Source organism: Plectropomus leopardus, chromosome 4, assembly GCF_026936395.1.
Source record: "Plectropomus leopardus strain MGB_pleo_1.0 chromosome 4, ASM2693639v1, whole genome shotgun sequence".
Classification (NCBI taxonomy): Eukaryota; Metazoa; Chordata; class Actinopteri; order Perciformes; family Serranidae; genus Plectropomus; species Plectropomus leopardus.
Genome location: NC_142179.1, coordinates 19,731,759 through 20,594,410, shown reverse-complemented (window position 1 = coordinate 20,594,410; position 862,652 = coordinate 19,731,759). Strand labels below are relative to the sequence as shown.

The 862,652-nt window shown below is 39.7% G+C and overlaps 30 protein-coding genes across 81 annotated transcripts; 17 read left to right on the top strand and 13 right to left on the bottom strand.

Moving 5' to 3' along the window:
* Window positions 1–17,798: 17,798 nt before the first annotated feature.
* On the top strand, window positions 17,799–20,535 carry LOC121944949 (chemerin-like receptor 1). Its single transcript, XM_042488918.2, has 2 exons — window positions 17,799–17,958; window positions 18,071–20,535. The coding sequence occupies exon 2, from the start codon at window positions 18,090–18,092 to the stop codon at window positions 19,143–19,145; it is 1,056 nt and encodes a 351-aa protein (XP_042344852.2). The 5' UTR covers window positions 17,799–17,958; window positions 18,071–18,089; the 3' UTR covers window positions 19,146–20,535.
* A 1,518-nt stretch (window positions 20,536–22,053) lies between these two features.
* Window positions 22,054–65,431, bottom strand: wscd2 (WSC domain sialate O sulfotransferase 2). 2 transcript variants are annotated; one of them, XM_042488227.2, is made up of 10 exons: window positions 64,907–65,431; window positions 42,843–42,983; window positions 38,947–39,866; window positions 34,229–34,343; window positions 32,168–32,352; window positions 30,072–30,193; window positions 29,812–29,986; window positions 28,506–28,670; window positions 28,222–28,422; window positions 22,054–23,894 (listed from the first exon to the last, which is right to left on the bottom strand). In XM_042488227.2, the coding sequence occupies exons 3-10, from the start codon at window positions 39,335–39,337 to the stop codon at window positions 23,542–23,544; spliced, it is 1,707 nt and encodes a 568-aa protein (XP_042344161.1). In that variant the 5' UTR covers window positions 39,338–39,866; window positions 42,843–42,983; window positions 64,907–65,431; the 3' UTR covers window positions 22,054–23,541. The 2 variants fall into 2 exon arrangements, with proteins under 2 accessions (XP_042344161.1, XP_042344160.1); XM_042488226.2 differs by lacking the exon at window positions 42,843–42,983.
* A 19,580-nt stretch (window positions 65,432–85,011) lies between these two features.
* On the bottom strand, window positions 85,012–109,035 carry LOC121944287 (sodium- and chloride-dependent GABA transporter ine). Of its 2 annotated transcripts, none has more exons than XM_042488024.2 (13): window positions 108,492–109,035; window positions 106,265–106,399; window positions 100,770–100,980; window positions 99,070–99,202; window positions 98,511–98,645; window positions 97,308–97,411; window positions 96,183–96,307; window positions 94,309–94,421; window positions 92,775–92,915; window positions 92,539–92,638; window positions 91,404–91,504; window positions 91,149–91,316; window positions 85,012–89,677 (listed from the first exon to the last, which is right to left on the bottom strand). In XM_042488024.2, the coding sequence occupies exons 1-13, from the start codon at window positions 108,709–108,711 to the stop codon at window positions 89,564–89,566; spliced, it is 1,800 nt and encodes a 599-aa protein (XP_042343958.2). In that variant the 5' UTR covers window positions 108,712–109,035; the 3' UTR covers window positions 85,012–89,563. The 2 variants fall into 2 exon arrangements, with proteins under 2 accessions (XP_042343958.2, XP_042343961.2); XM_042488027.2 differs by lacking the exon at window positions 108,492–109,035 and adding an exon at window positions 103,832–103,951 and having other exon boundaries at window positions 106,265–106,401.
* A 5,468-nt stretch (window positions 109,036–114,503) lies between these two features.
* Window positions 114,504–137,877, top strand: limk2 (LIM domain kinase 2). The gene is made up of 16 exons (XM_042488579.2): window positions 114,504–114,819; window positions 115,078–115,174; window positions 123,443–123,578; window positions 129,136–129,245; window positions 129,637–129,822; window positions 130,089–130,194; window positions 132,160–132,374; window positions 132,487–132,673; window positions 132,784–132,870; window positions 133,167–133,298; window positions 133,836–133,892; window positions 134,096–134,161; window positions 134,637–134,811; window positions 134,917–134,972; window positions 135,959–136,116; window positions 136,544–137,877. The coding sequence occupies exons 1-16, from the start codon at window positions 114,804–114,806 to the stop codon at window positions 136,755–136,757; spliced, it is 1,998 nt and encodes a 665-aa protein (XP_042344513.1). The 5' UTR covers window positions 114,504–114,803; the 3' UTR covers window positions 136,758–137,877.
* A 48,891-nt stretch (window positions 137,878–186,768) lies between these two features.
* On the bottom strand, window positions 186,769–195,781 carry pik3ip1 (phosphoinositide-3-kinase interacting protein 1). Its single transcript, XM_042488887.2, has 6 exons — window positions 195,478–195,781; window positions 195,182–195,310; window positions 194,573–194,689; window positions 192,404–192,592; window positions 192,197–192,275; window positions 186,769–188,463 (listed from the first exon to the last, which is right to left on the bottom strand). Exons 1-6 carry the CDS (start codon window positions 195,587–195,589, stop codon window positions 188,247–188,249), a joined length of 843 nt encoding a protein of 280 aa, XP_042344821.2. The 5' UTR covers window positions 195,590–195,781; the 3' UTR covers window positions 186,769–188,246.
* A 1,303-nt stretch (window positions 195,782–197,084) lies between these two features.
* On the bottom strand, window positions 197,085–215,750 carry LOC121945070 (tRNA (32-2'-O)-methyltransferase regulator THADA). The gene is made up of 31 exons (XM_042489077.2): window positions 215,527–215,750; window positions 215,250–215,430; window positions 215,081–215,167; window positions 214,969–214,996; window positions 214,732–214,880; window positions 214,046–214,168; window positions 213,820–213,940; window positions 212,300–212,445; window positions 211,822–211,906; window positions 211,609–211,745; window positions 211,164–211,361; window positions 210,317–211,046; window positions 209,843–209,995; window positions 209,562–209,671; window positions 209,295–209,455; window positions 209,054–209,211; window positions 208,794–208,958; window positions 208,540–208,688; window positions 208,264–208,401; window positions 207,231–207,335; window positions 206,949–207,149; window positions 206,709–206,859; window positions 205,782–206,034; window positions 205,048–205,284; window positions 204,727–204,931; window positions 204,028–204,216; window positions 202,182–202,441; window positions 201,925–202,080; window positions 200,338–200,598; window positions 200,045–200,247; window positions 197,085–199,925 (listed from the first exon to the last, which is right to left on the bottom strand). The coding sequence occupies exons 1-31, from the start codon at window positions 215,646–215,648 to the stop codon at window positions 199,678–199,680; spliced, it is 5,610 nt and encodes a 1,869-aa protein (XP_042345011.2). The 5' UTR covers window positions 215,649–215,750; the 3' UTR covers window positions 197,085–199,677.
* Window positions 215,751–217,046: 1,296 nt separating this feature from the next.
* On the top strand, window positions 217,047–222,262 carry tctn2 (tectonic family member 2). Its single transcript, XM_042488782.2, has 18 exons — window positions 217,047–217,198; window positions 217,435–217,548; window positions 217,859–217,929; window positions 218,125–218,326; window positions 218,416–218,516; window positions 218,680–218,879; window positions 218,976–219,096; window positions 219,189–219,342; window positions 219,436–219,513; window positions 219,600–219,722; window positions 219,829–219,903; window positions 220,002–220,100; window positions 220,225–220,342; window positions 220,422–220,525; window positions 221,137–221,284; window positions 221,443–221,586; window positions 221,683–221,771; window positions 221,948–222,262. Exons 1-18 carry the CDS (start codon window positions 217,117–217,119, stop codon window positions 222,055–222,057), a joined length of 2,133 nt encoding a protein of 710 aa, XP_042344716.2. The 5' UTR covers window positions 217,047–217,116; the 3' UTR covers window positions 222,058–222,262.
* Window positions 222,263–223,191: 929 nt separating this feature from the next.
* atp6v0a2b (ATPase H+ transporting V0 subunit a2b) lies at window positions 223,192–238,263 on the top strand. The gene is made up of 20 exons (XM_042488006.2): window positions 223,192–223,762; window positions 224,965–225,043; window positions 225,413–225,510; window positions 225,844–225,981; window positions 226,149–226,246; window positions 227,230–227,356; window positions 228,593–228,675; window positions 228,771–228,864; window positions 230,226–230,438; window positions 230,895–231,045; window positions 231,492–231,631; window positions 231,720–231,877; window positions 232,063–232,153; window positions 232,948–233,066; window positions 233,705–233,915; window positions 234,054–234,173; window positions 234,291–234,410; window positions 234,530–234,647; window positions 236,210–236,381; window positions 236,474–238,263. Exons 1-20 carry the CDS (start codon window positions 223,649–223,651, stop codon window positions 236,574–236,576), a joined length of 2,547 nt encoding a protein of 848 aa, XP_042343940.2. The 5' UTR covers window positions 223,192–223,648; the 3' UTR covers window positions 236,577–238,263.
* Window positions 238,264–238,415: 152 nt separating this feature from the next.
* Window positions 238,416–267,729, top strand: dnah10 (dynein axonemal heavy chain 10). Its single transcript, XM_042487993.2, has 78 exons — window positions 238,416–239,574; window positions 240,398–240,507; window positions 240,613–240,721; window positions 240,825–240,940; window positions 241,075–241,291; window positions 241,677–241,834; window positions 242,058–242,288; window positions 242,493–242,683; window positions 242,840–243,038; window positions 243,134–243,328; window positions 243,515–243,685; window positions 244,089–244,265; window positions 244,892–245,050; window positions 245,160–245,326; window positions 245,415–245,566; window positions 245,683–245,847; window positions 245,933–246,140; window positions 246,270–246,426; window positions 246,526–247,005; window positions 247,115–247,273; window positions 247,364–247,480; window positions 247,595–247,697; window positions 247,813–247,991; window positions 248,085–248,296; window positions 248,449–248,605; window positions 248,733–248,966; window positions 249,046–249,168; window positions 249,255–249,488; window positions 249,607–249,830; window positions 250,380–250,649; window positions 250,756–250,939; window positions 251,068–251,202; window positions 251,454–251,606; window positions 251,807–251,995; window positions 252,266–252,412; window positions 252,905–253,096; window positions 253,242–253,360; window positions 253,444–253,602; window positions 253,707–253,842; window positions 253,943–254,065; window positions 254,151–254,282; window positions 254,409–254,625; window positions 255,368–255,487; window positions 255,599–255,744; window positions 255,831–255,983; window positions 256,078–256,338; window positions 256,419–256,591; window positions 256,698–256,791; window positions 257,039–257,206; window positions 257,343–257,531; window positions 257,956–258,127; window positions 258,221–258,424; window positions 258,507–258,587; window positions 258,763–258,960; window positions 259,085–259,246; window positions 259,357–259,531; window positions 260,403–260,584; window positions 260,678–260,814; window positions 260,898–261,115; window positions 261,259–261,480; window positions 261,668–261,815; window positions 261,977–262,256; window positions 262,349–262,578; window positions 262,678–262,951; window positions 263,066–263,170; window positions 263,283–263,437; window positions 263,520–263,674; window positions 264,142–264,325; window positions 264,435–264,635; window positions 264,960–265,169; window positions 265,290–265,385; window positions 265,468–265,639; window positions 265,735–265,866; window positions 266,113–266,324; window positions 266,438–266,605; window positions 266,731–266,911; window positions 266,986–267,131; window positions 267,235–267,729. Exons 1-78 carry the CDS (start codon window positions 239,346–239,348, stop codon window positions 267,379–267,381), a joined length of 13,740 nt encoding a protein of 4,579 aa, XP_042343927.2. The 5' UTR covers window positions 238,416–239,345; the 3' UTR covers window positions 267,382–267,729.
* A 1,881-nt stretch (window positions 267,730–269,610) lies between these two features.
* On the top strand, window positions 269,611–338,444 carry emid1 (EMI domain containing 1). 3 transcript variants are annotated; one of them, XM_088076792.1, is made up of 17 exons: window positions 269,613–270,300; window positions 279,002–279,115; window positions 280,893–280,996; window positions 321,546–321,635; window positions 321,747–321,808; window positions 321,895–322,027; window positions 323,741–323,785; window positions 323,890–323,997; window positions 326,203–326,310; window positions 330,887–330,976; window positions 331,789–331,841; window positions 331,924–331,986; window positions 332,063–332,107; window positions 332,338–332,382; window positions 332,565–332,576; window positions 334,958–335,042; window positions 337,118–338,444. In XM_088076792.1, the coding sequence occupies exons 1-17, from the start codon at window positions 270,125–270,127 to the stop codon at window positions 337,249–337,251; spliced, it is 1,467 nt and encodes a 488-aa protein (XP_087932918.1). In that variant the 5' UTR covers window positions 269,613–270,124; the 3' UTR covers window positions 337,252–338,444. The 3 variants fall into 3 exon arrangements, with proteins under 3 accessions (XP_042344288.1, XP_087932918.1, XP_042344289.1); XM_042488354.2 differs by lacking the exons at window positions 332,565–332,576; window positions 334,958–335,042 and adding an exon at window positions 335,230–335,320 and having other exon boundaries at window positions 269,611–270,300; XM_042488355.2 differs by lacking the exon at window positions 332,565–332,576 and having other exon boundaries at window positions 269,614–270,300; window positions 337,118–338,388.
* On the bottom strand, window positions 337,959–342,544 carry rhbdd3 (rhomboid domain containing 3). Of its 4 annotated transcripts, none has more exons than XR_006105912.2 (6): window positions 342,382–342,544; window positions 341,381–341,764; window positions 340,171–340,297; window positions 339,823–340,077; window positions 339,519–339,647; window positions 338,717–338,856 (listed from the first exon to the last, which is right to left on the bottom strand). XR_006105912.2 is itself a non-coding variant. In XM_042488356.2 (5 exons), exons 1-5 carry the CDS (start codon window positions 342,542–342,544, stop codon window positions 338,688–338,690), a joined length of 1,098 nt encoding a protein of 365 aa, XP_042344290.2. In that variant the 3' UTR covers window positions 337,959–338,687. The 4 variants fall into 4 exon arrangements, 2 of the variants coding, with proteins under 2 accessions (XP_042344290.2, XP_042344291.2); XR_015776451.1 differs by having other exon boundaries at window positions 338,718–338,856; window positions 339,508–339,647; XM_042488356.2 differs by lacking the exon at window positions 339,519–339,647 and having other exon boundaries at window positions 337,959–338,856.
* A 1,172-nt stretch (window positions 342,545–343,716) lies between these two features.
* ewsr1b (EWS RNA-binding protein 1b) lies at window positions 343,717–352,822 on the top strand. 7 transcript variants are annotated; one of them, XM_088076791.1, is made up of 15 exons: window positions 343,717–343,792; window positions 344,284–344,320; window positions 344,692–344,746; window positions 345,252–345,390; window positions 345,909–346,104; window positions 346,199–346,458; window positions 346,569–346,725; window positions 350,117–350,154; window positions 350,716–350,745; window positions 350,872–350,987; window positions 351,068–351,197; window positions 351,301–351,411; window positions 351,681–351,807; window positions 351,906–352,262; window positions 352,437–352,822. In XM_088076791.1, exons 1-15 carry the CDS (start codon window positions 343,777–343,779, stop codon window positions 352,471–352,473), a joined length of 1,806 nt encoding a protein of 601 aa, XP_087932917.1. In that variant the 5' UTR covers window positions 343,717–343,776; the 3' UTR covers window positions 352,474–352,822. The 7 variants fall into 7 exon arrangements, with proteins under 7 accessions (XP_087932917.1, XP_042344284.1, XP_042344283.1 ...); XM_042488350.2 differs by having other exon boundaries at window positions 343,718–343,792; window positions 345,249–345,390; XM_042488349.2 differs by having other exon boundaries at window positions 343,739–343,792; window positions 344,281–344,320; window positions 345,249–345,390.
* Window positions 352,823–357,106: 4,284 nt separating this feature from the next.
* Window positions 357,107–388,508, top strand: gas2l1 (growth arrest-specific 2 like 1). Its single transcript, XM_042488056.2, has 5 exons — window positions 357,107–358,307; window positions 371,155–371,262; window positions 377,773–377,869; window positions 380,141–380,450; window positions 383,166–388,508. Exons 1-5 carry the CDS (start codon window positions 357,606–357,608, stop codon window positions 385,240–385,242), a joined length of 3,294 nt encoding a protein of 1,097 aa, XP_042343990.2. The 5' UTR covers window positions 357,107–357,605; the 3' UTR covers window positions 385,243–388,508.
* A 2,069-nt stretch (window positions 388,509–390,577) lies between these two features.
* On the top strand, window positions 390,578–426,237 carry ap1b1 (adaptor related protein complex 1 subunit beta 1). Of its 6 annotated transcripts, none has more exons than XM_088076784.1 (24): window positions 390,578–390,672; window positions 392,526–392,586; window positions 395,005–395,110; window positions 395,207–395,342; window positions 395,995–396,240; window positions 396,499–396,689; window positions 396,794–397,015; window positions 397,208–397,328; window positions 398,243–398,338; window positions 399,108–399,223; window positions 400,215–400,380; window positions 402,309–402,407; window positions 404,012–404,271; window positions 405,455–405,659; window positions 405,867–405,887; window positions 406,114–406,218; window positions 406,826–406,855; window positions 406,944–407,081; window positions 407,177–407,322; window positions 407,411–407,540; window positions 411,307–411,391; window positions 412,833–412,919; window positions 413,516–413,670; window positions 424,739–426,237. In XM_088076784.1, the coding sequence occupies exons 2-24, from the start codon at window positions 392,550–392,552 to the stop codon at window positions 424,811–424,813; spliced, it is 2,973 nt and encodes a 990-aa protein (XP_087932910.1). In that variant the 5' UTR covers window positions 390,578–390,672; window positions 392,526–392,549; the 3' UTR covers window positions 424,814–426,237. The 6 variants fall into 6 exon arrangements, with proteins under 6 accessions (XP_087932910.1, XP_087932911.1, XP_087932913.1 ...); XM_088076785.1 differs by lacking the exon at window positions 390,578–390,672 and adding an exon at window positions 390,697–390,756; XM_088076787.1 differs by lacking the exon at window positions 390,578–390,672 and adding an exon at window positions 390,821–390,962 and having other exon boundaries at window positions 406,048–406,218.
* Window positions 426,238–429,261: 3,024 nt separating this feature from the next.
* Window positions 429,262–451,015, top strand: rasl10a (RAS-like, family 10, member A). The gene is made up of 4 exons (XM_088076782.1): window positions 429,262–429,520; window positions 430,612–431,943; window positions 445,492–445,616; window positions 449,018–451,015. The coding sequence occupies exons 2-4, from the start codon at window positions 431,728–431,730 to the stop codon at window positions 449,286–449,288; spliced, it is 612 nt and encodes a 203-aa protein (XP_087932908.1). The 5' UTR covers window positions 429,262–429,520; window positions 430,612–431,727; the 3' UTR covers window positions 449,289–451,015.
* Window positions 451,016–452,398: 1,383 nt separating this feature from the next.
* Window positions 452,399–519,293, top strand: osbp2b (oxysterol binding protein 2b). 4 transcript variants are annotated; one of them, XM_088076779.1, is made up of 15 exons: window positions 452,399–452,828; window positions 462,837–463,045; window positions 493,345–493,595; window positions 499,511–499,709; window positions 501,420–501,543; window positions 502,223–502,289; window positions 504,044–504,196; window positions 504,285–504,530; window positions 505,001–505,121; window positions 506,768–506,871; window positions 508,451–508,546; window positions 508,933–509,117; window positions 509,244–509,464; window positions 510,641–510,658; window positions 512,132–519,293. In XM_088076779.1, exons 1-15 carry the CDS (start codon window positions 452,671–452,673, stop codon window positions 512,272–512,274), a joined length of 2,295 nt encoding a protein of 764 aa, XP_087932905.1. In that variant the 5' UTR covers window positions 452,399–452,670; the 3' UTR covers window positions 512,275–519,293. The 4 variants fall into 4 exon arrangements, with proteins under 4 accessions (XP_087932905.1, XP_042343980.2, XP_087932906.1 ...); XM_088076780.1 differs by lacking the exon at window positions 452,399–452,828 and adding an exon at window positions 459,321–459,358; XM_042488046.2 differs by lacking the exon at window positions 510,641–510,658 and having other exon boundaries at window positions 452,401–452,828.
* Window positions 519,294–523,437: 4,144 nt separating this feature from the next.
* Window positions 523,438–587,146, top strand: LOC148189767 (uncharacterized). 6 transcript variants are annotated; one of them, XM_088076772.1, is made up of 29 exons: window positions 523,438–523,510; window positions 524,839–524,914; window positions 525,003–525,109; window positions 525,686–525,740; window positions 525,821–525,943; window positions 528,635–529,171; window positions 529,595–529,678; window positions 529,776–529,871; window positions 579,402–579,509; window positions 579,614–579,695; window positions 579,828–579,972; window positions 580,077–580,169; window positions 580,260–580,372; window positions 580,492–580,540; window positions 580,722–580,841; window positions 583,063–583,176; window positions 583,318–583,536; window positions 583,640–583,702; window positions 583,808–583,903; window positions 584,147–584,248; window positions 584,329–584,511; window positions 584,612–584,743; window positions 584,834–585,066; window positions 585,161–585,287; window positions 585,355–585,438; window positions 585,518–585,726; window positions 585,924–585,950; window positions 586,122–586,179; window positions 586,302–587,146. In XM_088076772.1, exons 2-29 carry the CDS (start codon window positions 524,848–524,850, stop codon window positions 586,524–586,526), a joined length of 3,651 nt encoding a protein of 1,216 aa, XP_087932898.1. In that variant the 5' UTR covers window positions 523,438–523,510; window positions 524,839–524,847; the 3' UTR covers window positions 586,527–587,146. The 6 variants fall into 6 exon arrangements, with proteins under 6 accessions (XP_087932898.1, XP_087932897.1, XP_087932896.1 ...); XM_088076771.1 differs by having other exon boundaries at window positions 580,272–580,372; window positions 586,122–586,197; window positions 586,302–587,145; XM_088076770.1 differs by having other exon boundaries at window positions 586,122–586,197; window positions 586,302–587,145.
* A 1,163-nt stretch (window positions 587,147–588,309) lies between these two features.
* ccdc117 (coiled-coil domain containing 117) lies at window positions 588,310–599,125 on the bottom strand. 5 transcript variants are annotated; one of them, XM_088076777.1, is made up of 7 exons: window positions 598,992–599,125; window positions 598,666–598,717; window positions 592,963–593,162; window positions 592,805–592,855; window positions 591,544–591,816; window positions 589,413–589,574; window positions 588,310–589,304 (listed from the first exon to the last, which is right to left on the bottom strand). In XM_088076777.1, the coding sequence occupies exons 3-7, from the start codon at window positions 593,055–593,057 to the stop codon at window positions 589,070–589,072; spliced, it is 816 nt and encodes a 271-aa protein (XP_087932903.1). In that variant the 5' UTR covers window positions 593,058–593,162; window positions 598,666–598,717; window positions 598,992–599,125; the 3' UTR covers window positions 588,310–589,069. The 5 variants fall into 5 exon arrangements, with proteins under 5 accessions (XP_087932903.1, XP_042343900.1, XP_042343899.1 ...); XM_042487966.2 differs by lacking the exons at window positions 598,666–598,717; window positions 598,992–599,125 and adding an exon at window positions 593,433–594,018 and having other exon boundaries at window positions 592,805–592,852; XM_042487965.2 differs by lacking the exons at window positions 598,666–598,717; window positions 598,992–599,125 and adding an exon at window positions 593,433–594,013.
* tcn2 (transcobalamin II) lies at window positions 594,124–599,957 on the top strand. Its single transcript, XM_042487964.2, has 10 exons — window positions 594,124–594,159; window positions 594,477–594,544; window positions 595,259–595,448; window positions 595,541–595,710; window positions 596,200–596,352; window positions 597,230–597,399; window positions 597,491–597,665; window positions 597,756–597,936; window positions 599,021–599,139; window positions 599,255–599,957. The coding sequence occupies exons 2-10, from the start codon at window positions 594,487–594,489 to the stop codon at window positions 599,314–599,316; spliced, it is 1,278 nt and encodes a 425-aa protein (XP_042343898.2). The 5' UTR covers window positions 594,124–594,159; window positions 594,477–594,486; the 3' UTR covers window positions 599,317–599,957.
* An 841-nt stretch (window positions 599,958–600,798) lies between these two features.
* Window positions 600,799–605,556, top strand: dguok (deoxyguanosine kinase). Of its 2 annotated transcripts, XM_042488324.2 has the most exons (8): window positions 600,800–601,062; window positions 601,269–601,446; window positions 602,485–602,594; window positions 602,684–602,883; window positions 603,194–603,341; window positions 603,550–603,665; window positions 604,138–604,237; window positions 605,052–605,556. In XM_042488324.2, exons 2-8 carry the CDS (start codon window positions 601,338–601,340, stop codon window positions 605,076–605,078), a joined length of 810 nt encoding a protein of 269 aa, XP_042344258.1. In that variant the 5' UTR covers window positions 600,800–601,062; window positions 601,269–601,337; the 3' UTR covers window positions 605,079–605,556. The 2 variants fall into 2 exon arrangements, with proteins under 2 accessions (XP_042344257.1, XP_042344258.1); XM_042488323.2 differs by having other exon boundaries at window positions 600,799–601,446.
* Window positions 605,557–605,660: 104 nt separating this feature from the next.
* spaw (southpaw) lies at window positions 605,661–608,015 on the top strand. Its single transcript, XM_088076776.1, has 3 exons — window positions 605,661–606,286; window positions 606,661–607,469; window positions 607,585–608,015. Exons 1-3 carry the CDS (start codon window positions 606,019–606,021, stop codon window positions 607,735–607,737), a joined length of 1,230 nt encoding a protein of 409 aa, XP_087932902.1. The 5' UTR covers window positions 605,661–606,018; the 3' UTR covers window positions 607,738–608,015.
* Window positions 608,016–611,604: 3,589 nt separating this feature from the next.
* Window positions 611,605–616,759, bottom strand: LOC121944297 (eukaryotic translation initiation factor 4E-binding protein 1). The gene is made up of 4 exons (XM_042488038.2): window positions 616,579–616,759; window positions 616,301–616,446; window positions 614,088–614,276; window positions 611,605–612,272 (listed from the first exon to the last, which is right to left on the bottom strand). The coding sequence occupies exons 2-4, from the start codon at window positions 616,434–616,436 to the stop codon at window positions 612,241–612,243; spliced, it is 357 nt and encodes a 118-aa protein (XP_042343972.1). The 5' UTR covers window positions 616,437–616,446; window positions 616,579–616,759; the 3' UTR covers window positions 611,605–612,240.
* A 1,048-nt stretch (window positions 616,760–617,807) lies between these two features.
* ank1a (ankyrin 1, erythrocytic a) lies at window positions 617,808–734,028 on the bottom strand. Of its 15 annotated transcripts, none has more exons than XM_042487598.2 (45): window positions 733,606–734,028; window positions 689,002–689,094; window positions 664,848–664,949; window positions 661,923–662,021; window positions 661,102–661,200; window positions 660,733–660,831; window positions 660,350–660,535; window positions 660,124–660,222; window positions 659,922–660,020; window positions 659,718–659,816; window positions 659,271–659,468; window positions 658,296–658,394; window positions 658,090–658,188; window positions 657,817–657,915; window positions 657,344–657,541; window positions 657,140–657,238; window positions 656,952–657,050; window positions 656,290–656,487; window positions 656,065–656,163; window positions 654,423–654,521; window positions 652,905–653,003; window positions 652,723–652,815; window positions 652,524–652,596; window positions 652,332–652,352; window positions 649,432–649,552; window positions 649,170–649,248; window positions 647,362–647,477; window positions 647,038–647,262; window positions 645,376–645,530; window positions 645,070–645,281; window positions 642,606–642,810; window positions 642,337–642,433; window positions 641,980–642,208; window positions 641,767–641,895; window positions 641,508–641,627; window positions 640,758–640,842; window positions 640,464–640,538; window positions 640,018–640,149; window positions 638,981–639,133; window positions 631,332–631,977; window positions 630,807–631,155; window positions 625,816–625,899; window positions 625,331–625,483; window positions 623,309–623,407; window positions 617,808–621,469 (listed from the first exon to the last, which is right to left on the bottom strand). In XM_042487598.2, exons 1-44 carry the CDS (start codon window positions 733,729–733,731, stop codon window positions 623,336–623,338), a joined length of 6,111 nt encoding a protein of 2,036 aa, XP_042343532.1. In that variant the 5' UTR covers window positions 733,732–734,028; the 3' UTR covers window positions 617,808–621,469; window positions 623,309–623,335. The 15 variants fall into 15 exon arrangements, with proteins under 15 accessions (XP_042343532.1, XP_087932891.1, XP_087932889.1 ...); XM_088076765.1 differs by having other exon boundaries at window positions 631,332–631,404; window positions 640,758–640,845; window positions 649,522–649,552; window positions 733,606–734,023; XM_088076763.1 differs by having other exon boundaries at window positions 631,332–631,404; window positions 640,758–640,845; window positions 649,456–649,552; window positions 733,606–734,022.
* A 20,394-nt stretch (window positions 734,029–754,422) lies between these two features.
* ebf2 (EBF transcription factor 2) lies at window positions 754,423–792,723 on the bottom strand. Of its 4 annotated transcripts, none has more exons than XM_088076755.1 (16): window positions 792,126–792,723; window positions 790,042–790,198; window positions 788,298–788,361; window positions 786,039–786,094; window positions 784,556–784,629; window positions 783,127–783,195; window positions 763,669–763,750; window positions 761,560–761,701; window positions 759,776–759,906; window positions 759,438–759,564; window positions 759,197–759,285; window positions 759,021–759,086; window positions 757,520–757,694; window positions 757,248–757,430; window positions 756,103–756,273; window positions 754,423–755,922 (listed from the first exon to the last, which is right to left on the bottom strand). In XM_088076755.1, the coding sequence occupies exons 1-16, from the start codon at window positions 792,257–792,259 to the stop codon at window positions 755,891–755,893; spliced, it is 1,752 nt and encodes a 583-aa protein (XP_087932881.1). In that variant the 5' UTR covers window positions 792,260–792,723; the 3' UTR covers window positions 754,423–755,890. The 4 variants fall into 4 exon arrangements, with proteins under 4 accessions (XP_087932881.1, XP_087932883.1, XP_087932879.1 ...); XM_088076757.1 differs by having other exon boundaries at window positions 788,298–788,355; XM_088076753.1 differs by having other exon boundaries at window positions 754,423–756,273.
* A 5,829-nt stretch (window positions 792,724–798,552) lies between these two features.
* On the bottom strand, window positions 798,553–806,682 carry LOC148189766 (eosinophil peroxidase-like). Of its 2 annotated transcripts, none has more exons than XM_088076751.1 (15): window positions 806,591–806,682; window positions 806,253–806,319; window positions 805,198–805,285; window positions 804,901–805,076; window positions 804,688–804,820; window positions 803,477–803,606; window positions 803,155–803,361; window positions 802,698–803,058; window positions 802,415–802,575; window positions 802,067–802,325; window positions 801,298–801,468; window positions 800,937–801,174; window positions 800,635–800,834; window positions 800,468–800,527; window positions 798,553–800,356 (listed from the first exon to the last, which is right to left on the bottom strand). In XM_088076751.1, exons 1-15 carry the CDS (start codon window positions 806,618–806,620, stop codon window positions 799,926–799,928), a joined length of 2,712 nt encoding a protein of 903 aa, XP_087932877.1. In that variant the 5' UTR covers window positions 806,621–806,682; the 3' UTR covers window positions 798,553–799,925. The 2 variants fall into 2 exon arrangements, with proteins under 2 accessions (XP_087932877.1, XP_087932878.1); XM_088076752.1 differs by having other exon boundaries at window positions 800,468–800,524.
* Window positions 806,683–810,039: 3,357 nt separating this feature from the next.
* On the bottom strand, window positions 810,040–830,774 carry LOC121944790 (eosinophil peroxidase-like). The gene is made up of 13 exons (XM_088076747.1): window positions 815,815–830,774; window positions 815,583–815,651; window positions 814,960–815,047; window positions 814,633–814,808; window positions 814,407–814,539; window positions 814,075–814,204; window positions 813,689–813,895; window positions 813,229–813,589; window positions 812,946–813,106; window positions 812,598–812,856; window positions 811,616–811,786; window positions 811,240–811,477; window positions 810,040–810,680 (listed from the first exon to the last, which is right to left on the bottom strand). Exons 2-13 carry the CDS (start codon window positions 815,647–815,649, stop codon window positions 810,473–810,475), a joined length of 2,199 nt encoding a protein of 732 aa, XP_087932873.1. The 5' UTR covers window positions 815,650–815,651; window positions 815,815–830,774; the 3' UTR covers window positions 810,040–810,472.
* A 155-nt stretch (window positions 830,775–830,929) lies between these two features.
* sftpbb (surfactant protein Bb) lies at window positions 830,930–835,175 on the top strand. Its single transcript, XM_042488154.2, has 11 exons — window positions 830,930–831,087; window positions 831,329–831,381; window positions 831,690–831,764; window positions 832,461–832,583; window positions 832,687–832,815; window positions 832,926–833,006; window positions 833,097–833,280; window positions 833,383–833,525; window positions 833,724–833,804; window positions 834,231–834,341; window positions 834,721–835,175. The coding sequence occupies exons 1-11, from the start codon at window positions 831,036–831,038 to the stop codon at window positions 834,757–834,759; spliced, it is 1,071 nt and encodes a 356-aa protein (XP_042344088.1). The 5' UTR covers window positions 830,930–831,035; the 3' UTR covers window positions 834,760–835,175.
* Window positions 835,176–835,228: 53 nt separating this feature from the next.
* Window positions 835,229–841,363, bottom strand: usp39 (ubiquitin specific peptidase 39). 3 transcript variants are annotated; one of them, XM_088076750.1, is made up of 14 exons: window positions 841,346–841,363; window positions 840,760–840,840; window positions 840,357–840,435; window positions 840,149–840,243; window positions 839,929–840,065; window positions 838,996–839,148; window positions 838,664–838,889; window positions 838,458–838,532; window positions 838,110–838,177; window positions 837,771–837,959; window positions 836,700–836,842; window positions 836,377–836,512; window positions 836,152–836,238; window positions 835,229–835,512 (listed from the first exon to the last, which is right to left on the bottom strand). In XM_088076750.1, exons 2-14 carry the CDS (start codon window positions 840,821–840,823, stop codon window positions 835,459–835,461), a joined length of 1,506 nt encoding a protein of 501 aa, XP_087932876.1. In that variant the 5' UTR covers window positions 840,824–840,840; window positions 841,346–841,363; the 3' UTR covers window positions 835,229–835,458. The 3 variants fall into 3 exon arrangements, with proteins under 3 accessions (XP_087932876.1, XP_087932874.1, XP_042344087.1); XM_088076748.1 differs by lacking the exon at window positions 841,346–841,363 and adding an exon at window positions 841,186–841,300; XM_042488153.2 differs by lacking the exon at window positions 841,346–841,363 and adding an exon at window positions 841,186–841,203 and having other exon boundaries at window positions 840,760–840,944.
* Window positions 841,257–843,799, top strand: c4h2orf68 (chromosome 4 C2orf68 homolog). Its single transcript, XM_042488156.2, has 4 exons — window positions 841,257–841,409; window positions 842,500–842,615; window positions 842,709–842,854; window positions 842,946–843,799. Exons 1-4 carry the CDS (start codon window positions 841,300–841,302, stop codon window positions 843,066–843,068), a joined length of 495 nt encoding a protein of 164 aa, XP_042344090.1. The 5' UTR covers window positions 841,257–841,299; the 3' UTR covers window positions 843,069–843,799.
* Window positions 843,800–855,392: 11,593 nt separating this feature from the next.
* mat2ab (methionine adenosyltransferase 2Ab) lies at window positions 855,393–860,389 on the bottom strand. Its single transcript, XM_042488434.2, has 9 exons — window positions 860,149–860,389; window positions 859,340–859,417; window positions 859,120–859,242; window positions 858,897–859,009; window positions 858,648–858,791; window positions 858,338–858,556; window positions 858,071–858,253; window positions 857,822–857,955; window positions 855,393–857,205 (listed from the first exon to the last, which is right to left on the bottom strand). Exons 1-9 carry the CDS (start codon window positions 860,237–860,239, stop codon window positions 857,103–857,105), a joined length of 1,188 nt encoding a protein of 395 aa, XP_042344368.1. The 5' UTR covers window positions 860,240–860,389; the 3' UTR covers window positions 855,393–857,102.
* Between the last annotated feature and the right edge of the window lie 2,263 nt (window positions 860,390–862,652).

The window sequence follows — 862,652 nt, the reverse complement described above, 5'->3', positions numbered from 1 at the left end:
AGAAAATAACACCATGTCATGGTGATGTCATCAGGGCTATCTCGTCTTGGTTTGCAAATTCGTAACAGAAAACCTGAGTTAGGAACCTGCAGCGTAAAGCAGGACATGGGTGTTTTACCAGGCAGGAAAGGTCTAATGTGAAGGTGCCGTAGGTGATGCATTATGGGAAATGCAGGATCCAGTGTTGTTGGAGTTTAGCCCATATGAAATACTACATACTACTTCTGGATATCTCTGCATTTTCTGGTTTGATTTTGACAATTTAGTTTTAATCTAGCTCAAAAAGAAAATAAATATTTATATATATGTTTATTTTCTCATAATAACGTTTGTGATTGATTTCCCTACAGATCAGGCTATGACTTTTAGATCACTATTATTTGCCTTATGTTGTTTGGAAAAAGTTCATTGGCATTTAGCTCAACAAGGTTTCCTATGAAGCTGACTTTGTGGTTGTGATCTAGTTTCTTCAAAGTGAAACCTCCTCTTTTTCTGGTGTGGTGTTCCCAAAACAGAAGTGAGGAGGAAATTAATTCAGATCTTTTGTCTTTAAATTGAGGGTTAACAGAGTAAATGGATGCTAAACTGAGACATCAGTTCTGTTATCTGGCTGCAGCCCAGTTGCTTATTCAACAGACGGGAATTAAAGCAGTGATATGTTTGCCACTTCTCAATATGAGGTTACACAACAACTGAATTTAGACCCGGCTTTAGTTGAAAAGCAAGGACAAATATGGCAGAATGGGCAACTAATGGAAGAGAAATGATGGCATGAAATGAGCGGCCCTCGGGTCATTTTGTGGACTAATTCTATGCCCATCTGGCATATGCTCATTTGAGCTAAAACCCCCTCAGCTGTGGAAACAGATAAAACTGAGTCTGCAGTGAAAATCATTGATGAGTGCTAATTCTGTTTTTGCTGTGTTTATGCAATTAAACGCCTCATGTCACTTTGGGATTATTATCAGAACAGCATAGTCGCATGAAAAGTTAGGCGTCAGTTATCTGTAATGCATTCATGCAGTTTGCTTTTATCTCCTGTATCAGTGTTGTTAAATGACTGTGATGCATGAGACATGACTTACAGGCTTTTTCATTAAACTGTGTGGATTAAAGTGAATATTTTGCAGTAGAGGAAAAGGTTGCTACAGATATCAGCATTGTCCTCACACCAGCTGACACGTTAACTTGAAGCACACTCCATAGATGACCTGTCACAGACTATTAAAATAACACCCTGTCTTTTCACTACTTGCTGGGACTGTGCTTCAAGAGGTAGAAAATCCATCTGCCCACCTGGAAAAAAAAGCAACCTGTCAGGCCAGGAAATAAATCCCTCTGGCACAGGCTCCTCGCCTCCTCCCCTCCCGACTCGTGCTCTCTCCCCAGCCTCTGTGGAGCCGTCAGCCTGCTTGCCTTTCTGTCTGAGAAGAGGCTTTGTTCTGGGTGACAGAGCTGGGTGTCAGAGATAGAGGATCTCGTTAGACAGTCAGAGGGAGAGGGATGGTGGCTCTCTTTCCACTCTCCGAGTATGGATGGCTCAGGGAGCAGGGATGAGGGGGCTGTAAAATGGATGACAGAGTGAAGGAGAGCTGCACTGGGAGCAACAACTGTCCTCGACTGTCAGCATACAAAATACCTCTAAAAGGAGGGTTTGCTCTATAATGCGAGATCCACACACGCATTGGCAGAATGACAAGTGCTGTTACAAGACGATTTGGGAGGTCAGGATGTCTCTGCTACAAGAGCAGAGGACAACCTGTCCCGGGGCTCCTCTAGGGACATTCAAACACCCGCAACTAAATAACCAGTGTACTTCACTGTTTCACAACAACAGTCATCTGATGTTTCCTCCATCTCCATCTCTCCTCCTGTGCATGCTGAGACTCCCCTCTGCTGTCCTCAGAGTAGGTCAGAGAAGAGAGACGGTGCTGCCTCCCCAGGTGTCAAACAGGTAATTACTGGAACTCTGTCCTCACAGTTTCTCTGCACTGTGAGACGGGCCACTGTCCTGGACACTGTCACAGTGAGATGATAAACTTTCCTCTGTTGGCTATCCCAAAGGGCATGAAATAAATTATTGTGCTTTTAAAAACCCTAGCAGTTAACTTGTTTCTTTACTCATGTTATTGTGGATCCCTATTTGTTGTTAATATTACCACACCTGTTACTCTGGGGGTCAATATTTAAATATTGAATAATCTGCATTTGCTTAGGCTCCACATTGTAAATGAAAGTGTTACTGTGTTACATTGCCTCTACACCCCACCTATTAAAATACCTCAAAACCAAACATATGACATACAAACAATTAATAGTAAAAGCATTGTTGTTTTAGTATTACCATGTTTATATATTTGTATGGACTCTGTGTTTTCTGCAATTTTATTGGTTGTTTTTTTTATTAAAAGCCTATCTGTAACATGAGGCCATCTTTTATATCTATATCTTATCTGTCTATATATGTTTATTTATAAGAAAACCGTTTTTGTATACATAACATACTATACTATGATAGATTGCCTTGTAGTGATCTACAGTTTCTCCCTTATATTAAAGATAGACCTCATACTGTGTTCACTTCACTTTGCAAGCTGAATCACTGAAATGCAAACTTCTTAAGAAAAAAAGTTTTGTTAAGGCAAAATTTTACACGACGAGACAATTACTGCACCACTGAGTTTTCTGAGTCGCTCACGTGTCCCTGACCTTTAGCTTATAATACATCATTGTCTGCCAGGTAGTAGAGGCAGAGAACTCAAGTGGGGCTTGAGAGTACTCTACTGGCTACAGCATACAGTACATCCAACACAGCATTGACAATAAGGTTTTTTATTTAAGCTGTTCGCTCACCGCCCCCACTCCTCTGCTCAGCTCCTTTGTGAGCTCTGCAGCAAAGCACTGCAAATACTTGCTGCTACCACTCGTGAGTCTCATCTGGGATTTCCTAAAGAAGCTGTCCGGCAGTCTGTCATGTCCACGAGCTTGACGAAAACTTCATGGAGGAATATGCCTGACTGAGGTTACATCTTACAGACAGTCCATAAAATGCAGGCATATATAAACCAGGGGGATCATAGATAATTAATTTTACTGAAGGTAGAGTGGATGCATTTTACTCATGACACCTTGCCTTAAGCCTAGAGAGACTGGACATGATTTATTCAACCCATGCTCCAAGCTGTCTTTCCTCTTTTTCATTGTCACAAGGGCCTAAAGGGAGCCATTTCACAGAGAAACACCTTTTATGAATGACTGAACAAACATAATAATTTGTGTTTGTTTTCGGGGCACTAGGAGAGATGGGCATCTTTTTGTATCAGATCTTATTCTTAGTGATAGGCATGATGTGTTCACCCTTGTCTTATTTGCTTGTTTGTCAGTTGCCTCTCTCCCTCAGGCCTGGTTTCACACATACCCGATCAGGTCCCGCAGGCCGGTCACCTGATCGAGGGCCACAGTCGGGCCAACAGATGAGTAGATGATCTGTCGGAAAGACAGGAGACAGAAATAATTAGGTCTCTGTTGAGAGGCACCCATTACCGAGGACCTCCCTCAGGTGCTACTTGCTGTTTCACTTATTATTTCACTTCCACACTGGCCTGTGTCGTTCAGAGAAGGGGATGTGCAAGGAGCCAGCTCTGTCAAATCTACCAATTCCTGCACTAACAGGCATATTTTACAGCACACAGCGATGAGTCAGCGTCTGTGGGCGGCTCATTATTTTCTTCACCCACCACGGGATGACAGGCTGGTGACTTTGTTTGGTTTCTTTGGTAATGTACAGGGGGAGTACAAAATAAAATTATAGCTCCTTATAACACGATTAAATACAACACAATACTAGCAGATGACAGTGTTTGCTTATGTGTGCTCCCCTGAAAGTGCTCGCCTTCAGCGGTTTTGTAACTTGTTTATGAGACTTTGCAAATGCAGGCTGATGATTTTGTGGCAGGGAAAACTAATCACACTGTCTGAGTGGAAGGGCTCTCACAGCCCCAGTTTGGATTGCTTTTTTAATGTGCCTTTCTGCAGCCAATTGCCACACACACACACACACACACACACACACACACACACACACACACAAACAAAAATACAAAATTACAGTGGCTTGTCATAATGTCTGCGTCAAATACCTGCTGTCTTAAAAGTCACAAATCAATCATCTATTTTATCATTATGCTTTATGGAGTTTGTTGTTCCTCTTAGAGTATATTGCCAATCAACTGGTCAGTGACACCTTAAAGCTACAGTTGGTACTATTATGAAAAATAACTTTTTCATGTCTGCTTAAACTGTCACTGTATTCACACAGCACTAAGTGAGACCAATAATTTGTGGGAAAAAAACTCCCCTGCCCACTCTATTGCCATGATGCACTTCTACTGGATGTGAACAAAAACAACCAAATAGAGCCAAGGAGTCTTGAATGCAGCTGTCAATCATGTCAATCACTGCACATAAAATGCAGCCAAACTGTCAAACTAGACAGCGCTGATCAAATATGTATCAAGATTCTGTTACTGTATTTCCTATTTCTCGCCTCAGATGGTGTCAGAAACATATTTTAGTGTACTGTATAGCTGTAAAATGAGAAAGTTGGCCTGGCTGGTGGGTGATGCTTGGCACTTTGGTCAACTGTTTCAAAGATGGCGGGGTCACAAACTTTCTCACTTCACAGTAAAACAGTACACTACAATAATGTTCCTAAAAAAACATTTTAGGTGAAAAAAAGGCAATGCAGTAACAGAATCGTGATTCATATTTGATCAGCACTTTCTCATTTGACAGTTTGAACACAGTTCACTCACCGTAATTGACATGATAACTGCTTCAGAGACTCCCTGGCTCTGATTGGTTGTTGGTGCAGGGGACATGTCCCTCTCTATATTTAGAACATGTGTATTTCTACTGCCCTGTAAAAGCATGAAATAATAAGGACTTTTATTTTGGAAAAATTAAAGAAATTGACATCAGAAATTGATGCAAAAAAATCGAATTTCACCAGAATGTAAGAAAGTCGAGAATTTTCTGTTGGTGGACCCAAAACCCCTCGTTTCATATGTGTCCCCTCCAATGTTAAAAAACAAGCCTATGCACTCGCTTGTGCCGCCAGAAGCAGTTGGAAACGGAGGAGGGACATGTTTGTTTTTTTTTTACATTTGTCTCATGTGCTTCTTTCACAATGTAGTGAGAGTTTCAGCAAAATTTGTCAAGGCCCTTGGTTTATGACAAAATGACGAACTGACTAATTTTTGGAGGCACAATTGAGGCACAATTCAGTTGTGACGCTGTGATTACACGCAGAAATCCCGTGATCATGAGCCTGGGTCACTTGGAGGATTAGAGTTATTAATTGACTTTTTCAGTGTCATAGGATCTGTTCTGATCACTCTAACAGGATTTAGATGGTTAAAAGCAGTGCAGATGATCTCATAAGACCACAGATCCAGAGCCATATTGGATTATCATAGCTGCATTACAATTTATGACATTTCTGCTTTATACCCTATTAGTTCAATTTCCCTCATGTTAAAGCTAGTTTTATAACAAATGCTTTGATGCACAATATGTCTGCTCAGTAAAATCCAATATACTGGTATTTTGGTACAAACACATTTCTGGGCAGATTTTCCAAACAGATTGCAGGACGTCTCTGCTTTTGTTTGATGCCTGCTTTCAATTTATTCATACAGCGATGAGACAAAATACTTAACATACAGTGCTTGTTAAAGAAATGGGAGGGAAGATGTAAGGCTTCTGTTATATTTTCCACAGAGCAAAGGTGGAGTTAAAAGAATACTTCATCCACAACATGACGGCTTGTTTATTAATTAGTCATGCCATGAAGTATTCCTGTAATAAATTAACAACTTATTACTTATTATCAACTCTCACATTTTTAGTCAAAAAAGAAGAGTTGGGCAGTAATGCCATTCAGTCGCTGTTTGACAAGTGAAAAGAGTGATGAGAGAAAGGAAAATAGAAAGGGAGAACAAACATTTGCATTTTAAGAGACTGGCTTCATAAACAGATGCAAAACATTTGCAAAAAAAAAAAACAAACAGTTTTACAATCTTATTTTTTTTTATTATTATAACACTATTTTCCATATTTGTTGTAGCTGTGGGCTCAACCTTTATTATTTTCCCTCAAGCTTTTTTTAAGGTCCATCAGTGTTCACTAATACAGACTGACCTGTCAGTTGTCAGTTGGCATCAGTTCTGCTTCAAAGTTGTATCCTCCTTTGAAAGCCAAGAGGTCAAAGGTCAGTGAGGTAAAGCAGCTATTTTCTAACTTCAAGCTCATAAGTTCTCCCCAAAGTGTTTTCTCCTCAGCTACTCCTGTGTCACATGACCTCTGCTCCTGATGGTTCACAGGCAGTTGATCTCTGTCAGCTTCTTGTAGCTCAGAAATTTCTAGTTTGTCACATTGATATTAACGGCAAGACACGAAATGTGGAAACCTGTTAGTTTCATATTGCAGGCAGCGATATGCATGTGGAGTTCTGTTTATTAATAGAAGTGAAGTTGAAGATTTGTGCTGCCTGCAGGGACTTTTTTTATTTTTATGTGGGATGTAAATCTTATTTTTGTTATATTGTGGGAAAATAACATCAGGGATGATGATGTAGTCCGGCTGTCTCAAATATAAATGAGAGGCAGATGTATCTCTGGATGAACTCTTCTCCTCCCACTGTGGTCTGTATGGATATCTGTCTGTTAATGTAAAGATTTAACATGGAGCCGTGTTGGCCCATCTGTGCAAACAGCTATCTCTAATCCTCCAGAGTGTGTATGTGTGCATATGTGTGTGCAAGCACACATATGTCAGTGTATTCGTGTGTCCTCTTCTGTCTCTCTCTTTTGCCCCATCCTCCCTATGTATACAAAATCACATAGAAAAGACAAATAAACTTTCATGACTGGTGCCTCTCTTGATCTCAGCTTAGTTTTCTTAAAGTATTTAGTTTCCTCCTTCCTGATTTGTGTAGAAGTATAGGACAGAAAGGATCATAGGATTTCTCGCATCTAAAATAATAATTTAAAGAAAAACAATCTACTGCACAGCTTCGACTGGGTGCGGGAGGTCACGTATTGCTAAATGTATGACAAAGGCAAAAAAAAAGGAGATAAATTTGCTGGTGTGTCTGTGGCTGCAGGAGGACAGAGCTCCACAAGGTGACTCCCTGCACACAGCTGAAACTATACACGTTTTGGTGCACTGGCCAAGTGTCAGGGGGTATGGCCAAAACTCGGCCAGGTTTGGCACTTATTGTATATATAAAGCAATGTAAAATGATTAATAATTAGGTCATTATGGGTTAAGGTCAGCATTATTGCACCTCACCACAAGACTCGTAATTTTTGATTTTTAATTTGGAGCAGACCTCAAATTTTACATGAACTTCAGCAAACCTATTGAGGACTTAAAAATAAATCAAAAATAAAAATAAAATATAATAAACAAACAAATAAATAAATAACAGTTCAAATGGAGGAAATCTTAAATGTTTTAAGCCTATGTAATATGAGACAAGCATCCCATTTAATTGTCCTAAAATTTCTACTAAAATGCCAACATTTTACATGGTATCCTAATATCAGGGACACCCTGAACAAGATTAAACTAAAATGCCACTAAACTGTTGGAGGAAAAACTTCATATAAAATCACATTATTATCAATTATAGGCTACTATTTGAGCTCGGTCAACCTTTCCCAGTACAGTGCGATATAATTTAGAGTGTAGAGTGAAACTCCATGGTCATTAACATTTTAGCTGAATTTCATTGTGCTCCTCAGCAAACAGTTTACTAGTTACCTTAAGCCCTACTTGACATTTTGGCATTAACATTTCACTCAAAGAACCTGCTTTGTTAATGATACTCAAAAATCCAAATTACTCCAAGAAGGAGCAGTATATAATGAATTTGATCATAATTCTAGCTAAATGTTACATTCATAAAATCTTTTTAAAGAAATTTCCCTCATATACCACTTTCAAAATAGCAGATCTAGAAACATCTCTTAAAACAATATCAAACTTAAAAATAGATCAGAAAAAAAACTAACCACAAATATTAATTTATGTAAATCTTACAACTTTCTTATACAACTAATTAGGTAAACTCGTGTGTGTTCATACTTGTTGGGTTTTATTTTATTCTTTCCTGTCTGATTTGTACTTGTCTCATTTTTGTATTGAGCACTGAATGTGCTGTCGTCAAAACTATAAGTAAAACAGTTTTTTTTTTAGAAAAAAAATGTACCTGTGTGGTACCGTAATAGCAAAAATAGACACGCATTGAAATTCAAGCTTTTTGTTTAAAGCGTCGGCGCGCTCCACCGCGCGACCATGTTTTTCCTTGCATGAGAAAATGGCGTGAGAGCATGTCAGCACATGAGAGTTGGCAGCCGTGCCTGGCATGGGTTAAAAAATACCTAAATGAATTACTGATTTAATGCTTGCGCCTGGTGAGCACGCTAAGTTACCCAAATCCAACCTAAGATGTTTGGTCACTAACAGGTGCGCGCTGTGTCTGGCTAACATGCTAAAATGTTACGTGAGCAGCGTTTACCTGCAGTCAGGTGTGTGCAGGTGTGTGAGGCCTTTGTGCTGAGATGTCTGAGACTGTTGACTTCTGATGTGACTGCAGAGCCTCATTCAGATGAAAATGTTTGGACACTTTGAGGAGCGCAGTGGGACAGAGTGGACTTTTTTCTAAATGGACAAAAACAAACATGTTGAAGGTGGAGCAGCAGGCTGTGGAGGACTTCACCTGGTGAGCTGTTCAGACAGGTAAGTGCAACAAACTCTCTGATGGTTGTTTGTTATAACTTATCTCCGGCAACAGCCAGCATTAGTTGCTGACTGTGTATGTGTTTGTGTGTAGGTTATTTTCAATATGTGGGCTTGTTGCTTCAGCCTCTGTGGAGTTCATATTGCTGCTACACCTCTGAGTTGTCTGCTGCTTTGCTGATGTTTTATTCTAATGCTGATATAAGAAGTGTGTTTGCCTGATATTGCTTGTTGCACCCGCCGTGGTGTCATATTTGTTGAGAAAATGTCTGAGTTTTTTTTAACTGGTTGTATAGTTAATAATTGGTTGTGTGCACAGACTGCGATTGGCCTTTTATAGAAATGTTTTGTTGGCTGATTGTTGGTTTTGACACAACAGCTCTGTGGAGAGATGTGAATGCATGACGTGTTAATGCACCTTGTGTTTCTAACTTTAACAGGCCTATGATATAACATCATTTTCACAAACTTTAGTTTATTTACCCTCCCTCCACCCTCTTATACCTTTAAGAATGTAAAGCAGCAGTTTACGCAGTCCGTTTTAAATGACCTACTTTTAACCTTTAACTGAGTACAATTTTAAACAAGTGATTTTACTTTTGTTTGAGTATTTATTTATTTTTTATAACTGGACTTGTACTTGAGTGAAATATTTTAGTAGCTGACTCTTCCAATCCCTGATAACAAACCAAATCTGCCCCTCCTCATTTTTAGGATTTAAGGACAATTCTAGAATTTTAGGACATCTTTAGGACTCAAGGACATACGTAGGATTTGAGGATATTTCTCTGATTTTAGGATTTCAGGACACTGGGGGCTTAGCTGGATCCTCCACTGGCACTTTTTTGATAACTAAGCTCTATATTTTGATGCTATTTTATGCACTCTTGCACCTTATGCATACTATCAGTATGAAAACAATTTCCAGTTTGAATGATTTTTATTTTCACTGTGAATTAGAAAATAATTTTAAGGCCACTCGTCACCCTTTTGGGGACCAGATTTGGCCTGCGGGACATATGTTGAGTATCGCTGATCTAATGGCTTTAATAGGCAGTAGGGCCTGTATTTATCACAGCTTCTGTAACATACTAGAAATATGTTATTAGGTCGAAATGGCAGAGTCATATGACTGAAGACAGAGACAGCACTGCTGTTGAGCAGTCGGAGGTTTTAACTGTATTTATCTTTAAAAAAAAAACTGTATCACAAAACATAAAATCGTGATACTCAAGTGTATGGATATTTTCTTACACCCCTACTTTGTTGGGGCCATGTCTGCTACCTAGCAGGAAATGTTTGCTGTTAGGTCACTATTTGTTTGCTTGTTTGTTGTCTGTTCATGAAAATGCGTTTGTTTTGTTTTTGTAGTTCCTATTTGGTACAAGTCTACAAACTATGTAGTAGTCCTGCAATCTTGAGGTGAGCAAAAACATAATGTGTTGGGCCACAAAGTATATGTTTAACAACAAGCGGAGGGCCGTTTTAAATCGTTCTGAGGGCCACGACTGGTCCCAGGGCCAGACTTTGGACATCCCTGTCATACAGTCTATGGTTTTAGCACGTTAACATTTGCTATTTAGAAATAGTCTGATTGCCAGTGGCTTTCTGAGTCACCAAAGCTTTAGAGCAAAAGCTGTAAAGGTTGACTTTTTCCCACACAATATCAAACTGCCAGCCCGTTTCAAAGGCGCTCTTGTCACATTCAGAGGAAATCAATAATTCTGTGGTCAGTAGTTAAAACTGGCATCCGGTGATTGACTGGCCTATTGAACGTGTAGCTGTGTTGGTGACAGGCTCTAATTAGCCACAGAGGTAGTCAGTCCAACGTGAGTGCAATAACACATATTCAAATTAATCCTGACATTTGTTTATGCTTGATAGGTGTAACAGAAAGGTGGTGAAGGGTTCAGCGCATCAGGGAATTCAAATATTGTCAATCACACACACACACACACACGCGCACACGCACAAAAAGACTTGTGTGTGACTCAGAAACTTTCCTGCGAGCCTGTTAATGCTCTGTCAAATTCTCTGCATAAAGAGCCAAAATGTCTGCTGTGAAAAAGGTCTGTCATCCAGACTGCTTCACACATTCATACGTGCACGTTAGAGCTTTGCCCCGCACAGAAATATTGCAAAATCATTACAGCTCTAATACTAACTGGCGTATGAAGTTACATCACTTCCTGAGGGTTAATATCACCTCTTTGTTCCACAGATCATTTCCACACGATTGCTATCTATTTCTGATATTGTAACTCAAAAACTCAGACCACTTTAATCTGCATTGTGGAGGTGGATTTGGGGTAAGCAGATTTATGCTGTTGACTGGTGCATCTCTGCTACACTTTAATCTATATAATGGGTTTCAAGAAAAGACATTAATGTAGCGATAATGCTCAAATTACTTGGAAAATACAATTCAAAGTCGCACTGGCTGGCAGGAGTGGAAGCTGATACTGTAGCCTCCGTCATCTGCAGGAGAGGGCGGGGAGACCGGTCCTGATTGCAAGAATAAACAGAAGTGTTTACTGGCTTGTTGAAGGGTTTTTTAGGCTTGAAAAACACAGTGGCTGATTGGCATCCAGAGGTATGTCACACCGAAAAGTTTCATAATTCGGGATACCGCTGTGCTCTTATTCTTGTATATGGTGTGGCTGTCATGGCTGAGCTTGTGGATGAATGATTTGAAGGATGAAATCAGCCTATAGATGAGTAATGCAGTCTGTGAAGTGTAAATCCATCGGTGGCACTGACTAATGGATTAGTACTGGTATTATTGTGACCAAAGGGGAGTCATGGAAACAGTGGATTTCAAGGCATGATGTCAGAGGTTATAGAAAAAGGAATAGTCACTTTCATTTCCTGAAAATGTTTGAAGCAAGGATTCATCATTTGACCCTTAAAATCAGGAAAAACTGAACTCATATTTGGAACAAAAACAGATCACGCACCAGCAGCTATAATCACCATCTGATAGATTGATAAGACTATTGACTTGTTACAGTCACAATTAAAAGAAGAAATTTCCAGTTGTGGCTTGCTGATGAGTATAAACAACCTCCAGTTTATTCCCACACGAGCCACATGTACGTACATCCTGCCAAAATGTCAGTGAGTAAGACAGTGATTGCTCAATGAAAGCGTCCTCAGCTGGAGGCTTGGAAACATGCACTCAAAGATGCTTTTTCAGTGCATTTATTTCACAAAGCATGAGTGGCATTAGTTACAGTGACTTATAGATCAAATTCTAATTGCATTTGAATGAGGGTATATTTATAAACTTTTGTTATATACATGTAACATATTTAATTCCTTAAAAAGACCAAATCAGATCAATCAAAAGACTTGTACACAGCACATCCTTAGTACCATTAGTATCTTCAGAGGCATGTAGGAATATCTTAACCCCTGTGTTGTCCTTAGGGTCATTCTGACCCCAAATGAAATCTTTTTCCATCAAAATATCTTTTTTATACTTATGTAAACCAGGTCTATTGGCCCTAAATTCCAAAACGAAGGGAATAATGTGTGGTAAAAGGTTGGACTGAAGTAAGACTAAAGGTGTAACACAGAGTTGATTAACTATTTATACAATGTGCTTTAAATAACAGTCAAAACAGGGCGGGCTCAGGAGGACAAAAGGTGTATGGCAATCGTGAGGACATTACGAGAGTGGTTTGGAAAGGAAAGAAATTTGAGGATTTTTTTAAAATCTTGCCCGCTTGTTGTTTATTTTGTATAGTACTTGACTTGTTCAAGTGTGAGAAAAAAATATACAGTCAGTGTAGGCTACAGTGCTGTTAAATACTTGATAAAAACCCTCAAACATTTGCTGTTAACAAATAATACAAAATTCTGTAGGTGACCCAAGTGAGGATGGCAGTTTTGGTTAATTTTGCTTTCGATAGCCCAACACCCATAAACCAGTAACTACTTGTTTAATTTCCTTTTAGTGTGGCGTGCCATTGACTCAGTGTGAGCTTTAGCACTCAATTTCAAAGTGCTATCCATTTAGAGGCGGCAACGCTGCTGATTTGGAGATTACTGCTGGTAACGCCTTGTGACGTTTCGTTGTAGAAACTTGGTGTCCATGGTGGATTCACTCAAGATAAACATTCAGCACACTTGACAAGACTCCCCTGTAGGAATACTGAAAATAATCAAATAAGAGATAATTTTATTTATCCTCGTAGGGGAGTTTTCTTTTCTGCTTCCCCTCTCAAAGTCCGAGTGCTGCACAGCTTGAGTTTCGGGAGAGTCCGGGATGCACGGAGTGCTTGCACCGATGTTATCTATTGAAGGATGGCCTCCTTATTTTGCTGAACTTTGGGTGTGACTGTCATGAATTCAGCTTTGATAAACTGGACAGAAAGCTTTATATATAATGCAGAATAGACCAAGAATACATTTAATGCCTTCAAGAATAATGACTTCAAGAAGAATATTTTTAAACCAACAACACGCGCAGTGCTGTAAATTCTCCTTAAAGCAGAGGAAGTTGAGTAGAAGTAGGAAGTAAAATTCCCCGTATACCTTTATCAAAGTGTAAAGTTTCTTGTGAAATATGAAACCCAAATCTACATTTCTTCACTGAGACTTGCAGAGCATTCCCCAGAGAAAGACTGCATCTGGTTATTGTGCGTTTGATTATTTATAACCTCAGCGTTCATCAGGAAATCGAATCTGCAGGGCACCAGCAGGTCTGTGCGTCCTCCGCAGTGAAAGTGATTTTGCTGAAATGCATCTAAATAGGTCAGGTGGGCATGCTGTACGCAATTAAATATTAAATAATTTACCTGCATGTGGCTCAGGATTTACACTCATAAGCTTGTTTCCAGAACATGTGAAATTTACTTGTTCATTTAAAAAAAAAACCATGAAGACACTCGAGGAAACAAAAAAGAATCATTTTAGTTTTTATCCATCAAACTGAGTTGCAATGAGGTGCTTCCTTGGTTTCACAAAGAATTATTTTCTCCGTAACATGTTTTTTTATGTTTAGAAAATCAATTCCTTTATGATTTATTTTATTATTAGGTCATACAGTTTATAGAGGAGTAGAAATTTAAATGTCCTGTTAATTTCAACAAACTGCAGTACAACTCTTGTTTGTGTAAAAAAAAAATGTTGGCACTTTATGCTTGTTAAGCAGGTGAAAACTTTATATTTAGTTTCAAGCACATGTCAGACTGCTGCTTTAAATATTTGGCACTCTCGCATCCATATTATGTGTTTATGGACAAGAGGAACATTTTTCATAGTTCTGAGAACCCCATTATTTTGTTGTATCCACACTGCAAGGTCTAGGGACAATAGTAGTTCTCAGGGCACCGCTTCAAGAGACTTTTTTAGTTCCACTTTCAGAGCAGGTACTCTCCTAGAACAAGGGGAACCGTAAGTGATGCAAGTGTAGGTTGACTGCTTGAGGCAGCCAATGCAGCCTCCATCAAAATCCTGTTAGCTGTGTAAACAACAGACAACACAAATAACAAACAACAGCTCCTCACGGAAAGAAATGGAAGAAACCAATCGACCAATGAACCAATGAATTTTAAATTGTCAAAATGAAAGCGATGTTGCTATACCAGCTACAGGCTTTTTTACCGTACGTCATGTCAGCATTCATATTGGCAGTAAAGAAAAAGTATGTATGCTACCCAGTAGGCACTTCCTCTTGGGAGTCCCCAGGACTGTTAAGTAATAAAACGCCTCTATAAGGTGGTGGATGTTGGGACATCAAATTGTTAAATTGTTAAAAAAATGTTGAGAGAACCTCAGTTTATATACTCTAAATAATCCTCACATTAATTCTTGTTTTCTTTGACAAAAAAATCTCTGTCTTTTTCAGTATCTGAGTTTTTATTCATGTCAATGTCATTTAGAATCACATTTTTAAAAAAAAAAAAAAGTAAAATCTACACAGACTATTAAGTATTAGTGAACGACAAAAACATGAAATTCAGCTTTCTTCAGTTTCAATATAAGGGTTCAAACTACTACTCCATTTTTGGTTATTTCTGTGTTTAGTGGGACTCTTCGTCCCGCTAAAAATCAGTTTATTATCTCCAGAGATGTGGGAATGTCGGATGAATTCGGTCAGTGTTGTGTTTGCGAGTGTTGCCGTCCTCCCCTCTCATTACAACATCTTTCTAATGTCTAACTTTGCCATCTGCGGTTCTTGTTCTTGCTCCATGCATCTGCCTCGATGATCACGACTCCGTGAAGCGGGTCGACCACAGAGAGCCGAGTTAGTCAGTCGCTAACGATGTTCTGTGGCCTGTATTTGCAACAGCTGTTGCTTTTTGTGTTGTGTTATTAGCAACATCTGTATCAAAAGATGGGGCTGAAATATCAAATCAAAATCAGTATGTTTGTTGCCTGAGAATGCTTAATGGTTTAATGAGTACTGTGGCCTGACATGCCCCCCTCTGAACAGTTACAGCTGGCCAATAACACGCATCTGGCGGAGAAAAGGGGAACATCAGAGCCATATCACAAAACTCTGACAGAGGGGAGTTTATCTATGTGTGTCCAGATACTTCTCTTTTTTTGTATAGAGGAAGAACATAAAGGTTCAGTACTCAGTATTTAGATGCATCTTATTTGTTACCAACTACAGGATGGGAAATGACTGAAACGTTTTTTTTTTTAAATTTTTTTACTTCTTTTTATTTCCTTTTATCATGTGTAATTATTCAGTACATTCGTGTTCAGAGACACAACACATGCATAAATATATCCATGGGTTTTGGCATCTTCTTAGTGTCCATACACAGTATAGTTTACCTTCTCAAAGAAAAAAAAAAATATATATAATAAGGGATGAAGGGTGACATTTATCCATAAGCACAGATAAAACATTTTTTTAAGTGCTGTATGTGGAAACTACCTGAAAACTTAAATAAGTGTCAAAACAGTGTACAATTCTCAAGTTAACTGTTATCGTACTAGACTAACAAAAAACCTTTGATTACCAATGTATTGTAAATCTAGAGGACAGAACTCTTAAAAATACAGTGGAGCCAAATTATGCAACATGAACTTAAACTTTTTAACAGATTTCATGCCTAAAGATTTGGTAGCGTATAGAGCTGTGTTGTGTGGCTGCTGTGTCTCTGCATAGTACTGATTTAATTGATGTTATGCTTATTTCTTTTCAGAAGTAATTATTGGGTGGAAGATATGTATTTAGATATATATTGATTTTACTTTGCATCATGTTGTATTTTAAAATGTTTGTGTATTTTATTCTTTAGGTCCTTTAGAAAAGCCAGTAGTGGGTTACTACCTCACCTGCGGACATTAACTGTTTTATATCCTCTTTCTGTTTTTTTCTTTGTATCTAAATGTGCAAATGACTAAACTTAACTAAGTAATTATAAGAGAAAAAAAATGAATTATTGAAGTTCCAGTGTTTAGGATTTTGTACAAATTAGTTTAATATTCATAACTATGTTTTAATTTGTTCATTATTATCTTAAACCAATAATCATTGTGTTTTTGGTACCCTAGAATAAACCATTCAAATATGAAGTGGGTCCTCTTGCATTGAGTGCACCATGTTGTTTCTACAGTAGCCCAGAACAGACAAATCAAAAACTGGCTTTAGACAGGATCCTCTGGCAGTTTGCGTTTTTGCATCGGCCACCTTAGTTCATCTGCACGCGGGACGTTGACACACGAGAAAAGTTTCAGTTGGTTGCAATCTGCAACTTCACTGCTTGATGCCACACAGTAGACCTTTGAAAGAGGACAACAGAGGTCCACTCTCTTCTCTTTAAGATCACATCAGTTGAAAAAGTGTGAAACAATTGTGGACCATTTAGTCAGGAAAACATCTGTTTTTAAATGTAATTTTACATTTATGTTATCGATTTCTCGATACATATCGATTCAAAATATATGAAACAGTGTCATACTCACTTTTATGCTGATACTACTGGCTGCTCTTCATTGCTCTCTCTTATTGTAAATGGTTTTTACAATTACTTTGCTGTTCGCTGCTACTAACCAAGAGAAGAAAAGCTGTTTTTCTCACACTACAGCCTCATCAACTTTGTCTGTCAATACAAATCTTAATATTTGATGCCCTTAAGGTCAATTTTCCCCATGGTATGGACAATGGTATCAAATTTAGATATTTTTCTTAGTAATGTATCAGAGTGTGAAATTCCAGTCTCAACACTAATATGTAGTAAATCCTCCATAGTGTTACTGTGGGGGTCTGCAGCCTCAGTCAGGAGACTGTGATCATCTTCTCAGGAAAGTAGTTATGTCTGACATCTTTTATGTCTTCTGACTGAATACTTTTAATAAGATAATTATTTGTTTGCCAGGATTATGATTAAACAGAGAGGTTTAATATCATTTATTTAATAAGAAGAGCTTGAGTTTGGTTTTTAAAGGGTGTTCTCAGTTTTAATATAATATAATAAAATAAGTAAATAATATAATTTAATATAATAAAATAAGGGCTTTACTGCATACGACACTCCTGTCTCCCTCACAGCAACTACGGAAAAACTCCCCCAAAAAACCCTTTAACAGGGTCGAAAAAACAAACAAACAAATAAACAAACAAAAAAGTGGTAGAAACCTTAGAAAGAGTGGCTGAGGAGGGATCACTCCTCCAGGACAGACAGACAGTTCAATAGTTGTTGTAAAGAACAATAAAATCACAGATGACAAAATGATGCGTAAGGAAGAGAAAAAGAGGGAGGGAAAGAGAGGGGCAGAGATGCAAAGCAACAATAATAGTAACATAACATATAACAATAGTAATAGACATAAAAAAGTGCAGTTTAAAATATGACGTGCAAATATAGAATTTTATGTAATTGTCAGTAACAATCGTGTGTGTGTGTGTGTGTGTGTGTGTGTGTAATAATATTGGAGGTATGACTAATAATAATGGCAGAAGTAGTTGGCGTCAGCCATCAAACAAATTGCAAGAGTCCTTTAAGACATCAAAATGCAGTACTGAAAGTATTCGGGGGATGGAAGTGTTGAGAAACACCAGTCAGCTGATTGCTAAGCAGCTGGTTTGTGCGGTGGGTTTCTAACAAGACTAAAGGAAACAGCTCAGTGCTGCTGACACTAAGCTGTGGACTCCGTCAAGGCAACAGCAGAGGGAGATCTGGGCAGCAGGTACGGCATTTTTAATTTAAATTCCACAACATTTTTATTTAGTTAGCTTTGTTATAAAATTCTTTGTGATAAAATGTTGGTTGGTTTAAAATATTTTCTTTTTTCCCTGTAGAAATCTCTAAGACGGCAAAATGGATTTTTCAGATGATTATGAATATCCTGTAGACTATAACTACACTGAAAGCGATTACAATGACAGCAGTTACATCCCATGTGAGGCGCCAGTTTTTCATCACAAATCATCGTGCTTAAAGGAAGTCTTGTGTGTGTCTTTGCTCGTGGTCACTGTGGTGATTTGTGTGCTGGGCTTCTGCGGAAACGCTTTGGTCATTTGGATTTCTGGCTTCAAGATGAAGAAGTCGGTTAACACCACCTGGTACCTGAGCCTCGCCATCTCTGACTTCGTCTTCTGCGCCTTTCTCCCGTTCAGCATCACCAACATGGTGATGGAGGAGTGGATCTTTGGACGTTTCATGTGCAAATTTGCCTCCTCTGTCATGTTCCTCAACATGTTCAGCAGCATCTTCCTCCTTGTTGTCATCAGCATCGACCGCTGCGTGTCAGTCATGTTTCCAGTTTGGGCCCAGAACCATCGCACTGTTAAGAAAGCGTCCGTAGTTGTAGTCATATCCTGGCTTCTCGCCATCGGACTGAGCGTTCCCTCTGTCATCTTCCGGGAGGTTGGCAGTCACCTTGGTAGGACCATTTGCTACAACAATTACACAATAAGTCAACACAGTCACAAGATTATTGCAGTGAGCCGCTTCCTTGCAGGGTTTACTGCCCCTTTCATCATCATCATCATCTGCTACTCCATCATCGTCCTCAAACTTCGAACCAGCAGGATGACCAAAAACTCCAAACCCTTCAAAATCATGTCTGCGCTCGTCGCTGCTTTCTTCATCTGCTGGCTGCCCTACCACGTGTTTGTTCTTCTCGAGCTCCACCACCAAAACTACGACCACAGCATTTTAATGGCGGGACTCAAAGTGGGCACCTCTATGGCAGCGGCGAACAGCTTCCTCAACCCGGTGCTGTATGTGTTCATGGGCAATGACTTCAAGCAGAAATTCAAGAGCTCGGTGCTCTCAAAGATGGAGAACGCGATGGCAGAGGAAGGCCGCACCACCAGCCGATACCTCTCCAGGTCCAGCTCCATGGACGGCAGAGCTTCTACACACATCTAGAGACAATAATCCAAAACTGTTTCACTCAGGACACTCGTGACAACAAAAATTTTTTTTCATATATGCAATTAACCCTTTAAAACACAGTAGCACATTAGCTTGATTTATTCAAAAATATGGGAGGTAGGAGATGAGCAACCTAACAAGAAATTATAATTATAACTTCCTGGATATTTTTCCTGATTCTATTGTTTTTTTTATCTATCTACTATCTACATTTTTTTTGCAATTTGCAGGGCATTTCTTGCAAACGTGCTCATTGCCTTTTATTCCATGTTTTCAAAAGAAATCAAAAACTTTGCTCAGGTATCAGAGGTTTAATGAAAGGTGTTGAATGCAGCACAAAAAAGTGATGTCAATCCAGGTTTCAAAGGGTTAATCAACACAAGATATGAAATAAATTACAGTGCTAATGAACATTGCTGTTGCACTTTTCTATTGTTGGCAATATAGAGAAAGCTGTTTTAGTCTCCCAAACACATCATATAGTTGAGGAATCTGGGAGCTTGAGCAGATATCCTATCATGCACTTTGGACATTGTGCATTGCAGGGCGGGTGGTGTCAGTCTCAACCAGCAGAAGGAATGTTTTCAGAGCGGTATCTGGGGAAAGTTTTGCTGGCAGTTTTACCTGCTGCACACAGAGGGATAATAATTGTAAAATACGAAGACTGTGAAATATTAGGTATATTTTCTAATGATAAACTCGTAAAAATGAACTATCATTATGTGAAGCATTGTATGAAATTTTATCACGCAAAAGGAACGCTTGAGGGCTCCTTTCACTCAAGCAATTTGTGTGTATTTGGGATCACAAATGGCAGCAGTAAGATTGCAAAGTGCAGATTAATTTGCGAGTCTTGCACGGCTCTTGCATGCATTGATTGCAAGCAAACCATTTGTTTTGATTAGTGAGACGTGTCAGAATGAAAAGGAGAGGAAGTAATCTTTTGCTGCAAATGTGGCAAAAGGGGCTCCAGGCTTTTTTGCAGGATTTAAGTATTTACTTATCAGTTTGTAGATTGATTGTTGATGAGGTTTTTTATTGATTGCTGTGAAGTTTCCTTTTGCTTCCTTGGCCTTCAAACTAAAAAACAGTACCATGCAATTGGAAACGAACAGAAGGTAATGAAACCTCAAATGTCCCTTGACTGAAAAAAGGATGTTCTGGGGTTTCATTTACTGACACCACAGTGCACAACTATTTTTGTGTATGTTGTATCAGACTGACCCAAATACAGTGTGCAAACGGGTGGAGGACTTCTGCTGTTATTGCCAGTTGATGAAACATGTTTGTTGAATGAATTTGTATTTTTGTTGTTGTACAGTGAATATGATTTGTGCAGTAAATATTTCTGTTTTTTGAAATAAAGCTGTAACTATCAAAATCAGCTCTTTGATGTGCTAATCTGTCACTATTGAGGCAAAATGTATTCATTAATAATTAGTATGATCATGTTTAGATTATTTTTGGAAAATTGGCATGGAGAGCGGTTAAATCAATAAAAAGATGTAAGTTAGACTGGAATTAGATATTAGAACGACTTGTTTGTCATAAAGTGCCAACAGGCATCAGCATTTCATGGATAGCATAATTTATTTCATTAATGCCTCACTTGCAGTAATAAATGAAATCAGCGCTGCTCATCTGCAGTCAGAGTAGTGTGACCTCTTTTCATTTTTGCCAACACTTCTGAAACAATAAGGAGTGAAGGAGAAATATGAGCTCATGTTGGGCTTGACAAAAAAGTAAGTAGGTGCATTTCCAGGGTCAAAATGATTCCTCCCCTGTATTTTTGAAATACACTAAAGGACAGGATGTATGTGCTTTGAACAGAAAATCTTTGAATAGATGTAATCTCACTTCCTGCTCAGTAACAATATAAAATTAATAAGAACAAGAGTGCGATTTAAAAAAAATTTTTTAAATTTTTTTCATGTTGTAACTGTGGAAGGCAGGGGGAAGACCCAGAGGTTACATGAAACACTGGAAACGCTTCATTAAAGGAAGGCCTCACCAACAAAATGACCATTGGTTTATTAATTACTTACCCCATTTTATGCTGAATTTATGAAGAAATATATTTCTTTCTTTCTATAATATTCTACATTATTTACAAACTCTCACACAACTCATGCAGTTTAATCCAGGTCTCATTTATCCAGTCATATGGTCAGTACTTGTATTTGCATTAAACCTTACTATTTAAAACAACTTGGATCATTTAGTGGCTGAAGAGCAAGATATCCCCCTCAGAGGTTGGTGGAGACCAAAATGAAACAAAATTTGAGGGAATCTTGGACTTGCATTTGTGAGGTTGTAAGAAACACAATTCCAAATAATAAATGATAATGCAACTTTATATATGATGGATGTGTAAATAGGCAACTGCATGCTGACATATTAGTCAAAGACGTATTAGCACCTTGTTTTGCTGCTCTCTTTATTAATTAAAACTAATCTAACTATCATAGGCCTATAAACCATTGTATGAGGATATGCTGATCATGTATTTGGGTTTACACTCAAATGCATGCAAAGCAAATTACATTCCCATGAGTCCTAGCTGCACTTTGTTTTTGGTGTAAATTGGTGGTAAAGATACATAATTTATTTAATTTGGCTTTCAAAGCTTGTCTTTGTGATACAGGATATTCTGGTCTTGCACACCAGACCATAAAACCACTGCTCGTGGTACTAAATTACTTTTACCTATGCATATATCTACATATGTTTGTACACTTATATACACAAAGTACTGCTGTAGCCTGCTTTTATTCATTGTCTCGTAGTAATGGAGAAGCCTGGAGGGACTGTAGTGAGATTTTAATTTTCTTTGATCTTCAGATATACATGATCACCTTTTAAATCCAACGTTTCTTCAGAGATGACAGTCGACCACAGCGCATCATGTTATGCACTCATTTATTGGGCCTTATCACATTACATTCATTCCATAGAAAATACATTCAAATGTGACACCTATGTTCAGAAAGTGCCGGCTTGTCAATGAAAGCGAGAGCCAATAAAGTTTAAAGCATGTGTTAAAAATAGAAACAACTTCTCCCGTTTTGCTTGTTGCAATACAAATATTGTCGATGTGTCAGCGCACATTATAAAAATATATTCATATCACTCTGAAAATGGAAGTCAGTTCATGTTTTCTGGCTTTCAGTCGCCAGTGTTTATTTATTCATATATTCATGTATCTATTTATTTATACACTTGTTTATTTTTAAGCATATGGCATAGCACAGAGTACCATTAGAAGAGGTGCTGCTTATAAAATCTGAGCAGAATTTTTCACACATTTGTGGATTTTTCTTTTGTATTATGAAGAGTAAAATTATGATCAGCTTTAACTGTTTCATAGCTCCTCTTACAGCAAAGCAATAAAACAAAAAAACATTTTTCACATTCGGAATGATTAACTGTCATAAAATAAATCTCTAACGATCACTACTGCTAAATGTAACCTCCGATCTATAATACGAGTGTAACGCCTAATTCCTCAGTGATCTTTGGGTGTTGCACAGCGATGTGCTTTTTGGATTTCTGCATCAAGTCCAGTGTTAAGAAAACATATTCACAACCAAATTAGTCAACATGTGCACTGCACACCAGAGATAAATAAATGCTGTCAAGATAAATTCTCTTCTCTCCTTGAGTCAGTGCCTTCAAGAGGGATTATTCATCATCTTGAATACAAGAAGCTGAATTTTTTTAACCTCTTCATCATCGAAAACACGATTCCTCTAACATGCAGTAAGTTGAATAACTTACAAAAACGTGGAAACACACAATATCATCATCAGGTAGTTATAGCCTGCATATTACATTTTCACCTCTGACAAAGGGCAAAATGTTTTAAAGTTTTCACGTATAAAATAGTATTTTTCTGTAACTGTAATAGCAGCAGAATAACTTTAATGTTTTGATTTCTTATATTTGTCTTTTGCACAAAATAAGCTCATACAACAAACTTTGCAGTGTTGTATAATATCTTTTGGGTCACATGTTTTTCACTGGCAACAAATCACCAAGGGAGCCTCTCTGTAGTCACAGCTATTGTACCTTCCTCATGTTAAGGCATGTGCACATGCCCACACAGCACATGTGCATAGAGCAGAATAAGAAGTGCTTTTTAGTCAGAGATAAACAAACCGCCTCTTCTATGGATGCATGAAGCTGCTGAGGCTCAACAGAAAATGAAAGAATATGGATATAAAATTAAAATAGTAAAGACACTGATTTCGTCTAACTACAGCTGTAACCTATGATCACAGAAAAAAAGTTCTATTTAAGTCACGTTTTCCTACAAAATATGGTGCAGAGTCTGTTGACAGAACAGTCCAAGTAAAGGAGGAACAAACGGAAAACGAAGGGATCACATGTATCATCTTGGCATGTAGTCCTCTGGAACTCCGGACATGTTCCTTTTCCTCAAGGCAGCGTCTACTGTTCTGATCAGTTCGTTGATGTTTGCTCGCATTTCAGGAGTATACGGGTCATACTCAAGCTTTCGTAGCCCTGATCTCTTGAAGTTTCCATCCTTCTGGCTCTCGACGCAGAGAAGGCGGTCCTCAGAAACCTTCAGACCCAGAAACTCAACCATCCCCTTCAGCTGGGAGAACAGGTCCTTCTTCACATTCTCAAAATGGACCACGTGGACGGTCTTTCCATAATTAAGCCAGTCCAGTGTGTGGGATGCCCACCAAGGGGCGTAGTTCTTGACAAACTCAGGCCACTCTGCAGGACAAACAGGAGAGTTCAGAAAATAAATCAGCAAAGAATTTGTGCAAAAACATTGTTTTCCATGGTGAACCGGGAGTCCAAAAGTATAGAAAATTATTGATGAATTGAAGTAAAAGCAGGCAAAGCTACATCAGTACATACTAAATAAACTAAATGATAAACAGTGCAGGCGTGCTGTTTATGCAGAATTATTTTAAATAGTAACAATTTAGCAGGATGCATGTGTTTTCGAAGTATTGAGCACAAGACTGGATAAATGAAAGTTGGATTAAACTGCACTGAGTTGTGAGTTTGTAATGGATGTTTTTATGTGGTTTTGCTGTTGTTAAACATGGACCTCAAATTCAACTCTAAATTGCCATTTGGGGGGTGGAGTATTCCTTTAAATAGGAGTAAAAGTGATAGCTTTACTTTTAGCTTTTACTGAAATCTAAAGTATTATTCATAGGAATTTTATAAATATAGACCCTGATCTCCAAACAAAGCATCAACAAAATGCGAAAAATGATAAAGTTAAATAAGTTAAAAAGTAAAATAAGGGAGTGAATGAAGGGAAAGTGAGAGTCACGGCAGCCAAACACTGATTTCATTTAGCTTGATAGGTCTGGCACAATTCTGGGCAGGGTACAATAAGACATTTCTGAAATGTTTGGACAGTAAAATCAACATTTAGTTGTCAGTCAAACCGCGGAGGTACTGTAGGAAAATCCTTTGCTTGCAACTTTAATACTCATTGATAATCTACTGGCCCATAAAAGCGACCGCTGGCAGGAGCTGTGCTACTTTAGCACGCATCTTTACTGTTAAGAGAGGTTGTCGTTAAAGTTTAAAGCCTGCCGAGTTTGCAGTGCTGTCTCTGAGACCAATGAAACACGCACAGTCTACAGAATATTAGATGCCGCATCTAAAAACGCAACTAGCTGTATAGAAACACTGAGGAACCGTGTCTTTGACCACATCACATCTGTTCTCACTATCACGCTTTCAAAAGCAGCCAGAGCTGAGAATAAAAAAAGGAACCAAAATTATTGAGCTCTCCATGTGAATATTCTGTTCTGCCAATGTTTGAATATCAGATTTAGTTAAGATGTTCTTTTTGGCAGGGTTTTGACTTTAAAAAATCCAAATAAAGGGGTTTATGTAACAGCCACCAGATAATACTGAAAAACAACAAGACTGTACTTTGTAAAACGACATGTCCTCCAAAATAAGTTGCACTTGCTCCTGAGTTGACTTTATGGGGCCACACTGGAAGGCATCAGTGTCAGTAACATCATCTGAGCCCCGCAGCCTCCCCCCACAGCGGTGAGTGCATCAAATCGTACATGTGGCGTCTCGAACACAATGTCACGCTGACTCTCAAACTGTATCCTCTCCTTGTATTCGAAGTGGCAGCTGTCAAAAAGCCTTTCTCTTTACTGATGTCACTGCATCATTTCCCCACCAACAGAAGGAATAAACACTCATTGGAAATGGCAGGCCAAATGTGCTGATGTTTCCACAAAGAGAGACAACTGCTGGGTCGGCAACTCTCTCCAGCCTCTGGAAAATCGATTTAAACCTCACAGAAAGTCAGAGAGACAGCACTCGGACCAGACAAAACCAGTTGCCATGGTTACCAAGACACACTTAGGAGAGTGAATGAGCTGAGAAGAGCAGAATCTGCATGAAATATAAATATATCTTCTCAACAAAGGGCATGCAGTATTACAAAGCGTAACTGAACCCCAAGGTTTCATTTCCGTAGTGATGCTATGAACAATGACCTTCTTAATAAACTCTCTTAATCATCAAGCGACCGAACTGTGCTGAAACATTATGAAGTGGTTGCACAATTCATGGTGACGCACTGGACTTAAGACAAAATGGGCAAATGGTCACAAAGGAACAAATTAATAGTGCACTCTCTTAATGTAATATATTTATGGGTAACGGCATAAATCAAGCAGCTACTTATAACAGAAATCATTTTAATTCCTTTGTATTTCTTGAGTATAATCTTAGAGGAAGTCACTTAGATACACGTATACGCTGTAACATAAAGGATCTCTGCACAAAAGAAGTCGCCAGAAACAAAAAAGTTGCAATTGTGCATTCTTAGCCAAAACATGTTTTTTCTAACCTCTTACCAAGTTGTATATCTGCCCCCCCAACCCCCCGTACTGTTGCAACATAAAATCAAAAATTGAAATTTCAGCATAACCTCTACATATGAGATGTCAAAAGTAACATATCTGTGGTTTGCAGAAACGTACAATGCCAACATTTATTTTGGCGACCGGGTTGCTTAAAAACATTTTGTTCGCACACGCCAAAAGCTTTCTTAAAGGTGCAGTGTGATGAATTTATTTGTATGTTGCAGTGAGGATTGCAGATTGCAATCAACTGAAACTTCTCCCATGTGACAAGTGTAAAGTTTCTTCAGTTTTCATCAGGTTTTTACTAGGAGCCAAATTATCCACAGAGGTCTTTTCCTTCCAAAAAAAACAGACCAGTTGATGAAAACCCCCAAAATCAGACATAAAAGCCATTTCACATTACAAATCAGTGTTTTTCTGATGCTTTTCAGCTTGCACAGACGGGCTACATGAATACTGCATGAAGTAGTTTCACATTAAAAATCAGTGCTTTTCCAATAGTGTTCAGCCTGTTGCAGAGGGGCTGCTAACTAAGGTGGCTGATGCAAAAACGTGAATGGTCCTTTCTAAAGCCAGTGTTTGGTTTGTTTGTTTTGGGCTACTGTAGAAACGTGGTGGTGCAACATGGCAGACTCCATGAACAAGATACCTGCTCCTTATGTAGACATAAACTGCTCACTCTAAGGTAACAAAAGACAGCAATTCTTATTTTCAGTTGTTTTATACACTAAAGAAAACATACTTATTTTATTATATTAAAATGTGTACCAATATATCCCCCTAAATCCGAAACACAAGAGACCTCTAAAGAAATATTTCTTTTTTCATTTTGGGAAATCACCTTATTTTATGTCTGGCAAAAAACACAAGAAGTCTGATACTGCTCTCATGTCTGTATTTCATATTTTAACAAGGCTAAAACCAGCTGCCCATTAGCTCACTTAGCTCAAGGACTGTAAACAAAGGGAAAAAGTTAGCATAGTCTGCCTACCAGTACCTCTTAAGCTTACCATTTAAAACATTATATCTTTGCATTTAAGCCGTACAGAAACTGATGAATAAACATAGCAATTATTCATTGTATTAGGGGTTATGTGCTGAGCTATTTCTTGCAAGAATGTAAAACATTGCTATACACAGTCTCATCACATTTCTAAATTAAATGTAGCACGAGAGTCTGAGGAAGAAGCTGCTTTTACCTGGTGACACAACTCATGATCTGACTAAGAGCTTGTGGTCTGGTGGCTAATTCTTTCATTTCTCATTTTTAAAGATGGACAGACCGAGCTTGATACCATGGTGGAAATGGTTTTGGAAAGTTTTCAAAGCTTTATGCACAGCCACAGTGGTTTATGAGGTCAAAACCAGCTCAAGGTTTAATGCTCATTTCCTCGCCATTCTAGATCATCATCGACCATCTCCCACTTCTTTGAATCATTACCACATAATCCAAGTGAAGACATTGGTGGCAGATTTATTTTTCAATTTCATTTTATTCAGTAGGGTTGAAGGGGGTGTTTTTTCTTTTTTGAATCACTGAGATTAAGGGCCCTTAAACACCAAACCGATGGCCGTTGGTCAATGTCGGGCCCTTGGTGAGTGACTGTGGAATTTTTGGTGTGTCCTGCACAGTTGGGCCCTGTCTAGCTTTGTCGGCCCCTGACGGCCCTTGTCGGCCCTTGTCGACCTTTGTCAGCCCTTGTCTGCTAATTAAGTGTGTTAAATGAGTTATTTCCTCTCACATAGGTGAAAAAACTGCTTGTTGGCCATTGGCTGTCATCTTTTTGGTGTGCTTGGTGATATGGCGTGAGGTGAGGTAACAGTCGGCATTTGTCGCCACTAATTCTTTGTTGTCTTTTTTGTGTGTCTAGGCCTTGAAACTGCTTATAAACAACAGCGTAAGGACTGACACTACCATTTATCCATTAGCTGGATATATTTTGGCCAGAAGCTCACAGATTCTTACATTTTTCATTATAAAATGGAATAAAAAAATGTATTCAATCTCTTAACTAGCTTTCTCTGTTACCAAAAACAAATGTTTCCACTAGTTTGAAAGATTTACTCAGAGTCGGCCAGGGCATTGCGATCTTGTAATCAGTTTGAAAATGAAACATGGCTTTGGTTGTTAAGCTCTTCATTTTTAGTAAATACTGTACAATATAGTGACTACAGCAGCTCACCTTTCCCTCTCCAGTGGGCCTGGGAGGCAAATCCAATGTGGCCGCCATATTTTCTGTTAAATTCTGCCATGAGGGCTTTGTAGGGGTTTCGGATCATGAGGATGCTGGAGTCAAAGGATTCAATCTCCTTCCTGCCGCTCTCATGTGTCTTAATGCAGATTGTCCTCCCACTCCGCCAGTGGTCCCGCTCCCCTTTAAATCCTGTGAAACATTTACAATGCTGCAGTGAACAGATTTAATCCACAGAGGTTTCTGAGTTATATCAGATACAAGTCGAAGCTTACCTTTATTGTACAGGGAGCCATCAAAGTAATAGCTGCCGGTGTAGAAGCCCGTGGCGAGCTCTATGAGGTGGCGAGCCCAGGTGTTGCCGGCTCCGGGGAAACTGGCGAGGGCCACCAGCTGCTTGGCACGAGTGGGGAGGAAATGGCGGTCCATGCAGCGGTTATCTAACAAAACACAAACAGCAAAGGGATATATTAATGATTTGTTCTGTGAATTGATTTACTGAATAATACTACAGTGGTAAACATGAGCATGAACTGTGACTGCAAAATATTTGACAGGTTTCTCAACACAATTGCGCTTCAAATAGATACTGAAAGTTAGTCACTTCCTGCCTATTGGCTTAGTTCTGTAATAATGGGGGCTACAGACAAAGAAGTTATGTTGAAACATTGGAAGTCTGTGGCAAAGACATTTAACATCAGTGGATAAAAAAGGTCAACAAAGGTCTAAATACAGGACTAAGGACATTCCTGTCATGTTTTGTTGTGCGTGGGTTAGCTTTTTCCTCATTACAAACTGCCTAACAATGACAATGCCCACTTCCTGACATTAATGTGTGACGTTAATACTCCAAAAATATACTGTTAAAAATACTGGAGAAAATAGACAATAGATGCAGATTACTGAGTACAACTTGTTCAGAATATTTACATGACTTTCACTTCCCGCTGCGGCTTGTTCTTGTTTTTTTTTTTTTTTTGCTTCGCAGCAGTAAACATCCTTTTTTGTTTACTGGATTCTGTGTTTCTGCTGATCCAAGCTACAGCTGCGTGAGACACACTAATGCTAGACTTTTGGGGCTGATAACAATATTTTATGATAGGATGTTGTCTCCCTGGTTCCCTCGTCAGAAAGCCTTTGGGATTTTACCATTGGATTTTGGATTATGACAGAAAGTAGGCTCTGTGGCAAACAAAAGTTTATGATACTTACATGTTTTGTTCAGCAAGACAATCTTCACAAATGATCACCACTTTTATGATTTCTGAAGCCTAAGTGCAATCGCCAGAAGTAAAAAGCTAATGTTAGACTATAAATGAACTACACCACGGTTGCATTATTTAACGTTGCCACCACACAGAGTTATAAAGCCGTGTTAGCAACCATCTCTTTTACGACGAAAAATATATTTAACTAAATTAAGAAAAAATCTATATAAAACGTGCCCCCTCAAAAACACACGTGCTGTAAATGTGCACGTGTGTTTTACTGCATGCGGATTGTGGCTGACACTTGAGCTTCCTGACATGCATGTCATAACAACGTGCTCTTCATATACTGCTGTGAGCCACCGAATGTTACCTTGAACCTGCGTCTGGTACACCACAAAGTACTCGTCGTTCCCACAGCTCTCAAACTCTTCCCCATAACAGCGGTGGAGACACATGCCCTCGTCTTCCAGCTCATGAAGGGAGAAGAGAGGGGTTGGGAAGCCACAGTAACATCGATCTCCAGCCAGGACGGCCAGCGTTTTCTCCTGAAATACAGCTGCCATTAAACACTGAAGACACGTGCACAAATGTAATATGCAAAAAACACACATCCAAAGATAAAAACCTCACCCTCTCAGTGCACATGTCCACACATTTGTCCACAGACATGTTTTGGATGACGGCGCTGAAGGGAAGTGCCAGCGTGACATTGTCTGGCCTGTGGAAACACCCTTTAAAGATGGCGCTGCCGTCTGAAACAGACACAACAAAACCAAAATGTTATTCTCCACGAGGAAGTAAAAAAAAAAGGACTGCAGTTTTATGGTTGCTGAGCACAGCTTCCATCAGCTTGGCCTCTATTCACTGACCCCTGATGAAGAGATCCCACTGGGACTCTCCTCCAGTCTACTGAGGCCCTGACCTGCCAGCAGAATCGACCAATGGCAGCACTCACATCCCTGCAGTGTGATGATGACCTTTAATCTCAGGTCCGCACTCTGGTCTGATGGATATACCATAAATCACAGCGGCAGAGGAGAAGTGCTTCTTTCTTTCACAGAAAGTCGTTTCATACACTGATTTTGTATATTTTTGATTGCTTCTTCTGCTCATACATCTTATCTTAATTACAAAATGATTGGATGATTTCTTTTAGAATAATAAAAAGAGAGAGCAGTTTTAAATCAGGATTGAACTGTTCATCATATCGTGGGCATCGCTCGGGTAAAGGATGAAAACCGCCGACTGTGGAAGAAAACCGAACTTTCATTTCACATTTGTTTCAGGCTGTCAACACATGCCGTGCTGATGTACATATGAAACTCTCTCTGCTGTCAACAGACGGTTAAGCTTTTATAGCAAAGGAAGAAAACCACACACTAAAAGCTTTTCACTGTGACATACCATGATGGAGACAACGTCGCTGAAAAAAATATGCACATGAAGCTGCGCATCTGCGGCATTTATTTATGCTACAAAAACCTGCACCTCCACAAGACTGCTGAGCTGGGCTTAACTATCAGCGCAGTGAGGCTTTAAAACAAGATAACAGCGCTTGCAAATTAGCTCCAGCCATGTGAGGGTATCTAATGTTTTATTTATTTTTGACCTTTTTCCCTGACTAAAAGCTGCATTTTTAATGTCATGTCCTTGTTCTCTTTATTCCCCTGCAGTATATCTCCACTGCTCCCTCGTTCTGCTACCCTTCTTTGCCCTTGCATTTGGCACAACATTTTAAATCAACTTAAGATGCTTTTTTTGGGCTCCGCTGACTACCATCACACACTGCAGCATCCAAACATATATCTCAAACAAGGTCTTAAGCAAACAAATGCAGATATCTTTGCAGTTCAACCATTGGACCGTAATGGTTGTGAAAACCACGAAACAGCCACCTCGACACATTTCCTGCATTTCCTCTTTGATGTTCACATGACATGAGATCAGGGTCAGAGGTGAAAACACAAACATGAAGAGCTTATTCAGCAGTTGGCAAACACAGAAAAAAAGCAGAAATGAAAATAATAATAAACAAGCAGCAGTGAACTGGATGAGGAAAGCAAGATCACTTAGAGGAGAGTTGAGGTGTGTTGGCTCAATCTTTCTTTCACATTAGCAGATTATTTCTCAGAATCGGTGGGCAGGTGAAAAAAGGGAAGAGTAAAGAGAATAAGCAGAAAAAAAGGGTGTGAAAAGTAACTTCACTTTGTGGTCAGGACTTTTTCAATAATTTCAACAATTTATTTCAACACACAGATCTTTTTCCCCTCTGCTAATCAGCCCTTCCTTCACTTCACTTCAGTTTTCCAGCAGCAGACAGCAGCGAGTGTTTAGGATGCAGACCACGGCTGGCTGGGCTACGTAGGTAGCACAGCTCTCCGGGGAGAGAGGTAAACACAACAGAGCAGCCTGCTCCCAACTGTGGCATTAACCCAAAATAAAACAAATATTTTCCCTCAAAACAGCAGGGTTGTTACATTTCTAGACAGAAAATAGCATCTTTGTGACTTAGTGGAAACTGCTACTATATTCTGGTCTGCTTGTGTCTTTCTCAGCACATGGACACCACATTCCTATATCAAATTCAATTTTTCAAAAGTAAAATTCTCTTATTTCAAACATGACGGTGTGGTTTTGTGTGTACTTGACAGCTCTGTGTGGAACAGTACGTTCTTTCCATGCAACCTGGTGGAGTTTTTGTTTTTGTTGCAGAGTGTCAGACTCACAGCGGCGTGCTGACTCCTGGCTCAGCTCCAACCTATAGATGGACAGTCTGTTGGCTCCTCCGCACAGGTTGATCTTTTCTCCTTTGCACTCCATATTGCATTCGCTATCTGAAGCGTTGGGTGCCTGGATCTTGTGGCCGCAGTAGCACTCTGCTCCAAACTCCAGACCTGCGTACATGTATCCTCTGGGGGGAAGAGAAAGGAAAAAGCATTAGCATCGTTAGTGAAGGAAAGAAGGAGAGAGAGAGAAATTGCTCTGAGCCTTTGTGGCGTTTCTTAATCCTTCACAGGCCAATACAGATGATGTTTCAGAGCAACTGGAAAAGCAGTGATCAATAAAACCAAACAAATGATGCACAGAGGGTGTTGAAGTAAAAATGAGAACACATCCAAACATCTCTCACTGTAGTGAAGATACTGCGAGGCTCAAAAAGCAATTATTCATATACTTAAAAACTGGATTCATCACACAAGCTTTCTCCCATCTTTTGCTGCATGGAGGATTTGACTCCCAAGGCGCGTTTCAGGTGCAATTAGACGTCTAACACACCCCTCTCACAGGACAAATCCCCCGGGCTGTCAATCAAACCCGATCCTCTGCGTGCTGCTATGTGCTGTTGCCCCTCATTTGTTTGTCTGTTTATATTAACCCGCTGCTCCGTGAGAGGAGGCAAGCAGGCTGCAAGAAGCGAGAAGCAAGAGGAGGAAGAGGCTGAAAAACAAGCGTCTCTCACTGTTCCTGTTCCCCGCTCTGTGAATCAGTGATGGGTGTAATTCAATGCATTTGATAAAGACGTCCCTGGTATTCCACAGGGAGAGAGAAGAGGTGAAAGAAAGAAAGATGGGTCAGGTAGCAGAGAGAGGGAGACAGGATATGAGGAAATGGGAGACAATAGAGGAGAGGAGCAGGGAGATAAATGCTTTAAAAGCTGGAGAATATATAACAGTTTTTCATGTTTACAAAAATTGTATTAAGGCATTCTTCATGGCCAAATGTATGTGAACATCTTCACATTACACTCATATGTGACTGTTAAACGTGTCACTTCAAATCCTTTGTTAAAAATGTGCTGATATAAGAGCCTAACCTCTTCTGTGAAGTCCTTTATACTTAGCATGTATTATTCAGTCGGTTTGCCTAATTTTTCAAGCTTTTGCCCATACTTTGCCACCTAGTCCAACTTGTCATTTCCATTAAACCAAAATGTTTCAGAATTTTTGGGGGCTTTCCTTGCTTTTATTTAACAGGACAGCTTTAAGAGTGAAAGGGGGAGAGAGGGGGGATGACATGCAGCGAATCAAACCCGCTGCGGCAAGGACACAGCCTCTGTCCATGGGGTGCCCACTCCACCAGGCAAGCCACTGCAGGCGCCCTGATTCACGATTTTTTGTTCTGCATTATCATATAAAGCCTTTGTCTTAAACTGGGGGTCTGGTCTGGGACCCCTAGGGGGTCCTCAGAGTTACTGCAGGGCACTGCCAAATAATTGTTTGAAGTTTTGATCTTTGTGAAAGTGAAGTTTCCTCTTGCAACTACCTGAAAAGTAAATACAGATCAAGGCTGCAGCCTGAGACTTATATGGCCTTCTGCCTGACAACGTCCATCAGCTCCGTTTAATATAGGATGCAGCTTTATACTATATGTGTAGGAGGAGGTCCCTGCTCAGTTACTCTTTCAGCTAAGGGGTCCTTGACCTAAACATGTTGAAGACACCTGATATAATGCATAAATGTGCACTTAGACCACAGGCTGACAAGTCACAGAGCTCGCCGAAGCGTGCACTGCTATGTCCTGAGAAATTACACCCATTCAGGTGAAACTGTATTTTTAGGGAGTCGTTATTGGTCATTTACTGGCATTGGTTTTATGACTCTGGCTCCATAAAACATCACAGATGAGGAAGTTCCTTTTAATCACTTTCAGAAGTTTTTAATTTCCTTCTCAGCTCTTCTGCTCTTCCAGCTCGGTTTTATTTATCAGCCTGACAGCAGGAAAAAAAAGAGTGGAAAGAGAGTGGATATGTAATTGATGAGTGTTTTTGTTGTTTGCTGCTGTCGTACCTTTCTGCACAGTTGTCCTGGCAACGGAATACAGTCATTTTTTTGTAGTCGAAAAAGGAAACTCCTCTCAGTGCTCTTTTCTGTGTGTCATCAATGTAGCAGCCGATATACTTTGCTGAAAAACAGGGGAAAAAAGTTACTTATGAATAAAGAAACACAAACACATTTTCAAAAATAAAATAGCTATATACAGTATATGATAATTACTTCAGCTATTGTACTACACAGTCAAAATAAGAGTTAAAGGTGAACACTGTTCGTAGCAGTATTGTCTTCTCATGCCGACACAGTCTAGTAAGAGAGGACATGAGGAGTCAAAACTGGGGCAGAATCTTTATTTATTTATAAAGACACACATCCCCTTCTAGTGGCCTGTAACTGTAACTGTCATGTCTCTGCATTTCTTCACGAGTGTGTGGGGGTTGGGCTTCAGTAAACCTCTGCAGAGTGATCGAGCAGCCCTTCAACAGCTTCTTCCCTCTCATTAAAATGCTGTTTCTCTATTTAACTGAGCTGCAAAGGCTCCACTATACCTTTAACAAACAAGCCTCTCGCCATCTGTGTTGTGCCATTACCCCTCTGAGCCTCTGATCTGAGCTAAATGAGTCCTAGTCCCCCTGCATTACTTTAATTGTTATGGACTAAAGACCTGCGTTTGTGCAGCATGTGGTGTCCTGCAGGACTCAGCTGTAATCTCCCTCCTAACTATTGTTGAGCTGGAAAATAATCTGCTTTATGATGAAGGGAAATGCTGATTTAAATGAAGCTGGAAGCTTGTTTTGATATATTTCTTCTTTATAAGTGCACATGATGAAAGATCAGATGCAACTGATATCATTATCTGTACTTTCAATATGCAAACGAACCACAGTACCCTCTATGCATCTGGTGGATCATCAACTAATGTCAACATCTTTAGTCCGCTCCAGTTTTCTCATCAGTACAGTATGCTTCTGTGCCACTGCCCCACACAGTGCAAATGTGTTTATGTGCTGTGGTGCATTTTATGCTGCAATATTCCCTCTATATTAAATTCAGGGCCAGTGGGAATGGGTGCATTTGCAGTGAGCGAAGAGAAAAGGCTGAAGATGGTTCAGACTGCAGAGTGATGAGTGGTGCATGAGAGCAAACGAATGCTTTGAAGCTGCTAATTACTCCATCATCACTTTCAGCCGCAGTTCTGTGAGGTTGGTGTTTCAGGGTGGGAGGGGAGGAGGACGGAGCCAGACTGAGAGACCTTCATTTGATCAGACAACCCAAAGCTTGAATGTACTGTACACTACAAACATGTTTGTTTTCTTGACCTTGAATTGGAAAAAATAGCTCAGCACTGCACTAAAAATACATCATTTTTTAATACTGTAATGTGCAGCGGGGTACTGTACTGTGACTCATAGTTTTTGTAATAGAATCACTTATTTGTTTTCTCCTCTGGCTCGATTCTCTTCAGGCTCAGAGAGTCCCTGAGTGGAGTGAGATAAAAATCAGGAGAGCTGCCTCGACGCTAACACACACAAAGCAGCAGTCACTCACACTCATGTTTGATATTTATGGGCAGTTTAGATTCTACACCTGCCCGTACTGCACTCTGGAGGGAAAACAGAAACCCAGGTAACCACAATAGAGTGATAGTAAAATGAATGGGTCCTCAGTGTCTATTTTAAGACATCGGGGTTATGAATAAATAGAAACACCTAAATAGCATGTGTGTAGTCGAGTAGTATCTGGACTGCCTTTTACAACTGCAGAACTGAATGTTTTTTTCTTGTGGAGTAATAACTAAGTACATTCACTCAAACACTGTACTTACTGTAACTACAATTTTGAGTGACTTGACCTTTAATTGAGTATTTCCATATTATGCTACTTTATATTTCTACCTAACTATATTTCAGTGGTAAATATAGTATTAATTCACTACATGACAGCAACAGTTACTTGTTATTTCACAGATTAAGATTTTACATACAAAATATGTCCAGTTTTTAAAATAGTAAGCATTCTTGTAGATCAAACTGTGCAGCAGTAACATGGCTTAAATGGTAATATGTCTTTATTTTAGGTAAAATCATAAATGCCAGACTTTGATTTGGCTTCTCAAGGTATTATGGTACACCAGGTTATTTAGAAATACCAAACGTACGTCAAACGTCAAAAATACAGATGCTCCTCTTTTCATTAAATTGATGTGGAGATGCTGTATTGGGGCGATGTAGTGCACAGCATCTGCCACCAGATGCCAGTCTCCTGTCATGGAACAGGCAGCTGAGCTGAGACTGCAAGTGGTGGGGGTAATGTTACAGGACTAGAAAAAGCTGGCCAGCAATGGCCCAGAGAGACAGCAGGAAAACCGCTCAGCTTTGATTTTTTTTTTCTTCGCAAATACAATCACATATTGTATACTGTGTTAAAATGTCGGGAAGGTATGCAGGTATCAAAATAAATAAATATAATGCCCAAGCCTATTTTTTTTAATTGTAATAGAATAGCCATGGTCATTGCTACTTTTACTCAAGCAAAGTATCTGAAAGGTTTAATGCCCTTGGAAATTTGCTCTAACTGAAGAAACATGTCAAGCTTTATTTATTTCTGTTGGCGGGCTGAACATTATAACTAGGATATCTTTGGATTCCTATGATGGGTGGAGTGTTTACAGTACTGGAGACCAAGTGTCTACAATGGCTAAAACATCTACAGTGCAAAGTATAAATAAGTCACACTTACACAAATATTGTACTTGTGCTGGACTTCAATTATAATGGTGAACTTTGAGTATTTCCATTTCATGATACATTATACTTCTATTTCACTACATTTCAGAGTGAATATTGTGTGTTTTACTCTATGGCCTTCATCTGACAGCTATGAGTTACTTTGACAATTTAGATTTTACAGATAAAACCATAAACTTTGTAAATAATGGACGTTGCTACCATTATGTCACCCAGAAGAGTGAGGGGTGGATCTGACTCATAGACTGCAGCAACATCTTGCAGACAGCCTGTAGTCAAGTGGCCTGATTTTAAATATGCGTAACTTTAGGCCTTCATAACACTGGTTATAAATAACTCATTAATTATATAAACATTCCTCCCTGTACAACTGTTGTGATTTTTTAAATTGGCTATAGAAACCTAAACCATTTCAGAGACTTTGTTTTGGAGCCAGCCTCAAGTGGCCACTCAAAGAACTGCAGTTTTTGGCACTTAATGCTGCTCAACCTTTCAGCCTTGGACGTTGCCGCTTGAACAAAACACATTATGAGATTATGAGACTGCCCTATAGTAGGCTGTATAAAGAGTTAAAATCACTACAATGATAACACGGTGCTTACGTGTTAGTGGATCGGTAAAAATAATCAACAATCAACAAAGATATGAGACATATAGTATTCTGTGTAAGTGATTCTGAGTAGGATACTTTTGAATAAAGGTGCCTTCATGTAACAGAGTATTTACACATTTCAGTATTGTAACTTTTAATAAATCAAACGATCAGAGTACTTCTTTCACCCCTGCTGAGGACTATTTTCTATTGTGTTTTGTTATGAAAAGCAGACATTGGTCTGGCACTAGTATTATAGGAGTTTTTTTTTTTTTTGAATGTGTGTTGGAGAAATCCACCGTTTTTAATAATTTATACCTTATCCAGCAGTGCAAAGAGTGTTTGACAGGGTAAGAAAAGCTGAGAGCGGGAAGAGAGATGTGAGTCAGGAGTAAATGATCTCCTGTAATCAGCTCATTTGATCATGTTTCATTCGGAAAGGAATAAGTAATCAGGATAGTCGTGCCATCCAAGGTCAGAGTCGTCGTCTATGCACAGACACTTCCTGTCCTAATGCTGGTGTTTTCAAAACATTTTGTGATTCGATAGGATCTCACATGCCAGTAAGGAGTTTATATGTAAACCTTTTCTGACAGGACTGTGTAGTTGCACAGTTATAGAAAGAGAGATAAAACTTTAAATCTTGCCATTGTGAAGGCATGTAGATGTTGTGATTGTGTAGCTGTCGAACACGTGCTGAGCGGCACAAAGCAAAGCTGCAGCTGAAGCCCTGTGGGTGAGACCCTTGAAGGAATCACTTCGAGACAAGACGGAGGACTTAATCATATTCATCATCTCACTCCACTCTCAAGAGATTTCCTACATGACCAATTACAACTGGAAATTCTCTGTCATTAAGATGGTGCGGTTTATAATTAGAGATTTCTTTGGATCAATTTCATATTAACATGAAGTGTTGGAGGAACGAGTGCTGCCTTTGAATGTGCATTATAAACCAGCAAGTCATAAAATGTTTCAAGTTTGTTAACTATTCTCATTAGCAACTATGACAAAAACAATGATTTATTACAACTAAATGTTCTGATAATATTTACAAAAGAATCAAGTAGTAAACACGAAGTGTTCATTAATGTTGCAGCACTGCAATTATCTTTGCGATTGCCGGCACACATTGTGATTATTCGCTCATTTAAAATTCATTTACTGTTAAATTCTATTTATGCTTTGCTGATCTGCTTAAGCGAGCGCTGCATTGAATTATTGTATTATTTTTTATATGTGGGAGAAGCCAAGGGCAAATTTCAACCATCTTTAATAATTTATCACCTCATTTTGAATTTTGAGATGTGGGAGAAGATCTGTTGTTGAATTTGGAAAACTGCCAAGCTGAAAACAACACCACTGCGACAACATAGTGAAGTGATATAACCCACCTCTTCCATCATCCACTTCTTTGGCACTGCGTCCTTTAAGTGCACGGTTCCAGTTGTTGGTATAGTCCCCCCCCCTGTGCACTGAGTCCTGGCCTGCTTGTCTGTCCTTCTTCATCCAAGGGGGGCCGTACCTCCGTCCAGACCTGCGGGTCTCCTTAAACACCCTGCTCATTATGCCGAGCCCCCGAGCGTCTGACATTGAAGTCCGGCTCCCCATCTCTGAAGCTACCACGGAGTCCCGGCCCCCTCTGCCTCCGGGGCCGCTGTCCCCAACGAAGCCAGAGTGCAGGAAGACGAGGCTCCCGGCGGTCAGGTAGAGGAGGATGAGGGAAAAGAAGCGGACAGGTTTCCTGCGGAAATAGCGCTGTATCTTCAGCAGAGGCTTGGCCATGCTGGCTCCCCGTGCCACTCAGACACGCTCTCCCAGTGATGAAAACTCATAAAGCATAAGCATCAACACGAGCTGTCCCTGTCCTCACCACTCAGCCCCACTGGGCCCCAACAGAAATGAAGAAAAAGTCAGTCAAAGTGTCTTAATCCTGGTTGAAGGTCATCCAAACAAAAGCATGACTTTCCTCTCATGTACACCTCTTCAGTCTCATGAGGAAGATGCTTTACACCTGTGCAGCTCTGCTGATCAAGTCCACACGAGAGTCTTTCTGCGTTCCCGCTGACAGTCCAGCCCTGAGAGCCGGCTCCGGGGCCCCGGCATGAAAGGTGAGTGGCTCAGAGTGAAAGATGAACCCTCAACACCGCTTTCACTCCAGTTATCAACCTACGAGGATGCCACACCAGCACCGCAGGGGCACTTTCTCCCACGCTGCGCAGGAGGAAGAGGGGTTTTATTTACTGGCTGAGCTGAGATCCTTTCGCCTTTGTGAGGCCATCTATTCAGCGAGAGAGAGGGCGTGACTCACCATCTGCAGCAAAGATACACACACACACACACACACACACACACACACAAAAAGAAGAATAAGTACAGACCTGAGTATGCTTTATTGCACATGAAAAAGAAAAGAAGAAATAACATGAGCGTGTTACAAAAGGATGAAATCAGTGCATCACCTGCTGGGAAAAACATCATGACGCTGTTGTTAGAGAGAAGTTAAACTGTCCTCATTCTTTCATATTCTGTTAAACTCATATTAACAGGAATACAAATTGGAACAGAGATAAGCAAAGATTAAAAGCAATCAAGTATCTGGAAAACTTATCTGTCATGTTAGTTTGCGCACAAAACCATCTGTAAAGCTTCACAGCAGCAAGCTCCGACTTCCATATTATCTTTAATAAATTGGGTTAAGCCGAGAGGGGAATAAACAGAAACAAAGCTCTACCCTGCGGCATTTTCACTGATGTCTTTAGGAGCTAAAGTGTGCGGGAATTGAAGTGAATTAAAAAAACATTATTCAAGATGATCTGAGGTGAGGATAATTTGTGTGAATGTGTGACATTAAAGAGCAAACAGGCTCAGTTGATTTTCAAAGAATGCAGAGGTTAACAGGTCTACTCATCCATTAAATCTGGAGCACACACAGTAATGGATTCGCTTTGTCTTATCATAATTATGTTTAAGATGTTACACTGAGAATTTTTCTAAAACTGCCAATCCCGACTTCCCAAATTCTCGGCAGCCTCTCTCAAAGGAAGCTCTGTTCTGGGACGAGCCCCGGAGGCTACAATTGGGAGGTGTAATGCAACACTCCTCAGGGTCAGGGAATTTTCCAGAACATTCAAGGGGACACTCGCCCTTGTGGCTCTCTGTCTAGCCCGGGACAAATCCGCAGAATACATGCCACCTGAAACCTCAGCGACACAGCAGACCCCCCTGGCTTTGTGCCTCCTCGATTTTCCCTCCGGTAGTCTGGGAAGAGTCTGGGACCCTCAAGGAGAAATGGATCACATTCTGCTCATGTACTTGAACCCTCAGCATCCGGGCACAAAGACAATCTACATCCTGTTTGACTTCTCCAAACTTTGCCTCTGTATCCTGCTCAGTATCTTTAAATACCTCCAAGGACGGTTTTCATTACTGACGTACTTTGTCTGCGTTTTAATGATTCAGTATTTTGTTAGTTTTAAGGTCATCCTGGGGTCACATTAAGTTTCAAAAAGGCAAACACTAAATATTCTGAGGTATAATGAAGGGTGCTGCAGCTGATAAGTCAAAGTTAATAAAAACAAAATAAATCATAGTGGGGTTCACACTTAGGACATAAAAGACATAAAAGAGTCACATGTTCATAAATAAACCTGTTATTGTGTGTAATTGATGGCGTAGTCTATAGTTGAAGCATATTTTCTTAGAACATGCACAATTAAACCTACAATACCCTATTTTTTAAGAAGTTGGTTGACATGTCAAAAATGTGTTTATTCCTGTTCATACAGAGAGTTAGATTAGAAGATGAATGGCAGTCTTATGTCTTTGCCCTAAAGAAAAAGCTAAAGCCAGCATCTGGCAAGCTATTTTAGGCTAAACAGGGACTGTAAAGATACATTCATACATACAATACATTAATTACTGTAACACGTCATATCTCATTTGTTTAATCTGTACACAAACAGAAATGTGTGAATGTTTGCTTGTGGTTTGTTATAACCAAAATCAGCATGATGTCACAAGATTGCTGCCATCTTTAGTAGAAAGAGGTGTATTTTGTGGTCTGTGCACTGCAAAATCTTGAGTGAATTTTGTTTTTTCATCCTTTCTGTTGAATTTAACAGCCTTGAGTTACATTCTGATAAAAGAATATTGAGGAAAACATGGCGTTTGATTATTTAGAGACCTGTTTTGGTGATCTAAGGCACAATACGGATGAAAACTCATCCTTATCAGCCTTAAATCGTGCCTTAGGTTGTTTTACATGATAGTGCTACTTTTGCACTGGCTCAAAAAATGAGTATGAGTAATGTATCAGTAATGTACTTTATACAGGCGGAGGCTGGGCTAATGACAAGGGCTTAGAGTGTCACTATTATATAATTATTATATGACTTATTAGTATAAGATAAGTTTGTTATTCTCAGCTGTTAACTGCGTTGAGAACATGAGTGTGATTTGAATTGTCTGTCTGTCTGTTTTGGTTGACACTCCTATGGGTGTTAACATGAACCCTCTAGTTGGCAGGCAGACACTTTTTCCTTTGCGATTCCTCAGCTGATATGATATAATATTGGAGACTTGGATGGTCTAGTCTTGTAAGTTGTACAGACAGTGACCTGGCAGTTCTTTGGTATGTTGATGTCACAATGAAAGAATTGTGGCAAGAAAATTATCTTAATTTGCTGCTTTTCAGAGCCACTATCTACACTGCTACAGATGGCAGTGGAAGTGATCTTTTCACCACACCATAGTGGCAACAACAGACCAGAAGTTAACTTTGAGAATATTCATGAATATTCCTTTTTCTAAGCTAAGCTAATCAGCCGCTGGTTCAAGCTTTCAGAAAGAAAGTAAATCCCCAGCTATTTCTTTTCGTTTTCAGACATTTGTGTCTGAAACATCAATGAATGTCACTGATCTTCTCATTCCCATGAGCAGCCTTTCTTTCACAGGGCTTCACATGAATGTAGTTTAACAGTATAATAATTCCTTACATTCACTTCTACAGCTGTATAAACATCATTGAAAAGTGACTCCTACACTCTCTCTGTAACCATGACGATTTTTCAGTCCTGTCTCAGTATTTTGCTCCTTGTCAGTGGAGAAATGATTCATATTTCAGGAAGAGTGAGACGCCATCAAACAAGCTAGTCTTTGTTTCAAACTGAATAATATGTTTACCTTGGAGAAATGTAATCATATCTAGGTCAGGTTCCCTGCACGGTTACAAGGTCTAAATAGAAAAGTAAAACTGCATACTTCAACATGCCTGTTACTCCTGACTCACTGTGAAGGGAAACAATATCCTGAAAATGTGTAGTGGCCTCTTGGTGGGAGTGAAGTCCACAGGAGAGCATTGTTTTAGGGCTTTGTGTGCACAGGTCACGTTATGGTGGTTTTGGCTAAAAGGTAGCCAGGCACTTCTGTTCTGAAAACACAGTAAAAAAAAGGGTGGTTCACAAGGGTGACCAGATGGAAAAAATGGCATAAAGATGCGTGTGGTACCGCTCTACATCTCACAAATGCAACAGGGCCACACACAGGTTAATTACTGATGTTAATAATTCATTCCCCTCGTTACCAAAATGAAATTGAACTCGTGGCTAATTTGCAGGTTCAAATGACAGTAACAAGAGCGTGGATGGAGTCCTGCTGCAATTGTATTGAACCTTTATATTGTATGAGGTATAAAGAAACAAGTCAAAGAGTCACACTGTCACGCAATCAGCTCTTTAACACTGTAGGCAGGGCGCTGTTTTGTAGGCCTGTCACGATATTGACGTTAATGACTTATTGAGGTCAGCAATATGACCAAAGTCATGTCCTTGTATGCCGCACATTGCTGCTGTTTAAGTAAAAACATAATCTAAATTTTAGCCAATATGATGCCAGAATAAACAGCAGGGTTTTCCCAGCAATTATAAAACACATGAAGTGTTTTTCACAGCGCCTACACCAGAGAAAGACTATGCTGAGACATGTTTTGTTGTCATTTCAGGTTGAATGAAAAGTTCCTTAATTTTTGAAAGGGTGTACGTGCATTATTATGCTATTATATCATTACTGTATCAGTGACATAAAATTATTTCTGAGTGACATTATTGCAGTTATTTTGGGGCAATATATTATTATGGGACAGTCCTTGTTATTTGAGCTACAGTAAATGCTAACATCAGCGTGCTTACACGCTCAGACTGATAATGCTAATATGCTGATATTTAGTAAAATGATTAATCAGGTGAGTTTAGTGGAAAAGCTATGGATGTATAAAGAGAACTGGATACAGCATCCGAGGCGGGCCCAACATTTGTTCTGATGAATGTTGCCCAGTGGCTCATGACGCTGGCATCATCAAGCACAGTAGAGACTTAAAGCAGCTGAGGCGTTAACTTCAGCTGGTCAAGCAGCTGACTTAATGGGGTTAAAATAATTCAATCAAGCAGTTCTTCTAGACTTTTGAAATGTTATTGGACCAAATGGATCAAATTGCAATGCTGAAACGAGTAATTTCACTTGGGTTGTGATACTCAAAGAAATGTAAATGCTGATTTACAGACGTCTCTTTCCCAATGTAAGTCTACAGGAAAAGGTTTTTGCGGGCCCCACGGCATCATGTGATGGACACGGGCTATGTAAAATTTGCTTCAAAGCGTGGCACTGTTCCTGGAGGAATTTATTTAATAATTAGCAATGCACTATGTCTTTATTTGGTCATAAACCACAGTATTGGATAAATTAAAATTTTCACAATGATAACGCCAAATAAGAATGCTAATAGAGTACAAAAGTTATTAATTTGTCCTGAGCAACACATGAATGTCTGTAAAGAGTTTCAAGGCAGTCCATCCAGCAATGACATTTCACTTAAAACCATAAATGTACAAGGGGTTTAGTCAGGGGGTTATCAAAGTCATTTGGATTCACTGTCTGGGGCCCATGAATGTATATGGTTTCAGTCTGAAAGTGTTGGACAGAGCGACTGACAGACAAACGTTACCATTTCTAAAGTCACGCCACTAACGCGGCTAAATTTCAGTGACAGTGAGTCAGGCCCTCACATTACAGCTTCACATACTGCAAGTTTGTGCCACAACTTCAGGTTAATTTTATTCTCATTTATAGCTAAAATCACGCGGATAAAAATCACGCATGTAAACAGACAGATGGACAAAGAGGAAATGCAGCAGACAAGAGACAGGAGGTGCTGCAGAGGTCTTTCTGCCAAATCATGGCAATTACTCAAGTGGAGCAGACATGAACTCACTGACTGACCATTAATTCACATTCATATTAAATGAGCCAGCAAATATTTAATCAGAGCAGATTTAGGGGACGAAACGTCAAAGTTAATCTTTGGCGAGCGGGCCAACAGCCAGCTCGGCTTGTGCTGCAGGCAAACGGCTCCACGAGTCCGTCCATAAATATTCTTCATATCTGTCCTGGGACTCGTTGACCAGGGGGCAGGACTGAGCAAGACAGAGCTGTGGTAAACTGTGTGAGACCTCTCGAGTTCAGAGACAACACTTAACTGTCAGCCAGCACGGACGACTGGTAGGATTAACAGATGAGGAGTCACCTCGCTGTGAGAAAAACCTTGAGCCAGTACGACAGACAGTAAAAACGGTGTGATTATGAAAAACTGTTTTGGAGTTTGCTTGAAAGAAACTGACAAGAAAAGATGTAAAAAAAAAACCAAAAAAAAAAACAAACCCAAAAAACAGCAGATTCATGTTTTTTTCCCCCTCAAAAAGAGTCGACAAGATTTGAACTCTGAGGATGCTGAATATTTACGAGTTGGATGTTTTGTCATGATAGAAGCAGATAAAATATTCAGTTTTGTTACTTGGCTTTGCAGATGTAATCAATTTCCAATTTCCATTCCCTCTGTTTCTTGATTGCCAAAAAACATTCTTTTAACTCGAGCGTGGGTGAGGTTTTTTTTTTTAAACTGTTAGACCTTAAAATCCCCATTGCAAATCACACCAGCTGAGTTAAATTAGCGGCGATATTCTCATAGTTTATTTAAAATGGGTTTTGCTCGCTGTGTTTTCACAGTTAGAAAAATACAGGGAACTGAGGTTATGTTTGGCCACAGTAAAACCAGCACTGATAGTCATTAACAGTCAGCTTCTGGTGGGAAGAAACACGTTATTGTAATGTTGTCAGTGTTAACAGAAGCAGGAAGAAAGGGCATCAGGTGCACCGGCATTACTGGGAAAGGAAACCATCAGTCTCCTCTCATTGTCCTGTTTGTATTATGTGCACACGCACTCAACTTTAAGTCCCATCCTGTAAAAGTACTGTACTATAAAACGTTGGATGTCTTTGTTTCTTCAGCAGAAGAAGGGTTAACAGTGTTGGCTGCAGCAGCACTGACCCTCCCCTCACCCTGGGGCCTGTCTTTCCGCTCTCCTGGTGTGTTTGGCCTGCCAGTGCGCATTAGCTGTGTTTGTCAAATCAAATCAAACTAAAGATCACATTCCTCCCGCGGTGATAACACTGGCCATGCTTGCGTTCAAGTTTACACAAATTGTTCCATCCTACTTGCAAAGTTGTCTGGTGCCTCATTACACTTCCAGGAGAGAAGTCAAGCCCAACATAAAGTGTCTTTATAAAGTGTCTTTATTTATACAAAAGGATTTTGGAAGTATTATTGTTAATAGTGGTGCAGGTAAGACGGAAGACTAAAGTTCACATGTAAAACTAAGAAGGCTCAAGTAAACTCATTAGATGCCAAACTTTTGCTGCACTGCAGAACACATTCAAGCGGCTCGCTCAGCACAGATGGCAACTCTGAGGAGTGCATGACCTCTCAAAACTGGAGTGTGAACATGACTGCTTCCAATAACAACAGGATCGCTCTGCCAAAGCAGTTTTTTTGGCTCAATGTTTGGCAAAAGTTACCACGGTATGCGCCACAGTTTTGGCTTCCCATTTTCATGTCAGCCATTTTAATTAAACCTGTGCTTGATCTCAGTGTGTGTCCGCATTAGTGATTGGCCTAAAGCCCAATACTCGTAATTGCTGGTGGCCACTCGAAGAGAAGCTCATCAGAAAAGATGTTTGCATACTCTCTGTACAGTGCCGGATTATACGAAGCTCTGAGAGTGGTTTTTAAAACTCCCGACAAGCCCTTTGCTGAAAATTGGTTCTTATTTTACTTTGTCTGAAACCAAAATGGCGAATATGAATCATTTGACAACATCCACCTCTACTTCAGTGTTGACCCTTATAAGTGCCACTTCACATACCCTGTGATAAAGTTTCTTAAAATAGCTTTTCACTATGGGTATTATCATATATCAGCAGGTTATCTGTTACGGAAACCGCTGTCTGTAATCTGTCGGAAAGTGTTGAAAAAGTGGCACAAACATGGGATAACAGTAAATAAATCTGTGCTGTAATGAGTGTAGACAAGCTGCAGATTGGTGGTCAGACATTTAGTGCCCCTGCTCTCTTTTCATTACCCTCTCATTATTGGCCTGCTGAGAGGTTAATGATAAATGTTTTACTTTTCATTTTAGATTTATTACCTGTGTGGTTTCATTTTATGGGATCCCTGAAGCTCAGCAATTAAGCTGTTGACAGAAGCTTTGTTTAATATAAATGTACATAATAACACTTAAAGGAATACTTCACCCATTTGACGATTTGTATATCTGTTACTCAGCACACGTTACCTTGAATTCATGACAACTTTTGTTCTCGCATGCCTTCATGTTGAACAAAGAACCCAAAAACGGCAACACATTCTTGAAATAACGGGTACGCATTTAACAACAGGAAACTATGTCAAAATATCAGTTTAGAAACTTTTACACAATCCAAGTCTCGTTTATCCAGTCGTGTGTTGAATATTTAAAAAAACACATTGCCTTGCTCCTTCTGAACAGGATTGAAATGGAAAGAATTGATAAATTTTATTTTTAGTCACCGCTGACAGCAAAGTAATGCAGTATCATTGGGGAAAAACTGGGTATACAACTGGATAAATGATATTTGGATTATACTGCAAGAGTTGTGTGAGAGTTTGTAAATAGATGTTTTAATATAGTTTTGCTGTTGTTAAAGGTAGGCGATCCCAATGACTTCACTTCATCAACAATGTTTGCCATTTTTGGATTTTTGGAGGCATGCAAAAAAGAGTAATTGATATAAAATCAGTCATTTTGTGGGTGAAGTACTCCTTTAACAGTAGTTTGTATGCTCTATCATACCTGCCTAAGTATAAAACCTGCTAGTTCTGGTCTGGACAGAAAATAGCTGACTGTGAAAACAAAGCACACAGACATATTTCTCAACAGTCTGAGAGCAGGAGTTAATGCAAAAATTGAAAAATATGGGGTTTTAGAGTCCAAAACTATCAAAGGTATTCAGCAACTTTCCCACTACAGGGCCAAAGAATTTGGTTGGTCTGTTATTTTTACATATTTAGATATTTTTGAGCAGCTGAGGAGCCAATCATCGAGAATGAGATGGGAATGTTCTATGTCAGCCGGGTCGCCTGAAGAAAATGTTGGCTTTGTACATTTCTGCAAATCTCATTACGTTTTCCCGTTTCATATGTATCATATCAACGTTTCTAAAAGTGATGTGGTGTGTGAGCTGACTCTGGGAGGTGGAAGGGATGGTGGATTGCATGTCACTAACAAACAACAAAACCGTTTGTGTTTTAGCAAGTCATTACTGTGTTTCCATCTGCTTTGTAGGCACCAAACATGAATGGTTAGCGACCCGTCACTGTTTATCAACGGGGACAGTGTCACGAAAAGCAGTTATGTTTTACAGAGACAGTACTGCGTTTCAAGTGGTGAATGTGCCTACAACACTGCATGTTGTAAGCACTGCAAGTCATAATCAAGTGGTTTTGTGTCATAAGCTACACACACCACGGCATTGGTGATATCTAAAATTTCAATATATCCACATAGCTACATAATAAACTACAAATGCACTGCAGGAATTGAACGATGCCATGAGCAACCTTACCTTACCTTATCTACCTTACCTTACCTTACCTTACCTTATCTACCTTACCTAACCTTACCTAAAGTATCCGTGGTTTGCAGAAACGTACAATGCCAACATGTTATTCAGTGATTGGGTGCAGATGTAGTAAGGGAATACCCAGATGGTCTTTCAGAGTCATTCTTTTAATGCATCAATTTCAGAAATGGTAAGCACACACCGGCAGATCCTCTCTGATAAATCATGAGATTGAACCTTGTGTTGCGTGATGACAGAGTGTGCATTTCTTCTTTGCTTTGTTTTTTGCTAAATTTGAGACGGGCACTTTCTGAAGAGATCCGTTACTGTCACGAAATGATTGCTGTGTTTAGCCCTGTTGGTTACACCCTCCCAAAGCCCGGAGGTAATTAGAAATATGAGTACATTTGGCATCGGAAATGTTGAACAGACCAATCACAGTTGGGGTTTTTAAGTACACCCTATGAAGCTTAAAAATTAAGCCCAGGATGGCAGGGAAAAAGCTCATTGTAATCCTGATAATACTCAATGGTCCATTAAGCTCAGTGGTGACCTTTTTACTGTGAAAGAGAAGAGGTAAATTAAAGGGTCTAAAAATAATGTAATCCTCTTCTTTGACTGGTGCACAGTAGCGTTAAGCTGCCGCATTGTAATCGAGTGACTGATGATCATCACTTCCACCAGTACATGGTGATAAGCAACTGACACAGTCAAAAAGAAAACGAGGCTGAGGGAATAATGGCTTAATTGTAATTGTGGACACAAAGCAGCAGAGTTCAATTAGGCGCGAGCAGAAAGACAAAAACTGAACAAGTCATTTGCACAAAATGTGGATTAGTGCTAATTCTTCTACTTGTAGTCTTGTTTGTTCATGCAGAGTCTGTTTGTAAATCTGAGGGAAAGAAAGAAATGAAAGAGGAGAGAACTTCTACTATTCTGGGGAGAGAAGTGCTAAAAAAAAAATCTTTGATCGAAACAGGAAAGACAGCCCTGGCACTAATGATGTGTCACAAAGCTCCAGAGAGAGAGAAATATCCCAGATTCCTGTTGTGTGAGTTTCAGAGCCACCCCCAGTAGCTGCCACTCCCAGATCCCGGTTGGGCACATGGATGGACATTTGAGAAACAATCACTTGAATCGGTCCTCTCTAATGGCTTCATAAAAGAAGTAATTATTCTGCAGCAGGGAGGCGCTGTCAATGGGAGATCAAATGATGTCTTCCACTATCCAACCTCAACAAAGCTCTTCATTCAGGGCCTTACACAAAATCTGCAGTTCAGTTTTTTCAAAGAGGAAAAGAGCTTTTTCCCCCTTTTCTTCTCCCACCTTCGCTAAGCACAGAGGATCTCTCTGCTTTAATTAAAAGTGAATTCTCCTGGCTCAGTTCTGCTGCGTATCTCACTCCTCTCTGCTTGAATAGACTTAGGAGGGGATTGCAGTGGGTTTCAGCAAATGTTTAGTTGGTGAGGAGGAGGAGCGATGGGGAAAAGGATATTCCTCTGAATTGAATTTAAGGCCATTTTTAACAGCACATCGTTAAGCTTAAGTGTGAAAGCGCAACACAAACCAACACATCTTGACTACATGCAGCTTAGAAATACAGTTATTCATTAACTGAGAACATGCTCTTTCTTTTTCCATGTTGAAAAGTGAAAAAAACCCTATATTTAACCACGGAGAAGTGTCCTCAGCGGCACCAAAGAGTGGGTGTTTGGCTCAGTTATATTTGGAACCTCTTTCTATTGAAGATATTTAATATTAATGTGACTCAGTATTTACTATTTCTGAGCTTGTTCTGTTAAACAGGAGGCCAGAAACACATGACTTCAATCTGTCATGTCAATGTCAAGTAAATGTTTGAGGTTTTGTAGGTGTAAGTCTGAGGGAGCCAAACTGACTGTTTCCTTATGCTAAGCTAAGCTAACCATATATGCACTGTATACTCAGTGTACAGGCAAGTTATTTATGCTGATCTTCTCATCTTGCTTGATGAAAGAAAATGAACATGTTTTCAAAATGTTGAATTATTCCTTTAAATTGCATTTACTGGTTTGAAGTCAGTGGAAACAGTTATCTTTTAAGAAGATATGGCGAACGTGTTACTGACGCTTATTTACACATCCAGCAGTTACAGAGCAACATTAGCATATTTGGAATCGCGTTTCTGGTCATCTGGTGTATTGCTTTTTTTTTTTTTTAGCTTTTTTGTGGTCACCACCAACTTCTGACGCAAATAGAGTGCCACAGAACGACATTATTCTGTAGACTAATGCAGAAGTTAGCATCGCCCTGGTTCCCTCGACAAAAAGCTAAAGGGATTTTTCATTGCATTTTGGATTATTTCAGAAAATACATTCACAGTAAATGTTCATGATAGTTAAACGTTTTGCTCAGCAAGACAATCTTCATAAATGAATACCACTTTTAGGACTTTTGAATCCTTTTTGAAATCCCCAGAAGTAAAAGGCTAATGTTAGGCTATGGATGAACTGCACCATGGTTGCATGATTTGAAGCTGCCAACGGCTTCACAATGAGGCTGTGAAGCCGTGTTCGGCGTGGCTCAGCGCGATGACGTTCTGTAGTTTCATTTAGCCACTTGTTAGCAAGCTCCTTTTTTAAGACACAAAGAAACAAAAAAGTTTGCAAGCAGGGTATTAACTGATGTATTTTATGTTGTAGGAGAAAACGTTACAGTCTCTCCAGCATGTGTTAACCACAGGCCTTATTTTAGGCTTCCAACGAAAAAACCCATTCAAAACACCCACTGACTTTGAAATGAGGGAACTGGGAGTGCTGAAATGCTAAATGATTTCCGGGATTTAGGACTGATTACTGGGGCACTCTATATCTGTCTTTTAAGCAGCTAAATGCTCGACAAAGTTCACCAGTTAATTCATCAATTATTACTACTAGCAACCCCTTTGACATTACAAGTAGCTAATAGATCCATTGGTGATACTAAATATTTATTTGAGCAGCTATAAATCCACAAAAGGCCACAAAAAGATTACTTTAGTTTTTCATTTAACATTAAAATGAATACTGCTGTATCCTACAGAGGTATAATAATCGTGCTGTTGGAGGAACTTATTCACAGAGGAAGATGTTGACACAACTGTCCTCCTGTATAACGCAGCTTCTTCTGCTCTGTTGGCCAGAGTAAGAACAGAAAAACAGCCCGAGTGCTCGGGCATGCAGTGAGAGGAGAGACAGACCCTCTACACATTCAAGCTCCAGTGTCAACGAGCAGAGCAGCCACTCTGCTGAAGTGTCCTTAAGCAAGGGGCTGAATCGTCCAGCACCATTGTTCTGCAGCTTACCCGTCACTTACAGTGAGATATGAAAAGAACATTTTGAATGTATCTTTAAAGAAATACATTATATGATCTGAAATTACCTTGCCAAAGGCATTAGCTCTTACAGTAAATGTGCCGGGATGAAATAAGATGGAGCTAGGGTGAGGCTGGTTGTGTTTGAAGTCATCAGTACTGACAAAATCTCACTTCTGCTTTGTTACAGTCCTCTCCTTCCCTTTTGAAACCCACAATGTGGTCTCATGCACTAATCCTTCAAAGTTGAATATATTTTCAACCAGAAAAATCATTGCACTTGCCTTTTTGATCCATTGCATTTTTCAGCCCACTCACAAATTTAACACGGAAGATTTTGACCAACATATATCCTTGAGAGCCTGATAAGTCTGCAGAGAGGATTAGAGAGGCTACTAAAGATGTTGTCTGGAATAAAGGGGTGATCCAGCCCAGAGCACCACATGCTGGGATCACGTCAGACAATATAAGATCCTGACACTGCAGGTTTTTGTCTCAGCATGAAGCACAGCTAATAGAAGTTAACCAGCAAAACAGTCAGGTGTTTTGTATTTTGTGGAATCATTTGTATTCCCTTAATACTGTCACTGAATGTGACTTTTGTGTGGAAAAAATCTATTTTGCTTGATCTCCGAAGTGAGTAAAAAGTGCAGACTCATCCTTGTGGCTCTGTGGTTTAAGATGTCGATATAACTAAAACATCCTTCATTCCATTAGCCAAGGTAGTTAAAATACAGAATAACTGACAGGAAAATGCATTTAAAGGGACACTTTGCCGATTTCCAACTGGCTTTGTATCATAACAGTGTGGGTATTATCTGTAAATTAATCGTAATAAACTTCCCTCCATCTTCAGCCTTTTTATATGCTGACCACCACGGGTACAAAGAGTGTAGAAAAATGGAAAAAGCTGGCGCTGCTCAAATACAAACCAAGTTGTTTAAAGAAACATATTTTAGCTCACTGTTAAACTGTAATTCAAGATCATTTGTTACTAGCTGGCCACCATATCGTTTCTTGTGCCAAACACACAAGCTCACATTATGTGACCCACCAGCAGGAGCGTTTATTGGTCTCGTGTGGCGCAGTGCATTCTGGTAGTTGTAAGTTGTTTTTTTTTTTCATCTCTTAAGCAAATTCAAATGCCACAGCCTGTTTTTTTAAGTATTTTCATCTTTCTACAGCATAGACAGCCCAGTAATATGAAAACACCAACTTTCTGGCAATAAACGTACATGTTTTGTGTGTAATATGTAAGCTCATGTAAATATAGTACAATGAAAAAGACAATACTTTCCTCTATAATGTAGTGGAGTAGAGTTGTTGTACTTGAGTTATTGTAGTTCAAACTGAACCAAACAGGAATCCATGTGACAAAGGGATAAAATGTGCAATTGTGAAGTGCATCTGCTTCCTTTTTGGTTCAGTGATGTTTGGAAATAAATGTTAAACCCACAGTGTTAAATAACGAACATTTGGAGCATGTTTCCTCACCAGATTGTAATAATAGGTGACAATTATATGAGGAGAAATAGACCACAAAAAGAGCATGAGGGCTTAATTTCTGTCTACAGACTGTAGCCTCAACAGAACAGTATAATGCAGCTGAAACAGGTTTTAAATCATGACAGGAGACATCTTATTTTTCCATTTTTTGGCATTAGTATGCAGTCTATAATGCTTTCACCACCTACACATGCAACCCACAGCAGAATCTGAGTTGTTCAAAGTCTGTCTTGGAAATTAACACTAAGTGAAGTGAAGATGAGATGATGAAGGGAAGCAGGTACAACAGAGAGAACTTCATCACAAAAGAGCCTCTGAATTGCATTTAACATTATCACAGAGTGATACTTTATTTTCCTTTAACAGGAGGAGAATGAAGGATAGCATGAGAGCAGTCGGGTCCACTGCCACTCTGATTGTTGTTGTAGACAAGCTATTTAGCTGTTTTTGATGAGGTCTTCAATGTGCACAGTCACGCAGGGGAGCAAGCTGGGTGCAGTGGTCTGGATGCATTCACTTGAGGGACATGAAGTGTGTATGTAGAGGGGTGCTCTGTAAGCATCTGCAATCTGTGTACTGAACCATGGGCCTCATCAGCATCACGCAAATCAGCATGTAAAGGTCGAGCAGCACCAGAGGCCTGCTGTCAACATATCCTCTCCAATTAAATATGAACATCATTAGAGGCCTTGTTGCTCATACGTCCTATTTTTAGTCAACTGTTTTTGTTGTTGTTGTTTTAGTGGACAAGTCATTATGTCCCCATTGTTGGTCCCATCAGCGCTACATGAAATGACAATCCATGGCTGGGTAAATCAACATGTTGAAGGAACATTACACTATATGTGGCATAATTTCATTTTTTTGTGTAGTACAGGTGCTGAAATGATATTTTTAAATCGGTACCGGTGTCGAAATGGTGCTTGAACCAATACTTTTTAAAATTAAAATTAAGCTCTAAACGATGGTCAGTTACATTAAAAAACAGCTTTTTATTGTAAACGCTTCACGTTGTTATTGTATGTTTCAACTCATACTCTCCTCGTCCATCGCTGCAGTCACAGCTGCACACATGCTCACTCGTACTCTCTCTTGCTCTCTCTCTATTTCTTGCTAATCGAACTATATGGCGGTTCTGATTCGATCCAGTTGCTACCACTTGTTAGGGGGGGAAATGATAATTTGAATATCAGTCACTTACCCTGCGTTATGTTGAATTTGAGAAGAAAACTTTGTTTTTCTCGTATGCCTCCACAGTGAACAAAGAATCCAAGAACAAAGAAAATTCTTAAACTGTGTTTAACAACAGCAAAACTATATCAACACATATATAATTCAGACTTGGATTATACTGCCCAAATTGTTTATGAGCTTGTGAACAGATGTTTTGATATAGTCTTAGTGTTGTTAAACATGGATGCCTTTGCTTAAGTTCAACGAGAATTTGCTGCTTTTTTAAAATTTTTTATTTTTTTATTGTTCGTTCATCGTGGAGGTTTATGAGAAAAACTGTTTTCTTCATGAATTAAATGTAACACGTGGTGAATAACTGATAAAACTAATCATCATTTTTTGGGTGAGGAATTCCTTTAAATTCACATGTATTTTAACTCTGGACTAAAACTAGTAAAGTTTAATTGATGTTCACACAAAATCTTATAGTAATAAAAGTAACTTTTGCCTGGGTTCAGCTTGATTCTCCTGCAGGAATTACAATATACTGTATACAGTACATAATAACAGTGAAACAATATTTCAAACCTAAGGACCTAAGGACAAAATCTAATATCAGTAGACATTGTGAATGCTTTTGTTGATAATGAGCTCACTGCAGGGTTCCAGAGAAATCCATAGTTACATAGTTACTTTCTCGTGTAACAGTGTTGTTTTCCAGACTGAATTTGTCAGTTACCACATGGTGCAAAAATCTGAAGGAAATTGAGAAAGGGTCACTTCTGCAATGGTGGAAAGGTTACATGTACTGTGTGTGTGCACTCAGGGGAGCACAGAGGTATGCCTTTACATTAAATGTGCCTGTGTGTGTGTGTGTGTGTGTGTGTGTGTGTGTGTAGAAGTAGAAATGGGCAAAGTGTCTGGGGTTTCAGGCTTTCTGGCAGCTCCCTGCTTTGGCTCTGATGAAGGAGTTAGCCTCAGTGCAGCAGCCTCTCCTAAGATGAATAAAATATGAAGAGGACGCAGCAGTGTTTCACTGTTGCTCTGATGCAACATAGACAACATCTCTAAAGCAAAGGAAGAAAGATAGTGTGTTTACGACTTTGTGTGAGTGAAAAAGAAACAAGTCCCTGAAATAACTGAGCGAGATGACAGCGAGGTGCTCCATTATTTTCGGAAAAGAAAACCTGTACTTCAGTCAAATCTGTATGCAATCTCATTTACATAAAGGGTCAGGTCACTTTTCTCACTTCCCTGTAGTGGCATCTTGCCATACACAGATTTTTGGTTTTATGTGCCCATGTTTAGCCTGCCTCTGAAACTTTAAGGGAGTCTTTCTTCAGTAGAAAGTAGTTCCAATGAAAACGTTTCTCAGCGAGGTTTGTGGACTTTCCTAAGTAACTGAGACATTTATGGAAAGAACATTTTTCAATGCTTTGAGCACTACAAACAAAATTCCTTACATCTCAATTAAATTGGAGTGGAGGCAGAAGTCTCAGAGGCGTATAACTCAGAACTTCAGCAGATAAAACTGAAACTATCTGCATCGATCGATCACAGTCAAGTGGGTGGACTGACCATTAAGGCTTTAGTTGGAACAAAATTCACAAAACTCAAAAATACAAGGAGTAGAACTGTGTATTAGCAAGAATCTGGCGATATGATGATGTATCATCATCATCGTGGTTTGTTTCAAAATATCATGATACTGTAAGCAGGATGAGATGCTTTGCGATTTTTTTAAAATCTAATTTTAGGAAAACTGTCAATGCCACTGTTGCGTCCTTTCTGACTGTGCCTGTTTCATAAGCCTATGATCCTTTTGTTTGTCTAGCAATGTTATGGAGTAGGGCTGTGCGATATAACGAAAAACATCTATCCTTTTACATTATGCAATATCGTTTATTTAGTTTATGAGAGAGAGCTTAATCATCAACAGCTCTAGGACAACTTCTCTTTTACAGATACACAGAAGGCCTCTCTGTGTTTTCTTTGTGGTGAATTATTATTGAACAATCCCCTCTGTTGCAGAGGTTATGATACGGTGCTTTAGCCCAGCTGATAATGCTGCAGTGGTGCTTCAGACGAAAAAAGTTGGGAACCACTAAGTTTGAGGGTCTAACACAGCAAATAATACAGCCCGTGTTTTGGCCTCGGCCTAACGGCTCAGCCAGACCGTATTTAAGTTGCCGCGCTTGACTGAGGAGAGGGCCGAACCGGGAGTCAGTGAGGCGCTGAGTGGGAGCTTGAGCTGAGTCATCCCACCCTCGAGCAACCTGGGAAAGACATCTGCACAGTCACAGAGAAAGCGGAGGTGATGAGGGTTGACAAGGCGTGCCAACGTGCTCGTGGCTGACCAGGCGTGCTTCATTTACTGCATGTGATAGTTCCTAACATCACGGCCAACCTGGGCAGCTCCGCTGACAGATGGAGAACATTAGCGCTGCTGCAGAGGAGCTTGTGTGTGTGTGTGTGTGTGTGTGTGTGTGCGTGCGTGCGTGCGTGCGTGCGTGCGTGCGTGCGTGCGCTCTGCTTTCTGCCAGATTCAGAAAAGTAGCTGATAAGGGGATAGACTTAGGCGCTCATCCCGCTTGCTGCTGGAAATTAATGGAACAACATGTAAGGCTGAGTATAAGAATAATAAGCCCTCGCTTAAAGTGTGTATAAATAGGTACGGCTTGGTTACTGTTGCACATCTTGCAGGTGAAATCCCACTAGATGCAATTACTGAGCACAAAACTATCAAGAGAAGGTGCTACTGTTTACCCTTTAAATCCCAACAGGAAATAAGCAAAAGAAATGTATGCATTTTAAAGCCTGAGTATGCTGTTATTCTGTGATAATCACAGGGGTGTAACTGAGGGATGCACATCTTGATTTAGCCAAGTAGTTCATTTCACAGCAACCTGACAAATTTCTCTGGCAAGTGTGAGAGCCCAATTAAGGCCCGGCACGTTGAAAGGAGATCTGAAGCTGCTGCTGACACTGACTACACAGGCTGACGGACCCAGAGGGGTCTCAACCCCTTCTGATTCTTTATCTCATCGGGGCTCTCGCTGCTGTATTGTTAGGAAAGGGCTTATCAAAATCTCCTGACATCTTCTTTTAAGCAAGAAGCCCGTCTAATTCCTCACAGTGAAATCTGGATGTGTTTACAGAGATTGATTAACGCTGCCTGAAGTGATGTTTGCAAAGCTGAGAGAACTCCACAGAGCTGCTCGCTGTAAATATTATCTACTTAATCAACCCAGTAAAGCAAAAAAAAAGAAAAAAAAGAAAGAAAAAGACCTCTTAATACAATATCTGACCTCGATATAGTACCTTGAAAAATATCAACATTAAATGCCATTTTCAATACTAAGCTGAAATTTGACAATGGAAGCATTCAAAATTTAAATTTTTTATTAAAAGATAAATGTAACGGTGACTTTTCTCAGCTAGTAGCAGAGAACAGCAGAATGACTGTAGTGAACATTGACAATAAGAGAGTGAAAAAGAAAGCGTAGCTGGTAACAATGTATCGATATGATGAAAAATGAGTGTTGAAACCAGGGCAGTCATGATAACCACAATAATGCCATACTATGCTATTGACAAGCCGACTGCAGGGGATGGCAGGCAACCACCACTGCCACGATATACTGTGTTTCTTTTTTTTTTCATAGGAGCAATGCTCATTTACACTATGCTATGAATGCCAGCAGTGTGGCGAGGTGCTGAGCGCTGCACCTTGTGTTCTGTTTTTTTTCTGGTCCCCATTAAACTTTGGGTAAAACACTGTAGCCAATCATTATCATTTTTTACCCAGCCATACAATCACAATAGAAGAGGGGCGGGACAAATAACACGAAGACCAGCCGATATATCGCTGAACAACAACAATAGAGGAGAACACACAGACCGGCGGGTCTGTCCTCTCTTTGTACGTGCTTCAGCCCTCCCTTTATCCAGAGCCTTGTGCCGACATTTTTACTTCTGCGAATATTTTCTATCAAAGCAAACAGACACAACCAGAAGTCTCAGCTGAAAATACCACTGCACCAGTTATTACACCTCATTGTCCCTCTTTGTTCTGCATTTAACAGCATAGAAGCATTTCATTTGTTTTAAAACTGTGCCATCTTTGTCATTCAGAAAGCAAAAATATACCTAATAATAGTTTAACAATGAAGCTCATTTTACAAAGCACTAATATCAGGATAAATGCAGTAATTTGAAAAAACAACAAAAAATGGTAGCAATACTGCACATCACGCTGTTGAACCACTCTTAATCACCGCAGGAGAAATTGCTGGACAGCCCTAATTAAAACCACTTCAAATATTCAGAATCAATATGTATCGATAAATCAGCATTTTTGACGACACTATTCCTAGCCAACATCCTTAAAATTACAACTTTTTTATTGCTACATTATTCAGTTGTCATTGACCTATTAGGAAATAATACCTTTAATGTGGGAATTCATTTAGGATAAATGGTGCTTTAGTTTGAGGTCCAGCAGTACCCAAAGACAAAAGCCTCTCAGTGAAGCACACAGGCAGCACTCTGACCATTCTGTCCTCCAGTTTCCTAAAAGTGGAGTTGGTAAACTAAATTTCTCTTTTTAAAGGCCCGCCCGTTGCCAGGTTGGAGCTCTGTTGGTGCAGCAGGTACAAAAAACGGAGCACAGCACTTGAGTACTAACAAAAGCCTTTTTGTGAGGTAGGGATCAAGTTGAAGAAAGGACAAGGGGGTCTGCTACTCGAGGTGAGCAATTACAGTGGTGATGTGCTAATCTCAGCCACTGGCACCATCTCAAGGTCGGCTGCGGACTGCAGAGAATGTGACTTTTATATTCACAATTTTATCTTCCGCTCCCCATATTTTTTCATTTTCTCCATTGCTTTAACACTGTCTCTTCACTCTTCAAGCCTCCTGCCTCCCAGGAGCGGTTAGGGTCGGGCGTTTACACAGTTGTGAGTCAGTCTTGACGGTGCTGAGGGCAAATACAGAGTTTGGGTCAGACTGAGAGGAGCCAGAGTTGATGCTGCATCTGAGCCTCCAAGTGACCTTCTGATGAACGGCAGATAATCCACATTTGGAGGAAAAACTGTGGGCGAACACCATAGAAATGGAATGACAGTAGAACAGACATTGAACAGTTTGCCGTGCTCATTTGACAAAAGAAAATGGTGATTGTTGTGTTTTGGGCTGTAAAGTGTGCCACATTCACCAGTTTGAGAACTGTGTTTTGTCCTGTTCTTACTCCCATTTTCCTTTTTAAACTGAAAAATACAATTGTACACCAATCCAAGTTTCTCTGTCACAGAACTACGACTAATGGTAGTTTAACAGTCTTTATTAATTCATCTTCAAACCTTCATTTAAACTTGATAGAAACAAATAAAACTCATCAAAGGCAGAGAATGTAGGAATATTATTTCGTTATTCAGTGCAGAGCGTACTGTGGGCACAGAACGCCAGGCACAGTGAAAATGAAATTTAGCCACTAATTGAGCTGAGTCTAAAAGTTTGTGTTCTGACTTCTCACTTCCATAAACCTGATCAACTCTGTCCAGACAGACAGATCAACAATCCAACCTGCAACTCAAATACCACAAACTGCTGCTGAGAGCTGAAGGAACTCATGGGCAGTTCTTTTTGCTAAGTTAGATGTAACAATATGTTGATCTGCACACTGTTTATCCCCGATGTCTCTGCCTCTGAGGCAGCTACAGTTTCTGTTAATGTGTTTCAACAAACATGCAATTGATGGCAAATGAAAAAATAAAACTAGGAATGGTGAAGTAATATGGTAATATTTAAAAGTAACAAACTGCTGCACTGCTCATTTGGTCAGAACTGCAAAACCTCACCTCAGTGAGTCTGCAACTTGCCGCAAGTCATTTTGTTTATACTTAAGTTTATAAAAATGTTAGCCCGCTACAGGAGTTGCAGTGGCAACGGTACACATGAAGATGGGTGCCGCTCTGACTACCCTGCTACACTGATTTGAAGGGGGATGGCTGTGCTACTCTCATTTTCTCTCAGATGAATCAGGGAACAGAAAGTTGTAGGCAAGAAAAGTGGTCAAGATTCATGCAAGATTCATGCTACATTCACTCACCCCATATCAAAATGTGAAATGATCCAATAACAATCTTATTTATTGACTCTTGCAATAGTTTTAGCCTCCATGTCTCCAAGGACAACACATTCACGATGGCCTTGCATTTGTATCTCGGCATGTTCAGAGATGGACAGAAGCATACAACCTTACATCGTGACTCTGACACACACACACACACACACACACACACACACACACACACACACACACACACACACACACCATTTCATGCCTCATATCAGCCTTGGTTGGATTAAACAACAGTCATGTCCTCAGCAGGGCGCCTGTCTCTGTCTGAGAGAAAAGCCTTAACAGCAGGTCAAAAAGATAATTGGCTATTTAGCTTTTCCTCAGCCGTGGCTGTATCTGAGCAGTTAGGATGAAAAAAAGCGTGGGAGGACTTTCATTAAATATATTTTGTTGGCTGTGTTGTCTAAATGCTAGGTTTGAGTCTGAGTTTAAGACATCTAACAAACCTGAAATAAATGCTTATATACAGTTGATATATATCATTAACACCCACAGACTTCAGTTAGTGTTGTTTTGGTTCTGCTGTCTGCCTCTCTGTACTTCCTTACCACCTGAGCAGACGGTGATTATCTGGATCCGTCTTCCGGAAGAGGTCCGGTGTTGTGAATAATCCTCCAATAAGCTGAAAATCTGGCTGAGATGCGAAAGCAGCACGGCTGACCCACTCCTCGGGTCTGTGTAACCGTAACACAGTTTTAAAGATTATCCTCTTTCAAAGATGATCTTTTCTTTCGAGGAAGAGCAAAATAAGCTTTTCCAAACTTTAATAAAATTTGCCCCCCCCTTTTGCATCTCAAATTCACACCAATAAAAATAGAATTTGGAGCTACTGAGTGTAAAACTACTATCCTGCTTTTGTACGTCAGACTCTATAAACAGTCTAAAACTTTCAGCATGTCTTTGGCGAAGACAGCAGACTGTTTAACGCCAAGCTATTTTTGTAGGCGCCCTAATGGGGATCTTGACATCCTTTCTTGATGGTGATATATCAGGAGTGAGTACACCACCCAGCCTGCACACATAGCTCGCAGTGCACTGCTGTTATTTCACTGTAATGGCTAGCACAAGCATGCAAACTGTATTCCTGTCAGTTCCTCTGGCGATCTTCAAAGCCTGCAGGCCATTGGATATGATCCATGGCATGTCCCCGAGAGGTCGCCAAGAGGATGAAGAGATAAGCTCTGGAGGAATTCAAAGCCTTCTCACTCTGCTGCCGGCCACCACGTTGCTACACAAAGGACTTCATATCTGAGCCACTTTCAAGTTCTCCTCTGCAGACATAGATAAGCGTATGTATAAAAAAAACTTCAACACCAAATTAACAAAAACATTTTTTTTTCATGAGCCAATCTTTTCAGTGCCATCGGTAAGGTTGATGCTCTACAGGCTCCTGGTGATGCAAAATACTGCGACTTTGACCCTGACTATTCACTAAAGCAATAGCACCCTCTCATTCTCCAGTGTGCAAATTTGTTTTTCCAGTTGTTGGCATATTTCTCTGACGTCTGTCCCCCTCTGCCTCAGGGAGGACTGAGCTCACAGGACAGCACAGCCGCTGTTAGGAAGAATAAAATCTGTGTGATTTTATTTTTTAAATGAACATCCACAGATTTCTGTCCTGCGCTGCAAGAATCACTTAACTATATAATAATGTCATAGAAACTCCCATTACCAGAGGGTTTTATTGGAATCAGGAGGACGGGGGAGCTTTGATTTTTATTTCACAGTCATGACGTTCATGATATCGATCAGTTCTGCTCGGTCTAGATTCAGGAGCTATGAACTGAGTGCCATAACAAGAGGTCTGTCGTGCTCTATGCTTTTTATTTACCATCATGCCAAGTGCTGAAATGGCAGCAGCATGAGGAATTAGTGCCGTTCATTGATTGATTTTAACAGCATCGGGATCAATCTTAACAACCATTATATTCTTCTTCTTCTGCTTGGACTCTTCACGGAGGTCATCAGAAACAATGAGGGGGAGAAGAGGCTGCTGTATTTGCATAATTTGCTTAAATCATTAGGTGTTAAGTATTTTGCTTACACAGCTGAAGATCAGCAGTGGTTACTTTCAATATGGATTTGCATGTTATGATGTGATTTTTTTTTCTATATAGAAAATAGTGAAACATGTCCTTTATAATTTCTCATACACAATGTTGACATATTCAAATATGTCCCTTTGTCACAAAAATAAAATAAAAATAAAAAAAATTGAGAAAACCCAAAGATTTTCAGCTTACTGTGATACAAAACTGAGAAAGGCAGCAAATCCTTTTATGAAAAGCTGAAATCAGAGACTATTCCCCAAAAACAAAAGACTAACACTATCACACATAATAGCCAAACCCTTATTCTAAAACACTGATAGATAAATGGGTTAAGAGAAGTAAAAAGTGAGCTTCTGTTCATACTGATGACACCAAAATCCAGACAAATGTGCGAATTTGTTTCTACAGAAACAAATGAGGGGTGGAAATGCAGGTTGTGCTCTGTCTGTTTCTGATTCGCAGGTCTGGTTAAAAATTAGCAGGAGAGCTCTAATGAAAGCCCAGCGACTTCACACTTGAGGGGAAATGATGAGGGCGTTCAGCCTGTGGCACCTGGTTAGAGATGAATGCATTTTTACTGCCCACTGAACGTGATAATGTGCTGGGTAGAAGGCAGGGACACCTTCACATCTGTCACACAGCAGCAAACCCTAAAAAATGAGCTACAACTCAATTTTATTTTCACTCAGTTAATTTCTCAATTATTTTCTCGATTCATGGTTTAGTGGTTTGGTCTATAAAATGTCATAAAATGGTGAAAAACGTTGATTATTGTTTGCCAAAGCCCAAGGTAATGTCATGAAATGTCTTGTTTTGTCCACAATCTCAAGTAATTCTGTCACAAAAGGAGTAAAGAAACCAGAAAATATCACATTTAAGAAGCTGGATTCAGATTTTGACTTTTTTTTCTTAATTCAAAGCACTTGATCCATCATCAAATTAGTTGATGATTAATCTAATAGTTGACAGTTAATCAATCAATTGTTGCAGCACTACACTAAAGGTGCAAATATAACAGAAAAACAATTAAGATGAAAATCACAATTGGATTAGCCAACTGAGTCCAATTAATTGTTCCCAACCTTTTTCCTTAAGGGACCCCTTTTCTGATGGATATTTCATATTTTATTCAATGCATAACAATAACAGTGCAGAGAAACTGATCAATTCTATAATCAACCCAAAAGGATAAAGCAATAACTGCAGTGTAAAACGAGTGATTTGGATGAATTTTGAGCAGATTTTTTCCTGTCATCAGAGATAAGTTTTCTGATGTTTTTAGGAAATTGTTGTACGATTCCTGTCTGTATAATTTTTTAATCAATTATACATACTTAATAGGCTCCTTTATAAAATAAATTCAGTGTTTTATTCTTCCTTACACTTGGCTATTAGCTCCATGATTTTTTTACTGAGCATTTCTCCAATGCAGGAGGCTGCGAAGCTGTTTAGCACAGGGGGAAGGTTCTGTAAATTCGGATCTAGCCTGCGTTCAAGTCTTTGACGTATAGTGTGAGTTTCTTTTTTAAGTTTATAACTTGAATAATACTTAATTTTTTTAAAATAACAAATTCACTTAGTTTTCTTCACACAAATTAATGAAATGCTGAGCTATAGACCTAATGTATATATTTTTAAAAAAAGTCATCTTACACCCCTTAAATCAAGAAGACTTTGTGACCCCCGGTGAAGCTTTGGTGACCCCTTATTAGGGTCAAGACCCCCAGGTTCGGAACCAGTGCCATAAACAGACATTTGGATTTTACTGTGTGATGAATTGAAACAAACATGACAGATTAGGCCAGTACCTCTACTTCCTTCAGGTATTTTTATCACCTGAGGCTCAGTCTAATCAAAGCACACGGCCTTCAAATACACTTACTGTTCAGGGATTTACTTTAACAAGTGGCTGCTTCCTAATTCATTCAGCACTGTAAAAATACCAAAACAAATTATGGAAAACTGATTTCTTGCTTCGTGTTTTATGGTCTACCTCAAGGAAGCAGCAGTGTTCACAGCAGCTTCACTGTGAGCCCACACAGACTTCTGTTAAACCAACCTATGCGCACATTTTACAGGAGTGAGTCTGACCTGCTGCGTTAAAGCTTTTCTTCTATGTCTGTATCAAATAAAAGTCATTATGTGTAGCGGCTTCCCCTTACCTTAAACACGAGTCAAGAGGAGGCTTCAGCGGATGGTTTGATGCAGTTCACCGGACGCAACTGAGCCGAAGATCTCTCCGGCTCTGACATGATGTTTCATCTCCACGATCATTCAGCTATATGTGCTCTCTGATGCGCTGTTTTTGTTGCGCTCTCGTCCGCAGATGACCAACGCTAGTTTTTCAATCTCATTAGCTCGTTCACTCACTCAGTGCTGTTCAATAATCTACCGTGCAGCCCCGCAGATAAACCGCTTCACGCTTCTAGCTTCCAGTCGGAGAAGGAGGGAGTAATGTTAATGGCCCTGTAGGCGCACCAGTTCACATCATCATCTTCAGCCCCGCAGAGACGGTCCACTCTTTGTTTCGCTCGCTTCACTCAGCTGTGGACGCGATGCAGGCGGTGGGTCGACCTGTCTTTTCTGTCGCCTGTCCGGTATGAAGGCTGTTTGACGCTGCGGAGAGGCAGCGCCGCACTGTGCGCCCTGCGCCGCTGCTGCTGCTGCTGCTGCCGCCACACGGACCAACAGCACTGCCTGCTGTACTTAAAGAGACACAGCAGAGAGTCCGCCGCTCTGCTGCCCGAGCCACACAGGAGACCCTCTCCCTGCTGATAAGGCGATTTGAGTTTGATGTGGTATGAGGGCTTCAGTCAGAATCCATAAAGCAGCCGCGTTAGTTTTGTGCAATGAAGTTGGCTGAGTTGATGCCACCGCCAGCTTCCGGAGATCTCTTTAAACTACAAACCAGCACAATATGTTTATAAAGTACTCAAATACTGTTGATATGAAAAGGAAACTTGAACCAATATGAAGTCTTATCACTGCAAAGTATATATAACTTTATCTTGGTTGCAGTGACAACAGTGAAAGGAGGTAATAAAATTATGTTTATTGTAGCAAAAAAATGATATCAATAGTTATAGCAGTAGGCTCAGTCAGGCTCATATCTATGTGGAAAAAGGCATGCTGTTGGCATACCAGCAGTGGTCTTGCACAAACCATGTACAGACTATTAGTATGGCCCCCACTTTTAGTTTTAGTTCAATTTCTTATATTTTATGCATGAATTTAAAGTTTCATATACCTCTTCTTAGGGTCTTGCATAGTAAAAATAATTTGTAGCCTGATATTTCTTCACAACACTGTGTTAGCACAAGAGAAAAGTCTGGAAGCAGACATTAACATTCTTCTATGAGTAAAAAATGCACTGGCTTGTTTTTATTTCTTCAAACCAATTACAGTCATCTTGGGCTTAGCTAAGCCCAGGATACAGCGATGGTGCCCTTGCAAAATAGTGTCTAAATAACTTGTTTTGGTGAAACATTTGCCTTTGGGGTGAGGAGCACTGTCTTTAAAATGATTCAACTTTTACTGTTGAAAAAGCATACTTTGAAAATCAGTGCCCCAAAGATGAAGCATGACTTTTGCTCTGGAGGAGCTCCCTGGACCCATTAAAACCCCAGACAGTTTGCCAGCTGAATGGCGTTCTTGCAGAATATCATTACAATGATATCACAGAGGCTTGTGAAGTGGAACAGAATGGTACCTTAGTGTCGATGTCACATGCTGCTGCCGGGGTTAAATGATGTGGCAAATCAACTCTGACTGGCTGTCTAAGAAAATTTTTCCAAGGTGTGTTCACATGATGTTGTTTTGGTTGTTGATCTTCACAACAATTCACAGACACAACATATCAGGCATGCCTTATTGCACAGTCCAAATCTCATCAAAACTTGGCATTTTCATGTTGCTGTTTCCCAGAGAGAAGGGGATTTGGAAACGGGACAGGCAGATAGTGGAGGGGAGGAAGAATGATGGCCTGAGTCGGCCGGCCAGTGGCTGCTTTATAGCTACAGTCTACATCCAGTGAGTCAGAATACTGGTGACAAACATGCTGACCTCATGCTGGAAAAAAAGTGAAAATATGATGCAGTGCCATAAGGCTGCCCTACATGCCAGTAGACTTTCTGTATGTTGGTGCCTCACCATGCTGCTGGTGCCCTTTTTTTATTTTTTCCTCCCCTGTTCCTCAGACAACCTGTGTCTGCCACTGCTAAAATAATAATGTTGATGATACAAGACCAAGTTAGATTTACCCAGCAAATAACAAACATTCAAAACAATGGCTTGTTTTGAGCCCAATCAGGCACATTTTTGACAGTGAATCCATCTATGTAATGTGTGTGAGATAAAGTGGGATTATGTTTATGTGTTAATATACAAAGCTTTCTATTACTATTACAATCTCAGAGCTGTGCAGAATTGCACTGAAGTAAATACAATAACAACAACTCCCCATTTTCTGCCTCTTTGTGACAACACTGTTACATTTTGATGAACAACTGAGATTTTTTTTTTTTTTGCATGCTCTGCATTCTGATTTTAATCCTGATTCTGCTTCACCCTGCACCTCCAGATGTTCAGCTGCTGTGTGTCTCCCTGCTGCACGCAGGATTTCCAGCGTCACATCGGGGTGATCATCCATTCTGTTTAACTGCAAATCTCCTTGTGAGTAAACTGTGCGCTTCAATCAGTTTTATCGTTCTGTCCCTGACAGTCACGGCTGTTAAATCAATGGCTTAGAGCAACTGCATTACGCAGATCTTTAAAGGGCATGTACACAAATAGACACTCACATGCAAGCAGGATGCACATAAGAATGCACATAAGATAGTGTGCACAGAGTTTATAGACCCCAGTGCACCTGGCTGGGTCTAACATAAATATTGAGTTTAATGAAAGAGTATTGAGAGTTTGTCTCACCTGTGAGTTAAATCAAAGCCTACTTTGTCCCTTCTGGCTCCAACACCTGCAGTCTGAATAAGCCACTCAGTTATTACAGGCTTAATGCTGGTCTGTCCTTAAGGGATAGAGTGCTGACACAACAGAGGATGACTCTGCATATTTCAGCAGCATCAATTCATGACTTGGTTGCTGTCTGTGCTGTCTGTCCACCGTAGTGCTGCCACCTACAATTACTTTCCTCCAAATGGTGACTCAGCGATGGACTCCAACTTAGAGGGACACTCTTAAAATCACCAGTGTGCAGCGGTGATATTACTCATGCTGAATCAGGCAGACAGAACGGGACAGCGGCCAAACAACAGAATCCCCAAACTCTCAGGCTGATGTTTGAGGGAGTTACACTGCAGCGCTGCGGATGGATGCAAAACATCTCCCCTATTTTTATGTCTTTTTCAAGGATATACACACATACATGCATTGTTAGAGGTCAGAAGCGAGGGAGGGTAAATCATGTGCTGCAAGTGATAAAACTCCAGGCCAGCCAACGCAGCGTCAAACCCTCACACATCTGTATCACAAGCCAGCATTTCCTCCATTGTGTGTATTATGCGTTGACCTGTGTGTGACACCAGTGGTTTATCTGCCCATCAGATGCAGAAGACAGAAGTAAATAGATGATAATGGGCTCATTGTGTGAAATCTCCGCTCTCACATGGGGACATGTAGGCAGCGGTATGAAAGGGGGACAAAACGTTCTTTCATTTTTAGATTGTGACCCGTTAAATGGGTCTTCTGCTGGTCCTGTTTCATGTCAACATCTGACAAAAAGCTGTTGTGAGCACAGATAGCACACAGTCCAACAAAGAATCATGTTGTTGGATTTTGTTCTCATTCAGATTGCTCTCATAAAGTGCAGCAACACATATCTCAAGCACAAAGCATGAGAACACTAGATTTAGTTTTATGTTTAATACATCACATCGTGTGTTTATACTCAAAGGGAGGTTTCACCCAAGAGACCAATCTAGCGTCTGTTCTGTAAACAGAACCTCATGAGAAATCTCCCGGTGCTACCGTTTGGAAATATCATTGTTGTGAGCTGTAAATGAGAGATAGGGTCGCTACTTGTTTGTCACGTGTCCTTGCCATGTGACGGCGTAAAAGTCATTTAACCTCTTATGTGCTGTTAAAAGAATGAGAGCTATTCCCTTTAGGTTAGCTGTCACATGCAAAGACCTCATACTGATGTCAGAAGCCAACATGTGCCTGATTATTATTCAGTTTCAGGTTTCGTAATGGAAACACTCACACAACAAAGATCAAAACACTATTATCAGAGCTCCACTGCGCCCGTTATGAGGTGCTGTTATTTGTCAGATGAGACCTGGACCACGTAAAGGGCACTTGGGAAGTGTCAGTGTCACCTCCAGCACATTGAGAACAATAAAACATCGGCTCTGTTACTCTTGCTGACATCAGTTCTGGGTGTGAAGGTGTTTAAGTTTCACATGCATGTTATAGAAGAGCAGAGCCATGACGTAGTGAGGAAGAGCTGGTTCCCACATCTCAACTATGTTCTCTGATCACAACTACACGTGCGATGGACATCATCTTTTCCCGGTTATTTTCTACTTTTCTTAAGTTTTTAATTCCAAAACCAAAAGTTTAAAACCTACATATTTACAATGATGAGGGCTAACACAGAGAAAAGCAGCTAACATTTTTGGAAAGCCTGAACCAGCAATTGTTTGAAGTTCTTTTACTTGAACAAGACTCGATTGTATGGCCATGTTAGCAGCTCTGCAACACTGTACTTATAAAATAAGTTAAGTCAAGCTAAATGATAACATTAGCATGCTAAAGTGCTCACTTTGGCAATGCTAGAATGCTGATTTTGATATTTTAGTTTGATAGTATATCTTTGTTTTTTAGTATGCAGACATTTGCTAATTAAATGTGATGTACAGCTGAGGCTGACGGAAATGTTATTTTTAAAGATATTTAGTCATAAAGCAAACTATTTGAAACATTTAATGCTATAGCTATGCAAGGACTGTTGCATGTTGTTTGTAAATACTGTCACTAGTAAAAGTCAAACCCCACTCTTGTTTTGAAACAGGCTTTTTCTGCTTGGCGTTTTGCCTTGCTATATTTGCATTTTTTGGCACTTTTGGGTCTGCGATTTTTGTTGTTTTCTCTTGAATGTTTTTCGCTTATGGTCTGGTTTCTGACTGATTTTCAGTCATGTTATTGTTATTGCTTAATTAACTAATTGTTTAGTTTCACACCACATTTATACTTCTTTATTTTGGGGTATATCTCATTTTCTTGAATAAGTATAGTATATCCCTGCGTGCAAAATCGTATACTATGCTCTACGGTGAATGTGTGTACTATCATAATTCAGCATACTTTTGTATACATGAACAGTATTATGCAACTTTTTTGACGCACTGAACTTTTAGTCATCATATTGCATCCTGAGAGCTTCCTTGTCAGTTGGAGAAGAGTAACCATGGTAACCCATGCCAACTTAGGGTCCACTGCTAATTAAAAATGTATTTTAAAACTATGTTGACTGAAATATAACACTTCTTACATACTTACACATAGAGTAAATTGAAGCGTTATTGATGTTACAAAGCTGTCTTGGTCACTTTCTATTATGAACGTTGTCCCCTACTGCACTGCATTGTGGGATAATTATACAGATGTAGTGTCTGATGTTAGCATACTGTAATATTTCACCAGAAATAGTGTGCAGTTCACATAATGCTAATTTCATATTAAGATTTTGGACATAATAAAAATCTCACGTACTGTTTTAGCATACAAAATAGTTAGCATGGAATTTTGGACACAGCCCATGTTCAGAATAGTTAGAGAAATTCTACTGTAGGAATTTGTGCACTCAAATATTCTCATGATTTAAAGAAGGACTATTTCCTGATCATTATACATACTCCAATATGAGTTATGTTGCTGGATGAATGGTTTTAATATTTGAGCTGTGCACAATAATAATTCAAAAATCCTCTTTAAATCATAAGACTATTTGATTACGACATCTATTGCACGTCTGTCCGGCCTGGAAGAGGGATTCCTCATCATCCTCTGCTGCTCTTCCTGAGGTTTCTTCCTCTTTTTTTCCCCCGTTACAGGGGATCTTTTTTAGGAGTTTTTCCTCAGGTGATGTGAAGGTCTAAGGGCAGAGGGATGTCGTACACTGTAAAACCCTCTGAGGCAAATCATGTTTTGTGATAATGGGCTCTATAAATAAAATTGACCTAAATTGACCTAAATTAACTTGCATTGCAGTGTAGCAGTCTACAATAACCATTCAGCTAACACACTGTAGGCCTATGCATTACAAACAACAAACATAACAGATACAGTTTTACTCTTCTCATTTTTTTCTGGGACTTTACTCTGTCAGTCAGCTGATAATCACGTGTCATGTTTATTGACCGTTGCAGTGATTTATTATCTGCCTGGAAGCTCTACACCCATGGGACTGATCAGTGAATTTCGATGGGATCAACAGTGAAACATCCAATTCTGACACGTAAAAAAAAAAAAGACAGGACTTCTCTGTGTGTGCAGGTTTTTTTCTGCCCTGTGGTAATCATGAGAAACCTTACAGTTCCTTCCTGGAATAGTTTCCATTGATTTGACACAGGAATAACACGATCGATAAGTGTAGTTGCTGCACTCTGTTTGACCTTTAAACCAATAAACAGTTACTTCCCACTCCGCAGGCAGCTTTTTGGCAACAGATGCAATTACATAAGTGAGTTTTTACAGCTTTGTTTTATGAGTAATTCTTTTGTTTGAGACATTTCAACATGTTGCATACATTTCAGTTTACTTTGCTGGGATTTAAAGACATTCATAAACATTTGTCTTGCATAGAACAGCAAGGAATTTAAGCTCTTATTGCTCAGAGGACACGCAAGCACGCACACAGGCACACACACACACACACACGCACAGCTCACTAACATCACCCAAGCAACTTGAAATCCTACATTGTAAAACAAGCAAAACCTAAATCTTCCCTCTGACAACAGGAAGATTCATAACTGCAGCTCTTTATTGTTCTTACTTTGGTGTTGCCCCCTCGAGGATTAAGACACAGAGCACAGAGCCATAAAATGCAGCTCCAGCTCCTAGATTTTTTTTCTTGACGCAACATTATTGTTATACATTATCATTGCAAAGCAATTCCTCTCGTCAGCCACACGATGAGTGATTAAAGAGCGGCATTGCTGTGGCTGCTTTATGTCAGTTCTCTTGTGAATGTTGCCCGCTAATAGTGACAGACAGTTTCATTATCATCTGCGGTTTGAGCCACTTATCTGAGGAGATGGTTTTCACACACATCCTCTGCCTTCCTGTCTGTCAGATAGTCTAGCGTTATGGTTGGCCTGCACACACAGAATCACAGATACAGGTTATGTCAGTAAATGTTTGTCACATAGCAAAGTGAGAACCTGTTTGTGTTACTGCTACATTACTATCATTCTATATTCTGTGTGTGCACAGTGACAGTGTGGATAAACTGTAACAATGTGACTGACTTGAAGTAGTACGTCAAGTATTGGTGACAGGCAGCGATGCTGACTTATTTCCTGTCAAACTGTGGCCTTCAGAGATGCTGTGTGGGCAACAACTTGACTAATAAGTTTCACATGGCTCCATCAACACAAACACAAGCTTGTATTTGTTGCTTAAAGATTTGATATTAATCATGACTCTCTGGTTGTGAATATATTATGGTAAGAGGGATGTGAATTGTACTTTCTGTGACAGATGTTTGTTTTCAATGCTAGCCTTTGTATAACATACGTGGTGCTAAGAACCTGATTAGAGCAGCAGCAGCATGATATATCCATAGATGGATTACTGAATGGACCTGCTGGGTGCAGGACACAGAAATTACTCCAAAAAGACACAAAACAAACATTGATTGATACAAATTAACTACAGAATAATCACAAAGGGACAGAAAGTGACTACAGAATAACACAAAGCGACCAAAAAGTCACAAAATTTTCTCTAACAGACCCGAAAGAGACACAAAAAGACCTCAAATTTTGTGTTGGTTTTTTGCCCCTATGTAGGAGAGGTGGTGGGGCCCTTTGCATATCTGGGCCCAGGGGGCATTATTTTATATACTGCCCATGAATATACTGGGTTGTAATATAACAAATGGTGATGAAGTGCCCTCAGATGCAGATAACGTAGGAGACAAGGGTGATAAAGAAAGCAGGTTCTAACTGGTCTGCTTGTCATAAAGGCCGAGGGGAAGGAGCAGGTGCAGCAGAATTTACTGAGGAAGCAGTCTGCTATTAAACCTGGTGATGGCTGCTGGCATTAATAATTCAGCAGTCTGTCTGAAAACTACCAAAAACTAGATCCTGCATTATTTAAAGGGCATGCTGAATTAATTAGCAATATGAATTAATGATGAGATTATCATAAGCATTCAACTTAAATCCCTGGCAGTGGCACTCCAGCAATCAAGAATGAATCAGTTTTAGATTTTAAACCACCCCCCAAAAAATGATCTGCTGGGAAGACCGAGACTGTGAAATCAGCCACATGCTGTAATTGCTATTCAGGCAGCGTCTCAATGTCGTTGCTGCAGAATGGGGTAGTATTACCGGAGACCTACATCTTTCAGTCACCATAAAAAAATAATGATTCTTTTGCTGAGTTTCATTTGATCCTTTTGACTCTGCTGCCTGTTCTATCTCATTAGACACATCTGACACAGTGTGGGGTGTTTTGGTCAGTAGTATCACTTCCTGTGCTCTCAGTGTCACACACACACACACACACACACACACACAGACACACAGTGCACTCCTTTAATTACAGATTTTTAGGTGGTACTGATGTGATTGTTTTATCAAAGGCTCTAATTCAAAGTAGGGTATGCAGACGCTAATATCATCTAAGTGACTTTCACCAGTCAGTATAATGAGATACTTCCTTCTGTTCAAAGACCAAAAGCACACAGAATTGGAGAAGAACTGCAGACATTGATAAATTACTCAGATCTGGCACATGCTTTCATGTGGCTTTGTTGCAGTCTCTCATATCTGCCAAACTGTGTGAAAGCTCCACCTCTTGTCTTTTGTCTGCACTGACTCTTGCCTTGTATTATTAATGACTGCAGTCTGCACGATGAGTGACAATGCAGACAAAGAAGAGCTGTAGACAACAGTTGTGTGTGTGTGTGTGTGTGTGTGTGTGTGTGTGTGTGTGTGTGTGTGTGTGTTGTTTCTGGCTGAAAGAGAGAAAGCAGAGGGCAGTTTATCAATTTTTGTCTTTTAGAAATTCTACAGATGGAAAATTGAGAATTACTGAAAGTTTTAATGACTGTGGAAAATATCACTACAACTTTTCAGTAAATGAGCTAAATATTTTCAAAATCTCCTGCTTTTTTCATCTGAGACAGTTTGATGTCTGCAGATAAAATCCAGTGTTAAACTATTTTTCTAATTGCCTCTGGGGATAGCAGCCAAAAATAAAGTGCCTCAAATACAAGGTAGTAACTTTGGAGGAGCCCCACACCTTTTAAAATATTGCTATTCTACGACAGGCAACCACATACTGCCATCCGAAATAATCATTAGCAAATGAAATTAAACCACAAATACCAAATTAAACCACAAATACTGCAGTAAAAGTAGAACTTTTACTGCAGTACTCTGCAGTAAAAGTCGTGAACTCTGCATGTGGTTTGTCCAATCAGCGCTGTTGTTGTTAGTAGTATTTTTATTATGTTACAATTGTTGGATTGCCCACATGAGGTCCAAATTATGTACACAGTGTACACAGTGGCCTATTTTATTACCTGTTCAAGGTGGGTATATTGTGCTGTTATATAGCTATATAAAAAGCGTGATTGCAGAATTGGGGTGGCAGATTTGTCTTGCCTTTAACCCAGCAGCTGAGGTAGTAACAACACCAAATCGACATCTTTGTAAAAGGTGCAGCTGGCAGGAAAGGATCATGGACAGGACAGGTACAATGTTTTTACTACATGTTAAGAAAAATTTAAAAAGCAGCAAAGTGGAAGTAGAAGAGCACCTGAAAACATCCACAAATTGGGAAAACAGTGAGATTCGGAGCAGCTTACCCTGCGAGCCGAGGATGAGATCAGCCAGTAACAGGGATGATAAATGGTTGTTGTTGCAAGTTATTGTTTATAAAGGGCTGTTTTATGACATACTCAAGGTCAACACTGTTGTGTTAAACATTACGATCACTACACATCTTTTGCTTCTGATGCTGGCATGCTTTCTTAAATCACACACAGTTGTTTGATTGTGTGTATAATGCAAAGGTGGCGTAAAGATGAGACGTTTTGGCTGTATAGTGTGATCTCTGTGAAAGAGGGGCTATTGGTAGCTTTAATTTATTTCATTTTTGAAATGTATACTGTAGAGTTGTCCTTGCTGATGTTAAATGATATGATGTTGTCAGAAAAAGTATTTTTAAATTTTGAATTTTGTTCGCGGTAGTGGCGGAGGGGCAGATTTGGTCTCCCCACTGTTAACTCCATGGCTACAACCTTGCTCAAATACCAATTCAAACACTGCGCTCTCTGACTTTTTGTGCAGATCCAAGACGACCTAAGATCGGTTACTTTGTAACTTCCTGACATACTGCTGCAACATTATCCCCGTCTCACAAAAAAGGGGGTTAAAAAATCCTAATGGCTTCATGTGTTGTGAAAACTAATTGTGACATTGCTTCCCGATCCAAAACCAATTTATTGACTTTAACACATTTTCCAGTCCCTGGCCTACGGTGCATTAACCTACTTTATGGAGAAGGATTTTCTTTCTGTGCTCATTGAATCGTTTGTTTGTTTGTTTGTTTATGAATGCGGTCTAACGCAAACTCATTCTGGTAATTGGGGTTTGTGTATCTTTAGGAAATTGCAGGGTGTCAAATTGTTTAGTCAGGCCCAGAACAGCAGCCTTTTACTGATAATTATACATCACTAAAAGTAATTCACACACCCGCAAACAGACATGCTCAAACAAGGGCAACACATACACACACAGAGACATACAATAGTCTTGGGTGTCTAATTACCAACATTCAATGTGTCGCTTTTTTTTTTAAAAATTACTGACTGTTAAAGGTCAGTGTTTTGGTTCTGTGCACTCACATCCTGTTTCTGGTGGCGTCTGTTGTTTAGTAAGACTGAGTGAAAACAAATATAGATTTCATAGCAGCTGTCAAATGGCAGCTCAGTCGTGTCACTATCATCCATTCTGAGCGTGCCCACGAGAGTTGACCCACTTCATAGTGCGATTCATCTCAGTGACATCCTCCTTCACATCTTCACGTCTCTTCCTGACACTGTCACCATAAATAAGTTCAGATGATCTCAAAAGGAAAGGGAAGTTAGACTACCTCCTGTTTTTTTTCTTTCCGTGTTCACACTGTAACACTGCAGTCAATCAATACAGATAGACAAGATTGGACACTGCTGTTTGTTTGACACGGTTCATGAGCAGCACGTCTCTGGCTGGTGGTCTATTTTAAAGCACAACTGAAATTAAATTACCTTTCAATCTGAAATATAGGGCTCGGATATTTTTTTGCCAACTGTGCAAAGTTATTGCAGGGTTGACTATTGGTGCTTTTATAGAATATTTACACAATTATATTTTAAAAAGAAATAATCATCAGTAATGTGGACATAATGACTAAATGGGTAAAGGTACATAATAGAACAGACCAACCTGGTAAGTTAAGAAAATGACATCACTTTTCTGTAATATAGTATTAAATGTATGAAAAAAAATACTTACGATATTATGATATATAGCCTGGCCCTATTGCAACAGCATTCATATCTGGTCTCTAAATCACAAAATGTTTTTGTCATTTTTATATTTCTAGGTTTCATTATGCAATAAATCTAACTTAAAAACATGACCACACCTTAGCATGTTGAATAAGAGACCAAACAAAAATATAACTGCAGAAACTGCACTTATAACATCAGGTTGCAGGTTAGACAGCATATTAGCTGCCCAGTTGCAGAAATTTAAACAGTATGTAAATGCTCCTGCAGGTCACATTGTTTACACATGTTTAAAAAACAACCATTACAACGTGCTTCACATGCAAGGACGCATAAAAGAAAGCAGGAAACGATCAAATGAAACTCACAGTCAGTACATACAAGAACATATGACAGAGACAACAGATAAAAAAAAATAATTAAGAGAAGTTAAGAGAAAGCCAGACGGTAGAAGTGAGTCTTGAGAGATGATTTAAAAGCAGGCAGTGAATTCTATGTTCTAAGTTCGTCAGGTGGGCTATTCCAAAGGGTTGGAGCCCTGACCGCAAACGTACCTTTAGTCTTCAGCATTGAGCTGAGAATAGCAAACAGGATCTTGTCAGAGGACCTCAGGTTACAGGATGGTGAGTAATGACTTAGAAGCTCGATGCCATGCCATGCATGCATGCTTTAAAAGTTAAAATTAAAATTTTATAATCAATTCTAAATACCACTGTCAGCCCATCACATGTAGGCTACATGTTTGTGCAATGAATAATACAAACACACTTTTAATACACACTTTTAGATAGTCTTTTGTTACTGGTATTGGTCTTGGTTGTGCACACAAGAATGATCATATAATGTCATGTTAAAAAAAGAGCTTGAAAAAGAAGTTCATATCCTTCTTACTTTCTCTCTCCGCACAGCTGGTCAGTCGCTGTGTGAAGAGTGTGTGCATGCCGCATTGTCAGTTTCGAAATGTTACACAATGTTCCGAATCCTGTCTTACATTCAGGCAACAAAAACCCTTTGGTTCAGGTTAGGGAACTGTCGTATTTAAGGTTATATGTTAATTAAGCCATTCAGATTTTCTAGGATTTCTATATCTATGATAACTGTCAATCAACTCCACCCAAGAAGAAGTGTAAGGCATGTTTCAGTCTATTATTCATATAGTTAAAATACATAGTTAGTGTAGACACAGCTTTTAAAGTAAACATAATCATTACTTATATATGTCAAATATAAAATATAAAGGATTTGCAGCTTTTACACAGGAATAATGAAGTAATCAACAACTACTGAAGTACATTGTCAGTGAACATTTTGCTGATACTTTGAAGTATCAACATTTTTGAGACTTGCTAGGTACGTCAACTAGCAGCATTTCCTAATTATGTTAATAGAAAACAAAATTTGCTCAGCATTACATTTGCTTAGCATTATCTGCTGTTTAAAATAAGCTTCAATATATATATATATATATATATATCTTTTCTTACAGTGTCCTTCGGGATCAATTCTTGGACCCTTACTGCTTCCACTTTTTATGCTACCCTTTAGAGTTATGTGAGATGCTGCAACAATATAAAGCAGGCTTAATTTATAAAGGCCCATTCAGAGCAGCCATCTGCATGGGGTCTTAAGAAGCCCTGTGGTGTGTGAGGATAAGCGATCGATTCCAAAAGTGGAGATTACCAGTAGCAGATGACCATCATGAGTGTGGGTATTTGTGTGAGATTAGATGTCCTTGCACATCACAAGTTAGGAAGATAATCTTTACTGAATGAAATAAAAGATAACCTCTGTCACGAGTATAATGTTGAGATCCACTAATAGTAATCTTAGTCATATAAGCTGTAGCTGAAGTGTAATGTTGTTATGTGAGTGAGGTAAGCATTTGTAAGTGTAGTACAATCCATATGAGGAAAAACAAATGACGAAAAGAGATAAATAATATTGTGAAAATGTGTGTGTGTGTGTGTGTAATATTGGGAAAATGTAGGGGAAAAGGAATAAGTTGGATTAAAGGATGGTGTTTTACAAAAACCCATTTAAATCAAATAAACACACACACAACACCATCCTTAAGTCAAAATGGGTGCAGATGTGAAAAGGCATTCAGGGGCTTCATCAACCCCAAGGGCCAAATTCAGTCCCCTGCCGGCTTTGTGAAAGCAGACCAGACTTAAATTTCTGTACAATCTCATTAAGTTAGCGTAGTACAAGTATATTCCTGCATCCACAGAGACAAAGAAAAAATGACTTTATTATGGTCATACACAGAAAACATATCAGAATTTTTTTTTAAATTTATTTTTTCAAAACCTGAGCAAATTGGCTTGATTCCTGTCAAAAACGTGGGAAGACGGCAATGAGCAACAAAAGAAAAATGACAAAAAAATGAGCAAGACATTAGAAAAAAGTACAAGAAAATTACCTGAAAATAATTTTGAAACCAAAACAAACAAACAAACAAACAAAACAAAAAACGAAGTCAAGGTCTAAGTCTAAGTGCTTAAAAATTATAATAATTCTGTAATATAATTATAAGTATATAATTATGATAAATAAAAATATTTTTTTCCCTAACTTGTTTCTTTTCCCCTAGATATTTTTCCTTTGCTTTTTAAACATAATTTTCCAAATTCGTTAATTTCTTGCAGTTTTTGGAACATTTAATACCAAGTTGCTGAATGCCTTTTCCCCCATGTTTTCGAAAGAAATCACACCAATTTACTCAGAGTTCAAAGATTTGAATACTTGTTAAAGGCATCTAAAAACAGCACGAGAAAAGTGATGTCACTCCATGTTTCAAAGGCTTAAAGACAGACTTTCCTTATATACACAGACACATCTAAAACATCTATTCGAGCCCCATCCAAAATCCAATGAAAACCTTAACAGGATGTTACTTTGAATGAGCTTCAGCACTACTGCTGCTTCTTTATGCCATCCTGCAGGATGCTCAAAGACTCCCTTATTGTACAAAGGTCATTATATCAGTTATATCAGAAAGCTATCAGTTCTGGGCTGTGGAGTCCAGACATTTTCAGTCGGTCACATTCAGCCTCAAGCTCAGTCATGGGACTTTTTGAGAACATACTCGATCTGTTATGTCAGATGAATATGAATAAGACACTAAACCCAAAGGGATCACCAATGGAAGCACTCGGTTCAAAATATTCCAGTCAAATATTTTGTGTATATAACCTGATCTACCAGTTTGTGAGCTGACTGTGGAGCCTCAGTGGAAACCATTGGATAGTGACAATAAAATTGCCAGAAATGATATGAACACTGTTTAAAAAGAAAACTGAATCTCCATAAGCCTCTAACAGCAGTTCATTTTTGGGAGAAAGGCCAACTAATGCCGTGAGCTGTGGCCTCATTACCAGCAGGAGGTGAGCTCTATTTAGGGACAGACTTGTTATGTATGCACATCCCTAACAGACTGAAAGAAAGCTACCAAAAAAATCCTCATTAAACAAAGGCAACTATGGGGCACACTGTAGCATCCAAGCCTCAAAAGCTCTTATCTGCATATGAATAGTAGGCAAGAGGCTGGCAAGATATACTCATTAGCATTTTAATGGGTTGAAATGGAAAACATAAATAAACAAATATGCTTATTCAGACACACTGGACAAATCCTGCATGTATTAAATGTACACACTGCCATGTTAAACCTCAAGCTGAGGCTGAGCATATGATGGGGACTGAATTAATTCAAAAGCAGTGGGATTCAAGCCACCAGCAGTTTACGTTCTCGTCCTACGCAATGTAAATACAAACCTTTTGAACCTTTGTTTTGCACGTATTCCTATGCTGACTGCACCGCCTCGCTATAGGTAACTGCCACCACGCACTGCCCAGATGTGTCGCCTCTGCCTGGAGCCTGTGCAGCTAAATGCAAATCAACTAAACCACAAAAAGAGCAAATCTGAGCATTGCAGGTGCAGTGACACAGAGATTTGTTTCTAAAATGAAAAAATGTGGTTCATGCAAGTCAGAAACCACAAAGAAACTAGATAGGAGTGTGTGTGCATGCATCAAAGAACTGAAATCCTACAATACTGCACAAAAACACGTAGTGAACCCAGGAACAGACCTGACTGTGTTTCATGTTTCACTTTTGATGTTTTTTAATGGAGAGAAAATATAGATGATGCTCAACTTGCTCATGTCAACAGACTCCAAGTTCCCCGATTGTAGATATCTGATCTGTTACATGCTGATCCCACCGGCTGAAAAAATGTCAAACTACAGAGACTACAAAAAGATTCTCTTTTCTGTGCAGTGGTGTACATATGATAGAAAAAAGAAAAATACTGATGTGCTCTAAATACAGTGAAGCCCTTTATTCATTTACATTAGAGGGTAACTGCTAAGTTTTCAACCTGGACAATATATTCCAATGTTGTTTTTTAAGTGACTAAAGGAGACAACAATTTTTTGAAATTGGTCCAGTATTGAGGGAGAGCGCTGCAACTGGCAGCAATGAGGCTGTATTGTAACCACCATTGATTTACATCCACTAAAAGTGCTTGTTTTTGCTACTGATATGTTCAGACTATTATTCTAAGTGTCTGACAACATTATCTACAGAGATAGACGAGAGTAAGATCCTTTTTGTTTAACCAAAAACAGCCCCAAAGTCGCTATTGTCGCACCCACCAGACTCTAAATAGATATGAAACTTAAGTGTGTATAGAGCCGGCATATTTTCACATCTAACTGGGTAAGTGAATGTACATTGACAGCGCATGATTGCCCCAAGTGGTTACATTGCATCTTGTTTTGCCATTGCCAGCTGCAGTGCTGTCGCTCAATACTTGAGCAGTTTCAAAAACTGTTGTCTCTATTTGTCACTTAGACACAAATACATGAGAAAATATAGTCTATGTTGAAAAATACCAGAATTACCCTTTAATGCATCAAGAACAGCAAGAGAAGTACGTGTACCTATACATACATGCATACATACATATGCACATATGCATGTACGTATATATGTATATTGTATACACAAACATATTTGTGTGAGCATTCATGTTTTAACATAATACATATCCTCTGAATTACATGTACCTATATATGTTCATTTCTCTTGTAGACTCAGATTTCTGTAAACTGATACCAAATTCTAACCTTTGTTCCAAAGCTTTATTGCATTCTTGGCTACCAGGCATAAAGCATTTCCTAAAGTTGTTATTTTCTTAATAATGTGACCTCTGTGAGGTTCTTTGAGACTTTTAAATAGAATTAATTCAAGTTCACTTCAAAGTTTAATACATACACACCCACTCTCTCCCTCTCGCTCCCTCTCTCTCTCTTACACACACACACACACACACACACACACAAAGAGAGCCACTGAAATACTGAAATAGTGAAAAGTTTTTTACATTAATGCAACCTTTGTTGCATGTTTCAGTATTGGCAAATATTTATGTGTGCTGTGCTGTCTTCACTGCCTCTGTCTATTATTTAATCTCTGTTTTTTAGTGCTTTTTTCAGCACACTTGTTCAATACAACTATGAAGTGTAATTATATTCAAGCTGGATTCAATACATTGCAGTCTAGCACACTGTTATTAATGTCATTGTGGCTTTTTTTTAGTTAAGAGTCAAAAATATTGTGCAAACATTCAGGACTGCAGTTCTAGATATTTACCCTCATAACTGAACTTAATTCATCTTCATCCATGACCTTTAGAGGCTGGTGAATCTCATCAGCTATTATATTCAGAAGAGGCACAAGTGTTCTCATTCTGTCTTCATTCTTCTCCTTACCCTCCTTACAAGCATATTTATGGCCTCAAAGAGCTTGAAGAAACTATGAAGCAGCTGCTGTGGATAACTCAGATTGAAATGATGCAAAGATCATGTATTTGAGAGGACTGGTTAATGATGAGGGAAATCCGCCTCACTGGATGCAATATGTGACCAGTAGCACTATGTAATCAGCCTTGATGTCTGTTCCTTTAATTTGTCATCTTCACACACACACATGCACGCTCTCTTAAATTAAAACAGATGGGATCCTCCTCCCTTCCCACAGTACACTGCAAAGAACACAGAAAAAACAAGCATGTGGAGCAACAGAGGAACAGCAGGGGAGTTAGAGAAACCTTAAGTTATCACAAGGGAGTGGAATTTTTGCCTTTTCAAGTTTCTTCACCGGCAGTGTGCTAGTTTTTCCTTGCTTAATTGTTATCCACACTCATGTTGCTGTATGTGGAGCACTGATGATGATCAGTGAATTTCTTGGACCAATGCACAATTCACCTCTACTCAAGACAAGATCTGATATAGCTCCAACAATAGTTGCAGCTGCTGTTTTAACTCTTTCCCTGGCACAGATAGACGTCTTCACACCCCACAACATGAGTCAGACAGTGACCCATCTCCCCCTTCATCGCCCATTCAGGCTCACGAACACTTCCCCTCTGCCATGTGTAACCATTAATTTACTGCCCCTTGAGCGGCCCTGTCTATGGCTATTGATCAACCAGCGCTCCCAGCACTAATTTAGTGCCCATGATCCATTCTGTCATGAGGGAGGCGGGGAAAAGGTTATTGATTAACGTACAGTTCTGCTAAGGGCGCTGCTGCAGCACCGCTCTATGACAAGGGGTCTAATTAACTTCCGAAGCTCTTCGAACACTGCATTCAGATTTGTCCTGGCTCTGCTCTCTTTAGCACCAACAGTGTCTCTGCAGCTCAGTGTGTTGAGGTGGGAGATGTTGTTCCCAAGGCGGTCGTCCATTCTAAAAATATATGTACAGATGATAGCGGTGAGCAGTTTAACACGTCAATTTAAGTCCGTATAGACCCCTTAGTGCATGAAAGTGTCTGACTGTTCAACTGCCAATAGCATTTATTGACATAATATGTTATTTAAAAAAAAAGACAGAAATAAATTGTGCTGTAGTAATTTTTGTTCTTGCTATAATGTGTATGGAAGCACCAATATGCTTGTCAATAATGTAAAAATATAGGGAATTTTGTTGAAATTGCAATACAATTTTGATGTTTTTAGTTTTGAATCATGGTTAAAAGAGTAAACATCATTAATCTCAGTCTATGCCACAGTAGACCCATCTGTATTTTTTTTATTTATTTATTTATTTATTTTACTGTATTTTGTGTGTGTAGTTTTTGATGCATTTTCTCATCTTTAAAAAAGCTGCCTGTGGACAGCAGTTGCAAAACGGCATTTTGCTTTAAACACTTAAGGCAAGGCAAGTTTATTGATATATGTAGCACCCTTCAGATACAAGGCCATTCAAAGTGCTTTACAGGGGAACAGAAAATCATGAAATACAATTATAAGAATAAGACAACATTAAATTTACATTTAAACACTTATAGAGAATCAAAGAGCAAGAGAGAGAGAGGGGAAAGAAAAAAAGTCATTGGAAAGCAACAGTGAACAATAATGTTTTAGTTAACATCAACATTTTCAGCAGACCTCAGGTATTCAGGGAGTTTGTTCCACAGATGAGGAGCATAGAAACTAAAAGCTGCTTCACTGTGCTTGGTTTCGATCCTGGGAACACAGAGCAAACCTGTCCCAGATGACCTGAGGGGTCAAGATGCATCATATCGTACAAGTAAATCTGAAATGTATTTAGGCCCGACACCATATAGCGCTTTATATACGAGTAACAGTATTTTAAAATCTATCCTTTGACATATAGGAAGCCATTGCAGTGACTGAGGGACCGGTGTAATGTGCTTCACTTTCTTGGTGTTAGTAAGGACTCTTAGAGCAGCATTTTGGACGAGCTGCAGCTGTCTGATTGTTTTTTTGCTGAGACCTGGAAAGACATCATTACAATAGTCCAGCCTGCTGAAAATAAATGCATGAACAAGTTTTTCTGCATCTTGTTTAGATAGAAATTCTTTAATCTTTGCTATGTTTTTCAGGTGGTAATAGGCCGATTTTATGACTGTTTTTATGTGGCTGTTGAAATTTAGGTCCATAAGATTTCTGGCTTGATATGTAGGTTTTAAGTTCATGGATTCAAGGTGAGCAGTGACTTTTTAATCTTCTGTGTTAAGCTGCAGAAAATGGCACATCCATGCATTGATATGTTCAATGCACTTATTCAGTAAATGTAATGGAGTCTTGTGTTGACACTGTTATGTAGAGCTGTGTGTTGTCAGCATAGGTATGATGAGAGATGTTGTAACATCCCATTACCTGAGTAAGAGGGAGCATGTAAATATTGGAAACAGTGTATCTGTTCTGCATAAATGTACAATACGAAGGCTAACGTGTAGTCCACATTAAATAATATAAACTGAAAACTAGCACTAAAACCATTTCCTGCATGCTGAAATATTTTGTAACCAAACCACTGAAAGCTCTGCAACAAAATCATTAACTTCAAATTTACAGATTATGATACAAGAGTACCACACAGAAAGCAGTATTAGCTTTATGTGCATGTCCTGCTGCTATGCTGCCACCCAGTGACTAGGTAGGGATCCAGATGCTGCTGATATTTGCTTAATTTACTGACACAAGAGTTTAAATTGAAGGCAGTTTATTCAATAAAATGTTAATACACCACAAATCAACACAGCAACACAGTAGAAATGTGAAAAAAACAGTAAGAAAATTTAAACATGAAAAATCAACACTGAATTTGTTAGAGATTTGTAGGATTTTGTTTAACAAACATAGAATGTAAAAACAAATTTGAGTCTAGCATAAAAAAAATCTTGCTTTGCAAATACACATCTGTTCTGCAAAGTTTAATCAACTTCACTGTGTGAAATGTGTGAATGTGAAAACACTTTCACTATAGTCACTGAGAGCGACAGCCTGAAACTTCAAACAACACAACAGCAATGAGCCACAAATTTTAAATGTTGTTGTATATTATGACAAGATATTTTAAGGGGTGAGCAGTCTTGTTTCATGGAGCAAAAAGACTCTAGAAGTTATTATTTAGCCACAAACTGCAGCAGCTGACTTCACTGACTACGTTTACATGCGCAAAATATTCGTTTTTTCCCCCTTATCCCATAAAAGACAATATTCCTACTAAGCTGTTTACAAGGCTAATTAAAATTAACATTGCACTCCTGTTACGTACAGCCGTGCATACCCTGATTAATGTGCAATGACATGTACTTTATCATGTCAAAGTACAGAAAAATGGAACGGCTGTTTTTCCACCAGTTGTAAAAAGGTTGGTGTTGTGATGTTTGCCCATATTCAAAAACCTGTTAATATCCAAGTCTTTCAGAATGTGTAAAGTGGGTGTGTTTTCTCCTTCCAACCAGAAATGTGGGCATTGCATTTGGGCATGTATCGCTACAACACAGCCTTGCAAACTGTTACTGAGTTGCACAATGTATCCATGATATGCAGAGCTGACCATCATTGGGCAAACTCTGTGTGTCACAAACTGTCAGTTGAGATGCATATTCTGAATGTGCTGTATACATGCCCAAAGAATGCTCCCAAAACCTGAATGATAGAAAGATATCCTGCATGTCTTAATTGCAAAATGCTTCATTTGGAAAAGGACCTAATTCAGAATGTCCAAATTGAATATGTTGTGTACATTGACCCATATCAAACTCAGAATACTGTCATATTCGGAAAAATAAAAGAATATAAGTGCGCATGCAAACGCACCCATTGACTGAGATGATCATCTGAAACTAATCAGTGAAATATGCAGGTGTGATGTTTAGCTGAAAACTGACTGTCAGCACATCATGGCACATGGCTGCTCAACACCTTTTGTTGAAACAATCCAGACATATTACACTTAAAAACAAGATGATTTTAAAAATGCAATTCTTTAAACAGCCCATAACAATCTGTAATTAGTTCATATTAAAAGTCAGTTTACTAAAATGTGTAAACAGTGTGTGAAGGTGGTTCTAAATCATTTTTGCACATTTAAACAGCTGACATAATTCATGACATAAAGTAAGATAAGGCATCTTATAACAACAACATATATGCGACTACCCAAATACCAGTTTTGATTGACTAATTCAGTGGTTCTCAACCAGGGGTCCGGAGAGCCCCTGGGGCCTTTGGGGAGTTCTAGGGGACGGGGCATTTCTAAATTTTGAGGACATTGTGGGCTTAGACTGGATCTGTGTTGGGGGTACATGGGGAAATTTATTGGAAAATTAAGCTTTGCTTTTATGCTTTTTAATTAACTCTGGCATCCTATTTACCCTTAAAAACTTTTTTTTTTTTTTTTTTTTAACTTTTGAGATAAATTATGACACTAAAAATATTAATGGTTTTAAGTAATTAGTATTACTAATAGAAATAGACTACGTACTACAGAAACTGTTATCTTTTAAAAATGTATTGACTAGAGTTGCAATAATAATTAAAATTGTGATTTTGATTGACAAAATATTATTTTTGAGTGCTTTAACCAAAACAGAATGACAGATCATTAGATCTGACACTTTTCTTTGTTATTTCAATTATTTTATTTTTAAATATATATATTTAGCCTATATGTATTTAGATCAGGGGCAATGCATACAATTTTCAGGGCTGAAGAAGGCAAGGCTTAACAATGCCACTGTTCAGTGGGTCCCCCAAAAATTGGAGAATAGTTTATTTTTTACAATTTAGTTCACTGTAGGTGTGTCCAGTATGAGTGAAAGTACTATTCTGACTGCAGGTTTCACCTGCACAACAGTTGAATAGAATTCTGGTAGAATTCTGGTCAAACAAAAATCTTTTCAGATGGCGCAAAAAAGGATGAGAACCACTGGTCTAATTCACTGTAGATCATCAAACATTAAAAGGCACATTAGGCTTGTAACATTAAGTTACATGTTTTTCTTGTGAAATTTTCAAAAACTGCCCTTTTAAAGCCTCAGATTCTTTTTCAACCTACAGGTTAATGTTTTTGCACAAATTTAAAAACAAATACAAAACTGGAGTGACAGCATTTTCACATTTAAATTGTGATCCAAGCATCATTGTTGAGAAACATGACATTGATTTTTTAACCATTTTAAAAATGATGTTCAGGTGTCTTGAGCATTTATCATCAGAGTTTTGAGTACATTCAGTTAAAGGCACTCCAAAATGAGGGCTTGGTTAATAGGCTACAAAGACAGAAGGAGACAGAAAGGGCAAAGAACCCAGTCTAGGGCACAGCATTTAAAAAGTTTCTCATCAAAGTGACTTTTTCCATTTACACATATCTCCCCTGCTCATTTCCAGTTAAGGTTGTTCATCCATATAATATATTAACCCAAAGCTTACAGTTTCAACACTGAACTGACTGAGCCGTTTTCTCCCAGTGTCAGACAGAATTTGGATCAGTATAATCTCACTATAAACCTGTCCTTGACATCAAGACATCAATTATTAAAAAAACACCCCATACACATTACTTAAAACTAGTGAAACTAGAGTCAGTCCGTGATTAACTGCAGGTTTTGAGTCAATACAATATGGAGCACTGAAAAGGGAGTGAACAGATTAACAGATAAGTGTTGCTCTCCTCGAGATTATCTACCCTCATTAGCCCGATACAACTTTATGGAGGCAGATCAAAGGCACCACTTATAATCTCTAAACGTCTTGTGAGTTGCCTGCTCCAAGATAGTTAGAAATAATGTCAGATGCACTGTTGAAAAAAAACCTTATTCCTTAACCTGTAGAGATCAGACAAAACAAAATCCCAGCACTGATTCACCCCCTATTTGAGCTCAGTACACATCTGTATAACATTAACCTGCTGCCTGGATCACACACTCACTAACTGACTGACAGTCGCAAGTGAATCTCTCTGAAGCTTTGCATTGAAGAAACAAAAACAAAAAAAACTTCATGGGGCATTTTAAAATCTGCAATTAAATTGCACAAAGAACAATTATATCTGCCATTTGAACAAAAATGATATTCATGTGTTTGTTTGTTCAAGGTTTTTAACTTAATGAAAAGGATGTTAAGACATTGGAAAATTAAAATATATTCAAACTCCAAATGCATCTCCCTTCTATTCAGGCTATGTCCCAGTTCAGGGGCTGGATACTCTGAAAGCCCAAACTTACAGCCCATCTCATCTTGCTCTCCTACCACACTGTGACCATTCAGCCACTCAGACATCAAAATTAATGTTGCATTAAAACAGTTCAGTCGTAAAGTCAAACATTTTTAAGTTGGTACCTTGAATGGCATATTAGATTAAAATACAGAAACAAATCCAGGACAAGTTTTGAACCATTTGAGTTGAGATAGCTCTGTTTCACAAGACTAGCATACAGTGCTAAAGGGTAACTTCAGATATATCCCTTTAACATTTAATGTTATTTTGCACTGTTTTTTAATAGGCTATTGCAAGTTATGTACAAAGTTCCTCAACTTTACAAGTAGATGAGGATCGCTTGAACATTGCATTAAACAAAAGAACAGCCCAAGGTTTTATGGGTTTAAAGGCCACAAAGATAATCTGGTTTTGGTCACAAACATTTAGGCCAAATATGGCTGCAATTCCCTACTGCAAGCTGAAGGGACTTTCAAATGAGACAGGCCTTTGTAGTCTCTTTATGATGTGCTTCATAAAGGAAACAGACCTCCTAAGGACTGAGTCTACTTGTTGTAAGCTAAATAGTTAATTAACTTCTCAAAGCCTATAACATAGATGCATGATACACACGTATATACACATTACAAAAGAGAAGAGAGAAAATATCACTGCATACACCAGCCATTTTCACTGAATAATCAAACAAAGGGGAAGAAATAAATAAATTATTGAGCTTTGGTTGGAATGAACATGTGCATAGTCAGGGCAGGTCGCACACTCACTCATACCTAAGTTTTGTGTGATTAAGTTGAATTAAATAGACCTTTAGTTGGTTTAGTTAGCAGGTGCAAAGGATGTTTTGAAGTATTAAAAATGTACAGTGTGCTTAAGATACAGTAAAGAATCTGTCCTAGTAGAACAAATAAAATAAAATTACCATTTTACAATAGAATAATTGTGTGTCTCAGTGTGAATAAAGTTGACTCCATCACTTAACAGTACCCTTAATTAGCAGAGACGCACAGACATGGCTTTGGTTGTATTCCTGGTTATGCCACTGAAGTAAACAGGGCTTCAGATGCCGAGTTGTCTAGGTTTTGTTTTTCCGGCAGGGGATCCTCAGCATCCATATCTATTGTGGAAATCATGGCTGTTTTAAGTCTCTGGGGGTTAGAACAGACAAAGTTTTAGAAACAAACATAATTTTGGAAAAAATTGGTTTAGCATGTCTGGTCAGATCAGGCACAAAGAGAAAAAAGGACAGACCAGTTAACCTATTTCTCATCTGCACATATCAGCCACAGCCCCAGCTCTGCACATACTACACAACACTAAAATATCTCCTGTTAGAAAAGTAGTTGTTGTGACTTTAAAAAAAATGAAACTGATGTTTATTGTATAATGGTTGTTAATCTGTTTATTATCCAGGTAAAACAGTTAGTGTGAGAAATATTGAGAAAATAAGACTTTACATTTCTTTTCACCATTTGATATGTGAAATAATAAGTACAGAAGATATTTTAGAGGCCAAATGGCTTACATCGTGTTTCAAGGGGTGTAGAGAGGGAAGCCTGTCCTGAAACCCTGATGTGCCACATTGTTTTGTAAAACCTCATCTGTGTCATGTTTTTAGCCTTGTTGTAGCCTGTAGCTCCTGGTGTGGGAGCTGCGTTCATGTATGTGCACTCGCTCAAGACCAACAAGAGCTTGTGGTATCTGCGTGTCAGTGTTTACATGCTACCCAGAAGCCTGCCCCACACACAGTGGTTTTAAATCTGACAAAGGGACTTGTTGCTCCTTGTTAACCCCAGAAGTCTCTCTCTCTGTGTTGGGGAGGTTTTCAGGTAGCAGTAGCTCTCGCTGTTCTTGAACGAGCATGCATAAATAAATGTGGCTCCCACACTAGCAGCTACAGGCTACAACAAGGCTGGAAACTTGACACCAGTGATGTTTTTCAAATCAACTTGGCACGTTGGGGCTTCAGGACACTTGGATTACTTTGGATGAGCATGAGAGAGACATTTTGTGGTTTTATTTTGTTTCATTTTTAATGTTTGAACCCTGGTCCCTATTCGCCTCAACTGTTTTTAGGAGATGAGTGCCTGAGCTTCACCATAAAACTAGATTTGTTTCTCCATCGACATGAGGGTAAATAGATAATGACTGAATTTTAATTTTTGGGTAAACTATCCCTTTAACATTAGGTGATGTGGCTGATGGTGAAGAGAGACATGTTGTAACTGTATGGATGGCAGTGTTGGTCTGTTGGCCTACCATAATTGTTCCAGCCTAAAATATATCATTGACTAGTGGATGGATTGCCATATGATTCATGATCATCTGAGGATGAAGCACCTGAGTGATAACCTGACTTTTCACTTGCCAGGTCAACATTTATTGATGGATTACTGTTACATTTGGTACAGATATCCAAAGTACCTAAAAGAGGAACGTTTATTTGGGGCTTCCACTGCCTATTTTACATTGTGCTACCAGCAGGTCAAAGTTTTAACTTATCAGAGTTCATTAGCTTAATAATTAGATTAGATTATATGAGTGAATCAGCAGATCAAAACCCCTACTCTCTCAGCAATTTCCACAGTAATTTCTCTGAATGCTGAGTCTTGTACTCACCTGAAGAAGTGAACCTTTTTTGCCATAGATCTCTTGAATGGCTCCAATTGGGATCCACACAATGGAGACCAGTGAGACACACCAGCCCACCATTTCAGCCCACACTGGGTATGTGTAGTTCCCATAGCGAGCAGGAGTGTACTGGACAATGCTGGAGATCAGTATACACTATGTAGAGTAAAATATATTATATTAACTATATTAAATAGCCACCACTATTAATATTACCATCAAATAATCCTGTTTAAAACTCACCAGCACCAACAGAGGACAGAGTAGCAACCAACAGACACGGAAGTAGATGTTTGGAACTTTCCCTTGCATCCTCTTGACCATTAAGCAGATACGTGGGACACCTGATGGAAAAAGACAAGAGCTGATTCAACAGTTGAGATAATTAATAAAGGGTTTCTTTTCTGATGTGGATAGGGATGCGTATCACTTGCTATTTTCCAAACCCAAATGATACCCAAAGCGCTACTTTTAAAACAGCATCGGTGCCTTAACGGCCTGAACCGGTGCCTTTTTTTTTCTTAAAATAAATCACAAAACAACAGTTTATAATGTGAAAGAATGGCTTTTCATTGCAAAGGCAAATTTAAACTTGAAATGTAATATATCACCTCCTACCAGTACACCTAGATATATAAATATGAATTAATACAAAACACCAAAAAAAAAAAAGTTACAGTACTAATAACAGTAAAATACATTGTGAGATAGGATCAATTATTGTCTCCCTGTATAGTATATATATGTATAATATCTGATAATCCACCTTAACAGTCCACCTTAAAGGAGCCTGATCGGTTTTAAGTGTGAGATAACCTTGGCTTGCTAACTTCAAGGCTAACCTGCCTGCTTCACTTTATTCTGCAGAAGGCCAGTAAAACACAGGAGCTTGGCTTTAATCGTAGCATTTATTTACTGACAAATAGCCTCAACTGTACACACTTTGCGCTGCTATCTTTCACATCATACTTTGTACTCTGGTTGCTGCAGCCTCACTGTCTCCATTACTGGGCGGGTTTCCATTAACCCTAAAATTGAAATCTCTCACAGGTGGCCGCTCCAACCCATAAGGGGCTTGCCTTTCCATTATCACTTGCATAACACGCCTACGTTGCCTTTGGTTGTCTCTTTTCTTTTGGCGGCACACTTGCTAAGCACACAATCTGGCCCGTAATGAGGCAGCGAAATCTGTGTCATGGTAATTCTGTCTGGTAGGTAACTGTCACTCAGGAACATAGTGGCAGAGTGGCACCAGATATCAGTACCCAACCTTATTTGTGGATATGAAAGATGTTTCTGTTTAATAATTAGCCAACCAAAGCATTCAGCATAAACAGGACCTCCAGGTTTGAACTCATGAACATTATGAGGATCTTACCAAAAATCCAGCAGACAGCGACAATTTCAAAAAAAGCCAGGAATATGAGGGAGACCACAGCGGTGTAGTGGTCCATCAGCTGAAACACATAGATACCTCCCTGTGCAAAAAGGAGAAAAGAAAGAGAAAAACGATACTGAAAAATGAACGAAAATGATATACCAATTCCCATATGTAGGCTACGAAACATGCTCAGATATGTTTCTCTGAGAGGTAAGAGTTGGCTGTTACTGTACCTTGGTGACATGAGGAATCCCCAGGATGAAGCCAACGAGGCACATAGCCAGGGCCAGCAGCTCTTCTCTCTTTAGGAATTGCAGAACTTGGCGGCCAAACTCATCTTTTATGAACGTTATAGCCACCTCAACTGTGGCAAACTGTGGAGCACGGAAAACACGTACAGGAATTTACCAAAGTAAACGCATTTATTGTGTAAAAAGTGTCTCCCTGTCAGTGTTGTGACATTCTTGCATCTTTGTTTGGGTTGCAAGTATGAGAATATGCAAAGAACTGACTGACCGTGCCTGCTGAGGAGATATGCGTGCTGAGTGTGGGCAGTGCCTAACATGACCAAGCGATAACCTCCGAGCCCCAAAAATAAACGCAATGTGGCTTTGCCATAAAAATGCAGTTCCTTAAATGGCCACTTGAGGCTGGCTTCAAAACAGAATCAATACCCACAGACCCCTGACTCACTGCTAGCCCGGCAGCATCTCTTATGTGGGGCAGTTTTTTTTTTTGCTAATATCAAATCAAATCAGCTGGTTAAACACTGCAACAATGAATGTCTCCTCCACACAGGCTTCTTTGCTGCTGGTTGAGGCTACTTTGCCAGTCAAAGTCCACCAAAGTTGAGCTCCACATGATGTAATAATGCACATTTGTTTTGTCACCATAAGCAAATGTTTTACTCGCTCTCCTGCTCTCACTGAATTGAAGTGAACAGGAGGCGAATACCCGCTTGTGTTAATCTCATTAATTTGTGACTTTACCCTTGAAGCACATGTTGGTTGTTCACAACAAATGTAAGCAGCCAACAGCATCAGCTGGAAATTGAAACAGTGTATTTAGCCATATTCTGATATGAGTGGTTTTAAAGTATAGGCTAAAGATGTATAACAGATTTTGACCATCATAAGGTCAAACTTTGTATGTATTTGTGTATGACCAAATACGTGCAATCCTGATATTTTTGTTTATTTCTGTTTAACAAATGTTAGGATGCTAACACGCTTATCTGAGTGAACATATACCTGCTAAACATCAGCTCTTAAGCATCGTAATTGGGTTAATGTTAGTATTTAGCTCAAAGCACGGCTGTGCATTGAGCTTTTTGGAAAGAGAACGCACCAATTTGCTCAGGATTTAAAGGTTAAATATTTGTGAAAGGTGTCTGAAAGCAGCACAAGAAAGGTGATGCCAAGTTTTAAAGGGATAATACAGGCCTACCAGTTGTACATTTATCCTGGTTAGAGTCTGACAATCAGTTAGCAGTGGCGCCACTTTATTTATTTTGACCACACAAACCTCCTTAAATGTAAATCGTAATTATTTCCATGTCCACAGCAAAAAGGGGAACACAATAAGGTAAACAGTTACAGAGAAATGGTCTGCCTGAATGTGCACAGCTGTGGAAAGCAGAAAGAATTTCTGTAATTGTTTTGACAACATTAGTTGAGTGATATTGGCCCTATTTCCCCATAGGAAAGCCTTCCTTCTGACAAACTGAAGTCCTGTCACAGCATTTATATGAGTGTTAGAAATGTTTACCTGGCTGTCAAGGCCCAGACACAGCAGCATAAAGAAGAACAGAGGAGCCCACAGCTGAAAGACAGGCATGGTGGAGAGGACTTCAGGGTACACAACAAACACCAGACCAGGACCTGAAACATGACACAGTAATAGTATTCTTAGCCACACTAACTCAGTGAGTTAGCTGTTTAGAAAAGGTTGAGCCCAACTGGTAGACGTTTGGTTTGAGGCTTTAGTTTTCTTATTTCCCTCAGGAAAGGTTTCTGATTATCACTGGGCAACACACATTATTTTTACAATCTTAAACTAAATTCAACATATTGTGACCTAAAGTGGCAATTTGTTTAGCTTATTTCTATAAAATAATGCCTGGATCTAACGTAATAAGCCTACAGTCCGATTTTATTTATCTTAACAACCACTTGTTTTTTTAATTACTGGTAGAACAGGCTACTGGGATGTTGTAATGACCAGTTCATTTGTGCTTGGCGCCAGACATGACGCTGTTTAAGAGCACCATGCATGGAAGGACGAGACCAAACAATAGCCTACTTTGTTAAGCTTTATGGTTGATAAAGAATGAATGATGCCATGAGTTATGGCTTCAGGAGGAAGATTACAGGTTCATTTTACATTGGAAATAATCAGTCCAGAGAATTTTATCTGAACAGTCTTTGCAGCACAGTTTTAAACTGTCTTGTAATGAAATCACTCCAGTTGCAATACAGGGATCTGCAACATAAATCAAACATGGGCCAGGGGCGTAAAGTGGGAGGGCCAATGGTCACATCACTACTTCCTACCCCCCCTTGTTCTGGAGCCTTTGCTTGGACCACACCCATCTTTGATCTCTGTCTTTATTGTAATCTCAGCTACACTCTCTAAACTCACTCTGTAAAGTTTTGTGACTCTATCTTGCACGGTTGTGATGCTATCATGATTAAATCTGTCCACAGACAGACAGACGGACAGATATATAAACACCTGGCATAGTAGTCAAAAGCGCCTCAGTGGTAGTTTCCACTACAATAGATCTCAATAGAACCATAATTTGCCATGATTAAACACACAAAAACTAACAATGTGAAAACAATCCTAGCACAGCTGTTGCGGCTGTCAAATATTGATTACAGAACGCCCATAAACCTTATTGACTAGTTTAAAGCCAGTTTGACATTAAAACATAGTGCTGTTGAAGGTGAATTGCATGTTGCATCCCACCAACTCTGCACCTGCAGTGTACAAGTTATTGCCCTTAATGTCAAACACTGAAATAATTTTGAGAAATTGCTGAAAAAATGCAGGAGGCACACAGAAAAAAACAATTATAGGCTTTTTTCATGGAAGACATTTGGAGATATCATTAGAGTTAGCAGTTACACTTGTGCTTTTCTTCTATGACAAGCTAAAAAGGTTTGCTGTGAAAAACACAAGTCTCAAACACAAGTCTTAAAGAAAAAGCAACCAATGATCAGCAAGACATGTTTTCAAGAAGGTGAGAACAGCAATTAGAGCTTAGAGATACAGTGTTTTGATCACCTCACAAGATCCTTATCTGAGCCAGGAGCAGAACACAAGTTGTCTCTGTTTTTAATTCTGTAGTACTTGAGCTTTCAGTTGTGATAACCAAAACTTCCTCTTTTATGCAGTTAAAAAAAGGGCTTCATGTGTAAACTCAAGTTAAAAAACTGTGGACTTCCATTATATATCTTCAAAGCCGACATGTTTTTCCACTGAAAGAAGAAAAAATGCTCCCAGGAGGACGAAAGAAAAACAGAGTTTGGGTGTATTTATACCTCTATCTCTATTTCTGTCTCACTCATCCATCACATTAAGGCCAAAATAAAAGAAAGCTTTGAGACTGTGGTGCTCTGCCCAGGCTTAGTGCTTACCATCTGTAGCTATGTTGTCCACTGGGAGGTTATGTATGTGAGCCATGTAGCCAATGGCCGAGAAGATCACAAAGCCAGCCAGAATACTGGTGAACGAGTTGGTAATTGATACAATTAAAGCATCCCTGAGACATAAAGAGGACAAACAAAACAATGTTAGTGCAGTTAGAGCATCCAAGAAACTCGGGATAACAAAGATACTTGATCATGAAGCAGCAATTTGATTATCAAGACAGCTGTTTTAAGTTTTTCCACTAAATCAACCAATCTTCAGTTTGTCAGAAACTGTAAAAATTGAAAATTGGAAATAGGAAAAATTGGAAAGTATCCCTGGCAGATAAATAATGGAGCGCAGGGTGATCTGTTTCTTGCATCCCACAAGGAATATTCATGGCCTTCAAATACTGTATTAAAAGACCCTCTTTGTTCAAATGAAAATAGTAATTATATATTCCCTGTCAAACTATCTCCATTTCTCCTTGGTCAGCTATTTGGATAGTTTTGAGTCTAGCAGACAGGGTTCATTTCAGTTCACTGCAGGATGGGCGTGACCTTTCTAGAGAGCAGCTGAGGCTGATAGCCACAGAATAATCAAAGCAAAGGATAAAGAGAGGACCAAACATGGAGCTTGGTCTTAAGGATAAATATTTATTGCATTGTTAGTCCAAGCAATCAGTTGTATTTTTGGAAATCTGTGATGGTACCCTATTATGTACAGTAACGTTACAGCAGTATACCAGTGTTTATGGTTTTCATGGGATGAAAATGAAAAGTTATCAAATCATGTACATTTGCTTGTTTATAGTACTGAAAAAAAATGCCACCAGGTGGAGAATCTCATTTTTATTTATTTATTTGTTTGTTTTACAAAAAAAAAAACCCTTCTGTTTTCATTCCTTTGAGGGTCTTTGTAATGGATATTAGTAGTAGTAATAATAATAATAATAATAATAATAATGGTGTCATGCAGCATGCTGTGATATTTTCTGAGATGGTTAAAAAGTCATACCAATGCAAACCTAATGTACACTTAAGGAACCAAGAAACCAGCACAGTTGATAAATCACAGTTATTAAATCAAACACACAATACAGCTTTTCCACACTGATAGTAATAAATTTTTACCTGAGAATGTTGTTGTTGAACTTGTTGTAACTAGCCATTGAAATCATGGAGCCAAATGCTATTCCAATGGAGTTAAAAACCTGGGCAGCCGCATTAACCCAAACCTATGGTGGAGATTAGGAAGGACATGCAGAATAATTTCAGTGAAGTTTATTTTAATTTAATTAATTAACAGCTCTGGAAAGCAATTTTCTATATCAGCGTTTTACTTTGAATGATGGGCTGTGTCGGAGCAGTATTTTTTTCTGACCCTAAATTTTTTTAAATGTGTTCGATTTTAAATTTAGTAATTAATATTGTTACATATGTTAACATATGTAAATATATGTAATATATGTGTGTTATTTTTCAATGTGTGGGATCGTTGATTGCAATACTAAACAGAAGGACCTTGATACATCAAGCTGATGATTGGCAGATGGTTGATGTCGAGCCGTCTATAAGCATCTGTCGCCCTAGTTATCACACCGTTGGCACTAGCTGGCCCTTGTCAGCTTCAGCCAGTTTAAAATGTTGAATTAGCATTGGAAACCGCAGAGCCAGTCGGTGAGTGAAAGCTCTCTGATTGGCAGTTCAGCTCAACGCACGATAAGAGAAATGGAAGTTAGGACAGCAAACAAAAAAGCCACTTGAGTGAAAAGGGTGTGTGATCAAGACAAACTTGTGATGTGAGAGATTATTTTTTTAGCATTTGAGCTCTTTAACAGAAAAAGTTTGTTATCAAGAAAGACCAAGCTGTCGTGGGAAAAGACTATTAAGAGTTTTAGGCTCTTGCTTTCTGTCCTGAAATTCTATCCTTGCAGCTGTCCCTAAGTCTTCAAAGCAAAATTCTCCCACCGCCCTACGATGTCCTGAGCACGACCTTAGCTCTTCACTGAGGTCATTGGTGCAGTGATCTTTTCCTCTCCCCCTTTTTTTCCCTTTGTGCTCTGGCATTTGCTGAGTTTGAAGCTTAAGCAAACACAAGATAAAAGCCTACTGTCTCAAAAAAGGGGCGTTCATCTCAGAAAATGAATGTTAGCATTAACTTTTGTCATTCTCTGACAAGTTGAGGACAAGACAAGTTAAATATACATTTGATACCATGCAAGATAATAATTAATTTGATCTAAACAACATGGTTTAGACTATCTGATGCCCATGTGTAACCAAAGTCTTACGGGTTAGCCTGCTTTTTTTACTCATTCATCAACAGAGTCTCACCTTAACTTCAAACAGTTTGCTCCAGACAGGTGTCACAAAGTAGTAGATACCGTCCTTGGCTCCGGGAAGCTGCACATTATTAATGAGCAGGGCAAACAGAATGAAGTATGGAAATACGGCGGTGAAATACACAACCTGTGTGACACAAACAGGAAGCAGAAATGGATCAGTGTTTGGGTTTATTGTGTAGTTTAGGTTGCAACAGTTGAGCTAATGTGACCTGTTTTCAGGAACACCTGTGAGAATGATTTGTGTTTCACTCAAGGTTATTTTCTCAAGTCAGACAAAATATACAACATCACATAAAACTGTATAAAGAAAGACCCTTGTTGGTAGGATGCCTTCTCTGTTTAATTTATCATGTCCAGTCTCTGACTTTACTGGGCAAACTAGTTTGTTTTGACTACTGTAATCAGCAAAAACTGAACTCTGTCCTGTAAACTGAAATGTCACAGGATAAAAGGTTTTCAAACAATTAAAGATTGTGGACGGCACAACACTAAGCATAATAACCACTTTGCATGAACATATTTTGCAAAAAAGCAGCCATCATTCTGACCTTGCCAGTGGATTTGACTCCTTTAAATATGCATAAATACACGATGACCCAGGAAATAATGAGATAGCCAAAGAGTTCCCAGTGAAGGCCACCAACGTCTTCAATGCCATTGGTTTTCTGCAGAAGTTTCTGACTGGATAAATAGAAAAAGAAGCGTGAAAATACAAAGAGTGATTCCTATTTATATATTTAACATCCCTGGCCTAAACTCTTAAAATGTAAGTTTAAGGGAATATTTTACACAAAAAGTATAATTTATATATTGTAAAGACATAATTGTCCTTTACCTTGTATATTCACCTTAATTCCCTTTTATTGACTTTTGATTTGACCTGGAGTGAACTCATGTAACCATGTGAAAGAATCATCGTACTAACTGTCCTTGGAGGTTTCATCTGTCTGTGAGAAAACTTGCTGGGAAGAGGAGACAAATACTCTCTGTTCCAGTAAACTTTATCTCAGCGGAGGTAACCTCCCTTATTTTCCTAACACTGTGTTTGCAATTACAAATATGTGATCTGTCCCTTCAGCTGAAGTAGACTGACTCTGGTAAAACCTTTTTTTCAAATTCTCTTTTATCACTTCATCAATATATACAAGATAGCTGCTTTTGCATCATTTATTTGTTCACTTTTCTGAATGGAAATACAATAACTTCCACCACATATATTAATAAGCTACTCATTCCATGTTACAATAAATTTGCGATGAAAACTTTTTGTTTTTATCACATGCCTCCAAGGTGAACAAACAATACATAACTGAGAAAAAAATATGATGGATTTAAGTCATAGGGGTCCAAGTTTAACAAAAGCAAAACTAGATTAAAATATCTGTTTACAAACTCTCACATAACTCATGCAGTATTATCCAAGTCTCATTAATCCACTATGTAAATCACATAAAACACATATATAAACCACATGAACAATCTCATGCACAACTAGCACACCTTGTCAGGCATGTGAGTTTGAACTCAGCTCAAGAAAATGAGCAAACCCATGTGCTTAACCACAGGCTGCTCTTATGCAAATGTGTTTTAAATAGTAAGGTTTAATCAAAAATGAGTGTGTTTTTGACTATTCAGCTGGACTGGATTAAACTAGAGAAGTTGTGTGACAGTTTATAAACGTGTTTTAATATAGTTTTGCTGTTGTTAAACAGACCCCCATGACTTTAATGCATTAAAAACTGTCCTTTTTTATTCACTGTGGAGACATGCAAGTTTTTTTTCACAAATTCAGCAGAACATGGGTTAAGAATTTGATATACATATGATCATTCTGTGGGTCAATTATTCCTCTAAGTTTGGAAAAATACAATAAATTTAAAGCTCTGACCTTCTTCATCAGGATTGTGTGGGTGAGATTTGGTCAGATTTAATTAAAAGACAGCCCTACAGGTGTCAACTAATTTTGCAAGTATTTGACGTCACATTTTTCCAGAAGAAAAAAACAAAACAGAAATCTCTTATATGAAATAACCAAAACTTTGGCTGAAAGGTTTGTGTTCATGTGAGGCCCACATGCTAGTGAGAAGATGATTCTGAGAAAAAAAAGCTTTTCAGGGCCTTTAACAAAAACATCACATGATTTTTCCTTCAGTATCTGCAAAGAGAATAAACACCCACAGTAGTGCTGTTAATAGAGTAAATGGATAAATAGAGCATCTGCAGTTGAAATGCAGTAAACTTTTCTCACTCAAAGAACTGCTGGCTGGCAGACTGCAGGTGGGTGGCGTTGCCCGGGAAACCACTGGAACAGTTTTCGACAAGATTCCAGGTGTTGTTGCAGGACATCCAGGGCAGAGTCTTTCCAAATGAGCTGAAGAAATAGTAAAGTGCCCAGCTCATGATCACATTGTAGTAGGTGGAGAACACGAAGGAGATAACAACTGTGGCCAGACCAACACCTGCAGAGTCACATGTAAGGAGCAAGGACACAAAGTGAGCGATGACTTAACAAAAATGATGCCATCTGTGGGGGAAAAGCTGCAAACTTTACTTCTTAAAACTGGCAACTCATAAGCCATATTCTGCTTTGAAGTGTCAATTATTTGAGCCCAGGATTATGGCTTTAGTCTACATCTCACACTAAGATGGACAGCATAAAAAAGTATCGTGGGTTAATGTGTGGTCAGTGGTGGCTGAGATGAAGTCAAGCAAACTGGGCTGCAGATAAAAGGCATTCCTGAAACTGTGGATTAGAAATTCCACTGTGTCATTTTGGCCTGTGAATATAACAGGCTCTTGACCAAATGGATAAAGGTGAGATCAAAGTCCTCCAGCAGATATAAATTATTCAGTCTGTCAACACCTCTGTTTCTTCGCTGTGTATCAGATATCAGTTTGTACCACAGGTGTGGTTCTGTTTTTTTTTTCACCTGTCTACTCCTTTGGGGATTCAGAGGAATGACTAAGCTAAAGAGCCTGGCCTCTAGAGCAGGTAAAAGCTCATTACTTTTTCACCAGTAGGGTGCAGACAGAGGGACTAAACCGAAACCATTTCAAACACAGGAAAGCCACCTGTGAAGTCATTTCTGATTTAAAATTTTAAAAAAAAAAACAACAAACTCTACCTTTTGAGCTATCAGATCAGATGAGATACAATCAAAAGTTTTACTTTCTGATATCAATTTTTAAAGTCATTGTTTAACATTCTGGTAAATATGCTCATTCGCTGAGATTCAGATGAGAAGCTCAAAACCTCTCTCTGGTGTTTGGTAAAAATGTTGCTGGAGCCAGCAGCAGGTTAGCTTAGCTTAGATGGAAACAGGGAGAAACAGCTAGCCTGACTGTCCAAAGATAGCAAAATCTGCTTACGAGCACCTTGAAGCTTGGAAAGACATCAGTTTTCTTGTGCTGCATTCAGATGCTGTTCACATGCATTTTAACCTTTGAAACCTGAGCAAATTGGTTTGATTTATTTAAAAATGGCGCTAAAAAGGCAATGAACAACTTGGCAAAAGACGTCCCACAAATTGCAAGAAGAAGGAAAAGACAAGAAAATGAAAAGAGACGGATCGAGAGATAAAATATTTTAAGCGCATAATTTATTTATTTTTTCAAAATTAAGGTAATTTTTTTTGTAACTTTTTGACTGAAATCAAGTCAAGTTGCTCAGCTTTCAAAGTGTTAAAGCTCACTATAATCAACATGTTATATCTTGTATGTTTAATCTCTGCACAGAGAGAAATGTTTTACACATCTGCAAAACAGTCAAGTGGACGCTTCAGTTATATCCATGTCTGTCCAGACTCTTATATAGCTATGATAGTTGACAATACCTCCGATATGGATATTGCTGCAAATAAGCTACATATTCACAAGAATTGGCAGCAGAAACCTGGCAACACAGAAAGATCTTTACCGGTTGCACAGTTTCAAGATTAGTGTCACCAATTCAGCATCTGACCAAATGTCTCCAATTCTGTACCTGAGTTATGACATTAAATAACAACCAGAAAAGTGTTTTTGCAGAACATTATGTCACAGTGAAGTACCAAAAATGTCACCAAAATCTTATAAGTTCATTGTTTAGTAGAGTTGGATCTTTGTGACAAATTTCAAGAATTTACATCAAGGCCTTTTTGAGATATTATGTTTACGAGAATGGGACAGACACGTGGATGGACAACTCAAAACATAATGCCTTAGGTCACAGCTGTCGCCGCCACAAAGCCATAAAAAGACAATTTGTTGTTTAAGATGGTTATTTGTCAAGCTAGTTTTACTCTATGTCTGAACTTAATTTCCTGGAGTGTCAGCTGATTTCCCGGCGAATCCCCTGCACTGGCAGATGGTTGTTTTTACACTTCATGTATTGTGCCACGCTAGCAGTTTCGCCTGTTTCGTCTATTTCCAATTTTTGTGCTAAGCTAAGCTAACTGGCAGCTGGCCCCATCTAAATATTTACCACGCTAAGGTAGAGTGGCTTCGTTTCTCATATCTTACTCTCAGCAAGAAAGCGCAAAAATGAAAAACGTATCTTTTTTTGGATTTCATTCCAATTCTTGATCTTTTTCTTCATGCTATTATTGCCATCTTTGTTATTTGAGAACGTTAGAGACGTAGTTTCCCACTAATGAATGAAGTGCCCCTCTGTTTTTCAGTTCTAAAAACTTTGCCTCCTGAAAATATTTTGCTACTCATAGACTGGAATGCCATGCCCCACTGGATCTAGTCTCACTATCTGGTAAAATGGAAGGAGAGGCAGCTGAAAAACAACTCTGTGTCATCATAATGTCAGAACCAAAGGAAGCCCCCTCTGAGCTCCAGGATCAGCTAGAACCACTTTGTATGGTCCATGTTAAGCGCTCCTTCCTTTGTTATGGCCTGTTTGCCTCACTCACTCTACACATGGTTGACTGCTCCACTGGTACACCAGACACACTCCAAGTGGGGGAAGTCATTTCAAACTGTCAAAACATATCAGTGTGCTGGACTCAAAAACAAGGCTGAGCTGATAATGATGGAGGACATCAATTCGAGCTGTCTTCCCTTCTGTCTCTTTATTAGTTTATTACCTTGTCATGCCTCACCTTTCCACTAGATGCCCTCATTGAGACAAATGAGAAAATCACAACGGAGCGGCAGGCTATATGTATATGCTGTGATTAATTAAGCATACTGCAGTAAATTAGACACAAGCATATTTTTTTGATTTTTGATTGAATTTGTGGGCATCTAAATCAGGTACATTACAGCAAACTGCACTGAGTTGCACAGGGAAATCATTCAAAAGAACATACAGAGAAAAACTACCTGCTTTTGGCCCTTGTTTAGCACAGAGCATTAACCAGGAAGAAATGAGCGATAAATCAAGTGAAGGACCCATACGTTTTGACCGGGTAGATAATCTCTGTCTTTAAAGAGATAAGAAAACTATGGAGAAAAATTTAGAGTTAGAACAAGACAGACAGCATTTTCAATTCACACCCAAAAGTAATGATTGTTGATGGCTGGGCTCTTGCTTGATCTGCCAGGTGATCACCAGTGCTCTCAGGGTCAAAACATCTCACATCATTCATATGTTTGATTTATATAATTTTGCAAATATGTCCTGGCAGACATGATCTTTCATGAGCACTGAAAGCTTTCAAGACAAAAAGAAAAGAACAATTACGCTGATCCACATGATTTGCCTAATGTTTCCAATCTCTTCAAAGAACTGATGCAGACTTCAGTCACCTTTATTTATTGATTTGATGATTTTTTTTTCATGTACAAATTGTAATGTTTGTTAATTTCCAATGGATGTATGATTAAAATTTTCTAATAAATAGGAGAAATATAACATTGATTAGAGCAGTGATTGAAATGTTTGCTTTACAAGTTCCCATCCATCAACATGTGAAAACAATCCATTTTGTCAGACAGAAAAGGGCAGATTTCATTTTTTTTAAGGAAATAGAAAGCACTTCAATAATGCAGTATAGAAAATGTTAAAATGGCTAGTTTGGATTTGGATCCAGATCTGCATTGAATATACAGACATAGAAAGGCATGGGGTACATGAGCCAGATATTTTAATTTAACTGTGCAGTAGGTCATTGACAAAAAATCTGAAAAAGTTAAAGAATTCTCCATCTTGCAGTAATGAGAAATTAAGAAATCATTAAAAAAAGACATTGCTGGTTCTGCAGTAAAAAAAAAAAAAAAAAGAGTTGTGTCATCAGTAGAAACGCAGAGTCGTAGGCTAGACAATTGCATACATGCTACAATGACTTGTACCATCAGTAGTTCAGCTTTTACTTTGTTCTTCTCTTTTTTTAAAACTTTTTTACACAAATACCATCAAATATCATATGCTCCAGTAAAATGTCAGAAAGGTATGAAAAGCCAGATACTGTACAAGCCTACTGCACACAAATGATCATTTAAGTATGCTCACTGGTTGGTCAATATAAAACCATGGACTCATCCAAGTCTGAAATGGGTGTGTTGTTGTAATGGTTATAGTGCAGGTTTGTTCAAAACAATGTGTATGCGATAACAGAACAGATCAGAATTACTACTTCACTTTAAAAATGGGCATATTATGTATACAGTAAATTGAAAGTATACTATAATTTGCTGTCATTTATGCTGTGCAGAACACAATAACTTGAAAGACCTTTCAGCTGAGAGGATGGCTTTTGGCAGGAAGACAATGAGAATTGGAGGACTGTCACAACATGAGTTTTAACCTATTTGTCAGTTTTTCTGTCAATTCAATCAAGCAACTTTACTCCAGAAGGGACAAACAGATGTCTGAACTTGCTTTACAAACAAGACTGGGCAGTCTGTACTTTGAGACAATGTACTTAAGCTATTGCTGTTTGTTTGATTTTTTTCTTTATGTACCTGTGATGGTGCCGTTAAGAGCAACAAATGCATATTGGTTTTAGTACAGCTAGGGTAACAAGTGCTTACTACATCATGTGTATTGCTGTGAATTTACTATATTTATTCAGGCAATCATGACTGCAAGTGACATTTAGGTACACCACTACAGTCTGCTACTTCTTTTCTTATCACTTGTTTCCCAATTTATTTGGGAACATATGTATTACTGACTCACACCCCAACAAACATGTATGTTGTTCACAGCTACAGCAAAAATGTGATGCCTTGTCCTCTCATGGAGTAATGTAGCTCAAAAATGTGAAGCTCTCTGTTTACATACTGTATTGATCAACTGGGATTCCTGGGAGTGATGGTTAATAATTTATTTTTTGGGATGCAATTTGATCCACAATGGATTGTTGTAACATTTTATGGTGACAACTTCACAAAGAAATTGCTATTCATTTTTCAAAAATTGCAGTTACTGCCATACCACATTTTTTTCAAAGTCTGTTTTCTTTTGTAGAAGTATACCCACTTCTGTGATCTTAACATCCCTGTGCTTGATAAAATCAGAGTTTCAGGAGCAATATGAGAGGTTTTCTAAATGTAAGACAAAACGATTTAAATTTAAAGGTATAACACTGAGTGAAAATAAAAAGGTTAATCTTTTGTTTCTTTTTAATGAGGTAAACAATAATCTGCCTGATGCATGTATACAGACAGCTGCTGAGCATGTGCCAGACTTTCTATACACACTTCAATAGCCAAGACAAATATTTAAACAAAAAGACGTGAAAATGCAGGAAAATTCACAAGATTTTCATCCCTGTCACATGAGAGTAGCCTTTGGCCTGGAGAGTGACTCACCTTTTAACAAGGGACAGATTTTGGCGAAAGCATGTACTGGCCCTACACGAGTGTACTGCCCGACAGAAAACTCCATGAAGAGCAGAGGAATGCCACACAGGAGCACCATGATGAAATAAGGGACCATAAAAGCACCTGAATCAGAAGATCAGAAAAGAACAATGGGTGGATAATACTATTGGTACATCCTGGTTATTATTATTTCATATTAGAGCTGCCAGTCCTCCTCTATAATCTTATTTGAATTTCATTCCCTATTATTTGTAATATTCAAATTATTATTATGGTTAAATGTTCTGTCCACTCGAGGGTATTCCAACATTACTAATAAACATTTGGAATAACTAACAAGTGATAGCTTTCTGTCTAATTAATAACTGATCTTAGGCACAAAATGAATAACGTTGACTTGTCAACTTTAATGACAATTTTAAATCTATAATCACTCCTGTAATGGTCAGGAGTGTGGATCTCTGTGGGTGTGTCCCTTTCTGACATTTCTCATATTTTTTCATTAGAGATTAACGTTAACACATTGAATGTGAGATTGTGATTCAGAAAACGCTATTGTTCCTCAGATGTCACAAAAACATTTGTTTTTTTTTACATGTGGGTAGCACAAAGGTACAAATAGTTCCTCCAAATGCCAGAACACATGCTGGCACGAACCTGACAAGATGGGGCAGCAAGGTGATAAGATTCTGGGACATTAGTCAAGACACTGACAAAACATTAATCTTTTTAGCATGGGATAAGTACTGTTTTTACTAGCTGATTAAAATTCTCCTGAAATTTGTTCCAACAGTCCTGTGGTTTCTGCTGTGTCACTGTATATTGGGTTTCTAATGGCTTTATTGCTGGTTAAATAATTAATAACACTTAACAATCTCTCTCTGCTTACCACATTTTTTTAAAAGTTTGATGTATTTAATCATGAAACACATTATTACTGTCTGTTAATTATTCCTGGGAAGACGATTCCCTTTCGTAGCTGAACAACTGTCAATAATGAATGACTTGTTATTTACAACTGCAGGCTGATATGGCTACATCTGACCACACCTTAAAATAAGCCACATAGCTTATGTTAATTCATTGAAAATGAAGGCTTTCAGATGTTGAAGCTCTTGTTTAATAACAACTACATAGATGCTGTGCTGAATTGTGCTGAGTCATTCTTGATTACAAATCCAATGCTGTTGTTAATGGCTAAGAGACAAGATTAAAAATCTGTCTGTAGATTGATTGGGTTTTTTTTTCAGAACACAGTTTACTTCCATGTGAAGTATGATTATATCAGTTTCAAGGTATGAATGTCTCTGTCCTCATGTATGAGCTCTGGGAGAGACGTGAGTTGCCTTGCCTCAGTATGTGCTGGGATAGACTCCAGCCCCCTTAAGACCTGAACAAAGTAAGATATTTTACAGAATGGATGGATGGTTGGATGAGGGATATTAATTTCATTAATGATGTGGACAGATACTGAGTTAGACATGTGTTTCAATTTAAATTTCAAAATAAAATTGTATTGAAGACCCACCACCACTAGCTATGATTTTTCCCCTCACAATCTATACTATGTATGTTATGACCCAGCTTAGACTGAGACTCCTGTTCTTTAAAAAGGCATTAATGTCAGCCAAGTCATCCTGTATGTGACTGCTCTCTGTGCTACAAACTTGTGTGAGGAACTTACTCATCCAAAAAAGCTAAAACATTTTGAAACAGGACAGTCAGAATAGTAGTAACTTGGCATGTTATGATCATGATTCATGAATTATTGCATTTAATACACACACGATGGCCTCTCTATTCAGTACAACGTGTATTGCAATTCAAGACAAACAGCATTGCAATAAATTCTACCTCTATGAAGTCTGTAATGTTTAGTTTTTGGTAACACTGTCATAAATGTGTACATGCAACTATATGTTTATAACCGCGTTCATAGTAAAAGTAATGAGAATGCATTATAGTAGAATGCATTATATTAAGAGGGTTTTTTGCCACCCTTATTAACATGCACGAGTGGGGCAGAATATTTTAAACATCTGTGGAATATAAGTGACTATGAAAAAGCGACACTCTCAAGTAGCCCATGCAAAACAGAAGGCTATTTCATTGCAGATACATCTGCTTATCATTTGTATCACGAGCGAAGCATCTCCCCCTGATCCACCCATGCTGACGACTGTTTAGATCGGGGTTAATACCAACACAATCATACCTCCACCGCTTCTGTAGCACAGGTAGGGAAATCTCCAGATATTGCCCAGTCCCACCGCGTAGCCCACCGATGCCAGGATGAACTCCAGCCGCCCACTCCATGTGGGTCTCTGCGCCTCTGCGTCCACGCTCTTGTCGGCGACCACCTTGACATTTAAGGGTCTCAGAGCACAATCTCTTTCGTCAGAGGGTGTCTTCAAATTTTCAGCACTGACCTCCATCGCGGCTTAGCTATGGGTAACAAAAACGTTTTTTTGTTTTTTTTGTTTTTTGTTTTGGTTATCACAATCAACGGTCCTCAGTCCTGCAGAGTAAAATATTCCCAGGTTAAAAAAAAGTCTATGGGTCCACCCAGACTGACAATAAACTCCCTGGACGTCTGGTTGCTTAATGATGACTCAAGATTTTTCAGTATATGCCAATAAATGCATCATTAAGACAACAAGCCTACAATACAATGATCGGTAGCCTGCACGTGCCCTCCGCGGCGTTTGTCCTCAATTCTGCCAACTCTTGCTTGTGTAATGACACAGGAGTAAATGTCCTTTTTCATCCTTGCTGCTCCGACCACTGTGAAGGTAGCGAGTTTAAGGAACGCCTCTTTTCAAAATAAAAGCCTCGGTGCTTAAAGCATGGTTATTCAGTATGTGAACAGATGCACCATGAGGATGAACTTCCAAAATGTCCTGTATTTGCGTTGGAGATAACTAATATATAAATTCTGGTCATGGTACTGCATTTGTTGCAGTGGTGAGATTATGCTTTTTTGCATAGGCTGTAGATGTCAGAGGGGACTTCGGGGACACCTGCCCTTCATTATTTAGGACATGCATTTGCCCTTCCCACAGACTGCATAAAATAATGTCTGTTGCTATGAAAATGTCACTCAGTGGTTTGTGGACTGCAGGCCCCAAGGAAGTGCAACAGGTTTTGAAACCAATTTTCGTGCCATCCAAACAGTGGGATTACAACTCCCACATTTGTCATGTGATATCATTGGGCCTCAAAAGACTTTCTTTGTCTGTAAATAAAGTGGATACATTTTTGGAGAATCACAACCTCTGCAAAAAGACTAGTTTCATAATAAGGATTTAATTCAGTGTGATTACATTTGGAAAAACTAGAAGAGCTGCAATATTAAAACTTTTTTTATCCCCAACAGGTGGCTAAACCTGACTTGCGGCTTGGCCAGTGGCAGTCTCCAGTGTGCTTGCTCTATGGGCTCAATGATGTGCTAGCAGTGCCAATTATCCAGGTAACTGCACCGTAAAAGAGTTTTTTTTTTTGGTGTCATGAAGGCTATAACTAAGCAACTTTAATAGGAATGAATGGGGCCCTGTCATGAATGCTGTATTCAGGTCTCTTATTACATCCATAGTGGACTACAGTTTCAAAGTCTGAAGTTTGGCATTTTGGCCACAGTTGTACCGGAGCTTCTGTGAAGTTTCAGAAGTGTCCTGCCAGCTGATACTGTAGACTTAAGACTTGGCTGAGATTGTGCTTATTTAGTCATTTTCCCTTGATTTTGTTGTCATTTTCCCCTGATTTTAGTGATTCTACCATGGGCTAATTTAATTATAAACAAAATAGATATGTAGAAGTTTTCACCGCGTTTATTGCTCTAAATACAGTGCTGTTGTTAACTATTATATACTTTCTGTCTATTTCACGCACAGTGGCTGTTAGCTGGGGCATTAATTCTCTTCCGGGACAGAATACAGAGGATTGCTGGAAGGAGAAGGATCAAATGCGGTTGATGTAACGTTTCAGTCAAGTTAAACATGATCCCGAGACAAGTCGTTTTATTTTGAAAATTAACCGGATGCAATGCTGCATCCAGCCTGGTACTTCATGCCTGGTACGATCTGCTCTGTGCGGCTTGACACAGTTGCTTTCAAAAAAAAAAAAGAGCAGAGCGAGGAGCCGCTGCTGAGACGCTGCGCTATCCTATCCTTTTTTGCTGCTGAAAAGAGTGCACATTGTTTTTCGAACTGCATTTAATTTTTCGTAACTTGAGCATCCTTGGTTCTGTGATCCAGGTGTATTAAAAGTGTACTGTACTGTAAACTTAAAACAGACAGATAAGACCCAGAACCTGTGAAAAGAGGCCTTAATTTTATTTGGTTAATAAGTAATAAAGCTCATTTAATTGCATAGCACCATTCCTTTAAATCATCAAATCACATTGTATGGCATCAAATCGCACTGTGTTGAATCAGATCATCTTGAATCGCGCTGCATCGTGATTGGGGTGTGAATCTTCGTATCCCATCTGTAGAAGCTGCATATGTATTTTTAATGTATCGGATTGGTGATAATGTGTTGAGATGGGTATCATGGCCTCACATCAAAGATGCCCAACCCTAGTTTGTAAGCATGCTGCTTAACAGGATGACACTCACCAACATCAATGTCATACTGCAAGGCTGTGGTTGTAGTAGGACTGAGAAAAGTGCATGATGATTTTCAATCAACCCCACATCACTTTTATGGAACTGGAGCATCTTGCATTACCAAGTCACTCTCCTGAGGAGAATGAGGAGGCAACACTGGGCCCGGTGCAACAGACAACACGTCAGAAGTATATATGTTTGTGTGTGTGTGTGTGTGTGTGTGTGTGTGTAAAACAAAGCCCAGCATAGTCTCCTAGGTCTCCCACAAATTACATGAATTCTTGAGTAGAAATATTTTATAAAGTTAAAGGTCTGCTTCTTTCACCACTCAGTAGTGAATCCTGTATTTAGGAATTTTTTGAGACGCAGAGTTTGAGACGTATATGACCGATTACAACCCTTCCTCCTCGTCAAGTGCTGATGCATCCCCAGCATGTGGCATGTGATCATCACAATTTCTATGCTTGCTGGTGGGTGGTCAACAAGCAAAAACAGCTGATGCAAAGGTAATGGATGGATGGGTGAACCTCTGACACCTGTCCCCCTTTCTTAGCATGATGTTAGAAGAGCTTTCAAGACTGTGAACTCCAAGAGGGCAGCAGGACCAGACCAGACAGATGTAAGTGGACAGGTCCTCAAACTATGCACTGACCAGCTAGCACCAGTCTTCACAACAATATTCAACTTGTCACTGGCTCAGTCCCAGGCTGGGATTAAACACCTCACTGTGTGTGTGGATCGTTGACTTTCTGACTGGCAGACCCCAATTGCTGAGAGTGTGCGGACCCATCTCTTATCCCCCTATCCTGAACAGTGGAGTACACCAGGCCGGCATTCTGTTGTACCCCCTGTACACACATAAATCTGTGGCTACTTCAGAGGACTGCGTAACCACTTTGACTGGTCCGCCTGGGCCCAATTAAGATGACAATGAAAAGGCCTACCTAAAATAAGCAGAGGACCTGGCCTGCTGGTGTCCAGACAATAACTTACTCCTGAACGTCAGCAACACTACAGAGATGATAGTGAACTTTGGGAGGAAGCAGCCAAGGCATTATACACCCCTTAATATCAACAGGTCCTCGATACTAATACCTTATTGATTTATTGGTTTACCTTGTGTTGTGGCCTCAGCCACCTATGTGTGTTTGAATTGATAAATGCGATAAGTAGGGTAAAAGCAGTTGAAGTAGTCAGACAATTTGAAAGTCCATAGGTACAATAAGTGGAAATTCTAAAAGAGGATATTCTGCAAAATGAGTACTTTTATTTTTGATACTTCTAAACTTGATGCTCATACTTTTCTACTTTTATTTGAGTAAAATTTTGAATTTTAAATGCACAACGTTTCAAATAGTCACATTGTCATCTTATCATCAAATGCTATGACACAGAGTACTTGTTTTTCTTATGCAAGCAAAGGGATGTTTGCATCACCTACTGCCTACAGGCACTATGGAGATGACCCAAGGGAAAGATTCTTCCCAGTCTGTGATATTTCACAGAAACTTGGAGTCACACAGCTATACTGCGATGATGGAACATGAGGCAACTGCCACAAATGCTAGTGCCTTTCTGTGAGATTGACCCTCACTGAGATTTGCTTTTACCTCTTTCCTTAGTATTCAAAAACAATATATATTGTGACCAAGGATGATATGGAGGAATAACATGCTGCATACAAAAGATGAAAAAAGCAAAGAAGAAGAAGTCAACCGGAAACATTTTGTGTATGCATTTTATAGTGCAGGCATACTTTGAGTTTATTTTGCTGGTGCAAATGATAATATTTGCACTCATAGCCTTGTAGGTCTACTTATGTGTTTGTAGTACTACATTTCCTCAATTCATCAAGATATTCACATTTTAGTTTTATCCCACATGTAGAAGAACCCCATGCCCAATGTCACACAAAATTCGGCTTCATTTTGTACTTTTTTGAGTACTTTTTATTTATAGGTGAGCAGTGATGGACTTAGCACATTTAGTACTATTATTATTATTATTATTATTATTATTATTATTATTACTGACCATTATTTGTCAGTTTGGAGGTCTTCTTTTTAGCCTATAATAGTATCATAATACATAGCAGTATCACGCATTATTTTTTCGACACCTTAATAAGAGCATTAAGAAAATGGGAAAATTATAGCAAAAAAATAGTATAATAATAAGTCAATAATATTGTGGAAAAATGATCTGAATTTAATGAAATAATGATACAGCATTCAGCAGCCTTCACAGTTAGATTTTATTTTTGTTTGTTCATTTGTTTGTTTGTTTCAGCAGAATATGATAATGCTTGATGAGCACATGGTGCAGAACTGAGAAGAAAGACTGGAGACTGGGGAAGAAAATAAAGCAAAACTGGAAACCATGACTGTGGATGTGATAATAAGGCTGCCATTTACCTATTAGTTAAAAAATTTGATTGGTGAACAGGTGAAACAGCCATACATTAATATGTTGACAGATTCTGTGGCTGTAACACTGGCATTGAGACAAAGTGGATTAATGTTACAGCTTACAGAGCTCTCAGAAGAGGAAGTTGCATGTAACTGAAAAGAGGGGGTCAACACTGGTATTATGTAATGTTGTGTTTAGGTAGGAGTCATATAAACAGCCATTATGGCAATGTATCTGCATTTTCAGTAGGTACAATGTACCAATAAGTCCCTCTCAATATTAGATATATTGTTCTTTGTCAAAAGAGGAGATCATCTGTGCCTTACGAGAATGCTTTCTCACGCTCTCTTTCTCTCACTTTTCAGAAACATGCTCCTGATACAGGTTAACCATGACCTTATCTTTATTATTAGGCTTTAAAAATGAAGTTTAGACTTTATGTTAAAAAAAAATTAAATATAATGGAACAACATTTTGTTATTAATTATTGAAAACATTGTTAGACTTTTTGATGTGTGGACAAAATTTTCTGTGTAGAGTAGCAATTTTAATCACAACCTTGGTATTTCTTTCTTTGTCACTTTTTTTTCTTGAATTCAGACTATGGTTCTGCTTAATGTGCCGCACTGCTCCTGGGGAAAGTCTCAGATACACAGTGGTTTGAGTTGTTTTTCGTGTGTTTGTTTTTCTTTGTAGTTGCACATGTAAAAAAATGACATAAAGATAACAATGGCCATTTTATTTATTTATTCATTCACTGATTTATTCATTCATTTAATTTGTGTTTCATGTTTTCTTATTGATTGTTTTTGCATGTCTTGTTCATGCTCAGCATCACTGAAAATAAAACTCCCACTTAATTGATTCCCAGAGTATTAAATAAAGGTTTGACAATAAATGTGCAGAGGAAGGGAAAAATATATATTGATTGCCTCTACCTACATAATAATATTTTTACAGTTAAAACATGTAATACATGACAATTACAAAATTGTTTGAGCGAAAATGTTTAAATATTATCTAAATATGACTCTAAGAAGCATAATTTCACCCATATGAGAGATCAATGTGAGTTCCCCAGTGTGTTAAAATGAATGTAAAAATGAGTATAACCTGGTAATGACCGTGTGCACAGCAGTAGATGGCGCCACTGTTGTTCTCTCCCAGTTTGGATCCAGACCTCAGTTTCCTCCTGCTTCCAGGTGCTGCAGTTGAGCCCTTCCGCTCTCCGTACAGGAATTTGAAGACTGCATTACGTCAGTTATCCTGCCAGCGGCAAGAAAGCAGCACCCTCGTCCAACAGGAGTGTGTATTTTTGTTTTTCTAACTTTTTTGTCCCGTGGAGAATTAAAGTGATATTCGTGCTTTTTTTCCCCCGAGTTATTCTGAGTTGGGAATCCTAGTTAATCGACGGGGAGGAACGAAAGTTTGAAGCGGCGCATCACAGCTCTGCTGCTTCACTATGAAAAGTTTGTGAGGATTTCAGTATCTACGACACTCTCGGAGAGTAGATGGAGGAACCAGAAGGTGAGGGATATCTCAGCTTGTAACTTTATACCGAGAAAAGGTTACATTGTTTGCGTTTAGCCAAAAATGCTGTAGTCTTGTCGTTTTCCACGGTGTTACAAGCTTTGAGGCTCATTTCTGTGCAGTTTCAGTGTTACGTCGAGCATACCTGTTGTTTACTCACTTTCCCCAGAGACTCAGTTTCACCTCCTTTACCCAGACTTTAAAGCAAACAATGCTTCCCCAGTTTTAAGCGCGTTACTGTGTCATTTCTTACAGGTACAAACATCTGTTACTGTGCGGGATGTGGAGGAGAAATTCAAGACTCGTTTCACATGAAAGTCCTGCAGGACACCTGGCACAACGCCTGCTTTCAGTAAGTATTTCAGTTTGTACTGTAATGAGTTCAGTTTTGTCACCAAAGATTGATAAGTGGATGCTTTGTTTTCATAGAAAGAAGAGGGGGAACAGTTTGCACCGATATGGGCACAATAGTTTTCTGTTGGTCAACATTCTGGCTCCTTTCTCTGTTTGGGTGTACTTTACAAATGACCTTGTGGATAATCCCAGAAGCTTCTGTCTTGTAGCCTCAACATGGGCCTCCTAGATCTGTTTTTTTTAACAATTCGTCATTGTTTTGTGCCGCTCTGCACAAAATGCACCATGTAGGATGTTCATTTCTGCTCTGTCGCAGCTCACTAACCCCTCATTGGGGATGCTGCAGGCTCTTAAATAGAGATTGGTCAGTGAAATGGTCCCACTATGACTACAGGACTTTGCCCTGACGTCTGCCTCTGATCTGAGGTTTAATGATTGCCGTACTGGAGCTGATGTGAGCTCTCTGGTTTTCACAGGTCACTGCCCCACAGTGAAATATTTCTGTGAGGTGCAGTGAACCTGTGACTGGATGCTGACAAACTGTACATGCCATGATATCTATCAGTCAGTGGGGGTTTCCCTTTGGTTAACAGTAACATTCATTTGTTCTCATGTGAGACAGGAAGATTTTTGAAAAATGATGACAGTTTTGGGTCAGACTGTTGCCGGCTAAAACTGTCATGTGAGGTTTGAAGTGACCGCAGGATCACAGCTGCATTTTGATGAAAAAAGTTAAGTAATCCCCTTGCCTAATTCGACACCAACCTTTCTCAGTGGCTTTGGTACATGTCTTGAATTATCCTTAAAGGGACAGTTCAGAGTCAGACAGAGAGTTGGAGATATCGGTTGTAGAGATGTTCGCTTTTTCTCCAATATAATGGAACTAGATGGCACTTGGCTAGTGGAGCTCAAAACACCAAAAACAAATAAATTTGAGAAACTCAACATCGATATCTGTTTCCAGAAATCATGACCTGGTGATACCCAAGATAATCCACAGAACTCGTTGTGAGCAGTTTTATGTAGGAACTATTTTCTTTCTGACGAACTACACCCATCAACCATTATCACTGCACAGAGAGATGAGCTAGTTGATGTTACAGCTCAGTTGAGGAGGAAGTCAATAATGTTTACATCTCATGCTGTCAACCGCACAAGGCTCTCATCCATGATCAGATGGATGCTTCCTTCTGTGCAGTGATGCAGTTGGCTGGTGTAATTCAGTAAAAAAGAAAATAGTTCTTACATGAAACTGCTCACGGCAAGGTCTGTGGATTACTAGGTTATGATTTCCAGCAAGAGACATTGCTGTAGAGTTTTTCAAATGTATTTTTAGCACCACAAGCTGAGGGCCATTTAGTACGATTACATGTAAGAGAGGTCAGACATCTCCACAGCTGATATGTCCAACACTCGGCAACTCACATCAAAACAATCTAGATTGATAACTAGCTCTACAGGTAATATTAAAAATATGTATTTTTGATTTGGGGGTGAACTGATTCTTTAACATTTGCAAATCAATGTTTTGCAATCTCAAAACAACTACAAACAGCACCAAACAATGGATTACCTGCAAAGCCTGTAACTCGCTCAAAATCCTTAGTGCATCTTCATAAAGTAAATATTTATGTCAGTGAACATGTTGGTACCATCAGAATGACAAGAACTTTTTACAAAACAAGACAGTCAAAATGCTGAGTCATGCTGTCAATATAACCGTGCACTCTGGCTGACGTTTGATGACTGACTGAAAGTGCAAAAGGTTGCAGTTTTTCTGTAAAGCATATATCAACTTCAATATTACAAAGTTACACAACATGACTAGGATGACTGAGGACTGATCGCAAGATATTGGACAGGATTCACATTTACGCTTTTGTAGTGAAATTTGTTTACAGACTATGTCATTGCAGTACAGAGAAGAAAAAGACAAATTTGTTACACAGCACGGCATAGCACAAAGTAAAACTATGTACAACTGGAAATGTACATTTGGGAAACACCCCTTCAGCAGAACTGCACATGAAGCCCTGAACCTGTTGGCTATTTTAGAGAACTGGACCATCTAACACTGGGCACATTCCCCTTCATTAGGGAAAGTCAAGACTCACACTGAGAGCAAGTCATCAAGTAAGGACACACTTAAAAAAAGGCTAAAAGAAATGTTTAAAAAATATACATGACAGATTATGACAAGCTTTTTTTAATTTGTTTAAAAAAAAAGAAATAAATTGTTTTAATGATGTGCACAAGTGATTAGATGATCTGAAGGCTGACTAAGTCCTAATTTCAGATCTGACGTGAGAACAGCAGCAAAGTGACTGAGAATAAGTGTCAGCACTGTGTCTGTGAATGCAGCTGATCAGAGCACCAGCCAGATACTGTGCAGAGTTTATCTAAAAGTCCTTTGGTTTTAATGACTGGAGTCTGGCTCTAGAGGACTGGCAAGTCCAAAAAGCCTTGAGAATAGAATAAATTTAATGCTGCTGACTGTGTTGTCTGCTTCTGACAACTGGAATAGCTCTTTTGAAGATTTGAGCCAGTATCCAGCAGCACATTGTCCTTACATAACCTGGGATTTCACTTTTTCCAAACACTGACTCTTCAATAACACATGCAGTTCCTTGTGTCTTAGCACATTTCCTGAGACAGCATTACTGAGCATTGATCCTCTCCCTGCTTTTGTGATTTTTTTACTCCCTCACATTTTTGGCATCCTCTTTATCGCTGCATCTTTGTCTGAAATGTCTTCAGTTACACGTTATAACTTGCAGATATTACATTTTGTTGCATGTGCGGGAAGCCAGGCTGCAGTTGGACAGTCACCTAAATGTGCAGCAGTTTGCGCCTCTGAGCTTTGTGTTATTTATTACAAGGATTAAGATATCTCCACGCTGCAGTTTTTAAACACTCTAATCCCTGCTCACAATTATGCTTAATGACCATAATCTCTAAATGTAAGAAAATTGTACAGCAAAATAAAATAAAATGACCTTGTTAGTGTATTACCCCCACCCCTTGTGCTCCTATTGTCAACTGTCCACATGCTGCCACTCTCCCCGACATGTACCTCCACCTTGTGTAACATTCTTACAAGCTGACGTCATTCTTGTTCCAGTAAACCTGGCCGTGTTATTGAGGCCTATAGGTAACAGCACGTTCCTCTCTGCGTCTGTGTTCTGCATTCCTAGACAGCGATTCAGAGATGCGTCCGCTGTCTCAGACACTGACTGCAGAATCCTTTGTTTTTTTTCCCCAAAGAGAACTAGATATTTCCAAACTTATACTTCACTGAAGGTTTGCAGAGCTGCAGATATTATCACCATACTCTGCCACAAATAGAGCGTTGTATATCTTTCTTTTGTTTTCTTTAGAAAACAGGATAGGGTGATATTTAGTCTTCTTCTCATTTCTTTTTTTTTTTTTGCAGTGAAATATGGAAGTGCCAGTGCACACCATATTTGAGTGAACATTCATAATAACAGAATCTACATAACATTTGGAGAAACCTGATATTCTTCTATTTCATGCTTTATGTTTTGGTGCCTCATCTAGTGTGGACAAGTTGATTAATTGATAATTGATAGTCAGTGGATTGTTAAAATAAGCACTTTCGCTGTACTGAATTGTACTTGGGCTCTGGAAAATTATGGGAGGTATTACAAATCCTTTATGATATTCTGTAAATAATCTGCAGATTAATGGGTCATGAAAATCATTGCCATATTTCTCTTCCTGGACAAAAATCAGCGGGTCCTTGCTGACTAAAATCAAAGGTCTGCACTCCTTGGAAAGAGGCTGTTTGGAGCACAACAGTCACATACTCAAAGATAAGGTCTCATTATAAGAGAAACACTCCCTCGTCAGGTCTTCAAGGTCACAATTTAAATGCTAACTCAGGTTTGTTTTTTTTTCTTCAACCTAGATCAATTTTTTCATATTTTTCTGTGTAAATGACTAATGGCACTAATGACTAATTAAACAATGTAAATAAACAGCATTCTTAGCAGGTATAGAGCCAGCATATTTTCACACATACTGGATGAATTAAAGGTTCAGTTTCAACCTAGCCAATGTTGTTTATTGTCTTAATAGATGAACCAAGAGTATTTTCTAAATTTTATTTTTGTTTTTGTTGACTTGAATGAAGTGTGTTTTATGAGAATAAAATTATTGTTTTTGTAAATGTAGCCTGGTGGATTTGGCAGTGGCAATTTCAGGGCTGGTTAGGGTTAAACCAAAATGATCTTACTCTTTAACAAAAAGGTCTCTGTCTGTAGGGACTCTTTCCGTAACATTGCCAGTCACTTTAAATAATAATCTGAGCCTGTCAGTGGCAAAAACACGCACTTTCGATTGACATATTCTGAAGTTGTTACATAGCAGCCTGCCACTCTCAATACTGGACCAGTTTCAAAAATTATTGTTCCCATCAGTGACTTGGGTTGAAAATGACTAAAGTTACCCTTTACGATCTCTCCTCTTCATACTCCTTCAAAAGAATACACTCCAGCAGGAATGTGGATTTAAGGAAATGAGTAATGTTTACTTTGTAGTGTTTGTGCAGGCAGGGCCATTGCATTGTTCGCTGAAGAACCACCTGAGCATTCCCGCCCCCCATTCACCACCAGTCCGTCAAGAAGGAAGTCAGGTGTTTTTATAATCTCCCTCACATCACTTCATCTTGATATATTATAGGGACATAATGGGCAATAATTACAGTTTATCAGCTCGTTTTGTCGAGGAATGCTTTTTGTTCAGAGAGAGGCGGACATGGTGGAAGTTATTGTTTTCTTTCTGCCACACCTGAACAGATACTGAACGTCATACCAGGTTAAATACTGCACTTTTCACAAGTCTCTCTCTTCTTTGTGCGCATGCATCTCTTATCTGATTGAACCGCGGGGGTGCATTGGTATCACCAGGCAACACTGATACTGATCCAGTCACAGTCAGTTCTCTTGTGTATGCTGTAGCTTAACTAATACTTGTATCCAGTACTGGATTTTTGAGGCAGATGCCTTTGGCAATATTTGATTTAGAAAATAGAATAACAATATATTGGCCAGTAATGCGTTTTTTAACATAAGTCAACATTTATTTTATCTTGATCCCTTAGTTTTTCATATGAAGTGTGACCGGTGTCATCACTGTATACACTTGCCAGTGCTGTCAGGTGGATGAAATATGTAATAGCTGCACTTGTCAACTCATAAACGTATATACCACATCACATATCCGCTTACCTGCTGTCTGCTCTGTTTGCTGTGTACATAAGAATACAATATCAACATGACTGCTGCTTTTGAATCTACTACAAATAAGTAATACTTTTGTATACACTCATCACTCACACTCAGATTCTCTTTTTTCATATAGTGCTCATATGCCATATCTCACTCCTTTTTCTCTTTACACTTGTGCAGTGCTATTGTGACTATATAGTATATATAAATACCGGTGTCTTTTGTCCTATAGTTATATAATATTTATGTCATTAAATCTTATCTCACATTTTATTGTCACTTTTATTGCTGAGCTGACACATTCTCTCATCCAAGCCTACATTTCATTGCACCACTGACCCCGTGTGAACCTAATTTTGAATTTCCCAAAGCTTTATAAATGTTTTGAATGACTAGGGTTCTATGGAAAACTGCTATATGTATCTCTGGAGAAAGATAGTTGATTTCTGAGTCTCTGGACTTTGGGTTGGTGGTTCAGTTTAACTACCAGTCAACATTCAGCTGTCTTTCTCACATAATGAACCTTAAATAGTTTGATAAACAGAAACTAGAATCTGTGTAAGTCTGCATCCAGACTCACAAACACAACAGACAGTCACACACAGATCAGATGAGTGGCCTTTACAGCAGCTGTGGCCACAGAAGCAATGCTACCATTACTCATACAGTCTTTACCTCAGCAGACTTTCAGCTCTGCTTCCCCTTATCATGTCAGAGTGTGATGAATCAGGCAGGAGGCATTGCAACAGTGACTTTGTGTTCATTCTTTATATTTGTTGCTTTCATCTGAGAGCAATAGACTATTTGTTTCCACACATGGCTTGTTAAAGGGGCATAATATGGATGTTACTTGATAAAAAAGACAACTTGTGCTCCCCACCTCCTTCCACAATCGGCACAGACATATGTTCTTCCCCCTTTATTCAGCTCCTTCTTAACTAATGCCAGATAACTTGGAAATATCTCGAGTCTTTGCCAAAGTCAATAAGCCTGGATCAACTATACCTGCAGTGCAGAGAGCAACGTGATACACGATGCTCAGCTGAGAGCTGCTGCCAGCACTGCACCAACAGATTAAAAAACACATTCCCACTCAAAGTAATAGTCTGACTTGTTCATTTTACACACTTGAAATGGTTACATAAAACCTCAACAGCCCTGAATTAGAAAAAGTTGTTAATCAGGAAGTCAGTAGTGTCAGTTGGAAGTTTATTATTGTAGTCAATCCTGAATGCAGTCTGTGCATGGCCTCATACATGCTATGTTACTGTTGATTTTAATCTAGTTCAGGAGAAAATCATTGTGTGAACAGTTTTGCATTCCCACTCAACTGCATAACAGTATCAGGGGAAAAACAGTGACACGTCATTTATTGTGATTCATTTGTTGGGACTTCACCACCTAAAGTCTCTTTAAGTATCCTCGCTCAAATTACGCAGTATTTCAGTGACCTAACCTTTTTCAGAGCAGATCGTCCTTCATCCTATTGTGGCAGTCAAACCTGCTGCCATCATTCTGCAAAACCAGTGCAGCTTGTTCAAGCAACGCTCAAAGCTTTCAGGTGCTATTCAGTCTGTGGGCAACTTCAGCTTCCTCCCTCTGAACACTTTGTCCCAATGTCGCAGCCAAATATTTCCCCTTAATTCGCCAAGTATCTTCTTGAGTAACAGCTTGGATCGATCAGTGTTATTATGCAATGAAAAAGAATTAAGTATGTTCTTACTATTTACCTTATTTAAACCTTTGTTTTGTAGTATTTCACCTTAATTAGACAGTACATAGTGACTAAATATTAGCAAAGAAAGATTTATATTTATCATGTGATCAGTGTCACTGACTGAACTGAAGGTGTTTGTTATAAAGTTTGCACCTTTGACCGCAAGGCAGACAGGATGCTTTATTATTTACACTAACTATGATAAGAAAATGTGCAGATATTTGTTGAGTAACTGCAAGCAGAAACTGCACAATAAGCAACCAGATGATCAGAAGACTTTGCCCCATAGAGAGTTTTTAAAGAGCTATATGTTGTTGTCAAAGTGCAGTTTTCCCTCAAACAACTGGATCCTATTACGGTGCTGGAAAGTGTTTGGCGGCATTATTGGTATTGTGCACAGGCGACTAACCAAACATTTCAGTTGCATATGCCATCTCCAAAGGCTTGTAGGTTTCTCTTTTCTGTGGAACAATTCTTTGTCCTGTCTTTTACGCCGTCAAACTGCTCCAATAACGGCACACATGCAAGACCCAGCACATCTCTGGAACGAGGTATTTATGTACCCTTTACCTTGTTAAACTCAAAGGAAAGTACATGTTGTCATCGTCGGGAACATGCCCCCAGCTAATGTTCCTGTCCTGTCCGACCTCAGTTAAAAGTGTTGTTTTCAGCTGTGTGATTTATGGTTTCTACATGAGCTCTCTTTTACTATTTAACACCATTCACTGGTATGTTATGTATGTAATATGAGGAATGGGTGTTGAAAAAGTGTACAGATTGGAAACCTAATTGGGTGATGGTTCAAATCTTAAACTCTTAACAAACTGCAGATTTCCTTTTTTCTGTCTTATGCTGCTCGAAATGGTTATCGAAATCAAGTAACACACTAAATATTTCTTGGTTGCAACTCTTAAGATACGATTATTTGCTGATTTTGTGCTGCTTTTGTGCAATTTGTTTCATTGTAGACACAATAAACCATAGATTAAGTGATTGTGAAAATGATTTTGTTGCAGCACAACTTTTTTGTTTTGACACGCAAACCTGCACGGGACAGAGTTGAGACAGAGCACTTGTTGGTGCTTCATGAGGATCTTTTCAGACATCAACCGCATACCTTAAATTATCAACAGGTCTTTGAAATAATACGCCTGGCTTTTGAGTCTCTGCAGTCTCCCTTTGGAGGTGATTGCTCTACAGTTAAAATAAGCCCCAGCTTGAAGCCCTCATCTCTTTGTTCTTCTCTGTTCATCTTCTTTGTTCTGCGTAAACCTGACTGAGACTGGTTTTGTCCTCTCAGGTGTTCTGTGTGCTGCGACCACCTGACTAACTGGTACTATGAAAAGGAAGGCAAGCTGTACTGTCGCAAACACTACTGGGAGAAGTTTGGAGAGCTCTGCCATGGCTGCTCTCTGCTCATGACTGGACCTGCTATGGTAAGTCTGCTGCAGTTTGTTGGCCATTTTCTGTCTTTCAAAATAAAATTTAATTACAACTAATTTTTTCTTAACCAAAACCTAATCAACTTTAACTGAGATTAAAAGGGATCTTTATTGATATTACATGTCAGCTTGTGAAATAAGCTGTATAATAACTCAGGACTTTTTTGGCTCCATCCATCCATCGTTGTCCATTTACCCGGGCTGCATCTTTATAACAGATAACCAAAGATACATGTTGAGAGTGTGTCATATGAAAGATGTGGGCATTTACCAGGCAGTGAGGATGCAACAAAAAGGCTCTTATATCTTTGACGACCTTCGATATCTTCAGTTATGACCATTTGTCTCTCTTGTCGCCCAACTTTAGAAAAGTGCCATACTAAAATGCCTCCAATAAACGAAGAATCCAAAAGCAGGATGATGTATTAAAGTCAAAGTGCTCCGCATTTACATGCTCAGTATATCCCAAACACACGCTAAAACCTAATATTTAAAGTGAAATGAAGGAAAAACTTATCTGTGCTCTTCTTAGAGCCACACTTGATGCTGCTGGTTGTGCTTCAATTAGTTTGATTGTGTTATTGTGTGACGGTGGTGTTTTAAAGGTTTCATCAGTTCAGATTCACCACAGTCACACAATAACACAAACAAACTACAGATCAAGGCAGTTGTAGATCAGCAGCTCCATTTTTTGTGAGGTAAAATTACAGTTTTTGTCAATGGAGTTTGACTTTGAAGACAGCATAAGCAAGTTTCCCTTTTAGTTAAGTTTGCCGCTGTAAGGGACTGACTTCTTGGGAAGTACCGAGCATACGACTGGATAAATGAGACCTGGATTATACTGCATGAGTGGTTTGAGAGTTTTTTAAAATGGTGTTTTGATATAGTTTTGCTGTTGTTAAATGTGGGCCCCTATGGCTGCAATTCATCAAGGATTTTATCCATTTCTGAATCTTTGTTCACTATGGAGGCATGTGAGGAAAACAGTTTTCTTCACAAATACAATGTAACACTGGGTGAGTAATTAATATACAAATGGTCGTTTGAGGGTATTAGTATTACTTTAAGTTGTTTTATTTTTGCTCCACTAGTGTTTAAGATCTAAAAATAGAGTTGCAATTTCCATCTGTTTAAGATTTCCTCTCTGGTGTATAATGAGCATTACAACCCTCCAGGCTGTTAGAGTTTGCTGGCTTGTGATTACATGAGGCTTCAGTAATAAAGCCCAACACTGGGTCAAGACTATAAGACTGTTAGTCTGTTTCTACATGTGATTGCCAGGCTTTCAAAGTCTACTGTGCTATGATCGTATAACGAGAATTGCCAACAATTTCCTCCTCTACTCAAATAATACCAGAAAGCCCACAGAGCGCGTCAGTGCTCTCTGTGTTCTAGCGTCTCCCCACTGCTTCAGATTATTACGAACATGCATTAAAAGGCAGGGGGTTGTTTTTTTGGCCATTATTACATTTACAGATGAGTGAGACTTTGCACTGGCGGTCGCTGCTGAACACAGCAGATTGGGCTCTAGACCACACTTGTTCCCTCTCTGTACAGAAGTTCTCCACGGTTCACTTCTCCAAGTACACAGAGGATCTCGTGGGAAGAAGCTAGAACATGAGGTGGTTTTGGAGCCCATCATGGTCAGTCCTCTGTGGTGGCGTGGCTCTGTAGATATATTACCCACACAGTGTACCACTCATATCATTATCTGTACTGATGGTTTTCATAGAGCAAGCATCTGTTGTGAAAGCAACTGAAGACTGCGTTCAGACTGCAGGCAAACCGCATTTGTTTCTAACATCAGATCTTTAAGACAGACAGTCAACATTGTTATTTTCAAGTGATCAAATCAGATTTGTGTATCCAGATTTCATCAGCCTATCTGCAGGGGTTGCTGTGGTAAAAACATAGGCGTCAGTAATAATGGAGCTACGCTGGTGACGCAGCTTTATAAAGTGTAAGCCCTCTGAACATTTACACAGTCAAGGCACAGTAATTTATTTCAGTTTATTTAGGCATCAGACAACTGACTTATCCGTAGCGCTCTGCGTGTAGAGGCATGAATTCTGCCGAGCACTTCTGTTACTCTAGATGTGATGTCATCATTGTGTGTCATGTGGAAAGATACTTTGAAAGCTGATTTGAGCAGCCAGAGCACGCAAACAGGGACACATCTGTAGAAATGTGATCGGGATTGTATGTCAGATCAGGGTGTAGTTTTGCATTTCATGTGGGTGTTTTTTAGGGGCGGGAATTACCAGAGGCCCTGCAACACAGAATAATCACAATACATGAGTCATGATACAGTATCATGCAACTTGTAGAAATTTTGCGATATACTGAATATTGTGGTAGCATTATCTTTTTCAACTGCAAATGATGTCCCTTAAAGAAAACTTTGTCAAAGTTTATTTTATCCAATAGGTTGAAGTTTTCAGTCTGTTCATCTTACTTCAGCCACTTTTATACTTAAAAAACACTCTTCATTTTATTTTCTTATTAGGCTACTAAAAGTTATGCTTCTATTTGCATTGTTAATAATTAACATAATAAAAAAATGATAAAATTGATAAAAAAAAAATATCACAATACTGTGCTGTATTAAATCATTACCTCCCACTCCTAGTTTTTTTTGCTGTCCAGACTTTCCAAAATCAATCTGGGTCCAATCTGGATGCACCCAAAATGGATTTGGGCCGGCAGTCTGTTCAAGGCCTGTGCAACTTTAAAAAACTGAAGCAACACATTCTCTCCTCTACAAATTAATTATTACTATTATCTTATTAATAGGCAATAGATTCTAAAGAAGCTGGAAATAGGAAAAAAGGACTCAGTCAGATGTAGAGCCCAATGCATCTTGGAACAATATTTTATACTGTAACAAATAGGCACCAAGTCGAGATAAATTTAAAGTCACAAAGACATTACAGTAAAAGTCAAATCTGGCATCGGAGGAAGTGGCGTATGTCGAATTTAATCCAAATTTCCGTCAGCTCTGATTTAGTATCTACAAGTCGAAACATGAAATTCAGGTGGCGGCAGCTCTTGCTGGTCACAACCGGGGTCACTTGTCTAACATGGAGCCAGACTGAAGTTTTTCTTTTTGCCACCAAGCAACACACACAATGGACTCTTCTATTTAGTATTGGCATCCTGCTTCATCAGCCAGTGAAGCCAAGTGTTTTTGGCAGAGCTGATTTGGCACTGCAGCCTCACGGCCAGAAAGGGAGTCATTGTGGGCCATCAGCAGAGGAGGGTCATGCAGAGCTGCTGCTGCTCGTTAGGCATTCAAGTCCCGAACACTGTTGTTTTTGTGCTGGTTTTGATTATTTGTTAGTTTATTGACTGACTGCAGATGGTTGTTGTATTTTTAGGCACAGTTTTTGACGAGCATTTCATGTCATTCATCTGCTTTTGCTATCTAGTCTGAAAGTTTCTACCTCTTTAAATGCGTCCTACCTAATTGTGCTCCACTTTGATCTTTGAGTTTGCATGGCTGTGTTGCTGTTGAAGCCCGAGGCAGGTTGTGACTGCGGTCGGTGGCGGCGGTTCTGCCCTTGGCTTGAAGGCAGGGAGTTGCAGGCTCCTGAGATGTCACAATCATTTGGCTGACATCACTCTAATCTGTCTGTAGCAACAGGGACTCCTTTCCCAGCACTGACTCAGAGCTGTGGCTAATGTGGGAAAAAATGGTGCTTTCAGCATGTTTAGATTGCAGTCAACTAAATCGATTCTATGGCTGTGCCCCAAATCTATACCACATACTAATCCTACAAAAAGACAAAAAAAAAAAAACCCTATATACTTAAAACAGTCAATATGACATGTAAAAAAACCTTTTATGTGTTCTATTGATGGACATTATATAAGGAGATGGAGGAACTGCTAATAACTGGAAAAAGAGAACAAATTAGGAATGGTTTTGGAACACCCTAAGGAAAATATCAGAAAACAAAAATAACTCACATTTTATATATTTATTTATTTAGTTAATTGGCAGTGAAAAAATTAAGTTTCAGTTTTGACTAACATCCAGTGCTGCATGTATGATCATTGTTTGTCAGTAAGAAGTGGTTAAGTATGTTAAAGCTGTAGTTGGTAACTTGCCTACTTGACAGTAATTAATAAGACAGATTATCAGTTAAAAAGAATCATGTTCCTCCTCCTCGTAGGACACCTAACAGCATTTTCTAGAATCCACCACGTATAAACAAGAACAAACAATCAGTGCTGAGGAGTCTCCAACACAACTGTCAGTCACGTCAATCTCTGCTCGTGAACTGCAGCGTTGATCAAATGTGTATCAAAATTCTGTTACTGCGTCGCCGGTTTCTCACCACAAATGTTTTCAGAAACAGTTTAGTATCGTATTTTGCTTTAAAATTAGAAAGTTTGTGACTCAGGCATCATGTTGATAACAGTCAAGTAAGGCACTGCGCTGCCCACCGGCCTGAGCAAATTCTTATTTTACAGTTAAACAGTACACTGGAATGCTGAAAACATTTGAGGTGAGAAATAGTACACAATGCAGTGACAGAATCCTAATTTCAGATTTGATCAGCACTGCTTAGTTTGACAGTTTGACAGTTTGACCACTGTTCACAAGCACTGATAGCAAATGCAATTAAAAGCACTACAAAGAGGAGAGAGATACAAAAAAAATCAGATTTTGTGTCAATACATGCGCCAAAAAGTTATTTTCATGAAAATTAACAACTGCAGCTTTTAATGTCTTGTCTACTAACTGTAAATACTGCATCATAAAAGTTACGCAAACACACTGAAGCACTTTTTGCACTTACTAAGGGTTTTTTCCTTAAGTCTAAATTCTTGCTTGTGTTGTACGTCGCTTTGGATAAAAGCGTCTGCTAAATGAAATTGTAGATTGTAGACTTATGATGGGAGGCGTCCTGTGTTTTAAGATAATTCCTAACTTAATACAAACTCGATTAAAGAAAGCCTTCCTGTAATTATGCATTTTTACCAGATCTGTTTTTCCTGTCTCACTTTCACTCTGCATCATTCACGTGTAGACGTTCCACTGAGCCACATTAAAAATCTAGGCCTAACATTTAGATCTCATGTTTGAACCTGAAATCAACATTTTATGTGCTGAGGGATGTGCATGAGAAGAGTACCTGGTTGCATAGGGGCGGACACATTATGTCATCTTGCGTGATAGTGAGAGAGAAGTTAAAAGCCAGATGAAATGGGAAAGTAACATGCATCTCAGAAAGGGAAATCAGGCGGTGTTAATGAGAGAGAAAGCACGTGAATGTGAGCTGGATTCAGGGAGTTGAAAGCGTCAGAGGCGAGTGGCTCAGACCTGTAGGGGGAGGTGACATCATAGCGGATTCCAGACAGCGTGAGAGTAAAGCAGGTGTTACGGCCGTGTCTGCGCTCACACTGGGAGGAGGGCAGAAAGCAACACGCAACACGACACACTCATCTCTGACGAGCACAGCCAAGCATCAGCCCTCCAGTCAACATATCTGCTTCGAGTTGTGTGGACGTTTTGAAGATCAGCCCTTTTTGTTTGTGGTTCCAGGTGGCCGGAGAACACAAGTATCACCCAGAGTGCTTTGTATGTCTGAGCTGCAAGGTGGTGATTGAGGACAGGGATACCTACGCCTTAGTGGAGCGATCCAAACTCTACTGGTAAGACTTCTGCACAGTCCTTATTTAGAGCTTTTTGCAGTATGGTCTCAGCTTTGGAAGGAGCTTGTAACACATTTTTGCTGCAGCTTAACATCCTTTAAACCACAACCTTAAGCAGTAGTGTTACTCAATGTGAACATCCCTTTATTAGAGCGCTTTTTAGTGCTTGTTACAGGAACCATAGTGTTATATGGAGGGCTGAATGACATTTTCTTGTAATGCATAGTGACATCCTTCCTGTTCCTATATGAAATGTGCATTTATTTTAGTTATTGTGAGTTTTGTAAGAATAACAGTTTCCTTCAAGTTTATGTTCAATTATTAGTTAGCCATTTTTCAACACGCATATGTCCACACATGTAGTGATTCACTCCTTTCCTCTTGTGTGTAGTGGGAAGTGCTACAAGCAGGTGGTTCTTACACCAATGTTGGAAAAGCGCTCACACGACTCAGTCCTCGACTCCCCGCCCCACACAGTGACCCTCATCTCAATGCCCTCTGCAGCCAATGGCAAGAGGGGCTTCTCCGTCACAGTGTTGAGGGATGTCAACGGCTCAGCATCTGTTCAAGTCAAAGAGTAAGTGGGACCCGATGGAGGCTGGTCTCTGTACCTGTCGTGCTGTTTTGCGTGAGCAGCATGAGTCATGTAAAACTGATTATAGGTCTGCTAAACAGCAGGGCACTGGTCTGTGTGAAGGTGTGTCAGCGCCCGAAAAGGTAGTACTTGATAGTTTAATATGATGTAAGAGTGCGACCCAGTTGTTAACCTTCTGTCTTTACATCTATACATTTTCTCTATAATGCTAATACTCACATATAGGTGTTGGTACTGTGTTGTTCCAGAGTCAGAGGGATGCTTATTAGTCCCGAGGTGCGAAATGCCATCCATGTTGGAGACAGGATCCTGGAGATTAATGGCCTTCCTGTTGGGACCTTGATGCAGGAGGAGGTAGGTTTACACTTCACGTACACATTTCTGAAGGCTTTATCCCACTGGAAATAAAAACAAACAAACACCACTAACATCTTACTTCTGTATTCAATGGGATAGGTTACAAACTGCATTTATTCCCGGGACAAATGGCTCTGCAGTTGTCACGGATATTTATTGGTTCCACTTCTAATCAGTCATGTTGAAAAAATAACAGCCGACTGGACACACTCATTTTCGCCCCTTTTCCGTCCGCAAAAGATGTTGTTACTTTTTGTCATCTCAGGCTTAAATATTGTCTGTCTTTGAGTGGCTGCTCTCAAACATCATTTTAAAGCACAGAGTTTGAGAGTGGGAGACTGAATCATTAATAGACATAAAACAGACACGACCATCGTAATATTTTCACCGGCCTCCATCCTGCTCTCAGTTGTTTACTAACATGTTTTCTGGCATGCTCCTGAAGTCTAATGTGTCACATTAGAAAAAAACCCAAAAGGCATTCTTGTCTACAATGGGAAAGTAGTTTTCAACGTTAAAAAAAACTCTGCATATGCGTTCTAGTTAAGATGCTCACAGAGGTATACGTGATCTGACATTCTTCAAATGAAGCTAATTACGGGCAAGTCCATTCCATGAGTGCAATTTGCAAAGCTATGCTCCTGTCATACAACACATGCAAGTGTAATTTTTGGCATTCTTCACATTCCCCCATCATTTATACATTCTTCGGCTGGGAGAGGACGACATGTGGAATGACTGCACTTACAGGAGTATATCTCATCTCACAGGTTGCATTACTGCCACGATCAAGTCATATGTTTTTTATTTCATTTTGACTCATAATCTCATGAAATTCAAGTCCTGGGAGTAAATCTATCTCTTCTGCTCTCTGCCTTTTGTACTAGGGGTATAATCAGTTTCCAGTTTATTAGGTGCACCTAACTAAAACTAATGCAGTAAAATACAACAGTCATGACATAAATCCCTTTTTAGGAGTGAAATAATTGTAAGTTTTGTTGAAATTGTTTTTGAGGGGTGTTAATTCAAGCATATAATCATTTTGGAGGCTGCGGTGTGTGGTGTTGTTGAATTATGTCACCTTATACCTTATTTCTAATATGTTATCAACCCCATTTATACCAGTGAGAGTAGGCTAAATCACAACAGAAACACCTCTGTATTAGACAGCGTAAGTTTTAACTAGGTGAGTGCATTATGTAATACTTCCATCACACTCCTTGGACTTTTAAAGAGGTGCTTCACTGTCATTAAAGTTTTCTTTTTCCCTCCACATCAAAAATGGCATTCTTATAAAAGAAATTGTTATTCTACTACCCCAAAGACTAAAAAATATAAAATATAAACCTAAGAAAATCAGAATAAAAATCATTTTTCTAGTTAATTATCCAAAGTAAGGCCTTTTAAGATTACTACTTTTGGTTCCAGAAAAATAAGGGATAAACAGTATTATTTTAGTTTAAAATAATTTTATGCCACTGATACAATAATAATATGATAGCATAATAATGCAAATATAGTCTTTCAAAGATCAATGAACTTTTAATTCTTAAGAATATTAAGACATTGGAATGTGAATTTATTTTAAACATCTTTATTTTATTTTATTTTTTTAAAAAACAGTATAAAATAAAGCAAACAAACAAAACAACTAAAATGGATCTTTAGTATATGTTAACAAATGCTCTTAAATTAATATTAAACATTTGGCAAAGACATGTCAAGAGCAATTCTTTTACAGGTAATATACTGCAAAAAATTGCACCATACATGACCTTTATGTTTTTTTCTCTCCGTGATAAGTCATAATGCAATTATCGAGACAGGCCTATCCACAGATAACTTAAAACCAAATTTCAGTGATGATGAGAAATTAGGGGAATCTCAGAGAAAAATATATTCCTCAGAACTAATAATTTTTCATCTCTTACAACTCAAACTTTCGTTTGTTTCGTTGCGTAGGTGGATGATCTTATTCACTGCACCAGTCACACGCTGCAGCTGCTTATAGAGTATGACCCAGTCAGGCAGCGTTTAGATCGGCTCAGGCTGGGATCACCAAGAACCAGTCTGGGAGTCCCGGCCACCTCCCGCATGCGTCTGTCGTCACCTTCTGATGCAGTCCTGGAAAGGACCGATGTGGTTGATGACGGCACGCTGAAAAGGAGGTCTTTGAGGTATGTCGGAGCAGCCACAAACCACACAGCTTATGTAACGTTCTGTAATGTGCAAGAAATGAGTGTGCATTTTTGTTGCAATTTTTAACCAATCGTATTCCCTCTATTCCAGGCGCAGTAACAGCATATGTAAGTCACCGGGGCCAAATTCTCCTAAAGAGACACTTTTTATTACACGAGACATCGGGCGCTCTGAATCCTTGAGATCCTCCAGTAGCTGCTCTCATCGCATCTTCCGGCCATGTGACCTCATCCACGGAGAGATCTTAGGAAAAGGCTTCTTCGGACAAGCTATCAAGGTCAATGTCCTACTTCAGTTAGTTCTCCACTATCTGTGGTTAAGGACTTTTTTGGATCCTCACGCAAAGGACTCTGAGCAATGCAAATGTTGCTTTTGTCATCCTAACAGGTGACTCATAAAGCCACAGGGGAGGTGATGGTGATGAAGGAGCTGATCCGCTGTGATGAGGAGACCCAGAAGACTTTCCTAAAGGAGGTTGGTAATCTACAGCAGGAGGCCTGCACTTCCTCACAGACAGACAAAAGAGTCCTCTGGCTCTGCGCGGAGCTGCGATTTATTATACTCACAACTGAAAGCATGCCACGTTTCCACTTTTTCTTCTTTGCACCTTGTTGTTTAGAGGGTTTTGCCTCTGGCTTTCAAGAAAATCTGTCTAATTTTTCTTGTATTTTTAATGTTTTTGTCATGGAATGAATTTGTAGCATGACTTTCATCTTGCAATCGTGATGAAAGACTTCTTTTTAACTTCTCTGTTTCTATTTAATCTTCAGGTCAAAGTGATGCGATGCCTCGAGCATCCTCACGTTTTAAAGTTCATTGGTGTGCTATACAAGGACAAGAGGCTCAATCTGATAACAGAATATATCGAGGGAGGCACGCTGAAGGATTTCATCAGAGACACGGTGAGTTCAACTAGTTGATTCACTTAACCCTGTTTCTCTCCTCCACAGAGAAGCACAAAACACCCTACAGAAAGATCTGTGTGCAGATCAGAGTCATGTGGGAGGGGGCTGACCTGATGTAAACTCTGCACTCGTAGGGGGCCCTCGGCTTTTTAGTGGGCTGTTGGCATGTCGACTTGCCAAGACGTGAAATGAGAAAAGTTATAGAAAGTGTTTCCAGGTGACACTTTAAGAGCTGTGATCCCCTCCTCCCACAGCTGACTGCTGTAGAGAAGCAGTGCAGTTCAGCACGCGGCCCAGTGAGGAGAGGAAGTGATGGGTTTTTTTGGTCCATAATTATATTTAAAGTTTGCAAGGGAGGGCCAGTTTTGAGGTTTAATTGTGTTACTGTGTTACTGTTCCTGTTGAGTATTGTTTTCCTGTCTCTACCTTGGCGCAAAAACTATTTTGTATTGATCCCTGTTATTCATTATGGCCTCTGAGGAAGCTTCTAGTCATTTCTCTCTTGTTTTTTTTGTCTTTACTCCGGACTAACAGGATCCGTTTCCATGGGAGCAAAGGGTGAGCTTTGCAAAGAGCATCGCTTCTGGCATGGTGAGTTGGCCTCTTGCAAAGACATTAGTATTACTGAAATCTGTGGATGCTATTTTCAGCTGACCAAATGTGTGTAAATGAGCTTTGTGGCAAAGGGCAAAGATTAAAGTTGGCGTCAGTCACGGAACATGTGTGAATAGTGTTTAAAAGTTTTACTATATAAAGGTGATTTTTACCCTTGTTGACTTTTCTCTTTGTTTCAGGCTTACCTTCACTCCATGAGCATCATACACAGAGACCTCAATTCTCACAACTGCCTGGTTAAACTGGTAAGTGACATGGCATCATACCAGCCATTACACATCATAAAACCTGAACAATAGGAATAAAGGGTGGGAACCAGTTTTACGGTTCATGAACTGACTAAAAGTTGGCGTGCATTCAGCTGTGAGTAAATGTAGTTCCCAGCCCTGTGATTTGCTGGGACAGTGTGCCTATATGGACAAAAGTATGTGTAAAACTTTTTTTTTTTTTTTTTAATTAATGTGAACTCAAGACAATATTGCAGTATTTTAGCAGAATCCATCAGAGCTTCAGGAGTACTGGTACTGCACAGCATTTATTCTTCCTCAGTGGATAACTAAAAATCCTGTTTCTTTTTAACCTGGTATTTTGTCGCTTTGTCTACAGTTGGTTGTCAGATCAGCTTTTACTTAGTTATTTGAAATGTATCAAATTTAAAGTGTTGTCTCCCCACTGTGTACCAAGTTCAACATGAAAGATTAAGTGTTTTTTTTTCAACAGGACAACACTGTGGTCGTTGCTGACTTTGGACTGTCCCGACTCATAGTCGAGGACAAAGTTAAGCCTCCACCTGAAAAACCAACAAATAAGAAGAGGGTGTTCAGACGCATTGACAGAAAGAAGCGATACACTGTTGTGGGAAACCCTTACTGGATGGCTCCAGAGATGCTAAATGGTGAGCAGCTGACAAAACGAAAATTAACACCTTGATTTAGAGGAGATTCAATCTATGGGGCCATGAGTGAATTTACTTTATCCTTTTTACTTGATCTTATTTCAGGTAAACGCTATGACGAGAAGGTGGACATTTTCTCCTTTGGAATTGTACTCTGTGAGGTAAGAGCATGCTGACTTCATGCACATTATCTGCTTTGACTTCCTTTTTTTTGGCAGGCAATGCGAAAATCCTGGATCTGAACGCTTCATGGAAAACACCATTAATAGTTGTCACAGCGTAGAGCTGGGCGATATGGGGAAAATCAAGTATCACAATATTTTTAGCAAATACCTCAATGTTGTTATTGTGACGGTACTGCAGGGTTGACTGCGCTTACACAGAATATTTACACAATTAGATTTTTGATGAATAATCATCAGTAATGTGGATATAGTTAATAACTAAGTAGTTAAAGGAAAATAACAGAACAGCAAGAACAGTCTGATAAGTTTAGAAAATTACATCATTTCACTGTAATGCAGCCTTTAAAACCAGGAATAGACTAATTTAACTACGATATTACAGCATCCAAAATCTAAGATGACATCTAGTCTCATCTCACGATACCGATATCGTATCAATATATTGCCCAGCCGTATGAAAACATCTCCTCACACAATTTCAGAAGCACCTTTCAGGTACAAAATGCAGCACAGAGTGCTTTACAATTCAGCAGCAAAAAATAAAAATAAAAAAAATAACACCAAAAACACATCAAATATAACCATAAAGAAAGCCATTAAATACAAATGAGAGAATCATAAAACATTAAAAGAGACAGTTGGTACTTGCAGGCTTTATAAAAATAGATCGCTTTGAGTTGTCCTCAAAAACTGTCCACTGAGTTGGTATTAAAGGCAGTGTTCTTTATTTTTGGGGCATTGTGGCTGTCAGATCATGGTAACAGTGTCAAAACATTGGATTGCCAAGCAACGTTCAAGCCTGAACAGATCTAAAATACAATATCAGTCTTTAGAAATTCCAGGGCATTGTGCGTTATCCTGAAACATGTAATGGCATGTGCTTAATTTATTCACTGTGATATCTTCTTAAATGTGTCTCTACTTATAAATATATTGACACTAACTTCTGTGTTTTGATCCAGATCATTGGAAAAGTCTATGCAGACCCTGAGTGCCTCCCTAGGACTCTGGATTTTGGCCTGAATGTTGGCAAGTTTGTGGAGAAATTCCTCCCTGAAGACTGTCCGCCAGCTTTCTTTCCGCTGACAGTGGCCTGCTGTGACCTCACACCAGACAACCGGTGAGCACCTGCTGGTATTTTAATGGCCAATATCTGTGTTTATTGTGAAAAACAGTGGTAGAGCACTGCTACTTCATAAACTATGAAAGGACAAAATCAAGAGTTATTCAATAGCTGTGCAGCAAATTGGTTTATGGAAAAAGGAATATCAATATTGATCATTCACTTAAGTTGCACATGAGAAATGTGTCTGCCTTCACCTGGAGAGATATTATCAAGCCAGTTATTTGATCTCAAGAGTCTGCAGTAGCAATGAGGGAGAAAAACAACTGCCAAAAAAACAGATGCCATCTCGACCTGCCTCTACAAGGGCACGCCTCTGCTGCCAGATGGCTTCCTCATGTTTTCTCTCAACCTTGTCAGTCTGGTTTTAACCTCAAACCCCTTTGTGTGCCCTCACTGTTTTTTTCCCCGCCTTCTCTCTCAGTCCACCTTTCCAGAAGCTGGAGGACTGGTTTGAAGCTCTGTCCCTCAACCAGGAGCTGGGGATCCCCCTGCCAGCCGAAATGGATGAACTGCACCAAAGTGTGAGTCAACTCCACTGGCCTAAAGACGGCTCCTCATCCCAGAGCACAGATCAGCCATCAACGCCAGCGGCGGCGTCTCCAGACTGTTCCAGCATGACAGACAGTTGCACCTAGGACTGTGCTTCTCTTATATGACCCCAGTGAACTGCTGCACTAGTAGCATGGATGAGATAAAAGGGTAGGGAAATTGCATTGAGCCCGAGCCATATTAGAACTGGATAACCTGAGGAAGCTGGATCAACCTCCCTGTGGGGGACCCTAAATCTGAGAATGTCTGCGAACTGCAATGTGAGTGGAAAGACACATTTCAGAAAGACAAAATGTTAGTTATTATTTTTTTTCCTCTAATAAGCCCCACTCAACACATGCAGGTTTGTACTAATGCTTACTGTGTATTAAGACAAGCACGCAACTTTTTTTGGTCCCCTCTCTGACAAAAGACGAACATTTTCAAAGGTGGGAGTTCTCAATGAGTCTGATGTGTCAGCGGTTTTGTTTTTCAGGCTCTGAAGTTGTTGTTTGTTATGTGTGGAATGCACAGATCAGTCTTCGTCCACCAGAGGACTCACTTCACTGCAGCAGCAAAGAAAACAAAGCTGCTCCCTAGTCTAGCTGATTGACAGGTCAAAAGAGGGCAGTGCTTCAAGAAAACTGGTGTGACTTAAAGCAGCAGTGGAAGCAAAACACATTGACCTCAAATGGTTTCATCACTCTGAGATTTGGCACAACATGGCAGACGATGTTTTGATTTTTTTTTACGTCTAAGAATTACCGATCTAGTTTTTGACGAGATGGTTACAAGTATGGTTCTGTACTTTGTAGTCTAACGATTTTGATTCATTTCTTAGAAAGATGAATGGACACTGATTAGATTTTTGTTTCCATCAAACACCTTATGGCCGTTTCTAAAAACAGGGAAGAAACTCTTTTGGAAAGTAGCGCTGCTATTAATAATTTTCACACACAGTCATGCAACAGTTGACCATAGAAAGTCATTTTGTACAGAGAAACTGGATTTTTTTTCTTAAGAAATGTATATAAATATGTATATATTATGCCTCTAATTTGATATTGTTTTCTAACGGGAACTCTAGATTTGTAGATTTTTAGACATTTCGTCAACAATGGACGTTTTTGCCGTTTTTGCTGTCATCATGCAAGGTACCGACGACCAGTTGTAACCACTATTGTTTATATTAGTAGTGTTAATGAATAAAACTTCTTCCTTCCTAAAGTTAGCTCAATATTATCATTTGTCAAAAGTGGACGACAGTAAAAGTGTTGCTGAGAATGTGAGTTAAAAATTTAATTTGTGGATCTGTCTTTGCCTTAAAGGTCCGTTGTGTGGGCATCTGTTGTCAGAAATGGTATGTATTATTCATAACTATGTTTTCTTTAGTGTAAAATCACCTGAAGAAGTCATCCAAAGGCATAGTATGAGATGTGGAAAAAAATAAGCATTAAAAGGTCGTTATACTTTGTTGACCAAAATATCATTAAAAGTCATAGTGTAGTATGTATTCCGAAATATCTAAAAAATCATGCAAAAGTATGATGCCCATTCTACAATCCATCTTCTGATGCACACACTTGGACACATCATCAGTGTTGTATCCTGGAGTCATTGGGTGTTTCAGGTGTTACAACAGACATCCTCTTCCAGGCGACCAGACCGAGGCTGATCAGACCTCAGCCTGTGTCCAAGTGGCATTCTGCTGCCCCCCCTGCTCCCCCCCTTTTGAGCCATCTGGTAACTTTTTCTGCTGCCTCCACATTTTTCCTGATGGCTCTTTTCCTACTTAGACCATTTATGCCCAGGGAGTGACTGGCAAATCTCTGAATGCCTATCTCCACTGGCATGCACCTGGTCCTCCATCCTTTCCTTCGGCAATCCTCCACCAGGTCTTAGTATTTGGCCTTCTTCCTCTCATGGACCTCCTCCAGCCTGTCCTCCCAGGTTACTGTGAGCTCCAGCAGAATCAGTTACCTTGTGGCCTCAAAGACCAAGAGATTTCAGGTCTCAGTGTTGACTCGGTGATGCGTGGTGGAATTGTCAGTCGCTTCTCTAGGACAACCATCATCACCCAGTTTCGGGCTGTTGAGAGCAGACCGACTTAGCCGTTCTTCGATCTTTCGTTTGGCACTGTTCCTCCCTCACAAAGTAGATGGCCTTGGCTGTAGCGGGGGTATACCTGCTGTCTTTTATCCGTTTGCTGATTGCATCAACAATGGACTTGAGGACCTGGTCATGTCTCCAGCGATACTGCCCCGCACCCAGCGCCTTAGGGCAGCTGCTCAAGATGTGTTTCAGGGTCCCTGTTTTGGAACACAGGGCGCATGCAGGTGGGGGTTCTACTTCCACAAGTCCTTCCAGGTGTCTCTCCGCTCCATTGCCTTTTCTGGCTTCACCCAGGCACCGTGTTGCTGCATGGCCACTGCTCTGCTGGTTTGCTCTCCCGCCACTGAAGGTCACATCTCCTCCGGCACCAGTTTCTACCGCAATGTTGTTAGGCTCCCAAGTCCAGCTCTGCCTTGTGTCACACTTTCAAGGATGACTTTGTGCTTCAGTCAAGACTGCCTGCTGGACTGCCTCAAATGCCCTCCACTTTCTCTCTGTCCTCAAAACAATCCCTGCACCAGATGCTGTCAGATCTTTCGATCCAGTGTACTGCAGGTGTTCCCATGCCCATGCCACAATGAACTCCTCCCTGACTGAGCTGAAAGGATAGCATGAAAATGTCATAGCTCAGTATGGCGTTCAAAATAAGATAAAATGGTCAATCTACAGTATGTTGTCCAAAATAGAAAATAGCATAAAATAGTCGTACTTTAAAGTATGATGTCAAAGCAGTATAAATACTATACATAAAGTAATACTATAGCATATTGTCCAGAATTGCATTAAAAGTCATACTATAGTATCCATCCATCCCTCCATTGTGGTCTGCTTATTGTTGGCCGGGTTGTGGGGGCAACAGGTGGAACAGAGCATTCCAGAAGTCGCTCTCCCCAACAGCGCTTTCCAGCTCCTCCTGGTGGACCCCAAGGCATTCCCAGACCACACAAAATATGTAATCCCTACAGTGCATTCTGGGTCTGCCACAGGGCCTCCCACCAGTTTGGAACACCTCCAGATGGAGGCGCCAATAAGTCAAAGTCAAATTTTGACATGTTCAAAAAATGGCTGAAACAAAGTATAGCTCATAGAGACATGTCATAACACACAATGTCGAACAAAAACAGCCAAAAATGTCATAACATAGCATGTCCAAAATATCACCAAAAACACCAAAAGTAAAGTATGTCTAAAAATTTCAAATTTTCATGTCCAAAAAATTCCTGAAAGTGACACATTGTATACTATGACATGTCTCCACAACTTCCAAAGTGCGAAAAAAAGGCCAGAAACATCATAATTTAGCATGTCCAAAAAATCGCCAAAAACACCAATAGTATATGTTGAAAAATTTCAAATTTTGACATGTCCAAAAAGTGCCTGAAAACAACATATTATAACTTGTAGACAAGCGTCATAGTATACAAAGTCGAAAAAAAGGCCAAAAACATCCTAATTTAGCATGTTCAAACATAAATGCAAAAAACACCAATAGTATAGTATGTCCACAAATTTTAAATTTTACATGTCCAAAGAAATGTTTGAAAACAACATACTTTAACTTGTTGAGACGCGTCATAGTATTCAAAGTGGTAAAAAAAGGCCAAAAACTAGTTAGCATGTCAAAATAATATGCATTATTGTATAAAAAGTGGAATGTTGTTGAAAAAATTAAAATATCCAAAAATCTGCTAAAAACACAGCTAAAAACGCTAAACAGCTTAAAATTGCGTGCCGAAACACGCTAGAGCATTGAATTTTGCAATGATGGCCAAAAACACAAAAAAATGGCATGTTGAAAAAATGAACGAAAAGGCAAGGCTATAGTATGGCAAAAATGTCAAAATATGACATGTCCCAAAAACAACTAAAAACAACTCAAATCAGTACAAAATAGCATGCTGAGACACGCCAGTGCATAAAATTTTGCAAGAACCGCCAAAAACACACAAAAAATAGCATGTTGAAAAAATGACCGAAAAGGCAAGGCTATAGTATGGAAAAAATGTCAAAATATCACATGTCCCAAAAACAACTAAAAACAACTCAAATCAGTACAAAATAGCATACTGAGACACGCCAGTGCATAGAATTTTGCAAAAACGTCCAAAAACACCGAAAAATAGCATGTTGGAAAAATGACCGAAAAGGCAAGGCTATAGTATGGCAAAAATGTCAAAATATGACATGTCCCAAAAACAACTAAAAACAACTCAAATCAGTGGAAAATAGCATACTGAGATATGTTAGTGCATAGAATTTTGCAAAAACGTCCAAAAACAACGAAAAATAGCATGTTGGAAAAATGACCGAAAAGGCAAGGCTATAGTATGGCAAAAATGTCACAATATGACATGTCCCAAAAACAGGTAAAAACAACTCAAATCAGTAGAAAATAGCATGCTGAGACACGCCAGTGCATAGAATTTTGCAAGAACCGCCAAAAACACCAAAAAATAGCATGTTGAAAAAATGACCGAAAAGGCAAGGCTATAGTATGGCAAAAATGTCAAAATATCACATGTCCCAAAAACAACTAAAAACAACTCAAATCAGTAGAAAATAGCATGCTGAGACACGCCAGTGCATAGAATTTTGCTAAAAAGGCCAAAAACACACAAAAAACTGCATGTTGACAAAATGTCCGAAAAGGCAAGGCTATAGTATGGCAAAAATGTCAAAATATCACATGTCCCAAAAACAGGTAAAAACAACTCAAATCAGTAGAAAATAGCACGCCAAGACACGCCAGAGCATAGAATTTTGCAAAAACTGCCAAAAACACACAAAAAACTGCATGTTGAAAAAAATGACCAAAAAGGCAAGGCTATAGTATGGCAAAAATGTCAAAATATGGCATGTCCCAAAAAAAACTAAAAACAACTCAAATCAGTAGAAAATAGCACACCGAGACACGCCAGAGCATAGCATTTTGCAAAAACTGACAAAAACACCACAAAACTGCATGTTGAAAAAATGACCAAAAAGGCAAGGCTATAGTATGGCAAAAATGTCAAAATATCACATGTCCCAAAAACAACTAAAAACAACTCAAATCAGTAGAAAATAGCATGCTGAGACACGCCAGTGCATAGAATTTTGCTAAAAAGGCCAAAAACACACAAAAAATGGCATGTCGAAAAAATGACCGAAAAGGCAAGGCTATAGTATGGCAAAAATGTCAAAATATCACATGTCCCAAAAACAACTAAAAACAACTCAAATCAGTAGAAAATAGCATGCTGAGACACGCCAGTGCATAGAATTTTGCTAAAAAGGCCAAAAACACACAAAAAACTGCATGTTGACAAAATGTCCGAAAAGGCAAGGCTATAGTATGGCAAAAATGTCAAAATATCACATGTCCCAAAAACAACAAAAAACTACTCAAATCAGTAGAAAATAGCATGCTGATACACACCAGTGCATAGAATTTTGCAAAAACTGCCAAGAACACACAAAAAATGGTATGTTGAAAAAATGACCGAAAAGGCAAGGCTATAGTATGGCAAAAATGTCAAAATATGACATGTCCCAAAAACAACTAAAAATAAGACAAATCAGTAGAAAATAACATGCTGAGACACGCCAGAGCATTGAATTTTGCAAGAACCGCCAAAAACACCAAAAAACTGCATGTTGAAAAAATGACCGAAAAGACAAGGCTATAGTATAGCAAAAATGTCAAAATATGACTTGTCCCAAAAACAACTAAAAATAACTCAAATCAGTAGAAAATAACATGCTGAGACACGCCAGAGCATAGAATTTTGCTAAAAAGGCCAAAAACACACAAAAAATAGCATGTTGAAAAAATGACCAAAAAGGCAAGGCTATAGTATGGCAAAAATGTCAAAATATGACATGTCCCAAAAACAACTAAAAACAACTCAAATCAGTAGAAAATAGCATGCTGAGACACGCCAGTGCATAGAATTTTGCTAAAAAGGCCAAAAACACACAAAAAACTGCATGTTGACAAAATGTCCGAAAAGGCAAGGCTATAGTATGGCAAAAATGTCAAAATATGACATGTCCCAAAAACAGGTAAAAACAACTCAAATCAGTAGAAAATAGCACGCCAAGACACGCCAGTGCATAGAATTTTGCAAAAACTGCCAAAAACACACAAAAAACTGCATGTTGAAAAAAATGACCAAAAAGGCAAGGCTATAGTATGGCAAAAATGTCAAAATATGGCATGTCCCAAAAACAACTAAAAACAACTCAAATCAGTAGAAAATAGCACACCGAGACACGCCAGAGCATAGAATTTTGCAAAAACTGACAAAAACACCACAAAACTGCTTGTTGAAAAAATGACCAAAAAGGCAGGGCTATAGTATGGCAAAAATGTCAAAATATCACATGTCCCAAAAACAACTAAAAATAACTCAAATCAGTAGAAAGTAACATGCTGAGACACGCCAGTGCATAGAATTTTGCTAAAAAGGCCAAAAACACACAAAAAATGGCATGTCGAAAAAATGACCGAAAAGGCAAGGCTATAGTATGGCAAAAATGTCAAAATATGGCATGTCCCAAAAAAAACTAAAAACAACTCAAATCAGTAGAAAATAGCACACCGAGACACGCCAGAGCATAGCATTTTGCAAAAACTGACAAAAACACCACAAAACTGCATGTTGAAAAAATGACCAAAAAGGCAAGGCTATAGTATGGCAAAAATGTCAAAATATCACATGTCCCAAAAACAACTAAAAACAACTCAAATCAGTAGAAAATAGCATGCTGAGACACGCCAGTGCATAGAATTTTGCTAAAAAAGCCAAAAACACACAAAAAATGGCATGTCGAAAAAATGACCGAAAAGGCAAGGCTATAGTATGGCAAAAATGTCAAAATATCACATGTCCCAAAAACAACAAAAAACTACTCAAATCAGTAGAAAATAGCATGCTGATACACACCAGTGCATAGAATTTTGCAAAAACTGCCAAGAACACACAAAAAATGGTATGTTGAAAAAATGACCGAAAAGGCAAGGCTATAGTATGGCAAAAATGTCAAAATATGACATGTCCCAAAAACAACTAAAAATAAGACAAATCAGTAGAAAATAACATGCTGAGACACGCCAGAGCATTGAATTTTGCAAGAACCGCCAAAAACACCAAAAAACTGCATGTTGAAAAAATGACCGAAAAGACAAGGCTATAGTATAGCAAAAATGTCAAAATATGACTTGTCCCAAAAACAACTAAAAATAACTCAAATCAGTAGAAAATAACATGCTGAGACACGCCAGAGCATAGAATTTTGCTAAAAAGGCCAAAAACACACAAAAAATAGCATGTTGAAAAAATGACCAAAAAGGCAAGGCTATAGTATGGCAAAAATGTCAAAATATGACATGTCCCAAAAACAACTAAAAACAACTCAAATCAGTAGAAAATAGCATGCTGAGACACGCCAGTGCATAGAATTTTGCTAAAAAGGCCAAAAACACACAAAAAACTGCATGTTGACAAAATGTCCGAAAAGGCAAGGCTATAGTATGGCAAAAATGTCAAAATATGACATGTCCCAAAAACAGGTAAAAACAACTCAAATCAGTAGAAAATAGCACGCCAAGACACGCCAGTGCATAGAATTTTGCAAAAACTGCCAAAAACACACAAAAAACTGCATGTTGAAAAAAATGACCAAAAAGGCAAGGCTATAGTATGGCAAAAATGTCAAAATATGGCATGTCCCAAAAACAACTAAAAACAACTCAAATCAGTAGAAAATAGCACACCGAGACACGCCAGAGCATAGAATTTTGCAAAAACTGACAAAAACACCACAAAACTGCTTGTTGAAAAAATGACCAAAAAGGCAGGGCTATAGTATGGCAAAAATGTCAAAATATCACATGTCCCAAAAACAACTAAAAATAACTCAAATCAGTAGAAAGTAACATGCTGAGACACGCCAGTGCATAGAATTTTGCTAAAAAGGCCAAAAACACACAAAAAATGGCATGTCGAAAAAATGACCGAAAAGGCAAGGCTAAAGTATGGCAAAATGTCAAAATATGACATGTCCCAAAAACAACTAAAAACAACTCAAATCAGTAGAAAATAGCATGCTGAGACACGCCAGTGCATAGAATTTTGCTAAAAGGCCAAAAACACAAAAAACTGCATGTTGACAAAATGTCCGAAAAGGCAAGGCTATAGTATGGCAAAAATGTCAAAATATGACATGTCCCAAAAACAGGTAAAAACAACTCAAATCAGTAGAAAATAGCACGCCAAGACACGCCAGTGCATAGAATTTTGCAAAAACTGCCAAAAACACACAAAAAACTGCATGTTGAAAAAAATGACCAAAAAGGCAAGGCTATAGTATGGCAAAAATGTCAAAATATGGCATGTCCCAAAAACAACTAAAAACAACTCAAATCAGTAGAAAATAGCACACCGAGACACGCCAGAGCATAGAATTTTGCAAAAACTGACAAAAACACCACAAAACTGCTTGTTGAAAAAATGACCAAAAAGGCAGGGCTATAGTATGGCAAAAATGTCAAAATATCACATGTCCCAAAAACAACTAAAAATAACTCAAATCAGTAGAAAGTAACATGCTGAGACACGCCAGTGCATAGAATTTTGCTAAAAAGGCCAAAAACACACAAAAAATGGCATGTCGAAAAAATGACCGAAAAGGCAAGGCTATAGTATGGCAAAAATGTCAAAATATGACATGTCCCAAAAACAACTAAAAACAACTCAAATCAGTAGAAAATAGCATGCTGAGACACGCCAGTGCATAGAATTTTGCTAAAAAGGCCAAAAACACACAAAAAACTGCATGTTGACAAAATGTCCGAAAAGGCAAGGCTATAGTATGGCAAAAATGTCAAAATATCACATGTCCCAAAAACAGGTAAAAACAACTCAAATCAGTAGAAAATAGCACGCCAAGACACGCCAGTGCATAGAATTTTGCAAAAACTGCCAAAAACACACAAAAAACTGCATGTTGAAAAAAATGACCAAAAAGGCAAGGCTATAGTATGGCAAAAATGTCAAAATATGGCATGTCCCAAAACAACTAAAACAACTCAAATCAGTAGAAAATAGCACACCGAGACACGCCAGTGCATAGAATTTTGCAAAACTGACAAAACACCACAAAACTGCTTGTTGAAAAAATGACCAAAAAGGCAGGGCTATAGTATGGCAAAATGTCAAAATATCACATGTCCCAAAAACAACTAAAAATAACTCAAATCAGTAGAAAGTAACATGCTGAGACACGCCAGTGCATAGAATTTTGCTAAAAAGGCCAAAAACACACAAAAAATGGCATGTCGAAAAAATGACCGAAAAGGCAAGGCTATAGTATGGCAAAAATGTCAAAATATGACATGTCCCAAAAACAACTAAAAACAACTCAAATCAGTAGAAAATAACATGCTGAGACACGCCAGTGCATAGAATTTTGCTAAAAAGGCCAAAAACAAACAAAACATGGCATGTCGAAAAAATGACCAAAAAGGCAAGGCTATAGTATGGCAAAAATGTCAAAATATCACATGTCCCAAAAACAACTAAAAACAACTTAAATCAGTTGAAAATAGCATGCTGAGACACGCCAGTGCATAGAATCTTGCTAAAACGGCCCAAAATACCAAAAAACTGCATGTTGAAAAAATGACCGAAAAGGCAAGGCTATAGTATGGCAAAAATGTCAAAATATGACTATTCCCAAAAACAACTAAAAACAACTCAAATCAGTAGAAAATAACATGCTGAGACACGCCAGAGCATAGAATTTTGCAAGAACCGCCAAAAACACCAAAAAATAGCATGTTGAAAAAATGACCAAAAAGGCAAGGCTATAGTATGGCAAAAATGTCAAAATATCACATGTCCCAAAAACAGGTAAAAACAACTTAAATCAGTAGAAAATAGCATGCTGAGACACACCAGTGCATAGAATTTTGCTAAAACGGCCCAAAACACCAAAAAACTGCATGTTGAAAAAATGACCGAAAAGGCAAGGCTATAGTATGGCAAAAATGTCAAAATATGACTATTCCCAAAAACAACTAAAAACAACTCAAATCAGTAGAAAATAGCAGGCCGAGACACGCCAGTGCATAGAATTTTGCTAAAAAGGCCAAAAACACACAAAAAATAGGCTGTTGAAAAAATGACCGAAAAGGCAAGGCTATAGTATGGCAAAAATGTCAAAATATGACATGTCCCAAAAACAGGTAAAAACAACTCAAATCAGTAGAAAATAGCACGCCAAGACACGCCAGTGCATAGAATTTTGCAAAAACTGACAAAAACACCACAAAACTGCATGTTGAAAAAATGACCAAAAAGGCAAGGCTATAGTATGGCAAAAATGTCAAAATATCACATGTCCCAAAAACAGGTAAAAACAACTCAAATCAGTAGAAAATAGCATGCTGAGACACGCCAGTGCATAGAATTTTGCTAAAAAGGCCAAAAACAAACAAAACATGGCATGTCGAAAAAATGACCGAAAAGGCAAGGCTATAGTATGGCAAAAATGTCAAAATATGGCATGTCCCAAAAACAACTAAAAACAACTCAAATCAGTAGAAAATAGCAGGCCGAGACACGCCAGTGCATAGAATTTTGCAAAAACTGACAAAAACACCACAAAACTGCATGTTGAAAAAATGACCAAAAAGGCAAGGCTATAGTATGGCAAAAATGTCAAAATATGACATGTCCCAAAAACAACTAAAAACAACTCAAATCAGTAGAAAATAGCATGCTGAGACACGCCAGTGCATAGAATTTTGCTAAAAAGGCCAAAAACACACAAAAAACTGCATGTTGACAAAATGTCCGAAAAGGCAAGGCTATAGTATGGCAAAAATGTCAAAATATGACATGTCCCAAAAACAGGTAAAAACAACTCAAATCAGTAGAAAATAGCACGCCAAGACACGCCAGTGCATAGAATTTTGCAAAAACTGCCAAAAACACACAAAAAACTGCATGTTGAAAAAAATGACCAAAAAGGCAAGGCTATAGTATGGCAAAAATGTCAAAATATGACATGTCCCAAAAACAACTAAAAACAACTCAAATCAGTAGAAAATAGCACGCCAAGACACGCCAGTGCATAGAATTTTGCAAAAACTGACAAAAACACCACAAAACTGCATGTTGAAAAAATGACCAAAAAGGCAGGGCTATAGTATGGCAAAAATGTCAAAATATCACATGTCCCAAAAACAACTAAAAATAACTCAAAACAGTAGAAAAAAACAAGCCGAGACACCCCAGTGCATAGAAATTTTCAAAAAGGCCAAAAACACACAAAAAATGGCATGTCGAAAAAATGACCGAAAAGGCAAGGCTATAGTATGGCAAAAATGTCAAAATATGACATGTCCCAAAAACAACTAAAAACAACTCAAATCAGTAGAAAATAGCATGCTGAGACACGCCAGTGCATAGAATTTTGCTAAAAAGGCCAAAAACACACAAAAAACTGCATGTTGACAAAATGTCCGAAAAGGCAAGGCTATAGTATGGCAAAAATGTCAAAATATCACATGTCCCAAAACAGGTAAAAACAACTCAAATCAGTAGAAAATAGCATGCTGAGACACGCCAGTGCATAGAATTTTGCAAAAAGGCCAAAAACACACAAAAAACTGCATGTTGAAAAAAATGACCAAAAAGGCAAGGCTATAGTATGGCAAAAATGTCAAAATATGGCATGTCCCAAAAACAACTAAAAACAACTCAAATCAGTAGAAAATAGCACACCGAGACACGCCAGTGCATAGAATTTTGCAAAAACTGACAAAAACACCACAAAACTGCTTGTTGAAAAAATGACCAAAAAGGCAGGGCTATAGTATGGCAAAAATGTCAAAATATCACATGTCCCAAAAACAACTAAAAATAACTCAAATCAGTAGAAAGTAACATGCTGAGACACGCCAGTGCATAGAATTTTGCTAAAAAGGCCAAAAACACACAAAAAATGGCATGTCGAAAAAATGACCGAAAAAGGCAAGGCTATAGTATGGCAAAAATGTCAAAATATGACATGTCCCAAAAACAACTAAAAACAACTCAAATCAGTAGAAAATAACATGCTGAGACACGCCAGTGCATAAAATTTTGCTAAAAAGGCCAAAAACAAACAAAACATGGCATGTCGAAAAAATGACCAAAAAGGCAAGGCTATAGTATGGCAAAAATGTCAAAATATCACATGTCCCAAAAACAACTAAAAACAACTCAAATCAGTAGAAAATAACATGCTGAGACACGCCAGTGCATAGAATCTTGCTAAAACGGCCCAAAATACCAAAAAACTGCATGTTGAAAAAATGACCGAAAAGGCAAGGCTATAGTATGGCAAAAATGTCAAAATATGACTATTCCCAAAAACAACTAAAAACAACTCAAATCAGTAGAAAATAACATGCTGAGACACGCCAGAGCATAGAATTTTGCAAGAACCGCCAAAAACACCAAAAAATAGCATGTTGAAAAAATGACCAAAAAGGCAAGGCTATAGTATGGCAAAAATGTCAAAATATCACATGTCCCAAAAACAGGTAAAAACAACTTAAATCAGTAGAAAATAGCATGCTGAGACACACCAGTGCATAGAATTTTGCTAAAACGGCCCAAAACACCAAAAAACTGCATGTTGAAAAATGACCGAAAAGGCAAGGCTATAGTATGGCAAAAATGTCAAAATATGACTATTCCCAAAAACAACTAAAAACAACTCAAATCAGTAGAAAATAGCAGGCCGAGACACGCCAGTGCATAGAATTTTGCTAAAAAGGCCAAAAACACAAAAAATAGGCTGTTGAAAAAATGACCGAAAAGGCAAGGCTATAGTATGGCAAAAATGTAAAAATATGACATGTCCCAAAAACAGGTAAAAACAACTCAAATCAGTAGAAAATAGCACGCCAAGACACGCCAGTGCATAGAATTTTGCAAAAACTGACAAAAACACCAAAAAACTGCATGTTGAAAAAATGACCAAAAAGGCAAGGCTATAGTATGGCAAAATGTCAAAATATCACATGTCCCAAAAACAGGTAAAAACAACTCAAATCAGTAGAAAATAGCATGCTGAGACACGCCAGTGCATAGAATTTTGCTAAAAAGGCCAAAAACAAACAAAACATGGCATGTCGAAAAAATGACCGAAAAGGCAAGGCTATAGTATGGCAAAAATGTCAAAATATGGCATGTCCCAAAAACAACTAAAAACAACTCAAATCAGTAGAAAATAGCAGGCCGAGACACGCCAGTGCATAGAATTTTGCAAAAACTGACAAAAACACCACAAAACTGCATGTTGAAAAAATGACCAAAAAGGCAAGGCTATAGTATGGCAAAAATGTCAAAATATGACATGTCCCAAAAACAACTAAAAACAACTCAAATCAGTAGAAAATAGCATGCTGAGACACGCCAGAGCATAGAATTTTGCTAAAAAGGCCAAAAACACACAAAAAACTGCATGTTGACAAAATGTCCGAAAAGGCAAGGCTATAGTATGGCAAAAATGTCAAAATATGACATGTCCCAAAAACAGGTAAAAACAACTCAAATCAGTAGAAAATAGCACGCCAAGACACGCCAGTGCATAGAATTTTGCAAAAGCTGCCAAAAACACACAAAAAACTGCATGTTGAAAAAAATGACCAAAAAGGCAAGGCTATAGTATGGTAAAAATGTCAAAATATGACATGTCCCAAAAACAACTAAAAACAACTCAAATCAGTAGAAAATAGCACACCGAGACACGCCAGAGCATAGAATTTTGCAAAAACTGACAAAAACACCACAAAACTGCATGTTGAAAAAATGACCAAAAAGGCAAGGCTATAGTATGGCAAAAATGTCAAAAAATCACATGTCCCAAAAACAACTAAAAATAACTCAAATCAGTAGAAAGTAACATGCTGAGACACGCCAGTGCATAGAATTTTGCTAAAAAGGCCAAAAACACACAAAAAATGGCATGTCGAAAAAATGACCGAAAAGGCAAGGCTATAGTATGGCAAAAATGTCAAAATATGACATGTCCCAAAAACAACTAAAAACAACTCAAATCAGTAGAAAATAACATGCTGAGACACGCCAGAGCATAGAATTTTGCAAGAACCGCCAAAAACACCAAAAAATAGCATGTTGAAAAAATGACCGAAAAGGCAAGGCTATAGTATGGCAAAAATGTCAAAATATCACATGTCCCAAAAACAGGTAAAAACAACTCAAATCAGTAGAAAATAGCATGCTGAGACACACCAGTGCATAGAATTTTGCTAAAACGGCCCAAAACACCAAAAAACTGCATGTTGAAAAAATGACCGAAAAGGCAAGGCTATAGTATGGCAAAAATGTCAAAATATGACTATTCCCAAAAACAACTAAAAACAACTCAAATCAGTAGAAAATAGCAGGCCGAGACACGCCAGTGCATAGAATTTTGCTAAAAAGGCCAAAAACACACAAAAAATAGGCTGTTGAAAAAATGACCGAAAAGGCAAGGCTATAGTATGGCAAAAATGTAAAAATATCACATGTCCCAAAAACAGGTAAAAACAACTCAAATCAGTAGAAAATAGCAGGCCGAGACACGCCAGTGCATAGAATTTTGCAAAAACTGCCAAAAACAGCACAAAACTGCATGTTGAAAAAATGACCAAAAAGGCAAGGCTATAGTATGGCAAAAATGTCAAAATATGACATGTCCCAAAAACAACTAAAAATAACTCAAATCAGTAGAAAGTAACATGCTGAGACACGCCAGTGCATAGAATTTTGCTAAAAAGGCCAAAAACACACAAAAAATGGCATGTCGAAAAAATGACCGAAAAGGCAAGGCTATAGTATGGCAAAAATGTCAAAATATGACATGTCCCAAAAACAACTAAAAACAACTCAAATCAGTAGAAAATAACATGCTGAGACACGCCAGTGCATAGAATTTTGCTAAAAAGGCCAAAAACAAACAAAACATGGCATGTCGAAAAAATGACCAAAAAGGCAAGGCTATAGTATGGCAAAAATGTCAAAATATCACATGTCCCAAAAACAACTAAAAACAACTTAAATCAGTTGAAAATAGCATGCTGAGACACGCCAGTGCATAGAATCTTGCTAAAACGGCCCAAAATACCAAAAAACTGCATGTTGAAAAAATGACCGAAAAGGCAAGGCTATAGTATGGCAAAAATGTCAAAATATGACTATTCCCAAAAACAACTAAAAACAACTCAAATCAGTAGAAAATAGCAGGCCGAGACACGCCAGTGCATAGAATTTTGCAAAAACTGCCAAAAACACCACAAAACTGCATGTTGAAAAAATGACCAAAAAGGCAAGGCTATAGTATGGCAAAAATGTCAAAATATGACATGTCCCAAAAACAGGTAAAAACAACTCAAATCAGTAGAAAATAGCACACTGAGACACGCCAGTGCATAGAATTTTGCTAAAACGGCCCAAAACACCAAAAAACTGCATGTTGAAAAAATGACCAAAAAGGCAAGGCTATAGTATGGCAAAAATGTCAAAATATGACATGTCCCAAAAACAGGTAAAAACAACTCAAATCAGTAGAAAATAGCACGCCAAGACACGCCAGTGCATAGAATTTTGCAAAAACTGACAAAAACACCAAAAAACTGCATGTTGAAAAAATGACCAAAAAGGCAAGGCTATAGTATGGCAAAAATGTCAAAATATCACATGTCCCAAAAACAGGTAAAAACAACTCAAATCAGTAGAAAATAGCATGCTGAGACACGCCAGTGCATAGAATTTTGCTAAAAAGGCCAAAAACAAACAAAACATGGCATGTCGAAAAAATGACCGAAAAGGCAAGGCTATAGTATGGCAAAAATGTCAAAATATGACTATTCCCAAAAACAACTAAAAACAACTCAAATCAGTAGAAAATAGCAGGCCGAGACACGCCAGTGCATAGAATTTTGCAAAAACTGACAAAAACACCACAAAACTGCATGTTGAAAAAATGACCAAAAAGGCAAGGCTATAGTATGGCAAAAATGTCAAAATATGACATGTCCCAAAAACAACTAAAAACAACTCAAATCAGTAGAAAGTAACATGCTGAGACACGCCAGTGCATAGAATTTTGCTAAAAGGCCAAAAACACACAAAAAATAGCATGTTGAAAAATGACCAAAAAGGCAAGGCTATAGTATGGCAAAATGTCAAAATATGACATGTCCCAAAAAACAGGTAAAAACAACTCAAATCAGTAGAAAATAGCACGCCAAGACACGCCAGTGCATAGAATTTTGCAAAACTGCCAAAACACACAAAAAACTGCATGTTGAAAAAAATGACCAAAAAGGCAAGGCTATAGTATGGCAAAAATGTCAAAATATGGCATGTCCCAAAAACAACTAAAAACAACTCAAATCAGTAGAAAATAGCACACCGAGACACGCCAGAGCATAGAATTTTGCAAAACTGACAAAACACCACAAAACTGCATGTTGAAAAATGACCAAAAAGGCAGGGCTATAGTATGGCAAAAATGTCAAAATATCACATGTCCCAAAAACAACTAAAAATAACTCAAATCAGTAGAAAGTAACATGCTGAGACACGCCAGTGCATAGAATTTTGCTAAAACGGCCAAAAACACACAAAAAATGGCATGTCGAAAAAATGACCGAAAAGGCAAGGCTATAGTATGGCAAAAATGTCAAAATATCACATGTCCCAAAAACAACTAAAAACAACTCAAATCAGTAGAAAATAACATGCTGAGACACGCCAGAGCATAGAATTTTGCTAAAAAGGCCAAAACACACAAAAAATAGCATGTTGAAAAATGACCAAAAAGGCAAGGCTATAGTATGGCAAAATGTCAAAACATGACATGTCCCAAAAACAACTAAAAACAACTCAAATCAGTAGAAAATAGCACACCGAGACACGCCAGAGCATAGAATTTTGCAAAACTGACAAAACACCACAAAACTGCATGTTGAAAAATGACCAAAAGGCAAGGCTATAGTATGGCAAAAATGTCAAAATATCACATGTCCCAAAAACAACTAAAAACAACTCAAATCAGTAGAAAATAGCAGGCCGAGACACGCCAGAGCATAGAATTTTGCAAAAACTGCCAAAAACACACAAACTGCATGTTGAAAAATGACCAAAAAGGCAAGGCTATAGTATGGCAAAAATGTCAAAATATGACATGTCCCAAAAACAACTAAAAATAACTCAAATCAGTAGAAAGTAACATGCTGAGACACGCCAGTGCATAGAATTTTGCTAAAGGCCAAAACACACAAAAAATGGCATGTTGAAAAATGACCAAAAAGGCAAGGCTATAGTATGGCAAAATGTCAAAATATGACATGTCCCAAAAACAACTAAAAACAACTCAAATCAGTAGAAAATAACATGCTGAGACACGCCAGTGCATAGAATTTTGCTAAAAGGCCAAAAACAAACAAAACATGGCATGTTGAAAAAATGACCAAAAGGCAAGGCTATAGTATGGCAAAATGTCAAAATATCACATGTACCAAAACAACTAAAAACAACTCAAATCAGTTGAAAATAGCATGCTGAGACACGCCAGTGCATAGAATTTTGCTAAAAAGGCCAAAACACACAAAAAACTGCATGTTGAAAAAATGACCAAAAGGCAAGGCTATAGTATGGCAAAAATGTCAAAATATGACTATGTCCCAAAAACAACTAAAACAACTCAAATCAGTAGAAAATAGCAGGCTGAGACACGCCAGTGCATAGAATTTTGCAAAACTGCCAAAAACACCACAAAACTGCATGTTGAAAAAATGACCAAAAAGGCAAGGCTATAGTATGGCAAAAATGTCAAAATATGACATGTCCCAAAAACAGGTAAAAACAACTCAAATCAGTAGAAAATAGCACGCTGAGACACGCCAGTGCATAGAATTTTGCTAAAACGGCCCAAAACACACAAAAACTGCATGTTGAAAAATGACCAAAAAGGCAAGGCTATAGTATGGCAAAAATGTCAAAATATGACATGTCCCAAAAACAACTAAAACAACTCAAATCAGTAGAAAATAGCACGCCAAGACACGCCAGTGCATAGAATTTTGCAAAAACTGCCAAAAACACCACAAAAATGCAAGTTGAAAAAAAGACCAAAAAGGCAAGGCTATAGTATGGCAAAAATGTCAAAATATCACATGTCCCAAAAAACAACTAAAACAACTCAAATCAGTAGAAAGTAACATGCTGAGACACGCCAGTGCATAGAATTTTGCTAAAAAGGCCAAAAACACACAAAAAATGGCATGTCGAAAAAATGACCGAAAAGGCAAGGCTATAGTATGGCAAAAATGTCAAAACATGACATGTCCCAAAAACAACTAAAAACAACTCAAATCAGTAGAAAATAGCATGCTGAGACACGCCAGTGCATAGAATTTTGCTAAAAAGGCCAAAAACACACAAAAAACTGCATGTTGACAAAATGTCCGAAAAGGCAAGGCTATAGTATGGCAAAAATGTCAAAATATGACATGTCCCAAAAACAGGTAAAAACAACTCAAATCAGTAGAAAATAGCACGCCAAGACACGCCAGTGCATAGAATTTTGCAAAAACTGCCAAAAACACACAAAACTGCATGTTGAAAAAATGACCAAAAGGCAAGGCTATAGTATGGCAAAAATGTCAAAATATGGCATGTCCCAAAAACAACTAAAAACAACTCAAATCAGTAGAAAATAGCATGCTGAGACACGCCAGTGCATAGAATTTTGCTAAAAAGGCCAAAAACACACAAAAAACTGCATGGTGAAAAAATGACCGAAAAGGCAAGGCTATAGTATGGCAAAAATGTCAAAATATGACATGTCCCAAAAACAGGTAAAAACAACTCAAATCAGTAGAAAATAGCACGCCGAGACACGCCAGAGCATAGAATTTTGCAAAAACTGACAAAAACACCACAAAACTGCATGTTGAAAAAATGACCAAAAAGGCAAGGCTATAGTATGGCAAAAATGTCAAAATATCACATGTCCCAAAAACAACTAAAAACAACTCAAATCAGTAGAAAGTAACATGCTGAGACACGCCAGTGCATAGAATTTTGCTAAAACGGCCAAAAACACACAAAAAATGGCATGTCGAAAAAATGACCGAAAAGGCAAGGCTATAGTATGGCAAAAATGTCAAAATATCACATGTCCCAAAAACAACTAAAAACAACTCAAATCAGTAGAAAATAACATGCTGAGACACGCCAGAGCATAGAATTTTGCTAAAAAGGCCAAAAACACACAAAAAATAGCATGTTGAAAAATGACCAAAAGGCAAGGCTATAGTATGGCAAAAATGTCAAAATATCACATGTCCCAAAAACAACTAAAAATAACTCAAATCAGTAGAAAATAACATGCTGAGACACGCCAGTGCATAGAATTTTGCTAAAACGGCCAAAAACACACAAAAAATGGCATGTCGAAAAAATGACCGAAAAGGCAAGGCTATAGTATGGCAAAAATGTCAAAATATCACATGTCCCAAAAACAACTAAAAACAACTCAAATCAGTAGAAAATAGCATGCTGAGGCACGCCAGTGCATAGAATTTTGCTAAAAAGGCCAAAAACACACAAAAAACTGCATGTTGAAAAAAATGACAGAAAAGGCAAGGCTATAGTATGGCAAAAATGTCAAAATATGACATGTCCCAAAAACAACTAAAACCAACTTAAATCAGTAGAAAATAACATGGTGAGACACGCCAGTGCATAGAATTTTGCTAAAAGGCCAAAACACACAAAAATAGCATGTTGAAAAATGACCGAAAAGGCAAGGCTATAGTATGGCAAAAATGTCAAAATATCACATGTCCCAAAAACAACTAAAAACAACTCAAATCAGTAGAAAATAGCATGCTGAGACACGCCAGTGCATAGAATTTTGCTAAAAAGGCCAAAAACACACAAAAAACTGCATGTTGACAAAATGTCCGAAAAGGCAAGGCTATAGTATGGCAAAAATGTCAAAATATGACATGTCCCAAAAACAGGTAAAAACAACTCAAATCAGTAGAAAATAGCACGCCAAGACACGCCAGTGCATAGAATTTTGCAAAAACTGCCAAAAACACACAAAAAACTGCATGTTGAAAAAATGACCGAAAAGGCAAGGCTATAGTATGGCAAAAATGTCAAAATATGACATGTCCCAAAAAACAACTAAAACAACTCAAATCAGTAGAAAATAGCATGCTGAGACACGCCAGTGCATAGAATTTTACAAAAAGGCCAAAAACACACAAAAAACTGCATGGTGAAAAATGACAGAAAAGGCAAGGCTATAGTATGGCAAAATGTCAAAATATGACATGTCCCAAAAACAGGTAAAAACAACTCAAATCAGTAGAAAATAGCACGCCAAGACACGCCAGTGCATAGAATTTTGCAAAAACTGCCAAAAACACACAAAAAACTGCATGTTGAAAAAAATGACCAAAAAGGCAAGGCTATAGTATGGCAAAAATGTCAAAATATGGCATGTCCCAAAAACAACTAAAAACAACTCAAATCAGTAGAAAATAGCACACCGAGACACGCCAGAGCATAGAATTTTGCAAAAACTGACAAAAACACCACAAAACTGCATGTTGAAAAAATGACCAAAAAGGCAAGGCTATAGTATGGCAAAAATGTCAAAATATCACATGTCCCAAAACAACAACTAAAACAACTCAAATCAGTAGAAAGTAACATGCTGAGACACGCCAGTGCATAGAATTTTGCTAAAAGGCCAAAAACACACAAAAAACTGCATGTTGAAAAAATGACCGAAAAGGCAAGGCTATAGTATGGCAAAATGTCAAAATATGACATGTCCCAAAAACAACTAAAACAACTCAAATCAGTAGAAAATAACATGCTGAGACACGCCAGTGCATAGAATTTTGCAAAACTGCCAAAAACACACAAAACTGCATGTTGAAAAAATGACCAAAAAGGCAAGGCTATAGTATGGCAAAAATGTCAAAATATCACATGTCCCAAAAACAACTAAAAACAACTCAAATCAGTAGAAAGTAACATGCTGAGACACGCCAGTGCATAGAATTTTGCAAAAGGCAAAAAACACCCAAAAAACTGCATGTTGAAAAAATGACCAAAAAGGCAAGGCTATAGTATGGCAAAAATGTCAAAATATGACATGTCCCAAAAACAACTAAAACAACTCAAATCAGTAGAAAATAACATGCTGAGACACGCCAGTGCATAGAATTTTGCTAAAAAGGCCAAAAACACACAAAAATGGCATGTTGAAAAATGACCGAAAAGGCAAGGCTATAGTATGGCAAAAATGTCAAAATATCACATGTCCCAAAAACAACTAAAAACAACTCAAATCAGTAGAAAATAACATGCTGAGACACGCCAGTGCATAGAATTTTGCAAAAAGGCCAAAAACACACAAAACTGCATGTTGAAAAATGACCAAAAGGCAAGGCTATAGTATGGCAAAAATGTCAAAATATCACATGTCCCAAAACAACTAAAAACAACTCAAATCAGTAGAAAATAACATGCTGAGACACGCCAGTGCATAGAATTTGCAAAAAGGCCAAAAACACACAAAAATGGCATGTTGAAAAAATGACCAAAAAGGCAAGGCTATAGTATGGCAAAATGTCAAAATATCACATGTCCCAAAAACAACTAAAAACAACTCAAATCAGTAGAAAATAGCATGCTGAGACACGCCAGTGCATAGAATTTTGCAAAAAGGCCAAAACACACAAAACTGCATGTTGAAAAATGACCGAAAAGGCAAGGCTATAGTATGGCAAAATGTCAAAATATGACATGTCCCAAAAACAACTAAAACAACTCAAATCAGTAGAAAATAGCATGCTGAGACACGCCAGTGCATAGAATTTTGCAAAAAGCCAAAAACACACAAAAACTGCATGTTGAAAAAATGACCAAAAAGGCAAGGCTATAGTATGGCAAAATGTCAAAATATGACATGTCCCAAAAACAACTAAAAACAACTCAAATCAGTAGAAAATAGCATGCTGAGACACGCCAGTGCATAGAATTTTGCTAAAAAGGCCAAAAACACACAAAAACTGCATGTTGAAAAAATGACCGAAAAGGCAAGGCTATAGTATGGCAAAAATGTCAAAATATGACATGTCCCAAAAACAACTAAAAACAACTCAAATCAGTACAAAATAGCATGCTGAGACACGCCAGTGCATAGAATTTTGCAAAAACTGGCCAAAAACACACAAAAACTGCATGTTGAAAAAAATGACCAAAAAGGCAAGGCTATAGTATGGCAAAATGTCAAAATATCACATGTCCCAAAAACAACTAAAACAACTCAAATCAGTGAAAATAACATGCTGAGACACGCCAGTGCATAGAATTTGCTAAAAGGCCAAAAACACACAAAAAATGCATGTTGAAAAAATGACCAAAAGGCAAGGCTATAGTATGGCAAAAATGTCAAAATATGACATGTCCCAAAAACAACTAAAACAACTCAAATCAGTAGAAAATAACATGCTGAGACACGCCAGTGCATAGAATTTTGCTAAAAGGCCAAAAACACACAAAAACTGGCATGTTGAAAAATGACCAAAAGGCAAGGCTATAGTATGGCAAAATGTCAAAATATCACATGTCCCAAAAACAACTAAAACAACTCAAATCAGTAGAAAATAGCATGCTGAGACACGCCAGTGCATAGAATTTTGCTAAAAAGGCCAAAAACACACAAAAATGGCATGTTGAAAAAATGACCAAAAGGCAAGGCTATAGTATGGCAAAATGTCAAAATATCACATGTCCCAAAAACAACTAAAAACAACTCAAATCAGTAGAAAATAGCATGCTGAGACACGCCAGTGCATAGAATTTTGCAAAACTGCCAAAACACCACAAAACTGCATGTTGAAAAAATGACCAAAAAGGCAAGGCTATAGTATGGCAAAATGTCAAAATATCACATGTCCCAAAACAACTAAAACAACTCAAATCAGTAGAAAATAACATGCTGAGACACGCCAGTGCATAGAATTTTGCTAAAAGGCCAAAAACACACAAAAATGGCATGTTGAAAAAATGACCGAAAAAGGCAAGGCTATAGTATGGCAAAAATGTCAAAATATGACATGTCCCAAAAACAACTAAAAACAACTCAAATCAGTAGAAAATAACATGCTGAGACACGCCAGTGCATAGAATTTGCTAAAAAGGCCAAAAACACACAAAACTGCATGTTGAAAAAATGACCAAAAAGGCAAGGCTATAGTATGGCAAAAATGTCAAAATATCACATGTCCCAAAAACAACTAAAAACAACTCAAATCAGTAGAAAATAGCATGCTGAGACACGCCAGTGCATAGAATTTTGCTAAAAAGGCCAAAAACACACAAAAAATGCATGTTGAAAAAATGACCAAAAAGGCAAGGCTATAGTATGGCAAAAATGTCAAAATATGACATGTCCCAAAAACAACTAAAACAACTCAAATCAGTAGAAAATAGCATGCTGAGACACGCCAGTGCATAGAATTTTGCTAAAAAGGCCAAAAACACACAAAAAACTGCATGTTGAAAAAATGTCCAAAAAGGCAAGGCTATAGTATGGCAAAAATGTCAAAATATGACATGTCCCAAAAACAACTAAAAACAACTCAAATCAGTAGAAAATAAAAAGCTGAGACACGCCAGTGCATAGAATTTTGCAAAAAGGCCAAAAACACACAAAACTGCATGTTGAAAAATGACCAAAAAGGCAAGGCTATAGTATGGCAAAATGTCAAAATATCACATGTCCCAAAAACAACTAAAACAACTCAAATCAGTAGAAAATAGCATGCTGAGACACGCCAGTGCATAGAATTTTGCTAAAAGGCCAAAAACACACAAAACTGCATGTTGAAAAAATGACCAAAAAGGCAAGGCTATAGTATGGCAAAAATGTCAAAATATGACATGTCCCAAAAACAGGTAAAAACAACTCAAATCAGTAGAAAATAGCACGCCAAGACACGCCAGTGCATAGAATTTTGCAAAAACAGCCAAAAACACACAAAAACTGCATGTTGAAAAAATGACCAAAAGGCAAGGCTATAGTATGGCAAAAATGTCAAAATATCACATGTCCCAAAAACAACAAAAAACAACTCAAATCAGTAGAAAATAGCATGCTGAGACACGCCAGTGCATAGAATTTTGCTAAAAAGGCCAAAAACACACAAAAACTGCATGTTGAAAAAATGACCAAAAAGGCAAGGCTATAGTATGGCAAAAATGTCAAAATATGACATGTCCCAAAAACAACTAAAAACAACTCAAATCAGTAGAAAATAGCATGCTGAGACACGCCAGTGCATAGAATTTTGCAAAGGCCAAAAAACACCACAAAACTGCATGTTGAAAAATGACCAAAAAGGCAAGGCTATAGTATGGCAAAAATGTCAAAATATCACATGTCCCAAAAACAACTAAAACCAACTTAAATCAGTAGAAAATAACATGGTGAGACACGCCAGTGCATAGAATTTTGCTAAAAAGGCCAAAAACACACAAAAAATAGCATGTTGAAAAAATGACCAAAAAGGCAAGGCTATAGTATGGCAAAAATGTCAAAATATGACATGTCCCAAAAACAACTAAAAACAACTCAAATCAGTAGAAAATAGCATGCTGAGACACGCCAGTGCATAGAATTTAGCAAAAAAGGACAAAAACACACAAAAAGCTGCATGGTGAAAAAATGACCGAAAAGGCAAGGCTATAGTATGGCAAAAATGTCAAAATATCACATGTCCCAAAAACAGGTAAAAACAACTCAAATCAGTAGAAAATAGCACGGCAAGACACGCCAGTGCATAGAATTTTGCAAAAACTGACAAAAACACCACAAAAAATGGCTTGTCGAAAAAATGACCGAAAAGGCAAGGCTATAGTATGGCAAAAATGTCAAAATATGACATGTCCCAAAAACAACTAAAAACAACTCAAATCAGTAGAAAATAACATGCTGAGACACGCCAGTGCATAGAATTTTGCTAAAAGGCCAAAAACACACAAAAAATAGCATGTTGAAAAAATGACCGAAAAGGCAAGGCTATAGTATGGCAAAAATGTCAAAATATCACATGTCCCAAAAACAACTAAAAACAACTCAAATCAGTAGAAAATAGCATGCTGAGACACGCCAGTGCATAGAATTTTAAAAACCAAAAAACACACAAAACTGCATGTTGAAAAAATGACCAAAAGGCAAGGCTATAGTATGGCAAAAATGTCAAAATATGACATGTCCCAAAAACAACTAAAAACAACTCAACTCAGTAGAAAATAGCATGCTGAGACACGCCAGTGCATAGAATTTTGCTAAAAGGGCCAAAAACACACAAAAAATAGCATGTTGAAAAAATGACCGAAAAGGCAAGGCTATAGTATGGCAAAAATGTCAAAATATCACATGTCCCAAAAACAGGTAAAAACAACTCAAATCAGTAGAAAATAGCATGCTGAGACACGCCAGTGCATAGAATTTTGCAAAAACTGACAAAAACACCACAAAACTGCATGTTGAAAAAATGACCAAAAAGGCAAGGCTATAGTATGGCAAAAATGTCAAAATATCACATGTCCCAAAAACAACTAAAAACAACTCAAATCAGTAGAAAATAACATGCTGAGACACGCCAGAGCATAGAATTTTGCTAAAAGGCCAAAAAACACACAAAACTGGCATGTTGAAAAAATGACCAAAAGGCAAGGCTATAGTATGGCAAAAATGTCAAAATATGACATGTCCCAAAAACAACTAAAAACAACTCAAATCAGTAGAAAATAGCATGCTGAGACACGCCAGTGCATAGAATTTTGCAAAACTGACAAAAACACCACAAAACTGCATGTTGAAAAAATGACCAAAAAGGCAAGGCTATAGTATGGCAAAAATGTCAAAATATGACATGTCCCAAAAACAACTAAAAACAACTCAAATCAGTAGAAAATAGCATGCTGAGACACGCCAGTGCATAGAATTTTGCTAAAAGGCCAAAAACACACAAAAACTGCATGTTGAAAAATGACCAAAAGGCAAGGCTATAGTATGGCAAAAATGTCAAAATATGACATGTCCCAAAACAACTAAAAACAACTCAAATCAGTAGAAAATAGCATGCCAAGACACGCCAGTGCATAGAATTTGCAAAAACTGCCAAAAACACACAAAAAACTGCATGTTGAAAAAAATGACCAAAAAGGCAAGGCTATAGTATGGCAAAAATGTCAAAATATGGAATGTCCAAAAAACAACTAAAACAACTCAAATCAGTAGAAAATAACATGCTGAGACACGCCAGTGCATAGAATTTTGCAAAAGGCCAAAAACACACAAAACTGCATGTTGAAAAAAATGACCAAAAGGCAAGGCTATAGTATGGCAAAATGTCAAAATATGACATGTCCCAAAAACAACTAAAACAACTCAAATCAGTAGAAAATAACATGCTGAGACACGCCAGTGCATAGAATTTTGCAAAAGGCCAAAAACACACAAAAATAGCATGTTGAAAAAATGACCGAAAAGGCAAGGCTATAGTATGGCAAAATGTCAAAATATCACATGTCCCAAAAACAGGTAAAAACAACTCAAATCAGTAGAAAATAGCATGCTGAGACACACCAGTGCATAGAATTTTGCAAAAGCCAAAAACACACAAAACTGCATGTTGAAAAATGACCAAAAAGGCAAGGCTATAGTATGGCAAAAATGTCAAAATATGACTATGTCCCAAAAACAACTAAAAACAACTCAAATCAGTAGAAAATAGCATGCTGAGACACGCCAGTGCATAGAATTTTGCAAAAAGGCCAAAAACACACAAAAACTGCATGTTGAAAAATGACCAAAAAGGCAAGGCTATAGTATGGCAAAAATGTCAAAATATCACATGTCCCAAAAACAGGTAAAAACAACTCAAATCAGTTGAAAATAGCAGGCCGAGACACGCCAGTGCATAGAATCTTGCAAAAACTGCCAAAAACAGCACAAAACTGCATGTTGAAAAAATGACCAAAAAGGCAAGGCTATAGTATGGCAAAAATGTCAAAATATGACATGTCCCAAAAACAACTAAAACCAACTTAAATCAGTAGAAAATAACATGGTGAGACACGCCAGTGCATAGAATTTTGCTAAAAAGGCCAAAAACACACAAAAAATGGCATGTTGAAAAATGACCGAAAAGGCAAGGCTATAGTATGGCAAAAATGTCAAAATATGACATGTCCCAAAAACAACTAAAAACAACTCAAATCAGTAGAAAATAACATGCTGAGACACGCCAGTGCATAGAATTTTGCTAAAAAGGCCAAAAACAAACAAAACATGGCATGTCGAAAAAATGACCAAAAAGGCAAGGCTATAGTATGGCAAAATGTCAAAATATCACATGTCCCAAAAAACAACTAAAAACAACTCAAATCAGTAGAAAATAGCATGCTGAGACACGCCAGTGCATAGAATTTTGCTAAAAAGGCCAAAAACACACAAAAAACTGCATGTTGAAAAAATAACCAAAAAGGCAAGGCTATAGTATGGCAAAAATGTCAAAATATGACATGTCCCAAAAACAACTAAAAACAACTCAAATCAGTAGAAAATAGCATGCTGAGACACGCCAGTGCATAGAATTTTGCAAAAACTGACAAAAACACCACAAAACTGCATGTTGAAAAAATGACCAAAAAGGCAAGGCTATAGTATGGCAAAAATGTCAAAATATGACATGTCCCAAAAACAGGTAAAAACAACTCAAATCAGTAGAAAATAGCACACTGAGACACGCCAGTGCATAGAATTTTGCTAAAACGGCCCAAAACACCAAAAAACTGCATGTTGAAAAAATGACCAAAAAGGCAAGGCTATAGTATGGCAAAAATGTCAAAATATGACATGTCCCAAAAACAGGTAAAAACAACTCAAATCAGTAGAAAATAGCACGCCAAGACACGCCAGTGCATAGAATTTTGCAAAAACTGACAAAAACACAAAAACTGCATGTTGAAAAATGACCAAAAGGCAAGGCTATAGTATGGCAAAAATGTCAAAATATCACATGTCCCAAAAACAGGTAAAACAACTCAAATCAGTAGAAAATAGCATGCTGAGACACGCCAGTGCATAGAATTTTGCTAAAAAGGCCAAAACACACAAAAACATGGCATGTTGAAAAAATGACCGAAAAAGGCAAGGCTATAGTATGGCAAAAATGTCAAAATATGACATGTCCCAAAAACAACTAAAAACAACTCAAATCAGTAGAAAATAGCAGGCCGAGACACGCCAGTGCATAGAATTTTGCAAAAACTGACAAAAACACCACAAAACTGCATGTTGAAAAATGACCAAAAGGCAAGGCTATAGTATGGCAAAAATGTCAAAATATGACATGTCCCAAAAACAACTAAAAACAACTCAAATCAGTAGAAAATAGCATGCTGAGACACGCCAGTGCATAGAATTTTGCTAAAAAGGCCAAAAACACACAAAAAACTGCATGTTGACAAAATGACCGAAAAGGCAAGGCTATAGTATGGCAAAAATGTCAAAATATGACATGTCCCAAAAACAGGTAAAAACAACTCAAATCAGAAGAAAATAGCAAGCCAAGACACGCCAGTGCATAGAATTTTGCAAAAACTGCCAAAAACACACAAAACTGCATGTTGAAAAAAATGACCAAAAGGCAAGGCTATAGTATGGCAAAAATGTCAAAATATCACATGTCCCAAAAACAACTAAAAACAACTCAAATCAGTAGAAAATAGCACACGAGACACGCCAGAGCATAGAATTTTGCAAAACTGACAAAAACACCACAAAACTGCATGTTGAAAAATGACCAAAAAGGCAAGGCTATAGTATGGCAAAAATGTCAAAATATCACATGTCCCAAAAACAACTAAAAACAACTCAAATCAGTAGAAAATAGCATGCTGAGACACGCCAGTGCATAGAATTTTGCTAAAAAGCCCAAAAACACACAACAAATGGCATGTCGAAAAAATGACCGAAAAGGCAAGGCTATAGTATGGCAAAAATGTCAAAATATGACATGTCCCAAAAACAACTAAAAACAACTCAAATCAGTAGAAAATAACATGCTGAGACACGCCAGTGCATAGAATTTTGCTAAAAAGGCCAAAAACACACACAAAATCGCATGTTGACAAAATGACCGAAAAGGCAAGGCTATAGTATGGCAAAAATGTAAAAATATCACATGTCCCAAAAACAACTAAAAACAACTCAAATCAGTAGAAAATAGCATGCTGAGACACGCCAGTGCATAGAATTTTGCAAAAAGGCCAAAACACACAAAAAATGGCATGTTGAAAAAATGACCAAAAGGCAGGGCTATAGTATGGCAAAAATGTAAAAATATCACATGTCCCAAAAACAACTAAAAACAACTCAAATCAGTAGAAAATAACATGCTGAGACACGCCAGTGCATAGAATTTTGCTAAAAAGACCAAAAACACACAAAAAATGGCATGTCGAAAAAATGACCGAAAAGGCAAGGCTATAGTATGGCAAAAATGTCAAAATATCACATGTCCCAAAAACAGGTAAAAACAACTCAAATCAGTAGAAAATAGCAGGCCGAGACACGCCAGTGCATAGAATTTTGCTAAAAAGGCCAAAAACACACAAAAACTGCATGTCGAATAAATGACCAAAAAGGCAAGGCTATAGTATGGCAAAAATGTCAAAATATGACATGTCCCAAAAACAACTAAAAACAACTCAAATCAGTAGAAAATAGCATGCTGAGACACGCCAGTGCATAGAATTTTGCTAAAAAGGCCAAAAACACACAAAAACTGCATGTTGAAAAAATGACCAAAAAGGCAAGGCTATAGTATGGCAAAATGTCAAAATATCACATGTCCCAAAAACAGGTAAAAACAACTCAAATCAGTAGAAAATAGCATGCCAAGACACGCCAGTGCATAGAATTTTGCAAAACCGCCAAAAACACCAAAAAACTGCATGTTGAAAAAATGACCGAAAAGGCAAGGCTATAGTATGGCAAAAATGTCAAAATATCACATGTCCCAAAAACAACTAAAAACAACTCAAATCAGTAGAAAATAGCATGCTGAGACACGCCAGTGCATAGAATTTTGCTAAAAGGCCAAAACACACAAAAAATGGCAGGTTGAAAAAATGACCGAAAAGGCAAGGCTATAGTATGGCAAAAATGTCAAAATATGACTTGTCCCAAAAACAACTAAAAACAACTCAAATCAGAAGAAAATAACATGCTGAGACACGACAGGACATAGAATTTTGCAAAAAGGCCAAAAACACCAAAAAACTGCATGTTGAAAAAATGACCAAAAAGGCAAGGCTATAGTATGGCAAAAATGTCAAAATATCACATGTCCCAAAAACAACTAAAAACAACTCAAATCAGTAGAAAATAGCATGCTGAGACACGCCAGTGCATAGAATTTTGCTAAAAAGGCCAAAAACACACAAAAACTGGCATGTTGAAAAATGACCAAAAGGCAAGGCTATAGTATGGCAAAAATGTCAAAATATGACATGTCCCAAAAACAACTAAAACAACTCAAATCAGTAGAAAATAACATGCTGAGACACGCCAGTGCATAGAATTTTGCAAAAGCTGCCAAAAACACACAAAAAACTGCATGTTGAAAAATGACCAAAAGGCAAGGCTATAGTATGGCAAAATGTCAAAATATGACATGTCCCAAAAACAACTAAAAACAACTCAAATCAGTAGAAAATAACATGCTGAGACACGCCAGAGCATAGAATTTTGCTAAAAGGCCAAAAAACACACAAAAATAGCATGTTGAAAAAATGACCAAAAGGCAAGGCTATAGTATGGCAAAAATGTCAAAATATCACATGTCCCAAAAACAACTAAAAATAACTCAAATCAGTAGAAAATAACATGCTGAGACACGCCAGTGCATAGAATTTTGCTAAAAAGGCCAAAAACACAAAAAATGGCATGTTGAAAAATGACCGAAAAGGCAAGGCTATAGTATGGCAAAAATGTCAAAATATGACATGTCCCAAAAACAACTAAAACAACTCAAATCAGTAGAAAATAACATGCTGAGACACGCCAGTGCATAGAATTTTGCAAAAGCCAAAACACACAAAAATAGCATGTTGAAAAATGACCAAAAGGCAAGGCTATAGTATGGCAAAAATGTCAAAATATCACATGTCCCAAAAACAACTAAAAACAACTCAAATCAGTAGAAAATAGCATGCTGAGACACGCCAGTGCATAGAATTTTGCTAAAAAGGCCAAAACACACAAAAAACTGCATGTTGAAAAAATGACCGAAAAGGCAAGGCTATAGTATGGCAAAAATGTCAAAATATGACATGTCCCAAAAACAACTAAAAACAACTCAAATCAGTAGAAAATAGCATGCTGAGACACGCCAGTGCATAGAATTTTGCTAAAAGGCCAAAAAACACACAAAAACTGCATGTTGAAAAAATGACCGAAAAGGCAAGGCTATAGTATGGCAAAAATGTCAAAATATCACATGTCCCAAAAACAGGTAAAACAACTCAAATCAGTAGAAAATAGCATGCTGAGACACGCCAGTGCATAGAATTTTGCAAAAACTGCCAAAAACACACAAAACTGCATGTTGAAAAAATGACCAAAAAGGCAAGGCTATAGTATGGCAAAATGTCAAAATATGACATGTCCCAAAAACAACTAAAACAACTCAAATCAGTAGAAAATAGCATGCTGAGACACGCCAGTGCATAGAATTTTGCTAAAAGGCCAAAAACACACAAAAAACTGCATGTTGAAAAAAATGACCAAAAAGGCAAGGCTATAGTATGGCAAAAATGTCAAAATATGACATGTCCCAAAAACAACTAAAACAACTCAAATCAGTAGAAAATAGCATGCTGAGACACGCCAGTGCATAGAATTTTGCTAAAACTGCCAAAACACACAAAAAACTGCATGTTGAAAAAATGACCGAAAAGGCAAGGCTATAGTATGGCAAAAATGTCAAAATATGACATGTCCCAAAAACAACTAAAAACAACTCAAATCAGTACAAAATAGCATGCTGAGACACGCCAGTGCATAAAATTTTGCAAGAACCGCCAAAAACACACAAAAACTGCATGTTGAAAAATGACCAAAAGGCAAGGCTATAGTATGGCAAAAATGTCAAAATATCACATGTCCCAAAAACAACTAAAACAACTCAAATCAGTAGAAAATAGCATGCTGAGACACGCCAGTGCATAGAATTTTGCAAAAACTGACAAAAACACCACAAAACTGCATGTTGAAAAATGACCAAAAAGGCAAGGCTATAGTATGGCAAAATGTCAAAATATCACATGTCCCAAAAACAACTAAAAACAACTCAAATCAGTAGAAAGTAACATGCTGAGACACGCCAGTGCATAGAATTTTGCTAAAACGGCCAAAACACACAAAAAATGGCATGTTGAAAAAATGACCAAAAAGGCAAGGCTATAGTATGGCAAAAATGTCAAAATATCACATGTCCCAAAAACAACTAAAACAACTCAAATCAGTAGAAAATAACATGCTGAGACACGCCAGTGCATAGAATTTTGCTAAACCGCCAAAAACACCAAAAAATAGCATGTTGAAAAAATGACCGAAAAGGCAAGGCTATAGTATGGCAAAAATGTCAAAATATCACATGTCCCAAAAACAACTAAAAACAACTCAAATCAGTAGAAAATAGCATGCTGAGACACGCCAGTGCATAGAATTTTGCTAAAAGGCCAAAACACACAAAAACTGCATGTTGAAAAAATGTCCAAAAGGCAAGGCTATAGTATGGCAAAATGTCAAAATATGACATGTCCCAAAAACAACTAAAACAACTCAAATCAGTAGAAAATAGCATGCTGAGACACGCCAGTGCATAGAATTTTGCTAAAAGGCCAAAACACACAAAAAATAGCATGTTGAAAAATGACCAAAAAGGCAAGGCTATAGTATGGCAAAATGTCAAAATATGACATGTCCCAAAACAACTAAAACAACTCAAATCAGTAGAAAATAGCATGCTGAGACACGCCAGTGCATAGAATTTTGCTAAAAAGGCCAAAAACACACAAAAACTGCATGTTGACAAAATGTCCGAAAAGGCAAGGCTATAGTATGGCAAAAATGTCAAAATATGACATGTCCCAAAAACAGGTAAAAACAACTCAAATCAGTAGAAAATAGCACGCCAAGACACGCCAGTGCATAGAATTTTGCAAAAACTGCCAAAAACACACAAAAAACTGCATGTTGAAAAAATGACCAAAAAGGCAAGGCTATAGTATGGCAAAATGTCAAAATATGGCATGTCCCAAAAACAACTAAAAACAACTCAAATCAGTAGAAAATAGCATGCTGAGACACGCCAGTGCATAGAATTTTGCTAAAAGGCCAAAACACACAAAAACTGCATGTTGAAAAATGACCAAAAGGCAAGGCTATAGTATGGCAAAATGTCAAAATATGACATGTCCCAAAAACAACTAAAAACAACTCAAATCAGTAGAAAATAGCACACCGAGACACGCCAGTGCATAGAATTTTGCAAAACTGACAAAAACACCACAAAACTGCATGTTGAAAAATGACCAAAAAGGCAAGGCTATAGTATGGCAAAATGTCAAAATATGACATGTCCCAAAAACAACTAAAAACAACTCAAATCAGTAGAAAGTAACATGCTGAGACACGCCAGTGCATAGAATTTTGCTAAAACGGCCAAAAACACACAAAAAATGGCATGTCGAAAAAATGACCAAAAAGGCAAGGCTATAGTATGGCAAAAATGTCAAAATATCACATGTCCCAAAAACAACTAAAAACAACTCAAATCAGTAGAAAATAACATGCTGAGACACGCCAGTGCATAGAATTTTGCTAAAACGGCCAAAAACACACAAAAATGGCATGTTGAAAAAATGACCAAAAGGCAAGGCTATAGTATGGCAAAAATGTCAAAATATCACATGTCCCAAAAACAACTAAAAACAACTCAAATCAGTAGAAAATAACATGCTGAGACACGCCAGAGCATAGAATTTTGCTAAAAAGGCCAAAAACACACAAAAAATAGCATGTTGAAAAAATGACCAAAAAGGCAAGGCTATAGTATGGCAAAAATGTCAAAATATCACATGTCCCAAAAACAACTAAAAATAACTCAAATCAGTAGAAAGTAACATGCTGAGACACGCCAGTGCATAGAATTTTGCTAAACGGCCAAAAACACACAAAAATGGCATGTTGAAAAATGACCGAAAAGGCAAGGCTATAGTATGGCAAAAATGTCAAAATATCACATGTCCCAAAAACAACTAAAAACAACTCAAATCAGTAGAAAATAGCATGCTGAGACACGCCAGTGCATAGAATTTTGCTAAAAAGGCCAAAAACACACAAAAAACTGCATGTTGACAAAATGTCCGAAAAGGCAAGGCTATAGTATGGCAAAAATGTCAAAATATGACATGTCCCAAAAACAACTAAAAACAACTCAAATCAGTAGAAAATAACATGCTGAGACACGCCAGAGCATAGAATTTTGCTAAAAAGGCCAAAAACACACAAAAAATAGCATGTTGAAAAAATGACCAAAAAGGCAAGGCTATAGTATGGCAAAAATGTCAAAATATGACATGTCCCAAAAACAACTAAAAACAACTCAAATCAGTAGAAAATAGCATGCTGAGACACGCCAGTGCATAGAATTTTGCTAAAAAGGCCAAAAACACACAAAAAACTGCATGTTGAAAAAATGACCGAAAAGGCAAGGCTATAGTATGGCAAAAATGTCAAAATATGACATGTCCCAAAAACAACTAAAACAACTCAAATCAGTAGAAAATAGCATGCTGAGACACGCCAGTGCATAGAATTTTGCTAAAAGGCCAAAACACACAAAAAACTGCATGTTGAAAAATGACCAAAAGGCAAGGCTATAGTATGGCAAAAATGTCAAAATATGACATGTCCCAAAAACAGGTAAAAACAACTCAAATCAGTAGAAAATAGCACGCTGAGACACGCCAGTGCATAGAATTTTGCAAAACTGCCAAAAACACACAAAACTGCATGTTGAAAAATGACCAAAAAGGCAAGGCTATAGTATGGCAAAAATGTCAAAATATGGCATGTCCCAAAAACAACTAAAAACAACTCAAATCAGTAGAAAATAGCACACCGAGACACGCCAGAGCATAGAATTTTGCAAAAACTGACAAAAACACCACAAAACTGCATGTTGAAAAAATGACCAAAAAGGCAAGGCTATAGTATGGCAAAAATGTCAAAATATCACATGTCCCAAAAACAACTAAAAACAACTCAAATCAGTAGAAAGTAACATGCTGAGACACGCCAGTGCATAGAATTTTGCTAAAACGGCCAAAAACACACAAAAAATGGCATGTCGAAAAAATGACCAAAAGGCAAGGCTATAGTATGGCAAAAATGTCAAAATATCACATGTCCCAAAAACAACTAAAAACAACTCAAATCAGTAGAAAGTAACATGCTGAGACACGCCAGTGCATAGAATTTTGCTAAAACGGCCAAAACACAAAAAATGGCATGTTGAAAAAATGACCGAAAAGGCAAGGCTATAGTATGGCAAAAATGTCAAAATATCACATGTCCCAAAAACAACTAAAAACAACTCAAATCAGTAGAAAATAACATGCTGAGACACGCCAGAGCATAGAATTTTGCTAAAAAGGCCAAAAACACACAAAAAATAGCATGTTGAAAAAATGACCAAAAAGGCAAGGCTATAGTATGGCAAAAATGTCAAAATATCACATGTCCCAAAAACAACTAAAAATAACTCAAATCAGTAGAAAGTAACATGCTGAGACACGCCAGTGCATAGAATTTTGCTAAAACGGCCAAAAACACACAAAAAATGGCATGTCGAAAAAATGACCGAAAAGGCAAGGCTATAGTATGGCAAAAATGTCAAAATATCACATGTCCCAAAACAACTAAAACAACTCAAATCAGTAGAAAATAGCATGCTGAGACACGCCAGTGCATAGAATTTTGCTAAAAAGGCCAAAAACACACAAAAACTGCATGTTGAAAAAATGTCCAAAAAGGCAAGGCTATAGTATGGCAAAATGTCAAAATATGACATGTCCCAAAAACAACTAAAACAACTCAAATCAGTAGAAAATAACATGCTGAGACACGCCAGTGCATAGAATTTTGCTAAAAGGCCAAAAACACACAAAAACTAGCATGTTGAAAAATGACCGAAAAGGCAAGGCTATAGTATGGCAAAATGTCAAAATATGACATGTCCCAAAAACAACTAAAAACAACTCAAATCAGTAGAAAATAACATGCTGAGACACGCCAGAGCATAGAATTTTGCTAAAAAGGCCAAAAACACACAAAAATAGCATGTTGAAAAAATGTCCGAAAAGGCAAGGCTATAGTATGGCAAAAATGTCAAAATATCACATGTCCCAAAAACAACTAAAAACAACTCAAATCAGTAGAAAATAACATGCTGAGACACGCCAGTGCATAGAATTTTGCTAAAAGGCCAAAAACACACAAAAACTGCATGTTGAAAAATGACCGAAAAGGCAAGGCTATAGTATGGCAAAAATGTCAAAATATGACATGTCCCAAAAACAGGTAAAACAACTCAAATCAGTAGAAAATAGCACGCCAAGACACGCCAGTGCATAGAATTTTGCAAAACTGCCAAAAACACACAAAAACTGCATGTTGAAAAAATGACCAAAAGGCAAGGCTATAGTATGGCAAAATGTCAAAATATGGCATGTCCCAAAAACAACTAAAAACAACTCAAATCAGTAGAAAATAGCATGCTGAGACACGCCAGTGCATAGAATTTTGCTAAAAAGGCCAAAAACACACAAAACTGCATGTTGAAAAAATGACCAAAAAGGCAAGGCTATAGTATGGCAAAATGTCAAAATATCACATGTCCCAAAAACAACTAAAACAACTCAAATCAGTAGAAAATAGCATGCTGAGACACGCCAGTGCATAGAATTTTGCTAAAACTGCCAAAAACACACAAAAATGGCATGTTGAAAAAATGACCAAAAGGCAAGGCTATAGTATGGCAAAATGTCAAAATATCACATGTCCCAAAAACAACTAAAAACAACTCAAATCAGTAGAAAGTAACATGCTGAGACACGCCAGTGCATAGAATTTTGCAAAACGGCCAAAACACACAAAAAACTGCATGTTGAAAAAATGACCAAAAGGCAAGGCTATAGTATGGCAAAAATGTCAAAATATCACATGTCCCAAAAAACAACTAAAACAACTCAAATCAGTAGAAAATAACATGCTGAGACACGCCAGAGCATAGAATTTTGCAAAAAGGCCAAAAACACACAAAAATAGCATGTTGAAAAATGACCACAAGGGCAAGGCTATAGTATGGCAAAAATGTCAAAATATCACATGTCCCAAAAACAACTAAAAACAACTCAAATCAGTAGAAAGTAACATGCTGAGACACGCCAGTGCATAGAATTTTGCTAAAACGGCCAAAAACACACAAAAAATGGCATGTCGAAAAAATGACCGAAAAGGCAAGGCTATAGTATGGCAAAAATGTCAAAATATCACATGTCCCAAAAACAACTAAAAACAAAATGTCCGAAAAGGCAAGGCTATAGTATGGCAAAATGTCAAAATATCACATGTCCCAAAAACAACTAAAAACAACTCAAATCAGTAGAAAATAACATGCTGAGACACGCCAGAGCATAGAATTTTGCTAAAAGGCCAAAAACACACAAAAAATAGCATGTTGAAAAATGACCAAAAAGGCAAGGCTATAGTATGGCAAAAATGTCAAAATATCACATGTCCCAAAACAACTAAAACAACTCAAATCAGTAGAAAATAACATGCTGAGACACGCCAGAGCATAGAATTTTGCTAAAAAGGCCAAAAACACACAAAAAACTGCATGTTGACAAAATGTCCGAAAAGGCAAGGCTATAGTATGGCAAAAATGTCAAAATATGACATGTCCCAAAAACAACTAAAAACAACTCAAATCAGTAGAAAATAACATGCTGAGACACGCCAGAGCATAGAATTTTGCTAAAAAGGCCAAAAACACACAAAAAATAGCATGTTGAAAAAATGACCAAAAAGGCAAGGCTATAGTATGGCAAAAATGTCAAAATATCACATGTCCCAAAAACAACTAAAAACAACTCAAATCAGTAGAAAATAGCATGCTGAGACACGCCAGGGCATGGAATTTTGCTAAAAAGGCCAAAAATACACAAAAACTGCATGTTGACAAAATGTCCGAAAAGGCAAGGCTATAGTATGGCAAAATGTCAAAATATGACATGTCCCAAAAACAACTAAAAACAACTCAAATCAGTAGAAAATAGCATGCTGAGACACGCCAGTGCATAGAATTTTGCAAAACTGCCAAAAACACACAAAAACTGCATGTTGAAAAAATGACCAAAAAGGCAAGGCTATAGTATGGCAAAAATGTCAAAATATGGCATGTCCCAAAAACAACTAAAAACAACTCAAATCAGTAGAAAATAGCATGCTGAGACACGCCAGTGCATAGAATTTTGCTAAAAAGGCCAAAAACACACAAAAAACTGCATGGTGAAAAAATGACCGAAAAGGCAAGGCTATAGTATGGCAAAAATGTCAAAATATGACATGTCCCAAAAACAGGTAAAAACAACTCAAATCAGTAGAAAATAGCACGCCAAGACACGCCAGTGCATAGAATTTTGCAAAAGCTGCCAAAACACACAAAAACTGCATGTTGAAAAAATGACCAAAAGGCAAGGCTATAGTATGGCAAAATGTCAAAATATGGCATGTCCCAAAAACAACTAAAAACAACTCAAATCAGTAGAAAATAGCACACCGAGACACGCCAGAGCATAGAATTTTGCAAAACTGCCAAAAACACCACAAAACTGCATGTTGAAAAATGACCAAAAGGCAAGGCTATAGTATGGCAAAAATGTCAAAATATCACATGTCCCAAAAACAACTAAAACAACTCAAATCAGTAGAAAATAACATGCTGAGACACGCCAGTGCATAGAATTTTGCAAAACGGCCAAAAACACACAAAAAATGGCATGTCGAAAAAATGACCAAAAAGGCAAGGCTATAGTATGGCAAAAATGTCAAAATATCACATGTCCCAAAAACAACTAAAAACAACTCAAATCAGTAGAAAGTAACATGCTGAGACACGCCAGTGCATAGAATTTTGCAAAAAGGCCAAAAACACCACAAAAATAGCATGTTGAAAAAATGACCAAAAAGGCAAGGCTATAGTATGGCAAAAATGTCAAAATATGACATGTCCCAAAAACAACTAAAAACAACTCAAATCAGTAGAAAATAGCATGCTGAGACACGCCAGAGCATAGAATTTTGCTAAAAAGGCCAAAAACACACAAAAAATGGCATGTTGAAAAAATGACCGAAAAGGCAAGGCTATAGTATGGCAAAAATGTCAAAATATCACATGTCCCAAAAACAACTAAAACCAACTTAAATCAGTAGAAAATAACATGGTGAGACACGCCAGTGCATAGAATTTTGCTAAAAAGGCCAAAAACACACAAAAAATGGCATGTTGAAAAAATGACCGAAAAGGCAAGGCTATAGTATGGCAAAAATGTCACAATATGACATGTCCCAAAAACAACTAAAAACAACTCAAATCAGTAGAAAATAGCATGCTGAGACACGCCAGTGCATAGAATTTTGCTAAAAAGGCCAAAAACACACAAAAACTGCATGTTGACAAAATGTCCGAAAAGGCAAGGCTATAGTATGGCAAAAATGGCAAAATATGGCATGTCCCCAAAACAACTAAAAACAACTCAAAACAGTAGAAAATAGCATGCTGAGACACGCCAGTGCATAGAATTTTGCAAAAAGGCCAAAACACACAAAAACTGCATGTTGAAAAAAATGACCAAAAAGGCAAGGCTATAGTATGGCAAAAATGTCAAAATATGGCATGTCCCAAAAACAACTAAAAACAACTCAAATCAGTAGAAAATAGCATGCTGAGACACGCCAGTGCATAGAATTTTGCTAAAAAGGCCAAAAACACACAAAAAACTGCATGGTGAAAAAATGACCGAAAAGGCAAGGCTATAGTATGGCAAAAATGTCAAAATATGACATGTCCCAAAAACAGGTAAAAACAACTCAAATCAGTAGAAAATAGCACGCCAAGACACGCCAGTGCATAGAATTTTGCAAAAACTGCCAAAAACACACAAAAAACTGCATGTTGAAAAAAATGACCAAAAAGGCAAGGCTATAGTATGGCAAAATGTCAAAATATGGCATGTCCCAAAAACAACTAAAACAACTCAAATCAGTAGAAAATAGCACACCGAGACACGCCAGAGCATAGAATTTTGCAAAACTGACAAAAACACCACAAAACTGCATGTTGAAAAATGACCAAAAGGCAAGGCTATAGTATGGCAAAAATGTCAAAATATCACATGTCCCAAAAACAACTAAAACAACTCAAATCAGTAGAAAGTAACATGCTGAGACACGCCAGTGCATAGAATTTTGCTAAAACGGCCAAAAACACACAAAAAATGGCATGTCGAAAAAATGACCAAAAAGGCAAGGCTATAGTATGGCAAAAATGTCAAAATATCACATGTCCCAAAAACAACTAAAAACAACTCAAATCAGTAGAAAATAACATGCTGAGACACGCCAGAGCATAGAATTTTGCTAAAAAGGCCAAAAACACACAAAAAATAGCATGTTGAAAAAATGACCAAAAAGGCAAGGCTATAGTATGGCAAAAATGTCAAAATATGACATGTCCCAAAAACAGGTAAAAACAACTCAAATCAGTAGAAAATAGCATGCTGAGACACGCCAGTGCATAGAATTTTGCAAAACTGCCAAAAACACACAAAAACTGCATGTTGAAAAAATGACCAAAAGGCAAGGCTATAGTATGGCAAAAATGTCAAAATATGGCATGTCCCAAAAACAACTAAAACAACTCAAATCAGTAGAAAATAGCACACGAGACACGCCAGAGCATAGAATTTTGCAAAACTGACAAAAACACCACAAAACTGCATGTTGAAAAATGACCAAAAGGCAAGGCTATAGTATGGCAAAAATGTCAAAATATCACATGTCCCAAAAACAACTAAAAATAACTCAAATCAGTAGAAAGTAACATGCTGAGACACGCCAGTGCATAGAATTTTGCTAAAAAGGCCAAAAACACACAAAAAATGGCATGTCGAAAAAATGACCGAAAAGGCAAGGCTATAGTATGGCAAAAATGTCAAAATATGACATGTCCCAAAAACAACTAAAAACAACTCAAATCAGTAGAAAATAACATGCTGAGACACGCCAGAGCATAGAATTTTGCTAAAAAGGCCAAAAACACACAAAAAATAGCATGTTGAAAAAATGACCAAAAGGCAAGGCTATAGTATGGCAAAAATGTCAAAATATCACATGTCCCAAAAACAACTAAAAACAACTCAAATCAGTAGAAAATAGCATGCTGAGACACGCCAGTGCATAGAATTTTGCTAAAAAGGCCAAAAACACACAAAAAACTGCATGTTGACAAAATGTCCAAAAAGGCAAGGCTATAGTATGGCAAAAATGTCAAAATATGACATGTCCCAAAAACAACTAAAAACAACTCAAATCAGTAGAAAATAGCACACCGAGACACGCCAGAGCATAGAATTTTGCAAAACTGACAAAACACCACAAAACTGCATGTTGAAAAAATGACCAAAAAGGCAAGGCTATAGTATGGCAAAAATGTCAAAATATGACATGTCCCAAAAACAACTAAAAACAACTCAAATCAGTAGAAAATAACATGCTGAGACACGCCAGAGCATAGAATTTTGCTAAAAAGGCCAAAAACACACAAAAAATAGCATGTTGAAAAATGACCAAAAGGCAAGGCTATAGTATGGCAAAAATGTCAAAATATCACATGTCCCAAAAACAGGTAAAAACAACTCAAATCAGTAGAAAATAGCATGCTGAGACACACCAGTGCATAGAATTTTGCTAAAACGGCCCAAAACACCAAAAAACTGCATGTTGAAAAAATGACAGAAAAGGCAAGGCTATAGTATGGCAAAAATGTCAAAATATCACATGTCCCAAAAACAACTAAAAACAACTCAAATCAGTAGAAAATAGCAGGCCGAGACACGCCAGTGCATAGAATTTTGCTAAAAAGGCCAAAAACACACAAAAAATAGGCTGTTGAAAAAATGACCGAAAAGGCAAGGCTATAGTATGGCAAAAATGTCAAAATATCATATGTCCCAAAAACAGGTAAAAACAACTCAAATCAGTTGAAAATAGCAGGCCGAGACACGCCAGTGCATAGAATCTTGCAAAAACTGCCAAAAACAGCACAAAACTGCATGTTGAAAAAATGACCAAAAAGGCAAGGCTATAGTATGGCAAAAATGTCAAAATATGACTATTCCCAAAAACAACTAAAAACAACTCAAATCAGTAGAAAATAGCAGGCCGAGACACGCCAGTGCATAGAATTTTGCAAAAACTGCCAAAAACACCACAAAACTGCATGTTGAAAAAATGACCAAAAAGGCAAGGCTATAGTATGGAAAAAATGTCAAAATATCACATGTCCCAAAAACAACTAAAGACAACTTAAATCAGTTGAAAATAGCATGCTGAGACACGCCAGAGCATAGAATTTTGCAAAAACTGACAAAAACACCACAAAACTGCATGTTGAAAAAATGACCAAAAAGGCAAGACTATAGTATGGCAAAAATGTCAAAATATCACATGTCCCAAAAACAACTAAAAACAACTCAAATCAGTAGAAAATAGCATGCTGAGACATGCCAGTGCATAGAATTTTGCTAAAAAGGCCAAAAACACACAAAACATGGCATGTCGAAAAAATGACCAAAAAGGCAAGGCTATAGTATGGAAAAAATGTCAAAATATCACATGTCCCAAAAACAACTAAAGACAACTTAAATCAGTTGAAAATAGCATGCTGAGACACGCCAGAGCATAGAATTTTGCAAAAACTGACAAAAACACCACAAAACTGCATGTTGAAAAAATGACCAAAAAGGCAAGGCTATAGTATGGCAAAAATGTCAAAATATCACATGTCCCAAAAACAACTAAAAACAACTCAAATCAGTAGAAAATAGCATGCTGAGACATGCCAGTGCATAGAATTTTGCTAAAAAGGCCAAAAACACACAAAAAATGGCATGTCGAAAAAATGACAGAAAAGGCAAGGCTATAGTATGGCAAAAATGTCAAAATATCACATGTCCCAAAAACAACTAAAAACAACTTAAATCAGTTGAAAATAGCATGCTGAGACACGCCAGTGCATACAATTTTGCAAAAACTGCCAAAAACACAAAAAAACTGCATGTTGAAAAAATGACCGAAAAGGCAAGGCTATAGTATGGCAAAAATGTCAAAATATGACATGTCCCAAAAACAACTAAAAACAACTCAAATCAGTAGAAAATAGCATGCTGAGACACGCCAGTGCATAGAATTTTGCAAAAACTGACAAAAACACCACAAAACTGCATGTTGAAAAAAATGACCAAAAAGGCAAGGCTATAGTATGGTAAAAATGTCAAAGACATGTCCCAAAAACAACTAAAAACAACTCAAATCAGTAGAAAATAGCATGCTGAGACACGCCAGAGCATAGAATTTTGCTAAAAAGGCCAAAAACACACAAAAAATGGCATGTTGAAAAAATGACCGAAAAGGCAAGGCTATAGTATGGCAAAAATGTAAAAATATCACATGTCCCAAAAACAACTAAAAACAACTCAAATCAGTAGAAAATAGCATGCTGAGACACGCCAGTGCATAGAATTTTGCTAAAAAGGCCAAAAACACACAAAACATGGCATGTCGAAAAAATGACCGAGAAGGCAAGGCTATAGTATGGCAAAAATGTAAAAATATCACATGTCCCAAAAACAACTAAAAACAACTTAAATCAGTTGAAAATAGCATGCTGAGACACGCCAGTGCATAGAATTTTGCAAAAACTGCCAAAAACACACAAAAAACTGCATGTTGAAAAAAATGACCAAAAAGGCAAGGCTATAGTATGGCAAAAATGTCAAAATATGGCATGTCCCAAAAACAACTAAAAACAACTCAAATCAGTAGAAAATAGCACACCGAGACACGCCAGTGCATAGAATTTTGCAAAAACTGACAAAAACACCACAAAACTGCATGTTGAAAAAATGACCAAAAAGGCAGGGCTATAGTATGGCAAAAATGTAAAAATATCACATGTCCCAAAAACAACTAAAAACAACTCAAATCAGTAGAAAATAGCATGCTGAGACACGCCAGTGCATAGAATTTTGCTAAAAAGGCCAAAAACACACAAAAAATGGCATGTCGAAAAAATGACCGAAAAGGCAAGGCTATAGTATGGCAAAAATGTCAAAATATCACATGTCCCAAAAACAACTAAAAACAACTCAAATCAGTAGAAAATAACATGCTGAGACACGCCAGAGCATAGAATTTTGCAAGAACCGCCAAAAACACCAAAAAATAGCATGTTGAAAAAATGACCAAAAAGGCAAGGCTATAGTATGGCAAAAATGTCAAAATATCACATGTCCCAAAAACAACTAAAAACAACTCAAATCAGTAGAAAATAACATGCTGAGACACGCCAGTGCATAGAATTTTGCTAAAAAGGCCAAAAACACACAAAAAATAGCATGTTGAAAAAATGACCGAAAAGGCAAGGCTATAGTATGGCAAAAATGTCAAAATATCACATGTCCCAAAAACAGGTAAAAACAACTCAAATCAGTAGAAAATAGCACGCCAAGACACGCCAGTGCATAGAATTTTGCAAAAACTGCCCAAAACACCAAAAAACTGCATGTTGAAAAAATGACCGAAAAGGCAAGGCTATAGTATGGCAAAAATGTCAAAATATGACATGTCCCAAAAACAACTAAAAACAACTCAAATCAGTAGAAAATAACATGCTGAGACACGCCAGTGCATAGAATTTTGCAAAAACTGCCAAAAACACCACAAAACTACATGTTGAAAAAAATGACCAAAAAGGCAAGGCTATAGTATGGCAAAAATGTCAAAGACATGTCCCAAAAACAACTAAAAACAACTCAAATCAGTAGAAAATAGCATGCTGAGACACGCCAGAGCATAGAATTTTGCTAAAAAGGCCAAAAACACACAAAAAATGGCATGTTGAAAAAATGACCGAAAAGGCAAGGCTATAGTATGGCAAAAATGTCAAAATATCACATGTCCCAAAAACAACTAAAAACAACTTAAATCAGTTGAAAATAGCATGCTGAGACACGCCAGTGCATAGAATTTTGCTAAAAAGGCCAAAAACACACAAAAAATGGCATGTCGAAAAAATGACCGAAAAGGCAAGGCTATAGTATGGCAAAAATGTCAAAATATGACTATTCCCAAAAACAACTAAAAACAACTTAAATCAGTTGAAAATAGCATGCTGAGACACGCCAGTGCATAGAATTTTGCAAGAACCGCCAAAAACACCAAAAAATAGCATGTTGAAAAAATGACCGAAAAGGCAAGGCTATAGTATGGCAAAAATGTCAAAATATCACATGTTCCAAAAACAGGTAAAAACAACTCAAATCAGTAGAAAATAGCACGTCAAGACACGCTAGTGCATAGAATTTTGCAAAAACTGACAAAAACACCAAAAAATAGCATGTTGAAAAAATGACCGAAAAGGCATGGCAAAAATGTCAAAATATGACTATTCCCAAAAACAACTAAAAACAACTTAAATCAGTTGAAAATAGCATGCTGAGACACGCCAGTGCATAGAATTTTGCAAGAACCGCCAAAAACACCAAAAAATAGCATGTTGAAAAAATGACCAAAAAGGCAAGGCTATAGTATGGCAAAAATGTCAAAATATCACATGTCCCAAAAACAACTAAAAACAACTCAAATCAGTAGAAAATAGCATGCTGAGACACACCAGTGCATAGAATTTTGCTAAAAAGACCAAAAACACACAAAAAATGGCATGTCGAAAAAATGACCGAAAAGGCAAGGCTATAGTATGGCAAAAATGTCAAAATATCACATGTCCCAAAAACAACTAAAAACAACTTAAATCAGTTGAAAATAGCATGCTGAGACACGCCAGTGCATAGAATTTTGCAAAAACTGCCAAAAACACACAAAAAACTGCATGTTGAAAAAAATGACCAAAAAGGCAAGGCTATAGTATGGCAAAAATGGCAAAATATGGCATGTCCCAAAAACAACTAAAAACAACTCAAATCAGTAGAAAATAGCACACCGAGACACGCCAGTGCATAGAATTTTGCAAAAACTGACAAAAACACCACAAAACTGCATGTTGAAAAAATGACCAAAAAGGCAAGGCTATAGTATGGCAAAAATGTCAAAATATCACATGTCCCAAAAACAACTAAAAACAACTCAAATCAGTAGAAAATAGCATGCTGAGACACGCCAGTGCATAGAATTTTGCTAAAAAGGCCAAAAACACACAAAAAATGGCATGTCGAAAAAATGACCGAAAAGGCAAGGCTATAGTATGGCAAAAATGTCAAAATATCACATGTCCCAAAAACAACTAAAAACAACTCAAATCAGTAGAAAATAACATGCTGAGACACGCCAGAGCATAGAACTTTGCAAGAACCGCCAAAAACACCAAAAAATAGCATGTTGAAAAAATGACCGAAAAGGCAAGGCTATAGTATGGCAAAAATGTAAAAATATCACATGTCCCAAAAACAACTAAAAACAACTTAAATCAGTTGAAAATAGCATGCTGAGACACGCCAGTGCATAGAATTTTGCAAGAACGGCCAAAAAACACCAAAAACATGGCATGTTGAAAAAATGACCGAAAAGGCAAGGCTATAGTATGGCAAAAATGTAAAAATATCACATGTCCCAAAAACAACTAAAAACAACTCAAATCAGTAGAAAATAGCATGCTGAGACACACCAGTGCATAGAATTTTGCTAAAAGACCAAAAACACAAAAAAATAGCATGTTGAAAAAATGACCGAAAAAGGCAAGGCTATAGTATGGCAAAATGTAAAAATATCACATGTCCCAAAAACAGGTAAAAACAACTCAAATCAGTAGAAAATAGCATGCTGAGACACACCAGTGCATAGAATTTTGCAAAAAACTGACCAAAAACACACAAAAAACTGGCATGTTGAAAAAATGACCAAAAAGGCAAGGCTATAGTATGGCAAAAATGTCAAAATATCACATGTCCCAAAAACAACTAAAAACAACTCAAATCAGTAGAAAATGGCTCGCCGAGACACGCCAGAGCATAGAATTTTGCAAAAACTGACAAAAACACCACAAAACTGCATGTTGAAAAAATGACCAAAAAGGCAAGGCTATAGTATGGCAAAAATGTCAAAATATCACATGTCCCAAAAACAACTAAAAACAACTCAAATCAAGAGAAAATAGCATGCTGAGACACGCCAGTGCATAGAATTTTGCTAAAAAGGCCAAAAACACACAAAAAAATGGCATGTCGAAAAAATGACCGAAAAGGCAAGGCTATAGTATGGCAAAAATGTCAAAATATGACTATTCCCAAAAACAACTAAAAACAACTTAAATCAGTGGAAAATAGCATGCTGAGACACGCCAGTGCATAGAATTTTGCAAAAACTGACAAAAACACCAAAAAACTACATGTTGAAAAAATGAACAAAAAGGCAAGGCTACAGTATGGCAAAAATGTCAAAATATCACATGTCCCAAAAACAACTAAAAACAACTCAAATCAGTAGAAAATGGCTCGCCGAGACACGCCAGAGCATAGAATTTTGCAAAAACTGACAAAAACACCAAAAAACTGCATGTTGAAAAAATGACCAAAAAGGCAAGGCTATAGTATGGCAAAAATGTCAAAATATGACATGTCCCAAAAACAACTAAAAACAACTCAAATCAAGAGAAAATAGCATGCTGAGACACGCCAGTGCATAGAATTTTGCTAAAAAGTCCAAAAACACACAAAAAAATGGCATGTCGAAAAAATGACCGAAAAGGCAAGGCTATAGTATGGCAAAAATGTCAAAATATCACATGTTCCAAAAACAGGTAAAAACAACTTAAATCAGTAGAAAATAGCACGTCAAGACACGCTAGTGCATAGAATTTTGCAAAAACTGACAAAAACACCAAAAAATAGCATGTTGAAAAAATGACCGAAAAGGCAAGGCTATAGTATGGCAAAAATGTAAAAATATCACATGTCCCAAAAAAAACTGAAAACAACTCAAATCAGGATAAAATAACATGCTGAGACAGATATGTTCATACAATGATCGAAAAGTCAAGGCTATAGCATGGCAAAAATGTCAAAATATGACATGTCCCAGAAATTACTGAAAATAACATATTAGCTTATGGAGACGCATCATAGCATACAAAGTGGAAACAAAGGCCAAAAAAGACCAGATGTTGAAGATATGGTCCAAAATCGCATATGATAGTATTGCAAAAATATCGAATTTTGACATGTCCCAAACATGGCTGAAAATGACATATGATACGTCATATCAATAAAATGGAAACACCGTCCAAAAAAGTCCAAAACTTCACAATTTAGCATGTTAAAAAAATGTCCAAAAAATTGCATGCTGGCAAAAATGTCAAATGACACCTCCCAAAAATGGCTGAAAATGATATATAATAGCTTGCAAAGATGTGTCATAGCATGTAAAGTGGAAACAATGGCCAAAGAAGACCAAAAACATCACAATTTAGCATGTTGAAAACATGGCCACAAATCACACACTATAGTATGGAAAAATGTCAAATTTTGACATATCCAAAAAATGTCTGAAAATGACATATTATAGCTTGTAGAGACGCGTCATAGTGTACAAACTCCGCATGCTGCGCTGCATTCATGGACCCGCAAAGACAATAGCGATATTGACACCACAAACCACCTATAGTCGTCTACCACCGCCACAGAATACTTAGCGTAAGTATTTCTATATGGTATTAATCACTGCAGATCAAAATCGGTGCCCTGGGATGCCAATCCTTTAATTTTCATTACAAAAAATAACAATTTAACTGAATACTGTTAAGGCAGAAATGACTAGGACTGTTTTTTACCGAAGAAAGGCACACAGAATGTAATGGATGAATAGCAAAAGATTAAAATACTAAAAGTAATACTGTTAATATTACTGTTGAATATTGTTAAGACCGAAATGACAGAATGGTTATTACAGAGGACACTGAAAGTAATGAATGAAAAGGCCGAACAAAAGAGAAAAAATCTAAAGAAAATATGTTGACTGTTAATACTACCGCTGAAAATGACAAGAAATGTTTATGAGGAAAGACTGGTTATTATTAATAAAATAAGGAAAACGTATTAAAAAGTTGTATGTTTCAGTTTTGATAGTTGCCATTCTAATGTACATGTAATTAAAAAAAAAAGCAGGAGGGGGTCCATGACAGTGGCTAATGCAATTTGGGAGTACTTGGCAAGGCAAAGGCAAAGTTTGGGAACCCCTGTTTTAACCTACTTTTTCAGGTGAGTGATGATTCAAGAACAATATTTCAGAACTGCCAACAGAGGGAGCTGGTGCAATAAGCTCCTACTAAAACCAAACCTTGAATAACAAGACAATTATTTTAACATTTAACTGTGTGTTTTGTTGTTTTGCCTCTAACATTTACAGATTACATCACATCATAGTGTCTTGGGTCTGATGTTTTATTTCAGTCACAGCAGTGAAAATCTGCATCCATACAAATACAAGTACTAAATCTGAATGCTGAACAGTATTTTGAACATGTTGCTTATATGAAGAAAGTAATAGTTACAACCAGCACACACAAAATGGCGCAGCAGTAGTAACCAAAGATTACCAGTGATATGAACCCAGCAATAATCACAAAACAAGATCGTATGGAGCGATGGAGTGCTAACAAACTGGTAACAGAAGTGCTTGTGTAACAAACTAAAAATGTTTTGCGTATCATGGTTTCTATATCCAGGCAGGTATTTTCTAAAATGTCTTCAATCAGTAGTTCTACTTAATATATGCAAAAAATGGCCCCTGAATACAAACATACAGCAGGTAACCATGTGCATGCACTCCTGTTTTTTTTTTTCTTTTCTTATGAATGAACAACACCGAAATTTGGACTGTTTCTAGTCTACACCGTACCTGTCTCTACCCTGAAGCATCAAGTGCATAACTCAGATGTCTGAATCTAATCACCACGCTTCTTCAGCTCAACACACGCTGCCCTGCTCTGCAAAGACAGGCTTTCTTTTTCTGATTTCTGCTTTGTGTCGTGGCAGTGCTGTTTTGTCCTGAGAGGACTATCTACTGTCTCTCATGCTTCCTGAGAGCACTCAGTATATTTCCTGTCACTCCTTAACCTGTGGAAGAAAAAGGCAAGTCCTCTTTCATGTCTGCCTGTGACCGCCCGTCAGTCGAGTACAAAGAGACAAAAAATAATCCGGGTTAGAGATAAACAAATACATTCAGGAGTTTCATGCTAAGGCAGAGTTGGAGGACTTCCCTTGTCTTTAGTGGGCTTGTTTTACCTCATGTTCCCTCATCCTGTCTCAGAGGAGGATATTTTTGGACACATCTGTGTCACCAGACTAAGACAAAGCAGTCTTTATACATACACTTTTCTCATCTGCGTCACCCTCGGCACAGCCAAAAAGTCAATACAAAAGAAACGTCCTGTAGAGAGCACCTTCTCCAATTGGAAACATACTCAAAACAAAAGGTAAAGAGCCCCCATTCCAAAAACCATCTCTTTATAAAGAACTGGTTTCATAGCACACCATTATAAACACCTACTAGTCCATTTGACTCGATACTGTTATTTAAGGTGGCAGCCCATTACCTTATTTTCTTGGCTATCAGATGTATCAAAAGTTAATATTTCACACCTCATGACATATTTTCGTTAACAACAGATTTACCTGTTGTTAAGACTGTCCACAGCTTATCTTGTTTGTGCCTCGGATGTGTAAAAACTACAGGAAAGGGGACACAAAGGACACAGCATTCAGTTCAAGTCTTTGGAGTGCACACTGCTCCCCTCCTCCTTTTAAAACAGAGGTCACTCGGGGAGGCAGAAAGGAGAAATGAAGATGTGAAGAAGTGTTTTGGTCCACAAAATACCATATCACAGTCCCACATTTCAGGATCACTCATGCTCCGGGGGTTCCGGCTTGCTGGCCCATTAGAGGGTCCCCGCCCTCCATACCCTCCTGGACGGGGATGGTCTCGTGCTCTGCTGTGATCACGATAGTGTTCTCATCCACCAGCTCGCAGGTGGGGTTGGAGAAAGCCGACAGGGGCAGAGTAATCCTCTGCATCTCGCGCTCATACACTCGTTGCTCGTGCTGCTTCTTTAAGTCCCGACCCCTAAACACAAACAACAGTTTCATAAATATGAGCGACTCCTCACACACAAATAGTCAAGTGATTTAATGTTCATAAAATGTTGACTGTAGTCGCTTAATTATTCCTAAAAATCAAAGCTAACATGCAAATTAAGACTCAGTCTTATTAAGCCATGTCAGTCATAGTATAGTATGTCATCCAAAATAGCATACAAAGTCATAGTACAGTTTGTTGTTCAAAATTGCATAAAAAAATTTCATAGAAGGACCGCATGTTAAAATTAATTCTTATTTAAATATGGGTTTGAAGCTTTCACAATAATGCAAGGGCTGTTTCTGGTTAAACTACAAAGATCTTAATCTTAAATAAAAAGGTCTATCAATGTAGGGGTCTTCCAATAATGTTTTCAAGCACTTAAAATAAAAATCTGAGCCTGTCACTGGCAAAAACAAGCACTTTCAGTGGATGTAACACATTGATTGTGTGCAATTACACATTAGCGTTACATTGCAGCCCATTTTGCTGCTTCTGGCTGCAGCCCTCTCGCTCAATATTGGACCTGTTTCAAAAGTTGTTCCCATTAGTCACTTAGACACGAAAAACACGGAACAATGTGGACCAGGTTTAAAAATATCTTAGTTGTCCTTTAAGTACGCTTGTGGCTGATGCTATGTACAAGTACCAGTTCAGTAGCAAAGGCGAGGGACAGATGGTGAAAGGGAACACAGAGCTGACAAACTGGCGAGGAGTTTATCTCCTCCAAGGCAACAGTGTGATGGGGAGCAGCATGAGGCTGCTTTCTGTTAATCTGGAGCCAAAACACTGCAAGACACTTTGATTCAAAACACCTCCTACTTGCATGCTTTAGTGCAGCTTATTATGAAACTCTGTATATCACCACTGATTCTTTACACTGGGGTGTGGTTCAATTTAGCTACAAGCATATCTCACTCCCCAAAAATCTTTTTTTGCTTTCTTGCCCAGAATTAACTGAGATTAGTATGACCTTCATGTCTGCACAGTATGTAGAAAAAGCCAGCAGCCAGTTGGTTTAACTTAGCACAAAGACTGGAAACAGTGGGAAACAGCTAGCCTGACTTTGTCCAAAGCAGCGCTGGTGTAACAGCCCAAAATATAACCCCTGGACAAACTGTACCCCAGAGTTTAAGTGGGCTAGTCTGTTTTATACCCCGGGTATATTCTGGGCTAGTCAAGTTTATACCCTAAGGTATTATTTAGGCAAGGCTATATTGTAACCACTTAGCCAGATTAAACCCCCCCACATTCAGATACACAAAATAATCAAGGATAGAGTATTTAATTTTGATTTGATTTTATGTAACATTATAACTTGTAAATTTGAAACTATAAACTGTAATAAAATTGTTATAAAATTGTCTGAGACCAAAACCATCTTCTGAGCATAAAGATCTTTGAACTCAAATAAATACAAGCTCTCTGAGATCTCTGAAGATCTCTGAAGTCTACCAAACGCTAACAAGTGTGGGACAAAATAAATTCTATACAAATGTTTAAATAAATCACTTCATTTTGCTTACAGTTTTCATTTCGGGGCTTTTAATACATTTACTGGAGTTACTGGGGCAACATGCCACACTGCCATTTCGATCTATATTGAAAAATACCAAGTTAAAATATTCACAGTAGCAACACCTAGTGGTGCAGTTCTGTGAGTACTGACATGCATGATCAAGAAGAGGTGCACTACATAACCCACAGGTCCTGCATAAATTTAACTGAATGTAGAGTAGGTCACTCTGTCAGGAACAAATATCTAGACCACAAACTGTATAGATGTAGTTAAATGGGGAGTAGGTCATTCTGTAAGGTACAAATATCTAAAAGAATAGACCACAATCTGTATAAATGTAGTTAAAGGGGGGGTAGGTCATTCTGATAGGTGGAGTAGGTCTTTCTGTCAAGCATAAATATCTATTAAAATAGACCACAACCTCTATCAATGTCGTTAAATGAGGAGTTGGTCATTCTGATGAGGGGTGGGGGGGTGGGGGTAGGTAATTAGGTAAACTATATGCTATATTTATTTGTTTAATCTGTACAAAAAAAAAAACAAAGCGTGAAATCAACAATTTGCTGTTTTACTAAGTGTCATGAGCAGGGAGCAGGGCACAGCTAGCCCCGGGCTATCCTTTTGCTAAGCTAAGCTAACTGCCTGCTGACTTCAGCTTCATATTTAACTTATAACAAAAGTTATATCAATCTTATAATTTAATTCTCAGCAAGAAAGACAACAGGTAGATTTCCCAAAATTTTAAATTAAGGGACCTCTTGAGACAAGCTTTAAATGTTGTTTACCATGGTTTCCCCACATAATATTTACGAGAAAGGAGTAAGAACTAAATCTACTCTTTCTCCCTCATTTGCAAATTTTTTTTGTGTTTTGCTCTCTGCGAAAGTTTGCTCTGCGCTGAAGGTTTTAGGTTTCTTTGCCGTGTAACATGTAAGTCTGCTGCCCCCTAAATGTGTTTTGCATATTAGACAGCGATTAGCTTTCATAATAGTGACAGAACTAATCTAGCTTGCCCAGGGTACATTTAACTCTCAGACTTAAGGGAAAGGCACACAAATCTCTCCTTTATGTAGAGGTATGTGAAAACACCTATCTGGTGACACATTTTGCACACATATAGACACTTTAGGGGACAAAAACAGAAGAAAACCACATTTTCGAGTGGAGGCGGGCTTCAAATAACAATTACAGTTTGTTCACAAAGACTATTTACTGCACAACAATCTGAAATTATTTATTTCTAACACTGGGGGCATTTAAATGGCATAGATTCAAAGCCTCAGGCTTTAAATGATGAGACTTGCAAAGCTCCTGTTTGGGAGCCTTGCAGTGGATCTGTTACGGTCTACTCCTACTGATTGGTCAAGAGCCTGTTCCCAACATTTGCAGGGGGCAGTTGAATTGGGCATGCTTGCCACAAATAAATCACATTACTGAAGGTGATGTTACTGTACGCTGAGGGCATTTATAAACCCTATGACATAATATGCTGCTCCTCCTTATTATTAATCACCTCCTAAATATAGACAATAAAGACCGAGGCATTGCTAATCAGATTTGACAGCCAAACACAGATCTGTATGGGCATTTTATGCTGTGCCAAAGGGAAACACAACATTGGGGTCATCATTTTGCACATTACATAACCGCAGCGAATGTGCAGGACTCCCCATCCAATCCATCCCTCTCTTTTCTTTCAAGAACATAAAATAAAAATGCTTAAAATAGACTGCAGGCTTTTCATATTCTGCCATGTTCCTCCCAGTGTTCATTTGCAGTTGTTGTGGGATAAAGGCATTTAAATCACTGCATTGCATCAAAGCAGAACAACAGAGAGCACCGTTGGGGAATGTAAACAACAGCTGACACCCCAAACTCAGGAGACCATTAAATGTGCATGCAATCACATGTTACCTAACCATACTGGCATTTTCTCCTGCACGTCATAAAGCTGTGAACAGCACTACATGTGCAAATGGAAACAGGAAACCACAAGAAGGCCTTGAAGCATCACATTGTGTCACAGTTAGAGCAGATGTACACAGTGTAATAATGACATCCTGGGAACAGATTAAATGTCTCTTCAAAGTAAATTTTTTTTTAAAAAAACGAGATTGCTTTACATGGGCTCCTCTTTTACAAAATACCTCTAAGACTAAACCAAATGTTTGATACTGATCTTGATGTGATTCAGATACTGACCTCTTATAGAAGTAGCCAAATGTGATGCCTACTCCGAGGACGATTATAATCGCCATCATAAGGATGCCAATGACGTAGCCTGAAGAACAAAAGAAGATTGTTAAAAACTGAACGTACAAACTGAAAAAATTTAGTTCATGTAGCTATACAAAACTAGGAATTAATTCAAACTGAAAATACAATGTACCACCAACAATAACAACATACCTAGAGTGCCAAGGTCCTTTTTCTTTTTGGGTGCTGTGCGCACTCGCTGGCTGATTCCCATCACTGGCTGCATTGCAGCAACTTCTCCCTGAGAAGCTCTTGACTTGGCTGGCTGAAAGCTTTCTGTGGAGGGAATGTTTCGTGTTGGTTTAGGGGATCCGGCCTCTGCTGGTACAGTAGGAGCTTGTTCTAAAGACACAAATAAACAATACCAGTGTTAAACAACAGTTAAAACAGCTATAATTGTGTTTGCTCTGATTTGTCTTATCAACTAGTTGCTGTGATTTTAAACTGTAAGAGCCCTGACACACCAAACCCTGTCAGACTGGTGAGTATGTTGCCCTAATTTTTGTGTTAAGCCTTGTCGGTTTTGTTTCTGACCTGTTATATTGGTAAAGATTTTCTTTTTAGAGCTCTTCAGCAGAAATAGTTTGTAATTTTGTGTGTTATTGTTTGGTAGCGCACTGTAAATATCCTTTGCTCTTTATACATCCGGTGGTATTGTTAATGTGCTAACTGGCTAACTATAAAGTCGGTCTTCCGCTTTCCCTTTTTTAATACTGAATACAGATTACAAATCACCTCAGAGATTTATGTCAATTTACAAAGGTGCACAATGTAAAGGCAAGTTGGCTGAGACACCGTTTCATCATCCACCATTTCTGCCACTGAGAATAGTAACTGCAAAGAACTTACACTGAAACTCTTTAATAAAAGGGGATAGCTATTGATAGCTACTGGGGAAAATGAAAGCACTATCCTTTTCCTGTTTTGGTTGCACAATTGTAAAAGCACTTCCTTTGTGCCATAAATCCAGCCTTCATTACGATAATTAAAGCTAAAAATGTGACTATTTTCACTTAAATATCTTAGTGTGTATTGGACCATTGTGGGTTATCAAAAAATCAATAGGCAGCACTACTTTATTTGGGGAAAGTTTTGCATCAGTGTGATGAAGCACCTTCATTTGTCATTGACTGAATTTGCTTAATTAAGAGGAATAGTTGTGTATGCAAGTTTAATGCTTCCATAAAAAGTTTATAAGCTGATTTAAAAAAAAAAAAAAAAGTTTAAGAATATCAGTTGGATAGAGAGTGGAGACACAGCATTGCTGCAATATTGCACTAGGTGTGATTTCAAGTTATTGCTGGTCCAACAACACCACCACTGATGCAAAAACCTCTTTACCAGCAGGAAGAAAGTCCTGACACTGCTCTCGTGAAGTTGGAACATAAATCAATTTGAGTGCTGGTTAGGGCATGCTTTTTACGTATGTGATACCAGACATAAACAGGCTCAGCATGCCTGTCTCTATCTCAAGAGAGACAGTAAGGTTCAGCTAGTTCATGTCAACATCTGCTCTTTAACTCATTTTCCATTTCCTCCACACAACTTGTTGTTTATGAACTCTGAGTTAAAAGGCATGAAGTCATAAATTTAAGCAGCCAATCAGCTGCAGTCTCCAAGCAAAGTCTGTTCCTCTCCGCCAGTGAGCCGAGTCTTGGGGTGTGGTCAACAGCTTTCTTTAAACCTAACTTTCTGACATGTGACCGCAGGGCTTTGTTATTGTGTGACTTGGTTTGGCTTCCAGACAATAAGGAGACAAAGGGCAAAGTAGACAAGACTTCTCACACAGGCTTAACCCTGAACAACTGACCCACTGCAGACTAAGACTCTTAAAAGGGAAAACACATTTACCTGCTTTATTTGTGATAAAAGTAAACCACGTGGAATCTTTCAACAAACTTTTTGGCTGACCCATATAAGTTTATACTTTGACTGCATCCTCTCTCATCAAACAGTCTCTTCAACACACACACACTAAGTGTGTGTTGACTAATTAGAATATTTGCATAACTACAAAAAATTCACCTCATTATTTCTCCCTGGCATAGCCCACTTTTTAAAATAATGACTGCTTTACAGGGAAGAGAAAGTAATTGCCGGCAGCATCAAGAGAACTGAAAAATCTAACGGAGTATTCTGAAAGAAAATCTGTCATTTTAGTGTTGTTTTGTCATTAATTTGGAATATGCATATTTATTTTTGCTAAGTCGAACTTCTGCAGAAGGGGTTCTGTCTATTTTTCTATAAATGTTTAATTTATTTGTGCAAATGCCAACTACACTGTCCAAATGTTAATAATGATTGTGTGCAGTGTTTGCCTACCTTTGCATGTGTCAACTGCACATGACTGTCTCTGGACTGTCCCATCTGGGCCAGCAATGTAGCACCAAGGCCTCTCAGAGGAGTCTGGGTTTCGGCAGTAATTGTGATCTCCCACACCTACAGGAGGAACGATAAAAACAGCACACGCCTGTTACTAATGTCTCCTGGAAATATAGGCTGTCTCCGTCTGTCTGCTCATCCTGAGTGGGTAAACCACTGGATTCATTAATCATTAACACAACTTCATCACACTACAATGAACAGGCTGCCATGAGCACAAAGAGGGGGGGACATCAGCTGCTGTATAAAAGAAGACATTCATGACTGTAAACAGATAAATCAGTGGCTGCAAATATAAATCCTGTGTGTTTACTCCTCTGCATGTTTGTAAGACTTGAAATGCTGTGTTATTACACTGTATCAAAAATCTCAACACAGATATAAGAGCTGTTTGTTATCCTGTAAGGGAATTGTTGAACCTATAAACATCAGTGACATTTTAAATACCCTGTACCATGACTCCGACAACAGAAAACTGCAGAGCAATCACCTAATTTAATGGGACATTCATATAAAAAAACAAAACAAAACACATGTATTGGTGTTTACCTGTCTCTGAATCAGGATGGAGTGTAACATCATAGTCTCTAGTGGTGTTGGTCCAGTTCAAACAGGTTAAACCTGAGGAGGAGCTCTGTTGTTCCCCTCTGTACTCCACACCATTGGATCTAATGCAGTCTGAAAATAAAAATAGCATGTGAGCGCAAACAAGTAATTGTGCAATCAAACAAAAGATAGCAAAATTATAAATTGTTATGATGCACGTAATTTAAAGTAACTAAATATCAGACAATTCAGTTTTCAGTTTTTACAATAAATGACTTAATAATAACAATAATAATTACCTTTTTCATTGCCATTTGATGCACTGCTCTTCACCATGGCCACGCTCAGAAAAACGACGTGCAAGGAGAAGAACATCTTGCAGAGCTGGCGGCCTGAATTAACCGACAACATGGTACGCGACTTTTTTTTCCCTTTCGAAATGTAAACTAAAAATCATACACAAAATGTTTTTAAATGGACGAAGAGCCTGTGCTAGATGTGCATCAGGCACACTGCCCCTCTTGCTGGAGTCCCAGCCCTTGTTTTTGTCAGAGAAGCTCAGCTTTCTTCGTAAACAGCACTCAGGGGGAGGTGGAGGAGGAGCTGCCCTTTGCAGCACAAACCTCAAGGTCCTAAAGCCTCACCAGGTTAATAACACACACACATGCACACACACACACGCAGAAAAGTGCATCGACTGCAAAACAGTCTGGCAAATTATCATGGCATGCAGCCTCGTGAGAATAAACACGTCGTCATAACAGTCAGCAGTGAAAGTCAACTAAGTTCATTCACATTTTTGTTCCAGCTGCAGAAAAAGAGAGATTTCTTATGGTCACTTATAACCAAATCATCAAACTGTTTCCTTTTCCCTATCCAGCAATATTTCTGAGCTTATTACATTTTCTGTGCTTGTCTATAAATAGCTGCCCTGCTTTCCATTTTCATTTGAAAACACACTGAGCCATTAGGCTACATTAAACTGCAGGGTCTTATCTGGCTCTTAGTGCTTGGTGCATCTGTCCAAACCCAATCTTCCTGTTTCCCAGACTTCCTTTTCACCACACGAGGCCTGTTTTTCCACTGGCCTTGGTCAGAAGAAGAAGTCTCAACAGCTGCCAGCAGTGTTTGTGTGTATCTGCCTGTGCACAGGGAGCTGTGTACTCACAGCAGCAGAGAGGCCCTGTGTCATTGTTGGCTGGCTGGTAAAGAGGGCAGCCAACGCCTGAGTCAGTCAATGTTCACTAAGCCACTTTTCAAATAGATGCTTGCCCGGTTTTCGAGCAATTACTAGAGCAAACACACAGCATCTGTCTGGCACTCTCCATCACACTCCACTCATTCAGGGTTACAGGGGGCAGGAGCCCATCCCAGCACACACTGGATAAAACCACAAGTTACTACACAAGGGTCAACACATTTGGGACTGAACCAACTAATTCCCATGAATGCCCATTTCTACCATTAAAGGAAAAATAGTGGTTGATTGATGGTAAAAATAAAAATGCTCACGGAAGGTCAAAATTATGAACTAAAAAGTAAAAAAATACCTTAAAAAGTTTTTGTTGAAGATATACTATTGAGTGTCTCAAATTGTGATAACAATAGAGTCCCCTTTTGTTGTAAAATAATCTATGAACTTTTATTTTATCCATGTTTTTCTTTTTTGGATGTTTTGGATGTAACTATTGTTAGAGTAATTATTTTTTGTATTATTACTATTTTTATTTACTCATTTTATTTTTCTAATTTATTTACTTCTGGGGTGTCCGGGGAGTGTGGAGTTTGTTTATATAAATAAGATTTAAAAGAAAAAATGAAATTGTTTTTTTCTTTTTCCAGCAGAGATAGGACTTCTATAACTACATTAATTGGGCTAATGTCTAGTGAATCAGTGATAACTCAAGATTTTGTCTTTTTGTCTCATCATTTTGACTCAGTACATTGTAGTCTTGGATAACCATGTGTGTTTCTGTTTTATTGTGACTAACAGAAGAAATTGACTTCCATATCAGTAGAGTTGGGCAATATTTCAACAATTTGAATTGAGAATTTTTATCAGGAGTGAAGAAACTGAAACTGCTTAAATCTGTCCCATCACCAAGGACATTTTTTATGTTTGAAATACTGAAATTCTTTTTATCACAAAATTATACCATTATAGACTAAAGGAATTATAGGTAGTGTCCACTACTTCAGGTAAGCAATGCTCATAGGGAATACGGTGACCATTGTCTACAGTACATTTTACTGTTCTGGGGATTTTTCAAGCTTTAGAAAAAGAAACTAAGTAAAGTGAAAGATGAACATTTTTAATACATTACAACCTCGACAGTTTAATTTATTATATTCAGTATAAACAGGCTTTTAAAAATGCAGTTCAACATTTAAGTGCTTGATTCATTAAGATTTGTTACAGCAATTCTATTTATAGGATAAAAAACATTTGACTTGCATGCGAGGATCCACTGGCTACTTGTGACGAAACAGTGGAAAAACACTCCTCTATGCTCCAAATGGTGTCTGTGTGCAGTCTGTATGCATGTACACACAGCCAGTAAAAGTGGTTGTTCTTACTTGGCCTTAGTCCCTGTTGCCACAGTTAGTTAATCATTTAATTAGCAGAATGCAGGCTTACTGAGAGCCCAGAGACTCTCAGTAACAAAAGCAAAGACTTTCATTAAACCATTTTCCAGTTTTATGCACACTTTGCCTTCAGTAAATGTCCAACCTTGCTTTCAAACTCACTCCTCAAGCTTTGTTTTCCAGGTTATGGCAGAAGACACAATATTGCACATGTTGTTCAAGCAGATATGATTCTATCTCTTTTGATTAAAATTATGCCTTTTTTTTAAAGCATATTGACAAGCTGCCAAGAGGTCAAGCAACACATTTTTCTAGCCTTTGTTTGAAGTAGAGCAAAGTTCAAGCCCCTAGCCCCAAGTGACTGTGCTTTGAAGCTTTGTCGTAAATGACTCACAAATCTATAAAACTCAAATATATGCATTTGTTTTTGTCCCGTAAACGTCGTACAGTCAGCAGCAGACATCTTCTATCAATAAGTCCATACTGTAGGTTCCATGAAGAGTAGCATTGTTCAAATTCTGGTGAATTCCCCATAAGATGACTCAAGATTTGTCCAAAACTGTTTCATCAACAACTTTCATTACATAGCATCACCTTAATATGTCACATCAACATGATGCAGAATGTGTTAAGAACATGGCAAGAAACACCTGTAGCTTCCTCAGAGGGTCATTTTCACCTCAGAGCTCGACACAACAGGTGTTCATTTTGGTGATGGGGTGTGGAGAAATAGATTGCATAAGCTTTTGTATGAATCATTCATATAAGCTTGAGGTCATAGTTGTTGCATAATCTAAATGCTCATAAGCATGCAATCCTGCCTTCACTGATAATAGTGGTACCTAATGTACGGGCAAAGATATGTGAAACAGGAAAAAAGGTTAAAAAAAAACCCAAACTGACTGTTTTACAGTCAGATGTTGATAAATCTGTTTTTAGATATCACTTTGAGAATTAAATCATCTCTGATGTTACCATACTCCAATGGATTTGTATTGTGAAAAATATTTATTTATTGCTAAATATCATTAAATCTCTTTGAGGTCTTTATACTAAATAAATACTATCATTTTTTTCCAATAGATGCCCCACACACTGGACCTTTAATAAGAAGCCTAACATGGCTAACCATAGCATGTCCAATATTTTACATGTCAGTGTTTTTGTATGTTGCTGAAAGCCACCCGTCTCAAACAAAAGTAACGGGATATCTGATGATGTAAGACTGCTCTAGTGTGTGGTCCGCCACGAAGCAACCAACAGCTTTCTATCAGATCCAGTCAATCATCTTCAGCACTCAAGTGGTTGACAAAATTGACACTTATCCAGGCAGAAGGTCTCTAATGGAGCATCAAAACACACACTGTATTCCCCTGCTGGGCACCAAACAGCCAGTTTCTGCAGATGCTATTGCATTACGTCATTGCATCAGCCTGAGCGCTGCCACTGTCTCTGCTGAGACATAACAACTTGAGGACAGGAGCACTGTTGTGGGAATACCAGTTATTGCTTTGAGGTGATTGTGATCATACAAACAAAATCTAATCTGGTGGCTGTACATCTGCATAAAAAAGCTTTGTGATAAAAATGTGAATAAAGCTACAGAAAATATATCATCATAAACTCTCATTTAAAAGCACTGTAGCAAAAACAGGCCTCCAGACCCTCTGAGGATGATGGCACCTAATGCCCCTTGGGTCTCTTCTCTGTAGGTAATATGGTGTTGGATAAGAGACTGCAGCCACTGAGCTCTTACATAACTCCATCAGCCTGCCAAGTACTAGTGTACTGCAGCATCAGCAGTACTCATTCAAGACTAACGCTGCATATGCAGATGTCATGGCCACTCTTGAAATATCCACAGGTAATTTTATCCAAAAGGAATTTGCTCACTGAATGAGCCCCTAGTTGCATCACAGCGGCAGCTCTCCAGCCACAGCAGCTGTTACAGCCGATGGAAAGTAGACACCATTCTGACTGAGCAGACTACAAACTTCCTGTAAACTCATTTGCAGTGCTGCAAGATCACAAAGGTGTCGCAAATCATCAGATGTTATCAACAGATGGAGGAGAAAGGCAGCCCTGGTGAACAGGCCACACAGGGTGCTGTGGAAACGGGGGTCCATGAGGAAAACCAGCCAGTCTGGGGTCAAATTATCAGCTAGAGAGAGAATAAATAACAGCATTGTAATACAGTAAAATATAGAATATATACCATAACCGTTTTCACATCATTATCAAACGCATTTCTATATTCAGAGTGCTAATGTGACTGAATACCTGGCTGAATCTCTTTGCAGACCGCAAGGCCGTCGAGCACCTGTGCAGTGCTTTCCTCTGCCCACGCACACAGGCTCTGAGCCACGGCAGCGGATTCAGAGTATTTCTCAGCCATCTGCAGCAGGTATGGCAGCATGTGTGCACACATCACAGAGGGCTCTGCAAACACATTGGCCTCATCCTGCTCATACAGGCTGGAACATCTGAATGAGAGAGCGGTAATAGCAGCTAAGCAACATTCAATCAAGACTGCTCTGTTTGTTAAAGTGTATTGATTCAGTGAGGTAATATACCCTGTCTCCGAGGCGAGCACAGATCTGATGTCCAGCTGAGGCAGGTGACACAGCAGCACCTCTAGTGTACCAGGAGTGTCCCAGCATTCCTCCAGCAGCAGGTCCAGTATGAGGGGCAGCGCCTGGTTAACCTGCATCAGGTAGACGCTCCTCTTCTTTTCTCTTTTTCTTGCGTGATGGAGCATGGATGCGAAACTGGCCGCTCTAAATCTAACCTGCTGGTTTTGGTCCTGCAGCAAGTAAAGACCCGTGTTGATCAACCTAAACCAGAGAGATTCAGCAGTTTTATTCATTTCTGTTCATCCAAGCGAATCATTTGACTGAAATTACTATTTAACTTACTGCACACTTTCGGGCCACCTAATGTAAAAATTCATTTGGAATTTTCTAGCTGATATGTTCTGAATATTTATATATACTTTCCTCACATTTGAGACAGAAATTCATGTTAAATAATGTTGCATGTAATTATTAACAATACTTTTCTATGTAAAAAATTATAAATACTAAAGGTTCAGAGTGTAGGATTTAGGGACATATATTGGCAGAAATAGAATATAATATAGGTATGTTTGCTTTTATGTATAATCATCTGAAAATAAAAATCATTGTGTTTTTGTTGCCTTAAAATAAGCCGTTTATATCTACATAGGGAAATGGGTGCATGTCCACAGGAATAACCATGTTGTGAAGCCATGTGTCTACAGTAGCCCATAGCTGACAAATCAAATACTGGCTCTAGAGAGGGCCATCTGCTTTTTGTGTCAGCCACTGTATTTGGCAGCCCCTCCATGGTGACAGCACTGGAAAAACAGTGATTTTAAATGTGTTACTGCTTTACACGGTTTCTTTTTTTTTTTTTTTTTAACAAATCTAAACCACTGGTTCTGTTTGTTTTGGAGAGGAAGAGACCTCTGCAGATATTTGGGCTCCCGGTAAAAACCTCCTGAACATTTCGAACTGAACATATCAGAGAAAAAAGGTGAGCACAAATCAGCAGATGCTGGGCTAACAGTCCATTTGCAATAAACTAACAGCTTTAGAGAAACTGCTGTATTGTGTTTTTTTTTTTTTTTTTTTACCAGTTTAAATTACCTCGTTCTCTTGTTTTGAATACCTCTGCAGATATTGCAGCTCCCAGTAAAAACCTTGTGAACAATGAACACTGAAAGAATTCTAACTGGGAGAAGTTTCCGCAGGTTGTAATCTGCAATCCTCGCTGCTGGATGCCACCAAATCCTCCACACTGCTCCTTTAAATCTAAAATTTAAACCTAAACCTAATGTTCAGTCTAAATATCAAATCAAAATCTAAATCTTGCATCTAAATCTTGAATGTAAATGTCTAGAAAATGTGCAAATAGTTCACACTAAGTCTATTGTTTTTCCAACCTACTTGAGGTGAAACCACGCCTAATTCTGTATGACAAAATTAAACCTGAACTGGCTAGCACGCCTTACAGTCCCTCCGCCTCACTCCCCGCGGCTAGGAGACTACGTCACCAGCAGGGAAGCAGGTGGCAGCTCTGTAGGCGGACCTTCAGTTAGCAGCTGTAGCAAATTTTTGCATTTGGTGCCCCACACACACCTGATCATGAGGGCAGGCAGAGTGCTGTGGCTCATCAGAGGAACTCCAGCCACACACAGAGCTTCAGCACAGGCCATCCTGAGCACTTCAGGGGCGTCTGGAGATCGGTGGCATTCCAAGACGCTACACCAGCGCTCAAACACAGATGTCTTTACACTGATTTACACAAATAGAAGAGTCAGAGCTGCAGGTAGAGGTGTTCCAGTAAAATATGTGACTCTATACTGAGATAAAAAGACAATAAAAGTTGTACAAACCTGGAGTCTGAGCTGTGGGAAAGCAGCAGACTGGCAGCATACAGAGCCTGGGACAGAAACTCTGGCCCCCCTCGCTGGTCCTCCAGGTCCCTAAGCAACAAATCCAGACACACAGGCAGAACTGGCTCCTCCAGTGGGGCCCACTGAGGAGGATGTTGGGGTAAAGAAGTATCACCTCCGGCCATCACTGCTACCAGGGCTGAGAGGTAGGTTCTGCGGTACTCCACACTGTGGCTCAACAATGCCTCCCTCAGGTTTGACTGGAGATAGAGAGCATTAATATAGTCCTTTAACTGACCTGTCCAGTTATTAATGTGCTTTCAAATGGACTCATACAACAGATGAGAACTTAAAAACAACATCCCTAAACAACAACAAAAGTACAAAAACCCTGACTAATTCCTAAACAAAATACAACAACCTTACATTCACTTTTATTAAAATAAATCTAAAATCAGTTAGATGAAAACAGGGTCCTCTAGTCCAGAGGTTCCCAACTGGTAAGTCGTGGTCCACAAGTGAGTCGTGGGTCTATTCTGAATGAGCTGCAAGTGACTTTTAAATGTGTCAAGCTTATAGAAAACACACTTTATTTTGCAGTACAGTGAATTTCCAGCAGTGAGCTTTTATTTTGAAGTGCTGTTTCTGTTTATTTTTGCAAGGTTTTTTTTCTTTGTGCTCTAAGCCCACATGTTGTTTACATTTGGTGAAATGAAATTCAATATGTGATCATTTATAATGTGTGGACCTTGAACTAACGGCACAGGAGAAATGTGGCCCCTGTGACTAGACCAGTTTGGAACCACTGCTCTAATTATATATTTTGCAAATTTGCAAATTTCTTTGCAATTATCATCATGAGCAAACGATATAAGTGAAAGGTGTCTATATAGGGTTCCTAGACATTTTCATGGATACAGTTTTAAAACTTTTCCATTACTTTTCATAATTCTTTTTTTTTCTTGCCCCACTTGGCCAGCATTTTGCAAACATATCAGATTCAAACATGATTTCAGCCAGCGGGCATATATGAAGAAAGAGACGGAATGTAGGGAAAAATAAAGAAGCGTATGTGAACAAAACCTTGTCAAACACACACACCAAGGTTACATCCACCGCTACAGAGAAAATTGCCTTTATGTTAGATTACATGGACATTATCTACAGAAAATTACAGTACACACAATAAAATGCCATGACTTTTCCATAACTTTCAATGGTCTTTGCTAATTCCATGACTTTTCCAAGTTTTTCATGACCTTGCGAATGCTGTATAAGTGTATTGTCTTTTATATGTTTTTGTTTTAATTTTATCTAATTTGCAACTTCGTAATATTTTATCCTATTTATCATCCCATCACTTTTACTTTTTCCTCTTTCATCTGAGTCTTAAGCGGCTGTAACGTGTACATTTTCCCAGTATGGGATTAAGAAATTCTCGTAAAAATGTACACAAGGGTTATAAAATGACCAGACCATATGAGCAATAGTCCCCCTCTGTACCCACTCTCTGTACATATGCAGTATCACATCTTAAAAAGCTTATCTTAAAGAGAGTCACTGAAACACTAGACAGGATGTACATGGGAAGGGTAGTCTAGTTAATGCAGTGCACCACAGAGTTTATCTAAATGACCTACATGAACAGCAAGTAATAAAAGCTTACAGACACACCCTTTCTTATGTCAGAGGAAATAAAATCTCTAGCCAGATTTCATTGTATTTAAGCTTTCCCAATTTCCTCACATTGTGCTGTAGGAGGGTAGTTACACTAAAAGCTGTTAGACAGGTTTTTGAAGCAGTTGTTTTTTTCATGCTTAAGTGTTCAGAGCAGATCACGTCTCACCTGCAACACCCTCAGGATCATCTCTTTCAAGCCGGTCTGCTGCGAACCCTGCCAATCCACCACCCACGTAACCAATGACAGCCTCAGATCCGGGCTCACCGCAGAAAAGTTGTCCCAGATTTGACGTGCCCACTTAAGTTCAGCACACAGGAAGTGGATGGCTAGTTGATGAAAGGATGACAATCCCACCTGCAGTGGTTACATGATAACGTATTAGAAAAAGTGTTAAAGCCCCTGATAATATATTTTCTCAATCAGCTTCTTACTCTGAGTCATGGGGTCCTACATGAATAAACAATTTTCTGCCAAAATGACACACTTTTTTCAGAGCCTTGAATGGTCATAGAAAGGGTTTTTTTCTACTTTTGCATGATTTTGATGCTACTTTTTTAGTCATGAATATTAGACATTACAGAGAAATACTTTTAAGGCAAGTGTTGAAGAGCTTTAAGATATAACATATTTCTGCAAAACATTTTGTAATACTTTATATGATTTAATTTTCTCTTACTGTATTAATACAAATACACCAAAGAAATTGTCTTGGATGTGAAAACCCCCTTGGCAACTTTTTCTGATTCTGATGTTTTCCATCTATGCATATTTCTAAATCAAAGGGTACAATGAAAAAAAATAAAATGTCTATTTCTGGATTTACTTCCTCTCATTATGGGGTGTGTGAGCATGTGTGTCACACACCTGAAGCTCCTGTTGAGGTGTCTGGAGGTCATGCACGAGCGTGTCGCTGAGCTTCGACAGGTAGTCCTCACTGCAGAATCTTCTTAGTGAGTCTGCCACTCCGAGGTACGCCGCTCTCACTGGGGGACAGCGCTGAGCTTCAGTCACCAGCCACAGCGAGGCCTCCACCCTGCGCAGCGCCTCACACAGGTCGGCTGAAGGGCCACTGGGAATAGAAACGCAGCAGGGTATCAAAAACAGTGTCTGATGAATAAAAACAGCAGGCATTTTAAAAGCCCCAGAGTGTGTGATGAATGAATAAGCAGCTCTTTTTGGTCTCACCTGACTGTGCAGAGCGCTCTCTCTACAACAGCTTTGATCTGCAGCAGCTGTCCGTGGAGCCGGTTGTGACAGCAGCGCTCCTGCGGACCGGGCAGTTGAGCTGTCAGTTTGATGAGGATGTTCATGTACTCTGAGGGGGGAGTCATGGCAACCAAAGCCTTCGAGGCCATCACTCTCACACTGTTAATAGGACTGGCAGACAGCTGGAGCAGAGGAGGCAGGAAGTCTGACAAAGTTCTGGCAGAGGAAAATCAGAGAAGACATTCACTTGAATAAATGATGTTCAGAATGGAGATTCTTAAATGCATTAAACTTGAATAAAGTATAAAATGCTAAATTGTTAAAGGAATAGTTCAACATTTTGGAAAATACACTGGTCTGCATTCTTGCTGAAAGTTAAATCCTCTCAAAAATTATCACATTATATTTTGTTGGATTAACCCTTTGAAATCTGGAGTGACATAATTGTACTGCAGATGCCTTTCACAAGTATTTAACTGTCAAACCTTGAGGAAATTGCTTTGATTTCTTCCAAAAACATGGGAAAAAAAGACAACGAACAACTTGGTAAGATCTCCGTGAAGTTCTTTCTTCTTTAGCAAAGGTGAGCAACAAATTAAATGCACTGACCTAACATTTGGCTGGAATAAAAACCTACATCCTTTAGGCCTGGATGAAAACCACTGCTGTTAAGAATTATAACAATTTTCTAGTAATAAGTAAACAATAATCACTGTGCTGAGTCTTGGACACCAGGCTGGAGCTGGGCCAACAGGGTGAGAACAGGGAAGAGCGAGGGCTGGAGGTGTAGTTTGGCCTCATTGGGTGGACCCTGGAGGTCTTGTGCTGCTCCTCTCAGCTCAGTCAGGAGGAAGGGCAGGAGCGCAGGGTAGTGGACAAAGAAGGCAAGGGGGGACATGCCATGCTGCGTGGGTCCACCCTCTTCACTGCTGGGCCGCTGGCCAAGCATCCTTGAGCACAGAGAACCTGGAAACAGATTTTAAGAAAATCTGTCACTTATATTGTATGTTCATGATGACAAATCAGCAGTGGTGAAATGAAACTAAGTACATTTACTTAAGTACTCTACTTAAGTACAATTTTTTGCTTAATTGAGTATCATAAATCTAACAAAATTTAACTTTTAATTCATAAAATAATTTTACTGACTGTACTTAGATATTCTACTTAAGTAACACTTTCAATGCTTTGGACTTTTACCAGTAAGTATTTTAAACACTGTGCTATTAGTACTTTTATATACATATACATAAAGGCTCTGAATACTTCCCCACCACTGAATATCAGGGGTGTTAATTTGAGCTGTACGAAAGAGTAGAATATATTACTGTTCTGATAATTATTTCATTATAGATTACTTTGTGTTCTATGATGGTAAATTGATAGTAAATTGAATATCTGAATGATTAAAAAATGAATATTTAGGCTTTGGACTGTTGCTCAGACAAAACACACGTTTGAATAAATGATCATTTTTTTTCTTTGGGAAATTGCAATGTGTAATTTGTTTTTTTTCTGCCAATTTATAAAATAGCAATTAACCAATTATTTGAGAAAACCATGGACAGATTATTCCGTTATGCAGTCCCTCATACCGGTATCATAAATACAGACTAAAAGTAAATATGCACATGTCTTACTGTAAAGTTGCAGGGCAGCATTCCTCATGGCCCAGCAGGGAGAACTCAGCAGAGTGAGTGACAAGATGGCAACAGCAGGTGCAAACTGAAGGACCGCTGCTCCCAGACCAGAACCACGCACCAAGGCCTGCAGAGTGTGAACCGCACACACCTGTAAAGGAAAGGACACTCCTGTGACAACATCTGCATTTGTGGGTTTAAAGACCAAATATTCTCATTCTTGTTGCTGTGTTTACAAACCTGTGGCAGGTCCAGTGTTTGGTCCCAGTTCTCAGGTAGAGGGGTTTTGGCTGTCTCCAGTAAGGTTTGTATACTGTAGGCTAACAGTGGTCTGGTTTTACTGGCCTCCTCCGCTGACAAAACGCACAGGATGAGCATAGGCAACCCTGCAGCCCGCCGGGTCACAGAGGTAGAACGAGGGGACCGCACAACCTGCAAACCCTGTAATAAGACAGGAGAGGAAGTAAAGCTATAAAGCAATATTCACTTTATTAATGCAAAATACCTGCAATCATCACTCACTTGTTTCAGCATGTGGGCTGGGATATCCCTAAGCTCTGGATCACTGCTGCTCAACAGAGAGGCACAGAACTTGGTGAACCCTGCACAGCATCCCTCTACTGCCCCCTGGTGAAGAGAAATATATTATTGAGTATTTATTTAACCCTTTGAACCCTGAATCAACATCAGTTTTCTTCTGCTGCATTCAGATGGCTTTCACAAGCTATTTAACCCCTTTGAAACATGAGCAGATTTGATTCCTTTCAAAAACACAGGGCAAAGGTCAATAAACAACTTGCCAAGAAGTGTCCCAAAAATGGCAAGAAATTAATAAAAGGTGACAAGAAAATGACCTGAAAATAAAAAGGGGAGGGACTAACAGAAAATTATCAGAGAAACCGGGGGGGAAATGTCCAGAAAACTATGTTTATAATTATCATTTTAAAATATTTTACATTATGTTATAGGAAAGAAAAAAGTATATATATATTTCAATTTTCAGCACTTTTTGGGGTCATTTTCTCAGTTGTTTTTGTTTTTCACTTTTCACTTTGTGTCCTTATTTTCAGGTATTTTTTGGTGACTTTACACTAATTTCTTGCAAATTTTGGGCAATGCCTCGTTAAGTTGCGTATCGCCCTCTCCTAATATTTTTTAAAGAAATCACCAATTTGCTTAGGTTTTGATGGGTTAATCAGGCAATCCCATTGATTCTAAGGTCGCTATTTCAAGAGAGACCCACAAACAATGAACATAACAAGAAGACAATCAGTAAAAGCAAAACAACAGCAACAACAACATTACACAATAAGCAAGAAATTACAAGAGGAAGTTACAAGAATCATCAAAAAACAGCTAATACAGCTTTAAAATTTGCTAGTTGGGGCAGTTTGCAGTTCATCTCTTTTAGAAGGAGCATGGCACCTGAAACCAGTTCTACCAACACTAGTGCATACATGAGGGGATATCTAAGAAAAATGTGTTTTCCAGTAAGGAACATGGTAGTTGAGGTGATTCAAAGTTTTTTGTTTCTAAATGGATTTATGAAACTTACCCAGTGGCGACATTTGAGAAGAATACTATTGAAAACTTTTGATGCTCTCGTTAGATCTTCTTTTGTCAGGAGGCACTTGCTGGGTTTGGATTCAGTGAGAATTTTCTCCACCAGAGAACCTAAAAAGATTCCTATTTCCTGATAAGAAAACATGAAGATGAGAAGAAATACCAAGGCAGCCAGTGTGCTCAGCTAAAATGTCAGGTTTTTGCTAGCTAGATAAATGTTGAGGTATGTAATTGTGCATTTTAAATGGTGCATCTGGTTCTGTATTACCTTGAGGGATACCCAGCAGCAGGTGAGAACGAGGCTGTGCTCCTCAGATAGCAGGACACACTCCTCTCCCTCCTCTTGGCATCCTCCGGACTCCTGGGCTATGAGAGAGCTGATGGCATTTCCCATATCACAAAAAGAAGGGGGTGCATCTAAGACAGATGAGAATGATTTAATATGTGGTGTGGGAAAATAAACCTGAAATGTGGTGTACTTCATCCACAACTCAGTAATAAAACTGCAGATTGCTTCATTACCCTTTTCAGTGGCACAAGTATCCCGGTCTCCATACAGAACACCCAGCAGCAGCAGAGAGATTTTCTCCAGCAGGACCAGCACCTCAACGGTCAAACTGTGGTCAAGTGTGTCACAGACACTGCTGGGGGCCTGAAGCAAACACCTCTGCAGGGCACTTAGAACACCTGCAACATAATTCATAACAGGATTCAAATAACTGAATGTTTTTGAGGGCTGAATCTCATTTATGGTAGTTGTCAGTGTAGATCTTAAGACTCACCATGTATCGGCTTGGTTCTAGCAGCAAGCATCATGTCAGCCTTGGCTGTCAGATAATGCTCCTCCAGCTCCTTCACCAGGAATCTGACCATGCAGGAGGCGCTGGGGTTACTTCCACTGTTACTATTCAGCCTGCAGTCCTCAGGCTGGCCTTGTGATCTACAGAAAGAACAACTGATGATTACATTTCACATCTAAAGAGGCATAATTCAGAATGAGGGCATGTAGGAGGCAAAGCTTACTTCTGGAGGAGGACCTTAATCATCAGTGCTCCCATCTGAGCCTCCTGCACCCGAGGACTGCACAGAAGCTGTTTGCTTCGCATGAGCAGCACTGCAGCAATGTCACCTGGAAAACTGTGTGGGAAAAACCTCAACAATAACCCAGCTGAGAGCTCCCGAATCTGTAAAAGAAAAAAAGAAAAATCTACACTCCAGAAATATTCTTAAACCTCAATCCTGGATTTTAACAATATAAAAGAAGCATGAGGTGAGATAAGGCAGCTCTACTTCATTCGTAGAATCCTCTAAACAGCTGATGAGGACCAGCTGTTTTGTTCTGCAGAAGAAGTCCCACTGTCCTCTTTGTCTGGCACAGTTAATGAGAGATCCAACATTCGCTGCAAAAATGATTACACAAAGTTCATTTAAATTCCGAGCCAAAACAATATAAAAAAATATAGCATTTGGCAGAAATCATGCATAGAACCAACCAAATACTGGCACAATAAAGTGGTATAAAGAACAGATATTTTGTTTTTTTTTTTAAATTACTGGTTTTCCAAACTGACCTGGAGGTTGTCCCTTCTTTTTGTCTGTGCTCCAGGTGTCGGTGCAGGTCTCCAGCACTGCAGACAGCAACAGCAAAGCGGTCTTCTTCCTCTGATAACTGTGCCCTGGTGCCAGGTAGCTGTACGGAAGTTGACCCAACCATTCCACAAACCCTATGTAACATATGAAAACGTTTCGATGAACAGAAAACCGACAAAAGGACAGAGATTTACTGAGGAAAGACATTTAAACCATAAACAATTCAATAAAGGCAGATAATATTAAACTGGATACCAAGTGGCTTTTTCCATTCCCTAATATGACTTGAAATTTAGTGAGCACAGAATCAAGACATATGTACATTGATTTAAAAGTCAGAAAAGTATAGACATATAAGATTCAAAAGAAACAACAAAATACAGTATGGTTAATGTATATCAGTGTGTATAGTACAAAAGTGTCTTAAACAGAACAGCAGCTGTCAGTTATCTCACCTATTCCCTGCTCCAGTATATCCTGTGCCTTCTCAGAGTCAGTGGTGTCTCCTTTCTTTTTGCCCTTCTGTCCTCTGACAAGTGCCAAGCAGCCGTCTCTGATACGAACCAAAAACTTCTTCACTCCAGCCTGAAAATGCTGTCGAAAAGGCGAAGACTCACAGTTCAGGTTCTGAGGAATAAACACCCTCATTATTGACATCTCCTCTGTGGTCGGAGTGTCTTTGGTCTTTGGGCTGCAGCAGAGGAGGTTGAGAGCAGCTAGACGGACTTTGTCATCTGCAGATCCCAGAGCCAGCTGGAGGGTTTCAAGGGTTGAGGTCCCACGCAGAGCCCAAGGAGAGCCTCCAGTCGTGGCACGATAAGAGCTCACAATGCAGGCCCAGGCGTGGAGGTGTCCAGGGGCGAATGGGTCGAGAGAGGCCATCAGAGGGTCCACAGCAGAGGGGAAGACTTGAAAGGTGCAGGGTAATAAGTGTGTAAAGCTGTTGTTCTGTAGAAGACTCACATCAGACGTCAGCGCCACATGAAGGACAGGCCGCCAACGCCTCGCCCACTGGTTGGCCAGATCCAGCTCAGAGTATGAAGTAGACTTTTGTGAGCCATCATACAGCTCTCGCCTCTGCTGCTGGATCAGACATTTGTACAGCTCTGAGCCACATGGTGAAAGGTGGTTGGTCGACAAGCACTTCAGGAGATGATTGGTTATTTCAGCATACTGATCCAGCACCTGAATGATTGAAAATGTTAAGTCATTATGACCATAACTGACAACATTATTTACACTATAATAACCCTTAGAGGAATACTTCACCCCCCCCCCTATTAATATTCCTTTAATCCTTACCATGTCAGTACCCAGATATGGCAGCAAGGCACACAGGCGATGATATTTGGCTTTGGCTTCCCAAGGTAGTTTGATTATTCGGTGAAGTAGAGTAACATATAGAGTCTTCTTTGTGTCATGAAACTGCTCACAGTCCATCTCATACAGGTCAAGCAGGAGACAAAAGGCACTGCGCACAAACTCTGACACACCTTCCACCTGCCAACGAACAGTAAGACACACATCACTGAACAATCCTGGCAGTAATGTGTCTTTAATTTATTTGAGAAGCTAACATGAAGTCCACTGTGTGACATGGCTCAGATTACTGCTGTTACTGTAGGTGATACTGAATATATTTCCTTGCATTATTTGGCTGGCGGTCTATTGAGTTTACAAAGGCAAAAAAAATAATCTTTTACTGAATTTGGAACTGCAAAAACAGAGTGATGTTACTTTGACTCACTGGGCTTTCTGCATTGGTCCAGATAATGTGGATGAGCTCTTGCAGCAGACTGCTGTCATCAGGCAGAAGGCGATCGACAGTCATCTTCCAAATATCGGCCAGACATTCTTTAACTTTCTTCAGCCACAGTGTTAACGCTGCAACAACATGTCATATTTGACCAGGTGATTCTTCCGTTTCAGCACATGAATGTACCACCTGGACGTTACTCACCTTCAAAAGCAAAGTAGTGACTATCCATCTTCTTCTCACACAGGGAATAGACCAGAGGAAACAAACCCTTCAGCAGTAAACACATCTACAAAGGGGGAAAATATGGATTTGGTGATAAAAAACCAGCAAAACAAAAGTGAAAAATGTTTTTCACCTGAGCTTAGAGTGGTACAATTAATCAAAATATTATCAAAACTGCAATATGGCCAAGTGCAATATCTAAATCACAGGAGCTGCAGGTTTTGATGCGGGTAAACTGTATCACAACATAACAATATAAATAAAGCAATGTGGTGCTATAAAGATGCCCCAGCCTAACAAAGTGAAACCTATGACAGACCCCAGCAAACATCACGTAATAGTTTTTTTCAGTGAAAATTAAATGCAAAAATTGCCATTCTCACTTGTCTGTCAAATTAATCACAATATGATTGTTTTGCAATGTACGCTGCCCTACATGAGCTTTTACTAAATTCACCTTTGTCGCATCCGCATGTGAACCGAGCAAGATGAGAGGTCGACAGCAGGTCAGGAGGCCTCGGCTCACTGCCAGCATGTCTACTCCGTCCCTCCCTGTGGGGCAGCACTGTACCTGGAGAGCACCAACAGAAAGCAGCCACGGCTCTGAAAAATAACAGGTATAAAAAGTATTCTGTAAGGACTCTTCAGGCATTCATACTCAGTTTTAGAACTCCTAATGTATACGGGGTTCCCAAACATCTTCACTGACAATATTTCAAAACCTTTTCATGACTTTTCAAGGACCCGGATAAAATTTTAATTACTATTCACAACATAGAACACAAACAGAACTGTATTATTGTTTTCTCTGGTCATGTAGTACCAATTTCAAAAGCATTTACATCTTTCTGCTGCATAGACATCCTACGTTTATGAACAGACCATCTCACAGCAGTAAAATACTCCAAAGTAATACCAAAGTGTGCACTGGTGCTCTGAATGAAAGTTAAATGCTAAATTGTTCCCTTTAAAAAATGCACTACAATTTTAAAGTAGTTGTGGAGCACAGGTATACAAGCATATTAAATCACATTGTCACAATATTATTTTCTTGCCCCACTTTCTCTGCATTATTCTAACAGGTCAGAGTCAAACTCTATTCAAACATAATTTCAGCAAGCTGGCATACATGGAGGGAGAGACATAACAAAGGGAGGAAATAAACAACAACACGTCACACATGGACTTAGTAGCGCTATGTCATGTCAACAGCTTCAGAAAATGTATTCACTGCGATATGTTATGTGGAAGATTACCCACGAAAGATTACTGTAACAATTTCATACAAACGACAAAATTCTATGACTTTTCCAAAACATTTAAGGAATTTACTAGGGGTGCACAAAAATATTGGCACATTATCGGTATTGGCAGGTATTGCCGTTAAAGTATCAGAATCTGCCAAAATGATGATTTATGCTGATATCAGAAACCAATATTTTTTATTGATAAAGTGAACATATGTAAAATATCAGCCCTAAGTTGAAGTATTTTTCTTATTTTGCACAATGAATGAATATTGAATACTGTATTTCATGTCTCCATTGGTGGGCCATCACAGTAAGAAAATGCTTTATATGATGTTAATTCCACTACAGAAGAGATTTGATGATCACAAAAATTAGGTGGGTAAAAATATGGATATATCAGTATCAGTTATCATCCAAATAAGTTGTTATACTGGCATATCAGCAAAAATCAATATTGTGCATTCCTAAAATTTGAAAACTAATTCCATGTCTTTCCCAGGCCTAGAAAATATGCTTGTGGAATGTCATGACTTTTCCAAGTTTTCCATGACCATGGGAACCCTATATTTAACTTTTATGCTTATTTGAATATAGTTCAACGAAGAAAGAAATAGGATACAGAAACTAAAATCTATTTATATTTTACCCACATAGGCACATACCTAGGTCCAATTCCAAAACGTGCTTCGCTTGTGCCATTTGTCCAGCAGTGTTGGTGATTACCTACCTGAGTGAGAGACCTGTAGCAGACTCCAGGCAGCAGCGTCTCCAGCTCTGCTCTCTGACGCTGTGTTGATCAGCATGGCCACGGCGGTGCCTGCCAAGAAACGAGTATCCCTGTTGCAGCTCTGCAAGACAAGAAACACTGACTGAAAAGACAGAACTAAGGTAACTACTGAACAGGTGTACATTTTTTTAATAAGTGACTCTGAACTGATGAACTAATAGGAAACCTGTCCAAGTATTATGTCCATGAGAGCCTGCAGGATCTTCTGCACTGTTGGGCTCCTGTGCTCCTTGTCCCACACTAGAGGAGCCACTTCACTGGACAGCAGCTGGAATATTTGCAAACACACCTGCAGAGATCGTAGTTCTCAGGTCAGTCACAAATATCACAGAGTAAAAAGGTAGGATTCATTCTTGCAAATTTATTAGAAATGAATGAAAAGATTCAATTCACACCAGAAAACTAAAACACCAATAAAAGCATTGATGACTGATACTAACACATGTCAGCACTAAACTCTGTTTTGATGCTGTAATTTATATCTACTGCTTGTTTTGCAGTGCCATTCTATACATATATATGTCAGTACCACTTCCAGTGCTTTTAAAAATTGTATATTCTTTCAAAGTCTTTAAATTGCATGTCTAGTCTTTTTTTGCTTTGTTTGTTTTCTCTTTTTTTCTTTTGCTGATGTATTCAAAGAAATCTTTGCCCTATTTCTCTGTTCTTCTGCTTTGTTGTTTTTTTAGCCTGAAGCTTTGTGTGACACTTAGGCCAAGTGACAACAGATGAAAACAGCCTCCTGGCTAATTCTGGCATTTTTATACCTTGTGTGTTTATTCATTTGCACTGCCCTTAACCTTGATCACACAACAAGTCTGTGATTGATGAAGCACACTGCTCTTCATGTACCTTGACACTGATGTAACACAGTGGTCCATCTCTCAGGGATTCTTGTTGCAAAACAACCGGGAATAACTCGGACACTTTATCCAACAAAGATGAGAATGACTCTCGCCACACCTCACGACCTACAGTGCTGTCTTCCAGGAACATACCAGCTGAAAAAGGTTAACAAAAAGGAAAGAAAACTATAAGTTCAGAAAAACTTACATATTAAATTGATGATAATAACATCACACCACTGACCTCTCTGCAGATCATCATAGGACAACACCTGAAAAAGAAGATGAGGCAAAAGTTATCTGCAATGCTTTTATGTAAACATATGATAAACACAAGTGAAGTGAGAGCTGTGTACCTGCTCAGTGTGGACGATGGAGTGCAAACAGTGTTGGGTTTCCCTGAAAACCAACTGGTGGTCCACTTTTGCCAAATGTTGCAACATCTGTTAAGAAAATATGAAGTTTAAATTAGACTACATTTTATTGAAAGCACTGTACATTGAAGAGGCATACTGGAGGGCTGACCTGGTCCACTTTGCGACAGGCTGTGGAGATGCTGACCATCTGCAGCTGCGTGGAGAGAAGGAGTCTGACAAGAAGCAGAAGGTGGCTCTCCTCTACAACATTAAGCTGCGCCTCTGATATCTGTCTCAGCAGCTGGACAGCCTCCTCTAAACAACGCTCTTTGCATCTTTTCACATTACTCCTGTTAATGCAAGCATCGTCGTGCAATCATTATCACACCATATTCATAAATGAGACAACTATTAAGCTTTAAGACGCGCTGGTGGAGGGTACCGACCTGGAGGACTCGGACAGTTTATCGATAAAGAGTCTGAGAGTTTGGTTGACATTTTCAGCTGCTTGGTCCTCGGTGATCACACAGTCCTGCAGGCTTGTTATCAGGTCTTCAAACGACAACATTGTTTTATTAACTCCACTGAACAGACTTCAGATGCTGTCACACACATTAGCAGCACGCTGGCAAACTGGTCACGTGATACAACTCTTATTCTACTGTTTGTAGACCAGTGGCCATCCCAGAAACACAGCAACATCCTGCCATCTGGAGGCTGGTTAAGAGGCTTTTTGTCAAATTAGAGTTCAAAATGTGTTTGATTTGAAGTATCAAAGATAAATAAATAGGGAAAAAAGAAAGAAAGAAAAGAATGAATTAATTAAAATACTCAAAGGGACAAGTTCAAGAAGCAAATAGCAGTGAATAAAAGGATATTAAAATGAATTCATATCTCAGGTACTGATCTGACTATAAAAGCATATTAAGCACTGCACATTTGGTCGGCAAACACTAGTCAGTAGTCATTTGTTTACCCTATTTTTAAAAAAATAATTTTAGAAGTAGATAGAAGCAAAATTTTTAAAACTGAGTTAAAGATGACAGCTTGAACTGAAATTTGCCAACATGACTCTAACATGAAGTGAGTGTCAGCGGTGACATATAACTCAGGACACTGAGCTTCTGTTTCACTTATTCTCAGATAACAGATGGTCTACGAGAGAATCATTGAACTCACAGTTCTGAGGAAAACTCTGGATCAAAACCTGAGAGATTTTTTTAGAGACTGATAAGATCAGAATAATCAAGATAAAGCAATGCAGAGAGTGAACCCAGTCCTTCAGCTGGAAAGCAGCAGTGTTAACCACTGGAAGAAGGACATCTGCGGGAAACTTTATAATAATACATTTTATTTATAGGCGCCTTTCTCAACACTCAAAAACACTTTACAAAGATAAAACAAATACATTAAAACAACAGATAAAAGCTACACATAGTATAAAATTGAACAATACAATTACAGAGAGTACAGAGTTTTCTTTGTCTTCACACAAACAGGAAGTCCATCTGGACTGATTCACTTCAGTGACTTTAACAAACACGAAGAATCTCAAAAAGTGAAAAACCGAGGTGAACAACAAATACTTTGAGGACATTTTTTGCTGGAGTTTGATTTTTTTTTTTAATTCCCAAAGCTAGGAGTGAACACAGGTGTACACTAGGAGTCCTGACCACCAGACCACGTGGGACAACAGGTTACTGGGACCTGGTTTCACTTATACATGACAACTTTTTTTTAGCTCTCTCCAGTAGCACCCACAATTTTCACTTTTCTTACACACCTTATCGTATTTAACGCTTCATGTTACACTTTTGTTCGAAAACTGCTACTCAAATGAAGTCTGAGAAGGATGGGATTTAGTGACTGTAGTTACATGAATCTACCACTATCCGCCACATGAGGTCAAGTAAATTTTTTGTTTCTCTTGTTTCGCCAGAAGAAGAACTTTTCTGGGCTGTGATTGGTCAACATCTGCGTTGCCAGGAAACAAACAGTTTACAAATATGTCGACTTTATAATCCTAACTGAACCAAATGGCTAACGTGGTTGATATATTATTTTCCCGTTTGTCCATTTTACTGTTCATCTCCTTGGCTCACACTCAAAACAATATCGGTAAGACCTTACACGTATACGTAGAACTCATTTAGTTTTACATCAAAATAGCTAAAGTTACGCTAGCAAACGTAGCTAAGGCTAAAGCACTACAGCAACGAAGAGCTAGCTAGAAGACAACTCGATAACGTTAAAAAATTACGTTTGTTGAAATACGAATTGAATCATTGTGATGGAGCTAACGTGAAGCTAACATGTGAAGCAGTAAGCATAGATATCTGCGTTGTGTTCAACAGTTTTCCAGCCGTCATTTCTCACTGCAACCGGGCCAACGGTCACTGCGCTTTTGCTCGGAAACACGTCGGAAATCTCTCTGAAACTGAGGACTGTATCTCCATCAAATACCACAGGTAAACGATCCAAAGATTTCCTGATGCTCTGTCTATAAAAGCGGCCCTTTTGTTGTATGAGACTGGCCTGTTTGGTGATTGCAATGATTTTTTCCCCCGTCAATTTGTGTTTCTTGCTCTAATAAGTACCTGAACATGAGCTATTTGTTTTTTGGAAGGGTTTTTATTGAAATTAGTGGTATTTGGAAATATATAGTTGCTAGAATATGCCACTCTTCAGTTTAGTGGCTCATAAAAAGAAATATGAAAGGTAACCAGGTAGCTATGTAGTGATTTAGTTGTCAAGTTGTTTATTTGTTTGTTTTTACAGGAAGCATTGGTTCTCCACCGTGTGTAGCTGAGGTAACACAGTGGGTGCTCACAAAGGAGCAGGTTGGAAAGGTAAGAAAACAATCTCACAGTGAACATTTCTATCATAAATACAGACAATGGTGAAATAGAAATGTATCAGTGAGAGGCAGTCAGGGAGGGTTTAATCTATTAAAAACCTTCTAAGGTTAATTTAACAGAGCTGATATTATAGTGTGAACATCCGAGTTTCTTTATGCCTCATATTTGTTTCATTTGGTGCCATAGACTGCAGTTCGGGTTCAGCTGAGACTGGACAGAAGTCTGCGTTTGTGTGGTGAGAATGAGACGGACACAGACTGCTGTCCACAACCACTGTGTGTCCTGGAGACCCTTCAGGTGTCGGCCTGTGTAGGTGAAACACCTCAGGCATCACTGCTAATCCAGGCCAAGATATACGCCCTGTTGGTTTCTGCTAATGCTGGATTTGGTAATTCACATTAAAATGTATCTAATTGATATCTACCTTCATGTTAAGGATATACATTTTTATGAATATGAGTCTCCTATCTATTTCAGATAATAAAACAGTCATTCCAAACCAAGTGTACCAACCACTGGGCTCTTGTCCCTGTGACCTCACATTCAGAGCATGTGATGTACGCTGCTGCTGTGACAAGGTATTTACATATCGCTCTCTCTCTCTCTCTCTGTATGTATATATATATATATATGTGTGTGTGTGTGTGTGTGTGTGTGTGTGTATGTATGTATGTATGTATATATGTATGTATTTCCTTTTGTATTAATCCACAGTGACATATGTGTCTTCTACTCTAACAGGACTGCTCTATTGAAGATTTGCAGCTGTTTACATCCCACTGTCTCCCAGGGCCCTTTGGTGGACAGGTTGCTCCTGCTCCAGATTATCAGTGCTCTGTGCAGTCCTCTGAAAACTCCCCAGATTGGTTTCCGTTTTTATGTGTCAATTCTCCACCTGAAAACAACCCTTACCTTGGACTCTTTTACCAGGGAGACACCATGTAAGAAATGATTGAATGTATGTTTTGTTTTTTGATTGTGTCATTCAATTACACATTTTTGTGTCAAGTTTCCATCTTTAATCTTTTGTCATTTAGCACATCTCAACCTGGCCCATCCTTCCAAGGGCCTCACCTGTCAGCTCCGGTGCCAGCTAATGTTTATATTCAAGGGAGTCCTATTTTCACAATAAATGATCAGTACTTCACCATTCCTCAGGTTAGTTGTGTGTATGTTGTTAAATTCATATTTTGAATTTTATGTGTTGCCAAAGCTGTAGCAACTAATGCCTTGTATATTCTGTTCCACAGAAGGTGCTCGGGCAGTGTGTAAACAGGGCTCCTGTAGCATTTTTGAAAAATTTCAAAGTCAAGTGTGTAACTCTGCTACGCTCCTGTCTAGCTGGACCTCCCTTACAGACACCACTAGCAAATTTGAGGATTAAAGTAAAGAATGGGCAAGGGGGTATGTTTTGTCTGCTAAAACAACACTTTGACACATTCTAAAGCTCTCTGAATCCACGTGCCATTCATTTATTTTTCTTTTAATGTATTCCAGGTGATGTTATTGTGGATGTTACGGATAAAGTGGCCATTGACTTAAGTCAGTTTATTTCAAGCACAGATGCTTCTTCAGGTACAGAGATTGCAACATATCATTACTAAAACAACATAACCTGACAGTTAACCTTAGCGTTGAAACTTGTTCATATTTCTTTGAAGATGAGGGGCTTGTATGTGAGAACGTGACCTTAGCGCTGGATTACAAAGTGTACTGGAAAGGAAATGGCATCACAAGTATCACACTGTCTCGCACTGTTGGGAACATCACTTTAAATGGTCGTAGTAAGTGCCCTTAATGCTTGTCCATGATTTCTGAACACCAGTCATAGTTGATAGATATGTTTCATGTAGTTTGGGGCTCATTTCTGCTCTTCTGTCTCCTGAACAGTGGCGTTAACTACTAGATATTCTGCTGTGTTTATAAATGGAGAAGGTGCCGGTGAGCCTAACTCAGGGAACCCAGGTGAGAGTAAGATAAAAAATACTTTGTTCTACTGTTTTTTGTAAAATAGTTGATAGTACCTGTTACAATGGGTAAAACAAGAACTCTTTTCGGGGCAGGTTATCAGGTGGGAAGGCCTGTTATTGCTGGAATTGTGGACACTTTCGACAATGATACAGGCTCAGTGCAGAGGACGTCAGTCAATCTTTGGAAACCAGGTAAACCTATTAAGTCATGTTGTAAAATACTAGCTCACTGCATGTAGCATAATAATAAATGATGTGTATTTCAGTCAAAATAAGTTGACTTAATGAAGACACCATTTTCTGATCTGGCTAACAGTGAATGATGGACTCTGCTCCACTGCTGAGATGAAATCAGTTCTATTTGGGCAAAATTCGACATCAGGATGTCTGCTGCCCGTCAGCCGACAGAATCTGACTCACTGTGATCTCCTGAGGTCAGTAGCTCAGCATGAGTTATGTGTGATCTGTATCTATATGTGTTTGTGCTGAAGTAAAATGTTTTTTCTCCTTTAGGGAGACTGTTGCTTCTCTCCAGGCTGCATTGATTACAGCTACATATGTGGCTAAGAGTGGAAACCCAGATCCTCTCACTATGACAGACTGGGTGAACATAAGCTGTAAGTACTGTAGATGGTCCAAAGAAAAGGTTCTGTGTTTTTTTGTACAGTTTGTGTATGTTGGTGTAATGATATCACACCTTTCTTGAAGATGTACTATGCAGGATTTTCCTAAAAATAAAAAAACATTAACAAACAAACAGAAAAAACTTCTATACTTACTTATATACTACAAAATTAATTCCTGTCAATCATTACTTATGACCCACTGAAAGTGTGTGGAGGTATTTATTGTATTTACTTTTATTATTATTGTATTTACTTTTTTCTTATTATTTCCTGTGCTCAGGACACGTAAGGGCGTGTCCCCTCAAAGTGCTTAAGTGAGGTTGGACTTTATAAAAAGACAGCAACCAGGTGCCTGACTGTAAGCCGCAGACATCCAGGAGACAGTGCCAAAAAATATAGTGAGACAAAATGTCAAACAAGAGTGAATCTGGAGTTAAGTTTTGTTGGCGAGTGTGTTTACAGACAATAACCAACAATTTTGTATAGTATATAATTGTATATTGTTATGCTTTTATTTTAACTTGTAAAGCAACATTTACATTCTGCCAAACTGGTTTAGTTGTCATTTTAACTAAATGTGACACACAACACATAATTTCCAGTTGTGACACAGAACTCAAGCTCAGCTATGGAAGACTCTGAAAGTTCATGCCATGGAGTCCCGTCCCACCTACAGATCCATGTCTGGAGTCTCGTCACTGGCGTGGTAGATGGCTTATCTCAAAGGGATATCCAGGCTTTGCAAGTCAGGTGTGTATCACGTGTACACTTATTGAAATGCACAGTAAAAATGTCATTATCAATTCAGGAGGAGTGGTTAATCATTATAAGCCAACATACAGTATGTCCTAATACAGATTAGCATTACAAGTCATAAAAATCAAGAATCTCGTTTTGTTTATTTTTAGCTATAGCCTTTCTTCCTGGGCACTGGATTGTGGAGGAGGTGATGTCGCTCCATGTGTGGATCCAGTGGAGACTCAGTTGTTCCCCATCACCTCCTCAGTCACCTTTATTGATATTCCCATCAACACAGGACCACCAAAAACCAGGCAAGACTGACAGATAAAGACAAATAAATTGCTTTTTGTTTGAGCTGCCTGACTGATTATAACTTAGACTATAATGTTGTTTTTTTTTTACCCCAGGTTTCAGATCAACTTTACAGAGTATGACTGTGATAGGAATGATGTGTGTTGGCCTGAGCTTGCCTTCCCTATCACCAGGTATTACACAGGTGAGAGTTTATCTAGTCAAAGAAGGATCTGTCCAGTGTTTTATTGTATCTTGTGGGTGATCATTCAGTAAACTGAAACTCCATCTGTGAAACATTTCTGTGAGAAATACTGTTTAAGCACAACAGTGGATCCTGACAGTGCCATTACTGACTTATTTTACCTTTATTCTCCCCAGGTGAGCCATATTCTCAGTCACTGGCTAAGGGTCTTATCTTAGTTTTCTTCTTTATCGCTGCCTCGATTCTTGGGACTCCATGGAGACAAATCCGACAGGCTTGGAACTAGTGCTGCTCTCAAACTGTAGAGAAAGACACACAGATGGAGGGATAATGGGACATTGAGAGGTTAAAAAAAGATTATGTATTTAAATGTCACTGAAATGAAATTACACCTTTTTCAATTCTAGTTTTTTACATGTATGTAATATGTTTGGGAATGTAAATATTTGTATTGGTGCACCATTTTGTAATAAACCTATTTTTTTCTATGACCTTTTTCAGTCTCAATCTCTCAACATAATTTTGATCACAACATTCTTATAAAAGGCTTGAAAAGTCTGCAAACCTCACATGCAGTCATCGAATCTGATTTTAGTTTCACCTGTATTTGTTTCTTATCCAGTGCCACAGTGCCGAATTCTGAGTCACTGTTAAGTCAGGTTTTAGATGTTATCACAATGAGTCATCATCCATAGCACAGTACTGCTTCGATGCCAACTTTTCTGGGCGCTTTTACTGCCTCTGACCTCACTGTATTGGTTACCTAATATTGCATCCAGTTGAAACCTCCTATTAGATCTAGGCAGTGTTATGAGATTTATGTAATTAAATATAAAATAAATGTAATTATAATACGTTAGTTACTGAGAAAAAAAATGTAATTAAATTACAGCTACTAAACAATATTAATATTATTGATATAATAGAATATAATTGTACATCTAAATATGTATTACTATTTTCAATAAAAGCCTAATATGTAGAATATAGCTTCTTTTTTTTTTTTTTTTTACCATTTATTATTATGTGTGATGACTAAAAAAAACACACTTAAACTGAATTAGTGACAGCACAAATTCACAGAAATCAAGACTGTTTAAAGATGCAGCCGATTTATTTTTACGCTCACAATATCAATATAGCCCCTGTACCTACTTTATATTTCAAAAGAAGTGGGAATCTTACTTCTTACAATATAGGACCTGTTTAGGTAGGGGAAAACTACCTCTTTGCCATGGAGTGTCTTTTGCAACACAACCTGTACGGAATATTAAACTCTGATTGGTAGTCATATTAAGAAAATCAGGTGTTTAAATTTGCCTTCAGACAGTGCCGAGGGCATAAAGGCGCTATATAGTTGAGGTGTAGTGCGCAGACTCCGGGGGGCGGTGGTCATTGGTCAAAAGTACACTCGCTGCTGCTGTTGGAGGTTTATCGTATTCAACAGTGTGAAGTGAAGTGACGTGGAGTACTGTGGACATGGCAAGCGGACGTCTGCTAAAAACTTCCTAAATCACGAGAACATTTGTGACTACATCTTTGGATATGTTACGGTAGCGCTCGTTATACCGGTTGCCTCACAATTTCAGATTCAGCTTTGACGGAACAAATTTTTCATCCAAGAATCAACGGCAGCGATTGCCGGCTAGCCCATTAGCTAACAGGAACAGCCACTGCTGAAGCGATAGCTGTGTAACGTCAGCGTCATGCAAATCAAATAATGTGTTTTCACTGGAGCCGAAACATGAAAAGCACGAAGAAGGACTCAATTAACCGGCGTTGACGTGCTACAATTAACAAAAACCGCAGTAGTTAGCCGGCTAATTTTAGCCCGTCGGCTTAACGTTAGCAGGTAAATATCCGAGCGAACTGTCAAAATGTCTCTGTTCAGAGGTGAAGAGATGTGTTTGGCCCAACTCTTTCTTCAGTCGGGGTCTGCATACGACTGCATCAGTGAACTTGGAGAACTGGGACTTGTGGAGTTCAGAGACGTAAGTCCCGAGAAATACAGATTTTAATATCCTGAAGTAAAGTAGTGTCTGATTGTAAAAGTTCGTGCTGAGTCTGCAAACATCGAAACTACTGAACAAAGTGCAAATAACTAACTTTACCTGACTGTTTGTCATTCTCAAGCATTTGTCCCTGAATTATACTTTATGTGAAAGCAAACGTCTCATTTTCTTCTGGTAATTTAAGTAAGGGAGTCATAGAAAAGTACTGCAGTAAAAGGCAGTGGCGTGCCCAAACCTTTTTGACTGGGGTGGCCCGAGTGGGGCACTGACTCGTTCAGGGGTGTTCTGTAGTAGGAGCGCTGCTGTGGGCGCACACGTTGCGGGGGATTGTGGATGGATACAAGCGGGACACGAATCGAGGCCAATTGGTTGCATATAGTTGGCATGCATTGCAAGGGTTGCTTATGCCACCCCAGACCACTCCATAGACACATCCCTGGTAATAATAATAATAATAATAATAATAATAAATATTATTTGTATAGCCCCTTTCATACAAGAACTGCAACCCAGCGTGTTTTACAAGAGAGAAATTATACATGCACGAAGTCCTTCACATCAAAAGACATGGAAGACAAAGACATAATAAAACCTGCATGAAAAAATAGAATAAGATCAGAACAGAATACTCAGAATGCATCTTCACATGGATCAAACCCACTTGACAAAACTAGTAAAAGTAAGATAAAATAAGGATAAAAATTGAATGCACATAATACATAACATAAGATTGAAGATAAAATAACACCCACTGACATTATTAATAAAAATAAGGGTAAAAACAGAGTGTATAAAATGCATGGAATGAAGGAAAATACAACATCTGAAAGCTGTGCAGCAGTATGCAAGTGTGAAGCAGAATTCGAAGCAGCTAAGTTAAAGGCTAAGGTGAAGAGATACCTTTTTAGTTTTCTTTTAAAAATATTTAGCGAGCTGGCTTGTCTGACATCTACAGGCAGTGTGTTCCAGAGCTTTGAGATGTAACTGACAAATGCTGTATCTGCAATTTTTCTTTTGGCTGTTTTTTGTAAAATCCCTAAGAGGTACTTACTGTATGATTTATGAATGCTTGTCCCGCAGATGTTTGTATGTTTCGCAGTCACACTGCCTAAATGATGAGTGTTAATGAGTTTTTCAATTGTTCAAATCTTGACTGAATTTGTCTCTTGCACCTGTTTCAGCTCAATCCCAGTGTTAACGTATTCCAGCGGAAACACGTCAATGAGATCAAAAAATGTGAAGAGATGGAGAGGATCCTTGGTAAGGATACAGTTATTTTTAATATACACTATTCTAATAACTCTATCTGTCTATTCATTGACTGCAAACTGAAGTCAAGCTTTGTGCAGGATATCAAATTATTTTGCCACTGACAGGATTAAGACAAAGGTCTGATATGACTGTAGAAGCAGGACTACATGACGTCACAGAAGACCTTAACACTGAATTGAATTGAGAGCCAGTAAACCTACAGTCATGAGAAATGTCAGCTGGTTGTAGCTTTAGTCAAATGAAATGCCATCCTTAACTAATTAAACCCTTTATCAGATTAAGGGAGGAGGGCAACACACTGTCAGACTTTGATTCAAATGCAGTTTTTCTTTAAAGCTTGCTGTTTATTTTTCACAGGATACCTTCTGAGGGAAGTAAAGAAAGCAGACATTTCACTGCCAGAGAGAGACGTGAACCCAGTGGCTCCTTTGCCCAAGCATGTCATGGCTATAATGGTTAGTTATATTCTTATATGTATCATCGTTTATATTTTTTAAAATTTAATATGATGATGGTATTATTTCTGGAGAGCTATTAAATTGGTGTTGAGTTCAAAGTTGCAATGAAATGAATGTAGTGGATTTTATCTGTGTAGAACACTGAATTCTACTTTGTTCTCCTGTAGTCTTTGTAAAACAGATGTTCAAAATGTTTTTTAAAACATTATTATTATTATTATTATTATCATTATTATTATTATTATTATTATTATTATTATTATTATTATTATTATTATTATTATTATGTATGCGCATTTTCACTGGGTATTTCCTTGTGTGTATTCACAGGAGCAGCTGCAGAGGCTAGAAGTGGAGTTAGGTGAAGTCACCAGGAATAAAGAGAAGCTGCAGAGGAATCTGCTGGAGCTGACAGAGTACACACACATGCTGCGCATCACCCGCAGTTTTGTACAAAGAACAGCAGAGGTTAGTGTGTCATCCTGTTGTAATGTTGTAATATAGCTCATTCTTTACTCATGCATTTTCATCTTGATCATGTAGGAGTGTTTTTGTATTATGGTAATTGTAATCTGCTCTTTGGTTTGATTTTGATTTTTGTCTTTACCCAACTTGCATTTCATTTTTACTTTTAGCGAGAGCCACTACAAGTCCAGTATGAGGAGTTTCCCTTCTTAGAAAAAGACACAATGATGGACTACAGCAGCATGCAGAGGCTAGGAGCCAAACTGGGGTGAGGGATAAAATTATGCCAGCCATATCAGCATTATGTCCATGTTTGTGTTTAGACTTATAATTTGATTTATTAATGTAATTTATTTATAATGAATTTAATTTATTTTAGCCACTCAGTCTGTCATGGTTAATGAGTTTTCATGTCTGTCATGGCATTGAAAAACTGAAATTGTAATATTGTGTGATTTTCAAGTCACATTAATGTATTGAAGAATAGTTAAACGGGTTTCACAGCTTCTGCAACACACAAGTTTAAAATGAAGGAAGTTGCACTTTTATTTTCCTCCATAAATAGTTTTCTGTGTGTACTTCTACCATCAGTTTTTTCATGTACAGATGCACTTTGTACACAGCACACACAAACAGGAAGGAAGTTTACATGTTGCAATGAAATTCAGCTCTGGCTCTTACACATACTGTATATATATTACTCAAGAAAACCATATTCTTGGATTCAAAACTCCAAAAAAAAGGCTAAAGCTGTGATGCATCTCTGCAGTCACTATGCAACATAAAAAGTCTCACAGCTGCTGCAGGCAGATTGTATTATGTTCAGTTGAGCACAATGTGACATCAATAATGTAAGATTGTTTAGGTAACAGCAAAGCTGCGGTCACAGTGACCTTAACCAGATTGCACACATGCACGTGTCAGTGAAGATGTTCACACAATGTTTCCCTCATCCCTACGAAGCTACATGCTTTAAAGTTAAAATATCGATGGGAGGATTTTAGTGCTAACAAGAGTTCATAATTAAACAGAGAAAAAGAAAACAATGATTTTCTCACATATGTTTTTTTTTTCTTTTAGTTTGTGACACAAAAATAATATCTTTATGAATTCTCTATGGTTTTATTAAAGGTTATTGTTCTTTTGACATGATATCATTATTGTGATATTTTTTAAATTCCAAGTTTGTGTGCTCTAGTGAGAGCACACAATGTGAGACTGCTTGTGAATTTTGTCCTCATTTTCTTGCAGTTTTGTTTCTGGGCTTATTAAGAGGACGAAGATCGAAGCCTTTGAGCGGATGCTTTGGAGAGTGTGTAAAGGCTACACCATCCTCAGCTACGCTGAGATTGAGGAGTATTTGGAAGATCCTGACACGGTAGGTTTTTCAAGTTAATTTTGTCCATGATTCGTGCTTAACTTGAATTACTTTTGTTGTATCTTTTTTGCATTACAGTGTGAGATTGAATTATCAACAGAAAACGCAGAAGAAACATTTGCGTGAAGTACCTGTTATGGATCTTACTTCTTAAGTTGTATTTAAGGTATCTAGATTCAAGGTACTAAATGTGGTACATGACTGAATAAACATGATTAATTAACAAAATGTGGGCCTTGTCTAAAAGTCAAATAAAAATTAAATAAATAATATTAAGTACTAGTGAGGACAGATTGAATCCTAACTTCTGTGTCTACACATGATAAGGACTTGTGCGGGACTTCTGTTCTCAATTTCCATAATTTTTGTAGGTAAGGTTGAAATTGATGTGCAGTGGAAACTATTTATAAGCAGATGCATATACATTCTTAGCATGTTTTGTGCCATGACTACTACTGGACTTCTGGAGCAAAACGTGAAATATCCCAACACAGTTTGGATTTTCAACAATTAGATTGTTTTGCAAAAAATGCAGTCTAGTGTGATTGGATTGGATTGCTTGATATTACAAAGTGCATGGTGTTAAATATTACTAAAATGATCAATGTGTCTTCCTTGTTTGTGTAGTGGAGTTAGTAAAAGAAAGAAGTATTGTAGAGATGTGCAAATGACAAAAAGTTGGAATTTTTTTTAAACTACATTTGTTAATAATGGGACACATTTGACGACAAGACACTGGTGAGGCTGTTGTGAAGTCTGTTTTAGTCCGTATTGCAGTTCTCTTAAACAATGAGTGCTGTCATCTTGTCTGACATAGAGGGACAGCACTAATCCACTTACACGTTTCCTCTGCTTGACCAGAAGGCAGACATGCAGGGCTGCGACCAATCACTTGCTGAAATGTCAGGACAGGCTTTCACTGGTGGAAAATCAGAGAAATTTACAAGCAATGTTAACATGTGCTTCTGAATGGTGAGAAAAGAGAAGGCTTGACATTAAAGGAAAAAGTCAGTCGCGCTTTTTCAAAAGGCGGGTCGAAAAAAGAATAAACTTTCAGTCTCAAGTACTTTTCAGTTTTGTTTGGTAACCAACAAACAAATGCACATTTTCAGTTCATTTTATGAAATAAACTGTTTTTAAACATGTAGTGTAACCAGATTTACACTTCCATTTTCATTACCAATGAAGCATGTGGGTCTTATCATTGACACTCTTCCTCTTATTCTCTGTCTGCAGGGTGAGCCGACCAAAAGTGTGGTGTTCCTGATCTCTTACTGGGGAGACCAAATAGGTCAGAAAGTGAAGAAGATCTGTGACTGGTAATTATTTCACAATACTTTATCCAAGGTTGCTCTTTTAAAAAAGTTGTTTTAACATTCGTGATGAGCTGTAAATAACTTTTGTCCCTCCACAGCTACCACTGTCACTTGTACCCCTATCCCAGTAGCAATGAGGAGAGGAATGATGTGGTGGAAGGACTAAGAACTCGCATTCAAGACCTGCACACAGTATGTCTGCTGTCCGTTATCTAATTATGCAGATGTTTAATTAGTAACAGAGAGAGTAGTTCTTCTGTTTGTCATTCACTAAAGGTTTACTTGTGAATGTGTTTGTCATCTCTGTTGAAATATAAATTAGGTTATTTTGTATTGGAGCTGTCCAGCTGAGTTTGTTTTATCCTGGTGGTGGGTTTTAGGATAGAGGAATACAAAATTTAATATTTACATCAGTGTTTTCAGTGAAGTAAAACAGCACATATAGTAAGGATTTCTCTTTTGAGACAGTCTTTTATGGTCAAAGAACTAAAGAAGAAATTTTAATGGCTGATTTATTTTCTAAAAGATTAACCCAATCTTCACTTCTTGCGAGGCATCCATAGGGTCAGTTGAGTGAATCATTTGGTAGCTTGAGCCAACTGTGACTAAAAAAATAGAATTGCTCTCACCCCGTGTAGCACATGATCAACATGGGACCTCAACTGAGAGTTGAACTGTTTTTTTTTTCTCTCTCTCTCTCTCTCTCTCTCTCTCTCTCTCTCTCTCTCTCTCTCTCTCTCTCTCTCTCTCTTTCATCACCAGTTTTTCACCCCCTTTCATTTCGTAGCTTTATTCCTTGGCTGCTCTTTGTCTCTCTTATTCACACACAGAAACACTCACAAGCTCTTCTTGTTTAAATTGTAGGCTAAATCCTAATTTCTCTTTGTTAATTTTCCATAAAAATTCATAGACATTAAAAAAATGTTAAGGTTTACACACTTTTATTTAAAGTCTTTGTTATCTTTTAAAGGTCCAGTGTGTAAGATTTAGGGGATATATCGGCATAAATGGAATGTAACATAATAAGTATTCTGTTTTCTTAAGTGCATAATTACCAGAAAACAAGAATTGTGTTGTCGTTCCCTTTCAAGAGCCGTTTATATCTACAGAGGGAGCGGGTTCTCATCCACGGAGTCAGGCTTGTTGCTCCACCATGTTTCTATAGTTAACCCAAAATGAACAAACATTGGCTCTAGATAGGGTCTTTCACGTTTTTTCATGGTGGCTGCTGTATTTAGAAGCCCCGCCACGATGAGCTGAACAGCTTTGGAAAAACACTGAAACACGAAACTCCGATATTCATTGTTTTTATCAGTTTTAATCACCAGCTGTGTTTGTTTTTGATAATTAAAAACCTCTGCAGATAATTTGGTTCACGGTACAAACCTCCTAAACAAAGATCACTGAAGGAATTCTGACTGGGAGAAGTTTCAGTGGGTTGCAATCTGCAATCTTCACTGCTAGGTGCCACTAAAACCCTCAAAATGTTACACACTGCCTCTGTAGCACGATCTACCTCAATAACAGTCCTGTTAATCTCTTTCTGTGTACAGGTACTTCATAGAACAGAGGACTACCTGAAACAGGTCTTGATTAAGGCCTCAGAATCCGTCTACACCTGGGTCATCCAGGTCAAAAAGATGAAGGCCATCTATTATATTCTGAACCTGTGTAGTTTTGATGTCACCAACAAGTGTTTGATCGCTGAGGTGTGGTGTCCTGTCAATGACATCCCCATGCTGCGGAGGGCCCTAGAGGAAGGATCGGTGAGGAAACTCTAACAGAGCTGCTCTGGTTTTGACTGGTTTTGCTGCAGGCTTTCGTTTTCTGTTTATTTAACTGGGGCAGTTGCTTCATGAATTTGAGTATTCTTGTCAGAAAAGCAAGTTCTGAATGAGGCATTGCTATTTTTTTTCCTCCTTTAGTTTAAGATAGAGGCATTTTATATGGCTTGGTAGGGGTACTGAAAGGACACTGTTCTTTCAGCTTGCAGAGGACAGAGTGTGTATTTGGGATAAAGTCAAACAAAGACGCACAAATGGGAATTCCTACAAAGGCTTATTTATCGTTGCCACAACTGACTAATTATGACATTATAACAAAACTCTTGAACCACGAAGGGACATTATATCTTTTTTCTTCTTTTTTTTTGTTTGGGATTTGCATCTGCTGCCTTGTTTATAGCAACATTCTGACGTTTTAATTTACTGTTGGTATTTCAGAGAAAAAGCGGAGCGACAGTCCCCTCCTTTGTTAACCGTATTCCCACCAACGACACTCCCCCCACCCTGATAAGGACCAACAAATTTACCTCTGGTTTCCAAAACATTGTAGATGCCTATGGAGTGGGCAGTTACAGAGAGGTTAATCCTGGTGAGTGGGATCCTTTGTCTTTTTTTTTATTGTTTTTTGTTTTTTTCCATGGACACAGTTAAAAAACTAGGCTGCACTGATGCAGTGAAAATCAAATTAAAATATTTCTGTGTCACTTTTGGTTCTTATTTAGAAAAAAACCTTTAAAATATGGGATTAACAATAATATCATAATCAGAATGTAACATGCATGTTAACGGATCAATTTTAAAACCATTTATTCACATAATAAACATCCAGCTGTTTGTACTCAGATGTCAAATATAGTGCGAAAAATATACAAAGACTTCAGGAAATTCGAGTCTGGAAAAGTATATAATATATATAAGTATATAATTTTGTAAATGGACGATGTGTAGGAATGCCAAACTTGTCAGTTAATGTATTATTTATATATATACATTTGACATGAGCTCATCCTTTTTTTTTCTCCTTTACATTTTTAGCTCCTTTCACAATCATCACTTTCCCATTTCTGTTTGCTGTAATGTTTGGGGACCTGGGTCATGGAGCTATCATGGCTCTGTTTGCTCTCTGGATGGTGTTGTACGAGAACAACCGCAAACTTAAAAACACCAGGAATGAGGTGAGTGTGTACTGCAAAGCATTTTCTTTACCTTATACTCATACAGCGTGTCTGAAGTATGACTGAGTGATTTGATTTGTGCGTGCAGATCTGGAACACATTCTTTGAGGGGCGTTATATCATCCTGATGATGGGCCTGTTCTCCATCTATACTGGCCTGATATACAATGACTGTTTCTCAAAGTCCCTTAACATCTTTGGTTCTGGCTGGAATGTGAAGGCCATGTTCACGGAGAAGCAGTGGCAGTGAGTATTTCATGAGAAGCGGGACTTTGTAGTAACATTAAAAACAGCTAAGCAGGCCCAGAAGTGCCTAAGTATCTTTTTTTTTTTACTCTACTTTTTTTTTTTAAGATAAGATGATGTTTGTGGATTTGTTTCATAACAAACTACATTTAACACACATGGATGGTTTCATTTGTGCCTAACAGGGAAAATGATTTGCATGGGACTGGTTTTCTCACTCTGGATCCAAATGTCACGGGAGTTTTCAACGGACCGTACCCTCTGGGAATTGACCCGGTGAGTAGAGACTGTTTAGAGACAAGCTGTCGTGAATTCATAGCTATTATTGATTCTCATCATGGTGGTTGTTTAAAAATTCAAGATGTTTATTATTATTCCAGTCAGTACAATCTTGTGAAATATTTTTGCTGAACTTAGTTTCTTTAATTTATTAAAGAAATGGCGTAGAAATCCTATAACAGAGCAAAGTATTTCCAATTTAGCAAGTATGCAAGAGCATTTTATGTACTACTAGGACTGAAAGTTAAGGGATATAAATTCACCAGTCACAGCATTTCTCTGGAACTGATGAGGATCAATTTCTATGTGCAAGGCAACCAGGGTGGAGGCAAACATGTTTGACTTCAGTGTTGAGGCATTAATACTATAAAGTTATTTATAGGCTCTCAACATTTTAATCTTATTGTTTTAGAACGTATATAATATAAGGTATAAAATTCTACCGGTGTAATATTATTAGTATTGGAACAACAAGGACTATAAAACCACTATTCATGTGGAGCAATCATATCTGTAGCTGCTGTAATAAATGATAATGATAAATGACTCAGGCAGAGATGTTCACTGTGTGTTTAAAACTGAAGGTTGAATTCCAGGAAATCAAGGTATTGGCTCACTTGTGTTGAATAATATTATTAAATCCAATCATGTCATCCTTACATAGCCGAAACAGTGAACAAAACACAGCAAGCTTTTATTCATGAGATTTATGTAGTGTTGCTGGATTTAATGTTTACAAATAAAAACCACCCATTGTGTATCAAATTGTATGTCAACTTTTCTTTGCACAGATTTGGAACTTAGCAACCAACCGCCTTACATTTCTGAACTCCTATAAGATGAAGATGTCGGTGATATTGGGCATCATACACATGAGCTTTGGGGTCATCCTTAGCACTTATAATCATTTGTAAGTATTAGTTTGGTAGTTTTGTTTTTTTTTTTTTTCACTTTGTAAAGCAAACGTCTAGTGTGTATGATTTAGTGGCACCAGCCGTGCGTTAGCGGAACTGAAACTAGGAGAACTACAACTGCCGATGTGAGAAACTAATATAAACATTTTCATGAATATTATCCACCGTTAGTGCGAGTAGACGCCCCTGAATCCTACACACTGGACCATTAAGGGTTTACTATGCTGAGATTGTAAAACTGAGTACAGCATCACCAGTGAAAGTGAGAGCTAACCCCAGCTTTGTCCGCTTGTTGTTTTGCCTTGCTATATATGCATTTTTGTAAAGTCGTATCCATGATTTTCATGGCTCGCTCTTGGATGCGTCGCTTATTGTCTTGCATCTGATCGCTACCATTTTTTTTACATCCCAACCTCACCTGCGGGCTGTGCCTGATCACATACTAAACCTGGCAAAATTACAAGAAAATAAAGGTCTATGCAGATCAATACACCACCACAGACTTCTAATGGGTTGTAAATGATGATTTGTAAGGGTCATTACATTGTTTTTTAGAAAGATCCTGCATGGTAAACCTTTAATGTTAGATGTTAGAGTTTTTAATAACCTGCCTTATTTTTGTCTACCACAACAGGCACTTTAGAAAGAAGTACAACCTGTACTTGGTTTTCCTCCCTGAGCTCCTGTTCCTGCTGTGTCTCTTTGGCTACCTGGTGTTCATGATATTCTACAAGTGGCTGGCCTTCAGTGCGAAGGACTCGAGACACGCTCCGAGCATCCTTATCCACTTCATAAACATGTTCCTTATACAGGGCGACCCAGTGGAGCCCCTTTTCTCAGGACAGGTGAGAAGCTAATGTAAAGCTCCATTTCTGCCACAGTGCTATAGTCCCTGTTGTTGCTGAGCAGATTCAATCAATGTTTCAAACACACTTCAGATGTCTCTGGGACACATCATAACAATGCTGTTTTGTGTCTTCCAGAATGGCCTGCAGGTGTTTCTGGTGGTCATTGCTGTTCTCTCAGTGCCTGTCTTACTCCTGGGGAAACCTCTCTACCTTTATTGGCTTCACAATGGAAGCCACCGCCTAGGAATGTACAGGGTGAGGGCTGAACATGTGTGTCTGTCTGTGAATGTTTGCTTACTGTGTTAAAAACATTTCCAAATATTTGCTCTTTGAATGTATGCTCATCTGGGGAGTTTTTCTGTCTGCTGTCAGGGATACGAGCGTGTGCGGCGCAACAGTGAAGAGGAGCTCTACCTGATGAGGGCTCATGACATGGAGGAGGGCAGCAGTCACAGTGATCTCTCTAGTAGTGGAGAGCACCAGACAGAGGAGGTCAGCACAGTAAAACAACCAAAACTAACCTATGAATCTTAAACTTCCTTATAAGCAACTATTGTCATTGTTTACTGGTTTCCAACAGTGATTCTGAGTTTTGTTTTTTGTTGTGATAGTTTGACTTTGCAGATGAATTATTGCATCAGGCCATCCACACTATAGAGTATTGCCTGGGTTGCATCTCCAACACAGCCTCCTACCTAAGGCTCTGGGCTCTGAGCTTGGCACATGCCCGTGAGTATGATGGTTTGCAGTATAACATACAGGTATAGGGCTTCTCCATTGGTACTGTTGGCAACGCCTAGTCGAACCATGCACAGGTGCACACACCAAGTTGTGTTTTCGCTGTCAGTTTTGACATGCTGCGCCACTCTTGAGATGGACTACCTCCAGAATTGGGCCAAAAGCGTGCCCGACCACCTCCAAGCGGGTTCACAATAAAAGCTTTTATTGTGGAGAATTTATAAGAAATGTGTCAATCATTGAATTAGCAGAACGTTGTTAGTGGTTCTTACACTTTAGCCATAGATCAGCACCAGCGACTCAGACAAGCGTGTTATCAGTTGGTACGCCCTCAAGCAGGTAGCCGTGTTCTTAGAGAGACACAAATTCCTGCAATGCTGTGCCGACCTGCTGAGTCAAACCAAGTCACCTCGTGTGTACGAAAAAAGGGTTGTAGTTTGTCCCTTCTTCAAACCTGTATAAGCACACAGTGAATGCAAAGTGACTGTACAAAATTATAAACTCAGAGTAGATTAGTAGGACAGACATATTGTTCAAATCAAAGGCCACTTCACATTTTATAACATTACATTTTTACATAAGAAATGGCAGCTGCTGTGTGTTTGTTATTTTGTTCACTTGTAAATACACAATATATAACATTTTCTGTAATACACAGTTGCAGGGGGGAATTACAGCATGCACACTTTTGGCGCCCAGCTGTGTGGGAGACACTGTGTGAACATATATCCAGTTCACACTGCAGCTCATGTTTCATTTGTCTATGATAATCTGTTACTTTATTTTATAAACTCCAGCAACATTCAGGCATAAACAAAAAATATTGTTAGCCTGCGCCCACACTTTACTAAATTCCCATTTGCTCACATGTTTTGAGTATAAAGGAGCAGCTCCTTAAATTTTCCACCTGCTAGACTTGATAATTTAGTTGATGATAAACAACTTCCTTTTTCTTTCTTTCTGTATTTTTATTTATTTTTTCTCATTTTAACTCAGAGTGAGAACATTGTAAAATGCGCGTATACAAAGTATTTTATGGTTTATTAAACTGATAATTAAATGGAAAATTGATTACAGGGAAGCCTTAAGAAGGCAGAACCGTTTAATATCACAAATATATGGTATGTAGTCGACTTAGTGTGTGTGCTGTAGCTACTCTGTCAATATGACTTTGAATTGAATTTGAATTTTAGAATTGAGCAGTGGTGGAAATGTCGCAGAAATCCTAATAGGTCGTATTTATTCAGATAAACAGTACGACTTGAACATGAAAAAACTACTTTCAAACTGACTCCAACATGTAAAATTGTAGTGCAGCCCTGAACTTGATCCCCTCAAGCAAATTTAACCCAAGTCACATAATAATGATACCAGACCTTTTGTAACTTTGGTTAATGACATCATAGAAATAAATAGGAGTCTAGACAACAAATGTAGCTAGACGACAGGCCTGAGATCAGCCTGAATATCAATAACTTTTATGTACGCTTTATCTATGTTTGTTGTAATTCCCTAAGTGGACAGTGCACATGCTCTTTTCTCGGCTTTCACAGAGCTGTCAGAGGTGCTGTGGACTATGGTGATGCGAGTAGGACTACGCATGGACACCACTCTCGGGGTTTTATTCCTGGTGCCTGTGTTTGGCCTGTTTGCTGTTCTCACTGTGTCCATCCTTCTGATAATGGAGGGTCTGTCTGCATTCCTTCATGCCCTCCGGCTGCACTGGTAAGATGACAGAAACTGCAAAAGTACTGGGGCCAAAGTGTTTTGAATTATTGGTGTTTTATATTCATAGCAGCTGTTTGTTTTTTCCTCAGGGTGGAGTTTCAGAATAAATTCTACAGTGGGAGTGGAGTCAAGTTTTGCCCTTTTTCCTTCTCTCTCCTGCCCTCCAGTTTTGAGCATGATGGCTTACTGTGAAGGGATGAGCTGGTAACACTGAGGTGGTAAGCAGAGCCAAAAGAAGCCAGCAGGGTCTGTACTCCAGAGAAAACATGAGGGGATTTAGATTTATTTAGTCATCTTTTTAAAAAATTATGTTAAGAAATTCTTTGTTCAGCATCACAAACTTTAAACTGAAACACACTGCAGAACACGTTTGTTAGGTTGAAGTGTGAGGCTCAAATATAAAATGTTACTCATATATTTAAACCTTTTATTTACTACTGTGGCATTATTGTTGTTGATGTCACATGTATGGAAAACCAAATCCACCAAACTTAAATTAAATAAGTAAAACAATAGTATTATAAGAATAGTATGAGATAACAGTAAAAAAACAAATGAATGGCTCATTGAATAGATTAAAGATAAAAAAATAATAATAATAAAATAACATCCAACTTTTCTTGTAATATCTTCTATTTCCCTCCACTTCTTTTCTTTCTCTTTTAACTTTTGTCATTCTTTTTGGCAAATGTTTGCATACTGATGTTTTTTGAATTACGTTTTCAGGTTTTTTTGTTTGTTTTGCTTTGTTTTCTTTTCTTTCTTTTTGGCAGATCTGGTTTCCATACACTGGGTAGTGAGCCACCTCTCAGTTCGTGCGGCTCTTTTTGTTGCACTGACTTGCCTTACGAAAGTACAACCAAATGACAATATACTGTATCATTCTTCCCCTTGTGTGCTTACTTTGTGGTACCAAAAACTGCAAAGGATCTTTGACGTGTCAGTATTGAAAAGTGCTTGGGCAGGTGTGTGATAAGATGTACATACTTTTACAGAATTATTTTTTAATTTATTATATTTTAAAATGTATCAGAATTAAAGATGAATGTTAATGGGATATGATTTTTACTTTAATGCATTCACAGTGTTGCCTATGCATCTGCCCCTTACTGTACAATTTTACATTCCACGCATTTTTTGACTTAGCACATGCTCTTACTTTGAAAGAATCAAGATACATCACAGTGGCTGGGCTGCATTAAATCTTAATGGGGGAACATTGAATTATGTAGTAACATCAGGAATTAATATTATTTGCTATCTGTATTAAATTTTAAGTATTGTATGAAATTGATTTTGGAATTTGAAAGGGAATGAGACTTTATTGTAGTCATTTTTGCAATATTGAGATTGAGAGTTTTCACTGGCAACAACATTTTCTACTGTAAGATACTGCCACACATGTCGAGAGTCATGACCTTATGTGTGAAGTTTTAACAGTGGAACAATGTGGTGTCAAATCTTGACACAGGTGGTAGTCACTGTTTTATTGGGACAAGTGATGTTTGATAAACAATTATTTGCCCAAACTTCACATTAAATTGTAATATGACTGAATAGGTATTGTAATTTCTTCTAATGCAGCCCCAAGCTTGCCTTTAATTTTAATATTTTATTGACAAGCACTCCCTGTTCTTTTAAGAAAATCATCCTTATGTCAAAAATAAATTGTATTTAAGTTTGGGGTTTTTTCACTCAAAGCCCATAACTTCAGTCTTCATTGTGTTTGGGTTTAAGAAAGTTTAATGTAACAACATCAAGATGTCTGTCTCTCTTCAGCTTGCAGATTTTTGCATTTCATATAAATGTTTTAGGGCTCTCAGCCGAGAATGTGAAGTAACACTTATTTTTAAAGTACAATCTGGATTTTTGGCAAGTTGACCTTTGTGCTTCTTTTTAAACATTAATTTATTTTGATGTGATTTGTATTGAATGCACACATAAACGCACACTCCATATGAATGCCTTGGTGCCATATACTGGAGAGCAGTTGCTAGAAAAGATACATTTTGTACAAATTTTATCAAATCATTTGTCTGAAACAATAACTCATTTATTTGTACATTTCTGATTCATTGATGTCAGTTAAACCAGCTGATCAAGTGATTTGTAGTTTTTAATTAGCTACTGAAATAGCAACTGATTGAAAAAAGAAATGTATTGATCTAACATAATATAAAGCAATTAAAAGAAATACAATACAAAACAAAAAACTGCATAAGCCAAGCTGTTATTATCCCTCTGCGTTGGCGATAGCCATGGCCGGAGGCATGTTTTCGGGTTGTCTGTCTGTCCATCCCATTCTCTTGAAAAATGACATCTCAAAATTGCCTTGAGGGATTTGTTTTTTTCAATGTATGACTTTGTCGCATTTTCGAGAACGCAACATCTCAAGAGCAGTTGAAGGGAATTTCTTTAAATTTGAATTTCTTTAAATTTTTAAATCTTCTTGGACTTAACTAATTATAGTTTTGTTTTAGAAGGGTTTGGTGTGAAGATGGCAAAATGTTAGAAAAAAAGTAATAAATAATACTTGATGGAGCAATTAAATCAAAATTATAATTGTCTATAACAAATCAAATAGATGATATTAGAATTATTTAATCATTTTTATGATATTTTTCTGACTGGATGACAATGAAAAACTTGAGTTATGCTTCAGGAATGTATGTAAAGTAGAAAGTCACTGTCAAATGACTTTTGGCTATAGTGTGCCTGAGCACGATAGCGCCTTTCAGTCAGCACTGTGGGAACAAATTTCCACCATAGTTGTCTCCCAACAATAGGAGGCGCGAGACGTTTAGTGGTTGCCACGGCAACGTCAAACAGCTAATCTACAGCATAGTATGTTAGTTGTTAATGCTTTGGACAGCTGCAATATTATTGGGAAAAAAACACATAACCAGAAACTAGCTACATTTTTTTAGTTCTTAGAATGTAAACTAACGTTATTGTGAAAACATGGTCCACGACGATTTGCGAGTGGAGTGGATCCGACAGTGCGTATCTGCCGATTTCAATTTATCAGACCCTCCAAACTGTTTCGACGAACTGCTCAGTCAGGGAGATGGAGAAATAGAGGACAAAATTATCCGTTATTTGAACGTTGTCTCTGACGAAGACTCACCGTCATGTCTTCTGTTTTTCAAAACTGTCAGAGAAGAAGAAATTGAAATTGAAATTCCAGTCGGTAAGTTAGCAAAGTTGCTATTAGCCCCATTATGTGCCTCTCATGTAACCTTAGATATGAATATACATTTGGGTCACAGGAGGACAGGTTGTAGGCCTAGTACTGCATTTTTGATGAGGTGAAGTCAGGTAATTTTGGACACTTTTTTTCTGCTTTTGTAATTTGTTATGGTTCTCTGATATTCTCTAGTTTTATGTAGAAAATATGTTAAACCCATCCATCACTTAATTCATTCATTACATCATGAATGCAATCTATTGCTATTAAAATGATGATCCAGCTTTTCTGCTATGCTTACCCCATTCTTCTGTTGCATATTTTTTTTAATCAACACAAAATGCTGGTTTTACTTCAGAGAAATGTCCCATTTTAGCTTAATTTTGTCTCCCTCTGATTAACTGCATGTATTAGTACTCAAACAGATCCCTTCCCCATAAGAAGTAAAGTGCACTCTGAAAATATTTTAATTATAAGTCAAATATAAGTCACCCTGTATTCTTTTTTTTGTTTTACCCATATAATTTTAGCTATTATTGAAATAAGGAAATCAACCTGTCGTAAGGCTTTTTTATGCTCTGCGACCAGTGGATTTTTTACTCTTTGCTCTACCCGTAATAGTTATCTGAGGCCAATAAGAAGTATCGTTTCATGTGAAGCACATTTGTAGCAACAATTAAAAAACATTTTAGTGAGCAGCTGCTAATATTCATAGAGCCCAAGATGTAAAGCTTGTTTGTCCCATTTTATCTGATGTCTAAAAATACCTGACTTCACGCTAGCATGCTGACAATAAGACTGCATCTAACTACTTTTATAACCACAGAAAGGAGGAAAGATAGAGACTCTTCAGATCCTGACAAGAAACCTCGGACTCAAAATGGAGTGGAGATAACCTCAGACTCAGAGGAGACATATGAACAAAGTCCCAGACATGTGAGTTCAACCTTTATTTCCAACCCGCCTGTGTTAATTGTTTTTTAAATTGTGCTGATGAGGAGGAAAATAAATGTTTAACTAATTTCTGATTTTGTGTTTTAGATCATTGAGCTCCAAGTGGTCTACCACATTGAGCTTCATGTGGCAGTTAACGAATACCCAGAGAGATTTTTGAAATCTCCTGTCTATTACTTTATCAGGAACACAAAGGGTGAGGTGACAAATCAGGGTTTTTTTTTTAAACAACACATGTTCAAGCTTCTTTTGCACATAAAAAGGATTACTCAAGATATTGCTATTTGTCTTTGCAATAGACACCATTGGTGAGCCGCATGACATGAAGGAGGCCAGTATGCTGATGCCCAGGCTATTTGACATTGGCATGCATAGTGGAGAGCCCCTTTGCGTGTTGCAGAACAAACTCGCTAATGTAAGTATAAAATTAAAAGCAAAAAAACCAACAGCAACCACAAACAGACAGAAAACTGTCAACATCAACCATCTCAAAAACTTCTTTCTGCAGAAAATAATAAAGGATGCTATTTTCACTTTGTCTCTTGTCAGGTGTATATACCCTTGATTACAGCCCACCAGATGAGGATATCTGGTGTAGGTTATGAAAGCAGGGCAGCGTCTCCTCAGGAGGAGACCAGTGGAGAGGGTAAAATGGAGAGTCCAGTGAAGTCAAGTGGGCAATTCACGATTCGTGATGAATTTCTCCACAGGACATACAAGTTTTTGGGAATGGTCAACACAGCTCTCCAACACCTTCAGATTCAAGGTTTGTTTTATTAGATATACTAAAGGCTTATATTTTTATTTCAGGATTGATCAATATTTGACTATTAAAAAACAAGTACATTTTTTATTGTACTTTGTGGAATAATCAACAATCCCTTGGAATTCCCTATTTCTCCCCTCACTTTTTAAGCATATTTTGAGATGCCATGAAATGACTTTGTTGAAAAAGTCAATAATGTTGTTTTTTTTTGCAGTTGTAAATAGCACTGCTATTTATGTAAGAGGAAAAAATATATATACATGAACATACTTTGAGGGTTTCTTTTGGGGTTGGTAAATAAAAAAAAAGCCTTGAATTTGCTGTTCATGCTTGTTTTTATTTCATAAAAACCAATACACTCTAAAGATCAGTCTCTTTGTGGCAGATGAGATTACCCTTCACATCCCTGAGCTAGACCTGGAGCCGGAGGTGGATGTACTGCTGTCTAATCCCGAGATGGTAGAGAAGTTGGAGCAGTGTGTGATGAACTGGCAGACTCAGATTACCATTGTTATTGAGGAGCAGCAAAACAAAAAGCACCAGGTTTGTGAATCTGCCTGTAGTCAGAGTTTCAACCCAGGCAGCCTTGGTGGTTCAATTGAAGGATTTGGGGTTAATCCATGCCATCACATATATAGTTCTAATATTACCAAAAAACAAAATCCCTGTCATCTTAAACTCAAATTATTTGGTAGAAGAAAACATAAAACACACACAGAGATGTCCATAGACCAATGTAAAACATTAACTTTTCATTGTCCCCCAGGCACCTGGCCCTTTGGCAGAGTTAGCTTTTTGGCAGGAGCGTGCATCTGTTCTGAGTGCTCTGAGTGAGCAACTCAAACAGCCTGTAGTAAAGAAGATCTTGGAGGTGATGACCAAAGCAGATGCAGGCATTGTTCAGACTATGGAAGGAACGGTTGCTGAACTTAATAAATACCGCGTGGAGGCAGACGATAATCTACGCTTCCTCAGCACAATGGAAAGACACTTCATGGTGAGTTACACCTTTTGTAAAGGCAGTGCTGCTGGATATTGTTACTTTGATTTACACTTTTCTCTGTTAATAATGAACAGTGTAACTGTCAAGAGCTGATGGCTACAAACACACACCTGCCACAAATACTTTCTAATCAGAAAATGTGACTACAAAATCATTTCTCACCTTCAATTCTTTCAAAGTTACTGTTATCTGTTGTAGAATCTGGCTACTGGAGCAAATTTTGGTGTGATCCTGGAGACCATCCCCCCTCTGATGGACAGCCTGCAAATTGTGTGGATGATCTCTTGCCACTATAACACAAATGAGCGTATGGTCCCTCTAATGGAGCGTATTGCCTGGCAGCTGTGTGAACGTGTAATTCAAGTAATTGACGTCAACACGCTATTCAAGTATGTGTGGATACAATTTAAATTTTGTATATTGGATGTTAAGATCTTAGATAGAGTTTACATTTGTAAGTAGTAGTAGTAGTAGTCTTTTTTTTTTTCAAAATAGGTTGTTTTTTGCTTTCAGTATAACTTAACAATATGCTGTGCCTTGAACAGAGATAAGAGGGAAGTGGCCAAATCCAAAGTGCATGATGCTAAGCAGGTCCTGGACCTGTGGAAGTCATCCTATTTTGAAGTGCGTGCTGAAATTGAAGAATCAGGCAGGGATGCACGCTGGGAATTTGACCGTAAGAGACTGTTTGAGAGGACTGATTACATGGCTTCTGTCTGCCAGGACCTGTATAATGTTTTGCAGGTCTGTGTACACGCACTTTATAAATACGGACCTCTCACTCAATAACTGAACATGAGAATGTATAAAAAGAGTTCTTCCTGATTTGTGTTGTGCAGATTTTGGACGAATTCTATAACATCTTTGGTCCAGAGTTAAAGGGTGTGACCGGTGACCCAAAACACATTGACAAAGTGCTGTGCAGAGTGGATAGTCTGGTTTTGCCTTTTGAAGACATCAGCTTTGATCTTTTCAGCATCTGTAAAATAAGCAGCTGGAAAATGATCATGCAGGACTTCAACACTACAGTTCAGGTGCGTTTGGGACATTTGGAAAGCAGAAGTTTTGATGCTTGACATGAGATCTGGACCAACATAACAATTAAATTATGCAAAAGTGTATCAATGATCCTGTCAATTTGCACCTATACAACTGCCTAATTTTCTATGTGCTGTACTTCAGTTATCAAGCTGATTGAGTTCTCATATGTGTCTGCTCAGGCTATCGAGGGAGAGGCAATCAACTTCATTGATCAGTCTTTTAAGACACTTCGCTCGTCAGCTGCTGCCTTTGCCATGCTCCTGAAATTCAAACACATTCGCTCCAGAGAGGCCATCAACAACCATTTGATGAGAAAGTTTAATGACACCTTGGCTCAGTATTGCAAAGAGGTGCTGTACTGTGAAATCAGGAAAACGTCCTGGTTGATATTTGACACTGCAGTTAAATTGAAATTACTATCAAATTATGTGATAAGATCAGAACAATGCAAAGCCTCAGTTGAGGAACAGTGAGTTCATGCTCATGTTTAAGTACAATTATTATTACTTACAGTCAAATGACTTGCATTGTTACACTGATTTCATCATCATCAAGGTTCATCTTTATCATCCAGGTAAATCTGGAAGTTACGCTGCATGCAGCCTAATCATTCAACGCCACTTTAAGAATATATACAGCTAAACAACGTTTCATGTTGTGCTGCTGTACCAGTTTAATAATTAGGATTTTAATCGAATGAGCATGATCTTCTAAATGCAGTTTTTAGTAGAAGTATTTTTGTTTTGTTTCTAGGTGGACAGCATAAATAACATCTTTGAAGCCAATAAGAACAAACCACCGCTGAACAGGAATGAGCCTCCAGTGGCTGGAGCGATCGGATGGGTCAGATCTCTTCTCCACCGCATCAAATGCACTATCCTGTCCTTCCTGGAAATACCGGAGATGCTTGAGAGTGAACAGAGCACTGCGGTGAGTGTCTTTACTGTTGCACAGCTGTATATATATCAGTGTAAATACTAAGCTGTTAAGACCTATATCTGATCTTATCTCTGCTGTAATGCCTGTCTGCCTTTGGGCATTTATCCTTGGACTCCTTCCACATGAATCTGAAATTCAGGTACAAATAAAAAGATAATCACTTTATGCTCGCTTCAGGCTAAATACTGTGTTGCAAGTTTATGGAGAAGCACTGAGGTACCAACAGTTGGAAATTGGTTTTAAAGTCTTTCCGACTGTTTTGCCATGGAAAAACTGATTTATGCCACCAGGGGGGAAGATACAGAGAATATTTAAGATTTGGAGACTGTTTATAAATTGTCTTGGAATTGGATTACCAAGATGTCTGCTGAGTGTTGCTGAGAATGTTGCAATGCATAAAAAAATGTATTATTCAGTATTAAAGGTACATAAAAATTTCAGGTGTTTTTGTTTTGTCTGTTTTTATGTGTGTAGAATTTTATATGTTAATTTGTTTTGTTATTTCTGACAAAACCCAATAAATATCATTTTTATTTAAAAAAAAAAAAACAAACAACTATTAGGATGGTCAGATATTGTTGAAAACCTTTGGGTGACTTTTACTGAATGTTGCTCAGGCCAAGGACAAGTACAAAGAAACTGCAGTGAAGATCCGGGACTATGAAGTGAAGAAATATGAGCACTGGCTGGCTGAGACAGAACGCAACTTGCCTTTGCTACTGAAAAAAAAACTGTTGATCATGATTGCAAGTGAAAACCAGATTCAGGCTGAACCGGTATGTATCTCTTGCTATTAACTTGCTTTTAACTGTTGCTCAATATTGTGAAAAATACAGATACATTAACTATCTCTCATTTTCCTGCTTTAATTTTTCTCATTTTAAGGATGTCCCAACAACTGATAGCAGCCAGTACAGGAGTGTGCGATACATTGTGGACTTTGATCCAAAAATCAGGGAAATTATTTCTGAGACAGAAAGCCTTGTGTCACTGGGCTACTCTGTGCCTTATCTACCTCAAACTGTTGCTCTACAGAAGAACAAAATGATCAGGTAATGATAAAGTAACCAAATACCTAAACACACAAAACCACGAATTAATGATAATCTCTGACCTGATCTGTTTCAAACTTGGTTGTAGGCATGTAAATGATCTGAACAACATTGTCAACCGCTTCCACTCTGTAATGGACAGCCTGAGTGAAGAAAAGGTCATTATGCTGGCTCAACAGATCAAAGCTGTCAAAAAAGAGATGCAATTTGGATGTCAAAGACTCAACTGGAATTCTCTGGGTACAGTACATACAGAGGCTGAAATGTCTGTTTCATCTGATTTACTCACACTCGTGCTCTGATGCCATTAGTATTCTCTTTAAAATTGAAATCAGATAATATGGGTTTGGTTTTAGGAATTGCTGACTTCATCAACCGAGGCCTTCAGGCTGTCTCTAAGTTTGAGTTAGTTGTCAGTCAAATTCAGAAGAATGAGAAGGACATTGAGTCCAAGTTGCAATCCATGGTGATGGCCAACTTATTGAAATTTCCAGTCCCAGATAAATCAAATGACCTACCAGGTAGGATATTGGATTATTGGATATAATCATTATGTTATAAGAATTCAAACTTATTTTTATTGACTTAATTGCATGTTTTTTCAAGGTGTCAAGGAGTTCTGTGAACGTATTGAGCGAGAGCGGGCCAAGACTGTAAATCTGCTGAGTAGGAAGTATGCAGACATTGGACCCCTCATTATAAAGACAGAACACTTGATCATGGAAACCAGCAGTGGCAAAGCAAAGTGTATGGCAGATTATTATAAGCACTGGGAACACAAGGTGCTAGACTCCCTCATAAAGATGGTACTGAGGTAATAACACAATCTCAACGTTTTTAAGTTATCTACTTTGTGAGCAGTAATAATCACTTCTCATTTGAAATACAGTAGAATATTTGTCTCAGCCGCTGTACCATCCCTTTTGTTGTTTTTTACATTTAGGAACATCCAGGCCTTCAACGTAGCGCTGAGAGGAAGTACTGCTCTTTTCCAAATTGATGCCATCCTGTCTGCCCCAAAGATTGTGTTGCAGCCCCAAAGCAATGAGATCTACTGGCTGATCATGCAGTGTATCAAAGACTGTGTAGAAAGTTCCAAGGTAGGATCATCATCATTGCTGCATTTAAAAAAACCCAAAACTGTTTGTAATCTAGCACTGACAATGTGACATGGTTCTGCCCATATTGTTGTGTTTCAGCAATTTGTGCGCTGGATGCATGGGACCTGCATTGAATGCCCTCCACAACATGTGGGTAGTGAAGATGAGGTGGTGACATTTAGCTTCTACAGTGATGTGAGGCAGCATCCTCAGATCAATGAGAGTGCCATGACAGTGTCCCAGAACATCCAGCGGCTGCTTCTTTCTGTGGATCAGTACCTTGTTCACTGGAAACGCTATCGGCCCCTTTGGGAGAAAAACAAAACCATCAACAATGAAAAGTTTGCTGCAAGAAAGCCATCCTGTGTCATGTATGATGATAAGCTGCAGTTCCTTTCTGGTATTAATCAGGAGGTGATGCTGGAGCCTCTTTTTAAGAATGAGCACATCATCCATCTAAACCTGGAGCCTCTGGCTCACACAGTGCGGGAGACTGCCGAGTCCTGGATCAGTTCACTAGGTAGCCTGCTAAACAAGCCTGCCAAAGAGGATCTCTTCAACTTGAGAGATGAACTGATGGTATTGAATCATGCTACACTGTTTGTGCTGCATGTTTTTATAATAAATATTCTTTGATTTTTTAAGAAAAAAATATGTGATTTATTATTATGGTTATTTTGTACAACAGCGGCTCTCTGAGAAGCTGAAACAGAACCCTGATACATTTGAAGACCTGACCTCTGTCCTTGGCACCATCTCAGACATCAGGGACATGTCTCTAGATGTGGAGATGAGATTTGCTGATATTCAGGAAAGATACAGAACACTGGCCATGTACAAAGTGGAGGTAAAGTGTGTTAAATATTAAACTATTTTCTGTTTAAAGTTTATATTGTTTGCCTTGTTGAACTCCTTGCATTCTATTTTGTATTTGTAGGTCGGAGAGGATGAACTGGAGCTGGTGGCTAAAATTGCCCAGATGTGGAGTGACCTGTTTACAGAATCCAGACAAGTGGATCGAAGTTTGACTGATGTTAAGAAATCCTTCACTGAGGTAAGACATCATACACTCACAATCTGTTTAAATGCAAAATGTAGAATGCACTTTTTTGTGTTTAAATTTTACACTTACAGTCCTCTTCCTATTCTCCTTCCATTACATTTAAAGATCACAAAGGACAAGATTGAGGAGTATAAGCAAGAGTTGTGTATCTTTGCTGAAAGCTTCAACATGCATGGTCCTGGAGCTGTGGGAGATGATTTGGAGAAAGGTACTTGTGCACTTGAACCCTGGCTTCAGTTGTTTTATCCAGAGCAATAGTATAGTAAACTAGTAAACTTCAAAATGTATTGGTGGGACCAGTCTCTCTCTTTTATCATTTGCAGGACTGACCATTATGGCAAAATATGAGGCAGAACTTGCCAAAATAGTGGCAGGACGGCAGGAGCTAGCTAATGCTGAGAAACTTTTGGACCTACCGGTCACCATGTATCCAGAGGTTATCAGCATGCAGAAGGAAATGAATGGCTTGAGACAGATATATGGTGTCTATAAAGCTCAGAAGGTCAGATGTAGTTGCATGTTTGGAGATATTACACACAATTTTGGTCAATGTGGTTCATTAAGTATTTTGTGTGTTTGCCCTTACATCTTTCAGGATGCAAAGACGGAGTGGTCTGAGACATTGTGGGTGGATTTAAACATCCAGCTGCTACAAGAGGGTGTTGAGGGTTTCATCAAAAGTTTGAGGCAGCTGCCTAAAGATGTGCGGGCGTTACCTGTGGCCTTTTTCCTAGAAGGACGTATGAAGGAATTCAGAGAGTCTCTGCCTCTTCTGCTGGACCTAAAGAATGAGGCCCTCAGAGACAGGTCAGTCTGCAGAACCTAACTGGAATAAATCTGACACTTAAATCAAAATGAGTGTAGAGTATGAAATATTCAAGATGAATGTTGACCATGATACAAATATGATCAGTATGAAAACATCAAATGAATAAGTGCTTTTATACTTGGGCCCACAGACACTGGAAGGAACTGATGGAGAGGACCGGCACTAAATTTGAGATGAACACTGACAGCTTCACTCTGGAGAACATGTTTGCTATGGAGTTGCACAAACATGCAGATGTCATAGGTGACATTGTCACCTCTGCGGTAAAAGAGCTCAGTATTGAGAAGGCAAGCTCCCGTCTTTGTGAATTATCTCAACCTGAGTTAGAAATCAGTTGTAGCAGTTTACCAGTGAAATCACAAATAGTTATAAAACACATTATTCATGTGTTTGTTTTTGTGTGTGCACTTCCAGGGAGTGAAGGAGGTAGTCGAGACCTGGGAAAACATGAAATTCAGTGTACTGCCCTACTTTAAAGGCACCCAGGAACGTGGGTCTATTCTTGGTGCAGTGGACGAGATCCTGCTGAATGTGGACAACGATGCCATGAACTTACAGAGCATGGCGGGCAGCCGTTTTGTTGGACCTTTCCTTGGCACCATACAGCAATGGGAAAAAGACCTGTCTCTCATTAGTGAGACCATAGAGGTCAGTGAGAGTGGCCTAATCTCCCATCACACTTTGTCCAGTCCATAAAATCCACACTGAATAAATGTTTCTTGCACAGGTATGGTTGCTGGTACAACGAAAATGGATGTACTTGGAGAGCATATTCATTGGTGGAGACATTCGCTCGCAGTTACCAGAGGAAGCAAAGAAATTTGATAACATTGACAAAAAGTTTAAAGAAGTGAGTGTTGCCATAATATTAGCCCGATGAAATAATCTGTTACTGGACATCTCTAAGCAATATCGTCCTCTTCTTTTTTTCTGTAGATAATGAGTGACACAGTGAAAAGTCCAAACATTAAGCGGTGCTGTCTGATTCCCAACCGGCTAACAGACCTGGAAGGCCTGAGTGATGGTCTAGAGAGGTGTCAGAAGAGTCTTAATGATTACCTTGACTCCAAGCGGAATGCATTTCCTCGCTTCTTCTTCATCTCTGATGATGAACTGCTCAGCATTCTGGGAAGTAGTGACCCTGCCTGTGTCCAGGAGCACATGATCAAGGTATCATGCCACTACAAACAGACATTTAGTTTTATTCTTCAAAGCTAGGTGAGGAGGATTGATGTTTGACATGTGTGTGAAACATTTCCTAGATATTTTTTCTTCTTTGTTCCATAAGATGTATGATAACATAGCATCTCTGAGGTTTGATGTGGAAAGCAATGGGGAGACTGTAGCTGGAGCCATGGTGTCTGCTGAGGGTGAGGTGATGGAGCTGAAGAAGCCCATCCCAGTGGAGGGCAGAGTGGAGGAGTGGATGACGGGAATACTACTGGAGATGAGGAGGACTAATAGACTCATCACCAAGGAAGCAATCTTCCGCTATTGTGAAGACAGAAGCAGGTGCGTATAGATGCTAAGGTTGTCCGAAGAATTGGTACTTAAATAATTTATTGACACCTCATATTTAAAACATAAAATCTCTGGTGATTATACAGTGGATAGTATCAAAAGTACCAAAGCTATTCTAAAGTTAGATTTTCAACCCAAGACTGCACAGATGAAAAAGCAAGGAAGAAAATCAACTGGTCTTCAACTAGTGGCTGTTATGGCTTTCTTTTCAGCAACAAACACATCACATGACTGGAGGCATGTGTTCAGTGACTTTTCCTACCTATGTGCATGCTGTTAATTTAAAAAAAAGAAAAAAATCATCCTGTTTTTGGTGTCTAGGGTTTTTCTTTTCTTTTTGTTTTGTTTTGTTTTGGTTTTGCCATGGTATTGAAATAGGTATTTAGTATTGTGTTTTTATACTAGAACTGGTATACTATGATGTGTACTAGTATCACATCATAGTTTAAAATGCTGATATTGTGACCACATTGGAAGATACTATATATATGTATGTGAGCAATTTTGCCAAAGTAAATGTGTCATTCCCATGTCTCTCAGGGTGGATTGGATGTTGCTTTACCAGGGCATGGTCGTTCTGGCTGCTAATCAAGTGTGGTGGACCTGGGAAGTGGAGGATGTCTTTAAAAATGTGAAAAAAGGAGAGAAGCACGCACTGAAGAATTACGCTAAGAAAATGCACCAGCAGATCGACGAGTTGGTAACACGCATTACACAGCCTATGAAGAAAAATGACAGACGAAAGATAAACACAGTGCTTATCATCGATGTCCATGCAAGAGACATTGTAGACAACTTTGTACTAAACAGGTAACCTTAAGAATCACCAGTTTTCACTTTTTTATTGCACATGAAAGTGAAAGTCATGGGTTTGAAGGTGAGCTTAATCAAGATGAATTTTGAATTCTCTTTCCAGCGTAATGGACGCACGAGAGTTTGAGTGGGAGAGCCAACTCAGATTCTACTGGATGCGGGAACCTGACAACCTATTTGTGCGTCAGTGCAGTGCTTCGTTCTCTTACGGCTACGAATACATGGGATTAAACGGTCGATTGGTTATAACTCCTCTCACAGACCGTATCTACCTCACCCTCACACAGGTCTGAGAAGCTCTGATAATTTGTATCAACCAAGCAAATTAATAAAATACCCAAGCAGACATATGTAAATTATCCTGTCAGTTTGTTTTGAAAACATGTCTGGATGTGGGTGTGTATTTGTGATTCAGGCCCTCTCCATGTACCTGGGTGGAGCTCCTGCTGGACCAGCTGGTACAGGAAAGACGGAGTCCACCAAAGATCTGGCCAAGGCATTAGGCCTGCTCTGTGTGGTTACAAACTGTGGTGAGGGCATGGACTACATGGTAAGAGGTCTTCATTTGAAGAGCCAGCTGCTACTGAAAGATATATCTCAGTGAATTGCTCCGTGGGGTTTTCCTGAGAATTATCAGTTTCTCTACATTATAATTCACTTCTAAGACATTACTGTGTGTTATTTCTGCCCAAATGATAACCATTTTAATTTATATTTTTAAAAAAACAAAGTAGCCATTCTCTGTTTTTCATTTGTCACTAGAAGACCTTTTCCTTGAACACCTGTCCTCTTTGTGTGTAGGCTGTGGGAAAGATCTTCTCTGGCCTTGCCCAGTGTGGAGCGTGGGGCTGCTTTGATGAATTCAATCGCATCGATGCCTCAGTGTTGTCAGTCATCTCCTCCCAAATCCAGACTATCCGCAAGGCTCTGATTCTTCACCTTGAAAGGTTCCATGTAAGTCTGTTATAGGTATGCAGAACTATGAATGAATACATAAAAAATAATCCCAATTGTAATTTCCATTCAAGGATATTTCAATGAGGGTTATTTCACTTGTGATAATTTAAATTGATAGCATGCTTTTTTTAGCCTATAAGCAGAAGTTTTTGACCATTATTCCGCTTAAACCACCTCCTCCTCGCCGTGCACATCAGTTTGAAGGGCAGGAGATCAGCCTGGATGACCGCATGGGGATTTTCATTACCATGAACCCAGGTTATGCAGGACGCACAGAGCTGCCAGAATCAGTCAAAGCCCTCTTCAGGCCTGTGGTGGTCATTGTGCCTGACCTGCAGCAGATTTGTGAGATCATGCTCTTCTCTGAGGGCTTCCTAATGGCCAAGGTGAGACACACACACAAAAAAACGAAAATTGAATTGTTGCTGTTTATTGCTCTCATCTAGAGTACAGTATCAACACATATTTATTCTGGAATGTAAGGATAGTTTGTGTTCATTTATGTTGAGTAATTTATGACATTTTTAATTAGTTTTTAGTTTTTTTTATATAAACATGTAAAAATCTGCAACTGTACCCTCCAAACTGCTCACCGCTTACCTACGCATGTCAATTTCTTATTGAGGATTTTATCTCTTCACTTTTCTTCAATTCAGATGTTGGCAAAGAAGATGACAGTACTGTATAAACTGGCTCGTGAGCAGCTGTCCAAGCAGTCTCATTATGACTTTGGCCTGCGAGCTCTGAAGTCTGTACTAGTGATGGCAGGAGAGCTGAAGAGAGGCTCACCAGACCTCAATGAGGTAGAGGCCAAATATTTTTCATGTTTCACTTTCTGAGGTCTTAAGACAAAGATTCAGTCTGTGTCTACCTAGTATTTTGCAACAAGAAATAGTGCTGATGCCACAGAGAATACGTGAAAGAAAATCTGTTTTTCTAGTGCTTTGAAACAGGTTTGACTGCTCCTTGTCAGTATGGTAGATGTAGGGACTGCAGTCTGACTTAAAAACTGTGTGTCAAAACACAAAATTAACCTGAAAAACATTTTCCCCTAAAGAACTGTAGGTTTAAGAATAATTAAAAAGAGAAAAAATAGTACGAGGTCACACAGATCTAAATTCGTGATAGGTTGGGTGATTTTTATCGGTAACAAATATAAGTTAATTTTATATGACCGAAAACATCGTCCACTTTAATTCTTGTGATCATATTAATTTTGTTTTGTTACAAGATTTTGTAATGGCTTGTGGTCTTTGTCACCCGTTTGTTGTTATCTCTGTCTTTCCTCTCCACAGGATGTGGTGCTGATGCGTGCTCTCAGGGACATGAACCTGCCAAAGTTTGTGTTTGAGGACGTGCCACTGTTCCTCGGGCTGATAACAGATCTGTTCCCTGGTTTGGACTGCCCTCGTGTTCGCTATCCCAACTTTAATGATGCTGTGGAAGAGATCCTGCAAGACAACAAATATGTCATGCTGCCCAACCAGGTGTTTCATCTGGGTCTTAGATCTGATTCTTTCAGATTCAAACTTTCCTACACAACCTACAAATTGATGAGTTACAGTGGAAAAAATTTAGTCACAGTCTTTACATGTTGATATAGTCTATTCTTTATGCTGTCTGTGGTTTCAGGTAGATAAGGTGGTTCAAATGTACGAAACGATGATGACCAGACATACTACGATGGTCGTGGGCCCAACAGGCGGAGGGAAATCGGTCGTAATCAGCACATTATGCCAAGCTCAGACAAAGTCAGTTTACATCACCTAGGTTTACACCACCTTCCGGATCTTTTATGTGGACAATAGTAACCTTTATTTCATCTCATCACCAGATTGGGATTGCATACCAAGATGTATCCTCTGAACCCTAAAGCCATGAGTGTCATAGAACTTTATGGTATTCTGGACCCTGACACTCGAGACTGGACCGATGGGATCTTATCCAACATCTTCCGTGACATCAATAAGCCTTCTGACAAAAAAGAACGGAGGTAAAAAAGAATTAAAGGAGATATTCAATCAATCATGATGCGGAATATGCCAGTGATGCCATTCATCCATTCATACTACATAAAGACATGAATTTGTATCACAGGTACATCCTGTTCGATGGGGATGTGGATGCTCTGTGGGTCGAGAATATGAACTCAGTAATGGATGACAACAAGCTCCTCACTCTTGCCAATGGAGAACGGATCCGTTTACAGAGTCACTGTGCCCTGCTGTTTGAGGTTTGTCTGGATTTTTAAGATGACTGTCAGTAGAATAACTTTCCTTACACTTTTCTGCAAAGTTTTAGAGCAATAATGTAAGAAAACATCTCCATCATAGGTTGGAGATCTGCAGTATGCTTCCCCTGCTACTGTTTCCCGCTGTGGGATGGTTTTTGTTGACCCCAAAAACCTGAGATATACACCGTACTGGCAGAGATGGGTGAATAACAGACCTGATGGGGTATGAGAAAAAAACATATACATTATGTAATACTTGCACTTGCTTATAAATTGATGATATGATCTCAACACTGTTTCTTTTCTAGGAACAAAAAGTGCTCAACAAACTGTTTGAGAAATATGTGCACAGCTCTATTGACATGATCGTAGATGGTGTTATTGATGGCAAACAGGGCCAGAAACTGAAGACTGTTGTCCCTCAGACAGATCTGAACATGGTGGGTTAATCTCATCATCTCAAATGTGCTCCAATACAAGTATTGTTGTTATTATGCGTGAAGATAAGTATCGTGCCATATTCGGACTTCTTGGATGAATTGTGCATATGTTGACGGCTTGTTCAGGTGACTCAGCTCTGCTTGACACTGGATGCGCTGCTTGAGAGTGAGAGCAACACTGCTGAAGTGCTGGAGTGTTACTTCCTGGAAGCTCTGTACTGCTCACTGGGGGCCACACTGCTGGAGAGCGGCAGGATCAAGTTTGATGAGTTCATCAAAAAGCTTTCCTGCTTAACCACGGTGCATGATGAGAAAACCCTGGCCGGGCCTGGTGAGATCCCAGGTAAAAAGCAAGATCTTAGATGTTCATGAAACTAAAATACTAGCATAATAGCCAGCCCGTTCTCACTCCGAATTCCTTAAATAGCTCCGTCCTGTCTGTGCTTTTGGCGTGTGCGTGTGACGTCAAAAGGCACCGTATGTGTCCAACTGGAAAGCTGCTGGACGGTGTCAGATGACAACACAGTCAGACCTAATCAGTGTATGGCATTTGTGGCTGCTTTGGCTTGCCATACTGGTGGCGTTGTAATTATATGCTGACAGGTATTCAGCATCCAAACCAGGGACATCCAGTAATAACCCTGCCAGTAACCATGTACTATAAGGAGCACGAGTACGCTTATAGGGCAGGTGGGTGAGGAGGTGTATGGGTCCCGCAAATAGAATAAATGTGCATAGAGAGAGCAAACTGACCAATCAGAGCAGACTGAGCTTCTCCGGAGGCGGGGCATAAGCTTAGACAGACTGTTTCATACAGAAGTGCTGCAGCAGAGTATGTGACACATCAAGAAACACTGTACCCGAGAACCCCGTTGGTAGATGACTATATATAATATGAGATTGCCTATTATTGCAGACACTTTTGAAAATTAGTAGGACTGTTTTATAGTTTTAGGCTGAATTAAAAAAAAATCATGATGAAAACAAACCCTGTTGTACTTTTCAGCAGTTTTTTTCTCCACATGAAAATGTGCAAGTGCCTTTATTATTGTATTATTGATAACAAAATGTCTGCATCTATACAGGATACCTCCCAACTCTGTATGATTTCCACTTTGATGGGGCACAGGAGAAGTGGGTTCCCTGGAGTTCCCTAGTCACCAAATACATCCACAACCCCGAGATGAAATTTGCTGATATTCTAGGTAAAGCAGAAAAATCAAGTATCCTGCATTCATACATTTAGATTTAGACTTTTTGACCCTCCTGGGCTCCTTCTGCCACTTTGATTCCTCAATCCTCCATTTTTGCTATAGTACCAACTGTCGACACTACAAGAGCCAGCTGGATCCTGGAGCAGATGGTGAAGATAAAGAGGCCAGTGCTTCTGGTTGGAGAGTCTGGCACTTCCAAGACTGCCACCATTCTTAACTTCCTGAAGAACCTTAATGCAGATACAAGAGTGAGACTACCATTAAACCATACATGTGCATACTTGTTATGTCACTTTGGTTTGAATTCTTTACATTTCCTCCCTTCTGTTTCTAGATCACTCTGATCATCAACTTCTCATCCAGAACAACTTCAATGGACCTGCAAAGGAATTTGGAGGCCAATGTGGAGAAAAGGACCAAAGAGACCTACGGGCCTCCAATGGGAAAGAGACTACTGGTCTTTATGGATGACATGAATATGCCGAAGGTACCTGCATGCTCTTAGCCAAGTCTCTCATCCCCTTCACCTTGACAGCGCCTGTATGATTGACATTATTGTAATATACTGTATGCTTATCCAGGTGGATAGTTATGGCACACAGCAGCCCATCGCACTTCTGAAGCTGTTATTGGACAGAGGAGGCATATATGACCGAGGAAAGGATCTGAACTACAAAATCCTCAAGGACCTTGGTTTTATTGCTGCCATGGGGAAGGCAGGAGGTGGGAGGAATGAGGTGGATACCCGCTTCATCTCACTCTTCAGTGTCTTCAGCATCCCCTTCCCTGCAGTAGACTCCCTCCACCTTATCTATGCTTCTATTATCAAAGGCCACACCAGAGTGAGTCTCTCTTTCCCACATATATCAGAATCTCACTCATCCATGTCACTCCAATTTAATAAACTTGGTCAATATTTTAGGCATTTGAGGGTGCCATACAAAATGTTTGTGATAAAGTCACCTTCTGCACACTGGAGCTTTACAACAACATCATCAAAGATCTGCCACCCACTCCCTCCAAGTTCCACTACATCTTCAACCTGAGGGACCTGTCTAGAGTCTACAATGGACTGACCCTCACCAAACCCGACAGGTCTGATCTCGCACATTTACTCTATTAACAAACTAATAGAAACTTTACAGGTAGAAGTCTGCTTTCTTTAAAAAATGTATTTGCTTGCCTAATTTCTCTCTAACAGGATTTTGACTGTCACCCAATTTGTGCGCGTCTGGAGAAATGAGTGCCTGAGAATCTTTCATGACAGACTCATTGATGAAACTGACAAAGCCTTGGTAATAATTATTAATAATATTAGGAGATGTTTACTAGAGCTGCACAAAATATATATATATATTTTAAATGTGTCATCATTACATCATCTTGTGCAATAAACACATTGAAAAGATTGTGATATAGCTCAAAGAGATTTTTTTGACTGCTATTAAAAATGTAGGCTCAAAATCTACTGTAAACCTAATAGTTCTGTTGTGTTATATTTCAGCTTTCAAATCTACTTGATGTGGGGTTTTTTTCCACCAGGTCCAAGGCCACATAAAGAATCTTATCGAGGAGCATTTCAAGGCAGACACTGAAGCAGTCATGAGGGACCCAATTCTTTTTGGAGACTACAGAACAGCCCTCAGTGAGACTGAACCGAGGGTCTATGAAGACATACAAGACTACGACGCGTCAAAAGCCCTGTTTCAGGTATTGTTAAATTATTACCTGCTTTATTATTCACAATGTGTGGTCTCAGACTAATATACTTTTTGGAATGTAATAGTATAATGATATGACATTCTTAGAATATACTCAAAGACCACTGTGTTTTTTCATTCTACAGGAAATTCTAGAGGAATACAATGAGAACAAGTCACAGATGAACCTGGTACTGTTTGACGATGCTCTGGAACATCTGACCCGCGTGCACCGCATCATTCGCATTGATCGAGGCCATGCACTGCTTGTTGGTGTGGGGGGCTCTGGCAAGCAGTCCCTGACCAAGCTTGCTGCATTCACTGCAGGCTGTGAGGTAGTAAAACACACTAAAAGCAGAGCAAATGAACTTTTTATCAACATGTTCACTACTAGACACCACATGTGTCAAGCCAAGCAGTGGAGCACAAAGTACACAAAATACAAGACATCTAGAATATTTCCATTTACTGTTATAAGAATGTTGCATCTCAGTTATGAATACTTGACTCAAAAGTTCAGTGAAGCATTGGAAAAAGAATATTTGGAATATAGTTATAGGTGACACTGTCTTTCAGTGTGGAAACAGGGGTCTTTTAACTTTAAACCTGCTCAAGGAGATATTGAAAGAGAAAATTAGGCCTTTAGGGGTTAAGCAGCATTAAACTATTCCTTCTTATCTTTTTAAAGTGGCTTTTAACCCTGATTTTTATGTTGTAAGACATTGTATAAAGAGAAATATTGTAATTTGCATTTCCTAGGTGTTTGAGATAACACTAAGCAGAGGATACAGTGAGTCAAACTTCCGTGATGACCTGAAAACATTGTACTTGAAGCTTGGTATTGAAAATAAGAAGACAGTGTTCCTCTTTACTGATGCCCATGTTGCTGAGGAGGGCTTCTTGGAACTCATTAACAACATGCTCACCTCAGGTTAGGTGTCGGTCTAACTTCCTGGCTCACATTTTATTCCATTTTTCTTAAAGGCTACAGCTGTAGTTTTCTGATCATGGTCTCCCTTTATAGGCATTGTTCCTGCATTGTTCCCTGATGACGAGAAGGAGTCCATTCTCAACCAGCTTCGTGATGAGGCTCTTACGATGGGAGCAGGTCCTTCTAAAGAGAGTGTGTGGCGATACTTTGTCAGCAAGAGTGCCAACAACCTACACATTGTTTTAGGCATGTCTCCAGTGGGAGACACCCTGAGGACACGCTGCAGGAACTTCCCAGGTGAAAAGCAGTGTGAGGCTTCACTGGATTTCATTATAATGTCTGAGTTTATTTCACTAACTGTATGTGCCTTTTTCCACAGGACTGATGAACAACACTGTAATAGACTGGTTTCTGCCGTGGCCTCCACAGGCGTTACTTGCAGTAGCGCAGTCTTTCCTCGGTGTGTAATTACACATATTTCTATCTTTTTTTACATGCGTTTGTTATGGAAAAGTTCATTGTGACACAGCCATTGAAGGGCTTTCTTTACTCTCATCAACTGTAGTGAGATGTACAGCTGGAATATTATCCCTACATTTTGAGAGTTTAATCCACAAAGTTGTTTTTTTCTACAGGTGAAAGTCCAATGATTCCCGAGGCACACTCTGCAGCAGTGATAGAGCATGTATGCATGGTCCATACCTCTGTGGGTGACTACAGCAAGCTATACCAGCAGAAACTCAGACGTTGTAACTACGTTACTCCAAAGAATTACTTGGACTTCATTAGCACCTATTCTAACCTATTGGAAGAAAAGGACCAATTTATTCTGGGTGAAAAGATGACATATTTTTAAATTCTATGTCTGTGTGAACGGTTAGACTGGTGACACAGCTACCGTGCATTAGTATGTTTATTGGAGAAACTTTTTTGTTAAGTTGTTCTCTCGCGTTCCAGCTCAGTGCAAGCGTCTAGAGGGAGGTTTGGATAAACTGAAGGAGGCCAGTGAGCAGCTGGCTGAGCTAAATGTCAAGCTAGCAGAGCAGAAGGTTGTCCTTGCTGAGAAGTCCACAGCTTGTGAGGCCCTGCTGAATGAGATTGCCACAAACACGACTGTAGGTCAGTGAATACCTGCATCTCAAGGTTATGATAAACACAGTGTCCTGCAGGCTTTCGAAACCAAACACAGGTGTTACAAACCACTTAATCTATAATGTTTCCTTTCCTAGCTGAGGAGAAAAAGACTCTGGCTGAAGACAAAGCCAAAGAAATTGAAGAGCAGAACAAAGTGATAGCTGTTGAGAAGAAAGAAGCTGAGAGTTCCCTGGCTGAGGCTTTGCCTGCATTAGAGGCTGCTCGCAACGCCCTGCAAGACCTGGAAAAATCTGATGTCACAGAGATCCGGTAAGTTCTCCTCCACACTCAGAGCCAGTGTTGCCAACTCTTCTCTAATGAAATAGCCAGCATTAGCTCCAAAAGTCACTAAAAGTTGCCTGATGACATCATACATTAATTTGCAAGTTGATGGCATCATCACACATCAATAGGAGTATTAAAAGATCAATTAATTAGGTTCAATGTAAAATCCTTCATGAAACATTTCAATGACATGAGAGCTATGGTATTTCTACCATAGTGCACCACTTACTCCCATTTTCAATCCAGAGAGTGATAGCGTCACTGTAACCACAGAAACTCAGTACAGCTGAGCTCCACGGTGAGCTGGTTCTCCTCTCCTCCTGCCCTGCCTTTCCAACATCTACTGCACGCTGCAATTGAAGAGAGGAGGAATGACCCATCGCCGATGGCAGAAGAGTCATGCAGCATGCATTGGAATTACTTCAACCATTCAATAAATTTCTCTTTGTCTCTCGTGGACTGAATAAGTCACAAAATTTGCCACCAGTGTTTTTTTAGAAGTAAAGTCGATAAGAGGATTTGAAAAGTCACTAAATCTAGTGAGAAAGTCACCAAGATGGCAACGCTGCTCAAAGCATTGTTTTCATTCTGTTGTTTAAAAAGTTTGCGATGATGGCGAAATTAATCAGGATGAATGAATGAATAATTATGTCTGCAATGCAGAAACCCATACTAAATCTCTGTAAAGAAAACAAATGGTAACCCCAAACATGCTGTATATGGACTCTAGAATGTTTAATCGAACTTTGATCAATCATACAAGACCAGGACCTAACATACCTGACCAAAAAAAACAAATTTACACTATCTTTTAATCCAACCTCTATCTGGCTTTTTCCTCTGGTCCATTGTGCAGATCCTTTGCCAAGCCACCCAAACAGGTGCAGGTGGTTTGTGAGTGCATTCTGGTGCTGCGTGGGTACAAGGAGATCAGTTGGCAGTCAGCTAAGGGGATGATGTCAGAGGCCAACTTCCTGCGCTCCCTGATGGAGATGGACTGTGATTCTATAAATAACAACCAGGTCAGGACTGTCAAAGGTAAGTCAGCTTCATTATCTATGATATAATACAAATAATTATTATAGTGACAAGTATTCAACAGTTGTTGTCTTTGCAATTTCCTCTGGCTAGGCTTCCTAAAGAACCTCCAGACGAGCTTTGAGGAGATGCAGGCCATCAGTAAGGCCGGCTCAGGAATGCTCAAGTTTGTTGAGGCTATCATGGGTTACTGTGAAGTTGCAAGGGAGATAAAACCTAAGAGAGAGAAGGTAATGCAAGTTTCGTGCATGCTATTACATCATGCTTTCTAAGAAGGAACACAAATTCAAGTTATATTTCCTGAATTTTGTAGGTGGCACGCCTAGAGAAAAACTTCTTTCAGAGTAAGCGGGAGCTGGAAGGCATTCAAAGTGAGCTGAACGGTATCCAGAAAGAGTTGCATGCTCTTGGAGAGAAATACCAAGCTGCTATCTGTGAGAAACAGCTGCTGCAAGAGGAGGCTGAGCTGATGGAGAAAAGGCTAATAGCTGCTGACAAACTCATCTCTGGGCTGAGCTCTGAGAATGAACGGTGAGGCTGTAAATGATGCAGCACATGGTGTCACAACACTAACCAACCATGCTAAGAGTTGCTTATTTGTTTCTTTTTTATCTCCTTTTTTCACCCCTCTGTCCCCACCTATCTCTGTTTACTTTTCAACTATACCCACTCAGGTGGACACAAGAATTGGAGGAGTTAAAGCAGCGGCGCGTGCGTCTACTTGGTGACTGTCTGATCTCTGCTGCTTTCCTCAGCTATGTAGGGGCCTTCAGCTGGGACTTCAGGGATGAAATGGCATACCAATTATGGGTCAAGGATGTGCAGGATAAAGGCATCCCCTTAAGCCAACCTTTCAAAGTGGAAAGCCTTTTAACTGATGAGGTGGAAATCAGCAGGTGAGACAGAGTGTGTTCTCATGACAGATTTTGAAACATGAGAAGACAATATAGAGAATGAGTTTCTCAATTCAAATGATGGGAATCAGGTGTTGGCAGGATAGGTGCTTGTTGTACAATGTGTTGGTTGGCCTTTTTTTTGGCTGTACACTGACTATGTTGCTGCTGAATAAATCCTGTGTGACAGATGGGGCTCTGAGGGCTTGCCTCCAGATGAGCTGTCAGTGCAGAATGGAATCCTAACAACCAGAGGGAGCCGTTTCGCCATGTGTATTGACCCACAACAGCAAGCCTTCAATTGGATTAAGAAAAAGGAAGAAAACAATGACCTCAAGGTTCAAAGAGTTTAATTTTTGTACAAATTATGTGTCATTACTGCTCACAGATCCCAGAGTGACTGCTTTAGTTTGCTTTCCACTGCTGACATCTCTAGAATCAGCACAAGAGAAAGAGTCACTATGCACAGACCTGACAGTGTCATCATCGTTTTCCCCAGATCTCATCTTTTAATGATCCAGACTTCCTGAAGCAGCTAGAAATGGCCATCAAATATGGCTACCCATTTCTCTTCCAAGATGTGGATGAATACATTGACCCTGTCATTGACAATGTCCTGGAGAAGAATGTAAAAGGAGCAGAGGGCAGACAGGTCATCATGCTAGGTGACAAAGAGGTGGACTATGATCCTAACTTCAAACTGTACCTCAACACCAAACTGGCTAACCCCAAATACTCTCCATCAGTGTTTGGAAAAGCCATGGTCATTAACTATACTGGTAAGACTCTGTGGCATGGCAGCCAAAGTTTTTGCCTGTAATTTTTGAACAGCATGCACTAAATGCTTTGTCTGTTCCTTTGTTACCTGTAGTGACGCTTAAGGGCTTGGAGGACCAGCTGCTGAGTGTTATCATGGGCTTTGAGAAGAAGGAGCTGGAGGAACAGCGTGAGCATTTGATCCAGGAGACAAGCAACAACAAGAAGTTGCTAAAGAACCTCGGGGACTCCCTGCTCAGAGAGCTGGCCACATCCTCAGGCAACATGTTGGACAACACAGAGCTGGTTAAAACACTGGAGGAAACAAAGTCAAAAGCCAGTGAGGTGAGTTTGGCTCCAGCAAGCATCAGTGAATGGAAGAAAAGCATTTTCACTGAAGTCACTAATCCTAGTTTTTTCCTTGTTTGATGTTATGATCATCAGGTGTTTGAGAAACTTAAGTTAGCTGAGAAGACATCTGAAGACATTGATAAACTCAGAGATGGCTACCGACCTGCTGCCAAGCGTGGTGCTATCTTGTTCTTTGTACTGACAGAAATGGCTCTGGTGAACAGCATGTACCAGTACTCTCTCGCCTCCTATTTGGAGGTGTTTGACTATTCACTGCGCAAATCCCTGCCTGATGCCATTCTGCCCCAAAGACTGAATAACATCATGAACACTCTGACATACAGTGTTTATAACTATGGCTGCACAGGTAAAATGATGAAGAGTGAATAATGGAGTGGATGGGATCACTTTAATAAGTTATAGCCCAATATTTGTGATTACTTTGTGGATATTTAAAGCTGATCTGACTGTATATCCTTAGGTCTGTTTGAGAGACACAAGCTACTCTTCTCCTTTAACATGACCATCAAGATTGAGCAGGCAGAAGGAAGGTCACCTCAGGACGAGTTGGAGTTCTTCATCAAGGGTGAGTTATACACAGAAGCTGAACTTCACTAAAATGTTTACGCAGTTTGCAGTGATCACAAAGTCAGACCTATTATAAGAAAATGTTCTTGTTTATCCACCTGTGTTTAAAGGTAATCTTTCCCTGGAAAAGAGCACGCGCACAAAGCCTTGTGACTGGCTTGGAGACCAGGGCTGGGAGGACATCATCAAACTAGCTGAGCTCTTTCCTGAGCAGTTTGGCTCTCTGCCTGATGATGTGGAGAAAAACTCCACTGACTGGAAGTCTGTAAGTGACTGCAGTGACAGGAATCACTGTGGGCATTTCATTGTATAAGTGGAGAGTTTAACCATCATTCTTTTTTCCTCAGTGGTACGACTTAGATGGACCTGAACAGGCTCCATTGCCCATGAAATATGAGGAGAACCTGTCAGCCTTTCAAAAGCTGCTGCTGCTGCGCTGCTTCCGTGTCGATAGAGTCTACAGAGCTGTGACAGACTACGTCACTGTCACCATGGGCGAGAGGTGAGACTATATGTCACTTTCACTATATATACAGTTTATACAGTGCATGTAATGTAATGAAGTAATAATACTTTGTTATAGTACTGAAGTGTTTTTTGGGAGTGTCTGTACTTTACTTACTATATGGAAGGAAGTGAGGAAGGAAGGGACAGACAAAACTAATGAGGAAAGGATGAACTGGATTTTGTTCTTTAAATCCTCTAAGTTCCTTGACCTTGTCTTTCTTCAACTGTAATGTACGCTAAGGTGGTGTTTGTTTTGAAGAAATACACTATCTGTACTTTTACTTAAGTGTGGCTTTCAGATACTTGATCCACCATTGTGTATAATATACAATATACACCACTGTAGTGAAGATTAAGTTGACTATACGCAATTATGTGACACTGTTTACAGAAGATATAATTATTTACACAGAGAGAAATCAAACCCTTAGTTTCTGCGTGTGTTCTTTTGTTTCCGCTCAGATATGTGCAACCCCCTGTGATCAGCTTTGATGCGATTTATGAACAGAGTACACCTTTCTCTCCCATTGTCTTCATCCTGAGCCCTGGCTCTGACCCAGCCACTGACCTCATGAAACTAGCAGAGAGGTCAGGCTTTGGAGGCAACAAGTTCAAGTTCCTTGCTATGGGCCAAGGCCAAGAGAAGGTACTGACGCTTTTTCGTGTGGTCATGTAGGGACCAGGAAGTAGTCACACTATACAACAAAATGAAATAAAGATATGGAAGGTAATTGTCTTCTGTACCTGCGATAAAGGTGGCACTGCAGTTGCTGGAGAGAGCGGTGTCCCGTGGTCAGTGGTTGATGTTACAGAACTGTCACCTGCTGGTAAAGTGGCTGAAGGACCTGGAGAAGTCCTTAGAGAGGATCACCAAGCCAAACCCCAACTTCCGCTTGTGGGTCACCACCAACCCAATCAAGGATTTCCCCATTGGCATACTGCAAAAGTCTCTAAAGGTGAAAGGATTTCCTGAATTAGTAGTTGTTTTTGAATCCATGTTTAATCTACATGTTGGGAATATGACAATGTTGTAAGGAGATACTTCTTTTTTGTTGCACACACCGGTGGGACATAGCCACATTCAGTGAGCATGATCGAAACAGTCACAACAGCTAATCTATTGTTAAAAGAAACAAGTCCTGTGAGCGTGAATTGAGACCAAATGGCTTGTTGAGACTGATGTTTTGATGGTAAATATTTTGCAAAGAAACAATAATAATAAAATAGACAGAATTTCAAGAATGTCAATGTGCTTACATGTACCTCAATATTGTGTGCAGGTAGTGACGGAGCCTCCGAATGGTCTTAAGCTGAACATGAGAGCCACATACTCTAAAATCTCCCATGAGACCTTGACTACATGCCCCCACCCTGCCTTCCGCAGCCTGGTGTATGTGCTAGCCTTCTTCCATGCTGTGGTGCAAGAGAGACGCAAGTATGGCAAGATTGGCTGGAACGTCCCCTACGATTTCAACGAGTCTGACTTCTTCGTAAGTGGCATGGGAGTCATTCGGATGTTGAAATAAGTGCTTTTATTCTATTTTTATTTAAAGTCTTATCAGTACTGTTTCATTTGTCAGTGGTTAAAAAAATGTAACCGTGTTCAACAGGTGTGTATGGAGATCCTGAACACCTACCTGACCAAAGCTCACAACCAAGGAGACAGCAGTATTCCCTGGGGAAGTCTTAAATATCTTATTGGGGAGGTCAGGCTAAACTCATTGACTGTATTTTTATTATTATGCTGTTAGCTGATGCTGTGTGTTAAGCATGTGTAATGTTCTAAAGGTGATGTATGGTGGGCGAGCTATAGATAGCTTTGACCGCAGGATCCTTACTGTCTACATGGATGAGTACCTCGGAGACTTCCTCTTCTCCACTTTTCGGCCCTTCCACTTCTTCAACAACAAGGCCGTCGATTACAAGATCCCTCCAAATGGGCCAAAGAAAGTTTATGTTGGTCAGTTGTTGTTTTCTTTACTTCACAATCACTTAAAACGTTTCTGTACATTTCTGTCATCACTCACAGCTTTTCCCTGCATTCATCTGTTACAGATGAGATTGAGACCCTGCCACTGGCAAACACAGCAGAGGTGATGGGTCTTCATTCCAATGCAGAGATAGGGTACTACACTCAAGCAGCTAAAGACATGTGGACTCACCTAATAGACCTGCAGCCTCAGACAGGTACAATTTGGCATATCTAATATCTTCTGCCTCTTAAGTTTTTTTTTAGGAAGAAATTGTAACATTGCTTGTCCACCACAACAATGAGTTTTAAGTGCTAAAGAGCATCCCAGGAAGAAATATTTACTATTTTTCAGAAGGAGAAGCTGTTCCATAACGTTAAAGGGTGTTTGCTTAACTCTCTTTGCAACTGTGCTATCAACTGCTTCCTCTCTTAACGCCTTTAACCACTCTCGCATGCCTCAGGTGAATCCGGTGGAAGCATCAGTAGGGATGAGTATATCAGCCAAGTGGCCCAGGACATTCAGAACAAACTGCCCAAGTTATTTGACATGGATGTGATCCGCAAAAAGTTCGGCACAGACATTTCCCCGACTTCAGTGGTGCTGCTTCAAGAACTGGAACGCTTCAACAAACTAGTGGTCCGCATGCAGCGCTCTCTGGCTGAGCTGCAGAGGGTGAGAAGGAGGGGCAGATGATAACAGGATATTGGGGGAAACAAACAGATAGGTGATGGGTCTTTGTGCTTCACACAGGTTTAGATTTGTTCTGATTCCCTTGTGTCCCTTAGGCCTTGGCTGGTGAGGTGGGTATGAGCAGTGAGTTGGATGAGGTCGCTCGGGCCCTTTTTAATGGTCACATCCCCGCAATTTGGAAGAAATTGGCACCTGACACTCTTAAGTCCCTCGGCAACTGGATGAGCCATTTCAAGAGGCGTTATGAACAGTACAGCTGCTGGGTGAGGACAGACTCACAATATTACAGATAATCTCTTATGTGGCCTTTTGTAATCTGTAAAAAGTAAAAAAAAAAAAAAAAAAGTGAGAAGTTATTGTTTTGTCTTATGTCTCTTGTGTCCAACAGGTGGAAGAGGGAGAGCCAAAAGTTATGTGGCTATCAGGACTCCATATTCCAGAGTCCTACCTGACTGCCCTGGTCCAAGCCGCATGCAGGAAAAATGGTTGGCCTCTGGATCTTTCCACTCTGTACTCACAGGTGACACAGTACCGCAGTGAGGATGAAGTCAGTGACAGACATGGACAGGGTAAGAAAATAACAATCACCATTTGCAGCATGATGAGTGAAGAGGTATAAAGACTGATAGTGTTTCCCCTACAGGCTGCTTTGTGTCTGGCCTGTATCTGGAGGGAGCAGACTGGGATATGGAGAAGGGCTGCTTAGTGAAGAGTAAACCAAAAGCTCTGGTTGTTGAACTGCCCATTCTCAAAGTCATCCCCATAGAGGCCTGCCGCCTTAGACTACAGGTGTGGCCCACAGACACTACAGCCCTCTGTAGACTATTTAACATCACTATTTTTATGTTTTTTCCTAACAGTTTTGTGTATCTTTATGTGTTTTTTATGGCAGAATACACTACGGACACCAGTGTACACCACATCCTTGCGGAGGAATGCGATGGGTGTGGGGTTGGTGTTTGAGGCAGACCTGTTCACCACCATGCACATCTCCCACTGGGTGCTACAGGGAGTCTGTTTATGCCTGAACGCTGACTGAAGAGAGCCATCAGCTGAGCTGGTCAGCTTTCCCACAGTCTGTTCCAACGCGTTAATTAATGACAACAATGCCTGACATCTGATTTTTTTTTTCAGGAAAACAAATGAGTTATAATGAAAGATTGTACATATTTTTTGAAAGAAGAATTGATACAGACACATGAGAAAACTAGATAGACATAACTTTCATTAATTTCTCACTAGATGGCAGCACACATCAGCACTGAGCTCTTCACTCTGGGCAGTAGCTCCAGGGAGTTCTCTTTAGCGGGCTTTAAGTGCCAACAGGCTACAGTGGGTCATGATCTTTCAAGCCTATTTATGAATAAATGTTTGCAGTTCACTTCCATTATGTTTAATTTTTCCCTTTTCTTTAACAACATTTTTGTTTGTCTGTCCATTCCCGAAAAGGACAGTAGAAGCAGAATATTTCTGCTGAGGTTGTAAGGGGAACACAATCTGCTGCACACAGTGGAAAATGTACCACTGACCAAAGGCTGCTGAAGTTTTCCACTTTATCCAAGTAGCTTTTCAGCTGTTCTCTGCAGTATAGGTAGCAGCGTATGCTTTATTGTAGCATTTAACAAACAGATCTAGTGCAGCACTGAGTAATCGAGGCTGCTGAGGTAAGCATGCCAAAGCAGGTGAAGTTTACTCTGAAACTCAGACAGCCCCAGTGGATCTGGCAGCTGGCGTGGCAGTGAGATTACAGAAACACAGAAATAAAAACTGTTTTGCACCATACAGCGTACAACATACATCATTCAGCTGGAGTTGTGCATGTGCAGCTGTGATCAGGGATGTGCTGGTTAGGATAGACTGTGAAATATAGACTGAAATCAGGCAAACAACCCAATAAAATGAAAATATGTCACATTTACATTTAATTGTATTTTCTTAATAGATCACTGTCAGTCTATTGTGTCACCATTGAGCCTCCCTCTGAATGGCAGAGGGTAAAGGTTAGACAGCCCTTTCTCATCTTTAACTAGTAGGACTATCATAAAGAGGGAAATCAGGACATGTTTATGACCAAACACAGGAGGGGAGGAACTGAGTTTCCCTATTGAATAAGGGAAAGAATGGTGTGCTGTTTAATGTACCTCAACCTCATATACATGCACACCTACACAGACAATAGTTAATATAGCTCCTTCTGTTTGCATAGTAAAGGGGAAGGAAATGCTGGAAGCAGGAGAGTTACTACTACTAAAAAAAAATCCTCTCAATGGAACCAACCCTCGTCTCCCTCCTCGGAGGTCAAAATTAATTTCAGCTGCTCGTGACTGGAGGGATTTACATTAACCCTAAGCTGCTTCAGTTCCTGTTGGTACTATTGCCTGCTCCAAGTGGCCTCCTAAAATGCCATGGGTGCCCTGAAACAAAAAACTCTGACACATCATTTTCCAACCCTCCCCCAACCTCACAATCCCAAACAGTTTCCGTTTGCAGTGATTGAGAGCAGGTGGGCTCACTCAGTTTCATTCTAGTGCTTGCACTGCTAGCCTCTATCTCCATGTTGTATAGGGGGTGATTAGAGCCAGTCTGAATGCCTGTCTCTGAGTGTCAAAGTGTTAACACAGTCTTTGGTTAGCGGAGAACTTCACCAAAATTACAAAACACTGTACTATCCAGTTGCATAAGTGCTCTTTTTTTGCAGCATCCTCTGCAGCTGGCGGTACTTGCAGCTCAACCCATGGGGCCTGAGAGGTGCAGTCACCCCCCAACCGCAGATATACATCTTGGGCCCCAGTTTTTGGTTGCAGTGCCAGGTGTTTAGTTTGGACTAGGACCGCAGCCCTGTGGTTACTGGCTGCTTACACTGTAAACCTACATGTCCCACATGTATGGACTGAGGGAGGTTACAGTAACCTCAACTATTCTCTTGCCACTGTCTGTCTGGGCACTGATGGCTTTGACAGAGAGGCTGCAGACCACAGCTGCAAAAGGCAACCATAGGACAAAACCATAGATAGATAGATAGATAGATAGATAGATAGATAGATAGATAGGCCTATGATGAACCTAAAACTTTATGGGCTTTTTAAATATAACTTTTTTTTTAATCTAAGTGGGACAGAACTTAGTCATATATTGTTTATATTCTGTTGTGTTCACCGAAAAACAATTACTCATCACCGGCACAGCTCCAGTGATTTCATATGAGTCTGGAGAAGAAGCAGCCCATAATTCACTTAGAGAGGGAGAAAAAAAAAAACAATGCGTAATGTGCCGTCGCCTTGAGCGTGCATTGTCCTCTGTGAGAGGTTGAAACGGGGCAGGGTAAAAACGACCCAGCAGGCTGTGCCTTTTAAAAGACCCGAGGAGACTATAAAAGTGGTTTCATGCCCGCTGCAATGAAGACTCAGCTCGATGTGCGCACAGACAGACGGAGGTAGTCAGAGCAGAGAGAGAAAGCAGGACAACACACACTTAACAACACCCACACACGCCGCAATCGAGGTTTATTTCTCAAATGTCCGCTCTCTGTCAGAGGTAGTGCGGGAGTTTATGGGGCGGCAGTTTTCTTTAGTTCACTTAGGACTTTAGGAGCAGGCTATTTTACGCATAAACGCGTGTTAGACATCGTTTTCCACAGAAGTGCATGTTTGCTACTTTTAGGATGCGCGTCTTCTTCAGCGCCGTTTGACACAATTTCCCCACCGAGCTGGATTCACCAACCGGTCTGCTTTCTCAGCGGGGGAAGTTTAAACTTTTCTGGCCGTACTTTTGATGCCACGGAAATGGGACCGCGCCAACCGGAGAGCGTGTCCGCGCTTTGTAGAAAAAGTTTACTGTGGATTGTGCTGATACTCTGGCTGACCACGTTTGTTGACGGGACCTGGAAGACGGGACTTTACAAAACCTATTCAGTCGGGACGCAGACAGCAGCCTCTCACACCTCAGTCTATCAGAAAAGGTAAGGGAGCCATCCACTTTATTGTCACTTTACAATACATAGACACACTGCTGCATGTTAATCTTCAATTATGTCTTCATGCTATAACCCTTTTGCCCATACAGTCTATTTTTAAACCTCACAGGCTCACTTTTTCTATGACTCTGCAGAGCTAGCCTACTCCCATCTCCATCCATCCACCAGGTCCTATTGTCTTCCTGACAGTTGGTTTCCTTTTTCCTGTGCTGGCAGCACACTTTGCTCTGCTGACTCCCCGTCCTCATTGTTGTCCCCTTTCACCCACCCTGTCTCTGTGGGACTCGTGAGAGCACCTCCACTGTCTTTGAGGTGTGTTCTCCTCATCCCCTGCAGCAGGAGACGCAGCAGCAACGACTCCATCATCTGCTCCCTCTCAGCTGTCAGGTTGCTCTTCAAAGCAGCACCTTTAGTCCTCACATCTGTCCGTTTAAAGCCTCCTCCTACAGTATTTGTATCCCAGCGGTGAAGACAGGATGCATCTTGAATAAGAGTTATAGACTTCGAATGAGGGAGTGATGATTTTTATGTCTGTGATAAAGTGCACAAGATTGATATCTGAAGAAAAGGTGGAGGAAAAGGGAGATCTCACGGAATGATTGATCCTCTGTGTGTGAGCTGCTGATGACGCAGAGCTACCAGACTAAACACACAGGCACTAACCAGCTCTGCTTCCATCCTGGACGGAGCTAAAGTTTAGCTCGGAGACTAGCCAGTGCTCAATGATGAGAGGACGTTTCCCATCTTCCAAATATTTACGCTGTCAGGTTGAAAGCGTGTGTGGGCCGAAAGTGGCCGCAGGCTGACACCTCTTCTCTCCGATGAGGCCTCTTCTTCTGGGTGTGTCCAGGTGGCTTTCAGCGCTCCCAGCCTCGCTCCACTGGCTCACCTCTTTGCTCTGCTCCCCTGTCACTCATGGCCAGAGGTTTGTGGACATGTTTACTAAACACAAGCAGCTGGGAGTCCACCTCATCTGGGCCTGTTCTGGGAAGGGGAGATGAGTTTACAGTGGGTTTGCTGCTGTTTGTGAGTGGCCAGGAATGTAAGGATAGACAGAGAGGAAGCGGTTGTTGGTGTGAGTCAGGAATCATTTTCCGAGGTCAGTGGGTTTGAGGTGACATGAGAGGAGCTCAGTCCACCTGCTGTCTGATCTGCAAAAGCAGCAGTTTATGGTGTGTCAACAAAGCCAAACAGTGGCAGAGGGATTTCAGAGATCAGGAGGCTCTCTCATGGGCATTATTAACTTGACACTGAATGACAGATTGAGGTTCAAGTACTTCAAAGGAAATGCATATAAATTTTAGCAGATTGAGTTTCTTTGACAGGAAAACCTTCTCTAAGAATGTCTCCCCATACCAGCCCTGTCTTCACACAGTGATTACCCAAATCAAAGGGGATTAACGATTCCTGAGTAATTTCTTGACTGGTGCAGTCGCTCTGTGGAGGAGCTGATAAAGTGTTCGTTCACCCTTGTCGTTCCTAACGACTATATGAGCTCAGTACATTGTGGGGTTACAGAGGTAGCTGCTTCTTTATTTCTTGTCTGGCCGACTTCTTTATCCTCCCTTGCAGGACTTGTCATAGTCTGACAGGCAGTCTGAACCCCGTGGCCGCCCTCATTCCTCACCCATCTTAACCATATCCACCTTTTCTTTAAGCATGGGAATGAAGATGAGAGAGATTACAGCAGGCTGAGCCTTGGGTGGCTTAAAGCAGAATGGCTTTAGATTTCAAATAATGTATGTGCTCAAGGAAAGAAGTATTAGGGGGCAGTCATTAATTGCGCATTAAATCACTGGTGGCTGATACATTAATCAGGATGATTCCCAGGGAGTGTGACTGTATACCAATGTAGAGCTGCAGCAATTAATCAGTCAAATGTGACGTTTTGAGTAAAAAATACTAAAATTTGATGTTTCACTCCTCTTCAGCATGAGTATTTGCTGTTTTTTTTCCAGTTTTATATGATTGTAAATTAAATATCTTTGTTTTTTGGACTAGTGGCTGGACAGAACTCTTTTTCCCAAGAGTCCAAGGTCTTGAGAGAATGAGAGAGAATGTTGTCTAACTTGTGTTATGGCAGCAACAGAAAGTTTTCTGATCTGAGTCGGAGCTGTCCTGTTCCCTGGAGCTGGGGTTTGCACTGGCTTGATTTAGGTTGCTGCTGCCGCTGACTGAGGGTCGGGGAATGGGTGGTGAGGCAGTTGGACTGTATAAATATATCTCCTGATGGATGTTGTTTGGTGTCACAAATTCCTTCATGACTAATTGAGAAAACCCGGTGGCCTGTACACATTTTCACCCAAGCATCCCAGCCATTTTCACATTACCTCCTGTATTTCTCTTCCCTTTTTTTTGCTGGTGGACTGCGCTAGTAGGTTGACATTTTTTAAATGTCATGCACCTGTCATGCATATCGTAGCAACACTGTTACTCATATTTGCTTTTTTCCCTAGTATTCAGCAGTGGTAAACTGAATCATTAGGGGTTTTGGAGTGTTGGTTGGACAAATCAAAATATTGGAAGACATCACCATAGGCTTTAGGAAACTGTAATGACCATTTTCCACCAATTTATAAATTATTAATCAAGAAACTAATGGACTTATTAATCAGTTATGAAATTAACCCTATATTAGTGTCCCAGTTACGTACTGTACACTGCAGGTGACCAGTCCACAAAAGCTCAGCTCTCAGTGATGGCAAATATCCAGACTTATAATTAAGCGGTATGGAGCGATGGCTGTCTTATGAGTGAATTCTTCAGTTGAACGGGATTCCCTTTGTACTTTCAGCCTGAAACACTTAAAGATGCCTGCACCCGTTACACACAGAGACACACTTGAGGCACACAGGTGTCCAGGCCTGAAAGCTGAAAACAGACAAAGACAAATGAGAGTTTTTCTTGTTCCTGCGAGGCTGCTATGAGGAGTCACTTAGCCCTGACCGTCACGGCCTCACTGAGGTGCTTTGATGATCTTCACTGTCCGTCTGCACATGGAAAACACACAGCAGCTTTGAACCTGCAATATGACACCCCACCAGCCCCAATATTCCTTATAATTATTAAATGTATTCAAACAGCATTTGTTTTTCGCTATTCTCTTTTGAGCTACTCAGGGTCTTTCTGTTGTTACTAGAAGCTGCAGATTATGACCCCAGGAACCTCCCTCTCTCTTCATTAATTTCACTGTGACTGTGCTTTCTATTTCTCTCTTTGTCAAATTGTTTTTGCACCACATTTATCTTATGCCTCCTCTTTATCCCATGGGACCAACAGTGCTTCATAATTGTCTTTCCTTCCATTTCCCTGCTCCCATCGGAAGCACCCTTGAGTGACCTTATGATAAAATAACCCTTGTCTCCTCTTCTCTTCTCTGTCTGGCCATATGCCACATCTGTCTTTTGTCCCTTGTTCTGCTCGAGTATTTTTCCCACAGACAGAAATCTAGAGAAATTCCTTCAGATTTCTATTCATGCTGCATTTTCAACATATCTTTGAGTGTTCGGCCCTCCTCCTCCCACAGAATGTGAATGGATGCAGAGGGAGTTACTGGGACATTTTTCACAGAGTTTCACCACTGTTTTTGCCCTCATAAGCTATCTTGACAGTTTACACAGCTCAGCTCCCAGCCTCTTCCTCCCCACACTGTCTGCTGCAGAAAGTGCTCTAACTCAGAAGCGTAATCATGAAAGATGCACACTACATCGCGTTCAAGTCCAAATGAGGGCAACTAGAATACAGCTTCAGCTCTCTGTCAGCGATTGCATTCATGTAGGCCTCAGCACGTTTGTGTTTCCCTCCAATGTTTTACTGTCTTGGCGTCTGCAGTGTTAAGTAACAGATGGGCCAAAGCTGTGATTTTTCCGTCCCTTAAAGATGGTGGATTTCTTTCATAAGCGTTGGCCGTGACTGTATGTGTGACTGTGAGAGATGGTTGATGATTTATTTAGCTTGGGCCCGGCGTTCAGAGTGTGCCATGTGTGCTTAGAGACCTGATACTCACAGAGGGCCCGCTCGGTGCTTTTGCCAGTGAAACAGCATGGTGCTGGTGGGTTTCACACTTCATAACACAAGGACACCTCCAGTAAGAGGAAGGTGTTGACTATGAAACATTTTAGAGAGACACCATGCACCTGTGTCCCTTTACTGTATGAATAAAGCCAGACAAAATTCAATAGACCATTGTGTAGCAGTTCTCTGCGACAAAAAGAGGAAAATTATTTGCTGCAGGGCTTGTAAGTAAGATAGATTTTTTAATCTTTTATTTTCCAAAGGACATAATCATACCTGCACCTAGGTCTGAAAGATATGGTGAAAATCAAATAGCACATTATTTTGCCCTATACCTTGATATTGATACTATAGCATCAGTAATGTGGATATTAGGGCTGGACGATATATTTATTATATTAATATTGGGTTATAAGACAAGGAGACTTTAAAGGCTTCATTATTGTATTGAAATCTAATTTATTTAATTTACCAGATTGTTCCAGCTGATCTATTATTTTCATTTACCCACTTAGTCATTATATCCACATTGCCAATGGTTATTTTGCAAAAATCTAATTGTAGAAGTATTTTATGAGCAACAATAGTCAACGCTACAATATTGTTGCTATACTGATAACGAGGTATTTGCTCAGAAATATCGTGATATTTAATATTTTCCATATCACCCAGCCCTACTGGATATAACTAAGTGTAAAAAGGCAAATAAAATAACAGTCTTTCATGATTTTACCATGTACACAATCTAAAACAATAGGCTTTGTAGTCTCATACCACAATATTGTTGGGCTGGATCGTCTTTAGCTGTTCAATATGAATATTCAACCATTTTTTCCATATAGGTTTTAGGAGTTTGATGGGGTTTGACAGTGACATGCACATTATGTAGTAAAAAAGCCAAATTAGCCCTCTGAGCTAATGTGTGCTCAGTATGCTATCAATGGATCAGAACTATGCAACAACATTTTTGCCGTCACTAGATATCAAACAAAAGCCCGACTGCATCCTTTTAAGTTGCTCTGAGCTGTAAATATACCTCCTCCAAGAAGAAGGCAGAGGATAATGTTATCTCAGAGCCTGACGGGGTAAAGCCTCTCTTCCTGTGAGCAGCTGCCTCTGTCTCACTCACACTCACTTTGGGTTTGGGTCCTCCTGTCCCAGAGAGCAGTGCGAAAACGAGGAGCGTTCACTCTGCAGCTTCATCTGAGGACTGAAATGTCCCCAGAAGTACACTGACTGACAAAACAAAAAACAAAACAAAGCGACTGCTCGACTTGGAAGAATTTCAGTTGACTGAGGGGTCTCCCTGTGATTATATTGCCCCCCTTATGTGCACCCACCAACTTACATTCTCCTTTTGGTTTTCATCCCCTCTGCAGTGAGCAAACTACTGTTCTTTCTGCTTTTTTCTTTTATGTTTTGTCTAAATCAGTCATGTACGCAATGCAGGTATGGGTTGTTAAGACATTTGGGAAATTGTAAACTTCTCCTGTTATTTCATTCACTAAAGCAGCAGCGGTTGGCATTTCCTCTTTGGTAATCGTATGAGTGCTATGCAAAGAGAAACAGGGAGATCATAAAACCCACCCCCACTTCCCTTCTCCTACCCCCTGGTGACAATCTTAGCTGTTCCCAGGTGAAGCCTCCTCTCGGCCTGGGAAACTCTGATGTTTATCTGTTGGGTCTGGAGGATAAGTGGTGGGGAGGAGTCGGGGTTAGTACCCCCTTCTGTTACTCCCAGCTCTACCTGACCACAGCTCCTTCGTTGTCTTACATTTTCCACCAATGATTAGAGCAATTTTTTCTGGACAAGGGAAAGCAATCATGGGGTAATCATATAGATCCGTGTTCATTATTGTAGCCTGAAGGCTGATGGATATACTGAGATACATGAAGGGTGGGCTTGTATTTAAATAACATGTGTGGCAGATGAACTCCCTCCTCACTGAACTGCTTGAAAAGTTTAGGATTGATTCAAATTTTGTCTTATTTTTACACCCCTTTTACTTTTAATAGTATTTGGAATATTCAGACTCAGTTTGTAACTTAATGGCAAACATGATCAAAATGGCATTATTTTGTAGGCTAAATGATCATTACATGAATGAAAAAAGTCAAGATCAGTCAATAATCCAGACATAGTCATATCAAAAAGAAATACCTGCAGTAGTGCACAGGCATTAGTGGCTGGCTCAGGTCTGTGTGTGCGGCCACCACAACATGTGGGGATTGTTAATGGGAGCTGGTTCAGGGCTGCTTCGCATCCTCCGCCCTCGGCAGTTTCCTTTAGTGTAAACCGTCTCTCACACACACAAACATATGGTCTCACATATTGACAAACAGACTTTGGTGGGAACACCCTCCCACTCCTGCAAACACATTGGCAGCAGAACACACAAAGTGCAGCTCTGTGCTACAAGCCACACAGTCTCCTTTGTGGTTTCTGCATGGAGCCCCCTCTCTATGCATCTATTGATTGTGTAAACACAGGCTATAGTAATTGTTGTCCTTGTTTCTCCTCCAGCTGTAGCCATGTGAAGGTAATCTGAGTGTTTGTACACTTCATTGTTGATAAAGTAATAGGAACATATGGCAGATCAAACAGCTTCAGTGTGTTTTCCATACATTAAAGTGGAAATAGACGCGCTTCTGCTTTAACACATCATTATAAAATAAATGTTGATTGCACAGTGTAATGGCTATAGAATAACGACACCATCAGCATATAGATTGGTTCCCTATAAGCCTCACTTCCACTATGTAACTGTCTCCCAGGAGAATGAGGGCTTGGTTTATGGCATAAAGGAAGTGCATCAACCATTAGTGGATAGTGCTTCTGTTTTCCCAGGTAGCTATCAGTAACCATCCCAAGTTACCAAAGAATTTCAAGTGGCAATCTCAATAATTTAAGTCCTGGCTGAATTGGCGACATTTGTAGTTATTGGTGGTAGCAGCAAATGCTGCTTAACTCTGCAGAGTTCTGGGATGGCAAAATAAACTACTGTTGTTTTATATTAAAATCAGGCAATAATGAGGATTTTTAATCATTCTGTGAGAAACTGTGATCTGATTTTATACTGCATGAGGCACAGTAAAAGGAGTTTGTTTCCTCAATAAGTTGGAGGTGTGTGGCCTGTCACCCTCAGCTCTTCATCAAACAGCTCACTGTGGCTGCTCCCTCTTCTTCCATCACTCCCTGCATTATTTAAAACTGATCTGCTTTTTAAAAAATGCTGAAAATAACCGCAGTAGTAGAGTTACTGCTAATCTGACACACATTGCATTTCCTGTGAGTACTTCATAATAAAAGTTAGCTCATAATTTAGCAGTTAAATTTTAAGTGCAGAGTATCAGCATGTGAAGCTGCAGCAGTAGGAAATGTTTGGTTTGCATGAGCAGCAACATAATACAGCATTTTTTTCCGCAAACGTTGTTGCTGATACCCAGTTTATAAAACTGCAAATATATACATAATGCAATACTTTCAGCAGTGAGCCATAGACTCAATCAACTTTGTGTAATGTTATGGACAGTGACTTAACAGACATCCATTTAAATGAAAATGTTTGAGATTATTCTTTAATTTGTCACAGCTTTTTTTGTGGAAACTGTGGAAACTGTGGTAGGCTCTGAGGAAGACAGAGTTGTCTTTGTGACAGAAGCGCCAACAATAGTACCACTCCGAAACACTAGGAGGGCAAAAGTTAAGAAAGTTGTCTGTTTCCACTTAGAAGCTGAGTAATCACTCCTGTGTTTTGTTGATAAGTGAGGGAAGGAGATGAAACTGGCCTCTGCAGCAAAACTTTTCTCATAAACATTTCCAATGGCCCACAGTGCTATCAGGAACAGACCCTGTTAGAAGGGTAATTGAGCTCTCAGTGAGGATTAAACAAAGCTGATAAGCTCTCAAATGAATCACTGTTAATTATGGTAACGTAATTTGGTGCTTTTTGCCTAATGGTGGCATCAAGTGCTATAACAGGACCCTTTTATTGTGTGGAAATATAAAATTTTGCTCCTGGAAGCCTGAGAAATAACCGAAATGTACGTGAGAGCACTTGACTCAGCCGGCTCTAAGTCATCGTATCCTCACTATCACATCTTAACCTCTGACTTAAACATGAGCTTTTTTTTTCCCTAACAGGTAAGTTTCTTATCAGCCTCAGTGAGTCCTGATATAACGTCCTCCAAAGACTCTTTGGAAAGGGACTGAATTCATGACCCAGAATTAACCCGTGCTGAGAACTCTAATCTCAGTATGGGACCACGTCCTCCTCTTTATTCCCCCCTGAGGGACTTTACCTCCTCTGAGAGCCGAATGCAAACGGATGTGTATTGATAGAAGAGAGGCCACAGTGTAAATAGGGCCCACAATGCACTCCTGCAAATCTCGTGGCTGATTAAAACCGTGTAAACACCATAAAGAAGTTTCAAAACAAAAGGGTGGGGGAGGGGAGGGAAGAATCTAAACCCGCGGGAAGACAAGAGCGTATTGAATGTGACTGCATGGCAAATTTCCTTTTGTGAGCATGCTTTAGTTTGAGTGCGCTTGTTTCGACACTATACACTGTTCTACCTTATTAACTGTCTTTTTCTTCTGGGTCTAACAATAACATCTGTTTTATAGCGTTCTCTGTATTTCTAACTTCACTCACTGTGTTTCTCCCTTCAGGAACTGGTGTCCTCATACGATCACTAAGACAGTGACTTGCCAGGTGCAGAATGGGACAGTGCTGCAGCGAGTTTATCAGTCGTGCCGCTGGCCGCAGGGATGTACAGGAGGCAGGTGAGAAGGCAACCTTTCCACCACTGTTACTGCTCTGTGGCTCTCAGGATGTAGACTGTGGGTATAAGCGTGTCATTTAACTGTTTACAGAATTGCTATTGCTTTATGAAACTAGTCTTGGATAGCCAGACCTGTGTCTTCACGCTTAATTTTAGCACTGTGCGTAAAAACAACAACTACCTTGGAGTTTTATATGCTGCTTTTGTTTGCAGGGATTTAGCCATTTTAATGCCATGACTAGCCTCCTCAAACTCAAGCAAAATCCCTCTGGACACAATTTTGCAAGAGTACTGTTGCGCCATCCTGCGCTTAGAGGGGCCCAAAACAATTGTGATTGGTTTAAAGAAATCTAAACAACAGATAGCATATTTTTCATTTAGTGTTGAATTCTGCTTTTTCCAGCATGAGATACAGTCAGTCTGGCTGTGCAGGACTACTGTGGTACCACTGAGATGTGAGCCCTTTAAAGTGGAGAACCCACTTTTAACTTCTCATAACAGCGACTGTGTTAGAGAAGCAAGTTAGTTGAGAGAGAGGTGTTATTTGGTACTTTGTTTCTTTTGTAGACTGTAATTATAGTGGAGCTCAATAGCAGAAAAATGCTTTCCCTTTTCAAAATCAATGTCTCTCTGTCAATATCCTTCTTTTGTGTGACTCAAAGAGAGTTAATTTTAGCTTCATCGTTTGTCATGTCATATTCGATTCATATTCTTTACTCAGGAAAGCAAGTTGGAAAACCATTCCTGTTGATTTGTAATCTTGAGTCCGAGATATTGTGAGTTTCTGACCACTACAGTATCTCCCACCTAGCAGGGAAAATGAAACAAAACTATAGATCTGTCAACAAAAAACTGGACTGAAATAAATCAATAAAAAATAAAATACATTTTTAAAAAAAATAAGACCAATAAAATACAATTTAATCAGGCAGGTATAAAAAAGGGCGGTTGTGGGTCATGAGGTCGAGCAGTTGTCCACTAATCAGTAGGTTGGTGTTTCAGTCTCTGCCCCCTGTAGTCTACATGAGTGTTTTTGGTCAAGAAACTGAGACTTACTGTGAGTGTGTATAGTTCAATGTTGTAAATTGTTATCACTCATTATGAACACGTGGCGCCTTGCATGATAGCGTGTGAATGCTTGCTTGTGTTGTAATGTGCTTTGAGTGCTCTTTGAGACTAGAGAAGTGCTGCATAAATTCAGTCCATTTGTTAATATCTGCTTCTCTTGTTAATGAACTGCTCAAAATATGTACCACAACAAACGTAGCAATTTTAATGATGTGATAGGGCTGACCATGCTTGAGCACCACAGTGTTAGAGTAACAGCAGGTTTTCTTGTTCTTCTCATTCTGCCAACAGTGAGTGAATTATCTGTCATTCAGGAGGAAATCTACTGTAAAATATAGCAATTTCTCAACAACAGATCAAATGCAACACAGCTGCTCCACATGTTATGGTCTGAGTACAGAACACCTGGAAAAATTCTTACAACAAGCTCACACCTGTTCCTGGGATGTAGACAAAAGGCATGCCGGTAAATAAGTGAAATACAAAGACGTTAATGAGGAGGGTTCAGCAGATAAACCAAGAAATCAAATAGCACCAGTTATAACTTGATTAACTCACTGAGTGACACACAGCAACATATGAACTTTGCTCCATAAATCTCCCCACATTGCCAAAAAGAAAAGTGGTTTATTAAAGTCACAATGCACACAAAGACAGCTATCATTACCAGTGTTTGTATAATGACTTTAGATTTTATGTGTGTTTTCCAGCTACAAAACTGTTGTGAGACCTTCCTATAAAGTGGTGTATCGCACTGTGACCTCTCTGGAGTGGAAGTGCTGTCCAGGATTCAGCGGCGCTGCCTGCGAAGAAGGTAAGTCAAGACAGACGGACTCACAGACACACATTAGTTACACAGCAGCTGATAGAAATGAACAACAGTTGGGCTGGTTCTCGAAGGAGGCCATTATCACAATCCAGGAAAATGGTTCTCTGTTGTTTCCTCTTTTTGACACTTTATCACCATCTGCATCCCCCGTTTTGCCTTGCTGTGTTCTAACCTGCATATGTGCCTTCAAATACACATGTGCGAGTAATACTTGCACAGGAGTGATTTCCATTAAGCTTACATAAGCCACCTTCTGTCGTCTAAATGAAGTTCAGAAATAAGACCCTGAGTCTGTCCGGGGTGAGTCAGATACTTCATTAATCAGTTTTAATGTGTTCATTCTCAGAGTCATTGTGCTACGTAACGGTTCTTTTGTGTGGTTTGGAGTTTTATGGTCCAGCTGGAACCAAGTCTTCATCCTCTTAAAGTGCCATGCTAGCACTGCTGTTTTCGTTTTTCGCCTACAGTAGCTGCCCATCACACGCACACACACACATACACACACACGCACACGCAGTGTGTAATGACTTCCCCTGGCACTGGCCCCCGTGTCTGCAGACTGGGGAGAAGGGTGGAGCGTCTGTTTATGCCGGGACTTGACTGGGTGTAACATAAATCATCAGGCTTTGCGACACAAAGGACAATAAATGTTTGCAGTGGTTAAAGTGGTCACTTTTTGTGGCGCTTGAAAGCAGAGGCTGTTTTTCTCTTTTACGCTACCACTCCCAGGTGAACTAAGAGCAGCTCTCGGCCCTTACAGCGGCCTGCAGGCTGCTGCAGCGGGGCTGCAACCGGAGAAATGTCTCTACTTCAAAACCGCCTGAATGTCATGCTTGTTTTAGACCTTCCCCGCTCTCAAAGTCAAAGAACACATTGACAGTCAGACAACCCAGACTTTACTTAACAAAAGCAGAGGAACACACAGTCAAACAGGGAGGAAATTATCCAATTAAGTTGTTGCTGGAGGAGATTCCCCTCCGGTTGTCATGGCAGTAGGGGGCTGTCGAGCCAGCAGGGATGCTGGGATTAGCCACTTATCTGAGCGTCGTTCCGGGTGGCTCAGATCACAGGCGGCACTGAGTGGAAGTGACAGGTCCCATTCACAGGGCCTTTACTCTCCGGCACCATGGATGCTATCCAGGGCCACCGGCGCTTTGTTCTCCTCCTGCCGCGTGAGCAGAACCTCTTGCCAGCACAGAACCTGATACCCCGCTGCTGTCTGCCTCATTCGCCGCTTTAAGGAGAAATAAAAGCTCGCCGCACGGGCAAAGCTGGAGGCCGGATTGTGCTTAAATCTGTTGCCATAGTGTTGCCAAGTGAAGTTAAAGCTGCACTCTTAGTTCAGTGGGTGCAAGTTTCAAATCCAGGCTCTTAATTCCTGTTTGTGGCTCCATTCGCAAATCTCTATACATTTCTTTGTGGATTTCCAGACGCCTTTGAGCACTTGTTTGACCTTCAGCTGAATTAAAAAGGCTCAGCACAAAAAGCACCTGTTTCACATAAAAGAACAAACAACTATCATCCTTTTTAAACTCAGGTGTCTAGGTCAGACATTAAAACCATACTGCTTTTGATCCCATAAATCTCATAAATAACTAACAGCGGATACATATATCTTTCCTCTTTCTGGGTTCCGGTGTTGGTTAAATACCATTTCTCCCATCGTCCCTTTTCCTGAGTTTGTCTGCTTTTCACAGACTGTGGAAAATGTGTATGATCTGCTCATTTACTCGGGTTGCCCTGCTTTTACCTCCACCCGTCTCTCACCAGGCCACCCCAAAAGCCCCTGGCCACGTCTGACTCTCAAGGCCGGTCTGCATTACTGCAGATCTCAACAATGTCAGCAGGATTCTGGGGCTGCTTCAAGGTGCAAGAGCGGAAAAGAAACTGCCTTATAAGCTGAGAACACCGTCATTCATATGGCTGTATTTTAAATGGAGATGAGAGAGTTGTTTTCTCTAGTGTCCCTCCGTTCTCACCCCTCCGCCTGCCAGCCAATTGGACAACATACGTAAATCAACGGGTCCGGTCTGAAGTAAAGATAACGTGTCTCTGTTTAAGTTTTGGATTATGCGTTTCCAAAGCAGCAGAGATAAATGAGAGAACATTAAGGGAAGAGTTTACGCCATGCTGTCATGCGGTCATACACAGGCTCGTGAGGCTTTTTTGGCCTATTCCGCTCGAACTCCACAAGCAAAACATTACATCACACCCCGGCTGATAAACAAACTCACTCCATCAGAGTCCAAGTGGAGTAAGATAACACTGCATCAGACAGGCACCTTTCACATTCAATCTCTTTTTCTTATTTCCTCACCCCAACCTCAGGACTTGGCTGGAATTCCAGGCAAGTGGTGTAATTACTGGGTCCTAATTGTTTTCTATGAGGTTTGGGAGATATTGTCTTACTTGTGGACCTTGAACACAATGGTCTTTATCTCTGATTGAGCCTGCGAAAAAAAGGCTAAGTATTTGCAGATGGAGGCGCTTTCATAGCCTGCCAGAAACAGGGATTTAATGTATGCCTGGTTGGCTTTGGCATTCCAAGTAAGTAAATGCTTGTTTTCAGACGGGATATTCCGACTTGTGCTACATCAAACACAAATATCATAATTATATCTCATTTAGAAACAATTTTGTGATACGAGAATATCAAATGTAGCCCATAAAAGCAACATTATTACATTAGAGCTAGCTCTCAAACACTCCTTTACAGGTTGCATCAGCGTCAACATACAGAATAGCAATGAAGGATGAATGCCCGCTCAGCACTAGTGGTTAAATTCAGAGGTATTTTGGACCCCGTATGCTATTTTTGATGGAGTCTTGAAAGTGTGAAGATGACACTAAGAGACAGCAGTAGATATCTACGCCTTGATTTGATTTATGAAAGGACAGCACTTAAAAGAAATGTGGCTGCAGCTTATCACAGGAGGGGGCTGGCATGCAGTAAAACATATGGGGGAACGTAGACTTGAATTAGCACGGCTGTCAAAGCTCTGCCGCGGGGGTCCCCATCAAGTCGTATCTCGCAGCCAAACGGAGGCTGCGGTTTTTGGGTCGCAATTACGGTATGGCTGGGAGGCAGAGGCGCACTGTCTGTAATAAGCCGCAGAAATGTAATCTGTGTTTTCACAGCTCAGCATGGCTTATCACAGGCCTGCACGCTAAACCCCGCGCTTTAAACATCAGTCGGCCGCAGCTTGCCATTAGCAAAGGAAGAGTGGGAGTGCGTGGATGCTGGTATATGTGTCTGTCTGACTGCCAGAGTGAATGTGTGGGTGGGAGAGCGAGGTGTTGAGGATTTGTACAGTGAGGGATGCAGCTGTTCAGTGTGATTAGCTGCTTTAATGGAAGCAGGCTTTGGTAGCTGTGAGTGGAGCGACCCCAGCCTGAGGTCAGAGGGGAGGGAGCTGAACAAGCACAGGTGACCTGCACTCCTCTTAGACCACACAGAGCTGCACTATTAAAGTCACAGACCAAACATGAAGTCACCTTTTCATTCAACCCTTTTTCTTTCCGTCACATTCCTGCATTTCCCCCTGTGTTAGCAGGTGTTAAATATCGTATACTCTCCTGCTCCAATTCATTCACAAAAAAAACCAAACATATTTGATGTCTGATTTAGCCACATCCAGAGCCCGAGGGAGATAGAATAGAATAGAATAGAATAGAATAGAATAGAATAGGGGTCGACCAATGCTGGTTTTTCAGGGCTGATACAGATACCGATTATTAGAAGTTAATGGGATTGAGAACTATTTGGAACTGATATGCATTTACAATAAAAAATTAAAATCTGTCATTATTTTGAATTTAGAATAAAACAAACTCCAACACAAAGTTTTGTTAAATGCCTGTGGCAAATGTATTATCAAAACTGAGCCTTTCAACATCACATACAGCAAGTTCCAAGCAACTGTTTTTATAAAGTTAAGTGAAATTTTTGATTAAAAAATGAATAAATAAAAATAGCTCCTTGAGGTTTTACAAAGTAAAAGTTCCTTTTGTACTTTTTAATTAATTAATTTGATGAGCAATCATTAAAATAAAACACAGATGCAGATAATCGGCAAAATACCAAATATTGGCCCCAATAATCAGACAGGCCAATAATCTGTCGACCCATAGAATAGAATAGAGCCGAATTATTAGAATATTTATTGTCTGTCAGGTTGAAAATTTGTCTTCAGGCCACCAGACACAGAAAGACAACATAGCAAAAAGCAGACAAGCAGTTAGTTAAACAAACATATAGAGAAGGCCATTAGAAACACTTAACACATGAATCAGTTTATATCACTGTCTGTCTGGAGTTTGAAATTCATCAGTCACTTTGTCGAGTTGAGAATATTGATGGCACTTTTAACAATTTTAGTTGCCAGAGGGACTCCATAGCACCTCCCAGAGCTCAGGAGCTCAAACTGGCTGAAGAGAGGATAAGAGCTAGCTGCCAAGATACTCCTCGCTTTTTTCCTTGTCCTCTCTGTAAAAAGTTGGCTCAAGGGCTTTTGTGGCTTGCCAGCTATTTTATTTGCCATTGACACAACCCGAGAAAGTTTACTCTTACATGTGCAGTTTAGGTGACCGTACCAGGCAGGAAGGTAAAAAGTTAAAACACTCTCAACCATAGTTTTATGCGCTGATTCTAATATTTGCTGACTATCCTCAAAGACACATAAATCGTATACAAACAGGGAGGCAGGCTGTGTGCAGAAAAGGCCACAGCAGCTGATATTCATGGTTATGTAAATGGCCAGCGCAGCACAAGTGCTGAGCCCAAATTGGAAGCAGCTGAAGTTAAGGCAAACTGGGCTGAGGGCCCCAGATGAGATTAGACATGGGAGCATCCAACCCTTTCAGCCCGCGCTGCTCCACTCTGGGGAATTGTCATTATAGTCATTAATTAACAAACAACACCGCTAAAGATACCGACCCGCCAACCTAAAATTAACTAAACCAAACAGCAGAGGGAAGTTTTCCCTGCTCTCCTGCCTGCCGTTCTTTTCTTCGCTCTCTTCTTACGTAAGTGTGTGCTGGAATGTGCATCAGGTTTAAGAAAAATCCCCAAATTATACTTCATAGAAGGGTTCAGGTATTTAAATTGGAATATATACTAATAATTATGATAATGTTATTATTTTTGAAATGTTCCATGTAAACCACATGCAGAGCAATCTGTGGAATAATAATGATAGAGTCATAAGATTTATAATATATCTTTATGGTTTATGTTTTACAGTGATACTGTTAGACTAAAGGCAGGAGACAGTAATGGGAGAATGTCATTCATTTGATTTATCATATCAGTGTTATTTTTTTGATATCTTTTCTAAACGTGAAGAATAGGTCAATGCATTTACCTGCAGCTACTGGCTTTTAAGGAGCAGTGTGTTGGATTTGTGTGCTCACCTTTTTTCTTTGTGCTCACATTTTTCCATAGGCTGTATATAAAGATGGACAATATGACAGTTCCCCCAAAGTTGAGGTATTTCAATCCCGTCCTCCCCTGGTGTCTGCCTGCAGTACAGGTCTTAAGGCCCGCCCCTCCATGCTAATGAATGGGACATAGGCCAAACTAAAAATTCAAAGTGCACGCCAAATAACTTTTTCCCAGAGATGTTTTCTGGCTCTTAAGGTAGTTCTCACCACCCTGATGTTCACGTGTTTATTTTTTTATGATAAGTTCCGTTTTAATGAGTTATTAAATTATACAAAAGGGGTCTTTTCCGCCATGATTGACAGCCGTGACAGTCAATCCGTGGGCTCGCATTCAATAGAGCTGCTCACTATTGGTCGGACGGATGTTTTGGCGGGGACTCCCCCACTGCAGGTATCGCTACTACGCAGATGCAGGGCTCTCAATGACATCACCCTCACAAGGTGGCAATGTTGATTATGCACTAATAAAGACATACTTATTATATTATATTACATTTCTCAGGCTCCCAGGAAGTGCTCTTTTCTTTGAAGTCAATTTTCACAGTGGCCAAACAGTGTAATTACGCCGTCATGTGATGCCACGCACCCCAAAAAGACTCTTCCCCATAGACTTACATGGAGAAAGAGATGTCTGAAAATCATTGGATAAATGTTTCTGAGCATGACAGCCCTACAAATTGATTTGCTTAACCATCAGGATTTGATCCATTTCATCTGATAACATTTGGAAAGTCTAGAAGAGTCGCACAATGAAGTAATTTTATCCCCATGCAACAGTATGAGATTTTCATGGTACAATAAAGATCTAAGAAAATATTGGGGTTTCGCAGTATCACAGCATTACAGAAATATTATTATTATCAGTCAGAATGACCCTTAAAGGAATGAAAACAGACAGGTTGGTTTTGGTTAAACGAACGTTTTATTTCTATAATTAAAAACTGAAACCTTTTTTTTTTGATGGAAGCATGTGTAAAAGTCTACCTTTTGAAAATAACAACATGAATATAATAATAATATAAAGTTGACGCTCTCTGTCCAGTTGCATTTTTCTTTCTAAAGTCAAAAGTTACAAGTGTGTGTGCTCTATGGGCTGCACAGTGTGGAAGTAGTGCCTATGATCCCCAGATCATCCAGGTAATGTTATTCATGGCAGCTGAACCCTTTTGACTTAGTGTGTTGCTGCAACTCTCATAGGAATGAATGGGGTACTGAATTCAGTGCTGTATCTGGTTCTTTTAATACATCCATGCCATTTCTGCCATTATATCCCCCTAAATCACACACACTGAACCTTTAAATCTAACGTAAATGGCAGTGGATCTCAAGATATGCAGTGCACAGTCCTTTGGCTGAAACTCTTTTTAAAGTTTCATACATACTTAGCCTTGATTCTGAGTTAAGTTTTACGTGTCTGGCTCCTGGACTGGAAATGCCTCTTCTGCTTACTGATTTATTTATTATTTCCCAAGACTTCCCCCGGGAGTGCATTGAAATCTGTTTTTCCTGCTTTCAGAGAGGCATAAAGTGGGCCGAGTCAGCAGCGCAAAAAAACTTTTAGGGGTGAAAATAGACACACACACACACAAACACACACGCCATGGCAGCTGGAGTATTCTTCTGTCCCCAATAAAGCAGAGGCATTTCCCTTCACCCAGTAGTTTAAGTGGACTGGTGTGCTGACAGAGTGACCCACAAACAGACAGGCTCTTTACGGCCGGACAGATCACGCAATCAGCAGAAAGAAGACACATGCTCTCTTCCTGGCCAAGATAAGGCCAACTGAACTTGTAACAAAGTTTTTATCACGTGGAAAGATAAAGTAAAAGCTTTAAGACCCTTCCTTTTCCTAAAGCCTCCTTATTACTGGAGCTGTAGGCTCAACATCCCTTCTCTTATCTCTGATCCACTCAGCCACTGATACCATTAAAGCTGCATTAACCCCGTCTGCTCCCTGCCTTTCAACATATCACCATCCCTCATCTTGCATGTATAGAGTAGCATGATGTAGGTACTGTGTAACACAGCGCTTCTGTCTTAAGGTAGGCTCTGAGAAGGTAATGAAGCATATTTGACGTCAGTGCTGAGACAATGGCAGCATTGAGGGAGTGTGTATGCTTGGGGTCCCGTTGGTTCCATACAGCTGTGATGAGTTCAGCCGACCCAGTTGCTGCCTGCAGCCCACTGGGAAGACTGGTATTGTCTTTCACAACCATGGACTTATTGCAGATCACCATCTCTCCACTAATTTGTCAAAATTATCCACTTTAATTTTACTTTTTCTGTCTCAATTTTCCTTCTTCCTCATGATTTAGCCTCATAAAGCTCCACATTGCATTTTTCATTACCATCTTTCATTACCTCTTTTACACATTTTACATTTCTACACATTATTCTTATTATTCTCAAGCTGATTAATAATTTTCTTGGTTAACTGATTGAATGATGAAATTGATTGATAATTAAAGGGGAAGAACAACTCTGAATCCAGACTTACCCTATAAAGCAGAGGTTCTCAGACCTTTTTTTTTTTTTAACAGACAAAAGCCCCTTACAAGACAATATACCAGCCCCCCCACCCCACCCCTCCCCGTAATACACTGACTATTGATAAGTACCTCGTACATCTCCACTTTAAAAACAATCAAACTATCCCTTAAAGGTGATTCAAATGGCTTGTTTTATCTGACAAAATATCCAAAACCAAACAATATTTAATTTAGTTTCATGTAAAAAAGGTAACAGCAAATCTTTTGATTGGAGCAGACAAACATAAATAATTAATCAGTAATTCATTCTTGCTGATTGATTTTTTTTCCCAACTGACCAAACTTTTGAACTCTGCCTCTGCACAAATTCACTCTTCTGTTCTCTTGGACGTGTGAACTCTTCATAAATCCAGTTATGTCTCCTTCTGAGCACACATGCCCACCCCAGGATATACCCACATTCTGGACCGCAAAAATATAAAAATACAATAAAAACAGTTGCTTTAATATTAAATATTATTCCCTGGCATTGTATCAGTCTGCAGGGTTTTGTAGCCTCCCAGTAGTCCTGATGATCTAGCTGCTCATTTGTCACTGTTATGAGTTAATAAACATATACAACACCACATGAGAGAGGCTCGAGTGTTGTGGCTCAGTGGGTGGGGATTTTATGAAGCCGACCTTCAAACCTCCTCCTCTTCCATGTATACTAAACCACAAACAGACCACCACATCACAGAGATGTTGCCGTAGTGTGTCGTGGTGACATCATTTATGGCCTCTCGTATCACAGACCTCCCAAACACCCCCTCCGGTTCGGTCTCAGTTTCCCAGGCACTAAAACGCTGCACTCTTGGATAACGTGTAGAATTTGAAAGTCGTTGCCCCCGTCTGACTCTTGAGCTCTATTTTGAGCTGGTCTTTGCATATATTTCCATTCGCTCATGTAGTTGATACGGTGCTCAGTGGGGATGAGGGGAGTGGTGCTGATGGTTGTGATTAGTTCTGGACGGAAGACGAGATCGGAGAGGAGGTCTGGATGAACTGCACCAGCAGTCGGCCTAATTAGAGACATTCCTGGTTGGCTTTCAGAGCTCAAACCTGACAGAGGAGCAGGCATTCCCCTCGAGGAGCCAGTTGTCTTGACCAAAGAGGAATGACCTCACTGGATTGGCTAGAAGCGGAAAGAGTACGGGATGATAGAACTTGCCTCTAGAGATCAAATGTCTGATATAAAGCTGAAGCTGTACACCACTGGCAAAGTGGGACTGTGTTAGTTTTACAATCACAGACAAGGAAACTTTGAGAAATCTACCACTGCTGAAGTGTGTTTGTATGTTGTCACAATAGTATCAGGCAGGATAGTGTTACCAGGTGCCAAAAACCCAAAAATCACACAAAACATCCAGATCTAGAGCAATACGAAGCTGTGGAATACGAATTCAGCGGGATGTTCAGTGTTACAGCAGCATTCATTTTATATAGTAAACAAGCAATGGCGGTAAACGGACTGGCAAAGTTCAACTTTTCTTTGATGACACTAGATATTAAACAAAAGCCAGAGACTGTGTTGTAAGTTGCAGTGAGCTGTAAATTCACCACTTCTAAGCAGAAGAAAAAAGATAGTTATTTCTGAGCCTTACAGTGCAGAGTGCCTCTTCTTCTGTGCAGCTTCTACCAAAGAGTCTTGTTTGCTGATGTAACAATAAACATTTGAGCACAATTGTCCTTAACCTTGAGTAAAAACTATTGGTTCATGTTTTTATTCTTCAACTTTTGTTATTGTAAAATTGGTCTTAAATTTCATCCGGAGCAGCATTAAAAGTCTTAAAAAGTATTAAATCTAACTTGCCTGAAGCTGTAGGAACCCCGGTGTAAATGTTATTTTATCCTGGTTTAAAACTCTCAGCTGAACCCTTGAGCATTTATATTTATCCACCTTGCACTTACATCCTAAGCTCCCTCCTATGAATCTGATCCTTGGTTAATGTGGTTTAATGTCTCAAAAGTATTATGTAATGTTTTATGCATTTTGTAAAGCATGTTGAATTGCCTTTAAGTGCAAAAATGTGCTTTTTATGATAAACTTGCCTTGCTGCATATGTTACACTTTGCCGTCTTCAGCGCCGCCGCGCTTCACACAAAGTGTTATTTACCCTGCACTAATAGAGCATGTAGGACATGCATCATTTAGGAAAGTGCTTGTATCTCCTTCGCTGTATCGTCTGAGGTCGGGTCTCAGGGGCTTCTCTTAATATCCACACACACATTCAGGCATGTTGACTCTACAGCGCTGCACAGACGGCACTTCCTTTTACCGTCTTCTCCTTCACTCTGAGACACACATCTTGTTGAGATCACCCCAGGGCCACAGAGCGATGTTCACATCGTTCAGGAAGTGTGGCATGCTTCAGCGGTCCAGGACCAGTCCAGGAGGAGGTTGTGGCAGTGCGCTGGTGTGGCTGGTGAGGCAGTGTCAGGGGCTCAGAGCCAGAGAGGCCCAGCGGGGTGAGCTCATTAACAACAGGACGTACCCCTGAACCTCTAAACCCAGGCCTGCATTCCGTCCGCTCCACTGCCCCCTGGGACTCATCCAGGGGGGGCTTTAACAGCCCCGGTGTTTTGGTTGGACCCCCGCCACAGACAGAGCCGAGCTGTGCATGATGACTCCCCCCCTCCCCCGCCTCAATCAGGACCGTAAATACAGTCCAGAGAGGGTGTCTGTGTGTTCCTGCTTCCTCAGGTGTTTATGGCTCTCTCACTCATTCATGCTGTGCACGCAGCCAGAGCCCGGCAGCAAACAAATACTCACACACACGCAGACATGTTCGCAAACACCTGCTGCCACGAACACAGACACATATATCAAGTTTGTGTGCACAAACAGACACTTGACTCAGACTAGATTTAACATAAATTATTACACTGCAGATAACTCGGGTCACACAAACGTGAAAAAAAGAATGCAGCGAGCTGAACTTGCTGACTCTCTGTAATCAATAGGCTTGATACAGGACACACACGCACTCACTGTCTCTTTCTGTTCCTGCACGCATACACTATGAATATCGGTTGCATGTGTGCCTTTTGACAGGCTGACAGGGCAGTAAATCACTGCTACTGCGCCAGATTTAGAGCTCTATCTGCTCTGTCTGCTGCTATCACTAACTGTAGGTTTTGGGGAAAGGGGATGATGTCATGGTGCTTTTTGTCTATTGATTGCCCCTCATGTTCTCCACCTAAAGGGCTCCACCTCGCCTGACAGGGGCCACATGTGGCCCCACGACACCATGTCTGGTCTTTTTTAGTTAGTAAGTTAGTTATTTTTTGTCAAAATGTACCTCAACAATGTTTGTAGATTTTTGTGTATTTGTACAGCAGTGGTGCTGAATGTTCCTCTGGCAAAGGAATTTATTTCTGATTTGACTCGAAGGATCATATATTATCAGTTTATATTATGCTATAAGGATATACTATCAAAGCAAACAAGACCACCAAAGGCACCAAAGTTTTCAGTACTTGTTGGGCGTCTGAAAGCAGCACAAGAAAAGTGATGTTGCTCCAAGTTTCAAAGATTTAAACAATTAATTAATTAATTTAAAAAAAAAAAAAAAATCAGAGGAAAGGACTGTTAGTTAGAGCGCTCAAGGGAGAAATCTTTAGCGTGGCTACATGGGTTCTGCTGCTGCTCTGCCAGCGAACAATGAATCGGCTTTAGAGGTTTAAGTCTCATTGGGGCTGATACGTGAAGGAAAAGTATAGGTTTAGTTTCACTGTGAACATTCTTTGAATTCTCACAGCGGTTACATATTTGTAGTTGTTCTCTTTTGTGTATATTGCCTGAATTCTTGACTCAGTATCCGAAATGAGGTAAATGTTGATACCGATATGTCAGAAACCACAGTTGTACAGCTCAGAGGATCTGGTACTGAACCACTGCCTGCACACAAATTGGCCTCTCTGAGCCTTTTCAAAGTGGTTACCCTCTTTGGACATCCCCCATCATTACATCCTATTTACAAAAGACCAAAGGGATTACTCTCAGTTAATGCGTTTTATATGAACCCTTCACTTTGCCTGTGTAAACCAAGCTACTCGGGTAAACAGAGCCCTATTGAGGCAGAGTTACTAAATCTGCAGCCAGATGGGTCCTCGAACCCTGAGACAAAGTGGAGAATTACAGTTTGTCCTGAGAGTCCGAGCTCAGCTCTCTGTCCCCTCCGGCCTCGCTCAGAGGGGGGGATAATCTATTCACTCTGTCCTTAGATGCAGAAAGAGATGAGTGTGTAAAACAAGAATGGCCGCACTAGTGAAAGGGTGGCACGGCTTCAGAGGAACACGTTTCTCAGAGCGCTGCCAGGTAGAAAGGGCAAAGAGGGCGAGAGCAGAAAAGAGGACGGCACTGATGTGTAAGGCCAGACGAAGGAAAAATATTATACGGGACATGGGGCCTCATGCGAGAAACGATATTTTTGTACTATCCACGATTTTTTTTTTTTTGTTTTTTTTAGTATCCGTTGATTTCTGGGATTCACCAATGTTTTCTTATTTTTCTTTTTCTCTTAGGTAAGAGAAAATTTTTAAAAAGTGTTAAATTTCAGGGTTTAAGAAATCCTACTATACTTGATGCATTGATCACAATTACTATATATTCAGTGCGTCACTCTGTTGACCAGTGCTGGAATGTAACTAAGTACATTTACTCTTAAAGTACATTTACTTAAATACTGTACTTAAGTACAAATCTGAGGAACTCTGACATAACCTGAGTAATTTAATCTCATGCCATTTTCTACTTTTACACTACTACTTCTACACTTACACTCCACGATTATTATTATGTAACTACTTTACATATTAAGACTTTTGCGGAACCATATAACAATGTACAAGTGCAGCTGAAACAATTACTTGATTAATTAGAAAATTAATAGGCAGCTATTTTTATACTCGTGTAAGTCACTTTTCATGCAAACTTTCGTGATTCCAGCTTCTCATATATGTGAGGACTTGCTGCTTTTCCTTTTAATTATTTCAATTATTTTGATTTCTTAAATGTATATAATTTTTTTTGCAAGCATACTTTTTAAACTTCACTTAAGTCACATTTACTTTAAGTTTTTTTTTTAACAGTATCATTTTCACTGCTGTAAAAGTTCTTACAACCTTTTTTGGTGTCATGTCTGCAGTCTTTGCATACGGCACAAAACCTGCCCTTACATAGTGTTTAGGGGACGTTACCTATGCTAATAGGTGACTTATGATCAAGTGGGATTCATCATCAAGCACACGTGTGAGAGCAAATTTGAAAGGTTAAGTACATTTGGTGCATCTGGAGTTGACTTCTCTTAAATTGTCTCTTACCAGAAAATTAAGAGAAATATAAAAGAAACTTAAGACAATGTTGCTTTATGAGGCCCATTGACAGAACGGGAAATGGAGGAGTTTTCTTTAGTGGAAAGGCCTGTTCATGTTACTATTAAAAGGACAAAGAACAGGCTGAAGCAATAATGAGCATCAATCGTACTTTCTCTACGAGCCATAACCACAATGTTCCTTGGAGATAATTTATCTTTTCATAATGTAAGTGAACTTTAGAGTAAAATTAGATTTGAGGCTCTCTTGCCTTTGTGTACTCTGTCTCACAGTCCATGCACCACTACCCCCTGGGTGTGGGTGGGTAGCCATAGGGACGCCGAAGGGGTGAAAGGGCAGAGAATTGAGGGGTGCAGGGGTTTGAGCTTTCTGGCAGAATAATAGCAAGTATTGTTCCTTAAGTGGTAGCACTGTATCGATACTATCATGGGCAATTTCTCGACATACTCATTCGGTGTCAGTTTTAAATTTCTGAGACACTTCAGAGCTGTTGTGAGCCAGTCATGCTAAGGGAGTACAATGTGTCCCTTTTAGCGCCTGAATATCAGTGAATAAAAAGGATGATTAAAGCCGAAGCAAGCACCGTACAAGTGTCTAGGAAGATGATTGATAGTCGGGGAGACTGGAATGGACTTTTTATGACGTTGTTGTGGTCTAACTCTCCTTCGTTCCCCAGTTTTCTTCTAATCTTTACTGTTAGACTGAAAACTGTAGCCTGCATGAATACCTGCCAGAAACAGAGACTCCAGAGCTCATTAAGAGTGACAGTTAAGTCTCAGCGGTGAAGTAATACTTTCTCTGTGGATGTCTAATCGCAATGGAGGCCTCGCACACTCCATGATCTTCACAGGGACAGGAGAGGGCACGCTGGGAGATGAATTACAAACACTGCTCAGGTTCATTCATCCATCAGAGCAGCTCTTTTCCGCCAAGCTGGAATTCCTTTCCTTTAGCTGCACCTGACATTGCAGAAACCTTAGCCCAAGCTACCGCCAGTTCACTCTTTGTTCCAAAAGTGCAGCTGAGTTTTTTCAGGAGGTTTTCAGTCACGACCAAGGCAGCCTCTGTCAGCAGCAAGCGGCCGCCCTACTCTTTGGAGGTGCCCAAAGGATCGATCAGAGAGGCTGTGCGGCAGACAGCATGTGGAGTGTGGGTGGTGATCATCAGCAGTTTGACTCTGATGTTCATGTTTGGATGAAAGTTGGGGTAGAGTTGTTGATGAAAAGAGTAAATGTTGAAAGAGAATGTACAATATGGCCCAGCTGACTGTGCAGAGGGAAAAGGGACACGCTATCACAAGGATAGTGTGGCCAGGTGCAGGCATAAATACTTTTTCTTCCAAAATGAAAAAGTCCCCTGAGTCGTTGCTGAACCAGATCTTTTGATCAACACCAGGAAGTCATCTTTGACACACACTGACACAAAATCTAAACATTGCTGAACGTGTGTGGGAAGCTGTGGAGCAGAAAGTTTATATTTGTCTGCGTCATCTCTTTTGCAGAATGCCTCAGTATCTTACATACAAGTGTAGGACTTGTATAAGAGGAAGGGAAATGCCTGCCATAATGTAGCTGTTTGATACTCATTTTTCTGCAGGTACGATTCACACAGTGGAGATTTTGAACTGTGAAGTTCGAAAACTACCTCGACCAAGAATAGCTACTGTTTTTGCAGAGTGCCATGTCACTGAAAAACTTAAGTATGTGGTTGATTGGATCTGACAGATCAAGAGGACATAGATTTAGATCTTCATACATCTGTTTAACTGTACTCTGCTTACCTAAATACAGAATATTTTGACATCATTTCTACCAGTTCTGCAAGTGGTGTCACAATACTCAATACTGAAACAAATGTACTAAAATCCAAAAATGTATTGGGATGCTGCAACTGTCCCCTGTTCTCCTGTAATTTTGTAAAAATGCCCCTAAGTATCCCTGGTGTGGTCTTTCTGCCTAAAGTTATCTGTCATGTGAACCATTTATATAGCTGCCATTTGTAACGGTTTTTGAGGCACAAAGAAACAGCGAGCTCCTGTCATCTGTGCAGCAACAGATCGGAGAATGCTCCAATCAGTTTTGTCAAAATGGGATGACAAGCAACTATTTTGGTTGTTTAGTTTGGAAAACTTGTTGGACACTTTAAAACCCGGGGCACCTGGTGGCTCAGTGGATATAGCGGGCGCCCCATGTATAGAAGCTTTGTCCTCGCCGCAGCGGCCGTGGGTTCAATTCTGACCTCTGCCCTTTGCTGCATGTCAGCCCCGCCGCTCTCCCCCTTTCACACTTGTGCTGTCCTATCGAATAAAGGCAAAAAACACCCCAAAAAATCTTTAAAAAAATAAAATATGTTAACCTATTTCTCCAAAGCTCCAAATTTAACCTTGACTGTGCAAAGTTGCCACCAAGTAAAAAAGGTCAGTGGGTGCACAAAGCTCTTGAAAATGCAGAAGTTCAGTCTGCGTGACTCAACAAGTGCACAGATACAAGGATTGTCACTGAACTTTGCCACTGTAAAATCAGCCCTGAAGCTCGACCGCTGTATCTCATGACCTCATTTATGATTTATAAAAACTCTTTGCAATCTTTGAGTTTTTACCCTCATACCCTCACAGAAATAGGGAGGAGGACTTAAGTGCTAAAACAGCATAAAGCTACTTTAAATTTCCGTCTGATCATGTCATCACGGAGTGACATCATGTATAATTTTGAAACTTTAAATGAAGTACTTTTTATATATGGTCTGGTGTATAGTTTTATGTAGATGGTTGTATAATGAGTTTTAAAGGTTGGTTTGCCCTTAATTGTGGCCTGTGATTTTAACAGCTTTCATAAGTATTTTAGCACTCAACAGATAAAACAGAAACAGCCGCCAAGTCAGCAGTTGGCTTTCATGTTTGGTGTGTGGATGTTGAAACTTAATCTCTCAATAGTGACTTTTATGAATCAATTAAAACACGATAAATGGCAGAGGATGGAGGGTGAGTAAGAGGATTAAGAGCTCAAGAGAGGTGCCGGTGATGGTTTTTGGCTGACCGCTGCATCTTGAAATTCTTAATAAGCAGCCAGTCTGTACTTTAACCTGTCTGTGTTCTACTACTGTGAGAGGAGGAGATGAAGGAGGAGCACACACACTCCCTCCATATCTTCAGGTGCCATAGCTTGATATACTAAAGACATTTTTGGGCTCGGAGTCAGACAGTGGGACACATTCATCCATTTTCACTGCAGCAGCAAATGCCTGGAGACATCAGGTCATCGTCAGCCAAGACCTCCACGTCTGCTCCAGAGCCCAGCTCACACCGGCAGATATCAGCGATGAAGAGGGGAGGACAGAGAGGATACACACATCATGTTCAGACTACGTACACACACATACATGCTCGACAGACACTGCAAACATACACACACACGCATTAGATGTATTTAGTCAAACGTGCCAGATGTTTTATCTCAATGTGTATGTGTCAGAGTGCTTTGCTCCCTCTGACGGAGGAGTGTTCATCTCTGGAGCTCGGCACGTCAACACACTGACATTGGGGGGGGGGGGTCCTGCCTGTATGTGATTTAGACTTGAGAAGTCACAAAACGACCTTCAGAGTACATCATAATTCTCTGACAGATGTGGTGTGACCTCTCCCATCTCTGAAACTCAATAGTTGAAATTTCTTGTCACCTCATTGACAGTGTAAATATGACCACTCATTTCTAGATTACTTTTTATCGAGAGGCAAAGTCCATCTTTGCTTCCGATGTCCGCCATGGGACCTTATTTTGGAAAAAAATATGTACAATAGTCAATGGTAAGATCATTTTTATATCTCATGTATTGAATTGTGAAATGAGTGATACATATGATTATACATATTGATGTATGATTTATAGGCAGGTATGATTTACAGGCATTGTAGCTTCAGCAAGAGAGAAAGCTATGATGTCACCTATGCAACTTTGTAATTCAGTATTTTCACGGTCTTACACTTCAACAGTTTTACGACAAACTACAACTTTCTTGACTTGCAAAATTATCTTTTGGACTGACAAACATCATATTGATAACTCATGGCATTATTCAAAAGGGGCCAAAAAATCTTTTTGTCTCTTCCTGTTGACAACCATACTTCCAAAATAAGGTCTCATGATTTTATTTAGTCTAATTTAACTGTTCTGTCATCACCTTAACATACTTTAAGTCTTACTCAAGACTTTTTTAATGTGTTGCAACATTTGAGCTGGAATGATGCTAAAATTTTAGATTTGTGATCTGCCCATCCTCCCCCAAATTCAAAAACTGCCATGAGCCACAACTCATATCTAAAACTAACATTTTTTTAATTTAAGACCTCTGAAAAGCAGTATCTGCCATTTTGTGCCCATGCATTTTTCTTATAATGCTGACACAGTCAAAAGTCTATTTATTGATTGACCAGAATGAATAACTCATGAAATAAGTGCATGGTTAACTAATAATTATCATACAAATATCGAAACAGTCTCTAGTTACAGCTTCTTCAATGTGAAGATTTGCAGCTTTTCTTTTTTTTAAGCATCTTTGAGTTTTCAACATAAGATTGGTTCTATAACCAAGAAGTCTGGTTCTTAGTTGTTATTTCTAACTGGTTGGTTTAATAAAGAGCTGAAACTTTGAGTTGATTAGCTGAGCAATGAAAATAAACAATTGACAATATAGATTAATCACAATTTGTAAATACTTGTGTTTTTTTTTCAGATAACAGTAAAGTGGAAAATGTTTGAGTTTTGGATGTTGAGCAGATAAAGCAAGCAGTCTGAAAACATCATCTCATGCTCCGGAAAATTCTGATGGATATTTTTTTACTATTTTCATTTCATAGACCGAACAACTAAAGTGATTAATCAATCATGAAAAAGAATATTTTGCATCCCTATTACAGTACAGATTGATGTTACTGAAGTGAGTTTGTCTTGAAGTTTTCCTCCTCCTCGATCAGCAGTTTCTCACAGTGTGGGTGCGAGGGAGTAAAGGGAAAGCTGTTGTTGGAAAACGTTGTGAATGCCAGCAGGGAGGAGTTTAAAGGGGAGCTTGTGTTCCTTTGTAATGCACTGCTGAGATAAGGGCAGCATCCACCATGTCAGCCCCTGCTGGAGCCCCGAGGGGTCGGCTGACCCTTGTTGACCTGAAACTGTGATCACACAGTCTGTTTTATTAGCTGACAGGAGCGACATGATGGATGGCTCACATTGTTCGCTTCTCTCGTTTGGCCTGTTGTTTCTCTCTACTGTAAAGGCAGCAATGATTCTGCTGCGTTTTGATCCGTGTTTCCTCTGATCCTGTAATGTGCTCCCACTCCCCTGCATGGGAGCCTCTCCTCTGAATGTGTGTGCTTTCATCCTCGTGTGCAAGTCTTCACACAGTCTGCTCTGTCCGTGGGCATGTTGTGTTTAAGCGCTGTTCAGAGATAAGACCCTCATTCTCGTGTGTGAAAACACTGTGAATAAAAGCAACCCATCTTCCTCCCTCTTTCTTCCCCTCTTTTATCTTCATTCCTTTTTCATTTTTCCCCAGCAGTTTTCTCATTTCTCTCTCTGAGCGATCAGTAGCAGCAGCAGTAAATCGCAGTGCACTTGTGAACTGTGGGACACCAGAGTCTTTAGCCTGAGAGCGACGGAGAATGGATGTCAGATTAACACCGGAGCACTCCATCACCTAGCAGCATCTCTGCACTTGGCAAATCGAGATGAGAGAAAGAGAGTTGGACATAAAATAACATTGAAGGAGGAAGAGTGCATCACTGAGAGCTTAGACTGAATCATTCTGAGGCCCTCGCTGGTATGTGTGAGCCAAAAAATAGAAAACCAAAATCCCTACATCTGCTCGACAACTCCTACAGTTACAGTTAATAAATCTGTCTTTGAAGCATAAAATACCCACAAGTAAAACACTGTTGATTTAATTTTTTTGCTCATTTTTTCCCTTAAACTAATTCTTACATTATCCTTTGTTGCTGTACATATTTCACATTGGAATTTGCAGCAGAATCTCTTTAATTATGGCCATAATGAACGCTTATTGACAGTGATTTTTTTTAAACCCAGACTGTATATATTTTTTATTGTCACACAGTGAGATGACAAATTATTTTATTCATACTGAACTTTTAAAACAACAAAGTAGCAGCAGTGCTTGTATTGAAAAATGGTTGTGATTGTCATTTTTATTTTTCATGTTGTAGATTTTTATATGAAAACATAATTCATACTCACCAAGCTCCAGCAACATCTGAAGTATATAAACTTTAAGCTTTAAATCAGTGTAGACTACATGTAAAAGTTTGTATAGTGTTTTCATATACAGGAGAAAAATACCTCCTCTATATCAGCTTCACGTTTATGGGCCAAAGATAAATTTTTTTATTGCTTCATCGTATTTAAAATTTAAATTTCAACCAGCTTTGTATCTTAATAATGTGGGTAATACATGTAACTTATCTCAATCTGGTGAGCGCTCACATCTCTCTACTTATCTCTCACCTCATATCTGCGTCATCAGTTAGACTTTTGCGGGCTCTTGGGCTGTTGCTATAACAACTAATTGTTCCTCCTCATTTTTGACTGCCCGCCACCACGGACATGTAGAGCATAGAGGCAGATGGAGAGAAAGATCTTCCCCTCTCTCTCTCTCAAATTCAAACTCAGACCAAACTCCGATCAAATGGTACGACTAGGAAGTGCTGATCAAGTATAACATAATGCACTGTTTGGCTGCAATACAAGAAGAAGTTGGCGCCATTCTGCTTCCTGTAATGTGAAAAATGGAGGAGGAAAAAAGGAAATCAAAGGGTTAAACTAGGCAGTGTGTGAATCTGGATTCTGTTATCGTGTTGCCCATTTCTAACTAAAATGTTTTCAGAATCATATTTTAGCTTACAATTGACTGTAAAACGAGAGTGATTGTTGTCGTTTTCGGACGAACAACTCACATTACGACACCCACCAGCTGGAGTGTTTATTGGTCTGCTGTGACGCGGTGCTTTCTGTTAGCTTAGCCTTTTTTTGAGCCCTCAACAACGACTGCCTTGAAGTCGTCGTTGAGGGCTCGAAACACCATTTTTTCTCTGGTGTTATAGCACCAAGTTCAAAACTATTAACACCTTTCTACTGCAAAGACAGCCCAGTTTTGTGGAAAAAACATCTTTTCACCAGTGAAACAGTTTTTTAAATGTTTTTTGCAATGTGTTGTATGATGACCCCAATGAAGGAAACTGGCGGTCAACCTCTTCAGGCTGTTTTGCTTCTGCATGCACCCTGGAAGTAGGTAAAGCTGTGCCAGAAATTCCTTCTCAACAAAATTCGCACATACAGGTGTGACATCAAATGCCCCCTCCTTTTCTTTTCTTTTCTTTTCTTTTCTTTTCTTTTCTTTTCTTTTCTTTTCTTTTCTTTTCTTTTCTTTTCTTTTCTTTTCTTTTCTTTTCTTTTCTTTTCTTTTCTTTTCTTTTCTTTTCTTTTCTTTTCTTTTCTTTTCTTTTCTTTTCTTTTCTTTTCTTTTCTTTTCTTTTCTTTATTTTATTTTGCTCCCATGCCCAAACACTCCAGGACTCTGATCTGTAGTCTGTGTTGTACAAAAACACCCGCTGTCCCCTGTGTCTGTATTTTTGTCCTCTGCACTTCTCGACTCTGCGCTGCCCCTCTTAAGCTTATCATCTCTTTGTAGAGCATGCATACTTATCTCCAATGGTGCAAAACACAAACAAACCCCTGCATGCTTGAGGGTTTCCATCTGTCAAAGGAAGCAGACATGAGACAGAACCACATGCTGGAGTAACGCTGCGCAGACCTGAGGTGTCGTCGCTGGGTGTGTGGGGTTTTTGGTGACACACCAGACAGTGTAGATAGAACATATAGATGCAAAAAGACCCCTATGTAGAGGGAACATGAGATGCACGAAAAAAAAAAACTCCCATCTTTGCTGATAAATGAAGAGCAGAGAAATCTCAATGCAGTTTAAGTTGTGTGCAAACACAATCAACTTTGTTTTCTGTTCGCCAAACTATGCCTGTCGTGATTATGCTTATCTGCAGGGTGCTGAAATCCTCTGAAGGTCATTTTGTTTATTTCCAAGGGAGTTTCCAAAACATGCTTTACGTAAGTGTTTGTCATCAGGATTGAGATGCTACAGATAGCTCTGACCCTACATGGATTACCCTTTGAAATTCCTGCAACCAGTAATTAGTGTCATCCAATGCACGCACTGTCTGCTCTTTGGATTTTCACCCTGAATATTGCACAGACACTAACTTTCCGTTATTATCTGAGTATGTTTGAGGTTATGCTCCATTTATTTTCAGTGGGCGCAGATGGTCTCGTCATGTTAGCCTTGCTAATCCTGATGTTGTATCTCTGACAGAGGACCAGATCTCTTTGCCTTCTCTGTGTATTTGTCTTGCTGTGGGCTGTTTTGGTAATTGAAATGCTTTACACATCATAGTGTCATGATAAAGACTTCCTTCACTTCCTCTGTGTTGTCTTTAATGTACTGAAGAAATCCTGTTGTTTTTTTGAGCTGGGGTAAAGGTCAGACGCTGTATGGATCCGTCTTCTCAGGTCACTACATATCAGTCATCGTGTTTGTTTTGTCTGTCATCTGTTTGACAGGATGTAAGTTTAGCCGGTGTTAAGCCTGCGGTGCAGTGTGAGTGATCAGGAGAATGAGGTCCAGATTGTTGCATAGTCTCTCATACATGTTGTCTTCATCGTGAAAGGCTCCTTATACTGTGTAAACTCTACACATGACAGAGGAGAACCATGATTAAAATCTCCCTCGTTTGTGATTTGTGTTTGTGTAACCTCAGCAAGCCGCAGTGCAGCATAGCTGGATTATTACTGGAGTTAAAGCATTACCTCCTGCAGGCCCGCCATCAATCAGCACAGTACCGGTTAGCTCAGTGCAGGATTAACGCAGGTTTGACCCCCACCAGGTGTGTGCGACCTGTGTCGCCGTCTCACGTCTCGGCCGCGGTGTCGTGTTCTCTGGTGCCTCCCCTGCGAGTCTACCTGAGCAGAGGCTCACTGTTCCACACACGCTATCACCCTGAACCCAAAAAGCCCAATCAGCTTTGATCCCACCCTGCGGCCCCTGGAAGTAAGTGGGGTCTAATCCCCAAAAAGCCTTAGAAAGACACAGAGGAATGCCTGGCACACAGCACACCATTCACCCAGGGATTAGACTGAGAGGAGCTCAGCTTCACACAGTCATTTACTCCACTCACTGTGTGTCAGTATATACGTGTGGCTTTGTGGTGTGTGTGTGTGTATGTGTGTGTGTGAGTGAGTTCATATGTTCATGTATGCAAATTCTGTACGCCTGCATGCATACAGGGGTTAGACAAAATAATCTAAAACCACAAGAAGACTTCGCTGATGCTGCCAGAAAGCCAGGTCATATTAGGTTGAATGCTAATTAGCTGCATAATAAAAAAAGAGGTTTGGCAATCAGCTCTATGATACTTTAGGCTTACGTGAGTTTTCAAAGCAGTGGGAGTTTCAAAGAGGCCAGAATATCTGTGCCAAGGCTTAGGGTGCAGTGGTCCAAAAAAATTGTTTCAAGTGAAGGTGGCTTCCATTTTGGTGCTTGGCAATACAAAAAAGTAAATGTATATGATGTTAAAGGAATACTTCACCCCTAAAAGATTATTTGCATATCAGTTACCTCTCCTTTTTCGTTGAATTTGTACATAAAACGTTGTTTTTCTTGAATGCCTCTATGATAAATGAAAAATCCCAACAGCAAACTGTATAAAAATATAATTTTTTCGCACAACTTGTGCACTGTTGTCAAAGTCTCATTTATCCATTTATATTCTCAGTACTTCCGAAACACATGAACTTTTTGCTAAAACGGTAATGTTAAAAAAAACATCCACATAAACAGTTTGATGCATGGATTCGCAAGCCCACGTTGTTAATGTGTGTTTTAAATAGTAAATGCACTAGTGCTGAGCATACGACTGGATAAATGAGACTCTGATTATACCGCATATGCTGTATTCAAGTATGCAAACAGATGTTTTTGACATGGTTTAGCTGTTGTCAAACGCTGCCCCCCTGAAGTCAACTCATGAAGAATGTTCTCCTTTTTTTGAGTCTCTGTTCACTGTGAAGGCATGCAAGACAGTTTTTGACAGAGTTCATCGTAACATGTAATGAGTAATTAATATACAAATGATCATTTGAGGGGTGAAGTATTCCTTTAATAAGACAATTTAGCCACTATCAATTTACAACCACACAAAATCACAGTTTCTCACAGTGAGGCAAATGTGCATAATCACACAAAAAATAATCAAATTGATGATTCAGCTGTTTCATTACATCAGGTGAAACAGAACCTTCAGTTGCTTATTTGTTAGTTTAGAATATTTAATTTAGACTAAAGGATTTTATGCAATGACGAGTCCACCGAAAACCGCTATATTATAAAGTTATTGAATTACAACCCAGCCCTATTGCAAATGTTGACCATACAAGCCAAATGCTTAATAAGCCGTAACAAAGACATTACGGAGATTTTGGCCAGTTTGCGTTATGTCTGAAGTTAATCCCTGTTTCCTCAGTAATGAAATAACTGTCTGTTCATTTGTCAGTCTGGGACCTGAAGCTGTTTCATAAACATCTGTAACCCAGAAATCAACAGCAGCTGATCACCATCCGGTTTGATCACACTGACACTCCTCAAACAGATTTTTCTGATCCTCGAAGGCGAAAGCTAAGAGCTGGAAACACGTACCTGCTGCCTTTAATTATAGTTTCATTTTCTGCAGCAGCAGGATTATGTGTGTCTACGAGAAGTGTGGAGGCCCCCGTCTGTCAGCGCACCGAGGGGAGGGGATGCAGTAGTATCAGGTGGATGACTGTGTTACTCAAACTCTTGTCACACAGATGCACAGTATCAGTCTGTGTGTGTGTGTGTGTGTGTGTGTGTGTGTGTGTGTGTGTGTGTGTGTGTGTTTTAACAGGTGCACGGTTGCAGAGAAATGTATAATGATGTAAAGAGTGATGCTCAGATTCGGTGTTAAGTTGATGGTGAAGACAATGAGGCAGCAGTGTGCAGCAGACTCATCAATCTTCCGCTGAACCTGGAGCGTGGAGGGAGTGATGTTGATCCTGGCTCGGTGCCGCTGCTTTGAGAGCTTACCCATATGTGACTGTTTGTATGTCGTGGAGCATCAGTGGATTTCGTGTGATCCAATGGAAGAGATGTGTGTCTGATTTATGGTATCTTCTACTCTCTTACCTGAGAGTGTTTTCAGTAGCTGCTCTTTTCTGTGGTTTTCTGAGTGCTCTCTGAGTGAAGGAGAGAATATGAGCTGTCTAAATCAGGGGCTTTGAGACCCTGCTGTTGAGTCAGGCGTGTGTCTACAGTAATAGACTGTGTGTGACTCAGCCAGGGTCCAAAACAAAGGACTTCTTCAAACATGCACCATGTCAGACACACACACACACACACACGCACACACATAGCCGACCGTGCTTTTATCAGCCAGACTTCCATGTCTGCTTTCCTTTCATGCGTGAACGTATCTGCTGTCAGGGGAACCCATTATGAACCCTGAATACTCAAAGTGCAGATATGGAACAGTGTCTCTGTAGTGATACATCGCAAAGACCCATGAACCATAAAGCGCTCAGGATGCTTAAAACATTCTAGATACTGAGGCTGTGTTCAAAGTTGGGCTGTACCCGACTCAGAATTATGCCAGTCAAATTGGATTTGGTTGGTCAATACAAATATTTTGCGATCCGTTTTGTTTTCCATGCAAAGTTTTAAAGTTTGAACAGGACTCAGCAGGACAGTCAGTGTGACATCGGTATTCACGTCATATTAAAAACAAGCTTAAGGTGCTGAATACGGTTCTCAAATGTGCTACAACACTAGATATCAACAAAAGACAGAGACTGTGTCCTATTAACTTAACCACTTCTTCACCTCACAGTGGCCTTTCTCTCCCTCTGTGCCACAGCCTGCATGTCCGCAGCTGCAAAGAGTAGCAAAAAGGTCAGGAACGTTCACTCCACAGCAAAATCTGGAGCGAAAACGTCCACAAAAGTACACTGCACATAAAAAAAACCTGCTCAAGTTGAAGCAATTTCAGTCAACTGAGGAACACTAACTGATGATTTGAGTCTCGGAATTTTAATGGGTAGCCCTAAAGGTATCCAGGAATTGTCAATTACTGTTTTTAATAATCGTGCAAGACAAAGTGACACACGCCTCAGATTAAGTAGTAGTAGTTTAGTCTTGGATGCAGTCTGTTAAGGGTCTGGCCCCTTGTTGCTACCTTTTCATAAAATCAAAACCTCACCTGAGTGCTGTGCCCAAGAGTATCCCAAACTTAGAAAATTCAGGGAAAAAAGAGGAAATACAGACAGAGGCAAGAGTTCCTGCATATAGATTCACCCCCACACACCTCTAGTGTGTCATAAATGATGGATGGATTGCTTCTGTATAAGTCTTTACACTGGTTTTTAGTAAAATCCTACATAGTATATCTTTAAAGTTTAACGTACGTAAACATACTTACATTCATTTTTTCACCAAAACATACTACATCTATCCTCATAGTCCTAACAAAGTTCTTAAATGTATTTTCTTACTTGTACTGTATGTATGTGTGTATTTTCTTTTCTTAATTTAAAAGGCAGATTTTTTTCAAAATATTTTGAAACCAGCACTGTTAACACAGTTTTTCTATCTGTCTTTCATTAAGTGCATTACTATGCTTCTTGGAGCATTACAGTCAACAACTATATGTTGACATGTGTGATATAGTGTGAAAACTTTGGTAGGTGTATGAAGTCTACCACAGAGATAAATGAATGTGCACCCTTGTGAAATTCAAACAAAACAGGGGCCTGCTCTTAAAAACATTGCTTCATAGTGCTTCTAATGGTCAAAATATATGGGTCCTATATGGGTTTTAAAAACATCTATTTATTGATTTTATCGACCAGTATAAGAATAAAGTGGAAAAAAACACTCCAACAGTACACTCTAGAACAGTACAAACAACAGCAAAAAACAACCACAACAATAAAAAATAAGAAATCAAATCAAACAGAAAAAAAGCCTCAAACATCATCATAGGAGTAACAGGTTTTTGACATCTGACAGGTTTTTGCGATATGGGTCCTTTGAATGGACACTTGTTGCATAGCTGTATTAAAACAGCTATGCAACAGCTATGTGGTGGTTTTAGACCCTTTTCTGGGATCCAACAAGCACTAAGCACCCTGTTTTAAGCATTCTGAAGCCAAAGATTGTGTAATAATAATGAATGTAGCCACCATGACGTGACCCATTGGTTTGTGGCCTCCTGTTTTGAAACCTCGAGTTTGGCATTTTGGCGCTATGGAGGAGCGAGGGATGGATCTGACTCATAGACTGTGGTGACGCTTTAAAGACCACTTGCTCAGAGCAGCCACAACCTTAATTACGTCTAACTTTAAGCCTTAAGTAATTGTAAACGGGTGAGTTAAAATAAGGATTCACCCCCCTGAATGGTTGTCATGAAGGGGGAAATTAGCCACAAAAAACAGCCCAAAGGGTTTTTTGTGCCAGGCTGTAAACATGTTTATTTCTGCTGTAAATTTGGGCATTTTAACACAGGGATCTATGGGGGATTGACTTGCTTCTGGAGCCAGCCTCAAGTGGCCATTAGAGGAATTTCTGTTTTTGGCACTTCCATGTTAGGTTCATTTTTCAGCCAAAGAGGTTGCAGCTTGACTGAGGCGATGCATTTTGGTGGGGTTTCATGATTTTTCTAGCATTAAAGGGTTATATGTTTCAACGCAGAGAATTAAGAGAGTTAAGTTTCTGAAACCGTATCAAATCCCATTACAGTCCGTCATTTCACACGTCACAATCCCTTCATTTTAACATCAGTTTAGAAAATAAAAACAATAAACGGGTCATTCTTGAAAATCAGACCGTTTTTTACTCAACAGTTTAAATTTCTTCAGACTGTTTATGTTGGCAGTCAAGCATATTTACAGTGACGAGGGGAATATCTGATCAGAAGATGTTGCAAATAAAATTTCTTCTCACTTACTCCTTTGCCTCTGTCCCATTTTAAAGTGTTGAAATAGTGGTCTTTAGCTATTTCAGCATGTTACATCTAACATTTTTCACTCTGACAGTCCTCAGAGTGGGGCTGAATACCTCCACAGTAAAATGATCCAAACTTATGAAGGCAAAATGGAGATTAGGGTGTTATATGAGCTGTCCCAAAGGAAACTGACAAATCAAATGATTTGTTATGGTGGAGGAAATGGACAATGCTCTCTGAGAGAAGCTGAATCATGAGGAAAATTGAAACAATAGTGAAGAAAGATTTGGCCTACTTCTTACCACACATGTCTGCTGCTCTCTGTTCGTCCATATCCCTGCAGAGCGAGGCACGTTTATGGTTTGCTATTGAAGCAGAATATCGTCCTAAAGGGAGTTGGAATGACTACAGTCTGGCAATCATGTCTTGGCTCTGGATGGACGAGTGCAGTCACTATCACACAGTCCTTGTGTTCAACTGGAGCTTTTTGTGTTTGGTTGTCATGGATCCTGCTGCATGGTTGTCAGAGGGGACTCGATTGTTTTTATTGTTTACATGGGTGGTTAAGGAAAAATATAGGTTATTGAAACCTTTTTCTGAACAAGACTTGCTCTCATGTGTACTCACACACAAATCATACCACAGCGGGGAAATTACACTTGGCTGGTGTGGCAGCAGGCCTCTAAGTCGAAATAAGTGAGCGTTCAGACCAACCTTGGACAAATAAACTGTGTGTTTGACTGGACGTGTCCTTCAAACACTTGGGGCAAAGGATTTACTCACCCAGCGCTGAGTGTGTATAGCGGAGGACATGGTGCAGGATGTTTTGCTGAAGGCTTGTGGATTGGCCTGCACTCTGCTTGGCTGCAGATGTGGGCAGAGAGCTGGAGCGCTTGTCAGCCTCTGTATGGTAATGGACAGGGTCAGAGTGAAGGGTCTGCTGGCCAGGAATTCAGCGGCGTGTTTTTGCAGAGAGCAGCAGTGTGTAAACTCTACTTCTCCTCCACTGCTGGTCTTATTGCAGTTTGTTGAGTCAACCTTTTTTTGCAACCTATTGTTTGGATTTTTTTTAATCCTTTTTTTAGAAATGATCAAGAGATTACATTTTGAAATTCAGCGATTACATTACGGTAACTAATTCCAGTAATGCTGCATTACTTTTAGACATTTTACAGGTTTGCTTGTTTGCTGTCTCATAGGAATATTTCACCTTCCAAATTATCATTTCTTTGCTTTTTTGTTTTGTTTTCCTTGTTTTTTTAATTTAGTTTTTATTGGCAGCCAGAAGATTTACTAACAAGACAGTCACAAACACCTTGCATCAAGCCTGTTTTGGTGAATTTAAATCCCAAATGACCATTTGTATATCAATTATTCACCCCATGTTACATTGGATTTATAAAGAAAATTTTAATTTTTTCACATGGTTCCATGGTGAATGAAGAATTCAAAAACTGAGAAAAGTCTTGGTGAATCACAGTCATAGGGGATTGCACTTAACAACAGCAAAACTATATTAAAACATCTATTCACAAATTCTGACATAACTTGTGCAGTATAATTCATGTCTCATTTATCCGGTGCTTCCCAAACTGAACGGAAAGTGAAACTTATGCTCTCTCAAAGCCAGACTTCACTGCTGTGCCACCACTGCCTCGATCAGTAGTATGTTTGTGTTATTGTGTGACTTTCATGTTTTAAAAGGTTACTGTGGATTCTCCAAAGGCACACAATGACACAAACAAGCTTATCGTGGCAGTGGAAGACCAGCAGCTCTCATGTTCAGCGAGACAAAATGACTGTTCTTGTTAATGAAGTGTGGCTGTGAAGAGAGCATAGACACGTTTTTCTCTCAAATCACTAAAGTATGGTTTTATGTATGTTTTGGGGAAGAACTGAGCATGCGACAGGATAAATGAGACTTGGATTTTGTGAGAGTTTGTTATCGGATGTTTTGATGTAGTTTTCTGTTAAATGCAGACCCCTTTTACTGTAGTTCTTCAACAGTTTTCTCAGTTAGCCTCATTCTCTGTAAAGGCATGCAAGAAAAAGTTTTCTTAAATGATCTTTTGTGTACTAATAACACAATCCATCTTACGTTGACTTGATGAAGTTTTTATTTAACAGGAGTTGGATAGTAGGTGCATTTAATGTAGCATTTGGTCCAGGACATGTTAGTTTGGTGCAGTGGCTTCCCAGAAACTCGTCTTATTTGCATATATTTGATCATCCTTCCTATCTGATAGTCATGTGATTATACAGATTTTTAACAAAAAAATGGGTTAGCCAGTCTTATTTGGAAGGGCAAAGTAATGGCAAATGGAAAACTTATTACCCCACTTTGACCCATGGTAGCCCTTATTGTGCCTGTTGAGTCTTATTTAGGGATTAGTACTGACATTTTGGGTGCAAAGGCTTTCAAACTTCAAATAAAATGGGTTAGATAATCTTACAACTGTTTGCATCTTTACAACTTGTCTACTTGTGATTTTGCCCCATCAGACTGTGAGACCGAGTTGTCATAAACGGGAATTATCCTTTAAAGGAAAACCAGCTTCACATAATGTTTATGGTGTTTACTTTTAGTCACAAAGGCTTATGAAGTGCAAGCTGTTCAACAGCTCAGTGCAGCATGCAAGTCAAAAGCAATCACTTGCAGTTAACATGTTACAGTATATGAGTGTGTGTGGGTGTGTGGAGGTCTAATTCTGGTCCCAGTTGTTTTTAGAGCTTTTGTTTGTCGGCCACTTGCGACCGCGTTTTGGCTGAGAGGAGTGGGATTTAATTACTGCAGCGTGTAGAGAGTGTTTTATATAGAGAGGTCACAGACAAGACGGACCCCTCCCTGCCACACTAAAGCAACAGCAGAGGAGTGTGTGGTTTCATTCAGTCGGTCCTGGTGTGCCGCTCTGGAGTCCTGTTTTTCGCTGGTTTCCTTGGTGACCACAGGAGAGACAGGGGGAAAAGGGTTGCACATCACTGGGTAAGATGCCAATGGAGGTCACTGAAAGGGAGAGTGTCGCCAAGGAAAAGTTTACAAAGCAGCTTTTATTTGGGTCAACCAGGGTCATGAGGGAGGAGCCCGGTTCCATCGGGGCTTCTGTGTTATTGTGTCACTCTTAATAAAAGTGAAGGGTGTGAGCTGGATTGTCAGCCTTCGCCGCACACTTTTATTAGACATCTGCTCCTTTCAAGTAGGGGAAATGTTAAAAGAGTGGCGAAGGGATTCATAGTGCAGCCGCTCCCGACCACATACTATCTCAAATTGGCACGCTGCAATTCGACAGATGTGTCCATCGCAGATTTTAGCCACTTTACACAGACCGCAGCATTGTTTGCTTTCATTGGCACAGAGAAAATTGTTTCCATTTTAAACATATGCTGAACATTTTTGTTTTTGGATACTACTGGGACAACAGCAAATTAGATTTATTCCATTTTTAAAATTCACTTAAAATTCTTGAGTTTTCTCAAGTTTGTGTAAACAGCAGATTGTGTTTTGTGACTCTCTCTCTCTCTCTATCTGTCTCTCTTTGAACACAAACGGCCTGTCCCACTGGTGTGGACACCACCAAACTCCAACATCCCAAAACAAGTGGTTAGCAAACAGTGGAGGCAGTTTTGCTCTACTCAGTAATTAGAGGCAAAGGTGGTGTGTGATTGTGAAACAAAGCTCAATTTTCCTGTAATTAGTGTCTTCTAGTGCCTTGCAGGTATTCTCGACAGTCTGGACCAATCCTCTGTGGGGGAGATAGTTGTGGGTCTCTCATGATGAAACCTTCTGGAAAATACAATAAGCAGGAAGCCTGACAGGGAGGGAGGGGAGGTCAGAGCTCCATCCTGTGCAGAGAGGTCTTCCCCGCAGCTGTCTGTGCCCAGTGAGGCCAGTCTCTTGTCCCAGAATGCCAAGAGGAGCACATGTCTGCAGGCCGGACAAACTCCTCTGTCAGCAGACCGCAGTCACCCCACCAGTCAGACCATTCAGCCCGGCGCTGCGCTGTAATTACACACCGCTGCCTGCTGTGTGTGGAGGGGGCGGGAGTGGCAGCCAGACTGAGATGCAGACCCCATCAGCATCACTACAGGCATGTGCTGGAAAAACAGAGAGAGTGAGAGAGACGGGGAGAGTGAGTGAGAGGGAAGGTGAGGTAAAGACAGCCCTGTCTGGGACAGAGAGGCGGGAGGAGAGGCATGAGACCCTCCTCCTTCCTGTGAAAGATTAGAGGCTGTGTGTGCGAGCACATCTGGAGAGGCTGGAAAAGCTGAAAGGACTGATGTGAGAATCGACAGAGCCAAACTGAAGAAGATTAGTGGAACAACCCTGCTGGTCACACTGAAGTGGCCTCTGCAGCATTTATGTCTGTTCATGTGCACGTGTTTGTGCACCATGACTGAAAATGGTAGAAATATCTAAATACACATAAATCAGTAAGTTTACAGCTAAAGTTAGTTTCTGATCACAGACCTTACTGTCAGTTTCGAAGAGCTCCAAGTGACCCAAATTACAAAAATATCTTCCTCGGGTGGAAGTGCAGTTTGCAGAGCGGTTATCTGGATCAACAACAAAAAAAGAAAGTACATGAACCTGCATAGTTTCTGTCCAAATTGGACATGAGCCTGAACCATGGTAGTGGTTTAAGGCCATAGCCTGACAACAAAATTTCCACAGCTTAAAACACATTTTAACATTTATTACAAACTAAAATCAACTAAAGACTTTTCAGTGCTGTAACAAGCATTTGTGACAGTATTTTCTCCTGTTCAATGTTCAGCACAACCACAAACTGTCACATGCCATATATATTGAATAAAGATTGTCTAACATTTCTCCTCCTTAATGAGAGGTGGGAGTTGGGATGGGCTGATGCAACATACTATGAGGTTTGCATTTAAATAAAAAAAAGGCTGGGAAATTGGAGCAGACCCGACCTGATACAAGCTCAGGGGAGTTTTGAGAAATTACAGCCCAGCCCCAGGCCTAACTGCAGGTCAGGCCCAATTTGGTTCGGACAGAGAATCCAAGCTTTATTTTAAAGCAACAGTACAACTGGACTTTTTGAATTTGCACTTCTGTACAGTAAATCTTTGGTGTACAGCTTTGTAATTTTCATACTTTTTATTTGAAGTTTTAAGGTATTTTTTCTGCATATGTTAATAATTTTGCAATGAGTGTAACTTACTATCTAGTAAGGCTGCAGGTAATGATTATTTTCATTGTTAATTAATCTGTCAGTTACATTGTAGATTAATTGCATATATGATTGATCTTTAAAGTGTCAGAAAATGCTGCAAAATCTTCCCAAAACCCAAGTTGATGTCCTCCAATGACGTCCACAACCCTCTAGCACAGGGGAGGAAAGAATCCAGAAAATATTCCCTTTTAGGACCCTGAAATCAAGAGATTTTTTCAAACTTTTTTTCTTGACAAATTACTCATATCATTCAATCATTGCAGCTCTAATGACAAAGTTTTGAATCTTACATCTTAAAAATCCGCTACTATTTCAGTTATTTCAACATCTTTGCTGTGTGAGCGTTATTTATAAAGAAATAAGGTGATATAACTTTAAAATATTATTTATAATATTAATATTATTCAGTTCATAATATAGATACAATTAGGCTACTTTAGTTAAAGTAGTTTAACAAACTAACTGTAAAGAGTACAGTACAGCTGACAATATTAATACTGATTAAAAAGGATTTAAATCCCTCTGAAGGATACTACTTAAATAAAACTTAAATAAAAGTATTGTTACTCACTTTAACACAACTCCAAAAACTACATAAATCATCTCCTCAGGTGCAGTAACTAGGCAAAATTTAATTGGTTGTTTTCACCCTTGGTATTAACAGTGGAGGTTCAGCTCTGTGGAGGGTGTGGCAAGTGTGTGCTGCCCTCCGCTGCTAAAGTGTCTGTGCTGATTGATGAGGTGAGATGTGTGTGTGCATGAGGTGAGACCCTCTCTGACCCTGCACGCTCTCACCTCAGGGTCCTGGAGGCTATAGCTGGTTTCATTTGCAGCAGGTCTTTGCAACACCTCACCTAGACTTGTAAACCGGAGCAGATGTAGACCGACTGCGTCAGTGCACTTGTTTTCAACTTAAACACACAGCGCAAAGGTGAGTATTCAGTCTCTCTCAGCTTACCTTATACTCTGGGATGAATTATCTCACCAATTGTTACGACAAGGCCGTGCTTCCTTTTTGACGGTAATTACAGTTGATCCTGTCCAATGTGTGGGCCGCTCCACTCTCAGGCTGGGAGCTGCAATTCCAAAGGAAGGAAATGATGAAGTGTGTCCCACCCTTTAAGTCAATCACCTAATAAAAGAAAGCTGCGACCCTGGGAAAGCACAGTAAACATGGGTTCAGATGCAGGTTTGCACTGTGCAGAGCATCAAGTCCTGATAACCAGACTGAGACTCTTCAGCTGTTTGGGAGGTGGAAGGTGGGTCTGATTATGCTTTAAAACCAGCTGAGATTGATTTGAGTCGACCATCAGCGAGCACGGTTGCCCTGGTTGAGCAAATTATGTAAAAGACCGCACCGACCCATCTTTATGTCTCTCAATACGAATTACCTGAGACCAGAGTATTAACTTTAATTCAAATGGTCTCCTTTTTACAAAATCTAAAATGGGTATAGCTCACTGTCAGGAACTCACTGGAATAACTTTTTACAGTTTAGTGATTGCTTGTGATTGTGTTAGAATGCAGCCTGTCGTAACTGAATGACCCATGACCGGGCCATGAGTGTGTGAGCGCATGTGAATGGTTAGGTACATTACCAGTAGCACCTTCTGCGGTAGCCTTAGTCACCAGTATATGAATGTGCGTTTGAATGGGTGAATGTGACATGTAACGTAACAGCACTTTAAGTGGTTGGAAGACTAGCAAGGTGCTTTAAAAGCAAATCCTTTAACAGTTTACCATTAATGACAACTGTCATAAGCATTCACAAAGACTCCTTCATTGTCTATGACAGGTGTAACGTCATGGTTACGACAGTGCCATGTCAGTCTTATGTACACCTCTTCAAATACAGACTGTAATGTTACCCATTACAGTCTGTCTGGATTTGAGTATGGGACAAAGACACAGAGAGAAAGAGTGAGAGGGTGAAGAGCAGAAAGAAACATTACAGATCACATCCTCTCTATTTGTTCCTTTTGCATTGAAAAATAGACAAAAGAAATTGCCGGCTCAGCAAACGTGTTCTATGAAGCCACCTTTTTCTGTATGTGTGTGTGTGTGTTTATCTAAAAGCAGCAGTCTTCAGTCTGTCTGAAGCGGTGTAGAGACAGAGACAAACGCCTCCCCTGGTTGGCTGTCAGCACCTGGTCACTAATGATGCTGCAGCGCTGAGCTCAGCTAATTGACCAGACAGAGATGGATCAGGACCTTGCACTCTGCTGTGTCTGCTAGCTCTGTGTGTGTGTGCGCGCGTGCATGGTTGCGTGGTTGCGTGCTTGTGTGCGTGTGTGCGTTTGTGCGTGCGTGTTTTGATGTTTGTGCTCACAGCTGCTGCCAGGCCCCTGTACTGCATCTTCCTACAGAAACTTCAAACTTTGAGGTAACACAGTTGGACAGAAGGAAACAGCACAGATGAGTCTTGCAGACCATATGACAGGACAACAAAAGTCTGACTCGTACATTTGTGAAGCTCCTGAAGGCCTGTCTGTGTGCAAGCTGCTGAATCTTTCTGCAGAGGCAGAGAACAAATAAACCTCAGTAGGTGATGAGCTCCGAGGATCAGGCAGTCGGTGCAGCTGAGTGTGAGATGTGTGTGTAAGGGTTCTGGTTGGCAGGGCTAACTGGGCTCTTAGCATGAGAGCTCTGGTTTATTTTCACTGGGAGAGTATCACTGAGGGAATGACCTTGGCCCATTAATAATACAGCCAGTGTGTGTGTGTGTGTGTGTGTGTGTGTGCGCGTGTGAAAACACACACACACACAGTCAGAAAACCATACACGAGCACACACACACACACTCCCCCCCCAGTTTTTAAAGCAAGAGGTGCAGCTGCAGTCCTGGTCACTGTGCCCTCGGTTCTCACTCTGGTGCTCCAAGTTTTAAATGGCCAAAAATAATAGCTTTGGAATAAAGCTCCTATAATGATAATATAATGATATAATAGTAAGAGCAGGTTGTTAATGCTTTTTTGTGAAATCCAAATCGAAAGTGTTGTTGTCTCCAACTTTGGCTCTCTGTACACTTAGCACAGATGTGTCTCTATCCGTTAAAGGTTTCCAAATTGGGCTATCAGCCAATTCTATAGTAGATGGGTATGCCGTCCAGTTATTTTTTTGTGTTTGTGTTTGTTTGTTTCTGGTGTGTAACTTTCATTGTCGTAGACAGGCCATAAAATAGGCTAGTAAACAGTAGAAAGCAGCATGGAGGCCAGTGAAAATGTTACGGTGGTTACTTCTTTTTTATATCTCTTACTTATTCAGACTCTCTCTCTTGCAGACTCAGTGCAGACTAACTTTTGTACAATGTTTATGAGCTGGGTGGATGGAAATGGACAGTACTTTGTTGCAGCGCTAAAATTAGCGCAAGCACCCAGGTGTATATTTCCATCACTGCTTATCGGAAACAATCAGAGCTGGAGCCGATAAATACCAACTGCAGAGTCATTTGTCACGGAAGTGAATGCTTATTGTGGTGTTTTCCGTTAAATAAAAAGATGATGTCAGCAGGTCTCACTTTTTGTCAAGCCTTTTTTTAATTTTAAGTTTTATCTAGTATGCAGACAGCTGCGTCACTCTGTAATTGTGTATTTTTTTAAACTATTTTTTTAAGCAATTTCACCATAAGCAAATTAAATGTGAGCAAGGCAATGAGATGTATTATCAGACGTGATAATTCAACACACATTTGAGACTCCTCATGTGAACTGCAGTTTCTCTCAGCGGGTCTAGATGCTGTTTGGATACAAGATACAAAGTCTGAATAGACGCCAGCGTAGTATTGATGGTCAGTTTACTCACCTTTAGTGTTTTTCTTTTATTTCAGCAGTGATTGATGTGAAGCAGAGGAAACAAAGGAGAGAAACTCCTGAGGGTTTCATCTGAAGACACCGGGCTACATGTGTGTCTTGGCAGACCTGTTGCTCATATTTCGGCAAACGATTTCATCGGCCTGTCTAACCTTAGCCCCCAGCTACTTAGGCTGCATGCTGTAAGAGCTCCCCTTGACTTTTGGATGGCTTCAGAGCTCTGTGATAAACTCTAATTTTAATAAATTTAGCCTGAGATGAAAATGTGATTTACTTTTAAGAGGCTTCTTGGCACTGCCAGAGTCCTGCTGTGACAAACCACTTCACTTTCACATTATGCACATAGTCATCAACTTGAGCATAAACAAACCTTCATAACCTCCTGAATACACACACTCATCATGAAATAGGACAAGATAACTTTGCTGTGACTTTCACTCATGTCTTTAGACTTTTCCTATGAGATTAATGCGTCAGCAGAGGTAAAGATTATTTAAGGAGTGTTTGTAAACAAATCAATAGATGTGTGTGTGTGTGTGTGTGTGTGTGTGTGTGTGTGTGTGTGTGTGTGTGTGTGTTTGTGTGTGAAAAGCAGCAGACAGAGCTGATGTCAGGATGGCCTCTGGTCCGCTAAACTCTCTGTGGGGGTATTTCTCTAGTAAAGCGCTCTGACTCAGTCACTGATCAGGGCCCAGTGCAACACTGGGGCAAAAGGTCAAATACATTCACACATTTCTTTGATCCCCCCCACCAAGGCAATTAGCCGACTGAGAACAAAGAGTGGATACAATGAGCTGCGTCCATCAGGGGGCATTCATTAACTGTGATGATGTTATTGTTGGCTAAGAGAGCGAAGGATCACACTTGACGCATCCGATTCATCTTCTTTCTCCGCAGTCTACAGGCACTCACAGTTTACTTAACAGACACTCACAGGAGAGAAAGGAGAAAAGAGAGTTCTTGCAGGATTTTAAATTTATTGTTGTAAGACAGAGAGAGTGAGGGAGACAGTGTAAGAAGTATGTGTGGGAGACAGTTGTCCTTTTGCCAAAGCTGGGTTAATGCTTCATACAATAGCTGGAGTGTGGGTGAGGGGATCTTGGCGCTTGACTGTTCTTTACTCCAGAGGGAAAAGAGGTGGCGTTAGGGGCGAGAGCTAGACTTCCTATCCAGAGCCCCCTTTGTAATTGAATGCAGCCATCTACACGAGCAGGGCTCCAGAGAAAACGTCCCCGGCATGAGCGCGTCTGTGTACACACACATAAATCTCTCTTTGTCTCCGCAGCCATCCCCATGTGGACTGAAGTGCGCTGCAGACGAGTGAGGAGCAGATCACAGTGTGTGTTCTCCACGTCCACTGTTATCAAAAAATGTGGGAGAGTTTTCTACAATCTAGAGCGCATGCCATAACATTTCAGTCTCAGGTCTTACATGGTTTAAATCCATCTACACTTGTAATCCTCTGAGAAATACCCAGAACCCAAAACAGTGAAATCATGAGCACAGGGGTTGAGGACGGGGAATTATTGAAGTGGTCTCAATTTACTCTAAACCATGTGTTCTGTGTACTTTTCATGCTCCTCCTTTGCCCTCTCTCTCCCCCTCTCGTTGGGTAATCACTAAACCCGTTATGCTTTCCTGTCTTAAGTTCCCAAACGTTTATTTTTCTTCGTGACAATAAGATCTCCATTTTCCTTTCCTGGGTCTGCAGTGGACAGAGATGGATCTGATGTTACAACAAGTGAGTCTGTTTAAGAAGAATGCCATTCTCCTGCTCCAGCTTGGTGCTGCAGGTGCTATTTCATGGCTTCTTTTAGTATCGCACTTGGCATTGACTGCGGCCGCCGGCCACTGAATGGCAAAGACGTGCTTCCTGGTGGCTAATGAGGTGCTGAACCCGGCCTCTTGTTTTTATCAGGAGCACCTGGGCTGACCAGAGCCAGCCCAGGCCAGACAAAGCAGTCAGTCTAACATTTCTACAAAAGGTCTGCCCATTCAAAACATCCAGAACCCAGGGACACAAACTCCCACACTTCATAAAATGAAGGCAAGACAGAATGCAAGTCGAGGCTGCCCATTCTCTCTGCACAAGGAAACTATTGTTTGTCTTTGCACTCCCTCTCTTCAAGGCTTTGCGATTTTTTACTCTGTAAAATACAAGGCAAAAGGAAAGCAGCTTGGCAAAGAGGCAGTGTGCACATTGTTTGTCTCTTGGAAATTGAGACAAAAGCTGCATCTGTCTCTGGTGACTTATATCTCTTTCTTCTACACCCTGCTCATTTACTGTCAGCTCTTTGTGGCATATAGTTAGAGGCTCACCTGGAGGATAGAAACCTGCAGACACAAACAGCACCAAGTTGATTTCTGCTATCTTCCACAGTAAAACATCTTCACACAGCAGAGTGTAACTTCCAGGGTTGCGCAGTAATATCAGCACGTCATCGGTAAAATAAAATACCAGTATCAACCAATGCTGCCGATATCAATTAATTAATTAATTAATTTTTTTGTTGACAAAGTGAACAGGTACAAAACATCAACCCTAAGTGGAAAGTTTTTTTTTTTAATTTTGCAAAATGAATAAATAATACATGGACTGAAAGCATTGTATTTTATGTCTCCATCTGCTATTGGGCCATCACTATAAGTCTGCATAATATGATGTTAATTCTGCTACAGAAGAGATGTGATGAACACTAAAATTAGGTGGGAGTAAAAGTGGATATATCACTATCGGCATTGGCCAAATGAGATGTTTTTATGTTGGCATATCAGATATCTGCAAAAAATTCAATATCGTGCATCCCTAGTAACTTCCATATCACTGTAATGATCACATTACATCACATCCCATTAAACACGAAATGAACACCTGCATCCTGTTAATAAGCAGTTGGAAGTTGGACTTTTTTCAGTTGTTTTTCTGTTGCTGACTGTTCAGACCTTTGACTGTCCCCCCAGTGATTGCAACTGACACTGGTACCTGTGCCCCCCGAAACATCAACCAACCTTTTAATTTTTATTTCTACAATATCTGCACGTGGCATCTACAGTGTGGTTAAGGTTTGGCAGCTAAAACACCTGTTTAAAGAAAGAGAGAGATCATGGCTGAGGTACAAGACAAAAAGAAGCACTAATTGCAGGTCTGTCAAGGGACACAAACTTACGTGTCCTTCATAGAAGTCAGATGGGATACACATCGGATCAGCGCCACACTCTTGTTTCCAGATCTCTGCAATATGGAAACAATACTTCCTGCTTTGGCACTTGACAAAAATCTCCCAGAATCCTCAAATATGATCTTAATCCCCTGGATATTTTATTTTCATCATGTTCCTCCTATGTTTCTCTGTCTGTCAGAGAGGAAAGTGATAGTTCTAATTAACCAAAAGGCTGGGTGTCGTCTTCAGATTTCATTTTGTCTGACAAACAATCTAAAACCCCAAAAATGTTCAATATTCAGTGTGACATTGAGAGAAGCAGCAAATCCTCATATTGAGTAGCTGAACTCAGAGAAACTTTGGTGTTTTTGCTCGTTTCTAATCTTCTCAGCTCTAATATCAACAGCCTGTTGCAAAAATAAACTAGTTTGAGCTGATTTTCATTTAATTTGTTGGGCAGACAGGTATTAGGGCATAAACAAACAATAAATAGATCTGGATGAGAATTTGTAACTGTGATTCTCACAATTCGATTGCAGTGTGTAGGATTTAGGGGCATCTACTGACAGAAGTATTATATAATAGTCATAATTATGTTTTCATGAGTTTATAATCACCTGAAAATAAGAATAGTTTCATTTTTGTTACCTTAAAATGAGCTGTTTCTATCTACATTTTGGACAACCCAGGCACTGGCTCTAGATAGAGCAATTTGTGGTTTTGCATTTCAACAAAACTGTAGTTTTTCTACACACTTGGCACATGGGAGACGTTTCAGTCCTGCACTCTCACCACTAGATGCCACTAAATCCCTCACACTGGCCCTTTAAAGGACAAAGAGCCTTGCATTTCGCAGTTTCCATAGCTACCTATATGAATGGAAAAAGAAATATACAGATCTCAAGATGATGCTTTCAAGGTCAAGATTTAAATCGGTATAATTTGCAATCCAATTTGTCTGTGTCTTTGTCTTTTGTTTTAGATGCAGGGAACCAGCTTGTAGCTCAAGAGGCAGTGAGGAAACCATCCACGCTACGCCGCCCGCCTGCACGCACAGGAGAGTCAATCTCTAGTAAGTGTTACTGCTTTGACTATATAACACTGTGGGAGTTGTAGAGAGTTTACTACATGTCTAAGAGATTTCTGAAGGTGAAAAAAACATTTTTTTTGTTTTGTTTTTTAGGTTGTCTCAACTGCAGTCGAATCACAGCTTTGACTGACAGGCTGAGCTCACTGGAGGCGAAGGTTTGGACTTTACTCACTCGGGCACAGTATCTGAATAATACATTTAATGTGTATAGAGTTTAATTGCCTACATTTACTTGTACCAGGTCCAATTGCTCACTGCCCCAGCGTCCATATCACATCGCCACCTTCAGGGTAAAGGAGGAACTGCACCGGAAGCCTCATTACTGATGGGGGCTGTGCCCGCTCAGGGAGCTCCTGGTGAGCAGGGACCTGCAGGTAGGTACACTATATCATGCTGTCACTCATGAATGAGTTTTATGTTTAAAAAAAATGCTGCATATTTCTAGTAAGTGGAGTCCGGGGTTTTGTGTTTTGATAATTGAGTCAGAAATCACTTTGTGCAGCTTTTCTCAGCGAGCAGCAACTCTTATTCTGCCCTCTACCTGCTCACCTCTGCTCATATCCAATTTCCTCCACTGCACACACACTCATTTCCTTTAGCAGAAGTTAGAGCCCAGTTGTCTGCGCTGCTCACTCTGCGCTCTGTGGCTGTGTGGAAACACTTCAGAAAGTCTCTCTCTCCTCTCCTGGAGTAGAGCCCAGCACTGCGAGAGTTCACTAACCCTGCTGCACTGTCAGAAGACGCTTTAAAAATGCATCAGTTATAATAAAATGTGTTAAGCCAAATGTTGTACCCAAATATCACCGCTATGTGAAGGAATTATATGTGATTTTAGAATCTTTCCCGTGACTGTGATGACAGAAGCTTTTTCTTTTAGAAAAGTCAGAAAATCCCAGCGAAAATGAGAGCAGCACTCCATCAGTCACTCATTCATTACTCTATAGAATACTACTCAGTAGTTTCTTTGTCAAAACCTGGAGCCTGCATTACCCACAATGCAACTAGACCACCAACAGTTCAGTTGAAGATTTGGGCGTGTTGTGCTACAGGGCGACAGAGGTCGGCTAACATCACATCCTTCAAACCCCACACCTCAAGATTTTTAAAATATTTTTAATTTTCAGACTTGTTGTCCAACCAACACTGACTCAAATGACATCACTTAAGGCAATTTATCAGTCTTCCCATGACTTCCTCGAGAGAGATACATAGAGTGTAAGGACCCGTAGACATGCTGCACTTTTTGTGCCCTTAACCTTCATTGTTTTCAATGCAGATGCACGCTGAATAGCTAAGGAAGTGCTGTCAAGGTGCACAAAACATTCTCAAGTTGTCAGGGCCAACTGCTGCATCCTGGGATAAACAAAATGCAACTTTCGGAAGGCAGCAACTCGCACAGTGTGTCACAACCGCACCCAGCAGATATCTTTCCTTTCCTCCATAAATATCAGTCTTTGATAAATATGGGGAAGAATTTGATCACTTTAGTGCAGGGCTGCTCAGAGCTTTACATCTGTCCCACAGACATTATTTTAGGCCCAGTCCACATTTAAAAAACACCCCTGTAGAAGAGTAGCTCTGAACTAAGGATTTCTGGTAAATAAGCTATATTACGGTGCTGGTTATGGCTGGTTAGCAACTTCAGGCGCAGCCTGCCTCCACGGTCTTGAAACTTGGCACAGAGTCGGTACAAGTGTAGCACCCAGCACCCAGTTTTCCAGGCAGTTAATGGTGTGGGCGTGTGTCTTAGCCCTTATACAGCTGTTTTTTTCACTTACGTTTTTTCACTTGTAGTTTTCAACCAGACATCACTTTCAGAAATCCACCGAGTCTAGATTAATTAATGGTTCCTTTAAAAACTATCAAAAAAATCTTTAGTTAATGAAAGTATTTAGTACTTTGGAACTGAAATTCAGTCCTAATGGTGACATAAATACTACAATGAAGAGTTTTTCTGCTGTATTACATAAACAGAATTTAGAGTTTCACTTTATCCATCACACCACCTCTTCTCCAGGTGGTGCGAGCCCAGATTTTTTCACAGAGCTCCTCCTCTCAATTAAGTCATCTCTCTGTTTTCATTACAGGTCCTCAGGGTGAAAAGGGGAGAGATGGGCTTCCTGGCAGAGAAGGTAAATTGTAACCACAGTTGCCTCTCAGTCAGTCCATGTAAAACCATTGAAGATGTAAACCAGTTAAGGCTTCGTGATTACTCATGACTGTTTCCTCCTCTTAGGGAAACCAGGGTCTCGAGGGCTGCCAGGTCCCATTGGGCCTCGGGGGGAGGCTGGGACGAGGGGCCCATCTGGAGCTCCTGGATCCAAGGGATCCGCAGGACCTGCAGGTAAGAGAGGACTGAGAATGGAAATACACACAGCTCACTTTTAGCAGACAGTTGTGAGCTGAGACAAACAAATGAAACTTGTCTTAGTGGATGTTGACACAGTTTGTCAATAAGCATGTTGTAAAGATTTGAGTGTGTTATTGAGAGAGACGGAGGGAGTTGCAGGGCAGTTGTATTCTTGCCTCTCCACTTAACCTATTGTCTGTAGAAGAAGACGTTTGAATGGCTCAGTGTTGACGAAAGACTTGAGGAAACAACAGTGGAAAAATCAGGGAGATCTCCAACAAAAGACTGACCAGTGATGCCCTGCTGCAGAGTGTTTGTCTTTCTCTTAAACCACTCAGTCAACCCACAGACCCTCCAGTGGTAAATGTCGGAGCGTTCCACAGGCTTGCTGGTAATTTTCTGGAATTCGGGCATTTTCCTCGGTTTTAAAATCATATAGTTTCTAAAAAGTGCTGTTTCAGTGGGCAGCAAAAGCATTTGTTTTCAGACTACATTTAGACTCCTGACATGTGCTGCTGCTCACCAACCAGAATCATAAATCTGCCCATTGTATTCAGAGGTTTTATATATACATATAAGTAATAGATGACCTGTTGGGGGGGTGGGGGGGGCGGGGTGGATCAACAGGCAGCTGTGACTTGAATGATGATCAAGTAAATGGTGGTGTACGTATGTCACAACATCTGCTCTCGCTATAGGCTGTTATTTCTCTGCTCTGGATCATGAAGAGAGTGCCTCTCCTCTCAGCCTAACAGCACATGACCCCTGCTCTGCGCCTGCTGCTGGGTAAAGATGAGATTTAGAGCAAAAGTTAAACTACAAACCCACTCTCCGAGAAGCTGCGCCATGTGACTTCAATCTGAAATGAACATGAGCTATATATACACAAATCCCAGGTCCTTATGATTTCCATATGGCTGTGGTGTTATTGTTTTTTCTATCTCCATTACTTCATAAGTACCCAAAACCAGAGCTATGTCTCGCATCCGAAGCTCTGTTTTCCTTATTGTGCTGATTTTTTTTCATTTTAAAGAGAAAGATAAACACAGAACTGGAATGTTTCCAGTGTCATGGAAAATATAGACAAATATGCTTTTGAGCCAAAGGTTATTGGAAAGGTGGGAGAAAAGTGAACTTGCGTTGTTAGGAGAAGTGATATTCAACGTTATGATGAATGCTTAGAAGTTACAGGAGAGTTGTTTTACAAACTCTGACTCATATTTTGACGCAGCATCCCCAGACTGCTCTAGGGAACCATTATTCTGCAGGAAAAATGAAAATTGTTTCCCCCAATATGTCACATAAACTCTGACGGGCCACTTTAATTGTTCATTTGAACCACTTTGTAGCTAACAGTCTCTCCGGCGCAGTCTAAACACAGTCGGTCATGCTGCAGTGTTGACCAAGTGGAAACGACCCACTGAGGTGTCAAATCAGAGCTGTAACAACATTACTTTGCAAAGCTGTAATTAGCAGACTGTCACTGTTGGTTGCATCAGTACATAAACAGAGAGGTGATGAGTCTGGGTCTGTCGGAGGGCAGGAGGTGGTGTTTAGGGGGCAGCAAAGTCCAAACAATGAAGTCAGATGTAGTTGTGGTGCTTTTTTCCACCTTAAAAGAATTGCTGGGGGAGGAGGAGGGACATTTTAACTAACTGGCCCATATGGAGCGACTACAGGCTGTTACTTGTACACACACATCCAAAACCTAGCAGTGTGTATGCAGGGAGCATTTCATTTACTACAAAGCTGTGCCAGTAACACTTTGCAGAGTTAAATTGTGTTTATTTGAGTTTTCCCATGTCGCTGAGTCTGTTCCCAGCACCGGACCATTAAAGACCCTCCTCTTGTTAATTTCGAGAAACAAAGTTGACCAGTTCATACATTTCTCCTCCTCCTCTCTCCGGCTGCTGATTTTACTCCACATGTGCACATACATACGTACAGAGGCACAAACACTCTTCTGCCAGACACTATTATACTGTATCATTCAGCACTTTATCTAATCTTTTTCCTCTCTGGTCTTTGTCTCAGTTTATCTTCCTATCGTCATATCACCCACAGTCATTTATCATAACCACTCTGCCGTTGTGCTGTGTCTCTCCAGAGGAAATTTTATGATCATATTTTGCTAAGTCATACCTCCTAAATGCAGTATGCCTGTCATCACAGTAATGTTTCTGTCGTCCCTCCTCTCAGGCCCTCGAGGTCCACCAGGACCCACAGGAGAGAGGGGTCTACCAGGCCCACCTGGCCCTCCAGGGCCTCCAGCTCCGGCCAGCGCCCGAATCCCAGAACCAGACCACAGTAAGACCCTGGACAACTAGCACACTTCAGACAGTCACCATGGCACTGATTCAACACCAAATTATCTAGGGTTATTATTAAGCTCTCTTTGTATTTGTTCTAAATATGAATCATCAAAGTGCACTCCACTGATGTAACTATATCTTTAGCCCTGTTGGACTCTCAATGGACATTTAAAGGTTAAAAATTGATGCAGCAGAACCAGACTCTCTTTTTTATTCCACACATTCTTCTTCCGTTTTAAAAATGGGCACCTACATTACCCACAATACAATTCGACAACCTATAGTTCGATCGGAAATTCGGGTGTGTTTTGCCAATATAACATTTAGCCACTAGCCTCAGGCAGAGATGAGGAGCAGGATACAGAGGTCCAGTCAGGCCACTTCTCTCTAACTCCACACCTCCAGGTGTTTTTTTCATTTTCCCTTCTTGTAGTCTTATGTCCCAACTGATGCCGACTCCAGTGACATCACTTGAGATGGAAATTATTAATAGAATATTTTTCAGTCCACATTTTTCTGTAATCTCATTTTGCATTAAAAAAAATCGTGACAAAATCGTATCATGAACCGAGTATCGTGAATCGCATTGAATCGTTAGTCGAGTGTATCACTATCATTACATCCCTGGTAGTTAATGTGCTGACTATCTAACTTGAATTTGTCCTGTTGGTCTTTACCATTTCCACTTTTACTGATCAATACAGACTACTGCCGCCTGCTTGTATGGTGAGTTATTTCCTGTCACTCAGGCACAGAACACACACGCTAGTCGGCTGTTGGCTGTGGTGAGTTCAATGCAACTTTTGACACATGAGAAGTGAGGCAACGCAACAGTCAGCCTTCGTTGTCACTAGTTCTTTTAAGTTGGTTTGGCGTGTCTGGGCCTTAAAGTTTGACAGCACTGACATGATTGGCTGATAGAGATTGTAGCAAAATTTGATTGGTTTAACTGGAATAGTGTACACTCATAACCAGCTGATAGAGAAGTGAGATAGAGAGGGAGACCTGTGAATGACTGAAGCATAAAGATAGTAAGTGAACTTACGCTGAGCTTCATTAATGCTCCCCAAAACCTGTCAACTTTGATGTCTAAAATGAGCAGACTATTTCTTTATTAGCTGTATATTTCATTTTAATGCAACATTATCAGTTTGCCATTAACCCAGCAGCAGTGCATGTACACAAATTGAATCAAAGCCTTTGTTCTCGGCTGGTTGATGTAGTGTGTGTGCGATTAACAGACTTATAGCTGCAAACGGCTCATGTTCGTGTGTCTGTAGCCGCCTCAGACAGGTTCTGTCCTGCTGCTTCAGAGCTCTTATAAGTTTTCTAATAAACAAAAGAAACAAAGAGAATGAGAAACAGACAGGATGGTGGTAATCCTTTAGCCACTTCTTTCTCCCTTTTGTTTACCAGCCAAGTAGAACAGAATCAAAGAGTATTAAATGGAGGCAGAGACAGTCAGAGATTGACTCAGACTTTACATGCTGGGATGAGAACCTGTCCATCACTGATGTCACTCAACAACTTCCAGATGTAGGCCGCTCAGACAGCTGAGGGGGAGTGTGAGAGACAGATGGGGGGTGTGCGCCAGCTCTTTCAAGGTCAAGGCATCAGTGGGCTTTATATGTGGATTCAGTGGTAAAACAAAGTATGCAGCGCACAGATTTGTAAGCTCCGGGTTCCTGTGTGGAGAAGCTGTGGGTACGCTGAGGTTGGCATGATGGTTTCTAGGACTGCGAGCCATTTCTATCACATCAAAGTATCAGCAGGGGGACATGCTGAGCTTCCTTTGGAAAACACTGGATTATTTGGCTTTTACATCTGCATCAGGAGGTTGGAATTCCCTTCTGCTGAACAGGAGAGGTTTCCTAAACCAGCAGCCAGAACGTTAAGTAGTGAGGAGGAGCGCTGTTGTTAAAAATTTCAGAGTTTAAGTGCTCCCTACAACTTTTTATGTCACGTTAACCACGGTGTGTTCTCTATAGGAAATAAAGAGAGTGTGTAGGAATATACACAGAGAGCGGCCCTGTGTTGGATGTCACTTTTGGTCGTGATCTGTTAGCGGTGTGCAGCATTCTGGCAGCTGGAGGATGTTTCTGGCTGTCAGCCCTCCTCCTCCTCTCTGTGTCTCCTGTCTCATGCTGTGATTGGATCTGTGTTTCCTGTCAGTATAAAATGACCCAATGACCGCACACTTCCTCTATCGCTCACACGTCCACCATCCTCTTCCTCTTGTGCACCCTTTTAGTTGTAGAACATCCAGTCAGTGTTTTTACACAGTGGGTATGGAAAGTTTATTATGCAGTATTACATGTGTTTTTTTAATGAACGTGAAAAACACAGATCCACTGCTGACAGGGCTTTTTAACAAATTTTAGTGTAGTTTATTAACCTGTTGAAGTCATTATGTGAAGGTGGAGTATTTGTTGGAAAACACTGCCCTCTGGAGGTTACTCTAATGTCAGAAAGAGGGCTTTCATTTCCCTGAGTTGAGCCTATCAGGTGATTTTCCACACAGTAGCCCCTCTTTTCATTTTTCGTTTTGTACATCTACAATTTTTCCTCACTTCCTCCCCTGGCATCTTATTCCCTCATACATGAGATTTGAACAGAGGAGGCAAGGAAGAGACATGAGGAGAGAGAAGTCAAGGCAACAGGCATTAACAAAATGAGACGTCTGTGCTTTGGAGTTCAGAGCTATCATTTTAAAGCAGTGTCTATTAACCCTTCAAAACTTGAGCAAATTGGTTTGATCTCCTTCCAAAACATCTAGAGAAAGCAATGAGCAACTTAACAAGGCATGACCCAAAAATTTGCCAGAAATTAGTGAGAAGGGTACAAGAAAATAATCTGAAAATAAGCAACAGAAGAAAAGTAAAAAAAAACAACAGAAGCAAACAAGAAAATACTGCAAAAAAATCCCACAATTGTGTCTGTAGCAAAATCTTTAAATATAGAATTATACCAACAATAATATACTTTTCTGGACATTTTCCCCTGGTTTTGTTTTGATCATTTTTTGATAAAATATCTATTTTTAATGACATTTCTTGCAAGTTGCTCATTGCCTTTTCCCTCATGTCTTTGAAAGAAATTAAATCAATTTGCTCAGGTTTCAAAGGGTTAAAATAGCTTATAAGAAGGCATCTGAATGCAGCACGAGAAAATTGATGTCGATTGAGGTTTCAAAGGGTTAAATGTAACTTGTGGCTCAGATGCATCATTTGTGTATTGAGTTGTTAAAGTCTACTGCTGTACTTTGTGATCTCTTTCTGATGAGAATAACACTGTTCAAGACTTCAACTTTTATATTTACGTCTAATTAAATTCACAATGGGGCGTAACATGACGAAAATGTACAGATGTCATACATCACGGGTGCCGAAAAGACTTTTGTACAGGATACACCTGTGCATCCTCGCACATAGCTCCTCCAGTAAGCCTCCTCTCTCCTCAGGATGCATTTTAGGAATTGAGACATCCTTCAAGATGTGGCGTTAAGGTCAATATCCAGGTTCACAGGCGGGAGGACGGAGGAGAGAGGAGACAAGGAGGCACAAAATAGAGAAATGAGAAGAGCTTTAGTACTCCTTTGTGTGCAGCATTCACACAAGTGCCACCCCAGGTTACTACAACAGCAGGATTCATACAGCAAGAACAACAATAAAACATCACACACTGAACGGCCTGGATCAGTATTCTTCACAAGTTCATATTTATAAGATCACAAGTGCAACTGGGGGAACAAAGCTTTTCGCCACAGGCTTCTTCAGATTCACTTCTCAGCGAGCTCTTTCTCTCAGGCTACATGAAAATCATTCCTCTTTCACTTATCCCTTTGAAACCTGAGCAAATTGGTTTACTATCTTTCAATACATGGTGAGAAGTCAATGGGCAACTTAACAAGACATTGCCCAAAAATGAGCAAAAAATTTATAAAAACAAGAAAATTTTCTCAAAATGAGCAAAACAAGAGAAACAAAGTGCTGGGTTTTGAATATGTAATTACAAAACTTACAAATATAGATTTTCTAAACATTTTCCCTATTTTTTTATTTTTATTGTTGCCCATTTTTAAAAAAAAAAACAAAAAAAAACTAATTTTCAAGTCATTTTCTTGCAATTTATGGGACATATCTTGCCAAGTTGCTCATTTCTTTTTTTCTCTCCATGTTTCCAAAAGAAATCAAACCAATTGGCTCAGATTTCAAAAGGTTAAACCACTGACCTAAACCGTGAGATTAGAATCCACTATAAAAATGTAACCAGTGTGTATAAATCACATGAAATGCTACATAGCCACAGCACAGTCCTGCAATTGCGAAGAGAATAATGTCACATTTTCATGTTATGGCAGTGCACTTTGGATTTGTTGACAATCACTGAAAACAATTATTGAAACCCATAACTACAGCAGGACCAGGTTTAGTCCTAATGATCCCTTTAAAGGTAAAATATCAAACAAGATCATTTATCAAATATCACATGCTTAATACAGTAATACACACATTGTGCAATAATGAAAAACTTGAGTATCTCCCATTAAACACATTTTATTTCACCTCCAGGTCGTGGAAAAGATCCCCTCTTCAGTAATACTTTCCATGACTCACAAGGGTTGCCTGTTCCAGGACCTCAGGGTCCCCCCGGGCCTATTGGTGAGTGTTCATCACCATTATTATCTATAATCTTTTTACTGCACAGTTTGTCATGTTTGTGAAACTCTGTCCCCATACTGGAAAATGCAAATATCTCAAATGCTTTTAAACACAAAATTACAGTCTCATTCAGCATTTGGCGGGAGCATGTAGGTTCTGTTTTTGTGATCTTATAAGCACAAATGCTTTTTCCCAACCAGGTGACCAAACACTTAACATCTCTTAAAGTTGAGTCCAAGCACTGAAAGTTAAAGGATAGTTTGATCTTTTGAAGTGTGGTTGTACGAGGTACTTATCCATAGTCAGTGTATTACTTATAGTAGATGTGGGTTGGCAGGCCCCCAGTTTAGAGAAGCAGGCTGAGGTACCGACACGAAAGCTGAGCAGTGTACTGCTGTGGATGGGGATCAGCAGCAAAATGTATATTAGCCACCTAAACAATCAGTTTAAATGTACACTATATTTAGATTATTTTGACCTCCTCATCTATGCTCCCGTCACCAGACTGCATAGACAAAAATGATAATTTTATCTCACTGAATAGTCTGCCTCCATCAGTTAGTTAGTTTGTATTATTCTGTAACTTTGGTGAAACCAAAATAACTATTTTTTAACAACAAAGTTACACATTAACACAAATAAACTAAATGATCAAGGCAGCAGTAGACAAGCGGCTCATGTGTTCAGGAATGTTAAACATTTTAAATGTTTTTTAAAAAGGAGTCTGGCTTTGAAGAGAGTGATATTTGCTTCAGTTTCTTGCCTTCCCAGAGGGTGAAGGCATTTGGTGCTAATGTGAACCTATTACACAGGTCCCCCAGGTCCCAAAGGCCCAGTAGGACCTCCCGGCCCACAAGGACAGAATGTAAGCAGAGCCGCATTATTGTTTAGCACTGTCACATATGTTGTGATACAAATTCATCGTTGGCTTTTTGAATTTGATACAGGGGAAACCTGGAGCCCCAGGAACGCCGGGCCCTGTGGGGCCAAAGGGAGATCGTGGGGAGAGAGTAAGTTCACTCACAGCTTCATGATATTCAGTAGATTTTCTCTACGTCCTCATACAGCATGCCTTTGGTTTTTCAGGGTCCTTTAGGTTACCCAGGAGAGAGGGGCTTCAGAGGCGAGCCGGTAAGCGACCTCCACCATGCTGCCTTGATGATTATGGTCTGAATAAATGAGCATATGGAGGGAAACATCAACACATGTCATGGCTGGTTATATTACTGTAAACTACGCTCACCAGCAGCAACCTCTGACCAGCGACAGCACACAGAGAATGAGCACTTTTTCCTTGTAAACTGCTGCACCACTTTCATTAATGTTTCAAAGTAATTTTGGATGTTAATATTTCTTCGCAGGGAGCACCGGGTCCAAAGGGAGAGCCAGGAGAGAAGGGCTTACCGGTAAGAAAGTAGTTGGTGGCAGTGTGCAGTTCACGTGGTGACGCAGGGCCTGGACAGCAGGGTTTTACCTTTAGTTGGAAGATTGAAGCAAAACGTTTTAAGATTCCTTTGTTGATCATTAAAGATTTTCTCTGTGTCTGTCTAACCCTTATTTTTCTTTTACCTCTTTCTCATTTGACAAGAGCAATCTAAATGTAAGATATATTTTTTTTAAGTCATCACGTGTTCACTTTTCACAATGAATCTTTTCCGTAACCTAAATCAAGTCTAACCATGACCCACATCTCATGTTGTGGTTAGGATCTTTTTACATCATGTTTATGGCTGCGATCGGCCACAAACTGGTGTTCATCTCTTTTTCGCTCCTGTTCATTCTGTAGTTTCCTCCCTGTTGATAGTCATAAAGTGTTTTATATTGTTGTTTCTGTATGAGTATATGTGATTTTGAGGTGTTGATCCGTCTGAATTTGTGTGTGAAATCTCTTGGTGTTAATGTGTTTTTGTTTTTGTTGGTCCTCGGGGTGTGCTCTGGACTGCTGTCCCCTGTCACGACGCTGTCCTCTTGACCCTAAAGCTGTCTGACTCCCTCTGCAAGCTACTGTCCCCATGGCTACCTTTCACAGTCACCTTTTCAGCATCTGACTTTGGCATATACATATAAAAATATATAAAATACAACACACAAATACACAAATTAAAACAGTGAGTGAATCAATGTAGAATATAGTAAAATCCATATTTGAATTCTCTGGATTTGTCTGATTTTACGAACTTCAAAACTTTGAAATGAATTACAAAGAAAATGTGTGAAATGTATATGCCAAATCACTCCATATGTGTCAGTGGTGGGTCCTGTTGGGTTTAGAGGTGTTGTGCTCTGATGTGAGTGGAGTGGATACAGCTATCCTCCTCTTTTATCCCACAATGCAACCTTGCATGATTTCACCCTTCAGTACCACATTAACTCTCTTTCCTGGATGTGAAAATCAATTAAAAAATGCATCTAATGAGTGAAATAACAGAGTGTCATTAAAACAGAAATAAGGCAAAGAAGTTATGAAATCTCTTCAGATTTATTTGGGAATATTATTATCTGTGAACATATCTGCTGAACATAAGCAGGCTAAAGGGACAGTTCACCCCAAAATTAAAAATACATATTTCTCCTCTTACATGTAGTACTATTTATCTATACAGATTGTTTTGATGTGAGCTACCGAGTGTATGTAGAGAGATATCGGTTGTAGAGATGTCTGCCTTCTCACCAATATAATGGAACTACGTAGCACTCGGCTTGTGGTGCTCAAAGCGCGTAATAAAAACAGCTGAGTAGCTGAGTCATGATTTCTGGAGAGACACTGTTTTTGAGTTTTCACTTGTACTTTTTTGGGGCTGAGCACCATACGCCGACTACCATTTCATTACATTATACTGGAGAGAAGACAGACATCTCTACAGCTGATAACTCTAACACTTTGCAACTCACAACAAAACAATCCAGACTGATAAATAGCATTGCAGGTAAGATTAAAAACATGTATTTTTGATTTTGTAGTAGACCGTCCCTTTAACTTGTTCATGTTTGGCAGATATGTTTACAATGTTTTCCACATTAGTTTAGCATGTTAGCATACTACAATTTGTTGGTTTTGCAGGTATTTGGCCATAAACTAAAGACTTTGTATATTAAAATTTAGACCTAATGATGGTGCTTAATGAAAAGTCAGAGTCTCATAATTCATGAACTTCTATATAAAATCTTATGTTAATTCAGCCAATAGTAGTTGAGATATTTTAGTCTTAACGAAAGTGGTAGACCAACCAATAAACCGACATTGCCATCCCTAGCTGCTAGAGTGGCTACAATTACAAATATAGTCAGTAGTCATGTGACTCAACTTTGCCTTTTTTCTTCAAACATTCAGTGTGATCTTGGTTTGTCTACTAATCTGTGCTTTTCACTCACCAAAAGCTTCAGCTTTTCTCTGCATGCCTTCTTTTGCCACGGTGATGCTTTCAGCTGTTTCTGTCTTCTTTACTTCTCTTGTTGAACTCCTTTTTGTTATTTTTGAGGATACAACTCATGAAGCCATAGCCTTAACTTTTCACAAAAGACAAATGAATTAGATTTCAGAGTAAATCTATACTGGCTTCATTCTGTCAGGTACCATTGGGTAACTTTTGTGACCACAGCGTTAAGAATGAAAGCTGTGATGCCTGGCTCAAACTGTTGCTACTCACCAAAATGGATGCAGATGGCATGATCAAATGTAGATCCTGGGAGAGTGTAATCCAGCTGTGTTATGTCACCAACCTGAGGCTGGTCTGTAACGTGCATGCTGATGTTGCCCAGCCCAGCATGGCAGAGATTGACTTCATGTAGCAGCATGGCCAGAGAATGAGGGAGATACTGAGAAATACAGGGAACAGATACGTCTGAGAGTGCTGGGCAGATATGTGGACTGTTTTAACCTTCTAACTGCTGAATTGTATTAGGTGAAAAAATGACTTGCATCTTGGCGAGCAGTTCTTTGGCTTGTGCTCCTTACCTTGACGGCTGTATCTATCTTCACAGGGGGACGGAATACATCAGATCAGAGAGGCGCTGAAGATCTTAGCCGAGAGGGTTTTAATCCTCGAGACTATGATTGGTATTCATGGTGAGTAGGAGGCCTGAGGCAGGGTCAGCTTTAGGCAGGGGTCAAACGTGGGGGGGTTGGGGGGGCTCAAACTCCCACTGCACCTCACTGCTGGGACAGGGAGTGGGAACAGTCGCGAGCAGCCCCAGGACTCAGGCTGGTGTTTCCACCCCCTCACACAGTCCCCCCTGTCACTGCTCTCTGATAGGACATTAGCTTGCAGATGTTCCACGACTTGCAGGCAGACCTTGAGCTTCTGGCTCGCAGGGTGACGCTGCTGGAGGCGATCATTTGGCCAGGTAACGCCGAGACATCCTCTCCCACAGCTCTGCTGGCCCTCACTGACCTTTTTTTACACTGACCTTTCTTTTAGCACATGTTGTATAAAATGTGCTATGCAAATAAAGCTGCCTTGCCTTGCCTTTACAAGATCTAGAAAGCACTAGAGGCATTAAATTACCACTTGTTACTGAACTGCTGAATGTTGATATAGTCACTGAAAAGCAGATGTATTCGTATGTATGAATTGTTTAGTTTGTAGCGCAGATATTTCTTTAAAGAACCTGAAAATTTGTTGACTTACATGAGATATTTCACATATGATTTCCTGTATTGGTGCATTTTTCTGTGCTCTTCTCACCGGTCGATGTCACAAATATCCAAGCACCAATCAGGGGTTAGCATGATTTGAATTAACGTGAGATGACAGTTTAAGATTGTTTTTAACTTTAAAGGGAAAGTTCCTTTGCAGCAGGGTTACATGATTTATAGTCAGCGTATTACTTACAGTAGATGTCAGTGAGCGAGCTCCCAGGTTACCAGCAGATGTGCAGTCATCAGAAGCTAAACAATGTGCTGCTGTGGAAAGGTCGGCAAGCAAGTGTACGCTTTATTTAAAATATTTTCACTGCTTTACCTCACTGTCAGGCAGCCTTTTCCGTATCACTCTCTCCTTAAAGCTAGACTCCACTGAGAAAAACTGATTGAACATGAATGAACACAGGAGCTGCTGGTCTGCCATGGCCTTATTAACTAAGTCTGTTTGTGTTATTGTGTGATTTTGACATTAAAAGGGGTTAGTTCAGATTAAAAAAAGTCACACAATAACAAAAAATAACTTAGAAGAAGACAGCGTTAGACTAGCAGTTCTTGTGTTCAATAATCCAAATCACTGTTCTAATCAAAGGAATCTGGTGGCTTTAACAACAGCGTAGACGTGGAACTGAAGCTGTTTAAGGCTTCCCTGTTGGAGCGGGATGTCTGACAGAAAAGTAAAGCAGTGAAAATATTCTCAGTATAGCATACACTTAACTGATATAGATTTTTTTTGGGTGAGACTCTTTTTGCGATGGCTTAAATACAGTTTGCTGCTGCCCTCTGTCCACCCGTCAGCATTCCTGCCTGCGTCTCCAAACTGGGGATGTGCTGTCATCTACTATATGAGATAAACCGGCTTTGAATAAGTACACCATACAGCCCCACTGCAAAAATATCCGAGCTAACTTTGATTGTTGTTATTGGGCCTTTAAGGTTTCGTATAAAATTGCAGATTAATGTGCACCAATGGATGTAAAGTGTATTAGTCTAGCTTGTAGTGCTGCAATGATATATGAGTAAAACAACAGAAATTAAATCAGTCGCAATTTTTTAAGAGCTGTAATGTTTCAAGCAAAAACAAAAAGAAAAACAACAAATAAAAAAAGAACAAAAACAACAAAAATTTGGTTTGGACTTCAAATTGAGAATTTGCAGCTTTGGAACCTTGAAATTGTTTTTCTTTGGGTTTTGAGCTATTGGTTATCATCAGCATTTTCTAGATGAGATCATTTACCTATATGGGAATAAAATAGACAATTAAATGATCACAAAAGGAATCGTTGCAGCCCTACCAGCCTGATGCAAAGGCCTAAATAAATCCAATAAGCATTTACTAGCTAGACTAGTTGATAAAAACTGGGCACTGTTGTCCATTTACAATAAAAGCCCACTTGTGACACCTCCCGGTTAACAGCTACATGAGAGTAGACAGAGTGCGCATGTCCACACACACAGACGGACAGGGAGGCCCCGTTCCAACTGCTGTCTTTCTTCAACAGAGCCTGATCTAGGGTCTGGGGATGGACCGTTTGGCACAGCCTCCCCTAGTTTCTACAGAGATAAGCGAGCAGGTGCGCTTCCATATCGACTTGCTTCTCCTCTGTCCTCCAACACCAAGGTTCGAGGGAAGTAGCCCCCCCTGCTCACCCTGAGGATCGCAGGCTGGGTTGACTCCCCCTCCTATAGGTCTCACCGGCACTCAACAGATTTAGACCTTATCTGACACCCTCTGTGGGCTTTTACTGTCAGATTTAGGATGGGGGACACCTCAGGGAAACTCCACTGATACTCCACTATGCCCTCCTCCATCGGGAACCTGAGAACTAGTTTGACCCCCCACATTCATCACCATAAACACTTATCTTTACATAACACACCCAGCAGCTCCTTCTGTGTCTCATTTCTCTGGCAACGCCTCAGAAAAAAAGATGTTTAATGTTTAAAAAAGAAAAATCTGAATCTTCTGAGGTGCTCCTCGAGTTACAAAGAGTTCTGGACAATAAGGGTCATTTAGAGTCATCAACTAAAGGAGGAATCAGATGTCAGGAAACAGACTGGATTTGCATTGCTCTTACAATGTAACTGCAATCTGAAGAGATTCCACTATTTAAGTATATTGAGCATGTACAGTTTGCAGGACACAAGTACACAAACAAACCTCTTCTTCTTCTAGTATTAATTTTGTTATACTTCTATCCTATTGTTTAACTCAATGTTATGTAGTGCACTAAAAAGATGAAGTCATCTCTATTCTAACTGAGATACGTGTTGCTAACAGTGATTTGTAGTTTTCTGGTGTGAGTGTTTTCCCCCTTTAAAGTACACACTGATACAGTGATGTAATATACAACAGTAGATTTACTGTACATTTAATCTGTGCAAAGAGAAGCACAAACATTTGGGTTTAGTTGCATATCAACGGAAACAGTCGTAACATACAAAAAAGAAAACTGCGAACTGACTGTCCATTTTAAGATCTTTAACACACACAGAGGAAATAGCAAAACTGTTAACGGAACTTGAACATATTTTTACCACTGTTGACTGCTTAAACTGTCCTGATGAAAAGGCTTGATAACTGTTTTTTCATCTTATATCAAACTTATTGTGAAACTATTTAAAATGATCAATTGTATCTTATTTTGTATGCTGTTGTGTAACCATTTCATATTTTATTCAACATTCTTTCTTGCAAATGTGTTATTGTGTTAAGATAATCCTGTCTAGATGATTGGTGTAATAAAATAATGTTCATTGTTTTTTTTTTTAACATGTCACCTCTCTTTATTTGTGTGATTGAAGCGTAAATAAATGGCATCTCCTCTCTCCAATGTACATTTTATGTGCAGACACACAAACTGTCTCCAAAGCCATCAGGTTTGCATCAACACTTGATTGGATTCACAGTTGTGGAAAAAGAACAGTCTTTCCTCTCCCCGTAAATTTTGATCGTTAAATTAGTTCTACAAGTAGCCCACAGGGAAAAAAATAATATGGAAGCTCAGCAAAACCCAAGCATAATGTCAGTCCAGTTTACTGCACAAGAGCAAACCACAAGCGTGACGTCGGCTAGGTGCTCTGCGGCAGCACAGGGCTCTTGCCTTTCGATACCACCACAGCTTGTTCTCCAACACTGTCATCGATGAGCAGAGAAATAGCTCCATCTAGCTGCTTTGAAGCTGCTAATGCCACGACAGCTTTTTCTGTGGGGAAGCCCATCTTCTCCAGCTGCTGGAGTCTGAGAGGAAACATTAGTCTGTTAGTGAAGGATTATTTGAAATGACATAAATAAAGCTGTACTTGGGAATAATTTGAAAGGTAACAGAATGTATTTACCCATTCACAAAAAAATCAACATGATATACATTAGGTCTGTGTATTTGTGAGGATCTGAGCATATGTGTACAGAGGTTAGAATTCAGCATGCTGTGATATAAGGTGATATATTGCAATTTTAGAAAATCTAATTTTAGGAGATAGTTTTGCACCATATATGACTGCCTGTTTTAAAGGCCTGTTTTCCTTAAATTTACACTAGTGATTTGATTTTACGTTTGAGAGGAAGAGTCAAATGGCTGAAGATAGATTCAAACACTGAAGGATTTCGTGGTCTTTGCTTAAAACCCAACATAAACAACCTCTGCAACCAATCTTTGCATGTTCACTATTATTATTTGAAAACTGCTCATGTTTTTGAAAATCATAAAATACAGTATCACAACATTTAATATAATGACACTTAAGTGAATCAATGTCCTCTTCCACCCCTAAAATGCTCTCTTGATATATGGTACAAACCAAAATTACTAACTTACTGCCTCATAAGGAATAGCTGCAGTGTTAGAACCTTATGTGAAATATAATGTAAACAAAAGACAAAGGTACCTACAGGAACATTACCATTAGACTGAGAGACTGGTAGGTCTAATTGTGGATGAGGTTCATTCTCTGTTATACTGTCCCGCTCATGAGGACATAAAGGCTCCTGTGCTGGGTTTGCATGATCCCCCCTGTGTAAGTGTGGGTTTTCTGTGGGTTCCTCCCACAGTCCAGAGACAGAGACAGAGAGTCCAGACTTTATTTGTAATTCAGTATTGATGAGTGCAGTGATACTGTAATGGTGTCTACGCATGTTTGTGTTAATGACATGAACAAAAGAAATGAATCAATCATATGCATGTACAGGATGGTATCACATACTAACCGCAGAGAGGAAACAGATGATTTGGGCACCTCCACTTTTGTATCAGGGTTGTCAGGAGCATCCTGTAACGAGGCCAGTATTCCTGCCCTCAGCATCTGTTCCTCCAACACTTCGGCCTCAGACTGTGCAGCAGACTCTCTCACGATCCAGGCAGGCACTGGATCCACCCATGGGTGGTGGTTTAAAACTGATGGATCCCTCATGGGGGAAGCAGCTGCCTGATCTGCAGGCTTGATCTGAGGAGGTGATCTAGATCTTTGACAAGAGATGACAGCAAAATGATGAAATCTGGATACAGGTGGTTAGTGTGTGAATAATCAGTGAGACTTTGAGGTAGATGAGTCACACCTCTGTGAAGGAGTGTAGGTGGGCAGTCTGCACCTGGCTGATGTACGGATATACACCCAATCAGGAATGAAGTCCAGGACGCTGGCCTCCTCCAGCTCCTGTAACGTTCCAATGAAGGACTGATGATCTGAGAGGTGCACTAAGTATTATAAAAAAGAGAAAAACTTGACAGAGTAGTAGTGTGTTGTTTGTATGGAAATACGCTTCATCGTAGGTTTGGAGGGAGACTTCGGCTCAAAACTTCAGCAACAAATCTTACACCTATGGGTCACCTACTTTGGATAATAACATTGTAATCATGCGGCCTGACACTAAAAATTCACAAAAGTGTGTCCAGGAAAAAAAAAGGTAGATGTCAATCAGATGATGTCAATTTGTCAATTTCGGTGTATTAGCTGGACCCAGGCACAATATGGCCAGTCAGGGGGGCAGCACTTGAACTGTTTAATGACTCATGGAGCTCAGGTGTGTCAGCCTCATTCCTGATCTGTGAGCACTCCTGTGCACATGCTTCCCTGGTGAGCCAAACAGACTGTTTTAGGTCAAATTATTTTATTGTTAAGGTGAAGTAAGGTTGCAAACACATCCTGAGGTACTGGATTTTTATAAAAATATTAAAACTTGTGTATTTTTTATTGCAAAATTATTGCATTATACAATGCGGGTCTGCCAACAATTAATTACAATGGGAGTTCACCTGATGAGTTGTGGTGACGAAATTTAAGATTTGCGGTGGCATTGGTAGTAATTTGGATGTTTTCTGTGGCGGAAAAGGGGTTTATCTTTTGTGTAGTTTGGGTTATCCACTGATGGTATACCTCCAGTGCATGGGCCTGCTAATTGGTGGGCCACACCCCTCCAGCAAAATGCTTTAACTTTTAACTTTTTTTATAGCATTACACTTAGTGACCCTGAGTTTAATAAAGAGCCTGTTACGATACTTTAACCCACGTTGACTGTTGGCTTTGTTATTGATGTTCACCTATAAGTAAGTGAACATTTAGTGTTACATATGTAAAAATGAAAAAGGTGTTACTTGTCTTCAGCCAACAAGTTCACTAAAACATAGAAAAGGGAGACAGATGTCAACAACATCTGTGCACACCCATACAGTCCCTCAGCAGAGCTCTAATCAAGCTTCTGCAAAACATAATATAAACCATGTTTGAGAATGCATTTTGGTACAAGCATCACATGACTGGAAGGATACAGTTGTGTCCGATGATGATTGTGCAGAAGTGAAGCAGGGCAGGTGTCCCGGGAAGCAGCAGCAGACCAATCAGCAGAAGAAGCCAGGGAAGAAACCAGACAGGCACACACCTGAGCAGCCTCCTCCGTGCCAGCTGCCGACACTGAGCTGCAAACAGAGCCAGCTGGATGGCAGAGAAACCACAGATCCGACTTGCCTCGCCTCCACCGACAAAGAGGAGCAGCGCGTAAAGGAGAGGTAAAATGGTCACCGTCAGGATGGAGAGGGCGAGGAAGGCGACTGTTCCCCAGCGACGCTCCTGACAAGGTCCAACCAGCAGCACGAAAACAACACTGACCAGCAGAGAGAGAAGCTCATCGTGACTGACAGCATACAGGAACACATCTGAGGGGGAGAGAGATGATGATGCTGATGATGTCTGCACACCCAATGCATGTTTTTATTTTACTACTGTAGTACTGTAACTATTTTGAATGATATGGCTTGTATTTTTGTACCTGGGGTTTTTTAATCTTAATGTTAATTATCTATTCCTTATCATTTATGTCCCAATTTACAGTGGTGTTAGCCCTTTGAAACCTGAGTAATTTCTTTCCAAAAAAAAAAGCTAAACAAAAAAAAAGAGTTTACTGTTTGTTTGTTTGTTTGTTTGTTTTTTGGGGTTTTTTTTTTGCTGTAACATGATTTATATATAAAAATATTATGATTTTATATATAGTTTGGGGGACAATTTTCCCAATTTTCTGGATAATTTTCTAATAATCTTCACCTTTTTTCTCTCTCTTTTTTTTTTTTTTTTTACATAATTTTATCATCACATTTCACCAATTTCTTGCAATTTGCCGGCCACTTCTTATAAAGTTGTTCTTTTACCTAATATGCACCACTGGGCACCACAGTTGCAATTCCGTTATGCATCTGCATTATAATAAAGTTCTTGACTGATTATATGCTTTGATTTGAGCACCGAGATATGACATTTGCATGTAAACACACCCTACCTCTGACTCTGGGGAAGTCTCCACCCGGACCTAAGCTGAGACTTGCCTGGATGCCTCCAGCATACATCAGCAGCATGAGTGTTAGCAGCACAGATGTTCCCAGACTGAATCCAGGCCGATCTGATCCAAACCAAAACCACACTGACGATAAGCGATGAAGCATTATTCGGGGTTAGCTGTAAGTCTCTGCACTCACTTGTCCTTTTGGGGCATAATTCAGGTACATGAGCATCTGTTTGTGCTCATAACAAGCACAACGTCTTGCAAAACTGAAAAGGTTACAGCTATAAAACCCTTTTTATTTTGTTTATTTGTTGAAACTAGAGTCTATAAATTTTTAAAAAAAAAAGTGGATACTACTACTGCAAAATCCCTTCAAATGTATCTGTTCAAATCCTCTCCGCTAACCGGTTTTACTCGTACAAGGGCCTACGAGTGTAAATGCAATTCTGTAATAACTATGTCCTAAATAAGTAAGAAATAAATGTCTTTAAATAAGAAAAATCCTGGAAAATGTTGAGAAGCTAAGCAGAGGTACACTTCCGTGTTACGTCATGTCTTCTTCCTCTTTGTATGTGCTGGCAGTTTACAAACTACAGTAAAGACACATAGCCGCCACCCAGTGGACACAATAATGCATACAAATCAAATTCACGCTGTTAACCCTTTAAAACCTAAGCAAATGGCTTGATTCGTTTCGAAAACATGGGAAGAAGATGAGCAGCAGCAGGGTGGGCATAGGATCCATAAGGACCCCCCCCCCAAAAAAAATGTTACAAGAAAAATACCTGAAAATGCCCCCTTCAAAAAAAAGGGTAAAAAACAAAAACAAACCTAACAAACAAGAACAGGAAATTTAGTTATAAGTGCGTGAGTAAGTATCTATCTATCTATCTATCTATCTATCTATCTTCTTATATTAAGTTGAAGATCAACCCCAAATTTTGTTCCATACTCACAGTATGGAACAAAATTACAATGCTAACAGCCAGCCAGCCAGTTACAAATTGCTCAAAACAGAGCAGTGAAAATTCTAAGTGCATTTTTAGGAGTACAGTACAATATTCGAAGCAATCATTTTAAAGGAAAACTCTTCAACTTTATTACTATTATTATTATTATTATTATTATTATTATTATTATTATTATTATTATTATTATTATTATTATTATTATTATTATTATTATTATTATTATTATTATTATTATTAAAAACAGAATTCGAGCCCAACGAGCCAATTTTCTGCCAATTAATTTCATCCTAAGTGCCAAGCGGACTCTGCCACTGTTCACGCAGGCGCTCGTATATCTCGCGAGATTTTGTGATTTGCGCAAAGAGAAGTACGTTGCTCCGGCAGTCAGCCTTGTCCAGTCGTCTTGCACAGGCACACTAAAATGGCGTCGGCCCCGGGTGAGTGGAAAATCGTGGTATTTCTGTGCTGATTTAGACGAAGTTGTATTACTCATCGTAGTAAAATGAGTGTTAGACTTTGTTTTAATGAACATTGCGGTGACACAGTCGGATTTTTTTGTCGATATCATATCAAAAGTCCTTACGGTCGGTTAGCACAAGGCCTAACGTTAGCCCCTCGAGCCGCTGCGCTATTTTCTAACGTTTCGGGTGGATTTTATTAATTTCGGCATACTGAGGTTGCTAACGGACGCAAGTTTGCTAAATGTACAAAAGTGTTGAAATGAATGTGCTGATATTGACTGCTTCCGTCGGCTGTAAAGCATCGTTTTGTTTAATGAATGGTTAACCTACATGGGTGTAGTTGAATGGCGACTTAACGACGGCCCGGTGTCGCGTGTTGCTAACGTTAGCATTGCTGCTCGCGCGCAAAGAATGTTTTGTTCGAGGGCTCAGCCGTTATCTAACCAACATGTCACTTTCCCCAGCAGATTACAGCTCCTACAGTCAGACCAGTGCTCAGCAGGGGTAAGAGGCTTCAATTAACGTACTCATGATATTCATTTAAAAGTTTTTAACTATTTGCGTGAGTGTGTGTGTGTGTGTGTGTGTGTGTGTGTGTGTGCATGGAAATCGTAACGAGTTCATTTGCAACACCAACGTGTTTCATGTGGTTGTTGAAAAATGACTAAATATAAAAGTAGTCATTAGGAAAACGTGTTTGAATTCCGTTGTTAAATATGATATACTTGGAAGTAGACTCAACATAGTTTTGGTTATTGTTTAATATCCTCGATCACAGTGCAGATTACCTCTGTTTAAGACTGCACGTGTGCAGGTTTTAGGAATGACGGGAGCTCTTTCCTCTGATGCTAAACTGGCGATTTGTGTTTTTACAGGTATGCCTCTTATGCTGCCCAGCCATCACAAAACTATGGACAGTCTGCAACACAGGTGAGATTAACATAATGGGCAGGGCTCCCACGGTCATAAAAACCAGCAAGAGTTTTAGGCCATGAGGCACATTTTCTAGACCTAAAAAGTCATGGAACTGGTAAAAAGCATAAAATATTTGTGGGAAAAATAATTGAATTTTGTTGTGTGTGTGTTATGAAATTGTTAGTTGTTTTCTGCGAATAGTGTCCTGATAATGTAACATAATGGTAAATTTATTTTATGCATCTGTCAACATAACCTTGCTTTGTGTGTTACATTTTCTTTACCATCTTTATTTTATTCACACTTTTAATCTGTCCCTTCATGTTTACTAGGTAGCTGAAAATATGTTGGGGCAAAAAAATATAAATGTTGGGTCTTTGAAAAGCCATGGAAAAGTTTTGAAATGTTAGAAAATGGTTAATTTCTAAAAAGAATAAAACTAGTTACACCCAGACTTAGTGCTAAATCGATGTTAATCTACCTAGCAGATAAAACATGCTATTTTCTTCTTTTTCAGCAGAGCTATGGTCAACAGAATTATGGATCCTATGCCCAACCTGCTGCTGCAGATGGCAGTTACTCCCAGACGACACCTGCCTCTGGAAGCTACCCTCAGCAGCAACAACAGTATGGGTCCACGTACGGCCAGCCAGCATCTGGTAAGTTGTTTTTTTTTAATAGGAGTATTTGACAAATTTTGATGATGCTCTGCTTAGAACTACATCCAATGGGTTGGGTTGCAAAGAATGAAATTGAGCCATAGTTTTGTTTTGGGTTTTTTGGGGTGAATTTGTATGGATTTTAAACAAGTGACATTCCTGGTTGATACCTTCCCCATTATAAATTCTAACAGAATACTGTTAATCCTGTCCACAGATATTGCAGTCTACCTGCCCAAATCAGATTTCAGATAGCCATGTGCTTCAAACATGTCACTTAATCTTCCAGTGTGTATAGGTAATAATAGGCAAGTAATAATATAGTCAAAGGCCTAATCATGCACATCTGACCTGATCAAAGGTAAATTAATATGGACATAGAAGTTTGCATTTGAAAATAAAGGTCTGTGTTTCAAAAAACATTTTCTGTTATAACATAAATAGTCATTCCCTCAATTTTATGCTATATGGATGGTGCACACAATAGGAAATTCTTAACGATTTTTATTATCTCACAGCTGGTTATCCTGCTGCCCAGTCTACCACTCATAGCTACTCCCAGTCCACCCAGGGTTACGGAGCCAGTGGTTATGACAGCACTCCTGCTGCTGCTGCTCCAGCTGCCTCCCAGTCTTACGGCTCTCAGCCGGGGTATACTGCCCAGTCTGCCTACCCTGGTTATGGCCAGCAGGCTGCTCCCACTGCACCACAGAGGTCTGTACTCTTCAGTTAGAAACCAGTTAGGTAGGTGAATTCTACAAGAACATACTCATCATTTTACTCCTTGCTCTATCTTTGTCTCTAACAGTTACAATGCTAACAGCCAGCCAGCCAGTTACAACCAAAGTAGCTACTCCCAGCCAGGGGCATATGGCCAGCAGCAGTCTGGATACCAGTCCCAGCAGGCAAGCTACGGCCAGCAGCAGGGTTACCAGCAGCCTTCCCAGCAGCAGCAACAGGCTCCTCCTGCTTACCCTCCTCAGGCCTCTGGTTCCTATGGGCAGCCTCCAGCCAACCAGTACAGCCAACAAGGTGGACCTCCCAGTTACAACCAATCCAACCATTACAGTAAGTTCTACTCGCCCTTGTCTAAACGCTGTTTTCCAATCTCCACTGATAAAAGCCAGTTTAATGTCACCGTGGATATACGTTGATGCATTTGTGCTTCTATCTTGCAGATAACTACAGACAGGATGGCCAGGGTGGAGGTTCTGGTTATTCCGGCTCTGAGTCTTCGAGGTACCCAGGTTCAGGGGACAGCAGGGGCCCTGGCAGGGACGGCTTTGATCGAGGTGGAATGATGCATCGCGGGCGTGGCATGGGCCGTGGCATGGGGTAAGTGTCTTTCCTTAGCACCTAACCTCACATCTATTTTGACTCCACAGGTGCAGTGGCCACTTGAGGCAGGGTTGAGAAGAGGCTCATATGGGACAATATATTACATTACAATATGTAAACTAATCATTTATCAGCAATCAGTGCTGACAAATGATTAGTTTCCCTTGTTATGCGTGAGGCCCGTGGTGGAACGTGCAGTACGCTTAAACACTAGCAGCTTCTCTCATCCAGTTTCTCTCAGCCCTGCCTCTAATTTTGCCAAAGGTAAGGAAAAGGTTTGTCCCTTTTTTAAACTTAAGTTGATTTCACCAGAGACCTGTGCATAAACATTTAGGTTGAACAGCTTATATCTTAGAACATACTTTGATTATGAGCCAATATCAATCACTTAGAAGCCGATCATTTAAGGATTTTTCAGGGTATTTGATAGAAGCGTATTGCAATTATATTTCACATATCTACACAGTACCAAAATACTAATGGGTTTCTTTAAGGAAGGTTCAAACACTGTCTAACTACCCACAGCAGCACCCTTTTAAGCATTTTCTCTCTAAGGTGCATCATTCCCTTTGTGGTGAGTGTCTCACATTCAAATGCTACAAGAAGAATGCAAATGGCAGTTGTATAAATCGTGCTGATTCCCCCTTCCCCACATTTATTGTGTTGCTGGAGTCCTTTACTAAAATATAGTGTGTCCTGCAAGACCCTGCAACTTAACACTTATATTCTAAGGAATTTATAAATTGACTTGGGCCATATGCAGTACTTTCTGTTGCATTTCAAATACACATTTTCAGGTGCTATATCTGGGTCAATATATTTCCTTTTGATAAGATATTTTATCCTTTTTACTTATGTATAAATTCACTGGTGTTTTCAGTTTATGGTTGGGTTTGCGAGGCCGTCACTGACAATAGGCACTTGTCCTCATTTAACCGGCCAGATGAAGTTATGCCAAAAATGAAAAATTGCACCGTACAAATAGCAGTCGGATATGCAGATGGTACTGTGTGACCTCAGTGATAAATTGCATAAACTAAAGAGAAAGAAAATGCAGAACTACGTTCTCTCAAGTTTCAGAGTCAGTTTTCTGTTTGTCACTCCAACATCAGTCTTAGATGATCAGAATGTATCTTGATGCATCTATAGTAGCGAAAGAAGTCCTTGAATCTCTTTAATGGGGTTTTGTGGTCAATGTCTCAATATCCATCCAAGCTAGAATTTATCAGTGATAACTTGATTTATGGTCAAAAAACATTGAGAGCAAATTTGATACAAATCGATTTTCTAACGCATTCACTATTTTTATTTGCCAGATATGTACTGGCAGTGTTTTGTGGTGTCACCCCTCCTTGTCAAAGTTGGAGGGGAAAAAAGGTGTAATGATTTACAAAACATGGGAAAACACAGTGTTTATTAAGGCTGTGTACACAGACATACTGTATTTGTTCACTTTTTCTGGAGTGCTCTTGGGATGGTTTTAGTGCCGATACACTGAGTCAACAGATTTTGCTCTAGTGTGACCCAGTGTAATCTCAGCCTGGCGACAAAAACTGGCATTAAGGTGTATCATATATTTTTTTGAAATTGTGTATAGGTGTGTGTCCCTCATGATGGTGAAATTAGAACTCCATTGAGCTGGTCCTCGACACATGTACTGTGGTACTTACTGAAATCAAATTTGCTCTTGATGCAGAATGGGAATCTGAACAGTTTGCTCCCTGTTAATGCACATTGTCTGCTATTCTCAGTAGCTGAAAACCCAACCCCAAGTCAGTTTGACTGACATTCAGCTCCCCCGAAATGACACGAAAAGGGTTACTGAGAGAGGCCAGGGGTGTTACAATGAAAAATGAACAGAGGTTGCATTATGCATTTGTTTTGGTTTAGACTGTTGTCAGTGCTCTAAAACTTAAGGCTGAAAAGATGAAAAACTCATTTTTGAATGACCATATTTGGTTTTCCAAAATACTGCATATGCACTTTGCAATACAAATCTTTATGACATGGCAGGTTTTTACTTTTAGGATTTCAGTTTTGGGAAAGAACCTTTTTTCCTTAAATCTTGGACCAATCAGTTTCGGGTTAGAAATGGCTCATGAAGTATCGGCTGTTATCTCAGGTGTTCTCTTAGAACTTTGTGCTTTTCTGATACATCTTTCTAAACCCTTTTAAACACAACAGATCTGCATGAATTCTTTCTCCTGGTTTTGGTGCAGTGAACACAAATACACACAAAAACAGTTTTTAGACATTTCAGTGATTTTTATGACACGGGACTCTAATCGAGCAACTCTGACGTGTTACCAAAATAGAGGTAAGAAAATAATGTATTAACAAATTGCATAAATAGCTGTAGAGCCACACGTGAATTCTTAACTCCAGAGTTAGCATACATGTGTTTTTTAGTTCAGTTTTCATTTCAGCATAATTTTAGCTTTGCACAGGTATATTTGTGTGTCATGGGGGGGAGTGGGCACATTCTGTCATTTTGAAATGTTTGAACATGTTTCTGTGGTTTGTAATACAAATGTTTGATCACATTCTTTTGAGCACTTTTTTAACATGCTTTGTCACATTTATACCGTACAGGTAACAGTGAGAGCCATTTAAAACCATCTATTCTCTAAAAAGTATCTGCACTCAGTACAGATCCGCCAGCTTAAGCAGCAGGAGGGAGCTAAAACAAAGATTCGGGGTCTGCCTTTTTTTCCAAGAACTGAGGATGGTGTTTTTTGTTTTGTTTTTTTTTTAAGCATGATGGGTATATCAGTTCACCTTAGAGCCTTTGTTTTTCATTTAAGATAACACTGGTTAACTGTAGAAATTTATTTTTGGTGTTGATTTGTTTTGAACAATTGTATAATTGTATTTTTTAAATGTATTTTTATTACCCGGCGAATGTGATTTTTCATCTTGTGAAATTTCAGATGCATTGTGTCAATTTTTTATTTTTTTTTTACATCTGTATATATCTGATTTAGCTGTAACATTTGTTAAAACTAATGTTATTAGAGTGTTGACTTCTCTCTGGGTACAACTATATTTTCCATCAATGCATCTGAAATATTTCTACCTGTGTACAAATGTTTGGGTTTTGTGACATTTTCAAATGCAGTGAAAATATGTTAGTCATTCATAGCTTTGCACATGTGTATCCACTACTGAAAACTGTCACTGAAGTTGTACTCAGCTAAGGAATGGGACATAGTTTTAATACTCTTATCTCCTCCTTGGATTGTGTATTAATAATTTTGGGGAGTTTTTTAGTTGTTGTTGGGCTAGTTAGAATGTTTTGATTACTCCCTCAATCAAGCCACTTTGCTCGAGCCATGGAAGTGGCAGTAAAAGGGAAGTCGCCTTCATATCTCCATTTATTCCCCCATAGCAGCGCTGGAGACAGAGGTGGCTTCAGTAAGCCTGGTGGTAAGTTACGAGTATTACACTGGTTAGTCCTTTCAAAGCCTTTAAACCTTTTGAGCAAATATGCTTCGAGTATTTTTGTGCCTCACATTGTGGTATGCAAAATTTATATACATGAACACATTTGAAAATATTGGGGATTTTTTTTCAATGCCTGAGACCATTTCCCTGGGGTACTTGGTATAAACCATTCATTTGTTATGGTTCGACTGAGTTTTTGACAGGTTAATGAAAAAATTTCCATTCAAACGAGTGTTACTGCTTTTAACAAATCTCATGAGCCGAATTCCTGGGTTTTTGAGGATTTCTTACTGGTCTTAGAGGCTTTTCAAATGACACAATTATATGCCAAAGGGTCTGAGGTTTTCTATTTTCAATTCAATATATCACTTGTGGGAATTGTGTACCATAAGATGCCATTTTCAACTTCCCAATATGGCTGGCAGCATCTTAAAGGAAATGTCTATCTTTTGTAGTACTCCTCAGGTGTTGTACACTGAACTGAAGTTGCACAAACTGACTTTTCTCAATCTGTTTCTCTCCCCCTCGACTGATGGACTACAGGACCTATGAGCAACGATGACCGTGAAATGGGTGAGTAGAGTCACATTATATTCCTTCTGAACTACCTCATGTATTGAATGGTTTTCTTGAAGTGGTATTTGGAAATATTGTTTTCGCAGGATATTTAAAATTTGTATGCATTTTCTTTTTTCATAGGACGCCCTGAAGAGCAGGATGACTCTGAGAACAGCACAATCTACATCACAGGACTGACTGAGAAGGCTAACCTGGAGGAGATGGCTGAATTCTTTAAACACGTTGGCCCCATCAGGGTAAGAATAGCTCTTTGCTCTAAATGTTGTTTAAAAGCAAAACTTGTGTGAAAATTCAATTAAATGTTTTGTCTCTCTAGATTAACCGCAGACTTGGCCAGCCTGCCATTAACATTTACACGGACAAGGACACCGGAAAGCCCAAGGGAGATGCCACTCTGTCCTATGAGGAGCCGGTCTGTGCCAAAGCAGCTGTCGAGCACTTTGATGGTAGATTTTACTGACCTGAACAGAATCACATAAACACGCAAATCTCAAAGCTCCTGATAGAATTACTTCAACTAAGATATCTTGTTTTTATCTAAAATTGCAGGAAAGGAGTTCCAAGGCCGAAGGCTCAAGGTGTCTATGGCACGCCGTAAGCCGATGATGGGTGGAATGAGGGGAGGCATGCCCATGCGCGATGGCATGATGGGTCGTGGAGGTAAATATCAGTAGTATTTGTTAAACTATTTTAAGGTGTTTTCACACTTTTCTTCCCTGTCTGGTGCCAAGGTGATTTGACCTTTGGGTCTCTAAAATGCCTAGCTTTTGGCTTCACAAGAAACCACTTGCTTGAGGGGGACGAACAGTTGAACCCTGTAGCCTGTCAAACAGTTCTATAGTGGAAAATTAGCAGGCATGTGAGTTGCTGGAGGAATAATATAAGAATAATGGGAATGCGGTCCTATGATAATGCTGTCATTTTGTCAGGTATGATGGGCCGTGGTGGAGACCGTGGTGGGTTTGTCCCACGTGGTGGCCCCCGTGGTATGGGCAGAGGTGGACCCACAGGAGGCAACATGCAGCAGAGAGCTGGGGACTGGGAGTGTCCTAACCCGTATGTATTACTTCACGGTGAAGTGTCGAATGCCTTATCGTTTTATTAGTTAATTAGTAAGTCTAGTTTGTAATTTATTCAACGATCTGTGTTCCCAGGGGTTGTAGCAACCAGAACTTTGCCTGGAGGATGGAGTGTAATCAATGCAAAGCCCCCAAACCAGAAGGGCTGGGCGGTGGCCCTCCATTCCCCCCTGGCGGTGACAGAGGCAGAGGTGGAATGGGAATGCGAGGAGGCAGAGGTATGGACCGCGGCGGGCCAGCAGGAGCTGGAGGTCCAGGTGGCCCCGGAGGTTTCCGTGGAGGTTGGGGAGGTGACCGCGGTGGCTTCAGGGGACGAGGTGGAATGGACAGGGGAGGTTTCCGTGGGGCCGGGCGTGGAGGACCACCCATGGACCGAATGGGTGGCAGAGGTGGAAGAGGAATGGGCCCACCAGGCGGAAAGATGGATATGAGGTAAGATTTAGATGTTCTGTTGCTCTTCCCATTAAAGAACCCCAGGACGATAGAAACGATCATTTTTAAAGCCGTTAAAAAAGGAAATGCATGTAAGCATGTGACGAAAATGTTGGTGTGAAAACCAGCCAATGTCTGTCACTTGATTCTGTTCTCTTGCCATTTTATTTTTAGGGACCACCGTCAAGAGCGCAGAGAGCGACCCTACTGAAGGAGAACTTCATGAATGTTCCTCTTGTGGAATTTGTTTTTTAGGACGAGAATTTTTAATTTATGATTCCATATTTCGATGATTATAAAACTGCTTTCAACATCCTGTGCAGGTTCATTCAACTCCTGTTTCCATTTATTTTTTTAAAGTTTAGTTTACCCATGTTTATGCTGCATCTTGTATTGTGCATGTTTTTTTTGTTGTTTCTTTTTTTAAATATTAGGTTTGACATTGTGTTGTAAAATGTTTTTTGTTTTTTTTTTTCATTTGTTAACATAATTGCTTCCCCTTTCCCATAACTGGCAATTATATGATGACAGATTTGGGAAATAAAATTTTACTGATTTGATGTCTTTGAGTTGAGGGCTTTACTCACCTTTACAAAATGGAAATTCAAAAATTTATCGACATTGATGCAGTCTCTTTGAAATGACAGATACTACAGGTGAGGAGTTGCAGTTCCACATTGAAGTTTTTTAGGATCTGTAGAGATTATGAAAGCAGTCCACTCTATCACAGTCACATGACTTTCTTTAACAAAACTTTCTTCACCACAAATGATATGTTTTTTCTTTCACAAGGATCAGACATCATCCTTAGAGCTGTAAGTATGGGACACATTTCAGGGTGCTTCAGTAAAAGCTACTCGCAAGGTAATGGACTTGTTCTGGTTGTATAACCTGATAAATAATTTCTGTGTTTATTACCATATCCTGAGAGGCACTTCAGGGTAGTTATTCTTTGAGTGCATCAGCTCTCTGGCATTCAGAGACCCAAAAGTAAAGTCTGCTTTTTTTTCGTGTTATGACAGAGCACATCTGCAGTTTGAAGTGGTTGCTGCTGTTACTTTTCTTGCCAATAGATGGCGCAGTTTGAAGTGAAACTTTGATGCAGCAGTTCTGACTTAGATTGCTTGACCTGTTTTTTATGCTTTGACACACTAATTTCACCTGAAACAGCAGCACACAGGACATCGGGCTTTTTCATATGAATGATGTAATTCAGCTACCATTCAGATTTAAGGAAGAACAAACTGGCATTGACTATTTTATGTTCCCTACATGACTGCTGCCATAATAATAAAAAAAATGTTAATTCATAACCAAAGACATGATAAACGAGCTGATCCATATGCTGATATAATGCTGCCTTGAGTTTTCCATTCATCTGTAGACCGGCTTTAGTCTCATTGCCGTGTTTTTTTCTAATGAGTGCTTTCCTTATAAGGAAATCAAGTTGGTTTAAATGCTGTTATTAATTACAGATGTCAATCTTTGGCACATTTTATTTTGAACATGTGGCTGCTGAAACCATCCCACAGCTCTTTGATGTTTTCTTTTCAAACATCTATAGGGTTACCACTGCGTAATCCCGCCTGTACGATTCAGTCAAAACAGTCTGGCGAGACAGTTTGTTACATCATTACAAGTATTTTCTATGTAGTACTTGAAGTTGCTGTTTACAATCATTGGAATAAAACAATGAGCCTTTTCCTCTTTATAAATAGCTGACAGGTCATTCTCTTATGAAACACTGAACAGCTCAGCTTGATACATTAGAAATGGTCCCACTTCACAGTGTTGTTATGTATACAGTGACAGATACAGTGATCAAGGCTCATGTCTGTGTGTGCTTTTTAACTTGTGGCCCTCTACGTCATTCTTCCGGGAAGCCAAGTCACAGCTGACATCCTAAAGTGCTTCTCATTTGCTGTGGCCACTTGTTCATGTGGATTAATAGAGTGCTGAATTCTCTCCCTCGCTCTCTCTCTTTCCTGACAGAAAAGCTGATTCATCCAGGCCCAGAAAATGATCTCATCAACCCCCACCTTCTCCCTCCCTCTTTCTCTCTCTCTATCCTCCGCCCCCTCCCTTCCCTTCTTTCTCCCTTTCTCTGTCTTAAACAGACACATCCCTCTTTTTAAATGAAAACAAGCCCTCCTCCTTGGCAGTGGGCTTTGCTCAAATTCAAACAATCACACATTAGGAGAGAACATGAGCCGCTCCGATGAATTGTTAAAGGGGAAATGAGATGGTGGAAAAAACTTTTTAAGGCCCAGACAGAAGTTTTCAAACATACAAATTGCAAATATATTTACATACAGTTACAGGTTTTAACTTATCTATGAGGGTTTCTGTGTCCCACCAACTTTCAGAATAAGTGTAGGTGATTAACAACGTTGTAAAAACAAGCTTTACAAGCTTTCTTATCATGTGCTTCAAGTTTTGGCTTTAGGGCTACCCTTTTGTTTACACTCATCACAGATGATGTCTTTACAGCCCTGAGCAAGTTTCCATGGTGTTTTCCAAAATTTCAACATACTATTATAACCTGAAAATCAGGTCTGTTGCACCAAAGTTTGACCCAAGTTTCAACCTTTATGTTGACCGGTAAACCCCTCAGTCCCTGACGGTATCAATAACAGCATGTCTGGTCATGCGTTCTCATTCTTACCTTTGGTATTTTTTAGCTGATATAGAGACAGAGGGTCAACATAAAGTAGCACGAACAGCACACCTTTCATCTTGTAAAGCTACAACGATTAGTCGATAAAGTGAGATGATCAAAAGAAAATTAATCGCCAAAAATGTTGGTAATCGATTCATCTTTACAGTCATTTTTCAAGCAAAAATGTCTAACATTTGTTGGTTGTAGCTCCTTACATATGAGAATTGGCTGTATTTATGACAGTAAATGATGTATTATGTAGTAAATGCATGATATTCTTTGGGTTTTGGACAAAAGAAGCAATTTGAAGATGTCACTTTGAGCTATGGAAATTGTGATGATTATTTTTCACTTTTTTGACATTTTATAGACTAAAACGATTAGTTGTGGAAATGGTCGACAGATTTGTTACTTGTGGCCTTGTTACCTTGTGCAGTGATTTAAATTGACTTTTATTTGTCTCTGTAAAGCATCTTTGAGCACTGGGAAAAGCGCTCTATAAATAAAGCGTATTATTATTATTATTTAATGTGTGATGGACACATTTACTATCATGCACACAAACGATCATGTGCTTTTTAATTGGCTATCTTATCTTCGTCTCTCTCACTTTACAGCCTGCTTTACTGGACTTGAGATCTCTTGACTATATCTCTCTCACTGCCTCCCTCTATAATCCCTCAAGCTCCTGCTGTTTCAGGGTTTACCGGTTCTGGCCTCTCAAAGTGTGACATCTTTGACTTTTGAAAGGCCTCTTGCAAACCTCTAATCACACATTTCGTTACAAAACCTGCAAGAGTGAGTCTGTTAATGCTTAACCAACATATCACATGCTTTAATCATTGGTGAGATTATACTATTTGAAAAGAATTTTCTTAGACTGAGAGGAGTCGGTGTCTCATGATGCTGAAGCTCTATTAGCCTCCATCACTTTAGGCTATTTGGTAAAGAGACCACACAGAGGATTCATTATTCTGAGACTATGAAAGCTGCTCATGTGTCAGCCCAAATGAAAAGTCATTAAAAACATATTTCTCATTTTCTTAGGAGTAAAACAGCCTCAAGACTTGGTGCAACCGATGTAAGACGATGAACTTAGAAAGAAAAGTTAGAAAAAAATACCACTGACAGTATTCTATTGCACTTACAAATACAATTTTGCGGTATTTTTACTTGAGTAATTACATTTATTTGATATCTACAATTAATAGTTACTTTGCAGATTTAGACGTGATCAACAAATAAAATATCATGCATTGTTATAGATTCAGCCTGCAGCGAAGAATTATTGTCATCCTCAATTAATCAATTAGTTGCCCATGACATCCTCAGATGTCTTGTTTTGTCCACAAACCAGTTTACAGTCACAGAGGAGCAAAGAATCCACAAGAGTCACATTTGTACTTCTTTGACTTTTTCCCCTAAAAAAACAAGACTCAAACAATTATCAGATTAGTTGATAATTACTTTAAAAACCAAATTCATTCAGCATGTTGGTAATAAATGTTTCACAAATTGCAAGAAATTATATATTTAAATGTTTTGTTTGTTTTTTTTAAAGCTAGCAGATTTTTTTAAATTGTAATTTTAAATTTTTTTATAAAGTTATTTGTTAAGGACTTTTCCCACAAATCTGAAAAGTTGATCATACTTAAAATCTTGGGAACAGATTGCCTTGACAAGGGAAAGTAAATATAACTCTTAATCCTGATTAATGCATTTTAAGTAAATTTAACAATGGGATATAAAGTGAACATAAATTGAGATTTCTAGTTATATTTACTTACATTTTCAAGGCAATTTATTATTTTTTCCTAGATTTGTTTTTGAGTAAAATCAACTTGTCAGATTTTACAGCTCAGGTCATTAAAAAAACATTTTAAAAATGATTATTTATTATAATAATAATAATAATAGTAATTCTTGCAAATTTTGGGCTCATTTCTGCTTTCTTTGCTCATTGCCTTCATCCCATGCTTTTGAAAACAAGCAAATTTGCTCAGGTTGCAAACGGTCAACCCAGCAGTATTTAATGTTAAACACTTGTGTCACAGTTTTAAAGAGTGTTTGCTGACTTGGTGAACATGGGGTTAAGTTTTCTCCTCTTTGGCGAGCGTTGATCCCTCATAATGGGATGTGCCACCGAGTCGCTCTGCTGCTCTAAGCTACAGCAGGTCAACATATTCAGCGCGAGAGGCGGGCCTATGTGCAGCGAAGATGAGCCGTGGACTCAGTGCCGCTCAGTGGTCGTGATTTCATCGATGAGGAGCTGACTGACCGCCTCACACACGCACACACACGCAGACATGATGACACGTGGATATTTGTGGGGGAGAGGATCCACCGGCCGCCGGGTGGATTAACGGGGTCGTCGCATGGGTGTGTGTCGGCGTCCCGGACTGCTCGGCTCTCCTTCTCACTCCGGGACCCGGCGATGCGCTCTTTAAAGGTTTGGCAAAGACATCCGGAAAACGCATCCATGCGCCAGTCCGCATCTCGATATGCCCCTGACAACACAAAGCCTGGTTTCAAGGAGCTGCCGTAAGAAACCACGCATGCAAATCGGCATGGGTGCGTCAACGCGGTTATTTCGCTGTGTTTTGCGGATCTGGAGCGCAGTTGTGCAATGAGACAATCGGGAATTATCAAGTAGACTTTATTGATAGGCGACATAATTCGACAATATGGCTGATCAGAGCAACATCCAGTCCGCCGCCTCCAAGAGTATCCGGCCTTTTAAATCCAGCGAGGAGTACCTGTACGCCATGAAGGAGGATCTGGCTGAATGGCTCAACACCCTGTATGATCTGGATATCACTGCGGACACCTTTATGGACGGGCTGGGGACGGGCTGTGCCCTCTGTCGGCACGCCAACAACGTGAACCGCGCCGCGCAGGACTTCCAGCTGGAGTACCCGGAGGCTGTACAATCCATGAAGGTGCCATCTAAAGATGTTGTCTTTCAGTCACGCAACGTGGTCCCGGGCTCGTTCGTGGCGCGGGATAACGTGTCCAATTTCATCAGCTGGTGCAGGCAGGAGCTGTGGATCAAGGACGTGCTCATGTTTGAGACCAACGACTTGGTGGAGAGATGCAACGAGAAGAATTTTGTTTTGTGCCTCCTCGAGGTGGCACGACGAGGGTCCAAGTTTGGCATGTTGGCCCCCATGTTGATCCAGCTGGAGGAGGAGATCGAGGAGGAGATCCGGGACCAGGAAAGCCTGCGGATCGATGCGGGGGAGCCTGCTGAGCAGAGCCCGCCCAGCAGGTGCTTCAGTCGGAAGGAGAGCAGCCACAGTGTGGAGGATGAGGATGAACCTGATCCAGAGCCCTACATCTGGCCGCAGAAGAGAGTTTTGTGTGACATGCGAAATTTGGATGAGCTGGTGAGTTGAAAAGATAAAAACACAAGCCTCTCTTTGTTAGTTTGGTGAACTCAGGTAATATAAGACATCAGGTAAAATGGGACAAATAAGGTGTACATCTAATAGCAGCCACTCACCAAACATGCATTTGAGCTGTTGCTACAAATGAGCTTTACATGAAACAATCATTTTCATTGGTTTGAGATCACTAGGATGTGCAGAGCAAAGAGTCAAAAATCACTTGTCCCAGGACCTGCAAGGTAAACCATGTGCAATGTTGATTTTCTCATAAGAGCACTGCAGCTGACACAACAAGGGCGTAACAACAAAACTGGTTGTGGGCTGTTGCTTTTTGTCAAATGTTTGACTTATAATCAATATTTTCACAATACACTTTATTTTTTATGGGAAAGGGCTTTGAGTGAGTAGCCTGCATAATGCATTCAGGTAAAATTGGACATTTTTATAAAGTGAAAGCAGCATGTTTTTAGGCGCCATAAAATTACGACTCCACCCTGTCACATTTCAGGCATTTTTATTGTTTTTGTCACTTAAAAATATGTGGTGAGTCCATGTAAGCAACGACATCCAGAATTAGCTATAACTGTTACACACACGCAAATTACTTCACCCTGTCCTGAATGAATCTGACTTGACTCCGTAAGATGTGTCACAACTGCATTATGATTCATGCAAGTCATCATTGGTGGTGATCTCAATTTTCACCGAATTTAATCATCACCACTAATAACCCAAGTGTGAAATACAGTCTCCCACAGGCTTCTCACCCTCAGGCCTTAAGTGAATATCCTCCAGTGTGTTTGGTGTGCTGCTTAACAGTGTGAAGCCGCTGATAAAAAGACCAATATCTCCTACAGGGAAACAGAAAACTGTTAAAAGTGAAGCACGCTCTCTGAAAATATCATGTCAGTGCTATGAAGAAGGCAGGCGCCTCATGGATTCCCCATGGAGTGGGTGTGTGCGCTCATTCATTGGTGTAGATTTGAGGGGGGGATGCAAGGGACATGTCCCCCTCAGTATTTGGAATATGTGCATTTGTCCCCCCAAATAAAAACAGGAATGTAGCAGCAGGCTTTTACTTTAACAAAAATTCAAGACTTTTACACCATAAATTGTTGCAGAAACTGCATACATTTGTGCATAAAAATAAAAACACCAGAGAGAAAGGGGAAGTTTGAAAGCTTTAGGGGAATTTAGTGGTATCTGAATTGCACATTGCAACCAGCTGTGACTTCTCCTGGCCAGAATTCCTTCAGTGTTGATTGTTGAGGTTTTTAGTTTTTTTTACCAGTAGTTCAGTTATCCGTAGAGGTCTTTTTGTCTTTAAAACAAACAGACCAGGTGATTTAAACCAGTAAAAACACTGAAAATGCAGTTTTTTCATTTTACAAATCAGTTTTTCTCTGATGCTGCTTGTTGCAAATGGGCTTCAAATTTTAGTGGCCAATGCGAAAATGAGAATGGCCCTTTATGCAGCCAGTGTTTGGTTTGTCCATTCTGGGCTACTGTAGAAACATGGCAGTGCATAGAGAGCAACATAAACAAGGACCTGCTTCTTATATGGATGTAAACGGCTCTTCTAAGGTAACGAAAACACAAATTCTTATTTTCAGGTGATTATACTCTAAGAAAGAATACTTAATATACTATATTTCATTTCTGTGAATATACCCTCCTAACTCCTAAACACTGGACGTTAAGTGTTCATTTTTTTTGGCAGAGGGCCCCAAACACCTCGTTTCATATGTTGAAATGAAGTCTGTATCTTTGTTTTGACTGCTGTTAAATTCCAGCTCACCTGTAGGGCCAGTGTGTATTTGACACACAAACTCTCGCTCCTTCTGAAAGGTCACAGGTCAATTCTGTGTCATTTCTCCTGCATTCTTGTAGAAAAGTCCGCTCTGCCTCTAATGCGTTGACGATCTTCTTTAGCCTCTTTCATTAAACCTGTCCATCAAGAACGATCAATACAATGTCCTGCAGGCCAGGAAGATTCTTAATCATGTACTGCTGCCGCTCCTTTTTAAACACTGCTAAAAAAAATGCTCTGTTTGGTTGTTTAGTTTTAACACATTTCCTGGAGTTCAAACCGCTGACTCTTGTCATACGTCTAGTTGAACTGGCTGACCTTTGCCGGGGCCCACCTGACCCGAGCACATTAGAGAGGCAAAGGTCTTGTCGGGGGTTGAAGCTAATGAGCAGACACACAGACCAGCATTTGGGTTTGGAGTGGGGGAGAAGTTGATATTTTCATTTTGATGAAAAGAACAGTGTCCGTCTATGGCACAGACGATGTGAGATGGCACAGCAGAGAGAGGGAGGAGGGGAGACAGTCACACTCATGCTGGCCAGGCAGCGGAGCAGAGCGGCTCCAGCGTGACCTCCACAGACAGAAATAGGAGAACATGTGGAGGAGGATGTGCGCTGTTCGCATCCAGACTGTCTGAGTCCGCACACTCTCACTCATATGACCGAGGATTATACGAGCCGGCAGCATTTTTGGGACAAAAAGATCACAGGGGAGCTGCAGAGCGTATGCCTGGCATCCGCACTGACACATCCCTCAGCAGTCAGACGGTTAGAGACAGACATGTTTGACTTGACAGATTTGGGAAGTGGCATTCCCGGTCATCATGTGTCTGGTGAATAAAATCTCTTTCAGCGTCCCTGTCAACCTTAGAAAACTGCTTGCATGCAAGCTGCACAGAACAGCCCACATCAGCAACATGAGGCGCATCAAACGAGAGCCCACAGTGGTACTAACATGAGAGGCCGCAAAATTAAAATAGGACAGTATTATAAAGAGCAGTTGTACCAACACATCCCGCCTAATGGCTTCAGCTGCTTTGTGGTCCATTTCTGTTGTTGTTTTCACTGAGTGCCTCTTAACCCTTTGAAACCTGGGGCGACATCAATTGCTTTCAGACGCCTTATACAAGTATTGAAACCTTTGAACCCTGAGCGAATTTGTGCAGTTTCTTTAAAAGACATGGGGCAAAAGGCAGTGAGCTCATTGGTCAAAAATGATTCACATATTGCAAGAAACTAGTTATTTTAAAAAGCAAGGGAAATAATGGAATTTTTTAGGCACATTTTTCCATGTTATTTATTTGTTTTGTTTTTTTAAACTTTATTTGTGTGTGTGTGTGTGTGTGTGTGTGTGTGTGTGTGATTTTAATATTAATTTTCAGGTAGTTCTCTTGTACTTTTTACCAATTTTCTTGCTAATTTTGAGGTATTTTTCCTTTTGTTGCTCATTGCCTCGTTCCCATCTTTTTGAAAGTAATCAAGCCAGTCTGCTCAGGTTGCAAAGAGTTAACTTCCTGGACTCCCCTGCTTTCTTTTACCAGGAAACAATCAAAATGAAATCCACATTTTTCTGAAAATAGTTCGATCAATATCTGCTCAGTGAGTTACTCGCTCAGTTCTTGCTGCGAGGCGTTAGAGCTCTCTGTCCTCCATAACATTAGTCACAAGTTTATCCTGCAGAATACTTTTCTTTGTATATCTGTTTTACAAGAGATTACTGTCTTTTTTACTGGAAACCTCAGTGCTGCTATCAGACAGGGAGGGAGAGGAAGAAAGTTAAAGGGCTTAGTTGAATTGGTCCACAGCTGTGACACCAGACTGTCTGTCCGCTGTCCTCAGTTGTGCAGGGAGAGACGATTTTCTTGCATCACCCAAGATAGATTTCACAGGATGGTTTAGCTACTGCGCTTTCTCACGTTTCTCTGTAAAAATGTATTTAGCTGCCATTCGTGATTTAATTTTGAATTAATTACATTTCAGTCATACATAAAAAAAATGTGAGCTTTACAGTGTTGACCACTGGGATCATATTTATGTGTTATTCTGTTAAAGGAAGAATTTAGAGTCACATATCAACACCAACTTTGAATTTTGGTTTTGGCATTTGTTTCCTGTGCCGCTTGTAGAGTCTGAATGAGATTTGTACTTTTGGCTGAAGTGTATTGTTTGTGTCCTCGCTGGCTGATCAAGCTAATCTTCTTGTTGAGCCCAACAAGACAATGCAAGTGTAGTGATAATAGGATTACAGGTCTTTATTCTAATGGGTGTATGGTAACAGTCTGCATACACACGGCAGGATTATTTTACACACGAGTCCCTTTAAGGGCATCTGGTTATTCAATAATTATAGTAAAAACGTGTCATCATCATATATTCTAAGTTGTGATTTGTCCTCATTACACTCTGTGTGAGTGCTGGAATGCGACATTTACTCACAGACAGTACTTTAGAGCAAGTTATGTGAGTATTTCCCTTTTATGCAACTTTATACTTCTACTTCACTACATGTGAGAGACAAATATGTACTTTTTGCTGTCCTACATTTGTCTGATGGTTACAGCTTTTTATCCCCTTCCTGCCCAGTGAAACCATGTATTTCTAGATGTGGTGATGCTGAATGTTTGTCATAAACTGCAGGGTTAAATGTTCCATTATGTGTTGAGAAAATTGTCCTACTTCTTCAGATATGTGAACTGTATTTAAAAAAAGCGTCTCGGATCAGCTGGAAAATGCATTGTCATAAAGCTAAAAACAGGACTGAGATGAGGAACTGAAGCCGTGGGAAAAATACTCTCAATAAAGTGTACACTTTAAACTTCTGATTTGTTTAGGTAGGACTTTCTTTAAAAGGCTAAACTATATTTTGCCCCCCTTCACAGCAGCCCATTGCTTAGCTTTGTCAGCTTTCATGCTGTGTCTCCGAACTGTTGGCGTGCTGACAGACATCTACTGGATGTAATACACTGACTATAGATAAGGACCTCATGCAGCCCCACTTTAAAAAAATCCAAACTGTCGCTTTCAGTGTGGTTTTGAAGCAGGACTTTTACTGTTAGTGGCGAATTTTCACACAATTTGTACTTATGGTTAAGTTAAGGACCAGAGTCTTCACCACCGCTCTGCTGATGTAACAGTACAGTGACTCAGGAAACTTGTGACTCTCAGTGCAAACAATCAATGTGTCACATCCACTACCTTGTGGACACAATAGGTAGGAAGCCGCCATCTATCCTCGTTGCTACATGCCCTCATGTAAACACTCGGCAGCCCTGTGCCTCGCATTGATCTGCCTCGACACGTTATTACTCATATCACTGTGGGACGGTTTTCCACTCTTAAGTTGAGGAAGTGTCTCATTTCTTTCATCATAGATTGACTCAGTGATAATTGTTCCCTTTCCCCACTCCTTTTTTTAAGTAGTTTTACCCACAGCAGCTGGTTCACATATCTGTATGTCCACATTAAGTTTATCCTTTGCATTAGGGGATTTTCTTTCATATAGATAGGGGATTATGACCGCAACATCAATTGGATCTATTTTCCTATACGCTTCAAGCAGCTGAATGTAAAAAAAACTTGGTCATGTAACAACAAAAAAATGACCTTTAATATACATTTTCTAGGTCTTTCAATTAGGCCCTGGGCATAGTGCAAGCCATGCAAAGTGACAAGCATGTGATAATTAAAATTGTACTTACTGAACGCTTAATGCACCCTCTGATTGTTCACATGTTTACTGCATGCATGAACATCTATACAGCACTATATTTCAGCGTGTAAATGACAGGATATTGGAGAGTCACAGCCTGTCTTCATTCGCATCTTTCATCCTTCTTCTTGCTCGGTCACATAAACTGGTTCATGTCTCTTCTCACCCCGGGCTTCAACATTCAGCCCTTGTTTAGTTCATATATGAGTCCCATCCCCCACCCATGTCTGCAGAGATGATGAAGCACCACAATATGTCTTGTTGGTGGCATGGAGATGTGAATGGACTGTTGACAGCGAGGTAATCAGAGGCCAATGTCTCCATCAGAGACTCTGGATGGAGACACCAGCAGAGCAAAAGGAGGGAACGGGGTAATAAAGAGTGAATGTGCGTATTATGCCGATGTGGACAGTCTGCTCCATTAACCTTACGGTCTAATTCATGCATTCAGGGAATAAAAAAAGGGGGTGTGTGGACAACACAGAGTGTGCCTAGAGTGACTTCACTGTACACTCTGTTAAACCTGACTGGAGTGGATGTTACTCTGGGAGGGAGAGCTACAGTAGAGAGGGGAGCTGGAGTGAAAGAGAAAAGTAGGTCATCATGCTTTGCATTGGGTCACACTCATACGCGTTGCTGAGAGAGCGTGGCATCCTTCAGTGTTTCTCCCTCCTGTGTCACATGCGCTTGTGTTTTTAGAGGTTTAGCATTTGAAAGGATTTTTGTTACCCTTCAGACTTTGCACACTAATGGCACACACTCCTCCTCCCGTCCTTACAATTTTCCATGCAGCATGTGGAAACAGCTGACACTGCACTTTGCATACTGCCCTCTTTATGTCGTGATTGCATTGCACTTTGTGCTATCCTCTGATCATTTGCATCATTTAATTGCGTGTTTATCTGAACATGATTCTATCTGTGTGAGCAGTCTGGTTATTTTCTGCACCTGCCTGCAGCCTCCTCATGCTGGTACTCAGGTGGAGTCTGTCAGGATGAGAAGCGACATCAATCCCTCTAACCTCAGATGTCATGAGGAGAAGTGCTGAGTGTTCTTGAGCCTCGTCAAAACAAACTGACAAATGACTTAGACGCTGGCCTGATTTTTAGCTTCCTGTGTCGGGTGATTACATTGCTGTCTGACAGAAGCAGATGAATAATAGAGGTATTCAGCAGGCAGCACTTGATGTCCATTAGATTCATATATTCTCCTGGCACCCTGATGAGCAGTTTGTCATGTGGCCAGGAGACAGGCATTGATTTTCAGAGGATGGTTTCCTTGATGCAATATATGAGGCCTGCCCCGGAGCTATGATCACATTTTTCACCCTGATCAAACACACAACACAGGTCAAGGAATATTTTTATATTTAGAAAACAGATAAGAATAGTTTGACTTTTTGTATGATTTGCTCATTAACTTTATTTTTGTGTCCGCATGGTAAATATGCTGGCAGGCAGATTTTTTTTAACCTTTAGACAGAACCTGACCAACTGTTTTCTTTGTTTCCAGCCAAGCGAACCAGCTGCTGACTGTATCCTTATATTTAATGGAAAGATGTAAAAGTGGTATTGATCTTCCCATCTAACTGTCATCCAGGAAGAAAGTAAGCGTATTTCCGAAAATGTTGAATTATTACTATAATGCGTCGGCATTCAACTTGCAGCCGTGGGCCAAAAAAAAAATTTCTAATTTACACTGGGACTTTTTTTTGTACTATAAATAGGAATAAGGTGTCAGAGTGCACAAAAAAGCATCAAAATAGAGCTTGTTGCTTCTGAGCAAATTTTGCCTTATACTGTATACTGACTAATATTCTGGCAGCCCCTTTCCTTGTTGTTGTGGTTTTGTTTTTTATTGTTTTGATTTTCTTTAAAACTTGACCCTCCTTGTAGAAGGAGACAGTCTCCTGTTTTGCCATTATTTGAACTGGAGTTCAAGATATCCATCCCCTGTCTTTATTTCTGTTATTTTCTGTAAATTTCATGGTACTTTATGTCTGTTGTTTGTGTTTGTTTCATTGTGAAAAGTGCCAGAGGAGCATCAAGGGGTCTGTGCTTGCCCTGAATGTCCTCAAATTCTAGAGACCTGATCTGTTTATGACTGCTGCGACTGCATTTGCCTCATTTATTCATTTTATCTGAAAAATATTATCATCAGTTAATGCTTTAAACTATATTTTTTGCAAAAATGCCCTGTGGGCAGAGCAAACACAATATCTCTGCTGTTATGATTCTTTGTTTGTTTTATTAGTCCGCCTGTGGAAGCTAACCGACACACCTGATCCTGAGGCGTTTATCCAACTCTCTCTTTTCCTGTCACATCTGTGCAGGTCTGGTCTGGTGGACCAGCTTGCTAACAGTCTCTAAATACATGCATTTCCATGATCTGTCCAGATTGTCCCCTCAGGCTTCAGGTCCAACATAATAAGCATTAATTCAGTAATGTGTCACCTCCCTGCAGCCCTCAGGTTATTTAAACAGATCATTTGTGCAAAGAGGGTTGGTCCATGTTTATGAGATGTTGCACAGTCGTCCATAGAGGAGTCGTTTGTGCCAGCTGTCAGGACCGAGGTTTAATAGACGCGTAGAGTCTGATATGTAACTGTGTTCGGTGTGCGTTCACAGGCTTCAGGAATGCTTACTGTGGGTGGTGAAGCAATAACCCCCTCAAGTTCCAAAAGCTCTCCCTCCTGCCAAGCAGGCGCCCGCAGTGTTTTCTTGTCTCTAGTTGCTTATCTGATGGTGAGATTGTTTTATCTTGGGAAGTTTCCAGTCATGACAGGAGATCCTCGAGGTAACAAGATAAGCGTAGAGAAGAGTGTTGTCATTTTTTGAATTCACCTTGAAAGTACTGTACAGGCTCTGCAATCTTATAACTCCTTCAGCTTCTTTCACCTTTTGAAAAGACTCTATATTCTGTCACCAACCCTCCAATCTACAGTCGTCTCCCAGGCGGCACAAAAGTCAAATCCTGGAAACACCCTCGCTTGAATTCCTGCAAAGTGAGTTGTAATGTTCACTTTTTATTGTTGGAGGAGTTTGGCAATAATTATCCTTCACACAGCAATCATAAAAGGAGCCAGTTACAGCAGGCTAGCACACCTATGTTTGATGAGTGTACTGGAGCACACTGTGCGGTTGTTTGTTGAGTCACGAGGAGAATATTATTGAAACGGATATGCGGCTTCTTAAAGGACATTTATGAAATGTGGATCCTGGTCTGAAAACACGGAGCACAAAACCACAACCAGAACTGTAGTTTGTTTATTCACATAATAACAACCTTTAAATTCAAATCATACAACAGCAAATTTACTCATTAGAGTAGAACAGTATTGGCTGTCTTGTTCATTCCTTTGTTATGATCCTATTATGTCAAGTTAGTGGATACAGTAAAGTGGCGCCCCCAAGCAGGGGCTAAAGGGGGACTAGGCCCCCTGATACAGTTGATGACCAACATTACTGTGTTTAAGAGGCTGTGGCACGCCTAGTTTTTAAGCTAGCGCAAAGGTAATGGTATCTTGTCACACTAGACTACATATAGTATTTAGTGCTATGAACTATGTTGGCATAGCTCGGGAGAGGAGCTATGCCTGGAGAGGGGGCTAAATAATGCTGCAAAATTAGGCCAAATTTTGGCATAGGAACAATTGGCGTGAGCATTTTAAAAGGTATCCCCAAGTCTCACCTAAACTTGAGAAGGCTTGTTCGCAGTAAATTTTCTCTTAAAGACAAAGGACAAGCAGCCTATTTGAAGAACAATGTTTTCCTTACACACGTATATTCAGACACAAACACACCGAAACATGATTGTTGTGGAACTCAAAATGCACCAGTTTTAGTCTATGCACATCAGATAATTATTAACATTAACTGTAAAATAAGAAACCATAGTGATTTTGTAACTCTCAAATTGACCTAGTTTTCCTATATACAATCACAGCATAAGTAACTTCCTCAAGTTAAGTTCCAGCTTTTGGTTTTGGTGTGCCACCCCAAGATTTTCACCCTTGTTAGTAAAGCATGTTAGTTCACATCTCAAATCAGTAAAGAAAATGGGGAATAAAACCAAAACATCTTCATCCTCCCCTCCCATTTCCTCTCTTCTTCCCCAGGGTTTGCTCCGTCTCTGCCATGAATGGCCCTTCAGATGTTTGCTGGTCAGGAAGGAAAGGAATGAAGAGATTGTTGACTCACACTGAGCAGATATGACGTTATCTGAGCAGAGGGATTGTTAAAGTGATATGTGCTCTATATGTTCTTTACATCAGGCTGCTTGGAGACAAACCTCAGTCCAAAGAGATTGCTGCTGCAGTCTCTTAATAATGAAAATGTTTCTCTCTCTGCTTGAAACATCTCTTGCATTCCTATCTTAAGATAGATATTTTCAGAATAGGGGCGTGCTGTAGATTGTTCGGTCGCTTTTCCTTTCTTTCCCTTCTCAAACATCTGCAGCTCTTGCAGAAGGCGTCTCTCATGTGACCAGCATGCATCCATAATTCATCCGTCAGTTTTTTCGCAGTGTTCCAGCTCCACTTCCGCATGTTTCCTGCGTGACCTTGTCTCCCTCCTCCCCTTCTATCTCATTCTGGTGTGTGTGTTTTGGTTTCAGCGTGTCTGGGTAAACCCAGTGTTGACACAGTGAAGACATGGGAAGTGCACACATTTTGTGTCAAAGGCTCCACAGAGCAAATATTTCAAATGCCAGAGCTGCTATTGATTAGGTTATTATTAAAACCCTTGGTTGGCGTGTGTATCCAGCTCAGTGAGCAAGTCCTTCACCTTCCCTCTGGAGGAAAATGTATGACCTCAGCTGAACAGCTTTGAGGGAGGCTTTGAGAAAGGCTTTACTATAGAGAGAATGAGGGAAAAAATGGGTACAGTTAAAAAGGGAAGGGTAAGGCTATGTGTGTGTCTGTTGCCATAGCAATCTTTCCATTAAGTCACTGGCCGGGGTTTTTCCAAACAGGGCTCGTCCACCTACTGACGGAGTGAAAGATGGAGTGACAGAGCGGAGAAAAAGAGAGGGAGCAAGCAGATGTTAGAAATGTAAGCAAAACAAAGAAAGCTGAGACAAATATAGAGCTGGTCAGCGAGTGCAGGGCTGAGAGTAAAGTCTGATCGACAACAAAGCAAATGAGAGAGAAAAGACAGAAGCAGGTGAGAGGGAGAACAGAGAGGCAGGTGAGGTGCTGAGGCTTAGCGCCGAGTCCTCCCTCTTTAATCAGCGTGGGGAAGAACGAGGGGTGCTGTTTCAAGAAAATAACAGGGGGCCTACTTAATCTTCTGAACGCACGATAATGTAGGTGTTACAAACCAGCCAGCCCACACACACACACACACGCACACACACATACCATAGCCCTTCAGCCCTCTACACAGCATGGAAGCTACTGTAAACAACCAAAGGGTGGGAGCTCACAACCTGACATTTTCCTCCAACACGTCATTTGATCACTTCAAGGAATACATTACCCACAAAATGATTATTTCAGTTACTTACCCTATGTTATTTTGAATTTGTTAAAAAGAAGTTTTTTGTGGGATGTCTCCGCTGTGAACCAAGAATCCAAAGAAGGAGAAAATTCTTGATGAATTGGAGTAAAAAGGAGGCCACAGGAAAATTATAGACTGAATCATAATGTTTGTTTACATTAACCTCCAGGTAGAAAACCCCTACATTACATACATAAAATGAAATGTCTCTGAGCAAACGCTGCCTCAGTTGGTTAGTTTTTAGCCTTCTAATAAAAGCCACATAGAAAGATCAATATCAGTGTAAATGTAAGCTACTTTTAGGAGATTTTCACGACTTAATGTTGCCATCAGTCTTTCCTGATGGGGAACTGAAGCCATTATCTCAAGGCCACCAGGCTCCATTGACAACATCCAGTTACAAACTAGCAAACAGTATAATCGAGGTCTTGTTTGTCAAGTCGTATGCTCAGTACTTGTCGAACAAAGGTATTCCCATTAAAACAAAAATCTTTACATTCAAACAATTTCATATAAACAGACCCGTGCATTAACGAGTGGCGCCTGGGCAAACGCGTGCATTTGAACTCGATGGAAAGCGTACGCAGAGTTCAAACCCATGTACATACCCAGGCATGCTGCTCATATGCAGAAGTGTTTGAAATAGTAACTTTTTAGTGAAAATGCATGTGTTAGGGAAGCACTGAGCATATCACTGGATAAATGAGACTTGGAGTATACTACATGAGTTGGGTGAGAGTTTTTTAACGGATGTACTGATATAGTTTTGCTGTTGTTAAACGTGACCCCCTTTACTCCAATATATTCAGGAATTTTAATCATTTTTAGATACATTTTCACCCTGGAGGCATACAGAAACATTACGTTTAATTTATGAACTCAGTGTACCACAGGGTGAGTAATTGATATGCAAATGACCACCCTGTAGGTGAAGTTTTTCCTTTAAATTCAATGAAATACCCCCCTACTCTTGGTAATGCCTGCTCCTGCACACACAGTCATGGAGCAGTTTTTCCTCCTCTCTTCCTGTGCTTTCCTCTGAACACTTTGCTGCTTTACTTTCTCTCCCTCGTGCTCGACAAGTGCGCATACGCCTTTGTCTGACAGAGACGCCAAGAAAAACATCAAAGTTGTCCAGTCCTGTAAGAGCCCAGGCCTGTGCAACACAGGCAAACCTTGCTCCACCCTGCAGTTGTGTCTCTGCCTAATAAGCACCCCCAACCACAGCAAGGGCACGAGCTCTGACTCTCTCGATTCAAAACCCAGCTGGCAGCAGCGGCCTGCTGACATCATCACCACTAGTCTGGTCTCTGAGCTCTCTCTCCTCAGTTTATCATGTCACAACCTGAAACATTGTCATGTAACAGCCCAGAGAGGCAAAGAGGGAGAGTATTCATTAGCATGTCCACATATGTATTTTTGTGCTTTTGTGACACTGCGGTGAACTGAATTACCAAAATGTTCTGGAGAGAGGAGATGAAGCAGGGCTTTTAATGTGGTGAGAGAGCAGGGTGGGGCACCCTGACACCCAGTAGGTGCTTGGAGAGAAAAGTTGGCAGGAAAATGACGCACAAACAATCTCCACACTCAACACCCTCATACACGCAGGCAGCCAAGACTGCTCCTTTCTCACACCATAAAACAGTTGTGTTGTTGACACATAGCGCTCAGGACCAGCGGCGCTTTGGTCACGGGTCCAGATATATGTGACTAAACATGATGTCATGTGGGGGCGCTGACCTGAAGAACAGGAAGAGAGTGCTGTCAGGTTCCTCTCGGATGTGTGTGTCATGTTGTGGGTGTTAAAGTGCTTTTGTTTTGTTTTCTTCAGGTGCGTGAGATTCTGGGCCGGTGTTCCTGTCCAGCTCAGTTTCCCATGATCAAGGTGTCGGAGGGCAAGTACAAAGTCGGAGACTCCAGTGCATTGATCTTTATAAGGGTAAGTGCTAGCCACTGTTAACATGATTATGTCACTGTGGGCCAAAACGTGTTCACGGTTTATGTTTATAGATTCAGTTTAAAGGAGGACAATGTGTATTGTATTTTTGAGATAATGTTGCATTCATTGTTTTGATCACCTACATGGCTGATTTGAAGTACAAACAAAAAAGGTTAATTGCTTTCATCATCACGATTCCAGTCTTTAAAACATGTTTTTTTTTTTTAATTTAGATTCATGTCTGCAATATTATAATACAAACTGCCTTTAATTAAGCTACTTAACATTACTTGAGGCATTAATAATGAATGAAAGAATAAAGGTTCCTGCAAACTCTCAGATCAGTTGTGCTGAAAAGATAGCTCTGGTTTGTTCCAACCTAGGACTTATTTTTAAAATTTTTGACCATCATTCATATCAGTAATTATAATATTTTACTCAATATGTAAATTTTTGAACTCTGGGAACAAGGCAACGTCACAGTAAAGAAAGACAGCTATTTTTAGGGTTTTTTCGCAAAATTGACTAAAATATTTGTAAGACAGAAATAATGATAATTGGTGTAATTGTTAATCATAATAAACAACCATGACAATTTCCAGATTGACCTCCTGGATTACAGGAATGCTTAACTCCCCAAAATGGTCATTTGTATATTAATTACTAACCCGGCGTTTCTTTGAACTTGTGGGTTTTCTCGCATGCCTCCATAGTGAGCTAAGAATCCAAAAATGGAGAAAATTCTCATAGAGGTCTATGTTTAACAACTGCAAAACTGTATCAAAACATCAGTTTACAAACTCCTACACAACTTGTGCAGCATTATCCAGTCCCAAGCACGCATTTTTGCTAAATCATAAAGGTTTAAAATACAGTCAAACATGTAGCACACTGGCACTGTATATGCAAAAGTGTTTTAAATAGTAAGGTTTAGCAAAATTGCATCATCGGTTATGGAGTAATTCCTCCCAAATTCAACATAGCACTGGGTGAGTAATTGATGTACAAATTATCATTTGGTGAGCAAGATATTCTTTCCACTTTGACAGAAAAAACCCGCCCACTGCTTTCTTGCTCTAAATTTTCCTCTATGCCAGAGAGGCACCTAAGGAAGACCATTTGTGGTCAAAAGGTCATCATGTTCACATTGAATTAAAAACTAAAATTGGGAATTAGATGGTAATGTGCGAGTACTTTTCTGTCTTTTGGCAGATTATCGTTACTCAGCACTTTCCAAAAAATTGATGTCCAGTGTTCTTGCTTTCTTTTTTACCTCCAGTTTAAGTGGTTTATCTCAGTAAACGGTGTCACCACTTGTCTTTTTTGTCCCCTTTGTTGTAGCCACCTTGCCATATCTCCAATAGAACTGACAGCCAATACTTTAAAAAAGTTGACCTGCATTGTAATGAACGTGAGTTAGTCAGTTTTACATTACATGTTCAGCTGTATATATATAGGAGCTTCTTTGGCACAAGTCTCCGAGCCCAGCAGTAATTGCATGGAACCATACGGTGTTGGCATATGGTATCATATGTTGTTTCAAGGGAAGCAGGGTCATATAGCAACAGATAACCGCTCAGCTGCATCAGAGCCCAGAGAAGTGCACCGTGTGTGTAACAGCGTTGTCAGTTCTTTCTCTCATGTGGGTGTTTACTGACTGGCCCACTCCCAGGACTGAACTTTTTTCCAGTGAGACACAATTAGAGCTTTAGGTCATTTCCTTAGTTGGCCCTTATCTTGGCTGTAGCCTGTTTCTGCTGGACTGTTTGTCTCAGTTTCACTCTAAGAGCTGCCACTGAACCCACATCAGGCCTCACAGGACCGGGCAGGAAGGCTGCTGGATACCAGGGATCGATTTGGTCTCACTTACCTAAGATGTACCCGAGCCAGATTAATGGACTTGTTGGATGGCATTACACGCTGTCTGCATTCATTTACATTATGGGTCTGTGGTGTCAGTATTTCTTCAGTTTTAGCTGCACCACTATGTGAAGCAATGGTTGGACTTGCTTTCTGGGAAACTGTTTTTTTTCTGCACTCTTCAAAAGTGTCGTGTTTAGACTACTCCATTCAGTAGGACTAACCTTAAGGGACTGTAGAAAATTATTGTGGTGCAGAGAGCAGAATAACTGTATATAACTTTATTAAAAAGCAAGACCCTCACGAGCATAATTAACATTTTCTTTGTACTTTTTCCTCGACTTGGCAGAAAATACAACCCCATCCACCTAATAATTTAAAATTAAGTACCGACAAGTTTCATCAGAAATAACTGAAATCGGCAGAGCATAAGTAATACTAAAGCTATACTATGCAGAAAATATTGGTTGCTGTTTGTAAACACAACATTTAAAATCACCCCCCTCCTCCCTCATACAGGTTGTATATACACTGCAAACTAGAAACTATTGTAGAAACATAATATTTTTCATAATGGTAAAGCTGATACTTTAGCAGGCTAATGAGGCTAATTGAAAACACCTACAGTACCTGTCCAAAAAACAGGCCAGTTATTCATCACTCTTTAGCCTCTCCTTCAGTGCTCACCAGTAAAAGTGAAAGCCAACCGGCTCACTGTTTTGCCTCCAGATATGTTCTGCTCTGTATCCACAAATCTCATAGCTTTGTCTTGGATGCATGTGCCTACTACATGATCGCTAACTTAAAAAAAAAGTAAAAAAGCGCACTATTTTTGGCTGGGGTCTACATGCCCATAAATGTCCCAACCACAGCAAAATGGGAATTAAAACCCTGGACAGTATATCTAAGAGGGCGTAATCTCTCAAATTTAGAAAATAGCACATATTAATGGAATAATGATTTTCACAATAGTTACCAATGCACACAGTAGAATTTGCAATTTCAAATTTTTTTAGCAAACATAATGAGATGTTAATATTTCAGCCACTCTCTTTTATTTATTCATTTTTTTTTTAAAAAAGGCCAAGCTTATATTTTAGGCCATCCTTATATGACCTGTTTAACTTATTTTACTTACTGTTATTATACAGACAAAAGTGGTTATCTGTATTAAACAGAGAGGGGATTGTTCTAGTCTCCTTTTTTATTTCATGTCAGAAATGCACAATTATGAACAATTACACGCACTAAAGCCATCATTAGTGGCTGTTAAATTAATCCTGTGAAAGAGGGCTGAAGTATGAATTTGGGATGAGGAAAAAAAAGACCTCCCTCTCTTCAGCAAAATTAAAATTAAATAACCTCTCTTCCCTCCCTAATAATTTTCATACACTCCCTAAGATGTTTGCAAGCTCCTGTTTGCCTGTTGGAACAGCCATTTTAATTACAGACATGTTTAAATGGACCTGTTTGCAGTGTGTGTGTGTGTGTGTGTGTGTGTGTGTGTGTGTGTGTGTGTGTGTGTGTGTGTGTGTGTGTGTGTGTGTGTGTGTGTGTGTGTGTGTTTAGGAGCCTTTGACTTGTCAGATTAGCTCTCTTCACACTGCCTCCGCCCTCTCCTGATTGCTCCCTGGGGATGACAGTGATCACGCATATGCCCGAGCAGCTACGAGTGCGGCCAACACACTTCCCTTATTCTTCAGCGGGGAGGAAGCGGGCAGCCGCTTTGAAAGCCAACAAACCCCTATTCAGCCGCCAAAGCTCTGACAAGGATCTGGGGCTGAACGAGGGGATGAAGCAGAGAAAGCAAATGGGCGAGAGAGCCATATGAAGAGAGGGGGGAGTCAATAAGGCGTCTTTGTCCCCAGGGAGGTCGAGATGCCTTCAGTTGTGGGGCACAACAGCTGAAATGAACCATAGGCTTAATTTTTTGAGCTCACCAGCAAGATTTAAGAAGAAATTGGTTCAACACGCCCCCGCAATAATGACAAGAAGTCTCTCTGTTCGCTGTTGCCATAGAAACAGGGTCTCTCTCGGCTGAAGACTGTGATACCCCTTTGGTGGTTGGTAAATTAGGCAGCTAAGCCACAGATCTAAAGTGGAACATGGTCCCAAATTGCCTGTTTAGCCTAAACAGACTCTTCAGCAGTGCTGCAGCACTATGTATAAAATATGAAATGTATAATAAGCTTGTTGGATACAAAAACAAGTGATATAGAATGCAATCAAACAGATTTAATCATACAGCATTTTAAATACCCCTGATAGTTCTCTTTAAAGCAGCAATTATCCCTCTCCAGTTACACAAAGACATTTGCTTATTTGGATCACCGGTAGCTGTTTCCAGCGTGACAGCTACTCCTCCTCCATAACAATAAGAAATTCATTAAAAATAGATATGAAGCCTTATTTAGCCAATGAAGCCAATAACAGCTCTATTATGGTGTATTCTACGTGATGCAAAAACTAATATAAGCGATCACAGAAAGAGTCATAAGTTAAAAAACGTCATTTGATAGTCCTAAGTTTAAATTTCTGAGGTCTTAATCGCGGCAAACATTTCATCTAATTGTATTTTTCCTTCTTTTAATTTATTAGCATTCTGTTTTTGGGTTGTGCGTACGTCAGTACATACATATGGGTACGTACTTCCCATCCTCATTAGCGCAATGTCTCAGTAACACCTTAAAAGAATTTCTTCAAATTTGGTGTCCTCATGGACTCAGTGATAACCTGATCAGATTTTAGTGGTCAAAGGTCACTGTGACCCTGTCTGTCTATTTCTCGTGAACGCAACATCTCAAGAAGGTGAAGGTCACTGTGACCTCGTAAAACATGTTTTGGGCCATAACTGAAAAATTGATACAACATTTGACACTCCATATTTCGATATTTCTATATCTTTAAACCAAGCACTGAGTCTAGTACTGTCTTTTCTCTTAATACCTGAACCTGTTGGCAAAATGTAGATTTATCTAAATTACATTAATAATATCCATATAAAACCTAACACTGCATAGGACCACATACCCTGTATGCTACTTACCTTTATACTGAATTCCAAAGCTAAATAAAAAATAATGATTTGTTCAGTCATCTTGTGGCTCAGGAGGCAGAGTGGGTCATCCACTATTCAGAAAATATCCAAATATCTCCCAATGTCTGTTCCATCAGTGTGTGTGTGTGTGTGCATGACAATGGTTACTGAGTGGCAGGTGGCACCATGTACAGCAGCCTCGACCAACAAAGTGTAATTGTGTGAGTTATTGTGACATGTAGTGTAAAAGCGCTTTGAGTGGTCAGAAGACTAGAAAGACACCATGAAAGTGCAGGTCCATTTACTAGTTACTGTTTTAAATTGTCTTAAATTTGGTAAAAATGATCTGGAAAGGATCTTAAAAAGCATTAAATTTAAGCGTCCAGTGCCTATAGATACCCTGTTTTGTATTATCAAACCTTTATGATGTTTTTATTGTGGAAATGATGCATCAGTGATAATAAAAAAAAATATCACTATAATATAAAACTCGTGCAGCTTTGCTTTTTACTGCTGGCACATGATGGTCACGCAGCATCACACAAACCGTAAACCTGTTACTGACATAAGGCCAGAGCAGAGGAGAGTAAGCAGTTTATAGCATCAGGTCTGATAGAGATAAGCAGATCAGCTGTTTTGACGGATTTCATGTAGTAGGGGAGCGAGGCTGATGAAAAGACTTGTAGTGGATTGGCAGGGATTGTATTAGAAGGAAGGTGGGGTCAGACTTTGGTGCACATGTCTGCGCCCTCTCTCTGACACTCTGAGGGACCCGGAGACGAGGCGCTGGGCCACGTGTGTATTTGGTGCAAATAAACTCTGTGCCAGCACACGCAGATGTACCACTATGGCTTTGCCTTGCCTGCCCTCTGAGACACGGGTACAACCTTTACAACATGTGGCTGGCAGACCCTATTACACAACCCAAGGCGAGGGGACACGTCCACGGGGCTCTCACATCGGGAAAACTGCCTTGATGCAGTGAAGGCAGCTTCTGCCTGGAGGGAGCGAGGCTCTTCGGTCTGGTCTTGCGGATGTGTGTGCTTCAAAGAGCAGAGGAGAGTAGGAAGTGACATATCCACCAACCCCCCTCTGTTTTCTCTATCCAGGCCCCCTCTCCTCTCTGTCCTCTCCACAGTAACCGAAGCCTCTGTGGAGGAGCAGAGAGGACAGCAGGGGTGAGTTGTTATTACCATGCTAATTCACCCTGCTTCCCCCTGAAAACACGGGGAAGCCAGCTGAGAGGCATGAGAGAGAGGGAGAGAGAGGCCCAAAAAAAGTGTCTTTCACAGCACTTTGGCTCTTTCTTATGCTACAGTACTCTGTTTAATTGTGAGTTGGCATGGCAATGAACAGCCCTCATAATGGCAGCAGCTGGGGGTGATGTGGGAGAAGGGGGAGGGAGAGGCAGGGGTGCATCTAGATGTTACATAACACTGAGGACCAGCCAGCCTTCAGCAAGCTGCCCCACTTGTGGAATTTGCATATCTATTGACTTGTGCAGTGTGTGTGGTGGTGCAGTATATCAAAAGGTTGAGCCATTTTATTTGTGCACGAATGTGTGTGTTACTCTCCGTTTATCTATTGAAACCTTTTCTTTTTTCTCCCCTCAGGTTCTTCGTACTCATGTGATGGTGCGTGTTGGAGGGGGCTGGGACACATTAGAGCACTATTTGGACAAGCATGACCCGTGTCGCTGTGCTGCTTTTGGTGAGGTCACTTCCCGTTCCCCGTCAGCCCCTTACAAAACAATTTCATTGCTTTGTCTCAGTGTTGCATAATTCATAATGCATTAAAGACCATAAACAAATGAGTCACATCTGATGCACTATGTTAAGACTCGGAGCAGACACTGGGAAGGTCAGCAATGTTGAGAAATTGTGTTTGTGCCAGACATGGATGGCCACTGGGTTCAGGGCCTGAACCCCCCCCCCCGACCTTCACCTGCAATATGTTTCTCAAATTAACAGGTATTGACCAGGAAGAGACTCAAAATGACCACAGAAAGATGCAAAGGAACTACAAAGAGACACAAAACAACCAAAAAAGACAACAAAATGATCAATAAGACTGAAATTTACTTCAAAAGACACAACTTGACTTTTAAAGAGACATAAAATGCCAACAAAGAGACACAAAATCATCACAAACAGATATGAAATGCCAAAAAAGACACAAATGTACCTCAAAAAGACACACCGTAATTGCAAAATAAAACAAAACCAATACATGTGTAACAGACACAAACTTACAACCAAGACATAAAAATCCACAAAAGATGCAAACAGAAGAGACAAAAAACAACAAAAAGGCTAAACCTGCACAAAGTTTGTGTTTCTTGCTTCTGTGTAGGAGAGTTTGTGAGGCCTTTTGCATGTCTTTGCCCCAGGGCCCATTGTCTCAAAATCCGCCCATGGTCCAAGTAGACACCAAAACAAAACAAAAAATGAATACAATTTATAATTCTGTCATTTCACACATTGTGATGGTTTCTATCTGTTTATTTGACACAGTTATATCACCCAGTAAAAATCAGTCTCTTTCTCACTGAAACCAGAACAAAATGACTTCCAGCCAGCAAATGTAGGTCTGAAAAATGATGTTTGTAATGGAAAATGTGAAGTCACTCTGACTCCGTAATTCCTCTACTACTACCTGATCCCACAATACATCTGTGTAGCAACTCATTTCAACACAGACACTTTTTATTGCTTACAATCCCTAATCATTAAATGTTTACATTGGCTTTGATTAGGAGCACAGAGCTCAGTCATACGTACACTGTGCTGAGTGAGAGCCTCCCTTCTTATCAGCGGGTCCAAACTGCTGCTGAAGTGATGATGTCAAGGGCCGAGCGTCTGGCCTGGACAGCTGACACTAGCTGAAATCATAATTGGTGCTAGATTTCTAACCACAAAAGGGCCGTATTGAAGGTCACAGAGTATTAAGTGATCACAGAAATATGCTTTTGTGATCTTCCCCCTAAATAGTGGGATCATCAGCATCTCTCTGGTCAGGTCTGTCTATCCCTGGCTCAGGGAAGCATACAACGTGTTATCTACTGCCGCTATCTAAGAGTTTGATGACACTGATGAAGTTAGCCACGATATACTGTACTTCTGGACCTCTGAGGTCAACTTCATACTAGGCCAGGGTTGTATCTAATTTTACCTTCGCACCTTCCTAAAATTTCACCGGGATACACAGAATATGACAGTGTAACTGTGCAGCACATACCCCCTTCAGACGGCGAACCCACTACTTACTTTCAGCTTTTCAGACTAATAAATACACGATATAAACCCACAAAAATTTTAAGAAAAGTAATATTCTCAAACAAATAATCCCAATTAAGAGAAATACAACTTAAAATTCAATAACATACTTAAATATGAAGTAATTGTGAAGCTAATTAAAAATATAATTTAAATTGAAATAAAAGGATTAAAATAAGTACAGCCCAATGCGTTAGATTGCATTGTTTTCAAGTGGGACATGAGAGGCTGCCAGTGTTTGGGAACTTTTTCTGCTGAGTCATGGACAGATGATTTTATCTTTTCCAATTTCAGAAATAACATTAAATCCCACAGCCAGTTTTAGGGGGGACGGACAATATTTTCCGTAAGAGAAGAATTTGACAACAAACAAAAAAAAAGAGAGAGTGTGAGAAAGTTTGTGTGAGTTTGCTCTTCTTTTACTCTTTGTTTGCTTCCGGGAGTTTTCCCGCATGAAAATTCTGGCCAATTACAGAGCAGTTTCCTCGCACATCACAAATTGTGGTCCACTTGTAAATGCTGCCGTGTGAACACAAATTAATTTTGAGGCAATGTGCAAAATCGTAAGAAATTGGTCCTTATTCAGACCAGAGCAAACAAGCTTTAGGTGTGGAAGTGCCCTAATAGATCTTTTCCTTAGTTTATTTTACAGGCTGGCTGGTTAGATGTCTGTCTTAAACACTTGTTTATCAATCTGTCTCCACAGCCCACCGCTACCACCAGGCTAAAGCCAGTGGCCAAGGTCAGGGCGCCCACAGTAAGTCCTCCAGTGCCCACTCCTCCCGCTCCACCAGCCCAGGTCCACACTGGCGAAATGATGGAATCGCACCTTACAAACCTCCTGACAGGCGCTCCTTGGAGCCCCCATCTGCTCCCTGTGCCTCCTCCTCCTCCACTCGGCCTGGCCGCTCTCAGAACCCTTCTGCCCCCACCGATCTGGACTCCGGTGCAGCACGCACTCTACTCCCACGGCCGCCACGAGACCGCTCAGAACCCCGCCACTTTAATCCTCTCAGGTGAGCGTGTGCGTCTACACAAATGTGCGGATAAGTTTGTTACCATGATAAGAAATTAATCTCTCGCAAGTAGCCTTGCAGGTCACGCTCAGTATTTGCTGGCTGCTCTTTTGTGCAAACACTGATGACCAAGCAGACAGAAAAGCACACACAAAGAACTCAAAATATAAACAACAAATACAAATGCCAGGAAGCCAGAGATTAGACCAGGCCAGATTTATCTAATCTCCGGTGACATTGACCAGATAAACCTGTCTTAGACAGCCACCCCACAGCACTTCCTAGTGGCTACAAGGTGGACACCACACATTTACTCAGTTGCTCTTTCTCCCGCTCTTATCTCATCTACTGTCATTCAGTGAAAGAACAATTTTCTGCATTTTCTATCATATGAGTCAGCACTGGATGTTCATTTTAAAAGTGGCCAAAGTTTGGAATTACAAGGTAAACAGATGTAAAAGTAACCCCTGTGGGTAGAAACACAAGGCTTCAGACGGCTCTAAATACTCTGTTTATGTTTTTTCCTACTTTTAATACAAACTGCCGTCAGACTATGTCAGATTGCTTTACATGGATATCCGCTCCAGGCACGCTACTGCAGGTGTTTACATCACGTAGGCTAGACTGCTACATGTAGCTACTTGATACCATCAGTCTAACCAGTAATCTAGTTAACCAGTGTTGCTAATTTCTCTACAATTTTGGATCATATTCCTGCTGGATCATGTCCAGTTCTGAAGATTTTAGATTATAAACTCGTATTGGTGATTGCTCCAGGTCTTTTTCACAACTTAAAGGATTTAGAGTAAAATCCTGTTTTTCTTTACTTCCCATGTTTTCATCCATCTCTGTCTCTTCCTCCTGTATGTTGTAGTAAGTAACAAAAATGCTTAGGGGAAATGAAGTAAAATACACATTATATTTAGGAAATGTAGTGAAAGTTGACAGAAATATACAAACTCAAGTAAAAAAAAGTACTGTAACAAAGTGTTTTAGGAAGGGTGCTTGAAGAGACAGGTGATAAAACTGAGTGTATCAGACTCACAGTGAATACAGATCTTCCAGCACAGACAGTATGAGGAAAATAAAGTGTTTTTGAACATTAAAGCATGTTAACATGTTCAAGTAGAAATCCAAAATACAAGCATGAACCTGAAAACGAGCATTTTAGGTCTCCTTTAATTAGAGCATCGAGTGGCTAAAGATGGCTGTGATTCTTTGCCAGCTGTTGCCTTTCTTGTCTTTCCATGGCAGACAGATGGCCTGAATTAGAATGAAGCCTGTGACAAATGAAAGCACACATCATTTTCCTCTGATATGCTTCTGAAATGGCACATTAGTTGTAGAATAGTGGCCATGCTAATGGCATCGGAGGTGGTGGCATGTTAAGAAAATGATAAGTGGCTCTTTATATGGGATATAAAGACAAAACAATCTGCTTATGTTCATCAGGAAGCCGGTGAAAGGTCGAGTTGGACCCATACCTTTCCTATAGGTCACAGTGTGGAGGTGCCATTGTTAATCATAACTCGGAGCTGAATGGTGGTTTACTTTGGCTTCTTGCCAATGAGTGGCTCATTTCTGTATCGAGCGATGGCTCAGGCCAGACGTCACGATGACAGCTCATTCGAATTAACCCTGTGTGGGTGGGGCGATGCATTTCAAGTGCGCCAGACTAGATAAAGACTAATCTGACAACTATCCCTAGACAACTGTTCACAGCTAACTGGGGAAGTAGGTCAACAGGTGGGCTCCATGCACGCTTGTTAGTGTGCCTGATTATAATCGAATTTCTGAGGATAACTTTAGAAGTCTGCTGTAATATACACTAATTAAAGGCACAGCCAGTGATCTTTCACCATCAAAATTCAAAACACAAGATGGGAGCATGCTGTCATTCCTAAATTGACTGACGGGTCTTTTAATATATGGACTCCAGACAACAACTTAATACACTGTTTGCTGATGCTTTAAAAGTTTCAGTTGCAACAGAAATATTTGCAAACCTTGAGGTAAAACAGGCTAATATGCCCCTGATAACACATCAAAATGCTATTTATTTTTTTACCTGTGGCTCTTTAGCCCCTCTTCGGTGTCTCCCTGTGTCTTTGACAGAAAATGTTATATTGAATCGTAGGCCTAAAATGTTACATGTGTTATATTCTCTAATTGTGAAAATGATACACAGATTATATATATATATTTTTAAAAATATTTCTTAAATTAAAATGTGCATCGTAACACATCCATAGCCCTGTGCCTTAGTTTCCCTCTAAATCTGGCTAAACCTCAATAGCTATAGCTAGTCTTGAGTTACAGGTGTGCATTACCTTCATTATAAGGCTCGCATAAGTTTGTTTTTTTGTGGCTCCAGAGATTTTTTTTTTTTTTTTTGCCAAGAATTGTCCTTCAGATAGAAAAAGTTTGATCCCTGTCTTAAATCTTCATTTCCAAGCAAATTAAAACCTCTGCTGAGTATTTAAATGTTCAGTTAACTGTACATTACTCTATAGATTTGTGCTAATCAAATCTATCCACTTTAGTTCTTCCTATAAGTGACTCCAGGAGCTGATTATATAGTTAAACCTGATGGTGTGTGACGGTGGAGTGTCTGGTTGATAAAGGGCAGTGCTGTGTGTCTGGTTGGAAAATTCAAAAAACGTTTGTGGTATAATTATGAATATAAATGACTCTTTGTATTTCTCTACACTGCAGGAATAAGGACACAATGTTGCCAGTGGCGAGACGACTGTCTGGAGACAGTGACTCCTCGACAGCCTCCTCTAAGGGCGGAGGAGGAGGAGGTGGAGGAGGAGGAGGTGGGGGAAAGTACTCTCTGGGTGGTGCTTCACGGCGCTCTGGTGATGAGGTAGTCCTGCTTGTGAATCGCAAGGAGGGGAAGCACGTGATTGAGAGGCCTGCAGCGGGAAATCAGACCCCATCGCTACGCCCCTCACTGCCCCGTGCACGCAGCCAATCTCGAGAGCGTCCTGCCCTCACTCCAATACTCAAACCGAACCCCCCACAAGGATCCGCTGATGGATCGCGGTCATCCCGCACAGAGAGGGGGCGTTCCCTTGGAAACGAGGGCCCAAGGAGGATACACGCTCCACGTTCCCACAGCCAGAGTAAGTTAACTAGCCGCACTAGGTCCAGTGATGCAAGCCCGGGACCCGCTTCCTGCTACAGAGATCCTCAACCTCCACCCCCGGACAGACGAGAGGACCTCCGGGCCAAACAATTGCCCCCGTCCTCTCCCAGAATAGGTGGTGGGTTCAGCAAGAGGCAGTCATCCTCGTGCTCTAACTCCCCCGTTAAAGGGATCCAGAACAACAACAGTAGCCCCAGTAAGAAGATCATAACTACCCCCAGACCTCCCGCACCACGCTCACCCTCCATGGGAAGAGGCAGACTTCTGCCACCAGTCACCTCAGGAGGTCGACGTTCACCTCACTCATCACCCCGCAACTCTCACCATCATTCTGCCCGCCCCCCCCGCACGTCACAGGGTGCTCGCTCTGCTGGGCGAGGCCATCATAGGAACTGGTCTGGCATGGAGCACCAGGAGCCCGAGGAGGAAGGACTGGGCCTCGGCTTCCAGATGCTGCCAACGCTGGACCCCCAGAGGGAGCAGGACCTGTATCGCAGCTTTGAGGCTGAGTTTCTGGCTAATACCCAGCAGGCTAGAGGAGTGTCTTGTAGAGCCCCAGGAGGAGCGACCCTGCAGGGAGCTGTGGTGCCAGCACCCGCTGATCCTAACGTCACTGACTCTGCCTACTCCTCCTCTAACTCTTCCACCTCCTCCCTGAATGTGGGTGCAAAGATGGGAACTCTGCCCGACCTCAGGGAATCCAAGAGAACTAATCCGCGTCACTTCCCGCTGGACGACCCCTTAAATTTACTTTATGGACACAATTTTGGAGGACCACACAACTTTGGTCCAGGAGAGCCTGAGCACTGGGGGGAGCGTGGAGGGGGTCTCAAGAAGCTTCCAGCCATCTCTAGCTCCATCGAGGAGAGGGAACCACCATCTTCTCTGCCTGGCCTCGGAGACACAGACAGTTTGATGAACCAGGTCCCGTCACAACCTGCTTTCCACTGTAGGAATATGAATGGAGACCACGGTGGTTGTCCTCCCACAGGGGGGCTGACAGGTCAGCAGGGTCAGCTTGGCTGGGGCACAGGGCCAGAGGGAGACGTTCCTCTGGAGAATCACCAGCCAAACTTACCATACGACCTAGAAAATGGTGATCACAGTGATGACCTCCCGCCCCCAGAGGCTTGTCCGTCACCTGTGGCCCTTCCCCCCTCTGATGATTGCTCCTTCCAGGACTCCTCAAGTGAAAACTCTTCCATGTGCTTCAGCCTAAGTGAATCCCGCTCAGAATCCCCCCCGCCTTCTTCACCCCTGACAAACGGGGACACTGATGGAGAAGGGCTGCAGACTAAGAAAGGGCAGAAGAAGGCAGACAGAGTTGCGCCTATCTCTAAGCACAAACTGAGAGGCAGGATGAGGCCTCGCACTGACAACAGGCCAGAAAATAACCCGTCACGTATCCCCACCCCGGTCAGCTACAGAGATCTGCAATCTCATGAGACATTTTCCCCGAGCCACACCCCACCGCTGTCCCCTCAGAGCTCCCGCTCTACTGGTCGTCCAGCCACATGCAAGGGCCTGCACCAGGCCTTCACAGATATGATCCATCCTCAACCACGCTCCACAGCGATGGGCAACAAAGACTGCCCTTTCCCTGGACAGTCAGGGAGCCTGGACACTGAAGCTTGGATGTAGCACGAATGAGACAGGGGCGTTGTTGTCATAAAATTTGACTACTGTGTAAAAAAAAAAAGAAAGAGAGAGAGACTGGGCTATAGACTGTTTTCATTGCATGTCTAACTTCTTTTTCACTTAGTTTCTCCCCTGAATAACTGCAGGGGGTTCACATTGCTTTTATGTTGCACTCAAGCCAAATTATTTATTACCAAAGGAATGGTCTCTTAAATATTACTTTTACTGTGTGCATGGGGTTGTTTTGCCAATCATAAGGTTTTTTATTTTTCTTATTTTATTTTTTTTGTTTGTTTTAGCAAAGACACTTGTGAAATTGTCATCAGTGACACGGAGATATAGAGAGAGAGCATATGTGCTGCCATGTGCCCCGCCGAGGGGCATGGTGAAGTGCCAGGGATTTAAAGCTGCAACTCTACACAACAGTGTTAACACTAAACCTTTAGTCAGATGGATTGGCTCCCTCTTGTGGTCTGCCACAGCATCTCTGCTTGCCTTCATAGTCAAAATACTGGTGTTTTCAGTCTCTCCACTTTTGTGGTCTTCATATAGGTATACTCACATTTTACAATATACTAATAGGTAACATAGACAAAGGTACCCCTGTCATCCCTCTGACTTGATGAACACTACATGCACTACCTATCTCTGTACAGTACTGTTATTAATGTCACCTTTTCACAACAATTGATGTTGTTGAGATAGATATGTGTTTTTACAGGGTCCAGTGTGTAGGATTTAGGGGGATATATATTGACAGAAATTGACTATAGAATAATAAGCTGGGTTTTTTTGGGGTTTTTTTTACATATAATCAACTAAAAATAACAATTATTGTGTTTTCATTACCTTATATTGAGCCTTTTGTATCTACATAGGGAACGGGTCCTAGCACTGTCATGTTTCTAGAGTAGCCCAGAATGGACAAACCAAACACTGGCTCTAGATAGGGCTGTTTGCGTTTGAGTTATCAAAGAAAAAAGGTGAGTATACATCCGCAGATGCTGGGCTAATGCCATGTCTCTAGTATGCCAAATAGCATCAGAGAAACACTGATTCGTAAAGTGAAACTGCTTTATTCAGTGTTTTCATCAGTTTTAATCACCTGGTCCATTTGTTTTGGAGAGAAAGAGACCTCTGCTGATGATTCAGTTCCTGGTAAAAAAACCCCTGGACAATAACGCTGAAGAAATTCAAACCAAGTTTCAGCTGGTTCCAATATGCAAGTCTTGCCGCGATATGCCAATATATCCCCCTTAGTCTTACACACTGAACCTTTAAATTCTTAATGAGTTACAGGTTTTCAAGATTATGTTTAATGCAGTAAGACATTTTAACTTTATTTTGACTTTTAAGTGGATTATGTGTAAACGAAAAAAAATGAGGAGCCGTGAAAGTTGTGTTACTTTTGTGTCATTGCCACTGAAACAGAAATGTTGGGAGCTCCTCCTCTGACCAAACTGTACTCTGGAATACAACGCGACAAATAAACAAAAGTTAAGACTTAGGAGAGTGAATGTGTAAATACATGTTGATGTGCTCACAAATAAATGTGGGTATTTTGTACATAAAGGCATTGAAAACACAGTTTAATGTACATATTCACTTTAATCGGTTCTGTGCTGCCTTAGCTATGCAACATCGGTGTTGGAAATGCCTTGACGATTCCCTTTGCCTTAAAGTGTATTTGCAGGTTAGTTTTTGAATGTTTTTTGCTCAACATCACTATTCGGTAACACTACATTGCCATCATTAACTGTTTATGATAAGAGAAATTTGGAGAGTTTGAGTGTGAATGTGGAAGAAATGTGAGGAACATTGCCAATTTTAGTCATACATTATACTTGATGTAGGTGTACAATTCATGAGAAAGTTATATAATTTATTGCCTCTAAATCCCAATAGTTGTTTTGAAACACAAGAAGACAGATAACCTACTTAACAGATGGATTTTGAAGACATGGCACGATCTGTGGTGACATCTAGTGGCTGAAGGAAGACTTGTTTTATTCACAGCAAAAATGGATACTGCTTTCTGTTTTTGGAATGATACAGTTTGGTGCCGATTAGAGCCGATAACAATGGTGTAATGAGAAGAGGTTTGATGGATGAAGAATGACTTTGACTTGAGTGTCTGAACGTGTGCAGCAGTGCATGAATAATAGATACTGTAACTGGATATTAGCGTTCTCTTGTTAAGCTCTTGCACAGTTGTAGTCATAGACCCCAGCTACAGTACTTCTGTTTTTGGTATTTAACAAGTGTGGACTTTGTAAAATATATTTGAAAGTTGAAATGTATGACCTGTTGAGAGAAGTTGGTAGCCATGTGTTTACAATGGTTTGATAAGTCTCTACCAAGGAGATGTCAGTAAAAAAAGAAAGGAGCAACATTTGTGGATAACAACTGTTTTGCTGTGCACGAAAACAATGAATGGGCTGGGAAAAAGAGGAGTGTGCATATATTTGTGTACATACTGTATGAGAATATGTACAGAGTTGGAGTGAAGAGGGGAGTGATGTAGGTCTAATTTATTTATTTATGAAATTAAGTCTCATTGGGCTCAAGTGACATCTGTGTCCAAAGTACTGTTAAATGAGCTGTTAAGAGTTTAGGGAAATCTAAATGAGGTGTGGCCCCACATGAACAAAAGATTTGTCATTTTAAGATTTTTTTCTCTTCAACACTTTACTTAAAGAAACATAATCCATTAAAAATGTTGCCAGTTTAAAACCGGATACTAAAAAGACAAGCAAAACATACATGGGCTGTTTTGCATTATTCAGAGATCTAGTAATTTGATTAAATGCATACTCCTCATTGAGACAAATAATTATGTATCAGTATTGTCAGAGCTACACATCTCTAATTGTTTTAAATTTAAATTTGTTTTGGCTTATCTGAATACATTTGCATTTTAAACAACTGGTGTTTAAAATGCACCAGTTATGTGAACTGTGACTTCATGAAAACATTTGGTTATCAATCACAAAAAGACTGATTGTCCTCATAATCTGGTCTTCGTCCTGCACAACTTTGCAAAGTCCATAATTCTCTCTCCTTCTGTCTATCCCTAATGAGCGAAATCTGAATGTTCATGATTTGACAATTTCTCATTTGCTAATGTTATTTTCACGAAAACTTTGGTTAAATGTACAGATTGCTCGACGTTGTGGAATTTGTTTGTATGAAATAGCAATACTGCAACATTTCACAGTTTTTTTTTGATGCTGTCAAGTTGTTCTTGTAATAAATATTTTTCCTCTGAAGTTTCTGAATTATCAATTTTTCATGTAGAACTTCAGTCACAGCAGTGTGCTGAACAAATTGGGTTTGGATTTGTGGGAAGTCGCGCAGTGCCTGTTTGAGAAAAACACAAAATATGAACACGGATAATGACAAGCATTTTTCTACATGCACAATGTGATTAATTAACATTTTGTAATTGAAAACATGACTTTGTTGCATAGGATGTAAGATACTGTTTGTGCGCATATTTGTTGTCCAGCTATCTGATATTCAGTGGTGTCTTTGTACAGATTTTGCAGTCTGAAGTTCGAAAATGTAACAAGAATGTATGCTGTATAGCCTGTATTTGAGTATGTGCTCAATAGAAATACTAATGTGTCCCTTCAAAATTAAAATCTGCCCATGTGATGGGAAGATAATGCATTTTTAGCTATTTGACCTGTACTTATCCAGTTTATTTGGTCCTTTGAAGTAGATAAAAACTACTGTAGTCTAATACTACAGTCCTACTATAAATCCTACCTTTCTGATGGTTATGGTGATTATTCTGTTTTATTTTGTACTGTTTTAGAGAGATTTTGATTCAACATTATTGTCACTGTAAAGGCTGTTGTGCTGTTGAGTATTGCATTATACTAAGGGACTGTTTGGTATTTATAAAAATGAAGGGGGTCATACTAAACGGGGGACGTACTTGACATGTTTTTTAAGCACTAGGGAGTTATGTGTTCTTGTTGGAGGGACATTCAACTTTAGTCATGTTTTGTATTTATTTGGAATAGCAGGTTTCCAGAAAAATCTTAGAAATTACAACATTTATCATAGCCACACACTTTGAAATATTGTTATTTGTGTTGGAGGGAGGCTCATCCAGTCACTCAGGGAGGCTGACGGAAAAATATTTGTAGTTCCAGGGGGGTCATGATATATCATATCTGGTCTGACTTAGGACAAAACTTAGTAAACACCTCTGATTTAACACAGTGTAAACTAATATACAAAACATGGACATAATATGACAAACACCTCTCAGTATGACATAATTCATGTGCAGGGTTTAATCTGCATTAGCCATGCACAGAAATAAACTAGCACCTGAATGTATTAATAGCTATTGTATTTACACTTCATAATTATGTTGTTCTTATAGTAACTCTTTCAAAAGTATGTGCTTGTTTTAGTACGTAACTTAAATTTAATATTTTGACAATTAGTCTTTATGTTGTTAACTTTTAGAGGTCAATGGAAATGTTATGTAGCCTACTGCATCTTAAGAATGTAATTAAGTTGATGTACTAAAGTACAAAATTAAGGTACTTGTCCATTACTTGAGTATTTTCTGTCCATGCCACTTTATATTTTTACTCCACTACATTTCAGAGGGAACCATTTTAATTTTTACTTCTCTACATTTAACTGAGCCCTGGTTACATTAAAATTTAAGATTTCTGTATAAAAAATACAAGAAGAGTTTATAAAACATGATTTTTTTTGTTAAAAGTTAAAATACCCAAACGTTTATACAAGCACAGCTGTATAAACGTTATTTTCATTTGTTTCTACAGTTCAGCTTTGAGATTTTGGGGTGTTTTCTATTTCTTTTATAGCTTTCAATTTGTTGGGTGTCTTTGTTTCTCTAATTTTGTGGTAGCTTCTTTATGTATTTGAGGTAATCTATCTCTCTCTCTCGCTCTCTCTCTCTCTCTCTCTATCTATCTATCTATCTATCTATCTATCTATCTATATATATATATATATATATATATATATATATATATATATATATATATATATAATTAATATTAGTATTAGTATTTAGTTTAATGTTTAAATACTTTTTTAAAGATAATTTGGGGGTTTATTGGGTGTTTTTGTTTGTTTGGTTGGTTGGATAATTTTTATACCTTACTTACCTTTATTTAAGTAATATTTTCAATGTAGGGCTTTACTTCGAAGTATTTTTATAATGTGGTATTGGTACTTTTACCAAAATAAAAGATGTGCATACTGCTTTCACCACTGTTGATAGATTTGTTGAACCACTGTAGTTCCCAAAATTTCTGAACAGCTCTCTCTGAGAGCTGACGCTGCCTGTCTGTTTGCAAACGTTATTTTGTGGAAAGACGGAAGTAAATCAAGTGGGAGGGGACGAAGGCCATCACAGCCCCTACTACGCCTGTCACGGTAAGATGTTTGTGCAGATTTTCTCTCCAAATTCACAGTGTGGTTGGTCTAATTTTAACTCCAGAAGGTACGCTAATTCTTTCGGTAAGGTTTGAACCGGGTGGACAGATTAAGAGCTTAACTATCCCGGCAAAGGCTTCCTTAAGCCCGTACTTAGAAGGTCATGTCTCAGCTGTGCGAGCTACAAAAGTGGCCACTGTCAGGCACACAGCACCAGACAGCTAGCCTTTAGCACCAGTTTCATTCATCTAACTGCCGCAAAAATGCAGGAATGGGCGAATCAATTATGCGTGAGTAATTGATCGGCTGGCATCGTTGTCTGCAGAGCTATCTGCAGTCGTTTAACCAACTTTATCGTCACATATTGTAGTTTTCTTCCAACTGAATGATACACTCGAGCCTGCTAAGCTAACGTTAACGTCCCGGTAGCCTGATGTTAGCCAGCTAGCGAACCTTTCCTTATTACTTTTTGGGCTAAGTTAGTGATAAAGTCAGCTATTGTGAAGTACTCGTGTTGTTAGTCTGGCATTTATTTAAGGGTATACTATTAGTTCAGTGTCAGTATGGCTTGGCAGCAGCGTGAATTATCGTAAATATGGTCTTGTTAGCTAACGTTAGCTTCGGCGTCAGTCGGTTAGCTTGTGGCTAACTGCCTGTCTCATGTTGACAGAAACCTGAAACTCAATTAATAATGAAACTACTACGCTAGATTAATGAAACCCTCTAATTTAATCATTGCAGATTTTTATCTCAAATAACCGATAGGCCCATGACACTTGTTTAGACATGTTACCTAATACATTAACTGTTGACATCACTGTGTTTGAGCATCATTTCCCTGCAAGTTTCGTTAAATTTTACGATATTAGGAAGTCAGTCTGAGTAATGAAAGGGTAATGAAGTTATTAGCCATACTAATTTTTACCGAGGGGCCATCTGTGTCATTCAGTGTAGAACTGCTGGGGACTGCATCACTATTTGTATTACGGTAATGAAGTATCTTAATCACGATATAATGTTATTTTTAACAGTATGGCCCCAAGTTAAGAAAAAAATAAAAAATAAAAAAGTCAGATTTCTCTGCAATATTACTGTGTTGTCAATAACTTATTCACTTTATATTCAGGGCCAAACCAAAAGAAAATAGAGGCAACATAATATGTAGTGTATTGATTATGTGCACAAGCCATATGTTTCTTAAAAGTACACAGCAGTTTATATGACATTAAAGGTCATGGTAAGTATTTTTTAATTAATACTGCCTTTTTTTCCCCCATTGTGGGATTTTGGTTCGCTTTTAATGTGAACATGTAATTTTCTTTCGGGTTACACTGTACAGCATTCCTGTTAACTTGAACACCAGGGGTGGAAATCAGCACTAGCCAACCAGCCAAATGCTGGTAAAATATGCCAGTGGCTGCTAGATTTGGTTCACTCACCATCCAAAAAAAAACCGCAATAGCAATCTACTGAGTGGCTGGTAAATTTTGGAATCCATCAGCAACAGTGGAAAAAAGTTTTAGTTCAGGAAGTATTGTTGTCTAAATTTTGCACCAAGAGTGACAATCACCAGGAAATACATATAGCTACATGCTACAGAAGTTGACTCAGTAAATTAGACATTGTTGGCCACACACATGCTGACCAACAGAATCCATGAAGAGGAGATAATAACGTTGGTTTTCTTAGCAAAATCCATTGTTATTGTCTCTTGTGGAGTACTGCCACTTGTTCAAGAGAAGACAGGAATTCCCTGTATTTCCCTGTGCTTGCACTTCTAGTGTTTCCTGTTGCTCTTGCGATGCTCCAAGTTTCCACTCAGGAAAAGATTTCACAGTCTTTATCTTTTGCAGGAGAATCGACAATTTGGATCCAAGATGACGGACTCCAAGTACTTCACCACCACCAAGAAAGGTCTGATAGATTACTATTTGTTAATTTAAAAGATAAATGATTTACCATGTAAAACTTCTTAGTGACAAGTTACAGTTTTCTTTTTATATTCTGTTCTCAATCATTTTAATGTGTTATTTTTAAGTAAATGCACGTGTACTTTGTGGCCTGGTCAGATGAGTGGTGCTGAATTATTGTCTCTGCAAAGGGAGACCTTAACTTCTTTTTTTTTGGTTGTTCATGTAGCCCAATTAATTTAAAGTTATTCAGTGGTTTCGGAGAAATTTATTTGGATTTATTCAAAGCAAGATTGTACATGACACGATCATCATCATACAATCTAAGAAGCCAAAAGGGCTTTCTCAATTAAACATTTCTCCTCAATGTGTGTTCAGTTAAAGCTTGAGTCGCTAAATATACATGGCCATCACCAATACTGAAATGACCTAACGAGACATTAAAAAAAACAAAAAACAAATTTGCGATCATACTTTGCATCAACATTGTTGCCAAGAACTGAACAGCTCTGGTTATTGTAAATCAGATTAGACATATTGAGCATTAGCTGGCAGAGATTTGACTGTCCTGCTGTGCCTGCTGCTGCATTTGTGTGGCTCTCTTTCTCACATGACCCAAAATGACCATGTTTCCACACACAGGGCTTAGGGAATGCAAACAGATGCTTATTAGTGAAAGTGTTTGACATCTTATATTTGTTAGGATTGACTCAAGACATAAGAGCATGTTTCTTTCAGTATGAGCATTTTCTGTGAATCTGCCCAATGTTGCTGTGTGCAGTCTGTTGCTAAAATCTTAAAGGAGATTAGGAGTGATTAGTAGGTACTTTACAAGGTCAGGGAAACTCAAAATGCGCAGACTCAAATTTAAGCCAAAAATTGTCATTGTACTGACAGTGTATGTTTATGTAGTCTAATTTGTGCAGAAAGACATGTCAGTGACTCTGCAAGGAAAAGTAAACTAAATAAAGGTGGGGCTCTTTCAGTTTTAAAAAAAGCAACAAAAAAACCTTAAATGATGGCCATCTCCACTATCATAAAGATCAGCTTGCGACCAGTTCATATTAACAAGATTTTATTTCTGTTATAGTACATCATCATCCAAAGGTATGCAAACTAACATCAAATTAAATTGATATTGAGTGCATTGAGCTGCGTTCCAGTGTCACGCTTTACCTATGACAAGGCGCGTGTGCGTGCGCGCACACACACACACACACACACACACACACACACACACACACACACACACACACACACACACACACACACACACACACACACACACACACAAAAACCTTAATGCCAAGTTTTGCTTTGATAATTCATAAAAGATAATATTGTATAATCGCCCAGCATTACTCATCAACAGTCAGGTGTCATCACTGGCTATGGTTGCACACCAGTATTACACCATTACTGTGAAAAAAATGAAAATTACTGTGCTGAATTGGATGCTGGTCATATAAACAGCATAGTTTCTTTAAATATTCAGAATCGGGATGTATTCCTTATTTTACATTTTATGATTAAGACGTGGGATATACAGGTATTATTTGGGTTTTAGAAGCATCATCTGGGCATGTATACAGCCATTTCGGAATATGAGTCTCAATTTGGGATTACACCGCAGTTTGTGACACACGGCCTTTTGTCTGTTTATGATCCAACAAGTCCGCCAGCAGTAGGAAACTGAAAAAAAAATCCTATTTTGATGCAAAGAGGCAAAATGATAAACAGTTCCAGCTGTTCTACTTCTCCATATTTTGACATGATAAACGACATGTTAGGGCATGTTAATCAAAGTGTTCAAGATTGCATGTAAACAGAATTTTTAGTGAAATATTAATTTTCATAAGATATCTAAACAGCTTAGTAGGAATATTGTATTTTTCAAAATATATTTTGTGCATGTAAACGTACTTGTGCACTCTCATTTGCCATGTTATTGGAGCTCTAAGTCTGCAGCTGTTCTGAATGCTAATGAGCACATCCTGCTGCAGCTTTGTAATGAACGCTTTATATCAGTGGATCACTAGAAGGCTTAATCATCAAAGTTGGTGATGGACTAACTAATATAATAATCAAGTTATGAACTAGTTTTGGTTTTAGATATTGGAAGTGAAGTAGTGGAGGAAGCAGCAGCCACAGTGAGCTGATTATACAAAGAATGCAGGTGATGTGGGCTTAGCTATAACCTCAACTTTAACTGTGCTGTTGTATAAAAAAAATCATTAATGCACTCTGTGTCAGGATGGTTGCTTGCAGCATGCGCACCTCAACATCTGACAACCAGTACCACCCACCGGTATCAGAAACTGCAAGAAAAGAGGTCAATGCTTCTCAGTTCTCCTGTCCACCCCCAGCATCACAGTCAGATTTCATGATGTGTCATTACCTTTTTTTTCTCTTGTGTGTACAGGGGAGATCTTTGAGCTCAAGGCAGAGCTTAACAGTGATAAGAAAGAGAAGAAGAAGGAGGCTGTGAAGAAGGTCATTGCATCCATGACAGTTGGCAAGGATGTCAGGTGAGTCAGGGAAACATTCCCACCTAAATAATGAACTGTAACAAATCACCCGCCATTTTGAGTTAGTATTCACATCATGCCTTGTCCCTTCTTCAGCGCTCTGTTCCCAGATGTTGTAAACTGCATGCAGACGGACAACCTGGAGCTGAAAAAGCTGGTCTACCTCTACCTGATGAACTATGCCAAGAGTCAGCCAGACATGGCTATCATGGCTGTTAACACTTTTGTAAAGGTAAAGCTCAATATGTCATAAATATGTAGAAACTATATTCAATGATTTATATTTCTATGTATAATTTACCACTAGAGTAGTAGCAGTACTTGTGCAATTAGATCTTGCGGTGCTATAAAAAGATTTGTGCAGTACTTGAGTTCATGCACAACTTACAAAAGTAAATATATTAATTTTACTTGGAAAATTGTTAACGTAAATATTACAATTCCATAACTGAGACAAACTGTTGGTACCTGGACGTTTCTGACTGTGCTGGTGTTATATACAGGGCTATGGAAATGTTTGTGTAGTACTGTGTGATTAGGAGAATAAATATTCTTTTGCTAATTTGAACCTACTCATGCATGCTGTTTTGGGCTACGCTTCTCTGCACAGCTGTTTAACGTGGCCTGTCATTATCTCTCTAAATTCAATGAGATAATTACAAAACCTCAAAGTTTTTAAGTTAAAAACAGCCACCTGTTTTCTTATATTTTTCCTTCTTCCCTTTTATCATACAACAGGGACGCCTTAATATATGATAATTTAATTCTTTACAGAATGCAAAAAAACATTAGATACATTAAAAATGTCCTTCTGAGGATGTAGTTTGATATAGAAAAAAAATCAAAAGTGACCAAACCTAAACTTCTCTGACCCACTCATCTAGGACTGTGAAGACCCTAACCCTCTAATCCGGGCCCTTGCTGTTCGTACGATGGGCTGCATCCGTGTGGACAAGATCACTGAGTACCTCTGCGAGCCATTGCGGAAATGTCTGAAGGATGAAGACCCGTATGTGAGGAAGACAGCAGCTGTGTGTGTAGCAAAGCTTCATGATATCAACGCCCAGTTGGTGGAGGACCAAGGCTTCCTGGACACCCTCAAAGACCTCATCTCTGACTCCAACCCCATGGTATGACTGCTTCAGGCAGCCTGCTAGCTGGCTATTGAACCAGACAGATTTGATTTCTTACTTACGAGAGTGGTGACACAGCTGGCTACAAGCCCCAGCTCTGCCTTTCACTGATAAGCTCTTTGCTGGCATACAGATGCTCTACGTGTTGCCAGAATTGTGTTTGTGTAATGACCTCTTGTTTATATCCTAATGCAGCTGGGGGCTTTTGTTCTTTTTTCTGTAAGTGTTTATCTTTACTCTTGTCTTCATCTTTAGGTCGTAGCAAACGCAGTGGCAGCTCTGTCTGAGATAGCAGAGTCTCACCCCAACAGTAATCTCCTGGACCTGAACCCTCAGACCATCAACAAGTTGCTGACAGCTTTAAATGAGTGTACAGAGTGGGGACAGATATTCATTCTTGACTGCCTGGCCAATTACACACCTCGTGATGACCGCGAGTCCCAAAGGTAGGAGAAACTGCTGCCTTCATTAACACTGCGTGACACTTAGCAGGTTTACTTATTAAAGCCTGTGTAATTGTATTTTCTCTCCCAATATCAACATCTGTTAGCATCTGCGAGCGTGTGACCCCACGGCTCTCCCACGCCAACTCTGCAGTGGTGTTGTCAGCTGTAAAAGTTTTAATGAAGTTCATGGAGATGTTGCCCAAAGACTTGGACTACTATGGCACCTTGCTGAAGAAGCTTGCCCCTCCACTGGTCACTCTCCTCTCTGCTGAGCCCGAGTTGCAATATGTGGCTCTTAGGAACATCAACCTCATCGTACAGAGACGGTAAATTTGGGGAGGTGACCTGAGGATGTCTCTTTACTATTATTAACACTTTGGGAACATCAGGCCCTAATTAAAGTTGCATTTACTGTAGCATAGTACATTTCTGTTGAATTCCTTTTTACTTTACTGTTACAATCTTACAATCTTAGTTGATTGCCTCAATTAACAAGAAATGTTGGTGTCCCCTTTTAGCCCAGAGATCTTGAAACATGAGATGAAGGTTTTCTTTGTAAAGTACAATGACCCAATCTATGTCAAACTGGAGAAGCTGGACATAATGATCCGCCTTGCATCTCAAGCAAACATCGCTCAGGTAACACACACACACACACACACACACACACACACACACACACACACACACACACACACACACACACACACACACACACACACACACAAACAAACAGTTGTAATATTTCATTGAGATGGAAAAGTTGAAAGCAGTTATCTCAGCAGGGTTCCCAAAGTCATAACATTCCTGGAAAAGTTATTAAGTTAGAAAACTCTTCTTCAGACCTGGAAAATGCTTGGAATGAACAGAATGTTTTGGAAAAGTACTGAGTATATATTGTTTTGGTTATTATTTAAAATATGTTTATAAAAATTCAGAAATGTTTAACCTTACACGACTTACATTCTTGTATTACCTATTTAAAAATCTGACCATTAAAACATCACAGATATATATAAATATACGTGATACACATTCCTTTATAAGGCTAGTTGGCAGCGGGAATGCCTAATATTTAAAAAAGTTAGCAATCACTAATCGTTTGTGTATATGCAAATGCCGGGGAAGTGTGTGTTTAATTGTGTATGGCTTTTGAATGACAAATATTATACATGGCTCGAGAGAGAGAGAGAGACAGACCCTAGCCACACAAGATGGAGGCTTTTCACAAAAACATTTAAAATTTTGGTGCAGAAGGTATAGTGGCCAAATTTAGTTGTGGGGAAAAGAAGTGTGCGTTCCTCCCCTCATCTGGAATTGGACCCTAATTCAAATCACTTGGCAGAGAGGTGCTAAGGCATGCTATTTTTTTTAACTACTTACATAAATTAATGGAAATGGTATAAAATATTATGGAAAAGTTTGTAAAATTCATTGGTAAAACTGCATGGGAACCATGTCTTAGAGTGCTTTTAATAAAGCTAATAAAGATAATAAAGATGTTGTTCACAAGATCATCTGAGTGACGCTTCTGCTCGTCTGACTCGCTGCAGGTCCTGGCTGAGCTGAAGGAGTACGCTACTGAGGTGGATGTGGACTTTGTCCGTAAAGCAGTCAGAGCCATTGGCCGCTGTGCCATCAAAGTAGAGGTGGGTGAAGAGTCATACTGTCACCAGATGTTTTGTTGGTCCGTTTACATGATTGTTCACATTTACTGCTCCTTTGACCTTAACAGATCTGTAAACCATAAAAGACACAGTTGTGTTTTATACAAGGCAGCTCTGTCATGTATTCTCATTCCCCCTTTGTTTTCTTATTCGTCTTCCCTTTTTTATTTATTCTTATATTTTTGTATTTTTTTAATGTATTTTATAGTCATGCTGTTGCTGATTTAATTTAGTTTGTCTTAGTATATTTTTTTCTTTTCTCTATATCCACAGATCTTCTCTTAGTTAATTATATATATTCATGTGAAGGGTTTTGTATTGTATGTGTGCTCTTTGTGTCGAAAACTTCATAAATAAATCATACATAAAATAACAACTAATTACGGTTAAACTTATACTATGGATTATTACGGTTTCCATATTTGACATCTAAGAGTATACAGTACATCATGGTATTTTCCTCTCAAAATTTCAGTAGAATGAACTTGAAATGAACACAGGACTATTTACAAGCTGAAGCCTGGACTGAAGGAATTATTTAAGCTTCAAGTTAAATATACTTAATGATGCTCTAGTATTCCTAGTATTTAACATCACAGAATAATTCCTTTAATAATATATAATATTTCATAGCCCATAAGCCTTTATTAAAAGTGATAATTCCACTGCAGTATAGATAAATGCATTTATCTATACTGTCTTTAATCTGCAGGCCTCTTGTGACAGAATTTGTTTTTCTCACCCTTATTAGCAATCAGCAGAGCGCTGTGTCAGCACGCTGTTAGACCTCATCCAAACCAAGGTCAACTATGTGGTGCAGGAGGCCATTGTGGTCATCAAGGACATCTTCCGCAAGTACCCCAACAAGTAGGTTCTCTCTGAGGCATCAGTGTGGTCATTTGCACTTTCATGGTTAACACTTCGTTATCCACATTCAACTTTAACAGTCTGATGTTGAGATTTAAGAGCTATCTCCTCCACATACTGTTATACTCAAGCAGACACCCGTACTGTTCCACTTCAGTGACCCTCAGATTATTTTCTCTTGGTCTGAAAATTTGCAGAGTGAAAGCTCATTAGGAAGACAAAGTCTTTTCAGCTTAGCATTTATTCTGAAAGGCATGCATAAGAGTTTTCAGAGAAGAAAACTGTCCTCAGTAACACAGTGTGTTTCTAGTGGACGGCACTTTAAAACTCTGTCTCAATTGCACCTGGTCAAAGGTCAGGCAGATTCGACTGGAGCGTGACTTCTGCTGTGGATCCAACAGAGTGGGTTCATGTGCCAGACAGAAACCTCTCCCACACAGCGGTAGACTATCACTGAGAAGTCGTGAGTCTCCAAGGGAGCAGCTTTGGAAAGTTTCCAGCTCAGCATGGCCCAAGCCTTTAGCTATATGATTCACTACCACTCAAACTGCTGCCTTTTCAGTTAATTAGACCTCAACAAAATCTTTCTGCCTTGCCAAGTCTTGTAATGAAAGTAGTATGTAAATGAAATAAGTTATTATCCTGACTTCAGTGCAGATCAAAAGACATTGTCCGGTTGAACATTTAGCAAGCTAAAGACCCAAAGAGCAAACCAGAGCAGAGAAGACCATTAATATTGGATTCACATTTGTCAGGCTGCTGGAACACACAACTGCAAAGTAATGCCAGTGTTGCTCCGTGTGTGCCGGATGTGAAAGTAGGCAGTTGTGTGCTAACATGTTTTACAAGTTGGTGTCATATGGTGACTGTTCACCTGTCGGCCTGTTTTGCTGTGTATTTCTATCCCTCTTTTTCTGAATAAATTAATGAGATAATGCGTTTATTTTTTGTCTTTGTTGTTCAGTGCATATAATGTTGTAACTGTTTTCAGGTATGAGAGCGTGATTGCCACCCTATGTGAAAACCTGGACTCCCTGGATGAGCCGGAGGCTCGCGCTGCCATGATCTGGATTGTGGGAGAGTATGCTGAGCGCATCGACAACGCTGATGAGCTACTGGAGAGCTTTTTGGAGGGTTTCCATGATGAAAGCACTCAGGTGTGTTTGTGTGGAGAGTGTGGCGAGATTGTTGTTCCAAAAATGGGAAGTCCATTTTTAATGGTAATGGCACCAATAATTGCAGCCAGTGCTAGCAGTAAGTAGCACACAGTGGTTTCTGTAGTTGGAAATAATTAAAGTTATTGTAAGCTGCTGCAGGGAGGTAAAAAATGGAAGTGAGATGTCATATACAAATGCAGTACTGCAACAGAGAACAGGACAGACTAATTAAATTGACAAAATCTGCAATACCATAAGAGAAATTAAAGAATCCTAGATGAGAAGTATATGTAATTTTACTAACAGTACTTAATAAGATGTAATGGGGATAATGGGAACACTTTTTATGTCTGGCTCAGACCCACATTTTGTGGAAAAGCCTGTCTTCACTCTGGAGAGCTCTCTGCCACAGTTCGTTGTGGGATTACAACAGGCTTTACTTGGTTAGACGGCTCCCTTCAAGTAGTAGACCTATTCCCATATTATTCTTTTGGAGAAGCTTTTCTGATGATATTAAGTGATTTTGTGGTTACAAAGGAATGTATTATGCATAAAATGTTCACTTTTGTGCTGTTTGGTAACAGCAGATTAAAGTAGTAGTTGAATCTTTACTGTTTAGCAGGGAGCAGCATCTAAGCTTTCAAGCTTAAGACCTGAGAAGTGAAAGGAGTTTAATCTTTATATGTTATGTGTTAACTGTATTTCAGTACAGGTCATTTTTAAAAGATCACTGTTAAGATCTGTTTTGTGCTAATGAAAATTAGCTGCAGATACCAGTTACTTCTCCAAATGGTAGTTGAATGACTTTAATAAAATAGTAAGTGTGTCTTAGACATTTGACAGTATTTCTTTTTTGGACAGGTCTAATGAAATAAAAATGATAAGTTATTTACACACGGAGGTTCATCCTCCTAACCTAAAAAGTAATTGAAATCCTGTGCATGGACTAAAACTCAAAACTATAGGCATATTTTTGTCCTTGATCTCGAGGAAGAAAAATAAGGACCATATTTCCAGGACAGCGAGCTCAAATTGCCTGACTGTCAGCAATTGTGGTCAGTGACAGCCTAATGCTGATTCATTGATTGATTGAATGATTCATGCCAGTTCTTGTGACGCCGTAAGGTTCGGTGACTTGTGATGCACTGGTCTAACAGCAGGTCCTGCAGCCTTTCGAATAACATTTGTCATTAATAACTTATTGAAAGATAGTGTGCAATAGTCCAAATTCTGTTCTTTCTGTCTCTGTCTTTGTCAAACATACACACACACATAAGGCAGAGCCACTGAACGCCATTCACCTTAGCCATGCATCACTATAGGTGACATAGGAATATAACTGGAAAAAAAATTTGTTAATATGCTTTGGTTGTCTGCTATGATCAAGACAAAAGTAGCGTCTAAGGAGCCCATTTAAATTTCAGTAACTGTAATTGTCTTATTTTCATGAAAGAGCACAAGTTACATGTCTAATCACTGCCAAAGGTAGTGGAATTACAGTAGCACCAACACTGTTTTAAATAGGGGGCCGACTGATATTGTTTTTTCAGGGTCAATACTGCTTTCAATATTACTTTCGATACTATACTATTAGAAATGAAAATGAATAAATAAAAATTAAAATGAATAAATACAAATAGCTCCCTGAGGTTTTACAAAGTAAAAGTTCTCCCATGCTGACACTTTCTTTGCACTTTTTAATTAGTTGATTTTATCGGCGATCATTGAAATAAAACACTGAAACAGATAATTGGCAAAATGCCAAATATCGGCCCCAATAATTTGCCAGGCTGATAATCTGTTGACCCCTAATTTTAAACCTTGCCGCTGTTTACAATGTTAGGCAAAATTATATGTACGCTTGCTATGTTTTAAATGTAGTACGTTAGCTGTTGTAAAGTACTCTATGTGTTAACTGTGTCCTCTAGGTGCAGCTGCAGCTGCTGACGGCAATCGTCAAGTTGTTCCTGAAAAAGCCCACCGAGACCCAGGAGCTAGTGCAGCAGGTGTTGAGCTTAGCCACACAGGTGAGAAAACCCCCCCACACACATATAAGTTGCTTCCATCGTGTCTCTCCACACATTTGACAATCTTCACTTACTGTCTCGTTCTCTGGAATTGCTTTCCATGTTTTCCTCTAGTTTGTGTTCTATGTTCTCGTCAGACATGACTTTAGACTTTGCTCTTTTTTGTATCTTTTTTTTACGATAAGTACTTCTATCCTTAATTTCCGTCATTTCAGGGACACAGGAGTATTGTAATGACAATATGGATCTGGCTCTTCCCTCAGTAATGACTGCCGTGGTTTGAGCTGACTCTGCTGCTACACTAATTGTCTTTTAATGGTTTTAGGTAACAAGTTGATTTAAAAAATGCAAACAAACACTCTGATAATTCGATGAAGTATCATCAAGCCAAAATAATCTTGTTATGTGATATTATGTTACAGTTCATTTAAATAACAATCCACCTATTTGTCTTAATACAGATGTGAAAAATGGCTATGGCCTCACTACACACTGTACGTGTCTGCATGTTGGAAAAATTTAAGTCCAGATGATATGATATATCAGAGTATCTAGCTTTAGTATTGTGATGTAGTTCCGATGGAAACAGGATAGGCAGGATATAACGTTAACATTGGGAGGTATTTGATTTAACGGCTGGAAAGTGGGCGTGTCTTAACAGTGGTGGAAAGGGATAGCAGTAAATGTCAGGAAGAAAGAGGCAAAGCCAATTATATGCTTCATATAATGTTGGTTGCTGAAGCAGTTCACTGTTAAATGTCTTTCACGTAATCTGGAGCTGCCACAGATACCACTTAACTTAAATTAATGAATTCCTCTAGCTGACTTAATCTTAGCTCTTTGTGGCTAAAAGTGGCAAGTTGATTGATGAGTGGATGTTATGATATTATTGCTTGAAAGTTGTTTGTACAAGCTTATGCAAGCGCTTGTCAAAGTTTTACAGGAAGAGAACATGACTGGATTTTGATATAAGAATCACAAGAAATTGTGTGGTTCTCTTTTTGTGTATTTTCTGCATATATTGGTGCACGATAGAGTGCTCCCGGTACTGATATTTTTCTGTAGGCTGACATGGAAGTTGGGGCCGCCTTGGTTCCCTCGTCAAAAAGCTGGGGGGGATTTTTCCTTTGGTTTATTGCAGAAAATAAATGACATGGCAAACAAACAAAATGTAACCAAAAAGCACAACATTATGAGCTTCACAAAGATGTAGAGTATTACAGTTGTACTGTTTTTACATTAGTTTCTATAGATTTATCTACAGCAATGAATTGCTAACCCTGGATGTGTGCAGGCAAAACTAGCATAGGGGAGAATAAATGTGTGCCTCATAACTTAAAAAATAACCTTATGATGAAATATATATTTTATTCATCGAACTGAAATCATTTGAGAGCCTCATATCATCTACATTTTTAAAAATTTACCACACACATAAATTGAGGTGTCTTTTTTTTTCTTAGAACTTATTTAATGACTTTGAATCATGACTCAGTCTCTCATATTGGGGCCAAGACAAAAAAAGTCCAACATTAAGTATTTATTAAACATGCTCCATGAATAATAATAATCCTTCATCCTCATTTCTCCGTCTCTCTCTGCAGGACTCTGATAACCCAGACCTCAGGGACCGCGGCTACATCTACTGGCGTCTGCTCTCCACAGACCCGGTGGCTGCCAAGGAGGTGGTTCTGGCTGAGAAGCCGCTGATCTCTGAGGAGACGGATCTGATTGAGCCCACACTGCTGGAGGAGCTCATCTGCCACATTGGTACTCTGGCCTCTGTCTACCACAAGCCTCCCAGTGCCTTTGTTGAGGGCAGCCGTGGTGTTCAGCACAAGAGACTCCCCGGCAGTGCTGGATCGTGAGTCATGCTTTTCTTTTTTTTTTTAAAAAACACTGCAGGCAAAGGAATTTGTTTACTGAAGTGGATCTAGCTTCTTGATGCTGCTATTATGCTTTCCCTCAAATCTGATGAGTAACACACTTTCCAGGAGTGTCAAGCTGTGCAGCTGTTCTTCTTTGTTCCTTCCTGTATTTTAATCACTCATCGCATCTACTTGCCATTTTTCTCAGAGGAATAGATGGAGTTAAATCGGCAGTTAAACATCAAATTAGGTTTAAAGGTTATATGAAAACCAGTACTGATCACAGGAGGCTGTCTCAGCCAACACCAATCACAAATCCTGGGATCTTCTATTTGTCTTGTAGCATTATTTATTCGTTTATTTACCTATTTTAACAACACTGTATGTTAGGTATTTAAATAACAGATAAAAAAGTATAATTAATTAATAACTGTTTGTTTATTGGCAGGCAATATGTGCAAAATATTCACCTCTCTCTCTCAGAGACAGTGATAAATGCAACCATAGCAGCCTACGCTTGGTTATTTTGGGCATCTTAGAGCTTAACAAAAATAGGTTTCCTGTGACATAAAATAAGTAGCATTAGTACAATTAAACTAGTATTAAAGGTAAATTAAAACAATAAGTTATAGGCTACTAAGTCAACTAATGTTATTTTTTTTCAGCTGTTTCTTTTATTTAGTCTTAGGTTATATTGAACATTTTGGTCAATCTAGTTAATCCAATACCAATAATTTGATCATTTTAATTAAACATACTTCACTTAAGATTTTTATTTTTATCTCATTACTGATGAAAAGCACAACTTGAATCTTAACTCACACTGCAACAGTTTTATGTCAGCATCCCCCGCTTATAACACTTACTTATATCACTGACGCCAGAACGAGCACGCGCACACACACAGACTCCAGTGTACAACCGCATTAACTAACTTTCTCTTTCACACACTCCTATTCATCAGCCAGTCTATCATACTTTGTCTGCATTTTAGCTGTAGTTGTCTTGCGTGTTTTGCATCATCTGATTGGCTCTTTTGATCGACCTGATCAATCAGAGAATGAATGACAACTGATAACGATCAGTGGCTGGTCAATCATAGCACGCTTAACCAGGGACTTTAAATAAATGTCCTAAAATGCAATGCAATGCGTTTTCCTTCTTATTTATTTCTATTAGTGGTGACAGTGTTGAAAGCCCAGATACGGCTTCTGCTGCTGGAGTATCCGAGGCGCCTCCCGCTGTCATCCCATCCCAGGGAGACCTCCTGGGAGATCTGCTTAATCTGGACCTGACACCTCCTACCACCACTGGCCCGCCACCCCCCTCCTCTGGCATGCAGATGGGTGCTATGGACCTTCTTGGAGGAGGACTGGACAGCCTGGTAGGTCTTCTACACAACACTGTTTGAGTGAGGCGGCCAGGTGTAAAACATCTTGGTTGATTTTGGTAATAGGCTAAATATAAATGGGACCTACTGACCTTAATATAACTTTGTATTTTGTCTTTTTTTCTGCCTTTTGGTGCTTTTTCTTTTTTTTCTTTTGACCCTTGTGTGTTTCCCTTTCTTTGTTCAATGCTGCACCTGCAGATGGGGGATGAGTCAGAGCCGGTAACTACTAATGGAGGGAGAGGGCACAACATTTCTAAACCATGTCAGGCCATTGTAGACGATTGATTTAATCACTGCTGTTTACTGAAGTTCTCATGCATCAGTCTGACATTTTCACTCATCGTTTGTCATTATTTATTATTGTGATATCTATGGTAAGCATGCTGTGAAATCCTTGAGTCCAGCTCTTTTCTTATCTCGGGGCTCTGCAATTTGTTTCAATCAGCCTCCCATTCCCCTGCGGACGGACACTCCTCAGTCACCTCAGCTCTCACATCAGTCCCCATCGTCCCCATCGCCCCCATCGCCCCCAGATTACAGCCCCACTGAGGTTGGTCCAGGGGACCACGCTGGACCAGTAAAGGCCAGCACCAGCCTTGAGCCCCCCTTTTGTCCCCTGTTGTGCCACTGTGTCCTCCAAGTAGTCCTCCCCAGCAGTGAACTGTGCCTGTTTGCACTTTGTGTTACATTCTTAATGTTTCCCACTCCGTGTAGGTGAGATCTTAGTCAGTCTTGCCTACAGTTCTTGTCAAAATATTGTCTTTAATGCACAGTAGTTGACCTTTGTCACTGTGTGGGAGCACTGTATTTTTTATAACACCAGTCTTGTTCACTGTACCCCTGACCTTTTCACCACCGCTATAGACACACTTAGTGAGTAGCATTTGAACAAAAACTATTTGATTTCAATAGCCACTCAGCCTGACTTGTGTGGGCTGCAAAAGGTCAGTCACATAAAGGAGGATTTCTCCTGTACTGGTGTCTCCATCTTGCTGTCACTTGTTTATAGAGTAAACCCCATAGCTGTCATTAATCACAGAGAGACATTTCTTAGACCCTCACTACCCTCCATCCATCCTTATCAATCCTTCCAGAGTATTTAATGTTGCGCCAATAGATAACGTGGAGTTTTTTGTGCTTCTTTCCCTCCTACCCAGCTCGGCGGAGACCTTGGAGGCAGTCCTGCTGTAAGTCTTTTTATCTGAGTATTTGTTGAGCTTGGATTGCTCAGTAAAGGATGACTTTAATGTGTCGGTTTTACTTTGTGACCCACAGATGGGGGCTGGTTTCGGTGCTCCTCCAGCTGCAATGCCAGCCTCTTTCAATGCCCCTGTCAGCGGCGGTCTGGATGACCTGTTTGATCTCGGAGGAGGAGTTGGTATGCCTATGGGAGCCTACAGCCCCCCTAAAACAGTGAGTCATGATAACCTGGGATGAGACATGCTATAGAATGATATAACACCAGTGGTGGGATTTATAATAAAAAAACTGATCTGTTTTCTGTTAAGGTTTGGCTTCCAGCCATGAAGGCCAAGGGTCTGGAGATTTCAGGGACTTTTGTCCGCCGTGCTGGAGTCATCCAGATGGAGATGACCCTCACTAATAAAGCTATGAGTGTCATGACTGATTTTGCCATCCAGTTTAACAGAAATAGGTAAGACCACCCACTATGTGATTTGCTGATATTTCTGTATAGTCACGCACTTTGTAATACTTTTTCCGCCCTCTGTGTTTCTCTGTAGCTTTGGTCTCGCTCCGGCTGGTCCCCTCCAGATTCTCACTCCTCTCAGCCCAAACCAGAGTATTGAGGCAGTCCTTCCTCTCAGCACTGTGGGACCTGTTATGAAGATGGAGCCTCTCAACAACCTGCAGGTAACACCATCACAGTATTTCCCCCCCCCCTGAATTTTATGTGACTGTGCTAGTTTTTGTTTTGGTTGAACAGGAGTATTAAATCTCTTTCTCTGCTTCCATTTTCTATGAATGACTCAGGACTGAATTTTTGAGCATCACACTTGTGACAGTAATACCACTTGTCAACAAGATGATTGTCAAGACTTAAAGTGCAATGTTATGTATGCAAAACGTTTTTATTTTTATCACTTTTTTAATCAGGACACTGACGCCTGGTGTTTGCTGTTGTAACATGACTTCCTGCTGGGCCTATGGCCTCGAAAATCATGACAGCACTCTGTCAGAGTTGCATTTAAATGTAAACAGAAGCCCCTTTTTACAATGCTGTTCAAGGTTCAGACGACAACAAATGAAGCTGCAGTGGAGGAGGTGGCAATAATGTAACTTTTAATGGAGGCAACATTGTAGTTGGCAGTGGTCTGTGAAGCCGATAAATATATTGCGAAATGTGGTAGGCGAATTCTTTTCACTATATTATCGATTTGTTTCACCCCGCCATTTTTTGGTGGTGTCTTCCTCATTGTAAGCTTTCAGAAAACGTGCACAAATACGGACAAAATGAACGCAGGGTACAGATAGAAGGTTACATCTTTCTTCGTATATGTATCTAATGTTGAGCATAAATGAAGCCTTAATCCACCTCGCAATCTGCATGAAAGGTACAAACAGGCAATGAGGGAGCGGAGTTGTTCCCAAATGCACCGCACTCGGGCCAAAAGTTCGATTGGGCCGACTTAAACAATGCCTGTGTGAAAACACCCTAAAATAACACACTGGGGGGTCATTATGCTGGAGTTTTTTTGGTCTGTTTAAAAAGCGGTGCCTGCTTAATGAAGAATCTTTGTTGTGGCAGTATTCCTGGATCTCTGTGTTAAAGGGCTGGAGTTAGCTGATATGACTGCATATTGGGTTTTGATAATTAAATAAAATCATCGCATTGTACAGCCTGTCAAATACTAAATTAAAGTTAGCAGAATTTTGACTTCTTCATGATTGATCTTTTTATATCCCAAGTGTGCAGAATTAAAACTGGAAATGCGTCATTGTTAAAATATTCATGAAACTGACTGCATCTCTTTGGGACATTCAGTTTTGTCTGAGGAAACATAACCATGTGTTCTCAGCGATTAGTAATGTGTCCTCACTCTTACTCACCTATACCATTGAATTCCCCTGTTGTGAATAAAACAGAATTAAAACATGAAACAACCTTCAGAACGGTCGTGATAAGTTGAAAATAAAAAGAGCGGCAGTGGGTGGCTTGTTTTTGATCAGGGTGGTTCTTTTAACTGGGTAGAATTGAGGACGGGTGCTGTGTGCAGCTGGAGAGAGTAGATAAGAGTGTCGAGGGGGTGATAGAGGTGGGGGCGGTCATTAGTGGTCACAACACATGGCTCCTTTGTTTCTCCTGGCCTCAGTGGCCCTGCTAACCTTTCTACTCTGCAGCCTCTGGGCCCGGCTTTGATGAGTACTATTGTCTGTTTTAACACTTTCTCAGATGTTTTACTTTGAGAGGTTCTGCTTTGTGTTTGTCTTGATGGATTATTTTTGAATTCTTTTTTCACTACGTGTGTGCGGTAGCAGTCATTGAAACCCTTTCATCACAAATCGCCACATTTTTAGTGCTTTATTAACTTTGGGTGCAAGTGTCATGGGCCTGCAAAGAAACCAGTTAGATGTAACAATGTCAAAGTGGTGACTTTCTCAGGTGTGTGTGAGTACGGAAATAGATGTATTCAGCAGTGATGAAATTCCAAAAAACAGTGAAAGCAAAAGACATCAGCAAAGAGTTGAGGAAATTGTGAAAGGACTATAAAGTAAGTGATTGATGAATAACTCAGCTGCCGTCACCTGCTGAGCTAAATCAGACAGATCATCTCGTCTTGCACTGATTTTATTTAATGGACAAAATTGTTGGCAGCTGTCTTGTTAGATGTATGTTTTTTGCTGTGTGATACAGCGCCTCTACTCTTTTTACCTGAAGCTTAATGGTGAATATTATTATTATGCAAATATCCTGTGTAATACATATATGGAAAAGGCAGGTGCAATTTAAGATTATTTTTTGAGTGCTCGTTTTCACGCTGCTCTGCGGTACAGGCAGCTGTGGACGCAGAGGAAGCTGCCTGGAGGAAGAGAGGCTTTTCCTGGTCAGGCTCCCAGATAATGTTATCCTCTGTCTTCTGCATAAAAGTGGTTTGTTTACAGCTTATAGCAACTTAATAAGATATAGTCTGTGGCTTTTGTTTGATATTAAGTGTAAGGAAAAAAAATTGTTGTTGCACATTTTTGATCTGTTGTTAGTGTAGTTGGCTTGCTAACTATTATGCAAATGTCGCTGGCGCACTGAACATCCCGCTGAACCCCAATCACACTCCCAAACTATGGAAAAGAGGGAAAAATAGTTCAATATTTATACTGAACAGCCAATATTGATTTAACTGATATAATTCTAAGTCAGGTGCAGCCCTAGGTTTTAGTATGCAGATCCTTTATCATTATTTTGACTGCTTTTTTACCTTTAAAAAAAGATTAAAACAATTATCAACATAAATTAATTTTGTATTCATCTCCTAATCATTTTGTCGGTTCAAAGGTGATGTGGATAGGAACTACTAGCCCACGTAAGACAAATAATGCCAATTATATGTGGACTATAAAAGGCTCTCTGCTAGCAGAAGTATTGGGAAGCACAAAAATATCTTGTTGCCAAAACAAGGCCAAACAGAGTTTAGGAACCTGTAGACTTGTGGGTTAACTCAGTACATCACATGAGACCTGAAGTTTAAAATCATATCATGCAGTAGCCTTTATAGCCTTTATATGGCATCTGACTTTCTCAGATGTATTCTTTATAATGCATTTCCTTTAGTTAACTAACAGACAAAGTGAAGCTTTGTAGTTTGTATATGACTCGCTGTGTTACAGGCAGTCCTGCATTGCACCCAGGAATAAGACCCCCCGATAAATTATTCATGAGTCATTCTTCCGCTCTCCTCTGGCCAAACTCACCGTCCTTCTCTCCGCATTTTGTTTAGCAGCCTGATCAATACCACCGGCTGCCGCTTCAGGTGCCCCCATTATACCACAGTTGTTCTCGTGTTTCAGCGTCTTGTACTTTTGCCACAAGGGCCCAAAGTCTGTAAAAAGTCCTGTCTGAGAGGCTGAGGCTAACACTTTCAAGCTTTTTTTTTTTTTAAATATAGACCTGCTGTCAGGTGCTGTCTTTGTTGTCTCTCACCTGTCAGTCCTGCTTTTGTTTTGTTTTTATTTTTGGTATTTTATTTTTAACCACTGTCTGCTATTCTTGTCTCCTTAGATCTTCATCTTTATTTATATCATCTTGTAACGCACTTTCTGGAGGCTCTGTGGAAAAAACTATTTTTGATACACGTAGCTTGTAACTAATATGTGCCGATATGTTCTGGCAAACGAGTTTACTGTGAGACAGTGTGATGGGAGGCTAGAAAAGAACATTGATATTGTAGTAGTGTGTGTGTGTGTGTGTGTGTGTGTGTGTGTGTGTGTGTGTGTGTGTGTGTGTGTGTGTGTGTGTGTGTGTTTGTATGTAAGACTGTAGCCCTCTTGTTCAGTAAACTGCACACATACACCAGCGATGCCCATCCTTGAAGGGCACTCGAAAAGTAATTACCCATGTACTGCTTCTTGTTTCTCCTCCTGTCGTCCTCCTCTACCCCCTCCTTGGATGTAATCACTCTCGCAGGTGGCTGTTAAGAACAACATTGACGTATTCTACTTCAGCTGCCAGTACCCCATCAGCATGCTGTTTGTGGAGGACGGGAAGATGGGTGAGTGTGTCTTGACTAAACCTTTTCACTCAAAAGCCTCAAACCCCCACTGACGTCAACGAATTACACATACGTCAGTCAGTCAGCGATTACACATTATCGTGAATGTTCCTATCATGTGAAGAAGTGTATGACGTAGATGTGCGTTAGACTGTACTCGCTAACCTCTCAGGGCTGCGCATTTGCTCCTAGATGATACACAAGATCAATTTTTGGACCTTTTTCTTTCTTTGTGTGTATGTGTTGCTGTTTGATAAATTCAGTGAAAACATGTTGGCACTTCTCCCTGTGGAGCCTCCTGCTGTCAGAGGCTGCAAGCTAATGCTCCGCAGCCTCAGCTGCATCAGGAAACCTTGTGCCTAGTGTGGAAACAAACTGCTCACACACTACTTTGAGATATTTGTGTGTACATTTACTTTTACCACAGATTCTTTTGTAATTTTCACTTCATTAACATTCATTCATGTTTTTCTTGTGTAGAGGAGTTTTTGGCACCCCAAAGAGGCTTTAGCCACTGCCAAAGAGAAATCACCTGCAACAAAATGATGATTTAGAATAAAAATAGCAATTCAAGTCCTCTCACAATGTGTTTAATAGCAATTTATCAAACCAATGTTAAAGAAGCAGAGCATAAACTTAAACAAGATGACGTTGACTTCCAGCAGTCATCTCCCCGCTCATTCACTGCCACTTTTCACAGGAGAAGACCTCCTGTGATTTGTCACAGAATGTCTGTGGAAAATCTTAAAAACCCTTAATTACAACCAGGGTTGAAATTAACTTTTTGTCCACCTGCTACTTTGGCTGGTGTCAATAGATAACCTTTTTTTGGTTGGTGAGTGAAGCAAATCAAGTGGCCACTTGCATATTTTACCAGTATTTGGCTGGCGCTGATTTCCAGCCCTGATTACAGCAACATCATACTTTTTGCATCATCATGCCTCCTGCATCCCTTGCCTCAACCAAACAGAATTTCCAGAAAGTGAAAATGCGTCTGACACGACAGTCTCCTGCTGTGAGCTACATGTGTGAAAGGGTAAATCCTGAAAATGTCTGTCCCTGATTCTCCAGACATTGACACTGATGGACACTGACTGCCTCCCCCTCTCCTAACCACAAATCTCTCTCTCTCAGACTCACTCCCCTCCCTTTTTCCATTGTTGCAATTTTTTTAAACCAGTTTTGACAATTGGGGTTTCATCCTCTCAAGAATAATAGACATTTTGTTTATCAGATGATCAAAATAACAGGAAAATGCATACATTTCTGTCAAACCGGGTAACAGACTCATTGCCTTTGCAGTGCACGGACCGATCATTCTGTCATGGGTAGTTACCCCCTAAATGTATATTCTGAGCGAGGTATAACCCTGATAGTGTGTATATTTCTGTGTGTGCTCTGTCTTTGGACTCATCCAGTGATCGTGTCTCTCCGTCCACAGAGCGGCAGGTGTTCCTCGCCACATGGAAAGACATTCCTAATGACAACGAGTCCCAGTTTCAGATCAAAGACTGCCATCTCAACTCAGGTGAGAAGGCTGGAAAGGGAACAGAGAGTGAACTGCCCAAAGACGCAACACATTGCAGCGACACTCTGCTGCGTCTTTACATGTGAAAATAGCCTGACGGAGCAGTGGCGATCTAGGATTCAGATCCTCACTAATGAAGCAAATTGCATTTGATGAGAACTCATCAGCTGCAGTCCCATATTTACGTGTGATAATTTAGTTTTACACAAGCGTGAGAGCGGTTGAACTGGAGAAGAATTCCTAATGACAGCTTAATGGAGATTTTCCCCCACAGATTAAATTTCGTCCTCATGAACAAAGAGAGGGTTTCACATCCTACCAGGGAGCAGCAGCAAGACCGAGGCTGAGGAGAAAAGTTAATTCCGAATTAGTCACTGTATCTTTGCTGCACAGATAGCCTGGGGTGGTGGTTTAGAGGATGATAAAGGGAAGGGAAATCCTGCATCGTCTGGTACATTTAATGATTGTTTGATGACAGAAGCTGAATACTAAAAATTAGCAAGAGCCTGTTAAGCTAATAAAAACAGGACACATTCAGTTAAACTCTTAAAATTTTTACTGTATTGTGTTAAATTTTTATAACATTTCCTCAACAGATGCAGCCTCCAACAAACTTCAGGGTAGCAACATCTTCACTATAGCCAAGCGTACAGTGGAGGGCCAGGACATGCTGTATCAGTCCATGAAACTCACCAACGGCATCTGGGTGCTGGCTGAGCTGAGGGTGCAGGCAGGAAACCCAAACTACACAGTAAGTACGGTGCCAGTTATATCAGCTGAATTCATGAATTTGAGTCACATCAGTGTGACTCTGGTGCTGCTGTGTTAACTACTTGCTACGAATAGAAATAGGACGACCTTTAGTATTTTATTTTTTAAAAAGAACTTACTACAGTATGTTGTGCCAGCTACTGTGATAAATATCAGGATTAAGAGGAATTAATATTGGCCACAGATTTTAAGAAAAAAATGACATTGCAACATTGTACATGGTGTTCGAGCACACAGCAATTACATTATTATTATTATTATTAAGAATTTAAAAGAAAAGCAGGTGCTGCCAAAGCTACGCCTACTGTTGCTGTTCTATTAGTTTTTTTCCCCAAAATAATGGGAAGGTCTAAGGATCTATCGTTTAAGATCAAAATACACGCTTAACAAAGAATATCTTTGCTTGTAAAACAGTGTAAACACTGCTGTTGTCACGAGGTTATTCACCAATTTCCTCGCTATGGCATCCCTTATGTACTTGTATGTATGTAAGCATATTGTTGCTGAGAAAAATCATTGCCTCATTGTCAGGAACAGCTTTTTCTGTTGAAGGATTTGATTTTTTTTTCACCCTGATTGCTTATTTTCGTCTGACATGTAAGTTTTGTAAGTTGTTTATTTTAAAGAAAAGGTTGGTTCAAAGCAGCAAGTCTGTACATCACACAGGTGTAGATAATATAATTTAAGACACAGTGCAGGACATTAAAATGAAACAAGTTAAATTAAAAAAAAAGGTCCCTTTTGCAAGAGGTTCTTATCTGTGCTCTAATCGATTTTCATGCAGGCCCAAAAAAGTCCAATTTTCCAAACTACCTTTTAATCCTTTGAGCACAGACTGGTGCTGTCTCTACAACTGCATTAACCCAAAATTTTATATCTGGTGATCTAGATATTTTTGGATGCCACAATCATACCTACCATGAAACTGAAAACACATATTTAGATTTGCATGGTATTGGAGATCTGTCCCATGATAAACATAAATCAGATATAAGGGCTGGCACTACATCCGATTTTCACCACATAATTATTGAGGCAGAAAGAGTTCACGGTAATGATATTATCCCAATATCTAGAGAAAATTTATAATAATAATAATACTATTACAGGCCAGGGTGGCTGTGGATCCATGAAAATGGGTTTTATATGTTTTTAGTCAAGTCACCATGAGAATTTCAGGTGTTGCTGCTATGGGAAACATCATTTTAACAGGAGGGAAACATTTTTGACAGGGCAACAGACCTCCAGCACATCACCTGTATGGGTCAAAGTCTGTATTTTCATCCTTTCTACACAATTGATCTCGATCTTGCAGTGAGTCTGCATAATTAAACTAAGGTCTAACTATTGGGCCTGCACATTAGTTTATTTTTCTAAGCACATTATCTGTCATTTTACCTTATTGTTCACTTTTTGAAGAACTTCAGTGTGTTTTCTTGGAAAGATTATATTTTCACTTTCCATCACAAGATGGATCTTAAACTTTATTGAATGTGGTATTAGAAAGTCTTAGATTTAACTTGTTTATGCCAGTAGACACCCTGTATCAGTCAAATTCATCTTTAAATTGTATTATATGTTTTTTTCTCTTTTATTTGGCAGATGAGTCATGCTCAAAGTGTAGAGAGGTGGAGAGAGTCTGTAACTGTACAAAATCATACAAAAAGAGCAATTACAGTTAATGGATATTGAAAAGGCAACCAGATGGTGTTGGGGAGGGAGACAAAGCAATTGGAAAGAAATGGAAATCATTTAAGAGGCACCAGAATATTTATACAGTGTTATAATACGTGTATTATTAACAAGAAATCAGTATTTTGCATTTAAATATCATGGTTTATATCACAACACCCCTGTCAGGAATCAAAGGAATTAACTGATCCAAACCATCAACTCGGGACTTGCATAACTTTGATCGAGAATAGCCTCACTAATCTACATTCAAACATACGGGGTAGGAAACTTCCACCCTGAACTTGAGAACAAACTACAGGCTGACTTGTTGAATTAAGTCAGTATGATGGAGTTGACAAAACACTGTCATCACTGCACGTCATGGATCGAGACAGATGACACAGCAGAGACATGATAGAGATTGATGTGCGGTAATGAGTGCTGAGCGTGCTGAAAGGAGGAGGCTCGGTGATTGTGCTGTGATTGGAGTGTGTGGCACTAGTATTCATGACTTAGCTGTGTGTGTGTGTGTGTGTGTGTGTGTGTGTGTGTGTGTGTGTGTGTGTGTGTGTGTGTGTGTGTGTGTGTGTGTTTTACACTGTGTTGTTGCATGGCTCTGCTTTGTCAGCGTGCCATGGTCTGCGCTGTTGATGGGTTGATGGATTGTGTTTGGCTTAGAAATTCTGCATGACTAAGTCCAGAACGATGACCTTGCTGTGACTCTCCTCCCCGCTCATCACTCAGTCTGCTTTCAGTTCATGTTTTTATTTATGAGGTGGCGTTAACTGTCTTTTTGGGTTCCAGGCTAGACGAGTCAACTTGTCAGTCACATCTCTCGCTCATTAAATTGTCAGGATTTTGAATTCATTCATACATTCTTATTTTAGTACGTCATCATGAAGCCCAACAGTGTGTGGGAAATTTAGGGAAAAAAATGACCTAAGGAATATATCCTTGAGATAAAATATGAGATTAATTGACCCAAATGAAAGCTTATTTTACTTAATGACTATTAGTAGAGGATTTATTTTTTCCTGCTGGAGGCGGTGACCATTTTTCATTTTCTCGCTCTTGATTTGTTGCTTTTTTATTTCCCCAGTGTGTCCATTTGTGGCGTAACCTCATTAATTCAGGAAGACTTTTTTCTTCTTCACCTTCAGCTGTCTCTGTCCTGTGCTCCTTTTGTCTTTTTGATTTCATTTTCATTTTTAAGTTCAAGTAGTTCCTCAGTGGGCCTGGAAAGGCTCCCCTACATTTTGGAGATGGATCATAAATTGTTTCCTGAGGAGAAAGGAGACTAGACTTTAAAAGATAACCGTGCTGCATGTACAGTGTGCAGTCTGATGCTCGTCTCTCTGAGCTCTCGCTCTCTCTCTGGCTGCTGCATGGTCCCTGCGCTCTCTTGGCACGCACATTAAAGCCAAGCTGCTAAAGCCTTTTGTCGGCAGCTATTTTTAGACCTCAAGAAGTAAAGCCTTGCCAGTGCAGTTTTTCCTGGGTTTTATTGTGCTTCAGAAGATGAGTCATAAATACAATAATAATTTATTGCCATGAGTGGAGATATATAATAATTATGATAATGTTTGATTTTCGCTGCTGTGTACCCATGCTGTTTTAAAGTTATACTTGTAATTTTACAACTTGCTTGGCTTCAGCTTTCCCATGTTGCCTCACTACTTATATCAGGGTCTTACAGCTTCATACTGATTGTGGCTGTGTTTGTGTCCACCTGATGAATTTAACACCAATGTTCACTCTCTTTTAGCTCATGTTTTGGTCTCTACTTACTTACAAGGAAAACATCAGACTCTTTAGCTGTATGTTGCACTATGTTTACCAGCAAGTCACTTGCAGAACTTTATCAGTGAAAGAAGTTGAGGTCAAAAACAAATCTATGAGAGCAGTGAGTCACCAAAACAGTAAGGTTGCAGACCAGACAGCTAAACAGTGAGCTTAAACTCATTATAAAGTTATGCAAGACTGACGTGAGCTTCAGATTCAGGTTATGATTCTCTGTAGGTTTAGCCCTGAAATTGACATTTTGTGGTGTTTAAGAGGTTGACTCACTCCGTTATTATGCCTCCAAGCTGGTGATAGCTGAGGCCTGAGGCATTATGTTTTTGGGTTGTCCTTCCGTCCATCTGTTCGTCCGTCCGGCACAATATTGTGAATGCAGTATCCAAAGAATGCGTCTTGGGAATTTCTGCAAATTTGACACAAACATTAATTTGGAATCAATGAGCTAATGAGATTTTGGTGGTCATTGGTGGAAGATGAGTGTGAAGCATCCATGTTTGTACAGAGATGAATGTAAACTGTATGTGCAACCTGACTGGAGCGTGGATGCCATTATTTCTAATTTCACTCTGTGCTCCCTCTCTAAATTTGAGGGTTTTTGAGTCTGTCAACGCAACCTAGGCAGGAACCCCTCATGAATTCTGATCTGATCTGATCAGAGTGATGGTTAGAGGGGCAGCTGCTTCAGAGGTGAGTGAATTTGAATGCAAACTTTAGAACCAGCGCAAGTAATGGTTAAGTTTCACTTTCACTGTGACTGACGTTCTACTGCTCCGTCTGTGCCCAGAGTATGCTCTGTGCTCCGACAATGTAGATGCAAAATGCAGATGTTTTAATTGTGGCAGGCTGCCACAAGTAAATAAATGTGTGGGGAAACCCTAACTAATATTTACTCTCCTTTGGTCTCTATTTTTACTTATACTCTACTTGCAAGGGAAATATCAGCCTCTTTAGCTGCTGTATGCTCCACTATGTTCACATGACCTGTGTGTATCTTTTGTTTGGTGATGAGCAGGTAGAGCACTGTAGGTTTTTTGGAGCTTTTTCACCAAAAGAAGTTGAGTGCAACCCGAAAACAATTCTATGAGAGCAGTGAGAGTCTATCAAAACATTTAAGCTGTGGCCAAACAATGAGCTGAAATTCACCATGAATATGAAAGGCTTTGGGGAGCTTCAGTTTTGGGTAATCTTTCTCTGTAGGTTCATCACTTTTTATATTGTCACTTTAGGTGTTTGTGAATCAGAGTTCTCGAGACTCTGAGCGGAACTACCTATTATTATTCCAGGGCTGTGTTTTTTTCTTTCCAGTTGCATTCGTACCACTAATAGGAATGCTAAAGTGGTGTAAGCCGACCAGCGGTTGGTCTAGCAACATCCCTTTTGCTTTCACAAATCAAAATGCATTGTATTTCCCCAGCCACAAATATGCTAAGTAAAGCTTGGACTTTGGTGTCAGTCCATTTGTCTGCATTTTATTTCTTTTTTTTTTTAAGACCGGTGTGTTGTCAGTTTACACGGCTAGTAGAATTTTAAAAATGGATGTTACCGGTGCGGCATTGGCTCATGCGTTCAACCAATCACTGCACACTTATCTCACTCAAGGTTCCTCTAGCACTGGCAGAGTACTTTCTCTGAAATAGAAGCTAAATATTTTTCTGAAAATGGTGTTTAAAGAACTACGATAGTACCTAGTTCTTATGGTGCAGATACAAAAAAAAAAAAGGTGGTCCTCAGATCTGTGTTCCTCAAACTTTGGAAACATTTTTAGATTATTTTTCGGGCTTTCTGCCTCTTGTTTCTTATGATACAAAGGATAGGGGGAAAGGGGACACTGAGCAAAGGGCCATGGGTTGGAATCAAACCTGCTGCCAAGGACTCTAGTACACCTAGGGCACCTGCTCTGCCAGGTGAGCTACGGGGCCTCTCGTCATGTTGTCATTTCACACCGCGTTCCAGAAATATTGATTACAGCAGCTGTCAGTTTCTAAATTGTCAGCAGCTCTCAAATTCCCTTTGACTGATATCCATTGGAGCTCATGTATACCTAATAGTTTTTATAGGAGAGAATTGGGACATTGCTTATCTTTTTGACATGAAGCATGGTATCCTCATCTGCCAGCTCCTGTCCCCATGGCAACTATGTGACCAGTGATGTAGGGTTATCTCTCTTTCCAACTCCTGAGCCGGTAATTCTGAGGGTTTTGGTAAAAATGAGCTTCAACAGAAATGGACACCAAAGTACAGCTGTACACACAAATATATCTGCTGTCCCTTTAGACAAGCAGAGATTTACTGCTTTTAGGTTAACCACTGAACATCATTTATACTATATATGAATAATATAATTTTGTATCTATTAAGAGATTTAGCAATATTACTTTGCCATGGTATCTCTCCCTTTAATAGCTCAGAATTAGATCTCTGTTTGTAGCGTTACAAATCAGTGAGAAGACCGCTGTGAGCTGTTACTGGGTTTTAAATGATTGCTGCAACAATATGATGAAGTAGCTTTATTTGTCAGGTATTAAATTAACCTGATTAAAGGAAAACAGACACACTGGTCTGCTTAATTCATCCATAAAGAAGTTTCTTAATTGATTTAACTGAAACTATTGCCCACCACGTAGCTCACACATACAGTACATTTAGTGTTTTTTTTTTTTTTTTTTAGTTCTTTCAAATGTAAGAAAGCTTACATGATTTGAGAGAAATTTGTAAGTTCAAGAAACAGGGAGGACTAACATTAAATATCATTGCATTACAGTCAGTGGTGTTAGTATTTGGAACAGTTGATAATGTGGTATTGAAAACACAGAACATTTAACAAATTTAAACAGGTTTTGCTAAACAAGATAATGAAGTGATATGAGATGGTAAAACAGAGAGGGAGACAGGCGCATTAAGACAGGGAATAAGATAGGTAGGTTTCTTCTGATGGTGTGACTTTGTTTTCTGTATTGATGTGTGTGTGTGTGTGTGTGTGTGTGTGTGTGTGTGTGTGTGTGTGTGTGTGTGTGTGTGTGTGTGTTGAATATTGGGCCAAAAATTGGGATGATTCATGTTTTAAAATGAAGGGGTTTTTTTTGTTTGTTTTTTTAAATAAAATTCTAAAAAAGGGGTATCAAATCCTACCCCCTTTTTTAGAATTTTACTTTCTCCCACTCCTTTTCGTTAATGAAATACGTATGTGTTTTTCTTTCTTAAATTTAATTTTATTCTCTCATTTTATTCTGAATGTTTGAAAATAAAGATCTAAACAAAAAAAACAAGAATAAAAGATGCAGGACAAGGTCTAAACCATTACTCTTCATTTTTGAGTTGGCCTGTCAAGAAGGTTGTGTTTATGATCTCAAATGTATTAGAATTGAGATACTTAAAACTTTATCAAGCCATGATCATGCATCGAACGGTCGTCTTTCTTTACTTTACCCTTTGCAGTGCTGCATTGCTGCATCAGAGGGCTGCATCGGCTCCAGGTCCTCTTTTCTGCAGATTTACAAAGACAGCCTGCAGTGTCCTCAGGCTGCTTCATTGCTGGTGTGATAGGTGCTGTGAATCCATGTATCTGCCTGTCAATTGAAAATCCTTGGCAAAAAGAAAACACATTTTTTTAAACAAGTTATTAGAAAAAGAGAGTCATGTAAAAACCTTGATCCTTGACGTTCACAGTGTTGGCATAATGGAAAAAAAAGAAATGGATGATTGAAAACAAGAAATATGTCTCTCAATCCATACTGATTTACACATTTAGATGATAACAACCTTCTCTATCATTACCGTGGCTCTCTCTTCCTTTTTTATCTTATTCCCTTTCCTAAGGGAATAATCCTAATAATATTTTATCAGCAAGCCGTAAGATGAACCCCTGAATGCCGCAGTTTCTAGCTCTCTTAATAGCAGGTTCTACACAGCAGCTACAGCATCTGCATTTCCTCACATCTTACCCCATGCTGACAGCAGAGCGGCTGCCTAAATGTTGCCAGCAGCAGTAGCATGCATTAGTAAAGAGTCCAGAGTGTGCAGAGGCAACACTTAAGGAGATGTGCAGTATTACTGCTTTATTCCTCTGCAGCTCTGTGGTATCCAGCACTACACACACACAGTCACTTTGGTGGATTTTGGTTTCCGGTGAGGTAAAGGAGGGGTCTTGTCAGTCACTCACCAAATCTTTGGTTAATAACTGATTAGTGTTATTATTACAATGGTGGCAGGCTAAAAAGAGAAGATGTTAGTCTTCTCTCAGTACTGGAGTTTCAAACTTCGACACAGTGCTTTGAAAAATATTTTGACAGCTTAAAAACAAGCTGTTGAAAACACTTTTTTCAAAGTTGTACCTCAGATTGTCATGAAGTGATGAGGAGGAATTACTGAATATAATACATAGACAAAAATGACAAAATAATGAAAAAAAAACTCCAGTAAAATGAACATCAAAAACACAAAATAAACACAATTAGAGAAATGTGGGATATTTGGGCGATATTTGGGGGATATTTGGGCGATTTTGGACGTGTTGTTGCAAAGACTCTGGTTAGAGTCAGGCTGGAAACCTTTGTTACATGTCATCGATCATTTCTCTCTGTCAGCGCTCCACTGTCTGCTGTCTAATAAGGGACATGCAGTGCCCAAAAATACTTCCACAAAATCAACAAGACAAAGAAAAATCACTCAAACTGAAACGCAGATTTTAAATAGTCATTAGTATTCTCGGATTTAGTTTCTTCTCTTTCTGTGCTGTTTTTATTTGTCGTAAATGTCCTGCGCTTTCTATCTTTAGCAAACTAACCCTGTGACCCCCTCCAACTATTTTCCGGTGGAACAAATGTGTTTCTAAGAAAATGACAGTGATGAAAGCTGAAAGAACAACACTGCAAGAGGCAGAGCTGTGTGTCTGTGTCTGTGTCTGTGTGTGTGTCTGTGTCTGTCTGTCTGTCTGTCTGTGTGTGTGTGTGTGTGTGTGTGTGTGTGTGTGTGTGTGTGTGTGTGTGTGTGTGTGTTTCTGTCAGGGCAAGACAAATGCTGCTTGTTTTCTTGACTTAACCGACGTCACAAAGACATGTGGGCTTTTCAGGGCTCCATTCGTCATCGGAGGAAGCACAGCTGGTTTTGATTGTGCAGCAATTATTCTGAGAAAATTTCTGAAATATTCAGAATTGCTGTCTTTTGTATTTATTAATAAGTGCGATGTCATGACGGTGCCTGTCCTGATACAATTATCCCTGAGCTCCAGCTGTCTTGTATTTCTCAGTCTGAGGAAATAACATCCGCAGTGTGATTGCTAATGGAAAAAAAAAACTCACCTTTTTGTGAGACAGTATCAAATCCTAAACCTGCTGCTTGCTGAGACGAACATCAAAGAGTGGAGAGCCTGCCTCTATTTGCTAAAGTGTGTTTATGTGTCTATATTTCTGTCTGTATGTCTATCTGTGTCTGATGAGACTAAACAAGGGACGCGTTTCAATCCAAAGATTTTATTCTCATTGGAAAAATATACATTTTGTGTCCTGGAAAAATACCAAAAGATGTTTCTCATTTGTACCTGTAAGCACGTGAAGCAATATTAACAATGCTCAAGTTTGCCTGATGAAGATCTTGTTGGTGAAATGTTAAGTCACCACATTTTACCTGTCCCCTTAATTTTACCTGTTTTTAAAGTTATGCCATTTATATCCAAGACTTGAATCAAAAATGAAGTTGCTACATCGGTTTAAAACAGCTATTACTCCATCATACTGACATTAACTCGATTCTGCTTCACATCTAACTGTCATTGAAGTAGTCTCCGTCTGTCTGACTTCGATTTAAACAAACGCTGTTCATTCAATCGAATTCACACTTGGCATGTGTATTTGAGTGTATTTCTGATGATCCAAGGAAGTGTAGTGTTAAGTGTGAGCTCTTGAGATCTGTGGGACATATTTATAAGTAGTACACTATTACTTTACCACTTGCACACACTGTAGTGTTCCCCCTATTAACCATCATACCACTGAACGGCACGCTGGGTACAGCTTGTTCCTTGTTGCTTGCTACAGTAAATTCAACAACAAATGAAGAAAGGGAGACTGGAGATGTTACACTGTAGCACACTCATACATTTCAAACATCAATGATATATCTTTTGGAATTACCTCTTCTGTTCCTGTAATTACTTTGACTTAATTGAGGCGGTAAAATGTTTGTGTGAGCTTTTGCACCCAAATCATAACACGAATGCCAATCACGTGCAAGTTATGAACGGGCACTGCACTAGTTTCTTTACATTTTGTTATATTCCCACAGTATGTCTGATGTAGTGTGGCGACATTTGTTACAGGGTGTGTGTGTGTGTGTGTGTGTGTGTGTGTGTGTGTGTGTGTGTGTGTGTGTGTGTGTGTGTGTGTGTGTGTGTGTGCGTGCGTGCGTGCGTGCGTGCGTGCGTGCGTGTGTGCGTGCGTGCGTGCGTGCGTGCGTGCGTGCGTGCGTGCGTGCGTGCGTGCGTGCGTGCGTGCGTGCGCGTGAGAGAGAAAGCACAGTAACCAGGCTGACAAGTGCTGCACACACAGTAAAGTGCATGCTTTTCCAAAATAGAAATTTTATTATGGGTCCTTGAAAATTCATGGAAAAGTTTTGAAATTTTGACTATGAAAATGTGTGGGAACCCCAAATATGGCTTGTCATTTAAAGTATGAAAATAACTTTTGATATTTGCTGAAACTTACTATATTCTGAGAGAAGTACATGAGACATATAATCTGTGGGGTAAGAAAAACATGTTCCTGTCTTCTTCTTCTTCTTCTTCCAGCCTCTAATGGCATTCACTAGACTCAGACCAGGACATGGACGCAGCAACCAGTCAGAGCTGAGGTGTCTCAAACATAGCTGTCAATGTTGCCAATCACTCAGGGACCTTTGGTCAAACTGTCAAACCAGGCAGCACTGATCAGATATGAATCAAGACTCTGTTACTGTATTTCCTGTTTCTCATCTCAAATGTTTTCAAAACATATTTTAATGACTTTTTCGCTGTAAAATGAGAGAGTCTCTGAACCAGCTGTCATGTTGGAACTGAGGCTGGGCCATCTTTCTCATTTTACAGCTTGATAGTACATTAAAATATGTTTCTGCGAGAAAATGGCAGTGTAACAGAGTCTTGATTCATATTTGATCAGCGCTTCCGAGTTTGACAATTTGACCGCAGTTCACCAGCAGTGATTGACAGGATTGACAGCCTTTTAGAGACTCTTCGGCACCAATTTGGTTGTTTTTCAACAGCCTTGGTAGATTCTTGCAAAGGCGGATGGACAGATCATAGATTATCTGGCTCATGTACTACTGTGTGGATATAGTGGCAGTTTCAGCAAATCTGACAGTTATTTTCATTAGAGTTACCAATCCTAGCTTTAAAACAGCCACTCTGTTTTCAAATGATGATGCAGTACATGGACAGTCTAACAGTCAATAGATTTGCTTCTTATTCGTACCTAGACATGAAGATATGTACCTTGCTGCTGATGGTCACTTGTGAACTGTCTATCCCACCTTGCATTGCAACAGTCCAATCGTATTCAACCCTGCTCGACTCTTATTTCCCTCAGATTTCTCTGAAGTGCAGAGCTCCAGAGGTCTCCCAGTGTGTTTTCCAGAACTACGAGATGGTGCTCAAGAACTGAAAACCACCCTGACATCGACCCGGCCGCCGCCCTCGCAGACTCTTGACACCTCCTCCTGCTCCTCCTCACCTGATCCACGGACCATGTTACAACCTCACGCAGTGCAGGAGTCTCTTCCTGCTGTTTTGGCACTCTGTGTGTCAATGCAGCTGTTAAATTAGGATGCTTAATGATTTCTTTTATGTTTTTCTTTCCTAAGACGGCAGAAAATTCTGGTTCACTGTCTTCGCTAGCCTTATCATCCCTCATCGTCCCCTCTTATGTATGTTTGTTATACACTAGTTTCAGGACATTATCTCCTGATACATTTTCTGAATGAACACTTTCACGTTAACCTGGTCCTCCTCCGCTCAGAGATGACCTGTATTCTTTTGGGGACAGACGGCTGTATTCCCTGACGGTTTTCTCTGCATGAGGCTCTTTAATCATTATCTAGCCCCACTTCTCTGCAAATTGGAGTCTATTTTTAGCGTCTGCAATCAGCAGGTGAATCATCACTGTCTGCATATTTATTTAGGGTACTTTCAATTAAAATACGCAGAAAAAAAGGCTTTAACTCTCCTTGCCCCTGCCCCTGTGTGAGGTGGCTGCCTGGGCCTTAGAAGAGACACATAAGATACTTACAAACTACATCATTGTTGTCTTTGTCATTTTGTAGCGTTTTCTTTAGTGTCTGTGGTTAGCAGAGGGATTGGATCCTCTGCTGGCCCTGGATGTGTGCTGTGTGCATGGAAGCTGTTTGTGTGCATTTCTTTAATTTTTTCCATCAATATCTGGACATTTTATAGACCGGCAGCAGTCATCCACTGCCTGCTCTCATACTTAGTCATTCCATGGTTTGATTTGTGTTCGTAGTCTTGTTAGTGTTCATGTGGCAAACTGGGAGAGAGCCTCAGGTGTTGAGGATTTTGTATTTGCTGCTTCTCCCCGACAGCCTCTCGGGCTTTCTCCGCCACTTTACTCTGTCTGTATCCTCAGCGCAGCCTCTCGAGCACCGTGGCCACCTGAGATGAAGGCTCAGGTGAGATCACTCTAAATGTGTGATGCCATGGTTTGTAACACTTCTGAGTAATCTACATGTAGGTAGCACACTGACTACATCCAGTGTCCCTGTTTCACCTGCAGACTCCAGCAGATTAATTGGATTTTTATTTCCGAGTCATTACACTGAAGCCCTTTTTATCGGCTCTGCAGGATGTATGCACCCACGCTAACACCTTGTACAGATTACAACAGAGGTGGCTGTGTACTCTGAGCGTGCGTCTTCGTGTGTGGTGACGGCTGATTCATATGAAATGCTGTATAAAAAAGAAAAAAAAAAAGGAAAAATCAAATGTTTAATCAGATGTTTTTGATTGACATGATTTTGTTCATTGTGTGTACATCATAAAGAACTATTAAAAACTCTTGGTAAATTCACATAACCAGTCTTTTCTTTAATGAGAGACTAAAATGCATTGCAAGGGCATTTTATGTTTGCGGTGCAGTCTGCCAGTGCCAAAGTCCCAGAGTCACAGGATGCAAAACGTTATCTCGGTTTTATTTGCTTGGTAAAGTCCACATTCCCAAAGTCCCTGGAAGCAGGCGTGCATTGTTTTCACACTCTGTACTTTATAATCATTGATGACCTTTGAGGCGTTCATGTCTCCTCTCATGGGCTGCTCAGCTACCGCTCCTGCGTTACAGACTTGGCAGCCCTCTCAGCTTTGCATACAGAGTCTCGCGGTGTTGTTCAACCTTGAGCCGTGCGTGAAATCTGAGGTTTATCCACAGCACGGTGCGGAGCAGCTCCTCTGAAGCGGTGACAGGGGTTTTAAAGTCTGGGCTGCTCGAGAAAGCTTAACCGGGATTTCCACTGCAAACACGTCTCGTCTTAGATCTCTTCCTCTCTGAATGTTAAAGGTCAGATCTGTCCAGAGATTAACATGTGCTGACCAAAATCTGTGTCAAGAGTCTCTTCTACTGATGAATACTGTATAATGATCGTATGTGATGAATGCACTCCTTTAGGGGGCGCCACTGCACTGGATTGGTATTGCACTGGTAAAGGTTCAGTCCTTATGGGGAATGATAACAGACTGTCAAACTACTAAAGCTTAATACCAAGAGGGCAGCCATTGTACTTTTATTCAGCTATATATACATCTTAATTCCCAACACAAAAGGCCAGTACTGTTTCTTATTTGATCTGAAAGGAATCACGTACATCTCACTTCATGCTTCTATCCCATGTTTGGCTTTTTTTTTTCGTTGTGGTAGTAATATTTTAACATTTAATAAATGATTAATTATTCGTAATGGAAGAAATATTACTCATGTGAATGTAGCAGCACCACAGGGTGAAATTACTCAGTACAAGTCAAAGTCTTGGATACAACATTACTTAAATAGAAGAGAAGAAGAACTTGCAGCATAATGTATGCAAAGTAAGAAAATACTCATTAGACACCAGAACGACTGTTGGTGTTTAACTGGATTAATATTATAATGCATCGCTGTGTGAGCAGCATTTTTTGTTGTAACTGATCAAAATTAAGCAAATTGTGAAAAACTTTTAATACTGTTAGATAATTCAACCTGTAATAATATAAAATGCATCTTATATTGTAAGCTGAGTGTTTTTATAGTTCAAGTCCATCATATGCACGTACAGAGTAAACCTGTAAATTCATGTCATATTTCAACTTGGTACGAAAACATTAAAAAAAATATATAATTTTCATACTTTGTCACATTTCAGATGTCCATGATGTGGCTTTCTACTGCACACAGGTCTACCTGAGACTGATTTTTGTAGATTACTTGGGTTTGGCCTGGTTTTCAAATGAGTCATCTTTTACAAAGGGCTTACGAGTTTAATTAATGGTTCTATTAATAGGTAATGGGTCATTTACTGATGCTTTACAGCCTTTAATAAGAAGACCTTTTGGGCTGCCAGGTTGTGACACATTTCTTTGATTGGTGTTTATGATCCTGCAGCAAGGTACTTGCTTTGTGTTTTAAATAGACATTAAATTCATCAGAGAGAGGAGGGTCCAACAGACAGTTAATAGCTGTGGAGAATCTGGTCCAAAGTCTGTTTACTTACTGACTTAATGCAGTGTAACAAAAAAAAATCTTAATTCATGAATTATCAATATTTGTAACAACATAATTATCGAACAAAACAAAAATAAATTCCAGGTCTGAATAACCCTTAGGTCACAGGGCCAAATATACACTGTGGGCCCCTGTGGCCCCCTTTGGGGGTTAGCCTTGATAGATTAAAGTTGATTAAAGTTCCCGCACAGATTAGGATTTAGTGGTATTTAGTGTGGACTGGTAGCTGAAGAGGTGCTAGTTCTTGGCCAGGTCTCCCGTATAGAGGGACTCGTCATCTAAAAGGTCAGTTGTGTAAAATTTAGGGCGATTTGCTGCCTTCTAGCAGTGAATTGTAAATTGCAACCAGCTAAAACTTCTCCCTGCTAGAATTCCTTTGTTTATCGGGAGCCAAATTATCCACAGAGGTCTCTTCCTCTCCATAAGAAAACAAAGCAGGCGATTATAACAGCTATAATGATACACTTCGGCATGTTGCTGTCAGCGACTAGTCCAGCACATGTTAATGTGAAGTCACCTTTTTTCTACAATAACTTAAGATCCAGATTTTGAGGAGGTTTTCACTGAAAGCTGAATTGGGATTCCTGATACAGTGGCCGAGGCAAAACCGTGAAATCGCAAATGACTGTATCTGGAGCCAGCGTTAGATTTGACCTTTCTGGGCTTCTGTAGAAACATAGCTCTGCAACATGTTCTTTATAAACCAAGGACCCACTCTCTGTCTCGATATCATAGGTGCCAACTAGACAGCTTGTGGTGAAAATTGCTGCTTTGAATCCAAAATAGGGGATTATTGTTATTTGTGTAGGTCTGATGATTGTTTGAAATGGAGGGGAGGGGGGGTGGGGGGGTCTACAAAGACAAAGTCACCATGTGAATGAGGTCAGGCTGCTAAAATAAGCCTACTTCACTACTAAACTGTCATCACTACAGCACATAAACGAATTGACCACATTTCATTTTGCATTGTCTCTGTATATTGAATGGTTCAGTATGAACGCCAATAATTAAACTGCCGTTCTTTGACTGACCCTCGCTGTCCACAATTGCTTGCTCTATCAAGCTTGTGGCTTGGCTCCGTTATTGTCAGTGTTGGCACCGGTTGGGTACCACAGAGAATTTCACACTAATTGCAAAGACAGTCTACAAGTATGTGGATGCACATTGTGGAAGTTCAGTAAAATGGAAATTTATCAAGGAGTGGTGCTTCTAGGTATTCAGATACTTAACTGCAGTAAAAAAAATAGCTACTAATAATGCAGCACTGTAAAAATACTCCACTACAGGTAAAATCCCTGCATTTAAAATCTTTCTCAAGTAAAAATAACTACGAATTTATGTGCAAAATATGTAATGTAAAAGTTGTCATTGTACAGGAGAACATTCCCTGCAGTGTTTTCTTTTCTGTCTGGTGTTTCTGGATGAATATTACTGCTGCATTAATGTATATCTTGCATTTTTCTGCTGTCGTTTCAGGTTGTGCTCATTGTAACTCCCCCTGTTGGGATATAAAGGAGTATGAGAGTTTTAAGCTGGCACAGGTGCCATCCTTGTCACCTTTTCACCCCTGAGGAGTTTGCACCCTGGACATAAACTGCTCATTCTAAGGTAAAGAGAACAAAACTTTTTTTTATTTTGATTATACACTAGAGAAAACATACATTATTTTCCATTTCTGCCAATATATACCCATAAATTGTAACACTGGGCTCTTGCTGTGTATCAGTGTATTTTACACTTTATTGGCATAAATCACATCTGCAATTGAAAAAACTACCAGGAAGTAATCCCCATATACCAGGCTTTCTGCAGATCTTAAAAAAAGCTTTAAACCTTAAAAGCCATTGAATTTATTAATCTAAAAATAAGGCATAAATTGATGTTAAGATGTCTTTAATCAATCTTTTCAAAGTCTAAAATATACAAAGACATGAAAAGCAGATTTTTAGGATCTTTTTTCTTCTGAGGTGGTGTTATAAAATCTCAAATGTTTGGTAAAAACCCTTTTGTAAAATTATTTCCATAATGCCCTTTTGCAGTAGCAAGACCACGCAAAGTTAGTGGAACCAACAGAGCAGAGCGCCCAGTGTCTGTTAGCTAACTGTTGATGTAGCCTGGACAACAGAGGGTAGTACAGATTCAACGAAAATTAGGTATTTAGCCAGAATTTTGTGGTAAAGAAAAAAAAGTAAAGGCAATACATTAAAGGCTTGGCACGATGGAACTGAGGCAGAGTGCAGAACAAAATCAATAACAAAATTGCCAACAAAGGACAGGTATTGACCAATTCTGTTCTCCCCACAAGATAAAAACAAAATAACATTTTATGTTACACTAAATATTTGGGCAAAATTGTCCCAAATCTTAAGTAACTGCTGTTAATGTGTTTTTTTATTTGTTTGTTTTGGGTCTTAAATTTAATTGTGAGTGGCATTTAAAAAGTCTTAAATCTAAGTTAGCTGTAGGAACCCTGACATACTTAATCTGTGGTCTGTTGGACCCCTGAGGCTTGGGGGCCCCTGCAGGCTTCGCCTAGTTGTTATCGCAGCCTTGACAAAAAACCAACCTGGACTCCCACAGGTTGTAAACCCTTCACAAACTGCATCTTATGAGGAAGTACGGCATTAGAAACCCATCGGCCAAGGTTACAAGCTCATCCGCGGTTACTGGTCATAAACTGTGCAATATTTATTCCACAGACTTGTCATCAAGTGGATTTTTGGCCGTGATGTGCTGCTGCCATCCCGCAGTGATTTATGGGACACATCGCCCGTGCCCTGCCCGAGGACCCTCTCCAGTAATAAGTCGTGTCCCTCAGAGATATGATGCTCAGCCTCGCACCTCTCCTTCATGACCCCCAACGCTGAGATGATTTATAGCGCACGGCCGATTCTTCTGCCATTTATTGGCAGCGTATGGGAGCTCAAAGCTTTCACACGCCTTGCGCACGGCATTATCCTATTGGATGAGCGGGGCAGGAGGATATTGCAAGTGATGAGAGAGAGAGAGAGAAAGGAAGAGAGAGAGAGCGAGCGAGAGAGAGAGCAGTCCTCACCAGCTCATGTCTCTCCAACGGCAGACACACACACACAGTGCTCGTTAATAGGCTCCAGATGCCTTTACAGAAGACGCACGTCTCCAGGCTGTGTGGATTGCCTGCTCTCCTCTGAATCACTCAGATGTGAATCTATCTTCGACCGAAAAAAGAAGATTATGGGGTTGTGTACGATTTCCAAACACGTGGGAAGCTTATTTGCTCGGCTGGCGGCTGTGCGCCCGTCCTCTCTGTGATGGAGGAGCGCGGCGGTGGTGCATCGCTGGAAATGAGTGAGAGGTGCAGAGGAGATAATCAATGAAGACACCGAGGGCTTCTGTGCGTTTGGGCAAGGTCAGAGTCTAGCCTGGGTGAGATTATGTCCATGCGAGGACAACAAGGACGGACTTTTACGCTTCCTCTCGGGGGAAGAGGACGCCTGGGGATGTCCCCCGAAGAGTTTCTCTCTCAGATTGCAGAGGAAAAGCCCTCCATCCGCATGATCATGGTTGAGCTTTATTTTCGACAAGCTTCTTTCTTTGCGCCCTCAGCCTGGAGATAAAGTTTCTTCGCTCTGCTCGACAGGGTGGGTGATTTATTCGGTTTAATTGCACCCAGCTGAGGTGATTTAAAGGCTGCTGGTTGACAAAAACAGAGAGGTTGCAGCGGTGTGGGTTGAATTCCACCAGAACAGCGTCAAAAACAAGCAGCTGTGTTTCTGGACGCTCACATCTGTCGCTGTTGTCGTCGCTGTCCATGGTGCTGAACTCGTGCTCCAGGAATGGTGGAGACGCTGAGTATCGCAGTCATCGGTGCTCCCGGAGTGGGGAAAACTTCTATAATCCGCCAGTTCATCTATAACGATTTCTCGGAGGTGTACACGCCAACCAGGACCAGATATGTGTACAGACCCTCCGTCATCCTCAACGGGAACATGTATGAGTTGAAGATTTTGGACGTCCCGCCAATCTCCTCTTTCCCATCCAGCTCCAGCCAGGTATCATGTCTCTGTCTGAGGACTTACAGTGCTGTGCAAAAGCCACCTTAAACTTTGTTATTTTAGCAAGGGTTATAATGATCATACATATTTATTTCAAAATAGCCTCTTCACTAAAATACAACTAGAATATATAGGGAATATATATACAATATTAAAAACGCAAATATTTCAGAATAACTTCAACAGGCTAAGCTGCAAGCATTTATTGTGACCTCGCTTTTCACTGAACATGTCTTGAACTCTCTTGTGCAGACAATATGAGATACTAACAATGCTAAGCTGCTGGTGTGTTTACACCAGGCTGCGTTCAAGATTTGTTCAAAGCTCAGTATTGATTGTTTGAGCTACATTTTGTTATGGTTGTACGATTCCATGTTAGACACTAAATATTGACATCAGTTTTCTGACTTTTTAGGTGTTTTAATGCATCATACATGTTTTCTGTATTCTTTGTATCTTAATAAAGAGGCTAATAAATAAATAAATACATGTATCCTCATTACAACTTTGTTAAAACAACAAATCTATGGTGACCTAAGACTTTTGCACAGTACTGTAGATTCAACTTTATTCACGCCTCGTGTATTACATATCTGCTTTAATATCCCCTCTGCTCGCAGCCAGTGGCATTCCTTAAAGACAAAAACACCAATTTTATTTATTCCTCCATCACTATCAGATGTCCGTATAGTCTACTAGTTGCTATGGAGACCCGGCTGACTTAAAGCCTTGGAGAGCTTCACTTTGACGTTGTAAACTCTCACAACCCCCCTCATGAGGCAGAAATGACAGCTTGCACATTGCTTATTAATCATAGCATGTCTTCACATACATTCAGATAAGCTGATAATGCTGCTGCTGGTTGGGTCGAATCTTGCATGCACAGATAGCAACAGGCTTGTGCTGCAGGCATCGCCACAGCACCTGGTTAAACTCCCAATTTAAAAATAGAACAGATTGCCCTTTTATTCATGGCCACAGGTCAGATGCCACACCTCATTAGTTGGAGATGCATCTGATTGCAGGATCATAGCAGAAATGTGCTGTCGCTCTGCATGCCCTAGGTTTGTAGTCACTTCTAGTCTTCATTGCCAAGGTTTCTCTCAAGCTGTTTTCTCTGGAAGTTTTTTTCTTTAGGGGATTGTAAGAGAGTAATTAAATAAATTTTTATTTATATGGCACCTTCCATTTAATACAGTTGTCACAAACCACAGTTGCAGTTAATATGGATGTTCCAAAATGCTTTACAAAAGGAAAGAATTTAAAAAGAACAATTTTTAAGTACAACAAAAACATAACAGGAAGAAGGATTGCGTCCTCATGGTTGTATGTCCCCACGCACCAGTCAAGTTGCTGTTACAGTTAACATGGATGCTTCATACACATCTTCACAGAAGATCTACGCAATCAGCACAGTTTCAGTTTGAGCACTCAAGATGAGTGTCACTAATTCAGTATCTGACCAAAAGTCTCCCCTTTTGTTCCTGAGTTAAGGTGTTGAATAAGAAAAGTGTTTTTGTAGAACATTATGACGTCAAAGTAAAGTTGACCCGCTGATCACTTAATCATTATATACTCAGACTTTTCTGTGAAATATTGTCATGATCATTGTAAGAGGTCTTGAGTTATGGCCAAAAACATGCTTTGCGAGGTCACAGTGACCTTTGACCTTAAATCACCATATTCTAATCAGTTCATCTTTGACTCAAAGTGGATGTTTTTGCCAAATTTGAAAAAAAAAAAAAGAATTTAAAAATCAAGAGAGAACCGAGAGACATTCTGTAGATGTTGTGTTCACTGGAATGGGATGTACAGACCACCCGAAAACTTAATGCCTCCAGCCATGGCTATTGCCGGTGCCCCTCAAAAACAAACACATGCCTCCATTACCACATTCTTTATGAATCCCTTAAATTCAACAGTGGCTATAAAAGTTTATCATTTTAGAGGAATACTTTCAGCAGCCAAAACCTGTTTCAAAGTACATATGCGTGTGAGTGTTGTTTTAAGACAGACTTGGGGAAGAAAATGATCCTGTCCTTTAAGACAGTGATTCTAAACCTTTCTCCTTATTGTCCGTTATACACTGTGCTATTCTGGGCTGTCCTAGATAAAAGATGACCGATGTGAAAGAAACCTGGTGATATCTTTGGTCGTGGCTCTTAACAGTGGCCCTACGTCACAGTTGTCTCACTACATTGTCACGATCTTGAGCTCCTGTTACAAAACCGGCATGCCAATTTGGCCTCTTTTCCTCAGCCATGACCGTGTCCACATTCTCCTCCTCCTCCTCCTCTTTGGACTTTTTTCGACACCCATTAATGGCACTATAGCGAGGGCTCCATTCATGTTTGTTTACATTCTTGTCTTACCAATACAGTGGCATAGATGGATGACGCACACTGTCGATGTTTTGTTATTGTGTACTGACATTGAGAAATGTACGTCATAGCTTGCAATTCAGTAGGCCTTGTCATCGTACAGTCTGCATGCATTAAACTTGACATCATACCTAAGTTTATTAGATCCATGTTGCACTAAATTTATTGGATTCCTAAAATCGCACATACTGTAGGGAGGCGTAAGAGATGCCTTTTCTGTCACTGAGTAAACTTGCAACCCCTGACTTTTATGGATATTTGACACATATTCAATGCGAAACTATAACAGCACAACATAAAATAATAACTATACAGTTAACACAAAATACTGAGTACTGATACTGGAAGGATGTCCAAAACGAGCAGTTTGGATGAATTTTGAGCAGATTATTTCTTGTGAATATTGCATCAGAGATGAGTTTTCCTGACATTTTTTTGGGAACTTTTTATTCTTTGTCTTAACAATCATAGATACTTAATAGATGTCTTTTTCATGAAGGCCCTGCGACCCTTCGCGGAGCTTTGGTGACCTTAGTGGGGGTCAGGATCCCTAGGTTGGGGACCAGTGCTTTGAGGTCTCTCTGTGGTGATCTCTGGCTCACTTGGTAGATTGTGCGCCTTCATGTAGGCTGAGACCTTTACAGGAGCCCAGGTTCAATTCCAATCCTGTGGCCCTTTGCTGCATGTCATCCTTCTCTGTACTTTCCTGTCTCTCTCCAGCTGATGGAGGCAAAAATACCAAAAAAATCTTTAAGATATGTCTCTCTTTTTCTTTAACAGCCCAAAGAATACAGACAAGTGTGGCCTGGTGTGTGTTTCTGTCCTCTGTCTGTCAAAGCCTCTCTTCACCTGAGGTGTGTGTTTGATTCCTGCCTGCCGCAGCCTCGGTGAAGAGGCTGTGATGCTCTCAAGACAGAAATCTCCAAGGTCGCCACACCTGACTCTACTGCTGCCGCTGCTTCTCTCCCCTCCTGTGTCACACATAGCCCTCCCAAGAACAGCTGTTGTTATCTGTACTGACGAGGTGCTGCTGAGAAAATGAGATCAGGCCAAGGAGAAGAGGCCTATCAAAGTGTTGGTTTGCTGCGCGCTCGGAGAGCATGGCGTTAACGCCGAAAACATCTGACAGGCGGGCTGAGAGGCCAGAGCGATCATCCTGTCAGGCTGCTGCAGAATTACATGTAGTCGTTCTACTAGATTTAACGTTTTGTTAGGGAGTGTTAAAAGGTCTACTGGGTGCTTCAGTGTTTCAAGCCCACAGAGACACTCTTTAAAGACGTTCTGATTGAGTTTCTTCTTTCTTCTGCTAAATGGTGCTTAACCCGCCATTAGGGAACACGTTAGTAGGTGAGCAGGAATAAGACAGGATGAGTCTCATGAGTCGATGTGTGGGAGTGCAAGTCCCTGAAGTTTGAGTCGCGCCACTTTCATCATCCGATATCATGTTGTGTGAACATCTCATGCTCATTTCAGGGTGCAGTGCAGCGAGCAGGCGTCTGTTTGCCTGGCCCTTTTTGGAAGGTACACAGGCAGAGAAAACCATTAGCTGAGTGCTGCCACAACATTTCTATCAGACAGATTTATGGTTAGTCATTTGCTGAGGAACGACCCTGCGAGGCCTGCTGTACTTTTTCCTCCCCGCTCCTGTCATGTCCTGCTTGTTCTGGAGCCTGCTCTCTTGCTTCGACTGGTGGCGTCCTCTATTCACAGTGATGAGACATGGGGGCTTTTTTTGTCTCAACACCCTGCTCTGTATTTACCACGAGGCCAGAGAAACCCGGGTCAGAGGCAGTGGGCAGCACAAAGAAAGCTGATTGAAATTGACTTGCAGTATACAGCAGATTGAATTAAAGCACAGTTCCCTGCTGGGATGCTGTTGGGAATAAAAGACCAACAGAGGAGACAGTAGGAATTCGCTGCAGTCAATTAGAGAGGTTGCACAGAGTTTAATGGACGCTGTCGAAGTAAGGGTTACCAAATGAGGTTTTATAATGTCCTCTGAAATTTGTGATGAATAAGCTGCAGAATGGAGTGAGTCAGTACGCCTCCATGCTTATGCAGCGTGGCAATTTCTCATCAGTTCAGATTATATTTGAAAAAAGAGCAGCGATGTTCTGGCAGGCTACTTGTGACCCCATTTTAACCACGTACTGTAGACAGCCATTTTTATCCTTTCTGGAGACAGGCAAGATTTCTATTATTTCACTGTGATGCTGTAATGATTTGTTTGCTTTGCGGTGTGGCTGTCTGTTGCTGATAGCATTGCGTTTAGAGAGCATCTGTCACAGTGTGTCAATAAGATGCGATGACAGATGGATTTAAGCCTGACAGTGGATTCAGCAATGATTTTTCTTGTTCTCCTTTTTCTTTTTTCCTCGCCATAATGTATCTCCATGACTTCCTCCCACACAGAATGCTCCCTCTCCCTCTCCTGCTCTTTCTGGACATTTTCTCTCAGTTATCTCTGTTGATACTGTGACAACAAGGTGGAGATTATTGCTTTTAACGTCACACATGAGTAATTTTTACTCTCACACATGTGGTAGAAATATGAAGCGTGCAGCTGTGAAGCCTGTGTGAGGTGTGCAAACCATTTAGGCGTATGTGTGTCAAAGCTCTGTCTCACACAAGCTGAGAGTTTTGGTGGTCTTTTAATATTAAACCAAATGGAGTTTAGACGACTTAATGTGAGTAAAACAAATAATTCAGTGTTCTTAAAATAGAAACAGCTAAATCAGTTTTAAAATATTTACAGCTCAGTCAACAGCATCAAGTATGATTAAAGGAATAATTCAACATTTTAGGAAGGAGCTTAGTTGCCTTGTTACAGGGAATTGAAAGGTACTGCATGGACATCTGTATAAAAATAATGGATGTAACCACCATGACATCACCCATTTGGTCTTAAGTTTGGCATTTCGGCTGTCGCCGTCTCGGATTTTTGGAGGCACAAGTGACCATAATTGGATGTGCACTGTGGAGGAGCGAGGGGTAGATCTGACTGAGAGCCTAAGATCACTATCAGCAGACAGCCTGTCACTCAAATTATGCCTAACTTTTTTTAATCAAATTTTAATCAGACAAATTATATAAAAATTCAGCCCCTGTAGTTGTCATTAATGCTAACCTTAGCCACAGAGACCAAAAGTGTGTTTTGTACCAGGCTGTAGCATGTTTATTTCCGCTGTAAAGTTAGGCATTTTAACATGATAGTGTTCATTAGATGTAGTTTTTAACACTTTTTTAACCCTTAAAAAAGTTACACTGCTCCAAGAAATAGTCCTGCACACAACACTAAACCAGAAACAGTTTTTTTTTGTTTTTGGTATGGTTCAAACAAATGAGACACAACATGTAAATTAGCTGTAGAGGTGCTGGTAGGCTGAGGTTTTACCTTCAGACGGTACAAGAATTGTTGATTTCAGTCTTTATGCTAAGCCAAGGTAACCGCTTGCTGTCTGGACTGTAACTTTACAAATATGAAAGTGGTGTCAGTCTTCTCATTAAACTATCAGCTGGTGGATAATTAAGCCTATTTTTGCAAAAATGTCAAAATATTCCTTTAAAGCTGTCTTAACTTGTGTAAAATGCATGTTAGCTTTGGTTTTAAAGGGACAGTTCACCTCTTACCCGTAATGCTATTTATCAATCTAGATTGTTTTGGTGTGAGTTGCAAAGTGTTGGAAATATCGGCTGTAGAGATGTTTTGTTTTTCGCCATGGATTATTTTGAGAGACCGCGTTATGATTTCTGGAAAGAGACATTGCTTGTTTGTGTGTTTATTTGTTTGTTTTTTGGTGCTTTTAGCACCACAAACCAAGTGCTGTCTATTTCAATTATATTGGAGAGAAGGCGGACTTCTCTACAGCAGATATCTGCAACACTCTGTGACTCACACCAAAACAACAACAACATCCAGACCGATAAATAGCACTAGAGGTAAGAGTGAAAAAATGTATTTTTGATTGTGGGGTAAACTGTCCTTTTAAATTAACAATTTATGGCTGTCTTTCCAAAGATCAGCTGTATTTGATTGCTTTAATCAGCAGCATTTTTTTTTATTTTTTCTGTGCAGGAAATCAGCAACAGCCCACCCTCTGCATATCATTTCAGACAAAGTGCATTAATCAAAGAACAATAAAACCTACAGGTTTTAATGGTGGCTCAGCATAGGTCACCTGTGAGTAATTGGAGTTTCATGCCCAGGGGATGTAATAAATTTTAATTGCAAATCTGCCAGGGTGGCCTCTGTGTGACATATCTCTAAATGCTCAGCACCCTTCCCCCAACAGGTCACGCTGGCCTTTCTCCTGAGCTTTAGTATTGATCCATCACAACCACTCATTACCATTAAGATGCCTCCCTTAATATCAGGAGACACGGCAGCTTTGTCATAGCCTTCTAAAAACTGACCATGGCCTGTGGTTGTCAGGGAAACATGTTCTGTTTGGCTCTTGAGGAGCGAATGATGAGATGCTCTTTTTGTGCGACGCGTTGAGGAGACCGACTGGAGGATAGAGACAGTGGCACCACACTTCACATTCACGCTCCCACAAGCACACTCTCACATCCTGCATGCACACACAAAATAAACATGCCCACACATGCATTTTAAATTCATTTCACTTCAGTTTATCAGCTGCGTTTTCTCCTCTGGGTTGTCTTTCTAGCTCTTAATTTCTTTATTTTGCCTCTTGTTTGGGTTTGGAAAATTAGTGTTGCTGTATTGAGCCCCTCCTCCACATTTAAAAACAGGACTTGGATGGCAAAGAGATATGAGAGAACACAAGCTGCTATTTTTAGCCTCTCAGGGATGTGAGGCTGCAACTGAAGCCACTGCGTGCATGTCACGTCGTCAATTGCCTCAATTATCAGAAAAGGGCGAGCTGTGATGATATGCTTTGTTATGACTTGTTTTTTTGGCAAAAATAGGTGAATATTTTCTTAGGTGCTTGATGTGACTTTAAATTGTATTGGACACTCTATCAAAGAAGCAACGACGGAAATTACGGTAGAAATCATACCTTCTGTGAAATGTCTTCCCCTCGTTCTGACAAGTGATTCAACCTGGAAGGAGACAGAGAAAATAATCACATTCATTCCAGTTTTCACAACACAGTGCCCTCCTTACTTCCTCTGCCTTCTCTTTCACTTTTGATGGCAGGGATCTTAGTGCCACATGTTTGTCTCCACGCCTGGTGATCGGCCTCATTATCTGCTCGCTGATGTGTGAGGCTGTTTCTTCCTCACACTCACCTCACAAACGCTCTCATCCAAACTGAATGAAGGCAAATTATTCCTCACTGACACAGATGTGTTCTTGTTATCATCATTAGAAGTAATGCTGATCATTGCGTGTTCCCTCAGCCTCCCCTATCACAAATTATCAGTTTATCTTATTTGTGCTGACTGCCTGTACAGTATGGTGATTTAAAAAGGCATATTTCCTCCAATCTTGAGTGATGTAATTACATTCCTGGCATTCTTATTTCAAGTTGTGCAAGATGTTATAGGAGCTGGAAAGAAATAACATAAACACCACATGGAAAATCACTTCCATCCACTTCCAACAGCGCTACAAACAAGGTTCATATTAGCCTGTTGCTAATTAGAAGCATCAAAATTAAAAAAGGTCTGATAATCAGCACTTTGATACCTCGGTTTTCAAAGCAACGCGATACAACATAGAGAACTCCAAAGAGGACAAATCAGCTGTGCCGAGGCGCAGGTGCATCAGTCAAAAAACACAAAGCTAAATTATCTGCTATGTCAAACAGGTCAGCTTTGAAAATCACGACAGCATATTGAAAAAAACTGCCTCAGCAGTGGTAACATATGGGATTATATCTGTGTCTAAATTCTAAGTGTGTGATGGAAAGATATTTCGACATGTGCAGAGTAATGATTAAATCTTTTTCAAAAAGAGATGTACCCAAGACTCTGAATTCAGACACAAATACACAACTGTTTTTTATTCCCAGGTCATCGAATGTAGATGTTTATTCACGCCCCTCGGCGTGCGATGGCGACATTATGGGCCACCCCATAGTGTATCTATGTGATGCACAGCTGAAACACATTGTATGAAATGGTCATTTTTTTGAAACAGTTGTGGTTAAGTTTAGACAATGTAATTACCTGGTTTGATTTAGAAAAAAAAGATCATTTTTTGTCCTAATTAAGAATGTTAGTTGAGTAAAGTAATTTGATGTCAGTACGTCACTTGAGTAATGACTGTACAGGAATTGAGAAACATTTCAGAAAAACAACACTGGATAAAAGTTGAGTTTGGTTTTACCAATCCACCTCCCCTACTGCCCTACACTGACTTCTTCATGCCTTATACTGTGTCAGTTGCTCTTAGCCTCAAGTAGGTCTGTTGTCACAAACTGATTTTTCGTTGGAGTTAGTTGAAAGCCCGGAGCATCTCATAAAGATGTCAAAGGCTGCCTTTGGCATTGATACAGCGAATCTCACTCCAAGGGGTGTTGACAATCGTTAGTTCATGCCCTGGGAATCAGAAGGGCCTCAAATACAATGACATAGTCACAAGGTTAAACAAATCTACTTAACAAATGCTGGAAATCAAACTACTAAATAACATTTTGGAAATGTGCTCATTTATTTGCTTGCCAAGAATTAGATAAATGACTTGCTGGAGTTTCCTCTGGTTGCTTGGAAACTTTGCAATGATGACTATTACCTGCACTTGGCAAAAAAATTCACCTGACCATGACAGAGTCAGGCTAGCTGTTTCCCCCTGCTTCCAGACTTTATGCTAAGCCAAGCTATCTTGCTCATGGCTCCAGCTACATCTTGCATGCATTAAACATAGATAATGTTTAATTTAATGAGCTCCAGAGATGCTGTGAGGCAGACTTTGTTACCTGGGGAGAGAGACAGGAAAGCTGCTGCCCTGTTTCCCCCAGGAACACAACTCAGCTTTGTAGCCAATTTTTCCCAGTGGCCACTTGCAGTGAAATCCCCTGCCGCCCAAATAGCATTTTCCCCGTGGACCACCATTATGAAAGAGCAACACATTCTCATCCAAACTTGTCACATGTTGCTGCCTTATCAGTGGACTTCTGCATCAGCTTATTACAATTTAGATATCCTTCTGTGTCTGCTGTTTACGCTCTGGGATGCCGCTGCTGTGATGTCAGCAAATGCACGTAGTTATGTTAGCAGCACATGGTAACCAATGCTGGACAGTCAACATGCTGGCAGAGATGGTTAGGATTAGGGGAAATAGGCATATGGTAAGGTGGAGATAAAAAACATCACATTTAGATAGGAAGCAAACACCGCACTAAAAGGTTGTTGTTTGTGAGAATCATCCACCACCCCAGCCACCCTATAGGCGCCCTTGGGCTCCCTATATTAAGACATTACCAACAGCAATTCAACCTGTCGCCATCTTGCCTGATTTGTGCACTTGTGACAGGTTTCATCAGGGCACGTTCTCAAGTGACGCTCTCCAGCCACCCGCTGGGGTTTAATAACAATGCAAGCGGTTCTGTCTGGCTGCGTTCTCACCTGATGCCATCCAGCAGTGTTTCATGTACATGTGAACGGTGCAGTTTTCTTGACATTTTTGCTGCTTTTTGATCATTTTCTCACATTCTCTCTCTCTCTCTCTTTTTGCATTGGCAAATTTTCAGAAATTTGCGGGGCATTTCTTACCAAGTTGCTCATTGCCTTTTTCCAATGTTTTTGAAAGAAATAAAACCAATTTTATTAGGTTTTTAAAAGATTTCAAAAGCTTATGAAAGACATCTGAACACAGCACAAGAAAACTGATGTCGATCCAGGTTTCAAAGGGCTTAATTCCTCTGTAATAAAGTATTGAAATGATGACATTATTATGTTAAACTTCTAACAAACACAGTCTGACTGTGCCTTGCACACAATGTAGCTAATAGTATTCACTGTTTACCTGCTACATTAGATTGAATAGTACTGAATTGTACTGCAAAAACCGTTGCCTCCAGTCTCAGAGTCTCCTGACCCTTCATTAGCAGTGTGCGTGCACACCAGAGGTTATGTTGACACCTTGTCTGCTCATCCCTTGATCCGCTGCTTCTTTCTTCATCTTCTCGACATTTTCTCAGGGCTGCGTTTGTTTTCTCATTCCCTCAGCAGATCTTTTCTTCCCACCCCCTGAAGTTCCTCTATTTGCCTCCCCCTCTTTTATCAGATCAAATGCTTATATATTCATTGCATGCTGTTAGAGGCGGTGAGGGTGGTGGTGGTGGGATGGTGAGAGCTCTGGGAGACACAGCATGAATAGAAGAATGGGTCACTGTGTTTCTATTGAAGCAACTGTTCCCCAGTAAGGTGCAAATGTGCCCACTTGTGCCATGTGCTTTAATTACAGTTTGAGCCTCATTACCATCAAACAAGTGTTGCTGCATGTGCACGGCATCACACAGCTCAGAACAAGCAGCAATGACCGCTAAACACCAGCATGAGTTCCTTTTCCTCCTCCTGGTGATGGAGGGCTCCGTAACAATATGTCTCATTAGCTAGATCGTCATTGTCCTTGAACATGCAGTGCTTATTGCCGGACGGTCACCATGTTTTATGACTTTGTTCTTGGCTGTGGGACCTCCAGAGCTCCACGACTTCATTGACACTGCACTTTTTCACCGAGGCTACGCAGCAGGCACTATGACTTTTAGCCAAAGTGCTCAAGAATAATTACAGAGCACATGCCACACACTGTTCAGTTAGCTGCTCTCTGTTATGGCATTCTATAAGTCAGTCCATTATAAGCTGGTGGAACTATAAGGCTGTCATTAGGCACAGTGGGGCTTCGAGCTAAATGGAAATGCCAGCATGTTAACATGCTCACCTTGACTTTATCATTGTGTAAAAGACACTTAAGTAAATGTGATTTAACAAGTAATATTTTCAATTTTCACTATCTTCCTTTAGCATGTTGTCATGCTAACACTTGCTAATTAGCACTAAATCAGAAACACGCAGCAGGGACCCCCACTGCGAATACCGTATAAATGGAGTTGCATATTATATTAGGCCTGTACAATAATGTGGCGAGTGGCCTAAAGTGCCATGTATAAACCAACACATTCTCATCCCAACTCTTCACATATTGCTGCTTTGTCAGTGGGCTTCCGCATCTACATATTACCTGTTAGGTATCCTTCTGTGTCTACTATTTATGATACTGCTACCATGAAGTCAACAAATGCACATGGTGGGATAATCCTGCATGTCCTTTTTTTCAAGCAACAACAGCACATGGCAACCCACACCAAAATGCACATGCTGGCACAGATGGTTAGGATTAGGGAAAGGAGGCACATGTAGAAAAAACATCACAGTCTGTTTGTAGGACTCATTCATTTCCCACCCCACCTGCCCTCACGCTCCTTATATTGTGACATTACCGGCAGTCTTTCAACCTGACAGCGTATCATGTGGATGCACCACGTTCTCAAGTGACGCTGCCCGTGCACATATCAGACAGATGTAGTAGGTGCTGTCCGTCTGTCTGGCAGCGTATAATAATACTGCAACCAGTTCTATCCAGCTGTGAGCTATCGACCTATCATCGATGTTCTGTACTGTCAATTATTCTTTTTTTTTCATGAATAAGGAAATTTATCTTTACTAATGATACATTGAACTCATATTAATGTGTAATTTCAGACAAAAAATTCAGACAATGATTTGGTGGCCCCTCTGCAGTAACTCTGAGGATCCCCAAAGGGAAGTGAACCCCCTGTATAAGACCCATATGTTACACAAAAAGTCACCTGATATCAGACAGTGCTCCCTCCACTATTCCTGTTAAGCTGGGTAGGTTGTTTTTCACTGTTATAATCATTTAGCGTATGTTTACATTCATTAGCAAAGTCAGCTAGTTACCTAACATTTGCTCACAAACCCTACACTTTTCAGGGTTTGATATTGGTTTTGGAATTGGAAAGAAACGTTTATCTCCTCACAGATTCTCTGGGTAATTAACATGTGTCCCTTGCAAAATGTTTAGCTCGATGTCCACAAAATGTAAGACTGAAAATGACGGAAATCTGAGACTCTTGCATGAGAGTCTATGGAGCACAGCTGTAGTTGTCAGACCCTTGTTGGAGCTGGCTAATGCTGCGCTATGATTGGCCAGTCTGTGCTGAGGGGTGGGACTTAACGCAGGGTCAGATGTCAACTTCTTAGACTTCTTTTCAATCTTAACTCTTACAATGCATCCACTCTGATTTCCGTGGGGGAAATTTGATTTTCCCTAACCAGTTGCTGGAGACCTTGCCTGGTATCAGACAAAATTGTCAACTCGTTACACAGTCAACTTGAACTCAGTGGAGTGGTCAGATTCAAAGGTCTAGTCCCAGGCAAAACAAAAAGTACAGCTTGGGTTGAAGTATCCATGTTTCCAAGTGGTGTTCTATTTTTACCGTTGTTGCAAAAATACCTGGATTGCTGTTTGTTTTCCTTAGAGCCAAAGCACTACAAATAATGCAGGACACAGCATTTTGTTTTTTGCAGTTATTTCCGTCATTCCACCACATGCAATTTTCACTGCTGGTGACAGTAACCGCAAAGAAGTTAATTGCTACTGTTTGTTAACTGGGGATAGCTACCAACAGCTACGGAGGAAAATAAAAGCACTGTCCCTCTAGTTCTGGTTGCGCAATGGGTTTTTTTGGGGGTTTTTTGTGATCAAATTTTTATTAATGTATTAACCAAAAACGAAGTGGAAGGAAACATTATATTAGCCAAAAAGCATATAACAGTGGCGAGGAATCAACAAGGGACATTTTGAAGTAGAATTTGCTCCCTCCCTTCCACCTGCAATGGGACTGGAGACATGGCATGTTCCAGTTATTATGGAAATCTATCCAATACTTGTCAAGACATGTCACCCTGAATCACAAATATCAATCTAATGGGCACTGGAGGAAAAGCCAGGGGATCATATATGTCTGTAGAATTCCTCCTCTGGCTACCATGGATATCTGTGCCAAATATTGAGCAGTCCATGTAATAGTTATTGAGTGTAAGTGGACCAACTTGCTTACAGCATGGCTAAAAATTCTCTAGGTAATGCTCTTTATCTGTTACATTGTACATTTATTTGTGTATCTATTTGTTCATTTATTTTTTTCTCTCTGTGTCTGTCCTGTAGGAGTGGCTGGATTTGCGCTGCCGAGGTGTCCGCAATGCCAACGCCTACATCCTGGTGTACGACATCTGCTGCGTGGAGAGCTTTGAATACGTCAAGATGATCAGACAGCAGATCGTGGAGCACAGGTGAGGTCAACCACACGCTCGCTCTCAGCTGGCCAGACTGTTACTGAGCATCAACAACAGACTGATATACAGCTTGTTAGCCCTCGCTGGGGATTTCTAATGACATCACCTAGTCATCCATCTGGAGACAGCATGCAATTTCACAGCCCTGCCACAAAGCTGTACAATTACACGTTTGTGACAAGGTGACAGTGATAGATCGTCTGCTTGTGGTGATATCTTTTTAATTCTGCACACCCCTCCATGGATCATGACAGTTTGGTAATGACATTTGATTCTGGCATTGCTGCATGAGAGCCACAGTGATATAAAGATTATTTTTTAAGGATATTTTTTGGTTTTATTGGTCAGAGCAGCAAAAAGAGGAAACTTGAAAACCAGTGGGAGATACATTAAAGGTCTCCTGGCTGGCTTTGAACTAATACAAGAGCCAGAAAGGAAACCAACACTAGTGAGGGGAAAAAAAGACCAATGAAAAGGCATCACTTGGTCTGTCATCATTGCTGTTGGCATACCTGCATATATTTACATATTGAAAGAGTATAGTGAGTGGCCTCATTTGTGCATCTATGTTGTACATGACCAAACTGCAACTGCACAGATCATCCCTATCTTCCTGCAGCTGCAAATGTGTTGCCATGAATGTTTATGGCCCATGACAGAAAACCATTATCACCAGCAGCTGGGGAAGAATGGGTGAATGGAAATCAGAAGAAATGTGTAATCATAGGACAGACCTCTGAGGCCAGGCTGCAGAAGCAAAGAAAAGAGGGGAGAAGGAACAGAAACAAACTGAAATTATGAATAATGGAGGCTGTTACAGCGTAAGGGGGCTGTACTGTAGATGTTACCTGTAAAAAATGTGCTTGTTTTACTTGAAAATATATTCTTAAAATACTCTGCAAAGCTCTGCTGACAAAAGAAGTTCAAAATCAGAATAAAGTTGTTTTTCCACTGAAACCTATACCTTCTGCTCAGTGAACACTATGACAGTGTTGGGTCTATCGCTCCTGCAGTTTCCCTCAAATTTCACACACAGATGCACAAACACACACACACACACACACACACACACACACACACACACACACACACACACACACACACACACACACACACTCCTACAGTACATCCCATTCTGCTAAAATACTCAAGCTGGAGCAGATATGCGAGGAGATATTTTTAAGACTGTTACGTGAGCACAACCTGTGAAAAGGAGAAAAGTGAGATGATTACTGCAATGTTTATTTTTTTTAACCCTTCATCTTTTTGGACTTCGCTTCAGGAGCTTGAAAACTGTACTGTACTGTCTTTTCTCTCTGTCGAGCGATCTGCCCATCTGTGGAGGCAGACGTGCAAATATGCATAAGCATGCAAGCCTTGTCAGAAGATGAGGCGCAATGTAACAAAAAGAAACTTTTATTCGGTATAAGAGGAAGCGATACATTGCTGAGCAGCTTTAACAATTTATACCTCAGCTGGCATTGAGCTAAGTGAGTCGGCAGATGTCTCACACATGTCGATGCTCCTTCAGGTGTCATAATGTTCCTGATTTAATATTCAGCTTGAGCTATTATCATTTTTTAAAAAAAAAGAATCTCAGAAAACAATAATAAAAGTTCCCCTGACTTTGGCACCCACCCAAACAGAAAGCCTTCGAAGTAAAAAATTAATCTCATTGTAAGAAATCCGATTTACATAATGAGCCTTCTTTCCTTCATGGTATTTGCTCTACAATCTAATCCAGGATTCCCTCCAGCAACTTTTTTTTTATTGAAAACGCCTTAAACATCTTCTTTTTAAAGGAGCAGTGTATAGGATTTAGTGGCATATAGTGGTGAAGGTAGCAGATTGCAGCCAACTTCTCCCATGAACCGTGAACTCCTGGTTAGGATTCATTCAGTTTTCATTCTTTTTACCAGAAGCTAAATTATCTGCAGAGGTCTCTTCCTCTTCAAAACAAATGTATGTGATTTAAACCAGTAAAAACATTTATTAAAGAGTGTCACATTAAACAATTGGTGTTCTTCTGACATTGTTTGGCTTGTCATGGATGGGCTGATAACTACAGTGGCTTAGCAAAAATGCAAATGGCCCTATCCAGAGCCAGTGTTTGGTTTGTTCGATCTGTAGAAACAGGTCAGACTCCACAGATGAATATCTGCACCCTTTGTAGATAAAAAGGGCTCATTCTAAGGTTTGATGCTGGCACATCAAAATTATGTCAGAGAGACAGTGGACATTTATATCGGACAGATGTTGAACTTAGGGATGCACGATAATATTGGCACATCATCAGTATCGGTAGATATTGGCTTCTGCTGATATGACAGATTTTTATTGACAAAGTGAACATGTACAAAACATCAACCTTAAGTTGAAGTGTTTCTCTTTTTTTGCACAATAAATGAATATTATCTATATTGAAAAGCATTGAATTTCAAGTCTCTATCTGCTGGTGGGCCATCATGATAAGAGTATGCATAATATGATGTTAATTCCACAACAGATGAGACTTAATGATCGCCAAAATTAGGTGGGGATATTGAGTTGTTATATATTGGCAAAAAATCCAACATTGTGCATCCCTAGTTAAACCTTAGTTGGAATAAAAATTGGGTAGACTATATTTTAAATCTCTAATGATGATATAATATCACGTTGTGTGGATATTAATATTCTGACATTTTGCAGATGATGGGTTTTGTTCTCCTTGCCTTACAACTAAATTTTACGTCAAGGTGGCGCTGGCATGTGACGTTTGGAAGATGTTGTATTTTTTTTTACTTAACAACACAACCAAAAACCAAAAATATCTAGATTTCATCTGCTGTCAGCATTCTACATCAAATTGATGTTTGCAATAGATGTTGTCCTGGCATTAAATTTGGGCCAGCCTCCATCACAACCTAAATTTGAAGTCAAAAGACGTTGAAGGCCAGCTCGGATTATATTCTATCTCTGACAATATATCTCTAAATCCTACACACTGGACCTTTAAGAAGAGCGTCAAATTGGATTTCCAAACCACCACCAATCAGGTGTCACTGGATATGGTTGGACGTGGGGATGTCCTCTTAGATGTTGTTGTTTTTTATTAACACTGTGGGACTGAGCATACAAGTCTCAAGTCACTAATTTATTCCTACCTCTGGCTTGCCATACATTTTCACACTTCATAATGCTGTAAACCAGTTGCTGCAGAGTGCGGTGGGAGGCCCCTTGAGCCTGTGAGCTCTAATCCTCCAGTCCACCCCCGCACACCTCAGAAGGAAGGGAAAAACTGCACACAGACATCTTGCACACGCCCAGCCAACCACTGTGACCAACACCAAAATGATAACTGTGCATTTTTGAAATGAACCTTTTTTTTCTCTCCCACCTCTTACATGCTCCTGCAGGGAAGGCAGCAGCAGTGAGGTGCCAATCCTGGTGGTGGGCAACAAGAGAGATCTGCAGCGGCAACGCTTTATGCCTCGCAGGGCGGTATCAGTCCTGGTGAAGAAGACCTGGAAGTGCGGTTACGTGGAGTGTTCTGCCAAGTTTAACTGGCACGTAGTCCTGCTCTTCAAAGAGCTGCTGGGCATCGCCGTGGCACGGGGCATGCGCCAGAACCACACATCCATCCGTCTCCAGGGGGCGCTACAGAGGAATCGCTGTGCCATCATGTGACCCAGAGAGCTCCCTCCACCCCTCTCACCTCAGGAGTGGAGCGGCAGTGGAGAAAAAAGGACTTTTTATCTAAATGGCTGGAAAAATACCCTGTGGCCTCCTGCTTTACTGAGCTGATTTTTCATAATGAGGTTTATTAGACTCTTGCGCTGTAAAAGACACTCAAATTTCAAACATGGTCATCCAACCACTTCCTTGTCAGATTCTGCCAAAAGTGTAAATGCAAGGAAGGAGGTAGTAGAAGAGAAAGCAAGCGAAAACCAATAGCATAGTACAGTTATTTTTTTCTCACATGAACTAGACAGTTACTCATTTGAGGCTGTGCTTCCCAAGATTACCCAGCAGCAGGTCTTATTGAGGGTTGTCTCGTGGCTGTAGCTGGGCCTGACAGGATGGAAGCTGTGTTGGTGAGACTCAAAACGGAGAGGCAGCAATATCATCGAGTCTTCCTTTTGAATTTGTCATATTAAGTATGTTCAACAGCTCATATCTGACTCATATGGATTTGTTTGAGGCTTGATAGTCAAAAAGACAGAGCAAAAAATAGCTATTAGGAGGAATATCTTGAAATGTATATGATACGATGGTGTTTAATTTTCTGAGAAGTAGCTTGCATTTTTTTCTTCCCCTGTCCCCTTTTCAAACTTTGCCTACAGTGAAAGCTGTTTGTTCAGACGAAGGGGGTTTTAAGGTTGTCTTGCAGCAAAAAATGCTGCAGTCGCTATCATGATGTACTGTGGGGCTTTAATCTGCTCCCTCCCCTCACTCAGTGTCTGTTTCTGATGAATACATTAAATCCAGGGAACTGGGGGCCTGCAGGAGGCTGCAGAGCCTGAAACGAGAACCTGTACATGCAATGTGGACGTGTAGATGTATGTGTGTGTGTGTGTGTGTGTGTGTGTGTGTGAGAGAGAGAGAGAGAGAATGTGGGGGGGTTGGGGGCGCAGAGGGAGGCTAGTTTGATAGCTGACATTCAGGCAAGCAGAGGACAGACACGGCAAGATAAGAGCAGATGTAGAAGCTTTGGATTAGGGAGCAATAAAATCTCACAGGGACGTTGTGACAGACTCTATGTACCACAATATTATATAAAAAATGCCTCACTTATAGTAAACGTAATCCACTTGCGCTCAGATATCTTGCAGAAATAAGGAAGCTTAATGACTTCCAAAAACAAAACACCCCATGAGTGCACCACAGACACACAGGGATCCTTAATAAAGCTTTCATATCGGTATTTGAATAGTATCTAATTGGTAATGTCGTGAGATTAACAGTTGCTTTTTCATTTGATTAGGCCTAGTTAGGTAGTTTGTGACTACGGCTGCACTGGGAGTAAGCAGACCTGTTGTATATAGGAGTGATTCATAGAGTAATTGACTTGCATGCTTTTGTTGGTAGAGCCAACGGGTCAGGGTTTAATTGCACTGATGTGAAAATTTGATATCGTGTTTAATTTTTGTAATACCTGGTTTTCTGACACTGTAATGAGCAGCTGAGTGGAGTGAATGTGGTTGTTTTTCACTGGCATGATGAGAGCACAAGCTCATGATTCTCTCCACGATGTAGTGTTGAACCCTCAAATCAGGGCAGATGGCTGTGTTAGGTTTCTTTTCCTAGTTAAAAAAAAAGAAATATGTAGCAGCAACTGTGTGTAGCATGAGTTCTCATCAGTTTGTCTGTGTGTGCGTTTCCAAATAAAAAGGGCTACAGTTTTTTATCAGAAACGTTACTTGTATTTATTTTTACTGTGTTAGTACTGTGAGTATTTTTTTTCTTTTTGACACATGATGAAATATTAAATGCATTTGAGAACACCAACCTTTACTCTGGTCACTTTTCAGTCTCTGTGAAACAGTTACACCACATCGAAATCATTTTGACAACATTGCCATCTTGTGGTAAAGTGATGTTATCAGAAGCCAAATCAGACAACAGATCAGATCAGAGATTCTTTAACATGCATTCTTAATTGTAGTCAATAACACTGATCAGTTGCTCTACCAACTAGAATAACTGACATACTTTTATTTAAGTTGGCTGTGTGATAATGCAATGAAACATTTCAGGTACTTGTACTTAACCTCTCATCCCACTTTACATTTCAGAGGGAAATATTATACTTTTTACTACATTACATTTATCTAAAGGCTTTAATCACTTTACATATTAAGATTTTTTAATAAAAAAAACACAAGAAGAGTTAATAAAATATCATGTTTTGTTCAGATTAAACTGCCCAATAGTTTATACAAGTACAGCTGATATTATCAGTCGATTAATCAATTAGCTGATAGTCAGAAAATTAATTAGCAACTATTTTGATAAACATGTAATTATTGTCTTGTTTGCTCGTTTGGGTTTTTTTTTTGTTGCTCTTTTTTAAATAGTTTTGAGTCTTTTGGGGTGTGTTTTTTTAATGGGTACTTTGTCAGCTATTTAAATAAACACTTCAGTAATTTGGATTTTTCCCCCTTTTTATAGTTTTTAATTTTTTGGGGGGGAGATTTTTTTCCGTCTGAATTGTGTACTTCGGTAATTGTTTAATGTAATGTTTTTGTAATAGTTCTGAATTCTGTTTTTTTTTTTTTCATTTTTTAGATATTTCTGAACTGGATACTTTCACTTTTCATACTTTAAATACATTTTCCTTATTATGCTTACTTACTTTTACATAAGTAACATTTTAATGCAGGACGTTTACTTTTAAAAGTATGTGCACACTGTGTTATTGGTAGGCCTAGTTGTACTTAAGTAAATGATCTGAATACTTCCTTCACCAGTTGTTATCAATGAGTGCATTAATGTTTGCATTTAAAAGTCATTTCTGCCTCTGATAACTCACCTGACAAGTTTGGTTTAAATTCAGCAGCCAAACCGCATGTCAAATGTTTAGGAATGTTTAGATAACAACATCACGTGGTGCAGGTCTGAATCATAGACTTCAATTGATAGAGCGGCCATTCCCGTTTAAATCCACACACCATAAATGACCGGGTCAGCAGCCGCTCCCTCCTAAAATTACTGCCATAAACTGTTTGGCACTGTCGACGTGGAAATAACTGTTGATTTGGTGGCAGCCTTATCAGATTACAAGGAGTCCATGTGAGGGATTTCCAATCTATCCAGTCCGGCTCTGTGCTCTGAATCCTCTGCAGTCTGCATCAGCAAAGTGTCTTGGCATCACTTCTCGTCCTTCCTTTAGTGTCCATTCCGGCGTCATGTGAACGGGGTTCACGGTGGTTTCTCTCGCCCCGGATCGGACCCTCCTCTGTCGAGCTCATTCGTCAGTGCCGACGTCCTTGCCCCGGTAGTGCCGGTGGGGTAGTGCCCGTGTCCCCGCTGTTCATCCTGCATCCTTCGGCGTGCGGCGGAGTGGAGGATGAGCGAGCAAGGGAAGGGCTCGGCATCCGCCTCTGCCGCGGCCCCGGCACCAGGGTCGGATACTTATAAAGGCTGGCTTTTTAAATGGACCAACTACTTGAAAGGATACCAGCGGCGATGGTTTGTCCTCAGCAACGGCCTGCTGTCATATTACAGGTAAATTTTTACGAAACAGTGTGCAGTATTTCTCAAAATAAACGGCAGTTGGGCGCTCAGCGAGTCTGTGTCGGCGCATCATTACAGCTGGCTGCTCAGCTGGCTAGCATCAGGCTAAAGCTAGCTGTCAACGGTCAGCCGTCTGTTTACTTCAAGCTGTCAGCGACAAACACGTTGACGTTTTACTTTCAGTGACTGTGAGTTGCGAAAGGACACCGACACAGACAGTCACACACACAGAAGTACGAGCAGCAAGGCTTTTTACTCATTAAAATGTCAGAAATGTGGCGACACTTGATACAGACGTTAGCTAACGACGCTGAAGTTGGCTTCCGATTTGTGACTCCCGATTCAGCCGTTTGGGGGAGAGTTTAAAGGGTATGTAATTTACAGTATTTAACGACCGACTCTCGGCTTTTTGCACCCCGACAGCATGTTAAACATTTTAAGTGAAGCCTCAGAGTTGTCTGAAACCCACTTTTAGATTTGTGAAACTTTTATTCTATGTTTGAAAATGCGTAAAAGGGAGATCTAATAGTGTTTTGCCACATGTAGACCACATTGGACCAGGTCTAGATTAAAAACCCACAATACTTAGATAAATCCGATGTGGACTATATTATCCCAGAGAGGCCAAGCCAAACAATATTTTAAACACAAATTTAGATAGTGAAACCTTTATGCATTTGTATTTGTAAACATGTCAAAACAAAAACAAAGGAGGAGATTTTTTTCCTGCTATATATATATATATATATATATATATATATATATATATATATATATATATATAGAGGGATTTCGTCCTTTTTTGCATTTATACTAATAATATTTTTATTTCACATATCTGAAACTATCTTTTAATTCACATTTAGCCTGTCTTGGATAATCCAGTCAAGATGTGAACTATTCAAGTGTGGTTTTCGAGAGAGACCTGGTTCAGTTTGGTGTGGATGTGAAAAATGTGGTGAAATTTCCCTTTATTTCATTATCACGCATATAATAATAGGCTTCACTTAAAATGTCTAACATGCGTTCACTACAATAGGAGGTGCAGAAAGCTAAAAGTCGGTCTGCAAGCATTGCAACTAACATCCCCCTCAGCTCTCCCCTTAACTGCTGAATCGAAAGCTAACTTCAGCGTCGTCGTTTGCTAACTAAGCTAACGCTAGACCGCTTGCCTCAATCGGCGACAGTAAGCTCCAGCTGTCTGCTCCTCTGTGACAGAAACACGATTTTAAACACGTATTTAGTAAAGCTGACATCCCAGTTGAATCTTTTTATGTCATTGTCACTGTTTTCAATTTTTATGCCCTTTGAACGTCATGTCTTTTTTGCGAAATCCATTCATTCATTGCATCAACTCAGACCCAAGTCATTCAGTGTCATTATCACTCTGTCATCACTATGCTCACGCAGTTGCTAGCTGTGAGCTAATGTTAGCAATACAATAGCCTAACACCTGTGGCTCATGTGCTTCTAGCGAGGGACTCGTGTTTCCACAGGTGTGGGTGTGGAGGCACAATAAAGCATGACAAATATTCAGTCCTTCAGCCAGCAATAACACTTTCAGTTTATCTCAAAACAGAATAGTCCAGCATATTTTGAAGGGTCATGAACATCTGATTAGACTGCAATGGGTCATCAGAGCAACTTTAACTGAGTATTTAAAACTTGTTGATTGAACAGCTAAAACAAATCTTAATTAAGTTTTCAACAACAACAACAACAACAACAACAACATATTTATTGTCAGTTTAATGGTAACACAACTTTACTAGCAGGTAAATGAATGGTTACATGGTCTACTCTAAGGAAGTCCAATCCTGACATTTGGAGCAGTATTTGTTCAGCGGATTTATTTATTTATTTATTTCCAAAATCATAGATAAGAAAATGAACATTGTATGATAACCATCAACTTTCTTATTATGGTATAACTTATCACCTGCATATTGCTGCAACCTTAGTCTTAACTGTACAATAATTGGTGCAACAATTCTACTAGCAGTACTTTTTGTGCAATTATTCAACTGAGCAATATTCTTCCCACCATTTAATGTATATTTAACCACTCTTATATGTATATTTAACATATTGTATATATTTCTTATTCTTATTCCTACTTATGCATATATTGTATTGTTCTATGTAGCATCACACACAGGTTTATTTTTTATACTTTTTTTATACTTCCAGCTTTAGTGGTTTTTTTTTTATATATATATATATATTTTTTTTTTTTTAAACTGCTTACATACTCAGCACATTTCACATATTTTATATTCTAGATAGTTTACATACTAGTGTCAACATTATTTCTTATTGCAAATATTTATTTATATTTTTAAGTACTTCTTATTTCTACCTCTCAAATTCTCTGTGCTTGGCATCAGAGCAATTATAACAAACCACAGTTTCCCCCAGGCATCAGTAAACTATTCTGATTCAGATTCTGAAAATACGTCAGTGGCCACTTTCTAGCATTTTCAGAGCTTCCACTTGAGCCAGCCTCTTCAGGGTTTTGATTATTTAGCAATGCAAGAGCTTGATACTTTTCATTTCTGTCATTTCTGTGCTGTTGCATGTTCAACAAGCTTGCTTACTTCCATGTGATTTTGTCAACATTAAAATGCTGTATCACTGTATGAGTCTGATTGCCCTTGGCTAAGGTTTTCATTCAAATTATGTTTAGTGCCAAAGTATCTCAATTGTCCAAAATATTAATTCATGAATAGATTCAACATTTAGATCTTTTGCACCATGAGATAGCTATGAAGCAATTAATAATTCCACACCAGGAAGCCCTGACCACCTGTGTATATGCACTGTCCACATGAAAGGAGAGACGAAATATTCATTGCAACAGTTGTTCACCCTGTCTGACACAGTTTTTCTAATTAAATGGTTCATAGCAGAATGAAGGTGCCCCCACTGGAGTTAACCCTCCTCTGCTAATAGTACTATTTGTCAAAGCTGTGACTGTTAAGTTTAAGTGCCTTCACAGATCAGACATGATTCAAATAAAAACCTCCCGGCTTAATGTTTTAATGCAACCTGTATTGCTTGAAGTGATAAAAATTATGAATGTGCATCTAAGCTTATCCCTCTAGATTGCAAATTGTCTTTTCACATATCAGATATGATAGAAAAAATATCTGACTTCGAGCTTAATGTGTTAACAAACTGCAAATGCTTGCAGTAATATTAATTATTAACGTGACACTATGCAAATTTCACCATGATAATTCTTTTCATATGTCATTTTTCACTGAGAGGCTAGAGGGCAAAATTGGCTATGACGCAGGAATGGTTTCACTCCCTTGTTTAACCCTGTGAAACCTGAACAAACTGGCTTAATTTTTTTAAAAACATGGGATGAAGAAAATGAGCAACAAAGGAGAAATGACACAAAAATTAGCAAGAAATGAGTCAAAAGTTACAAGAAAATGACCAAAAAAGGAAAGTAAAAAAACCAAAAACAAACAAGAAAATGACCTAAAAAGTGTTAAAAATTAAGAAATATTATATATAGGGTAACATGTTTTGAATACGTAGTTCCTATTATCATAAATATAGTTTCTGGAGATTTTTCCTCGTTTTGATCATTTTCTGATCTCTCTCTCTTTCTCTCTCTCTGTCCTCTCTCTCGCTCTCTCTCTCTCTCTGTCCTTTTTTTTCGTTTTTTAAACATTAACTTTCGGGTTGTTTTCTTGTCACCGTTTATCAATGCCTTGTATTTTGCTGATTGCTGAGGTTTCAAGTATTAGAATACTTGTGAAATGTCCATCCAGGTATCAAAGGGTTAAAAGCTGCTCTGCAAAGTGAATTCTTGTCAGTATGGTGGTGGGGGGGGTGGGGGGTCTGGTCTTCTGACTATAAGGCAAAATTTTGACTCATACTTCCCTGCAGCTCCAGTAGTCATACAGTAAATGCCATCTTCACAATATGAATTTTCAGATTAGACAGGGAACATGCTCTACATTCAGAGTCCTTTATCCCATGCTAAAGTCTTGCCCCAACACCCTATTGTCTTTTGTTGTCAGCAGAGCTATTTGACAGAGAGCTATGGTAGCCAAAGCCCTACTCCAGCCTGAGCTCACGGTGAAAGGAAAGACGCCTGTTGCCTCTACCCTCTATTAATAGTCCATTATGTTGTAAGGCGATTGCCGTCCCTGAAGTAAAGGTAGCCCGTCGACATCTGAGCACGGAGGCAGTGAAGCGCACAAGTTGTCCCCTCTGCTGATGTCTTCCTGGCAGACCACATTGTGTGTGTCTGGGCTTTGTGTGCTTCTGTATGTGCCTCCTCTGGCCAACTATCTGCGCTGCTATTGTGAGGGTGATGGATGTGAAAGGGAAACAGTCAGACAAATGTGGCAACACATTAATTAAACTGTCCTCTTTTTATGTCAAGTGATTATTAATTTCTGCAAAAAAAGATCTTGTCCTACATTTATGAGATGAATACACAGAGAAATACACGAGAATAGCCCTGTACTACTGCCACTCACTATTTTAATAACATGTTACCGTTACTTTTCTAACATTTAACGCTTTAATACCTGAGCAAATTAGCTTGACTTCAGCTAAACAAGAAATGGCCCAAGAAATTAGCAAAATGTTACAAGAAAATTACCTGAAAAAAAGGCGAAGTAAAAAAACAAGAAAATAATTAAGAGCTATTATTCTGAACGTTTTTTCCTATTTTTTTTTTGGATAATATCTAATAATCTTCCACAGCTAAATTTCAGGTAATTTCCTTGTCACCTTTCACTAATTTTATGCAATTTATGGGATATATCTTGCCAAATTGCTCATTATGTCTTTACCCATGTATTCAGAAGAAATCAAACCAATTTTGTTTCAGACTTTTAAATGCATGTGAAAGGCATCTGAATGCAGGAACAGGAAAACTGATTTCAGTCCAGGTCTTAAAGGTTTTCCCTTAAAAAAAGGATTTATTGATGTCACTTTGGATAAGTGTATGATACTGTATGATTTGATGGATAGATATTTCATAATGGATTAAACTCCATCATAAGAGGATGCACTTAAAAGCCCATGTGACTCACGTCACATCCGATTAGCCCGACATGAATTCATCAGTTGTTTGATTTGCAGTGTTTGGTATTTGTTTGACCTTTTTAAAAGAACAGTTTGTATTTCTGATGAATCAATAGAGACTGACTGCCAATTAGAGGTCTAGCCAATAACCCAAAGGGCTCACTTTCATTCCCAAGGCCTGCTGTTGTCAAAGCAAAGGCTCAGCTCTCTAACTTGAAGCTGAGAAGCCAAAGGGCAACGGAGGACAATAATCGATGCTTTGAGTCTGTGGATGGACTGACACACTCAGCACTTGCGTCTGTTAAAGTGTAATGACTTTTATAGAGATTCAACATTGCACTTGTTATTGATTACTCTTGGCTCTGACACTGCAAGGCTGGCTGTCTTTCATACCACATCAGCCTTGTGCCTCGTCTTTTTTAGTTTAAATCATCTCGAAAGTGCCTCATTGAGCCGTTCTCACCAGGACATGACAAGATATTTGTCCTATCTCTCTCTCGCTGAACTTCTTTAATTTTTAATTTCTTAATTGAATTTTCCTCCAAGTTTTAATACTCTCAGCACTACTTACTCACCTCTTAAAGGAAATCCGGCTTGGTACTTTAGGGAAGATTACATGGCATTAAAGCTTTGAGCGCTAATGGAGCTGCCATATCAGTGAATCTGGCCTTGACTTTCATAGTAGAGTAGGCTTGCCACATTTCCTTCTCAGCTGTAGGTTAGTAACTAGATAGTATCAATTTAAGTGCTCAGTGGGGGTTTGGCACCATTCGCGTCGCATTCGAGAGTCAGGTTTTTGTGTTACCGCTGGCTCACTCGGCTCCTGGGTGCAGGGAGGTGTGGTGGGAGAGTGGTGAGTTAGCCAACCTTGGGCCCAGCTAGAGGGTAAAGCCTGGCCTGAACTCTGTTTACAAGGCTGGTACATCAGCAGAGAGACTAGAACAAGAGATGTGAATGCTGTGATCTAATCTTGTTAATGGGCTCTTGGTTGGTCTCAGTGTGTACGTATAGAAGTGTCTCTGCGTGCGGCCTGTCCGGGTGGTCTTTGTGTTTTTGCGCAAAGGTGAGAGCAGCGGAGTGATGTTAAAAAAAGCAGGGAGTCACATTCTCACCATCTCACTGTTTCAGTCTTTCACCAGGTCATGTCATGCTGTTCATGTTGCGGTATCATTGCTTTGGTTTTCTTGTCTTATGTTTCCTTTCTGTCTTCAGCACGCCATGTTCCCCAGTGTTTCTCTGGCTCTCTTCCTCCATGTCTTGTGATATGTCTGCCCCCAGCCACAACAAAACCTATCTACATTCTCATGCTGTGGGTACTGTGTCCTATTTCCTCTGCCTGTCTGTGTATGCCTCCTCATGCTTATGGCTGTCTGTTCTGTGTTGATCACTGGTTACTGTTCTGTCATTACATGCTCCAGATCGGTGGATTTGTGTTTTATGAGGATATGTGCACAGGGGACTGACAGGTAACGCACTGCAATTCTCTCCTGGCTCAGCGCAACATGCAGGACCCTCTATCGTGGCTTCAGCTGCCCCCACTCACCATTGCCCTCTCCCTTACTATTGCCTTAAAGGGATATTTTGCCGATTTTCAGCCAGCTTTAAATCAATTCAATTTGGGTAGTATGTGTAGATGAACAGTAGTGAACTTCCCTCCATCTAACCAGTGCCTAGATTTCCCTTCTCTCCCCTTGGTGTAAACTCTAAAAATTATGTAATTTGGTAGAGTTACGTAATTTGGTGAAGTTTCGCCAGCTCTTTGGGCTGTTGATCAAACTAAAGGCTGTATTTCTGCATTTTAGTATTGCCCACCACCCGTACCACCAAACAGCATGGACAAAAAGTAAAGAGCTGATCAAGAGACGCACTTCTGTGTAATTCGGACGGAAAACCAATCAAACGGTAAAACTTGGCAGTGCTGATTGAAATTTAATCAAGATTGTGTTACTGCACTGTTTATCTCTCTCCGGAAGTGTTTCCAGGGACACATTTAAATGTCCTGTTTAGCTGTTATAGCAAGAGTAGTGCCATGCTACCTCTTGAACAGTAAAAACGGAGGCTGAAAAAACAGAGTTCACATTGTAAAACTAAGCAGTGCTGATCAAATAAAAACCAAGAGGCTGTTACTGAGTTGCATATTTCTTTTCAGAAGCATGTTTTAGATTACTGTTTAATTGTAATAAGAGCCGCCATTGTCGCAGTCACAGTCTGATAAGTGGGAGTGTCTGGTAAGGGATGATGCATTCTGGTAGTTGTAGGTTTTCTACCTCTTTAGCAAAAGCTTCCTTTTTTCTGTTTTCTCTGGTCATGTTGCACCAATTTCAGAAGTATTTGCATGTTCCTACTGCAGAGACAGACCAGTTTTATGTGAGGACTCTTATTATCGGTGAAATACTTCTTTAATGCCCCTATGATCTCTTTTTCCCAGCTTTTCTTGACTGTATATTTCACGGCCTTTGCATGGCCTCGTCTTCCCACAGGGCCGAATCGATCAGAACGGATCTCATCTTACTCATCAGCAGCACACTCAGTTTGTTGACCCACTTACAGACAGGGCTCTGCAGCTGAGCTCGGGCTGGGCAAGTCTGAAAACTGGGCTGTTGAGGGTTCATGCCCACCCTCCGCACGGCTTCGCATGGCCCCAGTGCGGTCTCGTCTGCACACCCGATGTGCACCGAGTGCCAGCAGAAGAGCGGTACACTGAAGTGCTTGTTCTGGTTTGGCATTATAACAAGACTTGACTCCAGCCAGTAGAAGCAGTGTGAGGGAATCACTGCCTGGCAGAACTTATAAATACACTTCAACCTCTGACTTAATAAGGCGGCAGCCACCTTGTCAGTGTCAACCAAGACTGGATCTGGTGTAGAGTTAGCACTGCTGAGAGGCAGCTGCTCGTGGCAGTGAGGGCTCATTGGATGAATGGATGTCAGCACTCACAGACAGACACAGAAGCATCCACATGACTGCATGGCTGCATGCTTCAAAGTTTCCAAGAGTATGGATGGGCAATCATGTGACACTGAGGGTTAAGGATGTGTTTGTTTAATTTGAAACAACCAACACAGCATGTGATTTCGCTGATTAGTTGCTGCTCTCTGGCTGAGGGTGTTAATCAGCAAAATCAGCTGTCTGTGGCTGGGGGTGAAGACCTGCATACACTCAGCTCTCTCAAGGACATGCCGTTCCATCCCTGCTCTGCAGCTTAGCTTGTCTAACCGTGACAGAACAAACAGGCAGCCAGCTTACCACCATACAAATGTTAATGTTCTCTTGAATTTTCTTTTTGTCAGTTGATCATATTAGTTGTAGTAATTCTGTTTGAACAAGAACATATTTAAAAACTGTACATGTAGAATAACTGTCTCATAATTGTAGAATACTTCACCCACAAAATAACAATTTGCACATAAATTACTCATCCCGTGTTATGTCGAAATCATTAAATAGTTAACTTTGCTCCAATCCAATCCAGAATCCAAACATTTCTAAATCCCTTCTGTAGAATTTATTAAAGGAATACTGTGCCCACAAAATGAACAGCTGTAAAGCAATTATTCACCTCGTATTGCATTTCATCTTTGAGGAAAACTTCGTTTTTCACACATGCCTCTGCAGAGGAAATAGGAATACAAAAACTGAGAAAGTTCTTGATGAATTGCAGTAAAAGGGGACCATGTTTCTATGTCAGAACATCTGTTTACAAACTTCACACAACTTGTGCAGTGTAATCCAAGTCTCATTTATCGAGTCATGTGATCATTATTTCCCTAACACATGCATTTTCACTAAAACCTTACAATTTAAAACACTTCTGCATCAGCATTATCACGCACAGACAAATAGAGAGCCTGATTAGATGTGTGCATTTGAACTCTGCTTAATGGATGCGGTTGCAGAGGTGTGTTAGTATGGAAAAGTGTTTTAAATAGTAAGGTTTAAGCAAAAATGCATGTTTTTGGGAATTACTGAACATATGACTGGATGAATGAGACTTGTAGGAGTTTTGTGAGAGTTTGTAAACAGATATTTCAGTGCAGTTTTGCTGTTGTTAAACAAGGACCCTATGAGCCCTGTTCATCCAGAGCATTTGTCTTTTCTGGATTCTCTGAAGCATGTGAGAAAAACAAAGTTGTCTTCAAGAATTTAACAAAACACAGGGTGAGTATTTCATATACAAATTATCATTCTGTGGATGAAGTATTCCTTTAAAAAAATCTGCAGTTTTTTTTAATTTTGAATGATTTACAACATTATTAATATTTTTGCTGCAGTTGATTTATTGGGAGATGTTTTCAGACACATACAGTCCATAGAGTTGGCTTGCACAGTGGGTGTACATGCAACACTCTCTTGCCTTTGCTCTAATCTCTTGCTCTCCTGCTTTGGCTCTCTTCCCCGTTATCTCTCTTTTTTTTTTTTTACCACCTTTCACACTCTGTTGTCTCTTTGTTCATGCTGTTATTCATTGTTTGGTTTTGTTCGCTACAGAGGCTTGGAGGCAGACAATGGCCTTGTTATCTAGACTACTGTGGCCCACTGACTGTGCAACAGTTGGTCTTAGTGGAGGCTACACAGAATACCCACAATTCAGCACACTCACAGCAGGGCAGGCAGGCAGGCCATGCAGAGTGAATTAGAAGTTCAAACCATCCAATTTGTTTAACACTAGCTAACACAGGTTTAGGTTTCATGAATGGATAATTGTGCTACAGAAAAGTGTGTTCAGTGAAATAACCAAGTACCCCCGCGACTGCTTGGCCTCATATTCATATGATTTGTGGCATTTCTCTGTCCCTCCTTGCCTCCTTGCTTGTGCTTATTGGCCATAGGAATGTCAGCTGTATTATCCTACCTGTATTACTCTAACTGGTAAAAAAAAAAAAAAAGTGTTGGACAGTGTCTTTAGCTCTTTCTTGTTTTTCTTTCCCTTGTATTTCGTTGCAGGACGCAGGCAGAGATGGCCCATACATGTCGTGGAACAATCAACTTGGCCACGGCACACATCGACACAGAGGATGCTTGCAATATTGTCCTGAGCAGTGGCGGCCGCACTTACCACCTGAAGGCTAGCACGGAAGTGGAGCGGCAGAGATGGGTCACAGCACTGGAGTTGGCCAAGGCTAAAGCCATACGCATGATGAACGATCAGTCTGGTAAGGGCAGCAGGAGCTTCTTATATGGACAATTTTAAGCTGCACTTATTGCTTTTTATAGTTTAAGCAGGGTTCCCACAGTCATGGAAACCTGGAAAGAACAGGCCTGAAAAAGTCACTTAATTGTTGAAAAAAAACATTGAAAGACTTTGAAAATCGTGGAATTTTATGATTTTCCGCGAAATGTAACGTAACCCGTAATTTATTTTCTGAAGCTGTCGACATTACGCAGCTCTAACATGCATTGATTTGTTTGTTTGTTTACTAACTATACATTTCTTCATTTTCTCCCTGCATTTAGCTCTATCCCCATATTTGCCAGCAGGCTATAATTATAATTACAGGCAAGTAGGGCAAGAAAAAATATATGGGTCCTTGAAAAGTCATGGAATGGTTTTGAAATTTTGTCCATGAAAATGTGTGGGAACTCTGTCTAAGTGCAAGCTGTGAGTGCACAACACACTTATGATGCAAGACATTAATGGTCAGAATTTAACCTTGATAAATAAGGGCTGGGCCGATTCAGTCTTTGGTAAACACAAGAGTGTATTTGTCTTTTGATTTACTTTGTTAGTTCCAAGATCCAAGGTGAAAGTGTGTTAAGCGTGTTCACCATGGTCCTTAGGCCAACCAAGATATTTGGATATATTTCCCAGTGTCCCCTGGCATTTGATAATCAGCACAGCTCATGTTTCAGCTCACGTCCTCCTTCTTTAATGTAATTCAGAATCCAGTGTGAGCCAGGAGAGGGCAGCGCCGTCTGCTCAGTCGAGTTGGAAAGCAAACTAGCGTATGCTAATGGTACCGTGAAAACTGGGCTTCCATTCAGCTTCACAACAGAGCACTCTCCTTTCCAAGGGGACTTATTCTTCTGTGGTTGTATTAGGTGATATAGGTCAAAGGCTGTGGGAAAAGCCTGGGAGGGCCATTTTTCTTCACTTTTCAACCTGGCAGCATCCCAAAACCTCTCTGCCCCAGTCTGTTGCAGACAGGGTCTACAGAGACAGAGACAGGCTATATATTCCTCTGGCCTCCATTTGAAAGCCACTAAATATAGACTGGGGGAGAATGTGTGTGCTTTTTAGCTCACCACTTCCAGTAAGCAGGAGAGGAATGATGTTAAATTTGTATTTTTAAAAGGTTAGGGTATTGAACTACCCACATATTTGATGTGTGTCTGATTGTTTGTTTATGTGTGGTTGTGTATTTTCTGCAGCTTGGTCTGTTGTCAAGTTCAGTTAAAGTGTGCTGATATCCAGCTGCTTTACACCCACCAGAATTTGACATTCCTTTTTACATATTGTCAGCTCTTAATTTAGTGCTTGCTTTGTCTATTTACCTATGTGGTGAAGATCAGGCCACAGAATATACAGGAATAAGACATCCACACTTTCAATTTTTAGTTTTGCACCATTGTTCCCTCTTGGGCCCATTCCAGGATCCAGTTCAGGAGCAAGTACCTGTAAATGCCATTTAAAAGTAAAATCACGCTGTATCTGTTTGAAATGTACTGAAGTGAACAGTAACCTTTTCTGATACAGTTTTGATGTCAGGCAACCTGTTCTTAGATCAAATACTGTGCAATATCAACTGAAAGCTGATGCTTTTCATTTCAGTAGTCTTAGCAAACTGTTGGCATTTAAATGCATAAAATTACATTAAGACACCTGCTTCTGTGCCTCTAAGATGCTGTAGACCTTTGTTATTCAGCTTGCATTTGGGGGGTCAAATCTGGCTTGTAACAGAGTGCAGAGTAGCTTGCTGACTATTTTCTAATTCACAGCGAAAACGAACTGATTCACACTGAGATTCTTTTGTACTTGCCAAACTGCATAAAAAGCACCAAAATAGAGCTTGTTAATTAAAAAAGAAGTGCCAGGGGGCAGCAGTCCGTGCTAAGTCCTGAATGTGCTCAAATCCTAAAACACCCCTGTGTACACCTGAGCTGTATGGGGCTGCTGTGAGTGGATTTGCCTCTTGGCAAAGATGAGTGAGAACAGCAAATGTCAAAAGGATCAAAACAGGCAATTTACTTTTTATGTATACTGAGAAATATTAATAAAGTTTGTTAATTTCTCTGGCCCCTGGCCTCCGGCAGGGTTCCTGTGGATCCTTAAAAGACCTTAAAAGGCATTGAATTAATTAATGTAAAAATATGGCCTTTATTGGTATTACAACATTCTACATCAATCTTTCTAAAGTCTTAAGAATACAACGACATGAAGTATGATTTTAGGATCATTTTTCTTCCTACGCTGCATTGTGAAAAATAATTTCCAAAATGCCTCTTGCATTAATGAGATCACCACACACAATCATGTTTTCAGTCAGGATGCTCAGAGCAGAGCGTCCAATGTCTGCCAGCTAACTGTTGATGTAGCCTGGACAATGTAGGGTAGTACAGATTCAACGAAAATTGGGTATTTAACCAAAATTTGGGGGTAAAGAAAACTAGTAAAGGCAATGCATAAAAGGCTCAGCACGACAGAATCAAGGCAGAGTGAGAAACAAAAACACCAACAAAATTGCCAACAAAGGGCACGTATCTCCTAATTCTGTTCTCCCCACAAAATAAAAAAAGTCACATTTTATGTTACACTAAATATTTGGGCAAAATTGTCCAAAATCTTATGTAACTACTGTCAATGTGTTTTTTTTTTAGTTGTTGTTGTTTGATTTAGGTCTTAAATTGAATTCTGAATGGTAGTAAAAAAAGTCTTAAAAATTCTGAAATCTAACTACAGCTAACCTTTAGCTGTAGGAACCCTGTCCTGTCATTTTACATGAGTGGCCCACGGGAAGAGTTGGGTAGTCTATCCCTGCTCCAGCGTGACTCTGCTGCCATTGGTTTCACCAGGACATTGGTCATACAGAACCTCTTAAATATTTTGTTTAAACCACAAAACTTAAAATCTTAATCGCATCAGTGCTACAATTGCTTGCCATACATGGCCTTTTATTTTATGAGGCAGTAAATTGTATTTTGTCAAAGCTTTGACTCATTAATTGCTCTAAAGCTCAGAGAAAGGATGTGTGTGTGTGTGTGTGTGTGTGTGTGTGTGTGTGTGTGTGTGTGTGTGTGTGTGAGTGATTGTTTTTTTTTTTTTTCAAACATTGCCTTCCACAGCTAATCTATATGTGGGAGGAGGATTTAAGAGAATGTGAGAAAAGAGCCACTGTGTGAGTCCGTCTACAGAAAATTAAGTATCTGTTAATGCAGCTGAGAGTAATGCTTCAATATGACAGTAAATAACTATACGCATGTGGATAATTTTACCATCAGGCTCTTTTAGAGCATCTTATTCTTTGTCCACTCTGTTACACACACATGGATCAGCATCAGCATGTGTATAGATACAAGGCTTCCCAAAGATCCTTAAAACGTCTTAAAAGGCATTGAATTCATTCATCTAAATGTTATAAAAATGTGTTGGATCAATCTTTCAAAAGTCTTAAAAATACTATGACATGGGAGGCAGGGTTTTATAAATCATTAACATCAGGCAGAGCAGAGTAGTGAAACTAACATCACTTGTATTGTGTTTCTGGTCGAGATGCTCAGTGTAGAGGAACCACTGTCCACTGAGGGTCCACTGTCTGTTATCTAGCTGTCACTGTACCCTGGATGACATGGAGAACAGCAAATTCAACTAAATTGGCTATGAAACAACAATTTTGTGGAATAGCTGAAACTGGTACAAGCCCATACATATGAGACATGGTATATTTTATGTAAAAAGTTTTTCAAACTCAGCACAATGGGAATCAAGTCAGTAGAATCCCACATGCAGAATGAGAAACACAAAATTGCCAGTAAAACTTGCAACAAATGCCATATATTTCCCAGCTCTGTTCTACCCTCGTCTTTGCAACGAGACAAAAATCTAATATTTAATGTTACAATAAATGCTCAGGAAAAATTGTCCCTAACCCTGTGTAGTTGATTCATTCAGTTCAAAATGAACTTTTTTCCCCCCATCCTTGTTATAGTAAAATTGGTTTTAAATCTAATTCTGAGCGGCATCAAATAGTATTTAAAATTCTTAAATCCAACTTGCCTAGAGCTGTATTAATCCTGAGACTGAAACCAAGGTGTATAACTTGATTAGCTTAAAATAAATGAATTAAAGTAGGCAACACCACAGAAAAGCAAGTCAATTAAAATGGGTTTTAAGAAGTGATTTAAAAGAAGTCACTGATTCTGCAAGCCTCATCTCCTCAGGCAGGCCGTTTTCATCTTTAGCCTATAACAGGTTTTAAAAAACTGAAATCCAATGATACACTGTTAAAACTCATATCTGAAGCCTTTCTTTGCCTGTGAGCCATGGGATTATTTTCTATGTACAGCTGACCTGGACCCTGAATCAATTACGTGTCTATCTCATTAGTACTGCTGTCACATCTGCAGTCTTCCATAAATACGCCTTCTTTTGTAAATTGCCTTTCCTTCCATGAGTGCATCTTGTTCTAATTTAGGTTTAGATTGGATTTCTAACAGCTTGCTGAAGCTACTGCCTGCAGTCTGTTAGGCAAATGTTCAGCAGGTGGCAGTGTTTCTCTTCACTTCAACATGACCTCTCCCTTGGGTTCCCTGCTTTGTTTTTTTGCTGCTGCTTGTGAAAGGGAGCTCACAGCCCGTTGTATCACTGGTTCCAGTGGTAACTTGAATTTGCAAGTGTGTCATGTGCTCCTATTTAAATATAACACCAGTGAAAGTTTGCTTACATGGTGGATTTTAGTGCAAACTGGAAGGTTTTAGTGGAAGTCGGTGTAAAAATTGAGAAATTCATAAATGCTGGAACCAGTCATCCAGTTAGTGGTTTCCTCTGGGTGTAGCTGAACTCAGACATGATAAAGCTGAAGAAGGCAGGAGAGTAACAGCAACAGCTACACATCCATATTAGAGGCTCTCTTCCTGAACCTGACCCTGATGTTCCCAGCATGCAAGCTGAATTTTATCTTGAGTTCTTTAACAACAGCGCAGTGATCTGCATCAGCATTTGATCAGGAAGTCGATCTAAAAGTCCTTGAGACATTTCACTTGAAATGATTCGTGTGACTGCCAGTCACATGATTTACTTGCAAGGGCTCAGTTACACCATATATTTACATTTATCCTTTTGCTGTGTTATTTTTCTCTTACTTTTTACCCTGTATCTCTCTCTTATATATTTTTATTACACATCCCTGCTATGAATCACTTTACAGTAAAAAGGTGAACCTCTGTCCATGGTCCTGAAACCAAATATCAAGATTAGGACAGCCTCCTTAACCTTTAAAACCTGAGCAAATTGGTTTAATTTCAAAAACACAGGGAAAGGGCAAAGAGCTACCTAACCATTCATGGCCCAAAAAATAGCAAGAAATTAGTGAAATGTCACTGAAGGAGAAAATTACACAAAAAGTGCAGAAAAATATACTTGTATCATTTTATTTTCTGTACATTTTTCCTTTTCTTTCATAATTTTACATGAATTTTTCCCCCTTTTTAAAAACAAATTTTTAGGTCACCTTTTACTTATTTCTCGCAATTTGTGGGGCCTTTCTAGCCATGTTAGTCATTACCTTTTTCCCCAATGTTTTTGAAAGAAATCAAACCAATTTACTCAAGTTTCAAAGAATTAAATAACCTGTGAAAGGTGTCTGTATGCAGCATGTGAAACTGATGTCTAATCAGGTTTTACAGGGTTTTACAAGCTTTATTTCTTGTTTTTTCCTACTCTTGTTGTCCTGACTGTATTCCTGATATCTCCCCTACATTGGCTCCAGCGCTCGCTCTTCCTCTCTCGCCCTCTCACTCGTTGTCTGGTTTTCCCACCCCCTCCCTCTCTTCGTCTCTCTCCTTTTCTCTCTCTGTAAGCCGTTTGCTGTGCTTCTCATCCGGCGGGGGTTTTTAGTTCTGAATGGAATGACCTTCTGCTTTCTCCAACTCTTCCCCTTTCTCTTTTGCTTAAAACACTGCTATTGTCCTGCAAAGTCTGGAGGGAAAAATAGAGACGGGATAAGGTGCAGTTCTCCTCTTGTGAGTATCCTGCTTCATTCCATTTACGTTGTGCTCAGGAATGTGTGTGCATGCATACATGTGTATCTGGTTAAGATGGTTAGATTCAGCTGTGTATAAATGTAGCTATATAACAGTATAGTGGTTAATAGTGGCTGGTTTGTAGTTGATAAACTGAGGATATCTGGGATTTCTATTGTTAGATAAAGGGTGGTTACAGTAGATATCTGTCCCAGAGCTCATCCAGGTGTAAACTCTGCTGTAAAATTGGGAAATGACAGAATTATTCAAGAAAGTCATTGAATTACACATAAAAATGTTTCTTTTTTAAAAGCGAATGGAAAACATTGTATTATTTATTTATTTAATTGTCTTGCTATATTGTATACATTTTCTGATTGTGAATCTCTCTGGGCAGTGTAGGAGGAGAGTAGGCTGTTTTATTACATCAGTCTATATGGCAATAAATAATGATTTACTAAAAGTGTTCGAGTGGGAGATCTGTAAAAGAAAGTCAGACTGTTATAGAAATGATTCACACTTCCTATGTTAATCTAAATGGAGCCTAAACTGTGTTTTAAGTAACTGTATTGTATCATCTGCACTACTTTCTGAGCTTGTGAAAGGATATTATGAAATGACAGATGGTAAGCTGATCATCCTAATCAATTAGTTCTGCCGCGGCAGTGATTCGAATCACTTGTCCTTGTTTGTCTTGGATGTACAAGCCTGTGGCGGCAGAGGTTGATTTGCTAGATCAGTTCAGTCCCCACTGACGAGGGAGATTGGAGACAAAGAGATCAGACTCAGACTTGTAACATGACAAACATCAACGCCAGATGAAGCCAAGCTACTCACAGAGATCACAAACACAGTGGCTGTCCAATTGGTCAACCAGCCAAAATCATCCTCTGGGTACTTTAAAAAAAAAAAATCTCTTTCTCTCATTTCAGCCATATTTAACTTCTTCCTCTCTTTCCTGTCTTTTAAATCTGTTGTGAATGTAACAGCCAAGTGTCCCTGTGAAATCAAACCTTCGCTGTCTCATAATGGATTTGACCTCTCTGAACTCACACTCCCTCCATAAACTTCACATCCCACCCGTCATCGATCTTGGAGTTAGATGCCACCTGCTTTCTCTCCATCTTGTCTCATTTGCTCTTTGAAGCTCCTTAGTGTCTACGTTGTTGTTTTACTTGTAGTATATTCCTATTTATATTCTCCTACATCAACATTTTCACCTCATCTCCCTTTATTGTTGACTTCCACTGTCATTATATTATGAAACCACACGGAGCAATAAATTCCTATTTATGTTGAAAAGACTCTAAAATATTCCAATACGTGAGTGTGTTCTGGACAAAAGAGGGATGGCACCATCTTATTTCATAAGACATCAAAGACAGCTCTCTTTCTCACTGCACTCAGTCTTTTACTGATGTTAAATCATGAACAACCACATGCATTGGTTTTTGCATGTTAGTGCACCCTCTTCCTGCTTTTATGCTGCAGAAGTGGTTTGAGAAGTTGTGATGGATGGTGTGACCACAGCCCCCATTCTCTGTGAAAGAGCAAACAGCATGCTTTTTACAGTTAAACTTTTACTTTTTGGGACCATAGATTTCATAAAATAGACACAGCCACTGTGTGGCCCATTGGTTTTTGGACTACTGTTTTGAAGCCTCAAGTTTGGCATTTTGACCGTAGGCATTTTGGATTTTTGGAGCCCCAACTGACACGAGGTAACCATATTTGGAAAAGATGGTGGTGCTGGGGAGGGGCGGATCAGATCAATTAGCGGTGAAGCACTTAAATGTGAATAACCTTAGGCTGAATCAAAATTAAATGGGTGAGTTTTATAAAAATTCACTCACTGTACAGTTGACACGAATAAGGTAATTAGCTAGTTATTAGACTGTAAACATTTTTATTTCTACTGTAAAGCTGGGCATTTATAATGGGAGTCTGTGGGTATTGTCTGCTTCTGGAGCTAGCCTCAAGTGTCCATTCAAGGTAACACGTTTCTTGCACTTTTGCTTTGGTTTCATTTTTCAGCCCCGGGGTTTGCCACTTGTTTTTGGCAGATGATTTTGATTGAGTTTTAGTTTTAGTCTTTGATTTTAATTTTAGTCTTGTGTGCTGATTTTTTATTTTTGTATTTTAAACTTTCAGAGGATAAAGCTGCAGTCATCCTTGATATAAACACTGATTGTAGCTATTGGTGTTGTTCTTGTCTATTGCAAGGATAGCAGTAGAAGTCATGGGTCACCTGTTAATACTATACTATATTATAACTATTATTATCATTGAATAATCATTTTAATTATTTAAAAAAATAAAAAGACAAATATTTACTGGTTTCATACTTTTTAAGAGGAATAGCTTTAACTGAATAGCTTTATTTGGACTGTTGGTCAGATAAACATTATGGTTAAAGACGTGTCCTTGAGCTCTGGGAAATCATACAGGGCATTTTTTTTTACCAGTTTCTTACACTTTATTGACAATTAATCAATTTATTTTAAAAAATAATGGGCATATTGACACATAATGATAATAATCGTTAGTTGCAGCCCTAATCAGAACACTGATCAGAGGAAATGCTGTGTAATAGTTGTTGATTCCTCTTCTTTTTATCGGTGTTGATCGGACTAAAACTAGGAGAATATAGTTGTAGATAACTGTAATGATCTTTCAAAGAGAGACCATAATTCTGAGAATATATTTCTATGATTATTTTGTTTTCTTTTCTGCTAGGTTATACACTGTATATGAAAGTGTGTGTGTGTGTGTGTGTGTGTGTGTTGGTGTTGCAGTGTGTATGCATGTTCATGCGATTACATGTGTGGGAGTGTAAGTGATATAATTAGGTATGAAGATTGTGCTTGTATTAGTCCCGCGTCTCGTCTCTTACGTGGCTGTCTTGGTATTAGACCGTTGTTTACTGAATTTAATGGATCTATAAATTATGTTAATCATGACTCCATACAGTCAGCTCTATTGAAGCACTGCATTGTTACAGGACACACATTGCTTGGACTATTGTGCTGTCCTTTGTTGTACTGGGATTGTCTCCTCTGTATGGCTCCAGTATGTCCAGTGACCTGCTGTTTGCTGCAGGAAAGTTGAATTCATTATAAAGCTCATATTGTGTCCCAGGCGACAGTCACATTTTCTCTCTGTCGCTCGCTCCGTAGCTTTTCTGCTTCATCAGCAGTGAGGAGAAGCTGAGAAATTGAGAACACGGATATAGGCAGGTCATTAAAATATAAATGAATTAAACATTGTGCAAGGCGGTCAGCCAGTACAATAGAGGTTCAGTAGTGAGGTTTTTTTCATTTTTCTCCATTTTCACCCTCGTTAAGTGGATTTTTTGTTTTGACATCTCCTTTTCGCTGGTCAGGTGCAGGTCTTTCTGACAGCTATGAGTATTTTTCCCTCAGCACCTTAATCTGCCATGGTGGGCTGGATACTGTTTAGTCTGCCACTACTGCTGGAAGCTACATTCTCTGTGAGTAGCATTAGTTTAAACTTTCTGTTTGGCTCTTTATGCTACAGGCAGTGTGTGATGAAAACAAAAATCAGATTTCTTCTAATGAAATATCCCTTCCAGCAAAGCTCTTGGTTCACTACAGTAAAGACAATGTGTGGATATTTGAGCTACAAGTGTTTCAGTTGTGTCTCAGTTTTCATGCCATCCTGTCTTTTTCTTCAGTTTTTGTGTCTCTTATGTCTTCCCTTTTGGCATCAGCAGAGTCAGGGTTTGTAGCAGAATCGGACATTAGATTGGAAAAGAAACCCTCTTTTTTAGTCTCCATGGCTGCTGGTATGGTCTGTAATTTTGTGATCATTGATTAACTTAAGTCTGAGTTGACACAAATTTGATGGAAAAATGCCATTTTATATTCCGCCATCATTGTATATTTTTGAATTTGTAAAAGCAAATCAATTTTTCCACTATTGATGTTTTTAAACCATGACCTGATCTTCTTCTGGTCATGTGGTAAAAGTACTTAACAAATAACAACTTGAGGACTTTACCAGTCAAGGCAAGGTATATGTGAACCTATCAGTTAACAGTTTGTATAAAAGGACCTGGACCTGTGCTACTTACCTAATTTCAATCTTTGTTGTAAAAGGTACAGAAAGCATCACAACTAGTTTTGAAACTGAAGAGCAAGCTTCAGATCTTTGAAGACACAGATTATGTACATTGAAGACATTACAGTGCGGACATAGTTTGTGACATTCAAATCTTAATTTCAAATAATTGAACCTTTTTAGATTTTAAAACCATATTTTTAAAACTCACTTTCAACCTTTTAAATATTCATTTTAATACTTTGATATGTGACATTAATCTAACAGCGTACAATGAAATCGAAAGGTATCGTTTAAGATCTGAATGTTAAAGTGAGGTCAGGTCTCTCAGTAATAACGAAATACTGGCACAGAAAGAAAACTTCTACAGCGGCTTTTAATTGCTGTTTTCCTTCTTTCCTTTCCTCCACAGTCTCTTGAAAGTCCTGACCTCAAGCTTATTAAACTGAACATACAAGACATCCCACTAATATCACTGAACTGAAACTATTCTTTAATGAGCAGACGTTCAAAATATTGCTCATTTCTGCAGCTTTGTTCAGCAGCCATGGAAATATTTAGCTGAGGTTATTGCTTTAGAGGATGGTTTATCACGTCTTCATTGCAAGTGTTGCAAACTTTTGAAAAGTAGAAGATGCATTTTCAAAGTTATGATTAAACCTCTTCACCAGGTTTATCATTTTTATTCTCTGACCCCATTTTAGAGCGTCTGTATTTGCATATGAATAACAAGAAAATATATTTTAAGACACGTGCAAGGAATATTTTTGCAGAATCCTCAAAGAACTAAATTTTAAGGGCACAATTTGAGATTTGTCCAGTGCCAATACCAACAGCTGTGGCAACAGATGTTACCTGGACTCAAGTTTATTTGTCAGTGATGACAGAGTGCACTCAGGGCTGGATGACTCATTTTCACAGCATATTGAGAGTCAGCTGTAATTTCACTCTGCTGCGTGGGGCATTGACATGAAGGGAAGTGTCTGTTTGTGATAACTACATCATCAAGTTGACTCATGACTTCTCTTCTAGCCAGTGCAGGCAGATGTAGGAAGCAATTACTCTTAACTCTTATATTTGTGGTTAATTAAAGATCCTCCACCTCCTTTGGATAAGCGGGTTGTTATCGCCACAGGAGAAGCGTCAGTCCATTAGGAGCCCTCAGATTCAGCTTGTATTTCAATGGAGTCGATTTTTGTCTCTCTGGTTCTTACATGCGAGTGGTCTTGTGCTGCCTCAGTGATTGTGAGGCAGCACAGTGTCCAGCATAGTGTAGTCTTTTCGGAGAACATTGACAGTATATGGCTACTGCTGCTAAAATTGACACAGCATAATGTTTTAAAAAGGTCTCAAAGAATGGGACTTCTTAAATCTCATTGTCTTGTTAACATGAGTTGCTTCCCACTATGAAACAGTTTTCCTGATCTGTCTGTACTGGTTTTAATGAGCTTGGTGTTTGTGTGTTCAGGCTGTGTTGAGTGTTTGGGTCCCTGGATCTTAATTAAAGCAGTAAATGGCTCAATGAGACTATAACTCGTGCTCTTTAAATGCCCCCTTTCCTTTAGTTTGTCGTTCAGATGGTTTACTCTTCGAACGTCTCTCCTCCAGTAAATAACGGGGAAATGTGGGGCTGAATTTCTGCATAGCATTTGGAATTTTAGAAGAATATCATGTGATATTTGCAGCAACTAAGGTTTCACTCCAGAGTCCGGAGCATTTCTAAAACTTGATCCCTCTCATGGAAATGATATCATATAGATTGGTGTCACCCTATTTAGAAATTGGGGTGCATTATTAGTTTTAGTGTTTCAACTTCTAAAAGAAAATGATGAAAATTTCATTTAAAGGTATATTTAGATGATTTCTATGTATTTTACTTTTAATTTTACTGTAGTGTTGGTATACAGTCTAATTAAATGCAGTGCTTGAAAGATGTTCTTTTCACAAAACAGGGCTCTCTATGCAGTAGAAAGACATAAATACTTTTGAAATTGGTGCTATATGACCAGAGACAAGACATATATGTATCACAGTAATAGAATCTTTCTTTATATTTGATCAGCATTGTTTAGTTTTACTGATCTCAGTATTTTCTGCCTCTCTTGTATATTACAGGAACCAGCATGGTATCTTGTTCTCAAATTCTTGTGCTTCATCAAAACAGTGTACTAAAATATGTTTCTGAAGACATTTTAGGAGAGAGATAGGCAATAAAGTAACAGTCTTGGTTTCATATTTTATCCGCATTGCTTAGTTTTCACAGAGAGAGAGAGAGAGAGAGAGAGAGAGAGAAAGAAATGGCTCTCTTTCTCAAACTGCTTCTCTGATCTTTGTGTCTGTTGTAGCGGCAGGTGAACAAAATGAGGAAGTACAATCTGTCGTTGGAGCAACAGCAGAAATCGCAGGATGAAATGTTTTGTAATTGTAACTGGCAAATGAGCAGGGGGATCTGGGCACTGGTTAGATGGAGGGAAATTCACCATAGTAAATTTATACATATCAAATTGTTATGATACAAAGCTGGTTAAAAATCAGCAAAGTATCCCGTTAATAATTACGACATTTATTAGTTTACAATGTGAAAACAAATACAGCAGTATTTCAGTTCAATTACTGGCCATCAGCATAACATAAGATTCAAATACCTTCATGAGTGACTTTGTTAATCCCAGTTTAATCCATAGAAAATATTGAAAATAATAATAATATATTTTTTTATATATATAGCACTTTTCATCCAGAAAATGCAGCTCAATGTGCTTAACATTAAGAGTAATAAATGAAGAAGAAGAAGATTGAAGAAAGAACACTGTTTAATCTAAAAATACTCCCCAGAAAGACCCCAGATACATAACTCAAAGCCTGCTGTTTTCGTCAGTCAGGTTTGACTCTCCTTGCATGGTTAAACTTAACAGTATTGAAGAAAAGAAATGATGAAGGTCAAGTATGAAATTAATTGATGTTTCATGCTTCAGCGCCCCCTTGAACATGCCCCGGGACATTTGGGGGATGTTGCAGTCCAACAATCTTTTCTTGTCAGCACTTCTCCCATCTCACTTACAGTCCACCGCCCCCCCCCCCCCCCCCCAGCCCCCTGTTACCTGTTTTTGCTGTTATTAGATATTTTGCAACAACAGTGCAACACAGATCATACAGTGGACAAGCTTCATGTGATTCTATAGCAGTTTTTAATCAAGGGAGGGAACAGGTATACCATTTTTCTAATATACACAGCTGATTTTGTGCATTTTATCCATGCTGTTGCACATGGAAGAAGGAATTGGTGTCGTATGAAACAGTTGAAGTCAGTGGTCCAGAGATATTCATGGAATCACCGATACGTGTAAGCTGTGTAAAAATAGATTTGTGATCTGGGAGCGGCTGCCTTCCCTTCCCTAAACACACATTTATCCAAGGTGAAGGTTGTCTTGGCCAATTAAAATACACTGATTATTGTTAATAGCACCCTTAAGAATATGTTAAGGCTATGGCCTCAACATAGTTTCAATATTCTATATAGTTAACATAAATAAATGATGGCCCCTGGAGCTAGATATTTCATTATTTAAAAGTAATTAAAACTAAAGCTAGGCAGTTTGATAACAGTCATGGTCAGAAACAACATGGCTCATAAGATTTTCAAACACATTTAACAAAGATAACTCTAAGGAGATATGTGTAGGACTGAACTATATTATCTGAAACTAAAACAAAATAGAATTGAAAACAAAATCACAAACAATAAACTGTTGCATTTATGTCAGTGATGATAAAGGTAGTTATAAGTGTTTTGTAATACCTTAGTCCATGACCTGTACTTTCTTGTTCTGGCTTAATTTATTATTTATGTTTGTCTGGATTAGTATAACCAACAGAGTTTGGATTCTTTGCGTTGCATTAGTTAATTGCCATTTGTTATTGTTGCTATTTTCAGTTTTAGTTTATGGGTTTTAAATTTGTGTTTGTTTGCTAATTGGAAAAAAAAGGAAAGTTCCAAAACATAAAATGCTCCTATGAAATGCCTTTAGATTATTTTATCATGATATTCTCATGCTACAATCATGCATAAACACATAGTTGTGTGGCAATAAAAGAGGTGAACTGATCTTAATTTGTTTTCTGTGGGTGTTTTTATAAGAATATGGATCTTTCATAACAATTTGAGGAGTGCCTACGGTTTGCATGTTCCACATTTTATCATAAGTCTGTCATGCAGTGTGGGATTCACACTGGTCTGGCCTTTGTCTCACCCCCTCAAAGTTTTGGTCTTGTTCTGTAACTGACTTTATAGAGCTTGAATCCCATGTCTGAAAGCCAAAATCCTTACTGCAGAAGTCGTGGCCCCTTTGCTGCAAGACGCCCCCCCTCTCTGACTATCTTCACCTCTCCTATCGAATAATGGCAAGAAAGCCAAATAGAAGTCTTTGTCTTGTCTCGGTCTTGATACACTTGGTTCTTGGTAATGATTTGGTCTTCGTTTATGTGGTCTTGACAGCCGCACTGGGTCATACTGTACATCATGACATGATTCAGCTCGAGGTACCTTATTGATATATTGATTTATTATAGGCCAGTCATTTGTTAGACTTGCAGTCAAAGATGTCCCTTGCGTGGTTATTTTGATCACCAGCCCCGCCCAATCCTTTGTTTCCACTGTCACACAGGTGTCGTAAATGGATAGCACAGTTTGTTGCAGATATTCAGGTTATATCTCAGACACATTTTAGTTTGTTTATTTTGTTATTTTATTTAAAAAAATAAAAACAAATCCTGCACCAAATGAATTTGAGAGATACATTTCTGAAGATACATTTTAGTTGGTTTACTTTGTTATTTATTTATTTTTTTAAGATAAAATAAAAACCCTTAAGGAACTGTTTGGATGAGACATTTTTTCTCGTATTGCATTGCAGAGCTATTAAACTATCAAGCATATACACTAGATTGATTTAAATAATTTAAAAGTATCTCAAGTGTGCATTGTGCTGCTTTATTATCCAGGTAAATACAAGTATCAGATCGGGACTCAGCATCAGCAGATACTCAATATCAAATGATGGATCAGAGGCAGAAAGACTTGACTGGGACAGCCATAATTACAGTAATGTCATGTGTGTGTTCACAGAAGTCCACAGTTTAATCTCGAAGAGGAGAATTGGTTCAGATGGCAGAGGTGACCTTGAGTTATAGTACGGTGTGATATTTACTCTGTCAGTAATACTGGAATGATAACCTTCACCTGCTCTGCAAAGGAAGAGAGAAAGGCTTGTTATTGCATCCTGGGACTATCTACAGTATGAACTGTGCTGTTTTGGTCCAGTGACCTTTCTACGGGAGGGCAGATTTGAAGTGGCCCATCTGCGGCTTGAGATCTGCACTGTTAGGAGATTCTGACAGAAAAATACAGGAAGGACACGTGAATCAGTTGGAGGGAAAAATTAGTGAAGGATGTCATATTTGACCTTTTGCCCTTGGTCTGATGGCACCAATCTGAATTAATATGGGAAAACTTAATCTGAAATCTTTTCATCCCTCATGTTTCGTCATACATAAGCTCCTCGTGGTCATTTTATGAGCGACATAGCCTTTACTTAATACCATCTCTGCCATTTCCTGAAATAGCTGACTTTTTCTGTCAGGCTACGAAAGCAGCAGAGAGAAGCAATGCATTCTGGTCTTAGTTGTGTTGATGACTGCTGGCTGCTGAGTCCTATCTCCTCTCTGCTTCACTCACTCCCTCCCTCCATCGCTCCCTCCCTCTCCAATCTGCACTGCACTGAGAGAAGCATGTGGAGGAGAATTGTAAATGTGCCGAGCTTTGTGAATGTGTGTATCCCGAGTGCGTGTGTGTTTCCGGAAGAGAGGGAAGCAATGCACGAGAGGAGATAGGAGTTACACGAGGGAGCGCCTGCATCGCTCCCCGGTCTATGTGCACTGTATGTATGTGTGTGAGTATGCATGTGTGCATGCTGCAGTGCTGAACAGGGAAAGTCGCTGCTGCTGCCCCCCCTCGCTGGGATTATGTAGTGGTCCAGGGCAGCGTTGCATCTCAGGGAGCGTGGAGTGGGATCAGGCCTGCAGAGAGTGGGATGAAGGGCCGTAGCTGCTGGGAGCCGGGGACGGTCCGCTCCCTCTGCAACTCGGGCTGCCTGAGTAAAGTCAACCAGGGTCAGTACAGCTATGGCTAAAGCTAGGAGACATTAGCACGGAGCTGTCACACTCCTCTCCATCTGTCCAACGACAAAACCTTCCTCATCCTGCTATGTCCTCCTCATCGTGTGTCTGTGAGGTGGCTGTCATCCCTCCATCCATCTTTCTCTCTGTCCGACATCTGTCATCTGTCGCCACGGATGCTCACACCACTGCAGCCTTCCTCTAACAATGCAGCGCCTCGTGCTGTAAAAAGAGCAGTGTGTCCTCATACTGCACTCCTCACCGCATGCCGTCTCCTTTCCTCTTTCCCTTCTTTCTCCTGTACTGCTCTTGCTCAGACTCATTTCCCCTCTCTCCTTTGCGCCTGCTCCACCTCCCATTTGCATATGGATGAGTTGGCCTGCCAGGCCTATGTGATGTGTTGGCAACGTGCATCTGTGTTTGCATCTTATGTGTGTAGAGTTCATTGCACCATTAGAAAGTGAAAAAGCAATGTTTTGTGTTTTCCCAGGGTCCAAAAGTGCAAATGCAGGACAGGCAGAATGGTGAGAAGGCAGTAACTAAGGACTACATCCAGGCAGTATTAGTCTGCATAACATGTCCAAATATTAAAGGACTTTTTTTTTGCATAGATTTAATCAGTATTTGATCACTGCTCGTGGCAGGTTAATAGAATCCTATACAGTGTGTTTTATTGTTTATGTACTGTATATGCATCTCTGGAGGAGCAATGAAGAAATGAGTTTGCTGCCGCATTTTCTTCTCAATGTCTCTGCCCATCTTATTCTCTCTTTCCACCTCTCTCCCTTCATCTATCATTTTTTGTGCCCATGGCATAGTTGGACAATGTTGAGCTGAACAGCTGTGCTCTTAAGCCCAGGGCCCTTTGTCTCCTCAATTTGCCTGTTTGTTCACTGAAATGAGTTTGGCATAGTTGGTATAGGCCATATTGTTTTAAGACTTTTCATAGTAGGGCTTCTGCATGCTCTCTGCAATATAAATGTTAGGATGTGATTGAGTTACACAAAGAAAATTAGTCAAACCAACCAACACATCACAACTCTGAACACTGAGCCAATATTTTGAAGTTCTCTGAAGACAATAAACTGTAGTTGTAGCTGTTTTCTGATAGTGTCACAACATAATGCAATAGATGAAATGTCCTGTATGTGTCAGTGCTAGTTCAAATACGAAAGTACTTTGATCTTGTGTATAAACACATGGGCGTATACTGGTGTTGCCTCCATGGAGATGTTAGACATGGTGGAATTTGAAAATGAACACAGAAAATACATTTGACATGCCTCTTATGTGGATTTTAATACAACATGTCAGTTTGGAACGAGTAGCTCAGTCACCTGGTTTGGATTGGAGTTGATGATTTTTTTTTTATTATGATATGTGGAAAAAGGTAACTCGTAACTTGATGAGTAGCACTCAGGCATTTTCGTTTTGCCAAATTAGCTTCTACATTAAAAATGTTGTGAAACCCCATTTAAAAGCAACAGACATATTAAGAACATTTAATTGTTAATGTTAAAATAGCTTCTTTAAAAAAAACACTTATCTGCTCTTTACAAGTCAATAAACAACTTCATAACCCATTTTTGCCCACAGCTGATGATTTGAATTTCCTTTTGTGGAAATGTGCCCAAGCACAAATCTGAATAAATTTGGCTTTTAACTTATCATACCATATTTAGTCTTTTAGCACATGGGACTACCATTTTTTTTACTAAATATTTTATAATTAAGAAGAAAAAACAAATTTTGTATGATAATTAAATGGCCATATCTCAGAAACGACAGGGAGCACAAAATTAAGTATCTGGTATCTATGATCAAATTCAATTTTAATGATGCAATTTATGCAAAGTTAAAAAATATTTAATGTCAAAGATATTTAATAAACACAATATGAGGATTTTTATTACCTTTTTCAAAAATCCTGACTTTGACTGTTGATGAGTGTGTGTGTTTGTGTGTGTTATAAAAAAAACTCTGTTGTATTGTTACGTACTTGCCCAAAGTATGCCCATGGGTAACATTAGAACCAATGTTTGGCATTTTTCCTTGTCTTACTAAATAAAGTGTTTGGAATTAAATAGCTATAGCAGTTAGTGCAACCAACAAAATATTTAACTAATAAAGATACATGAAATAAACAAAGAGATTAATGATATGAATGCAAATCAGAACCCAGTGTCCTTACCAAGCAACTTATTCAACCTCCAGGGGTCCAAAATAAAAACCATTTCTTGGTAGAACAACTCAGGTCTGGAAACCACTTCAGCTTAGTAAATTGGAGAGCTCACTGTTCTAGCTGGGCCACTGCTGAAAAAATTAACAAATAAAACAGCCTGAATAATAAGATGCTTTACAATGTCACAGCGCCGCATGACAGAGCACTCTGGGAGACACACACATGCCAAACAATCATCTCTGGTTGACAGCCATGTCATTGTCACTGTCATGAAGGCAGTGCTCCGGTTTTAGGTAGGAACTGGGATTTGTGAAAATAGACGAGGAGGGTAGTATTAGAAAACTACCATAGAGACCGAAAGTTATATTGTGTAAGATTGGATTGAATTCTTTATGCTAAACAAACCTGATTGCAATCTGATGAGGCTCTAAAACATTTTCTGACTTCTGTCCAATTAAATGTAGGTTGTAGTCGTGGAAGTTGTCTGTGCATATTTACTATATGCTTAAGTCTGCCTCTTGAACTGTCTAGATCCCAGAAAGTTTGTATCACATTTTGTACTAATATGTAGACACATCACTTGATTTGTATTTATTTTTTTAACAGAAACATTAGTCCCTTTGCATGTAAAACATTTTTTCTATGAAGCTGAAGGTTGAGTCACTGATAATCAGCATCTGCAGTCAGGCAACGAAATGTTTTTCTTACCCAGTGGAAATGTCTTGATGTTCTCGGCCTGCTGTGATGAACAGAATTATTTCGAGTGTTTTGTGGATGTGTAAAACCTCATTTAGGAGCTGTACTACCATGTGAGATTCCACATCAATTTGACAATCACTTCTTAGTGAGGTATGTTGGCATTTCTGCTCTGAGACTGAACATGAAAACTTTGTGGGGTTTTTTTCCTTGTGAGGGTCACAGGACAGAGGGATGTCGTATGCTGTAAAGTCCACTGAGGCATATTGTGATTTGTGATTATGGGCTTTATAAATAAAGCTGACTTGACTTGACCTGACTTGTTAGTGTGCTCAGACAGTTGACATTTTACTTTTATCCTTCCCTAGTTGCAAATACACAAAGTCCCTACACGCCCTGCATGCATCTTTTTAGAAGGGTTAGAGCGCAGGGTCAGCCCCTGGAGCTCCTCTGCTCATCATTTTGAATTCTTCAAATATTAATGCACATAACTTAAGAGTACTTTGGAGACACCTTTACAAGTGCTCTGTGAAGGCCCTTTCTGGTTTGATGGCTACCTTCATGGCTCATTATCTCACAGCGCTGGCACCGGGACAATTAGCATGATGGATCATGATCTTGCTGCATTCCTGGGTTACTGACCCATGAATCACGATTTTTCTAATTCTTTCCACATTATCAGGCTGTTCAATGAGAGACAGTGGCAGCAATTCAACAGCAAGATCAAAATGCTTGTCAACTTGTTAAAACTAGCTTGCTACGTTTTGTTTAGTAAGAATTGTCATTGCAATTCTTTGTGGGCCTTATGGATAAAGCACTCTTTGTCATGTAATCTTCAGTTGCAATATAGGTTTTTTGAGATGCATAAAATCTTCACAAAATCAATTATGAAAAAACAGAAAGATATAACAAGCAGAGCTACCACAGGGTGAACAGTATGGTGAAATCTCTGACAGTAGACATACTTGTATTATCCCACGGTTAATGTCATCCTAGAGCTGAGATGAATATATTTGAGTAGGATTATACCATTTGAAACTAGTATTCAACCAGGTATTGGTGTATGATTTTATTCTCTGAAGCCAATATTCAACTAACAAACGGTGCATGAACTTAATGTGCTAAACACAAAGCGGAGTGTCGAATTCTGCAATTGCAAGACGTGTTTGACCTGTAGATTCTGTGGTAACAGCAAGCTTGGACCAGTTCAATATTGCAGGTCCCCAAAACGAGGTGATTAAAATTACAATTACAAAAGTAATACTAGATATGGATCCTTTGTGCATGCAAGGGCAGTTTGAATTAGGGATGGGTGATACAGCTCAAATCAAATATCATGATATTATAAACCAAATACCTCAATATTGCTATTGGGCATACATTGTAGGGTTGACTGTTGGTGCTTTCACTAAATTTTCACACAATGAGATTTTTGAATATTTTTGAATAGTCATCAGTATTGTGGATATAATGACTAATTGGGTAAAGGCAAATAACAGAACAGTTAGAACTGTGAAGTTCAGAAAATTATATAATTTTACTGTAATGCTGCCTTTAAAATCTGGAAAATACAACAATTACATTATTACCATATCCAAAATCTATAATATCCAATATCTTGTCTCATATCACAATATTAATATAATGGAAAAATGGGAAAAATTATTAGAATCCCAGATGTACATTGAATCCAGCACAGGAATGCCAGACTCTGCCACTAACATTCAAAATATATAATAATAATATATACAGAGTCATTCTAAATGAATTGAAGGGCAGTTTCAGAAAATAGTGGCAACTTAACTTAAGATAATGTAAAAAAAAGAATGTTAAAGATTATACTTTTAAGTGAGCAATAATTCTATATCTCAAGAATATGCATGCATTATGATCGTGTGCATGTGTTAGTTCATGAACGGCTATTTTAAAATTGCCACACCCAAGAAAATCACTTAAGACTGGAACTAAGATACACACAGAGTTGTGGAGTTGCACCTGATATACTGTGCCTCTATTGATGAGAAATGCCTCTTAAAAACAATAACATTGTCTTATTTTTATGTTTCCTTTTATACATACCAGCCCTGTTTTACAAGAACTGGGGCAGCTGTCAACAGAACCTCCTCTCACAGCCTGAGCAGATGTTTGCATGAATGTAAATGCAGAATTTATGTGAGTGTGACCATGCATTCAGTTATGTACGCTTACCGGTCTTGTATACATGGGTTTTTAATTAAGCTCTTTGCCTTACAGTGATCAAAATTATCTCAAATATAGTGTAGATCAGGCAATGAAGAGAATATCTGCAGACTGTTTCAGCTGGTAAATGCAGGCTTCACATTTTGCTAGTTGTGATTCATTGTCTCTATAGAGCAGCAAACCTTTTTTTATTACTGCAGTAATTTCCTGGAAATCCTGTCACAGTGACCAGACTTGTGTAGATGAGCAAAGTTATTATTCTAAAGTTGTAGGATAATTAATGATCTCAACCTTCAGATTATAGACATTATGCAGTAAGCAAGAGCCATTTTCCTCTCACAGGTTTGATGCACCAGCTGGGAATTCATAAAATGTATTCGGCAAACCAGAATATAAATCTAAAGCTTAATAGTCAGCAGTCTGATCGCTTTTCTTTTTGTCTATCCCAGCACATAATGAAAAATGTTGCAGAATTATATCTCATTGCTTAGTTGCTGCAGTTTGCTGTTAATCTTTTCTTTTGTTGTTTGTTGCTTTCGGAGAGTGTTCGATTGGATGCAGGCTGTACTGCACAGCTTTGAGGACAGTGATGAGTTGCACTGCACAGTTTCTCATTTGCTTGTGGAGAGCTGAGTGGCGTAGTACTGGCTTTAACCTGCTGTCTCCTCTGTTTGTCTCCTTGTGATGTATCTCAGGGGAGGTATGGAGCCAGTTAGCAATTACTGGCCAGGATTACACTCACTCCCCGGGGACGCATCTTCACTCTCCATCTACCTTGTTCTGTCTTCTGTATCTGATGTACTTCTCATATATTCCCTTTCTCTTGCACACTCCATCAAAACAGTCAGCTGCAAAACACTCATCTCACTCTTTCTTTGCTGTCACTACTGAAATAAATCTTTTTTTAACTACATGTACAAACTCTCTCTGTGGTTGTACTATTGTATTTGCACTAAGGCTGCATAAGTGGAATCATTATCTGATAATCATGATTGTTTCAGTGCTGATATATATATAATATGCATGCAGAAGCAAAATTATGACTCTTGAGCAATAAAAAGTGACATGGTGTTGGTGTGATAAAGGAAAAAAAAATAGAATGAGCCAAATAATAAGAAATCACCACATAACACTGTATAATAGCATATTTTAGTTACCTGCTTATTTGGTAGACCTACAACTATTTAATGCAGTTTAATACAACAGCAGCTATAAATTCTAACTTTAGAATGGTTAAATATGAATACATTTTTGTTAAAACTGATTGCTGATATTTTGCCACTTTATTTATAGGAATGAGGGTAAACTAAATATTAGAAAAAGTACGTAAGATAATATAAATCACCAGCGTCACAACCTGCAGCTGCTAACGTGACCATAAAGTTGAATCAGAACCTCTTAAAAGCAGATTAGATGAACATTATAACATTTATAAATGTAGAATTTATTTAATTCTGTCTCCTAGAAATGACATTTATGGACAACTGATTTGCAACAGCGAATAAGTTTGGGAGGAAACATAATGCATGTTTTTTTTTTGTTTTTTTTTTTAACTTTGTTCATTAACATATCTGTCAAGTCACACAAATGTCAACTTATTTCATTTATTTGCCTACAGTGTCTGCTCTTACAATGCAGTATGCTTGGGTTATATGGTTATGTTTAGGCACCAACAGCACAAGGTAAGTTTGTTGTTTTGGTTTGATATAAAAAGTCCGAAATGACACAGCATGTGTACTTTCAAAGTACAATTTTTACCCAAGCTTATCAAAATGCATTTGTTGCTTAAACCAAACCTTGTGTGTGACTAAATTGGGGAAACCACATTAAAACTGTAGTTAGCCAAACTATTGGCTACTTCACAATGGAAAGTAGTTTAACTATATCTTTACTACTCTCAGAAAATTATCTTGTCAAAGTAAAATTAGTTTCAAAAAGTAGTTAAACTATGTTCAAACTGCATCACAGAAATGAACACAGTCTGAGTCTGGAATCTCATAGTGTGTGTGTGTGTGTGTGTGTGTGTGTGTGTGTGTGTGTGTGTGTGTGTGTGTGTGTGTGTGTGTGTGTGTGTGTGTTTGAATTAGAGACTAGGTCAGGCCAATCCTCACCTAGGAAGCTTGAGGATGTGTTTTAATTTGAGGATATGGAGCGATTGTAGGGGTGGAATCAGTAAAAATGAAGTAAAATTTAAAGTATTTTACTACAGACATCTTGGTTGTAAACCAAAGGTGATTTTAGTGAAATAGTAGACGATTGTCATAAATTGACAACTGTGGCCAGTGAGTTGTGACATTGTGCCATATTGTGTGCAACAAATGTAATTAAAATACTGTGAAAATGCAGTTTGTGATTTACTACAAAAAGTACATGACCCAAAGTAGTTAACTACTGAAAAAGCTACTGAGATTTGAATGTAGTGAAACTGCATCCCAAGCAAATTGTGGTTAAACTAGTTATTGAACTCCATGTAGTTGAATATTCTACAATGCTGCCCAGCATCTATGTGACTGTTGTATGGTACGTAACTGAAGTTGCCTTGTATTAGTATTGTATTACTTGTATTATAACATTTTATAGGTATTATATAATGGTAGTGCCAAAGAAACAGGGTGGGATTTATTGCAGGGCCACTGTATTAGACTGCATTATTTTTAGTTAGGTGTACCTGAACTAAGTGTAACATCTGTTTTGATCTTGATTCTTCCCAAAACACTGTAGTCTATGCACTCTGACAAAGGCCTCATTCGGCTATACGCATGAAATTTAAGAATTCACTTAAATTTTAGGGTAATATAAATCCTGCATAATGACATAGAAATGATGTTGCTGCTGGCATGTTCGTTTGCTCGACAGTCCACAGCAGCACACAGTGACTCTGACCTGTAAAAATGAACTGTAATAAAAGCTATTTCTTTGCTTTAAAATCGTGTTAATTTCTCCAACTCTAGTTTCCCCTCTGATTAAGCCTTTCAGTATGCTCAAATATCATCTTTAATCCAGAGGGGCAGGACATTTCTCCCATGTGCGTGGCTGCTCGATGTGCACATCTTTCTGCCACAGGGTGACAACTTGTCAGCCGGAGGCCTGGCTCCACTGATCTGACAGCCTGTCCTCCGGGACGAGCAAAGAGACGAGCCCTGACAGTGGGACGGCAGTGAGACTGCTGCTCTCCCAATTACACTCTCCAACATGTTATTGTCCTGCACCCTCTCTTTCTCTCTCCCTTGCTCTTTGGTGCTCAAAACTGAGATGCAAAAAAAAGAAAGGAGTGAAGGGTGAAGAAGCTGTGCATATATTGAGGTTAAATAGAAGATGAGAGTTGACATGTTGTGACTTGATGAGCTGTGACCTGTAAGCTTGTATGCCTTAGACACAGATATTTGCTTTAATCTTATCATCATCTCCTGAGAAGGGGGGTTCAGTGGAAAAACGGTGGGAACAGACTTTCATTTGTGTCAGTGCAGGGTGTTCTCCAAGGCAGCGGACTGTGGGGGAAGGGGGGAGGTAGACCGCCCTTGAGACATGACTTGTGTGGTAATAGGCTCCTGGCCTTGCCTCGTGGTGTCGATTGCTACGGAGAGCCATCCATCCACATCTGCTGTTGGGAAGGAAGGGTTGGAAATGTGACTCTGATACACAGACCATATAGACAAGGTATTTATTGACACAGATTTATTGTAGAACCTAGTCTTCACTTTTTATTCCAGGTGAGTGATATACGGTTGATAGCTTAAACCAGTTGTCCAGTAGTTCTTGAAATTTTATTGATCCTATATGGATGCGGCTCAGTGAACCAAAAGGACATTGCAGAAAGGGCATTTCTGACACACATGTGAAGGCTTCATTTTAGATCAAAGAGAGCTTTGTATCTTGGTTTCTCCTCAAAGTTGAAGAGTGTTTGTACTATAGAGCCAACAGCCAAACGTGCAGCTCGTAACTTGTTTCAGTGAGATTTAGGAAAGAGAATTAGATTTGCAGGCGATGTGCTGTAAGCAGTCTCCACTAAACAAATATGCCTTGGTACATGTGACAGTTTATTTTTAAGTGGATCGGCTTGGAGCTGCTGAACTCATTGGCAGAATGAGGGTGAATAATGAGAGCAAGGCTTCACTGCAGTGCTGCAAATGTCTTCACTTTGCCATTTATTTTAGTTTTCTCTTAACCCTTTGAAACCTGAACAAATTGGTTTGATTTCTTTCAAAAACATTAGGAGAATGCAATGAGTAACTTAATAAGACATGGCCCAAAAAATAGCAAGAAATAAGTAAAAGGTTACATAAAAACTACCTGAAAATAAGCTTTAAAAAAGGAAAACAAACAAGTAAATGATGTGGAAATACATAATTTGTAATTAGTTTTTGGGAAATTTTCCTGTAGTGTTTTTTTTAAATAATTGTCTAATAACCCCCCTTTCCCCATGTTTTTGAAAGAAATCAAGTCAATTTGTCTGAATGCAGCTCAAGAACACTGATGTTTAACCAGATTTTAAAGGGTTAAATGCCCCAACTGTATATCATCATTTAAAGTTGGAAAAAAAAGTCAGCTGGAGCCAATTTTTCTGATTACCTTTGAGTTAAGTTATAAGTCTGTCTTTTATCATATGAGATATGTCAAAATATCATTTTAAATAAAATTCTTCTTTTCTCACCTCCTTTACTTGTAAATTGTTAAAAATACTATTGAAGACTATTTTGTTACTCTCTAACATGAATTTATCTAATCACATGTGATTTGGGCCAGGATTATTGTTGCCTCGTGGGAGGAAGTTCAAAATCAACTTTCCAGCTAACACATCTGTTTAAAGCTGCTCTGCCGAAGTCACGCTTTATCAATTCAAGGCTTTTTCATTATCCTCTCAGACTCTCTCTGAACATAGTCACATCTCTCGCTGTCTCTTGCTTGTCTTTGCACTGCAGCTGCCCGTCTCTTGACTCACACTCCAGTATATTTTCTGACTTTACGTTGTCAGCTTTTTCCTCTTCTTCACCTGCATTTCTCTGCAGTGACGTAATTGAACTTCAGGGTAATCTGATTCCTGTTCTATTGCTGGCCGGTAATGTACGCACAGATTTCTGATTCATGCTCAGTTTAGGGTTTGTTGTTGATGTCGGGCTGCTGGGTTGACCTTTGGCTGGACTGTTTTGTTTTTGTCTGTCCTTTCTAATGGCACAGACAGTTTTGTCTCTCTGAAAGCCTTTTCAACATGTTGACACATTATCGCTGAGGCTTGAGCTCAGTGCGTGTGCTGCTTCTCCCTGACTGAACTTTGGTAACCTTTGAGTGAAAATGGATGCCCAGGAATGCAAACATGGTGAGAGTTTTTTTTTCTCCTCTTTCCTTCGTACATTTGCTCACCCTCCCCTGGTTTCTTTTCTTTCTGTCCTTGCCCCATCTATTTGTTATCAATATATCTGATGCTGAAGTACAGTAAACTCAACACATCTTGTTGTTTGTGGTCATATTTGTAATGTTGTTGTGTTTATTGGAGCCCAATTTACATTTTAATATCAGCAAGTTGTAGTTTAATATGTCTATCTGCTTCAGAGTATAGGCAATGCTAGGCATTAGTCTATACAGAAAATGAATTTGATCGACTCTGGTTGTGTTGCTGTTAAAGTGAAGTGAAAGGAGATCATATGTCAGCTAATAAATTGCAGAAATGCCAAAGATGTGTTTTGAGGCAATTTTAAAAAGAGACTACAGCCATGCTGGCAGCTCTGTGAGGCTGTTCTTAGTCACAGCAGTGTGTTAAGTTTAGCGCATCGGCATGCTAACATGCTCTCAGTGAGAATGATAATATGATGGCAGGTACAGTGCTGTTAATAACCATTTTAGTTAAGAGATCTGCTAATTAGCACTAAACTCAAAACTACAGCTGAGCTGAGGATGATGAGAAGTCCGTTTTATTTTTGTGGTATTTGGTCATGAACTACTTCTTCTACATACACTGTTGGACAAATGGCAGTTTTGACAAATAAAATGTCAGAAGAACAACAAAGTTTTTACTATTTTTCTGTCTGAACCAAATTTCATAACAACCCATCTAATTGTTAAGACACTTGACTAAAATCACAGATGTCAAACTTGTGGTCATGCAACATGAAAAGTCAGAAGATCAGCAAAGAAATAATCATCAAGGCACAATGAATATCTGTACAAAATTTAATAGAAATTTAAATCCATTCATAGATGTTCAGTCTGAACCAAAGTAATGCCCCCCCAAAAGACCAACTTACTGTCTTCCTACGAGCATCATTTTATGACTTTGTAAACTTTCAAAAATTTTTTATTGGTTTGGTCTCAAAATGGAGAAAATGTTAGGCCATACTCTTAATACTGTCACGTTTGCTTTGACTGGTGAGTCAAAAACTGTTAAAAAAAGTAGTGGAGTAGAGGAACCTCTTCATATTATTGTGCAATGTAATGCTATTATATTTAACAAAACTAAATTTTAAAAACATTGTAATGGGAGCATTAGCATGAGCAGCAAACCACTATTTGTTCTGTAAAGATATAGCCGAGTAATGGCATCCTGACCAGAGAATGAAGTAATGCCCTCTCTGCGTGTCCTTTAATGTGAGCTCCTCTGTCGTTGGTTGTAGTAGCTCGGCTGGCTGTGCGTGCATGTTAGTGCATGTGAGTCCCTGTGTGGTTGTTCTGCATTGTGCTCATACAGCAGTTACTGCTGGCAACACCAGCCAGACCCACGTTTACACTGTTAGCTCTGTCAGCACTGTTACCGTCTTTGTACTGCCCGTGTTGTTAGTACCAATAACTGTTAGCCGCTGGCTTAGCCACCTCAATGTTGAGGGGCATGTGCAAACAATCCCAGCTCAGACTCTGAATCATACATGCCCTGAATGTTGCATACAGCTCCTTTAACAATACTATATCCAGTGGAGAGATATCTCTGTGCTGCTTGTTTCTCAGTTAAGCTTTATGTACTAAAGGTCCTGGTCAAAGGTGAACTCATTATATTGCTGTTACATGATGTAGTCCTGAGAATGCCTGGTTACCCGCTTCCCCCAGGCGGAGATCCATGTTTAACTTGCATGGTGTGACAGTCTCTTCCTCTGTGAGGTCACAGCCAGCTGCCATGTTCTCAGGAGAAAGTGTTGCTGTAGTGCTGCGTCTCACCAAGACTATGACAGTTTCTCCTATCAGCTACATAACAGACCTTTTCAGTGTGACAAAGCATGCTCTGTATGGTGGAGTGTAGAAGACAGCAGTTTCTACACATTAGAAGGTCAGCAGGGTGGATTAGAGGGAGGAGAGGCTGTCTGTCACAATTGAAGAAATGTATTTCCCATGTTGAGATAAACAGTGTCCTAAATGTCCTTATTTTTCTCCACATCCTCCTGCTCCTTTTTGTCTGTCATCTGTGTTCACAGTTTTAGCAGCAGCAGTAGTTTTATACATCACTCCTCAGGTGGGATTGATGAGATGTGACTGTTTCTGAGCACGCCAGAATGTGTCCAGAGGAAATACGCCAGCATTGAAGCTGCTTCTTTTAATTTTTTCCAGCCATATGGGCTTGCTTTGTTAGCTGTATTTAATAAAACAGAAACACACAAACACAGATGCTTTCATGCTGAGGAAATGTTCTTCTGTGTGATTGTAGATTTGATACACAGGTGTGCAAATATTTCTCATCTACTTGAATTTAGAACATCAGGAGTTCCTTTCGTCTTGGATTTCTGACTTTTACAGTGTCACTGGGCTGTTTATGGACTCTGGTCTTACCCCTTATATTTGTCTGTCTTTCTGTGCGTGTGCTTGCAGTGTGCGCATATGTGGATACAATGCAGGGCTTACGCTGCAACACTTTCCTCGAATGTTCTATTTAAGCTCAAGTAACCTCTCTTTGGTGACATCATAGTGAAAAGGCAGTTGCTACTGCAAAGGCTCATGGGCATGGACAAGCTGTGTGTATTCAAAGGCCCTGATACAGCTTTCCTTTACATTTGATAGGACACTTAAGATTTCTGCAGACATATTTAGTGTGTCACTGCTGTCTGATGTGTTTGTTTATGTGTCTAAAAGGAAACCATCTGTAGTATCTGATTAACAGCTTAATTAACACTAATTTCATCAGAAGCACAAATCACTGTTAAATGAAAGTAATTTGTCTTTAGATTTTTAGGGACATGTGTAAATCCACATTTTCCTCTTACCTGTGGTGCTAATTTATCAATCTATATTGTTGTGGTATGTGAGTTGTTAAGTGTTGGAGAAATTGTCTGTAGAGATGTCTGCCACTGTCATTTGTAAACTCCACAATAATGTCTCTTTCCAAAAATCTTGAATTGATTACTCAAGAAAATCCACAGATCTTTTGTGAGCATTTTGTAGGAACAATTTTCTTTCTTCCAAACAACACCTGCTAAGTGTATCACCACACAGAAGGCTGATATCTCCAATACCTGACAACTCACACCGAAACAACACAGACTGAATATTACTATAGGTAAGAGGATCAATATGTGTTTTTGACTTTGAAGTGAATTGTCCATTTAACCTTTTTTTTCTTCGCCTTTTTATTATTTAACGAACAAAACCAGGAAAACAACACTTTGTGGCCACTATAGCTCCCTACCTTTACTGATTGAACCCTATATTGACAGTATAGTAAGTCTGTAATGAAGTATATGTCATTGAGGTTTGTCAGTCAAGGTCACCCAGCAATGAAGGAGTTGGATATTTTTTGCCATGGTAGCTTGGGGAGTCATTTCTAATAGGAAATCTATCATAAAAAAGAGGGTGTGTATGTTTTTTGCATTTCAGCAGCCATGCAGGCAGACTTTTTACACAAAATTTTTCCAAAGGAAAACCTTTCTAAATTGTTTTTGTTTATCTTCTGTCATGATAAGTGTGCAAACAAATCCCAAGACTCCTCTCTATTTCAAGACAGTATATATGTAAACTTTGATCTCTACCTTGCAGATGATTCGGGGGACGAGGAGCCTACATCGCAGTCGGACCGCAGCGAGATTCAGGGCACCCTGAAGATACTCGTCAGCAAGCTTGATGACCTCAGCACATGTAATGACCTGATTGCCAAGCATGGGGCGGCCTTGCAGCGTTCTCTGAGTGAACTCGAGGGTCTGAAAGTCCCTGTAGAGGGCGGGGAGAAGATCAAAGCAGTCAATGAGCGAGCCACCCTCTTTCGCATCACTTCCAATGCTATGATCAATGTAAGTAGGTGGGACAGACCACACTTCACAATGCCGCAGCAGTGAGCGCACGATCAATGCGACACTGAAGCTAGTCATCTATAATGCTCTGGTTAGTGAGTGATGAGAGATGAGATCACTTTACAGAGAGGCATTTTTAACAAGCGTTGTGAACTGCAGGCATGAAGACCGCTGACCTAGAGAAGCACTAGATCTGTTGGAGCAGTGTGTAGGTTTTAGTGGCATCTAGCGGTGAGGATTGCAGATTGCAACCAGCAGAAATTTCTCCTGGTTAGAATTTCTTCAGTGTTTTTTTGCACAAACAAACCCAAACAAACATACCAGATTATTTATACCAGCAAAAACACTGAATACAGCAGTTTCAGGTAACAGATCAGTGTTTCTCCAACCCTGTTCTGCCCAGCTCCTGCTAATGCTTGCTGATCTTTTTTTGTCTGATAACTTAAGATCGAGACATTTTAGAGGTTGTTACCTTCCAGCTGAATTATCCACAGAGGTGTATTTGTCTCCAAAACCAACAGACCCAGTGATTTATACTGGTGAAAACACTGACCAAAGCAGTTTCACATTAAAAAAATCAGCAATGCTGCTTGTTGAGGAGGGGTTTCTAACTAGTGTGGCCAATGCAAAAATGCATAAACACCAAAATGTAGAGCCAGTGTTTGGTTTGTCCATTCTGGGCTACTGTAGAAGCAGGGTGGTGAACATGGCCGACTCTGTGGACGAGGGCCCACTCCCTATCTAGATATACACAAAAGAAACTTTACTTTTTACAGTATGTTTAATGTTTAAAAATGATTATCTAAAACTAAATTGGTAGAGTTGAGGGTGAGTCCCGGTGCTTGTAGCTTTATAACATTTCAGTACCAACATATCTGCTGTTGAAATAAGTCAGTTGTATTTGTATGTCCTAAAATCACACGTTGACTTTTTGGGCTGTGCAGTTTGTACATTGTACATGAAACTCCATCCTTGTTTTAAAATTTAAAAATTTGCCTAGTTTTCAAAAGAAATCAAATCTTTTTTTTTTTTTTTAATTTCAAAGGTTTAAAAACTTGTTAAAGGTGTACTAACATAACAAAACCAACTGATGTCAATCCAGGTTTCAAAGGGTTAAAAAAAACTTTGAAAAAGAAAGAGAAACCTCTGGAAAAGCCATAGAAATACCCTCTCCCAAAATAACATATTGCAGCATGGCTTTACCTTATCAGCCACATTTAACTCAACACAACAACAAACACCACTTAGATTTCAGTGACCACCATGTGTTGGCTCTCATTACCAGCATATGCTCTACTGTATCTGGCTCTGCTCCACTCTCCTCAACGGTAAATACCATGGGCTTTACAGTGTGTTAGTAGTGGACAAGAGGTCAGGGAGAGTCGAGGTCCTGAAGGAGTGATACTAGATATTATAGTGGGGGGTGGGGGACAGGAATAGCCCCTGCTCCCCCCTCTCAAACCCCTCGACCCTATCCGCCTGGTGAGAAATGTCAGAACCTTCTTGACTACAGTCAGACAGACAGACCTGCTCTGATTTAAACAGGACAGTCACACAAGGTTTGCCTTTTGTCCCTGCTTCTCTCTCTTCATGATTTTGTCGATAGCACTGTGTACTCATGTGCATGTGGATGTTCATTTTTCCCATAATGCATGCCTGTCTGTCTGGCTTTTAGCTGTAAAATAATTTAGTCAGATTTTGTTGTAAAAACTACACGTGTGTTGACTTTGAGATAAGGTTTTAATTCTGGCAGTAAATTATAACTCCTGACTGCTTAAGTGTGTGCTAATACAGCTTGTTAAGAGACTTGAGTCACACTGTTATGACATGTAAAAAAAAAAAAAATCTTGATTACACTCTTAGATTATGTGAAAGGCCGTTGCTCAAAATGAAGAGCCCTTTGTTTCTTGCTGTCATCTATTTTCTTTATTAATGGTCATGGGAAATTGAGAGTTACTGGACAAGCAGTAAAATAGACCCTCTTGGATTGCCCAACTCATTAAAATGCCATTAGGTTTGCCAAGAATGTTCTTCTAATGAGAAAGAAGTGCTGCCACAAATTGTGTGGTGATTTTGGTCTTGTAAATGGCTCTTTTAAGCAGAAAGCAGTGCAGGATTTTGGTATTTGGAAATCTGCAGACATATCTTCAGCCACTGTTAAGGCATTTACTTGGATATAAATAAAGTTTTACGTGCTTTTCCAAAGAAATTGTGCTATGCATGTAAGGAGAGGTTAAAGGAAGAATTTATCCCCAAATAAAAACTACATATTTTTCCTTTTACCTGTTGCGCTATTTATCAATCTAGATTGTTTTGGTGTGAGTTGTGGGGTGTTGGAGATATTGGTTGTAGAGTTGTCTGACTTTTCTTGAATATAATTCAACTAGATGGCACATGGCTTTTGGTGCTTAAGGCACCCAAAAAAAACCTTTGATAAACTCAACAGCAATGTCTCTTTCCAGAAATCATGATACAGTTACTCAAGATGATCCACAGACCTTGCTGTAAACAATTATGTGTAGGAACTATTTTCTTTCTACTGAACTACACCCGCTAACCACATCAATGCACAGAAAGGAGCATGCATCCACTCATGGATAAAAGACTATTAAACATTAATGGCGTCCTCCTTGGTTGAGCTGTTATGTCAGCAAGCTCAGTGATGCTAAGTGAGCTAGCAGTAGATGCATGCTTTGTTCTGTGCATTGATACTGGCAGATGAAGAAAATAGTTCCAACATAAAACTGCTCTCAACAAGGTCTGTGGATTATCTTGAGTAACTGGGTCGAGATTTGTGGAAAGAGACATTGCTGTTAAGTTTTTTAAAATGTTGGCATTTTGAGCTCCACAAGCCCAGTGCCATCCAGTTTCATTATACTAGAAATAAGGCAGACATCTCTACAGCTGAATTCTCCAACACTCGGCAACGCAGACCACAATAATTTAGACTAATAAAGAGCTCTACAGGAAAGAGAAAAAAAACCTGTTTTTGATTTGGGGGTGGACTGTCCCTTTAAGGGTAGAAGGAGGCCATAGCGGCAAGACACAACTGCATGCTCTGTGTGATCTGACCCTGGCCTGTGGAGAGGGTTGCATTAGTTCATTTAGTCGTGATGTAACTTGTTGGGTGTGTCATTGAATCCAGGCTCTTGCCTTTTTGTGTGTACATGCTTTGCCACACCTACCACTTTATGTTTGTTTGATTTAATCACATGAAACTTAAGTCAAGTTCATTGTACGCTTCTCCACATCTACATCATTAACAACTTTTCATTTAAAACAAACTGATAGATAGATAGATAGATAGATATACTTTATTGATCTCAAAACTGAGAAATTGGTGATGATGCCACCTCTTACTTACTTGTCCCCTGCTGCATGCCCATTCACTTTTCTTTAGCCTTTATCAACCCTGTCTTCCTCCTCAAACGGAGGTCACATGCAGTCTGAGTTTGCAGCAGAGACTCAGCATAAAAAAGTGGAACTGTCATACTTTTTAAAGTGGGTGTTGAGTTTCATATCATGGGCATGTCTGAGGAAGTGGACCATAACGTAACATGCACTTGTAACATTTAAAGTGAGGCTCAGATATCGAAGTGTAGACACTTCATGCGAGCTGCTGGAGGTAAGAGTTTGATTGGATGTTTTTGATATCAGATGTTTTGTGATTTCCATTATTTCTGTTTTGAGCAAAAGAGGGTTATATTTTAAAATACATATAGCTACAGAAATGTAACATTTGAACATTTGTAAGGGATAAGAAGTACTATCGACATATAATGACTGAGAACCATTAATCATTCTTAAAAAAAAATGTTTATCAGTAAAACCACTTGGTCTGTACAGATGCGTTACTTTTTTAAGCAACAACAACATGAGCATAAGTCACTTCAGTTATTGATCTATATGTTAAACAAATTAAAGGTGTTTTCCTTGCCTTAATTGCCCAGCCTTAACACACAGGATAGTTCTAAACTTGTCAGTAATGGTGTGGCATCTTGATTTTTGGAATAACATAATACATTGAGTTATAAATTGGCATTGCTGGAGAACACATTTCATTTTAGGCTTTTTCATTTATTTTTAATATGAAATTAAATACATTTTTTAATAACTGTATGACTGTGTGTTTATCAAACATGCCACTTACCCTCTGTTCAGGGTCAGAAAATCCACACTTACGCATGATCAGTGAATGGTCATAGTAACTACATGAACAGCATGAAATACTGATGCTGTTGGTGGTGTGAGTGTCGTGCAGTGTTTGTGTAAAGTTATAGTTTTAGCTCTCGGTTTGAGTTGTTTCTGTTCCTGGTTTCTTCTCTCTCTGTCTTGGCCATATATGAGGAAATGTCAGTTAGGATGTTTTGCAAGACAGCAAGTTAAGTTAATATGGTTACATTCTATATATAATATATATAACAATACATCTTAAATTCAGAGCGTGGGTCTTTAACAGAGGATCTGGCCACCCTACATGTTATTGAAGGCCCAATTTACAGTGATATGCAACTCAGTTTTATACAATAGATGTAGTACAGGGTCTCTGTTCTGTCGCTCTCTCGGCTAAGGGGTACTTGGTCTGCAAAATTTTGAAGACCCTGGATTTAAAGCATTAATTTAGTTGCTTGGTAGGATTAAAGACTTGTTACACATCTTGAATACACTAAGAGATGGCTTTCAAATGTCACAAAAAATATGAACTCTTTCAAACACAGGACAAAACAGTGTATCAGTGTAATATTGTCTGTGTGCAAGACAGAAAAAGCGTGAGAGAGAGAGAGAGAGAAATATGCTGCATTTGGTCGGGGGCTGAAAAGTATTTGTCATCAGACAGATGTCCTGTTGTCTGGAAACATATTAAGGAAGGAGTCAGGTGTTACCGCATCCTTGTTTCTCTTCCTGCTGCCACAAAGTGATACTGCACTCTCACAGGCCAGGACACGGATTATTTGAGTGTCGCATTTGTCCCTCCGGCTCGCTGCCTGCAGCCACATCTTTATCTAAGTAGTTCAGGTTAACTCTCAACAGCCTCCTCTGACTCTGAAAGAGAGACTTGCTGCAAACACTGAGAGGAACATATGTAAACATGTGTTCCACTCATGTGGGAAGAAGAATGACGAGCCCCCACAAAATGCTACAAAATGCTGGATTGTGATGAAAAAATCTCCCAAGATTAATGAGAAACCCCCCTCTGAGGCCCACTTTGTCACATGACATTTTCATCATGCATGTTGTCAGCAGTATGTTGTTATTTGGGTTCATTGACCTTCAAGTGCACTCCATGGCAATGCGGTCAGACAAATGCTGACATGTAATAAGCGTTTGATCTGAAGTAACCTCTCAGTAAAAGCAAGGCAGCAACAATGATGCCCCCGCTGGACGCAAATGTAGTCTGCTCTGCAGTCAGTTTTAACCTCTAGCTCATCACTCAATGATGCTTTCTATGTCTATACTGCACCCCGTGGCACATTTGACACAGCAGGCAGACACAGTAAATGCTTTGCAAACAGCTCATTAAGATGTTGACGACTGCTTGAAACAATGGAGATAAATAGCCTTGATAAAAATGATTGTTATGAATGTCTTTTTCAATCCCAATGTTCTTCTTGTAATATTGTTGTAAGACTTCAGGAAAAAATATATCTTAATGATTTTTTCCACTATAGTATTATCTGTTGACTCGAATGAGGGTGGAAGCATTCATAAAGAACCAAAGCAAGCCACTCATTTCTAAAATCATCATTAAATGCCAAAAGCTGATCTGTTAGTCATAGTGTAGCAAGTATAGAGTAAGTTGCACCTTGTTGAGAAAGGTGAACACCAGATTTTTGTATCAAATGTTTATTGTAAAATTTTAACTTTAAATTCTGCCTATGTGTTTATGTTCTTGTGTGCATGTGCCCCCCCCCCAGGCGTGTCGAGACTTCTTGGACCTAGCAGAGACCCACAGCAGGAGATGGCAGCGGGCGCTGCAGTATGAGCGAGAGCAACGTACCCACCTAGAGGAGACTATTGAGCAGCTTGCCAAGCAGCATAACAGCCTGGAGCGAGCGTGGAGAGAAGCACCCACGCTTGTTTCCACCACGCCCAGTGCCCCTACTGCCAACAAGGGTGAGACTGACTGTGTGTCTATGTGTTACTTACTCCTGTTGGCCTCAGCGAGGACCTCACTGTACTGGCTAAAAGTCATGTGTGACCTCAGGCTCAATATTATAGACAGTTCTCATGTAGAGGAAGGTTTTTTTGAAGTTGTGTCATGAGGTTTGGATTATCACCAATTTAGATATGGTAATTAACTTTTACCAGGTTTTGTAGGTCATGCGGTCTCTCTCTATCCATCACTTTGTTTAATTTCCTGTTTGCTTACCCATCACCAACATCTTGAAAACAAGCGACCAGCCTGGCACAACATTTGCTGTGTTCATCCATCCTCCAAGAGGAAGAAACCTATAGATTCTAGTGACCCTATTACCTTACCCTTAGTGTAAGACTGCCCTCTTTAGAAAAATGGCAGCACTAATTAATACCAAAATGGGTGTAACTTTCTTGTAGCACAGCAGCACTACACAGCTTTTTCATTTTAAATCAGATATTCTAATTATAATTTCCTTCTGTTATATATGTATATTTCTTGATTTTTCATTTCATGTTCTTTACTGTATTTATGTTATGCACCAACACATTGAAGCCAATTCTTTGTATGTGAAAACCGACTTGGCAATAAAGCAGATTCTGATTCTATTTAACACATCAGGGAGGAAGACACAGTTGATGGATAGACATTCAAGAACCCTAACAACCCAAGTTTGTGTTCAGCCAGTGACCTTCATTGTATCTCTCTATTGCTGTCTGTAACAGGGGCTTAACAAAAAACTGAAAAACATTTTATGCACCAAACAAAGCAGTATTAAAGAGGAGTTGCTTTTAAAAGAAAATGATGAAAAACAACAGTGTTATTTAAGCCTTTGAAACCCAAGCAAATTGGCTTGATATTTTTCAAAAACACGGGAAGAGAGCGAGGAGTAGTATAACAAATTAGCAAGAAATAAGTGAAAAGTTACAAGAAAATTAACTGAAAATATTTTTTTAAAAAGGAAGATGTGAAAAAAAAACAACAAGAAAATGACCTCAAGAAAGTGATACTTTTTTTTCTGTCACAAAATTTTAAATACATAAGAGTGTGTATATATATATATATATATATATAAACATAGCTCTTTGGATTTTATCCCTTTTTTTGTAACCCCCCCCCCACCCCCCATCCCTAGCTAATCAGATAATTCCCTTGTCACCTGTTAATTATTTTTTGTAGTTGCTGATTATTTTTTCCTGTGTTAATGAAAGAAATGCAATTTTTTTTTTTTAAATTTTTGCATTTTTCAGAGGTTGAAATGGTAATGAAAGGTATCTGAATGAAAGGTATCTGAATGCAGCACATGAAAACTGATGTCGATCCAGGTATTAAAGGTTTAAAATACAATACATTTTGTATGGATGTATGGCTTTTAAGTGACTAAAGGTCATACTTTACCACAATTTTTCAATAGAATCTCTTTTAATTAAAGTGTTCTGATTATTGAATGTTGGAAACTGAATATAAGAAGCACAGCCTGAGGAGCTCACATCATGCAGGCTAGTTAACCAGCAGGAACATTGCCGACTTTACTAAGCTGATTATTCCTTGATTAATCGCCATGGGTATGTGATTATACGCTGCTCTCCCCTGAACTCTGTAGAATACAAACTCACCACCATGTGATGATGGCTGTGCTGGCTTTGGATTCTGTTTGCATTTACTCACAAATGTACATCTCCTGACAGGAGGGTGTGAGAGGCTGCACAAAGAAGAGGCGAGTGATGAAGATGAGGATACTGAATACTTTGATGCCATGGAGGATTCCCCTGCATTTATCACAGTGACTGCCACTGAGAGCACACAGCACAGGTCAGTCACGCATAGAGATCCATATATTTTTAAATTTAGCCAAATAGCAGAAAAACTGAAAGACAGTTACAGGGATGAAGGTTTAGCTGAGTTTTAATTTATATTCTGCATGTGCACAATCATTCTGTGGATGCTCTTAATTTGTCATAATAGTGAATTTGACTCTGGCTGACAGCTAAACAAGCGTGTGATAATAGCCACACACTTACACACAAATTACAGAGTGGTGTGCCCTTCGCATTTGGATTTTATTAGCTGTGCTCACTCTGAGTTGAACACAAAAATAATAATATAAGACCCTGACCCTTGTCTGCTCTACTGCAGCAAAATAACCCAAATTCTATTTTAGTTTTTGCTCTCTCAGTACATTTTGATCGCACATTTGTTGGATGCATTGGAGTCAGTTTCTTTCTTTTTATGCTTATGTCTTGATCACCTTTAGTGTTCTTCTCATCATTGTTATGGCTTGTCTCTTGCAACATATCCCTCAACTCCAGTGGCACCATTAATAATGGTGGAAACAGCTACACAGCATTCAGCTGTAATACCCGCCAATCTGTTTGCTCCCTTGTGTGTATTGTGCTATGTGTGTGCGCAAGTGGAAAACAGAGTGAGAGGGACATAGAGTCTGTTAATATGTCCACTGCTCATTGTAGAAAATGTGTTCATTCTCTTCCAGGCGATCTCAGAGTAATTTGAGTGGGGCGAGCGGAGGTCAGCCCAATGACTGGAACCAGGACGACCATGTAAGTGTCAGTCCCTAACTAGACTGACTAATAGGACTGACATATGTGAACACTGCTGAATTTTGTAATATATCATTTATTTATTTATTTATTTATTTAAGGAGATTTAATGGACATGAATCCACATTTAAACAAATGTAAATGTAACTAAGTTAGTTAGGGAGCTAGTTTTTATCAGTATTCCCTTTCCTAGAAAGAAAAAAATTAAAAGCAATATGAAAATGTACAATGTACAAATGTACAATAGTTAAGACAAACAACACTTAAGATAAAATTAAACACAATATAGTTAAATATGTACAATTTAGAATATATAACACAATTTGACAATATGAGCAAATAAATCCAAATAGATGATGCAGGTACAATGCAAGTACAGCCCTTTTAAAATTAGTGAACAATATCCTAGCATCAGTGTTGATATTGTTGGTTCTCAACAAACCATTTTAATCTCAATAGAGATGAATTTGTACTGCTAGAAAACTCAAGCTCAATGATTTATTTATATAACCATCTTCACTTGCTGTTCTCAACAGTCCAACTCTCCTACCCTGCATTCATCCCGTGCTCACACACACACACATGCAGCCTTTTTCTGTGTGTGTCCCGCAGTGTCGTTGTCACCCCTGTGGTGCCAAAGATACACAGCTGTTTCATTCCACTAAACATTAATTACCAGTCAAACATCTGTACTTCTCTCCCCTCAACTCTCCCTTGCTTCTCTCTAACATACATCTGCTTCCTCTGTTCCCGCTCACTCACTCTGTCATTCTGTCTCCACCTGGTGATGCGCCACAAAGCTGAAACTATTTCTCAAAATTGAATGTTCTTTTTTTTTTTGTAACTTTTAAGTTTTAACTTCTTAACTGTTTATTCGGGGAGTTTTCCTAGCACACATGCAGAATCTCCTTGGGAATAAATATGTCTGTACAATTCTTAATGCAAAGAGCATGTAGACATACGCATATATATGCTCACATAGTAATGGAACAAAACAAACAAGCAAAAAATAAATAAATAATTTAACTAAAATAAGATAAAATGCATAAAATTAAGAAAGTAAAAATCAAAGGGCATATAATAACTTAATTAAGGGAATAAATTTGGGACTACATCCAAACTCTGACAGGGTTAAAAAGAGACAATCCCATTTGACCCTGTCAAGGTCCTTCTCTGTGTTTAGCGCGATAAGTATATCAAAATGTTGAGTGTTAATAGCCTGCATGTGAATAATATTTAGCGATCTCAGAATATTAAAAACAAGCAGCCCATTTTTCATTAATCCTGTTTGGTCTTGAAATATTAGTGTTGGGAGAATGTCCTCCAAGTATATTGCTAGAAGCCAATATTTTATTTTCAACATCAAGTAAGCTCATTAGTCTGTATGAACCTGGATCCAATGGATCCTTTTCCTTTTTCCTGGATTAGGGAGATGCTTGCTTGATAAAAAAAATGGTTGGAGATAACTTTTAACAAGCGCTTCATTCAACACATCCAGTAGAAATGGTTAAATTTGACTACTGAAAGCCTTATAGAACTCTGAAGTGTAGCTCTCTGGGCCTGGGGCTCTGGAGTTCTGCACCTTTTGTATGGCTTGTTCTATTTCTGCTCTTCTTATGGGTTTTTCTTACAGTTCTTTGTTCTCATGACGTATGGTTGGAATGTCCATGTCTTTCAAAATTCAATATTCTTTCATGCAAAGTTAAAAGTCAACCTTCTCATCCTCCACCCCTTCCCCTTTCACCAAATCCCAGATGTCTCCGAGCTGTAATGATGTGTCAGGGAAAGAGCTGCAGCCCCGCAGACAGAGGCGGACTCATGTCCCCGACAAGCCCAACTACTCCCTCAATTTGTGGAGCATCATGAAGAACTGCATCGGCAAGGAGCTCTCCAAAATTCCCATGCCTGTAAGTGTGTGAGTCATGGCCCTCCTCCTTGCTGACTGGTTGACGTAAATCTGCGTGTGTCTCACATTTTCTTTACTCAACCATTTAGGTAAACTTCAACGAGCCTCTGTCGATGCTGCAGCGTCTCACCGAGGACCTGGAGTATCATGAGCTGCTGGACAAGGCGGCGCGCTGCGACTCCTCACTGGAGCAGATGTGCCTGGTCGCTGCCTTCTCCGTGTCGTCCTACTCCACAACGGTGCACCGGACAGCCAAGCCCTTCAACCCCCTCCTGGGCGAGACCTATGAGCTCGATCGACGGGAGGAGTTCGGCTACCGCTCTCTGTGTGAGCAGGTAACAGCATGGCCATAGGGAGAATTTGCCGACACAATCCCACCCCTTTTTGTTCGGGGTCCTACACCAAATTTCGAACAGTTTACTACAGAACGTCAGAACCAAAAAACAGCACGTTTTTCTTGACCTCAAGTGTGACCGTGATGACATAAGTGGGCATGTCATATTCTACAGGTCGGAAAGGATGGAGAAGGCAACAATTGAGAGGGCAAATGAAAACTGATGACACATCCTTGATTACAATGCTTTTGCACAAAACTGAGGGAAACATGGGTTTGTTTCTTAGATAACACCATGGTTCCTAGACTCCTGAAATGAACTATTTCAAGAACCAGAACTATTTTGGTGGAAAAGGCATATCACTGACGTGCATGCACACATGTGACACGTATAAAGGGTCAGCTTGTGTTCTCCAAACAAGCAATTTGCTGCTTTTGTAATTATACTGTGCCTCTATCTTTTTTTCTAAGGTGAGCCATCACCCCCCTGCAGCTGCACATCATGTGATTTCCGAACGAGGCTGGACCCTGTGGCAGGAAATCACCATCGCCAGCAAGTTTCGTGGCAAATACCTCTCCATAATGCCTCAGGGTAAGACATTTCATATTCAGGGGGAAGCAAACAAACTATTTGAGTGAAAAAGGTTCCATCATGCAAATTCAACAGCCACACCACGCAGAGTTTACCTGAGAAGGACTCCACGTCCCAACTGAGGGTAGCTGACGACTGCGCTGCCTGCTACACAATCTAAAGCCAGAGAAAAGGCATGAGAATGAATCACGAGGAGTTTATGACCCCTTTGACACATACATAAAGTATGGGTATAAAGGGAGCTCTCTATTGCACTGGGACAGCAGAGAGCAGGGGCCTGTTGGCTCAGATAAATGAGAGATTTGATAGATGCAGGTCCAGCCAAGAGATGCAGTGGTATTTATCAGCCTTCTCTCCCTTCCTGTTATATGCCTGCTGTGAGGTGCCATGTAATAGAAAAAAAAGTCTTAAGTGGAAAGCGTTTACGGTTAAATTCATGTTATCAGTTTTCCAGGGTTAAGCCATACTGGAAATAGGTGGGAATGTATTGCCTGTGCTCAGGGGCGTAACTGTGTTACATGATGTGTTTTTCAGCCTCTGCAGATAGAATTGACCAAGTTCACAAGCGGATTTAAAATCACAAAAACAAACCTACAGTCTAACACTAACAAAACACAATGTAACATGACTTTTAAAATGCATTATTTAAAAGGGATCATATACAGTTTAACACATCAATATTACCATTTGATGCACCATACCAGAATATAGCCAAGAGCCAATTTGCATATGTAGTCCCTCAGCAGGTCAAAACACAGCAAAATAACATAACAATATAAAGCTGAACAAAAAACCAAACAAAAAAACCCACACACACAACACCAACAATACACACAATAGCATGTGATATAAAAATATACAACGAAGAAGACATGAGACAGACTGTGACATAAAACTATACAAAAACAAGTTAATGCTTGTCAAATTAAAAACAAGTTACAAAGTCCAAATTTCAAGGTCAGTGAGTACATAGGCTGAGCAGCTTTTAACTGTCTTGTCAAGGTGGTTTTGAAAGTCCTGATAAAGCTGCAGCTCCTCACATCGTCAGTCAGTGTTCCACTGATTTGTAGCTTTTACAGAAAAAGCTGACTGCCCAAATGCAGTGCGACAAAATGATGTTAGTGTTGTACAGAGGATAGTTTTGAGGATCTAATGGAACTTACAGAGTGAGTGTACACAAAGTTACATAGCAGAGAAGGAGCCAAACCATTAAGAATTTTATTTACCCAGCATTCATTTTTTGTCATTTAAATTTGTATTTAAGTCTTTAGATTAATAAAACACCATATGAAGCAAAACTCCAAACACTTCAATATAAACAATACAACCATCTTTAAAAAAAAACAACATACATTTATCAGCACATAGGCATAATATAGTAAAGCATGTCATGATTTTTTAGATATAGTGCCACTTTGAGTGACGTTAATTAGAAAAAATAAAATAAAATAAAAGGACTCTTCCTCCCTTGACATGTCCAGGCATTTATTTGAAAATCTAAAATTCCCAAAGCTCAGTAAATTGTATTTCTTCAGTATCCTTCAATGATGAAAGTGCTGTGGTTTCACCTTCAGGTCTGTGATTGCAGGTAGGTAACAAAGCAGCTGTGATTTTTCTTTTCTCTTTTTTTCCCTGTCCCTCATCAGGTGCCATTCACCTCCAGTTCCACTCCAGCGGGAATCACTACGTGTGGAGAAAAGTCACCTCCACAGTGCACAACATCATTGTGGGCAAGCTGTGGATTGACCAGGTCTGTTTGTGAGCATCTCTTATTAGTGATCATTCATCCACAGCTCCAAACCCACAACTTTAATGCCTTTGACCTTTGAGAGTAGCCTGTTTTCCTCTAGTATTGTTGTCGTAGTGTTGTGTGGTAGAGACCGACAGAGCAGAGCGCTGTGAAGAAGGGAATCAAAGCCTTAAAGCACATGAATAAGGAGCTTCAAAATCTCTAGGGATTTATCTTCAGCTTTGATCTCTAATAACACCCTAAAATAACAGCTTCTTCTCTCTGTGAGATGGCCCAGTTATATAGCGGGAGGGTTGGGCTTCACATCTGCATGTCTGTCTGTCAGTCTGTGCAGAATGGTGTCTGTCTGTTTGGAATTACAATTCTTTTTTTTTTCTCACTGTTTTCTGTTTTTATTCATGGTGTGCGTCATATCAGTTTGCATGTCAGTGTATGTGTCTCTGTGTATGTGTGTGTGTATGTGTATGTGTGTGTCACCTTGGACGAAGTCCTAAAGAATAATTATGGCAGATTCACTGAATTATTACTGTCAGAAGCACGTTGGTGTGTGGAATAATCAGACATCTTGGCAACAGACGACTATAGGAATATCAGCAGTGACTTATTAAACCAGAGTATAATGAGTTGTTGATATTAAATAGTTTACAAATATCCACTATTTCCTGGTTATTTATGGCATTTCTTTGACAGTGTTCATGCTGATGTAAATGATTAAATGTGTGGAGTTTTGTGAACTTTTAGCATTTGGCAACAACACTAGCAAATATATGACTGCATTTCTTACTTCATAAAAAAAAAACAACATAAAACGCTTTTTTTCATGTTTTGAAACCTCCATTGTTTTTCATTTTGTGATAACATTGCAATCTGATCTTCTACTTTTTTGAAAACCTGTTTTTATTTTTTAAAAGTTAGGATACATTATAGTATAGCCTCACAAAAAACTTTGCACACAAAAAAGTATCCAAACAAGCTGTTACAGTTATTTTGGCCGTAGGCACCTAAGTTTCAGATACTAGTCTCACAAAAGACAAAACCACCTCTGCATGCTCTCTGCAGCTCATCCACCAAGAAAAAGTTTCAATAATATTTACACTTTTTATTGTTTTACTTTACTTTTTCCTTCTCCCACGCCTCCGTGCATCATTCTGCCACTCTGCTGCCCTCTGGTGCAGAACGGGGTCAGCCAAACAACTTCATGTCAAACTAAGGAAACTATTCTGCTCCTGCCTTCTGTGCTGCCAGCGAGCGCAGCTGCAGACAGTGCTGTCAGGAGCACAGCAACTGAAGCATCAGAACATTTTCACCAGCATTTGACAATGAGACAATCTATCACATTTTGGATTTATTTTAAACTTAGATGCTGCAAAAGACAAGAATGTTTGTCACAGGTTAAAGCTAGGTGCGGGACTTTTACATATTAAGTTCACATAATGCTGATTGAACCTATCGCTGCCAGCAGTGAAAGCTCTCCATATTTCACAGTATACTGTTTTGTTGTCTGGTGTCTGTGGCGACTCTCTTGCTCTTGTGCACTGAAAGTGTGTCCCTCTCTCACTCTTTGTCTGTATTTGTGCAGTCAGGGGACATTGAGATTGTGAATCACAGGACCAAGGAGACCTGCCAGCTCAAGTTCTCCCCCTACAGTTATTTCTCCAGGGACGTACCTCGGAAGGTAAATGCTTCCTTTCCTCTTCTATTTACCCAACCTTGGTATGACGTCATGTGTTGAGGGGTTAATTTGTGTGATGCTGCCTCCTGCTGGACAGTACCAACACTTATATTAGTACTTATTGTACAGTAGTGCGATATAGAGGTCACATAGCAGTAAGGTAACCTCCCCTGGAGTCGTACCAATTATCTAAAAGTGGGGCACAATGCTGCCTTCCTTGGTAGTGACTGATTTGGGACAAGCTAATGGGAGTTCACTGGTGTCCTGCCTCCTGGACTGTGCATTAAAGTGCTTAACATTAGGAGGAAAGGACATGGTGATACATTTGGAGCTTCCTTTAGTTTCTTCATCACCCAGAGTCTGCTTTAATTTTCTTTTGCTGTTTCCAGGTGACAGGTGTGGTGGCAGACAGTGGAGGTCAGGCTCACTACATCCTCTCTGGTACATGGGATGATAAAATTGAGAGCGCCAAGATCGTTCAGAGCAGCCGAGGGGGCAGTGGATCAGAGGGCAAGCAGAAGACGGTCTATCAGACATTGTCGCCCAAACTGTTGTGGAAGAAATACCCTCTCCCGTAAGTCTCATCAGCCTCATGAGGCAGAACATTGCATATAAGTAGTTGCTGCAATGTTCAGTCAATATCATTGATTGTACAGCATGGCACTGTGTAACTCCTGTCAATTTCCTCTCATTCACTCAGGGAGAACGCTGAGAACATGTACTACTTTTCAGCGCTGGCACTGACCCTGAATGAGCAGGAGGACGGAGTGGGACTAACCGACAGCCGTCTGAGACCCGACCAGAAGCTGATGGAGGAAGGGCGGTGGGACGAGGCAAACTTAGAAAAGCAGAGGCTAGAGGAAAAACAAAGAGCTGTGAGGAGGAGAAGGGAAGCGGAGGCCTCAGATGCGCTTGATGAAGGTATGAAAAGGAGAACAGGAAGTGTGGTGTGTGATAGGCAAAGAGTTGCTGAATAAATGACAGACACAGCAGGAGGAGGTTGTTTTTTTCTTAGAGCATCCAGCATGTTTGAAGTAAAAGTGCATGTTCTCCTTTAAAAATCTTAGATAACAGTTGTAGCACAAAGAACCATGAAAATAAAAAGACCCACAACATAATTAGAACATGCGAAAGACAAAAGATGTTGTATATAGACCAGGGTTCCTGCAGATCCTTAAAAAGTCTCCAATGGTATTGAATTCATTAATCTAAAATTGAGAATTGGGATTTTATGAATCTTTGTTTTCTGAATTTGCAGCATTTCATAAAATCTTAAAATAAAGTAAAATAAATTTACAGAACCCTTCTCACATCAATGACAACAAAAAGTTGATGTTTTATGTTACAATAAATATTTGGGTAAAATTCTTCCTAAGCCCAAGTAAAAGATGTAGGCTCATGTTTTTTTCTTCCACTTTGTTTCTTTTAAACATGCTCTTAAATTTCATTCAGAGTCAAATTAATAAAGTCTTAAAAAGTCTTAAATCCCGATAACCCAGCCTTAAGCTGATGGAACCCTGATAAATAAGCAGAGAACTAAAAAATGACTCAGGGAGCATTTTGGTTAAAAAAAATAAACAAAGAATCATCCGGTCACAAAGCTAGAAATTGGAAAAAGATTATCCTAGAGTGAGCCGTGTGTGGAAGTTAATAGTTACATGCAACAACTTGTAACATCCAAATGTATTCCTTGCGGTAAAAAGTTTACATGTAGAATACAGCATTCATTCTGCTGCTTTGCATCATTTTCCGTGCAGGAATACCCTTATTTGGCATCACCTATTTATGGATATCTTTCAGCTTTATTGCCCAGTTTAAAACATTTGTTAAAAGAGGAATCAAAATGTAATCAAATGTAACGAGTTACATTACTTTGATTGAATAATTATTACATTTTTAACACGGAAGTTTTTGAAAGACAGCAGGGCTAAACACAAAAGGTCAGGTTATACTAGACGATGGACTGAACTTTTTGGGAACTCAGCAGAAACTTTTCATCCTGGTGGCATTCCTGTGTGTGTGTGTTGTGCGTAGGCTAGGTTTGTATTTGATGTACCCATGACTTGTCTTTCTTTTCCTCCCTCTATTGGTGGTCAGAGTGTGATTATGACTCTGGTGAGTGGGGGTTGCCCTGTGCCCCTCTGTTGTGCATCACTCCCACACACACACACACACACACACACACACGCACGCACGCACACACACACACACACACACGCACACACAAACAAATACAAACTCACGCACACCCCTCATCCTCTGTGTGTCCTCTGTGTGGTCTGCCTCAGTGTGGGAACTGCATGATACCCCTCCCATGTCAACTTCTCCAGAAAATGGCTCAGGAAAAACAAAGGCTTTTTCCTGTAAAACATGTGACATCTTCATTTAGAAATAATATATTACATGAAACAACAGATACAACTCTAAAGTATTCCTAATATGCTGTGGTGAAGCCATATTAGCAAGTGATTAATTTGCACGACATCATCATCCTGCGTGTTCAAATCCTTTTGGGCACTTATCTACACTTTCAAATCTGACAGGTAGATCTTACTTAAAATAATCTTGGAAACCGATTACCTTGAAAAAGGAAAGTAAATATAACTATTCATCTTCTTTTATATTTACTTAATACCTATTGGTTAAGTTTACTTAAAATTTATTTGTATAAACTTATTTTTGTGAAGTTGTTGCAACTGAAAAATGACAAGTCAAATCACCTTGTTCTTTGTGTTGCACTTTCAGTAGACTAAGTTAGTCTGACTTAACTTGATCGCAACAAGTTAAGTCAGAGAATTTGCAAATGAAAAAAGTTAGATCTGTGAGTTCTGTTTTATTAACATGTTCAAGAAAATACAAATATGATTATTTAGTTTGCAACCAACAGACTACAGATATATAGCACAGTAAACTTGAAGTTGCTAAAACTTAGAAAGGTTGATTTGATTAAACTTGCCATTTTTAAGTTGCAATAACTTCACACAACTAAATATGACTACATTTTAAGTAAACTTAACAATTAGATATAAAGTAAATATAAATTAAGAGTAATAGGCATATCTCCTTAAAATTTTCAAGGCAGCCAGTTCCCTGATTCCTTTAAATTAAATCAATTTGACCAATTTAGTGTGGTACAACAATAAACAAGAAGCGTTATGCTTTCATTCATCTGAGTTAAATCTACATTTTGTTTTAGAAAGGGAACAAAACCATGAGCTGATTGCTGAGCTGCAAATTCTGCCTCTTTTGACTGTGTTTCTGTATTAAGAACCAGATCGATTATTCAGTTTAGGGAGTTCCAAAACTGTGATTCTAATTTTATGCTTCGCTATGACCGATCCAGGTTTTTGCATTGCACACATTGTGCTCATTTGTACTTTATTGATGCGGTGGAATTCACATTACATGACCGCGGCTCAGATTTGGAGCTGTCCCAAATTTAGTGCGCAACAAATAATTGCTTCCCCAGTTTATGCATATGTATGAAGGCGAATTAATCGCTCAGTGTATTGCCTGTAAGTGTGGCTTCTCCACTAGAGTGCAATTTAAATGGTGTCAGTTCAGCAACACCTGTGCTTATTTCTGCAGGTAAAGAATACGAAGGCTACCAGCCGCTTTGGTTTCACCAGAGGAGGGACTCAATCACTGGAGAGACAAACTTTGTGTATAAGGGAGGTTACTGGGAGGCGAAGGAGAGACAGGACTGGAGCATGTGTCCTGACATCTTCTAACCCAGGACCTCAGCCCGGATCCTAACCTCATCGGACAGGGAACTGCTCTGCCTCTGGTCCTTCAGCAATGCGGCATAGCTGGCTAATGAGCACCATGTGGACCTTTAGTGAGCATGAGAATGTGTATGTTTCACACACTCTCGGATTACCTCCAAATATACACTCTCAATCTGTTTTTACTATGGGGAAAAAGAAGGGGCGCTCCCTGAGTCTTTGACACTATACTGAAACAGCAGTGAGAAAATGTGTGGATGTGAGGTGGTGTTATAATTGTAACACCGCCACAATAATGGCACCTGCACACTCCTGAAATCAGGTGCTTCATAAATCTTACTCACAATGCACTTTTCTGTGTTCACCAGAGTTTTTACAGATTTGACCGAAACCCATATCAAAGCAGCTCACGATTATCGACTCACAACTAACAGGGACAAAATCATAAATGGGCGCATAAAAACAGAGCAGTGTTTAATACCAACCCAGTCAACGTAGTAAATTTTGGCATTGTATGTTTCTGCAAACCACGGAAATGTTACATTTGTCACAGAGATGTTGAAATTTAATGTTTTAACAATGCTGTGGACAACATGTGGTTAGGCTAGGCACAAAACCACTTGGTTACGATTAATAAAAGATTGCGTTTTTGCTCAAAATACCCGGTTTTGTGGTACAATTATGGCTGAAAATGCTTTGATGTCTCTTTATCATCCCTGCCTGTCTAAAAAAACATCCAGTTTTGTCATAAGTTGGTCTTATACCTACTGTATAAGCTGCAGTTTGTCAGCTGTCTTGCCCAGGTATCACACCGTCATCCAATTCCTCAACTTCCTGATGACAAAGTCAGCTTTATATATACGTACATGAAAGCTTTGATATTTCACACATGAAATGTACAAATGCAGCATATCTGTGCTTTGCAGGAGCATACAATGCCAACATTTTCTTGTGACTGGGCTGTGAATACACATGTCAGTATATCAGGGGCTACAAGAAAAGTGTCCTCATCTTCTGTTCTACTTAGCACAGTTGAGATAATGCCAGACCTTCTTTATAAATCTTTAATTAGTTCCCTCTTTTTCTTCACAGGAATGATTTCAAGTGCTCATTATTTGCCCCTTTTAGATGTTTAACAAAGAGTGTAAGGAAATGGTGTCTGCAAATTTTTATCAGTTATGCAGACACGTGTTCCAAAAAAATTCAATAAATTAGACATTCTGAAACAAAAATATGAACAAATATGAACAAAACAGGTAACGTGACCATGGCCTTGGGAAATAATCCAATACATTTTTTATAGTCAATTCCTTATACCAATGAGATGTTCTTTCATGCTGCTTATTTTTCTATTCATGGCAATTCAGTTTTATTTAGGTTGTGCAGATGAATTACTATTAATTAATTGTAAGTGTTTTAATTTGTAAGGCCTTTTATTTTAAATTAAAATGTCTTAAGATACACAAGGCAGAGCCAGGTGTGGAATGGAGGTTGATGGAGAATGATCTGACAGGCAAAGTGGCATTACATTGTGAAACAAAGCTGTGGGAAAAAAATAAAATTGGTCCATAATAAACTCTGTCATCCTCATAACAGGCAGGACAAAATAACATTTCATAATATCAAGCTGTGTTTAAAAAAATGTTCAGTTTAGTTTAGTTTACTTATTTGCAAAATAATAAGAAAACACAAAATGAACAATAAAAGTACTTTCAATGCTAGAAAGGATAGAAGCCTGAATGGCTTTTCCTCAAGTCCTTCCCTATTTACATTACAAAATAAAGAGAAAATACCGATGTTTTTACTCATCCATACAAAACAAAATATGCAACAAACAGGTAACACATATTTTAAAATATCGACACACACAAAAGGAAACTAACAATAGTCAAAGAAAAAATGAGGGAAAAAAACAAAACTTAAATAAGTGAATACATACAAACAACATAAGAAACTTACTATGACATTCAAGATGAAACAAGTTTTTTCAAGTGTGTCCTAAAAACCAGCAAGAAAGGTAACAATTTTAGTGTCATATAGTGTGATATGTATTGGATTACTTCACAGTTTTATGGTTATTTTATATAGATTTTCTGTTTGTACTTCTATAACTATTCACTGCATAAGTGTAATTTATTTATTAGCACTTTGGGTCTCCATAAAAAACAGATAATTGTTTGGGCAAACAATCTCTTTCTGATACAGCACAGGCTGTTTGTCAGAGCTAATGAAATATGCAGCAGTGCAGAAATATATTTTGTTTGGTGTGAATGTTGAAGTTTCCCTCCAGAAGATACAGTCTGTTAAGTATTCAGTTAGACTAGAGTCCATGTAGAGATAATATGACTGCTAATTCATTTCATATTTTGAATATAAATTGCCTCTATGCTTCAATGCATCTTAGTCATCTCAACATGCTTCAGACATCTTCCAGTTGTGATTCTGATTAGTAAATTTCTGCAGTAGTGAGTCCTTTAGTTGTAACACATTAGTGCAGTTACCAACAGTAACACTGAAAATCCATATCACTCTAATCTCCATCAATGAACTGAGTAAGCACTTTTCACTGTGGTAGATCATAGGGTAGTACATATCTCTGTGTCGATGTTGAGAAAGTTTCAGTCTGTACATGTACTTTACCTTGTCTTCTGGTGCTCTCCCATAGCAACACATACCGCGTCATTTTCAGAAACATCTTTTTCAGTGATCATACAGAGTATTAAGTCTGCACCAAAGCACTGAGTCATGCAGCGATTACCAACCCAGAACATACAGGAACATGTTAATTTCAAGACTCTGCAATGCGCTTGCTCCACAGTCGCCATTGGTCACTAGTTTGTAGCTCAAACCTTTTCAGGAGGATGACTACAGTACACTGTAAAATCTGCCAAGTTGATTTTACTTTTTAAAAAATCTAGGAAACTGCAACTTAAAAATGACAAGTTTAATTAAATCAATCTTTCTAAGTTTCGGCAACTTCAATAAACTAAGTTTACTGTGCTACGTATCTATATTCTGCTGGTTGCAAACTAGTCTATCATATTTGCATTTTCTTAAACATGTCAAGAAAACAGAACTATTAGATCTCCTAACTGCATCATTGGCAAAATCCTCTTTGTCATGAACAGTCAGACTAACTTGGTTTACTGAAGTTTCTATCACTTAGAAAGAACAAGGTGATTCCACTTGCCATTTTTAAGTTGCAACAACTACATCAAATTAAGTAAAAGCAGCTAGATTTTATGTAAACTTAACAATTAGATATAAATTAAATGTAAATGAAGATTAATAGTTGAATTTACTTTTCTTTCCCAAGGCAATTGGTTTCCAAAATTATTTTAAGATCAACGTGTCAGAGCTTACAGTGTACATGAGACTGAAGTGGCTTCTCCGATTAGTACAGTACAGCTTAGGTTATAGAAGCAGACAGGGCTGGTACCTGTAGCACACCTCCGAGCAGTCAGCCACAGATCACTCCCCCCAGCTGCCGCTCCAGCCTCAACGCAGCTCACGTCGCCCTTTCATTCAGTGTTTGTGGACTGCTGATCTGGGATCAGCACATGAAGGCACCCCTCAGTCTTTTGCCTTTAACTGACTGAACAAGGGAAAGAGTCCCCTGACCTGTGCACTACATGTCTACGGAGACAAGAGTTTTGAAGTTGTTATTTTTTTGTAATTATTGTTAGGAATGTAGAATTCAAGGCTGGAGGTATTGTATCTACCGTCCAGTCTATTTGTGTGAATATTTTGTGATAAAAGAATGATATTGTAAAATGAAGAATAATTATACTAATCTGAGTATTAAGTTATCTGTACAGTACAGTTCAATCTGAAAACAAATTGACTGTATGAGCCTGAAGGATTTGCTGTTATTTTGACTTTTAATCCAGATTGATTCTGAAAAAGATGGATGTTAGCTCTGAGGCACCCTCAATTTGGCTGCAGATTTCTTGTTTTATATTTCCAAAAACTGTCTTAACACACTAAAAATTATTTTTTATAGAGTCCTTGATACTAGCACATTAGTTACTGTGGTTCAGAGATGATTTCATAGATCAACACATCTGGCAGTTCCTCTGATGAGCGGGTCATTCAGATGCATAAAATACACTGGAAAATAAATTAATTCAAATAGAATAGCATATGGTCTGATAAAATATAACATGTGAGATGCTTTATCAATGAATTAATGATTTAGTAATGAAATGAGTGATGATTGATGCTTTTTTTTTGCACAAAGATGCTTCTTCTATCCATTTACATGAAAGATTTTAATGCTTCTTTTAAGTTGTGGTGGTCATGAGCACAGTTTGATCAATCATCAATTTCTTGTCCAGAATGCTCAAAGCTGCCGCATGCTTTAAGAATAGTTCATCATATTTGGAAAAACACTTATTCACTTTTTTTGTGAAAGCTTGAAAGAGAAGATTAATACCTCTGTCACAGATAAAAGTGGTGTCAATTTTTTAATCTAAAAAAGTGTATTTCCTAAAATGTCACACTATTCTTTTAATTTCACTAATTACCAGAGGTGTGGACTCGAGTCACATATGTGATGGCTTCAGACTCGACAAAGTCAAAAAAGACTTGCAACTCAACTTGGACTTCAACACCAATGACGCATGACTTCCCTTAGACTTGAGCCTTTTGACTTGATACTTTATACCTTCCACAAAGCAAAAATGTGCCGCAAATCAATTAATTTTCCTTCATTTCCTGTATCAACTAACATTAACCCTATTCATTCCCAGAAGGTCGACACTTAAATCTTCAAATCCACTTTAGCTTGAAGCAATCCGACAGCACCTAATCAAGCTGGAGGAGAGAACTATGAAGAACTAATGTTACATTACTGAGCGCGAGTTTGAAAAAAATTATACCAAAGATAATTCTGTTGGCGTACAAAAAATACTCAGTGGTTAAGAAAAAAAAAAACAAATTGCAGAGTGCAAAATATACAGGGAAAAAAGTACCGATGCAGCAACATATACATTTTAAAACAGCATGTACTGTTTTTGTAAATCAAATTTCTTGTAATTCTGTTGTTTTAATGGCACTGCATTCAGTGAAAATGTAATGATTTGTTTAGGACTTAAGATTTGACTCAGGACTTGCGTGTCTTGACTTGTGACTTGAATTGAGAATTGCCTGTCTACACTTGTAAGCTGAATAGGGACTCACTGTCTTGACTCGGGACTTGATTTGGGACATGTCTGTCTTGACTTGGGACTTAGATCAGGACTTGCCTGTCTGAACTTGTGACTTGAACTGACACTTGCCTGTGTTGATTCAGGACATGACTCGAGACTTTCCCGTCTTGACTTGGGACATGAATAGGGACATACCTGTCTTTACTCGGGACTTGACTCAGGACTTGCCTGTCTTGACTTGGGTCTTGACTCTGAAATTGCCTGTCTTGCCTTGGGACTTGATTGTAGGACTTGACCTGGGACTTACCTTTCTTGATTCTGGACTTGCCTGATTTGACTCAGGACTTGCCTGTCTTGACTTGGATCTTGACTCAGGACCTACCTGACTTGAATTAGGACTTGTTTCTTGAGTACAAAGACTTGAAACTTACTTGTGACTTGCAAAACAATGACTTGGTCCCTCCTCTGCTAATTACAGCTTTGGCTCCTCTGTCCGCTTCACACAAACATCTTCCAGCTCGTACTAATGCTGCGTTCAAATGGATCTCGTGAGCTTGTCTTTACGACTCAGGAAGTCTTGTACACAAAGTTGGGAACTCTGAGCTCTTAGAAGATTTCCACTTATGAGGTAGTAAATACCACAATAGGGGGGCGTTCATACGGCTTCTTTTCGTGAACACTTTAACCCCATTTAAACGCAGCAATAGATAGGAGCTATTATAGAGGTTGTGTACACTGAAAATCATATCAAAGGTGTCACATTAAAGATGGACACTGCTGCAGCAAGGTTGTTATTTTTATTTTGCCATTTTCAAAATTGTACATTTAATTCTGTAACATCATGCACAGTCATGTTGTGACTGCTGAACGGCAGTGAAAAAAATTGTACAAATGGAAATTAAGTCTTTGATTTCCTTCCTCAGCGATCAATTTGAAGACTTTACTAGAGATTAATATATTGTGTTTAGATGATTTTATATTTGAGAATATGTGTTATATTTTGAATGATAACCGAGAGCTCATCATACGTTTTAATCAGTGCATTTCCAAATAACGTGACCTCAGTACTTGATGGTGACTTGCCTACTGAAGGGCCTGTATGGTATTGGACGGCTGTAGCAATATTGCAGTGAGGTGTGGATGTGTTAGCTCGTGGCTGTTGTTGCTTCAAACAGAACAGTTGTCTGCCTCATGCAGAAAGGGACAAAACAACCAAAGTGTGTGTGGAGAGTGTACTGTAGACTAAAACAACCTCTTCATCCGCCTTCCCTATCTCGGAGGGTTCTAATGTAAACCTCCTCTCATTGTTTCATTTCATCTTAATTCACTCTGGTGTGATCTGTTTAGCTTTAACTTTTATTTTCTGTTCTCATTTCTACCTTCTCATGGGTGCCATTATTCTTATGTTTTCATACTGTTTTATGCATAATGAGCTTGGTTTGTGTGCACGTACAGCACACGTCCTTCTCATTTGATGCTGCTCAGTTTTTCAGGCAGATGTAAACTAATGAAGATGGGGAGAGTTTTATTTGCCTTGTCTACACTGAACCCTGCTTCTCCTCCGACTGTGACTCACAGCTTATTTGTGAGACAGTGATGAAGTTAATAAAATGTACGATGATGAAAGTTATGAAACACATCACAACACAGCGGCCTGGTACAGGAGGTCAAAGGTGACTGACCTGCCTTGACTACTACTCTTACTCCCCAAATACACGTCGGTGTATTCAGGTGTGACTGCAGATTCAACTGAGGTTTTGCTTCTTTTTTTTTTAAATTGTGTATTTTTTCCCTTAATTTATACTTGTATAACATTGTCTTTAACAACAAAGACATAATAATGAAAAGAGAATAAACTTGTTATTGTTGACACTGGATAGCTATCTGCTTTATTTTCTCTGCCTTACAGTTACAGTTCACCCCAAAATTAAAAATACTTATTTTGTCCTCTTACCTGCAGTGCTGTTCATCCATCTAAATTGTTTTGGTGTGAGCGTTGGAGATATTGGCAGTAGAGATGTCCGCCTTCTCTCAAACATAAAACTTGAAAACTTAACAGCTAAATCAACCATTTTTGAGCATTTTGACATAAAATCTTTGATCAAAGTTTTGATTTCTGAGTGCCATTTTTGGGAGCTAGCGTATGATTTTTTAATTACATGCTACACTATGACTTTTTATGACATACTGTCTGTAACATTAGAGAAAGAGAGAGATAACTGGTTGCTCTGTATAATCAAACGTAGATCAGAACCTTGTGTCAGGTGCTGACCCAAAACGGTAAACAACAAGATACTCAGGAGAGCAATCTGGGCACTCCATAAATACAGAAAATAAGGTAGGAAATATTTAACAGCCTTTGCTATAGTGGTTTAATCATACATTATTTTATTGATTTAGGCTTCTTATTTTCTTTCTTGTTTTCTATACTTTTGGAGAGGATTCATTATTTACTTCAGTCTAATTTATGGATTTTTTAAAATTTTTCATATTCAGATTTATTTATTTCCTCATATAGTTGTGCGCATGTGTCAGCATTTTGTGTGTACCGCCAGGTATTCTGTAACGAATTTACTTTTGTATCCAGTTTGAAAGCCATCTCTTATACTACAGTTTTAGATCCTGGTTGTTTTACATTTAAGTTTTAAGAAGGTCCCAGTTTTTTTTAACCCTCCAGCATTTCGATCTTCATTTTATTTAGCCAACTGGATCCTCTGGACTGCCACTAGCTGGTTTGTTTTTAGCCTGGTGGCTAGGCTAGCTGATCGCTTTAAATGAAGCTTTAAGCTTTTAAACTTCTACCACTTCTACGGACAAACTGCTAGTCTGATGGCTGAGAGTGGATCTGAATGTCGGTCATGCCACCTTACCGTTTCAAGGCTGAAGAAAAGCATCGCTGGTCTGCAAGCTGAGCTCAAGGAGAAAGACAAGCTCATTTTAAGACTTTTCCTCTGTTGCCACAGCCCAGGCAAAACACCTCGCAGTTCTGGGCCCCTCTGGCTGCGGCAACCGGCATGCGACCAGACTGAGACACTCAGACACTTATCCCACACTTTGGTGGAACGGCTCCATCATTAACGAAACACTAGAGCCCGAGGCTGTTCCAGCGCTACTTGTGGGAGCTGAGCCCCGAGCAACTGGGCTTGGACTGGAGCACTGGACTTTGGCCCGCCAGGTTAAACATGATGCTAAGTGCCCGTCTCCCCCTGCTCCACCTCGCGACCTCCCACTGACCAACAGGTTCAACATCTTGGACATGCAGGATTTTCCTCCATTGGATGGAGGCTCCAGCCCTCCCGCAGCCAAGTCCTCCATGAAGTCCTCCGCTCACCGCAAGTTGCTGAAGGAGGCAGTCAGGAGAGGCTCTGGAGGTCCCACTTGTCCAGAGTCGGCAGAGAATCCCTCTGCTGTGGACACCGCCACCGCCCTGCTGCTGCCGTCCCTGGCAACAACCCACCGTCCACATCCAGTGAATGGGGCGCACACTGCGATGTCACTTCCATCGACGTTGGCGATCGGTGATTCCCTTGTGAGACCGCCCCACGACAAAGCAGTCGTTTGCAGTTCACCCCCACCTCTTTCGCGACTGTGATCGTGGGAGACCTGGGAGACATAGTCCGTAATGTCAGGATGTTTTCGGCAAAGACCCACTGTTTTGCTGGTGAAACAGTTCAGGATATAATCAACAAAATCCCCAGGATTCTTCCTGACTGTCCAGAGCTGAAGAAGCTTGTTGTCCATGTGGAAACAAACTACATCTCAAAACAGTCTGAGCAACTAAAGATGGATTTCATCCACCTGTTGAAACTCCTGCAGACACCGAAGTGGCAGGCCTGGGCCCGTTACCCACTCACTGGCGGAGAGTTGAGTCACTTCTCTGTTAAGTTTACACACCTGGCTGTCCTCTGCTTGCAGTGAATATGGTGTGACTTTCATTGACAATTTAACTTTTTTTGGGAATGAAGACAGCTCTACTGGAAGGATGGCCTTCGCCACAGCACAGCTGGCTCTTGCGTTTTAACAGCAAACTTGTCTTACTGTTGACAGCACTCACATGGTCCACCACTCACTGACCATTTCCGGCCAGATCATTGCCCCCCCCTTGCGGGTAACCGGTCTGGTAGCATCTTATTTCCCCAGGGTCCGGGGCCATGTAAGCTCAATTCCACCTATTTGTCCTCTGCTTATAGCAGGCAAGGGCCTGCTACTTTAGCTCCCCCTTTTATCACTAATAACAGTGGCACATTTCCTAAGAGTTCTTTGTTGTTTCTGAAAATCAGATGAAAAAGCACCCTCTAGATCAGCATGAGGAGATTGCCCCTATACAACCCTTGCTTGTCACACAGCCTGACGAGGACAAGATGCATCAGTGTGCTTGTATTCAGTCTGCTGACCTGACCCCATCATTGCTGTGCCCTTGACAAACATCTTTAACCTTAATGCTCCTTTCTGGTTCAATCCCAAACGTTTGGAAATCATCTTGATGACTCCTTTGCGCAAAGGAGGAGACACCACGGATCTAAGCAGCTATAGGCCAATTTCCAAACTTCCATGCCTATCTTTTGTAAATAAACGGCACTGTACTTTCTTGTCTGCAAATGCAATTTTAAGTCCCTTTCAATCAGTGTTCAGAGCAGGCCATAGCACCATTACTGCAGCGGCTGTGGTTGTAAATGATATAGCTTTAACTCTTGATCGCAAGGGAAACTTTGCAGCTTTATTTATAGATTTGTCAAAGGCTTTTGACACTGTTAATCACAGACTGCTTCTGGATTAAATGGACTGCTAGGTTTTGATAATGCATCCCTTAAGTGGTTTCAGGATTGCCTCACTGATAGAAGCTAGTGTGTTAATGTTGCAGGTCTAAATTCAAAGTTTTTATGATTAAAAAATGGTGTGCCACAGGGTTCAACTTTAGGCCCATTGTTGTTTATGCTGTTTATAAATTATATCTGTGCCTCAGTAGAAAACTGCAAAGCACATTTTTATGCTGATGACACAGTTCTTTATGCTTGTGTGCCATCTGTAGAAGAAGCTGTATCAAGCCTTTAATGTGCATTTGACAGTGTGCAGAAATGCCTTGAAACTCCTCAGATCAGTACTGAGCTTGATGAATTAGCTTTTAGTGTTTTGTACCAAACAAATGGAATAAGTTACAAGAGGTATTAAAATTAGATAGGTACATGTCTGTAAATCTTTTTAAGTGTATGCTAGATAATATACCTATTGTCCAGTGCTCCTGCTTTGGTTAAATCAGACTGATCTTTATTTGTTGATATTGTTTTCATTGTTATCCTTTTTAACTGTCTTTTCATCTGTTGCTGTTATGCATTTTTTCAGTGGTTGCAGATTTGTTTGCTATTTAATCATCCTTTTGCTGATTTTGTTGCAATTTGTGACTTTTGACAGCCATTGCTTCTAGCTGTTTTTGTTTTTGTTGAATTTGTTGCTATTGTATGTTTCCTTTGGCCCACTGAATGTAAATTCAGGGCATTGCTGTTAAAGAGCTTAATGCTCAGTCAATTTTCCCTAAATAAACAATGGTTGATGATGATGATGATGATGATAATGATGATATTTATTTATTGATGTATTTATTCATTCATTTAATATTGACTAAAATGACATTTCATAGATTGGGCCTTGTAAGTTGAGATAACATTCTGCAAGTAATTCTGGTATTCATCCAACTTTTCCATTTTAGACTTTTTATATATTTGAATTGTATAACCCTTGTCCAGCACAAAAATATCCCCATCAAAACCGTGTTCCTGTCAGTTTGGAGAGGGCTCTAAAACCACTTTCAGACCTTCATGTTAGGAAAAATAATACAGACAACATAACTGCAGAGCTATACATGTAAAAATTTGAAGAGACTATAGTTGGTCGTTTTGGTCTCATACTCTCTTACCCACTCTCATTTGGCGCTAATGTTGCCGCTGTGCGCGAGACACTTCTCCTCCTCCCGGTGCCCAGAGTCCTGTGCAGGTCACGAGCTGTTTGGCTGTTTCCAGGGCAACTTCCTGAGGCTGCTGTCATTCAAGACTCAGCGACGCAGCATCGATCCAAAGTCTCTTCTTTTTCCCCTCGAGGTAAGTGAGCAAGGCTGTACAGTTTTAATTTGTGTTTGTTTGTCTCCAAATAACTTAACAACGTGTACATGAAGTTATTAGGGACTGTCAGGAAGACTGGTTTCAGTGAGTCACCGTGTGTTTTCGGTCAGATTAGCCGACATGTTGTTTAACTCCTTGTAACCTAGAGTGTCATCACTTTATTTATTTATTTATTTATTTATTTATTTTGAACTGCAATCACACGCCTTTCACAAGTTTTTAAACTTTTGAAACCTCAGCAAATTGGTTTGATTGCTTTCAGAAACATCGTGAAGAAGGCAATGAGCAATTTGGCAAGAAAGGTCCCGCAAATTGCGATATTATTTTAGATTTGGAAAATTATTATGTTTTAATAAGCCAGGGTAGAACTTCACGAAAGCTATATTATCACAATTAGGCTAAATATTTTAAATTACTTTACGGAATTATTATTTTTTAGGCCCCTTTTCCCCCCAGGTGATTTCCTTGTTGTTGTTTGTGTGTGTGTGTGTGTGTGTGTTTTAACTTCACTTTGTTTTCCGTTTTATGTTTGTTTTGGGTTTTTCCAATAGATTTTTTTTAAACTAATTTCCTTCTTTTCTCTTCCTTAGTTGCTCATTAGCTAATGCCTATGTTTTTGATATAAATCAAGTCAATTAGCCCAGTTTTTTAAGGGTTAATAACTATACTGTTGTGAAATCTAAAATCCACTCATGGTAAAGGCTTAACGTAATGTGATCTTTCTGATTAGCCTGGGCTAAGAAAACAGTCTTTAACACACTACTGATATTCGCATTTAGGCATTTTAGTCATGGTTATACTGTAACCATTTACAAAATACAGTAAAGCACTGTAAATCTTGATGTTTTTTGGGACCAATACTGCAATGTAAACCTAACATTCTACTGTGGAATACTGTAATTAATCTAACGGTAATATACTGTTGAAATACTTTATGGTAGTGACTTGGTAAAATAAGGATAGGATGCTGGCAACTACAGCTGCCTGTATTTTACTGTAATTTAATGGGAAAATTTGTTACAGTAGCGTAACATTTGAGAGGAAAAGTAGACTGACTTGTACAGCTCCTGTTCTTTATGTTCATTTTGGGGGGTAGGAGAGACAGGCAGACCCAGGAATTTACAGTCTTCTTAGTGAAAAGAAGTCAGTTTGTCTTGCTAACAAGCTAAATTGTCTTGGTTTCCCGGACAACTGAGCAACATAAACCCTGCACTCCTTATGACTGCCCAGTCAGCCGTAATCAGTGGTAGATACTGGGGATGTTGTGTCTGTATGGTGTTGCTGAGTGTCTGCATACCTGTCCACAGCAACAGGACATGGCTGACAGATGCCATGACGAAGAAGAGAGAGACGACGAGGACACAGATGAGCTTCTTTACACAGGTTTTTATTAGCAGTATCTATATTGTGTATTTTTCACTCTCTTGGGAGTTCCCCCCACTCTTGTTGACCCTTTTGTCTGCTTTCACAGATCTCAAAGACGACAGCAGTGCGTCTGGACTGGACTCTGCTCCTCTCAGACTGGACCACTGTGACCTTCTCCTAGATGCTATTGATGCTCAGCTTGGTCAGCTACAGGTCTGTGATTTTAACCCACTAAAACCTGGATGAACATCAGTTTTTCTTATGCTGCATTCAGATGCCTTTCACAAGTATTTAAATCTTTGAAATGTGAGCGAATTTTTTTAAATTCTCTTAAAAAAATGGGAAAAGGCAATGAGCAAATTGCAAGAAAGTGATAACATGTAAATATATATTTTATAAACAAGATGGAGAGAGAAAATTATCCAAAAAAGGTAAAAATGCCCTGAAACTATATGTATGATTATTAGAATTACATGTTCCTAATATGTTACAGAATATATATAGAATTTATAGCTCTATTTCAGGCAATTTCCTTGTTTGTTTCTTTTATTTTATTTTCCATTTTATTTTGCAAATTTTTAGATAATTTTCTTTCTTGTTAATTTAACTTTTGTAATTTGTTGTTAATTTGTGGGTGATTTCATGTTTAGTTGTGCATTGCCTTCCTCCCATGGTTTTGAAAGAAATCAAGCTGATTTGCTAAGCTTTCAAAGGGTTAATTTTGTCCTTCTGCTTGGTTGTATGTGTGTGTAATCTGGGCGAAAAGTTAAAAGTGATTAATGTATGCAGGTCCAGCCCCAGCAACATCAGGCCATTTACAGAGAGTGTGACTGCAGTGATACAGGTAATTTATGTCATAACACAAGCTGGATTTTACATTTTTTTTTTTAGTTGATAATCTTTATTTTTATTGTTTATTTCTAGCTGCTCTCAGCTGGAGTCAATCTCTGAGCAAAGACACAGGGCTCGGAAGTACAACTCAGACAAATGACACTCCCATGTCTTGTCTTGATTTGATATACACGCCAACGATGGAGCAAGCATCAGGTAATTAGATTTAATTATTATTATCAATACAGGAAAAACTGTGATCTCTAACTGTTTTTAACTTGTTCTATAAAAGTTTGTCATTTTTAGGCTTTTAGTGCTTTTCCTATCAGTTCAGTTCAGTTCAGTTTAATGTCATTCAAAACATGTTAAAAACACAAATGAACGAAATTCGTTTCCCAGGTCCAGCAGCGTACAGAATAAATTATATTAGCTAAAGTAGACGTTATGAATAAATAATAATAAATAACCTAAAAAAAACTATATTAAATAAAACGGTAAAAAACCAAGCAGCATTTTAATACATAGCAGCAGTAAAGCAAAGTGCAGAGGACAGACTTTAGGTCAGGAGTTCATGAGTCTCTCAGCCTCTGGGAAGAAGCTGCACTTCAACCTTGTTGGTCTTACTTTGAGGCTGCGTAGCCTTCTTCCTGAGGGGAGGGGCATGAACAGTTAGTGCGCCGGGTGGGTGGGGTCCTTCATGATACATGAAGCTCTGCTTCTACACCTGCTGACATAAATGTCCCCCAAGAAGGGAGGCTCCAGTTGATAATTTTTTGAGCGGATTTAACCACTTAATGTAGCGCCTTTCTGTTGGCCACAGAGCAGTTCCCATACCAGACAGTGATGGAGGATGTCAGTACGCTCTCCACCACACACCGGTAAATGGAGGTCAGGACATTAGTGCTGAGACCAGCCCGCTTTAGCCTCCTTAAAAAGTACAGCCGTTGGTGGGCCTTCCTTATTATGCTGGCTGTGTTGGTGGCCCACGCGAGGTTGTTGGAGATATGCAGGCACAAATACTTGAATGTGGACATTATCTCCACAGCTACTCCTCCGATGAAGAGGGGAGATGGGGTGTGTCTTCTACTCCTAAAGTCCACAATCATCTCCTTAGTCTTCCCCACATTGATGCAGAGCTTTTCTCTGCACCAGTCCACAAGATCTTCCACCTCCTGCCTGTACATGTACTCGTCGTTGTTGGAGATCAGTCCAAGCACGGCCGTGTCATCTGCAAACTTCACGATATGATTGCTCGTGCAGAGCAATCATGTGTGAGGAGCGTGTACAGCAGGGGGCTCAGGACACATCCCTGTGGGGAGCCGATGCTGAGTGTGATGATGGAGGATGAGATGCCGTGGGTCCTAACAGACTTTGGCCTGTTTGTCAGGAAGTCCAGGACCCAATTACAGTCAGATACTCGTTCTGTATGAACACCATTTAGGACCTTTTTTCTGTTTCCAAAAATCATAAATTTAGTTTAATTCCAATTCAAAGTTCTTTTTTTTTTAAAACAGTAAGTGGTGTTTTTCTATGTATAAATAGCGTTTGTGTGTTCCTTACTTTTACTCATGGACATACCACCCTGAGAACGCCTGATTTTGTCTGATCTCGGAAGCAAAGCAGGGTTGGCCCAGTACCGGGTCAGTCCTTGAATGGGAGACTGCTTGGGAATACCCAGTGCTGTACGCTTTTTTCCCTCTCATCTTTAATCAGCAGATGGTGCTGCTGCTCCTTCCTTTGTGGAGACGGGACTTACAAAAGCTGCAACAGCAAAAAAGTTCTTTGTGTTTTTAGCTGTGACCAGCAGCTAAGAAGCTGGCTTTGTCAGTTGTCAGTCTGTCAGTCAGTCCCAAAAAATTCCCAATACAAGGACTTAGTTATGCTGTGAAAAACTATATTATTCATTTTTTAATATAATATACTATGAGTTTTTCTGACTTTAAACATTAATTAGTATTATTTCAATAAAAAAACTATGTTATGCTATAACTATGTTATGATTTATTTATTCTGGCTTTACATACCATTTATTGACTACTAGTTTTTTACATCATATTTTGTGGCATACTAAGCTGAATTTTTATGGCATACTATACTATGACTTTTTGATACTATTTTGGACGACATACATCATATGATTTTTCAAAAGCTTTTCAGGGCAACATAATATACTGTGACATTTTAATTCTATTTTTAAAGACTTTTTTATGCTATTTTTGATGACTTTTTCATGCATTTTGGACGACAAACTATACTAAAACATTTTACACTATTTTGGATGACATATTACACTATGACTTTTATATGCTGTTTTGGACAACATACTGAACTATGACATTTTTATGCTACTTTGGATGTCATTCTATACCTTGATTATTTTATGCTAATTTGGAAAACAAACTATACTTTGACTATTTGATGTGATTTTGGATGACATACTATAGTATGTCTTTTTTATTCCATTTTGGACGATATAGTGAGAATTTTTATGCTGTTTTGGATGACATCCTATGAGGTTTTTTTTATGCTCTTTTAGACGACATACTTCACTATGAAATTTTTCTCCCATTTTTGAACGAACTATAGTATGACGTTTTTATCATATCTTGCATGACATACTATACTATTACATTTTTATACTGATTTGGTTAAGATACTATGGTATGACTTTTTTATGCTACTTTGAATGACATTCCATATTATATGACTATTTATGATATTTTGGATAACATACGATGCCATTTTGGACAGTATACTAAAGTTTGACATTTTTATGCTATTTTGGATGAGATAGTGTGACATTTTCATGCTAATTTAGACAACATAGTATACAATGACTTTTTAATTCCATTTTGGAAGACATACCATAGTAAGAATTTTAATGCTATTTTTCTGCTTTTCCCCCAGATAGGAGTGCAGGCTGCCAGGAAGGTCCCGTCATTCATGAGAAAACTAAACAGAAGTCAGACAGAAGACCAGGAGACAGAGAGGAAATAGAGTCTCAGAAGGAGCAGGTTATTTGGAGGCTTGAGAGACTGCTTGGAGACACTGGTAACAATGGAAGAATGCCAGGAGAAGCCCACACTCCTTCAGACAGCATTTGCACTGAGGACTTTGTCAGATGCTTTAGAGACGAGATGGTTGAATTAGCATTGTCAGCCAGTAATACACAGAAACTAGACAAAGAGGAAGTGGCTAAGAGGACCGAGATATCTGACTGTGAAACATACCTGATTGAACACAACGGACACGGTGTTCCTTATGTCGACAGAGGGGGAACAGCAACGACTGGGAAAAGCAGTAAAGACACAGAGACAGCTCACTATTGTCAAAGACAGGAACCTGAAAAATTCCCTCAGGACAACAATGGAGTAAACACTTCATGTAGAGAGAAAGCTGGACAGAGATTAAACACACCACAGAAGCTCAGTGATGAAAGCAGCAGTGAGTACTCTCTTTACAAACTCTTGCTGAGGACTTTTGTAGTGCCCAGAGGATTCAGTCTAACTCACAGAACCCTCCTCCCCATACATCTAATTGGCATATTGCCTTGAAATTCACTGTTTTCATTCATTACCCTCAGAGGAAGAAACCTTCCTTTCTGGCACAGTACCCCTATCCCAAAATATAAACTTTACACGTGTAATGAAATTACAGTGGCGCACAAGGGGATGCAAGGGGATGAACCCTTTTGATTTGAACGACCACATGGCCTCTCCTCATGTGCCTCCCAAAGGAAAAACTCCACAGCTTTATCCCAAAGAATGGCATAATACATTAGGCCTTTACAGCAAACCAGCCAGCCTCTAAACTTTTATTCATAATCCTTTTATGGGTCCTTTATTTTGTCTCTCTCTCGTCTTTCAGTCTCCCACAGAACAGAGGTTGTAACAGAATATGAAACCCTGCGGCAGAACAACAGCCATTCTCTAAAGGACACATGCTTGGCAGGTACCACACACGGATTACACTGCCCCTTCAAACACTGGCTGGCTAATTCTCTTTAAATGTATTCACAGTGATTGCAGGCTGCTCGTTTCTCTTACAGGAGTACCTATGCGGACTTTTGACATCGTGTCCATTGACAGTGACCTTGACTCAGTCTGCTCAGAGCAGGTCAGGCAACATATTCACAGACGGCCAGGTGAGAGACTGCAGAAAATGTATTTTTTCAACATGTCACATAATGGTGTTTTTGGCCATTTTTGCAACATTCTTTGCCATGGCGTGTCTCAGCACACTATTTTATGCGGTTTTCAGCTGCTTTCGCGACATGTCATTTTTTGACATTTTTGCCATACATTTTTTCGACATGCCATATTATGGTGTTTGTGGAAATTTTTGCAACACTGTTCCATAGCTTGTCTCAGCACAATATATAATTCTGTTTTCAGCAGTTCTTGGGATGTGACAAATTTTGACATTTTTCACAATACTACAGTATTGCTTTTTGGTTGATTTTTCGACATGCCATTTTATGGTATTTGGGGCAATTTTTGCATCTTGACGCGCTATTTTATGCTGTTTTCAGCAGTTTTTAGCTGTTTTTGGGCCATGTCATTTTTTGACATGTTTGCCATACTATAGTATTGCTTTTTGGGTCATTTTTTTGACATGTCATATTATGGTGTTTTGGTGTTTTATTTGCAACACTTTATGCTATGACGTTTTCAGCATGCCATTCTATGCAGATGTCATCTGTTTTTGGGACATGTCATTTTTTGACAATTTTGGCCATACTGTATGATTGCTTTTAGGGTCATTTATTTTCAACATGATATATTAGGGTGTATTGCCTGTTTTTGTCACAGTCTGTGCTATAGTGTGTCTTTGGGGTTTTTTTTTTTATTTTTCAGTTTTTTTGACATTTTGTCCATAATATAGTAATTCTTTCTGTGCCATTTTTTTCAACATGCCATATTATGGTGTTTTTGGCCATTTTTGCAACATTCTATGCCATGGCGTATCTCAGCACACTATTTTATGCTGTTTTGAGTTGTTTTCAGCTGTTTTCTGGACATGTCAGTTTTGACATTTTTTGCCATACTATAGCCTTGCCTTTTCAGTCATTTTTTCAACATGCCATTTTTTGATGTTTTTCTCCCTTTTTGCAAAATTATATGCTCTGGCGTGTCTCAGCATGTTATTTTCTACTGTTTTCAGTGGTTTTCATCTGTTTTTGGGACATGTCATATTTTGACATTTTTGCCATACTATAGACTTGCCTTTCCGGTCATATTTTCAACATGCATTTCTTTGGTCTTTTTGGATGTTTTTGCCAAATTCTATGCCACGGCGTGTCTCAGCACGCTATTCTATGCTGTTTTGAGGTGTTTTCAGCTGTTTTCTGGATATGCCATATTTTGACATTTTTGCCATTCTATAGCCTTGCCTTTCCGGTCATATTTTCAACATGCATTTTTTTGGTCTTTTTGGACGTTTTTGCCAAATTCTATGCCATGGCGTGTCTCAGCACACTATTCTATGCTGTTTTGAGGTGTTTCCAGCTGTTTTCTGGATATGCCATATTTTGACATTTTTGCCATACTATAGCATTGCCTTTTCGGTCATTTTTCAACATGTCGTTTTGTGGTGTTTTTGAACGTGTTTTGCAAAATTCTATGCGATGGCGTGTCTCAGCACGCTAGTTTATGCTGTTTTGAGGTGTTTCAGCTGTTTTCTGGATATGCCATATATTGACATTTTTGCCATACTATAGCCTTTCCTTTCTGGTCATTTTTTCAACATGCATTTTGTTGGTGTTTTTGGACGTTTTTGCCAAATTCTATGTCATGGCATGTCTCAGCACCCCTTTTTTGGTTGTTTTGAGGTGTTTTCAGCTGTTTTCTGGATATGCCATATTTTGACATTTTTGCCATTCCGGTCATATTTTCAACATGCATTTTGTTGGTGTTTTTGGACGTTTTTGCCAAATTCTATGTCATGGCATGTCTCAGCACGCCTTTTTTTGCTGTTTTGAGGTGTTTTCAGCTGTTTTCTGGATGTGCCACATTTTGACATTTTTGCCATACTATAGCCTTGCCTTTTCGGTCAGTTTTTCAAGATGTCGTTTTTTGGTGTTTTTGGACGTTTTCACAAAATTATGTGCCATGGCGTGTCTCAGTACGCTATTTCATGCTGTTTTGAGGTGTTTCAGCTGTTTTCTGGATATGCCATATTTTGACATTTTTGCCATACTATAGCCTTGCCTTTCAGGTCATTTTTTCAACATGCGTTTTGTTGGTGTTTTTGGACGTTTTTGCCAAATTCTATGCCGTGGCGTGTCTCAGCATGCTATTTTATGCTGTTTTGAGGTGTTTTCAGCTGTTTTCTGGATATGCCATATTTTGACATTTTTGCCATACTATAGCCTTGCCTTTCCGGTCAGTTTTTCAACATGCATTTTTTGGGTGTTTTTGGACGTTTTTGCATAATTCTATGCCATGGCGTGTCTCAGCATGTTATTTTATGCTGTTTTGAGGTGTTTTCATCTGTTTTCTGGATATGCCATATTTTGACATTTTTGCCATACTATAGCCTTGCCTTTCCGGTCAATTTTTCAACATGCATTTTTTGGGTGTTTTTGGACGTTTTTGCCAAATTCTATGCCATGGCGTGTCTCAGCACGCTATTTTATGCTGTTTTGAGGTGTTTTCAGCTGTTTTCTGGATATGTCATATTTTGACATTTTTGCCATACTATAGCCTTGCCTTTCCGATCAATTTTTCAACATGCATTTTGTTGGTGTTTTTGGACGTTTTTGCCAAATTCTATGCCACGGCGTGTCTCAGCACGCTATTTTATGCTGTTTTGAGGTGTTTTCAGCTGTTTTCTGGATATGCCATATTTTGACATTTTTGCCATACTGTAGGCTTGCCTTTCCAGTCAGTTTTTCAACATGCATTTTTTGGGTGTTTTTGGATGTTTTTGCAAAATTCTATGCCACGGCGTGTCTCAGCACGCTATTTTATGCTGTTTTGAGGTGTTTTCAGCTGTTCCTGGATATGCCATATTTTGACATTTTGCCATACTATAGCCTTGCCTTTCAGGTCAGTTTTTCAACATGCGTTTTGTTGGTGTTTTTGGACGTTTTTGCCAAATTCTATGCCGTGGCGTGTCTCAGCATGCTATTTTATGCTGTTTTGAGGTGTTTTCAGCTGTTTTCTGGATATGCCATATTTTGACATTTTTGCCATACTATAGCCTTGCCTTTCCGGTCAGTTTTTCAACATGCGTTTTTTGGGTATTTTTGGACGTTTTTGCATAATTCTATGCCATGGTGTGTCTCAGCACGCTATTTTATGCTGTTTTGAGGTGTTTTCAGCTGTTTTCTGGATATGCCATATTTTGACATTTTTGCCATACTATAGCCTTGCCTTTCTGGTCATTTTTTCAACATGCATTTTTTGGGTGTTTTTGGATGTTTTTGCAAAATTCTATTCCATGGCGTGTCTCAGCACGCTATTTTATGCTGTTTTGAGGTGTTTTCAGCTGTTTTCTGGATATGTCATATTTTGACATTTTTGCCATACTATAGCCTTGCTTTTTCGGTCAGTTTTTCAACATGCATTTTTTGGGTGTTTTTGGACGTTTTTGCCAAATTCTATGTCATGGCGTGTCTCAGCATGTTATTTTTTTGCTGTTTTGGGGTGTTTTCATCTGTTTTCTGGATATGCCATATTTTGACATTTTTGCCATACTATAGCCTTGCCTTTCCGGTCAATTTTTCAACATGCATTTTTTGGGTGTTTTTGGACGTTTTTGCCAAATTCTATGCCATGGCGTGTCTCAGCACGCTATTTTATGCTGTTTTGAGGTGTTTTCAGCTGTTTTCTGGATATGTCATATTTTGACATTTTTGCCATACTATAGCCTTGCCTTTCCGGTCATTTTTTCAACATGCGTTTTGTTGGTGTTTTTGGACGTTTTTGCCAAATTCTATGCCACGGCGTGTCTCAGCACGCTATTTTATGCTGTTTTGAGGTGTTTTCAGCTGTTTTCTGGATATGCCATATTTTGACATTTTTGCCATACTATAGCCTTGCCTTTCCGGTCATTTTTTCAACATGCGTTTTGTTGGTGTTTTTGGACGTTTTTGCCAAATTCTATGCCACAGCGTGTCTCAGCACGCTATTTTATGCTGTTTTGAGGTGTTTTCAGCTGTTTTCTGGATATGCCATATTTTGACATTTTTGCCATACTATAGCCTTGCCTTTCTGGTCATTTTTTCAACATGCATTTTGTTGGTGTTTTTGGACGTTTTTGCCAAATTCTATGCCACGGCGTGTCTCAGCACGCTATTTTATGCTGTTTTGAGGTGTTTTCATCTGTTTTCTGGATATGCCATATTTTGACATTTTTGCCATACTATAGCCTTGCCTTTCTGGTCATTTTTTCAACATGCGTTATGTTGGTGTTTTTGGATGTTGTTGCCAAATTCTATGCCATGGCGTGTCTCAGCACGCTATTTTATGCTGTTTTGAGGTGTTTTCAGCTGTTTTCTGGATATGCCATATTTTGACATTTTTGCCATACTATAGCCTTGCCTTTCTGGTCATTTTTTCAACATGCGTTATGTTGGTGTTTTTGGATGTTTTTGCCAAATTCTATGCCATGGCGTGTCTCAGCACGCTATTTTATGCTGTTTTGAGGTGTTTTCAGCTGTTTTCTGGATATGCCATATTTTAACATTTTTGCCATACTATAGCCTTGCTTTTCCGGTCATTTTTCAACATGCATTTTGTTGGTGTTTTGGACGTTTTGCCAAATTCTATGCCATGGCGTGTCTCAGCACGCTATTTTATGCTGTTTTGAGGTGTTTTCAGCTGTTTTCTGGATATGCCATATTTTGACATTTTTGCCATACTATAGCCTTGCCTTTCTGGTCATTTTTTCAACATGCATTTTTTGGGTGTTTTTGGATGTTTTTGCCAAATTCTATGCCATGGCGTGTCTCAGCACGCTATTTTATGCTGTTTTGAGGTGTTTTCAGCTGTTTTCTGGATATGCCATATTTTGACATTTTTGCCATACTATAGCCTTGCCTTTCTGGTCAGTTTTTCAACATGCAGTTTTTGGGTGTTTTTGGACGTTTTTGCCAAATTCTATGCCATGGCGTGTCTCAGCACGCTATTTTATGCTGTTTTGAGGTGTTTTCAGCTGTTTTCTGGATATGCCATATTTTGACATTTTTGCCATACTATAGCCTTGCCTTTCCGGTCATTTTTTCAACATGCATTTTTTGGGTGTTTTTGGACGTTTTTGCCAAATTCTATGCCATGACGTGTCTCAGCACGCTATTTTATGCTGTTTTGAGGTGTTTTCAGCTGTTTTCTGGATATGCCATATTTTGACATTTTTGCCATACTATAGCCTTGCCTTTCTGGTCATTTTTTTAACATGCGTTTTGTTGGTGTTTTTGGACGTTTTTGCCAAATTCTATGCCACAGCGTGTCTCAGCATGCTATTTTATGCTGTTTTGAGGTGTTTTCAGCTGTTTTCTGGATATGCCATATTTTGACATTTTTGCCATACTATAGCCTTGCCTTTCCGGTCATTTTTTCAACATGCGTTTTGTTGGTGTTTTTGGACGTTTTTGCCAAATTCTATGCCATGGCGTGTCTCAGCACGCTATTTTATGCTGTTTTGAGGTGTTTTCAGCTGTTTTCTGGATATGCCATATTTTGACATTTTTGCCATACTATAGCCTTGCCTTTCTGGTCATTTTTTCAACATGCATTATATTGGTGTTTTGGACGTTTTTGCCAAATTCTATGCCATGGCGTGTCTCAGCACGCTATTTTATGCTGTTTTGAGGTGTTTTCAGCTGTTTTCTGGATATGCCATATTTTAACATTTTTGCCATACTATAGCCTTGCTTTTCCGGTCATTTTTTCAACATGCATTTTTTGGGTGTTTTTGGACGTTTTTGCCAAATTCTATGCCATGGCGTGTCTCAGCACGCTATTTTATGCTGTTTTGAGGTGTTTTCAGCTGTTTTCTGGATATACCATATTTTGACATTTTTGCCATACTATAGCCTTGCCTTTCAGGTCATTTTTTCAACATGCATTTTGTTGGTGTTTTTGGACGTTTTTGCCAAATTCTATGCCACGGCGTGTCTCAGCACGCTATTTTATGCTGTTTTGAGGTGTTTTCAGCTGTTTTCTGGATATGCCATATTTTGACATTTTTGCCATACTATAGCCTTGCCTTTCCGGTCATTTTTTCAACAGGCGTTTTGTTGGTGTTTTTGGACGTTTTTGCCAAATTCTATGCCATGGCGTGTCTCAGCACGCTATTTTATGCTGTTTTGAGGTGTTTTCAGCTGTTTTCTGGATATGCCATATTTTGACATTTTTGCCATACTATAGCCTTGCCTTTCTGGTCATTTTTTCAACATGCATTTTTTGGGTGTTTTTGGACGTTTTTGCATAATTCTATGCCATGGTGTGTCTCAGCACGCTATTTTATGCTGTTTTGAGGTGTTTTCAGCTGTTTTCTGGATATGCCATATTTTGACATTTTTGCCATACTATAGCCTTGCCTTTCTGGTCATTTTTTCAACATGCATTTTTTGGGTGTTTTTGGATGTTTTTGCAAAATTCTATTCCATGGCGTGTCTCAGCACGCTATTTTATGCTGTTTTGAGGTGTTTTCAGCTGTTTTCTGGATGTGGCATATTTTGAGATTTTTGCCATACTATAGCCTTGCTTTTTCGGTCAGTTTTTCAACATGCATTTTTTGGGTGTTTTTGGACGTTTTTGCCAAATTCTATGTCATGGCGTGTCTCAGCATGTTATTTTTTGCTGTTTTGGGGTGTTTTCATCTGTTTTCTGGATATGCCATATTTTGACATTTTTGCCATACTATAGCCTTGCCTTTCCGGTCAATTTTTCAACATGCATTTTTTGGGTGTTTTTGGACGTTTTTGCCAAATTCTATGCCATGGCGTGTCTCAGCACGCTATTTTATGCTGTTTTGAGGTGTTTTCAGCTGTTTTCTGGATATGCCATATTTTGACATTTTTGCCATACTATAGCCTTGCCTTTCCGGTCATTTTTTCAACAGGCGTTTTGTTGGTGTTTTTGGACGTTTTGCCAAATTCTATGCCACAGCGTGTCTCAGCACGCTATTTTATGCTGTTTTGAGGTGTTTTCAGCTGTTTTCTGGATATGCCATATTTTGACATTTTTGCCATACTATAGCCTTGCCTTTCCGGTCATTTTTTCAACATGCATTTTTTGGGTGTTTTTGGACGTTTTTGCCAAATTCTATGCCATGGCGTGTCTCAGCACGCTATTTTATGCTGTTTTGAGTTGTTTTCAGCTGTTTTCTGGACATGTCAGTTTTGACATTTTTTGCCATACTATAGCCTTTCCTTTCCGGTCAGTTTTTCAACATGCATTTTGTTGGTGTTTTTGGACGTTTTTGCAAAATTCTATTCCATGGCATGTCTCAGCACGCTTATTTTATGCTGTTTTGAGGTGTTTTCAGCTGTTTTCTGGATATGCCATATTTTGACATTTTGCCATACTATAGCCTTGCCTTTCAGGTCATTTTTTCAACATCCGTTTTGTTGGTGTTTTTGGACGTTTTGCCAAATTCTATGCCACAGCGTGTCTCAGCACGCTTATTTTATGCTGTTTTGAGGTGTTTTCAGCTGTTTTCTGGATATGCCATATTTTGACATTTTGCCATACTATAGCCTTGCCTTTCCGGTCATTTTTTCAACATGCATTTTGTTGGTGTTTTTGGACGTTTTTGCCAAATTCTATGCCACGGCGTGTCTCAGCACGCTATTTTATGCTGTTTTGAGGTGTTTTCAGCTGTTTTCTGGATATGCCATATTTTGACATTTTTGCCATACTATAGCCTTGCCTTTCTGGTCATTTTTTCAACATGCGTTTATGTTGGTGTTTTTGGATGTTGTTGCCAAATTCTATGCCATGGCGTGTCTCAGCACGCTATTTTATGCTGTTTTGAGGTGTTTTCAGCTGTTTTCTGGATATGCCATATTTTGACATTTTGCCATACTATAGCCTTGCCTTTCTGGTCATTTTTCAACATGCATTATGTTGGTGTTTTTGGATGTTTTTGCCAAATTCTATGCCATGGCGTGTCTCAGCACGCTATTTTATGCTGTTTTGAGGTGTTTTCAGCTGTTTTCTGGATATGCCATATTTTGACATTTTGCCATACTATAGCCTTGCCTTTCTGGTCATTTTTCAACATGCATTTTTGGTGTTTTTGGACGTTTTGCCAAATTCTATGCCATGGCGTGTCTCAGCACGCTATTTTATGCTGTTTTGAGGTGTTTTCAGCTGTTTTCTGGATATGCCATATTTTGACATTTTTGCCATACTATAGCCTTGCCTTTCCGGTCATTTTTTCAACAGGCGTTTTGTTGGTGTTTTTGGACGTTTTTGCCAAATTCTATGCCACGGCGTGTCTCAGCACGCTATTTTATGCTATTTTGAGGTGTTTTCAGCTGTTTTCTGGATAGGCCATATTTTGACATTTTTGCCATACTATAGCCTTGCCTTTCGGTCATTTTTTCAACATGCATTTTGTTGGTGTTTTTGGACGTTTTTGCCAAATTCTATGCCATGGCGTGTCTCAGCACGCTATTTTCTGCTGTTTTGAGGTGTTTTCAGCTGTTTTCTGGATATGCCATATTTTGACATTTTTGCCATACTATAGCCTTGCCTTTCGGTCATTTTTCAACATGCATTTTGTTGGTGTTTTTGGACGTTTTGCCAAATTCTATGCCATGGCGTGTCTCAGCACGCTATTTTATGCTGTTTTGAGGTGTTTTCAGCTGTTTTCTGGATATGCCATATTTTGACATTTTGCCATACTATAGCCTTGCCTTTCAGGTCATTTTTCAACAGGCGTTTTGTTGGTGTTTTTGGACGTTTTGCCAAATTCTATACCATGGCGTGTCTCAGCACGCTATTTTATGCTGTTTTGAGGTGTTTTCAGCTGTTTTCTTGATATGCCATATTTTGACATTTTTGCCATACTATAGCCTTGCCGTTCCGGTCATTTTTTCTACATGCATTTTGTTGTGGTGTTTTTGGACGTTTTTGCCAAATTCTATGCCATGGCGTGTCTCAGCACGCTATTTTATGCTGTTTTGAGGTGTTTTCAGCTGTTTTCTGGATATGCCATATTTTGACATTTTTGCCATACTATAGCCTTGCCTTTCAGGTCATTTTTCAACATGCGTTTTGTTGGTGTTTTTGGACGTTTTGCCAAATTCTATGCCATGGCGTGTCTCAGCACGCTTATTTTATGCTGTTTTGAGGTGTTTTCAGCTGTTTTCTGGATATGCCATATTTTGACATTTTGCCATACTATAGCCTTGCTTTTCTGGTCATTTTTTCAACATGCATTTTGTTGGTGTTTTTGGACGTTTTGCCAAATTCTATGCCATGGCGTGTCTCAGCACGCTATTTTATGCTGTTTTGAGGTGTTTTCAGCTGTTTTCTCGATATGCCATATTTTGACATTTTTGCCATACTATAGCCTTGCCTTTCTGATCATTTTTTCAACATGCGTTTTGTTGGTGTTTTTGGACGTTTTTGCCAAATTCTATGCCATGGCGTGTCTCAGCACGCTATTTTATGCTGTTTTGAGGTGTTTTCAGCTGTTTTCTGGATATGTCATATTTTAACATTTTTGCCATACTATAGCCTTGCCTTTCCGGTCAATTTTTCAACAGGCGTTTTGTTGGTGTTTTTGGGCGTTTTGCCAAATTCTATGCCATGGCGTGTCTCAGCACACTATTTTATGCTGTTTTGAGGTGTTTTCAGCTGTTTTCTGGATATGCCATATTTTGACATTTTTGCCATACTATAGCCTTGCTTTTCCGGTCAGTTTTTCAACATGCGTTTTTTGGGTGTTTTTGGACGTTTTTGCCAAATTCTATGCCATGGCGTTTCTCAGCACGCTATTTTATGCTGTTTTGAGGTGTTTTTAGCTGTTTTCTGGATATGCCATATTTTGACATTTTGCCATACTATAGCCTTGCCTTTCAGGTCATTTTTTCAACATGCGTTTTGTTGGTGTTTTTGGACGTTTTGCCAAATTCTATGCCATGACGTGTCTCAGCACGCTATTTTATGCTGTTTTGAGGTGTTTTCAGCTGTTTTCTGGATATGCCATATTTTGACATTTTTGCCATACTATAGCCTTGCCTTTCTGGTCATTTTTTCAACATGCATTTTTTGGGTGTTTTTGGACGTTTTTGCCAAATTCTATGCCATGGCGTGTCTCAGCACGCTATTTTATGCTGTTTTGAGGTGTTTTCAGCTGTTTTCTGGATATGCCATATTTTGACATTTTTGCCATACTATAGCCTTGCCTTTCTGGTCATTTTTTCAACATGCATTTTGTTGGTGTTTTTGGACGTTTTTGCCAAATTCTATGCCACGGCGTGTCTCAGCACGCTATTTTATACTGTTTTGAGGTGTTTTCAGCTGTTTTCTGGATATGCCATATTTTGACATTTTTGCCATACTATAGCCTTGCCTTTCTGGTTATTTTTTGAACATGCATTTTTTGGGTGTTTTTGGACGTTTTTGCCAAATTCTATGCCACGGCGTGTCTCAGCACGCTATTTTATGCTATTTTGAGGTGTTTTCAGCTGTTTTCTGGATAGGCCATATTTTGACATTTTTGCCATACTATAGCCTTGCCTTTCTGGTCATTTTTTCAACATGCATTTTTTAGACTTAGACTTAGACTTAGACTTAGACACGTTTATTTATCCCACTTCTGGGAAATTCACTTGTCACAGCAGCTGTGTGTACAGAAAATAAAAATATATGTAAAATATCAATATATACAAAATATAAAATATGAAATGTACAATAGTGCAAAAAATAGGCAAAAAATAGGCATGTGTCAAGGAAAACAGAAAATGTACAGGTTGTAATACAAGAGGTCAGAGAGTGCAGCATTTATTGTAGTGAGTCCAGGTTATTGTTGGCTCAGGCTGGTGTTGTATAGCCTGATGGCCGATGGAAGGAAGGACCTGCGGTAGCGTTCCTTCCTGCAGCGTGGGTACCGCAGTCTGCTGCTGAAGGAGCTGCACAGGTCTCCCACAGTTTCATGAAGGGGGTGAGAGGGGTTGTCCATGATGGATGTCACCCACCTCCTCGATGGAGTCCAGGGGACAGTCCAAGACTGAGCTGGCCCTCCTGACATATATGATATGCCATATTTTGACATTTTTGCCATACTATAGCCTTGCCTTTCCGATCATTTTTTCAACATGCATTTTGTTAGTGTTTTTGGACGTTTTTGCCAAATTCTATGCCATGGCGTGTCTCAGCACGCTATTTTATGCTGTTTTGAGGTGTTTTCAGCTGTTTTCTGGATATGCCATATTTTGACATTTTTGCCATACTATAGCCTTGCCTTTCTGGTCAGTTTTTCAACATGCGTTTTGTTGGTGTTTTTGGACGTTTTTGCCAAATTCTATGCCATGGCGTGTCTCAGCACGCTATTTTATGCTGTTTTGAGGTGTTTTCAGCTGTTTTCTGGATATGCCATATTTTGACATTTTTGCCATACTATAGCCTTGCCTTTCTGGTCAGTTTTTCAACATGCATTTTTTGGGTGTTTTTGGACGTTTTTGCCAAATTCTATGCCATGACGTGTCTCAGCACGCTATTTTATGCTGTTTTGAGGTGTTTTCAGCTGTTTTCTGGATATGCCATATTTTGACATTTTGCCATACTATAGCCTTGCCTTTCGGTCATTTTTTCAACATGCATTTTTGGGTGTTTTTGGACATTTTTGCCAAATTCTATGCCACGGCGTGTCTCAGCACGCTATTTTATGCTGTTTTGAGGTGTTTTCAGCTGTTTTCTGGATATGCCATATTTTGACATTTTTGCCATACTATAGCCTTGCCTTTCCGGTCATTTTTTCAACATGCGTTTTGTTGGTGTTTTGGACGTTTTGCCAAATTCTATGCCATGGCGTGTCTCAGCACGCTATTTTATGCTGTTTTGAGGTGTTTTCAGCTCTTCTCTGGATATGCCATATTTTGACATTTTTGCCATACTATAGCCTTGCCTTTCCGATCATTTTTTCAACATGCATTTTTTGGGTGTTTTGGACGTTTTTGCCAAATTCTATGCCATGGCGTGTCTCAGCACGCTATTTTATGCTGTTTTGAGGTGTTTTCAGCTGGTTTCTGGACATGCCATTTTTTGCCATTTTTGCCATACTATAGCCTTGCTTTTCTGGTCATTTTTCAACATGCATTTTGTTGGTGTTTTTGGACGTTTTGCCAAATTCTATGCCATGGCGTGTCTCAGCACGCTATTTTATGCTGTTTTGAGGTGTTTTCAGCTGTTTTCTGCATATGCCATATTTTGACATTTTTGCCATACTATAGCCTTGCCTTTGTGGTCATTTTTCAACATGCATTTTGTTGGTGTTTTGGACGTTTTTGCCAAATTCTATGCCATGGCGTGTCTCAGCACACTATTTTATGCTGTTTTGAGGTGTTTTCAGCTGTTTTCTGGATATTCCATATTTTGACATTTTGCCATACTATAGCCTTGCCTTTCTGGTCATTTTTCAACATGCATTTTGTTAGTGTTTTTGGACGTTTTTGCCAAATTCTATGCCATGGCGTGTCTCAGCACACTATTTTATGCTGTTTTGAGGTGTTTTCAGCTGTTTTTTGGATATGCCATATTTTGACATTTTTGCCATACTATAGCCTTGCCTTTCCGATCAATTTTTCAACATGCGTTTTGTTGGTGTTTTGGACGTTTTGCCAAATTCTATGCCATGGCGTGTCTCAGCACGCTATTTTATGCTGTTTTGAGGTGTTTTCAGCTGTTTTCTGGATATGCCATATTTTGACATTTTGCCATACTATAGCCTTGCCTTTCAGGTCATTTTTTCAACATGCGTTTTTTTGGTGTTTTGGACGTTTTTGCCAAATTCTATGCCATGGCGTGTCTCAGCACGCTATTTTATGCTGTTTTGAGGTGTTTTCAGCTGTTTTCTGGATATGCCATATTTTGACATTTTGCCATACTATAGCCTTGCCTTTCTGATCATTTTTTCAACATGCGTTTTGTTGGTGTTTTTGGACGTTTTGCCAAATTCTATGCCATGGCGTGTCTCAGCACGCTATTTTATGCTGTTTTGAGGTGTTTTCAGATGTTTTTGGATATGCCATATTTTGACATTTTTGCCATACTATAGCCTTGCCTTTCTGGTCATTTTTTCAACATGCATTTTTTGGGTGTTTTTGGACGTTTTTGCCAAATTCTATGCCACGGCGTGTCTCAGCACGCTATTTTATGCTGTTTTGAGGTGTTTGCAGCTGTTTTCTGGATATGCCATATTTTGACATTTTTGCCATACTATAGCCTTGCCTTTCTGGTCATTTTTTCAACATGCGTTTTGTTGGTGTTTTTGGACGTTTTGCCAAATTCTATGCCATGGCGTGTCTCAGCACACTATTTTATGCTGTTTTGAGGTGTTTTCAGCTGTTTTTTGGATATGCCATATTTTGACATTTTGCCATACTATAGCCTTGCCTTTCTGGTCATTTTTCAACATGCATTTTTTGGGTGTTTTTGGACGTTTTGCCAAATTCTATGCCATGGCGTGTCTCAGCACGCTATTTTATGCTGTTTTGAGGTGTTTTCAGCTGTTTTCTGGATATGCCATATTTTGACATTTTTGCCATACTATAGCCTTGCCTTTCTGGTCATTTTTTCAACATGCATTTTTGTTGGTGTTTTGGACGTTTTTGCCAAATTCTATGCCATGGCGTGTCTCAGCACACTATTTTATGCTGTTTTGAGGTGTTTTCAGCTGTTTTTTGGATATGCCATATTTTGACATTTTTGCCATACTATAGCCTTGCCTTTCAGGTCTTTTTTTCAACATGCGTTTTGTTGGTGTTTTGGATGTTTTTGCCAAATTCTATGCCATGGCGTGTCTCAGCACACTATTTTATGCTGTTTTGAGGTGTTTTCAGCTGTTTTCTGGATCTGCCATATTTTGACATTTTGCCATACTATAGCCTTGCCTTTCTGGTCATTTTTCAACATGCATTTTGTTGGTGTTTTTGGATGTTTTTGCCAAATTCTATGCCATGGCGTGTCTCAGCACACTATTTTATGCTGTTTTGAGGTGTTTTCAGCTGTTTTCTGGATATGCCATATTTTGACATTTTGCCATACTATAGCCTTGCCTTTCTGGTCATTTTTCAACATGCGTTTTGTTGGTGTTTTGGACGTTTTGCCAAATTCTATGCCATGGCGTGTCTCAGCACGCTATTTTATGCTGTTTTGAGGTGTTTTCAGCTGTTTTCTGGATATGCCATATTTTGACATTTTGCCATACTATAGCCTTGCCTTTCTGGTCATTTTTTCAACATGCGTTTTGTTGGTGTTTTTGGACGTTTTGCCAAATTCTATGCCATGGCGTGTCTCAGCACACTATTTTATGCTGTTTTGAGGTGTTTTCAGCTGTTTTTTGGATATGCCATATTTTGACATTTTTGCCATACTATAGCCTTGCCTTTCCGATCATTTTTTCAACATGCATTTTGTTGGTGTTTTTGGATGTTTTTGCCAAATTCTATGCCATGGCGTGTCTCAGCACACTATTTTATGCTGTTTTGAGGTGTTTTCAGCTGTTTTCTGGATATGCCATATTTTGACATTTTGCCATACTATAGCCTTGCCTTTCTGGTCATTTTTTCAACATGCATTTTGTTGGTGTTTTTGGACGTTTTGCCAAATTCTATGCCATGGCGTGTCTCATACACTATTTTATGCTGTTTTGAGGTGTTTTCAGCTGTTTTCTGGATATGCCATATTTTGACATTTTGCCATACTATAGCCTTGCCTTTCAGGTCATTTTTTCAACATGCATTTTTGGGTGTTTTTGGACGTTTTGCCAAATTCTATGCCACGGCGTGTCTCAGCACGCTATTTTATGCTGTTTTGAGGTGTTTTCAGCTGTTTTTTGGATATGCCATATTTTGACATTTTTGCCATACTATAGCCTTGCCTTTCCGGTCATTTTTTCAACATGCATTTTGTTGGTGTTTTTGATCGTTTTTGCCAAATTCTATGCCATGGCGTGTCTCAGCACGCTATTTTATGCTGTTTTGAGGTGTTTTCAGCTGTTTTCTGGATATGCCATATTTTGACATTTTTGCCATACTATAGCCTTGCCTTTCTGGTCAGTTTTTCAACATGCATTTTTTGGGTGTTTTTGGACGTTTTTGCCAAATTCTATGCCATGGCGTGTCTCAGCACGCTATTTTATGCTGTTTTGAGGTGTTTTCAGCTGTTTTCTGGATATGCCCTATTTTGACATTTTGCCATACTATAGCCTTGCCTTTCTGGTCATTTTTTCAACATGCATTTTGTTGGTGTTTTTGGACGTTTTGCCAAATTCTATGCCATGGCGTGTCTCAACAGCTATTTTATGCTGTTTTGAGGTGTTTTCAGCTGTTTTTCTCTGGATATGCCATATTTTGACATTTTTGCCATACTATAGCCTTGCCTTTCTGGTCATTTTTTCAACATGCATTTTTTGGGTGTTTTGGACGTTTTGCCAAATTCTATGCCATGGCGTGTCTCAGCACGCTATTTTATGCTGTTTTGAGGTGTTTTCAGCTGTTTTCTGGATATGCCATATTTTGACATTTTGCCATACTATAGCCTTGCCTTTCTGGTCATTTTTTCAACATGCATTTTTTGGGTGTTTTGGATGTTTTTGCCAAATTCTATGCCATGGCGTGTCTCAGCACGCTATTTTATGCTGTTTTGAGGTGTTTTCAGCTGTTTTCTGGATATGCCATATTTTGACATTTTTGCCATACTATAGCCTTGCCTTTCTGGTCATTTTTTCAACATGCATTTTTTGGGTGTTTTTGGACGTTTTTGCCAAATTCTATGCCACGGCGTGTCTCAGCACGCTATTTTATGCTGTTTTGAGGTGTTTTCAGCTGTTTTCTGGATATGCCATATTTTGACATTTTTGCCATACTATAGCCTTGCCTTTCTGGTCATTTTTCAACATGCATTTTGTTGGTGTTTTGGACGTTTTGCCAAATTCTATGCCATGGCGTGTCTCAGCACGCTATTTTATGCTGTTTTGAGGTGTTTTCAGCTGTTTTCTGGATATGCCATATTTTGACATTTTGCCATACTATAGCCTTGCCTTTCTGGTCAGTTTTTCAACATGCATTTTTTTGGTGTGTTTTGGACGTTTTTGCCAAATTCTATGCCATGGCGTGTCTCAGCACGCTATTTTATGCTGTTTTGAGGTGTTTTCAGCTGTTTTCTGGATATGCCATATTTTGACATTTTTTGCCATACTATAGCCTTGCCTTTCTGGTCATTTTTCAACATGCATTTTGTTGGTGTTTTTGGATGTTTTTGCCAAATTCTATGCCATGGCGTGTCTCAGCACACTATTTTATGCTGTTTTGAGGTGTTTTCAGCTGTTTTCTGGATATGCCATATTTTGACATTTTTGCCATACTATAGCCTTGCCTTTCTGGTCATTTTTTCAACATGCATTTTGTTGGTGTTTTGGACGTTTTGCCAAATTCTATGCCATGGCGTGTCTCAGCACGCTATTTTATGCTGTTTTGAGGTGTTTTCAGCTGTTTTCTGGATATGCCATATTTTGACATTTTTGCCATACTATAGCCTTGCCTTTCTGGTCATTTTTTCAACATGTTTTGGGTGTTTTGGACGTTTTGCCAAATTCTATGCCATGGCGTGTCTCAGCACGCTATTTTATGCTGTTTTGAGGTGTTTTCAGCTGTTTTCTGGATATGCCATATTTTGACATTTTGCCATACTATAGCCTTGCCTTTCTGGTCATTTTTTCAACATGCATTTTGTTGGTGTTTTTGGACGTTTTTGCCAAATTCTATGCCATGGCGTGTCTCAGCACACTATTTTATGCTGTTTTGAGGTGTTTTCAGCTGTTTTCTGGATATGCCATATTTTGACATTTTGCCATACTATAGCCTTGCCTGTCTGGTCATTTTTTCAACATGCGTTTTGTTGGTGTTTTTGGACGTTTTTGCCAAATTCTATGCCATGGCGTGTCTCAGCACGCTTATTTTATGCTGTTTTGAGGTGTTTTCAGCTGTTTTCTGGATATGCCATATTTTGACATTTTGCCATACTATAGCCTTGCCTTTCTGGTCATTTTTTCAACATGCATTTTGTTGGTGTTTTTGGACGTTTTTGCCAAATTCTATGCCATGGCGTGTCTCAGCACGCTATTTTATGCTGTTTTGAGGTGTTTTCAGCTGTTTTCTGGATATGCCATATTTTGACATTTTGCCATACTATAGCCTTGCCTTTTCTGATCATTTTTTCAACATGCATTTTGTTAGTGTTTTGGACGTTTTGCCAAATTCTATGCCACGGCGTGTCTCAGCACGCTATTTTATGCTGTTTTGAGGTGTTTTCAGCTGTTTTCTGGATATGCCATATTTTGACATTTTTGCCATACTATAGCCTTGCCTTTCTGGTCATTTTTTCAACATGCGTTTTGTTGGTGTTTTTGGACGTTTTGCCAAATTCTATGCCATGGCGTGTCTCAGCACGCTATTTTATGCTGTTTTGAGGTGTTTTCAGCTGTTTTCTGGATATGCCATATTTTGACATTTTGCCATACTATAGCCTTGCCTTTCTGGTCATTTTTCAACATGCATTTTGTTGGGTGTTTTTGGACGTTTTGCCAAATTCTATGCCATGGCGTGTCTCAGCACGCTATTTTATGCTGTTTTGAGGTGTTTTCAGCTGTTTTCTGGATATGCCATATTTTGACATTTTTGCCATACTATAGCCTTGCCTTTCTGGTCATTTTTTCAACATGCATTTTGTTGGTGTTTTGGACGTTTTTGCCAAATTCTATGCCATGGCGTGTCTCAGCACGCTATTTTATGCTGTTTTGAGGTGTTTTCAGCTGTTTTCTGGATATGCCATATTTTGACATTTTTGCCATACTATAGCCTTGCCTTTCTGGTCATTTTTTCAACATGCATTTTGTTGGTGTTTTTGGACGTTTTTGCCAAATTCTATGCCATGGCGTGTCTCAGCACGCTATTTTATGCTGTTTTGAGGTGTTTTCAGCTGTTTTCTGGATATGCCATATTTTGACATTTTGCCATACTATAGCCTTGCCTTTCTGGTCATTTTTTCAACATGCATTTTGTTGGTGTTTTTGGACGTTTTGCCAAATTCTATGCCATGGCGTGTCTCAGCACGCTATTTTATGCTGTTTTGAGGTGTTTTCAGCTGTTTTCTGGATATGCCATATTTTGACATTTTTGCCATACTATAGCCTTGCCTTTCTGGTCATTTTTTCAACATGCATTTTGTTGGTGTTTTGGACGTTTTGCCAAATTCTATGCCATGGCGTGTCTCAGCACGCTATTTTATGCTGTTTTGAGGTGTTTTCAGCTGTTTTCTGGATATGCCATATTTTGACATTTTTGCCATACTATAGCCTTGCCTTTCTGGTCATTTTTCAACATGCATTTTGTTGGTGTTTTTGGACGTTTTGCCAAATTCTATGCCATGGCGTGTCTCAGCACACTATTTTATGCTGTTTTGAGGTGTTTTCAGCTGTTTTCTGGATATGCCATATTTTGACATTTTTGCCATACTATAGCCTTGCCTTTCTGGTCATTTTTTCAACATGCGTTTTGTTGGTGTTTTTGGACGTTTTTGCCAAATTCTATGCCATGGCGTGTCTCAGCACGCTATTTTATGCTGTTTTGAGGTGTTTTCAGCTGTTTTCTGGATATACCATATTTTGACATTTTTGCCATACTATAGCCTTGCCTTTCTGGTCATTTTTCAACATGCATTTTGTTGGTGTTTTTGGACGTTTTGCCAAATTCTATGCCATGGCGTGTCTCAGCACGCTATTTTATGCTGTTTTGAGGTGTTTTCAGCTGTTTTCTGGATATGCCATATTTTGACATTTTTGCCATACTATAGCCTTGCCTTTCTGGTCATTTTTTCAACATGCATTTTTTTGGTGTTTTTGGACGTTTTGCCAAATTCTATGCCATGGCGTGTCTCAGCACGCTATTTTATGCTGTTTTGAGGTGTTTTCAGCTGTTTTCTGGATATGCCATATTTTGACATTTTGCCATACTATAGCCTTGCCTTTCTGGTCATTTTTCAACATGCATTTTGTTGGTGTTTTTGACGTTTTGCCAAATTCTATGCCATGGCGTGTCTCAGCACGCTATTTTATGCTGTTTTGAGGTGTTTTCAGCTGTTTTCTGGATATGCCATATTTTGACATTTTTTGCCATACTATAGCCTTTCCTTTCCGGTCAGTTTTTCAACATGCATTTTGTTGGTGTTTTTGGACGTTTTTGCAAAATTCTATTCCATGGCATGTCTCAGCACGCTATTTTATGCTGTTTTGAGGTGTTTTCAGCTGTTTTCTGGATATGCCATATTTTGACATTTTGCCATACTATAGCCTTGCCTTTCCGGTCATTTTTCAACATGCATTTTGTTGGTGTTTTTGGACGTTTTGCCAAATTCTATGCCATGGCGTGTCTCAGCACGCTATTTTATGCTGTTTTGAGGTGTTTTCAGCTGTTTTTTGGATATGCCATATTTTGACATTTTTGCCATACTATAGCCTTGCCTTTCTGGTCATTTTTTCAACATGCATTTTGTTGGTGTTTTTGGATCGTTTTGCCAAATTCTATGCCATGGCGTGTCTCAGCACGCTATTTTATGCTGTTTTGAGGTGTTTTCAGCTGTTTTCTGGATATGCCATATTTTGACATTTTTGCCATACTATAGCCTTGCCTTTCTGGTCATTTTTCAACATGCATTTTATTGGTGTTTTTGGACGTTTTGCCAAATTCTATGCCATGGCGTGTCTCAGCACGCTATTTTATGCTGTTTTGAGGTGTTTTCAGCTGTTTTCTGGATATGCCATATTTTGACATTTTGCCATACTATAGCCTTGCCTTTCTGGTCATTTTTTCAACATGCATTTTGTTGGTGTTTTTGGACGTTTTGCCAAATTCTATGCCATGGCGTGTCTCAGCACGCTATTTTATGCTGTTTTGAGGTGTTTTCAGCTGTTTTCTGGATATGCCATATTTTGACATTTTTGCCATACTATAGCCTTGCCTTTCTGGTCATTTTTTCAACATGCATTTTTTGTTGGTGTTTTTGGACGTTTTGCCAAAGTTTATGCCATGGCGTGTCTCAGCACGCTATTTTATGCTGTTTTGAGGTGTTTTCAGCTGTTTTCTGGATATGCCATATTTTGACATTTTTGCCATACTATAGCCTTGCCTTTCTGGTCATTTTTCAACATGCATTTTGTTGGTGTTTTTGGACGTTTTGCCAAATTCTATGCCATGGCGTGTCTCAGCACGCTATTTTATGCTGTTTTGAGGTGTTTTCAGCTGTTTTCTGGATATGCCATATTTTGACATTTTTGCCATACTATAGCCTTGCCTTTCTGGTCATTTTTCAACATGCATTTTTGGGTGTTTTTGGACGTTTTGCCAAATTCTATGCCATGTGTCTCAGCACGCTATTTTATGCTGTTTTGAGGTGTTTTCAGCTGTTTTCTGGATATGCCATATTTTGACATTTTTGCCATACTATAGCCTTGCCTTTCTGGTCATTTTTCAACATGCATTTTTTGGTGTGTTTTGGACGTTTTTGCCAAAATTCTATGCCATGGCGTGTCTCAGCACGCTATTTTATGCTGTTTTGAGGTGTTTTCAGCTGTTTTTTGGATATGCCATATTTTGACATTTTTGGCATACTATAGCCTTGCCTTTCAGGTCTTTTTTTCAACATGCATTTTGTTGGTGTTTTTGGACGTTTTGCCAAATTCTATGCCATGGCGTGTCTCAGCACGCTATTTTATGCTGTTTTGAGGTGTTTTCAGCTGTTTTCTCGATATGCCATATTTTGACATTTTTGCCATACTATAGCCTTGCCTTTCTGATCATTTTTTCAACATGCATTTTGTTGGTGTTTTTTGGACGTTTTTGCCAAATTCTATGCCATGGCGTGTCTCAGCACGCTATTTTATGCTGTTTTGAGGTGTTTTCAGCTGTTTTCTGGATATGCCATATTTTGACATTTTGCCATACTATAGCCTTGCCTTTCTGGTCATTTTTCAACATGCATTTTGTTGGTGTTTTGGACGTTTTGCCAAATTCTATGCCATGGCGTGTCTCAGCACGCTATTTTATGCTGTTTTGAGGTGTTTTCAGCTGTTTTCTGGATATGCCATATTTTGACATTTTTGCCATACTATAGCCTTGCCTTTCCGGTCATTTTTTCAACATGCATTTTTTTGGTGTTTTTGGACGTTTTGCCAAATTCTATGCCATGGCGTGTCTCAGCACGCTTATTTTATGCTGTTTTGAGGTGTTTTCAGCTGTTTTCTGGATATGCCATATTTTGACATTTTGCCATACTATAGCCTTGCCTTTCTGGTCATTTTTCAACATGCATTTGTTGGTGTTTTTTGGACGTTTTGCCAAATTCTATGCCATGGCGTGTCTCAGCACGCTATTTTATGCTGTTTTGAGGTGTTTTCAGCTGTTTTCTGGATATGCCATATTTTGACATTTTTGCCATACTATAGCCTTGCCTTTCTGGTCATTTTTCAACATGCATTTTGTTGGTGTTTTTGGACGTTTTGCCAAATTCTATGCCATGGCGTGTCTCAGCACGCTATTTTATGCTGTTTTGAGGTGTTTTCAGCTGTTTTCTGGATATGCCATATTTTGACATTTTTGCCATACTATAGCCTTGCCTTTCAGGTCATTTTTCAACATGCATTTTTTGGGTGTTTTGGACGTTTTTGCCAAATTCTATGCCATGGCGTGTCTCAGCACGCTATTTTATGCTGTTTTGAGGTGTTTTCAGCTGTTTTCTGGATATGCCATATTTTGACATTTTTGCCATACTATAGCCTTGCCTTTCTGGTCATTTTTTCAACATGCGTTTTGTTGGTGTTTTTGGACGTTTTTGCCAAATTCTATGCCATGGCGTGTCTCAGCACGCTATTTTATGCTGTTTTGAGGTGTTTTCAGCTGTTTTCTGGATATGCCATATTTTGCCATTTTGCCATACTATAGCCTTGCCTTTCTGGTCATTTTTCAACATGCATTTTGTTGGTGTTTTTGGACGTTTTTGCCAAATTCTATGCCATGGCGTGTCTCAGCACGCTTATTTTATGCTGTTTTGAGGTGTTTTCAGCTGTTTTCTGGATATGCCATATTTTGACATTTTTGCCATACTATAGCCTTGCCTTTCTGGTCATTTTTTCAACATGCATTTTGTTGGTGTTTTTGGACGTTTTGCCAAATTCTATGCCATGGCGTGTCTCAGCACGCTATTTTATGCTGTTTTGAGGTGTTTTCAGCTGTTTTCTGGATATGCCATATTTTGACATTTTGCCATACTATAGCCTTGCCTTTCTGGTCATTTTTTCAACATGCGTTTTTGTTGGTGTTTTTGGACGTTTTTGCCAAATTCTATGCCATGGCGTGTCTCAGCACGCTATTTTATGCTGTTTTGAGGTGTTTTCAGCTGTTTTCTGGATATGCCATATTTTGACATTTTTGCCATACTATAGCCTTGCCTTTCTGGTCATTTTTTCAACATGCATTTTTTGGGTGTTTTTGGACGTTTTTGCCAAATTCTATGCCACGGCGTGTCTCAGCACGCTATTTTATGCTGTTTTGAGGTGTTTTCAGCTGTTTTCTGGATATGCCATATTTTGACATTTTTGCCATACTATAGCCTTGCCTTTCTGGTCATTTTTCAACATGCATTTTGTTGGTGTTTTGGACGTTTTGCCAAATTCTATGCCATGGCGTGTCTCAGCACGCTATTTTATGCTGTTTTGAGGTGTTTTCAGCTGTTTTCTGGATATGCCATATTTTGACATTTTGCCATACTATAGCCTTGCCTTTCTGGTCATTTTTCAACATGCATTTTGTTGGTGTTTTTGTACGTTTTTGCCAAATTCTATGCCATGGCGTGTCTCAGCACGCTATTTTATGCTGTTTTGAGGTGTTTTCAGCTGTTTTCTGGATATGCCATATTTTGACATTTTGCCATACTATAGCCTTGCCTTTCTGATCATTTTTTCAACATGCATTTTGTTGGTGTTTTTGGACGTTTTTGCCAAATTCTATGCCATGGCGTGTCTCAGCACGCTATTTTATGCTGTTTTGAGGTGTTTTCAGCTGTTTTCTGGATATGCCATATTTTAACATTTTGCCATACTATAGCCTTGCCTTTCTGGTCATTTTTCAACATGCATTTTTGGGTGTTTTTGGACGTTTTGCCAAATTCTATGCCATGGCGTGTCTCAGCACGCTATTTTATGCTGTTTTGAGGTGTTTTCAGCTGTTCTCTGGGTATGCCATATTTTGACATTTTTGCCATACTATAGCCTTGCCTTTCTGGTCATTTTTTCAACATGCATTTTGTTGGTGTTTTTGGACGTTTTGCCAAATTCTATGCCATGGCGTGTCTCAGCACACTATTTTATGCTGTTTTGAGGTGTTTTCAGCTGTTTTCTGGATATGCCATATTTTGACATTTTGCCATACTATAGCCTTGCCTTTTCTGGTCATTTTTCAACATGCATTTTTTGGGTGTTTTTGGACGTTTTGCCAAATTCTATGCCATGGCGTGTCTCAGCACGCTATTTTATGCTGTTTTGAGGTGTTTTCAGCTGTTTTCTGGATATGCCATATTTTGACATTTTTGCCATACTATAGCCTTGCCTTTCTGGTCATTTTTCAACATGCATTTTTTGGGTGTTTTTGGACGTTTTGCCAAATTCTATGCCATGGCGTGTCTCAGCACGCTTATTTTATGCTGTTTTGAGGTGTTTTCAGCTGTTTTCTGGATATGCCATATTTTGACATTTTTGCCATACTATAGCCTTGCCTTCTGGTTCATTTTTCAACCTGCGGTTTGTTGGTGTTTTTGGGCGTTTTTTCCCAATTTTATGCCATGGCGTGTTTCAGCACGCTATTTTATGCTGTTTTGAGGTGTTTTCAGCTGTTTTCTGGATATGCCATATTTTGACATTTTGCCATACTATAGCCTTGCCTTTCCGGTCATTTTTTCAACATGCATTTTGTTGGTGTTTTTGGACGTTTTTGCCAAATTCTATGCCATGGCGTGTCTCAGCACGCTATTTTATGCTGTTTTGAGGTGTTTTCAGCTGTTTTCTGGATATGCCATATTTTGACATTTTTGCCATATTATAGCCTTGCCTTTCTGGTCATTTTTCAACATGCATTTTGTTGGTGTTTTTGGACGTTTTGCCAAATTCTATGCCATGGCGTGTCTCAGCACGCTATTTTATGCTGTTTTGAGGTGTTTTCAGCTGTTTTCTGGATATGCCATATTTTGACATTTTGCCATACTATAGCCTTGCCTTTCTGGTCATTTTTTCAACATGCATTTTGTTGGTGTTTTTGGACGTTTTGCCAAATTCTATGCCACGGCGTGTCTCAGCACGCTATTTTATGCTGTTTTGAGGTGTTTTCAGCTGTTTTCTGGATATGCCATATTTTGACATTTTTGCCATACTATAGCCTTGCCTTTCAGGTCATTTTTCAACATGCATTTTGTTGGTGTTTTTGGACGTTTTGCCAAATTCTATGCCATGGCGTGTCTCAGCACGCTTATTTTATGCTGTTTTGAGGTGTTTTCAGCTGTTTTCTGGATATGCCATATTTTGACATTTTTGCCATACTATAGCCTTGCCTTTCTGGTCATTTTTTCAACATGCATTTTGTTGGTGTTTTTGGACGTTTTTGCCAAATTCTATGCCATGGCGTGTCTCAGCACACTATTTTATGCTGTTTTGAGGTGTTTTCAGCTGTTTTCTGGATATGCCATATTTTGACATTTTTGCCATACTATAGCCTTGCCTTTCTGGTCATTTTTTCAACATGCATTTTGTTGGTGTTTTTGGACGTTTTGCCAAATTCTATGCCATGGCGTGTCTCAGCACGCTATTTTATGCTGTTTTGAGGTGTTTTCAGCTGTTTTCTGGATATGCCATATTTTGACATTTTTGCCATACTATAGCCTTGCCTTTCTGGTCATTTTTTCAACATGCGTTTTGTTGGTGTTTTTGGACGTTTTGCCAAATTCTATGCCATGGCGTGTCTCAGCACGCTATTTTATGCTGTTTTGAGGTGTTTTCAGCTGTTTTCTGGATATGCCATATTTTGACATTTTGCCATACTATAGCCTTGCCTTTCTGGTCATTTTTTTCAACATGCATTTTTGTTGGTGTATTTGGACGTTTTTGCCAAATTCTATGCCATGGCGTGTCTCAGCACGCTATTTTATGCTGTTTTGAGGTGTTTTCAGCTGTTTTCTGGATATGCCATATTTTGACATTTTTGCCATACTATAGCCTTGCCTTTCTGGTCATTTTTTCAACATGCATTTTTTGGTTGTTTTTGGACGTTTTTGCCAAATTCTATGCCACGGCGTGTCTCAGCACGCTATTTTATGCTGTTTTGAGGTGTTTTCAGCTGTTTTCTGGATATGCCATATTTTGACATTTTTGCCATACTATAGCCTTGCCTTTCTGGTCATTTTTTCAACATGCATTTTGTGGGTGTTTTTGGACGTTTTGCCAAATTCTATGCCATGGCGTGTCTCAGCACGCTATTTTATGCTGTTTTGAGGTGTTTTCAGCTGTTTTCTGGATATGCCATATTTTGACATTTTTGCCATACTATAGCCTTGCCTTTCTGGTCATTTTTCAACATGCATTTTGTTGGTGTTTTTGGACGTTTTGCCAAATTCTATGCCATGGCGTGTCTCAGCACGCTATTTTATGCTGTTTTGAGGTGTTTTCAGCTGTTTTCTGGATATGCCATATTTTGACATTTTTGCCATACTATAGCCTTGCCTTTCTGGTCATTTTTCAACATGCATTTTGTTGGTGTTTTTGGACGTTTTGCCAAATTCTATGCCATGGCGTGTCTCAGCACGCTATTTTATGCTGTTTTGAGGTGTTTTCAGCTGTTTTCTGGATATGCCATATTTTGACATTTTGCCATACTATAGCCTTGCCTTTCAGGTCATTTTTTCAACATGCGTTTTGTTGGTGTTTTTGGACGTTTTTGCCAAATTCTATGCCATGGCGTGTCTCAGCACGCTATTTTATGCTGTTTTGAGGTGTTTTCAGCTGTTTTCTGGATATGCCATATTTTGACATTTTTGCCATACTATAGCCTTGCCATTCTGGTCATTTTTCAACATGCATTTTGTTGGTGTTTTTGGATCGTTTTGCCAAATTCTATGCCATGGCGTGTCTCAGCACGCTATTTTATGCTGTTTTGAGGTGTTTTCAGCTGTTTTCTGGATATGCCATATTTTGACATTTTGCCATACTATAGCCTTGCCTTTCTGGTCATTTTTTTCAACATGCATTTTGTTGGTGTTTTTGGACGTTTTGCCAAATTCTATGCCATGGCGTGTCTCAGCACGCTATTTTATGCTGTTTTGAGGTGTTTTCAGCTGTTTTCTGGATAGGCCATATTTTGACATTTTTGCCATACTATAGCCTTGCCTTTCTGGTCATTTTTTCAACATGCATTTTGTTGGTGTTTTTGGACGTTTTTGCCAAATTCTATGCCATGGCGTGTCTCAGCACGCTTATTTTATGCTGTTTTGAGGTGTTTTCGGCTGTTTTCTGGATATGCCATATTTTGACATTTTTGCCATACTATAGCCTTGCCTTTCAGGTCATTTTTTCAACATGCATTTTGTTGGTGTTTTTGGACGTTTTTGCCAAATTCTATGCCACGGCGTGTCTCAGCACGCTATTTTATGCTGTTTTGAGGTGTTTTCAGCTGTTTTCTGGATATGCCATATTTTGACATTTTTGCCATACTATAGCCTTGCCTTTCAGTTCATTTTTCAACATGCATTTTTGTTGGTGTTTTTGGACGTTTTGCCAAATTCTATGCCATGGCGTGTCTCAGCACGCTTATTTTATGCTGTTTTGAGGTGTTTTCAGCTGTTTTCTGGATATGCCATATTTTGACATTTTTGCCATACTATAGCCTTGCCTTTCTGGTCATTTTTCAACATGCATTTTGTTGGTGTTTTTGGATCGTTTTTGCCAAATTCTATGCCATGGCGTGTCTCAGCACGCTATTTTATGCTGTTTTGAGGTGTTTTCAGCTGTTTTCTGGATATGCCATATTTTGACATTTTGCCATACTATAGCCTTGCCTTTCTGGTCATTTTTCAACATGCATTTTGTTGGTGTTTTTGGACGTTTTGCCAAATTCTATGCCATGGCGTGTCTCAACACGCTATTTTATGCTGTTTTGAGGTGTTTTCAGCTGTTTTCTGGATATGCCATATTTTGACATTTTGCCATACTATAGCCTTGCCTTTCTGGTCATTTTTTCAACATGCATTTTGTTGGTGTTTTTGGACGTTTTGCCAAATTCTATGCCATGGCGTGTCTCAGCACGCTTATTTTATGCTGTTTTGAGGTGTTTTCAGCTGTTTTCTGGATATGCCATATTTTGACATTTTGCCATACTATAGCCTTGCCTTTCTGGTCATTTTTTCAACATGCATTTTGTTGGTGTTTTTGGACGTTTTTGCCAAATTCTATGCCATGGCGTGTCTCAACGCTATTTTATGCTGTTTTGAGGTGTTTTCAGCTGTTTTCTGGATATGCCATATTTTGACATTTTTGCCATACTATAGCCTTGCCTTTCTGGTCATTTTTTCAACACATGCATTTTTTTGGACTTTTGCCAAATTTATGCCACGTGTCTCAAATTATTTATGCTGTTTTGAGGTGTTTTCATATCAATATATGCCATATTATGAAATTTTGCCATACTATAGTGCAAAAATAGGCATGTGTCAACATGTTTTGTTGGTGTTTTGACGTTTTGCCAAGAGGTCAGAGAGTGCAACATGGCGTGTAGTGAGTCCAGGTTATTGTTGGCTCAGGCTGGTGTTGTATAGCTGTTTTTTGGCGATGGATATGCCATATTTTGACATTTTTGCCATACTATAGCCTTTGCCTTTCTGAATCATTTTTCTCAACAGAGTTTCATGTTGGTGTTTTTGAGAGGGTTGTCCATGATGGATGTCACCCATGATGGAGTCCAGCTATTTTATGCTGTTTTGAGGTGTTTCAGCTGTTTTCTGATATGCCATATTTTGACATTTTGCCATACTATAGCCTTGCCTTTCCGATCATTTTTTCAACATGCATTTTGTTAGTGTTTTTGGACGTTTTGCCAAATTCTATGCCATGGCGTGTCTCAGCACGCTATTTTATGCTGTTTTGAGGTGTTTTCAGCTGTTTTCTGGATATGCCATATTTTGACATTTTGCCATACTATAGCCTTGCCTTTCTGGTCAGTTTTTTCAACATGCATTTTGTTGGTGTTTTTGGACGTTTTGCCAAATTCTATGCCATGGCGTGTCTCAGCACGCTATTTTATGCTGTTTTGAGGTGTTTTCAGCTGTTTTCTGGATATGCCATATTTTGACATTTTTGCCATACTATATCCTTGCCTTTCTGGTCAGTTTTTCAACATGCATTTTTTGGGTGTTTTTGGACGTTTTGCCAAATTCTATGCCATGTGTCTCAGCACGCTATTTTATGCTGTTTTGAGGTGTTTTCAGCTGTTTTCTGGATATGCCATATTTTGACATTTTTGCCATACTATAGCCTTGCCTTTTCCGGTCATTTTTCAACATGCGTTTTTTGGGTGTTTTTGGACGTTTTTGCCAAATTCTATGCCACGGCGTGTCTCAGCACGCTATTTTATGCTGTTTTGAGGTGTTTTCAGCTGTTTTCTGGATATGCCATATTTTGACATTTTTGCCATACTATAGCCTTGCCTTTCTGGTCATTTTTTCAACACGCGTTTTGTTGGTGTTTTTGGATGTTTTTGCCAAATTCTATGCCATGACGTGTCTCAGCACGCTATTTTATGCTGTTTTGAGGTGTTTTCTGCTGTTTTCTGGATATGCCATATTTTGACATTTTTGCCATACTATAGCCTTGCTCTTCCGATAATTTTTTCAACATGCATTTTGTTGGTGTTTTTGGACGTTTTCGCCAAATTCTATGCCACGGCGTGTCTCAGCACGCTATTTTATGCTGTTTTGAGGTGTTTTCAGCTGTTTTCTGGATATGCCATATTTTGACATTTTTGCCATACTATAGCCTTGCCTTTTTCTGGTCAGTTTTTCAACATGCATTTTTGGTGTTTTTGGACGTTTTGCCAAATTCTATGCCATGGCGTGTCTCAGCACGCTATTTTATGCTGTTTTGAGGTGTTTTCAGCTGTTTTCTGGATATGCCATATTTTGACATTTTTGCCATACTATAGCCTTGCCTTTCTGGTCAGTTTTTCAACATGCGTTTTGTTGGTGTTTTTGGACGTTTTTGCCAAATTCTATGCCATGGCGTGTCTCAGCACACTATTTTATGCTGTTTTGAGGTGTTTTCAGCTGTTTTCTGGATATTCCATATTTTGACATTTTTGCCATACTATAGCCTTGCCTTTCTGGTCATTTTTTTAACATGCGTTTTGTTGGTGTTTTTGGACGTTTTTGCCAAATTCTATGCCACGGCGTGTCTCAGCACACTATTTTATGCTGTTTTGAGGTGTTTTCAGCTGTTTTCTGGATATGCCATATTTTGACATTTTTGCCATACTATAGCCTTGCCTTTCTGGTCAATTTTTTCAACATGCATTTTTGGGTGTTTTGGACGTTTTGCCAAATTCTATGCCACGGCGTGTCTCAGCACGCTATTTTATGCTGTTTTGAGGTGTTTTCAGCTGTTTTCTGGATATGCCATATTTTGACATTTTTGCCATACTATAGCCTTGCCTTTCAGGTCATTTTTTCAACATGCGTTTTGTTGGTGTTTTTGGACGTTTTTGCCAAATTCTATGCCATGGCGTGTCTCAGCACGCTATTTTATGCTGTTTTGAGGTGTTTTCAGCTGTTTTCTGGATATGCCATATTTTGACATTTTTGCCATACTATAGCCTTGCCTTTCCGATCAATTTTTCAACATGCGTTTTGTTGGTGTTTTTGGACGTTTTTGCCAAATTCTATGCCATGGCGTGTCTCAGCACGCTATTTTATGCTGTTTTGAGGTGTTTTCAGATGTTTTTTGGATATGCCATATTTTGACATTTTTGCCATACTATAGCCTTGCCTTTCTGGTCATTTTTTCAACATGCATTTTTGGGTGTTTTTGGACGTTTTGCCAAATTCTATGCCACGGCGTGTCTCAGCACGCTATTTTATGCTGTTTTGAGGTGTTTTCAGCTGTTTTCTGGATATGCCATATTTTGACATTTTTGCCATACTATAGCCTTGCCTTTCTGGTCAGTTTTTCAACATGCGTTTTGTTGGTGTTTTTGGACGTTTTTGCCAAATTCTATGCCATGGCGTGTCTCAGCACACTATTTTATGCTGTTTTGAGGTGTTTTCAGCTGTTTTTTGGATATGCCATATTTTGACATTTTTGCCATACTATAGCCTTGCCTTTCCGGTCAGTTTTTCAACATGCATTTTTTGGGTGTTTTTGGACGTTTTTGCCAAATTCTATGCCACGGCGTGTCTCAGCACGCTATTTTATGCTGTTTTGAGGTGTTTTCAGCTGTTTTCTGGATATGCCATATTTTGACATTTTTGCCATACTATAGCCTTGCCTTTCTGGTCATTTTTCAACATGCGTTTTGTTGGTGTTTTGGACGTTTTTGCCAAATTCTATGCCATGGCGTGTCTCAGCACACTATTTTATGCTGTTTTGAGGTGTTTTCAGCTGTTTTTTGGATATGCCATATTTTGACATTTTTGCCATACTATAGCCTTGCCTTTCTGGTCAGTTTTTCAACATGCATTTTTTGGGTGTTTTTGGACGTTTTTGCCAAATTCTATGCCACGGCGTGTCTCAGCACGCTATTTTATGCTGTTTTGAGGTGTTTTCAGCTGTTTTCTGGATATGCCATATTTTGACATTTTGCCATACTATAGCCTTGCCTTTCTGGTCATTTTTTCAACATGCATTTTGTTGGTGTTTTGGACGTTTTTGCCAAATTCTATGCCATGGCGTGTCTCAGCACACACTATTTTATGCTGTTTTGGGTTTTTTTCACCTTTTTTCTGGTTTTCCCATTTTTTGACTTTTTTGCCATACTATAGCCTTGCCTTTCTGGTCATTTTTCAACATGCATTTTGTTGGTGTTTTTGGACGTTTTGCCAAATTCTATGCCATGGCGTGTCTCAGCACGCTATTTTATGCTGTTTTGAGGTTTTTTCAGCTGTTTTCTGGATATGCCATATTTTGACATTTTGCCATACTATAGCCTTGCCTTTCTGGTCATTTTTTCAACATGCGTTTTGTTGGTGTTTTTGGACGTTTTTGCCAAATTCTATGCCATGGCGTGTCTCAGCACGCTATTTTATGCTGTTTTGAGGTGTTTTCAGCTGTTTTTTGGATATGCCATATTTTGACATTTTTGCCATACTATAGCCTTGCCTTTCAGGTCTTTTTTTCAACATGCGTTTTGTTGGTGTTTTTGGACGTTTTTGCCAAATTCTATGCCATGGCGTGTCTCAGCACACTATTTTATGCTGTTTTGAGGTGTTTTCAGCTGTTTTCTGGATATGCCATATTTTGACATTTTTGCCATACTATAGCCTTGCCTTTCTGGTCATTTTTTCAACATGCATTTTGTTGGTGTTTTTGGACGTTTTTGCCAAATTCTATGCCACGGCGTGTCTCAGCACACTATTTTATGCTGTTTTGAGGTGTTTTCAGCTGTTTTTTGGATATGCCATATTTTGACATTTTTGCCATACTATAGCCTTGCCTTTCAGGTCATTTTTCAACATGCATTTTGTTGGTGTTTTTGGACGTTTTGCCAAATTCTATGCCATGGCGTGTCTCAGCACGCTATTTTATGCTGTTTTGAGGTGTTTTCAGCTGTTTTCTGGATATGCCATATTTTGACATTTTTGCCATACTATAGCCTTGCCTTTCCGATCATTTTTTCAACATGCATTTTGTTAGTGTTTTTTGACGTTTTTGCCAAATTCTATGCCATGGCGTGTCTCAGCACGCTATTTTATGCTGTTTTGAGGTGTTTTCAGCTGTTTTCTGGATATGCCATATTTTGACATTTTTGCCATACTATAGCCTTGCCTTTCCGTTCATTTTTTCAACATGCATTTTGTTAGTGTTTTTGGACGTTTTTGCCAAATTCTATGCCATGGCGTGTCTCAGCACGCTATTTTATGCTGTTTTGAGGTGTTTTCAGCTGTTTTCTGGATATGCCATATTTTGACATTTTTGCCATACTATAGCCTTGCCTTTCTGGTCAGTTTTTCAACATCCGTTTTGTTGGTGTTTTTGGACGTTTTGCCAAATTCTATGCCATGGCGTGTCTCAGCACACTATTTTATGCTGTTTTGAGGTGTTTTCAGCTGTTTTTTGGATATGCCATATTTTGACATTTTGCCATACTATAGCCTTGCCTTTCCGGTCATTTTTCAACATGCATTTTTGGGTGTTTTGGACGTTTTTGCCAAATTCTATGCCATGGCGTGTCTCAGCACGCTATTTTATGCTGTTTTGAGGTGTTTTCAGCTGTTTTCTGGATATGCCATATTTTGACATTTTGCCATACTATAGCCTTGCCTTTCTGGTCATTTTTTCAACATGCATTTTGTTGGTGTTTTGGACGTTTTGCCAAATTCTATGCCATGGCGTGTCTCAGCACGCTATTTTATGCTGTTTTGAGGTGTTTTCAGCTGTTTTCTGGATATGCCATATTTTGACATTTTTGCCATACTATAGCCTTGCCTTTCTGGTCATTTTTTCAACATGCATTTTGTTGGTGTATTTGGACGTTTTTGCCAAATTCTATGCCATGGCGTGTCTCAGCACGCTATTTTATGCTGTTTTGAGGTGTTTTCAGCTGTTTTCTGGATATGCCATATTTTGACATTTTTGCCATACTATAGCCTTGCCTTTCCGGTCATTTTTCAACATGCATTTTTTGGGTGTTTTTGGACGTTTTGCCAAATTCTATGCCATGGCGTGTCTCAGCACGCTATTTTATGCTGTTTTGAGGTGTTTTCAGCTGTTTTCTGGATATGCCATATTTTGACATTTTTGCCATACTATAGCCTTGCCTTTCTGGTCATTTTTCAACATGCATTTTGTTGGTGTTTTTGGACGTTTTTGCCAAATTCTATGCCATGGCGTGTCTCAGCACGCTATTTTATGCTGTTTTGAGGTGTTTTCAGCTGTTTTCTGGATATGCCATATTTTGACATTTTTGCCATACTATAGCCTTGCCTTTCTGGTGATTTTTTCAACATGCATTTTGTTGGTGTTTTTGGACGTTTTTGCCAAATTCTATGCCATGGCGTGTCTCAGCACACTATTTTATGCTGTTTTGAGGTGTTTTCAGCTGTTTTTTGGATATGCCATATTTTGACATTTTTGCCATACTATAGCCTTGCCTTTCTGGTCATTTTTTCAACATGCATTTTGTTGGTGTTTTTGGACGTTTTGCCAAATTCTATGCCATGGCGTGTCTCAGCACACTATTTTATGCTGTTTTGAGGTGTTTTCAGCTGTTTTCTGGATATGCCATATTTTGACATTTTTGCCATACTATAGCCTTGCCTTTCTGGTCAGTTTTCAACATGCGTTTTGTTGGTGTTTTTGGACGTTTTTGCCAAATTCTATGCCATGGCGTGTCTCAGCACGCTATTTTATGCTGTTTTGAGGTGTTTTCAGCTGTTTTCTGGATATGCCATATTTTGACATTTTGCCATACTATAGCCTTGCCTTTCAGGTCATTTTTCAACATGCATTTTTTGGGTGTTTTGGACGTTTTTGCCAAATTCTATGCCATGGCGTGTCTCAGCACGCTATTTTATGCTGTTTTGAGGTGTTTTCAGCTGTTTTCTGGATATGCCATATTTTGACATTTTGCCATACTATAGCCTTGCCTTTCCGATCAATTTTTCAACATGCATTTTGTTGGGTGTTTTTGGACGTTTTGCCAAATTCTATGCCATGGCGTGTCTCAGCACGCTATTTTATGCTGTTTTGAGGTGTTTTCAGCTGTTTTCTGGATATGCCATATTTTGACATTTTTGCCATACTATAGCCTTGCCTTTCAGGTCATTTTTCAACATGCATTTTGTTGGTGTTTTTGGACGTTTTGCCAAATTCTATGCCATGGCGTGTCTCAGCACGCTATTTTATGCTGTTTTGAGGTGTTTTCAGCTGTTTTCTGGATATGCCATATTTTGACATTTTTGCCATACTATAGCCTTGCCTTTCCGATCATTTTTTCAACATGCATTTTGTTAGTGTTTTTTGACGTTTTTGCCAAATTCTATGCCATGGCGTGTCTCAGCACGCTATTTTATGCTGTTTTGAGGTGTTTTCAGCTGTTTTTGGATATGCCATATTTTGACATTTTGCCATACTATAGCCTTGCCTTTCCGATCATTTTTTCAACATGCATTTTGTTAGTGTTTTTGGACGTTTTTGCCAAATTCTATGCCATGGCGTGTCTCAGCACGCTATTTTATGCTGTTTTGAGGTGTTTTCAGATGTTTTTTGGATATGCCATATTTTGACATTTTTGCCATACTATAGCCTTGCCTTTCTGGTCATTTTTCAACATGCATTTTGTTGGTGTTTTGGACGTTTTGCCAAATTCTATGCCATGGCGTGTCTCAGCACGCTATTTTATGCTGTTTTGAGGTGTTTTCAGCTGTTTTCTGGATATGCCATATTTTGACATATTTGCCATACTATAGCCTTGCCTTTCCAGTCATTTTTTCAACATGCATTTTTTGGGTGTTTTTGGACGTTTTTGCCAAATTCTATGCCATGGCGTGTCTCAGCACGCTATTTTATGCTGTTTTGAGGTGTTTTCAGCTGTTTTCTGGATATGCCATATTTTGACATTTTTGCCATACTATAGCCTTGCCTTTCTGGTCATTTTTCAACATGCATTTTGTTGGGTGTTTTTGGACGTTTTGCCAAATTCTATGCCATGGCGTGTCTCAGCACGCTATTTTATGCTGTTTTGAGGTGTTTTCAGCTGTTTTCTGGATATGCCATATTTTGACTTTTTTGCTATACTATAGCTTTGCCTTTCCGGTCATTTTTTCAACATGCGTTTTGTTGGTGTTTTTGGACGTTTTTGCCAAATTCTATGCCATGGCGTGTCTCAGCACACTATTTTATGCTGTTTTGAGGTGTTTTCAGCTGTTTTTTGGATATGCCATATTTTGACATTTTTGCCTTACTATAGCCTTGCCTTTCTGGTCATTTTTCAACATGCGTTTTGTTGGTGTTTTTGGACGTTTTGCCAAATTCTATGCCATGGCGTGTCTCAGCATGCTTTTTTATACTGTTTTGAGGTGTTTTCAGCTGTTTTCTGGATATGCCATATTTTGACATTTTTGCCATACTATAGCCTTGCTTTTGCGGTCATTTTTTCAACATGCATTTTTTGGTGTTTTGGACGTTTTGCCAAATTCTATGCCATGGCGTGTCTCAGCACGCTTATTTTATGCTGTTTTGAGGTGTTTTCAGCTGTTTTCTGGATATGCCATATTTTGACATTTTTGCCATACTATAGCCTTGCCTTTCTGGTCAATTTTTCAACATGCATTATGTTGGTGTTTTTGGACGTTTTGCCAAATTCTATGCCATGGCGTGTCTCAGCACACTATTTTATGCTGTTTTGAGGTGTTTTCAGCTGTTTTTTGGATATGCCATATTTTGACATTTTTGCCATACTATAGCCTTGCCTTTCCGGTCAGTTTCTCAACATGCATTTTGTTGGTGTTTTTGGACGTTTTTGCCAAATTCTATGCCACGGCGTGTCTCAGCACGCTATTTTATGCTGTTTTGAGGTGTTTTCAGCTGTTTTCTGGATATGCCATATTTTGACATTTTGCCATACTATAGCCTTGCCTTTCCGATCATTTTTCAACATGCATTTTGTTGGTGTTTTTGACGTTTTGCCAAATTCTATGCCATGGCGTGTCTCAGCACACTATTTTATGCTGTTTTGAGGTGTTTTCAGCTGTTTTCTGGATATTCCATATTTTGACATTTTTGCCATACTATAGCCTTGCCTTTCTGGTCATTTTTTCAACATGCATTTTGTTGGTGTTTTGGACGTTTTTGCCAAATTCTATGCCATGGCGTGTCTCAGCACACTATTTTATGCTGTTTTGAGGTGTTTTCAGCTGTTTTCTGGATATGCCATATTTTGACATTTTGCCATACTATAGCCTTGCCTTTCCGGTCAATTTTTCAACATGCATTTTTGGGTGTTTTTGGACGTTTTGCCAAATTCTATGCCACAGGCGTGTCTCAGCACGCTATTTTATGCTGTTTTGAGGTGTTTTCAGCTGTTTTCTGGATATGCCATATTTTGACATTTTGCCATACTATAGCCTTGCCTTTCAGGTCATTTTTTCAACATGCATTTTGTTGGTGTTTTGGACGTTTTTGCCAAATTCTATGCCATGGCGTGTCTCAGCACGCTTATTTTATGCTGTTTTGAGGTGTTTTCAGCTGTTTTCTGGATATGCCATATTTTGACATTTTGCCATACTATAGCCTTGCCTTTCCGATCAATTTTTCAACATGCGTTTTGTTGGTGTTTTTGGACGTTTTTGCCAAATTCTATGCCATGGCGTGTCTCAGCACGCTATTTTATGCTGTTTTGAGGTGTTTTCAGATGTTTTTTGGATATGCCATATTTTGACATTTTGCCATACTATAGCCTTGCCTTTCTGGTCATTTTTTCAACATGCATTTTTGGGTGTTTTTGGACGTTTTGCCAAATTCTATGCCATGGCGTGTCTCAGCACGCTATTTTATGCTGTTTTGAGGTGTTTTCAGCTGTTTTCTGGATATGCCATATTTTGACATTTTGCCATACTATAGCCTTGCCTTTCTGGTCATTTTTCAACATGCATTTTTGGTGTTTTTGGACGTTTTGCCAAATTCTATGCCATGGCGTGTCTCAGCACACTATTTTATGCTGTTTTGAGGTGTTTTCAGCTGTTTTCTGGATATGCCATATTTTGACATTTTGCCATACTATAGCCTTGCCTTTCTGGTCATTTTTTCAACATGCATTTTTGGGTGTTTTTGGACGTTTTGCCAAATTCTATGCCACGGCGTGTCTCAGCACGCTATTTTATGCTGTTTTGAGGTGTTTTCAGCTGTTTTCTGGATATGCCATATTTTGACATTTTTGCCATACTATAGCCTTGCCTTTCTGGTCATTTTTTCAACATGCGTTTTGTTGGTGTTTTTGGACGTTTTTGCCAAATTCTATGCCATGGCGTGTCTCAGCACACTATTTTATGCTGTTTTGAGGTGTTTTCAGCTGTTTTTGGATATGCCATATTTTGACATTTTGCCATACTATAGCCTTGCCTTTCTGGTCAGTTTTTCAACATGCATTTTGTTGGGTGTTTTTGACGTTTTTGCCAAATTCTATGCCATGGCGTGTCTCAGCACGCTATTTTATGCTGTTTTGAGGTGTTTTCAGCTGTTTTCTGGATATGCCATATTTTGACATTTTGCCATACTATAGCCTTGCCTTTCTGGTCATTTTTTCAACATGCATTTTGTTGGTGTTTTTGGACGTTTTGCCAAATTCTATGCCACGGCGTGTCTCAGCACACTATTTTATGCTGTTTTGAGGTGTTTTCAGCTGTTTTCTGGATATGCCATATTTTGACATTTTTGCCATACTATAGCCTTGCCTTTCTGGTCATTTTTTCAACATGCATTTTGTTGGTGTTTTTGGACGTTTTGCCAAATTCTATGCCATGGCGTGTCTCAGCACGCTATTTTATGCTGTTTTGAGGTGTTTTCAGCTGTTTTCTGGATATGCCATATTTTGACATTTTTGCCATACTATAGCCTTGCCTTTCTGGTCATTTTTTCAACATGCGTTTTGTTGTTGGTGTTTTTGGACGTTTTGCCAAATTCTATGCCATGGCGTGTCTCAGCACGCTTATTTTATGCTGTTTTGAGGTGTTTTCAGCTGTTTTTGGATATGCCATATTTTGACATTTTTGCCATACTATAGCCTTGCCTTTCAGGTCTTTTTTTCAACATGCGTTTTGTTGGTGTTTTTGGACGTTTTTGCCAAATTCTATGCCATGGCGTGTCTCAGCACACTATTTTATGCTGTTTTGAGGTGTTTTCAGCTGTTTTCTGGATATGCCATATTTTGACATTTTGCCATACTATAGCCTTGCCTTTCTGGTCATTTTTTCAACATGCATTTTGTTGGTGTTTTTTGGACGTTTTGCCAAATTCTATGCCATGGCGTGTCTCAGCACACTATTTTATGCTGTTTTGAGGTGTTTTCAGCTGTTTTTTGGATATGCCATATTTTGACATTTTGCCATACTATAGCCTTGCCTTTCAGGTCATTTTTCAACATGCATTTGTTGGTGTTTTTGGACGTTTTGCCAATTCTATGCCATGGCGTGTCTCAGCACGCTATTTTATGCTGTTTTGAGGTGTTTTCAGCTGTTTTTTGGATATGCCATATTTTGACATTTTTGCCATACTATAGCCTTGCCTTTCAGGTCATTTTTTCAACATGCATTTTGTTAGGGTGTTTTTGGACGTTTTTGCCAAATTCTATGCCATGGCGTGTCTCAGCACGCTATTTTATGCTGTTTTGAGGTGTTTTCAGCTGTTTTCTGGATATGCCATATTTTGACATTTTTGCCATACTATAGCCTTGCCTTTCCGATCATTTTTTCAACATGCATTTTGTTGGTGTTTTTGGATGTTTTTGCCAAATTCTATGCCATGGCGTGTCTCAGCACGCTATTTTATGCTGTTTTGAGGTGTTTTCAGCTGTTTTCTGGATATGCCATATTTTGACATTTTGCCATACTATAGCCTTGCCTTTCTGGTCATTTTTTCAACATGCGTTTTGTTGGTGTTTTGGACGTTTTGCCAAATTCTATGCCATGGCGTGTCTCAGCACGCTATTTTATGCTGTTTTGAGGTGTTTTCAGCTGTTTTCTGGATATGCCATATTTTGACATTTTTGCCATACTATAGCCTTGCCTTTCAGGTCTTTTTTTCAACATTCCTTTTTTGATGGTGTTTTTGGACGTTTTTGCCAAATTCTATGCCACGGCGTGTCTCAGCACACTATTTTATGCTGTTTTGAGGTGTTTTCAGCTGTTTTTTGGATATGCCATATTTTGACATTTTTGCCATACTATAGCCTTGCCTTTCTGGTCATTTTTCAACATGCATTTTTGTTGGTGTTTTTGACGTTTTTGCCAAAGTCTATACCATGGCGTGTCTCAGCACGCTATTTTATGCTGTTTTGAGGTGTTTTCAGCTGTTTTCTGGATATGCCATATTTTGACATTTTTGCCATACTATAGCCTTGCCTTTCTGGTCATTTTTTCAACATGCATTTTGTTGGTGTTTTTGGACGTTTTTGCCAAATTCTATGCCATGGCGTGTCTCAGCACGCTATTTTATGCTGTTTTGAGGTGTTTTCAGCTGTTTTCTGGATATGCCATATTTTGACATTTTTGCCATACTATAGCCTTGCCTTTCCGATCATTTTTTCAACATGCGTTTTGTTAGTGTTTTTTGACGTTTTTGCCAAATTCTATGCCATGGCGTGTCTCAGCACGCTATTTTATGCTGTTTTGAGGTGTTTTCAGCTCTTTTCTGGATATGCCATATTTTGACATTTTTGCCATACTATAGCCTTGCTTTTCCGGTCATTTTTTCAACATGCATTTTTTGGGTGTTTTTGGACGTTTTTACCAAATTCTATGCCACGGTGTGTCTCAGTACGCTACTTTATGCTGTTTTGAGGTGTTTTCAGCTGTTTTCTGGATATGCCATATTTTGACATTTTTGCCATACTATAGCCTTGCCTTTCCGGTCAATTTTTCAACATGCATTTTTGGGTGTTTTTGGACGTTTTGCCAAATTCTATGGCATGGCATGTCTCAGCACGCTATTTTATGCTGTTTTGAGGTGTTTTCAGCTGTTTTCTGGATATGCCATATTTTGCCATTTTTGCCATACTATAGCCTTGCCTTTCCGGTCAGTTTTTCAACATGCATTTTGTTGGTGTTTTTGGATGATTTTGCCAAATTCTATGTCATGGCATGACTCAACATGCCTTTTTATGCTGTTTTGAGGTGTTTTCAGCTGTTTTCTGGATATGCCATATTTTGACATTTTTGCCATACTATAGCCTTGCCTTTCCAGTCATTTTTTCAACATGCGTTTTGTTGGTCTTTTTGGACGTTTTTGCCAAATTCTATGCCATGGAGTTGTCTCAGCACGCTATTTTATGCTGTTTTGAGGTGTTTTGAGGTGTTTTCTGGATATGCCATATTTTGACATTTTTGCCATACTATAGCCTTGCCTTTCCGGTCAGTTTTTCAACATGCATTTTTTGGGTGTTTTTGGACGTTTTTGCCAAATTCTATGCCACGGCGTGTCTCAGCACGCTATTTTATGCTGTTTTGAGGTGTTTTCAGCTGTTTTCTGGATATGCCATATTTTGACATTTTGCCATACTATAGCCTTGCCTTTCCGGTCAATTTTTCAACATGCATTTTTTGGGTGTTTTTGGACGTTTTTGCCAAATTCTATGCCATGGCGTGTCTCAGCACGCTATTTTCTGCTGTTTTGAGGTGTTTTCAGCTGTTTTCTGGATATGCCATATTTTGACATTTTTGCCATACTATAGCCTTGCCTTTCCTATCATTTTTTCAACATGCATTTTGTTGGTGTTTTGGGACGTTTTTGCCAAATTCTATGCCATGGCGTGTCTCAGCACACTATTTTATGCTGTTTTGAGGTGTTTTCAGCTGTTTTTTGGATATGCCATATTTTGACATTTTTGCCATACTATAGCCTTGCCTTTCCGGTCAGTTTTCAACATGCATTTTTGGGTGTTTTGGACGTTTTGCCAAATTCTATGCCACGGCGTGTCTCAGCACGCTATTTTATGCTGTTTTGAGGTGTTTTCAGCTGTTTTCTGGATATGCCATATTTTGACATTTTGCCATACTATAGCCTTGCCTTTCTGGTCATTTTTTCAACATGCATTTTGTTGGTGTTTTGGACGTTTTGCCAAATTCTATGCCATGGCGTGTCTCAGCACGCTATTTTATGCTGTTTTGAGGTGTTTTCAGCTGTTTTCTGGATATGCCATATTTTGACATTTTTGCCATACTATAGCCTTGCCTTTCTGGTCATTTTTCAACATGCATTTTTGGGTGTTTTTGGACGTTTTGCCAAATTCTATGCCATGGCGTGTCTCAGCACGCTATTTTATGCTGTTTTGAGGTGTTTTCAGCTGTTTTCTGGATATGCCATATTTTGACATTTTGCCATACTATAGCCTTGCCTTTCTGGTCATTTTTCAACATGCGTTATGTTGGTGTTTTTGGACGTTTTTGCCAAATTCTATGCCATGGCGTGTCTCAGCACACTATTTTATGCTGTTTTGAGGTGTTTTCAGCTGTTTTTGGATATGCCATATTTTGACATTTTGCCATACTATAGCCTTGCCTTTCTGGTCATTTTTCAACATGCATTTTTTGGGTGTTTTGGACGTTTTGCCAAATTCTATGCCATGGCGTGTCTCAGCACGCTATTTTATGCTGTTTTGAGGTGTTTTCAGCTGTTTTCTGGATATGCCATATTTTGACATTTTTGCCATACTATAGCCTTGCCTTTCTGATCATTTTTTCAACATGCATTTTTTGGGGGTTTTTTGACGTTTTTTCCAAATTCTATGCCATGGTGTGTCTCAGCACGCTTATTTTATGCTGTTTTGAGGTGTTTTCAGCTGTTTTCTGGATATGCCATATTTTGACATTTTGCCATACTATAGCCTTGCCTTTCAGGTCATTTTTTCAACAGGCGTTTTGTTGGTGTTTTTGGACGTTTTTGCCAAATTCTATGCCATGGCGTGTCTCAGCACGCTATTTTATGCTGTTTTGAGGTGTTTTCAGCTGTTTTCTGGATATGCCATATTTTGACATTTTTGCCATACTATAGCCTTGCCTTTCCGATCATTTTTCAACATGCATTTTGTTAGTGTTTTTGGACGTTTTTGCCAAATTCTATGCCATGGCGTGTCTCAGCACGCTACTTTATGCTGTTTTGAGGTGTTTTCAGCTGTTTTCTGGATATGCCATATTTTGACATTTTTGCCATACTATAGCCTTGCCTTTCTGGTCAGTTTTTCAACATGCGTTTTGTTGGTGTTTTTGGACGTTTTTGCCAAATTCTATGCCATGGCGTGTCTCAGCACGCTATTTTATGCTGTTTTGAGGTGTTTTCAGCTGTTTTTTGGATATGCCATATTTTGACATTTTTGCCATACTATAGCCTTGCCTTTCAGGTCTTTTTTTCAACATGCGTTTTGTTGGTGTTTTTGGACGTTTTTGCCAAATTCTATGCCATGGCGTGTCTCAGCACGCTATTTTATGCTGTTTTGAGGTGTTTTCAGCTGTTTTCTGGATATGCCATATTTTGACATTTTTGCCATACTATAGCCTTGCCTTTCTGGTCATTTTTTCAACATGCGTTTTGTTGGTGTTTTTGGACGTTTTGCCAAATTCTATGCCATGGCGTGTCTCAGCACGCTATTTTATGCTGTTTTGAGGTGTTTTCAGCTGTTTTCTGGATATGCCATATTTTGACATTTTTGCCATACTATAGCCTTGCCTTTCTGGTCATTTTTCAACATGCATTTTGTTGGTGTATTTGGACGTTTTGCCAAATTCTATGCCATGGCGTGTCTCAGCACGCTATTTTATGCTGTTTTGAGGTGTTTTCAGCTGTTTTCTGGATATGCCATATTTTGACATTTTGCCATACTATAGCCTTGCCTTTCTGGTCATTTTTCAACTTGCATTTTTTTGGTGTTTTTGGACGTTTTTGCCAAATTCTATGCCATGGCGTGTCTCAGCACGCTATTTTATGCTGTTTTGAGGTGTTTTCAGCTGTTTTCTGGATATGCCATATTTTGACATTTTTGCCATACTATAGCCTTGCCTTTCTGGTCATTTTTTCAACATGCATTTTTTGGGTGTTTTTGGACGTTTTTGCCAAATTCTATGCCATGGCGTGTCTCAGCACGCTATTTTATGCTGTTTTGAGGTGTTTTCAGCTGTTTTCTGGATATGCCATATTTTGACATTTTTGCCATACTATAGCCTTGCCTTTCCGTTGATTTTTTCAACATGCTTTTTGTTGGTGTTTTTGGACGTTTTGCCAAATTCTATGCCATGGCGTGTCTCAGCACACTATTTTATGCTGTTTTGAGGTGTTTTCAGCTGTTTTCTGGATATGCCATATTTTGACATTTTGCCATACTATAGCCTTGCCTTTCTGGTCATTTTTTCAACATGCATTTTGTTGGTGTTTTTGGACGTTTTGCCAAATTCTATGCCATGGCGTGTCTCAGCACGCTATTTTATGCTGTTTTGAGGTGTTTTCAGCTGTTTTCTGGATATGCCATATTTTGACATTTTTGCCATACTATAGCCTTGCCTTTCCGGTCATTTTTTCAACATGCATTTTTGGGTGTTTTTGGACGTTTTTGCCAAATTCTATGCCACGGTGTGTCTCAGTACGCTATTTTATGCTGTTTTGAGGTGTTTTCAGCTGTTTTCTGGATATGCCATATTTTGACATTTTTGCCATACTATAGCCTTGCCTTTCTGGTCATTTTTTCAACATGCGTTTTGTTGGTGTTTTTGGACGTTTTTGCCAAATTCTATGCCATGGCGTGTCTCAGCACGCTATTTTATGCTGTTTTGAGGTGTTTTCAGCTGTTTTCTGGATATGCCATATTTTGACATTTTTGCCATACTCTAGCCTTGCCTTTCTGGTCATTTTTCAACATGCATTTTGTTGGTGTTTTTTGGACGTTTTGCCAAATTCTATGCCATGGCGTGTCTCAGCACGCTATTTTATGCTGTTTTGAGGTGTTTTCAGCTGTTTTCTGGATATGCCATATTTTGACATTTTTGCCATACTATAGCCTTGCCTTTCTGGTCATTTTTTCAACATGCATTTTGTTGGTGTTTTGGGACGTTTTTGCCAAATTCTATGCCATGGCGTGTCTCAGCACACTATTTTATGCTGTTTTGAGGTGTTTTGAGGTGTTTTCTGGATATGCCATATTTTGACATTTTTGCCATACTATAGCCTTGCCTTTCTGGTCATTTTTCAACATGCATTTTGTTGGTGTTTTTGGACGTTTTGCCAAATTCTATGCCATGGCGTGTCTCAGCACGCTATTTTATGCTGTTTTGAGGTGTTTTCAGCTGTTTTCTGGATATGCCATATTTTGACATTTTTGCCATACTATAGCCTTGCCTTTCTGGTCAGTTTTTCAACATGCGTTTTGTTGGTGTTTTTGGACGTTTTTGCCAAATTCTATGCCATGGCGTGTCTCAGCACGCTATTTTATGCTGTTTTGAGGTGTTTTCGCTGTTTTCTGGATATGCCATATTTTGACATTTTGCCATACTATAGCCTTGCCTTTCTGGTCATTTTTTCAACATGCATTTTGTTGGTGTTTTTGGACGTTTTGCCAAATTCTATGCCATGGCGTGTCTCAGCACACTATTTTATGCTGTTTTGAGGTGTTTTCAGCTGTTTTCTGGATATGCCATATTTTGACATTTTGCCATACTATAGCCTTGCCTTTCTGGTCATTTTTCAACATGCATTTTGTTGGTGTTTTGGACGTTTTGCCAAATTCTATGCCATGGCGTGTCTCAGCACACTATTTTATGCTGTTTTGAGGTGTTTTCAGCTGTTTTCTGGATATGCCATATTTTGACATTTTTGCCATACTATAGCCTTGCCTTTCAGGTCATTTTTTCAACATGCATTTTGTTGGTGTTTTTGGACGTTTTTGCCAAATTCTATGCCATGGCGTGTCTCAGCACGCTATTTTATGCTGTTTTGAGGTGTTTTCAGCTGTTTTCTGGATATGCCATATTTTGACATTTTTGCCATACTATAGCCTTGCCTTTCCGATCATTTTTTCAACATGCGTTTTGTTGGTGTTTTTTGACGTTTTTGCCAAATTCTATGCCATGGCGTGTCTCAGCACGCTATTTTATGCTGTTTTGAGGTGTTTTCAGCTGTTTTCTGGATATGCCATATTTTGACATTTTGCCATACTATAGCCTTGCCTTTCCGGTCAATTTTTCAACATGCATTTTGTTGGTGTTTTTGGATCGTTTTGCCAAATTCTATGCCATGGCGTGTCTCAGCACGCTTATTTTATGCTGTTTTGAGGTGTTTTCAGCTGTTTTCTGGATATGCCATATTTTGACATTTTGCCATACTATAGCCTTGCCTTTCAGGTCATTTTTTCAACATGCATTTTGTTGGTGTTTTTGGACGTTTTGCCAAATTCTATGCCATGGCGTGTCTCAGCACGCTATTTTATGCTGTTTTGAGGTGTTTTCAGCTGTTTTCTGGATATGCCATATTTTGACATTTTGCCATACTATAGCCTTGCCTTTCTGGTCATTTTTTCAACATGCATTTTTTGGGTGTTTTTGGACGTTTTTGCCAAATTCTATGCCACGGCGTGTCTCAGCACGCTATTTTATGCTGTTTTGAGGTGTTTTCAGCTGTTTTCTGGATATGCCATATTTTGACATTTTTGCCATACTATAGCCTTGCCTTTCTGGTCATTTTTTCAACATGCGTTTTGTTGGTGTTTTTTGACGTTTTGCCAAATTCTATGCCATGGCGTGTCTCAGCACGCTATTTTATGCTGTTTTGAGGTGTTTTCAGCTGTTTTCTGGATATGCCATATTTTGACATTTTTGCCATACTATAGCCTTGCCTTTCTGGTCATTTTTTCAACATGCATTTTTTGGTTGTTTTTGGACGTTTTGCCAAATTCTATGCCATGGCGTGTCTCAGCACGCTATTTTATGCTGTTTTGAGGTGTTTTCAGCTGTTTTCTGGATATGCCATATTTTGACATTTTTGCCATACTATAGCCTTGCCTTTCTGGTCATTTTTTCAACATGCATTTTGTTGGTGTTTTTGGACGTTTTGCCAAATTCTATGCCATGGCGTGTCTCAGCACGCTATTTTATGCTGTTTTGAGGTGTTTTCAGCTGTTTTCTGGATATGCCATATTTTGACATTTTTGCCATACTATAGCCTTGCCTTTCTGGTCATTTTTTCAACATGCATTTTGTTGGTGTTTTTGGACGTTTTTGCCAAATTCTATGCCACGGCGTGTCTCAGCACGCTATTTTATGCTGTTTTGAGTTGTTTTCATCTGTTTTCTGGATATGCCATATTTTGACATTTTTGCCATACTATAGCCTTGCCTTTCCGGTCAATTTTTCAACATGCATTTTTTGGGTGTTTTGGACGTTTTGCCAAATTCTATGCCATGTGTGTCTCAGCACGCTATTTTATGCTGTTTTGAGGTGTTTTCAGCTGTTTTCTGGATATGCCATATTTTGACATTTTTGCCATACTATAGCCTTGCCTTTCCGGTCAATTTTTCAACATGCATTTTTTGGGTGTTTTTGGACGTTTTTGCCAAATTCTATGGCATGGCATGTCTCAGCACGCTATTTTATGCTGTTTTGAGGTGTTTTCAGCTGTTTTCTGGATATGCCATATTTTGACATTTTGCCATACTATAGCCTTGCCTTTCCGGTCAGTTTTTCAACATGCATTTTGTTGGTGTTTTTGGACGTTTTGCCAAATTCTATGTCATGGCATGTCTCAGTACGCTATTTTATGCTGTTTTGAGGTGTTTTCAGCTGTTTTCTGGATATGCCATATTTTGACATTTTTGCCATACTATAGCCTTGCCTTTCCGGTCAATTTTTCAACATGCCTTTTTTGGGTGTTTTTGGACGTTTTGCCAAATTCTATGCCATGGAGTTGTCTCAGCACGCTATTTTATGCTGTTTTGAGGTGTTTTGAGGTGTTTTCTGGATATGCCATATTTTGACATTTTTGCCATACTATAGCCTTGCCTTTCCGGTCAGTTTTTCAACATGCGTTTTTGGTGTTTTTGGACGTTTTGCCAAATTCTATGCCATGGCGTGTCTCAGCACGCTATTTTCTGCTGTTTTGAGGTGTTTTCAGCTGTTTTCTGGATATGCCATATTTTGACATTTTTGCCATACTATAGCCTTGCCTTTCTGGTCATTTTTTCAACATGCGTTTTGTTGGTGTTTTTGGACGTTTTTGCCAAATTCTATGCCATGGCGTGTCTCAGCACACTATTTTATGCTGTTTTGAGGTGTTTTCAGCTGTTTTCTGGATATGCCATATTTTGACATTTTGCCATACTATAGCCTTGCCTTTCTGGTCATTTTTTCAACATGCATTTTTTGGTGTTTTTGGACGTTTTTGCCAAATTCTATGCCACGGCGTGTCTCAGCACGCTATTTTATGCTGTTTTGAGGTGTTTTCAGCTGTTTTCTGGATATGCCATATTTTGACATTTTTGCCATACTATAGCCTTGCCTTTCTGGTCATTTTTTCAACATGCATTTTGTTGGTGTTTTGGACGTTTTGCCAAATTCTATGCCATGGCGTGTCTCAGCACGCTATTTTATGCTGTTTTGAGGTGTTTTCAGCTGTTTTCTGGATATGCCATATTTTGACATTTTTGCCATACTATAGCCTTGCCTTTCTGGTCAGTTTTTCAACATGCGTTTTGTTGGTGTTTTTGGACGTTTTTGCCAAATTCTATGCCATGGCGTGTCTCAGCACACTATTTTATGCTGTTTTGAGGTGTTTTCAGCTGTTTTCTGGATATGCCATATTTTGACATATTTGCCATACTATAGCCTTGCCTTTCCAGTCATTTTTTCAACATGCATTTTTTGGGTGTTTTTGGACGTTTTTGCCAAATTCTATGCCACGGCGTGTCTCAGCACGCTATTTTATGCTGTTTTGAGGTGTTTTCAGCTGTTTTCTGGATATGCCATATTTTAACATTTTTGCCATACTATAGCCTTGCTTTTTCGGTCAGTTTTTCAACATGCATTTTGTTGGTGTTTTTGGATGATTTTGCCAAATTCTATGTCATGGCATGACTCAGCATGCTTTTTTATGCTGTTTTGAGGTGTTTTCAGCTGTTTTCTGGATATGCCATATTTTGACATTTTTGCCATACTATAGCCTTGCTTTTGCGGTCATTTTTTCAACATGCATTTTTTGGTGTTTTTGGACGTTTTTGCAAAATTCTGTGCTCTGGCGTTTTTCTGCATGCTATTTTCTACTGATTTGAGTTGTTTTCAGCTTTTTTTGGGACATCTCAAATTATGACATTTTCCATACTATAGCCTTGCTTTTTCAGTCATTTTTTCAACATGGCATTTTTTGGTGTTTAGAAAACAGCTAAAAACACCTCTAAACAGCATAAAATAGCATTGCAAAACCCCCCATAGCATAGAATGTTGCTAAAACACCAAAAATAACATGTTGAAAAAAATGACCGGAAAGGTAAGGCAATGGTATGGCAACAAATGTCAAAATTGACATGTCCATAAAACAGCTGAAAATAACTCAAATCAGTATAAAACACAGTGCTGCATAACATTTTGCAAAAACGGCTAAAAACCCCAAAATATGGCATGTTGAGAAAATGACCAAAAAGCAAGGCACCAAATTAAAAATTGACATGTCCAGAATAAAGCTGAAAACACCTCTCAGCAGCATAAAATAGCATGACGCGACAAGGCATAGCATAGAATTTTGCAAACAGGGCCAAAAACACAATGATAAAAAAAAATCAAAAATACAAAAATATAAAAAATGACAACTGAAAACAGCTCATATCAGTAGAAAATAGCATGCTGAGACACGCCAGAGCATAGACTTTTGAAAAAACGACAAAAAACACCAAATTATGGCATGTTGAAAAAATGACCGAAAAGGCAAGGCTATAGTATGGCCAAAATGTCAAACTATGACATGTCCCATAAACAAATGAAAACAACTCAAATCAGTATAAAATATAATGCCTAGGCATGCTAGGGGATGGAATGGCACAAAAACAGCCAAAATCACCAGATTATGGCATTTTGAAGAAATTACAAAAAAAGTTAAAGCTATAGTATGGCAATAAAATGCCAAATAAAAAGTTATAAAATTTCAAAATAAGACATTTGCCATAAGACATAAGACATATAATTATGATGTTTTAGGATGCTTTTTCAGCATTCTATACTATAACATGTTTTGACATAGCCTACTGAACTTGGTTCTTTTCATCTGTTTTTTAGACATTACAGTTCAGTACAGTGTTGCCTCAAGACATCATTTGCATTTTAAGAAGTTTACATTACTTAATTTGCAAATAAAGTACATTAGAGTATTAAGAATTCAGCTTTTGTCATAGATTATTGTGAATCTTTTTTTTTCTACAGGCAACATCGTACCATAGAGGGTTAACATAATTTTTATAACTCCCTAGGATGGCGCACTCTCATTCAGTCTGTCATGGGCTTGAATGACTACTCTACCAACCACGATGATTATGACATACCCACACAGGAAGAGAGGGAACCTCAATCTCCAACTGGTAAAGCAAGATCTGCCTGTGTATTCCTTTGTGAATCCATTGTCACAAAAGAATAATTAAACCTTTAATTGTAGCAGACTATGCCTTTCTTTTTTTTGACAAAGCCCAGATATCCTACTATGACAATGTGCGTCACAGAAGTCCTTATGTCCATAAAGCACAGCGTTATAAGAGAAAAACTGACAGGTAAACCAAATGAAAGTACTTTTAACAATTTATTCAAAATGTTTTTCTTCTCTTCAGTATTGTATACAATTTTCAAATGATTAATTTGCACGTATTTCTGAATTCTAAACCATGTATGTTTGCACATCACAGACTTGTGTGTTCTTTGAGTGCCAATCAGAAGGACCCAGATGGAGAAATGAATCTGTGGCGCAGGAGATGCTGGCCTGAGAGGACGTCAGAGAATTTGCAGTCTGATTGGGCCAAGATGAAAAAGTGGCTGTCTACACTCCAACAAGTGAGAATGAGTCTCCTGGTGTATTTAACGATCATATTTAGTATAATAATAACTGCTTACATGTGTATGAAACATCACGTAACTGATTTGTGCATCTGGTTTAGAAATGTGAGAAAGAGGAGCAGACACTACAGGAGAAGAAGACTCAGTTAAAAGACGTTGAGCTCTCCCTTTCTGAACTTCAACAGAGAAGAAAGGTTAAGTGCAGCATCTTATATAAACAGTAGTTCATCAAAACACTGTATAAATCTCTCACTAATACTCACAGTTTCTGGTATATGTCCCAGCATGTCTTGCAGGAATTGGAGCTACTGACTGCAGAGACAGCAAAAATGGAGAAGGAGAGAGGGACTCTAGAATTCGTTCTGAAAGACAGCAGGGAAGGAAAAGACTCTGTTAGGTATAAAACCAAACTCTCACTTGTTGTATTATACAAAGCTGTATTTATCAACATGATAATTTTCTGCTGTGTAAGGGATAATTTTGTAAAATAGTAATACAGCAATGAATGTGTTGTAGTTGCCAGCTGCCCGAGCTTCAGAGGCAGAGAGGGTCCTGTAACCCCGAGGTAAGAGATGTGGAACTCACAATTCTGAGTTGAAGTAAACGGACTTTGAAGGATGAAGTCCTCAAGAAGAGGCTTATAAACCTCGATCAATTCCTGGTTGTGCTCGGTCACTTACATGTTGTAATATATCAGGTTTTTCTTATTGATACCCTTTTTTGTTGCTCCACTGTTCCACAAACAGCCCAGTGTCGTCACATTGGTGCTGGAGAGGGAAGAGATGGAGAGACAGCTGGATAACGCCAAAACAGAACTGTTTGCTGAACAACGACGGGCAAGAGAGAAGCTAGAGTTCATGCAAGAAGTACTGTGTTAAGACATTTTGTTATGTCCGTAATCATAACTATAATGATAATGATAAATCATAAGAAGATTAAAATAGTTTAAAGCAAATACAGCAGTGTTCACAATATGAAAATAGAATTCTAAATAATGTAAAATAAAACATCCAAAAATTATAACAACAACATAAAACCTGCAAGCAGCGATGAGAGGCCCCTCTCACCCCCATGTATGTTGGGGTACTGGTGAACTCCAACTAAAGTGGTCATACATTTCTGTGAAAGTCAGATAATGCACGCAGAGTCTGGACCCTGTGAGATATTTCACATGATGTAGTACTTCCAGTGCCACTAGATGGCACTGGAGAGCACATTAATTCCACGTCACCTTGGTGTACACAATTTGTAAAAAAAAACAAAAAAAACATGACATCTTCATGTAAATTAATGGATTGATTAATATTAATATTAATATTAATAATATATAAAAAAAACTATTTGGAATGTTGAGTTTGAATCTTATCCTGGGCAGGTAAGTTTTACAGGCCTTTTCCCAGAGAAGAGTCTGTCATGCAACTTGAAACTTCGGTGAAATGTCCAGTGATTTCGCTCAGTTGGTTAACGTGTTTGCCTGCAAACAATGATATCTGTGGATTGAATCTCACCCAAACAGGTGATTTTTTTTTTTTTTTTGCAGCTGTCCAAACCACAGAGGGAAAAGAACGCTGTGAGTCTAGGTGTCAGTCGGATTAGCTCTAAAAGCGTTACAGGTTGTGAGATTGAACTTTATCCATGACAAGCGAGTTTTAAAGACTGCTCAGTGCTCTCTAATTGACAATTGCAATATCAGAATCAGTGTCTAAACTGTATAAATCTACAGCCAAATTATATTTTTTTGGCAGAAATAAAATAAAATATCGGCTGATATATCTGTCTGCTCATATGGGGTCATATGGTGCTAAAAAACAAAAACATTCTGTATCAGCAGTGACATCTGTCAAAAGCTCTACTGATATGAGTCAGGCTGATAATCAACTAAGTCCTTTGCAGGGAAAATTCAGTATTCAGTATATGAAAATTCAGGAGACAAGGAGACAGTTGTGTGTTTTTTTTAAACTAAGGTCTTGAAGGACAACCCCTTCTTTCATGTTTCCAGACTTGCGCTAGGCTGCGTCGTGTTATGTTCCTGACTTTCCTACGTTACTACTCTGCCACTTTCCTGACTTTCCTATTCCAGTCGCTTACTTTCTACTTTCTAACCCTTCTACTTTCCCTATTCTTATTCCTATTTTTACCTATTATATTCTCATCATCTACCCTGTACCTTCACTCAACTTCCTGTCTCTCAACTTAACTTGTTATAACTTGACAAACCTTCCTGTCTCGCAACTAACTGCCTGACTCTTGACTGTCCTTCCTGTTTCTTAACCCAACTTCATGTATTCGACGCTCCATTTAGCTTCAGCAGTCTTTAAAATTCACCTGTCACCAACCTCAGGCACGCTAATCACCTGATTTATCCACTGAGCTAAACTGGACATCATACCAAGTTTCAAGAGTTTTGGGGAATTAGACCTCCAAAAATTTGATTCATTTGGTAAAATAATAATATTAAATTCCTTGCATTCCAAGAGGGTCCTGTCACCATTCGGTGCTCGGGCCCTAATTATTAGTTATTCAATTTGATGTTGGAAAGATTTTAGTAGATGAGAAAAATAAAATATTTTCAGCCAGTCAAATTATAGGGTAGTAATTGGGTTTGTTTTCAGTGGCTCTTTAATCAGCAGTTAAAATACAAAATAAGGGTAAATTATGATTTCTATTCATATTATTATTATGTTTTTTTTAAAGACTTTTACTTAATGAAGAAAATAGGTATTTTATGTTTTTCCCAAAAGGTCATAATAAGAATGATGGCCTATTTTATTGTGATATTAATGAAAACAAACAGTTCACATCATCAAAAACTATTGATTAACTGTCACATTGTGTTGTCTAATAAAATCTGTGTCAATTCTGGTGTGATGACAGGCTCTAAAGCAGTTTTAGATTGTGAGGATAACACATTGACAAGTCTTACTATATTGTGATTGTATCATGTTAGTTTTAGTTTTTTAGTTAGTTTTTTAAGTGAAACTATAACCAGATGTTTGTTTTTGTGTGGCAGACAAGATATAGACAGAGATATACTTACTGTTTGAAAATGTCTGTGGATACTTGTGTTTATGTGTGATCTTGAAGCAGAAATTGGAGGAAACTTGTGAGAACCTCCAGAGGTTCACAGAGTCAGAGAGCTTACTGAGGAACAGGTGTGCTCATCTGGAAGACAAACAGAGGCAGAAAAAGGATCAGATCAAGGTGGCACCTAATACATAAACATAATACTCATATTTATAATACAAAAAAAAATGTAATATTTATCGGTGAAGCAAATGGCACACTGCCATGGTCCTCTTATTTTCTAATTATTCCCTCTATTAATTGGTATCTCTCTATCAGGCAGTGGAGTTTCAAGTAGGTGAGCTGCAGCATGAACTGGGAGAATGCAAGATTCAAGTGGGCACTCAAGAGAAGATGTTGGCCCAGAAAGAGCTACAGCTGCTTCATTTACATGAGCAATGTAGGGCTTTGCAAGCAGAAAGAGATGAATTGAAGGGGGAGCTACAACATCTGGAAACCCAGCACTGCAAGGCACTGAAAGAAGCCCACAGAATGATGGTCAGTACTAGGGCAAACTGAGGTTTACGAAGTCCACAAGCATGTTGTTTCTAACGTGACACCGAGTAGCAGATACTTTTGGGTTCTTCTTTTTTTAATTCAGGAGGCCGCATTACAGCAGCAAAAGAAAGATATGGCTTTGGCTCATGAGCAACAAATCCAAAAGGTGACAAACGTGTCAAAAACAGAAGAAAAATATTATTTCTTCAAATGACATCATCACAGTTTGATTAATGATGTGGCGATCCTTCCCTGGTTGTTGTGTCCTCAGGTTCATAAGCAGAATGAAGAGGAGAGGGAAAACGCTTTTAGAGGACAAGCTCTGTCTCTCACACGGCACATTGAGTCCTTGAAAAGTTCCATTCAGGTCTGTGTGTTTCCCTGAAATAAGCACTAATCTCTATGTAAACTATTTAATGAACTTTTTTCTCCAACGCAACTTGCACTAAAATAAATGCATATACTGTAAATTAAGCTTAGGCGCCATCAGTGGGTAACAAAACTTGAACTGAATGTGTTATTTTCATGACTATTGCAAACAGACAGACATACAGTTAGTAAAAACAAGTCATAGAGTTACTTTTCATGTGTTTCTCTCTTATTCTGGCAGCTGAAAGAAGAAGAGGCAAAGAAGCTGCTGGATTCTTTGGAGCAGCAGAGGGAGGAGGCAAAGAACCGAGAAAAGGAGCTGCAAGTAGAAGCTTTGGAAAAGGTACTCTCATAATCCTCTTCCTAAAATATGCAATATTCTTCTGCATGATTGCATGGTATGCACAGTGTGCTCTCATTCAGGTGCACAAAGCAATAGAGGAGGAGAAGAGGAAGTGGGAGGCAGAGAAGATGGAAGCGGTGCAGGTGCACTGTGGGATACTTGAAGAGCAGAATAGCAAGATCCTGGAAAGCATGAGGAGTGAGATGCAGCAAGAGAAAAGTAAAGCATTGGCTCTTCAACATAAAGCGGCAGAACTAAAAACTGTAAGCTGACTCACAACCTTGACATGTGACATTGCCATCTTAAATAAATCTGAATAAATGTTCATTCTGTCTTTGTATGATTTTCTTTTTTTTCCATAAGAGAGTTCAGGAGTTGGAGAGTGAAAACTGCGTACAGAAGAGAGAGCAGGAGTCTTTGCTGGCTGTTATTCACAAATCACTGAAAGAGGAGCACCAGGCTGAGCTGGAGAAGTTGCAGAGACAGATGGCACAGGTGCAGGAAAACCGTAGCAATCATTTGCAGGCACAGAAAAAGATGTGGCGCTGTAAGAGAAGCTGACATGGTGTGTGTCTGTGATCACAGGAGAGCCAGAGAGCAGTGCTGCGGCTTGAACGGGCTGCTCAGCTGGCAGAGAAAGACGCTGACAGGCTCCAGGTGATGCTAAATGAAAGGGAGAGCAGCCATAACCAAATCAGAGCTGAGCTGGAACTGCAGCTCCGGCACTTGGCCGAGGAGCTGGGAGCAGAGTGCCAGCATCTACACCTCTTAGTGGAGCAGAGTGGAGTCAAACAAAGTTCTGAAAAACTAACTTACAGGTATAATTTCCTGCACTAGTTTAAATACAAATTAGATTTTGAAAGATGTGAATACATGGTGTGCTTCTAATGCTATTGCCTTTTTATCTTGCAGTCCTTCAGCAGCTGATGCTCTTACAAACCTGAGAAAACTAAGAGAGCAGTTGAAGCACTCGATTAACCATCTACGGGAAGAGCTTGACTCACAGAAACAAACCACTGAGCACCTGAGGAAAGACAAGGTAAAGTTTAGACTGCACAGTGCTCAGTGTTTCAAATACAGCACATTAAATGCATACATCCCAACAGGAGCGTGAACTGAGCATCCAGAGGCAACAGTTGCGGATAGACAGAGACCAAGCCTTGAATTCTCTAAAGGAGCATCTCATTCAGGTGTGAACACTTTGTATCGCTCATGTTGGTGCACAGATTCAGAAAACTCACCGCTCACAGCTACGTCATATTTCTGCAGGAGCACATCGAGGAGCTGAGCAGTCTGAACTGGTCTCACGTCTGTGATGGTGGAGGTGATGGAGGAGTGGCAGCGTCTCTTCGCAAGCAGCTGAGGGCCAAAGATCTTGAGCTCAGGCAGGTTCAGAGGAGCATGGGTCAGTGGAAGGAACAGACTGCAGCTCGTCTGGCGTGCAAGTTTGAAGAAGAGTTGACAGCTGAAATCGAAAGGTAACAGCCAGATAAAGTCAAAAGTCAGAGGTGCATGAAATATTAAGCAGTGATTTTTTGTTAGGAAATGTGAAATAAATCTACTCTTTTTTCAAAAAATACCCAAGGAAGGCTTCTTAGTCCATAGAATAGAAATAAAAAGGGAATATTTGGCTTTTCTAAATTAAAGTTTCGCTCTAATTTTTGCTGTCCCACAGGTGCAAGACAAAGTTGTTAAGGGGCAGGTAACTGGTTTCTGATGACATACTAACCAGCTGTCTGTCCTTACAAGAGCATGATTTCATCTCAACTCACTGCAATATGAATCTTATACCATAGATTTTAACACTAACTGTACATGTCAACCTTTTTTTTTAACTTACAACTTTTTAAACACAGGTTTTCTTGTTTTCTAGAAAACCATCAAAGTCTCAAGAGGAAAGACAAAGACAGCCTGAGAGGCCTGACACACAGGTAGTGTTTAGTGCAAAGGTAATTGTTTCACTGTTCCTGTGTTACCATGAACACAAAGCTTATACAGATGTTAAATCTAAAAATTTGTATACTTACAAAAATCCTTGTTTTTTACCCATCAGGAAGGTCAGAACTCAGTCTGCTCTCCCTCTCTCCATGCTGTGGACTCTGCTGCCTCCCACAGCCCCTCAGACGTGGCTTCGTTTAAGCTTCTGCGTTACCTCCAGAGCAGAGTCAAGCAGCTCCGTGTAGAAAACCAGACCTGCACCCAGAGCCCATCACCCTCAAATACAGTCCCCTCAGAGATGTCTGGATCCTTTCTTACAACAGTGAGAACGTTATTTTAATGGCCACTATCTGCATTCACAGTGGTGATTAAAAAAAAAAAAAAGTACACTGCAGAAATCGGTACTTAATGCATGTGACATTTTTACATTTATAGATGACAACTGGCTCTGCCCTCGAGAACACTATTTCCCAACCTGTCCACAAAGTTTCAAGAGGGGTTTGCAAAGCCTTCTTGATTTTAAGGGGTGTAAGAAAACTTATTAAAAGAATAAACAGTGCGCCTATATCTCAGCATTTCATCCACTGATTTTTAAAAAATACATGAAATTGTTAATGGTAAAGTTTAGGTTGTTGTTCAAGATATAAACTTCTAACAGGATAAGCACACAGGGAAGACTGCACAATTTATGTTGACAGAGCCTTTAATCTCTGTTAAACAGCCTCATCCTGCATCAGAAAAGTATGCAGTTACAACAACCAGATAACATAACAATGGCCAAGAACCAAGGAGGAGAAAACACTGATTTTTTTAAAGACAGAAGCCTATTAAGTATGTGTCGTTGTTACAAATAAAAACATACATAATACAGGGAATTTTTGAAAAAGTTCCGATATCTGGAAAACTCATCTCTGATACAGTATTCACAGGAAACAATCTGCTGAAAATTCACCCGAATGGCTTGTTTTACACAAACTTCCTGCAGTTACTGTTTATTTGAGTTAATTATACAGTTTATCCGTTGCTCTGTGCTGTTAACAATATGCATTGAATATCATAAGAAATATCCATAATATATGTCACTTAGTAGGTCGTAAGTTTACTCAATGATAGAGTAAACTTACGACCTATGGACAACTAAAGGATAAAGATTGGGAACCACTGATTTAGAAGCACCACAGGAAACAAGAGGCATTATCACAAACTACCTGCTTATCCAACAGCAATAGTAAAACAGCACTTGACCAAAACTGGTCAAGACAAGAAAGACAATATTATAAATGTGTCAGTATCATTACTATTTCAGTGTTATTTCTGTGCTTGTCTTCATATTATTATAATAACACGTAATACTGGTGTCCCCTTCATAGATCACTCAAGGTCAACACATTTCTGGGATTCAGAGTCACTCATCATTGAGGACAGTTGCAATTAAGGACATGAAACCTTACTGTGTGTGTGTTGCATACACCAGTGATGTAATGTAATACATTTTAAGCTCTTATTTTATGGCATAGAAATCAATGATTTACTGTTGCATGTGCTTGTGACTGCAGATTTACAAGCAGGTCACAGTGACAAATGACAGCTGCAGATTTTGTCTTTAAGTTCACATTCCTCTGTGTTAAAGCAGTCAAAGTTTATGAGGTCACAATGAACTGTGAGTGCTGAACCCATATTTCACAGAAGATCATGTGAGTTATGTCAGAGAACCTCATAAAGCTGACAGGTCTTCATGGGAATCCTGTGTATCATCATAAAAGTTGTTGCACAAACTGCACAATAATGACTTTTTTGGCAGCTTTCTGGCACATTCAAAAGAAGTTGTGACAAATGGCATAGGACACAATAAATCATTTCTTTTTTTGTGACAAATTGGAGGCTGCTGCATTGAATAACAGAATAGTTCACTGATTAAAATTATATTTGGCTAATTGTTTTTAACATATGTATGGATGTATGGTCACTTATTGTGTTCCTCAGGGTTTTGTCCTTGGACCCTTTCTCTTTCTGGTATACTGTATGTGATAATAAAAACATTGCAATGCTCATAAAAAAGGGGATTGCTTTCACCAAATGTAAGCAAAATGTTATCTAATGAAAATAAACTAAGCAGTGCAGAATTTCTACATGGACAACGTAAGAGTTTATTCAAAAACAAATAAAAGGTGATAACACTCTATGGCTGTTTGCAATGCTGGTAATGTATATATGAAAATACAATCAAATCATGAAAAAAATGCAAATATGCTCCAAGATGGCATACTTGCTAAGTTCTACAGGAAGATAGTCTTTCTACCACAACAAGTACAACAGCAAGCAGGAAGGCATGCTGCGAGCAAATGTGACCCCAAAGGAACAATGTTTTGTGTCCTGTTTACGATGCCCAGAAGATGAACATAAAAACTGTACAAAATTCAGACACTGATGTTTAACAAAGAACATTACATTTACAGTACATCAGTGTGTTGTTGGCAGGCTTTGGCAAATTTATGTACAAATTATCTCATTTCTAAGGGCAAAGGTTAATTCTGTAAATCATATTAATTTGGTTTTGTAAGGCTGTCTAAAGAACTGTACCAAATCTTGAGATCATGACAGTTACACTGGAGATTTAAATAAATAAAAATTATTAATCAGTCAGCATTGTTACATTTTCTTTATATAGTTGCACTGGATTATAGTCAAAAAACCCATACTGAGTGACTGTAAAGCAAAAGATGTGTTGCCTAAACTGTCCAAAATGGCACAACATTCATGTAAAGCCAACATACCTTGCCAAACAGATGAACTTCAAGTGGTTCTGAGTCCTGTTATAGTCTTTTGTGCGACTACATTTCAAGTCTCTTACTTTGGCATGTCCTTTCAAGTCATCAAGCACCTTTACATTTCCATGTCCTCCTCTCCAGAACTGTGGGCCACAGGAAAGCTGTACAGAGGGGAGTGTGTGTCTGGAGGTGGACTGGAGGGGCTGTGAGGGGTGGGAGATGGACACGGAGTCGGGGGTTGCCGAGATACTGTCTGTTGTTTACTTTGTTTCTGTAATGAGCCCTTTCGCCGCCGACTGAAGGGATCGTCTGGTGGGCGCCACAATACCAACTCCATGCAGGAGTGGCTCCTAAAGTTATAAGGAAAAAGCAGGTGAGACAAAAACAAACACCCTGGAAACAATGTGTCGAGGAGCTTCATGTTAGGTAATGAAACAGAAACGTTTCAGTAAAAAAACCTTGGTGGAACATACACAGACTGGGCTACTGTGTGCAGAAGGATGTCATTGATGCCGCGCTGCAGACCCTCCTTCAAACTGTCAGAGATCACCAGCACTGGCCGTCTAGGGGCCGGCTCCACATCCAGATCTTCGTCCTCATCGTCATCCTCCAGCGTGATTCTGTGATACATAAAACTTGCAGTTTTCACTTAAAGCAATGAGGGTACAGTGTTGATGACTCCGTTTCATGTAAAGCCATCACTTCCACTGAATGGCAAAACAAATCCATTGTGGCCAAATGGAAGGAAACCAGCGAATATCTTGACAACATAAAGGTAAATGCAACTGAAACTACCGGAAAATCATTGGACCGTATTTGAAATTTAGCAGAAAATCTGACATGCTCATCAACAGTCTCAAATCTCTCACCAAATCCGCACACGACTTCTGCCTCACCATTGACCACTCCACTTTGCACTCATCCCCACACATCCGCAACCTTTGTATCATCTTCAACAACAACCTATCCTTTGAACATGTTAACCATGTCACCACGACCGCCTTCTGCCACCTTAAAAATATAGCTCGTCTCCACCAATCACTCTCCCACTCTGCAGCTGAAACTCTAATCCATGCTTTCATCACCTCCAGAATTGATTACTACAATAGCAATGTCTTCGGTTCATCACCCAAAGTCCTCAATAAGCTCCAGCACATGCAGAGCTCTGCTGCTCGTTTGCTAACTCACTCCAGCCCCTGTGATCACATCACCCCTGTCCTCCAGAATCTCCACTGGCTCCCTGTCCCACAACGCATTCAAGTCAAAGTCCTCCTCCTCACTCACAAAGCCCTCCATAACCAATTTTTCTTTCAAAAAATTCCAACCCCATCTGAGGGGGTACACATCCTCAAATATGTCACATGTAAAAATGAAAAAGGAGCTAGGAAAATACAGGCAGAGGGCAGACTCTCTGCAGAAAATTACACTGACACAAACCAAGAGTGGGTCATAAGTTACGATCAGGAGAGATTAGTTACATATGAATCTATACAAATATTTTCTCAAATATTTTAGATGTGTTTGGAACAGATTTAAGTCTTGACCAACAATATCTTAATTCAGTGCTTTTGACACAGAACAATAATAACAGTTCCTACGCATTTTCAAACACAAAATTTCAAAACTTTTCCATGACTTTTCAAGGACCCATAATAAAATTGAATGACTATTCGCAACATATGAAATGAACAGAACTGTATGTATACTTTACTTCAAATATTAATTATTGCACGAAAACGAAACAGCAGCCTTTTCCATCTGTAATAGCTGGTTATGTTTATCACATTAACTGGAAGGTCATCCATGAAAGAGTACCTTAACAATCCCTTTACACACAACTAAAATCCATGACTTTTCCAAAACATTTAATGATTTTTACTTATTCTAAAACTTTTCCAGGCCTGGAAAATAACATTGAAATTCCATGACTATTTCAGGTTTTCCATGACTGTGGGAACCCTGAATAATATAGCAAGACAAGAAATGACACCATTTAATAATCGCACATTTATATGGCTCCTCACCAGGAAAACAATGTCACACCAAACAAACCCCTGCAGCAGATGAGAGTCTGATCCCCTGCTTCTATTTTAAACACGATTAGTCAGACAAATCATAGTCACTTCAGAGGATATTCTGATCTTTACTAGATTGGTGACCTTTCAAGGGTGAAACTCCCCTCTTACCAAATGCATGTTGGAATAAACTCAAGGCCCAAATGATCCTGCATGGGATAAATGAAACAAAGGAAATATCGCTTTGTGCTGCTTCACATTTCTTTAGTCCTCCTAAAGTCTGGAAAACTTATACCTGAATTCATTAGTTCATTCAACAGGGCAGCAGTACTTAACTATTGCAGGAGCTTACTCTCTAATAACATGGGATGTCTAAAAAGTCTGGGATTGCTGGATCCGTTAACATAATATATTTTTTCTTTTCACACTTCAACATGTGAACAGATTCCAGGGTGACTACTTGAAGGATGGATTTTTGGTTATTTGAGGTGTTAGTTTGAATTTTGAAAAGCAAGCAATCAGGTACATAGATGGAAGTTTTTGTAACTTTTCCCAGACGCTGCATATTACATACCTGTCTTCAATCTCCTGAAGTTTCCTCTGAGCCGTCTCTATCTCCATGCAGGAGCTCTCTGTCTCGGGTCGGGACAGAGCAGACGAGGGCTGCAACGAAGTAGAGGGTTGCGATGCTGAGCAGGGCTGTGGAGGTGCAGGGCTGGCTTGCTGAGCAGACACAGGAGAGCAGCTGTTTGCTGTCGGCCCGTCATTACAAATGCTAGTGTTTGTGTTCTCTGAAATGTCCACTTCTGCCTCCAACGTTAACCTCCTCCTTTTAGCACTGCATCCCCTGAAGGAAAATGTTAAGATGTAATCCAATCAGCCAAAACATTAAAAGTTCAGTGAATAACATTTATCACTGACATTTGGCGTCTTGCTCTGCAGGGAAACCTTGGGTCCTGGTATTCAAGTGGTCACTTGACACGCTCTGCCCACCCAAACACTACTGCAGATCTTTTTATGTGAATGGAATTAAAAGTCTGTCCCATATAGACCCCAGTCCTAAATACAAGCCAAATGAGTTCAATGGTTCGAGCCAACAGTAGCCCGGGCTATTAAATAAAGTTTTACTGTATGTCTGACTCTTGCCCCCTTTCAGCTAGTTACTACTGCGCCTTACTCCGGTTGACCTATTATGTCACATGCCAAACAAGTTAGCAAGCAGCAAACAGGGATAACTTTTCTGTACATTACATATGTGCTCTACACTTCACTTAGGTGCCTTTGTCTTGTTTGATTTTTCTCCAGTCGTCTTCTTCTTTTGTGTTTCCTGGCTTTCGTCTACAATTGTAGGCTGTTTGACTCCCGGGTCAAAGCCCAGCGCAGGGACTATGGAGCATGTGTAGAAAGCCTAGGCCATTTCAGGTCAGGTTGAGGCTTATATATAAAAGAATAAATTGAATCCAAACTGCATTATCTAGGTGTGTTTGTTCAACTTCGACTAATTCAACTTGGTAAGAATTTAGTCAGACAAACATGTTTACATGTATTTTAGAAGTCTAGCTTTAGTCGGCCTAACACAATATTGCCACTTTCCTTAACATCATGTAAACACACTGAATGTTTGGGTGTGTGTAGCGTGTCAGGTGGCATCCACATGAATGCAATGACCAAGGGTTTTCACCACCAGAACACTATATTGTGACAAGATGATCACTGCTGTTCACCTCGTGTTATTCAGTAGTGGTTCTAATGGTTTGGCTGACTGGTGTGCATCATATCACTCATATGTGACTACTCCAAAGCATTGTTAGATATCAAGTCTGTGCATCTCTTACTCATCATCAACTCTCCTCCTGTGCTTCCTGAGGCACCTTGTCCCCCAGCTGCTGTGGGATAGAGAGAGACAAATGTCAGTTTAAGACTGACAGAATATCCCAAGTGTTGCCATTGCATTTCTGACGTGTGGAGAGGACCCAAACCTTTGGCTACATACTTGTTAGAGAGAGTTGCTCTCTGTAGATGGCCAGACGTACTTGGAGATGCGAGATCAAATTCAGGGATGCTTGTGGGGCCTGAAAATGAATACATGGCTGGCAGGAACCCCAGTTCACTGCTAGTGGGAACAGGGTGGTCCAGTCGGTGAAATTATTGGAGGTGACACGGGTAGTTCACTGAAAACTGACCCGAGCTGATCTAGAACATCAATACCAAGCAGATGTGCGTCGTGTAGGTTTACATGAAACAAACACACAGCTCAACAAGTTATAACTCTGTTTACACGAGGACAGCTGGCTGATAATCTTTACTAGCGATAACGCCACTGTTAAATTTAACCTTAGTATGACGTTACAGATAAAACAAGCTAGTACTTTAACACGACACAATTACAGCTTCATCCCTGTACCGAATAACAACTTTCAATAAGTAAAGCAGACATGTAACATTGTCGCGTTACAGACCGACCTGTGCAGCTGCCCTGCCCCTTCGTGTTTTTGTTGTTGATGTTTAACGTTAGCTAGTCTCCGTCAGTCCACTTTGTTTTCCTCCGGAATGACGCCATTAGCACACAGCAACAGGCTTTACACGCGAAAGTCTCACTAACTTAATATTGAAGCAACTTGCATGCAGAAACAGCCCCCACATTAAATGCCCCTGTGGTCTGAGCTGCCTGAATGGTGGGCTTGCTTTTGGGTAGCTATTCTGAAAAAGTGAGTCGCGCCAGAAGTATCGTCAATATTCTAGAAAGTACGTACGTTACGTTCAGAGAATTGTGGGAATTGTAGTTACGGAAAACGACCAACTTGAAGTTAGTGTTTAACAGTCGGTGACTCACATGAACAAAGTTGACTAAGTTATTTTTGAAGCGTTAGCACCAGTCGTAGCTGCTTACGTTGGTTGGCATTAGTTAAAATGCCAGTTTTAAACGAGAGTCGCTCGCCGATTTGTGTAACGTAAGATAATCATCTGCCTCTTGTTTATTCGTTCGTATTTACCAAAGAGTATATGCGCTGACAAGATAGATATCTCCAACCTTCCATTTAAGGTATGTTTAAAGGGACCGTCTTGCTTTTCTCATCGCTTTGTCATCGCAAATAACGAGTCATGTGACAGTGAAATACTAGAAGCTGTTGTCTCTGCCTCTGCTCTTACTCAGCTGTTATTCTTCACACTGGAGTGAGTCTCTGCGGCGGTAAGACACCACTGTGTACTGCAAAAATATTAAAGGCTTACCAGCTAATGACTAAAATACAGTGATAACATTGTAATTACGATCTTATAACATTAACCTAACATCGCGGAATAGATTGTCGTGTATCTAGAGTTAGTCTACAAGTATATTCCAATTATTTTTGATTAATTGTTTAACTGTTTCCTCAAAAACGTAAATACTATCATGGCAAGAGTTTTCTGATCTATCCGTTTTACAGTAGACCTATATCTGCATTATTACTGTAACATTTCAGGCGAATATATTGATTAATTTAAACTGACAGTGATATCCAACAGGGTATCCAAAATGCTGCCTTTGATCATAATAACAAGCCTCCTGGCTTTTACCTCTGGTAAACCATGTGGTAAGTATTTTATTTTTCTTTTATAAATCTGTCACCAATCAATAAAAACTCTGACTACTCTTACCAAATCTGTCTGAACTCTGGAAATTACCAACTTTACAAACAAATTGACTCACCAGGCCAGACATTCACTGATTTCACAATCATCTACTACTAGGAATCTGAATAGACTTCATCTTGCTTATTAACAGAAGTTGTTTAATAGTTGTATAACACAGATAATGCTGTGACTTTTTTCATAAATGAGAGACACTGAGAGATCTTGAACACAGCAAGGAAACTTCTTTAAATGATCCTCTTGTTGTGGCTGCTGATGCTGCAGTTCTGGTTTTGCAATGCTGCGAAAGTTCAAGTTGATGTCAGCAGGAGAGTATTAGTATATCTGCTCTCTTAAAAATAAAAAATCATCAACAAGTTTGCACACTTGTTTATGTATTTATGCGGGCAGTATGTCATCCCATGGATAAATGTATTATTTTAGATTTTTTTAATATATTATGAATATTTTAGTGATTTTATTTTGTATATTTATAGTGTATCATTGTATATTCTTATGTAATTCTTACAGAGTATGCTGAGGTTCATTTTTCTATACATATACATAGAATTTTCTCTTCTAGTGTTATTCTATCTAAATATCTGTCTGTCTATCTATCTGTTTTTTATGGCTATGAATTCAATTTACTGAGATTTTCTTTTAATATTTGAATCCAGATACTGAAGAATCCAACAGAGAGCTGCACCTGTCACTTAATAAGAATCTCCTTCGCTCACTGGAGACGCAGGAAGGACTCCCCAATCCCAGCGTCCACTTGGCATTACGACTTTCTGACAACCACAACTCCGCAAAGGAGAGTGATCACCTTAATAAACTGAAAAATGATTTGCACAATGACCTTCAAAGGTATTTCATTGTTTGATACACTGTAATGCTATTTTAAATCTGGGCTTGAACCGATCGTTTCCCTGAACCTTTGTCTCTTGTGTCTTTGTCAGCTCTCTCTCAAACAGTCAGTCTGTGGTTGGCCTCTTAGCACTTTACACTCTTGCGCTGAAGTCCTCCTGCTACGACCTCACCACGATCACCTTCACCGTCAGTGAGAAGAGTGAGCCGCTGCTGACACACCTGAAGAATCAGATGGAGCAAGAAAAAGAGCATATTGCCGGTAAGTTTTCCTTTGACCTGTTGGATGCCAGCAGTTGTCATAAAAAGTGTTCCTCGTCCTGTTTTACACTGTGTTACAAAATGAGTTCAATTTGTTTTGTGAGGATATTTTCTCAGAAAAAAAAATCTGAGATATTTTACCTTAAAGTGTAAAATCTCAACACCCTGGGCTTAATTTGCTCAGTGACAATGAAACAATTTAACATTTCATAATTTATGATTTTGTATGTTACCAGCAAACATTACCAATACATCCTTTTTCATAATGGCTCTATTTAAGCTTTATAGCTGTGATGTGTCAATTACATCTCTGAGTGTTAAGGTTGTATTTTGTTTGAATTCTGCAGTTTTGGGATCGGTCATTAGAGCAACCATTGACAAATGCCATCCAAGCTAAGAACAAAATAAAGTACTTTTTAGCTTCTTAAAAATTATAGTGACACATTTTAATATAATATGGTTTCTTTTATTTCTCCTCTGCGTTGCACAGTCAGCCACCGCCCTTTGACCAACTATTACCAGTACTCTCTGGGTGTGCTCGCTCTTTGTGTGAGCGGCATCAGGGTCAACAACCATGTCAGCAACAAGCTCATCAAGGCAGCAGAAAATAATCTCTTCAAACACGGAGACTCTGAGAGTATTGGTGAGTAATGTTTTACTGTAGCTGTTAAATAATAAATATAAAAGAGAAATTGTGAAGGCAATGATTTATTCCAATTCTTATGATAAAAAAAGTCAATAAATTGCCTAATGGTAGACTGATTAGCACTCATGCTGGTGGAGTGAGAGCATGAAAGATTTAAAAAAACAACTGTGCTGTGTTGTTGCATTATATTTAGAGTAATTCAAACAGGTAAATTACATAAAGATACTAGTGATTAATACTAGTTGGTCATCTTCAGAGGTGAGGACTAAAGTCACATGACTTGGACTCGGGTCCAACTCGTGTCACAAAAAAACTGACTTCAGAAATCAAAAAAGACTTTTAACATTACTTGGACTTTAACATCAGTAACTTGTGTCTTTACTTGAATCTTAGCCTTTTAACTTGAAAAATACTTGATATCTTGCTCCGAGCCCAAAGATTTAAAAGCATGGTATTTAAAAAGTGTGTCACAAGTCAAATTATTATTATAATTTTCAATAACATATTTGTAAATTGAATATATCACTTTGTTGTTAAAATGGAATTACATTGCACATTATGACTTGTTTAGGTCTCCCTCTCCAAGTTAAGGATCAGGGACTTGACTTGGAGCTTGAGTTGAAAGACTCGAGTCTTTCTTTTGACTTGCAAAACAATGACATGGTCTCACCTTTGGTCATCTCACAGTAATTTGCCAGAATGAAAGTTCAGGGTCGCAGAGTGTACTTGCCTCAGTTCTGTTAACACCACCACAATATTTATCTGAGAGGAATCCAGTAACCGCTCACAGATGTTTAGTTTCTTCTTGTGCTTGAAATGAAACTCTCCCTCTGTGCGTTAAATTTGCACATTTTACCCGATGACTTCTCCTTAGACACCTTTGCCATGGCTGGAATGGCGCTCCAGTGTGTGAAGGAGGCTGGTCATGTGCAGAACGCTGTTGAGCTCGACACAGCCCTCAGCAAGATCAAGGAGACGCTCCTGGCCGCTCATAGGGACGACGGTCATATTGGCAATGAGTTCAGCACAGGCCTCGCAGTTCAAGTAAGGATCCATTTGTTTAACTCCCTTTGTCTCTTTTACCGTTTGAAACAAAATCTCTGCAGCTGAAATGTACCCGTCTGTTGTGTTCAAGGCTTTACTGGCAATGGGCAGCCATATTGCAGATTGTGCTGCCTCAATGGAGGCGATGAGGACAGACGCCAGAAGCAACACGTACCACAACCCAATGGCTGTTTCTCAGATCCTGCCTGCTCTCCAGAAGAAATCCTACCTGTCGGTTAAAAGCAAGGATTGCCTCAACGAGGATGGTAATGTGCAGCATTACGTCGGCCCCCCTGTGGTCGATTTTTATTTCACGTTGTGTCCGTGTCTTCACTGTGTGGCATGTGCTCCTACAGATACCCTCGTGCTGGAGCCTGCAGATCCCGTGGTGGTTTTACCAAGCCAGACCAAAGTGATGCTGACGGTGGAGGTGGTGACGCTGAGCGGAGCAGCTGCTCTCTACTCTGTGAATGTGCCAAAGGGAAGCTCTCTGCTGGAGGCTCTTGAACTTCTTAAGGGAAAAGATGTTGGCTTCACGTGAGTTCATATAATGTGTCCATGTGCATTTCTTTTCATAGATTTTTTTAAAAGTCCAGTGTGTAGGATTTAAGGGGGATATAATGGATGAAATTAAATATAAATATGTTTTCCTTAGTGTATAATCACCCGAAAATAATAAATGTTGGGGTTTTGTTACCTTCAGGCTCATTGATACTCCCTTTACATACGAAAATCAATATGTCCGATTTAAATGTTATAAACATGACTACCCTCAGACATCCATGCATCTTTGATGCTGGCATAGAAACAGCCAATTGATGGCACTAGAGGGCGGAGTCAAAAGTTTCACATAACAACAAATGTGGCGACAGTGGAGGAGGTCTTAATAATGTACCTTTAAACAAAGGCAGCCTTGTAGACGGCAGATGCAGCCATTATATACATCCCGACATGTGAACAGAGGATTCTTTTCACCTATTTCACTATATATTCCTATATGTTATTATATATTACAAATACATTAAGTTCTGCCATTATTTAGATGTCTTAATCTTCTGCTACAGTCGTATCCTGCTTGAACTAGCTACACTGCCTCCAGGATCTCTGGTGGTACTGCTGCTTTTGTCCTTATCTGTAAACTTTCAGAAAATGTGCCCAAACATGTACGAAATGATGCAGAGCACAGGCAGAAGGCTCCATGCATTTCTGTTACAGTATGTAACGTTGAGTATAAAGGAGACCTTAGAATGAAATGCTTTTACTTACATAGGGAGTGGGTCCTCATCCTCAGTGATCGCCATGTTGCACCGCCATGTCTCTACATGAAAATCCAAACACTGACTTTAGATAGAGCCATTAGCATCTTTTGTCTGTCACTATATTTAGCAGACCTTCCATGACAAGCGGCGCCATAAAAAGACTAATTTTTCAATGTGAAACTGCTTCATTCTGTGTTCTAATGGTTTAAATCACTGGGTCTGTTTGTTTTTTCAAGTTCCAGCTGGTTGCAGTTTGCATTTCTAGCCGCTAGATGCCACTAAATCCCCCTAAATCTTACACACTGTACCTTTGAGTCCTGTGTGATTGCCTACCTTGAGTAATATTTGATGCTGGTTGGCAGGTTTGAGAAGGAGTCCAGCCTGTGGGGACCTTTCTTGAGTGCGGTGAACGGAGAGCAGGCCAGACAGAGCGACAGAAGATACTGGCACCTCTCCTCAGATGGCACTGCTCTCAGTGAGGGTGAGAACACACACACATTACAATGATTGTCTCAATAATAAAGCATTGTCTTTATTTCTTTGATGAGTTGCTTTAATTTGACTTTGGTTAAAAAAATGCCCTTTTTCCTCCTCAGGTATCAATGATTACAAGATTGAGGCGGCTCAAAAGATAACCATCAAAAATACAAACTACTGAGATGCACTGCTGACGCAACACTGATGAGGGCCAAGAGCAGTCAAATCTTGACATTTTTTAATCCTTTTTTGTTTTAAGAGTGATATACTTAAATTGTCTGATGCCACTGAGTAAGTTTGAAGCTTGAATTAAAGTGTAATTAAGAAATAATTGCAAAGAGTTTTTAGTATGTAAATTGTAAATCTTTATTTGATTGTTAAATGATTGTGAAATGTTTTTCTTACAAAGTCTGATTGTGTTTTTTAACAAATAAAAAAGTTGCAGTAGCTTTTTAAATGAATTTCTGTACTTGTGTTTCAGTAACAAACAAAATATGAATTATTAGCAAGTGACCGTTGACTAAATTATCAAATCATATTATATTTCTTTACTAAGTTACATAGATAATCATAATATTGTCATTTGGGTGCAACTGGATTTTTATTGAACCTTTGTTAAGCACCTGTGTTATGGATTTTGAATGTTAATTGACATCGTCACATACAATAATGTAAGAAAAACTAGTGCCTACGGAGCTCCAGACACATAGTATGGTATCGTTTGATTTTAAAATTAGTTATTTCTTTAAGATGACGTTTTCATGCAGATTGTTGCTGTTAATGCTGTGGCATGAGTTAATGAAATAAAACACCTGATGTCCATTAAGTCACAAATTTTGTATAACTATCCCACATTAACACTTTTGTTCAAACAGAGATGAGAATTAACATTTGTGATTTAATGCCTGGTGGGGAAGCTGAACATGATTGAAAACTATGCCAACAAAATGCTTATCATTAAACAACAAACATGATTAAATATCACTCTAATCTCAATTAAATGTATTTTTTGGCTGTTTGTGAAAATCAGTGATCTACAAAAATGGTAAGCTTAGGGTAAATTGATACAGACACCACAATCTGTGTGGTGTTAAGTACTTATAATGTCACTAGAAACCAAGGAAATTTGGGGAAAATTGGGGGATTTGATGATTAATTGTGAGATACAAAGAGACATGATCCAAATGATTCAGTGACTAAATTAAGCATGCATTATCCTCAGGTACACAACTCAGAAAATAAAAAGCAAAAATTTTACATCTTATATTTCACAAATACATTTGCGTAAAACGAATTCTATTTAGGCCTATAAACACGTTATAGTTTATATACATTTTATAGTTTATATATACTTCATGTCAACACTTAATAGTTTACGTCTACTTACTTTTTGCATAAACGTAAATAAAGCCATTGACCTCATGGACCTCATTCATCTGTAGAAACAGAAGTACTTCCGGATTTATGATCAAGGAAATATAAAATAAAATATTTTATAGTTTCCTTGCGACCAAACTCGTACGGTCATTCCTTCAAACGTCTTTGAATCTGAACGGTAAATTTGTGAAACCCAAGCAAGAGCGAATTCATCTTTTGCCACCACTTTTCTCTTCAAACGGGCAGGTTGTGGTTTGTCAAAACTTTGATTGTGAAAGCACAGAACACGACACCGGAAGTAGTTTATGTTTCTACTGTTTTTAGCATTTGGGCATAATTTAAAATGAAGTTACCTAAATAATTTTACCTACCAGCAGCTAATATGTTAAAATTGAGTGCGAACGCCACATGAATAATTAAGTCAATATATCGGCGCTCCCAAATGTAGCATTAGTAGCACATTTAGTCATAAATTGACTATTTTAACGAAAGCTGATGTTAGCATACCTCATGGAAAGGAGGAGCTAGCTACCATGAGCTTAGCTCAGCGGTAATGCAAAGTCTTTACTAACACTTATATTAGCAAATACCGAGTGAAATGCAAATGAATGTGACAATCTCTTTGTAGTTGTATTTATGCCTGTCGTAATGTCTGCCTTGCGTCGATGCGCTTTGTTACACCGTGTTTCCGAGTTAAAAACAGGTTTGATACCGTTCAGGAGATTTGGATATAATGTTAATGCGCCTCCTTCACAGTGGAAGACACCTGACAGCCTCCTGCGAGTTGGAAACACAGCCATAAAACAGACAACTTACTTAAACACAATGGCTAACAAGTCACGGAAGCTCAGTTTATCTTGTTCAAGATGCCTCTCAACTGCAACTGAGAATAAAACAGCTCGAGTGAAGAGGGTCTCTATCGAGGGCAACATTGGTAAGATCAGCATTTTTAGAGTATTTAAAAAAACGTACAGCGTGTTAGTGGTCTGTGATCTGTATAAAGGACTGCTCTGCTCTTAATTTATCAGAGAAGGGGTGTGACTTATTTTTTTTATCATGACCCTTCCCGATACACGTGACCCTCCTGACACATGAAACCACCGTATTTTACTATTTTTACACCAAACTTAAGTATTGGAGGCAATACAACCAGCAAACGGCACAGGAGTGAGCATTATCACAAAAACGAACAGCTGATTTCTTAGGGAAATGCAAATCCTCATTACAAATTGCATAATAATCACTCAGGCTGTATATAAATTTAAAGTGGGTGTGTGACAGCCACACACAAAACAACAAAATTTAATAAGCACACACATCACAGCACAATTTTTATTTTTAGGTTTTAGTTTTTTAGTGTTTACTTGTCTTGTGTTTTTTTTCAGTTTGTTGTTTTATCTGTTGTTTTTAATTTTCTGTTATTGTCTTGTGTTATTCTTTTTACTGTGAGCTGCTTTGCCCTTAAATATCTTCTGGATTAATAAAATTAATCTAATCTCACCCAATCAACATGCACACAGTCCACATTAGCATCATGAACTGATAATGATTGCTCTCCAAATAAGTTGTACCTAATACAACTGTGGCAGCAGTGGCCAGAATATCAATAACTTGGCATGGCAACTGTGATTAGATTATAAAAACTTGCACCTTGTTAATCGAAAGACGAAAGTTGAAAACAAAAAAAGAGCCTTTGTCATGCATGAAGGAGAGCAGAAATAAATGTCATATTTTTGTTTGTTTTTTTCAAAGTTGATTGTGCCTCTTCGATGCCAAATATAAAAACATAAATCCCTTCCTTGGGCATAAAAAATCATTTGAAAAGCTTCTCCCATATGCATTAGCCACTTCCTTCTCATAAAAAACAGTCCCTAAGATCAACATATTTACAGTACTTCAAAATTAGAAAATGTTGTGCCAAACTGTGAATGTTGGTAATATATAATTTGTGTTATGTCCTCTAAAATAACAGCTGTTGGAAAGTCGACCTTTGCAAGACTCTTGCAGTCAGCGTGTCCATACTGGGAGGTGGTGGCAGAACCAGTCAGCAAATGGCAGAACATTCAGGGCGGGACCTCAAAGGCATGTGCACATTTCCTCACCTTTACATCTTTTCCCAGCAAAAATCAAAGGAAGACAAGCCTGACCATCTCTGCTTGTGTCTTTGACAGAAGACAGACGCGTCACCTCAGAAGACAGTCAGCAACCTGCTGCAGATGATGTACCAGGACCCTCAGCGCTGGTCATACACATTTCAGACATATTCCTGTATGAGCCGACTGAGAACGCAGCTGCAGCCTCCTCCAGCTCGCCTACTCAGCTCACAGGGAACACCTGTCCAGGTGTATGAGCGCTCAATCTACAGCGACAGGTGATTGAGCCAAGACAAAGAAAGTGATGTCATGTCAGGGAACCCCAATTTTGAGGAAGCCCATAATCATCCCACATGTGCGAGAAAGTGTTGATCTTCTGTGCCAGAGAAATTTTAACCACAGTGAGCTGCAGACCTACTCCACAGTCCCCACATTACCAGTATATTGTTATTATTATTGCCAATAATCAAAGTTGTATTCAGGTTAGAATTAGCATGAAATGGAAATATGCACTATTAACGCATCGAGCAAATGCTTTCTCTGTTATTTTGTTTGCTCGTAATTAAACTTGCCTCTCTGTCCTGTCAGATACATCTTTGCCCTGAACATGTTTGAGCTGGGCTGTATCAACTCTACAGAGTGGGCAGTCTACCAGGACTGGCACTCGCTCCTGGTGGAGCAGTTTGGACACCAGGTGGAGCTGGAGGGCATCATCTACCTCAGAGCCCCTCCAGAGGTATGGACGTAGGAGAATTCATGTTACAATTTCACGTTACATTGAGGAGATGCAATAAATCTAACAACAGTCATGAGGTAAAAGCATGTTTGCAGCACAAAATTTTAACTTGTGGCTGTTTATATTTATATTTTTGCTACTATAATGTTACATCTTTGACTTTTACTCTATTCTGTGTTTAAAAAGACATACTCTTGTCATCTTTCAGAAATGTATGGAGCGTTTAGAGCATCGCGGAAGGGCAGAAGAGAAAGGAGTGAAACTGGACTATCTGGAAAAGCTGCACATTCAGCATGAGAAGTGGCTTGTTGAAAAGACCACTGAGTGAGTGTTAATGACATCATGTCTGTGTTGTTTTTTCTCATCAGATTTTTGTTTTGAGTATCAGTGACCACTGAAATGTTAAATAAAACATGTGCCATTTGGAAGTGTGACGTAATTCTTCATAGTAATTATGAAGATGATCGACCATTTTTGAGGCATTTTTACATTCAGGTGGATTTTGTGGATGCAGGCCTGATATGCATGATGTAAAAAATATAAGGACATTACACTTAAAATTGCTATTTAGCTGTTATGATGGGTAAACGACTGCAAAAATCAAAAAATAAAACAACAAACACCAGCAGTGTTACAGACACTGTATTACAGGATGCTTTACACAGATTCCTATTTGATCATCACCTTTGAAATGTCTTTCCCTGCAGCTGTTAGTTGTTCTGCCGTGAACAGATGACGTTCAACAGTGTGTGGTCTGAGGTGGTCCGTCTATTACAGCTCGACTCTCTTTTTGCAGAATACATTTTGAGAAGTTGAAAAAGACACCTGTGTTACAACTTGATGCCAGTGTGGAGTTCCAGCGTGATCCAGAGGTGCAGGAAGAATTTATAACTCAGGTACGTGATGTAATGGCGGCTACACCTGGGTAAACCACACGGGGGCCCCGTCCTGAGACCTCATCTCTCATCCTCACACACCTCTTTTTCACTAAATTAGCTCTAAACAATTTAGAGTCAAAATGTTCTGATCAGTTCAAATTTAATCCCCTCCCCACTGCAAAAAACCACTAACACCTGCTAACATCTGGCTTTGTCTGGCTATGTAAATGGAAAAAAAATAAGATTGGCATTTACATCCGGATCAAATGACTTCGCTGTAGCCAAGGGTATTGCTCGGCCCCAGCTTCAATTGGCAGTGATGGAAATACAACACCTAGATGAAACTAATTTTAGCCCCTTAACTGGTGAGATGCATTGATGTGCCACCACAAAACACTGTCCGTCTCTGCCCTAGCAGCGCTCAAACATTATTCCAAATTAGTCTGCACAGAGTTTTAAACTGAGACTGAATAAGCAAGAGATAAAAAGACATAACCACTGTAACATTTTTACTGACCTCCATGCTGCTTTTTACTGTTGACTAACCTGGTTTCTGGCCCGTCCGCTATGTTGAATGTGTCATACCACTAAAACAAACAGAAAGGCATAGGCTCTAAGATGGTTTTCCCTTAATCAGAAAACACGTACACAATAATTTTAGTGGAAAGGGGTATAAAGGTGGAGGAATCAGAACAGAACCTGTTTCCATGTTGGTGAAAAAGGGTTAAAAGTCTTTGTTGTGAGGAGAATCATCACACTGACACATTACAGTTTTCCTATCTGGCTTTTGTTTCTGATCCATTGTGATCCTTAAATACCTTTTTATACACAGATGAAGAACTTCTTCAATGCTTTATGAGGAGATCATCGTCAGCTACCATCAGCAGTGGGAAACAAATGAGTCCAGTCAGACCTCAGTCAGTCAGTGAACTGCATGAACTGACCTACAACCACATGAGCCTCTCATAGAGTGAAGACATATAATATGAAATGTTCTCTTTTTGATAACCTACAAGACCATAAAACATCAGCATACAAATTTTATCTATCAAGAGAATTTTAGAGTTACATTGTTATTCAGCGTTTGATGTTTGCATGTTTTTTTTTTGTTTTTGAGATTCACTGGGTAGTTTAAGTTACCTATTGTACTGTAATATTTATTCCACTTCCATCAAAACTAAATGTTTGATATCACTACTGTGACCATTTGAAAACACACTTTACTGAGCATCATACAGTTTTGTGTATGTTACCATTTTACGCATTCCTGATTGACAAGAACGCAATAGCGTTGTGTTTGTTGTTTGCTAATAAATAAAGACCTATTTCTTTTGTGATTTTTTTTGTGTATTGTCTTTTTTTGAAATCGTATTTTTTAAAATTCTGTCTTTTATTCTTAGTTTCTGTATGTGTGAAATTTTACATTACTTCTGCCACTTTCACTGAACAAAAAGGTGCTAATGGCTATACGGCATTTAGTGAAGTGTTTGTTAATGGATTTTTACATTTCAGAAGGATTAGGCTCCTGAAGTAAGAATAAAAGGCCAGGCAGTTTGACAGGACAATGACCTTGGCTAAATGTTTTCTTTGTCCCCCCTCTCTGGTGTGCTCTGATGATCAGAGGGGCCGTTCAGATGCCTGGAGTGGTCAGGGGTCATCAAAGGGCAGCTGCCCACTATAAAAAGGGCCTGTCTGGAGCTCCGTCTGCACATCACATCAGTTCAGCGTGAGAGCAGCGGAAGGAAGGAAGGAGATCTTTGCCTCTCGATCATTTCTGTCAGAGTAGATTTAAAGTAAAAATGGAAGTCCTAACAGTTTTCTGCACATTCCTCCTCTGTTCTTTTGGAGTTGTTTTCTCCACACAGGGGCAAAAATATCTCACAGGCCTCCAGACAAGTTTAGCATTTAGAAATCTCTCATTTAATCATCACAGCAGATACCCAATGTACATGATGCAGCTGTACCGCTCCTTCAGGACTGCTGATTCCTCAGTTGCTGTCATTACAACACAAGGTGACACTTTGTTACCACGCAGTTCTGACTCCGTCACCAGTCTGATGGCCAGAGGTGAGTAAACAGTATTTTTTCCAGTGCTTATATGGCTGTATACTGTTGGTGTTAGTTTCTACTCAGTGTACTCTATCCTCCTCCAGCAGCGCTTTGATTGGTGCATTATCTGTGTTATCAGACCCTTCCTCTTTACAACCAAGCAAGTGTCAAAATGCTTATTCAACTTTAAAGGCTTTCTCTGTTTTATGTGAGAGGGTGTGTATATTAGCCCTCAGACGTCCTTGCACAGGGGGGTTCAATACACATCCTGTCCTGTTCACCCTCCCGCTCCACTGCTGTGACATTTGTCCACTGATCTGGTTTGTCCAGAATCCTCCAGACTGCTGTGTGTAAATCTGAGTTTTCATTTACATATTTTGTTTCATTTTTAGGTTGCTATCAAGTTGGTGAAAGATGGACCGTCACGTTTGACATGTCCTCCATCTCTACCAGTGAGCTTGTCCAGCTGGCAGAGCTTCGGATCAGACTACCTGCTTTCTCCCGCTCTAAGCATGCCATTGTGGATTTATATCACTCCAGAAAGCAGAGCTGTGACCTGGGCAGCACATCATGCCAGGATGAGCAGCTTTTCCTGGGCAGCTTTGACACATCAGCCAGCAGCACAAAGTCTTCCTGGAAGGTTTTTAATGCGACTGCGCTGTTAAAATATTGGTTGTATCAGGGAGACGGAGCATCGAGCCAAGAGGCCTCAGGAGAGCCTGAGGGGGACCATGGGAGCGGTGCTGGTGATGAAGGGGAGAAGTCCCTCTTCAAAAATTTGGGATTAAAGCAAAGAAAAATACACCATCCAACCACAAACCGGGTCATGATGGTCATCTTCTCTAAACATAACATGCCCCAGGAAGGCCAGGCAGCATACAGCCTCATTCACACTGTGGAGAACTCAAAGTATGTGACAATGGACAGAGTGAGCAGTGACCGCCAAAGTCGACGCCACAAAAGGAACAGAATGGAGAGGATGAGGGTGGCTGCAGGAGCTTCACCCACTGTTGCTGCACCAGCAGCAGAGCCGGCCCAGAGGCCGCTGTGTCGGAGAGTAGACATGTGGGTGGACTTTGACCACATCGGCTGGGACGAGTGGATAGTGCACCCTAAACGCTACAATGCATTTCGCTGCGAGGGAGAGTGTCCTTCACCACTGGATGAGTCCTTCAGCCCCACCAATCACGCATACATGCAGGTAAAATTGATTTTTAATACAGTTTTTTAAAATATATATATATAATTATTTACTAATATTTGTACAATATACTTATTGTATTATTTACAATGTGAATTTTTCCTATATTTCTCAGAGCCTTCTGCAACATCACCATCCTGAAAGAGTGTCCTGTCCGTCCTGCGTGCCAACGCGCCTCAGCCCGCTCTCCATGCTGTACTACGAGCACGACGATTTGGCCCTGCGGCATCATGAGGACATGATTGTTGAAGAGTGCGGATGTCACTGAACGCCAGCACATCACTGTTTTCACTGCAGCTACTGACAGAGTATAATCCTGATTTTTAATTAGACTACATTTTTACTGTTTTCATGTAAAAAATAATGTTTAAATATTCAATTTAAAGTTCCTAGTCATGGGCTCTTACAATGAATGACAGTATATGACTGTTAAGTTGATTGTCAAAATATTTCATCCATACTGGGTGGTACACAATATTTTATATATTTATACAATATAATGTTTATTTTGTACATAAAATATGAAAACATATTAAAATATTATATTTTGACATGAGTGTGATGTTTTATATTTGAATGTTCTACCTCTGACGCAATTTGGAATGAGCCACATAACATAACATGCAATTTGAAGGGCAAATTCAGAAAAATTACAGTAAAAGGTGAAAAGTAACTTCTGACTTTTAACAATTTTTTTTTTTGGGGGGGGGGTCTTTTTAAGTTGCTAATTGCTTTCTTCACATTTTTTCCTAGAGAAATTCAGTTAAATTTCACAGGCTTCAAAGGGTTAAAGTCCAAGTGGAGTTACAGATCTTTTTAGATTTTGTGAAGTCGAGTGTCGGGCCAAGTCATCAAATTTCTGAGTCTAGTCTGTCTCGAGTCCAATCATGAGTCCAAGTCATGTGACACAAGTCAACGCTTCTGCAATATTTAAAAAAAAAATGAAAACATACAAGACAGAAGAAAGGCAAGTTTTTATCTGAGTTACTGCCTTGAAAAATGTAGGTAAATATAACTATTCATTTTAATTCATGATTTCTTTACATTGTCAAGTTTCATTAAAATGTAGTTATATTTACTCAATTTTGTGATGTTGCAACGTAAAAAACTTAAATTAAATCAATCTTTCAAGTTTAGCAACGTCATCGAACCAAATTTACTGTGCTATTCATATGTATTCAACTAACTGCAAACTAGTCAATTATATTTGTTTATTTCTGAACATGTTAAGAAAACAGAATTTGCAGATCTATTAACTTCATCATTGGAAAAAGTCCTCTTTGTCATGATCAAGTTAAGTCTGACAAACTTGGTTTACTGAAGTTGTTAAAATTTAGGAAGAACAAGGTAATTCCATTTGTCATTTTTAAGTTGCAGCAACTTCACAAAATTAAGTAAATACAACAAAATTCAAGTAACTTAGATATAAAGTAAACATAACTGAAGATTAATAGTTATATTTACTTCTTCTTTTTTCAAGGCATCCATTACCAAGATTTTTTAAAGGTAAGCTCAACTTGTCAGATTTTACAGTGTTGTAGTGATTGCCTCTGAATCTCACAGCAGTTGCTATTACAGAATGAAATCCACTGACAAAAACATTTCCTGGAGGCTCAACTTGCTCATAGATACTCATCTACATCTTAATCCCACTTGTCCTCTCTGATTTGTGACCAGCTAACATCTTAGTGTATTTGCCTTCCTCACCTCTAATCCACATCTTTGGGCCTATTAGAGCACACACATCATCACAGGTCATTAGTGTCCCTTCTGGCAAGGCTCCTTTTGTTTATTGTGTTCAAACCGGCAGGCAGAGTGGAACTATGCAAAAACTATACTATGGGATGGGTCAATGGGGGAGAGAAGAGCAGTAGCAATTGTTTATTTTGGGGGGGGCAGGAAGCTGAGGTGACAAGGGGAGACCCCAAACAAACAGAGAGCAATGTGAGGGAATGGAGAGAGTCAACGTCTGGATGCTAAAGCTACTGTGGAGGACGGACAGGGTGGACTGGAACTGATCAGCTGAAACTGTTCAATCCACACATCTAACCAGGACAAGACCAGACAGGACCAGTTCTCTCTCAACTGTCAGTTTTATTCACCTGGTGGTTTATCTTCTCACCGGTTTTAATGCAGGAGAGCTACACGCAGGCTTATCACAAAAAGTTCTATGTGCGTATTTATGCTTAGTTACACATTAGCAAAGTATCCAATCCATCTGCTTATGAGCTACACAACCTTGACCCTGTTTGTCCAGAGAAAAACAACTCAGTATCCTGAACCTTCCTGTCCAAAACTCCCTGGTGGCCAGGGAATTTGCACTCTTACTTCACTGGGGATTATTACAAATTAAAAGTGATGTAAAGGGCCCTGTCACAAACTTGTACTCCTCAAAACTGCAAAACTTTTGACCGCAGTTGTATTCAAATTGCCCTACAATGTGTATATGTATACACAGGGTTTACCACACATTTTCATGGAAAAAAATTCCAAACTTTTCCAGGACTCTTCCATGATTTTTTTTTCTTGCCACCCTGTTTTTAAACATGGCAGATTCAAATTCTATTCAAACGTAATTTCAGCTAGTTGACATAGGGGAAGGGAGAGACAAAGCCAGCGAGAAAATGACTAAACAAACATGATGGTACACAAAGAGCTGTTACACATTGGACAGCTTTGTTACGTCGACAGCTGACTTTTCTTTTATGTTGTATTACATGGAAGATTATGCATGGGATATTTTTATAAAAAAAATCTTTATACACAACAAACTTCCATGACTTTTCCAAAATTTGGTGACTGATTCAACAACTTGTCCAGACCTGGAAAATGTAATTGTGAAATTCCATGACTTTTCAGTAAATATGATGCCCGATTTTGCATTTACTGAATGGACCAATAGGTACTTTTGAAGTGACATAGTTGGATAATTGAAGGGACAGTTCACCCCCAAAATTAAAATACATATTGTTCCTCTTACCTGTACTATTGTGCTGTGCTATTTATCAATCCTGCTGTACCTACGGCACACCTAACAACACCGAGTTAGCTAAAGTTGTGGCTCAACCAAAGGGGACATTATTAATGGTTACATCTTGTGCTGTCACGAGCCTCTCATCCATGAGTGAATGCATGCTCCTTTCGGTGTAGTGATACAATTGGTGTGTGTAGTTCGGGAGAAATAAAATAGTTCCTGCATAAAACAGCTCAGCTCATAACAAGGTATGTGGATCAGTAATAAGGTCATGATTCAAAGAAAGAGATATTGCTGTTGAGTCACTACAGCCAACATCTCCAACACGGCAACTCACACAAAACAATCTAGATTAAAAACAGCACTACAGATAAGAGAAAATGTTACATTTTTGATTCTGGGGTGAACTGTCCCTTTAATTGACTAACGCAACCTTACTTGCACATTTTTTGCACAAACTTGGAAATCAAACAGAGGAACAACACACTAGCTCTGCACAACAGCCTACCAACACAGAAATAGTTCAGTGCAACACTGCCTGAGTTGTCCCAGGACATTCATTATTTAGAAGCATTAATATAATTCACTCATCAAAAAAAATCTGGTAAGCCACTTCAGAATGAGTCCAGCAAAATACAGACACTGAAAAGCAACAAGGTGCCAACAGCAGAGGTGGCTTGGAAATGTTGCAAGACATGAATTTGCTGTCTCTTAGGAAAGAGGGAGTTTCTCTCAGCTATGTACAGTTGTTTATTGACCTCTCTTTATACAGTCCACTGACTGAGGTTATCAGACACCAGTGAGCTCTTTAGGAATTCCTCTGATAGGACATGTGCTGAATCAGGGGAGCACAGGAAGTACTACAAGCAGCTTTGCAAAATGTCACAGTCAGGATGTTTCATGTTTAAATGTAAATTAGGATTCACTTTTATTAAATAAAGAAGCTGCTTATGGCTTAGTTGTGGTCATCAAATATTTACTTTTTATTATATTGCATTTATAACTAACAACTTTTATGGCTTTTTGCTCTGCCCGATGGCAATAGAGAAATGTGTATTCAAACCAGTGAACCAATGAACATATTACCGTGATTATTGTAAAATTACAATTATGCCAGAACAAGACTCACAGAGAAGACACAATCAACATGACAAAAAGTGCTTGCTTTAATGGTGTTTTTTTATTTAATGCTTTGTCACCCTACAAACCGTGTGAAAATCTGTTTCAAAAATTTTATCAGCAAAATCATGTTTTACATTCTCTGTATGACACTTCAGGTGAAGAACTCGTTTTAAGAGCACGATCCACATATTATACAGTATCTTGAACATTTCAAGGCAATATCCGAAGACAGCTGTCAGGAAAAGTGTAAAAATAAAAGCGCATTAAGTGAAACCCCTAATGGAATGGTTATAAATCAGCAAAATTTAATTTATGCTTTTTCATCATTGTCATGAATGCATCTCAGTTCTTAGGGATGAGGTGTTGTTGGTATTAAGTACTTCTCAGTGACGAGTTTAAACTTGTAGCCACTACAGGAAGGCACACTTTGTCACACATAAATCAGGTTTCAGCCTTGAGGCAGACAGAAAAAGTTACATTACAGATTTGTTCTGGGCAAAACAAGCAAATGAGATTGAATAAAACAGACTTTTAAACGCTAAGACACTGAAAGATACTGAAAGCGAACCTCCGTCTTCGTGGAATGGATGATGGGAAATAAGAAGGTGCTCCTGAGCCTCTCTTCACAGCATCGTGTTGGTAAGTCTGACATCGTAAAACTCGTTCCACGACCTCCTAGATGTCCATCTCAAACTGTGATTCATCACCTTGATGAAAAAAAGAGGCGCACATTTCAAAACTGAACATAAAAGGATTTGCTACAGTGCAAATTTTAACAGTTGCATATCATAAGTTTCATATCATTAATCAGGTATCATAATTATTTCAATAAAATAAGTTTTATTTCAGGAAGACTGGAGGATTTATATCACTAGCTAGTAAAACTGTTTATCTATCTATCTATCTATCTATCTATCTAGCAAGAGCTCATCACAGTGTGATAGATACGCAAAGAAGCAATGTTCATGATTACAGTATTTGACAAGTTACTCAAAGAGTCAGTCATCTAACTTGAAATGCCTTCAAATAGGTTTCTATCTTGTGAAAACAAACAACTTGAAAAACAATAGTTTTAAAATAAATAGATAGTTCTGCCAGACTGTAACTTCTTATGCAAGTTTTTTTCAGTCAATCCATTTCTGAGTTTAAAAAAGCCACAACTGAATAAAAAAACAAATCATATCAGGAAACATATAAGGCCTTAGCTGGTTCCAGACCTCCAAACTGCTGCCAACATCTTACATTTTTTTCAGCAATTAGGTCTGGCGGTGTGCTCACTGATGGCTGTTTCCCACTTGGAGAAAAAATGATCCAGTCAGAGCTTTGTGGGCAGGTTTAAGAGTGGAGACGTTGTTTTCTTGCATCAACAGCGGGAAAAATGGCAAAAGAAAGTGTTGACAAGCGTAGATGAGATGGATGTAGCTGTTCAAGTTGCTGCAGGTTGACTTACAGAAATAATAACTCTAAAGTCAACATATCTCTGCAACTGGCATGAAAAATGTTACCTGCTCCTGACAACTGAGAATTATGTTGACAGAACAGGTAACATCGCTGGCTTCCGACTGGTTAGGGCAAAATGACAAAGCCCTCCGAAAACAGAAATCAGCTGACAGCGACATAACCTTGAACATGAAATGGAATGGCACAAATGACCTCTTTGCATCTTGTGTTCAAACCAGGGGTGTATCAAAATATCACTACAAAGGATGTTTTTTGCCCCCAATCTCTTACACATGGGAGCTCAGCGGAGTGGAGGAGAGACAGACAGCGGAGTTTTGGAGTTAACAACGTCTGCGCTTTTTGACAAGGTTTTGCTCTACATGAAAACATTGCAGGTAAAATCACCTGTGTGACAGCTGATATATTCTTTTACTGATCTTTGAGGTCGGATCAGGGACATCCCTAATCACTGCTCTTGAGTATCACTTTATTATGTTTTTTGATGCTGTATTGATTCTCAAAAACACTGCATTGATTTTTAATTTGATTTGATTTTTAGTTTACGAGCAAAAATATGTGGAAGTTCTGTTATGTTTAAACCTCGACTGCTAGATAACAGTGTCGTAATCTATCTTCAACCTTCTGAATCTTCCACTCACACATATCAACAAATTGCTAGCATAAACACAGAGAATACATGTCTATGAAACAGGCACCACTAGCATTGACAGTTTTCCTCAAATTAGATTCTTTAAAACTCACAATATATTGCCTTGTTTACAGTATTGCAATATTTTGCATTATGTTGAATTGTAACTTCCGCATGGTGTTATATATTGTATTGCCAGATTCTTGCCAATACACAGCCTTTTCAAACCATAAGCTGGCATCCATCATCAATGAAAGACAGAGAATGGCAGCTATGAGAGAACAGTTTTATGATCTGATGGCTGATAGTGATTCCTGTGACATAACTGAGGTGAGAAATTCATCAGTGGTTTAGTTTTCAGCAGCTACTTGGATTTACACTTAAATCTGGGTCTGATATTAGCCTGTGATGTTTGTCTGAGGTGTGAACATACCAGTGTTGCTGCTATCGGGAGCAGGGATGTTGTTGTTCAGTAGTTCTCCATTATGGACCTTCTTATCTGTGTCTTTGGAGGGAGGACTGGTGACCCCGGGAATGTTAGGTAGACCTCGCGGAGGAGTCTTGGCCACCGGAGAGCTGCGACACCCCAGCAGGAACTTCCGGTCGTAGATGATCCTGGTACCTTTTTGTGTGAAGAGGCAGGGACAGAGAAGCATGAGCATCAGAAAGAGATCACAGAGTCAGTTAAGACACATTACTGAGGTCTCACGCGTATTAGTGGCTCACTCATCCATCCATCAAATTCATGCAGGTGCGCAGTGTATCCATTTTAACACTTCTCACCATTATTCTGCTGCTCTGCTTATGCAAACGCTGTTTGCTACCAGAGCTTTAATGGTCAAGCATGTGTTTGTGTCCATTACATTTATGTGTGTAACCAGTATAAATGCCCAGTTCCTTGTTGAAAATATCTTAAAACTGAATAAGGTTTGGGTCTTAAGGCTTAGCCCAATTTTACTCTAAAATCAAACTAATAAGGTAAATAAATTCCAATATCAAATGCTAATAAATCTGGATTTAACCTGATATTGTACCAAGTGTATCAATGCGAGCAAATTAAACCTTGTTAACATTTCAAGTATTACCTGTAAAAACACTGTTAAAAACTTAATTAAAATATATCACAAAATATATAACGAGAATCATCTGTGCATACGTATATTAACACGAACAAGGTTCAAATGACGTCACATGACCAATAAAAAAAAGCAACCAGAGATGGCAAGGTATTAATGTTTTGATCTCATCTTTGTTTTGTTTAACAGAATCTGCTGAAATTTCTACTTAAAGGGAGAGTCCAACCCCAAATAAAAAACTGCGTATTTTTCCTCTTACCTGTAATGCTTGTTATTAGTCTAGATTGTTTTGGTGTAAATGGCGTTTGAGTGTTGGAGATAACTGCCATAGAGATTGTCTTAAGAGTTTGTCTTTTCTCCAATGTAATGGAACTAGACAGCACTGACAGCCTGACTTCCAGTTTAGCTCCTGACTTCCAGTTTAGCTCCACTAACTTGAATGGGGATAAGATGATTGAATCTTGCAACTCTTCTCGACTTTGAAAATGTTTTCAGACCCAATAATCCACATAGTAAAACAACTTATTTAGCAGGGGGTTTTGACACTCAGAAAAATGTATCCTCTGATTTTAGGCTTGGTGGTATCTAATGTTTCATACTTTTGTGGAATTTCACTGGGGTATACAGTATACGACGGCATCAATGTGCACTGTCGGGATTTCTAAATACTCTGGCATGCTGCGATGTCCATGATATCACCTATTGTTTTAGGTAAAATTGGCTTCAAAGCTTGCTGCTGTTCCTGGGGGCAAGCACTGCACAAACATCTCATCCATGAAGGATGCTTCCTTCTGTGCAGTAATAAGATCGCCAGGTCTAGTTTGAAAAACAGGTCCTACTTGAAATTACCCACCACAAGTTCTGTGGATTATTGTAATAATTTCTGAAAAGACACATTGATGTTTTCAGTTGTAAGAATTTGACTGAAGGCATCTCTACAGTCAATATCTCCATCACTGTGCAACTCAAACCAAAACAATCCAGACTGATAACTAGCACTACAGGTAAGAGACAAAATATGTATTTTTGATCTTGGGGTGAACTGTCTCTTTAAAACTTCAATGATCATTTTTACCAAAAGTATGTGAGCTCTGTAAAAAACACAAATCACGGCTTTAATTGTCGATGACGTATGACCTCCTCGAGCGTCATTAGCAGCAGAGGACAGTTAGGTGTCGCCAGCGTTCAAAGATCAGCTGATAAAACCCACAAACAATCCAGAAAACACGTCTCATTTAACGAGAAAGCAGTGATATCACTTTATAGCGCCCACGGGCGTGGGACCAGATGACTTTATTGTCTGAGAATCGGCGACTCTTCTTCCGTCTCCTCCTCTGTTTGCAACCACACACTTGCTAGCTAGCGTTAGCAGTTAGCTCACAGAGCTAGCAGCTGGTCTGCACAGTAGCATATGACAGCAGCCGACCTCATGGAGTTAGCCTGAGCGCTTCCTGCACTCACTGACAACAAAGCAGTGCAGTGATAACAGGATAAATCACACACGACGGCTGTTAACTGCATGTCTATTCGGCACATACAAGTTTAAACGACGTATAGCAGCAATACGTACCACCCGGGGTCGTGCTGAACAGGGTCCCTCCGGGAGTAGTGGAGTAGTCCTGGGGCATGTGCGCCGCGTCGTTAATGGTCACAGTCCTAGTCGACGGGATGGCCTTGGCAGTGGTCTTCTGGCAGTCAGTGGACATCTTGTCTCAACTATCATAAAGTACAACTATCTAACTAAATAACATGAAACAGGCAGAAAGTCTCGGTTTTACGAAAACAAAGCCACGCCGCGCCTGTTTGGCTCAACAGAATGGCTACTTTCGGATCAATAAAAATAAATACCTCTTTGTCATAAGTGCAAATGATGAAAGGTGGTATCTAAATTAGTCACATTACAAACACGCAGTCTCACACACACAGTGTCCAGGTTCTTTTGTGGAAAAAAGCACCTGAGCAGACCGTCCTCTGCTCCCACTCACCCTTTACACGCACACAAAACAACACACAGACAGCAGACAGGCTGCAGGGTGAAATACACTGAGGTGCACAACATGAGCTTATTCTGCCCCCTGCTGGAGCAGGATGCCTGTGCACTAGCTCTGCAGACTGCCATTCCGCAATGACAAATAAACAAATAATCTCTATCTATTTTATTCCGTCTCTCAGCATGCCAGGAGAGTTGATGAAAAAAATGATAGGGGTGAGCTTGCGACAGGGAAAGACAGTGTGGTCTATTCCCAAAGAATGTTCTCTCTGCTATGTGACAATGACAAGATAAATGAATGAATGACTGAATAAATAAACAAATAAAACCAAATAGAAAACGTCAGGAAAAAAGAATCAACAATGCTGCCCTATCACAGCAGTCAAACAGTCTTTAATGTGCAGCAACAGGATTTTTCTTACTGGTTACTTGACTTGTATTTTGGGCTCACTCTGTGTGAGGTACTAAACATCTGACAGGGCTAGGTTAGTGAATTAGACTAAGTATGATTTGGTTATCAGTGTATGTATTCATTTATGTTTTTTGTTATTGTGTAATTTTTGATACTTCACTCTTATTGTTACAACTTAACCTGGTGGTGGGGCAGGCTGTAACATTGACATAAAATAATGAATCCTGTGATTTAGTTGGGGAAGTTAAACAAAAACAATTTGTAGTCAAGAAATAAGGCTATTTCGGGCCAAAATTTGAGTCTGGTGGTTTGTAGTCATAATGCATTTTTGTAGTGGTTTTGTGGTCACTTTGTGTCTCCTTGAGGTTGTTTGTATGTCTTTAAGGCAAATGTATGTCTTTTTTTTAATTGCTTTGTGTTTCTTTGTAGTCATTAGGTGTTTCCTTGTGGTTGTTTTGTGTCTTTTGTAGGCGTTTGGGTTTCTTTTGCGTTTCTTTAAGGTAATTTTAGGTCTCTTTGAGATAATTTTATGTCTTGTGTTTCCTTGTAGCTGTTTTTGTCTTTTGGCAGCCCTATCTTTAACACTTGGTTTGTATAAAACTACAATATGATTATCTGCAGTCGGGTGTACGTTGGTCAAGCATCTCACATAAAAGGATACACACTATACACAAAGACATTTCATTTCTTTATTAATTTTGTAAATGTTGAGCTGGTGTACAGAGTAAATTGTCAACAGATGTCCTCGGATTTGATTGGATTAAAAGGCTTTTACATGTATATTTTAAATTCATGTTTGACTCTCCATAACAATAAAAAAAGCAAACAAAACAGGTTAAAATACCCACAAGACCCCTATTTTATCCCCAGGTTGCAGGCATTACCCAGAACTCAACAGTCTCTTGGTAGCTACAGCTGTATGATGCTAAAAGTACATCCATAACATAACTAGAATCCCAGTTGACAAGTAAGGGTGCATAGCATTCTAAGTAAATATATATATATATATATATATATTTATATATATTTTCATATATCTCATATATATATAGCCTTTTATGTTAAAAACATTTTCTGTGCATGTGCGCAGTTGCATTCCTTAGTATTGAGTAATATGCTATTGCGTTAATAATGTCTTCAATCCATTCTAAAGGAATATACATGTGTTCTCTAGTTTTTGCAACAGTTAACATTTTTGCATGAACTTGGTGCATGGCATCGTCTCAGTGGTCCCTCAGTGCAGGCGTCACATTGTTCATTTTGTCACCACTCCTCCCTCTGCTTGCACTTAGTTGGACTACTCCTCTCAAATCGCGTTCAAAGTGTCACCATGTGGGAGCCTTAGAATCGGCTCAGTCTTATATTTGGTAAAGGGGGCAGAAATAGATCAGGGGTGGGTTGTGTTGAGAAAAAATGCTTGTCATCTTGAAAGACTAGCCGTCGGAGCCACTAAGCCTCCCCAAGAATAATGCCATCTACTCTCAAAGTGCTCCTTCTTGTTGTCTTTTCATCAGATCCCGTCCCCTCGCTCCAACCCTGACATCAGCAGTGGATTTATATACGGCCCCTGCTTCAAAAACCAGCCCAAGCATATCATAATTACAAGTACGCTATTACACTGCTGTGTAATCAATATTGACATCTAACTTTTTGTGGTTATTAAAAAAGATAATAAAATAGAAATAAAATCTGATGAAGGAATATTTGTTAAAATGTCCAAAAACCATTTGAGGCTTTTCTCTTTAAATCTCTCTTCCATGATTTCTATATAATGAATGTTGATGATCAACAGCAGAGTTGAAACAACAGAGTGAATACCCTATCATCTACTAAAGTACAGAGCCGACACAGATGACTACTTCATAACAAGACTTACAGAATACCAAGACTTTACATTCATCATCTCTGGCTGTGAAGCCATACTAAAACAAACACTTACTGATGGGTGATTATTGCAACTGTTTGTGTGACTGACAATATTTGTTGTTTCCATAGTAAAGCATTCAACGTCTTAACATAATGCTTGAAATAAACATAGATAATTGATATAATGTGAGATGGCACGCTTATTGAGGTAAATCAACTTTTAAAAAATATGTGAGTTATAATCTGAGAGCCTCTGCTCTTTGTCCATTTGCAATATTACTTCCTGTAATATTATCACAACTTGTCCCAATATCCAGGACTGAATATGTTAAAATCACACGCACACACACACACACTCACACACTCAATAGGATTTCTTTCAAGGTGCATATGAATGTCGTTAAAAGCTATGACTAAGCACATCTACATTCCCTGATGAGTAACAAAAACAGACACTGGGCACTTTGCAAATGGGATGGCTGGTATGACATCATACCAATCGTAGTGTAAAACTTAATTTCTAGAAAGGCAAAGAGATGAAATGTGGGATACTAATGTACTGACATCATTTCTGAGTGGAGTGAGGAGTAGCCTAAAGCTGTGATGGAAAGCCCGAGCTTAGGAAGAACATGAACTATGATCCTAAAATCCTCTCTTTCTCTCTCAAACACACATTCAAACACACTCACACAAACAATCCTTTTCTTTTATAAGCAGTTATTGCTTCTTCTGAAGTACAGTAAAGACAGTAAATCATGACAAAAAGAAAGAGAGTGAAACGAGAGACACGCTTCGGGAAGGGTCAGGCTCACAGTTGCGGGTCAGTATTACAGTTTCTCATCACAGTGATTGGTGACTGACTGTCTTTGCTACACTCCAAACACCTGCCAAGGAGACAAACATCCAAGCTCAACACGTCCTCGACCCTCGACGCGACACTTTCCTTTTTCTCCAGCTGACTCTTTTACAAACCAGTGCTACATTTATTACCAGCATTTCAGCTACTGTACTCTCATCAGGTGACATCTTCTGGTGGTGGTGAGATGATCTATAAGTGCACCTTATGTGTGATGGTGGAGGTCAAACACACACTGCTACGAGCTGAAGGTGAGATCCTGCTGCCTGCTGGGGTGGGCGGGCAGGACTGCTACATCTACTCTGAGAGGCTGACTGGAGGGGTGAGGGGGGTGAGAGGTAGGGCAATAAGATTGAGGGTGAGGGCTCAGACAGACATCTGATTAACACAAACCTCACAAGGATATACGACACACCGGGGACGAGAAAAGGCGGAGGAGTGGGATGGCAGAGTGGGTTAATCTCTCAAGATAATCTGTCACTCATCATATATCTTCATCGTCACCCTCTCCACAAGGCAAACCACTCTGAGGGAAGGTCAGGGAGGCAGGCTCGCTGCAGAAACCTGCCTCCCAAAGCTCAAAAACCCCACAGCACGGTTAACGACCCTCTACAGTTTGACACGTCAAAAGCAAAGGGTGAAAGCACATGAAAAGCACAAAGAAACAAACGACCCGACGCACAAAAATCCGACGTTTAAAAACAGGCAGAGCGACACAACATTTGCATGTTCTTGTACCCACAAAGATCTCAAGATATATAGAATAATATATAGGTTCAGACCGAACGAACCAAACAAGAAAAACAGGGAGGGATTTCGTATGTACCTGAAACAGCAGCATCAGTGGCATCGCATAGGGATCTTATAACATAAACAACACACGTAACACACAGTCACGTATAGAGCATTTTAGTGCATACGATATTATGTACAACACTGATATCCTTGGGTGATAATTGTAGCTTTACTGGACTTTGAGAGCACTGGGACAGGTTTAAAACTAGTTTGTGATGCTCTTAGCTGGAAGAGTGTGGCAGGGAGGAGGTGAAGTAACCTGTTGCCTAGAGATAATGTAATTCTCAGTATTTTAGTCTCCCCTTTTCTTAGTGATAAACTCCCCGTTGGTTTAGAAAACAGGCCATTGATTGACCAACATTACATGCCTGTCCCATACAGCAGTGTGTCCTCCCCATCCCTCCCCACCCTTATAATCCCTCAGTATTTGTAGTTAAAGACAGGCCATGCGGCAGCAGTCACTCATGCTGATACAGATAACAGGAAGCACGTTTTGGTTGCTAGTTTTTTTTTTGTTTGTTTGTGTTTGGTTTTTGTTTTATACGAAATCATGCTTCTAGCCTAGTAGTAGATGTTTTTTTTTTCACGGTTTCTTTAATTTAAAAAAAAAAAAAAAAAGGTAATAAAAACTACAAGTAAATCCGTATCCTTCTCTTCTGGTGCGTGCTGATAGTCGGCATAGCCGCTGTGGTTGTCATGGCGTTGCCGTTCATTTCTGTCTGTCTGCCTTTTTATGTGTGTTCTTTCTCCTGTCAGCTGCTGCTGGTCATGTGTCCATGTAGGATGGTTTTGGTGAAGGGGTTGAATCCTGTGGAGAACTCTGTGGAAAGACAGAAACATGCGAATTTCACACAACTCATCAGGCGTCTACAGAACAGGTGACATGCATGCAATGTGAGTACATATGCAGTCTTTAAATTGTCCTTGGCTTAACTGTCCATCTTGAAAATTCCCTACATTTGAAGCTCACCTAAATCCCTCTCTTATTCTGACAACACTCCATAAAACAGCACATTAGTTCTGCAGAAGCATTGAAGCAAAAATGGTTGGCAAAAGTGGTTTAACATTCAGTCGTGAGTCGCTTGAAATATCAGTAATCTCTGGAATGTCATGGCCTTTACGTTAGAAAGGGCAAGACTCTCTCTCTCTCTCTCTCTCTCTCTTACACACACACGCACACACACACACACAGACACACACACCCCGCAGAGGCTCCACACAGCAATTTACATGACAACTGGCCTTGCAGCTTTGACCTTGAGAGCTGTCACTTGTTGTTTTGCTGAGTGCACACTGTGCCAACCCTTTTTCCAGCTTGTCACAACATGCATGAAGAAATAAATTGGCCTCATAAAATATATAGCAAAACAGTCATGATCTATTTGCATAAAACTTGTGCTGTCTATCTGTGTGGCATTATATTGAGTTAACAGAAACACTTTTTTTTGCATGTTGATAAATTAGATATTAGAGAAACTGTCACCACGCAAAGAACAATCTAATTAAGGCTGACAAAAATCAAGTCTGTTCCCAATTCATTTATTTGCATGTTTACTATTACTCACAAATATAACTCACGTGTAAAGTAAACATGACAACTCTATATTAGACTTAAAAATGCTTGTCATGGGATGTCCCCATTTTCTGAGACTTTTATTAGGTATTTGTACTTTGTGGGCTAATAATAATTAAAGGTCCAGTATGTAGGATCTAGGAGCATATATTGGTAGAAATGGCACCTTAAAATGAGCCGTTTATATCTACATACAGAGTGGGTCCTTTCCAGGCCCCCAGGAACAGCACTGGGCTTTAAAGCCAATTTTACACAGTAGTTAAACGTGCATCAACCTTCAAGTGCATCACGTGACTCCACTGGGCATCTTTTTTCCCATTGACTTACCTTGGGAAAAAGATTTATGTAAATAAGTAGATAAATGTTTCTAAGCGTTATTCTCAACTCCTGTGAAATGACATATTTTACTATCTGGAGGCTATCTATTTGGTTCAATAACATTTTGTCATTTTATCATTTTATCTCTATTTGAGTTAACTGAGTGCTAAACAGGAAGTCGCTGGCTTGGCTGGTGGAAGCTTCTACTGCTGTCGCTCTCAATGATGCCGAAACAGCGCCAATCATTTAGGTAACTCTACATGCAGCAGTTGAACGCTTTTGGCTCCATGCGCCACTGAGCAACTTTCATAGGAACGGGGTTCCTTCCTTTAATGCCGTGTCCAGTTCTCTTTATACATCCATTGTTCTCTCCGAGGGAGTCCGCTATCTTACTACAGACGCCCTGAACAGGCAAATCAAACACTGCCTCTCGACAATGCCATTCTCGTTTTTGCGTTGATGACTTTAATTATCCTCCACTCTTGGCACATGGGAGAAGTTTCAGTTCTGCAACCTCACAGCTAGATGCCACCGACTCCTACACACTGGACCTTCAAAAATGACAGGCATAAATCTTTTTTCTTCTTCTTTTTTGAGTCATATATTTTAACCATTTATTAAACTGATGATTAATTTTGCTGTGCCAGCATGACATTACGTATCATTAGTAATGAATTAAAGTTACATTCAGATGCATTTAACCCAGAGAGACTGGATTAAATGGTATAGCCCACAGGTCAGACAAGGCACTGTGGGTCAGTCCCGTACCTGCGGGGACGCAGCACTCAGTCTGCCTCACTGCTTAACTCTCCGCAGACTGGCACATTTCACTATCTGAGCACCTTTCTTCACATCCACAGTATCGGGCTACATCGGGGGAGGGGGTTGGCAGCAGAAGAGGTGCATGGATTGAAGAGAGGTGGGATGACAGGAGTGGGACAAGAGGTTGAGGGAACATTAGTAAGGAGAGTGAAATAAAGGTGACGTGACAGGAAGAGAAAGACGAAGAAGGGAAACAGAAATGGAACAACAGAGGAAGGAAATAATGGCACAAGGAAAGAGAGAACAGAAACACAGGAAAAACAAAAGGAGAAGATGTAATGGAAATGTTAGAAACAAATACGTGGAGGGAGGGGAAAGAAGGGAAGAAGAAAGAAATTATGTACAAACAGTCAAGCAAGGACAGAAGTGATGGGTGGCAGTTGGAAAGACAGTTGAAGATAAAAGACGGCATCAGACAAATCTTTGGGATTCAGGGTGTGTCAAATAATATTTAAAAATATATTTTTGAAGGTATTTCTTGATATTCAGATGGATTAGATATACCATAGGAGACAATACACTCTCTAATACCAGAACACTGCGTTCTGAGTTATTTGTGGTTCCTATAAAAGTAGAATTGGAGCCAAAGCCTTCAGCTCTTTTTTGTGGAACCATCTTCTAATTTCGGTCTGGGAGGCAGACACCATCTCCACATCTAAAGTTAGACTTGAGAATTTCCTCTTTGATAAAGCTTATAGTTAGGGCTGGCTCGGGCTTGCCTTCAACCAGCCCCTAGTTAGGCTGATATAGGCGTAGTCAGCTGTAGGACTTTCTATGACACACTTAGCTCCTATCTCCTCCTCTCTCTCTCTCTTCATTTGTAAACATTCACGTCCCATTACTGCATATCACTGACTCAGTTTCTTCTCTGGAGCCTTTGTGCTCTCTTGTCTCGTAGATTTTTTTGGATCGCAGCTGCATCTGAATTGTGGGTTGTGGGTTGTGGTTGCACTGATGCCATGGTCTGGCCTGATGCAGATTAATACTACGATTGTTATTAGTCATACTTCTGCTATTATTATAAACACTTATTATTATACATAGACTATAATATATGCATGTAACATACATGCTATCATAAATCACATTTAATATTCATATTTCTAATTGTTATTGTTAATATTGTTGTTGCTGTTGTTGGCATCTACCCCTCTTTCTCTCTCTCTCTCTCTCTGTGTGTGTGTCATTTTGTGATATTGATGACTATAATTTCATTATGTTGATCAACATACACGACATCTATTGCACATCTGTATTGTATCCGAATTGAATACATTTTCTGAATTGTCTCAGTGTCTTAAACCCCAATCCTCTGTTGCTTTCTGCAGGTTTAGTGAAAGATTATAAATAGTATTTGACACAGCTCTGAATCCAAGAGTCTTGCAGGTTCGAGTGATACAGTACACAGTCACAGTTGAGGGACTATAAACTTTAATGAAAGCAAAAAAGACAAAAGTCAGTCGCTGAGATAACTGATGGGGACAGAATGGAAAATATAACCACTGCAAGGAGCCACAATCACTCAGTCATTGATGTGCAAATAAACAAACAGTGATAAGTGTGAGTGTGGCTTAGTGATGACTAAAATGATGACGCCCTGAATGGGTCGGTGAACTGTGAGCAATAACAGCACCAGAGCACAGTGCTCCTTCTGCATGCAGAAGATGAACATGAGGTAATAATACTTAGGTGGAGATTAATGTAACAGAAGGTCAGAAATCAAACAATTAACCAGACGAACTTTGCACTCAATCCTCACTACTGAAATAGGACTGATATAATAAAACAGGGCTATTTCTTTGTCGTACTGAAGCTCATGCAGGTTAAGCTACTCAAGGTCTAAGGAGAGAAGATTTTCAAACTCACTGCAGCACAGAGTCCCCTGTTTGATATTAACTAGCTACTGCATGGATTTAAACCAAACAGGCCCTCATCAGACGGTCAGCTGCCTGCAGATCAGAAGCCCACCTTGCTGCTGTCCCGGCCCAGGATGGCGTAGCTCATGAACTGCTCAGCATCAACCTCCAGCTCATTGGCGTCCTGCAGAGAACCCTCCAGGCTCCCCTCCTGAACCCCCTCCTCACCTGAACCCTTCCCTCTGCGCACAACCTTACGCACAATCTATCTCACACACACACACACACACACACACACACACACACGTACACCAAAGGGCGGGAAAGAGTGACGGATGGAGGCAGTGAGCAGACAGAGTTGGTGACATATAAAATAAAATAAAAATTAAATATAAAATAAATAAAATAAATGGTTATGGACGAAATAAGTCTTTTAAAAAATATCTATTTTTGTAGTGATAAACTTTGTAATGATTATTTGTTTAATAATCATTCTGTGCAGAGATGCTGAGTGAGTATTGTGACACCAATGTGAGTGAAACAATTACAAGACCCCAGATTACGAACACAATATAGAAACATGTTGCAGTGGCTGACCTTTTTTGTGACAATGTTTCCATGTTCATCCGTGAACTGTTCCTCGCTTACATGCTCTCCAGGAAGATCTTCAACCTCATCGCCCTGTGAACAGAAAAGCATTTGCGCCATTAATATTTTTTATTTTTAAAAGAAACCATAAACTGCACTTCCTTCTTCTCAAAAGCCCTGGACAGTGTTGTGGTGAAGGGACAAGTGAGAGTCATTACCCTGGGCCCAAAATAGCGGGGTCCTTAAAAGGCCTGGAATTAAAAGTTTGTATTTGTTTGCAAATTTTTATTTCTAAGTATTGGGTTATTAATCTGATTGAAAGACTGAACTAAAACGGAGCTATACAAAAACAGTGAAGGTCTCTGACGCAGAGTTTACACTGGACGCAGAAGCGCCCCGTTAATTGGTGCAACCGCTCATCAAAAATTGCCTGGCTGTTAATACCAGGAGCACATTTTTCTGCGCTCGTCAGTAAGACATTCTGGACGTCTGCTCTGTTCTTACCACGTATAGAGCTCTGTCTCTGTTTGCTTGTGTGTCTGTGTGTCTGTGTGCGCACTTGTGTCTCTCCTCTCTGTTTAGACAGAATCATATCATAAGCACATCATCTTTGTCACATCTATTTCATATATCCTTAATATTGTACATAACAGAGTTTTAGTGTATTTTCCTGCCTGATTTGCTCAAGGCTTGCAGAAAAAATAGACCAGACGCAAAAACTATCGCTGTAGATTGTGAGCCTGTTGAGGAGATCTGTGACTGGCGCATCCCATGTGAACAGCCCCACTGCTCAACAGAGGCGCAGAAGCAGCCTATGCTCCAAGGAAAATTGGCGTGCTTTGCGGCGCTTCTTCGCCCATTGTGAACCTAAGGTAAAGCTCCTCTCACTTCTTAAAGGCGCAAAATGGCTCTGCCCCTGCCCTAGGATTTATCTCTAAACACAGCTAAAACCGATTGAGTCATATGCTGCTGGAGCACCATCCACCGAAAGAAAAGGGAAAGGAAACTGACTTTGTACAGAAAAATTTCAAAGGTGAGAGAAGTGAGAGAGGAAGGTTGGGGGGGCTCACAGAGCCTGCTTACACAAAGAGCCCAGAATTTGGTATTACTAGCACTGGATTTACATTTAAGTCCAACAGCTACAAGTACAAAAAGTTAAGTAAACTCAGGAGTAAATTAGAGCCCTAATGCATGTTTAAAGTAGCTGTCACTGCAGTGTAATTATTTGCATGCCATAAACCTCTCCACTAATTGGAAACGCAGACGAGCAGATGAACGGCAGACTGGTGAGGGGTTAAAGGGGGGTTTGCAGAAGCATGTAAATCCAACAGTTCCTTGGCGTTTCTTAGCGACATGTATAATTACAGTTCATGAGGGTTATGACAATGCTGTTAGAGCCCCTAATAATTCACAACGTGTTTACAGAGCTATTTATAAGCTCAAAGACATTCCCGCAGCCAGAGAAGCAAGGACAAGAGCCAGTCCAGCCCATGTAGACCCCAATAAAATGTGTCTACACTTGTGTGTGCACAAACACAGTCTGAGATACAGTAAGAAGGCTTTTTAATAGAACTGGAGTCCAAACTTGTTGAACCCAAGAAAATCTATTTACATCCGCAACAGCAGAAGATAAATTTAGCCACATTTGTGCAGCAATTTGATGGTGATTTAACAAAATCTAATTATTGGAAAACAATTTCATATCTGTCATTTTCTCATGTGTCCTTAGTTAAACTTTTGAAACCTGGATGGACATCAGTTTTCTTGTGTTGGGCTCAGTTGCCTTTCACAAGTACTTAAATCTTTGAACCCTTTGAAACAAATTGGTGTGATTTCTTTGAAAAACAATGGGAAAAAAGAAAATCAGCAACTTTGTAAGAAATGTTCTGCAAATTGCATGGAATTAGTAGAGTTCCTTTTTTTAAAGCTAGGGAAAATGTCGATTTAATTATATTTTTAATTACTGTATGTTGCATTTAAAGCATGTTACAGAGTTTTTTTCCCTTTTTTTTTAGACTATTTTTTTGGGCTTTAATCACGTTTAATGGACAGGACAGTTTAAGTATGAAAGGGGAGAAGAGAGAGAGAGAGAGAAGGGGACATGCAGCAAGGGGTCGAGGCCAGAATCGAACCCGCGGCCGCTGCGGCAAGGATACAACCTCTGTATATGGGGTGCTGCTCTATCCAATGAGCCACCAGGCGTCCTGAGTTATATTTTTCTTATGCACTTTTTAAAGATAATTTTCTTGGCTTTTTGAAAACTTTTCCTTTAATTTTGATAATTTTGGGGGGATTTTCTGTTTTTTTTTTTTGAAACTTTCCTTTCTTTGCTAATATTCAGGTTATTTTCTTGTACTCTTTTAAACTAATATGTCCTTTTTTGCTTTTCTTTTTAAGTTGCTCAATGCTTTCTTTTCGTGTCTTTGAAAGAAATCAAGCCAATTTGCTCAGGTTTCAAGGGGTTAATTCCCACTATCTTTTTTGTCACACCCCCTCCACTGCAGTGCAATAAATCCAGTCAAATAATCTATCCTTATTGCCACAAACATATCCTGTATCACTCTTAATACACTTCATCCTTCAGCCTTTCACCAAACAATTTTCTCCATCTCTCTCCTGTTATCACAATTTATCTGCCTGTAAATCCTTTCTTCATATTTCTGCTCGCCTGTCCCTCTCCCTGTACCTTGAGGATGACTCTTCGGCGGACCACTCTTGTGGTGACGTTCTCCTCTTCATCAGCCACTCCCTCGACCTCGCCGAGCTCACGGTCCAGCTGAGCATGTATGTAGATAAGCACGGACCGCACCGAGCCACTGGCTATGTGGAGGACATTCTGACAGCTGATGACCAGGAAAGCCAGCAGCACGAAGCTGAAGAGGAGCTCAGTCACCAGGGCCCACATCACCCCGCTTTGATGCCCAGCAAATCAACACAGCACCACACACACGATAATACGCTTCCTCAAGCCTTCAGTGATTTCTTCTTCCAATGCAGTGCCTCTCTCAGCTGACGGAAACGGCAACAGCTGCAGCCTGAGGCCTTCTGTCACTGGTTCAGTCGCAGTTTGGTTGTTTGTCTTTCAGTTCATGTCCATCCTCCATTAGCCGGGGTAGTGGGCCCTTTCCTTAGGTCTCTATTCCTTCTCCTTCCCACAGTCAGGTCAGGAGTACCAACTCAATGACATCAAATCCAAGCAAAAACAACCTTGGGAGGCTTCTGTTCCCACCTCTCTCTCTTTCTGACCATGTGATCAGTGGGCTTTAAATACCTCTGGCTTCTCCAGTGTGGCTCTGTACACTGTGGTACAAGCACTGAGAAACTTGTCCCCTGACCTCCTTTGGGGACTTTAACTACGTTTGTCTAATCCAAAAAGCCTTTAAGACACATGTCCTCAAAAAGCATTACTATGGAGACACAACTTTGCAGCATTGTAACACACTGCATCCAAACGCTAAAGGGCTGTCTTTCTCACCAGTATGATCCTAATACAAAATCAAGCCCACAAAGGCCCTAAAAGCAACTGTCTATTTCTGCTCTTAAACAGTGTCACAGCTGAGATTGTCCTCTACAGTGTGATGTGCTGGTGTTGTGCCAGAAAGTTAACTCGTGGAAATGATTGGGGGGTGGAGGGGGCTTGTGTAACATGAGTGGGACAGTGAGAATGCTTGCTAAATTTGGCCGGACTGTTCATGCCCATCTTAGGACCTTTGACTTTGTGTGTTTGCGTGTGTGTGTCTGTGTGTGAACATGTATTACTCATGTTATGGGGACATGACTCTGTTTACACAGACACATTTTGGGGACTCGCCTTCCATTTGGAGACAAAAAAATTTAAGGGTGAGGACTAAGGTTAAGGTAAGGGTTAGGATAAGGTGTGTAGTGGTGATAGTTATGGTTTTGGTAAGTCTGCAGAAATGAATGGCAGGCAGTATCCCCTTTTATGCTGCCTGTTCAAGGCAGGAATGTCATGCAGTTATTCCGACTCAGCATTCTTCATAAAAGGCTCAATTGGGGAACGAGTGTCTGTTTAAAAGGGAAAGCTGGTAGGATGGGACCATGGACAAGGCAGGTGTGACATTTTGATGATGAGTTAGATGAGTTAGATGCAACTTATCACAAGATATAAACAGTAGCTAGCTGCAGTTAGTAGCTACTCAAAGACTGCAGCCAAAAAGGGTCTACAAATTAAAGAGACAATCACATCTGGGAGCTCCTTACCCTTGAGGACAAGATCAGCTGCCGTATAACAGGGATGGTAAATGATTGTTATTGCCATGTTATGCCATCTTCATTGTTCAGAGAGCATTGCCAATGTGTATATTTTATGTCACACTAGAGGCAGTTGATGTTGTGTTAAACGTCATGCCCGTCACAACGATATCTAAAATAACACATTGGGGCTGTATTTTGCCACTGTTGTTTGCTTCTGTGTATAAAAGTGAAGATGCCTTAATAAAGGGACTTTGTAGTGGCCCTATCAAGTGATCTTTGTGTAAAAAGGACTAATGTTAAGTCCTCTGAAGTGATGGAAACATGAATGTGTTTGTGTATTTGAACGTTTGCTGTATGTTTTGTGGGTCTATCATGAATAATCTAATGCTGATTAGTTACAGGTCCAGGGTGAAGGATTTAGGAGGATATTTTAGCAGAAATTGTACAATATATTTACAACTATGTTTTCTTTGTATAGTCAACGCAAAATAAGAATCATTGTGTTTTCATTACCTTAAAATGAGCTGTTAATATCTACAACGAGAGCACATCCTCTCCTGCAGAGTTCACCATGTTGTTCTACAGTAGCCAGTAGAGAGAACAAACCAAACTCTGGCTCTAGATAGGGCCACTGGCTTTTTAGGAATGGCCATCAGAGTTCTGCCACACACTTGGCACATGCGAGAAGGTTCATTTCTGCAACCTCATTGCTAGATGCCACTAAATCCTACAGACTGGACCTTTAAATGTTGAGGAAGGTGTGCTGAGAGGAGCATCACACTCACCTGGCCCTTGAGGCGCACATCATCCCAGGCCCTCAGCTCTGGTACCCTGTGCGGGAAGCCCAAACCCTTCTCAAATGGCTGGGTACCTCTGAAGTGCCCCCGTAAGATCTCCGAGTGCCCCATGTCCCTCACCGGCTGAAGCAAGGCCTCCTGGGACACGTGGGACTGGTCTCCATCCACAGCGTTACATACTGATGATATCATGGTGTCCATGGCCTGCCTGGGTTTAGGCTGACTGCCCACCCAGGCCTGTGTAGGGTCAGTGACAGGGATCCACCCCGGGCCTGTCTGCTCCTGCAGGTAGGAAAGGAAAGAACCGCCACCACCTCCGTTTCCGCCGTTACCTGACCTGGAGGAAGAGAAGGGATCAATGTGGAGGTGGCACATGTTCTGTACATGCTTTCTCCAAGGAAACAACCTATAATAACAAACCCTTTGTGGTCACTTTTTCTGCGAGAAAATAAGATACAAACTCCAGTGGCATGCAACTTTGTCACCTGAGAGGCAGACAGAGGCCTGACTCACCTGTCTCCATTCCGGTCTGCAACACAGCTCAGACCAGGTGACTCACTCAGCCGAGCATACACCCTTTGCTGTCCTGCAACAAGAGAAAGCCCTTCCTCTGAGCCCGTCCCTCCTCCTCCTCCTCCTCCTCCTCCAGCTCCATCTCCACCAGTCGTACTGGTGAGTGCTGATACCTCCGAACTTGCCTCTGACCCCTGACCATTGTTCAGCCCGTTAAGATTCATCCCGGCGATGGTGCCCCCAAGCGAGGCTGGCGTGGCAGTGCTGAGCGAGTCAACGCCCATCTCTGAATCGTCTTCTGGCAGCTCAATGGAGCCACTCAGCACCCCACCCCCTCCGCTGGCTGCGCTGGCCTGACTAGCCGGCCGACCCAGACTTCCGTACGGCAGCCCCAGCAGACCCTCTGAATCGTCAGCATTGCTGCACTCCAGCGAAGAGTCCTCCACGGGCACCAGGGACGGGCTGTTGCCTGAGGGCCACACCTGCACATCAGACATCTCCATGAGGGTGTCTTCTTCTGTGGTGGCAATGGGTGCACAGTCCAGACTGGAGACTTCCTGCCAGTAAGGCTCAGCGCCCAGCGGGGAGGGCAGGCTGTACTGCATGGAGGCCGGTGAGAGAAGCTCGTCCTGCGCGAGCCCATAACCTGGAGCGAGACAGAGAGAGGCACACTGACACCAGGCCCCCCGCCTCCCTCCCCACCTCACCCCCACAGCACCCGGACCCCGGGAGGGGGTAAGTGCCCCTGCCCAGGAGGTGGGCATCAAGGGGGGAGTAGAGGAGGCTGAAGGGACAAATGGGAGAGGAGTGGAGAAGGAGAGAGGGGAGGGCCAAGACAATAGGAGCTAGAATAAAAGTGCAAGGAGCTTAGGACAAGAGAGCAAAGGGCAGCTTTTAGAAGAGGGTTTGTCAAGCTCGATCAGCCAGCGCTGACGGCGAGAGCAGCAGCGGCAGCAGCAGCAGACACAGCCGGATGGACTGAGAGACTGACACTTTGGTTTGGACCCAAGCAGTGACTGATGCTGCTCTGCTGGCTGCCACCTGCAGGGAGACGGACAGGAATTACTGCCTCTGCCCCCAACATGGGGCCGGGACACACACCTGTCCAGCAGGGACACTCACTTTGTCACACATTCACATGCCATAAACACACTCCATCACACTCATACAATCACACACATACACTCACACTCAGATATGCATGCATTCAAACCCACTCAAGACCAGGCAGGTTAATATTGTTGTCAGGCTGGATAGCATGCACGCAGGCAATCTCGCTCTCTCCTCACACACACCAGCACACACACATCAGCCCAATCCACACTAACTTGCTCTCTCATTGACAAATATTTACTGTAATACATACAATATAACACAACTGTATGAACACATAACCTACAATAGTACTGATATTTATGAAAACACACAGGAGTTGATTTTCCTTCTGTTGTGAAAGTCACATGGTTGCTGCCTCAAACATAGATTTGTATTTCAAGTGCAATATAATCAATTAGTAAAAGTGTACAATGTTAATGGGCCGTGGACTCAAGTCACTCCTTTATCTGTCCTGAACACCCTTTGTAATGATAAATTGTTTTTTGTAAAGATAGACCTGGCATGATGGCACACAATGCCACAGCAGCAGTAATGTTTTTTAAATAATAATTTAATATTTTGTAAAAATAAATAAATAAATAAAATAAGAAGAAGAAGAAGAAGAAGAAGAAGAAGAAGAAGAAGAAGAAGAAGAAGAAGATGAAGAAGAAGAAGAAGAAGAAGAAGAAGAAGAAGAAGAATGAAAAATCCATAATACACTTTTATTAAAATCTGTCTTGTGTCCATCTTGGTTCAGACTGAACAAATTACACTGAAAAACTACCATGGAAATTAGGTGAATACTTGTTAAAATGTTGATAAATGGCATTATATGTCAAGAAAAGTGTGAGTGGCACTGTGACTGTGACACTGCAGGAAGTGCATTAACCGGAGGATGAAACGGGATGTTTTGCAGGGCACACAGTATCTAGATAAGAGCAAGAAGAGGAGGCAGTTCAGCTCCTGCATGAGAGAGGCCGACAGTGTGTGTAGTGTATAGTGATGAGGACGCTGTGCAGAGCTGTGGGGTGTAACTTGATTCACAGTTGGCAGTGCTGCTGTTGAGTACTGCTGAGAGTGCAGCAGATATTTGTGACACCAAGTGGCGAGAAGGACTCGTCCTACTTTCTGCTTTCTCTCTCAGCCTCTTAACTGTCTATAGAATTAGCAATCCTAAATATATATATATATATATATATATATATATATATATATATATATATATATATATATATATATATATATATATATATATATATATATATATATATATATATATATAATTTTGTATAATGCTTTACCTTATAAACTGAAAATATATGGGCAGAATTTCAGTTTAAAACAGACATCTATGTATTATTTTGCAGAGTTACCTACTGAAATAAGAATACTAACTGTCTTGCCCTGGCCTGTCATGTCTTGTCAAAACATTTATACCTCAAGAGGTGATGTGAGTCACTACGTCCAGTCTGCCTCCTGTCCAGCATGAGAGAACAAACAAGTAGAGCTACCCTGAGAGCTTGTCAGTAGGGTAGGGCCATTGGATGAGTATATTGGCTACTGACAATTGACTATGTTCATTGCTAGTTGGAATTTTTTGGGGTCATTTTTGTCATTTTATTTTGCTAATTTAATGTGCAGCCTCCAAAGAACACGTAAGAGCCCCTGCTCAGCGGGCAGTGAGTGACAGCGGTGGAAAACAGCATGTAAATCCAACATATTGTAAATGGGTGAAGTAAGGATTGTTGATAAGTTTTATTTGAGTTTGAATGAAGTGTGTTTTATGATGAGTTAAAAAATTAAGCCAGTCTTAGTATTGTTTATTAATTAGACTAAAAAAGGTAAAAGATCTTGCACTAGTTGGCTTTAGGGTGAAATGCTGCCCCCACTAAAACATTTGGCAAGTCATCACACATTGCACCTTTAAAGTTTAGGGGCCCTCATCACAAATGCTTCTAAAATTGTCCTTTGGCTTCACTGTAGATGCAGCATTAAATCTAAGTAATATAACTGCAGCAGCTTTAACATAATCATCTAAATCTAATTATAATAGACTCTAAATTTAACTGAAATCAGCTGATATCCTGTTATACTATATCATGAATTACTTACAGGTGAAATGTGAGTCACCAGACCTCTGTATAATTTCTCTTGCAAGTCAATGAGGTGCAGCACCAGGTGTGTAAGTCTTTCTGTTGGTGAAATTTACTATGTCGAAACTTGAAGCCATTTTTTAATTTTATTTTTTGTCAGCAGAATTATGGAAAAACGACAGATCTGATTTTCATGAAACTTGGTGAAAGGGTGATGCATTGGCCCAGGAAGAACCCATTACATTTTTGAGCAAATCTGAATCACAGGACAGACACACCAATTTTTTTTTCACTTTTGTCAACATTACAACATAGGGCATTTGGCCTTGGTGGAGGTCTGTGCTCTCCGAGTAGCCTGCAAGTTGTGTTAAAGGTCTGTATTTGGTGACAGAACACAAAATACAAATAAGATTTTTTTTTGCCATGAATTAGATAATGACCAAGTTTGTCAGTCCTCTCTCTCTCCATGTTTAGAAGATGAAGCAATGATGTTAAGAGAAAGAGATTTGGAAAAGAAGGAAACTGAAGGAATGGGCGAATGTGAAATATGGAAAATGATTGCCTGAGCCCCCTGACTGAAAGACAGAAAAACAAAGCAGTGAAGCTCACATAAAAACACATGTAAAGGAGATATACGCATTTAGTCCAGACACTTAAACACTGATACACGTGTATGTGAAGGACACAAAACACTTATACTATACAGCTTAAAACACAGATAAAGACGCTCACACTGATACACTCACACAGACTGGTTAATGAGTTCACATTAAAAAATAAACACATTTACAAGAAGGGGAGGAACAATGTTAGATTGACCCTCATACAACACTCACAAAGACATAAAAAACATATATTTCACACAAAATAACCCATCAGATGGACACAGTTTACAGAGAATCAGTGACATACAAAACAACCACAACATTCATACATGAACAGAGCAGACGCAAGTCACAGTTCGCAAAAAAAGGTTTGTGGCCTTTTTTACCCCCTTTGGGACAGATCACTGAGGAGGATTAGAGAGACTGTAGGGTTGCTCTCAGTATGCATGCTGTGCAAGAACACGTTTCTGTTGGTCAAGCAGCATTAAGTGCCAATGCAGCGTTTGAGTCGTCATCTCCAACAAGCCAGTGTAACTCCTGCCCCTTGTCCCAGTGTCTCCATGCAAACACGGGGAGATGAGCGATGAAAGTCAGCCACATGCACATGCAGACAGGCAGGAGGGCAGGGAGAGAAGGGATGGGAAGAGAGGGAGAGGACGGAGAGGGAATTATAGAAAAGAAGGGCAGCAAGAGAGGAAGAGGAATATATAAGAGGGTAATGGCCACAGACAGAAACAGCGAGAGAGAGCGAGGGTCACCTCCCCCCTCCCAGTGGGTGCTGAGTACACAGTCTGTGTGAGGGGTATCGATCAAAGAGCGGACACTTAATAAGGTGGGGTTTTCAAGAGCACAAAAAATAAAGAAAATGCACGACTAGTCGCAAAAAATAAGAAAAAAAAGATAAAGATGTGGGTCAGAGGTCAACATGAGGTCGGCATGAGGTCAGAGTTCGGAGAGGAGTGAGAAGGAGGAAGAGTAGGGCGGCTAGGCTGCAGATGACATGTCCAGAGAAACACAGAGAGAGGGACAGATTCACAGGGATGAAAACAGGGCTCCCAAAAGGACATTCAACATTAGCCTTAAAGTGACTCAGACTACTCCCCATGCAGCCACAGGCAGAGACAACCTCAATGTCCTCTTAGAAAAGTCTAAGATGATCTACTGTATTTTTTTTATCAGTCCTAATCTGGAAATGATCTTAAATAAACCTTCAAAATGTGCTTACCTACAATAGAGGTGCACTGGAACTACAAAGGAAAACGGATAAGTAAAATCCTACAGACATTGTTTTGACAAATAGAGGGGAAGACAGGTGAAGACAGAGAAAGATAGAATTAAGGATGCAGTGTAACTGATTCCTCTAGTCTCGGTGATATTCTGTCCGCCTTTTCTGTAAAACTTCTTAAGAAAAACAAAAACAAAATATAATTTCGATAATTTAAAAAAAAAGGCTGAACCCTGGAGGACTGAACCTGACTTAAAGGAGCAGTTCCCCATTTTGGGATATATGCTTATTTGCTATGTTGCAGAGGGTGAGATGAGAGGATCTCATATTTGTACAGTAAATATGAAGCCACCACGAGCCGGCAGTTAGCTTAGCTTAGTGTGCTGAGTGTGAATTGTGAAAAAATTTGATTGATATACACGTCGTTGTTGACTGGATACACCTCTGACACACCCACTAAACGGGATAAAGTATTCCTCAAAGCCCGTTGCACACTGTTTTCCAATGTTTCAAGGAAACATGTCACTCAACTCTAGAAACAGTAGCAGTTTTGAGATTGAACGCACCCCAGCTGAGACTCCTGGAAGATACTGCACCCACACTAAAACAGCTAGTCAGGCTGCACTGAGCCCTGACAAAATGTTGCAAAACATTGATTTTAACAAAAATGGTGGTGCATTAAACACCCTGTTGTGTTACAAAGGTGTCTTTTAATATTACTGACTTTAATTTAGTGCATTCAAAAGACTTAATAACCATGCGAAACACGATACGTCTACATTGCCAAAGTAAGTGTGGAAAAAAAATATATTGTTCGTACAATAAGATAAGATCAATCAGAATTTGGTTGATATACATGTCGCTGCTGATTGGGTAACAACCCCTGATATATCCACCAAATAAAATAAAATGTAGCCTACCTCAAAGCCCTTTGATGGCGTTTCAAGTAAAGATGTCGTTCAACCTAAACCGAAACAAAACTGTGCACTTGGCTATCAGATTCAACTTGCCACATGCTAGGTTAGCTGTTTCCACCTGTTTCAAGTCTTTATGTTAAACTAACCAGCGATTTCCAGGAGCAGTTGCTTAATATTCACTGTACAGACCTGACAGTGGTATCAACTTTCCTCAGCAAGAAAGTGAAAAAGCATATGTCCCAAAATGTCACACTATTAGTTTGAAATGAAATTAATAAATTAATCTGCAAAACCAAAGTTTTTTTTTTAAGAATAAATATATCTAATGCACAAAGAAACTGCATGTATTTGGTCCATCCATGTCCACCACAATGTTTACTTTAAAGATGGAATGATTATTTTCAGTTTCTTTGAGAATTTATGAATTTATCTTCATTTCTTTGCCTGTTTTGTTTATTTGTGATGATTTCTGAATTTGTCTGATTTTTTTGTTCAATGACATGTTTTGGGTTTTTGTTTTGCCTAAAAAGTCAGTTTTGGTCCTCCATTTAGTCACTGTGCTTTAACTTAATCCGGACAATAAATCATAAACCTCTTGAAACCCGTCTGTGTGCGATTAGCAGAAGACACAATATACAGGTTTTCAAAGTGCCGACCTTTTTTTAAAAAACGCATATCAAAGCAGGAACGGCCTTTGGGAGGCAGATAGCCAGACAGAGAGACAGACAAGACAGATACACGGTTATCAGATTCACTGCAGCTGTGATCTGAATATCTCCCTTTTCACCCTTTGACCCTCATGGCCATATCTCTATGCATCGTTACATCTCTGAGTATTGCTCCAGTTTTCACAGAATCTGACCTGTCGCCTGTCAGACTGACTCATCATCTGCACGGGACACAGAGAGGAAAAGCCAGTCCGGTACGAAGGGGAGCTCACACCAGTCCAGAGGTGAAAATGGAGTCAATAAGATGTAGGGTATGCATGTGTGAAGGAAACCATGAGGAAAAGGAGTAAAAGACTGAGGACTGACAGTTGGTAAGGGGGTCAGTTAAGCTAGGCTGTACTTACATGTATGATCTACTTAGGCCGATCATGTATGACAATGCGTTGTGTTATAGACAAAATATCACTATAAAATGTAGTCCTTTTACATTATGAACGGGCAATAAAAACTCTTAACATAATCAAATACTGACTAAACTAATTCTTTGACATTAGAGCACAAAATAACAGAAATAACAACAACAGTAAAACTAATTAAATTCTAAATATTAAAGGTACTTATTTCTACGTGAAGTTTGCTGAAAAAGCTGTTCAGTAAGGGGATACTTGTAAACTCTGTAGATTCAGCATTTAATCATACTTTTTTCATTCTACTTTTTGTCACATTAAATGAATACATGGAGAAATGTGTAACCAAAGGCACTACGGAGGCTGTAGCACAGTAGGAGTGTCCTGAGTCCCTCTGCATGTTGCAGTCCTGCAAAGGTTTGACGTTTGTGGCAGCTTTCATACACAACAGCATCACAAGGGGGGATAAAATAAGAAAGACAGCAGAGAGAGAATACAGAGGGAAACACACTTCACTTCGCCTTCAGGGGATTTTTGGGAGCGAGGAGGTTTGTTTATTGGAGAGATGGCTCAGGGTCAAGGCAAAAGGGGACATGGGGAAGAAGGGGCTGCATTGTGGGATTTTGGGAGGAAACTTACCATTGGTCATACCAGGGGAGAGGTTGTCTCTCTCGTTGTGTCGACGTCTGGCGAGATCACGCGATTGTCTGGTGGGCTGAGGCGGCTGGCCCTCCAACATGTTGACTATGTCCATACGGTCAATACTCTTCAGAGCTGCGTACAAGCTCTCCACTGCAGAGTAGACATGTGGAGGAGAGACACAAGCAGACAAGGAGAGAGAGAAGGAGGGGAAGGGGGTTTCCAGGAAAACAGCAACACCATTACAACAATAATGTGACTTTGACTCAGTTAAAGAGATAGAAAGTTGCCTAAATAGAGACATAATAGGATGAGAGAAACTCAAAGCAGTCTCAGGCCCTGTCTACACATATACAGATAGTTTTGAGAACTGATATTTCCGTTTTTGCCTGTCACCTGCACACAAACTGAATTTTAGGTCACTACAGTTTGTTTTCTTAGGTGCAGATTTTTCAGAACTCATGTTACTTTGTATCTGCGTAGACATGTAGATGGAGCATTTGGGAAACAATGACATCATCTACTCAATTCGCACATGCCCTTTCCCTTTACCGCTTTGTGTAAAAGGCATGTACCAAAAGTAATAACAACGTAAGACAAACTTACTGTTATGTTTTGGGTTTTTTTACATTTTGTTACCACCACTTTGTCTAGGCAAGGAAAATGTATTAATATAGTACATTTCATAACCAAAGTAGTTTACAGATTCATCAAGTTAAAGTTCATTGTAGCCGATCACAAAGCATGCCCCAAAGGGCTGTTCAAATAGTAATTTCAATTAAATTTCAATTTGATCTATCAAGTCCAAATCACAAATCATAATTAGCCATATGACACCCCCCTGTCCTTGGACCCTTAGTCTAATGACAACTCTTAATCTCAATATTGCTGCACCTCTTTGCAGACAAACAGAATCATCTGCATCCAGCGTTTTTTGTGTCCACCAGTGTGGAGGTGTAAAGATGGAAGGGGAAAATATTAATTACAAAATAAAATCTGTATATGTGCAGACGGGGCCTGAGGTCTGATATACTCACTCTTAGCCCTCTTGCCCTCGCGGGTGGCCCACAGGTTGAGCAGCGCAGAGCTCTGCTCCAGCAATGAGTTTGGATTCTCCACACGGATCTTGTTGATGTCATCCACGCTGAGCTGAAGCTCACGTGCCAACTCTGTGTAGACAATAAGACAGAGGAGATCAATTAAGTGAGGGAAATATTTACATCATTTCACCTTTGAGTCATGCTGTTAGTGTACACAGTCTTTAAATGGTGCTTTGCTTCACAGTCGCTCTATCCAGAAGAGGCAGAATAGTCTGTCAAACAGCTACGGCTCTTGGCAGGAAAACAGGAAATAATTAGTTTCATTGGCTGGTTGCCATGTTAGAACTTAATCAGCAGCGAGCTAGACAAGCTTGTCAGACATAAGGTAAACACGGATGGTTAGCAACACATAAAACAGATTCACTATATTCTTGTTCACTCACCAGCCCAGCTCAGCCCCAACTGCTCTGCAATCACAGCCATCTTTAGCTCTGTCCTCTCCATGGCGCTCATCGATGCTGCACAAATCAGACCAAAACTGACTATTTAACATCTGACTAATGCTGCAGTTGAGATTATTCCTGTAATGCAACGCTCATTGATTCCGTATAAGAAATATGGCTGTCGTTGAAGTAGAATGATGGAAAAAATGCAATCATATATTGTATATTGATATGTCATCAAGAGAAAATAAGCAGGAACAATAATTTACAAGCAGGAAAGTGAGAGCCTCATACCCATAGCAGGTTCATTTAAGGCGCTGTATCTTTCTCTCAAAGCCAGCGGGGTCAGAGTTCGCCTCCGGTCTTCACTCCCAACAATCTGCTAGGCACAAGCAAACAACACTAAAGTCTGTCATCAAAGGAAAACGACCATAACTAAATACTTGAGCCGGGTATCATTTCATCATTTCAAATTTGACAATCACTTGACTGGAGAAGTTTTGACATTACTTGGTCCTGGACTGTTTCAGTTAATACCCGAGAAGTAGAGTTGGTCTGATACCATTTTTTCTTCTCAACAAAGATAGCAATTCCTGAATTTGCATTCTGGCTTACACAGAGTACAGCTCTGACACCATTACGTTAAAAAAAAGAAGCAGCTTTATACTACTGACCCTGTATTGATGTGAAATTATTGCTATCATTGTTGTATCGCATGGCTCAAGTTAAGCACTGTGTAAAACATGAATAAAGAGAATGAACGCCAAAGACCTTTCTTTTATTATGTAGTTTTTGCTGATGGATAATATTGCACTTTTTCTCTGCAAAAAGTTTCTTCTTCACGAATTTAGAGTAGCAAAGAATTGATTTCCTGGAAATTTGCAGTTTTTGTGTAAAATTGTTTTAAAGTTTCAATACAAATTCGGTGGTATTAGATCAGTGCGTAGACTTGCGTACTAACCTCTACCTGAGAATTTAGGCAGTACTGGGGGCATTTCCCAGTACCCTAATAATACACTGCATGTGTTACTTTGGGAGCTTTACCTTGATACATGGAGGCATGGTAATGTTGAGGTTACAGAGCACATGTTGACTGTCCTCATACTTGGTGGACTTGCGCAGGAAAGACAGAAATCCAGTGTGCTCTTTACTGCTGTCTCTCACCTTAGACACACAGACACAAGGAATGAGGACACATACATACGGGTATGTGAAGCAGAGACAGAGCTGGTGGAGTATTAAGGGAGTAACAAAAAACATAAAACTGTAGAAAGAACTGTAAAAGAAAGACAAATGTTAATACCTTAACAGAGACAGGAAGTCTGTTATCTCTGAAGGCCTGGAAGCTGAAGCAGCGCGGCTGCTGGGTGGCCTTCCTCACGGGCACGAGGTTCCCTGAACACTCCAGGTGGAGAGGCATTCCCTCCATCACCTGCAATACAGAGCAAAGGCATTGGCCTTCACCACCATATTACATTTTTACCACATCGATATGATGAACTGTCTCAGAACTGACCTCTATGTCTCTGCTGCGAGCCACCTCTGTGAAGTTCTCATGTTGTTCCAGGGTTTTATCCATCTTATCGTCGGTCATACAGTAGCAGCGCAGGCGGCCCTCACGCAGCTCGTTCATTTTTGCAAACACCACAAACTTGGCCATGTAGGGAACAGCTGACAGCTCTCGGTAGAGCAGGTTTGCAAAAGAGACAGCCTCAGCTGTCCGAGGACAGTCTGCAAGCCAGAATCTGACAAGAAACAATACATGTTATCATATCAATCAGTTGAGCTGTTTGGCAAAACGATTTGAGATGGCAATGACTTGCATCAAACTTTATGGTATGATGACCGTAATGTATGTTGCCAGGTAACTTACCGTGCTGAAACATTGGTTGTGAAACTGGCACAGTCTTTAGCATACATAAGCTTGGTGGTGCCAGTAATGTCTTCCCATTGGGCTGGAGCTGTGCCACCTGGGAATCAGACAGGATGAGAAAGAGCAAACTGGTTAATCTGGCATCAGCAAAGGTCAAACGGAAGACATCTTTTATCACCGCAAACTAGTTTTAACCCATTAATCGTCTCTTGCCATGGATGGGACGCTCTCCAGCCAACACAATCACACTCAACCATGGCATGCATTACCTATGACAGAACAAAGCAGACGCAGACTGGTGGTGTCGCCCTCCCCAGAGTCTCGGGGGCTTTCCCTCCAGGATGGGGGCAGGGGGATGCGCAGACCGATGGGCCGGTGGAACTTGCGCCGCCGAGGCTCCACAGTGACCACGGGGCTAAAGTTTGCCTGGTTACCAAGCAGCTTTGCAACCAGCTCGTCTGGAACTGGCTGAGCCTGAGGTTGAAAGTAAATGGTGGGGAGAGGGGGTACGTAACACGGGCACAGATTTGATGATGTGGTAGAAATAAGGGAAATTAGACAAAAGAGAGAAATATATTAACAGGCAACAGAAATTTAAAAAATAAAAGATGTTGGATAGCAGGGTGGCAGGTAGAATGAGACAATGTTTGATGGATGATGTGGTACAATGAGGAAAAAAAGGGTAAAAAAAAAAAAAAATAAAGCACAACCAAACAGGGAAAAATTAAAGGTGAGGAGAAAAAGAGAGAGAGAGAAGTTCACAGTGAATAAACAAATAAACAAATTGGTTGTAGACTTAAAAACTTTTTTATTGTAAAATGTAACAATTTGTGTTAACATTAAACTTATACAGTCATTAATACAAAATCAATATCAAAGAAAAAGGCATTGCAGGTTTTAAAGGCAACTCATGATATGACAGCTACAGTTTAATTAAATAGATATGTTCCTAAAAAATAAGAAATAGTTATTAGAAAAGTATAATAATTTCTATTTTACTTACATTCAGTTACATTCACTACTTTCAGCATAGAGGTTACGGCATGTGTGGTAGCATGTTAGTTTACAAGACATATTTAGCTCAGTATTAAATCACCCATGTGTCTAAAGGACACACAGTAAAAAGTCCATTCATACAGAAACTACCTTTTATTTTGGTTTATTGAAACTGATTCTGACTTTGGAATTAAGGGTTTCCATCTGATTATTAAAATTCTTAAGTTTCTAACCTACATATTCATCGAGGATTTATTTTTTTAATTAGAATAATCATTTTGTTAGAAACAGATATGAATGCAATATTAGTCTTGAACTGTAATAAAATCTGCACACTGGAAAAAAGATTGTAAAATGAAATTGTGTGCAAATGGAGCCATAAAAAAACCCAAATCAGCAAATCTGCGAAAATGCTGCATATTTATATAACAAACATCTACTGCAAAGAATTATGAAAAGGGAAAAGATGACATTTAATGTAATTTTCTTTCTATAAACCAAACCAATGTTTGACATATTGGGCGGGGCAATATGGAGAAAATCAAAATATCACAATATTTTTGACCAAATGTCTCGATATCAATATTGCAACAATTTGTAACGCTGACTATTGGTGCTTTCACAAAATATTTACGCAATGAGATTTTTGATAAATAATCATCTGTTATTTAGATATAATGATGAGGTGTGTAAATATATATAATAGACCAGCTAAAACAGTCTGATACGTTCAAAAATTGCATCACTAAAGTGTTAAAGACAACATTGTCCACATTATGATATCAAAGAATTCAAAATGATATCTGTTTCATATCATGATATCGATATATCAGCGATATATTGCCCAGCCCTATTTTGAAATGCCTGGAAACTTAAATTGTAAAAATTAAAAGTATCAATGTGCCAAGAAAAAAAATAAAATCTTATGATTGATGACTGGATAATTGTAATTTGAAATTTAACCATTTCATAAAATACCATTCCAAAATGTTGATTTTACAGCTAATTGTCAGATGGTATGTTATTAATAATTCCTTTTTAATGTTTAAATTTGAAACAGAATTTTAAACATAAGTGGATGCTTGTGTAAATAAAGTAAGTTTTTGCTGTAAAACTGAGCGTGGTGCTAAAAAATGTATTTTTCTTGTCTTTGGTGTGTATGTTTGAGAAAACATCAAGACCTGTTAAGTGTAGTCAAACACACAGAAGGGTGGTAAAAGCTTCAGAGATGCAACGTTTGAAGATCAGTTGCAGCTTTCACCCTTTTCGGTGTAAGACAAAACTTTTAGCCCATTTTCCAGACATTCGTGATACCAAAGCCCCTGTGCAGTGAGTGTAAAGCAGATGATTTCCCATCAAGTAATGTTTGACTGACTGATACCTCAAATTAATGTGTTAATATATAGTAAATTCAGGGCTTTTCCAAGGATATAAATACATTAATGAGAAAGATAAAACAAACAACAACATATCGGCACTAAATGAGCGGTCCACAGTTATATAAAGGTGCCAAGTGCATGCACTGTGTGAAATTAAAAGGTCCTCTAAAAATGCAAAAGAAAAAGCAAAATAAAGAAACAAAAGAAAACTTAATCAGGAATCACCAAGTGCCGATATGATCAGGTCATTCCAAAATCAATCAATATACATCCCACATGCTTTTTTCTTTTCAGGCAAACACAGGCATTAACGATTCTGTCTTTCTTCTCCTTCCTTCTCCTCATCGTCCCATCTCACCTGCAGCCCCAGGCGGACTCGTTTGGTGACTGCTGTCTCAGGAAACGTGGCCTGGACCAGTGGCACCAGTTTACTTGTCAGCGAACCTCCTTCTGGTCCGATCAAATCGCTCTCTTGCTGGACTCGTGATACAACAGCAAAGTAAAGGGGGAAGTCGGTGGAGATGATGCGACGGATTCGCTTCTTCCCGAGCTCCTCTTGACTTTCTAATTCTGAGGAGCCAGAAGAGGGTTAAACTTTCAGGAAGTGACGACACCCAGTGTCATGTCTGAATGTCAGACTGAGATCCAGCATGTAAACTCTTACCCTCATCCATCCCGTTGAGGATTGTTTCTAGCACCTCGTCGCCATAGCGATTGCGATGTTCTTTCCAGACTGAGCCATTCTCGCTCCTCAACACCACAAGCTCCCGGTCACCTCGACCCAGAGCGGCAAAGTGGGGGATCTCCACTATCACCGGTCTGCCAAACAAAAGATAAAGAATTATACATGAACAAATGACAGTGACTTACTAGGTACAAAAGCGTAGTAACACTTTTTGCACATTTCAACAACGTTATTCAAAGTGCTTCACAGAAAACATTACAAAGTGCAAAAAGAAACATATTACTAAAGGACACAGAAAAAAATAGAAGACTAAGACTTATAAATACAAGAAGAAAAGTTGCAGTGTAAGAAATGCATAATTATTTGAACAAACAGAAAAGTCTTGTGCCTTGATTTAAAAGATCTGAGAGATACAGTGAACCTGCTGCCTTCTGAGCAGCCCAATTAGCTGCATAGTTGTTGAATCATTGTACATTTTTGCAAAACATGGATACATAACATTTGTATTTTATTATGTAGCAGACATTGAAACTTTACATGCTGTGGTTCATGTTTGTTAAGCTTAGGCACAAAGAACCCATTGGTTATAGTTATGAAAATAACATCTTTTGGCTGATTTTTTACATTTTTACATGATTTTAGAGACACAATTCCTGCTGGAAATGTCTCTTTAAAAAACAACTGCTTTTCATGGCACTACCCCAACCAATCAGTTGCTACAAAAAACCCACGTTTAGTGCCTAAAAAGCTGCTGGAAAATCAGCAATGGCATGCTAAAACACAACTGGTTTGTTGTTTGAATAGTGGTCTGCAGATTAGTAGATTAGAAGTCACGCCATCCACTCTCCTCTCCACCTCCAGATACAAAGGTCAGTGTATGTACTATGTCACTTTAGCAATGTTGATAACATACAAATGAAATGTAGAAATTTAACATATATTTGCAGAAACGTACATTGCCAACATATTCTTCTGGCAATTGGGCTGCTCTGGGAGTTTGTTCCAGGTTTAAGGTGCATAAAAACTTAATGCTGCTTTTCCTTGTTTAATTCTGACTCTGGTGACAGAAAACATACCTGTCCCTGATGACATGACAGGTGTGGATGGTTCAAGTCAAGTCAAGTCAATTTTATTTATAGAGCCCATTATCACAAAACAAGGTTTGCCTCAGAGGGCGTTACAGTGTACGACATCCCTCTGCCCTTAGACCCTCACATCACCCAAGGAAAAACTCCTGAAAAAGAACCCCTGTAACATGAAAAAAAAGGAAGAAACCTCGGGAAGAGCGGCAGAGGATGATGAGGGATCCCTCTTCCAGGATGGACAGACGTGCAATAGATGTCGTAAATAACAAATGAAATACAATTGTTGCAAAAAGGAAAGAGAAAGAAATGGTGTAGCAGACGGTCAGAAAAGTATCTAGACCATAAACCGTTCTGTACTTTATAAACCAAAAGCATTCATTTTAAATCAGTTGCTTAACAGACAGGAAGCCACTTTAAAGACCTCAGAACTGGAGTGATTGATCCACTTTCATGATCTTAATGAGGACTAGAAATATGTAAAATATTAACGTTTTTTGTGCACTTAGAGTAAGCAAAAAAGATCTTGATTGTTTTCAGTAGAACAAAGTTTCCTTACCCCAGGAATTGCATCCCGGCCGGCCCCAGGGAGATGATCCTGCTGGCCAGCCCCTCTCCCTCCACCAGTGGAGGGGGGCTGGTCAGCTTCTGCGGCTTCACCAGGCGGCAGGTGATGCGGGTTGGTGCCGCACAGGTCCGCGGAGGTATGATGACACGTAGACCGTTATGCCTGCTGCCTCGCATTGAGCCGCCCCGAGCATCTACCATAAAACTGACCAGGAACCTGTTGTTAAACAAAGACTGAGACAATTAGCTGCCAGATCAAATACAAAATAGAGATTAAGCGAGATAAAAATGTTTTTTTAATCATTGCTGTGCTGACCCTGTGTGTATGGGACTGGCAACTGGGCTGACATTATCTGACGTCTCAGTTGCTGGGCTGCTGGGGATCAGTGAGTCCTCATCATATTCTTTGGGCAGTGGAAGTGGAGTGTGTTGCTACAACAGACAGAAAGACAAACTGCTCATGGCATCCTAAAAAGAACACTGTTTAGCATAATGTTTAATATGACCCTAAAAGTGTATTGCGTACACTATCATCTGTGTAATGGAGATGATATGCAGAGGGTTATGATGAGATTATGCCGGTGTATTCATGTTTAAAGTGCTATTTTTACAGTGATTATGGAAACAGTACATCATTAACCTTCAAATGACCATTGAGGAGAATCTCATTTACAATATAATGTTACAAAAAGGGTGGAACTAAAATGACAGCATCACTTTACATACTTTCAAATAAAGTCACCTAAAAGTATCATTTTTTAAGTTTTAATCAGAAATGTGCATTTAGGTTAAACATTTTCCTTTTATTTATTTATTTTTCTGTTTGTTTATTTTATATTATCTATTTTCATTCATCCTCTAGTTGGGCTATGTTTTGCATCATGTATATGTAGGTCTAAGGGTGTATATTATGTGTATTGTACTGTTTTATGTATTGTTTTATATATTGGTATGTTTTTCTATATTCAAAACCTAATAAAAATATGTAAAAAAAAAAAACGGCCACAACACACAGCCTTTTAAGTTGACAAAATCACACAAAAAATTATTGACTTGAGCATTAAAATTGATTCTTTATCTTGAAAACAGTAGTTTGACCAAAGAAAGTCAGCACATAGACCTTAACTCAAGTTCATCTTTTTCCTGAGCTTTCAACACCTTCTCTTAGTCTTCTTTAGCAGATGGAGGTTGCTAAGTTGTCTTGGAGATTTTAGGAGTCCACAGACAAATACGAAGACTTTATTTTGCTAATGAAGAGTTGAAGAAAAGTGGTAAACTTTGAAAAATATCTATTAAGTAGACTGTGAGTAAAAGGGACATTCCACCAGTTTTCTCAAGTGACAGCACTTGAGTCACTTCAGCTTGGACGTCGAAACTGCAAATTCATAACAGAGACCAGTGAGAACAGAGAACAGTGTTTGTTCGAAAAAGCTTGCTCTGATTGCTAGAGTGATATGGCACAAATTGGACCGTAAAGATGTTAGAATGCTGTCGTAATGTGCAGTATGATTATTTTAAACGACGGAGCAGCAGAGCACCAAGTGCAGTGACTGTGTGATTAACATTATGGTTCATTCATTCATGTAGTATGAAAGCGCTCTGGTTCTTCAAAAAATAATGCTCTCATTTTAGTATGAGGAGTCAGATTGGCTTCAGAAACCCATCCCACCCACTGCAAACTTGTCCGATTTGAAAGGAATGTCATTATTAAGTTGCAAGGGAAATGAAGGATTGGGGGTTGTTGTAGTTTGACCCATATTATGGACAAAAAGTCAGGTTATCTCAACATCTGCTACTTCAATTTTGAGTATTCTTTTTAAAAGTTGACCTATTGTGTTTTCCTTATTTTCTGTCCTATATTTAATGTTACAGTGTGGGACCTTTATTTTAAACATGGGCAGAATTTCAAATAATGATGTAAATGTATGTGAAAGTAAAAATCCCTGTGAGGAAAAACCTCCGGTTCAGACCATGCTCTAGTAGAAACTCAACATACAAGTGTGAAGCTGAAAATGAGCACAATACATCTCCTTTTAATGTTTTTCTTGCAAGTCCCTCAACGTTATGGAAGTGCAACACCAAATTGCCTCTGCAGTATCTTCCTGATGCTGATCTGTACAGTACCTGATCTATCTCATGTTCTTTCAGGATAACGGTCTCTGGAGAAACTCGGGGGATCCTGGGAATGGCAGGCGAGTAATTCCTGTTGGATCAAAAGAGAAAAACACGAGTCAGATTAAAGAAGTCTCTTTACATCTCCTCCCAAGTGCTCTCGTCCCTGGTGTTTAGTGAGTGTCTATGGTGCATCCCCCTCTATCCATCCACCTATTAGCTTGTGGCTACCAGCTTGGCTCTCTCGCCTGTTTCCCCGCCCAGCCCCCCTTACGCTGTGCCCAGCCCTCTCTCGTACTCCAGTGATTTCTTGGGGGAGAGGAAATCGTCATCATGGTCTTTCATGTCATCCATCTTCATGTACCTGGCCCCTTCTGTCCCCAGGAGCTCCTCTCCTTCAGAGAACAACATGCCAAAGAGAGCGAACAGACCGTGGTCAGGTTGGTGAAACAGCAAAAGAGGGAGAGAGAAAGAAAAGAACAAGGTTGTTAACCAGCGGTTAGAGGGGTTAGACGTTAGGAGATGGCTCTGTGATTAAGGGGTTAGACCGGTGAGATGAGACATTAGTGACGATGCTCTGTAAACTAACAGTTTTACTGCCAATAAATAGCAAAAACTTCTAGCAAACATTTAAAAAATCAGTAACGAGGACATGATCAATACAGCAGGTCACCGTAATCAGCTGTAGTCTCAGGCTGCGTCCATTCAGAACCACTCAAACATGACTACATTGAAATAAGAGAGGACAGCCTACAAATGTAGTCCGGAGTTTTCAAAAGCCCATAAAATCTCAGTTAGAGACAACAGCATTATAGATGTGCACAGTGCACCATCTCTGGAGGAGAGCATAATCTAATTCCAAAAATGTGTTGTCTAGTGAATAAACAGTTATTGAGCTGGATGATTTAGACATCACCTGCCTCAGAGAGCGATGTATGAGGAGATTTGCTCTCGAATGCAAAAGCTAGGACAACAGAGCAGCATCAGCCCACTGCAACACACATAATGACCACAACACAGGCTGCTCTCCTTTAAAAAAGATCATTGTATGAGCAGAGGTGGGTTACTTACCCCCACAACATGCAGTAATTTTCAAGAATTCACCAGAAGTGCGTCTTCCCTGTGTGTATTAATATGTGACCGTATCAGCGCAGCTTGTGTGAGTGTGTGAGCGGGCGTCTGTCAGCGGTCGAGAGCCAAAGTGATGTCGTAGGTGTCATTACACTATGTTTGACTCTGCGAGTCCACTTCCCACAGGTTCACATGAGTCAGCTTGTGTCCTGGATATTCTCTGTCTTGTGTACTGTGCATGTGTGCCATGTTGTGTAGGCAAAGTGTTACCGCATACGAGCGTGTGCATCAGATAACCTGCCGCTATCATTTCACCATTGCGGATATGAGATGTGACTTTAAGATGGTGTCTCGGCTACTCTCTATATTTAGAGCAAAGGTGACGATCTGTCAGTTAAATTATCAGGGGACTAAAAATATCAAGACATAATGTCCTCTGACATCATTGTCAGTGGTGTTGTGAACATCAGTCATTAAAAGTTAAACTTGCAATGAGTGACTTTTAAAAGGCAGCAAAACCAGCTCTGAGCTGACATATAAGTTTTACGTTGATATAGTAAAACTTGTTAGCCAACAGTTATTTATTTATACCACCAGATTATCACAGTTATGTTTGTTTGTCCTGTTGATTGTAAGTCCAATATGTGCTCTCCGTTTAGCTCTGTTTTTGGTCTCCACCAACTCCAGAAGGATTTACCTGATAATTGTGGCCTATCACTGTGAATATGCTAAGAGTGCAGCGAGAGGGTTGGGCAGTATTATGGGATTATGGCATAACAGGGCATTTAGAAAATTGACAGTATGATTTTCAATAACTTTGAAAAATGAGAAGTTCCTCTTTCTATTAACCCTTCAAAACCTGAGCAAATTGGCTTGATTCTTTTCAAAAACATGGGAAGAAGGCAAAGAGCAATGAAAAAAGAAAGGACTCAAAAATTATCAAGAAATTTGTAAAATTTGTATAAAGTACTAGAAAATTAGCTCAAAATATAGTAATTTTCGAACATAAATATATATCCCATTTTATAACTAATACCCATGGGTGGATTATGAGACAGTAAACCCCTGGACACGGAGCCACACACCTTGTGGTGGTTTTGTGTCTCTTTGAAGCATTCTGTCTCTTTGTTTTATTTTGTCTTTTTTGTTCATTTTGTTACTCTTTGCAGTTCTTGTGCATCTCTTTGTGTTATATTTGTATCTCTATGTGGTCATTTCCAGTTTCTTCCCAGTCAATATGCTTATATCTGAGTGACATTTTGCAGGAGAAGTCCAGGGGGGCCCTGAAACTTTAGGCCCCTGGGCCTGTGACCCCTAGGCCCGTTCAGTAATCCTTCCATGGGTATACCATGGTGAAATGTGAGGAAGGTATGAAAAAATATATAACCCCAAAGCCTAGATGCAGGCCAGAAAACGTAACAATAATTGTTCGAGGTCTCTATAAGCCTCTGTAGAGTCAGGTGATAGTTTTCTTTATGACTACGAATAACTTTAATATACAAATCCGCTATCACATACATTTCACATGGGAGGAACACAAAAACGATGCAGTACAAGAATGACACCACACTGGATTTAAATGCAGACACAACAGAAGACACACATTTCAGAGCAATGGTAGCACTACTCCACTATGAACTGCTAAAGCTCACAGAGCAGATGTTAAGTTTTGTTGGGTTTTTTTTTAAATAAAATATTTGTTAAATTTTAACTGATATTAGAAAAAAATGATATGTTGGTTATAGGGGTTGTCTATATGTATTCGCTATGGCTGTAACTGTGAAAACAAGGACTGCTATCAAAACATGGAGGGAAAAAGACACCTGGAGAGTTAGAGGATGAGGGTGTTATTGAAGGGACATATAGAGGTTACAGACATGGGTGCTATGGGTGCATGCTAATGAGAAACCAGAGCCACCATCACAGTGAGCGCCACTACAGAGGAAACGAGAGAGAGAGAGAGAGAGAGAGAGAGAGAGAGAGAGAGAGGAAGAGAGAGGAAGAGCGGCACAGTAAAGACAGAGAGTGAGCTTGAAATGGAGCCACACACTTTAAAACAACGACCTATGAATGCCGCACGAAGAAAGAAAGAGACATTCATACCTAATGTTAGCTGTGCAATTCCTAAAAAAGGGCAAAAAGCAAAAGGAATTGGGAAAAAAAGAATATTTATGTGACCAGTTTAAAAAATCATGAAATCAGCCTTATCAACAGGAAGTAATGTTTAGATAACATAGTCGATCAAATATTGTTTCAGACTGTTTTATCTAACTAATAATAATTGAACTTCTTTACCTTCGTCCTCAGACACGTCAAGAATCTCATCCACTGTTTCTGGGAAGCTCATGCGATGTTTCTCAGTGGTCGTCTGAACAGAGGTAAGAGGAGAAAACAATTACAACAGTGAGTGTAAAAGTATTTTCATGTGATTTTTACAGCCACATAATGCCGCAGCTGTATCCTGAGGGCACGGTAGCTTTTCTAAACTTCTCACCATGGAAACTGTCTCCTCAGTGACGAGCTTTAAGACATCAATCACAGAGATGTAGCCCAACCTCTTCGCAATGGCCAGAGCTGAAGTACCATTCTGACGGACAGAAAGGAGCAGATGATCAGATCTCTGAAAAACAAGCTTTATTAATCATTTTGAAGAAGATAAGGTGCATTTATGCTCACTGTTGTTGTCTCGTTGGGCTGAGCTCCGTGCTTCAGCAGCAGTGTCACAATGTCTGTGTGTCCCTGCTGGGCCGCCTGGTGCAGAGGAGTGTAACCAAGCTGAAAAAGAGATTAAATGTATTCTTACTCACTCAATTTACAAAAGACATTGAAGATACATCTAAAAGAAACATTTTTTTCTGAATTATTCCTGAATTATGAAGTACAGAAGATCCTTTTTTAGCAGCATCACAATGAGTGAACTGGATCTTAAAAAAACATCACTACAGTGGACAACTATTGTCTGACAAGAGCTCAAACAACTGGTAGGTCAACACAAAACAAATCAGCAGAAAGTTTGATAATAGTTTAAATGTTTAAGTCATGTTTTAATGTACTGGTTTTTCTCAGTCCTCTATGATGATGATGATCTATACATTTTTGTGTTTTGGACTCTTATGCTACTCGTATGGGACGAGTATTATCTGGGGACCTCTATCATCTGTGATCATAATCCCATGCAAATCTTCAATTTCTGTAATTTGTCAAATAAAAATTCCATTAATTAGCTTCCATATTTTGTCAAACACAGAGGTCGCGATATTATTCCTGTGTGAATTGGCATCTCTGTGATTTTTTTTCTATAAGTATTTTTGTTTTTTCTGCCTCTTTTCCAGATGATAGTTGTGGAGGCTGCATTGACAATTATAAATGAAAGTTTTGACAGCATTATAGGTGCAAATTTGGGAGGCTCATCATGGAGATCCATTCGCAGAAAGACAAAGCTCAAATCCATCAGAAGAGTAAAATCTCAAAAGATAATCAGGTGGATAACATGCATGGTAACAAGCAGTAAGGAACATTTTTCTATCTTTAAACAGGCTCAACAGTTTTGTTCATTAGGCCTTTACATCATGTCCAGGAGATAATGTCAATAAATTCCAGTAAAATACAGACTGTGCTTATTGTGTGAGAATGTGCAGCAAAAATACAGATGTGGGGGAGGGGATTTCTAAATTACCTGACCTGACCACAGGTCATTTTAGTTTCATGCCTATAGCCAGACAAAGCAATCAAATTAAATATGTCAGCTTGGGTCCTGGGAGCTCGTGATAAAAATGTTTTATTATTTGAGTCTGTTAAAATGTCAGAAAAAAAGTAAATCAAGTAATTAAGAAAACAATCTATTGAGTTGTCTAAAATTGTCCAGTCTGTATTCCTTATTGCAGTGCATTTGTAAACGTTATCATATTATGAATTTAAATATGGCAATGACAGGAAATTAAAGACTTGCAGTCTCTCCAATGATTTTACGGCACATTAAACATTAGAGAGGTAAAATGCACTCATTCCAATAAATCATTGTAAAAAACAGCCAGTTTTAACAGCTTTCACAGAGCAGAACCTCTGCAGCAGCACGACTCTGTAATATTTCCTGATGAATGAATCAGAGACAGTAGGCACACTGTAACTGTGTGAGTCATGCCCTGACTCTGCATTTGGTTGTAGTTTTATGTAAAACCAGAGGGAGGCACTCACTCTTGTTTTACTGTTGACGTTTGCTTGTTGCTGCAGGAGGAACTTCACCATCTTGATGTTGCCATAGTGACACGCTACATGCAGAGGGGTGTAGCCCATCTGACAGAGAGGGGAAAAAAGTAAAAAGTCTTAAACACAAAATCACAGCAGTCGCATAACTTAAGTGTCTTAATGACCTTTTAATTTGAATACATTATGTAGATGTGATGGTATAAAGGGCTGAATGATTCATGAATATTACATTAAATAATACTTCAAATCCACACAGTACAATCATTTTGAGAGCAGAGCAGAGATAAAAACTGCATTCAGGCTGCAATGTAGAAATTAACAAAAGAGGGTGTTATTATTTCTTGTACACAAGATGGGAACAATAATACCAATAATATCACCTTGGGAAATTCCAGTACAAGAGCTCCACAACATATGGCGGGAAGTAACTATGTACATTCACCCAAGTACTATACTTAAGTACAATTTTAAGGCACTTTACTTGAGAAACTGAACATTATCCTACTTTATACTTCCACTCCACTACAGTTTAAAAGGAAATATTGTAGCTCTTACTTACCAGTTACTTTGCAGATTCAAATTAATTACACAAAATATGTCAAAAAATAAATTATGATTTACAATAGATAAAGATAAGACTTTATTGATCCCTTGAACTGAAATTCACAAGCTACCTGGCAGTAAAACAGATGAGCCACAACTCACCAGCTGCAACATATAAGTAATGTATAATTATAATATAATTCAAAGATATGCATTATTCCGAAATCAGCCATTTTGCATGCTTTTACCTTTTCTACTTTAAGAATATTTTGATCTCAGTACTTGTACTTTTATTTGTAACAGAGTATTTCTACACTGTAGTATTGGTACTTTTACTTAATACTTATATAGTAAGGTTTTAGTGAAAATGCTTGTGTTTGGGAAACACTAAACATTCAGCTGGATAAATGAGTCTTGGGTTATACTGCACAAGTTGTGTGAGAGTTAATTAACAGTTCTTATATAGTTTTGATGTGGTTAAACGTGGCCATCGATGACATCAATTCATCAAGAATTTTCTCAATTTTTGGATTCCTCGTTCACCATGAAGGCATGCGAGAAAAAAAAGTTTTATTTCTTGTATTCAGCTTAAAACTGGGTGAGTAATTGATGTACAAATAATGAGTTGGGTTGTGAAGTATCCCTGTAAGTAAAACATCTGAGCACTTCCACCACTGCAAACAAAAAAAATCTACCATTTTTGTAATCCCTAAAATGCTCTCATGTTGTCAAGATTGTGTCAATGAGGACTTTTGTTTGTGGTGCTGCTGTACTGACCACATTATAAAATTTTGCACACAAATTGAACCCTACTTACTATTTTCTGCATTAATTTTTTACATCTCTATCTCAAAACAATGCTGTAAAGTTGCTCTAAGCACTACAGATCCAAAGGGTCTGAACACCTTGAGGGTCAGCCATGTGTTGATGGAAACATAACCCTCTCCTATGAGATCATCAGGCTATTTATGCTACAGCGCTTAGACACTATCTGCTATGGCTCAAAGTGGATGGTACAAGTGGTTTCTACACTGATAAGGCTTCGATAAGCCACACAGTTTGCAATGAGACTTAAAAGGTTGTTTACCCGCGTAGCAGCGTAGACTGAAGCACCTTGCTTCACCAATATATCTGCGATGCCAACATGTCCTTCTTGTGCCACCAGATGGAGAGGGGTTAATCCACTCTGGAGGCAAAAAGATGCAGAAGACAAAAGTCAAACACAGAACAAATCAAACCCAAGTAACATTGTTTTCCAAATAAACGCGCTGCCCAATGACAGTCATCCTTTAATCATTTGTGTGATTCGTGCCTTGTTTCCAAGGTTGACGTTGGCCTGTTTGGAGATGAGCAGGGAGACCATGTCGGGCCTTCCTTCCTGTGAGGCCAGGTGGAGAGGTGTGACTCCCTGCAGTGACTCAGCATTGGCTGACGCTCCGTACTGCAGCAGACTGTTAGCCACCTCCACCTGGTTCTGCTTGGATGCTATGTGGAGGGCGGTGTAGCCATTCTGGAGCACAGACATGAGTTGTGGTTAGAAAAAGATGTGTATATCCATAGTACTGGGCTCGGGCTGGATGATATAATGATATGATAGCAATATCATGATATGAGAATAAATACCTTCTTAGATTTTGTATATATCGTAATATTGTAACTGTTGTCTTTCCCTGGTTTTTAAGGCTGCATTACAATAAAATAATGTAATTTTCTAAACTCACCAGACTGTTCTCGCTGATCTATTATTTGCTTATACCGAGTCATTTTATCCACATGATTATGTGTGATTACTTGATAAAAAATCTAATTGTGTAAATATTTTGTGTAAGCACAAATAGTCAACACTACAATATTGATATGAGGTTATCTGGTCAAAGTATTGTAGTATTTGATTTCCCCATACTGCCAAGCCCTGTACTAGGCCATTCAGCATAAATTATGTGTGGACTTGTGTGTATTTCTTTTGTTACTCACCCTGGCTGCACTATGTGGTGACCCTCCTTTGCTGACAAGTAAGTTGACAACATCCAGGTTGTTGTGATGTACAGCAACATGCAGCGGAGTCAGACCATTCTGCAAAAACAGAATCAAAAGTTCATCAGACTAAGGTAGACGCATCAAAGTTTGTCTTACATATAGTCAGACCTTTATGTTTTTCTTACCTTCCCAGCAGCGTTAGGGTTGGCTCCCCTCTCCAATAACAGCTCTGCTACATCCACCTTCCCGTACTTTGAGGCCACATGAAGCGGAGTGAAGCCTTTCTACAGAGGCACCAACACGGAAGTGAACACAATATTAGCTATTTGCCATGATAGTTTTAAGTGAGCCAAACATTATGCAGTAAAAGTTAAGCAGACGGGCTTTACCTTGGTCATCTTGGTCTGCTGAGCCTCCATGTCCAGCAGGATGCGTACGGTTTGTACGTGACCTTCCCGGGCAGCGATGTGTAGGGGTGTGTGACCTGCTGTGGTTGTGGAGTTGGGGTTGGCTTTGTGCTCCAGCAGCAGCTTCACCAGCTCCTTGTGGCCCATCCGAGCAGCACAATGCAGAGGTGTTTGGTCATCCTGGAACAAGGAGAGAGTATGATACTGCATGACACTCCAGCAGTAAACTGCCTTCTCTACTGACTTAATCATCCTATTTTCAGTTAGCTTCTCCACTGTGATTTCAACTTGTTACATTGTGGAGCATTACATGTGGAAACTCTGCCAGAAATTAGCTGCTGAACCAACTTCATAAATGAATGCTACATCACATAAAGAGTATTTAATCTACATGAGGAATCTTTATGCATGAGCAAACACTATGTGGATTTTGCTATAGAGTGTAAAATCTCTACCTTGGCCTTGGCATCCACCGGTGCTGCGTTCTCAAGTAAGAACTCTGCTACCTCAAAGTGTCCTGCCCGAGATGCCATATGGAGAGGAGTCTCCACTTTCTACTCATGCAGAGAAAGACAAACCACCCACTCAGATTTATCACAACAACAACAACAACAACAACAACAACAACAACAACAACAACAACAACAACAACAACAACAACAACATAACCAGCACTGAATTGGTTATCTTGCTGCTCTTTTTGAGCTAGATTTCAGAATGAAACTCACCACATTGGAGGCACTGGGCGAAGCTCCTTTCTGCACCAGGATCTTCACAATGTTGAGATGACCCATAAATGATGCCACATGCAGGGGGGTCAGGCCGGACTGTTTAGAAGAGGAAAAGAATATTACAAATGGTCTTGCATGCCAATCATGCTTAATATAATGATCCATGAGCTGTTATTGTCATCTCCTCTGTCCTGTTCCCTCACCTCAGTCACAGCCTCTAACGACGCAGCGTGTTTAAGCAGGAGATCCATCACTCGCATGTGGTTCTTTTTACAAGCAATATGCAGAGGAGTAAAGCCATTCTGTAAAAGATAAATGAGACTGAATGAATTATCATCACTACAAAGATTAAAAACAATTTTGTCTTTACATTGTGATGGTGTCACAGAATTTAAATGTCTTTTCTCTGATTGAGGAAAATTTTACAAATATTGAGCCTCCCTGGATCAAAAATTCCTAACAGAAAGAGTCATAGTTGATCTTAATTCAAGTCTGAAGTGTGCTGTCAACAGTTTGAACTGTCTCTTTTTCAATGGAGGTCTATAGGGGAAAATGCTTTTTGGGCTGCAGGGGACAATGCTGCAATGCTGCATTTGGCCCCTGGGAAAAATTGGAAGCAAGGCTTAAGGGCCTTTCTGGGGGCCTGACCAGCTCTCCAGTAGTGAAGCCAAATCATCTCAATCACCGACTGGTGGCTGGCTGCGGTATAGGTTATCAATCTCGCAGATGGGACATGGGCAAAACTAAAGTCTCAAAGTACATGTCAAACTTCTTTTTGTCATTCTACATTGTTCTTTTCTCACTGATGTGGGTTCAAATGCTAATTTTTCTGATAAATTTGTTTTTAATTAGTTAATTGATGCTACAGAAAAGGAGGTCTAATGCCATGACTGACAGCTGTGTTTGCCAATTGATGTGCTCATGTTCAACTGCACTCATGTGCAAGTGCTCATGATTGGTTGGACAGGTGTATGGGTGGAAACTCAATACTGCCTAGACTGCTAGTGTTCAGACTCCTGCTCCACATGATGTCAATAGTGCAATATTCCAGCTGACTTATCCAGAATATTCTGGCCTCATTTTTGTACAGCGGGAAAAAGTGAGGAAGCATCATTCATCTTGGCATACAGACATTGATCTGAATTTAGAAATGGACTGTGTGTGCATTCGTCATTTACCAGTGCCCGAGAGTTGGGTTTGGCCCCTTTGTCCAGCAGCACTTTGGCCATGCGATGATGGCCGCAGTGTGCCGCCACATGTAGAGGGGTAAGGTGGTCCAATGTGATGTCATCAATCTCTGCGTTGTACTGCAGGAGCTGCTTGACACAGTCCATGTGGTCCCCCTGTGCTGCCATGTGGATTGGAGACAGGCCATTCTTCAAAAAAAGAAAATGTGTTAACTCTCAATCCATCATAAAACAGAAAGGAACTTGTGTTATTGTGAAAATAAATAATCTGAGCAAGAAGCAGTATCAAGACAGATCACACACTGTCACTTTCATTTACTTCACTTTAAAGTACAAAACAAAGCAAAGTAACTCAATGATTGGCACTGAACCAGATGGTGTTTAGTTTATGTGTATGAGAAATGAAACATTTATTTCACTTGTTTGTATGTAAATTACCTTGGTCTTTGCCTGGATGGGGGCTCCATGGTCCAGCAGGATCTCTATAATCCTGACATGGCCATTTCTGGCTGCACAGTGCAGAGGAGTCAGCTCATCCTGGACAGAGTGGATTTGTTAATGATTTAGTTAATGATGCATCAAATTAGAAAATGTGAGGGGATCAAAGATTTTGTGAAACAGTAGAATGGATGTCTGCTGCACCTTGGTCTTGGCATCAATTTGAGCCCCTCTGTCCAGCAGGAGTCGGACCATGATCACGTTCCCTCGTCTGGCTGCGATGTGCAGAGGAGTGATGCCGTTCTGCAGAGAGAAACAGATGCACTTAGCCGGGCACACACACACGCAAGGACAACAGACAGCAGGGACAGAGATTAACCTTCCGACAACATCAATTATTCCCTACCTTTGGGGTGAAGTTGACATTGGCTCCTCTATTGAGCAGCAGCTGAGCTACGTTCAAGTTTTCATAGTGTGCAGCAATGTGGAGGGGTGTGAATCCGGTCTGCAGGGACACAACAGGGTGAGTGCATGTCACTCATTTTATTTTAGGAACACGAACAAACACAGATACCTCTTGAATATGTACTGCACATGTGTACAATAACATCTGCAGCTGCAAACATGTTTACCTTGCTGAGTACATCAGGATTGGGGTCATTCTGCAGAAGCACTGCGGCTGTGCGTGTATCGTCGTTGCGTGCTGCAATGTGCAGCGCAGGGAGGCGGACCTTTCCCTTGGTGCCGTAGTTGATGAGCAGGGCTACGACATTCTCATGTCCCTGCTGAAGAGCGACGGCGAGAGGAGTGAATCCATCCTGCAGCAGACAGGAGAGAGTTAGAAAAGTGGGTGACTTGTGGAGAAGAAATGAGAGAGGTGTAAGGAGAGAGAGGCTCATGAGAACAAAAACAGAATGGAAACACAGCAGCAGTCTGGATCAGCAAGGATGGGATTGAGGAATTTGGGAGATTACTACTCTCTGAAAACATCTGTCTGCTCCTCAGTCTTAAGTACCTCAGTTGGAATGCTCTGATTGGCTCCGTTCTCCAGAAGAAACTTCACAACCTCTAGATGGTTTTCTTGTGCAGCCATGTAGAGTGGAGTGAAACCCTTCTGTCTCAGAAAGATGCACAACAGACACACACACACACACACACAGCAGCAGAGGACACACAAGCACAGCAAAAGACAGGAAGACGGTCACAGATGCACAGGGATGAACAGAGAGAGGAAACAGCAACATACAGATATATTGGAACAAAGACACATGTTAACAGATGGGATAGTAATAGTTACTACCACAGTAAAGTTCACATTTAAGTACTGAGGAGTAGCCTCAGCGAGTCCTGTCATCACCGCGGTGAGAGCAGCGCTGATTCTCACCTGGGACTGAGCGTTGACATTGGCCCCGTAGTTAACCAGCTCTGTGACCACCTGCTCCTGCCCCGCCAGGGCTGCAATGTGCAGGGCTGTGTTCCCTTTCTGTTTAAACACAGATACATGAGCACAAGAGCACACAGTCAGAACAAGCTCCAACAAAGATTATAGGTAAAATCCTGCACGTGTTTTCAAAGTGCATGTGGTTTTTGGACACGGACGTGGTTTCAAATGCAGACAAGATTTTAATGATGCTTTCTGACATTACATAGATCTAGATCAATTGTGCTTTATTTGCACATATTTAAATGGTAAAACTAATTAAATCATTTCACGCAATAGTAGTGTTGATACTAGTTTTGGTGGCAACACAAAACCTCAGATTTTGATCAGGAACTATCTAAGAATAAGTAAAGAAAAATATATTTTACAAGTGTTAAATGCCAACTTTCAATGCTGATATTTTAGTAGTTTCTAGGGGATGTACTAGTGCAGCAACAACTGTATTGCTTTAAACTGTTATGAATGTATTGTTTAACAGCTCTGAGCAATGAAATACAAAACATCTTATTTGTAGTATCCACATTACGACTTAAAACTCATAAACACACACAACACAAGTCGGATGAGCGACTTCCCAACATAGGAAATGAGACCACCTGATGAGCACGTGTATGCAGCAAATTTCTTAGCTAAGTTAGTAACATCTTCTCATCTCACTTTTGCCAAGAAAGCAAATGTGCATGTAAAGCAACATGCATGTGAATTCAAACTACAGGAGAGTACCAGAGTTAAGACTGTGGGACATTATCGTCTGGGACTTTTACCTTTGTGGTGGTCTCCAGTACAATTCCATTGTGGAGCAGCTCCAGCACCATTTTGACGTGGCCTTCTTTGGAGGCCAGATGAAGCCCGTTGAGCCCATTCTGAGTGAGAGAGCAGAGTAGACCTCATACTGAAGAGTCCCAAACACACTGCGAACACAAATATTTCCTAATCCAAAAGAAATAATAACACATTTACACACAAACACATATAGGCCATGCCAAGTAAGATTTTACGATTTTTAAAAAAAAAAAAAAATCACAGTGACTGAAGCACTCACAGACCAAAGCAGGCAAATACTTACACTGGACACCATGCATGCAGTACTCTCAGAATCAAAGTGTTCATTAGCAAAAACAATGTCTATAGGGATGAAAATCAGGATGCGAACATTTTCATTTGATTAATGATGGTGAGAGAAGGAGGAGGAGGAAGAGGAGGACGGGAGGGGGATGGCAGGCCGCTGGTCTCGTGGCTGGGAAGAATACGAGCCGTGTGGGATAGGTCTGACCTCACACAGCCTTCCTTCAGCCGCACAGGACATGTGAGGTTGGACCTTTCCCACACCACTGATATTATTCCTCTGAGTGGGGAGACCACAGCACACCATCACTCTACTGCAGACAGAGGAGAGAGGGAGGGAGGGGGAGGCAAAAAGCAAGAAGAGAGGGAAATGAGTTAGAAAACAGTCCACAAACAGAAGACGGGGAGAGGGTAGAGGTGAAGTTGTTAGAGGGATAGAAGAGGAGGGAAGCACAAGAGGGGGAGGGCAGGAGTGAGGCAGTGTGCTGGTGAGAGGTATCCACTCAGACAAGGAAACACGGCTGCCACAGTCAAGCCTCCAGCGTCAGACTGTACACACAGCATCAGGACCGACAGTCACACAACCAGAACAACAATGCTCTCAACACTGTGGTTTAAGTGACAATCTACAAGTCTCTGTGCATCACAGCAAATCAGCTTTTTTTTATTTCTCAAAAACATGGTCAGAAGGCAATGACCAAGAATTGGAAGGAATCTGTAAAAAGTTAAAGAAAATTAGGGGGGGAAATGGGAAAAAAAAGGAAAAAGAAAGTTCAAAACATAATCAAGGAAATGACCTGGAAAAGTGCTTTAAAAATATAATAATTGTGCAACATATGTTTAAATATAAAATTAGGATAATTATAAATACAGTTTTTCCCTAGCTTTTTAATTCTTCTTCCTAGACATTTTCTATAGGTTTTTAAAAACATTTTTTTAAATCTACAATATGTGGAACATTTCTAACTAAGCTGCTCACTGCCTTTTTGCCCATATTTTCAAAAGAAATCACACCAATCTGCTCAGGGTTAAAAGGTATGAATACCTGTGAAAGGCGTCATAAAACAGCACAGAAAAAGTGGTTTCGTTCCAGGTTTCAAAGGGTTAATGTGTGAATAAATACTAGAAGCTGTAACTGGTGTCTTTATCATTATTGCATTGAGCCTGGTCACCATTAAAGTTACTATTTGTAGAATAATAAAAGAAAATTCCTAACTTAACTGCTGTCTGATAGTAGCTGTTTTTTTTCTATAAAAATCAACCACCAGGATGATTTCAAACATAGACAAATAGAAATCTCACATATAGGGGCTTTAAGTGTAAAAATGTGTGTGCAAAGATTCAACTAAAGCAGGAATGTTGTAGATTATCACTTTATCCCCAAACACAGTTAACACCAAATAGTGAAAATATAACACAATTTCATGATGAATATCAAGAAAAATGAAATGAAATTGTGTAATTGAGGAGAATTCATCTTGCAAGTCAAAATCTCTCTGTTGTCAAACTGTATTGCTGGATTGTGTATTATATTTTTAATCCGTGGGGGGGTCGTAAAGGCCACTGTACAGTAAGTACAGTGTCACATGAATAAACCTGTTGTTATGTGGGGACTGTTATGCGGCCTCATAAAAAGCCCTGACAGAAGCATTACCAGCAATAATTACAAAATGTAAGGACAGGATACGTGAATGGAAGGGAAACCATGACTAAGTTAGATTAATGAGCCAGAGGTATCTTTCTCACACACACACACACACACACACACACACACACACACACACAATGTTGGCAAAGTTTCAGTAGCCTGAAGGCAGCGGTCCTAGCCCCAGTAATGCTGCGTCTTCGTGGTCACTCTGGGAACAGCCGTCAGAGTAAAGGAGGCAGGATGGAAGAGACGAGGCGAAGGAGAACCCCCTGCCCCATTTATCACCTTCCCTGGAGACCCTGGGGACTCCACCTGCCACCTTTAGCCACTGATTAACATCTACCTGAGCATGCACATACAGTATGACTGAGTGCACAGGCACATAACAGCACAGTGATCAAGTCAGACACATCATGCACACCTGACACTCAAAACACATCTAAATTGAAATGATAATACAATAAATTGTGGTTCACAGGGACACTAGTTGAGCAGAACATTATGCAAAACCATCACAAATTAGATCCAAAATAAAACCAGATTTTTGTTGTGTAACTTACAATTTTATTCATAAACTTACAAACACTGCAGGTCCTACTTTCAATTAAAAACAAATAATCATTGTATTGTCTATGAATGCCATTAGCTAAATTGTACTATTTCCATTCACACATTGCTGTTCATTTTTTGAATAAGAGATGGGCAGTCCACCCACCTCCTGAATTTTAATTTAATCATGTAGAGACGAGACAGGGAAGACTAAATCCTGGCAGGATGCAACTCAGAGCCAATCAATGGCACACAAATACTCATAAATACTCAAATATTTCTGTTCCTTTTCTTACCACTTTAACACAGTGAATAGAAAGCCAAGAATGGCAAGTGCAGTATGAATTAAAAAAATATTGGCTACATGAGTTTGCTATTCAGACGCCATACCAATTCAATCTGGGGAATGAATGCGCAGCTCTCTCACCTGATTGGCTGTGTTTATATCGATGCCATTTTTGATGTGGTCCAGGGCCTTGTCCAGGTTGCCAGAACGGGCCGCTCGGAGAAAACTGTTGCCAGCATCTGCCTGCAAGCATAACAGAGAGAGAGGGAAAGAGAGGAGGGGGACAAGGGGTGTAGGAGAAAGTGAGAGACACATAAAGTAGAGGGGGAAAATGGAGAGGGAGACAGTTTGATTAATATTTATAGGGGTATTTTTAAAAGGACTGAGAGTGTTCAGTCGTAATCCATCAGTTTTCCTCTCATGTCACTCCACCCTTTAGGTTTTGGACAGTGCAATTTGACAGTCTGCACCTTTAAATGTGTGTGCTGAAGGTAGTGTGGGTACGTAGGTGATGTAGTGGAGTACACTGGGCTCTTGGCTTAACAAAACCTCTAAAAATGTGTCCACAACTCTGTCCTCTGTCCTTAGGTGATAAGGCAACTGTGACAATACCAACAGCTACCGGAGTGTCTGTGCCCAGCAGACTGTTGGCTCTTTGTCTGGAGTTTATGTGTGTGTGAATGAAAGAGAGAATACACAAGGTGAATGGAGAAAGAAGAGAGAGAGGGTTTGGCGAATCCCGGCTCACGGGCCGGCACATGGCACGTCTAATGTTTTTGTCTGTGTTTTGTTTGTGTCTGAGGGCTTCATGCCTCTCCCAGGCAGGCAGGGGTGCTGCTGAAACAGGATCACTCATGCGGCACAGGGGGAGAGCGAGGGAGAGGAGAGGAGGAGAAGCAGCAGCGACAGGGAGAACCACAGGGAGAAGCTCGACTGCGGCAAACCCCGCACTTTTTCCCTTTTCATTTACATAATCTCCTCTCTCCCCCTGCCCATCCCCTCTCTACATCATCTAACCAGCTATCTCAACACGCTGGTCAGGAAAATCATCAGGGATCTGATCGTTTAACACAGATGCAGACACTGCCATCACACTCTCACTCACACACACACACACACAAAAGCAACTGTTTTTCCTCATAACACAGCACTTTAAGCTGTGTCGTCTTTTGTTGTGACAGGGTTGTTGGTCCTCCTTTGACAAAGATGGAGTGAGTTTGAGTGAAAAAAAAAGAAAAGATCCACATGCCTGAAGTTGAGGCATAGCAACAAATGACACAACGCACCCTCAGCATGACACCAATGGTGCAGCGGCTGTGCAAAGAGAGAGGTCACTTTAAAAGAAGGTAGGGGCGATGGCAGAAAACTTTAAAAGGCGAAGCTGATTCCAGCTTACTGAAGTAGCAAAACAGCTAACTGACATCTTGTCAGTTGATGAAATGTACGTGATGGCAAAGTTTCGACTTATCAGATGAACTTCTGACAGTTTAGGGCATCCTGTAGAGTAATAAATCTTGGGTTTTTGTGTGAATACAGTGACTCATGTGGAGCATATTGCCTCTGACTCATTGTCATTTTGTCCAAAAGATGTTTTGTTTTGGGTTTTTTTTTAGCTTTTGCTCACAGACAACTGAGAGGCACACTACTCTGCAGCACAAAGCCTCTGAGTCACACTCACACACATGCTGACAAGCAAAACACTGACACACACACATACACACAAAAAGAAACACTGGATGTACTGCAAAGCCAAAAACAAATTTTAAAAATGGATTTATACATCTTATAAATCATGTTTAGATTATTACTTTAAAATAAAGATACTGTTAATACTCAAAAAAATAAATACACAGTATAAAAAGTCTCCAGACAACTGTCTCTAGTTTCTTTTCAGTGTCTCAGTTAACAGTTGTATTTACTCACAGTTGCCAAGCTGCTGTCTTGGTCAGCCATGTTCTCCCTCTTCCTTCTCTCTGACTCCCATCAAACTCTCATTCACTTTAACTTTGAAGGAAACCCACAAACCTCCTCCCTCCAGACTGCTGTAGAGCAAGAAACTGACCCCAGCACACCTGCCATCTGCACGCACACACACACACACACACACACACTCACACTCGCACACACACACCTGTCACTAGAGTTACGATCACCACACTGAGAAACACTATTTAAAAACAGAACTGTTTTGACAGATGAATCTTTGTTAAAGTCTATGCTTGGACACACATGCTCCGTCTGTACTCGGGCTGGAGGGAAAAATCGATAGAGCATAGTACTGCAATATTTGTTTGGCAATATTGTATTAATCCACAGATACCAAGTATCGATTTTTTAAAATTTTATAAATTAATACAAAAAACATTTTTCTTTTTAGATAAATAAGTTATTTGCAAAGTTTTACTCTTTGTTTGTAATGTGCAGTTGTGCGACTTAAGTGTTATGATAATATCATGACATAGACCCTCTGGTGATTCTCCCCCTGGTCTACGTGTGTGTCTGTGTTTAAGAAATCTATTCAGCATGAAAAAATAAAGAAAATGTGAAAATGACTCACATGAGTTATAAAGTGAGGTCATTCACAAAAAAATATGAATCTGATACATGAATGTAAAATAAGTTTCATAATAGGAAACAACCACTTTATTTTCTAAAGTTCGAGTTATTGTACTTTATAACAGACTTTCTCAGCCGCTGGGTCTGTGCAGGCCATGAGCGCCCTCTAGTGGACTACAAAATGTTTTCAAGTTGAAGCTAGTGGGCCGCTCACTATCAAAGTTCAGTTTGATGATACATTAGCAAATAGTCAAAGGCTGTGGTGTGCACAAGGGCATAGGTTTTGTTTCAACATTACAAATTCGAAACCAAACATTTTGAGAATCACTCAATTTCTGGTGAATGTTTGTGGACCAATTTGGGATTTTTTCGAATCAATTCAAGGTGGAAATGTCTGAAATTTCTAGTAAATACAAGTTCACTGCTCCTTTTATATTTTATTAGGGACAAACAACCCCCCCAAAAATCTATGCCCACCGCTTTGCCTAATTATGAAAAAGTTCCTGAAGAAAAAAGACGACAATTGTGTGGTTACCATTTCACCAAAAATATTAAAATATTGCATAGATAAAATCCAAATTACATCAAAAATGATTTTTTTAATGGAGGTGGTGATGCAGAGTCCACAGTCTAATGTGTGGAGTGCAGCTCTGATGCTTTCAAATGAAATGCTTAAGTCTCTCCCAACTCTCTCTTGAAAGCAGGTTGACTGCTTGAAAAGAAAAGAAAAAGGATTACAAATACAGAAAAGGTCTTCTGTTTCTTTCGCTACACAATTAATGCATAATAAAGATGCACTGAGAGCCAGAAACTAAGAAGGCCTAGACAAAAGAGGTGGAATTGGTGCTGCCAGCTGCTAAGGTTATGTGCCAAGAGATGGACCCTGTCTGCTTACAAGTATGAAAAGGTGGGCCTTAAAGTGGAAAAGGTTGAGAACCCCTGCTCTACATATAGGAGAAAGAAGAACAATTTGAATCCTTTTACACAGGTAGCCTGCCCACACAGCAACTATAAACAATGTATTGTTTGCAGACTCTGCCATGGTGACACAAGAAAAATCCTTTCATCAGAGTAGGAGCAAATACAGCTGATGCAAAGACACACACAACCTAACACAATATACATGGTCCCACAGCAAATGGCTGCACGGTAAAACCATGGAGACCCCGACTGAGGCCCCTCTGCTGGTTTCTCACCCTTCAGACTTAGATCACTGCCCCCCAGAAACAGCCTGCTAAAGTTTAAAATACTATAGTGACTCACAGTGCAATCTCCCAGAAAGACTTGAGCTGCTGTATACAGCAAATATACTTTCTGGTGGTCTGTCTTGCATTTTTATGTGTGCATGCTGCATGTTTGTGTGTGTATCTGCTTGCGTCAGAAAGTGAGTGTGTGTTGTGGTGAGATAAGGGTGCAGGGAAACCACACCCATCCACCAACTCAGACATAAACAGGTACAGTGCACGTGCATGTATCAGAAGAAACGTACAAGAAGCAGCCTATTCTGTGATAATTCCTGTGCTGTGTCTTGTAGGACGATTTAGATGAATGTGTCCCTCTCTGATTATTCCCATAGAGAGAGGACAAGCCTCGGGCTCCGGGGCCGAGCAAAAGATGAGCAAGCACATTAATCAAACTGTTTGGAGCAAAAGAAACAGACAATAACCTGCTCAGCAGCTCCACCGTTAACATTAGCAATATCAACACACTGTCTTGCAACTGTCCTCAGGCTAAGACATCGCCAGGCTCCTCATAATGAAGCTCAAAATTACCAAGTCAAATTATTCCCCTATCTCATCACAGAAAATCCTCTGCCCTGAACTCCCCTCTCCTAGTCTTTATCTCAGCTTGTTGCCTTCCGTCTCTTCTCTTCCCCTTAGTCTCTTACGTTTCCCTCTCTCTCCCCCTCCTCGCTTGCCTCCTCTGCTGCAGCAGACAGAATGACATCACCCCCTCGCTGGTGGACTGCAGTGTTTGAAAACTCAATGTATGTGACGGTATGTATGCACGAGAATACATGTCTGAGATCAACAACCTGGCCACGGTGATCTTCTGTGATGAACGACTACACCTGAAGAACCATCATTTACACAAGAAATTGATTTTGTGTGTGTGTGTGTGTGTAGGTGTGTGAAAGAGAGAGAGAGACAGAGACACAGAGAGACGCTTGTGAATGGATTCCGATTATGTGTGTGTGTGTGTGTGTGTGTGTGTGTGTGTGTTTGTGTGTGTGTGTGTGTGCGCGCGTGTGCGCGTAAGGGGGAGATTTAAGACAATGTGAGGCATGAATAGGAGAGTAGAAAGACTCTCACGGTCTTAAAACTGTGTTTGTGATCTAATTGTAAAGACCGGGATTGAAGAACTGGCTGTTATTTGTCCACAGTGGGCTTGAAAATGGCTGTTATAATTTTGGGCTGCTGTCTCTCCATCTGATGTAAATCTTTCTGTAAACGGTTCCCCTTCTTGTCTCTTTGTAGTAGCTGCATGCACACTGTTGCAGGATTACTGACGGATACAGAAATGCTGTTTTGGCAACGCAGCAGCATCAACAACAGAGCATTCATTTAACTGTTTCTATCATTATGTCAGTTGGTGATTTTTGTGAAAAATGCTGTCTACGGTGACTCCAAAGGGAATGACACACCATTCCCAGCTCAATAAATTGTTACTTTGCTTTAGGGTTGCTGCGGTATATCGTGGGAACTATAAACCGTGGGATGAAAATTGACAGTTATCATACCGCATATATTTGCATATCTATGGTACTGAAAAAAAATGCAACCGAACAGCACATCTCCTTTTCTCCCCAACTGCATGGGAGACTTTTTATGCATACTTTCATTTGTGTTTGTTCAATTAGAAAATTTTCATTCCTTTCAGGGCCAGTTTAAATCATAATAATTATAGTGTAATAATGTTTGCTGTAATACCGTGATATTGTCAAGGAGGTTATCATAACATGAAAATCTCATATCGTTGCAACACCACTTAACATATTTCTAAACTATGCATGGGATGATATGAAAATTTCATGTCACGATTACCCTGGCCAAAATATTTGCAATTTAGAATATTATCCCAATAATATTCAAAATATGCTTAAAAGTCTTAAATCACTGCTAAAACATGCCTGACTTTACAGTACATTTTGTTAAGGAACAAACGATTTTATTGCATCAATAATAGGACATATACATTTCTTTTGTGAACGTACTTTGTAGTGAAAAACTACAAAAAAAGTGAAAACAAATATGCCGATGCTTGATTAAGATATTTTGCATTTTTTGTGCATAGAGCCTGTTTTGGTAGTGTCTTTTATTGTTGGTCGCACTGCTTTCTTTTAAGGAAATCCATGATTATCTTGATAATAGAAATTCAACATGATCTACTTTTTATTGTGGGTGTTTTTTATCATGATACACGATAAAATCATATATTGTCCCCTCCCTATTCTAGACATAACTGATCATTACTACTTTTGCTATTTATAGATCAATCAGAAATACACTTGTTAGGGTTTCTTAACCTTTTTGTTTTAACTTGTGACTCCTAAAAGTGAAGCAGTTTCAACTCTTAACTCATTTAAAGCAAGGGCCTTAAAATGAATGTGGTATATAAGCACACTGACCAAAAAAACAAAACAAAAAAACTCAGCTCAATTTTGTGTAATGCATACAGTGCAATCTTCTTTTTTACACATCAGTATGTTATGTCCTTCTAACAGTCTGGACAGACCAGTCTACGTATGAACAGGTCTCATTGCTACCAAAGAGAGAGCCAAGACTGTTTTGCCCGTGAAATCCAGAGACAAATCCTGGAGCTCTTCCACAGAATGTCAAAGGGAGATTTTACTTGGATATGAAACTATTATCTGCTCAGGAGAATCTCAGCATTTCTATTAAAATTACCATAAAATTCACAAGCAAAAACAGACCCTCCCTCTCACTCACACCATTCACACACACACACACACACACACACACACACACACACACACACAGACACACAGCGCAATAACAACAACATGAATCTGCAGACACAGCACCAGGTGCAAATCATAAATATTTCAAGTGCCACCACAGCTATTTGTACAGCCAGCAGAAAGGTGAAAATAAGGTGCATACGTATGTTCAGCATGTCACAAGTCCTGCTTCACTTGCAACAATTTCCTGAACTTTAAACAACATAAAATGTGCAAGCGCACCAAACTCTGGAGACTGTCTGCTCCCTGCTAAACTCAATATTTTGATGAATTTAAGCTAACAGGGCGATGGACGGTTTCTATACATTTTAGGGGAACACTGAGCAGCGGATATGGAAATTACTGCAGAGTGCTTAAACAGCCATTTCATCACCCTCTTTTCTGCTGACTTGCATTTGTTCTAGAAATTGATTTTTTTTTCAGTCCTTTTTTTCTCGGCCTCCATCTCTGCCTTGATCTCTGAGGCTGCTTGAAGAGGTTGAGCAGGCAGCTGGCTGTTTCCGGCTACAGAGATGCGGTAAGTGTAGAGTTAGTCAGACTGCGACTCATGGGACCGTTCAGCTATGGACACATTTACAGGAAGCAAGCGAGCGGGGCACCGGGATGAAGCTGTTACATTCCCCCACTCGACATCATCTGTCTGTATGTAAATCTGCCTGTCCGTCTGCTTCAACCCTCTGAATATGGCAAAGCGTCCTGTCCCATTTTTATTATTTACTTTCTCACACTCCCAGCCTCCCCCTCTCTGTATCCCACTGTTTGTCCCTGCCGTACTCATTGATTGTCTCTTTATATCTGTCCCTGCTGCAGCCTCTGCGCCTGTAGATGAGATTGTCATGGTTATTGTGATCTTTTGTGGGGGTGACAAAGAGGGTGAAGGCCATAGGGAGAAGATACGGTTTAGAACCTATGGATCAAGATATGGTAAACATCCTGTGTTATACTGCACAGTAACACAACAGTGATTATGCAGAGTATAACCATCTGGAGGCAGACGAAGAATATATAATCTGTCCAGGTACTGGACTGCTCTGAAATCTATATTTTGAAGTCCAACAATGTAAAAGTGAGCTTCTCTGCACACTGCATCTTGTCTACACTATTAACTGAATTATGCATGATTTTTGCACCTGCTAAAACAGTAACAGAAACCACAGTGTATGCTCAGAGGTGATACTTCTTACATTTGTGGAAAGTAATAAAGTATATTTCTTAAGTACTGCACTAAGAGTTTGAAGTAGGAAGAAGAAATAACAGGTAGCTCTATATCCTCAAATATAGTTAAAAACGAGGAGCTGTGACTTCCAGTGGTTGAAACATGGCTTTTTTTTATTTATGATATAGCCACTATAATCAACTCTTTTTGACATTTTCTTCACTATTTAAATAGTTCTGGAGTGCCTGGATTGCCTTCCTGTGTTAAAGTTCAAAGCACTTTGCTTGAGTGTTTCTATTTTTATGATACTTCACATTACTCCTAACAACGTTTTAGAGTAAAATACTGTACTTTTAGTACACTACATGAATATGCCAGACTATCAAGAGTTTACATGTGATCAGTTTATGAAATATGTTTTGTTGTACAATAAAGCATTTAACAGTATATAAAAGTAGTAAAAGTAGCTCAATGTTTCAAATGCTACATGTTAAAGCATCATTGATATGAATTAAAATACAAATAAATTGTATATAATACTCTGGTCATTCTGAAATTGGTCATTCTGCATGATGACTACTGTCAGTTTTGATACTTTAAGTACTTCATGTATGATACTTCTACACTTTTACACACAGTTCTACATGCAGGATTGACCTGTAAAGGAGTATTTTTACATTGCTGCACTACTATTTTTACCAAAGTAAAGGCAAATACTTCCTGTTCTACTTCTGACTGTGATTCTTAGTTACGAAGGGGCGGTTTGGCTGTTAAAATTGATCAGAGGCCAGCTGGTTTGTTTAACAGCTAATGTCTCTTATCTTTGGGCAAAATAATTGATACAATGATGAAATACTTCAAGAAGCGAACAACTACTGAAAGCATTGTAAAATGACTGTGGTTCATCCTCACACACAAACTATAAACACAATGGGCACATTTCTACAACTTGCATCATCTCTTCTTCTATCACCCCAGGTAAACTTTGGTTGACACAAAATTAGCGCTCATACACACCCAGGCAGTTGTGCATTGAGCACAGTTCCACTTGATTAAACAGTCTATAGTCTCCAGTGAAGCCACGCTGAAAGAACCTCATTAATTGACCCGCTAATCAGTTTACTGACCTCTAGTTTACTTACCACAGCTAATCCTGGTTGACATCATACAATCTGAACATCAAACAGAGGCACAAATGAAGTCAAAAACAAGATTAAGGGGGAAAACCAGAACGCGATACACACCCACACATGTACGCACTTTCACTAATCTTGGATGCACATGCATCCCAACCCTCGAAGATGATCAAGCTCCCTCCCATGTTGCAATGGGAGGCACAGTCTGATGAGTTTGATCAGGACAAGTTATATTTGGGGCAGTGAGACTTGCTATCTTTTTCAACACTCTACCATGTCTTTGGATCCCCGATTAAAGCCAGTGGTGGAAGGAGTACTCAGGTCTTTTACTTAAGTAAAAGTACGAATAACACATATCCTATTTTTGGATTACAATTACTGATGCATCAAAGTCATCATTATTGTAACAGCTGGTAAATGTGGAGCTAAGTTTAATGAAAATTAACTTTGGTAGTTTATAATAATATATCATAATTTATAAGATGATTTATATGTTTTGTTTAAATAATCTAAATCTACACAGTAACTAAAGCTGTCAGAAAATGTAGTGGAATAGAGAGTACAATATTTCTCTCTGATGTGGTGGAGTATAAAGTAGCATAAAATGGCAATGCTCGAGTAAATCTTAAGTACTATAGTAAGTACTATAAAACTGTACTTAAGTACATTACTTGAGTAAATGTACCTAGTTACATTCCAGAACTGATTACAAAAGTCTACATTTCTCAAGCGACAGATCGCTTTCTTATGGAGCTGGACCTATGTTTACATCTGCATGGCTTGCTTCTCATTTTCCGTTGTCATAACTGAAGACGAGGACATATTCAAGACTGAAAACAAGAACAAGCCTTGAAAGCAGAGCCAAGAAGAAGTCTCCAAAACAGTTCAAGAGGACATACAGAGAGAGCAAGAATGGTTATTTGCAAACAGAGCGCAAACACAGAAGCATGTGATGAATAAATAAAAAAGAGCTTGAACAAAAGAGACAAAGAGTAAATACAGACACATCAATATTCATGTGAAAGAGACAAAGTAAATATTAAAGTAATGGATTTTAAAACTGGGAGCAAAGCCAGTGACAAAGGTATCGGCCCATCACTGTCTGATGTGAAAAGATGAAGACAGGGAACATTGGCAGGTGCATTGCACCTTAGAAAATGAAACTGAGGTTTTTATAACAGAAGAAAACATTGCAAAATAAAAAACAAATAAGAGTTGTAGAGGAGCGTACAGGTGGAAGGAGATCGTGCGAAGGGACAGAGAGAGTGACAGGAAAAGAGATGAAGTTAGGAGGAGGAGGAAGGAGAAAAGGAGCAGAGATGGTGGTACTCACTCCAAAAGTGACGGTCTTGACTGGCATGCCTGTTGGCCCTCCACTCTCTCTTTCTTACGTTTTCTGTTTCTCTCAAAACACAACAGCTGTCTTTTCTGTTGCCCCCTGCAAGTGCTGCGATACAGGGCACGCAGACCCCCGTCCAACGTAAACACGGACACACACACGCCCAGACACACACTTGAGTAAGCATGGTGGGTGGAGAGACTGGGGAGGGTGGGGGATGAGGGGACGGGGGGCCCAGGGGTTTATCTCTGGAGGAATGCTGCCTGTATCTAAAGACGCACATTTCACACACAGCCAAAAACAAATGGGTAGCCCACAATCTCACTAAGGGTTTCCTGCCTACATCCTGGCCCATTTCTGGCTATTTTCTCTCTTGCTTTTTGCCTCAAACTCCTTTTTTCCCCCCTCTTTGGTCTCCATCTTTTTCTCACCCTCCTTCTTTCCTCCATCACTCTCTATGTTCTGCTCTCCACCTCATCTATCCTCTCCACCTTTCAGGTTTTGTTGCAACCGAAACACTCTGCGCCACCCCAACTTTATCCCTTCTTTCTCCTTTCCCGTCTTCCCCACATGTCACGCCCCTCTGTGTCTCCTGTATGTTTTGTGACAGCCAGACAATCTTTTTTTTTTTTTTTCCATGAACCAGGCAATATCAGAATAGCGGAGAGTTACTGTGGAGAATGGGTGTGTTTTTTCAGAGCGGGTCCGTTTCAGTCTGTGAGGTGACTTACAGTGACAAAGCGTCAGGCGGGGGGGTCGCTGCCACCGCCCCGTGACAATGGGCCAGACACATAGGGTGGGGGGAGCATGGAGGGGCCAGCCTCTCAAAAGGCCCTGCCTCTTTTAATAAAGCGTCCGTCATTCCCTGCTTGAAAAGGCCTCCTTTTCTCTACCTCTCCCCTCCTCTCTCCCTCTCCTGGCTAAATGCTGGGAAAAGCACATCGCTGCCAAAACCATGCAGAGAGATAAATGCTTGTAGGAGAGGGGAAGGAGGGGGCAATGTAGAAAGAAGGCTACGCACTTCTCAGTGCCACTGGACCGTGACCTGGGCAAAAACATCACGTGGGACGTCTCTCCTGTCCACAGAAATTGAGTTTGGACAGTGATGAGGGCTCCACTGCCAAAGAATGTGGGGCAGGGGACTACGGACACTAATGTCCATGAAGACATGACAAATTATCCTGTGGTCTTCCACGAAAAGGGGACTGCAACTCTTCCCCTCTGACATAAAACTCCTTGGGCTAAGCCTGCAGAGAGAAACACAACTCATCTGAGGAGAAAAAAGATAATTATCAGGTCCTCAATTGATAAGACCTCATAATTCTGCAGAATCAAGTGAGGGATAACAGAGTTTTTCTCTCGTTGCCAATAACCCAGAGTCTCCCGTTACTCAGTCATTTGTTTTTTCTCAAAGAAAACCCCAAGAATGAGTTCTGAAACCCAGATATATGTTAGCATTCAGCACCTCTGGTTCCCTCCTCTCAAAGTCAATGGGGTTCTTTGAATGGGTTTTCGGTTAGAAGCCTTAAATAATGTCTGTGGTTAACACAGACTTTTATATTGTGTTCTACAACATAAAATACCCCACTCCTGAACTTTGAAGCTTTTATGTGTCTAAAAAAGGCTGAATGCTGACAAGTGGCTAAATGACACTATAGAACGTCATCATGCCGCTGTAGTGGTTTGAGTTGCCGACTGTTGAAAATATCAGGCGAAGAGATGTCTGTACTCTCTTGAATACAATGAAACTAGATGGCAGTTGGCTTGTGATGTTACCAAACTACACCTATCAAACGTATCACTGCCCAGAAGGAGAGATGCATCTGCTCATGGACAAAAGACTCTGGCCCATGACAGCGCGAGATGCAGACACTAGTGGTGTGTTCCTCGGCTGAGCTGTAACATTAGTTAGCTCAGTGATGCTAGGTGAGCTAGCAGTGGATGCATGCTTTTTTCTGTGCAGTGATCCGATTACGTTTAGTAACCAGGTCATGACTTCTGGAAAGAGCATTGCTGTTGAGTGTTTCATTTTTTGGTGCTTTGAGCAACACAAGCAAAGTGCCATTTATTTCTATTATACTGGAGAAAAGGCAGACATCTCTGCAGTCAATATCTCCAACACTCAGCAACTCACACCAAAAAAAAAAAAAAATACAGATTGATGAATAGCACTACAGATAAGAGGAAAAATATGTATTTTTGATTTTTGAGTGAACTGCGCCTTTAAGCTTCACTGCGCAGAATGATGTCCATAGGTTGTTTTTACACTATTTTGCAGAAGAAAATGTTCACCTTATCTCAGAATTTAACACATTCATGTACGAGCATAATTTTGTTACTTAGGAGTAGACCTAGATGTAATTTTAAGAATTGTTAACAGGATAATTGTGTGGAAAACTCAAATCAGCCGCAAATTGTTTTTCAAAGCAGAAAATTTTTACATGGCTGGAGGGGATCTTTAAGTTCAGAAACCTAAATGCAAAATTTAAGCTACTTTTCTTTTCTTTTTTTGCATTCTTGTTTCACCTGAGAATATATTTGGCCAATACAAAGATCAAGGCACAAAGACAGTCAATGGGCCAGTGTGCAAACATGCATTTTGGCCAACTCTTACAGAGGTAGGAGTCTCACTGACTGACAGAGAATACGTGGCTCAGCAAGGTCACAAGTCATAAAGCAAAGGACACACTCCGGTTGATTTAGGTTTGGGACAGACGTGCCCTCTGCACCCTGTGTCGAGCCTCTCTTGTTGGCAGGATAAAGGGCTACAGCAATCCACGTGTGCTGCTTGTTGTGGTTTATTGCCCGTGTCCTGAAGTCTCAGAGAACAGAAACTAGAGTTGAAAAGGTGGGGGAGGAATCAACATGAACATGAACATGTGTCAGCAGTCTTTCTTCAACCTGTTGCACACTTTGCAGTTGTCTGGCATATCACGCATAAATATTGCCAGAAAACACACAGGTGAATTAGGTTTAAATGGTTTAAGATAGAGCTGCTGGATTATGGCAAAAATTGTAATCACAATTATTTTTGATTAATGCTGTATCCAAAATTATTGAACACAATTACTCACCGAGTTTGGGAATTTAATAAGCCTTTTTTTAACTGTTTTTTGAAACAGTGGATTTTCATACAATTTAAATACAAGTTAAATAAATGCCAAAAAAGAAATATTTTTTAAATAAGATAATAAAATGCAATAAATATGTATAGTAATGTATAAATCAAAATAATTATAGACAGCGGACAGAAGAAGAAAGAAGAAGAAAAGAGCCCACGCTGTTTGCAGACAAGCTTTGAACTACAATTCATCTGAGCAGCATGCATGGGAATGAATTACGGTATAACATATTTTAATATATTCTTCACTTTTTCCCAGATGAATGGCATAAGTCGCTAAATTTTTCACTTGTCATGTTGTAGAAAGGAACATACATATTCTGGGGGGAGGGGGCACAGTAGTGCATTTGTCCCCCCAATAAAAACATGTAGCAGAGGAATTTCTAAAAAAAAAAAAATAATAAAATAAAGGCATTATTGAGTGCATTGGATTTATAACTAAATGAGTGCATCAGCGAGAAACGTAATGTGGCACAATGATTTCATATCTATTGCCTTGTAGTCATAATCATTGGAAGCCTAAGTGGTAATTGAGAGTAAAATTTGGTTAATTGCTCAGCCCTAGTTTAAGAATAAACTCATCAAACACCTCCAGAAGCCTGATTAGGGCTGCAGGATTAATCAAAATATTACCGAAACAGCAATATGGCAAAGTACAGTATCCAAATCAAGAACTACAATTTATTTCTTTTTTTAATCAAGGTGTCACAAAACACCATAAAAAATGAAGTATTGTGGTGCTACAGCCTATAAATCATATTCCAACTGTTTGGGAACATTTTCAGTGGGAAAAAAAAGCAAAAATAACTATTGCAAGTAAAATCAAAAGCTACAATTAACAAAGTTCTTTTGTGGGAAGCTGGCTAGGGATCACAACCATGTTGCTGCACTTGATGCAGGTTGGTCAGTTTGACTGTTCAGTGGAGGTAAAGATAAGGAAGAGGAAACTTTTTTGGTCAGAGTTGGACTCCCAGTACAATGGGTGTGTATTACTATTTGTAGCTATTCTGGTTTCCAAGGAGAACACAGTTAGAAATAAAATATGCTACGTGAGATTTAAATTTGGCAGAACGGCCCTCTAGTGGCAGGGTGATGCTCCACAGGACTGGCCTGCAGCAGCTTCAAAGAGGGTATGGGCTGGGTCAGGCTGATTACTGCAGCCCTGGCACAAAACTCTCTCTCTCTCTCTCTCTCTCTCTCTCTCTCTCTCACACACACACACACACACACACACACACACACACACACACACACACTTTCAACTCCTTATCCTGTGCTTCAGCTCCTCCTCACAAGCTACATTAAGCTTCCCTGGCGTATGAACTGACAGAGGAGCGGTTCAACTCGGCATTAACAGCAGCGGGTGTTAAAAGTGTCTCCTCTCTGCAGATTACATATCACATGTCAGAGCACACCAACTGGCTCTCTCCCGTATATACATATTATCATAAAAACATAAAGGTGCCTCAAAATGTGCCTCAAAGCCAGCCTGACCTGTGGAAGACAAAAACAGGGAGTTAGAAATACTCGGATGAGGGAGGAAAGCAGAAAAGATGAAGGCAATAGAGAAGAATGACAGCAGCAATATGTCAGCACAGAGCCAGGCTCCCATTAATCTTCATAAGCGGAGAGGTAAAAGTCGAAAAGTGAAAATACAGAGTGAAGATGTGCAGGAAGAGAGAGAAAGAGCATCTCAGCGGACACTGTCCTCGCAACTCTCCCTTTCTTGCGTGTATGCAGTATCGGAGCACTCGCAGAGAACACAGACTCCATAATTTAAAACAAAGGCTCGAACCATCAGTCACAGGCGGGCTTGAGTCAGCACCCAGACAGGATCCAAGCAGCCAGACCATAATTCAATCAGTCTGGTTAATAGACGCATAGCTGAAGCGGCCCAAGTTTTCAGACTCCATTCAGACCTAATGTACTGTCCTGAAACTACCAGATACAAACTCCACCAGGACATGGAGTTCACCTGCCACTGTCCACAAGACCCTGCTGAAGTGGGACATAATGTGATTCTCTTAAAAGTCCCACGAGACTTTAACTGTACTCTATCCTCAGAGGAGAAGTGCTGCAAAAAGAAAACTGTCACCCTGTTTTACTCTTCTAAACCATACGTGATGCCTAATGCTACAGTGACGTTTTGTTTCATCCTCAGACAGCTGTCTACTTTGTATTTCCATTTTTTTTTACACCTCCTGCATTACATATATTTACTGACTCTCCTCACACAACATGCCTGTTGAATTCAATGTGTGACGATAGTAAAAGCAACAACATAATTGGAAATATTTTCCCAGTGTAGAAACAGTAAAAGTAGCGCGCCTCACTTAAATTTAACATTTACTTTATATCCAGTTATTGAGAAAATCCAACGTCTGCGCAGGAATTAGAGGAATCTGTTTCAGGCTCTTTTACTCTGAAATTCTTAAAATGCCAAAATGGGTAGATTGAAGGAAATCCCTTTCTTTTGAATCCAAGGGACAAATGAGAAGCATTTTAGTGGCAGGTTTAGGAGAAAAAAAGTGCTATTAAAGTAGTCTAGTGTAACCAGACCCATTTCCACAGTGCTGTTTCAACAGTGAAAGGTCTGAAGCGCCCGTTATCACTCCTGTATTGGGGAAAAAACAACCTAGGTTATTCAATTTCCCAAAACTAATTGTAATCATCTTTACCAGCACTAAGCCCAGGATACAGCAAAGGTGCCCTTACAAACCTGTTGCACGCAGACAGTGGAAGGAGAGAGAAATACCGACTGAAATAGCTAGCCACTGGCATATCCAGACTGTAGCCAAATTGATGTAGGATTTTTTCGGCCAATACTGGTGTTTTCAAGTAAAAAAAGAAATCAAATAGTCAGTTGATATTTATTTGGGGAGGATCCATTACAGGAAATACAAAATAAAGGTTTAAACTTTTAAGAAAAATGCAATTCCTGTCAAAAAAAAATACAATACAATTCTAGACTATGACGCTTTTTAAAATTTTTAACAAACAAATTCGAGCATACCTGTCGTGCATTTCTTGATCAGTTGAGATTAGTGTTGTCAAAAATATAAATTCATGTCAATACTGAATATTTGAAATGTTTTCTATGCAACTTTTTCTTAGTATACCAACTGCACTTTCTCCCTGTCTTTTATTATTGATGTTCACTGCAGTCCTTCTGCTGCTCTCTGCAACTAACCAAGAAACATTTTTTTAAAATATCAATTTCCCCATGGTACTGAAAATGGTATCAAATATTGATATTTTTTAAGGAGTTTGTGTCAAAGTTAGAAATTCCAGTACTGTGACAACACTAGTCCACATGCTGACAAAGAAAAATCATTGAGAAACTAAAATACGCAGATAATTTTGTCCTGGTTGACGTATTGGTCGGCCTCTACCTCAAATATGTCAAAAAGATATTCCATTAGATGGCAGTTTTTCGTTGTTGTTGTTGTTTTTCAAACAAACCTTAAGGGCAACCCTACAAGTCCTTGGCCTTTCTGCATTATATTGTTCTCAGTGCACAGGATTTTATATGTCTAACTATATGTCAGTTTACAGCTTGTGCGAGTGAAGAGGAATTTCCTGACACTTGTTTGGGCTGCCTCAGTGCAGCACCAGCCTCATTTCTCACCATAAATATAGGAAGCGTTGAGGAAACAAGCCTGAAATGAAAAGATGAAAGAAGAGATGGATGTAAAGAGCGAGAAGAACTCGGCACAGCTGACAGAAGGGAGGACGTCTCGGGCACAGTGGCAACTGTGCTGATAAATAAATGCGCCTGGGGGGCTTCACTGAACCCGTTCGCCTCAGTTTGTACTGTATCTTCCTCCATAGTCTTGTTGACAGTATGATGGCATCTTAATCTGCACAGCTTTGCTGAGTCAGACCCTGATTTCTCTCAAACACACCTTCAATCTTAACGCTATCAACACTGAAGCAGCTGAGCAGCTTCCTGCAACAAAGACAGACTGGTACAGACTGCTATGTATGGTCAGCTCTTAATTTACAAATAAATACTTCATATTTGATGCCGCTTTCTGCTTGAGTTCATATCACTGCCTCAGGGGCCAGATGCTGAGCTGCCATGTGCATCCGAGACTGATGTGTTAATAAATATTAAATATAAGCAATTAAGGAAGATGTTTTCATCAGTCAGGGTAAGGGCAGTGAAAAGAGAGATTATAAAACTGACGTCTGTTACTCCACTGCTTCCGTCTGCCTGCTCTAACGCTGCCTCACACACATACAGATTCAAACACACACTCACAAATACAGACAGTCTCATCATACACACTCATATTTGCGTCACGCATTCACCTACAGTGCAGTACATGCAGGTGCAAAACACACACGCTCACTCACATTCAACACACATACAGTATGCAGCTCATAGCAACCTTCTATAATGCAGGCGAACAGTTCAAGCAGCGGTATACTCAAACTGAACGAGGTCGTGCAACTCGTTGTCCGACCATGTGAGGAGGCCAACTTGTTTCTACTTCAAAAAAAAAAAAAAAGGTGGTGTGAGAAGCTGGTCGTCATAGCAAGGTGTTTAGATTATGAATTGGAGTCTGATGAGGCCTAAGATGTAGTTGTTCTCAACCAGGGGTCCTTGAGGGAGTTTCAGGGGGGCTTGAGAAAATAGGGAATAGTTTTATTAAATTGAATCCACAATAGAAGTGAATAATAATGGTGACTATTCTGACCACAGGTTGCACTTCCTCTACAGTTATCTCCTCAAATGTTGTCAGCAACTATGGAATTGGCATCTACATCATATCTAAAAACCAGAGTCTTTTCAGATAGAGATCCTAGAAATGAAATCGTATTAAATGGGGGTCCGCCACCTAAAGTGTATCATATTAGGGGTCCTTGATGAAAAAGTTTGAGAACCAATTTGGCTGGTCCCACTTCTGCATGCCTGATAATGGTTGAGGTCAAGGTGGGCCAAAAACATATGTATGGATATAACAAAAAGGAATTACTATTATACATTAACAACAGTGCATACTGATTGTTTTATCAATCACTTTTTACTTTGTTTTCGCTCTTAACTCCTGGTTGTGGTGGGCTGTGCTCTACTCTGGATTACCAAACTTCCCCTGATGGGATAATAAAGTTTGACCCGACTTCTAGTTACTTCAGAGCACATAATAATAACAAAGGCATCATAGACCGCAGACGTTAAACAACACCTTTAGTTTGAGGTTTAATGGTGATGGGCTGCATTAAAATAAAATACCACTATGCCATATTAAAAGGTGCTTAAATGTTCTGGGGGAAATGTGGATATGGTCTTTGAAATTAAGTAAAAGTAAAAGCACAGTTTAAATGCCAAACTAAATCTATAGTCTCCATTAAATGTTGCCAACAATCAAATTAAACCATAGAAAAATGACATAATATTTCAGCTACAGGAAGTCTGGATATTTGTTTTTGCTGTTCTGGTCTAGCTCAGAAATATCGAACAGACGGAGAGTCGGTCTGTTAAACACTGAGCAGATCACTCCTGGCTATTGCTTTGATTTTTTTATCGATTTCACTCGAACTTTCAATTCTGAGACGGCTGACCAGGTCTTCATCACTGCAAATGCTGACAGGGTTGAAGAAGGAGTGTCAATGAATTTTTGCAGGATTTGGAACTGTGCACCTTTTTGGAGCGACTCTGTACGGACTTGTCTTATCTCTGAAGAAAGATTTTCCATTGCAAAGGAGTTTTCTATAGCGTTCGACCAGCACTTCTTTTGGAGTATACTTCAACCTTTACCATGCACTCTATGCATTCACCTAAAACTCATGCACATGCTTGCATGCATGCACATTGATTGTTGCTCAGTTTCTTGCACTTTTTGTCACACAAAAACTCAAACCGGGGCCTAAAATTTCAATAGAAAAAGAAAAACAAAAGCTGCTGTTTTAAAGGGGAACCTAAGTAAAAACTTTTTAAAAGTCACGAATGAGAAAAACTCAAGGCAAATGGGTTGAATTTATAAAAATTAAGTTTAGCAAGTTAATAAGTTAAAAAACTGGTAACACCTAAATTCTCTGTAGGTCGATTTTTCAAGTAGAGTCTTTGTATCATTTCAACAGCTTTGAGATTCCACAATTCAACTGTTTCAGTCTATTCCTTAGATGTCTGACAGATTTTCTCGAGTATATGCTACAATTCACTACATATTCTCAGAATAATTTAGTTCAAGTTCAACTCCATTAAACTGAGAACACGCATCTATATACTTTATAAATATACATCTACAAATTTGAAACAGTTGAAAACTCAGCTAAAAAACTTTTTAAATGTTACAAATACTTCATAAACTATCAATAGGTGGACAAAAAGGACTGATCAGATTTGAAAAAGTGAAAAAGTCTGGACATGACTTTCATAAATCCTTGTGAGCAACAAGCTAAACATTGAAGGAGAAATTCAATGTATTTTCACATTGTTTTGAAACAAAATAAGAAAATTGTTCAGTTTGGACTGGTAATATCCATATTTCATAATACAGTGACCTGCGTATGGAACATTTTTCAATTCAGCCTTACGTTTTTCCTGATATAGGCCCCATTTATGCTTATGCTAGCATAAAAATGTGCTGGTAACAGTTTTTTAAACTACTGTTTATAAAGAAAATGTTGCCACCTGCTATGCTACATGAATTCTTATTGAAGGTTTGACATTTCTACTTTCAAAGGTGAATTTTTTGCAAATGTTAAACCTGCAACAGTGAACCTATTCTGCAAGTGTGGTCTGCATTTATAAAGCCATTCAGGTTAAAGTAACTTTGGATGGCTTCATTGAAAGTATTCTTTGTGGGCCAAATAGTTCCTGTGAGGCGTCTCACTGTTGCAAAGAGCCAGAAAAGATCGGTTCTTAATGGGTCAGCAAGACGAGGAGAATCCCGCTCTTCTGTCTCCTTCCTAAAGTTGGTATCTGGCCAACTGAGACATTATTACACGACTTCTGCAGGTTTGCACAATAGCAGCAAAGCCCCCTCTACCTTTTATCTGAATTATGTGAAGCTGGTATCAATAACCCTGGGACAAAAATGAGAGTTACAATATTTGAATAAGCCACGGCCTTTCACATGTAAATTAAACTCTGCCCCCCTAGCCGAAACAAATTACAGCCAACTGCTGGTGGCTGGACATGAATGGGCTTCCTAATGTAGTCTGCATCTACAGTGGGCCGGGGAGCAGCTGGAAAAGAGAAACTGAGACGGGGGAGAATTTATGTGACAGTGCAGAGTGTGACAGTTTGCTTTTTTTTCATATTGAGTCTGCCATGCAGCCGTACTGTGACGAATGGGGCTTGGCTCCCTGAGCATCTGTCTCCAAGGACTCACTGAGGGGTAATTAGAGCTGTGGGATGATAGGGGATATTCTCCAGGCCCACTAACTATTAATGGTGGCAAAGGGGACGGGGCCTTTACACAGACCTCTGACATCTCACACTTCTGTTTTACAGGATGGGGCGGGGTGGGAGGGGGCGTTTGATGAAGCGTTAGATTTTGGTGTAAATTAAATCAGCCCTCAGGGGAAGAGTCACAGTTTGTGAGACCAGTTTGAGGGATGCTGGGAGTTTTCTGTCACTAGGCTGACCGCTCTGCATTATTCTAAATGTGTTTAGCGGGCTGAGAATAACGGATTAGGCTGAAACTTTAAAAGAAAACTTTTGTCTATCACATGGATACTAAACTTGCTTTGACCGGGGCCACTTTTGCAAAATGATAGGCTGCCAGGGGCCAGTTAATAAACAACATTAAGAATTAATATATGAATAATATTCCCCGGGTGTTTTTTTCTGTATATACAGGCTCTATGTTGATGCTCTTTTATGCTCTCTGGCCCCTTATTTCCATTCAAAGTACCAAAAGAAAAGAAAAAATTCCAACCTAAATGAATTTGTTTTTATTGCAGCACCCTATTGTGGGCCAGATCTGGCCTGCAGGCAGTAAGGTAATTATGACTAGTCTTACTCTGAAAGCAGTAATTTTTGGTAACAGACACAAGTGGTCAGACAATCAGGATGTAAACAAACTGCCAGGTTTGTCAAATTTTAGTTGAAACTAAACATTATTGTAAACATCTATAATAGTTACCATATTAGACTCGAAGATGGCACCCATTCATTTGACTGAAGTTTTCTCCCTTCCCTGGTCCACTTGGCTCATATACTTTACATTAGGATGCCATCACAAACATTAAATTTAAAAAAATGAAAAAAAGGGGCGCCTGGTGGATAGAGCGGTGCCCCATATACAGGGGTTGTGTCCTCGTCGGGGCCGCCGCGCAAAAAATGCTTTTTGGACCACAGCGGCTTTTTTGTTGCAGTGCTGTGGCTGGCCACTGGGACAAACAGACAGCAAAGCCGAATGGTGTTTTCTTAAATTATACATCCACACTTTTCCTGTGCAATAAGGGATTTAAGTGACTTCACTTTAGTGGCTACACCGCTTACAGCCTGAATGATTGTCTGACCGTTCGTGTTTGTTGCCATGTTATACCTATTTTGAGAGATTTAGCTACATTTTCATCTCTCATTAATGTCTTTGGTGACTGTTCTGACAGATTGAACCGATGGCTGGAGCTGCAACGATAAATATGTTAAAGTTGTAAAAGTGGATAGATACAGGACTGGGGCAGTAAAGGAAGGAGTTGAGGGCTGCTGGCAGGAGGAAACACTGTATCACTCTCTAGTAAACACTAGTTGAGGAAGCTGACACCCTGTTGCAGGGATGTGGTTTATGCTGCTGTTTTCCACTGCTGTGTTGGCTAAGGGCCAGTGAGGGAGATTTGGGCTCTTCAGGACGATCACTGCGCCACTCAGGAACACACAGGGCCAGCAATCACCACACTCCTCCTGTCTGCACTGTATTTTATATTCCTCACTTCTTGTCATTTATGTCATCTGTAAACCATAAGGGGGTTATTACACTGGTCCTACAGTCCCAGCTGCTTTGAGCTGCTTTGAGCCTTTACTTCTTACAGGATGGTCTGTATAGTCCTAACTGACAGGGGTGGGGGGTTGTAGTATTGTGATATTTTGCATGGCACAATTTTATCAATAAACATAGTATCGTCTTTTAATTGTAGAAATTATTAATATTGCAAATATAAATGAAATTTTTGGTAGCCTACTAGAATAATAACACCAATTGCTTTGTCAGTGCATTAGATATATTTTGCTGTAATAAAAATGACTGAGGTGAGATCAACACACTCAAACCTTGCCTTTGGGGTCATAATTTGCAGATGAAAAAGGTGATAAAGATGTTAATATCTTAATACTCTCTGCATATCACAAAAACTTTGAAAACCCAAGAATACTGTAACGTGATTTAAGTATCGTGAGGCCTTTGGTTATTCCCACCCCGACTAACTGACAGACAGAGACAAATTAAAAAGATATTTTTTTCACTCATTCACACAAAATTTAAAAGAACATTCAAAAGGAAAAATACAACTGGCCAATGCACACGCATTCATGAGCATCACCGAGGGAAAGACAATACTCCATATTGTTGTGTGTTGTTAAACACTGTGGGTTTACCTTCAATCTGTGTGAAATGTGTTGTTTTTGTTCTTGTGTTTCTGGATTTCCAAATGCTTTATTTTGTCTGTTGATAATTGAGGTTGATTAATAACCAAATGATGCTCCAGAGGGTTTGGGAGCAATATGGAGATCGGGAGAGAAGGTTTGGGAATTTGACATGAGAGCAAGGGGGGAAGTAGGATTTGAGGGGAAATCATCATGGGTAAAGGTCGTCTGGAACAGGTTTCCCAGCAGTCTTATTGCATCTTAGATGATCTCTCCTCCCCAGAGTGAAAGTGGACTCAAGATCATCTATCAGATAGGTGCAATAAAACGTTTGGCAAACGTGTCCCTGACTGTTAAAAACAGATCAAACTTGACAAAACACAGGCACAGCACATGACAAACAGTGACAGGACATACACAACAGCCACAATACACAAACACGACACCGGCACATCAAAGGCACGGGCAGAGACAGGCACCACCACAACATCTAGAGCAGAAACACCACAATGGAAAACACACAAAGACAGACTGAAGCACAGACACAACACAGACGGGCATTCAACTTAAATTTGACTAATACACAGTCTGAAGTCATGCACAGACGGAAATCGAGCATGCACACAAACACACTGATAAGAATTAAGAGGTCAACCCTCCCAAAACACACACATAAGACTCGCACACTTCCCCTGCTTCCCTTTCTCGCTTTGGCTCACACACACACATACACACAAACATAAACACACACACACACACACACACACACACTGCATGTGTTTTGATTTAATCCTACACACAAACACAGTGGTACAAATGACAAGCATATTTTATAAATCAGAAGAACCCACAGGAAAAATACTTAGACTCTTGTCTGTTATCACTACTGTGAACCTGTGATGTGTGAAGTACTTTGTGTAAAAGTATACGCAGACGTGCTAAAAACTTGTATCCAGTTGATAGGAAATATATCAAATCTATATTTTGCCCGTGGACTCTTGCCATGTAATATGCTGCTTGAGAACATTAATTTCAGGGAAATCACAGACACTGATATAGATGTGAATAAAGATACAGATACACACTCATGTTGTATATCAATGTGAGACTAAAAGGAAAAAGAAAACGCAAACAACCAAATGAAGAAATAAAAAATCAGCAAGTTAGTACAATACGTCAAGCAAGGACGGGAACAAAGAAAAAGCTCCAGCCTGATCCCACGACACCTGACTGAATTAGCTCACAGCACAACAGCAACACTGGAAAGTCAAAGGAACCAGAACTACAATACCATAAGCAACACACAACAAAAACAAGAGAGATAAAGATAAAAACAACAACAACAGCAGAGCAACAGTGACACAAACTTTAAGTGACAGATACAGGATGGTCATAAATACAGAATATATATACATATAGATATATAGAAATAGGAAAAAGCCAGATATACGTGTTGCAGATATTTACTTCATCATCATAGTGCCATACTCCTTGGCCATCCGGCATCTCAGAGCTCACACTACTGTCCTGATCGATTAGCCAGCGATGCACGGCGTGGGCCTAAAAGGACATACGACATAAAGACAGAGCCCAGTTAATCGCAACAGTGAGAAGCAGAGACGGAGAGACAGAAGAGGAGAGGGAGAGGAGGACAGAAAACAATGGCAAGGAAATGAGAAAGCTTCAAAGAGGAAACAGGTGAAAACATTATATTGAGACACAGGTAGAAAACAAGGTGGAGGGAGAGGGGGAGGAGGAAGAGAGCAGGAAGAGGACCCACCCCACCCCGCCCCTATCCCATCCCACCTTGCTTGTCCAACCCCTCCCTCCCCCCAAAGAACGCTCCCTGTCAGGAAACAGGTCAGGTCAGAATGAGTGGTATGAGTGTGAAAGCACGATATGGCACGACACGAGGATATCACATACAGTGGTGAGCGCCGGGCGACGCCACACTGATGGCGATGGAGGCGGATCTGGTGTTGATGGTTTGTAGCTCACAGATGGATCAGCTGCAACCTACAGTACTCGCCGAAATGAGTCGGGATTCCTTTACAGATAACGATTGTGCGAGTGGCACCGGGACACAAAATGTAGTGTACTTACCCAGAATTCACACATAGAAATGTGCAACCACATTTGTGCAGTAAAAGAACACACCACAAAATATCTAACACAACAACACAGAGAGAAACATACAATAAGACCAAGTCTGGCCTCTGACTGAGATGCATACAGAAACAGTGTACATACATACATATTACATTATATTTCAGAAACTAATATGAAGGCAGACTCGCAGATAGTGTGAACACAGCAAGAATGTTTGAAACAACAGTTATTCATAAAAAATGTCAACAAAGGTCTGAAAGCTCCAGACAGTAACCAGACAACACTTGCTTTTTTTCTGCTTCGCTCAGCGAATAAGAGACACATCTCCGAAATGTCTTCCTCCACACAGACAGACACACAGACAGAGGGAAGGATGCAGGTCAGTCCTGCTCTTACTCCCTCTGTTAAGATTCAGATCAAACACATACTGTAGCCAGCTCTAGTCCCGGTCACCCTGAACCACACACACACACGCACACGCACACACACACACACACACACACACACACACACACACACACACAACAAACTCCATCTGTTACTCCTGACTGTTGTCGTGTCAGCACCCAAAACAACCAAACGCAGCTCCTTTCGTGACGCTTGCCGCCCCTTTGTGGCACAAATACTTGTCAAGATTTACACTGGGGTGAAATCGCAGAATGCAGGGGATTAATTACCCTGTCATGGCTGCTACTGCACATTTACTCTTTACTTTACGCCAGCAATTTTACGGTACATGTGTTGTGTTTTTAAGATGCAGTGATGCAGGCTGTCATACCATGACACTGCAAAATAACATTTATTTTAGACTGAAGGGCCACTTAGCACACAAACTGTCGACTAAAGGAGAAAACTGTGAATTGGCCTCTTTAAAGGTATGTATGTAGTATATTATGCAGTGCTTCATATTATTCTGCAGAGACCCTGCTCTCTGCCTGTAGATTCTTCTTATTTTTGCTGTGGTCGGGAAGTTCGTGGGCTGCAAGTACTGGCAGTCGTGTGTGGTTCCCAGCAAGTAACAGCACACAGGTGAGCTTCGGACTTTATACAAAGGAAGCAACCAGGTACCAGACTGTAAGCATCCAAGCATGCATCCAAGATGTAGCTTAAAAAATCCCATCGCAGTGCCAAAAATGATAAAAGCCAAGCAGACAAAGCTCGTTCCAAAACTCGATTAGATCTGGGGTTGGCTTTAAGTTGATCTTTCACTGGCCAGTACAGAAGGATCGGATGGGTTCAAGAGAGACAAAGTTATCCTGTTTTCAGTTGGTTAACAGACCTAACAGGTAGGTGGACAGTTTAGTTAGCTTGCTGCAGTATCTTCTTTTCCTTTTTCAACAAATGTAACAGTGCTACAATAGTACGAAAGTCTGCAGTGTGCAGACCATAAACTGTATATAAACATGGAAATCGTGTCTACAATTTCTTCTACCGTAAAAAATGCACTGGTGATGTCGTTTGGAGCAAGAGCTTGTAAAGTAGTGATCTCCACGGTATCAAGTTTTTTGCCCATACACCCCTCCGACTAATCACGAGCAGCAACATTGAGCACGAGCACACTGATTGGCACACATAGCTGTCAATCATGACGGCAAACCTTGATTAATAGCATCAAATAACTTATTAAACCCAAACTTATCAGAAAAAGGAACACTTGAACAAAACATAATTTAAAGAACCCATGTTTGGGAAAAATGTATTTGATGTGTACTCTGATTTTTCAGTTTGGCCCATGCTTTCAGGTTAGGATCTATAGAGCTTAGGATCTATACTGAAGCCACCAGGGGAAGATCTATACGTTTTGGCTTCACTTCTGGTAGCTGTCATGTCGTCCATAATTATATACATTTTATGGCCCAAACAGAAATCAACAATTCCATTATAGTATACCTTTCCTAAAGAACATGACAAGAAAACATGAGGATATTATAGGTTTCCAGGTATAGACACACAAGCATTTATACACACATTTGTGTACTGTTGTATTTGTAAGAGCACACTACTTGCATGACCCTCGATGTAGGGACTGCATGTCTCAGTGGTAACTTGTGAAATGGTTGAGATGTAACAGAAATGGTTGGACACAGCCAACTGTGAAAAGGTGTTGAGTCGGGATTTCCAAAGCTAATCGACCATCCAACAAGCAGTACTGAAGGGAGTATCCTGGCTCCTTTACACTTTACTGTAATGCAAACCTAAACTAACATTCATTGCATCTTATAAATAAACCCTGTGTTTAATTTTATCTTTAAACTCAAGTCCTAACCTGAAAAACTCCTTTGGAGGCAGGGATAGACAAAATGTCCTTTTCCCTAAGGATTTTGCTCATCTTTCTACACTTGTGAGGACATTAGATTCCTATAAGGACAGAAATAGAGACAGAGACAGAGACAGAGACACACACACACACACACACACACACACACACACACACACACACACACACACACACACACACACACACACACACACACACACACACAAAGAGGGAGCAAGACCTTCTGTGTCAGGTGTTGTGTCTACGAAGACAGATGCATTAGCTGCTGAACACATAGCAGGGTAGTGGAGGACAACACACAAAAACAGACGGAGTCCTTTCAAGGGTACAGTGAATCAGAAGGTGACAGCAGAGGCCAAAGTCCTCTGTTAGGACACCCGAAAACAGACAAAACAAACAGAAGGGTGTACACCCAGACAGCAGTGCAGTGCCTGTTCTATATTTGATCCTTTTTTAACTTTCTAAGCATGAATGTGCACTTTTCATGACCTTCACCTGTGAGAAATATTTACAGAAACAGATACTCTGTAACACTGTCTGCATGTGGAGCAGTGTGTGTGTGTGTGTGTGTGTGTGTGTGTACGTGATGCACAGCGGCGTCATCCGTAGAGTTTGTGGTGAGTTACAGAGCGTGTCAGCTTAAAAGAATAATTGGATTAAGTAGCAGACGGCTACTGATGACAGGGAGAGACGGGTGAAGGGGTGTTGGAGGAGGAAGAGAAGGGGGGGGGAGACAGAGTGAGACAGAGGGGGGAGAGAGGTGCTGATAAGAGTAACAGGCCATTTGCTGCTGAGCCTCTGGGAGCCTGAGGGCAGCGAAAAGACACAGAGGGAACTCAAACCGTTACGCTATAGATTAGAGGGATAAAGGGATAACACTCGTAGTCTCTGGACAACTAACTAGCAGCCTTTTGGCATTTGGGTATACTTTACATCAAACTCCAAGACAAGCGTAAGACAACCAATATGAGTCATGTACAGCAGAAAAGAAAAAGAATTCGTCATTTTGTGTCTGTTTGCTTTCAAACCCTCCTGATGGCCTTTGGAGTAGAGCCACTCTGGAGGATGTTACCTCTCCACACTCACAGCTCATCCTTTACAGTGTCAGCTGCAGAGCCAGAGCTGAGGATGAAACTGAGGACAGGAGTCAAATAAGAGACGAGTGCGGGTCAGAGGAAAGCTCATATTAAAAAAAAGAGGAGGTTATGAGAGAGAAGCCGAAGAATTATTGGAGAGTAATCTACTGAGAAAGGCGCACTGATGAAAGAGGGCATAACACAAAGCTGCTGCTGTGTTTTATTTGTCACGAGTATCATTTGTTGTATGTTGACACAGATGACCTCAGGTGGAGCAGAAAAACACTGGAGCAGAAGCAGAATGTGCTAATACTGCATGGAAATGTAAAAAGCAGGGTTTTACCAATATATTTCCATGACTTTTCCATGACTTTGACGCAAATTTTAAAAACCTTAAATTACGTGACATGAGTTATGTTTTTTTATTTTGGTTTAGGGGAGGAACATACAACTTTAAATGGCTGTATTTTACATATATTTTACTTACTTTAGTTTAAAAAAAAAATGGCAATTCTTAATTTTTTTTTTTAAGAATACATGTACATACATGTTGCTTTTCTTTTTTAAATAACCAAAAATTGTAACATTTATCGCAGCCAGACACTGTAAAAACAGAAATTATTGTTGGATTTTCAAATTTCAAACGTTCCTTGAACACATCACGTGTTATTATACAGGTTTGTGAAACAAAATTCCATGACTTTTCCAAAACTTTCAGGGTATATTTAGATTTCCAATTTTTTCCAGACCTGGAAATTGCTATTTGCAAATTATATGACTGTTTCAGGTTATACATGACTATATAACCCCTGAAAGAGGTAAAAATGTGAAATTAAAACACATATTTAATAATTTTTTTTTTTATAGGTGACAGTCAAACAGTCAATAGAGCTTTTGTATAAAACTCCAAATGTGCATGTTTTGCTTGTTACTGTATATAACTGTTACATAGCAATTTTCTTTTTCTTCTTCAGTCACACAAAAAGACGAAGTTTCATCCACATGAAGTTGTCGACTGCAGCTGATTTCACATTCACTACACATACGGTTATACTGACAGTCAACAGAACATGCTGTGGTCAGTTTACAACAGGCGCACCAGAGATGATTACAGTCCACCTCAGATCAGTCCATCTGATTTAAATTCATACACAATGAATGAGCACAGATACAACAGTAAAATACAAAAGCAGCCTACAACAATATAACATAAAAACACATCACGCATGTCCTGATTAATTAGCCTTCCTGCAGTAACCCATACAGAGACGTGGCTAAGGTTACAATGTAAATCTGCTTATTGTAGTGCCACCATCTGGCAGACATAGATTTTCAAAACAACAAAATCAAAATTTGTGCACATTTTATGCAGTCTAGTGATCTATATTTTTGCAAGGTTGCAGGGCTATGAAACCTCAGGTTAATAATATGTCACCCTGAAATGTTTCAAATCAGCACACAACCACTGTAATGAAGTTAAAATAAAATCTGGGGGGGGGACTAAAAATCAGCTTAAGATGAAGAATTGGTGGCATTTGCAGGGGTAAAATAAGGCCAGCAAATCCAAAAATTCATGATTTTTGTTGCTTTTATGGTGCAATCCCACTTCCTTTCTTTTTTTTTGTTTTAAGACATGGTCTCAAACCTCTGTCATTTTTAAATGTAAAAGATGTAGAACCTGGGGAATCACTCGAATCATCCTGAATCGAATCCTGTTTTTGATTATACTTATTGATCATGTATAACCATTAAATTAGCCTGTAGGTTTTCCATACCATAGACTGTATAAAAAAGATGAATTACATGTCAGCTCCCCAAAAGTGAAGCCAAAACATCTCAATTGCCCCCTGGCGGCTAGCTGGAGTATAGGATATAAACCCCACCCCTCTTCATAGCAAATGGGTCATGGCACAAACTAAATACTCAAACAACAAATCACCCTGATGTTTGTTCAAGTGTTTGTTTTTCTGAGTTTGGTTATTAGTACTGAAAACATACTTAAAAATGGGGTTTGACATCATGATTGACAGCTGTGTGTGCCACTGAGTGCCCGCCATCAATAGTGCTATTTGGGATTGGTTGGTCAGGTATATTGGGCGGGAATTTGATATCTTGGAGATCACTACTGCGCAGACTCTGGCTCCAAGTGACATCACTAGCGCAACATGGCAGCAGCCGTATCCGAGATATTTTGGCTTCAGTTTGGTACAGAGGGAGGAAGTGCAGATGATGCATTGTCCATCTTTATATAAAGTCATTGGTCCATACTGTTGTTACACTTTTTTCATAATGAATTAAAGTCTTTTTATAACTGAAATAAATACAAGGCAAGATATTTAGAAAAATGCCATTGATAAAATCAGCGTAAAGGCATTAAAAGTCAGGGCAGGGATCATTATTAGAATACGTAAAACTGGTGAGCTGCCAGCTTTAAAAAAAAAAAAAAAATTCCTGCCAAGCAGTTTGCACAGCTCTCCCATTAGAATAAGCCCTCCACAGGGAGAGAACAGCTCTCTGCTGCTCAATAGACCTGCACCGCCTCAATAACCCACACTCCCTCCGTTAGAACAGGGAGAACAATAAGGTACAAAGGAGCTGCGATATACAAATGACTGTAGCATTAAGAACCAAGCACCTTCCTCGAAACACCTATTCATCAGTCCAGCTTGTTTTACCCCCGCAGTGCATCAGCTTCTCTCTCCATCGTCCACCTTTCTGTCCATTATCGTCAAGTGCAAGAGAAACATCGAGTAATCAAAGCTCTAATGCCATGAGTCAAACTAGGCCAACGCCTGGTGAAAGGCTGACACAGTATCTAAACTAAATGGACCCCTACTAAATTATTCAACTCCTAAGAAAAAAATCAAGTGGCGTTATAACAAGACAGCAACATTACTGAGGTGCTGGACAGTAAAGAGCTCTTCTCAGAATTCCATAATGCACCTGATTTATCTTGTCTTCACTTCTTCTTTCAACACGACTTAACTGAACACATCACAGAGGATATTAGAGGCCCTAATGTGATAAACTACATGGTCGATTAAAGTAGACATGAAACACAGCAACATGAAAGTGGCGTCTATCAGTGAAACGGGAGCTCAGAAAAGTACAAAAATAGGAAAAATTTAACAGGTTCAGAATACATTGCATGAGGACAAGGTATTGTTTGAGAATTTTTTTTTAATGCTTCTGTTACTGACATGAAACCTGAATTAACCCATAGCAAGCCAATACTTCTCTTGATACCTTACTAATATACCCTGTAAGTCATTACAATAAAAAACTCTCTGAATCATCATTAGCATTTCAATATAATTAGTTTCTCAAATAATTAAAACATGTCTCCAAACAATAACTTACTTATCTCAAAACATTTAATATCGCAAAAAAATCTTAAAATAAGGACCAAGTATCGCAGCATAATTAAAAACTTGACAAAAGTTTGACAAAAAATGACACTTAATTTGAAATAATGAGTAATAAACTAAATAAACTCAAGCTACTGAGACGCTTTCCCAAAATAAGGACTTACTTATCCTGAAATGAGTTAGTATCTTAAAATAAACTCTGTCAAAGCATTGCCTATCTAATAAGAAACAATGCTCAGTATTTTGAGAAAGCTTTTCGTTATACTGCTATATTAAGACATTATTTTGAGAAAGTTTCTATTTTATTATTGTATTATATTATACTATACAAACACTTATTGATATTTTTATCATATTATTAGTAATTCATTATTTTGAGACAGTAAGTCATTACTTATTATAATGACTTCCTATAGATTTGTTTTTCATCACATCACCGAAATGGGCTTCAATACATGTTGTATTATATTCATACTGGAAAATATTATCAGTATTGTGACACTGATGGAAACAATACTGTCTCAAGACTCAAGACTGAAAAAGGTACAAAGTAAGAAATGCTGGCAATTTTCCAACAGTATTAAGAAAGCAATTAGCCTTTTCATATGAGGCTTACATAATAACTAGTTATACAGTAATTGTAAGCTTGACAGTTTTGTTCCTTATGGAGTAAAAAACAATAGTAGTCATTCTGATACATTATTGATTTTAGACTCACCGGGGCTCGGAGAGTATAATATAGTTCTAACAATAGTTTTGATGATTTTACTGTCAATTTGTCAAATGGAATCCAAAACAAAATGTGGATATACATACTCTTAAGGCATGCAACATGCTGGTGTAGGTTATGACACTGTTATGGAACAACCTAAATTAAAAAAAATAAAAATTGTTTGCATTATAAAAAAATAAGACATCCTGTAACTCGCCCCAAAAAACAAATAAATAAAACATGCCTGCCTGATACATTTGGGTGAGAGGTTTTACTTGTAAGCAGGCATAAAAGAGAGCAGATATAATTTAGAAGAGGTGACTTCCATCATGACAGAGAGTTAAGAAACAACCAAGTGAGAATAAGCAGGAGAACTCTGCAGATCTGATAAATTATGCATGGCAGAGAGCCGGCAGCAACCAGTCCGAGCTCCATCAGCAGAGGAGAGCTGGTTTCTGGAGGGGCACAGGTGGGACCCGCCAGGTGGGATGAAAGGAAAGGATGCTGCAGTCACCTCCAACTATCACCTCTACTCTGTTTTCTCCCTGTCTGTCTAACTCTCCATCTGGGCTCACATTCTCTCTCTACCTGTTGTGCAGAGCCACGCTCTTCATCCTTGACTGTCCACTCTGCCTCCATCTGTGTACAATGTGAGGCCCATGCAGAACACTCGCAGTAAGGATACCGTGGAGAGACATACAGGTGTTGACTCATCTTGATGGACAATTTTAGGCTGTTTGTATAGTTGTTAGAGCGCCTATGAGAGGCTTTACTTGTATGCATGTAAATAAACAGTATGAGAAAAGGGTCACATCGACAACTTGATATACAACATGATACTTTTATGAATTGCTTTGACACTTTCAAGTATCAAAAATGACATATGGTACCAAATTATGATACCTAAGTCAACGGCCTCAGTGAGCCAATAAAGATGCAGTATGCTTATAAAAAGACCTACTAGTGCTGTTGAATAGCTTTCTTATGTTGCATGTTATAGAATAGAAGCATGAAGAAAAAAACATATTTTGTCCTGAAAGAGGACTCATGTTTGTGTTATATTTTAAGAGGCGTGACTACAGAGTGTCACATAGGTTTTAAAAACTGTTGAAGAGGAGATCGATAGTGTGGCTCTATTTTATCAGGCTCGATGCCCAAAATTGTCAAGGTGCTAAAACATAAAACTGAAGACTTGAAACAGACAGCCAAAGTTAAACCACGTTATTTAAACAGGTTTTTTGTTTTAACAGGCATTTAATTTTAATTTTCTTTTTGTTAAAATGAATTTTATAAAATTGGCATTGAAAGAAGTATGGTTCAGGAACTGGAATCAAAGTCAAATAATTGATACTAAAAAAAAAATTGGAACGTTACCCAGCCCTAGTCACATCAAAAGCGGCAATGGTGACAAGCCCACAGAGAATTATCACCTGACTCTGCATCTCGTTGTTTTGGTTTTCCAGCAAACATTTTACTTTTTCGTTCACTCTAGCTGCTCATGTAAAATGTTTTCTTGATGAAAAGGCAGCTGTTTTCAGAAAAGGTCAGTGGCATTCACCTAAAAGTAAACAAGCTAATGGCACTAATGATGGATTGGAAATGTGCAACAAAAATTTTAGCAAAAACTTTTATCGAGTAAAAGCCAGAGACTATATCATATTATCTTGCACCACTTCACTTCTCAGCAGAGAAGAAAAGATAACGTTTTCTCTCTTCTCTCCTCTTCCAAGCTGTTGCATGTCCACTGCAGCAAAATCTGGGGACCAAACATCCCTAGGAGTGCACCACACAGCACACTGATGAGCAAAAAAAAAAGCCATATTTTTTACCTTTCAAAAATGGTCACCATCCTGCCGCTGGTGAAGCAAACATACATTTTGCTCCCCATTGAAGATTTTTTTTATTGTAAAATCTAAAAGGCCCGAATTACAAAGGCAGCTACACAAATTAGTCAAAGTAATATGTCAAATGCAAAAAAATCATGGCCAACACAAACAACTGCATCAGTAAAGAGGAGCAGTAGCCACAATAGTAGAAACAGCGGACACTACAGCACTGACAAAGAATTACAGAATTACAATTACAATATCAGACTTCAGACGAGGTTGTGTCAGGCCCTCTGCATTGGATTTCTTTCTGCAGTGTAATGAGGAGTTCCTGTTATTTTGCCCACCCCCTCTGATTCCTCCTAGTCCCACCCTCTGCTGTGAGCCTGTGGAGGTCAAAGGTCATCAAAGCAGAAAGATTAACATCACAGCACACAGAGGACATAGCGCTTTGATGTTCTCTGCAGAGGAGAGAAAGTACAACCTCTTCTGATCTTCAGCTCTGTTTGTACCTTTTTTTGTCTTCCTCAGAGAATACTTAACGGGGGATTGTCGAGGCAGCGAGTGGAGGAGTCTGTTTTAACAAAAGGACCTTTTAAACGCGTGGCTATGAGTGCCGGCTGACACCAGTATACTAAATGTAAACACTTATAGGAAGGCAGCAAAACCGGTTAATGTTAGTAATCTGGAGTGGTCATTCATTTTTCTTTGACAGCGAAAGATAAAAAACTCAAAACAACAAAGGATTATGTGATTCCAGAGAGCTACAATGGAAATTCAATGATACACAGTGTTTACTGTGGTTGGAGCACTCTGAAGTTGAACTTTGACATGACGAAAGAGTGAACAATGTTTTTTTATGTTTTGTGTGAACCTTTGGGACTTGTGACATTTGCACTGACACTTTGTTAAACACCGAAGGGATGAGAAGAAAGAGAAGACACAGGAGTGGAGGCTACGAGGTTGAGAGAAGCCAATTTAAATTTCTTTATGTGTTTTATCAATGACATTTAGCTGCACCCCCTGCCCCTCCCTCTTATTTTCTCCTCTTTCCATTGAAAACCGTTGCTTTTCCATCCCAGACTATTTTTATCCAACATTTCATTACCATAATAAAACACATGCATGAAAAAAAAGATAAACTCAAAGAGACAGCTCAGCCAAAAACCTGGATTTGGGAGGCTTATTTTCATCTTTCTTTCTTGTCTTCTATTCTTTTATGTTGCTCTTTTCTTTTCGCTCAGAGAAATGGAAAGAGACATGCCTTTTCTTTCAGCCTGTGCCTCATTATGGTGCTTTTCAGGTCTGCTCTTTTGTATGGGGCCAGCCAGGAGCCGTGCACAAGCATAGCCGAGCAGCCGGTGGATTACCCAGACTCACGTCAACACTTCGACAGAACCACCAAGCACTCCAGCAAACACCCCTGCCAAGTGTAGCATGAACGTTACATGCTTTAATAAGTGTAGCCAAAGAGCCATGCCAAGACTAAACCAACAGGAACAGCTGCTGTGCCGCAGACATCAGTTTGGACAATACATCTAGGTCTTCAAACCAGGGCACGGCTATCATAATACTGGACAGAACGTATAACTGTCCACTGATAATCAGCATGCAGTGTGTAGTCTAGCCACACTGAGCATCACGTCTCAAACTGAACGCCAATATAATTAGACGTTCAGAAGTGATGGAAGTAATTTTTTTGTCACTGAAAAGCCTAAGGTCACAGAAACACAACATGCTGCGTCTCTTTGCTTAACATTTGCCCTGTAATAAAACATTTTCGGACGACACATGTTGAAATATATCATTATGAAGCACAGGTAACTGTATAAAAAAAATCTAGTCTAATTTCCAAAATAATTACTCTTTTAAGAAATGATTTATTTTATTCCCAAATATTCCATCATTTTAAATTATTACATATTCTTAACTTCATTTGTGTCAGTTATTTATGAAATTACAATAAAAGTAATCTCTATAAACAGATATCTGCTTATGTACGCAAAATATGCAGGCAACAGGACAAGATTTGGGTATCAGGCAGTTCAGAGAGCAAAAGAGGCTGGATGCACTGGCAAAAATGTCATCTTGGAAACCATCAATGACACCTCTGATGACATTTAACTTTTCCTTAGCTTTTCTATTTTATTCATCTACATTCATATGTAGATATGTATTTATAGAGATAAGCCAATATGTTGTCTGGACGTGTCTCAAGTTGTTAATCCAACTGTAAACAATGACTGGTGCATGGAAGACAAATCCTGGGCTGGATGTCTTCTGGTTACACCAGAACCCCTGAAATATTGGCCATTGCCCCGAAAGGCTTATTGTCGTTGGCGGATGATTGCAATATAGGCCATCTTTACACTCATAATGTAATATCTGTTTGAGGTAAAGAGAGCCATTCACACAAAATATCTATGTTTTAAAGCTGCCTTTGAGAAAGGTGTAACTTGAAATGACAAGCCCACAAATAATCATCACCAGTTCCTCCTCAGATCTACAAAGCCTTGTAGCTTCTGTTGTCGTCGTTGTTTTGGTTTAACAGCCAACAACTTATATGTTTCAGCTGAGTCTTTCTCATCATCCATGTTTCTATCTGCAGCAGGCAACTGTTTTCGGAGAAAACGCTCTAAAAACTAGACACATATTAAGTTGGTGATAAAAGTTAAGATAAAAGTAGAGTGAATATTCGTCATGAAATGGACAAACACACAAATTTATGCTAATCTGTATCTGCCGTACATGTAAATATGTAACCATTTACAAACAAGTTTGCACTCCACTGCCCCTGAGTGGCCAAAAAAAAAACAGTGAATGCAGGTTTAAGATGCAAAATAACCAAGCAGCAACCACTGAGGCTGAAAAATCAAGTCAGTGCAGAAGAGCCAAAAACTTCAGTTCCCTGAATGCCCACTTGAGGCTGGCTCCAGAAGCCAGTCAGTTCCCATAGACCTCCATGTTAAAATACCAAACTTTACAACAGAAATAAACATGTTTACAGCCTGGTACAAAAAAATGGGGCTCCTAAAGCAATGTGCCTGCTCATGACAACTATATTAGGGTTCAATTTATACATAACTTACCCATTTAAATTTTATGAAGGCTTCAAGTTATGTATAATTAAGGGCATTGCCACCTTAAGTGACAGATTGTCTGTGAGGTGCTGCTACTGTCTATAAGTCAGAGCCACCCCTCGCTCCTCCACAGCTCCACCCTTTCCATAATTATGGTCACTTCTGGTTCCAAAAAGAACAAGGTGGCGATGGCCAAAATGCCAGACTCGACGCTTTAAAATGACAGTCCACAAACCAATGGGTGACATCACGGTAGGTTCGTCCATTATTTCATATTTCATTTTCAATGAAAATAACAGAAACACAAACACGTTAGGACAATGAGGTCCTTGGCTCACGTGTGTATAGTATACACTATATATGTGTGCGCTCAGTAGTTGGTGGTCATAAATCAGAGCTGTACTCTCACCTCTCGACTTCCCTCCTGGGACAGAAAGACAGATACCCCCCTCTAAATGTGTCTCTACATGTGGGGCTTATTAAGCCTTTTTGCTGTCGCAAGTCAGTGTTTCTCCAACTCACACCTGTGTGCACAACACATGCACCTGCACATGTGAACACACATATACCAAATATCATATAAAGGCAGTTTTTCTAAAACAAGCTTCGGAGTCATGGTTTGAGAACTTCCATATTTTAAGCATTATATTGATCATAAAATTTACCTCAGCCAAAGCCTTTGGAATTTCCAAGAAGCAGCCCTGAGACTTTTCACACTACAGTGCCATTACATGGATAGGCAATAAAATCCAATAGATGGCTGCTGCATAGCTTTTAAGAGAAAACTTTATTGCAAGTATCCTTGATTAGATTCACAGTGGGGAAATTGAATCTGAAGGGTAATATTCTCAGGAGGGATCAGGACAAAAACAGCAGCCAGCGAGCTGTGAGGGTGAGAGACAAAGCATTAAGCCTGTCAAATCCCACAGAAAAATGGATTCGTCTTTCTAACCTTTAGAAAGAGAAAGCCCCCCCAAAAAAAGCCTACAGAGTGGGCTCAGAGAGTGTGATGAGAGAAAATTACATTTTAAGAGCTTTAATGTAACACCTACGAGCCTGGTGTGAAGGTTGGCACCATTAACACTGTGGATGCCCTCTTTTTGGTTCATTCACAACATAGTGAAATATTTTTCTGGTGAACCCTAACAAATACACCTGCTGGCAGCATTAGCTCATCAACAAAATACTTTTACTCCCAAAATAGGATTCAAAGAAAGCTGATGGCTAAGCTAAAGAGACTACAGTATCTGCATATTAATGTTAGCGGCATGTATTGTGACAGAGGACAAAAGATGGCAGAAATCTGCCTTGTACCACAGATGTCATGTCATACAAAGGAGACAGAAAGGGACAAGAAAAGAGGTATTATCAGCGGCTGATGTGCATTATTTAGCTGAGAAAAAAAGCTGGTGTAGTTGATGTTTAGAGCTTGAAATAAAATTCCTCCCTCATACACATTTCTCTCTCTTTCTTTCCCTCTTGTTGTTGCTGACTCAGCCCTCAGGGAGACTCCTCCTTGAGGCCAGCCCTGGCGTGGTTTCAGTGGGGCTGGAGTCCTGCTGATGGTTAAGGTTTTTTTTTTTTTTGGGGTGTGTGTGTGTGTGTGTGTGCGCGCGCGCATGCGTGCATGTGCCTGCATACTACATGTGCATGCAAATGTACTGTAGTGCCACAAGATTACTTTATAAAATGTACTCAATCTCAAATACAGTAAAGCCTGAGAGGAGGAGGATGTTAACATGAACATCTTTGTCATTTCTCAAGACAGTCCATCATTAATTTCTCCTGATCAGTTAGACAGGACAGTCCAACAGCCGTTGCAACAAGTTAAGAGTTTCAAAGGCCAAACACCTTATTTTCTAAAGCAAAAAGCAAATATGAAAGCAGTATTACTAAATGATGTTCTGTATTTCCTGCATTTTTCTACTAGATATTTTCTGATATACATCCCTGTCGCCAGTGTGTTTGCAATAAATACTGTACAAGACAATATGACTGAAGATGAGTTTGAATTGGAAGACAGCATAGAGGGCTTATGGATTCAGAGGTGGTTGGAATTAATTTATATGTTTTATGTTATTGTATATGGTACAGTTCCAGTGAATTGTAATCCAGCCAGAACGTTCAATTTGTGTTATATAAAAATGGGGTAGAGCAGCATCTTTGTATGTAGTTCTTTCTGCAGGGCCTCGCGGTCCTGTTATGTGCGATTTCCGTACCAAGCAGTGATAATGCCTGTGATGACACTCGGTGTGGTGCAAGAGTAGAAATTCTTTGGTATCTGAGGGGGATAACTAGAGGTAAAAAAGTGATGCAAACACCAAGGTATTTGAAGCCATCAAACCTCTCCACGGAGGAACCATCAATATAAAGGGAGGTGTAATTCCTTCACTGCTTCTTCCTTAAATCGGCCATCTTCTCTTTAGTTTTGCTGACTTTCAGGAGTAAGCAGATGTTCTGACACCAGCGGGTCAGGTCCTCTATCTCTAGATCTTTTCATTATAATCTGTGATCAGGCCCACCACAACTGTGTTGAAAGCAAACTTGATGATGGTATCGGAGTCAAAAATGGCTACACAGTCGTGTGTATAGGGAGTACAGCAGGGGGCTCAAAACGCAGCCCTGGGGTGCTCCTGTGTTGAGGATGAGGATGGTAGTCGTATGTCTGCCCACTCTCGCCACCTGGGGTCTGCCTGTCAGAAAGTCAAGGATCCACATGCACAGTGAGGTGTTTAATCCCAGATCCTTAAGCTTTGTGACGAGCCTGGAGGGAACTACGGTGTTAAATGCAGAACTGCTTTCAGTGAAAAGCAGTTTTACAAAGCTCCCTTTCATGTGCAGGTGAGTTTAAGTGTTTAGGATGTATGCTATATAACTAATAAATTAGTCTAAAAAATGTCCATATAAACCACCATTTCTAGGATCCCAAGGGGACACCTTTGTACTACTTGTTTTGTCTGACTAACAGTCAGAAGCCAAAAGGGTATTACAATTACCCCAGTTTAAAAATAAAAAGGAGAAATTAAGCAGGTAACATATTTGAAAAGCTGGAACCAAGCTGTTTGACATTTCTTGTTGATATATAATTCACAAAATACTCAAGTATCAAAATCAGCAATGCATAATTTGCATAACTGTATAATTATGAAAGGAAAAAGGTGATACTGTACATATAGCTCTCTATTTTTCTCAAAAAGTATATTTACACATTTAGTCATATCCATCACTTTTTTTTTTTACACACACACACACACACACACAAACACCTGCAGTCCTTTTACACTTCTATCTATCCGCATTATTGACACACACAGCACTAAGACACCTCAATCACTAACGCACACACGTGCACTCACACAGCTGTTGAAAAGCAATTTTCAGTGTGTTCATGAAGAGGGCACGTTGAGTTCCTCACTGCAGTTCTTCCCTGATTCTGTAGTCAGCACTAACGGCACGTGGCTTAAACCTACACCCATGTGCACACTAGGACAGGAGCAAAGATACGCGCGCGCGCGCACACACACACACACACACACACACACACACACACACACACACACACACACACACACACACACACACACACACACACACACACACACACACACACACACACACACACACTTTCACACACCCTTGGAGATACCTTTGCACACACCCTTGCATTAATGCAGATCTGCACACGCCTGTACAAATGACCTGCACATGCACAAAGAGGTCCATGTAAAGAAACGCTCATACAGTACACAGTCAAACACAGAAGGCGAGCTGAATGCATCTAAAAATAGCACCCTATTGGCACCCCCACTGTCATCATTATTCCTTTCATCGTCCTTATCAGCAGTGTGGGGCTCATTCAGTTGGTGGACAGTCAAGCCGCTTTCATGGAGCTTTCCTCGTCTCCCCATCGACACCAACATGACCATACCCTCCTCATACCCTCTTTTCAATTCCTGTCCTCCATTTCTCCTCTCTGATATTCCCATCTTGCGTTCATTGGTCCCCTTCCCTCTGTTCTTCCTTTTTCTCTGTCTTCTTAGTGGAAAGCACTTATAAGTGACACCCAGCACAGTGTGCAGAGAAAAAGATGAAGGAGGACAGGAGGGCACATCTCAGAGGAGAACCTTTATCTTGTTAATATAAGCCCACTGATGAAAAAATGTGTGACATCAACCAAACTAACAACAGATGAAACAAGTCAAAAAGAGGAAATGAATAAAGTGGCGGGATGAGATGATGAAACAACGCAGAGAAGAACAAAAGAGGTGAATAAGTTAAAAGTGAGATGGAGGAGAATCTCTAGAGTGCTCATCTTTTACAGGTTGCAGTCAAAACCTCTGCAGTAGATACTAAACACAGCCTTCATTTCTGCACCGAGAAAAGGGGGTCCTAACGAAAAAAGCTCGTTAATCAGGTAATATCTGCATCACTCCTGTATGTGATCTTTATTACTACTTTACATTACTATTAACAGCAACCTGAGTAGGGCTGCATCTGACAATTCAGTCAAGGTGAATCAAAGTTTACATCCATTTCTTTAAGAACATGGATGCTTCACACACATCTTCCAACCCAGCAGCACAGAAGATCCCTACAGTCAGCACAGTTTCAAGGTGGACACCCAAGATTAGTGTCACTAATTCCAACCAAATGTCTCCCTTTCTGTTTCCTGAGTTGTAATGTTGAATAATGGCCGGGAATTTTTTTTTGCAGAAGTGGACGTTTGTGCCAAATTTAAGGAAATTCCATCAAGGCATATTTGAGATATCCTGTTCATGAAAATGAGATGGACACAAAGTCACATTGACCTTGACCTCTGACCTTGACCTTGACCACAAAAATGTTATTAGTTCATTATTGAGTCCAAGTGAATGTTTGTGTCAAATTTGAAAAAAACTCCTTTAAGGTGTTCTTGTGATATGGCGTTCAGACAGCGGGACGGGAAACACGAAAACAGTGGCTCCAGCTACGAATATCGCCAGCTTGGAGGCATTATAACCAGTAAAGCAACACAGCTGATTGTTAAAATTATCCTCCACTGTCATGTAGTTCAGAACTTAATAGCCCCATGACTAATGAATGACTTGCTTGGTTACACACACATATACACAGGCAGAGGAATTGTAAAAATCCAAAGTCTAAGTCACTACTATGCAGATATGATGCATGATGCTGGCTCTGGATGTGAATGGACTTTAAAGTAGGTTAATAAACCTAATGTTGAAAAATGGTCTCACAAAAACTTAATAGGCTGACAATGCTCTTTTGAAAAAGTTTACTTCCACATAAAAGAAGAGTATCTATTTTGTGCTTTCGGATAAACAGTCTGGAGGGTCCGAGGGTTAGTCTCGCAGGATGAAATTTTCAGATAAACTGGACATCACGCAGTTTGTGAAGACTGTCTCGTTCTGACATCTTTCTTCAATCACTGTAGTTTTTTTTGGACACCTTGCCTACACACCTGCATGAACAAGTTCAGGTGGAGTTTAAAATAAAGGTTGACGCCTTCAACAAACCCTTGCGATCTCTATTTATAGGGGGACTCAAACCATTCATCTGTACAAAGATCCTGGTTCCTGCCCTTTGTGGTACATTACAGACTGAGTTGGGGTAAAACCTTAAAAACTCTCAGCCCCCACTGACACTCAACATCTAAATTAACTTTCCTAGTGCATTATTCGAGCTAGAGGAGGCACATACAATAGGAACTCCCCACTGCTGCACACCTGTGGCCTGAGAAAAACTCACTTCTATTCTCACAAAGCATGTATTCCCCTGTCTAAATGAGACACATTCCAACCACAGATAAGTCCCTGACCCGCAGCGAAGCCCTCCGAAACAGGAAGAGAGCACTTGAGTCAGGATTTGATGAGTGAGAGTGGCTCAAGGGGGTTGTCAAAGCTGAACATATAAAGAAGCACACATGGGGAGACTGGGGGTCACTTCAAGGACTACAAAGAGAGAAAAGCAGACGAGAGGTACAGAAATGTGAGCATCTTGAAAATTAGAGAGCTGGATAGAAATAGAGGGAAAAAGTACAAAAGAAAGAGGAGAGGAGAGAGCGGAAAGGTTTGGATGTGATGAGAACTTACATTGTAACTAAAGCTGTGCATGATGAGAGGGGTCAAGAGGGAGAGAAAAAAGCGGAAAGTGAAAAGGTGATACACTGTTGGCCCTACTGAAGGAACATGTTTGTACTGGGAGGCACAATGTGTGGGAAAAGACTGGAAAAAAATTGAGAATAAATTATCACCAGTGAGAGATGGGCTGCTGAGAACAAATGTTTTGTATCAAAGTAAGAGGGACCGACAAATCAACAATTTGTTCAGTAATTTGAAGCAAAGAAGGGCAGGGCACGCTCTGAAAAAAAGCACAGAAACATATAAGAGAACAAAAGAAACATCACTTATGTGCAATAATGAAAGCTAGAGTGTCCCCATTCAACCGAAAAAACAGAATACACTCACACTACTCAAGCAGCTGTGTCTTTAAAATTCACTACAAATAAAAATGACACTTGAAAAAAAAGTTCTGTTTTGCAATAGCATCGTGAAATCAAGGACATCCTATTGTGTAAAAAATGTTTACTGCACTATTCTTACCTGAAAGGACGAGGGGACACACTCTGCTTCAAGAGTGCTGAATGTATACAATGGCCTCAAAAATGGCCTTATCAGCATTTGAAAAATAAAGTCTATGACCAGAAGCAATGCCTCAAAATAGTTCCAACCTTAGACAGCACATTGGCTGCCATTTTGAATAAATGGAGCATGAAAAAGGGATGAACAGCCAAGGAAGTGCCAAGCTAGATACCCACCAACCTGCGCCTTCCTCAATCTGCCACCAACACACAAACCTTTCCCCTGTCCCCCCGTGTTTCCTTCGCTCTCATATTCAAATGCTTGCGCTGTCGTGCTCTGCGTTATTAATCTCTGTCAAATTCGTCCTTCTGCCAGTGATGCCGGACATGTGTTCTCGCACTGGTACTCTTCAGCTTTGACAAAGGTGTCCTTCGTCTTTCAATAGCCCTGTCGTCCATGCGACGTAGAGGACATGTACTCAATAAAGGCTCTGCAAATGTTACTCCCAATGCCATCCAAACTCCATCATCTTTAAAGAGCATACATAAAATATACAGAGGGATAACTCTGGCAATATACTATAGTTGTCAACAAATCCCATTAAAGGACCAAAGTGAACAATGAATTGATTCTACAGCCTGTGTGGCCAAAACCTGATGTATCTTATTCCTCTGTGCTGACATTATTGTCCAAAAACTCCAAAAACACACCTATAAGCCAGTATTCCTTTGTTACAATGAACACAGGCCTGTAGGCAGAAGGAGCACCAAATGTGTATTAATCTACACCTGAAAATAGTCAGCAACAAATACATTGTTTATTCGTGTGTAAGTGACGCTTGCCAAAAGATCTAATGCCAAGCTGTTTTAAGACACCATTTAGCCTTTTTTAGAAAACTAATGTGTTTCTATTTGTTGTGTGTTTCTGGAGATCTACATTTTCAGTAGGAACAAATGGGCTTGCAGCTGAAAACCATACAGTATACTGTATATATAAAGGCTAGGGAAGGTTAAAAGTATGAAGTTACAGACTAACACAATTTTAGTTCTTTTCATGATTAAAGATAAAAAAAAATGTACAATATTGCCAGCCTTGTCCTGTAACTTTAACAGCTGGAGTGGGATGACATTTTTCTGTAGTCTGACACAGAAGTTAGCATCACCCTGGCTCCCTCATCCTAGAGGATCCTATGAGGGTTTTCCATTGGATTTTGGGTTTCTGTAGCTCTGTGGAAAACGTTGATGGAAGTTAGAAGTTTATGATGCTTACAGTAAGGTAATCTTCACAAACAAACACCACTTTAGGAGACTAAAGCCTGAATGCTGTCACCATAAATAAAAAGCTAATCAGGCTATAAAAGAACTATAATATAGTCACATGAATAAAAGTACCAACACAACAAGGCTGTAAGGCAGTGTTCGACGCAGTTCAGTGTGATGATGATGTTATGTAGTCTCCTTTTGTCACTTGTTAGCAACCCTCTTTTTTAAAAAACATCACAGCTTCAAAGCTCACCAGCAGGGTGCTAACTGCCGTATTTTATGTTGTAGAACAAAATGTGAAAGTCCCTTAAGCTAGTATTCACCAAAGACCTTATTTCCGGCATCTAACCAAAATCCATTCAAAAAAACCCAGTGATTTTGAGACGAGGGAACAGGAGGTGCTGAAATGCCAACGGATTTCTGGAATTTAGGACACATTACTGGGGTCCTCTATTGTCAATTATATGCATACAACTAGGGCTGTACCTGACTCAGGATTTTGGGGATCGAATCGGATTTGGCTGTTCGATACAAATATTCAAATGTTGGTTCCTTTTTTTCTTTTCATATAGATTATATAGCAACACCTTATTGAACAGCCAGATTTTTGAACGAGCTAATCCAAGCTTACCAAGCTAACGACAGATCAGAAATATACAACTTACTTTTTGCGGAGAAAAAGACTCAAGTTCAAGAATCTCAGTGGACTGAGGGGGTTGTCATGCAAACAGAAACAGATCCAAAGCAAAGAGCTGTGAATTTGTTGGCTCCACTCCATGTGCAGGTGTGATGAATTGAACAGCTGATAGTGTTTTAAAAAGACTTGTAAGGTTATTCAGACTGTATCTGTACTTCTCAACCCTTAAGTTACAGCTAGATGGTTATTATTTTGTGGGAGGATGATTCTCCAGAAATGTGATATCATGGATTTGCATTTGGTAGCACATTTAACTGTTGCTGTCATCTATCAAACCTATATCAATAAAAAGCTGAACCATTTATAGAGAGATGAAATACAAGAAACATAAGAGTGAGAGTCTCACACACAACATGTGACCTTTCACATGGATTAAGTCGTCATGAATGTATATGACCGTGCTCACTGGCTGCAATCCAACAATAGCCTGGCCATAATGCGGTGTGTTGGAGCAGTATTACAGCACGCAGTGGAATATGACACTGCTCTCACATAACCATCATACAAGAGTGATACAATACGTGTGGTTTGGTACTGTGAGGACTTCGATACAGAGTATTTCTGTAACCTACCACTTAAGAAAGTGGGCCTGCAAATCCTCCACCTCCTCTTCTGTATTTGAAACTTACATAAGTCTACACTAAAAAATGTGCAACATCGACACAGGATTGTAGGAGTAAACTCTCTCTCTCTTTTGACAAACTGCAGCACAATGCAGCAGCAGTGCCATTTGCGGAGCAACATATACACAGACCCCATCATAAATATCAGCCTTAGATATCCAATTTATTCAGAATATCAATACAACAGTTGGTTCAGTCATGAAAATGAATCACTTCAGAGGGTCATAAATGCCTGTGTGCATCTTGAGAGCTGGAGGACGGAGCTCACCCCTCCTGCCATTAAATCATTCATGACCCTGCAGTGCTGTGGACCACACAGAGCCAGACCTGCCTCCACCAATCTGTGTCTCTTCTCTGACAGTAAGCACACACACCGCTACACTTTTAAGCCCTGCACTAAAATCAGCATCCGCAGACAGCAATCATAAATGCTCGTCCGAGCAGGCACACACAGTCACACTTATTTGTGTCGCCTTGCTCCTACTCAGTACACCTGTATCCTCTGCTTCCCTCAGTGGCAGTATCAATCTATAAAATATGTCTAAATCTCCTCCTCACTGATAGTCTCTTTCACTGCACAGCACTCCCCTCACCATCGATCAGCCTTGTTTCCATATTCATGAGCTCTGCAGAGGGTCTCGTTTGATACCAGTCTTTGGCCAAGGGGGTTCCCTAAGACATCGTCCTCCCTGTCTAGTGTGGTTGTTCTCTCATGACCAAAATGTTACGACACTTTTTAAGACCAATCTCTCTAAATCCTTACCTATCCTCAAATATCTGCTTAATGACTTTATTGGATTTTGTCCTTAAACAAGCAGCAGCCAGATGGACAATCAAGTGACTTTCACTGTTGTAAGCACTGTTGTTGTTTTTGATTTACACTTTTCCTTTAAGGGTGCACCACCAACATTTCTCTGTCTTACTTAGGAAGATGTCTCCAAACTTTTGCTCTTGAGTTGTCACACCACTTGTCCTCTTAATCCTGTTTCCTCCAAGCTCGTTTAGGAGCTGGCTTTGGGTACATTCCTACAAGGTTTAAGCAGGCCTAAGTTACCCAATTACTGAAAAAGCTAATCACAACTACCCAACCTATTCAAGATTCTACGGCATGCAGGTTTCACTCAAGTCTAAGACTCTTTCAAAATAATCTACTTAATCCAAACCAATCTGGTTTCAAAAGCTGTAATTCCACTGAAACTGCAGTGCTGTCAGTGCTAGAAACTCCACGAGAAGGGTCTTCAATCTGCCCAGTCTTTAGTTCTCATCTTGTCGGCAGACTTTCACATGTTGAAACACCAAAATCCTCCTGTGCACCTAATTGGAAGTATGCATTTACGATATAGCACTACTCTGGTTTAGGTCCGATCTCATAGAGACTCAAAGTAGCATGGCAAGGAGAACATCCCAAGACAACAATCCCATTCTCTACATTGGAAAACTCAAGGACCTACTCTTTCCAGGATGCCTATCTCACCTATCTCAGCCTGCCTGAACGATATCTCGAAAGGGGTGATGGGGATCCACCTTCAACTCAGTCTCTCTTAAACTGAAATCCTGGTGATCGCATGTTAGTGTCCAGCTTAACCCCACCTCACTCTTATTGATAAAGTCTGTTTGAAATATGGGTATTGTGAAAAACTAACTTTTACTGAGCATTTTGCATAGGTCACTTGATTGTGTGCCTTTCAGTAAATGACATTTGAAAGATCACGTCCTATCTGAGCTCAAACTCCTTGAAGAGGCATCAGCCATCTCTTGTCTTGACTGCCTCTGGCAGGGCTGCAAGAATGCAAAGTAAAGTATCTGCAAATGGTCAAAAATGCAGCAGCATATTATTAATCTGCCAGAGTCAAGATCATGTCTTCTGCTTTTCATTACTCTCCAACAGCTCCCTGTTGTGGCTCACACTGAGCTCAAGTTACTAATGCACGCATGCAGAGAAGCCACTAGCAGACCACCCAGCTACCTGAATTCTCTGATTAAGGTTTATGAGCCTTCTTGATCACTACAATCTGCAATGAATGACTAGGCCTACTGTCAATGTAAGACAGGACATCTCAATCCAAACTCTTCTCCTGTTTGGTCTCTCAGCGGAGGAATGAGTTAACCAACTCAATTTGGTCAGAAGAAATCTTTTCCCTCTCCAAAAATCACTTGAAGACCTACCTGTGTGCTCAGCTACATCTTCCCTTTTTTTTTTAGCTCTTTCTAAAAAAAATTAAAATTGAACTGTTATCTGTTAGGTTGTTATGCACCTTTTTGCCCCTGCAAGTCTTGTGGCGCTTGTGTCAGGTAAACTGAACATTGAGACACTAATTCTCAAAGACTTCTTCCTGATCTACAGTGGCTTGGATTGTGCCTCATTTGTACGTCACTTCAGACAAAAGCATTTGCATAAGGACTAAATGTAAATCTACTGAGTAAAACCCTCGTAGCTTGCACATAATATGCTGATGCAGTTATTTATAGGAGCCACCAAAGTTACCTATGCAGAGAAGATGGAGCCATGTGTTGGGTTTATGAGGACGGCGCTGAGAGATGGCAAAGCTTTACTGGCAGTAAGCCAGATATTTCCCACATGACAAATAAATCAGACAGTCTGGATCATATGTTGCACCATTATCTATCCACTGGTAATTTAAGGTTAAGAATAACAGATACCTAAGGATAATATTAGTACAATCAATATCATCAATAATTTTTATGGAGTAACTGACTAAATATACTGCTTCATTGAGGTTTTTGGAAAATGATATGAATCATTAACCTCTTCACCCTTAAATTTCATCTCTCTGTCTATCCAGCTCATGACTGAACGAGTGCCGAAATCCTTAATGAATAATTGATGACTCTGCGTAACAATATTGCAGAACAGCGTTGAATTGCTGCAACGGATGAGAAGGGGAGGCGGGTGTGAACACAGCTTGTGTGCGTGCACGCTCGACTGCTATCTGGGGCAATGAGCGACTCTGTATATGTCGGATAAAGACGGAGTCTGTTTGTGTTGGGTAAACGCAACCCGGCTGGGTCCTCGTGAAGGCAGTGCAATGCCAGGGTCCTTCACACCTCCGGTCCTCCCTCCTCTGACTCTCGAAAGGACATGGCCTTGTCTTATGGATGACCTTTGAACCAACTGTCAGCCTCCTGATTGCGTCAAGCTGTGCTGTCAACCTGCTCAAATGCTGACCAAGTCAGAGTGAAGCTGAATGTAGATGAGGTCTGACCGTTCTCCAACCAGCAGAGGGAGCTAAGACCTGATCATCCTTCATCTGTCCTCTGTTGTCAATTCATCTTTAAGAACCAAAATGCATTAAACCTAATATCCACGTAACATCTTTCAAACACTATTTCAGTTTTAAAGAAAATCCAGAGCAAACATCTGCCCTGTCAGAGGAGAGCTCTGTTGCTGACACCACATTCATCTCCACATACTTCCCTTTCAAACTATTAAACTCACACTCATCCCTACTGCAATATCGGTTTTATATACCTCATTAGTCTTTGAGTTGAGGAAAACAGATGTTTGGATGACAGTGCTGAGCCATACGTTGGGTAAATACACGCATCTGCATGCTTACTCTGACAGCCACACCGAATATACTAAACTTAAAATATATATTTTCACACCTCATTTAATTTTGCATCCAGATAAGTTCCAGTTTGCATATTTAGGTGAAGAGGGCAGTAGTGCCACATAAATCTGGAAGAGAAAAAAATCTGAAGGCCTTTCTAAGTTTTAAGTTAAAAAAAAAAAACTTCAACTACCCGAAAAAAAGAGCTCAATAATTTTTAACTATGAGGTTGATTCATGTAAAAAACTTTACAGTAAACAGGGATTTTCTGTTAAGAATATACCTTATATTAGCAGGTTTAGCAAACTTTAGAGAAATAATGGGCACAAAAACTGTAATTAAGAGTGCAGGCGCTTTGATGTGTCAGCAGTCAACTCAAAATGACAAACAACTCTGCCTAGATTTATTTTAAAATGAAAACTGTTGAAGCCAAATAGAAAGCATTTTCACTCAACAGAATGGCTGGCTGGAAACAAGAGCCAGATTTTCACACTCAAGCATACTCCTCTGCTCAATAGTGAGATATTCTGAGCACATTACATAACAACAGAGGCTGAAGTTCAAGGATACTACAAGTGTGTTAAAACAGGCATATGAAAGAAAATTATACCAAAAAATAATTAAAACTATGCACATAGTGCAAAAATAATGGCATACTTAACCTAACAGTAAGAAAATCTAAAATTAAATGAAACTAAAACACATTTCAGACTCAAAGAAAAAGATGTAAATGATGATATTAAGTGCCAATGGCCAGAGACTGAATTAAATTGCAAAAATGTAAATTGCTGAATTTGAGCAAACATTAAACTGGTGTAGTGGATTGTGTGTAGAAATGCCTTTAACATTATTATTATGATTCAATAAGCATATTTTAATTATTACCTGGTTATTACAATCAAGACAATTCAAGACTTGAACAAGCACAAAGTGAGCATGAGGGATCACAAAAGGGGGTGGGAATACTAAAAAACTAAAAAGGAAGAAAAAGCGTGAGTAAGTGGTGAAGTGGATTCAGTTTCATCGACTCAGCAGGAAGTAAGAATGCAAAAACGACTAGAATGGAGTGACAGCGGGGGATGTGGGGTAAGAGAGCTGATGAATGATGGAAAAACACCAAGACGTTCAAGGAAGTTGCTTTACAATGACCTTCAGCCTCCTGGCCAAGGACAAACACCAGCCATGGAGAAAACAAGAGAGGGACATAGAGAGTGCTGCCATTTCATATTTTCTGAGTTATTGCACATGCCAAAAATAAAAAGGTTGAGGTGAGGCCAAAATGCAAAATGAAAGTGGTATCATTTATTCTTAGGGGTGAAGAAAGAGGATTGAGACTGAGCATTTACCATAAAGACATTAACAAGTCAAGGCTACAACAAATGATTATTTTCATTATCTCCCATCTTTTCATTGATTATTAGATTAAATTCTTGCAAATATTAATACCAAGTTCCCAGAGACCAAAGTCTTCCAATGCCTTGTTTTGTCCAACAGACAGATACAGTTATAAAAAAAACACCAAATATTCACATTAAAAACATTGTGAATTATGGCAATATATGATTAAAACTTTTAATTTTTGTGTCAAGCAACTAATGGATCGATCATTTCAGCTCTAGACAAAACAGATTGTGAAATAATTGCAGTTCTTTTTGGGTTTTTTTAATACACCCTTACAAATTATGTGTGAGCATACACAGTGGAGAGCTTACAGCTGAAACACCAGACTGTTTGCTTCTTAAGTCCTTAAAACCAACGTTTGCAAAGATATGTTCAAGAGATCAAGACTTGAATCATTCTTATATGACTCAAACAAGCTTAAGGTCCCAAATCTTTTCAATACTTAGAAGTGCAGAATAGGAATAGGATGATGCGCGATTTTGCACTTATCACATAAAAAACATTCATAAGTCATCCAGCAGCACCCAAAAAAACGGCTGGGCAACCAACAATAAAAGAGACTGTAAACACAAGCTGCATAGACATCCAGCTGAAAAAAGTCCAAAAGATCTGAATCAATCATTGACATATTTCATATAAAAAAATAAGATGACATTTCTAAGAGCTAGCTTTTTATAATAGTTTGTTATTCACGAAAAAATAACAGATGTGTCCTATTTATGGTTCAACAAAGACATTTATTACTTAACAACATAAACATTTATGTGATTACAGTATGTTTTAGTGCCATATTTTAAGTTTTAAGCATATTTTGAAGAATATTGGGATAATATCTTGAATCACAATAATTCTGACATGACATTTTCATATGGTCCCATGCCTAACGCAGAAACTACTATAAATCTGTCACTGATCTTGTTTTAATGAGGAGGAAAAGGACAAATGCAAAATATTGATCCAGCAGTTATTTTAGTCACACAAAACAACCCAGACTAATATGGTCATACAAAGAGGAAGCCACAATGGCATCACACACACACATATACTTGCGTCACATGCAGCAGCGTTCCAGCAGTGTATAGGCAATTAAAGGCCTGTGCCTAAGGGGGTGCTGAGGCCAAAGTCACCGTGCTCTATGCTCTGACAAACATTTCCTCCATTACCAGCAGACTAACTGTCCTGTACCGCCTTAAGCTCCGCTATATATTCTCCTTCACTTAAGACTCTGAATTGAGGCAGCAAGGGGAAATGGGTGAAAAGGAGAGTGACCACAGGACACGGGAAAGGGATGGAAGAAGTGCTACTGTATGAGTGAGCTGGAAAAGGAGATGAGTGAGGACATGCTGAATGGATGAAAATGCAGAGGTATCTAACTCCAGCCATCAATAAAAATGAGTAATTAACTATAAAACATTCAAGCTTATCTTTCTGAACCTGTCACTCTCTACATGTCCCTCTGACCAAACTGAGTCGGTTGAGTGCTCAACTGTGGTGTCCTGATCCATATGGTTAAGATGGATTTTCAGTGTATGTCGTTGTACGTGAAATAAAATATGCATGTGTGTAAGAGCATTTATTGCTATTGTGCAGGCTAAATTTAAAGGACAGCATTTCTGTGGAGGATATGTGTAGTAGTAGGGGCAGAGAGAGGGATTGTGTAGGAGGATATGACAGGGGGAGAAAATGACAGAATAAATGAGATGATGTCAGTGTTCACGTAGTGATTTGAAAGTCCTCTGTGTAAACACTAGGTGGCGACATCCAGCTTTCTCACAGAGCAGCCAACACTGTGCTGACTAAGGGCTGGCTGACAGTGGAGGTGCGTGTGCCAAGTCTACATACATGTGTGCTTACATGTGATCATATGCGAGGTGCCGTTGACCTTGTACTCTAAAGCTGCGGCATACACACAGATTCTCCTTCATCCTGAGCCAATACTGCTATAGTCCCGGAGGACCGACCCCCTCCTTTTCGATCCAAACTGAATATGGCGGGGGGGGGGGCAGCTCAAACATGATCTGAACATCTCTGTTTGCTAAAGCAAAGGTTTTTTATGAATGCATGCTGTGGAAGTTGATTATTTCATATCTACCTACACAGCAATCCCCTTTTTATGTCTTTTTCTGTCTCCCGAAAACATTAGGGCTGCCGTAACAGTAAAAATGACTGATGCTCCATTCTCTCCCTCTGCCTCTCTCTGTTGCTCACTTAATCTTTGCTGTTTCTCTCTCTCTAAATGTGAGATCCATAGTGTTTAGAGCAATCTCAGAGGCTCTGAGAGAGGAGAGGGAGGCGTTAAGAATCGAAAGCATGGTCTTGCAGTGTTGCAATGTGCCACCAGTAACTGCGGCAGAGAGAGGCAGAGAGGGAGGGAGTTGTAGTCTATATTGAAGCAGGAGAATTGATTATGGGAGGGATGGAGGAATGTACTGTGGAAGGGAGGAAAAGAGGGAAGGGGGTGGGCACATGGCTCTGCATCTGCTCGGGAAAAATCTCTGGGGTCAGCCAATTAGAGGCTGGGTGACACCACTATCCTCCCTGCTACCTAGTAAATCCTGCGCCACAAGACAACCCACGTGCCTCTGTTCAATGAACGTGTGAGCTTGTACACTGACACACGAACAAGCACGAACACACACACAGAATAAAATGTTTAAGTACACAGTGAGATTGGAGGTAGTTAAATACCGGACAGTTAAGTATTTAAGCACCCAGGGTCACTTGCTTTAAAGGCAGATGTGTCTAAGAGATTGAGTATAAACCTTTGTCATTCAATCATCATTGGAATGACTGACATACATCACGACCAGAGAGGGCTCATATCACAGCTGACAGCTACCCGTATCGACCCAATCCCTATAGATCATTGTAATATTGAATATGCAGGATCGAGATTACATGGTATCCTTTTTAAATCTGTTTAGATTTCGTTTGCGAAAGCTGTAAGCAACTTAAAGTAATAATCTCAAAGATTTTTCTGTTAAAATAAACATCTGTTAAGTCACCATCTAATACTAAATGAGGAAACACAATAGCAATTGAGCCTATAGCTGACTGATGAAAACATTGCAATATTTATATATCTGCAATATTATTACCTGGGCGTCCAGGGTGACATTGATGGTACAAATGCTGTATTAAGTTGCTGCTACAGCTCACATTAGAAGCATTTAATGGTGAAACTAAAACTGACTTTTTTATGAAGTAGTCACAGGAAATGCAACGTGTTTTTAAGGGAGCTGAGCACTTTATTATCAAGCTGTTTTTTAGCAGATAGCCCCTTGAGATGAAGCTCGTCTTTGAGGGGGGTCCAACACAAAACACACCATATTACAATGGATCTCAAAATACAGCACACATACATGGCTCTTATTTACCAACTCAAACCCAAATCATTCCCATAAGCCCACAATACCTGCTCATAATATAAGGGATGTATATGTATAACACCTGGTGCATAGTAGCACTAAGTGCTAGGCTTGGGTGGTATTACACTATAAAAAAAATATTTACAAATCCCAATTATATGATTTTCAATACCATCAATAATAAAGATGCTCATCTATACATTTCATATGGAGAGACTGTGTTGAATATGTATATTTATTGCCGGACATCTTTACTCAAATGAGAATAGTTTGTTTTTCTGCCCCAAAAGCTCTGTGCCTGTGGTGTTGAACCACATTTGCTGTTACTACCAGTAATTAAAGGCGTCACACAACCAGCCAGGACTGAAATCTTTGAGATTGCAAATTTGAAGAACAGTTCAGCCAAAATATGTTTAACAATAAATTTGTAAATGTTTACATGCTCTCACTTAGGTATTGGTAACACTATGGTGAAGAATAAAGCCATGTAGATACATTTGGCTTTATTCGCCTGGGTGTTGAGATGAACACATTTGCAGTTTCTGCATCCACACCAATATTGATGCATAGACTACTGTGGTATTGGTACTGTGATGTATTTTGCTTGTGGCGCTCAGCATTCAAAATTACATGTCTTCTCATAAACAATGTTTCTGTTACTCTGAATAATCCACACACCACAATTTGAGCAGCTTTTCCTTACACATTGCTGTCCACCAAAGAAATATTCCCTCAGAGACAACCGTCTAAAGACCTCACCATAAGGTCCACTCGGTAGCTTTTTCTAAGCTTTTCATCGTGTAGATGGAGTTGCTCAATTTTCATGAAAATGTTCAGTTTTTTTTCCACCACATAAAAGATCTTGAGCTTTGGAACAATTGAGATTTTCTTCACCTAGGTTTCCATAACCGCTGGAAAACTACATCTGCTGAGGAAGATTGTGTGACGTGATCAAAAGCTCCAGGACAGCTGCTGAGCAGACCTTGTATTGAGATTACTTTTCTGTTGTTCCCAAGGTCAAGAATGAAATCTCCAATCTCAAAGCAGCATCCATTGCATGTCTGTCCTGGGAGGGGGATCCCTCAAAAGCTGCTCTTCCAGAGGTTTCGACCATTTTTGCTCTGTTAAAATGAATTTTTGGTGAGGGGTTTTTCCTTAAACCCCGTGAGGGTCCAAGGACAAAGGGATGTATTATGCTGTAAAGGCCTCTGAGGCAAACTACAATTGGGCTTTATAAATAAAATTGTATTGAAAACTGAACTGAGGGGCACCCAGTGGCTCAGCTGGTACAGAGCATGTACAGAGGATATGTCCTCGCTGCAGTGGCCATGCTTTTGATCCCAACCTCGGCACTTTGCTGCATGTCATCCCCCTCTCTCTCTCTCTCTCTCTCTCTTTCACCCTTAGCTGTCCTATCAAATAAAGGCAAAAAGCTGAAAAAACCACCCTTAAAAAAGAAAAACTAAATTGAATAACCTAGTTCGGGTGAACTGAACCATTAATACTTTGCAAAACATGCAACATGTTTGTTATTTAGCCGAATGCCTTGTATGTTGTTCTTTATTAATGAATAAGAGGAAGGAAATTAACAATTCAATGAGAGATTTGTTAGACTCGGAGCTTAATAACTGTGATACTTTTACAGAAGTGGAGCTGTATCCAAAATGGAGCGTGCCAACAGAATCCATGTGTGTAAATGATGCCACTCTGTCATTAAGAGTCATTTTTAAAAAAGGTGTTACTGTACTTTTAGCATTTTAACATCAACAAATCATTCATACATTTCCGCACTTTTAAAATTGAGCATAATTAGTGAAAACAAATGTCAGCCTCGTAGAAAAGATCAACTGTGCCTCGGCACTGCATTTAACTGTGTGAGTCATTGTTAACTGAAAGAGCTGTTAGTTACTGACTTGGCAAAGACGCAACACAAGATTTCAGCCAAGTTAATTAAATAACAATGTTTACTAGTGTTACTGCACACGTAGCAACTTGAGCACAGGCACGGATGACTGAATGAAGGTCCTGTTATGTTCTGTGTGTCGACATGTTATTGGCCATCCTGCTGGAGAGCAGAGCATCTCTGTGTTTGCTGGGTGGGATGAGGAAGAGGATCAAATCAAAGTGACACCACCTCTGCCTCCGAGGGATTCAGATGAAGGGGTTGACAAATGGCTAAGCTTTTAATAACAGGTCCATGATGCTGCGACACTATGAAGACACTTGACACGAGGATTAGATGACTCAAGGAATCTGCACTCTGTTAAGTAAGATTTGTCATCAGGGAGCACAGAGTGATACTCCAAGGCACCAAGGCCAAGTCCTGGTCTTGAAATGTCATCTTCTGCTACCCAAAAGGACTGCTAGGGTCATAAAAACTAAACCTGAATCTCTTCCTTCAGAAGCCCCACTAAGCTGCCATAACATATATACGGTATTTCAAGATGCCACATCGGAGTGTGCAGGTTTAATTCAGTCAGGAAATTCAGACTAGAATCATGAACTCAGTCTTCTGCTTCCCATCATTAAATGAATCAGACTTTCTCTATTGTCCGCACTCAGGCAACTGGAACTGAGAATTACAGCCGGGAAGCTGTGCTGCTGTAATGACCTACTGTACTGCTGGGTTTTGAATCGAATTATTCCCCTTCCCTGCGGTAGACAGAAAAAAAGGAATCATCATATCAATCAGGTAAATAAGACACCCGTCATTCAATACAGAGGAAAAGGCCGCAGAGTCACCCTGGGGTCACCTGCACTCCTCTGATATTACGATCCTTTTTGCTTTCACTCTCCTCCTCTATGGCTCTACCTCTGGGCTATATTCCTTCAGTGTGGGCACTCATCTTCACACACAATCACTAACACATAAGGTGCTTCCCACACACATACAAATGCAGTCCTACACTGGCACGCTCGCCTTAAACACAAAAATATATTTTTTTAAAAATTGCAACAATACATGCTACGAAATTTAGACCATTGAGTTTACAGCTGTGCTCGCAGCTCAGTGCACAACAGGGCTTTATATTGGATTTTAGCATCAGCTCGCTCTCAGAGACAATGCTAACATACTAATGCTAATCAGAAATAATGTTTGACATGTTCACTATCGTAGGTTAGTGTGTAAGCATGATAACATTACTGAACTTTAAGTGCAGATGAGGCTGATGGGAATGTGATTAGTTCTGCAGGTAAAAACAAATGTGCTGGACAAACTGAATTTTGACCAGAAGGTGGCATTAAATGAAAAGCCAGGGGGTTCCTTAAACTTATCACAATTTATCCTGATAGAAAAACAACTTTCTGTACCAAATTTGTCATAATATTTATATATTTTGTCTAATATTTGTTGAGATATTTCACACATAAAAAAATATCTACCTCATAGGCACTAGATGAAAAGTCAGAGGATCATCAAGGATCATCAGTAGGATACATCCTCTGAGGGTCAGGAATATCTGGACTATGTTTTTAGCAATATGTCAAATAAATGTTTGGATTTTTGTGATCCAGATCCACAGACCGACCAACATCCCTGCCATCCCTTGTGCTGTGCTCCTAGCATGAACATAAACAGCAAAGATCTTTGCAAAACCAGTGTCGTCACTCAGGTCTTGTCCATACGTACTTGGGTATATTCGAAATGTAGCTTTTTCTATACATTTTTACTAATGATGATGACAGTTAATCAACTAATCAATTAATCAGTCATTAAGAATTTAATCAAACATGTATTCTTCAATCGATATGCAATGCAATGCTGTCAAAGTATAGCAATCTGTTGTGACTGTGAGCCTTGACTAAGGAAAATTGTACAAAGTATTGTTTGGTATAAGCAAATTTTTAGTGTTTTTTTTTTTTAATGAGGATTAATTGATCATTCATTTGACCAATAATTGATTAAGGAAAGTGAGGAAAGTGCTCACAATTAACAAACCTAGTTTTGGCCGTTAGTCAACACACAAACTACAATTTAGGTAACTGAAAACAAACCTTTTTTAAAACTCCATGCAGGGTTAGATTTTAAGAAACGCGGTTTTCAGTGCAAACATGTTAACAGGGAAAACGATGGTCACCGCTCCAGGTAGCTTTTCAATAATAGTTTTTTTAAGCTTCTGATTGGCTAACATCATCTTCATCTTTGCGTGGCTTAAGGGTTGCAATAATGGTGCTGTCTGTTGGTTGGCATGCTCTGGACTGCGCATCAATTGTGTTTTGGGATTTCTGTGAGGACAGGGATTTTCTTAATAACAGTGCTTGTGTGGACATGAATTTTTTTAAAACTTAGAACAAAAGCGGCTAAAAACATGTTTTCAAAAATACCAGCGTCTGTGAGGACTAGCTCTAATACTAAATCATATGCATTTATTCTCTTTTTGCGTGCTGAAACACAAATGAAAAGGAATGACAGTTAAAAAATCATACGGTCAGTAAAAGATGGATAAAGACAGAAAAATGCATCAAACTGCACAAAACACCTACTGTTGGAAGTTATATGCCCTGTGTTGAACACACAGGACGAATAAAGCATTTTTCCAGAGCAAAACAGTGCAGATAAATACAGTACGAGGTTGGCTGCACATTGCAGAGGCTCCTCGCTATTACACACATCAGTCTATGAGATGCTGCAGAGTCTGAGGATATCAAGGCAGGACTCAGAGTACCTGGACATCAAACCGCACTAAGCTCCCCGTACCACCTCCTGTCCTTTCCTCTCTCCTCTCTCATCAGCCAGGAGGAGCTTAAAGGGAAAGAGCTCAGGTTGGGTAACAGACACCAAAAGCTTTCCTTTTTTTTCAAAAGCTGTCCAGAAATACCTATAATTTTTTAAATAAGATCTCCCGTCTTTCTTTTCCTCTCTCCCCTTTTATTTGGGCGTGATGAGGATCCATTTCAATAACCCTGATCTCTCAATTCTTGTTTCAGGGAGTTACGTAACAGCTGCACTATTAGAATAACAATTGGGAGGAGAGATTAGCGCAATCGGCCAAGGAGAGAGATAGGAGGAAGATGAAGAGAAACAGGGAGGGAGGCACAAGGAGGGAAATCTAAGGAAGCCCCTCACAATATGACACATCATTTCACGTGCTGTCTCACAAATGAATAGATTTAACCGCGCAGTGGGAGGACGAACGCAGACGGATTTGCTACTGTTCAGATTTTTTGGAGGTTTACACAAACCTGTTGTTGGGAGACTGTATGCTTTCTGAAAGCACTGCAGTCCTACGTGTCAGTTCAGCTTCATTTACAATCATCAGCCGGGAAACACACCAATAAATCCCCGTGTCTTGCAGGCTTTCTTTGATTACAGGGATAATAACATGAAATTAGTGAACGCTGATGCTCGTGGCTACAGAATGAATCACTGCTATGAGGATAAAACTGAAAACATGACGAGAAATCTTTATCACATATCACACGTTTAAAAATATCCTCCGGCTTTGGAGTTTTGGGGAAGCCAAACCCCTGCAGAGAGGGAGTGCCTGCTGGATGCTTGATGTTGTTTTGCTCTTTATTTCTTTCTCTTTTCTGTTTAAACAATGACTGGACAGTAACTTTTGAACAGAGGAGTCGTCTCGTCTCTCCAATTAAATAAACCTGACTGGATGTGGTGGTCTATCTGCTCTGGAATCACTCAGTCTTTGCTAGCTCATAAATAAAGACCCGCCATTGCCCTGGTACAGGGAGGACAAGGGAGGAGAGAGGTGGGGGCGGGTGAATTGGCCTCACGTGTGCCTTCCAGTCCTGCTTTAATTAAAGGAGAGTAGGCTGCAGCTCCCGGCCAACCTGCCCCAGCAGCACTTACTGTAGAGGCAGGAGCTGGACTCACTGAGACTCATTCCCAGGCTCCATCAACATGAGTGAGTGCCTCGGCCAGGCCTGCTGAGTCATCTGTCTGAGGGGTTCCACAGGGCCACCTGGGCCGCAGTCACACACACGCACTTTAGTCATCGTATAAAGACTAAACATAATGTTACCTCTAATACTAATGTAAAACCCAAGATCTATGTGGAAGTGAAAGAAGTTTTACAGCAACTACATACTGTTTACAGAAAACCACAACTGCAGAGGTGTGACAGGGAAAATATCCAGTTTCTCTCTCAAAATAAAAGAGAAAATAAAATCCACCTTTTTGTTAATGGGGAATTTTGCTTTTTGCTGTTATTGGGTTTTCCACATTGTTTCCCATAATTCAAAATACACAATCTATTAATATGCAAATCCATCAGACACACTTGGAGGTCTCCTACCTCAATGAAAAGTCCACTCTCAAAACTGAAAACAGGGAAAAACAACTACCCTGGCTCATTTACTAACACATATCTTGTTTGTTTAACCCTTTGACACCTGACCAAATTGGCATGATTTCTTTCAAAAACATGGGAGATGGCAATGAGCAAAGAAAGAAGAAATGACCCAAAAATTTGCAAGAAATTCATAAAACAGTAAAAGAAAATTACCTGAAAATTGTTGAAAAAATAAATAAGAAAATAAATAAATAAATAAATAAATAAATAAAAGGAAAGTAAAAAAAACAAACAAATTACCTGGAAAAAGTGCTTAAAGATATCTTAATTGTGTGACATAATTAAATGTGTAATTATGATATTATAAATATAAATTCCCTAGCTTTTTTTTCTATCCCAAGACATTTTCCACAAGATTTTTGTTTTTAAATAATTTCCTAAATCTACTATTTTCTTGCTTTTTGTGCTCTTTGCAGCTGCTCTTTGACTTTTTCATCATATCTTTAACAGAAACAGCACCAGTTTGCTCCGGGTTCAAAAGTTTAAATACTTGTGAACGGTATCTGAGCGCTGCACAATAAAAGTGATGTTGCTCCAGGTTTCAAAGGGTTAAAGGTGTACTATGTAGAAATTGTTGGTAACTGTTTCTGAACAGTATCTCCAGCAAAGAAAAACAACCCCAGATTCACTCTTCGTTTGCTATATGGCATTATTTCAGTACTGTGTCCGAGTTTTTCTGAGATTCCTCATAGATACATGTTGCTTACAGTCTGGCAGCTGGACGCCACCTTTATATAACCACGTGGTAGAGCTGGCACCCCAAGTACAAAGGCTATGTCCTTGAAACAACCGCCACAGGTTCAACTCCAACCTACAGCCCTTTGCTGCATGAAAATTCAGGCAAAGTGCAGATTCTCTGCAGATAAACACATGGCAACACACTCGTGGGTCTTAAGTGATGATTGAGAGAGATTACTGATGTAAGAGTCTATACATTGTTGTTTTTTTTTCAGGAAAATTCTACATATCATACCTTTAATCTGTGCAGAAAACAAAGTGTAAAGATGACAAGTTAAGGTTTTGGTTAAGTCAGTTCCTGAAGTCTGGTACTCACTGTGAGGTTGCCAGGCAACCACCAGAGACTCCAGGAAGTTATTGCCTGGGCCAAGAGAGAGTCTGGCAGTTTGAGTGATATCGATCCTCACATCTGTCAGCAAGGGGACCAATAGGTGTTATCGCCTAAATTTCAAAATATTCCTATAAGATCTCAATAGCATATTATATTAATTTAAACTGATGATAAAGACAATCGTGAGTTGCAGCCTGTATTGGACAAGCCAATATCCCCGTAATGACACTTAGAGGAGGTGAAATAAGAGGCCATTATTCGGATATCGACTACAGCCAAGTTCCAGATGAGAGACAACAAGTATTTACATGTTGCAGCAGCCAATAATTAAATTGAATATCATCTGCCAACAGTTCAACCTGAAGAATGCTTCATTTAAAATTCATCACTTTGATCACAATAGCCACTGAGGGTACAGGTAAGCAGGGCTGGTCAGCAGACAGGTGCTAAAGATGCCTCTGATGGTCTTAGTCACTGTTGCAGCACCCTTAAATCACTGCACCCAACATGCACACACACAATAAAAAACCATACATACACGTAGGCATGTCATCTACATCTAAAGCATTACATTAGCAATCTGTCGCAGACATAGACACATTATTCTCAGCGAAGGCTGTGCTTCCTGTTCAGGCAGGGAGGGTGGGAGATTTTGGAAGGCAGACAGAGACGAGGCTGGAATGCTGATCCTCTGCTGCCACCTCTGCTTTATATGAAGATGGAGATAGCACTTAGATAGTACTTTCAGCGCTGAGTGTTCCCTGGCAGCCATGTTAGCTGCAGCGTCCTGCACCATAGCTGCTGTTCAGGAACCATACCTTTAAGATGCATGATGGGCACCAATATACAGCTGCAGCCAACACCTCTGAGTGCCAGACGATATACAGCAACAAAAGGAGCCACAGTGCATCCTGACCAGACTTATTGTATTGATGAGTCTGAGTAGCAGCACCACTAAGTGGTCAGTCCTCAGCTGCCACGACTCTTTCTCTGCACTTCACTTGCTTGCGAGTAACAGACAAGTTTGACTAAACAGAAACCGGATGTGAACACACGGCGACCTTTTCGATCTTGCTACGCTCACATCAGTACAGTTATAGAGCTACACTTAGTCACATAAGCAAATGTTTTCGTTAGTTGTTTATCTCATTACTGACATTTGTTGTCAGGAAAAAACAACACTAATTATCACCTTGTCTTTATGAAATTGTAATGGGCCATTTTTACTGTTTGTGTTTTATGGACCAGAAAATTAATTTGAATAATTAAAAAAAAAAAGAAAATAGTCGTCAGAAAATAACTAATTTTAACTCTTGGTTTGGAAGAGGCAACTTTTGTCGCAGCATGCCACGGTGTTTTCTGGCAGAAAAAGGTGTTGATTTACATTTGTTTTCCTACCCTTTAGGGATGGGCATGAGTACTTGAGTACTTGTTTGGACATCAGTATTTGTTCAAGGTAAGAAGTAAATCAATGTCCACGCACACATATGAACGTGACTTGAAAATACTTTTTTACTATTTAAAATAGTTAAACTCTTGTTTTATAATTATTTAAAGAGCAGTGAATTGCTCAGTGCCTCTTTGTCCTGCTGTTGCTCGCTTTCTGTTTATCATGATACTAGTACGTCTGCTTCTACTGCACGAACGCTTGCACGAGCCGTTCAAGCCGTTTCAGTGTTAGTTTGTTGGACTTGTTTGACAACTCTGTATTGAATGTTACTGCCGCTGCGTTACGTCATGCTAATTGGGCAGTCCCAGTCCCTCAGTGCTGCATCAAACCAATGTATTGGCAACAATAGAAAATTTGCTGATTTTTCTTATATTAACTTTGAATCTATGGTTTAAAAATCCAACTGATCTGTTTGTTAAATAAATGTAAACTGTACATGGCGTGTACAGGAGTACTTATAATATAATTTAATGTTGAGTATGGAAGTCATACTTAAAATGCCCTACTACCGTTGGAAATATTTGGATAGTTTGTTCACAATCATCACTAGAGCTGAAACAACTGGTCACACAAAAAAAAAGGAAAAAACTGCACCAGTTTTGATGAACTGATTATTTGCCATTTGTCTTTTTTTGCCAATAATTCACTGGTTCCAGCCTCTCAAATGTAAATATTTGCAAGTTTTCGTTCATTTATGATAAACTACATAAATTGAAATAAATGGCAGATTGATTATGAAAACAATTGTTGGTTGCAGCCCTAATCACAAAAATAACAATAATAATAACAATAGTTGCATGTCAAAAAATTTACAGACATTCTGTTGTTACCATATTAAAACTCACTGAAACGCAAAACTCATTCATGCTCAAAACAAATGGGCAAAAGGCAAATGACACCACAGTGATAAATCCATATTGATGCACACGAAAAATACTGCTCCGAACATACAGATCCTGCATGGAACTATTGGATTTGTTTAACACCCTGGGGGCTCACCAAGCACTGATCACACACTGTAGCACTAAAACAATTGGAAACGGGAGGAGGTAGATCTCTAAATGGTCGTTAAGAGGCCGTCTGAAATAATTGTTTGGCTTTTACAACGAGCTCACAAGATAAATTTGGTTTATTGTTTTGTTAAGAAATTGCGATCAGATGTTACATTCGAGCTTGCAGTGTTTTGTAACTCAGTAAATGCCATGATGAGAAAGACCTTGATTCTTGTTCTGTTTTATGTTCACAGTTCTTCTCATGGTTCTCCATTTGTATCTAAAGCAGTGATCAAACATTACTGCAAAGACTGAAAAAGCTTTTATTCAGCTACCAAATTTCAGCAGCTAATATGTAAGGGAAGCGAAATGACACTAAAACAGAAGAAACATAATTATACGGCCCTTGAATGTTGATACATTTTCAGTCTTCAATCAGCCTGTTTAGAAATAAACGCCAGGTGTGCATTTCCAATGACCTTCGACTAATCTTGTATCTTTGAATAAGTAAACAGCCTAAAATGAAAATTGCACGAGACACATTTTTATCTGTCATGCTGATATGAGTCAAACAACACAAACACAGCAAAGCACTACTTCATACTCCATGGCCAGGTGAACCACTTCACACTGAAGCAGCTTTAGATGTAGACACAAACCCACATACAGAATGAGGTGAAAATAGGTGCTGACTAGGACAATAGGGCTTTGTTCACATCCTGACAATGCTCATTTTTCAAGAGGAGCAAACTCATCAATAAAAGTAATTTGAGGACAGCATTAGCCACTGCTCAGCAACTGACCTGTGCTGAATAATATCACTACACCATGAAGCCAATTAAAACGGCACGTTCACCCTTTGATGACGAATTGTTAGCTTTATGACTCTGGACATTCATCAGCGGACACAGATTTGTGTCCCCATGGGATGGAAATAATCATACGAAACACCAAGAATACAATACCCACAAGCAGAGCATTAAAGGGATTAAAACAATAAAGAAGGTGAGCAAATCACATAATGTCTTTAAAAGATAAAATAAAAATTACAAGAAAATAAATAAGTTTTTTGACCTTAAAAGCCCAGCTATCAGCCCCCAGAGGCCATGACAACAACTGGACCAAAGAAGACTGAACCAGGTGACAATCGAAAAAGGGGGATACTCAACTTGCTTTGCCAAGGAGCCACTTTTGCAAAATGACAGGAGGCCAGAGGCCGGTAAATAAACAAACATCCTTAATATTTATTGGTGCATGTAATAAATTAATTGCCTCTTTTCAGCCTTTTGATATGTCCCCACTCACAGGTAGGGGAATTTCTAAAATTTTAGGACATTGGCAGCCTTGGAGGGACCTTTTTCAATGTCTTTCTCTTTCATGTAAAATGAAACAAAAACAGCAGTTAAAAACATGAATAACAAAGGGGAAAAAAAGGGAAAAAAAGACAAATTCCACAAATTGCCTTGATTTAGATATGCGAAAACGAGTAGGAAGAAGGAGGGAGAAGAACTTATTTGTAGGAAGCAGAACTTACATATCCTACCCCTTTACTGAATAATTAAATTATTATGAACAACTCCCCATAGAAATCCTAATCATGACTGAACCCCGGGCGACAGAGCCTTCTCTATAGCCACCTCCTCCCTCTGGAAGTCTCTCCCAAATACATCCGGCACTGCCCCGACCTCTCCCAGTTCAAATCATTCATCCAAACCCATCTGTTTAAAACTGCTTTTAACATCTAATTAATTTCATACTAATTTAATGAATTGAACAGTGTGTATTTTTTTATATATTTTAATGTATTCTTTTTTTATTATCTTTTTTGACTTCTGTAAAGAGTCTTTGGATTCTTCATCATCATCATCATCATCATCATCATCATCATCATCATCATCATTATTATCATTATTAGTAATATTATATGTATTGGTGTACACATATACACAGCTTTATATAAATATTTACAATTCCTTCAGTGTATCTGATATACAATAAGCTGTTCATATACAAAACATAACACTGCCATGTACAATCACATATTATATATATATATATATATATATATATATATATATATATATATATATATATATATCATGGGCCACAAATTGAGTATTACTGCCCTAAAGTAACCTGCTGATAAATGACACTATCATCCTTTCAGAGCCCTGCACTCCTTCTGTTGCAACTAAAATACCAGAGCCATCAATAAATCAACAATAATAAGCTGAAACAATTAAATGCACAAGACATGTAAAGATCAATCAAAGAAGCTACGAGTGATTCTTCATATAATGACGTAAAACACATCAACTGTGCAGGATAAGTGATTGCAAGGCCTCCGGTGAGAAAGGAAACTGAAGCTTACATAACAAAAAACCTTTGCTTGCAGCTCACAAAATGACACATAACCTCGTGAGTGCACATATGCGTTAGTATGTGTATGAAGAAAACTTATAGGGCGGTTAAATAAAAAAAAATATGGCTCTGTCAGAAAAGTATTGACCTTGCCTGCACTGTGAGGATAGGGACACTCCCGAGGTGTAGGTCGATACACAGCTGATGGCACAACTACTGAGAAAACACTGTTGTCGAGAAGCAAAGAAAGAAAACCAAGTGGAACGGTGGTTTTGTTAACCACAATACAATGCAAGGAAACTTCTGAATAACAGACTGTAGAATTGGACTACGTAGCTGCGGGCTTCAGAGAGGAAACAAAGAGGGCACTGGAGAGAAAGCGAGATAAAGAGAGAGAATTCCCCCAGTATTAACATCTGCTCCAGAAACCAGGAATGGCTGTAAGCCGGTGTTAAAAAAGGAAGAGAGGTTGGGAGGGGGAGCTGGAGGGGAGTCAGGAAGCTTATTTGAAAGACTTAAGCTGCATGGTTACGTAAGTGATATGGGATCCTCTGAAACCATACACTTTCAGTCAAAGTTGGGATGCATTAGTACCCTCGCCAGAAATCTTATCCCTGCGTCATCCATACTGTTAGAGCTGCAGGCTTTCCCTTCTTGAATGTTGCCCGACATGCACATACCACACTTACAAACATGCATAAAACACACGCACACAACCATCTCTGCAACGGCTTTCACACTCCTGGTCTTTTTAATGAGAAGATCTGTTTCTTAGAGAGGTTAGAGGTGAAGAATATGGAGAATCCTTACAGTAACTCATTGGCTCATATCAGTCATCGCCGACATAGTGGCGGTATATGTGTGCCTGTGATGAAACGATTGTGTCTGCAAAAAGAGCTGAGGAGCAAACCCCTACTTAGAGACATCTACCCCAGGTGTATCTGAGTCATACCACCTTTCGCTCTCTCCGATTCGTGCACAACAAAAAGAAAAATCTAATCCCTACACCAGCCTCTCTGCCCTGCCTCCCCTCTCTGTGAAAGTGGAAGCTGTACTGTGTTTCTGTCCATAACACTGTCTCTACTGCATCAGCATCAGATTGGTTTACAGCCAGCCTGGCACGGTGCAGGCTCACAGGGCGGCTGGACTCATACTCGCTTTGCTGAGGACCAATTTGCCACCAATACACAACAGCACAATCTGCGGATGACTCATTTTCATTAATGAGTTTGAGTGAAATCCGACGAGAGGCCGGAGGAATAAAGTATACTCGGCTGCTTGGTGATACGTCCCTGCAGTCATCGACTGGCGGAGCAGAGATTTATTGTTTACAATGAGCCCTGCCAGTCGCTCCAGCTCTGCCTGGGACTTCTCAGTCAGACACAAGTCTGCAGGTATTGCTCTGCGGTCATTAAAATGCCACATAGAGGAAAAAGGTGAGAGGAGAAGAGAAAGGACTCTTTGCGGACACTGGGACTGTTTTTCGTGGATAATTAGTGCTGTAGTGAAATTTCGCTCACTGGCACCATACCGCAGTGTGACAACAAAGAAAGAGAGGAGACAGAGATGTGGAAAGGGACAGACAGTGAGAGGTAGAGTACTACACTGCCTTATCAGACGGCTTAGACAGGACGGTCAATAAAGCAGGTATAAAGCAGTCGAGAGGAGTAGGAGAGCATGCAGTGTGTTGTACCGTTTCCCCATGTCTGTATGCACAGGACATACATGTGTGCCAGGGAGACTGTGTGCACACACAGTAGAAACGCACTCATGACTGAGTTTCCATGTGTGACCCGGCATCCCTGACCACAGCTTAGCATGACAGAGAAAGAAGGTGGGGGGGGGCGTCTCAACCTTCCTGCCCCCCTCTCCAGCCACCCCTCCCTCCCCACCCAACCCCCATCACTCCACCCCACCTGTGTATAGTCCCAGTACCTTGCGCTTTTTATCCCGCGAGCGACTCCTCTTTTTAACCCTCTCTTCCTCCTTCTCTTTGCGTTCCGCCTCTAGCTGAGCTTCTAAATCCTTGTTCTTGCGGAGATGTTTGGCAGCTTGTGCCATGGCGTTGGTGGTGGGGGTCTGGGCGGCGTTGGCGCGTCCAGATCCTACGGCGGTGGTCTGCTGGGCAACAGCGCTGGGACTTCTACCTGGTGCCGGCCAACACTAGCGCTGCCGCTGCTGCTCTGTGCTCCTCTATGGCTCTGCAGAGTCTGCGAGCGTGCTCACCCTCTGCCTCCTCCTCCTCTTCAGCAGTGCAGTCACACACACATCGGCAGTCCTCAGCCGTCTGCTGTGGGATGCTACTGCAGCGCTGCTCTCTCTCCCTCTCTCGCTCGCTCTCCCTCTCCCTCTCTCAATCGCTCACGTACTCTTCCCTCCTTCAATTTTTCCTGCTGCCTTCCTCTCTGCTCTCCCTCTTTCTCTGTGCGAAAGAAAAAACATCAATAGTGAAAAAACTGTTTTTCCTTTTTTTTTGACTTGTTTTCCTTCTTTACATCTCTCTTCCTTTTACTGCTCTGACATTCTGTGAAACTGCTTCGACCCCCTCCTCCCTCAGCAAAGATTAAAGAGGGATGAACTGACAGTCAGTTGAGGAATAGCCCGAGCAGCTTTGAGTCAAAGTCAGCTCTCCTTCCTCTCATTGCATTGATTTTGTTTCCTTTTCCTGTATTTAATTTCTCAGTATCTCATAGTCCTGCTGTGCGTCCATCTGTGGAGGCTTGCTAGGCTGCACAGGGATCCCGTCATCGCCACAGCCAATCACGCAATCACTCACACACACACGGATACCAGAGGAATTTTTATAAAAAAAATCTAAAACATGCATGAGGAAAAAAAGCTGTCTCTTACTCCCTCACTCTCCCCCCTCTCTCTCTGCTTCCTTCTCCCTCTCTACTGTTTAGGCGCTGCAGCAGACAGGATTGGTACCCATGCAAGGATGTTGGTGCAGTGTGCTTGTGTTTATGAGAGTGAGGCTGCGAGCAATAAAAGGCTATTCCACATCACTCCCTGGACGTCTGTTGTAAAGTAGGATACAGGCACATCAAAAGCTTTGCTTCATTCACTTCTTTTTCTGGTTTCCTGCATTCTTTTTCTCCTCTTTCCCAGAGCCCCTGTGATAGATTTGCTTACAATAAAAGAAAGGATGGTACACATAAACGTATTATAGAATACGTTGCCTCTGTGTCATGCGCTCATGTACAATGTATGTGTGAATATGTGCGCAGTGAGAAAGAGGTGCATAGGAAGAGAGGTGCTGATGGGGCCGGCACCTGTTTACTGGTATTGCTCTGCCTCTCTCTCCTTCCTTCCCTCCCTCCCTCCCTCTCCTTCCCCCTCTCCCCTCCTCCCTGCAATGCTGCTGACGCAGGCAAAAAATATCCTTTAACATCTCTCTTTGCCCAGCTCACTATACATCTCACGTACAGTTCACATTGATACAGGACACACAAAAACACACACATGTTCCACACACATGCCAACAAACGTGGTTCAGTGCATACATAAACACACACACACACCTCACACACAGAAAAAGGAGGACAGCTTGGCTATTACAGCATTCAGCAGCCACATCTTAATTTCTGGCTTATTTTTTTTCTCTCCTACATGAATTATTTTAGGGGATCACATGGGAAAATATACAAAAAAAAGCAGGATATTATCACTCCCCATGCTATTGTCGCAATCTGAAAGTTCTTTTTCTATTATTGCAGTAATTATCAGGTCTTTACCGACAATAATCAGTTGAATGACTCATGATTTTAAGTGCTCTTAAGAAAATGAAACTGGGTTTTATTTGGCTTTTTGTGCCATATAATGCCAGCATTATGTTAACAAAACTAAGATTGTTGCCATCCTTTTGAGGATTCCTGGTACATTTCACTCATTATCTGCTGCTGCTTCCTGTCCATATCTTAATACTTATGTCTTTCTCTCTCTCTCTCTCTGTTTTTCCTCTGCTCTCCTGCCAAGGCTTCCCCTGATCTGATAGCAGCTCCCTCTCTCTATACTGCAGCATACTAATGAATAGGACTGGTGATATTGCCTTCTGTCTGCAATGCTACTACACAAATCACTCACTCATGTGGCCTAGCTATGACACAAACAAACACAAATACTGACGAGCTGACAGCTCAGTGGCAAGAGATCCATCACCATATCGAACTCCTGGGGAATGTGCCTAAATGAATCACCAGCTGGACTGACTGCACTGGTATAAGGAGGTTTTTGCTTAGTCAACTAAATTGGTCTTGTTATGCCATATACTCTTGCTCTGCTAATGGAAGAGCAGTTTTACAGTGAATCTTAACACAGCCAGTGGGACCACTTATAGTAGCTGGATCATCTGAGGCTGAACCTGGAGAAACCCTGTGGAGAACAGAGCGTTTCACACCCATCACATACTAACAAGGAACACGATAGCTAAACAGTTGCTTTAACAAAATATCCTGTGTCAAACACCAATTTCAACACTTTTTTGATGTTGTGCTTTTCTCCAGTCTACCTTCAAACTTCTCCTTGGATGAAGCGACAGAGATATGCTTTCAAAAAACTCGCTGATTGCAACTGCATTATCAATATGCACCAGTTCTTTAACTTATGCACAATGGAAAGCAATGGCTAGTTTATCAATCTAAAAACTTAAAAAGTTTTGCTTTGAAAAAAGAATGGTAATCATATAAAGTATGCCTAGACAATAAATTTACATATCTAGGAATGTTCAATAAATGTCAATAACCTGACAATAACTACAACAGCCAATTACATCTAACCATAAGATCAACCAACCAATCAGCAAGCAGCCCAGTTTATTTAACATGTTATACTTCTATGAAACAGTAGAAACATATCAGAAGTAAGCCAACAACAACAAAAAATACTGATTAGGAGACCAAATTTCATTATTGACCTTGGAAAAAGCTATTGAGAAGTCTAATTAGTAGCTGTTCTGGGGACAGTTTCTATAATTTAAAGAGTAACTTACCCCCCAGCTTTTGGCTTGAGTGCCTCCTGTAATGTGACAAAAAATGTCTCAAAAATGGGCAGAGCTGGGTGGGAGCTAAGACACTACCAGGCACCTAATCGTGCCGCCTCTCAATCCACAGCATTTCCCTGCCCCCTGCACACACACAAAGTAGTCGTTTGGTGAGAGGTCGGTGAGAGGCCAATAGCTAAATTCAATTGCAATAGCCAGGATTGAGCCTTTAGAGGGCAATCACTGTGCATATTCATACACAATATTTAGAATTTTATTACTTTGCCCTGAAATGTCAAAAGTTGGACCTGAATTAATCATTAACACTAAATGCCCATATATATTGCTTTTCAACTGAAAAAAAGTGGTTTGGGGGTTTAGTTACTCTTTAAAAAATGCAAGCTGACTGGCTACATGAATAGGACTATGACCGCATCACTGCAGTAACACTACCTCGAGGATGAGGTCATTACTGTAATCACTACTGTTTTTAAGCCAATATAGGGCCTAATAAATTCATTTTAAAAAAAATGCACTACTTTGGCTCTGATGCAGGCCCTCTCTCACGTCGCTTCACATCATGAGTAATAGCATATCGGAAATGAAAGCTTCTGTGCTACAGACAGCAAAGACGGACACAGGAGCTGCTCCAGTAAGTTAGCAGACTTGGAACTGTGTGTCCAACATAAGACAACAGATGTTAGTAATGTTATAATAAACATCACAATCTCTTTCACACTTTCACACTCGTAATGTTCTGCCATTAGTAATAGTAGTAACTTGATGCATCCACAGTCGTATGAATGTGAGAACTGCATGGAGAGGAAGACAGAGTGAGATTTCAGATGCAGGCAAGAGATCTGGCCAGACTACCATGGACAATAACTAGATACACCGCCATGCGGTTGCATGTGTCCTTGACCTTTGACTCCCAGATTCTAATCAGTTCATTCTTGAGTCCAAATGGACGTTTGTTCCAAATTTGAGGAAACTCCCTCAAGGCCATCTTCAAATATTGTGTTAACGAAAATGAGATGGTTGCAAAATCACCGTAACCTTGACCTTTGAACACCAAATTCTATTCAGCTCAATGTTGAGTCCAAGTGAACGTTTTTGTCAATTTTGAAGAAATTCCCTAAAAGTTTTTTTGAGATACTGCTTTCACAAAAATGATATGAATGCAAGGTCAGTGTGACCCTGACCTTTGACTACCAAAATGTAATCAGCTCACTGCTGCCTTGATTCCACTCAAACATTTGTGTCAAATTTGAAGAAATTCCCTCAAGGTGTTCTTCAGATATTACGTTCACAAGAATGGGATAAATAGGTCACAGGGACCTTGACCTATGACCACCAAAATCTAATTAGCTCATGTTGAGTCCTAATGAATGTTTGAGTCAAATTTGAAGACATTCACTCAAGGTGTTCCTGAGATATTGCATTAACAAGAGTGGACCAGACGGAGGGATGGACGGAGGCATGGACAGAGGGACAACCCAAAAACATAATGCCCCGGCCTTGGCTACTGCAAGCGTGCAGGCATAAAAATGCAGCGCAGCGCTGACAGACATTTCATACACAACGTAAATAAGACGCACCTGCCAAAGCACATCCAACTCATGTAGACCATTTCAGTAAGTCAGCCATCCCATCACCCTGATTGTCACTGTGAGCAGAGAATCCAATAAGCAGAGTAGTTCATACACTTCACTGATAAACTGCCAAAACGAAGTGAAACATTGCTTTATCACCACTGTAAGAAGAAAACACCATCACAGCCCTAAACATGAAACCAGTTCCTCTCCTGTTCATTTTTTGGACACATTTCACTGATTAAAACAAATACCATGCATGCAACCACTTGATAAAACCCTGTAGGATTTAAATGAGCAACTTGTGAATGTCTTATCATTAGTGAAACATGACATTGCCCCCATTAGAGATGCGCGTGTAAACAGTGCTTAGAAATTGCTTTAGACTTCAGGACTTGAGTAACTTTTAATGAAATCGCATGATCTTTATCGGCAGATGCAGTTTTTCCAGCTGACATGGAATTATAAATGTTAAAATTTCCATTTATTTTGAGGACTTTAAGATCTTCTCATTTGTGTTGGCATTAAATGGCATCTCTATGTATTAGGGCGATCTGTGTCTTCAATGTGCACTAATGTATTAAGAAATTGTCCTACACATTACTTTGCTTAAACATGTTAAACCACTGGGATGGACTTAAAAACCCACATAAGTCTATCTTTGTGTTTCAGAGTGCACCCATTGTATATTGACTGTCCCTGGGGTGGTCCTGCCTGAGACACAAAGGGACAGGTTGTATGGACCTGGGGGGAGAGAGAAACACACAGCTACTGCCCGAGTTTCTCTTCAGTGTGACGGCCAGCACCCGCCAGCATATTAGCCGCTCCAGTGCTCCTCTAAAAAAAAGTGGATGGGACACGACAGAGCCACACACATACACCATCGTAGACCCACATGCAAACTCACCAGAGTGAAAGGAGAAAGACAAGGCAGCCTATTCAACACATCTAAGTATACTGGATAAAACCTCACTATCAGCTACAGACCCTGTAGACAGAAACACAGACAGTCATGTAACCGCTCAAGTGTATTCCGAAAAGTACACTGAATTTTAACTTCATCTGAGTTGATTTAACACACAGTGGCACAGTGTTGATATATGTCCACACTGGTCAGCGTTAAAGGTCCAGTGTGTAAGATCTAGAGGGATTTATTGGTAGGAATTCAAAATAATATAATAAGTATGCTTTCTTTAGTGTATAATAACCTGAAAATAAGATTTTAAAAAAAGTGAGAAGTTGTGTTTTCGTTGCCTTAGAATAAGTTGTTTGTATCTACATAGGGAGCGGGTCCGCATCTACTGAGTGTGCAAAATTGTACTGTCATGTTTTTACAGTAGCCCAGAATGGACAAACCAAACACTGGCTCTAGATAGGGCCATTTGCGTTTTTGCGTTGGCCACCATAGTTAGAAGCCCAGTGAGCAGTGTTTTCTTTCTTTTCCACAAACTAACAGCTGTGAAGGTTGTGACACAATGTCACAGACACATGAGAAGTGGTTTGGTGTCAATATATTCATAAATGAGCACGCTATTGAAATTACATCCTTGAAATGCGAATATTTAAGGCAATACGTCACTGAAAGTGATGTTAAGGGATACTCTGTGGGACTTTTCCACAAAGCAACAGCTGTGAAAACACTGAAATGTGCGTGTTTAAGGCAAAAGGTCACTGAAACTGATTAAGAGATTTGCTAATAGCTTTTTAAAGAAACTAATAGCTATGAATGTTGTGACAGGATGCCCAAGACACACAGGAACTGGTTTGATGACAATATATTCATATATTAGCAAGCTATTGAAATCACAACCTTGAAATGTGCATAATTAAGACAACAGGTTATTGATAATGACATTAAGGAATCTGAGGGCTCTTGTGTTACATAGGCTTTATCATGACTGTTGTATGTAAAAAAGTCATACTATTATAAGTTACACACTATGGAATGATATGCCATTAAAATAATGTAAAAAGTGATAATAAAGTAGCATATAAAATGTCGCTTATGTCATAAAAATGTTATTAAACTGTTATGAAAAAGTTACAGTGTTACAGTTTTAAAAACACACACACACACATTCACACTATAATAATAATAGTAACAATAAAAAGTCAGTACTTTTCCTGTGAAGCCCGCATTTCGATGCAGTTTCCCTAAAATGGCGCTCAGTTATCAAAACCTTGAGCTTCCCTGATCTAAGATTTTTGTTTTAAAATGCTCTTATATGGACAGTATAGCTGTTAAATTTCTCCTGGTGGGAACTTCCCCCAGACCTCCTTGGAGGATTGAATCACAGCGGGTGCCTGTTGAAAATGTCCAGAAAGCCCTTTCTGTCACAAATGTATTCATTTTAAACTAAACTTTCTGGTAGACAGGCAAACTTCTTCAGACAGCTCTGAAAAAGGTTTGGGGCATGTTCAATCTCGAACGTTTTGCTACAGTTTCTGAATTGAACAACATGTTTCCTTTAAACAGTGTGAAACATTGTGCAACAGGCTTTGAGGTATGGTTTCTCCCGTCTCGTGGTGGTGTCCAATGTGCATCCAATATGCAATGATGTTTATATAAAACAAATTCTTCTAGATCTGTACTTATTGTACATACAATGTTTGCTTTATTGCACACTTGCTTTGGCAAAGTAGACGTTAGTTGTTCCCACGCCAATGAAGCCCCTTCGAATGAAACTGAATTATACCTGCCATATTAAGAGGCAGTGCACCATCGTAACACCACAGAGTGTTTAATGTACCACGGTTTCTGTTTAAATATACGCTGAGCGCGCCTCTGTTTCCTTTGCTACAATCCAGAGCAGACTGATACAACTGTAAGTTCAATTAAGTATAAACACGTGCAAAGTGCAAACAAGTGCTTCAGTGGGGAAACAACACTTTCCGGTGACACCACCCAACTCAAAGATGCACTCTACACCTGGAAATGAAACCATGTTACACTGGTAAATTTGCTATGACATTCACTGAAATGTCCCAGCTTTAAAATGAAACAGCAACAGTTTGCTGGAGGCAGACAACAAGTTTCCATCTCTTGAAATATCATAGTGTGTAAGAAGTACACTGTCCTCAACTGGTCTTTCTGGCCAGTCATCCCTAAAAGGAAATGTCAGCTTTACACTAATTTACACCCACACCACAGGTAAAACTCCTGGGACAATATTCTCATTTCCTGCTCTAATTTAGTCACCCTCATCATCAGGGACAGGTCACAGGGACACACAGGTCCTGGGAATATTTCTCAAACACTTCATTAAATCAGTTAATCATAATACCAGGAAAGCTAATAATGCATCTTATTGCTTTGCATCAGTCATATTAACACCTCGGCCACAGCAGTAGCTCATGTACAGATACAGCAGATGCTGCTGGTTTTTGCTATGCTGTTCATGTTGAATCCACCTCAGTATTTTGGAGAGTCTCTGGTGTGTTTGCTGGCAGAGATCCACAGCCTACGGTGAGATACAGTATTCTGCAGGCCATCCTCTGCACCATCAACTGTGGCTTATAGAGTTATTTTAGCAGCAGTGTTAGTCACTATCAGCCAAAATGAGATGATGGGATGAACAAAAACCCTTGCTGTATTTGTGCTTCTACAGTATGGATGAACACTGTGGACCATTTCGTGATTTTAAGTGGATCAAAGGATCATAATACTGCCCTTTCAACCACGTGAAACAGATTATGTTTGGTCGTCACAGAAGATCAATTGGAAAGGCGAGAAACATGGAGTGGGGAAGAACAGAGGTGAGACAGCACCCTCTATTGATTTATAGGGGGTACTGCAACAGAGAGAGACAGGGACATTCACTGCATGGGTCGACAATCAAACATGAAAGGTCCTGGTAAAAACCTACTGTTAAGATGTGGTCATTTAGGAGCCTTGAATCAACCAACATAGTACAACTATTTACCAATAATAATAGTTAACATCAGTCATATCTTACAGGACAGAAATTGCAGGACTAACAGGACAAAGACAACAAGTGGGGTAGGATAAGGACTAATCCATAATACTGATTACACCATGGATCACAGTGCCCCCCGTGGGCTCATCTTCCAGTGAGTGTACACGCACAGCAGAGCTCAACACTGCACTGCAGCACATAACCAACTCAGAGCAACACCACAGGACTGCACGGCTCAGTGCTGCTCCGCTAAGAGAATGCACCGTTCAGATATCATCACGTGTCCAAACTGACAGGATGAAAGTGATCCCATGTGAACATGAACACTGAAATGTGTATTTAATTATTGCTGACATTATGTACAGAATGGACAGTCAACGGATGGAAACAACAGCTTTGATAAGCAATTAATTATACAAGCTATTTCTGAACAATGACAAACATCGGCTAATTCCAGCTGGTTAAATGTATGGATTTGTGGATTATATCTGACTTAAATAATTAGAAATCAATACATTGGGGGGGGGTTGGATTGTTGGTGGAACAAAGCAAAAAAAAAATAGAGTGATGTCTTTTTGGATTCTGGCAAATTGAGATGACCATTTCTTTTTTTCCCAACTTTCTGACATTTTATTGACTGGACATAAAAACTAGCTGTAAGATGAATCGGTAGAAAAGAAAAATTCAGTGTACTGCATGGGTAAAATTAGGTTATTTGTGTAAACCCATGGGACCATGGATGGATTACTGAATGGGCCAAAAGGGCCACCTGGTCGTCACCTGCAATGAACCTGCAAAAAATGCCACTCAAATTACCATGTAGTCTACCAACCAGGCAGAGACTAAAAATTACAGATAAGAGACACAGAGACCACAAAGACATGGGAAATAACCGTGCAGGGACACAAAGTAGCCTCAGAGACACATAAACTACCAGAGCAAACACAAAATTACCTCAAAGATTAACAAAAATGATTTTAAAAAATCCCCCATTGGCCTGAGAGACACTTGAAACAACCACAACCAAAAATCACACAAAACAACCTCAGAGCCACAAATTAACTCCAAAGAGGAACAAATTGCAACAAAGGCACACATAACAGCCAAAAAAGAAACAAAATAACCCTAAAGACACACATGACCTCAAAGGCACGCAAAATGACCTAAATACGTCTAAATAACCTCAAAGACATACAAAATGACTAAAAGACACAAAATAAACTGACACACAATAGACTGCAAAGAGACACAAAGCAATCCCAAGGAGAAACAAAATGACTACAGACACACAAAACTGCCAAAAAAAAGATTGAAATTATCTCTAAAAGAAAACAACCACAAGTGACACAAAACCACAAAGAATAAAAAAAAACTGTGCAAAAACTCAAAGAGACACAAAACAATGGCAAAGCGGCTCCTAGGAAAGGTGTTTGGACCTTGTGCATGTCTGTGCCTGGGGACCGACTGTCTCCTAATCTGCCAGTGCATGGGACCTCTTTATCAAGACAGTCTTCGCTTAATAAGTGGTTCAACATCTTTACAGGAGGTGAGAATTTTAACAAACATCTATTAAAAGCATAATGTAATCCAACACAATGCCACAAACTACACACTCACAATTGACCATAAAGTTAATTCAAAACATCTCTGACAAAGACAACTTATTTTCAATGCAATAAAGTTCAGTAAACTAATATTTTTTGCAAGTCTACCACTCAGTCATACTGGATTTTTAAAGGGTTGTCATTATTTTGTACACCCTCAGTAAGTGTAATGTTTGGTGGATATTTTGCGCTCATCCTTCCCCTCCTGACACTGTGCATGTAGAGCCCAAAGGGAGGATAGAGCAGGAGACCTGAGATGCTCTTTTAGAAAGATCTCTCGCTCGCTCTCTCTCCCCCTCTCTGTTGGCGCTGCACCAGCAGCGAGAGCACTGATTGGGAAAGCCATATGGCAGGTAACAAACCAAGGGCAGGCTTCATGTCCACACTGCGCCGCGGCTCAGGCAGCCTGCCACCTCATCTAAAGGGCTCATCTGATTTGGCTCTGCATTCTAGGGTAGTATGTAGACCAGAGCTCAGTGTAAATATGCCACGAGTGTTACTGACGCTGCACCATCACCAGCTCGGTGGTGTGAACAGCAGTTCGAAGTAGTCCCAAAGCCGCAGAGTCAGCAGTGGATTTCACCGTCACGCCAGCTGGGAATGGCAATGTCCTGAGGCAGATTGACAATCGCTGCTGTTGTGTACAGCTGATCTGTCAAAGACCAGCGCAGCCATGCAGAGGCAAAGAAATACTTTGTTCTCCACTGGCTGTTTGAAGGGGCTTGCCTGATAATTGTAACAATTACATAACTGCCTCTGTGCTTTTTTTAAAAACAAGAGATGTGATGAGTCTGCAGCATTTCTTGATCAGAGTTACAAAAATAGCTCCACGACAGAAATCCCTCATCTTTGTAAACCATTGAAGTGAGTCTCTAAACACAAATAACACAAGCTGCCCTTGTGAGATGTGAAGTACAACAGCTGCAGGTTTAGCCCTGCAAGCAAAATGTCAATGAAAACACAATTTGGATAGATGGGAGAACACTGGCACTTTTTTATCTGTCATGGTGTCCCATAAACAAACTACAGCCAGTGACTAAAGATCCCTGGAGAGCAGTTTTACAGGGAGGAAGAATTGCCCTGAATGACTCAGTGTGTGACGCCCAAAATGTTAACTGGAGCATTTTCCCACATACTGTAATGCTGGACCAATGAATGAGCAGTCAGAAGATAAAGATGAAGAGGAAGCTGAGCGAGGTATTCAAAAACAAGAAACTGCAGCAGCTGAGGGACAGACTGTATTTCCAGTTTACTTCTGCCATCTAGTGGTGACACGCTGAACATCACCTCTAAATACAGCAAAGATACAACCTATTGATAACTCTGAGGAACTGACTGATGCTGTCTGAACCTCTCCGAGTGAATGTCGACTGATGGGAAGAGATGATGGTGATCAGTGGAATTATTTGTTATGGAAAAACTGCCTCTTCATATCCTTTTTTGTCATTTCTTGTCAGTGGTTGTTTACCAGCTTTAGTTCAGGGCCTCGCTGTTAAAATAGGGCAGATTAAGAGAATGTATAAATATTACAATTCAGTGGTTTAATGTTTTCATGGTAAAAGACATACGATTTTTTGTGACATGACATTTTTTAATCAATTTCTTCCTGCTCTTTCAGCGTTCAGCTAATTCATAAAAAAGATCTCATAATGACGCCTCATAATTTAAAGTCAACAATGTGGAGAATCAGTGTTTTTTCACCAATCCAATTACCAGAATAAATATTTGCATTGTACATTTCTGCAAACCATTGCTATGGCTGATATGTTGAAACTTTACGTCAATTTTCAATTGTATTTCTTGACAACGCTGTGGTTAACATTAGTTAAGTTAAGGCACAAAATCCGATTTGCTAGGGTTAGGAAAACATCAGGTTTTGGCTTAAAATACTGGGTTTGGTAGCTCCAAATATCTTGACCTGTTTTATCATGCAACCCACAGCTATGATTGATATGTAAAAACTTTTCCAATCAATTTTCAATTTTATGTTGTGCCAACGCTGTGCTTAATGTATGGTTAGGTTTTGGCACAAACACCACTGAATGAAGGCCAGGAAAACATGTTTTTTGTTCAGTCTGGTAGCTACAAATGTCCCAAAATGTTGCTTAAAAAAACTGCTTCTGTTGGTCTCAAACAGCAGTCTGCTGCTTGAAATCAGACACCATCTCCTCCTCATGCTGATGACAAACTCAGCTCACATGAATGTAGTGTGGACTACATTTTCATGTACCAAATATACAAACGTAAACTACCCGTGGTCTGCAGACACATGCAATGCCAAAAATGTTATTCCGCCGACTGGGCTGTTAAAGAATGTAATGCAGAGGGTGAAAAGAGGACAGGAGAGGGAAAGATTTATTACCTTGATGGTGAGCTGGCACACGCAGGCAGAGACAATGTGCACATGAAGGTTGTCTGATCAGGGAACAGGATCTGTGTGGACATCAGATGGACAGTTTTACGTGTGCTGGAGGGCCAGTGTTAGTGCTAAATCACTGTCAATAAACAAACAAAATGGACCTTTAACCTTTAAAAATCAAAACAATAGGTCATCTTATGTTTTCTTGAATGAACCATACTGCTGGATGTTTTTATCTGTTTACTAAAAATTATTATTACATTACTACAGCACAGTGTAAAAATCCACTTGCACACATTTAACAGTGGGTTGAGATACTTAGTGTTTATTAAATGAGGGTACACTTACCCCTAGTGGTACTTTGGAGTACTGCAGGGGGTACATGAGATTTTTTTTTTTTTATGTTAATTTAAAAATATCAGTCATACAGAATTTCTTAAATAACCACATCACTAAGTCGTAAATGCAACTTATCAAAGACACAGATCAATGCCATTGTTGTTATATGTCTGATGACAAACAAATTGGTTTGCCATGAATTTAGTGACAGATTCTAAACATTTGAAGAGATTTTTCATTTACGATTTTCATTTAAGATTTTTGTTTGGTAAATCACACATCTCACAAACACTGTTAACACAGCATTGTATCGTACATCTTTATATAGTTATTTTTTTTCCCAACCAAAAATGTTTTGTGCTGGTCAGGCGGATCTTGGCTGAAAAAAAATTTAAAAGGGGAACATTATTGAAAAATGTTCACTAATTGTATTCCTTGCATTTTAAAAAATATAAACTTACTATGATAGTATGGGATTTTGGCTTTACATAAACCACTTACATGTGCCAACCAGGGACACTTTCTGAAACTGCCTCTGCCTGTCACTTCAGGGCTAAATAATAACTATGACTATAAATAAAGTGTGACTTAATGTTCAGTTTTGTGTCCCTGCAATCAGATTTTTTCTAAAGCAATGGTTCCTCAGGAAATAAAAACTAAGTAAATGCATCAGAAAATGGTCATCAGTAGTGTTAAGTCTTAGGTTTAGTCATAAGGTATAAATAAGATTAATAGTTTATGGGCTAAAACAGGCACAATCACCACCATATATTGTCTTGCACTGGCTTTTTCTCTTAGCCGTTTGAATATATAGATCTTAACTGACCAGGCCCGTGTGCGTGTAGGTGAAGAGTTGGCCTCGATGAAGAAAACAGGTTAAGACTGACAAGAGTAAAAGGGGCAAAGAGGGAGAATTAAGAGAAGAAAGGAAATGGAACAGGAAGTGAAGGGGAGGAGGAGGCCGGAGGCTGGTGTCAGTCCCCCTGAGTCCCATTCCCTTCCCCTCTCTCCTTCCTCCTCTCATTCCTCATCTCCTCTCCTGCTCTGTCCCTTTTGCTCTGCGTATTTTTCTTCCCATGATTCCTTACACATGGCTTCCTCTGACCCCTTCATTAAAAGAATTATTCCATCCTCCTCTCAGCTCCATTTATCTTTTCCTCACCAAAACGATGCAAAACCCTCCCTGCACTGAGCCTCTGAAACGTATTAATCTGTCACTTTTTCTCTCAAATTTCTCAAATTTCTGGACTGTTCAGTTCAGTTTAGTTACATTTAAGAAAAAAAATGAAGAAGAGAACATCTGGCTGTATTGATTCAAACCCTGAAACCTCAGAATACTAGAAAACCCTCAGTGGACCGTTAGAGTAATCACTGGTTATCTTTTACAAGGTATAACCAGAGCCAAAACAGACAGTGACTCCCCTCCTGACACCCAGCGAGTCCTCACTTTGTCCCAATCTGTTCCTTTAGATGTACACCCCGCCTCCTTCCACCTGTCCCCTATTCTTCCTTTTTAATCAGGCGTTGCTGCCAATCAATTTGATCGCCATGACAACACCTCAAATGACGCCCCCTCCACCACTGCCGCCACCCACCCCTATAAACAAAAACAAAACCAAACCCAAAAAAAGCTAAAGCTAAATTCCGACAGCTCAGGATTGATGAAGGGGAGTCCTGTCAAAGGCCAGAGATTAGATTAGGACTGACACACACACACACACACACACACACACACACACACACACACACACACACACACACACACACACACACACACACACACACACAAACCACAACACAGCTCAGAGGCAGCAGGTGCTTTTGGTTAAACCTTAATTACATGATCTCTGATTTCTCTAATTGATATGGTAATGACTATGTAATTAATGCAAAAGCAGAAATACCAGCAGCTCTCCTAATGAATGGATTTATTTGATTAGATATCCTCCTGCATATTTATGCATGTTGGAATACAGAGGACAGTGAGACGAGTAAAACGGTTGTTTGTGATTGTTGTCACAGTTGCTGCTGCTGACATGCAGGATGAGACAGAATCTGACATACAAACACAAATGTAGCTGCCAGCAACAAATCACGCTGAGAAAAATATTTTAACTAAAAGAGATGCTGTATGTTTTACAGTGAAAATGATTCTTGGGAAGAACACTGAAGCTTAGGAAAAAGATTTGTTGTCTCACAAGTAGGTGGCACTATGGGGCTGCCTCAGACACAGCAGCCACAGTTTGCATGAATGATCATGCACAGCGCTGATGCACCCTCTAAAATTTAAAAATCACCAAAAAAAAGTTGCCACTATAAGTCTGAAGATAAATTTCGGTTTGAAGACAACTCACATCTGTTTAGAGCAGCAATAAAAGAGCTAAAACCCGTCTACAGAGACACACACAGAGCTATAACTTCATTGGCAAAGGGTCAACTGTGACAACTAGATGTGACCCAGCTGCAATTACTCTCTGCCTCTGCAACACTAGCAGGGAGGGAGGAGGGCGGATATTTGTGGAGACACTCCAGTATGATAAGTCACCTTCTGGGGATGAGAAATCATTTCTCCCCGCTTGCACCCAAAATGTCCTCTAATATGTGTCTCCATATGTCTTCTCCTGTGAGATATCGGGTGGGATGTTTCGTGAGGAAGTCAAGTGAAAGCACATGTGGGCCCTGACCAAGTGTGTAGAGCGGAGACCTTGGGCCTTCTCCACCTCCCACTTAAGCACACCACCCAGACACTGCTCTGACAGCTGATGTGGACACTGCTGTACCTGTCTCTGCTGTTCAGTCCATACGTGTGCAAAAGAGAGAAAAGAAATCCAATAACAGACAAGACTGACAGCTTCTACACAGGTTGATGTGCAGTAATGGTTTCAGAGATTTTCTGACTACTTTAACAGCATTAAAGGCAGTCTATCAGAAAAAGTGGTTATTTTTTTCACTTTTTTTCACGTTTCAAGTAAGGACGGAGATTTTTTTTCAACATTTATGGGATTGACAGTGATGCAGTAGAGACTGAAACATTAATTAGATGAATAATATGAGCACATTTAGTTTTTCTAATAAATAAACAAGGTCAGGACCTTTTCTATATGAAAAGTGACCTTAAATGGGGGGGGGGGGCAATATAATGGTCAGGTAAATACTGTATTCTGTTTCAAATTATGGTGTTAAATGTCTTTCATATTGTCAAAGTAAAAGTCCTCTGCTACGTTCATGTTTTTTTTGGGGGGGCTATGCATGTTCTAAATGTCCAAAATACATCACTTTACAGATGCATGATGGGGCCTTGACAAAAAGTTAAATAGCACATAATCACCTACATCTCATGACAACAGTACAGTTGGCTTCTTTCCTAAGTAGATGCCCAAAAAGGACATCACAATTCTCCGCTTTGAGGACTCTCTGCTGTCTAGACCCCAAGTCTTCAACAGGGGCTCCAGAACAGGACTACTCAGTTAGTCTAGAATGGGGGCCTGTTCATGAGATGGAGCCAAAATGAAGGGCCAGGGAATATGACTAATGAAGTTAACAGATACGGAAATTACAACATACTATGGGAGGTAATATATTGTAGCCAACACTGTAAATGTAGAACAACATCTGTGCATTGTATTCTATCAAGACAGGTAGGTCTACGGCAGTTTTATATTCAAATGGATGTACCATGTTCAAAAATCAGTCCAGGTGAGCTTCATCAAAGTCACAACACACACACATTTAGAAAAATGCATTAACTGCTCAAAACTGTACCAACACAGCTATCAGCTTGTCCTCTCTCAATAATGTTTCAGTGTAAGAGGGAAATATTTCTCAGACACATCAAACTGGTCCTCTGCTCCACGCAGAAGGTCACCACAGTCACTGCTGGGGTTCCCAAATAACTGATCATTTATGTGAAAGTTTTTTATTCTTTTCAAACGTTAAAATATGTCTGGAAATACACGTTTACACGAATCCAAGATATTTAGCCTCTAGTAACAACTTATCTTTGTGAAAGCAGAGTTTCCTCCCTCATGTACCTGAAAAGCAAATACAGGTCAAAGCTGCAGCCTGAGGCTGGTGGGCCCTCTGTCAGACCACCTCCATTCACACAGTGTCATATGAAATGACATTTTTACACAGTATATGTGGTAGGGGTCCCTGCTCCCTCGCTTTCACTCGAGAGGTTTGGAAAAGTGAGTTAAGCTGCTGAGTCATAAAATCGTTTCTCCCCAAGTAGTTTAAATTTGCCACTTAAGTTATTTTTAGTCCCTTAAAGATTTATATTTAAAAGAAATGATACTGCACTGACATAAAGGCTAATATCGCTTGTTTAGCTGAGAGTTTAGTAAACGACTAAAGTAGTTGATGCTTAAAAAACACATGACAAGACTCAAAATGGCGTGTTTGTTTACATCTGGACCTCGCTGCTTACCTGGACTTCACGGCCAAAAGCGATTCAAGTTATGAAAACATCAATCAAAACGACTGTTAAACAACAAAAAAAAACTTTCCCAAAGCTTGTTTTAGGGTTTGCAGGCTGCTGATTTCATTAGTTGAAGCGCAGATTTGAGGAGGCGCAGGCCGGCAGAGACAGACAGCAGAGGAGCTAATACCGTTAATGAATGGTGGAGCGCTAGTTGGTTAACTAACTTACCTCTGAATAATGTGTTTCTTACGGGGCCACTCGGGCCACGGTTGATGGATGGCCTTACAGAAGCCGGGTCAATTAGCCAGGCTGGGTTTCCCTCCATGTCGGCTGCAGACAGCACCGCGAGAGCTCCCACCTCTGTCACGCGGCCTGGCTGTAATTAATCACCAGCGTGGGGCCTTCTCACCTCACACCGGCGCGCGCACAAACAGCCAATACGTGCGTTTGGCCCAAATTACATCCACAGTCCTCTAATCTGGCTAATTGTCAATATTATACCCAGAGGAGGAGAAAGCTCGTGACATAAAAAGTCTTCGCAACTGGCAAAAACGTCTATCCTGCGCTATAGTCTGCATACTTTATAAAGAGACTCCTGAAAACTTGCTAACAAGGCAGACATTAGAAAGTGAAACCATAACAGACAGGTAACTACAATTATGATATAGTTTGGTATAATATAGTGTAAAGCAGAAATCAACAATGAGGTAACACAAACTGGTTTTATCGTAAGTATAAAGTATCTTCAAACTGCAGTTAAATAATACTGTTAATAGGTGCATACAGGAGTAAAACCAGTCAATAGGTGTAGATTTTGGGTGGGAGCAGGAGACAGATTCCCCTCAATAGGAGATTGCAGGAAATTAAATGTTTGATGTTAAAAATCATGGGCTCAGTGGTTGAGGGATGATGCAGCATTTCAAACTTGATAAACTGAGATTTACATTAAATGGCTCTTCTGATAAATTTGTGAGAATCTGGAATCCTGTCACAGAATAAAATGTATCTAACCTGCAACCCTCCCACCCGACTAAATATAACTCACAATGAACTAAGTCACATTTATCTGCCTTCTTGCATCTTATTTGTGACCAATCACAATGGGTTAAACCCAAGATGACCCTTTATGTTGTGCAACTGCATGTTTTTCAACGCTTCTGTATGCGCGTGGGTGTCATATACATATGTGTTCATTTTATTTTACTGTTTTCCCTCTACTATGCCATGTGGCAGTTTGTAGGTTTTCAAAAACCAATAAAAATGGTTAAAAATACCTAAATGATAAAGGATTCATGCATTTAACGTGATCATGATCATAAACAGGTGGGAGATACTTAATGACTTTTAAAATATTATTTATCTCAGAAGAATCACTCTAGGTACTCGTCTCACCCTGTGCAGCTGTTACTGTGCAGCTCTGTCTCTCGCGCACACACAAACACACAAACACACAGGTACACAGAGCACAGATTGAGAGGCAGGGACAGAGACGTCACTCTGTGTTCACAGAACATACTCCTGTGGTCTGGACAAAGCAGCAGGCTGACAGATGAGGTTTGTGTTTGTGGGGGGGCAGGGGAGCTATGTGTTGCTGCTGCTGCCCTGTGTGTGTGTGTGTGTACTTATGCATATGTGCATGCATGCATGTCTGAGTGCGTGTGCACCTATACGTGTGTATGTGTGTTTACATGTGTGTGTGTGTGTGTGTGTGTGTGTGTGTTTTGTTGGGAGGGGGGTCTCATGGGGCAGCTCTGTGTCTGTCCCATCTGCCACCCCACTCTACTGACACCCAAGGGAATGGCAGAAAGGGTGGGGGATTCATTTTGAAAAAAGGAATCGGGGTCCAGCGGTCTAATGGGCAACAATGCAGGTTTTACTGACGGGCCAAAGGCAAAGGACACCGGCTGGGTGTGTGGAAGCCAATCTACCAATCTATTTGACAAAACAGTGGGCCACCCCTGTCAAGCTCGGCCTCGGTCTGCCTAATAAGGCACGCACACCCCTGAAATTGTGCCTCAAATGAGAAAGGGGTGCACTGTATTTTACACACACACACACACACAGACGCTGCATACACCCGGGGCTAATGTCAGCCTAATGCATGGCCATGCTGTGGCCGGAGGGCTAATTGGGTATATAAACACAAACACATCCCTTGAGAGGCGCGAGAGGAAGGGTGTTTTTTGTTCTATATGCTTCCTGTATTGTTAGGAAGACAATAACTTAAACACAGAAGCCCATCAGTGCTTAAGCAGTTTTGATAATGAAAGATGACATGGTGTTTGCTCTCATATGCCCGGCAGCTTGATGCATTTTTTGAAGCTCAGCGTGCAGTGTGATGTGGAACGACTTGGTGGCAGGTGGCATCTCATCCTGTCTTTATCCAAACTGTGATCAGAAGACGGTAAATGGCGCCGCCGCAGCCTCGACAACAGCAACAACAAAACAGTCATGTGGAAGGAAGCATATGGCTCTTGCACCACTGGGCAGAAGGAGCACTCAGCAAGATGAATGCTGAGGTGCTGGGAACAAAGCTGACTTTAACTTGTCAAATTAACAGCATATCAAAAGGGAGAGAGAGATGATGAGGAGGAAGCAGCAGCAGCCTGAGATTTTTTGACACTTGATGGTGACAAAGTAAGCACTGAGAGAAACTTGCTGCTGGGGTCACATCTCAGACAGCAGCTGTTTGAAGTCTGCATGTCTCTCACTGTCTCTGAGCTGAGACACCGTTAGTCCATATATGTATCATACAAACACACACACACACACACACACACACACACACACACACACAGAGAGAAATGCATCCACCGGGTGCTACCCTGCCCCCTCACTGCTTTGAGCGCTATGTTAATGAAACAGTTGCTGTTTCCTGGCATAACATTAATTACCCGATCAAAATAGAGTGGGTAATTAACTGCCCTTCTTTACCAGTGCTAATTACATTAGCAGAGAAGGGCCATTTCAGGGGAGCAAAAGAGAGGAGAGAAAGAAAGACGGGATGAAGCAGTACCAAACAAAGACCGGAAAATAAGGCAGTAGTGAGGCACATGTCTCAGCGTGTGTGTGTGTGTTTTTAAAGAGAGAGAGAAAGAGACAGAGAGGAGGAGGCCACGTTGGAGGGAGACTCATGTGGTTCTCACTCGGGCCCCCAGAGGCTCGGTCCTCGGAGAAAAGCAGGCTTATTGAAGAGGAGAGAGATGGGGGGGTGTTGTTGTTTATCTTGACATGCTCTACTCAGTCTTTAACGCCCGCATCACAATTAAGATGCTGCGGCTCATCAGCTATGTATACAAAACAGTGTAGCAAGCTGCACGAGCACACAGGTGATGGGCACAGTCAAAAATAGATCCAGCACAGCTCTGATATATGGAGGAAAATCTAAATGTCCAGGAACGTGTGTGTGTGTGTGTGTGTGTGTGTGTGTGTGTGTGTGTGTGTGTGTGTGTGTGTGTGTGTGTGTGTGTGAGAGAAACTACTTAAATTCACCTAAGAACTAAAATCATTTAAACCAACATCAGTGACTTTTTTTTCTTATTTATTTGGAGCACAAAATATAATTACACCTTGAGATATACAAATCACATTTGCACCATGTTTTGTACCGTTTCAAACAAGGATGGCTTCAAAAAAAAACAACATAATATTAAATTGCTAATAGTTATTTTTTAAATAAATAAAATTAACCAAACTCTAAAAACAAATTTGAAAAAGATTTCATCGACTCTTTGTGTTCTTTGTTTTCACGTCCTGAGAATGAAGTTTGTGTTGTGATGATAGAAATCAGTGAGTGAGAACAGCATGACATGGGTTCATGAACACCTAATACGCCTCGTTCTTTTCAATTGAGCAGTTTGTGCTTTCATTTCCTGTACTGCATAGTGACTAGAGACCTGTACTGGGTTGAGACATTTATAATGAAACTGTAAAATCTATAGTCATATAAATTCAACTTTGCAATGTGGAATGAAATAATATCAGGGCATCGGTGTGACAAAGCATGCATTATAAGTGAAATTAAAAAGGATAAGGCTAGCTAACATTTTTCCTTTACACAAGGACAATAACCTCTTTTAGATGCGGGCATAACAGTCAGATTTTGTTATGCAAGAACCTGAAAACTTGGGACATGTTTGAGCTTATCTTGTCCACCCAAAAAAGTCAATTCTCTATTATCATTTAGCAAATGAATTAGCAATTGTTGAGATAACTTCATTTCAGTAAAAGTTGGAAAAGGACCACTTTATAAAAACACGTTTATATTATTCCCTAAACTACCTATAATAAGTTAAATTGCTTGTTCTTAAATAAATCAATATATGAATTCCTTTCGTAATAACCCTCGAAACAAAGAGTTCTCCCTTGTAAAACCGTAGAGATCAGAACAAAAAATAAAGGGTCTATTTTTCTGGAATGTAAATTGTCTTCAAAAAATCTACTACAAAAAAACCTCTCGCTAACTCACAGACAGTGTACACGCATGCCATTTAAGGTGTCCACGCACAGACAAATAGCACCCTGCTTCTTAGAGCTGCAACGTTTTATCAGAGTTGTCCGTCAGTGCTCTCTCAAACGTGTCCCGTACGTCTCTGGCCGAGGTTCGGGCAGGTTGTTGAAGATTCAGATACTGCATGTGACAGCAGGCTGGAGGTAAATACAGACACTTTTGAAGCTTGTTTCCTTTCAAAAAATGCAGATGCTTCATGACACACACAGCGATATATGGTCCCGTCTGGCGCTGTTAGCTAAGAGGCTTTGTGTGTCTGTAGTTGTGGGTGAAGTAATGTGCTCTGCCTCTGGAGTAGATGGCTGGTCTTTGGACATTTTCGTCCCCCCGTCCTGTTTCATCTGCCTGGATGAAAAAAGGACTAAGAAACGGCGTTCGGGTTCAGGAGGGAAAGTTATACATAGTCGCTAGAGATCAAATTTCCATTCTCCCTTCCCTCTTAATGCCAAAAGAGGGGCTAAGTGAAGCAGTGGTCTGGGGTAGATTGGGGTGGGCGCTTTGCTACATCGGGGGAACAACCAGGCCCGTCATCGCTGGAGAGAAAAAAATATACAAAATCTATGATTCTAATCAATCAGGTCTTGCATTATTGTACATCCAGCAACTTTTTCTTTCTGTCTTGTTCAGTCAAAGCTTTCGAGCGGTTAGTACAAGGGGTTAGACTGCATTCGTGAGTTCAGACAGGGGGGTCAGATAGTGAGTTGGATGGCTACCTCTGAAGCTGTTCCCCCCTGAGGCTGGGCAGGCAGGGGAGGGGGAGCCCTGGGGCCTGAGGACGGGAGCAAAAGCACTCTTCTGTTTAGCAGCAGACGGGAAGGAGGAGAAAGGCAAGAGAGACGATGAGGAGCTGGAGCTTCCGGGTATAGTTGGGCTGGAGGGCATTACTGTTGGAGAGAGAGTCGAACAGTCAGTCTAAGGTCTGAATATCACAGCTGAGTCAGAAATGTTTGGTTTAGCACACAAATACAGCGCTGCAGGAATGAGTTTATAAACCCCTAAACGTGTAGCATTTTTGCACTTGTAGCTCCCTTGTCTCAAAGTCAACGGGTTTCTTGAATTGTTTTTTTGTTTAAATGAAGGCTCAGACCGACTTACCACACTGAACATTAATGGATAGCTATGGTCACAGGGATGCAGTTCTATTTATAGTACAGTTGACCGTCCATGTCAGTCCCAGGCAGTCAAAATGGGAGGGCCACTGACATCAGGTGACAGTGAAGTCAGACAATGCTGCTAGGTTTTTGAGGGAATGTCTGTCAAATACTCAACTTAAAAATTAACTGGTGAGGCAGCTGCTGGCTTGATAGTCCTTGTGGTCACAAAAAATGGGCTGGACATGGACGTCCACATAGAAACCTCAATGACTTCGGTAGATGATGACAGTAATATCACACAGACCAAATCAGACCTTCACAGACGCAGTGAATTGGCCTTTAAGGTCTGTCATTAACAAAAGCTTAAGGGATTTCGTTTTATAACATAAAATACGTCAGTAAATTCCTCCCTAATGAATTTGAAGCTTTTACATGTCGTTAGAAAGGCAGTTGCTACAAGTGGCTAAATGAGACTACAAAGGTTGTAGGGGACATTTATGTCATCATGCTGAACGCTGCCTTGTTGTGGTGGTGATGCTGAGGTCATGTGACCATGGTGTTGTTAGTTTATAGCTTAAGATTATATTGCTAAACAAAATGTGTAAGTATCTTAAAATTTTTTGCAGCAGAGCTCATTTTCTGCAATAAGAAAAGCACAACACTGTTGAGGAAACCTGGACGATGCTAACTTTCAGGTTTGCCACAAAAAAAAAAACCCATCATGCCTGCAGCATAGTATGTATTAGATCATTATAAGGTCTTACTGTAGGGAGAGCCTGTGGGGGAGGCACTGCTGAAACCAGGAGAGCCTGGAACACCTAGACTGGTCATGGGAACTGTCCCATAGCCTCCAGTCATCCCTCCGCTGCCCCCGTAGCTTGACTGCTGAGGAGTGGAGGCTGATGGGTAACCCCTTGGAGACAAGCTGCTTGAATTTCGAATGTAACCTGAGGTACAAAATGAAAAGGTTGGGTCAGTCCTGAGCTTCATTAGTGGAAAGAAAATCTTAAGTAGTAATTGGTTTCATTCTGCTCACCTTGGCTGCTTTGTCCATGCTCCCCGATGCTGACGCCTAACTGAGAAGGATAGGAGCCCAGGCCCATGACACTGCCATGGGCCGGTGAGCTGGGCAGCGCCTGCAGCTGACTGTGAGGACGGGGAACACTGTAGAGCGCCTCAGCGATGTCTGCTGCACGTTTCAGCAGCATGTCCTACAGGACGTACAATGACACAGTAAATTATCAGTGTCACAGATACAGAAAGAGGCCAGGTGGTGCAGTCTTTAGGCCATCAGGATTTTACAGGAAGTTGGTGAGTATTACCAAATCCCTAAAGTTGAGTATGTCTTAGCTACAGTATGTCCAATTAGTCCACTACACTTTTAAATCAGATGTAAGATGTTGAAGCTTCCTGACACAATAGTACAGCATTTCTACTGTATGGTTTGACACAGCTCTACTCAACTTTACTCACTCCATTTTGGTTTCCACTGGATAAAGTTTCAGAGAGTGCCTTGGACTTTTTTTGTACCACCTCGGTTGAAATTTTAAGTGAGCTGAGCTGACAATAGAAGGTGGAGTTAAATCATGGTGAACCAGCAGACCTCTTTGATCAGAGACAATTGTCACTTGAATCATCACTAGTCCCGCACGAGACATTTGCACAAATCCAACATTTTTAAATAGCCAAGCTACCTTCAATAACAACAGCTAATTTTATTTTTTTTTATGTTGACCCAGACTTTAATTTGCAGACAAACTCCCACAGACAGTCTTACTTGCAAAATAAATATTTTTTGCAAAGATTTAGTAACAAGACCTTCATCAGGCTGATGCAATAAATTTATTTCTTTTGCAAGTTACACAGTGTGCAGGAGATAGTCTGCAAATTATGTCCTACTCGTCCCAAAGTATTCTTTTGATCTGATCCAGACTTTAAGATATGGCAGCCCACAAAGCTATGCTGTACAAGTGACGTGAAGTGCATACAAAGTGTTTGGTTGCCAATGTAGGAATTCATGTTGAGGATGTTACAGCAGTTTCGTTCATCACCATGACACTTCTATCAGCTGAGAATCGCACCTAAATGGAGGGGGTACTATTTGCAGTGGTAACCAAAACAGACAGAAGGACCCAGTACCAAAAGTGAGTTCAGCCGAGTCGAGCTGGTCATGCAGTGGAAATGCAGCATAACTGAGAAATGTATCATCTGCTTTGAACTATATTATCTTCTTTAAGAAATACTCTAAATATTCACCCTGAAGGATTAACTATCTCAAGGAGGTCTCAAACCCAAGTTAGTTACTGAAATGAAGGGAAAACCAGTAACCGCCTTGAAAATAAGAAGCCAGACTATTCATTAATGGTATGTTTTGGAAAATGGTCAGCAGTAATGTAGCATATACACCACAAATTTTTAATTGGTTAAAACATGCAAAATCACTTTTTATTAGTCTTTTAAATACATGCATATTTTATATATACCAGTATGGAATTTCAAAGTATTTGGGATATTGTGCCAAAGCAGTTGCTGTTTACCTGATTACTGTGTGGATTGCCGTACAGGGCCTCCACGAGATCGGCCGCTCTCTTCAGGAGGATCTCCTGCAAAGAACAGATTTTGTTACATTAACATCTTGATAAGCGTGTAGCATGCATGGTCCCGGAAAAATCATCATGAGCACGGCTAAGTCTTTTATTCAGGAGTTTCTAACCTTGGCTAGTTTCTCTGGGTCGCCGGGATGTCGAGGAATGACCTTCTGAAGGCGCTGGAAACCGTAGTCTATAGTTGGCTCATTTAGGGCTGAAATTTAATAAAAAAGGAAACAGACACTGAAAATCAAATCTTGAGTAAAGTTCAGTAAATTCTCATTCTTAAAGACTTTTAAAGTCATTTTAAAAGCGTGTGTGTTATTGTGAGGTCTCAACAGGGCGCAAAATTTGATGTCTAGATACCTGTGTAGATGAAGCGACCCGGTGCTCCCTTGCAGAACTGTTTGGATTTATACGACAGTGTGACCTCCACGACCCCGGGAATGTGTCGAGGGGGCGTCTGGACACGGATAGCATGCGGCGTGATCAGCTGAGGAACAGGACAAAAATCATGTCACAAATAATCCCCCCAACACGCCTTGTAAATATTTAGGCTAACACAATACTCTGGAAAGATTAATTTGTGTAGACTACCCATAAATCATCTAAATAATGAGACAAGCCATATGCTATATATATCTTTTCAAAATACGCTTCAGACTGTACTATCATTAGTGAGATGTTTTGGAGACAACTCCTACCTCACTCCACACGAGCATGCTGCCAAACACCACCTGCAGCCCGTCAAAGAAGTTCTCCCCGATGACGATGACCATGGCCCCGCCCGTGGTCCAGCCCTCACTGGGGCTGATGGCTTTGATACACGGGGTGGCTGGACACGAGAGCAAAGCAGAGGTTAGTTACTCTGAGGGTTTCAACGCAGGATGTACAACAACTGAAAGAAGAGTGGATAGGGCATGCTTCAAATCTGTGTCAGGGGTAAAGTGTTGATAGTGCTATTTACTTCAGACATTGTTCAGGCCAAAATTAAAAAGCTAACATTATTTCATGGCTACTTAAGTCTATTTATGTGGCCTTTATCCATGAATAACAGCACAAACTGCATGAAGAGCAGAGTGTCATCCATATCAAATGTAGGTCAAACATCACATGACCTGCAATCATGTACAGCAGTAAAAAAGCTCCAGTGAAATACAGCGTACACAGTACGCAGGCACGGAGGTAGAGAAATTATTAAGATCCTTTACTTAAAGGGACAGTCAAAAATGAGTTCCTCACTGGGAAAATTCATATGAACACTTCCCCAAGTCGGATACACAACTCCAAAAGTTAGCAAATTTTGTTACACCAGTTGCTAAATTGACATCATATAAATATGTCAGAGAAACAAAACATTCTGTTGTGCAGGAGGAAGCATGCATCTGCTCACGGACGAGAGGCACGTGTTTGTGACAGCGCGAGATGGAAACAATGCCATCCTCTTCAGCTCGGCTGTAATGTTATAAAGCTCAGTGGAGTTAGGTGAGCTAGCAGTGAATGGACGCTTCCTTCTGCACAGCGATACAGTTGGTTGGTTTAGTTAAGTGGAAAGAAAATAGTTCCTACATAAACGTCCTACAGCTAGGTCTGTGGACACTGATGTTGAGTTTTTCAAATTTATTTTTTGGCACTTTGAGCAACACAAGTTGAAAGCCATCTAGTTCCATTACATTGGAGGGAAGACAGCTATCTCTACAACCGCTGCCTCAAACACTCAAAAACTTACACCAAACTAATCCAGACTGATTGACAGCAGGTAGGAGGAAAATATGTATTTCTTTAATTAGGGGTGAACTGTCCCTTTAAGTAAAAGTAGCAATTCAGCAGTGTCTTTTTGCCTTTAAGTGATCGGACAGGTTAAGCGTGAAAGGAGGGAGAGAGAGAGAGGGAGAGATATACAGCAAAGGTCCAAAGCCAGAATTGAACTTGCGGCCGCTGCGGCAAGGACACAGCCTCTGTACATGGGGTGCCCGCTCTACCCACTGAGCCACCAGGCGCCCCAGCAGTGTCTAAATACTCTGCCCTACATTTAAAAAAATATATATATAAGTATTATCAGTAAAATTAACCAAAGTACTGAGTACTCGATTGAAATCACCAAGTTACAGTTCTTTCCACCACAGTAAGACTGAATGTGTGTTTCTTGTTTCGAGACAAATGTGACATCTTAATTTTCAACAGGAAATGGAATTTAATTTTGTTCTTCATGCCTAAAGAAATGGATTTAAGATCAGATTTTATTATCATCTCTGCTGTATGTGAAGACAAGTATTTAATTAATGCATTAATTAGCTCAGTTAATGACCTCAGTAGCACCACTGGTTATGTTTGATGTATCACGGTGATTATGAATGGACATTAAGCAACTCGAGTACCTGTTGTTACAGTATGCATAATGTTTCTGAGTGTGAATGATGGAGCAGACATGTAATAAAACAAGAAAAAAAGATGAATGGGGTGTGACATTTTAGCATCAGCGTCTCACCATATTCCATAGTGTTCTCCACAGACTCGCCTGGCTCTAGCCTGCGAGCCCTTCGACCGTGTTTTGAATTGTTGTGGACAAACATGTTGTCGGACACCGCCAGGACGTGGCCATCTACACTCACAGTGCTGGACAGGACCACCTAAAAGTAAGAGAGGAGGAAGATACATGAGTGTGTGTGCTCTACTTGGACAGCATGCTGCGAGTCACAATCTCCGGTTACAACAGCAAAAAATCCCCCAGCGACAATTTGTTTCGGCATACAGGTGATAGTAATATTTCTAAATGGATAATGTGACATGGCTGGGCTCTTCATAATATGTCTGCATTCTGGTGATGACACTGCCCGTACACCCCTCCACTCCTCCATCAGCTCTCCATATGGCCTCCCCACTGCCTCTTGCCTAACTTTTTGATTCATACAGCATGCAGCAGGCTCATCGCTGTCTCCTCCTGATCCTTCAATGACACCAAACATATGGACCAGATCTCCCATTTTTGCCGGCCGTTAAAGCAGTGGATGATATATAGTGGCCCTAATTTGATTTTCTGGCCGCAGCATGTGTGTGTCCCTTCCCACATCTGCCTTGCATGGTCGACACACTTGTAATTAATGAGAGGATATTTGTAGTTTTTTTCTCTGTTGATATTTATGAGTGTTGATGTGATACTATTTCTGAACGTGATAATGAGTTTGTGTTTAAAGCATGTTTTTTAGAGGTAGAGGGACTCTGCTAGCGAGGAAAAGTCATTTCCAATTAAATAGTAAACTATTTATAATGTTTATTTTTTAAAAGATAAAACCTTGCACTCCCTTTGAAATAAACACATGGCAGTAATTTTGCAGGTGAGGGAACATAAGAAAGAAAAGGAGAAAAAGCATATGTGCTATAGGCGGTGGAAAGGGAGGGGAACCTAAAGGAAAATAACTGTAAATTATCGATCAAGCAGCAGACTCCTGTCCAGCTCTGATCACCTTTTAACCCAGAGATGAGAGTCTTGGAGCGCCCCGTGTGCTCATAACTTCTCAGCATGTGTCACGTCGCAGGAGTTAAAGCAAACATGGTGGAAGACAGAGGGAGCACGTTAAGAACGGGAAGGGACGGAGGGTTTTGGCTGAGAGAAGGAGAATGCCAGACAGGGGCCGCTGGTGCTGAAAGACGGCAGAGGAAGTGGGGCGGGAGTGTCCCCTGTGACCACTTCCTGGGTCACGGAGCATGACCTCCTCCATCTGGAGCCAATCACTCAATTCTTGACAACTTCCTGAAACACCTCAACCTATTTCCTGCACCCCAGCACCCCAACGACCAAGTCTCCCACATATCTAGCTCCTTTTCGTTTGTCTTTCCGTCTCTCTGACTCCTTATTGATTTTTAACTTTAACCTCAAACTGCCTCCTCCTATGCATTACATTGGAAAATATTTTCCAGAGCTTTGCTATGTGAGAGTTTAAGACATTTGAACAGAAAGGAAATTAACTATTAATGCTTTAACACCTGGATCGACATCAGTTTTCTTGGGGAGGGGAGGGATTATTAAGTATTATCAAAAACAAAAGGAAAAATGTCCAGAAAACTATGTTTGAGAGAGGGTGATTGTGTTTCAATCCTACCTGGATGTCCATCAGGTCAAAATGTTTTAGAAAGATGAAACCACACCTACCATGCATAATGCACACTAATAGGCTGACAAAGTCCATGGTGGCAGAAAACTACATTTATAAATCTCTTAATATTGTTTTTAAAATTATGCTACAGAAAAAAACATTTTTTTGCACTTTCTTGGGGACATTTTCTAAGAATTTTTATTGTTTGTTCTTTGCATTCTCTTTGTGTGCTTATTTTCAGGTAATTTCTTTGTAATTTTTTTGACCAATTTCTTGCTAACTTTTGGGCCATTTCTTGTTGAGTTGTTCCTTGCTTTGGTCCTGTGTTTTTTTTTTTAAGAAATTAAGACAATTTGCTAAGTTTTCAAAGGCTTAGGCATTCATTTAGCATGGAGGGTCATGACAGGAGTATGTTTTGCATGACTGTAAACATTTTTTTTCTAAATTCAGGTCCACTCACCCAAAAGTACACACAAGCATTTCCTTTTCCATCTTTTTCGTACCTGAAATCTCCTCATGTCCCTCGGGTTTCCTGCCGTCTTCAGACAATTCTGGTTACATTTCAGGAAAAACTTCAAGAAAAACCTGCAAAGGTAAATAAGAGGACACATGTTTGTACATCGGCGATGAAGAAATCGCATGAAAGAACAGCATATATGATTATTTTCTACGCGGGCAGTCAAAAGAGACATTCATTATTTTTCAGACAGGTCCTAAGGATGGTGATGGTGTGTGTGTGTGTGTGTGTGTGTGTGTGTGTGTGTGTGCGTGCGCGCACGTATGTGTGCTTATCTATATGATTAGAGCTCTGACATGAATCCCAGCTGTTTAGCTTAGTATTAAAGTCAATGTTATTACACTTTAAATCAAGTGATGAGGATTTGAAGCACAGTCCAGTGAAAAGCGCTGCCGTGTTTCAAAGTAAACTGGAGACATTGATGTATGCAGGGGACTCAGGGGACCGTGGTATCCCGCAATGCCGTATTTGAACCCCCACATGGGAATGGAGAGGGAACGAAGTAGAGACAACAACAGAGAAAGTGAAATGAGGAGGTGGAAAGAGGAAGGCAGTGATAGAGGCACAGGCACTGGTATGGACATGAATTTTGTTTTCAAGTATATGTGTCTCATTACGTATGTGAGTGTACTTTTGAGGGTGATAGGCTGTGGAGACTGAGAGGAGCTGAGAGAGAGCGGGGTGCTGATAGCCTCTGCTACACCAAAGAAAACCTGAGAGAAAGGTGGAATAAATAGGAGAGAGGGAGACTACGGAGAGAGACTCCAAATCCCAGGTGAACACAGTTCGGCAACACAGCCCGCTGCCATGGCAACGCAGCTCTGCCGCAATCCCAAAGTCCCCATGCTGAGAGGCAAAGACAGCGATGGGAAAGAGAGAAGGCAACAACAAGAACACATTCCATCACTGAAATACAGCGAGGAGGGAGACTTGGCAAGGTGAGATGCGGGAAAGTATATAAAGAGGGCAGGTGCAGACGAGGCTGTTGGATCCACACAAATCTCCCGGTGCCGAGAAATTAGGCAGAAGACGTGTGTTAAATCAAAAGAAGAGGAAAAATGAACCTGGAAGTGATGTTGTGGTAAAATTATGGCAACTGGCAAATATACAACCCTCAAACCAGATGTCCACTTCACTCTGCAGAGAACACAACTCTGTCTCGCCAATGAAAAACACATCCATTAACGCTCCAATTAAACAAACAACAACAGTGCTGGAGAAAAATGCCGCTGCCGTTTTTAGGCTACATTGGTTAGCTCCAATCCCACCCACACTGTGCTCTCTGCAAATATAAGTCATCTTAATGGAGAGCGGTTGTTTGGAGAGGAACTTCATATTGGCCCCACAGCCCTGAACCCTCCCATTGAATACTAATCTCTCCCTCATTCTGACAGCTTTTACTCGCTATTCTTCCATCACTCGCTCCAGCTTCCTCCCATGCGATCAGGACCTGGCTTCAAACTAGCTCTCGCTTCCAACAGTGTGTCCAATATTTCTTGATTTGAGCTATTTCTTCAGAGGACAATCAATATTGTTGTTGGCACAGGGCGATTATAATTTATCAGTGAGAGCTCGGACCTCCAACCTCAAAAGCTGCGCTAGACCTCAGTTTTGGGTGGAAACATGTAAAAGTGCACATTTGTAGCCTCTCCCATTTCCTTCTCCTCCTTTTTTCCTCATCAGTTTGGCTTTTCCTTACATGTGCTAGTTGGACCCCATGACAGTATCAGTTTGACATGATTTAAAAGCACTATATATACAGTACGCTGCACAAGGGAACTTATACCGTTTTTTTCCTGCCTCTGAAGAAGGACCATAATCAAAAGTGTTCTGTTTCATTTTACTGCCTCCTTTGGGGGTTATGCTGCATGTATGTTTTATCCTGGCAATGATTCTTATATTATGGCTCATTTTAAAAGAGTATAGCCATTCATTTAGAAGAGGATAAGTCCGCACAAGGACCACATTTTTGGTTTCAGTACCCATGTCAATGGACTGGCTGTGGTTTAGTCACGACAGTTTCCTTGCCACTTGTTTGTTGGATACTTTTCTTTTTCATTAAAAGCCAATTTTGTATCACAACATTTCGGGCAGTAAGTGGAAAAAGTGGTAAACTTCCCTCATAGTATCTGCACCCTGATCTCCATGCTCATCTTTCAGCTAAAATCCACTTAGGCTGCTGCTGGAACTACAGATTGTACTTCTACAATTTTGTATGCCCGCCACCATGGAAACAAAGAGTACAGAGGCAGGAGAGAGAGCTGTCGCTCTCTCAAACTCTGATCAAACGGTAATACTAGCCAGTGCTGATATATTAGAAATCAATATTCTGATACCACATTGCCTAAAATGCTTTCAGAAACATATAGTTAACTGTTTAGCTATAATATAGATTTATTTAATAGGAGAATTTGGAAACAGGAAGTAAGTGCCATACAGTTTCCTGTACTGTAAAAACAGACGCTGAAAATACCGAGATCAAATGGTAAAACTAAGCAACACTGTTCAAATATAAACTAAGATTGTCTTACTGTGTTTCCTATTTCTCACTTTAAATGTTTTCATAAACATAAGCCATATAGTTTCCTTTGGAAAAAGGAGACATGTATAGCTACAGCCACGCTTCATTTGAAACCTACACATCACGCCCCCTCCGAAACCCACAAACACCACAGTTAGTTTAGCTCTGTAACAATCATCTGTATTAATTAAATATGAGGTCAAATGTGGCAATAATTCTCTTTATCCATTTACTTTATTTATTATACATGAAAATGTGATTTATCTTGGGATTTATCGTACCCGAATTCCAACTTTAATCAGCTCTCTTTTAACCTAACACTTCATTGCTTAAGGGTTTATGCTCCTGGAGCAAAACGGGGCTGATCGAGCACTGATAGTGGGCAAATAATGTAACCGTTCCATCCGCAACTCGGAAAAAAAACCCACCAAGTTCACATTACATCACTCACTAGCAGGAGCATTTATTGGTCCATCCATGCGCAGTGCACTCTGGTAGTTGTAGGTTTTCTACCTCTTGAGGTAAAGCAGATATTACAGCCCCTTTTCTCCGTTTTCTTTGGTCATGTAGCACCAGTCTCAAAAGTATCTGCATCTTTCTACTGCATAGGCAGCCCAGTTTTAATTATCTTTCCAGCAATGAAATACTTCTTAATGTCCATCTAACCAGCAGTCATCATTCATTTGAGTGACTGACATGATAAAACTTGCAGTGATGTCTCGGATAGCGATATCACAACCCTAATTGAGGGGTTGTCTACATCCATCTCGGGCTTTGTGCACTTTCTGAGGGTTCTTGACCTTGTTTGTTGACTTCTTCTCATCATTCCCTGTTTGTATGACACCAGATGCCTCACACACACACACATACGCACACACAGAAACACACATTCACATGCATGCATGCATGCACACTCTAACACACAGACACCCCCACCTTTGCCCCCCCCTCCCAAAAACCCATTGAGTCAACTTTTCACCCCCCAGTTCGGACGCACACAGCTGCAAATGCTGAAATTAAAGCGAGACATTGACGCATATATTAGCATGCATTAGCCGCTTCCCCCTGCCCACTTAACATGCAAATCTCCCAGCCCCGTCGCCTCGCACCTTCTGCCACACATTCATTTGCTGAATTATAATTAGACTAATCTTGCATAATTAATAAGAAGTCGAGGACCCTCTGTTTTTTATCCCCTCCTCTATTGTGGTTGCAAAAGTTTAATATTGCTGTTGTTTGTTTTTGTTTTGGTAATGTAATACACCCACACACCTCCCCATCCAGGGGGAAGAGATGAGGAGAACATGCAAAGAATTGGAGGTGATCTTCATGTCACAAAGAAATTGTAGAGAAAGGCTATTTTCAAAGAACTCCACGAGCTTGGGTGTGTTTGTATTTAATGTGTGCCTTGTTCTTTACATTCACTGAATATTTTAGTGTGTAAAGCAGGCGTAGAATGGTGATTCTGTTTCTTTAAAATGCTGTTAAATGAGTAACATGGTGCAAATGAAGCAATTGGGAAACCCCTTTCAACTTCTAAACTATCAGATAAGTTAATAAATGATATGGTTTGCATTTGCTAATAATAAAGCTTGAAAGACTGTAAACAAAAATATAGATTATCTACAAGACAACTTTCCTGTGACATTAAATTACTAACAAATATCACACTGAAACTTAAGCGCAAACTCCTCGTGCTTTTTTTTTTTGTGATGACAAATTAAAGAAGTAATTGAATTTATTAGACTTTTCTCTGGCCAGCAATAAAACCAGAGTTTTATCTCCCACATCTACCCTCCACAGACACACTTAAGACAGGAAACACAAACAAAACATAGACCCAAGTCTTAAACCTTGGGATCATTTTCCACTGCGGCACCACAGGGAGTCTGTTTTTTTCTCTTCTGTCTTCACTTCTGCATCTCTGTGAAGACCTCCAATCCCCTTTGTCTGCATCTGCTTCAGTTCCCAAGACTAAACACAGGCCTCGCAGTGTGAGGCTGCCATCCCAGTGGTGACAACACGCTTAACTAAAACTAGTTCAACGACCAATCAGCAAGTCACGACACTAAAAACAATAGCAGAAATGCAGTTTTTGTAAATATTTCACCCCTCTGCGCCGACCCTCAGTTTCACGTTTCTCTGTCCGTTGGGGCATCTGTTACACATAAGTGTTACACACTGTGTGTTACATATGGCCTTAATCATGCAACGAGCACCTAAGCAGCACAGGACCCCTAACAAAAATTTTCATAGGCATTCATCAGCACTAATCACTGTTGACATAAACTGCCTTTTCACATAGACATAAAACACATCGCCCTCTGTGCTCATTGTAAATGAAGGTTTACTGGTTGCAGCAGCTCTTGAAGCATGAGATGCAAAAAGGCTTTTATGCAGAGTTCAAGTTAGTTAGCAGCACAGCAAGAAAATGTTCTCCACTTGTTTGCTTTTCTGGGATTTTGGCTTTGGTTTTCCATTTTTTGGGGGGTGCTGCACCAAAGATGACAAATTTATGCTTTAATACAAAAATATGGGAGGAGAAAATTTAAGGGAAAGAATGAGGAGGAGGTCATAATTTTTTGTGCAGTGGACATTGATGCCCTGCTGCTCAGCAAAGAGATGCTTCTCTTCATTTATGTAACCCATAATGCTCAACTATTTATTGTATGAAATAGGAGAGACAAAGCAATTGAGGAAGAGAGAGATAGAAAAGAAGGGAAAGCAAAGACAGAGGAAGGGAGGGAGAATGTTGATGTCCTGTATTCAGGGCCATCACTCATCAGACATCCCCTCCACCACCCCCATTGCTCGTTGAAAAAACAAAACAGTGTCCTGACATCGCAGTGGAGGGGAGCTGAGGGGAGGGCAGGGAGGGTGGGAGGAAAATTAGGAAACCAGATGTGAAGCATTAAAACATACTGACATGCTGAGGGCCTTCCTCTGCCACACTCACACACTGAGAGCACTAACTCATGCAGCAGGCCCCGATACGTGCACGTATGCATGCATATGTCACACGCCGGCCATACAAACCACACACACACACTCACGCGTGATTTCACAGGAAAATACACAGAGACAAATACCAAGCATGTGTGAACAATCAATCATGCAAAAATTTGCAAAAACGATGCCTCAAAAACAAATGCATAAAAGTCATATGTTTGCACGCGCAGGCGGATTTTTAATAAAACATGTAAGTCATGGGACAAAAACACACTGCGGCTCACGGCTATGTGCTAAGATTTGGATAAACCAGTGTTGACCTAAGAATGTTTCACAAATCCACAGATGGGTCATCATGCATCAGTGTATGGATATGCATCCAATTAGTACATGTACCCGGGCCGGGGAACGGCTGGGGGGGTGGGGGGGTGGAGGTGTTTTGTTTTCCTCCATGGGGAGAGCTGTGTTTGGGGGATGGAGCGGGGAGGCGAGGGGGGGATAGTAATAAATACCCCTGGACCCGAGTCCCCTGGCAGACTGGAAGCTAGACTGGTCACCAGGGTTAACACCCGGGGCACATGACCTTTGACACTGCTAATGGGGCACAGAAAACCCTCCACGAACTGATACCCCCTCTGTCGCATACCACCACAGGACCTTTCACACCAACCTCCCAGCCTAACCCCCCTCCTCCTCTGAAAACATACAGGATATCTGTGGCATCAGCTTCACTCGCCTTTCAACAGCAAACAGCTCACAGCCAAACTGACTCCATTTTTCCCATTTTTGTAACAGCTTGTCTAACGCACACTCAGTCATTGATAAAACAGCTGCAGTTTTCCTCATTTTTACAAGACTGTCACAGAAGCAAACGATTGGTCGATGCATTACCCTAATGTCTGATAGTCTCTCAGCGACATCAGCACTTATCCTCATGTGTGACTTAGGCTTTAAGTTCTGCATAATTAAAGGTGCGACCACTTTAAGTGACATACTTTATGCGATTTGGTCACTTCTGGCTCCAAACATTCAAGCTGATGATGGACAAAATTCTAAACTTGAAGCTTCAAAACAGAAGTCCACAAACCAGTGGGTGATGTCATGGTGGTTATGTCCATTATTTTTAAGTTTATAAGTACAATGTAAAATGTTACACCCTGGATTTACTCAATATAAAAACAACTACCTAAAAATTGCACTTAAGTGAAGAAATTAAATAAATGTAGACCTACTTAGTTCCTCTTCACCACTGGTGAAATATCAATCTATTGATCAGAGGGGCTGAGTATCGACTGTTTTTATAGTCACTGCAGCATTTTGTATCGAATACTGAAAGCTACTAAAAGTGGGAACCAAATTTCAGATTCATAGTCTTGTCATTCAGATAAGTACTGGTTTAGATTTTAAAAAATATGTATTTTATTCAGACAAAGTTCTTGTCTGGCTGCTTGCGTACAGACATGATGTAACTTTAACTGCCATAATCATTATTTATGTTGTTATTTGATATTTACACACATTATGAATGTGATTTACTTTATACATTTTTATGTATTTCATATCAACACTACACAGGAACCATGTTTACAGTCTCTGTTGTGCAGGGAAACATGTAGTTGTGGTAATTTCCTCCAAGTAGACACATGAAGAAGCAAAATTCTTATTCTCTGCTAGAAGCTTTAAATGTTTAAAATGTGATCTTGTATAGCAAGTTTTAAAGAATTTTTGTTCATACAAGTGAACTTATTCCATCTTGACTGTCACCCCCTCCAGAAAATAAACAACAGCGTGCTTATTTCATGTATTTGGACAGTTTGACGGTGGATTTGATGATGGTGATGTTGACTGAAGTGCAACTGAGATGAATCAATCCATCAAGAATCACTGCATCATGTTACATATTTTCTTGAGAGATTGACAGTAATATCTGAGAAGTTTAGAAGTCTGCTGAATAAAACAAAAAGCAAAACATTACATTCTTTTAAGCAGGAAACCAGGAAAAGTTCTGTTTGATATCAGTAAACTCGGCTATAATATATTCACTCAATTTAAAAAAGAAAGAAAAAGAAAATCATAAATCTTGTCTTTTTTGATGGACTCCAGGTATAGTCTGAGGCAGACAGCGAGCACATGGGGACCTCAGCTTTGTATAAATTTGCCTGGTGGACTGGCTGTGCCCCTCTTGGCCTCTTCTCTGTTGCCTCCCAGGCTGGCTTCACCCCTGCAACCTCAGCCCCAGCCCACCCCGCCTCTAAACTTGAGAACTGTGACAAAGCCAAACATTTAAACCACTAGCACTGATTTATAGAGGTTGGTAGCGCTGTAAAACCCTCAGGCTTGCCACCGCAAAAGTGACTGAGGTACGGCGGCGCTGCGAGGGAAAGAGGGCTGAGGGGAGGAAAGCAGAATGATGGGAAGGGTACACAAGAGGCACTCGAGTGTTTCAACGAGGTTTCTCCTGGGTGCTTTAGTGTTTTACTGCATACCAGCTCGCTAGCTGCTAAATGTGCATCTTGACAATTTAAAATGAATTAATGTTTCAGTCTCCCGAGCTCAGCCAAAAGCATAGATTGCATACAAAGCTTGGCCACAGGGGACCGCGGTCAGCCTGCCAAATAGATGGATATGGATAGATATTCAGAGTCTGGAGAACATGAATTCACAACCAGGACGGGGAATAGAAGTCCCATCAGTGGCCTCACCTCTCCCAGCATGCTCGGTGTGTCCTGAGGGACGAGGATTCAAAATATACTCTCAACTGTCAAATGGAGACACGGAGCACCCATCTACAGCTGAATAGATTTCAAACATACCAGGAGGTCATCTGCAATACACCAACACTAATCTCGTATCCTCGATACCCTTTCAATCAATCAGCCACTAATCAGATTTACCAATAACACGCGTACATCAAAGCTCGACCCGAACCTCTCTCAAAGAAGAACAATGAATCTGGGATGGATGCCACCGAGAGGGAGAGGAGAGGAAAGAGAAGCAACAACAGAAGGAGAAGAGATGTCTTCTTAATTAGCCAGTAATGATAAGATCTGACAAACAACATCTGTTTCCAGAAAGAGAGAGAAGGAGGGGAGGGGGGGGGGGGTAGGAAGGAGGACGAAAGAGAGAGAGAGAAGCAGCATAGAAACCTGTGAAGCCTAGACAACAGGGACCTGCTTGTAAGAAAGCAAAGGGGGAGCGGAGGGGATGTGTAAGGGAGGGAACGCTGTGTAGCGTGACACAATAGAAGAACGCAGGATGAGAAGTATAACAGAAGTGAGAGAAAGACAGAAAGGGGAGAGAAATCTGACAGGGTTGAGGGAGTCGAAGAGCCAGGACGAATATGACAGACAGGGGGAGGGAAATAGATCAAAACGAGAGAAAAAGGAGGGAAGATAGACAGACGCAGGAGAAGGTGAGCTGGATAATGGTGCTGCAGGAGGAGGAGAAGAGGAAGAACGTGTGAAGAGATGGGAATGGAATCACTCCGAGGTCCAGGGTGCGGTAATTTACTGTCCGTGGCTAATACACAGCAAATGTGTGGAGCCGAGGACTGGGAGAGGAGAAGGGGAGCCGGGTGGTGGGGAAGCTGAAAGGAGGGCACGCTGACTGTTGGGGCTCTCAGCATGCCTGCTGGGAGCCTGTCAGCAGTCACATCACCCCCTGCCCTCAGCCCTGACAGATTCATCAGGACCATTACGCACACATACACACACACACACACGCACGCACACACGTGCTTACACACGAAGCCAAAAGTTTATAGTGACATTGCAATTGCTGTTTTCTGTTTCCCTTTAACTTTTCCTCCATGATGAGGAAAACACAACATCTGTTGCATTAATGATTCAGCCAGAAAAACACAAAAGAGCCAGCAACGTTTTCTGCTGTGCTTTAACTTTAGTATCAGCATCTCAGTGCACAAATCTATCCTGCACCCTGTGCCATCGTCTTCTGTTAGCATGGTGCTATTAAAGCTACAGCTGGTAACTTCTGTGACACTAACTGTGTGACAGATTTGCTGAAACTGTCCTGTAAGAAGTATATGAGATATGAATCTGAATAATATCACGTTTTGCCTCCTACTGCTTCTTATGGCATTCACTGGGATTGACAGTGGAGCATCTACAACAACCAATCAGAGCTGAAGAGTCTCTAAAGCAGCTGTCAATCATGTCAATCACCGCTAATGAAATGCAGTCAAACTGTCAAACTAGGCAGTGCTGATCAAATATGAATTAAGATTCTGTTAATAAATTGCCTTTTTATTAGCTCAAATTTGTACAGAAATGTATTTTAGTGACTATTTTAGTGAATTTTTTTTTTTAGAAAGTTTGTGACCTGGCCGCCATGTTGGATACAGTCGACCAAAGTACCAAGCACCGCCCACTGGCTAGACCAACTTTCTAATTTTAAAGCCAAACAGTACACTAAAACATGTTTGAGGCAAGAAATAGGCAATGCAGTAACAGGAACTCGATTTATATATGATCAGTGCCGCAGAGTTCGATAGTCTGACTGCAGTTCATGAGCAGTGATTGACATGACTGACAGCTGCGTTAAAGACTCCTCAGCACTGAGTGAGTGTCTTCATTCACATGCAGTTAGGTCATAAGACGCAGGAGGAGTATTTTTTCACTAATTATCTGTCTCATTTAGAGCTGTGTGAATATAGAGACAGTTTCAGCAAAAAAAAAGTATTTTTTAAACAAAACTTATCAACTACCAGTGCTGATATATATATTTAATCAAGTATTGTACTTAAGTACAGATTTAATGGACAGGACAGACTAAGAGTGAAAGTGTGAGAGATGTGGTGAGGACACGTTGCGGTGAGGACACAGCCTCTGTACATGGAGCGCCCACTCTACCAAGTGGCTTTACTTTACTTGTGTATTTCAATCTCATGCCACTTTCTACTTCTGTTTCTACTTCTGTTCCACTACACTTAAGAGGGATAAACTGTGCTTCTTACTCCACTACAAATATCTTTAAGTTTAGTAACTAATTACTTTACAAATTAAGATTTTTGCCCACAAATCATATTGAAATATACAAGTGCTCATGAAACAATGAATCAACTAATTAAATAACTCTTTTTTTAATCACCATTTACCTCATTTTCAGTGCAATAAGATTTCAAGGTTCCAGCTTCTCAAACATGAGGACTTTTACTTTTAATACATTTTCCTGATTACTTCAATAACAGTTTCAATGCCAGACTTTTACCACTAACTGATGATTTTTACAGTGTGGTATTAGTACATTTAGTTGAGGAAAGGATCTGAATACTTCCTCCACTGCCAACAACAGCTTTACAGCACAAGTTGATGTTTTTTAAAATGTAGATCTATTGTATGAAAACTGTATTTAAACGATATCCTTGCCTTTTTCATGTCCCACAGGAGGGATAACTATTGCCTCAAGCATAAGCCAACAAGGACACTTAATCACATTTTATTTAAGAAATACTGCACATGTGTAAATATTAGTGTTGGGGAATGTTCTCAAAAACTGAAAGGCTGGACAATTTCTGGAGAAATGTAACTCCTAGGAGAAATCTAGTCCGTCCAGATTCCAGATAAATAGACAAACAAACAAACAAGGTGGCCAGCGGGGCCAGCTCAGCACCAGGGGGCATTGTTAAGTCATTAGTGAAATTTAAGACCTTAACAGGCCATCACACACACACACACACACACACACACACACACACACACACACACACACACACACACACACACACACACACACACACACACACACACACACACACACACACACACACACACACACTAACAGCTCCACCCACATCAGCAGCAACCAGCCAAAGAAAACAGCCCTTGTTCCTAAATACCACTGCTAGCTGGCCTTTGACTCCACACCCACATACACTCACACACACACGAGATCCTGATTATACTGATACAGGATCCTCTTACAAAATAAATAGCAAATGCAGGAATTTCACATGAAAAATAAACCCGCAAACAGAAATCACACGCACACACACACACAACCATATACCGCTCACTTGCCTGCAATGTGAAGCACCTCTAAATCACTCTAATCTGCCCCCTTCTGATCCTCTGAGTGCTCCTACTTAATCTCTACACCGCTCAACCAAAGGTGAACCCTATTAGTGGCCAGACAAATGAGAGGGTTCGCCCCAGCTACTTTGAGAGTGTGAGGCCTTTCAGAGTGCCATTGAGCTGCAACTCAAAACTTCTAAAATGCCTCCCTCCATCCCCTCAGCATCCCACCCTCTCTAAAAGTCCCCCTGCTGTTCCTCCACATTAGCCTATTGGTAGTCCATTCCCATTTCCTCTCAAAACATTTCTCCTGCTCTGTTTCCGACTGCCCCCTCGGTAGGTTCTCTCAAAGAAAACAAACCGGGCCTACTCCTCGTGTCAGAGTTCAAGCCACAACAGCTAACACTGGCCGAAGCAGAGCAAAGGTGACCAAACACAAACTCAGCTCATAACCTACCACTCATTATACACTTCCTGTGCACACTGGAGTCTGGGATCGTCCCAGTTCACGTGAGAGCACGTCGCAGAAAGCTCGGGCCCCACAAGAGGTCCCTGAACTCATTTTCACCAGTCTAACTCTGAGTGAGGCTCTCACTGTTTGAAGCAGTACCTGTCAGTGGATTTGATATTCTAGACATTGCCTCGTCTCTCCCTGTCTGTCTTTGTGTCATTCTCCTCCTTGCATTGCCCCAAGGGAGGAGCCATCCCCGCGGTCCTGTGCCAGCTGCTCAGTGGTCCAGCCTGTGTGCCGCTCCGCTGTGTGAGGCGGTGTGCACTGGAGCCTCAGGGCCCTGTCGCCACGCTGCCTGGCCCCCTGCCTGAGGGGCTCGCTGACAGGGGGTCTGGAGGGACTGGACAGTAGTACCCCACCAGGGAAAGACCTGTGACAGCGGACTGAAGGGACCAGTGTGTCTGACTTTGTGTCTGTGCATGTATGTATGTGTGGCACATAGGTAATTTATGCATACATAACAATATTAGTATAAATGTGATGTTTCACATTGTGAGATCAATCAAGCAACACTACGGCCTGATCAGTCTGTGGAGTGAATCCCATCAACTGAGTTTGCTCATAACAGCGTGAGTGTAATATCCAACACAACAAATGATTGGGTGGAAGATATTCGCAGCCAAATTGCCAGAAGAAAATGCTGGCATTGCACGTTTCTGCTGACCATATGTATGTTTCCCGGTTGGCCATGGGCTGTTGTCTTTAAGGTATGTTCAAGTGCAACATTTTGGCTGGGACACAGCTGACAAGAGGCGATAATAGTCGGTCTTTGTTACCATTAGGTCTTTGACGTCAGTTTGGTGTGACCTTAACAAAACTGGTTGTGTTCTCGCAAGTCATTGATGAGTTTGCAGCAGCTTTTTAGCCACCAGAATTTGATGTTTTTAACAGCCTGTTGCTGTTTTTTCAAAGTGGATAGTGCCAATAAACATCACTACCTAGACATTGCATTTCCAGCCAGGCTTGTGCCTCCAAAAGCTGATAGCTTAAGCCAAAACATGATCTTTTACTTACCATAACCAAGTATTTTATGTGTCTAAACCTAACCACTACTGACTGGTATGATATTCATTACAGTCATACATCATATCATAATATGAAAGGTATATTTACCTCAAGGTTACCATAACAACACCTTTCATTCTAGTACTTAAATGCCATAAAGTTAAGTGAGTCAGTATCATATCCACTGACTGCTCACAAATGAAAAAAATGGATTGCCAGCTTGGCCTGGATAAAAAAACACCCATATACCTTCAGTATCAGTATCAGTATCAGGTTGTAATGTATTATTATATTCTCATAAAACAAATTCCATTCCGTTTTTCAATACTGTGTTGACTTAGAAAACGGTGTTTCTCCATCAATGCTTATTTATCCAGTTCAATGAAAATGTGTTTTCTTGACGATGAGTCTGTAAGTGTCAGTTTGCAACAAGTTTGCCAATATCATCTGCAGCTCTGTCAGCCGCCAGAGACTCAAATGGAGGATTAAAAAAGCGCCTCCTCCACATCCTCTGTAAGTTGGATGTCGGAGGAGGATAGCGATCCACAAAAGTTATTGTCAGAGACCATTTTATGGTCTTTTCTCAGCTACTTCTCTTATAATGTCCTCCTTTCAGATGATTTGTTGTGCCTTGACATCCTGCTTCAGAGTAAAATATATTTTTAACAAACCAAAGGGAAATTAAAACTTGCTCCATTTCACTGGATTTTCGTTGTTTCTTGGCTAAAAGATTGAATAGTTCACGCCTGTCAGGATTTTCACCTCTTAAAAGACTTTTAGACAAGCCATATTTAAGACTATGTGGAAGAAAAGGTAAAGGGTGTGCAGGTACAGCACGCCAGGATCAACAGAGAAACTGCAGTATGAGTTCAACTCTACAGCTAAAGGAGAATCTTATACTTGGAGTATGAGAAACAATCTCCTAAAATGACATTGTTGTCTCACACATAAAACTCTCAAGTGCATATATGATGACCTAACAGGGCGACTTGGCGGCAGTGCGTGAGTATGCATCTGGGAAAGGGGAGGAATTCGACCCTTGACACAGTCCAACAAATGTTACTGCATTTATTCTTTGGCTGATAGTTTAATGTTCCTTTCCCAAAGACTTGAAGCTTCTATTTTCTTTTGGGCTCAAGCTGAAGAATGAGGAGGCTGGTGTTCCCCTCCATTAGCAGAACAAGGAGAAACTATCTCTCCTGCTGTTAGTGAGGCTCAGACGGAAGTGGCCAGCGTCATCATATACTGTTATTTCTTTTAATTAGTTTAAGACGAGCAGGTGGACGGGCTAACAGATGGTCAGACTGAGACACCACAGACATTTACATACCAGCAACAAATGATATCTGAATAGTTTATTGTCAAACTGTCCAGACAGTGTTAATCCGTAAAAAACTATTAAAAAAAGACCTATAGTTTTACTGCACTGCAGAGGTGAGACTCATGTGTGCATGTGTGTTCATACGTTACCACACTGGAAGATGTCTTTTTGCAGGAAAAATACGTTTGAGAGTTAACATCACCATAAGATCTTAACGAATAATATGTGCAATAATAAACATCCAGCTAGGGATTTTTGTAATTGAGCTGAAACTAAAGCTATCTGCACATCGATTAGGACTGAAGAACAAAACAAAACCCTGCACTGACTAGTTGGAGACAAAGCTGTGGTTCGTGCACATAACTAGAACCAAGACTACAAACAGATCAATACAACCCGCAACCTGAGATTAAGAGTAATGGATTCATCTTGGAGCCCAACATCTGAAGTCAGGGCCCCGGACTAATCATATAGTAAAATGATCAGCTCAGAAGGCAAAATTAACCCTTTAAAAAAAAGCATAAAGACAAAGGTTTTGTTTTGTTTTGTTTTTTAGTTCAGAATTCAAATATCAAAAGCTAATGTGCTCAAGAATGTACACGCCTTTGTGAGCTCATTTTGACTCGAGGGGAGGGAAGCGTCGTATTGACAACATTGGAAAATTCCTATTGATTATTCTTCTTTTCTCTGAGCGCCGGCTTGTTAAAAAAGACCCCTCTTGGAAACACGATCAATTAGTGAGATAGTGCTTGCCATTGATCACCCCCTCTCCGACCCCCCCACCTCACAAGGCTCTTGCTGTGCGATGGATCCCTCCACACACTCCTTTTGACCAACTATTGATCTCAGCTTCTTAGCCAAATATAAAAGCACGCACTCGCTCTAAGCACTGACCCCTCCCATCCAAACCGCACAGTCTAATACTAATACTGACATCTGCTTGTCTCCATTGTAAAACCATGGTTCACTCATAAATACAGAGGCCAGCTTTGGCCCAGAACCTATATAGTTTCTCAGAGGTCAGAGGTCAGCATGGCAATAATGCCGCCATTAACAGATCTGCCTGGGTTAATACTTCTCAGAGTGGAGGAGCTTTACACAGACAGTAACAAAAAATTGTGGAAATGCATGTTTTATACATGAGGTAAATTACTTTTTTAATTTGATTGTTATGTTGATTATTGTAAGGGTAAATTGATTAAACTTTAAGGTATAAAACAGGGAAAAGGGGGAAATTCTCACTTTTAAGGAACTGGACACATGAAATATTTTCTGAAATAAGTTCTGTGCTTTGATAAATGAACTGATTATCAAAACTGTTGTCAATTAATTGTCTTACAAACAGCAAACCAACTGATCCACAACCTCTGCTTGGTCAGTGATCTCGGAGTCAGACACTGATGCACAAAGGCACTTTTGTGACGGTGTAATATGCTGCTGGATGGCATCAGTTTAAAACACTGATGGTAACGAGTTAATAGCTGGAGCTGGACGGAGCAGGTGTGAAGGGAGATGATGGGGCCCAACAAAGCCCAGATTTTCACCCGAGAGCCCAGAGTTTGTTTCTGGTATTAATGTTGAGCCAAATCATTCTGGGGTTTTTTTTCTAAACCTAACCACATGCTTTTGATGCACAAGGAAATGAGTGTAAATACAAGGTAAATACATCAAAAAAACTGATTGCATGAGTGAAGGGAGTTAGTGAAGATTTATGGTGATGCGCCCAGAAGAATCAATGTATCTATCTGTCTATTGATCGATCATCAAACAAATCGGTGAACAAGCCAGTCCATCAGTCAACGCTAAGACACTCTGCCATCAGAGGAGTCACATCAGGCCTGTGAGCGTAGCAGTTCAACAATGTTAAGATTACACAATTGTAAAACTATTAGACACAGCAGGCGGTGGGCCATTAGATAATTCTCCCCGATCTGCAACTGAAGAGTCATCTCTTTGTCAACGACTGCCCTTGCCCTCTTCATCCCTCCGTCCCTCCACCCTCTATCCCTTCACCCCTCCCTATGGATCAGCTGTGATCTCCTCTCTCTCCTTTCACTCAAATCAGGATTAGGGAGAAGAGGAGGCGGAGGGGGGGGTGAAGCAGCAGCAGGAGGAGAAGGGGGAGAGAAAACCGAAACAATATGGAAAGGAGATTAGAAAAGAGGGGGTTTGGGCCGTTTGGGGAATTGCAAACTCCCTTGTGCTTGGGTAGGTGTCCTAATGACACCGCCTAATTATGGCAAAATTAGACAGGCTAAAGGAAAGGAGGGGGTGTTGGTGGAGATGGTAACGTGAGGGGAAAAGAAGAGGAGCAAGGGAATTAAGCAATAAGGAGTGGAAAAGTAAGTGCGTGTGAGAGCGAACAGAAAGAGCAAGAGGGATGTGCAGAAGTACGGATACAAGGCGAGGCAGGGAGGAAGGGAGTGTGGTGCCGAGAGTGAGAGAAAAAGAGAAAAAAGGGTAGAAAGCAGTGGCTGGGCGATAGCAGCGAGTGGGCCCCAGCACGCTGCATGTTAATTGGAGAACAGGTGTTGGGGCTGGGAGCAGGAGGCTGATTACTGGAGCCACAGAAACAGACCGTCTCCTCCACACACACACATGCACAAATGCACATAGCCTGCACACACACATGAATAATTTAAGACCCAAGCAGTGACTAGGGAAAAAGGTCAGCGTAGGGGTCACAGAAACACATAGACAATCGCACATACATCCATATACATACATAAATAAATGTGCAAGGATTCCCCCTCACACGCATGAAAATATACATCCAAACAGTGTATACATCCTCCGACCACACACACACACCTGCCAATCTTTAGACTTTTTCAGTGTGTGGTGTACATACACACAGACGAATGAGAAAGTGCACATGAGGTGGGATAAAAGGGCACAGGGCCATGCAAAAATTCCAGTGGCTTATCAGAAATTAACTGGCTGCTAATAGGCCGCTCCCCGAGGAGAGGATTTCGCAGGCCAGTCAAGAGAGAGAAGCCCCCATCAGGACGGGATATGCCCCGTGTGATTAGAGAGTACAGTAGGTCAATGATTCCATTTAAATCAATCCTCACAGCCGCACACCAGCCTGCACACACACACACACACACACACACACACACACACACACACACACACACACACACACACACACACACACACACACACACACACACACACACACTGAGTCACAAAAAGATACAGATCGCTCTTTCCTCACCAGCACGTCGCCCTGTCACTTACAAATTTCGAAGCCATGTTAGGAGGAAGTATAAAAGGGGCGGGTTATTGGGAGAGTAATGTGCTACAGTAAATGAGAAAAGCAGCTGCTCCAAGGTATTCTGGGAAAATTCAAAAAGACAACAGCCCTATTTTTTCCGTTATACGAAAACTATCTTCAGCGGAGATCCTTTGAGACACACTGTCAACAGCCAGCCAGCTTGAACTGAGGAGGGGAAAGAAAAGGGTCCTTGACGTATATGAAGTGAGTGTTTTCTAGACAGGCGATGGTGGGGAAGGAGCGAGATGAGGAGGGAGAGGAGATGAAGTTTGCGTCTATCTATGACATCACAGAGAAAGTATTCCACATACGGTCTGCTTATGAGCATTCATCACACTGGTTAATGCCGGGCAGACAGCGCGAGACCTCCAAAAATCCCTGGGACGTGAAGGCCCTCACACACGCTGATTACTGCGGGGGTCATTCGCCTTTAAGCCTGATAACTGGCTGTCAGAGTGAACATTTACTGCATGCGTGTCTGGTGGTATGAAAGATCCACATGCTTTTGATAAAAAGTAAATCTACACTTTTTGGCAGGTTTCAGGTGCGATGTCGGCTGTTAAACGTACTGAGTGACCAAAGTGAAACAGATCCTAGCAGGCGGAATATAGATCAACAGATAAACAGAAAGTAGAAGAGGAGAAACACATGGGCGACAGACACAAACACAGATACTCTCAACTGCAGCCTCCTTTCAACCCAATCACCAGAGGATTGTTGGCATTGTAGGACATGTTAAATTTGCACATTAAAATGTAACGGATACATAAACTTCATGTTTCAACACTGTTGTGGTTTACGTGTGGTTAGGTTTAGGCACAAAAGCCACTTGGTCAAAGTTAGGAAAATTTCATATTTTGTGTTGAAATACACAGTTATGAGGGCAAAATTTCCGCTGGAAAGATGGCGACATCTTAGTAAAAAAAACAATCGCTTTTCGTGTCTCTATCCCGGCAGGAAATTTAGCAATGTCTTTGTAAGAAACAGCTGCTTTTCATGCAGTATCACAGCAAGAAATGCAGTGATGTCTTGGTAAGTGAACTGCTGCTTTTGTGCCACTAACCTGAAGGGGAATGTAGTGAAGTCTCAGTGAAAAACAACTGCTTTTGTGCCACAATCTCAACAGGAATTGTCGTGATGTGTCAGTAAAAACAACCACCTTTAGTGCCACTATGGCCTCAGGAAATGTAGCATTTCTTGGTAAAAACAACAGCTCCTTGTGCCAATATACTGACAGGAGAAACAGCAATGTTTTGGCAAAAACAACCGCTTTTCCTTCCACTATCCCAGCAGGAAATGCAGCAACAGGTTACAGACTACAGAACACCTGTGTTTGGTGCCTAATAAACTGCTGGAACCACAGCAATGACTCACTAAATCACAACTGATTTTGATGTTTGTTGGTCTTTAACAGTGGTCTGCAGCTTGGCAGGCGTCTCTCCTCAATGACACATTTTTCAACATCTCACCCCTCTTCCAAAAACAAAGTCAGCTCACATACACTGTCACTTTAGAAACGTTGATATGATACATATGGAAACATAAACATTTACATGTGAACTACACAAACATTAACACTACTGCATATATAAATCCAGCTCACATATCCATACATGCACGCTGGTGCTTCTACTCTGCTGTGTAGCTTCTTCTCTCTTGGTTTGTGTAGATTTCCCTACAACCTTTGCACGAACCTGTGATTTCCCTCTCCTCATTTGTGATTGTGTAGGTGCTTATATACAAAGAAAGGGTGACCTCAACATTCAGTATGAAGAGGTGCTTGTCTGAGGTGGCGGACATTGTGTGGGATGTGGTTTGATCTCATTACCTGTCAATGATGACTGGGTCAGAGGGCGTCTCGTTTCGGTTGCCACAACTTTTCTTCTCACAACAGCGGCTGAGTGGGCAGTTTAAAGAGACAGAAAAGAGGGGAAAAAGTCAGTGAGAGGGAAGTAAAAGAAAAAAAACAAATTAAACAGGAGGAGCCATCATTTGTCTCGCCCATCCACATTACAGGCCCAGACTACTCTGTCCCGCAGTCGGCCAAGATCCAGGCGCACACAAAGGAGGCATGAGAGGGGAGGGGAAGAATAGACAAAAGAATAAAAGAGGAAGAAAAGGTACAACAACACACCCTACAAACAGTGAGAGACCATTCAAAAGTGAAAAGCCAGCCAGGCAATCTGTCACATTGATTTCGAAATCAAACTCAACCCCCACACAGCCTCATTGCACGCACACACACACACATACACACACACCATCCCACAACATCCTACCATTCGTCAGCAGTCCTGTCCGAGGAGCCTGCTGGCCACCCAGCCCCCCCTCCCTCCCCAAAGTCCCCTTCACTGCATAACAAAAGTGCCCCCACCCCTAACCATCTGCCACCCCTACACCTCGCCTCACCCCTCTCGTGTCCCAGCTTGGCCCTGCCCTGCCCCCCTCCGCCCCCCCGGCCGACGGCCTCACTCCCCAGCTGTGACGCTTGCCCTCTGCCTCTTCGGCTCCGTTATTAGCCAGCTGTGAGTCACATTCGGGCATCTGCTGGCTACACAATGGCAAACCCCACTCCGTCTTAGCCCCTCTCCCCATGTCCCAGCCCCCTATCCTTCCCCCTGCTGCCCTCGAAGCCTGGGTCACTGCCCCACTTCAAGACCGCTCTCTTCAGCTTCTTCTCCATCCATAACCTGGCGTTCACCAATTTAATGTCTTCCACAACGCGTCTAATGACCGGACTCTTTAAACTTACTTTACAACATTGCTTTGTACATTGCTTTGGCTGTGAAACTGGAAATAATACCTCTACACTTGTCATCACATGTTGACAAAGCTCAGACATGATTTCTTGGCTAAAGAGGAGCGAGTTACATTTTCGATGAGCGAAAGGCGTGTGTCTGCTGCTGTTAGCTGTGGTCTGGCTGCAAAACTCCAGACTGGAGAGTGAGGAGCTCCAGGAAGAAACAGGAGCTGGCCAGGGACATGCTGCGTTACAGCAGAAAGCAGCAGGGGGTTACCACTGTAACAAGGATGATGACAGACAGGCTAGACTTATAGTTCAACCACAGTCTACTTTTCCAAAAAGTAGAGCCCCAAGCGTCATCTCAAACCATATTTCAAGCTGACTGAGACAAAGCCGAGTGAAGGAGAGTAATGGATATTTGGATTTCCTCCCTGTGGGTAAAGGTTTGAATGAGAGTGTGTGTGTGTGTGTGTGTGTGTGTGTGTGTGTGTGTGTGTGTGTGTGTGAGACGTACCTGCACATAACCTCATGTGTGAGCAGAACTCTGCACATTTCTGGATTCTTGTTTTGTCCCTCATAGGATATGGGCTAAGAGGAGGAAATAAGGGACAGATTCAGTGTCATGTAAAATCAGTGAAACCATTACCTACTGTACATACTGTAGCCAAGGAAAATTCATCTCTAAGCATTCATTACATCTGGAAAAACACGTCTGTCTTCATCAAAATGACATATTTAGAATTTTTTTTCCTTGAAGAAAAAAAGGCACTTCATGTCTTAAAATGTAACTCAACACCTTTCTCCTCATTTCATAAACGCAGATCTCTAAATATGCAACCTTAGCTACTGTACGCATTCTATTTTTTGGCTACTTATAATTAAGTTACCATACTAATTCATGTGCCTCTTACGTTAGGTAAACCGCAATCGCCAGCTCTGACAATATGAAGTGAAAGTATAACTTAACTCACAAAATAGCAGTATGTAGCTACACCTAGATTCTCCCTCAAAGTTGACGGGATTGGTTCTTTAGATATGTGAAATATGAAGTTTACACTTGTTTTTTAAAATGCATTTTGATTGATCCCAACACAGGTGGACAACTAAGACAAAGTGTCCTTTAAACATGTGTGTATCACACATCTCCAGCAGACCACATGTGTTCAGTTTTGGTTGCTGCCTATGTCACTTCCACAAGAAGCTCAAAGGGCCACTCCCACAGTTATTATATCCACACCCTCACTCTCACCTGTTACGTCAGTATACGTAGAGATATCACTGACAGCAGATTCCAGCTTGTCTCCTTCCATATTGCACAACAATAGACGGTTGAGTAACACTACTTCACACTCGGTGTAAAATGTGCAAGTTATAGAGTGTTGGCGCACTGTCACCTAAACAATCACCATGTCCTGCACTGATCACATATTTTCCTGTTATGTCCTTGTCAGGGATGCATCGGGACACATTCGCTTTTACGCTCAGAGAGATATGTGGTCAAATGCATCCCAGGCCACAGCGGCATGCACCTTGGAGATATTTTACATTTGTATTAAGCGCTGTCCACTAGAAAGGGCTCACTTACTTTTACATCCGGATACTGACACCACTTTTCTTAGGGAAAGTCCTGTGTTAGTTAGACCCATCCACTACCTCAGCCTGTATATACTGACGGACTTTGGCTCTTTATATCTTTTCCTTCTTTACTACATCAATGCATTTATAGCATAATTGCAGCCTTCCTGCGTACGTGTGTTATATATGAATTCTGGTGCGTTATTTTTGTGTGTAAGCGTACAAACAGTGCGTGAGAACATCCTGCCACGTGTGATCAGATCGCCCAATACGCATTTTAAAACCAAGTGTAAACAGAGCAATTGGTACACTACAGAAGAGCTAAGCCATGGTATTAGCTTATTTTGCCGATTATTTTTCTTGTAGCATATAAAAAACATATGGAGAGCAGTGGAGAGCTTCTTTAGGGAAAGTAAACCAACCTGTTTAGTGACAGAGTCAATAAGTCGTGCGTACAGATCCTGCTCCGTGCGAACCCCTGCAAAAGAAAACACAGAAATTGGTTATTAAAAACGTTAACAAGTTTATTGGCGTGAGAGGTGACCTCTTGCCCTCAGTGAGCCCCGCACACACTGTGCGATTTGGGGCTGTCTCAGACGAAACATAACAATCGTGACAGCAACATGGCGATATCTTTAGTCGTGGATCTAAAACGGTGATCCTACCTCGCACAGAGAGGTTCAAGGACGGCCGTCGTCACGGTCGTGATAAAGGACAGACTATAATAAAAATCTACAGTATCAGGTATTTGGGACAACAATCTCACGTGTGACTGTTGTTACGACCTAAACTAACCATTCAGTAGAAATGCGACATCAGATGACGCACTGACCAACGCGACAGTGCTAAATGCTAATAGATGCTAATACTTACTTCGAGCTCTTGTTGCAAAACTTGCGTGTCAAGTTGACCTTTTTTCTCCAGCCATGACCGTGTCTTCACTCCCCTCCTGCTCCTCTTCTCTAGTTTTTTCCCGACACACATAAATGCAGCTACAGCGAAGGCTCGATTTGTTTGTTTACATTTTTCTCTACAACTACAGCGGCGTACGTGAATGACGCCCGCCGACGACGACCCTCTGTACATGCGTGTTGACGTCGATGCACGTAGGTCGTCGCCTGCGATTCCGTATGTGATATCATTGCACATAATGCACATATCAAACTTGATGTCCAGCCCACGTTTATTAAGATCCCTGTCGCACAGTGTGGCCACATTATATACATATAAATAATATAATAATAATAATAATAATAATAATATATATATATATACATTGCAAACTCACAGTCTGCAGGAGGCTAGTTAAATAGAAACTGGGAGCAGAGAAATCAAGCTAGATTTATAATAGATCCATGGGTTCGACCCTAATTACTAAATACTACAACCACAGTAACCATAAATGAAGCAACTGAAAGTGCACTTAAACTCCTAAACCCCCTTTAACCAGTCGATAAAAAAGTACATGATGCCGAGTATTCTCAAAATAAAATGGAAGGATTTATGACATGAATCTTTTTATATCTCATACTCTGGACAAGCTCACAGAAAAGCATTGAACTCTGTCCAGCCAACATGGAGGAATAAGATTGGCATGCAGTCTGTATTTTCCCTCTGATGGTTTCTGAGGGGATTGAGAGTTATTTGATGTTTAATGATTATCAGTCATGTTCGCCTTTCAGGCCTGAATTTACGACCACATTCTCACGATTTGTCAAACTGTTCATTTTTTTGGTTGTTTCTAAGTTAACATCTGATTTATTCCAGAGTTTAAGTCATGACTGACTGGAGATCAGAGTTACACACCAACAGGTAAAACAGCACCTGATCAGTTTGTGAAGAGGGTTTAACTGACAAGTTTAACATTGACTGTCGTTCCTGTGTAATCAGATGTGTCGCTGAGTGAGATTCCCAGAAACACCTGAACCTTTGGATGCTTCACAACCTCTGCTGTAAATCACACACGATAGGGAAACGACATGTAATGAATTGCTTCTTGAGAGAAGAGCGTATTACCCGAGGATTTTTTTTAGAGAGACTTTGGAGAGTATTGCTTTCAAAATGTGTTCCTCTCATCAAAGTCTCGATTGAGATGCCTTTGATATCGCTTGGGGGAAGGGGATGAGAGGAGGGGATGTAGAGGAAGTGCTTTTGGTGCGCTTGTATGTACGTGTGTGTGTGTGTGTGTGTGTGTGTGTGTGTGTGTGTGTATGGTGGGTGTATAAGGGGGTTGCTCTGGAACATGTCTTTTATCTTCTCTCCCATGGGTGCCACTGCGATGGCAGAGTAGGGGCAGCAGTGGCTCATGGGAACCAGATTTCTCTGTGTATCCCCCGATCTGATGTGGAGGCACCATGGGGGGTTGGAGGAGGTGTGGGGGACTGGTGGGGGGTGGGGGGGCAACATGTACCTCATTTCCCCATACACGGGCCCAGAAGTGGCTCCTCGCAGAGCTGAATTGTACAAACCCAGTGATTAGACGACGAGCAGGAGGTAATTTATGAGCACCAGGAGGAGAGGTGAGGTGAGGATGTGGAGGCAGATTACTTAAGGTGTGTGTCATGTTAGTACGACGTTGTCACCCCTGACCCTTTTCAACTCCCGCTCCAACACCGTCGTCTCAATGATCAAATTAGACACCTCAAAGGGCAAAGAATCAACCAATAATCTGTTTGACTCACCGTTGCTGTAGAGGAGCTGCAGCTTGTAGTGAGTGCCGTTGTTGGTCTTTTCTCCTGTCTGCTCCTTGGAAAGAGAGGAAAGACACACGGACAAACGCAGAGCATGCAGTTAAGCACATTTGAGGCACGGATAAGTACAGCCGAGCATCCCCACGCAGTGCTAAGCACAGCAAGCCTTCCCTAATCCTGCAGCTCGCCCCTTCTCTGGGAGGGAGATCAGAGGGTTGTAGGCTCAAAGCCCATGTGGGACCTTTTCGTTGTGTTCAAGAGCTGAACGCTTAACCTTGAGTCGGACGTTCTTTGTAGAGGTTGAACTATCATGTCTGATGCAAACTCCTAAAACCTTGAGATCAAATGCTGTGGTCCTCTTTGCAATGTGGTAGCACAGGCATGGTTATATGTATGTGTGTGTGGAAAGTAGTGTATGTGAGACTGAGCAGCAGTCGACCTTGACAGAAAAACTTCCTTTCCGCTATCCCTCCCTCCCCCAGGCTCTCCACTAGCCTCTCACTTCTTCCTTCTCTCCCCCCCTCTCTCTGTCTCTTGTTCCCCCTCTTTCTTTCTCTTCTTCTACCTCTACTGGTCTTTCTAAGTGGTCTCAAAGGAATGCTCTCTGGTCCAATAACCCAGGAGGCTGGCATCACAGAGACGAGCGCCAGAGAGGAGGGGAGAGAACGAGGAGGTTGGAGAAGTAACTGGAAAGAGGAGACAGTTGTGAAAAAAGAAGTGGGGGGAATTAAGATGCATGAAGATAAACTGGAAAGTAACCAAACTTAATATCAAAAGTGAGATTGAGACTCAGGAGATAGATGGATGCCTGGCTTCATAAGTTTTGCAAAATATACACAGAGGAACATTTATTTCGCCGTGCCATCGCTCTACCTCTGTATAATTACAAAGCAAAAACAGATGCCAGGGTAACCATGCAGAAAATGAACTCCTCCACTGCCGTCATATTACTCTACGCTGGCCTGTGTGGCACAAAAAAGGGAGCACACTGACAGCTTTCAGCCCTGGCGTTTGCACCACTGGCCTCTCCTTCCCTTGCTGCCTGTGAAATTCATAGTAAAACTATGTTTGAACTTCAGCTGACAGCACGGTGTCCTCTTGTCTTTCTCACAGGGGAGATCTGTTGCCAGTTTAGGAGGCTCTGGTGGCCCTCACCACAAGGCAGAAACATCCATCAACACTGGACATAAGGCTCCCACTCCAGGCAGTCTCTCTCTAACTCTACACTGCACCCTTCCTTATTTTGGTCTTGTCCAACCTGAGGAATCCAGCTCCCCCCACAGCAGTATTTAGAGTACGGGAGGGGGCCATGAAGGAAAAGAGACTTTGATGATTAGTTCACTGTATAACTTAACAGGAGCAAGCATAATTTGCATTTTAAAAAGTAGTGATGTCCTCCTAATGAGGCAAGCTGCTAATTAGTCATTAGATATTCTTTTTCAATCCCACATCATCAGCTCATTCAGGGTAGAGCTTGTGTAAACATGTAGCCGTCAGCTGTTCGATATGCTTGGCTTTACTGGGGATGGGGAAGATCAAGTTGAGCACCTGGTTACAGCTGAAATGCGGTATATTACTCATACATTCTGTCGTTATTCACACTTTTTCAGGCGTTGCTGCTTCAAATTTGTGGTTTAAGGTGTTCAAATTTCCCAGAAAATATTGTAAAGATGATGCAGTGAATTGATGACATCCTTAAACAATCATTAAGGCAGACAGGCATTTAGAAACACACCTTGTCGTGCTCAACAAAGTCCACAAACGCAGTCCTCTCCACCTCCACAGGTTGGCCGTGTCTGTCATAGAGCGCCAGGACAAAGTGGAAGAAGTTGGACTTGCGGAGATTTGAGGGCGGCTGCTTCTCAAAATGAGCTCTGGACAAAGCAACTCCACTGAGGACACAACAGGAAGACACAGTCAGCTCCACACACATTCACATAATAAATGTTGTAATAAAGATAAATGTTATTTATAATTAAATTACCATCTAACAATGTACATAAGCAATTGGTGGCTAAAAAAAATCTCAAAGAAATCTTAATAAAACAAAAATCAATGGCACTGCCTCTGGGGGTCTTTCTCCTGCTTTGGTGTTTGTCAAAGCACTTTGTAAACTCTGCTTTTTAAGGTGCTCTGAATAAATTTATTATTGTTGTTATTATTATTACTTTTCTCTATTTGCAGTAAATCTTGAAAACTATAAATATGCATCTCAAACATGTTTGATTTATTTGCACATTAAAGGTAGTTTTTTAAATATTTGGGTTGTTTTTAAAGTCAGTTAATTTCCTATTGGTTACATAGCTTTTAATTCTCCAACTGTTAAAGCCTTCAGTTTATCCATGCAACAATTATCAATAATTAGCAAAAAAAACAAACACATAATGTCAACATATAATTTATCAACATTAAGTTTTTCCCATAACTTGAAGGCCCTTTAACTTGTCTAGAGGAAATTTTGCCTGTAAATGTGCACAAAATTAAGGCAACGAGGAAAAACAGGGAAAGTGAAACTTGCTGAAACTGTGTTTTAGTTTGAAAACTGAAGTCAACAACAGAATCAGGACTTTTGACTTTTGTATCAATATTCGAGCATCATGGTTAATAATGTACGAAATGTAATATTTACTGTACAATTTGAATAACTTTTTTAAATAATTGTATGCATATCTGCACAGCAGAGTCTGTACCGTTTTACTGTAAATTTAACTTTGATCTAAAACGGGCCATTTCATATCTTTTCAGGAAACTCAAAACATGAGCAGTTTATGGATTTTTTTTGGGTGGTGAGAGCACTAAACGATTCTTTTAAGACCAGAAAAACGCCCGAGGGAAATTTTGACCATGACGAGATGTTTATGTGTGTGTGTGTGTGTGTGTTTTTGTTTGTTTTGTTTTTTTGATAAAACATCGAGATATTTAAAATTACATTCAACGTTCAAGAAAACAACCCCCGATATATATATATATACATAAACATGAATACAGCACAAATAGCGCCATTATTGTATCACTTGAGAATTGCAATTTATATGTTATATCTGTTAAAGCTTGTGTAGGCCCTATTAGTCGTTTTCTGACTTTTTAGGTCATAATGTTTTCTAAACTTTGCACATAATCAGTCATAATGAGACCACTGGTGTGTGTTTTGGTAAAGAAATAAAAATTGTTAAGATGATGGTTGAACATTTTTGGAAAAATGCGGAAAGTGATTCAATAATATAAAAAACCCTTCAGCTGACTTGAAATCATAAATAAGTGTGCGGCCGCTGAGGGTAAACATTTTTTTTAAATATAGCATCTGAAACAGCTGGTCTGGGAAAATGTAATTTCAGCTTTAGTCACATGCAGATTTTGAGAAATTGTCTCGAATTTAATTGTGTAAACTAAAAGTTTACCTTTTGCACAAGAGTAAATAATTTGATTAATTGCTCCTTGTGTTTGACTTTAGTTTCCAGTCCAATAGTTTTGATTATTAATTGTGCGTTTTGGTAACATGGGCCTTCTCCTCTTTGTGCATTTAGCCTTTTATCGCTTTAATAATAATAATGATAATAATATCAAGTGTTGTCCTTTTATTATATATTTTATGAGTCGGGGGCAGTGAGTTTTAAACGGGACTCATGTCATCTTTTGCAACAAGTAGTTTGCAGCTCTTCTGAAAGGACGACTCATATGTTAAATATTCACATGTTATAAACTAGTTTGTGCTCATTGTGCTGATTATGAAAATAAATGCTGTCAAGTCGCCTGAGCACCACAGATGAAATGAACAGGAGAGAGGGTGAAGTGAGCAGATCAGCTGTGTTTGTACTGTACCTTTGCGCCGCGACGTTCGCATCCACAACCCCGACATTACGCACCCACGACCGGACCGGATCCATCTCCTCTCCAAGACTTCTCTCTTTTAATCCGCTCACTTCTCGTATCAGATGCTCCTGAATCCCGAACATTTAAACCCTGTCCTGTGCGTTTCGGTGCACTTTTGTTAAACTTAAGAATTATAAACTGAGCTGGAGAGCTAAAGCACTTCGGCAAACAACAGAAGGTCCACCCCAAGGCGCTGCGCTCCTCCACAGCTTTGCAAAAATAAATGACCGACGCTTTGTGATGATGCTTCAGAAGGCGCCAGTTAAAAAAAAAACAAAACAAAATCCACGCACTCTTTCTTTCAAGGCTGAAACGATGATAATAGATATATTCCTCCACTAATTGCAAGCATTGTCCACGCGCAGATCTCCAGCGTCCGTTGGAGCGCAAAGGTTCACCTGCTCGGTGGGCTCAACTCCTCACACACTTCACAGCGGATCCGTCTGCGGATATTGTCAAATATGTGTGTGCAGAAAGTCTTCCTTTGTCAGGGGGCCAGATCGGATCAAAACAGTTGATCCGAGGGCCAGGGAGCTTGCAGTGAACCGCTGTCTTGAAGCATGAATGAGACCCTCTGCCGGGATAGAGCTTGGAGGAGGGGCCTTGGTGCCATATGGGGGACCGATTGTTGAAGTGGATGCTCTCATTGGTGTAAAGTGCATCCCGTTGTTTGGACTTCTGCCAGATTCAGCATCCAACCAGTGACTCTTACAGCAAACTTTTCACACGTTTAGTTGGACTCGGGTGATGATGAAGGGAAACGCACGATTTTGCGCAATTTCAAGCAGAAACTACTGACATATGTGAGGCTAATAAGTAAGAAATGTAATATTTGTGATGACTGAAATTAAAGGCCCACTTTTTGTGTGCGGGGGGGAGAGGGGGGCATTTACAGTCAATATTATTCCCAATATTCAGCCTCAAATTATGGACAAATATTTATATGTAGCCATCTCTGAGTGTAATTTTAAAAAATATTTGTGGATGTGGACATCCTGTACGCGCTGCTCTGTACAGCAAATTCTGTTTGTTCCGTTCATTCAAATCAGAATCTAACACGAGTGCGCTCTCGACAGGCGCGTATTCAGCAGCTCGACCGTCTGCTCCTTTGAACACAGTGATTCCGCTGAGGAGGCATCGCATCAGTGTCAACCGCAACAATGGCCGTCTGGTTGGTCCATCAATCTCCGCCAGCAGCGGACAGGGCTGCGCTCTGATTGGCGTTTGGACGGGGCCCGAAAATGAGTTCTTAATCAATACAGCAATCTGTCTTATCAAAGCAAAAGTGGTCGTGAAACCAGCGAGATATAGCGCAAATGAAAAAAAAACGTTATTTTGGAAAGTTATCTGTATGGAAAATAATGCGTCAATGTTTTGGACATGGTCTGACAAAGTTTATTTAGCTGCTCATTTGGCTCATTTCAAGACACATTAAACCTAAAAAGTGTCCCAGCCAAGGAATAAATTACTGCAGTTTTTGTCAGTCAATTCAAGAAAATCTATATAAATCGTATTATTGGTTAAATATCTCATAATCAAAATGATCTGTGTTTTGCGTTTAGGCCCATCAAAACAAAAGTATATCATGTTTTTTGTGGGGTTTTTTCCGTTTGAAGACCGAAAATTAATTTCCGCTTCTGCTCGTCTGGCCCTGAAAAGGAAAGTTTTTTTTCCTCCATAACCCCGCTTCTTTGCCTCTTACCAATATACTATTGTCTCTGTGTGGAGTTTGTGCGCCTGGACAATGGATGTAAATCTCCCCCCTTTGCATCCCGCCTCAACCCACCATCTGCCAGCGCGGGACAAAGTCAGATGTTCCCCCAATTATGAGAGCAGTCTTGGGGAATCCTGCTGCTGAGTCTCCGCCCTGTCGCCGTGTCCCACACACTTCCCCCTGACATGATTGACAGCTCTACTTAAGCATGAAAAATCAGTATATGATGACACACTTTAATAAAATTCCTCCACTGAAGGGAGATGCTCTTTCATATGGGTTGCCACTAGTTTTGATTTAAGAGGGAAGGTTACAACTAGTGTAGAAACCAGACTAAGGTCAGTGGATTGCTCAAAAACTCAAGCTATCCATATGCAAACTAAATCAAAGAGAATAACTACTGTATAAAACTTTGTGAATGCATTGCACTGTAATTGCTCAGGAATGGGAGGGGGGGGTGTTGAGCTGACCTTAATGTTAGGCGTCGGCACACAAGAAATCATCTGAGTCATCGAAAACACTTTTTAGTTAGCAGAAGTAATTGTGATCACACAAGGCATCATCACATGCTTTTTGTTTAACTAAGAAGTACAGAAAGTTATATTATGTGCACATTTGTACAGTCATTTAACATTTAGGCCTATTTATTTATTGTGAAAATAAAGTTTAATCTCTTTCTCCAAGAGGGCATTAATCAGAGTTAATACAAATCTTATAAACTGATCTTACTTAAAATAATCTTGAAAGCCAATTGCCTTGAAAATAGGAAGTAAATCTAAATATCAATCTCTATTCATGTTTAGCTACTTTCCAATTGTTAAGTTTACTTCAAATGTAGTGTTAGCTACTTTAGTAAACCACATTAGTCTGACTTAACTTGATCATGACAAGTAGGATTTGGCTGATGATGAAGTAAGGAGATCTGCAAGTTCTGTTTTATGTTTAAGAAAATAACAATATTACTGTCTAGTTTGCAACCATCACAATACAGATATATAGCACAGTAAACTTGGTCTACTGAAGTTGCTAAAACTTAGAAAGATTGATTTAATTAAACTTAATTAAACAACTTCACCAAATAAAGTTAACTGAACAATTAGACATTAAGTTTTATTAACATAAATTAAGACTTAGTAAGGTCTACATTTAATTACATTTTCAAGGCAATCAGTTTTCTAGATTTTTTTTTAAAAAGGTAAAATAATTTTTTTACAGTGTAGGCCTTTAATGGAGAGTTTAAATTTCCTATTCCAGTAAAGATGTTCATCTTTTGTTTTATTATGTTATCTATACATTTATTTATTTAGCACATTTATTTATTTATTTAGTTAGACCTATTTATTTATCTATGTACTTGAGAAACTGACAAATGGATCAAAATTGTACATTTTAGACAGACCAACTCAGTAGAAAATTCATGCAGCGGATTGAAAGCTGCAGGCCGACTTGTCTCTTTATTCCAGCCCCACAGGTGCGACAGGCTCGGCCGTGATTATCATCCCAACCCGCAGGACTTCGCTGTCTAGATGTGTGGCTTTTCTAATTTGGTGAAGCGGAGAGCCGGGGCGAAAATGGGGGATTAGTCAAACCACAAACGTCTTTCTAATCAATTTAACCCGCTGAGACGGTCAGCCCCGCGTGTTTTTAGGGAGGAGGTGAAGGGAGGGGGAATCAGTGACTGCTAAACCAAACAATGGGGTATCGTGTGCCGCTCGTCCTCTCCAGCATTCCCCTGCTCCCATGGGACACCCGGAGCCACTCTGCGTGGATGGCACTGTGTCCACGGAGGTCAGGAGGGGCGTGGCGTGTGTGTGTGTGTGTGTGTGTGTGTGTGTGTGTGTGTGTGTGTGTGTGTGTGTGTGTGTGTGTGTGTGTGTGTAGAAGCAGCAGCTGGTTCCCGTCCCTCCTCTACACTGTGTAGAAAACAACAGAGCTAATGCGGCCCACCACGTCTCCCATCGATCGCCATATATTGCTCTCCTGTTTTTTTTCTGTTTACTTATTTAGGATTTAGGCAAGGATGCAGGTCTCCCTGGGGAGTGTCGGCATCCGCAATTAAGGCGATGTGACCACCTTTAGCCTCGTTTCTTAATACCAAAAAGCATCACCTGCTCCAAACATTTGGCTTCATCTCTTAAGGCCTGTTATGATTTATAGTTAATTAATGTCCTTAAAACTAAGAAAATCTAGTCTAGAAGGATACAAAGCAACTATGAGAGAAGACTGCAATATATGGTACAAAACACAAACATATCAAATAAGTTCAAAAGTTAATTCTTAATAACACAATATCACCATAAACTTAAACATTACAGGTTTTTTTCCCTTAGCCTATAGTTGAATATCTGACAGTTTCTTTGACATTTTTAATTTTCTGAGGAATGGAATGAAAAACATCACTTTAATTTACTTAATAAATTTAATTTTCTATAATAAGAGACCATTTGTTTTAACTTTAAAGGTTGTACTCAGGGCTGCCTAAAATTTTGAGTTGACTAAGTTCAGGTATTTTTTTAATGATTCAACCTGTCTTCTCAAATTTAGTCAACTTGAAAATTTAAGTCAGCCAGGACACTAACTTTTTAAGTCACAGTTTACCTTTTGAATTGCTTTCATTTACTAGAATTGTCACAGCTGGTAATGATAGGCTACACTGTAAAAAGAGACTATTCATTTTAACTTTAAAAAGTTAGTCTCTGGGCTGCCTTAAATGACTGAATTTGAGAAGGCCAGTTGAATCATTACAAAAGTACTACAACTTGTCCTCTCAAATTCAGTCAACTTATAATTTTTATGCAGCCCTGAAATCAAAACAGTTAATGTCTTTTTACAGTGTATTGCGCCCAGCTCAGGGCTTTGGCACGAAAATTCTGGGCCCTGCGCATAAGCAGTGTCTGTGGGCCCCTCACACCTCCTTTCTTGATCCATGTCTCTCCTCTGAGAGAGATACATCCAAGTGCACGGGTGGACTAAAATATTTTGCCCCTTTAGAAAGTGACAGGGTCCTCAGAAAGTTACTATTTTTTTCGTCAAAGTTCAGTTTTTCAGTTTATTTTCATTAAGTAATGACACTAATTACTTAGACATAAGAAAACTACAAACAAAACTTAACCTTTAATTCCAGGCTTTTCAAGGGCCCTCCTTCCTCTGGGGCTCTGGGTAATCTGTCCCATTTCCCCCCGACTGTGAAGTCACTGGTTTACTCACAGGGACTGAAAAGACAAAAAAAAAACAGAGTTGAAAAGTGGTGAAACATTTGTCATACAATCAGAGCTTCTGGGGTGACCTCTAGCTCACCTGCTGGAGTGTGCGCCCCCTGTGGGGTGGGTCCCTGCAGCATCTTGGGTTCGGCTGTGGCTCTTTGCTGCTGGTCATCCCGTTTATCTCTGCTCACTTTATTGTCATTCTCAAGCTTCACTTTGATGAAGGCAAGAAAGTTAATAAAAAAAAGAAAAAAAGGGGAGAAAAGACAAGACAAAAAAGAAAAGAAAAGGACAAAAACAGCGCTTCTTAAACATTTAAAAATGCATTAAAAAGAAGACCGTTGTCTTTTAACCATAGGCAGATCTAGAAACTGAGGCAATAAACACATTCAAAATGATGATCATGATGGTTTCTTTCTTGTGACAACTTCAAAGTTGATATTTAGGCTATTCCTTTGGCTTTCCTTTTTTTTATGACTTTTGGGGCTCTGTTATTGACATGACTGCCCCCTGACAAAAAAAAAAGCAAAGTCCATAACAGTGACTTCACACAAAGGCTCTGGCTAAGGGGCCCCTGAGCCCTTTGCCCTGGGATTTAGGGCTGGTATGCCCATTGATTAATCTACCCCTGCTTCTCACCCAGTAATAGTCATGCTGGTGAGCCAATATGCATAATACCAAGGTGCTGAAACTGGCCCAAATCTAAGTGAGAGAGTTACAAGTTCCTTTAATCAAACACAAAATAAAAGTTATTTGCCATGCGGTGATGTCAGTGGTCATCAAAAGACATGCTGAAATCCTTCTAAGAAGGCTTTTCCAGAAGTGTCAATGAGTCAATAGTTTGCAAACACATCATTTGTTCTTCAAAAAAAAAAGTTCTGCTGGTTTCTCAAATATAGGAGGACATCTCACTTCCACATTATGAAGAGCTGAACATGGATTGACTCCCGCATCATACAGATGCACTGCAGGTGAAACCCACAAGAACTCACTATATAATTTATGGGATTCTGTAAATCATTTGTTCAATGAATGATAGTGTCTTTTGTTACCAGTGTAACAACAACTTTGCTGTAGAGAAAGGGCTTGCCCTGCACTACTGCTTTGGAAAAACAATTGGGGTCAATTTATTTTGATACTTTTCTTTAACTGAAACTTCAAGTTTAGGACTGCATTTGTTAAAAGTTAAAAAAGTAAAGTTAACGTTTTTTTGCACAATACCAGTATAAACTAAGTCTACTGGCCAACAGTTCATCTTGAAAACCATTAAGGCTTGTATGCAAACCATTAACAGCAGTTCATCTAAAACCACAGCTTGTGCCGTGTTCGTGTCTGTAAAAGATTGTATGTCATTGCCATCTACTGGGCATCTTACGAACATCTTCAACTGTGGTTTTCTGGGTCTGCAAACAAAACCATCTTCTGAAGACTGTTTTTAATAAAGTTCATTCAGAGGCAGTCTGTTTAACAATTATTTATTAAAGTCAAATTACACTTAAATCATGGAAAAGTATTTGTATGTTAGTGTATTTGAGAAAAAGGGGTTAACATTATAGCTCTTCCAATTATAGATTATTTGAGGATTACATTATAGCTTACATTTATTTGCCAGGCATGGACTATAAAAATATACCCACTGTACTCTTTGTAGAAGAGAGGGAAACACACTTTTATATGACAACAGAAGGATTCATTTAAAAGAAAATAAGAAAAAATCATACATTAAGTCGAATAGTTTTCACAGTTTTTCAGCAAATTTGCAAAAGAATATGTAGAATAATATGTAGACTACATTGCCAGTGCAAGTATTAGTGCATTATAAACATTCCTTCATTCGGTACAAAAGATTTTGAAAAATCAGATAGTTCCACAGGTTTTTAAACATTGTACTTCTCTGTCCGCAAGGTCCACTACAAAAAAAAAAAAATCCATTTAAGATGTTATTTTGTCTAGAATTGACTTAGAAATGGACAACTTTCTCATTTATGGTTCCTATTAGTAGAGACTGGTGACTTCAACAGACTTTAAGCACAGCTCAACTTCAACCTGAGAAAGGTATAATTCAGAGCACCTGTGCAGCCTGTAGTGCATTCGGCCAAAATCCCATAATAAACTTTGGGCGTGTTGTGATTAAAATGGGCTGAGAGAACACAAGACCTCTGCACCTCCACTTGGATTAGTTTTTAAGCTTTAGAAAATTGTTTTTTTTGAACAAATAAAAATCAACCAATCAGCCCTGCTGGCAGAACTTGTCATGCTATTGTCAAGAAGTGCTCCTGAACCGATGCCGAGCAATAACAACAAAGGTGGGTGCTTTTGATAAGACATACTCTGGTACTGATGCTGTTCTTAATCGATATGTTTTTTAAATATCCCCTGACATTGTCATTTGTTGTTTGCTCCGTTCCACTCTGAAAAGGCCGACAAAACTGGTATGCTGGCATAACTACACATCAGTGTGGAGTTAAAATAATGTTACATCCAAGTGGATGTTATTCGTTCTCTAGTGATTGGTTAGGGGAAATTGAACTCCTCTCCCCCGCAGAAATTGGAGTGGGCGCAACGTGAGACTGAAGATGGAAACTCAGTGTAATAAGTTGACAAATCTGTCTGATATCAAGCAAAGCATAAGGAGGCAGAGGATTATCTACCTTATGTGCGACGGTCAGGATATAGTGACTAATATAAACAATAACTTTTTGTCATATTTGCTAAACAAAAGTTACCCTCTGGAATAAATTTTTTAAAAAAAACTGCTCAAAACAGATCTTTTTTTTTTTTGCAGTGTTTTGACACGGATATCAGATTAACAGCTGTGTCATGAACAGGCTCCTACTCCTTGAACAAGAAATGCCCTGAGAAGTAGCTGTCACTGGTCACACCGTTGGCACTGGGGCTGGCCTCTAGATAGACTCTGTCTCCCCTCGCAAGCTTATAGTATGCACTGCCACTGGCTGTGACGTAACCTGACTGCCGGGTGGTGAATGAATGCAGAATGATTTCCCCGTTACACTTCAGATCCACAGTGGCATCACCATTATGGATGGTCAAGTGGAACTGGAACTCATATACACCGGGAAGCTCACACGTAAAATACCCTGTCTTCATGTTATAGCTGTTCCTTCCATTGTAGATGGCGTCACTGAAGATGATGGGCATGCCGGGTTGGGGGTTGTTGTTGCCCAAACGCACAGAAAAGGCAATATTGGGCATACTGCTAGGAGGTCCAGGGGGGCCTCTAGGACCTTGCGGTCCAATGGGTCCTGCAAGAAAAATAAGGCGTGAGCACAGATATACCAACAGGACCTTTACATTGCAAGTAATTCTTTTGTCATTACAATTTTTAAGTATTTATGGATAAGTGGTAAATTTACCTTGCGGTCCTGGTGGTCCTGGTGGTCCTGGTGGTCCTTGGCGTCCAGTTGAGTCTCCTTCTAAGAGAAAATTAAAAGGGAAAATCAGTATTTTTAAAATATTTGTATGTTGGCACCGATTGTCTTCGGTCAACTGGATCAGAGAGGATTTCAGGACATCAACTCACGATTCTCCCTCCATGGACTGAGGTCAAAGGTTTTGATGTCTTCGCACATGGTGTAACCAGACTCACGAGGTCGGAACTGGAAGGGGTTCGGTGGTACTTCGTTGATACCAGTGTTGTCACAAATGATCCTAGCGAGTGACGTTTCCCTCAGGGAAGCCCTCTGCGCCTCAGTGAAGACTCCCTCATTCTCCCACCAAAATCTGAAATTGGACAGTTTGGTAATGTCTAAAGTCTCTGAATGTAAACGTGAAACAGAACGCAAATACCTCCAAATCTTTTGGAATGTCAGTTCTGTCACATACCGGTCTCCCTCGCGGATCTTCTCAAACTGAGTGGCAATCAGGCAGGCAAACAAGGGCCCCACTCGTCCTTCGCGAACAAATGGTTCAGACACTCCTCCCAACCACACATCAATGTTGTCAGCTGTGCCATAGTGGTCCCAAAGTTTTTCAGCCAGAACACTGTTGTTCATCACTACAGCCAGTTCTGCCCGAGTTCTTGGCTGTGATAGCCCACAGAAGCCACGCCATTTGTTGTAGCCTAAAAAGGGGACACAAAGGGTGACAATGATGCCATGTTTTAAGTGCCTGCAGAGTCCTAGATATTTGGGTAAAAATCACTCAAGACATAAGGAATCAATAGGTATGAAGACTAAAACAGTACCTGATATTCCGTGGTCTCTGCCTCTCTGCAAGTTGAGAGAGCCCAGATCCAGCGCCAGCTCAGAGGAGAATTTAAATAGCCTGTCCCTTAGCTCATCATGCATCATTTGCTCCTGTGTGTTTAGCTTGGCCCTTCTGCCCACCAAGCCCCTGATGATTGGGTCCAAACCACCTAAAGAACACGAGGAATAGGAACATTTCAAGTTTAATATACTACTGCAGATCCCACGAAGAATCATGATCCCAATCTGCAGTTCAATGTAGTCTCTTTTAGCGTTTGTTGTTTTGGTTTGATAGTCCATCCTGTTTGTAATATAGCATAAGAACTTGAACTTAATAGGTCTGCTTATAGCACCCAGCACACTAGTTTTCATCGGTATTACTGCAATAAAGCTTCCAGCCAAGTGCAGAGCAGCACTCCTGTCAATGGGCAAGTGAAAAAAACTATATACCTTCTTGGATTTTACGTAACTAGGGGAGATCACCTACATCCTCACTGGAATAAGTCAGAATTCACTCCTGATTGATGTTGACCTTTCCTTGAGTGATTTATTATCTTCAATTTTCTTCAATTGAGGAGCTAAACGAGCGCTGGACTTTTGAAATAGTATGGTCATGTTGATTGCAATCCTGGAACAGTGCTGGAAAATCAAAGCCTGTTGCAGTTGCATCTGATTGTTTTGGAGTATTTCTGTCCACTATTGCTGTAGTGTTTAATACAAGTTATTTCATTAAGGTGAATACTGACAAGTTAAAGATCCTAGACATACCTTCATGGATGACTCTCCATGGTGCGAAGAAGGCTTTGTGCAGCAATGGGCTGGGGAATTTAGGGTGCTCCTGGTAACGCTCATTGAGACGAAAGATGGTAGGCTGAATCGTCAGGTGAGCGAATCGGTAGGCCGCTGTTGCGAAAACATTGGCAATGCTGGGGTTCATGTTTTCATCATAACCGGGGTAGGTGGACAATTTCATGGCCATGTAGTCTGGACCAACAATGAGTCGTAAGTAATCTCTGTAAGTGATAACCTGAGAGACAAAAAACAAATCAAGTTAATTGAACCATGCAAAAACATTCCAACAATTCTGTAATCGATACAGATAAGTCCCTCTCGAACCTGTGAATATCCTCCCATGATCTTGCGTGCTTCCTGATAGAGTCTCTCTCCGCCCCAGTGAGGATTGAGTTTAGCCAGAGCACGCGCCAGACGGTTGTGCTCACGCAAAAACAGTGTGTGCAAAGAGGTCAGAGCAATGTTCTCATTGCTGCGCTCGTCACCTGGCAGAAAAGCAGACCTGTTCTTTCAATACACGCAATCAGGAGTTGACTTATCTCAGTTGTGTTAATTATGACAACCACCATGTGTAATTAAAGACATAAACGCTCATGCTTCCACTCACCAGCATCAAAGCAGGGCACCTCCACTGCATCATTGTCATTGGTGATGCGGGCTCGGGTGGCACATATGTTGCTAACCATGTTGGTGAAGGGCAGGAGCTCACGGCCGTTGTCTGTGTATTGTGTGTTGACCCTCAACAGGCCGTGATCATTGGAGAGTTCACGTAGGTGGCGAGCTTTGGTATTCTCTGAACCGTACACCTGACCTACATCGACGAATGCTGTGAGAGAGTTCATCTGCTGACGGACATTTTTTGCACCAAATATGAAGCCTGTGTTGCCAGAACCACAAGCTGCTGCTGAGCGGAAAAAGGGGATGCATTCCTCTGAGTGTCTGCCAAAGCGAGGGTCTCCTGCAGGAATCTGTATGCATTATAAGAAACAATTGGCATTCATTTTATATGTGTGAATATGCTTTTTGTATTTGTGTCTTTTCTTATACATTTCAACAACACTGACCTCAATGGGGAAGCAGGGCTCTGTGCGTTCACAGCTTTTGTCACAGTCAATACCGTTACTGAATGATGTGATGACGGGAGAGTGAGGAGTGAAGGTCAGGTCATGGTCAGTCCATTGACCAAAGAATGTCACCAGCAGAGTGTAAAGTGGGTCACTCTCCACATCAGAGTTTGCTGTGCGCAGAATACGGTTGGACACTTCCCTTACCTGAGGACAGGATGTAAACAGTGAGCACATGGGAGAAAAGGATTTGTAAAGCTACAAGTGTTTTTTTTTTTTTTTTCATGTTCATTTGTGATATAGCATGTAAAGATGATGTTACCAAGGGAAGAAGGTGGCCGTTGACGTGTCGATCACTGTCCCAGCCTTTAGGGCGAGAGTCACCATCCTCATACTCAGCAGAGAGCCAGCGTTCTAGAGGTGTGTTAGCAGATCCCCAGCGGGTGTTGAGTCTAGTTAAGAAAAAATAAATCCATTATCATATTGTCTTTATCTTCACTGTAACATATTGCAGTAACAGCATGGCCAAACTCCAACAGTAATCTACTGTTCCTCCAAAAAATAGTAAAATACTGTAAATTTGAATGCTTTTTGGAGCAAAAACAACAGTTAACACAAACAGGTGGCTGCTTTGTGATGTACGGCATGCAGTATTTTTAATTTTAACAAAAGCAGGCCTAACTGAGGGACAGAAACCACGTGCAGGTTTCACTGTAATATCTTACAAGTTGGTTTTATTTATTTTTTAATTTCTAGGAAACCAATTGCCTTGAAAAATGTAAATAAATGTAACTATTAATCTTAATGTTTGTTTACTTTTCATCTAATTGTTAAATTTACTTAAAATTGTATTATATTTATGTAATATTGCGAAGTTATTGCAACTCAATAATGTCTAAACCAGTTACTAAACCTTACTATGCTATATATCAGCTATATATCTGTATTTTCCTGGGTGCAAACTTGTCAATCATATCTGTATATTTTTAAACATGTTTAAAAAAAAACCGGAATGCAGATTTCCTTACTTCATCACTGGCAAAATCACCGTTGTCATAATTAAGTTAAGTAGCTAACATTTAGAAAGAACAAGGTCATTTCAGTTGTCATTTACTTACAAAATAAATACAGTTAATTTTCAAGTAAACTTAACATAAAAGTAAACATGAATTAAGATTTATTATTAAATTCACTTTCCTTTTTCAAGACAATCCGTTTCAAATATTATTTTAAGTAAGATTAATTTGTCAGATTTCACAGTGAAGCTACAGTATTACACTAAAAATCACATTCCACTGTAGAATCCTGTAATAAATTCAACTGTGATATACTGAGGATGTAAAAACAGAACTGACACTGAAAAAAAAAAAAAAAAAGAGAAAGAAAAAAAAACCCACACACCAACAAAAGCCGAACCCCATGTCAGGTATTTCATAGTTAGCTCTGAATTAAAGGCAGCAGCTGTCAACACCTATTTCTAGTTTCTTTATTTGTGCAAAGAAAGTAAAGGTTGTCATTTCACTGTGGCCTCACTTGTTATTACAGACGCTGCTCGCGGTGCGAAACACGTCCACATTGGGTGTCGTGGCGCAGGCAGGGGCACGGTGTCGGGGAGAGCAGCCTGTCAGATCAGCGATGGACTCCAGCTGCTCCTCAGTGAGCAGGTCTAAAAACGGAAGTAGTAATAACCAAATCAGCCGTGATACACCTGTTTGTAGGCAAGGCTCAGGGAAGCTGTAAACTCACCTGTGGCATTGATGGAGCGTTTTTGACGTCTTCCCACAGACCTCTGGAGTGTTTTAATTGTTGTATCCATATAGTCAGCAGCACGCACAGCACTGCGGGTTAGGCCAATAGGCTGCTTCAGGACCCGCAGGATGTCTGAGGGACTCACTACATCTCTCCGGATCCGTTCAAGGCTCCTGTGGAGACGTCAGATTTATGAATTCATTCTCATGGTCTTCAACGGCAAAACATTTGTTATACTCTATGTTTGAATTAATGAAGATTTTTTTTAGAGCAGTTCAACAGGTTTGTACTCACACTCTCCTGGAGTAATCATAAGCGGAGTTCACAGCGGCTTTGGCAGCTGCCACAGCTCGTTCAATGTCTGTCCTGCTCAAATAGGATGCTGAAAAGCACATTTTGGTTTTGGTTTATTCCTCAAACTGATATTTTATGGTGGGTGCATTCGTGTCATGATCGTGTTTAGGTTTCATTCATGCCACACCGTTATATGAATTTCTCAAAATATACATTGCACATTAAAGGCTATAGGAATTTAAGAAACAATGACTCTCCAGCTTTAATGTAGAAATCCGTGTTATTAGCAGTCTGAAAAGTATCTGAAGCACTATGATTGTAAGAAAAAAAATCTAAAATAATCTAACACATAATAACACAGATGACCAGCGCGTTCAATCCTTTGAAATACCGGATCGACGTCACTTTTCATGTGTTGCTTCCAGATGCCTTTTACAATTATTTAGCCTAAACCATTTAACCTTGAGCAAATTGCATCGATTTATTTTAAAAACATAAGAAAATAGGGCGATGAGAAATGATCCACAAATTGCAAGAAATTAATTGATTTTTTTAATTTAGGGGAAAATGTCTAGAACACTAAATATATAATCATCGTAATTGTAAATTATGTTAAAGAATATTATATTTTTAAGCATTTTAGGTCATTTCCTTGGTTATTTGTTTTTTGGTCCTTTTTGTTGCTAATTTTAAGTAATTTTCTTGTAATTTTCACTAATTTCGCGAGGGTTTTTCGTCCCATGTTTTTTGGGAGAAATCAAGCCAATCCAGCCTCTACATTAAGTAAAATGGAAAGTCATTGTTTTTAATTCTTATTTGACCTCTCGCCCTAACCTTGATGTACGCCTGACGTTTTTTCACCATCACCAAAACCTGTCTTGACTCAATGCGACAGTCCCTATTTTTCTTCAGACTTAAAAATTGTTACTGAGATCTGATACATTTCGTACAAAAAAATAGGATAATAAATCACAGCAGTGTGACATTTTAAATCCAGCAAATAATAAATTAACTTGAAGCTATTAGCTATTCGAAGTAAAATGAGCAGTACTCACCATCAGACACCTGGCATTGCAAGCACAGGTAAAGAGCTGCAGCCACCAGGCAGAGAAACCGATTCATCTCTGAGAAGAAAAAACTCCGGTCAGTAACGCATAGGTCAAATAATTTAAACTAAAATAATAAACATTATTTCCAAATTTTCCCATAAAGCAATGCTAATAAAACACATCCTATTAAACAAATAAAACCCAAAGTAATACATTATTATTATTATTATTATTATTATTAGTAGTAGTAGTAGTAGTATTATAGTACAGAAGGCCAATATATTCAGTAAAAGAGTTGTATATGAAAAGTTAAAAAATAAAAAATAAAGTAAAATAAGATTTACCTGAGAGAAGCGAAAATCTCGTGTCCTCATGCACCCAGAAGCTCTCAGTAGTTAATGCTGCTGCTCATAATAATGTTCAGCATTTATAGTTGACTGATGGATGTCAGGAATTTTATCAGACAATGACTTCTGTTTTTTCTTTCTTCCCAGTTCCTCCTCCTCCTCCTCCTCCTCCACAGTGGCAAAGGTGTGTCATTTACGGAAACAGAGCAGTGAGAAAAATAATCCTCTCACAATATCAAGGTTTTTAAATTATGTGACGCTTTTCTCGTTTTATTTTTCATAAAGACAAAGTAAAGGTCCCAGAGAAGAACAGGCTGTAATGAATAATTAAACAACGACATTCAGCCTATAATTAACCTCGCAGTGATCCTTTTTGCGTTATAATTTCTGTTTTATTTATTTTTGTCATGCATTTATTTCATTGTTTGTTTGCGTGCCATTTGCGGGCTTTCTGTTAATAAATTCTGCATTTCTGTAGCCAAATATATTGTATTTAATAATGCTGGACTAAACTGCTCCAGCGCTGCACATGAACACATTATTCCGACTTTGCAGCCCTCAAACATACAGTAATAAATGCAGTTTTTGCATAACAGGAACATCCAATTATCTGTTATTTCATTACTCCAATTTTTCATTTTAGTTTTTACTGAAGTATTTTTTTACTGTCCCGCATTTTTCTCAAGTGTTCTTCCTTCTAAATATTTTAATAATTTGTTGTCACATTTTTTGTGCCATGCGAATATTGTATTTCCACAAATGAAACTAAAAATGTAAGCATGCATAAGGTGCTTCCTGTGAAACCGCGGTAGCATTTTCACGATGTAAAATAAACGACAAGTAGCCCAACAAGATCTGTCAAGTGCCCACAACTTCCTTGGTGTGAAAACATTTACCGACATCACAATGATTGAGATTCCTTATTGCGTGACAGGAGGAAAGAAAAGTACCAGGTAGCTATGATAAGAAACTCGTGTCATGTGTCAAGGAACATTTGAACACCTGAGTAATCAGCTTCGCAATCGGCCTGTTAAAAAAATAAATGCTGCGCTCTATATTCTGATAAAGTTGAGAAGATATTAAAGACAGAAAGTTAGGTCTGCTTCATTTATTGGATTCTAAACAAATATGGAAAATAAATGTCTGAAATAATATAAATAGTTTATTTTATTCGGTTTTTTTTTTTTCAAACAAGTTCCTCTGGCATATGCAACCATATTACCATGTTCCAATATTTTCGAGTAAATCTGGTCCCAAAGAGGAATATATCATTTGATTTATGATGTCTATGAACATTTCTATTTGTAGGCTACACGTGCACGAGCACCTTCTTGCCCTTTCAATGTCACTGCAGCCTGTTATTGTTTCGTTCACACACGCACGCACGGAAATATAATTCATAATTTAAAGGTGAATTGGTCCCTGTGTGCCACAAGTTTCCACTGAACAGAATTTTAGGGCATTCACACTGACCCACACCTCAGCCTCAGAGCCTACAGTGAGCTAAACAGTAGCTATGCATGTTAACAAAGGTGTGGTTGACAGAGAGCCACCCCATGTTCTGATACTCTGAGCAGACATCATAATTAAAATGATTGATTTAATTTTAGGTTATGCAATGTGACTCATGGCACCAGGTGTTGCCAAGTTTCTGACATAAATTTTAGGTTGTCAGATAAAATAGTCTTTTGCCCTTTTGTCATTTGTTTGTTTATTTGTTTGTTTTACTTGAGTGTATGTGCCCCAAAATAATAGGCTACCATTGTACATTAAATCATTTTGTGTTTGTGGTGCCTTTGTTTTATGATCTTTGTTTATTTATAGTGATTTGATATTTGAGGACTCAAACTTCCTTTTTGGCCCTTTGAATTCTTATCCACATGTAGACCTAAGTTGGGGAGGGGGGTTTCTAGGACTCAAGCTCTGAATCTTTTCTCAAAAGCTTCAAATTTTTGTCATATAGATAATATTATGCCCACGCTATGCTCTTACTTATGGTGCAAATTTGCCAGCTAAACATTAATTCTGTGAATGCTACTCCAGCATAGTATAACAAAGTAGGTTTCAAGATTTGTAATGCTGTTTATACCAAGTTCCTACCCTGCCCATGTTATGTTACTTAAAAACATCCAATAGGTGATTTGAGGGAGGACAAGAGGGGATGCCATCCTTGTTATTGTTGCCTCTTGTTATCAAAATGACCAAAACGAATTTTCCTTGTCAATCTGCCTCTATCACTCTCTATCACCTGAGCCCAGACCCAGACATTGTGTCTTGTGACCAGTGTTTGTATTTTAACCTGCACAGTATTTAAAGTTAATTGAACAGCAAACTTACTGATCAATTGCATGTGTTAAATCATGTCACGTGATGCTCCTCAACCAAAAACAAATCTGTGCATTTCAATAAGCATTGCGACTGCAATGAGTGATCCTGGTCAGGGACTTTAAAAAGTAAAAACCTTTATCTCAGCGGCAATCTACGGTAATAAATGATAAAGAAACCATAGATGATTTTGGCAAGCACACCTGGTTTTTATGTATTGAATGTTGTTTTGATGCAGTATTTTGGGTTTGTAATCGAAAATTTTGAACAGTTTACTTTTTATATAACAGTTTTTTTAGTCATTTAAGGAGTTTATCACACCAAACAGCTATTACCAACACATATTGAGTTTACATAAGCATAATGGCCCACTTTATGTATATAAAACTAAACCCTTTTTCTCCTGATTTAAAGTTTCAAGTCAACACAGATAAAATTTGAAAGAGCTCGAGTGTGGCCCTGTGGCCATTTAAGACAAGTGAGGAGTCAGCAGTTAATCACGGTATAAAACAGTCAACAAAACAGGTTTATCAACAATTATGAATCACAACAACCACAACAGGTCCTTGAGTGTAAAGTCATAAATGTGCACACAAAATGATTGATGGTGACACACACACGTGTACACACACACACACACACACACACACACACACACGTGTACACACACACACACACACACACACACACACACACACACACACACACACACACACACACACACACACCAACATGCTCTGATCCCAACTCGTCACACGGTGCCGCTCTGTCAGTGACCTTCTGTATCTACATTTTAGGTAAGCTTCTGTGTCAGCTGTTTACGCTCAGTTTACGCAGCACGATCATTATGTATACACAGCACATGGTAACCAACGTGGCCTGTCACGATGGTTAGATTTAGGCAGAGGTAAAGATCAAATAAGTTGACCAGTGGATCAACCCTCTGCTGTGTAGCACATGCATTTTCTCCTGGTCCAATGTTGCACAGCAGGATACACCAGACGTCTTGATCATGTTATAAAAATCAAATGCTGAGTTATTCCTATGTAAATTACCCCCCCTGTCATTACATTATTATCCATTAAGATGATGTAAATCGTCAACTCTCCAGACAAACATGATAATATTTCAAATAATTTATTTTTTTTCAAATAAGCACCTTTTAACCTACACTATTTGGAAATCGTCAAGTAGTTCACATTCATTTTCCAGTCATTAAAGCCACATTTAAAAGAGAGATTAAAAAAAAAAACTATGTCATATTAGCTAGCACTGATAGCAATCACATTATTTTCCAGAGGTTAATCAAATACATGGGATTTAAGAATTGTCCTTTTAGTTGAATTAATAAAGTAAGTAAAGGAAAATATTTTAATTTCAAACAAAGCAAGCAAATGCTCAAAAGCAAACAATGACGCAAGTTTTAAACAGGAGTTGTGTCAGTGATGTCTTTGAGGAGTCAGCAGCTGTGTGAAGAAAGATCTCACCTTTAACAGTAAAATCAGACGCCCTGAGATGTAGCTGTCTTTAGTGAGACCGCTGCAGCGAGGATTTCTATTCACGTTTCTCCGTCCATGGACTGAGGTCAAAGGCAGGGATGTCTGTGCATTTCGTGTAACCGGACCCTCTGGGCTGGTACTGGAAGGGCTGCTCTGGTACATCAGTGATACCAGTGTTGTCACAGATGATGCGGGCGAGTGAAGTCTCCCTCAGGGACTCTCTCTGGGCCTCAGTGAAGACCCCCTTGTTCTCCCACCAGAGACTGAAATTGACAGTTAATGTTTAACCCTTTGAAACCCAGACCGACATCTCTTTTTTTGTGATGCTTTCAGATGCCTTTTACAAGTATTAAAACCTTTGAAACCTGAATTATTTGGCTACATTTCTTTCAAAAACATGGAAAAAAGGCAACAAGCAACTTGGTAAGAAATGTTGTACAAATTGCAAGAAGTAGATTTAGATAATCACTAAAACAGCAAGGGTAAAATGTTTAGGGATATAAGAGAAAAACTAGGGACAAATTAAAATAATCATAATTAAATATTTAAAATTATGTAATAATATTATTAGAATTTTTTAAAAGCGCTTTTCAAGGTAATTTCATTGTCATTTCACTCTTTTTCTTTTTTTTTTTTTTATAAATTTCAGGTAATTTTCTTGAACATTTCAGTAACTTAAGTAACTAATTTTGGGCTTATTGCCCTCTTCCCATGTTTTAGACAGAAATCAAGCCAATTTGCTCAGGTTTCAAAGGGTTAAAGGTGCAGGTAACATCACTATCTTTAGTACATGTCAGTCAATAATGCAATTTCAGTGCTTACCGGTCTCCCTGGCGGATATTCTGGAACTGAGTAGCAATCAGGCAGGCAAACAGGGGTCCCACTCTTCCTCCACGGACAAACGGCTCAGCCACTCCTCCCACCCACACATCGATGTTGTCAGGTTTGCCATAGAGATCCAGCAGGCTCCTGGCCAGGTTACCATTTTTCAGCACTCTTGCCAGCTGTCTTTGATTTCGTGGCTGTGACAGGCCACAAAACTTGCGCCATTCGTTGTATCCTAAAAAGGGACAAATGGGGCAAAGATGATGCCATGTTTATGAGTTGTTTTATTGTGTGTTATTTTTAGGTTACGCCAGCTAGGACTCAGACCAAATTCTGCAAGAAAATAAATGGAAAGAATAAATGAGAGTAATACCTGGTAGCCCGTGGTCTCTGCCTCTCTGTAAGTTAAGGGAGGCCAGATCCAGCGCTAACTCAGTAGAGAATTTAAACAGCCTTTCCCTTAAGTCATCAGTCATCATGTGATCCTGTGTGTTCAGCTTGGCCTTACGACCGACCAAGCCCCTGATGATTGGGTCCAAACCACCTGAAGAACACGAGGAATGGGAACTTGTTTAAGTTTAAGATACTTCTGTTGGTCCCACTAAGAATCATGACTCCCCTCTGCAGTTTATTGTAGTTTTTGATATACCATTTTGTTTGGTACCAACATTTTAGAACTTAATAGGCAGGTTGTGTATGGCACCCACTGCACTGGGTTACACTGCAGCAGACATTGCTCCTACATGGTGAAATACTGCAGCTGTCTGAGGGGCAGGGGCGAACAAAATAAAATAAAAAGAGCACCAGCTGCATGTAGTGAGCATCAGCACGCCAAAGTTTTCTAACATTTAGGCCAGTCTATATGGCATTGCAACATGTTTTCTCAAATTCAGGGCCACTCAAGAGGGTAATTCAACACCTTATCCCCATTGGAAGAGGACTTCATGTTTTTTTCCACTGGAAGGGCGCTCTGGAGGGCAATTCATCACATTATCGATACTGGAAGGGGACTTGATCATGTTTTCTCCACTGGAGGGGCACCCTAGACTACGCTAGTCATGTTTTCTAAAGTGGAAGGGAAGATCATCACATTTTCTGTGCTGGAAGGGTACCCTGGAAGCACTCTAAGGAAAATTACCTGAACCCCATTGGAATAGGTAATGAATTCCCTCTTGATTGATGTACACCCTTTCCTTAGTGATTTAATATGTTAAATAAATTTCCATTTAAGAACAAAATGAGCGATGAATTCCAGAATGGGATTGGTCAAGTCAATTGCAGTGTTTGAACAGTGTCAGTATATCAAAGCCTACGGCAGCTGCATCCGATTGTTTAGTTAAAGATCGTCGACATACCTTCATGGATGATTCTCCATGGTGTGAAGAAGGCTTTGTGCAGCAACGGGCTGGGGAATTCATGGTGCTCCTGGTAACGTTCATTAAGACGAAACATGAAAGGCTGAACCATCAGGTGAGCGAATCGGTAGGCAGCTGTAGCGAACACATTGGAGATGCTGGGGTCCACGTTTTCATCATAACCAGGGTAGGCGGACAACTGCGTGGCAATAAAGTCTGGACCAACAATGTGGAGTAAGTAATCTCTGTAAGTGATAACCTAAGAGACAGAAAAATACATTTAGTTAATTGAACCACGCTAGCACATTCCAATAAGTGTATAATTAGACTTTCTGTAGTTTCTCTGACCTGGAAATATGCTCCCATGATCTTGCGTGCTTCCTGATAGAGTCTCTCTCCGCCCCAGTGAGGATTGAGTTCAGCCAGAGCACGCGCCAGACGGTTGTGCTCACGCAAAAACAGTGTGTGTAAAGAGGTCAGACCAATGTTCTCATTGCTGCGCTCATCACCTGGCAGAAAAGCAGACCTGTTCTTTCAATACACACAATCAGGAGTTGACATATCTCAGTTGTGTTAATTATGACAACCACCATGTTTAATATGAGACATCAGCATTCTCGCTGTCACTCACCAGCCAGAAAGCAGGGAACCTCTTCAACATTTAAGTCATTGGTAATGCGAGCTCGGGTGGCACACATGTTGCTATTCATGTTGGTGAAGGGCAGGAGCTCGCGGCCGTTGTCCATGTATTGTGTGTTGACCCTCAACAGGCCCTTATCATTGGTGAGGTTGCGTAGGAAGCGAGCTTTAATATCCTCCGCACCGTATACCTGACCTACATCAATGAAAGCTGTGAGAGAGTTCATCTGCTGACGGATGGTGCTTGCACCAAAGATTTCGCCTGTGTTGCCCGAACCGCAAGCTGCTGCTGAGCGGAAGAAGGGGATGCATTCCTCTGAGTTTCTGCCAAAGCGAGGGTCTTGGTCGGGAATCTGTTTGCATGACAACAAGCAATTAACATCCAATATGTGTGTGGGTGTTTTTGCTATTTGTATTAATGCATTTTAATTGTACAGTGAAACAACACTGACCTCAATGGGGAAGCAGGGCTCTGTGCGTTCACAGCTTTTGTCACAGTCAATACCATTACTGAATGAGCGGATGACAGGAGAGTGAGGAGTGAAGGTCAGGTCATGGTCAGTCCATTGGCCAAAGATCGTCACCAGGTGAGTGTAAAGTGGGTCGCTCTCCACATCAGAGTTTGCTGTGCGCAGAATACGGTTGGACACTTCCCTTACCTGAGGACAAGATGTAGACAATAAGCACCCTAGATAAAAGGATTTGTAAAGCTACAATGGTCCAAGAGTGGTACAAGTGAGAAAATAAGCATCACTTGATATAAATGCAACTGTGCTATACATCGGCCATTATTTGTCTTTTCTCAGATATATAGTGAATATACAGTGGTATAAAGTACCAAAGGAAGAAAACGTCTCCTGATTTTCAGCTTAGGGTCCCATCCTTTTGGCAGTGAGATTTTATCCTGGTACTCAGCAGGGAGCCAGCGGGTAAAGGGTGTGTTGGAGGATCCCTGGCGGGGGTTTTTTCTAGGCAAGAAAAATAAATAAACCTTTATTATTCTTGCTCTTTGTCTCACATATGGGTGTGCCATGCATAGCTTGTACCAGTGACAATGCTGGCACCATTTCTCAAAAGGAATGTTAGTAGTCCAAGCATCCACTCCCATGTCTAACTTTATTATTTGAGACATGAAAGGAAACAAACAGCAGTGAAGTTGGTGCCTCTTACATGTTGTTGCAGACGCTGCTTGCTGTGCGAAACTTGTCTAAATCGGGAGTTGTCTTGCAGGAGGGGACACGGTGTCGGGGAGAGCAGCCTGTCAGATCAGCAATGACCTGCAGATCCTCCTCAGAGATCAGATCTAAATAACAAAGAGAAAAAAAGACACCTTACAGTAGCTGTGACTTAAAGCCACCTGTATAGAAAAATTAAAGAACCTATTTTGGATACAGACCTGTGGCATTGATGGAGCGTTTCTGACGTCTTTCCAAAGATCTCTTTATTATTTTGACAGCATTATCCATATAATCAGCCGCACGCACAGCATTACGAGTAGGCCCGACAGGCTGCTTCAAAGTCCTCAGGACATCTGAAGGACTCACTACATTCCTCCTCACACGGTCAATGCTCCTGTATTGTGTGAGGATGCCAGATTAAAAAACATTGAGATAATATTGCCTCTGACGGCTTTTGAATGGATTGTAACCATTTATGATGTGGCATTTGTTTTTTGTATTTTTTTTTTTATCACTGCACTAGTTCAGCAGGTTTGAACACTCACACTCTCCTGGAGTACTCATATGCTGAGTCCACAGTGGCCTTGGCTTCAATCACAGCTTTTTCAATGACACTTCGGCTCAAACGTGATTCTGAAAGCAAAACAAAAAACATATTTCATTAAGTCTTATTCTGTATAAATACTGTTGTTCTCAGTAGATTACTGAGCAATAGTGCTATAATGGACAATATCTATTCAACAGTTACCACAAAGCACTGTTGTATAAACAAGAGCATCCCAAAATGGGACCCATAAGCCAAAGTTGGCCCACCATACAGTTCAATTTGGTCTGCCAAAATGCCCTTTCTACACATGTAGGGTCCTTAATCATTCATTATTTTTCATAATTTGAGCATAGCCCTGTGCAATAAATCAGTCAGAAGAGGCAGCAGCAAAAGGACAAAAGATATTTCAATTTGGGGAACTTAAGTTCCTATTATATTTCAGTTTCTACCCTGCAAGCGAATACGTGTAACTTTTCCTGGTACAGACTTACATATTCATCTGTGATCATCTGTTTAGTTTTTATCTAAATGCCAAAATAATCTGCAGTAGACTATTTTATACACATTTATAATGACTGTATTTCATTTAATTTAATTTAATGTAACAAAGGTTTTACTCACCAGCATGCACACAGTTTTGCAAACACATGTAAAGTCCTGCTGCTATCAGGTAGAAAAGCCACTTCATCTCTGAAAAAGACAAACATAGTCCTGTTCAAAAAAACACTGATCAACTGATAAAGTACTAAATACACAAAAGAGCAAAGTTGCCTGAATGTAAACTACATTTTCTATTTGCAAGTGAGAAGAAACACTAAACAAATGTTAAAGGGAAGAAGCTTGACCACAGTACCTGCGATGTGTTGGATGTCCCACTCTGATCGTCCAGCTGCAGTCAGGTGTCAGTTCCTTTCCAACCATTTGTGGTCTTTATATATATATATAGTATTTTCTGAGGAAGGAGGCACCACTTTGCAACACCTGGGGCATCTTTGTCTGAGCAGGTTCCAGAATAGATGGACATGTGGTTTAACAGGAAACTAAAAAGCTGGACTGTCCAGCGTTTCAACAAACCACTTCAACACAGCAACAAGCTGTCAATCAAAATGGTTCCATGATTCACAAATGTGCATCATTCCTTCCACTTTCATCATTCCTTCCACTTTTCCTCTTCACGTTAACCTTTTTTCTTTCCAGTGACGCAAACACAAATACGGCATTCATATTTCATTTCATAGTTCGTGAGGGACACTGGAGCATCTACCAAACAAACTGAGTGTTACTCTTGCACAGACAGACGGCTGAACAAATCAAACTGACTCCTGCCCACATGGCATCTTTTCCAGAACCAGCTCCCTGTCATATAATTGAATGTGAATAAATAATGTTACCTCTTTAACCATCATCTTCACCATTTACTCATGTTTGTCAAAGTTAAGATCCTGCACAGTGCCATAAAATGTATGCCATTATCCTGATATCAGTGTGCAATACATCCCAAGTACTGTACTTTACTAAAGATTTTACTGCATTACAATAATGAAAAAGGGAGCCTTTTAATTTACCTTTTAGCAGGTTTTATCTTATGAGATATAAACACAACATTATCATTATTTTTCAATTTTTTAGGATGAGCTGTCTCCCGATTTCGTCAACTGCTCCACAATCTATGCAGACGATCTTAAATCTATTCAAGTCTAATGTCTCTAATATTTGTCATTCAAAAAATGTCTGGGTTGGGTTGTTTTTTTTTTTTACATCACGCAGAACATTCACCACAAGTGAATATCTTGGAGGCTTTTGGGAGCCTCTTTTGAATCATGCAATTTTCCATGAAGTCATGGAGACAAAAACAGTTAAATATGACACAATATAAATAGAGCTCCTCCATCTGGTCCACCCATAAAAGTTATGATCAGTTGATCCACAACTTTGCTGTCGAAGTGCAAAGAACACACATCATTAAAGCTATGTTATAGTTTTTGCATTTCTTTAAAAAATAAAATAAAAAATTCACTGAATTTTAAAGCGCTGCATGTCTTGTACAGTATTATTACACCAAAATGTTGACAAACAGCCACTCAAGTTCTCTAGAATCAGCTCTTAAGCTGTTCTGCAGGCGAGACTAAAACCTTAATAGAGGCAGGTTTTAACTCTCTTATAGCTCCGAGCTGTTTGACCTCAAGCATGTAAAGTTGGCTAAAAATGTTGACACCTTAAAGAAAAATCTTTAAGGACCTTAAACCTTAAAGGATTCAACATTTAATGGGGTTTTTTTCACAGTTTTCGTTTCACCTGAATGTTTGCTTTAACTTATTGTATTTTTATATATTTTTGTACATTTTAATATTAAATCATTGTGATTGTTTTATTGTTTGAATAATGTCTTTAATTCAGAACTTTATGTCAAATACCACATGCAGTCTAGTCTCCCATTGTTTTGCTGTTTATATCTCTACTTCCGTGTCAGTTGTCCAAACACCTGTGAAGCACTTTGACCTGAACCAACCTGTATGAATATCTGACTAGAATGAAGCCTGAGATAAGTAATTATCATTCAATAATCAAGGTTAATGCAAACTCCATTTTCCTTTGTTTTGTTTTTAAAATGTGACAGTTGGCTACATTTAATAGAGCTAAAAAAAAAAAGAAAATTTACGATTCAAGTAAATGAAAAATGCAGGCTCAAAGACAGCACTCATCATTTTCATCTAATTGTTATGCTTTGTCTTAAAAAAATAAACCATACTGAGGTGAAGTCATGCGTCATCTACCTGCTTTGCAAGGCTCTTAAAGGTTTAATTAAAGCAAAAAAAAAAAAAAAAACCCATTAAATTCTGGAACAACCGACTTGGCATCTGTTCAGGCATGTGGTCTCTCTGGTTCTGTTAACTGCAGGCACGACAAGCTGTAGATCAGCATCATCTAAGAACATAATATCAATTGCTGGTTTCTTGTGATCAGTAATTCTAGAAAAAAAGAAGTACATTCTAAAAATACAGTATATGACAAACAAAAATGACTATCAGTCACAACTATGTGCTTTTTCATCATGAACACAGTCATAAAACTATTTGAGCCGTTAACTAATCTTAAAATACTAAAATAAAAAATGTAATAAAAACTTCTCAAATTAAGGTTACAGGCCTATGATACACCGTGTGTGATATGGGGTGGATAACCCACAGCTCCTTCGTCTTTCACCACTGTCATGCATTTCAGTGCTGCTTGGAAGCTGAGACACTTCCTTGTAATTACTGATCAGCAGTGATGCTTTAAGGAGGGACATTTAATTCAATTTCTCATTCATCTTCCGAAAAGTGTATTTTTTTTAATTTTTTTTTTATTGTGTCGCAGCCTGGAGTTCATTTAAAAATGTATAAACCATAACAACAGAACTGGATGACACTTGACCTTCTGTTTTTGTCTGATGACCCACCCATTGTCCTCACATACACCTGTTTTATTCAGCTTTTCAACCATCCAACGAAATGTTTTTTGCAGAGTATCGGAAGCTGTTAATGGAGAGATCTACCCATGTTCTTTCTCAAAGCTTGTCACAATGGGTGCACTGTAAGTACACAAGGACATACACTCATCAAAAAAGGTATTGAAATTTCATAATCTATGAACTGATGATGCGTATCACAAAAAGCAAGCAACTGTTTCTCAAATAAAATTTTATCCAGTTTGATTAAAGGAAAACTTCAAACATTTTAGACCACAGACTAAAAAAAAAATGGACATAGCTACCGCATTGTCACGCATTGGTTTGTAGACTACAAGCAGAGCCAAATTTCGTCACTTTGGCCTTCGCCATCTTGATTTAGTGGAGCCTTTTGGGATCCCGACAGTGTACCATGAGCACCTGTAGAAGCTTACTATTACTTTCCCTCTCTCGGAGACATAAGGTGCCAAAATATATATTTGACACACTGATATCTAGTGTTTTTTAGTTATTTACAGGCATTTTGTTAGCTTGTCAGCCCTTGTTCACATATGTTGGCAAAGTCTTTAACTAACGCATAGAGTCAAAACCTGACTGTGAATGAAAGAAAAATAAAGTGACATGTTGGATTTTTTTGGTGTCCTTACATGGATCAACTGCAAACATTTTGTGTATATCCATATTAAAAATATTCTGAAAAAGGCTTGCTGGTATACATATTTCTCAGACTGACAGAGTTTTGGCTGAGACTGTCAGTGGGTTATCTTCAGTGTCTCAGAGTTCAGTCTGGTTATTCAATCTGTCTGAAACCATAACAAAGTAAACTAATTGTAACTTGAACCATGTTGTGGCTTTGTCAGACAGCAGACAGTCAGCCAGTTTAATTACGCGATACAATCATCTGCCTGTCTGTTGGTGAAGCATCTGTGCGTGTGTCTTCTTGTGTGTGGATGGTGCAGTTAGTGTCTTTGAAAACTTCAGAAAATTAGTTTAAAACCATTAATTCTATAAAACTGATGCACCACTCATGTGATATTGCAATGGTCTGGTAAATGTGATCATAAAAATAGTCTTAATTGCTTTCCAGTTTACAGGAAAGATGGGAGTGTCATGTGTTTGCATGCCACTTTATTTACTCCTAAATGTGATTACTCTTGTTTGAGTCTCTCTTTTGGCATCTCTACAGGCTGGAAAATGCAGTTTGGGCACAGGCTGACTGGTAGCAGTATGTGGGGTTTTCTCACAAGAACAAACATGTGAATGCATTCATATGGATCTGTCAGTAGCTGTCAGTCACATGAAATGTAACCTTCCAAGATCATTCAGCAACAGGCTAACCAAAAAAATAACAACACACAATTATCATAACACTTCCCATCTTAAGGTAGGTACAGACTCATATTCTGAAAATGACTGCTGAATTGGACAATTGTGACTGGTGTCTTGTAATACAGTATGAAATAACACAGTCCAAGTTACAAGTATTATTACAAGTACATTTTTTTCTATTATTTTACCTAATCTCTGATTTTGTGAATTACAAGATAAATTTATTTGAAATTAGTTTGTTTGCAGAGGACAGATATGGAGAAATAGTGTGAGTTGTAGAAGCAGTGTTTGATGTATTTCATGATAATAGATATTTTAGATATGGCTGGGACAACACACAGGGTAGCTATCATGGAGAGGCCTAGTCCTAATGTACTAAAATTTGATTATGTCACAATTAAGGTGGGGAGAACAGCTGAATGCAAGGTCTGCAGCCCAAAACACAACCAACACAACATTTAAACTTCTCTATCACCGGGCCACAAAACCCACAAAACCACACTCTTTCTTTTTCTTTACAAATAACTTTCTAAATCTACTAATTTCTTACAATCTGTATAACATTTTCCCAACTTGCTTATTGCCTTTTTTCCCCCCATGTTTTTAAGAAATCGCACCAGTTTGCTCAAGGTTCAAAGGTTAAATACCGGTGAAAGGCATCCGAAAGCAGCACAAGAAGCTCTCCAGGTTTCAGAGGGTAAAACCCAGAAAGCTAAAGATTGACAGATTATCAGAATTTCATATGACTTGAAATGTGATTTGCTTGACCTGAGGAATGACTGGTTTTGCTTGAGTTATAGCAGGGACTTCACTTGCTTGATTCTCAGCAGTAATTTGGGACTTGCTGAAGACTTGCTTGTGATTTTCTCACGTGTGACTTACTCCCACCTTTACTAACACAGATAGCATTTTAGAGTTTGTCTCGGCTCAACATTTGTTTCCCATAGAATTCACTGTATGAATGTTTTAATTTTTTTAAGATCGTATGTAAGATTATTTTATACCTCACACTGCTTCAAGACTGTTTTTAAGGGCCACGATCCAATTGGACAATTTTCTAAAATTGTTACTGTATTTTACAGTGCTGTAATTTATGTGCACTTGTGAAAACGGTGTCGTAAGTCTGGTTTTTATTAGCACCCATCAGACTTCAACAAAACAACAACAAACATTTCAATCAACCCAACATGCCCTTCATGCATTATTGACATACAAAGTACAGTTTGGGGTGGAGTGCAGCTCTGACATATTTTATGGTTGCTCTGATGTGATCCTTGTGCCATCTGGCAGTCAGATGTATCGCTATGTTCGAGAACATAATGCCAAGTTTTTGTGATGACATTAACAGTGTTGACACATACATGATGCCATTAATACCATAGGTGGTGACATAACTACAGAAGATAAGTGTAAGCTCCTGGCTTGCCAACAACAACAAATACAAAAAAAACACATCTAATTTGAAAAATGATTGGTCACATAACTACACAGAGCTGCTGGTAAAAAGAAAACTGTCTGGTAGGCTTTGGTGGTATCAAGGTATTACAGTATATATCAAGGCGTTTTAGAAATACAATGACATCAAAAATACAGATGCTGCTCTTTCTATCAAACTAATAAATCAATGCTGTAATGAGACAACTTTTTGAGGTGCACAACAAGTGCTTCCAGGGATCAGTTTCTACTGGGTGGAACAGGCGGCTGAGAAAGTTGGCGACTGCGAGTGGTGGGGATAACGTTAAGAAGACTAGTAAAAGGCAACACCAAAGAGAGACAGCAGGAATAAACATCATGTCGAGCGAGCATATTTCCACATCTAACTCGGTGTGATAAGGTTTAAGAAATTACAAGAGACGAAAAAAAGAAGGGAAGGACCTAACGTCAGTGACTGCATTTAAATTTGCCATTGGAGCCAGATTTTGGTGCCACTTCTATTGGAATCAAGGGGGAAAACACACTTTAAAAGCTCCCTTGTTGTGTGTGCTTCATGCTACCAAGATAGCTGCTAATGACAGAGGGTCGCTGTGTGACAAACTCACTATGAATTTTTAAATTAGTTTTACCCCCACTTAAATAATAGAATAATACAGGTAACAGTTGTAAGAATACTTTCATTCATGATATTTAAGATTGCGAAGCACACTGACCTCCCTGCTCAAGGAAATTTTCTAGCTGCTAGCAGTAGTTGTGGTGAAATGTTTGAAAGGTATGAAAAAATGGGTGGGAGGGGTTAAACATATACCGTCATGTACCTTACACCCTGATTGAAATGTCCTGAAGGTGTGGAAAAAAGGGGGTGGAGGGTTTGTCACATATACTGTAGCTGGCTAAAGTCCAGTCTAACCTCTAACTATCTCAAGGAAGTGCAGTAAGGACAGGGAATAGACTGTGTGTCTCCGGAGAGTCTTTTCAGGTAAATAGATAATGTGATTGACAGGAAAGGAGTAACGCACGCATGAGAAAATCAAAGATGCCAAACTGGAAAAACCACATAGTTGTTCACCAGGATTGCCTAGTATGCATCTGGGCTGTTTGGAGCAGATCAATTCAACAATCCAGCAATGAGGAGAATATATGACAGACTGTAGTGAATAATATACCCTGCTTCATCTTTCCAAGCTCTTGATAGTGTTTTTGAATATTAGAGGACAAATGATGCATGTTACTGATGATATAAACAATTTTAGTAAAAAAAAAAAAACAGGAAGTATGAAACACTTGCTTTCAGTTAAGCACATTTAGATGGAGATAAGAGTTTCCATGGAGGCCTTCACAACAAACTGTCACAAAGCAGTTAAAACAAAAGGTGGAAGGTTAACATGCCAAATGAAGGGCTACCTTTATCTGATGTAAAACAAAGTACCGTGAGAGAGAAAAATCCATGCAGACTGATTTAGAATATAAATACAAAAGTCAAAAATTAGTGTGACAACATGAAAATCTTATATTGGTCCTTTGGACCAGGCTATAATTTCACAGTCTCTGAACCTGACTATGTTTATTCTGTTGATGTTAGTTTTTTATTATAGTGTCTGCGTGCATGTGTCCCTCATACATGGACTCTGTCAGTCTGTGGGTTTCTCATACTTTCTCCATTGTCTTTTGTGCATGTTTCTTTTTGGAACACTGAAGATGGAACGTACAAGTATTTTTTTTTGTGTGTGTTTCCTCATATTTGGTCTCATCAGCATCATCTGCACTGAATACTTGTTTTCCTGAATACAGAAGTCCTTTCAAATTAATGAGAAAAACTGCCTGTTTACTTTCATAAAATTTAAGAACAACCTGCTAACTCTGTTTTCTGGAAGAGACAAAGCTGACTTTTTTTATGTTTGTACACATTAGATTTGCATATGATGTTCTACTTCAGTATCTGTAAAATTGATAAACTTTGTGAAACTCATTAATTTCAGTTTAGTTTGGTTTGCACAGCAGGACAGCACAGTGCAAGCGGTCTGGATCAGTGCCATAAAGCCTCTCCAGAGCATGTTAAACATCTGCTAGGTGACTCGTGTTACAAGAAGGAAATCCTTGTAATTATGCAATATGCTAGTTTGTTTTTTGTCCTGATATTTGCGCCTATCTGCTTTAATTAGAGGTAGTAGTAGAATCAACAATTTTCTGTATACAGAAGTGTTTTTAATAAGTTTCGAACTGCTTGTTTGTTTCCACCAAATTAAAGAACGACCTGCAAGCTCTGTGTTTGCTGGAAGAGACCAAGCTGACATTATAGAAGTTGGAAGTTGTTTGATTTCTTTTCTAATGTCTTTGCAAAATGATCCATGTCCCAAACCATTTTTATGTAGGTTCACAATTATAATCACAACCCAGGAGAAAAGCCTGAATTACTCAGGGTCCAGTTGTTTATAAAACTGAATCTGGGTCAAGCATGATCCAGATAAGGAAATCATATGTTTTAAAATCCAGGATCAGTTAGTTCATCTTACTTTTGCACCTGTTTTTCAAAGCAAATTTAAACATTTTTCTGCGTTTTGTTCCATAAGTCTGGGATAAGTCAAGCCTTGATCACATCATCTAATACGATTTTAGAAACCTTTTTTTCTGTTTTGAAAAACCTATTTTCAAGATTTCATCCAATCTAATCAAATACAAAATCCAATTAGTTTACTTCTGAACGAATGATAGTGAACCATATTAGGTGTGCAGATTATGTTATGGCCCATAGCTCATGTAGTGCTGGTCTCCAGCAGCTCCTTACTAAATGTTCTGTGTGGTGTGGAGCGTGATATCAAACACCATGCTAGTGTGTTATGATCTACAGAATCAAAGTGGACAAATGTCTAAAATTTCATGACTTTATATTGTCTGATAATAACCTTAATGTCTGTAATAAAGTGAAAACATCTTGGACTTTTTTGTCACGTGTGCAGATGGTATGAAGACGCATCAGAGCATAATGAACACCACAGCGAGCATGCAGTCTAACTACAGGAAAGCAGTCTTTCTAACCCTTACATAATGGTGTTGTACCATCATTACAAGAGAGGTGGAGTGCATGTGAAATGTTTGTGGCTGCAGGAGTCAGTGCTTTACAAACAGTTCCAGGAAATGTCATGCGTGGCTCATCAAACCTTAAGTTAATTACTACAGGCTCCCAACCCCAGCTGTAGGGACACTGGTAGTTGTTTCTTGATAGGACACTCATTCATATTCTTACCCTACGTCCTCATACAAGGAAATTACCTTTTGGGTTTGCTGCACCTTATACATAATTTATACTTCAACTTAGACCTGTTATCCTCGTTCGTGAACTCTTTCTTTGAGCCGTCCAGTGGTAGCAAAAGTTTAATACACTAATCCATGTCAAAACAAAATACCAGTCATGCCTACCAAGTCAGTCAACAGCCGATTCCCAACACAACAAGCAACAAGAAACAAAACCTGATCAAAATCAATTAGTTGAGAATGTTTATGTATGTTTAATAAAATTTGTAGTTTGATATGACCAATTTTATCAACAGGAACAACACAAACACTAATAATTAGGAAGTTCTTGTTTTAGGAAATTAGGACTTAACTATCATCTGATTTGAGGACATTTACAATGAATCATGGTATTATCGCTGCATTTCACAGGCCAGTTGAGTGTTACGGACTGTTCCTATAAACAAAAAGTACATTCCTAACTTGGAAAATAGAGCAAGAAATAAAAAAAATCATACAGAGTTTCAAAATGAACAGATCACAAGATTTTTAGATATGCACAGCCATGTTCAGGCATTAAAATGGTAAGTTTAAATAGTTTCAGACTGGAACAGTGCCCCCCTAACCCTTAGAGTTACAAAACATTGAACAAATGTTCCATTGTTTGTATTTTTGCTTTTGTACAACAATATTCAGACACTGAAATAACATTTGAAAATGTATTACTCACTTGATACTATGGGGGGGGGGAGACACTTTTTCTTTTTCCCACAACTACTTATTGTTCAAAGACAATGCTTAGGTTTTCATACTTTTCAGGCCCTTCCAATCCCAAATAGTTAAGAGACATTAAAAAAACTTAAAAAAGCTCAGGTCCCAGGAAAACCATGGTTTCTTATATGGCATTTATTTTATGTAATATCTTTTATATGGGATAAAGCAATGAAGTTTCAATTTGAGTTATGATTTTCATATAATGTTAGATTATTAATACATTAAATTGCTTATGAGTGAACACTGGTTAATTAATTTAAGTTTTGTTTTGTTTGGTGAGCTCAGTGACAGCTGTCAGGATCAGCCTCTCTGCTGCAGGTAAAATGATTCATGTTACAAAAAGGAAATATGTGATCATTTTGGCAGTGTCATTAAGATCATTGTTTGAAGTGATGTTAAGTGTTCTGTCTGTAGTCTGCAGGGATAAACCCACTAATTTACAGCTAAAACCTGTTTTATGCAACCATTAGTGATTCATGAAGAAATGGCGTCAAAGGGATGAGGAAACACAGAAAAAGGCCTGCAGGCAAAAGCAAAAGCAAAAGACGCAGAATAAGAAGAGTTGTTTCAATGCAGGCAGGGGAAGCTCTTACACCTCAGGCTGCCAGAGAAAGATGCGTCTTTAACAATAATGTAAACCTATGTGGCAATAATGACAAGTGCACGTTTCCATACTATCTCTGCATGTTGTATGCTTTGGATATTTTGAAATAATGCTTCAGTTCTGTTAGCTGATATAGATTTGTTTGTTTCTTTATAATGCTATATAACAGATACAACAACAAAGACCCTCATGATTTGTTCTTGTCTTTAGGAATTTCTACAATATACATTCTGTTAATTCATTATGAAAATAAACGGCTATAAAAGAAAAAGATAACCTGTAAATGTATCAAAAGTTATAGAACTGCAGAAACACTCCCCCTGCCATTCGAAATCTGTGTTCATCTTGGATTAAAATTACAGATTATAAATAACCAGTTTATGATTAGGTTTTTGGAGTATCCCTTTTACATGTTTGTGCATGTAAACACCATATTCCATTTATAAGAAAACCAAATATGCTAGCTGGAGTACTCTAAAACAAACAAATATATATACGCAGAATAAGAATAACCCAATTTCTCTGTGTTCATGTAAACACCATATCCCCATTATGATCATAAGCCTCATAAACAGGTTATTTATGTACATGTAACTACACTGAATTAGTGTGTTTACTTATGCATGAATTACCAGTTTATGGAGCTTGATGGTCCTGTTCAATACATGGAGTGTACATGCTCAAACAAATAAATGGGACAATCCAAAAACCTAATTATCCATGTCGATGTAAAACAGGCATGTCAAACACACAGCACGCCAAGAGGTCCAGTCTGGCCCGCTAGATAACTTTACATACCTAGTATTGATGAACCTGTAAAGGCTTTGCAGTGCCAGGTTTCAGGGCGGAGGTAAACAGTGATTCATCTGCTTTATGTAAAAATGCTGCTTCAGAGGCTTTTACACCCTGACCAGCATACAGCTCTCTGAAGAAAAAAAAAAAAAAAGAATACTTATTGCGGTCATATTCAATAGCATCCACTTTAGTTTGGTGTGGTGATGCCACCATTGCAACACAGTAGTGGAGCTGTATGTAAAAATGTACATGTAATTACAGTAAATAGTTGACAGGGTAAATGTGGAAAAATTGAGAATATTGTTGAAATTGCATTTATTTTTCTAAAGAGATCTCAGGCTGTTCATCGCCTGTTTTTATAAATGGAAGAACATTTTCATAACGTAGTTCTTTACACTAAAAGAACGGCAAAACATTTGGAGGTGTTGTTATTTATAGGTTATTAAGGCAACTGTATTACAGGTCCTGCTAGCATCTTTGAAACAAATAAATGGGACAGTCCAAATGAGGTCAAACGGGGCTTAGGTGGCCTATGAACTAAAATGACACACAGTGTGAACTCACTCAATGGTAAGACCTTAAAACAACAAAGAGAAAGCATGACAGATGAGATAGTTATGACACTGAATCATGACTAATTATTTCAACAAAAATATTTCAGAGGCTTCAACAGAAATGTCTGTGCATACGCCCAGTGGAGTTGGGTGTTGGCCAATAAAAACAGACGGGTGGATAGTTTCAGGTGATGATGGAAACTGATCACTCAAATATTATTTTTGTTTAATTCATACTTAGAGATAAGATACTGTTCTACTTTCAAAAAGGGTATATGTGAAATGCCATTTCCAGAACTGAGCTAATGTATTATATTTATATGTAAAGATGCTAGCAAATAAACACAGTGCATAGAATAAATACACCTTTGTGTTTAACTTCATATCATTAAATGTTACAGTTACGGCCGGAAATGACAACAGAAATGAACAAGTTTGCCAATTTTACATATTTCTACAAATAAAATCAACTGCCAGTTGTCTACCCATAAGTGATAACTACTGTTAGTGTGACGTCATATTAATCCGATCCATAGTCTTTCCCCTGTGTGCTCTCAGTGTACAGTAACATCTGTAGTTACATCTCTCCCAATTTATTGTCTGTGGAGCTGCTTTAGATATTATACTTGATGTGATCACAACTTGATCACAAGTTTTTGCACTCTAGTTTTTGGATTTGGGAGAGATTTGTTCATGTTTACTAATATTGTTTGGACTTCCTTTGAGACCAAAGGAATAACATGTATGAATTTTGAAAATGTGTGTATTTCCCCCTTTAAATTTATTTGCTGCAGGTTTTAATATTTTTGCTTCTGTTTAGCTATCGCATTAATACATTGGGACATTTGAGTGAACAATGGCGTGCGAGCAACTGCACAGTTGTCAACACAGGGTCAATTATTAAAATGACAGGTTGCATGTTGTTGTGTGTGTACTTATGGTCACGACTAAACTGAGTGTTCAACCAAGTACAGAAGCAGAATGCAGAAAAGACAAGTGCAGCAGGTTTGATCACTCATTATGATTGTTTCATAACAGAGACATCCATAAATATAATGCAGTGCAAGAACATATAAACAAAGTATGACATCAATAAGAATTCCATAAAGGTCAGATTTACAGATGGCATTTGAATTAGAATTTAGGGGACAACGCAATTTAACATAGCTCCAATACAGAGAATGAAACTGATGCGCTGCAAAAAGTTTTTAGCTATGGCAAATGTTCAACCCTTGTCACTAGCTGGGCTTATACATGTATAGTGTGATTAAAATATACAGCTGTCAGTATTATTAAACTGCAGTGCACTACAAATGCACTGCAGTTTTTCATAGTAATCAAATAAAATACTCATATATATAACTATATAATATATATAGTGCCTGATTAATTTGAAACAATTAAGGCTGGTCTTCACTGTATTTGAATTTTTCTTTTTTCTATAAATGTTCATCAAATTTGAGGTGTAGATCTAAGAGGACTCCTACGAACTTGAAATCACTGACCTTCCTTATTTCTTCATTCCACTCCCAATTTTTAAATTGTCAAGTCAGCCATGTTTCTAACGGAGAAACATATAGAAACGTTTTGTTTTGTTTATTATTTCAAGACAAGGTGACCGTGTTGCAGCCCCTGATGTGTACCATCCAAGTATGCAGCTAGGATCGCTCTGGTTTACTGGGTGACTTAGTTGATGCAGATATGAAAGCGTCATCTGCATAAAGTTGGCAGATGGCCTTTGGGCAACTTGTAGGTCATTTGTGAAGAGGGATTACTTTTTTTGATCAGCTTTGAGGAGTGTCTTAGCAGATAGAGCTCTGGGAGACGCTACAGAGTCCCTTTGGTAACTAAAAATGTATTTATGAAGTCCTTCATCCAAAGTGCCATCAGTATTCTCAACTCAACAAAATAACTGATGAGTTTTAAATTAGGACAGACAATGACCTGAACTTAGTGTTGTCTTACGTGTCCCTAATGACCTGTTTATGTGCTTTGTTATTACTAACTGACAGACTGCTTTTTATTGTGCTGTCCTCTGTGTTTGGTGGGCTGAAGAAAATTTCCTCTCTGACGGACAATAAAGATATATTCTATTCAATTCTTTTATGCACTGCTCTCTAGTTTGGAAGTTACAGATATTGCTTAAACAATCAACTTCTTGTTTAGTGGAGTGAAGTTGCGGGGCATGCTGCCACTGCAACTCCGCTCTATAAAATGCAGCAAAAGTGCATGGATGGATTATTTTCTTAGATCAGACCCTACATCCCACATGGAGAAAGGAAGGTTGAGTGCAACAACATCCAGTGCATGTATTTAATAATACAGCCCAGTAACCTGACCTTCATGATGGCAAAAGGAAAACTCAAGGATTATAACGACATCAAATAGAACACAGCTGCGCCTTTTCATTGGCCACACATGGGAAATGTAGTTAACCACTGTAGCTCCAAAATGCACAGGATGCTCTATAGATAAAACACTCAAAAAACTTAAGACAAATAGATGCAAGGTTGTGTACTTCCTGATGCACTTCAAGGAGGTTGGAAAGAGGAGAAGCCATGGTCTCAAATGATGTCACACATTTGGGGTACAGCACATGCGCAGTGAAATCTGGTCTGCAGTTTTCAGGCAATCAACCAATAAGGCCGGGCAACTGCAGACCAGATTTCACTGCCAATGTGCCATACCCTATTTCTGTGATGTCATCTGCAGTGGAAAGCATCATAACTGGGGGCATCTGCAACTGCTCTGTTTATATCCCTTACCTATGTGAGAAATTAAACCTCTTATGTTTATGACACACTGGGCTAAACAACATTACAGGGAGACATCTAGCTTGAGCACTGCATATTTCCTCTGCTCTGCTGCCATCTACTGGTACCTTTGGAAACATGAGTTATGAACTGTATTTCAAAAAAGAAATGCAAAACAATTCAGGTTGACATTCCTATGTATTTAGATGACTTAATAATAGAGGTACGGTTTGGACAAAGTGTTAGGGGGGTCCCTGGTCTTTGATTGCAAAATAGAAAACGGCAAATTAACACCTACCAACCAGGAAGAGACTCAAAACGATTTTAAAGAAAAGGACACAAAACTATCTAAAAAAAAACAAAAAAAAAAAACAACAACCCAAAATAACCACAGGGAGATGCAAACACCAAAAGATGCATAACGACTTTAAGAGATGTAAAACCAGCAAAAATAATGTGTCTGACTCCTATGACTCCAACTACTTTTAAGTCCAAGCCAACTTATGTTTAAACAAGATTTGAAATAGTTTTTAATAATCATTTTATCTTTGCACATCTTATCTGCACTTTTGCTACTTTTAATGCTGTTTTTATTTTATTATTTTTTTGTTATTAATTTTACTTTTTATATTGTTTCTCTTTACTCTTTTGTAGTAAGACTATTGTTTAATATGGTTTATATTTTACTGGTCTGTAACGCACTTTGAATTGTCCTGTTGTATTAAATGTGCTATACAACTGAAGCTGCCTCGCCTATGTGGTGGTGGGGCCCTTTAATTATCTGTTCCCAGGGGCCCATTGTCTCATGAACCGCCCATGCCCCTGTCCACAGCAGTACATCGCTTATCCTCCATATCAATACTTCTACCTGCAGGAACTGAGGACGCACTGATCGACATACTATAATGTGATGTATGCACTATAATACACTGGCTATAGGTGCCTCATACAACCCCACTTCAAAAAAATCTGAACTATCCCTTTAATCTCTGGTCCAAACTCCGAAGCAGAAGGTGGCGATAAAGCACATAACACGCTGTTTACCAACCGCCCTCAAAGCTAAGAGAGAAGAAGAAACGAAGCTCTGCCTGACTGTATTATCATAGCCCAAAAATCATCTACGCTTCATATTGTCTCCCACTGCCTCGCACCATGTCAGCCTCTGGCCTCATCCTGCTGGTCCTCGCGGTGTCCCCGTGGCCCGGTAAGATCAACATTTACTGCCGACGGCCTCCATGTCTTTATCACTGTCACCTGAATAGTCGCCATTAATTCTGCTGTCAAAAATCTGGTTGTTATGGGTTGTTTATGGCTGACACATATTTACTTTACAAAAAAAAAGGCGATCTAGCTATATTCTGCCCAGTGCTGAAATATTTCTATTTTTGTAACCTTTTAAAACGGTCGCTTTATCCCTGTTTCTCATTTCTCTTTCTGTTTTAAAGCGGAGTCCAGGTTCATCACAGATCCTGTGTCATTCATCAAACAGAAATCTCTGGTAAACCTGACTTTATTTCCCCTATTATCACCCGTTTTGTCAGATGTTTCGATGGTAATGCTATAGCCTATACATTTTAAAAGTAAAACATACATATACGGTACTGTCCGTGCTTTAAGTATGTTTTCTGAATATGTATGTTTCTTTGCATTTTTCTGTTAATGTTTCTTTCACCTACAGTTATCGGGGTTCAGCAACAAACAGTGCATTTGAGCTATCAGCAGAAGGAAGGATAATACTGACATGTTTGAATGGATGAATGCCTTTATGTCTGCATAATTATGTTTCTGTGGTTACTCATTATTAAGACAATGGATGTGTGTTCAGAGTGCAGCCAGATCATCCAGCTGTCCGCCAACATGATTTCAAGCAGAGACACTAAGGTGAGGATGTTGACGACTTATTCACTGCCACAGTTTGACTTTACTTTCTCTTAACTTCATATTATTGACCACATGGGCTTGGTTTGTGGCCCTTGTAAATGAGGAAACTGGAAGACACACCCAGCAGCTGTGATCTCTGTACCCTTATCTTATTTACAATTTCCAATATTTGAATCTCTTGCGATATATAACAGTATCGACAATAAAAATTAGCATCATATTAATGATATACATATGATAAATATAGTGTAAATAATCCAGCGCCTCTTATATATCTTTTGTTTCTATCCTGTCTCACGTTGTCTCCCTCTACCCTCACCATCTAGTTGCCTTTTCACTATCCATTAAGTTTAATTCATATTTGTTTGCTTTTGTACAATTTGGATAAAGACTCCACCTCCCTACCGTCGTAGGGACAAAACACAACAGTTATGAATTTGACTGATAACATTATTATATCAAATTTTCTATAGATATTGCAACAAAATCACTCCTGTGAACTGTTTAGGCCACCATAATCATACAGTGATAATCTGGTAACATGCCAGCCTCAGTCAGAGCATCAAAATATGACTTGATCACAAAAGCGTGCATTTGCCAAGCTATTTTGCTCGTGCTGGCTTTGTACATTGCCAAGAAGACACCCATTATTCTCGCCACAACACAGACTATGCACTAACTACTGTGCTTTTGCAGGAGACTGTGTATGAAACCCTGCACGCTCTGTGTCAGCACCTCCCAAAAGAACAGGCATCAGAGTGTGATTCACAGGTGAAGATGAATCTGCCAAAAGTCTTGCAGCAGACACCTGGTCACCTGGTGAGTTTAGCGTCTATTAAGGCTTCTTTAATTGACATGTGGGAAAAAGAATTAACGCTTTATATGACCAGCTTTTGATGCAAGATAATATGTTTTTATGTAGAAACCAGGAGACACCTGTATGGTTTTCGGACTTTGTGCTGCCCACAAGGAAGAGGACCTGCTCAAACTTCAACACACCACCAGTAAAGACACATTCAGCTCCGCGCTCGGCACAGCCACTGGCACCCATGTTAGTATGAGAAAGCAGAAGTGGATGTTACACTGAAGTTGAAAGTGAAACTTGTGCTTTTTTATTTTCATACTATAAATTGCTCTCTGATCAGCTTATGCTCTTTCTAGGGGCAGTTCAACCCAGTTTGCAGCCTGTGCTTGTTTATCATCAAGAAAATGGAGACCCTGTTGCCCAAAAATATGACTGAGGTGACTTTTGTTCCTGTATTACATCAGAAACATATTATCCCTAATAAACAGATCACATCATGTAAACCTCTGCTCTCTGTTGGCCTGCAGGACGCTCTAATGAAGCTCATGGGGGAGGTGTGCGATCTCATGCCACACAGCTACAAGGACCAGTGTGACGACTTTATCGACAAATATGGCGCAGAGATAGTCGAATTCCTCTTGTCATCTGCTGCACCGACCACAATATGCACACTTCTGCACCTCTGTTTGTTCAAAGAGCAGCCTGCTCCAGGTCAGTCATCACTAATGAAAACACTTAGCCATCATTTGCTTACTGGTTGGATGTGAGCCTCAGATTTCCACCACCAAGTTTAACGCTCTACTGATTCCCCAGAGTTGTTCCTACCCTCTGACTGTGACTCATGCCGCACGTTGGCTGTGCTGAGCCGACTTCACCTGGGTGTCAACTCCACCGAACCTCAGACTTCCTCTTTCCTCCAGTCTGTGTGTGTCCTTCACCCCAATGCCATCCCCAAGGTCTGACCCTCAGCTCCCACTAACACTAAATATCCCTCAGTGCTCGCTACTAACAGTCCTTCACAAATCACGACAACTGACAACTTATTGCTTAGAGATTTCAATAGTAATTTAAGACGTTTTTAAAACAGATAAACTACGAAAAGAAAATCTTTTTGACTTTGCATAAATATAAGGAACTTTTGTACTTTTTTTCAGTGTGAGGCTTTCACCCAAATCTACGGCTCCCGACTGCAGAAGGTTTTGGGAAACCAGATGGATGTTCCACATGCTTGTGAGGTAAGAATTAGCTCTTTTACAAAAACAGTCACGTGCATGTATACAATGACCGGTCTCACCAGAAGAACAAAGAGGAAACATGTATATCCACAGCATTACAGATCCACAAGAGTTCACAGTAAAGGAGGGAACAGGCTTTCTGTCAGAGGGTCTACGCGTCTTAATGAGTGAAATTAGTGACTGTCATGAATTCTACCATCATCTGCAGCAGCACATTTCCTTTGGTGACTAAAGAGTATACAGCTGATTTCTAATATTATTTACAACAGTATGATGAGCTGCAGCCCATGCAACATCAGTAGTGTTGGTGCCTGGACTAGCTCATAGTGCTTTTGGAAATCATGTTCGTAGCCACTTCAGTACTCATGAACATATATTCTTTGGTCTGGTATATTTTCTGAGTCTTTTGTCTCCTCTATTCTGCAGAGAGCTGACTTGTGTGTTGCCCCAAAAAAGCTGGAGCCACTGGGAAAGAACCGTTGCACTTGGGGACCGAGCTACTGGTGCAAAGACGTTCAAACTGCTCAGAAGTGTGGTGTAAGTTATAATCACAAAATTACAGAATGCAACATGCATAACGTTTTTCAATTAAATCAAAATCTTTTGCCATCGTCACACATCCTGAGGGGGATATTTCACAACCATAACGCCTGCAGCAGCTTTTCTCATGTACTGTACAGGACTCGATTAACTCTTAGTTGAGTCCACTGTGCGCATCTTCTCTTTTGTTCAGGTTTTTAGCCTATTGATCCAAATTGTTTTCATTGTCTTAGGTAATACTATCAGGGTCTGCATATAAAAAAAAGACACACAGCGCTGTCTTCTTTCCTGTCCTAGCCTGCTAACAACAACAGTACTCATGTGATTATGTTTAGTGGATTTCTGTTTCACATCATGTTTCTATTTTAATTTACAGAACCAGGCCTTTTGTGAGAAATACATGTGGAAGGAGTGAACCAAACTGCCAGCCTGTGTGCGCACAACTACTTTCTCTTTACAAATGTATTACACTGATCAGCACTGGAACCTTTATAAATGTTTTGCACTGATCAACTTTTTTTCTTACTTTTGGTAGACATTATTCATCATATGTGCAATCTTCACCAATAAGCCATATATATTCATCATGAACTGCTCCAGTTTGCATGAAGTGTCACAAGACTGAGGCTGGGATTCAGTCTGAAACATCAGTTTCCGCAGTTGTTAAGTTTTGTGAACTTTGCTGTTCTGTAGATTGCTTTATGTGCCATTATGAATGTGGAAATTGCACAAAAATGTCATTACATAAGATGAGCTATCTGTATGTATAAAAGATCACGTGAATGACTGACTATTCAATAAAGCGGCAGAGCTGCTGCTTCTGTTATCTTATTGCCGTTCTGTGACCATTTTATATTAATAGTCAACATACATAGAGACATGTGTCCTGGCATTCATTTATTTGGAAACCACATAGTAAAAGCATAAAACTGTGAAAAAAAACAGGAGATGTACATTTATCTGTTTTATGTGGCTATAAAGAAAAAGTCCTGATTATTTTTTGCCACTCTTAATCTATATTCGGTTGTTATTTTCACTCACTTAAATACCAAGGTCATTTCCAAAATGGTGACAACACTTCCGGCCATTCACACTGAGAAAAATCCAGCCTCACTTACACCCCTGTGTGGTTGTTTGTGTCATCGTCGCTCTCTTGTCTCTTCCAGATCTGGGAGGGAAATTTTTTTTTTTTACTTAATGATTTAAAACTGCAGTCTGGTATGAGAAATATTTAAATGATACAGGTCTAGAAAACTGCTGAAGGAATATTTACACTAAAACTGATAATACTTTGACCTAATAATGTGCATCACCACATCTGACAATGTTTTACAAAGACATAACGTCCACTACATTTACTAGCAAAAATCACCACTAAAACATCACAATTCTCTTGCAAAGCACAGGAAGGCAGTAGTATTTAAAAAATACCCAAAGAACAAATGTAAAAAACAAACATGATGATTGTGCATTTGTTGTGGCAGTTGAAAGTAACTGAAGGTAATGATTGGATTGAAAATAGCAATATTCACTATAAAATGTTATTTATCAAACTTAAATTTATATTTTTTTACTTGTTCAAGTACCCACTGCAGTACTAGGGGTACCCGTACCCCCATTTGGGAAATACTGTCCTACAGATTAGCCTTAAAAAATGTAAAGATATACAACTGAGCTGTGAGCACCAACAAATGAAAGGTGATTAATTTGTTATGTAATTTTCGGTTGCACAGAAAATTATGGAGCTGAGGCTCTACAACATTTGCATTTTTTTCCTACACGCACAGAATGAGTGGGGGGGACTTGCCTGGATGTAGGCCTCTGACAACGTGATCATCTGGGGAAGAATGTCAGTCACCTGCAGGTCCTGCATCTCGTACCACTTCCCAGTTCCCTGATTAAACAAAGAGATATTATTTGAATGTCCAATAACACAACACTGGCTTGGTCAAAACACAATGTGGTGCATTTGTTAGGTTGTTTGCGGAAATGCCACCAGAAATCATTTCAGAAATATCTGACTGTGACCTACATGATGCAGAACATGTATTCTGTACGCTCCCTCAGTGGGTTTCCCATCATGCACTACATTGGCGACGAGGTCATAAGTTGTGTTCTTCTCTGTTACTTGAGCTTCTTCTGTCAAGTACTCACGGAGGTCTACGTTCCTGTCGAAGCAGAAACAAAAGTGACAACATGAACAAGTGCTTATTCATACTGTGGAAAAATACACCTGTCCAACACATCACATCTCACAAGAATTACAATGTACAACAACAATAATAATAATAATAATAATAACCATTCTTTACTATAATAAACACACTTAAAACATAGTATATAAGCTGCACTTACGTGATCGGAAAGTTGACAATTGTGGGGTTCTTTTCCACAAAGAAGTTGTTCTTGGTGAATCTTTTGATGCAAAAGACGAGGTACGGAGGCAGTTTGGTCAGCTGGAACCTTTTGAGAAAATTCTCTTTGTAGGTTTTGTACTCCTGAGTGTAGATGAGATAGGAAAGCACGCACGGATATTTAGAGTGCTAAATATAAAAACGAATAAAAGCGGGTGGCGCAAGTTTGAAAGAAAGTTGGGCTAATAGCCTTTTGCTCCTCTGCAATTTAAATAATTATCTTTTGTCTTTTGCCTTTATTAGAAGTAGGAGAGAGAGTGAAAGGGGGAGAGAGAAGGGATGAATTGCAGCAAAGGGCTGCAGGTTGGAGTTGAACCCTCGGCCACTGCAGCCAGGACACGCAGCCTCCGTGCATGGGGCACCCACTCTACCAGGTGAGCTACTGCTACTGGGTGCTCCGCTCCACTGCAGTTTCAATGGCTATTTGTTTTGTATTGTTGTCATCATTTGTTTGAAGATGGCAGAAGTTCATATGTTTCTTTAACAGAAGATCATAACTACAGTCATCATGAACGCACAAGCTTTCAGAATCTCAAGCATCTTCCTGGGAAGCTTAAAAAACATGAAAGCAGCAGGACAGCACAGTAAAATTAGGTTTGCATGACAGAGCACACAAAGCAACCCAAACGGACAGTCCATACAAACGGGTGACTATGAGTATAACAGCACATTGAGAAGAACAGATATGTGCTTAGTTGGATTTCATCTGAGTTTAATTGTGTGGGAACAGATACAGCTCATTATGTTTTTTTCTGCTTTTGCATCTGTCCAGAGCAGTTTTTGCCCCACCATTTTTTTCCCCACCTAAAATGCCACTCGGTTTCACTATGTTAAAATGCCATCATTCAGTTTTGGGTAAAAAAAGAAAAGATAAAAAACACACATCAACATCACAACCTAAGCTTTTTATGTAAATACTATTGCATTGCAGCAATGCTTTTAATCGTTTTCCACACTTTCATTTTGTTTTGGATATTATATTTGAGACAAGGAGATATAAGTGAATCGGTACCTTCTCTGTGCTGCCATTGAACTTGCCCAGGATGTTGAAGAGGGGGACCTGCGGAATAATGAGCTGCTCCTTCTCATCTTTGTACAGCGGAGCAGTCGGGAGGTCAAGGGTCAGAAACAGGAAGGTGGACTCAGACATCTGCTCCTGGTACTCCTCTGTCACGAGTAGTGCCTCTTTCTCCTCTGGTGTCTGGAAAATAAAAGAACATGTGGAGTCTGTTAAAGGACCTTAAATCACATTTTCACATAAATCAACATAAAGTCAATGCAAACTTTGCAGAGTTCACTTTGTTTATTCCACGTGTTAATTAATGATTCCATAACGCAAGCAAAAACTCACTAAATCTGGGTGTGGAAGCTTCTTGGAGAAGATCCGCATGGAGCCTTGAAATGCTTTTGTAATGATTGCTATGAGGGGAGAAAGACAAATTAGGAAAGTAGTTAATTCACATTCTTCTGACAATCAATAATATATCAAACATGCATAGAAGATTGTACATGCTTAAATCAACTCTAAATAAAATTCAACCTTAGAGAATGACATAAACTGAAATATTAATATTTGATGTAAAACTTAACGTTTTTTCTGATATTAATGTGCAAAACTCAAATCTGAATTAAAAGACTTAATTAGCATATATTTTGATTACACCAAAGATCAAATCCCTTTGATTCTCCCCCAACTCACATGCTTTCTTCTTTGTGCCTCCAAGAGCACCATGCAGAGCATTCAAGAACCACGTCATGAAGTCCACAGCATCTCCTGCAAAACAGAAAACAACCAATCAATACCACAACCTAGTCTCCACAGAGCAGCAAGTATTAAAATCCTACTTGAGATCTGCAGTGCATAGCATAGTACAGTAGTACAGTTTCTGGTAACTTAAACATTACCTTGCTTGGTAATCTGGAAGTTCTTCTTGCTGCAAAGCACCACAGCCTGCAGCATCTCATGTGGAGACACATGGGCCTTAAAGTTTCTTGGATTCCAGAGTTTGCGCATCAGCTCTCCAAATCGCTGCACCAAGAGAAACATGATGTCCCCCGGTGGCCTGCGGATTCCCCTGTAGTTTTCCTCCTCGAGGAAGTAGTTTCGCAAAGGTGGAACATTGGAAAATGCCTAAGAAGAAGAGGCAAACATCAAAATGTTGGGAGAAGTATTGAAAAAGTTTATGACCAAATCCAGAAAAGGTCAAGTGTGGCAGCTGTCATGATATTATTCATACCTGCAACACCACATTGGCGTAGTCATTGGCTTTGATGTTGTTAAGCCCAACAATACCTGGCAGGTAGGTCGTACCATCGTACGCTCGGTACAGTTTACCCTGCTTGTCCAACCCTGCAATGTGCTGCTTGGTGAAAGTTGGTTTCAGCACATACTGTAGAGAAAGTGAGAAAGAGTCGAAAGATTACAAACAAAAAGGTACAGTTTGCGCAGTGCAGTACTTTGACTCAGCACCTGATTAATCACAATGTGATACTTCGAGTATAACTGGTTTAAAACAACATCTAACTTATGCTATATGTATGCTGTACTGCTCTCCAAAATTAGGGATGCACAATATTGGATTTTTGACAGTATCTGCCAATACCGACATACTGTAAGCACATATGTTTTTCCACCTAAATGCAGAGAACATTAAGTCTCTCCGTTAGTGGAATTCACATATTATGCCTACTTTTATCATGTCAAGCTACTTTATCCAAGAATCCATGTAAAACATACCATATTTATTTTTACAAACAAAAAAATGTGCCCCACTTTTACAGGCTTGATGCTCTCCCTGAGACAATCCTGACAATAGACAAAACCTGACTAAATTTGACCTACTTTAACTAATTAAATTAGCATAATTAGTGTATCATCTTATTGGCCTCTCATGTCAGCAGAGATGTTCATTTTGGGCCGTATACATTTCATTTTAAAGACGTAATCTGCTGATACTGATGGCATACTGACATTGTTCATCCCTATCCAAATTATAGTATTACATTGATTGTTTACATCTAAACTCTACTTATAACAACATTCAGTGTGTGATTTAGCTGTTTTTAATGAGCATGCTAAACATGAAAATGAATTAAAAATGTATTAGCACAAGTAGGTGACAATATGACAATGACATGCCATCAGCCTGTTCCACCATGACTTTACTTACTGTGATATCTTCTAGAGAAGAGTCAATGATCTCATAGTTGTCTGGCAGACAGTAAAACTTTAGGGTGTGCAGATTCAGGAACACGTGATGGGTAAACTGTACACTGTGAGTGTAGGCATGGGACTTCAAACCTCTCCCTGCAAAGACGCAAACATGAGTAGATCAGTCCATGCACTACAAGGCGTTTGATTCCTGGTTAAACGTCAGATCATTCACCTACCTTGAAAGTATTTTCCACATATAAGGCAGGCATATACATTGATGTGGGAGAGAGAGATGGAGCACAGTTTCTCAAAGTCGAAGTCCAGCACACTCCTGATGGATAAACAAACAACTGAGAATCAGCTGCAGAGCTATAGAGGAGGGCTTGGCTAACTAGCATTTAGCACTATCACCAGCTATGACCATTCAACCCATTCAAATCTTGCCTGTTTATGGTGTCAAGGTAAGGGCAGTGGCGACTTCTCCGGTCTTCTACAACACGTCCTCTGGCTACTTTGGCTGCCACTGCAACATAAAGTGAAAGAAAGTTAACAGTGTCAAACAAGATTGTGTTCAGTAGGTTGAGTATGAACTGGATACACATGCTAGCTGACCTACCGTTTCGGTTATTGGAGGATGATGGTTTTACAACACTGACTGAAGTGGAAGGGCGGTACATTTGTTTAAACGTTGTTAAAACTACATTGTAACGTCACTGTAACGTGGTTTTAGTGACTGGCCCGATACGTACTTGAAAAAAACACACAGACTTTCGGCTAGCTGCCATTAGCATTAGCTAGCTACCTGCTAACTAAACGTAGCACAAACGTTTCAAGTATATAAACGTACCTCTGTCTTCGTTGTCATCGTCGTCCACTTCAGCCTCTCTTTCTCGCTTCAGAGAAACCTTCATAGCAGTTATCTTGTGAGCTTTATGTCAAAACAACGGAGAAGCCACAACTTTGTTTGGAGGAGATGAATGGGTCGAGCACCGTGCGCGTCCAAACGAAACTCGCGGCGATTGTACGTCGTAACTACAAAACAGCAGACTAAAAACTAACCCGGAGTTTGAAGCTAGCTCACTGAGCTGCTCGTTGTCACTAATGTGATGACTTGCTGCTTTTGAAAAAGCATAACATATTTTTTCTATATATGATTTATTTTAATTCTCTCTTTTTTGTGTGTTTAAGAAATGTCCTCTCTTAAGACATTGTGTATTTCTAGCTAGTATTCGTTGGTAAACTCCGTGAGTGTTACATTTGGACAACAACTTACCATTAGCTAGCATGTAGCTTTTTGTCAGTGTCCATGGATCTGACTGAGACTTGTTGCAATCATTAGCGCTATTAGCTCACAAATACTGTCACCAGATTGGACCTGTTTGTTGAAATGGATATTCTAAGAGACGATGAAGTGCATGAGCTGAAATACAAACCTGGGGGCCGCTTGGATATGAGCCACGGCTTCCTGCACCATATCCGGAGGAACCAGATTGCTAGGTGATTTTCTCATCTACCTTCAGCTGGTAGCTAGCATGCTAGCTGGCTCATTTCATCCAAGCACAATATCTGGAGCTGCAGCCACACAGGTGTTATAGAAGTTAATCCGATGGTGTGGAAATATTAGCTAGTAGGACAGGTTATGATTTTTACATATTCCTTTATGCACAAAGTGAAAATGTTAACAAAGGTCGCACAGGCCCAATGGCCAAAGTTATCCTTGGTTTAGGACACTGGCAAAACATAAAATTACTTATTGCAGAAATATAAAATAAAGTTACAGGTTTGTTTTAACATTGTCACAAGGTCAATCAGTGCAGCACACTGTAATCAGATTGGGCATTAACACTGTGTAAGAACAGGAGAAGATGATTGTGTCAGATTTTAAAGGTATATTATACTACAATATATCATTTGCCTTTGTAGTAGAGAATTATCACAGTATTTATGCAGAGTAAAATGCATTTGAGAATGCCAAAATCCATTTCTGAAACGCTTTTAATTAAACCGTATCTGAAGACCTTTCTCTTTGCCGCTGCCTTTTATTAAAATCAAATACTTACTCATTTCTTACACTGCAACTTTTATTTTTTCTTTCATACTTGTATTAGTCATTTCTAGCTTGTTTTTATTTTCTAGCTCCTCAATGTAGTTTTTCAATTGCATTTAGATTTACTTTTGTAATGTGCGCTGTCTCAGTGATTTGATATTTTATTTAGAGCACTTTATTGCCTTGTTGCTTACATGTGCGGTATTAAACTTGCCTGGCCTTCCCTACATCAACCTTACAGAATAAAATCTGTCATTAATTTACTATGGTGATACTTTTTGAAGGTGAAAAATAATATAGAATATGTAGGGCTAATAGAGTTGACAAAACTATATTTTGTAGAACTGTTTTTTTGTTGTTTTGGAAAGCAGAACTACAAGTTACTACCCATATACAAACTACAGTAAAACACTATTATCTTGTTGTTGTTAAACTAGGTTAGAAGACTGGAGATATGATACACTGCATGTTTCTGAAATGCACATGGTATATTATACATTTCCAATCAATAACGAAATATTGATTTCTTGTCTCGTCAAGAGATGACTATGATAAAGAGGTGAAGCAGGCCAAAGAGCTTCAGCGGCGGAGGCACACAACAACCCCTAGACGACCTCGTCGACCTGATATCCAAGTGTACCATCCTCGACGCAGACGTAAGTTTGATTAGCTTCTTAATTATTTTTTTAAACCAACATTAAATTTCCGCAATTCAGTAAAGAATAAGCATTTCTTTGCTCATTTTCCAGATGGATCAGAGCCAGGGGCAGGTGCTGAGGCTGAAGAGTGGAATGAGAGCGGGTCAAGCACAGAGACGGAGACTCATGGTACCGAACTCTTCTGGCTCGACTATCAGGCAGACTCTGGAACCATTACCTCCTTCCTTGTACACAAGGTTAATGCAGATCCCTTTGACTCATAATCTTGGCTCTCTGATTCATTTTACTTTGCTTTGGTCATAATTTCTCTGTGTTCTGTTTCTAAAGGAGGATAAGCCAGAGAAGGTGGTGGAACGCGTCGCAGAGAAGAACATCCTGGATTCAGCCATGAGGGCAGCTCTGGAGGCTCGAATTCGAAAAGAAATGGACAAGAGACGGGACAAACGCTGAGTGATATTATGATGACAGACTACACGCAAAGAGGAACAATACTTCATTTGCAGTTCTGCACTCCTACACAGCATTAATGCTGACGACAGTGTTGAAGGCACAGTGAAGACTCTGGGATCATGCACAGTGACTGCTGGCAGAGATCCAGCTCGATCAACCACAATCAATCCGTCTTCAGTTTTTAAAGGGGAAGGAACAGCACTTAAAGACAGTGTGGTTGGGAGTTAACTGTCAGGTTCAAGTTTACTTTATTTTTCTCACCTCGGACTGTTACCTCATACCCTCATCCGTAACTGTAGGGACACTTTCAAGTTGACTGGACCTATAAAATCACGTTGCTTTCTAAGAGTTCAGAAAGGAGTAGGTACTCTTTGACAGAGAGAACTCAAACAACTGTCAAACATGTCCTGTGTTTCTTGTGTTTACAAAGATCTAGTTTTTATAAACAAGATTTATATTTTTTTGGTAAAAGGCTGTGAACAGAACATCAGTCTATCGGCAAACTTGTGTGTAGAAATGTGAGAATACCATTTTGTTTCTTGGAGAGTTTATGGGATGTATCCATGATAATGTGTTTGTACTGCAACTGCATTTAATTGTTTTCAGTATTCTAATTTATTTTGGATTGTTAAAATACTTTTATTTTTGATACTGTAATATTTTTTGAGGACAACTCTTTATGTATAAAATGACATATATACATATATAAAAGCCATTTATTACTGTCCAAATTTGTCTGGATGTGCACTTATGAAATTGAGCCATAAAATGTGAATGTTTTGTCTTAGTGTCTTGATATATTTTAAAAACACTTAAATCTCTGGGGAAGAATAACAGATTTTGATCACCTCTATACTGGAATATACATCCGTGGAAATCATATAGTACTGGCATACACAAAATACTGTGTCAATTTCAGTTGACCAATAGAGGGGTTTCACATCATGTCCTCAGCAGGTGGCAGTATGAAGCAGTGTTTCAACTCTACAGGCCTCTCTTCTGTGTGTCTTAACTTCTGTTTTACTTGCAAGTTAAATAAGTGTTTGTTTATAAGTAGCACACAGTGACAATGTGTTTTGATTTTATAGACACATTTGCCTGTTATTTTCTATACACAAGACAGTTCAGGCCCTTCTAACTTCGGAGTAAAAAGTGGTGAAAGTTCAATAAACTTTCACCACTTTTTACTCCAAAGGTAGAGAGAAACTAGAGAGCTAAATCTTGGATTTAAGGGTCACTGGCATATAACATTGGGGCCTGCCTGTCTGACAGAGAGGGCTATTTGGTAACAGCTGTTGTTTCATGTTTTTTAACACCCTGCAATCTGGAGGTCTAATGTTTTGTTGTTGGTCTCTGTTTCCTGCTGTGGAAAGACCAGCAAGTTATCAGCCAGGTGAGTACTGCAAGCACCCTTTTCTAAAATTCTCAGAATCTCTGTAACACACAAGCCTGAAGCTAGGTTTGTGATGACTATGGTGTCCCGGGGCGAGGGTTTGAAAGCCAAAACTATGGAATTAGCTCAAAGGCTCCATAACTTGGTTGTGCAAGTTTGAATTTTTGTTACCATAGATTCCTGCCTCTGTTTGCACAGGACTTTTTAGACATTACTGCCACAAATATTGATAAAAACATATAACATGAAGGAATATTTTGCCCACAAAATGACACTTTGTAGATTAATTAATCATGCCGTGTTACATTGAATTTGTTGCAGGAAAATGGAAGACATATTGATTTATTGACTGATTGGGACCATGTTTAACAACAGCAACCACATGAAAACCACCATATACAAACGCTCACACAACTTGTGCAGTATTGTCTCAAGTCTCATTTATTAAGTCGTATGCTCAGAACTCAGGCATGATTAATTGATTTACGAATGATAATTTTGTAAGTGAATTAGTCCTTTAAATAGGAAGCAAAATGATGAATTAACACACATAATAATATGTCTCAGGATTAAAGAAAAAACCCAAGTTATTTTTAAACACTTTAAAAACAGGAGACTATAAAAATCTGCCTTTGAACAGGGTTCCCATGCATCCTTAAAAAGTCTTAAAAGGCAGTGTCATACATTTATTTATGGTAACATTTATTTTGGTTAAATAATTTAATAAGATCACCTTCTTAAACTCGTCATGATGGGAATCCAAATAGTGAAGTCTCAAATGCAGAGGGAGAAACAACAGCTTGCCACTAAAACGAGCTAGAAATTCCAGATATTTCCTACTTATGTTGGTAAACCAAATAGAAGTTTATGATACTTTAATATGCTCATTATATATATTTATTTATTATATATTCATTCATTGATGTAGATAATCCAACTTTTTCACTGGACAAAAAAAACATCATGTTTTATGTTACAATAAACATTTGGACAAAATAAAATTGTCCTTCAGTTTTAGTTATTAGGAGTCTGGTCTTAAACTTCAGTCAGAGTGGCATCAAAAAAGCCTTAAGATCCTTAAATATTAAAGGATATTCTTTCAGCCTTTGTGTCATTTTTTATACATTTGTTGTTCCAAATGTTTGACTCAATTACTCCCTACAGAAATTTTATATGGGTGATAAAGTATGTCAATAAATATTTGATATGAGGTTAATTTCAATTCCTCCTCTGCATTAAAGAGTTGCACGTTTGGGCTTTGGCATTTTGCTGCTACGCATGTTAACTTCTTGCTTCTTCATAGAATATTTTGTTTGCATACACTCGAGCTTTTTGGAGAACACTTCAACAAAATCTGTTGAGCATATGCGCCTTTGTGTCTGCTTGTAGCTTGTGCACCATTTGTGGAGACGGGCGCCACAATGTCTCACACAACAAGGTCAATGTAAAGGAATGAGATGTCTAGCTGTGGATCACAAACACTGACAGAACAGCTTTGGGACAAAGAGATAAGACAAAAAAGTTCTTAAAAAGGGTAGCGTTTCCCTTTGAAAGTTAGATAACAGCAGTGTAGCATGGGTTAAATGTATCGCTGTCTCGTAAAACATACAAATTCTTCCCATCCCCAGGCTGCAAAGTGGAAACACACAGTTCCACTGCCACCCTCCCTGGCTGTGGAAAAAAACAAATTGGAGTTGACATTTGGACAGACAAGCGGTTGATCCACGCCATAGTAGGAGATTAATTCATTGTTTTCATTAATGCATGAAAATATGCAAACTTCATCCTCTCTGACCACATGGCGGGCCAAGGCTCCACAGTGTTATGCAAAGCCCTGTCAAGGAGGAGCACTCTCTGCTACGCCATTGGTGGAACAGAGGCACTCCCCTCTTGACTGGCGACACCCTTCTCCAGCTCACTCTACATCTTCCAGGAAGCATGTGACTGAGGTTATGAGAGGGGAGACACATTCCCATGTCACCCACCCTCTGCTTGCTAGATTAGCTCCAATTTCACCATTTTTCAATTGGCTGAAAATCACCCAATCACAATTCACATTTTCACACCTTCCCCCCTCATGCAGCTTCACGTTAACAATGTTATACAACACGCAACCTGCCTTTCAGCAATTTAACACCAGGAAAATTTTGTTATGTATTTGAAAGCTTGAAAATTTACTGAGGTACCCGTTGTAGATAGACTGGCAGTTATGTATCTCGCAATATATGATTATTGTTTAATCAGTTACGTAACTCGTAATATAATAACATTTTCTGTTCTGTCTAATTAAGACATCATTATCCCTACATGCCACTGTTATGAACTAATTTCTGATCCACTGCACCATTATCCAGAGACAGATAAAGGTAACTATCTAGCCACCATATATCTGTTTGCATTAAAACTATAGATTTGCTGATTGCAGATGTTCAAACACTTACTGACCCAATGCCCTCCCCAAACTCAATAAGAGCTGCAATAAATTCTGTTCCCCAAATCTCTTTTTCATTGGCTTCTTATCGTGGCCTACATGAAACTGTTAGCACAAAAGTGCACTTGATCTGTCCCACTCTCCATTCGCTCATCTTGGTTGCTAGAGTCACTTTGTAGGCTGAATGTGTATTTGGTATTATTTTTTTTCTCTTTTTTTGTCTGTGCTGACTAAAATGGCCATGCTCTGGGATGTATTTTGCATTGATTTTTCTCTATTTTCTTCACTGCAACTAAACTGAAATAAATTACTTACATATGCTTGTGATAATCTGGTAACAAAACACATTTTGTAGTTCATAATAGGATCAACAAGTCTACCTCAAATTCGTATTTTGGACTGTTTTGTAAGTGGCTTTTACAGTAATCTCACAGACGGATGTTGCACAACATTCTGTAGAATTAAGGTTGGGCTGGGTTTAATGATAAATTGTGTTTAATACAACTATAATAACAGTCTACAGCTGTTTTTGGAGCGTCTCCAGGAATTGCACAACTGTTGAGTTTTCGTTGACGCAATGTTATTCAAAGGCATGTGTCATCAGACCTTTGTAACCATCAACGTGGAAGATTGTTGTGATGATAAGGTGTTACTATTCAACACAGACAATCACGCGACATGCCCAATTTGGCCTAATTAGGCCATGTTGGAAGTTGGAATTACACATTGAATTTTGCATTATATGAAAGCAGGACTATACTTCAAAAATTTACATTTTGCATTAGACTATAAAAACGAGTCAAATAAAGTACCCAAATGTAAAACCCACTATGATCTGTAAGACAATTTGTGAAAATATGTTATGAAAACAATACTTCTTTGCTCCCATTTGGTGCTGAATCTAGAGGAAGCACAAATAAAAATCTGCCAGTCAAAAACTGAGAACGCCTGCTGAACCATCATCAGTTGGAGGTGCACTGATGTTAACAATATGGGGTGAAACAGAGTCGTCGAAGAGAATCTCTGCATACGTATGTGACAGGTGCGTCAGAGGCGGGAGCAATCTATACCTAATGAAGGTTTGCTAGACCTAAACGTCACTACACGCAAAAAAAAAAAAAACTTAAAAGAGCAACATGTGGCTCTAATGTTACTTTCCTGCAAAAGTACAGTACAACACCAGCAAGCTCCCACTAATATTGCATCAGCTGTCACCCAATCCTTAAAAGAAACCCCACTGACTTCAGCTGCGGAGGTGACCTGCTTCTAACTGTGACAACTCTGCACAGCTGAGCTCGTTAGCGTGCTTTGACTGTGAGAAAATTAAGGACATTATCTTTCATTGCGGTCTCCCTCTCGTGCTCTGTTTAGGTGACCACAGTGCTTTGTTTGGTCTCAAATGTGAGCAAAGCACATGTGGTGTCCTCTGAGCTCTCTGTTGTGAGGAGAACAGTCTGCCTTAATGTATTTTAAGAAGAAACAAACCATAAAGGTATCAAATCTGTATGTGCCAGAAAAGGTAACTTAATAACATCAATCAAAAATGGTGCAGCACTTGTGCATGTGAAAGTCTGAGGTTGTTTTAGGACATTGTTTCCTGACAAAGTGATTGTAATGTTAGCGTGGCGTCATGTTTCTAAGGAGCAGTTTCCCAGAATTTCTTTTAACAGCCTGGGGCATTTCAGCTGCAGCAGCCTCTGTCAGTGCTGTGATACTGGTGCAGTAGTGAATGATCTTGCCCATTCAAGGCTGTGGAAGTGTAACCCCCCACCATTCAGGGTTAAATATAGACGTTTTGACTGAGCCAGAGTGGTAGTGGAAATGCACAGCTGCTGTCGTCAAACTGACGACAGGACTCGAGGTCTGAACTTGATGATGACGTTACTTGAGCATGAATACTACTCATAGCTCGATATACTGTATCTGTCATGATGTACTTTGTAAAATGAGCCGGGGGGGAAGAGACAAGGAGCATTTCAACACTATAGTCATAGTGCCAGCTCACTTGGATGTATTTTAAGTTTGCAGCACAACCACTTTTATACACCTTCATAGTATGAGGATAAAACATTTACAGAAAATATTGATGTAAATTACTGTCTTCTATTAACCTTTTTTCATTAGTCATACAGACATCCTATTCAAGTCTTGGTTGTTGCCATGGGAGGCGAAAGTAATGTAAGTATGCAGCTCTCCATAACACTAAAATTCATGCTTACGGTGCAGCGACCACATGTGCAGACCATAAAATCCACTCATTAATTTACAAAGCTGGCAGGATTTATGTGGCACAGTAACAAAGCTAATTATAGTGAGAAAGCTCATTGGATTACCAGTTCAGCACAGAAAAGGCTCCAGAGATCCTTTGCTAGAACAGGATTTAAAGCTAAGATCTCTCTAACTGAATGAGTTTCAGTCAGTATGTAAAGTAAGCATACTGCAGGAAGTGCATGTTTTTCACTGTGGATTAACACCAAGAAATTAAGAAATAAATTTAAATATAATGAATTAAACAGATTATAGAGCCCCCAAAGGCATTAAAGTACAATGTTTTGCTATTTCTTTTACATTTCCTTTTAGGTTTAGAGATAGATGTTTTGTGTTTTTCACATTACGACACTGGTAGCAATTTTCTTTGCTACACCCTTAAGGCGCAGACAAGAGAGGACTGCCAAAACCTGTCTCAGTGGAAATTTCAAGGCCTTTTTCCGTCGGGTTAGAATAACCTGAAATTAACTTGTTGCATTAAATTAATTTGTATGTTCTTGTTTGTTAAGATTTCTTGTAGGCTATCTTAAAGTTGTGTACACTATTGCTAGAAGTAATAGATGCAGCAACAAAACACATTCTTAGCTTCCTAGAAAAAGGTGGGACTTTTTTAAGGCGGGTATTTAGGTTTTGTTGCAGCCCTCACTTTCACAGCAGTACATTGATTGTCCAGCTTCTGTGACAGCACTCCTGTCAGTTTCCCCAAATTTGGGGCCTGCCAACTGGCATCTATCTACTGTATATAATACTCTTACTGTGGAAAAGTACCTCATAAAATCCAAAATATCCCTTCAATGTGTTAATTTTTCACAGCATTAATTGCCTTGCACAAATTTTGCATTGTGAGAGGTGTTTGTATGGGTCTTACTGGATACATCTACTTGCGTTACTTGAGTGATTCTTACTAATAAGCATTGCTATTGGCTAATATTTCAAATACCACCAGTCATTGTTTAAACTCTGCTAAAGTAAACATACTGTAGCTTCAAATCCTGTTGGAACGAACCAAACCAGTTCCAAATTATTTTAGCAAGATTTACCTAAGATTAAAGGCCGCTCAAGCATGTGAGAAATGTATCTTTGTGTTAGGAACACCTGGGCTTTAAGGGTTTGAGTATGTGGACCCAAATACCATGCAGTATAACACTGAGTTTATTTTTTATCTTTGAACTGATCACCATCTCAACTATTGTTATTAGTCAGTTTGTTCAGGAATTCACTGTAAGTATGAAAAAAACAGCCTACTGGCATCTGATTTTCCAACTGTTTATCCTGTGCAGTTAGTTATATAAAATGTAACATCTGTCTCGGACGGCCTGCCAACTTGATGCACACATCATTTATGAATTAATGCGTTTACACTCTTTATGCCAAGTATTTAAGAACATGCCTATGCTGCTGACGATATTATCATTGAGCAAGATTTTGGAAATCTAGCTGAGACATGTTTTGCATTTTCTGCGAAGCTTCTTTGGTTTACACTTTTTAGGCTTAGTGGCTTCATTGAGAAACTGCTTTGTCATACTTTGTCATTTGCTCCATTTCCTGCATCCTCATTTACAACTGTATTGTTTTATTACATGAGTGTTTGCTTACGCCAAGACCAAGGCATCCAAGATCCCTTCATGCTTAGTTTAGAATATTTAAATGTCGAAGTGTCTTTGCTGAAGTGCTGTGAACTAAAAAGGCCCACAGAGGCACAAAGTACGCATTTCTGTCATGTTGTGTCTTTGGTCTAATCTCTGTTATCAATTCAAGGTTGTTTCGGACATGTTCGAATTCTGTTAATCAACAGTGGATAAAGGTCACTCAAGAATCACGTCCTGTTGTTCCAGTTCCTAGTTGTTAACACAAAGATTTGTAAAGCTTTTAGGTCAGATGTCTTGCATAAAGAACTTAACAAAGGCTGAACATTGTCTGCTGGTATGTGAATGTTAGCTTGGTATGTTATTGGCCTACAATATTTACATATATTTGGGATTATATGATTCTTTAATGACAGCAGGTAATTCTGTGAAATGTGTACCTTTTAGCAGTCAGTTAAATCTCATTTTTAAAGTCCTTTTAAAAATGTGATCCAAGCAAACTTTTTTTTGCAGAAAAAATAATGCTAATCTAAATTCTGCAAATTATGAATACACAAAACGTATGTAAATGTCCTGTTATTGGCAACTATTTAAAGATTATTTCTGTGCATGTTGTCATTAACATGTATTTATCCAGTAAACAATGTTTGACTAAAGTAATAGGAGAATAAGAGGATTAAAAATGTGTTTAGTCATGTAATCAGTGTTTGTTTTGAAAGCTGGCTGACTGGCATTACACACACGGCAGGAACGAACCGCTCCCTTTATGCATGTCAGTTTGCCTGATGGCTAACTAATTCGGTTGAGGCGTGGTCTAAGCATTGTTTCAGAAGGATGTTGAATTAAAGGAATACATCAACCTCAATTTAATCATTTGTATATCAGTTACTCACCCCGTGTTAGGCTGGACTGATAAAGAAAATGTCTTCTCCCATACCCCCATGGTGAATGAAGAATCAATCTGTCAGCTGCCAAGGAATTACACCGTTGTTTTACTGAGACTCCCAGTCCAGCCACTGCTGCACAAGAAACAGCATATGAAACGCTAAACTTTAGTCCTCCTGAACTGAAATACACACTGTTGGAAATCGTAAAATTAGTTTTAGGACTTTCTTGTATGGCAATGGTAGGTTGTTCCCTTCAGCAAGGTACAAACTTGGTGTCAAAAATAAAAGTCTACAGCTGGCATAATGACACAAACCAGCACAATGTGTAGATTACACCAGTCAAACAAAAAAAGGAAACATTGGATTACTCAACAACAAGCTAATGATCACTAGCTGATAGCCTACAGAAGGAGAGGGAAGCATTTATGTTTAGGTGTGCTATGTTTGTCTCGTCAGTTTTATTCTCCCCAAAATTGTAAAACGGTTGATATCAAAACATCCATTTACAAACTCTCAAACAACTGGAGCAGTATCAAAAGAGAGGGAAATCCAGGCACTCCAAAAGTTTGAAAAACGAGTCAGGAATTACATTAAAAAGCCAGTCTTACAGTGGCTTAAAATCATTAAAAAAGCCGACATGTTTCAACAATTACCGGTCTTTGTCAGTGCTTCAGAAACATGCAGGCAGTATTATCCAAGTATCAAACATATGCATTGTCACTGAAACCTTACAATCTAAAACACCTGGGGAAGCGTGTGCTTTTCATTGTCCCTCAAGGGGAAATCTGACCTGCAGTTAGCGGTACAAAACAATTTAAAAATACAATAAACAGGCACATAGGACATCATAGCAGTGCACAACCACACTTGATTAAAGGCAATCCTAATATTAGGATTAATATTAAAAATAAAAGTATCAATGAAATTCATCTAAAAGTGTCAATAAAATGAGTGAGCTTGGTCAATCATTAAAGAAGTCATTCAAATATAGAAATGTTAAAGAAATAAAAAGGGGTGGGTTGGCCAAAAGGTTGTTTTTTCTTCTGGGGTATCAATATCTGCAAAATTTGGGAGACACATGGGCACATACGGATGAGATGCAGCTATGTATATGTGATTTATTATTATATTGATAAAATGTCAATAAGGGAAGTGATCACAGTCATTTCCAATAATTAGAAGTCTTAAGTGCCACAGAAACAGTGCACTTAAGACAGTGTGCTAATTACTATGATTGCACATGAAACAAAAGAAAATGTATACCTGTTTGTTCTTGCTCTGGGGAGCCTATATCTCTGTCAAGAGGGAAAAGGAGTGAATTCCACTAAGACTGGGCGGTCAGAGCTATTCAAGATCGAGCATGCCATCTGCAAAACTTACCTGTCAAAGATCTTTCTGAGAGAGAGCTGCTGCATACCAGTTATCTCACTGGCCTCTCTGCTCAGTGAAATGCACAAGCAAAATGCACACAGTTGCCCAGACACACTGTTTGTGTGTGAAATAGTACGGTACGGTAATACGGTTTTAGTGAAAATGCATGTTGTGGAAGTAAGTCTGGAAAAATGACAACGATTATACTGCACACATTGTAAACCAATGTGTTGATATAGTTTTGCTATTGTTACATGCAGCCTCCTCCGACTGCACTTCCTCAAGAATGTTTTGCTTTTGGACTGTGTAATTTCCCTTTAATAGGGCTGTTGGTAGTGGGACTGGTGAGAAATTCTGCTTACCATCGTAAGAGAATGATGTCAGTACTATTACAGTGCATAAGCTGGACACCTAAATTCTCTGCCTGTTATATTTTAGGTAAGCATAAGGTGCTCGTACTGGAAAAAAATCAACTAACACTGATGATTTAAGTAACAAAGAAAGAAGAAGATAAACTGGTCTACCGTTGAGGCTGAAAAGATTATAACACCTGGGAGCCATCAGACCATAAAACAATTTAAACTTAAAGCCAACGGTGGATTTACCTGCTTCAAAACCTGCAGGTCACCAAGAGCTATAATTCCTGAAACACTAGGAATACACCAACCTTTTAATTAGGTAAGAAGCCAGAGGAGGTCAGGGGCCAGAGAGGTGGGTTGGCATGGGGTCAGACTGGTCCAAGAGCAAAATGCAAGAAGTTTACAACCCTGAAACCGTCTTCCAACCGCTTCCCACTAAGGCCTCATCCTTCACCCAGCTGATGAATGCAAAACTACTGTCACAAAACCCTTTTTGAAGTTTTCCTTAGCATATCATAGACCTGAGTGTAGTTCATGATGGCTGCAAATTCCCATCTTTCCCATCAAAGAAAAGCTTTTCAATTATTCAATACTTTTTTTAATGGCTGTTTGTATGATGGACATTTAACATTTTTATGACTTCCACCATCTTGGAGAAATGTTTACCTGTACATGGGTATTTTTCGTGTTTCAGTTTAACAGTATCATCAAGGCTAGGACATTTTTGAGGGAAATTATTGGTCCCTTGGGTTTTTTTTTTACACAGATTCTGACATGGCACTGCAGAAACAACACAGCTGTAAATGATTAAATGACTGAATAACATTTACCTGCTTTGATTTCAGGATCCTTGTATCCTGCATGTGAGCTCTGTCACTCTCACACAGAAAAGAGCCACCATTAGTGTTATTAAAGACACCTGTGCCTTTTCTACTATGACAAGTCAAAATGCTTGCTGGGAGGAGGGACTTCAAATTCAATGCAAAAAGCACTGCAATTTAAAGAGTGTGGGATTTTTCAAGATTTGTTTGCAAATTCAACTCTCATAGGTACACATTCTTGGGCCATGTATTTGTGGCCAGCTCTTGGGGAAATCACGAAACTACACAAAATGAATTGGGAATATTGTGCTGCAGTTCATGCCGCTCACTGTTACGTTATTATCAGTTACCTTAGTGAGCTCTAAAACTCATTTTAAACAATCATTGACGGGAATCAATTTCTTTGATTTGTGAATCAAGCAGGAAATAAGACATTTCCTACAATAGTGAAATTATTAGTTTAGAGCTCTTGATATGGATAAATACCATCAGTTGGAATAACATCTTCCTTTGTCTTATCAGTACTGGTGGAGGAAGTACTTAGTTCCTTCACTTTTAAAAAAGTACCAATGCCAGTTAAGCCAATAAGTTACATACCGAAATTGAAAATGTTTCAGTTAAAAAAATATATATTAGGAACATGAACTTGAAATATTCAAATGAAAATTACCCAGTGTCTTAACCCCCCCCCCAAAAAAACCCTCAAAAGAATAATAAATTAGAAGTGTACTTTCATGTACTTTTAACAATAACAATAACTCAATTAGCTGACAAAAAAGTTTTGTCAGCTAATTGAGTTATTGTTTTAGCTGTACTAAAGTGTTGGATAGTTTAATTTGTAACATTTTATAAACATTTATGCTTTTAATGCAAAAATCCTTGTGAATCAATTTGTAAAGTTTTCAAATAAATGTAGTAAAGTAAAAAAAAGACTATTTCCCCCCAGAATGTATTGGAGCAGAAATATTAAGAGAAAAGCACAGACCTGAGTAAAGTACAAGTACCTCAAATTCATCCTTCCTCCACATGAAAAAGAGAATGCGCTTTTGAAGCTCAGTTTGTCACACGAGCATCGGAAAAGTTGAAACCGGATTTCAAAAGTACAGGATCTCTTTGACATATCAAAATGACTGAATTTTCATGCATTTTTAAATTCAGAAGTGATACTACTGTATGTGCAATACCAATGAATATAAAACACAATGACATCCATTTGAAAGGAGTAGTTTATTACAGAGCATAACTACCCAGTCTAGACATGAAGCGTAACACAGTATGAGAGCTACTTGTTCCTCTGGAAGTTGGGCGCATGTTGGAGGGAGGGAAGAAAAGCAAATGGGGAGTAGAGGAAATAGAAAAGGCACTCTTACACTTACTGTAACCAACGGTATGACCTCCGAGTGGTAAAAAGGGAACAAAACTGAAACTTGAGCCTATCCAACACATGGGATGGCCGTGTAAACAAGGCTGGTTTCTCTGTACTACACCAACCAAATGTTGCCATGCCACAGAGGATAGGTAAGAGCTAAAGAATTGCACCAGACATTTTTATGGGATTTCAAATCCAACCCACTTAAAAATATGATCTACAGTCCAAAAATAAAAAAACGGTTGCAAAATAGTTATTAACATCAGCCAGTGACACTTTGTAGTTGAGGTGGACCAAAGCTTTTCTGTAGGACACTCTGGAGCCTCAAACTAAACACTGAAAAATGGTCAAGTCCAAAGGAATTCAAGATTCAATAGCCAAGTGTGTTTAAAGCTGCCTTCTGAAACCTCAGCTTCTCTGTATCCACGCCGAGTTTCAGAGAACAAATAAATAGTGTTAAGGTTTGACTGCAAGCCAATAAGACTCTGTGGCAAAGAACGCACTCCTTTAAGGATAAAGACGGGGATCAGGTTTCTCTGTAGCTACACCTGCCGTCAATATGCTTAAGAAGTAAAAAAGACCTTTAGTCACTTCAAACCATAAAAAAAGCAAGTTAAACTACATTTAAAAAGGACTCATTTAAAAAATTGAATTTCAATGCATAAACAATCCAATTTCAATTCCATCAAGTATAACAAATACCTCTGCAGACCAGAGCAGTGACATAGCAGCTTCTGACTTTTCTGTATTACGTCAGAAAACAGCAACGGCCTGTAGGGGCATCTGAGGCTTTAAGCTCATCTGAGAGCTTGAATAATTAGGATTTGGCTCGCCCATTAGCCTGAAATGCATAGCATTTTCTGTGAAAACAGCAACAACCCTTGAATTCTAATTGTGCCATTCTAGCATCCTCCACAAAGACGCGGGAATAAAGCTAACAAAAAAGGATAAAGAATACTGGGTCAGGGATTAATTGTACCAGACTGACAAAAGAGGAGGAATGTTTAGAAAGACACTCAACTTGTTTGGGAAGGTGCCGGATAAGAGGGCCCTCCAACTATCAATTTCTGCTTCTAGATGACAAATTTAGATGTCGCACAGACTCCTTACATCAGTAGCACCAGTGAATTAAGAGGGGTATCGCATATAGCCTAATATGCTACCGCCGTGACACTTAATAAAAGACCGACGATACTGACGAGTATGGAATGCCAAAAGGAGAACAAGTGAACGCAGCTATTCAGGATCTATCACAACAAGAAGCAGGGAACTTCAAGACATGAGAGAACATGAAGTACTATGGCGCATGAGTTCATGGAACCCATCCAATTCCTTAAACATCGAGTTGCTGAGGCATGCCTCCTATGACCCAGTATGACACTGCAACCAGCAGAAAACAGCAAGAAGACAAAGGGAGGAGTTGGGGTGAGGAAGGGAGTGTTAAAAGATACCATTACTATGAGAGACATAAGGGCATTTCACCCCCAGAACCTTGGAGGCTTCTCTGTAGTATACACCAACAGGCCTGGGGGGGAAAAGCTTAACATGTTTAGTATTTCAGCTTTTTGGGCACCTCCCATGGGAAGGAGTCTCGGCCAAAGTGGCCATAGGCTGCGGTCCTCTGATACAAGGGCTTCTTCAGATCCAGCTCCCTGGAATACATAATCAACATATTTAGCAGCAGTCACACCCCGCGGACCTCAAACGCACGCAATCATACGCACACAGGCAAAACGCTCACATTAGCTGGTGGGGAGTTTTGGGAGCATCAATCGTTAAAAAAAAAAAAAAAGTTAGACAAACTTGGTTGAAGAGGGAAACACGTGAAGCTTCGACACTTACCCCTGACAATCAAACTCATCGCTGCGCAGTGTGGTGACTGCAGCTGGAAACCACATTCCGGTTTACAAAAAGACGCGTATCTAACTATGAACTACAAGGCGTCATTGCGAAAAATATAACACATGCCTTCCTCAAATTAATTAGTCTTTCACTCCCATTAATGCCTAACTAAACTTCTGATGCTATGCCATGTAATTCAGTAGGATATAAGGCAAAATCAAAGCAGTCCACCACAGAAGCCATACAAAATTCAAGCTGTAGCAAAAGGAAAATGGTATTGGCTCTGCAGAATTTCAAAATACATTAATAGATTAAATTAACTTTACATGCTGAGCAGAGTAACTGAATACTAAAACTAAGGCACAGCAAACGGGAAGAATCTGCTGATTCACCGCGCAACAGGTGGCTTCAGAGGTTATACATTACCTGACAATGACTCCAGGACGGAGATCAAAGTTCCTCTTCACAATATCAAGCAGCTCCCTCTCACTCTTGTGGGAGGTCCCATAGTGGAAGATAGAAATGGAAAGGGGATGGGCAACTCCAATGGCATAGGAAACCTAATACAACACACACGTACAAGTATTATATCAAGCATAAAAATAAAGCTTCAGGGAGGAACCTCTTACAGCCCCTCTCTCTAAAATGAAGAGCCAGAGGGGTTCTTCCACTTACCTGGACCAACACTCTCCTGCAGAGCTCAGCTTTCACCAGAGACTTGGCCACCCAGCGTGCAGCATAAGCAGCGGAGCGGTCCACCTTTGTGTAGTCCTTACCAGAGAAGGCACCGCCGCCATGGGCTCCCCACCCTCCATAAGTGTCAACAATGATTTTACGCCCCGTCAGGCCAGCGTCGCCCTGTGATGAAAGAAAGAGGTTACACAGGTTTGTTAACTCACAGGTTCAATATTTTCTAAAAAGCCACACCCTCTTGACATGTACCTGTGGGCCTCCGATAACAAATCTCCCACTGGGCTGCAGATGGTATATGGTGTCATCATCCAAATAGATGCAGGGAACAACAGCCTTGATGACCTTCTCCTTCAGGGTGTCTCTCATCTCTTCCAGGCAAATATCCTCATCGTGTTGCACAGAGATGACAATTGTGTGCACACGCACTGGAAGCATGGCACCACGGTCCTGGCGGTACTGGACAGTAACCTGCAAAAAAGGTAAAAATATAAATAAGCTAAATCCCACCAACAGAGACATCTATTTTAGTGGTTAATAATTGTAAGTTTGACAGCTTTACCTGTGTCTTTGAGTCTGGCCGGAGCCATGGAAGGGTGCCGTTGCGACGCAGCTCAGCCATCTTGGCATTCAGTTTGTGGGCAAGGACAATTGTGAGGGGCATACACTCCTCGGTCTCATCAGTGGCGTAACCAAACATCAAGCCCTGCGGGGCAAGAGACATTTAATCTCACTCAAGGACACTAAAAAGACCACTGATCTATCTCAGGAACACACATGGCAGACTAAAATATCAATAGCCACTACTGACCTGGTCGCCTGCTCCAATGTCCTCCTCGTTGCGGTCAATGTGAACACCTTGAGCAATGTCAGGAGACTGCTGCTCCAAGGCCACAAGAACATTGCAAGTCTTGTAATCAAAGCCTGTGCAGGAGACAGGACAACAGCAGATCAAGACAATATTCTCTACACAAAAAAAATAAACCAGACTAGTGAAAGACCAGCACTACCAGAAGTACAACAACAAGGCATACCTTTGGAGGAGTCGTCATATCCAATTTGGCGGATGGTATCACGGACAACTTTCTGGTAGTCCACTGTGGCACGTGATGTCACCTCACCAGCCAAAAGGATCATCCCGGTCTTGGCGACAGTCTCTGCAGCAGGCAAGAAAGTTGTTAGAAATAACAGTCAGTATTCTATTGTGAATATCTAATTTGATTTAACATAAAAATGAACCAATTTTCTTCTTACCACATGCAACTTTGGCATCAGGATCCTGCTTGAGATGGGCATCTAGAACTGCATCGCTGATCTGATCACAGATCTTGTCTGAAAAACAAGGACAACAGTGCAACTTGACATTACCGGCAACAACAACAGACTGCAGCAGAGCCGGGTCCGTCTGGATGTAAACTGTGGCACGTTAGCACGACAGATCAGTCTCGTGTTCAGTGGGAGTGGCCCAGAGCTTCTTAACAGTCGCCATTTCGGCATGTGCACATGTGGTAGGGAAGGGAGGGCGCCAAAATACCCGGGTACCGGAAGGCGATCGTGATGACCTTTAAAAACAATGAATCAATTTAATATGCCGACGATAAAACGTTACTAAACCCCATCTCTCTCGCATCTTCAGGCCAACAGATAACGCTATCGTCATTGTGCCTCACTATGCCGTGGATGAGACGGCACGTTCAGGAAAACGCAATTATCAAATTATGATGTCATATAAAGCGCATTCAAGTGATGTTAACGACATATTTCCGATATAAGCGCTGGCATTTTGTTTGCTTCAGGTGGTCCAGGCCGCTCGCATGAGCATCACCTATTCAGCAAAGATGAGCTAGCTAACGTTAGCTAACAGCGCGTGCTCTTGACACCGGCCCAGCTACAGCGGAAAAGGCCGTAACGGTAAAATTTCGTTTGGTATATTAAGGCAGTTTTTCTCAAAACAAAGGCACGCGGACATGTACGGCGTTGTGGGAAAACAATGTCGTAAAGGCAGTTATAAAATCAGCTAAATTCATGGGACAGACTCGAATGAACGGCGTGAGGGGTCTTACCGGGGTGTCCTTCTCCGACCGACTCTGAGGTGAACAAGAAGCAGTCCTCGTCAATGAGGGAGTTATGAAAGCCATTCATCTGACCGTTCATTGTCGCTTACGGCTGCTGCTGAATGTTAATATGATAATATCAAGCTGACTTTGTATTTCGTTTAGTAGCGGAGCCTCGGCGTTATCCCTCCTCTCCCAAAAAGCAGTCCTAGTACCTCGGTGTATTGATCCTCAAGCGTGAGCCTCATGGCGCAGAGCTCCACTATTTATCCTATGAAGGCTGACGCTCTGACGTCACGGGGAGGTGGACCGTACCATTGAGCCTATCGATGGGTAGAGGCATACAGTAACCCCGAATGCAATGCAATGCATGTGCTGCCAAAATGTTACAGTGACACGAGAGCCTTGCTCGGTCAGCACCTTTTACCTTTGGATCGCATCTAAAACGCGTGTGTATCTGTGTTTGTGTGTGTGTGTGAGTGCGTGATGAGAAGCGGTGATGTAATAACGGAGACAGTTGCACCATGTGTTATGTTGACATTTTACATAGGGTCTGCAGCAGTGATACTCAACTTACGGCCTGCGGGCCAAATGTGGGTGCCGGGTGCAGGTCCTCCAACCAAAACTAGAAACGTCCTTAAATCATAGAAACGGCCTATATTCTTAAATGTCCCTCTGAGAAATGTCCTAAAATACTAGAAATGTCCTTAAATCCTAGAAACATCCCGAAATCCTAGAAATGACCTACATATTTTGAGAAATTTACCCAAATCTTAGAAACGTTGTAGAGTTTGAGAAACGTCAAAAAATTTTAGAGATCTCCTACAATCCTAAAAATGTCCTGAAATCAAGAAATGTCTGAAAATCCAAATAATTGTCATCAATCCTTTCATTTTGCAAAAGTGGCCCCCAAGCAGAGCAAGTATAGTGTCCCTGGTGTGCAGGCTAAAAACTCCTTATCTCTTTCTGTCATGCCCCCTCCAGAGCCAAAAAGTTAACTCCCTCTACCTCACATTTTTTTTTGGTCAATCATTAACAATAATTGAAGAAGCAACACATAAAAAAGACCCATGTTAAATATTAGTTAAATAACAGTCAGCATTGTAGCATCAACAAACTGCTGTTTGTTTTTTCTACATAAATCATCTTCATTAAACTTTGTTTCATCCCATATTTTGCCCCGAGTCATCCACGCCCCACCTGTAGTGGGTCGATGCATGGATGTATTATGACACAGATGGGCAAAAGACACTTGGGCCCCTGGGCCTGTGCGCGGTAGGCCTGTTCAATAATCCATCCATTGGTCTATGCACCCTCCAGTGGAGGCTGCCCCACAGACTGAGGACCACTGCCATACACTGACACACATCCTTCTTATTTATCTTCTTTCCCCAGCTTTGATACCATCAGTGCTACATACCATATATTAACAAATACAATTTTTTTAAAAACCAATACAAAAATACAAGATTGTGATCTCAAATCCTGCACAGATATGAGAATGTGGCCTGAATGCTTGATACTTGATGCTCCTCAGGCTGACCGTTCTTCTCGCTGCATGTCCTGTCGTGTTTATAGCAGGTGAGATTAATGGTGGCTGGTTGTCATTGTGCATACAAAATTGTTCACTTGTTCAATGGTGCAGTATTTGTCACAGTGACAGCTGTGTTTTTACAACATTATGATCAATTAATAGCTTTTATTTAATTAATAATTTAGACAATAAATAGAGACTTTATAGATAAGATATAATACTTTATTGATCCCAAGGTGGAAATTGTGAAGGCCTAGTAAAAGTTTCAATCTTATTTGTTTTGTAAATTGATTCCCATGGGATGATGTGTTATGTAAAACTTATACTGTCTTTGTGTGTGTGCTGTCTTAGGAGGGAGCTACACAACAAGCATGTGTTTCCCAGAAACCATTATTAGAGTTGGTATAAACCAACACTGATATAAATAATTTGATAAACTGTATTTACCTTAGCTATCATGAGAGCATCAGAACATGTTCTTGCCTGATGAAACAACCAAATGAACCTGAAGTACATTTGCAACAAAGTGAAAACTGAGAAGTAGAGGTAATAGCAGAGGCTGGGTTATCATATCTCAATATAACTTGATCATAATTCAATCAAAAAAAGCTCCCATCCCTCTGTTACCCTTCAGGCACTGTTGTATAATATAATAAAATGGTCTGATTTTGACCATGTTGTACCTTTGCAGACAACAGATGGCTTTAATTAGTGTTGCTATGAGGACTGGTTTCCCATGGTTTCACCTCTAAAGTAAGAAGACCATCCATTTGAGAAGAGAGTAGTTTCAGTTCCAGTCTGTGTTTTAGTCAGAAAAGATGCACACAGAATCTGACGTTGAAACTGGGATATTTTGTTTTTAAAGTTCAGACTGCTCCACCTCGATGGCTAATGTAAATCTTTTGTGTTGTCATTGTGACTAACTGACATCCTACACTTATTTATCATCCAATTTTTTCAGATATCTTTAAACATGACA

What these genes read in the sequence shown, in the direction of transcription:
- mat2ab (XM_042488434.2), bottom strand. Translation starts at nt 860,239, where the DNA reads ATGAACGGTCAGATGAATGGCTTTCATAACTCCCTCATTGACGAGGAC. An exon ending in GCAGGAGAGTGTTGGTCCAG is followed by an intron (nt 857,956 to 858,070) that starts GTAAGTGGAAGA and finishes GTGTTGTATTAG; the next exon opens with GTTTCCTATGCCATTGGAGT. An exon ending in CGTCCTGGAGTCATTGTCAG is followed by an intron (nt 857,206 to 857,821) that starts GTAATGTATAAC and finishes TATGTATTCCAG; the next exon opens with GGAGCTGGATCTGAAGAAGC.
- ap1b1 (XM_088076787.1), top strand. Translation starts at nt 390,936, where the DNA reads ATGCAGGAATGGGCGAATCAATTATGC. An exon ending in TCCATGATGAAAGCACTCAG is followed by an intron (nt 400,381 to 402,308) that starts GTGTGTTTGTGT and finishes TGTGTCCTCTAG; the next exon opens with GTGCAGCTGCAGCTGCTGAC. An exon ending in CCTACAGCCCCCCTAAAACA is followed by an intron (nt 407,082 to 407,176) that starts GTGAGTCATGAT and finishes TTTTCTGTTAAG; the next exon opens with GTTTGGCTTCCAGCCATGAA.
- sftpbb (XM_042488154.2), top strand. Translation starts at nt 831,036, where the DNA reads ATGTCAGCCTCTGGCCTCATCCTGCTGGTCCTCGCGGTGTCCCCGTGG. An exon ending in TTTCAAGCAGAGACACTAAG is followed by an intron (nt 831,765 to 832,460) that starts GTGAGGATGTTG and finishes GTGCTTTTGCAG; the next exon opens with GAGACTGTGTATGAAACCCT. An exon ending in ATGTTCCACATGCTTGTGAG is followed by an intron (nt 833,805 to 834,230) that starts GTAAGAATTAGC and finishes TCTATTCTGCAG; the next exon opens with AGAGCTGACTTGTGTGTTGC.
- ccdc117 (XM_088076777.1), bottom strand. Translation starts at nt 593,057, where the DNA reads ATGTATTCATTTTCAGGCCCCACAAGCATCCCTGAATTTGATCTCGCA. An exon ending in CTTCAGGAGATTGAAGACAG is followed by an intron (nt 589,575 to 591,543) that starts GTATGTAATATG and finishes TATGTATCACAG; the next exon opens with AATCACGCTGGAGGATGACG. An exon ending in TCTGTGTATGTTCCACCAAG is followed by an intron (nt 589,305 to 589,412) that starts GTTTTTTTACTG and finishes TTATAACTTTAG; the next exon opens with GAGCCACTCCTGCATGGAGT.
- gas2l1 (XM_042488056.2), top strand. Translation starts at nt 357,606, where the DNA reads ATGGCTGATCAGAGCAACATCCAGTCCGCCGCCTCCAAGAGTATCCGG. An exon ending in TGCGAAATTTGGATGAGCTG is followed by an intron (nt 358,308 to 371,154) that starts GTGAGTTGAAAA and finishes TGTTTTCTTCAG; the next exon opens with GTGCGTGAGATTCTGGGCCG. An exon ending in CGCCACTTTAATCCTCTCAG is followed by an intron (nt 380,451 to 383,165) that starts GTGAGCGTGTGC and finishes TCTACACTGCAG; the next exon opens with GAATAAGGACACAATGTTGC.
- dguok (XM_042488323.2), top strand. Translation starts at nt 601,149, where the DNA reads ATGCCTGTCGTAATGTCTGCCTTGCGTCGATGCGCTTTGTTACACCGT. An exon ending in ACCTCAGAGCCCCTCCAGAG is followed by an intron (nt 603,342 to 603,549) that starts GTATGGACGTAG and finishes GTCATCTTTCAG; the next exon opens with AAATGTATGGAGCGTTTAGA. An exon ending in AGGAAGAATTTATAACTCAG is followed by an intron (nt 604,238 to 605,051) that starts GTACGTGATGTA and finishes TTTTATACACAG; the next exon opens with ATGAAGAACTTCTTCAATGC.
- tcn2 (XM_042487964.2), top strand. Translation starts at nt 594,487, where the DNA reads ATGCTGCCTTTGATCATAATAACAAGCCTCCTGGCTTTTACCTCTGGT. An exon ending in AGAAAAAGAGCATATTGCCG is followed by an intron (nt 595,711 to 596,199) that starts GTAAGTTTTCCT and finishes TGCGTTGCACAG; the next exon opens with TCAGCCACCGCCCTTTGACC. An exon ending in CGGAGACTCTGAGAGTATTG is followed by an intron (nt 596,353 to 597,229) that starts GTGAGTAATGTT and finishes ACTTCTCCTTAG; the next exon opens with ACACCTTTGCCATGGCTGGA.
- ewsr1b (XM_042488349.2), top strand. An exon ending in CAGACCAGTGCTCAGCAGGG is followed by an intron (nt 344,321 to 344,691) that starts GTAAGAGGCTTC and finishes GTGTTTTTACAG; the next exon opens with GTATGCCTCTTATGCTGCCC. An exon ending in CAACGATGACCGTGAAATGG is followed by an intron (nt 350,746 to 350,871) that starts GTGAGTAGAGTC and finishes CTTTTTTCATAG; the next exon opens with GACGCCCTGAAGAGCAGGAT.
- rhbdd3 (XM_042488356.2), bottom strand. Translation starts at nt 342,544, where the DNA reads ATGCTTCATCGCTTATCGTCAGTGTGGTTTTGGTTTGGATCAGATCGG. An exon ending in AGACTTCCCCAGAGTCAGAG is followed by an intron (nt 341,765 to 342,381) that starts GTAGGGTGTGTT and finishes TCTCCCCCTCAG; the next exon opens with ATGTGTTCCTGTATGCTGTC. An exon ending in AATCATCATCGGACACAACT is followed by an intron (nt 340,298 to 341,380) that starts GTATCCTTCCAG and finishes TGCACCTCTCAG; the next exon opens with ATCATCAGTCCTTCATTGGA.
- c4h2orf68 (XM_042488156.2), top strand. Translation starts at nt 841,300, where the DNA reads ATGGATATTCTAAGAGACGATGAAGTGCATGAGCTGAAATACAAACCT. An exon ending in CGGAGGAACCAGATTGCTAG is followed by an intron (nt 841,410 to 842,499) that starts GTGATTTTCTCA and finishes TGTCTCGTCAAG; the next exon opens with AGATGACTATGATAAAGAGG. An exon ending in CCTCCTTCCTTGTACACAAG is followed by an intron (nt 842,855 to 842,945) that starts GTTAATGCAGAT and finishes CTGTTTCTAAAG; the next exon opens with GAGGATAAGCCAGAGAAGGT.
- rasl10a (XM_088076782.1), top strand. Translation starts at nt 431,728, where the DNA reads ATGGTGGAGACGCTGAGTATCGCAGTCATCGGTGCTCCCGGAGTGGGG. An exon ending in TCCCATCCAGCTCCAGCCAG is followed by an intron (nt 431,944 to 445,491) that starts GTATCATGTCTC and finishes TCTGTCCTGTAG; the next exon opens with GAGTGGCTGGATTTGCGCTG. An exon ending in CAGCAGATCGTGGAGCACAG is followed by an intron (nt 445,617 to 449,017) that starts GTGAGGTCAACC and finishes ATGCTCCTGCAG; the next exon opens with GGAAGGCAGCAGCAGTGAGG.
- LOC121944287 (XM_042488024.2), bottom strand. Translation starts at nt 108,711, where the DNA reads ATGGAGGTCAGTGCTGAAAATTTGAAGACACCCTCTGACGAAAGAGAT. An exon ending in GTGCTACAGAAGCGGTGGAG is followed by an intron (nt 106,400 to 108,491) that starts GTATGATTGTGT and finishes CTTCTGATTCAG; the next exon opens with GTGCTTTTATGGTCCCTTAT. An exon ending in AATCTGTCCCTTGTTAAAAG is followed by an intron (nt 100,981 to 106,264) that starts GTGAGTCACTCT and finishes GTGACTCTGCAG; the next exon opens with GTGTTGGTCTGGCCACAGTT.
- LOC148189767 (XM_088076770.1), top strand. Translation starts at nt 524,848, where the DNA reads ATGGCTGACAGATGCCATGACGAAGAAGAGAGAGACGACGAGGACACA. An exon ending in AGCTAGAGTTCATGCAAGAA is followed by an intron (nt 580,842 to 583,062) that starts GTACTGTGTTAA and finishes ATCTTGAAGCAG; the next exon opens with AAATTGGAGGAAACTTGTGA. An exon ending in AGAAAAAGGATCAGATCAAG is followed by an intron (nt 583,177 to 583,317) that starts GTGGCACCTAAT and finishes TCTCTCTATCAG; the next exon opens with GCAGTGGAGTTTCAAGTAGG.
- atp6v0a2b (XM_042488006.2), top strand. Translation starts at nt 223,649, where the DNA reads ATGTCTCTGTTCAGAGGTGAAGAGATGTGTTTGGCCCAACTCTTTCTT. An exon ending in ACCCTCTGGGAATTGACCCG is followed by an intron (nt 232,154 to 232,947) that starts GTGAGTAGAGAC and finishes TTCTTTGCACAG; the next exon opens with ATTTGGAACTTAGCAACCAA. An exon ending in AGCCCCTTTTCTCAGGACAG is followed by an intron (nt 233,916 to 234,053) that starts GTGAGAAGCTAA and finishes TGTGTCTTCCAG; the next exon opens with AATGGCCTGCAGGTGTTTCT.
- limk2 (XM_042488579.2), top strand. An exon ending in TGGCACAACGCCTGCTTTCA is followed by an intron (nt 115,175 to 123,442) that starts GTAAGTATTTCA and finishes TTGTCCTCTCAG; the next exon opens with GTGTTCTGTGTGCTGCGACC. An exon ending in GGACCTTGATGCAGGAGGAG is followed by an intron (nt 130,195 to 132,159) that starts GTAGGTTTACAC and finishes TTCGTTGCGTAG; the next exon opens with GTGGATGATCTTATTCACTG.
- LOC121944297 (XM_042488038.2), bottom strand. Translation starts at nt 616,436, where the DNA reads ATGTCCACTGACTGCCAGAAGACCACTGCCAAGGCCATCCCGTCGACT. An exon ending in GTTCAGCACGACCCCGGGTG is followed by an intron (nt 614,277 to 616,300) that starts GTACGTATTGCT and finishes TCACACAAAAAG; the next exon opens with GTACCAGGATCATCTACGAC. An exon ending in TCCCGATAGCAGCAACACTG is followed by an intron (nt 612,273 to 614,087) that starts GTATGTTCACAC and finishes TTTTTCATCAAG; the next exon opens with GTGATGAATCACAGTTTGAG.
- ank1a (XM_042487598.2), bottom strand. Translation starts at nt 733,731, where the DNA reads ATGGCACAAGCTGCCAAACATCTCCGCAAGAACAAGGATTTAGAAGCT. An exon ending in TATGGCACTATGATGATGAA is followed by an intron (nt 664,950 to 689,001) that starts GTAAATATCTGC and finishes TTATGCTTGCAG; the next exon opens with GCAGATGCTGGCAACAGTTT. An exon ending in ACCCTAACGCTGCTGGGAAG is followed by an intron (nt 657,051 to 657,139) that starts GTAAGAAAAACA and finishes CTGTTTTTGCAG; the next exon opens with AATGGTCTGACTCCGCTGCA.
- usp39 (XM_088076748.1), bottom strand. An exon ending in CTTCTCTAGAAGATATCACA is followed by an intron (nt 839,149 to 839,928) that starts GTAAGTAAAGTC and finishes CTTTCTCTACAG; the next exon opens with TATGTGCTGAAACCAACTTT. An exon ending in AGCTTCCACACCCAGATTTA is followed by an intron (nt 837,960 to 838,109) that starts GTGAGTTTTTGC and finishes TTTATTTTCCAG; the next exon opens with ACACCAGAGGAGAAAGAGGC.
- osbp2b (XM_088076779.1), top strand. Translation starts at nt 452,671, where the DNA reads ATGAGCGAGCAAGGGAAGGGCTCGGCATCCGCCTCTGCCGCGGCCCCG. An exon ending in TGCCCCTACTGCCAACAAGG is followed by an intron (nt 499,710 to 501,419) that starts GTGAGACTGACT and finishes ATCTCCTGACAG; the next exon opens with GAGGGTGTGAGAGGCTGCAC. An exon ending in ACTGGAACCAGGACGACCAT is followed by an intron (nt 502,290 to 504,043) that starts GTAAGTGTCAGT and finishes ACCAAATCCCAG; the next exon opens with ATGTCTCCGAGCTGTAATGA.
- emid1 (XM_088076792.1), top strand. Translation starts at nt 270,125, where the DNA reads ATGGGACCGCGCCAACCGGAGAGCGTGTCCGCGCTTTGTAGAAAAAGT. An exon ending in CACAGGAGAGTCAATCTCTA is followed by an intron (nt 321,636 to 321,746) that starts GTAAGTGTTACT and finishes TTTGTTTTTTAG; the next exon opens with GTTGTCTCAACTGCAGTCGA. An exon ending in TGGTGAGCAGGGACCTGCAG is followed by an intron (nt 322,028 to 323,740) that starts GTAGGTACACTA and finishes TTTTCATTACAG; the next exon opens with GTCCTCAGGGTGAAAAGGGG.
- LOC121945070 (XM_042489077.2), bottom strand. Translation starts at nt 215,648, where the DNA reads ATGTTGTCGTTTGAAGACCTGATAACAAGCCTGCAGGACTGTGTGATC. An exon ending in TATACTGGAGCAGGGAATAG is followed by an intron (nt 209,996 to 210,316) that starts GTGAGATAACTG and finishes TATGTTACATAG; the next exon opens with GGTTTGTGGAATGGTTGGGT. An exon ending in TCCCACAGCTCAGACTCCAG is followed by an intron (nt 202,081 to 202,181) that starts GTTTGTACAACT and finishes TGTGTAAATCAG; the next exon opens with TGTAAAGACATCTGTGTTTG.
- wscd2 (XM_042488227.2), bottom strand. Translation starts at nt 39,337, where the DNA reads ATGGCCAAGCCTCTGCTGAAGATACAGCGCTATTTCCGCAGGAAACCT. An exon ending in GTACCAGACGCAGGTTCAAG is followed by an intron (nt 28,671 to 29,811) that starts GTAACATTCGGT and finishes GTGTTTTGTTAG; the next exon opens with ATAACCGCTGCATGGACCGC. An exon ending in GGCCCACTGGAGAGGGAAAG is followed by an intron (nt 23,895 to 28,221) that starts GTGAGCTGCTGT and finishes TTTGTCCTGCAG; the next exon opens with AGTGGCCTGAGTTTGTCAAG.
- pik3ip1 (XM_042488887.2), bottom strand. Translation starts at nt 195,589, where the DNA reads ATGTTGTCGGTTAATTCAGGCCGCCAGCTCTGCAAGATGTTCTTCTCC. An exon ending in ATCAAATGGCAATGAAAAAG is followed by an intron (nt 195,311 to 195,477) that starts GTAATTATTATT and finishes TTTTATTTTCAG; the next exon opens with ACTGCATTAGATCCAATGGT. An exon ending in TTTGGCTACTTCTATAAGAG is followed by an intron (nt 188,464 to 192,196) that starts GTCAGTATCTGA and finishes GTTTGTGTTTAG; the next exon opens with GGGTCGGGACTTAAAGAAGC.
- tctn2 (XM_042488782.2), top strand. Translation starts at nt 217,117, where the DNA reads ATGGCTAACGTGGTTGATATATTATTTTCCCGTTTGTCCATTTTACTG. An exon ending in AGTACTTCACCATTCCTCAG is followed by an intron (nt 219,097 to 219,188) that starts GTTAGTTGTGTG and finishes TCTGTTCCACAG; the next exon opens with AAGGTGCTCGGGCAGTGTGT. An exon ending in ACAGGACCACCAAAAACCAG is followed by an intron (nt 221,587 to 221,682) that starts GCAAGACTGACA and finishes TTTTTACCCCAG; the next exon opens with GTTTCAGATCAACTTTACAG.
- dnah10 (XM_042487993.2), top strand. Translation starts at nt 239,346, where the DNA reads ATGGTCCACGACGATTTGCGAGTGGAGTGGATCCGACAGTGCGTATCT. An exon ending in TTAAATATCTTATTGGGGAG is followed by an intron (nt 265,386 to 265,467) that starts GTCAGGCTAAAC and finishes AATGTTCTAAAG; the next exon opens with GTGATGTATGGTGGGCGAGC. An exon ending in AGACCTGCAGCCTCAGACAG is followed by an intron (nt 265,867 to 266,112) that starts GTACAATTTGGC and finishes CGCATGCCTCAG; the next exon opens with GTGAATCCGGTGGAAGCATC.
- LOC121944949 (XM_042488918.2), top strand. Translation starts at nt 18,090, where the DNA reads ATGGATTTTTCAGATGATTATGAATATCCTGTAGACTATAACTACACT.
- LOC121944790 (XM_088076747.1), bottom strand. Translation starts at nt 815,649, where the DNA reads ATGAAGTGGCTTTTCTACCTGATAGCAGCAGGACTTTACATGTGTTTG. An exon ending in GGAGACGTTTTCTTCCTTTG is followed by an intron (nt 813,896 to 814,074) that starts GTACTTTATACC and finishes TCTTGTCCTCAG; the next exon opens with GTAAGGGAAGTGTCCAACCG. An exon ending in CAGAGACCACGGGCTACCAG is followed by an intron (nt 811,478 to 811,615) that starts GTATTACTCTCA and finishes GTCCCTTTTTAG; the next exon opens with GATACAACGAATGGCGCAAG.
- LOC148189766 (XM_088076751.1), bottom strand. Translation starts at nt 806,620, where the DNA reads ATGAGGACACGAGATTTTCGCTTCTCTCAG. An exon ending in ACGGCCACCTTCTTCCCTTG is followed by an intron (nt 803,362 to 803,476) that starts GTAACATCATCT and finishes TCCTGTCCTCAG; the next exon opens with GTAAGGGAAGTGTCCAACCG. An exon ending in GGTGCCCTGCTTTGATGCTG is followed by an intron (nt 802,576 to 802,697) that starts GTGAGTGGAAGC and finishes CTTTTCTGCCAG; the next exon opens with GTGACGAGCGCAGCAATGAG.
- spaw (XM_088076776.1), top strand. Translation starts at nt 606,019, where the DNA reads ATGGAAGTCCTAACAGTTTTCTGCACATTCCTCCTCTGTTCTTTTGGA. An exon ending in CACCAGTCTGATGGCCAGAG is followed by an intron (nt 606,287 to 606,660) that starts GTGAGTAAACAG and finishes TTTCATTTTTAG; the next exon opens with GTTGCTATCAAGTTGGTGAA. An exon ending in CCAATCACGCATACATGCAG is followed by an intron (nt 607,470 to 607,584) that starts GTAAAATTGATT and finishes TATATTTCTCAG; the next exon opens with AGCCTTCTGCAACATCACCA.
- ebf2 (XM_088076753.1), bottom strand. Translation starts at nt 792,259, where the DNA reads ATGTTCGGGATTCAGGAGCATCTGATACGAGAAGTGAGCGGATTAAAA. An exon ending in GCGAACGTCGCGGCGCAAAG is followed by an intron (nt 790,199 to 792,125) that starts GTACAGTACAAA and finishes TTGTGTCCTCAG; the next exon opens with TGGAGTTGCTTTGTCCAGAG. An exon ending in CCCCACAGGCTCTCCCTACA is followed by an intron (nt 756,274 to 757,247) that starts GTAAGACCTTAT and finishes TCTCTCCAACAG; the next exon opens with TAATGCCCTCCAGCCCAACT.